Source organism: Chroicocephalus ridibundus, chromosome 1 (genome assembly GCF_963924245.1).
Source record: "Chroicocephalus ridibundus chromosome 1, bChrRid1.1, whole genome shotgun sequence".
NCBI classification, from domain to species: domain Eukaryota; kingdom Metazoa; phylum Chordata; class Aves; order Charadriiformes; family Laridae; genus Chroicocephalus; species Chroicocephalus ridibundus.
Genome location: NC_086284.1, coordinates 207,068,979 through 208,222,411, shown reverse-complemented (window position 1 = coordinate 208,222,411; position 1,153,433 = coordinate 207,068,979). Strand labels below are relative to the sequence as shown.

At 39.6% G+C, this 1,153,433-nt stretch overlaps 3 protein-coding genes and 2 long non-coding RNA genes across 20 annotated transcripts; 2 read left to right on the top strand and 3 right to left on the bottom strand.

Moving 5' to 3' along the window:
- The first annotated feature begins 234,362 nt into the window (after positions 1-234,362).
- Positions 234,363-989,854, top strand: MAGI2 (membrane associated guanylate kinase, WW and PDZ domain containing 2). 10 transcript variants are annotated; one of them, XM_063323528.1, is made up of 23 exons: positions 234,363-234,964; positions 469,190-469,306; positions 687,671-687,790; positions 736,526-736,741; positions 747,094-747,307; positions 760,425-760,504; positions 831,102-831,159; positions 838,133-838,254; positions 839,714-839,896; positions 868,900-869,535; positions 896,344-896,375; positions 901,277-901,466; positions 917,539-917,630; positions 923,387-923,579; positions 924,588-924,674; positions 926,666-926,914; positions 938,924-939,109; positions 941,857-942,031; positions 945,088-945,328; positions 947,004-947,147; positions 965,904-966,042; positions 971,878-971,988; positions 986,852-986,990. In XM_063323528.1, exons 1-22 carry the CDS (start codon positions 234,664-234,666, stop codon positions 971,937-971,939), a joined length of 3,837 nt encoding a protein of 1,278 aa, XP_063179598.1. In that variant the 5' UTR covers positions 234,363-234,663; the 3' UTR covers positions 971,940-971,988; positions 986,852-986,990. The 10 variants fall into 10 exon arrangements, with proteins under 10 accessions (XP_063179598.1, XP_063179600.1, XP_063179597.1 ...); XM_063323530.1 differs by lacking the exon at positions 971,878-971,988 and adding an exon at positions 912,037-912,078 and having other exon boundaries at positions 234,364-234,964; positions 986,852-989,854; XM_063323527.1 differs by having other exon boundaries at positions 234,364-234,964; positions 971,900-971,988; positions 986,852-987,051.
- On the bottom strand, positions 854,683-861,107 carry LOC134510345 (uncharacterized). Its single transcript, XR_010069573.1, has 3 exons — positions 861,037-861,107; positions 856,216-856,307; positions 854,683-854,911 (listed from the first exon to the last, which is right to left on the bottom strand). It is a non-coding gene; the product is annotated as an uncharacterized LOC134510345 (long non-coding RNA).
- Positions 911,492-924,595, bottom strand: LOC134510344 (uncharacterized). 3 transcript variants are annotated; one of them, XR_010069571.1, is made up of 5 exons: positions 924,495-924,595; positions 923,189-923,271; positions 921,765-921,936; positions 921,594-921,674; positions 911,492-911,880 (listed from the first exon to the last, which is right to left on the bottom strand). It is a non-coding gene; the product is annotated as an uncharacterized LOC134510344 (long non-coding RNA). The 3 variants fall into 3 exon arrangements; XR_010069570.1 differs by lacking the exon at positions 911,492-911,880 and adding an exon at positions 912,094-915,268; XR_010069572.1 differs by lacking the exon at positions 911,492-911,880 and adding an exon at positions 919,368-920,885.
- Positions 989,855-1,013,515: 23,661 nt separating the features above from the next.
- Positions 1,013,516-1,151,794, bottom strand: LOC134510340 (protein PHTF2). Of its 5 annotated transcripts, XM_063323519.1 has the most exons (23): positions 1,151,121-1,151,794; positions 1,139,269-1,139,382; positions 1,122,224-1,122,867; positions 1,110,015-1,110,152; positions 1,109,673-1,109,815; positions 1,106,196-1,106,363; positions 1,100,872-1,100,980; positions 1,056,063-1,056,119; positions 1,052,535-1,052,604; positions 1,049,671-1,049,829; positions 1,044,338-1,044,503; positions 1,043,483-1,043,647; positions 1,038,623-1,038,824; positions 1,037,640-1,037,798; positions 1,033,425-1,033,643; positions 1,030,967-1,031,095; positions 1,027,333-1,027,605; positions 1,026,159-1,026,290; positions 1,023,611-1,023,697; positions 1,022,431-1,022,586; positions 1,019,834-1,019,929; positions 1,015,978-1,016,103; positions 1,013,516-1,015,200 (listed from the first exon to the last, which is right to left on the bottom strand). In XM_063323519.1, the coding sequence occupies exons 1-23, from the start codon at positions 1,151,749-1,151,751 to the stop codon at positions 1,015,180-1,015,182; spliced, it is 4,164 nt and encodes a 1,387-aa protein (XP_063179589.1). In that variant the 5' UTR covers positions 1,151,752-1,151,794; the 3' UTR covers positions 1,013,516-1,015,179. The 5 variants fall into 5 exon arrangements, 4 of the variants coding, with proteins under 4 accessions (XP_063179589.1, XP_063179587.1, XP_063179588.1 ...); XM_063323517.1 differs by lacking the exons at positions 1,100,872-1,100,980; positions 1,106,196-1,106,363; positions 1,109,673-1,109,815; ... (2 more) ...; positions 1,139,269-1,139,382; positions 1,151,121-1,151,794 and adding exons at positions 1,069,212-1,069,288; positions 1,084,510-1,084,619; XM_063323518.1 differs by lacking the exons at positions 1,043,483-1,043,647; positions 1,100,872-1,100,980; positions 1,106,196-1,106,363; ... (3 more) ...; positions 1,139,269-1,139,382; positions 1,151,121-1,151,794 and adding exons at positions 1,069,212-1,069,288; positions 1,084,510-1,084,619.
- On the top strand, positions 1,085,146-1,090,961 carry TMEM60 (transmembrane protein 60). Its single transcript, XM_063323520.1, has 2 exons — positions 1,085,146-1,085,281; positions 1,090,219-1,090,961. Exon 2 carries the CDS (start codon positions 1,090,261-1,090,263, stop codon positions 1,090,663-1,090,665), a length of 405 nt encoding a protein of 134 aa, XP_063179590.1. The 5' UTR covers positions 1,085,146-1,085,281; positions 1,090,219-1,090,260; the 3' UTR covers positions 1,090,666-1,090,961.
- Positions 1,151,795-1,153,433: the final 1,639 nt, after the last annotated feature.

Genomic DNA, 1,153,433 nt, shown 5'->3' with positions numbered 1-1,153,433 from the left:
AGAGAGAATTTGGAGGTTGATAGGAAGGAGAGAAGAGAGAGAAGAGAAAACAGAAGCAGAAGCATTAATAGTCCATCTCTGCTTTCCATCCTCTTCAGCCTGTTTCCTAAGGGCAATCTTGTAGCCACCCACCCTGCTCTACCTTCCCACCTTGCACTAAAGCAAGACTGTTCAGTTTGGCTTGTGATTGCAATCAGAGTAATTTTTTGCACTGTTAACTATTTTATTATTGGCTTCAACCTCAAGCCCCACAGAGAGACATACCTCAGCCCAGTGCCCTCAATGGCCTTTCCTGTGGTCTTGCGATTTCCACCCCGCGGGACAAGTTGGGTCATTCTGCTGCAGGAGGATACAACGCAGCTGGATTTCAGCAGACAGATGAAGTGTTTTGTATTTCTCAGCTTCTTCGGTCCGCTTTTGTGTGCAACTTTATTATGTTTGTGAAGACACAAGGAAAAAAGCACATTTGGAAGGTTTTGCTTTCAAGTGATTTTCACTGCAGTGATGTACAACACAAAAAAGGATAAACAGATGAATTTCCATGGCTAAGCATAATGTGTATGTTCCTTGTAGACCAGCTTCAACCAATTCAACCAGCGTTCCACTAGAGAGCTTCTCTTTTATTGCAATATGACAGAAACACAAATCCTCGCTCTTCAGGCAAACATATTTAGGTATGAAAAATAAACATCACATCCATACCACTAGTAGAGTAGACACCTTTATCACTTCTCTGATTATACTGTCATCTGGAGGAAAAATATAACTGTATCATTGATCACATCATAAATTAAATTTCAAACAAAATGTTCATTAAACTTTGTTATCATTCTGCAGCTGGATAGCCTTTTTTTTCTGTAGCCCACACCCTCTTAAAGTTTCTAATAATTCCTTCAAAGTTCTTCATAAGAAATATGCTTAATAAGAAATATGAGATGTAAATCTATAGCTTTGCTTTGATCAACTGTGGATTGCCAGAAACTTCTTGAAAAAAAGATCCATCTTTATATTCCACATGAGGTGCAGACTAGTGGAAAATCAAATCACTAACAACAGTTTTATTAATTTTAATGTGATAAAGTCAAATTTATTATTCTAATTTGAAATCATTACAGTGATTCCCTCTGAATTCCCTCTGAATCTTCTTCTTCACAAGACTTACTAGCGAATGTGCCAAGCTCTTTCATTAGCACAAATTAGAGCAAATGCAAAGATTTGTACTTCAATAAATTTTCACAGATGCATGAAATTGCATGGCCAATAATTGTAGCTAGCTCAGTTATTTCAGCAATTATACTATGTGCAGAGGAAATTAAAGTAAACCATTGCAAATTCTGATCGTGACAGTTTTGCACAAGCAAAGCAGGATCCTGCTATGCTCAAATGAGGGCCCTCAAGAGAAAAAACCTTGGTAATTTTATTTTTGTGATCTGTGACTCTGGACACCATGCTGGTGTGACACGAGCTCAGTTCTGGCACAGATTTCGAAGAGGCACTGCCTCTTATCTTTCTAAAACCATGTCTCGTTGAGGGACCTTTAAAGGTCTTACAATATTTTTCAGAAAGTTGTGATTTCTACAACCTCAGGTAGTATATTTTTATTCTGTTCTCCCAAGTTTTTGAGCAGAGCCTTGTTCTTCACCCTGCATCATTGCTGGTTGCCTACTGCTGATACAAACCGTTAAACAGCTGCTGTGTTCCACTAGAGAGCTTCTCTTTTATTGCAATATGACGGAAACACAAATCCTTACAATTAACAAACAAATCTGAATAACAAGGAACCAACAGATGAAAACGCACAAATTATCCAGACAAATAAGTGCAAGAAGGGACCGCAAACCCGCTGCGCAGAAGCAGCTAAGCCTGCTCGCTCAGCACATGCCAGACTCAGGGTCAGAGCAGGGAAGTTCCATGTGCAAAATTGTGGTTTGCTGGGCAGAGCCCAGCTTTGTCAGACACATTTCTGCAGCGGCCACCAGCCTGCCCCGTGTGACAAACCAGCAGTTAACTCACCGTCTGCCTGCACGCTAAACCCTTACCCAGGCAGAGCAATTTGGGTGGGCACCGAGTGATACCCACACGCATCTCGGTGTCTCTGGACTGCTGGAAGTGTTCCCCATAGCTATAGACACGGACCCGAACGGCATCTGGAACAGTCTCAAGCACTCTTTAATTATTCCTCTTGCCTGCAGCTCAAGTCAGGGACGCGGTATGTAGGCACTGCTAATGAACCAGTTAGCCAAATCTCTGATGCAAACCAGCCCTGATGGTTACAGAGCAAAGCAGTATTGGAGAGAAGAAATAGCAACCTGAAAATAAAATAAGGATACCCAATAAACATAGGGTGTAAAGTGTCAGGGAAGCATCCCTTCATCCAAAAACACTGGCTAAAATGGAAAGAACCAAGAGCTACTTTGCCATGGGCTTCAGTCCACCTAATTGCCTTACCCTTAATTGCCTGACAGGACTGCAAACTTCAGAGGATACTACGTGTCCTCAGTGACCTCAATGATCTTCAGGTGCCCAGGGAGAGAATAAAATCGGAGGCTGTGGTGTAGGGAGCATATTTGTCTGACTCTGGCACAGGGGCTGGGAGTTCGCAGGATGGGTTGCTGGGGACAGGCTCCGGTGAGGCCAGCGATGAGGAGATGGGCCAGGAGGGCTTGGGACTGAAAACGGCAAAAATGGAGGTAAGTGGTGCGAGATGAGTAGGTATATGCTGGTCCACAGGTTTTATCAAGTGTGCTAGACAGCTCCATTTTCCAAAATATCCAGATTTTCCTTTTCTGGGACTGTATCCACACCATTACGGATAGGGAGTATTAAGTTCTGTTTGCTGTCAGTGCTGCCCACCCAGTGCCCCACGCATTCAAAACCTGACTAGTGCCTGGGGCAAGCATCGCACCCTGGATTACTCTCAATTTTGGAGGAGGGTTCTGTCTACAACATCATGCTTGCACCTATTGTACGCTGCCTTCTGTAGCTGGTATTACATTCCTGGCTGAAATAAATTATCTTTATTAAAAGCAGAACAATGTTTGCTTCAAAAATCATGAGCAGGAGTAAATAAAGGCATGCAAAAGTAGTATCTTGAAAAGGAAATATTTTGTGCAAACCTACTTTCACAAGTGCCCCAAAATCCACTTGCATTGCAAGAACTTAGTATTTTGCTCAGATGAGGCTCCTGCACAGCAACTCTACAAAGATAAATGAACCTTTCTACTATCTATAAGTGATTTATTGTCTCCAGACTGATGCTACATTTTATAATGGATGAAATTAGGGTTAAAACAAGGTTACATATAATTGCCAGCAGTGCTTAGTGTAAGTAGCAGTTTGTCCCACCTCTGTACATCAAACCCAGCATTTTAAAATGTAATGAATATCTGTCTCATTATTAACTGCTAACATTGACATCAAAGGAAACAAACTCAGGGTTAGGATGAGAAGATATACCGCAATGGTTTCACTAATGTTTGTTTTTGCTGTCTGCGGACCAAAACCTAAAGGACTTCCTCAAAGATGACTTTGCCAGAATATAGAATAAGCATCTCCGTATTTGACCTTACGACTGTGGTCTTCATAACTACAGGTAATTAATGATGTAATTGAGACTTGCATCTCAGAAAGCAATGTTAGTAATTATTGGGAGATCTGGTCTTAGCAACCTGTTTTCCAATTTATTGTGAGATTGTAAGTCACGCTGAGTGCTGATACCTAGTCTTTTAAACTTGTTACTGTAGAAATCAAGTGGTGTAATCAAGTCTTCCCCGAAAGTGCTGAAACCTGCAGAGGTCGTTCCGTTGACATCTTGTAGGTCCTATTCCTGTTCTGTGTTTCTTCATCTCCTGCACAATCCCACTGAAGTTTACTTCTGCATCCTAATGCTGCTCACTTGAGTGGAAGAAACTAATTCACCACGCTTAATAGCAGACTCTCTCTGTTGAGACTTTCTTTAATGATAAGCACACTGAGAGTCCTGACCCAGAACAGATCTGGGAACTATCAAACAAATACCTTTTCAAAAAACCCCAAACAATAAAAAGTGTGCTCCATCACCATGTGTTTCAGTTTTCTTTTCTTCTGATAGTGAATCTTCTCTCATCTTTATTCAAGGATCCTGCTGTTTTAACTTTTGGAAATTACATATTCAAACTTATCTTCTGGTACACACTGCATATTTGTTCCCTATGTGTCTGCAGGAGATTCGTTCATGCAGTGAATGATAAATGCAACAAAAACGAGATACACAGCATGCATTAGGGAAGATGATTTTCATTTTAGATGATTTCTAACAGAGCCTGCAGTAATTGTAAGCCCTGTACATAAGTTTATAAAAATATGAATGCAAGAGCAATGCGTATCACTCTGTTGATGATAATGACAGAGGAGAATGCAGCAGCCCTGGCCTCCCACAGGAGAAAATTCAGTGAGGCCCTTTCAGTGCCAGCTGAAAGGCTTCAATAATTTTAAAAATGGAAGATATACACCAGTAAGGGTTAACCCCACAAAAAGGACTTAGATTTTTTGAGCTATCAGCCCTGTAGATGTCACAGGCAGAACAAATATACAAGAGGTGGGACTGATTTGTCCTAACACAAGCAGTTAGGGACTGAATTCAGTTCATGCTCATATGAAGTCAGGTGTCTACGTAAAGGGGGACAATTCAGTTGCCTAAACGTTAGAATCTTTTGCTGTCTGGGGCGCCTGAGGTTATCCCACACCCTACACGGTTTCTCACTGCCCCTCCGGAAGGGCACAGGCCTTCTGCAAACCACGTAGTCCTCCTAACATTCAGATGAGAATATTTTGGACAACCTAGGACATCTCAGAAAACACCAGGTGCCCATTTTTTAGGCAGCTGCATTTCACTTCAGGTGTACACAGCTGAGCTAAGTGCCCAAGCTTCCATTGCAGCCAATGGATAATTGGTCAATACAATCAGTGAGGCTTGGAAAAGTGCTTAGGTGTCTGATCAAGAGATGTCTATTTTGGGGTGAACTGAACCTCCCTTGTGGCTTCACTGGATGTATTGACTTCACTTCTAAGGACTAGCATTGGGCCTGACATAGCTAGTTCACATACAGAGGCCTGCATTACAGACACCTTCATTTGTAAGTCTTTATCTGGACTGAAGTCTGATATATATTCAAAGTTTCACACAGAAAGGGGTCCATTCAGCTACATTTGTCAGATGAATTGCCCTCTAGAAGGGCTTATCCTGGAACCTAGAGAGGATGGTTCAGACTCAGACACTAAGTCTTAGACATCTAAGGTCAGATAGCACGCGTCTGTTTACCTTCACGATTTGGAAAGTTAGGCGTCTACGAGAAGATAATTGAAAGAACTCAGAAAAATACTCTTAATTGAAAGAACTCAGAAAAATACTCTAGGAGAATTGAACTGTTTTTCTTCCAGTTGTTGAGCTCTTGAGGATGGAAACATGGAGAGAGATTACCTCTGAGGGAGAGATCCCTGCCTGTAGTGGATCTAGCTCTGGTCGGCACCAAGGGCTTTGTTAGCTGAATCAGATTTATGGTCTATTTATCTCTGCAGTACCAGGTTCACTTATGATGAGGTAATAAACATATTGTACTCCTCTCCCAAGACTTACCACCACCTACTGGCTGTTTTCAGGCTGCTTTCCCAAGGTTACTCTTGTCTTAGTGATTTTAAAACTTTTCTGTTTGTGAGCGATTGTCAGACAAAGTGATTTACAGCAGCCTTTACCCAGATCATAGCACATTGCCATGGATCCTTTGCCAAGGCTTCTTGACCTTTTTTTGTTTACAGTGTCTAGGGTTGAAGGATTACTTACGTGTACATTTTGGTCAGCTGAGATAAGGGCCCTGACAATTTCGTTCACACACTGCTAACTTTATTGAATTGTCCTCTGTGCCATGTTGTACAGCGTATGCTGTGGGAAGGACACGGATTTTTGATGGAGAAGAGCAGTTATTCTGTCTTATCTGGACTAAAACCTGCATGCTTCGAGATTTCTGAAGAAAACTCACCGGAAAATTTCTCATCCAGTCCTAGCCCTTGGGCACTTTCCCAGCTAAAAGGGACAGAACTTCACTGGGCTTAAGCCAGTAGGCTTCTATTGCAGAAACCTCGGGCATGACACTTTATGTTCAGAGATGATCTGTTTTAGCCTTTGTAACCTTTGATGCTGTAATTCTGCCCTTCTCTCAGCCCTACCACCATGTGGTGCTCCCTAAAGAAAAAAGCAGGCCTTTTACTGCCGTAAAATACAATTAGACCAACTTTGAAGCAGGGTGGAGGAGATACCTACATTTCCCTTCATGGGAAATACATTCCGGGTTTCTTAACAAGCGCCAGGCATTGTCTCAGCCTCTGAGACAGAGCCTGGGTTAAACTTTGAGGACCACCCATGCTTCTACTTCCTCACTTCTCATTTTGACCAAGCATGTACTATTCACATCTCTATTGCTTTTAATTCTGCAACTAGGCTGGAGGACGAGCCTTATGTCCTGCTGCAGAGCGCAGGCGCAGAAACATACAGTGCAACGAAGCACAGTCTCACTCCAAACCAACACAAAACTGCTCTGTCCAGAAACAAATGGGGTCACAGCTCCTTCCCTTTGATGCAAAAGAAAGATTTTATGGCAGACCTTGAAACGATGCAACTTACTTCTCCCCTTCTCTGAAATGAGCCCTGCCCCTTGCAGTGGCTGGTGTTAAGCGGCGTAGAGACCCGTTACATTGCCTGCCATCCATCACATACTGCCTGCTCCTAAAAGACCCCCAAGGGGAGGCACAGCCAAATCAGAGGTACTCAAAATCTTGCCCGTATTGATTCAGTGATATTAGATATCAGTATTACATACCACTTCACCGATATTTATAGACGCCTAAATCAACAAATTCCCTCTGGGCAAATTTTATTCATGGTAATACTACACATTTTTTATTATTAAGCAATTTATACATTTATTTATTTAACTGAATCTCCACCCTTTTACCTGTAGCCAGTCCCTGTTATTTCCCATTTAAAAGTACAAGTAAATGGAACGAGAAAATAATATTCATCTGTAAAACAGTATAGATTTGTACCATTTTTTGGACAGGAGCCAAAGCCTACCCTTGCAGAATAATAATTTATCACAGTAATGTTGGCTGGAAGTAAGTGAGAGAAGAAAGACAGAACAAGGATGCTGACCTGTACTAATAAGACTTTAGCCGTTAGCCTGTGAGCACAGAAGCACATATAAGTATATAGTATAATCATCTTAACGGTATCTGTCATGCTATGCTTTGGAAGGGCAGGGTATAAAGGATCTGTTTTGCCGGTGTGCAAAAAAAAGAAAAAGTCAATTCTTTATAGTCAGCAGAATTCTTTACAAAACTTCCCAAGGAGAAAGCAGATGCTGAGTAGCACAAAATTAATCTTGTAACATACTAGCTATAAAATACAGTAACACAAATCAATATTGCAGCCCTACACTATCAGCTGCTGAGCATAGAAATAGTCAGCTGTATTGTGTAGGACATATGCTCTGCTCTCTGGTTTTTCACCACGGATTTCTTTTTTAGGTCCTGAGTCAATGCCTATTGGAACCAGTGACAGGAACGTGGCTTTGGATCAAGCCCTCAACTGTAGATTTATATTGACCAGTAACCAAGAAATACTGCAGTGGAGTCAGTGCTGCAGTAGAGTATTGCCGGTTATGTTATCCTCTGCTGGAGCCAAATTGCTCTGTGTTAGAAGAAAGCCAATCACTTTTGAACTGTGTAATTTTAACACAGCAAAATTTGACCCTGTAAGTGTAAAACTGCACATGGCAATTATTCGGTTCTGCAGGAAATGAACTCACTGTGTATTTAACGCTTCTGTCCAAAGCAATTAGGTTACTTTTATAGCTGCATGTGTAGCTCCTAATGCAGCAAACCCACTGCCCGTAACAGCCATAGCTTACAACTGCAGCTGCAGAAACACAGGCTCTGTCTGGTGACACAGTCATTAGCTCTTTTGCAGTTGACTGCAAAGGCAGCACATGTTCTGCAGTAGCTCAGCTCACCGGGCCAAAGCTCAGGGAACAGAAATTTGTAGCGGGAATATTCTGTCCCTATATCCTGCTTCCCATTTTGATTCACAGCCAGCCTGCCCCAGTCCCAATGGTTAGCGGGTGAAGGCATGACACAAATGTGCAGCACTGAAAATGAAACGGTCCAGGCAGCATCATCTCTTCCCTGAACTGTTCATCTTTGAAGGCTGATGTTTCCAATAAGAAAACACGGTGGATAAATGCAACTGCAAAATGTATCTCTGGGCTAGTAGGATTTAGCCAAGTAAGTCCGTTTGGCCCTCGCCACAAAGACTTACATCCTCACAAGCATCTCCCATTCTGCCTTCTAAATGTCTCCGTGATCTTCTAGACTGTGTGAGGGTCTGCTGTACCCTTCAGCTCCTTATACGTTGCAGAGTGACCCAGCAAAGCAGTTATATGAATTCAAAGTAGAATTAGTCAGAGTTTAATTTCTTGACACATGAAAGTGAGTGTAGCCAATGAGCCTGGCCACTGAGTCTCACTATATATAATAAGGGTGTTACTCATAGCACAGTAGGTCAAATCACACAAACTCTTGCCGTATTCCTCTTCAGTTCTTCTTTTCTAATTGCCGTGGTTTAACCCACAGCTGGCAATAAGGACCACGCAGCCACTCGCTCACCCCCCCCAGTGGCGATGGGGAGAGAATCAGAAGAGTAAAAATGAGTCAAAACTCGAGGGTTGAGATAAAGGCAGTTTAATACGTAGAGCAAAAGCCAGGCACGCAAGCAAACCAAAACATTCACTGCTTCCCATCAGCAGGCAGGTGTTCAGCCATCTCCAGGTAAGCAGGGCTCCGTCACCTGTAACAGTTACTTGGGAAGACAAATGTCGTAACTCCCAACGTCCCCACATTGCTGCTTCTTCCCCCAACTTTATATATTGAGCATGACATCATATGGTATGGAATATCCCTTTGGTTGGTTGGGGTCAGCTGTCCTGGCTGTGCCCCCTTCCAGCTTCTTGTGCACCCCCAGCCTACTCACTGGTGAGGAGCAGAAAAGGCCTTGACTGCCTAGAAACAACCAAAACCACCAGTGTGCTATCAACAGTATTCTCATCCCAACTCCAAAACCATAGCACTAGACCAGCCACTAGTAAAAAAGCCAACTCTATCCCAAGTGAAACCACGACACTAATCAATAATCATCTGATATAAAGGTCTTTCAAACAACATGTTTTCACTGATGTCCACAAATCCTGGGATGTTAGGTATCCCGTCCGCCATCTGCTTTCGTTAAACCTCACACTGGACAGGGGCAGTATGAGTTACTGTTACCACCCCTCGGGGGGGACCTGTAGCACTTTGCAGCTGCAGCCTTCGCAGCTGGTGAGGTAGGGCTGCCCCAATGAAGCAGACTGCTTGGCCTAATATCAGCCACTTCCAGAGCGCCACTCCCTGCCTTTCCATTCTGTGTTTGCTGGGTCATACCTTTCCCATATGAAACCTTTTCTAATAAACCAGCAAAGCTAAACTTTAAATGGAAAAATATATAAAGCTTATATAATAATTCTCCTTAATCAGCATCTGCTGATGAGTTTTATATTTTACGACACTTTCTCAGTTTGTATTTACTTACCATATCTATAAAAATGGCAATAAATCCCATAAATGTTCAGCGCATAGATGAGAGTTGCTGTGAATTCCAAGATGCAGCTCCTGATTATATAGCACACAGAACGATGAAGAACACATAAGTAACTCACTGGAAAATGGGAGCCATACTTGGGCACATATTTTTTGTTCTTTGTATCAGTGATATGCAAAGGCAATTATGTTTATTGGTGCTTTATCAAGCACTCTGGCAGGAAGATGTGGAGACGTTGGAAGAGACATGCTTCATTTCCTTGCTAGTACCTGACTTCCGAGGCATTTCAGACACAGGGAGAACTTCAAAAATATTCTCTTTTCTTTTCCGTGTGTCCCATTACAGTACTAGATGTCTGAAAATAATGGATTTTATAGTTCAGTGGCTCAAACTGGGGAGAAAGAAATAGTTCAAGTTGTTACCATTCTTTTTCCTAAGGTTTCATATAATTTTGAGGTCATAAACCTGTAATTTTTTTATCCTTAAAAATGTTACACGAAAAGAAAGCAAAGTTTGAAAGAAACCAGGGGAAAAAGAAAAAGAACAAAGAAACTAACCAAACTTTAAACTTTAATATACTCTCAACCTTGTTTTGAATTAGTCTTGGACTTCCTCAGTCCGTGCCAATTGAGCCAAGTGTATCTGTGCATGACAACGGTTCAGTATGTAGGACATCACCATTGCAGATAGAGGATGCCAAGACTTACTCCTCTTTTTGTGATCTTTCCAATTGCTGCTGTCCCTGCCATCTGTCCATCACTGTGACCGCTCCATTCTGCTTCCAGAGGAGCATTAGCAGCAGTGACCAAAATCATAAGCAGGGCTTGGGTAATGTGTCTCTTCTGTGTTTCTGCTTATAGCTCTGAGCTTGAGTGGAAGCTGGGAACATAACACGGAGTAGTGATTGTGGTCTAATGTATAATTCTTACCGTGTTTTGCAATAGCATCTCCTTGGAGACACACCATTGGAGTGTGTCTACAAGGCACACAGGTGCCTTGTAGTTTGGTTCGGCCTTCAGAATACAATATTTGATTAACTTTTTCTTGGTTTTTCATAATTATTCCCCCTGCTACTTTATGACTTGCATGGATTTAATGTAAATTTAAGATGTCCGAAGACCACTAAGGAAAAAAAATGCTAGAAAAGAACTACCACGGCTTGACTGGTATCTGTCAAATTGAGTTGGTTACAGACTTTTTTATTGGAAGATAGTTCTTGCTATTATTCATGACCACTCATGCGGAATTTGGTCTCTAAATTCTACAGCTAACTGAATAAAGTACAAAGAATTAGATTTTAAGATTTTAAATGATAAGCCGTTAATTAGACATACCATGGCCAGGCTCACATAATTAATTGATATATCAATTGGCCACCTAGTCATCGTTACTCAAATTACTATTGGGAGTTTTGTTTTTATTCTGAGGATATCATTTGGCTTATGAGTCTGCTTAAATGTGTACGTGTAAACACATTCCTCATTTTTTTGTTCAAAGATACAGACAACTAACATCACACTGTGGGGAACACTGGCCATATTGTTTTAAGAATTGACATAGCCTGTGCAAATACAGAACGATTTCTAACTGGCACATTCAGATAGTCTCATATTGAGGAAATATATAGGCCAATGATGGATAACAGCTGAGGATGTTAAAATATATAAGGTCCATTACCGAAAGACATCAATTAATTACTATGTAGAAATTCAGAGAATATATCACATTATCCTGAACTCAGTTTTTATTAATACAACCATTATTCTAGATTTGCATTGGGTGCTGGAAACGGCAGGTCAATAAAGCAGAAACCTGTGGGATGCTTTTGCAAATATTATAGAAACAAATATGTTGATTAACAATTCATCACAGCAGCCTGTCAGAAAGACTTCTAGTAGACATAAGCTGAATAGGCTCCCACAACCCAAAATGACCTATGCCTGTCCAAGCTAGTCCCCACTTCTTCATAATTTTTGTATTAGCAATGAACTGCTGCAGTCACTGAGCAGGACTCTGAGGCACCAGACACTGAAAATGCAGATAAACGGAGAGCTTATGATTTACTCCTCCATCTTCTGCGAATGCACATCCTGCTTCGTCAGGGGAAGAGGTGCAGCCTCCCTCCTCAGCCAAGTCTCTTCGGACAACAAGGACTTGACTTTTCCCATTTATCATGTCTGTAGTTTGGTTTTCCACTGCTGAGAGCAGCATACCCTAGATGACACACAGGCCTTGAGAAAGCAGATCTGTGAGAATCCCCTTTCCCGTAGCACGTTCTGCAAGTGTGAAATGGGGAGGATGGAGAGGTGGAGGCCAAGCAGCGCCCAAGGACCCTCCTAAGGAGTTTCAGGATCTCAGCAGCCGGGATGACACCCACCTCCTGCACAGGGCACTGTGGCTTACAGCTGCCCCTCTAGTCCTACTCCAAGCCGTCTTGCTTTCAACAGCTGGCTGCCTTAGCCTCAGAGTTTTGCTGTTGGTTTTTTTCTTAACTGTGGTCTCCGAACCCCAGAATGCCTACGAATGGTTACTACGGAGTTTACAAAAAGTAGCTATGAAAAGCAGAACAACCGTCCTTTAGGGTCCACAGCTCCACTGGAAAAATGGCAAGGCTCTGCAGGCCAGAGAAGTCCCCTGTCTGTGGGGCTTCTGGGATCTCCTCCTCCAATCACTGCACCCGCTCCCCTCCCTCGTGGCTCTCCTCAATCTCCTGTCCCCGGGGACTGACAAAACACCTTGAACCTGCTCTGTGCCTTATCCAGAAGGGTCTTTAGCAATGATGCCTGTACTTTTTAGATGACAAATAACTGATAAACCAGACCATTAGCTCTCAGTTAATTTACTTGCAGAACAGATTTAGATCCCTGAGTAACTGAAAATGACTTGAACGTTACAGCCTATCCAGAGATGTAGATGGTTATGGGGCATCCAGGATCAATACCAGTTCACAGAGGATGCTACCCAGGACCTGCCGTTAGGAGTTTCATTCCTGGCTTTAATGAAACTTGCATTCTACATTTGGTCAACAAGATTTCTTGCAGCAATAAACTGCAGTTTTTACAGTGTGCCTCTGCTGTGGGAGCAATAATGCTCTAAGCTCCATAGCTTACTCCTTCACAGGAGAAGTCCCAGGCTATTAAAGTAACTGTCTCTACCTACCAGCTGTACAAATAACTGTTCAGTAGTTATTTAATAACTTCTAAATAGCATTATGTAAATACATATATTTATATAAATATTCAATAAATGAAATGTTAATATTATTAAATATTAGGCAATTTTAAGAGTGTCCTGGGAACTTAATTGGTGTGGATAAAAAAATTGATTTTTTTCCTCTATAACATAGGGAATAAACAAATGTTCAGCTCTTTTGTATTAGAGAACTCAGCTGGTTTCAGTGAACTCTAAAAATCCAGCTAGCTGTAGCATGCTTTACACACATCTTATTGCTTGTGCTTAGGCATAAATGCAGGTAAAAAAATTGTTATTGTTGCATTTTATTAGGAAAGTCTGAAGTCCTACAGCAGGCTAGCAGAGAACATGGTATGTTATGTTGAATGATGTCTCCATGATCTTATCCTTCCTGTTGGTCTTCAACAGTGCAAATGCTCATGCGGTGGCTTAACATGCATGTAACAGAAATGCATACAGAAACAACAAACACATTCCCTGGTGTGTTCGTCAGGCTGCTCACTCAACGGCCACCAATGCAAAACGGATAGGAAAAGCCCCAAATCAGGCAGAGAGCTTGCACTGCTGCCAGGGCACACAAAAATTATCAATTCTAGACCAAGGCATCACACAGTAAAGGAACAAGCTCGTACACCTTCCCCAGGTAATTCTAGTATCTTCTTATCTGAAGTGCTGTGATTGCACCCATCGTTACTCAGAAACTGTGGCAAAATTAGAGAGTATACAGAGTAAAGCAACAAAATTGCTCTTAGCAGCTGAAAGGTTAAATTATAACATAAATGTTAAAAGAGAAAAAGATATGTAGTTTGAGTCAAAAAATGTGTTGGCAATAATGTGTAAAATTAATTGGCTTATAAAATCACAATGATGTTGAATATTTATTTAGTGAGATGCACAAAGCAGTAATTAGGAGTAATGGGATATAAAGAGGAAAGATGATGTGTTGGACAGTTATCAGGATGTGTGTCAAAGCATAATTCATTAGATTGTGAAAAATGCTAACACTGAACATGATGGAATACTAACATCCTGCAAATTAAAGATATACAAAACACAAAGCTCAGGAAAAATCAGGCTGCTCTGACACCATTTTTTTTTTGTTTTCTGCTGCAGGTGTATAAACTATCACTCAGGAAAGCAATGAAATTATGCAGATACAAATGAGAGTGATACCACCAGCTAGTTCTACAGCTGGGAAAGACCCAATGCAATTATGACCAAGGTACGGTTCTTGTACTCTTAGAGACAGATTCAATCAGAAATGCCTATATATGTGGGCTTAAAATACTGGTTCTCTGACCCAAGTTATCAACCACTCTTGAGTTCCCACATGAGTTGCCCGCGTTGGACTGCCATTTGGCAATCAGTACAGCCCTGCCGATGGCAGTTAATGGTGGTGCTCCATGGAAATGTCTTGTAACAGCGATACAGTCACACCTCTGAGTGTCAGGACAGGCTCAGGCACATGCGATCTGCCACCCAGTCATAATCCAGGTGAACTAAACCAGTTTAATCAATCACAGATTTATAAAAGCTAAGTAGAAGACAAAAAAAAGACCCACTCTGATCTTCTGAGCTTCTCTGCCAGTGCAAGCTTTTTCCCGGCAATGAATCAAAAAGAGTAAATAGAATATTTTTTCTCCGCCAAATAGTGCATTCAGCAGAAATGCTATTTTCAATACTTCACTAGAGAGGTTCTATTGAAGTGATGGAAAATGAAAAATGTAAAAAATGAAGTTTCATGTAAGAATATTTTTTTTTACATTTATGAAATGGTTAGTTTATTTTCTGAAACATAATTTTTCAATTTTAAATTGACAACAATTAAAGACAAAAAGGCTTATAAGAAAGGTGAAATAACCCATAAATTAAGCATTTCATCCGTTATCCTGAAGTTGAGCAAAACATTCTCCTATATCCCGCAATGAATCCTTTATTAGTTATGCAGCTTTAATTCTGAATCATTGCCTCCAACTAGAACGTGCAGAATTTTGCTAACAGAACTTCTGGCGTGCAGGCAGGAGCAGTTTTTCTGTCTAGTAGACCAACCCCTTAAGTAGCTTTACCCTTTATCACCTTGAAAAGGGATCAGTGCCAAGCATAGGCCAAGCATTTATTTACCATAAGTGATAAACTCGTGATTATGGTGATCGTACAAACCATGCTTTGTCTTATTACAGTTACAAAGGGGAAAGGCAACGCTGATTTATATTTTGTTAAACAATGCTGCTGACTGCTTTGTAAACAGAAATGTTCAGATGGTCTGAACACACCTGGGGATATAATTCATCACTGGACTTGTAGTACTTTACCATTTCCAGGTCTATTTAAAGTTATGAGCATATGCAGAATCTGGGATATGGTTTCAGAGGGAAAGTAAGCACAGCAGATTGATGAGAGGGCTGCAATTTTCTAGTCACTCCGTTAGCGTTCTGTCGAGTCTAAATTGGCATCCTTAGGCTCCTGACTGGAAGAGCTATTCAGAAATTAGTTGTAAGGAACCATTACAACAAATCTGTGGTACTTAATGTTTTGTCTCAAATGATTTTTTTGCTTAAATTCAGTAGTGTTGGCCTTAAGAAGCCTAACATACAAGACAATTCAGATACAGAATATCTAAGGGTTACCATGAATATGTTACTGATCTGTAGATGGTTGTCTAGTTATAGTATATAATACAATCATTGAAAAATCTAAGCTCAATGTAACATTAGAGGTGTTTTCATGGTGGAATTGTGTTTTGATTGAATTTCCATGTTGAATTATTTCAGCATTTGTGTAAAGCACAAAGCAAACCAGCCGCTCTTTGGCATCTGCTAATAAAAATCTATGACTTCAAGTAAATAATAAAAAGTAATCTGCCTACTCACTGCAACTTAAACATAGAGCAGGAGCTTTAGGATGATGTATATAGGAATAAAATTCATCAAATAACACTCCACGTAAAAGGGCTTGAATTAAATCAGCATTTTGAATGGACTAAGTGACACACAGTGACCAGTTCAGCACTTTTGTAGGAATTTCCTTTTGTTTCTGCAATGAAGCACTAAAACAACATTCTAAATCAGAGCAGCCATAAGGCTGAATGACCTGTGATTTTGACCTACTGTGTTCTCAGTCCTTGATAATAATGCAAGGAGTTAAAACAACAATGTACTTGGGAGAGGAGCGTGCCTCATGCCTCAGCCGGCACATATTGCCTTTCTGTCAACATTTCGGAGAAATGCCAGCATGTGCTTATTTTATCAGAGTGCGTGCATGCACGTGTGTGTTAGCAAATAATCTAGTAACAACAGATGTACCGTAATTATGACTGAGCTGATTAAATTTCCAGGAAGAAATTACTTCTTTTTTCTGTAATGGTTATTTCCATCACAATTCAAAACACAGTACTGGATTCAGTCGGAGTCCTGCAATTTAATAGAAAAAGGATTGTAACCTTAAGTAGACAAAATACTTCTCTAATTGCTGCGTAATGTTCTGGGGTTGAGAGATCGCAGGTGCTGCCACGGTCGGAAGGCAGCCTGTGGCACTGGCGGTGATGGGGCTGTAGAGTCAGGTACTCTCACTACGCTTCGGAAGAGGCTGTATCCTTTGATGGCTAATAGTAGTCCTCCTCTTGCCAGAGTGTTCCTGCTGCAGAATTCAAAAGTGTGGTTTGACAGCTCCAACTGGAGATCTCCGCTCTCTCTTTGCTCCCATGAAACTTCCCCATGAAAGCAAAATTTTCTCAGCATCGGTTTCCATCCGTCCAGGTTGACAAAGAGGATCAGCAAGACACCAGGCTGTACCTTCCTCAGGCCGTGCCACAAATCACATCACAACACATCACATTTCAAAGGACCAAAGCAGAAGGGAATAAAACCTTAGCACTGAAGTCAAGAGAGGACCAGCCTCCTCCTGAACCTCTTTGGCACATTCTCCAGTGGCACATCAAATGGGGCAGAAATCATTCTCAGGGGTTTAATTTAAAAATGAACACAGTAGAAGTGGCTTCATACTTGCAGAGGGTCTTTATCTACTGTGGACTTGAAAGCACAGGAGAAGCCTCACTGCTTAGTGAAGGAATATTTCTATGGACCAACCTTGCAATGAAGTTTTTTTTTAATTTGACAGCCTTTTCCCATAATATAACCAGTAGACAAAACTGACAGTCTTCTTTACAGTCCGTGCACTTTTACAGTATAACAATGGCTTGTATCTATACAGTTGCTGCTGTATTTTGCTAGGAATTTTCACCAAAACCAAAAGAAAAACTTCTTTTTTCTGGTTAGTCTTAAAATACATGACATAAATTGGACCTCTGAGCTGCAGGAATAGAAGGAAAAGGAACTGCAATATTTCTGCGCTGCTGAACTCATGGCAGAGTTCAGTCCTAGGCTGATGCTGGTACTTTGCACGGATTTTTGTATTCTTCCCTTGAATTTTGTTATGAATGCTAGAGGGAGTTAGGAGTGATGTGCACGGACAGAATGATCTTGTGCTTACAAATATTGCTTTTCAAAAAAACAGAGCTTATGAACTGTATTTCTGAAATATATTACATGCCTTGAAGTTTTATGGATCCCCAATGTGCTTTACTTTAAGATTAGCAGGATTCTTTCAGGCAAGGACAATAAGAATTGTGAAAAGAGTGCACTTTGTTTTGAGAGACTATAACTTTTTTTTTTTCCTTGCTTAAAGTGACCAACTAGCAGGAGAAACATTGTGGAAGAAGCTTAGGCTTCATATTAATCAGGATTTATGAAATTATTTTTTGTTGTGAAAGGCTTGCATGAGATAGAACAGGGAAGATGGGAGAAATAATAACCATTTTCCATTTAAATGCCCACTTTCTCCCCTGAAGGGATTCCAGAGCACTTTACAAGCCATCAGCCTTAGTATGCCACAGGGACCACTTGTCTGAAATGCCGCGTCCTCTGGGGTGGAGCTGAGCAGGCATTTTCCTGCACGTAGTAGCAAAATATAATGCATTATCACAGAAACTGAGAAATACCTTCTCCAGCTAAAACCAGTTAAGAGAAGCTGTAGTGCAGCGTTCCTGATGCCTCATCAGTCTATACAGCGGAGTTAATGACCTGCAGTTACACTGTCCTTGAGCCCAAGGACAGCCCTCCTGCCCAGATGTGTACCTGCCTGCCCAGATGTGTCCTTACCTGCTGCACTGCAGCGAGGGTCGTTCCCATGCCTCGGCACTTGGGGCCGTACGGCTGTCTGTTCCCCTCAGCTTCTCCCATGATGAGCTGTGACAGTTCCTATTACTGCCAGAAACCTCATATGCAGCCTCCACCTCCCTGCGTCTCAAACCCCCATCCCAAAAGTACTTCCCCGTGGCTACCGCTTTTTGTGTTCTGTCTACACAGTTTGTAAAACCTAGGGGACAATTTTGAGCATAATAAGGTACCTCACCACAGAGCTGAATATCCTCCAAAAAATCTCTAGCACTTAACTGCTTTGATTATGTTTCTCAAATGTTTCCTATTCCTATGGCTGAAGGCAAAGGTTCTTACTCGCAGCTTACAAACGAACCTCACCTCCCTTCTGTCTTCTCCATCTGGAGAATTGCCAAAGAAGATGCTGTATCCTTATGTTACACTACATTAAACCTCCTTCTGGTTACAGATAGGCAGTGAGTGACAAGAATGTGCACTGGGACACCGGTGTATTGGACAACCTTGATTTCAGCAAGGCAACTCAAATCTCCTCTGCCTAAGGCTGGGATGCAGTGCCCTCTGCAAGGGAATGGGCTCCCACCAGTGGGTGGACACATACCGAACTGCTTTCTCTGCCTATTAACATCATTGTTAACAATTTTTCTTCCAGTGAAAGACTCTGACATTTTCATATTTTGCCTGAAACCCAGCGGAGCACATCTATTTCTAAATTTATGAGGAAGAAGAGCTCGAAAACATTTTGTTTCAGGAAATTCTACAATTCATCAGGAAGCTTTGTTCTGGTGGTATCAAGGTGGTTCATGTGGTCACTGTAAACGTAACATGCAATGATACAGTGTAGAATAAATCTTTTAAAAATTAAAATAGGTGGAGCTTCAGTGAAATGAAAACATAATGTTGAAAAGAAAACAAACTGAAAGTAGAATTGAAACAAAAATAAAGAAAATGAAATACTATTTAAAACTTTGTTGAAAATTTCGTTGAAATTAAATGTTTTATCCAAAACATCCCAGTGTTTTTGAAACGGCAATTTCAGTAAAAAACCACCCTCGTTCATCAGAGCTTTTCCTTGCCGTAGCTCCTCTTAGTTAGAACTCCAGAGACCTGGTGCTTTCTGCCACATCCCCGTACGGGTGAGAGACTTTAAACAGGTTCCAAAAGGAGCTTATTTTGAGGAGTCTTCTTCCAGATCACCTCCAAAACATTTTAGGAATTATCAGAAACTGTGAGAAATTCAGAACTGATTAGGAAGCATAAATAAAATAAGAGCAAAAGAGAACGATTTTTGCTTTTGAGAAGCAGTACTTCCTTATCTCTGCCTAAAAGTCCTGTATGCTGTTGATTTACATCTGTAGTGGATTCTGACTGCCAGAATGAGCCTTTGATGGAAAAAGAGCAGCATCACTTGTTGAATTCTGCAGCCTTTTTATCTAGTCAAACAGTAAAAACAATACCACTGAGCAGCACAGTGTAAAGAACTGAAGACAGATCAGTCTGCCTGCACCTCAGGACACTGGGTATACCCTACCAAAAAGCTGTGTGCAGGATTTAATGCGCTTAGCTTGCATCTCTACTGCGAAATGCACCCAATCCAAGGAGTTAACCGTAGCCCTAGGCAATCTGGTGAAGAGTGGAAAATATTTTTGATGACCAGGGCTAGCCCCTTTTAAGTTGGCTGAGGGGTAGCTTTGTCTAGGCAGTAACCTTTTTGCCTTGAGACATAATGATTTTTTTTTTCCCGTGAGTTTGGTTTTTTTTTGAGTTACATTTGGTTTAAATATGGATTGTGTTGCAGGCCACTTAACTGAAACGTTTATAATCTGGAATTGAGGGTAGGCATTACAAGTCCTGGAATATGTCAGGACTTTCTATCACTAAAGACGGGTGAGGGTAGAGGTGCAGCCCTGTAACTGCGTGGGGTGGTCCCAGACAGGGGCTGCACATAAGCGTTGTCCCAGTGGCTCTGGTTGCTTCATTCTAAAGGAAATCCCAAAAGCAAACTCACATCCGTGCAATGCAGACAGTCAGGGCACGGGATCCAGTGCCTGCAGTGAGCTCAGGAACTGAATTACGTGGCATATGTTTTCTAAAAAGAAATAAATTACACAGTTAAGGGTACCTGCCTGTTACCTGATCATCAGAATGGAAAGGAACTGCAGTTATGGGCTTCTGACAAAGTTACCATGGAGTGCATTTTAGTTACCACTCATGTAGTTTTTCTAATTTCCATAATAAAGTTCTTGTTCTGTTCCTTCACACATAGACTCCGTGCTTATGAATGGGGAAATGATGCTTATTGAGAGTTCCACAGGGAAATGATTTCTGATTCCAGAAACTCAGGTGCAGTCCTTAGGTTCAAGGGGAATATTTGCCATTTGAACTAGTTCCCTGTGGCCGATGTCATTTTATGGCAGGCGACTTCCCGCTTTTCAACTAAACACGGGATTTTGCGCTAGCAACTGCAGATGATACTAGTTTATATTTAGATATGTGAAAGTTATGTGCCAGTGTGAGCAGTTCATCTAAAATACCCTCCATAAGAAGTGGGGCAACTTGCTCGAGTCAGCACCTATCCGTTGGCTACGAAGGAAGATCAGAGCACTGATTTAGGCTGCCTGCCTAAATTTTATAAAGTTAAGTGAAATGAATCATGACTTGATAGGATACTTCAGGCTCTTGGGAAAAGTAGCATAAACTTGTGTAAGTACTTCTTTAAGTAAAATGCTTAACTAAATATATAGCCATGAGGATTTAAAGATAAAATGTAACTGACTATGAAAAGCATGACGTTTTCTAATGTATAAACTAGTCTGATACCGTAGATTAACTAACTCCCTCTTATAAATGTAATACAGAAGCTTCAAAGTGTAACTTTATTAATAATTTCCCCTAATGTATTTTGGGATTGGAGATATGGCAAAATCATATATTTCCCCATGGTATCACCAAGGACACATCTACACAGCAAATAGCAAAACAGCTGTAACGATAAAGGAGAGTTTCTGAGGGAGTTCAGATATCTTCTTCCATGTTTTCAGAGAATGATTAAAAAAAAATCTCTTCTACTCCCTTCTTTGCTGCTTATCTTAAACTGTAAGAATTTGGGTTTTTTTTCATATTGGGAATGTATTTTGCTGCCTTTGTACAGCACCTAACACATTGTGGAACGCAGTGTAATGCAAGTAGTAAATAACAATATTTTTTTCTTGGTACAATGATAATTTTAAGACATTAATCCTTGTTTTCTTAAGCCATGGGGGAGTTACAGGCCATTTTTGTAAACGGAGTGAAAAATAGTGAGGACAACAGAAACATCACCATTACCTTCACTGGGGGCAAGTGATGTTTTTGTAACTGCGTTTTAAAATGCAATTCAATAGGAAATAATAAGCACTGCCCTAACACATTTTTAATTCAGCTAAGAAGGTTGATCTTTCTTCTTCTAGCTTTTCCTGCTGGAAATTTAATCCCAGTCAAATACAGTGTTATCACTGCATTTATTTTTTACTGTATTATTATGTCCTTAAGATAATGTGGTTCAGTTCTTTTGGGCCACTTTACCTGTTCTTAAAACATTGGGGTATATCTTAGCAGTCTGCTATGGCTTCCATCAACATTTTAAATGGCTTTGGCCCCAGTTACTGCAGCTTCATTTGGTATAGGACACTAGCTCGTGTTTGAAGCGTCCATAAACGCGCATGTATTTCAGCCCAGATCAGCTAGGCATGAAGAAAAATCCCTATCCCAGCTTGAGATGCCCCTGTCTCACCTACAGCGTTACAGAACGTATTAATGTGAAGGTTGCCTCCACCGTGTTGTTTCTGAACTTCACAGCATTACCCTGGACTCATGTTGGCCTCAAGCTCGACGAAGGCCATGACCAAATTCAAGTACCATGATTTATTTACATGAGAGGCGAGGAATGTGACTTTTCAATTAAGGCCATTCCCCGCAGAGCTGCAGGATCTCATTTACTTGGAATGCAAAGACTTTTTCTTGTGAACTAAACTCCTCCAGATTTAGGGAATGCATTTAGTGGTCTGTAATACCGCAGCTCTTGTTTTATCACATATCTATGCTTCCCCTTGAAAAGTTAGATAACATATGTGGACTTCCATTAAGCTATAAGTCTATATGGCCTGATGCAAAACTCCTCAGCAAAATGCTGGTCTCTGCTTCGTGAAAGGGACTGATTCTTATCTCACTTGAACTTTAGCCATCCTGAAGTTAGTTTTAATATGTACTCATATCTGTGATTACGCCCTCTCAGCTCTCTACTTCCAAGACTGCAGACTCATGCAAAGGTCCTGAATGTAACTTTGCATGAACCTTCAGTCACCCCTTACATTTCTTCAAGGTAAGATTTTGCACCAGAGAAAAATTCCCTTTCTCACGTATCTTCCAATTCACTGTAATCACAGCCATGCCAGCCTGGAGCGACTAAAAGCTGTTTTCCTTTCTGGAGTTAAATTTTCGCAATGGCACTAAAAAGAGACTCAAGGATGCTTTCATGCCGTATAAGGGGCAACTAAACCAGTGGGTTAAACCCCCACCCTTCAATTAACTTTTTTTCCCACTCAGTCATCCCTTCATTCCTTCATTCCATTTAAAGGCAGGTTAGGACACAGACGGGAGACAAAACCAATGGATTTTTTTTGTATTTTTGTGTTTGCTTGTTTTTTCCTTCGGTAGCTGAAATGAAAGCTAGCAGGTGGAAAGGGTATTACTGGCAAAGTGAGAGACGGAACTGGAGATAAGTCACAGAACTGTCTGTGGGTTCTGTGGGAAAAGCACACCGAAAGTATACTTTAAAATACCACAGACTTTGCAGAAGTGCCGTGTTGTTGAAGCATTTGGGATCAGCTGTGAAAAGATCATTTAAGCACGTCATAGTGTTATCAGGTGCTTACAGTATATTGGTTTGAATCACACCCCGCCCTGTGTTTCTGCAGTGGATGGAGGCAGCAGCGGTCCCGTGGGTTGCACGGATGTGGCTGGAAAATGATTGTACTGACAGTGAGTGTTCAGACATTTTGGCACAGAGCTGGGGAACCAAAGGCTTTAGGGAGCATTATAAAGAACAGAAGTAATATTGTTAAAGCCGAGGTTGTTTCTGTGCCAGGAGGTTAAACAATCTCAGCACACTGCCCACCCTGAGATTCCAGAATAGCAGGTCCAGACCTTATTTTTTGCACTCTTTTGCACTCTTTTTGGACAGTCTTATCATGATTGAAACCAGTGTCCTTAGGGAGGTAAGTCCTGCAGAAGTGAGTCAGCAGTGATAAGAACCGCAGATCACACGAGGGGGCCATTGCCTTAACTCTGCCTTCAAGTACGTTCGTCCCTGAATCTGTATCATTTACCTTGAGCCCAAATGTGAATGAAACTTTATAAAGGAGAAACCAGAGCAAGATTTTTCCTCTCCATCCCCCTTTCACGAGAAACAAACACGGAGTGCTGGGGAGTGGCTTGGTTATGTCGAAGCTCCTAACTGAAAAGGAAGAGCGGCCGCCACCTCAGCTGATACTACTGCCAGCAATAAGAGAAAGCTTTATGCTTTCCAACCATGTCATGATGTTCATGAGCCACCTGACAGGCAGAGAGGTTCAGGGAGCAACTACTTAAAAAAAAGAAAAAAAGAAAAAAAGAAAAAAAAATAGAGAGAAGAATGGCTTTTGTTGCCTATAACACAGAAGGACCATTCTGCTTCATGTAGCTCTATGAGTAGTCTTACAATCAGGTTAGAAAAACACTTTTAGTAGACTAAAGCACAGCTTTAACCTCCCCCAGTGTTAACTGGATGACAACAGATGGAGCAGATGGAATAGTGTCAGAGGCTGCAGGAGCAATCGGAATGTTGAAGAGTCCCTCAGGCAAGAAAATTCTAAGTGTAGTTTACGTCTTGGGATTTCATTCAGGCTTAGTTGAAATTTTAAGACATGTGGTCCGTTCTGAACTCTTAAAAAAATATCAACAAGTTTGCAACAACTCCTGTGCTGCTTCAGTGTGCAGCCAAATCATTCCTGCTACTTTAGTGACAGACGATCCAGGCAGATGATTTATTTGCTTATTGCGATTTTTCACTGCAGATTTTAGCAACTCATTAAAAAAAAGCACATTCCTCATAATGCAGAATGTATTGAAATTCGCCATCTGCTTCACTCTAAGTATCTATAGGGTTTGGTCAACAACCAGAGACTACCACTTTTGGCCTTGGCTAATCCACAACTGCACACTTTTGACTCCCCTTTTCCTGAATTTGGCATTGTTCTCAACAGGTCTGAAACAAAACCTCCTCACCTCCTCACAATTGCTTTTAACCTTTTGGGCATCACTAGTGACAAGAACGTGCTTCTGGAGTGTGAAATTAGAATATTAACAACAGGAGTGTGAATCTTTTCTTCACACCACAGGGAGGAGCAGGGACGCTGGCAGATGAATCCTCTCCTCCCGAAATGTTGGCAGTTGAGACAAAATACCACGAAGTGGGTAAGAAATATATATGCTGGGATGTAGCTGTCTGTTGCACCCAGCCCGGCTGGCACACGCTGCACTCTGTGCACCAGCTGGCGGGAGATCAGCATCTATCGTAGAAACATTTAAGATGCCTATTAAGCTTTTGGCACAGGTGACGGGGGCTGTTACCATCTCTCTCCTGCTCTATGGGATCCCTTTGCAGTTTCAGTCCATTTCCTTGGAGAGAAACATCCATATGACAAAACTGTGGGTGCAGCAGCACCCAGGGGAAGTATCTGGACAGAGTCCAAGGACAGAATGGCATCTCTAGCTATGTACTGCCACCAGCTCTGCGTTCTGCTGGATTTCCAGGCATCCCGCAGCCTGTCAGCCACGCTGCCTGTCCAGAGATCCCAGCCCCAGGGCCCCTGTGCACGACCCTGTATCTGCCGCAAGTGCCAGCATCCCGTGGGACGGGGAACTGATTTGTGTTTGCTCAGTGCACTCCCCGGAACATCAGTTTGTTTCTACAGTCCAGTGCTGGAAGACATGGAATAGCTACAGAAACCAGTCGCTTTTTCTCTTCTAATGCTGCCTTCCATGCTCATTTGATAGATGATGGTACTACAGTGCAGGGAGGCATACACTCCTTGAATTATTGCTGTCAATCAAAGGCAAATCATGCAATAAATTCAACAGTGACACAAATGACAAATAATTTTAAAGGAAAAGAGAACCAGGACTTTGCTGCCTACTCAGTACTTTTCCAGGAGACAGACAAAGGACTTCACATTCTTGTGCTGTCAGTCTTGCACCTTTTATAAGCACTGACTTAACGAAGAAATCTTAAAACACTGGAGAATGCTGATAAATATAGCAGCTATTTTATCTGCAGCAGAAGAGCATTGCATATTTCATGTAGCCTGTTAAATGATGTTTTATCTATATTAACACTATCTTCCAGGCAGCAACATATCTTTTGTGTTTCTCTCCCTGTCTATTCCTTTCTCTCACTCCAGAGGGCTAAAATGTTTATTTAGGGAAAATGTGGTGCAAAGAGAAGTACTGGATTGTCGCATGACATCACCTTATTTTAAGCAACTCTCAATCCTATGGCTAATTAAAATTTCCTGCTGCTCTAACATTTCTGAAAGGAAAAAAATATATCAGATACCTTCGCAACTGGATATTAAAAGTTGTGTCATACAAAAATGATTGATGCTAAAACATTTCCCACTTAGATCTTTCAAAAAACAATGCAAAACCTTTCTCATCTAAGCAACAGAAAGGTATTAGTCATGGTCTGAACTGGTTGCTATAATCAGACAACAATAGTTAGGTGTATAATTTATAATTTTTCGTAATAGTAAGTTTATTTTATTGATAGGTTGCTTTGCCCTTTCATTTTTCTCATATTTGTCAATCACATTGGATTACTCAATTGATCCAATTACATATCTAGTATCAGCTATGACAAAAATAATTTATTATCTCTGTCTCAGTCTGTGATTGGTAATGAACATCTTCTACATGAAATTGTTAAGTTGCTTTTCCATTCTAACAGGGAAATTTAACCAAATCTTTTAAGTATTCAGTTGTAAGACATGAACAACAACTGCTTTTCACAAAACAGTGCACAACTGGCTTTTAAAATTTCTTCCACGGTCCCATTCAATAAGAAAATACCTTTAAAGCAATACGAATGCATTTTATACAGCTACGAGCACCCTTTCGTTAAGAAATATCTTGTAAAATATTGAGGTCTTTATTCTGAACGTTATCTATATAAATAGTGTCTGAAAGTAATTATTACTAAAACCAGGATGTTCCTTACCTAATAACCTCAATCTGTTTTCCTAGTGAAAACTGCCCTGTTCATAAAAGACACGATCACAACAGTGTGGTATTCTACCCTTGGCAAGCTATGAAAGAAGGTCAAGGAGTCAAGGGCTACAGAGATGTGTATTTCATACCGGCATCTTCCTGCTGGGTTTGAGGTGCCCCGGTATCATTAGTGTGGGGAATTACATTGCTTCAGGCCATACCACGAGTTTCAGAACTTTTTTCAGATGAATTAATTTCAATTAAATGAATTACAAGAAGAGCAAATGGAAATTCATCTACAACTCTGTGACAATGCAAATGATTATGCAAAGAGATCTATGAGGGCTTCGTTGTCATGTAACACAGGACGTATTCATAAAAGATCATATTCAAATAAAATTTGTCTGTAGGAAATTTTGTTGCTTTAAGGGTTATGACACTATAAGGAGAAATTCTGTTACACCAGCATACACAGGTTTATACAGGTATATGTCTTCAAGTCTGTGACGTGAAATAAGATGAAGGAGTGTAAGATCCAACACATTTAGTAGCAGGCCTATAGCAGTCAAAATAACATAAGTGGACCCATACTTCATACATGAACTGGCATAGTTTTATGGCTTTCAGTCTGTAAGCCAGGCCTGAAACGCTGCTTGTATCTGATATCTTCATATCAGCAAATCAAAAGGGGGGGCTTCTTCATTAATTGTCAACAGATTCTATAAGTACTGTACATTAAATATATCTATATGCTGAAGAAAAAAAGAGCCAACAAACAGTAGGAATGTTCTTGCATAGCGTTTTAGGTAACTTTTTAGAACATCATGTTCCAGTCACTGCTTCCCACCATGTCACACCTGCTTATGCCATTTATGACATGTTACACTCCACAACCATAACGCAAAGTGACTTATCTAGTGTAACACAAAGCGAGGCATTAACAAATGTATAAATAGCTTTGGGAGGGAATCAGATTTAGCAAGGAAATTTTGATTACATCGGACAGTTCAGATTTTGATAGACTTTTAGTCAGTTTGCCACAGAAGTCTATATGTTTGCATTATTCAGTGCAATTTAGTATGAATTACAAGATGAAAAATGTAAGGAGACATTCTGGTGAAACTCTGTGCCAGAATGCGCTAAAGAAACATGGGAGCTGTATTTATGGACATTACAGATCAAATTCAAAGAACTAAAAAGATCAAGTATCTAGAGACTCATGTCATTGAACAGATCACAGCCCAATCCTGAAAAAACTTAAGCTTATGAATAATGTAACATATTAACAGTTAAGGTAATATACATCAGCTATTCTGTTGATGTTGAAGAGACTAAACAGGTATGTGCATTTAAGCCTGTGTGGGCAATGCTTAATTAGTCTCTTAGGCTTTTTATTTTTTAATATTTTTCTCCCTTAACTTTGCAAAAAAGTACTTCTTTTAATAATCAGGGAAATAAAATGAAGTTTTAAAGTATGGAGTATATGAAAAGATGCTAAATCATGTAAGAACTGTTGTACAGGAATATAGTTTGGCTCAATCAAATGAATATTCACAATTATATGGTTACTTCCATTTTTTATTTGTAACAAGTAATAACCAGAAAATTAAAGAAAACTTCTCCTCCACTTTCCTAGAATAAATGATTGTAAGAAATTTTACACTGAAAGTTTCACTCAGTATGTTCTCTACAAAAAATATGCGCTGTTGACAGAAAGTAAAACTGCCCATGAAAAATATGTTAGAAAAGTAGCTAAATTTAAGCAGAACCTCGATGAAGAATTTCCATTACATAAAGGTAAATATAGAAATACTATCTATTATTAGTTCTATGACATAATTGGAAACTATCTGGAAAACATATACATAAGGATACAATGTTAATATAAGCAATATTTACATTGCTGCCCTGTGATTTAAGACTTTTTTACTGTGCTACTCTAGTACTTCCTATACATAGATTTGGATGAAGGATACCTAATATTTTTAGAGCTCTTCCTTGATTACTCCAATATGCTTTACAGGAAAACATAAATTCTACCAGTAAATGTATGGGAAGCCAGCATGTCCTATTCAAATCTGAATTCTGAAATATTTTTAATTTATGTAACATGGCAGTGGTGTTTCCATCAACTGAAAATTACACATGTGTTTCTGCAACGAGCCACTCAAAAGTGACTCACAACAGTTAAGAAGTGGTAGAACATGTACACTTAGCACAATTCTGGCATTGTAATTTTTGAGATACATTATATTTCAAGCAGGGAAACATTTCTGCACTCATTAGCAGAGCTTACTTTTTGCAACAGGATTGCACGTATGTAAATTCCAACATAGACTGGAATATAGATTAACATTGGAGCATAGATTAGCAGTAACAGGATAAGAAAAAAGAATGAGTTTAAATATTCCTTGTACCTAGAAATATCGCAGGTTGAGCAGCATGCTTGTGGATTAGCAAATAGAAATGGACTACAGAAAGCCCAACATTCCTCTTAGAAACAGGGGACTGGCTTTACTACAGCTGAGTGGTTCATCTGATATCAACAATTAGTACATATGCAATACAATAGAGAATCAGACTGCATAAAAGTAAAGCACAGGGTTTTTTTAATAACAAAAATTTAATGATAAATTAATTTTAATGTATTCTAATATTTTTTCCTTTTTTTTTTTAGGTTCATGGGATTAGTTGACTGTCTCTGTCTTTCCATAAATTTATAAAAGTTGCAGTTTTGATAAATAAATACCACCAAATAAAACAAACTGACGAACAGAACTCTTGTAACGTTTCTGATCAATTCTGTTAATCCATTCTTTCCTGGTGGACAATTTTTTTCATACTCAGATTCCTCCCACATTCTTCTGCACTGCTGAATCTAAGTAAAGCCATTCTATGATGTAATGGGGAAAATAAATTTCCTTAGGAAGTTCTTTAACTATATTTTTCCAGCCGTTCAGGTTCCAAATCATTCTTGTAGGAAAAATGTTGTTATACTTTCAGGCTTTTGAGGACAGAACTGAAGAGTTTCTGCTTGCTACTGTGTAACTGTAAACATTACGAAGCTCATCCTGTAGCAGTTAGATCCCATTTTATCTCTAGGACATGAGGTATCTTCTATACAGTCATTTCATACTATCAATTTTTAATTACAGGTCCCATGCATTTCAAACAGGAACTTTTAATTCCTAGGAAGTGGCTCTACATGATCCTGCTACAGCAAGATAAACTTTGAAGATAAAACTGAAACTCTATCATTTCCCAAATGCATTCCTTACCCAGTTCTGAAGAGCTGCATCAGAAGAAAATAAAATATAAATGCATAGCACTATTTTGCCTAAAAAGAACAATTTCTATTTATTTCTTTGAAATTTAAAATTACTTAGGCAAAAAAAGTGATGGACCTACAGAATCCTTGATATGAGAGTTAAGCAATATAAGACTCTCAGTTGCAGATATCGTCTTGGATTCAACCGATGCCAACCTGGACTCAATTCCTTTTTATTTCAAGGAATGACCTGAGAGACCCACACTAGGAAAGAAGTTGTCTGATTTTCCATTTCTTGGGAGAGTAAAAGACGCTTAGAGAGCATCATTCAGATTTCAGGTGGACTTCAAAGAGCACAGATGACAACGGGACAAGTATGGACCCAATTAAAGTCGGGTAGAACAAAACTTGCTTCCTACGATAAGATTCAGTGTTGAGGTTCACTGGCAGGATGGTGACAACAATAAAGACTTTTCTTCTGGCTCTGAAGATGGGGCTGCAGTAGGCAGAAAGAGCAGAATGTTAGGGTCTGATTCACTTAAAACCACCAGAAACGAGAGGAAAAATATGTGGCAGAATTCACACAGGACTACTAACTTATTGCTTTGCTGAAACATTTTTTAGTTCAATCTGAAGGAGGGGGGTAATTAAATGTCCTCATGCTAATGGAGAGAGGGGACTGATTAGACTATGGCTGTGTGTTTCTGTTAGAGGCAGAGGCACAAAGCCAGCGGGAAAATTATAAAACCAAAACACAACAAATCTGAAAAGCTGTGATACTACTGTACAGGCATTTCTGGCACGGAGAGAGTGAAGGGAGCATCCTTGGCACTGCCTGGAATGAGCCAAAGAACCACATGGAGGGGAGAGGCTTCTTGGTTTGGTTCCTGCTGTGTTGGCAGAAATAGGGTTTTGTCTGGAATTTCTGTAAATAGACGGGGTTTCATTCAAAAGCAGCTCCTTCTGATCATCATTTTTTCATCCTCATGGAAATAATCCCTGAGACCCTGCATTCTGTTAGAATTGCGGAGTCAAAGGAGGTAAAGTGTCTTCCTATTCATGTGTGTATAATTACGCAGACTTTCATATACTCTATATTTTATTGAAACTGCTACATTTTATCCGTAATATATTCTAATCTGTAATTTAAGAAATACAACAAAAATGGGATTACTGAATCATTTCCTCTGTAAAATTTAAAACCCTTTTGCTATTACTTTTTAAAGCGCAGTGAGGCCCAGGGCACTGTTCTGTAACCTTTAGATTTCTTTAACTCATTCAAATGTGAATTGGAAACACTTTCATAGCTATGCATGCTATTAAATACTAGCCTAATATTACAGCTGAGTATACAAGTAGCAACAGTACAGAGAATAAATTTCAATGTGCCTCTTTTTGAAGAAGATGAGAGTAAGAAAAAGTTGTTGTTGTAAATTAGACCTCATATTTTTAAAGTAGCTTTGCCCACAGTTATTTATTTAAACCTCTTCGCAATAAAAATATAATGCTGTATTATTCCCATTTCCCTATTTCCACAATGACACTATTTTACTTAGTGTTCCTTTAAAACAGTCTGAAGTAAACAGATTCACAAGCAGACACAAATATATGCAGCAACATCTGGTTAGTTATTGCCCTTCTTTGATCTGGTACAGGTAATAGGGCAAGATGAATGATTTTTTAAGCAGTCTAGTACAATTACACTGCCAAAAGCATCAGATGCTATGTTAAAGTGAGTACTGAGGAAAAATTATGCTAAAGCTCAACAAATGTAGTTCAGCACTCATACTAATTTGACGTAGAGCTCTGCCTTCAAAGCTAAAAGCATGTTATGTTTCTGATTTTGAAACGTACTGGAATAGTACAAGACTGATTTTATTTCCTTTTCCAACATTCCCTTGAAATGGTAAAATCACTTGGAGCAGTGTCCAAAACTCTGGACGCCTGTACTCTTCTTTGCTAACAGGCTGAAAAGGTAGTGCGGGTCACAAAATGAGCTCTTTATTCCCCATTAAATCTTTGACTATTTCAGGAAAACACAACCCCATCCTCCCTCAAATCTCCCAGAAGCGCACTTCAAATTGGAAATGCTCCAAGATGCCTGATAACAGGCGCAGCTCAAACTTAAGTGTTGCACGGCTTAACTCTCCCCCGTCTGCTTTGCTGCCTCGTGGGAATTCCCAAGCAAACGCAGCCCGTCTGATGCCGCCTGACGCTGCCAAGTGAGAAGGCTGGCATGGACGACTGCCACGTGCCACTGCAGACAAATGCTACTCATCTGTGCCTTGGCTCCACACTTATGGTGGCATTCATAGAACATGATTAATATTACTGACTACAAACCTGGTGATTTAGTCTAGGTAAGGCTGAAAAGTACGAATCTCCGTCTCAATTCGCTGGTGTGGTTGACCGAAAACAATCCCTGGCAGAACATACTCTCCCTCACACTGGAAGCATTCTGGTGGTGCTGTTGCACTTTGCTGGAAAAGCTCTGATTTCCAGCTAAATGAGAATGCTTTACAAGGCATTTCTCATTCATGGTAACAGCAGGAGAGAAATCAATAGCACATTCACAGCCGATCCCCAGCAGCTCTCATTCTCCCTATTAAAAAAAAAAAAAAAAAAAGTGCTGAGGAGTTCCTCAGTCTGGATAACTTCATTATCTAACACTAGTCCCAATTACAGAAGGTTTAAAAGGTGAACAGAGCTCAGTCTCCCAAGCCACAGAAACTCTGTATTCCGGTTTATGTCAGGGGTGGTGAACACCTCACATCATTGAATTTTTAAGCTACACCTACCTTGAGGAAGGTTTATACCTTCCTTAGTAAAGATTACTTAGTCTTTAGTCTTTATTTAGACTTAGTAAATCTACTTGTTGGTTAATCTGCTAGTCAACTGATATGAGGGTAGCATAAACCTTAGACTCTGCCCCAATGTTAAGCTTGTGAGTGAGCATATGTAACCACCACAAATCTTTGTGTCTACACTAGGATGTGAACTTGTGTTAGCTAGCATGAATTGTCTTGGTAAGGACAAGACTTATTCTCCTTTTCTGTTTCCCAGTTATTGCTGTTTTCCCATTATGATCATTCTCTCTTAAAGCCCATCTTCAAGTATTCTGGGGCATGCTACCACATAACACACCAACACTTCACAAGTGTGAAGTCACAATTGGTCACAAGAAGTGTTCCCCAGGGTTCAGTATTGGGGCCTGTTATCAAAGATCTGGACAAGGGGATTGAGTGCACCCTCAGTAAGTTCACAGACAACACCAAGTTGGGTGGGAGTGTTGATCTGCTGCAGGGTAGAATGGCTCTGCAGAGGGATCTGGACAGGCTGGATGGATGGGCCGAGGCCAGTGGAATGAGGTTTAACAAGGCCAAGTCCCAGGTCCTGCACTTGGGTCACAACAACCCCATGCAGCGCTACAAGCTTGGGGTAGAGTGGCTGTAAAGCTGCCTGGTGGAAAAGAACCCGGGGGTGTTGGTCGACTGCCAGCTGAATATGAGCCAGCAGTGTGCCCAGGTGGCCAAGAAGGCCAATAACATCCTGTCTTGTATCAAAAACAGTGTGGCCAGCAGGACTAGGGAAGTGACTGTCCCCCTCTACTCAGCATTGGTGAGGCCCCACCTCGAGTACTGTGTTCAGTTTTGGGTCCCTTACTGCAAGAAAGACATTGAGGTGCTGGAGTGTGTTCAGAGACGGGCAACAAAGCCAGTGTGGGATCTAGAGCACAAGTCTTATGAGGAGAGCTGAGGGAGCTGGGGTTGTTCAGCCTGGAGAAAGGAGGCTGAGGGGAGACCTTATCGCTCTCTACAACTACCTGAAAGGAGGTTGCAGAGAGATGGGGGTTGGTCTCTTTTCCCAATAATAGGTGATAGGACAAGAGGAAACGGTCTCAAGTTGTGCCAGGGGAGTTTAGGATGGATATTAGGAAAAATTTCTTCACTGAAAGGGTTGTCAAACATTGGAACAGGCTGCCCAGGGAAGTGGCTGAGTCACCATCCCTGGAGGTATTTAAAAGACGGGTAGATGTAGCGCTGAGGGACATGGTTTAGTGGTAACTTGTCAGTGCTAGGTTAACAGTTGGTCTTGATGATCTTAAAGGTCCCTTCCAACAATAACAATTCGATGATACTATGATTCTTATTCTCCTGAGTGCCATTGCAAAAGAAATGTTACAACTTCTCTGTTTTGTACAGAAATTGAGTTCTGCTAATTATCAGTGTGTCCTTGTCTGTGTGGGGTTTATTTTTCTTTTTGAACAAAGCGAACATACGTGACTTTGCTCACCTCAGACAATGATTCATAGTTTTCTTGGCTTTCAGAGCATAGAGAGATGTGAACTGCCACAGCAGAGGGATTGTGCTATAATTCTTCTCTCATATATAATTTGATCCCAGAGTACAATGTACTGCTATTCTTCTTTATATCTATTGCAGCACCTAGAAATCCTAATTGGCTATGAACTTTCATTCATAGAGTGTTTTATAGTTCCCTAGTAAGAGATCCCAGTCCTCTGAAACTTAAAATTTTAATGGTCAAGGGAAAGATGTATCCCCAGTTTATAAAAGAAGAACTAAGTTACGGAGCACCTAAATCTCTTCCTAGTATCACCCTTAAGGACCATGATAGGCAGGAAGCTCTACATTTGGTTTCTTAATCAACACCTTTGACTTTTTAAGAAAATCCATCTTGTGTGGTCTGGCAACTTGAAGAGTCTGGATTTAGAGAATTTCCAGCTGACAGTTCTGAGTGAGAAATGAGATTTGTTCCCTTCCAGTGGCAAAATATGCATTTCAAGCAGACAGGGATGCGTGATGTAGCTTCTCTCATCTTTACCTGGTATAAAGCCACTTGTGCAGTAAACACAAAGCAAGAAGCTGAGGAGACTTGAAAAAATTCCAAGAACTGTGACATGGTAAGAAAAAGGGTGGCAACAAGGGAGTGAATGGGGAAACCCTCAGAACATGTTGCCAGATGCACAGGTGTAGCCACCAGGAGTGAACACACCTGGGTGACCCAGTACCATCTAGCGGCATACCCTGTGCTCCGATGGAAAAAGAGGAAGCTGTGTCCTTGCAGCTATGGGACAGGGGTGTTTTCCTCTCAGTGCAAGGGCAGCAGGGTGGACACTACACTTGGCAGTGAAAAGAATTGTCTTGTCCAAAACTCTTTTTTTTTTTTTTTTTTTTTTTTTCCAGAAAAGAACAAAGTTTGTGCTTAAGCCCATCATAAGATGCGGACTGAGGAGGGACCAGGCTGTGGAGAAGCCACCAGGGCAGGGGGGTGAGGAGGGCTCGGCGGTCCCATGGGCTGGGGCTGCCTGTACCCAGACGTGGTGCAGCAGGGCGGCAGCTCCTGCCAACCCTTTCTCTCCCCTGAGGTCCTGTCGCTATCTGGGTGCCGACCTGCCTCCTTCCCTGTGGCGGCCGCACATGACGGGAACATCACGACCCCAGGGGACACGTCGACCCCAGAGCAGCCACAGCACAGCTGCCACGCCCTGACTTCCAGCAGAAATCCCACCCCTGCCCGCGGTCCCCGGAAGTCCCGCCCCTCTTCTGGTGACGTGGCCTGTTCACCCCACCTCTTCCCAGCCTGGGCCACCATTTTGTAAAACTTCCTGCCCAGGGGCTCTCGGGTAGGCCTGTGAGTGGCTGGCCAGACCAGATGCCCTGCCCGCCATACTCAGAAGCACCGCGGGGCAGGAAGCCCCACCTACCATCAGCTCATGGGCACCATTTGTGACATCATAGCCCATGTGTGCTCACACTGCGCAGCGATTGGCTGGTTGCTCTTCTTTGGAACTGACACGCACACATGATGTAAGAGCACCCTCTGGTTGGCCGCCCCTTTCCTTTGTGTTGGGAATTTCTCCCATCTAAGAAGGTTGCGGTAGACATACATGTTTATTTTGTAGAATCACTGAATGGTTCGTGTTGGAAGAGAACTTGAAGACCATCCAGTTCCAACCCCCCTGCCCTGGGCAGGGACACCTCCCATTAGACCAGGTTCCTCAATATAAATATATTCTATTCTATAACACATTATATAAATATATTTATATAATCTATATAAATACGCATAGAAAAAAGTGTACAAATATGCATAAATATGTATTTTATTTATTTATACATAGATACACCTCATACATACATTCTTATATATTTGTATGATAGCGTATATGTATGGGGGGACACAAACTGGACCCTGTGGTGCTGCTGGGGCAGCCTCGGGCTCTGCTTGGGCAACATGGGCCCGTCAAAGTGCAAACCCAGGGCAAAATGCCAACAGCGTAAGAATGTGTGTGAGGTTGGTAAGGAAACAAGACACTTTGCATCGGTCTTGTCACGTTGGTGCCTCAGGTTGGTATTTTCCTTTGTCCGTGCACCTGATTGATTGGTAAAATCGTACTGAGGTGCCACAATCCTGCAAAATGGAATTTTCTTATTGGTCTGGCAGATATCGCTGCTTTCAAGCTTTCTTCAAATCTATCAGGAAGCAAGAGATGTAGCAGGGACATGCAGGGTCATATGAAACACATTAGAACTATTTATTTATTTTACCTTTTTGCGAAATCTAGTACCTGGAGCTGAGCGCCACGCCAGGGCTGTTACGGAGGACAACTACCCTAACCAATACGAAGACCTGCATAGGCTGCTCTTCAGTGAATGAATCTGTCTTTGAACACACTCTTATTAGCAGATTTTCATGATCATTCTAATGACTCTGAAGCAGCTTTCCCAGTTATGTAATTAGTCTGATGATAAAGTATTGGAACAGTTTCTTTTTTCATATTATGAAATATTATTACTCCAGCTGTTACTAACAGAATGTGAAACTGAAGGTACAAACCTCAGTTTTTTAAGTTGTGTTTCAATGTTTAACACTGTATGAGACATTTTGTCCTGGATTTCCGATTCGGTGAGATGTGTTGCCCCAGGGCTGCCCCAGGAGCACCGCAGGGTCCTGTGGCACAGGGGCTGGTGGGGACCTCTCAGGGCTGCGTTCTACATTGCCCTGGCCGGTAGTTGCCCAGGGCCCCTTGGTGGCCCCCTGCGACAGGTTTGTAGACCTGGGTCATTTTCCATCATGTTCGTGTCTGTGTCCCCCCCAGCATCTGACACCCTCCCCACCCTCATCACCTCCCCCCACCCCAGAGAGACGAGGGCTTCTCCAGCAGCCTTTGTCGGGGGCCCTGCACCTGCCTTTTGATTGTCTTTAATTACTTTCTATTCACATTAAAAATTTAATTACTCATTTAATTTGCCGTTATTAAAGAAGCTGGTTTTCATTACATACCTACACTCGTAAGGATATATATATTTAGTTTACACATGTTCAAATATAGGTATTATATTTATACATATCTATATATGTGTACATAAATAGGTATTTGCACGTTTTCTATATATCTTTATATATAATAAACAATAGTATATATAATATAAAAATATATAACTTTATATATAGAAATATATATAGTGTATATGCAAATTTGTATATTTTTATAGAGGAAGACTTGGTGGCAAAAAGGAAATAGGGAACCAATCAACCAATTTCAAAAAGTGACAACCAGCCAATCACCAGACAATGAGACAACATTTTGGGTACGAGGCAGTCGGGGATGGCGGCCGCTGTGTGCGCAGGGGACGGAGCGCCCGCGGTGCCGTATGTACCCAGCACCTCCGGTGTCCCGCCGGGCAGTGCCCCTGCCGGCTCCACCCCGAGCTGCGCCGTGTCCAGCTTTGCCTCTTCCCAGAGGCCAATCTGTGCGCTGGTAGGAACCCTGGGCAACTTTGGAGTGCAAAGTAAACACTCCCGTTATTCAGCAATCTCAGCATAGTTTCCTGAAGCTTTGAAAGCTTTAATTTTCTTCATTTTACTTTGCAAATATTACCTGTCTGTCTCTATTAATTATTCCAGTAACAGTCCAATTGCTGAAATTGCTGCTGCCGTTTGCGTTGCTTTCTTCTTTCGCCGCAGTGCCTGCCTGTGGGTTAACCCGGGATGCCCCGCAGCAGTTAATGGAAGCATTTATTAGTGCTCTGCGGTTGCTTTGTATCATTTGCTCTCCAACTCTTGGCCAAGACAGGAAAATTAGGGAACATATTCTAGTGCCTGGTTTACATCCCTCGCTGGACATACCTGAACTGCAGAGCCTGCTTTAGCTGAATGTTGATGTGTTTTGTACAGACTACAACACTGCCAAGAGGAAACTTTATTTCTGTGGTCTAGTAGTAAGGAAACTTTCCAGTTACATGAAGGAAGTGGATCCAGATCAAACAGAAGATTATATGAAGCTGTTCGTTTGAACTGTAGACGCGTATGGCCACAGCAGGGATGTGGACTATCGGGTGTAAACTGGGCTCTACCTACTTTTTTTTTTTTTCCTTTTTCTTCTTCATAGTAAAGAAAAACTCACCTTGAATTTACTGCTTAAGACCTAGAAAGTGGATACAGCTCCAAATCCCCAAGGAGATACCCATGTCCACCCAGATTTACCAACCAGTGTCATTCATGAGTACAGTAGCTCTTCTGCTGCTGTGTTACATTACTGCCTTTTTCTTTGTGTAATAAATGTGTTAATTTTCTTTCACCTAGGATGTTGTTCGCTACTAAACGTTTTCATGTGTTCAGAAAACCGTTAGGCAAAGGTAAAGAAACCCACTGAGAACTATTAAATACAAACGCACCTGGAAATCCCTGAGGTATGAATTCCTAGAGTTATTTGCCCTGTTCTTATGCGTTTTACGACTGCTGCTGTCTACTGTCAGAGAGAGGGCCCCAGGCCAGACAAATAGGTATTATAGTATTCATCACAGGAAAAAAATAGCATCACATTTATTTGCTTTGCAGTGCTGCCTTCACACGCAGTAGTACTGCACCATTTTAGCTTTCACTGGCATTGCGATCTGATGATGAGCTGTAACTCCTGATTTGGTTTGATTTCTTGTGCTGAGCCATACTTTGTTTCTGCATGGTCACGAGGAAAATCTTGTTGAAGTGAAGAGATGACACAAAGGATGTGTCAGGTACCAGGTAACCTGCATCTGGGGGTCTCACTGCCTACTTGGAATATAGCCGGTACTATCAGTCTCTGCAACAAACGCGCACCAGATTTATGTTGCCATAAAACCCGTGTGAACCTAATCAGATTCAAGTGAATTTCAGGTGCTGAGGTAGAGGGATAGTTAGAGCTTGAAATTCAAAGCAAAATGTAACAAGATGAATATATAAGCAGAAAATGAAGTAATTGCACGAACTTCTCTGTGCCCAAGCGCAAGATTTTTCAAATTGGGGGTTTGTGTCCATCTTTAACTAAAGCTATGCATTTGCCGAATGCTTTACATGTAAGGAAATCAAATATGTTCGCATCTAGTTTGTCTGCACAGCCACCATTTCTTTCAGCACCCAGGAAATTTTGAGGTTTACTCTGCTATATTGATTTGTGCTTGACTCACCCATGCAATATATTTCAGATTCAGTGTACGGCTTATGTTCTTTAATAAAACCAACATATTTCATATATGAACAAAACTCGAGCATTATGGCCTAACTAGAAGTTTAATTTTCTTAAGTAATTTATATTTCTTCATCTCCCTATCAGCTCTATGATCCTAGTTCATCCCCAAATTTTCCTAACAGAAATCCTTATCTATGACACCCACATGTTTTGATACCTTCATGTGTGCGCTTGTGTTACGCGTCTTCTTTTATAAGCATGAGCTTGAGATGATATTCAAATGAATGTAAGATTCAGTAAAGCTGTATGAAAAGCAGAAGCATCTCCTGAAAAACAGAGCTTTAAGCTCTGAGTGTACTTGAATATTTCCTGTTCTTCTAAATCTTTTATTGCTTCATTGCTGCCTAGGTGGGAAGTGAAGGCTCTTTATGACTCTGAAATGGAAAATCCTGAAAGCTTTCCAAATCAGAATTTTGTTTTAAGAGTTTTTGCATAGGGAAAGTCTGTGTGTAAGAGCTGTAATATGAATAGACATTTTCAATGTTCCACTTTCCAGGAAAATAGGGAAGTCTGTAAGCCATAAGCAAAAAGAGTAGAATCTTCTGGAAAATAGACTCTGGTTTCCATATTTATTAAGCAATATAAATACCCATTGTAAAAATATAAAATATTCAAGACATGGAATATTTCCAAGAAGATGGGGAGGGCCATTGTAGAAAGTATCAAGGCAAATTACTTGTGTGATACCTCTGTCAGGAAGGTCAAGATCATACACGTGCTCTTTCCTGCTCTGATGATTAGTAACAAAGTTATTTTGAAATAATGTGATGTCTTTTGTTGATTCCATGCCCTAACGTTGCAGAACAGTTTGCTTTGCCAGTATGGCTAAGCAATTACATTAGCCTTGTTTGTTCCACAGTATCTCAGGTGCTTTGAAATCCTAATTTGTGAAGCTATTTCCATTCAAATTATTCTAGTTCCTCCTTAAGATAGAAGTTTCCTGTTATGTCCATTAAAAACTTACGAAATTGTCCTTCGCTTTCCTTGCAAGCTGGTTCTTTCTGGATGAGAACAACTAATAACAGCTCTGAATTTGTCAAGTAACTTGTAGGACTTTATGGATAAGTATGATCTTAATTTTTTTTTTTTTTAATGTTTAGTACATTGCAGGTAATCAGTCTTAAAGAGTTCAGCTCTAGTATGAATACAGGGCAAGCGTAGATCTCGCCAGTAAACAACAGAGGATTTAAAGTATTGCTCCACCATTTTACATAACATTAGTATAAATTTATCTTTATTTTCTAGCAGCAATATTTTCCCATAGCCAAATTTACAAGTAAAGAAGAAAGATTTTAAATGTCATTCGGGTTTATCAGAGTCTGAAAACATGAACTCATGTATGAAGAAGCAAACACCCAGGTAACCTGCTATTCTTTCCCACAGCTATATTGAGCTAGCCAGGACAAAGACATAATACAGCCTGAATCAGCTGGGAAATCAGGTCATAGTAGCAACACAACATAGCACGTATGTACTTCTGTTTTGGTAAAATGAATAAACCTGTGCATGAATAAATTACTAAAAACCAAATCAAGTGCCTGAAAACCTGTGAGAAAATGGGGAACAAGATTTGCTGAAGAGCAGCACACAAATCATTCACCCAACTCAACAGACAATACACAAAATTACCTCCAAAATTCCTCTGCCAATTTATTTACAATTTGTTTAAGTTTGTTCTTATTAATGATATGTCAGACACACGTCTTCCTTTAGCAGGCAGTAGAGGCTGGTGCTCCTCTCTGGGCATCAGAAGTTCTACCAATTTGATTTCTGTTTCATTTGTATAATAAAGTGTACGAATGTCAATAGTCCCCAGGTGCACCTGCTAGCTGGCATTTATAAAGTTCATCAGGAGCACTAAAACTTTTTTGTCTCAGATGGGACGGTACAACATTCCCCCTGATTTACAAGAGACATTTATCAAAGGCAACACCTGCTGCAACACAAATATCAGCCAAGGTCATTTTTTGATCTAGTACGCTGCCACATCCATTGATTTTCTAACTTCTACCACCTTTCCACAGCATCCTCTGGAAAAAGCCGTTTTAATTTTCCTTCGTAATGTTCATAGCCGTACTTAATTCACATTTCCAGAAGCTATATCACAGGAGGATCATTCCCTTCCATCTACTTTGCAAATGAGCAAGAAATTCTCCCATCAACGCCTGGGGAAGACATACCTAATAACTTCCATTGGTATTAATAGAAGTTGCCAGCATGGATCTCTGTGCATTTTATTGAGAGAGCAGACTTCAAATTGGACTCTGAATGTTTTCATTTATTTTTAATTGTGTAAGTAAACCCATCCAAAAATCCAATGGAAGATTTACTTCCTTTCTAAACTGTTTCTGGATGAAATGTTAGCACCTTCCTAAGGGAATAAAAAATGAGTCAATATTGCTCATGAGAAGCCAGGTACTTTCCAATAATAAGAACTATAAAAGCACACTTCAATGCAAAAAGGAAAAAGAAGAAAAGAGAAAGGGAAAATGCTGTTAGAACTATAGCAAACTTCTGCTTTTAAATTAGGATATTAATTATTAAAGAAGAGTGGTCCATCTTTAATTTGCACCGTTTCACAGTTCAGTATAATCTGACCTGCAGTAAAGAATATGGTTTTCTGGCTAATATAAAATGATACTGTCAACGACTATGTTGCTACCCTGATGACTAAAATATACCACCTCAGTTGTGCCCTCCAAACTATATCTTCTTGACAGAGTGATGCCATTGTCACTCTTCCCAATTGTTTTGATTCATTCAATGTCCCTTGTTGTACATTGGAAGTGGGCTGTCAACACGGTGAAATGGCTGGTGTGATACTGACGGCTTGTCAGGGAGAGGCATTCTGCAGACACAATAAGCAAGGAAATTCACTGAATGGCGTTGTCATGGGTAGTGGAAAAACTGATTTGGGGGGTCTTTTTACTTACTGATTTATGCAAGGACTTCTGGAAATACCAAGGTAATTGGTAAAACCACAAATTACCTGAAAAATTTAGGACCTGTCTTTGAAGACTTAGACTATTCTTTGTTTGCATCTGAAAACTTTTTTTGAGAAGAAAAGCAGCAATACAAATAATGACATCTATGCACGTTAGCAAATCACCTACATCTAGTGTCCAAGATTTAGAAATTGAGATGATATAACAAATAATTTAAATCATTTACGCTCTGTTTTGGTTAGCACCATCAGCCCTTGCCCCTGAACTGAAGGATGTTAGGCTGTTTTCTGCCACGCTTTTGGAGAGGTAACCGAGAGTGATGTTTGTGCTGGCAGATCAGTTGTTAAAGTCTTTCAAGGGGCTCAGAATGAAGAAGCAAGCTGAAAATTTAATCCAAGTAAGAACAAGAAAACCCATTATGGTCAACCTAAAAATGCATGAAATGAAGATGGGTTTGGCCCAATGCTCTATAATTAAAGAGTTGTGGGCTTTCAATCAGAGAAAAATGTCATCTCATTCACTTATTAGGTGCCAGAATAACTTAGCTTCATTTCATGGTTCTTGCACATAAATTGCACTTAGATTGATCGGTGTGGAGAAGTTCCTCAGTGTTGTACATAGCAATTTATGTCACAGCAATTCCTTTGGGTTCTAAGGAGAAATAGAGCCATCCTATCTGAAATATAATCACTAAGGATACCATGGCTATGCTACACCAGTCACCTTCATTTTCAGGTGCATGCGATATGGTTGGGAAGTGCCAGGGAACAAAGGCAGGTGAATCGTTCACCAAAGTTTCTTCTCTTCTCGTTGATCAGTGAGAAGCAGAGTCCTGCATTCACAGTTCGTATTGAGATGCAGGAGGAGTGGGGATGTGCTGTTTATTGTTAGTGTCATTGTGGGAAGAAGAAAGCAAACAGATGGGTTTTGCTGTTTTGAACATAAAGCTCATTAAATCTGATATAATTTTTCTGTCTTAAGAAAGGCATCTCTATGGTTAAAGGTAGTCTGCCAAAATAAGATTAATCAGAGTTGTCAGGGTACACACCTAAACATCACACATAAGCATGGGCAGACTCCTTCTCAAAGGAGATTCCAAGGTAGTTGCGTGAATTCCTTTGACAGCAAAGCCTTTTCTATTGCAGTTCCTATGCAGAAATTGAAGAAGTTAAATTTGAACAATCAAGTCTGAAAATTATGTACAAAATCTCCAGTTATCACAAAGCCTTTTGATGCCTCCTGTACATCTCCAGTGCTACTTTCTGCAATTAACGTGGAAGTGCCTGGTTATTACAAGATAGTCTCCCAACAAAGATTTTTGTTGTAACACTGTATCATAACTTAGACAACAGATCCAGAATATAATGAAAATATGACATGCAAAACTCAGGCAGAATAGCTAAGAGAAAATATGGCTTAGCCATATATACAGGGAAAAAGGTGCCACAGACTTCTTATGTAGAGTTATACCACTTAGGAAAGGGAGTTGACATCAGTCGGTTCAGCCATCTACCTCGGGTGAAATCCAGAGCAGACAAAATTGGAAGCCAAATTTGCTGTAGAGTCAAAATTAAAAAATAATTACCCCCCCAAAAACAGCTGTGTCCACCCAAATCTGATTCTTAAATCCAAGATGTGTCAATAGCTCTGTATAATCTTTCAGCTATCAAAGAGGTTCATGAGAGGTATTTGGGGGCCTCAGTCTTGGATATATAGCTTTAGCTTCCCAAAATATCCCAGAACAAGAAAGGATAATTACATCCTCGGTCAGTATTGACTCCTGTGTAAGACTTTCTTAGTAACGCTGAAAACATGGTTATGACATCTGACGGATCACTGGCGTATTTTTTGTTATAATTTTTTGGGATAATATACAAAGTAAAGACATATTTCTTTAGTGAACATTCCAAACAGAGATTTTTAAGGTTCATTATAAATCATTAATTTCATCAGTATAGGTTTTAAATGACCGATATATTCCACTACTTGGTTAAACTCCGATTTTTTTCTTTCACATGTTGATCTTGGGATTGAAGAACTTTTCTTCAAAGAGCCAAAATACTGATTAAAGAATGATTCGTAAGAAAATTATCATTATTTATTGATCCATACACTCAATAAATTACACAAATTGATTTGAGTTCAAATACTGTCACTTCTTTTTACACTGAGATCTCTAAATTTATTTTCATTTGCTTTGAATTAGCTAATTCCCACATGAAGTATCACTACTGGAGTACAGGTGTCAGAATCTAGCTAATCGTCTCCTGGTTGCTTTGTGTAAAATGGATACTTGATGTTAGCTTTTGTAAACGGTACAATTATATCCCATAGTTTCCATTTAGTTTCTTATTAATCTCTCTTCAAATTATTTTGTGGACTCCTCTGCTTTGGCAAAGTCTGTCAAAGGATGTTAATAATTTTTGCCGCTGAGATGAAAAATACGAATATCATCCCTGGTGATATTTGCTTCAGAAAGTAAAATGGGAGAAATGTTATTAAAATACAGTCTAATCATTGAAGTCCAGATTAAACACTTTCACAGAGGAATCGAAATGTGTAAGCTGCTAAACTGTGGTCAGGTTCTCCTGCCTCATTCATCGTGTAGGAGTGATCCTCAAAGAGCTGCTGCCCTGCCAGCACGTCTAAGAAAGGAAGAGGTAAGGAAATCTTTACTCCACGCTCTGCTTGCTCACAGTTAGAGAACAAGCTGCCACTCTGCCTCAGAACAGATGCAGAACAATTATCTTGCCAGAGCAGATCCGGAGCGAAGTGATGGTTGAGTGAAGTCCTCACTGCTGGATGGGACTAGCAGGCACAACAGCCTCTCTCCCCTGGAAATGTTCTTTAAATAGGAGAACAAGACTTGGGCCATTTGTACAGTATTTGCAATTGATCTGCGTTTGCACTGTGAGTTCAGCAGGTCTAGAGCACATCTGGCTGATGCTCACGCAGAAGGCACCTGTGCAACACATGTGTGTGTCTTTCAGTCCAGGGACTCCCAGGCAGAAATGTGAGAAGCAGCTCCTGGCTTCTTCCATTGATTTACAAACACTACGGGGAAAGTCACAGACTAGTGTGTTCCAAAACGAGCAGGTTAGGAAGATGTAGTTCTATACGCTATTTCAAAATGAGAAGCGGGGAGGTCTGTGTCTTGCTCTGAAATATCTCACTGCCACACGTAGTCGTGGACCACTGCTCTGAGCCCAGTTTAGACTAGCTTGCATTTTGGCCCTATCTATTTCCATCATTCGCAAGTCTCAAAAACTGCTGTCATTAATAAATTTATTTTTCATGTGATCACAGATAACCCGCCCTTTTACCTCTGCATCTCCTCTGTCAGAATTTTCTTGAAATCCTTGGAAGATGAACCACTGAACTTGGTAGTTACAAATTCACGTGCTGTGATTCAGAGCAGAGTGTCTCAGTGCAGATCTTCTGCCCCCATATTCTCACTTCATAACCCACACTTCAAGTCTTCCTAGGCTGCAAGGCAAGAGCACTACATTTCATTTTTATTTGCCCTTTATTCTAACAAAAAGTCCCTATGAAAAACATATGAGAGAAGTATAGTGTGGATATTTTTCATAAACAAGTTGTGTATTTTTGTCAGTTAGATTGCTTTCCAGTGCCTTCAGAAAGAGAACTTCAGCATAGCCACCACTCGCTGCAGCTTCCTCTTACATTTTTTTTCTTGTAAATCTGCTCACAAAATGTCTCTTCAAAAAGAACTAAAAGAGATCACGTTCCCGAGCTTTATCAGATCGTATCTAAAATAGACGCATCAATATGGCTCTGGTGCAACATTTCAGTCTTTCAAACAAAAACTACCAGAATCACTTATCTGCTACAAGAAACAACACAAATACTTGTAGATGCCTCCAAGCAACAGTGGAGAAGGAATCAAGTTTGAACTGCAAAGCTTTGCATACAGATAACTTCAAGAGAATTTTTGGATGGGTACTTGAGTTGCAAAGAATTGTGTTTAATGCAAGTGATACCTGTGATGTTATATTCAAAGGCTGATACACACTACCTTGGTAAATAGCTGGTAAACAGATCTGTATCCTATCTACCCAGTTCTAGGCAAATGCTGACTTGTGGATACAAATGAATACGGGTGAACATTTACCAGCGGTCTTGAGAGTTTATGAGAGAAAATAGGACCTTACCCTGTGGTACACCTCATGACTACCAGTGATTATAGCTCCAGTTTGCATTCAGTACATTTATGGTAATACTTTGTGTCTAAAGGGAAGAGCAGTCCAAACTAGCAGACACAGTTTTAGGATCCAGACTGTGATTTGGCAGTGGTTTTTGCACAATCAGATGATATTTTTTTAAGCCTGTTTTCAACAGATTGGAACAGCACAATTGCACAGCCACTGCAAACATTTTCAAAAGTTTTAAGAACAAATCACAAGAAAGAAGATGAAGAGATTTCACTAGGTTTGAGGCAACACTGAAAGATGTGTGTGGACAGACCTCATAGAGACAACAAATATCTTTAATGGTAGATGTGAAATGTTTGGAGATACAGGATTCACTGAAAAATGATTTTTTTCTCCTTTGTCTTCTCTGGGCTGACTTCCTTCCTTCCAAACAAATCTTTTGATAATGGTGATTTGTTTGAGGTGTCATTTATTATGACTTGCAAGGGTCTCCAGGCAGGACAGGAATAAAGCTTACATATCATTAAAATGGCCAGAAATAGCTGGAAGAGATAGAAGATATCCTGTATAAAAATATTTTACAGATATCTGAGTTTGCAATCAGTTTGCTGTCTTGTTTCTTATCAGCAAATTTTAAAGAGAAAACAGCTTTCACAATGGCAGCCTTTAAAACACTGTTACTAATTAGAGCAAATTAAATTTAAAATAGCCATTTAGTGACTTCCCCAGTAAACTGGTAAAGAGCAGTACTATTCTTCAGAGTACACATGCTTTGGGCAAATACATCTATTACAGTACTTCACCTATTAAAACTGAGCAACCCAATCAGCCTGCTTGATTGAATTGATGGCAACATCTGGTATATGAGCCTGCTGATCTGTTTAAAACTGTGAATAACTTTGCTCTCAGTTCTACATGTCTCTGCCTTTCATCTGTCTTTGGATGGCTTTTGCCGTTGTAGTTATGTGGCTCTGGTAAGCGCTGAAGTCTCTGGTTGTGTATGTAAGTATATTAATCACCTCGGCACAAGCAAGTCCCTTTTTAAAAACAGTGTCAAGTAGTGAACGTTAAGCTTGTACCAAACTATTTCATTTTATTACATATTCCAGAAGCCGGGGGCTTTATAATAGCCTCAATACAATTTGCCCAGTCTGAGAAAGGATGTGCAACCTGGGTTACACCAGGCAGTGCATGGTCAACATCTGAGAACTAGATTGAGAGCCTGAAGAGTGTCTCCTACACTCTGCCCCAGGTCCCGGCAGAACAAGTGGGTCAAAGAGGACATTTCCAAGATTTTCAGGGAAAGGATGAAATTTAGCTGTGCAGAGATTTTCTTTTGTCTTCATTTTCCCCCCCTTCTGTGATATAAATACACAAGTTATACCTTGATCCAAAGGGTTGTCCTTTATCCTGACCATTACATGAATGCCAAGCAGCCAAGTCAGCTGGTGCCTGTGGTGAAATCTCAGATAACGGAGAAAAGTCCTGTGATTCGGGTGTTTGGTGAGTCTGACCCTTGGAAACAGTAGCTTGAGAATGGAAGTTGGAAAGCACAGCTAACCCTCAGATTTCATTCAGATTTAGGACACTTCCAACTAGAATTAAAAGTTCACCTAAAATCGCACCCTTTGTATTACCGCACTACTTACTTACTTTCTGCAGCAAATTATACGAGTCAGTCCTGATGATGATAAGCAGTTCAATTATCTGTAAACCGAGCACTTACTCTTTTTGCTCCATAAGGTACAACTTGTCTAGCGCTAATAAAATATGAGATCCAAGCTGTGTATCGAAGTCTCACACGTCTTTAATGGACTATGGTGCGCTGACGATTAATTATGAGCAAGGGGAAAAGTATAGCCGAGCCAAATGCAGATGCCCACCAGATTGCAGGCAGAAGATACCATAATAAGCGCGTTTCACATCAGGATTACTTATGATTACTGAGTATCACAGGTAGAAATCAACTTACACAGTTATTATTGAAGTATATCATAAAACAGAGGCTTGATTCTATTAAAAGAAAAATCAATGGGAAAAATCATATTTCACGTTTCATATTTCATGTTTTGTATTTCACAGATCATATTTCATTTCTCCTCCTCAATCTCATGGACAGAAAAGATCTGACAAATCCCTAGAGTAACTCCACTGGCTTCGAGAAGATGCACAAAGCATAATATAGCTCAGAACGCTGACATGGCAAAACTGAAAATGAACTCCTCTGGAAGGGAGAGTTCTATTTCCCGATCAATCAGGTTGCAAACCACCGGGGTGTAAACTACCTGTCACTCATTCAGTGACCGGGTGTTGGTAAACCCTGTGTGAACAGGTCTCGGCTTCCACCTCAGCGTCTGCTTAATAGTAAATGAAATTTAAAGTTCTGAAATCGCCTTTTTATTGAATCTCTGGTATAAAGCAACTGGATTTGTTATACGCTGGGATTAAAACCAAAGCCATCACTGGTTGAACTTCATTTAACTCCTGGAAATGTTTGTCATCAGTGTGTCTAAGACAATACAGTAACAACAAGTTATTCAGTTTTTCAAGGCATTTCCCTGGGACTCAGTGCTCAGGCACAGTGCTTTTGCAAGTGGCAAGTGCCTAAAGAGAGTGCATTCTCTGGCATTACAATAATAGCAGCTATTGAATGTGCTATTATATACATGTCCTTTCAGACTGCCAGCATTGCAGTGCCTGCGCTGTGCGGACTGGCAGTGATTTCTTCAGGTGGCAGGCACGGAACTGCGGCTCTACGCCACTTAACAAATGTGTCGGATGCTACTACCTTTTGTTTTACGCTGTGGCTATGCTTTGTTGTCTGAAGCTGGCAATATACTTCCATTTGCACGCAATTCATATTTTGCTTTAATGTCTAGTTTCACAGAACTAAAAATTTGACTTTGATTTATTTATTTACAAGGTATTAAATAGTCATAAACTCAATAGGCATTAAACAAAAACATTATTCCAACAAATCTCTCATAGATCCCGCTTCACTTTCATGGCCAGATTATGTATTTATTCAGTGTACTTGGAGCATGTGGTTAAGAATAAGAAGATTTTTACTAATGTATTGTACACAGAGAAGTTTCAGATCATTTGGCTTATTCTTTTTGCTTTTTTATGCATCTATGCATTCAAAATTCATTTCATTTCCCATAAAGTTTTAATGATTTTTCGGTCTTTCTAGGTAAGATTGTCAAACGTATTCAGTTAGAAGAAATATTTGGATTTCTAATTTATTTACAGCAACTAAAGACTTCCTTTTAAGTGTAGTGCACTACAAATGCAAGGTACAACTAATAACAAATATTTAGGCATACCTTGAAAAAAACAGCCTTTTTGGACATAGGAAAATTTTAAATTTGAAAATTATTTTCATTCAATGAGGATTGAAATGGAATTTTTATTCTTTCTGAATTTTCTGTAATAGATTTTTAAAAATATTTATCCATTTCTGGTAAAACACTCAAGGTAAATGGAAAATTTTAAGGATACCTTTTTTAGTTTTTTTAGGAAAAAAATTAGAAAAAAATTGGCTCAGATGGGAATTTTGATGAAATTGGCTGCTTTTCCATAAGCTATCATTTTAAAGTAAAGCATATGGTTTCTCTGCAATTTTCACTCATCTGTCAGAAACATTTAGCATAAGTAGCAGAAGGCAAACTATCCAATTGCTATTAATCCAATTTGGAGCTAAGCAAATATTTGGGTTTTCTATGTGAACAACCACAGAGACACTTTTTGTATCCCAAATATTTGCTCACTTTCACCACATTAATAAATTTGAATACTTAGATTGTGTAAAATAAAATACCTCCATCTCATAAAACGCAGTCAGTAAGTTAATTAAAAGCGAAAAAAAGAGAAAGGGATATTTTAATTGTTTGGCAGTGGAAGATCCCATAGCATGGTGGGTAAGTAGCAGAGCTCAAGGAGAACACATTAATATTAACTAGACAGTGCAGCAGAGGATAGGTTAATTAAAGAATAAAGAAGCAAGAATCAATCTTCCCAGCTCAGAGCTGCTGTCAGCTTTTGTAAGTCAAGCAGAGTCATGCCTGCTAAAGAAATGGATGTCAGACCTCTAGTGAAACCCCCTCTGCTTCTGGAAGCGATGTTAGCGTTTTAGACCTCAGTCCAGCCATGCCCGTAAGACTATATGGGAACCCAATAAATAATGTCAGGGTGGTTCTGTAGAGCAAAATAAGTTCATTCATAAGGCATGTCCACCTGCAAATTCACATTTCAATCACACCTGCAGGAGGAAGGTTTGAATTTTGGAAGGCAGTGAATCAGAAAAACATTCTGATTATCAATATGGCATATGTTCTCAGTGTGATGTAGTGGCTAATATAGCCAGCGGATGCGTAGACGTGTAGGGCTGCCTGTCCAGTAAGGCATGCCCAAGTTATCAGTCAGGGCTGGGAGCAGCGCATCTGTCTCAGGGCAGTGCTCCACGCAGACTATTCGGTCTTGCCGAGAAGTGACAGAGCCCTCAGCTGTGCTGTTTTAAACCCGCAGGAAAACGACAAGTCTTGGAAAAAAAAAAACAAAAAACAAAAAACAAAAAAACAACTCACCGCTCTCGCGCACAGTATTAGAGAAATCTGATGAAATATCATAGACGTGCTGTGGCCTCCGTTCAACTTAGCGAAGATTAAGATGAATGATTCAGTCATGGTGTACCAGCACAAACTCCCAGCCACCATCACTCACTATCGCTGGGCAGCTGTCACACCCAAGAAGGTTGCTGTGCTGTTGACTACAGCTGATGCACTCATGAGAGATACGTAGGAAACCAGAGTGGTAACCAGCTCCACCTAATATTTTTAAGTGTCTACAGCATAGGTGTTTACAGACCAGCCAGGTTTATCACCCCCCAGTACAGCTACTGAAGATCTAGATGATGCAGTCAATGAGACAGGACTCAGTTGCCTAAATATGGATATCTAACACCATTTGGGATGCCCTGTAGGATGTCGTACATCTACACAGGGCAGGGCTATGACCTCGTCCCTACTGAAGATCAGTGCCTTGCTGCACAGCAGCAGGACTCACAGTTGAGCCTACAGCGTCTAATGATGTTTTGGCACCGATGTTTTGGCAGCTGAATATTGCCACTAGAGAGTGATTTTTCTTCTCTGAGAATAGGCACCTACATTGGGAAGGTGAAAAGCTCTCTGGGTTCACTGTGTTTACCAGACTTCTATTCTCTATAATTGTCTAAACCTACCACATGTATAGGCACCAACTCTGTAACACCTAAATTTGGTACTTAAATCTGGAGCCTCATTTCTGGTGATCAAAAAGACATGGAAAAATGTACTGGATGTTCCAGGCTACACATTGCTGAGGCACAGGGCTACTACTGGTTTCCAAAGGGCTATCTCATTTCCAGAAACTAATTTTTGGAACGTAAATTCTGTTTTCCTCAGACTTTACATAATACTGATTTTCAAGGGGTGATGCCAGGGATGGAAAATTTCAGCACACGAGTAGATAAAGACTTTGCAGGTGTGTGAATGCAGGCTATTAATCCAGCCAGCGCAGCTTTGCTGCTGCCTCCCTTTGAAACTCCTGATTTTATGTACATTCGCGCTTTGACTCGCACCTGCAAAGTAAATCTGTCTAACCCCAGTTCCAGGGGCAAATGACCTGAGACACGTCGAACGAAGTTTATCAATCACAATCACTAAGGCCAAACCTATTTCATGCAGTGGAGCGGTGTACAGAGATTTAAGGTAGCGCAGGTCCAAGCTGGGAACCAGCAGAGTGTGCAATACCTTACAAATATGCCAGCTTGGATCTGGAATTAATAGAGTTCGTTTATATCTGGCCATTGGCAGGGTTTAGCTAAGGAAAAGCTGAGGAGCAGAACGGAGCAAGGCTTGCTGTAAAGATTTAAGCCTTCTCTGCACTACTCAACTCTTTGGAATCCAGGGTTGATGTCCCTGTCTCTCTTCGCAGCGAGCCAGCAGTGGAGCTTGTGAGGAAGCCCAAGCTGGAACCTCCTCATCCCTGTCCCACGGAGTGCTATAACCTCCCATTAAAATATGAGAGAGATAACAGGAAAATCTGATCACCTGTATACAGGAAGATGAAAATGTCTCTGTCATAAAAAATTCACTGTAAGAGGAAATGGATTATCAGGTATTTTGTGTTCCCTCTGGCAATGTGCTGATAAAAAAAGCATAAAATTCCAATTTTATCTCAAAAAAACTGGTTTTTTTTCCCATATATTTGAGTTTGCTTTAGCCGATAAGAAAGAAAAATATAATTTTAAAATTATAAAATACTGAGCTTGTGATTAAAAGTAATGGGTCCAAAATCATAAGGTTCCTGAGTGTGTCCCAAGATCTTCAGATTATTTTTTTAGCTCATTTGAATGCTTTTTTGCCCCTATTTCCCTTTTTGGAAGACGGGAAAAATAAAAACACTTATTTTATTCAATGAGAACAGTAAAATGAATTGCATTAAAATCCTTCTATTTGCAAATACTTCAAACAGACAAACTTGAAAAGAAATAAAATAACACTTTGAGGAATTAAATTTACATTTTCTATCAAAAATCGAGCGTTGGTGTCAGGTGAAACAACACACTAACCAGTCCAAGTTACCAAATAGTAATACAGTCAATGTAGAACACACTTGTTTTCATAGTCCTCTTGCACTAATACAAACTATTTTCACATGTTTTCTCTATTTAATTCCCCTTTGCTCTTGGTCTCATCACTTAGAACATCATTAACAACCTACAACATACGGTTAAAATGTTGTCTTTTCATTTTTCACAGACAAACCCCCCATCTGTAGCAGATGCCTTAGGCAAGTCTTGGTAGGTTACAAGGCTGCACCAGACATTAAATGTACCTGGCAAGCTTAGAGAAATCTGCCATTCACTGAGTCTGTTTCAGGCTAATAGCCAGGAGATCTCTTGGCCCAGGCGTAAGGCAGAGACAACAAAGAAGCTTCGAACAGCAAGCCCTCAGAAATGGCACGCCGGGGCTTACACGCCTTGGCAGGCTCTGCAGTGGGATGTGGAGGGAGGAGATAAATTTTACATTTCTGGGCCTTTTGGATACTCTGAGAAACAGTGATAAAAACTGTAATCAGATCATTATCACATTGCCAGAATGTCCACTTCAATTATAAGTCTTGGATGGATAATAAATATGTATATGTAGCCTTGGGCTTATATTCTGCAGCTTTTCCATGTACTCAAACTTCCTTTGGCTACTGTACAAGTTTCAGACAAGCAGCAAATTTCGGAGCCAGAAGAATATCATGGCTACAGGGTGAAGTTCTCTGCCTGAGTGAATTTTGGCTTGACAGAGCGGAGGAGGAGGAGCATCAGGGCACTACTTGCGTGTCTCCAACTTACTCCAGGAGGCTACAGCCTCCTGCCACACACAGCAAAAGGCTCTGGGCTTCCTTCTGCTTCATGAGTGTCCTTGGTACTGGGTGATACCAGAGCACTGAGGAACGCACTGAAGAACCCATTCTTGGCCTTACGCAAGCTTTACACAAACTCTTGTCTAAGCTAAGTGAACCTCCACCTCTGAAACTATGTTTAGATGCACCGACACAGTTGTGACAGCTCTGGCCTCAAGCTTCACATAACTGTTCTTACACCCGTCATCAGGCTTTACTCTAAAAGCAGTGAAGTTGTACTCCGGATAAGGAAAGCTGTGCTTTGTCTGCTGCTAAAGGTATTTTCACCAAGAAGTTTATCTTCGTCAACTACCACCGAGCTGCTCACATCTGCACTGGTCCGGGTTGCTCCCTCCTGGACACACGAGCTGTGTCACTCTGCATAGCCAGGGCTCCAACCGGGCACCGCTTAGTGACACTGAGGCCCTGCCTAACCCTTCTTTTGGGTTTCATTTCAAAGATCTCAATATAGTGTTGGTGCTGCCAAAGTTGCCAAGTGCCAAAGCAGGGCTTCTGTAGTATAAACTGGGGTGACCTGTTGCGTGCTAGAGGGACTAACGTGATAAGGGTGAGTGTTTCAGTGGGCAAGTCCTGTGAGAATAACACCAGATCACTGCATAAAGCAGGAGTCAGAGATCAGTTTCATCAATGGATGAAAAGAACAGGAGGTGCGACGCAAAACTTGTTGGGTTGATGCATTTTAGCAACCTTGCTAAGTTGTGTTTACACACTTTGTGGCAGCAAAATCAGAATCATCATGGGGAAACACAGGCCTGTATCATACAAGTCAAAGGCGATCTGTTATTAGCTGCTGAAAGAGAGCTTGCTTCCAAACCTCTTTCAATCAGTTGCTGAAGGTACATTTATTAACTCAACAGAAGTAGTGAGGGTCCTTTTCTCCAGCAGAGAGCAGGAGCTGTAATAAGCCTGTATTTCTGTACTGGAAGAGGCTTTTCTGACCAGTCTGATTAGAGTGACAGGGTAATTTATTTGCAAGCAGAGAATCCACAGTAATGTCATTTTTCATAGCCAACCACAGAGGTCAACCGTATTTCCTCCAGAGTCCTCAGCATGCTAGCACTTTGAAATATTCAGTACCTCATAGAGTCAACCCCTTAGTTTATCTACCATCGCACTCAGAGCTGAGCATCTTGTTTTGGAAGAAGTTTAAGCTGCTCTAGTTCATGTTTATGGACATCTTCCCCTTTTTGATGTCTTTTGGGTGTTGTGCTAACTCCCACATGGATCTAATCCAGGCAGCTCAGCCAACCTAATTCTACAGATACAGAAAAAATAATTTACTTTTTCCTTATATCTCATTAACAAGAGTATTTATCATTCCAAGGACTGATTTTTGTGGGGGAAAATCTTCTCCAGCAGTGCATGAATTCTGTAAGGATTATTAGCTGTATCACAGCATTTTTCTAATTTATGGATGCAAATGTAAAGGTGACCTATAAAGATGAAAAAAATGTTAGATTCTTCTTTGTGCATATATGATGAATAAAACAAGACCAGAAAGTTTCTGTTAAAAATTATTTTCCCATTGTGCATCTTAAGGGCACTTCTGTGTTTTGCAGGAATGCTCTGGGATTAATCCGATAACTACTGGATGTACAAGAAACCTCTAATTCAGATTGCTCTGTCTAAGGTGGGAAAGGGGCTTAGTCATACTGTTTGTTTCATTAAAAATTACAGATATGAACCTTTAGCAGTATGTTGTTGATAAGAATTAGCTTTCAAAAAAATGACAATTCTCATTCCTTTCCCATGATATACCAGGAAAAACCACAAGGGACTGATGTTCCCAAAAGCACCTGTCTTTTTAAGTCTTGCCAACACATCTGTCAATTCCTGGGAATTTTTGAACTAACTGTCCAATTTCAACCAAACCTGATTTTGGGACCTGCGGCGGCCTGGAAGTACTACATTCACATAAATTTCATTGGAAGTGGTAGCTCTACAGAGGAGAAAAATCCAGATGAGCACATCTACTGTGGGAAGTCTGGATTATTAGGCAGTGCTATAGACATCTATGTCAGCTCATCGGTCAGCACGTCTGTAGCTTCCTCTGACAGCCGGTAAACGGAGATCATGGGCAGAAGCCGAGGGTACTTTAGGGGACATGTTGGGAAAGCAGAGATATTGTAAGGGTTTTAGGGAACATGGAGCAAACTAAATGTTGCCCAAGAGATCCATTTTTTCTTATCAAATTATCGTCAAAAGAAAAGGATCTGGGCTAGATTCTTTCCTGGTATAAATCACCAGGCATTTAATTACGGTAGTTGATTATCTTGCCACAGCTGCAGTGCTTATGAAAAGGGAGGCTTAGCTCATGAGGGAAATTCTTGTGACAGAGAATTCCTTATGTTGTTTGTCCCTCTTATTTCTGTTAGAAGGCCAAATAAAAGTGTTTAATATTTAGATGAAATTGAATATTACCAGATTCCTGTTCAAATATTAATAATGGTTTGCCACAGTACCTCTGTGAATGACGCATGCATTCCAATAAACCATGGTAATGATAATGATGTGGGGGAGACTGAGCATTTCTTGCTCCACGGGGTAATGGCTTCAAACTGGAAGGTGGTAGATTTAGATTGGATATCAGGAAGAAATTCTTCACTGTGAGGGTGGTGAGGCACTGGAACAGGTTGCCCAGGGAAGTTGTCAATGCCCCATCCCTGGAGGTGTTCAAGGCCAGGCTGGATGGGGCTTTGAGCAGCCTGGTCTAGTGGGAGGTGTCCCTGCCCAGGGCAGGGGGGTTGGAACTAGATGATCTTTAAGGTCCCTTCCAACCCGAACCATTCTGTGATTCTGCGTGAATTCAGAGTATCTCTGCATAGTCCTTAGGGGGACACGGCACCAGCACTGCTGAAGGCGTAGGCACTGGGAGTCCCCCAAGCCCTATCCCACGGTGAGGAAATGAGGCAGAAAGTGATGTCAGTGATCGGTTACCTGAGCAATGTTGGCTATTTATTGCCCTTTTACCCTGCAATTCCTTTTCTGCAGACCAACATAAGAGAAGCTGTGCCTGTCGCACCCACTCTAGACCTACTAGGTTTCTGAGTATGTGATTTGTGGGAGATTGTTCAGCAATCTTTAACTAGAGCATCTCTAACAGCTTTTACTTCATTAATCAAAACAGCAGCATCTGCGTCCTTTCTTCCCTATCAATTTTGCCATATTTTTCTTTCTTCATTCTGAGCTCTTCATCAGCTGCATCTCCTGCCAGCCTCCCCCTCATCCCCCACCAGTTACCACTGCAGACAAAGCAGCTGATTTCCGTTGTGTGACAGCATCTTAAGAAACAAAACCTGAGTGGCTAGCTCTAAATTGTTGGAGTAACCGCCATGGCTGCCCCAGCAGTTATCTGAGTGTTGCTGCTCTGCTCTTATATTTTCTTCACACCGCAGAATCACCAATGCAAACCGCACACCGCAGTGACCACGTCAGCTAACAGAGCTGGCAGCCGGCCAGCGTGGGCCGTGCTGGGGGGAGGTATGGGAGGAAAAAATCCTGTATGGGTGGGACAGATACATGCCTGTGGACCCCCTAAATCAGACAGGTGTAGAAATAGATCAAAAGAGCTAAAGCAGCAAACTTGCAAGATAAGAAAGCCATTTCAAAGACACTGCTGGAATGAGAAGGGTTTTTTTGGCTGCTTCTACTGTGTGCTTAGCTCAGGCCAAGGGAGAGAAGATGAATTCTATGATCTGGCAATAAAGCTGCATAGCAATACTTTGCTTCTTAGTAATAACTTTCAGGGAGTTTCTCATTAAAATTGCACCACTGCATTGCACATATACACAGAGCTCAGCTTAACGGCGTAGCCAGCTGCATAGCACTTCACCGTAACTCTCTTATACCCAGTTTGAAAGTGATGTGTAAAATGTGCTTTATTTTTATTAACACCCTGATTCCAGAAGACAGAAGTTACATGTCTAAGCCCATCCCTGGGAGAAATGCTGATATGAACAACGACTTGCCAATATCAGACAACTGTATCTCGCTATAGGAACTATCTGGCTAGAATTTTAATGCCAAGACAGACTCCAAAGGAGCTGAATGCATAGCGATAGGGGTATATTAGCATAGGTGGGCCTGGCAGTTCCTGGAAGGCAACTCTGGGAAATGGGAAGAGAAGACTGAAAGGACGTCCCGGTGCGATCAGACAGAGTCCCAGAACCATTTTAAACATTTGGCCCGGCAAGTAAGAATAGAAAGAGGGTGAGTAGTTGCAACAGAGAAATGGGACAGAGAAGGAAACGGAAAGTCGAGCAAGAAGTGGAACTTAGTGTAACCTTCTATGCAAGCTGCAGATAAAGGACAGGTGATGCTGAGAGACCAGAATAATGCAGTCTTAGGCATTATATTTGGAAGTCAAGATTTTTCATTGTATTTTTAGCCTGGTTAAGGCATTAGATTAATGTAGCCGTGTCATTTGCTTGCCTGAGCTTCCTCACCTACAAAGTGAAAGTAATAATATTTAATTAAACACAAATTCAAAGGCAGGTATATGTCACCAGATAGCCCTTGGTTACACACACTTCACCCTGTGCTATTCCAAGGTCACTCAGACTGTCAGCACAGAGGTTGAAAGTGTCTGACCAGACTTTTCTCAGTATTTCACTATGTCTGAAATAAAAACTGCCTTGAAGTCATGTCTTACATTTCTTTCTGCTCTTTGAATGTGTCTCTTGTGTTGTGAGACATTACAGAAAGTGATGATCGAGAAAATGAGTTTCTACTTTAAATGATGCCTACCTGCTTAAATCGGCATGATGCTATTAGAACATCATGTGACAGACTCACATTGAATTGACCTTTTACTATCTCATATTCACTGCTTAATCAGATGAAAAAATGCCTAACTACCTCTTGAAAATGTTGTACCATGAACACTGGCTAATTATCATATATTTACATATATTCAGGCAGCTTCTGGCAGACTGCACAAGTATTTAACTGTTAGTATGGTGGCTGTCTTTTTCTTTCGTAATTAAAAGGTCTTATAAATTTTCAATTTACTAAAAAACATCTCCTAGCATTAATTTTCTGCTACAGTTTAAAATATCCCCTACGGTCTAGAATAAGCTCCGTGTTTCAAATGACAACAAATGTAACTTGATGAAACCAGGTGGTACACTCTGGGTGATATTTGTGTGATACTTATTCTGGATGACGGCAGTCTGTATTCGTAATGCATTCAGGGACAAGGCAATCAAGTTTTACTGCCTCTTTGTCTTTCTTTGAGGCTTGAGCTAGAACGAGCATAAGGCAATTACTGAATGATGCAAGTTGTTTGTCCCTTGAAAGTTTTCCACTGAGGTCGCTGGCATTATGGACCATGAAAGCAAGCTCCTGAGGACTGGTTCACTCATTCCTTTCCCGAAAGGTTTATCATATGGGTTCTCTTCTTCCCATGGCATCACATTAGTAACTCATCTTACTTAGGGCAGACACATAAATGACGTAGGTAGAGTGAAAATATTTCTTAGCCATAACAGCAATGACCAGCAGCGCAAGTTAGGAAGCAGTCTACCCGACAAGAAAACTTTCTGAAAGAACAGGAGATTTTTTTTTCAAATTTGTCAAAAATATGCTTCTGAATGGGTGGTGCTGCTGACAGTGCAATTCTTGTAATTCATTTATCCCAAACCTTACTATTGTCTCAGATGAAGCACAGCTCCAGTATCCCTTACTATAGAGTACTATCATAGATAACTAGCTAGCTGACAACAGGATCATATTCTGAACAGACAGACCCATTTAATACAGTATTAATATTATTAACAAGAAAGATCCCAGATGTGTGCAAAAGAAAGACATTACACTGAAACTTTTGCCAGCTGTTCCCCTTGTATGTAAAAAACCTTAAAAGAACTATGCTCTTGTTCACAGCCCTGACTAAAATATCAGCATGTATGTTTCCAGAGGGTCATTAGGAATATTTTGTGTCATGCCTGTACATTTATATATAAATTTCAGACCAAAGGCCATAATTGAACTCTGTGGTATTTCAATAGGAAGATATGTTTTCCTATTAAGAATAGAGAAAGAGAGATACTTTAGTCACAGTTATGTTTGCATTACATCAACAGAACATCAAAACAAGACAAAGTCAAAATAAATTTTTTTTTCCTACTGTTCATCTGTATAAACTGAATACGAAATCGTTCCCTTTTTGTACAGGAGAGTACAGAGGTCTCAAAGTATGGTATTAAAATGAAGGCCTAGAGCATAATGATAAACTGTTTTGCAGTTGTAAAGTTGTGTTATATATTTGTACATGACAAAGACAGGCAAGACCACTATAATCTGAGTGCCCCCGTAAAACCAAGAATTTAATTTTCCTGATTAACTTCTGCTTGCAGCAGAAACTAGGGGAGTAGCCAGTGATGTTTAAATTTCCAGTGATGGAGAAGCTGTCTACCACAGCTCTTGTTAAACTGTACTAATGAGTAATGGCCTTTGCTGCTAATAGTGTGTTCTACTTATTGACTAGGCTTCTTTAGGTTTAATTTCAAGCATTTGTATCTTCTTACAGACGTCTGCATGGGACAGAGGTGCCTCCTTTGTTATCAGATTTCTGTTCCACATGTGGATATTGAAAAAGGTGATTGAATCATTGCATGTAACTTTCTTTTTGATAAACTTGTATATACATAACCAAGATTTCTTTAGCCCTTTGCCCAAATAATTGTACTGGAGCCAACGTTCAGCTGATTATCCCTTATAGTCTCAGCATGCCTTCTTCAAAACCATTTTTAATGTGGATAGAGCTCCTCATGCTGTAATCGGGTTCTGTATTCTTCCTTCCTAAATTGGTAATTTTACAGTTGATTTTATTGAAGCCCAAATTAATTGCTTGCAGCCTGATTTATCAAGTAATGATTGTGATTGGTTTATTTCTGTAACAAATCCTTAGCATTACTTACAATTTCATAACTTGTATATTCTGTGAACTTTGCCAGTGGCAATTTTAGATTTTCTTCCAGATCAGCAATACGGTGTAGAATACATGAAGTCAAGGACCAATCTCTGAAAGACCCTGATAAAGACCTGACTTAAAGTGCCATGTTGAGACATAGCAGTTGCCTTGCTTTTAAACTATTCTAGGTAGATTCTGGGTTCTCAGTGAAAATGGTTATCAACCTCAGTTTAAATACTTCACAGAAATCATGGTTTTCAAACTGTTCCTTTTGTTAACCCTAACTGAAAAGGGAGAAATGAATTAATTCTAAAAAATTGTACATCACTCCCTGCTAAGTAGATTATTAATTGTATTTTAACAGTTATGACGTTATTGTGTTTAGGACTGACAGTTGAGTTTATGCCCCTAATTTCCTGTTTACAATGCTGCAGCATTTGCCGCCTGTCAGTGCTCCAGACCCTTGGTGTTCCCAAACTTGATGAAAATCAGCGTGAAGGAGCCAGAGAGCTTCTTGGTCATCTCTCTTAAATTTATTGGATGCAAGTTATCTAAAGTGGTAACTGAAAAATAAAATTCTGTATCTGATGCTTAGCTTCCTCCTGAGCATCTGCTGAATTGACTGTCAGGTACTCTGATTGTGTCCTTGTCTTTCAAAGCTGAACAATTTATCGAACATGCTTTCCATTACAAGTCACAATGATTGTGTCGGCACTGGTCATTACAGTAATGGGTGAAAAATTATATCTAGGAGAAAATCCCATGCTAATCTGTCCTTTGTTAATCTGTTCACAATTTTCCTCTTTCCCAATCCTCTTTACCTGTTGAAGAATTCAGGCAGGTAATGTGCCAAACCTGTGCCCAGCTCCATTCGCACTTTAACTGGGAGGACTTCAGAGCCTTGAAAAAAAATGTTTTGCAGCCTGTAAAGATAAACTTTCTTATTTTCTGTTGCTTTGGTTACAACAAGGGAATTATGGTCACTGTTGGGCAATCACATTTCTAAGGCTCTATTGAGCAAAACTAAAGTATCCACTACTGCTGTCTTTCAACTTTAGAATCAGAAGTATGCATGTCTGTCTAGCAGTATTTTTATTGCAGGAAAGGTTCAGATCATTGTTTTGACATCCTACAACAACTGTCACTTACACTTTAATTTAATTTGGGTGGTCATACATGTGCACTGCATGATGGATGACCTGGATTTCTGCCGTTGGTTTTGTAACTTGGAACTCTAACAGAATTCATTTGTAAAATAGTCCATCTGATCTAAATATGGCACAAACAACATCAGAAAAAAGAAGGCTATTGCTAAGGCTTCTCTACACAGAGTTACAACAAGCTGTTAAGGTGTTCATTATTTCATTTTCTTTATTATTTTCTTTAGTGTTTTCCCTTTTTTCTTTAATTTTTAAAACTTATTTCTCTTTTTAAAAACACTTAGCATTGGAGAAGAAAAAAATTCTTAACACTACCTCATTATTGCAAACATCAGTGCGGAAATTAAAATTCAAGAAAACAAGGTTGTCTAGAACAATACCATTTGAATTGATCTGCATGTGAATATTTAGACTTTTTTTTTATTTACTTGCTTATCAATGATGCACTGATTTTTCATAATTTAATCACAATAATAGAAAGCTTCTGGATGAGAGGAGTAACTAGGTCTTAACTAAGTCATTGAAAGACATCTGCCTGACCTAATGGCAGTAGCTGTTTTTAGGTGTCTGTGTAGATGAATAGATTTCTCCAGTGTGCAACGTATTAAAAAAATGCAAGTTGTTCCTGTCTGATGAACACTTCAGGGTGCACGAGACTTGTGGTGTGCTTCCCATCTCCTTCCACATGCTGAGTCAAATGACTGCAATGTTGGAAACCTATGTGACATGTCTCTAGTCTCTTTAGCCCGTCAATAACACCAATATCTTCAGTCTATGTCACAGCCCAAGACATACAGAAGTCCTGTAGTTTAGTTTTTAGATCAAGCCACAGCTCATGCAGCTTCTGTGTTTTCCTCAGTAAAGCCAGAGCACACCTGTCTGAAGAAGACTGCCTGTTACAGTTGTAAATAAATTTTTCAGTCCGCTTAAAGCAGAAGCAGAAGATGTCAGAGATCTTGTCACATATCGTCACTTGAGCAAGACAGGAAGGTGCTGCCTAGAGGGAACTAACACAAGGTCAGTGCAAACAGGTCAGATAACAGTACTGGATGAATAATACTGTGCTCACGAAATGGAAAACTTTTCAAATGACATTCCTCACGGTGCTGTTGTGGGTCCGATACTATTCAATATTTTCATTAATGACTTGAATGATAGAACAGAGAGTCACTTTATTAAATTCTTAAACATTATCAAGTTTAGAGGGATGGAAAGTATGGTGTAGGGCACTACAAATGACTGAAAAATTGAAGAAATAATTTGGAAAACCAAGATGCGATACAAAACAAATTTCTATACTATGAGAAGAACTAGCAACAGCAAGAATACAGGATGTGAAATTATTAATCAAGGTAGGAGTTCTGCAGCACCAGGTTGGGATGTAATAGCGAATCCCAAACTGTAGAGAAATTTAATAGCTTTGCTATTGCAAAAGAAGTTGAACGTTATACTTGAATCTGAAACAGCACTGTTTGATGAAGTGATCTTCTTGCTTTGTTTAGCTGGAGTCCTGGGCATATAGTTCAAGTGTAGACTGCTTGGGTAAAGACTAGAGGAGAACAAGGTGAATGTTTACAGCTCTTGGATATATAACCCCTGGACAAGTCATAGAACCATTTGGCTTGGGAAAAAACCTTTAAGATCATCGAGTCCAACCATTAACCTAGCACTGACAAGTCCACCACTAAACCATGTCCCTCAGCACCGTGTCTACCCGTCTTTTAAATACTTCCAGGGATGGTGCCTCAACCACTTCCCTGGCAGCCTGTTCCAATGCTTAATGACCCTTTCGGTGTAAACATTTTTCCTAATATCCAATCTAAACCTGCCCAGCACAAATTGAGGCCGTTTCCTCTTGCTTGTTACTTGGGAGAAGAGACCAACCCCCACCTCACTACAACCTCCTGTCATGGCTGGACCAGCCACTGAAATGAATGACAGATGCTCTCTGACCGCTGTCCCTTCAGAGAAGGGAGAGCATCTCCCTTATGAGTTTAAAAGAAACTAAACTACTTTAATGAAATATTAATAAAATAATAAAAAGAAAATGGTGAAATATATACAATATATATAAAAAACAATATTGAGCTCCCAGGATGACAATCCCATCACTGGCAGGCACTGGGAAAGTCCCAGACTGGAATCAGCGATGGACAGGAACTGGATCCCAGATCTGGATTCAGGAACGCATGGATGGGGATCAAAAGCAGACAAACAGACAGAGTCCTCATTGGACGCCGGCCATTGAAGAAGGAAGCTGACCCCTTTGATCCCTCAGCTTTTATACTGAGCATGATGCCGAAGGGATGGAATACCCTGTTGGTCAGTTTTGGGTCACCTGTCCTGTCTGCTCCTCCCCACAGGTCCAACCCCTTTACACTCTTCTGTTTCCAACCCTCCAATGGGGCAAATGACAAAGTTAGCTGACCTTGGGTGTTATAGCAATAAGTATAAGCAAGAACCTCTCTGCGTACCATTCCTTGGCATAAATTATGAACAATCAGGTCTTACTATTCCAGGAGCGAACAGTGTCTGAAAAATATGGTGTTAATTTCAGAGAGTTCAGTTAGTTAGAAGAGGCTTAACTGAAAAGTAAAACTACTGAAAAGAAAATTGGTTCTGTTTTACCTCAAACCAAGAGACCTCCCTTCAGGTAGTTGTAGACAGTGATAAGGTCTCCTTTCAGCCTCCTTTTCTCCAAACTAAACAACCCTAGTTCCCTCAGCTGCTCCTCATAAGCGTCCTCATAAATAGTGGCTGAACCAGTGTTATTTAATCTACAGAAGCAACGGCATATCATATTGTATATCTATACGTTAAGAGTCCTTAAACGCATAAAAGTGACCTTAAAGGGGAAGGAAACAAACCATCCTAAATACCTGTTGCCAGCGGGGCAAAAAGTAACAGGTTTAAATGAGGACAAGGAAGATTTAAATTAACAATCTAGAAAAAAACATTGAATAGGGAGAATAGTTTAGCACAGCAGGGTTCTTACGAGTATTGTTGGATCGTTGTTATTTGAGGTTTGAAGTTTTTGAAAAATATTCCAGCCAGCCATCTAAGGGAGGGAGGGAAAGGGTAGGTTGGTTGTCCCTGCCTTGTGCACGGAGAAGAGCCTGGCTGGGCTGCCGAGCTTCCTTCCAGCTTTGTTTTGCTGGTGATTCCAGCTCTGCCTTGTCTGCTGCATCTGCCACCACGTCATCCAGCAAAGGTTGCGTGGTGTCTGCGGGGCTCTGACTGCAGGCGTGGGGGTCATCACTGCGGCGAGAGAAGCGATCTCTTTACTGTGTTGCAACAGAGCTGCTCTGTACTCACCACCTCTGCGGTTCGTGTTGTGAAGCTCCTCATTGCAGCGTATGGGCCAAAACTTTTCTGATTTGTTTTCTCAAGCTCCTGCTGACATTCAGTCCTATGGGGGAGGCCATGAACACACCACGCTAACTAGAGGATGTTGTAGGTGCTGAAACTACCCTGAATATTTATTGACACAGCTCATGCATGTCTGCAGCATCTGTGAACCTCTGCCTGGGGCACAGGAAAGCCACTCCGATTAGCACGTTTTCTTTCTGTGCTGCAGATCCTGGTTCAAAACCACAAAATTTGCAGGCAGAAAGGTCATTTGGGTTGGATATATCAGGAGAAGTTGTCTCTGTCTGTGAGGGTTAAAAGCTGTTCAACAAGAACAGTTCATGGTTTATGTTTTCAACTTTCTAGCAATGCAGCGTCTTCTGTTCCTGGCATAGATATAAGTGGGCTCAAAGGATATAGTTCAGAAGTGTGCCTCGGTTTGCTTTGGTGGATGACCAGTTTAAATATACTTCAATCCCTTTTAACAATCAACCTGTTTTTTTCTTCAAAGCTAAAAACAATAATAAAAAAGGCATAATGCATGTGTATTTTATTTTTCATTAATTTCGTACTTTAGATTTGTTTTATTTGCTCATTTAAAATTAAGCATATTTTAATGATTTTTAATGTACTCTGAAACCAGCATTGTTCTGTCTTTTTGGTTCAAGTTACATGAGTTCACTATTACTTGAATTCTTGGCATTTTTCTTCTCAACGATAAGGGTGATACTTTTCAAATCAACACGTTTCTGACCAGATTAGAACTGAGGAAGTGCTGGCTCCAATGACAATTTAATGCATCATAGAATAAATATAGTGCTTGAAAAGAGATTTTTTTTCCTGGCATTGTAATTATGCTTGTGAATAAAGCAACATTATTTTAGTTTTACTCTCCATTATGAGATAATTTAAAATGTTACATTTATTTAACAAGAAGGGCAATACAAGTGCTTTGGCAGAATAATATTTTTGCTGTACCAATTTTTTTTTCTTTTTTAGTTTAAGCAGTAAGTCCCAGCACCAGAAATATTGTGTTCTTGTTCACAACATGGTAAATATTTAATCATTCATAGTCACTGCTAAGCACAACTTTTCCTCTAGTTCTCTCTTTACAGTGTGACATGACTAACTACTCTTGTCATTATGTTCTCATTTAATAATGTCATGATGAAGCAGTAGCTTGTCGTCTTCATAATGAGATCAGTGCCTGGAAAAAACAAAGCAGAGTAATCATGCATCATATTTACCATAACAGACACGCTTGGACAAGAAAAAACTATAATGGATCAGCAGCATTCAATATTGAACAAGAGAACTCCAGAAGCAAAGAAAAACAAGGTACCAGTCTCATAACCCAAGGAAGAGGTTCTGCACCAGGTCGGTAAACGCCAGCCGGGGCGCAGCTCTGTAGAGGATGCACAATAATGTAGCTGAGCTGCAATGAACGGAGACATTCAGTTTGTCTAGACTGACAATTTATCTGGTAACGCGAAGGTGACCAGTGAGGGGAAAGAAACGTAAAACAGAAAAAAGTTGTCATAACCATTGGAAAGTGACTCTGTGGAAACCCTCTCAATATGGTGGCAGAAATGTAGGGCTACTCGCTGTTCTCATTCCACAGAACTTCAGCACAGGGGTGAATCAGGCTGATTAAAGGAGCTTAGCAAGCAAAGCAAAGATTAACTACCAACTTTATATGAACTGGAGGCTGTACAAATATGAATTACTGTGATTTTTTGATCCTTGATATGAATTTTGCAGAAATTCCTACCCCATAGTACTTAGTGACATTGGGCCAAACATGCAAGTGATACATGGTCTGAAGTTGCGGCAGAGGAGGTTTAGATTAGAAATTAGGAAGAATTACTTTACTGCAAGAGTGGTCAGGCACTGGAACAGCCTGCCCAGGGAGGCGGTTGAGTCACCATCCCTAGAGGTGTTTAAGAAACGTGTAGATGTGGCACTTCAGGGCATGCTCTAGTGGCAGAGATTGTAGGTTGTTTGGTTGGACTCGATGATCTCAGAGGTCCTTTCCAACCATGAAGATTCTATGATTCTATGATTCTATGAATAGAGCTGTCTGGACAGACGGAAAGTGAATTCACAATTTTGTTTGTGATGTGACTGCAGCCACACAGGAGGATGTTGCTGGAATTTCCATGCAACGCATCCACTGGCCTGCATGTTTTTCATGGATAAGAACTGAGAAAGGAGAACATAATTGTCTTTCCGACTTAGCAGGAAACAATCAAAAATACCCAGTTCTACAATACCAGTTCTTCTTCTCATGGAGTTAGAGTCAATATTGCCAAACAACTGGGGATTAAGCTAAGAAGCTGGATGATGAGGTCCAGCTCTTGAGTTCCCCCTCTGTTTTTTTTTAATTTATAAGTAGGAATGTACTCAAAGAGAACAAGCTTAACCAATGTAAACTTCTTATCTCCTTGCAGTGCCCCTATTCAAACCTCTCCTGTGCTCCTCATGATATTGAGGACATGAGGGAAAAGAACTACATAGCGGTTGCATTAGCTATATAGACGCATGCATTTTACTCCCTACTTCCTCCAAGTAATACCTTCTCCTAATCCTGATGCCAGTTCTGGTTTATTGTCAGCTGGAGAAATCCCTTACTGACTGAAAATCCGTCTGATGAAAGTACAACAGTATGAACACATTATGTACACGCAGCTACTCAGTGGGATCCCTGGGTGGCTGAGATGAAACATAAGAAAACTCCTCACTCCTGGGTCTGGCAGTAGAGGGAAAATTGTTTTTCGCTTTTCTAGTAGGTAATGGCAATTGTCATCATAAGAGTGACATGGGGGAGGAATAGAGCTCACAATCCCACTGTAAAGTTGTATACAGCCTAAGAAAAGGATAAATAAGCCTCCACTGCACTGTATGGGGAAACAATGAGCTTTTCCTGAACAATTCTATGTGGCGCAAGCTGTCAGACAATCATTCTTTGCAGGTCTAGAAGGAGGGAAAAAATATTTTTATGAGTTTTTACAGTTTGGGTTTTTACCCTCATCTAAAGAATACCTCCAAAACTCTGAGGTTCCAGCCAGCTGGGCATTTTGCAAGCTTTTCTGACATATAAAAAGTTATTGTGCCCAAATATTTGCACATTGTCCTGCTCACCTGGATTATGTGTGAATTAATTACTGGTATCATTAAATAACAATCACAGCGTTGTTAGTAGCAGCAGCACTAACAGTATTAATAAGTGAGAATTTTGGTTTCCTGTCCAGGAAAGAAACAGCATCAGGAGGATGTCAGTTTGCACACAATGTAGTGAAAGAAATGAACATGAAAGCAAATATTAGCAAAGAATTAAACCATAAAGTAAGGCTGGGTGAGATGCCTGGCCAGCTGGACAACATTTACATTCCAAGCAGCGTTCCCATGATTTACTCTGAACACATGGTGAGGTCATGACTATCAAATAACTCTAGTCCAGATTCACATATCTTTGTGCCTGAAAAGAAAATTGAAGGACAAAAAGATTAAAACCTGGTCACTTAAAGAAGTGTTTTAATATATCACAGAAGTGCATAACATCTTCCATCCATGAGGATTTTCAAAATCTTTCTGTAGAGAAATCATTTTCTCCTTCATTGACTTTGCAAAGATATTTGATATGGTGGGATGAAACTGAAGATGAAGTTCCCATAACATCTAGTTGAATTTTCATGTTAGCTTTGTTGCAATAAAAATATTTCTCAAAGCTGAAGTCATAATACTGGAGTGCTTTGTCATTATAAAAGACATAAAAAAAGGGCATATATTATGGTGCTTGCTTTTTATCTATTTTTTATCTATTTTCTGGCATTTTTTTGAACAGATAGGAAAAAACCTACAGCAGGCTAAATAAGAAATTATAGGAAATTCCAACACTTATAAACTTGTATTTAGCAATTAACATGCAGATTGTACACTCTTGACTCAAGAATGGATTCACGTCCACAGCTACTCATTATCAGCCTTCTAAACTTAATCCTAAATCTCCAGTTCCATTCACTCTTGTGTACCCTTTCCCCATGTTCTACTAATAAGTTCCTCTTTTTTTCCCACATATGCTTAAATAACTGACTTCAGTTTCCTTCATATCTGACTACATGTACAAAACATACTGACTTCTTTTAATTGCTTCGGTATCGGTACATCAAATTTCTTTAGTCATTAGATTTTTTCTGTCCATGTAATTCCAATAACTTTCAATGAGAACTGAAGCATTTTTAACTTTTAATCATTTTAACATTTTTAGTTTTAGTGAATGAAGCTCTCACAGCAAAATATAGTTGGTATCTACACAATTTCCTTCAGGGTTCTGATTATAAGTTGATTTTTCTGCTTTTACAGGTCCTGTTGCTCTATGTGGTGTGTCTAATCTCCTTCAAACGACCTGATCATATGAAATACCTTGGTTCATTAAACATGATCTTACATGCAGGATATTCGTCTGTCTCATATTCAGACTCTTCCAATTACTCCAGGATTGTCAGGGTTTTCTGTCATTTCTTATGGCTGTTGCTTTTATCTGAGAGAGACTAACTGATGAGCTTTTCCTCTGTCGCAACCTTTTTTGTTATACATAGCCTATTAACCACATTCCTCAGGCAACAAGATAGCCAAAATCATATATTCTGCAAATCTCAGACTTCTGAAGAACCTGCTTCCTGTCTTAGGTTGCCCCTAAAATCTCCCAGTTTATCATGATTTTGCTTGTCATCTCTATTAAAATGCAAAGTTCTGATCACTGGTGGTATTGAAAGACAAGCAGGATTCAGAAAGTAGTCAGGAAATAGCTCAGGTGAAGGCAATTAATTTTTTTTTGAGAAAAAAAGGTACAAGAAACAAGAAAAGACCTCATATTACTTGTTGAAAAAACTGAAGACAAAAGAGAGAGAAGCCTAGCAGATGGACCTAGGCTGAGCCACGAATCCAGAAGCTGAGTTCTAACAGCGTTCTGCAACCCATCAGTTTTGTCTCTTCATTAATCATAAAGTCAAAATTTACAGTTTGTGATAAATCTAAAAGGTGATCCTTCTACTACCACCATACACTATGTAATGGTTTATTATCAGTGCCAACTGAAAGGGAAAAAAAAATCTATTCTCCTAAATACCAAAATGGTATATTGCAGCATCATGCCCTGTCTGGGGACAGCACAAACATGTAATAACTAAGACGTGCTGAAAGATCACAGCTAAATAAATTGTGCTGCAGTCTTAAAAAGTAACAAATGAAGCTGTGTTTTACATAGTTATATGAGGTGTTAGATCTTGAATTTTGAAGTAAGCTAGATGTAGAAAAAAATACTGAGTAAAATGTTTATGATTTTCGTAGTTCCATTTGCTATTCCTGGTATCTGCACGCTTGCTGCCTGAGAGGTAATACAATTAAAGTGGACAATTAAGTCTCATTCAATTGCTGTAGTCATTATAGGTTTGGAGTATCACTCAACCTATTAACATTCAGGTTTCATTAATCCAAATTTTTGTAATGGATGAAGTGAGGCTTTACTATTATCGTTGCAAATGAGCGTATACCTTATGCTTTCCAACTGCGTATAAAATATTATAGACAGATTGAAAGTTTTTACTTTGGGCACACCGGCAAAGGCTGACATCGACACCGAAGTTCAACTGACCCTCAGTCTCTTCTACTCATTACCACGCACCTTACTCCTAATCACGTACTCACCCTGAGGTCGGATTCCTGTGCCCAGTGCACGGGTGTTGAGAACATGTATCACGTTCAGGCAATACTAATGTGCATCGGTCCAGTTTTGGATTCTTGGGGGGAAAATCTAGTCTAGGTAGAATTGGAGCCTCTTGTGCTTTTCTAAGAGCTTGTTCCAGCAGGCTGTGTCCGCAGACACATGACTGAAAGCCTGGCCCTTGCCCACCAGCCTGTCCCTCTGCGTTGCCTTCCTGAGCACTTGCTCTGGATGATCACACTGCCTTGCTGGCACTTACTAGCACCCCAAGTCACGCAGTGTACCCCTCAAGGTTCGTTTCCAATGGCAAAGGCAGAAAAACTAGTCAGCCACCATCAGCCTGGCCCTGTCAGAATTCCTTCCAACCCCGTGGCCGTTGATGAGCACAAACTGGGCTCACGTACTCCATATTTATAGCGAAATAAGTCAAAGGGGAGCACTTCAGCCTTCCTGGCTGCTTACCTATGGCCAAGCTCCCAGGCTAATATAAACTAAATATAGACCCTTCCTGGCATCCACATCACAGTAGTTGCAATATAAAATCCTAACCTAAAGGTGCAAAGTATCCCAGTGACCCACCTGGGGGACATTTCCATTCTCATTTCTTCAGCTGAGTCTAACCGAAGTTCCAGCTGAAAACCCAGTGTCAGCATTCTCTCCATAACCACAGCTCACTAACACCTTTTTTTTTTATGCTCCCCTGATTTAAGTGCATCTTCCATTTGCTAATTATAATTAATGAAGTGCTTCTGAAACTCCTGTGATGGAGCATTAGGATTAGTTTGCTACAACAATTACACCATCTTCGATTTTTCTATGTTATTTTTTCAGCTTTAACAGATAATAAAATACCAAAAGTCCTTCCGCAAGTAAACACCAGAATATTGTTTTCTTAATATTCTGCAATACACTGCAATATATGTTGCATTGAAAAATAGCTGCATTAATTCTAAATGTTTATATTGAATTTTCTACATTGAATTATTAAAATTACATATTAATTATTTATGTGCAGCATTGATGTACTCCCTAATAAGAAAATATATGAAATAGAGTTGTCAAGTATGAAAGAAGGAAAATAAAAAGTTAATATTTTCAACAAAGGACTCCCTACTCGTTCCAGGCTGAAAAGTTTGTCATTATCTTATCCATCACAGGTTGCCATAAAGTGCTTTTCACTGAGATATATAGTTATAGGGACACTCAGATGATTGGTGCCTTTCCACATTCACGGTATTAGGGATCAAAGAAGCGCATTCATTCACTCTAGATCCAAAGGAACTAATTGATAGTTTCTGTTCTAATAATCAAGTGACAGAATATCTTAAAGGTTGAAACAGCATTCATTAGAACAAGCAGCGAAAACAAACTCCTTAACAGGACGGGTTTGTGCAGTGGATGTTTTATCATAGAATAGGTTGGGTTGGAAGGGACCTTTAAAGGTCATCTAGTCCAACTCCCCTGCAATGAGCAGGGACATCTTCAACTAGATCAGGTTGTTCAGAGCGTTATCCAACCTGATCTTGAATGTTTCCAGGAATGGGGCATCCACCACCTCTGTGGGCAACATGTGACAGTGTTTCATCACCCACATCATAAAAAATTTCTTCCATTTGGTCTAAATCTATGCTCTTTCAGTTTAAAACCATTACCCCTTGTCTTATTGCAACAGGCCCTGCTAAGAAGTTTGTCCTCATCTTTCTTATAAGCCCCCTTTAAGTACTAAAAGGCCACTGTGAGGTGTCCCTGGAGCCTTCTCTTCTACAGGCTGAGCAACCCCAACTCTCTCAGCCTGTCCTCATAGGAGAAGTGTTCCATTCCTCTGATCATTTTTGTGGCCCTCCACTGGACCTGTTCCAACAGGTCCATGTCTTTCCTGTGTTGATGGCTCCAGAGCTGGACACAGTACTCCAGGTGGGGAGTACTCCAGAGCAGAGTAGAAGGGAAGAATCACCTCCCTTGACCTGCTGGCCATGCTTCTTTTGATGCAGCCCAGGATATGGTTGGCCCTTTGGGCTGCAAGCGTACATTGTCAACTCATGTCCAGCTTTTCATTCACCAGTACCCCCAAGTCCTTCTTGGCAGGCCTGCTCTCAGTCCCTTCATTCCCCAGCCTGTTTTGATACCAGGGGTTGCCCCAACCAAGGTGCAGGACCCTGCACTTGGCCTTGTTGAACCTCAGGAGGTTCACATGGCCCACTTCTTAAGCCTGTCCAGGTCCCTCTGGATGGCATCCCATCCCTCAGGTGTGTCAACTGCAACACTCAGCTTGGTGTCCTCCACAAACTTGCTGAGGGTGCACTCAATCCCACTATGTCATTCATGAAGATATTAAACAGTACTGGTGCCAATATGGCCCTCTGAGGGACTCCACTTGTCACCAATCTCCATCTAGATATTGAACTGTTGACCACTACCCTCTGGATGCAGTCATCCAACCAATTCCTCATCCATCAAACCATCCACCCATCAAATCCCTGTTTCTCTAATTTAAGGGAAGGGTATTGTGGGGGACTGTGTCAAAGGCCTTACAGAAATCCAGATAGATGACATCTGTAGCTCTTCCCTTGTCCACTGATGCAGTCACTCCATCATAGAAGGCTACTAGGTTGGTCAGGCAGGACTTCACCAGTTGGTGAAGCCATGCTGGCTGTCTTGAATCACCTCCCTGTCCTCCGTGTGCCTTAGCATAGCTTCTAGGAAGATCTGTTCCATGATCTTCACAGGCACAGAGGTGAGGCTGATAGGTCATTTTGGAAGATATGATTAATTATAAACTGATTTTTCTCTTTATTAGTACTGTAGTTAATATAACAGACACCTCAAGGAAAAAAAATCTTCCAAAGCCAGATAATTTGACAAGGCACTTTGAATCTCGCTAACTACTATGGACCCTACTACAGTGCTGCCATTAACAGGAGACAGCTACAAAACCAGAGGCAGGTCTTCTTCTGAAGCACGCGGTGGTGATTCTCTGAAGACAGTAACAGATTAAATTATGCTAACCTTCTCCCGTACACGTGAATGACAAACTGTCTCTCGGTACCCCAGACAGGGCCTCCGATTTGAAATCATGCAAAATTAACCTGTTGTGATCACAGGACTGGGAAAAGGAAGAAAATAGGATACGAGGTCGTGATCTGCTGACACAAGTCCCACTTCTGCCCTATTCACAGGGCAGTCAGGCAGGGTGCTGCCCTTAGTTTAGGGTTTATGGAATAATGTAGATGTAAAAGCTCCTGAAGAAAAGGAGGGGAGGAATGTAAAATCACCATTTTGCAGAGAAAGGTCAATTTGGCTGTTTGTTACCCTGGTTTTCTACAGAACGGAGCCATAATATTCTGAATACATGGTTTGCCTGCTCTCTGGGCCACTTAATGTTTTTTTGGTAACTCTTGGCAGCTTCAGCTAATGACATAAAAAACCCCAAACCCTCAAAGACACTAAGTTCTTAAAAGCTTTATGAAAACAGAGGGGACAGTCTGTATGCAACGTATGTAAACTTAATGAAGTACAGTATTGAGCTCACCTGTACTTGAAATATCCCAGAAACTACATTTCATTAACACACCAACCAAAGAAGGAACTGTGATAGCAGCTTGAACTTGCATAAGTTTATATAATAAGATTTAAATGTGCTGGAAATGAGGCTTCATTAGTAATAGTTTCACAGAATAATGTGTTTGCTATGGTAGAAAATTCCAAAAATATAGTGGAAATATACTTGGGAAAATCCTCTTTACTTTTTTTTCTTTTTCTTTTCTCTTAAGTTTTCCATTGGCGCAGTTGAAAGACAACTTTGAGGGAAAGAGGTAAATTACTCTAGGGTAATTTAGAGTTAGAGCGTTCCTCAGCAATTACATATACAAATTACCAAATGGCTTACAGTAGCCAAGCAGGAACTTGATAATTTCTGAACTGTAGACGTTCTGTGATACAGTCACATACAAGTGACAAGAAATAAATGCATAATTTAAAGATGGAGGAGGATATGATGATCTCAATTTTCACAGAACCCCCGAAAATATTGAGAAAACTTACTAATAGTTAAAAAATAACGGCTGATCAGGAAATAGAATTTTAATTCCTCAGAAACATTTCTGTTTCAATGTTTGTTTGTTTCTAAATTAGAGCAAGCTGAAATAGTAAGAGAGAGCGGAATGATATATTCTGAAATCTTTTATTCAAAACTTTAATATATCCTAATGTATGAGACTGATGGAAATAATAATGATCCCTTTCTATAATTAATCAGAAACAAGTTTATTTATGAAACTAACATTTTTCTTTTCTGTATCATGCATGCCATAGGATTGTTTTCGGAATAACTCAACTGAATGTACATTTCAAACTTCATTTATGGATTATATTTGCTGTTTGTCCGTAAGTTTTGTACATAACAGCTCTACCTTTCATCTAAGCTTTTCATTAAAAAAACCCACCCACAACCCACCACGTTGATAAATTAATCTCCACAGCTATTGAATGCAATGGAATTGTGGATTCCACTTTATGTTCAGCATTGGCGATATTGCAATTTATCAACAGTGATAATTATATATCCAAGTAGGGCAAACTAAGTAAAGTTACAGGAGAAAAAAATGTGCCCCGTTATGCCTATAAAGCATTTGAAAGCTGATCAACTCCACTGAAGTCTCCAAAACTGCAATTATTTCAAGAAATTGGACGTATTAAGAGCAGCCAATGTAGTCAGCAGTTACATACCCTCTTAGCTCAGAGGTCAGCCCTAAAGAGAATTCTACATTTGTTACAGAGTGATGTGTAATATATGTATATGATAAAGAACTATTTGTTGCTCCCTGCAGATTATTAAGATATCAATTATTTAAGACATTCATTTTTTTCTTTGATCTGGAAGAGGATTTATGCTCTGTTGCAGTTTTTAATAAAAGGCTGTATCACTTTTCCAGTTTAGTTTCTGATTTAAACAGGTTTCCCATGCACAGTGTGACAGATTAGATGTTCCATCTGTTATTTGGGGTTGCTGTAGCTTTGATGTAATTCTTAGGTAGGTCCTTCACCTACTTAATCTATTGTGATCTAATCTATTAATATAAGAGTTGGACTAAATTATGCTCTCTATTACATAAGCAGAGTAAGGTGATGTGGGAAAACATGTTCTTCGGATTCAATATGCCTTTTAACAGAATTGCCAGGCCATGAATGTCAATTGTGGAACGTGCCTGTAGTACTGAGCTGGTCCTGATTGTCCAAAAAGCTTTGCAAAGCAACATTACAACTCCTACACAGCTTTTACAGGGAAGAGTTATTGGATTTCACCCTGGAACTCTTTATCAGCCACAGGAGAAAAAGAGCCTTACCCTACAACAGTTTTCGTGGTTCAAACCGTCATCTCCGCAGCAGAGAGGGGGAAGGCATGACTCTGAAACCCAAGGCATCCGAGGCAGCTATGACAACCTCTGAGCAGGAATCCTTCCTGCTGCTCTGGAGTGGGTGGGTGTCAGACACTCTTTCTGGGCTTTTAGGCTGTTTTGTTTTGTCTGTGAAGCATCTTCAAAGACATTGGATACAGCTAGGTCAGAGGAAATTAAGGGAAATATTTTTTCAACCTCTTCCCTCACCCTACATTCTACTCAAAACTAATAATTCTGGGGGGCAAAATTATAGCTTTGATAGGTATGATTAAATACCTCATAAGCAGTAGTGGGTCACATCTTCTAAGAAGAAATTTAACACGTGAACATAATTTTCAAAATGTCTTGTCCTATTATGGTTATTGAATGCTATAACACTACTGACTAGCTGGAAGTTTCACTCAGTATTAGTATTTCTTTGGACTACACAAACACGCTCAAAGGTGCATCCTCTGCCAAAACAACTGTTGTGTTTTATGCACATAAAATGACAAGAACAAAATATCCTCAGAAGTCAAACTCAGAGAACATTTGCGCCGTCTCAGATTTGTGCTGTAATGGACAAGGGATTTCTTAAACTGTGAGGAAATGTTTAAATTTGGTACATCATAACTGACCATTTTAGTGAGGCAGCTATACTGTTGTATATTTTAGAATGGGAAAGGTCAGTTCCCTGAGGAACTGAAACCTCACTGTCCATTCCCTCATTTCAGTTACAATAACTTTGCTTTCAAATTGAGAGGTATGCTCTAAAACTTCAGGCCACAAATGTATCATGGACTGGTAGAAAGAGCAGACAAAGCAAATAATATTAGGCAACTTCTGAGGCTCAGACGATTCCGGATTCTTTGGATTCCTTTTTTTACAGTCCTACTTCTTATCCTCCCACAGATTTATAATTTCATCCTGTCTCATCTTCCCTAATTTTCCTCTTATCTGTTGTGAAGTGGATTTCAAATGTAACCACATATAAATCACTTAAAATTCCATTTCTCCATAAAAGTTGTGGGGACTAAGACCCTGGAAACAGGCGTTACCAACAGGAAGGAGTGCTGCTAGACTGAACCAGCTGTCTGCGTGGCCCATGAAACGAGCGGGAGTTCATGTGGACAGAAAGTTGAAATATGCAATACAAGCCTTGCTCATTGCCTCTTGCCAGTAAACTGAGAATGGAAATTTTCCCTTTTTCTTTTCCATGTCCCTCTAGTCTATTTGTTGGCTATGCAAAAAGCAACAATATTAACGTAGTTAAACAAACCATGCAAGTTGATTGATTTTCATATTTTTGCATGGTAAAAATTATATTAAAAAATTAAAATGGGGAGAATATGGGGTAAAATTTCTAAAAACAGAGGTATAATTTATGAGTCAATCTCATTGAGAAGAAAATTAGGTAAGTCAATCAGTTTTAATGTTTAGTTCCAGAGGGCACAGGACTGAAAGTGCAAATAAAGAACTAGATGTTTTGAAGCATCAGTAAACAATATTTGTATCTGTGGTTTAAAATTCTCCCCCTTTCACAGCCTATCTCATTTCTTTTTTCAATTTTGTCACCTTTGGAAGATATATTCAGTACTCAAGGGAAAGGCACATGAAAATAGAAAAACCATCTTTCTCTCTGATGCACGAAAAGGAAGACTTTCACACAATGTTCTGATTCTCTCCCATTGCTCATCAACAAATGGTAATTGATAATCTAACTATTTATTCCTGAGAATTTTCATTTCTTGTTCTGTTTCACTGTGCTACGCTCAGTAAATGAATGCTTAAAACATGGAGGTTTTACTACGGAGAAACAGGCCATTAAGTTTCAAATCAATGTGGATGATTGCAATATGAAACTAACAATTTTCTTGAAATTAATACTGGAAGTGAAAAGCTGTGGCAAAGAAGTAAAATCAAGCTCCATTATTAGATACCCTCCCACCATTTCCACAGAACGTAGCTGATTGATTAACTTATATAAGAAACTTGCCACATTTCTGACTTTTCACTCAGTGCCCCTTTCCTAAAACTCACTAAACTCGATGAAAATGTTTTTGACAACTCTCATAAAATCTGAATTGAGCCTTTGCTTATCCAAGTCTATGTTCAAGTATATTTTCACAGCATCATTTCACCTGCGTTTATAATACCCAAAAGTTCCTCAGTGACTACTTGTAAAAAGGATGGTCTTTGATGAGGAATCAGCATGGCATGAGTCCTGACAAAGAATACCTGTGTCAATCCACACCAGCAGCAGAAGCATAATCAATACTCATGGAAGCTACTGAAATGGCTCTTTAAGGAGATTTAAGTAAATTTATGTAGCTACAGCCTATGTCAAAGTAGGGCAAGAAGAAATAAGGGTACAGTCATCACAGAGGGCATGTCCAGCAACTTAATAGGTAGCCAAAGCTGTCTTTATCATTAAGAATTCACATTCTAAGCAGAAAAGAAGTGATTGGGCAGATAAAACAGGTACATTGGCTTTGTCAAGGTCAGTGACAAAGCTAAAATTAGAAATGAAAGTATCCTAAATCCCAACCAAGGCATTTCAGATCTCCTGAAGGATGCGTGGCATGTGACTTAATGATTTTTTAAAAAATATCACAAAGGAGATACTTGTTCGTGAAAAATATGTCATGTCGTAGCCTGGCTGCAATCAAATGCAGCTTCTTCATGGAAAGATGATTTCTTTTCTGCCTCTTCCAAAAGAAATTAAGAAAGAGGCAGAAATCAAAAGGAACTTTGATGAACAACTGGAAATTCTTGTCTGCTGTTCCAGCATATTTTGCTGGTGTAGACAAAGAAAAATAAAAATAAAAAAAACCCTGCAGAAAATGAAATATATAGAGATTAGCTAATTTGGATTTATTAGACCTTACTCCTTTATAGCAACATAAAAAGACTGGCTTAACAGAGGAGAATGTGAGGGACAGAGATTCATAGAGAGTAATATAATACTTCGATACAACTTTTTTTTAATGATGTGTCTGGACATGTTGCTTTTTCTGACACAGCTCTGCTCAATTTTTTTCTTAAACTTTAGCGTCCCAAAGGCCAGATTAGATCAAACTACCTCACACATCTGCAATACATAAAACAAACTATTCAATTCTCGGAATTACACTTTCCAAACCTTATTATTTCTTATTGATTATTTCTTTAAAAATTATTTTTAGGGTTTTTTGTGTGCAATTTTTTTTTTCAGATGCAACATAGAGCTCAGGAAACTCAGCAATAACACGTTATAAGCACCCTGACCACCAAGAAATCACAGCTTCCTGCAGCAGGAGGCTATGACACAAAAAGATTTGAGCTGTTACAAAGTGTTGTAATTGAGAACAGCAATAAGGCAGGGAGGGAAAGAGAACCACGTCTCCGAGCTGCTGGTTCAGCCACTGCAGCTGATGCTGGTGCCAGCAGTTTCTCGCACATATGGCATGAGCGTGAGCATGTGTAGGTGAGCATGCATGAGAATATGTCCAGAGAGGCTGCCAAAATTCAAGGCAGGAAGACACACCTGAAAGATATAAGAATACCTTTTTCTACAATTACTAGTGCAGTGAACAAAGAATAGCAAATTATTTGGCTGAAGTGAGCTGTGATGGACTCTGATACAGTTCCAAAAACACGTGTCAATATTATCTCTTTTCAAGTCCTTTGGTTTTATTAACTCACAGGATGAGTTTTTTTAATATTCTTTGGACAATAAGCCAAATTTGTTAGCCTAAATTTAGCAATAAAAATAGGAAAGGAGAAGAAAACTGCACAATGCAAACCTAAGTAACTCCAGATGAGGCATTGCCTGCTACGGACAAAGCAAAAACAGCAACTGTTGAGGCAGAAACACACAGTTGTGAGGGCAAATGCCTTTTCAGTTTGCTTAGTGATAATGAGCTTCCCCTTGCTTGAACAATTAGCTTTTAATTTAAAGAGGGAACTTAACATTCATCTAGCTTATAGATTCAGTGAGGATGTCTTGAAAAGAGATAGGTGCAGAAAGGTGTAGGTTCATCTTACTTAACTTTAGACCTCTGCAGTACTTAAATCTGAACTAGTCAGCCCCAATCCGAGTCAATGGAGAGAAACAGGCACTTTGAATGTATATCTTGGACAACTATTTTAGGAAAAGATGAATCATGCCCTAGAAACATTTATTTTTCTCGAGCCTTCTCAACTGTAAATCTTGGGAGATAAGGGTCTTTTATATGAGATTTTGACTCTTAATGACGTATGGCATTGACGTATGACTCCTAGATTCAGTCCCGAGCTGGAATAGCCTGTGAACAAGTATAAAGAAGCGGTAAAAGACAATTGTTTAGCGTAATTCCAAGCACCACCAGAAGCCTGGAAATGGGTGAGCGATGCAAGTGGCACAAAGGTAGAAATACAGCTTTGTGGAGCATTGACTTTTCTGACCTTGGTCCAGAAATCTATGTGCTAAGGACTGATGGAATAAATCAGCACAGCTAAGTACAGTGTCTTTGTCACAGATGAAATATTGCCCCACAAATCTTCATAACCTTCTTCAAACTTTAAACTTTATATTGCTGAAGTAAATTATTAGCTACCACTGTCAGTGCTTCCCAGCTAATGTAACAGAGATGAGGAACAGCTTTACCAACATTGAGTAATGAGTCTATATAAGAAATGAGAAATAGCATGTGAGTCTCCTTACCAGGTTTGATTTCAGACCACTGTGTTTAATACAATTATTTTCCACTGAATTTATCTAATACACTGCAATCCTTAAATTCAAATTGTTAATGCTTTCACAAAAATACTTTCCTTTGATGCATTGACCCATTGTGTTAAAGTAATAGGTAACTTGTTTAAGAACATGCATTGAAAGGAATTTGAACCATTTTCTTTCTGATTCTTTCAGAGGGACCATATATACCACTTAATAGCCTGCTCTAGCCTCCAGTGAAGTTCGCAGAAAGACTCCCATTCATTTTAATGAGGGCTGACTGAGTCCTGTGGTTCTACTAACTTGAACCAACTATAAATGGGTCCCCCAGTTTTTAAAATAAATGGCACAATATTACCAGGAATAAGCATGCATTCAGTAATAATTTATTTTTCTTTTCTTGCTGACTTGGCATCTTTACTTATTCCCACCAAATAGCTGGAAGAGGTGAAGAATAAAATGTATTCCCCAAAGAAAATATAAAATCCTGTCTTCAGAGTCTTGATCATATTCCCAAACTTAGGTGATGGCTGCTTCCCAATCTCAACTCTCCTTCAGACCTGATGAGTTACGGTGGTTCACAGTGGGTTATGGCCAGCTGCTGCTCCTACGTTAGACAGTTGGAGCAAGGATAAAAGGTGTCACCAGTGATCAGCCATACCTCAGCCTCACCTAGAGGTGAGAGCAAAGTGATCAAATTGCTGCCATGTGTGTGATGAAAGAGTTCAGAGGCAGAGCAGAAACAAAACTACGGCTGCCATCAGTTGCTGAAGTAATGAGTGATGCAGAAAACCACCTCTTAGCTAAATCTTTAGTGAATATAAACTGGCCTTTAGCCCCACTGAAGCCAACTGATGTCGTCACATCAGGGGCTATCAGCTGCAGAACCAGCCCGTTGTCCCTGCACACTGCATGGCCTCAGGTTCACACTGTGCCCACTGATAGATTCATGCAGCCACAAGTGTCTTTACAGCTCCACTTTGCCCTCTGGGCTCCAACTGACATCACTGCAGGAACGCAACAAAATGCTGTCTGTCTTCACTGCAGACATGCTTCCACCCTACGTTTATTCCCTAAGTAACTGAAAGGTATTCTGTGTTACATATGTCCACTCGCATGTAAGCTTATGTAAGCATACTTTTAGGAAGCAACGATCCATGTTGATCAGCACTGAAGAAATGACAACAGGTATGTTGTGCAGAGTTTGAAACTTCTACTTCAGTTCCTCTTAGCCCTTTGGCAGGTTATTCGACAAAGAATGGGGAAGCAGTACCAAACAAGCACTCCAGAGCTGGTTAAGAGTACGATTGCTACCTTGCCTTGGGCATACAGTGGACACCGCGCAGCATTTTGGAAGGCTTTGTTCCCGCTCAACCCCAGGAAGGATAGAGACAGCAGAGGTCCTGGCAGTAGCATGTTGTCTCAACCTCAATTTTATTTAATAGATTGGAAAACCTGCAGAGCTTGGAAGAGTGAAACCAATACGTTGGACAATTTTCTATTTCGTCTCTGTTATTTCTTTATGGCTGTCTCGGATCAGTTGCAGAGCTCTGTTCACTTCTGAGAATTATCAGTCTTCCTCACTTTCTGGATTTCACCAAGTGATGTAAGGTATTACATTAAAAACCCAAACAAGCAGAGAGTCTCAGAAACTGTTGCTAGTAGTCGCTATTCAGGCTTTTTTTTTTCTTTTTGAGCAGTTTATGTTTCAAGACAGAATTTCAGAGTTGGTTAACTGTATTTGCTGCAGTTGGAACCATTATTTTGGTAGGCAGGTCTCCAGCATCAGTGCCTCTAGTTTGAAGCTGACTCAAAGGATGCAGATGCATTTATTTGTGCCCATCTCTTCTCGTATCCAGCAAAGTCAAGGAAGAGGCTTACTTTACTGTCAAAGGCTTTGAGTTTGAGCTTACTGAGCCAGTAAGAGAGCCATTGGGCATGTCTTACCTGACCGTCATTCTGCATACTTTTCAAGGAGAATAGTATGACTTTTCAGTCATGCTATTGTATGACAAGTATTTTGACTGCTTATTGATAAATGCCACTGTTTGAGTTACAAATATAATGGAAACTATGACTGCTAGTGAAAAACACCACATCTTATCGCTTAAGCAATTTATTTACCAAAAATTTATGGTGAACGCCTAGTAAATATATTGCAGATAATTAGCATTTCATGTTATTAACATCCCCATGTTTTCATAATAATGTTGTTTTATTTAAATAATCTGTTCCCATAAGGCTGCTCATGTGATTGTGATTCATTTTAGCCATAAAAGCATTTGTTTTTATCTGAACAGTCCAGAAATCAAAACACTGTATGCAATTACAAGATAAAAGTTGAGGAGCACAAGAGACACAGAAGAGAGAAGTATTGATCTTGCATTAGTAAGAACCAAGTGTCACAAGTGGGACAGTTACACATCACTAAGTGCCTCATCACCATACTGTAGTCTGTAGCACAAGTTCGCATATTTATAAACTTTGGTCATCCGTGTCCAGTCCCTTTTCTCAAGGTGAGCAGTAGATGCAAGCAGTGGGCGCAGGTGTCATGTTGCGGAGAATTATATTAAGCACTTATCCCAACTTGCGCAATCTGCCTCTGAATTAGTCCCGAAGAAAAACCTTGGGGTTTTTTTGGTATTCTATGCAAAACCTTGCAGAATCAAGGTCACAGCACTTACACATATATGCAAACATACTAGAAGCAGGCTGGAAATGTTTGCACTGCAACACAGACCTTTGGGTATGGCTGGCACTCACCGCACTTGTTCTTTGGTGCACTTCCCACTTCTACCCATGCCTGTAGGTTTGTATTTTGGACTATTAGTCTTTAGACCTAAAAGAAGCAATATATGACAAGAAATTATGTGCTTAAACTGAAGTAAGAGATATTAAGGCTAGATGTAATGACAGTATTTAATGCTAGAAGAGGTGAAACACTCATCGATTGAGGAGGTTGTGGAAGGTCCATTGCTGGTTATTCCTGAGAACAGGCTAGATTAATGTGACGTAGATGATCCTGCTTAGGTCCAAAGACCAAATTGACGAGTTGGTCTGTTTCTTTCCACCATCTGTGAAGGAAACCTAGGTGAGTAGGTGTCTGCGAATGTTGATGTTGCAGGTGCATATCGGAAAGATGTATTTCTTAAAGAGTGACCAATTTAATAGCTTTTATCTAAGTAGAAATACATTTGCACGTTTCTCCTGTATTATAAGAAAGTGGATTTCCAAGATACTGGAGTCATTCACTCAACTGCCAAATTCAAACAAATGACAAGTTTGGAATTAAATGCTGACTGTGGCTTAAAATATATATCTGCAGGAAGTTTACACAGTAGTTTTCATATCTATTTGCTGCAGCAAAGTAATTCTACTGTTCCTTCCGTAGCAAATGCTCTAAGTCACTGTGAAATATTATACTGTGTGACTCACTTTTTAGAATAGCAACTTCACAAATCTCAGTTCTGAACTGTCTGAATATTTGGTGCAGCAACAACCGAATCAGGTCTCACCTGAAAAATTCGCAATAGTTTTCCTTGATATATCTTGGGATGCTTCAAACATCTAACTTCTGCCTGTTCGAAAGCAAAATTTAAGAACTCTAAAAAACGTCCTAGCTTTTCTGGACTTTTCAGGCTATGCATTTTGAATGTTAATATGGAAATGAGACTGAAAAGTATATTCTTCCACGTGATTTTGTCGCTGTTATTCAAAATCTTGTCGGGAAAGCAGGCGCAGTCACTGCCTACTTTAATCATTAGAAAAATAGTACTTGTTGAGATAATAAAATTTTAGTTGAAATGTGTCATCACAACCATGACTTGGGAAAAGATCTTCAGGACTGCTTGCTGCTTCCGACAAGACTACATTGGAAATTCGTATCAAGTAACATGATAATGAGCCTGCTGTTACAAAAATAATCCTCTTGGTTATTAATAATAGATAGGGTTGGACACTGATTAATTCATGACACATATTATTAAAAGCCTTTTATGAATTGGAGTCAGAAAAAAAGGAATGTTTATGATTAATGAGGTCTTCTTTTGAACCATTTCCAAAATCAATAGATAAAGCTTTAAACTTCCTACATCTAATGCAAAGCACAACATGTTGGCCAACAGCATCTACGGCTCTCTTCACCCAGGGACTGCTACCCAGACTCCCCAGTTGGTCTGGCTGGAAAGTACCTGTCCTGCTACCAAAGGTATCACGGAACTCTGATCTTCCCTATTTTTCAACAAAGCTGAGGCAGCGCAACAAAAGGAACAGCAGAACATGTAGTAGGACCAGAAACGAAAAGATCAAGGGGAATGCATTTGATTTTAATCTGTCCACTTGACCTTCACATTCATTCCAGCTTTTCTTTTAGATAACGTTCACTGCTCGTGGTAGCAGTAAGTTCAAAACTTGCTAACTCAGCTTCTGGTCCAATTCCCTCTGAAGAAATAAAAATCCTATTACCTTTTATAGAAAGAGGGTCATGACCCATGTGATCACTTAGCAGTGTTTCCTCTTTCCTCTAAAAGAGGGAATAGCCAGAAGGCCAGCAGAAAAGTAAGATTTTTTTTTTTTCTAAAGGAAGAGTAAAAGAACTCACAGTACTCCCCTCAGGGCTTAATGAAGGAAGGCTGCTGGGAAGCTTTAATGAGTTTTGCATACAGAATCCCAGAGAGATCCTCAGGAGCAACTCTGTGCCCCCTCCAGCAGCAGTGAGTCCAGCCTGGTCCCAAACACATCAGGCCGAAAAGTCTGAAACTCTCCAAGCAATGTATTCCACTCTTTTACTATATTACCGTGAAAACCCTTCCCCTAACACCCAACCTACATTTTATTTGTATTCTTCAGGGATGTGAAGAACAGCTTTCCTCTTTGCAGCAGCTTTTCATATATTTAAAGAGTGTTACCAGAACCCCTCAATTTTTTACTACATCTCCATTGTATCTCCATTAGGCTAAATAGTTCTACTTTATCCTTGCAGTTTCTGTGTCCTGGATCTATGATTGCTTACTTTTCTAACTATTCTTCTTGTACTTTTGCTACTTTCTGTAGCAAAGGTGAAGAGCTAAGGATGTGCAGTGTAACCTAGACAGTTATGAGTTCTTCTTAGTCACATGTTGAAAGAAGCTAATAAACCATATGAATGCTACAAAAAGATAACACTAATATTTTTTTATGAGAAGCAAATTAATAACAAGTGACCGAAGTATTGGATAAAGAGGAGTCATGAAGATAATGTATTTAAATCATCCGAAAAACGTCTTTAGAATAAAAGGCAAAGAATTTTTCATGGATGGAAACTGGATAGGAAACAGAAAATAAATAACAAAAATTAAAAAAAAATCATAGCAAAGTCCATCATGACTCTGTATTGAGTCCAGTATTGTACTTATCAGTGATCTAGAAGAAGGACACAGAAACTATTTGAAAAATACCATTCTAAAGAGGGTTATCTGAGATAATTGTATCTCCCACCAGGCATTTCTTCTGTAGAACATAACAAGAAGAATAGTAGCATGAACAACACTAATTTCTTCAATTTTTCTTCTTAGGTCAGTTTTTCAAGATCTCCGGTCATGTTTGTTTTTATCTTCTGGACTCTCTACAACCTTTCTTACTATTCATTATGCCTAGTACTCACTGATAGGTAAACCCTCCATTAGTTTAACCGATCCCATTTGGTCTCCACAGTGTATTATGTCAATACGTTCCACAGTTCAGTGATGTAGTCTCTGAAAAAGGCTTTCCTTTTATTGTTTTAAACCTATTACACCTTATTTTCTTGGCCGCCCTGCTGTTGTTGGATCGTGAGAAACAGTGAATAATCAATTCCTATTCACTTTCTTCAGGAATTTATAGACTTTTATCCAAACTGTCTAAATCATCTCTTTTCCAATCTAATTGTTCTGCTCTATTAATCATCCTCTTTTATAGTTGTTTGAACTTTTGATCAGCTTTGTTCTACTAAATCCTCTCTGAGACGGAGTGACCACAAAGCACTCATGACTGGACATGTTTTTTCTCCCTAAAGTCATGCTTGGCTGCTACTTGCCTTGACACATTCTACAGAAAATATGTAGCTTTTTCATATGATCATATGAAAATATGGTCCTGTGCCGAAGTTAAACTAACTGTTTGATAATACTTAAATTTTTCTTTTGCTGCATTTGAAAGAGAAGAACTAAGACTTAGTGTGTGAAACCTTACTGATTGTTTGTGATGTCTCCCATTTATCTCACAGGTCAAATACTCAACAATTTCAAATGTCTACTAAATATAAGTACACTTTAATCCACTTTTTTCATCCATCTTGAGTTTACATTTTTTAATGTCCTAACTGTGTTAGCTGTCTGACCACAGCTGACTCTGTTTTGTGAAGACTGCTGCTAAAAAAAAACACTTATGCCACCTTGGTATATTGATGTGTTTATCTTCCCCACTCAGTAGCTGACCGGCTTTTCCCTGAGTTCTTCCTTTCTCTCTTAAGGCACTTACAGAATATTTTCTTGTCCATTTTAACGCTGCAAACAGTACCTCATTTTGTATTTTTTTGTGTGCTTTCTGCTATTGTCCACGGATGCTTGTCTCTACTTATCTGTCCCTAGAAACTTGGTTTAATTTGACCTTCTCTAGACTTCCTTCCTGTATTGCCAGCTCTTGATCCAGCCACAGCAGTCTCTTATTGCCTGTCATCCTCTGCGCTGGCACAGCTTGTGGTTGTGTTTACACTATCATTTTCTTAAGAGAGCTACCTATTAGATGATATTCCTTTTTATATAGAATTGCTTTGAATGGGAATGCTCTGAGTTTAACGATGCCCTTACGATGCGGGGACCGGACAGACAGTTGCACTCTCAAGACTTTCCTTCTGGTTTTTTGAACGACCCCAATGCCATTACAACTTGTGTTATTTCTGATTTTGCTGCTTTCTCACAAAAAGCTGCATCTACCTCATCTTTGCAGCAAATTTGTCTATAGAGGATCCCTGCTATGGCAATTGCCTTTATTACTGTTTAAAGAATTCCTCTAAGTACATCTGTCTATGTGTTCAGGATCTCAGAGCCTACTTATAAATCTTTGATAAACATGCCCACTCTTTTTTTTTTTTTTTTTCCTGTAAAAGATGCATATTTTGATACTAATATTCTGGTCACGTAAATAATCCTTTCACAAGACATAGGAGAGTAAATAGTGCGAACAACATAAAGACTTTGTACAAGAGCAGTGTGGACGTATATATGGAATATTTACAATACTAGCTGCCTCCCCTGAAACAGCATATTGTAAAAATAATAAGAATTCAAGAAAGAACAAGGGAAATGAAACTGTGCAGCTTTGCACTCAGGGACTCTAACTCACAGACTTTGATAACAAAAATATTGTTTGTGTGTGTGGAAGGTACTATAGAAGGGGCTTCTCACTGGTTTCACTAAGATATCAGTATTTCACAAAGCTACTGCAAGGCTGCTCACAGGCGTTACAGCATACAAAGTACACTGGCCCCTTCTAAACCAGCACCTAGAAGGAATTGCAGTCCAGTCAACTGGAGTTCCAGAGTCGTTACATTTCTACATGGACCATGTTCTTGAACCTTACAGCAGAACTCAGCTGTTCAAGTCAATCACGTCATTAATTTTATTTCACGTGATAAATATGGGTTTTTCTGAATTCAACTAATATCAGCAACACCATATATTCAACTTCAGGCCGTTCAGCTAAACTTATACCTGGTATTACCTTTAAAAGCCACTGTTCTATTCGATTACTGTCCTGAGTTTGTTGGGAATGTGTCATCATTGACATTATTCAAGTTCACTCTCTATTCTTTGTGAGACTTCTATAACCTTTGTTAAAAGTCCCCTCATTTTTATGAGTGCATATCAACTGTTCTGCTTCACTGCCTTTATAGTATGTCACATAAAAGAGCATTGGCACTTTTTGTCCCAGCATTTTGATGAACTGCCTGTAAAATTCTGAGGTTTTCTTCCCATTTTTTATGTACAGAAGCTTCTTGATTACATTTCAAAAATAACGTAAATACTAAAATCTACCCTGAAGCTAGTGCTTTGTATTGTTCTGTTCAATTTTTTGCATCAGAAATAAATCCTGAAATTATTTGACAGTTATCTCTTTAACACAATGCTCACATTTGATATAATGTCATCTTTTCTTATAATTTTTCAATAACCCTTTCTCTGCTAACATCTATATAACATTTTTTCTCCCTGAAAAACTTTTCAAAAACAAAGTAAATATTTGTCTTTAAGTAGTTCACGTTCCAGGTCACAATTACTAGAACAAAAGCAGGAAAAAACCACCCTAACAACTTTACAAAAATGTAACAAAATTAAAACCAGAAATAATAGCAGGTGGAAAAGGAAATCCAAAAGTGATCAGCAATTAAAACTCATCTTCTATACAAAAAGGGAGTGAATGCTATTTTATTGCTTGATTTTAGCTAAGTTGCATTTCAGGATGAGAAGTTTTGTGTCAGCATTTCAGGAAAACTTTATAATAGAGTGAGCCCAAAGTATATTACAATCACTTTTAGCTTCTAATGTGAAGGTCTTAATAATAAACTTTCTATTCCAAAGGAAAAGTCCAGTGTCTGCTACTGTATGAGTTCAATTTCTAATAAGCCCTTCAGCATTAATGGAGAAGAGAATTATATTCCATATTAATGGATCCCAGAAGTACTATTTGATGACAAATGTGGAAGTAGTTTTATCTTTTGGGCAGAGCAGCTGAATTTGTTTGACTTGGCATTTAAAGAACCAATATCTGCCGGTAGCCTGAGTGCATTAAATGACATCAGTACTAAAGACAATAATCTGGGAGCACCTAGAGAACAAAATCCAGGGCTACCAACAGAAGCAGAAGAGGATAAGTTTTTTTTTTTTCGCCACATCACATAGCTGGAGATGGCTTCCTTATGATTATAAATATTTTTTGTGGACTTGCACAGCCCTGTTGCAAGGCAGTAGATGGAGCAAACTTGGCAGTGCCTGTTTCTAAGGGTGCATTTCAAGAACCAAGTAAAGGTACCTCAGCTACATACTGGTGAGCAGCTCTGAACTGCACAAAGTGGTTTTGTGCCATGGGATTCAGGCAAACCTTTCCATCCTCAAGATAATCCAGGAAAAAAAACTACTCATGTAAACCAATAACCCCAAGCAGGAACCCCAATCTCCTTTTCTCACATCAAGCTTGATGTAGCTTCCTTAAACTTCTTAAAGGATAAATTTGGCTTATTCCATATTATCAAGCGTGTTTATTCATTGTTATACAATTTTAAAGGTTAGAGAACTATTTAACTGTAGCGTTATTTTAAATTATTATTTTTTTCAAAATGCTGCTTTGTATCAAAGGACCATTTTAAAGATTGTTGCATTTATGCATCATTTATTGGCATTGTGTTGAGTTGGTTTGGTTTTCATTCTTTTCCCCCAGAGTGTCATATTCTAGCTTATACAGGTAACGCCATTTTAGGCAGCTTTCTCATTCAGATACGATGTTTTGCCTTTAAGTGTCACTGTGAGTGCTGTGGCTGCTGAGGTTTTATGCTCAGCCAACTGCATTCAGTCACAGATTCTCATTTCTAGATGAAAGCATTTATACTGATTGCCAAAACTCTCCGTCCTGCAGCTCCTCATAAACCCATCTGTGTATTTAATGCATATAGTCCCCAGTTTACATCACTTAACTTTGGAAAGGCCCGCTTTATTTTTTTGCCATGTCAGGTAATATATTTTGCTCCTTTGTAACACTTCATTTAACAAACAGAATTAATCTCTGGAACTGGGCTGTGCGTGCCCCTAGCCTGGGAATGCTGGAGCGCTTGGGGGCTGTCTCTTTGCTGTAGCACTGCGGTTTCAAAGGTAGCAAGTGGGATCACAGATGACTCCCCCTTCTCTCTGGGAGGGGTGAAGGTAACCAAAAAGCAGCAAGGCAAGGCTGTGAACCAGGAAAATCTAATTTCAGATGGCAGAGTGTTTGGTGACCAAGGTTCAGAAGGGAGCAGGCTGTGGCCTTTCCACATCTGTATTGGTAAAAAAGAAGTGAGAGGAAGAAGAGGCTGAGGCAGGCACTGATGGTACCATGGTAGTGTTGCTGCACAAACCAGCTCTGGTCCAGAAACCATTTAGACACGCAGCTGGGAACCCATGTAGCCCATGGCCACCAGATCAGAGTGGTCCTGTGGTCACTTGGCTCTGAGCACAGGGAAAATGAACATCTGCCTACTTGCAATTGTCCATGCCACGCCAGGATGTGACAGCAACCAAATGCATGGGCTGTGCTTCTCTGCTGCTTTATTAGTTATAGTTTGATACTGACAGCATCGCACGAGGATATAGTCACCCTGTATAACCCCCCAACATGGTGACTATCTGCTGATCTGCTCTAGAGGCAAAACCCTCTAGAAAAGGGTTTCTGCTCACTTATTTTTCTTCCAAAGCCCATCAGAACTCAGCCATGAAAAATCCTATTTCCAAAGTCAAGTTGCAACTGTTCAAGTTAAGGACTAGTTTTGTGAGCAAGATTGTGCCTTTTTGCACTAGTAACAGAAGCCTAGCCCGTGTTCCTCATTTCCCTGGCACGGGTGGGAAGTGGCTGTTCGGACATTCCCTATAGGAGCTCCACCACTCAGCAAGTCCCTCTACCCTTTGGCTCACCCTGGTCCTGGTGACCTGCAGGGCTGCAAACCTCATTGTCTGTCCTGAGACTTTTTTGAATAGGGGAGGGAAGCATAGAAAATTAGAAGGGTGGGAAATGTTGGAATTGGGGGTATATTTGAGCTTTTGAATTGCTGAGCTTGCAGGTAAATGACTACATTAAGCTGAACCTTTGCTATATTTTGGTATTCATTTTTTCTGTGTTTTAAGAAACATCATGGGCTTTCTAGAGTGTCTGGTTTGTACATAAGCTTTTTTTTTATGTGTATGTGAATTAATGAGTACAATGAAATATTCAGGTGCATATTGTTTTCAACTATCCGGTTTATGTGAGTTTTGCCAGCTGATATACAGCATGAAGCACATTACTAAATGATAGCAACGTTTTTCTCCCCAACCATTTTATAACGTACAATTTTATATTTTTATTTCTTGAGATATATTTGCAGTCATGCTGCGATTAACGTACAGTCCTGGGGAGGCAGAATAGTATTCATATATAGTTAGCAGGCCCCATTTAACCTGATATAAAATCATTGTTCATTGAGACTATATTGGAAAGAAGTTTGACAGCAAATGTGGGGGAATGAAGGCACTATTGTGATGGGCAGAAAGCGGAATACATAGTTATTTCTAGGTAAGCAGATAGCTATCCTAATATATAAATTCATTAAAATATCAAAGCAAGTCCATTGAGGCTTTTGAGAAGTAACATTGTGATGCCATCAAAACGTGACATTACTGAAAAAGCACCACATCACTTTGCCAGCGTAGCTCGCTTCCACACACAAAAGCGTGGAGCTGCCAAATGGTGTTACTGATGGGTTTTTGGCCTTCCTGGACTTCAGCTGTACAGATACAGGTTTCTGCTACCAGATACCATATCTGTATGTATGATTAAATTACATCTCCCTTTTTTAATTGTACGCAATGCCATTTTTGACTATTTAAAAAATGCTTTGTGCTGTGTAGGCTTTTCAGCTTCACTGTGCCTGAATGTTTTATTGGAACATTAACTCAGCTTACTTGAGAATTACTGGGTAGTAAATGCACTGGTGAGGGAATTTAGATGTGGTGGGGTGTGAATTTATTTTTCAGATAATGACCTATGGTGCAACTTACTATTATTTTGTCTAATTATTCCTGTTTGAAGGCTATTAGTCATCCTTTGCTGCAGATTACACTAGCAGATTTGAAGCACTTATAAAAATAAACCTGTGATTTCAGGAGGGGAGAACACATCTTTAGTTATGCATGTGCTGCATGGTAGAAATTATTTTCATACATTCTCTGCCATGGTTTTATTTCTAATTATTGATTTGAATGGATTTTTTCTTAAGCTGATCTCTCAGTTGTAATGAGTCTTATTTGTCATTTGTTCTTGAGCCATGAAGGTCTTCTGCTAATATTCCAGCTATATCTAGGAATTAAGTATTTGCAGCCATTCATTGGCCACAACTTTTCTGCTTTCACAGTAGCTCTGATCATTTGAAATGTGTTTCCTTAAGGAGAATTGCAACCTTAAAAATATCTTAGCTAAAACTCATGACTCAGGGTTTTTACCAGCTTCAGATCTTCAGGGGTACTGAACAACATACCCCTTGCTGATTCAGTAGCATGTGAACTCTGTAGTATTCAAATTACTAACAGCTAATGTGATTCAAATTACTAGTGGCTAATGTAATTCAAATTACTAGTGGCTAAGGTGATGCCCATCTACAAGAAGGGTCGGAAGGAGGATCGGGGAACTACAGGCCTGTCAGCCTGACCTCGGTACCAGAAAAGATCATGGAGAGGATCATCTTGAGGGAGCTCTCACGGCAAGTGCAGGGCAGCCAAGAAGTCAGGGCCAGCCAGCATGGGTTTGGGAAAGAGGGGTCCTGCTGATCTCTTTCTATGACCGTGTGACCCGCCTTCTGGATGTGGGGAGAGCTGTGGATGTTGTCTATCTGGACTTTGGTAAGGCCTTTGACACCGTCCCCCACAGCATTCTCCTGGAGAAGCTGGCGAATCATAGCATAGACAAGTGTACTCTTCGCTGGGTTAAAAACTGGCTGGATGGCCGTGCCCAGAGAGTTGTGATTAATGGGGTGAAATCCTCTTGGTGGCCAGTCACCAGTGGTGTCCCTCAGGGCTCAGTTTTGGGGCCAGTTTTGTTTAATACCTTTATCAATGATCTGGATGAGGGGATTGAGTGCACCCTCAGTAAGTTTGCAGACGACATCAAACTGGGTGGGAGTGTCGATCTGCTTGAGGGTAGGAAGGCTCTACAGAGGGACCTGGACAGGCTGGATCGATGGGCCAAGGCCAACTGTATGAGGTTTAATAAGGCCAAGTGCTGGGTCCTGCATTTCAGTCACAACAACCCCAAGCAACGCTACAGGCTTGGGGATGAGTGGCTGGAGAGCTGCCTGGTGGAAAAGGACCTGGGGGTGCTGGTGGACGGCCAGCTTAACATGAGCCAGCAGTGTGCCCAGGTGGCCAAGAAGGCCAACAGCATTCTGGCTTGTATCAGGAATAGTGTGGCCAGCAGGAGCAGGGAAGTGATGGTGCCTCTGTACTCGGCACTGGTGAGGCCTCACCTCGGGTACTGTGTTCCATTCTGGGCCCCTCTGTACAAGAGGGACACTGAAGTGCTGAAGCATGTCCAGAGGAGGGCTACCAGGCGGGTGAGGGGTCTGGAGACCAGGTCATATGAGGAGAGGCTGAGGGAGCTGGGCATGTTTAGCTTGGAGAAGAGGAGGCTGAGGGGAGACCTCATTGCCCTCTACAGCTACCTGAAAGGAGGTTGGAGAGAGGTGGGTGTTGGCCTCTTCTCCCAAGTGAATAATGACAGGACCAGAGGAAATGGTCTGCAGTTGCGGCAGGGGAGGTTTAGATTAGATATTAGGAGGAATTACTTTACTGCAAGAGTGGTCAGGCACTGGAACAGCCTGCCCAGGGAGGTGGTTGAGTCACCGTCCCTAGAGGTGTTTAAGAAACATCTAGATGTGGCACTTCAGGGCATGCTCTAGTGGCAGAGATTGTAAGGGGTTTTTGTGTGTGTGCATGGTTGGACTTGATGATCTCAGAGGTCCTTTCCAACCATGAAGACTCTATGATTCTATGATTCTACTGTCTATAGATGTGTAAGCAACAAGTATTTGGTCTTCATTCATCTGCCTTAAATACTCAGGATCTTTATCCAGACACAGGGAGATACCTCTCAGAAGGAAATTCCCAAAAGCTTTAAGATGACACCTATCTCTCTAGCCTATATAAAGCACGTATTTCCTAATGGGGCAATTCAGCTTCCCATACACCCAGCAAGGAGCTGCCTAGAACCAGCCCAAAAGGGGGCCCAAGAATGGGATGGTCTGAACTGTACCCAGACACAGCTCTGGGGCAACCCATGTTCAGACTTATAATACCAGACCGTTAATTTAAACTGGTTTTCTCCAAACATGGGAGACAGAGGCAGAAATGCTTACCCATAAAAGGCTATATGGTTTTCAATGCCTTTTCAGTTGGTGAGGGCTGGGGAGCAACCACTCTGGTGCCTACAGATATTGGCAAGTAACAATTCTCCCCTAGTCCCATGAAATTAATTACCTACAGATTTTCTGATCTCACTTTAGATGATGCAAAAAAAAAATAGTCTGATGATGGATCTAAGTTATTTAAACACTTTGGAAGTCATTGCCATATGTCTACATGTATGTACAAGCACTGGTTTTGAACACATCATTTTCTTTCTTCCTTAATGTACCTAAATGCTTTTACTTTCCCATTCTCTGAGCAGACTGGGAGCTGTTTGCCACAAAATCCAATGCTTTATTACAGGAGACTGTAGCTAATTCAGGGACCATCTGTGTGTACTTATAACTTAAATCATTCCTTTCAACGTGCATTATATTGCACTTGTCAAAGTTCAATTTCATCTCCAGTGGTGTTGCCTGTTTACCTAGTTTTGCTCGTTCCCAATGGAGCTCGTCACATTCCTTCTGAGTTTGCATATAAATAATCTTGAGACAGCAGCATATTTTACAAGTTTTCTGCATTTTGGTGAACCATGCAGAAAGGAGAGTTTCTGCACACCTACAGTGCAAAGGATGCTGTGCTGGAACTGCCGCCCGTCTTCCCACAGTGCTCCTCCCACGGTGCTCCTCTCACAGGGTCTCACACCGCTGCCCCATGAAGCATACAACAGCAAAGTGGAATTTCCATCCTAAAGAGAGACGGGGGGTGGGGGAGAAGGGTCTCCCACCTCAGCATCCCTGATGCCCATGGATCCTAGCTCAGATCAGCGAGGAGGAGCAGGTGTCTGGTAGGATAGCAGGTGGCATTTTGAATAGTCCACTGGAGATTCATGTGACGTACCGAGCATCTCCTGATGGATGACTCCTTTCAGCCAGTGTGACTATAGCACAGAGAGAGATAATGAGCTCTAAGTTAGCTGCCTTAGGCACCCAGAGCAATGGTGCCTGAGGCTTCACTGCAGCTATATAACCGTTTGCCAAAGATTGGGTTCTGTGAGTATTCTGCTATTGATATCAAAGCCAGCTGGACTTAAGGTACTGCAGGTATATCAGCTGCAACCCGATGCACAGGCATGCGAGCGCTCTTTAACTTGTTTTCTGTACATTTGCTGTCTTTTCAGAGACGTCAATATCTCTCATTAGGCCCGACCACTCACGGGAGGTATAAAGGGCATGTGTTTCTCACAAGGGATTAATCTCCCTGAACTCCATCCCTCGAGCGCATGCGGCTGGGGCTGCAGTGTTGGCTGCTCGTTCCTCTGCACCCTGTGCTCTGTGTTCTCAACTCCTTGCGTCTTATCACGCAGTTTTGTAGCCTTTGGGGATTTTCCTGAAAGTCCCAGTTCTCCTGTGACTTTAAATTTTTCATAATGCGAATATTTCTTTGTCACATGAAGAGCTGGAAAATGTTAAAACTAAAGCCACAAGCACTGGAAGGGAAAGAAAAGACTAGCGCTTATGTTTACTGATGCCATGTGATTTTTAAAAGGTTGAATTACAATTACCAAAAATTGATCACTGCTAAATGTAGCCCCAAATCAGAACTGGAGACAACTTAGGCAGACAGCACATGCTGTGGTTGCTGCCAGCTACCAAACTGCAGGGATGCCCATGTCTTCTTACGCTGAATCCTGGTCTCCTCTGAGAAAAGGTGCCACAGGATTCACCAGCATCACAGGAGCCCGCAGCTACAGAAAGGAGCAAACAAAGAGTAATCAAAAGCGGAAACAAAATGGCTTCATGTCAGGTGTGAAAGCTGAAAAAAGGAGGAAAGGGGAAAGGAGAAAAGGAGGAAAGGAAATCAGCAGGTGCTCTGAGAAATGGAAAGAATGTAAACAATGAACAAAAGTGGTCACCAGGCTAGGAGACAGTGAGAGAGGAGCATAGAAGAGAAGGATGGGTACGTCCCTACATTAGCGTGCTGGTTCCCATCTGACTGTTCGTCCTCTCGCACAGCATGCTGCTGAACAGGAATCTGCCAGATGGTGATCTGATGTGAAGGAAAGCAAAATACCCTTAAATATCTGTCCAGGGTCATTTTGCATTTGGAGAGAAGGGACAGTCAGGAGAAATCCTTTGGGAGAGGGGAGGAAATATTGACAAGGGTTTACCTGGAGTGTTGCTTCTCTCTCTCATCCTTTTAGGCTGCACATACATGGCAACAGAATCTGTGCCTCTGTACCTGCACAATGCCTGGCACCTTTCAGGAGCTCCAGTCAAATAAAAGAAGCAAAAGACAGTGAGAAAATGAAAGCAGAAAGCATATGTTTTATGTACCCAAGAAACTCAAGACAATCTTACTGAATTATAATTTATATATATTTAAGAGTGTCATTCTTTGAATATGTTTGCTGGGTATCTTTAGCTATCTTAAAACCTGAAAGGTGATTTAGTGGAACACAGAGATTTAGGTTTGTTTTGGTTTGTTTTTTTTTTTTTTGTAGAAGTGTATTATAGGCATGTAAATGTGCAACGAACGCCACACCGGCACCCCGTTTCATTTAAAACTCATTGATTCTCGCTCTGTGGTGCAGCTTAACCTGTACGGTTACTGGGAAGAACCATACAGAGGCAAGCCATGGAGGGCAGAAGGAAGGTGCAGGGAACAAACACTCTCAGAAAGGACAGAAAAGAAAACTGGAAAATTAGACACAAAGATGAGATAAAAAGGTGGTAAAATGTAAAAAGAAATTAAATTAAGACCAAGCATAAGCATATCTGTAATCATTTTTTTCTGAGAAACAGTAATTTTTTTAAATAAATTGCACAATATTTTTGTGCATAAAAATATATGCTGCTGTTGCAGTATTCTGCCAGAGGGCCATGTAAGCCTGCTAACACTATTTTTCTTCTGTGCAAATATTTTCTTAAATATTTTACATCATCTCACTAACGCATGCAAAAAACAGTAAAATGTGAGGTGTATTACTTAATGCAATTTCTTCTAGCATGTAAAAACTGTATTTATACAATTTATTGGGTACTGCTAAGGCTGTGATACAGCATTTTGTCATTAAAAGAAAACTAGGAATGTCTGTAGCATTTGCTGATATGTGATAAAATACATTTGTTGACACAAATACTGTATCTAAGCGCCCGGAGTCAGCATGTAAATCTACTGTTTTCTGGTAATTCTCATTGTCAGACAGAGCCTTTCTCTCTGCAACCACAAAGATCTGCAGAACTATTAAGGCTTCCCAGGCTTCCTGAAAAAAATTAAGCATAAGATCTTCCCAAATAAGTGTACGCTTATTAAAGGCATGATAATCTACGTAAAACTGGAGGTTATTGCAGTGTCTTGACTAGAGTGATGCAGTCCTCACTAGAGGGACTTTTCTCTTAACTCTGATTTCATGCATTTTTCAGCAGTCGGAAACAATGAGGGAAATGTATTTACCAGCTGTAAGTTGTAAGAGTAGCTTACAATATTCTGAGTTAATGTCTAACACAGTTCTGATTATGAGGTAAATGCTAATAACTTACACTGCACTCAAAATGCCACTGCACGACTCTGCTTGTTCATGTGAGATAATTATAGCAAATGGGCGAGTTTTTCAGGTGAAAGGGTTGTTCAGCTCATCTCCTCTTAGTGCGCAGCTGTAATTTTAAAGTCCACATGTCATGGTTTTATCTCATTAGATAAAATAGTAATAAATAAATAAATCCATCACTGACTTAGGTTGTAACCTTAGGAAAGTTTCTGTTGCCTTTACTTCTCATTTTTTTATCTGCCTTATCAATCTCATTAGATTTCCAAGGCAAGGACTATCTCACAATGTATTTTGCTCTCAGCTATGGCTCGGTATAAAAGACCTTGATCTCATTTAGAGTCTGCTTGCTAGTGTAAGATAAAGTAATGTTAATAAAGAGTTCAAAATAGTAGAATCTCTATTGCTGACATTGGTCTATAGACCAATACTTCCCACTCAAAGGAAGTTTTCCTTTTTCATGTTTTATCACACCCCTTTCCTTCTCTGCACCACTCTATCTGCTCTCTGCTGAGTGCTATCCTGAACACTCCTTCTCTACCTCAAAAGTCAACTCATCAAAGATTTATAAATTGGTTTAATGTTTCATCACCTCTTAAGTTAAATACACAGATTTCCCTTTCTAAATCCTTCTTCAGATCCCCCTCAGCCCCTTGATTTCTTTTTGCAGTTTGCGTTTGGCCATCCAGTATTTCACACAAAGGTACACTTTTTCCAACAGACAGCCCAAACTAAATATCACCACAGTAATTGATGGCCCTAAAAAATTGCTTCACAAAGAACTGAAATAGCAAAACAATCTTATTTATCCTGAACGTACCGTACTACAGGAAAGTTCCCCAGTGACAGACCATAAACCACGCTTCTACTGGTTTTAATACTTTTCTCAGAAGAACAGCTTCCGTGTTTAAAGTTTGAAATGAATGCTTGGTATTTAAAGCCAAAAGGATTCCTTTTGCCCTTCAGATGCTTAGCCAGTCATAAGGCACAACGGGAACTCCTCTGCCAGCACCGACATCCTGCTCTCGTGCTGCTGGTGCCACAACTGATTACCCTTTACAGAAATACCAGAACTGCTCGCAGCAGGTCCAGGAAGGCTCAGCCTTCCCCCACCCTTTAAAGGCTTTGATTCAAAATGCAATTCACAGCTTCTCAGTGTTTTTTCCCATGTGGATATGCATCTGAATCGCTGTGCCAAGCAAAAAATGTTTGCTTTTCTTTTGGGGGGTATGAATACAGCACGTATTTTTCAAATAAAATGACCCAAAACACTGTATTAAGTGATGATGATGATTTTTTTTTTCCACACAGAGCTATTTTCTCAAGGTCAAGTCTTGTTCCCAATGAAATCCAGAAGAGATTCACGACTGATTGCAGTGGGATCAGGATATTGTATCATAGAATCATAGAATCTTCATGGCTGGAAAGGACCTTTGAGATCATCTAGTCCAACCATACACACAACAACAAAAAAAAACAAACCACAAAAACCAAAAAAAACAAAACCCCTACAATCTCTGCCACTAGAGCATGCCCTGAAGTGCCACATCTAGATGTTTCTTAAACACCTCTAGGGATGGTGACTCAACCACCTCCCTGGGCAGGCTGTTCCCGTGCCTGACCACTCTGTCAGTAAAGTAATTGCTCCTAATATCTAATCTAAACCTCCCCTGCCGCAACTTCAGACCATTTCCTCTGGTCCTGTCATTATTCACCTGGGAGAAGAGGCCAACACCCACCTCTCTCCAACCTCCTTTCAGGTAGCTGTAGAGGGCAATGAGGCCTCCCCTCAGCCTCCTCTTCTCCAAGCTAAACATGCCCAGCTCCCTCAGCCTCTCCTTATATGACTTGGAGGCTCATATGGCACATTAAGGCTAGATTCTCTTCTCAGTGCTTAGCTTTTGTGTATGCAAGAAAATAAGTGGTCCACAAAAAGCATTGTATACGTGACCATTTGCAAACTTTCTTATGGCTCTGAGTATTATTTATGTAACTCCAAGTTAAAGCTGGAAGAAGAGGAACAAACTCTAGCAGAATCCATCTACCTAAAATATTTAGTGAACAATCACAACCTATCTAAAAAGCAAAATGAGAGGAAAAACAGATGCATTTTCCTGTAGAGTCATTTGAGTAATTTTTAGTCACTTTTGCCTCCATTCTGATTTCCTTTTTTCTTTCCTTCTCACTCCACCTCCTCCATTCTCCCTTTCTCTCTCCCTCCTCCCATTTCTCCCATCTTAATCCTGACATAAGACTATAAATATCCTTCTGCCCTGAAGAAGAGAGAAGGGCATCTTTTGTTCTCCTAAGCACATTTCTGCTGAATAATATGGCATGTTCTGATGGCTTTTCATAGATATTATTTCTGAGATTTCTAGAGACTCCAGCTCTGAACAGTTTCACCTGGACAATTTCTACGCTCACGACAGCGCTAGTGACCAAGAAGGTTATAAAATACCACTGTCAGTGGTATTCAGCCGCCTGAACATAAGTGTCTAATGATGAGGTACCGCGGGGTCTCTGAGACATCCACACAGTGTTGGCAGACACAACAGAGGAACACAGCAACCTTCTGCCGGTATTGGGACAACAGAATCAAGCCTTAGGTACCACTGTCATTGTAAGGTGAACTGCTGTATGAGACCTGTTCCCAGAATTGAGCAGGTCTCTAAAGGTTATAACCATTATATAAGGGAACTTAGATGCTGAAGCTGTCATATAGACACCTACATATAGATGCTTAGATTTAAAAGTCTTGGCTTAGAGCTGAATTTCATTTATAGGTTTTGATTGGCACAAGCGGCACTGTGATCATTGTCATATAATACTATTGCCTAAGGATTTCTTATTGCTGGGTGACAATTTTGATGCCAAGGCAAGGTAGGCTTTTAAGAAGATTTAAAAAAAAACAACAAACAAACAAACAAACAACAACCAACCAAAAAAAACCCAACAGAAAACCCCAACAAACCCCAAACCCAACAGCCTGCTACTTAGCAACCAGTTCTTTAGGAAAGGAGTGTTTACAGTCGGTTTATAGATACACAACCAAAACCATACCATACTAGGCAAGGTATGGGAATCAGCTAATGTCTTCAGTCTGCCATGCAGACATCTGTGAAGAGAATGATCCTTATCCAGAACAGCAATGAAGCCTCCCTGTTGTTGCACAGCGTGAACTGTAATTCAGAAGACTTCTGAGTATTAACAGATATAATCTGGTGCTAGAATAAAGTCATTACTATTAATCTTGTGCTCAATATGTGGAGGCTGCAATGTGTATGGGATTATTGCCCTACTGAGTTTGAGGCAGGAGTGTAAATAGTCCTTTAAAAAATAAACTTTCATTATTGCAGTTCTGAAACAACTGACTGGCTTTAATGAACCCTAATTCAAAGATTTTGGTTCCATACACCAATTACAGCATAGCAGAGCTTGCTGTTTTATCTGTTTTATGAAACATTCTGGTTTATCAATACAACAGTGCTTGATGAAAATCAGTTCTGTAACTGATGTTATTTTTCAAGAGGAGAGGGATGTATTTTATCTGTTACATACTGGAGATCAGCTGGCTACAGGCCTTAATAACAGCTAGACCAGAAGTCCTTGACATGCAGCAAAACCAGCTCATGATTCAATCTCACACTGCTATAGAAGATTCAAATGACTGCAGATTCCAGGAGGTCTTGAGGCAGAAAAACCTTCCATGGTGCCTCACATTATGGCCATTTCTGACTCTTCATGTCACAGTCAGCTTTGATTCTTTATGTTCTTTATCCTGTAAAGTGCTGGGAAATATGAAATAATGTTTAATCGAAGAAGTACTTAGATCTTAATCTGCATTAATCTGCAATTTACCTGCACAAAGATATTATGGAAGAAAGTCCATAACATAAAATGTTGTCCATGTTGATGCATGAGCAGTGTCTTCTTCAGGGAAGTAGAAACACATGGCATTTATAGGCAACAGGAAAAGAACTCTTCTGTTGATATAAACCACTGCCTCCAATTTTTACAAAAGCACCTACTCTGCTTCAACCCACTAAATTCCTCAAGACTGAAATTATAAAAAAGTATTCAATCTGGGGCACAGCAAGACAACTTAAATGTTTAGAATTTAGGGTTTGTAGAATAGCAATGGATTTCTACCTTCCTTCATGTCAGCAGTTTTCAGTGTCATTTACAGCTTTACTTATACAGCTTAGGACCACATCAATAAATAAAACTAATATGCTCATTATTTGGGGCACAATGAGGGACTGTACATTTAGGAAGAAAATACTTCTGAGATTATGTGACCTTGATTGTATTTTTGATGTCTGAAGTGGAGCATTTCAAGGAGGCACCAAAAAGGAAATGTATAATGAATGATGTCCTGAAAATTTCATTAAATGTGTTTTCTGATGGAGAAAACTGGTTTATTTGTGACTCTGTCTGATCTGACACCACATGTCTAAAATGATTTTAATGCAATCAGTGAAGCTTTCAACTGTGTAAAGCTAACACAGTCTTAAGATTGGACCCATCTTGATTAAATCATATTTAAAATCAACTTCAATTTATTGTATCTATCTCTACAGTGCTTTTTGAGTCTTCATTTCATCAATAAATTAGCTCTGATCACAAGTATATTTTGATTAAAAACAAAAACACGTTGAGACACCAAGACTATGTAAGGTGATGTCATGTCATGTACAGATTCTATTAGTGGAACCCTTAGCTAAGACAACAATTGAAGCACAATGTGTTGTTCTTTTAGGCTTTCACGCAGTGGAGGTTGTTACCAGCACTCCTTCAGTTTTATGAGATAATTTGCAGGAAAAAAATGAAATTGAGAAACAGTTAATAATAAGGAAAATGAGATAATTAATACGAAGAACTAAAGCTTTTTGAAACCACAGTTTCTGTAAAAACTCTTAATCACAGCATCACTCTTGATCTCCACAGGTTTGCAAATAAACTGAAGTTCCAAACGACAGTCTCCAAACCAAGGAGAAGTAGAGGTAGGGTAACTCAGCTGCTCCTTTACCCCTCAAGGTTGTGGGGCCCATGGAGCAGGCCCAGGGGACAGCATCTGCTGTGAAGTTTACAGTCAATAAAATGGTATGTTCCATCCCATGTCATTGATGCGGGTCAGGCCTCAGCCAATGTCTGTGCAAGCAATGGGTAAGAATTAGAGAACTGGCTGAAACTCACCTCAGTATATTGAGAGAAGCAGAGACAATGGTGATGCAATCTCAGCCTCTTTGACTTAAAGCTCGTGGTCCTTCTTAAACATGGGAGGATGCATACCAAGGATGATTTTAGACACTGTCCCTTGGCACATGCTGATCATTGATCTGGGTACAGAACCCACTGTGCTATTTTGACAAAGGTAACGGGCGTGTACTCATTTCTTTTAGATGTGATCTTGCTATCTTTATCTCAGCCATGGACACCTTCAAATTAGAATACCAAACCCAAACATTACATGAGGCTCCACCACAATACCGTGATGCTGGGAAAACCTTTCAAAGAGAGTCCAGCATGCCTTTGCCTACAAAGCACGTGCTAGCTGCCTCATAGTCTTCCAGCTGTTTTCAAGGTGTGGAGCTGTGAGCCATACATTTCTTGATAGCACAGAAAACACCTGTTTGAAGAACACTTTATTTCCTTTGGAGGTACTTACAGGGGTGAGGTTAGCCGAATGACTCAAACTGATTGCCTTTTATTTTAAGGGAAAGGGCATCATCAGAAGGGCATTTCCCATGAAGCGTGGAACAGATCTCACAGAGCTGCTACAAGATCTTCTCATGCATGCAGAAGCTATTGATCTGGCAGCTCTCGGGGAAAGCTTGTAGTTTCGTTCAGAGGGAGAAGCAAAGTAGAGTTTCTTATGGCGCTTTTCCTTACTGGCTGGATGGCTGATGCCTTTATTTATACCTGGGGTTTTTTTTGTTTGTTTGTGTGTGTAAACAGCAACTGTAATTACAGGTCTATTAAATTAAAGTCCATAGAGGTTTTGTATTGATATTTTTATTGTAATTTAAATCAAAATAACTGCAGATGTATGTAATTTTTCTCAACTATAGAGTTAGCTGTGAAATCCAGATAAGTTCCAATAATAACTGCAGCACAAAGGAATACCAGCCACTCCAGCCAGTAAGTCAGCTTCATTGGGGCCCCAATTTAAATGCCTTTATGCAATGGGGAGCATGGGGAGCAAACAGGAAGAGTTAGACACATGTGCAGACCTGCAAGGCTATGATCGTACTGGCATCACGGAGACGTGGTGGGATGACTCCTACGACTGGACTGTTGGAATGGGAGGATACAGGCTCTTCAGGAAGGACAGTCAGGGGAGACAAGGAGAGGGTGTCGCCCTCTATGTCAATGAACAGCTGGAGTGCATGGAGCTGTGCCTGGGGACGGATGAGGAGCTGACAAACAGCTTATGGGTCAGAATTAAAAGGAGGGCAGGGACAGGTGATATTACAGTGGGGGTCTGCTACAGGCAGGTGATAAAAGGGAGACTAGGGAAAATGTGGGTCCTCTCCAGAAGGAAATGGGAGTCCCAGTCACCTGGGATATGGAGAAGGCTGAGGTATTCACAGACTTTTTTGCCTTGGTCTTCACTGGCAAGTGCTCTAGCCACACCACCCAAGTCACAGAAAGCAAAGGCAGGGACTGGGAGACTGAGGAATGTCCCACTGTAGAAGAAGACCAGGTTCAAGACCATCTGAAGAACCTGAAGGTTCCTGAAAGCAGGGGGTTGGAACTAGATGATCTTTAAGGTCCCTTCCATCTCTAACCATTCTATGATTTTATTCTGTGATTCTATGACTTTTTTTTTTAACTTTCTTAATGAAGTAAGATTACTGAGGTGAGAATCAGAGGAAGAACAATGCAGACAACAACACTGAAGGTGTGTTTTTTTCTTTTCGAAAAATTTAGAGAGTAGTTAAAAGCTTTAAAGATGGAATTCTTGATTAATCTTAGATTTCACTGCATACATAACAAACAGGAACATGAAAGCCTATTTCTTCAAGTTCAAAGATACACATCATAGGTGTTGCCCTTCTGTTGTGGTTTAACCCCAGCTGGCAACTAAACACCACACATCCGCTCGCTCACCCTCCCCTGGAGGGGTGGGGGAGAGAATTAGAAGAGTAAAAGTGAGAAAACTCGTGGGTTGACATAAAGACGGTTTAATAAGTAAAGCAAAAACCGCACATGCAAACAAGGAATTCATTCATTACTTCCCATCTGCAGGCAGGTGTTCAGCCATTTGCAGGAAAGCAGGGTTCCATCACGTGTAATGGTTACTTGGGAAGACAAACACCACCACTACAAATGTCCCTCCCTTCCTTCTTCCCTCAGCTTTATATACTGAGCATGACATCACATGGCATGGAATATTCCTTTGGTCAGTTGGGGTCAGCTGTCCCAGCTGTGTCTCCTCCCAGCTTTTGTGCCCTTCCAGTCAACTCACTGGCAGGGTGGTGTCAGGAGCAGAAAAGGCTTTGACTGCCTAGCAACAGCCAAAAACATCAGCGCTCTATCAACAGTATTCTCATCCCAAACCCAAAAATACAGCATTATACCAGCTCTAGCAAGAAAATCAACTCCATGCCAGCCAAAACCATAACACCTTCTTGATAGAAAAGCACATCAGCTTGTTTACTATATGTGGTCCCAACCTTCCTGCCTCCTCAACTATCTACCAAAGTATCACAGATTTCAGGAAAAAAATATTGATTTAGCTGTCCTGATTTATATTCAGAAATTTATCGTTAATTCTACAAGGGACTGCTGTGCTCTGATTTTTACCATCCAAAATATTTTTAGTGGAGGGGAAGGGGTGTTAAATGTAAATTGAATATGAGTATCTAGTCTTTCACCACAACATTGATCAGATGATGGTTGCTATAGCTCACATTTCCCTGTCTCTGTGTTTTGCAGTTTCCTCTGTTGTGACAGGTGAGCTTTGACTCTCAAATGGGAGGTGATAATGTGCTAGTCACATCATCCCATTTGGTTAGTTATTTCATAAAACTATTTTGATGACTAATCACTTTTACTGTGTCAAAATGAATCCTACTCAGTTTGAAAGGTACTGTACAGGCATAGTAGTAATGGATTAAAATTACGTGTGGATAATGAGTTTAAAATTTTTAAAATGCAGAAAGAAACATTAGTGCTCTACACAGTTTGTAAACCACACGTATGTCTATGCATAACAGTAAGGGAACACACAACTGGCTCCTGAAGTCTAGTTGTTAATAACACATATTGTATTATTCTTTTCATTAACCGATATGGCTCTATCTTAAAGTCAATTAGGTTTTATACCCGTACCCTTCTAATTGGAAGTCTGTTCCAGAAGTTTGTTTCTCTCATGGTTAAAAATCTCCTCATATCCAGCCTAATTGCATTCATAGCTAGTTTATGTGCATTTATTCTTGCGTCAGCACTATCCTTTACCATAAATAGTTTTTCCCTTCCTGATGCTTACCCATCAAGGATCCTTATAGAGCATATCCTCTCTGAGACTTCATCTGACAGACTAAACAAGCTTTTTTAGTAACTTTTTATAAAAAGGCTCTCAAATCTAATGAACATCCCAGTAGCTGTTATATTTCTGATCCGGTTTTTGATTCAACTTTTTAAAAAATAACCCCAAAAATTTGTAATATTTTAGGTGGATTTTCTCCAGCATCTTGAACAATCACTAACACTTCTATGATCCATCTGCTACGTCTCATCATTGTATTTTACTTCTTCTATTTTATTGCTAGTTATGATGTTTTATGTAGTGACTAGCATGTGCCAGTCTCTTGTCTTCCCAGGACTTTCTCCACCTATCAGTTTGTATGCATACATCTGTGCTTTTCCTAAAATCACAGCACTTTTGCTGTGATTAATCACTAAAATCAATGCCGAGTATCTGCTACTCTGCAGAGTATCTCTCTCTGCACCTGATTCATAGATAACTTAACTCCACGCTAATCTGAATGATAAGAGCCCAAAGCAATATTATTTCATGTTTTTGTTCCACAGATTCCAAGTTCAAAGTTCCTGAACTTCACCAAGAGGACTTCACAGTCTATTAGCAATAATTAAACCCATATCCAAGTTTTTAAAACATCTTATCAGTACTGCAGTTAAAGATATGACTACTGACCCTGTAGATGGACTCTAGCAAACTCAGGTAGGTCACATACTGTGGGAACATGGAGTCTGACCACCTCAGATACGTGTAAAAATTCCAGTATCAAAGCTTAGGCAGACGGACAGAAAAATAAAATAATTTACAATTTGTATATATATTTTTACTTTAATTTTAGAAGAATATTGCAACTGGAGAAAGAATTTTGCCAGAAAATGTTTTGGCTGAAAAATTGGGATAGACCTGAAATACCTTTACAGCCTAGACTGTAATGTGCCCTTGATTTAAAAAAAAAAAAATCTGACTCAGTGCAAAAGAAAATCATGAGCCACTGAAATTCTTACAATTAAAAGTGATTGCTTTTGCAGCGAGTCTCTTCACCGCTGTGTACACAGGCAGTTACTTCAAGAGCGTTGTCAATTTGAATGAGTTCGCAAGCAGCTGTCACACATCTTTAGCCAATTTTTCCTTGTCACATACAAAGAGCTCCATCACCAGAACTGGAATGACTGTCATTAGCAGTTATGCAAACCACATGGATTTCTTGTAATGTTTTTGAGGGAAATTTCTGTAACATTTCTTGAACTTATGCAGGATGGCAGGCTGGCGCTATGGGATAGTCTGCTACAGGTACAGCGCGGGTGCAGTTTCCCACAAAGAAGCACAGCTATGTTTTATCGTAGTATGAGAACCTCCGGGAGGAAGGATGGGCTAAGGCCATACTTCTGCTGTATACTCCCTGTGTTGCCGTGATCGAAACCAGTCTGTCAAGAAGAGATGAAGAGGTGATGAAACTTCAACACTGGGCTGTGGATACACTTTAATGAATCATTTCATCACTTAGTGAATGACGGCGGGTTGTTTGCACGGGGCTCATACAGGGAGAGCTTTGCTCATGGCTAGATGCAAATCAGCTCTGATCTAGAAGGCATTTAGCCATGGTAACAGGGGAACCTACCTTGGGATACTGCCACACTGATGTAGGTATTCAGCTTCAAGGATGGAGACTGTTCGTGTCCAGAAAAAGCAGAACACAAGTGGTGGAGTTTATAACTGTTCAAATCTGTCAGGCAGAAAGTCACACATCTAAGACGACATGTTTAGAGGAATTTTGGCCTTCCATTATAAGTCTGATTAATAATATTTGGGGGATTTGAACTCTTCTGACACATTTAAAATAGTGAAACTGGCTTCTAGGATAGATAGAGTTATACCAAAATAAAAGTATAGCCTGTTCTCATTTGATGAAATGCTACTGCTAAAGAACACCTCAGGGTGGTGTAAGAGTGTCTACACTAACTCTTTCACTGGAATACTGATGTTTTAAAAATCATAGCTTCTACTCTGTGGTCATAATGGTAAGGCTTTATACACAGATACAGCGCACTACTCCCTTTCACACTGATTTCCTACAGAAGTGTTCCAATGGGCAAAAGAAACGAACATCTAGAAAGTCAGTTGGAACTGTTCTCCTACAGCTTAATGAACTTCCATCAGACAGAAGTAACTTTCAATGGTAACTTTTCTCAAATACTGGTATTTTCAATGATATACTAAGGCATTCAACTCCCATTGGCTGTAGAGAGGAAGTGGGTCAGGAAAATAACAATTTAACCCTCTGCCACCTCACCACCTCTCTTGTTTCTCTGTATTGTAAAAGAGGATTCCCTGAAGGCAATACTCTCCAGTTTCATTAATTGCTAGTTAGGGGTAGAATGACTGAAGAGGTAAATAGATATCAGAATTTCAAGTGGTCTTCTACAATGGAATGACTGCATCAGTGGACAAGGGGAGAGCTATGGATGTTTTCTACCTGGACTTCTCTAAGACCTTTGATATAGTCCACCACAACATCCTTGCGGCTAAATTGGAGAGGTATGAGTTTCACAGATGGACTGTTAGATGAATAAAGAATTGGCTGGATGGCCAGATACAGAGTTACAGTCAATGGCTCAGTGTCCAAGCGGAAAACAATAACAAGTGGTGTCCCTCAAGGGTCTGTACCATAATAACTTCATCAATAACATAGTGGATTTGAGTGCACCCTCAGCAAGTTTTCAGATGGTACAAAGCTGAGTGGTGTAGCTGATTCGCTTCAGGGAAGGAATGCCATCCAGAGGGACTTTGGCAGGCTTGAGGAGTGGGCCCACGCAAACCTCATGAAGTTCAACAAACACAAGGTCCTGAACCTGGGTCAGGGCAATCCCCAGGATCAATACAGACCGGGCTGTGAATGGATAGATCAGCCCTGCAAAGAAGGACTTGGGAATACTGGTGGATGAAAAGTTGTATCCAAGCCAGCAAGGTGCACTCGCAGTCCAGAAAGCCAATTGTATCCTGGGCCGCATCAAAAGAAGCGCAGCCAGCAGGTCAAGGGATGTGATTCTGCCCCTCTACTCTGCTCTGGTGAGAACCCACCTGGAGCAATTGTGTCCAGTCCTGGAGTCCGCAGTACAAGAAAGACATGGACCTGTTGGAGCGGGTCCAGAAGAGGGCCACCAAAAATGATCAGAGGGCTGGAACGCCTCTCTGAGAGAGCTGGGGTTGTTCAGCCCGGAGAAGGGAGTGCTCTGGGGAGAGCTTATTGCAGCCTTTCAATATATAAAGGGGGCTCATAAGAAAGATGGAGAGACATTTTGCCAAGGCCTTTAGTGACAGGACAAGGGGCAGCAGTTTTAAACTGAAAGAAGCTGGATTTAGATTGGATGCAAGGAAGACATTTTTTACAATAAGGGTGGTGAGATACAGGAACAGGTTGCCGAGAGAAGTTGTGGATGCCCAGTCCCTGGAAGTGTTCAAGGTCAGGTTGGACAGGGCTTTGAGCAACCTGATCCAGTGAAAGATGTCCCTGCCCATGGCAAGGGGGTAGGACTAGATCATCTTTAAAGGTCCCTTCCAACCCAAACAATTCAATGATTCCATGATTTCAAAGCTTGTTCTGTTCTGCTTCTGGAAACGTAAATGATGTATTTTTTGAGCACCATAATATGTCTGCAAAGATGTTGTAATTACAACAGGACTGTACAATTCATAATCAGATTGATCTTTGGCAAATTGTTTTCTTTGTCACTGTCATAAAGTTCAGCCTTCAAGCAAGGTAAAGCTCTAGGAATCGGTTTATTTAGAGCGAACATCTCTTCTGTGCTATAATTAAAAACTAGTAATTAGGCTTATGATACATCTTTATTTGTGCTTTGAATCCTGATCACAGCCACACACTCTTCACTGGTGTTTTGATCTTTTCTTTCCCTATTGTAAGCAACACTAACTACAGTAGGCAGAGGATAAAATCTCCCCATCATACCAATTAAAAACTCAGTGGGAGATTCCCCACATGTATTATCAAAGGGAAGCAGTACAGTGATTGTAAAAAAGGGAGAAAACTGGGGTTCTACTGCTGGGATCTCTCCAAGCAGCCCCACTACAAAGAGCACAAGGGAAACACTGGAGCGCTTGGTCCCCATTCATTTGGCGTGGCACAGGTCTTTAGTCCAGAAGGACCTGTTTCTTGGCTGTGCGTGGCACCTGTGCTCTAGTCCTCAACATTTACACAAAGGAATGAGAAAGAAGCTACACTGATAAACTGGTGATGTTTGACATCTCATCTTTACAGCTATGGAGTAGCAGATAGAGAGCACTGATGGAGTTAAGCTGCCTGGTTAATTCCTACCTGTTGTTGTTATGAGTCCTTTATGGTAGGACAGTTACTTCACCATTCTGTCTCACTATGTCTTTAGATTATCAAGTCCTGTGCTGTAACAATTCGTACCTTATAATGTGCTATTACTCAAGTACAGGAGGCCCATATAAAATGTATATTTCACTAAACTTTTTTTTTAACAAATTGAAATTAACTTAACCTCACCCTACCTTTTTTTTTGATGCTTGGCTGAGGTGACTGAACAGGTTAAGCATGTGGATTCCTTTGATGTTCTGATAGGATCTACAACCTATGTGCTGGTGAGACCTGTGAAAATCTCAGACCTAATCATGGCTGTTAATCCGTCACACTTCTTGGGTTATATGTCAGATAGCCCACATGACTGTACTGTGGTCAAGGAGTTACAAGCCTACAGAAGTTTGAGCTGAAGGTCATGCCAAAACCCATCCTTTTTTCTGTGTGCTTTTCCCAGTGAACTCCAAATATGCAAGCTTCTACCAAGGGAAAGGGAGCTCAGTCACAGGTATGCAGGTTACAGTCCTTGAGCTCAGTCCACAATGTGCCTACATGCTCAATTAATCACAAATCTGAGCCCATCCCAAGCATTATCATGAGTATGCACTCCGAGGTTGACTGAGGCAAAGGACTCTGAGTCCTGAGCTCTTCACGATGCTCTATAGACAGATAAGGCAAAGGCAGCTCCAACCACAAGAAGGTGCCTGAAACTGGTTATTGATAAGCATATTATGGATCCTTTGTTCATAAGCTACAGAGATCATAAAATATTTTCTTTGAGAAAGCCAGCTAAAATGCAGAGAAGGGAAATCCTTTGCAAGAGCTACTTCCATAACACTCTGCTGTTGCCAGTCTCCTAAGCGGAACTGAAACATGTGCTAGCCATATCAAACCAAGAAATGACCAAAATAAAACCAGGTGCCCCTCTCATTAAAGTATTGCACAGAGTGCAATTCAAGTGGTGGTCTGTAGGTCTGTCTCCTTCCAGGGCCTAGAGAGGTGGATGGCTGAAGGGATCTGAAACTGAACACCCTTTTGCTCAGACCCACAAAATCTCTCTACCTCATTGCTGACCTAATCATAAATTCATGACTGCTGTAAAAAACTCAGGCTGTGAGCTTTATTGACCCAAGCATGACATCCAGCAATTCAGGAGGGAACAATCTGAACATGTCCTTTCATTTTCTTTCATGAAGCCAAGAGCCCATATCACTTTCAAGTTCATTTCAGCTTTCTTGTCCGCTTCAGCAGAAAACAACCCCCCCATGTACACTTTTGGTCCACTAAAATTATATGGAATTTATCTATGTTGAATTTCACAGAGTTTTTAAGGGCAACATTATACAGTTTTCCATACAGAGAAATGCATCATGCTGAGAAAAAGAGTGAAATTTATATATAAAACTGTGTAATGCCTGAATTACTGTATCCTTTAAATAGGAATAGTCCTTGAAAGGAGTAAATAACTGCACAGAGCTTCTCAGAGGCTAGCTCATTGTATATAGAAGGGATTCAGCAAGCACCCTTTCTTCCTCTCTGCTTCTGTGACACTATAGGGAATGGAATAAAATAAAAAGTTTAAGATATTCAAAATCAGGCTAAAACAGAAGGACACGGGCTGGAGCAGGAGTTTCTAAATATAAATATATGTGATTTGGAATTTCCTTTCTTTTATTTGGAAAATCCCATAGATAATATTCACTCAGGCTTTCACTTAGTAAATCAATCTTACTGCAAATATATTCAGTTTCCAAGAAGAGCTGTACATTTCTTTTATGTACTGAAGCACCAGAAGTTTGACTAAGAAGTTGTTTTTCAATTGTATATAGTAAAGTCATCTTGTATCTATGAAAAATATTACCTGTAAGACAGTTTGTTGACAAAAAAAACACTCTAAAAGTTAGTGTAAACTTGGGTTGAACATTCATTAGTTAAATGGCATTAAACCCATGTGAGTAGATTAATTCGCTTTCAGGCTGAAATAAGTGAAAGCAAAGTGCAGCCCCTTGAATTCTGAATAAGGATGCCCAATCAAGGATTCAATAACGTTCATCTTCATATTTTTAATTTGGATTAATGGCCTTGAGAGTCCTCACACAAAGAAATCCTGAATCTGTTTGGCTCCCTGAAAATTCAGATTTTTCCAAAGGGGGAAGCTGTGGTAAGTAGACAGAAGTGTTTTTAAAAGGTGATATTACAAACCTCTTGAGCATTTGTGGTATGCATAAATTGAACATGCAGCTAGAGTAACAGATAAAGCTCGTTTTAGTAGATAATAATAAAATAACAGTAGCTGAATTTATCAGGAACTTTGTCTGCTGAAGAATCGTAAGATCGAGTCAATGAATTTTAAAGCTTACGTTAGGAGAGTCACCTTCAGGTGAGCAATAGGGAAAACTCAGGCAGAGCTTGACCAGGTGATGGGGGACCAATAGATTTTGGGAGTATGATTTTTTTTCAATCAGCTATATAGGAGAAATAGCAATGCATTTATTCCCCACTGGTTTTGCTCCGACTCCAGCGGTGTTCTTACTCAGTGCAAGCTTCTTATTTCAGGTCACGTAAGAACTTGAGAAACTTCCTCTGTGTTGTCATGCGGCTCTAGGATTTCCACAGAAAACAGGCAGCAGATACTGCCCCAAAATGGCTGCCATGTTATCTGTCAGTGCCAGAGTGCACACATGGGCCGAAATCCACCCCCAGGCCTCCCCATAGCCCTACTCATGGCCCAGGACCCCATTCCAGCCTCTGAGGCCATCAGTCCCTGCCCCATTAAGGCCATAGGACACATCTCCAGCCCCAACACAGCCCCGTCCTGCCCAGCCATGGTCTGTGCTGAGTCAGGCCCACTCATGGGCCAACGTCCCATCCCCGTCCCCAAGGAGGTGACCAATGCCCTGGGTGGGGGCTGCCCCAGTGTCCCCCAGCCTGCCTTGCTTCTGTTTGGGAGCTTCTGCCCCTGCTCAAGGGTGTGCAGAGAGGACAGGTGGGGCCCAGGTAGCCATGAAAAATGAGCTAGCAACAAGAGAGGAGTAAATCACAGCCTTTCAGGAGATTCAATAACTTCCAGCAAAAGGGTAATTATCCTGGATTGCTAATGGATGTGCTGGAACATGTCCAGAGAAGGGCCACGAGGATGATCAGAGCGCTGGAGCACCTTTCCTATGAGGATAGGCTGAGAGAGTTGGGGTTGTTCAGTCTGGAGAAAAGAAGGCTCCGAGGAGACCTTATAGTGGCCTACCAGTATCTTAAGGGGGCCTACAAGAACCTGGTGAGGGACTTTTTAGGATGTCGGGTAATGGTAGGACTAGAGGGAATGGATTAAAACTAGAGATGGGTCGATTCAGACTGAACGTTAGGAAGAAGTTCTTCACCATGAGGGTGGTGAGACACTGGAACAGGTTGCCCAGAGAGGTGGTGGAAGCCCCATCCCTGGAAGTTTTTAAGGCCAGGCTGGATGGGGCTCTGAGCAACCTGATCTAGTGGGCGGTGTCCCTTCCCATGGCAGGGGGGTTGGAACTAGATGATCTTTAAGGTTCCTTCCAACCCTAACAATTCTATGATTCTATGATTCTAATAGGACAGAGCAGTTACAAGTTCTCTTTTATTTGGAGAACAGCAGCTGAAGCTGACTCATACAAAACGTTAAATCTTATACTGACCTACTATACCCTCTATTACAATTACTGTGTCTCTACCAGGAGAGTTATGTTCTCCATACAATATGTTCAGCTTATCAAAGTGATGCATGCACATAAGCCTACATACTCATGCTGACTCTCAGAAATATATATATATATAAATGGATTATTGAAAGTGCGTATGCATGTGTGTGTGTATATATATATATTTATGCATTTAGATAGGACAAAAGTCTCCATTAAATATTTCCATATGAAGTCAGGTTGTCTTTTAGGCATACAGTTGAAGCTCGGTAATTGCTCATGCAAGTGCTGCCTGGAATGTGGTAGGAGTTTTACCAAACATGTGGCTGTCCAGAAAGTTCAGATCTATGCATGTACAGTATATTTGTAATGTGCAGAGGGAAATATTTTTTGTGAAGCTTTAAAGTAAGCGGTTGGAAAGGTCATCAATCAATCTTTAGGCAAGGAAGCCAAAGGTGAAAAATCATATTTACCTAATGCCAACATCTCTCTCTCAAAAAGAATACTCAAAATGAGATTAAAAATAGTATCAAATTATCAATAACATTTTAGGTAAAATTCTTGATGTTTTCAGATCTATAAATGCTTCTAGGAAAAAATGTTGGGCACATGTATATTTATCTGCAATCAGTGAATGAAATACTTTTAACACTCTTCTAAGAAGTGCTTCTAAGTCTAAAATCAAACATCATGATCTTATTCATAACAGGGATTTTAATCACTGTTCCCCAGCCAGCTCTGGAGCAAAGCGCTACCGTTGTGTTTCACAGATCTCTCTGTGCTCCCTAGCAGAACGTACTGCAAATATCCCTTCGATGACCTTTCATATGCAAGGGATCTGTATATTTTTATTTCTATGGCCTCCCTAAATACCTTGCTCTACCAATAAAAACCTGAACTAAAAAGAACTCACTGTCAAGTTGACGGATCGTCACATTTCTGACTTGATTCTTCATGCTCACGTTATATTCATCTGTCTCAGCAAAAGGCTTGGGACCATTGTTTAATAGACAAACGTGTCTAGCTGATCAATAATCTAGTCTCATCAGGCCATGAAAAGTATTTACTTGCTCTCAATGAATGCCAAAATTCCTTGTCTAATTCAATTGGCTAGCAAATGAGGACACATTAAATTGCTTTCCTGCATGTATATGTCTATCGACAAGAGATTTCAAGCTAATCTCCTTTATACCACAGAACTATTTTAATGGGTGAGTGCTTCAGTCTTCGTCTCTGTTGGGTAGTAGAGGTAATCATGCTTTCCTTCCATAATCTCTCTCCCTGGCCTGCATTTGTACACAGAGCATTTTCTTTGTAAGTTTAATGGAACAACTTTATTTTTGAAGAAAACGCATTTATTAATAATAAACACAAAGCTCTATAAAGTCGATGCTCAGGTCTGGAATTCTGCATTTCATCCAGCACCATCACATACTTTGTGTGCTGTTGAGACATATTTGCAATACCTTGCCCATCTGCCAGGCCTAACCTAAGGTGTGTTTCCTTGGTACAAGGCCTTGCGAGAGATTCCTCAAGTTTTATCTACTGGGTTAGAGACACTATTCTGACAACTATATGATCTAGGCAGTCAAAATTTTCAAGAGTTGTACGTATACCACATCAGGTGTTCAGGATGCGATAGGAACCTGAAGTTAATCCTTCTCCCAGACATCATGGCCTCACAGATGTCAGGGTAGGGTCAGGTCATACAGTAGTTTCATTACCACCTCAGCCCAAACAGATTGTATATGAAGTAAATAATCCAAGACTCATATGATTTCACTAGCACGGAAGCATGTTCCAGTAGCTCTCATCCACCATGCCAGTTCAGAGACATCACCTTCATTACAAATTTGGCCAACATTTCACCAGGTTGATGTATAAGCTAAATTAGGCAGGACTATCTGTGAAGGATATACCTATAATATTATCAGCGATAATCATGGCATGGATTTTACAAACATACCACATAATTTGATTTTTTTAATTCAGGGATGCATAAGTAAATAATAAAAAAAAAACAACCCACCCCAAACCTCATTGAATAAGTGATAGGTCAGAGCTAGCCATAGGTCCATGTTCACCAAAATACCACCTCAGCATCTAATTCATGATCATATACTACCAGAAAATGGAACAATATTTTTTTGCCACACACAAATAATATTTGCTGCAGTAGCATGCGTGGGCCACATGAAGTCTTTTCAGTGCCTTTTACTGTTACAAGTTTGGTTTATGTTTACTTTCTTATGTTAAGAATAATAATGTACCTTTACGATCAGAAGTATTTCTAACTTTGTGTTAACAGGCTTGATAAGGTGGATATTCATTTTTTAAAAGAGGAATACTTAATGGCTTTTGAAAGACAGCCCTTCAATTTTTCAAGTAATATAATTCTGGCAGTATCTCCCTGTGCTACCATGGCTGTGTACAGGTTCCTATCCGCACCACGTGTGCTGATAAGATAGTCAAAATACACAGGTCTGTGATTTGTAAACATCTGAATCAAGGGCACTGTTACATTCTCTGATCGTTCATGCAGTATAGTGCAGCAAAACAGAACAAAAAATCTCTTTGGAGCTCTGAATGCAATGCCCAGAGTTTAATAAATTAGCTGAATCTGTGGGAAGGTTAAAAGAAGCAAGGTGGTTGGATTCAATTTATAATTATTTAGCTTGTTTAATTTCTGGCATTCTCAAAGCTTGTTTATGCCCTAGAAAGGCATGTATTTCTTCCAGCTTCATGAAAATTATTACTCTATGCATGACCTTGTCAGGCAGCCACATTGAGCATTTCGTTGTCTTTGGGAAAGCTCTGTTTTAGTTCACCCAAATAATTGTCACAAAAGCGGTGCAGTGAAAAAAATAAAATAAAATCCCTGGGTCTGATACTGCATTACCCCAAATTATTTAGTGATTTGCAAGACATAAAAAGTGGATGTAAGATAGACTTCAATCAAAATAGTCGTGATTTCCACTCAAGCAATTGATAAAACAAAACCTCAAGGCAACAGGGTTGTACGCATTTGTAGTTTAATCACGAGGCTGTGTGCTGCATCTCGAAAGGGACATCTGAACTGCCACCAAAGATGTGACTGCAGATCTCGTTACCATGTTATGCTGACATGGAATTTACCACTGTCTTCCCACTTCCGAACATTTGCCAGAAACCCACAGAATCCTGTGTATCAAGAGCTTTTTACCCTCTCTCTTCATTTAACAGTCGCCGCTTCCATGGGAATAGGAATTGATACCCAAGGATTCCCAACTTCTCTCGGATTTTTGGCACAAACATTACAATGGTGCTCTGTGTGGATTCCTTGCCCTCAGAGAAGTAAAATCGATTCACTTTAGAATATTAGGCAAACTTTAATAGCAAACCAGTTTTTCTTAACAAGCCAAAAGATTACTCTCTTCATTATAAAATGAAAATTTAAAAGGAAGCATTGCTCCTTGGTAAGCAATTCAGTTGCCTGAACATTGGTACCTAACAATGAGGGGTTTGGCATGTGGTTTTCTTTTTTTTTTTCTTTTAAGAAAAGAAACCATAAATGATACATTAATCTAACATATATGAGATATGGATCAAATCTTTTCTTTTTCTGTACACATAAACACCCTTCATTTTCAGAATCTTTGTATTGCCCACACCCAAGCTGTGTTTCGCTTAGTTAGTTCAGGTAAATAATGTATCTATGAACAGGGTTCAGGGCACCTGCCAGGTCCTGGACTCTGGTCATTACTGACCAGCTCAGCCCAGACTCAGCTCTGTGCTGCTGGAGATCCACTGCCATTAATACCAAAGCTGATTAAAGATAATTCCTATAGGTTTACATGACCTTCTGCGACACCTTTGAACTGCGGAGTGAATGTACTATTAGAACATGAAACCACCTTGAGAAGAGATTACAGTGGGACCCAATTCATTACACATTCCCTCCATCAGTGCATCCAGTACTTTAAGGTATGGAAAAACCTGGGGTCCTGTTTGCCCTGCACAGGTCTTAGCACTGAAGAACCCTCCACTTTGCCTTCCAGGACCATGGCTTTCGTACAACTTAAAAGTAGCACAGAAGAGGTAACTTTACGCCCCAAAATAACAATCTTGCCTTAAAACCCCTAAGTTTATAAGAGTAAATTAAGTGGGGTAGAAACAATACTGTAACCAATGTTGATTTTTAGGCTCATTTAATTTTAGTTTTTATTTCTGGGTTTCAAAATTGGATGAATAGTCTTCTTTATGTACTGTTGTATTGCACTGTAAATCTGATAGCCTATATCTTGACAGAATTGCTAAATGTGTAATATCTAATTTTATTCTGCTAGTTTAGGACTAAATTTATATTCTTACACACAGCTTAGTTTTTAATATATATTTCAGTCATTTACCCTTTTTTAGGGAAAAAGAAAAAAAAAGGCGTGTAATTTTCAATTGATCCTAAATCATTAGTGTTAAGCTGCAAAATTTTTTTTTTATAATAAAGTAAACCCTGAAGTTACATTATTTCTTCCCTTCAGGTTTTAAGCCCTGATAATAAAGATAAATCAGATGTGAGGAAGAACCTGTTAATTAAATATTCCTCATGAAAGCTACTCATTGTCTTTTTAAGGTCCTGGGACACTTACTGATTGAAAAGTCTCCCAAAGCCAGACATTTCAAAGAAGCAAAAAATAAAATGGTATCTTTTAAATTTTGCAGCCACATATCCCCAGGGTTTTCATGTGCTTAAATCTGTTCTTCTTGTAAACCAACAAGGTTGTCCTTTGTTTGCTTAAGTAAACATAAATAAAATTAACAACTGTGTAATACCTGCCTGTACTCACTTGAGAGATTTTGTGGCTTTTTAAACCATAAAATTAAGCCTCAAACAATGTTGTTACAGGCTAGAATTTCAAGACAGAAACGTTGTGCTTTACCATGTGTCTGAGCTTTTTCTCTCATTTAATACCCTCAGTTTGAATGAGCCTCTTTCAAGGGCTGCAAGCTGGCTTTGCTGGTGGCATTACGTGAGAAACTCCAGGAAGGCTCAATGTCCTCAGTCATGAAAAAACAAGTAAAACGTAAGCTTTATCCCTGCCCCCAAAGAGTATCCCATCTAAAAGAAAACATGAAAACATGAAATTGTAAGTCCCTGTCTAAACAACAATATGCCATAAAAGGACCAGAGGGTTTTTACTTGAAACACAATAAAATACAAGTCAGCAGTTAGATGTGCTAGCAAAAGCACATCTCATACTTGGCAATAATTTATCAGGAACAATTATCAAGGTGTATTTTGCACTGATGAACGTAGCTTGGAACCTGCATGTAGCTTGGAACCTGCATCTCGCTTGTCACCTAATTTTAAAGAAAAATATTAATAACTTGGAGAAAGACTAGAGGAAGGCAACAGAAGAAAAAATGTTTATAGAATATAAAAAATATTGTATACAGATAAAATGGTAGGGAAAATGGTCTGCATAAAGGGTTTGATGATTTAGGGTCCAAGATACGTTGCTTTACATTTTGTGGTCCTCAGATGTGCAAGGGTTTGTCGACATGTTCTCAGAGGTCAAAAGTTAACTAAGAAAAATAGACCCTGCCAAAAGCAGTGTTCAAGGTACCACGCAAGGGTTAGTGCATTCACTGGAAAATCTTTAAAAGCCACAAACTGAAAAAGACTGAAAATCACCTGGAAAAGAAAAGGAAAAGAAAGGAGACATGGTAACAGCTTTACAGTACACAGCAGGGTGTGATAAATTGGAAGGCGATCCATCATCTGTTCTCTTTGGCCACTGGGAAGATGGCCAAGAACAAATTAGCTTAATTGGCAACAAATGGTCTTTTTGACCAGTTGACCAACAAATGATCCCCCAGGTGGGATATTAAGGAAAAACTTTCAAGCCACAAGAGCAGTGAAGGAGATTCCTCAGTTCCTCCAGATAGGCACTGCAATCAGCTGCAATGCATGGAGGTGGTACCCTGGTAACGAATCCCTTAGATGTCAGAAGTCCTGAGGTACTTGTACATCACAGGATCTGGATTGTTATTCAGAGGCTCAATGTAGTTTGTTCCTTTCCCTAAGAACTGGGATGAAGACTGATCTCATGCTAAAATTATCATGTACTTCTTTGGAGGCTAAGTTTCAATTCTGAAGCTAAATCAGGAGTTTTCCAGTCATATTCTGCCTCCAAGCCAACTTCAAGGTAAAATGGTCTCAGACTGTCCTTCACAATGGACAGATGCTGATGTTGTAACCTGCTGAACTTCTTTTAGCTTCTTCCATTATTTTCTGCTTTCTTTATTCCCTTTCTTCACTAAGTTAAAATACAGCTTGTTATAGGAACAATGGGAACCACAAGAACAGATGCAGCAAGGCACCTCTATAGGAGGATAATGATATGTTCTCCAGCACCTACCAGAAAATAAAAAAAGTAATCATAGTGACATCCAGCAGAGCATTAAGACTTGTGTATGTCTCACTGCTTACTAAACAGCACAGAAGACACCTGGTACTGAAGCTCACTCTCAGGCTCAAAAGAAACCTCAGATTTTATTATTAGGGACACAGAAACAAATCATATCTGAAAAAGATACTCAAAACCTTTGTGGAAAGAGAACCGAGAATCAAATTTGTGAGCAAGATGTACTCTTGTAAACTAAGCCACAGACAGGGTGAGATGAAATTGGAAGTGCAGATCTCAGCAGTCCGGTGCTCTTTTAAATCTCCAGGAATGCCAAATCTCATCTAGCCCTTCTTGAACAGCCAAACTTCTTTCAGAAAACAGGTTTCTCCTCCCAGGTTTACAAAGCAGCTGTTTTCCGAGAAGCTCCTGCCTCTTAGTGAATCCCTGAGCTTCCATTTTCCACCTGAATTACATACCTTTCTCAACACACGTTATTTATAAAATCATAAAATTATAATCTTGTCAAGTTAACAACCAGGGAAAACCAGTCAGAAAAACACAATTCCAGACTGAAAGAATTAAAAAATTTCAGTATTTCCACATTAATTTATGCCTTTGAGAGCTTGGGTTAAAACTACTAAGTCATCTCTTGCCAATGCAAATTGTACTTTTAAAGTAAAAACAAGCTGAAAAGTTCATTTACTATGATTGTGAGACCAGGTATTGAATTTCAAAAATGTATTTCTGCAAAGGAAAGGTCAGAGTTTTGAAGCATTGGGAAAATGTAGAAATCACAGGGAATGAGCAACGTGGCTGGAAACATTATGAAATCAGAGGAAAGAGTGCAGGAGAATTGCTTCTTTCTGTAGTTAGACTTCTTCATCACAGTCTTGATGGTGAACACTGGGCTAGGTGTAACTCCCAGCTGCATGAGGTTGGGTCATGCTTTCATTACGCTGTCTATTTGCTGCTCTGCTGTGGATGTTTCCTATACTAGTGCAGTTACGGCCTTCCTGGCTTCTTGACGCTATGATAAAGAACAATTTGTTTTCAGGCCAAATTCCGTGGTCATCTAATTGTGCCAAGGTTTTGAAGAAATCTTGGTAGACACCAGAATTTTTCATAGCACCTATGCTGTAGGGGAAATCCTAGGGCTGTCGCCCTGTACGTTGTAACATAGAATATTCTGGATGACCTAGCATGAGGTCCTAACCTGTGTGGAGACCTGTGGTCCACCATTGTGCATCCCACAGCTACACGTTCTCATGCCATGCTCAGTGCTGCTGTAGCCCATCAGACCACAACAAGGACCCATGAGAGTGCAAGTGCAAGGTAACCGCAAAGATCCTTGAGAACATAGGCACAGGATGATACAAGGGACATCCAGGATATAAACACAAATGACAGGCAGTTGGCCTCTGATCCCTAAAGAAATATTTCCTGAGAAGTTGGATAGAACCAATTTTAGAGCATAGCAAAGAGATTAAAGAACATATTTCCAACAGGAAATGGATCCATTATTGGATGAAGAAGCAAAAGTGGTAATGAGGTGATATAAAACAGCCATGCCTCCTACCGCAATGAGAGCAAGGTAAGCACAGAAACAGAGGAAGTTCTCCAGCCATGTCTTGCCTGGGTAAAGGCGCTGCACTTGTTCGAAGCCATTGCAAATCTGCAGTGGTTCCTCTTATCGCCCCAGCAGAGAAAGGGCACTGGCGTTTGATTTGCCATTTGCCACATTCTGCCACTGCAACTCAGCAGTCACGTGTGAAAGGTTATCTTGGATGACATCACTGGGTTAAGGAAATCAGTATTTTAAAGAGCATTGACTGTGTGTGTGTTTTCTGGTCCAGCCTTCCCACATGACAAGGTAATTGACACCAAGTACCAGGGCAGGGTGAGGGTGAAACAGCGTGTTTTACAAATCTCCCCAAAACCAGTACAGGATTTAGCCGTCTCATTTACTAGAATCATAGAATCATAGAATGTGTTGGGTTGGAAGGGACCTTTAAAGGTCATCTAGTCCAACCCCCTGCAGTAGGCAGGGACATCTTCAACTAGATCAGGTTGCTCAGAGCCTCATCAAGCCTGACCTTGAATGTCTCCAGGGCTGGGGCCTCCACCACCTCTCTGGGCAACCTGTCCCAGTGTCTCACCACCCTCATTGTAAAGAACTTCTTCCTCATGTCTAATCTAAACCTACCCTACTCTAGTTTAAAACCATTGCCCCTCATCCTATTGCTACATGCCCTTGCAAACAGCCCCTCCCCAGCTTTCCTGTAGCCCCCTTTGGGGACTGGACGGCTGCTATAAGGTCTCCTTGGAGCCTTCTCTTCTCCAGGCTGAACAACCCCAACTCTCTCAGCATAGGAGAGGTGCTTCAGCACTAATACAAATATATAAATACTAATCTGCATATACTCTAGTTTGACATAAAAGTCACTGGTAGAAAGAACAGAAGACTAAGGAAAGACTAAAGACACAGGCTCTTACAAAGACAGAGTCCACCTAACCTTCTCTGTTATGAAGGCAGAGTTAGAGAGGTGGCCTGGCACACAGCAGCACCTAAGCATCCCTTCTCTCTTTGCTTTCCAGCAGCAAGACACCACACTCCGCCATCCCCAGACATGTGTACCTGCATGTCCTATTTGGCGTTGCTGGCCAGCCAACAAAGATCTAGCAGGCACCTGACCAGCGACTGCATTTGGAGGTCCTTGCTGGTCCGAAAACACTCAGTATCAGACGATCCCTGAGTGATTTTGGGGTGCTCTGGTTTTGGCTAGGATACAGTCAAATTTCTTCATGGTAGCTTGTATGGTGCTATGTTTTGGATCTGTAATGAAAACGGTGTTGACAACACACTAACGTTCTAGCTTTTGCTGAGCAGTGCTTACACAACACCAGAGCCTTTTCTGCTCCTCACACTGCCCCACTAGTGGGCAGGCTGGGGTGCGCAATAGGCTGGGAGGGGACACAGCTGGGACAGCTGACTCCAGCGGACTGGTATTCCATACCATGTGATGGTGTGCTCAGCAATAAAAGCTGAGGAAAGAGGGAGAAAGCAGGGGGACATTCAGTGTTATGGTGTTTGTCTTCCCAAGTAAACATTTCGTGTGATGGAGCCCAGCTTTCCTGGAGATGGCTGAACACCTGCCTGCTGATGGAAAGCAGGGAATGAATTCCTTGTTTTACCTTACTTGCACATGCAGCTTTGCCTTACCTATTAAACTGTCTATTTCAACCCACGAGTTTTCTAACTGTTGTCCTTCGATTCTTTCCCCCATCCCACTGTGGGGAGAGTGAGCAAGAGGCTGTGTGCGGCTGAGCTGCCTACTGGAGTTAAACCACAACAAAGAGATTAATCCTATAATAATCCTATATTTAATCCCATTGCTTGGCCTGAATGCATGAAGCATTGTAACACTGAAAGAGAACACGATGTTTCTTATGGGTCACATCCTTTAACACTTGCTGGATCTCTGGACACATTCGCACCTCCTAGCTTAGTAAGTGCTTCTGAAGTGGACTCAAGGTCAGAACCCTTCAAATTCTGTGATGTTTGTGGAGCTCTCCGGATCAAGAGAATATCAACCAGCTTTCAGTCAAAAATTGTTCATTTTATACGGATGAAAAGATGCACAGTTTTACTTAGTGGATGTTAGAACAGAATTCAGAACATTTGGTTATTCAGTTTGCCTAGGCGTGCTTCATCACAGCCCAACCATTTCTGAAACTCCACAGGGATTACAGAATATAAGTGATAAAGGGCCTGTTAGAACACCACGGTTCTTATAAATTTTTATCTTGCCAATTTGATGATTTTTCAGCTGCAAGGGATGATACAAGCACGAAAAAGCATCCTAACAGGGTGCAGAGACCATCAGTGCCCTTAAAAGAGACATGAGCCTTGTAGTCATTCAGTATTGTTGTCTTTGAAGGATGGATAAGAAAGAGCTAGAGGTTGCAATGTGCAATGAAGATTAAAAGCACTTTTCCTGTAGAGAGGAGCACATCTGACATCCATTTAAAGATAATGATAGCAGTCTATTAAAGACAGGTGAAACAAAAGGACAAGGGAAAATGTGTCTAAATAAAAAATAATGGTCATGAAGCTTAAAGGACTTAAAAGTAAACACACATCAGTTCACTAACCGGTAAACAATAAAATGTTAAGTGGCATTTGTCATGGAACTGAACCGATATACATAAATAGAACATTGTTCTTCACCTCAAATGGTAAATCAAAAGTATGCTTTTAACCAGAAACAGCCCAACAGAGGGAAACAGAGAAACTTTTTTGATTCACTCCACACATTGTGGAGATAATGGCATCAACTCTCAAGACAGTGAAGGCCAAGTCTGAGGTCCCTTCTTAGGGCCTTTTTGATTTAATTAAAAATAAAAGTAATTGAAAGGAAGACAGGGAGTTCGGGAAGTAACTTGTGCTTTATGCTGGGGGCTGAGTGATAACTCCATCCAGCTGAACTGATATGTCTTAAATGATCTATAAAACTATAAAAACCCATAAAACTCAAACAGCGTTCCCAACCAATCTGGTCACTACGAAGAGTAAGACTCATTTCATGAGTTTTTTAATTTTCCCTCATTCAGGCTGTGGTAAGAAGATAAGAAGATACAAATACAGATTTCTGCCAGACTGCAGTTCACAGAACAGATTCTCAGCTTTTATACATGGTTGCATCTTGTTAAACTCCACAGAGACGTACAGATTCAGAGAAGCTGCGTATCTTGTCCGTCAAGCAAGTAATGCTGTTGTATTTGCGGAAAGGAACAGTTTATTTTAGGACTAGAAAAGGAAATTATTTGATGCAAGATTGCGCTAGCCCTGCACAGTTTGGTTTGCAACAAAATCTGCACACAGAAACTGGATTTGGTTCACCTACTTGAAACTCATGAATAACATCTTGCTCAACAGATCTGACCAAATTTCCTCAACAAGCCATAGGACAACTTTTCTAGCTCAAATATCTTCCAGAGTCCTAAAACCTGCTGGCACAGAAACCACATATACACGTTGCTTCCTACCAAAAGAATTTAGAACTTCAGCTTCTTTCCTTTTATGCTACAGGAAGGTGGTTATTTGCTTGATCATTGACATGAATATGGCCAGTTTTGATGACACCCAGCAGACGGCAACGGTATGCACACACAGCATGTGTACAAGCATGTGTGCATACACACGCACCCATGCATGTCAGCCAATCCATTACAGTCCTTTTGAATAACATTTTGTGCGTGAACTTTCTAAAATCCCACATGCCTACTTTGGATGTAACCCACTTGGAAAATTCAAATGAAAAGCAGAAAGATGAATGTTTGAGTTGGTACTAAACAGGTTTGGATTACCGCAACACCCACTGCCAGTAAAACTGTTCAAGATCTCTCATGAGAATTTAATATACAATTTCATTATCTTTACTTGTCTGGTAATGTCTCTGGAAAGCTAGTCATAATCATAATCTTAATTAAAAGATGTCCAAAATTAGACTGACAGAACCATGAGCCTAAGTCTGTCTTCTGTCAGACTCACTGTAATATGTTCTGAAGCTATCCTATATCCCACGTACTATCTTGCTAGTTACTACGTGACTATTACAGAAATATGTTCTCTTTGCATTAGGAAGCACCAGAGAAGTATTCTCATACGTAGTAAATGCTACTTACAGTGGGATATTTTTCAACCCTCAGTGTTTAAAAAAACCCCCACAATTTCCATGCAGGTAATATACGTAAACCACTTCATGGAACTAGTCACAGTAATGCTTGCTCAGGTGTCAATTCCATTACTTTGATCAGTGCCCCTTCAAGGTGAAAAATAGCTTGTGGAGAACAGTTTAAAATGTTTTATCCAGAGAAACAAATACTTAGAAAATTTGTAACTTTTGCTCCACAAAAATCACAGATGTATTTGACTGAAAAGCTGAAATGAATTCAGAGTTCAGAATGGAGAAGAAATGGCTAATGCCCACTTTTTCAAATTTTCATTCTGTACATCAGAAAAAAAATCCACTGAAGCTGAAAATAATTCGCTGCTAAAAAAGTGATGCAAATAAGATTTGACTCAGGTCTCCCTGTGTGTTACCTGTTTGTCTGACTTCAGATTCGGGTGATTTAATGTTGTTCCTATCTCATTGCATTCAAGCATTTCACATTAATAAACACATGGGGCAGATTATTATGTTGGTTCTTAGATTCCTCTTGCTTCTTCTTCCATCTGTCCAGGACAGATCAGTGCAATTCTAGGTAAGGCTGCTGTTGTGAGCATAATTTCGGGGCGGGGGGGGGGGAAAGAAAAGAAAAGAAAAAAGACTTTACTGAAAGCTTCTAAACTTGTCTGGAACACATATTGATCTCTAGAAATTTATTACATAGGTGGCCCTCAGCAGAAAATATTCTATTTCCCATGCCACTTTAGATACACCAAAGTGGAATGCACATGTCTTGGACTGACTGATGGATGCGTGCTCCGAGACAAGTCTCCAGATCACTAGATTCTCAAAAGTGCAGGGTCCCCATCCTCCCTCCTTCCTTTTCCTTGGGGGACAGTGAAAAACAGCACGGGGGAAAGGTTTGGCCGGGAACAGAGCAGAGGATTTGGCAGAAGGAGCAAGCTTTTTTTGCATGCTCCCAGCAAATCTGCCACCACTATCCCTCTTTCTCTTCTCCTTCCCCCACTGAAGGAGGTGCAAACTTTGATGATGCCCGTGGAAAAGCATGGAAGAAGAAAGGGGAGCACAGGAAAAGACTTTGAAAATCAGTGTATCTTGGGCCACACTGCTCAGGGACTAAATCCAGTACCCTAGAACTCCTGGATCGTAAGTCTGATGTATTTCCTACTTGCAGACCACTGAATTGTGTCACAGCCTCTGTTTTGTTGCAGATTGCACAGTATTCCTTACAAGAATAAATTACTGTAGTCTAGCAGAAATCAGTTCTGTGTCTATCTAAAATATTGTTCACTGATGCAAGTGGGGGATAGAACAAATATTAATAGTCTGTAAAATAATAACCAATGTTTATTCCAAAGTTCCTAATGCACCCGTCCATGCTCTGTAAGGATGACTCATATGTCCTTTCAGCCAGTGCTTCCTCTGGGTATACAGGGGACCTAAGTCACTCAGGCTCCAAAACCACTTTGGTACTTTTGAAAAGGTTTCACATTATGAACAGCGCCAGACTTTTTCCTGAACTTTATAAGGTCCTCTGAAATAGATGAACATTGAAATGCCTTTGATATTATCATTTTCTCTCAGAGTAATAATTATAATTAGCTCTTTTCTAATATCCTCTTTTGGCTTTGGTACAGCTAAGGCTATAAAACAGACTTGAAATTTATCCCAGGCACTGTTGGGAAGTCTTTTGTATTTTAAGTCAATACCTAAATATAATCAGCTTTCTTAATTTGCATGAAAAGTCTGTACGAAGTCAAAGGACTTTTATGACGTTCTAAAAGACATTAGAGTCCTACTCCTGTGAAATAACCTTGACTAAATGCCAAGACACTCTGGTGAGGGGCACAGTAAAATGTTTCCTATTTCTCTTCCCTTCTTCCCCCATTTCATCCCTTTATCCCTCTCTTGCTCCTTTCCATCTACATATAATCTTCCTTTCCAAGTGACCTGAGTCTCTCTGGAATACTGTGTCCAGCTCTGGAGCCCTCAGCAAAAGAAGGACATGGACCTGTTGAAGTGGATCCAGAGAAGGGCCACAAAGATGATCAAAGGGCAGGAGCATCTCTCCTGTGAAGACAGGCTGAGAGAGTTGGGGCTGTTCAGCCTGGAGAAGAGAAGGCTCCGGGAAGAACTTATAGTGGCCTTCCAGTACCTAAAGGGGGCTACAGGAAAGCTGGGGAGGGAAGTGGAGCAATAGGATGAGGGGCAATGGTTTTAAACTAGAGTAGGGTAGGTTTAGATTAGACATGAGGAAGAAGTTCTTTACAATGAGGGTGGTGAGGCACTGGAAAAGGTTGCCCAGAGAGGTGGTGGAGGCCCCATCCCTGGAGACATTCAAGGCCAGGCTTGATGAGGCTCTGAGCAACCTGATCTAGTTGACGTCCCTGCTTACTGCAGGGGGGTTGGCCTAGATGACTTTTAAAGGTACCTTCCAACCCAATGTATTCTATGATTCTAGGATTCTTCCACATTCTTAGCTCTCCAGAAACTTACTCCCTTTTCTCCTTTTCATTTCTAAATACTTCATATGCATCATTTCAGCCACTGTGTTTCCCTCTGCAGTCAGAAACCTGACTATATTTGCAAAGACACCTGCCTATGGCTCCCTAATAAACAAGCTTTTATCAAATTGTCTGATAACTGTTTCCTAAAAAGCAAGTATTCCATCTCCACCACTCCTTGCTGAGGACTGTCTTGTCTTCTCATATCTTGGAACTGTTGGTCTCTTTCAACTTTCAGGATTTGGCCTTTTGTCAGTCATCAAAGTGTCTATATGTGCCCCAGAGGGTTCAGTCATTGTCCGCTGCTCTTTGCCTTCTGCATACTGTCACTGAGCAACACGATTCAGAGCACCTTTATTCTGAGGAGTCTCCATTTTACTTCTGTGTAGAGCTTTCACCTCTGATACAGATGTAAACCTCACCTTGTGTTTCTGTCATATTCTTATCACAGGACCATATGAAAATATAGGTGGGAGGATATCAGGATGTCTCTAATCCAATCTCCTGCTCAAAGCAGGGTCAGCTCTGAAGTCAGATCAGGCTGCTCAGGGCTTTATCCAGCTGCATCTTAAAAACTTTCATGGAAGGAGACTGTGCAGCCTCCCTGGGAAGCCTGATCTAGTGCTGGACTGTTCTTTGAATCTCAGTCTCGACATCCTGAATAGTACTCAGAGTGCTGCTTTTCATTACTACTCACTTATTATGAAAAATCTATATTCTTTCTTGTCATCAAGTTCCATCACCTGGGTGCTGGTGTTGCACAGACACTCAGAGACAGAATTCTTTGCGTAGAAATTAATTTATTTGGATTGAGGCACAGGGTCACGCACAGGGCAGAGGAGCTTGTGGCTGTCTGGTGGAAGGAGGAATCTCTGTTGCAACGGTCTTCACAGCAGCATCTTCAGCTGGATAGAGTGACACTCACTGGTTTGCTGTTCTGCTCATTTCATATAATCTAGCTGGCCTGTGGTTGTGCGTGATCACTTCAGCACATGTGTAATGAATTGTTATTGATTGTCTCAACTATGTACAAAACATCTCCAAACACCCTACCAAAGAGCTGTCCTACGTGACCATTTCCGCATCTGTAGGAACATTTTCTATTGACTATTTACACTTTTTATTCACGTACAATTTGATCGATCCTGCAGCAAGAATCTCTGTGACACTCCACCCATGACATTAATCGATAGATTTAAGCAAATAAATTGGACTTGACACAGCAGGAGCCTCCCAGTGGAATCTCTAGGGCTGTCTGAAATTTCCACCTGGAGAGCTCTTGCAACAATCAATAAAATACTTAATTTTCAAGGTGGCTGGGGATTCAAACAATCACCTAGTTTTTTTAATTCTCATTTGGAAAGTGATGATGACAGTGAGCTTAATTCCTAACTTTTGTGAGATGGGGGAGTAATAAAGTCCTAGGAGTCTTTTGCTGTCACTGGTATGTATCTCAATCATTTCAATAAACCATTTATTCCTCCAGGCACTAAGTGGAAGTCTCCAGCTGGGATTCAAATTAGCACATTAGTTTACTATAACACTGTCATATTGACACAAGCATAGAAATGGATTTCTGATTGGGGTTTTTTTGTTTACTGTATTTAACTGTGTATAAAGAAGGACATTGCATTAATTCATACAGGATGGACCAGTCTGCTTTGTTCTCAGCTTGTACACATTTTTACCGTATTTTTGTTTCTTGTTCCAGGTGTATTTTTTCTATTTTATTCAACTCCGCTAAGCCAGGGTTGGTGCCTGATATTGTTGTCATTTTCAGAAAAAAACCCAAACAAAACACAAACCAAACTAAACCAAAACCAAAACAAATAAAAAAGCCTTCTCCTTTTGTCTCTTACTTTGTATTGATACCTTTTTCTTGGAATGAAAGACTGAATGAAAATGCGGATTCAGGGCTGACACTTGCTTGTTTAAGTCCTACTTTCAGGAACCCTGGTATGACACGGTAAGGCTATTCATGGAATCACAGAATATTCATTTCATTGAGTTCAGAATACACTTAAAAGTCAGAATTTATGCATTTGAGATTGTGAAGAGAGGGATGGTATTTTCCTGTTAGAAAACTTGTACACAAAATAAAACTCTAAGTCCTCTGGATCTTGGATATCTGAGGTGAAATGACAATGAGTGAAAGAAATTACAATGAACATAATTTGCTTTTACATGTTACTTTAACCTTTTACATGAAAACCAGTGAAAAGTCTTGGTCATGGGACTTGCTTGAAAGCTGCGTAGGAAAAAGTTCATAAAATTAAATTTCAAAATCATTCAGTCGCTGCTTGGTCAAACAGTTCAGAAAAAATGTTCATAATACTATAAATTATACTTTTGTTATTGTGTGTGTGTGTGATTTTTAATAAAACAGTCCTTACACATTGGAAAACTGATATATTCATAAATACATTTGACCTGACTGACTGGAAGCTTTACTTTGACTTCAACCTGAAGACTGCAGTCAAGTTGGAGAATGAGTATACAAATGCATACAGAAGACCAGACACTACAACCCGTGAAGTATTTGCGTTAATTATATATTTACAACACAAAACAACTTCAAAATTAGTGGTTGTTAGCTTTGCTGTATGCTCTGGGTAAGGAAATTGTCCACCAGCAGAAAGCTTACAGAAGCACCTCAGTAAAAACATAATGGCAAGTGGATATGGCCCATATAAGAACAGATATATGTGCTATAAGATAAGAACAAAAGTCCACTCAGCCTGGTATCCTGTGGCTGGCAGTAGCAAAAACAAATGCCCTGGGCATGTGGGAGAGGAATAAGCACATAGTGATTTTCCCAGAATATTTTTCTGCCTTCCTGCTATTTGCAATTCAGAGATATCTTGGAAGAAACGTGATATTTCTATATTTAAGAGGCCTGAGGTAGATAGATCATGACCTGTACAAGCATTATTCCATTCTCTGCTAAAAAAAAGATGAGCAGGTAAAAACCAATCAGCTGAGGAGCAGTTCTGGGCAGGGGGGCAAAATCATCTTTGTTATTTTTCATTCTTGGTAATTTATGCTATACTACAAGCACAAATCTTGCCTATGCGGCCCTGTGGAGTCTAACAGTATGTAGGAAAAGAGAGGGTTTGCAGTTTGGGAATTAATATCTTTGTGCTTGGCAATATAGTATTTGGGCGCGTTTCATGCTTTTGTGTCAGCATTCACATGTGTTTGGCAGGGAATGCCAAGATGTTTGGGGCAGCAAAGGTTCATAGCCCTTTTCCAACAGAATACAGCTTGCCAGTGGCAAGCTACTCTGGTTTAAAAACCTGACTTACTCTAGAAGGGGCAGGCATATTACTTTCAAAAGATCTTTACATCTTCTGGAATGCAAAAAATCGCATCAATCATTTAAAGATTTCCTGAGGTGGAGACACTGCTGAACAGGACTTAAGATTTTCTTCCTCCTTCCCGTTACTTTTGTTTAACTAATACAGTCAAGAAAATCTGATCTGGTTAACCAGTTTAATTAAATCAGCGTGATCTTTTTGTTTGAACTTTATTGGTTTGTGTTAATTGAATCTAGTTTAAATACTCTGAATCAATTTATACAAAAAAAAAAAAAAAATGGTATTTCACTCGAATTCTTGCTCACATACAGATTCCAGTGTTCCCCTTTTAGCTCAGGGTAAGATAGCGTGATTTTAGATCTTGGGCAGTGTGTGATGCCATTCCACAGAACATCCAATTTTTGAGGCAATGTTTTCTGGGGTTGCAATTACTTCATCACCTATTTCCCCTTAAAAATTCAACACTGGGCAGAAGCATTTTTTAAAATAAAGAGCTAGAAAGCTATCTTCATGATTAGCAACAGCAAAAACCAGGCTGGGAGTCTACAAATGTTCAGATCCAGAAGCTAGTGAAATCAGGGGGAAAATGCTTATTGGCATTAAAATTTTGGATCACGTCCAGCAGACCAAATCTTCAGAACTGATAACAAATTTTGTGGTGACTAACACTTTCCAACGTTAAGGTTTTCTCTTATTTGAAATAGTAAAAAAAGCAGTTCCTTTAGGCTGTTTTACAGAGCTAAACATCAAAAGGGTCTCTAATAGCCAGATTTAAGGTATTAAAAGGGAAATTTTTAAAGGGAATTAATGGATTTTTTTGCAAGCCAGTGTCTTGTAATCTCCCATTTGGGACAGTTTTATGACACTCAATTAAGAAGCTTTTTTATACACAGACTGTCAAAGGAAGTTTCTCTTCTTACAAACACTGTGTGTTAAAGCTTAGAGAATTCTTGTTCGATGGAAATTATTGGCACGATCTTTCCCCCCTCCCCCCCCCCCAATTGGGAAATTACTTCTATTTAATTAAGATATGTGTCAAAATATTGTCCACCTGTACACTGCTTTATGAGGGACTCTTAGAAACTTTATCAAGCCAAAACAAAGAGCTGGTGAGTGCAAAAGATATTTGTACCTAAATATCAGGGGCACTCAGGTCCTTTGTATGTACAGAACTGTATAAAGTGTCTTTGAGAGCAAATGAGATGTGCGCCTTTTGTCATTGGCTTTAAAAGGAGCAGGTCTGGTTCTTGATGGAGTGTGAGAGAGATGGGAGCAGGCTCCTATTCCTCGTGCATTAACAGTGATGGAAACAGAGAAAAGAACTGTGTGAGCAGCAGTGTCCACACCAGGAAGGCCAGTGCCAGGGAAGCAATGCCCATCACTGCTTTCTACAGCTTCCTGAGGAGGGGAAGTGCAGAGGGAGGTGCTGATCTCTTCTACTTGGTATCCAGTGATAGGATGCATGGGAATGACGCAAAGCTGTGTCAAGGGAAGTTTAAACTTGACATTAGGAAGCATTTCTTTACAGAGTCAGTGGTCAAACACTGGAATAGGCTTCCTAGAGAGGCGGTCGATGCCCCAAGCCTGTCAGTGTTTAAGAGGCATTTCGACAATGCCCTTAATAACATGCTTTAATTGTTCGTCATCCCTGAAGTGGTCAGGCAGTTGGACTAGATGATCATTGTAGGTCCCTTCCATCTGAAATATCGGATCGGATTCTATTCTATTCTATTCTATTCTATTCTATTCTATTCTATTCTATTCTATTCTATTCTATTCTATATTCTAAAATATCAAATTTCACCTATTCCTCAATGTATAATAGGTTCCTATTTATACTGTGATTCCTTAGCATTTGATGAAAGACATTATATTGTTAAAAACAACCCAAATCCCTACCCTTAAAATTTGGGAAAGAGGGCAAAAAGCATCATCTTTGATTCAGTTGGGAAATTCACAGCAAATTCACTTTTTAAAATAAAATAAAAAACTTCGTTTTTATAATTTTTCGGAATATAACTTATTCTTTGTGCTCTCTCGAGAATAGGGATAACAGTAGTTCAGCAGATGAAAATAAATTATTCTCTGATTCTGATTAGTTTTTAGCCAGATAAGTCACTCGGCTTTCCTAGTAGTGATGTTCTGAAGCCTCTTTACACAGTTTTGCTAGCTCCCATCTTGTGTACATTAGACCCAGCTCCAAGTGGAACAGCAGAATGGAGAGAATATTGCATGCATTCAGATACCTTGTGTTCTTGTTCCAAAAATTACTTTCTTACTAGGCGAGCCCATGAGAGCTCATTAACGCAAAGCCCGATTCTCAACTCTCTCTGTCAACTTGATGCCACTGAGTCCATGGAGCTACTCCAGAGCAAAACTGATGTAACAGAGTGATGAGAAAACCCCTTCTCATCATCTGTATCTTGTCTCTTTTAATAAAAAAGTATACATTTCTTCTGTATTCCTGAAAGAAATGTATATTTGCTGGGAATGAGACGGGTTTTATAATAGGAGGGCATTATTATTCTTTCTCCGGCTTGTTTTTCTCCTAACCCAAGTTAAATTGCAATTGAATACTGCATTGTTATGTTTCAATTGCAGAAAGCAGCTGTACTTTTCATCTTTGGTGCTTGGCTGGGAAGGGGTCCCAGGATCACGACCCTCTCCCAGGATTAGTGGAGACAGTCCAGAGCCATTTTTTTGCAAACTGTGGCAGTGCTATCCTTTTTTTTGTCCATTCAGATGACTTTATGTCAGCACCTGTAATAGTTGTATTCCCACTGTGCAGTGGTCAAGCGGTGTAAACTGAGTTTAAGCAGAACCCAATTGTGTTCCTGGCACAGGAAAATTGTGGAATCAGGATACGTTTCTACTCAAGGGGATCTTGTTCCACGCTAGAGTCAGTTTGGTTGTATTTGTGTGTAGATACCAAAGCAGCCTCAGAGAACGAGGTAGGCTATGGTCTCAGTGCTTGCCTTTTCTCAGTTCTCTGGAGTATCCGCTGGCAAGAAGTGGTAAAACATGGAGATCCCTTGGTTTTATTTATTGTTAATGTTTATATTAACACAGTCATTTTAGCAGATTTTAACAGCTGTGAAACCCCACCACAGCGACGTTCCTGGAATAATTATCTCCTACTGCAGCCTAATCAGAGTAGAGAATGTGACTGGGTCAAGGCTTTGGAGTTTGTTAAGATGAGATCCATGCAATGATAAATAGTGTATGTGTCTAATGTGTTGCAATAAGATGTAAAAGAAAATTAATTCCAGAGGCAATTTTTATTATTCTCGAATCTGTAACCTGTTGTCTTCACTGTAAGTCAAATGCCAAATTACAGCTAAAATCCTGTTCTGCAAATGAAATCCTTTAGTCATGCTAATTTTAATTTTAAATTTAATTGTTTGCATTTTACAACTCTTCTTAGTAGCCTGGAAGCCTGTTCTACCTCCTAAATTTTAAGACATACAAAAAGCTATTTTCCTATTCTGGAACTGCAGATGTAAATGATAATGCCATAGCCTTATCTCAACTGCTTCTCAGGAAGGCTATGGATAATGACCTGAGGAGGAAATTGGGGCTATTGGGAAGGCTTGTAGAAAGCAGAGGACTTGGGGCAGGAAAGATGTAGAGACCTGTGGTAGATATAGTATGTAGGCTACAAAGCCATAGAAAACTAGATTTCATCACTGTCATGGTTTAACCCCAGACAGCAACTAGGACCACACAGCTGCTCACTCACTCCCACCATGGAGGGATGGGGAAGAGAATTAGAAGAGCAAAAAAGTGAAAACTCATGGGTTGAGATACAGACAGTTTCATAAGTAAAGCAAAAGCCACGCATGCGAGCGAAGGAAAACAAGGAATTCATTCACCACTTCCAATCAGCAGGCAGGTGTTCAATGATTTGCAGGAAAGCAGGGCTCCATCATGCATAATGGTTACTTGGGAAGACAAACACCACCACTCTGAACATCTTCCCCTTCCTTCTTCTTCCCCCAGCTTTATATACTGAGCATGACATCACATGGCATGGAGTACTCCTTTGGTCAGTTGCGGTCAGCTGTCCCAGCTTTGTATCCTCCCAGCTTTTTGTGCACTCCCAGCCTACTCGCTGGCAGGGTGGTGTCAGGAGCAGAAAAGGCTTTGACTGCCTAGCAACAGCCAAAAACATCAGTGCTCTATCAACAGTATTCTCATCCTAACCCCAAAACATACCATTGTACAAGCTGCTAGTAAGGAAGTCAACTCTATCCCAGCCGAAACCACAACTCACAGTTACTGTGTCTGAGACCTGGGGACAGTCACTTCTTACCAGCTTTAACGCTATCTAGCTCAAGTGCTCGTCTTATACCTCAGTTTTTGGATCTGGTCCTGAGCTCCTAATGCTTAGATTCAAAATGACTTCAAGTCACTTCACCAGCCAAAACCACTAAAAGATTCACTTTCCCCCTTAATGAAATGACTTCAGAGTGAAATATGAGTTTTTTCACAGCATGAATCAATTCTAAATAATATTTTATTAAGGGAAATGAAACACGCCATGTGGAGCTGCAATGGGAATTTGGAATTCACAAAATTAATCAAACTCCAAGTTTGACAGGTCAGTAGAGTTAATATAACCAGACTTTTGGAAAGTGCCAACTAGTGAACATTGTGCAAGGCTGTTACTTTCCAAATGGGAGAAAAGACCCAAACCACTTAGATAGCATCTGCTACGTGTTCTATCCCCTTGCACCCAAAGAGGTTACAGTAGTGCATTCCATAACAAGTGACTGGACTTGTACAAATGGCATAGGTTAATCTTTTGCTCTAAAAATTCGCTAGCTCCAGGCAGACCTCTGTCTGGAGCAACTGCAAAAGTGGGTTTAGATGACCTTGATATATATACCACTAAGTACAGAGACAATCAACCGCGAATACACGTCTAAATCTAAACTACTAAAGCTAAGTGCTAGAGCTCTATGTTCAGCTGAAATTTCTTTTAACATATTTGCAAACCAGCTTGGCTAATGTCTAATTTTAACAGCAGAATTACTGCTAATTATTTCAGTATTCAGCAACTCAGCTTTCAGACACCCTTTTCCCATTGACATAGATATGAAATGCATAAACCAGCTTATGAGAAGACAAGTTAGCTGGAGAGGGAAAAATAACTGGTATCATAGCACACAACACAACCCTTGAACTGGAAGCTGATAGTTTTGAATATAACAGGACATTTCTAATAAGCTAAATAAGCAACAGCTGAAAATACTTATCAGGGAAATGAAAACAGAGGAAAAGACGACAAGGACAATATTCACTGAATCATTCAGAACATGAAATGAATGAAAAGCAGGGATTGCATCTAAAGTTAAATAGGAAAGATGACAGGAACCTTTTATTGAGGTAAATGTAACAATTTCTTTTATATCTACTGTACAGTATTCTTTGAGATAATCCTCAACTTTCTAACCGCCATTAGGTTGTCCTGGGATTCAGCAGTTACTAAACTGATAAAGTGTGCAGTATAAAGTACTGTTTTAAAAAAAATCACTCCCTTGGTGAACGACATTCCTATCACAGACCCAGCAAAGGAGATGATAACATTTGCTCCTGCATGCCATTCTGAAAATACAGTATACCCATTCTCACTGAGGGCCAACTGCATATGTCAAAAAGCCTGCAAGATCTTGGGTTCTTAGACTCAAAGCTCAAAGCTAGTCAGGATAGAGGCATCTAAATAAAAAACTAGGATTGAAGGAAACCTTTCATGTTGACCACCCACTATAGGAGCACTTAAGTCAACATGTCCATGCCCATCTTACTCTGAAGGTTCCCAGGCACCCGAATTTCTGGTTCTATGCGTGTCCCGGGTCACATCAGTGACAGAATCTGGGTGCTGACATCCCATCCAGCTGGGAGCAGGACTGGAGGCTCAATGGAGCATTACCCATGTTCCCCAAGGGACTCTGCAAAGATTTTTTTTTCTCTAAAATTGTAGCTCCAGCTGCTTCCCTTTAAAATAGACCTGGAGGAGGCACTTGCCTCTAGCGTCCTGTTTCAGAAGTGGGGCACCAGGGTCTGCAGTCAGGGTGGGAGTGTTCCCCACTCTTCCTGATGATGCTGTTCAGCAAATAATTCAAGACATTTGGCTATAGTGGAGGCACAGGCAACATAACTCTGTAGCGCAGCAATTAGTACAGTCCCATGAGATAACAGAAATTACAGAACTGATATAGTTACCTAGCAGGCTTTCCTTAGGTCCAAGTGGATTTAGAGGATCTCATGTTTCCAGCCACCAGCCTCCCTTATTGTTAGTAAATGGCCTAATATTACTGAAGAAATGTCACCAGGGGATGGTGTGCTCAGGGGACAGATATTTCATCAAGGACTACCCTGTATCTGGAAATCCACACGTGTCCAGGGCTCATGTGTAGTGTTACTAGCAAAATGTGTTTTTTGGAAAACATCTGGCTCACTAATCCTCTCCTACAAGTCACGGTGTACAATGGATCTGACACTTACTGTGTAAGGTCTCTGCATTCACTGTATAGTAGCCCCAAGGGCTTGTTGTTCAGTAGGTTTGTGCATTTGCTTAGATGGGTGTCTTCATTTCAACAGTGTGAATACTCCTCTGTGTCTCCAACTTTGCATATGGAAAAGGTTCACAAAGCAAGAGCTATTTTTCATGCTTTGGGTAAAATAATATGGACATCTCAAGAGAATTGAGATGCTAGTGGCTATAATCCAAAGATAATAAATTAACATAGCCTAAGAATCAAAACTTATTTGAGGGTGATATGCAGTCATACCTTTCCTTTATAGATTGGAATTGTGTATATTTGTACTGCATGCATTTCCCGAATTGAGTCTAAAATCTTAAAAAGCTAATGTAGATTACAGCCAGAAGAAAAAAGAAACAGAAACCTGTGTGTTGCTGTTTTCCATATCGTGTAATTGGATAACAATGAATTCCCTAAAACATAAATTGCAACAAAACCTCCTGACATTCGCATTGTAGCTTGCATATGCAGTAAACTGTATACAAGTCATAAAATAGTTCTCGATTCAATGGTCTAATGTTTTGGTATTTAGAAGGGGACATTTTCTGGGAGTAATGTTGCAGTACATCGCTACACTAAAATATGAACCACTTTTATGAGGTTACACCACAGATCATTTGGATCTTTTTGTAAAACCTCTCCTGGCAAATGCTTCCTATCATATTGATTTTTGAAGAACACTTGAGGTTCTCATGCTCTCATCGTGGCTTATTAACATACAGTAATTCAAAAAATACATCTATTTTTTGACATTTTTTCTATCAATATTAATTAACTCCTGGCTCTGCTAGAATGATTGAGACAGAAGACAGTTTTATTTTGCCTTTTTCTGGGAATTTTGCTCACAAACTTTGAACTACCTGTGTGTGTTTTCACGAAGACAAAAAATAATCAAAATTCTCCTGGTTTTCTAGGCTCAAAAATTCAGAAGAAAAATGAAGGTGTGGAATTCGTATTTTTAAAAGCAGAAGTGGGAGAGGAAGGATGGTAGAAAAATCATTTATGTATGTAAATACTGGCAGTCATTCTTATGTGCATGAAAAAAAGAGGCAAGGTGAATGGAAGACTGGGAAATGGGAGTTTTTGCTGACCGCTTGTGAACAGGGAGCTCATTCCTTTCTGCGCCCTTAAATACTATTCTTTGCAAGACACTGAAATAGTCAGTCCTCATTAGAAATCTGCTGTCAGCAACAGCCTGAAGGCTTTTGCCCTTCAAGTTGTTGAAATGGAAAGTACAGAAGACATAATATAGCCAGCTGCCTCATGTTTGCCAGTTTGGAGGATACTGGGATGCACAGAACTTCTCACAGCCGACACAGAAAACTGATAAATTTCTTAAAGAATTCACTTGTGTACAGTGTATTCACCGATCATAACTGCTACATTCATGATGAAGGAAAGACTCTTCTAAGGAATAATCTTGAAATGAAGGTTTAGACAGAAAATATAAAAGGAGCCTCTAGAGATGATCTAATCCAGTACCTTGTGGTGCTCATGAATGAGCCCTTGTTTGATACATTTTTAAGAGCCTGTAAAGAGACTTTGCAGCCTCCTTCTATGGCCTTAAATAGATCACTTTCACAATGATCAAAAAATGTTTCCTAATATTTAATTTAAATTCTTCTGTGCCAAAAGTTAATTCATTTTCTTACTTACTTTAGGCACATAGAAAAATAGTTTATTCTCCTGTGCTATAACCTTTAACAAATCACAACACAATTATTATGATTTCCCCTTTATATCTCTCTCTTTCTTAGACCAAACAAAACTAATCCCTTTATGAGTTTGGTTTTGATCATTATAATAATAGTTTAATTACTGCTCTAGATAATAATGAGTCTCCTTATCAAACGCTATCATTAGTAATGGTGGGACTATTATTTTTGTCTCACTTTTACATTCCTTTTTATAACGCTTAGAAGATAAAAGTTTATTGAAAGAAGACGGGTCTTTCCAGATGGCCAGAACAAAACTGTTCAACTACCAAAAAAAAGTTTCTATTCTATTGTTATGGATTTGTAAGAAGTCCCTTGGCATCTCCATTGCTGGTCTTAGCATCTTTACAGATGACCTGCAGCACAAATGTTGGAGTGCCATGCTTAGGAAAAGACTTTGTTTCTCTCATGGCATGAAAAGGAAAACATCTGTCCATCAGTATTCTAAATATTTAATAAAGGTCCTTAAAATTAGACATATTCAACATTAGGAAATTATTTATTCTAGTCCCAAGGTCAAGCTCTTCCAGGGGACACACAGCTTGAACTACCTCATCATTAACATTCATTAACACATGACATCGCTCATAAAAATCCCTGGAAAAGCCTCTTTCACAGTACATCCTGCAAGGTAATAATAAATAAATAAATAAAAATTTAAAAACAAACAAACAAACAAAAAAAACCAACCCGAAATCAAACAAAACAAAAACTTTGCCTGCAATTGGTATTTTGTCTTAAGAAGCATGTCAACCTGTCCTCTATAGCAGGGGCCAGACTTGAAAACAGAGAGCCAGATCACCTTGTTATCCATTGCTTAAAAATATGGCCCTTACATCCTGCCAGTGTGAATTTGTGCTGGTGCACAATTGTCTATTACTATTCTTTTTTGTCTCAAAAATGTCTTAAAAGCAATATGAGGGATTTAAATTCAGAGTGGTTTAGCAAAATCTGCCTGTTGGTCACCGTTTTAAATTGCTCGTTGCTTTAAAAATAAAATCAGATGGAGGAAAGAAGCAAATTAAGTCACAAAGTCACTCAAGACAGTGTTACTCAGGAGTTGAGAGTTTTGGCAACAGTTAATTTGTAAATCACTGTTCCCTTGGATTTTTCACAGGGAATGAGAAGTTCTCTAATCACTCTGAGGATAGTGGTTCTTTGGATTTGAATGTGCAGTGCCTGATCCTAAAAGGAATATGAAGTCAACATGGATTCACCTAGGGGAAATCATGTCTGACTAATCTGATAGCCTTCTATGATGGCATGACTGGATGGATAGATGAGGGGAGGGCGGTAGATGTGGTCTACCTTGACTTAAGCAAGGCGTTCGACATGGTCTCCTACAGCATCCTCATAGGGAAGCTTAGGAAGAGTGGGCTTGATGAATGGACAGTAAGGTGGATAGATAACTGGTTGAAAGACAGAGCTCAGAGGGTAGTGATTAGGGGCACAGAGTCTAGTTGGAGGTCAGTGACGAGTAGTGTTCCCCAGGGGTCAGTACCAGGTCCAGTCCTCTTCAATATATTCATCAATGACCTGGACGAGGCGATAGAGTGCACCCTCAGCAACTTTGCTGATGACACAAAGCTGGGAGGGGTGGCTGACACAGCAGAAGGCGGTGCCACCATACAGAGAGACATGGACAGGCTGGAAATTTGGGCAGAGAGGAACCTTATGAAGTTCAACAAGGGCAAGTGTGGGGTGCTGCGCCTGGGCAGGAATAACCCCATGCACCAGTACAGGTTGGGGGCTGACCTGCTGGACACCAGCTCTGAGAGTCCTGGTGGACAACAGGATGACCATGAGCCAGCAATGTGCCCTTGTGGCCAAAAAGGCCAATGGCATCCTGGGGTGCATCAAGAAGAGTGTGGCCAGCAGGTCGAAGGAGGTCGTCCTCCCCCTCTACTCTGCCCTGGTGAGGCCGCACCTGGAGTACTGTGTCCAGTTCTGGGCTCACCGGTTCAAGAGGGACAGGGAACTGCTGGAGAGGGTGCAGCAGAGAGCTACCAAGATGATTAGGGGACTCAAACACCTCTCTTATGAAGAAAGGCTGAGGGTTTTGGGTCTCTTCAGTCTGGAAAAAAGACAGATGAGAGGGGACCTTATCAATGCTTATAAATACTTCAAGGGTGGGTGTCAGGAGGATGGGGCCAGGCTCTTTTCAGTGGGGCCCGGTGACAGGACAAGAGGTACTAGGCACAAATTTGACCATAGGAAGTTCCACCTAAACATGAGGAGGAACTTCTTTACTTTGAGGGTGGCAGAGCACTGGCACAGGCTGCCCAGAGAGGTGGTGGAGTCTCTGTCTCTGGAGACATTCAAAACCCTCCTGGATGCATTCCTGTGTAACCTGCTCTGGATGACCCTGCTGTGGCAGGGGGGTTGGACTAGATGATCTCCAGAGTTCCGTTCCAACCCTATAGTTCTTTGATTCTATGATTCTACTAATTGGTAAATTAAGGGTAAGAGGATGAGAATATTTGCATTCTTAGAGTGAATTAGTTCTGTCCAGAATAATCTCCAGTGAGAAATGATCTCCCGATAAGGGAAGGGACAGATTATAGATTCAGACTTATTGTCATCCCTCATGTTGAAGGAAGACTTTCCCTCACCAATGGTTCAAGAGGCCAAGGGAAAGATCACGTGCAATTATTTAATGCTACTATTCATGGGATTCTCCTCTTCTTAAAAAAAAATAATATGAGAGATTCAAGTTCAAAGTGGAGCAGAAACACTGTCATGCCACCAGGGGATTAAATTGCAATAGTCGGTTCAGCGTTAAAGAGATTCTGAGAGGTGAAATTAAATTGAACACAAAGCACTTTCCGGTCAGAGACACTTTCTCCCACAAAAGCAACATTTACAAGGCAACAAGCGTTAGGGAAAAAGACTAGCATTATTAATATGTTAATTGTATATTAATTAGTAATATTAATAGCATATTAATTGCATATTAATCAGTATACCGTTGCAAGTATATTAAGGTGGGATTTACGTTCAAGTGTGCAAATAGTGAAACCCACCAACCCACTCACCCCAGACAAATAAAGCCAATTCCGTGTCCCAGAGAGAAGTTAGTTAGCTTCATTCTGTCAATATAGAATAGTTAGCAATAAAATCGCATCTGCATGAAAAATAAAATGATTCTATTTAATAATTTTAGATTAATTTTCTATATTATTCTAAATTTAAAATGGGAGGAATTTTGTATTTTTTGTTTTGTATTATTCCATACATATCAACCAAGAGTAGAAGAAACCTTATGATTGTGTGAAAAAGATATTTATAAATGTTTCCATTTTGCCATTTTAAATAAGATTTGTGAACATCTGACAGATTTCTGTATTTAATAGATACCATAGATGTGGTTTCCATTATGTTATAAAGAAAAAAAGACTTTTCCTTCGGGGTTTATAACACCATTTGCTGTATATTCACTATTTTGAGCTAGCATTTTCTGTTACTTTAATCAGACAATGTAATTCGGCCTTTTCAGTCTGTATAATGGCATTCAAAATCCCAACAAACTTTAAGGAAAAAACAATATACAACCTCCAGGGAGAACATGTTTACTTTATATGCCTTTAATATATGCTTTTATATGCCAGCTTCTTTACTATGACTTAGCCTGAAGAAATTTTGCCTGTCATCTCATACACTGGGAGGGTGGAAGGATGATCTTTTCAATGGCTTAGAGGTGTATCAGGGTCAAATTGCCTTTAAACACTTTCTCCAGAGTCCCGAAGAAAATCTATTGTGCTGATCAAATCAGTTGGTTGACACATATACGTATAGTGCCTTTCAAGTACAAGTTACTGGGCTGCTGGTAAGAATTCCTAGCAGAGATTTTATGCCTCATGTGCTGCAGAAGAAATCAGACTACATGTTCATTATGGTGTAACCTGTACACAAAATTTATGAATCTGTGAGTGTATCCCAAAAGTACATTTCAGAGAAATTAAAATAAACATATGGACTAAAGCAGGGCAAAAATTAATAAAGTGAATATGTTTTAGGTTTGGGGTTTTTTGTTTGGTTTGGTTTGTTGGGTTTTTTTGTTTGTTTTTTATTTTTCTGGAAAATACTACTTCCTTCTTTCTCCATAATAATAATTTTAATATTAATTAATTTTAATAAATAATTTTATTTACTTAAAATAAATAACCTGTCCTTTGTTGGTTAAACGCCAGGATTTTCAGCATTTGCTGGGAAGAAAGTGGAAAAATTGAAAGTATATGATGGAACAAAAGCAAAAAAGGTCCCTTGAAATTAATTGGCAGTGTGGTGACTGTTAAAAATTAAAAAAAAAATAAATTAGTGTTATAAAAGGTAAGTGGGACAAGAATCACTGGTGTGGATTTTCACTTTAGCTTGAAAACTAACAACAAAATTATTCAAAAATTGACTTGAAAGAAATTTGAACAAAATAATCTGGAAATGTATTAAATAATAGAATATTTAATATAATTAATTTAATTTAATATTTAATTTATTTATTCAGCCTGTGAATATATCTGAGCTGGAAAAGACTGAATTAATGATGGAGCACAGAGGAGCCATTAAATCTAAAGGTCATAATTTTGGCTCATAAGAGAGGTGGTGTACAATCTATTCTAAATCTGAGTGCAAAAACATTTCCTAGTAGCTATCTTGTAAAAACACAATACGGAGTTATTACAAATTAATTCAGAGCTGGTCATATGGCCAACCTTGCCTGAACTGTGCAAATCCAGCTGGAGTGATGCAGAAGAAGAGTCAGTTAATACTGAAACTTCACATCATCTGAATTAACTGGAAATATGTTGCACTGAAAATAAAGGGACAAATTGGAAAAAGAAGTGCATTGGACTTAAGAATCAAAATAACCTTCTATGGAGTGCAGTTGTTTACTGAAGCATAGCCATAAAGCTTATTGCATTTGGTTGGATGGCTGCAAACAGAAATTTCCTGTACTACATGAAAGGATTTGATTCAGGATGCTGCTTTAGAAACAAATGCTCCTGAAAAGGCTGCATAAAACCCAGAATGCAGAAATGCAGACCCTCAAAAGGGGTGCAAAGGTCCAGGAACATAAGTACAATGCTTAAACTTGACTTTAGCACCAATATGTCAGTTGAGACCTTGACAGTTCTGCTACCATGTTGTGCTTTAAAGCCACACGAATTTTCCCTTTTTGCTACACGAATAAGCCTATCACTTCAATCACTTCAAAACCATCAGGCAACGTAAAAGGAATGAGACGAGAAATAAAAGCACAGACGACCAAAGTCTTTAAAAAAATTGATAGTAAAAGAAATTATACTTTCCATTCATCACTAAATTTTCTGGAAATCACCAATGATGCAAGAAATAATCTTCACAGGGTGCAGATGACAGCAAGTCATTTTTGCAAATATAGACTTGCATGCATAAGAATAATCAACTTATTTTAACAAGTGTGTAAGGCAATGAATGGCCTATGTGCTTTGCTTCTACTGCCATGTACTCTCATCTTTAAGCTGGTGTTTACCCCTTTCCTAACTATGACTCTTTATTTTATTTGAATTGATGGTTCCTGTGATGCTGTGAAAAAAAGACTCTTGGATAATTCTGCCATGGAACACAGGGTAGAAGTATAAGCAATTATAGTTCAATAAAAAAGGTTTTGATGTCAAAGTCAAATAAAAAAGAAAAAAGAAAAAACAAAACAAAACAAATGGTTAGAAAGAAGGAATTTGGGTCATCCAGCCTAGAATTGCTGTCAAAAGTATTAAGACTATCCAAGAGAATAGTTCTCTAGGAAAGGATTCCACATCTAACAGAACCTACAAAAATAGAAAAATGTTTTATTGAGACAAATGATTGACACAGTAGTTATCAAAGGTTCATTGTGAAAATGAAAGGGTTTGTTGCTTGAGGTTCTGAAAAAGTCTATTGTGGATTGAAACTAATTGATATTTTCAAGAATGACTGGAATGATGGAATTAAGCATATTTTTTACATTTGCTAACACCACCATCCTGGATGGAACTGCAAGTGCATTCACCTAGAATTCAAACAATCTTGATAATTCAGGAGATTGCCTGAAGAAGATAGTATAACAACAGCATACGGCTGTCCTACAAAATAGGGCAGAAGTAATCAGCTACAAAAATATAGGAAGGGGACAACTGATGAGGGAGCAGCTTAGAGGGAATTACAAACTGAACCTGAATCAATCAAGTGTTGTTGTTGCAAAAAGACAAATACTATCTAGGACCTGCAAGCAGGAATAGAGTTTCCAAAGTACTGGAAGCAATACCCCAGAAGCCTCAGCTGATGGATATTCTTGTCCTTAAGCATGGTAAGAATCAGTTGGAGAGAGACTGGAGAGAGTAATGAGACAAATCTGTAGTCGTGCACACAGGTTCACCCTGGGGAAAAAAAAATGGGACTGGCTGGCCAGAGGAAGAGACAGCTGAGGGGCGCTTCAATAGTTACTCAAAATTGCAAAAGGTTGCTGCAAAGAGGACAGAAACAATCTGTTATTCATGTTATTTGTGAAAAATGCAAGCAGTAATACATTTAAATTCAAAAGGGAAACATTAAAATTAAGCAGCAGAAAGTATTTTGATAGAAACGATAGTGAAATACTGGACTTGAGGAAGGAGGATAATCTCTGTGACTGGAGATCTTTAAGAACGGGCTCGACAACCATGTCACAGTGGTCTTGGTTTGGGACAAGAAGATGAACTAAATGACCTCTCGAGGTCCCTTTCAGCACTGTGATTCTATATTTAAGGTGTTAGAAATGAAGTGATACTGCCATAAAGTGAGACTTGTTTAAGGAAATGTTCAGGGAAATCTTGAAAAGGATTATGGGAAATAAAAACAAATGAAAAGAAACAGAATGAGTTTTACCCATATAAATATAAAAACACAGAGGAAAAAAGAAATAGGGTGTAATATAAGAAAAAGAAATAGATTTTTAAAATAATATTGAACTAGAACATATATGTCAAATAAATGTTGAAAAAAAGTAAAAATCTAAGTAAGAGCAGGATGGCAAATTTTTCATCTGGTGTGAAAGTAAAAAGGTTTAGCATTTCAGGAGGACTGAGCAACGACCACTGCACAATAAGTAAACAAATATCTGGTCAAGAATCATGATAAACTATAAAATATATTCAAGAAAAAATAAGTGCCAGAAGTGCATCTATAAAAATAATAAAAATAGAAACCATATGCCACAGGAAAAAGAGATATCAATAGCTACAAAATCACTTTTTCTGAACTTAATATTACTCGAGACAAATTTTTGGAAGAAAAAATAATTGAAAACATGCAGATAAATAAGAAATGGGGTAAAACATTATCTGCATTAACCAAACAACAGATTGTCCAAGGCTTGCCTGATATCTCAGTAAGAAACTATTTAATAGGAAAATTTAAATATAGTAGGGGGTTCATCTATCTGGTGTTCAAATATAGTGCTTCAAATATAGAAAACAGATTGTAAAGCCTGACTGTGTGGGAATTAGTAAATGAATTCTGATGGGAAAAGGAAATGACTTATGGAAAGTGACACCTGGTCATACTTGAGGGGGAAATACCAATCTGGGTAGAGGTTACCATTCTCTACCATTGATCTTTTTTCAACAACCTAAGCACCAGGAATAGTGCTATGCTGCTGAAATGGGACAGGGTCAGCACAGAGAAGGCTTGGGGTATCATAGGGAAAGATCAAGAAAGCCATGGCTCATGAATAGTAGAAATGGGATTAAATTCAAGAGTACAACATACAGCACAATGCATTTTGGGACAATAAATATGAATTTGTGATGTAAATTAGTAGAGAATAAGATAAAGAACATCAGTCTTGTAGATGATAAAAAGAGGTTCTCCCACCCCTCTTCCCTCTTTTTTTATCCCATTAAGCAAGGATTCTGTCCTATTAGTTCATAAATTATGCTCAGAACTTCTACTTGGTTTTCCTTTTTTTAGGAAGTCTATCAAAAAGCCTCACATTGGCTCCTCGCTGGCCGAGCAGCTGGAAGAACTCAACTCAGAGGCTGTGGAAAGCCCTTGGACACAGAGAACTGGCTCCTGTTGGTGAAACACTGGAACAGGTTGCCCAGAGAGGTGGTGGAGGTCCCATCCCTGGAGACATTCAAGGCCAGGCTTGATGAGGCTCTGAGCAACCTGATCTACTTAAAGATGGCCCTGCTTACTGCAGGGGGGTTGGACTAGATGACCTTTAAAGGTCCCTTCCAACCCAACACATTCTATGATTCTATGATTCTATGATTCCAAGATACCTTATATGGCACAGTATTACACACCAGTGACTTAACTACATAGGTCTCCCATGCCCTTGCCATGCCCTAACGTTTCTGACATATATCTGTTCTGATTACTACACACGTAGTTTGGAAAACCACAAGCCTAAGCATCCCAATTTACTTACTGGTAATTTATCTCAGTACTTACTCAGGTATGTTAAATTTATCACTCTCTGTACAGCTTCCTTTCATAGAGCAACATAATCATCTGCACAGCCTCACCTCTCCACCTTGAAGTCTTACCATTTGACATGGGTACTCCGTTGTGTCTAATTAGGCCCACCTCCACAGTGAAGAGAAGGACCTGGCCCGTCCAACCAATCTTGGGAACACTGTGCTTTGTGACCACAAGCGTGGTCCCAGTCCTGGGACATACACGCTGTCTCCCAGGGAAAAACAATAAATCCCTGATGCCATTGTAAGGTAAGAGAGACATCAAGTGAAATTCTATACGCTCTCATTGCCTGCCTTTAAGAAAGACCAGGTGCAGAGATAAGTTATTAAGCTTATTTGTTATTATGATGCTAGTGTGCCTGCATCAGCATTTAGTTTGGATCAAGAGTGCACTTCTGTAGCTGATCTCATTACCCTCATTTACTGTGTTTGGATTCGCTTCCCAGAGGCCCCCAGAGCACTATTTTCAGACAAAAGTGAGCAATACCCAACTAGTGGGTGTTCGGTCCACGGGAGCAGAGCAGAGGTTGCATGAAGAGAAGCCAGAGGAGCAGACAGGTCTGGCATGCACTGGTACTCTACAGGACTGTTTCGGAGTGGAAGCACCCCACTACATACATTACATTTTGGCTCTGAAGGTCGTGTTGGTGCTGGCAACGGTGAGAAGTCGCACTGCAGCCCAGTACACCCTGCACAGGTCAAACCTCCTGGATGCCCCAATGTGTGCAGCCCATGTCGGGGGTGTCACAGGAGCCTGCTCAGTTTTGGTGGCACAGAGATGGAGGGGGCACCTCCCTGGGACATGACCTGCGAGCAGGGGAGTGTTAGGGTCACAGGAGAATGACTGGGATGCTGACTAGGTGCTAGCCTGAGGTTAAGATAACTGAAGAGGATGTGGGAAACTGCTGGACAAGACATGAGAAAAATATTGGGTTTAACAAATAACAATGTGAGAAACTGACAAAAATAACAGCACCGTGAGGAATAGCTAGATTTTATAAAAGGTATAAGGAGGAGGTATGTGAGAAACGGGCAGACTTCACAGATAATTGGTGAGGGAATAAGGGGGACCTTTAGGAAACAAAGATTCAGGAGATCACAAGTGCCCAAGACACATAGTAATACTTTGTAAGGTTGCGACCTCGTTACCTGGGTAACTATCAGAAATACTAAATAGGGGTACAGATACAGCAAAAGTGTGGGCAATGGGGAAAAAGTAAGTAGAGGCAGAGTGTTTATGTTGGATAGGATAAGAGTGGTAAATGGGAAGAACAGTGAGGCAAAAAAGGGACAAGAATAGATAGAAGGTGTTGACAGAAAATAAAAAGAAAATTTCATTGTTCTTCTGAAGAAACAGAAGAAGGAGATTTGTTCACTGCTTTCTGACAAAAGAAGAGGCAAAATTTTGAATTTGCAAAACTTTGATGCTATCCTTTCAAGAGCCCAGGTGAAATCTATCCTTGCAGTTCTGGTGCAACGTCCTGACATTAACATTAGAAAAGGGAAAGGCTGACCCAGTGAGAATAAGTGGCAGAAGGAACTGTAGAACTGAGAGTAAATAAAAGAAAATTGGTTTCCCTTCCCAAAGGATTCCAACAGCCCTGAAGCTATGCAAATCAGTGTCTTCCTAACCTCAAGTAATCTAAAGCTATCCTCCACCTGTCCTTGCTTAAATTGTAAAACCAATACAATCTTGCAAGAAACCACCGCATGCTATAATAAGCAAGATCATTCAGCTGCAGCCCAGTAACTGAAGTAATTAAAGACTTACGTATTCGAAAAAGAGCTGCGCGCCAACTTAATCAAATTTGGGAAAAGAGTATGATCTGGATGAGCCCCACCTTTATACACATTATGGACAACTTGTCTCCCAGACTTAGGAACAGCTAATATATTTCTGCTGGGCATGACAAGAACTATCTCTCTCTACAATAGCGGTGATTTACAGTGGCTAATCAGAAAGAGGAAAAAGTGTTACTGATACATCTCTTTGCTTTGTCAAAGAATCCAGTAAGGAGAGAACTCATACCCTAATCCAAATGAATCCTAATCCAAATGGATCCATTCCTCACCAAACAGATTCATTCAACTCCAACTGTCCAAATGGACAGTAAAGTAAGAAATTAAATTGAATACTGGTATTCTTATATTCATAAAATTGATTAATGCATGTTTTCCAGCATTGAAGAACCTGAAATTCCCAAATGATCAGCAATAACATTTACATTTTAAATGCCTAAATTATGGACACTGAACAATTTCCAGTTATTCTGGCGCCATCTGTTCAAGACATGACCAAGCTCAACAGTCTAGCAGAGGAAACACTTAGGGGGGAAAAAAATTCTTTTGCTTCTTATTTTAGCATTTGATCATTTCCAGATTAAGACATTCATGAATGATGACGGTGGGGATAGAGTATAGTAGAGTAGGGCAGGGTAGAGAGAACAGAATAGAGAACAGAACAAAAAGAACACATGCCCTTGTCAAAATATTCAGGTTGCACAAATGAAGCTAATTAGGAACTCAACTGAAAAGATCTCCTTTCCCAGGCAGGGAAAATTCTTTCTACACATACAGCTTTATGTTTTCAACAGCTAGAGAGAATGAATATACATTTCTAAAGAAAGTAATAGCAATGATTGTAGCTAAGTATGAAAGGTCTCTTGTTTTGTGAATCATCCATATTTTTAAGTGCTCACAATTATATGTTGAAAAAACCCATTTTCTGAAATCGTGCCCTAATTTACCCTCAACCCAAAGAGAAGTGTTTTTGGACCCTTAAGCAAAATCCTCTGAGTTTACTATAAACATTTTGAATATGTAGGCACAGCTCGCTGATGTAATTTAGTAGAATGGTCTCCACACCAAGAAAAAAGGGTCTTGATTTTTCTGTAGCTTTTACTGAGATATATGAAAAAAGAATAGCAACGACTTGAAAAGTTATGAATTTTTAAACATGCAATTTCATACAGGCTTCTGAGATTGCTGAAAAGAACATATGGATGATGGACTTAATTTGTCCTTGTGTATCTAAAAGTAGATATATACACATTAAGGTTTGTCATGGGCTGTGAAAGCCACAACTTTAGTAGTAACTCCCTGTTACCATATATGAAACGTACAGATTTTTGGAGCAACATCTATATACTTCTTTTTTAAAACCAATTGTGGCACTTGAAGTGCCACTAATACAGCTGCAATGCATAAAAGGAGAAAGATGAGTCAGTTCTGTTAAAAGATGCAAAAAGAATCGACGAGTGAATTTCTGTATCTACTGAAATCAATGGCAAAACTTCATTTTAGTGGCACAGGCCCATGTGCTGTTTTATTTTTGCCCGCAATTCTCTCCCCAGTCTGCGTCACCTACAGTCATGCAGGTTTGGAAGAGAATTGTGATTCACTGATATCCTGCAAAAAGAAAGAAGTGTTACACCTTCTGCAGTAACGCCTCTAGGTGGATTTGTTTCTAAGTGGGTGAGCACAAGAGGAAGAAGAGTGACAGTAAATTGATCTTCCATTGCTCACCCGAAAGGTGGGAATTGCTGTCAGTGTGAGAACTCCAGCTGGATATCAAGAATAGTCATGCAACTGATGTTATGCAGCAACACTGAATAACGATGTTGCAGGTACCTTTATATAAAACCCTCTATGTTTAACAATGAGGAGAGTAAATGCAGCCTCTGTTACAGGCAGCACTCTGCTCTTTAGCAGCAGAGGGGGTGACAGACGACCCAACACGACATAGCATAGGAACGAGCTGTGCACGTGCACCAATGTGTGCCTGTGGCCTGTACGACATGCAAACGTCTTGTGACAGTCTTTATAAGTAGATCTTTTTTCTTGCATAGTAGGCCCCCTATTTAACATAATTTTCGGATGAATATTGTCACTGACACAAACGGGATCTCCAAAATATTCTAGAGTGTGCACAATGCAGTTACAAACTCAAATAGAATAACCGTACTGAATTAGAATATTTGCAGCAAACCCATGAAATTAAAGAGCAAGGAGGTCCCTCTCATGTGACAGAGATACCACAGATGGATCCTGCTCAGGAATTAGGAAATGGGATTGGCCAGAAAAGATGGCTAGTGACAGGAAAAAGGGTGAAGACAGTGGAGACACAGATCCAGAAAGTGAGTCTGCCTTTAAAATCAAGAGCTGTGATTTTTAGTAGCTGCTGGACACTTTCACTCCCCTTGTATTTGGTAGGAGTTTCAGATGGTTTGCTTTACTGATAGCTAGGAGAGAACAGCTAGAAGATCTTTGAATAATTTGCACCAGATTCCTGAATTGCGCTTGAAGTCACTGTCAGTGACTAATGAGGTGGATGATATAGCCTGTATTCCTAGAATAGCACGAGAGCAGCAAGAAGTGGTTTAAATATGCTTGGGTCAGCAAGGTGAATCTCAACTAGATGAGTGCTGTGATGGATGAGCTAGGATGAAGGTTTCAGCAGAGGAGGTATCAGGAAAGAGCAGTCATGGACAATGCCACGGTGTTCGTAATAGGATGATCAGCAGACTCAGGGAGGCAATAGGCTTCAACATATAGCTGACAACATCAGAATAAAATTTCCAGCAATCCTCCCCCATCAGAGAGATATGTCTGGCTCAGGTAAGGACGTCAGAGTGCAGCTGCCTTCTCAGTGATGGCTAATGCTGCTCAGTTGCTCCGTGACTCCAGACTAATACAAGGGCCTCCAGCCATGCATTTGTCACCAAAGTTGTTCCACGAGTCTAAATGCCAAAACAGTCTCAACCAGAGTCCCTAAACAACGGTAGCAACATTTATCAGACAGGACAGAGCCTCACCAGATGCTCATGCAGGAAATTGAGGGTCTCGCTTTAGTCTCCGCAGCATAACGAATATAGGTGATGAGTTTCTGGTAGCTGTACATGGAGAACTCCTCTCAAGCTTTTGTGTCTCAGTGTAAATCCTAATTTGGTAAATTAAATGGTCAAATTACAAGCTCTTTTAAACACAGGGACCTCATTTTATTACCACTAGGATTATTGTGTCTCATAGGTAGCTCAGTGTTTTGACTCTGTTTTCATTTAACTGCAAGAAGAATTGGACTTCAGTAGGTAGCAAGCAGGATAAAATCTCACTGCAGTGCTGCGTTCCCCTGCAGAATTACAGACTCGGAGTAAAAGATGTATCCCTGGCAGGGAAAAAGCAGTCTGCAATGAACATCGATTCATAAAATTGAAGGCCAAAAAAAGATTATTATGATCATTTATGCCTTCCTGCATAGTTCAGGTTACAGAATTTCCCACAAGTGTTTCCCGCAGTGTCAGTTCCAATAATTTAGAGCTGAACTAGAGTACATACCCTGAGAATGACGGGAGTTTTCCTGTAATGATGATGCAGTGTAGCCCAGTGCGCTCTGTAATGCTATACAGCAGCTCACTTGCTAGAAAAGCATTGAGAAAATACAAACAACCTCACCATCTTAAAAACTTTGTTTTAAAACATTTTTCAGCATTCTTCCATATCTTATTTTGAATACAGTTCGACTGAACTTGGTTTTCAGTATTCACTGAGCTCTGCCACATGAGATGTTCGTCGACAATTAGTGCGGGTATCACCTCTGACAAATAGGAGACCACACCACAGTTGCACTTCTGACAGGAGGGTATATTTGTTATGAACAATGTATGTGACCTGATCCCTTCTTTGGCTTCTGCTCCGTATTACCCTTTTTGCAGGGGTAGTAACTCTGTAGTTGCGATGGTGGTGCACCTCGATACAGGAATGTTTGAACATGTGAGATGGATCTCAGGCAGTTTTTGGTGGGTGTTCAGTTTATCTGCCTTTAGCTGTGTCAGGGTTAGCGTAGCATCCGAGAAACTCTTTGGTGCAAGGAGCTTGCAGTCATTCAGCTAGCACTCTTATTAACAGATCTGCCCGAATGGAGGCTGCAAAAGTTAATTTCATCTTAATGTTATTTCAAGCCAATGAGTCTCAGTTCTCAGCTGACGCAGAATTGGTTGAATTCACTGAGCTCTAGAAAGCTGCAAAAAAATCCGTTGTAACCAGATGGGGATAAAGTCTTCTTCAAAAACTCCTGAAATGGCAATGCTACCTGGAAAGGTCTTATGGCCCAGCTTCTGTGGCAAGACGTGGTGCTTAGCAACATGGTTTAGTGGTGGTTTTGGCAGTGTTATGTTGATGGTTGGACTCAATGGTCTTAAATGTCCCTTCCAACCTAGACAGTTCTCTGATTCCATGATTCTAAGAGCATTTCCCATCTGAGCTCCGGCAAGCTGCTTGCATACCATCAGTGCACCCATCAGCACCATGGAAAATGTGCAGAAGAAAAGAACAGATGGACTCCGTAGTGTCCCTTCTGCCCTAGAATAAGCATGCAGCTATTAGAAGTCCACTCCTAGTTCAGTGCATAATTACTGTTATATTTCTTTTGGAAATGACTGACTTTTATCAGCATTGATAGCTCCTCCCCTGGAAAAGGTCAGTGTCTCCCCAGGGACGTACTGCTCACAGCCTGTGAGAGATTGCCTGGGAGTCATACCCTTTTGTCAGCTGACCTTTAAATACAACAATGTCAGTTTGTTAACAAGAAAGTTTCATTTGTTAAAGTCCTTGGTGTTAGTCTGACATGACTTGCCATTTAAAACATTTATCTGATTTTTTCCTACCCTGTGATCTCATGATAATGCTATAGTGTTAATCTTTGAGGTCACGGACTAGGCAGATTCCCTCTCTAGCCCATATTTGCAAGCTTAATATAAATACTTTCCTCTGTCATTAAAATACTTCTAAGGAATTTCAGACATAAGTTCAAAGAAATATCATACAATTTCCAAAGGCTTTTACACCGGGGCCAAGGAATGCTCCTTCTGTTTTCCCTGTCCCTGGCTGGCAATCTTGGGGAACTTCAGGAAAGTTTCTGATTGATTTCATGGGCCTCATTAAATCAGTGTTCTGATCTGCAAAACAAATACCCTACTCATCCTCTCTGTAATAAAGGGGCAAATACTGACCATTTATTTAAAGACAACAAGAGTGCAGAACTGCTTTCCAGCTGAGAGTTAAGCTAGAATATAGCTGGGTGATTGTGAATCATCCAACATTGCAGCATAAATTCACACATGGTTTCATGGACTCCTAGATATCGTCCGGTGCTGCCTGTATGCAGAATTACAGGCATGATATTAGGCCTTTTGGTGAGCACATATATTAGTGGCAGAAAGTAAAGAATTTTCTGTCGGACTACTGGGGACATCATTTTACTTGTCACACTCTTACACAAACAGAAAGTCAGTCTCTTACAGATCCTCTCCTAGGCGTTACTTAAGTAGTTTACAGACTACAGGTAGCAGGCTAAATGTAAATCTTCCCTAGAAACTAGCTGAGTCCCTGCTGCACAGCCCTTCTCCCCAGGTTCCTTGTATAGACAATCTATCAAAATGCACAGGATGCCTTTCTGCCTACCCAACATATTTGCTTCCAAAGAAAATTGAGGACAATGTGTATGCTGGTAACCACCACATGGGGTCTAAGGCTATGGGGCATGTTGCAGAGCACACCTGCCTCCAGCAAGGACACATTCATGGAGAAGAGAAGAGAGCGTGATTCTCCCCCTCTACTCCGCTCTGGTGAGACCCCACCTGGAGTATTGTGTCCAGCTCTGGAGCCCTCAGCACAAGAACATGGACCTGTTGGAGCAGGTCCAGAAGAGGGCCACGAAGATGATCAGAGGGCTGGAGTACTGCTCCTATGAAGACAGGCTGAGAGAGTTGTGATTGTTCAGCCTGGGGAAGAGAATGCTCCGGGAAGAACTTATAGCAGTCTTCCAATACCTAAAGGGGGCCTACAGGAATCATAGAATCATAGAATCATTTAGGTTGGAAAAGACCCTTGGGATCATCGAGTCCAACCATCAACCCCCCTCTACAAAGTTCTCCCTTACACCATATCCCTTAACACCACATCTAAACAAGTCTTAAACACATCCAGGGATGGTGACTCCACCACCTCCCTGGGCAGCCTATTCCAGTGTCTGACCACTCTTTCTGTGAAGAATTTTCTCCTAATGTCCAGCCTAAACCTACCCTGCTGCAGCTTGAAGCCATTCCCTCTTGTTCTATCCCTAATTACCTGTGAGAAGAGACCAGCACCAACCTCTCTACAACGTCCTTTCAAGTAGTTGTAGAGAGTGATGAGGTCTCCCCTCAGCCTCTTCTTCCTCAAACTAAACAGTCCCAGTTCCTTCAATTGCTCCTCATAAGATTTATTCTCCAGGCCCTTCACCAGCTTCGTTGCCCTCCTCTGCACTCGCTCCAGAACCTCGATATCTCTCAAGGAAAGATGGGGAGGGACTCTTTATCAGGGAATGGAGCGATAGGATGAGGCGTGACCGTTTTAAACTGAAAGAGGGGAGATTTAGATGAGATATTAGGAAGAAATTCTTCAGGATGAGGTTGGTGAGACACCGGAACAGGTTGCCCAGGGAAGCTGTGGATGCCCCATCCCTGGAGGTGTTGGATGGACGGGGTTTTGAGCAACCTGGTCTAGTGGAAGATGTTCCTGCCCATGGGAGGGAGTTGGAACTAGATGATCTCTAAGGTCCTTTCCAACCCAAACCTTTCTTTGATTCTATGACTCTATGAAATTAGGAGGCCATTCTAGGCTGATTGCTAGGCAATTGGTTGCTTGTCATTTGAAACTCAGCTTTATCCAGACACCTAATATGGTTCGTAAAATCCCAGTCCCTCAGTCCTGCTAGTGAGAACAAGGGGAGAGGGAAAGAGTGATGTGCCATCAGAGTCTGAGAGCTGTTTAGTATCAGGACACTGAGTAGATGAAATATGACCGAATATCCCTTAATTCACTCCGCAAAAGCCAAATTAAAAAAAATAAAAATATATATATTAAGCCACAGTCCAAACTAATCTGTCCATTCCAAGAGAAAATGTTCTTCTAAACTCTGATAATCACCTTGATCACACATGAATGTGTGATTGGTTTACACTGCCAATACATGTAAAGACACAGATTCCCTGCAACTCACTCCAGCACTGACAGAGCCGTGCTGATGATCTGCCTCCAGCTGTGTCCCATAAGCAACGCTTCAGGTGAAGATGCACGCACGCACACACACACACAAACTTCAGATTATTTTCCTACCTCTGCTTGATAAATCTTCCCCTTAATGTAATTCTGAAGTTCACATTATCCCTTTCAGTCACAGCACTGCGGACAGACAGCTCATGTTATTGTAATTATCTGTGATGACCCTGAAGTCCTTCTTGGAGTCTAATGTACCTATCATGCTCATTACCATAATATCTGAGTCTCCACAGTTCCAAGGCATCTGAGTCAGTCACGTCAATCTGCAGAGCACAGCCTGGAGAACAGCAGAGAAGGGAAGTCGACAAAGATAAAGATTCAAAAGCAAAAGCATAAGATTTTTAAATTTTAGAAGCAGATATTTAAGAGATGAAAAGAGGAATGTAATTTTTGCTAATAAAACATAGAAGTATTAGTGACAATGTTTCACTGGAAATACTAATGCAGAAATCACTTGGCAAAACATAGCACAAAACATAGCACAAAACTGCATTGCAGGAACAGATAGGAAATCTTTTTTACTGAGAACAAATACATTGAACAGAAGCAAATTGCAATAGAAGAGTAATGCCACTGTCTCATACACTACCTAAACCAGGAGTCATTTCATTGAAACCCATGCAGTTACATGTGTGCAAGAGTGCTATAAAAGCAGAATAAAGCTCAAAGTAAGAGAAATTCAGGTGTATTAGTATTGCTGTGTTGCAGTGGACTGTCATGTAAAAATAATGCACATTACCCAGCATGGTTCCTGTCAAATTATATATTCACTATACTCTTACAGATCTTTCCTTGGTTATTTGTTTCTTGGTGGTTAGTCATTAACTGACCTCCTTTTACAAATGACACATGCTTCCTAACATCTATAGCTTTGCAGCACTAATAGAGGAAGTATCAACCACACATTTTCTCTATTGAATTACACATTGCCTATTTGTGACTGTATTGTGGGAACAGTCATGCTGGAACAACAGTGCCTCAGGGTGGGAATCATCTCACCTCGCTTTGCATGTCTACATCTCAGGCAGTCAGACTTAACTCTTCTTATAGCTAATTACAGGCATTTCTGTATTAGGGCATAAACGGCATCTACATTAAGTATAGATGAGTCATGATCTAAAAGTGCCTATTTCTCTTTATTGGCTGCAAAGGGAGCCAGGAGCGACTAGATCAAATATAGCCTTCTACAATAGACAGCTACAGAGAGTCAGCTGAGTATCACCCCCGCAGTTTATAATTTTGACAAATCACACACACATTTTAAACCCAATTTGTTCAGTGAAGCATTCTTTTAACAGAGCTTTTGGCAACTAACATGCACTCTAGAAAATAGGTCTCTCTGTATAAACCTTCCCTGCCAACACACATTCGGGGAAGTCTGTGCCACTGAGTCCAACAATTTCTCACTTAAACAAGCACTTTGCCACTTACCAAAGGATAGCAGTCTGAAATTGTACAGCTGCCTCCTAATTACATGTTAGTCCTCTGTGGCCTCGCCTACAGTAAAGCACTTTAATGAAGAGATGGAAAGTTATGATCAATGGCTTGATGTTCAAGTGTTGCCAGTGACAAGTGGCATTCCTCAGGGTTTGGTATTGGGATCGGCATTGTTTAACATCTTTGTCGGTGACATGGACTTGCTGAGTGCACCCTCAGCAAGTTTGCCGATGACACCAAGCTGTGTGGAGCAGTCAACATGCTGGAGGGAAAGGATGCCATCCAGAGGGACCTGGACAGCTTTGACAGGCTTGAGAGGTGGGCCTATGCTGAACTCATGAAGTTCAACAAGGCCAAGTGCAAAATCAGGGCAATCCCAAGCACAAATACAGGCTGGGCGGAGAATGGATGAGAAGCTCAACATGAGCTGGCAATGTGCGCTTGCAGCCCAGAAAGCCACCTGCATCCTGGGCTGCATCAAAAGAAGTGTGGCCAGCAGGTTGAGAGAGGTGATTCTGTCCCTCTACTCCACTTTCGTGAGACCCCACATGGAGTACTGCATCCAGCTCTGGGGCCCTCAGTACAGAAAAGGCATGGACCTGTTGGAACGGGTCCAGAGGAGGGCCAGGAAGATGATGAGATCAATGGAGCACCTCTCTGATGAAGACCGGCTGAGAGAGTTGGGGCTGTTCAGCCTGGAGAAGAGAAGGCTCCGGGTAGACTTTACAGCAGCCTTCCAGTACCTAAAGGGCGCCTACAGGAAAGCTGGGGAGGGACTCTTTATCAGGGAGTGTAGTGATAGGATGAGGAGTAACAGCTTTAAACCAAAAGAGGGTAGATTTAGATTAGATATTAGGAAGAAATTCTTTACTCTGAGGGTGGTGAGACACTAGAACAGGCTGCCCAGGGAAGCTGTGGATGCCCCATCCCTGGAAGTGTTCAAGGCCAGGCTGGATGGGGCTTTGAGTAACCTGGTCTAGTGGGAGGTGTCCCTGCACATGACGGGGGGTTGGAACTAGATGATCTCTAAGTTCCCTTCCAACCCAAATCATTCTATGATTCTATGAACTTATGAACCTACGTGCTCTGTGTGATATGTTGCCTAATACTCATGCAGTTAATTGGTGTCCTCATTCACCTTGTGCTCCTTTCATTCAATTGCCATTGCAGGTACCAAACCATCCATGATGAGCTGAGGCGCAGCAGTGCAGATGCCCAGAGTTGCATACCTGCTTCAAGCCAATCATCTAGTACATAGTAGTTCTGGTCTGCAAGCCACCTGATCAGTGTAGGGCACGAAGGGCACTGGCTAGGACCACTTCTCTCTTTTTCTTTCCCATCATAACAGTAACATGCTGACATCTCATTGCTTTGCTTACAAACTAAAAGAAAATAAAATTATATCCCAGATGATTAAGGAAGAACTCTATAGAAAACTCTGGGTAGAAACTCCAGGTGAAACAGGTCATCTGGAGAGGTTGTGGAGTCTCCCTCCTTGTAGATATTGAAAAGTTGTCTGGACAAGGTCCTGGGCAGCTGGATTTAGGTGGCCCTGCTTGAGCAGTGGTTTGGACAAGGTGACTCCCAGAGGCCCCTTCCAACCTCAGCCATTCTGTGAAAGCTCCCACAAACCAGCTGTTAGGAAAGCTGGTCAACAGGAAATGGAGTTGATGCATTTTGTACCTGTGCCTGCAAAAGCAACTGTGAGGAAGGGTATCACTGCTGCTGCTATTATAGATTCTTGTTCAGGTATACAGGTAAAGCCAGGGTTGTAGATTTAATCTCTGCCATATGAAGTAATTGGAATGTCATACGTCCCTCTCTATTCGTGGCTCCCTTCAGTAGTTACTTCACAGCAAGACGCCAATTTCTACTGTACAGTTTCAAATATAACAAATCTATCCATGACAGTGCATAATGGCAGCTTTCATTTTTATTGATTTTAAGATTATTCTTACATAGCAGATGTTGGAGTTGCTCTTACTTCAATCCGCTCATAAACAGTTGTAGGAAATCACATAGCTGTTTGCAAATTAACCAGTCTAGAGAAAAATCATGTGCAATAATAAAATTCTTAAGATGCCAATGCGCAGCAGGGCAGTATTTTCAAGGTGCTAAAACTGCAGAAAACCCAAAGGATCTTTTTTCCCCCCTCCCCAATACTATACATATAAACTAAATTGACACTCTTCACATGAAACATTTAAAAAATGCATGCCTCACCATGTTTTGGTTATTTGTCCATATTTCAGTTTGGCTTAGACTTCAAAATCAAGATCTGCCAAATGAAAACCGAAATCTGAATGCCAAGCAAGGCATCTTGATGAACAATTATGTTTTTGAAATTTCAATTATTTTGCAAATAGAAGCACTGAGTCTCACTCATGATTCAACAGCTCACATGAAATATTGAGTTTCCAAAGAGAAAACAACAGTTCTGGGGTTTAGTCCTCGTCTTACATCTTTAGCCTACTCTCCTAGAACCCCGCAGCTCGACCGGCTGTACTTTCAATATTGAACAACACCATTGTGTACTCTTGGTAGCATTTTTTTAATATGCTCATGCACTGTTTTAGGAAGGACAGTCTGCAGATGCAGGGTTTTCAAGACAGTCTTATCTTCCTTCGGTATTTTGTTAGTTGTTACAAGTTGAGAGAAACACTGGAGGAAATTGTGTTTAATGTCAATCGCAGAGAATGATGTACAAAACAGCCTCGTTCTGTTTTCTGCATACAGATTGCTAGAGTACTTTTTAAATTCTTCTTTTGGGGGGAATACATATGTAAAATTCTTATGTGACACTGAATTTTCTTGAAATTTTAAGAATTTATATGAGATGAGAAGTTGCCCCTTTAAAACATTTTGGTTTTACAGAAATTGACTTTAAGGACATCTTTTAAAATTCAGATGATGTAAGACTGTAAATTTTTTTTCCCATCCCCAAAAGACCTTAAATGTCATTCTGATCATTAAAGAAAAGCATATAAAGCCAAAGAAATTATTTCCCCAGTCATTACTTTCGAAACATAAACCTCAAACATTTACTACAGCAGTTAATGTTACAAAACTTGTTCGTGCTTTGTAGCTTTTGTATTAAGGAAATACGGTAGGAAGTGAGGTGAGTTAGATCATGTGGACATATAGAACGGCTTTAGAAGTCACCTTTGCATTCATGAGGAGAAGAAATGAAGGGGAAGCTCAGCCAAAAGGGAAATAGTTTTGCAGTTTACTCTATGACATGTGAAATGATGAGTATCTTCCCTGTGGGAAAGTGGCACACAGCAATAGTATTGGCAACATGAGAGCTTCAGAGAGAGAATTCAAGCCCATGAGACCTAGAAGGCTGAATTGCAGGAACTGAGGGAGACAGAAGATTAATCAACAGCGCTTTCAGGGACATGTTGGAGCCATCTAATCTTCAAACAGGCATAAGTCCTACCCAAAAAGCAAACTGAGAGGTGGAGCTGTTCATTAAGGAGAAGTTCAGAAATACCATAGAAGCTGGAAAAGGTAAAAAAGGATCCCAGTGACAGGTTTTCTCCATTAGATAATATCAAAGTAGCACCCTGCACGAAGGATACTCCTCTGAAATCAGGAACCCAAACTGGAAGGAGGGGAAAGGTTGGTAGGAGTAGAAGATGTAATCATTGGGGAAAAAGCTAAATGCGTTTGCTACCTTGAAGATTATTATATAATGACTTCCTTTTTGCTCATCACAAATGTGGTAGACATCATAAGGAATCTGAATCACCTACAACCCCAACAAGACAAGGCAAAAGGGAGGAGAATGCTTGGTGAGAAGATGCAGAGAAGAAATGACTACAGGTTAGTTGTGAATAGAGGTGTTCTGAACAGGAGAGATGAACCATAACGGAACAAACCAACTGGCATTTAAAATCAAGAAGGTTATGAGGAAGCTTTTAAAATATAATGGTGGGGGAGTTCCAGTGTTTGGGATGATACTTCAAAGAAGAAACACGCTAGAGTCCAGAGTATAAAGGAGACCTCAGGAAAGACAAGTCCATTGAAGAAGGCAGATGAATTCTTTGCATGGTCATTCACTTTAGAAGAAACTGGGGGTATGTCTACATGAAAGCCTTTTCTTGGGGGCAAGGAGGAAGGGACATGGATGTCTACAGAGGATCTGTTTGAAACCAAAATAACTGTGGAAAAGACTGTGATATAACTACACATAAAAGATGTATTAGTGGACCTGCAGATAAGTACTGTCTGATTAAACAGTCAACATTGCCTCTTTAAGGGGAAGTCCTGCTTTACAAGTGTCTTATAGGGTTCTGAAGGGGTCAACAATTATGTGAATAATAAATATTTGATTGATTTAATCTATTCTGATTTCTAAAGAGTTTTTAAAGGAAACTGAGAAGCAATCATAGAATTATAGGATCAAAGAATTGTTTAGGCTGGAAAAGACCTTTAAGATCATCAAGTCCAACCATTAACCTAGCGCTGCCAAGTCCACCACTAAACCATGTCCTTAAGTACCACATCTACACGTCTTTAAAATACCTGCAGGAATTTTTCATAACATCCCTCCTAAACCTCCCCTGGTACAACTTGAGGCCATTTCCTCTTGTCCTATCACTTGTTACTTGGGAGAAGAGACCGACCCCCACCTCACTACAGCCTCCTTTCAGGTAGTTGTAGAGAGTGAGAAGGTCTCCCCTCAGTCTCCTTTTCTCCAGGCTGAACAACCCCAGTTCCCTCAGATGCTCCTCATAAGACTTGTGCTCCAGACCCCTCACCAGCTTTGCTGCCCTTCTCTGGACACGCTTCGGAACCTCAATGTCTTTCTGGTAGCAAGGGGCCCAAACCTGAACACAGTACTCAAGATGCAGCCTCACCAGTGCAGACTACAGGGGGACAATCGCTTGCCTAGTCCTGCTGGCCACACTATTCCAGATACAAGCCAGGATGGATTAAGAAAGAAGGTCCCATCATGCACAAAATATTCAATAAAATATAGAAAACTGAGAAAAGGAGTAAGTAAATAGTTCTTACAGATCAGAGATGTCAGCAGTGGATTCTGTAAGGATCTGTTCTGGGACCCATGCTGATTAACATATTCATAAATGACCTAGAAAAGAGAGTAATCGATGATAAGGTTTGCTGGTGGTACAAAGTTATTAAAGGTAGTAAGATGAGAGCTAAATGTGAAGTGTTGTAGAAGAACTGACAAGACTTATTGGGCAACAAAATGTCAGATGAAATTTAGTGTAGACAAATGTAAAGTGATACCCATGTGGAAAACCAGTTGTACGTTCAGACAAAGTTGTTTATCCTGAGTTGGATTTTACTTCTTGGGAGTGAGAACTTGGGGTATGGTAGCTAGTTCTACAGAAATACCAGTTCTGGGCTCAGCGGGCGTTTAAAAAAAAATAAAAATGTCCTTACGTGCTTATGGTTTGCAAAAGAGAGAGCCTACTTTGTCATCAATGAGATCCCGACACTATTCATGGCAAAATAAAGCTGTGTGGTCCAATTGCAAGTATTTATCTAGACCATCCCATAAACTGTACAAGAAATATATACAGTTCCACAAAAAAACGCTTGCATGTTAACCAAATTTTCGCTCCTAGATTGCAAAACATTACACAAAGCTATCTGCAACGTCTAGAGACAAGGTTGTAACTTGTCAGTGAGCAAATGAATTATTGTTCCAACTTAAAGAAGTCAAGATAAGGTGTAAAGGTAAGGTGGTTCTGTGAAAAGAATGTGATCAGGTTCTAGAACCAGAAAGCAACAGAATTGGACCTGTGTTGTAGCAAGGGGGCAACCAGTGAGAGAATGTTTTCAAACTCGTGTACCTGAAATTAAGCACCTGAGAATTCAGCAGACATTGAAGAAACCCTTCGGTACAGTAGTACTTCACCTGTGCCACAGAAGTTTAAACAGTGATACAAGGGACTGGACACTTTGGCCAAATAGATTTTGGAATCAATCCCTGCCCAGCTGAAATTCTTGTCGTCAGGATATAAAATCCATTTTGTTCACCTTTAAATGTTTACAGTCTGTCTATACCTGAGTTAGTTGTCTGGACTTCCTTTGCAGTCAGCAGAAAAATATTTTCAACATGCTACACAGGTGATCATGTCAGACACATACAAGACGGGCCGTAACCAAAATGCCTGGGTGCTTCCAGTGACCATAAAGGAGTCTAGATAATTATCTCAGATACAGAAAGCTACACTGTAGTCATCTGAAATATAGGCGAGATGTCTCCTACCACATGCGTGCATGTGTTGCACAGGTTTTTCTTACCTTTCTATTTTTCTTACCTGAACCTCTCTATAATGTTGCAAGACTGTCACATACTCGATTGATTCCAGAGATGAAGCCCACTGCCTACCGCAGAATCTCCTTTCATTCTTCTAACCCCCAACATACCTGCTCCCTTTCTACCCCTTACCGTTGCTGTTCCTTTTGTCCCTTTTGCTATGCGTTTTGATTTCTTTTGCTAACTAGAGTCCTATCCCCTGTGACTGTTCACTTTTCCACAAATAAGTACCTGTCTTGCCCTCCCTTTGGTACAACTGATCTCCTCCCTTGCTCACAACGGCTAGGTTAGGTGCAGGCCCTGTACCTTCATGTTCCATCAGTCACCCTAGATCTTCTGTACAGTAAGGTCCCACATTCCCTTTCCAATGGCCTCTGTGGGATACGGTTGGGTGTATGACATAAAATGAACATCAGAGGTTTTCTTTGATCATCTGGCATTCTGGCAAAATTCCTAAAATATTATGCAAATCCAGCAAAGAGGCTGCTTTTCAAGGAATGTAGTAGCTATTGAATTGAATAACTTTTAAATTGTACTATAAAAGCCTAAATAGCCAGTCATTATTTACACAGGTACCTACGTGCACAGTATGTACTCATGTTTGTATATTAGATCACCACAGACAAAGAGCCATTTTATAAGATGCATATGCTCAAATGAAATGAAATATTTTTTCCTTGAAAAGAAAATATAATTTACATTCTGACTCTGTAATGGCCCCTTAACATCATTTATATTCGATGAAGCAATACAAGTTTTCCATCACAGTTTAAACAAAATCAGAGCATGTAGAGCTAGGATTTATTGGTAAAAAACTAAAACCATGGTCTATTGAAGTTGCTAAGCTGATTTTTGACAACAGTTGCGTTTCATGAAGATGCACAAGAGTATTTTTCATCTCAGTTTTTTTGACTAATTTAGTTTAATGCTGAGCTGAAGGAAAGCCGTGAGATTCAGAGCATGTTGAAAAAGGAGGAAAGCTCATTTTCCAGTTCCAGTTTGTAAGTAATGATGAGGTGTGAAATGATGAGACTTACCCATTGTAAAAGGTTGAGGAACACGGTAAGCAAAAATAATCAATTGAATAGTGATTGTTAATACTTTCTCTACTCGGTGCATTACTTAACTTTGCATTAAAGCTTGTCTTGAGGAATCCTTTTTTTGCAATTTCTATAATTTTATTTCCCCGATAAACAATATCAAAATACTGGTTTGGTTCATTTTTAAGTGTGTGTCAATTAAACTGAATTTCCATTCAAATGCAACTTCATACAAATAATAATTAAAAAGATAAATTATCCACTAAATAATGAATTCACTATTCATTGTTTTCCAGTATAATAAAACTGTAAGTACTAAGAAGCACAATAAAGTGTGTAGTTTTATAACAGCTTAGACAACTATGTAGCAGACATGCATCTTTCACTCAGTAAATAGCTTCATTAAATTTACCAAATTATATCAGCTAATTAGAACAGACTTTATTTTGCAGAATATCTTAGGAAAAAGGATAAACATTATTTAAATTAATGCGTGTTGATTTAAATGATACTTAAAAGCACTACAATTTAAATCACCCATCTTGGGGCATGTATTGCATATACACTGTGTTTTTATACGCAGGAAGTGACATCTTGTTTGGGAAAGGTTGAAATCTACTCCTGTTCCATTGTTAGTTGTTGAAGATTTACATTTGCAAGTCTGATACTATTCTATCATCTATGTTTTGGAGTTGTCTGTTCGAAATTAATGTAAATTATAAGCATTGCCTGCTTAATCTGCTGGTGAAAGATCTGTGTTAAGAAGTCTGAGTACAAATAGCATTTCCAGAGATGTCATAGATGCGGTTAAGGCATCTAGATAGGAGTGTCACACAGGAGTGAGTACATCTGCGGTTTTGAACATTTGCAAGTGACAGTATGATTCGCAAATGACGTGAAAATAGAAGTTTCATAGTACAGCTACAGGATGTAAAATGGTGGCAAATTATGAGCTACTGAACTACAACACAGAGGTGCAGATACTTAACACTTTACATGATTGTGCAGTGCCTCCAAACTCTTCTTGATTGTCACCTAGGATAAACCAAGATCTATGACGCTGAATTCTAACTCATGGGAGAAAGCCAAGGTTAATTTCTAAAAGGCATTATGCACAAAAACAGTGCACTGGAAAATTCACGAAATAAAGCAGGAAAGCTCACAATATAAACTCCAGAAAAGAAGGAGTTGGCATTGATGTATTAAAAGAATTGTATTGAGAAAATCTCTTTTGGTCGAATTTACATTAGCCTCGGTAATCAGTACTTGTGGAGCTGGCTTCAATGGTGAAATGCAAATTTGTACGGGGTAAGCAGCCAGTTCACGCTGCATCAGAGGATGCTACAGCGAGAGAGACTAATGTAGCGATCAGAAGTGCTGCACTACCTGCCAAACACATCCGAAGAAGATATGCCACTGACAAAGCAACAAACACAAGGCAAATAATTTCCCCCTGCATATTCATGTTCGTCACAGGGAAAATACTTTTCTTCTGAAATACTTCTTAAATTCAAATCTAACTATCCCCATAACATTTGGAAGGTAGCACAACTGTAGAACAAACAGACTAATTTGTGGATATAAAAACAATAGTTACGTGTAAGGTTAGATTGTCAGAGGACATGATTTGTTGTAACTATTGAAACATTTTGAGAGCCCAAGGAGAGCATAGCCATTGCTTTTAAAGCTAGACCACAGGGGATATGTATGGGAAACTATATACGAAATTAATTGCACGTTACATTGGAATTACACATTAAATTGGAAGAATGCAGATGATTCAAAGAAGAGTAAAACTTCTGTGCTTTCTCTGCTGTGGCCCTTATCAAAGAAAAAGATAATTTTTAACAGACATAACTAAAATATTTTTCCAAGGAAATCAGAATACAAGTCAGACTAAGAAAAACAGCTTGCAGAATATTCAGCTGACATTAGATGTATTCAAGTAGGCATGGCCAGATGTAATTCATCCTTGGATAATTAAGGAAATAGACAAAATAAACTCTGATTACTATCTTTAAGAAGTCTTGACAGACAGATAATATCTTAAGGACTGGAAAGGGACTACCAAATTCTCTATCTCCAAACTAATGGGGAGAAAAGAGGACTCCGTGAAACACAGATCTAATCAGCCTAGTTTCAAATCTTGAAATATACTGGAAAGCTTATTAAAGGTTCAATTTGTGAGTGTCCAAAAGATAATGAGATGATAAACAACAACCAACATGATTTTGTCGAGAAAATTAATATGAAACCACTCTAGTTTCATTAAATATCTTATTACATAAGAACAAAAGAAAAATATGCTATATAGCATGATTTTAATAAGATTTCTGACATTATCTAGCATGATGTTCCTTAATGTAATGAAATAAGAATAAGAAGTAATAACTCCAAGATGAATGAATAATTGGTTAAAAATTGGATTTCAAATTGGCTTTTACCTATGGTCACTTTTAAAATATTATGCACAGTCCTAAACAAGTCTGATCTGGGTTTCATTCTATTCAGAAATACATATTTAAATTTGAGGCTGGGCATGTAATGTGCTGCTTAGCTGGCCTAGAAACTTCAAACATTCTACTGAAATCCCAGCAAATGACATTCACTGTATTTTCTCTTTCTAGAAAATGAGGCGCCTCTTAGATGAAATATGGCAAATTAGTTTGGACTGATCTGATTTCATAAAACAATATTGCATTTAATCCCATTTTCCATTTATCTCCATGTCTTAATTATTATTCTCTTCCAAATCTGTTCAAAAGCTTTTCATTATACTTAGGCTAAACTGGCAGATCTCTAGTTTTCAAGATTACATTTTTCCTTCTCAGATATCATTATCGTGATGCTGTTCTCGCCGCTGTACCATCCCCAGTTTGACAGATTCAATGAAATTTCTTGCTGCCAACTTTGAAACTTTATGTATTAGTTCTTTCCGGGACTATGCAATGCGCATCATTTCTTCCCTCCAGACTGAGCACAGGAACCTTGCTTCCACCTAAAATGGACAGGCACATTCATCACTCGGGTTCTAAAAACTACAGGGGAGATGATGGATGCTGGTGCCAACCTTACTTTCGAGGCCGTGCTTCTCCTACCAGCCTGTTCTCTAACTTCTCCAGACATGAACTCAGCCCACACTGAGCAGTAACCAGGTTTCCTTTTATTCAAGCAGTTTGTCAAGAACCACGTCAATGGCTTCTTGCAGGCTGAACAGCCACTGACATGCAGCTCTGTAGAAAGTGGAAGTTCAGTTGGAGGCTCCACATACAACCAAGCGTCTATGAGTATTCTCAGACAGTCAACCCTTTGATTGCTTTGATTAATCAGGCCTCTCATTACTATCCATTTCAGTCCAGTTTCCCATATCTGGTCTCCTATCAGAAACAATCCTTCTTGGTATTATGGGTTGCCATAAGTTACTACACTGACAGTCATTTACAGTTAGTTAGAGCCAAACCTACACTTGGTATTTCTCTCTCTTCTACAGAAATTTTATCTTCATGGATCCTATCCTGGAGGCCTACTGCAGACTCTTAGTATTGCCATCCCCAAAGCAATCTGAACCAGAGAAATTCTGGTTTACCTGTGTTATCACTTATCCCTCATCCCTCCAGCTTGTTGCATGATTAATATACAAAGCTACCTATCATGCATATCTTTATTCCTACCTTTCCCAAATCATTCTTACCTTGTGTCTTAGTCAAACTTCTTTTCTGCCATATTTCTGACACCCCTGTAATATCCTGTTTCACTTCCTTCACCAGTAATGTTCTGGTTTGTTGCATTGCATTAATGTGTGTCAGTGCCTTTTCTCTGTGTATGTCTAGTCTGTTAACTAGACAAACAATCTTTCACTGTTTATATTCCTCACCACACTCAAGAACAGTGCTTTCATTTTTGTTTTCCTTTCTTGAAGGACCACTGCCTTTCTTCCCTTCTTCAGCTCTGTCTGATCCCAATCTCTCCCTCATTCGTGAAAATTCTTCACTTCTATTTTTTTCTTCTTCATCTGTCCTATGATTCTGTGTTTCATTTGTACCCATCCTCCTTCTCAGGTTAGGCTTCATCCTGATATGTACGCGGTCAGCGCCTGTTCTAGGTGGTGCTCAGCTGATCAGCACTCCTGGATAACACAGCCTGGGGTTTTCTCATCCTCTCACATTTGTTCTTTCTTCTCTCTGCATCATCTTCATTTATAATATAAATTACTGCACTCATCTCTTTTAACAGTTCCAAAATATTTTGACTTCCCTCACTTAAAATATAACTTATCGAAGACTTCCTGCCAAAACACGGTTCATATATAATATTGAGAGCATTCTCCCTTCTAAAACCTCTGTTAACATCTTGGAAGAAGTTTTCCTCAAGAAAAATCATGCTGATTATGCAACACTTACTGTCCTCTGCTGTTTGAGCCCTGCAACCCTAGAATTAACTTTTTCTATAGTTCTCAGCTTCTTGTTTAATCAAGCACAAATTTTATACTACAGAATAAAGCAAATTGAAATTTTCCCAGTTAGTGATGTGCCTGATTTACTATTACTTCCCTCTGCTTCCATCCTAGGTCATGGATTGTGTTAATCCTAATGCCTAATTGTAATACAGAATATCACTGGTAATTTTTGAATGTAATTCTACAGCACTGATAGCATATATTTCCCATTGTGGGCAGAGCTAGACAGATTTTTAAAAGGAATTTATTGAAATAATATTGCTTTATATGTACAGGTATAATAATTATTTTATTGTTTGTTTTCAAAGTGGGAGCCACAGAAAAGAATAGATCCTGTTTTCAAAGATGCTTTCAGAGCTGGGGACCAAAATCCCATTTGACTTATACCAAAGACTCAGTCATTTTCTGTGAGGCTTTAACAGGCAAGGTCTTGGCCCCACAATGGATGTCGGTACTGAACACAGATTTAGGCAGGATTTCAGAGCACAACTTCATATCCATGATTTTGAGAATTCTGCGCTTAAATGCTGCCTAACTCTGCAATTGCCAAAGCTCCAGAATGCCCCAGGTTTTAATTTGTAAATTCCCAAGGACACGAAGCTCTGCCACTGCTCATTTCGAGGACAATATCTTTCTTGACTAATTTGACCTCTTTGCTGCCTAATATATGCCCGTACACCAGAGGGAGCACAAGATTGGTAATACTGGTCTCTGCTTTTGATCTCCATACTGAAAGGGAGAAGATTACTTACTCCAGGAACATACACATAAAAAGGCCAGGTTTTCACAGCACACTGCATTTCAATTGATGGATGCGCACTCTTGGAATGTCTATTATAAATGGCTATTTCCTAATTCAGAGCTTGTTACACCCCTGTGTAGAAGAATCCTACGTTGGACTTTATTTTGGCAAAGAGAAATAATTGAACTTCAAGTTAAAAAACTGCTGGAACAGGGCGTGATTCTCATTTTGTGCAAATCACTGAAATCTGACCAAGTCATCTGGGCTAACATAAGCATTAAAAAATTACTCTAATAGGTGAAATAAAATTTTGCCAAATTTTAAGGTTCTATTTGCCTTACCAGGCTGCTTACACCAAGTCAGGATATACTCTGTTCTGTCAAAACTAGGATGTTGTACAGTCAGGAATAAATCTAGAGAAGGCAGGCTGATAGAGAGGGCTTTCACCTGGAAAGGTGGAAACCTATAAATCCACACCACAGACATTCTTTAATTTTTAATCTAGTGAATGTGTGATGTCAAGTATATCAACAGTCACGGAATACAGCCTAGATCAGGCCTGCAGTAACTCACACTGGGAAACCCAGACTGGTAGCACTAAATAATATGCGATACAACACCACTAGCCAAATGAAGGAGAAAGCCTGACTTCAAAATGGAAAATGCAAGCCTTCCACAGCCTCTTCAGTCATATATCTCTGACGCTTTTATTTCAAACCCAAGGCCAAGCTCATTAGCAGTGGGAGGCACCAGAATGAAACAGCTCGTACCTGATCCCGGTGGCTAGAGCAGGCTACTCCCAGGAGCTGGATAGTCATATGCCATGGCAGTAAAAACTGAGTTGTCCCTGAAGCAGAAGGAAGTACCAAAACAATCTGCCAGGAATTCAACACAGCAGTTTTAGGCCTAGAAAATGGAAATGCTAACGGATTTCAGAAAATTACAAAATATGTTACTCCTATTCAGCATTCGAGTGTTAAGGTCTATTTATTCCACATTGGACTGGAAGAGTAGACGGGAACATAAACAAGTAATAACTCCTGTTGCTACTCTATGTGGGACTTCTGAGAAAAGTTTGAGAAGATAAAGATTTATGTTCATCTCTGGGTTTTCAAATAGTCAAAAGAAGTGTAGAAATTAAGTCTAAAGATAGTCACGCTTACAGCTGCCCACACTATATTAGTCAACTTGCAGTCTGCAGTGTATAGAGGAAATCAATGGGAAGGTATAGGGAAGGTAAATAATCTGACTGTGGGGGTTCATGAAGTGACATGTATATAACTCTTGCTCAACTGCCTTGATTTCTCTCTTCCTTCTCTCCTCTTTTCTCTTGCCTCTCTCACCTTTTTTATATTCTTCAAGGTATCATACTTTGAAGCAAAGTTTTTGACATAATAGCACTTGTAAAGTGCATGACGGCTCTTCAGGAATTCTCCAGTTTGGACCTGGTTCGTGGGATGCTGTTGTGCTCTCAGAGAAGGCAGAGAGCAAGTTGCAAGGGCAGAAAATGTTGCATCTTCCTGGCCCTACAAGTGATGGCAAGTTAGACAGGAGCAATCATTGTTAACCAAATATCTGATTGCCTTCAAGGGTACATTGGGTGAAAGCACTAATGTGATTCTCTGATAAATAAGGAGAAAATACTGGATTTGTGTATATATCTTATATCAGTAGTTTAGCAGCAGTACCGCTGTTACTAAAATATTATGTCTATTGCTGCCATATGGGATTGAAGAAGAACTAAATAATGGAGAGCGTTCAGGATGATCGAAGGATTGGAAAACATTGCCTGCAATGAAATCTTCAAAGGTCTGAATCCATTTAGTTCCAAAAAAAAAAAAAAAAGGAGATTTGATTATGGGTTGTAAATTCTAATTTGGGTAACAATCTGATTTTAGCTGGCTCATCAACCTTGTAGATAAAGATAAAAGAAGATCCAGTGACTGCAAATTGAAGCAAGGAAAGCTCAGATTCAGAAATAAAAGAAGGTGAGAATTTTAAGAAGAGGGATAATTAACCACTGAGATAACCTAACAAGATTTTTGTTAGGTATATTGTTAGGTTGTTGGATTTTGTTTGCTTTTTTATCTTTATTTTATAAAAGGAATATTTAATTTCAGAAAATTTATTCAGGAAAGCCTTATGGCATGCATTATTCAAGAGTTTAGAATAGATGATGGTGATGATGATAATAATAATAATACAGAGCTAACATCCATTCTGAGTGGAAGCCCAAGCTTATTTAATCCACAAGTATTTTGCTACTGGCTTGATTTCATTGTTACTTTCGATTATATTAAAAATTCTTTTACCACACCAAATTTACTGGTAAAATAAGCATACACAAACCCTACCTGAAGCGAAAGATGTTATTTCTGAAACAATTAAAAGGAAAGGAGGAAGCATTAGCTGAAGATGATTGAAATCCTGCCATCGGTTACCCCGTTTTCAGAGCGGTGCAGCACAATTGTGCCAGGGCAACTGCCCGCGGCCCAAGCTCGTGCAAGGGATCCAGTCAAAGACAGCACTCCAGGAATAAAGGGTTTCTTGGGACTTTTTTAAGCCCAATTTCCATGCACCTGTCTACAGTACACCACCACAAATGGTTAAACTGGCACAACTGTAAACTCAGCTGATTATGCCAGAAGAGCACGATAATAGTGAAATCTGGCCTTGACAGAGGCCAACAGGAACTATCAAGGCCAACTTCACTACCAAACGCTGCATCTCATGTAACTATCCCCTAAAGCAGGTTGCTGGACAGAAGAGGACGATACTGCTACATTCGCCCTTTGTTGCCAGGGTTGTTAAGACAGTAGATTTTTTTTTTTTAAATGCAGTATATTTGAGATGTGCTCCTTGGGCTTCTTAATGAAAGAGTGAGAACTGAAGTGCTTTTACCACAGAATAGTTTTGATGCAAACCTCAACCCCACATTACATTTGCTAGTAGCTATACTTAACATTTCCAGTCTCTAAAGGAAATAATAGACAGTCTTAACGGCATTCTTCTGTTTGAATTTCAGCCTCTCCCATACGCTGTACATTACACCCAGTAGCCATCACGGAGAGAGGGCAGGACTGTGTTTTCTTAGTGTTTGGGTCTCCGTGAGCTGCTGAGTCAGAATCACCTTGCTTGGAGATGTGCCTTCCTCACACACTAGTCCTTTGCTTAGACCACTAGAATCACTTCAAAAATATTTGATTCTCAACAAGGCAGCACAAGTTTTGAGCAATATTCCTGTAGCACTTACACTGTGGGTCAAAACAGCATCCATATACAGTTACATCTTTAAAAGATAATTCATTTTTAACACACAGCCCAGAGCATTTTTTATTGCCCATATTTCATATTGCATTTGTCTTTGATTTGTGCTATGGAGAAGCCCTAGTTGATGCAAAGTTGATCCAACTTTTTTTTTTTAGTATTTTTGAACTGACATGCTATTTTTAGACAAGGTTATTTATTCCCTCATCTAGCTGCTATATTTTGATCTGCTGCTAACAGGCCTCAAGCCATCTTTAATATGTCATGTCCTGAAAAAAAGAGGAGAGAAACTGGAAAGGAGACATAGCTGTATATTCTTTATATCCGCACTATACATACAGGGGACAGAAACCCAGCTAAAAAGGCTGGTAAGCTTCCGGGTAGATAGCGTGGTAACCAAAAAGTCATCCTCAATAGCTTCTTGTTAAGCTTTAGGTGGAGTGTCACAGCAGTTTAAGAATCTGCCAGAACAAGCAGTCCCATCATTGCCCCCAATCCTGGTGAATTACTCTAACTACCTCGTCTGTGATCACCCAAGCTTTTGTATCCAAGCTGGAAACAAGGTCCAGCAAGATCCTCACCTTGGTGGGATCAGCTGGATTAGGTCCCTACTTTTGTTGGCTGGGTGACTGCTGATGCTGTCACGAGAGAGTGGGAACATGCATCTCAGAGGGAGAGAGAAGCTGTTCAAGCTGCCTGACAAATGAACTCGCACCATTTCCATGTGTGATAAATGCTTTTCTACTAAGAAATTAGGCCATATTCCATCTGTATGAGCTGATGCAGAATCACTAGCACCTACATTATTATAGAGCATCTACTAGGTTTTATAACAGATAGATATAAACCCAAACTATTTAAGAACAGATAGTCTTAGATTTAAAATCAAACTTCCATGGAAATTTTCTCCTGCACAGAGCTGGCTTCTTCATATGCTCCCTCCTCACCACCATGACCCTGTAGCCAAATACAGTTTTGCCATTGCTAAGTTAGAGGCCATAAGGACTGAGGCTTGCCAGGTCCGCTTTTGCTTATCTTTTTGTGGTACAGCCATGGTTTCGTACAAATAGCTGTAATGAGCAGTTATTCTGTGTAGAATGAGATATTTACAGCTCCAACACAATGATGTCGTGTAGAGAAATACAAACCTGCTACAATAGCAGAGATCTCGGGAAGCGGAGAGGCAGGACGCGGCATAGAAGAGCATGAGTCTGGGACGATAAGAGATGGGGCACAGGCTGGCACCGGGGTGCCCACTGCTGTAAACCACTCGCCCTCAGGCAAAGCGCTGCAGACCCAGAGCTGGACAAAGCCGGTCTTAATGGTAACAAAGAGAAGAAAACAGTAGCATCTAACATAAAGACCACCACGGATATTAAGTTTGGATGTAACATGGAGCAATGAACACAGGAAAGGTGCAAATGTCTGGTGGTAAATGTATAAAAATGGGTAGAGTAAGGAGAAAGAAGCTAGCAACATCAACACTGGATCCGTCCCAGCAAAGGAATCTGGAGATTGATGGCTTACGGTCTTATCCTCTCCATCATCAGAAAGCTGCTGACTGTAAGTTCAGAGGAGAAACGCAAGGGTGAGCATTCCCCAAGAAAAGCATAGAAAACTAAGAACTGTGTTTTAACATTTTAATTGCGTTATTACTATTACTGAGACTTTTTCTGTATAGAAGCATTCTAATTCTATTATTACCCTCTATTTAATGTAACAAATAGATCCAGGGTAATAATGATACTTGATTTAGACTGTTGAGATTTCCATTAAACTACCAATAAATTATTGGCTTTACACATATGTAGTGTGGTTCCTCTTTGCCCATAAACAAAATTTTGAGTGTAACACCCCCCTCCTCCTCAATTGCACTTGTTTACATTTGTGAACAGCAACTGCTCTGTGAACCCGGCAGTGGCCCTGGGGATGGAGTGGAGCCACAGTCAAAATAACTCTGAAAGAAAACCCAGCAATCACCCAATGAAAACCACTTTTTTGTTCCTGGTTATCAGCTCCTTACCTGGTCCACCACGTGCCCCACAAAAGTAATGAAGGGTGGTACAGGAATAAAGCACGCAGAGATGGGCATGTCTTAAACCAACGCTGTTACCAACAGAACGGCAGCCAGAGGTGCTGCTCTGGCTTCAGAAAAGAGCTGAGAAGGCTTAACAGTCCCAGGTGCTCCAGCAAAAAGGCTGAAGATAACATGTATGCAATTTAGCTATGTTATTTGTGAAATAATATCTTTGTATCTCTTTTGTTTTCAAATGAGAGTCTAATCAAAATGTAAACCGAAACCATTCAGTTAGATTTTGCATATCTAAAACAACCACAAGTGACAAAGATCAAACCTGGAGGCACCTATAAACCTACATAATGAGCTTTCAAATCAACATGCATATATTAAACAGCTAACAATGACTAATTTAAAATTTCTATCCAGATCTGTTTTGTACCAAAGACAGCTCTCAGTGTTACCTATGAAACACCAAAGGGCCGTGTTGTGGTCTCTCGGAATGAGCGGAGACGACTGTGCCATGAGAGAAATCATGTCGCATAGCTGAGACAGGGACAGGACACAGAGATATAAGGGTCATTAATGGTTTTACAAATCTGGGAGGGGGAAGATGCTTAAATTGCTTTGATATTGAATAACCTCTTGTCATAGGAGAAGCATTTTAAAAAATCACCAGAAAAAAATATGGATTTTAATAAACTTCAGATTTCCACCTTTTTACAAAATAAAGGCTACAAAATTTATAGATTTTTTTCCTTATTTTTTGTTGAACCAGAATTTTTCAATTATTTGGAGAAATTGCTTTTGAAATTTTTTAAGAGAAAAAATATTTTTGAAATTGTGTATCATATATTTTTATTACATTTCTACATGAAATACTCTTGACATTTTTCAATACCTTCTCTTTGGTAAGAATCAGAATCAGCTTTTTCAGGAGAGAAAGAACAGAGCTCTATGAACTGTGTGAGCTCTCTGAACAGCCTGTTAAGTCTATTGTGACTGAGATGAGTAAATCGTTATTTTACAAATTGATGTTTATTGGTTCTGAAATATCCATAAATTTGTCTCAATTAAAAATAAATAAATGTCTTTGTCAAGTGCATATAATTCCTTCCAGACTGTAATTTGTACCATCTTCTCTTAGGATTTCAGGACTTTACATTGGCTTCTGCATCTGTTGTTCAAGATCCTCCTTGACTTGTACAAAATATTTCTTATGCTTCTCTTAAACTCTTCATGATGCTATTGACTGCAAAGTATTCTTGACTCCAGCTCAACTAGGTAATTAAAAAAATCCCAGTTTACACATGTGAAATGTCTCATTGAACACAGTTCTTCAGTGTTTAGCTGTACTTAAAAGCTTGGGTGAATTTGGGCTTAGAGAATGTTTCTTCTCTCAGAACAGGTCTCCCTTAGTAAATTATGTCTTCATCGCACATTTATCTGGTTCTGTTCCCCTTCAAAGAAGTGAGTGTTACCTTCTGATTCAGAACTAGATCTCGGTACCTGGACTTCAAAACGTGCTCATTTGAAGAAGTAATGCCTATGTCACGAAATAGGACATTTATTGTCAGGTTTAAGATGTTTCATTAGGGGTACAGCTTGTTCCAAGGAAAAATAAAATAAAATAGTCACTGTAGCACTGAGCACTGTAATGTCATGAAGTTTATGTTCTTTGGCTCCTTATCCTCAGAGAAATTCAAAGTGGTGCCAATAATAAGAATTGTGTCAGCAAAGAGCCACCTAAACGTAATAGGACCCACAGGAGATAGAGCTATCTTATAAATCCCATCTGATCCCAGAGCACCTTACAAGCTCCTCACTTGGATAGTTAACTCAGCTCCAACCAGAGCTACTCTCCATCTGGCACTAACAGACACGCGCCAGCCGCCCCCCTTCAGCATGGAGTCAATGAAGTACCTGAGTCAAAAATTGCTAGACTTGAGAGAGCATATGCTTTCCTAGCTCTGATGTGTGTCCAAGAAATTAATTGTCCACTGCTGCAAATACTGCACTGGGCTATGTGGCACTTAGATCTGAGATGGTACAGCCATCCCTACCTTCTCTTAGAGCACAAAGGGTGGAAGCGGCTTCCCATGCTTTGCCCTTCTGAAAAGGGCAGCCCCGCTCGTCCTCCCACCGCAGCCACATGTTCCTTCTGCAACCTTGTCCCTGGAAAAACACTCATGTGTGTGCACTGAGCCCTGCAACTAGGTGATAACCCAGGAAAAAAAAAAGATTATTTTTCAGTTATGTCGCTTTATGACTCGTTAAGAGCCAGTTCCAATTCAACCCACACCATGAGAGGACTCACATCTGCAAGCTCCAGAATTCAAGAGTGCAAATAGTCTGAGGTGGGGAACAAATTCTGCTCCAGCTGTTGAAACTGTAGCAGATTATATCTTTTCATTTTTGAGATTTACCAGCTCTAACTTGACTTTCAGAATCAAGGAAAGTGAAGGTTTCTCCCAGGATCAAATCTATCACATCAATGGATCCCATTCAGCAGGAGCACATTAGTAAGGCTTGATGGGGGACCCACGTGCCAACTCAAGCATCTCCTCTGCAGTACCCTTCTCTGCAGCTCTCACATGCCTGTTTGTCTCCAGCCTCACCTTCACTTTTTAGGGTAATCCTTCTTTCAGTGTCCCAGGCTGGAATAAATCTTAAATCTCCACATGTATAATCTAGCTACGCATCTGCCCCAGACATGATTTCTATCTTTTCTTCTAGAAGGAATGGACATTAGTGGTTGGAATCAAAAACGTTTCCTTTCTTGCATGTATCTATTTATCTGTCTGTAACTGCAGTCTAGAGATGCCCTTATTCCTTTCCTTACGTCTTGACCCATCCTATCTTCAGAAGATGTGATATTTGGTGGCATCCTTGTCATGTAACATAGCACGTAACCATTTATTCACTTCAGATGATCATTTTAGCATGTGATTGTTTTAGTGATTCTGCATCATTAAAGCCAGCAAACACAATCAGAAACAGAAACTCTACAAATTCAAAATTCCTTTCAAGCATAATTTTATCATTTGGGGAAATAACGTTGTAGTATGTATGAGGTTTCACAACTGCTCAGCAGAGATATTGATTAAAATGTAACTGATTTAAGTATACAATTATTGATTTGGCATCCCTGGGTCATAGAAAAGTAGTACAGGTCCTACCCTGAGACATTGTATTTAAATTCTGCACAGAGTCAGATGGCACATAGGTCTGGAAGCTGCAGTTATTAAAATGATAAATGAGGTATTTACACATGACATGTAATGTCTCAGTATTACACGAATAAGAATACTGATTTCCTTTTTGCGCTGAAGTCTAATAAACTGTAATGATTCTAAGAAAGTTTCTAAACATTTTCAATGATCACACGTGAACACTGTTAACTGTAGTTTGTCTTTCAGTGAAAGGATAATTTTACTTTTACAAGTTTTAAGACAAGATGATGAACAAGTAGATATCTATGAATTATCATTTGAAGATCTACCTCCTTTAATCTGCTCAACATAATGAAAATATTTCCATTTCTGCGGAAAACAGTTTCAGCAACTTTTAAACCAGGCTCTAATAATGGTCATTTTATATCACTACTAAAATATGGATTTAATATCATACATTCTTCACAAGCCAAAACCTGCGTTCAAGTATTTTCATCACTCCTGGAATTGCTATGGATGGTCACTAATACTTAAAGCTATCATTAAACCCACTAATTTTAATTACACAGCTTATAGGCTATAAATTAGGCTCTTCCACAAGTGTTTAATCAAATCCTAAAAGAGTAGCTGGATCTGCATTTCCTGAATTCCTTTAATGTTATAATAAAGTAATTTGAAACGATTATTATATCAAATTCTACTTTGCACTTCTGTACCTCCTTGTATACAAACACTGCAGTGCACTGCAGAAAAAAATTGTTACACTTGGAAATGTCCCATTATTGCCCATCATTACTCATCATTATGGGAGAAACTTCAGTCATATAGGTAATAAGATCAAATGTGTCTAAGATCAGACGCATGCAGTATAATTTTCAAATATGATTTCTAACTTCATGTAAAGGTGAGGTTTAATTCTCAAGGCTGCTGAACAACCCTAGCTTAAGTTATACTTTTTTCAACTCCACTGAGAAATCAAGGTGACAAGTGTGAACATTTCACAAGTGACGTGCTGAAGATCACCAGGGAATGTAGTGGCATTGATAGTACGAACCAGATCTTCCCGATTCCACTTTTGCCATCAGCTATCATGAACTATAACAGGTCCTGCATTCATTTTTTCAATGTTTCTTTTTCAGAATGTATGTTCATGCTCTTTAAGGCTTCTCATTTAAGAATATTTCTGATCTGGAATCATAATAGTTGCTAACTTGTTTTTATGAATATGTTTTTATCCCTTATTTTAAAATAGATTTTCACATCTTGAAAATACATCTTTCCTCAACAAATTGCAAACCTCAGTGTATGCACAAAACCAATTTATTTCCTTTGTAACTGCCCTTTTAGCACAGAAAAGAGAATTCATATTAGCATTGAATCACTTACCTTGCAGCCCTACTTTTAAAAGCCCTGAGAACCATATAGGTAACTTCACGTTCTGATCATTAATATCAATTACTGTTCAACTGGCCACAGAAAATAAGGATCTTGACACACTCTCATGCAGGAGATGAATAAAAGCATCTCTCAATACATTATTCATAGGTATAGTGTCTATTTTTATTAGGATCCTTGGAATGTGATGCAATCACAGACAAAGAATGGGCTATTGACTGCAATAGTAACATTTGCTATATCATGATGGTCTTCACGAATTTGCCCCCAAAGGTAAATAATGTAGACTGGGATAGGTTCATTTACAACAGTAGCAATGCATTGTGCTTTGACTTTTGAGCTATTCAAAAGCAATGGCATAAGAGCCACGTTTTGCTGGTTTTGAGTAGCTTCTAGCTTGTGTGGATGAATTGTTGCTATTTTTTCCACCTGATGTTTCTTCTTTGCACAGTACAGAACAAAATCCGAAGCCCATGAGAGTTATTTCTTTTCTTTAACTTCCCATTATCAGTAGTGAACATTAACAACTCTCGTCTGGGTTATTAAAAGAAAGTCAGGAGCTACATAACCATGGAAACACAACTTCCAGCCCCCTCAAGCACATGACTGCTCCAAGCCATGACAGGCGAAGCCCTGGCAGCAGGAGGGCCCGATCCAGGGGATCTGCTGACAATCTGGGCATTAAATTTTGTTCAAACTTACATTCAGTGGAGTTATCATCATGGACTGTGGCTTTTTAAAGGAAAAAAAACAAACACCTAAAAGATAAAGCAGCTAAAATGTTAACTTGAATGAACTTTATGTGTTTTTAGCACTCTTGTTAATTTGTGTGTTATGACAGCACCCCGGGGCCTTACCATGGACCTGTTTTGTTTTGGGCGTTTGCAAAAACACACAGTGAGAGACGGTTCTGGTTCTGAGGAGCTTATACACCATCAGAAAACCAAGTTGCTTTACTGAGTTGATGCCTAACTGATCCTAAGATCAGTTATCAGATCTGATACACAAAAAATCTGCGCTGGAGTCAAAAGTTGAATCTCCGTTTCCCATGTACCACTGTTGCCTCAGCAACAAAACCCTACATTCTTCCTAAAAGAGACGTGCATCTCCTGTTCTGCTGATCTGGTGCTTTTCACAAGAACAGATTTCACTACAAATTTAAAAACTGCCACTATCACATTCTTTTCACTCCTCCATAAGGGAAGACTACAACCAAAGATCTTCACAAGTGTCTCAGAAACAGCTGTTATCTTTGCATGCCAGGTACTCAGGATGGTGATGGAAAAGGTGTTGAAACAATGTGTTATTTCAACACTTCCTCTGTTGTTAAACCTGCCCTTTCAACATTTTGCTCCTTGGGAAGTTCAGCTTTCACCAAGCATTATTATTCCCGAGAGACCACGCTGTGAAAGGCTGTTTCCAGAATTCGGGCATCTTCAATACAAGGGAGAACTTTGTTTGGGAATAGCTTCAAAGTTTTTTGCTCCTGTTGAAGCTATTCCTAATGTACTCAACACAGAAAAATTAGCCTTCAAAGTGCTCCCTAGTCCCAGCGCATCCCAAGCTTTGGGAGGGACTACACTGTGTGGCCCTGCTGCTGGGGACACCGACTGGAGCTGCCCAGTGCATGCCACTGCTTGGGAAGGCAAGACCTCCAGAGGCAAGCTCAGACCACAGCACAACCATTCAGTGGCACCATCAGAAACCCCACTCTTTTTTTTTTTCCTTCTAAACATACCTTCAGCATCGTTTCCAAGAACACTGAAAAGAGCCTGGCCCCATCCTCCTGACACCCATCCTTTAAGTATTTATAAGCATTGATAAGATCCCCCCTCAGTGCTTCTAAATACTTGAAGGGTGGGTGTCAGGAGGATGGGGCCAGGCTCTTTTCAGTGGGGCCCAGCGAGAGGACAAGAGGTAACGGGCACAAATTTGAACATAGAAAGTTCCACCTAAACAGGAGGAGGAACTTCTTTACTTTGAGGGTGGCAGAGCACTGGCACAGGCTGCCCAGAGAGGTGGTGGAGTCTCCGTCTCTGGAGACGTTCAAAACCCGCCTGGATGCGTTCCTGTGCAACCTGCTCTAGGTGAACATGCTCTGGCCGGGGGGTTGGACTAGAGGATCTCCAGAGGTCCCTTCCAACCCTACCATTCTGTGATTCTGTAACAGATCGCATTGTATACATATCATTTATTAAATAATCTTCAAAGACACATGCAAAGTTTCTCCTTGGGGAAAGAAAAGAAAAGAAAGAAAAGAACTGCACACGATGGTAGTTAATCACGTTGCTTACAACACTTTCCAAAGGCTTTGGTAGTACAGTGGTGAGAGCTATACACAAACCAGAGCAGAATATTGACACTATTGTTTTAAATGGAAACATCCCAGCAGTGCCCAACCACTTCTGCTTGAGTGCTCCCAGCAGGCTTCAGCAGAAGAGGTGATTTTGAGGATTGGGAGATTCCATTTCCCGAGTCCTATCTGCTTTCTGTGCTGTCAGGAGAGAAATGCTGAGATCCATCTTGGTGGCTGCATGACTGTCTCGTCATCAGGGTTCTGTAAGGGAATGCCCTCCTTAAAGTCTGGTTAAGGCTTTCCTTCCTGGGATGTACATGTATGTATGAGCTTGCTGGTCACATTCCTTCCAAGCAGAATCCCACTGGCCCACATAAGTTCCTAACATAAGTATTATCTCACTAAAATGGCAAACACTTGGCTCTGGGGGCAGGCCACGATGCCTAAAATATCTGCATCAGATTTCTGCTGCTGAAAACCTGCAGAGGGAAAGTCACTTGGCCTAAAGTGAAGTGCCCACGCGGAGTACAAGAAATTGGTAAGAAATGTCAAGGTTGTTCATCCACTTGTCATCCAGACTGCTCAGCCGGACGGGAACTTAATGGACCAGGACTGCTGCTCTGTGTCTTTTGCATTTTAGTCCAGTAATTAAAGCAGTGACCCAAGAAGTGAAAATCCTGAATCCACAGCACTGAATATTATTTGAGGAGCACAGGCAGTCTTTTACTTCAGCTTGCTTTGTCCCTGTCCTGTTAATGCCAAGCCACTGACAGTCAAGGAAGAACCTGAATGCCTGGAAGGAGACCAGGCAACTGGGCACCCGCTTTTCCTGTTTGGGTAGATTTGCTGAAAACAGGGATTCTGTTTATATAACAAAATCTAACTTCAGCCCCATAAGTATAATGAAATGAAAAGTATAAATGACAATCCTGTGTCAGATCTAGTGCAACATGAGTTGCTCAGCTCCCAAGCACCTGTGACCTTCCCCACTGCTGCAGACAGGCTTGCTCCAGTGTCAGCGCCAGCAGGACATGCCATTGCCACCTCAGCCAGCTGAAGAAATGTCCTGGACGCACCAGTTGGAGTGCAAGAACACTTTCCTCTCATAAAATTAAAATGTCAGGTTGAAACAAATAAAGTCGTAGCACTGTTAGGAATCGAAATGAGCGGATGGAATTACATCCATCTGCAGGAATACTGTGCCAGGCACCGAAAGGCTTCTGCTCACCACCATGACTGAGCGGGTGAGTGCGATGAGAGGGAGGAGAGCAGGAGCATTGCAATCCCAGGTGTTATGCACCAGGCACTGGAAACGGGCTTCAGATGTGCAACGGCAATTTCACCAAGTGCCACCACACCTGTTAACTATAACACATTCAGTGCCATTCTTTTTTTTTTTTTTTTTTTTTTAACCCCACCAGCTGACTGATGTCTTTTCAGCCATTGCTTATTGTTCTACCTTGTCTCAAAACACCTGCTGGGTCCTCACGTACTACATTTCCTGAACTATTTAGAGGTTGATGAAGGAAGTTTGTCCTCCCCATTCTTTAAAGCATCCACCTCGCTTTTTCTTTATCATACTGCATAAGCCTTTTACTCCTGTTGACTATTAATGATAAGCCAGGTAAATACCCATTCTCTAATTAAGTTCATCCCAGCAAACAGTCACAGAAAGCTGTCAGAGTTATTATAAGAATACTGTATTTTTGCACAACCGAAACGAAACAGGAAATAGCCTCTAATGTAAGTTCAAAGCTCCCTGAAGCACAGGCACAGAGTCCAACTTCTTGGTGGACAACTCTTAATTATTAAACTGTTTTGCGAAAAAACAAAAAGGCAGAGTAGAGGGGAGCACCACTACTGGTTGCAGTAACATCGGCAGCTCCTCTGGGAATTTTGCCAGAGGTGGGTGCTCGTCTGGCTACAGAGCACCCTCAGGCAGGCTACGGGAGCTCATCTCACTCCTACTGCTCCGTGCAACTGAACAACTACACTTAAGCACCAAGGGAACACTGAGGCTAAACAGAAGGGCATGTCTTGGTTATAAGCACCTACAGGGGCAATATTCTTCAAGAATAGACAGAGTAGGTTGCTGTTGATTCTTTGAGGGATTTTACAGGTCCTTAATCTAAATTTAGGCAAGATTTAAGTACAGTAAATTTCATTAAAACTAAGGCTTAAAGGAGAAAAACCCATTAAAAAGGTTATTTCCTTTATACTCAAAGCCCTATTGTCTGGAAAGGAACAACAGATATCAGAGAACTTATCTTTGAAAAAAAACCCAAACCAAACTGCAGGAAAACCTGTCTCAGTCATGCTCCGTTATCTCCACAGCCATGTTATGTACATTTTCAGTTGAGAACTCTGACTACCCGTGCATTTTGGCATGAGTCTTGAAATACCCTATGTATTTGTTAGACTTTACATTTGCATCACCGCGGCACTACCCACATCATCGGGGTCACAGTGCTGTCAGAGCTTGACTGGGCCAGTATTGTTGTATGCTGCCATCAACACAGTCTGAATTCAGGAACGTCTTATAATCTCAAAATTAAATTATTTGCATGCATGCATACTCTTACGTCCATCATACTAATTAATAAAGCTAGGCATCTCAGAAGACTAATTGATTTCTTTTTATAAAAGCAATGTTTATGTGGCTTAATATATATATATTAGCTGATCTATATATATCAAAATCTTTGTTTCTTCTTGAATCAGCCTGTTGCCACCTGTTTAACTGTTTGTATCTTTATCCTGAGTGCTGCTGTTTTTCTACTGTGTAGGAGTTACTAATATATGGTAATATATCAGGTATCTGACCATCACACAGGCAGTGATTCTAGCCCCAGAAAGGTTCTTCCTTCTCCATTTTTATCTCCTATCCATCATAGGACTACACAAGAAGTTAAAAGAAAGAGCATCAAACAGCAGGACACCACATATGAGTGCCCAAAAGAAAACAGATACAATCATTGCCATCCTTCTCTGTTTCTGTGCAGGGCGAATGATGTTCCTGTTACTCCCAGTGGGAGTGCTGGGTTCTGCTGTTCACTAAGGACGTGTCTGACCCAGCTGCACACAGCAGCCCTCCAGAAGAACCAAGCAGACCTTACTGGGGTCTTTCTGGTCGCAGCGGTGTACCCAAACCTCCACCAATGTCACGGTGGGCATGGCTATGTTTACAGCATGTTAAAAGCACCCTAACTGAAGGACATTTCCAAGAAGCAGAACTTTAAATTAATTTCTACAGATGAGCAGAAGTGGGAAAGTATATAATACATCCCTTTTATTCAAGTCATTAGTCACGAAGGTGTCTATGTCGTTCCCATGGAGAGCCTCAGTGTCAAAGAGGAAGAAGAAAATGCAATACTGGAACTGGAGGAGCAACGGAAATGCTGGGTATGAAAAATTATCTCTGCATTGCAGTCCACTGCTCCGCCACTTCTGAACGCAGCTGGGCGGGTGACGTGCTATAGGTGTCTCATATAAATTCAGCACAGCTGAAGTGCACTTCATCAGCCAGGAGGCTGTAGTTCCTGGTTAAGAGTATGGGAATAGTGAGAGCTGGCAGCTCAGATCCCCCTTCTTTCCCTGGGGCTAGGATCATGGCATCATGCTACACCAGAAGCAGAAGAGGATATTGTTATTAGCAGACGCCTCACTGTGTTATCTACAGATGTGGATCAAGGCCCTTTGTGTGCTTGGTACGTGATGAATACACAAAGATTAAAAACAAAACCAAAACACTTTCGGAACGTGCTTATGCTTAACAGATTTCCAGGCAAACAGACAAAAGAAGTACTTGTCCTCCCTTGAAATATTGGCTGTGTGCTCATTTAATTACCATGTAATCATTTTTAATTGGAAGTAGAAATTTGGTTTTGTTCCTAATTCACTGAAATAATTTCTGCTACTACTGATCTAAACAAACAGAAGAAAGAAAAGAACAACCAAACCCCAAGCGTGTACTGACGATTGGTGTCCATTTTTTAGCATTTTTTCTATTCAAACACAACTAGTGGCTCCGTATGCAAAACTTTTATGACCATGAGATAATTTTTGCCATGGCTGCGTGAGGCCTTTACTATGATATATATATTCTTCATAGTGTTTAGTAACAAATACTCAATTATCAGCCTCCAAAGGTTTTTACAGTATGTCCTGCCAATAACAATTAAGTTGATATTGACTTCTGAATAAGTGAATATCCAGATTTATTGACCCAAGAGTTAAATATTAACTGAGGAGATGCCAAGGTCAATATTCTCCTAGAGCAACAATAAATCTTGATGTTCTTCACAATAAAAAAGATGCGCCTAATCCCATGTGTACTGAAATCTGTTGCCTGGATCCCCAGTCTCTCTGCTAGACAAATAAAGAACGTTCACAACAGAGGGAAATCTTTGTTATATGTGAGAATAAAGAGGGAAAGGCACAGCCAGCCATCCTGGAGCCTATTTTCCATGATGTTCTCTAAAGTAAACTGCCTGTTCTCACATATGCCAGGGAAGGTTTCAATCTGTAATGAGACCAACATGGAGAGAACAGGTGGGTGCTTGCCTCAGCTGCAGAGGTTACTCTTCCAGATTCATATGCTCAGACTATGACTCTTCATCCAAATTTAGGTGAAGCCACAGAGAGAATTAGATTTATATTTTATACCAATGAGCTAGGTAGCCCATCTCAGACTCGTTTTGAAATGTCCTATTATGAATATTTACGAGAATATATGAACATATAAGAGAAATGTTGAAAATGGAATTAGATAAGAGAGAAATTTCTAATGCAAAGATCTCCTTCTTATTTTCGATTAAAAAAAAAATAAATAGAGGTTTCATGGAATCCACTAAACGGTAAAAATTCAATTTTCATGCCTGATCCATTATTGTCTTTGCTTTGAAGAGAGTCAGAAAATGTTGGATTTGACTGAAGTTAGATACCAGCATTTATATATCATTTATCTGAGTTGTCTGCGTATGTAGTCTCAGTAGGGGTTTATTTTTCCTCAGCTGTAGCTCTTTCAGACTCAGTAGGATTTACTTTGTGGTGAAACAACATTCAAATCGCACCAAGTAATGCAATTTAGGGCCTGAGCGACTCACCCAGGTCACTCAGCAGATCAGAAGGCAGGGCAGGAACCAAACCAGCACGATTTCCAGTCTCGGGGATGGAATACATACCCACCAAACTGTTTGAGGTAAGGGTTAAAAAATAATCTGTGAAATTATAAAGTGTCCAGTAAAAGACTTTACATGAAGTTTAACTCCTACCCAAGGTCAGAAATAGAAGGACACATTTAATTTTGTTAAGCCAAACCAGCACTAAAGCGGCTGCTTGCTTAGTTACTGTTATGAGATCAAAGTGATCAACGCAATTCCTCTGCGAGAAGCAAAGTCATGAACATAGCTTAATTTGATAGATTAAGCATGGTAAATAGATACTTCCACAGATAAACTGATTGTACCATATTAAGCATCAGGCTCTAAGAGAGTGGCAAAATGATTCTGCGCATAACTTGTGCTTGAGGAGCAAACACCCTGTGGAAAATCCTGACCCAATTAACTTCAGTGCATAGACCGAAAGCAACGTGTTTTGTACGGATGTAAGGATGAATAATGCAAAGATAGAAGAATAAATAGTGAAAGTTAAAATGTCAGGGTGGGAAATCACACTCCAAGAATTGGAAAGGTACATTCAAAAAGCTGTGTGTACATACCTTACCTAGGAACGTACATAGGCCCAATTAGACACAATGAAAATTCTTCTAATTTTTCACACACATATAGCTTGTACAATACATTATAGGATTCAGCTTTGCATTAACAAGTTGTGGCTTTTTGGTTTTTTTTTTGTATGTGTGTTCATTAATCCGTTATTTCTCCATACAGTTTCTTTGGAATAAGGTTTATGGAATAAAATCAGATAAACAAAGTTTTTGACCAGAGGGGAGTTTACAACCTATATGTCAAAGTGCATGATCCAGTATCAGTTAAAGGAATTTTCAAATACTTATTTGTACTGCTGCATTTTCTCACATGTACGTACGATGTTAAGAATCATATCTCATCACATATTTTTACACTGTTTGACACTAACCATGGGGAAACGCTTTAAAGCGAGTAATTTTTTTCTTATTTGCTCAGTCTAGCTTCTGATATTTAAATGCAAATCACCTACGGTTAGCAGGATTGTTATTCTTATCTCCTGAACCTTGTCTTTCTTGTCTCTCTCATTTGTTCTGCTTTAATACATGTGAACTGTCTTTTTTAATTCCTCCAGGGAAGTTCCCGAAGGTCTGTTCTAAAAGGCACAGTGGTAAATGTTCTCTTCCTTCAGCTGGGAGAGCCACTCATTTACATTTCAATTCTCATGCTGCTGGAAATTGTGAAAAATCATCAGAAGGTTTGTTTATGTATCACTGGTTCTCTAAAGTTCAAACCATTATAATAAGAAAATCTTATCCGGTATTCATAGAGAAAAATGTCAAACAGAAAATATGGACATATCGGGTATTCAGGTGACTGAATCTCAAACAGTATTGTACTAGGGGAAGGGGACAAAAGCAATTTTTTAGTTAAATATTTCAGATAATTTAGAAGATGAACAGCAGGCAAAGGTCTGTTATTCACATCTCTTTTTTTTTTTTTTTCTTTTTTGTGCTGAAATCCAAAATTGTAAGACTGTGACTGAGCAGGACGATAGCGCAGAGAAAATTGTTTGGCTCACTGTTTGACTTAGGAGTGTATTGCCATAACTGAGTTCCAATTTCCAGCTAAGAAGATTTTATTGAAAACTGACATTTCTGAACATTTGCAAGATGGAAAATAAACTAGCAATAACACGCACAAGGGAATGAGCCTGATGATAGATTCTTATGAATATGCCCAGATAGCTTTATAAAAAGTTTAAGAAAACTGTATAGAAACTAAAGGGATTATTCTTCTTATTACAGACAACAAAAATTTAGGGAATAAATCCTGGCTTTTAATTATTTGTTGCTGGTTTTATTCTTTTAATTGAATTTAGTGTTTGGGGAAAATCCTGAACCAGGAAAATTTCTCCACACCCATAAAAATTAAAAGAGCTATAAAGCAGCTTTTCATGCACTGCCGCATAAATGCTTTTCTGCTGTGAGCTGATGGAGCTACCCCGACAGACCTTCCTGCTCAGGGTTTGGATAGTGTGATGTGGCTTTCCATTAGGTGGCCCTGCTTGGGCAGGGTGGCTGGGCCAGGTGACCTCCAGAGGTCCCTTCCAACCTCAACCATTCTGTGGTTCTGGGATGGTGGCTAAATGTGTTGGCAGCTTTCTGAGAAGGGTACCTGTCCACTGCAAACTTCTCTGAGCCCGTCAGGCTTTGTTCTTATGGATCAAAAAACTGTCAAGAGGCAGTAACAAATTTCACTCCCTCACGACCTGTCAGGTTCAGACCTCAGGACAGGGAAGACATTTAAGCATGTGAGTAACTTCCATATGCGAGCAGTGCCATTGAATAAAGCCTGCAAGGGTTTCACTTATTTCTTTAATAGGGCTATCTATATGCTTAAAATGATGCGTGTGCACTTGTGTTTTGCCCCAGGCCTCAGCCTTGTCCGGAGTTTCCCCCAGCCCCAGCAGAAGCTGCTGCAGCTCTGCACAGGCACTGCCCATTCGGAGGGCCAGTACCCCCAGTACCAGGGTCCAGCGCCCCTGGTATAATTTCTTCCAATTATATTCTTAGGCTGTTTCCTTTCATTTGATATTTATTATTGCTTAAACTGCAATACCTTTCTAAAGAGGTATTCCCTTCACTGTAATGCTGCAAGTCCCCTCCGGAGAGCTTCATTCTCCACTGCTACTCCTTATTGCATGTAAAGCCACCAAAATCCTTGCAGCTAAGCAGAGGGATGACCTCTGGACGCTGAACTATTTTTTTTTTTGTATCATCAGCTTGCATGGGGTTAGTCTTTGTAAGCTCAACATTTCTGCCTATGGCCAAGATAAATCCTCAAATGCTATTTAAAATCCTTCCATCAGCTTCTTTCTCCTATAGGTTCAGGGATAAACACTTCAACCTGGTTCTTCTAACAAATACGACATTTGATTTAAAAGTGAAAAAGGAAATTTGAGAGCGTATTACCACTTCATCTGTGTGTAGGGATTAATAACTCAGTACTAGGATTGACCAGAGTGCCAAGAGTGGTGTCACGCTCTCCCCCACGGGGGCAGACCGTCCTCGCCGGGCATTTCCCCGTGACATGGGGATGCCCCATCCCCACACAGCTTGGCTCGCATCAGCCTGGGAAAAACAGTCCGGGAAGAGGCTGCGGTTCTTAGACCTTAATTCTGCCTCCTGTGGCAGTAGCAAGACCTGGAAGTTCCCTCGTAGTCTGGAAATGTTGATATAAACCTGGTCCCCTGGGGCCAGGTTTTTCTCCGGGTTTTTTTTTGCTGTTTTAAAACCAGAGTATCTTCGCTGACTCCTGTAACGTTGTATCTGAATTGCAAATGATATAACTCAGAAAAAAATTGTCCTTACTTTCAGTTACACAGGAAGAATTGGCGGTTAATCCCTTTTTCACAGAATAAAGTTATACTTTAGACATCAATTTTGCTCTCAGTTGAACAAGTATACTTTGAAAAAATAAATACTAAACAACCCAAAATCTAATATTTTCCAGTCCTTGCCCAATTGCTAATTTATTCTTTACATAATGAAGAGCTGGATAGCACAGAAATTATTATTTCACTATTTCTCTGAGGAAAAATGGGTTATGAAGCATGCTGGAGCATTCTTTAGCCAGGAAAGAAGTCCTCAACCGAGCTTGGATAAAACTAGAATCTGACAATCAAAAGACAATGCTTCATAAAATTTCTACATTTTTTCCCCCCCAAAAAATACTTAAAAGGGATTTATGACCTTCCCTTTCCTAAATTGCCCCAAATCCAACTGCATGAAAATTTTTTAATAATGTGAAGCAGGCAAAAAGCCAGAAACTTAACACCTCCACCGCAAATTTTTCTTTACTGCCAATCTATTTTCCCAGGAATTTGTTCAGATGTTGTAGTAATTGGCAACAGTACAAAACACGTAAATGGATGGGTCAGGGTGCTTATCGGCCATGTTCAGGTTCTAGATGACCTTTTCTCAGTGCCGATGATGTTGACTTTAATCCTATTAGATATTTCTGTTGTGCTGCATTGGTAATAGGTCATTGCTGAACCGTATGGACAGTTTGTGTGGGAGAAAGGTTTCCTGTCTGTTTTCATTATATTTATTATAGATAGATGGGCAGTGGTTGTGTTCAGATCAGATTTAAGTTTCAGATAAGGCTTCAAAGTTCAGACCTAAGTTATATGGCTTTGGTTTTGATGATGGCCAAATTCTGCAGGCTTACCTTGTAAGATCTCTGCCAGTCCAAATTGGGAAAATTTTGCTCTCATGACATTCTTCCTATGTCTAAATTAGAAGCAGAAGAATCAGGATTTTAGTTTGGACTTGTCCTAAGTTGGACTGCCTAGGAATAGATGGAAGTTTGAATATATGCATTTCTGTTTCCCGTTTCTTCTTGGGCCCCATGAATGTATTTTTCCGAGTCCATTATCATTCAAGGACTTCACATTTACTTGTTTTCTTCAGTGATCTAAAACATGGATTCCATTTCCATTCATATGTTAATATTGTGCCAGTTTCTTTGAAGATCAGTTCTAATCTTTCATCCACTTCTGTAGTTGTGTGAGCTTTCCATGAGAAAATAAATGTCTGGCTAGTCAAGTACATATTGAAATACAATGCTAATAAAAGTGAACTATTGAACTGAAATAGGCAACTTTCAGATGTCTTCTTCTTCTCATTTTTTTCTCTGCAGCACCCTTTCCTGGTCACACACTATCAATTTTGCTAGTAGTCTCAAGAATACTAGGGTTCACTGAGTATCTATTACAAACCAGCCATTTCTAAGAAGACAAATGTATGAGTCAATTTGTTCGAATAGCAAGGAAGATTAGTGCCTCACTTCTGAACATTGGCTTAAAAGCATAATTTTGTTTAGATAGAAAAAAAAATACAGTATATTGCTCTAAAGACAAATGTTTTTACAGCATTTTAATACATGCCAAGCATAAAGGTAATAACCTACCATGTCCTTTTTTATGGAAACAATGATTTTTGAGATCTCCAAAGAGGAGGATGGCTTAAATTAATATTTTGCAACCTCTATTCTTTCTATGAATGAAAAGATGAAGTGTAACAATAGTCTAAAGAAATTCAACCGGAGAGTTTACTTGGAACAAATCTCTTTATTGGGATCAAATCTCTTTATTGGGATGAATACTAGGTCAAGTTACCAGCAGTCTCACCGTTACGTCAGAATGATGCCGTATTCCCGTAGCAGCAGAGCACACATTTTATGGCCACTGTACTTCACAGGGACCTGTCAACAGTTTAAGAACAGAGGACATAACAGCAGCTCGTTTCTAAAACCAAATTCTGTTGGGGAAGCAAAGCCTACATAGGAAATACAGGATTTAATGAACATAAGAAAGAGTGATAAAATTCCTACTTTGTTATGCTTTCAACTTTAACTAGAAGCCCAGACACCCGGAGACATTTTTACTATATCTTAACTAATTCCTGTCATGAATATTCACAAACCAGCTATTTCAAAATGAAGGCTTCATTGTTTCAGTGCCTCTCTCATTCTACTTCGGGTTAACTGCTTCACAGAATCTTGGCTATTATTTCACGATGTTACGCTGTAACCTTGAAACAAAATGGTCAGGTGAAAGGAAAGCCAGAATTTTATATTACTAAAACTATAATTTTTAAAGTCACAAATAAAAGCAAAATAATGCATTGTGACAAATCTGGGTTTACTTGCCTTTGATATTTTTCATTTTTTTCTTCTAGTCTTCTTCCAAAAGGAAATAGAAATCAGAAAGAAATGAAGAATGCTAGTATGTTGAAGTAGTAATCTTATTAAGTTTTGCCAGTCAGAGCTCATTTTTTCTTAACTTTCCATAATGCCATTCATCTGAATTAATCAACTCGCATACAGAATGTGGTTTGTGTTTTAAAAAGGGCTGTTTTTCCCCCCATGAGATACAGCTAAGAAACTGGCAATTGAAAACAGATACAGAATGTCTTAGTGGGATGAAGTCGGCTGCCTCAACAAACAAGTCAGATTGACACAACAATTAGGCAAAACTCTCAAAGCAGTTGCTGTATCAGATACTTCCCTTATCAACCAAATTGCAACATTTTATTTACATAATTAAATGTAATTCTTCCTGGCACCTGCATAACATGACAAACAACGAACAATAATTTTTAAAAAGCTTTAAAAATATATTACCCCGAAGTGGTGGCTCTCCAGACTAACACGGGTCAAGGTCCACTGGGCTGACGTGAAATACTGAAGGATGTTCCAGGTAAGGAGACATTGGCGGGTGATTCTGGTTGGCTTTATATGCATTTCTTCCACTATTTCTTGATAAAAACATCACAGTGATCATCCACAGTCTATACAATGTTTTGTCAGTAGCTTTCTGGATTTTTTTTATAACTACAGAGAAATACATATTTTTTTGCCTGCTACAACACACATCTCTGCTGAGGAATTTAGCTGCAGAACCTAATTGCTATATTATGTTCTCCATCACTCTTATGATACTCCAGGGAAGTAAGAATGAGAAATTTATAACTGCGAAAGGAATCTTTTCACCCCTTTGGGCAGCTATGTCTTGAAATACTTTTAACTGGAACTTCAAGCATTATTACTTTAGCAGAGAGTCATCTTTATTCTAACCACATCTGGTACTCACCCGTCGCTTGCCAGTCCACCCAAGAACAGTAGCTCTTTTGCACTTAAACACAATCCAAAATGAAACGGTTAAGAGAGGTACCATTAGGTTTTTATTACATCTCAGAGTTAATGATTCAAAATGATACTGAGCTAATTGGAAACATTTTAATTCTGTCAGACCCATGAGACCTGGGTTTGATATCAAACCAAAATTCCTCAGAATTAATTTGGGTGAACTCAGCAAGTCCATTGACTCCAATTGTGTTAGCAGCTCAGGAATTCGGTGTTGTATTTCTGAAGACAGCTCCAAACTGAGTTTCATTTTCTCTGAACCTCCGTTGTGCCACAGCTCTCCCTGAACTGGCTCTGCTGTGTGCAAATGACAGAGTCACTCTGGTTCTCAAGCCTTACAGGTAGAGTAGTTAAAACAAAACAAAATATCTTTCCTGTTCAGCACCTGTGCGACGATTAACATAGTGACTCAAAAAGAGAACGGGATAAATGCTAATTAATCAGCAGAGAAGAATTCATGGTTTCATGCCATTGCAATTCTTTTATGCTTGTTTGGTTCAAATCTTTGCCACAGGAAAATCACTTCCTAAATACAGAATATGCATTCTGTCCTTGAACTCACGACATATTGCTCCTATTCATTGGACTCCACAGACTCCCTGAGCACATCCACTCTCCAAAACATTGTCCATCACTCTTCAACAAACCTTCCAAGAAGCCTATGGGTTGTCTCAGGCTGCAAAGAGACACCAACACTTACTTCTTCTAGGTCTGATTATTTTGCTACCTCATCCTTCCAGACTATTTGTCTGAGTTGCCCATTTGACTCTTCAGCTCAGATTCATCTCACCTACTTTTAGACTCCTAATATAAGTGAGAGTACTTGTCCTCAGTTCCTGTTAAATCAATGAAGAAAGACAAGCAATTCCCAAGACTCATTCATGGCTTGGGTGGGTTGAGTCTCCACAGAGGTGCTCATCCTTCTCCTCTGGCTGAAGAAAGATGCTACAACAACTTTACTTCTCATGGAGGCTTCTGAGCAAGGAGCATAAAGTCAGCTGCAGTTGCTCTGGGCTCAGTGCAGTCTCACATCCTCAGCTGACTTCAGTTTGCATGGGGACAATAAAACAGGGCCCTGGTCCTTGAAAGGGTTTTGGTATTGTTGTAACACTATCTGTGCTTCTTTTGGCACACTTTTCTGCATGCCATTTTTCCATTATCTCCAGCTTGTAGATTAAAAGACAAGTGAGCCCGATGTGTAATATTATATAATCAAAGCAGTGACTAGTCCCAGGAAAGCAGATGGGATTCTTTATTTTGTTTTCCTTCACAAGCCTTTTACTTCAATTTTCATATCAGTGTTGTCACAAAGTTTTAAGATCTGTTTTCTAATGGCTTCTTAGCAGAACGGGAATTATACTCTAGTAGACAGAGCTCTTTCCCAAAGCAACCAAAATGGCCACATTAAAATTTCTAACTTGAACTCTCTGTGAGGTGAGGAAAAGCTTCAAGTAAAGGAGCTATGCACTATGCAGTGCCAGCAAAAATCTTTTTCTCTCATCCACTCCAGATGCACTAGAATTGACAAGGACTGACTGCATGTTGGTGGTGGCCAACCAACCTACACATCGAGAATTGTACCTAACCAAGGCTGGGAAACAAGGATGAGAGAGGACAGGAGGAAACCTGTGCACCATAGGGCAGTACTGGTGCACTTTTGAAGCCCAAAGAAAATTAGTAACTTGCTCCATATCCCCCAGAACCACCCACTCCTCCATCCCCCAGCTGAGCTGAGTGGGGAATGTAAGGCATGAATCCATACCAGGAATGGATGTCACTGTAACCAGATCAGATGGAGACCAAACTCCTGGAACTGATGTCAAAGCCATGTATTCAGAACATACAAATCACAAGAATCACAATTGTGACCCCAGGTGAAACCTGATTCCCCTTTAATCCACACGTCTTTAATTTTCTGGATGTCTCTCTCTCCCCCTTCCCATTCCTGCAGTGTCTGAGTGTACTTAGCTAAATGTATCTGTTCTTTCCGTGGTTATCATTAGGAAAGACTCTTTTTTATTATCTTTCACTTGACATCATTGTATCCCCAATCAACAATCCCACCTACATACATTCTGTGAAGCCCCGCAATGCCTTCAGACACCAACCATGTTTACATACGCTGCATCTTTTCTCTCCTACCAATAAAGTGCTGTCACCCAACAGGTTTTTGCATCCCATCTGGCATGAATGTAACACACAAACTAATTAACCTGAGTCTATTGATAACAGCTATTCTTCAGAATTATTTAGAACATGATTTAACATTGTGCTTTACACTAAAATTGAGCGGTAACACACTCCGGGCAATACCTCATGGGGTAATATGTACCTCTGGGGTTAGGGCTGAGGGGCAAAAGAAGAGGCCAAAGGACTTTGAATAGTCTCAGAGTGCTCCTAGTGCCTTAGAAACACTGAGCTTAGCATGTCGTACTGCGAGCAGGAAATGAAAGGCAAATAGCAAGATAAAAAGGTTACGCATTAAAAATGCCAGGGGTATAACCTTTCCGACAACAAAGCAAACAGATTCTTGCTTAACACTACACTTCCGTAATAATAATTATTGTTAATATTAGCAAGTTAATTAGCTCTCCACTGTACATAGTAGGTTGTGGTCAGGATATGATTTAGAAATTGTAAGCTATCTGTGGAGGTTTCTCACAGTGGGAATTGCTTACCCAGTTTTGAATCAGTAACATTTTGATGCTGTAAGGTAGTCTTGTGCCCTTTATCATTTCCACATGCCATCTTTGGATAGTGCCCACCAACAATAAGCTACTTTTTTACGGCACCCTAAGGGCAAGAGCTGCCCAAAGGGGTGGATTTACAGAGGTATCCAAGAACCTTTTGATGCTGAGAAGTCCCTACTCACTGGGACTCACAGAAGCATCTAAGCACAGCAGAGTTTATCTAAAGAGTAGTCTTTGCCAGCCAAACCCAGCTCTGTTCCCAATATTTCTTTGCCATGTGACTGAAACTAGTTGTGTTCACTATGCAAAGATCTAAGATAAAGACATACAGAGCTTGCATGGTTTGTGTTCAAAAGAATGAGGAGCACAGACTTCAGAAGTAGTTTTGAAAATTAGAGACAGAGATTCCGTTGTTAACTTCTCTGTCATACATACGAACACACACCTGAACACTAATCTAAGCATTTCATGCTCCAATCCCCAATTTGTCACTGACTCAATCTGTGCCTATGGGAAAATAATTATCTCCCCTGTGCCTCAGCTTCCCTTTTCGATCAGTGGAAACTTTTAATTTAATAATTTCAAAATTCTCACAGAGAAAAATGTTTTCAGGCTTCGTATATTAAGATAAATAAATTGTACAAAGATGTTTGAAAAAGAACACCGCATAAATGCTGGAAGATTTATCATAAAGAGCAATTGCAGCAAACACACTTTGAGTATTAAGTCTAAAATGTTTATAAGTGTATAACTCTTCAGAGGAAATCCTTTGAACAAAGCTGTTCCTTTCACAAGAAAGTGCTATGCAAGAAAAAGAATAAGATTAAATATTGTTTATGTATACACCACACCACAATAATGTAGCTGCATTGGCTAAAAACACTAATAACATCACATTAATTACTCTAAAGTGCTAAATTATCTCCCACTAAAAGTATCAAGGGTATCTTAGCTCTAGCTGAGCTAAGATGATTCCTTCTCAGTTTAAAATCTGTTCTTTTATAATACACTTTTGGCACTGAACATATCTCACAAACACATGTGCGTTAAATGAAAACCAAGCAAGAAGACATGAGAACTATCTCTAAATAGTTGAGGTGCATAAATAGCAAGGATGGAGGCATGTCACAAGGTAATAACAAGAAGACACAAACAGAATAGTTCAGGCTGAATATGAGGAAGAAAAGGTCTTAATGATAAGGCCTATTGGTCTGTGGAATAGTCTTTAAAGGAAAATAGTAGATACCCCATCTCCAGGGACAGGTATAAGCACACTGGGAAAAAAAAAAAAAGAAATAAAATGTTGCAAGAAATAACCCTGATGTGACTTAAAATGAAGCAGCTTATTGTAATTGGTTTTGTTCCTCTTTAATACCTGTGATTCACAGTGGACAAAGACAAAAAGAAAACACACCGCACCATTTATTATTCAGAAAATATATTGATACTAACTGATTATTCATATTTGAGTTTTGAGGTCTCTGTTCCTTCCCTTCATTCCTTCTGGGCTACATTTAACAAAAACATACGGTCAACAAAACAATGGAGACTCTGATATTTATCTCTATAGATCCTGTCAAGGCATGATCACTATGGAAATTATGTCGTTAATGAAGCCCAATTTTCCTTGCATTTTCATCTTCATTGCCATGGATACTTTCATCCTCATAAGCTCAAACATCCAGAATTGATAGAAGAATGTGTTCTGTGATATTATGACTTCTGGAAAAAAACACTGAAATCATAGTTTTCCTCTAAATTGAGGCCCCTGAGATGAAGGAATGCAGTAGTATTTTCCATTGCTAGAAGAGGACATTCAGCTCTAGGACAATGAAAAAATTTCTGGTTAGCCAGACTGAGGCCAGCAGCCATAAATTTAGTCTCTAGAAATGTTAAGGCCACAGATGCTAGAATGATTTTAGTTCAAAGTCTCTTCTAGTTTCTTTCCCAAATCTGTATTCTAGTTGTAAGACAAACTCTTCAGAGAGGAACCTCTGAAGATTCCTCCACCTTCCAAGTCTGCAGCCACTTCAGCAGACAGGGACTTAAAAGAACAAATAACCAACCTTGAAAATCTTGAACTTTTGTTCTAGAAAGAAGATGGCAATGCTTAACAGAGCAGAGTGTGCAGGTATCTTCAGGCCATCATCCGTGTCACAGATCCTGTGACACCCTGAAGACCACAGTAACTCCTGCGAGTTCTCCATCAATGCCTATGGCTCAAGTGTAGAACCAGATGAAATATTTTATCTAATCTGCATTATAATTACGCATACCATTTTGTCTTACTGTTGAATAACTATGTGTATGCCCATTCTCTCCAGGAATACAAAATCCGGCCCATATCTGAAGCTGGGGCAAATCAGGTGTCATGGCTCTCAGTGATGAGGATATTTTGACACAAAAGGGACAAGCAGTCAAACATGAGGTTTGAGATCTGCTAACCTATAAAACTAAAATACATGGCAGACACAAGCCAGTCTTGTCTGCTCTCAGCAGATGAACTCTTGATCGTGCTTGTAGCATAACGCTATCTGCTTTTATTTATACTCTGCTGCCATAGCAATTTAGTTCTACATTCTGATTCCTTTCAAAATGGTAAGGATAAACAGAACAGAAACTACTTAGATAAAAATTCTCACCTGATTTCTCTACTTAATGTGACATGTTGCATTTTAGCATGCAATATATATTTTCTCCCCTAATTCCTGGTTCTCAGGTGTATGACATTATGTGCTCACTTACACTCTCCATCACAACTTCAAATACGTAAGAACCAACAATTCTGTTCCTTCTGGCTGCTCTGTTTCTCATCCCTCATTTTCACAAGCCAGAGAGAAACACTGTGAGCAGTAGAGGGCTAGTTCTTGTAGGTAAATACCTCACATGCCCCTTTTTCTCTGAACAAGTACATTGTATTCCAAGTTCCCACTCAGCACTCCTAGCAAATTTTCAGGGTAGGTGGTAGCCCATGTGTTGTCTGCTTCCGAGTTTGGGACACACTGATTGACAGCCATGCATGCTCATCAACCAACTTGCAGGTATATTTGCCTTTTCCATAGCAGAGGGCGGTAATTTACTCCTCCTCTACTTGGCTGCAAATTGTAATGACCAGCTGGTTCTTTATGGGGGTAGAGGGAGACAGACAGATGGGAGAAGAAAGAGGCGGAAAATCCACTGTCGCTGTTGCGGTTGTTACCAATTGTATGCGGAGAATTACCTTCAGCCTCTTCATCTATTGACAACGGCTCACAATGGTATCTACAGATTTCTGAAACTATAAAATGACAAATTATTTAACTTTCTGTGGTTAGTTACGTTTTGTAAATATCAAATGCTACAGATACCTGGGATAATGAAGAGAAAGGCTTTTTGTTTGCTGATACTCGTAATTGTAATGTAGGATTTAGGATCATTAGAACTTGCTCATACGTGGATAACAAAAGACGCAGACAAAACCTGGCAAAATCTTTTTTCGGGGAAATTTTGGGACGTACCTGAAAACCAGAATTACAAGCCATGTAAATCCACTGCTTTGGCTAAAGCTTTAAAGAATCCAAAGAATATTACAATTTGCAGACTCTGAGCTTTATGTCAGCATGTAGCTAAAACCCTAAACTAGAGCTACCTTTAGAGAAAAGTAAAAGCATCTAGGAAAAACGGATAATCCTGAAGTATCTTTTTCTCTAGAGTTTGAAGAGAAGTGACTCTTGAGACATTAGAAATATTGTTTTTAAGGCATAAGATCCCCAAATAGATGTGATACTTATGTTACATTTAGCCATCTAAAGTTAGGTATCCAGCCTAAGCTGGTGTCGTGGTTTAGCCTCAGATGGCAACAAAGAACCACGTGCCGCTCGCACGTGCCTTCCTAATACAGGAAGGATCGTAAGAAAAGGCAAGACTCTTGGGTTGGGACAAAGGCAGTTTAACAGAACAGCAAAGGGAACAGGCAAACAACAACAATAACAATACGGATAGGGGAATATACAAACGCGATTACGGAACCGCTGCTCCCCACCGCTCGCCGACCGGCCGGACCCGGGACGCCCCAGCCCCCTTTTAAGCAGCAACTTCCTGCCCCCTCCCCCGGCAGCTCAGGGTGGGCGTGGCTCACATGGCATGGAATACCAGGGAAAATTAACCCTATCCCCACCGGAACCAGGACAGCTGGTCATCTAGATTCACTTTGTAGGTGGAGGGAGGCCAGCATTCAAGTCATTCTACACTTTTTGTCTAAGAGTGGAAGGAAATAGCCCTTCAAGGTATCTATTGCTTCCTGCAGCTGTTTTAGAACAGAAATTTTTAAGTTTCTGAAGCTGATTAGATGACTCCTAACCAAGTTGAGTGTGTTGCTTGTGCATAACAAAAGATTTGCAGCCAACTACAAGGAGGCACATACATAAAAAAAATCAGGTGAACTACAGGCACTTTTGTTACTGAGGGGCCACCACGTGCTATTAGGAGGGAAGAGGAGCCAAGGTGCAGAGGCAGCGAAGGGCTTGGCCACCTCAGCATGGCAAAGGCAAAATGCGAATTTTCAATGCAAAACAATGCAAATTTGAAAGCAAAAGAAGAGCTGAACGGAGTCCAGGAGACACCTGCAATTCAGGCTTGCTTCATTATTATACCTTACATTTCTCCAGATGCTGGGCCTGTCTTGAACCACTGCCAGTCTGCTGAACACCTCAGCACCTGGCTTCCAGTGTGTCACATTGTGACTGAGAGATAGGAGCTTCTTTGTTTTATTCCGTAGGAAACTTGAACACAACCATCTTCTCAGACCACATCAACACGCAATAGCAGGTTGTCCTCTTAAAAAAAAAAAAAGAAAAGTGCACCAAAGTTGTCGATATCTTTTTGACTTTCCCCTCATCCATGTTTATGTAATATTCTAACAGACAAACCACTCACCTTTGAAAGAAGCAAATGAAAGTTCATTTTCTCCCCCTAGTTAAGAGAAGTCTTGAATGGCAAAACATATGTTTTGCCAATCATCTGTGCACGTACAGATTTTATAAACAGATTTTTAAACCACCTATTATTAAGTATCTATTATTTTAAAGTAGCTATTAAGCTAACTAACTGCATCTTTAATTGCATCCATACAGTCCTATATGAAGTATATTTTTTCACTGGGTGTGTAACTTGGGTGTTGTCCTTCGGTTCCATCACAGAAGTTTCAGGGCTCTGATTCCCACTTGCACTTGGATTTACCGTGAAGGTTTCTAAATGTAAATTCAGAACACTTGTGAAATGTTGCTGAATTTCAACATTAGTGTTACGCATCCACTGTATAAGACGACACTGATGCAAAATAAAGGACAATGCAGAATCTTAGGTCCTCAGACCTCAATGTTCAGTTCTTAATCTGTGCATTAATGTTTCCCCCATAGTTTTTAAGTTTTCAGAAGCCAGTAGTATTTTAGATCTGCAGGAGGCTATGAATAATAATGTGCATTAATAAGGCAACAGAAGACACAAGTTCCTGCTGATTGCATATCCAAGAATGTTGTTAATGACTACATTACTTGCTAAAAAAGTAAACACGTTCCTACTTGGAGACATCCAAGATATGCCAGTTGCCTAGTTGCTAAAGAATATTAACATTTCAGTAAAGAAATACTCAACTGTGCTGTCATTTTCAAGGGATGAATTTCACAAGTAATGTTTTTTTGGAAAGGATATCAAAACCACTTGAAAGTAAGATACATTTTGAAAAGAAGTGTAAGGATTTTATTCCCTTCCTTGTCCACACTATTATGGTCTCTAGCATCGAGTCAGACACTAAAATGGGCAAGTAATGAAGCAAACCTTCAGATATAAAATACAAATTGTATTCATTAAACTTATTTTCACCTTTTAGTGCTACAATGGAAAACACCCACATTTCTTTAACCAGCAGCTTAGTTTGATAACCTTATGTGCCTGGTTAGAATTAGAATTCATCTTGTATCCCTGAGATGGATCCTCATACCTCCAACTGATGCCAACAGGGAGAGTCTTTCCCATTGACTTCCGCTGAGCTTTTCCCATGAGGCTGGATTGTAAAAGGATTAGGCTGCTTCCATGAAGATTCTTCTTTAGGTATATGAGCCCTGAAAGAGTTTATTTTTGGAATGTGGGAAATGTAAGTAGACTGTTGCATTAATAGGTTTATAGGAAGTTCTGCAACATACAACAATACATTTCATGTTTAGCTTTCTAGATAAATAAAAAGCTATAGAATTCTGGGATCCACCTGAATCAGACCCTGACTTATAATTTTGTCTAGGAAATGACATTACTAGTTATACAATATACGGCTTCCTGAGCTGCACTGAAGAGAAAGTGCAGGCTCCAACTGCAGACACATAAATACAATACAGCATTGTTTGGAGACTTCCATAGAAAGCCCAACAAAGGCATCCAAATGCTCCTTTCCCCAAAAGCTTCCACAGAACACAAGAAGCAACCAGTCGTGAGCTATTCCAATGAACAGCTTCATAAGGGACCGGCAGAGTGAGGTACCCAGTTAAGCCCTGTCCGGCTGCTATACGACTCACTAAGAAAGTTCAGGTAACGGTTGCTCATAGGGCGAGTTTTTTCTGACCAGGGCTGCTAACTGCTGTAGCTGCTACTATGAAATAAGCTGCTCTGTGACAACTATTCCAGAGTAGCTTCTCTATGTAAACGTCCATTTCCAGACCTTACTCCTCCTGAATAACGTTCATAATGCCAAACTGCTCCAAAACAAATTAAACCATAGCTTATCTTCCAGAATAATTATACTTATCTGTTGGCTTTTTAGTGACAAGGCTGAAGAAGACAATGGAAAAGCCTCAAAGAACCACACCATGTCCTGGGCATGGGGACAGGACCTTTTTCTGAAGGTTATTTTCTTTCTGACTAATATATGTTGCTCTAGGACATCTAGGACAAGGACCTACCTAGATGCAAACAGCACACCAAAAGGAGATAGATCATCCACACACAAGCACCAGATTTGTGCTGATTAAAGTTCCAGCAGAGCTGGGACCAGGCACATGCTATTGGATTATGTGCCGTATTTCCTCATGTATCAAGCATTAGGAATGCCCATTTTAAGCGTTAGTATTGTAAAATATAGATGGCAAAGCCTAGGTTGGGTGTAAGACATCTTTGGCAGTGGTTCAATTTCTCCATCTGTTCACTGGTACCTGAGAAACACACAATACACAATCATTATTTGCTATTCATATTTTGTCATACCTGCTGGTTAATAAAAGTGCTAATGCAATTTCTACTTACACGCATAAGCAACATTACATAACATTTGCTTATACCATATAGTTAAATTTTACTTTGCACAATTGAGAACAATGAGGTACAAAGCACGTAGTGTGTAAAAACAGTGGGCACAATGCAAATTAGGAAATTTTCGAAATATCAGTGCAGCATGTGAGCATAGTAAAGGGGGCTGTTCCTCAAGATATATCACATTGCTTTGGTCAGAACTGCAGTGTTCGCAACGCTTGCAGAAAGTTATTCTTGCTCTTGATGTTGCTAACACTCACGTTTTTATCATAACTTCACAACACTTTTCCTAAATCCTCAGGAAACGTTGGGATTTTTTTCTTCTTTCTTTTTTTTTTTTAAAATGAAAATTTCTTACCCCTTACAATGTTACCGGAAAGTCTGGAAATGAATGGGCCCAGAAAAGAGGCTCGGAAATCCCCCAAACTATCATTTTTAATACCCAGAATTTTTATGTGTGTCCTATTTGTAGATTGGTGGTACTGGCTTTTCTTGCGAACTATAGCAATTTATTATTTAGCTAGTTATGTTTTCATATTTGACTACCTAAATTATTGCATAAATTTAATCCTACTTAAGGACCTAAAGAGCCTAAATTTTAAAAAAATACAGAGAAAATGTGGATACAAAACAAGTTTGCAGTCTGCAGACTTATTTTTTCAGAACTGTGATTTTGGTTGGAATGAAATGAAGCAGCAAATCAGTACAAACTTTATGCCAAACCAGCAGCTCCCTAGACACAGCAGCTGGGCAGTGAAACCAATCCCCTCATTAACTTTGCCGTGCAGAGAAAGAACGGCAATTTTGCTGCTGAGAAGTTGCTGGGCGCTCCCTGCTTCCCTGGCACAAGGGCAGACCTTCCACCGGGCTCCTCTGGGGCCAGCCTCCGTGGTTCCCTAGCCTTCTCCTGGGAATTTTTTTATAATTTCACAAAGCACTCAATATCACAAAACATACAGGTTTTGACAATGGCTGGACCAGGTTAGACACAAAGCTCCGGGAAGCTGTAAGAATAATGACTTTTAATTTTTTTTTACTAATGATGTTGTATTCATCTTCATGGGAATAATGGCAAAGGTCAACGTATTTCTAGCACGATGATAGCCTGTAACCGCAAAGTGACCCTCTGGACAGAAACAGACAAAGCAAAGTATGTTCTGGAATGTGATAATATAGCAAAGTTTTGGGGACATCAACTGTACATAGGTCTGAGAATAGTGGTATTTCTTTACAATATTCTCTCTCAGCAGAGCAAATAAATATTAGTGTTGGGTGAGCAGATTGAAAATCTGAGCCTTTCCAAAACCAGCACCAGTTTAAATAGGCAATATCAGACTCTCCGTAAAGAGAAGGCACAACAACAGGACAACATCTTTAATCGGAAAGATGAGCCGTGAGAGAGAGAGAAGTGCTCATTTATCCCAATGATCACCTTATGTATGTCTTTCCTCATCTGACATTTCACACTGCCTTTCCTCCAGGATAGTCTCCTTTTGAGGATCTCGTCAGATGTTGTTTTGGGTGCAGTTTCCCGGAGCTGACTAAGCACATCGCTGGGTGTCCCTGCTGCTCTGCTGGGATGCTGCACTTCTCTGGAAAGCTGCGGAGAGAAGGATGGAAATAGGACCAGCTGAGAGGTCTCCCTCAGTCTAGGAGAGCTGGACTTGCTTTATTGGGTGGATAAAACCTGTATGTGACCGGCAGCTAGTAACTGGCACTGGAAAGGATATAATTGGGCCAGCAGAGCTAGATGGAGCTGAATGCCTCCTGTTTGGAAAGGGAAATAAAGCACGTGGAAGCTGGAACATAGAAACAGTAATAAAAACTCGTCTGTGCTAAACGTTCAATGAATAGTGACATGATTAACAAAATAATGGTTTTAGACGCTTACAAAATGCAGCTTCAAGCACTACAGCTTCCAGAGCGAGGGATCCCACTTTGCTCCTACTGCTTGAGCAGCGATTGAGTCTGACTAGCAGGACAGGAGAGGCAATGGCAGGGAAAACCCTGCCCAACACACAAAGCAAGGAAACCGAGGAGCCTTTTCAATCCCTTTAGTCTTTATTCATGTTCTGGCTGTTCCTTATAGCATAGGCACGGAACAAGCAACCCTGAATTTAAGGTTAGTCTTCTTAACATGGGTAGTGTCTCATGGTGGGCACTGCAAAGAACTAGCACCCAGCTCATGGAAGACATATACATTAGAATGAATAAATATCTGTGATGCGCTTACATGAACGGGGAAAAGCAGTCGTCCAGGAAAGGCCATCTTTAAGAAACCAGGCAAACCCTGTGTTGAGGCATCAGGTTGGGAAATACTAGATGCGGTTTCCATTCCCATGTCTGCCTTACTCCTCCTGCCTGAATTTGAACAAGTCTCAGTCTTTCTTTTTCTACAGTCCGTAATGGAGTAATAATATTTTCCTGACTCTCTGTGGGATACTGTCATCCAGATATTGCACTGATGGGTGCAATTGAACAATCTACCATATATTAAAAAGAAAATATGTTCAGATGGATGGTGACTTTATCACTGGAAAATGTCAAGTGAACGAGGTGCATTCATTTTTTATGGGTTCCTTGTATGTTCTTTGTTATAGTAAGAAATAAACCGCCACTGTGGGGACCTGAGTCATCTTTGCCCTTATTCTAATTTTTTGTCAGTGTTTTTCCTTGAATGCAATACAGATAAATCAGTATAAAAATGGAGTAATACCATGGTGAATCAGAGCTTTTGTTTTTCTCCCTGGAAGTTGCACTAGCCCTGCAGTCCAAAACAATTATTACCATGTAATTTATTTTCACTTTATTATGTTTCTCTGAAATCAGAATTGGAGTTTGCTGGTTATGCAATAGCTCCCCATATTCATTTCCCTTCACAATGAAAGTTCAGCTGGGAATACATACAAATTAAGGATTCAAATCTTTCTAAGAAGTTTTGCAAAACTTCCTTTATAGCTCGCTTCTATCAAATCCCATTTGGTTTTATAAGCTGCTGAAAACCCTAATCAGAAATGTCTGTGCTTATGGGCTCAAAAGCGAGTATCATCTATATCTTACCTTACTTCCCTGCAAGAATCCCTGAATAACGTCAAAACGGCATGCCTTTCCTAATTCAAGCATTTGGCAAAACAGTGTTATAATAAATGATGTAACAAGGGAGATCCTAATAAGAAACATGTGTCCGGATTGCTGAAGGCAAGCTCAAAATATGTCAGAGTCTAAGAATTTACCACAAGGAAAAATTACTGACAAAAATATGTGAAAAATGTTTATGTTCAATGTTGCTTGAAATGCAACACGAACAAAATGCATAACAATACCACACAAGTAGACCACAACCCTCTTTTCATATTTACAAAGCTATTGAAGGGTTGGCACAGGGAAGAAAAAATGCAGTCCTTGACTAGCAGCCGCTCAGAAATGCATTTACTGTCCGTCGGCACAGGTCTCTCCACGGCGCCTCAAACTGAGTACAGCTGAGCCTCATTTCACACAAATGAGCACATTCAGCCTTAGACCACTTGCGCAGGAGAGAGAAAGATGATTATCTCTCTTTTCATTGGAAAGCGGAGGTACGGAGAGGTCAAGTCAAAATTGTTCCTCTAATCTGAATGCAATAAAACTTGGGCAATCAATTTCATTTACCTGTTACTTCACTGAAAAATGCGATGCCTCTGAATCTTCCATCGCTTTCAGCTAAAGAAAACAGTTTTTTGGCCTCCTTGGACACCATTTCCAAGATTTCTCAGGTTAGAGACCCCCAAAATGAGTAAGTGAACTTGAAGGTCATTCACAGCATAAGGAAATTGCCTGAGGACAAGCCGATTCCCTGTGCTTCATCGCAATACTTTTTTCCTTTCTTACAGGACTTTTTCTTCATCCATCTGTACCAGTCTGAAATGAGTAAGAAAACCAAAGAGAACCACGCTGCTGAAACACGTTATGTTCTGAAAAGCCATGCCAGGCCCTCACCAGCAGGTAGGGAAGGCGGCCACCGAGACGGTAAGCCGGGATATAGGAAAAAAGTGCTCTCTGAATGTCATGCCTTTAGGCTCCAGGAGGAACAAGCAACGCAAGAAAAATAACAAGGAGATTAGACATATTCTGGAGAACGAATAATAAAGTTGGACAAGCGAGCAGCACCCTGTCAGCTGTCTGCTAACGAAAGGCTGACTTTTCCAGGAACTGATGCCCTGTGCCTGGAGTCCAAGAGGCAAAGGTGCTGAGAGCCTCCAAGGTCTTCTACTTTCCTAGGGGCTTGGTCAGGTCTAGAAGGAAAATACTTGAAGTATTACATAGTATTGAGCGGGGCTGTCTCTGCTGTACCAGATACCTGATTATGAGAGCTCAGGGACTACTGACACTGTACGCCACTGATACTCAAACTAAAATTCTTGCTCCATGCTTGGCTAGTAACTGGATTTTTATTTTTTTTGTCGTTCCTCAGAGCTTTTCAAAGAGTGGTTGAAAAGCTGGAAAGAAGCTGTTTCAAGGTTTTAGTTGATGTTAATTGTTTCTCCACGCATGAGGCCACATAGTTTGGAGGAGAGCTGAGGATGGATTTTTAATAACAAACTCCGTTACTCATAAGTACATAAAATATTTTTGTGTTCTATAAAAATAATGCTGATTCTGTTCAAATAAACTCACTGCTCAGATGCTGCAGTGAGCTTCAATATTTTTAGACCATTTGGGCCCCAGGCAATGTGAAGTAAATATATTTATTTTAGCTTATCCCGGGTGTAAACAGAGAAAACCTGAACATCAGGGTAAAGGTCATACTCCCAGGGGCAACATCTGCTCTCCTGGATTTTGAGGAATAGTTCTGACTGCGTGTGCAATAAAGCTCGACAACCCCGCTCTAGATCTCAATCTTCTCACCCCCCTCCGAGTCCCCCAGTCCCAAAATGACCTTTGGATGTCACCTGGTGCATCAGACGGGAGCGGGTCAGCCACAAGCGCTGGACAGGCTTCAAACCGCGAGTCAGTCTCAGAGTGTCCCAGCTTAGGCGAAAATCTCCAACAAGCTTTCGCTACCTCTGATCATCGCTCTTTAAATCAGGAAGCAAGAAACTCTACATAGGAAGCCATCTATTTTCATCTTATTTGTGTGTCATCTGCGCTTATTGTTGTAAAGAAAAGGCGACACTCTTCATTTAGTTAAAACACTGCGGACAGAACAAACATGATCTTTATGCTACATTTTGCCACACGGATACTCGCATTTAAAAGCTTATACAGTTTGTATTAACTTGTTTTCCTTCTATTGTGCTAGGAAGTGAGGAATGGCATTTATTAATTGTTTTACTCATGATTTCCTGCTTTGGCAGGAATCAGAAACCATTTCAAAATGCCAGACATCTCAGTTATGCCTGATTATAATTTATGCAAAATTATTTCGTATGTTCTGGGCGAAGAAGAAAAAATCACGTATCAAAACCATTTATTACTGAAAAGTGACTAAAAAGTGAAAAGCAGTTATTGTTTCATATCACACAGTCCTTCAAGATTTTAGATCTAAGCAGATGACAGTCTCTCAGCTGTCTGGGATGTTCAGATGTAAGACATTGCTGCAGGACCGTCCCTGGTTTTCTGTGTTTGCGCTGCTTATCCACAACAGAGCGCCTATCTTCTGTGTGCCTGGCGTTGTAATTTATAAATAACAGCTCGTAACAAACTGTTCCTGTGCTCTTCTGCTCACAAGAACTGATATAAGCATAAAACATAAGTTCTTCAGGGATATTATGCTGGGATTGTATCTAGTGAGGTTATTGCAAATCTAAACTAATGAAACAGCTAGGTTAAAACCTCAGTATTTTTAATTTTATTTATAGCTAAGCAGCTGTACTAGTTCAAGGCATTTTATTTTTCCAAGTGAGCTTTTGCGTAACGGTCTGTCTTTCTTGTTCAAATTATGAAGAGGCAAAAAAAAAAAAAATTGGCAGTGTATGAAAGGAAGAAAGCAGACATAAGAAACACATTCCTAACATGGAGCCACAGTGACACAATGAAGACCCTAGTCTGGGAATTTACCAAAGAAGTCTGGACATATTTGGAAGAAAAGGAGGAAGTCCCTTGGAGAGACGTCTCTCAAAGTCAGAGATATTTTCAGATGAGGTCTAGATCTCCTTGAAATGTCAGATATCACACCAATTCCTTTACTGCAGATCCAGGCTCTGGTGCTGAGAGGGTGCAGCCTGCCCTGAGCTATGGTGTTCTATCACTGTAACTGAGCTGCATCACCTTTCGTTATCTAAACAAGCTGAGGTCGTGCCTTTACTCCTACAGACCAGTGAAATCAGGGAGGCACACCGAACATTGCTCTATGTCAGCATGCATAAGAAGTTCCATTTTGCATTACATTAGATATTAACTGATAGCAAGCAATTATTTATAATGCCACACAGAAAGGCTCTATAGGAAAAACACGTGCAACTGTATTTTCAAGCTTGACTCTGTCTCCCGACTGCTGATTGTTTGATTTCTGAAGCTCTGAGATGCATAAACACTGGGCAATTATTAGGTTATTTAAGATGTAGGCAGATTTAGGCCAACTATGGATATATCTTCCATATATTTACATATTATTCATGCAGATGACAAAGGGTCAGATCCTGAGGATGTTGGCAATTCATGAGATCTCAGGATGTGTCCTAAAGAATCACATGCAGCTTTTGCATTTATCTAAATTTCCCTGCCAAGAGGCCCTGGATTCCCAGACCATCCGAGGCAAAGGACCACATCAGCAGCCACAACTCTGCGTATCGCCGAGCATTTTCTTTGCCTTGCAGGTGCAAGCGGTTCACACATCACAGCATGGGAATCACAGTACTAAATTACCTTTCAGTTCCTGAAATTATGTGGCAGCTTAACTAACACTGGAAGAGACAACATGGATCACGGAGTCCAGTCTTGCACAAACTCAGGCAAGTGCGTCATTGTCACGAAGGCCAGAAGGGTGCACAAGGACATCCTTTCTATCCTACGTACCACTATGCATTAAACATCCCACTGATTTAAGATCTTCCACTTTAAGGAACGAAAAACCTAAAAAAAATGATCACGTGCAATGGCAGGAGAAATTGAGACTCTCACCGATGGGATGGACCCTTGCAATGGCCAGAAAAGTGCTGGCACTAAACCTCCTATGACCTATATTTATGCTACCCTAAAGAGAAAGAGTTCTTCCTAATTTCTGAAAAGTAAAAAAAAAGGACAGATATATAATTAATACAGGCAGTCTTATACAGTTTAAAACCAATAAATGGTCAGTACTGTGAGAGATTTTACCTCTCCCTCCACGTACTGTTAACATCTTAGCGCTAAAGCTGAACTACAATTAAGAGATTGAGATAAAATAGAAAAAAATAGGCTCAAGGCAGAAAGACTTACAGACCTTAGAAATGGATTTCCAAATCTCTAAACACTTACGATTTTTCTGAATTGCAGTGATAACCTTTTATTGGAAGCTGTCTTGTGCAGCTTTTATATTTTATCCTCGTAGCACCAACACAAGTGCACTTGGGATATATGGTCATGGATTCAAGCCGAACATGTGTGTTTGACCCAACCTTTGCAAGAGAAACACTCTTGGTGTCACACAAGTGCCGCGATTTTCTTTTTTTCCCACCAACCAGAAGAGGTTGCATCCCCTGTGCAGTAGCTGGGACTGAGACACCCTGGCCAGGGCCCTGCACTCAAAGAAGTCCTGCCGAATGTGATTTTCTACTTAGGGGTCCAGGAACAGCAACTCTCTTCCTCGTCCTGTGGCCTCAGAGGAGCCATATGCATTGCAATACGTAAACTGTGCCCCTGCTACCTGGCCCACGGCATGAATCTCCCATGTCGCTTTAATCAGAAAAGCAGATGGTGTGGAAGCTCCTCTGCATATTTTCCCAGGCAAATGCCTTTTTAGAGAGTGCCCCCCAGCTAGGAAGAGGAGCTCGTTCCGACCTGAAACTTCTGTGTGGATAACAACAGAAAGCATAACACCAGGCACATCTGTTTCATTGATAAGTGGTTTTATGCCGAGAGTTTCAAAGCTGCCCAATGCAAATACCAACCTTGTCAGATCTCTCCACAAATATATCCACAAGAAGGAAGTGAATATGACAGTACTATAGGGACAAAATAATAAGCAAATTTTAAAAAAAATTAAACAATAAATAAATAAATACACTAAACCCCAAAACAAGAATAAAACCAAATACAGCCCCTTCCCCAAGGGGGATAAGGCATAGCTTGCCTCCTACCACATGTTCTTCTTTGGTCATATTACCACAACCCCAACTTTTACCCTCTAGGAATGGATTTGTCAGTATCTCTATGGTATAAGTTAGCTGAAAATATGAAATTAAATATATTTCATACCCTTCAGTAGATGTTGAAATACTTTGTTCTTATCTTTCCCTTTGGTTTATTAAGCATATGAAGAGCTTCTTATTAGTGTTCTGTATATTTTAGCTCTTCAGACAAAATATTATAAGCTACAGGTCAAAAAACAGATTTTCTGTAATACTACTCTATTTTTAAGCTACTGTGACTGCTAAATTAGCAAATATATTTACTCTTATAAAATTAAAGTAGCTCAGAGAAGAGCCATCAACCCATGGGTTTATTCAATTCAGGATACCAAGAGTCACCAAGAACTGTCTACTTAACCCATCAGGGAACCGTGCAAATATGACTCAAAAATAATGTGCCCCATGGTGCCAGCCACAGTGAAATACAAAGCCTGCCTCACGCGTACACATTTTAGCTTTTTCCACAGCCACAGCAAGAGGAAGAGCAAGAGCTAAATGCGTGCGGCCTCGCTAGCTGCTGTTGCCAGCTCAGAAGTGAGCACACGTCCTCCGAACCAGGGAGAGCTGGAGATGATGACCATGAGCTGCAGGAAGCCTACAGAGGTAGTGGTCACTCCCACTCTCACTGTTATACAGCTCTGTGGGATATCTTTCTACCCACTCTCTGAATGACCAAATAATACAGAAAATCCATTTTAGGGAAGAACTCGCCTTTTGGCTAACTTTTCATGTGGTTTCACTCACTAGAAATATGAAAGGTGTCATGACCAGCCAGCTCTCCGTACATCATTCATGGTTTCTCCGGGGGCCACAGCTGCCTGATATGAGGATCAAACACGTTTGACACCAGCATCATTTCAGCAGCAAATGCAATAAAGATGGTAAGTCCCAAGAGAAACTACTGCATTTTTCTGAGGAAGGCACATAGTATTAAAGCAAAGAGCAAATTCTCCCCCAGTCAGGTGTAGATACCAATGACCTCTCCTGATTCTGTTCCAGGCCAGCACATAAGAGAATAAGCAATCATGGACATCTTTTAATTTTGAAACACATAAAATTATGCATCTTAATGCAAATGGAAAAAAAAAACCAAACTGAAATACAATTCTGATCCTGTATTCTGAAGCTTTTGGAGGAAAACCAAATCTAACTCCATATTCCTAATGAATACAAAAAAGCTGATTCTTCACAGTTGGCAGGTCAGTGTGAGCCAGATAATGGAAATTTGTGGTTGTTCTAGCTCTGGAGTTAGAACTAGGGCTATCAAAATAAAATGATGGATGGCAAGAGATGTTTTACAATGTCTGCTCCAAACCTGCTTACATTTTGCATGTAAGTCCCTTTCACTGCAATGTGCTCGGAGAGCAGCGGATCTGAATGCTCTCAATTGTAATTGTCAGCTTCGAGTAACTCAGGTGGGAACAACAGCGCGATACTGGCTTAAAAACAGCCCACGTGAGAAGGGAATCAGGCCCAGCCGTTACAAAACAGCTATATTAGAAGAGGGTTAGCCGTTTCCATAGAAATGGAAAGGAAATATAGATTCAATCCCTTCAAATCAGAGCTCTGAACGAAGCAGGAGAAACTGAACTGTTTGTAAACGTGTCGTGTCAACCAGAAATGTCTGGTAAAAGTATAGATTTGCAATGCTTATAATGCTAATGTAACTAACGTTTATAATATAAAGCTTGGCAAAACACAGGCCCCAGCATCTCCGGTAAGCCTTGCTCACTCTTGCTGCAGTGGGAAGGAGGAGGACTGGAAAGCAATTACGGATCATTGATCGTTGTGATGGTTCCCAAGTCCCTGCCCGTGGGTAGAGCACTTTGCAGTGCCCTGATAGATCCCACCCACGGTCACTTACCCCCTGAGCATCTCTTGTCACAGGGGGATTGCTCCTCACGGAGACAGCAAGGGGACACAGTGCCAGCAGATGGCACTCCAGAATACTCAGCAGCATCCCAGCTCTTGCTGCTGGGCAGCGCAGGTACCTCCCTCCCAGGGAACCAGAGGTCAGGGCTCATAAGGAAATTACTAGAAATACTCCCAAGCAGAAATGCGTGTGGGATGGGGGGCAATGGCATCCCCTCTGCAAGCATGAAGAGCTCCCAGTTATGCCTGCAGCGTAGAAAGTCCTCAGTCCGTGCTCCGCTTGGCATTCAGAGCGCAGCCATCCTTGCCTCCGCCGGGTTTTAAATACCAAAGTAACCGCGACTGGGCATGCAAAGCTACAGCAAAGCACCCGAGCAGAAACTGAAAAGGAAAACCAAGGGGTGAGGGAGGCGAATAAGCAGCAAATTGTGAGTGCAGGAGACACCAGCACAGTAATTAGGGCAAGGAAGACTGAGGACGGTTCCCTGTAGCTGGGAGATGCTAACAGTGCACGGACAGCCCGAGCACCAGCGGTGCCCGGACATTCAGGAGGGAGCCACCCCCAACCCTTCCTGCCCCATACACGCCAAAAATCAATCAGCGGACACTTTTCTTTCCCATTTAATCCCGATCTGGGGGTTTTCATTAGCTTGGGAGAGTGTTGGCGACTCCCACATCAGCAAGAATTTCCCATCTGCTTTCAGGAACGCTGCTCGCCGCATTCCTCCGAGAAATGCCTTCCCATTTATTTGCACGGCATAAACAAGCACACGCACGTGCCACATTTTCTGAAAACCCTTTGCAGCAGTGAAAAGCAGACACTCCTCCACATGCCTTTATTTCTAAGCATGAACTTTGACTTCTCTGCTTCTATCAGTACTTTTTAAAGAATTTTTTTTTTCTGCGATAAAAGGAAAAGAGGAAAGAGGGTAGAAGCAGGCTCAAAACACAGCTCAAATAAATGTTTGACGCTTCCCGGGGAAGACTGAAAAGAAAAAATTATTTTTATGAAGTATTTTGCACTAGGCTTTATTCTTAATTTCCAGTATATCCTCTTGTCCACCGTGGTTTCATATGGTCTTTTAATTAACTTTGTTCATAATGGCAGGTTCCGGACCCTTACTCCCTATTTTCAGCATTTTGTCCTCCGTATCAGCCTCCTGTACTTATGACCGAGTAGCAGATGCTTGTGCTTTTGGTCAGGAATTTACTATGTGCCTTTGTTCTTTATTAGGAATGGCTGATTTGGCTAGGCTGAAACTATTGTTGACAACAACAAAACCATGGGGAAAATACTGACATATTCCAGATATTAATTTCATTATTTTAAGAATGAAAACCTGCTCTTCCACAGTATTTCTAGTCCGATTAGGATGTTCTAGGTTGGTGTTCAGATGCTTCAAAATGGTCCTGTATTTTCCTTTCAGCTCAGTCACTCACTATAACAATGTCCTAAACCATCATTAGACTTGGAAACATCAGTTCATTAATTTTAATAATTTTCGCTTAAATATTTCCATATTGAGGTAAATAGAGATATAGAGCTAAAGCTCTTAAAACACTACATGGATGTGTTCCATGCAGAGAGCTCTAGGAAGTCACGAAACAGCTGAACGTTTTACACCCACATTTTCAACACTGTGTTTCACAGAGCAGTAAATTGGTCACTATGTCATAAATACCTTATGATTTCTACTGACTTTGACGGATAAAAAAAACTAGGGAAGCAAATCCTATTTCTGAACCATGAATGGAAAAATATGTGGCTACATCAACGCTTAAAAAAAAAAAAAAATACTTGAAAAGCCCAAAGCATTTTTGAAACTAAATAATTAATTCTTGCATATTCTAGCACATGTAGATACAGACATAAAACGCTGAAAAAGTATAGAAAACTCTAATCTGCCTGATTATGTGTCTTTTAAGCAACTGCTCATTAAAATGATTTCATGCATGTCCTCCTATCATGAGTGAAAATTAGACTGACTGTTTAAAAAAAAAAAAAAGACAAGGAGTTTTCTGTCTACTTGCAAAACAAGGTTGAAAAATGAACATAATTTCCTCTCCCCTCTCACACGCACCCACACATTTTTTTGTTCAGTGAGGATTTCTTTTTTCATTCCTACGCCTTTAGCCCTCCTCCAGGTCTTCCTTCGAACAGTGCCCTGATCTGTCCGTCTGCGTACGTGCCATACGAAACTTGCTGGAAAGGATTTGCGGCTGCTACTAAACTTGATTAGATCTCAACTGCTAGTCTAACGATGGACAAGTTTCGGCAGGGTGTACTCATTCCTTCTCGTGGTCCCCTTTCCGGCTCCATGTCTAGCCCTTGTTGAAAATCACGTGCTAGGTTTTCCATCGCCTCTTTCCTACAATCAGGTCTAATAGCGAAGCGCACCCACTGTTTGGTCCCCAGAATTAAGAAGCTGATAAAACCACCTGCCTCTTCCCTAGCAGCTAGCACAGTGTTTGTGTGAGGCACAAGGGAAAAGCCTTTTTTCTGTCTGCAGAGCTTTGAACTTGCCGCATGTTTTCCATGTTAATGCTTTGAAACGCAAAGCTATTGGAAGTTCTGTCCTCCAAACTGTTCCGCTGCGCATGGCACACAGAAACAGACACTTGTCGAAAACAAAAAGGGAGATTACGTGTGATATGATATATGCTATACAAACATAAAGGTGATCGATTCCTGCTGGGAAGTTACAGAAATTGCAGTCCTTGCTCCAAGTACTATTTAATACAGGCAGTACAATACTGAGTGTGTGCTCTCTACCCAAAGGCAGCGCAAAATGTCATGCCTTCTCTCCCTTGAATACAAGTAGTTATTTATTCCTTGTAAAATAAAAATGCTGCATCATGAGAAGCTGAGAAATGTACATAGAGTGTCATCAGGCTGCAAAGGGAGTTTTTTCACTTATTGAGTGAAGGCTAACCATTAGGTGTTGGAAAAATTAGATATAAAACATGACTTATGCAGATAAACGTCCTTTCTTATGATTTTAACAGGACATGGGGCAGAAGAATGTTGTAACAATTCACATGTTCATATTGAAGACATGAATGGGTCTCTTTCTTGGTCATCTAATTCTTCCTACTCACCACGCAGACGACTAATTATCAATATATAATTTATAGATATCCAGGCATATAGCTCCAATCTTCCCCTGACCGCTCAAAGTTGACTCTTGCAACATTGTAATGCTGCAGGACCCAAGTCCTGGAGTCCCACATCTGAAATAGGTGCAATACATTTTTGAAAGATTTTTGCCCAGGTCTAGAACTGATCAGTCAATTATTCTTTTCTGCAGGAGTTTTTAGAAATCAAGGTGATTATTTATAATCCCAACTGGGGACTTTGGACCCCACCTGTTCTGTCCTGTTTGAAAAGTTTCACCACAGCCATTTTATCGCCTATCTGCAGGATCTGGATTTGTTACAGTATTTTCCAAACTATATGGATTTAAATATATTTTTTTTCCAATTAAGTTTTCATATTTCCATGAAAACCTGGTTTCCAAATGATACTTTAAATGAACAATAGCTCATTTTGGTAGCTGCTCTACAGAAATACAGCACTTGGAGTTTTGCCCACAGTACAGCAGAGTTTTATGGGTATTAAGAAACGTAGAATTTATATTTATAAAGAATTACATATATGCTTGCAGCTACTAATGTTGATTTCTCTGAACACAACCTGCTATGCACATTAATTTTAAGATTCCGAGTTCCCACACAAACAAGGAGACAAACACATGTCCATATTTCACCCACATGTACCTAACTCGGCAGGAATATAGCACAATAATAAAGAATTAATATCTAGTAAGAATAATTTTCAAAGCGTTTTACAGCTTTCAATGAAACCTGCCTGGACTACCAGTGAGTAGGTTACCATGCTTGCTTTTTCAAAGGGAGAGGCTGTGTATGATTTTGGAACTCCATTTTCCCACCAGTTACCCCCAGGTGGGAATGGGGACTCAGAAACACTTGAAAAGAGGTGAAAGGAAATGCTTTGACCTGCAAAACCCCAACATATTTTTATGAGTCTGTGTGTGTGTGAGGAGAGACACTGTAGACTTAATATACCTGTGAGCCTTACGTACTTGCTCTGACTGCGCCCTGCCTCACCACTGCTCTTTCCATTGATCCTGGGATCTCTTCCATTGCTGTGACGGTTCCCCAGTTGGACACCCTTTTCCCACTGGAACTCTCCATCCAACTCCTGAAGACCAGAGGGTTTCTGCTTCCCCCCTGGTGCTCCTGGGACTGCTTTGGCTAAGCCATCCAATTGAGGGTACCGGTAGGACCTCCCTCTTTGAGATGTACTGAGCAGAGGAAGGTCTCACCTCTTTGACACCAGATGTTGAGAAGGGACTTAAAGCCCCATAGCCAGGTGATTCCACCCACTTCTTGTCTGCTGACAGCTCAGTTATTTCTCTGAGCCTTGCCAAAGGTGCTCGAGAGCAATCTGGATGGGGTGGACCTTGGTCGGTGGACCCAGTTTTTTAGCTGGTTATCAAGGAAAGCTTCAGACACCAAAACTAAATTTGACACCTAGTCATTTGAGCAGGAAGAATGAACACACGCACCTTACAGAAATGGTCCAGAATCTTATATCCAACACTTCAGAGAAGACAGGAGGCACACAGTAAGGAAAGCAAATCCACTTCCTAATAACATTATCAAGCATCAATCTGCATCTCTTTCAGTCATCTAATTATCATGTTCCATTAAAAACATTGCACCATATGTCATAGTATGGATTTGATCATGTTTGCATGTAAACATTTGTTAACAGATCTGGGAAATAATCATAAATAGTTTAAGTATTATGCTAACTTGTATTTTGACACAGTAGTTATCATTATTCCTAAATAATAATTACATGATTGTTTTCTCACTTTTGTGTATATAGGTAATTAAAGTGCCCCCCTTGAGAAACAGAATGATTTCTAATTCACTATCAAAAGCTTTTTACTATGACAGGTATATTAATATTTCTAAGTCAGAAAAAAGTCAAACATGACTGTCATTCAAAGCCAGTTTTAAGGTAATTCCCTGCTCAAATCAGGGCTTGGCTAGATTTACATTAATTTCTTCCAACAAGGGATATCTAAAGAGGCAGGAATCCTCAAGCTGATGGAGCTGATTAAATATGCCATGCAGAGAGAAGAAACAGAAAAGATTAGCACATGGGAAAAAATAGGGGAAATTACATTTTCCATGACTTTTTTGTCATTTCTATTCTGTCTGGCTATTTCTAACCAAATGTCGTCTAACATAGAAAGCAGTGTGTGTTTAACTTCCATCTCCTATTCCATGAAATTATTTTTCTGTCCTGTTATATAAGTGCATCTTGTTTGAGTGCAATAATGCACTAAAAGGATAATTAAAAAAACCCACCAACATAATAGAGAATTTTATTCTGCAAAGGGCAGTGCATGGGGACAGCATTCTGCCCAACGGATTCTTTCCCAAGTGTGTGGCCCACACATACAGAAACATTTCATTTGTTTAAGGTTAATGATTTGAGCATCAGACTTTCATTACTGTGCTAATAAAATAATGGATTTATGATTCATTGTACTAGTTGAAACTTGTAAAATTTGCAAGGTAAGGTGGACCTAGGAATAACACTAGGAAATGCAAATCCAGAATTATTTTAGAGCTCATCTGAAGAAAATATGGGAGCGCCTGAGAAAAGTTTGCGAACTCTGTAGATAAAGTATCTTTTAATTCATTTTGTACACCTCAAACGTAATTTCAAATTCTTCGCCCTTTTGATTCTTAAAGGCCACATCAACACCATTTTCTATGTCACCATAAGCATTTAGGTCACCGATCACCTGCAGGAATTTTGTACTCCTTTAATAAGTTATCCTCCTAAAGTAAAGAAACCGCTTATTTGTTTAAAGTTCAATCCCTATTAAAAAATGTGTGCATTCAGAATCCAAATCCATTCGTATTGTCTTACATTGCCATAAATCACAGGCTACAGTAATTGTAATTGGGAAAAAGCATCCAAAATCCAAAGTGAAACAATTAAAAAAAAATCAAAAAAAGCAGGTTATTTTAAAAAATATTAACTATATTTTGATTTTACCCAAATATTAGCTCATTGATTAATTTAGAAGAGAAGTTTAAGTTAACAGTTAATAGTTGCAATACTCTTAACTAAAAAGTGTTGATTAAATTCACTTCACCAACACCAAGACACTGTGTTGATAAACGGCTAAATTTCTTGACTAATTTAGTCCAGTGTATTAGATACATCAATCCCTTTTTAAAATTTTTTATTTGTTAAACCAAATAAGGACACCTCAGGAGGTCTATTCCTATTACAAGAAAAATGAGCTGCATCCTCAGGGATGGAGCCACAATGTGGTCCTAGTTAAGTTTTGATGGTCAGGGGGGAAGACTGCAGAGAACAACGTTTGCCCTTCAGTTTGCCACAATATTTGCCATTCAGGTAATTATTGTGCTCTCTATGTTAAGTCGTATAGAAGCAGGGAATACAGAAAAATCCAAGGCCCCAAAAGAGTTTACAAATCTGGATTACAGCCAGACACAACAGTGAGTGAAGTAAGCAGATGGAAGAATAAGGGCTAGGAAAAGGAGCAAGTTTTTCCTGGTAAGTAGTAGTCACAGCGTAACACCTGCCTACTACCGTCCCCTGATCACTGCAGAAAGCCAAGTGTTAGTAGTAACAAATACTGTCAAGTGCCATGGTTTTGCAAAAAGGAGTGCGCTCATAAGGAGTGAGCACTCATGACAGTTAAAATCACTGCTTGAATCATAATTTCTAGAAACTTAAAAAAAAGGAAAAAAAGTCTGTGATTCAGAATAAAAAAATCTAAGCAGCCACATTCATTGTCAGACGAAAGTAAACAATTTATGTTGCCTTCTACATCTCCAGCAATTATCCTAGAAAACCACCCGCTTTTCAAATGACAAACTAATCTTATAGCTACTCAAAGATAACAAATAAATGTCAAACTACAGGTAAACTGAGGGACGTACGCACATACAGTAGAAAACGGAAGTCCAAAATAAATCATTAAGAACAGAAAGTCAACTTTAATTTTAAACTCTTTTTTCTCCCTAGGATTAAAGTGAATCTGTTAATATTACCATAGACTTTGTTTTGATAGTTAATTATAACATGCATGCTACACAAATCAATTCAATGGAGTTAAAAATCATAATTACACCAAGGAGTGCAAATGACTTTACTTGCTTTTTTGGGCTGAAACAGGCTTGCTATTTCTGAATCACAAAATTTACTTATTTTCCTTAAATGTATAAAACCCAAGCCAACCTTGAAAAGGTTCTTTGACATACTTCTTACCGGTTTGGTTACTGCTGTTTAAGAAACAAGGTGACTCCTTACTCTTTTGCAGTGACTGAAAATGTGTTCTTCAGGAAGCCTGTCCTTCTGTAATAAAAGCGCGGTGAAAAATCTAATTTGATTCTTTGTTTGCTGTGGATTTAATTTTTTAAAAAATAAACTGACTAACTTCAGAAGATAGTAGATTAAAAATAAATGTATTAGATTTTGCAACAGTACAATCCAAAAGCAATAACTTTCAGGATTTTTTCAGATACAAAGGATTAAAAAAACCCTGACTACCTTTATTTCTTTTGAAGACAACGCGATGACTGATGGACTTCAGCAGGAGCCAAGGTACAACAGTGTTCAGATCTGCTTTAGAAAGATCAAGGCATACACAAAATCTGCAGGTGGAAACCCGTATATATTTTGAGCGAGGGGCATCCTGAGGTTACGCAATACAAAAACTGAAGGAGAGATATTAGGAAAACACTGAAGTACCTGAGAAAACAATATTGTTAATTGAGTAGGTCACACTTTTTCTCACACCAGTAGTGCAGGGAAACAGCTGCCAGTGAAGCACTCATTTTTTAAGTGCAAGCAGCGAGGAGAGATTTTTTTCCATTGACATGTAAAAATGCATACACAACATTTAAGTCAGACATTAAATGCAGCAGGATATGGGGCCCACTGAAAATTTGATTTCACCTGCTGATACCTCCTGTAAAGAAGTAAAAAAATAATTCACTGTTAGTTTATCTGCGTAGCATGATGCAACATTTTAGTCTATTTCCAGCACCCACAAAAGAGACACGATCCTGTCAAATGACTTAAGTTGCCATTTTCTCTCATCACTGGGAGAGATCGGTTCCAACCTAAGACCTGCTGAACTAATACCAGTTGCACCCATTTACTACTCCAGAAATGCCGATATATTAACCCAGTTAATACATTATTAATTCATTCAGGACTCCTAGGTCTGGAAATTAAGCGGTATATTAATCTGGGTTTGGAAGAAGTGCCAATTAATTTTTAAATTGAATTGCATATTAACAGCTTAACCGTCAGGTCAAGAGGTGCTCAGAAGTCAATTTAATATATAAGTCAATGGGACAATTGGTATGAAGAAGTACTACTCAATCTGATAACTGCACAGCTGGTCTCCATCCATAACAATATCGGTTTTGTACAACTTTATGGCAAAGATGATGTGGTTTGAGGAACAGTTTTCTCACAAGACTCCAGAGACTTAGGTCTGGTTGACTTTGCTCCTAACACAATCACACTGAGTCACTGAATTGTTGAGGCTGGACAGGATCTCTGGAGATCACCTAGTCCAACCCCATGCTCAGAGCAGGGTCAAGTAGAGCAGGTTGTTCAGGGCTGAGTCCCGTTGGGTTTTAAGTGCCTGAAAAGAGAGACTCACCAGCCTCTCTGCACAACCTGTTCTAGTGTACAAACACCCTCAACTTCTGTTATATGCTCAGAAAGTGATCTTGGAGCTGTGCGATCCTGCCTGCTTTTACCCATATTACCTACGACATCTGGCTTATAAACTGTTCAGAGCATGAACCATCTCTTACGATGTAACTGCATAGCAAAAAGCTCATGGTGATAGTAGGAGTCCTACAAGAAATGCCTGGGAGATCATTCAGTTTGAAGGCTAAAGTGAAAAAAAGACACATCCCAAATCAATATATATCACAATGTCTTAGGGAGGTCATTTGATTCTTTGTAAAGTTCTTTCTGATGACAGTAGTTCTTTCCCTCTTCCTCTCCACCCTATTAAAAAACTAATTTTAAAATCTCAATGTATGGCATTAGTCTCATTATTTACCTGATGGTATGTTCATGCTTATTCCACTACCTCATTATTAACTTTAGGGTGAAAAACAATGGAGTGAAGAACATCATGTTGCAGTAGCAGAGCTGTGGATTGGAGGTACAAATTCATACATCATTAGCTGAAAGGGACAAAAGAATAAGTGTTACTGTCTTCAGATATAGCAACCCAGACCCTGGACATGACAAGAAAGAACAAGACTTGCAAATGAAGAATCCTTATGAGAACAAAGTACCATCATGGCATGGTTATGAAGTTATGAGAGCTCTGACGCTATTTAGGTAGAAGAAAACCTACATGCTTGTCCTTGAATGAAGTATCTCAGATTAATTAAATAATCTGCAGGAAATTTCCAAAATAATCTAATTGCCCATCCTGCATTTCTTTTTCAGGTGCGCTTCTAACTACACAGTCAGTTACTAAGAACCTTTTTCCCTTTGAATAGTGATAAAAAATTCAACACCTATGCCAGTCTAGGAAGCACAGTATTTCTTTCATTCCCAGCTATCTTATAACAAGGCAATGATAAAGTACAGTATCTTTTCCTCCCAGCACAAGCAAATACATTTCCAAAGACAAAATCAGAATAATTTGACTTTTGAAACCTTTTTTCTATTTTTATATTCTGTGTGTTCAACACAAATCTCTCAACTGACTGCAGGAAGAACTAAATTGTGCCTGCCTTGCTTCATGAGAGTGGGGCACACTTCTTTAAATTCAGTGCAAGTCCCTCTCTAAGAGCTTTTTGTGGGATAAGTCAGGGTTCCGTGGTTGAGCCCCAAATATTCCTGGAGACTGTGGACTTGACCTACAACTTGCAGGAGCAAATATCTTGAATTGAAATCTTGATTGAGCCTTCTGTCTTCAAATCATTAGGTTTAGGTCATTATAACAGATGAAGCTTCTTTTTTTCTGAAAAAGTCATCCAAGAACAGACCTTCAGCATTAGTGACCTGGCAATACAGTACCAGTCCTACTCTGTGAGCTATTATTGATGGAAGCACCTGTGTAGAAATGTTCTTATTGAGTCTAATGTACAACCAGTAGCATGACTGAGCATGAAGCCATATTCTGAGAATAATGCCAAAACTGCAGAATATTGTAATTTAGCCTCCTTGAATGCATTTTTGTTTTCAATCATCTCAATTCCAAAGCAAAGCCCACCATGTGCTTTTAAGTGTGTGTGAACCAATTCCAGAACTATATAAACAAAATGGAATAAAAGCTCGGTGGCGAGTTTTTATGAGGACACTATGCATATGCAGGGTACGCAAATGCCTTTATGTCACATCATCTGAGAAACACACACGCTGGGTGCAGGGCAGAGAGAAGGGGTTATCAGCCTCTCAGTTTACCCTAGCATTCAAGTTTGGGGAGTATTTATACATCATTCTGGAATGAAGCCCTGGTAATTGAAAAACATTTTTGCCACTAAGCTTAGTGTGATGATACTTTCACCTAAACGCTCATCCATCACTAGATAATCCTTCAATACAACCAGCTTTTGGAAGCAATCTGAATGTTTTTTGCAGTTGTGAAAAGCATCCACAGCAGGGAGTGGAGACTAGCTGGGGCTGGTCCTCCAGCTGCCATGGGACAGCACAAGCCAGCCGTTGAATTTAAAAGCTTGGCAGAGCAATGGAAATAAGACATCATCCTCACCCAACTAAACGCTCTAAAGCTTCAGGCTTACTAAGGTAAAAAAGTTGAGAATTTGGCCAGTTCAGTGCTTTGGCACCACTTGCACTGAAGTGCTAAATTGACTGAGGTGTAAATCTTTCCTACATGGTTTGGCTCGTGCTCGGCCTCTGAGCAGTGACAGGCGTTTGGGTGAGTTTGGGCAGGTATTATTTTACAGCCATTTTCTCTAATCTCCTCGCTGTGCCATGCTTTAATATTTAATGGAAACGTATCTACAAAACATGTAACCTTTTATAAATTTCCATGGTGATGTCTGTGAGAAAATACGCTACTTCTAACTTCAGAAGTATTTGTTAATTTTCATGACAAAAAGTCTTCACAATCACATTAAGCACAAGAATTTTGACATGGAAAGGTGATTCCTCTCAAAGAGATGAGAGAGATGTGCAAATAAGGTTCTGAATGGACACGCTGTCACAATTTTACGTGGAACATGAACAATACATCCCTAGAATAATACGCTTTCATTTTATCTTTTATAAGTTCATAAAATATTCATCTTCTTTCCCAGCTACGCTGCGAGATCAATCTCAGCAGCACTGTTAGTTCATAGGAAACGTAAAATGAAACTGATTAGAGACATGAAAGAGGAAAACCTCATTTTGGTCTAATCCAAGGGAAATGAAAATGCAGCAAGGAAAAAAGAATTCAGGGAATAGGTCTTTTGTAGTTTGTTAATCGAAGATATCATCACATAAGAGCAATAACTCATTTTTAGAGATACTTTAATTGTGAAATAAACCATTGAATAATAAATATCATAATGGGAAATGAAGATACGAGAAATTCAAATTCAGTGAAAGTTACAGGCTAATCCACATCATTCAATGTGGTAATACTCTTGTGCTATCCAATGAGGCTTACCGGTGGGTACGGGGTAATTGAAGCTAGCGAGTGCACAAACCGGTGCCAGGGTAGTGGAGAAGCTGTCATTCCAAACCCAGGCAGCTACCTGGCCACTTCATTTGGTATTTTTCGGAAACCCAGCCACCACCGCCCCGTGTGCTGCGAGGATGTCGGCAGCAGTAATTCAATGTGCGAGCCTCACGCTTCTCTTTCCATTCGTGGGAACAGATATTTGTAGGCTTGCTGTCTTTCCAGAGTGAGGTCAAATTTAAAGGATTATTTTCTGACAGCGTATTCTGTGCAGTTCTGTTTCTGTCTTATTCTGTCTCCTAGTGTGGGTATTTACAGGGACGCAATTTAAACTCGCATTTCTGTGGAAAGAGGCCACCATTTGTTTATTTTAACATCTCTTACCAAATTTATTTTGACAGCCTGTCTCCCAGAACTTTGTCCCTGGGGAAATTTTTGACCTCCAACAAGTTTCCTGCATCTCACCTTAATCAAGTCACGAGCAGCTAGCAAGAGCAGCACAGGAAGTATGTAATACCGAGGTTTGATAAGAAGAGAGAGGAAGGAGACTGCAAAAGACCACATTTAAAACAAGCACCAATTCAGAGATGATCAGGAGAGAACAAAATGTCTCCTGCAATCTTATAAACTCATTGTAAACTATACTATTTAGATGAACTCCTCTCATTAAGTTGTCCTTCACTACAAAAGGCAGCATTTATTTTTTCAGTACAGGCATGGAGACTATTTTCTTTACATCCCGGAGCAATGAGATTTGCCCTCTGCAACAGCTACTGCCACAGCAGAAATCCTCTAATGGGCTGAGAAAGCTGAGTATTTCCCATTACCTTCCAATCTAACCAGATATGTTTTACAAAGTTTTGAAGACTACAATCAAATAACAGTTTATTTTGAAGAACTGATGGCCAAAACTACGGAAGGTTTTTGGCCTAAGACTTAAAAAAACCCCAACCAAATCCTTCTTTGGCTTTGTAGTAAAATAAAACATGTATTTTTTTATCAAAGCTTTCAGAATGTGGAGGACTTGGGAAAAGAGGTTTGAGATAAATAGCCTGTGGTTTTAGCCTTTCTGAAGCAAAAGGTCTCAAAATCCAGAAAATTGGAAAATATTATATTAGTAATAATATAAGGCTCATACTAGTAAAATTAGGCTCGTAAAAGATGTGAGTGGCAGTAGTAAACATCATAACAAACTTCTAGTGATTTTTTGGTGAAATTTGCATCTGCAAAGGGTAGGAATTTGGAATTTTTATCCAAAGAAAAAAAGGACTTAGAAGCTTCTCAGAATCCCAAGGACCAACATTTAAAATTCCCAGCAGAAGACAGTGAAAACAGCTAAGACACTGGAGCTCTCCTGGTGGGAATATTAACTAGTACAATCTTCTCAGGCAACTAAAGACATAGGCAAAAATTTTGTGAATTTGGATTTAAACATCACGATTCTGCCCAACTCCTAGATGGACATACGTCCTGTGGTGGACATATGTGGTTGTAGCATTGAGAAGCCTCACTTAAGAATAAGGCTGTCAGGTAGTGGACATCTAAATAGAAAACTGTGAGAGAAAAGAGGGATTATGCCCATACTAAAAGGGAAAAAATAAGAGTTGGCAATGTCACGTAGTCGGCACCCAGTCACACAGGAAGCATGAGCTGAAGATGGAAATTTAATGTCTTCTGAGTTCAAGTCCCATGTTACAAACACAATTACAAGGTAGAGAACTCCATTCCTGCATAAATAATAGTAGATAATGGATGTATTTTCCTTTTTTTGCCCTATGGCACGTGCAATACATCATTTTCCACTTGAGGAATTCACTTATCCAAAAATGTTGCATACTAAAAATACAGACAGAATTCAGTTACTTTTGTACTGAATCTGTAGTGTTACCATAGGAAGGATTACTTTCCAGCTACAAAATACATTTATTTACCGAAGTCTCACACTTCAGCTTACTCATGTGCTCAACTTTACTCCCAAAAGTACAGTGACTTACTGGTTCCTGTGTACCAGATTTAAAGGAATAATAAAAGGCATTTGTGTTGTGTTTGGTGAACGTGTTTCATTACGTGCTGTTGTTACTTCTCCCCATAGGAAATCCCTCGCGCTCGATGCCCATACATTCACGCTCAGGACCAGTGCATGCCCTCCTGGGATGAAACCCGATGGAAGGGACTAACAGAAAGATCTTGGCAAGTCACAAAGTCAGGGGCCAGGCGGAAAATCTGCAAATTCGCCCCCTCAGCCACGTGCCGGCACACTTGCTCTGTCAGTGACCAAGATAATCTTGTTTTACAGCTACCCCTCTATCGCCATAAAATTGAAACAAAGTTATCTGAAAGAGTATAACTAACTGCTACAAAAGGACTTTATATAAGGTTTGGTTTCCTCGCCATATATTTTCAAATAGAAGACGAAAGCAAACTATGCATTTCCATCAGTGTCCTTACTACCCTAGAGCCCGAGACCATAAACCAGTAGCTTAGTGTTGTACATATATTGTGGTGAACATGAAGTTATTTAGAAACTGACTTTTAATTATCAGACAAATCAACAATTTCAATACTATACTAGCAGAATGACTACAAACTATATTAAGAAACAGTGACCCCTTCAGCAGAGTAGGCTTTAGTAGAGCAGAGGCCTCAGCAAAGAAGTGACTGCAGAAACATTTGGGAAACTGAAGGATGACAAGATGTTATGTCTTGTAGTTCCTCTTTTTAGACATTCTTTTCCTACTGACTTTTGAACTAAAATATCTTTATCAATGATCTGGATGAGGGGATTGAGTGCACCCTCAGTAAATTTGCAGATGACAGTAAGTTAGGTGGGAATGTTGATCTGTCTGAGGGTCTGAAGGCTCTGCAGAGGGATCTGGACAGGCTGGATGGATGGGCCGAGGCCAATGGTACGAGGTGCAACAAGGCCAAGTGCCAGGTCCTGCACTTGGGTCACAACAACCCCATGCAGCGCTACAGGCTTGGGGTAGAGTGGCTGGAGAGCTGCCTGGTGGAAAAGGACCTGGGGGTGTTGGTCAACTGCTCGCTGAATATGAGCCAGCGGTGTGCCCAGGTGGCCAAGAAGGCCAACAGCATCCTGGCCTTTATCAGGAGCGGTGTGGTGAGTAGGACTAGGGAAGTGATCGTCCCCCTGAACTCGGCATTGGTGAGGCCCCACCTCGAGTACTGTGTCCAGTTTTGGGCCCCTCACCACAAAAAAGACATTGAGGTGCTGGAGCGTGTCCAGAGAAGGACAGCAAAGCTGGTGAGGCATCTGGAGAATAAATCTTATGAGGAGCGGCTGAGGGAGCTGGAGTTGTTCAGTCTGGAGAAAAGGAGACTGAGGGGAGACCTTATCGCTCTCTACAACTACCTGAAAGGAGGTTGTAGAGAGGTGGGGGTTGGTCTCTTCTCCCAAGTAACAGGCGGTAGGACAAGAGGAAATGGCCTCAAGTTGCACCAGGGGAGATTTAGATTGGATATTAGGAAAAATTTTTACACTGAAAGGGTTATCAAGCATTGGAACAGGCTGCCCAGGGAGGTGGTGGATTCACCATCCCTGGAGGTGTTTAAAAAACGTGTAGACATAGTGCTTAGAGATACGGTTTAGTGATGGTTTTTGTCAGAGTTAGGTTGATGGTTGGACTTGATGATCTGAAGGGTCCCTTCCAACCTAGGCACTTCTGTGATTCTATAAAAGGGCAAGGGCAGGGCTAGAGAGAGAAACGAACCCACTGACTCTCTTGCTCTCTTTCCAAGTGCCTTAGCCCATTTCTGTCCAGACCAGAGACCCTGCTCCTAGTGGCAGCAAGACACTCCTGATGGTCTTTGGAAAAAGAGACCTTTACTGTAATCCTTGCCCCACCAGTGAAAACCTCTTAGTACCTTCCAGTCAAAGTACCTTTGCGGTTCCCCTCCCATCTTCATTCCCTCCGTGCTTATGGATGTCTCATTTCCAGTTTTGTGGGGTCTTGGTGTTTTTTTTTTTTATTATTGTTTAATCCCACTTTTGTGAAGCCCCTCACATCCAGAGGGCCACACACTGGCCACACTGGCCAAAACCACGCAGCGAAGCAGGTGAAATGACTCGCAGGACACAGACTTTAGTAATTTCTCGTTGCTTTCTTCCTCCCCCCTGCATGTGCCCATTCCACCTCGAGTGCACAAGGACGTTAAATGAGTAATTCTGGGAGAACATGAACTGAAGAACCCTGGTTTCCCACAGACTTATACCAAGGCTGATAATGAGCTGTAATTGAAACTTTTCTCATTACCAAGACATTTATATGGTCTCTCAACCATGTGAATCACCGTTTAATAAGAGGCAAGTTCATGTTACAGCCTTTGGGACATTTACAGGATCTCTCAGCCCTACCCAGCTGCCTATTTTCATGAAATATCTTAATTATATTTGAGATAGATTTGGGCAAAACTGCCCAACAGCTTCAAAAGTTATTGGAGAAGGAGACACAGCCAAGCATGATCGCATAAAGGCCTGTTTCCATAGGAACCTAGAGGGAAAACAGCAATACAATTTGTGAAAAATTTCATTGCGGAGTGACTTTAATTGAAATTTTAAAAATATCTGACCAGCTTTAAATCACGTGTGGTAACACACGCTACATTTCTCCCGCCTTCCCCCATTCGGCACCCAGCCTGCAGACCCCTGCCTTCACGTATCCCACTCTCCTGCAGCCTCCAGGCACAAAAACTACGCTTCTTAAAGTCAGGAAGTTGCTCTGCCTGCATTTTGTCAATCTCCCCTTCAGATGGAAACTATTTTTTTAGGCAAGGCAAGCATCTCAGAAAGCCATGCCAACTGCTACACACCACCGCTCGCACACGTGTTAGGCATATGACAGAACTAATTAAAGGCGAGCCCACAGGAGGAGCGGGTTACAGTATCACCTGCTGAACAAAGGGCACCCCAGAGTGATGCTCTGGAGGTTGGAAATGCCGGTCTTGGGACGCGAAGGTCATGTGGGGTTTAAGCCCAAAGAGCGGGCGGCAACCTGAGTGAGGGCAGCGAACATCTTTTACAGAACAAACTGCCAGCCCCCTCTTCGTTACACTCTCTTCAGGTATAAAGGTACAACACCCATCTGAGTTTTTAGCTCCTGTCTCCTGTGGCCGCGAAAACCGGCGCTAAAAATTACCCCCACGTTCAACTCAATCAACTGAGGCGCGAGACCTCGGAAGGGAGGGAAGCCCCCCGGGGAAGGTTCGTCACGCCGAGACCCTGGATGCAAAGGGCGGCCTTTCGTCCTTCTGCCCACCAACTCGGCGGCCGGGTCCCTCCCCGCCGGCAGCGGCACCTGGACCGCAGCATCCCCGCCTGCCCCAGCTCCCGCACGCCGCTCGGGACGCTGCGGTGCAGCGCGGAGGGAGCTCGGCCCGCCCCGGCGGAGGGGGAGGCCGGCCGGGTGAGGCAGCCAGGGGCGGCTCACCCCCCCGCTCTGGACCGGGGCCGGGCGGCGGGGGCCGGTCTCCCCGCCGGGTGCCGTCCCCCCCCCCGCGCCGCCCCGCCCGGGCCGCTCTCCGCCTTCTGCCGGCCGTGCCAGGCAGCCTCCATCTCGGCCTTCACTACCGGGTCAGGCGAGGCGGGAGCGGCGAGGCAGCGCCCGCCTCGTTCCCCACCGACATCCCTCCTCCTCCTCCTCCCCGCGGCCGTCCCCTCCCTCCCTCTCTCCCTCCCTCCCCGCTGCCAGTTTCTCTACAACTAGTACATCCAGGCAGAGGCAGGGTCCCGGCCGCCGCGGCTGCGATGGATATCAGCTAGAGCCGGAGGGAGAGGGCAGAGAGGCGCTCCCCGAGCCAGCTCCCAGCCCCGCGGGGCCGCCGCGCCCCCCCTCCCGCTGACGGCTCCTCGCCCGCCCCGAGCCTGCCCCGGAGGAGCCCCGGCTGCCCCGGGGAGGCGGCGGGGGCGGGGGTGAAGAGGAGGGAGGGAGGGAAGGGAAGGGAAGAAGGACGGAATCCAGGGAGGGAGTCGGGCAGAGCATCCCCACGGCAATGTCCAAGGGCTTGAAGAAGAAAAGCCACTGGACGAGCCGAGTCCACGAGATCGTGATCGTGAGGAACCCGGAGGGGCAGCTGGGCTTCGAGCTGAAGGGGGGCGCCGAGAACGGGCAGTTCCCCTACCTGGGGGAGGTGAAGCCCGGCAAGGTGGCCTATGAGGGCGGCAGCAAGTTAGTGCCGGAGGAGCTGCTGCTGGAGGTGAACGAGACCCCCGTGGCCGGGCTCACCATCAGGGATGTGCTGGCCGTGATCAAGCACTGCAAGGACCCCATCCGGCTCAAGTGCGTCAAGCAAGGTAAGGCGGGGACCGCCCCCCCCCCCCCCCCCCGACTTCCCACCGCACCCCCAGGGAGCCGGGGCAGGTCTTGGGGGGAGCAACTTTGTTGCTGCAGTTTGACTTTCCCCCCGAATTCCCCGCCGGAGCCGCCCCCCTCCCCGCCGGAGCGGGGGCGGGGGGGGGGAGGAGGATGCGAGCGGCGCGGCGCCGTGCCCGCAGCCGGGCGAATTAAATGTGCGTCAGTGACAGCGCTTCGCCATGCCGCGGGAGGGGGCGGCGGGGCGGCAGCATCACCTCCCCCCCGCCCCGTCCCCATCCGCCGCCCGCCCCCCCCGGCACCGGGACCGGCCGCTGGACCGGCCGCTGGGGCCGGGGGAGCGGGCGGGGAGCGGGGCTTGCCCTTGCCTCTGCTTGGGGACAAGGCGTGGGGGAGCTGGGCGCCGGGTCCCTGGTGGCATTAAGGGCGGCTTGAGCATCTCTTAAGTGTCATTAGCGGAAAAGTCATTCATTTGATCCCTGGTGAAAACGATCGCCTAATCCTAGGGAACGGGGAGCTCGGGAAAAGTGGGAGGGAGAGGCAGGAAGAAACTTTCGGGAGAGAACGGTCTACTTTCGCCTCTCCTCTGTTTCTCTTACTTATTTCTGAAGTATGGTAATAGGTTAATGCATTTCTAGAAAAGTCAATAGAGACGCCACAGACGCTGTTCATGTGTTTGTTTCTGTCCTCTTTTAAACTATGCTGAGCTGGGCTATCTGCAGCTGAACGCTTGGGAGGAGGTTTCTGCTGCCCCAGCAGCATTTCTGAAGCCCAGGAGCTGTGAGCTGCTCTGGGAGCCGAGTCCGTAGGTGCTCCTTGGACATGGATGGCGCAGCATCTGGACGCGTTTCACTAAAGTACGCGTTTCAGCCGGGCTGTAAGCTCAAGCATCGAAAACTTGGGGATTTCTGCAGTGGGATGGTTTTTGGTGGCGTGCATCAGAGACGTTCGTGCTCTGCAACTGTAGCCGGCAGCCTTTGCTCAGAGGACATAGAGGAGAGTTCCTCTGACATTTGGTAAAATTTTATCATTGAACTTCCTCATTGTAATCAGCGGTTTATTGTTTAAAGTGGCATTTGCGATACTTCTGAATGCTTGAAAGAGATGCCCATTATAAGTTTATCCAAACACGACAGAATCAGTAGAAAGAATTTGACTTTCATTCAGGCCTTCAGCATGTGCTTTATGATGTATTCAGCTATCTACATAAGGTCAAACCTCTAAATAAAGATATGATCTGGGATTTTTCTTTTTGTCCTTTTGGGTAAGTTGTGCAATATGTTGTAGATCATATCTTGATAGTCATGCAATGCAGGGAGACACAATAGTTTATGTGATAAGTGAAGATTAGAAAGGAGTATAATGGATTCTGTCTTGCAGTGTAGTGTCATCTCTGGGCACCTGGACTCCAGGAAACCTGCTGTGTAGTTTCCTCTTTTTATCAATAATTATAGTGTCAGTGGTCTTACTGTGACGGGATTCAAATAGAAGCATCAGTGGAAGTGTTAAGAAGATAAGGGTCAATATCAAGAAGATACTGTCTGTCAAGTTATTTAAATTCTTACTTTTTTCTTTGCAGAAATCCTATAGCTGCTTTACAGTAATGCCAATTTAAGGTTACGTTAATTTACTATGTGAAACAGTCTCTGTCCCACCTCTTCACTGTTTTTCTAGTATTTTTCTTTAAGTCAAAGCAAGCACCAGTGATTCATTAATGTGTGCACCCTCAATAAAGATATCTGTCATACATGAATTAGGGACATTAGTCAGGCTTTTAGTCTGTGGATTACTGCAAGTTCCTTGAATGAGACATAGAGGATGAATTCTAAATTCCGCCTAGTTTTTATATATATCTATATATCTCTGAGGAGTTTCACTTCTGTATGTTAGCACACTACACTTTTGATGCGAGTCCTCAAAGCACTGGCCAGATGACTGCGTGCTTGGAAGTGACAGTTCTGCATAGATTCTTGGACTGAGAGAGACTTCCTGGCTGGAATGATCTTTCTTGTGCTCCAGCATCCTTTACTTCGCCAAAGGGAGAGGCCTTCTGGATCCAACTTCCCATTTTTTTTTTTTAAATAAAGGTCAATGGTTCGTGTTTTTACCTCCTCCAGTGTAAGTCAGACCAATGTGTATTTGTAACCCCCCCGGTTACAAAGCGCAGACAGCAGGCATCTACGTCACTCACAGTAACAAATTACTATTCCCCAACAGTAGTTTGCAGCAGTGTGTAGGAGAGAAAAAGTATGGCAATAAAATCTTTACATGTGTTTGTAACTTTTGTTCTCCTTTTAATTATAAAACACCTTTAGTGTGCTGGAACAAGGTTAATGACTACATTATCGTTGTTTCTGCATAATTTATCAATGATATCTCTGTAAATTAGAATAGCATGACCTTGAATGCACCATGTGACTGTAGCTGCTTCTTCAGTGCTGCCTAGGAATGAAGTCAGAGGGAGAAATGTGGAGGTAGGACACGACTATTTATAATGTGATGCTTAAGAGACTGTGAGTATTTCTCTTGTTTGAAAGTTTTCATAATTCAGCAATGACAATTCACTTGTAGACGAAATCAGGGAACGGCTAATTCAGTTTACAGGAATTGGTTTTAGCTGGTTTGAAGTACGGATAAATAAAGGTGCTTTCATGATTTTTCATTACATTGTGTTTGATTAAACACCCCCCTCCTCGAAATAATGAAATACTTCATCTTTTATCACATTACAAGGTGAAATACTTCTTTAAAAAAAGTCGAATGGAATATTGCTGTTTTATATGAGCTGAACATCTTGAGCTAAAAATATTAACTTAGAAAAAAACAGTCATATAACGTAGGAGTTGCTGTATATAATCAAGAGGAGTAAACATCATGAGAAACTATTTAGCAGTTCCACGATATGATCCGACATAGAACTCTCCTAAATACGACACCCAGTAAATAAGGTTTTAATGCAGGAAATTATTGCCTGGTTTTGCATGGGGAGACAAGATTGTAAGAATCATTATTATTTTTTAATCCTAATTGTTAAGAGTTCTCAGAGAAGTATTCCTTGGAGACTATTTCCTGTTTGGGTTTTTTTGTTAGTTTTTTTTTGCGAGCCACTTATTGTACTACTGTTGCCAGAATCACAGAGATTCTCTTAAAATACATGGGGCGAAATCTTGGCCCAGATGAAGTCAATGGCAAAGCTGTCCTTGACATCGAATGAAGAAGACAGGATTTCCTCTGTAAAGTCCTATGCTTTTTTGAATATATACACTTTCAATGGGAGAATTTTGTACAGCAGTCAAATTAGTCGGGCATATTTTGCAAACGTTACGCATTCTGACCTTCTACGCACTCTGGTGAAGAGAAGAGCCTTACTGTTTCTCAAAGAAATACTTCTGAATTTCAAATGTGATTGTTTTTACATGCAGAACATTTTAGATTAAGTACTATCTTCTTCCCACAGATGCACAGATGCATAGTTGTAAAAGTAGCGATGTGTTAAGGAAAGGCATCCTAATTTGGATAAGTAATCACACGGGGAAGAGTCATGTGAGGAGCAATGCTTTCTCCAGTTCCACTCTCTGTTCTTCACTGCTGTCTCAGATCCATAGCATCTTTCTCCAGTAATTCCCATCAGTAGGCGACACAGGTCCATGACGTGCACAGCCTCCGATACAGCTTTGGTTTTAGTTTGAAGGGTTGCAGGAACAGCCCACTCAGTTGTACTGTATAAACCAGGATCTTTATTCTTTGCATGGAGTTATAAACTTCCACGGATGTGCTCACCAGAATCCCAACGGTTGGTCTGAAAACATGGATTTCAGAACTCAGGAGCATTGCAGCAGATTTTGTCCTGGAGCTGCTGCCTGACACATCTCTTTCTCAAGGAAAATGGTTTGGACATACCGAGTAACCAGGTGATCTGGCTAACTGAGCAGTTTAATTTACTTTTAGAAGTATTTAGTTGTATGACTGTATGAAACTAGTAGTTGAACTGGATAACATTGGTACTTTATGTTGACACTTTCCGAAGTCTCTGATTTGACTAAATCACCAGACTTTAAGGTTCAGCCCATAATGCTTTAGCTCCTTATGCAAAAAGACATTTAGTACACATAATGTAAGCAGGGACTTAAAACCAGTTTCACTTTCTCAGTCTAATCGTTTACTTAACAGTGAGCACATGCTGAAATGTTTTGCTGACTGTAGATGGACTTGGGCATATTTGCAAGTGCTTTCCCAGTCAGAAGATCTGGACCCTCATTAGGTTGGGTACAACAGTGGCCATTTGGGCAGGTCCACATCCTCCACATCCTATTTCTGGTAGCGGTGACAGCGATTTCACAGTGAAGAGTAAAGGGACAGGATAGGACTGTCCCAGCACCCAGTGATTTGTGGCTTAGGGATTTAGTAGCCTTGTAGCGTTTTGGGGTTTTGTTTGTTTGTTTGTTTGTTTGTTTTCTTAATGAGTTAAACCATGAATTTTGCAATTAAAACCTGGATAGCACTTAACTTTTTTTTTTTTTTCCTTTAAAAGTCTGCCTTTTGACAGCGAAGTACAGGAATATTTTGGTTTTCCAAAGTTTTGCCCTGCACATGTAAATACCGTCTCAGTTGGTTAAAATGTTACTATTTTCCTACGGACTTTTCCACACACATTTTCCTATGTATAGTTATGTTTTTAAGAAATTTCTTTGGTTATTCAAATTAATCAATAATTCTCTTCTATGTTCATTAAAGTACTCTGTGCATACAGATTGTCTTTTTGTGTTTTTTCTTCCTGGTATCAATATATACTATCTTCCAAGATGTGAATGTTGGATAGAATTTTCTTCACTAATATAAAGAACAATATTTTACAATAGAAAGCTGCATGATTTTCCCCCAAAAATAAAATAATTCACAGATGCCTTGCAAAAACCAAACCCAAAGAACTTAGAAAACCTGCATGGTTGCACTTCTGGAATATAATACAAAGATAATCTTTGAAAATAAACTGAACTTCAGACTTACTTCTTTTTCCTAACTTGTGCTCCTTAGGATTTTACTAACTCTAGAAATTAAATTCAGAATTCTCTTTTTACCATTACTTTAGGTCATCCTTATGGTTGTCCATCTTAATTTAAAGACCACTGAAGCTGACTTCTGACTCATGTAGCCAGTGATTTATTCTTCTCCAGTGAGATTGTGGTGTTTCATGTCAGGAACTCTGTGTGTTCACTGGCAGTAGAATTATATTCATCAGTCTTTTTCCTTCTCCGAGAATTACAAATGTGTCATTAAAGGATGGGGCCATGACTTTGTTAGTGCATCATTTCCTTGAAGAAATGAAATAATTGAGAGTGCTCTGCTTAGTTCTGTTGAGTCACATATGGTAAAGTTCATCTCGCACTAATACTTGTCCATCTGTTGATACTGTTGACATTAAAGGAAAGTACTGGTATGAGGGGGTAAAATTGCATCTGACTTATTTTATGCATCCTATAACCTCACCTGCATTAATTCAGCATTTCATGAAAGATATGGATTCTGAGCTTTTGCTTTCAGCGTTCGTGATCTTCTCCTTGCTCCTTATAGATGAGGAGCTCCTTTCATGACATTAAAGAGTTGATAAATTATTCATCTACATTTTTTGTATACGAGGAGTGGTGTATACATGGAAAAAGTGCTCCTTCAGAAGGGATTTATGTGAGGAGGTGGTCATAACTGTGATTTAGAAAGGGTGATGGAGAGGAAAGCGCTGCAGAAGTTGTAGAAGCAGATGTTTCTTGTTCTTCTCTTCCTCGTAGTGTTATAAACAAATAAACAAAAAAAAAGGAAACATTTCTTGCTGGAGACCGTCAAGGCAAGGGTCGAAGAACATAGTGCTATTGCTTGACTGCGTTAGCATTCTGGAAGCAATTTTTTTTTCTTCCATGTGTATAATATGTGTTTATAAATATATGAGTATACAAATACATCGGTATCTATTATTTTTTTTTCAGAGAGCTATGTGTAGGACTTTTTATCTGTAGGTTGAGAGTGTGTAAGAATTTGTGTAGTATTGCTACACAGTAATATAATATATAATTATGTTAATGGGCTACAGTACTAATCTGGAATATTTTTCATACAAGTTCCGATGCATATATATGAGATATTTACAATGAACTCATTCACTCTCATGGCCAAGCAATGGCACCATATTCTGCAGTAGCAAATAAAATCATCATAAACTTTGGAATAAGATTGACTAGATGCCTACCCAAGCAGGTGCAGTCTATCGTGCAGAGTTTGAAGGTATTGATTTCAGTAGCAAAGTGACCATCTTTGGTTTTGGTTGCTGAATGTCATTGCAATGCTGGCCTTAACTGAATTTTCTAAAATCGCAGGGGCTGTGATCCCAACAGTATCTCTTCAGCACATCTAATTTATTACAAATCAGCTTGCTTTCAACCGCATGGAAATCTACCCCGTATGAAAGCGTAATAGTTTTGCTTGCCATTTGTATAGCTTTCTCACTGTAGGCTGAAGCTACCACAGTGGAACAGCAGACAGAAGCAAGAGCAAAGGAAGAGAGCGAAGGGCTTGAACAAAAAGGAACTTTATCCAGCGTTCCTAAACTGGACAAAAATTCTCATTGATAATTGGTAATCTCTAAACAGTACTTATGCTTTGAATGTTCTTTTAACATTAGCTTAAAAATTCCAATTTATTCAAACCTCCTATCCGTAATTTGGACTCTTCACTAGAAGCTTAGTTGACAGAAGGCTGCAGTTTGTTTATATCTGCCAGGTATTTACCCTGTTTCCAGAGTGTAAATGAACCAGAAATGCATTCTTCTTGAACTCTCAGTCAGGACATGCAGATTGCTAGGATCCAGACAGCTTAATCAAAAGGTACGTTGCTGTCAACACAGCACTTCCAGGTGTCTTCTCATTCGTATATAGGTTATGATTAGTACTATATGAATAATGCTGTTTCACTCTGCTTATCGGCTTCAGACATTTCTCCTGAATGTCTCTGATTATTTCCACAATGTGTGACCTCAAGACGAAGGAAAGTAAGACAGGGAACAGAATGAAGAAAGTAAAATGTGGGAGAGAAAGCCCCAGGAAAAAATATTCAGAGATTATTAAACTAAAATATCTTTTTGGTTTAGAAAACATACGTTCTGTCATATTCAAGAGAGACTGTACAGCCCTGAGGAGATTCTCCAGCACAGGGAACATGCATTTACTACGTCTTAGTTCCTCAGAATATGTTGATATCTCATGCTGGGCTAAAACCGACCCTCTAAAATACCCACAACTGACTCATTCCAATGAAAAAATGGTACTCCTTCTCCTTGAGCTGACATCACGAGTTGTTCTTAATGCATCTATATTTCTGTCCCAGGTTCTCACCAAAGTAGGGCGAAACAATGGTGCCCCCTGAGAAACGGGGGAGGAATGCATATTTGTGTTGGATGACACATATTTGTGTAGGATGGCTTTTGTATGTGTGTGACAGTCCTACAAAAATGGAGATTTTACCCGGTAGTGTTTAGTTGCCATCACACCAGAACTGCAAGCCGGGTCCCTTGCTGCTGAGGTGGCACCTTCACCTCCTTGGTTCACTGTCTGCATCCCCCCCATCTCTGGTACCAAAACAGTTGTGGTGACATTGACCTTCAGAAGTAGTGCTGTCCCACAAACACTTAAGTAACTTCTGCACCTTTCTTTTCAGACCTCCGACCTTGGGAAGCGAGGGTTACAGTTCAGGTGCTCAAGACCATGTGAAAATGGAAGAAAAACCCGAGCATGCATGTGTGTTATGGTTTGCGGACAAAACAGAGTGGCTATGTCCACTGCCAGAAAAAACGCTGTAGGTGAAATAATGCCTCCTTACATTTCTGTATCACATTTTTCTAAGTCTCTTGAATCATCCTTGGTTCAGATCGGTGAAGGAGCTCCCCGCGTATACCTTTTCTTTCTTACAAACCATGGAACCTTAACTGACACCAGTGTCCTCCTTTCTTGCCTGCTCCACAGCTTTTCTGCTACTGAAGCATCTTTGTTCAGGCCCTCCTGTGTCCCTGGAATTCACCTTGACCCTTTCCAGTAGTGTGTCTTTCAGGTCTGGCATTAGTGTCAACTAGTTTATTCTGCCAGTAAGATATTTCTACCCTCTATGTTGAATTTACTTCAGAAAGGATGCAGAAACTTTTTTTGACCCAGAATTTTAGCATTCCATGATTCCAGATCGTTCCTGTTCTGATGGGAGCAAGCCTGGTATAACAATCTCCCATTGTCCCTGGTCTGGGAGATACATGACACAGCCTTGACAACATATGGTAGTCTCTATAGCCATCGATGGCAGTCATTTCACTGAATTGTCCAGAATGATCAGATTGTTCACAGAGTCCCCAGATTATCACACTGGGAGCCAGGGTTTTCCTTCCGAAGTCTGTTAGGTCAGACACCGAGCACAAAACTGAGATCACTCACTGTCTGCAGAGTTATAGCGAGTTTGTTGGTTTGTTTTGAAAAACTCAGAACAGAAGAAATATTTTGTCCTCAGTATGCAGAAAAAAAAAGAAGAAAAAAACCTAGAAAGAGATTTTATAGTTATGAGTAGTGCTGATGGATTTGCTATGAATAGCACAACAACTGGAAAATAATAGTAGGAATATAACGAGCATAATTTTCTACACTGTATACTAGCTAGTAAATTGTGTGGCTGTGTTAATGTAACATTAGTATTCCAGAGTGGAAATCCTTCCTGGAAACTGGTACAAGTCACCTTTTATTACTTACCTATTTAATCTCGGTATCTTCATATCTCACATTGTCCTTGCATTTGTCAAAATGAAATGTGGAATATGATTTGTTAAATTGCACATTTTATGGTGGGTTGTTTTTTTTAAATAAAATAAAAATTCTTCCAGCTTTGTTTCCTTCTTGGCAATCATGAATTAATCTGCATATTTCTGATAAAATATATCCATTCCATAAAGCCACACCTAACTTGTGCTACAGAAGCTGAAAGGAAACAAAATTAGGGCATCAGTCTCATTCCAGGACATCCGTTTCACATGTAAGTTCTTACAACACACACATTTTTTTGTTTGCTTGATTTTAAACTCAGATTGACAACTGTGGAATGGTCCTATTTGTACCCTGTATGAGTTATACTGAATAGTTTCTAATGTGTTGCATTCACGTGGCTGGTTCTTTAACTGGTATGAAATGAAATGGCTGTCTTAGTTTCTGTTATTTCCTTACTAAGTCCTTCTTTGTGCTAAATCTGCATTAATAAATGTCACGTAAGCCCCTCTTAGGCTTCCAAAGTGGTACGTTAGTATAAACAAGGATTAATCCCATTATATTTTAATTCTCTGTCCTTGGATAGGAACAGCATTTGATATTTCAAAGTGTTTCAGAGTCCTGTCGCAGAGTTAATAAGCTGATAGAGGACCTTGGTGCTCCCATCACTGAAGAGCAGTCCTTGTGGAGCGAGGAAGGCAGCAGCGGCTGAGCTCCTGTGGTGGGTTGGGGCAGGAGGTGAACACCTTTTCAATTTAAGCTATCATGTGTTTTGCTTAGGTAAAGCGTAATTATCCCCCAAATTTCCCACGCAGCCACTACACTGTTCTTTTGCAGCACTCTCCTTGAAGCTGAGAGCTGTGGAGGTGCCTGCTCTGCACTTGACAATATGAGGTGGTGTGCTGTGACTCCTTTTCATTAGATTGACTTTTTTTTTTTTTCCTGGTATTTCTGATTTCTCTTTCCGTGTGGGTTTGCTATGTCTGCCTGTTGTCTCGCGCATAAAGTCTGAAACCTTTTGGTGAGAGGAACTGCCTTTTTGTTACAGCAACTAGCATGACAGTTTCAAGTTGGGAGTCTCTGGTTTCTATGGCAATGTAAGTAAGTAGTCACATTAAATGCAGAGTTAGCCATAATGACTTTCTTGGTAATAGTTACTGGAAATATTCTGTATCATTTCAGCACAGGATCTGTAACTCAAATTGACAATATTTCAGTCTTGGTGATAGAAGCTGTAAAGTGGATAAAAGTTGAACAACAGGATTTAAGAGAAAATGCCCAGTTATGTGGAGCTTCTGTTATTGGTAGCACTGGTCTGTTGTCTCATGGTCTTTCCATTACAGCTACTGCTAGTGAAGCCTGGTCAAAAAACCTTAGCTATTCTGAATACAGAGAATATATTTTCCGAACAATTCAGTTTTTTCTTTTTATCTGCTTCATTTACTTCTGGAAGAACATTTCCCCCCTGTAAACTTCTAGAAGAATTACTGGAATTTGTGATAAGCCAGTAAAAAGAGCTTTTCCAACACTCACTCTGTTTGGTCATTTTCCAGTAAAAATAGCATAAAAGATTTCAGGAAAATAATGCATCACAGCACTGGAGGTTTTGTTGGGAAAATAAAGTAAAACCAAGAGGTTGGGTTTTCTTAATGAAAAGTCAGTAATTGAAATATTAATTAAAAGGTCTTCTGGATTCATATTTATGTTGAGCTTTTATGTTATGCCTGTGGTACTTATGTACTGAAATACCCTTCAGAACAGATGAACCCATAAAATTTAAAAATGTCTCCTTTAAATATGTGTGAAATACTGTAGAGGCTTGTGTACAGTTAATGTAACTTGCAGAAGTATAACAGCTGCTTTGCCTTGATAGGGATCCTTGTTCATGTGTGTGTTTTAAGGGTAATAAAATTTATATTTTTGAATATAAAAGTTGGAGAAACTGAAGATAAGATATTTTTTGGTTTTTGCATAGCTGAGAAAGCACCTCCTGTATGTGAACACAGCAGCATCAGTTTCTCTCAGGAAACATAGCAGATCCAATTGGGATCCAATAGTGTTCTTTTGGGTCAATATTAAGTCAATTTCTAGTAAGCAGTAAGCAACTTTCTCACCAGTTTTCTGTAGGAACTAGTTGCGGTGAGCTGCAGAATTCCCCCCCCTCCCCGTATCTGCAGGTTGTTGGCCAGCTAGTGAGGAGGATGCTGCTGGGAAAGAGATGTGCAGCTGAGACATTAAAACAGGATTCTTCACATGTATCCCTCTAGACATTAAAATTACTCTTCTGAATAGCTTCCAGATTCTGAAAGTCCTTTACAAAAAGAACTTATTGAGACTACCCCAGCAGGGAGTAACCCTCCACGTCCTCACCAACCTCCGTGAATTTCAGTGCGGGGAGGGAAGCTGGGACAGCATAAAGCTGCCTCGCATCTTTGGTCTCCTGATCTAGGCTATGAGATGTTGTTCTTAAAAACTCCTGGGAAATTGCTGAATTTCACAATTGTAGTGATTGTATTTTCATCATGTGTGCTGTCTTTTTATGTTTGTTGTTTTTTTTTTTTAAATGTTATTTAAACTAGGCTTTTAGAAAGAAAGGATTTATCTAAATCCTTTCCCAATAGAACTGGCACTGTATTTCTTCAATGCAACTGCATAGTTTTTTTCTTTTTATTCTTTAAAAAAATTAATCTCTTAAAACATGAACGTTATTATTAGTCTATCAAGACAACTGAAATCAGATCCCATGGAGACAGGTGCTACAAGCTGGCAGTGAGAAACAGTCACTGCCCCAAAGGGTTTATAAAGGCTAATTAGACACAGCGGACAGGTAGGGAGAGACAGAACCGCGCGGTGGTGAAATGACTTGCCAAAAATCTCAGATCCATCAATAGCAGCGTGAGGAACCCTGCAATGTAATTTAAAAGTCTATACAAGCAGTACCGCATCCAAGTAAAGGCACACAAACTGCAAAAAAAAAAAAGCCCTCTCCTGTTCAATGGGGATTTCTATTGATTGCTTGAGTAAAATATTTTTGTAGGTATTTATTTTAAATTCCATGACAAATCCTGTGTAAAGCAGAAGCTTTGTCAATAACAAAGAATCACAAGCATGCAAAGGTCTGTACAGAGAGCTTGTGGTGGAGTGTTGTCTCTTAAAATAAAATGCCTTTCAGATATATATTAGAAGTTGTAAAGTGTAGGAAGTCAAAGTAATATACATTTATATATTTTAATGAGATATTTATGTTTTTTTCAGTGTTAATTGAACATGTAGGTACATCAACCACACTGTATGATAGATTTATTACAATTTTTCTGGCCTGTTAAAGCCGCTGCCTGACGAGTGGCAAATTATAAATAATTTGGGTTTTTTTGGGGTGTGAAGGGTTTTTTTCCCCTTTTTGTTTTAAAAAACTTCTAATTTGTTTTGGAAATATGAGGAGTCCTAAAAAATGGTAGCACAGGCAAAGTTTCATTTGTCAAACGACACATACAAAACAATAATTAAAAACACTTCGGGAACCTCTCACTTTTCACAATGTTGGAGGGCTTCAAATCGGCTTCAGTGGATGGTGGCACCTTTCAGAGCCCTGATATTGCCATCTTTTGACCCAGATTGGTTACTGGCAGAATCCTAGATTTAACCGAACTTGCAAATAGTTAGGGCTAGGGTTTAGAGTTGTCAGGTGGCATCCCTCCAAATTACTGAGGAATCATGGAAAACCGAGACTGTCCTGATGTTATGAGGACATCTGGTAATCCCAGGCAGGGCTCCATTCAGGCCATTTCAGTGGCACGAAAGGTAATACTTGGTGGCTCTGTGTGTTTGTCCCTCTGTAGAGAGCTGTTGGTCCCTCCTTGTGCTTTCACTTCTCTTTGGCATCAGTTTCTCGTTTCTCACTGGAAACTCTTCCCCCCCCACTCCCCTTGGAGAGGCTGGCACGAAGGAAAGGGCAAGGGGACCCCCTAGCGTTTACCTGCTGTGAGGAATGTCTACTGGAGCTGGTGGAGTACGTTTCACTGTGAGGATCCTCTAGAAGGTCTCCATGTCCTCTTATTTCTGTGCCTGCGGCCTTTGTAGAGTTAGAGGCAATCAGTGACAGAGCAGAGATGGATTTTACCTTGTACAAGCAACAAGACTTAGCTCTTGATGAATCTACCCTCATTTTTCAGGAAAAAGGAGTTGCGTAACATTAAGGATGACATCCAGCTGAGGTTCTGCAATCCTTTTTTTAATCCTCTTTTATGTACTACAATACTGCTAGGTCCTTTAAATAAAACTGGCACAAGGCAGTGCAGCATATTAGGGACACCTGAATTCATGAAAAATCTCATGTCATCTTTTGACAACCACGCAGTACTGTTCACTGCACAGCACGGTTCGTTATGTTGTTAGTTTGATAGGACTTTGGTCCTGAAGTTGATCTGAGCACACTGTTGCCCTGTGTTTGCGTTATTAATTAATTGAGGCTTTTTACAGGTGTACTCATTTGTAGGACTAAGGGCAAAGGAAACCTTGACAAGCTGATGTCTCCTGCCTGAAAAAGGGCAGCTGGTTCAAAGCAGCAATTTGGTACAGAAAATGTGTAATGTTCTGTGAGCCAATATCACCAGAGAATCATAGAATTCGTAGAATGGCTTAGGTTGGAAGGGACCTTAAAGATCATCTAGTTCCAACCCCCCTGCCACAGGCAGGGACACCTCCCACTAGACCAGGCTGCTCAAAGCCTGGCCTTGAACACTTCCAGGGATGGGGCATCCACAACTTCTCTGGGCAACCTGTTCCAGTGCCTCACCACCCTCTGAGTGAAAAATTTCTTCCTGATATCCAATCTAAATCTACTCTCTTCCAGTTTGAAGCCATTACCTCTTGTTCTATCACGACATGCCCTTGTGAAAAGTCCCTCTCCACTTTTCTTGTAGGCCCCCTTCAGATACTGAAAGACGACCATAAGGCCTTCCTGGAGCCTTCTCTTCTCCAGGCTGAACAACCCCAGTTCTCACAGCCTGTCTTCATAGGGGAAGTGCTCCAGCCTTCTGACCATCTTTGTGGCCCTCCTCTGGACCTGCTCCAACAGGTCCATGTCCTTCTTGTATTAGAGGACTCCAGTAGGTGAGATCAGTGGGACTTTGGCTCAGGCACCAGAGTTAATAGTCCATACTCCTGTAAAGGAAATGTCCAAACTGTACTTGGTGGAATAGCACTGGGATCATTCACTTCCCAGGACCATCACCAGCTCTTCACTGTCCTGAATTCAGCCAGAGATAGGGCTGTTCAGGCATGCTGGGTGATGAAAATACCTGTCTTTGGAGGATGCTAGGGTCATCCCGTGCTGGAGAATACTGAGTTTTTTATCGTGCATGTGTGTGTCTGCCACTGTCATCAGAAGGATGGAATAGCCAAAGCTCCACAAAGTGCTGGGCCCAACCACATCCCAAAACAGACGAGTGAGCAGTGGATAGCTAGCTAGGTGGTGGGGACCTGAGCTTTCCTTCAGGGAATGTCAGACGGGGCACCATAAAGCTGTCCCCAAGTTCACGCTTGCAAGCAGGTAACTGAATGGGCTCCTAAACCAACTCAGAGACGATCCTGTGGAGCAGGTCTGTGCAGTAATCTCCAGTGACCCTTGGTGTGGGACTACACTTGAGTGGGAATTCCTCAACTAATATTTGAAGGATTTCCTTCTTTCTCCTCAGTTTTATTTTTTTAAAAGCATAAAATGAAACCAGTTGCCAACCCTTCTTTTTTTTTTTTTTTTTAAGCAGAATTCTTGTTTTCTGACCAATCTTTCTCAGCTTAGTTATATCTGTCTAACTTGAGAGCAAGTGCTCCCTGCCACATTGCTGGACACGGGTCATGCCCAGTGAGAAGAGTGCCATCTACTTAATCACCAACTAGTTGCAGCTTTTAAGCTCCTGTCCGGAAGCCTTCCTAGCAAGAGCTGACCACATCTCAGCATTGTTTATCTTCGAAGATCTGATGGGTCACAGAACTAGTGTGGCATTGCTCTGAGTCAAAAGTTTATGCACATGTTTATTCATGTTTTGCCTGAAAACAGTGTTGTGTGCCACTGCTGAGAGGCGATTTCTGATCAAATCCGGGAACAGCCGAGCCTCTGTGTCTCTATAGCCTTTTGTAATCTATTTTTTCCCCCTTGGGCTGGCAGCTTCAAATACTGCTGTCTCCTGAAAACAGCCCGCAGCTAGGGAGGATGGACCTGCAATACATGATTTACACAGAAGTTTTTCAGAGGGGCAGCAGAAAACAGAGGAGAAAAAAGCCCCAACCAAGGTGGTTCACCCCGGTCTGCAAGTCAAGGACCTCTCTTTATATTTTAGATTTTTCTAAAATATATTTTTCTGTTATGAAGAGCATATCTGTTGAATTTGCAGTAATTGTTTTCTAAATCAAATGGTTAAATTTTACTACAAAGAATAGATGACTTTGCATATATCAGATTTTTTCCTGACCTTTTTTTCCCCCTTGCTGCTCTAACCTACACACTGCAAGGGCTGTTTGACTGCTCTGAATGCTTTGAATTTCATGCAAAACATATCTTCAAAAGTGAAAGGGACCTGTAGAAAGGGCTCCATCTTTAAGTCCTATAAGGTATTTTACACGTTTGTGGCTTTGTATAAGAAACAAGAAACTCTTACATTTGGAAAATTAAATAATCAATTTGATTAACAATATTACAGGTCGTATAACTTTAGAATTTGGCTTTGAGGGGCTAGAAACTGCAGTTTTTCTCAGCAGAAATTGCATGTGTTCTGTAGCTTTCAGGGCGAGACAGACATTTACAGTGTCCGAGCCCAATGGAGCTGCCGCTGCCGGGCAGCCCGGCGACTGGCCCGGCTGGAAGTGGCTGTCATCCCCAGGGACGCTTCAGGAGCCTGCTGGAGCCGGCTCCTCGTTCCCGTAGCAGCAGCCTGTTTCCAGTGCCACCCTAACATAACGCAATAGCTTCTGCCTGCTCCAGACCAGGGGTGGTCATAACTACTTCCACCTGTTTTTTGGGGTTTTTTTCTTTCTTATTCAGCTTGGAGATCTTCCTTCAGCTCATTTTCCTTTGAAAAAAGTTCATCTGTTAACAATCAGCTGGGCGTCATGTTTGCTTGCAAAGCACCTGCAACAACACATAATTTCTGCTTTGCTTATGTCAAACAAGACGGCCAAGAATTACAGGCCCATGCTGATTTATGCTATACTGGTTGGAATTACATTGGAAATGCATGAATTTCATGTGTCTTGCTGAGCTTTGCTTTATTTTCGTGTGCCAATATCAACTACTCAGGGCAATTTCATATTAGTATTATCAAGTTCACAGTTCAGTGTGGAATATTTTGCATTTCTGTTGTAGGAGAATTGCCATCCGACTGTAGATCTTGCACTTCGCGTGTTAGAGCTGTGTTTTAAAGGTTTGTAATAGAGTTTTGCTTAATAAAGGTGTCCGCAAGCAATGCCTGTAATTTGTTTCAATCTTAGAACTGTTTATGAAACAAGGAAATTTTGGATTGCCTTGTTTTTCAGAAAGGTTCGTGAAGTATTTCTGCAACTGCTTATTATAAATATAAAGAATAATCTGGCCAGCAAAGAAAAGTGAGGAAAGAGGAAAAAAAGAGGTAGGAGCGGAAGACGGTGCTGAATAATTCCATCCTGTTGCTCAACAGCCTACAAAGATTTGTCAGTCTGCAGTGCTGGTGCTACTGCATGAGAATTTCCATCTTTTCATAATACATAACCTACCATAGGACTCTTCAGTTGTTTTTTTTTTTTTAAGAAGGACAACATCTAATGTAAGAGCTGGGAAGTTTCCCTGGGAAATTTCCCTGGGAAATGGAGATGTCCTGCCTTCTGAGCCCTGGCTGTGATGCGGGGGAAGGGCTGTGCTACAGCCCAGCTTAGGAGATGGAAGAGGCCCGGAGCTGGTGCCCTAACCCTGACTACAGGAGGGGAGAAGTGAGGGAGGTTGCTCTCCCCGGGAAGATGATTCCAGCCCCTTGTGCTTGTGGAAACCATGGGAGACTGAGCAGAGTTGTGCTTTTACCCCTGGGACCGCCGCCTGCCCTCCGTTCTTGCTGCCCATCTCCAGAGAGGAACTTTGCTTCCCTCCCTTTTCTTTGCTCTGACATCCTTTCCAGTTGGATTGGCACCTAAAGCTTTGGCTCAGCATTGAGTCGGCCACCTTGCTGACCCAAAGGCTTACCCACTGATGAGCTCTATGCTGCGCTGCTTGTCCCCCCACGAGGCTGCACGTCCCATGGGCTTTGGGAGCAGGGCAGAGGCCGGTGCTCCGGGCAGGCTCCTCCGCGGTGCCTTGAGAGCCAGCGTCAAAGTGGGGAGATTGGTTGAAAAGTCTCCTTTTAACAGGTCGTTAAAGCTGTTTGTTGTTCTTCCTGGTACAATATAATTCAGCTCAGCAGAGGAAATAAATTCACTTGGTCTAAAAAAAAATTATATTCCTCACAATTTTTATGAATCTGTATAACAAAACCCTTTGGAGAAACTGTATGCTTGATGCATAAGTGGTTAGGTTAAGGTAACATTAAGAATTCAATTTAATCCAACAGAATCAAGGATTTTCAAATAAAACCCAAAATCTGTCTTTTCATCCAAGTTTTGTTAAGCATGTAAAATGTCTTTTGTTAAGTATGTAAAATGTCCTGGTTTTGTGACTGTTTCCAGATTTAGGGCGTGCTTTCTTCATTTCACTAGCAGAAGAGGTTCAGGTTTTCTGTACTATCCATAGATCCAGAGCAACTCCCCGATCCCATGTGTTTGGGGCCTCACTGGTACGTTGGAGGATGTTCAGCATCCATCAGATAAACACTCTCCTGTATCACAGTCTTCAGTCCTGGGATTTGAAGGGAGTTACATGCATAATCTCTCTGTGTTTCAAAGACGTTGGAGCTCTCAGCTCTTTTCACACTTCTACCCTGCATTTTAAATATGAGTTTTATTCTGTAGCTCAAATGGCAGAACACTCAATATATGAAGTATTATGTTGTTGCTATCCATGGCACTTAATGGACAAAGAACGAACAAGCCTTCCAGTCCTGAGGAGCTTAATATTGATAAATATGCTGTCTCAAGGAGTGAAGAGATAAACAGCCAAAAAAACCCCAACAAAAACCTAAGAGAAAAAAGAACAGAAGGGAATTAAAAATAAAATTTTAAAGCATTCAGAAGAGGATTGGGAGACTCCATAATTTAAACCCAGTATTAATCTGTTATAGTTGATATGGCGCTTTACAACGTGACAGTTTAGCTTGGAGCTGGTGGACGCTGGGGATGTCTCCGCTGCCCCTCATCAGCCCCATGGCCAGATGAAGGGAACTGGGGTGGCTGCTGCTGGGAGGGGAGAGCGGTGCCGGTGCCCTCTGGGGACTTGTGTGGTGACATCTGGGGGGACGGAGGAAGGGCTGGAGGTTGGCTGCGTAACCACTCCGTACCGCACTGAGACAGACCAGTACATCACTTCTTGAAAGCTCGCTTTTGTAGTTATTTATACACAACTGTATATGTAAAGGGTCTGTATATCATAGTCATGCCAAAAGGACAGCGTTTTATGATATATCTCATTTGATACAGCGCTGAGATATGATAGTGTCACTGTCGTGTTTGTTGCCTGTTTTAAAGTGACGAATCTACAGGTAGTTTCAGAATTTTCAATGAGGTGTTTGAAAAATGCGGTGGCGTAGATTTTAAAATATATAAGTAGATAAGGCAGTGGGCAAGCAGTCGGGAGATCGTGGTTCCGTCTGGTTCTCTAGAATCCTTAAATAAGTTTCTCGGTCTCTCTGCCTTAGTTCCCCAGTGATAATACAATCACATAGAGTATTAAACTAATAATAGGTCTGTTCCTGAGAAAGAGGTTCTGAGGGTAACTCAATTAATAATTGTGGTGCAATAGTAGCGAGGGTAGCATACTAATATGACCTAGAGACATATAATTGCTAATTATTCAATATTGACCTAAACTCTCAAAGCTGAATCAGATCTTGTGTAAATAAGAGATAAATTATACTGATTTTTTTAGTTAAAGGGTGTATTTGTATTTGTTCATTTTCTCTACATATAATGCACTGGCTCTAGATGTTTCCCATGTCAGTTTTGAGACAGTACTCTAATCAAGTCAGTGATCTTTTTTACTGTGTCTTTCTCCCTTCTTTTTTTTTTTTTAGCTGCATGGCAAATAAAGGCTTTTCCCTTAGCTGAGAAGTGTCTTTTCTGTTATTATTACTTTTCCAGAGAGATGGTTTCTCTTTGCTGGCTGGGAGAGGTACGAAGGATGCTCACCGAGTGCATTACTGAGTGCATTTCACCACGGTAGCACGTGTGCTGGAGCTTTTATTTCAGCATTCATTTAATACCTATGGCCAAATGTTTCGACTCTGGGGTAGTTCCAGACAATTTAATTCCTTACTTTCCAACAGAACGGTAGTAGTAGAAGTTAATGTTGTTTGTGATTATTATCTTTGCACTAGATTTTTCTCCTGAGGGTATGTGATCACTTCGGAAGATATCTGGCAAAAAAATACATCTCTCTGTTGCTTTGTTATTCCCCCTCTACTTTTTTATCATTCTGTGGTTTGTCTATTTTATTTCTTTATGTAAGGAATCTACTTTCTGCATTATATTTCTTTGTTTTTCTGAGGTTTTGCACTTCATTTTAATTCGAATTCATACTTGTGGGCGTTCTTCTGTTTGTTGTAGAGGCAGCATTGGAAGTGAAGAGAGTTGTAAAAACCCTGGTCTCAGAGTCAATACTAAAGGTAACTGTATTAACTCATGATCTGTCTTTGCAAGATTTTAATTGCCCAAATCCTACAGGCTGGCTGCAGTATTTCAGTAGAATTTGGGAGCACTTGATGCATACAGAATAAGGCACTTCACAACCAAGTTTCAAACTTGATTCCAAATGAAGGTGGTTTTGAAAAGAAAAAAAGTGTAAATTACTCCTTTGATCTTTCTGGTTTATATTAAAGATATTGAATTTCAGCATTTTTTCCTGAAGGTATTGATTCTTTCATGCACTGTCAAACTGTTTGGGATTTGTTAGGTAGCTTTTTGGGTATTCTAGCTTCCAGGCCTGGGCTTGTTTATTGTTCTCAGATGTGAGGTAAGATACAGCGTCGTCATCTTTTCTTTTGCCTCAAACTGATTTTGCAAAACTATGGTTAGTTCAACAAGGCCAAGTGCAAGTTCCTGCATGTTGGCCAGGGCAATCCCAAGCACAAATACAGGCTGGGCGGAGAATGGCTTGAGAGCAGCCCTGAGGAGAAGGACTCGGGGCTGCTGGTGGATGAGAAGCTCAACATGAGCAAGCAACATGCGCTCGCAGACCAGAAAACCAAAGGCTTCCTGGGCTGTATCAGAAGAAGCAGCAGGTCGAGGGAGGTGATTCTCCCCCTCTACTCTGCTCTGTTGAGACCCCACCTGGAGTGCTGCGTCCAGCTCTGGAGCCCTCAGCTCAGGAGAGACATGGACCTGTTGGAGCGGGTCCAGAGGAGGGCCACAAAGGTGATCAGAGGGCTGGAGCACCTCTCCTGTGAGGACAGGCTGAGAGAGTTGGGGCTGTTCATCCTGGAGAAGAGAAGGCTCCAGGGAGACCTTACTGTGGTCTCTCAGTACTTAAAGGGGGCCTACAGGAAAGATAGGCCTACAGAAAGGGGGCCTACAGACTTTTTAGTAGGGCCTGCCTGTTGTGATAGGACAAGAAGTAATGGTTTTAAACTGAAAGAGGGTAGATTTAGACTAGATGTAAGGAAGAAATTTCTTACGGTGAGGGTGGTGAGACACTGGAGCAGGTTGCCCAGAGAGGTGGTAGATGTGCCATGATGAGTTGTGGAGAAAGGATCTATTGTTCATTCTTCCAGGAGCATGAAAAGCTGAACTCTGGCTTGAAGTGATCTTTGATTCCATCTTTCTACACAACTGCAAATATCTTAACCTATCAAATATTCATGTAACTCACATGTAAACCAAGAACCAGTAATGTAAGTTTTCGTCACCTTTAGTTTTGTGTAATCTGCTGCCCACAAAGCAATTGAGATGCGTGATACTATGAAGTCCAGTTGGACTTCCTCACCTCAAGCTCTTAGCCAATACATAAATTATATATATATTATATATAATATAATATATATAATTATATATTTTTAAAAACACTATATGGTAAATTACTGTGGCAAATCTGTGTTCTGAAGGGATCAGTACTGCACCACAGCTGATTAAGAACTGGAAAAGAAACTCAGAGTTCGGTGGCTGCATCACAGCAGCTGAAAAAGCAGTTTGTAGGTGGAACACTTGCTTGAGGTTGATATGATCACATTATCTGGGAACAAAGCAATTTTTTTGCATTCTGAGCAAAATTCAAACTCTCTTGTCAGATTTGAGTTTTAAAAATCCTCCAGCTGCTGTAATGCAGGTAAATAGGTAGATTTTGCCAAGCAGCTCTATAAGCCTTGAGAATATTTTTATAGTTTAATTATAAATTTATCACATGAGAGCTTTCTAATATGTTTTAATATAAACCCTTCAGTTTAGCTGTAATAAGAAGCTCTACTACAGGTTAATTCGTAGAATAGTTAAAATTAGTATCAGGTTTACCTAGAATGAAATACAAATTATTTTCCTGTATATAATAAATGAAAGAGTAAAGTGTGTGATAATTAAGACTTTTACCTAATCAAATTTATCAAAGGCCATTTGAAATTGAAAATATATTTTGACAACCCTACCTGAGATTCACCTGAGAGATCAGGAGTATTTTGGATTTTTTTTTTTAAATTGTTTTTATCATTTATTTTTGTTAAATGTTGAGCAATTCTAGCTTTTATTGATGTTAGAATTATGGGTGCTTGATGTTTTTGGATAGTAAGCCCTAGTATCAAAGATCTAAATCGATTTGTTAAAGTGGAGTGCTGAAGTTGTGGTTAAATGGTTTTCATAGCTTCTTTGAATCATGATTAATCTCACTAGGAAATATGCACATCTAATGTTTTTTTTAAAAAATCGTATTTCAATTTTGGGTAGCCCAGACCATAGAACTTGAAAAAACATAAGTTTTGAGGTAGAATATTCAATATTGGGATACTACAGTGTCTAGAACTACAGAAAAGCATGTCAGGAGTGGGATTTCGAAAGGACGTAATGCATCAGGAAATCACTGAAATACAATAGTCCTTTTGAAACCTCCTCTAAGAGAATAACGTTTCAATACTTGGTTAGCACAGTTGGTTTCCTCAAATGATTTTGTGATCTGAGGGACCCCGAGAGAGCTGTGGGACTGTCAAGCACCGATGATCACTTGGGATTGAGGCCAAAGCTTGTCTCGTATTGACAATAAATGCAACTTGACCGCAGTCAACATCACAACTGTCTTTTGTTCTCTGGGGTTCCAGTAGATGAACTAAAACTGGTAGGCTTATTAGTAATTCTGTTTTCTACTGTCCTGTATTGCATGATTTAGTACACTAATTTATTTATTTACAAGAGCCATTTGGCAGTCTTACCAGTTCATTACATTTGGTGCTGCCTAATTCCACCCAGTAATACACAGTTCTTCATTTCCACAGAGTACCTCATTCAAGGGGAGGAAACATTGCATCTTATTTCTTTGTTGTATGCACACATAAAATAAGAATCAGTGTTTACGGAAAGGGAAAAGGAAGTAGCCATACCTCTCAAAGCTGCTAATGTATTATTTTTTATCTTTGTGGAAAGGACAAATAACTGGTTAACATGACGAGGAAGTGAGGATTTTTGTTGTGGTTTTTTTTTCTCTATATTAGGAGTGTCGTAGATCCCTCATAAATAATAGAGTGACCATGGTGTGTTCAACTCCTTTTGCTCTTGGTGAAACACATTGATTTTCCCAGGGTAAATACACTTGAGAAGTGGTAAGTTGGAAAGTACGTGTAATGCTGCACTTGAAGCAGCAGCGTGAATTCCTTCATACCACAAACAGAGCAGCACACCTCTGGCTGGGAAGGTCCACAGGTGCCTTTCATGGTGTGGATGCTGCTCTGTGGGCATTTGGAATGGAACAGAAGAATGTTTTTCACCTAGGTCACTACCTAGAGGTAGGCACGTCAGGTATGGACGGTGCCCAGGGTGGCAGGTCTGGGGACCCCTGGGCTGCACGTGCTGAGAATGCAGGGGAGAATGGTGCCACCGAGGTGCAGCTGGTGTACCTTACAGAAACTCCTTATGGGCTTTGTAACACATGTACCCTAGGGTGGTTCTGCCTGCGTCCTGCAGCCATTCGTGCAAAACGTCTCAGTTACTGTGAGAATTCAAAAACTTTGTGGATCACTTCTAAAGGTAAATACAATAGGGTTGGGAGGCATCAACGGCAGTGCGTATGTAAATTTACTACAGTTTCCAGTAACTTTTACTCACTACCATTCTAGGCTGCATTTGACCCCCTGATATACAAAGATCAGTATTTGTTTAAATAAACAAAAAGATATATACTGTATTTCTCGAATGACCAGGAATAGTCTGTGAAAATGAAATATGTAAAAGTTGTCATCACAACCCAAGGGGCAGGTTTGTGCTTCAATGTCTGCATCCTTTCCTGTGGGGAAAAAAAAATGAGACTGAATTTAAAGTACATAAATCCTGGGGGACTGGAACATCTCTCTTATGAAGAAAGGCTGAGGGATTTGGGTCTTTTCAGTCTGGAAAAAAAGACAACTGAAGGGAGATCATATCAATGCTTATAAATACAAAAAGGGTGGGTGTCAGGAGGATGAGGCCAGGCTCTTTTCAGTGGTGCCCGGGGACAGGACAAGAGGTACCAGGCACAAACTTGAGCATAGGAAGTTCCATCTCAACATGAGGAGGAACTTCTTTACTTTGAGGGTGGCAGAGCGCTGGCACAGGGTGCCCAGAGGTGGTGGAGTCTCCAACTCTGGAGACATTCCAAACCCGCCTGGACACATTCCTGTGCAACCTGCTGTAGGTGACCCTGCTGTGGCAGGGGGTTGGACTAGATGATCTCCAGAGGTCCCCTCCAACACCTATCATTCTGTGATTCTGTGAACTCTGTTCTTAATATGAGATATTTGGGGGGGGAAGACCAAAATTTACATCCTTCAGTAGCACAATAAGATTACCCAATGGATTTTTTTCTCCCTGTAGTTAAATACTTATTGTATTGTATTGTATTTGTCTGATCCAGGCTGTAAGAGTCTTTCCTTTGTTTGGTTATAGATAATACTCCTCATAAGCTCTATATGCATTAGTATTCACTCTAACAATGTAAAAGCAACACAGGAGAAAAGTAAAATTTCCTTGTTAACGGCAATAAATAAATAGTTAGCTTTTAATGCATAATAATAAAATAGGGAAGTATTGCCAAAGGCCTGTCCGAGTCTAAATTATTATCTGCATTTATAACTCCGTGGTGGAATTTTGCAAGAATTTCAAACTTCATCTGCAGAATTGTTGCCCCGAAGAATTCTCTTTAACTTTAGCAATCTTAAAATTACTTGGGTAAAAAAAATCTAAGTCAGTTTTAAAGGGCACTTTTTAGAAGGTGTACTTCAAGTGAGTTTTAATAATGAGAACACAGAACCACAGACTGACTTTATGTCTTGATTTTGATGTTTTTTCACTGGACAGTGAAAGAGTAAATTAATCTCCCTTTCTCTGTACTCCTGTCTGACCACTGAGGATAAAATTTACCTCATTTACATATTGTGTTGATTCACATGTTGTAAAAATGTTTTGTACAGAAGAAAAGCAGATTTAGTCTCTTATTTGTGATGTACTCAGAATCACGTGACTTAATCACTTTGGGTAGTAACTGGAACAGATAATCCCCTTGGAGCTTAGGAAGTGCTCCAAAATCAGGGTCTGATCTTGCAATCCTTGATTACTTGACCAAAGACCATCAGCTCTATTTTTAAAGATTGGTGCTGAAAGGTATAGAGGCAGCCAGTGAGATTTTCGGGTGGTTTAGGCGCTCAGGAAAACTTTACTTGCCAGCTGCATCTTTATACACTCACAGACTTTGCTGGATATTCCCCAGTGTGTGTTAATACAAGATTACAAATGGGAAGCCTGTATGTTGTTCTAACCTAAATATGTTCATGATTAAATTTAAGAATGTGGATCAACCAGTTTTAATTCCTAAATGGATTAAAGAAAAGTGGAGTGGAGCTCCTCTTTGAGAAGCAGAGGGGATCTCTTCTTCAGTGATTTGACCGCGTGTCGTCTCCTTTCTTCAGCTTGTTCACTGAGGATGTGTAGATGCAGGAGAGAGGAAAAAATTGTTACCCAGCTGGCTTCCAGCTTTTTGATGAGTTGGTTGGAACAGCACCAGCCCCTAATGATGACTAATGAGGGATTTTTTTTTGGTTTGTTTGTGTTTTGTTTCCCTATCTGGGAACCCCTTGCTGAAGGAAGAACGCCTGTTTTGTGTTTTCTGCAAAATTGTTGTAGCAGAGTTTGTAGCAGCTGTGGTGTTCAGGAGTTCACCAACCCCAGGCCCTCCACCAGTGCCTTCCTCCCTCCAGAGCCCTTTGAACAGCAGGATGGGTGCGGAGAGGGTGGGTTTGGACTAGCTGGTTTCTCTGCCGCCGTCAGACCGTGAATCCATCTCAGTTCTTTAGCTAGCTGTATGCTTTTCTGTCCTATTCTTCCCCGTGCTACGTCCCACCACCTTAGGAAGGGACATCTCTTTAATGTTGTATGTAAGACTTTTATTTACCTTGTAATGCTTCTGTTACATTTGCAGAAATGGGGAAATTGGTGGAAGTGCATTCTTAAACTTGGGAACAGGTTGTGGAAAATAGTTCTTATGCTGAGATTAAAGGCACAGGCTGCTGAAGAGAGTTGAGTTTTCTGGACATTGAGCCTCTGTGAGGAACAAAAGTTTATGATGGCAGATAGTTGGATTTTTTTCTAGCAACTGCAGGTAAACTGCATTTTAATTTTGTTTTCTTATCATTTGTGGTAGGAATATCTGGAACTGTTTGAAGATACCTCCTAATCTAATTGCTGCAGAATCCAAATACCTGAACACAAATAAATTAAAAAAAAGCTATAAAGGATTTTTCTTTGCTTAGACTGCTTAACAGCTTATGTTTGAAGAATGATTTCAGCATCTCAGGTCTAGAATGGAATACCAATACCCAGTTCAGATTGAAGAATGATGCTTTCACCGTCTTTTAGTGAATAGCAGCAGCCTGAAAAATCAAAGCATCTGTGCTGTCTTCCCCACAGGAGCACGTGCAACCACTGTGCAGTAGTTTACATGCTAAAATACATACTGCCCAAACTGGGTGAACAATTTTTTAAGTTGCCTTCATACATATTTATATGACTGAATGAATTATTAGAGTGTTTCACTTCTCTTTACACTTCATAGTTGAAATTTATGCCTATATGATCAGGTATCCATTACACTCTGACATTTCACTGCTCAGCCATTTTTCCAGAGGATAATTTATTTATTCTTTTTATCTGCTTGTTTATAAAACTAGTATAGAAAGGAGTTTTACATAAGGGAAAATGAGGTTTTGGCTGCAGAGAGGAAATATGGAGCATAAGAGAATAGCTAGAAACCCTGCAGGCTGCGAGGATGCTCTGTTTCATGGTGTTGTTACATCCTTCAGTGGTACATCAATACTGTATTATGTCGGAAGCAACCCCTGCAGTTTCCCAGCCAGAGTGTCTTGTGAAGTCTCTGAGTCAGCAGATAATGGAGACAAATTTGGGATTTGAGAGTCCTTAAAAGAGACTTTATTCTTTTTTTAAATTGACATAAAAAATCAACCGAGCTTCCTAAAACTACTTTCTTGGTCTTTCTATATTTAATTCCTTTTGTTCTTATTCAAGTATTATTTTCATAACACTTTGTTTCAGTCTGGTCTGTTTAGGTTTTTATACCATCGCTATTGTTTCTGAGTGCTTTTGAATACTATGTAAAATGACATGACAAACATCTGTCACATGTTACTCTTTCATCCTCTCCCCAGGGAAGAATCATGCCTGCAGTGCTGTATTTTTGTAAGACTTTTGTTGTTGGTTTTGGTTTTTTAAGCTATATACATGGTGTTGTAAGTTTATGTTTGAGCAGAATGGCCCAAAAGAGAATCCTTTGTACTTGCAGGAGAAGGAGGTGAAGATTTTGAGTTATCGTCTGAATGCCTCCCCCATAAATAAGGGAAAGGGAGGCAACACTCGGCCACTTGCACTCCACTTTCTAAACCCGCTGATATTTTTGGGGGTTTCCCAAGGCATGCTAAGAGGTTATTGTGGGAAAGTTAAAACCAAGGACTTGCTTTTACCTTTGGCTCAGAAAGTGGTAAAGTCAGCGGTGGTCCTGGTTTGTGTTTGGGATCCATTTCCAGCTTCTGCGAGAACTTCGTCTCTGGGACAAACCTTCTGCCCTTGCAAGTGATGGGCAGAGGAGGTCTGCAGGTACGGCCAGGCATCCTGAGGACAGTGAGCCCTCACTGTGGTGGTGGTATGTTTTACGGGAACATCTAGTCAAGGGAAGGGAGATAATCATGACCACCTGTGTAGTGTACAGAACGGAGTATGGCATTATGTTAGGCAGTAGGTTGAGACAAATATTCTCACAGAGTTGCCTGGACGTCTCTGTCTCTGTGACCAGTTTGGTTGGAGCCTAAGGCTGCAAGGTGACATTAACTGGAAGAGAGAGATCATTGCCAGTGACTTCCCATACTTTTGAGGAAGCTGGCTGCAAAATCTGCTTGTTCAGTTCCAGCCAACTGATCTTGATGAAGTCTTGGAAGAGATGAAAATGGTTGCTTGAGTCTGGGATGAAGAAGCTGCTGGAGTGGGCGATTCTTCCCCCTTCTCTTTTAAAAAGGTCCACCTTTAATAGAAACAGCTTCTATTTTTCTGACCAATTACATGATTTAAAGCTACATTTAAATTACTTTCTCATTTCCTTTGCATGTTTTTTCCAGGACTGTATAGGATGTACTGTAACAATACTCATTTTTGTGGGAAGGTTATTTTTACTCAGTAACACCCTAACTGATTGTGCAGTATCACGCCTGGAGTCGCAGAGGCACTGACTCTGGACACGTGGATTCATCAGTGAAAGTTCAGCTCAGTCTGGCCTTTCTTGGATTACATCTTATGGCATGCCTCATCTTAGGATTCATAGTTTTTTAGCCTACGCAGGACTATTACCATCACACAATTGACCCTACCTCATAGTCACCATGCAGTTTTAATAGATGGGTTTTTTTTCATGAAGGATGTTAAGTTTGGCATTTTGGATTTTTTTTTTTTTTCTGTGGCTTGAGCTTATCTTTTAGAAATACGCATCATCTTGATTTATGGTCCTTACGGGATGAGAAATTCATGATAGTGTTCCATTCAAACTCTTTAAAACTGCTTTATTTCTAATGTTTCTAGCTTCAGCTTCCAGTTCTTGAACTTCGTTAGGCATTTGAATGAAAACTAAAGAACTCTCTAGTATCAAAAATATCCCCATACTTATATCTGGAGAGGATGACTAAATTGCTTCTTAACCTTCTATGTGCATACTACACACATTAACTTTATTCGCTGGTACCTGTTTTCTACATCTCCAGCTGTTTCTGTAGCTCCTTTTGAACTCTTTCTAATTTATCAACATCTGCCTAAGATACAGACACCAAAGTCGAACCCAGTATTCCACTAATGATCTTAGGAAGGCAGAATGAGATGCTAATAATGCTTCTGAGCACTGTTTGAATATTCAGCTTGGTATCCATGCAGTGATCACCATTTCTTATCCATGACTTAGTATAACTTTATAGTTTCTTATGCTAAACCGCAGAGAATGATAGGATTTATGCCCAATTAGGCAATAAATCTGCATGAGTGGAGCTGTGAGTTAAGAAAGTAGACCCTGTCTCCTTACTTGCATGCCCTGGAATGTGTGTGTGCATCATACAGAGTTACTTTTAAGGTCGTAAGTACTATGTGTAAAAGTAACCATTCTGGCAATTGCAATGGGAAAAAAGGCAGAGGTCAAATATCTAGCATTTCTTTGCAGTGAAAAAAATAATCCCCTATTAACAGGCATCCAAAAACTTAGAAAATAGAATTACGACATTACTAATGGATGCCCCTTATTACTAACCCAGTCATTAGCAGTGATTTTTGCCACATTTAGGCAAAGAGCACTTTTTGAGGTGTGGTAGGAAAGGAAGACAAAACGATTTTAGGAGATTAAACAATCAATGAGTCAACAAGTTTAGGTAGGGCTCCTTGTCACAGTTTCCATGTGACAATTTTGAGAGGGCAGTGAAGCAGTTAGTTTTCCAAATTCCACTCAAACTCCACAAGTGGTAGAGAGGAAAAAAAAAAGTCTGTCTTCTTCCCCAAAGGACACGGTTGGTCTGACCATAACCACTTATCCAAGTGAAAGAAATACAGCTGTCGGACTGCTCAGGAAATCCATGCTGTAGTTCTTGCAGTAGACTGGTGGGGTCTGAGACTTCAGGCTCAGCAGGTCAAGTTTGGCCTTAGCTGGATAATGTAGGATGCTTTGAGCTGCCCTTTTGCCTAAGATAAGTCAATAGCTCCTGTATGATCACCTAGGGCAGCTTTGCACAACATACACGTGGCAGGTCTTTTAGCCACCAGGACCTGGGAGACAGTGTGTGATCTGGTCTGATCTGATAGCTGGCATAGATGCACCTTCTGGCTGGCCAGCAGGATGGTCATAGAATAGAATCATAGAATCATAGAAGTGCCTAGGTTGGAAGGGAGCTTTTAGATCATTGAGTCCAACCATCAGCCTAAGTCTGACAAAAACCATCACTAAACCACATCTCTAAGCACTATGTCTACCCGTCTTTTAAACACTTCCAGGGATGGTGCCTCAACCACTTCCCTGGGCAGCCTGTTCCAATGCTTAATAACCCTTTCAGTGTAAAAATTTTTCCTAATATCCAATCTAAATCTCCCCTGGCGCAACTTGAGGCCATTTCCTCTTGTCCTACCGCCTGTTACTTGGGAGATCAACCCCCACCTCTCTACAGGCTCTTTTCAGGTAGTTGTAGAGAGCGATAAGGTCTCTCTACAAGTGACCCTCAGAGAATGGGTCCAGATTACCTTCCTGTGGTCAAGCACATCAAGATCAGACAATATAGAAGAGGGCATGAGGGAGAATAGTAGTTCATGGAACTAGTAGGTGGATCTGCCACTCCCAGGGAGTAAGAATGGGCATCGAAGAGGCACTAAGGTAGGACTGAAGGGATGAAGAAGGAAAAAAGGGGTGAAATGATAGGGGTACTGGGAAGAATATGTAGGGGAGTCAGGTGGTATTAGGGAGAGAGATGTGAAGAATAGCGGGGATTTGCAGAGGGCAAAGAGGGTGTGTGGGCAGAGAGATACCCCAGGAGGAGAGGTGGGAAGGGGTGGGTCAGACACAAGGTGTAGTGGCAGCAGATGGGAGCGTTTTGCAAAACGGGAATCTCTAATGACCTGCTCCTTCGTCTGATTTGCACACCGCTCCCCTTTGGCTTCGTGTGCACAGCTTACCTACCGAAAGGACATGATTTGCTGGGAAAAAATATTTAATCTATAAAAAGCAATTTAAGCAGCAGGCTATCAAGAAGGTGCTTAGGGCATGAAGAATGATGTGGTGGATAGGAATACAGTGCTTAGAAACATAAATAAGAGAATTTTAGCAGCATTATTTCCATTTGTAAAGTTTTTACTAGAGTGCATGTCAGTATAACAAGTAACATTTTTATGTCTTATCACAGTACTACTCTGCACATTTATTCTACTGAACAAGGAGTAAACATAAACTATAAATAACTAGGGCTTCAGATAGTGGTGGTTTTTTTCCTCCTGAATTTTCAGATAAGATGCAAAATTGCCTCAGCAGAGCCCTGATAGAAAGTGGCTGATTGTTCTTACTTATTTCCCTGCTTTCTTCTTATGAAAGGAGTTTGGCAGTGCTCTATTTTATTGTCTTGGGTCTACCGGTCCTTGAGAATGAAGTTTACAGCCCTGAATTTACCATCTGCACACTAGCCTATGTTAGTTATATGTAATACCCTAATGACTAGACCCCTTGGCCAGGAAGTGAAAGGCACAAGCTGCAAATTCTCTTCTCCCTGATGAAATCTGAAACCTCATTTGTTACCTTCTATGTAGGTGCCCTCACCCAGATGCCAGGCTCACTTACATGGTGAGAAAACACCAGACACAGTACTTTTTTGAAATTATATGACTGTGAAAAACTGAATACAGGCTGGTCTGCCTTCACATTGTGTGCTTTTCTTTAATTTTGCCTTTAAAGAGTGAAGACTTTGGAGTTAAAATTGTCGTCTACAGCTGTTTATCACATACAATGGGGGTGTCATCCCAGTTGAGACCTTTTAATTCTGAATAATTTTTTTCAGACAGTTAAATAGTTTTTTCAGAGTATGAACTTATCAAAAACCTAAACTTAAATGTTTTAAGACCATCCAACCCACTGTTCTGTATATGAATCAACATATGAAGAGTGTTTTACTACATTGTGCATGGTAGGTGGTTGCTCTTTTGAGATTTGGGGATAGGTCAGAATTTGCTGAACCTAATCTGTCATGGATTATGCAGACAGAATTAACACAATATTTATGGGAAACCTAAACCCAGGGTTCTTGTCTCTTACTATTTTTTTTTTAGCATATCAACAGTGAAGTATCTGGCTGTAATATGTTTAAGATGAAGCCTTTTTCAGTGTTAGCATGGGTTGCAAAATTTAATTCTAATTAGTGAATATTTTTTGCCTTACACAATTGAAGTTAAAACATTCAACAATCCTTTTTCTTTTGAGAAATGTCAGAATTGCAGTCGGCTCCATTCCTCTCGTTCTGTGACTTCCATGTGAACTGGGGTCATGCCACCATTCACTGTGGTGACTTGCTCTCTGATTTTAAGGTCAGATCAAGAGTTACGCAGAACCTTGGCCATCGGTGGCCAAATGTATTAGTAATCTTTCACATTCCTCTGGTCCTGCATGGAGAGTCCTTACGGAATGAAGCTATGATGAATCATAATCTGTCGACATCTGATGTGGTCTGGGAGGAATGCTGGGAACTTGCCGGAGTGGTGAATTAATCTTGATCTATGGCTCTTATCTCCTGAGTTTGGTAAATAATCAGCCTGGGGCCAGCACATGACTCCTGTTAGCATTCCATACCTGGGTTAGGGCTTACAGTAAGGGTGTTGAGCATGCTGTATCTTTGCCATAGTTGTTTTGTTTATGTAAACAAAGCTCTAGAAGTGGCATGAAAGCCACTCTCCGCAGGGGAACAGCCACTGGCCCAGCTGCTTGGTGAGCTTTTGGGGTGAAGAAAGCACTGCCATATTTCAACACACAGATGCACAGTTTACCAGGCATGCCATGCTGAGGTAAATAATAAGGTTATAGCAAGTAATTAAGTTCTTACTCCAAACTTTTAATGACTGTTAAGCACCAAATTATTCCCATGTAGCACAAAGAATTATGGGTATGAGCAGTCCTGAATTTTCTTTATTTTCAGCAACTGTGAGTTCTTTTGTAAGTCTGCCCTGTAATGCTTAGTCCACAGGCTTATATTAGGGCAGATTTTGGAATACAGTGTCTTTCACTGAGGGAAATAAGCAGCATAGAAGGAACTTACAATTTCAGGAAAATTTAGGCTTACAGGACAAAGTAATGTTTTATACTGCAGACTGAAAGACAGCACTTGAATAATTGACTGGACGCTGAGATTCAGGTCCAGTTTCACACCCACATCTTTTTTTGTGGGTAACGTAGCTTTTTAAAAAAAGTGAAATAGCTTAAATGCCGTGCAGACTGAGTTCACACCATACTGATTATAGTCTGTCTACTTAGATGATAAGCTTCTTAAGATACAGGCTTTTCCTTCACACAGCAGCTACCATTATGGGGCTTTGATCTCCGGGGGTTTTTGTGCAAGCGGTGTGCTACAGTCCGTAATGATATCTGCATAGCAGGACTACTTAGTAAAACTCCTTCCTTCCATGACACCGTAAAATAGTTTTTTGCTGGAAGTCTTCTATATATAGAACCATGAAGTGTTTAAAAAGGAGCTCAGAAACTGCCGTGTGTGGGTGTGGAGTGTCCCCATTTATCATTTTTCAACGGGAATGCACCTGGTTGGTTTAGCCCCAGTTGATTTAGGCTTTTTTTTTTTCTGAATCAATATTTTGTAACATATATTCATTTTGCAAAGTTAATATAACTGTTTAATTACAGTTCGTAATTCAGTAGTTTATTCATGACTATATATCAGAAGTTACATAGATGATAACAGTGGTAGGATGCTAAAAGGGATGGCTCATTATCTATGCTATTTCTAAAATGCAGTTTTCTAAATGGCTAATTTATTAGCAGCACTTCAAAGCATTCTTTTTGAAAGAGAAATAATAAATCTGCTCATGAAGGCTGTTTCCAGCCAAAAATGCCTATCAAATTTAAATTTGGCATGTCAGTGAATCAAAAGAATATACTCACAATGTGAACGCCCAGACTTTTAGGACAGTCATGGGAACTAAGGGTACATATACTATTTGAGAACTGGTACTTGGAAGTTTTTATATCCAAAGTTTCTTTATATCCAAAGTTTCTTTCTTGGACAGACTGCATTTCTGGTGTGGTTTGGTTTTTAGCACATGGCAATTTATTCATATACGATCTTTATTTTACTCTAATATCTTTAAAAACAAATTAAAAGAAGAAGGACCGTATAGGTTTTTTAAAAACTATTGATTATTTTTAGATATAAAATGACGCAGATGAAATTAATTTATTTTTCTTAGGCATCCTCTGCGGTTTCTCCTTCGGCAACATGTGGGAAATTTAGTAGAGTTAAAACCTTGTTCTCACTTTTCTTCTCTGTAGGGACCTTTCCTGCTCCCATCAGAGTGAAGAGGAGTCCCTCACTTAACTTCAGGCAGAATGTGTTTAGTTGTTCCTAGCTCTTAGTTCCTCATTGCATTTTTTATTTTATTTTGGAGAGTAGCAAACAAACTTTGGAAACAATAATCACAGAAAACCTCACATTTTTTAATTCTTCTCAGAATTTGTTAGGTATTTCCATCTGCCAGGTTAAAAAATTGAAATACGCTGTTAGACCTAATGGATAAATGTCAAGAAAGAGTTCAAATTACTGAAAAATTAGTGGACAGCATCTGTGCCATTGTACTGGTGCCTCTGAAGGGAAAGAGGTTCTAATGGTGAAAGAATTGGCATATGCTTTTTCTGTGAAAGGAAAAAACGTGCCTTTTATAATAGTAGAATTGTTGTAGTTTGTGATTATCCAAAGTTATACAAGAGGCAGGATTTCTAGGGAGAGATTTTCAGGCAATTACTATACCTATTTGAAAAAAAGAACAAACACGTGTTGGCCATACTTTGGGCACACAGATTCTTCCTCAGGTGTGGTTTCTTTTATATACATATAAATATACATATACATATACATATACATATACATATACATATACATATACATATACATATACATATACATATACATATACATATACATATACATATACATAAGCATGGAAAGCAGAAGTCTTCCTGTATATATTGAACTTTTCAGTTTCTTCCTTTTTCTTCTTGTGAAATGAGAACAACCTCATACTCGGTAAAAGGAAAGCAATCCAGTGTGTGAAGACAAGTGCCCACCCCTTCCTCCCTAAGATTCACATCCTAGAGGGTCCTGAGAGTTCTCGGTTTCTCAGAGCTGTATAAGGTTTGGCAGCTTTTAGTCCCATATAGTGAAACTCATTGCAGTATGAAGTCATCCAAAGAGGCATTATGTTTGCAATTCACGAGACAGGGTTTTATATTCTGTAAAACACGAAGAAAATATTTAGCAATTCAAGGTAATGAAAGAGAAGCCAGTTAGTTGCTGTGTAAGCTGACTACGTGGATGGTGCCTGGAGAGAATTCCTGCTCTGTCTGCACCTGCATTGCAGTAGTACCTAGACATATATTTTTTAATTGCTTTCCTCTAAAAATCCCCTTTGGTCACTACCAAAAATAGGATTTCAGGTGATACAGGCAATTGATATAATTTGGTATGATAGGTGTTTTACTCTCAGGTGAATAGAAATAGTGGAAAAATATAAGAAAATTAGTGATACAAAGAAACAAACAAAATTCCTAAAAAATACACTAACTCAAAGTAGCATGTGACCAGTTGAACCTAGACAAGAAAGAGTCCAGCTGTACAAAACAGAAGCGTCCCTTGTGATGAGAGATGAGCAATGCGTATCGGGTGCGCTACTTATTTTGAGAACAATCCTTCTATTTTTGGACTGTTGTGACCAACTATTGCACAATACCCACTAGGGAAGGCTATTACAGTACTACCCATTATTTCAGCTATACTTAACATTCTATCAGCATTTGCATGATAAATCTATTTCTAAAGGCTACAACAAGGCAGTAAGCGTTCATTCAGCAACAAAGACAGCTGCGATTAGCCATTTAAAAAATTTAGAAATAGAAGCAGAAGTTCATGAAAACAGTCTTGGATTCTGGCACTTGTATACAGGAATTCAAAAGGGACATGCCTCTTGTGTGGGTTTGTACGGAACATAGAGCAGCGTCTCTCTCTACCCTGTTCTGCAAGACAGCTGTGGAGTTGCCTTCAAGACCCAAAAATGCTGATTATCCAAACTCTCTGAGCCATTAGAAGTCCCAGCCGGAGTGCCATGGGTGATCTCTGAGGACCAAGTAGGTTGTTTGAATGACCAATATTTCCTGAAAGAGCCTGATGTCTATGAGGCTGAAAAACTGGTCCATCACCCTCCCCCCATCCTTACATCTCTTGCTAGTCTTCTTCAAGACCTCACTTTGTACAGGCAACTCAGTGTCAACTGGTCCAAAAGGACACCTGTGTCTCTTCTTTATGTAGGAAGAGTACACCTGGTACCACAACTTTGCCAAAGCCTCATTTGTGTAATGAACTCATTGCCTGGGAATATCCCAGCAAGTTGGTCACTGGTGCGACACTAAGGAAGCAAAGCTGGAGGAGGTTGCAGTGCGGTTAAGTACAGCTGCCCTTGCTCATGGGCTTCTACACCAAGTATGAGGTTTTATAAAACTCACCAGTTTTGCCATTCATTTTGTGCTTTCATGTCAGGCCCTCTGTGGGTTGGAGAACAGCAACCCTTAGCTCTCTGGAGAGGACGCAAGTGAAACATCTGGTATATTCACATAGGTTCAGGCCTTCTCTCACCTCCGGTAAGCTTACAGTGCACTGAGGCATGCACTAGTCAAGATCGTACCACCAGTGTGAGGGACCAAGCTCTCTCCAGAAACGTCAGATCTTGGCATGAGCCTCATCCTGAAACAGGCACCACTTACACCTGAAACACTCCAGCCTGTAGTCTTTGCCTTGGGACAGCCAGTCCTCCTCTTCCTCCTTCTGCCAGCAGGCCCCAGCTCACAGACAGGACTCAACTGTTCATCTCCAGGCCATCGCCACTTGACAGTCGGCTATGAGCCCTCTGACTGAATTGTACACATCTGCCAGCTGATGTGGAGGAGGGCTTGTTCCAGGCACCCAGCCCAGATCCGGCAGAAGAAAATTCTTCCTTCCTCCTGCTGGACAGCAAGCAGGATTCAGACATTGGTGAGTCTGTTTTGGGGTCTCATGGGTTTGGGAGAGGGAGGATAAGTTGAGGTACCTCCAGGTAATTTTAAAGGGAACAGCTGAGGCTGTAGTCGCATAAAGCAAGGCAGGGACAAGGACAAGTGGAGCGTGAAGAAGAAGAACTGGGAAGAACTGCAAATGAACTGGGTCTTTTGCATGATCTAGACCTAGCACCTTTACAAGTTTCTTTCCTCAGAGGAAAGATTGTCTAGAAAAAAATGTATCTGCTCAGCTACTGCCTGTGTGAGAATCTGACCCATCTCTGATCAGAACAGTCAGTTAGGAGTGACAGCCTTGTCCCTTGCTTTCTTCACAGAGTCATCAGGCAAAGTGGCTTGGTGCGATGGATTTTCCTGTCACCCACTAGGTCTCCAGCAGAAGTCCAGGCTGCAGAGGGCACATCAACCATGTAACATCCCAGATCTCCTGTCTCCAGAAGGCCTGTACGATCGCTCACCAGGAGGGATGAGCAGGAAGCACAGCCGCAGCCGGACCATGTAGAGCAGGGGTTTGGTGCAGCTGGGAGCCCCTGAGGTAGAAGAACCTGGTGCCACATGGGGATTTCCTGGCAATTCTTACTCCAGACATTAGCGCTTGCCTGCCAGTTTCCGGGGGAACTCCATAACCACCTGTCATGTGGAGACAGCCAGGCATCCCACACCACTTCCAAGCAGAGGAGGTGTTTACGGTGCCTGGTCTACTGGCCGACTTTGTGAGCTTCTGTATCCTCCAGCCTAGGAAGTCCACTCAGATGGTTGTGTTGATGAGTGATGCAGCTTTGGAGGGGGCAACTACTTATCAATACCAGTAGTGGTATGTTCGTAGCCTTTGGTGGGAATGAAAGTCACAGTATTCTCTCTTTTTTTAGAAGTTTTTTGTTGTTGTTGTTGCCTTTGACTTTGAAATTTGGAGGAGATCCTCTGTCACAGACTGGTAATTCTAATTAAGGTTGGACATATTCTAATGTAATGAGCGGAGAGACTCACAAACCATTATTATAGATCAGAGAAGACTAGAAAGCTTCATATTTTATTTAGCGCATTTCAACAGACATATGCTGATGCTGTAGGTATACTTTGTTCATCAGGTTACCCTTGAGAACATGGAATATTTTTGTTCTTTTTCTCTCTGTTGTCAGCCAGAGGGATAAAGCCCAAAGAGAGCTCCTCAGTGCGTGTAATTTGTCTGAACTTAAGGCCTTGCTCACTAAGGATGGCCAGTTTCCCAGTCCTGTGTGGCAAGACTGTGCCTGACCTCATCTGGTGCTAGTGAACAAGGGTAGCCTGTACGGAAATTTATGTATGGGGCAATTCTACTTGTGGAGTGTGCTGGCTGCAGCAAGAACAGCTGTCCCATTTTGAAATGTCTTCTCTTTTTGCTCATCAGTGTCCTGTTGTGGTAGGTAATCCATGGAGTTAAATAGTGGTTGGCTTTCAGGTCTACTCCTTGCCAGCAGCTTTTCTATATAAGGTTAATACAGTTGTCTTGCACTTGTCAAACCGGAAAACAAATGTGATAACAAATAAAGTTTTTTTGCACAGCACAGTATGTGACTGTTCTCTGTACTCAGTGTCCTTTGGGAAGACTTTTAGCTTTATGATTGCCTCAGACATCCTATGGAGTTTAAATGCCACTTGTCCCAGGGTTGGGGGACAGTTTTGGGATGAACTCTTAGTTTCTTAAAGAGACAAACAGGGAATTTGGCATGGACTGGGAAGACCTGACTCTGCAGCAAAGCTGCTGTAATGAGGAAAGAGGCAAATGTTGGCAAATGCGTGACTGGTATTTTCTGGGCAAACCTGTGGACTTGGCAGGCGTCTGGGACATTGCTGCTGCTGCTCCTTATGTTGAGTGCTGAGCAGTTCTGTAGTTCCCGACAACACTTGGGATGGATCAGGCTTCCCTAAGTTGTAGCTACAGAGTTCAAACAAGAATAAGTTATCTTTCTACATTAAAAAAAATGCTTTGGATGAGCAGACATAGGAAAATTTGACATTGATTAACTCTTAACAAAGCTGCTGTCCATTTTCATGGCGGTTAGAGGAAGGACAGGCTGTTGTCTCCAAGTCTTCTCCAGACTGCGTTAGTCTGTATCTGGCTGTATCAAAAAGAAAAATGTGAAAAAACAGGGGAAAAACTGTTTAAAAGTCCGAAACAGGAGTTTGAAAGACTTGGAAAAACAGGTGAGCCTGAAGTTGCAAAATAAAGCTGATTCACTGTGCTGGCGCAGGGGGATATTGGTGGTGGACAGGAGGTTTTGCAGATCACCCTTGTCTGCAGGTGCTGCGTTTCTAGGGCTGTGTCCAGGATTGCTAGAGTGCCCCATCTTCAGACAGCCCCAACATGATTTGTCAGGGCTCCCCATTGCCTTTGAATATATTTGCATCAAGCCCATCTCACAGGCACTGTTCAGCAGAAGCTGATGGCTGTTTGAAAGTCCTGGATGCTGTGGTCACTGGAAAGGGTCACCCATGTCACGGATGGCATCAGAGAATAGATAGCTTTGCAAGGTATGAAGACAAGTACTTCCACTCTCACATAGTGGGAGTTTCTGTTCTGTGGCAGGAGCAAGGTACCAGCGTGTCCCAGGACATGCTGGAGCTCTGAACCTGTGTGAGAAGTACATGGTATTACTTGCGGAGTTGGTACATCACCATGGAGATTTCTGAAGCCTGAGCATGTGATGGGATTATATCCCTTACCATCATAATGACCGTGTATTTCCTCCAGCAGTGTTGAAGGGGAAAATATATCACATTTGGACCCTTGCTTGTTACTATGTCTCTTGGCTTTGCACATCTTCTGTGGGGAATTACAATCAGCGCAGCAATGGCCTTGCAAGCCTGACAGATCTGCTGACAACGTAAGAGTTTAGAAGCCCTTAAAATAAACCCAGTGCCTGTCACTGCAACGCTGATGATTGCACTTTTCCATTTGCCCGGCCCTCCTTGGAGTCCCTCTTGCTTTTACTGAACCTTGGAAGTATTCACCTGTCATAGCATGGTAATGCATCAAGATCAGTGTGAAGGCAGGAGGGCGCCGACAAACTGAGCCCTTCTTGGTGGATAAGGTGATGTAGATGCTAATAGACTGGGTGGAGCATGTTGACTTGTGGAGTATCTGGGCATCATGAAAGTCTCCACTCGTCAACGTAGTAGTGAGATGCAGAACACAAGGTCAGTAACGTAGACACAAGGGGGCAATTGTAACCTGCAGCTTTCTTCTAAGGTCCTTGGGAGCTTGTATGTAGAAATTTTAGAGAATTAGGTAGATGGCAGGTTTTGTTACCTTTTCTGTGTCAAATTTCTTAAGGCAAAGTGACTTTGGCAAGATCACCGGAGCAGGGCCTTGTCTGTGCTTTGAGTGCTGAGCAATTTACCCCTCCTGTTGCAGTTGCGCGTGGTTCATATGTCTGGAGGGAAGAAATGAAGCCCTGTGCTGCCCCGGGAGGGAGATGCGAGTTGTGGATTCTCTCTGGGGATTCAGTACGCAGTTTACAGTCATGAGGCCCTATGGTTTGAGAACAATCCTGAGGTGTGTAGGGCCAAAATGGAGCCAAAAGAGATTCAGCTGGGATGTGGGGGGGAGGTTGGCTGAATGTTCCCAAGATGTTCAGTTAGACCCAGCTCTTCCAGTTTCTGGTTGAATGCCTTAAATATTACTTTATAATCAATATTTAATACTTGCCTATATGTTAAAGGTGGGTAGTGGCCAAGTCTTTTCTTCCTTTGAAAGAAATTGGCTCTGTCTTTTCAACCGGACTGAACGTGGTACCTTTGGGGCATAGCAGGTAACCTTAGAGGAAGCTAACAAATTAGATGCCTGTAGGGATGTAAGCATACGAGTCTGAATTATTGCCAGCGTAGGCACTAGCTAATTCTGCTGAGGCAGCATGGTGGTGACTTTAGATGTGTGCAGTCCAGAGACCTCTAGATGCTGTTTTGGTTTCCTGGTGTAAAGTAAGACGCCTGTGAGATCTCAGGAGGCTGTGCACTTAAACAGGGTTTCCATGGCTTGTTCACTTGGATTTATTAAATTGCCTGTCTGTAGAGAGTGGGCAGGAGGACTCCTGTACTTGACAAAGGGAGTTTTGAGGACAGACTATTAATAAATCTTGAGTGTTTATGTAGACCCTTCCTTATTAATGTCTTCTTACATGTAAGTGTGTCTAAATACTTTCTTGGGTTTTATAGATGATTATAAAAATGCACTTAGAGAAAACATTGGTAGGGGGACAACTCTGAGGTCTTTGTGTAGAGTGGCTGTAGTATCAGGCCAATAGTTTTTTTCAGAAGAGAAAGAAAAAAAATTTGCCAAATGTGTACAAGATAATGACCATGAATATAGCAAAAAATCTTGTGTCTAAATATGAGGATAGTGATATTTTACAGAGCTAATGACTGTTCTTTCCAGCTAATTTTTTCTAATGAAAATCTAGACTCAGAAGGGGAAAAAAGGGACAAAAACCAGTGCTGGACACTGGTACGTGCAAACCAAAAACTAACTTGCAGGTTAAAATTCCCACAATCTCATTCTACTCAGTAATACAATAGTCTGGATCTACTGTTTTTCCCTGGGTTTGTAAGTGCGTGCCCTTTGGCAAGTACCTAAATACGATTCAGATAATTTACTGCAACAGTTCTGATAATTTGCTGGGTAAATATTCTGTGTCTGGAAATTTCCATACGAGGTAGTTTAGCTGCAACCATGAGGAATTAGGGAGCAAGGAATTTATACCTCTAGTTTGTAAGAAGCTTATGAACTATAATAGAATCTGAATCAGACTCTATAAATGAGATTGCTTAAAAGTGAGAAAGATTTTCCCTTCTTTTAGATGCCCCAACTAAACCCACCTGAGGCAGCCTCAAGGCACAGCGCAAAATGGGAGGTGCCTCAGGTATTGAGTTATATTTACTTTTAAAACACATCCATAAAGAGCACTGTAGAAGATCCTGCATTTGTGCTAAAAAGGAGAAGCTGTACAAAGTTAAGGCTCTGCGGGAGATCTTACCTAGGGTACACTCGGAGACAAGGCTTCCATCTCGCTACTCGGTGACCCTGATGCTATCGGGTGCTGAGAGCCTTCAAGTTCCTTTGCTGTCGGTGGGAGAAGATTTACGCTTCTCAGGATCAGGCCTTTGGTCTTTGGTGTTTGCAGACGCGTGCTGTCAATATGTGTGCAATGGGGTGGGTGCTTATCCTGGTGCCAAAAGACTGACACTGTGAACGTCCTGGAAATACTCGTGATAGGGGTGGAAGGAGCTTTTGCTTTGCATAGAGGATAGGAAAAGCTTTAAAGCTTCTCTGGTATTTCCTTTTGAAATATCATACTAATAATTATGGCTTTCTGTTTCTTTCTGTGCTTAACATTTTCTAGCTTGGAGCTGAGTCACTGGTGCTAGTTTTCTCTTGGAGACTGGAGACCCCTCCCCCCCATCTCTTCTTCTCTCAAAGAGGGGAATTCGTAGCCTCCAGTCACCCCAGGTGTCATGATGTCCTGTCTCCCTTCGGTGCCCCCAGTCCCTCGGAGCCTCGTGTGCTTCTGGGGAGACCCCGTGGATCTCATCCCTCGCCAGCAGAGCCCCGACGGCCTCTGCCCCGGGGTCCCGGCTCTGCCGCTTGCCCAGGGTGCCCATGCCCCAAACAGGGACTGGGGGGGAGGCGGGGGCGGGGTGATGTCACTGTATTGAGTCAATGTTCTCTGCACTAAATCTGCTCAGGATTTCTGTTCTAATGTATTCTCCTCGAAAGGCTGGTTAGTGAGTGTGGCAATTCCCATTACTAATTCAGTGACTTTAAACAAATACCAGGGAACTACTGAGACTTTTCTCGAGGGAGAGCATACCTGAAGACTGAAAAAGATAAATGGCATATTTTTTTTCCCCTTTGGTGTTTTCTTTGCTGAGTATACCAGTGCATTTATATAATCACCGAGCCCGCATTAAATGGATTTTTGTTAAAGTTTGAGGTGTTTTCTTTTAACCCATTACAAATTCTGTTACTGGAAACAAGAAGTACATCTGGACTGTAACTATCGTTGTCATAGTTTTATTGGTTAAGCGTGGATGTCTATATGCAATGTTTGCATGTGCCTTGAACTTGAACAAGAATGTTACTTGCATTAGTGTGTGTATTTCATGGCCTTTCAGAATTAACTGGAGAAGGCAGCCTTTCAGGAAGCCTTAACGCCTTTCCATATGGAGGCAGTGCCTTCTTGTGTACATGATGTTTGATTTCTTTTCAGTTATGAAATTTCTTACCTTCTGGTGTATGTGCCTTTTTTCTTTTTTTTTATGAAGGAGCAGAATTAAGCTTATTATATAAAAGGGCATAGTTCTTTAACTCATAGTTGTGTAAAACTCCCTGCGCAGAGATTTATTATTTTTTTTTTTATCTGAGCAGTGAAACTTGATGTATTTATAATGCTGGAACTTTTCTTGTTAGGTGGGAGAACTTGTAAATATAATTATTTTGTAACAGAAGAACAGATTGCTATATGAAATTGGAAAGATTTGCTGGAAGGCTGGTTTCTGTCCTTAGAATAATAATATAGAACTATAGATTGGTATAGGGTAAGAATTGCAGAATATGAAACCAGAAATACATTTTTTTGTGTGCTGGGTGTGATTAGCTAGACCTTCACTGGTCTAGAAATTAAATTAGAATTAATAAACATAAATGGCTCTGTCTGAACTGCAAGGTTAAATTGAAAAACTCATGTCAGGTTTACTGAATCTTAATTTGATTGAGGTTACCCCTTCCCTCTGTCAGGGGGTTTGATTTCCTCAACCTTAATAACTGGCTGGCGTTCAGATGCTGGGACTCAAAGTAAAATCCAGTGAACTAAAATCCTTAGAGATTAAAACCCCACCAACCCAGACAGCGATCCAGCAAATTTATTTTCCAGGACTGCACAACCTAGTAAGCGTCTCCTTTCCTAGCCTGAAAGCTTCCTGGATTCCTGTTACGAGGAGATAAGCATTTACCTCCTGCCTAGACTGTATTTGCAATTGGATTTAAGGAGGGAATCATTTATACCTCAGCTGGGTCCCTCGAGAAGCCCCATACAGTCAAGAATTTAAATGACTCTTTCAGGGTGAACGCCTGTCCATCCTTCCATGCTCTCTAAGCGGCACCCAAAACACTCAGCTCCTGTGACACGTAAGGGTAAGGGCGGTATCAAGGCTGCTGCCACGACAGATCAGCATTTCTTCCAGTTCGTCCCTAAATATAGCTCCTGATGGAGTGATATTAGCCATGAAGGGAATCCCTCACTCTCCATGCTGCTGTTCATGGAGGAGGTTTCACCAGACATGAAATGAGGACAGGCAGTGTTGCCAGCGTCAGGGTGAACATTCGGGCCCTGGTGTCGATCCTTTGGGGTTGAATTGTCCTGTGAAGCCATTTTTGCCTTTCTCCTGTTATTCAGCAGTATCCTTTAGAATCTGTGCAAAATCGGAGTGTTAACAAACCGGTGGACTCAGTGCTGTATTCCCTGCAGCTCTCAACCCGTGATGCACCACACCTTTGCCCATAGGAGTCAATCACGTGATAAAGCTTGAAAAAGAGCTACTCTATGTCAAGAGCATCTTTTCCTTTTTGATGTTGCTAGTCTTGGTATTCATGATTAATCTCTGTGTATAGCATACCACAGTCCACTCGTAATTCAGCTGAATTTTGTGTTTTCCTCGTACTTCGTCTCCTGCACTATGAATATTCGATTGTTGGCATAGCTGTAAGCATTTGAACCATTTTCGGAAGTGATGGAAATAGGCTACGGTGCCTCAGCAATTCAGTACCAGCAATTGTACTTCATCTTTAGTGCCGATATTAATTCAAACTGTCCCATCTGTAAACTAGCAACGTAAAGCTGTTTAAATTATGTTTAACATAAGAAGTGTTATCAGATACATCTCTCCTACGGGAGATGGAGAAGAAGAGCTTGCTTTCATCAGGCTGCTTCCAAATGTTCTTAATAAAACTCAGCTTCGAATCTGGTGGCACATCTATGTAACATTAACAAAACCAGCAGGAATACAGACCATTATTGTTACCTTAGAAGAAAATTAGAAAGGTTTGACCCAGCTGAGCAATGTTCTCAAGGTGCTGAGCACCCTTAGCTTCCAGGAACTTTAACAAACCTGAAAGCACTGAATTAACTAGATTGGCCCGCCATGAATTAATCAAGACATGCCATAAGCCATTTAGCAGAGTAAAACTGAGCAGTATGTGAGCGGCCAGATATCACCGTATAAGATAGCGCTCTAACTCTCAACAGGAAAGTTATGTATCTGGGGTAGGACATGATGATTTCTTGCTCATGGATGACTAACCTGCAGGACGATGAAATAAGTGGTGAAAAAGGCTTTAATTTGAGTTGCTTTTAGAAAACTTATATTTTTTTTATGAGCAACATGCATTATTTAGTTAATTGCTACTTTAGTCCTTTTTATGGGTACTAATTATGGTAGTTTGAAAAGTGTGTTGGAAAGAAATATATACCCTGTTCATCATTGCCATGTGCACTCTAGCATGGGAAGACTGGGACAAATACACCTTTTTAGGTCAGAAGCTACTGTGAGAATTCTGCAGCTGTTGAGAGAAGGTGGTTTGTTTCTGAGAAAATTATGATCTGTACTCACCGAGTCAATGAGAGCTGACTCATGATTATGTAGCAAATAGCTGCTGCACTCTAAGGTACGATCAGCCCTGTAGTAGAAAGGTCAGACGAATTACATCTGCCCACACCTTCAGTCACGCCAGTAAAAAACTGCCACTGTAGCTCAAACCCACTTTTATCAATGTGCTGCAGGCACTTGGAGAGAAGCTGTGTTATAGCGGGGATGAATCAGACCAGACAGGGTACGAGGAGGGCTAGAACATCTTCTGCAATAGATCTTGGGCTTTGGAACTCCATCCCAGAAGAAGTCACAAAGCCCATCTGAATTTAGGAACAAGATAAGTGTTTTTAACAGACTTATACTCCTATATGCATTTGCCAGTACCTACGGATGATAATGTACAGCCCACAGGAGTAGGAAATTATTTTTGTTCTCTTGTGGAAGTCATACTGCTTTATAATTTTGTTCATCGTTTATGTACCTGCTTCATCATGAAAATGTGTGTTAGCATTTGGATGACACAAGCTTTTCACTTAGGCGTAAGCACAGACGCACGCAGCAGCCTGTGCAGGCTCTGTGTGTCAGGGTATCTCAGACTCCCGCCTGCTCCCGCCGTGTCTCTGCAACTCGCCTGTGTTGTTGGGTTTAGGCAGCAGCTCTTGAAGCAGCATCTGTGGCTCTGGGTCTACCCAGCACTTCCTTCCAGCTGACCAGCCTGCCAGGTAGGTACAGAGCCTGTGGCCAGATGCGGCTGGAGCATAAAATCCCTAATGGTCCCAAGGCACCCGGGAGTTAACAGGCAAGAGCCACCCTACGTGACTGCTCATTCGCAGCTGTATAGGCAGCGTCGGGGACTTTAAGAGGAAATGCTTGGGTTTTGGATCGGTTCCCTGAATTTTCCATCAGTTCCTAAGGAGTTAGAACTGTACCTGGAACGGGCAAAGCAATTTGTCTCTTCAGAAGCTTTGCTGAGCCACATAGCGGAATAATCTCTGACGTATTTTTGTTAAGCTGTGGGGGTTTTATGGGCAAAGAGATTATAAATTCTTATTAAAAGAAGAATCATGTAAAAATGGAGATCGCATTTGAGATAGTATGTCCAAAATTCCGCATGCATGACAATGATAAATTACACCATTTAGGATATCAGAAGCTCAGTGAAGCAATATTTTAAGAGGATGCCTAGAACTAGTAAGTTCTATAAATTAATGAAAGCACGTAGAAACTGGAGTGTAAAACTCAATAAAAAAAGGAATGTATTTTTGAAGAAAAACAAGAGGATGTAGGGTAGTTTATATATTAGTACATGCTTTCCCCCATAAGACAAGTATTTCTGTGAGTGAACAGGAAAATTATCTGATTGTGGTCACTTCCATAATTCATTTCAATTTATTCTTCATAAAATATGCCAAGAGGAGATGCATTGCACCCATTGCTTTTAAAGTTGGCGGGACTAGAAAGGAGACTGCATTTCACACACTGAAGAATGCCACTTCTGAGACTAACATTGAGTCTAACGCCCTTTCACGTACTGGAAAAGAGCAGAAACTACTGGTAGTGTTTCCCCACATACTTTCAGGTTTTCTTATGAGAGCACCTCTGGCAGAAGTCATGCTAGCTATAAAAAATTGGTAACATGGGCTTAGCTCTTTGCATCACAAGCAGCAGAAGTTCTTGACGTTTCTTGTCATCTACACCAGACATGCCTTCACCAGGTATTAAAAATTAACCTAATCCGGCAGGTGAGTCTCCTGGGAGTTTGTGTGCCTTTGGGAGTTCTGCAGTGGCAAAGGAAAAAGAAAAAATCAGGGAAAAACAACAACAACATCATCAGAAAGCAACCAGCCTTGACTGAGCAATCAGTTTCCCTTCCTCTAAGACTTGGGGAAACTTTTCACTTTGCTTTATTACCAGGATTGGAAGCAAAGTCCTTGCAATAGCAGCTCGCCGTTCAGCCTGCTGCTCTGAACACTGTGTTTTATCTTCATCAAAATTATTTCAGGGAACATGAGGCTCCACAAGTCTGTCATGCCTTCAAGACTCTGCAAGTTGGGGCTCCTTGCCTTCGACACTTTTCCCCAGAACTCCTCAGACCGGCAGGGACCCTTTACTAGATTTTCTGGTGTCTGCTCTGTATGATGGTCAGGAACCTGGCTGCTTGCCTCTGGAGCTTTGTCTACGAGACAGAATTTCTCTGTCGCCACTATGCCACGGTCAGTTCACAATGAGTCTTACAGTACCAACCCATTATTACAAACCCCGTAGCTACAAAAATTCCAGAAATAGTTTCATGACTTTTCTTCTGAGCAGGGATAGCCATTCTGTCATCCACTGCTGCCACAGCAGTCGCTGCAGTAGTCACGGTGTCACTCGGCAGCCGTGCTGAACAAAGGTACCACACAGACGCAAGGATGCTGTGGATCTTCCCAGTGCCATCATCTGTCACTGATGGCGTATCTCCAAAGCAGCACGTGCGGTGCCTGAACAGTGTTTTGTCCCCTTCCCACCATCATTTGCAGAACTCAGCTGTGGTGTTACGTGTCGAGCCTCAGCTCCGATTCTTCATTCATCAGCCCTTCCTCTTAGGCTCGACACAGAGATAGAGGGGAAAATTGTACCAAAAAAGGCAGAGTTTTTCTTTCCTCTAGGGAAATTCATCTGGAGAATTTGCCAAGGAGACAGCAGAACCTGCAGCGAAGGCACATACACAAGGTACACTCCACGTCCTCGCTGTCTTCATGAAGTTCAGCTGTTGCTGGTGAACATCTCCCCGACTTGTGAGATCTGAAAACAGATCACAGATCTGAGATGAGATGAGAAAAGATAGACAGATGAGCTAAAATTCATTATTAGTTATTGGGTACAAATGAAGGAAGCTGTTTTAGAACTCTGCTCTCTTCCCAATTTTCACCTTTTTTTCAGCATAGCATATACCCAAGGGAATAACGGGTAGAGACAACCTGCCTGGATCAGGATAAGGCTGCACGTAGAGTGATAGTCTCCTTGGACCTCAGCCACAGCAGACCCTTTCTGCAAATACTAGCAGAAACTGAAGACATAAAGAAAATAATTAAGACAGAAAACACAGTTAAATTCCTCAAGAAAATGAGATTAGAAGAGTGAAAATTGTAGGAATTAGGACAAAAAGAAAGGAATCAAATTTCTCCCTTTTTTTTTCTACGTCTACAGTTCATCAAGCTCTGACAAAAGCCCTCCAGGTATCAGCTCACTCACTTCTTCGCAAGTAGCCTGCAGAAATTGTTCCCTGTGTTGTACCATCAAAGAGTGCAACAATAACAGCACTTGAGTTAGTGTGCCAGTGCGTACAGAGCTCCTTCTGCCTTGGGATTAGGAACTGACAGTCTGGAGTAGTCTTCACACACCAGGCTTTGTTTCAAGGATTTTTCTTGGCTTGTCTTTTTATTTTTAATTTTTATTTTTTAAGGCTGAGAGTCTTGGTGGTTTTTAGTTTTGGGTTTGTTTTGGGGTTTTGGGGGGTTTTTTGGTGTGTTTGTTTTTGTTGGTTTTTTCCCCCCACAGAAAGGTACCGGCAATATCTAACCATATTTCAGCCTTGAGTTTTCAGAGTTTGAAGTGTACATAGGCAAGTATTAATTGTCACACATCCCTACGGAAGTTTTCTGCTTGTACGTAAATAAAGCACCTCAGTTTTATACAATTAATGTAAGACCTATTAATTTCAAATTAATAGCATTATTTTAATGTAAGATTATGTATGTGTTTATTTCTTTCCCACCTGTAGCGTAGTTTGTGTCCTATCTTAATTTTGCTATTAGTTATTGATTGAATCTCATTCACAGTTTATAAGAACAGAATCGTTCAGCAGGTGGTTGTAAGCCAGATCTGGACTCAGGATGGTATCAGAAATACCATAATCTTTTCTTTTGTAGCCTCAGTACATTCCCAGATCCTAAAATCCTTGTTTTTCTTACCTAACTTTATCTAACAGTACTGACTGAAGGAGACTAATGACCCATTGCTCCTTCCATTAGTCAGTGGTCATAGATAGTAATTTACAGAGGTTGAACCCACTCAGTATTTGGAAATTTTTCTTTTCCTTTCATCATCTTCCTTGTTCTTCTAAATACTCATTTGATAGGAGAGTTCAGGTTTGTCTGACTGAGGGTAGAAAAAACCAAGAACATTCTTTAAAAGAGTGAAGGAACTTACGAAGCCTGGTGTACCATGCAGTTTTCTCCTGTTTTTCAATTATTCAATGTTTAATAAAATGGAAGTTTTAATTTAAACTTCTTTTTTTGGTAGTTCAGGTGTTCATAACAGCTTTTATCCATGTATTTTCATTGTTGTCAGAGAAAGTAGTTGAGCAGCCTTTCAAACTTGGTGTTAATATGGATTATGTTTTCTATCCTGTGTGAACAAGCCTTGCAGAAATACAGTATCTCGAAGACCTTCCCCCTCCTTTGAATTTGATCAAAATTAACTGGGAGGCTGAAAGGTATTTGAAAAGGCTTAATGGATAGTTGGATGAGCAACATGGTTGCTTAGGCTTCATTTCATCAGTCAGGTGTATGCCAGAGTAAAGAGTTCATTCCTGCAGTGCTCAGTGGAATCTACTCCAAATTTGGAAAACGTGCGTTTTCAATTTTTAATGAAAATTTTGAGCAGTATGAAGTTTCTTGGTCGTCCTTGCTCTTTGGACACAAGCACAGCAGGAAATGGAAGCTGATGGAGCTGATTTTACAATGGATGGGAATTCCACTAATTCACCCTAGTTCACTCTGTGGAACTTGATAATAGTGCAAGACTGAGGTCTATGGGCTTGTGGTTCTCTTGCTTTTGAGACTTCACGGAAAGGAACAAGACCTTCCATTTATCTTTACTGTTTTGTCAAAGACCCCAGACCAGGAAAGAGCAGGAAGACGTTGTGTTACTAACGCAGTCAGTATGTTGAAAGCCTGCGACTTTTTATCTCCCAAAGCCTCTCAATCTCCCAAATCCAGGGGCTTGCACAGGGTTCCCAAGGGAAGCATTGAATGAGTCCTCCAAGGTTCACGGGCACTCTAGTGCAAGAGGAGAGGGGAAGTTTTGTCAAGACCCACTTTAGTTCAGTACTGCACACTGGCATCAGCTGATGTCTAACAAGTGCAAAAATGATATTTCTATCATTACTGAACTCAATTTGGCTGCCATACCGTATTAATCTAGATAAAAGGAAGTACTCTAAGAACGTCCATCATTATAGGAACGAAGATTGCATTAATATAATACATTTCAGCTCAGAGTACTTCACGAGCCACAGAGCTTTACAAGCATAGAAATATAGGCCTCACTGGGATAAAGAAAAATTAATAGTCCTGTTAGAATGCAGTGCACAGCAGTGGGAAGAATACACAATGCACGAAAATGTCTTACAGTCCAAAAAAATCATATAGATAGGAGGTGTGCTTTATGGTCTTTTTTGCCATTTAATATCCTGCTTTCAATTTGTTCCCGTGGAAAAAAATTAAATTCCAAAAATGCTTTTTTTCCAGATTTGTGCTCATTTATAACAAAATTTATCCCTGCATTGACTTCTTGTTTAATTTAGCATTAAGAATGTTTTTCTTCAGCAATCTAAAATTTACTATTCTTGTTTTTAAGTTATATGAGATTCTCAGTTGCTAAACTGGTGGTATGAGTTTACATTAAGGGAAATCTGGTCCTGTGTACTTAAGGTATACAAAATCCTTGTAATAGTTGTTTTTGACTCTTTGCTCGATCAGATTCAAAGCTGCGTGAAAAGTCTGACGGCAGTTCAGACACTTTCCTACTGCAACACGGAAAAACTACGGGAGTGTTCTGACCTTGGGGAGTTTGCACTGTTCGTACTTTGCTAGTCTTGCTTAATGCACATAAGAAATTAAGTGGTAAACTCCTGCCTTGATTTTGGGGGATTTGTGCAGAGAAATACAAATTTACTCTTAAATTTTGCTGGGAAAGACTATTTGTAACACTTAAAAAACAGAGCACGTGGTACAGAATATAATTGCAAACAGCCATCAGTGACATCATTCTTTTTTTTCTTTTTTTATGCTTGCCTTACATTATTGGATTTAACCTGACCTGATGTAGTATCTTGTTACATGCGTGATATGACATACAAAATTAAAACCAGTTCCATTTTGCATTTTGAACAACTGATAATATTTTATTTGGAAAATGAAATTTGAAAGCGAAGTAGCATGGCCTGTTTGTGAAAAAGATAGAAATTATTTATGATCAAGAACTTTTAAATTCTGTTTGCTTTCATCTTTTATTTTATGAAACTCAAAAATGAAAACAATTTGCAGTACTAAAAAGGATTTCTAAAGGCTGCTTCAATATGTACCTTATTTTCTAATTTGACAATAGATATTTTGATTTGTAATCTAAAAGACCTTCATGGACTTGAGGGAATTTTGGATTGGACACCTTATGAAATTGTTGCCATTAGAAGTTTTACACATCATTTAAATCTATGTGAAGAAATACAGCATCATCAGAATGTAGGAATGGACTCTGGCCAACTAGATTGTGCCTGTCTCCTCTTGTACTCTGTGTCTCAACCTTTTCAGCTCCGTGATCTCTATTCACAGTAAAGAATTTTCATGCTCCTCTTGTTTTAGTCTTAAAGTAAGATCAAAAAAGACAGAAACACTAACAGTGATACACTTGTGTCTGCGTTTTGAAAAGCTAATGTGTAATGTTCAGCCTTGAAGGGCAGAAGCTTTTCTATTCTTTATATTGTGTTTGAATATCTAACACCTTGCAGTCTTTCTTAATTACCTTTGTGAATCGATAGGGCCTCCAGAAAACCTCCAAAGTTCATGAATTGCAACTGTCCAGTATTTGTAAAAATAATATACCGCATAGACGGAAAGAATGAAATGTTCTGATGGCTGAGTTACATCTTTGCAACAGAGTCTGCATAAAGGGATGCAGAGACTGCCAGAGACGTAGGCCGGTATCCAAAAAGAAGTCAATGAATTGTTCCCAAGAACAGCATCTTAATAAGGATAACTCTATGGAAAGCAGAACTTTCTGTTTTATGAGCACATTGTGAATAAATTGTCCTTTTTTATCGAAACTAAAAAAAACGTAACCCAAGCGTTTACCCAATGACTGGAAGAAATTGTGAAACACTAGATTTTACACAAAAACAGCCCAAGTCTTGTTGAGATCGACTGGATTCTGAAAGCAGAACATGGACTTCAGGTTTGGTTTGGTCCTGCCAGAGTGACCACCACCTTGTGTGACCGAGTAGCACAATGTACAGGCACTAAACTGACTAACGATGTATAATGATGTATAAGAATATGATGAATAAGAGAATGAAAATAATGATGTATAAGAATAATGATGTATAAAAGATGAATAATTAGTTGGGACAATGCAATGTCAGCTGATACCACCAGAAAACATACAGTTGAGAATTCAAGTAAAATAATGAGGTTGTAATACAATGTAGCCTCAGTTGGCTTTGTACGATGAAATATCCATAGAGAGACAAGAAAGATGAGAAAAAGCAGAAATGGTGATGAAGCAAGGGAGAGGAAGGAGAGGTTCTTGTCAGCAGGTTTTCTTCAAACTGTTCCTAAGAGCTAGGTTTGCTCTTGCCTCTGCAGATGGGAAGATGATTCAAGGTGTAGAGGTGTTTCCCCACGTATCATGCACCCAATGGTCAGCACTGGGCTTCAGTTTATTTCCATACTCCTGCCATTTAAAATATAGGAGCTGTGACTCCATGACTGCAAAAAGATTTGCACGTATAACTGTTTGCAAAGTTTTGTTGGGATTTTTGGGAAGTTTTAGACAAGAAAAAAAATTATCTTCAAGTCCTTGTTTCCATCTTCTTTCACTTTTCTGTGATCTTGGTGTGGGAAAGGAGCACAGAACCAGAGAGGCAACTGCTTTTCTCTGTGCAGTGACGCTGTACGTGGAGAATCCTTTAAATACAGATGGAAATTGTTCCTTCTCCCTTCTAAGCATGCTTACGTTAGCTGTATAGATTGTAAAACATGCAGATCGTTGATAAGCACACTAGTAAATTTCCAGCACCAGATTTGAACTTTTATTTAACAATGGATAATCAGAACAGATAAATATTTCCATTCCTCACCAGAGCACAAGACAAAGATAGCTAGCATTACACAAAATAAGGAGAAAGAGAAGGAACTTTACCATTTTATGTTGCTGCTCAATTTACTAAGAGGAAAAAACTCTTTAAAAGAAAGTTAGGGTCAATAAATACAACCAAAAGAGCCCCTTTTCAAGTGATAAATATCTAGAGCTCAGCATAAAACCTCAAAAAAGGCAATTTATACTGGTGGCTTCAACCATAATTTTCTTTCTTTATGTGCAAATCAAACTAGGAAGTTTAATACATAATTCATGTATGTGAGGAAATTTATTTATTTTGATGGCACGGAACGATATTGTCTAAATAGAGAAGGATGTGAAAGCACGGCTACTCTGTAGGATCGTAAGATAGGATTCATTATCTTCGGATGGATTCTGTATGTTGTCAATGGATGATTTAATATAATGCATCTCCATTGCCAGTGTTCTTTATGCCACACAAGCTTTAAAAGGCATTATCTGGCTAAAAGACAGAGATGGCCTTATTTAGATCTCCACTTATTATCTAACCCCGGACAGTGAAGGAGAAAAAGCCCACAGACTTTAAAGGGTTTTTTTTTTGTTAAATGAAGATATTTAAAACCATTAATTTAAAGCTGGGAAATCTTCCATTGGTCCTGAGATGTTGAGATGATATATAAAGGGAACGACTTTGTAATTTAAATTCCTACCAACTGTTATTATTTTGCCAGCAACATTTTCAGCCTACTTCATATAAATTCTTCTTCCTTAGTTCACAGTAGACTAATACGCGTGTCAGAAATACCAGCAAGTCAAAGACAGATATCTGGATAGAAAAAAAGTGATGTTCTGTATCCTAAACAAAACCACTTATTAAAGGAACCAACAGTCCAAGGAACTGTTCACGGTTAACAGCAAAGGATGAGTGAGCCAGTCCTTATCCATTTTTAGGGCTGCAACCCCAGTATTTATCCTGCAGACCTTGAGAGCTCAGACCTCCCAGCACCGACTGGGCCACGTGGCGGAGAGGGCCTGAATGGATGTTGTACAAAACACCTTGTGTTTGATAGAGAGGAAATCCTGTTTCTCAAAGCGTTCCCAGCTTCTCGTCACCAAAGCGATATGCTGATAGTCTTATCCACATTAGGTAGAACTCAACTGCTTAAGTTGTTTCATAAAAATCTCTACTGATGGTTGGAGTCGTTTGACATGGGGCAGGAAACTCTTTGGATACCAGGTGAGGAAAAGGAGGACTGCAGGGGTTTACCGAAGCCTAGAAGAGGTGCAATTTTTTAGAGTCCCATGGGAGAATTATACAAGCAAGCAAATGGTGAGGTCATCCTTTAAGATTTGGCATGATTGCATAAATTTTGATGCTCCCCTAAAATTTTTGCTAACCTCTCAGATTTGTTTGCTTGTCCTGTATGAAACACCTTGTACATTCATTGCTATGTCACAGATGATAAGAACAAGAGCTATTCCTTTATAGGGTTATGATTTTTGTTATGGTCTCATAGTTTTGAGGTATTTCATGCAGAATTTGCCGAAAGCAGTGTTATTTGAGGTCTCATTGAAGAAGCTGTTTGCCCACAAAAGACGCAGTATCCTGAAACAGGTCTATTTCGTGCTCCGTGCCAGTTCATTCAGAAGCTGATGTCTGAGCTGAAAATACAGAAGTCAACATTATTTAAGGCTGTTTTGATCTCCATGACATTGTTGGCTGTAACTTCTTATCCCAGTAGTATTGTCATTGAGGGTACGGGAGTGACCTGCTGGAGAATTTCCAAATAGTATTGTACTTGTGATTCATTATTCATTAAAGGAGACGATCTATACAGCGGTTTTAGGGTAGTCTTCTATGGCGTGCTGCTTTACTCCTCATCCCTTGTTCTTTTTTTCTGCTGATTAGAAACGGAGTTTTCTGGCATAGAAGGGCAGCTTGTCTAAAACAAAAGGCAAGAATTAGAAGTTTAAAGTTAGGGTTGTGTAGGCTTAAAAGTCTTAAAAGTTAAGGTTATGTAGAATGAGCTTTAGCGACAGAACAGAAGCCAAGAACCACGTCCCCAGCACGCAGGTGCTTGCTTACTGCTCCTCACTCCACCTGAGCACCAAGGCAGTAGCCAGAGGTGGTCCTGGGATGGCATTTCTCATCGCCCTTGGATGAAGGACAGAGCTCCAGAAGGTCATGCTGGCTTCCCCAGGGGAAGAAACCCAGGTGACTCTGAATTGGCGAAGACAGAGGACATGCCTTTTGGACAAATCTCCTGATAAAATAAGCTGAATTATTTATGATGCTGGTTGTTGGTGTGATGTGAAAAGAAAGAGCAGTGGAAAAATATTAATAAACAAATTATTAAAGGCAGCTGAAATGATAAAGCAGAAGAGATGAAAATACATTTTCTACAATTGTTGGTGTGATTCTGGTGTCTCTGTTTTGTACTTGGAATATCCCCATAATATGCATTTTAGAAAACAGCTGAAGAAAGACATTCCTTCTCTCATACTAAGCATCTCTCAGACAAACAAATATAAAGAGTGATGGGAGTCAGCACTTCATTCACAGTCCAAAATTTAAGAAAGCACGATACTCAGTTTATTTCTGATTAATCATACACCCCAGCTGAAAGTGACAAATGCATCATTTTCATAGAAATATTTAAGGCTTGTGCTCTATAAGGAGCGAATGATGCTGCTGAATGTTGAATATTGAATAATGCAGATCTCCTTTTCTGAAGAACAGGGCATCTGCGACTTTTCCAAAGGCCCCTATTTCTCCCTTGCAAAGGCTGTACTTCAGCAAGTTACTTATGCATGTGCATAGTTTTATGTGTGTGGATACTGTCATTGATTTTAGCTTAAACATTTAAGCTTTAAAGCTTTAATTTGTTTAATTACATTACTGAACTAAGGCCAGAGTTATTTAAAAAAAAAGTCTTGAATTGAGTTCTCAGGGATGCTATAATGTTCAATTAAAATTTGTAAATCACTTATTATGGCATCAGTCAGTACCCGTTGTTAATTTGTACTTTATTTACTGACAAGCACAGGATAAAAGCCTCTGTACCAGAAGTGGAACATGCTTTGCTTTGCAATGATTCCGCTATGCCCCAGACAGGGAGAAATGAAGATTTGGGGCATTTTTCTGTGGCAACATTCTCCACCATCACTAGGACATAGGGCTATCCTACAACCACAGTGTTAAGGGAGGGAGATATGCGCTATAAAATGAGGGAGAAAGCATTCACAGAGTGATAGGAGAAGAAAAGACAGTTGTAGAAGTGGGATGTTACATGATTTTCTTGGGGTTTTTTTGTAGGGAAAAAGCTCCCTTGACATTGTTTTACCTGTAATTGTAAATAAACCTGTATGGGAGGGATGTAACTCTCTAGGGTCAGGTCTATAACTAGTCAGAGCTTATTTAAGTCAGGGGAATTACAACAGAGCTTTGGCACATAGAGTTTTGGTTATTCAGAAATGTCTCCTCTGATGGAAAGAAAAAAAACCAAAAAAAACCTCGAAAGATATTGTGTCCTTTGAGGGTCGGTATAATCCTGTCAGTATTTAAAATGGATTTCAGTATTGGCAATGTGACTGCAGTTGGTTCCGCACCAGATTCCTGGTTCAGTGAACAAAACTTAAAGAGTCTGTGTCACTTTGAAGATAAAATAGTCTCTCTCAGGACATACTGTCAAAAGTCTGATGAGATGAAGTGCTGAAGCTTTGACTGGTTCTTTAGTTCTGCTTTGACTTCAGAGTCCTTTGGGTTATTCTTTATTAATCTAAAGAAATCACACCTTCTGGCGATTTCACACTGTTTGAATTGCTAAACTAGCCTGGCTGCTAGATTTCTATTTCCAAAGCAGTCCTCTAGATCATATGAATGACCTCAGGCCGTATTGCTAATACCTGAAAACGTTCTCCAGATTTAGTTACTAGACGTGTAGTCAGTATTACACGGGCTTATTATGGGAATTTCTTTGGATTCATAAAAGTCACAATAGCAGTGCTTGACTTTGGGGGGCTCAATTCTTAGTTCCAGACTCAATCTTCAGTTCTGGGCTTAATCTTCAGTTCTCTGTGCTCTTGATCCTACACTAGTGAGGTACTGAAATTAATGACTGTTTCAAATTAGCTATAGTCGCTAGGCTTCTTGGTATCATTGCATAGTCTCCACATGGAGACTATGAAGGCTTCACCTTCCCACATGGAAATTCTAAAACCCTACCTACAGCATCCACTGGGTTGAAAAATCCCTCTAACAGGGAACAAGAGAGTAGGTGACTTTTTTATTAGTTTCTTATTCTACGCTTAGCGAGGCCTCGATCTCAGCTGCTATACCAAAATACCAATCAAATAATAACAATAGTTGTTAATGATTTATGGAGTCTGGAGAACCATCATGGGATTATTAGGGGAGTTTTGTATTTACTTTATGTCACTAGTCAACTAAAAGCTGCCAGAGCCAAGCACGACCCCTTAGTCCTCTTCCTACAGAGTAATTAGTTGGGCTCTTTCATTTGTATTATTTCACTGATGTGCTTATTGAATGTTGAAGTTACTTAATGCTTTAGGAGGCACTGTGTTTTGTCCAGATCTATTCATCCCAGAAGGCAGAAGTTTCAGTTTCCTCCTTTCTACGCTACTCAGTGCAGAGTTAAAGCAGACTGGGGAAGAATTCAAGGGACTGACAGTACATACTCTCTTGAGATTAATTGTTTTCTCAGGTTGGAGACATTTGACTCAGATTCCTTTATTTTAAAGTCCTTTTCTGTTTTTTGTATTTGTTTGTTTTTTTTTTTTTTGTGGTTTTTTTTTTAACATTTAAATTATGCTGAGTAATTCTGCTCTGATAATAGCTTCTCTGAAAATAGATGTTATTTCTTCCCACTTTATTAGCAGTGATTCCTGATGTAAAACATTGTGGAGGATGAAAGATTTGTAACACAGTAGGTTATTCATTAGCTGTTCCAGTAGAGGAGCTTGGCAGAAAACCGTTCCAATCTACTGATTATTTTATGCTTGGAGTAAAATGAGTTTAATACTTTTGATAAATTCCAGTTGATCTGAGTATTTTTTATCCTTTTGTAAGGGATTTCTCAGGAACATCTTTAAAAGCAATATTTGCAAGATCTGGAGAGAGCCTTCCATTCCCCCCATCCCTGCTCTGTACCTTTGTTTCATAGAATTGTAGAATCACAGAATTGTTAGGGTTGGAAGGGACCTTAAAGATCATCTAGTTCCAACCCCCCCTGCCATGGGCAGGGACACCTCCCACTAGATCAGGTTGCTCAGAGCCCCGTCCAGCCTGGTCTTAAAAACTTCCAGGGATGGGGCTTCCACCACCTCTCTGGGCAACCTGTTCCGGTGCTCACCACCCTCATGGTGAAGAACTTCTTCCTAACGTCCAGTCTGAATTGACCCATCTCTAGTTTTAATCCATTCCCTCTAGTCCTACCATTACCCGACATCCTAAAAAGTCCCTCCCCAGCTTTCTTGTAGACCCTTTTAAGATACTGGTAGGCCACTACAAGGTCTCCTCGGAGCCTTCTTTTCTCCACGCTGGAGTTTCCCTAAAGCTACTATCCCAGCCTTAGATCCTCCTGGTCCTTGACTTCACTCCCGTGGACTCTTATCCACTGGCTTGTCCTTTTGCTTTCTTCATATCTGCAAAATCTCATAGCTCAAACTTTTCCTGTTTCACTAGCTCATCTTACTCAGTTGTCCTGCAGGTCCTAGCAACTGAAGTCCTGCTGACGAAGCCTGCTAAGAAGGAGTTTAGGTCAGTCAGCAGGATGCGAAGAAATAGTGTGGGTTTTCAATCCCTTACAAATCTGTAACAAATCACCCAAGTCAAACTACAACCCAAAATGTGGTCAGCGTAGAGCCTGACTTGTCCTACACAAGTAAATTCTAAATTAGTATGGATATTTGTGGCAACGCAGACCCTGATGGTGGATCCATCGTGACACATGATATTTCAGATGGGTTTGATAGTCCACACTGAATCACACATTCCCACAGTTGTTACTGGTACCTAAGCTGACTTGAAATTTATACGTGTGCATATTTGTCGGCAAGATAGTAGAATAGATCTGTCATGAGGCTGGCAATGGTTTTTAATAAGGACCATCTGAAAATTGTGGGGAAATGCTGTTTAAGGGAAAGCTCTGCTTTCTGTGACAAAAAGTCAGTATTTTTCAGTGAAAAATCTAATGAAAATGAAACCTTGTATTCTGGGAAAAGATTTGCAGGGCAAAAAATTTCTAATAAACTTTATTAAAATATTTATTTTCTTCTCTTGCTTCTGTTTCCACTCATTTTTTTCCCATCTCTCCTCAAGCCAACTGCGCCACTTATGACCCTCACCATTCCCTTATCATATTCTTTCTTTCAGTTCATTTGTTAGCTCCTCTGACTCTATCAAAAGCTTCTTATCTCACTCTGTTTTTACATGTTATCTCCTGCCACAAAATAAACTCCTCTGTTCACGAAAGATTTACACCATCTCCTATTTCCTCAGTTGTTTCTGAATGATCACTTTTTGCTTAAGATCTTCGGACTTACACCTTTGGCAATAAACACTGTTTATTCCTTCATTTATTGGATTCTTACTGTCCCACAGGTAATCCTGCTCTTTGCCTTTCCTTTGCACTGTAAATTCCTTTTGTATTGGTTCTCCCAGAATTTATAGTGCATCTGTTGCGCTGACTCTGTGCCTGGCTTTCTGTTAATGACATTTGAGCTGATTTATTTAAATCTGTGGCAGCGAACAACAGTATGATCTTCAGACACGCTTTGAAATTGTGGAGTAAACATTCTGGTTGATCAACAGTTTTCACTGGAATCATCAGAAATTTATATTATTTGTTGCGTAAGGGAGGAATATGCTTGTGGTATTGAACTGCAAGTTTTGGACATGAATCTTTATCCAAAAAAAGTTAATTCCACTTTAATGTCACATTAGTGACCATTCCTCTGCTAAATCAAAGGCTGCTGGTATTGTTCTGGAGAGGAAATATTGCTTACGCAGACTCATTTTTTTATGAGTATGAAAGGCCACAAATATTTCCAGAATGCTAATGACATTTAACACTGTTCAGTTATTGTGTTGCATCATACACTGTGCTCTTATTTTTTGTCTTCTTCCATTCTTTGCTTTTTCTTTCTTCAAAGCAATAGAAAATAAAATTAATAAATTTTAAAGCTTGGACGTCTGCCTTGTCAGAGTTGAACCGGAGCATAGACAGAAGGGAACAATCCGCTGACTGAATGATATTCTGTAACTGAAGTGTTGGGAGCAATTTTTTAAAATCATGCTAAAACAAACACACTTTTACAGTAACAATATTTCATGAAGCATCTGCATAAGCTGCAGAGGCAATAAAGGAGTCATCTCTGAGGAACACATGGCTGTCATGGCTTATTTCATTTGTTTGATGGCACTTTGGTACCTTACATGGTTTTGAGAGCTCCATTTCTTTTCCACTGTGGAAGATTTCCTGTAAGTCCACAAAGATGGCTTTTATATTAAAATCACATATTTTCATTTACTAATATCAGAATTTTCTACCTTCTATTACACACTCCTGATTTTTCAGAAGTTGGTATGAACTTAAAAGAATATTTCATGAGATCTCAGAAATCGTTACGATAAATCCTAAAATAATATTTTGGGCCAAATACTCTCTTGCCATTATTGTAATGGAATTGCACCATTCTGGATATCGCAGAAATGACCAGTAAGCAAAATAAAGACTTCCAGCTTAATCCAGTGGTAGCTTATTAATGTAGACTGGCTCTGCGCAATTTACCGGCACGATCAATGACTTTCAGAATTTTGGGGCTTGCAGACTGTTGCCAGCCCTCTTAATTTCTCCATCTGTACGCTGAGCATTACAGGGGGAATACAGTTGCACGGCTCAGCCGCAATCTGGTTATCACAGAACTGGGGGCTCCTGGTGGACGGGAGAACACGATTTAGAAATCAGAGGGCAGAATATTCAGTCTTAGGACCCTGCTGCTGTCATTGCTCTAATCAAAGCATTCTTTACCTCAGGCAACAGTTTAGAGACAGAAATCCTTCATTCAATTTATGGAAAACAACCCATGGAAAAAGGCCTTAAAAGTAACATAGAGCGTATTTAACATTAATGCTTTGTAAATCTAGACTTCTAGGCCTGCCTGTCCGAAAAGTCTTCTTTGAGTCATTCTTCACCCTTACTCACTGTCACTTAGCTTATATTTCTGTTTTCCAGTGCTGGAATAAATAGTGGTGATGATCTTCATCACAAAGGCATTGGGAATATTAATTAGTTAGCACAGCTCTTGAGCAGCTATTGCAGCTCTTAACGGTTCCTTTGTAAACAGTAAAGCAAGATTGTTCTCAGTGACTTATTTAAGGATATTCTGATACACTTTATCCCGATGATTTTCTTAACTATCAGAACTTAATAAATTGGAAGCCATTTAGACACCTTAGGCAAAATCCTGCCTTCAGCTGAGTCAGTTGGAGTTCATCCCCACACAATGCTGATGCCAGCATGTCATCAGGTCCCCTGCGAGCCAGGCACAAAGCTAATATCTGTCCATACCAATATATTCAAGAGAACTGCGGCAAGACTGCAGTGGTGTTGATAACTCTGTGTTGGGTAACGGAAAAGTATTGTGCAATAAGAAGGGATCTGAAAAATGCCTGGAAGACTCAAGGAGCCCAGGAAGGTGTAGGTGAGGAAACCCTCCTCTGTTGACGTCTAGTGGAGACGTACCCAGCGTGACTAAAGATTCACATTCATTTTGGCAGACGCAGTGTGCCGTGTGATGGTGCTCTTTTGACTCACAGGCAGCTGAAATAGAAATACATGGCAGTTTTAATTGCTCAACACTGCAAGCGATAATTTAAATATTGAGGTCTGTTGTAGCAGTTTTTAAGGATGTGCTACTCTATGAGCGCTTTGGATTTTAGCTGTGTGCAGCGTAGTAGACTAATTCTCTGTCAAGGAAAAAAAAAGATCACCAGACTTCTGATGCTTTTAAATATTGGCAGCCCCCTAATAACTGTAATCGTGATGTTCATTTATGCCACACCACAACCCTCATTTGCAGTTTTAATAATTTTAATTAAAGGTATTATTTCAACCTAAACTCACAAGTAAGGGTATAAATGGCAAGTACAGTGTTTTCTTTGACATCAATGTTACTATTGAGCTTGCCTTCCTACACACCATTTATCGTATGGAAAAAATTCTTACTGATGGAGTTTTGTTTGTCTATATTGTTTTTAAACCCGAGGAAGTTGTAGTTGGGCTGTGTAAGAACTTCCCTGTGAGTGGGCTGGGTGGCAACGTGAGCACTTTCCGTGTCTGCAAGGGCAAGCTGTGTTTAGTTGAGGGACGCTACTTGCAGAGCAGCTGCAGTTTCCACTAACGCTGTTTTCATTTGGTGAGATTCTGCGACATCGTGGTGCATTTTCAGAGCTTTTCTGATTTCTCAGCCTGAGTTTCCTCTGTCAGCTTTCACACAGGTTATTACTTCTTCCCTGTTAGCAATCATTTCCATTATTGTGCTATTTGTGAAAATAAGCTGATTCTGTCTGCCCGTAGTAACTAGCCTGCTCTAGGCATGAGGTCTCCATCTCCCATTTCAAGTTGGTGGCCTAACAGTCCTTTATGGTTTGTCCTACTTTTAGTGTGTGCTGCTTTTTGCTTCTGCCCCAACGCATCTTTTATTTGGTTGAGCGGACACACATTGATCCGTCTGTGCTGCTCTTACACATCCTCCTGACTCTCCTGGGGCAGACCTGCTGAGTGATTCGGCTTATCTGACTTATTCCTGATCCTTTGACCCTATCCGATTGCGCAGTCTGGTTGCCTGCTGGTCCTGTTTGGTTATTTTCCATTCCCGCTCCAGGACCATTCAACACCTAGAACACTTTTTGTGACTGTGTTCCATCAAAGTTCAGACTGTCGACTTTGCCGATGGTCTGAACTTCAATGGGACACAGTAGACCTCTTGCTGTAAACAGTTTCCTGCTTCACTTGTCATTCTCCAACTAACGATGTGTCGTCTCATCTGCGTGTGGGTCTACAGCAGTGCCCATCGTAAGAGGCAGTCATGGTTCTCTAGCTCATACACCTTGCTGGTTACTGGAGGAAAAGTGTGGACAGGATCAGATTTTTGCTTAAAAAGGCATAGACAATGTCACTAGGAGATTTAAGAGAAGACACATTGCCCAAATGGATGCTTTACGTCTTACGAAAAATGCTTGAGTTAGTAATGATATTTATTCTATCAGTGATAAGAGGTTTAGAGCTAACGTGGACCATTTGATCACGTTGTATGACCAGCTGTACATCACAAGCCAATTCTATTTTTTCTGGCTTTTCCTGTCTTAATCCTAGTTTAAGAGGTAGCTTTCCAAATATTGTATGATTTCGTGGCGTTTTTTTGCTGCAATCTCCAGCTAGGCAGATATCCAGTAATAGAAACTGGAAAGTATATTTTAAAAAATATTTTTCATAGTTCATCTTTGTACACTTCTATGTTTTGTGGAGAACTGAGATAAATCTTTTCAGTGTTGCTCACACATGCTTTCAAAAAAGATGCTTGGTGTTGAGCACTGAGCTGAAGAAGAATCTATCCAACTGTTTCATAGCCTGCTGTAGCTGTCTTTCTGTTAATAGATATTGATAATAACAGGAAGACTTTAAAAATAAACAAATTTAAACAACCCAACCCTAGGATACTCATAATTATTTTTAATTTTCTGCTGGGTGTCTGGCAACACTTGAAACCCAAGTTCAGACAAACCTGCTGTTGTTTATACCCACATCATTTGGTATCTTGAGATTTGGAGGGGCATTTTTACAGAAATTCTTACTGCGTGCTGCATCAATTCCCAAACGGTATAAAATTTTCTGTTATGTCATACCGAATTTCTTTTTATTTTCAAGCTTAAATTTTTAATACTTTTATTTTCCTGCCCTGTCAAAACACTTTTATCATGAAATCTCATGATATCCTCAGTACCTGGCGACTGCAGCATATTGCAAATATATTTGCTATGTGCCTATTGCTTATTTATGAAACATATGCCCAGTGTTTGTCCAATATTCTGGCACATGTCACAGAAGGTAACATGCGGCACCTGTTCTTAGTTAAGGAAAACGTTGCTGATTCAATCAGGGACCTATTAAGGATCCCTTTGCTGCACACCCAAAACTGCACTGCCTGAGGGAAGAGAAGAAATAAATTGAATAACTTGTACTGAAAGCACTGTTTCATTGACGAATGCCTGCCTAGCCGCTATGTTGTCCTCAGGATTTCCCAGCGTGCTACCGCGCGTTCACGGAGGTAGGCAGCTGCTAGCATCTATTAGCTGTTTAGGAAGCTAATCATAACTTTCTCCTGCTGTACTCTTTTCGCAAGTATTTGTGGTTTCCATTAATTATTTCCTACTGTACAGTTAATATGATTGCAAAATCATTGGTTTTAATCTTTTTTCCTATATGAGTCCACAGTACTTAATATGTATAGGTGCCTCCGTAATTGAGGTAAATAACTTTTAACACATTTCCAGCTTGCTGCGAGAGGATTTAATCCGTTCTATCAGAGAGCTGCTGATTTCATCCACAGGAAACACTTACCTCTCCACCCCCTGGGGCTATGCAGGAGATAGATACGCTTTAGACCAGAGAGCAGCCTTTGTGCAAGTAAACTCGGACTATTTCTCTGCCTTGAGATGACACCCAGATCACGGTCTGCCTGAAGAATTCCCATGGTCTTGTGGAGCTGGGACTTGCCGTCTCTCCAGTTTTATGTAGGAACTTCTGCTAGCTTTGGGGCCTCATTATCCCTTCCGTACCAGTCAGAAATAAAACAATCTGGCCTTTGATTTTCAGTTAGCAGACATTCAGAAGGATTTTTTAAAATGTGTATGATTTTCCTGAGATTCTTCAAAGAAATGTAAACTGTTCTTAATATTGGTGTTTTCACCACCAAATTCATGGAGAAATGGAGCTTTATTTAGAGAGAAGAATGTTTGCATAAAAAAAAAAATTTACCAGTTAAGTATCTGTGGGACCAGCATGGTCTTATATATGAGGAGCACAGAGCACAATGAAAGTTAATGTAAGAAATGTTTAGTCTAAACTGATTAAAACTTGTGTTCCGTTCTCTACTGGGTTAAGCATCATTGTTGAGAATACGGTTAGGGATTTTTAGAGGGTCTTTTGCTGTTACTGTACATTCTTTTTTACATTTTGAGTTAAATATTTGGAGCTTGCAATTTCTTTCTTATCTAAATCCTTTCCTAGCAATATTTTCCTTACCACGCGTTTAAATAGCCTGCTGTCAGTCTGATCCCACAATACCCGTTGACTCCGTCTGAATTTTCCATATTGAACAATTTTAAGATAAGACGTTAAATATTAAATCCACAATAACATTTTTCATTATTGCCTTGAAGTGTCGTGGAATTAGATGTAACGAGCAAAGCTGAGGAGGCAGCAGAGAAAAAACTGCTCAAAAAGTCAGCGAGTATAATGTGCAAATATGAAGGACAGAGAGTCTGCATTAACCAAGCCTGCCAGGAAGAGATCCTAAGACTAAATGAGTAGCCAATTAGAGCAGTTTGTTCTCACATAAAGATTAAATGCCATATTATACCATTGATCCACACCTTAAACACTCATTGATTTTTACAAGGTGTTTCATCTGTAAAAGGGTGGTAAAAGATAGAGCTTTTAATGAAAATTCATTTGAAGAGGATAAATGAAGGTGTAACCATACTATTTCAAACCACTTTAGAAGATCTGCTTTTTGGGAACAAGCACATTATATTGGCACATGCCGTGTCCAGAGCTGGGCTGCCCGGTACAAGAAGGACACGGACTGACTACAGCAAGTCCTGGGAAGGGCCACCAAAACACAGAAGGGCTTGGGGCGTCTCTTCTATGAGGAGAGGCTGAGGGAGCTGGGATTGTTCAGCCCAGAGAAAAGAAGGGTCAGGTGGATCTTGGCACTGCATGGAGGGAGGGTGTAGAGAAGACAGAGCCAAGACGCCTTCCTCTGGTGCCCAGTGACAGGGCAAGAGGCAATAGGCACAGACCAAAATACAGGAAATTACATTTAAATATCAGAAAAAAACTCCTTTTACTCTTAGGGTGCACAAACACCGGGACAGGTTGCCCAGAGAGGCTGTGGAGTACCCATCCCTGGAGATACGCAAAGCCCACGCGGACACAGCCCCGAGCAACCTGCTTGGCTGACTCTCTGAGCAGGGGGCTGGACGAGATGGTCTCCAGAGGCGTGTGCCAACCTCATCCTTGTTCTGATCGTGCAAGTCTCTCACACTGGACAGTTTTCTTATTGTCATAGTATGTTTTCTAGGAGCTCAGATTTTCTCCAACTTCTGCAAGGCAAGATTAATTTTATAGATTTTTTCAGATTTGCATATGCTGCTAGGAGAAAAAGCTTTTTCATGGTCAGATCCATAGATTTTGTGCAAAGAAAAATGTCCTTGTTTTTCCCTAGGCTAAATGGTCCTGAAGGACCATAAAATATTTGCAAAGAAGAAAATACTTTGCAAAGGGAGGAAAACGCCAAGAGCTCATTTTGAAAAAGAGAAATATTCTTGAAAGACTGTGTAACGTTAGTTCAGGTTAAGCATCTGCAGAATGATTGTCTGCATTATTCTGTCTGAGTGCTCAAGATTTTTGCAAATATATCCAAAAACTTTAAAGAAAGTGTTTTTTATAATTACGTTTTTTAATATTTCTTTTACAGTTGAGTAAATTGAACCACAGAGAATGTAAGAAAACAGTGCAGCAAAGCAGTGGCACACACAGAAATGGAAACTGAAACCTATCTAGCAGGTCTAATTTCTAGACTCTGACATAGATTCCATTGCATTAATTGCAAATTACATTATGCCACACGATAGGTTTTGTAATAAGGAAATTCTGATGATTATAGTAAATCCATCGGAAGTTAAAATTAATAACTTGCAGATTAAGTGACACTGCAGAGATGAAGAGGTTTGCTCTCGCAATAGCAGTTCAGTGGAAACCAAGATCCTGACTTCCGAGTGCTTTCGAAAAGTGCATCCTCTACGTCTAACGGCACACATTTCTGTAAACTAACAGAGGGAAGCTGGAAAATAGTGTGAAGAAAATGTTTGCATAAATACGAAGTCAGGCACAGCTGTTCTGAGAAAGCATGAAGCTAAAATAGTATAGGAAATGGAAGCAAGGAATCCTTTTATGTTTAAAAAATGAGCCTACAGGAGAAGAGATTAATGAGAATAGTTGTGAAAATGAATTCATTTAAATATGAGATATTTCCTTTTTTGGACCCGGTAAGTTATGGTTTCATGAATATTTGTCAAAGTTAATGTTGTGAGGCTGAGCTGTTGCTTTTTCTTGGAGAATAAAACTTGTTGTCTTCCTTTGTATTACATATTCTCTTTTAAAAATGAAGAGAATGCAATGATTAATACATACACTGCTAAATTCTCAAAAGCTTGATTCAGCTATGGAACAAGAACATTTTGCTTCTTGTGAAAAAGTAATGAACTGTATAAATATAGGAATCAAAGCTTAAAGTTGCCTGAAAATGATGAACGGCTCTTCTCTTTGGAAACTTAATCTTTGTTCAGTTTCTTGACTTTCCGATAAGAAGAGCCATCAGGCTTTTCCACACTTGCTTATGCACTACCGTCACATCCATGATGGTGCGTATGGTCTTATGGGAAGAACAATGCCCCGTCCAGGTACAAGGTGACATGCTTGGAAATAATATAGCTGCTACTGCAGATTTAAAATAAACAAACAAACAAAAAACCCTCATGGTTTTCCACTGTGAAACAATAAAGCAAAACCTTTGTGGAAGGCAGTTTGCATATGTGTAAAAAAATTATGAAGATAAGTTTCTAAATTCTAATTGCACAGAAAGCCTCAGATATATGCTTAATCTTGATTTTTAAGAAGCCAGTATAATCATGCATTAATTAAACTTGCAAATCTTTTTTTTTTTCTGAGATGTGTTTTCTTCTTGGCAGGATATTATTTTAAATTAACAGTCTGCTTTTGGGCAAACTAATAGCAGATTTCCAGGAAAAGATAATTTGTCTTTCCACAAAGAGCTTTTCGAATACAGAAAAAGTGTGTATTCATTTTTAGATTGTCCTCAAGTTTCTTTGTCATTTGTTACAGTAGAACACCAGGCACCGAAAACAAAGTTAATTAAAAAAATATAGAAAAATGAGGACTTGAGAGATGGCTAAATGTCTTTCCACAAGTTGCTTATAACTTGTAACCACTAATTGGCCATACTTGATTTGTACATTATTGAGAATTTTGTTCAGAAATCAGACTACAATGGTACTATTTATTATGCCGTATTGATTTATTTGATTAAAGGATTTATAAAAACATGGAGGAATTAACCAGACTGTTTTAATGAAGCCATGAGGTTCCATGTAAAGCAGTATGAACCTTAGTGAGTACACACTTGTATTCTAGTTGAAACTGGTAGGTCTTTGGGTACAGGGTAAAAATGTCTCTGAATACTTGTGATACACCCATGCTGTAGTTTGGTGAAGTCACACAACTTGTAGGAATCATAACATCTTAAAATTATATGTAGAAAGGCAAAAAATTATTAATATATGTTAGTCCAGTATTTTAAACAGTGCATAGCTCTGATTTTGTTGATGTACTAGCTGTTACAAACACAAGAAAGAAAATGTTTTAGATAACCACATATGCCATAAAGGTCAAAATTAGTGCTTCTGCAGTTTCTAATCTTATTAAAGAGTATTTCTTCTTCATGTATTGAAATTCTATCTTGAGTACTCAAAAATTTGCCTACACATATACCCCTAGCGCCATGTGTGATGTAGCGTAGTCTGTGGCACAGCACATCCAGCAGAGGAGGATGGTAGAACACAGAGAGACAGAGTTTGGGTAATGGTGCTCTTGGGAGCACAGGAACGATATCCAAAACCATCCCAAGTGCTGCTGGGAACCTTTTAGGCAATTAAACTCAGAGCCCAGGTTTTATGTAGATACCTAAATCTAGATTCTTACTCTGGATCTGAATCTCTGGCTCATGCCTTTATTCAGTTAGCATAAAGGAGCTGAGCAAAAGGACGCAGTACTGTCTTCTAAGCATACACTCTTCTTGAAATGTCTGTATATATATATATTTAACTGTAGACAAAGGAATAACCCCATGTGGTGCATTTGTCTTGGTATACACATGTTCTTTTGAGAGATCCTCTCGATATCTTTTGAGATAACTCTCATCCTTGGAGATACTCAAAAGCCATCTGGACATAGTCCTGGGAAATCTGCTCTACTTGAGCAGAGAGGTTAGACAAGATGACCTCCAGGGGTCCCTTCCAACCTCAGCTATTCTGTGGTTCCATAAGAGATGTTTGCTTATAAGCAAATTATGAGCTAATAGGGAATATGCCAGTAGATGGTGCTCATGAATGTATAGCTTTGTTCTCACATCATTAACAATTTTTTGGTATTGAATGTTACCAGGCTTCCAGCATATTGTTTATGTGGCTCTTTTAACAATTGCATAATTAAAGTTCAGCACATACATAACTATTTGCAAGTTAAGAACCTAAATGATGTCTTAAGGTTGCAGATGAAACTGATCCTGCACTAAGCCCCTCAGTTGCCCTTATGTTAGCATGAGTCCTCCAAAGCCAAATTATTTCCACACTGTTTGAATTCCCCTCTACAGAATGACATTTTTTCTTGGCTCTGGAACTATCCAAAATCAAAGAATTTTGAGCACGTCAGGGAATTCTGAATGTGAACTGCTGGCCTCAGCGCTTTATCACTGCTAAATTAGGATAATAACATTTTCTGTTTTCTCAGGCTGCAGGAACTGACCTCAGAACTGTATTGGACTTGACTCTATTGAACAGATGTTGTAATGAGATGATAAAAAAATCTAATTTGTTCCATAGAGGAAAGGAACAGGAATGTATTTTATTTACATGAAGGGCACAACCACATTAAAACAGTTTGATGAAAACATTATATATTTCAGAGGGTTGTTAGTGAATAGAGCTAGGGCTTATAAAAGGCACATCTACAAGCTGGTGTCTCAGTGGTTGCTGTCGACATAATGACTCACAAAAAACGCTGCAGTGAGAACTGGGTGCCTAAGCTCCAGGAAACTGAATGGGAAAAACTGGAAGCTCAAAGAGGGAACTGAATACCTGAGGCTGAGTGAGAAGTCACCACAGGTTAGCTGAGACTACAAGAGTATCTGAACTCCTACCCCATGGCAAGAGCTAATCTCTGTCATTTGATCCGGCAGCGGGACGCCTCCATCCATGGAGAGTTTGGAGTCCTCTGCCTGTACTAACCACTTCCAGATTTTTTTTCTCGAACAACTGAGCAGAACCTACTGCTGTCTCTAAGGAAATAGAAGTAGCATGACAGTACCTGCCTTTTATAGGCTACCCTAAGTGGGGGAACACTTCCCGGGAAGTGGGATAGCTGCCTTTTGCAGCCTCCACTCACTTATGTGTCACCCAGGTGAGAACTTCAGCCACTACGTGCCAGGCTGCTGCAGGTGGGCACCCAACGAAGCCCAACAAAGAGTAGCACAGGAATGGGACTGAACTGAGGGACCAAAATAGAGCCTGACTCTGTAGCCAGGTGCCTGGGCATCCACTGGTGAGCTGTGCAGACATAGGCATTTCACATGAAATAGTCACTGATTAAAATACGGAAACTATCCTGAGACCAGGCACCACGGATCAAGACTACTCCTCCTAGGTGATTTCCCTAATTACTCAAGTAGAGTCTGTTCCTCCATGCCTGAGCTCCCTGTGTCCCCACGACGCTTGGTCTCCTGCCCACACAATGCCTCTCTTGCTGCAGCACAAGGATATTTCTCCTGGCCTGCAGCCTGCCAGTGTGCACTCTCTTGGCAAACGTGGCTTTCGTTCGCCTCAGGCTAAGGAGGGAGTTCAGTCCAAAGTCATCTTTATCCCAGGAGAAGGTTCTCTTGCATAGATCAGAGGCTAACAGGGTTTTTTTCTCAGCTAGTGAAATAATTTCCATGCACATTTCCAGACTTGGGACCCCTAACAGAGATCACAGTGCTCCGTGATTTGGGAAATTTCTCATATTGCTTGAATCCAACACTGAAGAATGTTCTTGCACAGGTCTTCTAGAGAACTTCAGTGTGCCCGTTCAGCTCAGGACCTCGTGCAGTGCAGGGGGAAGAGCATCTGCCTGGTCCATCGGGCAGCTCTCGGCACGGGCAGGGCACGGCCAGAGGGGACTTGTAGAAGGAGCAGCTGCTGGAAACCGAGAAAACCGGCCTGGCTCGCAGCTCTTGGCTTCAGCCCTTTATGGATCCGACCCATACTTGAATAATATGCTATCATTATTTAGTAGCTTCTGTGAGCAAATTCGTACTACCAAATGATAGGAAAACGTTGTTTTATAAATTTGAGGCAGAAAAACATACACTACCCTTACTTTAGTGCAGCATATGGCAAAAGCTGAATGTTTTACGTTAATGGATTCACGATACTGTTTACATTTTATTCATATTATTTTGTTGGTCCTTAAATATAAAAATACCATTATAAATATTTTAGATGTTTTCTACTTGTAAGTTCTTTTCTCCCAGCTGGTGGTCTATTTTGCCGATTTGGGTTAAAGGAACGTCATCAGTTGGAAACCTAATCCATTTTAAACACAGAGTTAGAAGGAGAATAAATTACAACACCTGCTAATAACCCCTCTAACAGTTTTCCTATATTTTTTTTAGTATTTTTTCCCCTCTCCTCTCTCGCTGTGCCAGGGTTTGATCGTTCACTCGTTGCTGTGAAAGGCAGCATTGCCGTTGACCTTCCTAGGTGCAGGCTCTACAGCTCTGAAGGTGGCTGCAAGGCTCGCCGTGGTGCGCGGTGGGGAGCTGCAGAGCCATAAGCGGGTCGCAGGATGGAGATCCTGTGGGGCCACCCCCCATACGTCTGCGTTCACCTGTCAGCACTGCAGAGACTGCTCTCGGTAGGGATTTTGGCATTGTCTTTAAATCAGGTAGCTCAGTCTTGCCGTGTCAGAGCAAAACTCGGGGCTGGTTTGATGGACTTGTGCCCTCGGAGAGCCCAGTGAGCAGCTGAAGGAACTGACTACGGAGGGAAACCAAACAACCGTGCCCAAAGGACCAAAATATGCACAAAGCCTTAAATCAAGAGGAGAGGAGGAACAGAAATACTCATAGATAAACTTACAGCTTTTTTCTGTGTGCTTATAAAATTAATTTCATATCGCACAGACTCCTGAGTGCATCATCTTCCACGAGGTACCTAGAAAATTTGTGAATGTGAAAGCGCTCCTGGCAGATGGGAAGCTGCTACGCGCGGCTCACACAGAGCTCCCCGGCAGCCTGACTCATCCGCCCACCTGGTCCACGCCGCCAGCGAGGTCAGAATTAACGGGCGCTTTGCTTTCTCTGCCGTGTACCGATTCCCGTTCTCCCAGCGGCACACGGCATGCCCTCCCCTGCAGGACCGCTGCGCCGTCCTTCCCTGCTCAGATCCCTGCCCAGCTGGGTCTCTCCGAGGATGCCTGAGGTAAACGAGGCCATCGGTAATGGACGACCATCCAGGCAGACCTGGGTAGCTGATAAAATCAGCTGATTTACTTTATCATTAGCATAATGGTTTTCAATTGATTACCTGTCAGGATATCTCCTGTTCATGCTCCCCTCTCTCCTCACACACATGTACACATAATCTTTGGGTAGCCAAACCTCCCTCCTTTTTAGCATGTAGGAGGCGGGACAGTGGCTGAAATTGCCTGGCGCTCATTCACGACTCCAAAATCGACAACCACTGCCACAGCGCATCAGCTCAACCATTCATCTCGTTCAACATCTTGCAACAGCCATTTACAAATGTTTCATGAAAATGTGGTGCTCTCCCTCAGTATGCATGTTACACAACTACAGGCCTTAGAGGAGAAATTTCTTTCTAACCCCAGGCATCGTAGCATCCAACTCGTCCTTTAGACATTTTTCTTTTCCTAGTACAAAAGGATATTTTTGTTTGTCACACGCATGCCTTTTCCTGTTTCATTAACATAAAGGTCTTGATAAAATGACTTTCAGTTTTTTCCAGATTGTCTCAGGCAGGAAATGTTTTGTGTCTCCTCTGACAATTAATCAGTAAAACCTTGTTCCTGTGATGCGTTAAAAAAAGCCGCCTTCAGCACTAAAGGAATGATTAATTTATGCAATGTTTGAATGATTTTCATCAGTTAGCAGATACAATGATTTGATTTTCCTGTATAATGATTTCATCTTAGATATCTCACTTGCCAAAAGAACCTGACAGACCTGATGTGAATACTGTGTTTCATTACAGTAAATCACTTTGTAGTCAGATTTTCTACATTTTGATTCTTGCTTACCTTAAAAGATAATTCAAAATAGTTATACTTTATGCTCATTTTGAAGTTTTGTTCTTTTAAGTTAGTCATTGATGAACCTGTTAATGCCCTAATGCAGTTTAGAATCCCGTCTACTATTTAACCAGCTGCTTCACAAGGAGCATAAATGCCCAGTCCCACAGTGAGCAATTCAGCCTGCCTGCCATAATTTTGTTTTTACCCCTGTACATTCAACAGAGGCACTTCTGAAGATCTACAGGATGCAGCCTGTTGCATTTAAATACTCATTATGCTCCTTTGGCTGCATGGGGTTTTTCAGAACCTTGAGAGATGTACTCAATCAGACCAGGTGCCAGCCACCTTCACTGAAAAGAGAGAAATGCATTTGGCATCCAACCTGCCCAGCCCTTTTCGGTGGTGGGTAGTAATGTGCCGGCAACCACCTTATACATTATAATAAGGATGCTTATCAAACCATACCGGTCTACAGACTTTAAGGAACCCATGAAAAGGAACAAGGTAGAGACAACTAATTGTCAGTAATCACAGAATGGTTTAGGTTGGAAGGCACCTTAAAGATTATCTAGTTCCAACCCCCTGCCATAGGCAGGGACACCTCCCACTAGATGTTGTTGCTCAAAGCCCCATCCAGCCTGGCCTTGAACATCTCCAGGAATGAGGCCTTCACAGCTTCCCTGGGCAACCTGTTCCAGTGCCTCACCACCCTCATGGTGAAAAATTTCTTCCCAATATCTAAGCTAAACCTACCCTTTTCCAGTTTGAAGCCATTACCCCTCATCCAATCACTACATGCCCTTGCAAAAAATCCCTCTCCAGCTTTCTTGTAGGCCCCCTTCAGGTACTGGAAAGCTGCTATAAAGTCTCCCTGGAGCCTTCTCTTCTTTGGGCTGAACAACCCCAACTCTCTCAGCCTGTCCTCATAGGAGAGATGCAATCTTAAAATCACTGCGCAGAGCCCTGCGCTCCTGTGTGAATTAAGGTTATAGTCATTGCTCCCTGGAGCTTTTGTGTGTTTTACCTTACATTATTGATGTATAAAAACCTAAAGCTGCTCCGAGAAGCAAAGCCTAGATCCCCCCCTTTTCACTGATCCTGCATACCTCCTGTGTGCTTTCCGTAGGGCCGCATTGCTCACCTCTGGCTGCGTGGGCTACCTGCCCTGCTTCGGGGCATGCTCAGGGTGGCCCAGGAGCAGCTACTCAGGGAATATCTGGCAGCATAAAATGCTGTGCCAATTTGCAAATATAGGAATGCCAGTATCATCAAATCGTCACATGCAAACGATACTTGGGTCAAGGTATACTTGTGTGGTTAAATTTAAGCACACACGGGATTTTCAGGATAACTGGGGAAGTACCTAATGAGTTCAGATTTTTCTGGAAAGCAGACAGTGGATCACTATCTACGACTTCAAGGGAGTTTATAGGCTCACCTCCATGCTCAGATAGAAACCTCCCCTTGGTTTTCCACTTAATAGAAATAGATTTTTGCAAATGGTAGTGTTAGTTTGAAGCTGGCCTTCTGAACTTAGCATATAAGAAAGTCAGGAGATAGTAGAAAACAAGCCTGGGGTAATACAGTGATAAGAGTTTCCAGGCTACCTGCCTTCATTAACACCTTAATTGGGGTGTAAAGCAAACACCCTACCTGATGGTTGGCCTTTCTATTATCATACTTGCTGGGTGGGAGGCTGATCAGGATGCCAGCTGCAGTTCAGAGCTGGTTTCCTCTCTCAGTCAGGATGCACACAGGTGTAGGTAGTTAATTAAGTCCTCAACCCTGTGTTACTGAACTTGGCCAAACAGCTGATGACTTTGTTGGCTTTATCACCATCCAGTCCTCCTGACCCTCTATCTCTCCTCGGTGGTGTTGAGGCTGGGGGAGGTCAAGCACTCGAAACTTGCCTGGTAGGAGGTGAAGGGTCTCAACGCAGGTAAGGAGGGAGCATCCTGGGGTGGGTGGCGGAAGAGGTGTGGGTGCCTGCGAAGGAGCAGAGGCTGCACAGTGGGTTCCTGTAACACCACAGCGGTGCAGTTAAATTGTGAGCAGTGGGGCTCTAGGAAGAAGAGCTGGAGAGTGTGGAATGATTAGTTTGTATTTTGGGGAGTGGGGGAGAGAAGAGAGGCAAAACTTGTGCCAGGAGGCACAATGTTCTGGAAAGGTATGTAATTTCATGCAAATTGAAAAATCTTATTTTTTGTTGTACTCTACTGGCAGATGAGATTGCTGGCACTTACTACAGTGCGATTATGTTTGTTTTGCTCCTGGGGTAGAATCAAATGCTCAAGTAGTTACCCACATATATTTGATTAAATGCACGTAAAAGTTTACCCAGAGTATCTGAGCATTGCTCTGTTTAGGAAGTATTCATTGGAATGGGTAAAGTAATAAAAGTTGTCTCTGCTGCTGAGTTAAAAATATTGTAAATATTGAAACAAAAAAATCAGAAACTTCTTGAAGCTTAGCCAAAAAGAGAGTATCTTCTTCTATCTTATTGTCTTTTCATGAAGAGGAAGTTTTGTTCTTTTCTCTGTGGTAGTCAGGAGGTGTTGTTTTGGAGATGTATGCAATGTACATCAAGAAGAAATTAAGTCCTGAATAGTTCATAAATCAGTAATTCCTAGTTGGATTATGAATGCGTCTAAGTTTAATTATTTTAAAGACATGCTTGTAAGCAAAATCAGCTTCTGTTTTTAACAAAGTATACGAAATCAATATGGAGGCATAAGTGCTGTAATCATTACTTCTCTCTTTTTTTTTTTTTTTTTTAAATAAAGGCGGAAAATATTTTCCCTAATAGTAAAACTAACGGGAAGTTTTGGTCAGCAGATAAGTGTATTAATATTATAGGCTCAACTAAAGCTAAGCTGCTTGTAGAGAGGCAGTATATTAAATTCTCCACTCAGCACCGCATTCTGGAAACTATATTTATAGAGACTAGTCACCGAAGTAAGCGAAGGTCTGATTGTAGTTGAAGGATCATAATTTTGACTTATAGGTTACACGGATTTTAGTTAGATCTCGTTCAGAAATGGTATACTTTCAAAAAGTTCTGTTCTGAGAATTTACTACTTGTATTTCTCTTATCCCTACCTGCTACAACATGCTTTTTAATTATTTACCTGAGATCATAACGCACATTCTGTTGGCTTGTAACTGTTTGGACTCTTCTTCATCAGATAACTGCAGTAGCGGTCATGATCCCCCTCCTGGTTCCCTTGATGTTTCACAGTAAGGGAAACGCCTCTCTCCGTTGAGTTGCAGTAGCTTCCATGGGACTTGAAAGAGAAGCAGACGGGTCTCTATCACTCTTCCAATAAGTAAATTTGATTCGTAATCATGTAGAGTCTACACGTCTTGGTGTGAGAAGAAAATTCAAAGCAGACTTTGGTGTCTGATCTGGTCTGTGGCGGGGAAGCAGCAGAAGGTATCAGTACCTTTTAGTACCTCACTTGGAAGTGCTACCATCAACTTGAAGGCAAATGTGATTACGGATCTGTAATATTCAAACTCAGTTTCCAAGAAAAGGATGAGCTAGTTAGCATTGTTTAAGACTGTTTTTTTTTTTTTTTTCCTGTGTTCAGCCTATGCTTCAAGAACTGGAATATAATTAAAAGCATTTCAAAGAACTAAGCATGATACCTTCTTATGCTGCTTTCTTTTTTTTTTCTTTTGAGGTTGCTATTTATCTTTTTTTTAATAGACTTTTTAATGGTGAGAAGACTTTAAATCATTACTTTTGTGTGTTGAAGGATGGACTAGAAAACTCTACAGCTAGTTAAAATTCAAGTCACGTTTGAGCCACTTGAGGAGTTGAAATGTAGTCTGTGTTATATAACTCTGATCATGAAAAGCCCATGAATTCTTAAATATGTACTTTGATACTGCCTGTCAGATTGATTTACTCTACACCGACTCCTTCGCATGCACACACCCATCTCTCCGTACTAGAGCTCTGAATGGAAAGGGATTTGTCTCACTGAAGTCAGTGCCGGGGGATCAGGCTCCCAGCGTGATACTGGGTTGTAGTAATTCCCTTTTTACTGAGAACTGATTTTTTTTTTTTTTTTTTTTGCCTTTTCCCCCCTTCTTCTTTCTTCAAGGCATTGTATTTTTAATTATATGCAATTTTCGCTTACAGATAGGGAAGAGTTTTCTTATTGTGGTACATAACAGACTTGGAGGAAACCACCTCCTTTTCACGGTGTTTTTGTGTAATGTTTGCTAACATGTTTGTTGTGCTTAAGGGACGGAGAAATTCACTGTCCTTAAATGTTCTTATCCATCTTTGTTCAGTTGGACTAAAAATTCTTCAGAGCAGAAAACAGTTCTTACCTTGTATGAAAGTCTTGAACTGAAAGTCTCCTGATCTTCCTCGGGCCTAAGGACATTACTGTGCAACAAAGGAAAAAAAAATCTTAATTGCATTGGTCTTCCTGCAAAACCTGTTCAATAATGTACCTGTTCACTCTTAAATCTGTTGTTGTGTGACATCTCACAAAGAATGGAGTGTGTTCTTGAGTACATCTTATAAATTATTGCTGTCCTTGTTGAATGTATAATAGTTCTTGGCTGAGAAACTTATGGTATGAAATACTGTTCACTTTCTTCCCACAACACATCAGCATTTGAAAAGCGACATAAACTTCAACATCGCTAAATATCATGTGGCAGTTTAATCCACTGCATTTGTTTACTTCAGTACAGTTCACATAGAACACAGCATGATTAAAAAAAATCTAATGTTGGGGACTTTGGTTTGGCACAGTTGAAGATTTTAGTGTTTCTCAAGCCACAGTTGCATCTCTTGCTACTGCTTTGCCGCTTCTACATTCTCCCATCTTTTGACAGGCAATGCTTGATAAGATCTTTAAATTGCAGAGTGGATAATCAATGATATAAACTACTTAAACAGAAGTAGATTATTTTTAACTTTGACTCTTGATTTATTGATGACTAACTTTCAATATAAAGCAATGCATATGTTCGGGAACTTGAGAATATAAACAAGACAAAATTCAGCTGCGCTTGGAGAAGCCTGCTGAAAAATTGAAATTAAGTTTCATTAATTAAGCTGTTACTGAATAAGTGTGCATATGAATAGAGAGAACTTGTGAAATATTAATAAACCAATAGTATTTCTGACTTTCTGCATCATACTAAAGTACCCTTTAAATGTGTGCTAAATAGGGGATTTTTCAAACCCTAAAGGTGAACTGTTAACAGTAGTTGGGAGTGCTTATCTTGACTGCAACACTTCTTTCATAGCCCTTTTTCATCATTTTTCAGAAACAAACTGGTGTTCCTTGCATTCACTTAAGATGACTGTCCAATGCAGACTCTTCTGTTTGTTCTGAAGTCATTGATACAGCTCCAGGAACATCTCCAGTAGTATAATGTTGAAATTTTAGAGAAGAATGTTTTTGGTTTTTGTGTTTTTTTTTTTTTTTTTTTTTTTTTTTTTCTCAAGCACTAGTCAAAAGTGAAGAAAGTGGCTAGGGGCTGAAATTAAATTGAATGGCAGGATTCCTCAGTACTCTTCTTAGTTTTCTCACCAACACCAGGCTGCTGCTGGGGAGGCAGTGTATGGTAGGTCTGGCTCTGAGACCTTAAGTTATGGATTATATCTCTGTAAAGCACACATTTATACAGTTATCTGAAAATAGCTATTTTACCTTCCAGTTGCAATGGTGTAACTCTATATGTTCTACTTACCCAGTGTTTATCCACTAGAATTGGAGCAGAAATCAGCAGTCAGACTTCTGCATATGTGTCCTGGTGCTGCTACCGGTATCCTGGAATCAATGTGCCCGTTACCAGAAATGCCATTACTTTAGAAATGTTTTAGTTATTTGATCACCTTCTGATAAATAATCAGACTCCTTCTTGTACACAAAGCACTTAGAGGAAGTTACTGTTCTTGGTAGGTGGCAGGAGTGTTCTGGGACTGGGCTGTTCCATGCTGTGCATCCCGTAACGGGGGATCTGAGGAGGCTTCCTTTGAAAGCGTCATGTTTATACTCCATCAGCCAACAGAACAGCGAAACAAGGAGGCAAAGAATAACTAGTTTCCAATCTCCTTCTTTGAATGCATCTTCTTCCTGTGCTGCTTCTGCAGTACTTGAATCAAATAAACTTATAAATCCTCCTTCTAAACCAAAACTATCCACTCCCAGGGATTAAATCACTCCCAGGAGCTGCTGCTGTATAGAACATGAAGTAGCGTATACAGCCGACATACAGAAATTGAATGTTTGATCGCTGAGCATTCAGCTGCGTTATTTCTATTCTATTCTGCACGAATAGTTTATAAGCCAGAAAGTACCAATTTAAAATTGTCAAGGAAGTGCAAAACTTCCTTAAGTCTCAGTGTTTATGTATGAGTGTGCGACACAGTCTAATTGTTGACTCTGAAATATTGATTTAGAATGAACCTCTTCTATTCTAGAAACGTATTTCCCCTGGAGACACAAGTAATGTTCATTCTATGAACTGGAATAATCTCATGAACTTTGTTTTATTGTGTGTTTGAGGGATAACTGCAGACGTTTCCTGTGAACCTGAGAATTTCGGTAGCCAGATCAAACTGGCTATTTTTAATTTATTTTTACTTTCATATAGAACATGCTGGTAAAGGGTTACAATTTTTAATTTAATTACATCTCTCTTATCTCTCTGTAATTCATCGTGTTGGTTGGTTTGGCTTTTTTTTTGTATTTGGTGAGTATGTGTATCATATTTTATTATACTTATGAAAAGGTAAATAATGGTCTTCCTTAGCAGCAATATAACACCTCACTATTCTGTTTTAAGTTGTGCCAGATGACAAACAACGCTATTGTGTAGTGCTCATAACACTACAGCAAATAAAACTTTAAGGATAAATAAAAGGCTTCTGTGGAATATGTCAAACTGAATTTATTCCAGTCCTTTAGGAATAACAAACTTGTTCACGATCCTTTAAATGAAGAACTGGAAGAGAGAAATGCAAACAATATGTGAAATAGGAATGGAATTTATGCTATGGAAGTAATTAGGTTATTCTGCTCACAAATCAGTTTAAATTCTTTAAACTACTTTTTTTTCCCCACAACAGAAAGTTTATAAAAATGTTAAGAAAATAGACTGCATGTGTGCAAAAGAAAATGTCTGCTTTCTTTGTAGATTTTTGTACTGAAGCAATGATCTAATAACTAGGAAAGATTGACTGCATCTTCTGCACAAACATTACTACGTATCAAACAAATAATTCCGCTTTTAAAAAAAGCCTTCTAAATAAATGTATTTATCTCTTTCAGTACCATTAGACTGGAACACATCTTATGTTGTTTATAAAATACCAGATACATTTGCAGCACTAAGAGACTTTTATTAGTAATTAGGTCAATAAAAATCCCATTTAAAATCCCTTCATTATCTATGTAAGTGACAGATGAACCCTCTGAAGAAACCAGATAGGCTCATCAGACCAGTAGTGTGCACTCAAAGAAAATATCTAAAAGTGATCAGCAATAGACCCTAATAGCTAGCATAGAAAGCATGCACAGATAGTATTATCCAATAAATCTCAATAGTATATCGTTACTCAAAATAATCTAGATACTCAGATTTATACTTGCCATACCCTGTCTCTAGTCTTAAATTGTTATTTTTCTTGGTTGGACTCGCTTTCGCATGTGGAGCTGCCCTATCCCATGTAAAATGGTTCCGCTTAGATATACTTTAATAATATGAGTGATACTTAGCCTTCTATAATACTTTTTATCCATAACTGTCTGAAAAACTTGCACTTTTTGGTGGCTTATGGAAAAGCTTCTTTCTGTAGTGGATTCCTTAAAAGCCCGTTGTGAAGCCAGCTGGTTCTCTTGCATCTCCCAAACTTTTCTTTATATCTAAAGAAATAGTCTCTGCGTAGCGTGGCTAAGCATCACCTTCCTTGGTGCTGTCATTGCCCCTCTCAGGGTGTTAATTCAGTGCCGTACCCCATGTCAGTCTCTCTCCTTAATATTTCTCTTGCAAAGCTGTCCTTTCAAGTGGTCCTCCAACTTTAATTCAGCCTTTGCCATTATTTCAAGCATCGACCTTGCAGACAGGGTGAGAAAAAGCAAAGCAGCTTTTTTTTTTGGTCTCTCTAAGCTGGCCACAGTCTTCCTGGTGGGGTCATGAGAGTCACAAGCGTATTGCTTGGTCACAATGCTCAAATAGATGCTTTCTGGAATAAAAATTTGGGGCTGCGTTCCCTTGTTGGGGCTTTCATGATAACAGCTGCGATTCTGCTATTGGTATTGGTTTGCTGTCCATCGAGAGGCAATTTGATTGTTGCTGGGTGCTGCTTGTTCTCCATGCTTATTTTGTTTCGCTTGTTTTGTTGCGTTTTTTGTTGTTTTTCTCCAACCCCCCCCCCCCCCCCCAAAGATGCATGTGTAATCATGACTTTCATCCCAAGGCATTACTGTTCCTTTTAAGGGTCTTAACATTTGTGTCTGGCAAAGGATTCCCACCTAATTTTTGCTTTATTGTCTTCGGCAGTTGGTAGAGAGCATTACCTGCTGTTGCTTTTATTCTGTCGCTCTGCATAGTGGTCTCATGTCTTAATTTGCTTTCCATGTTGCCTTTGTGTATTTTGTAGAAGGTCTACTTTTATTTGAGAGGCCTCAAGAATGGGTTCACTAAACTTTAATTACTTGATTTACCTGGTGGGGAGGGAAGGGGGAATATCATAAAATGGCAATTGATTCTTCTGTGAAAATATTGTGGTCCAGCGACTTTAACATGGATGTAAATATTTCACAGGAAAAGATGATAAGGAATGCATAAATCTATGTGCATAAACTAGCTTAATACAATATACTATTGCCACGTGCCTTGTGTATGAATTTAAGGACTTGTGGGAATTTTCATTAATGTCGGTTTGTTTATGTGTTGGCACTTTCTATCCCTCTTTAAATTTGGCTTTAGGATAGTAACAAATTTGTCTTTCATTTCATCCTGGAAACAATCCTGACTTGGCTGTAGAAATACTTAAACACTACGATGAGGTGACTTAACACCAGCTTTTACTTAGTGTTTTTGGCATAAGTGGGATAAATACTGATTAAAAAGGTTAATTTGTATCTGAATATGTGAATATTCCAGACTCAAATGGGGTGGAGGGAAACCTCTTCAAGGGGAAGATAGTGAGCCCGGGCAGTTCTGCTGCAATTAAAGCAGTTGTCTGAGCAGGGTGAAGACCAGCACCTGGGGCTCGAGGAACAAACTGGGGGCAGATTTAGGAGCACAGACCATGGCTTTAGAGTCACTGTGGCAAGAGAGCTTATGGGTCTTGAAGGCATTGCAGTTTGCACGGCCATAAAGCATCATTTGGAAGTGTGGGTTGCCCCAGCTGTCTTCCCATTCCACGTACTTACCATGGATGTACTTCAGTGAATGAACGTGCTTTGAATCGATCACACTCACCTGATTTGAAGTGCAACAATGTGAGAGCCTGTACGCTCTGTCACGGCGGTTTTACATACGTGGGGTGATTTAGCGGACACAATGAATTCTTGACTTCCGTTCATTAACGCGGCGTTTAAATGAGGACCTAACATGTTAAGAGCATGTTATTAAGAGGATGTGTGCATGCTGCAACAGCTTAAGGCCAGCTGCTTTATTGTCATGTTTGGCGAAAATGTCAGGTGATTTTTTTCTAATTTTAAACATTGTGCACTTTTGGTAGTTAGAGGGAAAGCGAAAGCACTGCTCATGAAGTGGAATAGAGAGGGTGAAATGAAATTTTTTTTTTACCACTGAAACTTTCAAATAAATTACTGCTCTGCCAGACTGACATGTAGACAAACATCTCCTCATAGAGGAGCCCGCATTTCTGTGAGTATCTGGGGAAGCTTTCTTTATGTCTTTTAAAAGTAAAATGATTTTTAGAGGATTAAGACTTCAAAATATATTGAATATATCCCTGCCTTGCTGCCTGACTTGACTATACCTTTAGACTTGCCGAAGTCTGTTTTAAAGCCACTTACCCCCTTGCTCACAATGTTTGCGGAGAGGCTGTTGTGTCATGATTGTCATTCCTATTCCTCCGTCAAGTCACAACACGGTGCTGGCAATCAGCTTTGCAACCTGTCAGCTCTCCAAGGTTGTCTCTGCTCATGCTGGCTGAACAGATTTTTTTGAGCCACTGTTTTTGGATGGGTAGGTATGTTGGGGTTTTTTTTTCCTTTTTATTTTGGAGTAGTAGTCCCCTTGATTTCTGCTGTTGCCTTCACTTCTTGCTTTTTTAGCTACCCAATGGTAGTGTGCAAAACTGGAATCTGTGAGTCGGAACTCATATTGTTCTGAAGTTCTGGAAAGTCTGGGAGGATTTGTAGTCAGCCTGCATTTCATGGAGGACTGGGATGTATATATTTTTTGTCTTAAAAGTGTCATGGTACTTTTGTTCTGAAGAGCACTTTCGTGATCAAAAATGTGATTCTTTGGGACTCTGTGGGGAAGAAAATCTGCTTCACTGAGACAAACACTTCCCAAGGCACTTGGAAAGGATTCTCCTCAAAGTCACCTTTGGACCAAGTCCTAAACTGACATGGTAGCTTAGCTGGGGCTGTCACTGGGCCTTCAAAAGGCTTAAAATTTAATTGTTATGAAGGAAGTAAACAGGAAAAGATGGAAAAACATTAATTGAAATTATTCTTATCTTTTTAGATGGATGTTTGGTTTGCTTTGTGCTCTTAAAATTTATTTTCATAATATTCCAGAGACTCGATGTTTAGTTTCGTGTCCTTTGGCATTAGTGAGTCATGGTGCAGGCCTTCCCACAGGAAGACCTCTAACATTTGTTAATTCCAAAAAAAATTAGTGCTAGACAAACTCTGATTTTTGTATTTGTTGGCTAAACTAAAAGGTACTAAAAGCTACATGTGCATGGAAAGGCAAGTTAGGTCATGTTGTTTCTTTTTTTCTTCTTGAAAATGGCATGGTACTTGCATGGCAAGTCCTAGACATTGGTGTGAACCACTGTTACTCTGAAGAGGAGTACAGGGGTACAGCACCAAGCGGCAGGGGGAAGGGTAGGACCTCCTCGGCTGAGCGTTAATCTGCTTTGAGTTCTAAATCAAGTTGGAAGACTTCTGTCCAGTGTCCCTGGCAGGCTTTCTTCATGTGAAATATCCCTGTAGGTGGATCATGGTTAAAACTGTGAACTAAGGAAAAGAAAGAGGAACAGTTTCCTAGTCCTGGCTCTGACAAGATTTCTGGAGTTGACTGGCTCTGCACCCAAAACTGCCAATGTAACCTCGAAGCCCTGTGCTCTCAAGGTATTTGCTATCTGAGGTGCTGGGAAGTACCGAGATACCTCTGATCTTGGTGTCTTCGCAACTAGTGTTCTGAATTTTACTCTGACAAATTTTGCAAGACTGTTCCTTGTCTATTGAGATCTGATTCAGTCTACAGTTATCTTCAATGAGAACAGGCCTTTTTCTGAAGAAGGTAATAAAATTTCATCATAACTTTTTTGTTTCACAGAAATGCCGTGGAACAGTGCTAACTAGAGTTCAGTTTTAGTTTGTAAATATCTTTATGGTTATTACAAGGATTATTTAATACCTGGCTGGTCATTATATAACCTCAGTTTGCAATACCTGTTCATCTACAGCAATAGAGACTTGACTTCATCTAAGCAGGAGACACTTTCTTGCTTTGCTGTCTCTTTAACAGTAGAATATCATATTAAAAAGCCAGTCTGGGTGCACATGAATCTATACTCTAGATAGTAGCTGAAATGGTTTCTTTTTAAAACTGAAATGCAAGCTGTATGTACCAAACTGTCAGATTTCGTGTAAGGGTGCAACCAACAGTTGATGAAATGCTACAAATAAAGCTATTCCAGAGCAAGGGAACAAAACGTCCACATGAATAACATGTAAAGATGCTTGTACAGGAATGTGACAGTTACAGGAATGTAACTAGAAAGATCTCATTCTCCAGGCTTCTTCCATGACGGGAGAGGTGTCTCAGCTTTCCATTACAACTGGTCATGTGTCCTGAATAACTCACGGTCTCAGAGCCTTTGTTCAATATAGGCTCTTGGAGATCTACACCAGATTGGCTTCCGCTGAACAGTATGTGGAGGCTAGCTCTTTGTTTTAAAATAGAGCTGAAGGAGTAGGTAATCCTCTTACCTCTCCTTTTCACATAGTCATTCAGGGACTGGAACGCTTCTTCAGTACTCATGTTTCAGGTGGAGGAGATTCAAATACCTACTTGACTGTTTGTAAAGTAGAGAGTGGGTTAAGGGGGAAAAGTGGAGGGACACTCCTGCTGTATGTTTTCAATGGGATTCATTTGTCATAGACTTGGGGGAAAATCAAAGTGAATCAGAAAAAGAGCAATTAAGATAGTAGATATGTTGTTCACCTGTGACTGGGGAGTCTTAGAGTCCACTTATTTCCTACTTCTGATTTTTAGTTAGTGGTGCATCAAACAGCCCTTCAGGAGACTCAAAACACAACCTTCCTATTTTCACCCAAGTCTCCTACCCAGATAGCCACAGACTCAAGCCTGAGCTTGCTGCTTTCCTCCTGGTCCAGCAGATCACAAAGTCTGCCCGCTCTGGAGGAGCACTTGCGTCTGAGGGAGTTCCTGCACCAGACTTCCCTATGCTGCAACACTTGGGGAATGCCTGTAAAAGAGGAATTTGAGTCCCTCAAAACGAGGAAATTATTACATTTGAAGTTAGCTGTACTTGCCCACATAATGCTCTGAGACACTGTTGGATAAAACTGGGGCAACTAGCTTTAATTTAAAACAAAATGATGCCTCCTGGATTTTCAAAAAAGGAGGCTGTTGAGTGTCGGGTTTTAGAGCAGGTGCTGACGTGTGAAACTGGAGTATAGAAGAGCGTGTAAGACTTTCTGAAAAATGACATTAAAGGTGCACCTCTATCCTCTCCCTGTTTGTACTAACTGAATTAGGCGCCTCCCCGTTCAGCTTGTTTTGTCTGTCTTTTCTCTACCTCGGTCCCTGAACATGCTAATGTAAGAAGTTAGGGCAGATCTGATAGATAGCCCTTTAGAAGTGCTTGATTCTCTCCACCAATGAGTCGATAAAGTCAGCTTTGATTTAGATACCTGAATTTTGGCTTTCTAGAGTTGAAAAAGATTAATCTCTTGCTGATAAAAGGAAGCCAAGTTTCTTAAATGTCTCCCAGTAAGTGAATGGCCTTTTCCTTTTTACTTATGTAGTATTTTTACCCCTTTCAAGGTCTTGTGTGAACCTTACATTATGCTAGTTTAAAGAAAATTAATTGTACTATGAACTTCTGCTTTTCCGGGGCACAGTTGACCAGAATTATCAACTGCTGTCTAATGGGTACTGTTAAATATCATAATTCTGAATACACTTTAGGCCACATAATTTTTTTCTTGATTTTTTTTTTGGTTTTCTTATAGCTTGCTGTTTACTAGTACCTGATCTGAATAGCTATTGTACACCTTACTCTAAGCAGTTTAACTAGAAAATAGGGATAAGGAATTGGTCAAAGTCTCTTTCTGTTGGATGACCCTGTATGATGGAGCTAATAGTGACAAGTGGATTTCTTGGGAGGGCTTGATCAATAAAATTCCCCTGGATTTATAATCCCATTGTCTTTGTCTCCGTACAAAATAACAGTTGCTGTTCTTGTGGGCTTGACTGGCATTTGATTTATCAGATGAAACTTTCTGCTTTGCCCAGTTGAGACTGTCATTAAAATGCTCAGACTTCTAGGACACCAAACTGTAAGATAAGAATCTGCTTACTGTTGGTAATTGGTGTAATGAAGTTGGGTGTTTTGGTTTGTTGTGGGTTTTTTTTTCCCCGTTCTGATATACTTCATGGGTCAGTTTTCAAGGATTCATAGAAACTGAGTTGCAGATAGGAGCAGATTCTGCATTCTAGCATTGAGCTAGACTAATTGTAGTTAAAAGGAGCGGTTGTGTGAGGTAAAATCACAGAATTGTTTAAGTTGGAAAAGACTTTTAAGATCATCAAGTCCAACCATTAACCTAACACTGCCAGGTCTATCACTAAACCATGTCCCTCAGTGCCACATCTACATGTCTGGCTCAACCACTTCCCTGGGCAGCCTGTTCCAATGCTTGTTAACACTTTCAGTGAAGAAATTTTTCCTAATATCTAATCTAAACCTCCCCTGGTGCAACTCGAGGCCACTTCCTCTTGTCCTGTCCCCTGTTATTTGGGAGAAGAAACCGACCCCCATCTTGCTCACAGCCTCCTTTCAGGTAGTTGTGGAGAGCTACACTAATCTTGTAGCCCTTGACCAAAAAAAAAAGCCAAGAGTTCACTTCAAGTGAACCTAACTGGTTGCTCTAGCTGTAATTTTTCTAGGCTGATATCAGGACTTCATAGAATAAAGCCTAATTTCTCATAAATGCTAGTCGTAAACATATTAACGTATAAACAATTCATGCAGAGTTGTTTTGTGGGAGTTACAGGAGTAGAGGAGTTAATATTTATTGGTACAATGTACTAGGAGTGCAGCCAGATCGCCTCTGATGCAGGATGTGCTCAGTAGCGGTGAATGTAGGATCAGCAGCACGTGGAGTGGAAGGCTGGCAAAGGCAGGACTCTGCTTCTGAATTAGAGAAGTTGTATTTGTGCATTAAAATTGTTATTGTACAACATCGTACAAAAGACAGCACTAGAGAGAGCGTTTACCCTGGGTTTGCCTCTACTTAACTAATTGCTCCCTAGCTAGCTGCTGCTGTTATGGTTATAAACCTTGGAGTAAATGCCTCCAGTTTTCACTATAACTGATCATAATAGATCTTTTGCTGTCAAAGCTCAACTGAACCTTTTCAGTGGTTTACTAACAACGATTTTCACTGGTCTCTTGCCTAAATTTGGTATATCCTTAACTTTATGTTAGTCTGCAGAGACCACATTATTTCCATAAATCTTGCCTGTCCTTTTTCCAGAGATGTTCTTCAGATCTGTTGCTTTCATTTGAGCAGTACTGAAGATCAGATAAATATATTCCATGAACTTGAAATAAACTCTACTTTTTTTAAGAAAAAAGAGAATTCAACCCAGAAGGGCCTTTGGAAGTACAATAATGACCAACACAGAATTTCTGCTCTCAATAGCTAGAAAAAAAAATGCAGGAAATGGCCCACGGGCTTGGCTAGCAGTTGTAGGAACTGCATATATTAAAAACTGAGGGATTTGGATTTTGCTTGTTCCTCCTTATAGGAAGGAGCAGCTTCAGTGAAGGGTTTTGCTCAGGAAGGATGGCTGTTGCTTGCAAAGCTCTAGGCTTGCTTTGCATCTTGTGCAAGCAGTTTGTTCAGTAAAAGTATATTGAAATTAAGAGAACAGTAGATAATCCCATTGGCTTATAGTTAGAAAGCATAAAACCAAGAAGATAATCAGTTAGTCTTATTTACATAGTGGGCCTGTTTGAGCTTTAACATAGGGTGTCTGCAATATTGTTCAAATGGCCACTTGTTCTGTCAGCGTGCCTGGGCTTGTTGTTTCGATACAGGGATTGTGCTACACGGCACCGCTTATGCTGGAGAGATGCACTTCGTATAAGGAGGAGTCCTTTATGATAGCCATTTCTTTTATCAATGGGACCACTAAACTGCAAAGACTCTTTTGGTCTGCTGCTTGTACATCAACTAGTCTTGATGCTTTAAAGAATTCCACTCCTCTTCTAGTCTGTTTCTTCTCCAAATGATGACCTCCAGTAGGATTCATTAATAAGTAGCAATAGCTTTTACAACAAGGACAACTTACAGAAATATTTGCACGGTAGTTGTATATGGGATTATCTAGCCAAGGAGGACACGCAGCCTTTGTAACTACTGTTGTCCGAAGGAGAGCTCAGAGGACTTGTAGGAAACCCACTGGTGCTCTCGCTGTAGGACTTGTGGCTGCTTTTAGGTATGAAATGCTGAAGTTACTCCTCAGGGTGGCTGTATTGCCTGTCTCATCAAATCCCCATGACTCTTCTTGCCTTTCTTCTTCTTTAGTTTTGTGTTAGGTACTGTGCATTTTTGCAAAGTTATTTGATGCCATGGAATCCATGCCACAGCGTGGCTGCGCTATGTCTTGAATTTCCTTTGTTCCACTGAACTAACGTTGTTCACATGATCCAGGGCACAGATAACTTGGAACACTTTCTTCAGTGTCTAGCAAGGCATTCTAAAACATTTAACTATTGTAGTCTCTCCTGAAGGGCTTTTTATGATGTGATCGCTTTCCCTCTTGAACTTCATTTGCTCTACGATTTTCCTCCAGTCTCCAAATTTCAGCATTTGCTATACGGGGGTAAATAAGTGCCTTCAAGTAATATACTTTTTGGTCCAGCAGTATGTCCCTATAAAATAGTATGAAGCAAACCACCTTTATGTTTTGTTTCACTTGTTATGAAACCTCGTTGCTTAATTAAAGCCCCAGCCCTATGAAGCAAACACTTACAGGGAAAATTTCAGGTGTAATGTAAAAGCGGTAAGATGCTAGTCCCCCTGATGGTGGGGAAAAAACTTGATGATATGACAATAATATGCACCAACTGGTGAAAAAGCCAAGATAAAATCCCAAGTCTTTCTGAAAGCCAACTGTGTAATTTTCAGGTTACCAGATGGTGTGGTGGAGCTGGTGAGGTTTGTGTTTTGGCATTAAAATGTACTGTAATTTTGCTTCTTCAGGAGTGGAAAAAACTGCAAAGCCTTTTGCATTACCTTGAAAGAGAACACAATGTGGTATGAAACTAATTACCCTTGTTACACGTGAAACATACCATTGTCTTGGAAATATACCCTGGTAAGCGTCATATGCCCCAGTTTTTCATAGCACTTGCACAGTAACAAGCAGTGGATTTTGACTGGATTAGTGTTATACATCTCTTAGGGAAAATATTTTAACTGATAGAGAACCAGCATTTGCCAAGTATATAATATGATTAAAGAGCTCGATTAAAATTTCTGGCGATAGTTTTTAGGAGTAACTAAAACTGAGTTCTTTATCTGCATAAACAATGAAACTCTTCAAATAATAGCCTCAAAACACTTCGATCTGTTGTATTTATAAGATCTGGTACAAATTTCTTTTTAATAAAGAAAATCTATGATGTGTGGAACTGATATAATACTCACATTGATCTTGTTTGACTTGCAAATAGAATCTGTTGGTTTTTTGGTTTAATTCTAACAACTTTCTTCAAGCACATAACATTCCCCTGGAGCATTTAGATGTGGGTACTGTTCACGTGATTAACGCAGCTAAAGTTTAGAAAAGTGCTTTGTGGCAACGTTGAAAGATACCTTTTTCAAATACTTTTTGATTTTTAACATAAACACAGCTTTAAGGAAACACTCTAAGGCTTCGGGTCATGCTTAATACTGAGGTTATTTGCAGGTTTTTCTTTTTTTCAAGTTTATGGCTAAGGATTGGAAAAGTTTCTTGTTCTGTGGGGTTGGGACTTTTTTTTTTATTAATCCTTGTAACTCTCAGGTTGTTAGTTTACTGTTTGGATGGAACGGGCAAACTTCCAGTGAACATCTTTGCAGTATTAGGTTGATTTGCTGACATTAAAAGTCTGGGTACGTTTTCTTTCTGAACATTTAGGTTTTCTCTGTAGTGGAGGGATTTGAAGTTTATAGCATGGATATGCTTTTTTACTACGCCTGTAAAAATCCACCCATGTTTGGCAAAGTTATACACATTTCAAAAATTGCATTTCACACATTCTTGGTCAAGTCCTATTAGACTTCTTAGCAGCTACATTTCCAAAAGATTATGTATGTATTGGATGTTTGCTTCCCTCAAGCAAGACAGGACTTTCCTTGAAATTGCTGCTCTGAATTGGACAAGTCAAACCAGTACAACCAGAGGAACTGAGATCAAGGAATTTGCCTGCCGTGCTCTCTAGTGAGCATCCTGTTAAGATCGGTTAGCACATCAATACGAATTAAGCATTGACTATTACACTTCAGAAGAGACCGGAAATGTGCAGGTGGGTGAGAGTGGTTGTTAGTTAAGTGGCAAGAGTGGGAGCAGGACTCGGATCTAAGATGAGGATCACAGGCTGAACAAGGAACAGGGGCTGAACTGGTGGCCTTGAAGGAAGGGCATGACAAAGCAGTGAGATCCAGCGAGGATTTGGATTGCGTGAAGAGAGTATGCTGCACCTGGAGATAAAACATGAGAGGGTAGAGACTGGGTGAGATGGCCTTGATAAGGTAAAGGAGTGTGTGTTCTGGATGCAGTCTCCTATCTGACTTCAACCGGAGTCCTACCAGGAGATAAAGTACTTCAAGTATGCTAGAGGTGTGCTTGATTACAAACCGCGTGACACCAAGTATAGGTGCAAGGCAAACTTCTTGCTGTAAAATGAATGCCTTCAGTGCATTAAACTACTGATATAGATGCATCCAGTGTCCCCCAACAATACTTGCACATGCTGATGCAGAGCTTCTCAATCCTTCAGTTAAGTTGGCTGCCCTTAAAGCCAAGATTCTTGTGATAACTTTCTCCTCCATGTTTTTTAACTAGGTTACCTTCCCTTTTCTTTTGCATTATGGAAAATCCTTGCATTGATTAGACAAAGACCTATTAAAACACTTTCCTGAAATTGTTTGTCTATAACTTCTAACTAAACTTACCAGCTGCAATTAGAGAGGAGCCAGCAGGTTGTCCTTGGTGTCCATGGAGAAACTTGAACCTTTTTGCAGCAGAATTTAGGAGTTTCCAAGGTTTAAAAAAGAAGAGAGGAGAAGTTGTGTATTTACTGATTTAGGTCTCTTAGGAGGTCCTGCGTTATGTCTACTATAAGTAGATATTGCATGTCTGCCTTCATGTTTTGCCTGAAATCCAAGGTATGGGAACCTCCAGTATGTCCAGTTTTATTTAGAACACTTCTGCAGTTCCTCAGTGCTTCCTTGGCCTGCTGGTATCCTCTATAAGACGAGAATTACTTTCACATAAATTTAGCATTCCTTCCACAAGGACAAATGGCCCTCTCCTTTTTTTCCTTCCTTTTTTCTCTCTCTCTGTAAATACATGGGTTGTTCTTGTGAGTCCCCCCCCCTCCCCTTTCTCAAATGCTTTGTCTCTACTACCTTACATCTTCATAGAATCATAGGGTTGGAAGGGACCTCTGGAGATCATCTAGTCCAACCCCCCAAAAACGTATCCAGGTGAGTTTTGAATGTCTCCAGAGTTGGAGACTCCACCACCTCTCTGGGCAGCCTGTTCCAGTGCTCTGCCACCCTCAGGGTAAAGAAGTTCCTCCTCATGTTTAGGTGGAACTTCCTAGGTTCAAATTTGTGCCCATTACCTCTTGTCCTGTCACTGGGCCCCACTGAAAAGAGCCTGGCCCCATCCTCCTGACACCCACCCTTTAAGTATTTATAAGCATTGATAAGGTCCCCCCTCAGCTGTCTTTTTTCCAGACTGAAGAGACCCAAATCCCTCAGTCTTTCTTCTGTATGTAAACAGTTTGGTTTTCTGTAACGTAGAAGCACCTTTATAGACCTAGATAAGTTTCTGGCTTAAATGGCAAGAAAGAAAACATCATAAAGGAGTTAATTTGGCCTTTTATTTTCCCTTCTTGCAAATATTGTTTGCATAAAGAAAAAACAAGTGTCTGTCAAATGTGAAAATTAAATGGTGCATCAGCAGAACCTGAACCTGCTGAAATAACTTCTGTGCCCTGACCCACTGGGTTGAAGCTGATTTGACACAGCTCAGCATGATTGTTTGAAGTGAAAACATAAGGAAGCAAAGCACGCATTTAACAAATAGCTCCTTGGTGACTGGCCTGTTAGCTTAGGAAAGAAAGTGATTTTGTGACTTTCGGAAGTATGCTTTTCCCTTTATGCATCAACATCATTATACTTTTGGCCCATGCGTGGTTGAGTAGGTCACAAGCCATAGGCAGCTTCTCTAACTCAAGGCAGAAGTTACCTTCCTTTCCCTGCTGTTCTGTGGAGGTTCATCTACACCTTGCATAGGAGTTCAAGGTTTGAAGGAAGAATATCTGGGTTTTGGCTCATTATCTTCCTTCTGAATGTCAATTGAACAATACCCTTCTGGAAGGCACAATAGCCAAAGTATAACAGTGCCTGATTTCTGCACTAAGTGATGACTTCTTGGCTTTGACAGAAATTTTCTAAAGAAAAATAGGATGACATCGCAGCACTTCAGCAAAGATTTTGATATGGAATTGTATAATTTTTTTTCCCTTTTCTAATAGCATTCTTTTGTTTGCTTCAAACAAAGTGTAAAGAAAGAGCCATAAATTGCATACAGGTTTTGATTTACTTTATCTTGGCCATGCCAAGTAAATCAAGTAAAGATTCAAAACTATACAGCTTTCTACAGTTGATTACTTTTTTCTGATTATAATGTGGTCTTTATTTTTCTTAAGAAAAGTGGTTAATGCCCAACAGAAAGGAGACCCAGGGTAGAATTACTAGGTTTCTCCTAGGGCACGTGATGAAAGTTCGACCTCATGTTTAAAAGGAGTAGCTTAGGCCAAATCAAAATTATGTTGAATTGAGTGGAAAGAGTCACTGTACTTTTAATGGAAAAAGAGTCAGGGCTTTTATTAGTAGTTTTAATATAGTACTGTCTCAAGAGGTTGCATACTACTGCATTTTATGTTTGAGTGTGACTGCCTTGCTGCAAATGATCCGGTTATTGTGATTTCAGCAGCAAATTTCTTGAACAGATTACTATTAGGAGTAGCAGCATAGAGGGAGAAAAGTTTATTGCTGGCTTGAATATTTGTGTGGATGAAGAGCTAGAAACACCAAACTTCAAAGAGGAGCTGCATTCCTTAGCTTTAATGCACACTGCTGTGTTCCAGAAAAAGGGAGGGGGTAAGGGGGAAAATATGTGTGGGTATGGAAAATGTGTCCTGAAAGAGCCGTCTCACTTGCAGTTGGAGCTGAGGTGCTACAGAAGGTCCCAAGAAGGTAGTTGGGAAACACTGATATCAAGCGTTGTCTGGAGGAAGTGTAGCAAAACTTTTCTTGTCATCCTAGGAGGAGAAATGTGGAGCGGTCTCCTTGCTTTTCCCATGAATGAAGCACCTAACGCTGCAGAGCGGTGCCACGCACACAGGGGCTCCAGAACTGCAGACAAGGCAACAGTTTCAATGCTGGTGTGTGGCAGGACCAAGTTACACCGGTGGCCCCATCTAAGCTGTGGGGCTGGTTTGCTTTGCAGGACACCTAATGCCACAGCTAATATGCTGCCTACGAACTGTTGGTTGGGTTTTCTGGGGGGTTGTTGGGTTTTATTTGCCCACCAGCTTTCCTCCTGACATGTTAGAATAAATTGGGAATAGTTCCCAGCTCGAGGTGTGAATGCTCATGTTCCCCAGTATAGATGTATGCAGGGTTTAGCTCTCACCCAAGTGACTTCTATCTTTCAAATCTAGAGCTGGCTTGTTTGAAGCCAGATTAAATGTATCTGGATGATACTATATTGCACGGTATGGGTAAGGCCGTTTTGAAGCTTGCTTGTTTTTTGGCTACTTGATGGCTACTCGATTGCTATATTTCTGAATTACTTCTCTTTTCTTTTAAAGGCTGTATCCTGCACTTCTGTACTGAAATCAGGCCCTGACTTGCTATCTACAAAGCAATGGAAATACAGTGTTGATTAGAAAATCAGAAAACTTTATTTTTTTTAAACAAAGTAAATCTAAAGTCTTTTTTACTTTTTCTGTCACTTCACTCATATTTTTAAAATATACAGGCATAGGACTGTGAAGTGATAACATGATACAAATTAAAATTTTCTTTTTTTTTTTTTTAGTCAATGCTGACACGAGGTGGCCGTGAAGTGAGACAGGAGAACACAAGTTTCTTAAGCTTGTCTAAGTGTTGTCTTCTAAATGTTTTAGAAAACAGGTGGTTTCACAAGGACATTAATTTTAAATATGTTCCTATAAACATACTTAAAAATTGCTTTTCAAGTTCAAATATAGTAGAGCATCATTGTTTACAGAGCGTGCCATTAACTAGCTGTGAAGTGAAGCACTTATAAAAACATTTGTTCTTGATGTTGAGGTTTAAATCTCCTACGTGTTCAAAGGAGAACATTGGAATATGAACTCTAAAAAGCTCCAGAATAAGTAGTAGTATGTCAGGATTGGTTTTGATTGCCAGGGCATTGGTCACATGAGGAGATAACTGCTGCCTTTTCTGTGTTGAGCATTTACCGGTGCATCCATTGGCAGGGTGAAAGAGGGCATTTCTTGACCCTGTCACCAAACGTTTTGTGTCCCTAATTTTCTTAGCAGTTTGCAAAGGCTTAAATACTTATGTGTATATAAATTTATGAATTCGTCACTTGAGGGTCGTTTAACTCCAAATTTTACTTCAGAGATGTGTAATTTCTGATTCCGTTTGCTCAGTCTAACAATGTGCATTAGCTAAACCACCCTTATGCAGAACATGAGTTTTCTTTACAGGGCAATGCCAATGAACCTCCTCGTCACCAGCTATTCTGATGCTTCATTTCCGATCACTTCAGGCACAAATGTACATTACTGTAGCTCATTCTCATCATAGACCAGAGTCTAGAATAAATTTCTGCCTTTGTTTCCCTTGCAAGGGTTTGTATCTAATGTTTGCAGAGAGGAGAATAAATGTTTGCATGCAGTGACTTTGCTGCAGAATATAGTATAAAAGGGGCTAAAACAGTTTAGCATTGATGTTTCTATTAACTACCAAATATGAAAACTCTCTAGAAAGCAACACTAAATGAGTACAATCACATATCACCCTAATCACAGCAAAGGATATTAGTAGTAGTAGTATTTTTACTAACTACTATGGACATGAAATAATTTAAAAAAAAAAGCAGGGACATGCACATTGCACTTGTCTTTTTCCTGAAATAAGCTAGTGATTGGGGTGTCAGTAAGAGCAGAAGGTAAGAAAGAGACTTTTCTTAGGCCTCTTCTCCTTCAAATATCTGGAGACCTGTTTTATTCTGTGCCCTAGTGGTGTAGAAAGAACAGTGGGATTTTTGGTTTTGATTGTTGGTTTGTGTCGGTTGTTAGGTTTTTTTGTTGTTGTGTTTTGTTTTAAAAAAATATAACTGAACCAATATTCATCATAATACCCCTGCCACTTCTGTGACAACACAAGGAGACTGGGGGAGATAATCAGCCTTTTCTCTCATCGTGTTATTAGCTTCATCTCTCCAGGCTGGCACTTTTTGTGGCAATGTATGCCAAATACTCAGGATTATTTGTTTGGCCACGCAGCGTCACTGCACGGCTTCGTGAAGCTTTACTCAGTCACCTTTAATGCACCTCCTTTGATTCTTTCTGGATGCTGTTTTGCGACTTGCTCAGTGGCTGCTACTTTTGTTTCAATTAACAATATGCTTCTTCCACTACTGAAATATTCTATGCTTTGTTCCATGTAGCTAGTAAAAAAAAAAAAAAAGTTGCTGCTCCTAATATCTTTTTCCTTGGGGACTGGATTTCAAAGCAACACATGGGAAGTTTTTCTTTGTTTTGTATTGCTTCATGTACAGTAGCCTGCATTCAAAAAAGAGGCACAAACAAAATTAATTAGCCAGCATGTTTAAAGCTCAGAATATGTACTTAGTCAAGGTATAAATCTTTTGGGAGATGGTATCCAAAAGCCTGTGTAAACTGAGCTATTAGAATTTTTGCCTGGAAGGAGATTTACTTAAGTTTTCTTTTCATCAGAAATATGATCAGAGGGAGATCTGTTCTTAAGGAAAAATTGTGATTTAAATAGTTTTGTACTTACCAAAACTATTTTCATCCCAAGTTGTTCAAAAATAGTAATTATTCTTCTGCAGCTCACTTTAAATTTGGATGATGGCTTTCATTTATTAAAAAAAAAATAAATTGTTTAAGTGAAAAACATAAGTTGGTGAACAAGTGCTCTCTAGTGCTTTCTAGGTCTATTATGTGCCATAGAATCTAGTACAGCTCATGGCTTTAAAGGCACCTGCATTAAATTTTGTAGACATTCCTGGAACCCCTTCCCATTATTACATTAGTACTGAAGTCTATTTTTTTCTAGATTATGCACCCTTTTGCCTTTAGCCTCCTATTTGAGAGTGATCAATAGCATCTTCATAAACCTCATTGACCCTTGAGAATTCACTGTGTCCTTCAGTCTTTCCAGAATTGGGGCTAATAATAATTTTACAAATAGATTGGTAGTAGAGAAAGTTCATGAATGGCAGTTCTGTAGTTCATACTACCCACAGTCATCTAATCAGGTGCCGATAGTGGGGAGAAATAAACAGTGATTAGGCTAAAAGGAAACTACAGGGGAAAATCTGAGGGGTTTGGATATATCTAGGTGACATTAATGGTATTTTCTGCCTGTCCTTTCATCAAAAGAGAAATTGTGACTTTTGCTTAGTGATGGACTCAAACACCTTGCTGAACTGGCTTTTTTTTCCCTCTACTTATTTTTTTTTTTTGAAACAATGTGATAGACGCAGTATTTATGGGATATCCAACATAGATTATTTTGAAGAACCTAATAATATTGTTCTCTAGCAAGTTCAGACGTTTTAAAACTTTAGGTTTAATTTTGATCTTTCTCAGGTTTCAAAATACACATAGATTTGTTACGTACACTACTGGGTAGATGCTTTCTTACATTCTCTTTCAAATAGATTAAATTGGGGAAAGGGACTTTACCGATGCACAGGTCAATCACTTGACCATTTCTTGATTATTTTGAACTATGAATCCTAAATAGACACATAGGCAACTTCCCATCATTGGGCCAGATGGGAGTAGCTTTCTCACTTAACGGAACCCAATTTGACTTGAGCATATCTTTCTCTTATTTATTTTAATGTGTTTCATTTCATGTCTCTAAATGTTTTCATTTTTACCCAACTCTGTGGGTCAGTTCCAAAATCCCCATGCTATAACCCTTCCTCTCCCCACCTCTACCAGAATGAGCAATCATATTTTATTCCTTACTCTCCCAAGTGGGCTACTTCTGCCAGACTTGTGTTTGTTTTGTTTGCCTGCCAAACTCCAGCAAATGTCTTATGTTTTAAGGAGGATGGGCCAGTCTCTGCATGAATTCAGATGGTTCTGCAGATTTTTTTGACGTTTGTTTTGTTTTTTTTTTCTTTTGGGCCTTTTTTTAATTTTTACTTGCAGATTTTTTTTAGTCTGTAAGACATAGCAGCTAAAATGATCTTCAGTTAAAGAGTGAATTTTGTTCTGTTCTTCCAGAATGGTAAATGTCAAAATTCACTTTACAGCGATCAGGAATTGAGCACTGCATGGCAAGGTCTTTCACTCATTTATGAAAGAAATATCAGCTGTCCAGGAATTTGTGGTTTAAACACAGTATTTACAGCTAGTACACTTTAACAGCTCTTCACTGTGTTTACATGACCTGTTAAGGGCAAAACTTATGTTCACTCATATGCTTCTACAATCCGTGTAATCCTGAAGCCTGCCATGAAAGTTTGATTTCAGTAGTTCACTGCTGACATTTTAATGAAACTCCTCTGGGATGTGGATTTTTATTTTACCACTGTGGGTAATACCTATGTAAATCTGTCTGGGAAAACGAACTAAATTCCATCCAAGGCTGAAATTATTATTATTTTTTTCCCCTGAACTATTTATCAATTCTATTCCACTCCACAAAATAATATGATGTGGCTGTCCAGGCTGTCATCTGAATATTACAATGAGTGTGGGATATTTTTCATACTGTTGAGACCTCAGCCAAAATAAACAGTTATGAAAACTAGTTTGAAATATTTTTGGTTTGCTTTTTTAATTTTATTTTTATTTTTTTGTTCCTTACGTTCCATGGTTTTGGCTACTAATTGCCTGTGTAGGAGGAGTGGAGGGATTTTACTGATCATATTCTAATTGTCAAACAGATAGGTTGCGCTTTCTTCTAAAAATCTGCTGTTGCACTTTGTAAGATTCTGTTTTAAATGCAAATGGTTGGGATGGAAGCCAGGGGTGGGATGGAGGATAACCTCTTAAACAAGCATCGTGTGGATGGTCAGAAGTTATCATGGAGAACTCCCATGTTTAGACAGGATGCAAGTTTGAGGTGAGGTAGAGATACGGGGAAGAAGAGGATGAGAAGCAATTATAAAATAATAAAAGGATACCTATTTTCAACTTTGTGGAAGATGTTAGTTTCAAAAGGGATTTTACTGAGAGATGGCGGGAAGAGAGGAAGGCAGCAGAAAGTAGAGTACACGAGGAAAAGGACAATTCCAGGTACAGAAAGATGCAAAAAGCATAGGCAGAAATAGTAATTGAGGAAAAAATGATACAAAAGAAACAATTAATGTGCACTTTTCTCTTGAAATCCTTAGTAAAACAAAGGATATGACCAGAGGAAAGGTGCAAAACAGGATGAGGGCAGCCGACAAGTCTTTACAAATCAATCATCTGTTCCATGTTCCTGAACCTCTCTCGCTGTGAATCTTTACAGAGGTCAGAGTGCTCTTTCCAGTCCCAGTTCAAGTCAGCAATATTATCATTAAAAGAAACAGTTGAGTTTATAGATCTTTAACTTCATTGTGTCCTGTACGAGTGCCAGGATTAAGCTCAGAGAAGAGAACATTGTTCATCTGGTAGTGGAATGGATGGATGTGTCATAGTCCCGGGAAGGTCGTACTCTCACAAGACCCTGGGGGATCCATGTGTGCCTGGACCAGTTACAAATTTTGGGAGATGGTGAAGGTTGTGTGGCAGCCTCTCTCCTAAAATGCCACCATCACTTGTACTGTTTCAGGCAATGGCTTTATGTAGGTTCTGAAGAATAACAGGGAATCCTGAGAACATGCACGGATTTCATGAGTGGTTTTCCTTGTTAAAGCTCCTGCTCAGTGGCTGGTGAGGCCAGGCAATTAGGTGAGAAGGAACTCAGTGCACACAATATGTTATAATCTATGACTTTTGTTCCTCTGGTAGAGGTGTCTGGGAAGGACTATGAAAGGTGTCATGTCCAGTGTTGAGCCCAAATAAGTAATATACTCTATTTTTCCATAATTAAGACCTTCGAAGTAAGTCCCTTCTACCACTCCCTTTCATCGGAGACTTTACTTACTCTCTTGATCCTAAATTCAAGAAGACCATTGCTCTTAATCCCAAGCAATAAACAGACACAGACAAATAGAAAAATGAATAATTTCCACCCGTTTTCCTATTCCTGTCCTGTTAAGTCTTACGTCACAACTAGTTATCAAAAACAGCAAAGGAGGGAGAAAACAAGATGACATATAAAATAATTTCCTCGTTATCCAATTTTGCAGCCTCATAAGAGCGAAGTGAAAAGAGATTTGGGATTTATGAATTGCTCATGGATTTAGCTCTTTCAGATTGCCTTTATTTTGGAGGCATTTATCCTGATTGAGTCTGCTGTCATTCAAGTAAAATCATTTAGGAGAGAAAAACCTTGTGGATGACCTTATAACATCTGGGTTTGAATCTTTTGATCCCCAAGTGCTTTGATCCCAGAGCAACTCAAAGTTGCTACTTTGAACCTTGTGCAGTCATTTACAGCCATGAAATGAGACCAGATCATTGTGGTATCATTTTGCTCTGACTTCAAAAATGTATAAATCATCTATAAGACTGTAGGTAGTGGAACACTTGACCCACTCCTCTTCTCCAGGGAGTAATGATAATGTGCTAATTTAAGGTTAGCCGTATTAGAAATGGCTATTTAGTGTATATTAAGGACATGAAATCATTTAGGTTGGAAAAGACTTTTAAGATCATCGTGTCCAACTGCAGGTTTGAAGTTGATAATTTGAAGTTTACATGTGGCGCGCTTTGAAGAATGGATTGTTTTATTGTTGTTTTTGTTTGGTTGTGTGTCCGTTCCACCCCCACCCCCTTTGTGTTTTTGTTTCTTATAAAAGAAGGAACAGCATAATGATATAAAAGGGATGTACAGCAAACCTAAATGAAGGAGGGCTGTTACCCTTGAAAGGGTCAGTGAGATGTTTAGTTTCTTCTCAGTAAACCCTAGGTAGCTTGAATTAGAATATTTTGGCCAAGTATCCAACTTTAGTGTTTTGGTAAGTATTTCCTTTTTAAATAAGGCTCCCTGTTAGACCTTTTGGGTTCCCAAATTTTTTTTTTAAACAGTGTTTATTAATCAATGCCTCTGAGATGTTGTTTCCAAAGACTTAAATTTTGGACTATGGAAGTCAATTTTGTTTATATATAGGTAACAGTATGTAGAAACTGCTTTGTGGAAATGTTACTCTATGGTGAGTACTCCTTGGGTATTTGCACCAGGGACAAAGGCAAAAAGCTACAAATCTCCAGCTGCTCTGGCAGAAGAAGTTTAGAGGCCAGCATTTTAAGGCCGTTCTAAGTAAAACCACAATAGAGTGAGTGGTGATGCCTTCTTTTACCAATGTTCAAGTTGAAGAGAGGAAAATGTAAGAGATAAAGAAGGGGGAGGAAGAAATCCTACATCTGCATACAATAACTTGGCTAGGAGACGGTTCAGTGGGGAGAGGACAAGTCACCAAGCCTGAAGATGCAAAATACATCTTTGCTGCCACTTTCTTCGTGGTGTAGGTAATTGGAGACTTGGAGGCGTTTTATCGTCATCTCTCGCCAAAGAATGGATTAAAAATGCAGTGCGTCAGATAGAGCCCTAATCCTTCAGCGCTGCTCCAGGCTTTGCTGTGTGCCGCCTGCCCATGGCGATGTTTGACAGCTTCCAGTGAGTTGTTTGAAGAGATTTTAAACTAGGGGCAACGTTAGACCAAGAGATAGAGTAGCACGTTTCCCTTCCAAAGGTACGCTGGAGCATGATCAAACTCTGTGGAGCACTCATTATAATAGCAGATAATGAGCGAAATTAAAGATGACCCTTGAGCAGGACTAGGACTTCGAACTACTGCAGAAAGAGAAATAAGTCATCTGCAATTTCCTTTGGCTGCGTGATGCACAACAGAGATGCTACAATTGGTGTTATTTAGCAAGTTTGGTAGTTAGGTGCAAAGATAATAATCAAGACTATTTTTAAGTGTGTCTGCTGAGCCTGCTACAAAAAATTTATAACTGGATAGTACTCCTTAGTGACTGAAGTTTGTACATACCCTATAGGAGGCTGTATAATGCTGCAGATGTTCAATCTAGATGAAAAATTATTTTAGCGATGAGGAAAGAGAATGTGTGCCTCCCATGTCCTCTCACATTTTTATTCCCACTTGACAATACAAATGCAGGGAACATTAAGACATTAAATACATGGCGAGGGAGAAGAGATGGGGGAAAAAAAACCCAAACCCAAGTCTATAGTAATGAATGCTTTTTGGAGTGATCCTTAAGGTAATGGATTTGATTTTTAAACTCTGTAATTTTCAAAAGTGCAGCTTTGGTTAATATCTGTCTTGCTTTTACCTTTTTCCAAAAGGAAAAGTAAACTATTCATTTTTTTCCACTTACTGACTAATACATCGTGGTAGAGGACATTAGAATCACTGTACCTTCTATCCATTGATGGTGGGTGTAATCTGACTACCCCAATAACAATGGGAAAGTGTCAGATTTGTAAGAAATTGTCGTTTCGGTGCATCCTTATCTGTAAAGGCTGGATTTATTGCTAGGCCTATTTCTGTACCATTCTATAACTGGGTTGGAATAGTTGTCACTGAAGCTTTAATAGACTCGCATGTCAGACAAGCAGAAAGAAGAGGAGAGTGGCAAAAGCTTTTTAATACTTCATCAAAATTTTATTTCTTTGCTTTTAATAAAATCTAGTTAGGGAAATATATTTATAGGACTTCTGGTGTATTGTTGAATTCTGTAATATGAGGGAAAATCCCCCATGCTTGCAAAGCTCTAAATCAGCATGTTGCTCTTCAGATGCTTTTTTTTCTGTCTTTTCTTATATTTTAAAGAATAACTAACAGCACCAAACTCCTACAGTCTGTTACTCTGTACCACAGTCTCTTCTGTGCCATGCTGGATCAAGTGCTTTTGGCTTTTCCAAAACGCACTTTGCACTTGTGAGTGGAGCTCTTGCCGGCTCTCTGGTGTGCGCCTTGGCTGTGCAGGGCAGTCTGTCCTCATCCACGCCGTCTGAGCACGTCGGGGCGTGCGTATGGGGATACCGGCTGGTCTGTTTTGTCAGGTCTGTCTGAGTTGTGCTGCTCTGCCCTTGTCTCCTCCTCTGTCTCGGCTGGCGGGAGTGCAGGAGTACGATGTGTTGACAGAGGTCTCCATCTGACCTTTCCAGGTGCCCTGGTCAGGCAAAGAGAGCTGCTGTTTCTTTTGCTTCCTACGCTTGTCTGCTTGCTGATGGCTAGCGCTGGCCCTAATCTGGTGGATGTGTGCTCAGCTGTTCCCAGTGAAACACATGTACAAGATGTCACAGGCACACGTGAAGTCCTAAACACCTTTGATATTTTTGTTCCAGTCCTTTAATTCTCTGCAGCCCCTGGACTCCGCCGAGGCAGCGAGCTCGGCCCCAAGTAGCAAAACCTTCCGGAGAGGGGCCGCACGTTTCTCCATGGCCAAGGCATTAACATTCATCAGGCTTCTTCCTCCTCTCAGCCCTGTTTCTGATTCACCGAAAGCTGCCGGGCTCTTCTCTTCCGATGAGTGAAGGTCTACCAATATATAACCCAAAGCTGTTTTGAAGAACTCGGCATGTAAATGTAGAATAGATTTCTTTTAAAAATACTTCTTCACAGAAAACTTGAAAGTGCTCTATTCTGAATGGGGGGATTGCTTTATACTTGCCGTGTCTACCAAGAAAAGATGAAGAATGAAACGATTCTGTGGGGATGACTGCAAACAGTCTTGATGTTAGTTAACAGTTCGTGTTATGCTCACTGAGAAAAGCATAAATAAGCAAGTTTATCTTTTTTCCTACTTTATGCTAATGCTTTTTAAGTTAACAAAACAGTTAATTATTTGACTGCCCAATACTTCAGAACGTGGTTTTCATTCAGAGTGCTTGCTTTCTTTGAAACTTTGATTGTGAATAATGTATATTTGCGTCTAATAAGTTTTAAAGGGCTCAAACTGCTTTCCAAAAATAAAATCTGCACGTCAGCTTTGTAACGAAATGAAGGTGTCAGTCTGACAGTGTTACCGTGGTCTCTACAATTCCGATCTTGCCCTTTCTCAAGGAAGCTGGGCTGGGAGACGTTAAATATGAAACAAGGGAGGCTGGAGGAGCACAACTGCTTTCAGCGAAAATGTGTGCTTTTTGTGTTTTTTGGGTAAATTTTTTAGAAGTGCTTCATAATGAAATATTCATGCTTTATTTTATTAGAATTGTTAATTAGGTCATATGCTTCTGGAGGGGGAGAATGCCAGGCATGACTGAGCTGTTGGGTCTTCCTCAGTGTTGGTCCATTTTTGTTTTACAGATTTAATTGACTCCAGATTCCCTTTGCGCACTGAATACAAATGTATTGTTAGGTTAAAATCCTGGAGTCCGAATCAGACATGGCTCCCACTGACTCAATGGGAAATCATTCCTGGGTAGGAGTCACAGGACCGAACCAACTGAATCTGTTGTGCTTCAGGGAAGCAAAAGCAGAATTATCTGCTTTCATATCAGAACTACTAAGAAAAACATTATCATTATAAATGTCTCAGTTAAGCATCATCAGCTTTTCAAGTTTTGGCTCCAGTTTTACTTCCTTTCTAGTGCACAAAAATCCCCGCGGTGGGGCAGAGTAAAGTTCTTAGGAAAACTGAGTTTGAGCTTTTTTAGGCTTTCCTCTGTATTTCCCAAATCCTTCATGCAGACATCCCATATTTTCTTTTATCACTGTCTTTTGGCTTGCCTCATCTTTTGGGAAGCCGGGCTGGAGGCCGGGAAGTCTCTGGCGTGCCAGGCACTGTGCGTGGCTCCGGGGAAGACACAGCAGTAGAAGGTGGGGAGCGCTGGTCCTGGCTGCGCGGGTGCAGCGTCCTCTGAACCCGCTGCCCAGTGGGAGGCCAGTCTGGCCGATTCGGCAGACACACGTTAGCCAAAAGGTGTAATACTCTTGAATGCAAAGTCACATCTGAGATATCTCATGTCTGGATCTGGAAATTAAAAAAGTGACTTCTGTGCAAGCAGGAAGTTCATATCCTGGCTTATTCCTTTTGACAAGCCTAGAGAAATGCAATAAGTGAAGGAAAGGCTGTTAAATTCAGTGGGAATTGCTGAGAACAATCAAGCGAATGTCTTCACTGATGTCAGATACAGATACAGCTTCTCACTGGGTAGATTTCCCCGAAATTTGGCAAAAATACGCCAGTATACTTCGGATATTTCAAGATTGCATTAACTATTGTGATAACAAAACCACTAGAGCCTGGTTAATATCCCTATGGAAATCTCTTTAAATGTTCATAACTACTTGCTTAAATAAGAGCACAAGCTTGACGTTTAGATGATCACTCAAAGAAATTTATTGTAAATGTAGTACACAGCAAGGGCCTGAAATGGATTCCTGAATTGGAGTAACTTTGACTGAAGTACACTCTTATCGTCCTGTGAGCAAAGGTGGTGCGGTGCGGAAAGTAATTTGAGAATCTCAATTTTGGAGCTAAGGAAATCGAGAGGATGCCTAATGGATGTTGTTATTTTAATTTCTATGTGCTTTAAGATTCAGTAATTTCTCCGAAGAATTAATTCGGTGTCAGGACTAATGCTGCATTTAACGTGTGTTACAAGAGGATGAGAAGAACCTCTGCTGCTATTGTTGCCCTCCTAAGTTTTAGTTGGTTTCTCTAGCTTAATTGTGTAAGGCAGGAAGAGCTTCAGCCTGGCCGTATGAATTCAGTTGTGGCTGAGAGCAGGAAAGAGTTATTTGGGGTCAGGTAGTCACAGTAAAACCTTTGCTGAAAGAGCTATGTCTGGAAGGATGATCCTTAGAAGGTCACCAGGTCTTGGAGAGGAGGAAGCTGGAAGCAGAAGTGCCTTCTCTAGCTCTAGGGTAACTCACTGTTACAAATCTTAAAAACTGAAGCTGGTGTAAGAGAAGAACGCACTTCACAAACTTAGCAGCGTGTGTCATATTAAACTGAAACAAGTGACTAGGTCCCCTTACTTAAAAAGGGAATTAAAGAATTAACTGGTGATGAGACTTCACCTAAGTTGGACTGCATGTAAGTGATGGATGCATCCGGTGATTGGCTCCAGTCTACACCTGGCTTGGACAGATAAATTTAAGCAAACTTCTGTGAAATTCAATTTTAAGAAGTCTCCAAGTTCCCCTGGAATTTGGCACAGCTGTGGCTTGCTTTCCCCTTTTTGGAGAAGGGGAAGGGGAATAATGATTTTAATGTCAAGAATGTATGGTTTGGGAAATAAAGGGTGTGAATCTTTGCTTCAAAAAAAAAACCAAACACCAAAGCTACTTGAAGTCAGTGAAATAAGAGGAGGAAAAAGAAAAAAAGAGAAGGAATGTTGGGAAGAATCCAAATCCCACAGACATTCCACATCAGCAAATGTCTTTTGTTATTGGGTGACGTTTTTGACGATGCTCCAAATTATATATTGGGAGTAGAAATGGCGGATTTCCCACATAAATGCAGATGACAGCTCTGTGATTAAAAAGTAAATGTGTAAATAAAGTGTTGTTGTTCACTCCTGCAGAGAGAAGGTGATAAAGGTCTAGGATAGTGCCAGGTAACCAAATGTGTAAATGACTGAAGGGTTTCACTCCTTAGCCTTGTATCTTTGCTAGAGACAGATGTAAGAAGATACGTTCTCAAACGTGTTTCATAGAGGCTGTGATCTGATCTCAGGACTCTTATGCCCAACTTACATAAACACAAGTAGCGTTTACTTAAAGGAACTTTTCACGTGATGAAACTTTCTAACCGGCTGTAAGGTTGAAAGCAGACGCTCTGTTGACACTCGCTTTAGTGGTCAGGTGAAGAGCACCAGGGAGAAACCAGCGACGTTTCGTCTGTGCCCCCATGAAATTCAGTGCAAGGACTAACATTGAGCAAATAGCAGCGTCTCAGTTAGGAGACATGGTCTGAACCATGTAGTTGTATGAGTGCATGTGCACATGTATGTTGTTTGGCAAAGAAATAGAAAAAAACAGTACTTTATTTTGACAGCTATTAGATCACGCAAGCTACAAAGCTCTGGTCTATTAGGTAAAATTAACTGTAAAATGAGACCTCTTGCTAGCTTTTTGCCATTAAAGAGGATCGTTATGTTAATGTCAAAAACCTATAAAACAAAGTGTGATTGATTTATCTACTTAATTTTGGCTTGAAGCATCATAGTTATCTTCTAAAAAAAATTCGTTATTATTTTAACTGGTAATAACTATTGTAGAAAAATTAATTTTAAGGTTTTATTGGGGTTTTGATGTTGTATTTTTTTTTCTTGGTGGAGGTGGTGCAAAACAGACTTTGTGACTTTTGAATTCTTAAGTGAGAGCGTACCAGAAGTTTCTGCCAAAATAATTCGGTAATGAGAAATAGAGTTACATTTTCATTACAGTATTTAATAAAACTGTAAAAATAGCATCTCTGTTACTTAGGCATAAAATAAGGAGAGGGTTGCCTGGGAACTTGAGAGTTCATCTAGCTCCTCTCTTATCTGGAGGCGGGATCGACTATACCTACGTACTTCCTGACAGATGTTTATCTGCCTCTTTCGTAAAGATTTTCAGTAATGGAAATTCCATAGTCTTTGTAGCCAGGCAGCCCGTTCTGGTGCCACTCTTCTACCAGAAGCATTTTTTTTCCAGCTCTCTAGCCTGAATCTGCATTACTGCAGTTCAAGGTCATTTTATAGAAGAGGAGAAGAGATTCTTCTATTTGTGGCAACAACTTCCATGTATTTATTTGAAGAGTTACTATGATCCATCCGAGTTTTCTGTTGGTTAAACACTATTTATTCTTCACTTAACATTTAACCCAGGATTATACTGAAATATAGAAAATGTAGCGTAGGGGATCTGTCTACTGATTTGGAGTACTTTAATTATAGCTCTTAATTATAGCTGCTTATTCTAGCAGGTACTTGGGACGTCACCAATGATTGTCATGCCAGAATAGGAAAACCAAAAAGTGTGTAGAATATTAAGAGCTTTTAACCCTGTGAAGGTTGTGATTGTATTAATTACACAGCATTTCTGTACTACTCCCAAGTACGTATCGTATTTTTGTTGCAAATTTTGTGCATGATAATATTGAAACAAAGTAGAGATTGTAATATACAAATTTGTATGGATTTGGGCAATTTTGTTATAGAAACAGTGTGAGATATGGGAGATTATTTTTCTGTTTACCTGTAGAATTATATGGAACCTGTTTGTTAAAAGGTTGAAGGGCATTAGATTAAAAGATTGCAGCGAACATTACAACTCATTTGTAATTAATTGCAAGTATTAGGCAGTCCGTTCCAGCTTTTACTGATCTTCATTTCATTTCTTTTTATAATATTGCAATTCTAAAAGCCAGAAAACTTCATGTCCCTTTTTTTTTTTAAATTCAGAGGAAATTGCAGCTTGCAGTTAGATGTGCTGAATCATATTGAATGCATCAAATTTGCATTTGTGCTTGGCTTCTTGATTGGTTTTGTTTTCTTTTTGTTTTCATCTGGGAATAAAAGCAGAATGTTCCTAAAAAATTTGTATTATTGAAATGAGGGACTCCAAATAGAGCATATGATGGAAGCAGAAAGATCTCCAACAATACTGTTTTGCGGAGTATCCCATGAGGGATTGTAAGAATGGAGACTTGATTAGCTTGAAAGTCCAATTATATTAAAAACAAAACCAAAACAACAACAACAACAAAAACCCCAAACCCCTAGCCCGTTCCAGATGGGAAATGTAAAAATGCCAAGGCGCTTGTGATCTGCCAAATGCAGGGCTAAGAGTAGCCATGATCAGAACAGAAGAGAGGGGGTGAGGGGGAAGGGGGCTGCCCGTGCCCGCCTCCAGGGTGCCATGAAGGACATGCTCAGCCGGTCCCTATAGCCTGGCAGCTGCAGATTACTGGCAACCAAAGCCATCCCTCCATAGGTTAATACCTCCATTATTTTTTTATTTAGATTCACTGCAAGTCTCTCGGTGTTTAAAACAGTCGTCTTCTGTATATATGATGGATTTCTGTTAATTTAATTCTACGAGAAGTACAGCCACAAGCAACTTGAATGCGCTCTCCTGGCTTTAGGTCAGTGTGTCGGAGGGGGCTGAAATACCAGTTCAGAGATACTCATCAGTAAGATCCAATAACTTGTTACACGCTGTCCCTGTGCTCTCCTCGTTCTTAATGTTTTAACATAAAACATCAATTTCCTTTTTCTTCTGCTGCTTTTCCCCTGAAAGCATCAACCAATAGCAAAAAGTAAAACATCTACTGTAACTTCTGGTCTACACGAGCTTTGAAAAACCTTATGAGCTTCACAGCTGTGGGGTTTGGCTTCCTTTTATCTATTTCTCCGTCATACTTATTTTTGTGGTATCTCAGTGGCCATGACTGTTTGCAAACACTTTTTTCTCTTCTGCGGGGGGTGGCAGATTCTTCACATGGAGACCTGGACTTGGGTCGTTCTCACACCAACAGGAACTTGGGGATCATTAGGTTAGGGTGGGAATGGCCATGGACATCAACTCTGTACCCATTTCGGATGTTGTGGTTCGTGGAGAAAGGAAACTCATTGATCTGAGCGCTGTAAGTGCCTGCTGTACGTGTTTTCGAGACTCAGGAAGCAAATTGATCTCGGAACTCAATAGGTCAGCCATCCTTGCAGAGCGTAGGTCATGACCGATGGGCTTTCCTTTTAGATTAGTGATGCATTTATCCAATGCATGACTCTTTTGTGTTTTATCGTGGTGAATTTTGAAATCGTTATTCCAAAGAATCGTGTCCTTTCAACCCTTCCTGTTTGTGGTCATTCTCTTATTGCGATTTACATTGGAATATATATGCATATGTACATAGTAACCCAAATTACAATTTTGTTTCCAGTAAAAGGAAAGTATTTGTGAAATTAATCATACATTTGCTAAATGAATCATAAGTTTGTTTTTAGTAGTATGAAATTAAAGGTGGGATTCATCTGAACTAATCTAGTCAACTAAAATACATCCTAAAAGTGTTTGCATACCCTGCAGAATATGAAAGGAACTTGTAGTGATCAGCTAAATACATGTATTCACAACACAGATTTTAAGGTCGGTTTGTTATGGGCTATTTTTGTGGAGGGGGCAGTGGTGGGGGAAGCTGAGGCTGAGGAAAAAAAAGAATGTATCCTACATCTGGAAATCAGAGCTGGTGTAATTGTTTTCTTGTATAAAAGTGTGTGTGTATATCTATATATAATGTACGTGCATCTGATGCAACATTGTTTTTATAATTAAGCTTAGTCCCGAATAGCACCAAAAAAGTATGAACCTGTAGATGAGTATAAGTGTAAAAATATAGCATAGGCCTGAACATGAGCAGAGCTGCCGTCGTAGCCAAAGAGTTCCTGTGCCGTAGGTGTATATCCTGAGCTAAAATGGTTGAATTAAGTGTAAAAATCACTTCTTCTTTGAAAACAATAATATTGCTAGCAGTAATCCAAGTTGCAGTTATTAAATTAATGCAATTTCAGGAAAAATAATTAAAAATCCAAATTGCAGTTATTGAAATAATGCCATTTCATTGAAGTTGTTAAAGCAGAAAATCAGTCTTTTGGCATTGTATCAAGCTATAGTTTTAGGAAGTATTATCCCAAACACTTAAATAATTAGCAGATACTTAAAAGAAGCATATGCTGATAGATTAAATGACTTTCACAAGCAGAATTTTTTAATGGTGACTTATTAAAGATACCTATAGAATATAGTCAGGAGAATATAACCATGGATATTAAAAACAACAACAAACCCCCTTGGTATTTTAATGAATATAGAAATTACTGGTGCCATCTACTGTTGGGAAAATAGAGATGACAGAAAGATCCAAGCTGAGCAGTGGAAATGAGTACTGGAAAAGAGAAGTTGAATATTTCCCTTCCTTAATATCAAACAGAAGAAAAATGTGGGGGGAAGATCAGATTATTTTATCATGTTTCTGAGGTCTTACCAATGAAAAGTTGGAAATAATTGAGACAATATTTGGAACCTGTTTAGTGCGGTTTTTTGGTTTGTTTTGTTTTTTTTCATGCCTCAAACTCTGTGATTGCTCGGAGAGGAAAGTCAGGATGGGATATATGTAATTTGGCTATTTTGGGATTGAAGTTTGTCTCGATAATTTTATCCTCTTTAGCTTTTAAATCTAATGAGATCAGTTCTTCAGCTTGTACAAAGAGGTGGTGTTCAATTAATGTTAGTGTTGAAATCCCATATTAAAACATGGCTGAGAGGAATGCTCTTTTTTCCTTTTTTTTTTTTTTTTTACTTGGCAGGAGCAAATTTCCTTCTTTGGATTCTAAGAAAGCAGATAAATGTTGGAGCAGTCTGAACATCAGCAACAATAACACAGAGATCAAAAGGAGGACTGTAACAGAAATAATTCAAGTTTTTTTTAAGAAAAAAACCAAAAACAATAAAGAACAAAATCTCTCCCCATAAGAAAACACTTTAGGAATTTAAGAAATTCAACTGCTTGAGTTGTTCAACTGAGCTTGAAGCAGTGACGAGGCAAGCACAAAATGTTTCTGTCTGTGTGCGTGCAGAGAACTTTGAGGGCTCTCCTGCTGGAGATTTAATCTCACTCATTATGGTCTGGGCTGGGTGTTTTGTTTTTTTTTTTTCCTTTTAAAGTTACACCCTGGTTTCATTGAAATCAATGACTACAGTCTTGATTACTTCAGCCAAGGTAGGGTTTCGCCCACAGGTTACACTGAAATATGAAACTTGTTTCCAGGTCCATCTCCTGGGCAGAACCATGCTCTGGAGCATAAGCTTTTGTTTCCTTACAACATATTTCTGTAACCTTTTAGATGACTTTGTTAATGTGACTAGGATTTAATTTAAAGTTCAGGGTCAAGGAGGTGACCACTCTGTCAGCATCCAGACTGAAATATAAATTCAAAGGTCCAATTTCGTTTCTTCGTGCTGCTGGGAGCTTGTCTATAAAACTCAATGGGAATTTAAACGTCACTGGTGAAATAAATGTACTGCCCAGAAACACACAGGTAATGCATCAGGTTTATTTTAAGAGGACTATAAATTTTGGGCGGGGTGGAAACCAAACTCAAATAAAATGTGGGCACTGATCTGCCTGAGGGTCTGAAGGCTCTGCAGAGGGATCTGGACAGGCTGGATGGATGGGCCGAGGCCAATGGTACGAGGTTCAACAAGGCCAAGTGCCAGGTCCTGCACTTGGGTCACAACAACCCCATGCAGCGCTACAGGCTTGGGGCAGAGTGGCTGGAGAGCTGCCTGGTGGAAAAGGACCTGGGGGTGTTGGTTGACTGCCAGCTGAATATGAGCCAGCAGTGTGCCCAGGTGGCCAAGAAGGCCAACAGCATCCTGGCCTTTAACAGGAACAATGTGGCCAGCAGGACTAGGGAAGTGATCATCCCCCTGTACCCAATATTGGTGAGGCTGCCCCTCAAATACAGTGTTGAGTTTTGGGCTCCTCACTGCAAGAAAGACATTGAGGTGCTGGAGTGTGTCCAGAGAAGGACAGCAAAGCTGGTGAGGGGTCTGGAGAACAAGTCTTATGAGGAGCGGCTGGGGGAGCTGGGGTTGTTTAGCTTGGAGAAAAGGAGGCTGAGGGGAGACCTTCTTGCTCTCTACGAGTACCTGAAAGGAGGTTGTAGTGCAGTGGGGGTTGGTCTCTTCTCCCAAGTAACAGGCAATAGGACAAGAGGAAATGGCCTCAAGTTGCACCAGGGGAGGTTTAGATTGGATATTAGGAAAAATTTCTTCACTAAAAGGATTGTCAAGCCTTGGAACAGGCTGCCCAGGTAGGTGGTTGAGTCACCGTCCCTGGAGATGTTTAAAAGATGTGCAGATGTGGCATTGAGGGACACCGTTTCGTGGTGGACTTGGCAGTGTTAGGTTAATGGTTGGACTTGGTGATCTTAAAGGTCTTTTCCAACCTAAATTATTCTATAGTTCATACATGGCTTAAGTTCAGGACAACTCCCCAAAAAGCATAATCCCAAGTGTTCTGTTCCTTGGGCACTCTTGGTGGTCCTGGAGGAGAATGAAGTAGCTCTGGTTGCTGATCTGGAAAGCTGCGTCCGGAGCTAAGGAACCACTTGTTTTCTGTTCACTGGGTCCTAGGCCTGAGGGAGTGTTTGAAATCCTTACCCCTCTCCAAAACAGGCAGCAGGAAATCACTGTGGGCTGCAGAGCTCCAAATTGACTCATCAAGGTAGACATGATGAACGTGGTGCGAAATGGTACAAGTGAGTGTGAGGTGCCAGCGTACTTCAGTGTTTGTAGCAGTTGACTGATCAAAGCTTCGCACCTAAAAGGATTCAAAAAAGTGTTTCTGACCACAAAGCTGTGGGGTCACATCATCAGGGTGAGGAGCATCACTCTCCTATTCCTCTAGCTGGCTGCTACTCAGCTCAGGCTGTGAGGTCAGGGCATTCTGGTGAGGAAGGGGATACCTGTCCTGAAGTCCCCAGACTGTTTATGCTTTTCATATTATACAGCCAGTTGATTACCAACCCCACCACTCCTTCAGAGCAGGAAGTGCCGCTGGGCACCAAGACAAGGCCAGGTGCTCCTCTTGTGTTGTCTCGTGGGCGAGTGAATCTGGAGTTTCTGGCTGCCGAGCGGCCCAGTGTCAAGGTGGTGGTGACACAGCCTGCTGTGCTTGCCTGCCAGCAGAAGCCTGCGTATGTGTAGGTGTTGGTACACTTACAATAAGACCTTCGTGGTCATCTTCTTACTTCTAACGTACGCAGTACAGAATTAATTTTCTCTTTTTGCCCCAAATGCCAAGCAGAGGGGTTTGCCCACTTGTGTGGTTTTTTTTTTTTTTGCTATGATACTACTAGAGGCATCAGTGGACAGGGTGGAGGGGATCTTGCATATTGGGAGAGAAGGAAACTGAGGGACAGACAACAGTTACAGCCAGGGAAGGTCAACATTGCTAGAAAAAAAATTTCTCTGTAGAAAACCATGAAATTCAGGGTTCCTGTGATTACCATGGATGATTTTTACAACCCTGCTTCACTTAATGCAGAAACTGGAAGATATTGAGTGACTCAAGCAGGAAGGTGGGAAGAGAAGGGACTGTCTTGTGTTTGAAGCAGTTCAGTGCTGCTCTGAAGGCCTGGATTGTACGTGCCTGTGCCACAGAACTCCTATATTGTGTTCATCAACTTGCTTAGATCTGATTTTTCACAGAAAGGAGAAGCTGGGATCTCAGCTGCAGGCATGCAGAGCACTCAAAACTGACAGAGAAGTTGAGTGCTTGGATACATAAAACCCAAGTAATGTGAAGAGTTCTAGAAAGTGTCAGATATTTTCTTTATCTGGGCACCAGTTCACTAAATATGTGCTATTTTAAGCTCTTTCTGTCTTGCATCTCTTCATCTGAAAAGTTCAGATAGTATGGCTGCCTTCCTATGAGAAGTCTTGTGAAAATAAACTAGTATCTATGATGTTGTTAGATATTATCTCAAGGAACACTAAAAAAATTCCACAAGAAAATTAATCATTCTGTTCGCGGAGCACGTTTGAATGGAGCACGCTGAACTAGAGCGTATGGTCACGGACTGAACACTGAGGAGAAAGGCAGATTTTAAGTGTCTTGTTCATTGAACGAGTTTTGCCATCCATCTTCTGCATTAAAATGGACAAAGGTCTTGCATAAGAGTTTGTATATTGTCATACGGTTAAGAGTGACATCATAGTGCACACACATAGAAGGCCATCACTTAATGAGGGCACTCTGTAAGTTTTTGAATGTTTTTGAAGATATAGCTGCAGTTGCTGTAAGCTACTGTGTTGTTTGGGTTTTTTTTAAATGTTTTATGCCCTCTTGCTTTTACAGCCTTATACCCATTTAGTTTGTATATGTTCTACGTTGCAGCTCTGTTCCAAACACTGTTCTCTGCTAAACTGATGAGTCAAGAGTGATTCAGTACATATCAATGTATATAGACTGTGAAATTGTGCCTTTAAATGACTCAAGGCAAACCTGGCAAGAAAAATAAAATTCTTATTCTAAATATGTTTTCCTTACCCAGGTAATTGATGATCAGAGATACTTTGAGTCTGTGCCAGGAGTACAAATCACTGCATAGATGGCTCTCAGCTGTGAAATTGGTCAGCCCATCCAAGGTCTACACTGCTTAAAATATTGAGTATTAAATATATTTTCAACTTGTGTGTAAAATCTGAATAATAGCGTTGTGTTATCTTCCTGTGTCTCTTCAAGGTTTTTCACAGATTTATTAACTCCCGTTTAGGACTTTGGTAATGCAGATAAAACTACTGGGTTTATCTTTCTGTTGTGTATGCTTTATTTTTAGTATACATTGCAACAGCAGCTTTTCTGTGCTGTACGTGTATGGGTTTTGTTTGAATGTTTTAGCATTAGCTATTGTTGAGGTCTTTAGATTAGTGCAGCAGCACTGTTGTAAAGCCGTGGTGGTGTAAAGGCACAGCACTGATCTGCATCCGTAGGTAGGGATGGGCTTCTGGTTAGGCTGCTTTTTTTGGTGGGTGTTTTTTGGGTTTGGTTTTTTTTTTGGTTGTGGTCTTTTGGGGTGTGTTCTTTATTTTTTTTCTTTCTTTTTTTGGTGTGTGTTAATGCTTTAGAATTAGTCAATCCATTGTCTGCTGCAGAAGTGCTTGTTTGTCCCTGGAGAGATGAGAGGAATTTTAGCGAGGGTATTGTACAGACTCTGAATAACAGTGATTTGTGCCAGCATCTTCCCTTGAAAGGAGATGGTTCCCAGCCTTGATTGAAGTGAGAAGTGATTTCTAACGTATGACTCAATGACGTGATAGCATCTCTGAACCTGGATGGGTCAGGAGGAGGAGAAGCCTCTGTGAAGGTTGAAACTTTGGCACCAATCCAGGTTAAAGTCTTCAGTGAAGTATTGTTAAACGAGTGGTACAACTGAAGGTGCAACTCATTGGTTGCTAATCTAATAGCACTGCTCTGCCTCTCGGCGAAGTTCAGGTTTACTTTTCTTTAAAAAAAAAAAAAAAAAAAAAAAAAAAAAAAAAAAAAAAAAACAGAACGAAAAACCAAAACCCTTGTTTAGGGGTTTGTTTTAACCACTCCCGTGTTGGTAATGAAAAGCCTCATAGGTGCCATATTATCGCTTTCCTTTTGGCATGTTTCCATACAGACTTCTGTGCTTCGTTTTCATAATGACATATCAGCCAGACAGGTAGAATTGGAACTTAAGTCATTTTTACCCTAATTATGTTGAAGGTACTTTGCCAACAGGTACGCCAACCAAGTATATAACAGTAATGTATGAGTTTCCATCAGCTTGCACATCTAAATTATAGCTTTATTATAATACTGACAGAAATCTGTTATACGTTTGGCTCATCTCAATATCAATGTGATAAATTTACCTCCCTCCTCCCCCTGTCCTGAGAAGGTTTCGTAGCAGTCCTGGTGACTCCGTCTGGCTGCACGTTTAAATAGCAGGCATTTGTCTGAAGTGTGAGAAATTCCTGGAAGCTGTCAATTTTAAGTTATTATAGTAGATATGCATATTTAAAACTTTGGAATTGAGTTAGCAGCAGCTGAAGTCAATGCGTGTCCTTTTTCAGTGTAGCTTTCTCAGATGATTTCTATTCTGGTCTAACTTGAGTGAAATAATTTAAAATCAAGATGCCTAGGTTTGGTATTTCACTTCAGTATATTCAATATGGGGTTTTTTTTAAGGCTCTGCATTTGAGTTTCAAATCCCATCAGAGGATAAACTTGATAACATTTCTGGACTTTTGGTTTGGGGAGTCCTTTGTTGTAGAACGCTTCCTTGCTTTTTGTTAAGCAATTTTTCTTTCTCAATCAATAGAAATCATTTGTGCTGGTGGGGTGGGGGTGGAAAAGATCAATCTAAGCTTTAAAATATTTTGTTGTTGGTTTCAGTTCAGAGCAAAGTGATTTTAGACCACATTGTACCCCGGCCCCTGGTGAATAAGCTGTTCGTTGCAATGACCACTTTCCTGTGCCTTGGCTCGTAGTGTATTTTCTAACAGCAAGGTGACACTGCTGTGAGAAGATTTGTCAGGTTTGGCAATAATTAGCATCACTGGGAGAGGCTTAGCGGAAAGCTCAGGGTCAAAGTGATTTCTTTTTTTCCTTTGCTAGGGAGGTGATCCTTGCGCTAAGGGGTTGAGGCATTCCTGGTCTTGAATGGGGGAGGATAGATTTTTGTGCTTTTCTAGATAATTAGAGGTCTTTAGTCTCTGAAGTTCTCATCCTGCAGCTTTCATTGAGCATTGATTTTTTCACTGGAGAAAAAAAAAAAAAAATCTGGGAGGAGAGAGAAAACGGAAGAGACTTCATTTATGAGAACTTAAGCTAAAATCCCAAACAGATCAAACCACAAAACGTGTTCAGTGGACCTGGTATTTTTTTTAAGTGTTTGTTTTCCTCGGTAGCAGGCTGGGCTTCTGGGTGGTTTTAGCAATGTCCAGTCAGCAGAGTCCTGGCCGTGAACTACCAATGACCTTGCCACTGCAGGACAATTTCTTGAGCAGTATTTGAGGACTCCTGTTCAGATCCTTCCATCTCTGTGGTCTTGCTCAGGTTAGTGATTTTCTTTTTTTTTTTTTTTCCTTTGGGAGTTTGATGCTGCATTTTTAAAAGGGAAAACATAAATGAAGAAAGCAGATAAGAGATATCTGTTGGACACCTCATTTTAAAAATATTACTTTAAATGGAAAGGCTGAAATTAAGCACGTTAATCTTTTCTGAGACTCAAGATTTCCTCACTCTTCTCTGCCAGAATACTAGTAGAGCTGTTCCCACCATAACTGTCTGCGTGGTGGGTAAAAGAAGGAGGTGATATTGCAAGTAATTGTTTTGGTCTGGAAAACGTTTCATTCAAATGTAATTAAAATACCTTTAGGATTAAAGAACTGAGTAAGACTTGTTATTCTATGATATTAACTATCCACTTCACTTAAAAAAAACTTTCTTGTATGAGTAGCTGTTTCTGGAGTCATCTTGGCAAAGAGTGGGCAGCTTCTTCCTTGCTGGTGAGATCTCATGAACGCTCTTTTTAGTACATGTTGCAAGATTTATTGTTTTAAAAGCACTGACAAACAATAATCAGCTACTGAATATTTTCTTATTACAAAGCAGAATGCTGTACTAAAACAGTAGAATAATACACAACATGGGGGTTGCTTATTGGTGAGATGACCACCAGGAAATGTCAAATAATCAATCACAGCATCCTACGACATGTAACCCTTACATTTAGCAGTTGTTTTGGAGCATTCTTGCTTGTTGGCAAACAAAAGCATTTAAAGCAGATCAGGTCGCTTCCCCATGCTCTTTTTGGCTAGTGGGAAGCTGTTGCTGCTTCTTTCTCCCATGGGGGATCCAAAGAGAGAAATCAGATGGTCTCGGTTTTAGATATAGACTTGTAGTTCTGGGCTCTTACATTCAAACATGCTGTTCTTCACGTGTGAATTACTTCAATGTAGTATATAGGAAAAACTGCAGCATTTACTGTCAGGGGGTTCCGTGGGGTCAGGGGACCGGGAGCTGGGCGTGGGGGTCAGGATCAGGCCCAGTGAGGGGGGCCGGGGTCAGACCCAGCCCGGGGCGGGTGGGCAAAGCTGTGGGGATGGGGGTGGGCCAGGGCAGGGACAGGGATGTCTGGCTTGGCAGGGCTTGTATTTGGGCAAGGCTGGAGATGCGTCCTGCGGCCTCACTGGGGCAGGGGCTGATGGCCCCGGTGGCTGGAATGGGGTCCTGGGCCATGAGAGGGGCGTTAAGGCCCCTGGGCACCCTCAGGCGCTACATTTGCAAACCGATATCTTAATTTCTGCCAGTGCTACCAGAAATGTAACAGAACAGGCAGCGTTAATGCTGGGAAAACCAGAGCCATTAGCTGTCCCGACACTTGCAAACTGTGCACCACAAAAGCTTAGGGTGAGTTTTAAGAACTGAGGCCAACTCTGTACAACATCATTTTACCCGTTATGGAAATTATTGACAGTAAACGTGCCCGCTGCCTTACAAACAAGCGCAGTCTTATAACTGTCTCTTTTCTCCAAAGCAATTATAGACTCTCATAACATCGTACAGTAACATTTCAGAGAAGAGCAGGCTTTAGAAGACATCTAAATGAGCCGTGTAGATATATGGCTTTGTCCTTTCGGTAGCTCTGGCAACATCTGTGCTGTAGGTGGACTGGAGATTTTCTTTTTGCTGCTTGAGTAAGAGCGTGCACAGCTGGATTCCAGCTGTGCTGAGTTTGGATAGAAGTGGTTTATGAGCTCTTGCTCTCCCAGAAGAGCCGAGTGCTAAGCCTATTCACTGCAACTTACATTGCAAGTTGAAGAACCCGTGATGGTGCCTTTTCAGGTACGAATGCTTATTTGCAAAAGGTTTAATTGCAACCTCTAGATAATTTCTGCTATCTCCTTAAACTGTGTATTTGTCTTAATAGCATCATTCTAGTCCATATACATCACTAATTGCTAAACATAAAAACACTGACTAAAACAATAGGGGGGCGGAAAAACTTAATTTAGACACTTTAAATTAGTGTCTGTTCCTGCCCTGAGTTCCGTAGTGTCCTAAAACCTAAGATATGGAATTATTGGAGGTGTTCTGTCTCTTTTTATTGAACTCTTCATTATTGAACACTATTCATCTTGTAGACTCAAAAAAGCTTGTATTATCAAAAGCCTTGGTTAGTCTGTTCCTTAATATTGCTGTGCTTTAGAATGGTATTTTGTGTGGCGTTTATTGTACAGAACAGGACATCAGACACACTCTGTGCTTCTTCCTAAGCAACAGGAATACAAACCAGTAGTGTCTGAAATTCTGGTTTAGGAAAGTTGACTGGCCTCACGGGACTACAAGGCAGAAACTGGCTGGGGAGATTTGATCTGAGAGATGAAAATCTGTGGTCTGAAGAGCAGGGGCATCCCAGGGGGCACTTAATGGAAGTCTGCTTTATGTCTCTCAGGTTGTTTAACAAAAAAAACCAAAACACACAGTCCATAAATGACATTATTGTGCAAAATGTAAAAACAAGAGTAGTGAAAATAAATCGTCTAGATTAAAAAAATAAACTGGCCTAAACCACAACAATTATGTAGTCTAGTAGTTCGAATATTATAATGTCAATAGCTGGCTTTAAAAGATATCAAAACTGACTTTTCCAGTTCTAAATGTATTGCAGATATACTTCATCACTAGTTTGAGTTGCAAAGAGAATAACTTTTTTATTTTTCTTGAACAAGATTCTCTTATTGAAATCCTTCTCATCACTGGAGAGATCTCATTCAGTGTTCTGCAAATTATTATGGTGTGTTCTCTTTCATCTATTTATTCCTTTATCCCATTTCACTCCACTGTATCATGGCCCTAAACTCTGTGTGTGACAGTAAAATTTGGCTGTCGATTTATTCCCCATTGCCTCCTTGCTGGCACACTGAACTGATGGGCATGGTTTTGAATCCCACTGGGAACAGAGTGTAAGAACTGCATCGTTTGGCTAAAACATTCTAATTACAGAATGGTCATTGATCTGAGATTTGGCTGCGTGCAGAAATGTCCTTTCGCGTTGGTAGCTCTGGCAGGGGACTGTCCTGCTGGCTGTGAGTTCCTTTGGTGTCCTGTTCGTTCAGAGACTATTCAGCTGATATTCCTGTCCTCCAGGAGCTCAAGTCCAGTTTCGTCCTTGCATAGAAAAAGAGCAGTTGAGGATTTGTGTCTTGTGGAATGGCTCAAGTTCCCTGTTCTTGCCTCAAAACGAAGGCAGTGTCACACAGAGCACTGAATGCATGATGGCCCTGGGCAGGCTTACAGGGGGCCCCTAGCTGCACCCTTGGCTCAGGGACCCAGGGAGATGGTGGCCCCCATGGCTCCTGGCTCGCCTGCCCTCCCAGAGCAGCTGTGCTGTTGCTGCTCCCTGGCAGGCAGTCGGGTGCCCAAATCCCTTTCGTTTTGAGAAGGTGCCCCAAATGGCCTCTGCTTATTCCCAGAGTTATCAGCCCCTCACACCCTTCGTCCTAAGGAGATCTTATACCTCAGAGAAAACCATATCAGATTATAAAAGCCCATGAAGAGATCAGATGGTGAGCTGGGGGGAAGGTAACATTTCATCTGCCTAGTCTGCTTCTTGTTCAAGGGCTTTTCGCCCCTGCAGAATCCCTGTCAGCCCTCAGGACAGGGATGTTTTGCTGCACCGAGACCATGATCTGCTTTATTGCTTAGAGCAGACCTATGCAAAAGCTGCATAATATGGCTGAGAGCCCTGAGGGCAGTGTTTTTTCCAGAGGAGTCTGTGTCATGAGCGGGATGATCGGCTCTTACACTTCCAGTCCTTGGTGCTGGTATTAGAATGAGCATTTCCAGCATGGCAGCGGACGGAGCTTAATTTGCGCATGCAGCTCTCTTCTGGTTTTTCATCGCTGTAGTTTGGCAGCCTCCACTGTTGTAACATGTGGCAGCTCTTGGGAAAGAGAGGAGTTATTTGTTCCAAGCTTGGGTAATGTAATTTGATATTCTAATTTTCTTTTTATGAGTTGGTAGATAAAACTGCATCACTCCTCTTAACTAGTTTTGTTTTGGCTCTGGAAATGTGATATGTACAAGATTTCTTCAACAATTTAACAGGTTGAAATAATTGCGCTACGTAGTAACGTGCCGTTCCTGTCTTTCACCTTACAAAGGCAAGGACCATGGAGGAACACAATGACAAAGCATTTATGGGACTCCAGGAAGCCTGATAGAAGTGTTCTGTGCATTGACTTAGCATATTAGCTGGTGGCAGACTTGGTTTTTCGTTTTGTTTCTGGTTGTTGTTGGGTTTTTTTAAGTCGCTATTTGCATTGCGTTTGCGAAGAGATAGCACTCTTACCACAGGATGTTGTGGGTACTGATTTACAAGGGTTAAAAGGGGCATCAGCTGTGGGTCAGGAATTCCCTCAGCTGCAAACTGTTTTGAAATATAGAGTATGCTATACAAGTACAGTGTTACACTATTTTCCCACCATTATTTCTGTGTCCCGTCTTGGCGCCTGTTGGAGACGGGATCTTGGGCTAGGTGGATCTTTGTAAGAATGTTTGTACTGAGCCGGAGCCCTTTTTATGGTATGTTCTTGTGATATTCAGGGTAAAGGTATACGAGAGACAAAATTACATACCCAATTCTGAGTAAGTTAACAGTTTCCTATAAAATCATCTCACAGTGAAGCAGATGTTCTTTCCTATGATATTTGAATTCATTAAAGGTGAATAGTATAGCTCTTGTGGAAGCCTAGAGAGTGTCCGAGTAGTGTAAAAGCATGGGACTGTTTGGCCTCAGAGCCATTGGAGAAGTGATTACTGTAGTTGAACTGCACCGGTTCGTTTCAGCATAGCTTGATGCATATAGCGTATGTTTTGCTTAATATTTGTATAAAACCTGTAATCTTAAGTAACACATGCAGTTCTTCAGTGCACGAAGGTTTACAGTCTGTTTAAAAGGAACAATTTGGCATACTTTGTGGTTGGAGTGATGGAATGTGAGCAGTGACAGCAAAGAGAAAGATGGATCAGAACCATCAATTACTGCTATTAGGAAAGTGTTGATGAAGGCTCTCTCCGTGCTTTGTAAACACCCAACGGAACAGCTCCAAAAGCTTCTCATTTAACACTTCTGAATAATAATTTAGATTAGTCATCCAAGTCTAGCTTTTGCTTTTTGCCGAGTGTTTCTGCCTTGATGCTGGCAGCACCGGTTTCAAAGGGAGGAGAAAGCCAGAGGAAAAAGCAAAAATACCTACTTCAGACATTCTTCCTCGTGTTGCGGAGTAACTTTTCATATCACACAGAGTTGCTGCGGCCAGAAGAAACAGCACATAATATTATAGCTGTTGGCCCGGTGTGAGAAGTTCCCCATTCCCTGTTTCTTTCCCTAAGCAGGTTACAGTGACGAGACATCCGTGTCCTTACCACTGTCTTGGTGGTCATTCATCTGGTTGAAAAACTCAACTTTCTGTCCTGGAGCTTGAGCATGTAGCCGCAGAGGTCAGGGCTGCCTGCCTTCTTCACACCAGGCTTCTCAGGAGATCTGTCCTGATACATCAGCCCTTCAGGGGCAACACTGATGAGAGGTTTCAGGTCTTGATTTTGAACCATTTCCTGGGAGCAAAGGGAGTTCGGAGGAAAAGGAAATCCTGTTTTTTGGAAAGCTGACGTATCTATAGCCACCTGGAAATGTCTGAGTTCAGCTTTGCTCATCTTTTCCACAAGAGAATCATAGGGACAGATTCCCTAAAGTATATAAAAAGGGCATGTGGTCCAAAAGATAATCTGGCACTTTTTTCTTACTTTTGCAAGTTAGTAGGGAGGGATAATCTTTTGGCCTTCAGTTACCCTTCTGCCCTCCCAGTGAATGATGGAGACTAAAAAAGAAAGAACAAGGTACAGATCTAAGCTGATTTCCCAAGAGGTATGCACACAAATATATATATTTTTTTTTTTTTACTTTTTTCTTCTTCAGGGAGAAAAGCCACCTATCTGAACTGGGAGATTAAATGGCAACCTTTACATATGAGTAGTTATTCCTCCGGGTGGAATTTCAAGTACTGTGAATGTGTACTTAAGGGGACTATGAGTATAGCTGCCCCAGAAAAGCTGTGGCCGCTTCTGGTTTTCAAGTTGCTTGGGAAGCTGGAACTGAAAGAAAAAGGCTTTCTTGTCACTCATGGAAAAAACTAAAGTAGTATCTGGCTGTTTCCACAAAGTTTCAGTGCCCTTACGTCTGGATCAGTAGCACAGCTGCTGCTGCTGCGGACTACAATTCCTGCTCCTCTCTTCCCATGGCTAAAGGGAGGAGACCTGATACAGAACAAGTGGCCTCTTGCTTACAAAATATTTACTAGCCTGCCCTCCTGTCTCCTCCGTCTCCCAGACACACATAATTTTCCCAATATTTTGTTGGGCTACAGAATTTATCAGTCCTAATATCTGTACTCATGATTTACATGACTGTCTGAAAGGGTTTTTTCCTTGTTTTTAACTTGGAGGTGTTTGTTCTTTTTCATGGTTACCCTTCCCAGGCTGCAGTCAAAGCTGTAACTTCAGCTTCCGTGTCTGTACACTAAAAAAATCCCTCAAACCCAAACTTTTGGCATCACTCTAATACCAATGAAGGTAAAAGCCTGGAATGTCATATAACATTGTGCCCTTGCTTTCACAAGTGATCCAAAACTGGTGCTCAATTATGATTTCTACGATTTTTAATAAAAAAAAAACCAAACCACGTTAGTAGGAGGGAGATACAGCTGTGTCAGCATGTTGTGCACAGTCTTCCACATCCCCTCTTCCATTGCAGAGGTTTATCTTTGAAAGTGATATATAGGCACTGAAATTAGATGCTCTGGCAAATCCCAGCTCTTAGCGCCAGAGCAGAAAATTTTGCAGGAAGCTTGAGGCAAACCAAAATCCATCATAGTTGTTTGTGAGCCTTTTTTTTTTTTTCTTCTCCTTCCTTTCTGTCAGAATCCGCAGAGGGGAATACGTGTTGAGTGGCAAGTCTGAAGCGGTCCCCAGAGCAAACCAAGAGGGAGGATCGCTTTGCAAGCGGTTTCTGGAATAACTTCCAGACCTTCAAGCAAGCTGTATGGCTCCTAACCCGCCCTTCCTGGAGTTAGTCCTTGCAATTAGCCAGGAGCTTTCAGTCTGGGAACAAGACAGCTGACTGTAGCTTCAGAGAATAAGAGGGAAACGGGAATTGTCCAGAGGGGGAAACTTGCGGAGCTGTACCAGAATCTTGCTACAGAGATGCCAGGGGAGTAGAAGCCATGCAACGTGGATGTGGGATCACAACAACACGGGATCACAACAACATAGGATCTTTGAGAGTCTTTGAATAAAGCTGTGAAAAGCAAACCAGAATTCCATCTGTAAATACCTCCAAAGGAGGTGGTGGTGTTAAATCCCCACTCACTGTCCACATCTGCAGTACACACGTGGTTTTATTAATTTAGGGTGTTAGCTTTTCTTTGGCTGATGTAAATAATTTTCATTTGATCTGAAAAAATATTTCTAATGAGGCAAAAGTCTTTCCAGGTTATAAAAATATTAAAATCAGTGTTTTTAAAAAATAGAAGATGGAAACGTGTTCTGCTGATGATCATTCCCTATATGCTCTTTTATGCAATACTATGACTTGTGATAAAAACCAGACCTGGTGTAGTAAGTGTTATACTAGGAAGCCTGGATGGAATATGCAGTCTGTTTTAGTAGAAGCTGATCTTGGAAGGATGTTAACTGAAGATAGTCACTAAAGTCGTGTCAGTGTCAGAAACAAAAGTATAGCTCTTAGGGAAACCATCTGGGAATCGTAATTTCATTTACAAGTATGCTTCAATGAATTGGTGTTCACGTTAATCCTTTTCAGTAATTTCTCTATACTGCATCATATTGCCCTACTGGCAGAAGTCAAGATCCTAAATTTCATCCATTTTTAAGGGATTTACCTATTTAGCTGACAAATGATCCTTAGCCACATGTTATCAGGAATAGTGAAATGAAATAATCTGGGAACTGGGTATCTAATAGAGAAGGTGTAATATCCCCTGAATCTCAAAAGACCCTTGTCATTTCTCATGAATAACTGCTATGTTCCCGCTATGCTAGCCAGTGTGCCTGGCAGGCTTTGCATGAAGAAATTGGAAGATATATAATAGCCCATTGCAGCTGAGAAAAATCAGCATCTTTCTTGGACTAGATAGCCGTAACAAGGAGAAAACTTGCACCAAAGCTTACAGAGAAAAGCCTGTCTGCGGAATATGCATTGAAAGTCAACTTGATGTCCTTTTTTTGTACCTGGTACCGGTTATAAAACACCTTGTGGTCTCTTCAAGTGTCAGAACTCATCTGAACGGGTGATAAATGGTGTCTCGCAGATAGGAAAGGTTGCTGCTATATATCTTCACATAGCTCTCCAGAGCCAGATAAAATACAGGAACAAAGCAGCAGCAGGAATATTCATGGCTTTTTGCTGAGAAGGCTCTGGCTCGCAGTGCGGATTACCATGAGAACGGGGTTTTCAACATACTTCTTTCTTCATTAGGGAGATTTCGGTAATCAAATTCAGCTCTCGGTTCGTAGCAACGCAAAACAGATACCTGCACGAAACGGTGGTCCCTTTCACAAACTTTATAGCGAAGCTAACAAACCTGGCTTATTCTGCTGTTGGAGTCAAAGCAATAATGCAAATATATTGTATCTAGCATCTCTGTACTTGGACATCTTGGTCCTGTTGCTGCATTAAATGCATTTTTTTTTCTTATATTTATTAAAACAGTCCCTTAAAATAGGCCTACATTTAGCCTATTAAGGGAAGTGAATCTGCTTTAAAAATTAGTACATCCCCTTGGAAACCTTCTGGCAGCATTACCTACGTGGATTTATAGCTAATGCATACTTTCTGATTTGTCCTAAAGTAAAGCATTGATCATTTGTTGAGTTGGAAGCCTTCTTGGATGAGACCCAGTATGATACTTGTACTTTGGAAAAGTCCTCCTAATAGCCATAACCACAAATTTCCTCAGTAAATGTAGTAAATATTTATTTTTCCTTTCAAGGATAAACATTAACATCATCAGTGCTTTTACAAAATGAAAGTGGGGAAATCATATGTTCTGTAATGGGCTCTGCTTGTTAAAATGCCATGGTGTTCTGCAAACTTTAATGTGTGCATTTGCCAAATTATTTATAATGGTCACCTGGTGACAAATTTGACCAGGTGGCTTTTTCAATGGCCAGAGTTAAATAAGAACATGTAATTCTTAATTCCAAGCTGTTCATGTTTAGAGAGCAATTAGGTTTTGCATACTGGAGTTGATGATGCTATGAAAATCCTCTTTCGATAATTCTCCTTATATCATTACAGCAAAGAATAAGAAGACTCTGCTTCCATCTTCCCTAGCAAGATATGTTTGCTTGGTCAACCTAGACAATATTTACAGTTTTATAAATGTAAATTTCTATCAGAAATTGTCACTGTATTACACTGAAGACCTGTTGTGCCTGTGATCTGTGATAAAAGACACTAAGGGGAAAAAAAAAAAACAAACACCAAATAGGCATAACTCCTCTAATTTAGGAAAGCAGAGTGGAGTTCTGGTTATAAAAGTTATGTCAATAGATTAATTTCCAGGGGTGCTTGATATTAGCAGAAAGAATGTGATAATTATGGTTATGATGGAAAGCTGCCATCCATTTTAATGACTCCGCATATATTATTAAAGAGCATAGAAAGAAAAAAAAAACCTACAGTAAAAATACATGTAGTTTACAATTGTGCTAGGGTAGGAGTCTTAGTTTATTACTTTGTGAAGCTACAACTGCTGACAAAGACTTCCAAGCAGAAAGTATGTAGCACTGTGGATTTGCCAGTGCTATTTGCATGAGAAAAAACATATTTTTCCCTCAGGGCTTCAGAGGTTTTCTGAAAATTTGTCATTTTTTTTGTTGCTAAAATGTTAATGACCATTAGTAGCTCATTTCCATTCATCTCCCCTGGGGGAAATGAGACTTTTGCAGTCACACTATTTCTGAATGCAGGTAGTGGGATACAGGTGATAACTTCAAAATCAGTTGTCGGACTTAAGCCAGGCTTGGCAGAAAGATGAGTTTCCAGTGCTTGTGTCACTGCAGGCTTTGGGAAAAGGAGGAGTCAAATACAAAGCTTCAGTTTGAACACAGTGATATTAAGACACTGGAGAACTCGCATGGGAAAGAGCTGGTGTAAATGTCGCACTCTGGACTGCTGCGTTACCAATGCTTTTCTTCTTCTGACTTTTGTAAACAAAAGGGTAGCAAATGTAGAGGAAACCAAAACAACTCCATCACCAGCTTCTCTTTTGTTTCTGTGTCCGATGTGGTTCTAGGAAGGTTCACGCTTGCATGGGGAGCCAGTGATAGAGCTGCGAACAGCATAGTGAAAGGTCTTCTGCATTGTTTCTTTTGGAACATCTCTTTGTTTCTAACGCTGCTCCTGATGTTTGTAAACATTATTCCTAGGGTTTGTAGACTTTTCTAGGAAAAAGATAAAAGCTTGTTTTGTGGTTTTTTTAAATGTTTATTTGACTTATAGCTCAGGTAATAAATTCAAGCCAAAAGGCGCCTTTTCCCTTTACATGGTCTTTAAAAGTTCTTAAAGAGGTGTGTTGACAGCATCTTGGGGGTCTTGTTGCAGCCTGTGGATAGGTTTCTTCCACAGTACACACTGGCTCTTGCAGACCGCGCTGCCCCATCCTCTGTGCCACTCAGTTCCTTTCAACAGGGAAGAAATTCACAGGCAAATGCCACCTCAGCCTGCCTCACCACAGGCTTCACCAGGGGCTGCAGGGAAATCTCTGCTCTGCTGCCTGGAGCACCTCCTCCCCCTCCTTCACTGACCTTGGTGTCTGGATTGTTTCTCTCTCATATTCTCACTCCTCTCTTCTGGCTGCTGCCGTGCAGGTTTTTTTTCCCCTTCTTTTAACTACGTTATCCCAGAGATGCTACCACCATTGCTGACTGGCTTGACCTTGGCCAGTGGTGGGTCTATCTTGGAGCTGGGGCCAGTGGTGGGTCCATCTTGGAGCTGGCTGGCATTAGCTCTATTGGACATGGGAGAAGGTTCTAGAAGCTTCTCACAGAAGCCACCCCTGCAGCCCTGCTGCTACCAAAACCTTGTCACACAAACCCAATAAGTAGTCTATGAATGCTGTCCCTTGAGTTGATCTTCGTCATAAGAATAAAGGTGATCTCTCTACCAGTATTTGTCTTAATTCTGATGTCTTTTGTAGTGGCTTACAAATGCACAAAGCCATTTTTTCTTCTTCTTGCAGCTACTACCATATTCACATCTGAACCTCCCTTAATTGCATTGGATGCAGAAATATCTCTTAATAGAACGAGCACCAGATTTTTCAGTGTCACTGCAGTCCCATCCATCAGGGACTTTATCCATCATCTAATTGTATTAACCTTGAGTGCTTTCACTAGTTCAGCAGAACACAAAAGAAAAAAAGCCTTTACCAGTTCTGTCTCTATTCTTTAAGTGTCGTAACAGCTCAAATATATAGGCAAATAAGCACAGAGCCAGCCAGTCATATATTGCTACCTTGAGTAATTTTATTGGATTTTAATATTGATTTCTGTTTCATTGGACTGAGATTTACAGTGTGCAACAAAAAAAAAAATCATATTCTTTTGGGACTTCTCTTGACCTCAACCTGGAACGTACTTTCAGAATACATCGCAAAGCTCTCATATTAAAGTTATTAAACAAGGGAACTTTTGCAGCCTGCGTATTTCCTTGGTAACATACAAGGCTGGTAGATCCACGCAGAAGGCAGTACAGGCTCCACTGGCTTTTCTTCCACTTTGAGTGCATTTCTCAGGATAGAATCAATGACACTTCCAGCTCCAGCATCATCTGGCCACTTCAAATTTACAAGAAAGTCATAAAAAAAGGACACGAAACCTGCTGGACACAAGTTGAATCAGTGACTCTTCCTTGCATAAAAGACAGAAATGCATTTGGGGAACAGAGTTGGAGGGGAAAATCAAAATTCTGTAAAGATTAGAGGGGGAGGGGAGTGGTGGTGGTGGTGTCTGTCTTTACGATCCCAGAAGTGTGTTGCCTTGTGATGTGGGTCATCTTAGTCTGGTTTTGAAACCAAATAATCATTTGAGAGAATTCTATTCCTTTGTAAAAACATGTTCTATCCTCAGGTTTTGCTGAACGCTTCTTATGCGTTTTCTAAAGAGCTTGCTTAAAAAAAAAACAAACAACTAAGCAAACCATTAATAGGACTCTTAGAACCTTAGAAGCTCTATTTAATGGCTTTAGTTCTTAATTTTACCCAGCTTTGATGTAATTATGTGTGCAAAAATGTTACATACTAAGTCCCTAGCTTCACTGAACACGAGTGACATCTTTTTCTTTCACTGTTCCAACTAAAACAAACACACATCTAATTCAGCTGTGGCCTGCAAATCCGTCAAGAATGGCGCAAGATGCGATTATCTCACAACACTGTAGCATACCGAAAGTAGTGAAGGAAAAATTCCCTTCTCGTACACATAGGTGTACCAACACTTGTGCCACAGCTCAGGACCACTGAGCTCCTTGGTTATAGCAGGAAGGTGTTTTGCAGTCTCTGCCATGCTGTAATTGCTGCTGCTCCTTGGATAACAATGGGCAGGGACAGCAGTAAAAGTTCAGGTCTGTTGTAAGTTCTTGGATCTTGTACAAAGATGCTTTTAAGTAATCTGTTATAGTAGTTGTCTGTTTTTATTCCAGGCACGATAAACGCTTACGGTGTTTTACTTTGCAACATCTTCTACCTTTGGCTTTGCTGGAGAAGATGGCTTTTACACCAAATGTGTTTAATTTCTTAGTTGTAGCTAGTGTTAAGAAAGTAGAACCTGGTATTTGCCATTTAAATAATGGCACTGAACTGAATAAATAAGTGAATTAAAAATGGAGAGTTATCTAGGCATCAAATTTGTTTAGTAATTTGTCTTCACAGTGCTGCTGTGTGTGTATGTATTTTCTGCATGACAGTCGGTTAATCCGTTTCGACAGCTACTTAATTTTACGAGCTAAGATATAAGGCTGAGCATCTATTAGAAAGTGTTTCTTGTGAGGCGCTTGCCTGAGGCTAGTTTCTTATTTAAATGAAGGGCCCTCCAAAGCACAGCAGCTGAGTAAATGTACCTGGGCATGTTTGAAATATTATGCCTCGCTCTCTGTTACTAATCAGAGAATGGCATAGAAATGAGACTGAAAATCAGTGCGTGAAAATCAGTGTTAATACGGGATTCTTGTTCTCCTCTGTTTTCTTTTGAAGAGGAACAACTAGTCTTTGTTCTTTCCTCCTTTTACTTTCATTATATCTCTTCTCCTTTTAGGATGCTATTATTTTAGTTATACCCTTATGCGTTAAAAATGCCAAGTATTTGTAACGTGCCGTGATTTTAGAAGTTGCACAGTTTATGCTATTCTGGCTGATCAGAGATGGGCCGGTGAGTAATCCTGGTTGAGCGTTTGAAAGAAAGGAGAACCGGCAGCCTCTCCTCTCCTTATCCTGATGTAGGGAAAGGAAACAAAAAGGCTAAACTAGTGCTCAAGTGCAAACGTAACGCGAGCGAAGGGTGCAGCAGCTGAAGGAGAGCATCGTGGCCCAGAGCACAACTCTCGGCTGCCTCTTGCATCCAGCCAGGGCCACTCAAGCTTCCCTCAGTATCTCTCTGTGCAGATAACAGCTGAAGCCATTGAAACAGGAAGAGTTGCTCCATGTGCCAAGGAGAGATTACGTTATTTTGATGATATTCTAATCTCCCTCTATCGCAAGCATTTTTAATATCATTTTGGTGCTCAAGAAGAGCCAGAAATGTGTTGATCCCATTCTGGCAAAAAAAAAAAAAAGTAGACTATGTTTTTGCCTGTGACCTCTGAATTCTCTGTTTATAGAGGATTAATGACCAAAATGTTTAGAGAAAGAAACTCCTTTTTGAAGAAGCATGGGTTTTTCTATCAATACATCTCGAGTCTAGATAAAAATAAAAAATGTGTGTGGTGGAAAGAGGGAGTGGGTGAGGGTAAATGTCTTATGCTCGTAACTTATCTGCTAGAAGTAAAAAGATGACTATTTCTTAAAAAAAAAAATAATCCTTGGTAGCTGACCTCTAAGCCTATTTTTAGACTCTATTTTTATTCATTTTTATTTTCTGACAGGTGACAGTTAAAAAGACATCTCTTTTCCCACTGAAATATTTTATTCCCTTTCAGTTTGCGTTCTGAAGTCTTAAAATGACAAAGCTATTCCTAGTCCTGTCCTTGTGGCATTTAAACAAAATTGCACGAAATGTGTATACTGTCTGAACAGAAGCTACAAGAAAGGACAGCCATAAGGAGAAGTGTGTTTGTCTAAAATTGTTTGAGCTATGATATTGCTTTGCATTGCATAGCCAAATGCAAATATTGTATTTAAAGAAAAATGCTGAAGGGAGCCACGAAGATTGGAGAATAATTGAAAAAAGGAAAGGGCAGGTGGGTGAAAAACGAGCAGAGAGTCTAAAAGGTGGATTCTGGTGGGGCACGTGTGACAGCAATGATGAAAAAACACAAAATGGAGCAGTATGTGCAGGAGAGGACAAAAAAGAGAAAGAATAGTCAGAGATGCAGGGAATGACAGAAAAACTGGAATAAAACAACAGAAAGATGAAGGGGGGAAAAAAAAAAGATTTACGATAAGACTAAGAGGTTTTAAGAGACTCCATGGGGAATTAAAGCAATAAGAAAATAAAATCCAGACTTGGGGTAAACTGGTGTCTTTGGCAGTTGATGTTTAAGAAATGTTGAACATCGTGTGTAAATTTTCTCAAATAAATTGGTAATCTTGTGGCACTAATATTACTTATGCTTGCAAAAATTTTTGCTTTCAGGGGAGGCACCATAAAACCCAACTTTCTGAACAACGCCAACAATTTTGAATTTTAATAAATAAAAGGCTAAAAGCAATTAATGGAAGTGCCCTGTTAAGTACTTGCTGGTAAAGATTCCTCTTAAGATGCTGCTTCTAGGATTACATCCCCTGTAGTTTTTTAAATATCTCAGAACTGGTAGAGTACCCACAACTTCCCTCGAGCAATTATTTCACAGTTTAAGAAAGCTGTGAAGATAACTTCTGAGCTCAGCTTCAGTCTTTGTCTTTTACTCAGCCAATTGCACATCCATGGGCTAATGTAAAGCAACTCTTTCGCTATTAGCTTTTGGCCCTTACAAAATTGTTTCCAAGTCCCTTCATGAGCTGTTGTTTAGCTGAATTGCATATGTGTTTAAACTATCCTTTTAGCTTCTACTTCCCAGGTCATCTTGCGGCTCTCCTGTTGTTCTTTTCTGGCCTCTCTGCAGTTTTTCCTTCTTTCCTCCACACTGTGCAAAATTGAGATGGTTGAGTTTATGTGGACACTGGTGTGTTACCGCAATAGAAACAATTACTGTCTTATCTTTATCTGTGTTGGTTCCAACTCATGATATTTAATGCGAAGGTCAGAATTAACCAGAGGCAATCAAGGTGTGATCTGATCTGGGATTTTTTTTTTTATTTATGGGGTTTGGGGATTTTTTTTCTGTTTTTTTTCTTCTTTTTTATTCCCGTCTCTGGCACAATGTCAGCATTTTCCATAAAAAAAATACATGCTTGGAGAGTCCTTTATGGCAGCGCTGCCAGAGTGGAGGGCACAGCCCCTAGATTTGTTCGCGTAGGCCTCCAGTGCTTGCAGCCAGATGGAGAAGCTGGCGGGCTTTCGCAGCAAGTCCTGTGCTGCTCCAGTGCTTCTCCTACCTTGGACGTGGGCGATGGTTGTGTTGCAGCCTGCCGGGGGACGCTTTAAACATGTGCACGTGGACTATGCTCAGGCAGCGGTGCCGGCGAGCCCCGGGGCTGGCTGTGCACCGTGCCCTGGCAGACCATGGGGGGAAGAGGGGACTTGTGGGTCCGAGAGCCCTGATCCCTCAGATTTAGCAGCTCCTCAGCCCTCTGCTTCCAGGCCAGAGCGTATGGGCAGGGAGGGCCCAAAGAGGCGGGAAAGAGGCAGAAGGCACGGACAGATCAAGAGCTTAATTAGGTAAATTAGTATTTTTAATTTATTTTTTTTTTATAAACTGTAGCCCATACAGTTAAAGGTCTGAGATTTTGGGTTTGGTTAGTATGACCGTGCAAGTGTCCCCTAATTCCAGTTCATCAGTATTCCAGTTGCAGAAACGCTCCTTGTTCTTTTCAGTCCAAGTTCACCTCCAGTCTTGCTATTGTCTAAGAAGAGATTAAATTACCACATCTATTGAGGGAAGGAACGCAAGTAGGTCATTCCTACCTGAGTTACCTGATTTTGGCTGTACTAAGCCCAGACCTAAGATCTGCCCTACCCCTGGTGGTGGCTGCCATAGGTGTTTAAAGTGGTGGCTGAGAATAGGATAGTCGGGTAGTGATACTTCTCCAGAATACTTTGATTGCTTCCAGCACATCGCAACTCATAGATTTCATAAATTACAGGAGATGACTTGATATTCAATAGCTGTCAATGGAAAAATGTATGGAAGAACAATCCAGTCATTTTGTGAACTGAGGTAAGTGTTGCAAGTTCTGAGGGAAGGAATAACATAGCTTAACAGCAAGATGTGTGGAGAAGTATCTTCTGGTCAAATCTGACGTGATACTATCGTTTGATGCCCCTGAACCCTTGTATAGGAAGGCAGTGAGCAAGTGTTACCTATTCAGCTATCCATACCATTCCAGATTTCTTGAATTTCTTTCCTGTCCAACTCCGTCTTTATCTTATCCAGGTTCAGGAATCCCAGTGTATACAGTCTGTGTCCTCTTCTGTAATATTTCCTATTTTCCTTTATTTCAGTTACTGTACAAAGCCCATTGGCTTTGTATTCATTCCCCCAGTACTTCTTAACAGTTGATGTGTTTGTTGGATCTCTTTCTCTGAAATCCTAACCTTGAGATCTCATTCCTCAGTGGTGATAACTATTTTAGAGCCAACCACAGCATGCTTTTTTTTTTTATTTTTCCTCACACGTATCGCTTCGCTTTCATTTATATTTGATTTTGTCTTTCTTACCTCTCAGTGTCTTGAAGTTCTTCTACAACATATCGAATTGGCCTTTGTCTTCCCTCCATGGAATAATTCATATTCTCCACCACCATTGCTACTGCGCTGTTCGCTCCCTCATCCGGATAGAACTTGCCCCCTTCCTGCTTCTCTTCTTTTTTGCTGATCCAGCTGAGAGAGAATAAAACTGAGATCGATCTCAGTCTCGAACAGGCTTCCTTAAAGCCTCATGCAAATTTGTCTCAAGCCTGTGGCTAAACCTTGGCAACTCACTCTATCTATCTATCTATCTATCTATCTATCTATCTATCTATCTATCTATCGCTGACAGGCTGTTCCACCTTTAAATAACCATTTAAAGCAATATTCGGCTTAACTGTTAACTTACCGATTAAACATTGAACACTTAAATGTTCACTTTCAGGGTCAGATGAAGTCCTGTTGCTTGCAAAAATAGTCGTTAATATGTAATCTGCTTTAGTAACTGTTATTAATTGTGCAGCCTGTGCTGATGTATACAGTTTTGAATAATTTAGACTGTATTTGGCCAAATAAGAGTGATTTATAATTCAGTAAAGACCCCTATCACTCTGTCCCAAAGGAAGCCCAGCACTGTGCTAACTTGGAATATGCAAAGTGTAGTGGATTGACTTAGCTGACAATTTAAGAAGGGTCTGTCATCAAGTATAGCAGCTGTACTTTACATATAATTGAAAGTATTGTTATCATGGGAAAACAATATGCAACATATTACGTCCCCGCTCAAGGTCTGTTTTTTCTGTAAGCTTAACTGTTCTGTAGGTTGGTTTTTTGTTTGTTTGTTTCTTTGTTTTGTTTTTCCCTAAGATACTCAAGACCAATTTAATCTGAAAAAGAATGCGTAGTAAATTTAAGAAAATTACCAGGGTTTCATTTTGGTGAAGAAATTGCATACTCGTGTGTCACAAAGCCTTAGGGTCCAGCAGGTCAGGATCCCTTGTTGCTCAAACTATTCTGATAATCTTTTTCTGTCAAATCCAGGTGGTTCTGCTTAACATTTTTGTTTTCTTCTGTCAGAATCTGGGTATTCCAAATTCCCCAAACTCTGCTGGTTACTTTTTTGCCATTAAAAATAATCCTATGAATATGAAAAAAAAACAGAATATCATGACAAGATTGGTTATACAAGTTAATAACCGAAGAAAACTTCAGCAAAGCTTTTAAAATAAAACCTATTAATTGATCCTATGTGCCTGAATAGACGTAAGAGTATTCAAGCTCCTTAAACAGGGCAGTAGTTTAGCATTCACAGTGGAGTATTTAATTGCATTTCCTTGATGCTGTCGTAGATTTTTTTTTTTCCAGTATTTAGTCATTATTCAAAATGGATTTAATCTATTTTATTCAACAATGCCTTAAAAATTAGTAAGTTCAGCTGTACTAGTTATATCTTCAGCTTTTAAGGGGCAGAATCCTGACCTGGTTGCAGCTGTGTCTTCTAAAACCAGAAGAGAACAAATACCCAGTTTTCCAAACGAAGACTATTAACTCGTCTTTGCTAGGACTGCTGGCAGTGGCCACACGTGTTACTAGAGTATGTCGTTAAGGCTTTGTACCAGGCGACATACAGCAAAGGTACCAAATCCCTACAGGTAACGTTTAGCTCCCAACAGCCAGTTCCCAACTCTGCTGCTTTGTGTGTCAACCAGAAAACGTGTGTTGTCTCTCTGAAGCCTGACTAAGCAGCTCTGGATATTACAAAGGCTCCGATGCGTGTTTTAATTTGCATAGATTAGTCTTTCTTCTTTTTATTACATTGACTAATCAGGGGAATTTCTTAGCCCAGACATGTTTATAACCTTGTATGATCGTGTTTGGCTACATAGATAAAATATCCTCTTACTTGCCTGATTATTGCATGAGAACAGTACTCTTAGAAAGCTAAAACACTAATTTAACAACACTTTGCTGCCTCTCTACTTTATCTTCCCCTTTTTTCTCCCAGAACCCAATTGTCCAAATGCTCACCTCCTTTTTCCACTTCTTCACTTCGGTGAAATCGTTTGGTGGCACAGACAGAACTACTTGGCTCGATTCTCAGGCTCAAAACCAAGTGGAAATATTGAATGTGCATTTGGCAGGGATGGGGTTTGCTGTGGCTGGGGATGGCAGTGCTCGGCAATTGCCCCTTCCCCATGTCATGCCAGAGGAACGGAGCAATCCAGATGAGGAGAAGCAGATGAAGCCACTGAGGGAGCGGAGAAAGGGAAAGAGAGCAGTAGTTTACTGTAGAGAAAGTCTTGGGAAGACTGAGGACAATTTTGGGGTATTTGAAGGCCCGCCATAGAGTAGCTTTTGTGGCTGGCTGGTCTCTGCAGCTTCTTTCCAAGCCACGTGCTGGCAGGCAGGAGGAAACGCTCTGATGCTGAAGTGCTTCTCCATGCTCAAAACAATAAACTGCCCTAAGTAGAAAAATAAATAATTGATTTCACATAAAAGTCATTAAAATAATGAGTTAAATTAATTAAAATAAAAGGTTACCATCTTTTTATTTCTGGAAACACAGTTATGTCAAAGTGTTACCGCGTATGTAGAAATGCAGCTATAGGAGTTGACTCACTGAATTGCACCAATGCCTGATGAAGTCTTAAAGAAAGTCCTGGCCTCTCAGTTTTTTCGAACAGATGGGTAAAAGAATGTATAGCACAAACTCAAGCCTGAATACTCATTCCAAATTTTCACTGGCATCTGCATTAGCAGATTTAGGCTTTGATATTTCATATCAAGTGTTTGATACCTGTGTAATGAAAACACAAAATATTGCCTTAGGTTTTGATCATGAGGAGTGAAGCTTAGAAATCAGTTATCAGTCAAAAGAAAGGCAAATTTAAGGATGACACATGTAAACCAATCTGGCATCTTGGTTTTGTAAGATTTTCATAAAGCATAACAGATAAACTTTCAACAATGACTACTAACGCAGTTTTGAGAGAAGAGAAAATGCCGTTTGAAAATGTGTGATTTTTTTTCATCTTGTTTGGAAAATGTTTGGGTTTTTTTTTCCTAAATGGATTTTTGTAGAGATAAAAAAAAAAAAAAAACCATCTGTGAGCTCAACAAATAATTTAGACAAAATACTTTGGAAAAGTGCCAACTTTTAAAATCAGGAGATTCGCGTATATGTGAATAGATATGAGAAATTTTTAAAACTGTGATTAAATTTAAAAGGGTTTAACCTTAAATGCAGCTTCAATGCAGTACTTAATTTGCAGCTTTCATTTTTCTGTCATTTCACCAGAATATGCAAAAGACGCCTCAGTGAGGAATGTACTTACAGCAGCTGCCTGAGCAACTAAAAAGAGCAACAGTGACTCTTAAGAATGCTAGGGAGGTGCTCCTGTCACAGCCTCGGCTTATTAGGTCTAACCCCATTACAAACCAGCATTGGCTGTGTGCTCCCTGTGCCGTCGTAAACAATTCACTTAGTTTCCTTATACAGTCATCTAAACATTGTTCCAAGCAGAGAGAACAGAGTGAGCTGTCTTCATAGATGGATGAGTGTGCACTCTGATTTATTCTATTGATTCTGCAAAGCCAGCTGTTCGAATTAACCCAAGGACCATGAACTACAGGCCACGTGGCCATCCGGAGAGCAAGGGAGAATGGCTTACAATTTCATAAAGAGGCAGGTAGAGTTGCCCTTATGCTTATTCTATCACAGAACCAACAGACAGTCAACACGAAGTGTTTTCATACTCTGCAGTACATTTTCAACATTGCAGATTTCTCACTACCTTATTAAAGAAATAAATGAGGAGCAAGTTCTTGTGTTTCACGTGGCCTTGCTACATTTATTTCTTTATCATCTGTCCTTATTTATCTGTTACCAGTTCCTTGCTGACACATTTGTGCCTTTTAAATTAAACTATAGGATTGTGGTGCCCTGATTTGTTTCAAATCATCACGTACTTGGAATGACCAGAGTGCACTGTAGAGGGTTAACTGCAGAACTATAGCATCGTTTGTTGTTTTCCATGGCTTTTTCCTCTCTGTTGTCTTTTAATATGGGGTTAAAGAGCTGATTAGGAACAAAATGCATATTTTACTAGCCTAACGTCTTTCACTTTGTACACTTATTAGCTATCGCAGAGGGTTTTCAATTCTAAGTAGGGCATCTCTGCGCTGATGAAGTACAAATGCTTCCATACGCGTTCTAGATGAGTGGGAAAGTGTGTCGCTGTACCATACCAGAACACCCCGTAATAGCACTGTTAAGAGTGGTTTCCTGAAAATGTTTCCTAATAGCTATAAAGATCCATTCTTTACCCTTAGCTTCACCTACATTGAAAATCTTTTTTGCTAGAACTTGTATGGTATAGTGTCTGATATTATTATTAATGCTTATTCAAAAGATGGCATTATGAGAAGCCAAATGTATAATTTTGTATTCATGGCTTTTAACAAAACCAGTCTATTTTTTCTGATCTTACTTTCTCTGTCTGGTATTGTACAAATCATCTGAGCTTGTCTGGAAGACTGGTTTTGTGTTACGTCTTGGTCAGGATAGTAAGTTCTAATTTTGGCTTGGTATGCATGAACTGTAGTTTTCACTAATTCTTGTTGCCACCTTTTTTAGGGAGGTGAGGGCCATGGTTTGTGTCTGGATTTGCCCTGCGTTTTGTTTTTTAGTTTCCTTAGGGTGTTGTGAATTGTGGAGAACTCTCTAATAGTTGGGACATGATAGGATTTTTTTTTAATTATATTTAAATGAGCACAGCAGTTCAAGAGTGGGGAACTGTCAGTACAGGGTGGAGAATCAGTGCAGCGTTTAAATTCTTATTACTAAGATAGTCATAATCTTCTAATTGAGTTTATTGAAACTTTAGTCACCTGACTATCAGTTTCTGGGAAGAAATAAGTTCAATAAACACATCTACAGTTTTGCCATTGACCAATCTATGGATCATCATAAAGTTGAATAAAGTATTTACCAAGAGAGCTTACCCAGACTTGGAAATCTTTTCCGCATACTGATTCTTGCAAGTCATTCCATTCCAATCACATGAATAAGTTGCAGAATCAAGCTGTCAGTTTTCTGTTTTGCTTTTATTGCTTTAAATAACAAGCCGTATTTTTGTATTGTGACAATTAGATCAGAAAATCTAAGGCAACACCTCTTAGGGTTGTCTTAAACTGCTTTTATATTTCACGTTTTTTGCATAAACCTGTCTTGCTTACTTATTCAGCATGAGAGAATGCTTGTATTCCTAAAGAAAGTTTAGAGAGGACTGTGGGAGGTATTCAACAGTTGTTGAATAGTGAATGGCTTTTCACAAGTTACTGGTTTTAAATTGAAGTAGCTTGAAATGTCATTGAACTCCACTCCGTCAAGCACTAGCAAAAATGTGATAGCCAAGGCTGCCATGACACAGCTTATGCTCATCTTAGAAAACACGCCGTCGAGCATTCTGTATGGTAGATTTCTTTACATTCATGTTGGAAAATTAATTTGCAATTGTCAAAACAAATGATACAATCATCCAAATAAATGACACAACTAGTAAATTAGAGTTTGACTATGTTTTTCAGCGAGCGATTCAAAAAAGTCATTGACACGCTCACTCATGGAGTTACGTGATGGCCTGTCAAACCACCTGCCTTTAAAAATGACTCATTAAAATGTAGAGCTATGTCAAATGTGTCTCGGTGAACCGCATTCCCAAATGCTTTCATTTTAGTCTCTCAGCTTCAGCAATGCGTAAGAGAGATGTTTGCTACCTTCCGCGTGGCTGGAAGCAACATCCCGTGAGTCTTGTTTCTGTGGTAGTGCCGTGAATGCTTTCAGATCTAACGTTTTCCTTCCCGCTTTGGGCTGACTTTACGCCAAAGGTGCTGTGACTGAAGTCCTTGGGTTTTGTTCCTTTATCAAGTGTAACTTTGCAACAACGTATTGTGCCAGCATTCTTCTTTTTTTCCTGTTTTTATCATAAACTTCAGTCGTGACTGTGAATAATTAAGAGATGGATGTCGGAGTAGCTTTCCACTGAAAAGGTGTGCCCAGTAATCATGCTGATCTCAGATGATAAAAAAGATTAATTACTGTACTCATCCTGGCTACTGTTGGAGATTCTGTTAGAAGGAATGGCAAAAAAACCCTGCAGAGCAATTAATTAATTGCTCTGTATACATCCCACTGCTAGCGCTCTCACTCCTTTTAATACTTTGGAGTGTTATTATCATTTTTGAAGCCTTTCTGAACTCTTGTGAGTTTTTAAGCACTTTTGAAAAATTGCTTAACAAATATAATCTGTGGCACTCAAGTCCATTACAGTCTCTTTTCCCTCCAGATTGTGTGAGACTAATAAATCACGTAGGAAAGAAAATAAATATCTATCAGTCTTTTTCCGCCACAGCAGTGGTATCTTGTATGTAGCAGCAGCTGGGTATAACTTAGCCTGTAAATTTAAATCCATAAGCAAACATTAATATTGAAAACATCTACAGTGCTTTATCTACCATTTTATGGAGAGTAAAACAGGTGCAAAACATGCCCAGGATTTTGTACAAGACTAATTTTTATTTGACTAGGTTTTCTCCTTTTACATCAAAACCAACCGCACACGGATTCTACAGTGCCTATAGGCTACACCTACGAGTGACGGGTGCGTTTGAAAATAACGTTTCATACTACTTCATAACATTTCATACTCATTTCATAACGTTTGGCACGTCTCTCAGGACTGCGTGTATCAGGTTTTAGTAGAAATCACTTAGAAATGGTGCTGGAAATGAGGGGAAATAGTAAGCAATGGCACGGCATCGCGGTTCGCGGCGGGCCAGCAGCCCTGCAGGGGTCCCAAGCTGAACTGCTGCTGCCGCCCTGGAGGTGCCGGTGGGGCCGCAGGGTTTGATGGAGCCGCGGTGATGGCTAAGGGAGAGCGTGCCCCTGTGCTCGTGCTCCTCGGCGGTGCCTTCACTCCTTCACTGCATGGCAAAACCCTGCCTATCAGCAGGCGAGGGTAGTGGGAAGAGATACAGCCGTCTTAGTGACCTGACCGAAAATTTCAGCGTTTCTAGTAGGTGATTCTCGGCACTGCCTTCCCTTGTCCTTGGGCCGGTGCTCATGCTTTTCACATTTCTGGGTATTAACATGACACTCCTTTAACTCAGTTTCTTGAATAATGCAGTGGAGCCCTTTGGTCTTTGTCCAGATACTTTTATTCATGAAGGCATAGATTACTATTATTTATTAATTATTATAGTGTGGCAGATAAGCCTTAACCAAAATTATGGCCCCATTATGCTAGGCAGTGATTCAGCACAAAACCGGAATGTTGCCCTGCCAAATAGTTTTATAGTTCTTACTTTTGTGTTTTATAGAAGGGAGTTAAAGGCAGGGCATGAAGATATATCTTTTCCAATGTCACATAGGAAGACTGTGACAGAATCTGGAATTTAAGACCTTATTAATTTTAGTCCACTGCCTTAACCAGAACTGCATTTTCTTTCCTTACAGTAGTTAATATTATTTACTTAGTGTAGCCAAGCTTTCTCCCTTGGTTGGTAAGAAACACTATTAAACTATGGTGCAATAATGTCGTAAATCTCAAACGATTAACAGTATATTCACCAGGGCAAAGACTTTGTGGTTTTAATATGTAGAGGATGTAAAGTCTATTTATTTTTGCTTTAAAGCAAAAATATGCGTGAACGTTATGTGCAAATATTGTATTTGCTCGTGTTTTGCTTTCCCCCTAAAGGAATGAACCAATTACTCCTCTCAAACAGAGCATGACATACTGGAGTAAATGTTAAGGAAAAAAAAATAGCCAAAGTTAAAATGGGTAGTTATGGTAAAAACAAAACAAAATCCCTCTGTGAATTCAATAAATTTGAAGTTAGACTATAACATGCCAAGAAGAAAATTACAATGGAAATTTTCTGTGGTATAAATGATGCTGCTCTGCAAGCAAGGATTATGTAGACCTTTCTACTCCATTAGGCTCCATTCACCTTCGAGGTTATGGGATTCCCTAAAATCCAAGCGTGGATGTACCCTCCTGCAGGTGTCTGAAAAACAATGCTGTGGCAGTGCAGGGGGAGAGGAAGAAATCTGAGTAAAATAACATTGATTTTTATTACTTGTAATTTATGTGTGGAGGAGGAGGAGGAGATAATTGCTGTTTCTCAGGCCTTTTATTTACTATGCTCCGTGTGCGTTTGTCTTTGCAGACATCCACGCCATGTAAATACATACGCTTTTAGCAATTCAAATGCAGCACTCGGCTCCGTAAGGTGATAGGGGATTCTCGGGTCCAGTAACGCTGGACCAGCTCATGACCTCGGATCACGTTCCAGGGCTTCGCTATAACAAAGATCCTCTCTGCCAGGGGTGGAAGACAGATATAATCTTCAGCAGATCGTGGGTTCAGAAGTGCCAAGTGGCAAAAGGTTCAGGTACATAAATGGGTTTAGAATCTCTGTAGTTTTGTAGGTCTGGCCTGAAGGCTCTTGCCAGTGGCTACTGATGTGACAGCTGGAGTTTGGTTCCTCTTAAACCTCCATCATCCAACTCTCATCTCTCCACTGCCACGCATTTCCTCCAGTATTTGTGACACACTTGATATTCTAAGTATTATTTTGTGACATATTTGATGTCTTTTATTCTTTATGCTTCCATAGAGGTGTTTGCTACAAACACCTCTCAATCATTCTTAGTTTTTAAGTAAAAAAACCATCTGGTGCGCTGTGGACTGCATTATAAGGAGTGGCCTTGGTTTAATACATCTGGGATTTTAGCTGGTGTTAATGGCTGTTAGTAAGGAAGCTATGTCTTCCAAATTACTAAATTAACTAAGCTGTTACCTACTTAGTTGCCAATAGCAGCTAAATACTAGCAGCTACACAGAACAGCGGGGAGAAGGCCTGAATTTAGCAAACTTGTGACTCTGTGTTTTGTGAGCAGTGTTTACAGAATCATAGAATGGTTTGGGTGGGATGGGACCGTTAAAGGTCAGCTAGTCCAAACCCCATTGCAATGAGCAGGGTGTTCGTTGCATGAGATCAGGTTATTCAAAGTCCCACCCAACCTGATCTTGCATGTTTCCAGGAGTTTAGAGTCTCTGCAGTTCGTTATATCCAAACTTTGTTATTTTTACCAAGTTTTCACGTCAAAAATGTCTGGTATTTAAAGACTTGGACTCCTTGTTTAAGGGTGAGCCATGAAAGTATTTAAACGAAACTTTGTCAGAGTTGTGACTGTAGACAAAAATATCATGTCTCCAGGAAAATCTGTTTCAGAACATTTTTTATGTTCCTGCTAAACTTTGCTTGGCTTGTATTTCCAGATTGGTTTTCCTACTTGTTCTTTACTGGTCAGCGTGCAGTGCCACGCGAAGGGCAGTTGGTTGCAGGGGATCCCCAGTAAGAACACCCTTCTGAGGAAACAGAGTAAATGGAGGAAAATATGTCAAAGGCTCACGGCTTGCTGTTGAAAAGGGTTTGTGGACAAGTGGTATCAGGCTAGAAGAACTTGGAGGTGTGGACACCCATGGCTGGAAAGAGCCTAGAGTGTGGGAAGGGAGTACAAGTCACTGCTGCAACATCCCTGTGGCTCTGAACACACAGGGGAGACTTCCCAACGTAGGGGTTTTGTGTTCGTCTGTGAGCACTTTGTAAATCACGACCTAACTTACATAGTTAGAGGTAATATTTGGGCACACAACTCTTCCAAATGCGTCTAGAAACAGATATTACCTCTCCTTGAAAACTTGGCTCTTGTAGTCAAGTTGGTCTCAAGTTACTACATTTAATACAACAGCTTTATGTATTTCACTGTGTTCGCATGTTTATGCGTGCAAAGACCTTCTGGCTCTTTAGTCCTCTATAAACACTCTTCCTCAAAGCGAACTGATTTCATCTTTCTGCCTTTAGTGTTCTCCACCTCTTTTCTATTCCATGATTTTCTCCATCTCCTCTGCTTGTCGCTGTGCTGACAGCTGGATCCCTGTGCTGCAGGAAGGATGTCTGCACTTGCAGGGAGAAACCACAACAGTCTCAAAGAGCACTTTACTGTAGTAAACCCAAGGCATCAGGAATGCCTCTCTCTTAGAACAAAAGCTTGGGCAGGGAATCTGAAGCTTTAAAAAATAAATTGGTCAATCCATACTTCTCGACATAAATTTGACAACTTTTGAGTGGGTAGCAGCCAGGACCCTGTAATTTTAAAACGAAACATAAAAAAATTGTTTTCTTGTTGACTTGAATGGACATGCATCACAGATGCATTATGTACAAAGGATTTTAGAGCTTCCTGTTTCTGCCTTCCTTTTAACCTGGAAGCAAGAATTAGTGTGAAGTGGGAGCTCCTAAGTGTCAGTGTAAATGAAGACAGAGTGCAAGCTGTAGCTTTCACTTGTATTTGGAAGTGAAATTAAGCATTAAACAAAAATGTCTTCGGGAGATATGAAAGCAGTTTGCGTATTTGTAGGTAACGTGAATCAAACAGCATGTGCATTCCAGAATAGTTTTTCCAGAGCAAGTGGTAAAGAGTCCTCTCTATCAGGCTCTGATACTTCTTTGGGGAACTCTTCCGTAGTAGTCTGGAATCATCCAGCAATTCTGTGGTTTCAACTGAAGAGGAAAGGCAGTCAGTGGTGACAGAGGCTTTTCTTAAAGGAAGCTATAACAGCATCCTGAGCAAAAAAGGGTCTCGGGCAGAACACAAAGATCTTTGAGAGCCATGCTGCTATTGTATCTCCCGATTTGTGGAGGAGGTTTTTTGCCTTCAGTTTTACAAAGAGATGATTAAGGTAAGGTGCAGTAGAGGCTTACAACAGAATGAATGGATAGAAGGGAAAACGACTCCCCCATAAAAATTGGTACGGAGTCACAGTTTAAAATTATCAGGCATTTAGTAAAAGAAAACAAACTGAGTACTTCATACAGTACTTCATGTAGAACTTCAAAATTAAGTTCTGTAGAATTAAATTGTAGAACTTGCTGCCGTGGGACGTCGTACGTGTCAAGAGTAGAAATGAGCTGCAATGTGATTGAACAGGTTCATTCAAAGAAACAAAAAGAGACCTATTGCCATCTCTCAAATGCAATTTCCAAAGTCCCTAAGCAGCAGGTTGCCATATTCTGGAAGAGACAGAGGGCAGTGCTGCTCTGTACTCATCCTGTTCTTAATTGTCACTGTCAGATAAAAGATGCTGACCCAATAGAGATGGTTTTGTCTACATCTTCTGATTGCCTTTGTTGCATGTAAACATCATTTGAAATTAATCCTAAAAAAATAAATCTCTGAAGTAGATAAATCTAGACCTTTGTCAGGTGGGTTATGAGAAGTAATTTTAAAGGAAGTCTTTGGTGTTGTTTCAGACTCTTGGTTCTGTGGTCAGCTCAGATTCTGTGCTGGTTGCAGGTAAGGGCACAGAAATCCGTGGGCAGTACCAGCTAATTTCATACATCTTTGTCTGATTTTATAGGGTAAAAGAGTGTATATGGGGCAGTGAAAATAAGCAGATCAGAAGAGGTGAAAGTTTCCAATTAGTGGATATCTGTTCTCTTTTCATTTTGAGTTATTCGTGTGACAAAGTTGAATCTTTCTGCAGGAAAGGCATTCAAAGTGTTCCCTTGAAAGAGCTAATTTTCCTTTGCGAATTCCATGATGGGAAAACCAAGCTGTGGGTGCACACTGTTGTGCAGATATTGCTACCTTTCGAGCAGCAGTCTCTTCCACCAGGTCAGACCAGTTGTACCACTAGACAATGGTTGGACACAATCTTCCTTTACCAAGTCCAGCAAAGGAAGTGGCCAGCGGGAGCAGGGAAGTGATGGTGCCTCTGTACTCGGCACTGGTGAGGCCTCACCTTGAGTCCTGTGTTCAGTTCTGGGCCCCTCTGTACAAGAGGGACATGGAAGTGCTGGAGCGTGTCCAGAGGAGGGCTACCAGGCTGGTGAGGGGTCTGGAGACCAGGTCATATGAGGAGAGGCTGAGGGAGCTGGGTATGTTTAGCTTGGAGAAGAGGAGACTGACGGGAGACCTCATTGCCCTCTACACCTACCTGAAAGGAGGTTGTAGAGAGGTGGGTGTTGGCCTCTTCTCCCAAGTGAATAATGACAGGACCAGAGGAAATGGTCTGAAGTTGTGGCAGGGGAGGTTTAGATGAGATATTAGGAGGAATTACTTTACTGACAGAGTGGTCAGGCACTGGAACAGCCTGCCCAGGGAGGTGGTTGAGTCACCATCCCTAGAGGTGTTTAAGAAACGTCTAGATGTGGCACTTCAGGGCATGCTCTAGTGGCAGAGATTGTAAGGGGTTTTTGTGTGTGTGTATGGTTGGACTCAATGACCTCAAAGGTCCTTTCCAACCATGAAGATTCTATGATATTCCTTGAAGTGTATCTTCAGCAGCACTGAACAGAGCGTCCTCTCCTGTATTTTCTCACCACAGCATCTTGTTGTGCCTTGATAATGTGTTTGCTTCCAGTTCCAACTGGTTCTTCCTTAGACTGAGAGCAAGGGTACGCTCAGATTAGTGTGTGATGCAGACCTTTGCTCTCTGGGATCCTGCTGATGAGCTTTTGAATTAGCTGAGCCTGCCAGGGGAAAGGGTGGCAAAGTAGGGATGGATGTTTGAGGGAGAAATAAGGGATAACTGAAAGGAAGCGGCTGACCTACGTGCAAGAAATGAGAAGGTTTTGGAACTACAGTTTGCAGTTTGTGATCATAGAGCAAGGCAGAAACTGGGCTGAAAGTTATCTGAATGTGTTTGGATGTAAAAATTTAGCACAGGACAAGACAAAGTCTGAGCAAGTTTGTAATGAAGCTGTTCTTACTGGGTCTTCCTAAAGCTGTTTTCTCACTTGAAACTTTCTTTTTAATGCTTTCTGATTGTGCAGTATGTTCTTTCTCTTTCTTGGTATAACTCCAGTTCATAGATTTGGCAGAAATTTTAATGTAGTAAAGGTGCTTAAATTAGACCATTGAAAAATACATCAGAATAAGAGAGGTTCTAAATACTCTTTTCTTAATTTTGTTGGGAAATATGAGGTCCTGGCAATTTGGAAAACTAAGTTGCTTGTTTGGAAAGTTGGGGTAGCTGTTCATATTGAAAAGTCTAAATTTTTGTTTCTTTTGGAAAACACTGGCTTTCATTCAATGTGTTGAATTGGAAGGAGACCTATATAGGAGATGTCTTCCATCAAACTTTCGAAATAAGCATTTAAAGCACTTTTGAAATAGGTCTCAGCATGCTTAAAAACATATTTTTTGGCAAAACTAAATCAGAGTTTCTTTCCTTTGATTAGTCAGTGAATATGAGAATTTATTACGAAGACACCATGATGTGTGGAGATAGGTATATGTACATATACACTTCACATGATTATTTGACAGTGACTTCTAGTAAAAAAAATATATTTTAGTGAAGATCTGTGAGGTCAGGAGCATACGCTATAATGCATTAAGGATTTTATATTTAAAGCATTAAGGTTTGGGTTTGCATTTAAAAAATGATTTTGATGCAAGCTTTACGGACAGTTATGGAAAATTAATTGCAGACAAACCCCAAGCTGTCTGTGTCAACTTTCCAACAGTTTTTGTCAAGTTATAAAACTTGCCTCTACCTTATATTTAAGTTTTTAAATAAAATCCCAGTACCAAACTCACACTATTTTTTATTTTTTTTTTTCCTCCTCAATATTGAATCACTTTGACTGTATTACAGGGGAGAAAATGCAGACAATGAGAAGCAGAGTTTACATGATGTAATTGGTAACCAAATAATGACTAACGATATTCTGTTGCTGCTTTTTATTACAAAGTAAGATGTTTGCAGTGCATTACAATAGTTTTAAATAAAATTATTTCATTGATAAAAACAAGAACCGAGTTCCAGGTGTACTAATGTAATATAAAATTTGTACGTAATATAAAACTTGTTGGTAACTAACTGGCTATGTATGTTCTGGCTGGCTATGAGAATATTTTCAAAGGACTTTCCTTTATAAGGGTTATTTTTTAACAAAGCCAGTTGATGCCAGATCTGTGCCTGGATAAGTTGTTTGGATACAAATTCCACATGGAAAAATGTTGTACTGAAGCACTGTGCTATCACTGGAAGCTTGTGTCAGTAGATATACCTTCATGATGCGAAATCATCTGGGAATCTTAACGGAAATGCCTTAGTCAATATCCAATATATATTGCTGCATCTTTTGTATAAATATTGCTACAGATTGTTTGAATAATCTTCTACTCTGTTTTTCAGCAGTGTAACTATCTTAAACAGGTGCTGTTTTTCTCCCAAACAATAAAGCTACAAACAGTTTAGACATATAATAAAGTTTTTGAGAGGAGACTGTACCTCATAATTAAGAAGCCTCAATAATGTTTTCATATTTAATAAAACAATTAGATAAATTAAACACTCTGAAAAAAATAGATGAGCTGGCAAAATTTAGCGGCAGGCTGTGAAAGATTTTCTGGAAAAAACCCAAACCAAACAGACAACAAAACTCCAAAAACTTTACTCTGCTGGCTACCAGGGAGAGTTATAAGCTTTTTGTAAACTTCATTTTCCTCCCCAACAAACTGAGTTATTCTCCAAATTTGAAAGAAATTATTAGTAATATACTTTAAATGCTAGAGCATAGCTGTTTAGTTTGAATTCAATGTTATAACTGAATATGATTATTTTTAGCACCTATTTGAATTAATATAGCCTAGTTTAAATGGCTATGGAACTTGCCACTGAAAGCACAGAGAACCAGCAGTCCTGCTAATACGCAAAGGATGTTTGTTTATGAAAAAACTTGGATGTTTTTATGTACAGCCGAATTCTTTTGCCTCTATACGATTTTAAAATGAGAAGTTTTGTACTGTAACACCCAAACTTGCGATCTTTGCTTAGCTAAAACTACTCGTGAAATCAATCACAGAAGTTAGTGCGAGTTTTCATCTGGATAAGGGCTGCAGGTTTCAGTTTGTAATTATTAATATATTCCAAAATGACTGTCATTATAGCTCCATTATGGAAAGACTGTACTCTGCGGCTCTGACTCTAATCTGACGATAGGGTAAATTAGGCGTGAGGTCAGTGGAGTTACAGGTACATAAAATATGGGAGTAAAGCCTGTCCTACCACCTCTGAGCTGGGGAGAATCAACCTAGAAACGATCCTTCTCATGACTCACTTGTGGCGGTACGTTTTATGTAAAATGGAAGGAAAGCATTAATGATCGAGGCCCAATGTCACTTTGATCTTGATTCATAGTCCACTGTCAAGCCTGTAGTTTACCTTAGGCCACAAGCTGCAGAGCTGTTTTATTAGTGAATTAAATCCGTGGAGATGAGAGGAATGCACACACAGCATGACGATAACCTTTCCAACTGTGTCTTTGCACTCTGGAGGTTAAAGAGAGAAATGTTTGAATTTCAAAGCCCTGCTAGAGCACGTGGACTGAAAATTAATGGAAGAAATTCCACGAATTCCCTGGGCCGCTTTGGGAACAGCAGCCCCTGTTTCTGTGGCAGCTGGTGTTCATTCAGGAGATCAGTGGGTGCAATGCACGTAGGGGCATCCGCCGAAACCTGTAGGATTTCATTAAAGTTACATATAAGCTGATATACAGAGGAAAGACTAACAAAATTAATTGTTTTAAAAGAAAAAAAACAACAGTGTAAAAAAAAAAAGTGTTACAGTACCTCTTGGATCCTGCTTTTTAAATAAACATGCCCTGCTTCATTTCCAGAACGTTAATAGATACAAGGAACGTGTCTTCACTGAATTATGAAGCAGTAAGCTTTCCTTCCGCAGTTGCTGCGTTGTGTAGTCTTATCCCTCATCAAGTTAAAATATGCTCTAACTTGTACAGTCAAATATCTGACTACTTCATTACTAAGATGATCAAGACTTCTTCTGTGACAGCAGGTGGCAAATTACTTTTTAACAATCTTGCCTGCTGAAAAAAGTAATTAGTTCTGTGCCTTTTTTAAAGGTTTTGTTTTAAGCTCTTGCTATTCATGCTGCCTTTGTTACTTCCTAAATTTAATACGTCTTTAGTTAACTGTAATCCATGATTGCCGTACAGCATGCAGCCACTTGTTTGGACAACTAGAATGTAATAGTTCTCAAGTAAATATCCGTTAAAAGGGATTTCTCTATCCAGATTTTGTTTTTTATAGGACATAAGTAGACATTGCAGCTGAATTAAAGCAGAATGCTTGTTGTTCATAACAATCTCCTATTATTTCAAAATTGTATTTTTTCCTCAAAAATATTTAAAACTTATATCAAATCTCCGAACCTGTGTGAGAGTTCAGATGTGTATCCAAGACCTTATCCACAAGAAGGAATTTATGCCTGGTGGAAACCGAGATGAAGAATATAGATATTTTGAGTTTTAATTAAAAGAATCACCTAATTTATTCAGTTATGATTTTTTTTCTGACCGTAGGTAAGTGTAGTTGACGTGCCTGGCTTTAAGAAGATATTTCTGTTATGTACTGCTGACCTCTATTGGCTTATTTCCACTATATGCTGATGTTCTGGCACTGCTGTTTTCTTCCCCTGGGGATTATGAGCGTATGGGTTTTTTGGGTTTTTTTTCTTAATTTAGGGAGTTTTGTGGTAGGGTAACAAAAACTTGAGCATATATATTACTTGCCACAGACGAGTACACCCATTAAGGGACTTTCCAGTCTCAGGTAAGTCAATGGAAAAGCCATTATATTGAAGTAGTGATTTGGTTGGGGCTTCTCATGTCTATGAATTTACAAGTATGCTTAAATGGTTTTGCTGAGGTGGGGCCCTGGATATACTGCGCTATAAAAATGAAAATAAATGCCATAGTGGCAGTTTTCCTCTGCCTCTGTTAGTCAAAACCTACTTTTGTTTTAGAAAGGATAATTTGGCAAATCATCAGACTGTAACGCAGCCTAATTGGTTTTGAAGCCACGACATAAAATTTAAATTGGAGAAGATATTTAACTGTGCAAAATATTCTATTGATTCCCTCTTAGAAGTCAATGCCATGAAGTTATTTTCTGAGCATTTGCTCTAATCAATTTTTAAGTCCATTCCTAATACCTTACACCATCTTTCTCATATTTGTGCACAGGTGCATAATTTTATTTGCATTTGTAATAACACTAATGTCTTGGACCAATTCTTAGCCTAAAGTCACCTGCACGGCAAATGCAAATATTAAGGGGTTCTAGCTCACACTGACCTCCCCAAACCATGATTTTTGTAAGGGCACTCTGCTGATGCCTTTTGGTCTTTGAGAACTGGAGACTGTAATGGATGTTTTCCAAGTTTGCTGTATCAGAGAGAGTGCCTACGGTTAGCTCTGTACCAATTAACACAGCCCTGTGGAGTGCATGCAATGGGTAGAGTGATGCTCCGTGCACTTTTTAGATGAAGCCTTGGTTTGGAGTTATTTTTAAAAGGAATAGTTGCTTTAAAAATTAATTTTTAAAAGCATCCGTAGGATTTTGCTCGTTGGAGTACTGCACTGGCATTTCAGATCATGACGTCACTGGCTTGAGAAGACAGTTCAAGAAAATAAATGTCTAAGAAACAGGGTTTATGTCATGGCAGTGTGCGTACGGGCTACAGGGGCATCACACATCGTGATGATTCTCCATGTGAACCCATAATCACTCAAGGCGGTGGGAGCAGATGTAAGAAGCAGGCTCCAATGGCTACATTAGGCTCAAAATTTCAGAGAATCAGGTCCAAAATAACTTGAGATTTTCTTCTTTAATTCTCTCCAGGAAAACGGGAAATAACACTGAGAGGGTGAATAATAAGGCTTAGGAAATGCTTAGGGAATGCTGTATCCCTCTGGGAGAGTTATATGACACATGCACAAAATCAATTTTCTTATTTCTGTATTTCTTATTCTATCTTAAAGCTGCCAGAGAAAGACCAGGAAGTTTCTAAACCATTGGGATTCCCTCAGATCTAAAACTATCCTGTTGGCCATGTAGTCCTAAAACAAGCGGGGCCATCTTTTTGGAAAATGGAGAGGAGACTGCTGTTCCCTGTTGAAACTTCTGTTGGGAGGGAACATTTCAAAGGTCAGTTCCTTTAAAGCCAGCACTTCTTAGACAAAGTCTGTTTCCAGAGAAATGTTTCATAGCTCTTGGCTCTCCTGGCATTCATAACTTTGCCAGTGCTTACTAAGTCAAAAATATCCCATTGCATCAAGGTGGATTTAACTGTATCAAAATTATTTATAGACTGCAATTATTAGTATTCTTGCTATATACTGAAGATTTTTCGAGCCGAGTACTCTAATGATTGGGCCATTTACAGTCAAACCGAAGGTTTAGGCTTTGAGCACGTGGCCAGGATAATGAGGAAGCCGGGATCAAAAGGATTTGCTGAAGGTGAGGTGAGGCAGAACCAAGGGTCAGGCAAACCAAACATCATGCAGCATGCAGATTCAGGCAAGAAGAGTAGGGGCAGCTTTGAACAAGGCAGAGAACAACGCTGAAAGGGACCCAGAATGTAGATCCAGACTGACGTGAGGATCAGGAGTAAAAATTGAGCAGTGCTGGCTCTGTGCTGTGCTGGCTGCCTCTGCTTTGGAAAACCTGCTCGCCAGCAAAGGGTAGTACCTACATCTCCAGCAATCACTGGGGGCACTTGTAGCCTCTGCCTTTCTGGAGCTTTCAGGAAACAAATTAGGGATAGGAATGACCCCAGATGAGGGGAGATTGTAGTGCAGCAGCCTGTGGTGTAGCGCAGCCTGGTGTGACTGCGTTAGCGTGAATGGAGACATACCACTGGAGAGGTAAATCTTGGCCGCCTCTTTTAATGGGCTGCATCCTTGACTAACTGGTATCTGATGATTGAAATTTTCAGGTATTTCAAGTGGTCTATTAAACTTTGCATTAATGGCTAGTAATCTCTATTCACCAAATCACTACGGATGAAGCTAAACGTATTTTGTCATTGCGACAAGAAGTTTCAAAGTGTCCTGTTTAGTCTTACCTCATAATGTATTCCATGGCTGTGCTAGGCATATGCTAAGGATCTAAACACCATCTTTTCTGAGTGTTTGTTTTGTTTTGCTTTTCTCAGAGGGAACTTTACATTATTATTATTACTTTCTAAGAAAAAGTATTTAAAAAACTGCAGAAGAAATTGAGTGTTTTCTCTTGGAAACCTTATAAAATTAAAGCAAGGAAAACCACTCTTCCATTTCCTTTTCTTGTTTGAGTAATCAGCCTTGAAAAGCTTGAAATTAATAGAAAATGAAAGTCTGAAAGATTGTATTTTCAGCTCAGAGTGGTTTATCTGATTCCCACAAGAGTGTTACAAATTAGATTTCTCTGTGCGTCTCTGCGAGTATACAATTTCATAATGATGGTGTGAGTACTTCTGTGTTGGTTTCAAAATAAGATCATACCTGGTATCGAAAAGCACCCGATAGGCTTGTACAGCTCACTTTGCAGATGGGGAGAAATCTTTTTTTAAAAAGGCTCTACCCATTTCTTACGGTGTCTTTTTGTGGAAAGGCAATTGAGCACGAGGCATCATGGAGAAACAGTACGATGTTGGTAAGATACAGTTTTAGAAAGCTCTAATTGTAGTTTTCCCTCAAGCTTACGTTTTTGTTCAGTGGCATTCCAAAAAGTTTAGAAAAACTATCATGCGTTGAGGCTCTGCTAAGCCTTTAGTAGGAGCGTTTGATGTTTTAATCTTGTAGACAGCAATGAGTGAATTGTGTTAATTAGCACTATGGCTACTCTGCCTCAGTGGTAGCAAGAATGCTTCTTAAGAACAATGTCTTTATAAGGTATCTTATATGCATTTAATGAGTAAATTTATCCTCTGAAAATATTTATAATAGAGGGATTGCGTCACTCCTCTATTTGCGATAGGTTTGGGAAAAGAAGACTGAGCCCTGTGGTGTGTGCAGTGAGTAATTAGCCCACGGGTGAGAGGAGGCAGAAGCTTCTTTGTGTTTGCCTGTACAACTGCTGGGAGCAACGTGGTTCAAAGTAAAGGCAGTCTGAGAAAAAGCCCACTGAATTCTGCAAAATTCAGTCTCACGCATTGGATTGAGTTTTAAGAGCATGTATCATTGCAATAGACTCACGTAAGATTAAGAATTTAGAAATTTTGTCCCTTGGAAACCAAAGGAAAATCCGAGTGTCAAGTAATAAAAGTCACCCTTTCCTAAGATTGTGCCCATCCTTCAGCGAAGCACTAAACAATTTTAACACCTATGTGGCGAGACGTGTAACTCCACATTTTCTAATCAAAGAGGTTTCCTGCCAGCGTTGCCCGTGGCGCTGAGGGTACACGCGCCCTGTGAAAGGTTTCAGCGCTCTGTGTGTTTGCACTTTGTGGCCATAAGGGCTGTTTTCCCGGTGCCATGCAGAAGGCTACAGGAGCCTGATGTTTTCTTGAAAAAGCACTGTTGTTCCAGGAATAGATTTAATAGCCATTTGTTCTCACCACCTTCAGAGTGCATGTGCCCTACAGTTCCTCCTTCTTTCTTCTTCCTCTGGTCATGGGTTATTAAGAGATGACGGGGGAACAGTGGGTGACACATACAAAAAGCAGTTAATTATCATTAAAAGCATTGTCAGAAGAACATCCAGCTGACTGGGTAAAAGCATGTCCAAATTCAGTTTGTATTATTTGTCAGCGCCACCAAATTGAATTTGTGCGGGTGAAATAGCTGATTGTTAATATTTAGCCTGATGGCCTGTTCTACATTAGAAAACATTCAAGTTTCCTGTGACAGAAACTTTACTATTTTAGCAATATTAGGAACCTTAAATAAGAGACATTGGAGCCACAGGCAGTTTCAATGTCATGTGAATTAGACTCCCTGGGAGCTCTTACTTATATCCATTGACCGTAGGTTTTGTTTCCTTCATAATGTATGTGGAATTAACCAGTGCAGGTAGGAAAGTTTTTTAATGTCTGAGATACAAGAAAAGGATGAAACTTTTTTTACCAGTCATTGGCAAAATAATCCCTTGCTTGGGGATTTCATTTTGCTTGCCAGACCAGGAAATGTAGCCAACTGTGTAGCCAGGGATGAAGAAATGACTATCCTTGTGTCCCTGCAGAATGGCAGCAGAGATGGGAACAAGGCTGAGATGCTCACCCTCTCTCATTCTATATTAAAAATAGGAAGAGCTCAAATATTGAAAACAAACAGCTAACTGCCTGTTACCGTCTTGTTTACTTGTGTATTCCTACCGCTGTTAATACCTTTGTTAAAGAAGGAATTTACATTTTCCAAACTATGCTGTTGATTTCAGGTAGGTGAATCAATTTACTTTAACTACAATTTTTAAGATTGTGTGATTCATACTGTACAAACCATAATCCAAAAGAGTCGGAATTTTGACTGTTGGTAATAAGGCTTGGCAATGACTCTTAAAAGCTGGAAATCCAGAAGAATTTATTGTGTGAATTTAAGTGATAAATCTGGAACTAAACAAAAAGAAAAGGGCATATTTGTAAAATAGCATATTTGGGTACTATCTTCCCTGGCTAGAAGGGGGATACTGGATATGATATTGAATTTTCTACTTAATCATTTCTTCTAGTCATGTTTTTCTCTTCCACATTCCCTCCTGTTAAAAAAAAAATTTAAAAAAATCTTTCTGCTTGAAGTACATATTCTTCCACAGACCTGGTAGGAAAAACCAAACCCAGTTGTGACTGCAGGAGGCCCTGTTTTGACAAAAGCAGATGAAGATAAGCCATGCTGCTGGTTCATGTAAGAGTGGTGAACTTCTTGGATTAACTGTTCCTTGAAACTCTTTTCTTGTTTTAACACAAATAAAGGTTATTAGCTACTTACTGCTTAAGCAGCTCTGTTTGCAGCAGCTTTTACTGTTATAAGCAATTCTCAGTTGTTTTTATTGTGACACAGTTTCAGTCTTCATATTATTGTTATATCTGAGCAGAAGTTCTGTTGGAGATATTCTGTACTGTAAAATTCTGTTTTGAGAAAATGAAGTATGTTGTATGAGTATGTTTGCTATTTAAAGGGGAAACAAAGCATCCTTGCTTGTTGAGGTTCAAATATGTTGTCTTGGAAGAAAAAAATAAATCAAATGGGCTTTGAGTATGGTTGAAGAGTTTTATTATGACAAAAAGAATAATTTTATCAGGCTATTTTATAATAACAATTCATCCGTGTTAGAACATAAACAGTCTTTTGAGTCTTATTGAAAATTACAGCTTCAGAAAGATCTTTTTTTATATGTTTTCAAATGAATTTTTCACTCCTATGACAGTGTTGGAACATTGTGTTAATGGAAAATTACCTTCCTGTTTCCTCATATTCTCAAGGATTTTAGGTTCTCTACTGAGTCAGTGTGTGACCAAGTGTATGCCCTAATTTTTCCAAAATAGGGATGAAATTTTAGGAAATCTAACGATTTTATTGCAATAGTTGCTGCCTATTAACAATTAATATATCTTACATAAATCAGAATTTCACTCTGTTGCAACACAAAAGGGAGCTTTTTCTTTATAGGTGCTTTTTCTCCTTAATTCACTCCTTAAAGATAAGAGAGTTTTGTGTCTCTTGGTGCTGTACTTCGTTTTTGTTATAACTGTAGTAGGATCGCAAGAAAATAAAACTTGAAGTTCAATAGTACAGTGAGTTCTTGATCGCTTTTCCCATTGAAGTTCTTTGCTATAACACCAGGCTGCAGTGCTCAAGTTTCGGGTGCTACCCTGCTTAAACTTCAGGTGAACAGAAAGGTGCACTGCAGAAACTATTCATAGAAATGTTAAAACTCCCCTTTTTTGCCATACAAACAGCAAGGAAAATATTTGAGGACATTGTGTGCAGCTAGCAAGCGTTCAGTACTTCGGGGATTTCTCACTTGGGAAACTCTAGTAATGCCATGGGATATCTGTGTTTGCGTTGTGGAAGTGCTCCCATGCATTAGGTCAAACCTGACCATTGAGAAAAGTGTTATTCTCATCTACAGGGCAACCAGCTAAAGCGGTTTGCATATTATCCAAAACTGAGCAACCATTGTCCAGGGAAGTGGTGAAATTGCCATCCATGAAGATATTTAGAAGATGGGTAGACATGGTGCTGAGGGACATGGTTTAGTGGTGGTTTTGGCAGTGTTAGGTTGATGGCTGGACTCCATGATCTTAAAGGTCCCTTCCAACCGAGACAATTCTATAATTAAATAACAGAATCTACAAGTAACAACAATACTTCTAAGCACAACAAAGTAGTGCTTTTTTGCCTGTTGGCTGATATAAGGAGGTGTGCCTTGTTCTGCTGTGCACTGCAACCTCTCCAGAACTATTCCGCTCTCGTTGTCTCACAGTAGCAGTGGGAGGCAAGGTTACAGATCCCGAGGTAACACGGTCAAGGCTGCCAACGATGCTTGTGCCTGAGTTAGGAACAGAAATCAGATCCCATGCTGTCCCCCATGTAACACTGGTTCTCACCATGCAGAGAATTTGTTCTAGCAAAGGGTCCGACGGAAACTTGCCGTAGTCCTTCTGTGTCCACTTGGTTGGTATTTCTACATGTTAGTAAATTCTCTGATGCGGTTAAAAATTCACTAATACTTACTATGACGGTACTTGCTATAGCAAGCGTACTTAGAAGTACAGGAGATGTTTTTGGTTTTTGTCTTTTTTTTTTCTGTTCAGGGGCTGTGTGTGATTTAGGAAAAAGGAAGGAAAAAGTGCTTTAAGTCACCATTTGATCCCTTCAACAGTTATTTGCATCCAGTTTGAGTTGTAGAAAAGTGGCTGTTTCCTTGGCAGTTTTCACAAAGACTGGAGCAGTTGGAATGAAAGGCTGTCTATAAAGTGCTTATTCCTACAGGATTTCAGACTTTTATGTTAAGTTTTAAGATAAGAGTAGTTTTGCATATTTGCTTCAACAGGCCTTTCATCTGTAATAATAACACTACTTAGCACTTTCCAGCTTCAAAGTGCCTTACAAATGATAATTCCACAACACCCCGATGATACAGTAAGTATTTTATTTGCCCAAGGCAATGAAGGGAGTCGCTGTCAGCACTAGGATTAAAGTAAAAAAGAGAAGGGTGTGTATGGAGAGGAATATTTTCAGCAAACCTTTACAACTGTCCTTTATTTCATGCAAACTCCTCTCTCTCCTTTGCCTTTTCCAGAATACACATTTTAATACCGAAACGCTGAGAGCACTAGAACAAAACTAAGAAAGAAAATCTTAAGTTTTGATTTGTTAATGAAATTCTCACTTTCTTCAGCTCATTGCACACAGATTTGATGCTCTTCTGTCTGACCTCAGCATCCGTCTTAAACAACCAGACCTAGGTAAATGTGTCTTGTGGGGAGAGTGGAATCTAGTGCTTGAGGTTCTTTCATGTACTGAAAACGATGTAATATAGCTTTAGTGAGTAAGTCAGGGTGTAAAAGTTAGAAATGAAATGCAATTAAATTGTTAGTGTCCCGCATTTTCAGTTTGTGCTTGTGTCTACAGAGGGCAGCAAAGAGCTTCAGTTTAAAACCTCTGCAGCAGGTAACCTGCAATGTCTGGGTTGGTTTTGGTAATGGCTTTAAAATAACATAAAGGAAGTATTTTCAGAGTGTTCCTCAGTTTTCTGACTCCCAGTATAATGACAGGGGTTTTTTGGGGTAACTTTAAGTTATGAGACAGGATGGTCAGAATTAACGACTTGACCACAGGCAAAGGATGTTAGCAAATCAAGACAAAGTCTCATAATCACAACCTAAGCTCAGTTTATCAGTCTCAGTGCCTCCAGGTAATTTAGGATATTAGAAACAGGATTTTTATTAAACCTCTGGAAACCTATTCATCGTCAAATCCATTGCCCTGAGAGAGCAGGCTGGATGCGTACCCCAGACAGACTTAGCAGACATTAAACTGAAGTTCACAGCTTTCATTACTCTTCACAAGGAAACCCTGCTCCCTCATGCTCAGATACGGCAGGAAGCTGACATACTGCTGGCAGAGGTGAGGACTCTTCCAAAGTGAAGGAAGGGAAGTGGGCTATGCGTATTTGGAAGGCAAATCCGTAAACATCCTGACGTTAAAGGAAGAGGGAAAAGGCAACGGGTACTAGTCCACTTTCCAGTGGATTCAGTGGAGCTGACTCCTTTGGAGCAGAGATGTAAGAACAGTAGGACATCGCTGTGCAGTCCAGACTCTTACAACATCTGAACTCTCCCTCATGCTGTTTGTTATTCACAGCTGCCTGGCGCAGGTCCCGATTTTGGTCCCAGGTGATGATAGTGGGAATTTTGCCACTCATTTCACTGAGACTAGCGTTTGAGACTAGCACAAGCGTCTTCACTGAGTTTCCCGTGTTCCACTGTGCTTGTCTACAGCACTGTTGCAACGTGTCATGTTCACAGCCATCTCTGATTACCAGCTTGTACGTTTTGGGATGTGTAACTATGCCTGCCAGCCTGAAAGAACCACAGGTTTATACCAATTGTATTTTTCTCATATTCTGGGACCTAAAAAGGCCTTTATTTTTACTGTAGTGTGCCATTCATGTATATTGATTCTTTAGTATAGCTGGAACAGGCTAAGTGCTGGCCCTGACCTCATGCATTGACTAGAATTGATTTCCATAACATCCCTCTTGAAAACAGAAATTTATATCCTCTTCTCAGTGGAAATTCACTGAGAGCAGGGGATCAGCAGGATGTTATCTGTGTGTGTAAATATCTGATGCGGGGGTAAGGAGGACAGAGTCAGAGTCTGCTCAGTGGCAGAGCAAGAGGCAACAGGCACAAATTAAAATGTAGGAAAATCCATTCATACATAAAAATTTTGTTGTTGTTTAAACTGTTGGGGTGGATCAACACTTGACAATGGGTAGCTCAGAGAGCTTGTGGAATCCAATTGACAGTTATGAAAATCCAGTAGAAGCTGCATGAAACTTTTAATTAAAATATAAAAATTAACACTTGTTTTAAATTAATTTTATTCTTTTCCTTAATGGTCTCAACAAATTAATACAGTATTTAATAAAAATGTAGTACAGTATCTGTTTAAAAGATGATCTCCTTATCCTGCTGTCTGATTTGCATAAAGAAGATTTTTTTTTTCCGAATGTCTTCAACACTGTATAAATTCCCTTTAAATATTCCATTTGATAATCTTCCTTCCATCATAAAGTTTTTGGATGTCGAATGTCATTTGAAAGTCCTGAGCACAAATGAAACGTGAGTCATGGTAGAAATCTGTCAAAGTTGTAAAGAAAATGGGCATGCCTTTTCTTACTCTCTTTGTTTTATAAATGTTGTGGCATTTCCACTAAGAAATAAAATACAGCTTTTACTGAACTGTGGAAAAATAATACCTGAATTTTTGTTAGTCTTCACTGGACTTTCCTGAAAGTCAACGCTTGGAGTTCTTGCATTGCTGTTACAGCCTCAGTGCTGTTGTGTGAGAGCCTTCCTAGTCATGAAGCAATACAAAAAACAACAATTAAAAAAGAAAAGGAAAAAAAGAAAAAAAAAAAAAAGAACAAACCCTGAAGTTGCATTGAACAGTCAAATAATGTCTGGCAGAAAGGAACAAAACCAATTCAGAAACAGCTACACCATGCTGTTCGGCTTGCGTTGGAGAAAATCTTCAAGTGAGCTCTTTAGTAATCTCATATTAATCATTCTTAGATGTTGGGTCTATCATTCGCTAACAATCTCTAGCAAACGTTACTTTCTCACTCGTGGCAGCAGCCTTTTGAGTAATTGAAGACTGTTTTCATGTTCTAGCTCTTAATTAGTCATCTTATTTTTAGACTAAACTGATCGATTGTTGGTTTGGGGTTTTTCTACCACCCCTCACCCCCCCTCCTTTTGTTTATTCTTACTGCTGCCATGTGGACTCTGTCCAGTGGTTAACGTCTCTCTTGATGTATGGACAGACACTAGTCATACTTTCTGCCAGCTAGCACAGAGACCACTACAACAATTTAGAGTTGCAGTTTTGAAATCAATGGAAATTTTTCAAAACAGGCTTTTCTCCTTAGGAAGAGGAGGAAATCCTTTCCCTTCCTTGCCTCCTAGGAAGGCTCCCTGTCTGAGCTTTCCTAGCTTGGAAGGTTTTCAAGTCTTTGAGCTGGAAATCAGAGCCTGGCCCTTGAGGTGCACATATTTTTTTGGTAGGGAGGAAAAGCTACTCTTTTGAGTCCCTAAGGAGTTAATGTTCTGTATCGGGTACTGACTAATGCTGATCACAGCAGTCCAGTTGTGACAGTTTACCTGGGCTGAATTGTCTGAAAGGAAATATGTCTGATGCTCTCCTCCTACTAGAATGTCTTCCCTTTCCACAACAGCCTGAGATGTTTGAAGTATTTGACCAAAAGATGGTGGATTAATTGAAATCCATGGGTCCTTTTCTACTCTCAAGCCAGTTGTTTCTCATCCTTCGGAAAATATATAAGAAACTCTGTTCCTCATTACAGTTCATTTTTCTTCTTAGAGTCCCCTGTCCCATCCCCTGTGATCGTCTTGAGTAGCAGCATTTTTTTTTTTAAAAAGCATATTTCCAATTTGTCAAGATTTAATTATGTTCTTTAGAGTACTGGCTGTGGCCGTGTGCTCTTCCCTTTTTCCCCCCCTCTGGCTCCTGCTCAAGCCATGGCCATCAGCGGGAGTTGTTATGAGTTGCACTTGAACTGTGGGAGATGGCTGGCAACATAACCAAAACACTGTCTGGAGTGGGAACCTAGCTATCTTGTTCCCATGAGAATGTGACTATAGGTCAATTCTCTTACTCCATAAATAGTGGACAGCCCAAGAGCCCTTTGAGCTCTCCTGCACGGCAGCGGGCTGCACGCCAGCATCTCCCCTTGAGTGGGGACGCTCGCTTAAGGTTCTGCTCCTCGAGGCTGAGAGATTCCTTGCCACAACAGATTCTCGGTAAGCGGTTAATAGCATGCTGAACTTTGAAATCTTAGCTAAGTGATATAAGGATTGATTGCACATATATAATCATTTAGACACAAACCGTTGACCAAGTCCGGGACTAGGATTGGATCCAGCCGCACCTAGACTCTTCTCTGAGAAGGAGTTTAGAAAGCAAAGGGGTCCTTTCTGAACCTCGTGACTCAATGGGAGGGTCTCCCTGACAGCTTGTCTGGCCCCGGCCTCTATGCAGTAAATAATCAAGCGTACCCTGGCATCGAATCTCATAGAACACTGTCGCATTCGCTACTAACTTTGTTAAATCACTGTTTTATGTTAATAAACATTTCACTACTCTCTTACAAGTGAAGTTATTCACTCCGTCCGCGACACTGGGAGGTCGGTTCCTCCCAGCTTGGTGCCCTTCTGAAAATTTACTCTCTGTTCTATTACCTGGGTTCTTGCTGCTTCTGAAAATTGCTATTTTTAAGTAAGGAAGACAAGTAATGTCGAATGGGGAATATACACTCATCCATAATTTTCTATGTATGGAAAGCATATAGTGATGGAAACCACCTGCTATCTGTGTAGTTGTGCTTTTTTCTTCATCCATATTTCCATTTCAAGTACCTCAATGGTATCACTGTGAGCCCCTTATTTATGTTAGAATCTATTACTGCAAGTGGGAATTTGTAATTTGAAAGGTGGTGGGTACATCCACCCTTATATGATATGAAAGGTTTTCCACGTGTCATCTTGATCTGTAGAGCCACAGCGGTGCCTATATTGTTGTTGCTTGCTAGGAGAAGAGAAGGTAGGAGGGAATTGCCAGTGAGCGCCCTTCTGCAGTGCCTGCAATGGTGTGTCGGGTTTCTGCAGGGGAAGGGTGTAAGAGAGGGGGCAAATCTGCTGCCTCCCTGGGCGGCCAGGTCAGCCTGAGCTCATTAGCTCCAGTCTTGAGGTGGAAGAGTAAAGAAATTAGGTAGCAGAGAGAGAGAAGTAGGTGAAGCATAATAAACCTTAAAAGGAAACCTTCTTTAAACACCAGCCTGGGAGAAAATTCAAGCTCTGCATTGTTATGCTGTTAATGTGAAAACAGAAAATAAGTGAAGAAATGAGCGGGTTAGGTTTGCTAATATCAGTGGTTTTGTTTGCGTTGAAAGTGATGTTTAAATTTTTTAGCTGTTCACAGTTCCCCGTGTTTCCTTTAGTTTGTTTGAAAATAGCTCAATTTTATTGAATTAGAACACCTGAAATGCGCCTGAAGGAAATCATTATGGAGTGAAACACTGTGTTAAGAAAACCAACCCAGATCTTCCTGTGTGCTTATTCTGACCATGCAGAATAAAAATGAATTGAAGATAAAGGGTCCCAGAAGAAAGAAACTCAGAGGCCTTAGAGAAAGATAACTTTGTATGCTCTGTGTTTTGGATGAATGCTATTTTTCATGTGACCCCTAGATTCCCTCAAAAAATTGCTTTGACCCTTATGATGAGCAGGAGGAAAAAGAGTATGACCAAGAAACAGCTAAGGAACCACAGGGGAACAGACATTAATGGAATAAGCATTGCCTCAATCTCAGATCAAACCTCTTTTTTTATTATTATTTTTTTTTTAACTGCCTTGTTTAATGCTGCATAAAGTACCATTAAATATCCCTCTAGGCTTTAAGAGTCCTACTTTGTAGGTGATGGATCTCAGCCATTGGTAGGTAGTCAAGGAGCGGTGAAAATGAATGTCCTAGGAAAGTTCAGAGGAGAGAATATGCCCTGAGGACACAACAAGAAAAAGCTAGTCCCTGTCTAAGTTTATTACCTACAAATTGGAGCCAGCTATGTTTTCTTGGCCTTCAAATATCTCTCTAGTACCACTGGTTTGCCAGCACGGTATTCTGGATGCTTCTGCAGGTAGGTGTTTCCTGCAACGTCTTAATTACATTTTCTTGATGGGATTCCACTGAAGTTACAAGCATGCATGTTAAAATATAATGTTAAAATGAAAGAAGACGATCATGAAAGCTTATCCAGTGACTAATGTTGTGTAAATACTGTCATGGTATGGTTGGATTTATTTTTAATTATTAGGGCAGCCTGGGGAAGTGCTGTCAGAGAGCAGCGATAGCCTGTCCATTGCTCGTTTGAGCATAACAAAGGGCTTGACTCGGAGCGAGTTGCAATGCAGATAAAGTATTGTCTGAGTTTATTCTGCCTTCCTTGTTCTCAAGCAGCAGAAATGTAATCTGGAGCTGCAGTGGAATTTAATACTAGGGCAGATCCCTGCGGAGTAGTAACTCAACTACATTTCTCAAATTAACCACAGTCTTCCATTTTATTGTTTTGATACGGTTTTCACCAGTTAGGAAATCATAACACTGCTCCATCAGGTCTATTCCCTCCTTTACTTAATATTTTTCTTAAATCAGACTTTGTTTTCTTCCGATTATATTCTTTGATTTCTTCTCATTATATTCAAATCAGCATTGGACCAAATAAAATCTTAGGATTTTTTTCCTGTATGGATTTTTTCACATTTTGTTGTTTTAGGTTTTCAAGGGGATTTACATATATGGAAATACTGTTAAAACAAAATGGGAATAAGCTGAGTGGGAATAAATAACTTACACAAAGCAACCTACAACGTGTTGTCTTTTCTTATCCTCTACTAGAATAGTTCTGTGCTCTTTGAAAACCCCACCGGTCGGTCTAGTCAGACTAGTTGCTGCTTTTCAGAAGTAGATGTGCACTAAGATGCTGGTTACTTTGTCCATTGCAGGGTTGAGACAGGTTGATGAAATTCTAAAAGGAGTTTATTCTGTTTGTTTGAAGGAAATGATGACACCCAGGAGTAGCTTATGTTGAGATAGATTGATATTTGGAGAGAGGAGCTAAAGCAGCCTGAATAATTCTGCAAGCTAAGAGATCAGTAAACAGCCAGGACATGACATTTGGAGGAGGACTCTATTGCGTGAATATGGACACCTAATGCCATTTTAGATGTCCTGGGATATCTGAGACATCTGCAGAGGGTACGTTGCTCTGTGCTGTTCTGGATGGGCAGCTTGGTGAGCAGCTGTCCAAGAACCATCTAAATTAGCCCCAGATGTCTTCTTTTTGGTAGGCAATAAAAAACTGCCCCTGCACTCTAAGTTAGCACAACAGCCTTGCAGTGAGAGGTGGATCTCAGGTGCTTTCCTGTCTTTATTTCGTTCTCATTCTCCCTGCATCATAACTGACCCTTTTTGGGGTGGGCTTTGTTTGCGTGCTTCTTTGGTGGGGTTTTCTTTGCAGCTTTTTTCCTCACTGAAGTACTGACCCTCTGGAAGCCATTTGGAAGGCAATACTTTCAGAACATGTGAAGTTTAGGCTAATTTTATGTGTGTGTTTATATAGAGATTATAATAAATTTTAAGGGCCTAAATATGAGCTCTTAAACCCACAATTTGTATCTCATGCCCACAGCCTTCCTGCAGAGGCGTTGTGCCCTTTTACGCAGGCGGGTTCGGCACAGTGGCTGTAGCGGTGCACTGCAGCAGCTGGGGGTGCTGAGATATCGGGAGAGCCAAACTCATCTCGAGCTCATGGAATTCAGAGGATTGCTGTGGCACAAGCTGTATTTAGTGGCTAAAAGAGCTGTGCTGTATTTCATTCAAATCTCTGTCAGATGAAATCATCTTCTCAACCAGGCTTAAGTACACATACATTCCAAAGGTTTTGGATCAACAAAAACCAAAAAAAAAAAAAATGTCCAGAACTTGTTCTTAGGGTCAAGATGAGGAAGGAAGGTCATGAAACCACACTGCACAATGACAATTTTCTGCCTTTTGCATTAGAAAAGTTGTGGAAATGCTTGTGACTAGACTGGTGCCCACAACTGGTGATTAATATCTAGGTGGCAGAACTGTTGAGTGGACGGGGAAAGGTTGGAAATCCAGAGGAGACAGATATGCAGAATTATTTCAACTGTACCGTCTGAAAAAATTTGGAAGGTCCTGGGGATTCTGGATGGGAACATAGCAAATATTGGCAGTCACCCCTTGCAGAGCGCCAGGATATTCTCACAGCGCAAAGGAGATCCCTGTGCAGCTGTTAAAATATTGGAATTTAAAATGTTAATGTGTTTAATTGCAGGAAGTTTGAAGAAGGTTGAAAATGTCACGTACAACTTATTTTTCATTATTGCTCGGCAGAACTATCCAACTCATCATTGCAGCCGTTTTACTGAGTGTCAGCCCTAATCCCCTTGAGAGAAGGCCGTTCTCATTTTATAAAGGAACAGAACAGCAGAAAGGCTAAAATATTATTGTTCAGAGGATCAGGTGAGAAGAATCTGTTATTTGAGGCTCTGTATACATATAATAAGGGTATGGTCGTGACATGACAAACGATCAAGGTAGCTTCTTGCTCATCTGAGGACTCCCTCATCTGAGAAATGGCTACTGCGTGTGCTTTTCTTGTCAGCTGGAAATAAGGAGCAAGATGCATTAGCTAATCTGCTTTCATGGCTAAAGGGAAGGTACAGTGTGTTAGTTGAAACCTTAGCGAAACCTTCTGTTCTCAGCTGGCTATAAACACACGCGTGGTGGCTTGAGCTGATGGACAATAGTTTGGTTAATCTCAGTAACTAACTGGTGGGCTTTTAGCCTGGAGAGAAAAGTCCGGCTGTTGTCGTGCTCTTCTGTATGGGGAGCTGAGGAAAGCCTCTCGGAGAGCCTCCAGTGCAAGCCCTGTCTGTTGGTTCACAGCCGAAGTCTCTGTCTACTGAAGCTGTGAAGTGATTTTTTCAGACTGTGAAGACTACAGGAGATTTGGGGTAAAGATCTCAGTTTTCAACATTCGCCATGGAAATGCCAGGATGTGGTTTTGATGCAGTCTGGAACTCAAAGATCTTGCAGTAAGTTCAGAGGAATGTAATGAAAATCAAAATACATTCTCTAATAAAACTAGTAATGTCTAGTAATGTCTTAAAGCATATTTTTATTATCCCCTTAAATTTCCTTCCCTTTTAGTCTGATACGTAAGATGATTAAATCTACTGGCATGAACTACCTGATTCTGCTCAAGTAAATATATTCATATCTGTGAGTGAGATTAAATTAGGTCATACGTACTGGAGTTTGTTCCTCTGAAAATACAGTTGTATTTTCTGTGAAGACATTGTTACCTTCTTTCTTCACAGAAGTTGTAGAGGATTGTCACAGCTTTCAAAAACCTTATTATTTTTTTTTTCTCAGAGACGTTTTTGCTTAAGAGCTTAGAAATATAGACGGTTTCATGAGAAAAGCCCTAATGTGTGTGCCCTAATGCTAACAATTTTATCCTTTTTTTCCCCATTTAGACTTACTTTATCCAGTACTTTAGTCAAGCACTTCTTAAAAAGTCTACCATTTCATAATTTCTATTTGGATGAGAAAGTAGTACAAAGCGTTTGCAGTAGCTAGCTTTTATTATTATTATTATTATTATTATTATTATTATTATTACTGACTGCAGTTGTAATAGTAGAAAGCTGGCATCTATCCACAGGTTACCTGCGTCTATCTACAAGTTTCCTTCTATTCATAAAAGTGCTGGGAAAAATGCAAAGAAAACATTCACAGAAATTTGCTGAAGTGAAAGTAGAGCATGTAATTTGACCTCAGCCATGCCTCTATTGTGATAATACCATATAAATGTTCTGGTGCAAAAGTTAAACATGGAGATGTGCCTTCGCTCAAGTTCTGGTCTTTAAAATTATTAAGTCTCAGAGAAAATGACCTAGCCTGGCGTCCCGTTACTCATCCCATTACCTTATGTAATGCAGAAGATGTGAACCTCACTGGTTAACCTGCACTGAGTTACATGCCAGGAGCAGACCGTGATTCATCAAGTTAAAAGCGTGCGCCCAACTTGTAACTTAAACAGGGACCTCTAAACTCAATCTTGTCTGCGTTAAAATTTTAAGGGACATGAAAATCATAGACAAAATCCATATTTGGCATAGCTTCTATAGGTGTCACAGGATGGGTAATAAGAACGTTGTCTTCTCCAGCTCCTACTGAAGGTTTTGCTGGTTATTGAATGTTTAGCAACATCCATTAAGATTTTGCAAACACGTTAGCAGAGCTGATTGGTTGTTGACATGTTTAATCTGATATCTTTACAGATGAAGCAATTCAGCTGATTATATTATATTTTTTAAATTTAAAACAAATGTTTGCTATTCCTCATAAAATAGTCAGACATCAGTAATTCTGGCTGTGGACAAGGACTGCAGATAACAGAGGTAAATTCTTGCCTGCTTACCTTGACATTATTTCCAAAGTAATTAAATGAACAAATTAAGCCGTAAAGTCTCGGTTTCTGCCTTCCTTTCTCTTTCCTTGTCGTTATTTTTATCATTTATATTGCACCTCTCTTGGCTCTGTAATCCCCTGAAACATTTCACAATCCTGATTTTCACATTCCAGCTCTACATTTTTTCCTGTGCCCAGTCAGCTTTGTATTTTACATAATCTTTCCTGCTTTCATACACATGTTTTTATCTTTCCACATCCCCTTATCTATTTCCTCCCAAATCTCCTTATCCTAGATCCAGAACATACCCTAACCTTGCTTATGCTTCGGTCTCCCCCTTGCTTTGATGATGCACATGTCTTTCAGTTGCCCAGCCCTACGTGTGTGTCAGAGGTTTATCCCTTCCGATTGCTTTTTCTCTGCTACAACTCTCTCCACCCCGTTTTGGTGTAGTATGGTCAGGAAAGCTCAAATGTCTAGTGAATATTTATTAGTATCAACGTGAAAAATCCCTTTTTTACCACTTCCTACTCAGTGATCAAACTAATGTACTGTAAATCACTGCAGGAAGCTGAAGAAGGACTAGCTGTAATGTTTGCTGCAAGAAATCTGCAGTAGTTCTAATTCAAACCTGGGTTCATAAAACCTGTGTAAAACTCCCATTATCTTTATAGTAGGAGTTGGATCGGGTCTGTTTTTATTGTTGCCTTCATTGACTAGCTGTGGACTGTGAAAGCTCGTAAGGACACTAAAAGAACATAGAACTTCTGAGCATTAATCCCTTAAGTAGCCTGACAATCTCACTGTCAGTACTAGGAGTAATATTCTCTGTTACGTACAACACACTGTAGTTACAGGTTTATATGGAGTGGCCTCAGCAAAAGCTCCAACCAAGGATCTCCCAACCCGCTTCCGCAGCTTGAAAACGTGAGTTTACCTGGTACTGAAGTACCAAGTACTTTAAAAGTACTTTACCTGGTACTGAGTCAACTCTTACACTCCACTAGTTCATGCGCATAAGTGACTATTTAACAGACTGATGCGTGTCCTAGGCTTTTTGCTGATTTCCTGCTAAGTATGTCGAGTCTGGTCTTCTCCAGTTTTGAAGAATTTTGTGGGGAGAGTGTGCTAAAACTATATATCTTACTATTTATCTATCTATACACCTTAGCACATTGAACGGAGATGGTTGGTACAGAGAGTACTCTGCCTTAGGTAAGGAAGCATGCACTGAGTTTATCAAATTTGAACTTATTTTGAAATAAATTAACATAGGAAAGCCGCGGAGCTTTCAGGTGGGCCTGGTTCCTGTCCCATGTTCTGGCAGTCAGGAGCAGATCGAAGGGGAGCACGTAGCTGAAATGTGCCGAAGCGTTGCCTTTCCTGCCTCGCTCCTCCCCGATCAGCCTTCTCAGCAGAGAAGCGACACTGGCTGAGTGAGTCTAGCAACAAGGAAGGGAAACGTGATTTCTTCTGATGCTTGCAAAAATGTTTTTTCTAGCTTCTTCATAGGAATCTGTTCTCTTGGAGATCGACCATTTAATGCACGTGGGCACACTTTGCACTTCTGGTTAATGTAGTATTGTTTAGATGCTGGGTAGGATGTCCAGTGAATCTAGAGGCTTTACTGATGTAGACATACAAACATCTCACGTCCTGGGATGCCTTTGTAAATCAATTTTCCTTCTTTTTTTTGTCCTGTCCTCAGCTGCTGATTTGTGTTATTCAACATCTGTTGCCTTTTATCACAGTGAATTTCAGCAATAGGGGGAGTAATTCCCTTCAGTTTATATATCATTTTTAGTGCAGTTACAGAAGAAGCAGGACTGAAATGCTGTACAAATACTGTAAAAAAAAAAAAAAACCCAAAAAACTACACAAACGACAACACCAAAAAAAACCAACAAAAACCCCAACCAAGCAACAAAATCACATTACTGCTGGGTGTAACAATAAGTGAAATATGTTGAGTTTGTGTTTCTTCTTTTGACTGTTTTGATCTGAGGGGTGATTATTCTGAATAATAGTCTTATAAATCCTAATATTTATGGAATTCTAAATGATAAAAATAAGTAATTGGATTAATAAGACTATTCACCATTTTGCCCCAAAGAGCCAAGACTGCATTGCACTTCATCAGCTTTAGAAAGAAGAGGAGAATTTCGTAGAGAAAACATGACATCAAGGTGTCATGCTTCAAGTGGATGTTTTAGACCTCCTTCAGTCTTTTGTCGAAAGCTGAAATTGAAGAGGTTGTGTTTTTTTTTTTTTAATCACTAAGATTCAGTGGGTAATTCATTGAAAGTTTTACCTAACAGCTTCTGAAAAGTTATCAGCAGGAATATGATCAGATTTGTGTAAGCCAAAACTGAGTGAGAGTGCTATGGGACTTCTGAATTCTTTAGAGAGAAACTTTCCTTTTTTTTTTTTTTTTTTATATTCAAGAGAACTGAAATTTTACATTAAGACTCAGAGGTCCCAAAAGGATCAAATAGTTAATTATTTAGTACAATTCAGGTTATTTCATTAGCATAAAAAGGCTAATGACTCATAGTATACATGAGAGAGAAAAGTAGACAGGGAAGAGAAGCAAAGGCTATGCTGGTCTCATGCAGGGGCAAACAGTATTTGGAATGTGCCATAAGAATGAACTTCTGAGGTCCTCAGAGAAGATGTGAATGGGGAAGGGTACAGGATACAGCCTTTGTATTCTAGAGGTCTTATTCTGTAGGCGTTAAAGGAGTACTCAAGGTTGATTAGAATCCTCGGAGGGGAATTAAGAAATGGGGGGAATTAACTGATTTGGGTTTTTTTGTAGCCACCTTCACTTGTAAAGAGCCGTCGTGGCTTAACCCTAGACAGCACCTAGGACCACGCAGCCACTCACTCACTCCCCCTTGCCAGGGTAGGGAGAAGAGGGAGAAAAAGAGGTGAAAAAACCACTTGTGGATTGAGATAAAGACAGCTTAATAGAACAGTAATGGAAGAGGAAAATAATAATAATGGTAAAAGAAAATACAAAATAAACTGATACAACACAAATTTATCTCACCACCGAATGATCAGTTGCCCATCCCATTCTGAGCAGCGATTGTGGATTCCCACACCCTGACCAACCCCCATTTATATACTGAGAATGACACGTATATGGTATGGAATATTTCTTTGGGCATCTTGTCCTGTCTATGCTCCCTCTCAGCTTCTATGGGAAGCTGAAAGAGCCCTTGACTAACGTAAACATTACTTATCAACAACTAAACCAGTATGTGTTATCGACATTATTCTTATAACAGATCCAAAACACAACAGCTACTAGAAGGAAAATTCATTCTATCCCAGCTAAACCAGGACAGGAGCCTAGGGAAGTTGTCGTGCTGGAACTGTTCTTTGTGGAAGCGGAGGATCTGCCTCAAGTCAGGGTACTAGTACACAAGGTTATAGAAGAGGAAGAGAAGAGAAGAATAAGATAAGAAAGAACATGCTTGCATTGACTAAAACCAGTCAGGAAACAGGATAGGAATAACAATTTTCATATTAGAGGGTATTCATTGGTAGCGTTTTAAACGAATTTGTGTTATTCAACCTGGTCATGAATCATCTGCAAAATGATGGTAAAACTTGCTGATGATAGTAAATTATACTGTATAGCAGAGACAAAGGCCAACTTGAAGAGCTACACTGAATAACTGAGAAATCCAATGGCAGAGGACAGGATGTTCAGTATTGAAAAATGCAAAATGATGCAGATGAAAGAGAAACGTTCCCTACTTTTGGCTCAGCAGTGAGCACTGGGATAGCATCGTTCTGGTTTCTATGTCACATAAAACATCCAAGATGCTTTATTTTTATTATTTTTTTTTAATAATTTGGGAGCTGAAGTTACCAGCTGGTGGTTTTCCCTAAAAATAGTTTTACTGTGAGCATAGTATGTGCATTTCCTTTCACTGATTTTGTAAAGGTACATTACTATTGATACAAAATAGCCATCATTTACTCTTTGATACTAGAACTACACAAAAAGATGAATGGGGTGTATATGTACTACATAGACAGCTTTCCTTTTGTTGCTTTGGGCAACCATATAGTTAAGTGATAATGTTCCTGGAGATTGAGTCTATGAAGCAATAAATGGCTTTTATAGTTGATTAAATGCTGAAGTGCAGCTGGAGCTACGAAAGCCATCTCAAGCAGTAAGTGTGTTATTACCATTATGGAAAGATAAAAGGAGAACATCATGGAAATAGGAATCTTTTAAATTTTGAGGCAGGGGGAAGAACAGAACGGATAATATTTTCATTAAAAGTGTATGCAGGGTAGATGTGAACCAATACTGTTGGTCTATAACCTTTGATTTTTCAACAAATCCAGATCTGTAGTATGTAACTGAACATTATTAACATACTCTGTAAAACTTTAAAGCAACGGATGTGATGACACAAATTCTGAGCTGGTTTGGATCTGAATTGGGCTGCTCATTTTTCAAAATAAACATTGAGAAGGAAGACCGGTGGGCTTTGCAGCAAGAGTGATTTTACACAATTTTCCTAAATTGATGCTAGTTCCAAATTATATCAGGCTTGGAAAGTAGCCTGTTAAGTTGTCTTTAAAAGCTCTGGCCTCCTAAGACATCTCCCTCCCCATAGCAAATGTCTTTTATCTCCACAGGAGGTTTGGAAGGGAAGGAACAGGACCGAGGACTTTCTGACTCTGTCTCTATTCAAGCAGACAAAAGTCCTGCAGTGACTGAATGCATCCCTTCCTGGTTCAAACCCACAGTAGAAGTGAGGGTGCAGCTTATTTTCCTGGGGCATGGATACCAACGGGGACTCCTTCAGGCTGCGACTGAATGGGCCTTCTTGTGTTGGTGCTATAACTAGGACCTTGGTGACCAAGTGATCATTCCTGCTGTGTAGTCTTGGGCTTCCAGGAAAGAAATCATAATGGATTATGCCAAAAATTGAATGTCATGAAGCAGTGTGCTTTACCCTAAATGTCTGAAGTGATTCATTTTCTCACCCTCTCTGACCTAGTGAAAGATGTAAGAGAAGATGTATGAAATAAAACAATCCATAACTAGTATTGAAAACTTTCAAAAGTGCTCAAAGCATATGAAATAAATCTTCCCAATTAATTACCAGAAAATCACATCCTCGCTTTTGAGCCAGCTCTTCAGGGCTGAGTAGGCAAATAAATCAGCACATAAGTGTATGAATTGAATGGCTCGCACATTTTCTCTGTCCCAAACCATTTCAGTCAGGGGGGTTGGACTAGATGACCTTTAAAGGTCCCTTCCAACCCAACAGATACTAGGATTGTTTTATCCAGAAAAGGACTGGGGTGAACACGGGAATACCAGGAGTTTAAAACTGTGGGCATGGAGTGGTAGCACCTGGAGGACTGATTTTTATGTCACATTTAGCCGACTGTGTCCTGATCTCAGGCCTTGTAATGAGAGCCAAACCTCCAGCAACTACCATCCAGCGTATGTGTCCCTGAATTCAAGATCTAAGGATGAGGGAACAAACTAATAACGTGCTGAGCAGAGCTGCTTCTTCATGGCTTCTGCGTTGCCCGAGATGCCTGGAGATCTCCAGGGCTGCAGCTCCTGAATCATACATTTAGATTAACAGATGTGTCTCCACGTATTTTAAGATTTATGAAAAATGCTTCAGTCACGAGGGCCCGATCTGTTCCCATTAAGTCAACAAAACTTTTGTCAGTGACTAAAATGGAAGCAGACCTGAGTCCAGTACGAAAACATCCTGTCACTAGGAAAGCAAACTGAAAAAACTCAATTTAACCAGGTTTGCCTTGGGTATTGTATTGTTTAGATTGGGTTGTCTACAAGCAAACGTTTCTTGTTGGTACTATAGGTGTAGCTTTAACTATTCATTGAACTTGAAATACGTTTACTGTAAATAAATAGCATTGGAAAGCAGTTATTTTTACTGGATCTTCTATATAGATCTGTAATGTATTATGTGACAGTAGGAACGCTGTTGTTCACGACAGCTCTCTTTCTGTAATGTGATCCTGATGAACAAAATCTCCCAGGGAATGAACGCCAATCTTTATTCTGAGCTACAGTTTGCTGCGTATCTCTTTTTTTCAGCCATGTGTCTGAATCCTTGCCTTGTTTCTTTAAAGAATTTTGTACGTCTCCGGGGGGAAAAAAGTCTTTATACCACATTGCTTTTTTATATATAAAATGTAATACACGTTATTTTATCTTGCTGTTGTTAAAGGCATGAGAGAAAAAACATACCTGCACTTTTCTCCTGTAAGCATGTTCTTTTGGTCAGCCCTTGAACAGGTTACAGTTCTTAACTGGAAACTTTAACTTCATCAGGTAATTATAGCAGCATCTATTCACCCGGGGGGAAGGATCTCAGGAGACCATCTTCTCAAAGTAGAAGCAACGCTGAATTCAGAGCAGGTTGCTCAGGGCTTTGTCCAAATGGGTCTTGGAAACCTCCAAGGATGGAGATCCCGCAGCCTCTGGAAAACCTGTTCCAGTGCTTAATTGTCCTCACAGCAATTTTATTTTTTTCTTATACCCAGTAGGGTCCCTCTCTTTCAAGATATGCCTATCATCTGTCTTTCTTCTGTGCTTCAGTAGAGAGACTGATCTTCTCGGTGACCCTTTTGTTAGGTATTGGCAGCCTGCAGTAGTTCCTTCTGAAGCCTTCTCTTCTCAGGGATAAAAAAAGTCCAGTCCTTCAGACTGTCTTCATAGGCACGTGCTTATGGAATTATATATGTTTTGTTACACCTACAGTGTCTTGAGCTGCAAAGCACATAATTAATTGCGTATTCTGATGTGTTTTTCCTGAGGTCAGATAATTTCTAGGACTATTCATTACAAATTTGAATTTCTTTTCAAAGCGGTAACTAAGCAAATGGCTTATAGCTATTAAAGATTAGTCATAGGCAATGTCTATCTGAAATTATTTGAACCTATAATTGCTTTTTCAGTCAATAGAGTGCATTATGATTATGTGTTTATCTCAAGAAATGCTGATGCATACCTTTATACTTCATGTGCTTTAATCCCTAAACACCACATCATACCTCTGTCTAGGGACCTGTTGCGTTACTTCGGGCTGCTTTCACATAGACCTATTAATGTAGGGCACATACAAATGCATACTTCATGGAGCAAGACAAGAGCTGACCCTTCTGATACACGCACCAGGCATCTTTTCTTCCTTCGGTTGAATGTTGTGCCAACCCTATGGTCACCTTCAGAGGCGACAGATCTACCGATCACACGCAAAGGTAGCCCACACAAGACATCATGCGTTTATCACTAGATAATGACCTGCTTCACCCAAATGAGGCACAAAAAATCTTTCATTACTGCATTAGTAACGGAAATCTCAAGAGAAGGTCCCGGAGATTCTAGTGTTCAAATAAACCGAGTGTGTTGTCAAGTCAATACTTCAATGTGCGTGAGTGAGACAGCTCAGAGATTTCTAAGCAGGCCTTGTTCCTGCATCTCTCTGAGCTGTTGGGAGCTGGTGAAACAGTCAAGCTCCTGCTGTGGGACCCATATTTGAGACTAAATTTTATTCTTTTTTTCTCAGTTGCCAATGTGTGGATGGGCATTCATAGCTGGTGTATGACTTTGGTACCTATCCACAAGATATTCGTGTTCACTTAAAGAAAGTGTAAACAGAGCCATTTACTTGCTGCAATTACTAGTTGTAAAAGTAGGAAACAAGTCAATGTTTTCACTTTTCAGCAAATGACGTAGGATGCTCCTATTCTTACCCATATTACACTAGAGTTGCTACAGTTTGCAGGACTTCAAACACACAAAATTACAGTTTTTACTTTCTTTTCCATAGCTAAATTAGAAAAAAAAAAGGGGGAGGGGGGGAGAAAAAAACCAAGCAAAACAAATGATCATGCTTATTTTCCCCAAAGGTTGATATCTGACTCCTAGCAAAATAGGATTTTGTCTTGTCTAGTTTTGTTTTCAGCCGTTGAAGCAACAGTTAGGTAGGTGAGGCTGCTATAGATGAAAGAGAAGCTGTGTGAGATAAATGGGATTTCATAACCCATTGCATTTGAAGGAATAGAATCTTTTGGGTTTCTGATTCATGGGAACCGAGGGAGATCAATGGGCATATTCCTAGTTGAAAGAAATGATAAAATCATAGAGTGGTTTAGGTTGGAAGGGACCTTAAAATCACCCAGTTCCAACCCCCCTGCCATGGGCAGGGACACCTCCCACTAGACCAGGCTGCTCAAAGCCCCATCCAGCCTGGCCTTGAACACCTCCAGGGATGGGGCATCCACACTTCCCTGGGCAACCTGTGCCACGGCCTCAGCACCCTCAGTGTAAAGATTTTCTTCCTCATATCTAATCTAAATCTCCCCTCTTTTGGTTTAAAACTGTTACCCATCATCCTATCGCTCCACTCCCTCATAAGGAGTCCCTCCCCATCTCTCCTGTAAGCACCATATATATAGACATCCTACTACATGGGGGACGTGTGATTGAAATGATACAGGCCCCATATAGTTCTAACATGCAGGTTATATGTTTCTGGTGAAACATATAAATTGCATTTCTCTAAGGAAGGGAAATGCCTATGAAGTGTAGATTTGTAGCACTTGATGACCTTTGGCAATAATACAGTTTATGCAGCAAATAATTTTCTGACTTGAGGCAAGCATGGATCTTTTTTCGCCTTTATTTTAGCCAGTGGTCACATGGTAGGTCATTCTGTCATTCGATGGCATACTTCTGTCTTGTAAACACAGATGTCTTTAGTGGGGAGGTTAGTGGCGGGCGGTGAGAAATGAGCAATATCTCACCTGCTCTTGCTATTATTATTATTATTTATTATTTTTACAGCCCCCAGAAGTGTGCTAGGCACTTGGAGGAACTGTTAAAGCAATTTAATGCTGCTTGTAATGCTCCCATAGCCAGGGAATTTTTTACACATATGTTTACCTTTATGTAGATAATTTTACAAGTATGTTGCAAGCAATCACCTAACAGCTCCTTGTGTCGCCATCACGTGTGATGTGTAGGGCCCTGCTGATTTTTCCTGCTCTCCTGTTCTTTCCATTTCACGAGGGAGGCTGTGATTCTGTCTTGTGTTGTCACAGTGCTTTATTTCTAAGTGTGATAGTGGATTTGCATTAACTGCAATGTAACTTTGTATTCTGCTTATCCTTAGTCACGCTTGTATTTATGAAACATGTGGACCTCGAGAGACCAGCTTATGTCCCCAGATGTTGAGTCCATGATTGCTTGCTTGAGTTGTAGCCCGGGGGGGAGTTTGTTTTAAGGGAGAACGAAGGTGCCCGGTTCTTTTTGCTCGAAGTTAGCTCTGATTCTTTTATAGTGCAATCTCTACATGTCCATTTACATTTGCAGCTATTGCCAGTTTATTGCAAGGGCCTGGAACACGAAAAGGGCTGTTGCATCATGCCTTGGCACCTCTGGTTCATGTGTGTGGCTGCTGCATGCTTTAGATGTGCTCTGGGTTAGTACTTGTGTGCAGTGCATCTTTGTGTACATCCCTGATGGCGTAAGTGCAGAATACTTCTTGCCTACAACACAATTCAGAATTTAGTGGTCCTATATGATACAATTCTATTGCATTTGTCTTTACCACCCAGATAAATTTGTTTTAGTTTAATTTATATTTTTATATGTAATATTTATATGTCATATTTATCATATATTTCATTTTCTTTGTATGTTTTTATGCTTGGAACAATCTCATGATCGTTTTTTCTACTTAATATTTGATCAAGATTCATCATCATATTGTTAAATCAAACAAGGATGCTTTTACCTATACTATTGAAACATGCATGTTTAAGTCTGTAGCCATCAAGAATGTACAAAACAAACGGACTGTGGCCATCTCTTGTCATTCTTAAGCAAAGCTAAATCACTTCATCTTAATTAAAATTTCACTTTTTCTTTCATTTGCATTGACTATGAACGGACTGGAATGAAGAGCAAATGCTGCTAGGTTTAATAAGAATAGAAGTTACATTGAACATCCAAGCGGAGTGCTGGAAGCACAGTTTGTTAATCAGATTGGGAGTATTATATTTGACATTGTAAATGGGTGCAGTAGCAAAAGACCATTAACTTTAAGTGCTATTTGGAATAGCAGTGTACTATTTCTATTTGTATCTGAGTTTTTGGAAGCACGTAAATACTAGGAGCAAACAAATTTAAACTGCAAAGAATGTGCTTGTGTATTTAAAAGGTAGACAGAATTCATAAGCTATTGAAACCAGACTATTCATTTGAGACAGTTCCATTATCTAAAAAAAAAAAAAAGGAAAAGAAGAGAGAAAAAAGGAACTCGGTGAAGCGTAACTGATTCCATTTATGTGCTGAAATAAAATCACAGTGATAGAGATTTTTTCAAACAGCAGCTCGGGGCAGATTGAAAGTTGGTCCAAAAACAAGTCTGTGGTTTTTAGTGCAGGTTTTTAACGGTAGAGGTGCTATATTAATATTTTTCATTTCAATTAGAGGAAGACAGTGGGTGTTTATGAGTGCACGTATCCTCTTGGCATTCGACGGCATTTCCCTGGAGTGCGAATTACAACAGTTTGTTTAAAGGATGTGTAAGACAAAGACAGTATTTTGTGAATGTCCAGAGAGTAGAAAGAGTTTCAGTGTCTGTGTATGATGATAAAGATGTCTTATAGCACCCTTCATCGTAACACGCCCCAGAGCGCTCTACAGGTTGGAGCAGAGGTCTGCATACCTGCAGGTATTGGTTCCAGCCACCTACCAACTTGCAGGTGAAATAGAAAATGCGTATTAGTGCTTTGCAACAACATCCACCTGCCTCAGAAAGGGAAAGGGAAGTTTCTTGTAAGATTATCTGCCTGTCTTAAGGTTTGCTGAATTATTATTTTAATAGCTACGCCCTCCTCGGGTCTATCAGACTTGCATAAAAAATGTCGGGGGATTGTTTTAATACCTAGATGTCCTACATGGTATCACTGCTCTTCCATCTCCCTGTTCATGGGAGATTCTGTTTGGACCACACGTGCATACGTAAAAGCTCTTTCAGAGCCCTCAGCAGCATAGGCTCCTTCTTTGGAGCTTGGTCCAAACGGAGAGTTAAGTGGGGCGATTGGAGTTAGAAAATGACCCAGGCACGACTGAATGAATGTAGTAAGTTCAAAAACTACTTCTGCCAGTAGTTAATTAATTGATTTGTCCATAAAATCTTGCTGCGGAGATGGGGAAGGCTTTGACGCCGGTGTGAAGGAGCTGTGTAGCAGTGGCAAATGCCCAAGAGCTGCTGGATCCAGCGCTGCAGTGACCCAGCCGGACACTCAGCCCCTCGCCAGCAGCACCAAGCGTCGTCACTGCCTTCATGGTCAGGCACCGTGTCATTTCCCAGAATTAACGATGGCACAGGAATGTTCTTCTGCCTTTGGAGGGCAAAGATCTTTCTATAATGAAACATTATTAGACTTCAGATGAAATGCCTAATTTTTTTTGGCCATTTTGTTTCTGTCAGAAAGAGACAAAACACCCCTGTTGAAATCCATTAGATTAAATCCTTGAATTTAAAAGGTCTTGATATTAATTTGGTTATTGAAGCTTGCAGAATATCCATATTCAGGGGTTTTTATGCCCTATTCAAACTGCCGGGGCTTAGGAATTGTTTGCACTTTCAAGTGTAAAGATTGCCCTGCGTGATTTGAAGCTCTAGAATAAATTGCTACATATTTATTGCTATAAAGATAATCTCCCAAACATGAATTGATGCCGCTCTGACTTCCTGAGGGTTCAGCACTTCTACTTAGAAAACCTTCCCCGATAACAAAAGAGGGGAACTGCCAATACTTTGGTGAGATTTGTTATTGCTACCTGGAAGCCTGAAGGGCAAAGAGGATGTGATCTGCAAGCAGAAGTACGCAAATATTCAGGGAGTGGGGGGTGGGGGGAAAAATCACATGGGCAGTTGGTGGCAGAAATGCTTCTGAGCATTCTGAGTAAAACTAGTTTTTAATTGCAAAACTATGCCTGACATCTTGTTCAGTAAACCAGCTTCTGTACGCCTTTAGTAGATCTAATAGTTGGAATTACTCAACTGAGATTATAACTGCACTTTTACGTTTCTTGAAGTTAACTTCATGAAATATAAAAAGCTTGATTTTTTTCATTGAGGAATAGGTTTTTGCTGTGAATCTACCACTCTACTTACTTACAATTTTCTTTTGCCCCTGTTCCCTTGGAGATTCTTTGTAAATAAGGACAGCGCAAATGGTGAAGATAATCCTTTCTCATAAAAGTAATTCTTGCCTTCCCGTTGTTCCAAGTCTCTGGGAGAGCAGCTTGGATAAGGCAGCTATTATATGTAATACGTATTTTATATTTTTCTTTAAATATCAGTGGCAATAAAGAGTTAAAAATATTAGGAATTTTAGACACTGCGGGTGCTGAACGAACAAATTCAGAGATTGAATGCAAGTCAAAAATGTCTGCAAGATGAATGAGTAAAGGGACAGAATCGAGATGTATGGTCAAGATTGATAGTTCATTTCACCTTGCCTTTTCTAGGGCTGCAACACGGGGCATGTGAAGGCGGAAGTAGACATAATGAATCCATTTGGAGGAAAATTTTGGGAAAAGGGGATCAAAGCGTTAAGTAGCAAACTTTAAAATAAACCAGCTCCATTTTAAAAATTTGTTTTCATTTTTAAGTAGAAAAATATAGCAGCATTAGACTAGACTAAAACCCCTTACTGTTTTTTATTGGATGAATACATTATCTTTGAATAAGAAAATCGATGCATTGCTGATGTACTAGGCAAAGATTTATGTACATCAGGATTGTTCCTGATAGATTAATTTTCAGGATAAAGGTGCCACTGTTTGGAATAATATGTGACACATTTTTGTAATGCTTTCGAATGACTGAAATGACTGCCTTTGGAAAAAGAAAGAAACAACAACCATATTTCTTGTGAATACGAATGTACAACGTGTTCTTTCCCTTTTTAGGAGCTAGCCATTGCCTTCTGTTACAGGTCTTTTCTATGGGTGTGCTGAATTCAGTCACAGTATGACATGGCAGTCACATTTGTTACATGTGTGACAAAATCAAAGCTGTATTTAAAAAGGAGGGGTTTTTGGTTTTGGAAGGCACAATCTAAATGCTTTGAGAGAAATACAAGATACAGATCTTTCAAACCTGTAATTACATGTTATTGTCTATTCGCTGTCTCTGTTAATCCTGAAAAAAACCATTTTCATTCTGTTAGGGATGTGATCCACCGCTAGTGAAATGAATGGTGAGATTCCATTAGATTTTAATGGGCTTGGGGTGCCATTGGCAGTGAGAAGGGATATTCCAGAACTGATAGCCTTGTTGCCTCTTGGTCATTTCAATTTAAACTCCGGAATCAGAAAAGATGAATCCCGTAAAACCCATTCGTAATCAGAGATTGTATTTCACTGCAGTTATTCAGCACAAGAGGCGTACGCACCACAATTTCATCTCTCCCGTTAAGACTTACAAGCTGTTCCAGTACTGAATAGCTCACAGAAGTGAATAAGCCACGAGCTTCTTTTCTTTTGTGAGTTCTGTAATCCACTCTAATCCATTTTAAAGATGTAACTGATACTGGTGATACATGCACTCTGCAGAGTTCTTTGGGATCAATCATCTCTCCTATTGCTAGGAGGTATCTCATTATTTAATAAAATCAGGAATTTAACATTAACTATTCATATTTTTTGTTAGATCAGATAGTGTCAATGGGTGTAAATGCCATGTTTTGATGTTTCTTTACCGTGTCTTTGTATGTGCTGTGCACATATGTTGTACCATGCAAAATTCTGTTGAAAAATCAACTCAGCACGGTGTCAGAACAGCTTACTGCCAACTTGAGACCGAAGTAGAAGAATTAGAAATATCAGGTGATTAGATTGTACTCAGATTACATCTTTTCAATAGTTGCACAGCTTTATAAAAAAGAAAATCTGATACTACCCAGCTGTGAGGATCAAAGAAGGAAAAGCCAGCATTAAATGTAATACATGGGACATCTACATACTGCCTTACTTAAGAGTAAATTATTGAGTCTGTGGGGTATTTTTGACTGGTATGCACAATAATAAAATATAGGACTAAAGCTGTAGACACCTTCTCTGCTGTTAATCAAGTTCTTTGGTAAAGCTACTTTCCTAATAGCATTGAACCATGTTTTTCTCAGTAGAATAGAGACAATTCCAAATAATTAATTGATTGCAAGTTGAAGAAGTTCTACGTAATGTTCAGAGAGCTCAAATATTTTTTTTTTTATTCTAGATAATAACAGAGTCTGATCTCTGGCGCCTGGAGCAGGTGGCATGGTCTGGCTCGTGTCCCTGTCGCTATACTCTGCTCTGGTCAGAGACAGTGGGAGGAGCTGTACTGCTGCAAACTTGATTATCCTATCACTTACACTTTATCCACTGAAAAATCTCACCACTTTAGATACGTTTTTCATAAATTAAATCCTTATTTTGGGGCTTCAGAAGATTTTCAAGTCAGTCATCTACACCTTCTGAAGTATTATGTTTGCAGGCAGCTTTAAGAGCGGTTTATACAATTCCCTGTGAGCATTTTCAGTTAAATTTCCATTCTGGTTTACTTTGTAATCCACTTTGTTCCCCAGGTGTTAGCCTGCTATTTAAAGATCAGCGCTGTGCATGTTTTTCTAAATGTCACCATGAGCTGCATCTAATATGTTTTTTATGAATACCCTTGTCATCTCTGAGCACTTCCAACTGTACGAGGCCCCCAAATAGTTAAACCGAATAAGCTTGGTGCAGGAACTATTGTTGGGCGTGCTCTGGTTTTCTACTTGTAAATCAATGGCATAAGAAGGCAACACTAGGAGCAAGTGTGTAAGGAGCTGTAGTGGTCAGTGAGGTCGTCAAGGCGAGAATGACAAGCTGGAATTTCGTATTGTGCTGGAGAAGGTGATGGGGTTTAGGACTTTGGCTCCATTCCAGCAAAGTACCAGCATAGTCCCATTACGTAAATCTATTTATAGAGGTAGATATATTCCCTCTTTAATAAATGCATGCAACTCATTAGCATTAATAGAATTTATGAGTTAGCAGTAAGGAGAAAAGGTAGCTATTAGTTTAAACAACAATTCTTTTTTTTTTTTTTTTGGTAATAAAATCTGACCATTGTCCACTAGAAAAAAAAAACCTACAAGTCAGGTTTGTTCACAGGATATCTCTGAGAGTCAGATAGCTTTGGCACACAGAAAATAACATGACGTCTGTCACATTAATGATTCGAGATGCAGCTTTTGATGTATAGCTTATATTAAAAAAAAAAAAACAAACCCAGAATTGTGAATTAAATTATAATTGATTAAAATTAACAAGAAAATTTAAAGCAGCAGCTACAAGCATGCCTGTTTTGCAAGAATGGAAACCCAGTGGAATTCTCTCTTCCACAGTGTATTTTAATGAAGTATTTTCAAAAAATTGTAAGTCACTGATATGTTACAGGATCCTGCAATTATTGGTGAAGGTTCAGAAGATTAATGTCTAGAGGTTCAAATAATCTTGACAGATACTTATTCAACAGGCTCGGGGGGGGGGAGTAAAGGAATTATTTGACATAAAGGAAGAGAGGCTACAGGATACTAAAGTTTAGACAACATATATGTTTGAATTACATTAGAAATTAAGTAAAAAGCAGAGAATTGTCTGTGCTTTGAGTTCAGGTACACGTGGGTGAGGTTTGAACTAGCACTGCCTATTACAGAACTGCTTTTAGTTGCTCAACCTTAATAATGTTTTCAGACTTGAGCCATTTTGGGAGGCCTGAGTCTGTGGGGACACAGTGGTTGGGACGTGGCGGGCGGCCGTGAAGGCAGGAGAAGATGTGGCAGAAGACCCAACAGAAATTGGAAGAATTTCTGCAATACAGGATGAAAGGAAAGGTTCAGCAGAGGTGGAAGAGAAAAGCAGGAGCCAAAACAGAGTAAGTGCTGAAGAAGTGAAATTGGAGTAAGGCTGGAAGACTCACAAAAGGGAATGCAGGGGGGCAAGGAAAAGCCAGGGACGATACAGCAAAATTGTGTGCCGCTGATGGGGCAGGCTTGCTGCCAGCCCCGCAGCCTGGATCTGTTGTTTCTCAGCACTGCTTTGTAATGGAAAATGTTCATCAGCAGCACCAGCTCAATGCTGCTTGGCAACCTAGACAAAACTGAGTATTTTTGCCCTAAGTAAAAGAAAAAAAAAAAAGCACAGTCTGGCTTCTGCGGTGTGGGACAAGAGAGGGAGCACCTCCGTCTGTTTCCACTGTCCTCTCCCAGGAGGTCAGGCCACTGATGGTGGCAGTAATAGCAGCAAGGCCATCGCCTCAGGACCATGCCATTGAGGAGAGCTGGCAGCATGGACACCTCTTACTAGGACAGTCTGCCACTGTGGACATCTACTTATTTTTTCCTCTGCCTAAAATTGGCCCTATGTTCCTCTCCAGGCAGTAAATCCACACAGAAAGAATGTCCTCTTACTGCCAGCCACTACACTTTCTGCATAAGCAAACTATCTGAGTCTGGGTCGTGTCCCAGAGTAGCACCATAAGAATTTTTATCTTCAATTTTCACGTTTCTTAAATACAGAAAATTGCTTGCAGTTTACTGCCTCCTTCTTTCTTCCTCAGTGCCCCCCAAACCCTTGTTTTCTCCACAAAATCTGTGTCTCAGTCAGAGCATGGGATAAGTGCTGATCACCGAACCAGTAACTCCTCAATATTTCTTTTTAACACCAGCCATATGGTAAGTCTGTGATCATTGCCTAACTCGGTCAGGGGCTTAGAGATGTAAAGCTTCTTATGCCTTTGTTAGGCCAGCTGTTTCTATTGGGAGGCTGAAGATCAAGCATCCATACTGCTGAATTTATCTAAAAAATCTTACTGCGGAAATCTCAAAAAGGGGGAGGATTTTTAAAAATCTGACTGTAATATGTGCTGAGAATTCTTACCTGACAATTCTTACCTACTGTCCAAGGCTATTCAGAAAGTGATGTTCCTTCTTTCCCGTCCTTGCTGGTTTTTCCAGTTCTTAATCACAATATCAACCATCCGTTTCTTTTACTGTTTAGCCGATTTCAGTAGTGTTAGAAGGGAAAACAAGAATATTTAATTTCCAGTTTTGTTTTAGGCATGGTTCAAAAGTTCCTCTAACAGCTGGTAGCAATGTGAGGAACATTTTCTGTCTGTTTAAAATAAACTTTCCAGCACTATCACGAGAGCAGTCGCATTACGATTGAAACAATTAATTGTATATGACGCTGCAATTGCGTGACAGATTTCTAGTAGCTTCTCACTTTGCTGCAGATTATAATCAGATGTGCTTTAAATGCACCTTATCAAATAACACTGTCCTTAAAGCTCTTCAGGACGTGAATAAACTTCCTGGTGATGTAGTTTTTGGGAGAGGGGAGAAAAACAGTTATGACTCAGGAAAATAAGAAAAAAGCTTGTGTTTTTGCATTACACATAACGGCTTTATACTGAGACTAGAAGTGGCCACTGAGTGGGCTGTGTGTGTGTGCTGTGGTCCCAACCAGAGCCCACCCGGCTCTTGCCTTTGGCTTGCCCCAAAGCTGCCCCGTCATCCCGGGCACTGGTATTGCTGATCCCATTCCCACAGCTGTGTCTCCTGATGTTGTAAGTTGAAACAACTGGATAGACAGAAATTACGCTCATCTTTCTAAGCCTTACACTTGTAAGGGGAAGAGGACTTGGTTGAGAGGATCTAAAAATGTCTCCTGGAAATAAACTGTCATCAAACGGGTGAAGCACTTCCCCATCTGCAGAAGGGTGGTTGCTTCTCCCCAGTTTAGGAACTGTGATAGAAACAGAAGAATTTGTCAATCGGAAAGTCCTGTTCTTGAGTGCAAAACCACAATTAAGAGTTCTCCAACGCATCCTTTAAGATCAATGTTGCAGAACCATTGCTGCTGTAGAACCTACACAGAGGGAAGGAGGGTTTTGTGCCTCCTGGAACAGGAGAAGGAGGTTTTGCAATTCAATAAATACAGCCGCAGTATCCGAACGAATGCAGCTACTCCTTATTCTGTCTTTCCACATGGTTCAATAACTGCTAGCAAGTATTGACTTTGGGACCACTAATCTCGCTGCCGACTTGTTCAGGGTACCAGTGAGTTGCTATTATAGTGTGTCAACCATTGTAGTTACTGCCCTTTCCATTTCTGCCTCTAGGTTAAGAGGCATTTTCCCGTGCTCTGTAATTACCAGCCAAACACCAAAGAATTAACACTGTCCGTCTGACAGATTCTGTGATACTGTGTGATTGCTCCCGCTGAAGCAATAACCATTCGCTGACCTACCAGTTCTTGCAGGAGGCTTGTTTTATAGTTCCATTCAAACACATTCAAGAAAACAAGAACCTGAGGAGACTCTCTGGGCTGATATAAGTAAAGCTAAGACATTGTAGCTGACATTTTCAGAGCTTTAATTTCAGAGAACAAATGGCACACTCATTGAGGCAATCAGTTTAGAATGACAAAAACATTTAGATAAACATAAAATCATCTACTGCATAAATACAGGTATGGGGCAGGTGGGGAAGAGATAAGTTTGCTAATGGAAGGAAACTTAAATTAAAAGCTTGCCTACAGAAGAAAACTGAAATAAAAATGGAGTAACGGAAAGGATCTTACCAAATATCTGTTTATAATGCATAGTCATTTCAGTTTATTACCATGAAGACTGAAAAGTATAAGCCAAGCCTTTCCAGCATTGAGGGCTTCAGGCCAGATCTAGTCTGCTGATTGTCAGCAAATGGTGAAAACGCTGTCAATTAGCAAAAATGATCTCTGTCCTCTCGCACCAAAACAGTGATAATGTGCCCTTTGATTGCCTGGCAGCCTTAGCATGAGAGATGGCAGCCCTGCTGATTGGGAAAGGCCTACCCAAATAAGACAACCCTGTGTATGGCTTGGAGGGGCGGATGGGCAGAGCTGCAGCCATGGCTTGGCTGAGCGCCTATGGAGAAGTGGGGATGTCTGATAGGCTCTGAGGGGAACAGCGTGAGCCTGGGCTCTGGAACAGGAGGGGAAAACTTCATTTTCCTGCTCGTTTATATCACTGGGTGATGCAGCTAAGTCATCCCCTCAGTTGAAGGACTGAGGAAAAGGAGGCAGTGGATCCCAGGTCGAGATGAATGATTTTTCACTAAACGTTTAACGTTTCTGGCAGGTATATGCAATCTGTATCTTGGTTCTCAGATGCAAAGGAGAGTGAGACATTAAGAAAACCAGATCCAGTATCAAGATGTTGCCAAAAATTATTTAGGAACCATAGATGCAGAAGTACAATCTTTTTTGTTTAGGAAGACGGCTTCATAGGCATTGAAGTAAAATCTGATCTTGATTATATCCCTATAAAACCACTAACTTCAGTAGTAAGCATAGCTGAGAGCAGAAATTGATCTATAAAAATCAGTCGTAAAACTGAAAATAGAGGTATTACGAGTTTGTTAAAGTGGAAAAGGATATGGACAGAGTGTGCAAGAGCCAAACCCTTTATCTGGAGGTTCAGATGTGGTTCTGCTCATCATGAGGCTGAGATCCTGCCGTGACAGGATCCTTACAAGAAGTTAGACGGTACAAGTGCAAAGATAAACTGAAGACTCTGGTCACCCTTTGCTTTAAATTGTGGTAAATGGGAAACAATTTTTCATTATCTCGTTCTATGAAGTTTTCAGTTTGTTGAGTTCAACAATAAAAACTGACATCAGCAGCATGAAGTTTAAAGTAGCGAATTGATTTTTAAGCTTGGACAGCCAAAGGCAAAGTTCTCAGTAACATAAAAACTGTTAAGCCACGGGGGTTCTGAGTCTGAATGCTACCATAGATCACTTCCACTTGTAGTGCAGTGTGTACAGGACAAATACAGATCTTGGTAAATGCCTTGCTTTAATCCCTCTAGCACAAATACATTAAAATCATTCATAGGTACTTAGAGCAGCAGCATCTGAGTAAGAGGTCTGAATGAGAATGAATTTTCTGCATCCCTATAGGTCATTGTCAGTGAAAATCCTTTATGACTAAAAGTGAAAGCAGTTGCTAACGGACATTCAATAGTGAACAGTGTTATTGAATAATGTAAGAACAGAAGTCCCAGCTGATTAGTCAGCGCGCTGCTTGTGAATGTCAGAAGTACTACTGTCCCGTGAGCACATCTTTGGACAGATGATGCTTTTAATCCCAAGTTTCTGTGTTGCTCATTGCACCTTTTTGCCGTCCTTGCAGTTTTGTGAAGGTTTTAAGCTTTGCAGAGCTGAGCCTTTTTCTGATGCAGGCATCCTACACTGCATAGCGTAGTGCTGTGCTCTTCTCACTTGCCACAATTGCTGGTACTGCAGTAGTAGAGAATAATAATGCAGGTTTCGTCTGCCTGGTCAGTGCGTTTGGAACTTAATAGAAAAATCAAAATACTGTGTTATTTGGAAATTGGAAAGACAATACTCATTCTTAATTCAATTTGAGTTAAGAACAAAGCCTGATACCAGGAACAGTGTGGTATATGCTTGTATTTTGCCTCTGTTATTCCATTGGTAATTTCAGGCTGCTGAGCAATGTTTATTAAATTGTTCTTAATATTCCTGGGTGCCAACTTGCGTGTGTGTGATTAGAATAGCAATCCTTTTGCACATTTGTAGACTTTAGTATAATATAAAAGACTTCATGGAAATAGACGTGGCCCTCGAACAGGAGCTGGTTTGCAGAGTGCGTCTCATCGTGCATTAATCGCGGGACGTGTTCTTCCGGCCGTCGCCAATGAACTCAGGGAGAGTTGGGGGTTTCCAGAGAGTGTTGACGATGTTAGCACTTATTCCATGTTTGTGCTGGATGGAGAACATTTTTGACTTCCCCATTTCAAGACCCAGAAGTTGCTAACCATCGCTGCCATCAACCTTTCTTGTATATCAATGGCTGCAGGTTGTGGGGTGTAACAATTTACAAGGTTATTGTTAGTTTGGATTTAATGTTTCTTTGAGATTGAAGAGTAAAACAGCAAAGAAGGTGGTGCCACTTCTCTTGATGCTTTGGTGGCAAAAGTGGTAGAATGATTTCCCGCCTACATCTTGTATTTTGTGCAATTTCAATGGGAGGTTTGCGTCAGCGTTTCTTTCAGCAATTGTCATTCACGTAGTTACGAATTTTCATAAAACTGCCCGAGTTTCTCCTAGGGGTGGCAGAAGTGAATGTGCTCCTCACCTCTGTCCCTCACAGGCGATCCTGTCCCAGACTTGCTTTTAACCTTGCAGTTTCTATTACTGTGTAGGCAAACCTACAAGACCTCTCTGGAGATAATAAGGTAGGAGAAATCTAGTATAAAAATATTCTAATAAACAAGCTAACGAAAGGTTAAGCAGTTGGAGAAAAAACGGCGTTCCAATTAAGACTAGTTCTAGCAGAGGATCAGTGGAATTAAGGGCTTTTAAAATTCATGCATTATTTCCCCATTGAGCATGTGTAGGGTGCAGGTAAATAGTTACAAAGCGAAATGTTGCTGTATTAACCTTTTCTCTCAATTTTTAATGCACACAATCAGCCAACTGCAGAGGAACACAGATAGTTCCATAAGACGGTTATTCAGCTGGAAGAAACATTAATCTTTAAATATAAGATTGTTCAGTTTGTATTCTGTTACAGATTATTTAGTGCTTTTCATGTACTATAGCTCAAAGTGTTTTACTAAGCAATGAATTATAGTAGAGATGTGCCATGAATGCAGAACTCACCAGAGCTACGGATACAAATGCTTTAGAGTTATTTTTTGTGTCTGAATGCTGTCACTTGCACCTATACAAATGATGGATGAGTCCTGTGCAAAATATATGTTTGCTTTTATGGACTAACGAGAAAATATGACTCCAAGAATAATATTTGCAAAGAGGAAAGCTGTCTTTGAGATAAAGTTTTTTTTGCCACCCAATGAAAACACAACAAAATATGTTTGAAAAATGCAGGTAGGGAAAATATTAGTAAATACGAAGCAATATTCTACTTTTTTTTTTTCTTTAATTTATTTTTTATTTCACCAGCAGCTAGAATTCCACAAAGGAACCAGACGCATTTTCCATGTATTGCAGAAGTGCATGGGAGGAGGCAGTTCTTCCCAGAAGACCTTGCAGTCTGAATGCATAAGGCAGAAAAAGGTTGGTGGTGGCAACTAAAAGATGAGGATTGATGTTTGAAAGCAAATGAGTTACAGTTGTATAACAAATTAATGCTGAGCAGCTGCAGAACAATGCACGTATTTTTAGCCTGTTCAGTCATGAGGCTGTATTAATTTGCTTCATCATCCTTCACTGGAAAAGCAGGAGAGTCCTTGCAACTGGTGATACTTCCTTGGCTGCTCTGAGGTGACTTTATTCACCACTGTGACTTGACCTTGTTCGATCATTTGGCTACATCCTCAATCCGATAGAGACTGAAGTGGTTTGCGCGGTCTTTGATATTTGAATCTTGATGTTTCTAGTCCTCTTCCCAGTATCTTAAACCCTCTTATCTTCCATGGAAGTCCCCTGTCTTTTATGTATTTAGTGAGGCTTATAAGAAGATAAAAAGTCAGGATGGAATTAAAAAAGATCAGAGAATATTACATCTACTGTGCTGGTTGGCAAATGCGTTTGCTTTAAGTTTCGTCCTTCTGTAACACAACAGTGTGAAAGCAGCAGTCAATAACTCTGGGAATAAAAAAAGAAAGGTATCTTGAAAATGGAGGATTACAATATAGTGAGTATCTTCAGTCACTTGGTATATTGTTATAGCATTTCTTAATGGATCCCTTGGGCAAAGTGAGTATCTTCACCACTTACTGCTCTTACTGGTTATCACCGAAAGGAAAAGAATCCGAAAATTGCTTCAGATAAGAGGAACAACATTACTCTGAAGAAACTACATTAGGTTTTTTCTGTCTCTTTCTGTTGTTCCTGCTATCTTTATTCAGATGAGTCAGGAGGATCACCAAAATCAAGTTTTAATAATTTCCAGCACTAACAGTTTTTCTTATTGGAGAAGAGTAGAACCCCGATTTTTCTCTGTATCTCATGCTGATGTATACAGTATTGTACAAAAAGCACAATTTGATAAATATAGTAATTGGCCTGATGCGACATCAGCAGCAGAAAAGCATGAGAACCTTCCCTTTTGGAAGAGATGGATTATGGTTTAGGTAGCCACTTCCTGAGAATCAGTTTTTCATGGCGTGCTTTTCATGGTAATGGTCCAGTGCCTTATCCTTTGGACTGGAATGCTCAAATTTCTTTTTTTAAAGAGAGTTTTATTTGGTTTTGCTGTATTTTTACATCTATGCAGAAAGGTTGTGGGATGCATCTCCTTCAAGCACTAGGTGAAGTTTGATTTTTCTGTGATTATTAGACTGTTATTCACAATCTCTCTACCCATGACTCTTGAGTTTGAAGCCAGGTGTAAACAGAGGTTAAACTCTTTGTTTGAATTAATCTTTATATTCCTAGTAACGGATAATCTATTTAGGTGTGCTCTGGAACTTTGGACTAATTGCTCCAAGCAGATCAAACAGACCAGAGCCATTTCTTTCAAAACCTTTCCTGTGTTATCCTCTGCCACCAAGGGAGGTCAGCTCTGATGCCCTACGTAATCTTCATGGAAAGTCATTAGAAACAAACTCATTTTTCTCTGTGGTTATGTTCTTTTTGCTGTGTAGGTTTAATAGTCTCTCTGTTCTTTGTTATGAATTGGTTGCTTCTTGCTACAAGCGAAACAGTACATTATTATTTCTTAAAAAAATCCATGGCCTGTTAACATGAGGTCTTGGTTCAGTGTAGCAGGACTATTTTTTATAACAAGATGGGCTATGGGTTAAAATAACAAGATCTGTGTTCTGCCCCTCACTCTCTAACAGCTTCTTCACTGCCCCTGAGCAAGTCACTTAAACTTTAACTCTCTTCTCTGAAAATTGTGGATAATAATGAATACTTTGATATCTGACAGTGCGCTGGAAAACAAAACTTCTGCTGGATAATCCACAAAGAGAAGGCAGTATGGCAAAGGAAAGATACGTTATTAGTCGTATTTTAAAACAAATGGTATTAAAAATAGCATAAAATTACCTGTGTTTCAGGGAAATGCGCCTTCTTCCAAGTAGCTGATAATGAACAGCATCTATTATATACTGCCGGGCGGGGAGAAGAAAAATGTCAACTGTGCTGTGCTTTGTCACAGTTCTCGATGCACCCGTTGTGTGCTCCAGCTCTCAGATGGCCTTGGTGTCCCTCGCTGGACTTGCTCCAGTGAGTGAATGTCTGTCTCGTGCCGGGGAGCCCAAGCCAGGATGTACTCCAGGGCTACGGCTGTAGCCAGTGCCAAAGCGGGGTGGGAATCACTTCCCGTGGGAAAGTCACATGTAGTGCAGAAAGAGCTACTGCCCTCCCCCATTTGATCTTTTCCAGAGCTTTGCGCGTTATTTCTCTCTTTTAAAGAACTGACGAGGTCTCAAACACTTTAGGATAGGAGCTATATTAATTTAACTGTCTTTTGCCCTAAGGATCCTGCAGTGAAGGGAGGAATCCTTACTATTTTCTATGTAGAAAACCCAGGGTAGGATTCTTTGCTGTTAACTGCTCTGGACCAGTCTCTCTGTGGAGCAATTTTATTCAGGTTCTCGTAGCTGGTGTTCGGTGCGTCTGATGTATTAGTTGCCACAGAAATAAAAATGTCTGACTCTTCTCTTGCATAACTTTTATTGTTGTCAAGATTAAAAGCTTGCCAGCAGAGACAGGAGCGCAGCCCGGCGTGGCGGGAGGGACAGTGGTACCCAGCTCCACCTCGCACTTGCGCAGGAAAAACGCTTTGAGAGAAGCCACCTAGGAAACAAATGAAATTAGAACTTAGAAGTGATAATAAATCGGAAAATGTGAAAGTTCGTTTACTGAAACGCGCAAGTATTCTAACCAAAAGAGTGATTAAGACCCTGTTTGTCGCTGCTGTAACACATCTCAGTTCATGGCACAAAACAGCAGGGCAATATTCCAGTATTTGACGTGCCAAGTACAGCATAATGAAAGAAAGTCTGTTACTTTGCAACTTGTCAAACAGCTGTGTAAAATGTGAAACTCATCTAACAGGTTATGTTTCCTTTTTGATCATCCAGCACAACTGATTTAAAAACCTGCACATATATATATAAATAAGGCTTTAGTCACCTCAGAAGAATAACTATACAGCTAAAATGCTTATTTCTCCGGTTATGCTGTGGTTTAGTGAAAAACTGTTTTCATGGAAGGGGCAGCAATCAGTTCTTAAAGTACATAAGCAATCTCTTATACTTGACTAACATTTAAAGCTGTCTTATGGAATCTGTTTCTTGCCTCGCTCTTAGCCATTTGAACTTTCCTGTTGTCAGTAAAATCTATAAAAAATGACAAGGGGATTCTGGTTTATACACAAGTGAACTTTGAGCTCTTCTAAGACAATAGTCACAAGCAAAACCTGGACATCTCTGAATTATTATTATTATTATTACTATTTCAGAAAGCAGCGATGGCTGACTGTTAAGTGTGCTTGATGTTCAGCTCATCCAGTAAAATTACAAAAACAAATAAGCATTCCTGCAGTACTGCAAAAATTACTGCTATCTAGTATGGGAGACAGGAAGTTCTTTAAGTTTCATATTTATTTACCCATCAGTATATCTTGGACAGCAAGCTGTTTGAGTAGATCAGTTGTAGCTGCTGTTTGGCAGTGCCCCATATGCGAACATGTTCAGTGCTTCTGTGGTCTTCGGCTATAGAGATTGCTAAAATATTCCAGTAGGAAAAAACATGATAAGCAAGTCATGGCTTCACCTTTGAACCACAGCAGGATGCTTTTCCTTAGTCAATAGAATACTGAAGTCTGAATAAAATATTGCTCGGTTTGTGTTTATCTGCATTCATCTATAATGCATTAGCTGTATTTCTGTGTCATTCAAATTTTATGCCCTTTCTGGACTTGGAATGATTTTTTTTATATATTTTCATTTGCATTTATTTCCTTAGGTAAGTATCGGCCAAGGTATCGGTCTGGGAAACAGGTACTCTGTGAATGCCTAAATGAGCATTGCATTGAGGTTTTAGGTCAAATTCTAGACTTTATTACATATTTGTAAGAAATTACTTTCAAATTGCATATGACATATCCTTCAATTCTCAATAGTTTAGGAGGTGACATCCAGTAGGAAATATATTCAGAGACCTCAGGTACTAGATTTATAATAAAATTGCTTTCCTGCTGCCATAGCATGCTTTATAGAAGGTTTACGAAAAAGCAGGTATCAGGTTTCCTCTTTGAGGAGTGTCTTTTGCTATTTGGAATTTCTTTTATCTAAATGATCATCTGTAGCAGTATTGCAGCAATTAGTAGATGGCTTCCTGTTTAGAAACTATATACCAGTTTTATAAATGTGGAAGTAATTTTTATTAGGTAGGCTGTAGCTTTCACTGTAGATGACTGAAGGTACTGTTTCAATGGATAAAAAGAAAAGCTCTTTCTTAGGCATGCTGTCTTTTGCTTATAATTTTTCAATATGTATAATACTAAATGCTAAAAGCATATATTCATATATTACATTCATATATTATATAATAAATAATGAAGTAAAAAACTGAGATCCATTCAGCTGGTGTTAAAATCCCTGTTGAGTTCGGCGTGCCAGGATTTCACAATCAGCCTTGCTGAGCCTCAGAAATATGTTCCTTGCTGACGATGTCATCTGAGGATGCGGTTAGCCCGGTGTCACTTCGAGTGCTCCCGGAATGCCGCTAACAGGCCTTGGCAGCGTACTTGCAGGATGTGGTGCCTTCTGCCTTCACACCTAGACAAGTGCCGCCAGTGTTTTCTGTAATACGCCGAACATACACTGTGAAAGAAAACCCTTCAAATAATAGATCTTTCAAAATCGTTCCCCTGTGTAATATTGTTTGTCCTTCAAAACATACCTGCTACATGTTGTTAGCGCCTCTTGGAGTCTAACCTTACTCTTGTGTGCAAAGGGCTTCGAAGGTGTAAAAACTGATGGATGTTCAGTAAGTAGGTTGGGATCTTTAATATAGGAGGTATGCCAGCAGCAGGAAGGATGTAAGAATACCTTAACGAAATTTGGAAAATCCAACTATATTTTACTGGAGGGAAAAATAGCAAAGATTTTGCTCTATTATAATTTGGTTGTAAGTCACCAGTCACTTACCAAAAGGCCAACCAGGACAAAACCAAGACACTCCCCTTCAAACAGATAAAGGAATTTCTCCTTTAATTTGTTTTATATTATTAAATATAATTTTAAGATTTTGTGTTCGTGTTGAAGAAATAAAAATCCATGAGCCGAACGTTGCCGCTCACAGCTCCTTTTTTTCAAAATCGCATTGAATTTTCTTGTTGGTCAAGTTGCTCACTATGACGTTTGCAGCCCTTACAACTGTTATGCATCTTTTTTCATCCTCTGTCTTAAAGAGAGTTTGTTTCTTGTTCCACAGCAAAATTAGGCAGTTACTTGTGAAAAACATAAACAATGCAGTCAAAAAGACAAAACTTTAGCTTTTTCAAAGGCCTGTGTTGTTACCCATGGAAAGTTGTACAGCGCAGACGACTGTAAAAAGTGAGACTGGGAGAGAGATTATACACAAGGAAAGACTTGTTTAACCAGAGGCGCTGCAGGATAATGAAAAAGAAAGATTTAAGACTATTTCGAGAGAAAAATCCTTTAAATCTTAATCCCAGTGTAGAGATGTAAATAGGAAGGCAAACTGTTAGCTGAGGTATTGCTCTACCTCATGAATTATATATATAAAAAACCTTAAAAGACTTGATATTCTTTCTATTGAAAGGCTCTGCATCTAATTTAAAATACAATACTTTATCGGGACGGCCTCCCACCCAGAGTTCGGGGTGGTAGGCAGGGTTAGGCCCTGCCACCTCTGGTTCAGGTGTGGATACACAGTGGCGTACAGGGAATTGTTGGGTCTGAACAATAAACACAACAGTTTTGCTGTTTGAATCTTGACCTCTTTGAATTTGAAAATAGGCGTATAATTCTGCCGCTTTTCATTGTAATGCTGCTTGGATGGTGCAGCAAGTGCCTTTGGGCAAAAGCAGCAAGGGCTGGTTAGTGGCTGCACGACTGGAAAGCTTTTCAGCTTGAACAGGCGGCTGGCTTTAACGAAGGTCAGCAAGGATATCCGCGGGTTTATAGATCTCCTTCGTTTACAGATGTTACCTGATAACCCTTGTTATCAGCACCAGCTCAAGAGGGTGTACAGGTTGTTACTGACCAAATTGCCAAAGCACTGAGAAAAGGGCAAAATACACCCACAATTATCCTGACAAAGCAGATCCAGTCCAGCAAACCTCGGGCTAAAGCCAGTTACTCTCACGGACGAATATTTCATCATATTTTATCCAGGTAGCCTCTGGTAGAGCAACTTTTTTATAGATTTTGCAGTATTCTTTATTATCAGATATGTCAGCTTTTCTTTTTCACAGTCGTTTCTGAGTACATACATAAACCCCAGTTTATACATATGTGGGCAATGCAAAACATCAAAATAACAGAGCAGAACTGAGCTACAGGCACAGCCAAAGTCCTCTGTTAAAAAGCCACACTGTGAATTTGTCTTTATTTCTGTGGTCACAGCAGTTCAAATAATAAAGCCATTCAAACTGTATTATTAAAACTTTTTATAGCTGTGCTCAGGCATTTTACACTGAATATGACGGATGAAAAAAACTTTTGAGCAAGACAGAACACTGTAACTATGATAAGCCATATTTAATGTCCTTGCTAATTAAGAAATGCAGCAAGAAAAAATTTCACTTATTTTTCTGAAGTAATGAGGGTAAGATAATTAATTTTTAATAGAAAAAATATTTAAGTAAATGACAGCAAAACAATCCACTTTCTTTACCCCTCAGAAATACTTTGTTATAAAAAAACAAACTGTTTCTTTAAAAGTAAAAGAAGTTGTTAAACCAATTGATAGTTACGTTGCCACAATCACAGTATCATTTGGAATACGTAGTTTGGAATATGTAATTTGATAATTATTGTGCCTCGTTGCAAAGGCAGCAAGAGTTGGTAGTAATAAATAAAATAAAAAGGTATACTTAGAAAAGCAATAGAAAAATAGAAACTAAAAAGAATACCATTTTCTTTTTTTTCTTTCTTATTTTTTAAGTAAAGAATGCGTTACAATATCTTTTACTAGGTCCACTTCTGAAATACTTACGCTTTTAATACACTTTACGTAGTTTTAAATCAGATACCCCAGTCCACCCCAAAATGGCATTGTTCATAGGCAAGTGAAGACCTTTGTACCTCCTGCAATTGATAGCAAACCAAACAAAATTTGGTCAAATAAGGAAGAGAATGGTTAATACTCTGAAGAAAATTGACTCAGTACTGATCACCTCCTCTCAAAAAGAGCGTGACTAAAGAAGAGGGGTTTCACAGAAAAGCAATGTAGATGATCAAGGACTTTTAGGAAGAAATTATCATATAAAAGAAGTGTGAAAAAGGCTGAGACTGAATTTTTTAGAAAGGGAGTTAATAATAAATGTATGTTGGAATTGAAGACCTAATAATGTGAAAAATTCTATATTGATCTTCAGAATATTTCGTCATAATGAATTTCAACATTTTTAAATGGCTGTGAAGATGTACGCATCGAGGCTTATACTAATCACTACGGTTAGGAATAGATATTGATCAAATGTAGAGAGTAGATTACTGCACATATGTATGATATGGGATTCTTGCACCTTTTTCTGAAGCATCTGTTACTGTTAGGAACAAGATACAGAGCCAACTAGAAATTTGTGTAGAAACAACCTTGAATTTCCTTCTGGTTTTGATGAGCTCAGATCAATCAGTGGCTCACTGCTGTGTCCAAACCAAAACTATCAATCTGTGAGCACTTTTCAGTATCTATGGTTTTGCATCCCCTGTTCATGGAAATAAATCTGTTCAGTTGGATAATTTCAGTTTCAGTCTTCCTGGTTCAGTCTCCAAGGAATTCATCTTGCTGTCCTGGAGCCTGACAATTCCAAAGGATTCTATTAGAAATGAACTGATGTTTTTGTTGTTTAGTACCTCAATACAATCCACTTGAAATGTAGAAACGGCCATGAGCATTTTCAAGACTTTATTACTCTTGATGTTAAGTTCTTCAGCAGTGGGATTACTAGATATTTTATTTTTAACTTGCATTGTAAAATGCCTCATGTGTTTTGTATTATAGTAGGAAGTGATATTAGTGTATTGCTCTCTAGAAGAGAAAAAAAGAAAAAAGAAACTCTCAACTTTTTTTCATTTTGAAGTTGCCATTTTAACCTTGCTCACATGCTGGGGACTACATTGGCAAATGAGGTAACCAGTGAAGGTGCATCTATCGTCTACTTGACAGGCCTGGACAGAAAACTGAGTTTTGAGGCTTCCTGCCCTTGGAGGTTTATAACTCATTTGATCGCGCCTACCAACAGTTGTTTCTGAAGTGCATTAGCTCCCCACTGTGTCAGGGAAACAGAGGGGGGCAATTCCAGTCGGAAATTCAGATCTTGCTGATTTGCCTGCTGGAGTTGCCTATTTCTTTTCTTGACTGTAGAGGCAGTTTACAGTAATTTCAGTGTGATTAGGTTCACCTAATTTTAGATATCTGCAGGCATTTGTGGAGTGCGATTTGTGTGGCATATACTAAACAGCTGCTTTAGGATGACATGAATCATGTCTAAAAATGCTCATTTCTCCCCATTTACTGTAAGGGAAGTCTATATAACTACCTCATAAGTAAATGTCGCCGTTTTCTGTGTAGGAGAATAATTAGGCCATCAGCAATTCTGTGATGAGGGACTTATTCAAAATTCCTTTCATAAGGGCTGCTCCACTTGGCCTAAACAATTAAGATCCACTAGCTAAAAAGAATGAACATTAATGAATGTTAACATAAAATAGAAGAAGAATGTGGTTGTCGTAGTTAATTAGCCGTACCACTGAGGAACACATGAGTTCTGGTTTCAGGAAGGTACAGCAAGGACTGGAAGCCAGAACAACCATCACGGATAAATGCCTTAAAACTAAGCCTTGTGCTGAATCTGTCTCTTACCCAGCAAATATTGATGAAAAATGGAAAGCAGGAACGACTGAAAGTTGCCTGCAGCCCCTCCTAGAATACCCTACAGTCTTGTGCTTGGCATACCGTGTTAGTTCGGTTGAACCTGGATGTGTTTGAATCACCTTCTGCAGAAGAGGGATTTGAACGCAGGTCTCCTAACACATTTCTGAGCACATTTCTTAAAAGCTGAAGGGCAGAGCAGTACCACTGGAACAACAATCACCATTTCCTTCAGCTGTGTTTTGAAGGAGAGTATTAATTCCTGCATGGCTTCCGAAAGACAGGGATCATGCACGAAACTGCAAAGGTCGGAGCAAGTGCCTCCATGGCCAGATGAGGTTCCTGTATGTTGCAGAGTACAGGTTGGGGTTCAAGGTTGGAGTTTTCCTGTTCCTTACCTTGTGTAATTTCACATGCAGCATATGTGTTGCAAATCCCCTTTTCTTGGTGGCATCCAGCTCTTCCCAGCATTGTCCATACCATCAGCCTGACACAGTACTATTATTTCGAAGCGTGAAAAGGGAAAAATCTGTGTGTTCCTTCATTCCTTTGGTACTGAATTATTCCTATATGACCAGACCTACTGAATCACAGACCTTCTGTCAGCTTGGGGAATCATTTCAATCTCAGATGAAAGTCTGAAGGTTATTAAAATAAATGGAAATAGAATATACATATGTGCAAATTACTTTTTCAAGGCACAAAAGACGGCTTAGCATCTGTTCCTTCCTTATTTTCTTTTCATCACTTAGCATAGTGCCTCTGTGAGATCTGGTACATCTCTCAGGGATATAGTCTACCCTCAAAGTAAATGAAAGAGGACACGATATCCTATAGGATAGTGCTGATGCTATATCTTAAAAGAACCCAAAAATAAATCCAGGCACTTCCAACGCACCTTGACCAAACAATAGCATAGTTTTACTGGGTTCAGTTTAGACTATGCTCGATAGTAAGACCTCAAAACTATGTAGAATTTTTCATTTTGAATAATCCATCACATGAAACGTTGAGTTCATGTGCTACCTGAGAACAAGCAGCCCATGAGCAGTGATTGACGCTACACTGTGGTGCAGGGAATGAGTAGAAATCACCTAACCAAAAATAGAATTTGGCCAGACACTGGAAATACTTCCTTACTTATGACTTCTTGCTGTTTTTTGACCTTTATTTAATCTGAATGAATGGGCTAATGAAGTAGCACATCGGTTTTAAATGTTGTCACTGTTCTCCTTTTTTTTATTAGCCACTTTGCCATGTGAATGAGTGTACTTTTGTAAGCAGAAATTACTGTTGAATTTTTTAATGCTAATATTTATCATAATAAAAATGTGCCTGCTATTGTCACACGAGTGTTACATTAGATGATTTCATTTATGGGTGGAATGAACCAAACATCAGTAAAGGAACCCATGTAGGATCAAGGGTAAGACTGGAGATGAAGGTAGAACATTTAGACTCATCAATAATTTAATAATGTAAATTTTAAGCTATATATTTTTTAAATTAACAGTCTTTTTGATTAAAAATGCAGAATTATCCTACATTTCTTTTAATTTATTTTCAAAAGGAATTGCAATGTATCATACTTCAGAGTGTGAAGTATGCAATTACCAATTAGTATGCAACTATGCAATTTAGGCAGAAATAGAGTCAGGTAATCTCGTAATATCTATGCTGTCTTTATTGTGATTTTCTTTGAAGCATCTAGATTAGCTACAGCCAGGAGTTCATTGAACTAAATGGACCCCAAAAGCAACCCCATTTGTTGATGTCTGAAAGGAATTCTTTTTTATTTTGTATTGAATATGAGCTGCAATAATATATACACAACAACAAAAAATTTTTTTTGGAGTGCCTTGGTGGAGCTTCTATATAGTTTCTGTGTAGCCTCCATACAAAAAAATAAAAGAAGAAAAGAAGTAGATCGTGTCTAGAAGCAATTTTCTGTCTGAAAGCATTTGTAATTTGTTACCATTTTCTGTTTTTATCAGAAATAGTTGTAAGTATGTGCATTAAAAAATAAACTAAAGAATCATAGAATCTTCATGGTTGGAAAGGACCTTTGAGATCACCGAGTCCAACCATAGATCATCGAGTCCAACCATAAAGGATGTGGAGGTGTGAGGGAGATCATTGCATTTCTACTTGGGATGCTCATTATGGATTGTTTCTAACATCTGAATGTATAAACTTCTTTAAGTCTTGTTAAATCAGTCATGAGGTGTGCTTTGTCCCAAAAGAGCATCTTTGCTGGTGTCCTATTAAATGGCCAAGGGCCAAGCCAGACCCACAGGTAGCTCTCAGCAGAAGAGCTGAATGGTGTGTCTCAACACTTCAAGCTGCTCACGTGGGAAAGCTGCATGCCCACCGCCGTGGGCACTGGTGGGTCTGCAAGGGCTTTTCTGCTCTCGGCATGAGGCTTCCTGACCTTGACACGCAACCTCAGCACACAGCACGTGCAGGGCTTTATACTCCTGAAGCTCAAGCATCTTACTTTGCATGACAGCGCACAGAAAAACAGGTCTTCATTAGTTGGCGCTAATTTCAGGGTGCACCGATATTTGTAACCGTAGTTTACAATGAGCCATTACTGAAGCATCATAGTTTGCTAGCGAGTGTTATGAAGCCGTTCGGAAAAAAAAGGGAATTTTTCTTACTGCTTTGGGACCTATTAGGGCAAGCATTTTAGTATTCATAACGCAGACCGTATAACTTACTGAGCCATACTGAAAGACACCATTGGCTGTCCAGTGGGCTTTAACTATGTTAAGCTTTATTGCCTTCTGGAAAAGTACTTTGTAAGACTCTCTCTTCTGCGCTGAAGGAAAACGTCTCTTTTTCACACTGAACATATTTTATTCCAACGGAAATTTAGAAAATATGAGGCTGATGAAACTTAACTCTAAATAATGCAGGTATAGTTAAGACCTGAACATTTGCTGTGTACAACTATTTATTTTTTCTCTCTAAACAACAATGACAAAATGTTGGCCTGTGACTCAGATTAGAGGGCACATGAGTCAACGACATGCCATGAGAATATCCAGTTGTCAAATCAAATTTATCGTTTGTGTTAGCAGACTAGTCAAAGTACAAACAATTATTTCACATTGGACTTTAGAGAATTAGGTCAAAACTTTATTTACAAAACAGATTAAAAATAAGCTGCCATTCTATTTTATTATAACATTAGTTCTCACAGTAGTGCTTTGGTCTTACCTGAACTTCTGTCTTGGTGAAAGACACTACTGTTTTCTAAATAATTCTTTGAGTAAAGAAGAAATTACCAGATTCTTAGGCAAGCAAGTAGCTTAAGAACATGTATAATGTGAAAATTATAAATAGTTTTATCAGGAATCATGAGAGTTTATTCATACACAAACATCTGTCAGGTTGGACCCGACGCTAGCAGAAATATATCTGTACTGGTGTTCAAACATTTCAAAGTGAATATATTATTTTTTTTCCATGGGGAAGTATGCCTCTCTAAAATGTCTCTTGGAACTTCAAAATAGCTCAAATATGTTCATTCAAGATTTTGCTGTTCTTATGGTTCCTGAAACCAACCAAATAAAATAAAAGAACAACAACAATAACAAAAAACAACTGAGAACTATCAAAATAGACTGAACCCACCATTTTGCACTGCAACCGCAATTGGTGGCACGTGGAATAAACGCTGCTTCACCATTTACCTGTGGTTGTTCCCAGCATAGATCCAGATGCAAATCCAGTTTGTTTCTTGGAAGATGGCAAAGAGCTAATCCTCTTCTTGCACAATTTTTCCTTTTCTTTGTAGGCTTTCTGCCCATGCTGGGCCCATGGGGCAGCCTGTGCCCTACAGTGAGCGACGTGGGCTTTGGTGGCAGCTGGTGACGGGGGAAATGAGTTGGTCTTTGCAACATCTGAACTGATTCCAGTTTATTAGCTTTAATAAACAGCCTTTAGAATTGGCTCTTATGTGCACCTCAGAAGTCTTTTGACTCAGCTACACAGCTAAAACTGAAACCATCTCTTGAGGAAAGCTAAAGGACTGTCATCCAGAGCTGTGAATAACCTGCTTAGCCGATATCAGCTTTTTAGCTTTTCTGAGCAGCTGCTAAGATCTTCAGTAATTACAAATCTCTGCAAAAGACTGTGGCTTCACTGTGTTGTAGAGGGAGTCTAGATTCAGTTCATTTACCCTCAATGGCTATTCCACAGCTGAGATACTAAGCTATGCCTTGTCTTTGTGTCTCTCTTTAATGTATAATTATGGTTTCTTAATTGCATTTTAATGCCACCTGGTTTTTAGTCCTACATGCTCCCTCTAGGTACTCTTTTATCCGTACACAAGGTGAATGAATATTTTTATTCTATCCTTTTTGCAACTAGATCATTTTGTTTACTTTTTAGTTACAAAATGCATTTTAAATTATAAAAAATGCCTAGATCAATCTTTCGTATATGTTTCATCTTTGTTGTTAAAAATACCTGATTGAGAAGAAACAAAATCACAAATTCCTGCTTTCAGATGGCAGCTCACCTAGTGATTAAACATCTCAGCTTGAAAGTTACCTGCTTCTGCACAACTTACTGCTACCAAGAAAATTCATAGAAAGTTTCTTAAATATTACAAAATTGCTAGAGTCAATCCTGACTTGATTTATTGTGAAAATGTCTGGGAAAAAATCCTCCTCTTGAGGGCTTCATGCCGTATTGCCCAGTTACGTTACCCATTTGGGGGTAGCCTACAGTAGCTATTTGAGTTTTTCTTTTCGAAAAGTACAGACCCTTAGGCATTACCCATATTTGACAATTCTTATTGCCTACATATGCAGTGTCTGTGCAGTTCGGTTGACTTATGTCATGTCCCACTCTCAGTAAAGAGGGGGGTAAGTGACTTCAGATTCGTAAACTCTCAACGGTGCGGACTAAGGTGAGCTAAATCTCAAGGTCCATATAGAAACATTTATTAGCTTCCCAAAATGGTTAGTATAGGTCTTAACAAGTCCACGATAATTGGTTAGGTATATAACAAATTATGGCAAGTGGTGAGGTATGCATTGTGTTACTTAACAACAGGTATAGGACAACTTATGGCAAGCGGTACTTAAGGTCGTACTTAAGGTCGTTACTTAACAATTCTAACTGTTACTTAACAATTCTCAGAGAAAAGAGAAACTGAGGGATAGAGAAAGGAAAAGACAGAGAAAAAGACAGAGATAAAGAGATCACCAATCCTGGTTCCAGCGTCTTTTTCCAGGAATCTTCCCAGGCATAATCTTCTTCTATTGTTTCTTCTTTGTTCCCCCCTAGGGGCGCTTATTTTCCCCTTTTATGTTTGCCGAATTGGCGTGGTCCACCCCCCTTGTCGAGGACAGCCTCGTCTCAGGTTTCTCCCTTCTCCCAGGTGATGTGTAGCATGATTTGGGTGGAGAGACGAGTGCCATAGTCATACATGTTGAGCATGATCTCTATAATCTTCATTAGCATATGCAGGGTATCTGCTTTCATATGCATTTCGCGGATAATGAAGCAAAGGTCACTTATCGGACACAATGGCCTTGAGAACTCAGAACTAGCAAGCTCACCACACGAGTGGCAGAACTATCCTGTCTTCACAAGACAGTTCTCCCACACTTTCAGGCGCCAGAAATGTTAGCCTTATCAGTTCTTTGAAGGCCAGGCCTGCATTATTTATTTCCTTGTGAGTGTTTGAGGCATTCCATTGAAGGCTTGGAGGGCCTTCTGCCCCTCGTCAGGGAATTTACACTCCGCCCCTTACAACTTCAGTGGAATTATTTTTGATAAAGAGCGGACAAAGTGGCTGTCCTGGATGCAAACAGACCATTGTGTGAGTTAATGGCTTTTTACGCTAGAATTCAAATGAGACCTTTCCAGCTCTGCGCAAACTTCTGAAAACAAAAATATTATCAGCAGAATATCTTCTGGGAGGAATGAGGGATCCTGTCAAGTGGACCTTCCTTCCAGGAAAAATGATTGGTAGGAATCTGAGCAACCAACAGAACTAGAAACTTTGCTGCTTCTTCTCAGTGATAGGGTGATGGTTGGGAATGTCTGTTGCTTTGTTGGGAGGCAATTAGTTGTGGAAATGGAACACTGGCATAAAATTAGCCTGTTAGTAATGTGTCGGGGACAGAGGGAGGAAGGGGAGTCGCTCATAACCAGGTGGTTGAAGCAGAAGGATTTACAGATGCAACATGAGAAGTTACTGAAAAATCTCGGTAGGTCTGTCTTCCTTTTGCAAAAGCAAGCTTGATTAGACTTGTTTAGAATCAGATTCATTAAAGGATTTAAGTATTTGCAGGTTAAGAAGAGTTGCCTTCACCTTTTAGGCCCCTAATCCCAAGAGAGGAATCTGAAGACACGGTTGAGCAAGCAGATTGTCTCCTTGAAGTATAAGGAGGCAAAACTACTTCAAGCATTTTAATCTCCGAAATGTGAAAGCTGAACGAGTGTATTAGGTACACCTTAGGTACGTGTGGGCAAGGGAGTTGCGTTCTCTAGTTTCTAGATCCAGATGCAGTTTGGTCAGGATCTCAGGTTCCTTCTGCCCAGCCGTAGCCACACTGGCTGTGAGCCACATGTATGTGCCTGAGAAATTTTCAAACCGTGAAGCAAACGCTTTCCTTTGGGAATCTCAGTTTTATTTTTTTGAACCTAAAGTACACCATACTGAAGTATGTTAAATCTTTTTTCTTTTTTTTTTTTTCGGATTGGTCTCAAAGCACTTAATCTGCAATTGCAAAGCGAATAAGGATCTGTTTAACATAGTTCTTCAATAACTTGAGATACAGTGTGAGATATAGCTGTTCCCCAGCTGGTAGCATCAGTTAGAAAAAGAGACACTAGGAGAAAAGTTAAGTGACGTTAGCGTTGATCAGTCAGACGTGAAACTGGTATGTTTTAGCTTCCTTCACAGGAGCCCGTGTTTTATGCATTAAAGCATAGTCTCACGTTCTTCTTTTTGGCTTGGAAAGTCTTTGCAAGTAGTCACTCCTTTTTGGGCAATTTAAGGAAGGTCTTTAATTTACCAGTGTTTTATGATTGTGCTTCAGAAATGAAGATTATTTTTTTTTTAGAAGGCATTCAGTTTAAGATGTTTTACATGGTAAGTATGTGCCAAAAGAAGGGATTATAATATAGTTAAAGCACTGGACAGGTCACGGCACGTGGCCATAAACGGTTCAAATCCGAGGATATGGCTGTTGTGAGTGTTTGACTGTTTAGAAAGTAGAAAGCAGCAAATCAGCCAAGGATTGTAGTGAGCCTTCAACAAGTTATGTTCTCTGTGCTGATGTGTACAGTAATCTTAATAGGTCTTCCTGGTGCAACAGACCATGAACTGAAGTTTATAATACTAACTTGTACCATGTCATCTAAATCACCATACTCCTGCCAGAAGCACGCTGCAAAAATAGTTTCGCAGTAAAAGACCAAGAACGATGGTTGAGTCATACATGGGTCACTACAGAAACATTTTAAAAAAATGTTACCAGCTCATGGTTGCAGCGCGGAACACCTCAATTTGAAAGTCATTCTTTCTGCCAGAAACTTCTGTAGAAAAATAACAGGGTTTAAGGTTTGCAGAAGAGGTTAGAAGTTAAGGAACTGGAAAGATGATTTACTAGAACTCATACATATTTTATTTCTCTTAATACCTCCCTTTCCACCCCTCCGAAACAGCTTCTAATGGATTCTCAAGTGACCCTTGGGTCTTTACTCTAGAGACAAATTTTAACATTATTTTTTGATAGGATAAAATGCATCCGTATGTCTGCTTTATTGAATGTTCCTAATGCTCTCTGGAAAATAGTACTTCTGTTGACAGTAATACTTCTTTGCTTTCTGTTTCTTCAATTAAACCTTTTGAAAGACTAATCCATACAGATTTAGGGTCAAATTTTGATTTTCTTCACACTGCTATGTAATGCGGTGTAAGCAGGTTTAACATGTCAATAAATGCCTGAAAATAATTAATTAAAAGATCCCAGCTTCTATGTCACTTCATCACTGCTGTATCCTAAGTCAGGTAAGGAATCAAAGTGATATTCTCAATACATCACAAGAAAAACTTTAACACCTTATTCACTTCACAGATGGTATTCTAAAAAGAAATTTAAAATGAAGATTGACAGACACTTTGGCAGATTTTTAATTGATAGTTTGGCTAGGAAACTAACTGTCCCGTCATGAAATCCAATTAGGAATTATGCCAAAATATTGAGGGCGGGGGGAAGTGTGTTGGAAGGAGTGGTGATGTTGTTGGTAGAAAGTTTGGAAGTGGAGAAGAACAAAAATTTCACTGTGGGCAGTGTTATGCGACACTTTGGTTTCTAAACGCTGGGGTCGTGTTTTGCTGTTAGCCTAAGAAGAAACCTTTTTTTTCTCTTTCTCCTTACTGATCCCACTTCTCTTTTACCCTGTCTGAAGTCACGTCTACAGCCAGGCCTTGTCACTCATTCTGCACAGCTGCAGTTAGCCTGGCCCAGGCAGTGGAAGTCACACACCTCTGTCCCAGCACTGTGTTGGGCTCGAGCAAATCAGCCTTGCCGGGAAGCAGGACTTGCAAGGTGGGCACAGCTCTGTGCTGCTGGAGCTGCATCGAGCTTCCATCTCCTGGTGCTCCACTCCGCGCTGCAGAGGTGCTGGGCAGGAAGGACCTCTCCTCTCAGGTTAAGGGTGTGAAAGTTAGGCATAGAATTTTCAGCCCCTCTGTTGTCATTGGACAGAAGCAGGCTGTCCAACACGGTGAATGACACATTCTGTCATTCGTTTCAATCTGGAGAAGAGAAGGCTCCGGGGAGACCTTATAGCCCCTTCCAGTACCTAAAGGGGGCCTACAGGAAAGATGGGGAGGGACTCTTTATCAGGGAGTGGAGCGATAGGATGGGGGGTAATGATTTTAAACTGAAGGAGGGTAGATTTAGATTAGATATCAGGAAGAAATTTTTCCCTATGAAGGTGGTGAGACACTGGAAGAGGTTGCGCCCAGGGAAGCTGTAGATGCCCCATCCCTAGAAGTGTTCAAGGCCAGGCTGGATGGGGCTTTCTTTGAGCAACCTGATCGAGCAGGAGGTGTCCCTGCCCATGGCAGGAGGGCTGGAACTAGATGGTCTTTAAGGTCCCTTCTAACCCAAACCATTCTGTGATTCTCCCATCTCAGACTTCTGTTTCACTATTGGATGATGGTACCCATCTCCCTATACTAACTGCAGAGGGAGACCAAATGACTAGTTCAGACTGGATGTCTGACTCTCAGAGAGCTAAGTATGAATCATATTTGTTCTGTTACCATTTAATTTATCCCCAGTAAGTGAAGAATGGAAGATGAGTGAGGCTGAAAGAGTCATGAATCCCTCAGCTTCAGTGGTTTGGGTTGTTTTCAATTTTAGTTTTCCTTTTCCAATATCTGTAGCATTAATTCCCTGACAATTCAAAACAGCATCAGGGAGGCCTTTAAGAAATTAAAAGCTGAAAGAGAATGAAAGCAAGTGGTGTATGACAGTGAAAAAAAAAAAGGATGAGGAATAAGGACCTCTGTAAAAATTGTGAATAGCCGAGGTGGTGCCCCACAGCCCCGGAGAGCAGCCAGGCATCGGCCATCTCTCTGCCTGCATGGCCTGTTTGGAGTTTGTAACTTCAGAAGATTAGACATGGGTATCTTCTTTTGCATCAAAAAATATGTGCCTTCAGTTTTGTAGCTGTCCTAGAGGGATTTTGAGAGGAATCTGAACTTTACACCCTCACAGATAATAGAGCCACAGAGTTCTGGGTTTTTTACTATTGATGCAGAAATGAAAGATGAGAAGTATAGGAAGAGGGGACAAAACCAGATGGATAGAAAATGATTTAGTGACATAATGCCTTTTTTCTGTAACTGTCATTCCCCTGTTTTATGAAAGTGGTATTTTTATTCAGGATTATGCAGTGTAAGAGCTACAACACTGTCTTACGTTGGGAGAAAAGACTATGGGGAGAAGCAAACTGATTGATGAGAATAAGTGCTAACAATCTAATACCTCTACTTTTATACAGTTGAATCTATGAGATTGTAAAGTGATTGCCTTAAAGAAAATCAAAGATTGTATTTCTGCAGGTGCTGTAAAAATCCTGTTGGAAGGAATCCCCAAGACTTTTCTGAGACTCATCAAAATATTTTAAAAAGTCTTTCTGTAACAACGCAACAGTTTTCTTTTTGTGGAAGCATAGCACGCTGCAGCTGAAACCTACTGATGTGAAAACACCATTGAGATATTTTGCTGCAAAGATGTTCATGTGCAAATCACAGGTTATGAAGCAGAGTAGCAGATTATCTGTGAAATTTGATCTTACCCATTTGCTGTAGGTGTGCGTAGAATTAGAATTTCCAAACACAGTAAATTTAGCAGTTGCATGGTCCAGAATGCAACTTCATAAACATGCTGGTTTTACAAATTGCTTTTAAATGATGGTTTCAAATGCAGAGGCTGGTGAATGATCTTCTCAGATAGCACCTCAGCAGGAACTTATTAGACAGCCCGGGAGGTGGGTATTTAAACTGATTTCATTCTGTGGGTGGGAGGACAGCATTATTCTAATTGACCTTCAGCACATAAAATACAAGCAGTTTTTTTGACCACCTAATATGCAAGGGAAAGAGAGCAAGGTTTTATTTTGAAAGCGTATACACTTCCCTGGATACTTCAGCTTTCTGGTCCATCTAGCATTTTTAAGGTAGCCTTAATATCGAAGGAAGAGCTATACTGGTCTTTTTGTAGGCTTTTATCACTTGTTAGCTGTTCATTCTTGCGGAGAAAAGTCATTCATGCTACTGCGAGGTAAGGGAAATTCCATTGATTTTCAGCACATCTCTTCTTCCTCTAATGTACTCACCAGCCGCAATCACGGCGCCTGTAACAAATCTGGCTCTGTTCCGGGAATCCCTGTTTAAACAATTGTTTTCAAAGCCCAACACCCGCTACAGCACCACAATATGTGAAATCCTATTTTTAAGATGCCTGTTACACATTTCGCTGATGTTCTGTGTCTTTTAATGAAAACACGTTGTAAAGGACTGTTTTGTTTCAAGAAAAGCATCTTCCAAAGTAATTTTTGAAGGAATATATGACATTGTAAGAAATAGAAGACTGTTACAGAATAATAATACCGTTTACAATCCAAACTTAGATTACTTTTAAAATAAAGCCTGTAAAATTTTCAAATAATTAAAGCAAGAAAGCCATGTTTACTGCTTTCCTTCTTGAGATTTTGAAATAAAATGGCTGGAAATGAAATTTGGTACTTCCTTTCTTAATCATACCAGCACTGGAGACAAGCAACCAAAAAATCCTGGTTGAGAAACAGTCTCAAAAAGTTGAAAAGCCTCTCTCTCTACAAGCTTCTTCTAGGGGAATGATGATTCACATTTCTTGGAGAAGGGACCAGCCCAAATGCCTTTCTTTAAAATGCAGAAAATCCTGTACAGCAAAAAGCATTTTGTGTAGAATCTGGTTTGGAATGCAAAAATTAACATACCAGCCAGAAAGGATCGTACCTGATTATGCAGGCCAAGGCGAAATCAATTCCTTTTGAAAGCAGCGGGGCTTCTGGATGCTGAAGGAAGGTATCCTAAGACCTTGAGTGATGAAAACTTTTAACTGCAGTGCTTTCAAACAAGATAAAAAAAACACACCGTCGGAAAAATCTGCCCAGGCTAGAGTATCATTAATTTTACATGTCCTGTTATGCCACTGGAGCAATTCAGAAAAGTGACACTTTAGTTGACCAGGTCAGCAGTCTTTCAGATGCAGGAAGAAATCAGAGTTCCCATTATTCCTGGAAGAAATGTCTTGGTTATATAAAAGGTGTGAGTGATGTACCATACCCATCATTATAGGCATGTGCCATAATTTAGAGCATGGTCTATGAAAAGCAGAGAAAGCTTACTGTTACTGTAGGCTGAGCAAAAATGATTAAAAAATAAGAGTTTTCATGCTGGATAATCAAAGATCTGCTTCTCTGGGCATTGACTGCTATACCTTCCTTTTTTGAGGGACTTAGGTCTGCAGAAAAACAGATACGAACGTTAATTCTTTAGAAGAAGCACATGTTAAGTAGAATGCCTAATATAATAATACTATCCAGAGTGGTCTTCTGTCCTCTGTGGTGTGACAAAAAGAGTTTGGAAATTTCAAGAAATGTCTTGTGTTGGTTAGAATAATTTTCTCATTATTTTGTTCTGCTCTTCAGCAACACATTTTCCTGTATAAGCATAGCAGCTATTGAACTATCTGCAGAGTGCTTTTAGGGGGAGGGAAAAAACCACCTAGCTACGATAACATTTGCCTTAGCAAAAAGAGTGGTATAAAGTACATCCCTAGAGTGTAAGGAGAATGTTAATGTTAGACAATTAAGCGTTCAGAAGCAGTGAAATGCCAGTTAAGGTTGAATGAATAGTGTTAACTCTGTCCCTTGTGCACATATATATTCTGATATTCCTTAATGATATGATTGCTTACAGTTTATCACTTAATATTGTATAATGTCACATATTTGTCTTCTGTGGCTTTAGATCTGTCTCTGTTATTACGTACGACTAATAATAGCAGAACTGTTAAAAATGAAAAGGAGCTGATTTTCTGTTGGCCTTCCTATTATGTGTAAAATTTCAAGTGAGTAAGATTTTAAATGTTTTTTTTGGACAAGAATCATAGTTTTATACGCATTTTAAATTGGTGTAAAAGTCTACTAGAAAAGAAACTGAGGGGTAGGGAATGTCAATGATTAACAAGTCCCAAAACACCTATTTTCCCATGAAATTGCAATGTTTTATTTTCCTAGATTTAAAAGATTTAAGATACTTTTTCAGTAATAATGAGAAACTTGATTCTACCATAGTAACTGTGCTGTAAAATACAGAGTTTGTTTTGCACCATAAACAACTTCACCATTTAGGGATATCAGTACCTATAAACTTTAGTCAAGTAGGTGAAAATTATGGAAATACATGAGTAAATGGAAACTAGATTCTTTAGAGGTATTTGTGCAAAAAGGTGCAAGTCCAGTTTTCATAGAGGAAATAATGTTTAAGACTTCATTCTTACTTCCTGCAAACATTTTTCTGTTTGTTTTATCCTACCTCAGTTTTTCTCTTTCATTTTTATCTTGTGATGCTGGAGTTTTGTAGGCCTAGATCAGCAAAAATAGGTAGATATCCACCTCCTATTTTAGTGCCTGACTTCGAAATCACAGTAAATACCTTTGTCTTTTCAAATAGCTCCTTAGGGCATATTTTGTACTGGTCACCTGTGCCACTGAACAGGGTGATTTGTGGTGGTAATAAAATATTTCCTACCTTGTTTTGTAATTGTTTGGCATTTTCTCCTCCCTAAATAGTTGGTTTGTATCTTTGCTTTTTCTGAGTCCTGTGGCTCTCAGTTGGAAGAGCATTACCATTGATTGAAAGCTTTCTTGTTCTGATACTGAAATATGCATAAATATCCAGTGGTCTACAGGCAGTGGGAGAAAACAGCAGGCTTTTCAGAAGAGCTAAGAGCTGATTTCTGTTAGTTCCTCTAAAGAGGTATTAAACTCCCCCCGATTTCAGTTGTGGCACAGTCACGAGTGCTCTGTGGCTCTTGCTGAGTCTGTGGGGAGTCTGGGTGCAGCTCCGCTCTCTTTTCTTTAGACGTGATGGAGACACATTAGAAATCAGCTTCAGGGAAAAACATCCACGAGACGTAAAACCAGAGAAATTCACTCCCTTGGTTTGTTCAGCTCAACAATTACAGGGCAAAAAAAGAAAAAAAAAAAGAAATAAAGTGGTTTCATTTACAACGTACACATTTTTTTCATGGACCTATTCCATGGGATGGTGTCCCTGTGGGAGGTGTCCCTGCCCATGGCAGGGGGGTTGGAACTAGATGATCTTTAAGGTCCCTTCCAACCCAAACCATTCTATGATTCTACGATTCCAGGTGTTTCACTGTTGCAGGTAAAGAGAGATGCTGTAGCAAAGGACTGGAAACTAAAGTCACAGACATTCAAATTAAAATTAAGGCATAAATTTTTAAGAGTAAGGCCAACTAAACTACCAAAGAAAGAGGAGGGTCTCCATCTTTTCTCATCTTCAAGCCTGTAGACCTTTGGGGAAAGTGCTATTACAAAAATAAATTAATAGTCTTAATACAGGGGTCACTGACTGCCATAGTGTCTCCTGCACTGTGTGGGAGATCAGACTAAATGATCTGATGTTTTTTTCCGACCTTGAACATCAAGGATCAATATGTGTGTTCTTAAAATATAACTGAATGCCTTTGCTTTATCTTTAGAGTAGTTTTTGATCTTTCCAAATCTCCAACCATCAAATGATAGATCTGACTTCTTTGTGTGATGCTTTTAACTTCCCCAAATTTGTGATGCAGAAATTCAGAAAATGTAATTTGCTGTAAAATATAAAACTAAAAAAAAAAAAGTAATACTAAGTCTGTCTCATGCTCGGTTCCATGTTCACAGACAGACAAATTGCTCAGTGACATTTTTCTAACCCAGTCATTGTTTCAGTAGCCTTTGGCGGCCTGGCTACTTTGAATCTGAAACTTTGAATAAATTATTTATGATATCCAGTATTTTTCAATAACATTTTTCTTGTTTGTGGTGTAGTAGTTGGCTGCTATCCCAAAATATGTCTTTTTCCCCCCTGTATTCTGTTTTGGGCACAAATTAATACATGTAATAATAATAATAATAAACCTGAAAGTAGCAATGGTATCGGGTTTCTCTTCAGGTACTTGTTAGGGCAAAAAATAACTTTTATGTGTCGCCTGTAGAACAGAAGCAAAAGCCAGAGGCATGGCATATGTTAGTACAGCATGAAAGGAAAGCATTTATAACAACAGGAGAATCCTACCTGCAATGAGATATTCATTTTATATTATTGCCAGTACAATTCTAATTTATTAATGGATAGTGATTTATTCCCAGCACAAATTAATCAAATTTGTAAAATGATTGCAATCTAAATTCCTCTGAACTGTTAATGAAAAAATTATAAATCAAAACCTGCTTTAGTCACTGCTTTCATCAAAACACTTAGTGAGATATGTATACACACATTACACGTTACATCTTCACAGCTGTTGGATGAGGAGATGAAATCTACGGTCATTGCAAAGTTTTTTCTTCATAGTTCAGTGTACTGATGGCAATAAGCAAGGAAGCAAATGTGGGTGCATATGCGTTAGCATTTCAATTCAGATCAGGAATGTTCTTCTGAAATAAATATCCTGATGCTCCCGGCTTTGTTGCATGTTAGTTCATCCTGTAGATCACTCTCACAGGATGTGACTGGGTTCGTTTTGGATGAAGATAACCCAGGAGGTGACCAGCTGTGAATGGCCACTGAGTCCGTGGGATTAGACTAGAATAAGTACTAAGTAACAGCCATAAAGCATGTACAGTCTGGATGTTAGGTCCTCAACCAGTCACTCTACTGGTCTGCTGTCATTGCACCACACTGTTTGCTGATTTATAGATATATCCTCTCTTTAACCATTCACAAAAGCATGCAATATTAGTTGATAATTTTAGGAGATACTACAATGCTGGCAGTATCTTCAGATGTTAGCTTTCCTCTTGGTTTTCCTTGATGTACAGCGTTCCCTTCATCGTTGAAGTATCTCCAACCAAAAAAGCTGTTAACTCCATCCCTTGACTATTCCCTTTCTGAATTAGGGTGTCTGCCAGCTCTTCCTTGACAACTGCTGAACTAGTAAGTCTTTTATGTGTTAAGAACAAAAAACAGATTCTTTTTTCCAGGTGTCTTTGGTCTTTTGCTGATTAGAAAGATGCCTGTAGACGGCAATACAGGAGAGACTACTCAATTTTCTTTGAAATCTCTCTCCTCCATTTGTTTAATTAAAACACCAAAAATCAGAGGCCTTTGTGGAATACCTCTGAATTCACCTCATGAATAAGAACATAAATTCAACTGAAGTCTGTCTTGAAACAGCCAGCCAGTCTTTCTGATGATTTGCTCCAAGCTTCAACCAACATTACACATTTAGAAACTTCTTGAAATGTTTTGTTTGGTTTTTTTTTGCTGGGGCAAATGTGATTTGCACTTCCCTCACCTTCTCAGTTAAAACAAGAGAGTTCCTTGTCTCTAAATAGTCTCTCCCAGGAGTTCACTATTTTGATGTAGAAAGCTAGTACTGACTCTGGGTTTTGAGTTAAACTGGCATGCCAACAGTATTGCAACTTGCTTTAGATATTTCTGCAAAAAAAATTTGATCATTAATAGGGGCTCTAAAGGGTGTTTCATTTATGATGTTCTCTAATTGCAAGGAAAAGCATTTTTTCCCCTCCATATTACAGAGGTGCTGAAAGTCTTTAGGCTGGTTGGCTTGTACTGTACTGGTACAGACACATACAGATCTTTCCTTTTTAATAAGGTATTTCCTTAGCTCCAAAATCTATTGCATGACACAGACATAAGGACACAGATGCATTAGATTCATGCAGATACTGGCACATGTTTGTGTGTTTGGGACATCAAGAGCTTTGGCCCTTTAGAGATGGCTTCCTCTGGGGTGGACTCAGTGTGACTGGCACAAACGGTGCTCGCTCCAGCACTCACCACTTTATGGCAGACTCGAGCTATCCTGCTAGAACATAAACAGATACTGAGAGCTTCAAAAAAAGAGAGGAGAAGTGGGAAAGGCAAGATGAGAGTGTAACAGGGGAAAAAAAAAGGGTAGAAGGAAAGGCTAGAAGGAAACTGGAATTCAAGGTAAAAGGAAAGATACTGAGAAGTAGGGAAAGGTTAAAGAACAAAAGGAAGAAAAAGAAAGCCGTTCTAGACAGGGTGTCTTTATATATTTCATGCCCTTAAGCTGTGAATTGGATTTTTGTGAACCGAAGTCTCAAAGATTTAAATTACTGAGGCTAGCTCACCAACCTAATTAATACGAGTATCAATGCAAAGTTTTGTGCAGGATTCTTCACATATTAATATCTCCAACATGTTTCAGGCCAAAGCATAACTAACTCCATAAGAGAACTGCTAACAAATGAAAGGTCAACAGGTAGGACATGTTGTCTATTAGTATTGATCCCCAAGCCACATGATCTTTTCAGATATCCATGCAGTTTCCGAGCACTTCAAATAGAGCAAGTCCCATGCAGTCTTTCAGTTCTTCTGTCACGTAAGCTAACTTATGGTTTTGGGTGATCACTTGACAGCTCAAGGAGCCTTCAGAAAGCAACCTCAACATTCAAATGGAATGGTTAGCACATTTTAGTCTGAAGGGACTCCTGAAACAAAAAAGTTCCTTCCTAAAGCTCAGTGAATTATATAGTTTATTTATTACATGACATATGCATAGAAGACTCATTGTTTCTTCCTGTATTATCATCCTTCTTCATCTACCCTGCTGAAGCAACAGGGAGACTTGGCAGATACCCTAAATATAAGCCTCTGGGTGCATCTCTCTTTGCTCTGTCCTGGCACCTTATACTCCAAAATCTGAATGCAGACCAACTCATGAGCATTATTTGAGCTTATTAGTAGGGGCTGAGTAAACAATCTGACCTGAACACTAGCCCAAGTCCACCAGTATGTGTTCCAGGCCACACAGTAGTGTTCTAAAATGGGTATAGGTAAAATAATTAAAGCTGACTGCTGAGGTTCTTCAGTTTCCTTTCAGTCTTTATGTGTGTAGAAGAGAATCCATGAGATGAACAGGAGTTTTTCTTTACCGTAGCTGCATAAGGATCCAGGAATTTGGCCCTTTTTTTTTTTTTAATTTCCTTTTTATTGCAGTCTTCTAGAAACAGAAAAAAAAATTACTGCCTTCCTGATTTAAAAACATAAATCTCTCCATTATCTCTGCATGCTAGTTTAATACTGTCAAGCTGAAAAGAAAAAAGGAAAAAAGAGCAAAATGATTGCTGGCGTTTCTTATATGGTGTAAAGCTTACTTACAGAACGTTGGGTCTATAGCACTAGAAGAAGGAAATGGCATTGGGAAAGTACAGATCTAATATTTTATGAGATGTGCATCAAAATCTCAACAGAGAAAGGCAGGTGAAATCAGAGGCACATCCTCCTTGACAATATTCATATCTGAGGCACTGTTATGGCTTGGTACCATATGCACACTGATACTGACCTTAACATGCACAGATAAAGCTGGAAATGTGTAGCTATTAATCCACACCTCAGTGGCTTGCCAAATTATTTATTGTCCCATGATTTTAGCCCACTAGTTTTCTCTTTTAATTAAGTAACAACTGTGAAAATGTAATAAATTATGTATGAAACAGCTAAGTGTTCTTTTGAACTCCAGACTGTATTGGTTTCAGCCCAGTAGATCATAGCCGTGGGGACAACGTGCCTGAAGGGTAACGAAGTGAACCTAGAACTCTGTCATCTCATTTTTGTCCCCTGTTGTGACACCTTCCTGCTTCTGGGGATGCAGAGTGAGCAATCTCAGTCCAGCTGCAATCCTGTGTTTTGTTCCGTGGATCAGCAAACCGGGGTATTACCGAAGTGCAGCAGCAGTCTGTTCCCCAGAGGTTGAGGGCATCGCTTCTCTGCAGGCGAAGTGCGTGATCTTGCTGGAGTACCCACCATCTGCCTGCCGCGAGCTCCTGGGAACAGGAGCGTTTTATTTCTTTGTTGAAACACATTATGTAAGCACACATATTTCGCACAATGTAATTTTGCACAATGCACAGTGTCTCTTTCGGTCATTTACATTTTCCAGCAGTGCTAATTAAATCAGCACAAGGGGGCTCAGCTACCCAACTGAGACTGCCCCAGAATACAGCAGCTTCTTCGTGCACCGAGCAGCTGGTTCAGTCCTCCAAAACCAAGTGCTGTCTTTTATGCTAAAGTACCATACTGCAGAAAAAGGTACCTTTGATTGCCTGAAGACAGTGCTTTATTGATGGGGCTTAGCGACATCCAGTAATTTGAAAGTGCTTATTGAGTGACGTTACAGAGGCTTTTGTTTTTTGGTTTAAAAAAATCAAACTTATTTTTGTAGCTTTTTGAAAACAAGCTAGTTTGAAACTACCTTGGCTTTGCATGCTGGGTATCTGCTATTCTGACTGATAGACGCGAGCTCATGCAGTCTGTGTCCCTGCCTAGAAGCGAAGAGAGGTATTACGGAATCACAGAATCACGGAACTTTGCAGAGTTGGAAGGGACCTCTAGAGATCATCTAGTCCAACTCCCCTGCTAGAGCAGGATTGCCTAGAGCACATCCCTCAGGGCTGCATCCAGGCGGGTCTTGAAAATCGCCAGAGAAGGGGACTCCACAACCTCCCTGGGCAGCCTGTTCCAGTGCTCTGTCACCCTCACCATAAAGAAGTTTTTTCTCATATTTGATCAGAACTTCCTACATTCCAGCTTGTGCCTGTTACCCCTCATCCTGTTACTGGGAACCACTGAAAAGAGTCTGGCTCCATCCTCCTTAAACCCACCCTTTAGATACTTGTAAACATTACTAAGGTCTCCCCTCAGCCTTCTCTTCTCCAGGCTGAAGAGTCCCAGCTCTCTCAGCCTTTCACCATAGAGGAGATGCTCCAATCCCTCAATCATCTTAGTTGCCCTACGCTGGACTCTCTCCAGCAGTTCCCTGTCTCTCTTGAACTGGGAAGCCCAGAGCTGGACACAGTATTCCAGTTGTGGCCTCACCAGTGCAGAGCAGAGGGGGAGAATGACCTCCCTCGACCTACTGGCCACACTCTTCCCTGTGCAGCCCAGAATTCCGTATTTTCACTGCAGAGAAAGCACTGTCAGCAGTAAGTACATGGAAATAATTTGCTTGGTCATCTACAAATCTCGCTGTTGTATTTGCTGTTTAGCTATTTGTTTGCTTCAGTTTTACCTTGCCAGCTTCTCTCTGAAACAAGTAGGAAAGGTTTCCTTTTTATATGTTGAAAAAAGAAGGAGTGTAGGAATTATATCCTAAGTGCGAGTGATTGGGCAGGAGAATTAGAGAGGATGGCTGCCCTGCCACATTGCAGCAGCCGCAGCACCCGGGCTCTGGTGGGCACTTTGGTTTTTCCTTCGCCTTGGCAAAACGCTTGCCAGAGACAGACTACAAAAGCGTAACAGCCCAGAGCTTGACCCACAGCAATAGTTCCTCTGATCTTAAATTTCCTGGTACCTGTAGCTGAGTGATTTTGTGACAAATTTGGCTGTATTTAATTAAAGTATAAGTAAGGTAAAACATCGAAGTTGTTCTAGAGGCGCTCTGTAGCAAACACAATGCCTGGTGCTGAGCAGTGCTATTGAGGCCTCAACAACTTCATTTTAGTTTCTCATATTGAACTATGACTCAGTCTTTTACCAAAATTTACAGTTTTGATTGTCCTTTTACTGTACATCTTTGATGCTTCCCTCATGTAATGGATTGTGCCAGAAAATATTTTGAATGGGTTTTATACTAAGGCAGCTGATTTTATCTGTCATGCTGTTCTGTTACAATAGCTAAGAAATTTGTCACGATAAAAGATGCTTCACTGACAAATTAGTACTTTTTTCAGTCTTACGTCAAAACCAAGAAAATGCCCTGGATTATTTGTACCTTCACTTTCCTTTCCCAAATTAAAATCTATTCTTTATGCAAGTCTTTTTTATTAGTAGTATTAATTATTAATTATTCTTGTAAGATTATTAATTGCTTTATAAGCATGCACAAACAAAGAATGATGAGGTTTTAGATGTCTTCAAGAAAGAAATTGGGTTACTTATGCTTTGCTATGCAGTCATTTAACACTGCAAATGCTTATTTTGTTATAGATTTTTCTAGCTATATCTAGCTTTTTTAAAAATTAATTTTATAGTGAAATTGTGTACTATTTCCAACTTTTTGTATACTCTTTATCGGAAGTTTTGGGGTTTTTTTCTGACAGTAATTACCTATGTAATATCTAACCATTCTGGATGTCTTAGAGAGAATGGACCCCTCGGACAGGGAAAGAAAACCACTTTTTGGTGAAAGGCTCTAATTCCCAAGCCAGTGCAAAATGAAAAACTGAATAATATACAGCCTTAGAAATATGGCTGCTACACTCCATAGGGGATTAACAGTGCAGTCTTTCTGTAACGCTCTAAATATTATGCCCACTGCTAGTCTAGTTATTTCTTGATTCATTTGTTTTTAAGCCTAATAATGACGTGTTCAATTGCAGTACCAGCTTTCGTTCCAGAGAATCCCAAACATTCCACAGACTTCATCTGTGCTTCTGTCTTGACTGAAATGCAGGTTTCTTAGTGTGTGGCATGTATCACCAATTCAATGCTACCCTACGAGGACTTTATATTGGGTCCACTGGTCCTGTGGCCTCAACATGCCGAGGCACTCGCCCACCTTTGGCTTAGAAAGAAGAGCGTCACTTGCTCAGTTTCCAACACGACTTTCATTTTGGTTTCATGTGATGAGAAGTTTTCTGTTCAGTTACTGGCCGGGCACGACCCTGTTTAATTTGTGTGATAGCTGGAAGATGGTATCCCTGTGGACTTCAAGCTGAAAGGAGCATCACACAGAAATGAAACAGAGGGGACGGTGTCAGTTAAGTGTCCCGAGTGCTGTGTTGTGTGTAAAGCTGGAGGACACATTTTGGACCTCAGGCTTATTTGCATGTTTTGTGTAGTCTTAATCTCCCATTACTGAAAAATAGCTGTAAAGTACCTCCCATTTTAATTTTTCTTAGCGTTTTCCTCTGACTTAATACGAATGCCATGACGCTTGACTCAGGAGAATAGTTTTTTGGGTGAAGGACATGCATTTGATAACGTATTTGCTATTTAGTCTCTGAGATGAGCAACAATTTTGTGAACTCTGCTTTCAAAGTTCAGTTTATCTATTGCAAGATGAGTTTGCACTTGACAAGTTTCATGAGTATAAAGGCTGCAAAATAGTGTTCTGCTATTTATGCAACAAGTTATTAAAAAGCCAGGAAGTAATGTGTTATGGTAGTGATTTTTCACGGTACATTATAGGTTCAGACTGAGATGCTGTAAAGACTGTAAAAAAACTGGGTTCCCATGATTCAGATACCAACCTAAATCATATTTTGTAACTATTATTAGAACTCATACAATGGTAGCCTCTGTGAGCTTGCTTCCCTCATAAATTGTGTGTTGCTGGGAATTTTTTACCCAGATTAATCTTTCTCTTTTTACAAAATGTCAGCACACAATTCACGGCCTATTAATACGGCAATATTATTTCCAGAAGTAAGGAAAATAAGTCTCTATCTCAAGCAATTAAAATTGTGCAGCTATGATTTAAGTAGAATGCCTTTCAAATAATTCAAGTGTGGTAAAACCGTGCCACTGTTCCAATCCAGTCTTTCATATTTTATTCAAATACATGTCAAACCTCAAAGTTCCATCACAGTTGTCTTCCACAAAGAAGGTAAAACTAAAAGAGTATTAGAGACAAAGAACGTTTGTGTCCTTAGTAGATGAATGCTCATATTGCTCTATTCGTAGAAAAAGAGTATTAAATAGAACAAAAACTTTTCCATTAAAGGTGAGGAGCAACTGCTGTCTACTTCTAAGAGGAGATGGTTTTACCCATGGCAAAGCAACGACAGGAGAATATTTGTCCACAGTAAAACAATTTTGAACATATTCTTGTAAGTTCTACTTTTGCTTGAATAATAAAACTTGTAACAGGTTCTTCTTGAAGACCAACAACCTATGTAGCTCTCAGCACGGGCTTTTAGGAGCAGGCAACCCCGAGGGGAGCGGAGAGAGGACTGTAGAGGCCCTGAATGTGGAGAGCAGAGGTGGCACTGCATACAAGATGCACGTGGTTGGTTCCGGAGCAATACTGTCTGAAGATCATAGAATCATAGAATCATAGAATTGCTGAGGTTGGAAGGGACCTTTAAGATCATCGAGTCCAACCTTTAACCTACCCTGACAAAAGCCACTTCTAAACCATGTCCCTAAGTGCCCCATCTACCCTTTTTTTAAACACCTCCAGGGATGGTGAATCCACCACCTCCCTGGGCAGCCTATTCCAATGTTTAATAACCCTTTCAGTGAAAAAATGTTTCCTAATATCCAATCTAAACCTCCCCTGACGTAACTTGAACCCGTTTCCTCTCGTCCTGTCACTTGTCACCAGGGAGAAGAGGTCAGCCCCCATCTCTCTACAACCTCCTTTCAGGTAGTTGTAGAGGGTGATGAGGTCTCCCCTCAGCCTCCTCTTCTCCAAGCTAAACGTGCCCAGCTCCCTCAGTCGTTCTTCATAAGGTTTGTCCTCCAGACCCCTCACCAGCTTTGTAGCCCTTCATTGGACACGCTCCAACACCTCAATGTCCCTCTTGTAGTGAGGGGCCCAAAACTGAACGCAGTACTCGAGGTGGGGCCTCACCAGTGCCGAGTACAGGGGGATGATCACTTCCCTAGTCCGGCTCACCACACTATTCCTGATACAGGCCAGGATGCTGTTGGCCTTCTTGGCCACCTGGGCACACTGCTGGCTCATATTCAGCCGGCTGTCAACCAACACCCCCAGGTCCTTTTCTGCCGGGCTGCTTTCAAGCCACTCTGCCCCAAGCCTGTAGCTCTGCATGGGGTTGTTGTGACCCAAGTGCAGGACCCGGCACCTGGCCTTGTTGAACCTCATACCATTGGTCTCAGCCCATCGGTCCAGCCTGTCCAGATCCCTCTGCAGAGCCTTCATACCCTCAAGCAGATCAACACGCCCGCCCAGTTTAGTGTCATCTGCGAACTTACTGAGGGTGCATTCGATCCCTTCATCCAGATCATTGATAAAGATATTAAAGAGAACCGGCCCCAGCACCGAGCCCTGGGGGACACCACTTGTGACTGGACACCAACTGGATTTAACTTCATTTACCACCACTCTCTGGGCACGGCCATCCGGCCAGTTTTTTACCCAGCGAAGAGCACACCTGTCCAGGCCATGAGCAGCCAGATGCCCTTCTTGCAGGTGTTCTGGGCATTAGAGTGGCTGCTCCACCAGGTGACCCCACGAGAGGTTGCAGGGTTTCAGTGTTAGGTGACTCACCCTTACAGCACAGAGAATTAAACTGATGCAGTGAGGCATAATTTGTACCCAGCCAGAACGAATTCAGCCCCACATTATCCCCATTACTGTGTATCAGAGATTAATGCTGCATTTGAGTTTTTCCAGAGAAGTCAATTTGGAAGTGTGTTTTTTCCTAATGAGCATGTCGGTAAGCAGCACACAGAGAGAAGCATGGGGTTTTTTTTCCAAGTATATACAAGAAGAAATACTCTGCTACAGTTTGATTAAAAAATAAAATTCTTACATCTTTATGACTTTTTTTCCCCTTGGTTAGCTTGTCTGTTGGACATTGTGGCTAATGTGGATTTTCCTAGAATTCAAAACAGCTTCCTGGCAATACATCCAGCCCAAATAACACTATAAATGTTTTTCTGAAGCTAAAATCAGCCTTATTAGTTTTGTTCGAATGTTTTTATTATGCTACATTCAGTCTCCGGTTAAGTTTATTCTGTAAGCTTTCAGCTTTGTGTGCCATCAGTTTTCAAAGGGGTTTTGTTTTCAGAAGAATACCAATAAGTTGGATTATATCCCTTTTGCAACTGTTCTTGTTGAAGTCAGTTGGGACCTTTCTATCATTTTCTTTGGGAGCTGTACCTGGGAGTTCGGTCACATAACAAACATTGGCCTTTGCAAGTTTCAAGCTCTGTTGTGGTACCCTTTGTCCAAATAAAAGGAGATGTCTATGAGTGGGAGCATCTGAATGCCAGGTAGTATTTGAAGTGAGACTTCTGCAAATACGTTCAGATTTCAAGAGAAGTCTATCCTTGGAGATATTGCTGGGCTGAGTGGCATTTTTGACATTCTCACTTTGTTAGTAAATGTATAATCCCCTACAATTTAGTGTTTGTCAAAAACATCTGTAAAGGTAATTATTTCCCTTGTAGTAAGTCTTGTAGGAACAATTACAGTCTTTTAAGTACCTCAGTAGCAATCATTAATGTTTATGTGTAAGTTATCAGTCAAATCAATGATATACTGGAGGCACCTACAAACAGCTCTGTTTCATAATTAGCTTTAGTGAATTTCAAAATTAGAGTAAAAGGCAGCTCATTTCCAGACAGGCTTTGTAGAGAAGCAGCGTCAGCGTTCGAAGAGCCTTTTTACTTTATTTATGCAACTGCTAACTAGAATACCAAAAAAACCATAAGTGTTCTGAAAGCAAAGTGCCCCAGACTGTCCTCTCTGACACATGAAGTACAGCTTGACTTTTTTTTACCAACCAGTTACATCATGGTATTTCCCAGAAACTCCAGTCAAGAACTGAAGAGAACAGAGCAAAGTACCTCTAAATAGCAGAGGTACAAAATGGTTTTACTAGTTACGTGGCAGTTCTCTGAGGTTAACTTGGGAGTGCCTGTCTCAAAGTCGATGTCACACGCTGCCAGCAGACTCTGGACCACGCTGCACCTGCCAGCACAGCGGAAGGCTGTTTCTGTAGCCACGAGGACTGGAGAGCTACTGTTTTAATAAGAGCTGAAGTCCAGTAATCTGAGACAAGGTACAAAACACAGATGCGTTTGGCTCAGCTGACCCTCCTGCTGACACAGTCTCCCCGTATCATTACAAACCACATTTTTGCTTCCGGCGCGGTGCACGCTTGGGTCTCATATTTCAAACAGAGGCTTAAGGTGAGCCACAAAACTAAGGAAATAAATCCAGGGCATGACATGCTTTCGCGTTATTCCAAGGATCAGTCTGCCTCCGGTGTTGCTGTTCTCATCTTGTTGCTGCTGCAGGGTGTCCCGTTGGTCGAGTCCTTAGACAGCCCCAGCAGAAGCTCCCACAAGGGCAGGCGTTACACAGTGGTGAATTGAACCCAGGTTGTCCTTAGGCAGTGAGAATTCCTCCAGTGGAAGCTTTCTCTGGGGTGAAGACCAGAGCGTGCAAACCTCAGCCTGTCTCCTGGTCTGAGGAGAGCAGGTGAAATACATCGCCCACAAAAATTAGGCAATGACATATTTTTACAGAGACATACATCCAAATATTGATGTAATATTGATGTGATTTAGTTTTAGGTAGTCCTGCGAGGAGCAGGAGCAGGGAATTGGACTCAATGATCCTTATGGGTCCCTTCCAACTTGACATATTCTGTCATTCTATATGAATGCTCGGGGACCTGTCGTGGAGAAAATTATTCATTGTCTGGCTAGATTTTATTGGTCTTTTTTTAATACAGTCTATATTTTGTATATAGTATCGTCCCCGTGCAATTTATCCTGTAAGCCCTACACTCCTGTATTTTAAATCTTTGAATTTAAAATGCCAGGAGGGAGAAATAAAAGAGTAAATCTAAGGATGGAAATGCAAGTGTGTGTATGATAAATACAATGTTGATATATAATATAAAGGATCAATAAGCAAAAAGGTTAGTAGTATAATCAATACACAAAGAGAAAAGGGAAGACTACAAAATAGTAGGCTTTAAAAGAGAAGGCCATTTTGCCATCAGTAAACTAGATCTCAAAATATTTTTCGTCATATATCGCACGTATAAGAACTACAAGGGGTACGTTTTTCCAAAGCCCTTATTCGTGACATTTATTTAGATCTCCAGTAAAGGATCATGAAATTGAATTTATTGCAGTAGTCCCAAGTATGAAAAAAATTCATTTTCTTCCCGAGGAGTGTAATTTTCTTGCATAATTTCCTCTTGGTTCTCCGTCGCACTTTATCTTACCACATATTGCACAGTGATGATAGATCAACCTTGATAGTTTGAGACCTTCCAGGTAAGTCTGGTGGCAGACTTGGCTGAAGGTAGTGGTGGAAAGCAGGTAGAAGTTCCACAGGTGGAAGACCCACAGAGTTTAATGTAGAGATAGAAAGGCTTTAAAAATAAAATGTGTAATCTTCAGCTGATGACTGGAATGTAATACATGCTTCTTATGATTTGTAAAGTTTTGTTGTACAGTTTTCAGACTACTGTTACAGCGATTACATATTTTACATGGAAACCTGAAGGAAGTTCCAGGGTTTAATATGCCCAATATATGATGATTAGTGAAACGCCAACATTCATCTTTATACTCCTCTGAGCACTAGGTAGGTTTGTTGAGAATAATTTCCCCTAAATAATAGACTTAGCGGCAGGCTGTATTTTAATAACGAATCCTTATAAAATCCAGCCGAGAGTTTTGATATTACTTGGAATTTTCATATTCTCTCTTAAAAGTGATTTTTTTGGTTACTCTTGCCAGTTAAAGAAACTATTAAAGTAAATAATCTCATAGTGTTTCAGAAATGCTAAATGCATGAAATCTTTATTAATCAAGTACTAAGATAAGACATACTTCATTTGTTTAAAAATTATTGTTTGTATTACAAACACTAGCAATTTATGTGAGTAACGGTAATCATAGAATCATAGAGTCTTCATGGTTGGAAAGGACCTCTGAGATCATCGAGTCCAACCATACACACACACAAAAACCCCTACAATCTCTGCCACTAGAGCATGCCCTGAAGTGTCACATCTAGACGTTTCTTAAACACCTCTAGGGATGGTGACTCAACCACCTCCCTGGGCAGGCTGTTCCAGTGCCTGACCACTCTTGCAGTAAAGTAATTCCTCCTAATATCTAATCTAAACCTCCCCTGCCGCAACTTCAGACCATTTCCTCTGGTCCTGTCATTATTCACTTGGGAGAAGAGGCCAACACCCACCTCTCTACAACCTCCTTTCAGGTAGTTGTAGAGGGCAATGAGGTCTCCCCTCAGCCTCCTCTTCTCCAAGCTAAACATGCCCAGCTCCCTCAGCCTCTCCTCATATGACCTGGTCTCCAGACCCCTCACCAGCCTGGTAGCCCTCCTCTGGACACGCTCCAGCACTTCAGTGTCCCTCTTGTACAGAGGGGCCCAGAACTGAACCCATCATCAACTCCTCTTTAATGAATGCCTTCTTAAGGATATTTGTTTGAAGTTTATTACAATAAAATATCACTGGACTTGTGAAAAAAAAAAATTGTCGGTGGACATATTTTACCTCTTTTTTTACAAACTGTATTATGGTCCATGGGTTAGGTGGAGCCTTCAGGAGAGGGGAATGTTGCTCTCCTCCAGAGAGGACCATCTGGGGAAAGGAACCGAGAGAAGAGGAGATGTGGCAGTTAATATTTTCTTATGTTTAAAATCTTTTCAATTACTTTAGGGAGCTCCCAGTGAGAAGTGAGCATTGGCAGGAGTGTTTTGGAGCCCTGGCTGACACAGGCTCTCTCACAGCTGGGTGGTGCCAGTCCCTCGCTGCTACTCAAGCTTGCATTGATAATTTTTCTCCATACCCCAGCCTAGAGCTGTGTGTGTCTGGAGACCAGGACTGGAGGAGGAGAATTATAGGTTACCTCTGGTTAGGTCATATATGCCAGCATGAAAAAATCATAGAGATTTTTATAGGTAAGTGGGCATGGGCATCACGCATCGCTGAACTGATGAGGATGATGAGAGGGGTTGTATATGGTAGTTTCAGGTATTCTGAATTCTTACTGGACCATTAAAAAATATTCAGAAATAAGCAATTAAACCATATATGCAGCTTTTTATTTATGACGGCTGTGATTTTATTAGTAGATCCCTGAGAGAGTCACAAAAAAAATTCTTGCAGCTACTTTCATGGGCAAAAGACATTTTTGCCTCACCAGTAGAGGAAAGAACTAATAAATCAGATATTCCTGATACCTGGTTTAAAGAAGCCAGGCCATCATTTAGTCTACTGACTGAAAGGTCGATTAGATGATCTGTGAATGATGAAAGGTAAGTTAGCCTGGCATGCACTAAATTGCATGTCTTCTGCTGAAGAAGTGCAGGAGAAACTTGAGCTATTATCAGATGTCCGTGGAAGCATACCGTAGTATCAATATAAAGCTCCAGGTAGTACCTGAGTAAAGATTTGAGGTGAGACTCTCCAGTAGAGTAGTCCTACCAAAGCTGGTGAAACCTTTTTCAGCCAAGGCATTTGGCTTTGCCAAATACATGTCTTATATTTACAGTCAGAAATGGGAGCTCACTGAAAACAAGGGGAGACACAAACTGATGCAAGTAGGACAGTACAAGAAGGGAGGTATTTTATACTAAAAGTTTATGAGCTTGTCTGTTGTCACAGGTCCAGATCCTAAGATATTTCCTTTATTTTTCCCAGACACAGGTCATGTACAGATGCAAATCTAGATATAAGAGTCTTGCTTACTCATAGATTTTTCTAACCAGGAGTATTTATAGAGCCCAGGGAAACTGAAATGTAAATTCTAATCCCAGCAAATAAAATATCTAAGGCAAATTATTCTTGGCTGAGACGCAATTGATTATACTGTTAAAAAACAAATAATGTACTGCACCAGGTTTTGGGAAGTCGATTCACTGAAAGGTTATGATACAAGATGAGAAAATACTAATGGGTGAATACTCAAAAATGTTTACTGAGAAGTTATAACCATAAAAATTGTGTTAAGGGTAAGAAATAAATTATTTAGAGCTAACATTGTGGGAAAAACAAGAGGGATGTTTGTGTTTTGCAAGTGGTCCTTCACTGGAAAATGAAATACAAGAGTAGACTCCAGCTGCAGTATTGGTGGGTTACCAAATAGGAAGATACAAAAATCCACTTACAGTATTTAGGGCTAGAGAAAATTATAAACGTTTATCTCTGTCATTTTCTTGGAAATGGCAATTATCTTCTTCAGTTTTGAATCTCTTAATGAGCTACAAACTATTCAATACCCTTTTGTATGCGTGTTCTTTATTGTGTTTCTTTTCTGATTGGGCTTTGCTGCTAGATTTTGAGAAGGGAAGGAAACTTGAAAGCAATATATTAAAACACTATAAAAAGATATACTTTGCTCATTACATTCATAAGTAAAACATGCAAACAGAGCATTTTTTAGTTCATCCAAGTGTATCTAATTTTATAATCTCTGGAATCACGTTCAGTTATGGTTATGAGTTTGCCATCATGATTGGTAGCTGTACCTAAACCAGACATACATTATGCAAGAGATCATTACTGGAAGTGTTTAATTCATGTCCTGTATTTCCCAGCTAGCAAAGCAATGGGATTCATTGGAGTGAAATGAAACTGAAACAGAGTACAGGCCTCAAGCCAGGAGGAAAAAAAAAAAAAAAAAAAAAAAAAGCCCTGCATGGCTGCAAGCCAGTGCATGCTCCATCGCGCAGTTGTCAGCCGCCTCCTGTGGCAGTGGCCAAAGAACATTTTTAATTATGGTCTCTGGGTTGGGTTTCTAAAGCTTGTGCTGCATAATAACCCCGACACACAACAGCCCTTCCTTTCTCCTCTGCCGCGCACGGTGAGCTGGATGTGGCCCTGGTGAGCTCCTTCCCTCTGAGCTCCTCCTCGTGAGCGCGGCGCAGCTGCAGCAGGGCTGGTGGTACGGTGCGTCATCCTGAGGTCCTCCACTGCGGGCTGGCTGGGAATAATAGAAAACTACGGAGTTGGGTTCACGTCAGGAATTTTTCAACTTCTCGGTGGTTCTCAACATATCATGAAAAGAAAATAATGGAAAGTTGAATTTTATAGAAACCAAGCCAGTCCTGGGTACCGGACACTTGTCTAACTGTGTTGGATGGGACCACTAAATAGCAGAGTATTGCTACTGCCTGTAAAAACAATTTCTCTCTGATTGCTTCTCTTCCTATGAACATATTGACAATGTCACTGAGTTTCTTTTCTCCCTCCAAAGTAAACCAAATGATAATATATTCTGTCTTTTATTTCAGCCCTTTGGAGAGCATAGTCGTATTATTATTGCCCATGTTACCCTTGATTTATATAGCCTGCAACACAAGACCTAATTCACTGCTGCTAAATCAAGGCTGGTTTACATTCTTGCAAATCACTATAGCTTCTTGCAGAAAGTCTTATGGCCCCATGCTAGCACACTCAATATTTTGTTCTGCTTGTACTTGAAAAGAGTCAGGCTGCTCAAAAGCTCAGGTATTACAAACACCTGGAAAGCACATCTGGAGTCAGGTATGCTTTTGACAAACATCAGGTAAAAAACCAAAGCTTTTTAAGGGAGAAAAGCAGAAGAATGACAACTGGAGGGATGAATTAAAAATGTTACATCTGCTTTTCAGGACTTTGGAACTATTTTATTTTTTACACTTTCCAGGATGTAAAACTCATTGCTATAACAGATAAAAAGAACCTGTAGCCTATGCCCAAAAAATTGAAAAAACTTCAGTTAGGTCAGAGAACAGGATGACTTTCAAAGAAGAAATTGGTCAATTGTACCTGTGCTGTCTGTAGTTCCTCTGACAGCTCTTTGAAATAGGCTTTGCTAATGTTACATTATATACTCAGATATTAAGAAAAAAATCATACGTTTCCCTTGTGCTTGGAAGCTGCTAAGTTTTTTTTTTGTCTGCACCATTTACAGGTTTTATTTCTGTTACAAACTTGTGCTTTTGAATCTGTATGTAACAAATAGGAGGCTGTAGGTATCTCCTCTTGTAAATACAGATTTTTGTACTCCAGTTTGGAATATGCAATTTGCCAAAAATATCAGGTGACTCTTTTTATGAAGTGCTTAGGAGGCTGTAGTGCATTCATTAACACATGGGCAAGTAAATGGCTGTGTTTGAAGCAAAAGGCTGTAAATAAGAAATGCACTTTGAGGGTCAGAAATCTGTGTAGGTTCCTAAACTTACCTATGTCATTAAGTTGAATGATTCAGGGTTATGTCAGTGGGCAGGCTACAGCTGTTGTTCTCGAGCTGGCATTTTCTCAGGCTGCCAGAAAGCATCTGCATCACTGGGCATGTTCTGTATATTAGAGCAAGAGCTGCAGGACCTTTACTCTCTGCAGCCGATCAGAAAGGACAGCTGATTCCGATCAGGAGCAGAGCGTCTCTCTGCAGCCTCCTCTCGCCCTCGCCTCATCTGAAATCTCTTAAAAAATTAGCAGGATTAGGGATGGTCTGGTCTGCAAACAGAGCCCGTTGCTAGAAGTAGGGTTAGTGGTACCAAAGTAATAGGCTAAGTGGCTCAGCTGGATCCTGGAAGAACAGAGATCTGTATGGAAGTTCTCAGCCCCTGGGAACCGGGCATGCAGGTATTTCTTTGTGTCTGTTATGAGTTGGGGCTTGTTTTTAGTTCTTTATTATTAAAGTCTGCTGGTTTTTTGCCTTTAGCTAAAGATGAGAGAAATTATTTATAAGCTTTTTATAAAACTGGAACAAAATGTTTTGAAGTTACTGACAAAGAGGAGCAATAACAAGATTATGGACTTGTAATTGTCAGATAAATAGGAATAGATATAAGGAGAAATATATTTAAATTTAAAGCCATTTGTGCTCTGCAGTGACTTTCAGATAATTAGGTAGGAATGTTATTTGTTCCTTTTTACAGGAAAATCTTTATCTAGTCCAAGTCAATAAGATTTTCAGCAGAGAGTTCAATAGCAAATGCCATTTCAAAAAATGTTTTAAGGTTGAATGTACGAAGCAACAAGTTAGGGATCTACCAGCTTGCAATTTTTCATCTCGGGAATATATGTCAGAACTCAATGTAGTAATGATTTTCTGTATTTTTCTTATGTCAGAATTTCAGAGAAGGAAGAAATGCAGTTATTTATAGACATATTTTTCCGTAATTATAAACGTGATCCATACTCTGGATTAAAAGAAATGGAGAGGAACTATATTGGGAAATGTTTATTAACCCTGTTGGATTAGATTTATAGGTGTGCCTTTAATAGTGGAAGATGATACATCAGTTAGTGGCCAAACAATACTTTAAGTTGTTTTGTCCTAAAGTTACAGTAAAAGTGGCAAATACAGGGGATTTAACTCAATTTTTTCCCATGTTTGCAGTGGTATGCTGAGATGTTGTGTTACTAATGGCTCTTTTCAGTGGTGGAAATAAAATATGTACCCTCGTTTGCTATAGTATTGTTTCCAGATAGGAGTGCTATTAGAAATAAATAACATAAAATATTCTATCATATTTATATGATCATTAAGTACAGCTACCTTTTATTCTGGTTACACTTGGGCTGAAAACACCAAACATTACAGAGACATTTTAAACCAAGATTTTTTGGTTTAAAAAGCAGATGGGAAATTGATACAAGGTCATGGGGAACACAATACCTAATAGTCTATTATTTAGATATATATGTAGGTAGTTATATAATGATATGTTCCAGTTTGTGCAGAAAAAAAATGACACCTTGGTCTATAATCCTATATGTATTTTCTGAACTGTACAGCTTTAGCCGGTTAGTCGTCGTTAATTGTTTTAACCTTTACAGTTATTGATAGTAAGTGATATTATACCAACTGCATGCATTAACCAGAAAGCTCTTTGTGCTTCTGTCATCCATCGTGACAGAAACATGAAGGAAAATGAGCCACTGCGACTTTACAGGTGATTCATTGCTTCCGTCAAAGCAATATATTTTTAAATCATGCTTTCATTTGTCTTTTCCTTGACAGGAGGCATTGTTGATAAGGACCTTCGTCACTACCTCAATTTACGGTTCCAGAAAGGTTCGGTAGACCATGAGCTCCAGCAGATCATAAGAGACAATCTCTACCTCCGCACAGTGCCATGTGAGTAGGGTGATGAACAATTCTTTTTTCTTAGTGGCAGCAGAATATCTGAATTAAAGCGGCTGAGACCATTTGCAAGGTGTGAAGAGGTGGACTGTAGATGAAGCAGTCTTCCTGTAAATAGATTTGCGGCGTGGTTCATGTCTTCCACGCTATTGCTGAGAATCTGAACTGTCTAATGGTGAAGTAATTCCTGAAACTGCGTGGTGTTTTCGAAGTTGTAGTTATCATAAATTGTAGCTCTAGAATAATAATGTTTTTCTCCTGCAGTTTTAAAAAGCACAAATTCATAGGAAAAAAAAAAAGCGCAGTTTTCGGGGCTGGTTAAATTGATGTCCAACAGAGAGAGTTTGATCTGCCTCGTATTTCACAGTGTTATGCTTTACATAATAATACCATGGGGCTTAGAATGCAATAGGGCAACAGAGGAAAGATATAAACTAGCAAACGTTGTTGTTGAGGTGCAGCAGGCACGGCGATGAAAGTTCATGTTGTCTTGCATACGTATTCTTTTGTTGTCACATAAGTCAATGGTATCTATATCTGAAACATTCTGAAACCTCTGAAATCATTTTTGTAGCTATTGACCTTATTCACCTATTTCTGCAGTAGACGTGAAATTAAGTAGAGTAACATAAGCCGTGTCCGACTCTGAGGGCCGGGCCTTTCAGAACAGATCTACTCGGCTGACAGACAATGTATATCATTAAAAATGGACTGAAGTTCTATTATTCTTCACTCATAAAATAACTGCTGGATAGACCAAAAAAATGGAGCTTTTGGTTTGGGCAAAAAAAGGGAGCACCTTTGAACTTGCAGGCTTGACACTGGGATGATGGGCAGAGGGGGGTGCACTAGGTGACTGCTATTGATGTGGTAATGAGTGGATGCTCTGTGAAAGCTGTGTTGTTGTGAATGCTACTGTACATTTTTTCTTTCATTACATTAAAGAAGGGAGCTTTGAAAGGCTCCATCAAAATAAAGGACGCTCAAGCATTTCCCCTTTCTTTTGAAAGCTGAAGCTAAATAAATATAAAGCCTTAATATCAGGAGTTCCGGTCATCCCTGATTAGAAAGGAAGGTGACCAAAAACATTAAAAAATTATTACCTGTATGCAGAAAATGTAAAACATTACATTTATGTGAGATTTATGCTAAATTAGGGTTGCCTGAAGGTGCTGAGAAACATCACAGCTGAAGTACAAACGCAAGTACAAAGATGCTTTGAGGTTGAATCCCACTTCTTAGGATGTCTGGGGGGGTCATTAGCATAGGAGTATACTTATTAGAGCCCCAGCACATGCTTCTTAATGATGGAAATCCAGATTAAAAAGAAAGCAAGCCCAACAATATTGCAACTACTGCATAGGTGTAACAGATACTGTCTGCCGGCAGTATGGGCATGATAAGTAGTTTTTGGTTTTGTTTTGTTTTTAGTCAAGGCAATAATAAAATGCTCTCATTTGTCAAGTGAAATACAGTACTCACAGAAGGAAATGCGTCATTCAAAAAGTAGCACTACAACCACAAAGACCACAATTTGGAACCTATAAACACTTCATATTACCTTTTCTTTATGCTGTGACTTATCCAACTTCTGTGTCATTTTATGTGGTTAGATTCTTAGGTCATTAGTCTATTACATATTGAGAAGCTTTAACTAAGTAAGAACCAGATTTTAAAAAATATGATAGTTCTGCAGATGACAGCTGCTGAATTGCTAGGTAAGCGGGCATGTTCTCAGATAGAGTGGAAGACTCTCTTCAATAGTGGTGGTAGAAAAAATAGTAAAAAAAATAGTACCAGAGTGGCATACTTTCTTTGAAATTTTCTTGAGAATACTATGAAAGTAGCCCTCCTGAAATGTGGGTATTTTAAAATAAAGAAATTAACAAATGCGGACAGGGTGATGTATGGTTAGCTAAAGAAGTTTCCATAATCAGGTAAATGAAAAGGACACCATCGCATAGATTGAAACCCAGATTTCTCCTCAATCATAATTGAGGCGAATTTTTTTTTTTAATGCAGTTTTATTCCATCTCCAGCATTCATATTCAGGACAAAAAAAGTTCTCAACTGTTATCAACTCTTTCTTTTTTTTTCATATAAATTAATTTTTGAATCATGAACATACTTTTCAAGGGTGCTGGTATTCAAAGTTTTCTGCTTTGGGCACGTTTTTAATATTTCTTTAAGCTCCGTACATAGGGTAAGAGTAATGGTTAGCCGTCCAAAGAATGTACTTTACAACTAGTAGGGAGATTTCTTTAGTATGCAGCAGTAATATTTAACTGAGTGTACCATTGCCCACAAGCTCACTTAATAAGAACAGACTAACCCTGTACTTCTTACAAATCTTGCAACGGATGCCAACACAGCAAAAGCAGCGCTCAGTTTGGTCAAATTCTTGTGCAGAACAGAAGAGAGAGAACGCCAACTGCAGGCAACGTAGCCTTTATTTCCAATGACCAAGTTGTAACATAAAGAGGAAAAAAAAATCTGAAAAATAGGTGGCAACCTTTTCGCTTTAAATATGCGCCTATGGTCTTTCCTCGGTTATAGAGGTATAAGTGCCAGTGAAACCAGGAGAACCTTTATAAGAGAGTCCTTGACCTTGAGTTTTTACTGTTCTTTGCTTTTTGTTCAGATGGCCAGCACTGGCCCTAGCAGGGCAGCGGGGATGACCACGGGTTTCTCAGCCTTCCAGGTCAGACTAAGGTATCTTTCACTTATGTGAATTGAGTGAGCGTTCTCTGTGCAATTAGGAAGCAGAGAGCTAAATCCATACCTGTTCTAAATCGGGATAAGCCAAATGTACTTAGAACAGGTAAACCTGTATTTATTGGATAAGAATTTGAATTGTACACTATATTTTACCCTACGTGCACCAAAGGATGGATGGGCCAGAAATGCATGACAGGAGGATAATGGATCAATTCTGCCCTTGGGAACTGTGGCCTCTGTGGATGGGGTGAATTGGTTGGGTTTGTGATCCCTACATTTCTCTATTTTTAATAATGCAGTGCCACATTCTACCAGATTAGAAATGACCGTGTAACCCTAAGAGTCAAATGCTGCCTCCCATAAGTGGTTGCAGTTCTCAGTGCCGTACAAAATTGATTTTCCCTGCATTGTCAACAGGAATTACACGCATATATCCCAGGGCAGAACGTGCGATTGTATTTGCAGCAGTTGAGATGCAGCCGTTAACTATCTCTGTCCCCAGAGCCGTGTGGCAGCAGTAATGAAACTGATACGTAAACAAGAAAATGAAGAAAAAGTTCTGTTAATTTGAAGCTGAGTTAGAAAAGCAATAAAGCTTCCAACAGACAAGGTCAAGAAACTGAAACTTTTTTAAAGGTACAGTATTGCAAATAATATCAAAGGAAAATCTGCACTCTTGAGAAGGAAGACTGGGCAGTGGTCTTCTGTCAGGGCCCAGCTCTTGTTTTAATGCAAGCTGGAGAACACAACTTCAGCTGTTGGGAAACCGAGAGTCATACAGATGAGATATATGCTGAGCATCTCCGAGGAAAACAAAAAATGAAAAAAGGCTGTTCTGGGGGAAAGAAAGGTTCACAGGTCTCCAAGTTCAGAACACCTGACTGAAGTTTGTCTCATGAATTTTCTTCTCCTTTTTCTGTTGCATGGGTTTCTAGCAGAGTTTTCACACCCTAAACTTATTCCTGAAGTTATTTAGGAGCACTAACCATTGAAGTTGCCCTACAATACAGAAAAATAGTCATGGTAAGAAGTTGTAGTTAAACACAGGTAAGCAGTATCTGATGCTCTCCCTTTCTGTCCAAGTCCAGGGATCTGGAGAAAGGCCATGAAATACATCTAGGACTGTGAATGCGATTGGCAGACAAAAAATTAGTCATATTGCACTTTGTGCTTGGTATCGCTCTCGGCAAACTGCAGATGCCACGTGGGCAAGCACATTTCCAGTCTTCACTAATGCGAGAAGAAATAGCTCTAACTTTGTGTCATCACAAGAATAAAGCTTTGGGGAGAGTATGTGACAGAAAAGCAGTTTTGGTAGTGACAGTCGTGGTTAGACTTGTCTCCTTTGATATGTCCTTCCAAGCAATTACAAATCCCATTTCTTTAAGAGGTGGCAAAATAGGGGAGATGTGGTTGAAAATAGAGTCTGTATGCTTTCTTCCCAGGCGGGGAATATGAAATCATAGTGGAAGACATACTGACTAAACAACACTGAAAAAAGTCAAACGATGACAAGCTGATTCATAGAAGTAAAAAAACCATCTGTAAATTTGAAGAGATTCCCATTGATATCCTCTGGGATGTAACCTCAGATCTACGGTAGCTCAGGTGAATTAATCTGTCCCACTGCACTGATTTCTTCCACTGAAGGATGCAGTGCAGAAGTGCATCCTTCACTGGGCACATGTCAGAAGTGATAATGTGAAATAATTAAAAAAAAAAAAAAAGTCATGAGGGTGAGGAAGTTTCCTTCCTAGTTTTTGAATTTAGAAAAACACCAGCGATGAAAGAACGGAGAGGACTGAGTGTGTGGCTGAAGCTTATTGCACTGGGTCGTGCAGTACTACTATTACCACAGAAGACTTGGAGGACAGATGGTTTATTTTAAGACGTTTGTCAGCAACATAGGAAAAAAGGTTCAGTTTGTGACTCAGCCACATGCTATATGTGAGTGACCAGAGGCAAGAAATGCAGTTACTATGTGCTATAGTTCCCCATATATGAAATAGTGATACTAATTCCTTCTTTTGCTTAGTTTGCCCCTTGACATTATGATTGCTCTGTCTTAAATGAATATGTGTAACACACTGAACTGCAAATATGAAACCTGTGAACACTTAATAATATACTTCCTTTCTGCTGTGATTTCTTATTTTTATCCATTTTCTGTGAATAATTAGATTCTTAGGTCATTTTGAGTGACTTTAAAGAAGAGCCTCATTTTAAAACATGATTTTATTGTATTCTAGTATAATCTGGTATATATATATAAATATGTTTAACCTACGTGCTGCAGTATTGTCTGTGTACTGTTGAAGCCTTATATATTACAAAGTGCTTCTCTTGATTGTCTAGTCCTGTTCCCAGAAAAGAAAGTGTATGCAGTGATTTTTTTGGTTTGATTTGTTGGGGTTTTTTTTCTGGACTTACTTTAGTTTGTCTACATGGCAAAGGTAGTGCCATTAGCTTTTTGGGTTTTGTTGTTGTTTGTTTTTTTTGTTTTCTTTAAGATACTGAAGTCTATAAAATGTGTTTCTACTCGAAGCAGAAATTGCTGCAGGGTGGTGAGGGCACTCAGCCTCAGGGGAGTTGCTCCACGCTTTCAGCCCTGGAGAAATCTCCATCTGGAAAATGATCAGGGCCTTTCCCTCTGGCAGAGAGGTGTATGAGGTTAGGAGACCATAGCCATTTATAGTATTCGCCATGGGTACCAATCAGAAGAACTAAGGCACCTCTGGGGGTGTATATAATGAGTTATGATGAAGCTTTCCTCTCCTGCCCCTCCTCACTGGGGTTGGAGCTAATAGGTGTTATCATAGAACAGTAGTTTGTATTAATTCTAATACCTTTTACATTAACCACTATAACAAGCAAGTGACAACATTGAGTTAAAACCAAAGGAAATCCCAATTACGTACCCAGGCTTTCATCTGAAGTTTCTGAATTTAAAGGTGAAAGAAGAGTGGCAGAATTCAAGTGGGCAATAAATACATACTGGGTGAGGGCCCATCCCACACAGAAACTCTGTGTGTGTGGTTCTGCTGCTCTGAATAAAGTTGTGAGACATATTTGACTGATCTATATTTGGACAAATATGAAGCTTTCAAATTTCATTTGTAAAATACTTTGTTCCTCTTTTTAAAAGTATATAGCCAAGAGAATTCAAAGGGGAGTGTGTGAAACAGACTTGCCAGTGGTTTCATATATTTTTCTTATGAGTTTGTTCAGTGTCAAAAGTGTCTTTCAAGAGTGGGAATTCAGTGCACAGCTTTGTTCTTAAAAGAAACAAATTAGAAAGTCCAGATATTGTCAGTTAAAAGATCTGCCAGTTTGACGTCATATGGAACTATTCTTAGATAAAATAGCCTGTGCTTAGCACACCATACTGCCAAGAAACATCCACATCACTGGAAATAACAGTACCTAACTTTAATGACTATATTCTTTCAGGCAAGTGTTAGTTATTGCTTAGACTTGACTTTGATGGCTCAGAATAGAGCAATGGAGAGCTCTAGGGAAATGTTCTTGTTGTGTATCTAATGGAGCGTACCTCCAAGGTGTATTTAAAGCAGAATCATTGGCAAGCGTATTCAGCCTCTTTTGTATCTCAAGCAAAATTAAACCAAATCAGGTAATTACGTGAGATGAGGGCCCCACTGTGCTATATACAGCACAGCCACGCGTAGCAGAAGATGATGAGGAGGTCACTGCTTCAAAGAACTGACAGCCTAAATAGAAGAGGCAAAGAACAGTTGACAAATAAACTCACAGCACAGACAGTGCCCGAGTCGACTTGCCTGGGGTGGAGTGGTGGTTAAACTGGTGCCCATGGACTTTGCTTTCTTTTCCACTGCTACACGTAGTATTCCTAAGTACCTCCTGGAAACGCACACGCTACACGCCATTTCTCTGAAGATGCTGGGAATGTCTAGATAAAGACATTGTCTTATGCATCTTTGTATAGACTTTTCTGGGTTATTCTTATGGGGTGTTTTTGTCTGTTTCAGGGCAGGGTGGTAAAGGTTACAGTCGGCACTTGGGCTGCCTCTCCGTCAGTGGGCACGAAGCGTTGCTGGGGCTCGGGGTGTGCTCGGGCTGCGGGCACTGTGTTGCCATAACTGGGAAGCAGCAGATGAAAAGAAAACCAAACAAAAAACAATTTTGTCTTTTTTTTAATTTATCAGAGTGAATTAAGATTTTATCTCAATTAAGACCTAGGGTAAACAGATGTCCAAGCTTTGTCTACAAATAGCAAGTCTGATGATAGAAAGTATTGTACCGTTTGTTAGTTATGAGAGAGGAGACACACATAATTTCTGTCACCTCAGAAATTTGTCAACTCTACATACTGAGGACATCAATTCCCAGCTATTCAATGACTAATACATCTTTTTTAAATACTTACCTTCAAATAACAGGTATCCAAAGAAAATAAATAAGAAGAAGGGGAGATGGAATGTGTCTGATGTGTTGTAGTTATAGTATGAAGTGAGAAGAGATGTAACAAAATAAAGAGCAGTAGTTGTGTACCACATACGACGATATTACAGCTTGAAAGATTGTATAAAGATAATTAGGATGATTTCATTGGCTGTACAGTTACAACAGTTTGTGATTCTCTGAGGTCCTTGCACCCCGATCGCATCTGTAAGAAAGTGAGACTGCTAACTCTGCCCCCCACTCCCATTCTTTCCACTCCTTCATTCCTTCTTTCCTGCTCCCTTAAACGCCATGCTTTTCTCTCCCATTTTCAAAATCAAATCATCCGAAAGCAGTGAGTTCTTTTTACACTGCAGTGCCAAACCAAATTATTTGTATAACAGGTAATGTGATGCACTGCCAACTGGAGAGTTGATACAATACCACTAAAGTCACTAGAAGTTTTGGCAGAGGGGGGAAAAGAAAAAAAAAAAAAAAAAAAAAAAGCAGGAAAGAGCTCTGAAATTGCAAACCTGACCTTTTTAAAACAGTTTTACTAAAAAGAATATCATATATCTTCCTTAAGTGATGCTAACCAGCATGTGATTTAAAGACTAATGTCTCTGGCAAGCAGCTTGGGTTGCTTATCATATCTGTCTGAAATTCTTTATATGTGATATAATACATGCATAACCCCAGATGAGAAGTTTAGTTACAATATTTGTGCTGATTGCCCCCAAGAATTGATCCATTTTTCTTTTAACTTTCAGGAGGCTTTCTAGTGTTGCAAAATGAGTTCTCGAATTCACATGATACCAAAAGGATAAAGGATAGTGACAGTTTTAAATTAATTTTGATGATAGCACTAATCTTATTGATTACTTGAGAACTAGCAGGAAACTAGAGAGGCAATAGCATAAATCTGATAAAGTACCTTGTCTCTGAAGAACAAGAATGGCAAATAATAGTAAAAGGCCAGAATTACCTTATTTTACAAGTACGAGTCATAGCTCTTGACTCGCCTAAAGCAGCTTAAAGTTTGGGTAGAGACTATATCTCCCAATGACATTAGACTCTTCCAGCCTGAAGGTCTTAGATGTACTATTGACCTTTTTCCTGAAATAACAAAACTGTCCTTGAAATTATGAGAATTACAACTAAGATTAACAAAAATTGCAGCATTATTGAACATAAACATTCCTATGATTTCTAAAGCATTATTTTATTTACTCCATGATCTTTTTGAATTGCCTTCTTGATATTAAAAGATTTTAAAATATATCCTCTAGATAAATTTAGCCACCATCTGCAGTCAAATAGGTCAAAAAATTGTTTTTTTTTTTTTTCCTTGAGGGAAGCTGACGTAGTTTATATAAAGGCAGAAGCACATGCCAGATCATACAAGCTTTGTGATAAAACATGGGTAATGCTATTCACCTGAGAACATTAGAACTGCATAGACTGAAGTTGCTTCAAAAACCTTCTTTATTTTGGAATTTTCCATGTCTTTGGATGACCTTTGGATTTGTTGCCTTTCTTAGTATCATTTAAAGCTTTTTTTTTTTTTAATCCTCTCAGTCTGTAGAAGATAAACTGTCAGAGACAGTGGATAATCTTTACTTTACTTGGTGATTTTTATCTGAAGAACAACTGCGCAGTGAACATGGAGCAGCTGCTCTTAGAAATTCAGAACAATAGCAACGAGAGAAAAAGAATAAGAGTTGTGTAAAATAATCGATACTCAGAACTGGATGCCCAAATTAAGCTCCTAAGTCCATATTTGCATTCAATAAAAAGATCTAATATCAATTTTGGCAGGATGTGCTGCTTCTGTTTTTTCTCTTCGGGGGCTTTTTCCTACAATGACAACAAAAGAAAATCAGTGGTCGTGAGGATGGACTTCCTTGGGAATAGATCTTCTGGTTGCATATAGAGCAATTTACATAAATTGTTAAGCAGTTGGCCAAGTTTGGGGTCACCAAAGAACCAGCTTGTTCACATCTATGTCTCTGAAGCGCACCTGAAGTTCAGTGGCCTCCTCACACCGGCTGGAGCCTAGGTCCTTGCTCGTTTCTGCGGACACCACACTCTGGGCCACTGCTCCCTTCCTTTAAAAAGGTCATGTCTACATGGCTTTAATGAGATTATACAACTGAGACTGTTTTTAAAGCTTTTTTCAAGCTTTGAGATTTCTGTCATGCTCCCAGCTTTAGAGAACAAGGTACCCCTCATATTTTCTGTGTCTTATGAAAAAAGAAAGAATTTCAAACCTTTTATGCATGGTAAGCCAGTGTCAATGGACTAGTGCCTCTAGTGGCACCATGGTTTAGATTCAAAAGTAGCCTGGATAGAATAAATCCTTTTGAGGGAAAAAAAAAAAAATAGAGAATGAAGATTAAAGAGGTGCTTTTTAACATCTGAAGAGTGAATAAAGCTTTGGTTTCACCAATAGGAGTCAGATTAATTTATAATTTACTGGTGGAAAACTGTTAGGAGAAAAATTACTCTGCAAGTCCTTTTCTTTTTATTTCCCTTTATCCTGAGGGTACCACTGTCCTGTTTTTGTCCCATGACAGTTTGTCACAACTTTATATTTCTACTGTATCTCCAGGTTTTGATCCCACCCAATGCATTTTTCTTTTTCCGATGTATTACTGTTATTAACACATCAACCTCTTGACTAGCTATCAATCTAATATGGATTATTCAAATCATTCTGTCAAATTTATTTCAATGATTCTGAATATGGAAATGTTCTTACTGTGGAGATGGCAGAAATATATTTTGGTTTAAAAAAAATTATTACAATGCAGAGGTTCCAGATTGTATTTCAAATGAAAGCAGCAGTCTGGATTTAAATGCAGAACAGTGTTACAATTTCAGCTTTAAAATCTTCAAATTTTAAAAGGCTGGTATGGACATATATAAAAGGCTCTAGAAAACAATATTCTTTCCAGTTAGAGATTACATTTTTTTAGTATTAGATTTTATAATAATAAATTACATGTGTCATTATTTTATCAATGTATTTCCTTTGTATTTTTGTGGAAAATAATCAGTAATATACGTGATAAGTTGGTAAGATATTTTCCCATTCTTCACAAAATTAGTGGATCACTTTATATGTAGTAAAGAATGACATTCACTCTAGACTACTGATGGTCCAGTCTCTACCTGTGTTCCAGTGGCCCTTAGTTAATGACAAAATGCACACCACCACTCATTTCAAGTCATCTCTATTTTCTGATTCCCCCCCTTTTTTTTTGTTTGGATTGACTGATAAGCTTTCTTTTTCAACGCAGATTGGTACTGATTGGTTCATCTCATATTGGTACTGACTTGACTGGATGCTTGACCTGTTTTGGCATTTGTTAATCTCAAAGAAACACAGAAACATTATTTTTTTTCAATCTTTAAATTGAAAACATCCTACCCCTTCTTGCAAAAATAGAATCTTTTTTTTTTTTCTCTGCAGAAGTTGTAGAGCACTTCTCGGAAAGTTTGATTGCAGGTGTGTCAGGAATCATGCAGTTGAGCTGTCCTGCTATGATTCACAGGAGACTTCATTTAATTGGCAAATGCACAGTGCACTGTGCTCCTTTTTGAAGAGCTCTTAGAATTCGAGAATAGCCTGTCATTTAATGACCTTTAATTCATTGGAAAATATAAACTATGGTGGCATTCAAAATATCTATTTGGCAAGATTTCCTTTCAGAAGCTGTTTTAGCACAAGATTTCCTGGCATCTGTTAAAAAAAAAAAAAAAAAAATCTCTTGTTCCTTTAGAGATGGCCCTTTAGGCGTTGTGTTCCACTAAATACATCAAATGTTGAGTGATTCTGAGCCTCTGCAAGTTCTGTTTGCTTGTGGAAGGTTATCAGCACTACGTACATTTCCTGACTGGGCTTGCATTCCTGGTGTAGCGGGTCTCTTCCCTTCATCATTTTGGATACCCCATGCAGTGAAGAGCTGGACTAACACCTTTTCATTCTTCCCATGCAAATCCTCTGCAAACCTCTGTGTACCTGTTCCGTACTGTGCAGTCTCATATAATAAAAAGGCTTTCCCTCTTTTGCCCTGCCAGAGGGAGCAACTGGGAAAGAGAGGATAAGAGGAATGCATCCCTATACAGAGCTATTACACAGTTGTTGACGTTCTCAGTTAATAGTGGCAATACACAACAAGTTAGCACAAGTGGGTGCAAAGCCCCTCAGCCTGCCATCATCGTGCGGCTTCGCCTGGTTGCCCCATGCCTTGCTCAATGGCAGCTGAGGAGGCCCAGCTGGCTGCATACTCTGTTTCTATTTTTCATGTCTGAACACAACCAATTTGTTTGCAAAAGATGGCAAAAACATTCCATGTGTATGAGTGCAGGTAATCTAAAGAATTATGGGCAGACTGAGGTTCTTCCAGTTCTTTTACAGCTTTTGGCAAAGAATTAATCTTGCGCTAATTGGAACGTACTTGGTTATACCGGGTCTGTGGCGTGCACATTTTAGCCTTCCTCCTTAAACCCATGTGCCTATATGTTGTCAACATCAGTACCTAATCATTCTTATTTTCTTGTTATGAATGTCTTTGTATGATTTAAGGAGTGTAAAGCAGAAGATTATGGTTTTTATGTTAGTTTCATCTCATAGTGTTATCTGATCAGAATAACTTAGAATGATATGGCTTGCAATTACATTTTTCAGATGAAAATTAAAAAAAAAATAATGTTGAACTAGTAAAAAAAGGTAAAACTAGGTAAAAAAGCCAAAGATGCTAAAACACCACTGAAATTAAAAACAGGTTAAAAGCATTCAAATTCTTCAGTGGTATCTGAGTTGGCATGTCAAATTCGCTTGGTGGCCAACACTACCGGAATACTGCTGGGAAGAAGCTAGTATTCTGGCAGCTAAAACAACATCTTGGTAGTATACACAGCTTATAGTGCCAAATTTTCATGTGTCTGAACAGAACGAAATAGGAGTTGCTTAGATGTCAAAAACTGCCATAGGTGCCTAAAGCCATCATTCTTATTCATACTCCAGTTACTCTATATTTCCATAACACCATAAAGGACCTCAGGGTTAGAACCACAGAGGAACATGGGTAGGTTTAGGTGGACTTTTGGTCCTTGTCTAGATCTGTGGTCATTAAAACCCATGTTCTTTTGGCATCTGACTTTACAGAGAGATAAAATACTTAGTTGCCTAAGTTTTAATCATTACAAGTACTTAAGCACCTGTAACATTGGTCTGGGCAGTCATGTGGATGTCCTAGCGCATGTCAGGATTGATTCTATTAAGGCAAACATTCAGGTCCCACAAGGAGTATGTTTTCTAGATGTTCATGTAAAATAAACCAAGTGCCATACAAAGCAAGGTAGACGTCATTGCTTTTGTTTGAAAACATTGTTGATGGAGAGAAGAGAGAAATACCCTGTGTTGTTGACTCTGTATTACTAAACCCTGGCTGACTCCCCTGCTCAGCAGGCTGGAGGTTTGGTGGATGACTCCAAGCCTTCAGCAACAGGGCAGGGAAAGGCAGGTTATGACTTGAGGCTGTAGGTTTTACACAGGTTGGAGAAGGTGGCTTACACCAAAGCTAATTCTTAGGTGATGGAACTTTGTAAGACTAGTCCATAGAATAATCGAGGCTCTTTCCCAAATATACCTCAAGGTTTATGCCCTCTAGATAATCTACTGCAGCTGCCTTCTCAAGGATAGGATAAAAATCAGGCTGGTGTCATATTTCTCTCTTTCTCTTCTTTCCTTCTAAGTCCTGTGAGGAGATGGTAAAATGTTCAGCTGAGTGGTGATTCATTCTGCTATTCAGGGCTTCATTCAAGGAATATGTGAAATTATATATAGAGTTTCCCATTGATTACCAAAGGCTACAGGGCAGATTTTTTTTCGCCTGTGCATCATGTAGAACGAGGTTGGCTATAATATATATTACCTATTATTTAGTTTATCTTTGTGTGCTTCAAAAATAATGATCCTTTCCTGTAGTGCTTCAAAACTTGCCATGAGACCATCAGTCCTTTTGTCTCCAATGCAAATGTATCTGTATTTGTATCAAGATTTGGGCACCAACTCACCACTATTTAAATACACAGTTAAAATTGTACTGACTCAGAAATACGGCAATTAGAGCCAGAAACAATTTAGTAGTCTGGATTTTAAAGCTGTGAGAGAATAGTTACCATTCTGGTTTTGTACTTTATAATGCCATGTCCTGGAAGAGAGCAATGAATTTTGGAGGAAATTCTTCCTTTTGTCATCTTCACAGAAAGAGAGCATTTAATTACTCCTTTCCTGTCATTATCCTTAATTTGGTGGGGTTTTGTAGAGATCTTTATTTTTCAGACTCTTCTAAGTAAGATGCAAGATTATTTATGGTTTGGATCAGAGCTGTTCATTCTGAACTGGAGAAAAGAAGTGGAAGAAAGGGATCTGAGGGATTCAGGGGTGACCATGGTTCCACTAGCTTCCATTTTTTCCAAAAAAATATTTGAAGTCCAAGAGACACTGTGTTTCTAACAGCCTTTTGCCTACTAAGTTGAGGAAAATATCCAAGCTCTGTGCTTGAAAGAATTTATTTCTGTTAAGTAGTTCCTATTTTTTTTAAATTCTTTTAAAAGTTCTGAAAAGGCAATAGTCTCTAAAAGAAAAGAGAAGGCTTCTGCAAGATGCAATTATACTGTCTCTCTTTGTCCCTCTTTTATTAAAAGTGGAAGACTTGAGCAACAATAATAAACATAAGAAAATGTTAGTTCTTGTATAATCCTCCATTAGCATCATAAAAGAGAATTCTGAATAAAGATTAAAGGTTTGTTTTTAAAAAAAAAAAAATTACTGATTTAAGTTCTCTCTTCTACAAAAGAAGGAACCTTAAAAGAAGATGAGCATAAAGGAAAATGGAAAAGATAAAATGGAAGGCTTTGTTATAAAAACAAATGTCTTTGCTTCTTGTGCCGGGTATTTTTCGTCCATCAGACACTGGAGTGGCCTGAAATGTGGACACATTATGGGGGAAACTGAAGTGCAGCTTTGTCCTTTAGCTCGGTACAGACCTTGGACGTTGTCATTTTTCAGTACAAGTGTTGTGCAGTGCGCAGTGTTCATATACACCAACATTACCGTAACACTGTAGCAAGGACAGATCTTCTTTCGGTAACTTTAGGCCAAGTGAACCTAATAATGACTTCAAAATTTAAAGATTCTAACTGAAATTCCAGAAATAAGGTTGCAGCGTTTTGTACTGAAGGAACAATCCATATAGAGTTGCCTTTCAAGGTCATGGGTAAAGCTCAGTAAGAAGACATTAAACATTTAGGTACCAGGAATATCACTTTCATTTTTAAAAAGCAAAACTCCCCGTATAAATTCCACGTAGTTCATTAGTCACTGCAACCTTCTAATGGTAATTTTTACGTTGAGGCGTTGCTGAGAGTATGTCTTTAAGTGCATTATGGCCAAAGGCCAGGTCATGCTCTTGTAGAAAGGCAGAAGTCTTCCTGACTTGGACAAGAGCTTCCTGAGGTGGCAGCATTGCTGTTGGCGTTAAGGACATGCTATGGCATGGACTGCAGTTTAAAATACAGTAACTGGTCTTTTACTCTGCTTTGGAAATGTCTGTGGTCATAAACAGCTACCAAAGACTGGACAAAAGCTGAACTTTAAGAGGATAATTACAGTTTTGGAGAGACAGTAAGCTCTGAGCAAAAAATGCACCTCTTATCGTCCCATTGAGTGACTCAAGTGACCTCCCAGGTCCCAGGGTATGTGACAAAGGATTAGACCATGTGGCATTTGTCGGTGAAGCCGTTTGGGTGGCGGAGGGAACACATAGATAACTTCTGAAGATAAATTTATACATGAGCGTGTAAAACACTGAAAATGTTCTACAATGGCCTGATTTTTTTAATAATCTGAAAACAGACCATTGTTTTAGACTGAAGATCACCTTGGATCCAGGGTATGCCGTACATGCAGTTAAAAAAAAAAGGCACAACAATTTGTGTTTCATTTCATGAAGCCTTTTCTAAAGTTATTATTATTTGTTTCCCCAGTTCTGCTGTGATTGATCTTAAAAGGAGGAAGAACACTACCACCTTAGCCTGGCTTAAGTATTGGGAAAAAAAAAAAGTTGTTGGAGTGGTGATTTTAACTTACCAGCTAAGAACATAAGCAAAGTTACACAGGAAATGTAGAGGGGCAGTCATAACTTGGAGTGCATTTTTTACTGCTTGAGTGAAACATCGTCATGAACTTTCATTGAATTGAAGTGAGAATTAATTTAGTTCTCTGCGTCCCTGGTAGAATTTTGTTAAATTATTACAGGCCTTAACTTTCTGCATCTTGTAAAATAACGCACTGCTTCCCCAGACAATACAGTGGTGTTTATAGCAGCTTAATTTTCTTTCATTACATGATTCCATGTAGCACCTATAAAGATGTGATCTGCACAACACTGACAATCCTTCAAAGTTAGAGCTTAAACAGATCGATGTCATCAGGTCCATTAAACTCAAAACACAAAGCACTTCACGCTGCTGGCCAGAAGGATTAATAAAGGTGTAAGAGTTATATAGAAATAAGAAAACAATGAGTAATTACGGAAACTAGACCATCCCTAGAGGTATTTAAGAAACGTCTAGATTTGGCACTTCAGGGCATGCTCTAGTGGCAGAGATGGTAGGGGTTGTTTTTGGTGAGTTTTTTTGTTTTGTTTTTGCGTGTATGGTTGGACTCGATGATCTCAAAGGTCCTTTCCAACCATGAAGATTCTATGATTCAACCTGTGTATTCCAGAAGTCGGGCACAGGAGGCTCTGCGGTGCTCCAGCGCTCCGTGTTTTTCCAGTCCACTTCTGTTCTGGTGCAGGATTATGGCACAAGGTTGAAAATGTCTTTGCTCCCTGTTAGGTACTCCATTGTAGGTGATAAATATGTGCTTGTAGAAACTGCTGCTGATTTAGTGCCATAATAACACAGAAGGAGGAGAGAAGGGGGATTTGCTAGCAAGACAGAGGAACATTTAGAATCAGTTGATGTGTATTTTGGTTCATACCATGTATGTACATCATTGTGCAGAGCTGCTCTGCTCCCCGTGAGTTGCGTGCTGTCCCCGTTCAGACAGTATTGCGCAGCATGTGGCAGAGAAATGTGTGTCTCCATACAGTGCTCCATGTGGTGCTGTAGTCTCCCTTCATCCCCCAATTCTCCTTTCGTACCCCAAGGAGAGACCACAGAAAACGTGGGAACGCTTAAAGAGCAATTTTCTTGGCCAATATGGGGCGGCCAGTGGCAGCAACACACAGTCCTGCCCCTTTCAAGCTGGTGGCTGTGTCTGTGCTAGAAAAAAGATGAATAGAAAATAGTGACCCTGCAGGCTGATGGGGATTTATTTCCCTTCATCTCCACTTATAAAAACATACGACATAGTTAAATGTTCCATTAGCTTTGTCTTCACTGCTCCATGAATCTCTCACAGAAGTGTAGTTCCAAGCTTATTTTCCAATGACACGTGCTGCCAAGTTTGTGATGAGAAAACTGATTCTGAATGATATAGACCAATTTTCACTTCTGGGAGCTGAAGAATATCGCATCATCTTGGCAAATATTATTCTGCAGCTATTATATCAAAGCAATCGTAGAACTTTTAAAATATGTCCTTTAGCACACATGTATGAGGTTTTTTGTGGGTTTTGGTTTTGTTTTGTTTTGTTTTTTTTTTCTTGTTCTGTGTAGGATTATTTGAAAGATTGTGAGCCAGAGTTTGGATGATGTTCTCATTGTCCTTGGTTAGATTCATGATTCTGGCCAGTTTCTTTGCTAAATCTGGGCCATGTACTACTCCTCTTTCTGTGTCAGTAAAAAGCTTGAGAAGACGAAAGCAGCCCCAGCCCTATAGCATGGGAGACTAGCAGTAAAGAGAGTTCACCCTCACCTGCCCATCACTCGGCAGCTCCACAAATGAGTTCTGCAATAGCATAGGGAAGAAATGAGTGTAGACAATCAGAGCCTACTCTAAATACACGTGTTCACTCATCAAGGCCAGAAACACATGAGCATAACTTTCCTGTTCATTCTCTGCAGGCAGCATGAGCAATATCAGTCTGCTAAGGATTTGGGCTTGTTTGCCATCCACAGAGGCAAGGATTTGGTTCTCTGTATCCCACTCTGTCCATGAATACAGCCGTGCTGCAATAATGTTATAGACTGGATAGAATGCTGCTATTGTGTATTGTTCATACAGAACGTTTGAACGATGGGTTAGGATTCTGCAATATATTTCAGACGAGCAATGCCACAGAAGTAAAAATAATGGTTCTTAGAGTTGTTTGGTAATTTGAGGAAACAGCCTACTTTACATAAATGCAAAGAAAAGGAGCTGGCAACTAAATAAACCACTTCTTAACTTCTTAATTTTCTTTTCATTTTCATCTGGTTTATTTTTTTCTCCTTTACTGTATTATTCAAATGAAAATTCAGTGCATGACAACTAAAGCATAATGCCTCACAGTTCTATTTCTTTCTAAAAAGGCTGCATTTTCTATTTAGCCACTGGTGTTTGAATCTATGTAAATGTTATATTAATTATGATATATGTTGTTGCCTATTCATACTGCCTGCAATTACTTTATTCACACACGTAGAGAGAACGCAATGCCTACATGGATTGCAGATGTGGAGGGATCCATACGTCCTTGGTGAGCCACACACAGCATCCTGTGAGATCAAGGTCTGAAGTCTGTTACTCCCAAGGACTTTGGTGGAGCAGGGGACTCGGAGAGCGTCAAAAGCTGTACCTTACTGATTTAACAGCCGCATTAGCTCTGCAGCTAGAACACTTCTCGTCCTCTTTTGGAACTTATTCTCCACAATGAATTTTAAGTTAGTACTCTTAAGAGCTTCCATTATTTGGAATATATACTAGCAACCAATTCTCAGCTGATGTCAATCAGTGTAACTTCATTACTGTTGGGGAGTTTTGGAGATTAACATTGTGTAAGGCTTTAACCTTGTTATAATAGCTGGGAAACATCAAGTTCCATTTCCAAATGATTACGGAATGCTAACAGCTCTCTTGATTTTACTGATATAGATTGGCACAAATAGCTCTGATCATTGCTGAGCTAAATATGTTCCTGAAATATCAGAGTAATTAAATTGGTGGTTTTGCAGCATTTTTCTATAGAGACTTGTAAATTGCTTTGTTCTCCAGAATTACAAAAGAAATCAGGTAAAACTTTAATCATAGAACTGTAAAAGGCTGCAAATGTGAAAAGCAGTATCTTTATTGTTTCCTTTAAGTAATATGCTGTTATTGTCAATTTCATAGTTTTAAAAAACCCCACCCACCCCCAAATTCAAATTAAGAAAACGGAATTAATTTATTTTTATGTTTTTGAAATAATTCACTTCTGCAGACTAATTTTGCAGCACAGTGAAGTGCTGATTGTCGTAATTGTTTCCTGGGAAGGGATACCTTTTCCAAGGTCATCGCTGTCACTTCCCTTTTTTTTTTTTTCTCTAATCTTACCTCTGAAAGTAAATGTAGCTTAAACACTATTATAAGCAATAGCATGTCTGAATGCAGCTGTAGTTGAGGATCTACCTTTTACAAAATTGGTGCAGGTTTCACTGATAAACCCAGGTACACCATTATCAGTTAAAGGCAGGGTGAAAGACTGCCATTCCGTGTGGTCTCATGTTCATAAATGTGATTTTGATGGGGACTATTTTAGCCCACATGTGCGTTTGTGAACAGGAGACCAACATGACCGTGGTCTAGGGCTGTTCACGTGGCAAAAGGTATTCATTTCCTTGAAAGAAAGAACAGTAGACGTTGGAGGGAGACAGTAAATTTTAAGACAAGAGGAGGAAGATCATGTTTTATTTTATCATTCTGAAGAAATCAGTAATAAACCAAGATACAGGGAGCAAATGTAAGTCATAGCTTTTGATTACTTCAGTGACGGTTTTTGGACTAGGAAAGACTTTTGTAGAGAAGAATTCAGGCACAAGCAAGGTCAAAAGAAACAAGTGTGAGTGAGCCAGGACAACAGTTTGGTAAAGATGACCTAACTAGGGACAGAGGTAGGGAAGAAGAGAATTAAAAAAACAAAGAGCTGGCAGTGATGGATGATGAGGTGATGGAGAGGAGATTCAACCATTGGGATCTGACAGTCAGAAGCTGTGTAAACAGCCATTTGGTCAGCGGAAAGGTTGAAATTATATCTTTAAGGTGGAAAAGGACACAGAAGATAGAAAATATGTTGCAGCTTGGATGTTGCAGTCAGCAGGATGAATGTGACAGGTTGAGAAGCACAGAAAAGAGAAGCGGGAGGAGCAATCCAGGAGGATGGCCGATAGAGCTGGTCTACGGTTTGGCTTTAGATGACAGCGATGAGCAAATAAGGGGAGGAGGGAAGATGCCATTGACCAATAAGAAGGAGTAGGGCAGATACAGGACAGAGATCTCAAAACAGAAAGAGCAGAGAAGGTGACAGACATCCCCAGCTTGGACCAATTCAGGGCAGGGATTGTAGGAAAATTAGAAACCTTGATGAGAGATGGCAGCTGCCCAAACAGTGCCTGACGCATGCGGGTGTGTTGGTAAACATGAGCTTCCTCTGGGGAGACTGGCTGGATGTGATCTAATGGGGGGGCCTGTGGGGGTTAGGCCAGTAGCATAGGCCACAGCCAGAGGTAGAACAGCCCTCCTCAGCTGGTGTATGAGGTATGGTGCCGTACTAACATTGCTTGCCAGGTTCCTGCCCAAACTGCAGGCAGGTTAAGTTTGTGTACACTTGCAGTCATTTATGTTGATTTTCTGCATGAGAACCAAGAATCAAAGGAGGGTGAGATGAGGCTTTGGGGGCTTGTGGTCGCGGGTTCAGAAAGAGCAGGAGGGTGGATGGTGGAGCGGGGCATGAGGTTCTGTAAGGCAAATGAAAAAAAGAGGGTGTAATTTTCACAAGACTGATTGAAGTAGCAAACCTGTGGGGAAAACACTGTGTGACAGGATCATTAAAGATTGCATTATAATAGAAATCCAAAAGGAGATGAATTAAAACAACTGCTAAACTATGACATTTTCTAATTTTTGAGTGCTATGGTTTACAAGTGTAATAATGTTCTTCTGTCATAACTTACAGAGGAGCTAGTCATACAACTTTTTTTCTTCTTGGATGAAACAGCAACTTGGTTTTTTTGAGGGGGAAGAAATTCAGATTTTTATTTTCCTTTGTTCCTGTTTATAGTACTGGTAACACTAAACAGTAATCAGAAAAAAAAAAATTCAAGCTTGTTTTAATGTAAAGTAACTAGAGCTCTCAGTAAATGTGAGTATTGAAATGATTTCCTAATAGAAAACCCAGTATCACTTTAAATATTAAAAGAAAAAATTTAGTCAGCCTTAGCAGGGAGACTTTCTGCACATGGATTTACACTTTTTTCAAATCTCTTATGAGTTTCCCGCATTCGTTCTGTTCATTCTGCCATTGTTGGAGGAAAGAACAATAGTAAAACGCGTGCTGGCAGTTGCAGCTAACAGTCCGGAGTGATACAGAAAACAAAGATAAGGAAAGATTCTGGAAAAGTAAAAACTTGCTTAGAGCGTGTCTAGCCCAGTGTTCGTAAAACTGAGATTATGTTGTTTATTTACAGTAGCTGTGTAAAGCTTATGTGAGCCATGAAATAATTAACAAAATGTGAGAGAACTAGTTCATGATCTTTGTGCCAAGCAGGCATTTATGTACCAGCTGGGGAAGCCAGTAGCATTCTTTAGAAAAACACAGTGGAGCTATGATAAATCAAAAGAAGAATAATTAAGATTTTCTGCTGTCAGTTAATGTAGATTACGCTCTTTCAATCTCAAACATTTCTCCAGGGTTTCTGGTAAAATCAGAAGCCCTTGAAATGCATTGTGGGTGCTGTGGGAGCTCAGAAGTACATTGCAATGATATGCTGTTTTAAATGAGAAAAGTTCGTGTCTAAATGAGAGTGTGAACTGAGCTTTCGAGGAGTTTTCTCCACACAGTGGTACTACGCAGTGTTCCTTACCAAAAAATGTCCATGGACTGTCTTACTGTCAGAGATGCTCAGACATGTCCTGGTTCCATATGCCTCTTGTCAGGAATCAGGAATGATTCCAAAATTTGCAGGAGGGAATGGAGTGGGAAATAAGGACATATGAGAGATGAGATGGTTTTGACCAAACTTTTTCAGTAAAGGAGACGCTTACACACTGCTGCTACAGAGAAAATGTCTATATTTAGCTTATATCTTTAAAGGGTCCACGCTTTCTAGATTAGCTGAATATTTACAATAAAATAAGCGTTGAAACTTATTTATTACTCAGCATTCACCATTGGTTTTATTATGGTTTTTTATTATATTCATGCCTCAATGTATTAGCATTTGGGCAAAATATGAGAGTGTACATGTGAATTGTTTCCTGGTTGAGAATTATTGAGAATTTTTTTCAATACGTAATTTTTAAACTTACCTTCGCAAGTGGTGGCCGGGAGCCGGAACAGCTTCCTGTTAGTGACACGTCAGAGGGCCCGATACAAGGATGTTTTTGAAAAGGCATTTTTATGTGTATTTTAGTCACAGAATAACCCTGCCGTACCAAGGGTATGCAAATTAATGGACAGTGAAATGATTTAAACATGTTTAATTTAATTTAAGCATATTTGAATAAGTGATTGTGTATCTGAAGGTTTCTAGTATCGGCAAGATGCAAACATCAGTTTCCTTGTAAGAAAGATAGTAAAAACAGGAGCAGATTGAAATATGCCGATCTCAAATGCCCAACATGAACTTGGCCAGGCTTCACAGGATTTTATGCTGGATCTGGATGTATGTGCTGTAAGGAATTAAGGTCAACCTGTGGTTAGAGGTGAAAGTTATTTAAGGTGAAAAAGGTATTTGCTTCATTTTAGAATGTCCCTTGCTTCCTATGTGACCTTCATAAGGCCACTAAACTTTTGCTGCAAATTCATTTTATTCATATACAAAACCAGAGAAATAATAACCTTTGTAGGTTTCCTCTGAAAGCAGAGTAATGAAGATTCGTAACATGATTTCATATCACCAAGCGTAATGTGAAGTGGAACATGCTATCAAGTTAAATATATTTACTTACTAGTGTCAAAATCAAACTCTAAAAAATGACTCAGACCAGAAAAAAAAATCCCCAGGTAGATTTCAAATAATGACATGTTACTACGCGCAGTCCTTTTATGTTTTGCTTTCACCCTCTCTCTGTAATAATTCCCCGCTTTGTGTTTTAGAATAAGTCACAGTGCACGCGCACTGGAATGCTTGAGCAGGGTGGTTTTGTTAAACCCTAAATTTGTAAGACTTTGTAATATTGTGGGAGGACTGGGACTGTTATTTTATTTTGATCTAAGGACACTTTTTTTATTTTATGGTTATGGTTAATAAACAAATTATTTCATACCTTTCAAGAGAGAGAACATTTATTGAGAAAACTGCTAAAACATTCCTTATATGAGTAATCTCTTTAACATCGTGGTACCCTTATGTCATGAAGACTTAGTCATGGAGGAGAAGGTATTTTAGGCCTGTACGAGTTAATTGATTTTGATTATTTTTCATGTAAGGGTGGTGAAAAAAGTTAAAAAGAAAAATAAATCAAGATTTTTAGACTTGCTCTCCAAATATGCGATGTTAAGTACAGATCTAGGTGCATGAATAATCTATCACTCAATATTAGTTTCAGCTAATAGAAGTTCAGTTAAATGGAAATTCTGCAGTACCTGACTGAGTTAGAAGTCCAGTTTTATTCTTTTACTCAATTCTGAATTTAATATTTGCGATTAAATTTGCTGATTGTAAGTTATTATAGGCTTTAGTGCATTTCTACTGCAGCTGAGAGTATCTCTGACTATTATTAATGAGATTTCTTATTTATAATTTGAAATATGTAAACAGAGGTTGGTAATACTGTTAGAGGTGTTATGGCCTACTGTGGAACTACTGGGAACTGTTTTGTTAATTACCCAGTTATCGTCACTCTCACATTCAAGCACAGCTTCTGTGGACAAGAAACAGTCCTGTTTCTTTTTGGTAAAAAAGAAATTTTTGTTGAAAAATAATGTGTATTTTGTAGGTAGAAACATCTCCAGTTGGGCTATGGCACAAAATGCATTACAGCTAACACAGTTAGTGACTCAGCTATCAAGGCCCTCAATTACACATTTATACCATAGACATTTTTATAGGAGAAAGCAACAGCTAAGAAAAATGTGAAGTATCATTTCAATGGTGTACCGCATATATGTGGATTAAACTCCGAACATCCAGTGTCAGACAATGTCTCATAGCTTTCCGTTAAGTAAACACTGAGTAAACACTCAATGTTTTGATCAATGGGGAAAGAAAAATGTCATTCACTTCCACAAATCAAGTTTGCCTTTCATTTTTTCCAGTTTATTTTCACCTTTGATAATAAAAGATAAGTAGTGTATGACTCAGTTGAACAAGAAAAAAGCAAAACCACATTGAAGGATGCTTTGACAAATAAGCACAAAACCAAGTACATGTATGCTCACATATTAAAGTGTATACTTTTATTATTTACAGATTTTATTTAAAGATGTTCTTTCTGGAAAAGTAAGGAGCTATACTGTCAGTTAATTTGGGAAATTTCATAGCCAGGGGGTTGGAACTTCTGTAAGATGAAAATATAAAATGATCCAGAATTTTCTTCCAGGCAAAAACAAATCACAGAAAGATTTAATCTTTAAGTATCCAAAAAAAACATTAGCAGTGAAGTGACTACAAGGAATAGAGAAGATATTTATCAGCCAAGAAAGTCAGCTCTGTTCTAGAGGTTGCAAAGTAAGGTTGAGAAAAATAAAGATGAATTAGACCTTCCAGAGAACTAAACAAAATAGTAAATCCTTTGACCACAGAAACAGAAATGAAATAAAGAAAGAAGACGGGGTATCATTAGGAAGGGGAGGTAAGGATTAGTTGTGCTCCAGACTGAAAAAATGTTCACTAAGGATCATCCAGAACCTAGACGTGGAAGAAGAATGACCAGTGATAAAGTGCGTAAACTTACAGGGTTTGGATTTGGATTTTTTTTTTTTTTAATAATATTTATTGCATCTGAGATATAAACAAAACCAAGAACTTGACTTGGGATGTAGTGGAGCAGATTATCACCATATTAGAATATCTGAAGAACTTAAGTATGAAATTGCAAGTTTTACATACAGGATATTTAGTGTGTTTATAACATCACAAGTAATACTACGAATAGCAAATATAGCTCATTATAGGAGAAAAGCACCTTTCGGGAAACTATGCATTTATTTGTTCAACTGTATAGGATGCAAAACTTCAAAATAATTTTGAAGTGTTGACAAAGCAAAGCCATAGAGATGAATGGAAAATGAGATAAAATACAACGAGACTTTCATAAATGAGTGTTAAAAGTGTCAGACTAATCTGATGTTCATTGATAGAATTATTGATTTTATCCGCTGAGGAAGCATACTATAGAATTAATCTGTCTGTAATTCGTTGTCATGTTTGGTATGGAGAGATGGGAAGGAGTAAAGCTGCTATATAAGAGATTGGCAAACCCTCATCTGAAATTCTTTGTACTATTCTGTATGCTCATGTTCAAAAAAGATGTAAATTGGAAGAAGCGCTCAGAAGACATATGAAGCTGCTCAGCAGAGCAAAGTGCCTGTCTTACTGTAATAACTTAGCTTAATTACTTTAGCAAAGTAAAGATTGATACATAAGAGGGGTTTTATTCACTCTCTATAGAAAGATTCAGGAATGAATGCCAAAGTGGAAAATAAAAATTATTTAAGATAAAAGAGGTTTAAGAAATGGGTAAAACCTGAATATGAATCCATTAAGTCTGAAAATTAATGGTACTATTGAAAATCTGATGGGTTTTGGTTTTAAGGGAGCAAAAAGAAACTCATTTTAAATTTATGAAAGAGGTTACTTTGTGTTTTCCGTGTGATTGTGGCCTGAACTTGATGATAGAGGAATTTCCTTCTAGCTATTTGCTCCTACGCCATATGTGATACAGCCATTCATCTTCAGTCCCGTGTTTGTGTGCCATAGCCCCGTTGACAGTACTGGGATTCTGTGATGCTTCTTGATACGAGTTTAAGTTTTAGTTCAGATTACCAAAACATTCCAGTATGCGCTTAAGTCACAGTGAAGTCATGGGTTATTGAATTTAATTACTAAGATGTACATCTTCGCATAAAAAATACTTAAAGAAAGGAACTAGGTCATTATTTTGTTTGAACTTGGATATAGATCATTCCATTGATATTTTAACCCTATAAAGATAGAACTTCAACTATCCAAAGTCTGAGGGACTGTGGAAAATATCTCAGGCCTTTTTTAAAAAAGCTTTTCCTCAAATCTAATTCACAGTTTTGTGATCATCATCAGTTCATACCAGAGAGCAAAACAGTCCTGATGCTAATCCATGACATAAAGCCTTTATTATCATATCAGAAGTGTAACTTCCTCTCCGAGTTGGCTGTTTCTGTGCTGAGATGGTATGTATAGAGAATTGCAGTCAATTATTCTAAAATGTAGTCACTACTGTAATTTTCTTGTGTGTGTGTGTGGGCATAAGTAAGAAATACATAGACAGATGTATGTACTTTTAGGTTTGGGCAGCTTCTATTAAAACGGGTACCTTTTCAGGTTAGGATAATCAGTGGGATACTCGTTAGTGAGAGGGAAAAGAATAAATGTGACTTTGTTTTCACTGAAGCTAGAAGAAATCGAGAATAAAAATGATGATAACGAACATCTTGCAGGGGAGGCAACTTCTTAAAGTTAAAAAATATTATAGTGGCTGTTAATTTATTTCTTTCATTCCACTTTTTAATTCATTTCACAGTATGGTGACTTTTTTATTTTTCTATCTATTAGGCTTTTACTGGTTTGTTCATTTAATCATAGCATAAAGGATCTCCGTGTGCTGTGCAAGCAGTTATTTAAAGACAGTTGTTGATTTAAAAGTATCTTAAGTAAAATAAAAATATAACAAATCTGGTGAATGGAGTGGAGGGCATGTTGCAGAATGAGGGAGTATTCATAAGCCCAGGCACCTTTTCTTCCTCACATCAACTGTTTCTAGTGAAGAAGGGCCTTTAGAGATGTAGACAAAAATGTGTCAATCCAAAATTGAAGTGTAGTTTGTATAGCACAGTTTGGTACCAAGAAAAAAAACGTGTGGTAAGTTAAACCTTCCCTGATACCAGAGGAAAAACTTTGTTTATCCTATTCCCCTTGCGCTCCCTCTAGCGCGCGTGTGTGTAAATTAATTTAGAACGTAACTGCACAAGTTAATTGTTAATTAAATAACTGGTTTGGGGAGAAACAAGCTCTACAAAGTAGATAAAACACAACAATTCTACTATTTAATGTTATCAGTACAGAAGTGCAAATGGTCACCCACCCAATGCACCAAGTCTCCTAGAGGAAAGAGGCATTTTGCAAAATAGAAGTGGCTTCAAACACAGATTTTCTTAAGGCAAATCATGTGTGGTAAAAGGAATGTGGCTGTAGTCATCAAATAAATGGCATAAATGTGCTCAGGCGTCCGATAGCTTGTTTGCACAAAGATTGTTATTGACAAAAAAAAGAAAAATATATCAATGTGATGATACAGAAAGAGATAATAGCACAAAGCTTTTGTTGTTTTCAATAGAAACCCTTTTACCCAGAACTCAAGAAAAATCAAGAATATTTAATTGGTGATATTGAGTTAGATATGTACTTCTAGAGTTTCAGGTGCAAAAGTCTCAGCACGGAGTTTAAAGTAATGATTCTCCTTAGGAGTTACTGATGGGGTGACATCGTATTTTAAGGCCGTTTAGGTCATTGAGCAGCAATCATCCATGGAGTGTATATAATCCAACATAATTACTTTTCTGGACTACCGGAAATGGTCAGTAACAGAACTTGTTCATTTCCATCTCTATAGCTCTGCATCAGGTTATTGGAAATTAAAAGCCTTGCTTATTATATTTATAAAACAATCATTTCTGTATTGGTTACAATTTTGACCATATTTATATACACTTCCGCCATCAAAAGCACTAATTTGTCATTAGTACTTTTGGGAAGACTTCATGTTGGCACGGGGTGGTTGCTAACCTCCTCCCTAAGTGCAAAAAAAGCAGAGCCATCAAGAAAGGGGCTTCATTGCAGAATCTATTCACAGGGAATTTTATGTTCTCTCTTACGAGAGAGCGGCAGCTTTGCTTGTGAATTTCAGTTGTGGACATTAAACCATTCTGCTAAATTTCTGTATCTTTGTATAGTAAGTTTTTAAAGTGTTGCGTCATGGGTTTTTACTAAGAAAATCAGTCTAGAAAATAAGCAATGCCGTGTCTGTTTATGCGTTTATCCTCACTTTTACTTTCTTATTGACTGACTTTTTATGTGTTTGTCTGACTTGAAACTTGTGAATCGCTCAATGATTACAGAACATTCTCAATAATAAAAATAATGTCTTGATTTATGAAAGTCTTTCAAAGGAAAACATTCAAAAATACTTAAAAAGCTATCCAGGGAGCCTTTTAATGGGCTTTAAACTGTGTGTGTCTTCCATATAGATTCAGAAAGCTACTTGATGAGTTAGGCAGGAATTTCCAGACTAATTGGCTCTGTTACCACCCATCAATGGCAGTGACAGCTGCCATCATTGCAGATCTACATTTATGCACAGAAAGAGAAGTATAATTTCCCTTCTCACTTTCCAAGCTGGAACCTACATACTATTATCTTCTTATTTCCCTCATGCTCTTCTCCCTCTCCCTCACAGAGCTTCCCTCATTCCTGTGGGAGCCCTTCATCACTTTAAGGAGCATCCAGTCTAAGCCATAGTGTGATCATCCCGACACAGGCAGAGCTAAAGCTGTTGTATTTTCCAGCCGGTAGAAGCGTGCCACGCTGATCCGATTGCTACACCTCACCTGAGGAACTAGTCTTTTTTTAGGCAATAAAAATTTTGTTCCAGATCACACAACTAAGATGATGCAAACATCTAATGAGCGGATTTCCTTACATGAATCTCTCTTCTATGTAAATGTTAATATATGTGGAATTTATTTATTACCAGCTTTGAACTTGGCATGAATACCATTTTCACAGCCTGTCGTCTTAGTGTCATTAGCTTTAATATCAGAAAGTACTAGCACTTTTCTTCTTTATATTTTGCTTACTACTGCCATAATCCTTTCCCCAAAAACATCGTTTTGGGAGTCCCAATCTGTCAGCAAGCACCGCTTCCTTCAGTACCAAAAGATTCCTTTGGTCACATCCCATTAAGCAGTGACGGGAACACTAACGTTGCCTTGGTCTCACTTTTAGGCAACAAGGCGGCAAGGCTGCACCACTGTACAGCACTGGGTTTGTTTCACTTGATTTCTGAGTGTATTCCAAACAATGCATTTGATCTATTCTTACATCTACCTTGGAAAAAAGTGCTCATTTATTTTCACCAACTGTACACATAGGCTAAGTAAGCATCTTAGACACAGATGTATAGGTACATAAAGCTGGAAGGGATGAATTCCCCCTCAGTGTCACTATTCCGTTAATTCATGATGCTAATTTCACTTCAGTAAATTTTTCATCTTTTCCTTCAGCCAATTCTTTGGCTGTCAAAAAGCCCTTTGACACAGATAGTTTTTTCAGAAGTTAAAATCTTTTATCCACCAAATTATCAAGAAAGCTTAATTCACTTTTAAGTATACATGAAGGAAACCGCATTACAATTGATTCTTCTTCAGGAATTTTTTTCTCTAAGGTGAGCTTGGACAGGCAAAAGCAACCCTGCAGCAATGGGATCCCAGCGGTGCATCACTTGTAGTGATTTTTGCATCCAACCTTCTATAGAAAATCTTTTATATATGTGATATAAGTGATCTTCAACTGGTTCCAAGTTAATTCCGTAGGGGGCTAAAGGAACACCTTTGGAAAATGAATGGAACTAATTTTAAAAAATGACTAAGTGCATTCAGCAGTACCAAATGCAGCCAGAGAGTGGATGGAGCTATTTTGTGGCTGACCCCTCAGCAGCTGAACAACTCACCACCATGCCCCTCACCCCAAACGAGGTGTAAAAAACTGGAAAATGCTGTCATTGGTACTGCTGTTGTCCGTTGACTCTTATTCCATGGAAAGGGAAACTCTGCCTGCAGTAGGAATTAATGGCGTTTGTCTGCTCTGACACATATCCGTTCAAACTCTGTAGACCATACTTATCCCCTTACCTTATTTTACCTTTCTTCATAGCTCCCAAAAGGTGATAAAGTTACAAAGCTATAAAACCCAAGGTAAACTTTCCCTTTAAGTCTGGCTTCTCTGAGGTGTGCACCTTGCAGACATCCAGTTTGGATCTCAGAAGAGACCCTATAGCTAAACAGACATTGACAAAATCCATTTGTCATATGCGGGTAAAATGTGGTTATCATCCTTTTACCATGAGATAGAAATGAACAGGCGAAAAAGCCGAGGTAAGTGAAGTATTTTATTGTATGCTAATTAAAGCTTGAGGTTGCAGGTGTTTTGGTTACGGCTCCGAGACATTTATTCCTTTCCTAGTGAAGAGGTCGAGGATCTGTCAAGCTACTTCTGGCCAACTGAATCTTTTTTGTGTTCATACAGTGCTCACAACGAGACATTGACACTGATCAGTGCCTCTGAAATGCCATTGTATGCAGCTGATAATAAAGATAACACTGCCCAAGAGTTTAATGAATGTAATCCTAATTTAGTTCATGTGCATTCTCTGATTTACTGCTGTCATTTTCTTTAAGTCAAATGAAAGGAGAATGCTTGATATAATTTAAATAATCTAAAGTCACGTACAGCTGGTTTTTATTAAGTGTTCGCCAGCCTGAATAATGACATGCTTTCTTTGGCATGTCATAATAATGCTGTGGTAGAATATATACATTATGATTACATGAGTTAGTAACCAAGGAAACAAAATTGGTATTGTACCAGTGTCCTCCAGGACATGTATAATTAAGGGCCTGTCAGGTTTTCTGAAAAAGATCTCCTGTGTCTCAGGACTTAAAAACATCCTTGTAAAATTCTGATATACAGACTGAAATGTAAGAGGTGAGAGAGCAGGTACTGCATCAACTGTAACACACTTGTCTTTGTCTATGAAGGTGTTTGTCAGCAAACTATACATACGGTTTTTATATTCGTCGATGTCTTTTTTTGATGTCTTCTCAGTTGCTCACAGGAAGCAAATGCCTCAAAAATAAAGCCTTCATTTAAAATTCAAGCCATCTATTGCGCTGAAAGCAGTAGCTGTTAAAGACAATGGGCAACTTCCAGCTGGATAAAATTGTAGGATTAGAGTTATTTCAGATGTTATAGTTCTTTACATTGAAACCTTCATTCATCCCACCTAACCTTAGGTGAAAATCCAGTCCGGTTTCACATGTACCCAACTGGTGTCTCGGCCATATGGGCACCTAGTCAAGACATAAGGCAGAAGTATCTTATATAGGTAAAGTCAAGTTGTACGTGTCTTTGAAGACTCTTAGAGGAGGGTCATACTCACTTGAAAACCTGAACCTAAATTAGACATGAAGTCCTTTAAAGGTGCCTACCTCTTTCTATTTACTACATAGCTCATTAAGGTACTCGGGAAAACTGGTTCATGAAGTGCTTAAAATTTAGGCAAAGCTGGGATGGCTGAGATGGGCAGATGGGATCCCATACATGCAGGGTGGTAGTTTGCCACTGTGCCACACGGGGAGGCAGTTCGTGATGCCGTGGGGCAACTGCTGGCAGTGACAAACCTGGTTTTGGCTGCTGCTGTCCCCTCGCCCAGGTCTCTCCCCAGTGTTACGAATTTCCACGTTTCTTTTACACTTCTTTAAAGCTGGTGCCTTCTTTGTTTTGGAAGTCTCCTTGTAACTCCCCATTACTGTTTAATCCAGCTGATGATCATCTTCCTTTTTAACGTAATTTTTGGAAAACACCTGCTCAGGTATTCTTAACAGCCCTGGTTACCTGGGCCATTTTGCCAAGGGTTGGCTGTGCAAGCCCCCACAGATGCCCCGTTGTTCTCATGTATTAAGTGGGGACAGGTGCTGCGTAGGGAATGGGTCAGATTCTAGGTGGTCTGAACACATGTGGAAACTGAGCCCTGAAGGGCAAGAGAACCTTTGGCATTTCAATATCTGGGCTCTAATTTTGAAGAGGACCAGAGTTGGTGTCTATATGGTTTTCCAACCCTTTGGATTTGATATATGCAGTTCATCTCTTTGGTTTTGGATGCAACCCAGAAATGTGCGTATAATTTACACATTTTTCATAGGAAGTCTTAAAAATCGTGTATGTCACAGTGATGCTCGCTATTTCTAAACATGTAGTTCTAACGTTCTCATGTCTTAGTTTTATGGACTCTTGCAGTCTGATTTTTTTCTATTTTTTTCTTTTTCTTTCCTATACGACAAGAGCTCTATACTGACAGTACAGTTAAAAGAATGACTTAATACTTCTCTCAAATCAAGCAGCTGAAGCTTGACAGCTTTATAGTATTCCTGATAATTTTAAAAGAGCACATACTGTAACTCAGAATTAGTTTGCTGTGAGCCACAAATAAAATATTGATGAAATATGCTCATAATAAAAAAATCTTAGAACATCATTTTTCCTTGACTCAAACATGGTGATATCCCATTAATCTATATCACTGGGGAGAGTTGGTAGTAAAAAAAAAGGTGGGTAGTATTCAAAACTTCTCTTGGACTAAGGAGTAAATTACCCGACGTCTCATCCATTTATCAAATGTGCAGGTGCAGAGGAAGACTTCAGAGCACAGGAAAAGAAAACACAGCTTTATCTCAAGGTGCCCATTTGTTTAAACAACAGCAACAAACTCTGATTACTTTTCCTAATATTATCAGTGATTAAAAATGAACTGGATCATGTAATCAAACACACAAAATACCCAAAGACAGTCATTGAGTTATATATCACTTCCTGATGTGTGCAGAATACCCCTTCCTCTTACAGGATCCCCACAGAGTTTGCTGCAAGTAAGTTTGTGTGATTTCTTCAAGAACTTCCTAAAGACGTATTGTAGAAGCATAGGACAAAAATATGTAACATTTGTCCTTTCAAATACCAAAAACAAATACAATGGTCCAATTGCTTCTACGTTGCCACCTAAGAAAATTGTTCATACTTTTCATGGGTAATAAGTCCCATGATTTTGTGACTTTTTGTCAATTCGCATTTAAATATAGCATTGTTTTATAAAAAAGAACAATGTTTTTAAAGGCATTTAGGCATTTGGCTAACTGGCCATGATGTGAGTTACACATCTGAAATCAAAGCCTATCTAGAGAAGAATCAAGGTCACTTCTAGCATGCAGCAGAGCGCAACACAAAAACAGATGATAGTTACTGCCACATATTCTACCGTAAAGATGCAGGCACTTTGATATTTTTCTTGCAGCACCCTCCACAATTGCATGAAAATAATACGGCACAGCACAAAAATTGTATCATAAAATTGTTCTGAAACCTCCTCCAAGCTGTTGTCATGGCAAAGGAATCTATTGAGAGTGCTTTTAATTCAACAATGTTTCAGTGGGCCTTAAAAAATGAGAATTAGAGCCAGCTAAAAAATGTTCATGAGTCAATTACAACCTGGTGTCATGTCGTCTCTGTCTTGTCTCTGTGTGTTTTAGATTTTGTTTTTCATCATAACCTCAGTATAGGAGTGTGGAAGGGTGTGATCTTTCTGCTTTGTGCATCTGTCAGAGATAATTGCTTGACAAGTTGCAGTGTAATAATAGTGAGGAAGGAATCACTCCATTGTTACCCCCAGTCCTCATATAGCGTGTGGAAAATGTCACCACACTGGGAGGCCCATTCTTTAGGTCTCTGAACCTGAAAGATGTAAAATTACGCCTGTTTGGAATCTCTTAGAGCACAACTGAAACAATCTCAAATTACTTCTGCTTATGATTTCAATTTAGGAGTAGTTTCAAAATAATCTCTTTGGAAAGAACTTAACAACATTCACTTTTCTCAGTAATTTTCACCATTTCCAAGGAAGAAAATAAAAAGATGATTGGCCATTCATCTGTTCAGTGTGGTGGCTGGCATCTGTGTGCCAGTGAACACAGTTAGGGAACAGATTTATTATATGAGCATTTCAGAATCAGTAATAACACTAATTAGTTTTCTCTTTTCCTGGAGAGAAACCTGAGTAACCCATCTTTGTGTCTGTAGAAAAATAAAGATCCAACTGCTGGAAATAGAAATTTGAAATGTTCAGATTGGAAATAACATACTACCTCCTAACAATGAGGGCAGTTTGCCTCTGAAAATTTGCTCTTAGAACAACTGAGCAGAGAAAATGAGAAATTCGTCTTCGTTTGCAATCAATAATTGCAGAATCACAGAATGGCTGAGGGTGGAAGTGACCTGCGTAAGTCATCTGGTCCAAGCACCCTACTCAAGCACAGCCATCTAGAATCAGTTGCCCAGGCCCATGACCAAATGACTTCTGAATATCTCCAAGGATGGAGACTCCACAACCTCTCTGGGCAACATGTGCCAGTGCTGTCACCCTCACAGTAAAAAGGTGTTTCCTTAAGTTCAGAGGGAACCTCCTGTGTTTCAGTTTGTGCCCATTCCTTCTGGTCCTGTCCCTGGGCGCCACTGGAAAGAGCCTGGCTCTGTTGTCTCTGCACCCTCCCTTCAGGTATTTACATACATTGATAAAATCCCCCCCGAGCCTTCTCTTCTCCAGGCTGAAGAGTTCCAGCTCTCTCAGCCTGTCCTCACAGGAGAGGCTCCAGTCCCTTCACCATCTTCGCGGCCCTTCCATGGACTGTCTCCAGTATGTCCATGTCTCTCTTGTACTGGGGAGCCCAGAACTGGACATGGTACTCCAGGAGTGGCCTCACCAGTGCTGAGTAGAGGGGAAGGATCATCTCCCTCGACCTGCAGGCAAAACTTTGTCTAATGCAGCCCAGGATACTGTTCAGCTTCTTTGTCACAAGGGCACATTGCACGTGTTCCACTTGGTGTGCACCAGGACCTCCAGGTCCTTTTCTGCCAAGCTGCTTCCTGGCTGGGCGTCCCCCAGCATAGACTGGTGTGTGGGGTTGCTCCTCTGCACTTCTTGTTGAACTAGCCATCCATGGAAACTGGAAAGATTTTTAATTTCTTAAGTAACAAGATGGCTTTTAATTTCATAATTGGAAATAATAGTTCTTTTTTCTTTAAATTATTTGCTGGGGTTGAATTTTATAGGTTCGTCAATACAATAAGATTAATTGTTCTGGCCTGACAATAAGAAGTGCCAAAAATGTGAGGTGCCTAACGTGAATCAGCAAGAGTGATCTGAGTTTCAGAAATATAACTACATTTTAGTACTATTCTGTTTTATTTTTTATTCATGTTCAAGAAACAGGTGAAGTAGATATTACCAGCTAACCAAATCTGTAAATTTAGTTTAACGCTTAATGTCCTGAAGTTCAGAGCAGAACAATAATGACCAGATGGTTAGGTATTGCCACGGTTTAAGTGCTGGTTAAGTATTAATCGGTTTATTGTTATAAACAAAGAGTTTCTAGCAAAGAAAAGAATTCAAAAATTTAAAGTAGCTTGCAATTTTGTATTATTTTAATTATTTTTCACAAAATAAATAAATAGTCCTATTACAGTTGACTCATGTTTTTCTCTTTTTAATTTCAACTTTAATTAAAATTTATCCATCAGGCAGAAATGAAAGATGTGCTACCCTGTAATTTTCTTTTCAGGACACTGGAAGGGTGAAAGGCAGTAAGCAGCAGCTCTCCTTCTAAAAGCAAAAGTTGGTAATTTCCACATAGTTTAGAAGTAGTGGGTGTAAGTCTCCTGATTTTTAATATGTAAGAACATGTAACCCACCCTGGAGCAGAAGGATGTCAGATTTCCCCATTTTAGTAAAGACAGAAATGGTCAGAAATATTCTAGATGTTAATTACTGATGACCCCATTACTGACCTCGAAAGTCATTGCAAGAAAAATAATATTCTACTTTCTGCTCTGAGCCTTAGCTGAATTAGAACAGAGCTCCTGGCGGAGGAAATTGGCAAAGTTGTGGGGCTTTATTTCAATGAGGAGCTGGATGTTGACAGCAACTGTGACTCTTCCAGGTCAGAGAAAGATGTCTACTAGACGTCTAAGAAAGATAATCCTGTCACCAGGAAAGTGAAAAATAAATATGAACTGAATGGGCAGCAGGACAGTTTGAAATTGAACGCGTGTTCAGTAAAAGCAATGAGAGGATAGGTAAACGCTGAAGAAGAAAGGCAAAGATGCAAAATTAAGTTAGTCTACTTGAGAGAAGAAGCAACTTAGAGGTGTGATTAGGGCATTATCTGAGATATCTGCAGGTCCAACAATTCTCCCAGTCCTTGTGATACAGTGGTACGTCGTTTCTTGGCTTTCCATTAATGTGTCACCTAGACTTGAAAGAAAGGAGGTGAGCTAAGATGGGTGCACTGGAAGATCATGATGAAATGAGCATTCCTGCAATGGGTGTAGTGAGCAACCTATGTGTGTGACATCACCTTTGACTGCGAAGTGAACAGCCCTACAGATTAAAGTGTAAAAGAGCAGTACTAAGCTAAGAGACTCTTTGTTGTAAAGAAATAAAAATTCTTAGTGAGGATGCCTATGTAGCTATGCCTATGTGTATAAAAATCCCGAATCAGAAGGATGAGTGCTCCCTAGTACCCCAGTTGCACGCTGCTCAGAGGAGGGATGTCAAGGGTGCCTTGTTGCAGGACAGCAGAGAGGTGATTTGAGTTGAATCATGAACAGATTCAGTTCTCCACATCAGAGCAGTCCCAAGGTAAAAAAGCAATTCTGTCATGCCTTCGGTGACTTAGAACTGATTTCTAGAGTACACCAGAAGAAAAATTAGTATCGACTTAGTCCTAATAAAAATGCAGGCCTTGGCCCATTAAATAACAATAACTGAGCGTGAGGAATAGTATCCATAAAGTAATTAACTTCTCTTTATGATGAATCACAAGGAAAACTTCCTTTCTGTCACCTCATTTTTAAAAATAGGGATGTCAAGGAAATGGGGAAGAATTAAAAATGATGCTAGAAATGAGAACTCAACTTAGAGTTTAGTTAATCATAGTGATAGAAATGTCACAAGCGAGCAAGCTCCTAAATAAATGGTCAGGAAGGCAAGAACGGAAGCACATCCTTGTGGAAAGGTAGACACTGTTTGGGTGGGGGCACTATTTACTTTCTCTTAATTTAAGAGAATTTAAATAAGCTCTAAGAATAGCTATACTGAGTCATTTAGCATTTTGAGTTGCTCCCCTTATAAAGATGTTGAACAAAATGGTTTACAATTTTGAGGTGTTAAAATGTCTTGTTTTCTGACATGTTGACATCATTTTTTGTTCTTGCATTTCTGCAAAGTTACGGCCTACTTGAACAAAAACGTATGATGAAGTCTTTTATTTGCAATTTTCCGTGTTTCCAGTAGTGGGACGTGGCATTGATCATGTTTTCAAGGCCTCCTCATTCTTTTTGTCCTCCTCAACTCACGAGTATTACCAAGATGTATACTAATCAGTAAAGCGAATCTTCCCCTTCATCAAAAATAGCATGAAGCTTCACTTAAGGGAGATGGGGTCACAGAAGCAGTGATATTATCAGAGGAGAAGATAACCAGGAGCAGTGGATATGGGCACTCTGTGGTGTGCTGGGTAGGAATTCTGTCCAAAAATACATGGACCCACTCTTTGGTCTGCCCTCAGTGCTATCTTGAGAGGAGTTTGCAGTGGCTGTGTCCTCTCTAGATGTACTCATGCAATTTTAGATGCTCTTTACCCACAGAAAGACATGGTACCCCTCAGAGAATACTTCACCTTTTTTCTTTTTTTTTTCTTTTTTTTTGTGTGCCTATGACATTTCTAGAGAGCTTTTAACAGCATGAATTCTGCTTTCCGCTATCTCTGAGAAAGCCCTATTCAGAGGTGCAATTACACGTGTGGCAACTGGCTCTTCCTTTTCTCGGTCATTCTTAAATAGCCCGCATAACAAACCCTAAAAGCAGTGCATACAAACAGCATTTGTTCCAACATTATTTTTATGAAAATTGTGTTTAAAGCCACTGCTTTCTAGAAATTTCTGGAGTACAGAATTGTAAAATGTAACGCTTTTTATATTTTTTCCTTTTTTGATGTCTCTTAAGTTAAAGTGTTTCGATTGTGAAAGAGCTCCCTGGATTGCCCTGGTCAGCCTTAGCTAGAGAGATGTGAGATGAACGGTTCCTCCATAGTTAAAGTGAAGAGCAGTGCCTTGCCCTTTTCTAGATGAAACATGACAGAATACTGATGCCAGCAGTTTGCACGTCTCCGGCTTTTTGTATCCAAATAGTAAAATAAGTTATGCAGGCTGGTGCCTACCGTCTTTAAGAAAACACCAATACTACAGATTCAATACTATCATGAAGTTATACAGTGCATGAAGTAATGCAGAAAGAACACAAGTGGTAAAGAGAAAAATAAAACTTAGGAGCAATTGGAAAAAAAAAAAATCAGGTTTGTACCAGCAATACCTTCATTAAAGCCAATGGAATAACTACAGAGCTATTTTGAAAGAAAAATTAACGGAAAATCTTAATTCCTAAACTGAAGCCTTCAGTAATATCGCTTTTATTTGTTTTTAAACTGAATGTGTGTTTAATAGACTCTACTAGAAGATGAAATGAACTGTTCCATTAAAAACGTTCTTTTATTAAATGTTTATTTTGGCGTTAGACTGCAATCTGTTAAAAAGAGCAACCCTTCCAAAACTGTCAGAGTAGATCATGTAGGAATTTGAATGATGCAGAATATTTACTTAAGAGGAAATGGCCTAAGGATTTATTGCTAATTTTAATTAAGTTTTTTGCATACCCAATTGGTCTTCTATATCTGGACATCCTTAGAACTACTCGTTTCCTGCAAAATACATTGCTTCGTGACAACCGCAGTACCTTCGGTATTTCATTCACAAACGTTGCTTGTCATTTGATCTTTACTAGTGCAAAAGAGTAAAGAACTATGTTATTTTTAGCATGGTTAAAAAAAAACCCAATTTGGTAAAAAAATAATTATGTGTGATACTATGTCTTCAGAGTACTTATTACATTCATCATTTCTCTCCTTTTGCTTTTCATTGAATGAAATACCCTACAAAATCTTCAGTGATGTCTACGTGTTTTCCTTTTCCTAAATACGGTAATACGTTGGCCATTTAAGAGGCCAGCTGAGACTACTGAATCAGAAATTTTACTTCAAAGTGACCGGCATAGCCCAAGCTGCACTCAATGCCAATTTGCTGCCTGACCCATGAAGTTTAGGGAGGACATGAACTTGCTTAATGCGTCATCTAATAACCACTAATGGTCTATTCGGAGTAGCAAAGGCTTTCTGCACTTTTCCATTTCTTCTTTTGCATCCAGAACAACTTTGCATACTGGCCCTTTTAAGAAAATTGCGAAGACCTAAGGAAAAGTTCAGTATTCCTGTAAAAAAGTGGAAAAAGCCCCAATTCTAACAAAAAAAAAAAAAATCAAACCAAAAACCAGACCAAAACGTAACAAAACCCCTCTGCTAAAGCTATATTTCAGTCAAGGTAATAACACAATAGAACAACAGTCCAAGCTGGGCTGTTGTTTCCGTGTGGTTTGTTTTTTTTTTTTCCTGTACATGTGCGCAGTCTGTACAGTAAAAATCCCTAATCCAGAAAGCTACAAAACCACAGGTGCAAGGAGATTATGAGAAGTCTCTGCATAATTACCTGAGGCATTGTTTTTGTTTTTTCCTATTGTCCTTATTCAATGGCTATAATTAGACTGCTTATTTTACAAGAAGCTTTTTAATGAAGTTCCCATTCCATCTTACATGGCAAGCACCCATTTTATCTCAATAGATTTCTAATTTCCTCCAGTGAGTTGAAGGGAACTGACTTGCTGAAACTACCACTATTCTCTGGCCAATCAAGCACTTTAACTCAATAAAGATAAGGCATTTAGAGATAAAGTTCCTTAAAAGATCGTCAAAATTCGGCAGCTACAAGTGACTCCTCCTGCTGGAGAGGAGCCCTTCCTGGAAGCCAGGAATTTGCTAGGTATCTTGTAGTTCCTCACAACTTGACTGCAAGGAATTTCTTACCAGAGCAATCACCAGTTCTTTTTCCCAAGCGTTGTTTTGTTCTCGTCTGGTACCAGCAGGCAGGGTAGGTCACTTCACAGAACAAAGTGGGGCTTCTTGCACGGTTCTTTGGCTATAATGCCTTTGATATAATGTCTTTACTCAGATCTTTTCTCGTCCCTCTTCTTCAACACCTTAGGTGGGAAGACTTTGTTTCTTTCAAAGAAATGGTTTATCTGAGTGTCCAGAACTTGCCCTGGATTATTTTTGTTTGGAACGAATGTCTGATTGATAAGAGATAACAACACACCATGGGAGGCCTTTACATCAGAAGAAAATGAATAAGCACAAGATTTTGGGGGATAGAAAGCGTGATTCTGTAGATATGTTTGTTGTGCAGTAAGTTAGCTTTCACTGTGTCAGCGACAGTAAGGCTTTTTGGTTTTCCTTGTTTATAGGGATCTGCCTGAAAGACTTTGAAAAGTGACTGAATAATTGGACCTACAAATGCCAGTCTTCCACAGGAAGTTTTACTTTGGGTAAAACAGCTGTGGATTTTGGCAAACACAGACGTGAGTCCACTCCAAGTGAATCAGAATAACCACGGATGTCAGCTTCATCGAAGCTGATACACCAGCATTCCACCTCAGGAAAATTAAAATCCTGTAGTAATAACAACTCATTAAAAATGCCCTTCCACGGAAGGATTTTGGTATTGAATCTCACAGCCGTCCTGAACCCTGCGGCAAGGTTGTCGCGGGCACTTAGTTGTGATGAAACGACTCAGCACCATGAACAGGAGTTTGGCTGTTGGTGCTCAGAAGGTGCCTTTGTGGATAGAGCAGCCTTTTCAGCAGCCTCTCTGCTCCCAAGAAAACTAGACACAGCAGGATATCTCTACAGGGGGGTATGTGCGTTTGGAGAAACAGCGGTTCCGGTAATGAACATTTTTTATTGAAATACAAGCTTGCCCTCAGAAGTAAATGCAGAACCAATACAAAGAGAAGGTGGATCTGTCCATAGGAAATTTGTTTCCCTCTGTCCCATGGAAAACAGATTGCTTAAAAGATATGCTAATGTATATAGTGCCTGTACACTGCAACTGAAGGAAAGTAGGTATATGTCTTTAACGACTCCTTAACCACTTCAGATATATTTTACAGTTTCAAAGAGTTGACGTGTCTGGAAGCAAGTAGTTTGAAGAACCAGCTCTCTCCCCACTTCCTCTCATCTGACTCTTTCATCTGACACTGCTATCCTACTGCACACGCTGTGCATCCAAGCGTAATTTCAATTAACATCATATGCAAAAATCATTAAAAATGAATAGGGCAATGTTGTCCACGGATCTTGTTTTTACTTAGAGCACTTGTTAGATATTTCCCTTAAGGATGAATCCTGATCCATTTTTCTATGGTAATAAGAAATCATGGAACCAGTTACCAAGTTAATCCAAACAAGGTGTGCAAGAGCCAGGGAGGAACTCTCTGTCCCACCAGAGTGAATGTCTTTGAGAGGGGCACTTTAGATAATACCTGTTGACTACTCTTTCTCTCTGGTTACACACAAACACAGGCACATACACTCTCACGCTCATTCCAGCATCCTGGCAACCACTGCCAAGAAGATGAAGGAAGATTATTCTCGTTTAAAAACAAAAATGGAATTATGAGTGGCACTCAGATTTTGTCTGGACGAGTGGACCAGTGTCAATTCTGTCATTCCTAAGTTTAGGTAGGAACCTAGTCTTGTCAAAATGCCACAACAGGGTAAGGCCCAGGCGAGCATGCATCCCTCCCCCAACTTGAGGGATTTTTTGTGGGAAGGAGGCCTAAGAGCATGAACTAGAAGGGAACTGTTGATCTTCAGCCTGGACAGGAGAGACACGGGGCTGACCGCGGCATGCATCTCTCTCTCAGCCTGTGTGTAGGCAACCTGTGAGCTGCCCAGGCTGCCCTTTCCTCCGTGGGATGTGTTACAGGGCAAGTCTGCCTCCGGTGTACTCTTGCTTCTGTGAGGGCTTCTTTCATCTTCTCGTTCTTAGTAATGAGGGATTAAAAGTCTTTGAGAAAAAAATAAGGTCAGCAGAAAGTGCCTTTTTATGACTGTACTATTCAGCTGTACAAACCTTAAATCAAGCATCTGACTTGGCATGAGAGCTCAGTGCCACTAAAATTAACATCTGAGAAATGTATTCATGTTTCCTAAGCAGTTAAGGCTGCAGCTGTAATTTCTTTCCTTTTAGATCTGGGTCAAAAATGTTAGTACCTATCAAAGAGGTGCACCCTGTAAAGTAAAAAGGAAAGAAAAAAAAAAAAAAGAAAGAAAAAACCCCACACTACAGAGGGTGTGAATACTTCCAGGGAGACCATCACTGTCTTAAGCAGGAGAGAGGTTCTGCATCCACCATATACAGGGTATGAGCGTATGTCATGGAAAAGAAGGTGGTTGGTTTTTTTAAATCAGTAGAGAGAAAATGCAGAGGTAAATTTGACTATCCAACCAGAATTTGAATATAATTTAATATTTCATCCTTTTTTTCTGTCCTGAGAGGGATCAGTTCAAGTTCCTCATTCCAGACAATGGAATAAAAAGAGCTTTTAGCCTAAGGTAATTACTCATTACCATAATCTTCACAAGAACCTCCTCAGACGGACATGAGTGTACCTGGGGATCTTTAATCAGATGGAATGGATATTTTCTTCTTACTAATTAAAGCTAGGAAGTTTGGTGTGAAACAAATTAGCAAAACCTGGTTGTTCTATGAAATGATAATACAGGACTTTATTAGCACATCTCTATCTAATTGAAAGCCGGTATATCACGCATCATAGTGGTTCTCTAGAAATGCATATTGAAAAAGAATAGTTTTTTGAGAACCGGGAAGTATTGTATTTAATTTAGGAGGTGGAAAGTCATGCTGATACTGCAGAAAGCCACATATCTCCACCTGTTTTGAATGGATCTCAAAAACGTTCATGTTTCATGCAACGCTAAAAAATTCCATTTAATTATTTTTACCCTTTGTGGTTATATTCAACGTAGATTTGCCAGGAGAGGGAGGAATTTCAAAGTGGCTGTAATCCCTTCTCCCACAGCCATTGGCATCAAAGGCAATGAATGCATAGGATGCCAAATCTCTTGGGACTGTCTCCACCGCAGGTCAGGAGCAACTGCGATGAAGTTGGGTGTTTGGTGCAGCCATTTGATTTCAGTCGTTTTCAAATGTTCCACTACTTAAATGTTTAGACTAACATATCTAACATATCTGAACCCATATATATCAAAACTCAGCTTACACGTGCCTCTCTGCTTTTTCTATTGTGCTTTTTTTGCCATTATCATGTACAGCAAAGATTAACTTCAGGCAGTAGTTTCATTTGAGAAAACCAAGCATCGAGATAAATTAGGCATAGGGCACTTTTGTTTTAATGCTAAAACGAGTGTTTCCTTAGAGGACTGTGTAAATTTAAATCCACCTGGAAGGACAGGTATATCTGAACAAAATTAATTCAGCAGATAAGATTAACATTGGGTGGTTTAATTCCTATCATGCTATACTAATGTTAAGGTGAACCAAAACCAGACTTCTCGTATGTTGTCAGTACTACTGTAACATCTTTTCTGCCCTTCATTCTACCCGCTTTGGTATATGAACTTCCTCCCGTTACTCTTAACACTACAAAGCATATAGCACCTTTTTGTTTTTACCACTGTCATGTTATTGGAGGCCCAGGTCAGCAGTTTCACAGCAAAGGCAGTTGTTTGATGCTGTCATCTGGCTGCCTGTCTTTTCAGTTTTTCTGCTTGTTTAGCTGAAACCTTGCGGTTTTTACATTTACAATTGACAAGGAGCAGGAATCCAAGGGTGCAGAATTCGATTGTGCGAGAAGGTACGCTGACCTCCTAATTGACAAAAATGTTCTGTTATGTTTAAACCTGTTTCAGGGACTTTCTGAAATAAAAATGCATTTAAGAGGGGCAGGCAAGGTTCTTCCATAGTTTTGGGGTTTTTTTAATTTATGGAAAATCTCAATTACTTCAGTTTTTGAGATTAAAACAAAAAGTTTAACTAACATGTAGGCCGTTCCATTCTTCTGGGCTATTAATTTTCTTTACATATCAACTGGATCATCATCTCAATAGTAGATGGCTTGTGTGCAGAATGAGTGCTTTATAGATGGGTTTGCTAAACCGAGCCCTGGCCTGGCTCCTGTCCTTCCAAACTCATATTTTCTTTTTGCTTTATCCTTTCTTACCTCTCTTCCGTAGTATGTTTCAAACACTCCAGCTATCTTTATGTTCTGTCACCGTAGCTCATGAAGAACTGCACACTCATAACACAGGCCAGTCAGCCTTATTTTAATGCATGTAATGACACCGAATAGTCTGTCTTTGCACCTATTTAAAAACAGGTAATACATGAGACTGCCCGGTTACTTTTAAGTATAATTTAATCTTGTGAAAGTTTACTCAATTGACACCACCAAAATACATCAATCCTTAAAAAAACAATCAAGGCCCTGCTGCAGCAGAAGCAGTTGAATGGAGATTTAGCTTAAATCTCTGAGTTGTCCCATTGGCGTTAGGGAAACCATATACAGGTACGTGGAGAATATTCTTAAATGGTTTTCAAGGATGAAGTCTTATTAGGGTTATCTTGTAAAAAATACCGGTTCATGTGTAAGGTATACAGCCACCACACTATTGACAAGGACTGCATTTAAGATGTTAAAAATGCAAAGCCCTACATAATATCTTCATTACATATTCGTAAGATGCAGACTACAAGGGCTACAAAGCTGGTGAGGGGCCTGGAGGACAAACCTTATGAAGAACGACTGAGGGAGCTGGGGTTGTTTAGCCTGGAAAAGAGGAGGCTGAGGGGAGACCTTATCACCCTCTACAACTACCTGAAAGGAGGTTGTAGAGAGATGGGGGCTGACCTCTTCTCCCTGGTGACAAGTGATAGGACGAGGGGAAACGGTTTCAAGTTACGTCAGGGGAGGTTTAGATTAGATATTAGGAGACATTTTTTCACTGAAAGGGTTATTAAACATTGGAATAGGCTGCCCAGGGAGGTGGTGGATTCACCATCTCTGGAGGTGTTTAAAAAAAGGGTAGATGGGGCACTGAGGGACATGGTTTAGAAGTGGCTCTTGTCAGGGTAGGCTAAAGGTTGGACTCGATGATCTTAAAGGTCCCTTCCAACCTCAACAATTCTATGATTCTATGATTCTATGACTCTCAGCTGTGACATAACTGGTCAGGAGAGAATGACTGAGTGGCAGGTACCAGTGTATTGTATCACATTGGTATTGTTTGAACAAACAACTCAAATGGATTTGGGACTCTGTTGCAGCATGTAATTTAACTCTATAAAATCCAGTTTATCTTTGCTAAAACTTTAAAGATGACATGTTTCTTTTAAAAGGAAATTCAGTCCCAGGCAAAATTTGAATATGTGCAACTCTAGTGATCTATCCTTTCTTCGTTAAGACTGTAGGAAATACACAGCCTCATTGATGCTGTGCAACTGTTTTCTAGCTGATCTGTATTTTGTATGCAGTTCCTTCTCACCTCAGCTCCCCCACATAGATACTTGACATTCAAACTGTGTGAACGTCCTCCTATGGAGGATTTGGACATGAAATTATATAAAGGCCTAAAATTAAGTAATGATATTTAAGCTCCCAAAGACCAGGCAGTAGATCTCAACTAGAATATGAAATAGAAGTTGAGCCTAGTTTAGGCTTCATTGTGGATTTCAGTGCTGTATGATAAATTAGCATCAGAATGAAATTAGGAAGGACCTTATGACTGCTCGGCATCTTCCAATTTTCCAACAGTTCATATTTAAAGCAGGATATTTCCTTTGTTGGAGCTCAGTAAGTGGATTTTTCCTGCTGGTGTGGCAGTGGTCCCCATATGCCTTTGAAAATTATAAGCATTTTCCTGTATTGCTGTGCTGTGAACATTCAGGTGCCAGGTGAAATTCCAAGAATTTTAGTAACTCATCCACCATCTTCAGGCATAATCAACTGTCATTCAGGAAGTGCATCTGGTTCACTCTTGATTTTGAGTTCCAGAAAAACAATTGTCACAATATGTTCTGAAAGTGTATTGCTACTACAGAAGAGAGAGATGAGTGGTGGCAGAGGATCTGAAACTATAAACAGCAGCTGCAAAATAACACGGCCAAGAAATTACGCTTCTTATTAGAATGCAGTGAAGGTCTTGACTAGTTCTGATTAAACTTGCAGAGTTCTTTAAGGAAGTCAGATTTTGAGTCCTCCTTCACAGCAATGAATTCTTTTGTAACGACTAAAACCAATATAACTTTCTAAATTGTTGGCTAAGAAATTATCCGTGCATATGCAACCTATGTTATCATTGACATTAAAATACTATTTCCATTTCAAATCCTCGCATTGCCCTGAGACTTTTAGATTATGGAATCTTCCTAAGATTCTATTGTGAAATAAATATGTTCCCTGTTCAATACTTTGAACACTGCGTTCTTAGCAAACTGGACGGTATATTCCGTGTAAGACGATTGACCAGGGAAATCTATTGCTGTGTGTATGTGGGTTGGTCTTCTGGTTCAGTATGTCACCAGGAGAAGGCTTTCGTTTTTCAGTGTAAGAACTTCAAGTCAGTAAACAGACTGAGTAAAAGTAAAGTAAAAGTTTACTTTACTTCGCGAATTCTTAAGGAACAGCTTCAGTAACACAGCCAGTAGAGGGAACTCTAATACAATACATGGCAGGTGACCTGGGATTGCAGAATAGAGTAGCGTCACAAATACAAGACAAGACAAAGTGAAAAATGTATTTCTGTCACATGTCATGTGTAAAGCAATACCTCGTATGTCCCATTTATTATTTTGTGAGTTTATACCTGTTGTCTTATTTCCTTTCCTTTTCCTTATATCCTGTGGTAACACTTCACGTACAACATCTGCCAAATTCAAGGCATGGATTGACAATGGTAACGTCACAGTTCTAATAGTTCATAAGTATCATGTAGCGTTGGCCATAATAAAAAAAAAAATAGAATTTTTTAAGTTTTTTGTGAGTGTTGTAGGATGTCACAGTCACAATTATGTGCCGTAATGGCAAATAGTAGTCTCTCTTAGAATGACTGGCACATGTCCTTTGGAGGGGAAAGGAACAGTTTACAACCCTAAAACGTGGGAGTCATAAAAAAAACAGCCTTGCATGAAGCTGTCTTTCTATGGAAAGTCCCAAAAAGGAGCTCGCTCTTTTTTTTTCTTTCTCTTTTTCTTTTTTTTTTGACCTTTAGTCACCTGAATATACTTTTCGTTGGTGTATTACTGCTTCATTGTTTTTAAGGATTGATGCCTTCACTCAGTCATCATTCTGTCATTTACTGCTTTCCATTTTTTGTTGTCCTTAGGGATAAAATGTCACCATGTAGGTTGATCACTAAATAGGTTTTTTAGAGAAAGCGTTCCTTGTTTCTTCTGAACTGTTAAAAGTCAGCGAGTGCTTGAAATACTGTTGTGACTTGAACTTAAGATCCTTCCTGTGTCTGTCTTCATCAAATAGCCTTAGTTCTGCCCCTACACTGCACTGAGACATTTTGTTATTTCTCCACATTGAGGTATTCTGTGGCCTTCTAGAAAAGAGAAAGAAATGTCTAAAAAATGCAAAGGTGGCTGACAGCACTGTAGATTTTTTTAAAGCTTTTTCAAAATATGTGCGCATAGGTTGGGGTACTCAGTCTGATGATTTCACATGAAAATGGATTGAATAATGTGGTTTTAAGGAGTAATTTGTTCTCATAGAAAGGACAAACATCCCTGCACGTCTGATGCATTGGTATTTCCAGTGCCAGCGTTTCCGACTCCGTGCACAGCTGTGAAACAGAGCAAAAGTCTACGCCAGCACCCGCTGTGGACTTGGCAAGTGCCTCGGCCGTGGCTACTGAAGCACAGTGCAGTTGCCGCTGCTTTGCTTACATGCATTTCTAGAATTAAAGTTACAGAAAGATTGGCATATAAGCTAGCCAGTCCTTTTTCATGAAGTGCTGTACAGTACTGTCTTTTTCAGATGAAACTCAGCTTTCCATTATAATTAGGTAGTAGTTTGGAGTTTTTTTGAAAGGAAATCATTATGGGTCATGTAGAAATGATTGCTAATACAGGAGGTTTCAGGGAACTGTGTTTATTTTGGTTACATACTTACGTAAAGTCTGGTCTTTAATGCCATTAACGTCAATGCAAAGCTATTCTTTAGCATCTGCTTAACCAAGAGGCAAAAACGTGCAGGTAGTCATATCATTTTTACCAGTAATGTTTTGTAATTGTGGTGGAGTATAACTTTGAAGGGCGTTTGAACCAAATGAAATACAGATGTGAAATGTAGTCTTTCTCTTTACTCAGATCTTTTGCTGAGTTTGGATGAAGCAGATCCTGCTTCCCTAAGGAATTAGTCTAAAATGCTAATTCTAAGATGTAGCACAAAACCCAGGAGAAAATGAAGACATGTATTCCAGAGGTCAGTTCAAGATGTCCTGAGGATTCCGTAGCTAAACCTGCCAAAAAATAAGGAGGAATGGCCTTCATGGGCACTCGGAATATGTGTTGAATTCCAGATACAGAAGTAGGTGAGATTTACGGCTATGGTTAGTTATAACCATACTGCTAACCGTTTCCGTTAAGTACCCTGCATTTTGAATTCTAACCAGAAGAAGGTATCTCTGAGGCTGCAGGCTGTGTGCCTGTTCATAAATTCCCGGTGCTTAGGGTTTTGTATTAGCTACCTGTAGAGTATCCTCCTATTCAATGTATCCTGCATTAAATGTGTTAAATGCATTAAATCCTCCTTTAAATGTGTCAGTCAAGGGGGAGAAATAGGTGCCTCAGTGAGGTTGGAGTCCTTCGTCAGACTTTTGCGGTGGTGTCGGACTCAAGAACATCACTTAGGCTCCCTGAATGATTACACTAATGCCAGATATTTCACTTTATATATTACATGACTAAATTAGGCATAAAGTGGGCAGTCAGAATATGGCCCTTCTTCAGAAAACTTGTGCCATGACATGTTAGTCTCAGGTTGGGTTTTCTATTCTCTGTTCATTCAGTGTGGCAAAGCAGGGTAGCTTGCTTTGTTTAGAAAAGCGGTTTCAGAAATAGAAAACCGTAAATGCATGTTTATCCAGCTAAGTAATTTGAAAGCACCAGTCTTGACAGGTAGCTCTGGCTGCTGAAGTACAAACGCTAAATGATAATAGTTGTGTAGCCTTGACACAATATGTCTTGTGTGCATTTACTTTTGTTTGTTTCAGGATACTTTTTGCTGATTTTTTTCCCCCTCTTTGTTTTCTGATCTATGTCTGGAGACAATTAACAAGCACCAAACATTTCCATTGCACCTTTTTGATCAAATAAGCGGGTTTGTTCTGCAAGAAAAAAAACCTTCATCTAGGATTGAATTCAGTGCCTCCTCCAAGATGCTATGCACTATCAATTCTAATTGGTATTGACAGAGATAAGAAAGGAGTATATAGTGAGCAGGATGACAGGGAAAAAACAGACCAGAAAAGGTGTGAGGACTTATTTTCATGAGTTGTTCATAAACAGATTGTTGTTTTTGGGAGCAGTGCTGCAACAATGCAAGATTGCTTGTGTGGCCCGTGCATTTTCTAGAGAACCTCCCCCTTTTGTTGGCATTTCCACCAATTGCATAGGAAGCTTTTACGTTTTTTGTGGTAAACACTTTTTTGTATATACAATGCAAGGTGGGTCTGTGCAAATAGATTGCCCGTTTATGTTCTAGTTTTCCTGCTACTGCTGGCATCTAAAATATTTCTCACTTAACATGTTAGAAATTGATTTGGATTGTTACCGTGTTACTCTAAGTGATGTAATGGAGAATAATTTCCTAAAGTAAATGCAGGGCACATCATACAATATTAAAGGAAAAATGTAGAGGGCCACATGTACAAGACAGGAAGGTAATTTGATCTCTGTTAAATTATTTAGAGCACATTTCCATTTAAGTAGGAACTAATGATAAGCAACCAGGTGAAGCTTTGTACATTGATTTATGGATTTGTATTAAAGATTTCACATGGTTGCTTACAGCTCAGCAGCTTGTAGGGTCTGTCCTGTGCATGGAGCATTTTATATTCTGCGTGTTGAAATGAAAGCTGGTGTTTATGTTTCCAGCGCAAACATGTGACAGGACAGACGTAAAAGGACAGACACTGAAATAATAGGTTTCTTTTTCTGGTTATTGCTTCTGTGATATACAGTGTTAGGACTGGATCTCAAGAATGATAAATTTCCTTAATGAATTTTATCAGTATGCTATACTGACAAATATGCTATATTTGAAGAAAACGTTGAGGTGTTTTTAAAATTATTACTATCTTGATTTGTTTGGAATGTTACTAATTAATAGATTACACTATAGCTTATACGCCATTGGTTCCAACAGTGGCATGGCTGAATGATTTATTGGAAAATATGCAATAGGCTTTTTTAAAGCTGCTACTCTTAGCAGTTGATTTGATTTGTCGTTGAAGCAGAGACTAAATCCAATGTATTAATATTATAGTTTTATATTAAATATATGATTACTAACTTGAAGGGGTTTTGTTTTCTGCATTTATATGTGTAACATAATATTCATTGGATGTCCTGCATCAGAAGATAACCGACATGCTGAACAAAGAGAAGGTCCTGAGTTCTTCTCTTTCTGAAGTTCAAAATGAGACAGAAGTCAAGTGCTCATTTGGCATGGCATATAAACCTTAGTGATTGCGGTACATGAACGTGACTGAGCTCATTTCCTGATTAAGTAACAGTTTGGCCTGTGATCTGCTGACCTCACTTAGAGAGTTTAGCCTGGACGTTCCAACCAGTAGATCAGAAGCAGCTTTTGGCATTTGGCATCCATTCCCAGCCATGCTTAATCTTCACGTCCTTCTGTGAATACTCCCCTACATAATTTGAGCCAGAAAGATGCACTAAAACTGCAAGATAATTTTGTAGTGCTTATGATGCCTTGAGCAATATACCTGCTCAAGTAGAAAATCCAGAATGTATATCTGCTCCCTACAAACCCTCAAATAAATAAAATTGATAGGGCTGCCATAGCCCCATGATCTAGGATGCTTGCAAGTACCACTGATGGGGAATGCATTAGCATGGTGTTCCAGAAGCTGGAAGAAGAAGAAGTATATGTCTTTAACCATTAGTGTAATTTTTTTTTTTCCATGTGAAATGAGATTACTCTTTTGAATAACAGATGAGAAAGAATTCAGTAATCCTTAACCTCTGCTAACTGGTTCAACCAAGCAGCATAAAGAGGTGTACAAATTTCCTATGTATAAAATAGGAAGAAGAAAATCAGCATTTGATCAATGAATCATGAAGGTCAAAAGGGCATTTGTAAAAATAGCTATTATTCCATTCATTTTATCTGCTTGCCAAACTGCTTGTTCCCAAATGTTTGTTTGGTGAAAGAAGATGATAAATACACAGTGAATTTTCTTGACATGTATATGCAGACTATATAGGGGACGCTCATGCCTTGGCATAATCAAGAATATGAATATAAAAGATTTAAATTTTTAGTTTCTGACCTTAAATTTTTATTATGTTCAGCCTCAGCATAATGATATAGTACAGGGGATTTATTTCATTCCATTTTGAGGCTATTCAGCACCTTTACAAGATCATATACAGGTAGTGCTGTATACAACATCTCTCCTAGGTACTTGTATGTTCCCATTATCATGTTAACTGGGTATTTTTATTGTGTAAATTTGCAGCACGTTTGCAAGCAAGAAAATGTTGTTGGCCCCATTATTCAATTAGGAACTTAGGAACACCATTAGAAAATGGTTAAGGAAATAATGGTTAGTGGGTCTAGCACATTTCAAAGTATTTTTTTTTCTGTTTCCCGGTATGTTTTGAAGTGACTTTTAAGTTTTCCTTTCAAAGTCAGATAAAATAGAAACTCTTTTATATCCAGTGTGTCTAGTCTAGCCAGATCTGTAACACAGAACAAGATTCCTCTCACCTACCTTTGTACATTTATAATGCAATTTTACATTTGAACTAGTTGCTAGACTCCTGTTGTAGCCCTCAGAGAGAAATGGGTGTTGAGGGCATGAGTCATCTCGTCTATTAACCACACAGGGAGTCTGGATAACTAGCTGAGATATCTACAGAGAAGATGATTAATTAAGATGAATCTCACTCAAAGCAATTAGATAACTTGGCCAAGATCACAAAAGAGCAAAACGATAAATTGAAGTAATATCTCCCCATTCCTGCATCTATGTCTTAAAGACTAAAGCATCCTGTCCATTCATGGCCTTGATTACATTTGTATCTCCTGATCTTAATACCTATCACAGTAAAGCCATAAATTATAGAGTGAAGTTCATCCCCTTGAACTTCCAACACCTATGATGTGGCCACCAACACAAGCACTCGTCACTTTAGACTCCGCTTATTAAAAATGTGTTGTAAGAATACTTATTCCATTGACTATCAGTGGAGCTTAGAGGATTATCTCAAAAGTGAGCATTGGTACGGTCTCATTGACAAATAGTGTGAGCTTTTGTAACCTTGAGGAGTTCATTTAAGACAGATCAGATAAAGGCAACTGAGAAACCAGATATTTGAAAAAAAACCCCACTATTTGACATTTCCAAGATACAGAAAAAATTGAACAGGCAACTCTTGCCATGATTTTTTTCAGTATTTTATTGGTGATGCTGCTGTTTGTGATTTGATCACATTCTTTGTTCCTGAGAACAGTAGTTTCTATGAGGAAGCATTTGTGTATGGATGTTATACACATCATGGTATTCTTTCAAACTACATTCTCTTTACTATAAATTTCTTAGATGTCACAAGCTCAATTCTTTATGTGTAACTGAAGCACTGTGATCATAGAATCACAGAATGGCTTGGGTTGGAAGGTACCTTAAAGACCATCTAGTTCCACCCCCCTGCCATGTGCAGGGACACCTCCCACTAGACCAGGCTGCTCAAAGCCCCATCCAGCCTGGCCTTGAACACTTCCAGGGATGGGGCAGCCACAACTTCTCTGGGCAGCCTGTTCCAGTGCCTCACCACCCTCACAGTAAAGAATTTCTTCCTCATATCTGATCTAAATCTCCCCTCTTTCAGTTTAAAACCGTTACCCCTCGTCCTATGACTACACTCCCTGAGTGAGTAGTGATGTAATAATTGTCAACAGTAGCTATATTCCTGATGCAATTTTGAAAGAGGCAGAGCTTTGTATACTCTTGACAAGATTATCCTAATTTATCCAGTAATAGCAGAATCTCTAGCACACAGAGTGTTTTCGGGAGTAGAAGTTCTTGTTTTATTGTATGCTGTGTTGTTTGAAAGTAAAAGCTATGTAAGCCTGATAGGCAGGTAGATTGTATATTTGTCATTCTCCTGTCTAGTTAGGGAATCTTCTGAAGGTGATGCCAGCATTTTTTTGTGGTTCTGTAGATGATATGTGAAGTCTTGAGACAGGAGATTTTGTTGTATTTCATGAGGGCCCTTAAGTCAACCAAGGTGATGAATCGTGTGACCAGGAATATCTCTGAGAAGCCTCTGGGTTGCTGAGATTTACAACTTAGTCAAGGCTAGACTTGTACAGTGGCTCGAAGAATATGTGAATCAACTAAGAGATTTTGATTCGAGTATCCTTTTCATTCATTCGAGCCCTAAAAAGAGCAGAATTCTTTCTCTGCATTCCATTTCAATCCCTGAGTCTCAGTTCAAGCTCTGAGGCTTACAATTGTTGAGATGTGACCTGCTTTTTTATTTCAGACTATCCTCCCCCACCCCCCCCCCCCCCCCCCCGTAAAAAGCATAACAAAGACAGCTCGTAAAAGTTCAGGAAATTTTTTAAAAGTCTGAAAGGGGACAAGGCAGAAAATAGTGATAAGTGGAGTGATTTTCTGCACCTGGGGTTTGCGTTGAGTACTTATTAATCAGCAGCGCGCTCTCTGCTCTCTGAGGTCAATGAAACTACTCATCTGAGTGATAGTGTAAACTTTCAGAAAAACAGATCTCCACAGGACAGTCATTGTAATGAATTCAGAAAAGTTAAAGCACCAGTGGGTAGAAATGAATGAGTATTGACTGCAAGGAAAACCCATAAAAACTAAAAGGAGAATGATATTAGAAAACAACAGAAGAGTTAACATGGAAAGGTCTGTGATCAGGAATGATGCTCCGTTAGCACCTTTTGAGAATAAGGTTAATGCTCATTATCAAAAGAGCTATTTTGTGAAAATCAAATAAAAATATGGTATTTGCAAACTGTACTGTAATATTGCATATTCAAAGCCTTAAGGGCGTCCCTTATTTCTTTCCTTTGCACTTTTTCACATCACTTGCTGATGAGGACACAGAGTACCCATGTTTCTAATGAATACAACTGTCAGATTATTGTACAGTTGCACAGATATTTTTATGTCTGTGTTGTGAAACAAGATCCACACATGTTGTGTGCATATGGGAAAGGGCAGGCAGGGCAGAATCCAAAGGTTTGGACATAGGTAGAAGCTCTGAAACAAGGAGTCGATAGTGCAAATATATGGTAATTTAAAAAAAAAAAAAAAAAGATTTACTAGTTGCTAAATGTCATACCTATCAGGGTCTTGAATTAAGAACTTGAGTCAGTTCTGTAGTCTTAGGAAATCACTATGTGAAACAAGTGCTGAGTTAAATTATTCAGAAATAATAATAAAGGAGTTAAAGTATTCCATTTGCTGTACTGCAGTACTAGTGAAGCTGCAGCAAACAGAAATTAGTATTTCATATGTATAGTATAGGCAGAGAAAGAGAAAAGTAAACTATGATATAAAAATGACGGTTCCGTCTATTTAGGTCAGCTTCTACATAATATTGTATTGTTTTGACGTTTTTTTGTGTGCTGAATTTTGGCATTATTGAATAATTTTATTACTTGGCCAAAGAAATAATGTGAAAGGGTCCGGTTCTGAATAAAGCGGAATGACATTAAAACGTTAGTTGAAGCCAAAAGCTGTATTATGGTGATGGGGTAATAACAGTGTAATTATGAAATATAAAATGTGTGGCTTACATCCCGATAAACATAGGAGTTGCAAGATCAGTTTATGATTCAAATAAAATTGAAGAGAATTAGACTTGATCTGGGCAAATACTGCTCTTGCATCCGCTCCACGGAGGGATGTGGGATCCTTACGCTTTTCCTAAGGAAGCAAACCAGAGCCTCGCAGTAGTGGAAACAGGAACAGTCCCAGGTTTGTTGTTGTTTCTATGGAAACAAACTCCCACTTTGTTTACGAGGCAGAGGAAATGCCTTATAGTGCATGAATTAAGGGGACGAAGCATTGCGCGGAACAGGTGAGCCTCAAAGAACTCCTAGGACTCAAGACCCGCAAAGAGTTGCAAAACCAGGGCTTAACAAAAGCTCGTCTGAGCACTTTGCTAGTTAAATGGAGGAGAAAACGAAAACATCAGCTGCTGCTTTAGGGAGGATGGATCGCTGCTATTACGCCAACGAGTGTTTCAGAGGTTCCTAAATTGTCTTCTGTCTCGCACTCAAAACTGCCACATTTGAACACTGAAAAATATTGTTTCACTTCCAGCTAAATGCACTTTAATGGCTTCTAGACAGCCGTAAAGCTCTGTAGCAGACATAATTCTTCAAACAGGATATAACATCTAGTGTGTTTCTTGATTATCCAACTCAATCTGATTCTCTACAGATTTCCAGTGCCTCACACTTTGGTGTAAGATATATTTCTAATAGAATGCATTCATTTACCAGCTTGGATATCTTTATGCTATACTGTGAGGATTTATCAGTCCCCATCAGTCTGTATCTTATCAACATACCCTCTAAATTTCCATAACAAGAAATGATTTTATTTCATCATCTCTGTTAACTTGGAGGTCACATTTGGCTTTCTCCAACATTTTTTCAACCCAGCAACTTGAGGAAGTTTGGCTGCAGGTAGTAATTTGCTCTAGTGTTAGGCCCAAGTAAAAGGCTGGAGGGTGAAAATTATGGTGTGTATAAATCTTTTGTAGAAAGTATTTTCTTTCTTAGAATTATTAGAAAAAAACTTGGCAGTCAAACCTGTACACCCACCAGTCATACAATCTTCACTGGTATCCCGTGTATACCTAATTTCACTTCCAGTGGTCCTCAAAAATCTGTACTGATAAAGTATAATATCCTAGAATATCTCAAGTTGTGAGGGACCCGTAAGGATCATCGTAATTCTAGGTATTTGTTTTTTTTACTTTACTAGTTACATCTCTGTAGTAAATTAATATCTTGGAATGATATTGGGATAAATGCTATTAAATAGTATCTTCCTCAAAATCATTGAGCAGAAACGTTTGCACGTATGTGCTTCTACTCTAACATTAGAGTTAGTATTTCTGAGACTACTGTGCTGTCTGCTGCCCTGCAAGCTTCAGTCGCTGTGACATTCTGGTTGCTTGGCTGTCATTCGTATTGTTTATTCCTGCATCTTAAGTGAATTGATAAACTTCAGTGATTTTAGAGGCTTTCCTGAATGAGGTCATATGGGTTTATTTTCTGCAATAACTCGGAAGAACACATGGTTGTAATGTCTGGTGAAGCTCATGCGTGTGACAGCGAATATGAAAGGCAGGAGATGGACAAGTATCCAAAAGAACAAGGTTAGGATTAACACTGAGGTTTTAAATTTGATTCATTCAATCAAAGACATTTGTAAGAATCTCTCATGGCAGTTCTTTTTCAAAGTTACCCAGTAATCCCAAAGGCATTTTTGTTAGGTTCAAATACAGTTATATTGCTCTCCATTCTAGCTCTCTGACATTTTGATAGTTAAATAGAAGAAACCTATAATCTTAGCCATCATCCTAGGGTCATGCAATTTTGAGAAAACAAGATTGGATAAAAAATTAGGTAGTACTTCTACACATTTTTGTTTCTCTCAGCCTTCCACTTCAACTGACAGGTCTTCCTGATGCATGGTGAATACCCATTCAAAAACAAAATGAGGATTCATTTACTGTGGTGACAGAGAAATGTATTAATACTGACTGCGATACAAAAGGCAAAAGGTTTTGCAATAGAAGATGAAAAAGGAGAAGAAAAACCTGGACTACGTGTACTATTGTGTCATTGCCCTGAAATTTCATCATGTTTTTTGGTGCTGCATATTGTGCAGTGGCAATTAAATCTTATTAGTTTGCTTTTCTCATTATTTTTTTGAACAGCATTTAATGCCAGGAAAACTGTTGAACATTGCAAGCTAGAGAAATATATTGGCTACATTTTACTTTCATATATAGCTAGAAGACTATTAGTTCAAAGGGGGTCTTACAGGTGGAAGTAAAAACGGAGTTTATGCCTTCAGTTACTTTGTTAAATTACATGCACAACTACCCTTGGAGTTTTCCTTCCTGATGATGCTGTCTTCATTTTGAACTGCTGTTTTGACATTTGTAAAGTTTTAGCAAATGCTTCAGGAAAAGGTCAGTTTATAGTGACATTTTCCCTTTTCAAAAACCTGTGGAGAGGACACTGAGTACAGGTTTACGTGATAAGCCATTGTGGATTTAAAAACAAGGCTTTCCTTACTGTGTTTTCAAACACTTGTTTTTCACAGTCTTGTTTTGTTTTCAAACCCCTGCTTGAACCATTTACTAGAAAGTTCTTTCCGTAGAACTCAGTTCCAAGTGTCTTCTTTGGGAAGTGTTAACTACAGAAGAATTCCACACTTGGGGGTTTTGGGGATACAAGAATGGAACAGTTAGAAAACACAGGACGAGAGTATTAGTATTACTGACTTGGATCCAAATGCACTAAAATAGCTCCTGCGAAAGGCTCACTGCATACCTCGCTCCTTGTGCAGTATTCGCTCCTGATCAGCCGTGCTGGGGCTATTTAGTTTGAGGAAGAGGAGGCTGAGGGGAGGCCTCATCGCTCTCTACAACTACTTGAAGGGACATTGTAGAGAGGTTGGTGCTGGTCCCTTCTCACAGGTAATTAGGGATAGAACAAGAGGGAATGGCTTCAAGCTGCAGCAGGGTAGGTTTAGGCTGGACATTAGGAGAAAATTCTTCACAGAAAGAGTGGTCAGACACTGGAATAGGCTGCCCAGGGAGGTGGTGGAGTCACCATCCCTGGATGTGTTTAAGAGTCGTTTAGATGTGGTGTTAAGGGATATGGTGTAAGGGAGAACTTTGTAGAGTGGAGTTGATGGTTGAACTCGATGATCCCAAGGGTCTTTTCCAACCTAAATGATTCTATGATTCTGTGTTTTTTTCCCATCCTACCACTGGGTCATTTCCATCTGTCACTCTGTTCTGTAATGGTTTGAAATACACCAAAATAATTAGAAATTGTCCAGTAACACGCATCAATATTTTCTAACATGGTCAGAGCTTCTGTAAATGGCGCCATAGAGTAATTTACTGGTTGGGGGATAAAGGTCCATTGATGAATAAGATTATGTCACTGACCTTTTTTTTCATGTTTTCAAATTAAGAAAATTGCAGTGCTTTCTCTCTGACATATTTTATGACAAAAAAATTATGGTTCTTCTAAGAAATTCTCTAAATACTAAAGAAGAAATATTGCACTTTTTTCAAAAGTATAGATTTATAGAATGAGAAAATATATTGAGATATATATTTTTATCTGGATATCAGTATTTTTCTGTCCCTGAGAACTCTGTGCCTTCAATTCTCCAGGAATTATGCTGGTGAACACAAAATCTCTTTTTATCAAAGCAAGGCCTATTAACTTTAAATAATAAGGGCTTAGAGGAAAATTATAATAAATTATTTCTATTGACAAGGTGGTTCTTAGGAAACAAATACCATAGAAAAAGGCCCATAAACACATATTTTTAACTGTGGTCTTTACACCACCAGCAGTGCTGTGTGTTTAATGACTGCAGGAACCGGCCTTTAGTCATCGTGTACTATACACTTCTGATACAGCAGTGTGACAGAATATGTAAACTGACCTTTTCTTTGAATGAATTAATATAGAAATTCTACTGAATTTTCAGGACTGTGTGTATGTAACTCATTAGAGATGTCAAATTATCTGTGCTCACTGATCCTCTGGGACAATACCATAGCAATACTTTATGTGGCCAGATGATAGAAGTCCCATGAGCAAAATGGCTCAGTTGAACTTAGATGAAAAGACTAGTCAGGACATCTCAATGATATATATTCAGTCAAACATTATATAGCCACTCTACCATCAGAAAGCAGGGAGATCTGATTAGACATACTTGGTGAATTTGACGGATGAGGAGGATGAAAATGCCCACAGCAATTTTCTTCATTTCTTGAGAGCCATTCATGTAAACGTTCAGTTTTTCTCAGCTTTCTAATTTTTTACTTTCGTAGTTTTAGTGGGGATTTTTTTGCAGCATCTTCATAGCATGTCCTTATTGGTACACTCATAGAAAATATATTTGGTTACATTGAAAGCAAATATTTTACAAATTGTTTATCTCTCTTTTGACTGACCTACTTTGTATTGCAAGAGTGTCACCAAGTGAAATGTATGTTCATGTGTAGTTAATGAGAAGCACATGGTTATTAAACAGAAGTTGTTAACTAGGCCAATGAGAATATACATAGCATCTACTCTTCTGAACTGCTGCTGCACTATTACTTTTGATGACTTCACTTACAAAGTGATAACATTAATGGCAGAACACTCCATCAGATCCTAAGCAGAGACAGCATAGATATTTATTTCATTAATTGATGCTTTGGTCTAAAGGAAATATGTATTTACAAGTTGTATATAACTTTATGCCTTTTAGTTTTCAATTAGTCTTGGACTGAGAATTACAAGAAACCAGAAATGCAACTGGTATGCAGTATAGCATTTAAGTATGAATATTATTTCCAATCTTGAATTTTTCACTTCTTCTTCTAACAAAGAATTTAATCAACCAACCCAGAAGAACTTAAAAGACCTTTCCTTGAAATATTAGCCACATTTACAAAAAGCATGATTTATAAGATTTGTGCTATTTTGACCTAACTTGATTTAATATTGTTTCATCGGTTTCTCTTGGTAACCTCTTCAACTGTTATAATTTATTACCTTTCATGTTTTTGTGTTTGAGCCAAATGAACAGATTGCATGAATTATTTCTTTTCCATACTAACTAAATAATTCCATTAGATATTTCGGAGCTTTTTTTTCATTCTTCAGCTCAAAGCAGTGAAACTTTCTAAAATTTACAGTGTAAGCTCTATCAATCAATGAAAATCTCTTTTCTATCTTCCTTCCTGCCTGCCTTCCTGCCTTTCTTTCATCCTGCCTTGTTTCTTCATGAAAATTCAGTAGCAGGAAGAAATAGCCAGTGGAGCAATTGCCCCTCTGAGCTAGTTCACTCAATCTGTGCAATAGTCCATCCTGTTTGTTATTTGGGGAATTTAACGCTCCTGTCTTTTAGGGAAGGGACTAATTGAAATTTTGGTTTGTGTACCTGCTGAGGTTAGGGCATGAGTGGCCCTTTCGAAATCATTGAAATTTACTGTACACATAAAGTTGACCACATATATGTACTTTTACTGTCTCAGTCTATGCCTTTAATATGAAAAGGAAAACCGGTTTAATGAGGTTTATAAACTACTGAAAGAAAATAGAAAACTTAACTATGCTTCTTTATGCCATGGCATTTTTTTAAAGCCTATGATTGTTGTCAGCTGGAGTTACATGGAAAGCATCATTTTGAGTTTTCAGTAGTCCAAGAGAAAAGAAGTTTCATGACAGAAGTAAAAGATATATTCTGTTCAGTAAAACCTGCATATTTGGAAAGTATTCAGAAAATAGCAGTAAGACTGATTCAAATTCTAGAAAATCTGCTACGAAATTGAAATAATCTGAACATATTTAGTATAACACCAGAGAAATGAAGAGCTGACTTGATCATGCAAGTTAAGTACTTAACAAAGAAGCACTTATGGAAAGAGTAGTTTCTGGGAGCCGAAACTTTTTACTTTAAAAGACAAAGACATAACAAAAACTATAGTTGGGGACTGGATGTAGAAAAATCCAAAGGAAAGCTAAGGAGAGTAGGAAGCTCTCCAGCTCACTCGGAAGAAGGATTACTCGGTTGTTTAGACTCTTTCTAGGGTCTTTTACTGTGTTGAATGGATTTCTGTTGAATGTAATGGTAGTTAAAATAGCTAGCTTAAGTGTAGGCACCTGTGTTCAGGTTTCTTAATCTCAAAGCAAGTCATTCCCTTCATGTTTTTCTAAGGAATATTCTTGAGGTCAAGGAGACATACAATTGATACAGGATTTACTGTATGAAATCCTGTACGGGCCATGCTATTGAAAAGGTCAGATTAATCTATCAGAGAGTCCTGTGAAAGGGATGTATTTTCTTACAGCCTGGAGCTTTTATTAATCTGTAGCTGTCTCTACATCAGGAGTAAAAGTAATAAAGGATTTTCTAGATGCTTTGTCCAATCTCTCAGCTGAGCTTTCTGGTTGTTCTGTGTATGTCTGGGTGTTTTTGCTAACAACTATATATTACTGCACTTATGCTGAAGAGAGGAAAATCATGGTTTATCCTGTAGATAAGTGCTGAGCCTTGCACTTAATTCAGATGTCTCCGAGTGAGCATGGAGGCAGGTGCCCTTGTGTGTACACCCCAGGACTGAGAAGGCGCAGGGTAACTTTCAGGACTAGCTGGAGCTCCTGAGTGCTGATGCCTCAAGTAAGATAATGTAAAAGCCATATGCTGGGGTGATATCCCTTTTACATTGATGGATGATGGGGGCCAAGGCAAACACAGTAACGGAGTCTATAAGCCAATTAGAAGTGTTCGAGATTGCTTCCGTGTTGGAGGTTAGTATCTAGGATACTTCTGAATTAAGACAAGTGAAGAGTTTTGCATAAAATATATAAATCATAATTCATATCTACTGTTTTAACTAGAAAAAATCCCTTCTTTTAAAAGGTTAAGAAAGTAATAAAATAAAAAAATAACAAAGAAACCACTGCATTCATGTATTTTTGCACTATACAAATGTTAAAGTTCTATGTGAAAAATGCAATGCATTGGTTGATTTCAATATGCCAAGTAATCACAGAATTACATATCTAAACATTTCATAGTGCTTTAGAAATAATGCTGCATATTGTTTGATGTTAATGCCATGCTCTCTCTGGATTATGCACAATATTATTTTCTTCTAGATGGTTTCAAGTAAATTTCAACATTTTTGCTCTTTTATTCCTGTTTAGTAATCCCACTGTGCACTTAAATTCTTTGCTGTATTAAAAAAATAAAATTCATTCCCTTTCAGTCACTAAAATAAAACTTCCAGTGTTCTGCAAAAAGTATGGATTATTCTAAAAAGCCAGTTAAGGGAGAAAGATGTATTAAACGTTTTTTTTCTGCAAGGCTTTAAAATATGTCAGAGGGTAAATGAATGCTAAATTTTACAGTTGGTTAAGAGTTTCAGCTCTCTTTTTAAAGTTCTGAACCATCTCTATCTCTGAGATTTGTAATCACTTCCAACGGAGCACTTTTGGTACAGTCGGTACAGTCGGAGGAGTAGTGGGTTTTTTTCTACAAACTGCTTGCTTGATCAGCTTTTGATTTATTACTATGTAAAGTGCTTTGGAATATCTTGGGTATGAAAGGAACTTGGAAAAAAAAAAAAAAAAAGAATTATATTCTGTTCTGTTCAATTCTGTTGCACACATTTCCTAGGATGGAAAATTTGTTGAAAAGATTATAGAGGAGGTCAGACTGCCTGATCACAATGGTTCCCTTGGGCCATACAAAAATCTATGACTAAATAACTAGTAGCAGTTTCTGTGAAGAAGTGAAAAGATAAGGACTATTTTAGTACTGGGAAAGTATTGCATGTTTTTTTTATTTCTAATAAAGTTAGAGACATTTCAGCTCTCTTTGCACTTATGACATATCATATATATTAATCTCTTTGAATTTTGTTTATGCTGTTTTAGTAGAGTAAGTGAATCATTTCATCAGTTTTGTGTTACTTCAATATGTTCCTTCTCATTTGTAAAGAAAATAGAACCATTGTAATGCTCTCTAATCATTTACATAACATGTTTTTATAACAGGAAGAAAAACATCCTCAAGCAATCCTCTAGTTTTCTACTGTGAAATTACTAGTATTTATTTAGGGTACAAAATCTGAAAAATATAGTCAAAATTCCTATCACAAGACATTATGGAGATTATCAGATGGTGATGACAATTTAACTGGATTCAAAATTTAGAAGTGGCAGGCCTATTACTTACCTGAAGAAGTGTTCAACCCTTCTCTCTGATTAGATGTGCCCAATCTAGGACCTAGACCAGGAGTTTAACCTTACAAGAAGGAAGAAGGGTATACAATTGTAAATGCTACTTCACAGTGTTGATTTTGTTGGTCCATTTTGTTATCAGGAAACTTCTACGACTGTTGGTTTAAAATAGATAGCCTAATTAAAATCAAAGAATTCAACACTTCCCCCCCGCCCCCGCCATTACAGCAATACTAAGTCTAGGTACATTTTAAAAAGCTTAAGGTACATAAACTTTTTCAGCTGTCTAAAATACATGGAAAATCTGCCATTTCCTTGGCATTCTTTGTGTTTTATACAATAGATAACATGTGAAGCTGAACCAAAAGCTAAGAGATTATAATGATGTTGGCAGTACTACTGCTGCCCTTCCTGAAGAAAGGTAAAAGATATCTAGGACAACTGTAAATCAGTAAAAAAGAATAGTGGTGAGTCTAGGCATAATTCTAATTTGTTGATGTTTCTTTAGGTTTGTTCTTGCCCCCCCAAGTCCTTCAGTACAGGTTCTTGCAAGCCCAGGGCAGGTAAATTTTCCCTTTCGTGGGTCTCAGTCCAACCTGACTTTCAGACTGAGTTTCTTCCTGATGAACTCGCTGGAGCTGGAAGACCAAGGCAACAAGGGATCATCTTTGATGCTTGCAACAGCTCCCCCCAGTACAGTTTTCTGCATAGCAATGAAAACAGGGAACTTTTCCTCAAAGTTTGACAGAACTACCGGCCAGGAAGAATAACTAATCAGAATAAGTGCGGTAACTTTTACGACTCGTATGACAGAACCCCGCGGTGACACTCACGATGCAATATGATTACAATATTACATCTTTTAACCCACAGCACATCCAGGAATCATTTCATGCACTCTCTCAGCATGGCATAAGGTAGTTTAATAGGGCATAGCAACACTATAAAGCCTTTTGGAGCAGGAATATAAACTACCCTAACCATGCAAAATTCTAAACAGAGTTTTGCCATAGAGTAGAAACTGATGCGAAAAGACCACCCCTTCATGATAGCCAGAAACAAAAATAAAAATAGAAGAGGAAAATCCAGGTCATTACAATAAGTATTTAAGAATTGTATGTATCAGCCAAAGTCATGGTGCTTACTATCATTCTCATCTTTTTCAGGCTATTCAGTCTGTGTTTCCTGTTTGAGATAGTCTTTCTCATAACCTGACGGAAACTAAAGAGAAAAGGATAACAGAAATGTTCTGTTGGCTTTGCTTACAGTTTGTAAACCTGCCTTTTACTGACAGAATTTTATCTCACAAAAGTGAGATCTGTCCCTTTAACTCTGGCAAGGTATGAATTAAAGAATCCTCTTTTTGAGTTTTTGTGTATGGGAAAAATTATATCGCCAACAAAAGACATCTTTGCGCATGTAGCTGCTCAATTTCCAAAAGATACGTTTGTGGTCTCTGATTCCAGAACTGCCAATGTCTGCAGAGAGGATCAGGCCTAAGCATAATGTTTGAAAATACTTTTAACTAATTTTAAATAACCAAATGCCAGGTTTTGTTAGTATTAAGGAGTGGCTATAAGGCACATTCATATTTAATGGAGGTTTGAAAAATCTTGTTCCATATATAATCCTGTTTAGACACTGACAGGACCTAGCCAACAGTAGTAAAAGCTCATCTACGTGTATCGTTTTTCCCAAAGTCCTGGTTATTCCTCAGGGTGGTTTTGAAGACTCATAGACCCATCTTCCCTTAGCCAAACGTAAGAAGATAAGTTGATTTGAAAACAACTATCTTTCATGCTATTTACCTCTCTCATGCTGCACCCAGAGTATGTTGCAGGCTGGTTTTTACACTAATAAAAGCCAGTGGAAGGCATGATTGGGGACCATTAACCTTTAGAACATGAAAAGTTTAAGCTCAAGGAATATTTCTGAGCTGCCTAGTAGTGCTTTGAAGCCACTGCCTCCATCCTTCATCTAAATTGCCTGAATTCATTTTCAGGGCTGATAAACTGTCAGGTGAATTATGAGCCATAGGCCTTGGGTTAATTTATAGAAATGCTCCTTCACCGATGCTGAGTAAATCCACCTTTGTTGAGTATACTTGCTTCAGCTTCCAGAACTATCTTATTTTGCCCCATTGCAAGCTTTGCATTTCAAACTCTTCTTTCTTCATTCGTAAAAAGCTAATTTACTAAACAGATTATTATGAGGGATATTCTCCTGTCACATGTTTACGCTCCTTCAGATAGAGTAGTAGCAATGCAATATGTAAAAAGATGGTCAAGTTGGCTTATTAATTTTTTTTCAATAAGATGAGGAAGTCTGTATCACAATACTGCCAGCACTTCACCTGTCAAAGATGAGTTCAAAGGAATAATTCATCTTTTATCTTCCCATATTCAATGGCTAGAGAGACTGCAATTTATGCTTATCTGGCTAACTGAGTTCAGAGGGAATTACAAGAAAATTCTGTACTAGCCAGTTACCTTTCACTGTTCTGGCTCTTTATTTTCATATGTATTTGGTGTATGTAATATGGAACTGGAAATAGCTTGGCGGTCCCTTTTTAATTAATTATTTTGCATATTTTATAGATGAGGGAGACAAGTATTTCAAGCCGAGATATTTAGATTGTATTCCCATGAAAATTGCTAACAAAAACCCAATTAATCACTGCCATGTCATGTTTACCTTTAGGTAGCTCTCAGATTAACATTAACGTTCATCTTTAAATATTTTTATGATTGGACATGCTGTCCAATCATATCACCAGCAGAATGATAACTAGAGAACAAGTTGTCTTACTGAGAGAGAAGATGTGAACGTGTTTCTTTGGGAAGATAGAGTTAAGTAAAGTTTTTACACCAGTTTGGTTTTTTTATTATTATTTTGCATATATCATTGTAGTCTCTTAGCACTTCAGCTTGGGTAAAATCTACTTACACTTCAATCTTTATAGTATATGCATGATTAGTTCTCAAATCCTGTATCAACAAGATCCTTTTCATGGTAATGGTTGTAAAGACCTTGCATGTATAGCAATTATAGAATAATGTGCCCCTAGAGAATGCTTAGATTTCTTAGTACTATGTAAGCATCTGAAAATCTAAAAGTCCTTGGGGATGAACAGGGTTTACCAGGCAGTCATGGACTATAAAAGAGACGGATAGAAAGTATTTCTTCTTCAGAGAAGGGGTACTATATATATCACTACGAAACTAATAGTTACTGGCTCCATTTTGGCCACTTCTTTACCAAGAAATCTCCATTATCTATGTCCCCATTACAGTTGTTTTCAGGATGGAAATAAGGCTTAGTAGATATGCATCCTGTTTACTTCAGCATATCTTACTAAAAAAGCAGCACATAGATATGACATACTGCAAACATTTAATTTTTGAAAGCAAAATGCATAGAATGGTAACGTAAACCCAACAGATAGAGCTTCAGAGGTCTTTAAACTTTGTTACACATTTGGCACAAACAACTGTGAAGTTCTGCAGGGAGAAGGATTTTTTTTATTTTTTGTTTCAATTGGAATACTTTGAAGCAAGTTACTTTTTTGCTCTGAGTTTTTTCCTGACCTGAATAATTAGAATGGTAATGTGTTCGTACTTTGGAAGTGTATTCTGAAACATAATTCACTCAGCACCGTAGACAATTAGTAGTGAAATGGTAAGCATTATTTACCGAGGTCCTGATCTTACAAAGAGAACAATGTGAGAAAAACTTGGAAAGAGCAAACTCACTGGATGCAGAGAAAGGGTGTGGAACGAGATGGAGGAGGTGAAAGAGGCTGTGGTTGCTTGGCACCACTTATATCCCTACCATGGAAATGGCAGTTCCCACAACCTGCGTTCTGTACACAGGGGTTGTCGGCGGTCCTGCATTTCTTCACTTTCCTACCTAAATGTCATCAGAATTCCATTCTGTCCAAAGCCAGATGCCTTCAGACTTTATTGTAGGGCCTTTGTAGCCCCATGGTAGACACGTTCTCCCCAGTCATAACACAAAGTTCTTTCCCAGAAAATTATCCAAGACTCACAGCTGCACATCTGTGCAGGAAATCCATCCAGTGCGAACCACCGTTGCTTTGCACAGTCGTGGTCACAGCCTCAGTGAAAGGACTGTTTCTTCTTTAGGTTTTATGTTGCTCTCACTGTATTGTCCAAGCTTAATAAACAGAATATTATAAGAATGACCAAATATAAGAGAACTAGGGCTGATCAAACCTGCTTATTGTAACAATGCATTTCTTTTCTGTTAGTTACCTGTGGAAGGTATATTGGAGTTATGAAGACTAAATTGATTGTGTTTTCTAATTAAGAAGAAAATGAGGAAAGAGGCTGAATATTTATTCCGGAATTGCAGTGTACAGTATTTAAAATGCATGACAAGCTACAGTCTTGCTTCCTAATTACTTAGTCCCTGTCACTTCTCATTAACATGTAAATCATGTTATAAACGTAGTAAAGGTGGAGTAAAATATGTCCTGAGGGGAGGGGGCATACTGGAAAATTGCTTTGAGCAGTGTGGTGATGAGAGTGTTTCATTTGCAGCTCATCTGTATTCCACTCCCATGGGAAGCTGCATATATGCGATTTAAAGCAAAATTTTCTTTGTCCTAGGCAGGAATCGTTGTACTTAAACAAATCGATCTGCAGGTTTTGAATTATCTACAAGAAAATTAGTCTACAAAATCTAAGTCTATCAAAAAGATTGAGAATTCATTTATGGAGTAATTATGTTCTTCTTTAAAAAAAAGAAAAATTTGTTTCTGATCTTAGGTGTTTGTCCTGAAAATAAGAACACTGTTAATGAGATGGTTTGATTCATAGCAATCCACTAAAAAAAGCCTCTGGGCACCTTACTGTATAAAAATGGATTACACAAAAATAAGCCAACATTCAGAACATGCAGAATTAATTATGTCAATTAGTGAATTTATTTGAAAACTGGAGATATGATTTCCGTAAACTCACTTACATTTTAATATCTAATCTTTAATATTTGTAAGAATAATTGTTTCAAAACTAATTAATGCAATAACATTACCACTTTTTACTTACTCCAAGGACTCACATGCTGAAAAAGCATCAAGGCCTATAATTTTCTTGAGAAAATCAGGTTACAGATATGACTTTGCTCTTAATTTACTTACCTGCCACTGACTGAATGATGAATAGAGTAGAACTAGAAGGTTTTCTTATCAAACACTGCACTCAAAGCTGAGGAAAAATACATACTTCTAAAGTAAATAATTGTGGTGCCTTTTTCTCTGTTGACTTTGGAGTGCTTTATCTGAACCAGAAAACTGAATTTGAAAATTTCACCCTCTTCTTGTAGTCAAATTTCACAATGGTTCATGAATAAAAATATTTGGATTAAATATTATATAGGAATGACTGGCTTATATGTATTTAGCATTTAGCATAGTTAGTTATCTGATTTAGCTCAAATTTCACTGATCTGGTGAAATGTAGAAAAAATCATAATAGAAAGAAAGAAAAGAAAAAGAGGTGAGCACTTAATTGTTTCATTAAAATTAGCATACAGCACATAATTATATATATGATGTATATATTGTATTATACTGTACTTTTTAGCACTTCCCATATGAGTATGGCAGCGTATTTTAAAAAGAGATATTGGCAAGTGATTACTGGACAGCTGGGACGTTTGGCATGAAGGATGTGTATTTCACACATCTAGAGGTTACTGGATCATTTAATATTGAGGAAAGGATGAATTTTCTATCCCATTTTGAGAAAGGGAAAACGATTTTCTTTATTCTGGGGAGAAGGATTATCTCGTTCCCCAGCTTCTGAGGATTTTGACGGCAGCTAGTTTTCCTAGGTCATGCCCCATTATCTGCCATTACATCCACTTATGAGGGATCAGTTGTATCGTTCCACTAAAATGATGTAAGTGCTATAGTTAGCAATAGCAGAAGAAAAAGTATCAGTTCTGAGCTAAGTTTTCGCTGAAATGATTAGGACTGTTTGCTTGCCTCTGAGTCATCTCGTTTCAAGAAGCCGGTAATTTTAGGAAGACATTGTGTTCACATGTTTAGTGTTACCTTCACAGCCAAAAGATCTGGAGATTCTTTAGCGAATTAAAGTTGAAATTTTAGATTTTAGATGCTTTGCAGTGTATTTTTTAATTAGATGGTAATTACACTACAATAACCACTCCCTCAGCTCACTGGTTTACTGGACATAAGGGGCTCTCAAACAAAAAGCAGATAATGGTCACAGTGAACATTAAGCGAACTTTAAACTTCCTGAATAAAGAAAGATTGAAGAGATTTGAGCAAATGAGAATGACAAGAGAAGAGTTTTGACAAGTGGAGACAGAAGAGGGATGGTCCTCGGGACTGTTGTATGCAAGGGTATGTGCTGAAATAAAGTCAGTTGTCATCACATTTTTTGGTAGAAGTCAGTGTTGGAAAAATTCCATTGATTATTACAAGAATGAGTTAAGTCGAATGTAAGAAAGGTAATTTATCTTCAACTAAAAGTGCTTGCACACAGACTTGCCTCAGCATGCCAGGAGGCGAGTTAAAGTGGGGTTAGTCATCACACTAACGTTATTCCGTAAAGAGATGGAATTTAGTCCATACCTGAAGCAGGATTCTGGCTGAAGGGTCAGAGTCTGTTATTTAGCATCAAACTGACAACAATGGTTTTAAAGACTCTGATAAACGTGTGTGCTTGAGTCACCTAGGAAGAAATAGCTTTGCTTGCAGTGATGGGAGGAGGAAGGAGATGGGAAGTGACCAGTTCAGGTTTCTCAGTGGTTATGTAGGGCAGCATCAAGGCAGGAGGAGAAATAAGGCTTCTGGGGGTCAGCACCCTGCCTGACAGGGAGCTCAGCTGCACTCCTAGCCCAGGTAGATCAGCAAACCCACCATGGGGCTGACAGGGAAGGTGGTCGTTGCCCTTCCCATCTTCAAGGGCAGCTGAGTGGCAAAAGCCGCAAGTCAGCCCCTTTCTGAGCCTCCCGGGGGATCCGGGTGATGAGGGACAGTACCATGTATAGAAAAAGATGCTTTATAGCAAGGGCAGGCTAGCAAAGAAAGGGACTCAGAGAAACTTATGGCTTGTCCTCTGGCACTGCCATCTAGTCATTCAGTGGCACTCCAGCCAGCAGGCAGTTCCCAGATAGGTCAAGCTGAGAGGCCATGTTGATGACCCATTTCCTTATCCCAGTAGTTATTTACCTACCATCGTAACAGCATTTCTCCCTGCCTTCTTCCTTGGGTCATAAAAGAGCCTTACTCTAGGAACAGGCGCTTCCCACCTTTCCTTTGACCCATCCCCAACCCAGTTGCCCAAGAGCACTCTTGCTCCCCAGGCTATTATTCGCCAACCACCAGTCTCGCAGAGATAACCTGAAGCGTTTGCTTAGTTGCATATTCCTTGCAAGTGTGCAAACTCACTCACAGGTGTCGCATCATGCACAGGGCCAGCAGGAATCTGGGACCTGCTGGGAAAATATCAGGAAGGCATTGAAAAGGTGAAAGTCTCCTTTGAAATAGAAAGGGGGATCTGGAGGAGTTAGCGCAGAGGTACAAATTCCTAAAATGCATCGTGCACTGAGCAGGAAAAACTAGAGGCAAAAAAAAAATATCCGTTGGGGAACTGCAGTAAAGAAAGGGTGGGAAAAGACATGATCGCAGGGTGTGGGTGGGGGTTACAGTGAATAGATATTCAGTGGTGTTCTACAAACACTAATTATTTCTGCCTCTGTACTTGTCTTCTGGTGTCTGTGGAGTTTTTTTAGTGGGTTATTTTAAAAAATAATTAAAAAACCAAGCTGTACAAGAATTGTCAACAAAAACTGTTAGTTTCACTTAACGAGAACAAGAGGAAGAGTTAAGGAAACCAGAAAATGGGCAGTTAGGAATAATTTCCTGGCTACCAAAAATTACGTCAAACACGAAGCAGAAGATGAAAATGGAACTAGAGGGTGGGGAGGAGCTATGCACTTTGGTTAAATTTTTGCATTTGAATTCTGACCTGTTATTAAAATTTTCTGAGCCAGACAGAAAATTGAAGGCAGCCTGGGAACAGTGCTCAATGACAGTGACATTTCCTGACAGAGCAATTCTTTGCATATCAGTTGTACTAATTGTATTCGAACTGACAGCGACAGTTTAACCCATTCACCAGAGGAATTGTCTTGCTGCAAGACCAGTGATCTATGTTTTCATTTAGATGTCAATCTAGCCTTGTGCTGTGCATTTTAAAGGTACAATACCAATACAATAAACATCATCTTCCTTTGAAATGTTGCACAACAGAATCTTAAAAAAGCAGCTTATTTTCTCCTGCAGAAAAACTTAGAAAACTAAGGGGTTTTGCCCTTTTCAAAGCCACGTTGAATGAAATCACTTCTTGCCTAAGGCAGTTTTCTTTATATGACCATAAATGAAAATAATTTTGAGCACCAGAAAGTGTTTTGCCTCCACAAATACCCAGAGTGCATCATACAGTTGGAACAACTGAAATCTCAATGCCTGTGCCATTTTTTTCCAGTCCGAGTGGGTTTACATTTTTTACATGAGAGGCAGGAGACCCTATCAGGCTGGAAGACAGGAACATCAGATGAAAATCAGTTAAAGACATCCATTCGTTGTAGAAATTATTCTGCCCATAGAAAACTTAATCGTGGGTGGAAATGGAGAGAGATGAAAATCCTGTATGACTGGCCAAGCTCAGAGGGTTGGAAGCTGCGTTAGATGTGTATTCGGTTGTCCTTTGGAAATTGCCAAGCCTTATAAATGCTTCCCAGGCTCCTACAACACTGCTAGCTGCTGCAGAAAATATCACCAGAATAAATCTTCGGAAATTACACCCTGCCATTGGGTTGTACTGAAGATGATGGGTGCCTGAATAGACTATTGAAATACAGCTTAAGTAGTCACTAAATACAGTTATGGTGCGGAAAACTCCCAGATACAGGGTAGTTTATTTATATAAAATATGGGCTTAATTGCAAAAAGAGGATAGAAGAAGAGGAGCTCTGGAGAGGGCATTGTAGGCACCCTCCAGGACCTGAAAACCTGTGGCTTTTTAACATGTGGCTGGTTTCTGCGTGATGCTGTTGACTTGGGTGGTGAATAGGTTATATACTGTGTTAAGAATTATAGGAATCACAGAATCATAGAGTGGTTAGAGTTGGAAGGCACCGCAAAGATCACCTAGTTCCAACCCCCCTGCCCTGGGCAGGGACACCTCCCACTAGACCAGGTTGCTCAAAGCCCCATCCAGCCTGGCCTTGAACACCTCCAGGGATGGGACATCCACAGCTTCTCAGGACAACCTGTTCCAGTGTCTCACCACCCTCAGTGTAAAGAAATTCTTCCTAATATCTGATCTAAATCTACCCTCTTTCAGTTTAAACCCTCGTCCTATCACTACACTCCCTGATAAAGAGTCCCTCCCCAGCTTTCCTGTAGGCCCCGTTTACGTACCGGAAGGCTGCTATAATGTCTCCCCAGAGCCTTCTCTTCTCCAGGCTGAACAGCCCCAACTCTCTCAGCCTGTCCTCATAGGAGAGGTGCTCCAGCCCTCAGACTAGGCAAAGAGTACAAGCAGAAAGTCTGAAGACAATTCCAGGAAAAAGTATGATTAAATGCAGAGAAAGAAGAAAAAATTTATAGAGAAATTACAGAAAGAAAGAAAAGATAGATGGAAAAAAAATAAGGAAGAGACTCTGGGTTATGCAGAAAGTCAACATAGAAATGTTAGCTTAAAAAAAAATCAAATAAACTGTTTGACATAGCACAGAAAACTGTGGTACCTGGCATCTGTCAATGTATTTGGGTTTTATGACCAATTTTGCAGAGCCACGCTATGAAGACCATGTTCACCTGGTAGCCCAGACTCAATTAGTGTGCCGTAGATTTTTCTTTAGGTGGAGTTTGATGTCTCTTCCCAAGGGCCCTTGAGAAATAAAAGCTGTAGAGCACTCTTAAAGCTTTTAGCAGGGAGACTTCAAAATTTTCCTTGCCAAGAGCTGAGGAAAAACTTAGACTAGGTGAATACGCAACACAATGGCGAATGAATGTTTAACTGAAAGTGATGGACTTTCATCCAATGAAAAGGTTTTTTTGATAGACCTTGTGTGCAGGCTCAACATTAACTTGATCTATGTGTTTAGCGCAAGTAAGGATTCTGTGCATTACTGTATAGAGTGCAATGAGGTATCACATTCATGTTTAACTACTGCCTAAAAATCCTTACAGATATAAAAACAAATGCAGTATTAAATGCACGTATTCCCATACAATCCTAATATGAAAGACAGATCATTTGAACAGGTTTAATTTCATGTAACTTCAGTCCCCTTAAAGTGAGTTGTCTAATTTCATGCTAGTCACACAGGCTTCCTTTACAGTAAATGGAATAAATAGGCACAGCTGAAAGATAAATAGTCTGGCCTACTTTAGAAGCTATTTTAGGATGAAACATATTATCTTTTGGAGGTGCTTGTTTCCCTTTGACAACAATGAAGAAAACCTACAGTGACTGTCTCAGAGTAATAGGTTTCACTTTTAGACCCCTAAATTATGGCAAATCACTTGCATCCTTTGTTACATGAGGGAGGGTCAAAGTGTAAAACACTGTTCTGCCAACAAGTACTGCTTTCACTTTTTCAGAAAACATGAGTTGTTGCCTGTTAGTGATTCAGACATGGAGTAATTCAAGAATCATCTGCTTTGTTCTGCCATTGTTTTCTCACTCTTATCTACAGCTCTTGCTGGTCTATGTTTTAAAGGGTAATTAGCAGAAGTTTATGAAGAACCATAATATGATGCATTATTTTTAAAGTACAGGAATATTTCGTGGAGGCTTTATATTTCCATATTTTATATGCTCCACTGAATAGCATAGTAAAGTTAAAAATATCATCTGGTATGAATTTTTTAACAAACAAAAAGTCTTCAGATGTTTTTGAAAATTGTATAAAAATAGAACAAAAAAAAATCAAATGTGGAACAGCACATAGGAGTGCAGCTTATTTTGATAGGTGACTACAGAATGCTTATTCTTTGCTTTTACCCAGTGACTAGTTTTGAGTAGTAGCAGCAGTTCCCAAAACCTGTCCTGAGCTTTTGTCTCTGTATCTGAGTTGTGTACTTCGCACGGTACCACACCATAGATGATGTTGGGATCATCTTCTGGACATTTTCCCAGTGTTATGTGGGAGAGTTCTTGTACATGTATCAAAATACGGTATTTCCACAAAATATACACAGGGATCTGTTTTCCTTTGAACGTTTGGAGCTTGCTGTTGTGAAATGATTATGTCATCAGCCCAGTTAAGTAAATATTTGGGGTTCTATCTAAGCAGATCTCTTCCTGTGTGGCAGGTTACAGGCTGCCAATAAGAGGCAGTGTGGGGCACGTCCAGCTGTGCTTTGAATACACGCAACTGCATGTGATTCACTGCAGATATTGAAGACCTCCTTTTGTCATTTGTATGTTGCCAGTTTGTCTTATGACATTAATCTCATTTTGTGCTATTTTGAAATTACGTATTCCTGCTAAGTAGGCTGTTTGCTTTTTTATTTGTTTGTTCAGGATTTTATTTGACCATTTACTAGAAGTGCTTTAAAAATAGGAGCCACTCTTAGCAGAGCTACTGTAGTGTAACACCGTGATGTTAAAGCTGTCAAGGACACGAAATAGCATCATAACGTTCTGACTGAGCACAAGTGACTCTGCTGTAGTTTTGAGATTGTGGTTTGCAAGCCAATTGTCAGTAGAGGTAACTCATTAGCTACATGGCTTTCAGTAAAAGACTGTGTAGTGGATTGGCAGTCACGTAATGTTTAGCAATATCCTCACAAGTGTTGTTTTTTGCAGAACATAGCTTCTCAAAAGGTTTGCTTCTTGGTAAGCAACCATGTTTATTTTGGGTCCCCAGACTCCCATTTCTTCCTTATTAAAACACCACCACCAAAGTAATGTGCTTACCCTTTCCAAAGTAGGTTAAACTTTCTCAAAATAGGCTAGGCCATGAGATGAGCCATCTTCTTGGAGAAGTGTTCACAGTGCTCAAGTACCCTGGGACTTGCTGGTCTCTTGTTCTAGACCCAGTGTAAGCAGACCACTGGATTTTCATGAGATGTGTTGAGGACCAGACAGATGGGTAAAATGCTGTGCAATATACACTGCAATCTCCAAAGGTAACTGAGGAATCCTGAGTGGCTGGTGTGGAGGCGGGGTGTTCTAGCACAACCTAAATGACAAGTTGGTGCAGTGAAAGCACTAAATATCAAAGATCAAGAGGCTGTTTTCAGAGGCTGGTGTATGCCTGTGAATATGCCTGTGAATTTGTCCAAGCCAGATTCCACACTTCTGTTTTAGATGAGGATAAGAGATGAGGAATGGCTACTTCTCTGTCCTGAGAGTAAAAAAAAAACATAAAAAAAAAAAAGCAACAACCACACACCTACAAACCCTCCACTCTCCAAAAAAAAAACCATTAATAAGAATTCACAGTTACTGATCAGAGAACAGTACAACAGTATATTGACCATTTTACTCTGAAGGCAATCATAGTTTGTCTAGAACATCAGATATTACAGCTGTTTTGAACCTATGTTTTTAACTTTTTTATTTTAAACTTGATTTTCTTCTGAAGTTGAACCTGACTTGTATTTAAAATAGATATGTAAATGAATGGAGCGTCTCACATAAGAGATCTGTTAATAAAGAACACATGAACAACTTCAGTTTTCTGCAGTCATTAAGAGCACTGATTAAGAGTGTATCTTCTCAGCCTCTCATTGGACTTTATGCGTCAGTCATCTAGGGAAAAGTCAATAGTGTCAAAAAGGTGGCAGTCAGGAAGTTTCTTGAAAAGTTTTGATGACTAAAAAGTTAATCTTTTTCTGTAAACCACCATAAATTTTATATAACATATCTTCTAGCTTCTGTATTCAATGGCGAATGCAACCGTGATTTATTTCTTTCGAAGCAGGGAGCTTACATCAGGTATTTCAGTGGTATTTTAATGAAGAGAAATGAAAAGGTGATATTTTTGTTCATGAAGTGAAAGGATCTTGTTTGAATCACCACAAGCATCCTCCAGACTTGATGGGAGTTTGAATAATCTTAGAGACTTTTTTTAAGTGAGTGAGGAAAGGAGTGTCGAAAGAAAATCTCCAGTTCAGGGTAAAGTATTCTTATGTATATTGCATGGTATAAATGTGTAAATATTACCAGAGCTATTGGAAGATGGAGAATCTATCTCAATCATATCTCAGTCATACAGGAAAGAGAAGAGGGTTGAGGATTATTTTTCAGAAATACATTTTTCTGTTTGAAATGAAGATTCCGGTAAGGCCATGAAAGTTTTACCTATTTAGATGAGTTCAAATCAAATAACAATTTGAGACAGCATATTAACTTTAGTTCTTAAGAAATAATTCTTTGTTTAAAAAAAAATATACAAAAAGGATAATAATATTTTTCCATATATATTCAAACTATGATTTTTTTCTTAAGGACATACAGAAAAAAATATCCTGTGATTTTTAATTTATTTTGTGTAATGAAACTATAATTTTGTTCTTGACTATTGAAGATTTTAAGTCATGCCCGTGCCTTTTAAGCAAATCAAATGTGGCTCTGAAAGTCAGATATTACAATAAGAAAACTACGACTCTTGAACACCAGCAGCTACACCACAGATGCCTTACTAAATCTTGGCATGATATTACGTGTGATGGGTGTCATGTGTCTAAAATCTTAACACAAATCATGAAATGAGTCAAGGATTATATACACCAAACATGAGATGAGTCTCTGTAAGCCACCCTTTATATTGGTCCACTAAGGGTGTGAGACTATGGGAGGCAGAACTCTGTCTAGCGTTTTTTTTTTTTCCCATTGCCCCGAACAATTGCTTTGAACATGGATGTTAAAGAAATACTGCTTACTTGTGTGAGAAAATTTGTCACTCATAGTCAGGACCAATCTAGTCATCTTTAAAGCACAGATTGTCAGTTCAGTTTAGTTGGTGTTGAATTTGTGACTGACTGTAGTAAAGACATTGTCATTGAATGGCCATAAAAGAGTCATCCTTCCTACCAGTCTAAGATGATAAAATGCCTTTCCAGTGTTGATTAACATCCTTAGTGTTGCACCTAGGAAAATAAATATATTTCTTGTATCTGAATTTGTACTGAGAAATTATTTTTGGACAATTTGACATATTTGTAGGACTCAATATAGAAGTTAGGATGCCATTACCAAAAGTGCAAAGCTCTAGGGAGGTTAAGGTGTTGGCAATATACTGTTTTAATCGGTACATCTGAATATGAAATCAAAGATAATACAGATTACACTGTAGGGAGACTAAATGACCAAATGTAAGTTTTGGTGATGTCTGTTATTGCTGGAATGTCAATAACAGTATATTGTCAATAAATTACAACACTCCACACAAGGAGGTAGCAATGATATGGCAACAGTATATTAAAAGTAATCACAACTCCAGCAAACTGTGTTTTGACAAATTAGGTGAGTTTTGTTTTGTTTTGTTTTGTTGTCTTTGTTTTGTTTTGAATAGAAGCACTAGAAACATCTACTGCAAACTATTAGCTCTGCTGGAAAAAAAAATTCCAAGATGCTTTAAAATACAATATATCCAAGTCAAATGAAATATTAATGGCCTAGATATCTACTGATATAACACAGTCACCCAAACCTGCATCAAAGGGTTTCCTAAGTTATAAAGGAGCTATCCTTGTGATTGTGGAAACTGAGATTACATCTGGAAAAAAGGGCATTCTGAATTGATTCAAAAGAAGACGAAATTCTCTGAGAATGCGCTAATAGGAGAGCTCTAGACAAGTAACTGTGAAATCAGCAAGGATGTAAAATAGATCCTGTATTTAAAATAATTCACAAAATTACTGTGTGAGCTAATTAAAGAAGACTAGAGGGAGTTTTATTGCTTGGGGTGTTAAAAATTAGAGTGGATGAGACACTAGGGGGCCTGTTCAAAAACCTTTGAAACCTTTTGAAGTCATCAGAAGCCTGTCCCCTGAATTTCAGCAGGTTTTGAGTCAGCCATACATAGTTGTGCTAAAGGAATTACTCACCATTGTTAGGACATGCAAGTATATCTCCTGAACGTGTTTTCCATTTTCTGACTTACACATTTCTATGTGTAGGGGAGTATAAAAACTTGCATTTTTTATCTCCCAGAGTGAAATTAGTTGCAATATGAATAGAAATGAAAATAGATTTCCCACTTACATGATATAAGGTTATATATTTCCATATTTCTCGATATTAATAAAGGATATGAACTCTGTTCTTTGCTAGAATTCAAGACCTTTTGCTCGCCAAGGTACACAGAAAGCAGTAAATTTTCCAAGCAGAAAATTCCTGCTGAAGAAAATTTAGTAACTGAATTGGGAGTCAATAAGAAACGTAATTTCTCGTTATCGTTACTAATTAATTAGGTTGTGAAGCAGTGTGGACTCTAATATGGAATCTAACAGGAAAGAACCATCTATTTCCCGTAAGTTTTTCATTAGGTATTCCAACATTTTAGAATAAAATTTTTAAAACACTTTAAAATGGATGAGTACATTCCATTAGACTTGCATATTCATAACTCGGTTTTTCTCTCAATAAAGACCAGAAAAGTCCATGTGAAGTATGACTTCTACTCCTGTAAGTCTTGCATGACTGTGTTATACTTAAGAATAACTGTATTCAAAATTTACGATTTTCCTTGAAGGACTAGACTCCACCAGGCTATTTGCGCAGACATTTACGTATGTTTGCATGTGCAGATGCGTGCATGTGCTCCCAAAAAAGCCAGCTGGGTGAAATTGCTCTTCCACTCATTAATGTGGCATCAGAACTGGCTGAAAATGTAAATTCTGACCCTTAGATCTGGCATTCTGAGTAACAAAACAAACTGGAGGAGAGCAAAGCCACTGGCCACCAAAACCCCAGTGTCTGTGCCTGTGTTAGTGTCCAAGGGGATCCGCCTGGAGTTTGCTCTGTGGAGCCGTTCCCACGTGAAATGATAGCATAATGAAACTGGCTGATACCTGCTCACTCAAAATCTCTTCTGAAGTAGATCTGCTACGGACCACGTAACTATTCCACTCCTGTCTAAATTGTCATTAATTTATCTTTATATATAACCAAATTTCATACCTTCTAGCAATCTAAGACATGAGACTAGCATATCCATTTTTAAGATAATTATAAACATGGCAATTTGGCATGCTTTATATATAACTTAAAGATCAGAGGTAAATTTATAGCTTTTTTTTGCCTTTTTTTTTTTTTTTTTGGTCGTAATTATCCACTCTGTACGCTCACAGCCTCATCCAACTAGTTTTTGCTTAGGTTAGAAAATTCCATTGGTTGAGCACCATTCATCTGTTTCTTCTTTAACTAAATCAGCTGTTCATGGTTAATAGAAACACAATGACCAAATATATATGTCAGTCACTTAGAAAATCAGGTAAAATTCCCAGTATGCATGGGTTCTGGCACTCGGTATAGAAGGAGGTGCAACTTTTTAAAGTAGCTTTCAGATTAAAATGGCACTCTGAAAACGGACCTGTGAGAAGAAACAAATGGACCTTAAAATAGTCCAAGATCTGTTTTATACAATCAAAATCTTTTTCCCCTAGAGTTATAAGGCTTCTTAGTTACTGAAGCTTGAGTACACATTTAAAAATACCGAAAAAAATTACACTTTAAAAAAAGTCCGAGTTGATCCATTGAAATTTACAATTTCTATTCATCCCTGAAGTGGTGAATTTGTGTCTCTAATACTTGAATAATCCATTCAGCGTCTTCCACTGGAGAAAAACCAGGTAAACAAAGAAGTGGAGCTGAAAAACCAAGACAATGATGTTTTAAAAAAATCTTACATTAAATTATAGCAGCAGAGTTTTTACTGTTTGCATTTTATTATATCTGTATTTCTCAGTGAGGAGTAAACAATAGCTTTTTTTCAAAGATAATGACATTCTGCCCAGTAGTTTGATCTGTTTAAATAGTTTGTTCAACAGACAAGGTATGAAGACAGAAAATACCCCCCAAAACCTCCCTCTTCAGTCTCTCTTATAATTTAATTATTCTATAATGTATTCCTTGGCATAAGAGCGTGCTACAAATTAACAAGAAATGATGTAAATTGATGCAACATCACTTCAGTACTATAAGTTTGAAGTTAGTGAGGAAAAAAACACCAATTTTCTGGCTTTCTATCATGACTAAATACAGAATTAAAAATACTTGCAAGTGTATCACTTGAAATCAACTGATATATGGAACAACAGAAATTCGTTTTTAGTGTTCCCATATTAAAGTGTCTGTTTATGTTTGTAGTATAAAAAAATGAAAATAAAATGCCAGCGCTGCTCATACTTTTTGGAAAGAAAGCTCAACAGTAAATCTTTTGGAATAATAACAACATGAAAAAGTGGTAGTGAACCTAGCATAACCGTGTAAGGGAGGCCAGACACTCAGTCCTGACAAAACTGGTTGAAAGTCATTCTAATCTTTTGGCTATAAACAATCCCCAGTGAATAGAATTTGACATCAGATTTTGTCAGTGAGTTGGTTTATGTAACAAAACCATTACAGACTAGGCAGAAATGGCATGCTTTACTCAGGAAAAGCTTAGAAAAAAAGGTAGTGTAGGCATTGCATAATTTCTCTGCATATAACTTAGATGAAGGATGGGCTTCATATAGTATGTGAGTCTTGCAAAAACCTCAAGACTAACAGTCCATGGACTGGCAGCATCCAGGGAGAGTTTGGACAAGTGCATAATTGAGTACCGACATCAAAGAGGGTATGGGAAACATCATCCTCTCTTTGACCATAATAAAAAAGATGTCGTGATGACCAAATTGGGTTTGATAAAAGATTCTTATGTCAAAACAAACTTTTAGCCAACAATTTTTGCTAGAGTGCAGAGCATCACTGCAGCATTTTCCAATAAGGGGAAAGATACATCACATCACAGGATTCAAGTGGATGTTTTCCCTGAATACTGTTTGATTCATTTTTCTTTTGCTATCTATTCATAAGAAGGCTAGAATGAATCTTCAAACAATATGCTGTATATATTGATAATAATTTCTGAGGCCCTATTTTCTTCCAGTATGTTTCAGTTCCCCAAAAACTACTGTTCTATTGAAAAAAACAAAACAAAACAAAACAAACTACTAAATTGCTGTGGGAACAAAAATAGCAAAAATTGGTAGCCAGTCAGAAAGTTTTCACTTTTACACAAAAGTTTCTTCATCTCTACAGTTAAGGCCTAAATAATATATTTTTTAATATTTATAGAATATTTTCATCTGCAGAAATCAAAATACTGTGAAAAAATGTATATCAATATGTCTTTGTGGAGATGTGAACCTGATAATCTCATAAGTCACATAAATTTCCTGAGGTCACACAGGAAGCTAGTAGAATACGTAGGAATAGACCAGGCGTTTTGCTCATCCTTTAAAACCCTTTGCCCCCCGAAATTGATTCTAAATTCATTAAAGGTAGGATTTTCCTCAGTGCTTGTGACAGAAAAGATTTCCTCTGCATATGGGAAGACAATTTCAATGCAATTTATGACTTTCCAGAAGTTTCATGCTGTTTTTGTGAGAAATAAAAAATTTTGCCACGTCATTGGAAGGCTTAGCTCTTATAAGATCAAGGTTTAAATAATTTGCATATGCCTTTACCAGCAGTTTAAAAGAATCTAAATATTAGACGAGGCTTTCTATGGTTCATGGACTGACAAATTTTAGGTTTTATTTTTGATTGTGCAATTAGTGGCAGCAGAAGTATTAATAACTGGACATTTGTAGAGTGATAGTTATTTCAAAGTTCCAGTAAGATTTAAAGATGTGTTTTGCTGTTTGCTATCCAAGTATAGAAAATTCCTAACCTGAAAAGCTAATTTCTAATAGGACGTGATAAAATGAAAGTAGTGACTTAGGATATGACATTCAAACATATAAATGTAGAGCTGAATTTTATATCAAATTTCCTCCAGGGCTCATATCTATGAACACGGAAACTTGCTAATGCAACCTGAATGATTAGGTTGTGTAACTCCCTAAGTTATTTCAAAATTTATTTTGAAAATTGTGCTATTTATATATGAAACAAGTTGGATGGCAAAATCCTTATAAACAAAGGTGGAAGCTTATTGACAATATGAAACTTATATTTAATTATGTTACTCGTCATCCATTCTAAAATCTAAAAAACTGCAAACATAAACATTTATTTATTGCACCAAAAGTTTGAAATCAATTTTCTCAAAAAAGGTAAACTTAGATTCCAATTTAACTCTGCAGAAATGTCTATGTGATGTAGGGAAGTAAGGAAAAGGAAAATAGTGACATATGCAATACATCTCAGTCATCTAACATTGCTTGATGATGCTACTACTAGTTTTATCAATTGTTTTCAGATGAGATTTATGCGTAGGTTAAAAATAATTTCAGATTGTATTAAGCATTTATTTTTGTAATCTTAATTTATAGCAGTCTGTTGCCATTCACACTTCAATGTGTAATTGCTTCAATGACGGGATTTCTGTATTAACTGAGAGATAACTGAATGTTTTGAGAGGTTGCAAAAATCATTATTAGTTCCAGTTGACTATAATAATAAGCAGTCCTCATAAATAAGGTGAGTGAAATTTAGAAAATTAACTCCACCAAATAAGGCTGTCTTGGAGCCCATGTAATTGGTCAGATGCTTCTAACATTCTCCCTCAGCAATGTAATGTTATGTGCACAAAGATATTCCTCTAGCATTAAACATTATCTCTCTGAAAATTAGTAGCTGATAAATTAGGTGCTGATGGGGAGCCAACAGAGTGCAGTCAACTGTGAGTGTGAAGATAGCACTATTTGCATTCCTTATTATTCATAAAGAATTACAGGACGCCCACACATCTGACATGATTAGAACGCATGAGCAGTAGATTAAAAATCATACTGTATTAAACGTATAAAATGAAGTGGAAATGAAAATACATTTTGGCCATTATAAAAGAGTAGTGTTTGTTCAGTATTTCCCGACTGCTCTCTGAATTTCTGCACCAGCTGTCTTTTCAAGCAAAAGAAAGCTTTACCTTTCTCCTAGAAGTTTTCTGCCTTTAGATTTCAGTAGACCTCATCGCCTAGGAATTACATCAGAGACTGTTTTGCAAACCCTAAGTCAGACTGGAGCTGACAACTCAGAGGTGATATTTTTCTCTGTTTTGTTTCTCCTTTTTTGTGGTTGTAACTTTAAATAGTCTTAATGTGAATTTCTAATATTGAAAGGTTATTACTGAAGTTAATGCATCTGTCTTAGGGGGTGATAGAATGTATCTGAACCCTTATATTCTGCTGAACTGTAAACGTGCTTGTCTTTAAATAACTACAGATTGTAATGTATGATCAATGTTGCAAAAATATGACAGAAGAAGAGAAATAGAACATGCCTGGTAAGATACACGCCCGGAAGTTGGCGCAAAACTCACAGGAGTCAAAGGGAGACTGTTCACAACATCAGTGAATTTTGGTTCAGCCCCATGCTCCTGAAATCACAACATGTATCTGCAAATGTGTAACTGCTTTCATTTACCTTGTAATTTTCATGATCCTTGAGCTTCCCCTTTCTATGAGGCCTTTCAAGCCGAAAGAAGTTCACTGACATTTTGTGACGGAAATGTGATTGACACAAATATATATACTTATATTTTAATCCAAAATACGAGCTCTACAATCAGATGCTTAAATTCTATTAGACATTTGCCCCTGATGCTTACATTGGTATACTGTAAATCAGGAATAATCCCTCTAAAATCACACTGATTCGGGGATCTTTACAGGAATAAACACAGTCAATCATCTCTGCCCATGATCCTGACCACCGGTCAGCTGTGGTCCAGGTGGTGAGGAGCTTTGGTAGAGTGCTGAACCTGAGGTTATATACCTCAAAACCACACAGCTTCTGGATCAGGAGGCTGTAGAAACAGTGATTTTGTTTGATTTGACAATTCATTTGTTTGATTTGACAATGTCTGTCATACTCTTGAGCAGAATTTTTCATCAACTCTCCAGGAAATGTGAAGAGCAACAGAGTAGAGGAGTTTGCAAATTAAATCACAATAGTTAAGGGGTAGGCATACTTAGCTTCTGAGAGACTTAATGAACCTTCATTACATAGTTAGCATGATAGCAAAACAAATTTGAAGATGGCAGATGCAAAATAAAGAATATTAAAATATATACTTGAATTATCCATTTACCTCACTGGACCTAAAGATATTGGAATTGTTTCTACTGAGGACCAAGGTATATTTCAGAAAGGTTTTTTTAATAACTCTGTTTAGTGCACAGGAGCTTTCAAATAGGTAATGATGTTAAAGAGATCAAAGACCAAATAGAAAATAATATGAAGAGTATTCAGTATCATTTTATCAGTTTAAATTTCATATGCTAAATTTTAATCATCTCATTTAAGAAAAATGGAAATTATCTGGAGAACAAAATAAATGCATGAAGAGAGCTTGAGAAGTCTGAAACTAACTTGTATACAAGACAAGTAAGGTTTAATAGTAAGATGTAACACGTTAGAAGTACTGGTAATGTAGTCATGGCCTCTGTTGTGTCTTTTATCTTTATACCAAACAAAAGGAATAGTCACTAAAATTGAAAATGGTCACTAATATTGAATGACAACACAGTTAATTATTTTCTATTGTCCTTTCCTTTGCATTATGTTGGATTTGTCTGTGAGTAAATTGAGACGTAGTTTGAAACTATTAAAAAAAAACACCGAGAGATACATGTGACTGAAAAATACCCATAGTCATATCAGATAAAGCATGTCCTTTTTAGAAGGGATACAAACCCATAATTTCTGAGTTTAGGGCAAACCATTCACTAATGGCATTTTTTTGCCTATGGCTTGATTGTTTCAGAATTGTCAACTGAAGAGTTCCTTTCACCTTCGTTTGAAGCGTGGGGTGGTGGCCTCTGTCAAAGATGTGGTAGTGGGTTAGACGGATAATTGCTCTGATTCCTTATGACAGCTCAAATAATTCTGTATCAAATCAAAGGGGAAGAAAATCAAGCTCATGCATTTTGCTGAAGATGAAAGCAACTGTCTAGTGTGGTGGAGTTTTTTGGGGGAGGCTAATTCTTGCAAGCATTTCTGCTACACCTAAATAGTCCTGAAGTGAGGATTTCTGGAGATCGTGCCAAAATGCAATTCATTGTAGAAATAGCGGTGCTAATTTAAGTGCTGGAAAAGGTCTAAAGCTGAAAGCTGTATGAGCATGGCCTTTTGCCTGTACTAATACACTCTGCTGTGCTACAAGCCTCATTTACCCAGGCGAAATGCACCAGTAGGTATGAGGATGTTCATTCTGATATCTGCGCCGGTTTATCTGTGACCAGTTAAATACATGTGTGATACCATATTCTGCTGCATGTACTTATCCTTCTGGAACAAACATCCAGTAGTGAGTGCGTCGGGCACTTAGGCTGGTTAGAGACATTTTAAGCTTTTTTGGTCCATTAGATTGACAAAGAAAATAAAAATAGATGTAGCTACCTTTCAACGTCTACATGATTACCAGATTTGTATAACGAAGTCATCAGTTCATTAGAGAAATAGCAGGAGCTGTTCTTTTTATTCTGAAGGGTGCTTGAGAGTCCTTCCCTTCCTTCTTGGCTTGCTTTTGGCTTTCAAGGAGAGTATGCACAAACAGCCGTGGGTTATATTTAACGAATGCAACAATAAACTTTTCTTCTGTGCAATCTCTACTGCTCAACAAGTACATCAGGACACAGAGAACATTCTGTTTTTCATCCATGTTCTGTTGCTTTTTTGTGTTTGTTTTTGCACTGTTTTGGACAGCTGTGATCACTGGAAGGACAAAACGCTGATCACAAGATGAAGGGAAGCTTAGAGACAGAAAAAGAGACAATGTTTCTGGGAGGAAAAAGAATATATGGATAAAAAAGGAAAATGCCAGGATTCATTATTCTCAGAACAATGTATCTCTCATATTCTCTGTAATGACTAATATTGTGTGGATCCAGCAACACTGAGTTCTGCACTCCTCTAGTGTTCACTTTTGATGGAAGTTGATTACCTAATTTAGACCACTTATAAAAATCCCAGTATAATTCAGTTAGTAAAAGCCTGCAATGGAAAAAAACAGAAAAACAACATTTTCTTGATAGACTGCTTGTCAAGCGGCAAAAGGAGAGGAGTGAGAGTGTAGAAATATGAGGTCAAATGGTCTTGACCACCCCTGGATTTACAGCAGTAGCACTTAGAGAAGCACTTAGCTCCTAATCTCTAATGCCAGACACGTAGGGAGATCTTGAGCAAGTCATAAATTTCTTGCGTGCATTTCTATAGATAGCTGTACGATGGCCTGTACAACCCTATGCTTCTTGGGGCCATGGGGGCACCTGGGGCATCTTCAAACCTCATCTAAGCCAAACAAGCCTTCCAGGCTGTCAGACAGGGTCCACTGAATCAGCTCTTCATTGGTCAGGTGACCAGTAACCATCCTTACTGGGCGACCAGCGAAGTCAGAAACACATCAGATGAATTTTCCTGTACTGGATGAATATCCTAAGTCTGAGAATAGTACATGGTACGCAGCAGTGATGGAGTAAATTTCATGCATTGGGCTTTCCATCTTTTTATGTAACGTCTGCTATTTTTTGTTATCCTAGCACTTTGGTTAGTTGTTTGTTATGTTATATCTTTAGCTAGACAGAGAACCTACAAAGCATAAAATGGTAATGAGTCCTCTAAGCAAGAAGACAGTAGCGTTCTGCTTTGCCTGGCTCAAGCTGTAGCTTCTCTGGGATTTTTTTACCATACCCAAAATACAGCAAATTCCAGGGAGAAATGTATGTACTGGTATATACGGAATATACCATTAGCTCCCTACACATAAGTATTTTGGAGAGGAAAGGATATTGCTTTAGTCAGGAATCAAGATGATTTTTTTAGATTTATCATGGGATTGCTCAATGCACTCGCTTGTCAATGCCTTTATTTTTAGTATTATCTGACATGGAAACAAATCCTCCTGCTGACTTGCCCGTATTCTTACACGTAGTGCCTGGAATTTTCTGGGAAATGCTGACTGGGAATCGCAATGGTATGGGAGGCTGCTCAGCTCGTGCTGTTGAAAGTGGCATATTCAAATGTCAAGCGCTGAGTGAACAACTGATTTCCACAATTCCATAATTAAGTCCTTTCTCATGCATTTATAGTTCAGGGCTGTAGCCTTTTTCTCATTTTATGGTCCCAGGTGGGAGAAGCAGCTGGTTGGCTGATCTTGTGTGGGTGATCAGCTGGGCCTGGCGTGTATTCACGGAAGAGAAAATTGCAGTGCAAAGGTGCGCTCCTTAAGAGGACATACTGTGTCCCCAGGTTGCTATCACAGCCTGCCCCACACAGCAGCCAGATGATCCTCTACTTTTCACGCGAACGAGTATGTCAAATGTAGTGGTTCCACAGACTCCTCTACGTGTCCTAGTACAGAGGTGGTGCATACGTCAGGTAAGACTCATTGGGGAACTCAAGATTACATTTCATGCATAGGCTGAATTACATACCTATTTTACATATATGTATATACATACATTTTGTGTCCGAGTCATGCAAGTTGAGATCCATATATAAATGTTGAAAATCTGGTATTTGCAAATAGAAATTGCTTGACAAGTAACAGGATGCTGCTCCAGAATGCACTGAGATAATAAAGTCTTAATGTGACAAGATTTAGATTTATCCTAAACAAGTGGACTGTATTTAACCTTGCAAATGTTAATATGACTTGAAAAGAAAAGAAAAAAAAAAGGCATTTGTGTCAATGTGGTTAATAGCCCATTTTTTCAACTTAAGATAGCACATATTTCTTGCCTTTTTAGGAAAAGGTATAATTGTGGTAAATGCCAGATTCTGCATTTTTCATTATCCTTAGTTACAAATGCTGATATTAAGGTTGACTGATTCAAAATACGACGCTTTACACTATGGACCAAAACATGAAGTAACGAGTTCATGTGGCAGATAGCAATGAGTAAGCCTGGACAGCACAGGCTTACCAGTAAGACAACCTTCAGGCTATGCAGTTTTGTGTTCTCGCTTTATTACACATTCTCTAAAAGAAAAAATCCTTCTCAATGATTAAATCCCTCAGTCAGACAACAACGGCATAGACTGGATAAGGAGGCTGGAGAGTGTACCTGCTTCCAACATATCTCTCCATAATCTGACTTTTTAGACTTACCTACAGTATGTGTGTGTGTAGCATTCAAACATCATTCTTCAATCACCTGAAAAAAAAAAAACAACAGCCTAAAATATTATTTTTTGTTTTGTTTGTGGACTTGTTTCACAAGATTGCAAGAGTTTTAGCAGTGCTCTATTTTTAGAAAGATCGGGAGAGGTATATTGAATGTGGAAGAAAGGTCATTGTAGAGGATAATGGAGTAAAGGTTGTTTTGTGATAGGTCGACAAAGAAACCTGAGCTGCTAAAGGACAAAATAGGCAAAAATGAGGTTGAAAGTAGTAAAGAAGTGATGGCCACTGATAGATCATGGGCTTACAAGGTACCGAGCAGAAAGACATGGAGAAGATGAATGATTCTGAAGGAGACCAAATGCATCCAGTGAGACACAGAAAAAGAAACAAAGCAGACTGATGACAAGGTTGAGCAAGTGGTAAATGGATGAGTTGATCCATGACTGCAACTGGGTCTGGGAGGTGGTGCTAAGGAGTCGAAGGGGATGTCATTGCAGCTGCACCAGTTACCCAGTATGAAAAAAACAGATGAGCTCAGTCAGAGCATTATTTTTCTCTATTTTCCTCAGTCTGTGTAAGCTTTAAAATATTACATGTGTCCTATCTATATTAAATTTTTTGAAGGTCTGAACTTTGGCAATGTCCATAACGTAATAGATAGAGTTGAGGGATTGTTTGATTCATAACTCTTTTTATTTCTTTGAGTATTCACACATATGAATTTAGATTTATATTTCTAGATATATATTTAAGGAGATTGAAGCCAGTAGGAAAAGTTGGTAAACTGCCTGCAGTTTTCACTGCTTATATTAAACATGAACATACTGAATGCTAAAGCCGTCATTATCACACAATCAAGGTTGAGGCGCCATTGCGGAGCTGTAAACTCAGGAGCTAATCTTTTCAAGGGCTTAAAGAAATTAGATGAATAAATCTCATCCTGGAAGAAAGTACCTTTTTTATGTGGATGGGTGGGATTTATTCACTGTGGGCAGCCTTCTTCCCATATGATGAATATAGAGGCAAGTTTGATTTGGCTTCCGATTTTAAAGAAAACGTCCCTGTCTGAAACATGGGGGAAATCATGTTAACAATGTCCACGTGTGTCCTCTGGCTACAGGAAACAACAAATCGAATCGAAAGGCTCTCTCTCCTGGGACACTTCTTCAGAGACTGCCTTTGGAGATGGCTGTAAAGGTGAAATGGCATCTTTTGCAGAGTTTCTATAGCCCTTACTACTCTCCTCTAGTATTTTTCCATCTTTTCTCTTTTTCTATATTCCTCGATTATAGAGGGAGGATATCATTTGAACAATTTCATTTCCGGTGGGCAATTAGCATACCAGTATAATTGGCCCTATGGTTTTCTCCCAGACAGAGACAGAAAGGAGAGAAAGGACTTGACTTTTTCTGACCTCCATAGTTAGTATCCTAAAAATGGGCTTGAGGGAAACGTCTCAATCTTGCTAAAACCCACCATTCTGAGACTGCATCTGCCCCCCACTCTCCTGTGCCACAGCTGTGACTGACCTCCACAAAGTCTCGTCACACATTCATGTGAGCGCTATCTGCTTTTAATTTTATAAGTAGGAAAGAGATTCAATGAAGCAAGTTACTAACGGTAAAATTTTAAAATACACAGCAGTTTATCCTGCAATGAAAGCCAATGCCTGACAAATAAAATTACAGCAGCAATAAAGGAGAAGTGTCCCAGTCTACAAAGCTAATGATATCGTTGGTAATTAAGATACAAAACTAATGTAAGCGCTGCAGTTTCTAATGTATAGCAGAGCTGGTGGAGTGCTTTTGTCTGTTCTATTTTCTTTCTGAGTGAACAGATAATAGGTTCATGGTTTAAGTTGAGAATAAACTGTATTACAACATTAAGTCCTTAATTACTTGACCATTTGGAGTACAATTAAATATCTCTAAAAAGTGGTTGTTAGTTTGGTTAGCATTCCCGAGTTTTAAATGAAAAACTGAATGATATTTTAAATCTAATTTACTTAAACAGACAAAACAAATCTTGCTGTGAGCACTTACCAAAGTTAATCTCCACTTGTGCTTTTTATAAATTGGGAAAACCAGCTGGTTTCAACCTCCCTTTTCAGCCTGGGTTTCTTTCAGTGGTAGTGAACTGGCGTCTTGTTGAATAGGTATTATCTTGAACTACAGTAATTTTTATTCAAAAGTGTGCTGCTGTCATATGATTAAAAAAAAAAAGGTAAAAACCTACCTAAAGCTTTGAGATAACAGAAGATATGGCAGTAATCTTATATTTAGATTGTCTTTTCTGCAAATAATTGTGCAGACTTTTCAGCTGGAGATTTGAATGATCAGTAGTCACTTTCAATTAATTAACTCTCGTATTTAAAGAGAGAGGCCATCTTTTTTCATCCAGTTTCTATTTATTCTGCATTGTCCATCTGGAGTCATAAAAGGAAGAGAAACAAAATGTTCTGAAATGTTTTCATGGGCATGTATTTGTGATTTTGTATATTTTTGGCATAATAGCCCATTTCGATGTTACCTGATTATAGGAGAGGTATCCATCAGCATCCCTCTGTAATTTGATTTTGTGCTGATCCCGTTTCATACAGGGTTATATTTCAAACTGTGTATGCAGCAGAGCTGTCTGGCAGCAAAGTCTATGGAGCCAAGTAGGGATTTGCTACCAGATAATTTAATCCTTTACTTTCTGCACTTTTTTGAACTCTTCTTATCCTACTTCTCTGTCATTTGCACCCCACAGGCCAATGTGAAAATAATCAGTCATTGCATGAACGTTAGTAAAAAACAAAATTTGTCTGATGATGGAAGGATATACTGGAGCTAGGTACATACCGTATTTTATTTTTGAAGAGCATTGCACTGAATAACTCCTGAAACGTGAAGGGGGCATATTTTTCATATGTATAATACTGAGCAGTTTCCTAGCTGATGGTTGAATTTATTTGTATACAGAAGCAAGACAATATAATAATGATGTATTTCATTTAGACCGAATTGACCATATCTGTAATATAACTCCACCAAAGATCACAGAAATACGCCAACAAAGAGTTTGACCCTACTACGTACAGAATTCAACATTTAAATAGCTTCTGAGTTTGAGTACGGAGACCTTAGTCAATGTAGCCCCATGCCAAAGCTATATAGGTTGAAAGGAAAAAAAATAAAATTGAAATTGAAATCAGAGAGTATAAGCAAAATAAATTCACGCAAAAATTATTAAAGAATCTTTTTCAGGCTGAAGATATTGGTTAGAATTGGTTTTTTACCCACACACAAATATAAGTCAGAACAGAATAATCCTGTCACTGAGTTTTGAGTGGACAAGTGTGAATTATGGCTATTTTTCCAAATTTGTCAAAGCAAACCACAGTAGCAAGAGAAGAACATATTCTCAGTATAAATGGCTATGACAGCCACAAACAGGCACTCTAATGTGGTACCCACAGTTTTAGTCAACAACTACGGCAATCTGTCCTCCACAACCACCTCTCTTTATTTTTGATTATTTCACGGCTTGAGACACCACCGGGCAAGTTGCTTTCCTTCTCTGCAGGAGCTGCCGCAGCCTGTTTTGCCAGTGCTGTGAAGTGTAGTGAGGCTCAGGATGGCTGTGAGATCTCGGGGAGAGAGACATGGGTAAAGAGAGGAAAAATAAGAAGGTAGTCAGGCAGACAGAAGGGAAAATGGAGCAAAATCTCATGCGTGCCGGGTAGGATTTTTTCGGTGCCCTGGTACGTATCAGAAATCCTTGTGGCTTGTGTCTAGGTGTCCCAGCGGTCAGGGCTCACTAGCAAAGGGCGGAGTTTCTAGACCACAACAGAGATTCACTGGCTTTTGCCAAAGGATTACCCCAGGAATCTTTAAGTCTTTCTTTTGAAATTAAAAAAAAAAAAAAAGAAAAGAAAAGAGGGAAAGCAGAGAGAGACTGGACTTTATTTCATTCATCCTTAAGCCTCATTTCTGTTATCTTTCTCAGTACAGAGATTTCTGATGTTGTTTATTCTAGTTTGTTGGTGAAGATTCTAACAGTCCTCGGATTCCATCATCTGTCCTTTATGCCTTCGTTCACCTGGAGGTTTGTTGCCTTCTCGTGCCCTTGCTATCAGAATTCCATCTTGCCCATTAGCGTAACACTTTATGAACTTGCTAGAGCTGAGATTGCAGTTGAGATAGATCTATAGGCCCGGGTTGCAACAGTAAGATACAGAAACAGTGAAGCTTTCCCATACAGCTCGGTGACTGTCCGTCACTTTCACGTGAGTTACTCTCACGCAATTCTACTTTGGGGTTTTTTCTGGCCAGATATTACCCCTTACGTCTATTTGAAAAAGACACAGAATGATACCCCATGGATCACCAGTGACTGGTTTTCGTGCTCAACCTGAGAAATGCTGAGAAAAGCTTTGTTCATTTAAGACTGGCTGGTGGAAGGTTTGCCGTTGTCTTAAATGAGCAGAGGAGCAGGCTGCGTGGTTATGATGCTGTGTACCTCAGAGATAGCTTTAGTACCTGAAAATGTCCTATTCAGGGAAGCTGAGTGAGGACACGTCTCATGTACTCACTTACCTATCTGCTGCTATGAAGCCCTCTTCAGAGACACTCCCACAAGGGAGGTTCTGACAGAGGGTCAGACACCCCTCGTATCAGCCACTTCTAACTTCATTTGGACTCGACACCACCTTTCTTCAGTTTATGTGGGCAAGCACAGTAATTCTGCAGATGTAAGGGGACAAATAAGAAATTTGGCATTTAAACCGGCTTTATACTTGGAAGAGTCTTTTCTGACTTTGTGTGTGAAAGACTGAAAAATATTTTCCCACATAGGATAAAAATATATATATATATATTTTGACCCATGTCTTTACACGTCTTTGCCATCTGGTGAATTTCTTCTTTTGCTATTGATTAAGTTGACATAACTGCTACAGACAGGGGTAAATAATGCCATTATTTGTAGGACTCCCAGAGCAGACCACTTCTGGACCTGTGGTCTTATTTTTGCTTTTGCGTTTCCATTTGTATCCCCTGACATTTGCCTGGAGCTCGACTGGTTTATGTTATAACCTTTGCCTGTAGAGTGCAAAGGAAGGTGAAAAGACCTGTTTCTGCTGTATTTACTCCATTCTCATTGTTTTAATTGTGAGGATCAATTAGAGCTTTAGGTCGAACGGCTCAAAGTTTCTGCAAGCACAGCAGAGCTTTTTCTTTGTAGCATTATTTGCATGGGAGGCAAGGATCACCCACCCCCACTGCCTGTGCATGGCTGCCTTTGCCTTCCCTCTAAAAACTTTTGAACTTGGTGTATTTTAACTGGATGTGACAGAAGTAGAGGACTCTAATTAATTAAATAATTAGATTTCCACAGATTTATAAATATTTCAGTTGGACATCAAGGTCAATCAGTCACCAGACACTTCTATAAGAAATCATGTTTTATTAGTTCCAGTGATGTCAGAACTTACTGTTGACTTTCATGAATCATTCAATTACTTTGGTGCTAGAGGATGTATAAACACACACAATAGGTTTAGATGGCTCTGCAGTCCGTGGCTTTTGAACAGTCCAGATTTTCAAACATCTTTAAAAGCAATTGTGATGGTATTTGAGCCCCCAGTAAAATGTCAATACCTAACAGGGTTTCATGTCTGAAAACCTTGGGTGTTAAGCGGCTAAACATTTTCAAAAGGCTGTGTGTCGCTGTGTGTCTTTGCAAGCACATGGATAATTTGGAAGTAGCATGAGAGAACATTGTTATGCTTTTGTAATTTTTGTAAGTATGAGCATCAAAGGCGCCTTTTTGGTCTCAGTGCTGTGCTCATTTTGAGGACACACTGAAGCTCTGAGTACAAAACTGCTCTCTGATTCCCTGCAAATAAGCTTATGGACAAATAAATAAAAAATAAATAAACAAAGCTTCAGATTTCTCAGTCAACTATCTGGAGACATCTTTCTTTCCTGAGGTGTATTAAAAATACCTCACAAATAAGGTGCGGTAATCAACTAAGCGTATACATCTGAGATAGTTGCCTGGGCTTTCCTAACAGTTGGCAGAAAGAGATAGGTGCTGCCAGAGGCTAGTTCATCTGCCCTAAGATAAGTATTAAAGGTAAGTGGAATATATTGCCCTGTGGACATTCCTGTCTTTTTTTTTTATAAGGCAGTCTAGGTTGGATTTGACATCTAGCATTTCTGTCGCTAAAATTAGACAAAATGAATCCCTCACCTATTCTGCAAATTGACATATCAATTTCTGTTGAATTCCATGAGAAGTAAAGTGTTCCTCAAAGTAAAACAGGCAAGATCTGACCCTTAATATTCCTTTAAATTGTCTTTTCTTTTTCACATTAAATTCATCAATATAATTTTGTCCTCATATTTAAAATTCAAAAAAGAGTACTTAAGTATAGGTCCTGAATCCTTATCTTTTCAGAGCCTAAAGCAACTGCAAATCTTCCTTAATCTGATTTGGAGCCCGGAGATTGATCCTGATCTTGCAAGCATTTTCCCTACTGATTTCCCATTGTTTGCAGTGGAAGTTTTATTAATTGGGAACTGTTTGCCTTGACCAGTCTAATATCATAGTCATCACATCTCAGAGTCTCTGAAGTATTTATCTTTGTTGTTGATAGATAAAAAGTGCCAGTTCTGTGTGAAAGCTGAGCTGAAAAATCTTTGCAATGCACTAGTTAAGGAATGCTAAAGATTGAAATTTTCCTATGTCCTCTAAAAATTTATTTTTAAATTCTGCTAGGACGAATTCAGTCCTGTATCTAGTTAATCAGTTATATTGTTTGTGAGGAGCTTGTGTTGTTCCCCTAATCCACAGCATAGCAGTGTGCCTTCTACTGGGAAGTGTGCGATTCATTGTCCCTGTTCATATAGCGCTGACTGGCTTGAGAATGTGAAAAAAAAATATTAAAAAAAAAAAAAAGGTATTAACCTGCCTTTTAAAATCTCTCAGTACGAAAGATCCCAGTAGCAATCAGCCTGCAAGCAGCATACATGCTGCTTCTAAATAAAGCTTCTCTTCCAGGCTCTCTTTTTTCTCACCTTACACACAGAGGCACACAAGGGACTCACTCTTGGCAGTTTCTGCCACTTTTCTCTCTAAAAACAGACAATAGTCTGTCGTCTCCATTGTAGGCTCTTGATGTCCTATTACACCAATGACAATTCAGGCAAAGAGAGCTTCCAAGCTTGGCAAAGGCCACGGTCTCCTCTCCTTCTTCCTATTCATTCTCCAGCATTCCGTTAGAAGCACGAGAAATGAGGGCTGCAGCTCATCCAGAAATGTGAGCAGCGTTCATAGCCACCACAGCGCCGCGTGGCAGCAGATCAGGCACTGCCGCGCTGGCCACGCTTGAAGGGACAGAGATATAACTCTCTCAGATGTCCCCTTTTCTCCCCTGTGCCATTAGTCTTTTGCTCGTTATCAGGGAATTTCCAAGGTTTAACACAACCAGTTTCCTCCCAAGACTGATATTTCTGGCTGACAGGACAGGATGGGCCACCTTCAGATTCTGAAAGACGAGGCTTCTGCTAAACAGGCGGCGGTTTTGCTTTGGTCTTAGAGGGCACTGCAGTATCTTACAAACCATCGAAAATAGAAATGGGTCCCATATGTTACTGGAAATCTAATTTTCTGGAAAACAATAAAGGTAAAAAGTGATTCACCCAATATTTTATTTCTTTTTGACTATAATGCGTAAGCACAGAAATAAATGCATTCTCTTCTTGAAGTGTAAATCTATTATGAAAGTATTTTTATAGCTAATGCTAATTCACACTGGCTGAGTTTAGTAAGGAGAATGGTGTTCATTTTGGAGGGGTTTTTTGGCTCTTCTAAAAACTATTCCAAGACCTACAGAGGTGTTGCAGATGTGAGAAAGGCTGGATCCTATTCCCTTTTTGTGCAGCAGCTAGAGCGTGAGCCAGTGAAGCCTCGGTCAGTCCAGCAAAGGATGGAAACACAGATGGGAAAAAGCACGGGTGCAGTCACCGCCCACGGGGGTCAGTGGAAATCCTGAGCACATTTGCTCTGAAAACCATGGAGAATCAGAGTAGAGGCTGGTGCCCAAAGCGACGGCCGGACAGAGGGAGGTGTGCTGTGGTTCACGGCAGAGTTGCATCCCTCCTGCTGACACATACCATTACCGCCTATCAATCCCCAACTATTTACTTTTTCTTCATGGTGTACACCACATTTTAAAAGGAGCTTAAAGAGGACTATCAATGGCATCTAGAAATATAGCATGCAGGTCTTTTAAGACCAGTTAAACAAGTAGCAAACACCAGCGCGTGTTCGGTCTACCAGCTCTGCAATCAGACATGCCCTTTCATTTCATGACACAGTATTGTCGAGAAATCAGCTGCAAATAAACATTACTTTGGAAAAGATGGAGAAGGAGGACATTATCACATTCATTTAAATAAAAAGAACTGAGCACGACTGACAAGGTTATTTTTTTTTCTTCACTGCTTGATGTAGTATAATAAATCATCCTTGATGTTTCCCCCATTTTATTATCAGTATCTGTAAACAAGCTAGAATTAAGTTGATTCTTTATGGGCTATGACATTCATCTGAAAAACAAGACTAAAAATTCACTCTCCAGAGGAAAAAATTAAAATCATTAGGGAAATATGGAACAGAATGTCTAATCAAATGATTATATTGGATGAAGGAAAACCATGATTTGGCAATGAGGCATTTTGCTTTGTGGTTAGAATTAACTCAGTAATTATAACGAGTTATGAATTTTGCAATTATTATTTTTTAGAAATATGTAACTGTCCAAGAGAGTGGATTTCTAAACAATAATGTTTTCAACATCAGAAAAAATTGTACTTAACTCCAAATTACTAAATAGAATTAAAGTATACATGCAAAACATAACTGTAACTCTGCAAGTAAACTTAATATTCACTGAAAGCATAGTATTTACTGGTGAAACAGGGACATGTGACCTGGGAGACACAGAGATATAGAGACACTGTCCAAACATGCAGAAACAGGGTTAGAAATGTCAAAGCCCACCTGGGGTTGAATCTGGTGAGGGACACGAAGGGCAACAAGAAGGCTTCTACAGGTACGTCAATAGCAAAAACAAAACTGGGGAGAACGTGTTCCTTCTGCTGAATGGTGCAGCGTACCTGGTGATGAAGGATGTGGAAAGGGTGAGGTACTCGGTGCCTTCTTTGCTTTGGTCTTTACTGGTAAGACTGGCCTTCAGCAATTACAGGATCCTGAAACCAGTAGGAAAGTCTGGAGAAAGGAAGACTTACGTTCAGTGGAGGAGGATCAGGAACACTTAAACAGATAGGACAGGGACATACCAAAGTCCATGGGACCTGATGGGATGCACCCACAAGTGCTGAGGGAGCTGGTCAGTCACTGCGAGGCCACTCCTGTTTATATCTGAAAGGTCACGGCTGTCAGGAAAGGTTCCTGAGGACTGGAAGAAAGCAAACATTATTCCAATCTCTAAGAAGGGCAAGGAGGAGGACCCGGGGAACTGCAGGCTGGACAGCCTCACCTCAGTCCTTGGGGAGGTGATGAAGTGAATAATCTTGGAAGCCGTTACTAAGCATATTAAGGACAAGAAGGTGATTGGGAATAGACAGCATGGAGTTATGAAGCAGAAATCATGCCTAATCATGCCTTTGTACAATGAAGTAACTAACTCGGTGGACAAGAGGAGGGCAGGAGAGGATTTTTTTCTTGACTTTAACAAGGCTTTCAAGACTGTCTCCCATAATATCCTCACGGACTAACTGCTGAAGTGTGAGCTAGATAAATGGACTGTGAGATGGATTGAAAACTGGTTGAACTGCTGGCTCAAAGGGTGGTGATAAGCTGCTCAAAATCCAGCCTTCGAGTTAAATCTATAACATGCAGGGTAATAATGAAGCAACAAAAGCATCTTGCTTAGCAGGATGCTGTGAAATTTATACCACGTTTGCATAGACATGCTGGTGCAATACAGAATAGACTTATTTTTCAGGTAGGTTAAGCAACTCCATTTACGTTTACAGCAGTCGTGTCTTAAGGGCCTACACCTTTGTGCTGGCATGGGGATTGGGCGACTTGTGAGCAAGTTCAGGAAGCAGATCCGGCCCAAAATTATTCCTGTAAAAGTACCTGGGTCAGCTTTGTACCAAAGTCAGTACCAAAGATCAGCTTTGGGCCAGATCATCATCTTGAACTAGCATAATTAATGACAGAAAAGAGAGAGGATGAAACCACGGCAAATTTGCTCTGCATTGACATAAACTGCTGTATCTCTCTCACTGTCAGACTGTAGGTATAAATCAAAGAACAAGGTTTCAGGTATGCGGGCACAGCTATACAGCCACAAATTATAAGATTTTTTCCTGCTGCAAAAATATCCTCAGTTACCTTTCATTTATTTATAGAGTGATTACCTTTCACTGTATAAATCACTTGACACCATACAATAATGTTGAAAGGAATAGCAGTTTAGGCAAAGTCATACTTCTCACATGGAAACAGGACTGCTTTGAAATGTTCCCATTAGATTGACTTTATGCATCTCTCTTGTAAATTTTACTGAGATGAGAAACATTCTCTTTGAAGTAGAATAACTCGATCCATATTGTGTTACAAATGAGGTGAGAAATATTTCATTATTGATTGTGTGATTAATTAGAACGGTAGCTAGAAGGAAAACCTTTATTAATGTTCAAGCAAAGTTGGTTTGTTTTTCTTTTGTTGGGTAAAGTACTAAGTATATGAAGGAAAATTGCTTTGGAATGCGTCAGCTGACTTAACAGGGTTAACTGCGATTCTGGGAGAGCAAATCTATTTATTTCCTTATCTGTCTTGTACCAGAGAAAAGTAAGTCACATGGAAAATATTTTATAACAGTAGCTAAGCTGTTAATTAGAACACTTCTCAGAAACAATGGATTATGTGAACAAAATGAAACAAATCTTTGATGGAGGAGAGCAATATAGAGCAGTTAGGTATTACTTTTGCTTACAGTTATTCAAATATTATAATTTAGAAGTTTCAGGGGTTTAAATATTTATTTTTTAGGTTTGCAGATGTGTTTTAAAAATACATATTTTTAAATGTATGTGTTTTTTAGAAAAATACACAAATCTTTAAGTATAGGAATAAAATTGTAACAGCACAAAATTATTTTTTTTTCTTCTCCACTTAAATGTGTACTTACCTAGCACAAGGCAGTGTCAAGGCAGTGGTAGTAGCAATGGCTTAGCTATTGGTTATTGGTTATTTTTTTGCAAGGAATAGTATGTTTCCTGAAAAATGCAGTTTAGGTGTCAAACTCCATGAGAGCTTTGCTTTAACCTTTCAGTTGAATTATGGAGCAGGAAGGGAAATATCTCCTTTGAACTTTTTTGAAACTAAATATTGCGGCTTTTTTATTACAAAGTATGACATTTAGAAACTTTGGTATAGAAGTGAGATTTTTAAGTGGTTAAATACACTGGAGCAAAAAATATTTTGTTTTGGAGGGGACCTCAGGCGTGATGTGAATGTTACGTGGATGAAAGAGAACATAGAACTGTATTAATTATTCATGCTAATGCAGAAACCGACTTCCAGCATTTACCTGCCTTTGCCATTGTCGTGTAGTACATTCTGTATGAAAGCAAAGATTGGAATGCAGTCATTCCCACCTGAAATATTCCTGCCAATTTTAAGTAGCTGGGTAGTGTTGTTATGCATTTATTTGTATTCTAGAAATTGGTCTTTCGTTGAGTTATGTGGCTGGAATTATTTCAATAAAGGGTAAGTCCCTTAAAAAAATTGGAAGCCTAACATGAGTGCAGTCACCATATTTCAATGTACTATTATTACCGTAATGCTTTTTCTTTAAAGAATATTAATATCTGTAAACCTTGTCCATTTATTTTTCTAGTAAAAGTTGCTTAAAGGGGCAATTTCTACAGTTGTTAAAAAAGGTATTAGAACCAAAATTAAATCTTAATTCCTTAATCTCAGTTATTACTCAAAATAAAATCATGCAAGAGAATTTGTAAGCCTGGTCACCCATGTGGATTGGTAATCTGAGGCGAGTGTGAAGTTTACAGAATTGGCGTGGAAGCTGAGGTGCCCTCCTGCTTGCATCAAGCAGTCATCTCCTGCCAGATAGGAGCCAGTCTGGGGGAACTTTGTCAGGAATCATGCAAATCTGTTGGGCTTTTCTCATTTTGTGGTGGTATGAACATTTGTAAAACCAAAAAAAGTAAATCTGTATTTTCAAACCAAATGGAGCACCCGAAGTTCCAGCTAAGGTCAGTGGAAAGCATCACACCTCAGCACTTCAAAAACCAGCTAGAGAGACCTTGATCAGGTAGTAGAGAGCACCTTATTAGTAGACCTCATGATTAAAACAAAACAAAACAAAACCACAAAATAAAACAAAACAAGAAAAAACCCCTAAAACAAAAATACCTGCCTACTTCCCCCAGCGAACCACCAGTCCAAGGTGACATATACAGTCTGGGAATTAAATATAAGACAACAGGTATTAAAGCACTTTATGAAAAAATATTGGAAATTATATGTAAATTCCTGCCAAGAATTAGTGCAAAAAACCCTATACAAAAGAGAAACAATTTTATTGTGTAAAATATAATGAAGAACTTAAAAAATCAATAGCTTAGTTATTTCATTAATATTTACACATTTCTGTGTTTGAGTATACAATCAGTTTAAACTTCTTACATTACCTAGAAAAACAAGAAAATGAATTTTCATTTTTTCACATTACAGAACAGGGACTTACTGCAAATCTAAACATAAATAAGGCAGCTGGTCCTGATGGGTTTATCCAGTAACACCCACTACTTGTTGCTGGCTGGCTACTTGCAATGAAAACTAGGGGCTGCCAAAAGAAAAAAAAAATTCTTTTGTGAACAAGAAACGTTTTACAAATATTGAGACTAAATTCTTGCCACGTTGTCTGTGTACCACGTGCATGCATGTAACATCTCTAACCTCTCTTTTGATGCAGACACTGAAAATAACAAACCTTTTACACATAGGGTGAGGAAGAAAGCAAAGAGTGAATCTTCAGACTGAATAAAAGAGCTGAAGAAAATGATGCAGAAAGAGGCAAGCACTGGGCATGAATGTTAATTTTATTATATATGCGACTTTGGTAGAGTTTAGCTAGAGAAATAAACTGCCTCGGGAGATGCTTGAAGAGAGAAAACCCAAGCATTTCTCCTTGTTCAGAAATAACACTATATTACATATTACACTAGTCATGAAGGACCAAACCTTTCAGTGAATTGATTCTATTCTATTACTATTAAAGAAAAAGTGAACGTCCGTGGTATACATATCTCTTTTCACACCACTATTTCTGGCATTATCACATCATCATTAATTAAAATACATGCTGAGTTTTTCTTTTGTGTATCCACCAATGTGCTCAACAAATTATGACTATCAGCTGTGGCAATGTGAAGGGAACTTGCCTTAAACTGAGTGGATCTCAAAATCTGTAAAACCACTTCACACGAGGGAACTGCTTCTGGAACCAGCATTCTGCTGCTTTCCAACCGGTGTGTTTTAGTTATCAAGTGAGAATCAGGCTTTTGCCTCTGCTTCTACTGTTCTACCAGCACAGTGACAGGAGATGAACAACAGCTTCAAATTTACATGACCATCAAAAGTGCGATTTTGGTACTCTCAGCTGCTGACTGGAATGCAGTGATTTTTTAATTTTCCTTACTTTTAGCGTCTTCTCAAACGTAAGCTGCCACATTCAACTTTTCATCATCATTTCCTACTGACTGTAGGTGTCACCTGAAGGTGCCTGATTTAAAGTGGTATCTCACATATTTAAGCACTTAAATTGGTAATTGATCACGTCTTGTTGCAGTGGGTGGGTAGCAGAGCACCTCAAAGGTTGGCTTTCTATGGCATTTTCCTTCCCAGTTATGGACGTACTTTTGAAATTCCCAATGTTGGTGGCATTGGCTTTTCCCTCTTCACGGGCACTGCAAGTCCTCTAATGATGTATTTGGAAATGTGACACTTTGTGTTGCTTTCATAATCTTCCTTTCTATCAGATAAACTATTAAATGAAGGAATTTACTTTGTGGTAACTTTAGCAACTTCTCCAATCAATGAATTCTCGTCAGTCAGTAATATTATACTGATGTCAAACCTGAACTGCTAATTCACCTTGCCTCCCAAACTATGATCAGTTGGTCGTTCTTACCAGTCCCTGTATTTGTTAACACACTCTGCTTCACCTATCCAGCTCTGGGTTTTACAGAAAGAAACACACTGATTTCTGCTTCTGCTTTAGTCTCCTGCCTTCAAATGAAAATGAAATGCAGCACTCCTGTCCTTTCTGACCTTTCCTCGGGTTTGGCGTGTTCACTTTTGCTGAAGTAATTTTCCGTGAATGAGCAAACTTTTTTTTTCAAATAGCTAGTTTCTTCCTTCCATTCTAAATGTTTTGTTTTGCTCTTCAGGAAACTGATGTGTTTGCATCAAATTTTACAAGGTAATTTGTCAGCACTTGAAATAAGAAATACTGTACAACAAATTGTCCATACTGGAGTAATGCAGTTACAGTATAATTAATGCAGCTTTCAGGGCTCTCCTGCCTTCGTTAGTGCATAAGAATATTTTCCATTCATAATTCTCTCCATGACAACTCATAAAATGAACAGTTTGTGCTCATTTTGTGCTAGTACTCGTTTTGTTTCTCAGTCATCCAAGACCATCTGCACATTCCTTTTACTCTAAAGATACATATTTCCATTTCAAATCAACTCGCGGTTTGCTGAATATAGTAACCCAAATACTGTGCTTGAAGACCTCTTTAGATAAACTCAAATATTTTAATTTCTTCTTCTAAAATTCCTGTGGACTAGGTACTTCTTCTAACAGCACGCGTATCTCTTGAGTATGTATAGAGTTATCTAAATTTGTCTATAATTCAGGAAGCCCACAATGATTTGCAGTTCTCCGTCTTAAGTTGAATGTGGTTTAAAGCCCAGATAGTGTGTTTCAATTTGCAGGATGTTATTTATCTAAATAATCTTTCCCCAAAATCCAACAGAAGTTGGGAAAAATGAACTCGGAGCTGAATTTCTAAAAGACTAACACTTGGCAAGTTGTTATTACGACAAAACCAATTTTCAAAATTGTCTGCCTTTTTTCTTAGAAAAGCTATCTCCTCCTGAGTCTGCCACATGTCCTTTCATCTGACAGCAGAAAGTGACAATAGCGAGAACGCATCTTTTGGTCTGTTCCCCCCAACACATTTTTGTGTAGTTTTTATCTCTTTCAAGACTGCAGTACTTCTGTACTATCTGTCTTTAGGAGAAACTTACAGGATGAAGCATTTTCAGATAGCTTTCATAAAAATAGGAATTGTCTGCTATTTAAATGCTGTACATTTTGCTGATTTATTTTTAATTTTGGCCATAACCTTCTCACCTGACCTTTGTCTATATTATGTCGGATTTTTTTCTTGTTTTTTTTTTTTTTTGGCTACAATTAAAAAAGTAACTGCAGTGATTTAGGGGTGGCGGGGGGCAGGACATGTAAAACGGGATAAAAAGAAGCTAAGCATTTCAGTCATAAACAAAGGGGGAAAAAATCAAGTAGCATTTATGTATTACACTGCTCCATAGCATCCAGATTACAACTAAACTAATTAGTATTTCACTCTTCCACGTTCAGGCACATTCTTTCCCAGAGAACCAGTAGCTCGGCGCACTCCTTCACCAGCCAGCGCTCTGCTGATCATTAAGAAACCCCTGCAAGGAGCCTGCGGTCGGGAGACATTAGCCCTCTACATATTCTTCCAAAAGGAGAAATCTGTAAAACATCTGCCTTCTTTTTTTGTACTTAGTAATGTAACCCACAGAGACTGACACTAGATTTGAGAAAACCTAATAATCCATCTCCCTTAGTAACTCCAGCATCCAATGATGGGAATGATGGGAATGATTATTACTCTTCTACCATAGTAATGTGGTCAGGGGTGGAAAAAAATACTTCCCTTTGCCTAATTGCAGCAGCATCTCAACTTTCAGCTTTTGCAGTAGCTATAGCCACCTGAATCAACTTCAAGTCTTCTATGTAAATGCTTTTGCTCTTATATTTTAGCGCCCACAAAACCTCACAAAAATGAAATTACAGTTTATGGAAAGTAGTCCAACCAATGAATTGAAATATATACAAGTTACCTGCAGATCTATAAATTTCCCTCTGTAGCCTGTTTCACAAGCTAACCACCAGTGTCTCGACCTGGCAAATTCAAACTGTGGGAAATGAGGAAATATAAAATTAACCTTAGCTCTGCCCTTGCTTATCAGTGGCCTGCCATATATATTTTGGATTCTGTTTTTGCAGATATAAAAGAATCATGGAAAAAGCACATCACTTACTCCATAGAAACACTATTTATTTATTTATTTATTTATTTATTTATTTTCCCCTCTTTACTCACTATATCTTTCCACCACTCTGCCCTGTCATGAACTGCTTTTGAGATGGGCTGTCACAGATATTCCCAGTGGCTTTTGCAGAGGTAGAATTGGAGTGAGTTAGACTGAGCTGTCATGTACTGTAATTCTTTAGTTTATGCTTTTCGGAAGGTTTAATATTTCTCAAGTGGTGCTCTGTAAGAGATACTAGTGATAGTATTAAATGTGCATTAACAAACTTTTTTCGTCAGAGAATGTGATTTCTTAATGTAGGAGGATATAGACTTATTTCTAATTTCTGCCACGCTGGAATATTGTCTCTAAGGTTGAACACCTAACTGAAACACAGAATCTTCCCCGAACAACAACAGCAACAACACAAGGACAAAGAAAATCCCAACAAAAAAACCCCAAACCTACAAAATAACCCAAGCAAAAGCAAAACACTAAAACTGAGCTGTGACTGTTGGGTGAGTTGAAGGTACCCCGCATACAAATATCTCACGATGTGAAGAAGGCAAGAAGGACACTTTAGAAAGGTGTTGTGGAGACGCCTATGTCTCAGCGTGACTATCTCCAGAGAAGAATGTGTATAACTGTGTCTGAAATATATAAAATGTTTCATGTTAAATGGTAAAATAATTTGCTGAACTATTTTGTCCTGATGATAATGCAAATGTCATAATTAAAGCTGTCATTTGGCATAGAAACAAGGAGCCAATCGTGGCTTGTGTCTGTGCCACACAGTGATAAGCAGCGTAATTTGTAACAGTATGAACAATGGACTTTTAGATTTCAGTGCATAACCTTGACTATCTTCCAGACAAATATCAGAAAAATGTCCTAAGGCCACAGATTATTACATTTGGGATGATGAGTGCTGGATTCTCGGCACAATTACAAAGTTGTCCCATTTTATCTCAGTTTTGCTTTTTCTAATTATGTGTAACTTACTATACGATGATGGAAAAAAAAAAAAAAGCCGCCTTCTTTACACCTGCAATCCTGCAGATTTCATGTCTTTTCTTATTATTCAAAGAACTATTGATACAGATGTTATGCTCGTAAAAATTCACATGCATATAATGTTTCCTACAACGATCCCATGTATTTATGAGCATAATTAAGCCCTGCAGCACAGTTAAATAGCTTTTCGGTTTCATAAACAGGTAAACTGAGGCATTGCAGTCATGACTTGCTTAAAATTACACCAATTTAACAACAACATTAGTGGAGGAAGCTGGGGGCTGTGACTGCCGATTGTTTGATCCATATTGTAAGAACATACGGCCTCCATTAACCTAGACCAACTTCAACTACAGACACACTTCTTTATAACTTTGTACTACCAATGTTTCGCTTGCATTAAGCTATAATGGTTGTTGACATTTATATTTCATCAGCTACCTCGGTTCCAAGTGCCTCTTTCAGAGAGTTCAGCTTTCCGAAGCCACATCATAAATCCCTTTTTATACCCTCACATTTCCCCCTTATTTTGTTCCATTGAGTTTCAACCCTGCTGTACAAAACATCGTCACTATGACCCTGCAGTGCACTAACCACACTTTAAAATTCTCTTTCCTTTCCTGATGATTTGTTTCATTAGTGACATTCTTCAAATCAAATGTACCTAATCCATGGTTCAGTCTACTAACAGGAAATCGGTTCAGTGAACAGGGATTTATATAACAAAAGAAGTGCTCACTTAGGGAGTACTTTTAATACTTTGTTCATTGAAAAAAATGCTAACCTTCAGATTTTTCTGACTTTAATGCTCTGGTGTTTCAGTTTGGATTTAACTGTAAATGAAAGCCTTCGAAAGCCATATAATCCATCGATCTCATATTTGCTGAAGCACAAGTTTCATGGTACATGAACGTTTTTTATTTCTTTGATTTTTTTTTCTCCTGTAATTATGTCAGCTATGTTACTTCCAGGCATGCTTAATGCTGTTTTCTGTTCTGCTGTGCAATTCTTAGGCAAGGTCCAAGGTCTATTTTATTTTATTTTATTTTATTTTATTTTATTTTATTTTATTTTATTTTATTTTATTTTATTTTATTTTATTTTATTTTATATTTGTTTGGTTTGGGGATAGTGATTGCAACCTCAGCATCTTAATTTATATTTTATGGGGGAATATTCCGCTCTCTTATGCTATCAGTACTTCAGCTATTGGGGTGTCGAGGCTTAAGTGTTCTGCATTGAGATGGGGATGTCTAAAGATACAGTTATCTTACTTGATAGATTTATGGTTTTTTGCATGCATGGATTTTTAACTGTTTCCTGAGGCAGGCATTTCCTGTATTTCTGACAGGAATAAGTTTTTATGTCTCTTAGCTTTCCAGAGGGGATATTGATATGAGAAACTATACTAGACTGCAGATCATTAGATTATCTCATCACCTCTCAAATTAGTTCAACTAACTGCAAAATGCAGTGTTCCATGGAAAGACTAAAATCTTCTGTCACCACCACCAGTGTTGGCTTGGTTGGCTTTCAGAATTGTTAATCCATTGGTAATACTGTGGAAAGTGGGAAAGTTGGACTTTAGGGTCAGTGAATGAAAACAAGAAAGCGCAATTATGCCAAATGAACTGTGTCTGGAAATTGTGACAGAGTTTAAGAAATGTTTGTGCCCATTTAATATTTAACTTCTTTTTTCTTTTTTCTTTTTTCTTTTTTTTTTTTCCTCAGGGAAGAATTCCACAGTGCTATTGATTAGAATATATAGGTCCTAAAGTAGCGAGGCCTTTTTCAGAGTCATGTCATGTTTCTTTTATTCTTTCATTTTTAAATTTAGGAAAATAACCTCTGCCCCCCAAAACGCAAATAACCTTGTGCACCTCAGCTATGATTAAATTATTAATAGCAATACATTTTACAATAGAAGTCTGCATGGTGATCAGATTTGAATGAAAATATGGTCTGAAGAAAGGAAGGGAAAAGAACCCATCCAGAATGTGAACAAGAATTATATAACATGATTTTATACTCTGAGTAGATAGGCGAAGAGCTTTTTTCTTATGATTTGTCTCCTGGATTTTCCTATGCAATTCAGTGGGATATAGATAGTCTTTGAAAACTCGAGCCATAGAATCACGCGACAGGCGTGCATATCTTGTATACACAGATTCATAGTTTTCAAAGAGGAGTCATTGAGCTTCTTTCAGTCACTATTCCTCATAGTGATGGTCCAGATCATCACTCATCTCTGGCAATTCTCTTCCTTCCCTTTGGGATACTTATCTCATGAAATGAGACGCATAGATGACAGTTTTAACCATGTCTTAAATAGGAAAGAACTTCCTCCCAGTATATCCTACTTGACCTTCTGAAGGAGAGGACAGAAGCAATCCAGCCATTCATTATCTAGTTTTCAATTCAGAATACACTTTATCTGACTATAGCCCGCTTTGAAAGAAATGAGTTTTCCACATTTCGATCATCTGTTTTTCCTGTTGTGATGAAATGCCAATAATATTCAATAGGCTACTCTACTGTCAATAAGATCATTGTATTGATTAAGCAACTCTTTCTTATCTAAGACTATCTGTAAAATAGAATATTTTACTATGGCATGAAAATATTGACTAGCAGAAAAAGAATGCCAAAAGCTCAATGTAGCATCTGCAGTACATCCCATATGGATGAATAACTACTGTACTTTATTCACAGTTAAAAATACCCATAATATTCTATATAGGAAAACTGCTGCCTGTACGATCACTGTAATCAGATTAGATTTATTTGCAATACAAAAATCCAGAACTCCCCTTATGAATCCTTTAGGGATTCATGAGACCAGCAGCCAAGATCATAGAATCATAGAATGGTTTAGGTCGGAAGGGACCTTAAAGATCATCCAGTTCCCACCCCCCTGCCACGGGCTGGGACACCTCCCACTAGACCAGGCTGCTCAAAGCCCCATCCAGCCTGGCCTTGAACAATTCCAGGGATGGGGCATCCACAGCTTCCCTGGGCAACCTGTTCCAGTGCCTCACCACCCTCACAGTAAAGCAATTCTTCCTAATATCTAATCTAAATCTACTCTCTTCTAGTATGAAGCCATTACCCCTCGTCCTAGATCTGTAGTCTAGCCAACATTTCAGCTCTCATTTTGGGGTAGACATAGATAAGTTACTCTTGTCCTACTCTTTTCTTTTTTTACAATGAAAAGTCCTTCTGTATCATATTTTAATGTAGTAGCAAGCCAGAAAGATTTGCAATAAAATGTTCTGATTGTATTTTGTGCTTGCTAGGCTATAAAGAGCTTTTAGCAACAACACTCAAAAGTTAGGGCTCAAAAATGATTTTATCAAATTTCATATCAGAAAGTAAGTTAGCATTCAGTACTGGAAGGGTTGAATGAATATGCACTGAATTTTGGTATATGTAACCTTTGTTCACAAGAATTTTCCTTTTCAGTGGAGAACAGGTGCAGTGAGGTAAACTGCAATATTAGAAATCTTGACATGTATGTCAAAAATGGGTTTCTCTTCATGTGCTAAGGTGTTCCACAGAATAAAGAAAAATACAGTAGAAGGAAAAGCAAGATTAGGCTCTTGGTGTTGAGTCTGACAACTGGATAAAGGCCTGACACTCTGGAAAATCAGCAGCTGCAGCTACCTGCCTTCTGAGGAGACTGTAAGCTGTGTGCTTGGGATGCCAACACATGATTGTAAATCAGATAAAATTTCCACCTAAGGTATCATTAGAGATTGAGCTTTTAGAATTATTTCTGAGTTTTACATATAGTCACTGCAAGTGTTCATCTGTATTTTAACTGTTTCTAATGTTCCCATTGCATAGGATATAAGACCTAGGAAATGTTAACTCTCTAAATCTTCTTATTGATACCATTCACTGCGCATTACCACTCATATCTTTTAGCTCAGATTAGCAGAAAAACAGATAAATAACAATTATTATTATTTTTAATATGCAAAAAAAAGGTAGTGTGTGTTTTTTTACAGAAGATCTTTGTATCTTGTATTGCAGCTAAATGTAATCACGTTTGAAGTGTGGGGCTGCTTAATTGTAGAATCCTTATAGAAAATAACATTTCTGGTGGGTTATGGATAAGTTTTGATCTCCATCATAGTCAAGTCATCAGAAACACTTTAGAAAAAACATTTTTATTTGTGCTAGGAAAAAGGCAGAGCCATTAGAGATGAAATATTATTTATTAGTAGAATACTGTATCAGATTTGGTTTCCACATGACATCACTCTCAGTGCCTATAGAGTGACTGGCATTATTTGGTCTCCTTTTGAGTTTGAAGACATGGGATCTCAGTAATGATAATGTCACAATCAAGAACTACTGGCCTTGTAATGGGGATGGCTTGCCTTCCTCTTTCACTGCATATGAAAGTAAGACCTGTGATTTTGCGCCATTGTGAGATCTCCCCAAGAAAGAGCTGCTTCTTCAGCCCAATGTGCTTTGTAGAGGCTAACGTTCACCTCAGACCTATGAAGTTTGTCTTTAGGGACTGACTGGAGCCAGACGGACTGTTCCTCATCCACAGGTACCAAGTTATGTAGTGACCTATACGGTAGCCCAAACTGAGTTCTGAGTGATCCAGATTAAGGCTATGGTTTTGAATGTGATTGCATTTGTATGCAACTTTGCCTTCCTCCTTCTTGTCTAAAGGATACATGTCCCTTTTTTTTGGAAAATATCTGGGCTTTACCCTTCAGACCTTCCATTTTATAATGCCTGATTTTGCTACTTGGTATTGAGAAGTGCAGTGACTAGAAGTGGATTTCTGGTAGGAAGTGCCTTGGAGCCCATATAAGCCATTCACAGCATTTCAATACAAGCAGTTCTTCACATCATTTCAACAGTTTGACTGTTTTCATTTGAGGATATTTTTTTGTGTCAGAATCTTCTGAAGCACATTGCATGGGTGTTTTGTTTGTTGTGAAGAAACAGAAGCTACTTCTGATTCTTATTCTGGTGGGGAGGCCATCTCTGAGGATGCACTCTGAATTCCACATAGCAGAGTAAACCTACAAAAGCCACAGTATTAAGAGAGAGATGTAAAATATATTTTCGGAACTCTCCCAGCTTTTAAAAAGAAAGAATGCTTCCATAGCGCCACATCCCCAAAACTAGCTTCTTATGAATCTTGTGGTTGAGCTTCAGAATGAGTTCTTTATTCAGCCTTTCCTTATTTCCTCCATCCCCCTGTATCTTCACAGAACTTGTAAAAGCTTGATAGCTACAAGATGTCGATTGCAGTATAAAAATCATTTGAAATTGGCCATTGTGTTCAAGCTTAGTAGGGGAGACTGAAGGACACACAGGCAAATGCATGTAAGTGTGTATGTCATACCCACATCCTCCTCTCCTCCCTTCTTGCTTCCCTCTCATAATGCCATCACAGAAACCTAATTTTCCTTGAGAAACCAACATTAAAAAATTCACTGAGTTACACCAATGAATCTGTACTGACTTTTGGGAATCATTCTTGATTTAAATCTGTCTGAGAGTTAATTAAACTCTGAGCCTTAATGAGATCATTAGGTACAGACCCTGCAAGGACTTATCATGTGGCTTTGTACAGGTGAGCAGTTCCAGCGAACTGACTGGGATCATTCGCTCTTATAGGTTTTTAGGTTTTAGTTATAATTTCAAACTTTAACTGGTTTCTCAAGCTTTGAAGATAATCTTAATCTTTCAAATGTGTTTAATACAGGATAGAACATTAATAACTACAACTGTATTGTTATGACTCTAGTGAATAAATTTATATGACTGCAATCACAATAATTTCTGATTCAGGGTTATTATAAAGTAAGTTTTGTAACAGTACCCAGTGTAAAAGAATGCAGTATATCTGACCAGATATATATTAAACCAACAAAACTGTAATGCTTGGTACAATACTTCTCTTGCATGTCCCACGATGATATTGTCAGCAATAAATATAAGGCAGCCTTACCAAAAATAAAAAAAAAAATTAGTTTGAAGAATGAAAGGGAGAACATTTCATTTCAGACAAATGGGAAAGCTGCTGCAACAGTAAATGCCACTATAAAAGAAAAAGAGAATTTGAGGATGAGGAAAGGAAAAATGGAGCAGCCATAAGAGACATCCAGAAGAAGAGAGGACGATAATTTATGTAAAATGAAAGCGCAAAGCGGTGTTTATTCCCGCGGCCCAAGGGCCGCCGGCAGCGGGGCGGGGCGGGGCGGGGCGCCGGGCGCTGCTGCTCTCCAAGGTCCTGAACAGAGAAGACCCGCGAGCTTAAACAGAGGGGCAGCAAATAGGGGAGTCGTTTAAATAGGAAACCTGAAGTCAGTGAGACCAAAATTACCGGAAAAATTTAACTATTAACTTAAATTATTCATAGGAAATAAGAGCATACAATTTTATTATTTTTTTAATGTATTTATTGGAGTTGGGATTGTGTTTTGTACATCTGCTATTTCACTATGGTTCTTATAGGGAATATGTATGTGTGTGTGTTTTTGCATGCTCATGCACAATATTTAGAAAAGAGTTTGATGTGTTCTGCTGACACAAGCTTCCCATTGTTGCGTTTCTTGTGCATTAAATCTAATCAGTGATATGCTTCCATTCTGCTTTTCATACTGAGTTAATTCCCTCTTCCAGTGGGCAAGCACACCGCAGAGTGTTTCATTTACTTGTCATGGTGAGATCAGGAAATCTATTGTTAATTATTATGGTTTCAATTCCCAACTCAGCTGCCTATGTCAGATGTGCCATTGTGTGCGTGTTTGACTATTAATGACTAGATGGAATATTACTATGTACACTATGAATAGGAGGCTTTTTTTTTTTTTTTAGAAAGAAAAAATCAAAATGGTACAGAAAAGTCTGGCAGTCTCTTAACTATCCAATAATTGATTTAAATGCAAAATTAAAATTATCAAGTTTATGCATGCATATAGGAAATAAATTATCTAGTTCTTCATACTGTTTTTAAACATATGTAATATGCAAAAAAGATTGCTTTTAAAACAGCATATGAATACAAAGATAGATACTATTAATAATAATAATACCAGAGAATTTTTATTCACTGCAAAATGTTACCACACATAACTAAAATGCCAAAAATACAACAAGAAAGATGAAGTAAAATAATTTAAATAGTATCTGATCCATCAAGTGTCTATCATACCCCATATTTACAAATAGACACTTATTGAATATATATATTTCGAGTCATTTCATTATGGCTTTTTGTTAGTAGGAGCTACAGAGCCAAACAGACAAAAAATCCAGAATTTCAGTTTAAACTCCCAGCCTGTAGATGTCCCAATGACTTCCCCAAATTGGGAGTTTTAGGGTGGAAGAGGAATAGTATGGAAAATGCTTACCTCCTCTTCCCATATGACACAGGGGGGGCAAATAAAAAGAGAGCATGCATAATAATTTCCAATTGTTGGGTCTCTCCAGAACAATAACATTTGAAATTTGAAATCAACCACTTCTCAGTAAAATGTTTGTTGGCTTCAGTGGAAAATTATACTCTTTGGTAAGTAACCGTAAGGGTTACTATAGTGAATGTGCTACCATTCTGCAACTAGCAAACTGTGGAGTTGCATTATCTGTGCAAATAGTATAAGACTTCCATTTTCTTTTGCAAATGTACTATAGCATCCCTATATAAATATAATTAATTTTGAACCAGCACATTAATAAAGTATGTACAAATAGAATACCAAAATGGATTTTGCATTCTTTTGTAAGTTCCTTTATCTTATTATGACATTAAATGCATAAATAAATAACATTTTTTATAGTAATGATGCATGGAAATAAATTAACAGACTTCATGCTTAACAATTTGATTTTTTTATTTTATTATTAGCATGTTAACCCAAAATTTGTTATTAAAATTTTGTTTTAAGTGGGGTTTGCATCATATATAGGGACTAGTGAGTGCTGAGCAAACATGTGGATGAGCAAATATGTAATAACTTGGAAGCACAGCGCAGTAATACTAGTGTAAGAAGCCTCAGTCAAGAGCCTTGTTATTTTATAATATTACATCTATCCCTCCTGCAAATTTAAATTCTCTTATTCTTTCTGTTTCATTTCTACTAGTGGTAGGATCAGTATTGCACACTGGGCTAAGGAATGTTTGCTAACATGCTATTTAGCTCTTCTTAAATCAGGGTGAAATAATATTGGAGTAAAAACAAAGTCATGTCATTATTAATGTTGATATAACCACAGTGATTTTTCAATTTTACACTTTAGCTGTTCTTTACAGGTCAGGAAATTATTTTTCTCCATTAAAAGGTTTTACAAATCAAAACTTGTTATGTCTGACTATTTAACAGAGGAAAGAACAAACATACAAAAGTATTAATTTTTATTTAAAATTAGATTTCATCAAAATATCATTTGTGTAAAAGGAGAACTGGCAAATTCTTTGGCCAGTTTTCATGGATTTTATTCATTTGTTTTGGAACATGCTAGGTGCTTTTAACAAAAGCATTTGATATCTTTATGGTTTCAGATCTTAAATCAGATTAAAGGACTAGGAAGCAGTCAGAAAGATAGGGTAAAGGATTCTTCTTAATTGTTTCACATACCCTGAAGAGTTGCAATCTGCGGAAGTTCTTTCCAAACTGTTCTATGAACAAACAAAAATACATTTTTTTCCCCCCTTGGACAGAGAATGGTTTTGCACAATTCATAAAATGGTATCTTTTCCCAGTTCTAGGGAGGGAGACTATCAACACATGGGCAAAGTCACAGATACAGAAGGACATTCCAGAACTAGCTTTAAATAAAGTAGGTCACATGCTGTAAACTCAGACCAGGTGGAGCTTTAACTTTTGCAGGCAGTGCCACAAGAGTTGCGTGATTATGCTGCTGTTTAATAAAGACTATGGCATCTTTGCACGGTACTTATTCTCTGGGAAGAAGAGGAAGAGGTTCTGTAATAAGAGAAGTGTGCAGAGTGAGTCAATCAAGAGCCACTGGAAGAAGAGGTCCACACTGTGAATACACCAGTAATTGACATCTTGTGGCTACCCCCATTGTAATCCAATTAAACTTTATTGAATTCCAACAGGGGAAAGCGGTAGGGGTGTGGATCCTCACTGCCATGCTACCATAGGCCATCCTCCTTACAGGCACTGGAAACCAATTAAAAACTTACTTATCCAAAATAGCACACTTAATGAACACACTGTCTGGAGAGGACTATAATTATCTTCTCCTTCTCATCATGCGCCTGTACAAGCATTAGTACAGTCTCAGGGAGAAACAGTTGAACTATCCCAAGAAAGTTGAATTAATATACTCCAAAAAATAACCAGACATTTTAATATTTTTTTCCATCACTACCCACCTGTTTCTGCCAAAGTTATTAACACTACTGTGCTTAGCAGTTAGATGAAGACATTCGGTGTTCTCTGAAACACACACCTCAGGATTGGTTGGCAAATAAGCTGGCAAGAATTTTTGTAAAAGTTTGGCTGAAAGTTACACAAATTATACAAACCCTCTACAAATTGAATTATATTGAATTGAATTGAACCATCTACAAATTTTGTACAAGGGAATGACTGTGCCATTTCATGGATGGAAAGCGATGTGTATGTAGAGATTAACAGCAGCACTGAAGACAGTTTAGATACAAAAGTCAGTTATTTATGTATCTTTTTTTAACTGTATTGTGTTACTCTGAGGAATATGTCCTGTTTTCCTTCTTGAGACTGATAGGAATTACCCGGAGCAATGATCACACACATGCATATACACAGGTGTACCCATGTATCTATACGGCAAAGTAAAGGATAAAATTTTTCTCTCTTCAGTCTGGGTCAGCAAAACATTTATCCTCGCTCTAGATTCTAGCCAGGATATTGGTATTGAATTCCTGCTTCACAAAAAGAGCTATGAGATATTTCGGTAGCTACGCACAGTCCAAACTCTCTTTTTTTATATTGTTATGAGTTTTCCTGTAGCACAGTCTTCTGAAACAGCAAGTAAGGGTCTACTGTTGACATCAGTGTTGAATGGGATCTGTCCATTCGATTTCCATTTTGCTCAAGCGGTTTCTTTAGTAGTGTCCAAGGGCTGAAGTCACTCCTGTATCGCTCCCACAAGATAAAACCAGCATGGACATTCTATCAGGCTGGATGGTGAATTTTCTCCTACCTCTCAAAGGAATTATGTTTCTTCTATTTTTATCTTTAATCTGGTTTTTGAAGGAGGGAAAGTTTCCATAATCTCTTCCTGTGGCTTCCCATAATTAGACAAGAAAATTCCAGGAGCTCCAAAGGATATTTGTATTAACCTTGCTCACCATCTCTCAGTTCTTTATGTCTGTTTTAAAGTCAAAGATAATGACTAATTCATTCCACAGAGGGGCCTGCATTAAATGCTATCTCTAGCACGGGTCACAGCCCACACATGTCAAATGGCTTATTTATAGTGTCACTGGAATAGGACCACATCTTGACCTCAGCCTTTCTTCTTTCTCTTTCCTCCTGGCAATCTTTCCCCTATGAGCACAAAGGACTGTAGGTACATCCAGAAACGAAACCGAATCCAGCCAAAATAGTTAACCTTAGTGATTATAATGTACAGTATTTCTGAAGATAAAAGATACTTAAAATACTGGCAGTGCAAATTTTGTCGTGGTTTTCTCCATTGTATAAGTTACGTGTGTAACTTGTATGCACTTGGATATTTTCACTCATCAATGATATTGATGTAAAGGATCTGAAGTTAATATTGTTTTATCTCCTTCAGCATTACTTTTGCAACACAGACTTGCAAATTCTACATCTGAAGAGTAATGGGAAAGGAAAGCATTCATGCCTGTTTGCCACACAAATTCCAAAAGACTTTATAAATACCCTTACGTGACATATCCTTTTTCCTACTAATTGGACATAGTTTCATTTTTAAGCATATACCTTTTTGACTTGCGTATAAATGAACTGTAAAAAAAATGCAACCTAGTTCTATGGCTTCTTTGAGGTATAAATCCAGCCTTAAGGCTGTTATGTACTACAAATAACATAGGGGGGTTTATTGTTACTTTATGTTGATGTATGCATGTTTTTACTGTTTTAAAATTAACATTGCAAATATTGAGACTGTTTCTATACCGAAGTAGACCATTAATTTATTTTCGTCATGCCTCTATAATTTGATTATGTATGTTTTGTTGTTCAAATTAAAGCTCTAATTTTTAAAAGAGTATCATTTCAAAATAGTGATTCTGCCAGGAAGCTTTCAAATTCCTCTCAAAGGATTACAGGTGATAAACTTAATGATTAAAAAATACTGCATTTATTTCTTGAGTAAAGGATCGGTTTGTGCAGATTTTTATTTTTATAAGTATTACTGCACACAATTTCCAAAACATAATTGTAATCTGCGTGGTTGAGACAGGTTTTGATCCATACTTATTATATGGTTTTGGTTAAATAAGTACACATGTCTGTATATATATCTCTCTCTCTACATATGTATGTATACATAAACCCTTTAGATAGAAGATAATCGTCCAGTTTCTTCCAGTGGATTGGGCCTGTACCTATTACTGCATCAACTCGTAAATTCAGAATCGCTTGTTCCTGTCAATTTGTGCGGCAGCCCAGGCATTTTAAGAGACTTTATGGGAAGCCTAAAATCATTGCTTTATTTCTTAGAAATTAAATGACTGTCTTTTGGAAGTCATAAACCATACTTAGCACTAGGTGGGTGACCACAGCATTTTATTGTTGAAAACCTGTAGTGTACTCTGCTGCTAAACTGAACATTTTTGGTGGCTGTAATAAGTATGCGTAAGATGTGATCATCTTGATCATTAAGAAGCTCATCCCATTCAATGGGAGTCCTGTGCACAGGGTGACACAACTGCATGCTAGTAGTTGGCTTTAGGTTGGTTATTTTGTCAAGCAGCCCCATGATTTACGCTGCGTTATTACTGGCAGGATAATGGCGTCTATTTGCCTTTTCAGCAATGTTAGATTTCTTTACTAAAAAACAAGTTTTATGTTGACTTTATAGCAACGGAAGGCTGTTGCTGATATCCAAGTTAGAAAACACTGATATGTATGCAATTCTGCGTTATGAGTTCTGAAGTAATTAGACTACGAAAAATGGTCTGGCTGTCCCTGCTAGCCCCTTCAGATGATTTTCCTGGTTGATTCTCTTCTATTTGACCCATTCTAGTCAACATATGTCATTACCCTTCTTTCACTACTGTTCCTTCAGGAGGATGCAGGGAAACAACTATTAATAGAGTAACTACATGTGGATATACAGAGTCGCCCAAAACTGCGGAATTCCACTTACATCCAGAAACTTAGATGATCAGGTGGAATTGTCTGTTTTTTCTGGCTTCTGTTGGCTCCCATGGTTTTCATTGTTCAGATCATCATAAAGGTGTTCTGTTAAAAAATATTTATGTGTTTAAAAAAATATTAATGTTAGTTTCATCGTAAAAGCGTTAAGTGTGCAAGGCATTGAATATTTTTCTACAAGGATATGCTTATCTTGGCATGACAAGGGTCCCACTTGTGAAATTTTTTCAACATATACTTACATGAACTCTAGCACAAGCAAAACTCCAGTGACTTTTTTTTCTTTTTTTTTTTTTCTTCCCCCTAGGAACACTGGTTTGAAAGAGCTTCATGAATTATAGTTATGGGAATTTCACCAGCCCCTTGGAGTCAGTGTTGGCTTCTGCCAAAAGCTCACGGACTATGGCAGAAATTTTGTCTATGATGGGAATAATGTGAAGTACTCCTACTGCAGTGTCACTAACAAGGAGTTAAAAACCTTAAGTCTCTGAAAGTCAGAGCAAGATAAAGAGAGTTGGCAGTATGGATCTTGTAGAGATTGCCTAGTAATATGGTGCAGATAATCCATGGTGTCTCATATAGCTGTTTTTCCTTGGTATCCTAAACCAAATTCAGGTTGCTCCTTTGTGTGCTTAGGAAAAACCTTACATCATAAGAGTGGTAGCGTGGAAAGCAAAAAGTGGAAATTTGTGTTCCGTGCGTAGTGCCAGAGGGACTCAGGTGTGGTCTGTGAACAGATCTGCAGTTAATAGGAGATGGGTAAATGGTTATTTATGATATTCTGGAAACATTGGGAAGCATTAGAAGTGCCTGCGCTGGGTGACGGATAGAGGAGTAGGGTTTCTGGCTTTAACTTGAGTCTTTAAGAATATGGTCATAGGGGGGTGGGCTTAGATTTGTTCTGAAATAGGTGATATATTACAGCTACACATTTAAAGTTTCTCAGAGTCTGATTAAATATGAATACCTACTTTACCCTTTGTGTCTAGTTTCGCAAATGTTTCCTCTTTGCTAACATTTTATAATGAATGCAAAGGAGATATGTTGGGTGAAATTCTGGTCTTATTAAACCTGTTGGAGAATTTTTAATGGCAACTGGTGTCAAAAAATCAGCATTTTATCAAGATTTACAGTCTTTGTTTATAAAAATAATACGTTGCAAGCAAGTATAACTTTGGCAAAAATATTTGGGTCTTTCTGAAAACTTGGCAATAACTAGGACTCTCACAGAATCTGGGGATACGGTTTCATTCTTTCAGTCTTTTAGAGTCTAAGCTCCAAAACCCTGCACAGTATGGTAGCTTTTATCAGGGTAATCCCAGGGAACCGGGCCATTGGATAATCTACAATTCAGAGAGTCAGGTTTACATGTAATGGCCCTTATGTCAAAGATAATTTGAATTACAATGTAATAATGTGAATAAAGAACTAATAATTGTTTTCAGTTGTGTATGGTCCATTTGCTGTTGAGATATTAAATATGGCTTCAGCATAAATATTTAAAGATTGTATTCTAAAAAAAAAAACATACAGTTGGGAAGGAGCTGTAAAGGGATTTACAGAACCAGCATAGACTCTATGAAAATATGAAAAATTATTATGTTTATTTAGGAATAAGCCCCCACTTTTAAATATTTAGGAGTGTCATGGTATACAAACTATGCGTGATTATTAGCACTGAAAAGTTTAATTACATCTCTCTCCGCCGTGCCTGCTTTTGTGGCTTGCTGGAGGAGAACTGTAAAGCCGACGAATGCCTAATGATCTCCTCAGAGCTATATTTTTCGCCCTGCTTTGTAATGTAAATGGCTAGTTTGCAAACCGCCACGGATTCATGCGCTCCATCCCCGAGCATCCTTTCTGTTTTTTTTCACAGGAAGATCACCTGACCGCCACCTAAAGCTGCCCCTTTTACTGAAAAATCCGGGAAGGCGCCGGGCAGGGCTGGGGAAGGTGGTGGCTGCCGGGGGCTGGCGGGGGGCGGCGGATCCGAGCGCTCCGGCGGCCGCCGGGGGTGGGAGGGGAGCGGGAGCGCCGGGAGCGCCGCTGCTTCAGCCCCGGAGAGGAGGGAAAACAAAAGAGCTCAGCTGCAGTTTTGTCTCGCTGTGTCTGGTTTAAGCAGAAGATTCTAGACATTCGTGCCGAAAAAAAAAAAAATCAAAGCCCGGCTGAGGCTACATCTACCGGGGAAGATATTTTTCTGCCCCCAGAATGGGCTGGATCAGTACAGGTGGTTTGCAGATCATGCGAAGACAGACGGGCTGAGAGCCATGGAAAGGTGGGATAAGACTCTGCCTCTCTTTCTTGCCTTTTTTCTCTCTCTCTCTCCCTCTCTTGATTTGTAAAGCAGTATAGCTGGGACCTGTGGTGGGGTCAGTTAAAGAGATTAGATGGGTTTTAATCCCACAAAGCCAAAATCAAAATTAGAGGCACTACCGTGTTCAGCCAGATGTTGAATCCAAACTTGGGCTGAGTCGGACTTGCTTTGCGCGATTCTTGTGTTGGTTTTGGTGTTGTCTTTGTTTAGAATAGTTCCTGTACGAAACACCATGCTTTAAGACAAACTGCATGCTTCTTTCACAAATTGTCAGATCACTCACTGTTCTGATGCTGTTAGGATTTTGCCAGGGAAACTGCAAATGAAGGCTTTGATTATGATGCTTATGGAAATAAAAAGAGCTGTTGACTTTGAATTTCTTGGGATGCGGGCATGGTTAGAAGTTGAGCTGTGATTGTTGTTGTACATTGTCTGAATCGTAACAATGGGCAGTGCAAGTAGAGCAAGTTTGAATGGTGTTTCTTCAGCAATTCCAAATGCATTTCACTCCTACGATCTTTGGTTTTTCACTGATGGCAAGGAATACGCTTTTTTTTTTTTTTTTTTTTTTTTGTTAGGAAAAAGCCAACAGAATCTTTAAAAAGGTGAAAGGCAGAAGGAAATTAACATTTTTATTTGAATGGTCGCTGTTAACACCAGCATGCCTAAACATCTGAAACAAACCCCAGCAATTTCTCATTTCCCTTGCTGGGCAGATGCATTTCTTTTGTTCCTGAAAAATTTTCCCTGCCTTTTTAGAACAAAAGGCATTTGCTTTTTTTCTTTTTTTTTTTTTTAATGGCAGCAAGAGAGTTATATACAAATTAGCAATTTTGTACAGGTTAATGCTCTGCTTCATTCTGAAGTAAACTGCCTTAAGGTATTAGGAGGGAAGGGGGTGGGCAAACAGGGGGGAGGCTTGACCGATGTCCAAGCAATACTGAATTCAGATGGATTTAAATCATACAGAAAAGCATACGTTTATCTGTAGCTGGATTTCAGCTCCATGTCGTGCAAAATCTGCAGACCATAGCAGGGAGATTCTTAGCAACCAATAAATCAGATTTGTAATGGGCCTTTAAAATTTGTCTGTGAGGGGTGACTGCCTGGGTCCCCTTTGGCCAAATTAAGATGCAATCTGACAGTACAGTAGCATCTGTGTGCTGACATTTTCTCGTGAACCTAGTGAAAAATGGCTCCATATCTCTTCTCCAGTCCCCCAAAGACGGTTTCTGAATAGCCATGCGTTTTTCCACTGTATTGTTGTTTGTTCTAATCACCGTTCTCTCTGATAATGTCTGACTGGCTTGTTTGGCTTTGCTTGCTTTGGCTGCCTGACTGGCTGAGGGGCTGTAGTGGGCAGTGATTGTTTTACCTGAAATCAGAACCTCATGCCAATACTACTGCTTACAAAACAAAACAAAACAAAATTCGAGAAAATGTTTGTTGCGAGTTGTATAAATCCTGCTAATAAAGCAATAAAGCAGCTTCTGCCTGTACTGCTGGAATTAGGTAAGTGGGTTGAAAAACATGTGTCTTAGATAATGTGCCACCCACGATACAGGTGAAAAAGAAATGCCAGCCAGTAGTGAGCGCAACTGACAGGTAAAACTGAAAACCCTTAAAAAAAAAAAAAAAAAAAAAAAAAAAAAAGCACGCGAATAAATTCCTAAAAGGCCAGAAATATAGCTGTCAGTGCGAGTATTTGTTTATCCAAGGGAGAAGTTCACGTTGAGATACTACAAGACCGAGTGGGGGAGGAGGAGGAGGGAGGAAGGCACTCCTTTAATTGTACTACGAGTGTGCTTGTTGGAAGGAGCCTGGGGTGGAATGGCCATTCAGCCCGACACCGCAGCTCTGCTTTGCTTTAACGCTCCTCAGCAGAACTTGCAGCTCGGGGCTGGGAGAAGCCTCCAGCTGTGGATGTGTGGGGTGAGGTGGGGGGGCGAGGAAGGGGCCCCTGGTTCTCCGCAGTGACCGGTGCCAGGGCATTCGTGGGGCAGCAGGGAAGTTCGCTCCGGTGGCAACCGCTTCTTTAAATGTTCCCTGAGAGAAGGTGGCTCCATGGCACGAAAGTAGGGCAAGTAGGAGGCAGAAGGATGGCTGTGAGAAGTTGTGAATAGTATGGATCCTCTCCAGAAAATGTGGCCGGGGTTATTTTTGTGGCTGCTTAATAATGCCTATGGATTGAAAAATCACTGTATTTACTGAACTCCTGTACTTTCTCTCCAATTTAAGGTAATGGTTTCTCTGTTATTATGAATATGATTTTCAGCAAGAAAAGAATAACTTTAAAAGCTTCCCTCACAGAAAACAAATGGTATAAATATTATGCCATTTACCCATCACAAGAAGCATTACATTTTAGTCAGTGCTTAGAAAGCATGTTGTGCGGAGTACTTATAAAAACCCCAAATGTTACTTGACAGACTTGTTACAGACTTTCTAGATTAATTTTCATAGACCTAAATGTTTGGAGTTAGGGTATAAAATTCCACTACCGCTGGAGAGGAGCGAAAATGGAACTTCAACACCACATGCAGATCCCATTACTGCCATTGCGCAGGTAGACAATTTGACAGTAGTAAACAGTTTGCTTCATGGAAAGTGACACAATTGCACGGTGGGAATGTGAAAAAGAAAACAAACATCTTGCCAACCATCAGACAAGCAGAAATGTCAATGAGAGATATTCGAAATAAATAGAGTTAAAATGGTTTGAGTGACAGAAAGATTCCAGATGCCTAATGCACATTGACCGTAGTTACAAAACAAGGGAATGCAGCTGCGGTTTTAGAAACTAAACGAAATCAGGCTGATTTCCAGATGTGTACGTACATAACCAGAAAGCATAGGAGTCTAATACTGAACAGGAACAAATTAGATTTCAGAACTTAACTGGGCACATTTAGAGAAACTGGATTGAAGGTTCACAGGCAGAAAAGTTTCTAGAAGAAATGAAATGAGCAAACTTAACCCAAATGAAACACGCACATCCAACTAGTAGCATTTTCTGTCGATTATGTGAGTATTAAGTATGACATTGTTTAACGTGGGCTTTTAACAGAGAAAATCTGATTTAAGAAATGAAGCGAGGCTTTTGATATTTATTCTCAATACGAAATGAAAACTGCCCAGGGACTTTGCTTGCAAATATGCGTTTTCCCAGGGCACAGCACTGACACATTGGACCTTTGTAAAGGGGGAGGGGAAAACAAAGATAGAAATAAAATGGTGGCGCTTTGAAAATTTCTCACCATCACTTTCTATAAGCTGCGTAAATCCATCCTATGGTTAAACATAAAGGACAGGATTGTATTCTTGGTGTAATGTAAATAAAATATAAGAAGAATGAAGTAGATTAATGTATACTGACATTAAAGAAGAATCAGACCCAGAGTATTGAAGTCTGAGAAAATTATATTTACACTGAAGCAGTCCAAGTAGCGATTGTCAGTGTTCCAGCTGACAGACTCAGCAAACAGCCCACCTATTTCCCATTTCAGCAGCAAATGCCTGTGTAGGAACCATCACGCTCTCACTGCAAAACAAGCTTAAGAACATTAAAGGCCATATAGTATTCCCGGTTGCCCTAATGCAACCAGTTTAAATCAAGTTTGTTGTAAATGATATCACTATGACAGAGCTGATTGTAGCCCACAGAGTCAAGAAAAGAGTATGGTCAGCAGAATTTACTTTTTCTTTTCTTTCTTTTTTATTTTTAAATAAGAACATCCCAGCTGTTCCTCTGTCATTGCTTCCATGTTTATATAGCACATTCCAGATCCATGTGTCTTCATTTCCAGCACCAGATAAAAATTTTAGTGACGGATCTATCTCTTATCACTGTTGCAACAGTCTTCTCCTGACTGTACTACACTGTAGGGTAAAGAGGAAGCTGGTTCTTATGGTGGTGTTTGGTGTTTATATAGAGAGCATACCCAAGTGTTAGTGGCTGTCCATTATTTTGTAGAAAATGAAACATCAACAGCAGGGTTAGCTGAAAACTGTGCTGTCTGCGTTTGCTCTTTCTCTGAGCATGGAAGGTTAAGTTGACTTTTTCAGCTGAAGAAAGAAAACCACTCTCATCTGAAGAGATGCAAGATTTTTCTAACCTGACCTTACCGTCTTTTCCCTGTCACCCTTATAATTTGTTTTCTTTCCTCCTCTCATACTTTTTTCCTGACCTTTCACAAACTATTTTATTTTTGTAAATCTTCTTTGATTTGACCTTGCCAACCATTTATGACTTCTCCCTCCTGCCCCAGATCCTTTTTCTGGGACAGTGAGATACACTTTCTGCGTCCCGGCCTTTCTTTGGTCCAAGTGAAGTCAGAATTTGATGCTGGGGAAGCAGGTTGTACAGAAGTGCATATCCAGAAGCCTACAGAATGAGATACTCTCAAAGTCATTAGTCTGCCTACTACAAAAAGGAAATTATTTTTTATCCCAACATTAGTCAAATTTGCTGGAAAAAATTTAGCCAAAATTCCCTCCCTGCTGAATGAAGCAGTTAGAGCTGGCATCTTTGTCAGGACACTGTGATCATCTGAATAAGTATCCTGAATACCTATATCATCGTATGAACGGTCCTAAAGGAGAGTGTGATCGTTAGAGTTTAGAGCTCAGCCTCTGATGAAATCAGTGCCAAGATTCACTATAGAGTAGAGACAAAAGAACATTAGAAAAGAAAGCTGATCTTGCAGAGGGGCTCAGGTTAAATGCATTTTAGTGCCTTCCTGGCAAAGAAAACAAGCAAATAGGATTGGCAGTAGGTGATCACTGAACCTCTAAACCCCCTAACTGTTATGCCTTATAAAAACATGAACCAAAAAAAAAAAGTGCCTGGGAAAAATTCTTTAATCTGAAGGTATTAGGAGTTAAGTCTTTACAGCCATGACAATCCCCATTGACAGAAATGCTCATAACCCAGAGGTGATGGAATACAAATGGGCAAGGATGTGGGAAGCATTGCAATAGAGAGCAAATCACAATAAAAGCTCTCTTTCTCAGTTATCCTTTCCTTTCCAGTCAAATAAATAAATTGCAGTGATGTACAGTGTGAAAAATTATTGCAGCTAGAGTGCTTTTCTGATGACAGAGATGACATAAGTTATAAAAGCCTGTCCTAGATAATAGAAAGTAAAGCTTGCGGGAAGTTAGTAAAGATTTAGGAACTCTTGGGGTCTGGATTGATTCAAGCATACTAATTGGATATGGATTGCTTCACTCCCAACTTGGTCATCTGCTGAGAAACCTGCGCCGACGGGAGCACAGAGACACGGCACTCCTGTGCTCTCCGTCTGACTCTGCTCCTAAGGCCCTGGCTTAAATCTTCAGGAATGCTCATGAGGTTGGCCAAAGTTGTTGGAGTGATTGTACCCATCTCTGTGAACCATGACAGCAGAAGCCATGATGAGTCCGGAAGGTGGCAGAGATCGTAGTGAAATTAGTGAAATGTTGGTGAGCAGACCTTCTGCAGGGACAGGACCTTCAGGGCAGAGTTCCCTTTCATCCAAGGATTTTTCACATTCAGAGTCATCTTCTTGACAGAAACTGCGAAAAGTAACTTGGCGTCACCTTGTAATGCTATGCAGTCAGATACAATCCAGCGTTTTGTATTTTAACAATGCTGTAATCTAGCACGTAACCTAAAGAGGAATGAGGAAAGGTGCCTTTCTCACTAATTAAGGTTGCAGATCAAGTTGGGATCAAGTGTATCTAAAAGTAAAGCTTAAATATGACACCAGCTTTCTGGAGTACTCTGCAAATCTAAAACGCCTGAGGAGATTTGCGGAAGGCTGAACAAAGGAGCTTGGTCAGTTCGTCATTGTTCATTGTCTGTGACTGGGACAACTGGAAGTGTTTGTGCCTCTGTCTTCAGAGCTCTGCAACTCCTGAATGACAGAAGACTACACTCTTGTCTTGGTGTTTCTTGTTCAGAAGATGGAATAGAAATAGCTTCTGGGAAACGGACGTGAGGAGTTTCTGGAAGTGTGGGTATCTTTGCAGCATTTGTTTTTATAGTCCCGCACCCCAGAAAAGCAGAAATCTTTATGGGATGGGTGGTCGCTATCCCTTAGATAGCAGTAAGAGGACTGTGCTGCACAACAGGAAGGGGTAACTCAAAATTTTCCTAGCTTTTTCATTGCTGGATTTTAAAACCTGGAATAACTGAAGGGATAGTCTGTTCCTGTCACCTCCTATTCTGACATTGCAGCCACCAAATAGCAGTATCAAACCATCTGCAGTGACATAACCATCCTAAAACACCTGCCTGTACGCCTATTGGAAAGTCCTTCTGAAAAAGGAGTGTGCCGATAGGGAGCTCTTTATTGTGTTTTTTTTCCTTGTGCAGATTCAGCAGGTGCTATATATTATCCTTTACAACCTTCAGCCATTGGGAGCTAGGACATTGTAATTATGTTCCCCGTCTGTGGAAGTTACTGCCTATTACAGTGTGAAATATGCGCTCTGCCCGGGATTCAAAACTAAACTGAAGTGCGTTTGCGGCTGCTTTCATACCAACCAAATAACGGTAGTGTTAATTTCCAGTGGTAAATGCTCTCTTCCCCTTATGTGGTGGAACCTGTATAAAAATACCTAGTTGCTGAATATGTAAAGAATTCAGATTCTAAGGGCTGACAGTTCACTTCCCCAAATAATATTTTACATTTGTGTAGTTCCTTTTACTAAAAAGTCATAAGCCTTTACACTCATTCATAAGACTAAAAATAAACTAGGAGGATGAGACGGAGAAAGTACGTGATCATTTTTATACAGAGGTAACTTTAAGTCAGGATCTCACAGCCCTTCCTAACAAGTTGCTCTTGAATTTATGTGCAGTTGGATCTTTAATACCTGGACCCGGTTCCCGCAATGACTCAGTAGCACAGGAGAAAACAAAAGTTGGGTTTTGTAGCTCCTACAGTTCCTACTTTTGTGGCCTCATCCACGTGAGCGTTGCCTTCAGTGAGGTTTCACCACTTTCTGACTAGAAAAAAGGTAGCCGGGGTTTATCTCACTCTGTTCTCTCCTGAAGTTATTCAGAGGAAGTGAGATATGGTGGGTACCTCACGCACTATTCCGTTAGGATAAAGAATGTATGCTGCCGTATTGTGTTTAGAAGAATGTTCCAAAAAAAACTCTCTATGGCGTAGTTGTGATAACAAGCAGGAAAGAAATAAACAAAAAGAGAGACAGCACAAGAAAATTTAGCTGCATTGGTGTAATCTGCTAGTTCAGCATTACAGTACTCGATACTAGCATGCTTCCTTTGCCAAGGCTCTTGGCGGTAGCCACAGCAGTCCGCAGCATAAGATGCTGTGTTGCCTCTGGCTGCCCTAAAAGCAAAGCGAAAGTTTTTGTTGCTCTGTGCCTCCAGGAGATAATATGCAGACCATCCTTGGCAGGGGCACAGTGCACAGCGATGCACTCTTGAACATTTTTTTCTCTTGCTCATTTCTTCCGCCCACTTTCATTTAAATAGAAAAGTCCCACGTGCCCCCATGCTCTCTCATGGGACTGACCGTGGCTCTTAAGTACCGAGGATCTCAGTTTGTCTCTGCTCACACCAAGTGAGTGAGGCTGTGAGTGAGTATTGCTAGAAATGTTGGTGCACCAAGCACACCAGCTCAGGTGTGGTAGCTCATGAAGGTGGAAGGAAGACACCTTCTTACTCTCCTACCAAACATTATTTTTCATTATACTGTGTCTTTGATAAACACCTCTGTGTGTAAAGCTTAGTATATTTGAATTCTCCACTGTGATAAGAATATATGATCAGACAGCCCAGGCTCCACCTGAACAGGAAATACAAGGATTATTGTCAAAGTATCTTAAATGTTTGAGATGAAATTTGCTTCCCCAGCTGGAGTAACAGCAGGGTATTTGGCCCCACAACCTGCTTTTCAAACTGGCCAGTAGTGGATTCTCTGGGAAAAGTAGATGTACCTGGGCAGTGTAGGGTAAAAATTTCGTTTTATACCTTCCAGTTTGCAGTATAAGTTGCCAAGAAACTATGATGTTTTCCAAGTGATGCGACATTCTTCTTTTAAAGCATGAATTGATGTTTGTATGGCCACACCACCCAGAAGGAATATCCTTTCCAGCATTGTTCCTATGAATACGTGCTCACTGGTGTGTGTGTAACCAGACCTCTGCACCTCGGTATAGGGTGACCCAGTCACGGAGGAAAACTGGTTTGTTATGCCTTCACCTGAGCTTACTGCTCCCTTGGTGATGAGCCTCATATCTTCAAGCACATCGGACCTTTCTGTCATCATTAGAAATACTTTAAAACTTCAAAAGTCAAAAGCTTTATGTTTTGGCTACCTCAGCATATAAATCTGAAAATGTGTTTCATTTGCGATAAGCACATTTTTGTGCATATGAGTCATGCCCGGCAAAGGCAAAGTACTGTAATCCAAAAAAAAAAAAAAAAAAAATCAGAAGAAACCCTTTTTTTAGGAAGTTATTATCAAAAAAATCTATTAAAGTATTTGACATAGAATGTACCTCTTCTGTTGCGATCATAGTAGTGCTTCTACCAATCACCTTTTCTGTTACAAGAACATTTATCCCTCATTTCTGCAGGCACGCCTTTCAAACACCAGTTCATCTTCTCAGCGTGCATATGATTTTGGTTTGCCTATTTGCTCATCCTTGTTAGGGTTCTCCCACCCTTCCCAAAGGTGCGAGGGGAGATTGGATCAAAATTGATAGAAGCTGACGAACGAATGCTTTTTTTGCCTTTGGGTGCAGCGCAGTTATCTCTTTAGAGACAGCTTCTGTTTTTCCTTAGAATTGCTGACCCTCTCTGGAAATGGCTATCCTTGAGTCTTGGCTTGAACCTTTCAGACTGAAAGAGAGAATTGGCTGTTGTCTACAAAGGGTTGTGACCGGCTATCGCTGCACCAGAGAGGTCAATGGGAGAGAGCGCATTTAACAAGCTGTGAGTGAGTGGCACGGAGGAAGAAGGAGCACGGAGAGGAGCTGAGAGTAAAGCTCCAAGAATGAAAAGAAATGCAAGAATTTGTAGAGAAACACAGAGGGCAACAAAAAAACAAAATTTAAGAGAAATGAGAAAGAAAAATTAAAATGAGCGAAAGCAGAAACTGGAATCCTCATGTGCATCCTCAAGCTGTCATGGTAAAGAATATAAGCCCTACAGCTTTTCCTGCACTTCTCCATGGAAATAAAACAATTATCATGAAACTATTCTATTTTATTCTTCAGATAAATGATTTAAAAGCAGTTCTCTATTGTGGGAAGACTTGACATCAAGAACAGTTAGTGTCTCTCACAAGCCCGTCTTTATGGTTTCTGTTTAACTCAAATGCCAGAAAGCTGACACCCCGATGCCACAGCGCTACCTGAACAGAAATGGATAGATTTGCCTTATGGGAGCTGAGGGGTAGGGAGAAAAATGTCTGCAAAAGGAAAAGAAAAATAATTGTGTGCTGGATTGTGTCCCTTGGGTCTGCACGTGGAGAGTTAAACTAGTGTTAAAGTTTCCTTCCCCAGGTGTGAGATGCTTTCAGGGCAGGGGGACACTTCCCTTCTATGCCAGGCACTGCTCCTTGCTCATGGTGCTCGTGCCATTCCCCTCTCATGGTCAGATATCCATGTCCCACGTCCATCACTTCCCTTCTCCAGGAGAGATGCTGTTGTGCCGGGCTCCTCTCCATCAGGACTGTTTTTGGAGCCAGGTCATCTTCAGGTTTTTGCCATCATGGTGAACCATGGAGGAAACCATGGTGAACCAAGGGAGGAAAGAGTCGGGGGGGCGTGAAGATGGGAAGATCCAGTCTTTGAGGCCTCCACCTGGCATCTCTACTTGTGAGAAAAGGCAGAGAGGAAACTGTGAGAGAAATGGTTCATAATCCCTGCTGCTTCCTGGCATATTATTATATGAGAGTAAGAGATAACAGTGTGCTCTTTGATAGAAAGTCACCTTCTAGCACTTTGTCATTCAGGTTTTTTGAAACTCAGCCTGAACGAAACCTGCCTGAATAAAGCTCTAAAATGTGTGCTTTATCTTAAAGCCTGAAGAAGTGTCTTTGCTCCTGAAACACATCGAAGCTTTATTACGAGCCAGACTCTGATCTCAGGCACAGTGGTGTAAATCTGCTATTACTCACCCCAAATCAGGGGTATTATCCTAGCGGTGGAAGAGAGCAGGTTCACCCCTTCCTCCCAAGCAGAGGGATGAATTCGTTCCACATTGTTGGCACTGTAAACTTCTCCTGACATAGTGCTGGCACTTACTTGCATCCGGATGATTAGAATTAAGCATCGTCTTCCTTTTGCAATTATACTAAATTAAGTTAAATCATTATGTTTTCAACCTTCTGTTACACTGTAGAAAACTTACTTTAGATAAAACTCACCCTTTTATTTTACTTTAAAATTCTATGGTCAGGAATGGCTCCCAAGACATGACAATGCATATTAAAACCACTCAGAGCTAATTGTCTCTGTAACGGTGCTACCAGTTTTTCTCAGTTTTCACAGTTAGAGATGCAATAACTTTAAGGATGGTGCAAGGTTTTTTGTTGGTTCAGAATAATGATTAAATTGCTGGGTTTATCAGAGGAGAGAGGCGTAGATGGTGGTTAATGAAGAGTCAGTGTTGGAGTTTATGTTTAAGTGAATGTTTAGGGCAGCAGGAGGTGAGACTTTAGGGCGAGAAGGGTGAGAAGCAGCCTGTGTGTCAGAAGGCTGATAGTGCAGCTCTCAGAAACTCTTTCAGCCAACACCTTGCAGAGGTGCCGACCTGACCATGTCTCACAGGTGCAGGCGGCCTCGCAAGAGGCTAAGAGTGAATACGCATGAGAAAGGTGAATAATTTTATTTCCTTAGACACTATCCTTCTGCATGCCAGGTGGTGGTGTCAAACCGAGAGGATATTCCAGGAAATAATCACAAGAGTTCACTTCTAGGACCATTAGTCCTAATCCTCTCATCATCTTTATTTTTTTAAGGTAATATCGTGCGCTATTTATAATGAAAGTTGCTCCCTCTTTGCAAGTTCTTCCCAGATAATTCCTTTTTCCCCTCATTAAGATAACTATTAACTTATTATTTATTATCTGTAATGCAACAGGTCCTACAGATCTTGATTAGTATCATTTGTACACATTTATAAAGAGAAATTCAGTGTCTACCTTAAAAGGGTCGTGAACATGCAGTTCTGCGTTTGACGTATTCTGTAGCCGTACAAATGGTTTCTACTGTTCCAGTAGGAAACTTAACGTAAAAGCAGATTGTTCAAGGGTTATTTTTCAAGTATAAACCATGCGGTATTAAAGCATTTAAAATAACATATCCGTCCATAATGGAAAGAGAGACTCTAAGATGTTCATATACAAAATTACAGTTTTCTGCTTATTTTTGCATAATATGGATGAAACCTGAAGACTTGCTGCATACTAGGGACAAAAAATTAAATTATTTGATAATTTCCTGTTAATGAGAAGCCAAATAGCGACCACCCATCGAAATGACCCGAGTCCTAACACTGTATCACAGATTACATCCCTTCTTTGTAATTAAAATACCTGTACCGTTTTTCAGGAGCGTAGAACTGGAAGAGATCCCTGGGCCATTGAATTCAGTCTCCCTACAATCACAGGCAACTATATCATGTAATCTCTTGCATAAGCATATCAGTTTTGCTACACTAAATGTTTGGAACACCAACTACGTTCTCATTTGTTGTCAATGATGTTTTTCATTGATCTCAGTGCTGTGCTCTATTCACCAATTAACTGGCGTATCACCTTCACTGACCTCAATACAGACACTTTGCAGAATAATCTCTCCTCCAGCAGCCAGATTTGCTGCTTTATACTCTTCCACCTGTCTAGCTGCATTGTAATCATATTTTTCTCTCTACTGAATTATTTTCCTTTGTATTTGTTGTTTTAAAGTCATAGTCATGATATATTAACTAACGGGTAACTTTTAGATGGGTCAGTCAATAGAGGGGAGAATCATTTCTGATTTATGTTTAAAAAGTAAATTTAATTTAGCAATAACGTTCACAATAGAGGTTGGTTTAACTTGGTTTGCCCAGGTACACACCCAGTTTGTATCAAACAAATCTAATTTGGTAATGCAAACATGCAGCATCCTTGGCGCTGGAATCAAGGCATGTGCCCCAGAAGAGAGTAGATCATAAAGCTGTTCAAAAGGCTTGATGGTGAGACTTCCATTATGCCAAATATTCTTCTGAACTCTTGGTTGTATCTGTGGTGCTGATGGATCAGTAAAACAACCCTCATGTATAAACATGCCGTATTTACTGTGCTCTCAGTTCTGGATATGTGACATTTCTTTAGGTTTAGCACCTTTAACTGTGATGTTTTCTGTGTTCTTCATTAAGTCTCACATGAGTTTAACTTAAAAGGAGTTATGTCACAACCCTTTCATCGTACTACGTTTTTTTCATTTTTGTGCTTCCACATTTCAGCACTATCTTAAATTAATCTTTCTGTGACCTTGGTTGATTGAGACTTTCATTAAAGGATTTTCTTATCAAATTAACACAGGCCACTCCTTCTACACCATTTTGTTGTAGGGATCTCAAAAAGTCCATAGTCAACCACTAAAATGAATGTTTCATGAGACTATTAGAATAGTCTCTTGAGTATTGGAAAACAGCAATGAAGAAAGAATTTTTGTTTATAGAGCACCCAACTCTTCATATAAACAATCTTCCTTTGATCTCCTCCTGGAGCTGACAAGATAGGAAGCAAATTGGTAATTTTCAGGGTTTTTTTTTTTCTTTAAAAAAAAAAGGTAGAGAGATTAATTGCAAAAGCATGTTTTACCTCAATGTGGAACTTAAAGATCCAGACAGGCAGAAAACAAAAGCTACATTTCTAACAGCAGTTTAGGTACTGTGCGAACAAAATCCCCTGGCAAAAAAGAAGTAATATTTCCTGTTCTTAAAATTGCAGTTTGTGTCATAGATTGTGTAACATAAAAAAACTATGCCATGTAGGTGAGGGCAGCTTTTGTTTCTTTAATATTTGTTTTATCAGACTCTTTAAAGTAGTGTTACTTTGGCCAGTAAGAGCTGGTGTGACTCTGGGCTGTTACATCTCTAGACCCTTCTGTCAAGGAGAATTCAAACCACTTGTCAGTTTACAGGCAGCATCGCCTGCGGAGAAATTAGAGACTGAACTCAGTAGTGAAGTGGTAACTTTTAGCTGTATTCACAAGTGTCTCTCAATACTGAGATGCCACTTGAGAAAAAGCCACATTCCCAAATGCTCTGAGATGCTGCTTTTGAAGTGACAAGGGGAGAGTGACAGACGGGAGCGCGGGCTAAAATCAGGTACAAGAGAAGCAAGAAATGGCCACATATTGGACGACTGGGTGCCCTGGCCTTTGATGAAAGAGGTGAGTGATTTAGAATGTATATATAAAAGCTACTACCAAGCTTTTATGGCCACAGCACTGAAGACAATCAAAGTGAAAATCCATTTATTTCAAATTTGGTTGGAGAATATATTTAGCTTCCTGAAACACCCTTGTTTGTTTTTTTTTTTCTTCCTGCAAGAAATGTTGTATTACCTATGAAGAAATGGCTGAGCGATATAAGAAGTACAACAGTGACCAGAGAATTCTTAACGAGAAACACATTTTTCAGATAAGAATTTCGAAACAGAGTGTATCTGGATACGCTCTGCAAGAACTGCCATTTTGGTAAACACCCAGAAGAAATTCCTGGGAGATTTCTATATCTGGCATAAGAGATGTAAATTGAAAAAGAAGTTTAAATACTCTTCACACATGTAACATGGTGTAGGAGGAGCATGTACCATGTTTTTCATCTCAGGTAGCTTACTGTCCTGCAGACTCGCATTTTGACACCCCAAAGAGACTTAACGCCTCTGCCCCGATCGCGTAAAATAGATTGTGCCCAGCCCTGCACTGTTGTTGTTCTCCCAATAGCACATTGTACCCCCCAGGTTCAGCTGAACTATCTTATACCCACAAAGGTGGGTGTTAAGGGGGCTCTGTGTTCACAACATCGACATCCCAGGAATGATTTAGTTATTAATTTTGGTTCAGAGCAAGTCACAGTAAAGAAAATGTGATGAAATGACAAGAAACCAAAAGATAAGCATGCAAGTATTGTACACCCACATTTGTGAGTGCTGATTCAAAATTAACAGAAATAAAAGAGGTAGCAAATCGCTCCAAGAAAAGTGTTAGGACCTGTGACGCAGCTTGTGGTAAATGGAGAAATAATGAAGAAAAATGTTGTGCATTTGTTTAGAAAATAACAAAGGGATTGACATAGTAGGAAGCTGTGTAATTGCTAAAGGAAGGATATTATTATTTTTTCCCATTAACCTGATGATGGTGTTAGTACAGAAACCAAATCTGAAAAGAAAATGTTATTGTAAAAACAAAACCTGTAAAGGTCAATAAGCAACCGGGGGAACAAGTAGAAACTGCTCCTTGCTGTTGACAGGCATTTCTAAACAAGCTGAAATCACAAAAATCCCTAAAGATTAACTCAGTAATTTAGAAATTACAAGGGAGGGATACAGTGGCTAGAGCTTTACACTATGCTAACTTTGTGTAATCGCCAAGGCCTTAATGGAGCATTATATTTGGGTTGCTCAACTATAAGACCACGTCAACTGAAACAAGGCTCGATCCAAAGAGAGGATGGGAAGCGACGGGAACCACTGGGATGGCTCAGTTCATTTTTGTTGTTGCTTTACATAGTGATTCTGCTCTCATTAAGATTCATATAGATAATGAAAAAAGGCATACTTGGGAGTTTGAGAATGACACTTTTATTTTAACTGTAATCTACATTAATGTAAAGCTTTCTGTGTTTACACTGGGAAAGTGCTGACACAAGCTGAGCCACTCATAAAGCAAGTTTATATTTCAAATACATCAAGTACAGAATGCACAAAAGAGCTTACAAAAAGGGGAAGCATATCTCAGACAGACAGAAAAAGATTTCAAAATACATTTTATTGGCCTAAAAAAGATGCTGGTTTTCATATAAATCTTTTTTTTTTTTTCTTTTTTGCTTAAAGACTTACCCATAGCATGTGACAGAATTTGTATAAATCTAGAGATACATCTTTTTCAGATGCATTGGGAAACGTCCAATATTCCTGCTTGAGCCTTTCATATAACCTTAGCCAGAGGTTTTACTTAAGGCTAAAGCCTCTCATGAAGTATTAAGGCTGTCCCAGCTTTTCCCATTTCATTTCTTCAACCATGCAGCTGAAGAAATGAAAGTACTAATCCTTCTCAGCATGGCTTTTAGTTCCAGGCAGAACAGGAGTTGAGGGAGCAGTGGGGCTATCAGATTGCGTCATGCCTGGAAGCCGCATCCCGTGTTGCCATGGCAATGGCATACAACAGTTTCTCCAAGCCGTACCCCCTCGATGGAAGAGCAGCTCCCAATAGGTGACACGCACAGGTTGAGCAGCACATCCAATTTTGGAGTTTTCATAACCACATTTGCTAGAGATGGGTTGTGGAGCCTGTGTGTGTGTCCTGTGTAGTTATATCAGTAAAAATCTGAGTTAGCGTGTTTTTACATAGACTCCGTATAGCAATAAAACTCACCAGCTTTCCATACAAATAAGTTACGCTATGTTGAGTGCATCCACCTAAATCGGAATTATGCTGATCCCAAATATACCAATAGAGATACAGGGATTAATGTTTGTGGCAAAGGTGGGTTACTTTGAGAGAAGTCCTTTGTATTGTTCCCCTCAGAGGTGTGACTTGGCTGTGCTCTGTTGGGCTGAGCAAGCCGTGACTTGGCTTTTTAGGGGCGAAGACAGCACTGGAGATTGGGCTGGGATTGAGGCAAGTTCTGGCTTTGTTTGGGTTACTTTTTGAATAGTGCTCCAGTCTATAATTCTACCAAAGTCTCTACCGCCTTTGATCTTTTGACCATGAAATGCATACATTGATAACGATGCCAGTCCTTCTATATAATATGCTTAAAAATTAGGGATGAAATATATGAATACGCATTTTTCCAAAGTGGCCAGATTTTTGTTAGCAATAATAAGAGTTATGGCTTCTCATAGGTAAGATTTGTTTGCCATCTTACATAAATACCAGTTAGCTCATTTTGAAGGGATTGTTGCTGAATATTCTAGTCACAGCTTATTTTTGCCTACAGTTTTCATGAGAATGCTGCCACTTCCATCAGGTGCATAGCAAGTTCCATAAATATTCACTCTTGGGTGTGCAAGGGTAGGGAGAAGAGAGCTTACTTTTAAGAAGATTGCATTCAGATTTCACTTAACGTTAACTTGTTCTGCATTATTGGAAAAGATGTGTAAGATGGAAGAAAAGGATTCCACTTCTCAAATATGCTCATCTTACAAGACTTCCTCTCCATTCATTTTTACTCGGGGTCTCTTTGACTCATGCTAAATTGATGACAGAAATCATTGCTCTATAAGGGAAAAAAAACCCCAGCTACAGCAGCGTAACTCTAAAACTGATGAAAGGTTTGTTTAAACACTGGGAGAATAATCAACTCACCTTAAAATCATCTCTCTTGTTGAGATGAGCACTGTGTTATCTCAGTTTGGGAGAATGAATGGTGCTGATGCGTGTAGTACTTTATATAACTGCAGATACCGTGTATTTAAAAAGCAACACATCAAAGTGATTTAATGCATTAATTGGATAAAAGAAAAAACAAGTAAGTCTCTAAATGAAGGCAACTTAATAAAGCTGGCAGATCTTTTTCAAACAGAGAAGTATTCTCTTTGTATTTTACAGGATTTTTCTGAAAGGGATTTTTTTCTTTGATTTAGCCTTGATTAAGTGTTTCAGGGGTAAAAATCCAATTATGCCTAAACTAAATGTGTTGAAAATACCCAGAAGAGAACTTAAATCTAATTGATGTATCTGAATTCACATTCAAAGCGAGGAATTACCTAACATATGTTTGTAAAGCATTGTACCGAGGTGTTAATTTCCTTGCAGTATCTTTCTTCTTTCAAGACATTGCCCTCAAAAATTTAAATCAAAATGACCAAATCCAGTATCTCAAATGTACTGATTGCTTTTCAAACTGTCTAAAAAGTTCAAACCATGTGTTGCATTAGTGGATCAGAATTCTCTAGCACTCTTTCCTCGACTCCAGTTAACTTGTTTTGTGACCTTGGGGAAAGTCATTGCATATATATATTTATATCTATATTTTTATATATTGTCTATGTATCAGTAACACTGTAGATAATGATGATTATTTAGGGTTGGGTTTTTTTTTTTTCAAAAATGCGTATCTATAAGCATAAACAGATGGAAATGTGAAGTACTACTCATACTAACTTCCAAATCTCTTTAAACCCAGAGTCTTTAACTTCATGTTACTTTTTATGTGGCATATGAAGGCTCTGTTTTCTCTGTGGTTATGGGGGTGTTGTTAATGTAGATGCATCTTATTAAGGGCAAAGGTATCATTTCATGTTTCAGTGGCCTAAGAGCACAGAAACCAACAATAAGAATACAGCGAGATAGTAATGAGTTTGCGATTTTTCACTTTAAAGGAAGGACACACCATGGGGCTCTCAAATGAGAAAAGAGTTATTTTTCCCTTTCCTTATGAGCTGGAAGATGAACTGCTCTCCAAGCTGAGGAAGATTTAAGACTTCAACAGAAAAACTGGCATATTTTATTGGCAGCACTCATTTGCTTTCTCCATGCTGTGCAAGCTGACACAAATAGGTTGTAAAAGAGGCGATAATACAATGAGAGATAGTTACGAAGAAAATTGGGGGAAATGTAACCATTTTATTTTCCCCTAAAATGTAATTTAGTTTTTCCAAACAGCAATAAAGCACAGGTTTTTAGGATGGTAAGTGGAGGTATGTCTGTGACCCAGCTGGACATTTAACTGGACTGTATATTTACCAACTGGAGTGACATCGTAATGATACTGGTATCTGTTGAAAAATTCCAGCAAAGATCAATTATATGTTGTGTGCTAAAATAGCTGGAAAATGACACGTCCTGCCAGGTTTTTTAATTTGTACGTGTGATCAAATTTCAGGCAGGGCTGAATTATCTGCCTTGTGGATTAAATGTGCAACAGCAAAAGAGACACTGAGGTAGTTCTTTACAGAACCAAATCGTGCCTGGCAAGATTTACCTAGGTTACAGTGCAGCATGAATCCAGTGAACCTCTTTCCAGGGCCAGTCTGGAGCTGGACTTCTTCTGGAACAGCGCTGGCTAACAACTGAGCTAATAACTAGGTAGGTCCCCCCCCGCACCAGTGCAGTGCATCTGCATCACTTTGATGTGACCAAGAGTTTGGTGATTTCTGGGCAACCCCCTGTGACTGGGTGCATCATCAGAGTAGGGTCCTGTAGGGCTTATTATGGCTGTGCACTGAAACGAACGTATGGGGATGCCTGGTTCCCAGCTAGGTCAGGCTCAGTGCTGCACTGGGAGATGGCTGGTGCATTCGTGTCCCTGAACTGGTAAATGAAGCAGTTGCGCAAAGCTCTGCTCCCCATATAGCAATCAGTGCCACTAAGAAAAAGCGACGTGTGATAGTAGTAGGCGACTGTCATCTGAGAGGTATGGAGGCACTCATTTGCCGACCTGATGCACTCTCTAGGGAGGTGCGCTGCTTACCAGGAGCTCGTATCAGGGATGTCACCGAGAGACTACCAAGCCTTGTACAGTCCTCCGACTATTATCCGCTGCTGTTGTTTCACGTGGGCACCAGTGATACTGCCATGAGTAGCCTGAGGAATACCAAGAAAGATTATAAAGCCCTGGGAGCAGCGGTCAGGGATTCAGGTGCAGGTAGTTTTTTCATCAGTCCTCCCGGTGAAAGTGAAGGGAGTCGATAGGGCCAATCGAATCTGGCAAATCAACAAATCGCTACAGGACTGGTTCCACAGCCAGGGGTTCAACTACTTAGACCATGGGACTCGCTTTGAGAAACCTGGTGTACTGGGGCCTGATGGGGTCCTCTTGTCAGAGAAGGGGAAGAGCATCTTCAGTCAGAGGCTTGCCAAGCTCATGAAGAGGGCTTTAAACTTAAAACTTAAAAAAGAGTTTCCGAGGGAGGGGAACCTCAATCCATCCCACTCCTACCAGTGTGATGGATTGAGAGCAGCCCTGAGGAGAAGGAGTTGGGGGTGTTGGTGGATGAGAAGCTCAATATGAGCTGACAATGTGCACTCGAAGCCCAGGAAGCCAACCGCATCCTGGGCTGCATCAAAGGAAGCAACAAGTCAAGGGAGGTGGTTCTGCCCCTCTGCTCCGCTCTGGTGAGACCCCACCTGGAGTTCTGTGTCCAGCTCTGGAGCCCCCAGCATAAGAAGGACATGGACCAGTTGGATCAGGTCCGGAGGAAGGCCACAAAGATGATCAGAGGAATGGAACACCTCTCCTGTGAAGACAGGCTGAGAGAGTCAGGGCTGTTCGGCCTGGAGAAGAGAAGACTCTGGGGAGACATTATAATGGTCTTCCAGTACCTAAAGGGGGCCTACAGGAGAGATAAGGAGGGACTCTTTATCAGACAGTATAACAATAGGATGAGGGGTAACAATTTCAAACTGGAAGAGGGTAGATTTAGATTAGATATTAGAAGAAATTATTTACTGTGAGGGTGCTGAGGCCCTGGCACAGGTTGCCCAGGGAAGTTGTGGATGCCCCATCCCTGGAGGTGTTCAAGGCCAGGCTGGATGGGGCTTTGAGCAGCCTGGTCTAGTGGGAGGTGTCCCTGCCCAGGGCAGGGGGGTGGGAACTGGGTAATCTTTAAGGTCCCTTCCAACTCAAACCATTCTATAATTCTATGGTTCTATAAGCCAGTGTGGATAGCTTGCACCTCCCTCCCAGCTTCGGGTACAACATATATTCACCAGACACAGATGTCATGTTAGTCCCCAGCCTCAACTGATGCTACCAGTGCACTATATATTTACAGTGGTCTTGTAAATACAGGCAGTTCAAAGGCAGTGTACAAAGGATATAGCGAAGGCTCCCGGTGCCTTTCCTTTGACGTTCTGAGTTGTGGATGAAGCTTTCTCTGCTAAAAGAATTTTTTTTTATGTGAGGTCTGTTCAGCTCTCAGTTTAGCACTGAATACTGAAAATATGCTATTTTTTGACTTGGTGTTGGTATCAGTTTTTACACAAAGCTGTAAAGTGGATAAGCTTAAGAATAATTTGAACAGTTATTTCTAGTGCGCTTAATTAGAATTGGGTTAAGTGAGGACAAATCTAGACTGTTAGATTTCGGAGTGACTCCTCCATTTAACTACAGATCGCTAGTCCATGATCCTTATTTCTATTAATATAACTGCTTCTCTTGATCTTGGGGTCACATTGCTAGGATGTCAGATATGAAAGATGTACAGTAGTGCTTACTCTGCTTACCTTTGGGTTTATCAATTCATTTAAAAGTGCATAAAAGAGATACATGTGTATAGGCAATGCATAGCAGCTCCCTATTTATCTCATTGCTTTACGTCCTGATGAATACTTCCTCAATATCTCAGATAATGGTCAAATAAATAAGCACAAGCAGACCTAAATATGACATAATTAAATACATTCTTGGGGATTAGCTTTATTTGCACCACTATTAACTTCAACCATTTTGCTTTTGTTCTCGAATGATGTAAGTGAACTTTTGAGATGTTAGAGGCCCTTTCACCAGACTTACCAGTGACATGCATGTGCTTCTCAAAGGAAATGCATTTTAGTCTGTGACTTACTCAACACTTCAGAGAATAAGAGGGAAGTGTAGAAATTGTGCAATGAGTTGTACAGAGTGACTGTTAATTACCTAACTAATATAATTGGAAGTTAGTCGATGGAAATGCTACATGGCTGGTAAAAGTTTTTGGAGTGTGTCTGTGTTTAAAAGTAACTAAATACTGAAATGTTTAAAAAGTATCTATGAACTCTGATTCAGTAGCAGATTTAAATATTGTTCTCAGATGAGATACATATTTTCTTAGTACCCGATGACTTCGCTGACTTCAAGTCTTGTACCAATATCGAAATGACACCAGAGGATAAGTTACAGAGCAGGTTATGTCATCTTTATGTGTAGCAGTTTGTCTGTGTAAATTGTATGAAAATGCGTTTCAGGTACTTTAAAGGAACAGCACCACAAGAGTTAGAGCGTCCCCCCCTCTTCTGAAGGTCTTTGCCAACGCATTGTAACAGGGTGAACTGATGAACTGTTGACTTAATTTCACTTTCCCTGTAACCTCTGGTAGCCATTGCATCGTCTTAGACAGCAGGCAACTGAGATTGTTGTGTACTTTGGAAAACAACTGAGAAAATACAGTTCTGTCCCCCTGGAAATCAGAGGTAAAACTCCAGCTGATTTCTGTGGTCTTAGGGCTTACATACTCCAACACATGAAAAACGGGACCAGCAGAAGCTGAACCGTTGTTAATTTTAGCAATACCCGGATGCAGTCATGCTTTCCATGTACCTAACGTCTGTGGTCCAGAGAATCGCCCTGGCTTTTCCCATCAGGAACCAGGCGTGGCTTTACTTCTGTGAGGTACCTAGGTGTTAGTATTCAGCTGCGTGCATGGGGATAAGCTGAGGCATAGAAGTATCCAGAAACACCGAGCAGGCAGGTCAGGGACACGGCTGCACTACAGTCCCAGGTTTCTGTCCTCACCAGTAAACAAAACCTCTTTTTTTAGTTTCTGTACAGCTCAAGAACTGCAACAGAAACCAGGAAAAATGCTGTGTGTTCCCACTGATTTTCAAGCCCGCTGCTAATTGAGACATAACACTAACTGTGTAACGCTGGTGTATGTGACAGCTCACACCCAGTTACTGTCTATTAGTGTTATTCTTCTGGCTTTAGAAACTAAATCTGGCATCACGTTTTACAGCTTGGGAAAAGATCCTATGAGGAACAAAGCACAAGGATGCAGTCAGAAGTGTCTAGTCATTAATACCAGCCACTATCTCAGTTCTCAAAAGTGCCTGGATTAGTGTTTGACAGGAGCCTATTTGTCAAGAGAAGCAAAAGGTCTGTTTTGAAAGAGAATAACTTGGTAGGATGCCTATTAAAATAACAATTACAGCCTATGGAAACAGCAGGTCTGGAGGAACCCTGGAAATGTTTTGTTTGTCTTCTACCAATCTTGTACAAAAAACTTGTGTAGATAATGATGTCTTGAGTTTATTAAGGGGACTCTTTCAAGCCTGACAGACCAGAAATCTGAACCTTCCCAAAAACAAACAAGCCAACCCTACAATTTTTTCCCGTATAAAAATACTACAGTGATAGCCAACATTTCAAAGTCTAGGCATTTTAAAATTGCAGCAAGCAGGGGATCACTCGAAGCATTGTTCATGAGCCAGAGCATCCCTTCGTTTCTAGGGATGCTGCTTCAACTTGGGTAGTAGTTTAGAATACGTCTGTACTGCAGAGGTAGGTCAGTGTATCGCTCCAGTGTTGCTCCTAATCAAACATGCACAAAAATCCCTAGTTTGAGTGTGCTGGCACGTGAAGCCTGCCCTGGCTGCCTGATGGGCAGAGCGATGCTGCTGGGGTGAGATCAGCTCTTGCTGATCACTGTGCTGCACTACATAGGGCTGAGCGGGGACAAGCTCCTTGATGCTCCACAAACCTCCCTGGCCGACTTTGGGGTCTCTAGTTGCTTATTCTTGGGTTCTGGTATGGAAATTTCCTTCGACTTTCATAAAGTGTCAATAATTTTCGGCCCAGCTCTGTTCTTGTAGCATTTATATCCTACGTCTCGAGAACATTTCCATCCTGCAGCCAGCTGTCTGCAAGGCAGCTCCAATCCGCTGGTCTGGTCTTGGTGATTAGGGTACTTCTTTCTTCTCTGTAAAGTCTGCTAAGTCAGATAGTCCCACGCTCAGGGATCCACATGAAGCCCTGCCACAATTTGCTGCTATCTGAAATTAACATTTAAGCCTGACAACATATTTGAGGACCAGTGGTGTAGGATTAGGAAGATTCAGGCTCCAGAGCCAAAACCAAAACTTCCCAGGCATTTTCTCTCCAAAGCTAGCTGGAAAAAGAAAAAAAAAAAAAAAAAAAAAAACAAAACAAAAACACCACAAAAAAAAACAAACCCAAAATTTCTGTATTAAACATCAACTTTGGAAAAGAGAAAATCCACAATACCAAATGCAGCACTTCTCCTAGAATATGTGTTTTTCATAGGAAGCTGAACCTTTGCCTGAAGCTCCTGTGCCTGACTCCGAGAAGCTGGATCTGGAGTAGACAGTAGCACTCACTACCTCAACCCCCTTGTAAAAAGATGTTTAAGGAGAAAGAAACAACAAAGATTAGGAAAAAAAAGGTAGAGAAAGGGAAAAAGGCATGTTTCTTAAAGGCAGGACAGTATAAGAGCATAGAAAGGTCAGCACTGCCTGTTTAGGGCCAGTCTCTTTATTTATTGCACCGAGGGATGCTTCATGCTGGAGGGGAGGCTTTTCATGCAGTGTCAGTTTACATTCAGCCGAGGGAAGAAGGATTACCATCTCCTTTCCAGCAATGAGGAAAGCAGGCCACCATCCCACTCATCTGCAGGCATGTGGAAACAGCGGAGGAAATTAAACTCAGAAACAGCTCACACTGTTTCATGTGTGCAAGTCAGAGATGATGATAACCAAAGCAAACACCAGCTCCAACACGTTGGCTGCAGTGGCTCCAACAGACTGCCGTGAGTCTCCAATCAGCACTGGCTGGCGGCATTTTTACAGGTATTCAAACATCCCAAAGGGACGAATGGCTGAGGAAACAGGTCTTGCAAAATCTTCCAGCAATATTTGTGAAAATCTTTGGGAGTTTAGCTTCTGCAGACTGGCCTCATATGGCTGCAAAGGCACGCTGGGCCAAGAGCACGCTTCCCTTGTATGCTTCATATCCAACCTACCTACCTAGCGACTCCAAGCTAGTTTCTGGACTCAACAAGCTTTACACTGCCTGTCCTTGCTGCTTACTGGTACAGTCTGTCCATGGGATCTCTCCAATGGGCTTTGCACCATTTTCAGCCCATGACCCAGTCTTCACGCTCTGCTTCATGGCTTAGCACAGCTGATGTAGACATCTCGTGGTTGCACAAAAGACCACTCTCAAGACTGTCTGTTGACCATCATTTGTGAGTCCTGCAGTTCCCACTGCTGCTCTCCCATGAATCGTTCCAAGCTACTCTGAGAAATTTGCTGCTTTTTCTGCTCTCCCCATAAGTCACCAGCTCCTTCTCATGAGCTGGCAGATGATTGAAACCGATATGAGATTTTTCAAAGCATTGAAATAATATTTAGCACTCTAATTATGTTTTTGTAGGTGCTAGTAATAATAATGTAATATTGATTCATCAGATCTCAGGCTGGAAAACTCAGCAAGTCAGCAAGACTGGGAAATGCAAAACGATTTTTAAAGGCACCCTGTTCTCCTAACCTGTAATAAAATACTAACTTAAAAATTGTGATTGTGGAGCAATAGTGAATATTTCCACACACTCTTCCCTAAATGAAAACTTTAAATAGCAAGATATAGATTGGTATATGGCAGAATTATGCTAGAGCAATGTTCCAGGAAGGGGAAAAAAAAAAAAAAAGAGCAAACCCAATTAATATTAAGTTAGAATATGAGGAGAGCTGAAAGAAGTCTGTCCCTTCTGGCCTTAGGTGCATGTGGGATGGTGGGATAAACTCAGGGGTGAGTGTACAGTGCTGGAGAACAGAAGAATGAGGTCTGAATTGCTGCCTTGTTGGCTGTATTTCTTTCTTTGGAGTCCTTGCTAGTGTTTAAATTAGTTTATTTTCCTGTGGCTGCTCCTGTGGAATACATCAGCTATTCATAGCCATTGAGATCTGTCGGGCAGGAAGGGCAGTGGGCTAGAGGAAATTTGCATTAGCCAGTGTGGTTGAGGATTCCTGTAGGCTCTGCAGCTGAGAATATGACTCTACTTAGTGAGGCTGCAAAACCTCAGAAATTGGTTAATATTCTTTCCGTTGTGCACAATCTATTCCCTCTCTGCTGGAGATACTGAGGCAGTCCTTCCACTGAACATCAACTGACGACATAAGAGGTGCTTTGGAGATATCACAGACAGCTTGGCTTTGGGTTTCAGACATGATCAAGGGGAAGGGGAGCTGGGGGACAAGATGCCCAAAAAGTCCCAGAAGGAAAGGCCATCGCATCCCTGTTTAACAGCTGCCAGCTGCACGGGCATGGCGAAGAGATGCCAACTCTCTGGAGGTCTGTGCGAAGCAGCACACGGGGCACGGGGAGCCCCGCGGAATGAGCGCTCCTCACCTGAGGCAGGTCTCTAATGGCCATCGCCCGTCTCGTGAATGAACAGGTCCGGCTGCCTGCGGAGTTAGTATTCCTCGGGCTTGCATGGTTCTCTTCCTTAATGGTCTCTAATGGATAAATGCCAACACAATGCAGTAGATAAATATGTGCTGGCAGGACTATTGACGCTGAAGATCAGACATTCATACTTAAGGCTTATTTTCCTCATTTGCTTGCTTACTCAACTACAGAAAGAAAAGGAAAGGGAAAAGGTGCAGGGCAAAGTGCTCTTTTTTGGAGGAATAGAGGCAGTAATAACAAATCAGCCTAGTTATTGAACTGTTCAAAGCTGTCAGAAGCTAATCATTTCCTGTTGGTTTTGATGGCAAATTGGGAAGGCAATCTATTCCCCCTTCTGGTCTCTTGTTCTTGCGAGAGCTGATCCTTTCAGCAGAGAATCTGAGTGACAAAACTCATCCAGACTTCAAAAAGATCAGATGCAGATGCTGATCGCGTCATAGAGGTAACGCCCTGAAGCTGGGGTGGGCACTGTGTCTATTTAACAGGAAATCATGCAGCCATCTGACGAGCTATAAAGAATTGCCTCAATTGCCTTTTCCTAGGAGAGGGGCTGCAGTACATAAAATCCAAAAGCTGTTCAGTGGGTTCATCAGGGATCTAACAAGCAGTTTGCAGAAGGAGCATGAGCTTGCAGGGATGATTTTTAAACAGATTTATCGTTTATTTGTTTTTTCAAGTTCTAGTTACTGCGGGAAACCATTGCTCGACTTTCTTCATGCCAGCAAGTGCATGCACATAAGCAGTTTTCCTCCCTCACTGCCCTGTGCGTTTGTTACTGCAGGCAGGCAGCAAAGGGGGATATGCAAAAATCCTACCGTCTTGTTCTGTGAAGTACTCGCAAAGGCAGAATGCTTATACATTTCACCTCACCGCTATAATAAGAAAACAAAGCAGACAAATATGGCCGGGGAAAAGCATGATGTGTACATAAACCCCGGCCTAAAACAAAACTGCTGGGTCAGATCTTTTGAGAGCAACGACTTCAGCGCGGTGTCTCTGGTAACAGCATTCATCTCTGCACACAACTTCTAGCCTGTAGATGAGAACGGGTTTGGATGAATACATAAGAGTTTCTCTCTTTTACATCAGGTACACAAGAACAAGTTTGAATCTAGTAATTATAGAGCAAACTCTGCAGCCCAGTAGTCGAAAGTGAAATAGCATCGCTTCAGAAATCCTGCATCTCGTTGGTAAAAATTTCAGAATTTGGCTTCTCTCATTAGATAAAATTCTGCAAATGTCAGCCTGGACGTGCAGCAGCACCAACAAAAGTTTGTAGGCCTTCAACTTTGGAGTTTTATTTCGGGTGCATACTGAACTAGGAAACTTGCTGAAATTGTGGTCTGAGTTTAAAGAGGGGAGGGACACAGATGGCTCCTGTAAAGTTGGTTGTTCTCCAGAAGTTTTGTTTCTATGCTAACTTTACAAACGTAGCTAGGATTTTATAAATAGGTATCATATGAAATGCAACATGGCCTGTGAAATTTAAGCAGCTCTTGGCCTAACCTCCGAAAGACTGATTTGGTTTAGCTAAACCCTGCCAAGTCAAGAGTTGATTTGAAGGCAATTACCAAGCCATATGTTGTCCTCTTCTTAACACAAACAGAAACCTTTTTTTATAACACAACTCCTGCGCTATCACGTGCTCCTTCCCAGGAAGACAGCCCAGCCTCACACGGGTGGTTGTTTCCCCTTTGGCTGTGCCCACCTCTGCCCGTGGACCCCAGGGTGCTGGCTGGCTCCCCAGTTCTCCTTTCAGAGCTGTTTTGAGGCTTGGCAGGCACGGCAGCTTCCGCACGCGTCCAGCTCCCTGGGCAAGATGCCATGTGAGCCGTTGCCCGCAGCTCGGGAAAGGGGAAGCAGGAAGGTGTGATCATCAAAGGCAGTGACCATTGCACGTGTCCATACACCGTGAGGTCCAAGGATGCAGTTCGCATGCAGAGTATTAAAAAGTTATGGTGATGGTTAAGGGAGAAGGCAAACTGGATGATAGTCTGGAATAAGCCAACAGGTGGCTTTGCTTCTGCTGTGCGCTGAGCTTTAGTGACCATATATCGCTAGCATCAGCTAATAAGAGAAATGTCATGATAGTTTTGTTATTATTTTGTGTGCAGGGAGTTCGGTAAACTGTGGCTCAATTCTCAGGAAACAGGCAGAGAATGCATGTCTCGTGCAAAGAAAATTTTTTTATCGGGAAACTATTTTGACCAGTTACCTGTAACCCAGGAATCTCAGATGGAGAATTACTTTTCGTAAGTGCTTTTGACAACTGTTTTCTCCCCAGTGTAAAAAAACATGCTGAAAATGGTGGCATATGACATTTATGCCTTTGGGGATTCATTACAACTCAGCTAACGCTTCCTGCTGCAGATTCCTTCAGTGGTAAACCAGTTGCTGAGAAAGGCTGTGGTAGGAACTCATGGGGCTTACAGGCATTTGCAAACCTATAGAAATTAGAGAAAGAAAGAAAAAGCATGTAGTCCTTCCCTAGGGAGAAGTGCAGTATTGTTCCTCTCCGCTGCTTTGTACAGCTGAGCTTTTATTGTTCATTCATTTGCAAAGAGACACATGTACTTTCCCATGAGGCCAGAAAGAATCCACAAAGCCCCTCAATACATACACCTTTCAAAAAAGCCCATGCTGGTATGCTACCACAAGACCTCAGCAGAGGTCTTTCTGAAGTCTCATGCAAAATTCAAAATTATATTTAGCATACAAGATTGTTCTACTACAATGTACTTCTAGAAATCAGCCAGTTGATGGTAAGGACGCAGGTGCAGAACTTGGAGGGCTAGGCTGAGTCTTTAGCATTGCCCAGATTTTCTGCCTGACCAGGAAAAAGTTCCAATCTTTAGCTTTTTAATTTTTTTAATTTGGATGATGATACTGCTGAAGCTTCTGCAATTGCTCCGCAACCATGTTACAGCAATGGGCAGAAATTGGGAGCATCTCTTATTGGCTCCATTCCTGTCCCATCTTATCTTATTGTACCGTATCTTATCCAGTCCCACCCCATCCTAATTGAAAGGCCGTCCTTCCTTTTCAGATGACTAAGTATGTCAATGCACGGGTTCGCTATCAGTAAGTGTTACGTGATCTTTAGCTCTGCAGAAGGTACAATTGCTTTTAAACTTAGGATATAAATCCGTTGGGAAGCCTATGCCATGACTGCCAAAATGGGATTTGCAGTGAAGGAGTCACATGGCTGTCCCAGCACAGAGCCTGGGATGTGAGTTCAAGCTCACTGCACACTCTCCATGTAAATGCGCTTCTGGTTGCAAAAGGGGAGGAGGAGATGAAGGCAGCATGTGATGGTAGGCATATCACTCCCTTGAAGTACCTCTAACTCCCTGCAAAACTCATCTCCTGAGTCTTAATATTATAGAAAATATAAGAAGAATACACACTGATACATGTTAACATGTAAATAACTTATGCTGTCTAAATAATTTATTCTAAATATTGTTCTGTATAGCTATGGTGTATTTTTGAATTTCTTCTCTTCTTTGAGAACTTTAAACAGTCTTTAATATCCATTGTCCTGCTGGTTTTAAAACCAGATGCTTTCCAACATATTTATTATTTTTCAAAGACTAATTTCTGTTTGCAAAGTTTTATCACTGAATCTTAAGATAGGAAAATACATTATTTGGTCTATATACTCTAGACAGATGGTGAGAGATATCTGCATAGATATTTAAAGTTAGGAAGGACCATTCTGATCAAGTAGTCCAACTGTATGCAGATCTGTAAGTACAGAATTTCACCTGATAATCCCTAAAGCAGAGGGAATTATTTTTCCTTAGTATATTAGCAAACACTATTAGGCCTAAGAACCTCTGGTAGAATTTGTGCATATCTTTATGAGGGACTTTGCATCTCAATTTGAAGGCGGTTTAAGGCTGAGGCTTGCTTCCCTGGTGCCAGCCCATCACGCTGCTTCAGGCGAGCAGGCAGCAGCGCAGCGCACACGCTGGGATAATTAGCAGAAAACGCGATGGTGCTTTCTCTTAGGTGCCACATCTTTAACTGGAGGAGCCTCTTCTAGAAGCTCAAAACCAGACAGAAATATGCCCTCTTTCCTTTGTCTCTCTTGCCTCTTTCCTTTCTCTAAAACGCCATTGATATGAAAATGCAATTTTTCTTTCTTCGCTCCACTTGAAATGCCCGTTGTGTCATAGCCCTCTTTGCCACTCCATGCACTTCACTGAAAGCCCTCCGTCGTTCCTCCGGCGCCGCTTCCTGCAGTCCCTGCGAACCCACGGCAACAGGGGAAACGTGTGCAGGTAATGACAGGGTCCTCTGCCGCTCTCCGGCCTTGCTGCTGTGCGGGGGACTGGACACAGAAGCATTTTTCTGCACTGCTGATGCTGCGTTCGGCCACATCTGGAGTGCCAGCGGGAGCGTGCGGCCCCCGGGGCCAGGCTGGGGGCACCTCGCTTGCCAAGGCTGGCTTAGTGGCAGATGATGAGCTAACCAAGCTTCAGCGATGCTAAATTAGACTGTGGGGCATTTAAAGTAAGGACGCAAGGTGACACGGAGTCATGCTTGGGGGAGGGCAGGAAAAGCAAATCATTAAATGATTCCAGATTAGCAAAACAAATTGGCAAATTAAAAGTGTGGCTTTAAAATGCCACTTTATACGCTGCACGCAGGAAGCGGCGTCCTGCTCTCCCATCTGTTTTATAGTACAGTAATCCCATTGACTTTGCTGTGGTTTTTCCTGATTTACGCTCATCTGAGATAAACACAAAGCCCAGTGTCTGTCCAAGTCATCCATCTTTGTTTGTGGAGAACTACTTGCGAGAGAAACAGCTCAGCCATGCGTACGGGGAAGTCATAATCTGACTGTAAGATCTGCAGTGGCACGTTGTATTATTAGCTCCTGAGTAGCCTGTTTTATAGCACAAATGAACTGAAACATACCTCTTTTTTTTTTTTTTTTTTTTTTTCCCCAGCTTTAGAGGAACTAGTTCTTAAAGCAGACCAAACTACATCTATAATCTAGGATATTTCACTCGTATTTTCATTTTATATGAAAACTTGTGCTGTCCTGGTATATTTTCTGCAGTGAATCTGAGCTGTGCCTGTTAAAATTGGAAAATACATTCCAAAGAGGTGAAAGACTGTTTCCAGAGACCTTGATTTTATTCCCTTCCCAAGGCTATAGGTTACAGCCTTCGCTGCCTGCAAGATCTACTACACAAGTTGTGAGCTCTTTAAGGCAGGATCTGGGTTTAGTGAATCACATTTTCTCCCCTGGTGCGTTTCTTCTGCTTCCATTTGCAAACATGGAAGGAATGTAAAATTATATATCTTGTGTATGTGCTATTCTAAATTGATGCTGTCTTAGGATGCACTCAAGGATAATGCTTTTCCTGCTGTACACAGCGAGTGTACAAAGCTGCACCAAAAAAAAAAAAAAAAAGATATTACAATGACTTAGGTTTCTTCTTTATTATGCTAGTGTACTTCGGGTTGTGAGTAATGAGCTGAAAAAGATATTATGGTTATTTTATTTTAATTCAAATGAGTTTTCATACGTTCACCCTCAGAAAAGATAGAAAAATATAGGAATCCTCCAGCATCACGTAAGTGGCCTGTGAAAAGCTGTAGATTTTCTCTTTCTTCACTTGGAAATTTCTGGTTGAAGGGGATGATCTGCATATTGTACAGTGCAATTGCACAGCCATTTCTAATTCCTGGGATCAGGAATTTCTCAGGTTGCTCCATTCTTGCTGCACTGAGCAAACTGGAAACAGTATTGGCCACACATTTTTGGTTTCTTTCTCCTAGAGCTCTGAGCTGTGTAATGCGTCCTTTCCAGCTTCTACTCCGTGCCACTGACACGGCCCTGCATCCCCTCGCTGCAGACACCAGTGCCAGGAGTTTCCTCACTGCAGCTGGAATGCCCGTGGTTTCCTACAAGTAGTAGTAACCTCCCAATTTCTTCCTCTACAAGTTGTCCTTTTCCTCACTCTGTACTCACTCAGGGTTCATAACTGACTACTCCGAGGCGGTGTCTTCTTGGCTTGTCTTACCCATGCTTTGGTGCCTTTCTTCTAGGTTGTCATCATCATATACCTGATGAAATATATAGAGCTGTATAGACATTCCACGAGAGAACAACTTTAGACTTTATACAGTTAATTTATCCTTACACATTAATTTTGCATTTCGGTCTCTGAAGGCAATTTCATGCCATTGCATGTAGCATTTTCATTGGAAAGCTCTACTAATAGTAGTGGTATCCACCTCTTGACCAATCGTTCTGAGTTATGGATTTAAAGACTGCAACACTACAATGTCAACTCAGTTTTCACAAAGTTATTCCTTTCATCAGGAACCTTTGGGAATATCTGTAACTTTTGGATTTTGCCTTGTAATTCTTTTCTTTTAGAAGACATAAGCCAAGCTATATCCCAGAGAGACTGAGCAAAATTAGGCCTCTGACTGATGTACAAAGTAGGTAACACTGCGATGGGATAGAGCAGTGGGGCACACTCACCTTCCATGGTTCTGGATTATTGCAGACACTAGTTTATAATGTATCTAATTTTTCTTTTCAGAAATTTCCTTTCTTTAAAAAAAAATCTTCAGTAAAAAATAGTGAAACGTTCTGACTATTCAGTAATAGATGTTTCAAATTAAATATCAGTAGTTCTTCCTGAAGGAATTCCTGATTTTTTCTTTAGATTGTGGATTTAGAGAATGCTCAGAATTTTAGAAAATGTAGAGGCACACTAACCTTCCTTTAATAGCTTACTTTTGAAAAATGTGGCCATCAAACGTAAATATTAGTCACCGATATGGTACAGAAAACGTACCACTGTCACCATGTTTCCTCTACTGGCTTTGGATCAGGCCCTACATTCCTCTTCGTGTGCAGCCTGACAGGGAGTTGTAATGGTAAGACTAATTATAATAATAGATGCAAGAGTGGCTTTTCAGCACTGGATGGATTTTTCAGTAACTTATTGAGGTCACTAATTCCTTTCATGCAGGCTATGAATAGAAGTGATTTTCCAACACTAACCTAGAAGAAAAATAGTCTGTGATCTGTTATCAATTCACAAATCTATGTCTCCGAGCTCTTGCAAAGTGACTGATAGTCTATTTAAAAAAAAAATAATTTAAAAGTGATGTACTGCACACAGAATCAAAGGCATAGATTATATTTATACTTCATAATAGCACTCTCTGTACACTAAAAGTAGTACTAATGATTCGTCTGTTATAATTTCCAGCTACAGAAATTGCAAAGGTATGTGTTTTGTTTTGAACATATTATGCATACAAGAACACTCTAATCAGAGTGCATTAGCCTTTTAAAAATCAAGATTAGTGGTACTACAGAGTTCTGAAACACTTGATTCTCCTGTCAGTTTTTCCGATGTAGTTTATTAGTATTTTAGTGTAGCTGGAGCTGACGGTGCCTATTTGAGTTAGGTGCTACCATCCGGCATGCTAAGGGAGCAGAAGTCTGACACGAGGATTGCACATAAGAAGAAATGCCCTTATGGCCAGCGGGGCTATTCCTGGAAGCACAACCCGAAGACTTAGGAGAAGCAACTGGCAGGGTGTCAGCTCGACTCCTGCATCCTGCCATACATTGGCCACATTTTCTGTGCTCCACAATCTTCAAAAAAGAAATCTTGAAGATGTATTTTATCTGTTTTGATGGTGATGACTGACTGGGCAGGTCATTCCAAACTTTACGGATAAGAAGGGCCTTATGGTTGAGATAAAGGTCCTTCTTGTAAATCTAGGCAAGTGTCTCCATACGTATTTGATTTCAGAGATTTCACTGGAAGCTTCCTTAGAACAGAAAAAAGTGAGACGAGAAATAAAAGCATTAGGAAGCATATTTAATAACATTAGCATTTGTATCTGTAATCCGTCTCCACAGGATTCTCTAGAGTCTGTTAAAAGTACGATTTTATCGGGGGGAAAGGAGGTTCTCCCTCCTCTGCTCTCTGGTGACTGCCCTCTGCTCTCTTAGGTCACTACCGTCTATGGGTAAAGGTCACAGAGTATTTTATACGTATAAAGATACTATATAAAGACTATAAAGAGTATTATAGTAATAGTACTTCTTTTTTTATAGCAATAAGGACTATATAAAGATTATGGAGAGAAATGTAGGCTATTAGCATGTGAGTAACAGTCAGCGTACCTAACGGCTTTTTGAGGGACATGTGAAGACTGTGCTTCAGACTGGCTGTGCTGGCCATCCAGGTAGCCAGGCAGGCCCTTGAGGCAGGAACACACCGTCCTTAGAACAAAATCTGCTTAGGCATTGCCAGCGGGAAAATGTGGCATCAGGACACTGCTTAGGTGGCTTAGGGTGCTGCCAGAGCACAGTGCCATACGCAGGCAGGGCAGTAAATGACATTACAATCCTCTTGTCCTTCTCTTCATACAAGTTCCTGAAAGCCCAAGTATTAAAGTCGCAACATATATTCACTGAACGACGCTTTAAATGCTATCTTAAAAAGGCAACTTGCGTTTTTTTTTAATATAAAGAAACCTACTGCAATTTATTTTTAATAAGCAGTAAATCTAAAATTCAAGCTTAACCTTTGTGATGCACATATTATTGCACTGCCTGTGTTCTGAACACAGGCGTGCTTCCTTTTTAGTGAGACACTAAAAATAGCCGTGGCTGTAATGTATGTCATGAGTCATAAATCAATAAGAATGTTCTGCAGGACAGGCTATTGATTTAATGCAATTAAAGTAAAACATCTATTTTGAACTTCTTGCGTGTGTGAAAAGGGTAGCACTTTTGTCAATGGGTTGTATTTTGGATGTAGGGTTTGTTCAGTCATAGTCTGGTTATATTAAAGAAGTATATTCTTTATTTTGCATGTTTGCTTCCCTTGAAATATAAGGAGATCTGGTCAAGAGGGAGAAGCTAGGCACTACAGAGAAGTGTTTACTCAACTACATTTTTTTAAAGAGGATGACTAATAAATTCTTCATTTAAATTGCAAACATATCAGGTTTTTTAAGTGTAAGGCATCAGTGATTAAACTAATATCTGTACTTGTATTTACAGTCTCAATGTACAACTGAAATGTGACAACATAGATGAGTTTGCACATGTATTAATCTAACTTCTTGATTTGAAAAAAACTGAGAGGAGCCACTGACACCATGTGGAAAACTTGGAAAGTGCCTTGTTAAAAAAGAGTTTCCAACTTGATAGCTTGTTAGGTCACTTTCTTTCTGATTCACCCACGCTTAATAGGACAGGGTGAAAAGGGAATGGTGCTCCATAAAATTGCAGACTTTTAAAGGTGGAAATGCTGTTCCTTGGGCTTAAGGCCATGTCTGCCACAAAAGACTATGGAGCAGGGATGACTGGGTTGGACTGAAAGAACTCATGTCAACAGAGTCGTACCATCTGGTCCACGGACCTGAGAGTCACGGGAGGCCATTAACAGCAGAATAGATAGTGCTTTGGGGGAAAAAAAAGTGGACAGAGAGATATTGAGTGTATCTGCATGTATTATGTATCTGATCATAATAGCTAAAATGTCTCTTTGTGGGCCGGGTCCTCAGCTGTGTGGCCAAAGCTCTGTAAATACGTTCCTTATCTTTTGGGGAATGGGAAAAGACCACCGGTACTATCTTCCTTTCTCAATACCTCTTTTTCTATCTAATGATAATGTTTCTGAGAATAAATCTTCCTCCTCACCTAATTTCATGGCGATATTTAGACCATCACATTACGTAGAACGGGATTTAGTATTACCTTAAGAAAGCGAATATTATCAGATGGCAAATGAACCACAGGCAAGCTACAGGAGGGAAGGAGATTCCTCCAGAATTAAACCTATTTTCACTCAATATTCCTAGAGATAAAAATGTCCCAAATAATGTACTAGGTGAGGCAAGAAGCAAAGATGAACAGAGAAAATGACTCAGAGACTTTGTTGTCTCTAAACAGAATGGTTCTGAAAGCACAGAAACACTAACAGCTTCCTAATGGTACAATGTCTCAAGAAAAATGTTCACCATAGCTGTCATAAATAAAACTTTTGTTCCTTCTCTTTCCGAAGGATATGTTTAACAGATTCATGATTTATCATTCCTTTTCATGACAAAAACATTTGAGTGGATTTTTGAAAGATTTGTTGAGACATTCAATTCAGCTGCAAAAGGAAAAGCTGCATTAAAAATTCCTTGACTTCATTCAACTTTGTCTTCAGTGAATTGTTTCTGTTTTGCTCCAGTGTACGTGATATGTGCTTTAAAACTAAATTCTCTTTCATTTTCTATGTAATTATTTAAATCGTCTGCTTTCATTATTGAACTCATTCATAATTAAGTGCGACCCATTAGGGTCTTCTATGGTGCTGTCATTAGCAAGTCTGAATTGTTTGATACATTTAATGCAATTTTTGCTTATTATATTCCTATGGTGTCCTATGTTTTATTTAGAATAATTATTATTAAGTTCTGTGAAGAAAGCGTGTAATCAATAAAATATATTATGAAGCACCAAACATACCCACAGATGTGTTGACCCATTCTCATAATTTCCAGTTTATTTTTCAATAACTTGTTCTTAAAAGGAGATTTGTTACCAGACAGCATTACTTAAATGAAAATGCTCCTTAATGAAGGAACCTGGTAACTTTTATGAAGACAAACTGAGAAATAATTTGTCATTTAGGTCAACGTTTCACAAGTAGGCCAGCAGAAGCTAATGATGAAAAGTGGTTATACACTTATAATATGCAATCACACATTTAATAGCGCCACACAGATGTTCAGTATCTTATGTGAGACGAGTGAACAATCTCTGTGTAATCTTAAGGTCTAATCAATCCCAATTGATTTCAGTGCTTATTTCTATGCAATGTATCTACTGCTTTTTTAATGAGTTCTATCAGTCTGTTAGTGCTTGGGTGCCTATAGCATAAAATCATCTGTAGTCTCAATAAGCCTGTGATTGAAGGAGCTGTGTGATAAAATACCATCTTGAGTTTTAAAGTGTATTTTTGTGTAACAGCAATGCAAGTTCTGATAGACTCATGTTACAACATTGTGACATTTACACTATTTTCAGTGATCCTGTTTTGTTCCCATTTGGGCTCCAGTCCAGGTGGACATTTCTAAGGAAACCTACACCTAATCAGATCCCTATTTAAAGACTTAAGAAGTCCTTACAGGTGCAGAAGCCCATCCATTTGTGGGCAAGTGCAGAACCAGGCCCTTGTTGAACAAACCAAAGATTTACATGAACAAGGCCCTTCTTTTATAAAATACTGTATTCACATTAACAAACCGGGAATTGTAAAACTGCATACGTTTGTGGCACTCAGAGCTGAAGACACTAAGGAGGAGATTGCCTTTGTTTTGCTGCACAAAATTCTTATTTGTGATTGTTTTGGTATATTACCTACTCTACATTCCCTTTTTTAGCAAGCTGCTTTTTCTAGAATATTACCTATTGTTGACCTGACCTTCAAAAGATTATCAACTTTTCATTTTTCTAGCAGATTTTAACTTACATATTGTATTTATAGCTCTCTTAAAATACAAATTCAAGGTGAATTGGAAAACAATACTGCAGCAGTTGTCAAGTCCTTGTGGCATTAGAAGCTTTTCCTCCATAACCTGGAAGATATGGATATTCTAAGGACCCATATCAGTGCTTCAGTAATGCCAGCATTGAAGGACTGACAGCCTTGTTGGTTATTGTCTGCCCAAGTTTGCCTGACAAGATCTACTTGGAGACCTACTACTTATGTCTCCTTATCACTGCTACATAAGGAGCTACTCATCGGTCCTTGTGGGCTATTTGGGGAGTGTGGGCTTTTATTATAGAAAGAAACTAAAATGTGAGCAGGCAACCGAATGCTATGACTGCACAGAGAATCCCATGCAGTATTATGAAAAATTACAGGCTGGATTACTCCAGGGCCTTAACTCCTATACCGTAACTTAATATTTAAGATATTCTGACTTGTATATTGGAGAAAGTAATATAGACTCAACTATTTTAAAAAAACCCACAGCTTTTTCCTTTTCCTAATTCAGTCAAAACAGCATGTTATGACACATCGAGTGGCTTTAAACAGCCTCAGGCAAAGGGTATGAAAGAGGTTCCACTTACTACCAATATTATTTCCATCTAAAAATATTTGATTAAACAATAGGGTTTGGAGGACACTGACACTTTTTCTGTCAGTTGCATGGGTTAGAATTAAAAGAAGATTCATATAAGTTTGTGCAGAAGACAGGACACTTCAACCAATGACATAAAGTTTCTCTGTGCCCTTTTACCAACTGCCTGTCAACTTTCCATCAGAAAGCCTTTCCCACATCCCCATTGTGTGCTCCAAACTCCACTGTCCCCTTTTTCAGGTGTCTGTAAAGTAAGACTTGGTGTTTTCTTTCTTGTGCTAGCTGCCTCTGTTGGACTGAAAAGGAAGTTTAGCTCCTTTAGTGCCTTTTAGCCCACAGCTGCCTTCTCTTCAGCAGTTCTAATCATGACCTGTACGAGTGTCTCCCCCTCCATATCTCCTTGGATTGGGCACACCAATTTTCCAGCCTTCTTCCTCCCATGGTGTGCTCTAAGACATACATGAAAAAAGCAGGTACCAGCAGAGTGTATCAGTATACTGAGGAAGCCAAGGTAGCCCACCCTGCCTCTAAATCCATTACAAACCTTGAATCTTCAGCTAGAAATGACCGGATGGTTGTTTAGGCAAGACCAAGATTTGACACTTGGATTGACTTTGGTCACCGAGTAGTAGGCTGTTGTGTCTTGGTGGCACGTGCGGCTGTGGAGCTTGTGTTACACAGATTCCAGCCATCCAAATTACTCCAAAGCTTTCTGCATCTGTGTTGATGTGCACAGTTAAGAAGAATTATATCCTTACCCAGATTTTAGATATACCCTGGCGTTAGGTGGTTCTGGGTTTTAATACGTTGTTCTGTATGTCAGCACTGATAGACCAAAGATGAACAGATAGTTTCCGTAGCTTAGATAGTTCTTGGAAGATTGGCAGTGAAAAACAGTGAGGAAGGAGATAACTCTTTATCATGCTATTATTAGAGCTGGACATTGGTATCAAGTTGCTTTTCTTCATACTGAATCTAAAAAAGACACTTGCAAATAAAAGTAGGAAAATTGCAGTAGAAAAAAATGCCGAAAAGGTTTCTGCACATCTGCTTTCACTAATGACTGATTTCAATAATTAGCAGCAAACATACAGATCTATATTTGTGCCTACAGATATCGTGTTTAACCAAGTATTAATTAATTAAAAATGAATGTGATTATTCATATTGACTTTCGGCAATATTCTCCTTACTGTGTTGGTACCAAATGAGTAAAATCTGAAATGGGAATGGAAACTCTAAGACTTCTTTATTCTAACAAACTCCATTTTATTATTTTGAAACCAGCAATACCAAAATTTTGAGACATTGGAAAAACCGAGCTTGAGAGGTGATAAGCACACCTGAAATCAGGGCCAAATTTAATATTCCCGCGTACAGGTGGTCTGAAAATGTACATACCAATCATGTAGAATTGGTAACAGTTTTTGAAAATGATGGCTTGGAATTCTTGTAATTCTTGGAAAATACTTTTTCTCTATGGTTTTTTTTTTAAGGCTGGCCATTGTGTATGCAACGAGACCTGAGCCTGCTGGTACTTCGTGTCAGTAGCTCAGCAGAGATGAGTGGGATGGCTCAAGTGCACAGTTTAAGCTTCTCCAAGTGGGGTTTCAAGGAAGGGTTGTTTGCTCCCTCCTGCCAGATTTGTGCACTGTCAGATCATCCGGCAGCTGATGTTTGATCCAGAGCAGGTACACAACTGCATTTCTGCTCATCTAGCAAAAGCAAGCACTACTAAGTTTATGCTGGTTTTAAGACAGGTTAGACTTGCAGAAAGAGAAAGATACCTGGGCAGCCAATGCCTGATCTGTGAAAAAAAAGCCTTCCAATAGAACTTAACCCATCAAAAGCATTTTGACGCATTTGAAATGACAGTGTGTGTTAATAGAGGATCAGAGTTTTGTGCCTTATGGCTATGGCATTTTTGATCTGGTACTAGGAACCCTAAACCCAGATTTACTTTATCGCTGAACCTCATCTGGGAGTCAGCAGAACTATACACATGGGAGTTTTCTGTTTGAAAGCCCAGAGAAAGACACTGATACCTGGGGTTTTTATGCTTCTTATAATGCTACCAACTTTTATTTTCTGATAGCTGATGTAAACACATTTACACAGTAAGTTAAGGTATTTATAGAAGCTTCATTTGTCTTATATTAAATTGAACTCCTATTTATCCAATAGACTAGAATTGTTGCAAGTCATTCCAGTCCATTGGATAAGTACATAATTACATATTTAAGAGAGAGAGATAAACATATAGTAGAGGTATCAGTGAGGAAGATCTTTAGCTGCTGTAAATTGTTACACATTCCTTTGAAGTACATTTATAGTAGCTTAAGTTTTAATCAATATTATGCATGTATTTATGGTCTAGACTGTTCTAATATTTACATTAAATGAACAATAATGCTATTAAGGTAAATACTAAAGAGGAAATTAATTTTATTGTGTGAAGAGCAGCTCTTTACCTGTGCTTAATACTATTGATTTTAGTGAGAATATGTATTAATTCAATTATTCCTTTCCTTAAATGTTTGTCGGAACTGTGTTTTAGATGCAACCTAAAGGAAAACTTGTGTGGGCTGTGAGAAAAGCAATTTTTTTATCTGAAATTTTGTTGTAATTCTGAAAATTTTGAGTTTCTACACTTAGAAATTAGCCTTCTTTCCTCCCCGTGCATATTTATTATACAAAAATAATAGGATGCAGCTAATCATATTCATTCTCAATAGAGTTAAGATGACTTAGTGAGTCAAGTTACTCCTTCTTGAATATGATACTCACTAAACATGAAATCCAACGAAGTTAAAATAGGCATTGCTGACCATAGGTGAGATATACCCATGAGCCATCCTTGTTCTCCTGGATTATTTTTCTGGGATTTTGAGGCAGCCTGTGTTACCGACCATGACATGCAGTTGTTAGAATCTGAAATGAGATGAGTTAATGGCATTGCATTATCTCCTGATGACAAATCCATTAGCATATGTCACCACCCTCACTTATAATTCAAGTCCCTGCTTGTTTGGTGCTCATTGCAAGGGAAAATCTGCAAGGTTTTACATTTCCATTTCCTTACAAATGTTTTGTAGAGCTTTATACGGCTGAGCAATGCATTCAAATGAGGGACTAATTTGTGTGTTCTAATGGCTATACATAGATTTGCTGTCTTAAATTATTTAAAATCTTCTTTGTCAACTGGAATGACCTACAGTATATAATTCATATTTGTTATATTAATTATGAATTGCATGGGTTTTTTTACTCTACTAACATGAAAAATTCAGATAGCCGTTCTATACTTTTTTTGAATAATTTGCTTTACAGCAAGCGTATGCAATATATAGAGGCCAGTTTTTGTTGTGTTTTACTCTGGGTGAAAGATTTGGGATTGCAGAAAGAAGCCTGAGTGGTCCCCAATTTATTGACCCTCCCAGGATGTGCGGGTGAGGCCGGGTAGCACTGCAGAGCGTGTGACCATCATTGCATTCCTTAAGATGGGATGAGTTGGATGAAGTTGGCCCTTCAGGGTGGTGTCACTTACGGAAAGCACTGCTCAAACACAGGGCAGCACTGAGCTGGGAAATAGCACAATGGTTGGCAGACACCTTAACCTGTCTGGCTGCTGGGCTTTAATTCTGTTCTTTACCTCCTGAACTCAATGCAATAGACATGAAAGATTTGTACTGAGAATTAGGAAAGAGACATTTGACTGACTTTGGTGAGGCGAGGGGCCAGCAGCGAGGGAGGGCGGGAAACGTGTTCAGTGCATAATAGTTGGAAAAAAGCAAAGGGAAGATAAAGTGGGAGAAATGAAGACAGAAATGGATTGGTAATTGTCCTGGGTGGAGGCAATAATGAAACACTGATCTTTTGAAGTGAAGATCAGGAATTTCTAAGAAGCCATAGGTGGGGGAGAAGTTATTATGGTCAGAGAGTCAGTTAAAGAAGGGGACATAACTGTAACAACTTAAGAGCAGGGTATACAATGACTTGTCAGAATATCAGTCAGTGAAAATGACTATATAAAACTACATTTAATTTATAAAAATAAAATAAAAAAAAGTTTAAATAGTAGACTTAACGATACCTTAAAACTAATGGTGTCTTCATAACAAGATATTTATTTTTTAACTTAAACTGCTTTGGAGTCTACAAATTAAATAGCATGGCCTATATTCACCCTACCTAGCTTTAAGCATTTAACTGATGCATCAAAGTCAGATCAAATACCAAATTAGGTAATTAATTGGTATTTAGTAAAGCAGTCATCTTTCAGGAAGAGCCTAAACGCCTTGAAAGTATCCAAGAAATAAAACTTCTAGCAGGAAGAATTCACCCTCCCAGCGTATGTGCTTCATTTTATTGTCTTCGTAGGTATTTGTATTGTATAAACTCGTGCTTTCATTATATGAATTCTTACAGACTGTCTCCTGTTTTACAAGATTTATTGCTAAAGCTGTGGCCCCATCTATGTTAAATGTCTACCAGCATAGAAGACATTCAGCTAATTTAACCATCATCAGCTGCCAAATTCCAATTTACACAACTTCAAAATTTAGCACATGCAATTCAAGCTCTTTCCCTCCCTAGTAAAGGCCTTCAGGGAAGAGAGAATACAGCAATGGTGACATTTCATTAATTATTATTCACCCACTGTTCCTTGCATTATCCTTTTATGCTTTTCTTTTTCTCTCCAGTTCTCTTTCTCTCATTTTACAATAGGAACTGATGAGGACTCTCCATTATAGGGCACAGTTTTTTCAGGGCTGACCATGCAGTGTTTAAATTAATTGGCAATTGTTAATGATCTGCCTAGTCTCAGTTGGGTTAAAGCAATCTGCACTGCTCAGGGTTATTATATAGGGCAAACACAGCATCATAATTGCAAGAAAAAATACAAAAAGTGCAGGGTGGCTTCAGACATAAAGAAGGCCAACTTTCTGTGTCTCCACTCTGGTTTCTTCGAACATTTAAATCTCTCATTGTTTAATTTTGACCATGGGACAGCATTTTGTTGTGTTTTGTTTTTTTTTTTTTAACTTGTTCTTTGTAGGTTAAGTTTTCATTAAATTTACGGATTTCTTCTTACAAGTTCAAGATATTAGCAGCTTAGGAAATAACTTGTTATTTAATATTCTACAGATAGAAAATGAGTAATTAGGCTTCCCCAGAAATACTTAAGGAAGGAAGAAGACCCACACTGCTACCATTTTGTGTCCAGGGTGACCAAGGCAGAAAGGTGAATGATTTCCTGTTGCCTCCATATTTCCAGGCTGGGAACTCATACACGGGACCTAAGTAACATTTAACTGCCTTAAACTTTGAAAATTTTCTGTAGAAATCTGATATTTTTCTAACTCCATGTGAAACAGGTTTACGTACCCTCGGCCTTGCATGGTGCTGGGCAACCTCCTCATTCACTGACTTTGGTAGCTGAGAGCACTCAGCATTTATTAGATGAAATCCTTTCTAATTATAAATGGGGAATGAGTCAGGCTGTTCCAGTCATGATAAATGAACCTGATTAAACATTTTGTGTCAAATATAGCACAGTGGAAAGGAAAGTTAAGAGTAAGTGGATTGAAGGGCTGCATAATTACCGGGGATGGTGCGCATTCACTTCAGGGAGGTAGCGCTGTGCAGCAGCATCAACGCTACGAGGTTAGGAAGAGAATTACAGAAATGGTACCAGCTCTGTTCTCCACTGGAACTCAGCCTGGCAGCGTGCGTATTTAGCTTTCTGGCCTCCAGATACCCTCTGAGCTGTGTGTGGTTTTGCTCTACATGCCTCAAAGTTTAAAGGCGAAGTGAACGGCTCCTGGTGACCTGCTCAGACCTCGGCTGGAGGATTCATGAATCTTCTGCTGCAATGCCAAGCAGGCGCTAACACCGGCTTCTGAGCAAAAGCCATCCAAGTCGGATAAATAAAAAAAAGACATTATTAGTAATTGAAGAAATTTGAATCTGTTCTCTATAATGCTATATTTGCAATATATTTTAATTGATTCTGAAACTTAAATGGCTGATTTCAGTATTATGAATGGTTAGAAAAGCAAATTTTTTTTTAATCTGATTAATTTCCACTTGTATTTCTATCTGTTAATGGCTGTTTTAGAGCATTTCTCTTGATTAAGAAAGTCACATTGTTTGCTTTTAAGCTTTTCAGGGAGTTCTAATATATACTGGCAAATAAGGGGAAGAGGAAAAGAAAGACAGACGAGTATGTTTTACTGTTTTGTAGATTTAAGAAATATAAGATTTTTCTGTTGCATAGACTAAAATTTATAGACCTGTGGCAAATGTTTGCTGCACAGAACCGGAATTTTGATTCCTTGCTGGGATTGTTTGCTGTAAGATTTTTTGCCACAGCTACACTGCGAGTTTCAATATGCAACATATTTTTAGTATGGCCACCAGGGGAAAACTGCAAAGCTGGCAATTAGCATCTCCCATGTTTCAGATGAAATATCAATAGCGCAAAAATCTGCAATCCCGCAAGGGCCCATCCGTGAGCTTGACTCTGCATACACCATTAAAGTATTGAGGCTATGCAAGGGCTCCAGAATTAAGCATTTGTGTCAGGATCAGGCGTGGGAGAATGCAATGAATATGTGAGAGCCTGAATATGTGCCAGTCTCTAGCATTTTTTTGGCCTGACTGCTTGAGAAACCAGGATAAATTGAGTTGCGTGATGAAGGAGAAAATGCAGTACGTGCCATGCTCTGTGGCAGCGTGCTTTTCAGTGGGGCTTGTTTTGGAGAGCGGGTCATGCCGCAGCACAGCCTCCACCAGCAGTGCCGTCCTCTAGCCTTGTCTGCCTCCACGGCCGCGCAGCCCTGCACTGCTCACCAGCAGGCTGGGGGCATCTCATAACAGGAGAAGGGCCGTACAACTGCTCAGCAAGCCTGGGAGATGCCAAATGATGAGATGTGACGTAAATACCGCCTGTGTTTTGACGGGACTGCAATATGAGTAAAGGAATAATGGTTTTCTTCACTGATCACTTCTCACCTTCCAACATGAGCTTCATGGCACATCTGAATGCATTGATCCATAAATACTATCTGTGGCCATTAAAACATTCTGTCTTGTTTCTAAGGTAGCCACAGTGCTTGTCTTATCTGTCCTGGTCACTCCAGGCATCAGGGGAAAACTTGTGTTCCAAAGCACAGCTGCATTTCTCAGAACAAATACAAACTTCTCATCCAAATTTTATCACAAAAAACTAGGATGTGTCAAATCTCACTCTGGTTTTCAATTTTAAAAAATATCTTATTTTTAAAATTCTTTTGTTTTGCTTGTGGCGTTCTTGGTGTGTCCAGTAAAAACATTTCTCTTGTGGTTTATTAAAATCTCTCGAACTCAGTAAGTTGAGAGCAAATAGGACCGAAAACATCAAGCATGGTTTGTACCGCGGAACAAATTCAGTTTTAATTTTGATGAGAAGCAATGCGATACAAGGATATAGAACCTTTGCTTACTGTTTTAAATATTCCATTTCTACCTCATGATCACATTTTAAGGACACTTTTTTTAATGATGCCCGTTCCACTAAAGAGTTTCAAAGACTTTGTGTACTCTTCAAATTTATAATATAACATAGACGAATGTACTCTTGGAAGGATATAATATGTACCAGATCAATTAAAGATTGTTGAGTTTACTATAGAATGCAACAAAAAAAATCTTGTTTGTTTCTCCATCTCAAAGGACGCTGCTTTAAGAGAAATTAAATAATCCAGTTCCATATCTCTTTGGACATGCAAGAATATTTTGAGTTCAGAAAATATAAGCAATAATCAATAGAACAAATTTGATATTCTGTTTTCTTCAGAGCTTTATGATTTTAATAGTGATCTTTTTTTAAGTTCTATTCACAAAACATCTTGGATGAGCAGAATATGACTGTGCTGTGATGTAGACTTTTACACAAGAGGTGCTGCCATGACATCCTATTTGACTGCTGACTGTGTTATTAAAACCTAATTATTTCTTCTTCTTCATTAGTTTTTAAGGATTTTTTTATTATTATTATTTGATTTAGTTTGGATAAAGTCACCCAGAGGTCGAAAATGTAAAGATTACATTTCTTTGTAACAGTAACTCAGGATCTTTTCAGTTCCCTTTGCTATCTTATCATTGTTTGTCTAAAACAATGAGAATGATCTTCCATCCCTTGCAGTCCACTGACTCAAGACCCTTATCACCTTTGCTGTATGTTTCTCCCATGAGAGTGGCTAGGCGATTCTGAGCTTTTCTTCCCCCATATCTCTTTGGCTTTGTCTCAGGTTAATGCCTTCCTGGATTTGGCTCCTAAATTCTCCAAAAAGTGAAGTTCGTTAATAGTAGGTGTGGTGGGCATAATCTTCAGAATTGCCTGGACTGTGATGGTAAACTATGGTGCCATCTGAAAAAAAAAAAAAAAAAGTACATATTGTTATTAATGATGTCAAATAACCCGATTTCTTGCCCACAGAGGCGAAGACAACTGACGCTTGACTTTTCTGAGTCCTCAAGCCATTGCCTCATTTCAGATTGGTGCCTGTGCTTTGACTACATTGAGGCCGCTTTGCAAACATACACCCTGAAAGCAGTGGAGAAACTGCCGGTAACTACGTGCCTTCCTTGGTTAGTGAAAAAATGGTGGAAAGTAACTGTGACTCTGATCAGCTGTGATTGTCAACACCTCCCTCCGTGTTGGCAATCTATGAGCAATGCTAAAACAGTCTATAATCTGGCCCTGGCTCAAGAAAATATCACTCTAAACTGGTAGGCTTGCCAACAGCTATCCTAGTTCTAATCTTTTCTACTTAAGTAAGGTAATTGCCTTACTTTTACCCTAAAAACCCAAGAACCTTTTGAATGTTTCAGAGTGATGCATATTCTTATAACAACTAAGGAGAGGCTGAATTAGGTTGAATTTCAGCAGAATTCAACCTAATTCATTGAGAGATGTTACTATGTTTTAAGAATCTGGCAAACAAAGCTAAACTGAGCTGATTCTGTTCTCTCTTCTCAAATGGATTCTGCAGAAGTTGGGATGAGTGGTTGTTTCTTCTTACCAGACATTCTCATTTCGGTGTCCCTCCACTCAGTTTGAAGTTTTTGTGGTATTGTTATAATAGTTTTCCCCATTGAAACACAAAGTGAGCCATTACTACTAGAGAAAGGTCTTCCTTTTTAAGCAGCGTTCACCTAAGACCTTGGAACCTTGCTTGTTTGCCATTTTATATATAAGTATGTGTGTGTGTGTTATTTGTGTGTGTCTGAATAACAGTGTTCTCTCTGTTTCTCTGTATCAGATGATGGACATAACTTCTGATTGTTTTCCTTCTTCTCCCTAGTTGTCACCCCTCTCCATGCTTATATCCCAATTCCTAACTAATATTTGCTTCCTCCTAAAAACATAAAATCCCGTTCTGTCACCATAGTTAAAATATCCGACCACTAAATACTTTGGTTTTTTCTTCACTGATTAAAATATGAATTTTTCTGCCCAGTCTATTCAAAATCTGTAGCTTTCCTTCCCTACTGGAATCTCTCCATGGAAAAATGTGGGGAAGCGTAACTTCATTACCTCCTTTTCCCTGCCATGCACTGTCCTGCTGTTCTAATTTAAGTGTGAAGGCGCCATAAAGATCTTCGAACATTCTTGATCATAGGCAATTTAGGAACAATGAGATTTAAGCACATCCAAATGTGTTGGAATTTTCTGGGAAATGCCAACAAAGTCAGGAAACTTGCTATCTGCTGGAAAATGCTGAGGAAGTGAGGAAACCGAGCTCTGACAGTTTTTTTTTTAAATTTAGCAGACATAAATTAAGATGTAACCATCTTTGCTTTCTGCCCACAACTTTGTTAAAGGTTGTTATCCCAACAGCAACGAAGCAAGAGCAATACGCCTATGCTAATTCCTCAGCCACTGCTACTCACAGTCCTAAAGCACCTTAAGCAGAGGTTTACGTTAGGACCACCTTGTGAATGGCAGTGCCTGAGAAACTGGGATGTGTTTTACTTCTGGTGCGTCTGTTTTGCCTTGAAAGCACAAAGAGGACTGCAAATATCGCTACCGCCTTCACCCGTGTCTGCTGTCTCCAAGACAGACTGTCAGTCTCACACTGCACTCTTTGAAAGTGAAAAACAGAGTTAATGGGAAATTAGAAAGCCTTCAGCTTGGCTTGTATATTTTGAACTAGCTTTATTAGTCCCAGCAGGGACTAATGTGTTGTTCTCCATAAAGTGGCTCTCAGTATATGTGGCCATGCTGCCTCCATAGCATCAAAAAGATCATGTTACATCTCCACGATGCACATTATAAATGTCTTCAAGATTGTTCCTGCAGCTTGCTTTATTATTATGGCCACCAAGAGATTTTATTCATAGAGTAAGCTTTTTATGTGCTGGGATTTTTCTTTTGTTCATATTCGAATTGTACCAATTCATTTTACCAGCCTGGTGTGTCACTGGCGGTGTTCTCCTTCATTACCTTGCCTGGTAAATTTGAATCACGTGCTGAAGGTCTGGTGCCTTATTGTTGCATATGTGTGAACAGCTTTAAACGAATACAAGTACCAAAAGATTTCACGTAGCTCCTGTTTCCAGAGAAACCAGTTTCCTCTTGTCTGGGCATGTTCAAAGAGGGTAGGTCAATTGTAAACTAAGCGCAAACCTTGCTGTGGCTTCGCGCTGAGAAAACAAACAAGAAAAAAACAGGTTATGATGGAAAAGCTGATAGTGATAACAAAGTATTAGAGCAAATTCTTTTAACACTTGGATTGGTGAATGGGGTGAGAGGGTGTCTCCAGGGATAAAAGCAGAAGCTGATGGGAATGTTCTCACTTTTCTGAGTTTCTTTGATTAATTCTCTCCCTTCTTTTCTTCTTCTTTTCTCCTCTACACAGCTATTTGAATTGGACCAAGGAAAGGGTGGTGGGGTGGGCTGAGAGACGTCTTGGGAACTTTAATATTTGGATATTGCTCCTTTTTACATTCTTTCAATATGGGAGACATAGCATTTTAAAAACCTTTTCTGGCCTGTGTCTTTTTCTCTGGGATTTAGATTTACATTTATCAGCACTATCTTACTTTATCCACTTGTGAACATACCATGCCATAACCACCTAAAACCCTAGGGTTTAGATCCCTAATTCCTGCCAGTCTGCACCAAAATAAGCTGGACATTTCATCCTGTGTAATGATCCCGTGATACCTCACGCTAACAAGGACAATAGTGACCAAGGCCACATTTGAGTTGCACGTTAAAAGAGGAGAACTGGATTTGCTTGACCTTTTCCCGTCACCCCAAATGTCTCAACTCATTGTAATGCTTAAATGTACATGATCTGAAGCAAAGAGCTTATGGGCTAAATTGCAGGATGTAAGCAAGCGAAAGCAGGTGTTAAGGAAGTGAATGATCTCCAAAGCCTCCCTTTTTCTTCAGTTGTTTCAATACAGCAGTCTGTACTGCCGTATTGGCTAACTGGGACTGGCGTTAGGAGCTATCCTTCATTTTAAGGCACAGCATTTAGGAAATATTGGCTTCTTATGAGGAATAAGCATGGATCAGTATATACATGTACTGCCTGGGAGATAAGAAGTAAACAAGTCGTTCATCAGAGCAATAGAGTATAAAAAGTCTGATTTGCTCTGGATGTATGTCCTGCATTACCACTCTGTCTACTGCCTATGAAGACACCCCTCTCCCCCTTTTTCCAGATTTACCTTTCCAATGCCATTAGTTCTTACAGTTCCTTGACATGACTCCCAGTATGCTCAGATACATAGATGAAAAATGCCCGGGGCTGGGGCTGTTTGGGGACAGCTGTGCACCAGTCGGTAAATGGAGCTGATGGACCAGCAAGAAGGCCAAAGGGATGGAAAATGTTGAGCTCCACTTCAGCCCTATCTGTTTGGTCTGGCTATCCAACTGCCAGTGTTCAAACATTATTTTTGACACCTAACTATCTCCATTTGACATTGGTAAAATTAGAAACGGCTTTAAAAGCTCTTTGTCGGGTGAGGAGGGGATAGCAGGCAGATGGCACAGGCCTCACTTCCTTAGGAAACCAGGCTAAACACCTTGCATTCACAGGTGGCAGCCCCACAGCAGAAGGACACAGAAACAGAATATTTGCCTGTGGGGTTTTTTTGCCTTTGGAAGTGAAAAGCACTTATTTTGACTGGTGGTTCAACATCACCAGCTACAACAGTGACTCAAGAAAGACTTGACGGGGATTATAGGGGTAGAGGTCTCTCTGCTTTCCCAGAGAAGGGAAACCAATATGGGGGTTTCCCTTTGTAGCATTTCCATAGTTATTCAGGCTAAGTAGTGGAATCTCTTTAGGTCTGTCTGTAATGACGGGATAGCACTGACTGAGCAGGAAATCCATAAGCAGTCGTTACAGAATCGCAGAACCGTTGAGTTTGGAAGGGACCTCTGGAGTTCATCAGGTCCAACAACCCTGCTCAAGCAGGGCCACTCATGCTGCCCAGGACAATGTCCAGTTGGCTTTGAATATCTCCAAGGGTGGAGACTCCCCACCTCTGTGCACAACCTGTGCTGGTGCTCAAACATCATCTGCACAGAGAACTGCAGCAAATGGCTGGTCGTCCCAGCCCAAATCAGAAGTGTTTCAGGTCTTACTCTGATCTCAGTTAACTGAAAATCTGCTGAAGTCAAGAAAGTGACACATCGTTTGTACTGGTGTTAGTAAGATCAAAATCTGCCCTGAGGCTCTTATTCTTACATAGTAGTCTTTCAGGGAAAGATATTGTGTTCTTTAAGCAGACAAAATTTTGAATTAGGGGATTTTTGTTTAGTTGTGGTTTGGGTGTTTTGGGGGGAAAGAGGTGGGTGCGTGGGGGAGCAGAGGAGATTATTATTTAGAATACAATATACCAATAATGTACCTTGGTGATATTTCTGGGGTGGGGTTTTTTTGATTTTTGTTTGGTTTTAGTTTTTGTTTTGGGTTTTTTTAATAGCAAACATTTATTTTCCTGTTATAAAGCAGTTATGTTAGCAACAGGTCTCAAATGCAGGACTACTGTATTCTTGACCTATTTTTCTTCTTCTGAGAAGGATGAGTCACTAAAGAAAAGACTTAAATTAATGTACCTAAATAAGAGTTTATAAATTGTTTTTAAATCACCATTTATTATTCTTAATTTTGCTGGGAAAAAAACCCACAAACCAACAAAAAACAGGCTAACCAAAGTAGCTGTAATAATTGAGTGGAAACCTCTTTCAGTGAAAAATAAAATAGCTCTATTAGGGGAAGCATATTGTTTGCTGATCTGTTTTGATTTCCCAGATAAATGGCCTAGAAATTATGAAATTGTTGTACTGGTAATCAGTTACTTACTGGTACAGACTTTGCTCATGAGAACAATCAGGTGTCCTTGGTGACATTTGCAAAGTACAAGGGAGCACACTGAAGACAAGAGCAACATTTAGTACAACTATGAAGATTATTATATGCCGAGTAATCCCAATCATTTATTTCACTCGGTGTAAGTACTATCTAAGACCTTGATGCTTCAGGTTTTTGTTAAATTCTCAGAATTTTTTTACAAGGTATTTGTTCTGTATCTGACTACTTTATCCACACTAACTTGCACTTTAAATAATCTGATTATCTTAACTAAAATACAGCATTATGGTAGATACATGAAAGTTTATTTCACTCATACCGTCTTCCATGCTGTACTGTGCACACTTCTGCTATCCACTACTCTCGTACTTCTTTTACTGTTTTACGTATTGTTTTCCCCTTACTTTAGCACTCAGCTCTTTATCAAGAAGATTTGCTTTTTATCAATATTCAAAGTGATTGCTCCAAGACAAGCTGTATTCAGATGTAGGCATCTTCTGAAAAACGTTTGGGCAATCCCACGTTACGTATCCAGATGAAAAGAAACGTATTACTTATTTGTCAGGTATATTGCAATCCTTTAGTGGTTTTGATAATAGCAACGTACTTTTCAAAAATATTTTCGACTACTTTTGGATTTGTTTCTTAAATGTTCTCCAGTAAGGCTTTCTGAAGCCTGTTTAAAGTAGACATTATCCCTATTTTATAAACTTGGATCATTGCCAAGTCCACAGAGTTAATCGGTCCTGTGCCTGGTGACAAATAACATACTATTTGCAATTCACATTGCAAAGCTGAATGATGTGAACCCACAGACGCATTTTTATCCCCCTGCATTTGCACTGTCTGAAACAATGCAAGACATTATGAATATATTTGCTATATGACAATCCCCCTCCAAAAAACCTTAGCTGCCCCAAGAAATGCTCCTGAAAACTTGCCATTGCTCAGGCTTCCTTATCATCTTTAAAATTTAGATTCTGTACTTCACTTATTTAGATTTAATAATTAAACCACTGCATGGTGAACTGGAAAACTGTACCCAAGCCTGTTCTTTCATGTTTCCCTTCATTTGTCTACATTTTGGATCGGTAAAGCTGTAGGATTTGCTAAGCTAGAGTATTGTCCACGGATCTGGAGTGGTGGGCAGGAGGACAGGGCCTTGGAAGTTACAGCACCGAGGGCTCTAGGCCCCCAGGCCCCCTGTCAGATTGCCCCAGGAGAAAGCCTGAAACTGAACCTCTTCTTGGGTGGGCTTTTGTGAAGCATTTTTTGAAAAGACATCCTGGTTCCTGGCACCAAGGTGCTGCAGTTCACCACTGCCTTTCTTCAGGAAGTGTTCCTTGATCCTCCATAGACAGAGCTGGAGGACACAGCTGGCAGTGTACCTTCCTCGAGCTGCTGCTTGCACTGCAGCACGGGAGAAACATCGCACCCCAGTGCCCTCACAGTGGCCATCACCGTGGGGATAACGTTAAGGGCCCTTCAAGACAGCAGAGATTAAATATAACATTTCATGACTATTCTGGGAGAGACTAGTTGTTGCTGATAGACTAAGTAAACAGCCCAGCTGGGAGGGGAGTAGACACACAAGCACCTTTCCCTCCTTCATAAGCTCCTTTCTCAGCTCATTTACCTGTGAAAGATTCAATATAGTTCTAAGATTCTGCATAGTTGTAAAGTTCAGCAGCACCACAAGAACAATCTCATGTTTATTTTTCACTATATAATAAGTACTATCCAATTCAGAAAAGTTGTGGGTTTTTAAGAAACAACTTATTAAATACCTTTGAAAGACATCTGTGGAGAGCCGGGATAGCTTTTTGTTGAAAGCAAGGATGTCTTGGGGTCATGTCGGCTGGATGACTCCCTTTCAGGCATCGTGGGTCAGTGTGACTGCTGAAAGTTTCGGGCACAGGAGGCTTTCTGAGCATAACAAAAGCAGCTTATTTGCAATGACTATCTATTTCTTCAAAAATACGTTTGTTGAAAGTGAAGTGGTTGAGTAAAACTATGATTCAAACCAGTAATTTAGTATACCTACTTATATATACTTGTATATACTTATACTGTATTTTAATGTATTTTGTATGAGAAGAATCTAGTGAAATGACACTACACTATCAATAAAAATAAGATCAAAGTCTAAGTGTCACATGCTGTCGTGGTTTGGGCTGGGCTGGCCACTAAATGAACTCCTTCAGTTGAAAAGAAGTTATGGGCAAGGATACGTTATCCGTATGAAACAGCAGCATCCACTGACTTCAACGGGAGTTTAATAAGAAATCAGTTTTTTTGAGAAAATAACAAAGTCAGGTTTCATGTGAAGCCCATGGTACTTTTTAGTCAAAGTCTGTGCCATTAATTTTATATTTATTTCTTAATAACGTTATTTGAAAAATACAGTTATTTCATTTCCTCCTATGTCAGTATTGTTTAGAGATGCCCACGCATATCAGAATGTTGTTATATGGATAGTAATTGTCCTGAAATATGTACATACATTTGAAGAGAAAATTCCTACCTTGTTTTAAGAGACAAACTGAGCATAGTCAGACGAAAATCAAGAAAAAAGTTAGCTCCATCTTATGTAGAGAATAATAGACATATGATGTAAACACCACATGTTGTGCTGTGTTTTTATCTATATTATTGATGGAGAAGATCTGTTGTGGACATGAACTATAATTCCTGTTTACTAAGATTCTTCTTTGCACTAGGGAATAAGTTTTAAGTTAGGCATTTTTCAGTGCCTACTACTAAACATGCCTTATTTTAAAGAACACCTCACCTGTAGTTCTGCAAGATATGAATACTTTTGATGCAAAAGGGTACAGATTGATGATAAAACCATAACTGTCAGATAAGAAAGGGATTTTTGACTCTAGCAAATATGCACTTTAGTTTTACCATGCTATTTTCTTTGGTACCTCATTTACCTCTATATAAATGATGTAACAATGGAATTGCACTACAAGAAAATAACACTTTACCGTGTTGGAGTAAGAAAAACAGCAATGGAAACACCATTTTTTTTGCAGTCTGTTAAATCTCCCTAGTTCCTGGGGAAGAATGTTGAAAGCATTATAAGCACATGAAAATAAACGTAGGGCTCAGAATTTGTTGCTTCATATCAGGAAATAAGTTTAAAGAAAAAAAAATCATGTCAGTTTCAGGGCTTATTTTAATGTAATATACAAGACGTGGCATTAATAGATGAAGAAATACCAGAAGATGACGGAATGGGCATGGAAAGAAATTACTAACACTGAATGAGATCAATAGACATAAAAGGACAAGGGTTGTGCAATAGCATGACATGTCAGAGAAATGAGAGAAACCAGGATAGAGAATATGGTTCTGTTAAAACCTGTTGCTGGAAGTATGATAAGAGGTCCTGTTCGGATTATATTATGACTCTTCTGTAGGCTTTTCTGGTCACACTGGGACACAGAGCAGAAGCTCTGCCATATACCAGTGCTATTCAACATCTTTGTCAGGGACATGGACAGTGGGATTGAGTGCACCCTCAGCAAGTTTGCCAATGACACCAAGCTGTGTGGCACGGTTGACACACTGGAGAGAAGGGATGCCATCCAGAGGGACCTGGACAGGCTTGAGAGGTGGGCCTATGCAAACCTCATGAAGTTCAACAAGGCCAAGTGCAAGGTCCTGCACGTGGGTCTGGGCAATTCCAAGCACAAATACAGGCTGGGCAGCAAATGGCTTGAGAGCAGCCCTGAGAAGGACTTGGGGGTGTTGGTTGAGGAGAAGCTCAACAGGAGCCAGCAATGTGCGCTTGCAGCCCAGAAAGCCAACCGCATCCTGGGCTGCATCAAAAGAAGCGTGGCCAGCAGGGCGAGGGAGGTGATTCTCCCCCTCTACTCTACTCTGGTGAGACCCCACCTGGAGTACTGTGTCCAGCTCTGGAGTCCCCAACATAAGAAAGGCATGGACCTGTTGGAACGGGTCCAGCGGAAGGCCACGAAGATGATCAGAGGGCTGGAGCACCTCTGCTATGAGGACAGGCTGAGAGAGTTGTTCAGCCTGGAGAAGAAAACACTCTGGGGAGACCTTATAGCAGTCTTCCAGTACCTAAGGGGGGCCTACAGGAGAGATAAGGAGGGACTCTTTATCAGGCAGTATAATGATAGGATGAGGGGTAATGTTTTCAAACTGGAGGAGAGGACATTTAGTCTGGATATTAGGAAGAAATTTTTCACCATGACAGTGGTGAGGCACTGGAAGAGGTTGCCCAGAGAAGTTTTGGCTGCCCCATCCCTGGAAGTGTTCAAGGCCAGGCTGGATGGGGCTTTGAGCAGCCTGGTCTAGTGGGAAGTGTCCCTGCACATGGCGGAGAGGCTGGAACTCAATTTTAAGGTCCCGTCCAACCTAAACCATTGTATGATTTCATGATATAAGGAGGTGGTATAACAACTGTAGTAAGTTTGGTCACAGTGGAATATTGTAAACATCCAGCTATAGTCTATCCTTACTAATAGCTGTAAGTTCCAATTATAATCCTTTCGTCATCCGATAGTCAACAGACCAAGAACAGGCGATTTCCTTTTGAACTTATTTTCAGCAAAATATTATAGAAGTTATAGAAAACAGACTGAATGTTCATGAGTTTATTTGGTTTAAATTAAATGGAAGAATAAACAAAAATGGTTCTCTAGTTAAAAGACTTCAATTTTGAAAAGGGAAGACTGAGAGATTAAAAAAACTAATTAGTGAAGTCAACTGGAATGAAGAGCTAGAGGATTTTAATATAGACAAGACTTGGAATGTAGAGGAGGCTGACCTAGAGTGCATGCAAAACCTATGAACAAATTTTGAAAGGAAGAATAATTAGGGATATAGTGGTTAAATGAGAAATGCATCATGGGTTTACTAAGGTTGATCGTGCTAAGGTTGTCTCTTTACAAGATAACTGATTTACTGCAAAAAAAGAAAAGCAGCAAATAACTTTGTACAAACAAAGCTAGATTTAATCTGTCAGGATTTCAGAAAAGCATTTAATATGGTGTCACATAGGAAATTATTAGGTGAACCTTAGAAAATGAGGATTAATAAAAGAATTATGGGGTAGTGGACCATAAAGGAATCTAGCTAACAATAGCAGGCTTTGCTAGAAGGGCACTATTGGTCTGAAATGGATTTTATTAATAGAACTAACAAGGATCATTATTAGGAGAAATTGTATTTTATGATTTCTTTAATGGTGTTAGTGTAAAATACAGAAGATAGATGACTTTTCAGTGCAAAGGATGAATGGAATATCATAAAAGAGTACAAATAAGATGAAAACTAAGATTATCTGATAATAAAATCACATAGCTTTGCACTAAATATTTCTGCTGTAATTTGGAGACTCATCAACATGAAATGTTGAAGGAGATAAAATAGCATGGACTAATTAAACTGGTGTGGCCATGTCTGGAATTTTATGCACAGTGTTGTTAATGAATATTTAAGAAGACAAATTGGAATTGCGTTAGGAACAGAGAACGGTATTATTCTACTAGTTGTGTTAAGAGACTATTTTATGACAGGAAAGAGAAAGAGCTTGCTACGAAGAAAAATGTGTGTTGATAAATGATCACTTTGTTCCAAGGTGCAAACACAAAGGTGGTAAAACAGATACTTTACTGAAAGAGCAATCTTGGCTCAAGAGTAAATGGGAATAAATTGGCCATGAACAGATGTTGGCTGGAAATTGGAAGATGTGCCTTATTACTCAAAGGTGCTAGACTAGTTTTTCAGAAAAAAAGTTTAAGGGTAAAACCTTACTTTTAGATGAAGCTGGTAGCCTTATGAAAATGAAATTAGGACCTGTCTCTCCAGGAAAAGTGGACTGGATTTGGTAACTCTTTCAGTCATCTCTCTTGCATTCCACAGGCAAGCATAAACGCAGATAGACATTGTGTGTCTTGATTGTATGCCTTGCCAAGGGTTTTATCCCAAATTCCTATGAAGTTCACAAAGCAGAAGCATTAAATTATTCCTACCAATATTGATGAATAGTAGCTATATAATATTGCTTAAGTGGTCAAAATATTCTGTTAATACGTTTGACATTCTGACATCCGTACAGGTAGGCATATATTGTTCTTAGCTTCCCAATGACACAAACACATTAGCTTGCTCAAGGTTATATTACAAGCAGGTGGCAAAGATTAAATTGCAGATCCATCAGACATGGATCGCAATCTTTGGTTGTAAGCCCTAAACTACAAATTTTGTTTTCAGGAACAGGGTATGAATGGTTCAGGAAAAGGCTGACATGAACTCTGTTTTCCTAATTCGGGGTTCTTCAGAACAAGGCTATTTCACCTCTAGTCCTTTTGTTCATTCCGTGGTAGCATTACTCAAGCATTGTTCATTGTTATGCTGAGAAGGTAAGACTAAAGAGTTTATGGATAGGTAAGCAGGTAATGCTAATTCCAAATAGTAATAAAATTATAGGTATGTAAACCCAAGATGATCTCATTAAAGTAATAAACTCAGAAGGATATTGAAGACCAGATGGAAATCCAAATAGGAAAATCTATAATAGGACATAAGGATGCAAATTACCCAGAGCAGAGTTTTTCCACGTTCCAATGTAGTTCCTTATGTCATAAAAGGATATATACATAAAATACAATCTGTTAAAGTATTTGTATTGAAATCACAATTTCTAAATAGAGGTACTTTGGATGCTTCCAAATTAATGAATATGTATGGAATTGTTACCTTTCATGCAAAGATACAGTGAAAAATGTCAAACCTTGTATGATGTGTGGAGTCAAAATTTCACATTTAACATGTCTGCAGCTTTTCAGAGGCTTTATACCTGCGTACATATATGCGTGTGAAAGTATATTCACTGAACAGTCCATCTATAGAATATTAAAAGAACTTATGGGTAATTACACATTAATAGGAGACTTCTTGGTTAGTCAGTATCCATTGTTCTCCCTCTATCAGTTCCTATCCAGCTATGGTAGTAGGAACCATGCCAGTAGGATTTGAATTTGATCTGGGCGGAATCTGGGCAGTGAGGTGCAGAAAGAGCCATTGTACTGGCTTTAGAGATCCGCCTGTTATCCTTATACAGATAATATTGCAGTATTAGGAAAACTGGCTACTTTGAAATTACCTTTATCACTGTCACAGGTCTTGGTTAATTAAATCTTAGGATAACTATCAGCACGTTTCAGCGTTGGAAAAAGTCCTGCATGTTTCTCCCCAAAGACTGTCTTGTACGTAAGATTTCAGACTTGTGGCCTACAGCTTTGTTCACATTCCCTCTCCAACAGTACGTTCAGGCTTGGTGGGTTTTTATTTGTCTTTTTCATGGAAAACATGCTTGGAAAACAGTGGAGACTGATAGAAGCCTATTGGAAAACAGAATAAGTGGATTAGGATGTCCGCTGTAGGAACAGGTATTGCCTCTGAATCAGTTTCTATCAAATATAGACCATATGTAACAGTAAGGCACAACTAGGTGTTTGTGTCCAGTTTAACCCTTTCTATCAAAAGAAACAATAAAAGTGTATAAGCATGCATCTCCACTCTTAAAGGCAGAGAATCAGATGAAATAGGAAATATACACTATAAAGTGTTATTCGCACACTGGGTAGTGTGCATGGTGTCATTCTGTGGAGTGTTCCAGGGGTGAAAGCAAACATTGTTTCTACTGTGTTTTTTTTTTCAAGAAAAGATATTGACTTCTAACAGTGCAGAGACAGTGTTTAGCACTCATTTTCAGTTATTAGTATTACTGAAAAATTGAGCATTTAGCAATGGCCCAAGTTCTTGCATTGTGGTAACACTTGCTCTGACTCTGTTTCCTAGGCACACTGGCTAGCCCTGGCCTGGAGATCGCCCTCAATAGCACTTTTTCAGCAAAAAAAGAATCTATCATGTAGGATAGAAATGTCAGGTGTCTTTTTATGCTTCCTTCCCTTCTGCTACTTCTTTCCCTCGGTTACCAATTTTAAAGAAGACTCCTGTGGGGGTTTGGCACAAGGCAAAACAGAGCAGCTGGCAGTCCCTAACCAGCAGAACAATCCCGGTAGTCCTTTCAAATTAATTGATCTTAAGTCATTCTTTAAACTGCATTGTTTTACACTAAGGTCCATTTGGTTTTCAGTCAGTCTGTAAATCGTGACAGCAAATAGATGTTTTGGAATCAGCTTGCCCTATTGCTGTAATCTGATCTTGTTCCAGCAATAGGCAGGTGAAGGTGGTTCACGGTAAAAAATAATGATACATCACATATAGCGTAAAAAAAAAAAGGCTCGGCAACATATTTCATAATTGTTTAAGGACTGGAGAGCAAAATGAAGGTTGCAGTGCATATTTGGGATTACTATTCTGGTTGACAAATGTTGAAAAGCACGTTTAAGCCTCACTTCAAACTACAAAGTTACAAACAGCCTCCGTCAGGAAGCTTACAGTAGACAGACAGTGTATTTTGGACTAAACACGGCCAACCTTCTTACAGTAGCGTCACTTTTAGAAAGCAGTCAGCATGTGACATGGACAGCTTTCAATAACGAGCTGCCAGATTCTGACCTCACCCTGGTTTCACTCCAGCAGGAACTCCAGTGGAGTTAGCAGAAGTCAATGGGGCTACTTGAAATTTACACCAGAGATTAATTTGGAAGCTGGCCCATGCCTGCATAGCATCTCCTGAAGCAATGGTTTTATTCTAGCTGCTCTCTGAAGTTGGTGTTCTTCTGGTTATGGGGGTTAGAAGACTGCCCTAACTTTATTTCAAGAAAAGGTTGTTATCCAGTAAAAATGGAACATTAAATAGTAATAACACTTTGTCCGTTTTTGAGTTTCGTATCCTGGATTCTTCTGTTAAGCCCCAAGTGATTTTGGATCCTGTTCCAGGATCTAAACTTAGAAACAGCTAATTTCAAAATGGGGAATTATGTATAATCATCAACAACAACAACAAAAAAAAAAGCAGCACAGAGTCTGGTTCTTCTGAAAGAAAAGCCTGAACAAAACCACTAATCTATACAAGTTGATCATCCTAAAAAATGCTGCAGCATTCATTTCATGAACTGCGGTGAATAATGGATTTTCCTCTGTTATTTTACATGGAACTTTCTATACTAAACCCACAGTCAACTATTTATTTCCTCCAAGTTTAAAGTCAAAGAATATGCCAAATAACACTTCTTTTCCCCATATTCATAGGTCCTGTGAGTCAGGGAAAGATGAATGAATCCTCTTGGTCATTACTATTCATAATTATAGATTATGAGTAAAGATTTCTAATTCTACTCACGTAACAAAAATTAAGATTTTGGAATTTCAAAGTCCAAAAGGCAAGTAGGACGGTGGATTTATTTTTAAATCTCATTGTTTTAAATTATTTTCATAATTTATGAGCTCTAGCTGTTTTGTTAGTCGGGATTGGTGGAGGCTGAGGAGAGGCAGCGTAGTCTCTTAGGGCATGAGGTCCCCAGATAAGCAAAGTTCTTTGCTTCTCTGTGCAACTCCTCACCTTACAGACTGATTTGGGTATTGATTCTCCACAGCGAGAGAACCGTGCCTGAGAGTAAGTCGTGAGAGGTAGTCACTCTGCAGAACCCATAACGGCATTTCGAATGCTCATGGAGTGGGAAGTTTTGCCTTTGTACCTTTGTGAGTCTTTCGGTGTGGAATACATGGGAGTATGGATTCATATTTGCCATCAAGGATGTAAGTGAATATTTTAGACCATGTGTCATATATTTGCAGAGTTAAACTTCCCTCAGAGCCATTGGTGAGCCGTTCAGAACAGAAGATTAGCCTTACAATGGAGTTTTAAATTCAGTTCTTCATCAGTTTCTTTACTCTTTATTCCGTTCTCTGTTTACCTTCAGATTCCATTTACAGCACACGTAGACAAAACTATTATTTTTTCTCTTTAAAAAATAAAGCAAGCTGGGATAATTGAAATAATTGTTCAGATTGCTTGTAATAGCTCTTGAGAGAGAAGAGATTAATCTGAATATTGTATTAGGATTCATACTTTCTACATTACTTGCTTGCTTAGTCACATAGTGCTCTTTAATGATTGTTTATATGGAAAGATACTTCTAAACAAAGGCAAGATATTGAAATATATACCTAATTTTACTCTTCTGTATCCAGTTTCACAAATTTATGTGGCTAATCTGGTATCCAAAATGACAAAGTCAATTGAGGGCTATAGAGTAGATCTCTTTTTCTCTTTCCACACCTCTCAGCGTGATTATCTTCTGTCTCCCCTGACTGAAGTGAACAGTAACAACACACAAAGAGCTTTCTCTGACACATGCCAGAACTGGCATTCAAAATTAGCCTGTGACTGGATGTAGCAGAGGTTTAAGGTCCTGGTTTCCCAAAGGTCCCCTGAAATCAGGTTTTCAGGAAATACACATATACATTTTTGGGGGCGTGGGGAGAGGATTTCCTGCAGCAGTTCAGAAAAGCTATCTCTTCTTTTAATAAAACTTTTGATATTTCTTCCCTTTATAAGCTCTCTCTTTACTGTCTAAGGTCAGACCGAAGATAGGCGTAAGAACAGTGGTTCTTAGAGTGTATTCATTTGGTTTGACTTTCTTAAATGATACCACATCTGGATCAGTAATTCTGTCTGTTCCTCCCTTCTCCAAACCACAGTGACATCTAATAGTTGTGCAGATTCTAGACTACTTAGAATGGTTGACCTTTAAGCAGAAAATGATTCTCAGTCCTAGATAGAGAGGAGATTGTACTTTGCTGTGATAATTAAGAGAACAGGGATATTAAAGTTAGTTTAAAGCATATTCGTGGGAATGAAATGCTTTAATACTAGAATTTAATCATGATGCGGGAGTATGATTGAGAATTCTAGTCTCATCTGTGAAGAAGAAATAGATGTCGCTCATCAGTACTGAGAACAGCGGTGGCTTAAGCTAACCCATTTTCTTTGCATTGCAAGAGGATGGGAACATCCACACGTTCAGCTGCTGCATGTCATCCCAGCCCTGGCAGTTTTCAGCTGAAAGCTGTTAATTTCTTAAGATGAGCTAACTCCTTTGCTTGAAATCATGAAAGCGTAACCTGTCTGATAAATTGCACACAAGTGTTTGTAACCTTGTTACTCAAGGAGAAATGAGGGTATTTCAGAAATAAGTAACAGAAGCGAGCATGTAACATCAACTCAATTTTAAAACTGAGTAGCTCAATCGGTTGCTGAAACTTGTAAGGGATCTATCTCCTGCTTTTCTCTCACCATGGATAGAAATAACGGAAATGCTTAACATTGGTGTGGAATAGGAAGAAATCATTTGAAAGCACAGCAAAACGGTGATGGTGGTTTTGTTTGATTGGTTGGTTGGTTTTTAATAGCTGAAGCATCTGGCATATCTGATACTTAAAAGATTTCAGACAGGCAATGGCATGGCTTGTCATGTGTGCTTGTTGGATCCTCTGTTGGATCTTTTCATGTGATCAAGTCTATTTGCTACCAAAGTTCATTGACTCACACTTCATTGATTTGCAAGCTAGAAGTGGTCTAGTGGGAGGTGTCCCTGCCCATGGCAGGGGGGTTGGAACTAGATGATCTTTAAGGTCTCTTCCAACCCGAACCATTCTATGGTTCTATGATTTGAATCATCTGTTGTGAATGACCGCATTATACAAAACCCAGACTTTCACAAATAGTTCTTGCTTAAACCTCAAAGCTCCTGTAAGTATTACACCCTACTTTTATTTTAAAGGCTTCATATTGGGGAAAACCACAACGTAAAACTTGTTATCTCTGCCTTGCACTCTTGCCTATTCACCCTTGAAGTACATTTAAACCTATACTTCACGTGCACTGTTTTTTTCCCTTTTTCCATTATAACAAATATACTAAGTAAATCTGTCACCAAAATGCCATTAATGAAGCAATGTTGTTCCTTGCAGGAAAAAGTCTGTTAAGAGCCGCTTGACAAGATAGAAATTAGGTAGGTGAGGCCAGCTGTCTCCCGTAATACCAGACTATTTAAATTTTCATTCAAATCTACTGAAATAAATGTAAAGGTGATAAATCTTTGAAGTTCTGAATTATTAGATGAAGCCTTGCAGCAAGACCTCATAAGCTTGCGGATTTTGAGGGCCATGTACCCTGGTTCTGCACAGTTGTCTCTTATTAGCACTTGGTTGAGCCTTCACTCTCCCACAGTAGAACTGCATCCGTGCCTGGCTCCTGGTCTGGTCCCCGAGGCTACGTACTCACCACAGAAGGGACTGCTGGGATGACACTCTTTCAGATGGCAGCAACACCTGACCACATATGTACTCAGATCTCCTCCTCAACCTCACCCAGAGCAAAAAAGGACCAACTTCTCACAAAATAAGGTGAAACAAGAAACTGTAAGAAGGGAATAGGTCCAGCAGAGGCTCTCTCAATCTTCAGTAATTTTCCTTTTGAAACAGTTACACTGTTTTCAGTCTGTGATCCTTGTGGTTTTAAGATTTTAGTCTATGATTCCTGTGTTTTTCAGCCTGGCTGAGTCTAAGATAGTACTACAGCTAAGATAGAGACCTCAGCTAAACCAATTAGTCTCGGTAATACTGGATGATGATTTATGTATTGGCCTGTTGATTGTGAAATTATTCGTTCCTGCAGTGCACATAGAAGCTGTGTAACTTTCCATCAAATTGTATTCAAATCTTCTTTCAAATGGGACTTTATAAAACATAAAAATGTTTTTTCAAATAACTGGTTATAAACGAATATAGCAAAAAAGAAAAATGATTTTTTAAACATGCGAAGAAAATGATATAACTTTAAAAAGAAGAGGATACTGTCCTTGGAAATGCAGTTAGCATAATCATAGGAACGTGGAAAACCACACAATAATTGGCTTTTTAAAATCTGCAGCTCTTCACCAAATTTACTCATAGACTATTCTGCATATAAAAGAAAACAAACATGTTCTTTAGTGTCTCTTCTAAAGCTGCCTTGGACTTTGCAGGTCTTACATTGGCAGTTCTCACACATCCTAGCAAGCACAGAGAATAAAGGTGCAGTCATCATTGGAAAAGATGTTGGAATAGTTTTTTCTTTCTTTTTCTCTTTTTCTCTTTCTTCCTGTCTTCTTGCCTTCCTGACTTTCATTCTTTCTTCCCCTTTACCCTTTTTCTTCTTTTGCTTTCATCCCTTCTTTTTCTTTCCTTCTCTCTTTCTTTCCCTCTTTCTCTTTCTCTCTGTTTTTTGTCTGTTTGTTTGCTTTAAACTGTCCTATGGCTTAGTTAGGGATAGAAACATTAATTTTACTTTGAAAGGCTAACCATTTACGAATCGGTGCGTTGCTTTTCGCCTGAAAGGAATTAAAATGCAAAAATATCAACTGAAATATTGGGAGGACTCGGTTTCAAAATTATGCTCATATTTGGGAAAAAAAAATCAGATTTTAATCAGGGATTTTTAAAAAATCTGTTATAAGCCTGGAAAGCAAAATGACATATTTCACTTTGATTAACAATAAGTGCTTGATCCACACAATGTAAAAATGGATTTTTTACATGTAATTTTCCAATTCATCCATAAAAAGACAATTTTTTGCACAGCTCTAATCAGAATTCCGACTCTCTGTGCTTCCTTTCTGTGCTTCCCATTCTTCCTTTCCTTCCTCCCAGAGAAATGTGCCACAGGTTTGTTATACGTCAGTTTAAACATTTTTGTTGGTGGCTCTGTGTGCTTGGTTATATTTCCAATTACAAAATAAAAATAAATATCATTTTCAATGCAAAATCTAAAGGTCACTAATTAGCTTATTTGTGTTCCATAACAGAAGAAACAATTTTAACTTCCGTAGCATCTAAACTGAATATAAATGCCTCATTAATCTTCGACATATCAAAGCAAGTTTCTAGTGATGGATGACAATGTAGAAAAATAGCCCTGGAGAGGAAGGCACAGAAAGATTATACAGTGTACATTATCATAAAGCAATTGTTACGTGCTCTATAGACCAAATGATATAAGGGCATGATGCAACGTTGTGCATGAGGAACAATGTTTTGAAGAAGTAAGGAAGATGTTCTGCTGAGCGAAGTGATGTATGCAAATTGTGAGAATCGTTTCAGAAATCCGGCCTAAGATATGATGAAAGTTCTCCCAGAGCAATGCTCACCACCTTATTAATTTTTAAAGAAAGAAGTGGCAGTTAATATATTCCGACAACAGAAAGCTTCCTTCTAGGACATGGTGTTTCCACTTTGTCGCCATATATTTTATTGCTGGCTTCTCTGAGGTTCTTCAACAATGCACTGAAAATGCTTGAGGAAGCCTGAGCAGCCCTCAAAGTCCAGCTGGACTCAAAGCAGTGGCCTGAAACAAAATTTGTGCAAACATCAAACATACAGAAAGCAGCATCCCATCTGGTGGTAGCAATCTGCAGGTGATTCGGTGTTCAGTTAAATAAATAAAACAAATCAATGGATCACGATTTTACATAATCATGTATCAGTTGGAGATGAAAACTTATTCATTAAAAATGAAAGCTAATTATTTGTTAGTGCTATCTATTACTGAAAGTCACAGATATTTTCATATGTAAACCTAAGGATTTTGGTATTTTCCTTCATTCCAGTTGGACTGAAAAGTCAAAATTGATGTTTTTGTGGGTTTTATTTGGGAATATTTCAATAGCATATAATACTGTATGTTATATACATAAAATAATACTATACTGCATAAATCAAAGTGAATAATAAGGACGAAACAGTAAAATCCTAATGCCTCATTTGCACATATTTGTTACAACTTTTTAAATTGACATGTTCTGACAACGCACTTTGATTTTAATGAAGCTGTCTTTCCAGTTGAAGAATCTTCCATTGTAGTAATTAAGATTCTCTTAGTTTTCCAGTTAAAGTACTCTAGAGACTTGCTTCTTCTTTCAAAGTGTTCCTTTCAAAGAAAAAAAATAATTCAGTTCTTTCAAAAAGGTTTGTCTCCGTTAAATCTGGCTTGGGATAAGTAACTCTGGTGAAATCAGGACTACTTAATGTCTCTTAGTCAAAAAAATAACCCACAACACAACACAACAAACTATTCTTACCTTATCAACATCCTTCTGTAAATATTATGGAAGCATTTAAGACGGTGAGACTAGTGACAGTTTGTTTTGTGGTTGTTTTTTTTAAAGAAATCTTTAAACATCAGCTTAAATCCCTTTTATATTTTATTAATCATCTGGCTGTAAAGCAAGTTGCCATTCACACACTAATTGCCGTAGCTGGGAAAATTTGTGAACTGTAAAATCCTGACTTACAATTTATCCATGTTCTTTGTCTAATAATATTTCTTTAGATAGCAGAGAAATAGAGATATTGAAAATAGATGAAAGTCGGTACCAACTTTTAAACTGAAAAAATCACATCTTGTTACTTCGCTGTTTTAACACATTTTGTACTCTTCGTTCCCTGAATGAAACTTCAAGAGACAATACTAACATTTTCTTTTTACTTTCCGGCGTTCTTGAAAAAAAACTCACAAAGGAGATTAAAATATTATTTTCTGTGAATATTAACAGCCAGGCTGTGTCCCAGTGCTAGCTTTGTCCTTTGTGGGAAATTTGATGTACATCGTTGGAAGTTTCATTTGAAGGACCATCATTTGGCTTTTAAAAGACTAACCTGTATATAGGAGAGATGCATGAGCTCTCTTACCAATTAAAGAATTCTTTTATTCCTGTAATATTTTCGCTTCCACAAAAGAAATATACTGTGTGACAAGAGACTGCAGTGTGAAATACCCAGATTCTGGTTTATTAACAAAGCTATCAAAATGAAAGTTGCCTAAGTGAAATTGAGAAAATTAAAAAAAAAAAAAAAGAGAGAGAAAGACTCTGGCCTCCTATATATACAATAGCTTTTGCCTGTTACATCACCACATTGTAATTAGATTTATTACAGCCGTGTGCTCATGGTTTGAGTAAGTGGAATATGGGATGTGATTTTAATTGGCTTATGTGTCATGCTGAGTTCCCTAATGCATTAGAGCCTGCCTTGCCCTGGTGCTGTGGGAAGCGTTCCCGGTAAAAAAAATCAGCCAGTCCACCACAATCTTTCAGAAATATTCCACTGCAACAAATGGCAACGTTTTCTAAATTAGATTGGAGACTTAACCCATCAAAAAAGTAACTATTACCTCCTGCCTTTCCCTCCTTCTCATCATGTTTGAGAAATCTCTGCTGAAGTCTGTCCTTTCGGGTCTGGTGCAAAACCTGCTCATCAAGAAGCACAAATTCTCTTTTTATTTCTGCCACAGGCTTCAGACTATTTCTAGCTACTCAGATAATGAATAACACTGGGGCAGCTCATTTCATCTGTCTGTGTCTTTATATAGCAGTTCTGTGAATAGAAGGAATAGTTCTTAACCCATCCCAGAGATTTCTGAATGAGATATGCAGCACGAGCATAATTTGTAATGAATGTTACGGGTACTCAGAAGGAGTCATATATAGTAATCTAATAATATATTTGCCCATATTATAGGTGTTCCTGCATGTACGTTACATCAGCCATATCAAGGTGGATTATGGTTAGGGAATTCGAACCTACAATTGAATGGTCCGAATTTGTTTCTCTTTTCCATCTAACAATTGTGAGGCCTATTTTAACATTACTATGAATGATGATCAGGTCTAAATGGGATTTAAAAATAAACAGGTAAAAATAGGGAGAAATTAATTTAAATCTGAGCCTAAGAAAATGTTCAGACCAAGTGCAAGATCTTTTGGAGACTGAAACCAGCTGATAAATGGTATGATTGCCTTTGAGGAATCTGTTATTAGTAATACCAGGTGCTCTCTGCATGTCTGTAAAGACTTTTTACAAACTTCTCCTATTTATATTACATTATCTGGGCAAATTTCCCCACAAGTGGTTAGTGAAGAATAAATCATAGAAATGCAAGTGTATACTCATAAATTTAATCTCTTTACACTATTAGTGGCAAAAAAATTTTTGGCAAACAAACCCGTACTCTTTGGAGAGAGAATTGATGACAATTCTCCAGTTACAGCCTCAATTAATACAGTATATGGATTTTATTGTCTTGTTACCTTAAGAGTGGGGACTGACCCTGTATTTCAATCATGCAGCAATAATTAACAAGCAAACAAACAAATAAATAAATGACATCCAACTATTTGTCTGAATCTGTGAGTAATCTAGACAGACCCATGGTCCGACATCCCGTCTGGACAGATGAGATAATTTGAGTTGCCTTTGTGCATCCTGAGTTCAAATTTCCCTTTTGTTTGAAATCAGTAGACTTGCATGGATAGTAAAGACCTGTCTGCTCCCTTAGGACAACCATTATGTTGGGGACTTTAAAAATCAAACAAAAGTTAGGTCTGGTTTTTCCAGGTTACTTTATGATTGTGCAACATATTTCTTTATTTCTTCATACTTATTTTAGGAAGAGAGTTCAGTTTTGGTGTTGATGAGTTCTAGACATAGCTCTGGCTATGCAGGTTGTTGCAGGATTTATAAAGTATATACACATGTATGGAGCAGATAGCTGTGAAAATGCTATCCTAATAAATGATTTAAATAAGCCCATGAAATATCATGGAGAGGTACTTATTCTATAGGCTGCGTATAAAATGCTCATACATTGAGCACTGAAATAAGATGGGTATAACCTGTTTAAAGTAATAGAATATTTTGTGTAGAACTGTTTTCAGTACTATTTTTTCTGAATAATAGTATTTGGATTTTTTTTTTTAATTATACTTAAAATAAAAGTCCTTGGTGCCTGATGGTTTGCAGTTTTCCTTTGTCTGCTCTGCAGGTGGTGTAGTATGACATTGCTTGCTTCCAAAAATAAAAAATTTAGTAATAGAAATGTCCCACTGTTTGCTTTAGAAAGAGAGTTGTTTATGTACAAAAGTTGAATTGCTGTTACATATTTTTGGACAAAAGGTAAATTGTGTCTTAAATTAAAGAGAAATATGTGCACAAACTGTGCACATTTGTGTTGCTGAGCCCTCTGATGTCAAGGACGTGTTAGAGATTGTGTATTAAAAACAAGTTACCTATGATGCAACCAGCAATGGCAAATTTTATTTTAAATTGCTCTGCTGAGCATTGGGGACCATGTCTTGATCCTGAACTGATGAAGTCACAACACTTTATCATTGACTTCAGTGTGTATGGGATAAAAGAGAAAGAGAAGGGTGAAGAAGCAGAGAACAAATTAGAAAACAATTACATAAATGAAAATAAATTTGAAAAGTAGGAATTAACAAGGATAGTTATACTTCTAGCCATGTTCACTAGAAGAAAGCATGAAAATTATCTACCAACGTATAAAAAAGACCAGGAAGAGAAGAGTGACCAATTATTCTTCTTAATTAATAAACACACAACTAAGAGTAATGGGCTTAGTCTTCCTTATAGAAACTTAAGGTTAAACAGTAGAAATAAACTTTATAGAATACAATTGCTCAATAAAATATTCTGTCAATGGAAATCTCAGAATTACTGGTACAGAAGGTATATAGAGCTGTGACTTCTAATACACATGTAAAAGAATCTTCATTGTGACAAGATATAGCCAGCTTTGAAAATTGTAAGTATAGAAACACAAATCTAGCCAGACGTAGCAGCTGCAAAAGAGTCCCCTAAAGCCTAGTGGTGGCTAGGCCAACAGTCCCAGAGTCTGGAGTCCTTATTCACGGTGAAAACAGTGCCACTGAGCTGCTGGGTGATCTTCTGGGTGAGTGTGGCCAGCAGGTCAAGGGAGGTCATCCTCCCCCTCTACTCTGCCCTGGTGAGGCTGCATCTGGAGTGCTGTGTCCAGTTCTGGACTCCCCAGTTCAAGAAGGAGAGGGAACTGCTGGAAAGAGTCCAGTGGAGGGCTACAAAATGATCAAGGGACAGGAGCACCTTTCTTATGAGGAAAGGCTGAGAGACCTGGGTCTGTGTAGCCTGGAGAAGAGAAGGCTGAGAGGGGACCTTATGAATGCTTATGAATATCTAAAGGGCAGGTGGCAAGAGGATGGGGTCAGGCTCTTCTCAGTGGTGCCTGGTGACAGGACAAGGAGCAACGGACACAAGCTGGAACACAGGAAATTCCGTCTCAACATGAGGAAAAACTTCTTTACTTTGAGGGTGGCAGAGCACTGGAAGAGGCTGCCCAGAGAGCTTGTGGAGTCTCCTGCTCTGGAGACATTCAAAACCCACCTGGATGTGTTCCTGTCCAGCCTCCTCTGGATGAACCTGCTTTGGCAGGGGGTTTGGACTAGATGATCTCCAAAGTTCCTTTCCAACCCCTGCAATTCTGTGATTCTCCTTTTGCACAAGAGGGATGATGGTATTTCCTTCCTGCCTTCACTCCAGCTGTTACACCTAGACACTCTAAGGTGTCTTAAGAATGTCGAAGAAAGAGAAGAAGTATAGAAGAACACGGAAGAAAGGTGTGTCTGTATTTGGACAGTGTGTTTGCACCTACATCAATTTCCTTAACTGCTGTGGTCTTAACTTCTCCTGCATGGAAGCAAACATGTAATCAAGTCCCAGCGTTTGGAGAACAACTCTCTATGTTGACATCCAAGAGGGCCATTTGTTAAACACTGGAAGGGAGTCCCCCTCTTGCTTTCTGTTTTGTGTGCTCACTGCTCTGCACTTCAGGGGGCTGATGCACAGTGAACAATATCAAAAATACGTTTCTCATGAAGGCAGTGGAGAAAGTGAAAGTACCCAATTGAGAAAGTCACAGTGACACCAACCTTGACTGTCACCCCGCAGCTCAAACTGAAGTACTTACTCTTTCAGAAACCTTTTCAAAGGTAGTTTCACAAACCTACACACCAACAAGTTGCATAGAGAAGGGCTTGTACAAAGCATTTCTCAAAACTTTTTGAGACTATATAACCACAGAGTCCGGGTTGGGTCACCAAAGTGGCTAGGACAGGAGCTGTGCGTGGGAGAGGGAGAAGTCAGGCCTTCCCTGGAGGCTTTCTGCCTTTCATTAACACACACCTTGCACCATGTACATGGCCGGATCTGTGGTACTGGTTTCTCTCTGTTCTGCCATGGTTTATATACGCTTTTTACTGAACAGAAGAACCCTGAGATTCCTTGAAAATACAACCTAAAGATGCACATGCACCTGTTTGGGAAGAAGTGGTTTTGGAGGTTCATGTTGTTCTTGTCTCCCTGTGTGGTCTATAAATGCAGTCTATAATTAATGTAATCTAATCTTGTCAGGTGTTTGCAACCATACATTTTCATCTGTGAAAATCAAGCCTGCCCTGAGCCTCAATGAAAGGCAAACGCTTTTGAAAACGCTGAACAGAACCCACAGGAGAATTTTCTGCCGTTGTTCGAAATATGAAATGTAATTTATGTTTAAGAAAAGCAGTAGTCATGGACTAAATAGTTTTTATTGGTTGGAACCCATGGATTTATATTAGGAGTGGATTTGGCCCTTTATATGTTATCATTTAGAAGCTGTCACAGCTCTTGGATTGTTCTTACAAAGCAATAGGTTCCCATAAACCATGTAATCTCTTCCATGCCAGACCTCTGGATTTGATTTCCTGCCTCTCCAGGAAATAAAAACCTGATGTCTGGTATATAGGATAAGGCCAACATAAAAAAGCATGAGGCAGCATTCAGTATATCTAGAAAAATGTCTGACTGTTGGTTTCTGGTGGGGGACTGGCATTATCATTGTTTTCTTCTTTTTAGCAAATAGATTAAATAGATTTGTAAATTCCTCAGAGTCAATAGTAAATAAACGGAAATAGCATCAGAAGGCAGGAAAACAGATAAACATCTGAGCTTCTGCAAGTCTCTAAAATGACACTAAGACTGCCAACGTAACTGATGCTTACCAAGAAATCTGAAGCAGTGTGAGCAATATTTGTACCTCTTAGAGGCTCTGTAAAGGCAGAAGAGACAATGATGGAAATGATGCAGCCGAATATGTGCTGCTCACTTAATTTTGATGCTGTAAATGTTCTAAGTATTTATCTTAGCAGCATCATATTAGCCTTTACTGTGTGGTTATTGTACAGTAATTTGTCAATGTTTTGTAATTATTCATCCCCTGAAGACTGTGTATGAAGTGTTTGTGTACTGCTATAATTACAGAATGGGTGTTTCAAAATGAGTGCGCAATATTTGTAAAAAGAAATGCACTCATATACGTGTAAAGCAAAACAATGTTGTTGATAATCTTTCTTGCACACTATTTCCTGAGATGCTTCACATATTAAAGTAATAAAGAAGAGGGAGTAGGGGCAATTGAGTAGAAATGGGGTAAGTACAGGTGAAGAGTATTTTCAGTTGTGATTTTAAATGAGACAGAGTTGATGAAGCAGAGACATAACAGGAGTCTAATCCAGACAACATGATTGTAGAATCATAGAATCGTAGCATCATAGAATCATTGTGGTTGGAAGAAACCTTTAAGATCACCAAGTCCAATCGTTAACCTGTCACTGCCAAGTTACCACTAAACCATGTCCCTCAGCACCACATCTACATGTCTTTTAAATACCTCCAGGGACAGCAGCCTATTCCAATGCTTGATAACCCTTTCAGTGAAGAAATTTTCCCTAATATCCAATCTAAACCTCCCCTGGTGCAACTTGAGGCCGTTTCCTCTTGTCTATTGCCTGTTACTTGGGAGAAGAAACCGACCCCCACCTCACTACAGCCTCCTTTCAGGTAGTTGTAGAGAGCGATAAGGTCTCCCCTCAGCCTCCTTTTCTCCAGGCTGAACAACCCCAGATCCCTCAGACGCTCCTCATAAGACTTCTCCCCAACCCACCAGATTTGTTGTCCTTCTCTGAACATGTTCCAGCACCTCAATGTCCCTCCTGTAATGCGGGGCCCAAAGTGGTAGAAGTCCGTCAATGATCTGAGTGATAACAGAAAATGAGAACCCTGTAAATACACTCAGTCAGTCTTGCTGTTGTTATTTTTACTATCCTATGCTCATCTACCATCTGTACCTTGAAATGCTTCTGATTTTGGACTCAGCACATTTTGAGCAGAAGTAGAAAATGTCAGTGTTTTAAATTTCTCATTTCTATGGGCTAGAGAACGTACGAGCACATAGATACATGATGCCTTCAGAAGAAGGGGGTCACGGACAGGAGGTGGAACAGCGCTGCCTTAAAAATTACAGCAATGACAGTAAACGTCTGCAGAATTGCTCTGTGGGAGAGAGAACTTTTTCCTCCTTACACTGAGCTCGAGACCGCCATCCTTAAGACTGTGAGTTATTTGCGCCTGTAAATTGGACCACACCAAAAGGCGTATTTATAGTTCTAGCTGGCCACAGACATGGAATCTGAAATTAGTCCTCCTTCTCTTCCTGAGTAGGTGGAATTATTTTCAGAAATTATTTTCAGAGCAGTCAAAGTCTTTTAAAGTCTCAGGAGAGATATTTCTACATGGCCAATGCAGAGTCCTTAAATGGAATTGCCTTCAGGGGGATTCACGTATGTTCCAATTGATTCCATATTTAAAATCCAACCTGATGAAAGCAGACAATTATGTATGCAGTGGAAAAAGTTCAGAAAAAGACAGCAGGATGCATGTTTTCAACCAAATCAAGAATAAGGAAAGGTTATTATGTGTTATGGGCATATTTTTATAATATGCATACTTATTATATATTCATGTGTGCGTGTGCACACATGCACATTTATATTGCAGACAAATCTGTCACGTAAAACTCAGCAATAATACGTAACATGTAAAAATAGCTATTTCAAGAGACCTGTTCAGCCAGATGATAATAAATGAAAAAAAATCTGTATAGATCTTTGCAAAGTGTGATAAAAATGTCACTGTCCTTCCAGACTTTCACTTTCAGTTTTCCATAGTGAATTAATATGCAACTACGGGGTGAGCAGACAGTGCTGAGATAGTCTGGGGATGAGATGTATAGTCCAAGTGTTGAGGTTTACTACAAATGACCCGGAGCTTTCTTCTGGTTGTTCTGCAAAAGTTTACCCTTTCTACCTTTTTGGCACTTTATTTTTGGCACTTTATTTAGGAAATTGTTAGCCTCTCTTGCAGACATTGCATTTGTCTTCAATATACATCTTTTTCTCTGCTCTGAAACCTCATAGTTGACTAGATTCTGAGCTTATTTTCTCTCCCAACAGATACTCTTGGTGAAAATAATCTGAAAAATGTGTGTTGAGCACCGTCAGCCCCAACTTATTTGCGGAGTTAGACATTAGGTGGTACTTGCTTGATCTGTCACACGTGAAAGGAACAGAGTTGCTATAGGCACATTAAAAGATGCATTTCTTAAATGCTGGGAGGAGGCTGGACATCACAGTGTATATAATCATATGAAAAATGCTTCTAGGGTTGAACTGGTGTTTTGAGTGATCTTCCTTATAATGAAACACACGCTCCTATATTCACTACCTCTTACCCATTATGTCTCTAACACTGCAGGATAACATGAATATATCAAGAATGGACTGTGCTTTTCTATTATTAAATTTTAGCTTGAATATTTTTTCTATCCATCCTAGCATTTTCATTCTGTGGAAATAAGTACTGGATTAATAATTTTGCTACTGTTACCAACATAGTATAATGATGAACAAAACTAGAACAGAGCAGAGCAGAGAAGAGCAGAGGAGGATAGAATAGAATAGAATAGAATAGAATAGAATAGAATAGAATAGAATAGAATAGAATAGAATAGAATAGAATAGAATAGAATAGAAAAGAAAATAGACTTTCAGAGGATTTTTCAAATATGAGGGTGTTATATCCTAAAACTTAATTGAAAGCATAAGTCTGAGTTTGGTGCATTCAGAATGTGGGGCAAGATCCCAAGAAAATTTGCAGTTTTGCTATCTTTATGCAATATTTACATATTAGGTCCCTGAATCAGTGACTGTTACAGACTAGTGGCATAGAATAATTTATTTCCAAAATAAAACTTTAAAATACAAAAATCAGAATTTCTGATAATTTTGTTTCAGACTTTTTATCCTGTTTCTCAAACACAACTGAAATCAGCAGTGGTGGCTCTAGGTGGCACATTCATTGAAGCATCCCAAGCCTGAATGGAAATAGGGACTGAATTATACTTTAACCCACTAAAGGGGCTGCAAACCAGGTTTGGCAATGGAGCAAAAAGATTCCTCTGTTGTCATTTGCCATAATGTATAAGTGGTATGAATAAACAGGAAACATCATCAGGGTCAATTGTCATTTACTAATGCAAATGGCTTAACAGGATGTCACCTACAGGTCAACAGTTCAGGCTAATGAGTGAAAGAGACATAGTGACCATACGTTGCCTATACATGGGTGAGCTCATTGCCGTATCTGTTGGATGGACACAGAACATCCCATTTGAAGGAACAGACCAAGAAATTGAGGAGAACAGAGACTGAATGCTCTTAATATGTGAAGAGTTGGTCCTTTCAATAGCACGTGTGAGCAGAAAACACACGACAGATTTTTCTTCCGCAACCTTAGCTTTCTTGTTCTCTTACACGTAAGAGAGCATTGCGTTTGAAGCTTTCAGAGCAGACCTATCCGCAGGTATTAAACAAGAAGGGAGTTTTATAAGAGAACGGAGTGAAAATGGACAGTGATTTTATAACAGGTGTGGTATGTGCATCCCTCCCTGCCCTGCATTCACTTCAGGCCAAATTTTGTATGCCAGACTGCGCTGTAGGATGACTTCTTATCAACCTTTTTATAAATACTTAACTGAAGACTTTTGTGCTAACCCAGTATTTTTGTATTGGAGAATTGTAAATATAATTTTTTTTTTAATTGCTAAATTATCTGAAGCACAATTTCTGTTTTCATTTTCCCATTAAGTTTCTGAAAATAAGCTAGATTAACAAGCTGGTTTTCATTTTTACCTCTTTCGGTACATTACTAGCCAGTCTGAAGTCTGGAATATTCCTGATGACACAACATAAAATAGTGTTAACAGTACTACATTTTATTGCATGAAGATGAAATGATTTGCCATCATGCTGTGAGCCAAATATAGAAGATCATATTGCAACTGGTATAGAAAATGTATACAATGAACAGTGGTTGTGTTTCTGAAGGAATGGATGTTAGAAGAAAAAAATACTCTTGATAGGAAAAAGCTCAGTATATAAAGGAAGGCCACTGGGTAATCAGTTGTACTTCTAAACACAGTACAGGAAATGTTTGTACTTCAGGCATAAGGTGATGTTTTCTTGTTCACCTTTCAAGGCTAAAATAACTTCTTATACTTTAACTAACTTCCTCTGAGCGCTAGAGTTCAAATGTTTTCAGTAACATTTGAAATAATAACTTCATTCTTACATTAAATACAGCATCGCTGAGAACACAGTCACATTAGTGGTACTGTCCATATTTTATATGAACTATTGTGTTCACTGGGACTTCTGTTATAGACTTTATGTCATTTTCTACTTTCTGTCACTTTTGCAGTATATTTTGCTTGTAGTTTTATGCTGCATAGTTTGTGTTGTTTCTTTTCTCTAATTACTCTTTTTATTTAACTGCAAAAGTTGCAAATAGGGCCTATATGACATAATTAGGAATCCTAAACTTTGGTGAAACATCAACCTATCTTATTATTAATTACAGTTTTTTCTGCTGTTTATATTTAATGTGAGGAATCAACGTGAAGTAAAATCATTCTAGAGCCCCTTGGGGAATGCAGCTGAAAACTGTAGTAAGTGAAATGGAAAAAAGGATGAAATTACAAAAGGATTTTCCTTTTTCCAAGTAGACCCTAATTTTCGAACAGGAGAGAAATAGTACTTTTCCTAGTAGCCAATCTGTAGAAATCATTCTGTAAATGAATATGGCATGATAGTACGTTTTACAGGATCGGCCACATTGTATTTATTTTACCCCAGTACAAAATGTCAGGAAAAATATTATATCTTCCAAAAATAAAATGGCTATGTATAAGCATTTCATAAAAAGTATCTCTTCATATATTGGATACATTTTTGCACCAAAACTGCTGCTGTTTAGAAATTTGTTACAACTGACATAACAATGGGTAGCTCATTCAAAACCTTTTTGAAGGAAATGTAAAATTCTCAGTAATGATCTTTTACAAACCTTCTTAAGTTCATCATCAAAGTATCAAGCTTATGCTGGAGAATCGAGAAGTCCATGGAGAATGAAAAGTTAATTTCAAAGCTGTTAATTAAAGAAAAGTAAAAAAAGTGTGTTGCCAGTGGGAAAATGTCTGTCTTCTCCACATCTGTACCATCATGGCTTTACAACAGGCGGCGTAGAGAAAATGGAGAAATTACATATCGCCTCTAGGGCCTTTTCATGCCAGTGTGTTGTGGAGCCATATGAGGTAAATGTGAATCCAGTCATTAGTTTTCTTTGACAGCATAGAAGAATTTTATACAAAAAAAAAAGAAATTATAGTATTCCAACAAACCTGTTTATGTTAGTTCTGTATTCCCTGATCAACAAATCTGAATCATTATGTCCCAGCACAATGGCAATGGCTTTACAGGATGAGGTTTTAGGTTCATCTGTGTCCCGTTCCTAATTATGAGTATCGTGTAACATGTCCCTGCCTCCGAAAACATCTATCTATACATTTGTGTACAACCAGTTCTATTTGTAATATCCCTTCTGTTAATACCAATTAACAAGGATGAGTTCCTGCAGGGCTCCTGCGGGGCTTTAGAGAAGTGCTAAAGATCTTAGGTTTCTTTATTCAATAAACATTACTATGGTTACTTTTATGTAATGTATTTCATTTTTTATTACAGCACTATATCTGTCAGCAGAAGGCAAGTAGACATTGTTTTTCATAAAGTAACAGATCATTCTTTAAAACACAACAAATTTCATTTCCTATTTTTCATTCCCAGGGGTTGGCTTACCAAATTACAATATGCTCTTTGGCTCCATTTTTACATCAGATAACATTTTCGTTAATGCCTTCCTGTTTGCTAGCCAGTTGGGGAGAAGAAAGCATAGGTGTCAATGAGCGTTCAGGGTGGGCGTAAGTGCAAATGGTGTAGTCAGTGAAAAGTCTGCTGCATGTTTTGTGACTTGTGTCAGACACTCTTGAGTGTCTAACTGTAAGGGTATAGGAATGGTCCCTCCTAAATGCAAGTTTTGATTCGAGATTCAAAAGTGTAAAACAAATCTCGAGCAAAGCCTGGTGCTGCTGATGCATTTAAACTTCACTTGCCGAAAGGTAGCACCTGCCAGGCGTTTGTAATTGACTAGCAACAGCCACTTGTACTGGTAAACTTCATTATCACAGGTTCATCAAATAATTAATCTAGAAAGGACCTCTGGACCTCATTTGGTTCAACACTCCACTTGCAGCAGGACCAACTTCAAAGTTACAGCTGTCTTAGGTGGCAGGTTGTTTTGCTCGAGACTCTGTCAAGCTGACTTTGAGCATCTAAGGATGCAGTCTCTCTGGCCAACCTGTTCCAGTGTTTGATTACCTGTAATGTATTTTTTTCTCTCCTCTCAATATCTGTATTGATAGCATTTGCTACTGTTTCTTTCTGTGTATTTGGTATGATTAGGAGAGAATGTAGACTGAGGAAATTAGATCCCCTGGTATTCTTGGATGTCTCTGGCAAAGCCACTGTATTGGCAGATCCAGTTTCAGTTGGAAGCAGTAGACAATTTTTTTTGGTGAAGAAAGACTGACCAGAGAGTGACAGTCAGCAGCCTGCTTGCATAATATATTTGAGATTGGTCACAAATTCTTGGGTAGCACTGAAGTGGTTTTAATCTTGGGAACTTGAAATCCCTGAACTATAAGCATGCAAGATAAGTGTCGTACATCTTCCGTAAACTATAATTTATCCCTGGATGGACGGAGGTAAGCTAGTCATATGTCTGCAAGCTGCTGCTTCTGCGTCAGTCTTATCTATTTACCTGCCTTTGCTGAGAGGCAGCTTGAGGAAGAGTAGGGGTACACTACACAAAAATGAGCGTGCTAATACTTCTGTAGCTAAATACACCACTAAGTACGTGCCGAATTCATAGAGTTAGAAGTTCTACAGCCAGAGGTGATCATTATGTTTACCTTGTCTGACCTCCTGTGTTACATAAAGGTTAGATTTCTTCAACCGTTTTTAACAATTAAGACCAATTTCTATGAAAAAAACCTTAGAGATACAGAGAATCTGCTACTTGATAATAATTCAAATAGTTAATTAGCCTCTATATTAAAAACATGCACCTTTTTCTCGTGTCATTGCATGAATGCTCAGCTGCTACTAGATAGATCATGGTACCAGACATTTTATGAGGCACATAATTATTCATTAAACTGAATGTTTGCTTTAAAAATATTTTATAATGGGAGACATCAATCACTTTTCCATAATGTAAAATTTGAAATATTAATTAAATCCCTCCATTGTGAGATCCTAGAACGTACATACCCTGGAGCTGCATCTGATTTCACTTATACTCATCTTTACTCTTCTGTCTCCCATTTTTCTGTTATCTATTTATACACTAGTTGCTGCATCAGAGTCAGTGTATTTTGAGTTCATTTACTTTACGTGTGTTTAAATGTGTTCCTATAATAGCACAAAATCTTTAGGGACTCGGGGATCATTTGGATAAAGGATGCGTATAGAATCCTTGTAGTTTTCCTTCTCATTTCTACTGGCTAGTACGTTTCTTTCTAGTATATAACTCTATGCATCAGGTGTTCCTTTACCCGTGTTGTCATTACCATTACGAAGAGTTAATGAATATAAGTAAGATTGACGTATGTTTCAGCCTTTGTAACATTTTGACTTCCAATTTTTTCAAGAAAGAGCAACAATAAGAGAACATTTATGGCACTGTTCAGTTTTTCTCTGTTAGAAGGTCAGAGAAAAACTTAACTAATTTAAGTTACTATTAACATTTCTGGCACTAGAAACTCAGGTGATGCCGTCATCAAACATCTACATAGTCAGCAACATCCAGAGTCAGAGCAACCAAGGATGAAGATACATCCACGTTGCTATTAAACAAGGCTTTCTTGGGTAGCGCTGCTTAGGGTGATGGCAGATAATTTGGTGTTGTCTTGTACAGTTGTTCTCTATTCTTGTTTCTTCCTACTGAGGATACTTTTGAAAGAGTTTAGGGCCCATTATGTTTTATCTTAGGATATATTCTTTTAGCTTTTTCTCTTTTGGGAGGAATGTGTTTTGTTTCATTCAGCAAAATGTATTTCTTGTTGAGATGGCTATCATACAAAACCAATTACTTTTGCAGTACTAATTGCTTTATCTTCCTAACATTTTCTCTGTGAAGTCTGCTGCTTCTGCCAAACATTTGGACTCATCTACATTTTAGATATAGAGCACGTTTATGGATCTTGTACTGTTCGCAGAATTTTTTTAAAAAAGAAAGACCCCCCCCCCCCCCCCCCCCCCCAAAAAAAAAAAAACCAAAACCAAACCACACAAAAAACCAAACTCTACACAAGAATCCGTGAGGGTTTAACAGGTGATATAAAGGTGCTTTGTGATATTAGTGAACTAATTCACCTGCAGTGAATTCCTTGACTTTATTGGATTTTAAGATAGATAAAGTAGCAGTAAGATAGCATTATTTATTGTACAATTTTAGACTGAAATTAATATTAAACTATGAGGAAATTGTACTGTGTGATTTATGAGCTTGATTTCAATTACTTGAAAATTTTTTAAGCCACAGGTCGACTTCTTTGCTGGTATAAATCAATGAAATTGCTTTAATTTATGCTAGTTGCAGATATGATTACATATTTTTAGTTTCTTCCTAACTGTATTATTTCCTTCAGATATTTCTGAAGAAAGGCCTCACAGCCACACTTCAGAATGTCAGGAACTGTAGAACTGATTCCTGTGGGAGATTTGCATCAGCTGAGCCCAACTAACTTGGTCATTTCTTTTACTTGCAGCTGATCAAAAATCCAACAGGTTACATGGTGCCTTTACTTTCTTACATAGTGACAGTTTGGGACTCCTTTGAAGAGATAAGAGATGGCTGTATATTTATTTAAAAATTTGGATAAATCACAGAAAAAAATGTGAAAGCAATACAGAATTTAGATTGCTAATACATCATTTCAGATAGAAATATAACATTCTCTAGCGATGAACAGCTAATTCCCAAAATCTTCATGAGATTATAAAATGACTTATTCAAAATGTCATTGACTAGTAAAACTTGGAAGTAATCTGTTATGTTCTGGAGGTACATGGTATGCAGTATGCTTTATTGCATACATATTTTGAATAATATCTCAACAAGAAGCTGAAATGTTTCATTAGATGTACTTGAATGGGAGGTTTCTGTACATATATCACCATCCTTAGTTCTATTTTCCATGAAGGTTCTGTGAATCATAGAACGTATCGGTGGTGAATTAGTTTTCTCTACTCAGATAAAAATAAATTCACAAAAAGAACAACTGTGAGTTAAATAATAAATAGGCCAATTTGCACTCATAACTCTTACATCCTTAAATTATCCTAAAGTGTCATTAAAATTCAATGTTCCTTATACAGAATGATGCGCAAGCAATACATATTGCAAAAATTAGATTCAATGGATATGTAAGAGGTGGGTTTTTTCAGTAATTATAGCATTACTTCATTTATGATTATTATCTTTATGAGGTGTAATTCAGCCAACCAGTGTAATTTAGATACACATATGCATCTACTGCTTTAATAAAAATATATTTGCTGGCCTTGACAGCTTCATGCCTTAAGCAAACCCAGTGTATTGAAAGTTCTACTTCTTCTTCATGCTTTCTTCTTGTGGAGTTCAGCCAACACAAAGCTTTGTTGTTGCTGCCATTGTTTTATTCTACTTTCGGGAAACCATTCACTATAGCTCAAACAAAAAAGGCCTTGTTTCTAGTCATTTCTCTTCCTCAAGATCAATTGGTGCAGTAACTAGTGTTCTTGACTAGGTTTTCAAAACCTAAAGTAGTGTTATTAGATTTAATGTTTCTTTATTCGATAAGCTTTTTATACTGGAATTTAAATTAAATTCTTTGAGGCACATTCTTTTAAACAAACAAACAAAACGAAGCAAACTTCTTAAGAACAAGAAACTCTGTTATTAATCAATGAACTTAGTGTTAAACTATGCAGATTAGACATTAAAGTCTCAGCTTGATGTGAGGTCCAGTTACTTAGTCATTGAAGGTATGCCATTTTTGTTAAACAGTTGACATATGTGCTCTATCAGTGGTACACTTATGTTGTCCATGGGTTGATAGTTGGGCTTTTTTCTGAAGGATTTCTTGAGTTCCATGCCTGTCTGTGGTAAACTAGTACTACAAAGTGGGAGTTAAGGTTGAAATTCAATATGGTAACCTGGCAGAGAAGGTACATGATTTGAATGTTAATCCATGTGAGCTGATTCATCAGCTGTATAAAAGAAATCCTACTGCATGGCAAACTTGAGGCTTGTTGGTAATTGAGGAAAGAAGACACTTCCCAAGATGTAGACGACTCCTACCTTTGGCTGAGCAGGGTGGCCCAAGAGTTGATGCTTGTAGTGTTGATGTGTTGCTGTTCCAGTAAAGACTGCAGCAGTGCCTCATCCTTCCAGAACTCGTTGTTGTTCTCCCCTGGAGAAATAATTGTAACAGCAGTATTAGCTGAGGTTTGGCAAGTCTGCATTCAGCAGTATATCCTGGCTGGTTTTGAGCGAGCACAGCAGTATTCATGTTTAAACAGCTTAGTGACAAATCTCATGTGCTGCAAAAACACAAGGAAAGAGCCTGAGCCAAAATACACTGTCTGTCTTCCTGTTCTTCATCACAACAATACCGGTGGTAGCAAGTCATCCCTGCAGTGCAAGTGTAGGGACACTACCTTTTCCTAGAAAGGATCATGATGCTGAAAAGTTGTCCCAAAGGAGACAGCTCTCCTCTACACATCCTTCAAGATAGAAATGCTTAATTTCATTTTTGTTTTTTGTTCTGATGGATTTTCATCATTATTTTTTGTGAGTGCAAATATTTCTGCTACATTCATGCTATATGTCCAGACATTATTAATCTTTGGGCGTAGTCATCTGAGACATTTAATTTCCCTGACTTTTCTGAAAGAAATTTTTATTTTCACTGATATGAGAAAAAATGAAGCCAAAATTAAACCTTGTAAATTATTTCTAAGTAATGGGCCATCATGCCTTGGGTTTTTGATGGAGATGTTTCTTTAAGGTATACTGTCCTACTTTTATTAATAACACTGAAATGAGGTTTCCACTTCTGTTTCACTGACGAGAGGACATGCTCAGTTGTTACGTAAATGGCACGCACATACGTGACTTATTCTTCATGACACAGAGAGCCCATGATTTGGTAGATACAGCACTCTGATGCTTATGATGTAGTTCTCATTTATTAATGTTTGGGCCCAATCATGCTCCCATTTCAGTGAATTGCTGGAGTGACTGCAGGAGTAGAAAGGAGAGGCTTGTTCTTATTTCACTTGTTGACTTTAGGGAAGTGACTTCCAAATTGTCAGTTGTCAGATTACCAATTTCAAAATATTGTCTCTAATGCCTCCTATGTTATCTAGAAGAAAAAAGTTTGGTGGATGAAAACCAAGAAACAGAGGAGAGGCAGTAGGGAACAGCTTCTGAAATTGCCTCTCAATTTTGTATAACCACATTTTGAGTGCAGTCTGAAATGCAGTTAATCTGATTAATTTAGTCTTCAGGAGTGGTTTAAACTGAATTTTTACCGTTCTGCTAAAAGAGTGGGATCATTTACATTGTCAGATGCAACTGGTGTTCTCTTGGTCTTTAACAATTCTTAGATGCTTGTTGCTGATTTAGCAGCCGGATGGGTTACATCCAAGAGTGCTGAAAGAGTTGGCAGATGTGCTCGCCAAGCCACTTTCCATTATCTACCTGAAGTCATGGCTAACTGGGGAGGTCCCAGTGGACTGGAGGGTAGCAAATGTAGCGCTCATCTACAAGAAAGGCAGAAAGGAGGATCCAGGAAACTAGAGGCCTGTCAGTCTGGCCTCGGTACCAGGGAAGGTCATAGAGCAGATCACCTTGAGTGCCATTACAAGTCATATTATGGACAAGCAGGGGATCAGGCCTAGTCAGCGTGGGTTTATGAAAGGCAGGTCCTGCCTGACAAACCTGGTCTCCTTCTATGACAAGGTGACCCGATTGTTGGATGGGGGAAAGGCTGTGGACATTGTCTACCTAGAATTTCGAAAAGCATTTGACACTGTCCCCCATAGAATTCTCATGGAAAAACTGGCGGCTCGTGGCCCGGATGAGCGTACGATCTCCTGGATCAAGCACTGGCTGGCTGGACAGTCCCAAAGAGTGCTGGTCAATGGAGTTAAATCCAGCTGGCGGCCGGTCACAAGTGGTGTTCCTCAGGGCTTGGTGTTGGGACCATTTCTGTTTAACGTCTTTATTGATGACCTTCATAAGGACATAAGAGTGTATCATCAGCAAGTTTGCAGATGACACGAAGCTAAGCGGGAGTGTTGATCTGCATGAGGATAGGGAGGCTCTACAGAGAGACTTGGATAGATTGGACCAATGGGCCAATGCTAATGGAATGTGCTTCAACAACGGCAAGTGCCGGGTCCTGCACTTGGGCCACAACAACCCCATGCATCGCTACAGGCCTGGGGAAGTGTGGCTGGAGAGCTGCCTGGCAGAAAAGGACCTGGGGGTTCTAATTGACAAGCAGCTGAACATGAGCCAGCAGTGTGCCCAGGTGGCCAAGAGGGCCAATGGCATCCTCGCTTGTATTAGTGTGACCAGCAGAAGCAGGGAGGTGATTGTCCCCCTGTACTCAGCACTGGTGAGGCCACGCCTTGAGTATTGTGTCCAGTTCTGGGCACCTCAATATGAGAGAGATATCGAGGTGCTGGAGCGAGTGCAGAGGAGGGCAACGAAGCTGGTGAAGGGCCTGGAGACTAAGTCTTATGAGGAGCGATTGAAGGAGCTGGGACTGTTTAGTTTGAGGAAGAGGAGGCTGAGGGGAGACCTCATCACTCTCTACAACTACTTGAAAGGACATTGTAGAGAGGTTGGTGCTGGTCTCTTCTCACAGGTAATTAGCGATAGAACAAGAGGGAATGGCTTCAAGCTGCAGCAGGGTAGGTTTAGGCTGGACATTAGGAGAAAATTCTTCACAGAAAGAGTGGTCAGACACTGGAATAGGCTGCCCAGGGAGGTGATGGAGTCACCATCCCTGAATGTGTTTAAGACTCATTTAGATGTGGTGTTAAGGGATATGGTGTAAGGGAGAACCTTGTAGAGTGGGGTTGATGGTTGGACTTGATGATCCCAAGGGTCTTTTCCAACCTAAATGATTCTATGATTGTACATATTGGGATGAAGGGTCCACTGTATTAATGGCACGTGGTGCCAGACAAAAACACCGTCACATTAGGATTTGGACCAGAGAGGTGATTAGTGTGAAAAAGCAATAGCGATACCGTACATAGCTGTACAGAGCTCATGAACAGAACTTTGAAGAAGCAAAAATTAAGATTCTTAATAGGAAAGAGAGGGCATAATTATAAAATGAGGAATATTCACATTCTCTGGTAGCTGGGGAGCTAGAATCATTGACCCACCCTCTTCAGGGAATTCGGTTTTCTGCTACTAATTATTAGAGCTACAAATTCTTAAATAGTAATTAATAACATCCATAAAAATAAAAGGAGTATAATTAGATATGTTTCAATTTTGTATAGGTACTTTTAATTTGCTCTGTTATCATCAGTAGCAACAGATGACAGTTCTTGCTATCCATTTGGAGCTGGAATAAGTGGAATTAACTCTTCTCTAGTGACTACTGAATTGAATGTTGCAAGGTTGATTTTTACAACTCATCATATCAAAAAATGAGGCCTCACTGTACATGAAAAGCAACAATTTTAATTGGCCAACCAGAGTAACACTTGCCACTCACCAACAACTTCTCTTTCAGCACTACTGAATACAAGAAGAATATCAAGGTCACACCTGGGACTGAAATCTTTCAGGTTGTTCCAAGCCCTTCTTTAGTCAGACATGACCTTCCACAAAGCTTATGTTCCTCTTGAATAAGGAAATTGTCCATCAGTTGGAGCATGCAGCCTTCATGAAATGACCTTCATCAGTGCTGTAGTTACATCTCAGAACTAACTCCTGTAGGAGATAAGAATAGCAGTGAGCTTCCCCTCGTTCAAAATTACATTACATTTATTTCCTCACCTTCACTGTATTTGACTTCTTTGAAGTTAAATCTAAGCTTAGTTTTTTTCCTGTCTTCAAAAGAAACTGAACAAGGTTTTTAAAATTTCTTTTAAAAACTTAAAGATAGTCACAATATCTAAATCTGCAGCAGGCACTTTTAAGCTTGTGAGTATGATATAAAATAATGACTCCTGTATAAATAATTTATTCAACTTGTTACTGATGAGTGATTTCATTATTTTTTTTTTTATTAATGTGCACTAAGCTGCCAACAGTTTGGGGTTTTTTTTCCTAAAAACAATGGGAGGAAATCTGTTTCAAATACTTGTGGGGGTGTTTTGTTTTTTTTGTTTTTTTTTGTTTTTTTTTTTTTTATGGGGAATCATGTTTTTAGGGAAAATAATTCGATATAAAACCTAAGATGGTTTCAAAATAATACATTTCTTTTCTGAATAACATAGTAGAACCACGATGCATTGATTTCTTGGAAGAAAGGAGAATATATTTTCTGTCACACTGGTTTAAAGTGGACTTTTTAGAACAGAAAAATCAAACATTCTGTTAACTTGGAGTTCACTGCCAAAGTTCATAGTTCAATCAAAATTTTATTGCCTATGAGAAACAGTGGATGAAGAAGAGTTTTTACCGAGGAGTCCACATCATTATTGTGTATATCCTACTTTTACTGTTTGTAGTGAAAAGTAAGAGGAGGAAAGAGGGAACAAGGTGCTTTTACTCTAGGAGCAGACAAGAAAATGTGTGCTTGCTGTGCCAATGTGTCCGAGAGGTACAGCATTTGGTAGCCTGTAACCTTCACAAGAGAAATGTGCTTCTACACGGACAGAGCAGCACTGTCGTGGGAAGCAGTCGCTCAGCGTGACTTCTCCTTCTGCTCAAAGCCTTCCTGCAGCATGCGGTGGCATCCCACAGTAAGAATCCCTGTCTAGCACTGATGGGATCCCTACTGAGGGAATACAATTCCCTGTGTCTCAGTTCAGCATTTGCTCTGCTGTCTGGGTAGCAGTTGGCCACCAGGGATTTCAGCTGTGAATCTTCTGGAGGTGTTGGGCAGCCACTCACTCATTTCTTCAAACTCTGTTCATTAAAATTAAGTGCAACAATATCTGCTATTATATATGAGCATTTTTTGTCGACAAGCCAAGGTCTAGTCCAGCTGTCTGGTGAAGGGTGCAGAGATTTCATAGAATCATAGAATGGTTCGGGTTGGAAGGGACCTTAAAGATCACCTAGTTCCAACCCCCTGCCATGGGCAGGGACACCTCTCGCTAGACCACGTTGCTCAAAGCCTCATCCAGCCTGGTCTGTATATATATCTGTATATATTTGGCTGTATATATCAACTTCTGGGGTGAAAGCCAAGGCATAAAATCATCAAAACAAACTATGGACTGGAAGATAAAAAAAATCAAGTGCCTTGTAACTCTCTTCTACCATTCAGACACCATCCCATCCATTGTACTTTTCCAAAGTACTTTTTGATTCGTAAGAGGAGATGTACTCTGGATTGGCTTTTACTCCCATGCCTTGTTGGATAGATGTGGTTCAGAGGTACAGCAGAACTATGAAGACTACGGAGAGAGAATTTTAGACTTGTGTCTGAAAACTGCCCCATTTTAAGCACTGATTATTATTTTTCATTCACCTATATTAATTAGCTTCCCTATTTTATGCATAAACTGCCCTAATTTTTCTGTATGTCATCTGCCCTAATCAGTAAATAACCCTTAAAATCCTGTTATTATTTTATAATATTGATTCATTAATTAACTGTTCTGAATTATTGACATAAACTTCCAAAACAGCTGAAGTGAGTTTGCATAAGAAATATATCTGTGGATGGTTTCTATGGCAGCCTATTCCACAGTCCCTCTTTTAATTCCTCTCAAAGTAAGACTGTATATTTAGAAAATCCATTTATCAATATTTTCAGGGATTTAGTAGCAACAGCTAACAGCTTCACAAATCCTTTTAAAATATACTATTAAATAGACATTATACAGGGTGGCTGGCTCCCTAAGTTTGAGTAACATATGTAGAGCGAATAAGAATAGTAGTATTTTTTCAGTTTAAAAGTTGTTATTGCAGGCACTGTAGAATCTTTCAGGGTACGCTACGGTCTGCGTATGATTTAAGCAGGTTCTTCAGTTGTCTGTAGTTACATGTACAAGCTGCCTAACAAAAGTAATCCACAACAGTTTATTCATAATGTTAATAAAATCAAGCGGTATAAAAGCCGGGGGGTTGCACCACTGCGGTTGATAGCAGAAGTGTTGTTGTCCCTTATTCCAGATGTGACATGTTTCCAGGATTTCTGAAAGTGTACTAATGTGCAGTATAATAGATGTTTTGACATCACAGTTGAACAAACTATTGCAAATCTCACTTAATAATATTTCTATTGATGCTTTAATCAGTTGGGCTATCAGTAGGAGTAACAGAGTTGATAACGCTGGGCAAAAATACCTGACTTTAGCAGAACTACACATGCCAACAGACTACTATGCAAGTAGTTCTTTAACTACATCATCTATCCTCTGGAAGAGCTGCAAAAAATCAGTCATTCCTCAGAAAAGGCTTTGTTCTCCCAAAGACCTTAAGAAACTATGTTCTAATTAAGCTTTTCTAGTAGTAGAAAGCATTTTGCATTTAATTAGGTATGCCATTATTTTATTAGTAACATCAAAAGTGTCTGCCTAGATCTCATTAACAGAAGACTTTTATAAATCTGAAGGAATATATGGAAACATAAATGCTCGTGCACACATGATTCTCTCATCAAAATGCCCTAATGAATGTCTTGATTCTTCAGATAGTTCTCTTGTGCACATATATTCACTTGCATGTAAAACCCTGTTGTTTATAGTTGGAAAAAAGGTTTATGGAGTTGTAAACAACTTTGTGCAATGAGAATCAAAGCCTAAACTTCCAAAAGGGATAAAGATTTATCGTCATGTTTCAGTTTATATCTTTACATGAAAGAGTGGAGATCCATGACAGAGCAACGCTGAATGTCTAAAACATCTACAAAAAATAATCTTAGACTTTATTAATTCTTTATTAGCTCTACAAGTTCCTAAGTAACAAAAATAACCCCCCCGACTTCCTACAAGCACAACCTACCATCCATTTGTCATTAGGTTTTCCAATTTCCATTCTCAAATATTTCTTTAGAGCAGTTCACTTCTTTCTTTCCTATCTGTTTTGAAAGCTGATATCGTTTTTACTTTTATAATAAACGTGAAAGATACTAGAATATATTGCAGGGGTGTTTGCTAAGACATTAAAATGTTTTATGAAGAAAATACCAGTGTCTTCTAGACCTTCATTGCTGGCACTAATTCTTGCCTTAAAAAAAAAACAACTTTTGAGGCAGTAACATGGAATCCAGAATGATTCATAACTGGTTTTCCTTCTTTTCACTTTTTGAGCACTGAAAATCAGATTCCTTCGGGCCCTTGGCTAACCTCTGTGTGGTCTGCACTTCCAAATGCCAGAATACCCATAATTTCCCAATTTGGTATTCTCCAGGAATTACATAGAATGTATTTTATGTGTTTATGATATCTGCATTAGCAACAGCTTTCCTGACACTTTTTACAAGTCTCTTCTACAACATTCCATGCCTAACTTGACACAAAGTATTCACACTTCTCTGTTATTAGCTTTTATCTCTGACATCTATTGTTAACATCTCAATAGATACCCTCTTGGCAAAGAATAATGAAAAAAAGATGTTTTATTTGCTCAAATGCTGTGCTGGCGATGGAGCTTGTATAGCTGGGCTTAATGCTGGGTCAGAGTTCTTAAAAGAAAGTACTCTGCAGACTTAATGAGGAATTCACCACGGGCAGGAAAGTGACCCGGTTCATGCCGCGATTACCAGGCAATGAGTCACGTACCTTTGTAGAGGGAACACCCAGCATATCAGTGCCTGTCGCAGGACAACAGCGTGAATGTGCAATGATCGGATCCTCGCATGGTGGAATGGGGAGCTCTGGATATGTCGCAGGTTGTTTTAAAGAAAAGTCTTCAAGTGTCTGTCTCAGCCTACAGCTCTTGTGCTGCCTTTCTTCTCCGGGTGTCTCACTGGTCCCAATGGTCCTCTCGTAGCTAACCAAATAAATAAACAAATAAAGAACCTTCCTACCAGCAGTCCTCAGCTCAACTACTGTCATTCCCATCTCACGATGTTACTTTGCTGTTCAGCTCCAGCATGACTTAATTCTTAAACTGCATGAATTATCTGTTTATCTGTTTTTATGCACATTGTACAGTGTCTGTCATATTGCCCAAAACCAAAAGAACAAATAGAATACCCAGGCTGTGTTTAATCGGAAGCTACTGAAGGCATACTGAATCTAAAAAAAAAAAGTATTTGAAAGGATATATGCATCTATAGTGTAATAATTCTGCTAACCACCAGGCAGGAGCTTATCTAGCTTACATAATGCGTACGTCTGAAGTTTAGAAAAAGTGAAAATCTAAAGAACCACAGGCTGAATGCATATTCTTTCCATAAAGAACGTGTTTATCTGTTACTATGGGCATTGTAGATCTCAAATCCAGGAAGTCACTGCCCCTGTTTTACAGTATAAAATATATTGTCCCAATAATTATGTGGTATTACAGAACGTGGGCACTACCACCTAGTACACAGTCCCTTAAGGCTGCTTTTCATAATCTTACGGTTTACTTCTTCAGGAAAAACAAAGATGTAACAAGCAATGTAATTAATCCTAAAGTGTACTAGAAAGTGTTAAAACCATGGGTCAGGTGTTTGGGTTTTTTTAAGGGTTTCTTTTGATATGACCGAAATTCTCCACCTAATTTCAGTGGATACTGGATTGAGCCATGTAGTTAGTCTATTATTTCTGCTAATATCAGTGAATACTGATGATGCACAGGGGCTGGAAAACTTCCTTTTAATTCGTATGAATTAAACACCCAGAAATGAAACTATTAGTTCTGTGAAGTATGGCTAAGTACTTTTCCCTTTCTACTAAAACTTGTTCAGAAAATCCTGGAGATAGCAAAAACACAGTTTCTTCCAAGTAGTGTCTGAGTCTTCTCTCTGTGCACAGGTAATGTCGCAAATAATGCTGCAGTCTCACAACTCAGCACCTGCTAAATGCCTGGGTTTGCCTCTCTGTAGAGCATTTAGCACCTTTGCTAGTGGTGTTTGAACTGATTAACCCGGAGATCTTCTTCAGGACCACGTTTGCCAACAACCTGCTCATTGATACAGTTTGAAACTATCACCCCTGAAAAACATTTTCAGGAATCTGGAATTCATTCCTTTACTTCTGCAACTATTTTTATGGGGCTACATCAGACAAATTGCTGGTATTACACACTTAGAAAGAGGAAGAAACTTTTCCTCTTCATGACCCTTGGCAAGAAGGGGCTTATGCCATTGTGGTTTATGTTGTTGTTATCAGAAGTATCATAAGCACTTGAAGCTTCCTGCTTCATAGCACATCTAAAATCACTTTACTTGAAAATTATGTTTATTATTCTCTTCAGCTGGGAATTCAGTAGATCAAGATGAATGTGGTGTTTCTCTGCTTAATGCAGTTAGTAATTTGACAAGATAGGTATAATTTCCCATACATTTCAGTTCCTCGCAGTAATAGTGTCCCAGAGTAATTTGGCAAACAAACAAAAGAGCTAATTAAACACTGTTGAATTTTTCTAAGGCAAAATGTATACAAGGTCGTACCAAGGGCTCAGCTGAAGTTTATTAAAGATTAGCAGTCTGTTTCTGCGGGAGGGATCCCTCCAGCTACTGTAATGTATGACAGCCTGGTGTACCGCTTTCCACAGCAAGCTGTTGTACAGAGCAGAATTACAGAACAAATTTTCAGTAGAATGCCTAATAAAAGGGCTTCATATAGTCAAGATTTTTTTCCCCTTTCTGTTTTGTTATATTTGGAACAAATAAACACAATAAGGCCCTCTTCGCTTCCATACATTTGGAAAATGAATCCAGGAGCGGATGATTATGCAAGAAGGGCTCGGTTATTACTGTGCCCTTCATTCACACCATAAATCCTTATGGCAAAGACACACCTCTGCTTTTGTATTTACCTCGTGCAGTAGGAACCAACCTGTGGATCCAAATGCAAATCAGCTAAATAGCTGTAAAGGTGTTTGGATAGTGAAGAGGTGTGCCGTGTTTGCCCTTAACATGCAATTAAAAAATGTAATAATATAAATATTTATAATATGCCTATAAACCTTGGGCAAAAAGTCTGTCAGTAGGTATTGGACCGTGCAGGGACTAAGGCCTTTACTTCTACTCTCCTGACTCTCCTGATATAGACTGTACAGAACACTATATTATTATCTTGTAATTTTGCCAAAGACTGTAAAATACACATTGTTTACTGTGAATTACAGATGATTTACTATGAAGTGTTCTTGACAATGTGTCTATGGTACTGAGCACAGAACACCTTTCTGAGTCTTTCGTGTCATAGTTCTGGGATTTTTAACTAATATTCCTATGCTGACAAATAAGTAAATTTGCCTCTTTTTCTGTCATGCATAGCTCCATGGAGTTAGCAATACAAGAAATATTGAGAGAGCACCTTTCCTGCTTTTCAGAGTAGCAGGGCTGGACAGAGACTGTGACGATTCAGTGCTTCTAAGTAGTAGAACTATTTTCAAACTGAGCACCTTGTTCCCAAATAAGCACTTAATATATTGTAATTGTGTAGTTGGATGCTGAGATTTAAAGACAGGCATATAAATTCCTGTTTGTTCTCCTACCTGTACAAACTGGTGTAGAGCTTTCCAACCCTGGAGTTCTTCCAGTGTTAATAATTCTATAGTTTTTTACTAATAATGGAAATCTGGACTGAACACTACATGAACTGACCATTTTTCTGATCTGCGCTAGCAGTCAACATAAAACTTCCGTGTTACATTTTATTTATTGTTCCCCAAGCTCATATAAACAGTATTTCAAAAATAGTTTACTGCTATTGAATTAACACAGTCCTTTTCTTATTCATTTTAAAGATTTCTTAGGTGTCTAAATTTATACCCTCAGGTCCCTTATAGTCAGTTAAATGAAAAATGCTCTTTCAAAGGCTATTTATGTAAACAGCACCTAACTCCTCTCCAGAAACACAGCACCATCATATAACATAACACTGAGCATGGAAAGCCTGCACTGAAGTATGGTGAATCACCATGTTTCTCCTGTAGAACAGAACAAGAAACAAGCTGCAAAGGCAAAGGGTCTTTTTTTTTTAAAAAAAAAAAAAAAAAAAAGATCTGCCACATAGCTCAAATATCTCTAAATTGTGCCAACTACCCATCTTGAAGTTACAAAGCCAGATGAAGTAGTTGCTCAGTGAATGACCTTAATGTTGTTTTTGAGAGCAAATTGATGAATGATGCAAGCAGCGCTCATGAGATCAAAGAAAGTCAGTATCAGTCCAGACTTTGTAGACCACGCTCCTGTAATTTCTAGGGTACCTACATGTGTGATGGCACTTGCTTGTATGGACTGCTCATGGTTACTTGCAAGTTACTTCTTTTGTCTTCTGTTCAACAGCAGCAATAGATTGCATTTGTCATAAATATGCATAGTGCAGATATCTCTTGCTAGTTTTGATCCTGCAAGATCTAAAAGTATCATGTTCTTTCACTATGGAATTCAAAGATTATTTTTTCATACGTTACCATGGTAACAAAATGGTAACTAGGTTCCTATTTTCATTTTACATTAATAAAAGGCTAAATATTATAAGCAGTAGCAAGTGTGTCCTATTAAGCCTTGATGCGGTATAACGAGAGGTGTTATATTTCTGTAAAAATATAAGACTTGGAATTAATCCTTTGTTTTAAGTCTTGAATCACCATAGCTCTTAGGCTTGCTTATCTGGCTATATGAATGTAGTTAAAGACAAAATTTATTAAGAGTAGTAACTCTACATTAGATTAAAAGCAAGGAAAAAGAAAAATTGCCTATAGTCAATAAGATTCCTGTATATAAACCTCAACGTTCAGACCTTGATGGGTGTTTTAAGATTCTCCAGTAACTGCCTCCCAAGTCTGTAAACCTGCACATTGCAAACGCTATGGTGCTTACACAAAGGTATAAAGGACGGCAGAAGTATTAATAGCAGCAACTCAGTTCCTCCAGGTTGAAGGAGTAAAGAGGCAATAACTATTGATTATTCCATTAGCTAGGGAATTGCTTTAACCATTGCAAGATCTCAGGTCCTCTGGGCTGAGAGAATGAGAACAGATGCAGGAGGGAAATGGGACTCGGTAAGATTTTATCGAGAGCAATAAAGTTCTGGTGGGGATGGAAACTGCTGTACCTGGTGTAAGAGTCACCCTGAACACATGCAACTCGTGATCATGGTTTGCTCTTTTCTCCGTTTTTTGAAGGAAGTGAGTAGTTGACATCTTACAGGAGTAACACCCTCAGTATACCATACAATGCAGAACTCTTGGAGCAAACTCCCTAAGGATTGTAAGAAAAGAGGGTGGAACCTTCCGTGTTAGCGTCTGAGTGATCCTATTACCTGCTGGCATTGTAGGACAGACATAGCAGGTATAGGTAGAACTGGCAAGAAATTTTCTAGAAAATCTGCTTTTCCTTAAAAGGGTTCATTTGTGTAATTTACCCATTTCAATTCAACTTTCATGAGAAAGGATCCCTCATCTCCATGCTGGGATATCTAGTGAAACCATGGGGTGCAAGAGAAATGGAGAAAGGAAACCATGCTGTAGGACTACCAGTAGCTATTCAGTAGCCCAGAAAAATCAGCGGGGAACTGAGATTCAGGGAGACTTAATTAAGTAGCTGCAGTGCACTGCAGCGCACTGGCGATTCTAAAGTGGAGTTCTGGGTCTTTTGGTTTTGCCACAAAAATCCATTAGTTTCATCTTGAAGTGAAATCACAGTAACAGTGAAACAGTAACTATTTGAAATCTTGGAGTGTCATAAAACAAGATAGTGATTACATCTGCAGCTCTAAATACAGGGCATCTCCTGGCTGCCGTACACGTGGGGATAGGTGATGAGCAATTCGACTGGAGAGCAGACAGGCTAGAGTTAAGCGGTGTGTTAAGGATACAGAATTAGTCTATAATTGGACCACGTATTTCATTTGAAATAGGGGAAGCAGATTAGACAGAATATTCAGTTCATAATGAAGGGCATATGCAAACATTCTCACGTATGTACCATATCCGAAAGAACAAGACTAAGTCATATAAGGGCAGAAAGGTCTGGTCTTTAGCTTCCAATTTAAGAGAGGGATTCAGAATCTGAAATGTAGTCCATTACACTTTTCTAGGCAAGTAGACCAAAGACAGTGACCAAATGACCTGGTTTGAGGTAAAACAGAACCAATTTCCTTTTCAGTAATTTTACTTTTCAGTTAAGTCTCTTCTAGCTAACTGCACCTTCTGAAATTAACAGCATATTTTTCAGAGAGTGGCCGCTTCTAGCAGATATCTGGCATATAAAGAGAGCATCTGTCGTATGTTTAGCGGCCAGCCCAGCCCAAACCACGACACCAAAGTAGAGAAACACAGGGATAACTGAGTCTGGTTTTGGACCTCCTGTGAGACTGCAGTCATCCTTGCTGAATGTGACTGTTGAATATCCATGCATTTAAAACAATCTGCATTGTATTAACAATTAATATCATAGAATCACTGAAAATTCAGGCTGAGAGGGAGCTCAGTATTTCACCTGGTACAACTTTGTACTCAAAGCAGGGCTTACCTCCACGTTTTATGTAACTTGTATTTTTGTCTAATTGGTAAACTTCTGGTAATCCTAGTTTGGCTACATAAAAAAATATTGAAGAAACCATAAGTTAGAGGTACTCATCTAATGCGCCAGTTTCTTCGCTGTGCCGTGTCTCGGAGCAACATAGCCTTGATTTGACAAAGCTTATTTGTCTCTTGTGTTTTATGAGGAAGAGACAGTTCCTGTCAATAGACTTTGGGAGTGAAAAATTCTTCAGGAGAAAGCATGCAGATCAAACATCTGATGCCTGTGCTGCTAGCGGAGCTCCCAGGAGCTCGGGGGCTTGCCAGAATCCCTGTGCTTCTGCACAGTTCTCACAAAGGGCTGTAGATCTTTGAGGATGCTGCTGTATCCCCAGGGGTCAGATATTCCATGGGGAGTAAATTCAACATATTTATGGACACTACAAGTGTTAACCATACCATCCCTGAAACACAATAGTAATAATCTTAAGAAATCATTTCGACAAATATGAAATTTCCAGAAACAAACAGCCAAATAAGATGAGTTTTAGTTTTAAATGTTGAGATGAAAAGAGGATTGGAATCAAACAAATGAGGGAAGGTATCTTATAGATTTATCAAAACATATTCCTTGGTGTTGGCTACAGAAATATTAGCTTCTCAGTCTTTGCCGTAGACATTCAGGCTGCCTGTGAGGAAAGAAAGGTGTCTATGAGACACAGTCCGGGTAAGCTAACTGAGCACCATTGTGTCTCTATGTCTCCACTGAAAGCAAGGAGTTTGGACAAGTCTGAAGGCCATCCGGTGCTTTGGCCAGTAGGAATCGCTGAGAGCATGGAAGTCCTGTCTTTATCACTGGGAGAGAACCTGGCACTTCTAATGTGCTCTTCATTGCACAGAAGTCTCCGTTAGACTCCAGCTATAGAATGGGATTCAGTATGAGGTTAAGGCAGCTGCATTTTGGGCAGTGCACATGTTAATCTTGTGCATTTGGGGCAATGCAAGGGATATTTCGTCCTTTGCATATCCACTAGCTTTACATGGACATCTGAGGCTTCCCACAGAGACCTGCGTATGGCCAACTGAATTCAGCTCTTAGCAGGTAGGCAGCTGAATAGCCATTTCACGTGGCAGAAATGTAGACAATTACACTTAGTTTTCTTGATCTAACACGAGTCTCACACAAAATGATTCAAGAGGTTTAAATGCAGATGCCTGAATAATAGACAAAAAAGTAGATTAAATAGATTTTATGTTAGCTGACCTGAAGAGATGTCTGAATCACTACTGCATAATATGAGAGTCACAAAACAGTGTTTAAGGTGGTGGAGTAATAACTGAGGAAGAGACGGTGTCTTTTGCACAATATCATAATGTTTAACTTTTGTCCGGGAAGTGGAAGATCTGGTTTCTAGGCACTTCCCAGTGTCAACAGTCTTGAAACCAAACCCTGCAAGTGTTATGGAGTCACTACAGTATTGATAAAGAATTGATTTATTGAGATGTTTCAAACACTCTAAGACTCAGAGGACCTAAAACTCTCTCATTTCCAAGTGGAATTTTGAGACTTATTTAGTGCTTTCGGTCAAAGAAGGGGTAGCCTGACCACAATAAACTGGACCATTAGGAAATTAGGTCAAATTCAGATGCTTCCCTGTTAACACATCAACTTCTGCTAGCTAAGCCGAGTCACTTCTCAGCATGTATGAAATACTGTCTGTCAGCATTTATGGAGTTCTGTCATCTAGAGATGACAATAGAGGCAATAACTAAATAAAAGCACCTTTGCAGTTTGACAGCATGGTTAGCAGGTGATTTGAATCACTCATTCCCTTAAGCCTAACCACTTATCAAGTCCACTTAGGGCATTGAAACAAGCAATGTGAACGTAACCCTTACAGACTTACTTACAGATTGTGTACTAAATAAATGTTTAAAAAATCAGGAGGCAGATTAATTGCAGACAAGACTTTGTTTGAAGCATAGAAAATACACATCAAAGTTCTGTTGTTACCTCTGAATGCCTGGTGTCACTGAGGGTCTTTCTAGTAACATAAAAAGGGTCGAAGTGTGATACATTTTCATTAGTGAGAATAAATAATATGGATCCAGAGAGCATCTGGCATGATCTTAAACATGTATGTCATGTACCTCTGTCAGCTTCAACAGATGTCGCTATATGGTTTTGAAAGACATCCTCACAAGGCGGATGTGCTATAGAATGTGTTGTAAAATTTACTTTGTAAATGTGTGTGTAAAATGTACTTTGCAGATTTTCCAAAACTTGCAGAAATGTTCGTGTGCATTTAGTTCATGTGCTTGACAGTGTGTCTTTCGTCTCGTTACTAGGCACCACAAGGCCACATAAGGAGGGGGAGGTCCCTGGTGTGGACTATATTTTCATCACTGTTGAAGATTTTATGGAATTGGAGAAAAGTGGTGCTCTCCTAGAAAGTGGAACATATGAAGGTAAGCACGCTTTTACTGCTAAATCTCTCTCATGTTTACATTATGATTTTTTCTAATTTGATGGATTTGTACTGGGACATCCCATTACAAATGTGTCATTGCTGCTGTTATCAGAAATTTGTGAAGAGCCATATGGCAATTATGAAAATATTTTCATATGTAAAAGCTAAATGCGGATGGGTTCATTGTAATTTTGGTATATTACAGTGGTTAAGAGAAACAGGAAAATACATTGCACTTGCAGGAAGGAAATGCTAGCTTCTTATGCCAAATACTGGAGGAGGTTTCCACAAAATTTCAAGAAACAGCTGCTTTTCTAACACAGGACAAACAAAGTCTCCTACAGAAATCAGTTGTAAGGCTGACGCTTTTCCTTTGCCTGTGTCATCCTGCAAATACCAATCTGTATCAGAGGTTGAAACCTCACTATTTAAGTAAAACAGGAGGGATTTGCGATGTCATGTCTCGTGGGCTCTGTAAAGTTATTGAAAAGAACTCATTAATTTTGTAATATGACAGAGGGATAGGTACTGTCCTAATGACTGTATTAGAAAATGTCTGTATATGGGGCAAAGAGCCAGCAGCTTATTGCAGAACGGTGCTTCCCAGGAGAACTGATGATTCATCTGATTTTAAACCTTTTCCAAAACACAGCTGTCCCGAAAGTGAAACTACTACAAATGGAAGGGCAGTTACACAGCACGGCATTTTAATAAAACCAGAATAATGCTATGCTGTTTTAAACCAGATGCTTCTTAGAAATACACTAGTATTTCAGATAACTAATGCATAGGTGTTTTCCTGTAATCTCCAAAATGACAGGGAACACCCTTTATATGAAAAATATGACCCATACATAAGAGAATACCTGGCTGAGTAGAACCGTTTACAGGAAGCAGGCCCATATTTTTACCTTGTAGCAAAAGAAGCAATGAAGACCTTTTTGTCCTGACTTTGTCCCTGTCAAGGAAAGCATCTGAAGATAAATAAGAAGCTATTCACCCCAAAGAAAATCATTAGCTGTGTTATAAATAGCAGGAAAGAAGGTAATCCTTTCTCACCTAATCAGCACAAAGTACCCATTGGAAAGCAAATAAATTTTCATAAAGAGTTATATCAATACAGAACTTGTGAGAAAGATTTCCATTAAAGAAGGTCAAATAAAGGAAAATATATCGTCTTTTCCTTTTCTACTTTTTCCTCACTGTCCGACACCTAATGATAGAAGTTACGTAAACATTAATGCAACTACAACACCACGATTTTACGTTTATCAGAGATTCATTAAATAACAAGCCGTTCTTGAAGTGTCTTTTTGTTACCTGAGGTGTTTGAAACTAACATTAAGGGAGCTTCAGTGTAGCACAAGTCTGTCATTGCTTGACCATGTAATTTCATTAGTTTGTAGCAAGTTTGTAGAGATTGAACTGCTAGGTTAAATTAATTCACAGTGCTCTTCTGTCCCTCGAGGGATACTGAGAGGTGTCTTTTAATACCAGCTACCAGAGCTGAGTGGACAGCAAGGTGAAGTATTGGTTGGGGAAGTCTGCATAGCTCCTTCAACCAGCTGAGGACCTAGCTGAAGAGAGGTCCGAAATTGTGACTATAAAAAGTCTGTCACGTCATCCGCTGATCACAGATGACAAGTTCACCGAAGCCAAGAAGTCATAAACTAAATGCAAAACAAAAGAAACTCAACAGAACAATTTCTGCATAAATTCTGTCTTTGATTCCAGGTTTCCCAATCACCAGATGTGCACTCTGACAAATAACAGATAATATATTATCTGTCTATGTATTATGGCAAATAATGGGCAAAACATTAGAAAATATACGTAGTTTACAGACACTGTTTCTCCTGTTCCCAAACAAAGACTTTTGGACGTGACCTTGCAAAGTTACATCCCCCGTTTCCTGATTAATTCCTCATGACTGTAGTACCTTCCTCAGGGAAGGATTTTGCTAATCATTCCGTCACAAGTTTTCCTGAGCACATTAAGTCTACAGTGATTAAGTTTACTGTTGACAATTATACCAACCAGAGCAAAGAAAATTTCAATTACCCCACTAAAAGAAGATGATTTTTGAATCCTACCATAGATCAAGCAACTTACATGAGCATGCATGTTCTGGGAGGTAAATTTTCTTTCCTTACCAGCACTGGTTATCAGGCCTCTGAAACAATGTTAATAGATTGGTTTGCAAGTTTATTATTTATTTTTTTTGTCTTGAAAAAATCATTCCATATTTAGTTAAGTTCCTATAGTTTAGCTGAGTCAATCTATGCTGATTGTCTAACCACGGCCACCACGTGCCAGTTTGTCTCTTCCAGAAAAATGTTTTAAAGAAGGGATTTCCATTTAGTTGAGATTAAAAGACAAGCTGTGTGCATCTGTGTTTTTTTTCACCACTTCTTGACTGGAAGGGTTGGTTCAGTGAATTTACCTGCTACTGTATGAATTCCAAAGAGAATCAGAAACATCCAGGTAAACCAGAGGAGAAGGAGGCCAAGTGGAGACCTTCCTGACACTGAGTCTTTGTATTGTTCATTATAGTATTCAGTAGTGTTGGGAGGGGGGATATTTTCTCATAGTCATAAGAAAAGCAGTGAAAACAATCATAAAGTTTTTGTTCTGGTGCAAGTAAATAATAGTTGTGAATCCAACCTGGACAGGATATAATCTAAAAGTGAAATCAGTATATATTCTTAGAAAAGTATGATTCTATAGCTCTTTTTTTTTTCTTTTTTTGAAGCACACATTATTTTTTGAGTTTTAAAATAGAATTGTAAGTTGTAAAAGCTTCAGAATTAGAAATAGGATTGTCTCCGACCTCCTTACTACTTGGGCTTTGAGTACGCCTTTCTTTGTCTATCGCTTTTTTCACAACTGTGAATGACTGTAGTATTCCAAAGTGCTGTAGAAAAGCAACAATATGTTCATGATAAAAACTCTACAAATCTCTTTTTTTATCATTTTTGCAAATATGAAAATATTTGCTTTCAGTAGGACCAAATCCATTACTATTTTGACCTTTTCTATTTATGCCTTTTTGAGCAACTGCTGGAAAGACAAAGCTATCTTTATAGATATGAATTATTTTAAACACACGGAATAGAACACAGATTGTTGCTGCACGTTTTGCAGCTTACCTGTGCTAAAGTTCCATGGTAATCTAAGTGACACTATTCAATGCAGAATGGGAGAAAGAAAAATACAAGTCTCACTTCCGCTCTCATTCAGATTAACAGTCCAAGTCATGTTAACTTCAGTGAGATTGTCATTGAGTTCTTAATTTGTAATACAATTTCAGTGAATTCCACCAACACACTGCAATGGGGCAGGGAGTGTTTGCCTGAAGCACACCAAACTCATTTATTTGGAGGTCTTTGCATAATAGTGCAGCCAACTCCTAAAGGTTTCACTTTGTTTCTTTTTCGCAGAATTCCAATTCACTGCACTGATTAAAGGAATTCTGATTTGGCCCAGAGTGATAATTTAATTGGAGATAAAACTTGTTAACAACACAGATATCGGGGTAAGGGAAAATAACCATAGCTCTGTACCAGAGGAAGAAGTGTTCCTGTGCAGAGTGAAAGCCACCTGCCTCTGTTACGCAGGCTCGTGTAGCACAGGAGGATGTGTCCCAGCAAAATAATCCACATTCCTTTCCCAGTTTCTGGAAGGAAGTTCATAGATGGTGTCAGAATTGGCATAATATGTGCAAATCTCTAAAATGCAGAATAACAAAGCTGTGGTGAACAGACAAACTGTGTGTATATGTGTTTGCTGTCTTTTACGACTTCTCCAATAGGAGAGTTGGCTCAATATACTGTCCTCTCTCTGATACGCCAAAACTTGTATGGAGACTTCATGGATCTCTGACTTCAAAGGCTGTTCCCATCTCCTTATTAGATCAGCACCATTTCTTAGCCAGTGTAGCATGTCAGTAGACTGAAAATGTACTCGAAATACGTATTTGTTAAGAATGCCAATGCTCATAAACAGAAATGTAACAGCTTCAATATTATTTCCAAAGCTCAAGATATGTTAAGGCACATGATTGAAGGTTATGGTAAGACATCATTATGGAGTATTAATAATGTAAAAGTGTAAGAGTAATGTATGCTATGGGTAGAATTGCCTTTTAAAAGTGACATATGCAGCAGCAGTACCAGAAATAACAAGAATTGTTCACTGTATAAATACCGTAAGAAAAAGAAACGTGTTTGTTGATAATCCGTAAGGACATAAATGCATTTCAAATACACAAAAGCAAGAGGGATTTTAGCATCATGGAACTCTGTAGGAAATGCAAACATAGAAATGCTTGTTCATAATTGTTAAGGATGTGGCAAAATTATGAAAATAAGTGAATTCAACCAGTACACCTATGAATAATGTACTAAGTAGAACTCTCTTTTTTCTATCACATTTTTGTTTGCCTCAGAAGAGCTCCATAACAGTTGTTTTATAAACGACATCTTATTTACTATTAATGTAAGAATAGTCCTTAATTTTATCCCATGAAAAGCAATAATTTTAGTTATTGTGCCGTTAATTTTGTCAAAAGTCCACTTTTTATCATTTGTTTGACTGTTTGGAATTATCTCAAATTCATTCACTGTTTAAAATTCAAAGCTCACTGAAGCTATTTAATGACTTACGTGATCATGGACTTCCCTTGGCCCCACTGAAGTCCATGGTAAAATTCCAGCTGGCCTAAATGGAGACAGAATTTCACCCATTTATTTTTTTTTTCACTGATGAAGTATTCTTTGGCAGAAGGGTGAATGTTAGCTGGAATTTCCTTATTGTTCCAGAACTCTGTAATTACTAAGTCTTTTTCAAAAAGGTTGAATACATCCCATTGGTAAAACCTTAGTGTTCTATGTTACTTTATTTGAGGACACAAAACTTACAGTTGTTTTAGATCACATGTTTTCAGTTGTGTCACCATTATGATGAGCTCCCATGGGAAAGCGAATGCAGGTTGAAGCTGTGGTCTTGCTGGTGAGACTTCCCACACACTGGCACATAAGCAACACCGGGAGGTGCTCTGATTCCATTCACCTGCAGAGAGGCCTCATACCCAAGAAGACATTAAGTTTTGCATATGCTTTCATTCCATCTCTCAATACAAATTTAGCCTAAAACCTTCTGAACGATCTAAACCCTTCTGTTCAGCTAATGCATTTTCAATTAACATTTCATTTTACTATCTGTAAATTTAAAATACGAGTTAAGGACTGCTCCATGTAGGAAATGGAGTTTTTAATTACTGCATTGTGGTGACAATGGTTTTATAAAGAGGTGGTGTTTGATTCCAGCAGCTCTGATTCCATTCTTCCATGTAAAAAAACGTAAGAAATTCAAAATTCCACCTACTCACTGTATGCAGCATTCATAGAATCACAGAATCATAGAATCACAGAATGGTAGGGGTTGTAAGGGATCTTCAGAGACCATCTAGCCCAACTCCTCTGCCAAAGCAGATTCACCTACAGCCAGTTGGACAGGAATGCATCCAGGCAGGTTTTGAATATCTCCAGAGAAGGAGACTCCACAACGTCTTTGGGCAGCCTGTTTCAGGGCTCTGTCACCCTCAAAATAACAAAGTTTTTCCTCATGTTAAGATGGTATTTCCCTGTGTTCCAGTTTGTGCCTGTTGCCCCTTGTCCTGTCTCTGGGTACCACTGAGAAGAGTCCGGCCCCAGTGTCCCCTTATAAGTAGGACATCCTGAGCACTCTACAGCAAAGGGATAAAAAAGAAATCAATCAAAATTAACATAATAAAATGCTACCCTCCTAAGACCTAAACACAGTAGTTAGTGAGGTATTCTGATTTAAAATGGAAAACAGAGGAATCATGAGGGTAGATGTATATAGATAAAAATAGAAGTAGTCCTTCAAAAGCCATGTCTTTTAACAGCAGAAAGGGTTTTCAAGGGCATAGACAAATGAAATGAGATACTTTATAATAAAGATCACATACCTGTTGAAAGTGCCTTTTGAAGTGGTAGATCCCATATCAATATGACATGTCCACTTCTCGCCACCGTATTCAGAGAACATGTAAATGTGGATATATGAACATTTAGGGCAAAAAAATAAGAGAAGAAATGTTAAATACAGTCAATGACTTCATGGTCTGATTGAGTTCTTGTGCCTGTTCTGTAGTAGTAAGACAGAGCTGTGATGCAGTCAGCTGCCAGACCGAACTCCCCGCCTGGCCTGCCAGACAGCTCTGCTGCCTAAGTAGAGGGTGCTAGGTGGCCAGAGCAGTATTGCTATTGCTGACCATCCCAGGGTGCTGGCTGGTGCTCCCCCTGACTTGATGTGCAATACTTTTTTCAGACAGTTGTGTCGGGCACAAGGTTAGAGACTATCCACTGCCACACAGGGCTTGGTAGAACCCGTAAGTCGGCTGGCTAGTGCAGTGTAGCTCAGCAGAAGCGCGCATGGGCATTCAGTTCATCTGATTTGTGTTCTGTGGCTACCACATGCAGCAATTTATTGTCAGCTCAGGGTTGCTTAAAATTACATCATCTGGTAATTTTCCTAAGGAAATCAGGTGGATGTATGTTCCCCAGGCATCATGTGTGTTCTCAGGATGTAGAGCGGGACTAGGTGCCACAGAGCACATATTATATATTTGTCTGTGTGCTCCAGAAACCCTTTCTGCTCAAACAGGCTCACTGCAACAACTGTCAGTGTATTTTATTTTATATTAAAACTAGATCAGCACCAAAAAGATCTCACCTGCGGAGAAATCAAGAAGTGACCTTTGCCATTGTGTTTTTTGCTGAGCTGGGTTGGCCATGTGTCAGCTGAGTCCAAGACCTGCCCTATTCTTTACAATTCTGTGCAGTCACAACCAGAAAGGTATTAACAAACTGAATTGTCCAGACAAAACTAATGCAAATTACCAGGAGAGCTGTAGGGAATACATTTAGAGAACTCATCAGATAGAGCTTTGTTGAGTAATGATTGAGAAGCTCAGAGAATTTAAATGTGTGAACCCAATGGATGAATAAAGATAATTCAAAGTTGGGCAAATAAGTAACCAGGGCTAATGTGATGAATCTGGAAAAGGCGAACGTTTGGATTTAATATAGGGAACAAATTTTCTCATACTGGTGTGATTTAAATGTTAGAATAACCTCCATAAGTGGAGATCCAAGTTTCATCTCTTATGAAATTTAAAAATACTTATTAGTGGAAATATTCCTGCACTAGATGAGGTATTAATTAAAGGCTGTAGTATAGTGTTGTCTACTTCAGTATAATATTTATTAATGCTGCCTATGTGACACATTAGGTTTTGAATGTGTTTTTTTTAATAAAACAGATCACAAACAGTTAATGTGTGCATTTCAGATACGTTCTAACTGAACTTCGACTGCAGTATGTATTGTACTTTTTTAGTTTAAATACAGACTATTAGAAAAACACTGTCAAACTCTGTACAGCCTGAGCTATCAGGATATCACACTAATAAGGCAGATTTATCTGTAGTTACTACAAAAGATGTTAAAGAATTTAGCACTCCAATTACAAATCATAGTGATGTGTCATTGCTCTGGAGAAATGTTTAGCTACATTGCTCAGTTACAGAGACCTCCATTTTTTAATACATTACTGGAAAGGGACAATGTTTGTTATATCATATCCAGTTTACGTGCGATTGTCATGTTATGCCATTATGAAGTTCCTCGTGATTTTATATCCTTTTGGATACTACACAATTTATTTGTGATATTCCTCATTATTCAGCTTTGATGAGAAACAATCACCTTCCTGTAGCAAATTGTATTCTGCTAAATAGCATAAACTGCAGTCCAAAAAGAGTTTGGGAGGTTCTTCCTAAAGCACTTGGATAAAATCCCCAATGCTACAAGTCTTTACATTTTGTCAACCTCAGAATTTTCAAAAAATATTGAAGCAGTTTTATTTTCTAAAAACAAGATATACTGAAGCTTCCATAATACCTTCCTATCAACATTTTCCTATGAATCCCATGATTATTTTTTTTCTATGTTCCATAAATCCTTCTTGCCTTCTTTGAAGATAGTTTTAACAACTGCCTTCTTTAGTCTTTTCTCCCTTAATCACCACAGCTCTTCAAACATGACAGAACATGGTCCCAAAATAACACTAAGGCAGCTTCCCCGCACCTTCAGATACATCCTGTCCAGTCCTATGGATTTTCATATGTCCAGCTGACCTAATTAGTACCTCATTTGATCCTTCTGTACAATGGGTAGTATCTGTCTCTGCCAGTCTTTGCTACTAAGCAAAGACCTGAAAGACCTTGTGAGTGAGCAGCAGACTTTGCCAGTAAAGGCTGAAAGAGTGAAGACATTGAGTCCCTCACCAAGTTATGCTTTTCCATGTTCTCCATCACTTGGTCACCTACGACACTGGGGAGCAGGCCCACATTTCCCACAGTCTTCCTTTGTTGCCACTCTGGCTGCAGAAATCTTTCATGTTGATGTTGATGTTCTTCAGCAATTTTATCTCTAGCTGTTCTTTGACCTTCCTAATTCTGCCCTATGCATTCAGGAAACAATCCTCTATTTCTCCTTGGTTGCCTGTCCGTGCTTCTGCCTCCCTGAGATGCCTGTAGTGAGGAGTTCCCTGGGAGGAAAACCGACCCTTAGAGTCTCACCTTGTTTGCGCAACATTCCATAAAACCAGGATAAGGCCTCTCTGTACTAGCAAGGATTGGATTCTAGTTTCTGTATTTCTATTTTTTCAGCAGAAATTGCTTTGCAGCAACTCATAAAACATTCCTTTTTATGGCCTTGGGAGGAGTTGTGGTTTTTTGAAGTCTCACTTCGATTACTCTGTTTCAATAGTGAGGTATCCCAGGACTCGTCAGTACTGCATGCAACCCTGGTCATGGCTGCTACGGTGGACTCCAGACGGGTGAACAAAAGTGTGCATCTTGGCGCCTGCTGGCACAAAACAAGGGAAAGGGCTGTTTACTATCAAGATGACCTTAAAATAATGAAGGACATTGAGAGAAGCAGATTGTGCCAAGTGTGGAATAATGCAGTATAAGTGTGAGAAGAGGGCCTGGATTTGTATGGTTAATTGAAAAGAAGGATTCGGCTACTGATACAGCTTTTTCTGCAATAGTGTTACATTACTTCCCAAGTGAGCTAATTAAAACAAGATAAAAGACCAACAAAACCCAAGCACTAAAAGAAGTGTTTGTGTTTCAAAGCAAGGCAGTTTCTGATTAAAAACAAAACAAAGCAAAACAACCTAAAGATACTAAAACCAACCAAACAAAACCTTTCTGGTGTAATCCGTATATTGGGTTTATGCTGTTTTCAAATATAATTACTCTGTTTTACCTTGTGTAAATGAAAGAATAGAATAAATAGATCCATAGGGTATTTTAGCCAATGGAAGGCTTCCCTTGTATTTCTTGTAAAGGTAATGGAGATACAATCAGAAATCAAGGTCAAATATGCTGGTAGAGAATGAAATATAATAGCCCAGTTGATGACCTACATCTACAGTTATTTTATGCCACGCATACAGAAAAAAAAAAAACAGGAATATAGAATACACTTTAAAAGATCCTACTGAGGCAGCAGAAACCTATGCCAGCACAAGGAAAATGCAACGTATTCTGTGCACCAGCACTGAACATGGTGCAGAAGAGGTGCCACAGCATCTGCAAACTGAGTGGCTTTTCACAAGTTAGATTTGTCTTTCCAGACTCATTTAACTGTGTCTAAGCTCCCTCAGTCATCAGTAGGAAGAGATAGGATGTGACTTCACCATGACCACACCATGTTGATATCTGACCTAGTTTAGAGCTTCAAGGCTGCTGAAGATCAGAGGAATGCAAAGACAAAAACCTTGCTTTGATCTTAGTTCACCCCCAAATTATATTGCATATAGTCCATCACCGAATTTTGGACTCCAAGCAAAAAATCTACAATAAAAACAAAGGAAACAAACAAACAAACAAAAGATTTAAGTCCGAGTTGCATAGTGGTGTGCCTGATAAAAATAATGAACTTTCAAATTGGTGATAGGGAGTCAAATACCCTTCCTGTCCATGGACAGACACATTTGCAGGATCTTCCACAGACATTAAGGTTGACCATAGGGGAATGACACAGTTCTTCTCTTCCTTTGTGTTCTCTGCATATAAATGCTTCCGCATAATAAGCATAGAGTTTATAGAAGCTTTAAAAGAAAGAACCAAACCGACCTTATTTCTTGTTGCTGTTTGTATCTACATGGTGTCAGGGAGCCCCAGGCATAGACCAGGAACTATTTGCTAGGTGCTGCAGAAGCAGAAATAAAAACAGAGCCCTTTCCCTCAGGAATTTGCACTTGCAGCATGAGATGAAGGACAATAGATGAAAGCACTCAGTAAGGGAAGCACAAGGAAAAAAAAAGAGACAACTGTAGCAAAAGGTCAAGTTGTGGGTGTCCACGGACCAGCTATTTGATTGCTGTCCCAACTGTACACAGGAACACTTAGAGATGTATGAAAGAAGTCTGAAAGAGGTAAAGAGGCAATGGGCACAAACAGAAACACAGGTTCCATCTGAATATCAGAAAACACTTTTTTACTGTGAGGGTGACCACACTCTGGCATAGGTTGCCCAGAGAGGTTGTCGAGTCTCCATCCTTGGAGATATTCAAAAGCAGTCTGGACACAGTCCTGGGCAGCCTGCTCCAGATTACCCTGCTTGAGCAGGGGGTTTGGATGAGGTGATCTCTGGAGGTCCCTTCCAGCCTCAACAACAGGGAGGTACAGAGAGATGATTTTGTAAGAGCTGGTGCTAGGAAGAACAAGAAAGGTGAAAGCAAATGCTGAGCTGAGTCAGGAGTTACGCGGGTGGGAAGGTGAAGAAAGTATAGAAAATAAGTAAGGAAGGGAGAAGAGGTGAGTGCTGTGATGAGTAAAATGGTGCTGGTAAATTAGTAAAGAGTGGCAAACAGAGAAGAGTTTAAAAAATAGGCAAATACAGTGGTGATTAAATGGGTCTTATGACTGGGAGTGCAGTGTCTTCTTACTCTAAGGAAGTGGAAGGTCCCATCACTGGGAAGGCCTGGGAGCAGTGTAGCTCACAGCTGCCTTCTTGCCTGCTTGTATTAGTTTAACCATATACAAATGGAGAAGCTGAATGATTTCACAGCTTAAAGCTTCACTTGGAGAGTTAATTCCTACCTAAAAAAATGTTAAAGCACAGCTTCTGGTATGGAAAAATGTTATTGTCAGCATTTTTAACACATTCCGTTAAAAAGAATTATATTCAATCTGGTTCGTAATAACCCCAAAAGGTTTATTCTAGAGCAAGCTAGTTTACCTTTTTTATATTACAGTAGGCTGCACAGGCTGCTTACTGTCACAAAACACCCCATTTACAGTTTTCTATGATAAGGTTTTGAAAGACTTTTCTAGAGAGGCAAGGGGGAAGGTGCAAGTATTTGCTCCTCCCTTGCCCAGTATGTGCAAGGTCTGTCAGAGCCCCCAGGGCAGCGGATACAGGCTGTGGAGCAGATCCTGCACCACCGCTGTTTCGAGGAGCTCTTCACTTGCTCCAGGTGGACAACGAGTGTGCTACGGGAAGCAGTATCCTCCTCACTAAGCTGACACTTGGGATATGTCAGACAGAAGTTTGCTTTATGAGTTAGACCCAACCAAAAGCCGCTGGCTGTTATAACTTCATAATTGAGAGTCCTCTGAGAAAAATTCCCTCTAACCTCCCTGTGGAGATTTTGGTTGCAAGTAATTGTGTTGGTAAACCTTAGCACATGTTTCATTGTCATATTTTCCCAGCTGTATTTGGATACTAGTCTGCTGAGCATAAAAACTCTGCAGCTAAGAGAAATAGAGATAAAGTCTCCTGTAGGCTACTGAAATTGCTATTATCTTTGGAAAACCTCTGCTTCTCTGTCTGAGACAGGATAAAAATCTCTTGATCAATGAAAATTCAAATTAAAACTCTGACTGATTCGGCTATAAAAAATATGAAAGAGGACAGATAGTAAGAAGATATTAGTGATTATATGCTCAGTGGTGAAATTTAGCTGAAAGAGAAAGGAAGCAAATCACAGTGATGGAAATAAAGGAATTCCCCCTATAGCACTATTTAACAAATTCCTTCATAACCCTACCTGGCAGTGCCTTTGCAGTACCAGTCCCCAGGCTTTGCTATCTCGTTGGAACCCCCACACTTGAGGGGTCACTGGCAGTGTCAGGGTGGGTTCTTTTAGCTAATGGAAGAACCTAGAGATGAAGAAAGTACACTTGGTTGATTAGGGTAAAGCAAAGATCCTATTTTGCCATCCATCGGAGGGATGGGGCTGTTGCCTTTTCTTTACTGGGATTGTACTTCAGGGTAAGGCAGAAACCTCTGATAGGAATGCAGTCAGCAGGAGGTGCTTTGTGTCACGAGGAGGCTGAGCTGACTATGGCTTAGTAACCCTCTTGCCTCACTCCTTACTGCAAGCTTAGAGAAGCAAGGAGAAATTATTTTTTAGGGTCTGCGAGGTGAAGAGTTGGTGTTATCTTCTGTGTCGAGGCTTGGGCTGAATCAGCTGAAGCAGAGCCTGCATCTGTGACCTTCTGGGCTTTAAGCAGTCTCTACCTAAGTTCTGTATGTGTTTTTTTTTGTTTGTTTGTTTTTTTTAATCAGTTATGAGTAGTATACTGTATCCTAATTTTTTTTTTTACTCTTGGTACTAGCGATTTTGTGAGTGAAAGTCACCCAGGGAAAAAAAGAAAGTCACTCCAGGCATAAGATTAAAGGATGTCTTAGGAAAATCATTCTGGTTTTTGAATGTTTCATCAGCTCCTCATCTTATGTATATAGAGCATGTGTTTGGAGTGTTTACCTTAATGGCACATGGCTTGTACAGAGCCTAATTTTTCTATAGTATCTTCCAATGATGACAGCTAACATGAACTCAAGAGACCCTTCTACTGAAGTGTGGCAATCCAATTAGGTAAGCGAGATTCAGGAAGAAACCTGCATTACATAGACAGTAAATTTTTCAAGACGGGTTTTTCCCCTTAGAAATACATTGTCCTTACAGAATACTGTTAATGTAGATATGAACTCTGTGTGTGTGTGCGTGTCTTCCGTTGTTTTAATTGCAGGTTGCAGTTTCCACTGTTTTCAGCACTGCCATAACTTTTCAGCTTGTCAGTAAAATCTTTATTTGTAAAAAAAAAAAGTGTTGGGCAAAGTGTAGTGATATATTTTTATAGTGGTCTTCATGCAGCTGAACTGCAATTTACAAAATAATTACTTTCCTTTGCTGCTTTATCTCATTCTTTCCACTCCTTATTCTGAGAGTGCACAGTAATATATTGGTTTGTGAGACAGCATTTACTTTCAGAAGTACCATTCCACATAAGTCATCAAGACAGAAGAAGGTAAAACAAACCAGGTAATTTCAATGCTTTATTTCTGTTTTTTTGATTAGGGAATAAAAAAATTCTCCACAGCACTTCTACTTCATCAACTGCAAATGTTTGCATGATATGTGTTATGAAGACACACAGCATTCAGATAAAAATAAATATTGAATACCCATCTTTCTCACTGAACTTTTTCATTCTGTACATTTTCATTGTGTGAATGAGTCAGGAATTCACCAGGAAAAACAGCATGTGATTGAGAGGTTATTCACACTATGTAACGTTAAATAGTTAACTCAATGCTCTTAATCACCCCCTGGAGGCATTCGGTTCTCTCTGTTCTCTATATTGAGAATTTCAGTTCTTAACTTTGGGTGCACTAAATTACAGGGCACATGCTGAGGGAGTTAAATAGTTGAGGTGAACACTCTTATACAGCTAAAGACCTGCTTAAGATCCCAGAAGGGGTCCTTAGCAGAACAGGGACTGTACTCCAGGGCTGAGGGTCCTCTTTAAACAGGCGATGGTGAAATGCATCAATGTTTTAGTCCACTGGGTACAGATAAAGACACGAGCTAGCTCAGTAGCTCTGATGAGCATAAATTTAGATAAAGTCAGCTCTAAAATTCCCTAGGATTGCAAAAGTTTGATAGGTAGGGGTCAGGTTCCAGGTTTACTCATATCAGTTAACCTGATATCGCTCAGTGACAATCACTTTGGCATTACAGTATCTATCTGTTATCTGACAGACAGATTACCACAGTCTGTCTACTCTTCTTGTCTGGCACAGACTAGAAAACTGTCATCCTCAAGATCACAGATTCACAGAATCATTTAGGTTGGAAGCGCCCCTTCAGATCATCTAGTGACTAGCTTTATGAATAAGGAGGGGGCAGTGGATGTTTTCTACCTGGGCTTTAGTAAGATTTTTCACGCTGTTTCCGACACCACCCTCATAGGCAAGCTGACAAAATATGGATTAGATAAGTGAACAATGAGGTGGATCAAAAACTGGCTGAACAGCCAGGTCCAGAGGGTTGTGATCAGTAGTTTAAAATCGAGTTGGAGGTGAGCCACTAGTGCTGTATCCCAGGGGTTGATACTGGGGCCAATACCATTCCGCAAACACCTTCATTAATGATCTAGACAACGGGAAAGTGCACCCTCAGCAAGTTCACAGATGATACAAAACTGTGCGTGGCTGATACACCAGATGGTTTTTGTGGATGTCCCATCCCTGGAGGTGTTCAAGGCCAGGCTGGATGAGGCTTTGAACTACCTGGTCTAGTGGAAGGTAAGGGTTGGAACAAGATGATCTTTAAGGTCCCTTCCAACCCAAGCCATTCTCTGATTCTATGGTTGTGCTGCCACTCAGATGGACCTGGACAGGCTGGAGAATTAGGCTGAGAGGAAACTCATGAAGTTCAGCAAAAGGAAATGCAAAGTCTTGCACCTGGGGAAGAATAACCCAATGCACCAGTACATTGCCCCCAGGCAGAGCTCCAGGCATTCCAGCTGCAGTCTCAGAAAAAGGTCTAAATGGTCCCCTCGCCTTCACAGCCTGTCTTTCCACAGAGCCCGTATTCAGCCATTGCAGAAATTTAGTTGCATGAGTTATCCCATCATGTCTCCATTAGCTCAATGACTGTAACTGCATGTAGACTTCTAACTCCTCCTGTTGGTTCCCCATGCTGCTTCCATTGGCATCAAAGTATTTCAGAGAGGCACCAGAACAGTCTCAAGAGCTTTCCCCACAAGATTGTTCCATACACACTTCCTTCTTTAAACGCCTGTGCTTAAAGTGATTCCACTTCAGCATTGTTTTGTTGATTGCTATGTCTCTTCCATTCCCATCTCCCCTGGCTTTTAGCTTGCCAACCCCATTTACAACTTGCTCATATACTTGTTGAGGAATCTCTGCCTCTCCTGTAATTCCTATTTTAAAGCTCTGAGTTTGGGCATCCCGTTGGCACGCATAGTATGCTTCTGGGTGCACGCTTTGGCCACAAGAGCCTCCTCCCTCATTCTGCACCATTAGGTTCTTGCTAAGAAACGGATTCCAGCCTTCTACTGTTGCAAACTTATCAAGATCTATCTCACAATCGTATAATATTGTGTCCTTATTTCATATGGAAATACTGCTCTAGAACATCACTCCTCTTCTGCATAGAAAATGATCTCTCATTTCTGGCCTTTGTTCCTTATAAGCCCATACATTCACTTTTATGTCGGTATTGGATTTCCTTTACATGACTCTTTGTTTTGGTAGCAAACCAAGGGCCTAAACTTCATTGTCCTTTGCATTTTTGAGATGCCCTTGGGTACGAATACAGCATAATTTCCATGTGGGACTGGGAGATAGTACACATGACTTATACGATTTGCACTTTTCTGGAACAGTTTCTCGAGGCTACACAGGTAGCCTACAATGTCTGAAATAGCATTCAAATAGACGTTTAAGTACCAATTCATTCTTCATTTCACTCTTACATCATCCCTTACACATGTAGCATCTTTATCTTCTGCCTCATCCTTGTTCTGCTAAGCTGAATGTTATTTTAGTCTCTTACTATACGAGGGTCCAAGTAAAACTCTCAAACCGAAGAGAGATTAGGTTACCGTGTCTCTTCTTCAAAGTGTGTTTTAAAGCCCTGCATAGTTTTGAGGTCAGAATAATTGCCCAGTGTGTTCTTGGATATTTTTCCCTCTTTCCTAACAATTGATATTTTCTTTGCTATTCTTCAAACATATGATCTGATAAATGCATTAATTATCCTCACTCCTAATCCAAGAGGTCGGGTACTGGTTTTCTGCAATGGAGATTACCTGTTATCCTTGTTTTGAGAACACTGAGCTCTTCTTTGCCATTCTACTTTTTTGCTCCCACATTCTGTGACATATAATTACAGATATGTTAATTCCTTTTCAATCATGGAAAATAACTCCAAAGAATAATAAAGAGAAGAGTGAATTTCAATAGCAGAAGTGGATTAAGGATCAATTATCAACTTGTTCCCTGTGTTCTTCTCCTGTAAACTCCCCCAAAACTTCATGCTAAATCTTTTTTCTCTGTTGAGCCCATGATGGCTGGAATTCAAGAAAAAGCAAATGAGATATTCAGTGCTCTGAAATACCTGCTGAAAAATTCAGAGGAGAAAATTTAGGATGTCTTGCTGCTCAGACATGAATGGTTTCTACCGGCACTGTCTTCCTTTCTGCCACTACCATTTTTGCTTTGGCATTGCTCGAGGAGTGTCTGCAAAGTTAGATATTTCAAGCAGTAGGAGTCCAAAAATAAATGCTTGAACCATAATCATTCCAGGTATAACTAAATCTTGTTTATGTATTTGATTACCCCTGGCTGGCTCACCTTCTGGCAAGGAAAATTCATCACTTCAGTAGGAGGAGAGGAGGAATGCTTTAAAACAACTTCCTAAACAATAACACAAACCAGAGAATAGTTCAGTTAATCATTACTTTTACCTATCGGATGTCTGAATATTTATGGTAATTTACTTATTTTTCATTTGTAATCAGTCGCTTGAGGAAATGAATACGAGTGCTTCACAGAATGCTGTTTTTTCTCATTTTCCTTAATAGGAACAGACTAAAATTAAATGGAATGATGGAAAGGAGAGCTGGTTATGACTTGTCAGGTCATTGAGGTTGTCTGCCTGCCAATGAAGCTGTGTTGCCTGCGGTATATGCAGGTGCTTTGTTTCAGTCTAATTTTAAATGAGTCATACAGTGAAGCTCCTTGCACCGCCTCCCTTGGGAGACAGCTCTGTAATCTAACAACCTAACGGTGAGAAAATGCTTCCTGATCCTTGGCTGGAGATTTCCTTTTGCACAGCATCAATCCACTCTTCCTATTTGTATCCACTGAGGCCATATTAAATGGTTTTTCTTAATCGGGGTTTGGCCCTCCTAAAAGAGGTAATGAATATATTCCTCCCTGGTTTCTCCCACGCTGCATTCTGACTTGTTGTTTGTTCAGTCTAACTGTTACTAAACTATTCCTAAATACTTTCTAATAATTCCTAGAATCAGTGCATGTATTCTGATATTATTCTTTAATGATATGTTTTGGGGTTTTTTTCCTTTACCTGTTTCTTGGTACTCGGGATTCTGGACCCAAGGTGTAAATTATCAACATGTCACTTCACTGCAGCTCTTCCAGTCAGTGCTCACTGTCTTTTCTCCACCAGCTTCACTGCTTTAATAGTCTTCTCCTTTATGTGCGACCAGGTTTGCCATAAGTAACCTGGGACCTCATCACAAAGCATCACAGGAAGGGAGAAGAGGAACCAAGCTGAAAAAGTAAATGGAAGGGCTGAAAAAAATTAGTACTTTCAGATTAAATTAGACGGAGTAAGTTGGTATTAAAATTAAATATCCTTTGGGGGTGATGGGAAATTACAAGATGTTTAGTATGAAAGAAAACAAAACTTTGAGGTACCGCAAATTAATGTAGGATGACTGTAAATTTAGTCTAATACAAGGTGGAAAAAAGTTAATCTGGACTATTCTTATTACAGCAGCAAGTATATATGTATATATATATATTATTTTTTTTCCCAGAAAACAAACACACAGAAATCTATACCATCTGTGCTTTATTTCACATTAGAATTGACTTAGAGAAGTCTTGTGTTCTGTGGCACAGGGGCAGATAGAGTTAATGGTGCCCGGCTCCTCCCCGCTCTTCACCCAAGCCTGATGCTCAGAGGAATGGGGTCTTGCAGCAAAAGCCCCATCTTCCACCCAAAAACAGCTGGAGAAGGGACTTCCTGCCCACAGAGGCAGCTGGGAGCGCCACACTCCGCACTGGGCTCTCCTTGCACCTCCAGCAGGGCTTGGATACCAGCTATCATTACTTATTAATAACTTTGCTTTATGCCAGCAATTTTCCCCTGATATATTGTATTTGCAAGTCAAATCAAGTACAGCATATGTCCTTTCTCTCTCTTGGCTAGAATTACTTCATTTTGCCCTTTGCTGGCGCTGTCTTCTTCCTGCACACCTTCACTAACTTGCAGCTCCGTCTTTGACGCGTTCTCGTCCTTGTTTTCATTGTAGCAAATTTAAGTCATTTCTGGAGGAGCTTTCTTACCTGTTTATTTTATTAGGTCCTCAAGGGTGATCCTTGCTGGTACAAAATACCCCTTTGCGGCTTTTAAAGTTCCCCAGCCGCCTTCTAGCTAAAGGGTTTCAATGGTGCCTTATGAAGGACCGTGAGGACTAAACATCTTAAACTCCCAGACAACTTATTTCTCAAAAGTTAATACTTTTGCTTTCATGGAAACCATCTCTTAATAAATGCACTCGATAGCTCCTCATTGTCTTCACGAAATACTCCAGTTTTCACCAGTTCATTGATTATTTCATACTTTTTAATAAGACATTTCTATCTGTTCTGGTACTTGTGTGGTATACTTTACAATGATATCTTTTTTTCTTGGTAACTTATGAGCTTTTTTGAAGATCTGTGTTTAAGATATATTTTTACACAACAGATACCTTCCTGAATGGTCCCCCATGACCCATGAGTAACGAACTGAAAATGACTACCTTTCACCTATAATTGGAGAGCAAGGATTGCAATTGCAATGAACTAAGATAGCAATAAGTTCAGTAAAACAGACATCAGTGAGGCTGAGATAATATTGCTTCTGAAGCACAGCAATAAAATGAGATTTCAAACATATGTGTGAAAAGGGAACTATATCTGAGCACTGTGTCTCCTGCTATCCAAGACAGTTCATTTAGGTTCCAGGCCCTAGTAGGAAAACATGTTTTTTTCCTCCCAAACAAGATAATTTTTTAAATAGCTAAAATGACAACAGCAGCATGAAAGGCAAACAAGGGAGTAAAGAAAGGAAAGATATGGAAGGGAAGATGTATAGATATAACCTGGAAGGTTCCAAAAAGGCCTAGAGAGGACTTTCAGTATTAGAAAAGCCTTCTTAGAAAGGAGATGATCAAAAATAGTGTATCTGAACAAACACTGAATTCTGAGATACCTACAATGCGTCAGGAGTTTGATTAAAAATTTGGTTGAATATGAGGTAATAGTTTGCTATTATTAATCTTAATTACTATATAAGTTAATTTTAATTAATTTATACAGTAAAAGCATTAAGGCTTGAATTGTATTAATTGTTTATTGAATTAAAGAGTTCTTACACCAAAACATATTTGCTGATATATTCAAATCAGCAAAACATTCTTGAGAAGATGTAGCTTATGTTAGCAAGAGAGGTTTTATAAGGACAGAACTCCCACTGGTTCCTTGAAAAAGACAAACTATCCCAACAAAAGGCGTTCTTTGCTAGTATAAATGTGTCCAGTCTGGGGCTTTTGCTAATGCAATTGTGTTAATTGAGGGGGCTGTGAGGGCTATTTTTTCACACCCCCAATCAAGTTACTGTGACAGAAATTCTGATTAGTCCTCAGTCATTTCACAATTAAGGAAAAAACCAAGAAATCTAGGTGATGTTCCTCTGCCTCTTCTGAGGAGGGTATAGGAGCATCTGCTGTGTTTTGGATAATTAAGAAGAATAGTTCCTGAATATTTTATCATCTAAAGTACCACATCTAAAGCTGGAAAAATTTGTGTATTGCCTTTCATAATTTCATAGTCACTATTTCTTAATCCAAACAAATTAAACTGGTTCAAATTCTGACTAATTAATGAATTATATATACCATATTTAAAGAAACAAAAGCCTATTTTAAACCAATGCATTTGATAAGTCTGCAAAGAAAAATAATTTGTGTTAGTGAACGCAACTGGACAACTGAGTGGATAACTGGTATTTAGTTCTCAGGAGATTCACAGGAGTCTCGTTCGGAGATTCATATCCATAGTTTTACATTTGAGTCATAAGTTGCAATTGCATTGCCATTATAATAAGGCATTTATTGAAATGTCTCTAGTCATCTTATTACTGGGGCAAAGTTGTCATACATCATTTACCTGATACATTCTATAAAAAATACGTTAAAGGAATCATGAGATAACTCAAATTTATTCTGTATGTGTTTAAAATATTAATTCCAAAATTAATACTTACGTCTTCACAGTGCCCTAAACTTAAGATGCACATTCCAACAAGAAATGGATCAAGTGTTTAGAAATCATATCATGGAATATGTATTTGCTGAACATGTAATGCCGCTACAAATTTTAAATTTGTGGCTTATAAGATAACTTATAGTTTTGAGAAATAAACCTGAATGCAGTCTGCATCTAATAATGTGAAAAATACATGACTAGAAGCATCTTATTGCCAGTAGGAAATGGCTATCGTAAGCCTAAGAAAGTACTTAAACGTGAAAATTGCCGATGAGATGGATTTAGATGTTTGGGTTTGGGATATTATGGCTTTTATTTTCCCATCTTAAAGTCACTTACAGAATCACCATGCTATCCAAATGTAAAGTTATGATGTACTCATCCAGGTCAGTTCATGAACCTGGAAAAGCCTAAATCAGAAGGTGCTGATTTGTTTTTCGTTATCAGTTAAAATTATATTTTCACTGCTAATTATCAGAAATTATCTTAATGCATGCTATTTCATCAGTGGGTTTAAAAGGAATGATGCTAAGAAATGAAAATACAGTAAATAATATGTCATCTACTTCAGTGGTTATTCCTTTGGGAATTGAAGTATCCCTTCACTTTAGTATACTACTTGTTTGTACTCTAATTTTACTGATTTTTTATGGTTTATTCTGTGTTCTGGGTATTTGGATCTCAGCAGATACATTAACAACCAATGTGAATATTTGTTGCAGTATTTCCATAAACATGTTGTTTCATGATTGTCCTCCCTCCATTTAGGATTCTGCATATTATTATTCCTGTTACAACCCAGAACACATGACCTCTCTGTTCAAATCAAATCACTAATCACAGCTTAGAATTTTAATAACCCTTGAAATGAACTCATTCATAAACTAGTTACCCACACAAAGTGCTCAAGTAGTAAGAATCGGTAAATTTGAGAAATCGTAAAATTAAAAGAAAGACACATCTTTAAAATCATATAGTTGTTTGGGTTTTTCGCTTTGTATGAGTATGGACTGTTAGTATAGTGGGGAAAAAACTTTCCACAAGTGCTTAGGAGAAAGGCTTTACCGTCTACAGCAAACACTTAATGGGGTTCATAAATCCCAGTGGAAATTTTCTCAGATACTTTTATATCCTCTGAGTTTTTTATTATTACAGGAACCCATCAAAACTCAGGATCCTGTATTGGGAGTCACGTCTCTGGTGTTAAGCAGCTTTGTTATCAATTATCTCAGCATTAACTAAAGTAATGATATAATTTCTGAAGATTTGTCCTAACTTTTGAATCCAGTTACTTTAGGTTAAAAATGACCAGCTCTTAAGATGATTGAAAATACTTGTGGCAAAAATGTTAGTAGTGCCCAGGTGAGTTAGAAGGTTTTCTGTTGAATGCTCTTTAAAGTTTGTATTCAAATTAAGGTTTACAATATTATTTGGGAAACAAATCTACAGAAAGGAGTAAACTGTAAGCAGTGTGGATGAAGCAGATTGGGAATTTTACCTGATTACTCAGAGTATTTATGTATTTATTCAATTTAATTTTTAATCGAGTCCGGAGAGACCAGCATAATGAAAAGATTAAATGGTCTATATACCTATGATGAAAAAGTGATTGCAAAACATGCTCTCAAATATTTGAAATGTGTAAATGTCAGCAAGGAAGAGAGGTTATTTAGGATGTTGTGAGGAGTATTAGCAGGATAGCCAGCTTAAATTTAAAAAGGAAGGATTTCCTCTAGCTTTCAGGGTTAATTTCTGACAGCAAAACTCTGGAGTACAGAATGTTTTTGAAAAGAAGTATCAGAAAATTTCTCATTTAGGAAATTGAAAGTAAACTAAAGCACAGAGTGAGAAAATAATTTTGGGGAATTATTATCCTAATGTGTCTCTGGAAACCAACTCCAAGAACAAAATAAATCTTTTCCATCTGCAATTTTGATAAAAAATGCTAATTTTTATTTGTTTATTTTACAAGACTCATCTTAGTGTCACATGGTGAATAAGTATTGTTTACTTACATTTTATACAAGATTTGAGCAGTTTTCAATTAGTGTTATGAATTAGAATTCTTATTTTAAGCTAAAATGAAAAATCACAGCGGAAACTCACATCTGGCTACAAATAACAGAAATTTGTTTTTCATAGGCACTAACCTGCCTCTGTGTCTCTGGTTTGTATGTTAGCTGCAATTTGTTCTCTTTTAATTAAAAATTTCAGTAGTACTTGATGTTTTGTTTAGATTTTCTTTTGGTATTTAGTGTAGAGCTTCTGAAGGATATTGGATGTATAGACAAGAACATCAAAGGGCTCTTTTTACCTACAAGATATCCAAGATCACCTACACCATTTCAACCAATGACAACAGAGCATGTGTCTAGGAAGACTATATTTTCTAGTTCTTGGCTGGGGATGGTAACAAAACTATTTTCCTTAAAAGATTTTGTGATGCTGACACAAAGGGTGGGAGTCGATTCAGCACTAAGACACTTGTGTCTAGGAGTCTGATGTCCCACTGCTGCCAGTTAATGAGATCCAGTTAATTATCCAAGGAGAGCCTGGAGAGGGATTCAGCTGATCAGCCACTAGATGTCAACTTTAGGCTGAACCGAATCATTCTCTCATCTCCGCAGACAGTTTCAGGCCAGGGAATTTCAGTTGCTTAACCGAAGATGTTTAGTATCATTTGGAAAAACAGAGACGACTATTGCACTAGCAGGTAGCGTGGTAATACAGGAGCAGACCTGTAAAGAGAAACACACGTGTTCGCTGGTCACAGCACCGTGTACACCCAGCAGGTTAGACTCTGTTCTAGTCTAGACTGAATGCACCTTGGTGACCAAAGGACATCTTCTGTATTAGTTTCATCAGAAAGGAGTACAGTTTGTGTGCTCTGAGATGGCTTCACCTGCAGAACTATGTATGGTAAATAGGAGCAATGGGGGGACATCAAAGGTGCACTTCTGATCCAAACTCAAATGCTAACATATATGCAGCCCTTGTGTATCCCACTGGACTTTAAGCTGCGGTTCCAGAAGAGCACAAGTCTCCTGTAAGTCCTGTTTCAAATCTTCCAGCCCTGTGTGAATGTCCAGGCTGCAGAGGGCACTTGCACTTGGTCAACTGGCTTGTAATCCTGATCTCTACTGTATATCCTGGGAGTTTATACATTAAAGGGAGACACCTAAGTTAAGATGTTGTTATCGATTGCTCAATTGCTCAATCCCACTCAATGAAATGGATTGAAGTTAAAAAATTCAGTTCCTATGGTTAACAATGAACTTTCTATTGCAGGAACTTAATCTTTTTTTTTTTTTTTTCCATTTCTGACATTCCGAATTGTTTCTAGGTTCACTTTGTGCTCTAGTTTCACATACTTCATTTTTCATTTATATTCATGTTTCAGTAATGTAATATTTATACATCTGGTCTTGGCATCCAGTGAATGCTAATGATAGTTAGACATTCTCTCAGTCCCAGAAGAATCAGCAAAGACTTTTGTTAATTACACATTGCTTATCACATAAAATCTCAGACAAGTATTTGGCTGTGTGTCAAACGCCTCTAGCTTGCAATCGTAGAATTAAACTATGGAAGATTTGGGAGTGCTCTGTTTTCTGCTTTATTTTAGACCAATGTTTCCACTTTCTATAATTAGTAACCTTGTGGTCTTTGTTTTATCCAGGATCTAGCCAGACTCCAGAGTGAACTTTGTTAGTTAGTCATGGCTGGAGTTTGAGAGGGTTTCCTTTACGCAAATTATAATATTATTTTGTTCTTTAGATAGCTGCCTTCTGCAGCTTTGGACTCAGTAAGATACCCTGGACATTCACACAGAGTTGGAAGATTTGAAACAGGGCCTACAGGAGACATGTGCCCTTCTTCTCGGAAACAACAATGAAGAACAGGTTGATGTAAAAGTTACTGTGAAGTCCACATCCACACTTTAGCATGCCCAGTTTGGTACATGTTCCCACAGTAATATGAGGAAGAAAGAGTCCTCATCACCTATACTTACATCAAAGACACATATAGCTGTGCAGGATGAGCCGTCTTATCAAAGGCGACACTGATCTGTAACTATAAATGCTGAAAAAATGGTGTTAATGCTAAATGACAAAAACAGACTGATGACACTCCATCCAAAAAATTACAAATTTTTTTCCTCGTTTTGTTTCCCTTATATCTTCCACACCATTGAAAGCCATGGGAAAAATCCATCCGCAGACAGAATGACTATTGTAGGATGTCGTGTTAAAAGGACTGAAGTTTCGATATTTGCCTGTCAGACTCTCAAGACTTTCAGTGATTTACTATCAGAGTCCCACCAAAGGAATTTCACTGAATCAGATTCACAAATAATCAAAATTAATTATTTTATTGAGAGCGACAGTCGCAGATTCGAGATTGCTGTTGATAAATTCACTAACTACGATAGCGCTAATTACTTAAGGTTAATATTGCTAGAAAAAATAACAACCTGGGGTAACATTCAGCAGAGGGTGAAAGGCGCAGCGCTTACCCAGAAAGGCGTCCCTGCCTGGGGTGGAGGAAGAGAACGCAGCCCGTCGACTGCTCTGTCAGGTATCAAGTTTCTTCTCTCCCAATTTAACAGTCATTTTCTCCATCCTTTTATCCCCAAAATTACAAGGTTTCCCTCCCCTAGGTGACGTGTAGTATGATTGGGTGGAGAGATGAGCGCTATAGTCATATATGTTTAGCATGATCTCTAAAATCTTCATTAGCCTATGCAGGGGTGTCAACTTTAATATGCATCTCACAGGTAATGAGGCAAAGGTCCATCACCGGACATGGCAGCCTCTCCAGGAAACAAAGAGCTACACAGAGTCTCTGTTATCTTGATTTTACTGTCTCTGCTGACAAAAAGCAGGGTTGTCCTGGCTCCCCAAGACTCCCCCGTTATTTATGTATCCTGTGATAGCCAGACAAGCCTTCACTCCCCTGGGTTGCACAAGAGATAGCAAAGCCAGTCTTAATTGCTCTTTGAGCACAGAGACTTCACCTCATTATCCAAATTCCACATAGGATGAGCTGAAATGTTAAGAGAAACCTAAAATAGTGAAAACTGACGCCTGAATAACAAGTCTGGGGAGAATTCAACTGAGAGCCAACCAGCCACAAGCTGGTCTGAGCCTTCTTTGGAGAGTTGGCTCCAAATGGCCACTCCATTCTACAGTCCAATCATTAACTGCTGCTTTTTTCCCCAGGTCTTGATGGTATTGAAGGTATAACCCATGCTTCTCTTAATCTCCTATAAATTATGGCTATCAGATCAAACTGCTGGTAAAAATGAAGCGTAAGAATATTTTGCACACAGCCTGACACAATAAAGTATCTCCTTAAATGACTCACTGGAAATAATATGAATAATTCCAAATGCTGGCGAATCTGAGTCATCTGATCCACTAGTTTATAAATAGCACAGATACCTTTGCTTGCTTTCATGCTGTCTCTAGCCATTACAGTTCATTAAGATCAGATGCGTGTTGCTTTTCTCTGCTATTTGGATTATTCAAGCCATTAAGAAGACACAGGAGTGAGAGAGAAAATCATGAGAGCTTTTGTGTCGATGTTGTTGCTAGGGAAACCACTTTCTTTTTATTTCAGTGCATGGGACACTAGTGTCACTTTGAGTCTGACTTGCAGAAAGACAACTTCAGAGGAAGGTATCAGGGATGAAAAGCAGAATTAATGAAATCCTAAATTTCCATTGTAAATAGAAAAAGAGTTATACAAGATGCTTCAAAAACAGCCTGAATGATTTGTGAGTTTATTTTTTTTTTTAAACTGACTAGAATTTTGAAGGGGATGTTAAAGACGACAGATATGAGAGACTTCTGGGTCTCTCCAGGCATGTCTTAGATAATCTCGCATGCCTTTTTTCTGTATGCGCATCATTGTGCTGCATCACCATTTAAGCAGAATGGAGAATATCTGGCTGGAATGACAAGGAATTTTTCATTCTCTCCAGAACTGTCCTCTTCTGCTCACAGATATCTGTGCAACCTCACTTTTACCCTCACATGCCTGGAAGGGTTTCCTGACTTAATCTAACCAGTCTTCAACCATTCTGTCCTTTAAAGCTCTTTGTAAACCACATTTCCTTTAAGAAAACCTTTATATGTATTTTGTGGACAGCAGTAATAAAGAATTTAGAAATGAAAACCAGAACAAATGCAAACCCAGTCTAAAGCTATGAAACCTATATAACACATGAGAGATTTCACTTATGTCATTTAAAGGCCTTTTGCCATTCTCATTTTGATCAGGTCTTGAGAATTAAACTGTACATAAAAGGAAGCTGAAGCAGCATCAGTAAAATCATTCTAAAAGTAATAATGTTTCTTCATTCTTCAAGGGGAGGAAAGGTTGACAGGGAAGAACTATTGCAGCAGAGCAACCTGAATGGGTTTATCAATTTCAGTGCAATACTTCCAAGTTACAACATCCCTCTGCCTCTCACCGTGAGGCATCGGCGTATTTATCCAGTGGCCAGATAAAGAATGTGTAAAGTGCTCTTTTCAAATTACGATACTTGTTAGATTCTGATTTCTTCTTTCTCAACAGAATTTATCTTAACTATATGCTTTTCTTTCTTTAGGGGGATTGGATAAAAAAAAAAAAAGATGAATTAAGATTGATTTTATACCGTAATTACGTTTAAAATAGACACATAACGCTATAACTGCAGTGCAAGAAAAAAACTACTGGTAGGGGCTGAACTAGATAATACTATGAGTTTTTTTCTGTCTCTCATTTGCTATGTTCTAGATGAATAGTACTAAATAAATAATAAGTTTTGAGCGATCCTTTGGAACACTAAAAAGCATAAAACTTTTTAGAGTTAGTGGGGATTTCACTTATTCATAAATAAACCCAAATAGGTTCCTAACATCAAAGTTGCTGTCTTCACGTTGGTTTTATCTCCTTCTTACTTTTCTTCTTTCCGTTTCCCACTCAAAATAAACATGAGAAGTGGAAGCCAGTTTTTCACGAAGAAGTACCAGAATCAGGTTACAGTCAGAGACAAATTTACATGCTAAGGCTTTTTTAGTCATTTTGTGAAAACGGTAGTTTTTCAGCTACATTTATTAATGTGTCCTTGACACAGCATGTTCTCAGCATAGTCTATGAAGGTGTCTTCATTAACAAGTCACATTAAACAGGTGAAAACTGTACATCAGCGTAGCTTACAGCAAGTCAAGAGGATTAAAGGTCTGATTCCAATCTTTCTTCCACGGCAGCACATACTATAGCTATAATCAAGTATGTTCAAGTATGCTATGGCCTGGATGGGTGTACAACTAGATGAGTGAAAACTGGTTGGGTATTATTTATTACATAATATAGAACTATATAATGATTTTTATAAATATTTTTAATGCTTTATTAAAAATATTTATTTTAATAAATCCCAGATGACAAACAGCTAATTATTTTGGTAGCCTAACTAGGAGACAAAATATCCAGGGAGTTTCTGTAACATGGAATGTTGATAACAGCCTCCATAAGACTATATACCTCTTGCTTGAGCACTTGAAAAGCGATAATTAAAGTGAGAGTAAAGAATTATATGTACATCAGTAAAAAGTCAGATCAGTTGAAATTTGACTCTGCTTGCTTGGTCAAGGTTATAGTGTTTCAGCGGTCTCTGATGCATTCAATATATTGTATATCATTTATTCTTCAGTTAGAAAACTGTCGAGGTAGCTAACATCATCTCACGTATCATTTTTCCTCCAGTAGTTTGTCATGCAGTTGCTGTCAATAATAGGATGGAATCCATGCTTATATACATTTCATTGTTTTTTAAGGTTTCGACATAGGTCTTCCTGTTATGTAAACTTTTGTACATCCAGCCCTCTGAAGGTTTCTCAGTGATAATGACTCATTAGGAAGCAGAATATTTCAAAAAAGTATTTGTCTGTCTGTGTTAGCCTGTCACTGTTAAGCTTAATTCATTTTATTCTCACAGCTCCATCTGTGCAACGCAGTCCCACAAATATCTTTCTTATACATCAGTAGGTATGAAACAGTATATAAAAAGTGTGTTCTGATAGGCAAAAGCCATAGCTTTCAGTGCTTTCAGTGTGAGTTTAACTGGGTAATACACCACACAGTCACAGAAACCAAAAAGGCTTTTTGTAAACAGATGTAAACAGATGTTTTGTTGAGTGGAGGCCTGGGTGCTGAATGACAGAAGACTGATTCAGCCACCTGCATTAGGTGATCTAAGTACACGATAATAGGTTGTAAACATAAAGGGGTTTTATGAAGGAACGGTTAGTCTGGGGCACATATATACAGGTCATGATTTTTTTTCTCATAATCGGTGGCAGTTAAAAGTTATAAGAGCACAGCAAACCACATTAACTGAATGTGAGCTCCCGCTCTGGTGTTAGGGCAAAGAGATAACATGATCAATAACGGAGGATTAGACCAGTAGGACCTGGGAGGTTCCATCCCCTTTTTGTGTGAAGCTGCTTGAAGCTCTCCTGGCTGTCTCCATCCAGTTGTGGTACACGCAGTTCAAGTAGGAAGATGACAATTTAGAGAAGAGTTCATGAGAAATATTAAAGGACTGGAAAACATGATTTATGTGGGATACTCAGACCTGAATCTGTCTTCTGGCTTAGCGAAATAAAGCTGAAGGGGTAAGTGTCACACTTTGCAAGTAAATCTGTGGTGTCTGTAGAAACAGATATCAGGTAATGGATAGCTCTTCAATCTCGCAGCCAAAGTATAACAGGATCCCCTGACTGTAACTTGAACCTGTTCAGATTAGACATAAAGCACATGTTTTTAGCAATGGAGGCAATTAATGAGATACCCAGGGTTACTGTGTATTAATGTTTTAAAACTAAAGTTGATTTTTTTTCTTAAAAGGCAGTCAACAATTCAAATAGCAATTAATTCATGGAAGTTCACAGAAGGATGTGTCCACAAAGGTACCATGCTATTTTACAGTCTGAGAACCTGGATGTGATCCCCTTTTACCAATTAATAAGATACCTGTGGGGAAGAAGAGAGACAGCTTGTTTCGGGTTGCATTAGCTCTGGTGGAACCCTGCTACAAGGAGTATTTCACTGTGTTGGTACATCCCCAACAGTGACGAATGCCAGCAGCCTGGACGAGGTCAGAGCTGGAGTCACCCTGTGGCAGGAGCCCTTTTTCTCTCCGAGCGCAGGTCAGAAGTTGTGACTCGCCCGGCGCAGTGCTGTTGCACAGCATCACGAGTGAATCTATTTCTGGCATCCTCCTCGCTCGCGGCAGATGGGGCCATCTAATAGTTTTGGCATTCCCCCTGTACTGCCGCTGGTGTCACACTATGGCGCAGGCAGTTTTGTGCGTGAAGAGCTACCCTGAGGATGGTTAGGAGCTAGTAGGGTTAATGGGCATTGCCAGAAGGCACTGGGTGAGGTGCAGGCACGTCCCATGCCGCCACAGCCAACTTTGGCGGGCACTTGCTGTGTGCCAGGAGCCTGCGCAGGTGCGTTCACACCCGGGCCTGATGCACGGGTATCGCAGGGCACAGGGGCCACGAGGCACTGCAGAATAGGGCTGTCCCAGAAGGACACACTGTCTGTTTAGTCTATAAATGTAAAATGTCCGCTTAAAATCCACAAAGAACATTGGAGCACGCTCTGCTTTTATAATGCCAGAGGTATTTGGCACCATCAGTGGAGCACCTTCGTCCAGTGAAAAGCTCCCTCTAGTTTTCTTCCTGTCCTTCCTGCCATGTTCCACTCTGCATCCAGCATCGTCAGCCAGGAAATGGCTTCATTTTCAGTCAGCTTAAAATAAGTACCAATGTTTTTTAAAAAGAAAGATTCGCAGAGTGTATAGAAAACAACTAGAAGTTGCAAAGCACGTGTGGGCAAAGCAGTTCTTTAAATATGGTTCTTAATCTCAAATGTCTTCTTTTATAATACATTTACTAAGAAGCTGTAATCCAAGTTAGGAAGACAAAATATCAGGATGCAAGTATGTAAAATCTTAGGATAGATTTGCTAAAACAATTTGCACCTGACTGTTTTTCTGTTGCTTTAAAAAATGTTCTCAGTTCAACAATTTTTATTTAAATTAAAATGTAATCAGCTGAATGACAAATACCTGCTAGCTTTCCTCATAAAAAACAGTTCTGTGTGTTAACTTTTCAGTTTCAGCTAATGAAATGTTACGTCTGGAGAGGTAAAAAAAGTAAAATAACATGTGGCTGTTAGTGTGTTTAGCCAGTCACTTGGTGACTGACATCTACATAGATAAATCAGATTTAGCTCAAAAGCTTCCATGAAGAAAGTTCTTATGCAAAAATGTAAATGCAAGGAAATAGATAACTTCATTTTTTCCTGAAAAATACAGTCAAGTCATTAATCAGCATGGCAATTTATAAAACATGTCACTTGGGTGAGAAAAACAGCCGTATTCATGGCAAACCATACTTTCTTCAAATAAAATCTCCGAATTGATTTTGTCCAAGGGTCTCTAACCTCTGTTTAAGCGGTTAATTCTGTTTTAAAGCTTTCTCTCCCATAAATAGTCTTGAGGTTTAGTGAACAGACAGACTGACATACAAGTGGTCAAGTTACCTGTCCCAAACCTCATTCTAAGTTACAGGAATTACTGGCAAAATCAAGCAGCCCTGATTTTTAATTTCTCATTTACCCAATACAACTTTTACACTCATTTACTACCCTTCAGGTTTCTGGATTTCCAGTTATTCATTTTTGCAAGGCAACCATGTACAATGTTCTTTGTTTTACAGTCATCTGAAGGACATTTAGTTCTGCATTTAGAAAGCTTTTTTTGACTACTAACCTGAAATGTCTGTATTTAATCCAGGCTTGCAAGAAACTAAAGAAGGTTTAGAGATAGATCAGATCTGAAAGACTCAAATGTTAAGGTAATACTAGAGCCAAAAAAAGACCTAGTGGGTTAAAAGACACATCCTTTATTGTGCACTGTTTGAGTTGAATTAATTGCGTTAGTATGACAGCTGGATTTCACTCCTTTGTTGGGGCGTTGACAGACATTCTCCCCAGCACCAGCTGGCCTGGTGGAGAACTGGCCACCTTGGCTGCTCACTGTCGCTTTCTCCCACCCCTGTCTTTTCCATAGTTCCCATTCATCTGCCAGCAGAGCAGTTTGTACTTGACAACCCTCTGGTCTGCTTCAGAAAAATCAGCTAGGAGCACTCGTGCGAACCATCGGTAAGGATGATGGTCCAGTAACAGGGCAAGAAAGAGGGGTGAGGGTCAGGTACAACTTCCACTAGCCTTGGGTTTTGTTCCAAACTTGCAACGCTGCTGCAGTCCAAAAGCTATTTTGGGAACTTTACACAAAAATAAGTCTTGCTCAGCAAGGTTGGTGAATATAGTGACAATGACATCTGTAAAAGCCGTAAATTTAGTTCTTCTGGAAAAAAAGTGTGCATAGAAATTCCGCATTTCCAAAGAAAACACAAAAACTTTGTAGTAGGGAGGCACTGATGGAGTATGTGCTAACACAGCACTTCAACTAATGGCACACAGCAGCAACTTTTAGGATCATTCTGAATGACACTTTTAATGTGGGACATTCAGCTTAAAAATCAGAACCGGCAACAGCTCTGTAAGTTCTTCCTTGCCACCTGCTCACTAATCATTGATCTCGTCTTCTGTCTGAGGACGTCATTCCTGTGCATTCTCCATGCCTGTGTCACCTTTGATCTTCTGACACTGGGAACCATTAGTAGCAGGGCTTACACGATGGACTTATTTTTTAGTAGTAAATACGCATTCCTTTGATTTACTATAGATTTTGGTTAGAATATATGTCGTGCCCTAGCAGGGGCAGTGTCTGAATCACATCGTTATTACACTGATGCTGGTAGTAGCTTCAACCTGGCAAATCTGTAATTCTGTAAGCTTTGCTGTTTCAAACTTTTGCTGTTACTGGTTCAAGTTCAGCTGTAACAACTGGCCACAACGGCATCGAAGCTTTTTAGAGCTGAGCGGAATTTATAGGATTAAAGAAATTGATTTCAGTGTGCTTTCAAAACTCTCTCTCATGGTGGTGCATAAGAAATCTCGCTTAATCATGACATTACTCCCGTATGTGTGTGCATAACTTCTGTATATGCATGTGCACACATCTCGCTGCATGAGTTGCCATTCTTTCTGATGTGGAGAGGACATAGGGTGCTCCACAGATTATTCCTATTTCATCTGCTAGTTATTATTTTCTGTAGGGGACTATACATCATGCTTTTGCACACATCATTTGCCCACAAGCTCATAGACCAGCACTAGAATCCAGAAGGAATTTGTACCTACCAACCAGCTGAAGACTGACTCCCGTGTCTAGTCCCAGTCATGTCTAGTCCTTCTTATCCTTCTCTCTCAGGGACAGGAGTGTGTCCTGTGGGTCTCAGAACCTGCAGCAACATCATACTTCAGACCCTGTGAGAGTAACGGAGGTCAGCCTTTGCACTCTGCCGCTCTGGTACGTGAAGTAACTGTAGCTGCAGCCTCATCGCTGCCCTCTGTCATGAAATGTAGGCTCTTGCTCTTTGCCTTTTATCCCAGAATCATGGGTACAAATTGAAAGACATTGTAGACAACTCTTGTTTTGCCTTGGTGGGTACATCCTTTCTTGACCCATCATTGCTTGTCTGACACCTTTATCTTAGTGATGACTCCGGACCATCCTCTGTCACTAATCGCTGTAACTGCATATGCCCTGCGCATACAGATGCCCAGCAGTTAAAAGGGCAGAGTTAAGAAATATTGCTAGGAACTGAACTGGTAAGAATCCAACCTCCTCTGTAATAGTGCATCCCAACTTTTAAGAGGGAGAAGTGGCAGTGGCCTTTTGAAAATTCATAAGGCTTTTCCAGTCTAGGCTGAATGATGAGGAAAAATGTTTCCTGCCTTTCCCGCGCGGTCCTGTGTTCCCTGCTCTTTATCCCCACCCCAGACTTTCTTCACTGCTTCTATCTGTTCCTGTTCTGATTTCTCCAGGTTCGAATCACAACTCCTTTGCTTTGAAGCTCAGGTCAGCACTAGGCAAGGCACCGGGCAGTACCGTTGCTAAGAGCAGCCCGTCCTCTCCCAGTTGCATGCTTGTGCGTTGACGGGGTCAGAGCGTGATTGAAGGGTGAGAGATGCACAAAAGCAGAGAAGGCTTGAAATTAAATAGTCTTTGAAGCTTTTTCTTAACTAGTCTCACTCTGGCACAGACCCTTGCCTTAGGGGGATGATCCAGTGGAATAGCAATGACCTAAAGCTACTGCTCTGCCCACTCAAGCGTGCAAGGAGGAGAATTTATTTCAAAAATGACCATATGAGAATATCTGGGCTGCAAATAAATGTTTGTAAAAGCTGTACATTAACATTAAAAGAATTAGGACTTTATTTTTTTTTCTGAATAGAACTGTTTTGTTTTGTTTTGTTTTGTTTTGTTTCTGAAATACTGAATGCTACACAGAAAGAAAAAATGGAAAAATCCTGGTGGGTGAGACCTTTATCTCTTCTCTCATTTATTACTAGTGCCAATGGAGTAGCTGTCCTAATTAAAAAGAACTTGCCCTTTCAAACAGAGGAGCTGGATTCTGATCCAAATGGCCTTGTAGAAAAGAAATTGCTGAATGAAGTCATTACTCTAATTAACATTTATGCTCCTAATGTTAACAATGTACTTTTAAAAGGAACCAGTAGCATAGATATTCCTCCTTTAAATCATCTAATGGTCTGGTGTGCGTAGTGATTTTAATTGCCCTTTGGTTATCAATTTAGACAGATCTACTAGGGGTGATCGCATTGTCAATCAGGTATCTCAAGAAAGTCATTAATGAGCTAATGAACGATAGATGTTTGCAGTGATGAACAGCGCAGCTGATCATGCTTATTTAGCCAAGTGGTGTACTTAAGCGTTCTGTGTTGCATGTGGAAAGAAGTGACCATTCACCAGTAAGTAGGTAATAATGTATTAGCTATTACTCGGTCTGCCCCATGGTTTTATCTTCCGCTTCCCAGGGTCAGCCCGGTCCCCTGTGCTCTACATCCCTAAGCTGTTTCTGTGATTTGTAATTCACTGAACTGTAGTTTGGCGCCCTGCATCTCTGTTTGACTTTGTTTATATATTTCTTGTCTCCCTTTGCATAAATCATAACGACAGCTTAATTGGTTTATATTTCTGAAGCCGTTTGAAATGTGAAGTGTTGCATAAGTCTTCAAGGTTGTTATTACTTTGTGACTCTTCCCAACCATTTTCTTTCCCGAATGAAAATTAAAGAGAAATTATTTGCCATTTACAAGAGTAAATATGGTGAATCCTGTCATAAGTAATCACTCAAGGATCACCAGAAAAACCCTGTGTTTCACAGAATTGCACTTTTAAAATGCTTGAACTTTGCATTTCCTCCATAACACAGTAAATCCATTAACTTCACTGAAAGTATTTGACTTATGCTCACGCGAACAGAGAATCAGATCTTTGATATCTGTGGCTGTGAGAGGGTAGTTTCATGATGGAATAAAGGTCCTGGAAATGGATGGAATACAGGTCTTCTGTAAAGGTTTTGCTATAATTAAAATGTTGGACCATTTGAAATACTTAGAATTTTAGATTATGACTTCTGTATTTCACAGGAGGAACACGAATAATTGCACCAGTCTTTAAAGTAGAGTATTATTACAGACTGGAAAATTCCTTCATTCACAGATGCAATTTTGCCTAAAGAATGTACATATACCAAACTGGGGTTTTTGGGCTTTTTTTTTTCCATAGAGCAGTGTTGACTGGAGACTAACCCTCTAGCTTTTCCTTTGGACCTGGCCAGCCCTTAGCATTACCAGAGAATTTTTATCAGGTGCAGTGTTCAAAAAATAAAGTCACACAGAGACAGATGTTTGTGAATTTAATTCCCTTTGTTGCTTCAACTGGCTCACAGCGCAGAGTCAAGAGGTATCCATGACAAAGTAGAAAAGTCTTTTACCCCAGAACAGGATTTTAGGATCAGAAATGAAGCAGGCAGGCAAAACAAGGACAGCCAACAAAAAGTAGCCTGGGGCAATACAGTGTGTCAATGAGAAAGAGAGAGATAAGAAACACTTGGACAGTTGTGCATGTTGGCTTCAATCTGTAATGACTGTGCAGACTACACATCAAAAACATTTGGCCGACCTTGACAGAGAACAAAAAAAGCCAAGATTTTTCAGCTAGTACTTCTTTTTTTTTTTTTTCAGTTGAAATTATTTAAACAGTCAACTACTTGGTGAATAACAATTCATTTATTCTACCTCTGGTTTTAATTATTTGTCTAACTGCCTTCAGGCAACTATTAGATGTCTTCTTAAAGAGACAAAGTGAAAGCTCTCTTCATCTTTTAACAACCACTCTTTCTGCTGTTGATCAGCTGGATTTACAGCTCTCACTGGTGTAAATTCCATTTGTGTTGTATCTTTCCAGAGTAAATTAAGGGCAAAATTTGGACCATCAGCTCCAATAACACTTAATTCAGTCAACACTGACAGCTGCTGCATTTCTGCAGTTCCATGCATGCAGGGAGCTTTTGGGACCAAAGTGTCTATTTGTGCCTAAATTCTGTCATAGGCAATAAATGAGTGGAAGCACCAATATCCCACACACTTCCACAGCAGTCTTATCCATGGTCAGAGAATGCATAATACAAGCTGTCTGCATGGCAAAACACCCAGGCTCTCATGGTGGTGATGACGCTTTCTTGATAGCTTCATGGCCACTTTCTGGGTAGCCTCATGGCCAAAGAAAAGGGGCAGTGGAAGGTCAGGGTTTATTTATTGTCTCACCTTGCACTCCCAGAGAGTGGCCTAGCTACAGGATGAAGGTGACCCTCCATTCCTTCTTTTGGAGGACATGTAATTTGTGGGGCCTGAAGAAGGGCAAACAAGAAGTGGCCTCATTATATAGTTTAGGAGTGAGAAGACTCATCAAGTGTGGCTAAGTTCATTTGTTAAAGCCTCATGGACTATCTCTTTCCCTACTCTTTTCTTCTACTAACATGTGATAAACTCACCCCTGGAAATATCTATTATTCCATTGCCCAATATTTTTTAGTTTTTTCTTATCTTAATTTTTCTGAATGATTCAAAAATAATTACTTTAGTTTAAAACAAACTATTTTTTTTTTTTTTCCTCCTGGCTGAAAGTTGTGTCACAACACGGGTAGGCTGCATTTTTTTAGGACAGGTTTTTAGGACGGGGGATTGCTTCATCATGCGTCTTTATGTAGTAACTGAGCTCTGGAGGAGCTAAAGTTCCTTGTTATACCACAAGAACTCATTAGTAGTAAAGTTATGGATTAAACCTCCCATGAGAAAAGTAAAGCTCTATCTATCTGTCATATCTGGACCAAGGTGGTAGACAGCAAATTGAGTGAAAATATACCAGATTAAAGAGAGATATCTTACTGGCTTTAAGGCAAAATGGGAACACAGAGTCTCCATTAAATTTTAGTTATTGCTTAGTATTTAGGATCTATAATACCAAACTACCTTAAAAAAACCCTGATGATTTACCTTAATGTGGCAAAATAATAATCTTCTGTCCATGAAAACAGAGTTTATGTAGTGTTTTTTCCGGGTTGTTTTTTGGTGGGTTTTTTTGGTTCTTTTTTGAAGTTTCTTTGTTTATTTTCTTTACCTGGAATTACTGGGAGCCTCTGAGAAGTATTTTTATTTATTCTGACAACTCCTTAAGGGAAGAACCAATAGGGAACATCTGATTTATTCACGTTGTGCAAGATGACTATCCAGGACAATCTGCAGATGCCTTTTTAGGCACATAAGGCAAGGATTCCCTACGTACCTTTCCAATTGGCAAGATCTCTCTCTCTGGTAGCAGCTTGAATAAATGAATACAAAAACTGCTTCACTACAGAGATCTCTTTTTTTCTTAAAAAAAAAGTTTGAAGAAAATGTGAGATGAAATTAACATCCTACAGTGCCTTCTTGAGGTTGTCAGGGAAGTTGGAGACAACAGGTTTCTAACTATAACCCAGAGAAAAACCCACTGTGAAATTGTATACGGTATCTATAAATGCAGCTTTTAAAATAAGCCTAAATTCCTATAAAAAAAAAAGAAACAAACTGATCAAATCAGGAGTGGGGGCATTAATCCAGCATCTTGTCTCAGTCAAAGACAGATCTCAGGACTATAAGACCTCTACAATATACAGTTTTGAGTAAAATCTCCTGGTCCCTGTTCCCCTACACATAGCATTTTCAGATGGATCTGGAGCAGCTATGGATCGATTTAACATGCGGGTAGTATCTCAAACATTTCTGGTACAGTAACTGTATGTTCTGGAAACTCATTCCCATTTTTGACTCAAAACTTGATCTAAAAAAATTCAGAAGTTTTACAGTTTATTTCATTTTTGAATGCTGGTGCTTCCTCTCACTGACCTTCAATTTCTTGTCTTTAATTTTATGTAAATTTTGTAGTTATTCCTTCCTTTTTACCACCTTATTACATAAATACATTTGATTTTTATTATAGGAAGTTTATAATTTTCTTTGCTTTTTTTCAGAACATCTTTTATTTCTGTGGGGGTTTTTTTCCTTAAAAAAGCCTGTGCCAACACTGTATGCAACGAAGTTCTTAATGACATTATTGAGCATTGTATTACACATCTTCTAGTCCTTCCATAAGCTGCCTTCCAGTTTGCAGTTCTAGCTTTGCTTATTATTTGGCAGAAGGAAGCTGCCGCTGTACAGTCAGCTGCCATAATGCCAGTATCTCTCTAGAAAGGACAGTCATTTTACAACCTGATGGTTCCCTGATTTGTATTTATCAATAATAAATTTCAGTGAACATGATGCCTTCCCGTACACTCATATTTTTTTCCTTTTTTAGTCCTTCTGAAGCTTCAGAAATATCCATTTCTGTGGCCCAGACTAAACTAGATAAAAATTTGTCTAGAAATGCTCTTAGTCTCTTCTCATGTTTCCTTTCCGGATCATTTACAAGGGTGTCAAACCATCTAGGCGCTACTGTCAAAAGGGAGGGACTCTGCTGCAAGCTGTTCTCTAATATGGCAAGGGACTTTTACTTCTACAAGAACCTTTGTATAAATTATACAAAATCAGAGTTAAAGGGAAGTAGGCAATCTCATAGTTTGTTAAGCCCAAATGTGTAAATGATGTCAGAAAGCAATAGCATGATGCAGTGTGTTGGGACCTTGGTTATTAAAGGTCTCGATCATCTCATCTAGCATTAGCCATCTAAAAGGTGTCTGCACCTTCTTGTAAGGTCAGCAACCAAAACCATGCACGCTTCCAGAGGTCAATTCATCCCACCTAAATTCGCTACCCAGGGTAGGTGGGTGGAGAGAGATGGTTACTTTAAACCAGACACCTAACTTCTAAGCAGCAAAAGTGAAGTGACTTAAAAACCTCCTCTCTCTTACCATTTAGGGATCAGACACAATGAGAGGTGACTACTCAAGGGCAGAATCCAGACAACAGCCAGCTCACAACACAAAAGATCTATGTGCTGTGGAAAGAAGTATTTTGGTATCTCCGCTTAGCTGCAGCAAAGAAGATACTGTTTAGGAAATGAACCATGTCTCTTTTATGGGAAAGTAGAGGTTTCAGATTGCACTATTGCTTTTAAGAAGATGAGGTCAGATGACAGAATTGCTTTAAAATGTGCAAAATACTATAAAATAGTTACTAATGTATTTATCAAGCTGTATTGTTGCGCAGTCTTATTCTAATACCGTGCATTCGTACCTCTATGATTCTTGCTTGTGAAGCCCAAATGCCCTTTTGTATTAATTATTAATTCCTGTGCCTTTGTCCACAACTTTGCTTAAATCAGTAAGAGTAGCCTTTTAAAGATCTCTATCTAGATTTTTCACTTCTGGTATGCTGTGCTAAGATCAAAACATGGAAGTTAAAGGTCACTTCATATTTGCTGGTGGCTGGGAGACCTGTGATGATGTGCAGTGCGTGCAGCACACCGCTGCATCTGATAAGCAGTCATCTCTCTTCTAGGCCATTATCTGAAATTGATTTGTTCTGCTTCTCAGAGCGAAAGAGAAACTTGAAGAATATTTGGGAGAAATAAGGTCAGGACCTTAATCTTTGAGGAATCTCAAAGGAAGCCCGTTCCCTCTCCATAGCCACCTCCTCCTGGTCTTAACACAGGATGGTTTATAGTTACTTTATCTGAAATGTATTTACACCTTCAACCCATGGGATTCCCAGGTCTGATGGGAGAACTGTTATTTCCCAACTGTGAGAGATTTAGTGCTCAAGAGAGTTGTATCTGTTCACATGGTTTTGTCTTGGTAGGAATTAAAGGGATGATGAAAACAGTTCAGGCAGTGTCTGATTCTGTCAAGGTGAAATGGTTCTTGCTTCTTGTACTTGTACACAGAGTTTTTATGGGTTAGCCTCGCGTATATGCCTAAATTTGTAGACGGACTACTGCAAATAGCTAAAAGAGTAATTAGCAAAATCTAAGGAGTGCAGAATATTTATAGGATAAAACCACTCTAGTATTTAAAAAAAGAAAAAAATAAGAAAGCCTTAGCAAAAAGAAAAAGCAGCTACATATAATGGAACTATGGAAACAGAGACAAAGAAAACTTAGAAGCCTGAACTCTCTGAAATACACTAAAGCATGAAGTAACATCTCTGAGGAAATTTTATTTTTTAATGAGAATGAACTTTGTACACCTTAACTTGGGGGTCTTCAAAATGTATGAAAACCAGAATTGGTTTACGTCATCCCCTATGCAGATCCAATATACTCTTATCAGTACCCTAAGGTTACAAAAATTGCTTTGTTAGTGATATTTGTCTTGAAAAATAAAAATTAAGAAATCCAAACAAACACATATATCCTTACTTTTACAGTCTTTCCCAGTCTGTCTGTAAAAGAGAGATTCTTATTGGGGGCAGGTGGGGTCCAATAGTAAGAGAAGAGCAGGTCCGTCGTGCTGGAAGGTTCGACAGCCCGTCTGCCTCCATTCCTGCACTCGTGAATTTAGAAACTTCCTCTGCTATTGCATTCATTGGGGGCCAGAACACTCTTGGGCAAAAATCCACAGCTATAATTAGTGATTTAATTTTAATGTAGATGAATAGACAATCCTGAAGCCAGTTATTAAAATGTCATTAGTTGACACAGAAGTTAGCATATCTGCCTAACGTCTGTTAGCAGAAGCTGCAGAGACCAACCCAAATGAGAATTCTGCCTGGGGAAGAGTCGCGGCAGCACAAGGTATCAAAAAACTCCCTGCCTCTGGGAAACAGCTGGGCAGCCCCTGCCAGAAAATGCTCAAGTGTTTGCTGGGAGTGCACGGGCAATAACTCTGACCCCTCTGTTCTAGCAGAATCCTTTTGAGTAGCTTTAGCCATAGCTAAAGCCCAACACGGTTAGAAAATAGCAAGGCTGAAAAACAGGCTTTATACCAAGGAGCCCTGGGGATCCCTGTATCCAACAAGTATGGAATTAGTTGTGTATATCCTGTATAACTCATTCTGACAGCACTCCCAAAGTAAATACATTTTAATTTGTATTTTTAATTCAGACATTAATGTAAGAGCAAGGCTCAGAGAACTAAGCAATCTGGATGCAGAGGCTTAGTTAGAAAAAAGAAGGGCAAAGACTTCTCTGGATCTTCAGGCTCTGACTGGAAGTACAGAAACTGAAAGCAGCAGCAAAGATCTCAGTAAAAGTGTAGCTTTGCTTGTAAATATTTCAGAGAACACAATAGAAATTAAGAGCTATTCCTGAAAAACATTATTGCAAATCTATACGTCATAACTTTTTTTTCCTCTAAATCCTGAGAGATCTGAACTACGATCTTTCCTGGCCTCTTTGCCATCTTATTGTCACAAGATCATGAGTAAAGATAATACCAATGCAAAATCTAAAATCTAAAGACTTTAGAAGGCTTCATTTTTTAATTCCACCATACTAAGACTTCTGCAACTTTGATCCCTCAAGCAGCATTGCAAAACCATCATGAAAATGTATGAACCCAAGTACAAAATCTACTCACTCAACCTTACAGGAATGATTAAAAAATCCCTAATTATAGTATAGTCACTCGTCAAAATAAATTACTCACTCAGGGTGAGTGGGTGAAAAGAAGTTTGCAAGGCTTCCTTAAGGAGGTGGTAATTGAGTTTTGTTAAAATACATCACTAATTATGTTTTAACAACGTCTATGTACTGTTTTCCTCTTTGGGAATTTTATAAGGTGGTTGTAAGAACTTTGAGGGAGTGCTTTTGGAATTTTTAAAATATTCCATACTTTTGTATTTGTTTGTACTGCAAAGTATGTTTCATGGCATACAAAAGAATGCTATAAATGACATGTACAGGTGACCAGAAATGTTAGAATAAAATAACTTCATAAGAAGACACCAATTGATTGGACCTACTTCCATGACAACGTAATGTGTGGATCTGACAGCACAGTGAAATGACAGTATGGTGACACCACATGTTTGGCTCCTGGAGGTCTACACAGAGTTTAGGAGATCCATGGAGCCTGCATTTAGGAATCTTTCCTGTCTTCAACACCCATCGCACACAATACCAGATCCTTCAAAGAAGGTGTCTGCAGCCCATTCACCTGGGCTATGTTGGCCATAACAATTTAGTGCAATGTTTGAAAGACTAACAACCATGTATGTTCTTACCCTGCTGGTTATATTGCCAGCATGTTGTGCCTGCCCTGAGCAATACCAAAAACACAGCCTTTTTTTCCTGCTGTCTTCTGGAGGTTGCCAGAAACCTGCATTTAAATTTGCATCCAAAGAATGGTAGACTCCAGACTGCAGCAGACTTGAGCTTGATGTTCCAGGGCCTGCAGGCTGTGGGCCACTACCACTACGGATGGAGATATTGTTTTTGGATCTCCTTTCATTGTTAAGGTTGCACTTTTTAGTTGCTTCCAAACCTCTTTTTTTGTTAGTTTTTTACTATTGTTTAGATGATGTTCAGACACCTTCATTATATATTATAAACAGATGCTTCTTGATGTATGCAATAGGCCTCTAGTCATAAACAAATGCAGCTCTCATCTTTGAATCAAATAATAAAATATTCACATTTATTATTTTAATTAAAAAATAAGCTAATTTCTGCCTACCTAAAATTCTGTATACCATTGCAATCTCTTGTTTTTCCATATGTATTTCATAGAATCACAGAATCACAGAATGATAGGGGTTGGAAGGGGCCTCTGGAGATCATCTAGTCCAACCCCCTGCCAGAGCAGGGTCCCCCAGAGCAGGTTGCACAGGAATGTGTCCAGGCAGGTTTTGAATGTCTCCTGAGACGGAGACTCCACCACCTCTCTGGGCAGCCTGTTCCAGTGCTCTGCCACCCTCAAAGTAAAGAAGTTCCTCCTCATGTTTAGGTGGAACTTCCCATGTTCAAGTTTGTGCCCGTTACCTCTTGTCCTGTCACCGGGCCCCACTGAAAAGAGCCTGGCCCCATCCTCCTGACACCCACCCTTTAAGTATTTATAAGCATTGATATGGTCTCCCCTCAGTTGTCATTTTTCCAGACTAAAAAGACCCAAATCCCTCAGCCTTTCTTCGGAAGAGATTTGTTTGTGAGCTGTTAAAATATCAAATGTAGCTTAGATCCAGACAATGATTAAACTTCCCAGTACTTTCCCCTTAATTATCACTGGTCAGTGACCACAAAAGCAAGATGTAGAGATTTAACATTCATCATAACATTTGCACTTATTATTCTAATAACTGAAAAATAAGGTTTGTCTTTCATTTCCTCGAGTTGTGGCTGACTCACGTAATTTTGACTGATACTTCAGCAATTCAGTTGTATAAACAGTACAGACAGATCAGTCTAAATGAGGGTGCTGAATAAGCAGAAACAGGGGTGTATTTGTAGCTGGGTATTGTTTCATCCCACTCTAAAAATAAGTGTGAAAAGGAATGCGTATCTCATTCTGGGCTCAGAATCTGAGTCACACCATAGTTGGAAGTATTCATATTAAAAGCTTTTGGCTCTGGCACACCTCTCATTTTCTGTCTGATTGTTCATTCTTACTATAATTTCCTAATTCCTCAGCACCACTCTTAACTTTTCATAATACTTACGCTTTTGAACTACACTTTTTCATTTCTTAGAAGAGATCAGCGGAGCTTCTGTAGCCAAGGGCTCTCCCAGCAATAACCCCCTTCCTCCACAACCTGACGGTTCAGGGTGGCCGGTGCCAGGAGCTAAGGGAGTATGTCCTTCTCCACAGCCAGGGATGCAGACCTGGCAAAAGTCCTTCCTCTCCCTTGCCCGTGTGGAAGGATGGAAAGTGGAGATGTCTGCTCAATGCTGCATTTTGGGCTCTTTGCTCGCAGAAGAGGAGAGGGGCTGGGGGTGGTGGTGGTGAGGGTGCTCAGCAAGGCCAGGCAGAGGAAAGTGCATGTAGGTCAGTCCCTGCGATGTACTGCAAAGCGGAGCATGTCATGGGAGACATATTTATAACTGTGTCCAGTCACGGGGATCACTGGATGTCGAGCACATCGGTATAGTGACCACCAGTAGATCCAAGTCTTGTTATCATTTCAACCTGATGATTCTTCTGCTTCTTTACTACCACCCAAATGCTTTACCTTTTTTCCTTTCATAAGGGCTTACCTTTCCTCAGTAAGCAAGTCAGGATCTATTTCTTCATCATCAAACACTTTATCGATAAAATAAAAGTCATACTGCTTCCTGACATAGGTGAGCTCAGGTTAAGAAGAAAAATAGCTGGTTTGTCCTCCCTGTTTTCTCCTTTTTCTGCTTCTTCTGACTTTCCGACTCCCTGATTTGGCCTCTCTCATCAGGGCTAACCTCCCCAGTAATTTCCTCTGACTCCCTCGTTGCAGAATCAGGTAGACCTTTTCATACAGCTTAGGGGTGGCAAGGAATACTTGGTAATTGTAACTGTGCAGTGGCTTCCAAGCCGTTTTGGCAGCAAACGGGTTGGGTTAGGCCATCTCCAGTGTTCAGCTGCGCTCGGGAACAGGCTGGGAGCACTGGGGCAATCAGGCACAGCAGCAAGATGGATTAAGCAGTGGTGGGATTTCCGCAATTAAATACTCGTTCTGCACTGCCTGTCTGCGTGAAGGCTTTTAGTCAGGTCCAGCGCAAAGAGCTTAGCTTGAGCTCTGCTGGCTTAAACTGACCTCTTGACTTTGTGCTGATGTGGCAGAGGAGGAGGCACACGTTTTATCAGTACAACGAGGAGGCACATGAGTAAGAGAGCGGCTGTGCTCAGTTGAACCAAGGGAAACTGTAGCCCTGTGCTCTGTCTCTGCTACCGCCCCTTGGTAGATGTTAAGGCAAAAAATATAAGAACAGGGAAGGCATGCAGAGATGCATTCTGCACTCCACCAATCTGTATTGTATGGAACTCTGCATTCAGAATTTGTACCTTTAATATTTAAGAGGCTTTCATGGTTATTTTCTTCTATGACTTTGTGTAATTGCTTTTTGACTGTATTTATGATACTGGCAGCATCTGACAGTGAATGCCACTATTCTCATGCTGTGTGAAAAAAACCCACTTCTTTTGCTTGTTTTAAACCTGCTAATTTCATTGGGCATCCTCTTGTTCTCATGTAGTGAGAAGCCAAGCATCCATTCATTTATTTTCTAGGCACTTTCCCAGGGTTCTCCTGATTTTATACATATCTGCCATATCCCCCTTCAGTTGTCCCCTTTCCAAGCTGAAAACTCCAAATCAATTGAGGCAGTTCCAAGCTGTAATTGCCCTTCTTTAGTTCCCCCATGTAATTTTTGAGAGGCAAGTACCGGAACAGCAGGCAGTATACAAAAGGGAGTGGTTTTGTATAGCGCTATAAAGGTGTTTTCTGTTTTGTCCTCCATTCGTTTTTTTTAAAGCTCCTGACTGCTGGGGGTTTTGACTGCCAGTGAGCATGGGATTATGTTTTCTCTTAGTAAGCTTTCTTTTTTTTTTTTTATTAATTCATTTTTTTAAAGTTAAACACAACTGAAATGATTTATTTAGTGTGCTTTTTGTATCCATAGGAAGCTGAATTTCAGTACCTTATGATTAGTGTTTCGACAGTAACATCTTGAACCAGCCTTGTCCTTTGCTCAGGCAAGATGAAAAAGAGCTGATTTGATCAGAGATTTTCCTAACATCATTGCAACAAAAGTTACAGTGTGTAAACATTTAGTCTCTGCTTTACGCCTAGATATCACAATTGCTGAGGCTTTATTAGAGAGTCTCTCATTAGCTCTAATTCTAATTTCTAAGGCTTAGGCAAGGAATTTCAAGACACCAAGAAACTCTTTTTGATAGAAGATACAGATTACATTGATTCTAATTTTTATTTAATGGAGCATTGCTCCTCCATTGAAATGGCTGGGTCTGTCATCCTTTATGTTTTTTCCTTTGGAACTGTATGGACCCCTTTCTTCATTTTTATGATGCACTGATTATGTCAATAGATGTAGACTAGTTTCTTATTTTTATTTGCACTGCTTATGCATGTATTTGAATTAAGGATGGATGGATGGATGGATGGATGGATGGATGGATGGATGGATGGATGGATGGGTAGGTAGATAGATAAATACATAGACAGACAGACAGACAGATAGATAGCAAGTATTAATGCAAAGCTTACTTTTAAATCAATGGTTACTGGATTATAAAGCCTATAACACGCTATGTTAGAGGACAGAATTTGGGAATTCTACTGCATTATCAGTTTGAAACTGCAAGAGTGAAATCCTCTTTGGGTCCCAATCTTCAATGTGCTTTTCTTGTTTCTTATATTTTTATATATTTTTTTTATATATGTCATATTCATAGAAATTTTTTTTTGTTATGACTTTTGTCTCTGTCTCCCACTAATGCATACAGTCAGTCCAAGTGAAAAAGTGTTTAATATAAAAAAACAGAATGAGCATGTCCTTCATTTAAAACATCTTATATTCTATTCAGGATATTAGCATTACTGCTAATTAGAACTGCACTCAATTTTGTATGACAATGTCAAGACTAAGAACAAAGGAAAAAAATCCAAGGTACTGCACTTTTAATTTCACAGTTTGTATCGCACTGGTCCTATAATCGTGGGATTTCTGTGCTGATATTTATTAAATCAGTGAAAATCAGTGCATACTTCACAAATTTTGTGAAGCTTATGGCATCTGTGGCACTGATTAATTTTCAGACTGGTAAAATGGCTTAGGTCAGGGAGGAATTTTTTTAATTGAGGATTCCTTTTTTCACAATATGTAATATTTCAGACAGCCACTCTCACCAGTAAAGGTAACATGGTCTTAAGGAAATATAAAAGTAGACTTCCAATGGAGCACTGCCTTCAAGACTGTTGGTTTCCAGGTACTCTCAAAATACCCTGCACTGTCAGAGCTTTGAAGTTTGATTGTGACCAGATCTGATTTTGACACTGTTTGGAGTGACAGTTTTGCAAGTGGATCGATACAGATTTCCCTTCTCCCCTTAGACCCCAAATTCTGCTCCCCTGCTTTAACCCCGGGAGGCAGAGAGAACTCCTGCAGGCTGTGGGAGGGCAGGTCACAAACAGCCACACAAACGCACAGCTCATTGCGCTCCTGGCACCGGGGCTCTGTGTTAAACCTGCCGTCATCTCATAAAATCAAAAGAAAAGCTTCAGCGAGTCCATTTTTCATTCTGCCATCCCTGGGCCCAGAGTGAGTACGAGGGCCATTTAACACAGCAAATTTTTCTAGTGTGTTACAATTACAGAAACATCTGTTATGAATATTGTTTTGCTAAACCACTGCAAAAAATTCATAGACTATTCAGTAACTGCAAGACTGCTCGATTACTTACCTGTGTTGCGGGTGTCGTGTGCCTGAACAATGTAATTCATTGGAAACACACAGGAATACTAGTACCAGAAATAATTTTTACTCTGCCTGCAAATTGCATCCTATGATGGTTTACTGTGCGGATATAACACATTTCTTTACCTGTGTCACACTCCTATGTGGTTAAAATAGTTTTTTCTAGTTGCTAGTATTATTTGATCACAGAGAAGCCCTAAACTGTGGGATAAGAATTAAAAAGTGGCCATACAGTCCACAAACATCTTCAGCAACTTAATATTCTTACATAGGTGCTTTTTCCTTTGGAAAAAATTTCTCAGAGCTGGACACTATTTTTAGTTTCCCATATTAACTGCTGAAAATCTAGTTGTAAGGCATTGTGTTCACTGCCCTCCAACTCAACTTGCAGATGAAAAAAAATAACTCTGTATAAGTAGTATGTGTTTATGTCTTTATGTTCGCTTTGAGAGAGGACTTGCTAATTTTTTCAATGTTCTTTTATTTAATTACTGTAATACTTTATTTTTAACCATACTTTTAAAGCCAAATTTGAGGTATCAGAAGAATCCAGTTTTGAGAGCAGATGTGCTAGAAATGCAAACATACAGATTTTGATAGATAAGATCAGACCGTGGTCCACCTAATCTAATAATCCTTTTGGCAGAAAGTAGACAATTCAGAGGAAGTTGCCAGAAATTTCATGAGAGACAAATAGAGGGTAATCTGTCAGCCACCTTAAGTCTTCTTAGAATTCCTTAGTCCTTTGAGATAATTTTAAACCTTAAAGTATAAGGTTTCAACTTTCTTTGAAAATATATTAGCATTAACTATTACAAATCTGGAGCTCATGAATAGCAAAAAATTGACAAATATGAAAAATGAGACAGTGCAAGCATTCCTGAAAACTGCAGATCTCTGAATCATGGAACGATTATTTACTTTCTAAGCAGGTGAGAGGATAACATAATGAATAGCCAATACTTTTACGGTCCTTTTGATCCTGCAGAAACTCTTGTATTGTGGCATAGATGTTACAAAACCAATTTGTCCTAACTAACAGCTTGAAATAAGAAAACAGCTCTGGTATGCTGCCTATTTGTCACATATTTGGATGAGAGGATTGTTAACTTACCCTATTAAAGCTTCAGGAACTGTTAATATGGTACATACTTGTAAGCATGATTTGATCACTAGTGCTACCACCAAGAAAATTAATTACCATTTCATGAAAGGTGAATATTTAACTTCACAGAAAACATTTTGAACTAATCTTTATATTAGCTGATGAACCAGATCCTACCTCGCATAATACCATTAATCTAAGACAAAAGAACAAGAAGTCGCATATGTATTTCTGCATATTTATGTGTTATTCCTTTTCTTTTCTTTCCAGACAACTATTACGGCACTCCAAAGCCTCCAGCAGAACCAGCTCCACTGCTGTTAAATGTGACAGATCAGATCCTCCCAGGTGCCACCCCCGGGGCTGAAGGCAAACGTAAAAGGAACAAGTCTGTGAGCAATATGGAGAAGACAGGTATTGAACCACCGGAGGAAGAAGAGGAAGAAAGACCTGTGGTCAATGGAAATGACGTGACAGTAACACCAGGTCTGTTCTTCCTTCTTACTTTGCAATGCATTTCTGTTATTCAGAGTCCTCAGTTCCCTCCTCCTGCAGTGAGAATATGCATGTTCAGGTAAGGATGTTCTTGCAAGACTGAAAGCCAGGAATCCTGAATAATAGAATTTCTCTGAAGCCGGAAACAAATTACTTAACCTCCATTTTGGGGAGTCATCTCACTTAGCTACCATAAAGATATCTGTCTCTGAACTAGTCCCTTTGAACCCTCTTTGTACACCAAAGAGAAAAGTACCTACTTTCTGAATACAGTTCATGTGCCCTCGTTCAGATTTCTAAGTTAGGAAGTCAATCACAAGTGCCTATTTCTCTCCGTTGACTATAGAGGGAGTCTAGAGAATTGCAATTTGGTCAAATGAATCTAGTCTCTGTGTTTCAGGTCTCCTTGTTCTCAAATGGTGATACTCGCAACAGAGTTCACTACATTAGGAAATGAACTTTTGCAAATTGTTATGAAATCTTAGTAATTTTGTGGAACAGTAAAGTTGTCATCATACTGGTGAATTTGTGGCAGTGATGATGAAACTTAGCTAGCAATACTATCAGGAAGGACCCTTTTCAGCAATGTTCCAGGTCCTGCATAAAGCTGATAAAGGTTTCAGATGTCTAGTCCTAAAAGGCAGCTGTTGTTTTACCCCTCAGATCATAGTTATTCAGAAAAAAGGGGGCTCAAGATACTGACTGGTATCCTGAGTGGAGCACTCCAGCCTTTTCCCAAGCAGGTAATCAGCTTTCCCTTCAATGTTTCAGCAAGTCATCATTTTACAGTACTTAATAATTTCTATTCTGAAATACCATTTAAGAAATTATTTTTGTTGTTGTTCAAGTAGGAAATTAAAGAATTCAGACTTTTATATCTCTCCGAGAAATAACGCTGTGAATCCTTTTTGGGGAACTTAGAAATTCAGAAATAAGTTATTGAAGTAAAAGTCTGTAGTGACAATCATATGGATGAGAAGATAAAATGGAATATTGCAAGTTCTCTAAACGTATAGGTTAATGTGAAACAAAAATTCTATTACCTGATCTTCTAAGCACTGTAAAAAGGATTTTCATAGTGCAGATTCTGTATATACTTCTTTTTTGTCCTATTGCATTAGACAGTATATCAAATTGAATGTCTTCCCATCAAGGATGTATTTGCCACATACTTTTCTGTAGTTGTTGCCTAATGTTACATCTAAGGGCAAATCCCTGTGCCGAATCCATCCCCATGTACAAGGGGGGTGGCAGGGAACGGTGAGGTGAGAGTGGATCTCGTTCTCCCCTCTCGGCTCGCCAAAGGGCTGCAGCATTACTCCCTGGCTGTTGCCATCACACGTTGTGATGACCTTGCTCATCCCTTCCACACAACATTGCATCTGTTGACAATGCTCTGACCGTTCCTACACAGCTAAGCAGAAAAGGATGAAGCCCAGAAATCCTTACATAAAACATCAGCACTGGCTCTGTTGCCAGGATACTTCCACAGTGAAAGAGGCAAAGGCAGGATTTGGTCTCTGATGTGTATTGTAGAAATCATTAGAAAGATCATTCTTTGCAGTTATTCGAAATGTGCCACACAATGGACCATTGCTGAGGAGCAATTTCCAGGGCAATATGTTTCAGCTCAAACTGGATCAAGAGGCAATGTTTACCTTCTTTCTCCTTGCATTGTACACCCGTAATTTGTTTCTCCCAGGCAAATTCCATGTGAATGATGACTAGGCAGCACCCAAGAAACAGGCAGTGGCATGTGCTGTGCTACAAAATGAAATACATGAGCATCGGTGTAAGGCAGCCCCCCTCCTCCCCCTCCTCGCCCCCACAAAGTCATTCCTGTAGGTGTGGCCAGCAGAACAAGCGGTGCCTGTGTTGGCTATCATGGTTTCATAAGCAGGGTTTTGTTGTTCGGTTACACTGATTGAGGACTTTGGGGATTGTGGCAAAGCAGCTCTGTACATCCATGCTGTGTTGCCTTTGTTGGGCAGCGTAGCTCCCACGGACCCTGTGAACTGCAGTCATTTTCTCTGTGAGCTGTGAGCTGATAGTCTGAGCCACCTCTAAAATGTGTGTGTGCATTTGTAGTTTGTGTCTTTGAACAATCAGGAAACCCAGAATATGTTTGTGGGTTGTTTTTTTTTAACTCTCAGTGGAGGGAGCAATCTAGTTTTTATAAAGAAGTGACAAAGGTAGGATATTTGTTATTTCCAGTTCTTTTAGAAAGTGTATTCTCTTTTAAAGGCTTCACTTCTAATGGGAGTCTTTTATTAAATATAGGACTCTTGGGGCATTTGAAACATTGATATATTTTTATAGGTGCTCAGCAACTTAATGGCTTATTAACTGCCGAAGGTATCAGAGTCAGGCATCTCAAAGGACTGCTGTAACACCTGGGACTGCTAGGTTGAAACGTAACAGATTTAAGATGACTCTGAGAAAAATAAACCCATCTTTATCAGACCAATAAGTAACATTTATAGTTGCAGAGATCTTTGTGCTTTCGTTTTCGAAAACTTTTCAGTGTCTGTTGAGATAATCTGTGCATCTGTTGAGCTTTACTTGTAGGAATCAATTTTTCATTCATTCACTTCCACACACCTTTCTTCATAGGCCATCAGATTTCCCTCAGATATTGTATATGTACAGACTGGAGATCTTCAATCATGATCCGTAATTGTCTTGTTAATTTGTGCTGCCCAATGTGTTTATTCTTTCTGATTTTGTCACCTGTCCTCAGCCCAGAACCCGACAGGAATCCTTCTTATCCCTTCAGGATGGGGCTTTTGGCCATTTTAGAATGGATCACTCTCAGTCCTTCCTCCTGGATTGAGTTTTCTCAGGACAAAATAGTATTAACTGGGAGATGGGATTTATCTCATCCATCTTTAGTAAATTATATGACGAAATGCCTTACTTTTTGTTTGAGCTACTTGTCTCTGCTCTCTTTATATAAAGTAAGGAGAAAGAGGCAATTCCAAGGAGTAAAAGAGCATAGCTGTTTTAGATACCCATTGTATGGGATCACCTCTACGATCTAGAATGCTTTATTCAGCCTATAGATACACAGGAGCCTAAAATGAAGAATCCTACTATTTATCAAGCAGCATATGAGAGACACAATCCGTAGATTAGCTGTTAAAATGGCCAATTCTAGAGTTAGCGTTGGGTTTCTCACACCTAGAGCAATTGTCCACATTACTGGACTTCTGGCTGCTCTGGGTTGGGTATCTGCCATTCACTGGTTTGGGTAGACATCTTGCGCCTGAGAAGCCTTTCCTGATGGACACTGCATTGAAATCAACGATTTCTGCAAAACTGATGCTTTGACAAAAGAGTTAAAAAGAGTCTTGGTCAAATTGCAACCTGCTTGTCAGACATTCACTTTTCGCTGCTGTTGCTGTTCGCATCTGCAGAGAATTAAGTGTCTCCTTCACAACCAGGATCATGATTTGACACTGTTGGTCATGTCACATTTGCTTCACACTTCTCACTGATTGTTTATCATCCAAATTCCAGAAGAACCACTCTAACACTGAAAGAGTGCTTATGTATGTGCATTGTTCTGACGTTACTTGAGCAATGATAAGTTGCACCCAGAGAATGAAAGTTCTGGCAAGCTCAAATTAATTGAGGAATAAGATATGACATAAAGTTTAAAAATAATCATTCCATGCCTTAGGTTGCTAATGAAGCAAAAGGCTAGAGTCCCCATGCCATCAATCACCACGCAAGGTGCAGTAGTCCCACGCAACAGGTTGAGCTTTTTCTTTTATTATTAAACAGCAAAGAGAGCCAGAGGCATGACAATAACAGACACAACATCTAAGAGCCATGAGATTTTAAAAAATACAAAAGTTGGTATCCATGGATATTTCTGTTGTAGGTGTGTTCTTTAAACTCAGTTTATCACAGGTAGGTCACAATGAGTGGCCTACAGAATACCCTGTGCTCACCCAGTCTCCATGTCTCCTGTTTTCCCTCCCCCACACCAGCTCCTAGTTCTTACTGTGGTCGCACTCAGTGAGAATGGTGCCTCCATGCAAAGCTTCCACCAAAACCCAAATATGGCTACAGCTCTGTGGGAATGGGAGTAGCTCCAAGCCTGCGGAGTGATATTTTCACAGGAAAATAGATGCACATAGCTCGGCAAACATGAGTTACAGGTGATTCTCCCCCTCTACTCTGCTCTCGTGAGACCTCACCTGGAGTACTGTGTCCAGCTCTGGAGCCCTCAGCACAAGAAGCACATGGACCTGTTGGAGAGGGTCCAGAGGAGGGCCACGAAGATGATCCGAGGGCTGGAGCACCTCTGCTGTGAAGACAGGCTGAGAGAGTTGGGGTTGTTCAGCCTGGAGAAGAGAAGACTCTGGGGAGACCTTATAGCAGCCATCCAGTCCCCAAAGGGGGCTACAGGAAAGCTGGGGAGGGGCTGTTTGCAAGGGCATGTAGCAATAGGACGAGGAGCAATGGTTTTAAACTAGAGCAGGGTAGACTTAGATTAGATATGAGGAAGAAGTTCTTTACTGTGAGGGTGGTGAGACACTGGGACAGGTTGCCCAGAGAGGTGGTGGAGGCCCCAGCCCTGGAGACATTCAAGGCCAGGCTTGATGAGGCTCTGAGCAACCTGATCTAGTTGAAGATGTCCCTGCTTACTGCAGGGGGGTTGGCCTAGGTGACCTTTAAAAGTCCCTTCCAAACCAACACATTCTATGATTCTATGATTCTAAACTACCCTTGTATCCAACAGTTATTTAAAATGGATGGGCTTTTTCCTGTGCAGAATTTAACAAATTAGTCATTTAGACACAATAAGGGTATAAAGAGCTATAAGTATTTTCTTTAAGAGCTGCTAAAACCACTCCATAAATTACTATTTAATAATATTTCCTTTCATTTGCTCTCTGCTGATATTACTTAGGTCATATGGGTTGATTCTTTCAGAAGAAAAGAATAAGTTTTTAAACTTTACTGCATGAATAATCTGCAGCATTAAAATAAAGGAATAAAGTGACAAGGTCCTGTTACATATTTAGATGGTAAATTTCAAGAGTTAGACTGTAAATAATAGAAATAATTTGAAGTGCAAGCAACAGTGTTGCTGGAGGCTCAAATTCTGAGACTATCGCAACATAACTACCAGTTATTTAAAAAAAAAACAAAAAAACAAAAAAGGTCACCGTATTGTGTAAGAGCTGTGTAGAGAATAGGAAATATCAACCGGTAATATTTTAACTGCTGGTATTTGCAGTTGGAGTACTACAGAGATGAACTTACAGTATTTAATGGTACGTAGGTATTTTTGACATACACATTATCTTGTTCTCAAAGTTCTTTGTATTCCACGTATGCAATAACTTGCTGGTGCTTTACTGGTGCCTATTCTGTCACTTCCCAGGACACTCATTCTTGAGATACTGTGCTAAACTGCTTTTGAAAACTGGACCGTGTAATCTGTTTTGTAGCAAGACAGCGGCTCTAGCAGGCTATTTCACTTGATGTAAAGTCAATTGATTGTTTTTTTAGTGACAAAAATAATTCTGGACTCATATGATGGTACAATTTTAGGATCTTTTTTTATATCATATATTGCCTGAAGATAAATATTTGTGTTCACGGTGTGTTACTGTAGTATTTCAATCTTTTTTTGTGCATTTAAGACACTGCTCGTTTTTAACCAGAACTCCTGGGTTTTATCAAATCAAACATTATATATGAATATGTATTAGCAGAAAGTAAACCAGTAAGGTATCTACCTTACCTGGAGTATGCAAATGATAGATATATATAACAAAAGATAAGATGACACCGGAGGGCTATATTCCAAATAAGTGTGACTAGAATGTCCATTGCGTAAAACTTAATGTTATAAAATGGCATTAGGCAATTCTACCTTAATTGCTTGGGTTTTAGTCATCATGATGCCTTTTCCATTATCAAAGTAAGCTATTAAAAGATAATGATCCAGTAATTAATAATTCATGAGATTGGCTTTAAAATAATTATATTTTTAAGTTGTTAAATAAGCATCAGGTTCCTTTTTTCCCTGCTATATTTTGATAGCAATCTCTGTTTTAGACAAGCTTAGAATATTTCTTCTAATCCTCAAGGCTTAATTTTCACATTTTTTCTGCCATCATGATGGCTGGGCTTTGTTAATATCGTTGTTGAAAATCAAGAATCTGACCTCTTCAGACCTGCTAAAAATAAGATCTTAAGGAAGAACACATATTACAGATATCATGCTAAAATCCTAAAACACAGCCATGTCACCACATCTGTGCTCATGTCTGTGAGGAATACAACTCACAGATCTGTCAGTGATGCTTGAGACAGATGAGAACTTAGTTTTGCTTTACAGAGATAAGAACAAAAAACCCAAAGAATTTATCAGCAATTCCACTCTCCTGTTCTCAAGGGAAGTGGAGACCATATATCCTCTGTGCTTTGCAGGATATTTTTACGTATTTGAAAATGCTTCCCCAATCCATCAGTCTTTTCTCCTCAAGACTAAAACCAGCTGGTTTTCAATCTTTCCATGCATCCAACATTTTTTTTTCTTTTTTTTTTTTTTTTTTCCCTTTTCTATCCTCTGGACTGTTTCGTATCTTCTTTGACATGAAATTCTCAAAACTGGGCACAGCACTCCTAATTAAACCTATTATGTACTATTCAGTGTTCCTAATTAAACTTATTATGGTGCTTTTTATTTCTTTTGCAACAGTATCATTATTGACTGAAGATAATGGTTAGACATCCCTCACACATCCCTATTCCTCCATTGTATTTTCACTAGGAGTTCTGCCTAGTAATTTGCTCCCCACCTTGTATTTTTACAGCTGATTGTGGCATTTCGCATCAGACAGATGCCACATATTTTGGAAAGCCAAGATGGGGGAGAGAGGGGAATTTGGGAATGGTAGATAAGGAGGAGGGAACTTCAGCTCCCCTGGGATCCTACTGCTCTACTGTGGGATGAAACTAAGAAAAACCTGCGCTTTTGTCTCTTGCCAATTCGTTTATTCCCACAGACAGATTCACATTTGCAAACAGCACCAAATGATTGTAATACCATGTAGTTCAAGCATGAGTTAAGATTTAGCAGCATGAGCTGCATGTGGCTGTAGAGCTATAGACCATCACCCTGTTCAAAACCGGATCTACTTTTTTTCACGCTATTCTAAAAGGCTGTATGTGTCAGAGTCAAAAGTCTTTTTTTAAGATCATGAAAGCTATATCTACCATTTTTCCCCAAGGAGCAGCACCTGTTACTCTGTCATGAAAAGAAATAAGATTAGTTTGGCACAATTTCTTCCTGAGAAATCTTGACAATTATTTACCACCTTTGAAGAGCTTACATGTAGGTGGTTTGATTGCTGGTCCCAACGTCCTTCTCGGAATTAAAAATAGAAAGATGTGTAGTTACAGATTCGTGGGTCTTCCTCCTCCTCTATTACAAAACAATGTAATGGCCTAATTGAGCAAATTTTTTCAAATGGAACGTAGGTGCTCAGAAATTAAGACTATAAAGCTATCTAAAAACCTAAATCATAGATATTTTGCTGAAACCAGGACCAAGTTTGTCCTTTCTAAGTTTCTGTTCTCCGTGAAGTTTCAAAGATGTAGCCATTACTAGCCATGAGTCTGCTTCATTGGTTCCCTCAGCAGCCTAGGTTTCATTCCATCAGGCTCTGCCAATTGAGAATGGCTGTTCCGTCTAAGTTTAACCTGACCTGTTCTCTGCCCACTCTACTTTAGCCCTATTGCTCATGTTAATTACGTTAGTCATTTAATCACAGGTAATCTTTTTGCAGTAGTGACTGAGGCAAAAAGAGCACTAACTAACTGCCTTGGTTTTTTATGCGTCATATGTTATTAGCTTTCCTTCCTTCCCACAGAGTGGAATGCGTCTGCTTTTGGCCTTCTTATTGTTAATGCACTTACAGAAAGTTTTCTTGTCAGCTGTACTGTCCCTGACTGCGTCCCATTTTCTAGACTGACTGTTTTGCTTTGCTGTTACATGCCCATATTGGTTTTCTGTGTTCATCCTTAACATCTTAATCTAGTTTTCACCTTTTGTACAATTCTATAGCAAACAGCAGACCATTGAAAAGTCATGGCTTAATCAAAATGATCTCTGATTATAGTCACTATGTTTCTTTTTCATTAGAACAATTTGTGCTTGCACTCTTAGTACTGTTTATTTAATCTTTACTCGTTCTCCTGAACTCCTTTTGCCTTACCATTGCTTGCCGTAACATCAAATTTCTGTGAGTTTATTAAAACCTGTTTTTTTAAAGACCATTGTTGTTAATTTTTTGTTGCTCTTCTTTCTTACTGTTCTAATCATCACAAATTAGATCATTTCACGCAAGTTCACCCACCTCCTACATGTTTCACACAAGTATCTGCATAGTTCTGTGCTCTGGATGCACCCTTAGTTCATTTAAAAAATTGTCATCTTCCTGAACTTCATTGTAGACTACATTGTTGGCTTCTTTTAAAAAAATATTTTCTCCTTTTTTTTTTTTTTTTATACTCATCCACAGATTTCAATATCGTCCATATAGTATTACTCAGAGCAAGTGTATGTATATTTTTGATGGTACAAAACCATATACACTTCCTTCATTCCTTACATATCTTTATGAACAAGCTATAGTAGTCTCAATCTACTCTCCATTACACCGATTATGTACCATTTTGATTAAATACTGGTATACAAGTTCACAGTTTGTTTTCAGTTTTCCTCTGATATCCATTGTCTGTGTCCCTATGACGTTCATCTGCTGGTGAGCTTATGTCATTAGCCTTCATGTAACCTAATGTAAAGCCATGCTCGCTAGGTCTGAAATTCATTTCCCCTCATTTTAACTATCTAGAAACTGAGCAACTAGCCTAAGCAGGACTGAATTTCGTTTACCTAACTTAAAATGTAGGGTCATTTCAGCCGTCTCACTTGGATCCCATCATAGTCAGTCGAGACTAGGTCAATATATTAAAATTGTGAATGTATTTTAGTTGCAGTTCATTTGGCCAAAACCAGGGGTCTGAATAGTTTTTCAGTGAAATCAGTCTTCATTTAAGTGCAACAGAAAAAAGGATCCAAGCATGAGTTGTCCACTGAGGCAGCAGGTTACTGCCATATTTTTTAAAGAAATAGTTCACAGAGAGACCATATGATAAAACACAGCTTATAAACACATACCTAGTAGATCAGTCAACCAAATTTATTTACCTCCAAGGATGAAGGAGGCTCTTTCTTTAGTAGAACAACTTCTTTCAAGCATCCTCTATTTGAGCTAGTAGTAGTCAAGAAAAGATTGTATTTTCTTCACTGTCAATAGTTGTGTGCGTGAAAGCCCTGCTATGTGGTTCTCATTCATGCAGATGAACATGTAAACTCTTAAGTGTGGAGGTAAGTGCTCAACAATGTGGATAAGGCACATTTAGACTCCTAGTGTTGCACACCTGGCCCCTGTTTACCTGATTTTTTGAGGTTTCTTTGTGGTTTTATGTTCAGCTTATGTTTTAATAAATATCGCTAAGTTCTACTACACTTGCTTATCTAAAAGTACATGGATTGGGCTGTGGGAACTGGTAGTGGTAGAGATACTGTTGGACGCCACATTTTTAATTTCTGGCTTTATGGAAACTAAAATCATAAGAAGTGAAAGATCAAGTACTGAAAAAACATAGGAAAGGAAGACTCCTTCTTGAATATGTTCTTGGTCACAGCGAGATACAACCGCATCGGGTAGAGGAAGCATTTGGCCTTGACTGTGGGAAACTAAGCCTCCCACAGATTATATTGTAGTAAAATCACAACCACTTTCTATACGGTTAATGTATTGCTCTGAGTTGATGGGTATCGTATTGATTTCTTTGATGTATGGAAAATAAGTAAAGCAATTAGTGTATATACTTTTTTAATTGAAAAGGACCTGTTGTCTGTAGTAAAACAGCAAGGTATTGGCTTTATGGGTGTAGAGTTTGAAAAGTTAAGACACAAGACAATTGTGCTGCTGGATATGAGGCTGTCTTCTGCTCAGTGCTAAGTGCTGGTCTGGAAGGACTCCTGGGACAGAACGAGCCAAGAACTCTTTGGCTTGTTTCTTAGCTCTTTATTAGTTTCTTGTTTCAGTTTGGTTTTATTGCTTTATTTTCTTTTATTGTATTCCAGATAAAATGCATCATCAGAGGGACCCTTGTGTAACCCAACAGAATTTTTCTCTTTATTTCAAGACTTGCTGTTCATAGAGTATTGCTTGGAGACTTGCACCCGGTAAATTCTCCACCAGTAACTTGGATATCCAAAACCTGTAATTTTTCTTCTCTTGTAGAATCAAGTGAACATGAAGAGAAGAGTACAGGTGTCTCCGGTGAGGTACCTTCCACCCAACTTTGTCCTGCACCAGGATATACTCAGCCTGAAGAAGCAAAGGAGGATATGGATGTAACAAAGCAGACTAAACCTGAAGAGAATGACGACTTGGGCCCGCTGCCTGATAACTGGGAAATGGCTTATACAGAAAAGGGGGAAGTCTACTTTATTGAGTGAGTCTCTACTTCTTCTCTGTCTAATAGCTATATCGTTTTTAGCTGGGTGAGGAAATGGTTTATATGGTGGAGTGGAGCATTGCACTCCTCATTAAAACAGCAGGAATGTTCTGGCTGTCAAGGCTCCTGAGAGCTGGTGGCAGTCCCTGCCTTACCGACTTACATTGCGGCATGCTGGGTTTTAAGACGGGCAACGGGACTGCTTAGCACTTCAATGGCAGCAATTAAAGCTGTTGTTTCTTCTGGGGAAAGCAAGGGTTTTGTGCTGTTCTGGTGCTTATGGGAGAGTAGCTCAATCGCTAGGTTCTTGGTTATGTGGACAGAGGTGGAGAGGGTTGAGCTTTTTGCTGCTTTAAAGGAAGAAAGATAGACAGGCTAAAAACTAGCTAGTGAACAGTAGAGGGAGGCCACGCTATATTTAGAAATAATAAAATAAATGAGGGGACAATAAGGAGAATTAATTATGTGTAGAAACTTTTTCCTGTTGGTACGCTATACATACCTGTTGCTACTGTTGCTAATTAGCCAACAAATGGATATGAAACTTCTTTCATCTCCTAATGCAGTCATTAATACACTTTACCAGAATAAGAACACAGCAAGTGAGAGAGCTGATATAAGCTCATGTTCCAGAAAAAAAGATAGAAAAGAAAATAACAACATCTTCATCAGCAGAACACTGCTACAGAGGCAGCAGTAGCATTTATGTTTGGTTTAAGGAACTGCCCTAAAAATTTGGAGTATTACCCATTATTCAGATTATTAGTAGGTAAAAATAACATTTGGTGGTGTCCCTTCTGCTTTAAGCCCCTCATTTCATGTAAAATTTTATGACCATTACATGAAGTGTAAACAAAGGATAAGAATAAAGTTTGTGCATGTGATTTTTCATAAACACAGGCATGACTGTAGCTTCTGGCATATACAGGGCAGAAAAGAGCAGTAACTATTAAAACATAAGTGTTTTTGCTCAAAAGGGCAAAAATACGCTTATTCTAGAAAAAGAGTAATTATAGTAGCTTTGCCCAGGCGAGCAGAGAAGAACTACAATGACCTCAGGGCTCCCTCAAACCCTTGTTTCCTTCTTACTTCACTCCCAAATTTAATTTTTCTGCACATATTGAATGTTCTGACAGAGAGCAGACTGAATTATCTGGCACTTTTATTTTACTTGTTGTAACAAAACCCTGTGATACGTTTTGGGGGTGGGGGACAGGATGATGGGTAGGTCACCAACACACCAAACCGTGACAGTAGTAAATAGCGCAGCAATTTAACCAGAAATAAATGCATATTTTGTAACAAATACAGTGAATGCAAGTAGCCCTGCTGCTCTGCAGAGCAGCCACTCCACTCCACAAATTCCTTTGATGTTACAGTTTGCTTCCCTTCCTGGAAATGCTCTGGTTTACACTGCAGTTCTGACAATGCTCATCATTCACTTCCACTAAATGAATGTTATGTAAAGCAGAGAAATCAATCAGAGGTGCAGACTGGACAGAAGGGCTTATAAGGGCTCCATGCCTCTGGGATTATATTCTCGAATAATGTGATTGCAAAAAAAGTGCAATTACACATCTGTAAAAATGCTAGATTATTTACTAGAATCCTAAAAGGAGCAACTCTTTCATCGTTCGAGTTTTCACATTGCACAGTCTTCACAGGGTTAAGTAGGAATGTAATGCTGTGGGGAAGCTGTTAAATTGCCTCTTTGTTTACAAGTCACTTTGGTTAATGGCATGAAGAGACTCCATTTGCTTTCGCAAAAAACGGAAAGATAAAAAGACAACAAAAACCTATTTGTCTAACAACATCTCCCTGAACAGTAGTAAAGATTGTACTAGATTATTAAATAATAGATGAAAAACAAACATTTTTAAAGTGTACATCACAATGGGTGGAAAAAAGTCATACTAGGCAGCAGCTTTTATAGCTTTATTTGAGGCTCATGTGAATTGTGCCTTTAAACCCTAAGGACTTCAAGCAGTAACGGATCTCAGGTTCCAGGTTGTCACAGGTATACCCAAAGGTCTTAGATTTCGTGACAGCATTTTCATTCATTCACCTCAAACTAACCTCTAAAATTTGTACATGAGCTCATTTATCAAAACTACCATCAGAAGTAAGGGCAGATTTGCAGCGAGAGAGGGAGTGACTTGATAAGAAGATAACTGTCTGTAGACAGTATTATTTATTTGATAATCATTAATGGCCCAGTTCGTGTTTTGTGAAGCACATTGGAAGGAACTTCCTCTGCCTCAAGGTCTAAAAAGAAAAAGATTCACTGGATGATTCAGAGGACAGTTGTATTTTAGAGCAAGACTTGGTCTGTTTCTTCCTTTCTTTTCCTTTTTTAACATAGGTGCATGACCTTAGGTTTACCTATATTAGCATTCACAGACAGAACAGGAAGAGATCCTTTCTTACTGCATAATACTTACCACTGTTTTTCAGGAAGAGCTACTTAAGTACATTTCTTGGGCTGTTTCCAGCCTCCCTTACATATGAATCCGAATTTTCAAATACAGGCACACACCACACAAACAGGAGTCCATCTCCTACGTTTGCTTTCATTGGGAACATATGCTAATGAGAACATGCAATAATTAAATCACTGTATATAAATTGGAATACCACCAAAAAACCTCCAGTCCTGCTCCTTCTCTCCTACTTTAAATAGGGCTGATGAGTGTGACCTATTTTGGCATGCTTAAATAAATTTCATCACTGATTTTAAATTTTTCCCTTTTCCCAGGGCTTAGGAAAGGCTGCAATTCCCCACAACCTTCAGACCTCACCTTGCCAACCACTCTCAAGCCACATACTAGAGACACGAGCGTCGTGTTGTCCTCACAAAGTCAGCAGATGTTGGCTTTGTTGGATCCTGGGCAATCGATGTTTGCTGTGTTGGTCCGGTGCAGTGCTGAAGGGAACACAAAAGGACCAAGGCTCTCGGTGCATCATTATCGTGTGCAGTCAGCCTTAAATGCGGCCCTCACCCAACTCTCCAGCTCCATCACGTACACCATGACACTATAGATTCTCCTGTAGAGATGGTTACACATTATGGTTCTTGTTTACAAAAGGCAGAATTGATTTTGCCTCTCTCTCCAGGCCTCTCTCCACCTATAGGCAGCAGAGCTCCCTGGAAGGGGTGTGGGGAGAGTAAGACAGTAAATCAGGAAAAGCTGCAGTTTGTGAAGCTGAGCTACGACTAAGCCTTGATGAATAGTCTCAAGGACATTACATACCCCATAATAAAAGCTATTTAACTCTGTACAGTTCAAAAGCACGTATGATTTCCTTTGCTTATACTATGTTAATAATTGTTTTGTTAGTGGAGAAAAGTCTGGAATATAATCAAACCTCTGTAATACATCTTTAAATTATCAACTTCTTTGACGTGTGGTGATGATTTTTAGGAGAATTTGGCCACATGAGGTTTAACAGACCACTTCCCAGTACATCTCATAGACATTCAGTCTCTTCCTACTTCAACACCTACTTCTCGGAGCAGTGTAGTCAGCATTGCTTTTTGGACTTGTTGCAGTATCTTTTTCTAGTTGTTAAAGCTGCTTTTTTATGAGAGCACCGTAAAAGACTACAAAACAGCTATAAAATAGGCCTCTTCCAAGGACTCTCCTCTTCGCAGTAAAAAACAGCCATTAAGTTTTTGAATACAGCTGGTGCTATTTCAGGTGTTACCTGAAAAGATGTACAGCTACACATTGGAAAAGTAAAATCCTGACCTAGTTTGTTTCTAAGAATATTGCTCCTGACTTCAATGGGATCGGTATTTCTTCTTAGTAATTTTTAAGGGAGGAAAGTCTTTTGATTGCAGGAATAACACGTTTATCCTAACATCTTGCTTACCTGAAGAATCATGATATATTTAGCTGTTCCTGGTTGCTCCATCAGTTCACTATCAGAAAGCAGGATATATTAGTTAAGCCTGGCTACACCGTTACATTTGATAACTTTATCTTTTGCACTAAAAGATACTACAAGTACTGAGGTGGAATACACCCTTCTACCTGCTCAAGATTACTTCCATATCCTGCAGTAATTACCCAATCTCTTATAAACTAGCTTGGCACTTTTGCGAGTATGTTATATCACCAGTGTATCAGTGCATAACATTGAATTTCACTGTGTTTTGATTGTGTGGTTATTTCTGCTACTTTAATTAAGCAGCAATTAAGATGAAGGATTTTTTTCACATGCTGTTTTAATATTCACTTCTGACGGGATTCTTCTTCTTTGGGAATCGAGCCATTTTATATCAGTATGACATTATTGTGTGGACAATTCTGAATCATCAGGGCTCTTGTGAATATGACCGTAGATATCCGTAATTCGTTTTCCTTGTTTTCCTGGTTCCGGTGGGGATAGGGTTAACTTTTCCTGGTATTCCATGCCATGTAAGCCACGCCCACCCTGAGCTGCCGGGGGAGGGGGCAGGAAGTTGCTGCTTAAAAGCGGGCTGGGGCGTCCCGGGTCCGGCCGGTCGGCGAGCGGCGGGGAGCGGCGGTTCCGTAATCGCGTTTGTATATTCCCCTATCCGTGTTGTTGTTGTTGTTGTTGTTTGCCTGTTCCCTTTGCTGTTCTGTTAAACTGCCTTTGTCCCAACCCAAGAGTCTTGCCTTTTCTTACGATCCTTCCTGTATTAGGAAGGCACGTGCGAGCGGCACGTGGTTCTTTGTTGCCATCTGAGGCTAAACCACGACACTTGTTTATATGTTGTATTGGATAATCTGTTTTGCCCAGCATAACAATGATCAAATCTGTAATGGTCTTTGGACTTCAACATGACATACAGTGGGACAGGCAACAGAAAAGATCTCCCTTGGTTTCTTTCTCCTGAGACCACTTCCTTGGCTCATGACAAATTAATTAGGAACGGGGAGATGGTAGAACTGGAAAAAATTTGGGGAATGCTGAATTTTTTCTTCTCTTGTCTTTTGATGTCATAAAGATGTTTTCAGTCTGCACTAGTGCTGTATTGTCCCTTGCTCTCACTTGCTGTTTTTATCTATGTTGACGTCCAGGTCAAACTGCCAGCTCAACTCTGTTGTCTTTCCTCATTTTCTTATTTCTTGTCTTTCCCACAAAGGTCTCTGTTGCTCTGCTCTGCAGAATTCCTCTTCCAACATCTTTCCTCTGATGTTTGTACTGGAATTATAATTTTTCTCTTTGGTATTTATTGAACTAGAAGATTCAGCTCACCTGGCTTGCCATATACCATTAGGCATCTAGCATAAACCAGTTGTCAAGACTCCTTCTGTGGTCAATGGAGAGAGATAATTATCTCCAGAGGCTGATTCATCCTGTCCAAAGATAAGGGCAGAATTTGCCTAAATGTCGGTGCTTCTACCAGTAAAGATGCCCTCAGATATCCAAGGGTACATCTGCAGTAGTATATAAACTTGTGTCAGGAGTACACTTTTGAAGCAAATCTTCCAATTTTCTCAATGCACTGTGATTTGGGTCATGTTTCAGAGTACATGAACTGGGTTCCTTTCAGATGAAACTTAATTTAAGTCGATCTCCAGAAGTGCACGTAATTGTCTTCAGTTCCTGAACCCCTGAACTCAGTTTTAACTTTGAGTTAAAACCGGTCTGAATTCCTTCTGATCTAAACCATTCCATATCTAAACTAGTAACATCAGTAGACTGATATCAGTGAAACACTTGGTGCTGATGACCCAGCATCCACAGCTACTAGGTCTTTTCAGGTGCCATAGTCTGCATGCCTGTGAATGCCTTGTAATGCAGTAGGGGAGCTCTTGCTGTGCAGCATCTGGTTTAAATGCAAGGGAAAGAAGCTTACAAGCTGCAGGAATGCTCGGCGTGTAAGTGAAGATAACTGAGAGATTCACTTGAAAAGTGACCTCCTGATCTGAGCCAAAGCACTACTGTGGAGGCTTACTAATAGCCCAAGACATCTCCATGAACCTGGCAGATATGACACAGAACCTGTCAAAACCAGCGCCCTTCTGGAGTGGCAGCCAGAGGCCATTTGGGAGATGCCATAGCACCTAGCATGTCTCTAAGAGCATATAGTTAGGTCCCCAATCCCACCAGAAGCTAGGTAAGATAAATTATTCTGTGTAGGTGCTTCTCCCTTGAATAGAGAGGAATCTCACACAATTAACAGTTTAATTTTTAGATGGCTGAAGTCACATGAGATGAAGCCCATTCTTCGTCAAAAATTAACAGCCTGAGTCAAAGAGAGTGACTTAAACCGCAGAAATTACCACAGGAGACTTTAGGCATTTAAATATTCCCCCCAAAAATCTTCCATAAGCATCTTCTGCTCCTGGAGCCATTGTGTTTGGGCTGAGTACGTAAGTGCTTACCTACTGCCCAAGGCCATCTGGGATTCACAGGATAGGCGCCCCCAAACCTGTGTCTCTCAAGGACCACATACTACGAGCACATCTAACAGAGTGGCAGCACGGAATGCAGTGCAAACGAGCAAACTGCTGCCACTCAAACCATAGCCAGAGGATGACTCCCTTTTGTATCTGTCCCTACATGCGTGCAAGAAGTTCAGGTACCATCCAACAAAGGACAAATTGCGAAATTACCGTTTTAATGTTCCGTTTTCCTGTCACTGCCCCGCTAGACGTAAATTACTTGAAAATCATTATTGTGCTATCTGAAAAGCTCTGCAGATCTACAAATCTCAGGCATAGAAAAAGGAGGGAGGAGTAAGCAGTTTAGAAGTCAGGTGGCCTACAGGGCATTTTGTTTTTCTCTGTCTCATATACTCCCCTTTGCTCAAGCTGTTGCGTTGAGGACCATCTTGAATGTAATGTATTCACAATAAAAACCCAAACAAACGCATATGTGCTGTCCCCAAATACACTGAAGCAGCACATTGGTAAATACCCATTTTGAAATGCCTTTCACAATAATGTGCAAATTACACACCTTGCAGGAGTCACAATTTAGAATAGGTTTGCAGAGTTTTCAAAAGACATTAAGGCTATTGCTGTCAGTTAACTACTTTCTATGTTCCCTTCAAAAATGTTTCCAGAGATTGTCTCAGGGCTTTGTTAGTATAAGAAACTTTATCTGTCAAAGTGCTTTAAACTGACAGATTGCTAACACAAATCCATTATATTCAAATCTTAAGTAAAATAATATACTGTCTAACAAATAATTACAATAAAAAGATAATACAATGTTAAATAAGAAAAGCCACACTCCTAATGTTTTTTATTTCCAAAAGGTCTGGATGAGTATCCAGTGAGATTTCCGGAGAGGGTCTGGTCCTGGTACCTGGATACAGTGGTGAAAACTGGGAGCTGGGGCATAAACAGTCTTTGCAAAGTCTTAAAAGCAGAGTTACAAAGAGATGGAGAAGAACAGGGGGTTGAGTTAGGGTTTCTGGGAAGTATTCTGAGTTATCTTTCACTCTGTGTAAACCAGCTGAATAATATTTTTTTCACATATGTTTAAAATTGTCTGTAATTAGATACTGGGGAACTGATTATAATAAACTATTTCTGCTGGATGTAAATAGTTGGTAAATAGGGAGGATTTAAGATAATTCAGCAATAACTATTTTATTGACTTTTGGCTACAATATTAAGCTCCACTGCTTTACTGAGTGCCTTTTTTTTTAAAAATTCTTTTTCAAATTTGCAATACACTTCAGGCCTATAAGAGGTTTCTATTTTGTATAGCAGGTAACAAATTAGGATTAATTTTAAAAAGTCATGCTTTTCCCATTCTCCCCTGCTTGGAGCAAAACCAAAGGGATCCTTCGTTGACTCTTTCAAAGGTTCCAAAATTAGGTATTTGCTCTTGATTTTAAGACAGATTCTAAGATGTGCATAGTTGATTTGCCAGGACTTAAATCTTAGCTCCGTCTTCCTAGCTAGTAATTGAGATCACTGAAATTGTGTAAGGATGGACTTTCTAAACCTACCTCTTCATGATGAGGTATGGTTATTGCTGAGTAATGAAACAGTGGCCAGTGGAAAATGCTGGTGGAGCTACAGCTGTATTTCTCACAGGATGCTTTTATTGCATCACTTCACTCTCATTCAGTCGGTGACAACTGCTCTAACTGCTTGTTTGTGCATTTATTCCACAACTGCCTGGGCTATTCATCTGCAATTCATTCATAACTAATCTGTAAATCCCCAGCCCCTTTTCTTTCTCGTCTGTCTGTAAGACTTCCCAAATGGACACAAATGGTTAGACCTAGTGGTAAGGCAGGCAAGTTATACACCGTACATTTTACGAGGGTTTTTTTTTTTTAGTGCTTAAGAAACTTTAATGTTCACAGCTCATGCAGCAGAGATATGCTAATGTTACTTTTGCCATTGGTGTTAATTTGGCCACTTTACTGTTCCTTCTGTCTTCTTTTCCATTGTTAAAAGTTTCCTATCAAGGCTTCTTTAAATTAGATTAAAAACTCTTTAGGTGCTAAATATTATTTCCCTAAATATTGTTATTAATTAAATATTGTTCTGTAAATAAAAGCTTTAGCTTTTACAGATTCCAGTCCATTGCAGAGCTGAAGAGGGAACAGGGGACATGGTGGCTTTCCTGAGATGTCCCTGCAGCCTACCCTGGGACATTCAGCAAGCTGGCACCACCATGCTTTTGTTCTTCCTCTCATTCCCAACACGTCCTAGCTGTGTGGGGAAGAAGCCACCTCTCTTTTTGTCTGGGGTTGGCTAATCCCAATTCTAGTCCTTGGTGGAAGACAGGTAATAGGAGGTTACTCTGAACAACACTGGATAGTGCTAGGGCGGCAGTGGCCATAGCAGGAGCAGCATCTCTCCAAAACCCACAACTTGAAAGTTGGCACAAGAGAGGTTGCAACAGTATCCTGCCAAATAAACCTCCTGTATAGGACAGAAGTAGACACATATACCAAAACACTATGCTGTAATGCAGGACTACTTATTTCCCCCATTTACTGAAAGCAGCACAACAGTAGATATCTCTGTCTTCATTGTGGGAGTGTTTGTGTGTTGTGTACCTGGTTGCTAAGATGATCCAAGCAATCAGTATTATGTTGGGCTAAAGAGGACATTGAGGGTACTGAAGAGGTGTTAGAAGACAGGTAGGGTTGATTCTGCCTTCTTTCAAGTAGGGTCTGTCTTCAGAACAGGAACATTTTTTTTACCCACTGGAGCACCTGTCTAGAAGCAAGTCTGTCTTCTTCTAGAAGCACCTGTCTTTCCGTTGCAAGACGTACCATGCGTGTTTAGTGGAGATGATAAAGTGGAGAGGCAGAGAAAGGGAGCAGGCATGGACATGGGTAAGGAGAGAGGGATGATTTTCAAAAGGCACTTTGCTCCTTTAGTTCATAGAATCATAGAATCCTGGAATCATAGACTACCAGGCTGGAAGGGACCTCAAGGATCATCTGCAAAAACATGGTTTAGACGAGATGGCCCAACTGTATCTTAAAAGTGTCCAATGATGGGGAATCCACCACTTCCCTGGGGAGATTATTCCAATGGCTGATAGTTTTTTGAAAATTTTTCCTCTTGTGCCCAATTGAAATCTCCCCAGGAGTAACTTGTACCCATTATCCCATGTATTTTCCATGTGACTCCTTCTAAAAAGGGAGTCTCCGTCTTCTTAGTAGCCACCCTTTAAATACTGGAACATGGTGATGAGGTCTTCCTTAAGCCTTTTTTTCTGAAGGCTGCACAAACCCAATTCTGTCAGCCTTTCCTCATATGGCAGGATTCCCAGTCCTTTGATCATATTGGTGGCCCTTCTCTGGACCCTCTCCAGCCTGTCCACATCTTTTCTGTGTGGTGGGGATCAAAACTGAACACAGTATTCCAGGTGTGGCCTGACAAGTGCTGAGTTGAGTGGGATGATGACTTCTTTATCTCAGCTGGTGATGCTCCTGTTGATGCAACCCAGCATCCTGTTGGCTTTCTTTGTGCTGCAGGACACTGTTCACTTATGAGCTTGTTGTCCACCAGGACCCCCAGGTCCCTTTCCACAGAGCTGCTCCCCAGATGGAGAGATCCCAGCCTGTGCTGCACTCCTGGATTATGTTTTCCCAGGTGCAAGATCTTACACTTCATAAGGTTCTTCTTAGGCCCCTCTTCCAGCCTATCCAGGTCTTCCTGTAGGGTGGCTCTTCCTTCCAAAGTGTCCACTTACCCACTTAGTTTGGTGTCATCAGCAAACTTCATTAGGGTACATTTGGTCCCATCATCCAGACCACTTATGAAGATACTAAACAGCGTTGGGCCCAGTAGCAATCCTTGGGGGACCTCACTTGTGACTGGTTGCCACTTTGCAAAGGAGCTATTTACCACCACCCTCTGGGTGCAGCTGGTCAGCCAGTTCCCCACCCCCGGCACAGACCACTTGTCTAGACCATAAGGCAATTTATTATACATAAAAGTCCTTGCGGATGACTTTTGCTTTTACTAAGTAGCTGAATGGGTTTGAGAGACGGTAAGTAGAAGAGGAGATTGAGTGCTGTAAGAGCTGATCTAGACGAGATACCGTCTTCATTCTCTGAAATTTCTCTGCAGACTGAAGGATCACTCTTCTGTTGGAAACGATGTTGACTTTAGTTTGTTTATGGTTTTTAGAATGGCCACAGTGCACAAACACAAAACTGGAAGACATCAGTTTATGGGTTTATGGAAGCCACGTTTATGCTGAAGGGAAGCATAACTGCTTGCTTGCTGTTGTTCTCAGTTTCAACAAAAGCCTTGGAGGCTGTAATTCAACTAATTCACGTTTTAAAATATTAATACTGAATTGGGCTGAAAGACAGCTTGGCACCTGCCTTTACAGATGCCTGAAAGCTCGTTTCTCAGGTCTATTCTAGAAATGTCACAGGGGTGTTTTCAGGGCTGGTGAATTGGCCTGTTCTGATGCTGTGTTGACTTGTGCGGAAAACACTGGCCAGCTGACAGGCAACAGCAGAGTTGCTTCTAGAACTGGCTTTGCCACTGGCTTGTTTGGTGGCTGTGGACAGTCACTTGATGACTCTGTGACTCCATTTTCCCACCTTTGAAACAGGGGTGATGGGTTTTATTTCCTTTGTAAAATGCTTTGCAATCCACTTTATGCCACAGCAAACATTACTAATAGTAGTCGTAAATATATAAGCCACGGGAAACTATCTGTGAATCCGACAGTCCCTGCAACCGGTGGAGGTCCCTAAAATCATTCAGAATGAGCAGCTGGGAGAGAGTGGCTGTTGTGCAGACATGCCCATGCTCCAGACGTGCGTCTGCAGCTTCCACAGGTATGTCCAAGCTGTCCCTGAGCTCTGGCACCGCTGACGGGGTACCCATGGAAGCGGGGGGCTCGGCGAGCGCTGCTGGCTGCACCCAAGTAGCTCAGTAGACGCTGGGCTGAGGAGCCCACGCCGAGCTCCGTGCTGCTGCAGTGACCTCGTTGCCAGTCCCTCCCCTAGTTAATTTAAAGCTAGCTCAAGTATGGCTGCACAAGCTGCAGTTAGGCTGTGACTGCAGTATAAAAATACACCCTACAGGAGACCACAGGCAGCCGGAGCTTCAGAGGAAGCGTCTTAGTTACATTTGCAATCAAGCATGGGCTGCAGGCATCGTTTCAAATTTACTTTACCTTTGGCTTATCATTCTTCATACTCTGCAAACATAGCCCTGCTCTCAAGGTGGGGGAAGGTTTTGTTTATCCTCTTCACCTGTCGTGAATGGTGTTCTAGATTAGGGCATGCTGAAAATAGGAATTTAAATGCCTCAATTTTCATTTCAGTTGCCACTTTATCCGTACATAACTCTCATCTACCTTTTTCCCCCATCCAAAATGTGAAGGAGGCTTTAACATTGTGACGGTAATGCTGAGAAGTGGGTAGTATCACTCTGTTTTGAGAGAGAAGAGAGAGAGAGAAATCGAGGCAGAGGGTAAGTTATCTGCCATGGACTTGACAGGGAGTCAAGGTGGGAGGAGGAACTGGCTCTACGCATTTCTTTTTTTCCCTCGGGGAACCAGTGGTTTCTGGACCACATGGACTGTATCGGTTAATCAGTAACTCACCAACTACTAATTGCATACTAATCCATTTCTTGCCAGGTCCTCTGTTTCTGTATACCTTATACTGATATTTATAAGAGAAGTCTTAAGTACACTTTAAAACGATACAGGAAATTAATAATACACTAAATAATTCAGTACTATATAAATTGTATAGAACAAGCATCCTCCTAGGATGTATCAGATAAATAAAACATGGGTTAGAAGTGACTCTGAATGATGGTATTGTAGGAAAGGCATCTCAAAAAATAAAGGAGTGATGATCACATCCTTTTCTGTTTTATAGTCTTCCTTTCTTAACATGTTTAAAATATTTGGCTGCAAATTCTAATGCTTGCGGGAAAGGTATACATTGAAAAGACGTGGTTTTAAGTCTCATTAGCTGTGCTCAGTATCAATTCATTTGGCAAAATATTCTCCCCGAAAACAGTTTGTGCCAGTTCAATGCTATTTGATGGCTGATTCCTCAAAGATCTATTCTGAGTATAGAAAAGAGCCACATGATTCATTCAGCTTGTGCATATCTATTTTATCTCGATGGAAGGATTATATATGGAGAGATAAAGGTTTGTTAAACAAAGTATCATTAATCACTCTGTCCGGAAATGTAGACTTTGCAGGAGCATGCTGTAATTTGCATCACTTTTGCTATGCCTTGCCAGTGCTGCTGGTGAGAAATAACAAACCTGTATTTATGAAAAGGACAGGTTTAAGATAAAAATAATTCTATCCGAAAACTGTGAGAATGCTACAGAATCCTCTCGCCTGCACTCGTTCAACGGGAGAACACTGTATTTGTAATAAATTCCTTTTGCTCTGGATGAGTTCTGCATTTTCAATGAGGTTAACTTGGCAACATTCTAGTTGATTTTAATAAAAATAGCTGCTTTGAGGACAGGGAGCTGAGGTTGCCAAATTTACAGCTGCCTTGCACAATTACTCTTACACCTCCTTCAGGGCTACTTAGAACCAGTAAGCAAATTAAGTGTATCGATTGCAATTTTGTTGGACTAACCCTTTATTCTTAAGGAATAAACTTGATTCCTTTCAGTATGTGTCTGCTCAGAGTGATCTCTTTTCTTTTCAGCCATAACACAAAGACAACATCATGGCTGGATCCACGACTTGCGAAAAAGGCTAAACCTCCAGAAGAGTGCAAAGAAAATGGTAGGTTATTAAGTTTTCGTTGCTGCTTAGAGGGGATTTGCCTTTGTGTGTGTGTCTCTCTCTCAGCTCTTACAAAAATCAGGCATTTGGGGGAATGAAGAAAGGTGTTTAATTGCTGCTTTGGTTAGAAGCCATAAGTGATACCAGTTCTCAGCGTGCCATGTGTTTCTGCTTTTTATTCCCCTTTCTGATGCTATCCAAAGCTGAGGATCACAAGTGTGTTTTCTGCCTGTTGTGTGTGTGACTCCGGGACTGACCCTCTCCCTCATCTCCTACAGAGAACTTTGGTCTGCAGAACAGAATCCCTTTTCAGATTCTGAGCTTTTAATCTACAGGCGACTCAATGCATAAGGGAAACTAGCAGCACCGTGGGAATATGAATATTGTTTGATTTGTATTTAAAGGTACAGTGCTATGCTATTTAGTAGCCAATTTAAACAAAATAGTGGCTGATAAAACAGGCTGTGGGAGGGAGAAAAGAGATCAGCGTCGGTCAGAGTTCAGGACTGGATTTGGGGGGTATCGCATTGTTAAGGGTTTAAAATTTAAAAGCGTAAATACTGTCGAGGGTGCTTAGAGGAGCTGTAGCTGTTGTGCAGGAGAGATGGCTATATTGAGAGATTCAGAGATATGAAATAATACAGATCTTATCGAACTACCTTACATGCATTCAGTATAATTTCTGCTTTTTCTCTAGTAAAGTTTCAGTCATCAAAATCGTTTAATGAAGCCTAAGTAAAAATGTATTGTAATAGATCTTTTTCTGCGGAGGGTTTTTTTTCATTGTTTTATAGTTCAGTGTCAGTTCAGTTAGACAGCTAAGAAGTGATGATTTGTAAAGGCTGCTACTTATTTTATTATTGCGAGATACAGAGGATTAAATGCATGCATGCTATGTGCATTAATTCAAAGCATTTTTAAGTATTTTAAATGTGTTAAGAGGCTTTCATGTACTGCATTTGATTTATTTTAATTTTTCCAAAATACCTTAATTTGGTTAATGTAAATACTATTAACAGAAAGAAAGCTCAGTGCCGTTTCGGGCTGATAAAGAGGTCACTGAGGAGTTGCTGGCTTTATGAAATGCAGGGTCAGTGGTTTGGTAAAGAATGTTCCCTGGTTTTTTTTTTGCATATGGCTTCATTTTGAAATGTTGCGATATTCCAAAAATCCCTTCCTTATTTCAGCAGTAATTCTGACGTTCTCTTCTGACATCAGAAATTACATGTCTGAATGATTTTGTGATGCTTATTCTAGCACTGACAACACTAGCTCCCGGAGTAAATTCTACAGTGAATACAACAGAAGCGTCTTACTGAAACATAACAAGGGCACAGGAGTTTTGCATTATAAATCTCTCACATTACTTATATGAAGCTATATCTTTGCCTGCTCCTCAGGGAATACTAGGGGGAAAAGTAGAAGAAAAATCCACCAATATCTACGGAGTAACATATCACAGAGTTACTTGGAGTAAATGCGTGTTCCTTTTTTTTTTTCTTTTTTCTTTTTCTGTTAACGGTTGTATACTGAGATCACAACAAACATTGAAATATTAAAAAAAAAAAGTCAAAGTGTCTGAAACAATTTAAAATGAAGATCGGTGCAGTAAAGAAGCAGCATTATTTTGTAGTTATTTGACTACTGGATTATTGAATTACTATAGTATGCTGGGTCATGTTGTTCTTTTAAGAGTTGCTCAGCTCATTAATGCAAAGTACTCAAAGTGAAGCATAAAAGACTTTAGGGAGAGATCTTCTAGTCTTACAGAGATTGTTCTTGCAACATCCTCTCTCTTCCTAAGGTTCTTCGGTAGTTCACATATGTGGTTTTGGGGTTTTTTAATCCAATACTTGCAGAAGAAAAGGTTCTTAAAAATCACTAATACGCCTTAAAATGAGTGTACCTTGCCATTGAGGTCCAACAGCAGGGACTTTGTTACAGCACACAGGGATGTGGAATTTTTGTTTAGATTTAATGTCAGATCAAGGATTAATTTCACGCACATTTCATCTATGGCTTGGTAGGTGGTTTTTTATGCCAAACATCTTTTCTGTTACACTTGATGGTTTATTCTGGCACATTTTACTCAGAGATACAAAATTTTAGAAAAACATCAGTGTTTTAGATAGGAAATGATACTTACCTTGCTTCTTTATCGCTATCTGCATAACTTGTGTTTTTCATTAGCATTCATTTTGTCACATCTGAAACTTGTATTGATTCTCTGAGATACATTATGATGTCCTTGTCACCTATCAGATTCTGCTATCAGGTTTTCATTCTGAACAACCCGACTTTTGTGTTCTCCTTTCAGGGCAAATCCTGCCAAATCCTCCTCCTTCATTCTGCCACCAGCATGCAGTTTCCACACCAGGCAACATCCAAGCAGCGTGCAATATTTGAGTCCTGATGTTCTGGGATAGCAATATTGAGGGCCCCCTCCGCTCCAGGCTTTTCCTCTCTTCCACTTTCATCTCTTCAATACTCCTTTGCCAAATACAATTTCTTCATTTTCTCTGGCTTCTGTATCTGCAAATCCCCGTGCTTGCTCATTTCTCTTTGCAAAATCTGAACCAACCTTCCAGCACATCCCTCCTCTTGGAAAAATTTTCACATGCTTTTGCCAAGAGATTGACAAGCTCTACCAAGTCAAGCTTTCTTTGCCTCCGTGCTGTGGACTCTTTCTGTTTCCTTCAATGACACCCACTGGTCTAAACCCCTTTGTAGGTCAGGAGGTTTTAAAGGCTGATCTTTATTTCTGCCTCTGTCATGGAACTTCTGTGTAAGTTTCAGCAAATTACTTCGACTTCTGCTCTGTCAGATCTACTTAGATGGTAGGTCTTTGAAGCAAGAATTGCCTCTTACTGTCTGTTTGTATGGTGCCTACCTGAGTTTCATAATAGCAATAAGCAGAGATAACGTAATTCTTCAATAAGAACTAGAATTTTGTACACGTTTCTGATTTCCTCCAGAAAATCTTGACTTTATTAAAAATAATTGTGTCTCCTCTCCTGAAAATATGAATTAAATATAAGAGTTTTCTGAATTGGAATACTTTTTTAAAATTATTCCTTTTTTATTTTTCACATCGAAATTGGTTAACCAATTTTTATCTGTAGAGTACTACAGAAGTTCTCGTTCTGCCCCCTTTGTTTCTGTGAGCTAGATTCCCTGGTTGATACGTTTTCTGTAAAGTCATATTACATAGCATACTCACAGGATTTACGTGATTACAGGTATATTATGTGAGTGGTCTACTAACAGAGTCTGTTCTTTGGGAGAGAATATGGAAAAGAATGACAAGTCCCATAAGGCAATAAAAAATGTAGTTTAATATTAAAAGGCAGTTCAGCCTTAATGGCGTGAAATATCATAGGTTTTATAAAGTTCATTTTTGTTCAAGAAATGTAGTAATTAAATTTTTCAAATTCTTTAATTCATTTTAGGAAACTTTCCATTCTGGACAAAAGTGAACATTTACTACTTTATCCAATTTGGGGATTAAACGGTTGTTGAAATTTCCTGGGATCAGAGACATAAAATTTCACTTATTTCATGACTACAAATTTTACTTACTCTGTAGTCTCCATCACTCTTAACTCTCCTTTTGTTTTTATGTCAACCTCCTTTCTCCTATCTCTTAGTTTTCAAATACAAGTAGGCTTAAGACTATAAATAAAGCTTTAATTTCACCTAGCATTCATCTGTCATCTGTCTTTCCATCTCCTCTACACCCACCAACTTGACTGCAAAATATAGATGTTTATTTAGGGTGAGCCGAGTTGCCTTTAAACTTCATTGACTGTGATTATCAGATCTGTTTTGACAATTAGAGGGCACAGATATCTGGTTCACATATAAACACCTGTACATAGACAAACCATCTTGAACTGAATCCCACCCTCCTGTCACGTTTTGTCGGGTTATCCTTTTCCCCATTCCGGTAATCAATGGTGAGCTCACTGCCATGCACAGCTTCAGAGCTCTTTCTCATGCCAACGACACACACATCTACCCTTGTCCTCTTCATCTTTCTCTCCTAATTGAGCCCCTTGTTTCATGCTACATATGACATCTTCCATTGGACATCTCCCATCTTGAGTCCTCCAAGCAAATTTCCTTTTGCTAATATCAGTACTTTCCACCTCCATATATCCTTGCCCTGCCACTTCATGGCATATAGGACTTCTCCCTTTTCCTGTTCATCCGAACAGCAGAGTTCCTTCTCAGGGCTTTGCGTGGGACATGGTGTGCACATGCAGTCACAAACTCAGGAATTCATCTCCCTTTCCTTCTTTAGGAACACTGTCATCATCTTGATCAATCATCTCCCAACATTTCAGAACTTCTCAAAAATTAAATAAATTAAAGCTGTAGATCACAAGGAAACCGATAATCTTTTATAGAATCATAGAATCATAGAATTGCTGATGTTGGAAGGGACCTTTAAGATCATCGAGTCCAACCTTTAACCTACCCTGACAAAAGCCACTTCTAAACCATGTCCCTAAGTGCCCCATCTACCCTTTTTTTAAACACCTCCAGGGATCCTCCACCACCTCCCTGGGCAGCCAATTCCAATGTTTAATAACCCTTTCAGTGAAAAAATGTTTCCTAATATCCAATTTAAGCCTCCCCTGACGTAACTTGAACCCGTTTCCTCTCGTCCTGTCACTTGTCACCAGGGAGAAGAGGTCAGCCCCCATCTCTCTACAACCTCCTTTCAGGTAGTTGTAGAGGGTGATGAGGTCTCCCCTCAGCCTCCTCTTCTCCAAGCTAAACGTGCCCAGCTCCCTCAGTCGTTCTTCCTAAGGTTTGTCCTCCAGACCCCTCACCAGCTTTGTAGCCCTTCTCTGGACACGCTCCAACACCTCAATGTCCCTCTTGTAGCGAGGGGCCCAAAACTGAACGCAGTACTCGAGGTGGGGCCTCACCAGTGCCGAGTTCAGGGGGACGATCACTTCCCTAGTCCTGCTCACCACACTGCTCCTGATACAAGCCAGAATGCTGTTGGCCTTCTTGGCCACCTGGGCACACTGCTGGCTCATATTCAGCCAGCTGTCAACCAACACCCCCAGGTCCTTTTCTGTCGAGCTGCTTTCAAGCCACTCTGCCCCAAGCCTGTAGCTCTGCATGGGGTTGTTGTGACCCAAGTGCGGGACCCGGCACTTGGCCTTGTTGAACCTCATACGATTGGTATGAATGTTCATACCAGGTTCACTTGAGTAAAGAAGCCCACTTTTCCCTACTTTTTTCTGAAACCTTATGTAGTGCATTTTTAGCTGGACACGTCTCTTGTGAGACACAGGAGCACCTTTGTTAACTGCATGTTCAGTTTGGAAACCTTTAAACAGCACTGAGATATAAGAAAAAATGTTTTCAAATGATTTTGTGATATATTTTATGTGTTTTAATGCTGAAAAATGCTTCTTTCTCAAAACCTCACCATTTTACGTACAGTCCCTCTTCGTGTTCCTCTTCTATGCTGCTGCCTCACTATTTTTACATGTCGCTCTGTAATCCTAGAAATGACTGAAGCCCAGCAATTAGTCTGCAACCTTGACTATTTTACTTGTTTCCGGCAAGTGTTCCTCCTCCCTAAACCATCTAACTGTTAGAAATTAAACTCAGACTTCCAGTGACAGAGGAAAGTTTATATGGGCACCTCTATTGTTATATTTCCACGAACGTCACCAGACTCTGTTAAAATTAATAACTTTTCATAATATTATTAGATTGTTTGACTGTTGGCATGAAAGGAATAAAACCTAGGACTGTCTTTCTCATCTTGCTTACATTTAATAAATTTTTAATTTCTTGTTAAGAGTTCAAACTGCATAATGAACCATTGCATATATCCATTTTAACTTCAGCTGCCAGCAAATAAATCCCGTGCAAAGACATCCTGTAAATGTATGAGGTAATATTATTATTATTATGAGGTGAAAAATCCAGCATACTCTACTGCTTTAAAAAACAAGATTTAAAATTCATTTTTTCTATTTTGTATTTGCTATCCGATATTTTTCTTCCTCCTTTGAGGAGATTATTTATATGGAATAAAAAAAAATAATGAAAAGAAAGAATGAATAATTGGCATTATCATTAATCTCCATAATTCCTGTTTCATGATGAGCATCCTAAAAATGTGTTTGTGTTTGAAACTGTTTTGTTTTATTTATAAATTTTCTTTTCACTTGTAAAGATGTTGCAACTGAACATGTAAAATAAGTAAGAAATGGTCTCAAAACTGGAGCACTTGCTTTCTTGTTTTAATTCATACTGAATACCTATCAATATTTCTTTTCATCAAAAAAATAGATGTGACTCAGGCTGCTTTATGATACAAGCAGCTCTTTTTCCTTATGTACACAGGATTTTTGATCATTTCTGTCAGGATCAATCTGTAGCTGGCCTGTCTGTATACGCCTCCTTACTTTTAGTAGGTGTGAGCTGCTCTATAGTTGAGCATATGCGTAACTCTATCCAACAATGCAACTAAAAGTAAATCACAAAGATAATAAGAAATGATTTGTCATTGTTTACCTCATTCTTCACTATGCTGTAGTAAGACATATCGACCCTTTATATTTGTCCTTCATAGATGCATTTGGGCTTAGGCATGCTGGTTTGATGGGTAATGCATTACTTCTTGATTCCGTCATACGTATTTTCACTGGAAACCTAGTACTGAACTTTTATCTTATACGGATACTGGTTATGTGTGCCGATGCCACTAGTGGCAACTTGTAGCACAGAAATACTTATCTACAAATAGGTTTTCACTTGATTGAAGTAGTAGTAGCCTTGAGTTTGAAACCAAATCTTTCTGCAGTCTAGGGTACAAAGGGGTGTGGGACTTTTGGGCTGATTGGGATGAGTCCATATCAGAGATTTACATGTGAAACTTGGATGGAGCAGTGTTGTATGCGGATGTGGAATGAGGAGGAAGTGTCCTACACTGTTGAGTGGACAAAGCCTTAGATGGACATTTTGCAACTCCAGATCAAGCCCCTATTTCTTCTGAATGAGTGGATCCCAATACAAACTGGGAGAGGAGGCTACTGTTTGGGCTGTGTTCAGTGAGCGCTGTGTCCCTTGACATGGTATTCTGCTCATTGCTTCCTACTAATTTTTCTCTTTGTGGCTTGTAAAAGGCTTTTTTTTGTTTGTTTTGGTTGTTTGTTGGGTTTTTTTAAGTTGTCTCTGCCATCCAAATTGGCTTGTGCAGGCCAGACAAGTACCCGCTGAGCTCAGGGTGTAACATTGTCTGATGCAGGGGCAATGTATTTATCTTTGGGACATCTGCCTCAGCTAAATTTAATTGAAAACTAACAATAGATGCAGACTTAAAGAGAGGGAAATGGTGAACAGACAGACAGGATGAGCCCATAAAGTTCATTTCCCCAGGAAACCAAAGTGGAAAGGGATATCATCTTCAGAAAAGTAGGGTTTTTTCCTAATCAAAACAAGAACTCCTAAAATTACACAAATCATGATTGATATCTGATGCTAAGTGCTAGTTACATTGTGTGTTAAATGGTACCATTTGTTTCACTGTAGTCAAGGGTCTACCAGCATTACTATTTTAAACCTTGTTTCCAGGGAATTATATTTGCTGTTGGAAATATGTTGAGGAGAGTTTCTTTTTTAGACTTTGCACCAGCATAGCGTAATTCCTTTCTTCAAATGTTGGAATGTTGTTGGTTATTAAATAGGTCACCATATAAAATAATACTTTTATATAGAATGAGACATGACTATATTTAAAGAGACCTTTGCTTATTTTGTTAGCAGTTCATATGTGTATTTTTTCAGGAGAGATGTCCTGGAGAATTTTAGCTTAATGTTAATTATAACATATGACTAAGCCACAGATAAATAAAGGCCACAGAAGTGTCTAATACGGTTTTCAGTCCATGGTCCATGGCAGCCATGCAATTCATAAAAATTTATTTAGTCTATGTTATCTTTTATTATTCCTGTTGGCCTCAGTTAATAGAAAACAGCTACCAACCACATTGAAAAAACTTTCTGTCTGTCCACCTGTCCACCTTACATGAGATTTCAGAAATATTTGAAGTAGGTTTAACTCTTCTTCGCTGAAGCCATTTGGAGGCGGGATTCTAAATGCTAGTTAATATTTTCCATGAAAAATACAGAATCATTATGCCTGAATACGGTCATGTTAAGTGATTTCAAATGGAAGACGGATAGGAGATGGCTGAGGAGGCGGTCACACTGTGAAGGGAAAAGCCAAGAATACCCCATCGTAGCTGATGTACCGGGTACTTGCTGCAACATCTGGTATGTGATAACCCAGGGCCTGAAAGGGAATCCAGATCCCCGCATTGGGAATTTATTTGTGGGTAGGGAACTGAGCACAGGATGACAAGCCAGAAAGGCTGCACAGTGAAGAGGGAGATAGCTGAAGACAGAAAAGAGGAAAGGTTAATCGCAAGCTTGTGCCTCGAATCTTGATCCTCTCCAGAGCTTAGCAAAATATTCGAGGCTCTGAAGTATCACATCCATCTAACGGCCAGAGTTTGGCCTCCTCTGCATCCGCTGTTGAGGATGGGGCTTCTATCTGTTTCTCCAAAAAATGCATGGGGACCTACTTTTTTTTATTTTAAAACACAACAACTTTCTCTGTTACAGCCTGGAAAAGATACTGTCCTGCAAGTGAGGAAAATCATGTTGTGTAAGCTCCTCTGCCAGGTGGGGTGCAGAATATAATGTCAGATTAATCAATCCAGAGAGAAGATAAGAGAGCAAGGTAGAGCATGACATTGTCCCTAGACATTTTAAACCATCTCCTCTGGGATGGTTTGAATTGCTGTGCCAAGGACTTGGTTTTTTTCCCAAGGGCAAGTTAAGCAATGCTTACAGAGCTCAGCGGAGAGTGCCAGGCACACATAAGTAATTTTGCTGCAAACTTTTGATACTGCTCTGCAAAGGCTTTTCAATTCAGACATCAAAACCCTTCCTGTTCCAGGCCTGAGTCACTTCTGAGTAGGGACTGCCCATCACGCACTCCGGCCTGGTGGCTTTGTGATAGGAACAAATGACTCGGAATTAAGAAATGGATTGACAGACTACCAAATTCATTTCCAGTTTTGACTTAAATCCAGGTGTTTCCAGATGATAAGAATATTGCACCTTTAAACTACAGAGTTTTTACTTAGAACTCTATTTTGCAGTTTATTAACCCCATTTTTAAGTAATATTTAATGCCATCAGTTCTGTAATGGAGCTGGCATTACTTGTAATAGTGTTGATCACAATGAATTTTTTCTGTCATTGAAGTGCATATCGATCATGCTTTTTTCAGCTAGTATGTTCAATTTTGGGTCAATTAAACAATAACAGGAAATTTCTTGAACTATCATGACCTTTTGAAGGGCTTTTTGTGCTGGCAACACCAGCTGGACATCAATGACCAAAAAAACCTTCAATGCCGTAGTCACAATAACGATAATCAAAATAAGAAAGGGGGCAGCTCAGCCATGTTTCTTCCTGGGAGTTCGGAAGATACTTCTCCGGACAACCTGGTTGCTGTGACACAGCTTGTAAGAGTAATTCTTCTCCATCCTCGAATAACATTGAGGACAAAACAGCTGTCTACATGTACATACCTTGGCTGTCTATGCCTTGGGGCCAGCCCTGGGCAACCTGCTGGTATCCCCCTGGGGAAAGTCTTGGGTGCACGGAGCACTTCCTTGGAGCACACTTATCAGTGTGACAAATAAGTCCTTTAAGCTGTAATGGACTATTAACTATTACTTTGCTTTCAGAACCATTAGAGTTTCTCACAATCTAAGACATACAAATCCCTGTGGAGTACTAACCTTAATCTTAAATAGAGCTGGTAATTGCAAGGACAAGAATGAATAAAAGTATAGAAAAAAAATATGTCTATTTCCCTTGATTGCGTAGCTAGCGCTGTCTTGTACTCACTGCTCTCACTGCTCACCCACATTGGGTGTTTAAATGAGGAGGTGCCCAAGACCCACAAGCATCCTATGGGCTGTACAGATACTTTCAGCCTGTCTAACTCTTCCAGTGACCTGAGGATTTTAAAGGTTTCTAAATGCAGGCTGAAGAAGCTACTAACTGGTCTCATGGTCCTTGATAAGGAAAATCACAGGCTTTCATCCTAATTAGTTCATGATGTGATGAAAACAAATCACTTCAAGTTTCAGTGTTTTATGAAACGGGGTCATGTAAACACACCTTTCATGTGGCTGTGAAACTTGTTTGCTTGTAAAATGCTTTGAGATTCTCAGCTGAAAAATTCCATAGAGATAAGAGGTATTATTTTTGATACATGGCCCTTTACAGTTTAAGTCTTTATTATAACATGTATAGTAAATACACACTGTAAAGAATGCAGCATGTTTATCAGTGATGCAAGATATAATGAAAAATACATTTTAAAATGGCAATAAAGGTTGCCTGTTATTTTGTAAAACTTTTTCAAATTACAACTTAATATCAGAATAAAATAAACACATTCCCCAAATGTGATGGACCCCAAAACAGAGCCAGAAAATGGGAGCTAACATGATAGTACAGTTTAAACTAGACTGCAACTGAAGGATGGTCCAAGGCTACGGGACCACCACAAAATAGCTGTGGTAGCTTGAGTTTCTGCTGGTGCTGCGGGAGCTCCTCATGTCCAGTTTCTGATAGCATCCCTTTTTCATTTTGCTGCCAAGTTAAGTGGCTAAGCTTAAGCAGTTTTCAGCTGGAATGTGTAATGAAATTTAGAAAGGGAGGGAGGGAAATTTTTTAAACTCATCAGGAGAAACAGGGCCAGAGTTTTAACAATTCACATCCTTAACAACCTATAAATTGGATTCCACTCACCACTGAAGCAAGAAGCAAAATTCTCACTGACTTCACGAGGTTGATATTTGCCACTAAAACGCAAGCATTGTGTGGTATGAGAATAGACGTGGCCTGAAATATTCCTACAAGGACCATTGAAAGGAATGCTCCAATGTGGGAAATTCTGAAAGAAAATCTTTTCACATAGAAAAGAATTCACAACACCAGATTTAGCAACAATCGTACTCAAGGCCTTGATGCCCATAAAGAACAAAAGGTTGAAATTCCTTTTGAAATATTGTTTAATCATAAAGAGAAATCAGAGTACATGATTCTATTCCTATTCTCTCTATAGACTTAATCCTTCAATCCTTGACTTCTAAATGTCAATGAAGCATGATACGTTTAACAAAAAGGGGCTTGTGGGATTATATTCATTACAGTATGTCCAGCTGCCTTCATTTTTATTATTTCTCCTCCCTCTGGCTTTTTTATGAAAGCTATTGTTTTTAACAGAGATCGTTAATAAAAAAGGAAAGGCAATCTTCTCCTTTTTAAAAATTAATCTTTATAATGGCCTCGTTTTAAATTTCATCCAGAAGGTCAGCAATTTCGTTGAATTTAGAAGTTAAAAACAATTTGGCGTTCTTCGATGGAAAGTTCACCTTGTTGTGCAGACCTGTTGGGTATTTCTTGGTAATCCTTTCAAAGCACATTGCTACCAATTAAGAAATATAATGACTACCTAATATCTCTAGTAACACTCACTCTTTTTCAGATACTTATAGAGGCAGATGATTTGGCATTTTTTTTCATCATTCTTTGGTTGTTCTTTGCTTATAATGCAATGCATTTATAGACAAGTGAAGACAAATCCAAACTCTTACGTACCTTTAGCAGTTGAGCTTCACAAATACAGTTACCTCAGGGTTTCTACTTAGTATTAACTGAACTCCTTATACTTATGACTTCCTGGCTTCCATTTTCTTTTTGGTTTTTTTGTAATATGCTTTAAAAAAGGTCTCAGTAATTTTCCTTTTGTGAGACCTGGGCTTTGATTCTAGCCTAACCCCCTCAAAGCGAGTGCTGGAGTCCCTGTTAAATAGAGCTGGAAAATCCTGCCTAAGCACAGATGTCCTGTATTTAAGATTTGACAGGTAACTCAGCGCTTTAAAAAGCCCCTGTCTTTCATGACTAATACCCTTGCGGACCCAGTGGCAGATAAGAACTGTTTGTGGGAGAGAAAAAAAAGATATTGTGGTAACATTTCAAGCTTTTTGAGAAGTGTATCTGCCTGAGTGGGAGGAACGCATAGGTATTTAGTATGTGGATGGTGGCTGCTGCAGAACAGTTGGGAAGGAAAGAACCTCATTTTCTGAATTAGTAGTGGAAGGCTTTAGAGTAGAATAAGTGCCTATAAAAGGTGGAAAGTATAAAAAGCAGAAATGTGGAGAATGTGTTGAAGGGTATATAAAAAGAGATTTGGATTCGTGATGCATTAAAACATTGGAATTATTTCAGCATAAGCATAGGCAGATAAAGAGGGAAAAATCTCTATGGATATGAGAAACCCTGCCCCTAGTAAAGATAGGAGCAAAGGACTGGTGAGGCAAAAGGGCAGTATTCTGCAATACAGATGGGAAATGTTGGAATTTGTTTCTTTTAAGCATCAAATCTTTATATGTAATTAAATTACACAGAATACAGTCTCATATTTTGTCAAAATAATAATTTCAGATTACACATTCTGGTGAAGTGTTGGATCTTTGTTGTCTATGCAACTGTAAAAATGAAAAGCCCATAGAAATGCAGAGAGATTCCAGATAAATGTAGTCACTTGCTGTAAACAAACACAAATGAGCCGTACTTATGTATCTACATATGTGCATATTTCTGTAATCACGCGGTCCAGATTCCGGTGACTCCTGAGACTGGGAGGCTGCCCAGGGAGCTTCCCTCTACAAAGGGCTAACACCCAGTTCTTCCATTGGATCCTCTTCCTTCTGCTGCATGAATGAGGGAAAAAAGGCCATATCTTACTGCCAAACTATTAACACCGGTGCAAGCTATACTACCAGTTTTGTCTGAGAAGTTATTTAGTCTAGATAACATCTCCCTGTTAATAACCTGCACCTTTCCTGTACTGGCACTGCGGCAATAACATGGTTTGCTCTGCTTGACTCTGGAGAGAGCTCAGAAGCCACAGCTTCTTTTGTCTACATAGTTAAATGTACTGGACATTGGAGTTTGTTTCAGTGTATTTTTGCTCAAAGACAACTTTGAAAAACGTGAGAACCGTTTTAGTTTTAGAATTAATGATTTCATCTTTCATCACTGACACCACCATAACAGATATGAATCCTCTGTCAAAATATTCTGCTTTTCTGGGGGGAGGGAGCAAGGGGTAAGGGAGGGTTGGATTTGTTTTTTTAAGCCAGCAGACACCTTTTTCCTCTTTCAATCCCAGATGAATCTCTCTTGCCTATTTTCTCTGAAGTAGTCCATGATTTTCCCTTTTTACAAGAAAAATTTTTGCTTATGGAATTTAGAACTATAGTTTACCTTCTCTATAATAGAACACTTAGTTTTGGGAGCAAGGTTTTCCCTTACAGAAGAATACAATTCTGCATTTTTTACTCCTTTAAGAAAATTTCAGTGATCCCAGTTTTCCTACTACAGGAATAGAAACATTCTATCCGTATGTGAAAGTCCTGTTCCTTCTGTCCAAAAAACATCCAGAATAATTTCATATCACTTTCATAATTAAACACTTTTAGAGATACTACGGCAACCCCTGATAGATCCGTCATGGTCAGCTACTGGATCTGAAAGTGTCTGACACTGCTCTCTCACAAGGCAGAGCTCATGCTTGTCATCCTATGCCTTTTGCTTGACCACCAATTTATCTTCAATTTATGTCAGGTTTTTTTAGAAATTTTCACCCTTACAAATAGGGTGAACAAAGTCAACTTTAGCTATTTTGGGACTGATATATTTTGTATACTCAGACATTCATCTTTTAAGGGTTTCTGCCTGGAATTCATCCCCTAGTTTCCTCCATTGAACTAGAAGAATCATTTAGTTTCTTTCTGGTTCAACTGTAGAAGTGGGAAAGCTCAGCCATCAGTGCTGGTTTGTGGGGCAGGCGATTTTGTAGACTTTTCAGTCTCATCATTGTTTTTTCAGAAGGTTTAATGGGGGTCATTAGGCTACTGCAGGTTATAGCCTCCACTAGCATTCATTAAAAAGGCGATTTTTTTGGCGGTCCACTTTTAGTTCAAAGAAATAGATGTTTCCATGTACTTTTCTACCCCTCCGTTCTCTGTGGTCACTTTCAGTGCCGTGATATTTCTGCTCGGGCATTCTGTCCCCATTGCCATTTGACTTATCTTGCTTCTTCACAACTCAAAGAATATGCCTGTATTTGCAAGCTGTACATTAATATGCAAGACCGTACACTGTTGCTCTGATGAGCACTGAAAAATGGTACGGAAAGACCTTAAATTGTATGGCTTCCCAACTATTAAAAGTCATGGTAAGTAGAACCATATTGCCTTCTTCCGGCTTGCTGGACTGCTTGCTAGAATTCGCACATCACTTTTTTCTTTAAAATATTCCTGATTGTAGCTGGAATGTATCTATTAACATGTAAATTTCTATAAAAAAACCAAACATGTAATGCTAAGTAGAAAAATATAGTCCTAGTTATCCATTTCGGTGAATTGCATTAAAATTTCGTTACACCCAGCTTGAATTTTCTCTTGTTTTGCTGACTGAAATGGAATCTAACGCATGGTTAAAAAGAGTAGAATTTGGTCTAGCAAAAAGTAAAAGCAAACAGTCTTTCCCCCCTAATCTTAATGCTGCAAGCAATAATGTTTTTAGTTTAAGGAATATTTCCTTTAGTAAAGAATTGAAGTATTTATTCTATCTGCACTGTCACTAGGTAGGCAAAAGCAGAATTAAAAATAATTGTTAAGGATAAAGGAAGGTAATAAACATGTTTTCATCTCTTAGTTAAGCATCAGGAAGATTATGAGTGACACTAGTACAAGAGAAGAAGAAAGCTGACAGATCCTGCTGTTGCTCATTTTTTTTCAGGTTAATGTTGAAAGAGCCCTACAGATTTATTATTTTTTTAAAGAAGCCCAAATAAACTCTCAATTAGTGAAAGGTGACAGGGGACTTCTTCAAAACCCACTGAATGGCTTCTGTTGAAATCCACCGAAGAGCATTGGATTAGGTGTAAAAATATGTCATCTGAAAGAAGGAGGTTTTGCCTTTTTCAGTGTAGGCTCCCGTTGTTGATTGACATGAAGGGTTCCTTATTCAGATGAGGAGTGTGCTTTCTGAGATTTTGTTTACACAGCACCAAATATTGTAATTATGTCTTCATGAATATTCTTTGCAGAGAGAACAATGTGTATTCTGGTGGCAGTGCAATCCACATGCAAAATTTGTGTGCAAACTGTTTAGTCTGGATTGTGGATGCCTTTGTGATAAGTTTTCCTTCTCTCACTTCTAATAGGTTTTGAATCACTGTGGCAGAGGTCACTGACAATTAATGATGGATGGGCAAATTGCATGTGTGCTGGCTTTCTTCCAGCGAGTACTGGGACACTTAAAAAACCAAAATCAAGCCCCACCCCCCCCCATTTCTCTGCCAACCGTCATCTCTGAGTTACTGTTCTTCTCATGCTTCCTTCATTTGTTCCTGAGATTTACAAAAATGTAATAACTTTTTCTCCCCTTAGAATATTTTTTAGTAATGACGAGATTGGTATGAAGTCCAGCTAGAATATTTAGTGTGTTCAGGATATTTTTTGTTTCTTAGCTCTTAAGCTGAATAAGAGACATAATTGCAGATTCTTATTCCTTTCCTGGGATAGCAAATGTGCCCTTTTATTGCCATAGTAATTAAGTTTGGCATTGTTATTACAAATACAGAAATACAGTTGGCTTTGAAAAATCAATAAGAAAACTTTTTAAATGTTTGCCTGGGGGAAAGGTGGAGCTAATATTTATATAATGTCCTGCTTTGCAAAATAAATACCTGTGTTCCCAAAAAGACGACTTGCATTAAAAAGTTAATTGTGCTTTATGTTCCTGTTGCACGTGCAAGGTTATATAGAGATAATGAATTTGCACGTATTTCAGGGTGCATTCACAGTTACTAGGGTGGTCAATTTAATGCTTGTATTTCAGGCAATAGTGAGGGCATGCTCATCTCATGTCCTTTTCACCTAATATAGCTATTTCTACCATTCTAATCACCATAACTTCTGAGCCGCTGGTTCACTGTTTTGCCGTTTTGCTCTCCTTATGTATGCAGATCTCCCACTGACGTTGCTGTAGGGATCTATATAAGGAAAGCAGAGTATTGAAATTCGTTACTATAATGTGCAACTGAGAGGAGATGTTTGAACTGGGAATACTGCCCTTCAGCTTTTGCTGTTGTACATTGCCTTTCATACGACTCAGTGCCCATCAGGTGAGATTTTGTACACTCTGGTGCTGAATTTGAGGCTGGAATAGTGCCACCATGGTTTTGATCCTTCTGAGAACTGAGTCCCAGCTCTTATTTTTTAAACATTATGTGTGGCCAAATGCTAGTTCAGCTTTGCATATATTCATGTGCACAGAATTTTGCAACACCAAGCAAAGCAAGATAAGCTTTTACATTAGTTGAAAGAACTGTGGATTTCTTCTTGGAGTTTCTCCCTCTATGTAATGTATTCCCATCACTGTAAATCTTTGAGTTTGAGGCCAGAGATATATTTTCTCCACAAACTTAAAACATTGCCTTTGGGAATTGCTCATCAAAGGAGTTGAACTAAAAGGATAAACGTGATCAGGTGTTCCTAGGCTGCACAGCTCATACAATGTGGATTTTTGTCACGCTGTGATGAGAGTCCCTGATGAGAGACGCAGACGCCAAATTCCTTGCTACTGTTAAAATTAAAATCATGTATGGCTACCACTCAATTTAAATGAATTTGGAATGCCTACCTCAGCTTGGATTTTACAGAATGTTCCTAGCGTGGTGGGCTTTATCGTAGTTTTAAGTTGCATTTTTCTTTGTAAAGTGCTTTGGCATAAATAATTTTTTCTTGGAAGATAAAGAAAGACAACTTGCTCGAACCTTCAGCACCAGAATAGTGCACTGGGGTTGTATAAAAGCAAGTCTATACGTTGCAGTTCTTTCAGGCATATTCAATGTTGGTGTTTACATGGACTTCAGTCAGAACTGGGAAAGTATAGTCCTACAAAACCTTTTATTACATATCTAGATGACTAGCTGTAGAAGTCTTTTTGTTCTAAACTTATTTGTGATACTGACCAAAAAATTGAGAGATATCCATAGTTTTAAAGCCACGTTTATTCCCGGACAAATGAAACCTGGTTTTCATTCTATTTTAGCAACTATCCAAATCGTTTTAAAAATAATACATTATTAAGTGAATTAGAGTTATTTGTTTATATTAAGTTGTTAGAATTAGAATTAGAATTCTGGAGGTTTTTATTGTGATTCCATAGCTGAAAGAAAGTTGGATCTTGTGCTGAATAAAGATAAATTTCCTACTTTACACATAGTCAGGAAAACATAGTAAGAACATAAGGTCTGCTTTACTGGCTCAGAATAGCTCCCTGCCTAACCTGTATCCTGTCTCTAAGTACCGCTCGGAGCAGATGGTTGGGAAAAGACTATAAGGAACAAAGCAGACATAATCTTCTCTCTCTCACACCTTCCTACTTCCTATCTCTCAGTGTCTTAAAGAATCTCTGAGCTGGAGGCTGCGTAAGGATCATTGTGCTTAACTATCCTTTATAAATTCATCTAATTCCTTTTTAGGGCCACTTAAACTTTCCTCTTTCCCAGCCTCCCCTCCCGGGGCAATGAGATCCACAGTTGAGTTATGTGTTCCTGGGCGGGGGCAGGGGCGGGAACACAAAACAAAATCAAACCAAAAAATTTCTGTGTTGGGTACCTGCTTGCTGATATTTTCACTAGGTAATCATGGCTTTTTTATTATGAAAAGTGTTAAATAATAATTCTCTTTGCACTTTATCCGTATCATTACGAATTTCCTATGCCATTATCGTATCCCTTGATGTGACATCTGTTCAGCAGGAGAGTCCTAGTCCACCAAATCTCCCATTTGCAAATGAGCTCTTCCAAGCCTCTGATGACAGTGACTGTCCCCCTCTGCACCTCTGCTAGTTCTGCTTCGTGGTTTGTGGGTTGAACGACCCGAACTACACGTAGTACTTGGGATGTGAGTGCACTATCGGTGGCATCACGGTGTTTTCTGTTTTAGCCTCAATTCCTTTCCTGAGATTGCTAACATCCTGTTTGCTTTTTGAATACCATTGGGCTTAAGCTGGTGTCTGGAAAATCTTGAGTGGTAATAAGTACTTTAGAGCCCATCATTATGTATGTATGTGTATGCACAGTTAGAGTTATTTTTTCCCTTTGTGCATTTCTTTGCATTTATGGAGATTAAAATTCATCTGCCATTTGATCAGTCAGTATTATGAGATTGTTCTCCAGGTTCTCACAGGCAGCTTTAATTTGATTATCCGGAATAAGCTTTTAGAGTCTTTAATCAATATCTCAGAATCAGGAAGGTGACTTCAGAATCACAAGATCTTAAAAAAGAATGTGTGGCAATTTTTATTTACCTTCGTTTTGCTTGATCCTTTAAGATGACTATTTGCATACTTTTATCCACCAGTGAAATGGACTAAAACCACGCTAAAAAAGCCAGAAAGAGAGTTAATACATCATCTTGTTTCTGAAACAGAGGCTTTAGGAATGCATGGTAACAGCAGCTCAGTTTAATTAGCTGAATTTAATTACTCCACAGAAATGAAACCAGCTGGCCCAACTTAGCAATGAAAAAGTGGGATGTTTGAAATCCAGAGCTGGACACCACGGGCTCTTTGTAGCTGTAGGCACCTCCAAAGGGTGTTTCATCTCACCCTGAGCTTTTATGCTAAATCAGGTGGATTTGTCTTCTGACACCCCTGTCCTCCCAGTAAGGGGAGTCAGTGGGGATTGACCCCGAGTGAGAATGACGCGGGGGTCTTTGAAGTAGGTGAGAGGTGTCCTGAGGTGTCTAACCAGGGAGAGGAGTTTCCAGAGAAATTGGTTTCCTGTGGGGTCTCCTTCAAAACTGGCCTGAGGCAGCAGCAACAACAGCCGTTACCTTCCTTGTCTTTCACAAGACACGAAAAGCCTTTTACACTTGTCCTTTAGCTCCACTCCCCTGCAACCTCCTGTTGATGCCGTGCTGCTAAAGAGCCCTGCAGGAGGTGGATAACAGGCAAATTTGTTAGGGAATGGGCTGCTGGCTTCACTTCATTGCCTTGAGAATATTTTCTAGAATCTGTTGGGTGTCTTGTTCCTAAAGGCAATAGGGTTATGCTGGGATAGAGCTCTAGATTCAGTACTGTGTTTTAAGCACTGCAGGTGAAGGGCAAATTTTGTTATAATAATAATTTTGTTATATATATATATATAATTTTTTAATTCTTAAAATAATATTTCCAGATATTATCTATTAATTGAAGAGCTTTGAAGAACTTTTAATGAAAATATAAAAATTTGGGACTAAATTTAAGCTAACTTTATCCTCTGATATTTTTTGAAATGCGAACACTGTAGTAATATTGAAAATGTTAAACTGTTCTTCAAGATTAAAAATGTTAAGAATTACAGGACATAGAACTTGTAGCTTTAGAAATTTTTGCTGCTGTGTTATATCTCTAGAGTAAATTTAGACAGCACTGAGAAAAAGAAATAGAGAAAACTTTGTATTAAATGAACTTTTCAAGAAATAATGCTAATTTTTAATTGCAGCTTGGTGATCCAGTACATGGGTTCTTTTGGCTTATCAGGAATATGTAATATTCACAAATTCAGATTTGTTTGTGATATAAAAGCATCACACTTTAGCAAAACTCTCCTATAGCTTAGTAAACTGCAGGACACTGCATCTGGGAGTTTCTGAATAATTTATCTGAAGTAATGAGTATCATCATGTGATGCTGTATCAAAGCAACTGCTCGAGTGAAAGCCAGCTGGGTACAGGCGTTGTATATCAAATAGTTGCTTGAGTTGTCTCTCTGGAAAAATTAGAGAGCATAATGAGCAAAATTAGAAAACCTGGGGAGCAGCCTCCACGGATACCTATTAGCAAGAAGTAATTTGATTAGTGTGAAATCTGTGGAAGTTCATTATTTACAAAGTTTGCTATCGTTATGAGAAAAATGCATGTCTATATACATACATCTACTTATACAACATGGACATACAAATATATAACATACGAGGTGAGCACTGGGTGTACTTATTTTTCTATATCAGCTTTATGAAACACTAATAGAATATATATTTGCTCAGAATCTAAAAGGAGCTCGTTTAATGCCCAACCGAAGCTTTTGGTTTGAGTTTCCCAAAAGGCTTTATGTAGTCTCAAAAAAAGTAGATGCTTCAAAAACAAGATCCAGGAGAGGCTGACAAAACACGTTTGCTAAGGGAAAATGCACAGCTCTATTCAGTATTAGACTGATGCTTTTATGAGGCATGTATTTTTAAAGTGCCGTTTGTGCACACTCTGCACGATGCTGACTGGGAATACAGAGCCGTGACGTGCAGAACTGAGAGAGAAGGACAGACCTGCAGAATTTTCAGCGGAGTCAATGGATGCTGCAGCTGGTCGCATCTCTCGGGATCAAGTCCTGCTCTAAACATTATAACTGCTTTTACTAGCCAGTCTCATAGTAAATCTAATATCTGAATGGTTTAACAATGAAGTCATTTATGACACCTTCTGGATCCACCATTTAAGACCGCAAAACCAATTTGGTGATATATTTGTGTCAATGGCTTTTGTAGTAGCTATGGCTCATTGTTTTTTTCTTACAGACAGGAGAGAAATACTGCTTCATAAGGTTGTCATTAGCCTGGGAAAAGAGAGGCCATTGATTAGAGGCATGAATAGAATGGCTTGTAAACTAAATTACCAGTTGGGGATTCCCGAACGGCCAAGGGCGCAGCCTGTCTGATCTAAGCAAAACTCTGCATTGCAGTGGAGAACTCCCTAAAGGATGCGTTGTCTTGTGGTGTTGACCTCAAATCAAGACTTGTTGTTTGAAGGAAATAAAGCAGACGGCTTTTATTTTCAATAACACATTTAAGTATGTTAATTCAAATGTGATCCAAAAGCAAAAAAAGTCTATAGCAGTTTAGAGCGACAGACATATTTCTTTGACATATTTAGGTACATTTCTGTAGTGTATGAAAGCAAGAAATGTATTCTACTGAAGTACATGAAATGTGGATATTGCAGCATTATTCTATTACATGGTAATTGGAAAGTGGAGGAATACATAATAATTCTCTAATATTATAGTCTAACATAAAACAATGACATTCTTAAATTTTAAAAATAACCAGAAAAGTATAATGTACATTATTTTATAAACATATGCTTTTCAAACTGATAGTGCCCTTTGGCAGACATTAAGAATGACAAAGTGGAACCTTTAGTTATTCAAATCCAAAGACCTACTGTTGTCCTATTGAAATTCACTCTGCTAAGAATGTAATATAAACATGGAATATGTATTGGAATGTTCTTATCATCTGTTGAATTTAACTAGGTAATATCTTTCTAAAGAAATAAATATTAGTAAATTCCCTGACCTCAAATGTAAAATGGTCCATTGAACATATAGGTACAGAGGTGTGCATCATCAGTACGTCAGCTTCTTTACAAGTTTATGCAGAAAGGTAAAATAAAAAACTTCAATTCACAAAAGCAATTTAAATATTTACAGCCTGAATTAAGCTTTTTATTATTTTCTGTCTTTTTACATTGTATGTCATGAAGGTTAACTGAGCCAAAATGCAAAGTACAAACCCAATCTCTTTCACAAAATTTAATCTGGCCTACAGATTCTGGACCATTACAGGAACACAGATAGTTGTAGCGAGGCCCACAGTATTATGATTTCACAGAATGTCAGATTTTTAATTATTATAGTTAAATTGCTAAATCTGTGGTGAGAATACAGAGATTTCATTTAGTATTGTGAATCCCATCCATAGCTCACATCTGCTAGCCACGAGGAGCACATTCTAGCCCCAAAACCTTCACTGAAATCCCCAAGTTTATTTCTCAAGTTCAGCATACCTGGGTAAGGCTCAATAAGGCCTTTTAAGAAGATACTTTTAACAGGAGCTTCTAACACGTTGTCCTGAGAAACACAAAGCACTCTTCTAACTTCCCTTTTGTGGAAGGTGAGATTGGTAAATTGTTCTGCAACACCTCTGTTAGCAAATGCTATTTATTCTACAGAGAGCTACGACAGTGGCTGATGTTTAAGGACCCTTTGGCTGTTGTTTTTTTTTCCTCACATATCCCACAAGTACTGTCTGGTACCACTCCTTTTGCCTTTAAACTGGATTCTGAGGTTGAGAAGTACCCTCTGATTCCCACTCCCTCACCTGTCAAGGCAAGGCAAAAACAAAGATCGAATTTAGTCTCTGCTAAGTGCTGGAATTAGTAGTGTTAAATACTTTATCACCACTGGGCTGAAAATTGAGTTATTTATTATCAATTGGAATGTCATTCTGGAGTTCCACTACAGTTAGCACTGTGCTACTTTCATTATAAAATCAATTTCCTGGAGATGCCTATCTCCGTTGGTTTAATATGTACCAGATTGAAAGTTGGCATAGAGGTGCTGGTGCTCTTCCAAGGTAGAAGTACTGGCTGCTGAAGAGGAGGTGCAGTTAAAATAGGAAAAAGCAATAGATTTTTCCATGTTTCAGACTGGCTGGTGTTCTCCCAGCCTAGAGGACACGGCTCAGCTATTTTGTACTTAAAAGTACGTCCCCATTCCCACTCCGTTGTATGGGAGACAGCTCCCATTCCACCCCGGCTGTCTTTCGAGAAGTACCTCCTGATTAGTCCTAGCCATACTTTTTCTCGCACCTCTCAATTGTCCTTCAGTGGGCCTTTTCACAAGGATCTCCTCCAGACTTCAGCTTCAGTAGCCTTCACTACACCAGTATGGAGGAGGTGGAGGAGCCGAGCTCCTACTGGGATCGTAGATGTGGGCTGCCAGGCTCAAGAGGGACCCGTGTTTCCCTGGGGTGCAGAAGGGAGATGGTGTGCCCAGCTTGAAACAGCTGGCTTTACGTGGTGCCAGCACGGCCACGCAGAGCTCGGCAGGCTCAGCCACCCTGCGGTAAAAATGGGATCACCTGCATCCTTCAGATTTCAGACCAGGAAATCCCCATAGTAACTGAGGGCATAAAACTTATTCAACATAGAGAAGTTTATGGCTGCCCTTGCTTACGCTCTGGCAATGTCACTGCAATCACAAGGTTACAGGAACGACGAGGGCACTACATCATGCTATTAATACATCTGGGTTTGGGCCGTTCTAAGAGGATTTTGCAGCTTTAACAGTTTTACGTGCCTACAGATACTCTTAGTCATGGATTTATTAGGATATTTTTTCTCTTTAAGTCTTATTAGATATATCTTCAGAAATGGGGTTTAAACCTGTCTTTTTGAGGTAATTTCACATGTATAAAAAGCCTAACCTCCCTTCCTCTTGACTAGAGGGCTACTTCAATAGATGTTAAACTGTTTATCATCCTCATAACCTTCCTTTGCATCATTTCCATTCATCCTATTTCCTTTTCCATCCCTCTTCTCCTCCCCACCATTTAAATGATCTTAGCACACGCTAAAGACATCAGCCTAATAGCTCTGCAGATACAGGCTCTCTCTTGATCAGACCTTAAAGACATTGTTAATTCAGGAGTAAGCAGTGTCCGTCCTGGATCACAGATTATCTGTCAGGGACGTTACCCCGGCCCCTATTTAGAGAAGGAAAATCTATACAACATGTTCTTTATCTTCCTCAAAGGTGGATGCTGAAATATTTGCAGATCGACCACTGATGATGAATTAGCAGGTAACAGGTATATGCTAATCTGCCTAATGTCATTGTGTCAGAGGCTCCAAGTTTGCTGGCATTTGGGCTACTAGCCACTTACAATCATGCTTACTTAGTACCTGTACCACATAATACCCCAAATAAGTCCACTATAAATGCATCACTGAAAATGCAAAACTGAAGGCCTCAAACACTGAGATAGTTAGGAGGAAACAGTGCAAACTTTTTTTGCATAATTTATTAAATTCTGCCCTAATTCCCTCTTTTTATAGCAGTTTAACCTTTACGTATTTTTCTTTTGCTGTGTACCGTAAACCCTGCCTATTTTCTCCTTCATTTTTCCCTTTCAGTAACTTCTGCCTGTTTGCTTTCTTGATGTTTCTTTTATTCATTAAACTCCCCTTTTCTGCCCGCATGTCTCTTAATTAGGCATTTGCCCATTGTCACTCCTTCTTTGGCGATTATTTGAACGCTAAGCCCCTAATTCCATCGCCGGCCCTTGAGTCTCTGCCAGCAGGTGCCTCCTGCCCAGGCACAAACCCAGTGAGGTACAAGGTATTGGGAATGTTATTAGTCTGCCTTTTGTAGTTTTGTCTGTATGTAAATTGTTCTGTTCTCTCAGCGGTTACTATTTTCCCTAGATCTTGTCGGTTTTCTAATCAAGTTCCTCTGACACTGGGTGTCTTCAGCTGGCAGACAGCTATGGAGCCTTTCTGTATGGCAGGAGGCTGCACCCTCTCGGTGTCGGGTGTATAGAGCTGACTTCCACTCAGAGCACCGAAGAAAAACCTGGCACGTGATTTTAGCTCTGCTGGCTCCCAGTTCCATCGTTTCGAGAAAATTGTTTGGGTTTAGGTTGTTTAAAACTAACAAAACCATTACCATTGTTTATCAAGCTAACTGCTTTAACTTCAGCATGATCATCCTCCAATAAAAGCAAACCTACAGTCTATTTTTGCTCTTGTTCTATCAAGAGATAAATTCATACACTAGTACATGAAGATAATCCTCGCCAGCTCCTTTTATTTGTTTAAAATGCCTGTTTAAAATCATCACTATAAAAAAGGCACATAGCAGTTTAGAAGTTTTAAATATCAGTTCAGGAATCCACCGCCATTTTAGAATCTACTGTTCAGGCAATGAAGGCCAAAATAAAAGCCATCAACTGCAGAGCAGGTATTATTATGTAAAAATAGTAATATACATTTAAATTTAGAGCTTGGCGGTTGGTGAAAGATAGTCACCTGTTTGGCTGTTATGTAAGGGCATGTCCAAAGCTATTAAGCTGTTTGTTTAGACATTTTCTGTTTGGATGTCAATAATGAATGCAGTAATTTTGGGGAAAGTTTGCTGTGTTATCCAAGGGGAAAAAAAGTTATGCCTGTTATTACGTTTTTGTTTTTAAATTCACATTTTGCATCAATTTAATTCTGCGAGCACTATCATCTTTTACTGGGCAGGTTTACTTTGCTGGCTAGTCCTAACCTCTAGCTAGTCCTAACCATCTAGTCCTACCTCGAGCTCATCTGTAACAGCAGTTTAAAGTCTCTTACAGGAACATCTTTGCAGCTGAAGGAACTGCCCGAGCCCACACATTCTTCTGTGGTTGCAGTTGTGGCTATTGTCACACATGGGCTTTGGGGTGACTTAGCAGTAGAAAGCAGCTCCAAAGTCTTCATGGTACTACAAATACCGCTATTCAGCAATTTCAGTTTTGTAATTGTCACTTAGGCTTGCGTTACCCGTTAAATGATCAGCTTTTAGTACCCTCCTCTCATCTGAGAGGAGAACACTAACTGCAAATTTAGTTGAAGACAAAACCAGGTTAGTTTTATATTTTGGCATTGAAATTTGACTCTAAAAAAGTGCTTGCACAGCCATTTTTCACGTTTCTGCCACATTATTTTACTAAAGTGGATGAAAGGCAGAGATAAGAATCTTCCTAAGTTGTTACTCACCTATTCCTGACGGTGAAATCAGTCCTATTCCCTGCTAAAGATGATGACGGTTAACTTGGTAAACTTTGCACCTACATGGGGGAAACTATCACCCAGCAGAACCACGTCTGAAGCTGGTGGATAAGCAAACATCTGGCGGTACCTTGAGTTTCTGCGTAGCTCACCAGTGCTTTATTCTTTACAGAGTAGCTAAAAATACAGCTCAGACTCACTATGACTTGGACAGGGTTTCACCTTCCCAAGAGAAAGGACTTCATCAAATAATGGGAAAAGGCATCCTGGCATAAGCAAAGGATTTTATTAAGTGGACAGACAGCGGATGTTTTGTCTGCTCTTAGACTTGCAGTATAGACCTGTCCTTAAAAGTTGTGACAGGGAAGTACAGAGACTTTTGAAGACCAGGTCTTTTGTACCAGCTTCTGTATCACAATGAATGCTAATTCAGTAACTTAGTGTTCATCTGAATGCATATTACAATGCGTAGTCAATCATTTTTCATTTAATAATTTAACATGTCATTTTTCCAGTTTGCCATTTGCAGCTGGCACTTCTGCAATACATTTTATTTTTCAGACATCTTTTAGTGAATCACCAGATAGAGCAGCTGTGACAGCTATCCGTTAATTATATCTCTGTATTAAAGTCTAATGAAAATATGACTTCCAAGGGAAAGTCTCCAATAGTGCCTAAGTAGTGGTAGTTAAACTACCACTATCTGGTAGTTGAATTGGTAGTTGATTAAATATTTGTGTAGATATTCTCACAGTTGTATTAACCTCAAATATTATTTATGAAAAGTTTGCCTTTGGGATTAGAATGAAGAAAAGCAACAGAGTTTTTTTTGTCTCAATAGTAATTAGTATCTCCTTGATGCACATTTACACTGTGCCAATCACAGGCAATCCAAGATCATCAACATGTGCCGTGGCCTTTCGCTTGATTTAATGCACGTCAGGCAGGACTACTGCGTTTCAAATACAGGAAAGTAGAAGCGAAAATAACAAAGGGGAGTCTAGAGGTCTTTTAAGATAGTAAAAGTGAGTGACACGCAAGATGAAACCAGCTATTTTGCTTAATCTAGAACCAGAAATTGAAATCAGAATGCAATACATAAATGCATTTATAATTTTGTATCGCAGCTCTCCGTAGTCTCGTGACTCTCCTTTCCCAAATCCCTGATGAAAGCAGACTTGCTTTCAGATATGCTCAGATATGAGCAATTTGGGGGCACGTTATTGACCTAAAGGCCAGACTCTCCCTGTCGGCTGAGGCTGGGGAGACCCCGCAAGCTGAAGCCACTAGAGGGAGGCATAAATGAGAGGAGTTTAATTACAGACACCTACCCAAGATATGGCTGGGTCTGGGGGGGAATTCCCAGGAAGAGACGTAAAAGCCAAATTCAGTAGGTTTCTATTCCAAGCTCATTCAAGAGTAGCTAGACTGAAGCTTATGCTGGGGTGGAAGACCTGTTTCATTGATTACCCGAACTTTCTCATCATCAGTTTATATGGTTTTGACCTCTTTTTTAAGTGAAATGGAAACTTTTCAATTTCCTCATTGAAAATAGAGGCAAGTGCTGTCTGCAGGAACCATAGACACACCATTTCTGTCAGCTTTGTGATTTTTCTGTCATTTTTTTCTTTTTGTTACTGATATGCCATAATGCTGACAGCTTTTATTCTTTGAACAAAGCCTAGCGAGGAAGTTTCTGTTGAAATGTGATTATTCCTTTCACTGACACAGATGGGGACGGTTCCCACTTACTTCTGATTCTGTAACTGTGCTCACGAAACGGTCGCCCTTCACCTTGTTGGGTTTTTTCAGAAACCAAATATTTTCTGGGGCCTGGCGGCATGCCAGAGAAAGACCTGCTCTGCTCCTGCTGAAATGCTCAGCAGAAGTTCCGTGTAATTCAGCTGCAGTGCATTCAGGCGTAGATTTTTGCTTACCTCAAATACTGAATATTCCTTTACCTTCTACCCATTTTTTTTCCCTATGAGGCACAAAAATGAGCTTCACTACAGGTACATTTAGAACACATTTCTCTTTAAATGCTATCTTTTCTCAGTGCTGAGAAATCCACATCTATGCATTTCCTACACTTTTTTTATTCCTACCAGAGGGAAAAGGTGGAATTAGTATTGCAGATTTATTACTACCAAATTTAATACTTCCCCAGAAAGAATATATCTACTAGTTTTTTTCTTGGAAATATAGATGTTCAATGATGGTTTTCAGTATGCCTCAAAAGGTTGAAGAGACTCAACATTCATCTCACCCATTATACGGCGCCCACAGCATCTCTGGTAAAGCAATTTTAAGTTGTCAACAGAGAAAGTAGCTATGAACCTCAGTCTTCACCCTACCCCAACTGGATGTGCATGAGCCCATCTCTCCGCTCTGGTCTGTGAGCTTCAATTTTTCGTGAACTGACATGTTGCTTTTGCATAGGAAATGGCATCCATAGAGGTTTTGGCAATCTAAATGTGTACTTTCTATATGTGAACTGCAAAGAAATTCCTAAGACGAAAAATATGGTGAGCTTCTCTCGCTGTCCCTTATCTTTAGAAAGATCAAGGAATCCTGATGGTAATGCAGCTGACAAAAAATCCATAATTAAGATCTGAATTAAGATATAGTTCCTGGTAAACATGACACATAATATCACCCCACTGTTAAGGAAAATGGGACGGAGGAAAATGGGATGGAGGGACAGATAAACAAAGATAAAGGGGCCTGTCCAAAGGAAGGAAGGGAATCCAAATAAGCAGAGCACAACAATGGGAACTGAGGCCTTGATTTGGGAAATAGCCGTATCTATAGAGAAGGAGGCATGGAACTTTCCCATAAAGAGCTGGTTGCAGGAAACTTTTTTGTCACCATTGTGGCTATGATGACTTCTAATATGCTGGATGTTTAGTGACAAATGAGGAATAACCTGGAAGGCAAAGTGCGTTGAAAGTGCATTGTTGCAAAATTGACTAGGCTGGACCTGGAAAATAGGTAAGACCTATCAGTCCTCCTCTGAACACTTCCAGTTAGTGAAATCACTAGGTTAAGAAAGTAGGGGTTTGGATATAGGTCAAATAAATAATCCCTTACTCCAAATCACCTCACCTAATCCCTTTACCACTTACTGCAGCTGTCACAGTGAATGCAATGAGGCTGTTGCCACATAGTGCTATTGGTGGTTGCTGTTGCTGGATTACAAACTCTTGACTACGGACTCTGAGCACTGCAAACCATGAGCAAAGAACAAGGGATAAAAGATTTACACTAATAGATTATCTTTGATGTCATCCCATCAGTGTCACAAAAACAAATCTAAACAATATCTGTTGCTTAAAGAATTGGCACCTCCTGCCATTAGCATTTCTCCTTCTCTTCCAAAATGCTAGTAAATTCAATGACAAAAAATAAGCTTATAACTCAGCCAAAGTACCCCACATCCCAAATCTCAAAAAAACTGTGGAAAGGAATCATGGTCATATATTTTAACTCCCTTTTCTAAAGAGCAATGCCCCAATACACCCAAATGCTCATTTTATGCATCAAATATGTCATGAGGCTGTCCTATACGCATATGCGGTCTACTCACAAAGTAACCATAACTGTTAAATTTACTGCACCTGTTTACCTCCATCTTCTGCTACTGAACATTATGAACAATTCAAAGTTGACTTTTCAAAAGAGATGTGTACATTTTTCCTTTGAACCTCAAAAGTTATTCAAAGACACTTGATCTTGCAAGATCGTATCAACATACGCCAACTTGTTTTAAGTGACCTTTTGAAGAGTTAATACTCTATACTGCACAATCACTCAACACTTAGAATGGCTGTAAATTGCTTCCATTAACTATTGCCAGTGTATGAAACACAAACTTCACTGAAACGTCCTCCTTTCTGGTAGGAGCATGGGCCTCAGAAGCATATGATTTGTGTCTCTTTCACCCCTGATATATAGCCAGTAATTCATATCAAAATTATAACTAATAATAATGAAGGCAATCACCATAATGATTACATATGGTAAATACAGTTTCTTGCTGCTAGATTTAGGACAAAATTATGTTCATGCATAATATATTTGTGTTCTTTCCAGTTGATTTCCTACAACTTTCAAGTAATCCCTAGACTTCTTTCAAGATTTCTAATATTTAGAATTGTAACTTCTTATATTCCTCCTTTAGATTGCATCTTCATCAAGGAAGCTTTGATGAATATAAGGGACCCCTTCGTAGTTTCCTCTCTATTCTACTCTATTATGTAGTCCATAATACTAGGCAATAGTGAGGAATTACAAAAAGTGTTTCTAAATGCTAGTAATGTCAATGCTTTTAAAATAAGGAAAGCAGCGTTACTCTTGAAATTAATTTTCTTAGGTTTACCGCTTTCTGCTTCTTCTATCTATAGTATAAATCCACTCCTCTGTGCCGCTGCTATTAAACATCAACTATGGATACCAATTACACATTTAGCTCTGTTAACATTAGAATCCATGTAACATAAGCTGTCTGGAGGTGATATATGTCCTTCTCCTCCGCAGTCTCAGAACCCCAAATCTAATCAAGTTGCTAGAGTCCTAGGGGAAAGGCTAGGATCCAGCACTGCTGTGGAAAATGACAGACAGGAGTTGTATAAAGGACAGTTTATTAGTTAAAAAACCCTCTTGTCTTCTTTGTATTAACTGTTAATACTTTCTAGAAGAAAATTTTGAGCAAAAACATTGAAAGACTTACTCCAGTTCAAAAAAAAAATTAAAGTACATTTTCCACTATGATTCTTGTAGTGCTCGTTTTAGATAGCGAAATTTGAAACCTGCACAGAGTCCGCAAAGTAGAAGAAATCACTTGACCTTTATAAGTTTTCTGTAGATCAACTCAAGAGTGTAGTGGTTCTGACTATTAAAGGACTACGAGCATTGATGACTGAACAATGAATGCTCAGGATTTCTTAGCGGCTTGACATATTCATCTTAAATTTTCTTCTATGGAATTGGTTTGATCTAGAAAAAAAAAGATATCTATCTAATGACAAGAAACTACTAATAATTCAAAACCTAATTTGATAGGGGTTTTTTAATTCATTGTGGTTTTTTTTGTTGGGTTGTTTTTTTTGATTCAGCAATGCAAAGAACTTTAACACAGTAAAAGGAAAAAATGCTTATGTATACCAAACAAAAGATAAACCTGATTGTCAGTTTGTGCAAGAAAGGTTTTGGGTTTGATAAAAGGGCAGACAAAAGATTTTCTTTTTTTTTCAGGATATTATAAAGGTTAAAAAAAGTTATTTTGTCTTTGCAAAACCAAGGCAATACACTGATCAGCTTATTTTTTTATTCCTGATTTTATGCAAAATGAATTATCATTAACCTTCTGCTCGGGGATTGAAAAATGGTGTTTCTAAAATTTTTATGTTTAATTGGAAGTGGTGGAATAAATTCTTTTTTTGGTGAGCTGATTTAATTCTGTATGGAAATCCCATTTGTCGGACACTATTATAGTTCTACTGTCCTGAAGTGTACAGAGAAAGCAGATAGTCCGTAGTTCTTGCTGGTTTGGATTTTCTCTTTGGAGCCAAACACCTTGGAAACTTCAGAGAACGTTGAGTAAGCAGATATTGATGATCCCAGGTGTTTATATCACATTGTGCGTTCTGCTCTAAGCACTGTACACTGAATATTAGACACTGTAGCCCCGAACTACATGTTTTCTTAAATTCTGCTTTGTGGACCTAGCTTTCCATGCTTAGGCGTGTGGGACATTTAATAACCAATGCTTCAAGGTTAGTTATCACCACAAACCAGAATTCATTTGGCATTTGTGTCCAACATTAATAACAGCTCTGCTGTATATGAACATCAAGACTAGGAAGCTTTCCATCTGAACTTTTCCTTTGGATAAGCCCGAATTAATAGATTTTAAAGCACACACACTGGGCTTAGAGAAGAATTCAGCGTGTTTAAGAAAACTGTGTATTTGTTAAAAACACTGGAGGTATAATCTTCATTGAGAAATAAATAACCGGAAATGGAAAACAAATCCTATGTAGTTCTTCATTGTGATTGTTAACGATAGTGGTATGCCATGCTGTTAATAACAGAGAAAAAAAAAATTAAATGAATTACAAACAACTTGCTTTTCTGCTTTGGTGGACTTGCTGTATTGTGTCCCGCAGTCTTTATTAATACACTCCACAAAGGATAATGGTAATGTGTTGTCCTAATTTGTCATTTAGGAGACTAAAACCACAGATGGGAGAGCAAATAAAAATTACAATTTACACTGAGTCATATATGCCTAAGTTTCTGCATTATTAGTTAATCCAGTGACTAAATAGAGCAATAGAAACAATCTTTTCTCACAAAAATCTTAGATCTAGGCGGACATCTATGCCCATAAAAGCCTCATCTACCTCTCACTTTTGAGGAAATATTACTACTTTACTATTCCAAACAGTGAAAATTAAGCCAAGAAAAATGATCTGTGGCATGCTTGTTTAAATTTGAGTTAAAAATGGGGTAAAGAAAAATAAACATATTATGAAATACATGCAGCTTGAGTCAAGGCGGTGTAAAGCGGTTTGGCTGTGTAACCTTAGGGGGCTGGAACATGCCAGGCTGAGGTCTTCACTCTTGCCATATAAGTAAGGTCAGTGGGGGATTTCTGATCTCAGTGCAGAGAGTGGTCCTGATGATTTGTTAGAGGGCACGTGTTTTTCGGGCACTCCTGACCCAACTGCCTAGCTTAATAATGGGGATACTTTCTGCTGAAATTGGCAGAGATGTGAGACTGGCCTTTAGCATTTATTGCAAGGGTAAAGGCACACCAGTGTACGCAAATCCCATCCATTCCAGCGTACAGGCTGAAGTAATACATGTGTAAGAGCTCCACCTCTTGTAACACCTTCAGTACACCAGTTGCCCGATGCAGACCAGGGTTTCTTCAGGACTGGCTCCAAAGAGAGTGTGATAACTGACCGAGGGATGTCACTAGCTCCTAGTCTGTGTTTGGTCCTCATTCCTCCAAACTCTGAGGACTGAATTTGAAATACCCGAGGAAAGCAGTGCTTTGCCGCAAGGATCTACATTTGCCTTCCTGGACCTCTTCCCATCCTCTCCTATACGCCTTTCTCACCCCAGACTGAAATATTGTTGGCTCAACTATATGCCTATGAGAAAGCTGCTTGTGTGTCAGGGGACAACTGAATTCCCTCAGCAAACTGGATAAGGTTTTTGGTAATGTTGTTTAGTGTTTTAACAGTCTCTGCAACTTGGCCACAGCAGGAGGCTCTGTCGATGTAGGGTAAACAAGAGCTGATTGATTTTGTAATCTCATGAGAGAGGCCTGCCTTCACATTTGACTAAAGCTCTCATTTCTTTTGCTCTAGTAAATCTACAAGCTAAAGAACAAACTGCACTCTAGTACTTCATATGTTTAAAAAAAGAAAATCCATTTCCATCTTCCAAAAGACAGAATTGCAGGTGCAGAAGGTCAGCACAAGTTTCCAGGCACTCTGTAACACCGTGCTCTTGAAAGCAGCTGAGACAATTTTAGCATCAGCTCACCTGTGGTATGAACTGCGTCTTCCTTACTGTACAAACTTTCCTTTTGTACAATTGTATTTGTATGAACAATGAGAAATAATTTTTGCAAAACCGAAAAACAGGAGGAAAACAGTTTATAGGTGTTAGAGAGTAATGTAAAATTTGTGCTTTTACAAGGAAGCCAAGATTCCCATAAATTATTCTTAGTGTGTTTAGAACCTTAGCATCATAGAATCATAGAGTCATAGGGTTGGAAGGGACCTCTGGAGATCACCTAGTCCAACCCCGTGCCAGAGCAGGGTCACCCAGAGCAGGATGCACAGGAACGCATCCAGGCGGGTTTTGAACGTCTCCAGAGATGGAGACTCCACCACCTCTCTGGGCAGCCAGTTCCAGTGCTCTGTCACCCTCAAAGTAAAGAAGTTCCTCCTCACGTTTAGGTGGAACTTCCTATGCTCAAGTTTGTGCCCGTTACCTCTTGTATTACCTTCTCGTATACCTGTTGAGGACAGTAAAACTGTCTTCTATGGCATGTGCCCAGATTTTGGAAAAGGAGATCGGTTAAGGGCTGAGGCTTTTGGACATTCATTATTTTATCTTCCACTCTTGTTTCAGCACTCTGCACCTTTTTAATGCTTTGTAATTATCACATATTTGGGGGCTTTTTGCAGTGCTGTATTTTCCTATAATCTACAAATGTATTTTTTTTCCATTATTTGTGGTGAGTTTAAAGAAAATCAGAAGTCTTCAAAAACACTACTAAGAACAGCTTTTCAGAAATTGTAATTCTAGAAAAATGTTTCAGTTTCATTTTCACATTGACAGAGCACCTTCTTTATTCCTAAGGAGCTGAGAGCAGCCCCAGGAGTCACGGTGTCGGAGCTGAGGAGCCGGGAGCTCCCAGCCCCCTCCTGTGAGCAGAGGGCAGCTGGGTGCATGCTGCGACCCCACACGCTCCCTGGGAAGCTCTGCTGGGGTGGCAAGCCGGTTTTCATAAGTCTGTTTTCTTTGAATTCAATGGATTCTACCCCCTTGGCAAAATTTAGAAGTGTCCCTGAGCCTGGTTTTGTTCTCCAGGCTGCACCCTGGGCCCCGTGCTGTCTTTTTGCAGTGAAGTCCCAGTGCAGGTTCTGCGCATCACCAATCCCAGTATTAGTTTCAGTTTCTTGTAGAATTCAGGCAGCAGATGTGTCTCTGAAAGCTCTTACTAAACTTATACAGCTCTTAAATTTACAGTTGTGTCCAAGATGAATGCGTTAAAATAATAAAGTGGGGTGGTTTTTTTTCAACATTAAACACCCAAGGGTGAGGAAACACCAAAACTTAGGCTGCATTGCCAGCTCTAGTCCAGTCCTTTTTGTGTGAATTGAGGTATATGTTAATTGCATGTTTTTATTAAAAAGAATTCCTGATCTCATTTAGTATGGCAGACACCCAGCACATACAATTTCAGGTTAAATGGTTAAAGATTGACAAAATCTTTAAGTAACTGAAGATTTAAAATGGGATGCATCAACCATCTTAAGTCATCAATAGCTGTGCTTATCTTTGTGCTATCTGTTCGTCCCACTTCTTTACCCATAGTATTCCTTCAAATTTAAGTCTTGCTAGATTAACCTAATTACTGAAATTGAGATTTACCATGTTAAATGACACTAAAATACAAAGATTATTTTACATCCTTATATATATATATTTTAACATGTCCAAGTTTTTTGAAAGAAAATGAAGTTTCAAACAGTTTCAGCATTTTACCTTAAATGCTAGCAAGTTTCACTCATTTTAATGACAAGGAAAAATGCTCATCGTGAAGAGCAGCGGCTAAATATTGCAGGGTATTTTGAAAGGAAGATCATAGACTTTGAGTTAATTGACAGCTGAGTTATGGTCAAAGGAAAGTATTTTTTTCTTTAGCATTTAACAAAACTTTCACAGCTGCAATTGTGTTGAAAGATAATTTTAAATTCTTTAAACTTCTAGTCAGCCTGTCAGAGAATCAAAGCACTAACTAAAATGGTGTTCTAGCAATTGAGGTGCAGTCTCTCAGGTACTGTGTATGTGTATCCCATCTCTTTCTGATGCCATTGGGAGGACTGATATTTTTTAAACCACTTTATTGCCATTTGTCATAGAACTGAGGTACCTCTATTAGTATTTTCTCTTCGTGTGCCAATTGCTTCGATTTTAAGTCTTGCATGCGAAGAAATGGTAATATTAAGGAAGCAAGTGCAATATCCTAGGTGAGAATGTATTTTGCAAGTGAGTAAAACAGAAAATTAGTATGTAAATTTGCAATTACAAAATAAAATCAATTCTGGTTGGGTTTGTTTGAGTTGTTTGTTTATTTTTTTTTTCCTTTTGGAGTCAGTTTCAAAACTGTAAGAAAAAACATCAGGCAGTGTTAGGTCCTTAATCTTCAGGTTTTCCTCCTCCAGGCTGTCATTACTCATTGATAGTCTGTCTGATGGGAGCTGGACAACTTGCATGATATTCTGAAGTCCTTATTTTGATAAGGCAAAATTAGTAACATTTGCAAAGCGCTTAACAAATCTCTGCTTTATGTGAAAGGCGACATTTCTTCCTTCAGCCCAGAAGCCCTAAAATTGAGGATGCAGGATCCCAAGGGAGGATAATTCCCTTCAGAGAGAAGTTCATGTCAGCTTTCCCTTCGGAGAGGTGGATGAATTTTAATTGGGTGCACCTGGGATTTCCCCCAGTCCCTCACCGAGTCTCTGCTGACTTCCAGCTCCAGCAGGGTCAGCTCTCCCCAGCTGTAGGGTTGTATTTGATCCTTTGAGAAAGTGTCAGTTGAGATTTCATAAATATATCTTGACAAAGAGTGCCTCCATCTCCAGATTTACGGCTTTAACAAAGCCACATCAGAAGCACTAACGTAAAACACATCAGATACTGAAATGGAGAAAGGGAACAACTTATGCAACCCTTTTTCTATTGAGGTTAGATAGCCCAAAAAAAAGTATGCAACTTCCAAAATGACAGAGAAACTTCCTTAATACTTTTTTTTTTTTTCTCATTCTATACATATCCAGAAAGAGTTAAAAAATCTTCCTCAGTATCAGATTCTCCTGGGCATCCCATCCCCCACTATCCCAATACCTTGGGTAACCTCTGTCCCACGCTCATCAATCAGATTCGTCCTGGTTAGAGGTATTTGCACCTATGTCAGTGAATCCAATGCAACCAGAAGCTGTTCCTCTGCCACATATTTTGTATTCCATATTTGAAAACATGTATTGATTAGCTATGGTCCATAGACCTTCCCATGGAGCTTTTAGATTTTAAGGGAAAGTTACGTTATTGTAACTATAAACTTGTAGGCTTGCCTTAGTTTATAACAAAAGCAAAGGACTGGTTTTCTTTGAAAGTAGTGCTAGTGAATGCATGGTTCTGGTTACCCCTCAAAAGGAAAAATTCTTCCAAAGTCTTTGATCCTTTATGGCAATAAAGTTTGATCTCATCTCTGTCCTTCAGACAGCCTTGCATCACTCCTCTGGTACATTAGTAACCTTCGCCACCCAGATCTTACTGAAACATCAATAATTATCTGCCATCTAGAAACCCAGTACCCCGCAGGAGGCTCGTGTCACTTCTGAGAGAGTGTCTGGGTGAGGAACGAAAGCACAATCATGTCTGACTGTTTGCCAAGAAGGCAGGGGAAAGCGGTTTTGCCAGCGAGGGCAGGGCACTCGGTGCAGTGAGGCCGGAGGGTGGGAGCGGCAGGAGAGGGTGGGTACCTTGCCCTGAACTCAAGGTCAAGCTGAAGGCAAGATCACAATTAGTCCTTTTGCCATGTTTTTTTTTATTCTTTCCATTCGTAGTATTTTTTAAGAGAAAGATGACATCAGATGGGAAATGCTGAGCCACAGAGCAATGTCAGCTGCTACCTTAAAATATATACCTTAAAATATATTGCCCATATTCGCTGTCTCGGATCTGATGTCTTCCTCACTGACTAGCTGGACAAGATGTTTGGGAAAAATTACCATGTTTGAAAGTTAGGGATGTCATCAAAAGAGTACAAGGGAAAAGAAGATGATGCGAGAAATGCAAATTTGACATGTACAGTATTGAAGCTCAACCTATACAAGGCTGCAGAAATGCTGAAACTTCATTATGGATGTCTAATTAATATTTGTTCTTCTTGATGTTAATAATATCTATCTTGGCGCTGGATGCTCATGATATCTCTCTGTCTAGCTTCATCAGATCTGTCTCTCATCAGATCTCTATTGAGACAGCCTTTGATAGAAACCCACTAAAGTTGTTCCATAACATGAAAGTCTGTGTCTCGGCAATATACGTTTTTAATTGGTCAGAGCTGTTGTTTATGCTGTACCAGACAGTTCCTTTACAATCTTCTGTTTACCATTTAATAGACTATCAGGAAGTAATTATCAGTTTTGTTTCACTTTTGTCAGATTGGCTGCAATATACTTTCATTAAGGATTCAAATAAGTTTTAAGTGTTGAATTGTGTATACTGTCTGGTGTTCAAGTGGTGAAAGCAGATCCTAATATAACCTGCAGAAGAGGAGTATCTGCTTGCTAAGGGTACCAGATAGCTTCATTGTTACGTGATAATTTATTTCTTTTCTTTTTATAAATGAACATAAAATAACTCATATACTTAAGCATAGTGGTGCGTCATTAATTCTGTGTAGAGGCTGTAACTGCTGTTCCATTCAAATCTATAATTTAAGTGAGGCTTTGCACTGGTTCTGTGTGAACACAGGAGACATATACCATAATAGCTTGCAATAACTGACCTGGTGGAGCCAGTTTGGAATCATCTGAGGGTAACATACTTGATGCTGCAACCTTTCCTCCTACAGGCAGTCTGATTTCAATCTTACAGTTGCAACAGAGGCTATTAGCATGGCATCGCTGATTCATGGGGATATGAAGAATGAAAGCATTATATGCGGGAAGTCACATTTTGATCTCTCGGCCATAGTAGGGTGTTGGAATGGAGAGCGATCAAAACACATTGTAGCTGAGATGATGAGGCGTGATCAACACGAGCACATGGCGGGGGATGGATGCCAACAGGTTTCCCTGTTGCAAGGTGGGAAATTTAAATGTCTTGCCTTTGGGTTGGGCCGTCTGAACAGGAACATTTTTGGGAAGGGGGAAATTCCACCCTAACTGGTGAGTATAGTCCTTTTCTCCCCTTTGTTCACTTGGGAGGCACAGTTTAAGGTATGGCCCCTGTTCTCAGAGGAAGCCAAGGTGGTGATCTTGTTGCAGTTTCTGAATTTTAGGAGTAGCAGGAGAAGCAAAACGGAGGTCAGAGATGGGAACAATCATTGGATGGACTCAGTGGGGGACCTAAAGAATATAGTGTATTTGGTGACAGAATAAACCGCTTGGGCAGGAAAAAGGGAAGATGTTGCACCACTACCAGCCCGGTCAGAACAGGGCTCTCCTGACTCCTCCCGCAGTTCTCAGCTGTGATGAAGGGACGCGGGGCATCTCTGTTTGTCACAAAGGAAGGAGTCATTCAGGATTGACCACCCTGTGCCCTGGGGATTCCTCACACCAAGGTGAAGGCTGGAGGCTGTATGGACCTCAAGATATATAGGCTGAGAATTACTGAGGTAGTCCAGAAGTAAGGATGGGAAAATCAAGCAGAGCATGAGGAGTGATGCTGCCATTGAAGTTCCAGAGGCTGGGGGTTGTCAGCAGCCATGCCAGGCCAGCCCCCCTGTGGATCACAGACCCAGACAGCTGGTGTGGCTTTCCTGAGGTTTGGTAGGTGAAAGAGAACTGTGGATGCTGAAGGCTGTCTTGGGCTGGACTTAGTGACACCACAATTCTGCTCTTTATCAACAAAATAACCTAAACTGACTCTAGAAAAGTAACTGGAATGGTGGGGGGAGTGAGCATAGATGCTTTAGATCTCTGATTGAGCGACACTTCCTTAACAACATTGGGGGGGGGGGGGAATTAGACCCCTTAAGTAGGATCTGAAGCTTCGAACTGTCTTTCTTTATCCTGTCAGAGAAAAAAAAATAATCCCTGCTTCTGCAGAAGAGATATTAGTGTCTCAGGCCTGTGGGGGCATGGCAGGCCAGGTACTTCTGTAAGGATTCTTGTGCTTTTAAGTGGCTCCAATTATTTTTGAACAACTAAGTAGAGTGCTCATTAAGCATTTCCCTTAAATGAAAATTTTGACCTACAAGGTCATGTTAATTAAGAAGCGCAGTAAGTCAGTGTGAAGAGGTTCTGTTAGCACAAACAGTGGGCCCAATCCTGCCTAACACTGTGCTCACAAATATTCCGGGCTTGTGTTCGTTCTTGCAATATTAAGAATTTGTGTGACAGGGTGATTGCACAAATAAAAATTGCTGCAGGTTAGTTCAATCCAACAGCAGCCCCATTCTCATTATGTGATCGTGAGCTGTATCTGCTTTTAGATAATCCTGACCAGAGTGCTCAGGCTTGCCGTGATCAGAAGCAGTGCCGGTTTGCTCCGTTGAGAAGAAAAGTTGACATACTGCAAGACTTTTACTTGCTTTCCAGAGTTTGTCATTTGGACTGGTATGGTGCAAGATCATTCGCAGTGATGAAATTTTACAGTTGAATCATCACATTTCAGCCACAGGTCCCATTAGCTGCAGGAGGCTCAAGCTGTCAGACACCCTCCGACTCCAATTAGTACAGCACAGCCCGGGCTGGGGCATGGATGTCTCCTCTGTGAAGCAGTTTAGACATGCCGAGTCTCACGTGTTCTTGCAATACGTTTACGAGTTCTCACCTCCCATTGCTCCTTCTCTCTCAAACTTTCTCAGCACAGCCCCACCATGTCCATGTGGGAAACCCATCCGATGCTGGATGTGGGATACACAGGAATCCAGCGGAGGGAAAGGCTGATGAGATGCGCTGCAGCCAGAGGTTCATAGTCACACACAGCCCTGTGCTGCGATGGGTCCTCTTGTGTAACACCTTGTTGACCATCTACAGTTGCATCCCATTCCCTTTACGGAACACACCTCTCGTATGTCCAATACTTGTGTACCCATATGCCCCATTTTCTAACGTCAGGACCCTCAGCAATTCACAGGATTTGACACTTGGCATCCCAAACATTTGGACTTTGGGAAGATGAAGCGTGCATGCTGTTACCAGGATGACAAAAGCTTAAAATCGATAGCTGTCTCAGAGGGTATGTAAGATTGTTCCAGCTGACAGAGCTCTATGAGATGGAGGAATATCCTCTGAAATAAGGATTTGGCCCTAAAACTGCAGAAAACAAACTTTTAAATTTAGGTCTTACTTTTGTAAAGGAGTTAGAAGGTTCATTTTTAAAATGCCTGTTCACAACTGTGCACCCCACTGAAAACTACCACATCCTGAAGCATTCTTGCTCGTGCTTGTTTAGAAAACAGTTTTCTTTTACTGTTAATAAAACTTTATTAGTAGTGGAGGATTTATGGAGTTTTTAACAAGTTTATAACCTAAATTCTTTACTTTTTCCATTCAAACAAGAAGAGAGAGTTATTAATTAAAAACTACACATCAAAAAAGAAAAATGCAGAAATTAAAAAGAAATCCGGAATTTGAGTTAGCATGAACTTTTCCTCATGAAGTATTAAGATTTTAAGGTGGAATTTTGTGCCTCGTATTACAACATTCTACCTCTTACCATTGTTTCTAGGGGACATAGATGGCTACCTGCTTTTTTGTATTCAGTATTCAAGGGCTTATCTCAGCTGAGGTAAACTGTGACAGATCTGTTGAAGCCAGCAGAGCTTGGACAATATATACCAGCTAAGATCTGCCCCTTAGTATTCACCCCCATCTGCTGTGTGACTCAGTCGTACCAAAACTGCCAGGCACCTGCTTGCCTGATGTTTTTTTAATGAGTTGAACTCTTCGTGTCGGGTTTGTGTCTCTGCCAGGTTCCAGTTTAATCACATATAATTTTTAGTGTGAAGTTTCACCTTGGGCTTTGAACTTGTAGGCACAGAACAAAAAGTCCTGTTTCTAGAGGAACTTGCATAGTAATAAAAATAATAATAGCTCGAATACAAGGCAAGTATTTTAATTCACGGGTTATGACATTTAGCTTTTATGAACAGAAAGGAGGAATTATCCTCGCTAGACAGGAAATAATGAGCTTGACCCATATTCCGTAATAGCGTATGAAAATTAACTAAAGATTTGTGTAGCTAAGATAATGAGCACTTACATTTAAATTTATAGCCTGGCCTAATTGTGTAAAAGTTTGTGGGAAAAGATGTGTGTGTACACTAATAGATCAGTGGCTGTCTCTGGGGTTTCCACTCAAATCCTATAAAGCAGTTCAGTATGTAGTAAATCAAACTCAGAGGAGTTTGGAAAACGTTTGCCTCAAAGTAACCCAAGATGCACGAGACCTGCTTTTTCCCAAGAATCTGATGTTCTTTTTTAACTTTCAGATTAGAGTCACTATGTGATACGTGTTTTGCAGTACACCAAAATACGCTTCTTTAAGTAATAAAATGTATTTATTTATCAGGAAGTAAAACTGTCAGTAAGAAAACAGGAAAAAAAAAAAAAAGCTTTGGCATCCTGGAACCGCTAATGTAAGCTTCTGAGCTGTTTCTGACACATGAATATGCACTCACAGTGGGATTTCTTAAATTCTTAGTTTGTCTTTAGGAGAAATTATTTTAATTTTTAAAATTCTGGTTTTGGAAAAGCATTGTAAAGGCAAAAATAAATGGACACAAACAACCTTGTTTTCTTAGTGTAAATGGAATTTTTTAGTTGTCGTAACTATAAAGTAGCTTTGGAAGAATTTGTGTGATACTATTAATATTATTTTTGTATTTTTGTTCTACCATTTGTCGGGGAATTTTATGTATTCTCCCAGTGATTAAGAAAATGTAATAGATTTCCAGTCTTTCAAGGGAAAGTTCCCATAGTGGTACATTAAAACATTTTAGTGAAATGTAATGTTAATAAAGAAACATTTTAGGACAGGAAGCAAAAAGAATATTGCTAATCTACTGAAATGGCGGGAGAAACTTGGGGTAACAGTTCGTTGTCCCTTTGCCAAGTTAGGAATTTCACTGGATAACCCGCATTCATTTTGTCATAAGAATGCAAGTAGCTGATCTCCACTGGTTGAAATTTTACGTATAAATTTTGTTTGAAGAAAAAGGTTCTGGAATAGCATTTCTGTAACTCACAGAGGACAGCCATCAGGGAAGAACTTCAACATGGTTATTTAAAAATTGAATACGCAACAAATACTTGGATATAGAACCCTTTAAACTGCATGTCCTGGTTTGTATGTAATTAATTCTAAAAACAAAGGGATGTTTTCCATTGCCATGTTGCTCTTAAAGACAAGCATTTGGGACAGCCTGACAAAAGCATATCAAATAAAGTCAGGCCCACAATTCTGTCTTTCCTTTTTTTTTTTTTTCCTCTGCATCTTCCATCCCTGCGTCCTGCCTTTTCTGTTTCCTTTCACATTTTGCTGTGACTGGTGGAGTGTTCCTGGTGAATATTCTTTTTGCAGCCTGGGCAAGGAAGAGTCCATCAGTGAAAGGCTGACATAGATAACCCACAACATGCGGCCAAATCACAGAGTTAAAACACACACACACACACACGCACACACACAAATATTTTCTCAGTGGTTATTTCTTGCAATAGAAATTACAGTGCTTTCATAGAAATCTTTTTTAAGTTAGTGGTCTTGCTTTGCAGAATGTTACGCTGTGAGCATAGGCACTCCTGTTGCTGATCAACACTAGCAATGTCAACAGCTTCTGAGAAAAGCACAGGAAACCCAGGAGTGGCAATTAAAGATTAATTTGAATTAGAGGAAGTTTCCTCTTAACCTTCATTAGCTTGTGATATAACCTCAATCTGAAGGACGTTTTTCCTTCAGTTATTATCACAGATATTCATTATACTTATAAATTGCTAAACCTGTTTTAAATCCTGTTAAGTCTCAGTGATACTCTGTGGTGGTGAGTTCCCCAGGTCTTATAAAAAGAATTTATTTCTGTCACTTTTAAATTTACTGCCTTTAAATTTCCTATTTAAATGGGCAGAAGGAAGATAACCATGTTCAATTTATTTTCTGTATATCCATTTGTAAAACAACCCCCATTTAAAGCAATTCCAATCTTTTCAACCTCCCTTTTTATAGAATTAATTTGCCTCTACCTTTTTATTTAACACTAATTAAATTCCCCAGTGTGACGCTGAGGATCAATGGCCTTGTCTACATCTGGCCTGCATTACAGATAGCCCTGGGCCACAGGCAGTCTTCCAAGCTATTCCTACACCCATTGCATTGTGTAGGCAGAAGTATTTGGCCCATTTAATCTCCTTCAGCCCACAAAAGTTGGAAGAGACAGCTATGAAAGCTTTTTCTGTCATCTACCTGCCAGCTGGGTTTTGCAGTGGATCTATCCCTCATTGATGGGCTTGGTGTTTCAGGGGCAGGAGTCCAAGAGTGGCTCCCAGTCCAGCTTCTCCAGATACTTCTAGAAATATTTCCAAAGCTCATAGGAGGAGTCAGTGATGGTGCTGATTGGAGAAAGGCTGGAAGAAGGCATCCGCGGCAGTGGTGCTTCCTCCAGGGTAACTGCACTTGGTGATAACTGATGAGCAGTAGCTTGATGTGCCACACAACAGCCAGCTGGCAGTGAGTGGTTCCCAGCAGAGCTTATTCCCAGATGAAATGTGATGGTGGATGACATGGGGCCACAGCATTTGGTATAGGATTTTCTTTGTCGTGATTTTTCCCAAACTTTACAAAGACATAAACAAGAACTGTTGCTATAAATTTCTAAGAACAAATTAACCACTAATATTATTGGAGCAGCTCAAGGGAAACTGTCTCATTAGTACTAGTGAAACTGCTGTAACAACTGTGTACCTTTACACCCATTCAACTGAAAAGTAAATATCCAATATCAAGAAGACAATTTTGTCTAGCTAACTGTACTGTGAAATCACCGTTTCAGCCTATACATATTTCTTCAGTACAGAAAAGAAGCTGGAATGGTAGTAAGCAATAAAATAATTAATGCCTGGGGATACCTATATAATAAATAGGCTAACTATATTTATATTGTTGGTTCCTTGGTACTACTTACCTGATAACCATGGTGCTGAATGAGATTAATTAACAGTATTTCTATTCAGAGGTCAGATCACCTTATGTGGATCTCAGGTAATAGAATCGGTAAAACCTTATTATTTAGCTGTTGGATTTAATTATCAGATGGAATCTCTAAAAAGTTATAATCCACCATCTGCTTTTGACTTCTGTTTACCTGACTCAACTACTCTGTAGTAGTGCAGTGTTTTAAATGGGTTTAAACCTGTTTAAAACCCAATTGCTAATTTTGATATACATATACAATTGATCTAGTTGTCCAGTTTCCTTTTCCGTCACTGCATATAAATGTACAGCTATTTCTTTCCTCTTCCAGCTTTCATGACTCTGTATTCTGATCCCTTCAGAGATGTGTGCTCCGTCTTCTGGGTACCTTAAAAACTGGTGTCCTTGCTCAGACTAACATTATTTCCATGTTGCTGTATATATTAATTAATTTACTATAGCATCTTTACACCAAGTAATCAACAACAGAAACCACAATGTTAATCTCACTCTGGCATTCCATTTGAGCTTTTACAAGAAACAGGATTTTTATAAGAAGAATGGCTTTTCTGTGAGCATATACAGTGTGAAATGTATATTGGAAGAAATCTCGGGTATGAAGAAATTGCCATGTGATAATTGTCTTCCTGAAGCTTATTATACACCTGGAGACAGAGCAAAACTTTGACCTAGATAATATAATTCAACACATGAAATTCAACATGAACAAAGAAACCGTTAAAATAATGCTGTTAGGATGGCAGAAACATACTCCTGAAAATCCAAACACATTAAAACTCGGGTTTCTAGTGCAATTTTGGTTTTAGTCTTTGTTCCTAAACGAGAAGGGTTATTAAGAAGGAAGGTTATTACGGGAGTTTTCTGGCAGCCTGGTGACAGGCAGTAATTGTGACCAACGCTGCCTACGATATAAGGCTCCCAAACCACTACAAAGCAGCTTTGTGACAACTTGTCTTGCAGGTTGATGTCCTACCCAGGAAAGTTCTCCTGTTTGCCTGCAGTACTGCCAGGAGAAACACCTAGGTCTGGGCCTACATTTTAATCATCACAATTGCCACAGAATCATGGTCTAGTTGCTTTAAAATACAGTTGCCATTAGTTTGAGGGTGAATATGGCCCTGGTAGGGTGGACATATCTCTTTGTATGGCAGGTTTCCCCAACAGAGGTTCTCTTTTTCCATTGCTTGATCAGAGAGGGATGCCACAGGAATTGGCTAGATCTGTTCAGATCTACCTGACCCAGCTGTAAGCAGGAGGAACCATCCCTGCTTTCGCTTATGTCATAGTTACCTTACCTCCACTACAGACTATCATGGTCTGAAACTCCCATTTTATTACTGATGATCTTCCGCATTGCAGTTTCTTTCTCCTATTTTTCCCTATGCCAATTTTTTTTTTTTTTTTTTTTTTTTTTTTTTTTTTTGCAAAACCAATTATTTCTTCTTTCTCCCTGGATCCTAAATTGAAGTGAGTGGCACTTCGGACCCTAAGTACATTTGAGGAAATCCTTCTGATTTTAGTTTAAAGAGACAAACCAGGTAGATTTTTGTCTTCTAAAAAAATGTATTGTGAAGATGTTAGCATCAGATACCACAGCAGGATTTTCTTTCTTTTGTTCGCTTATTCTATGTTCTTTCACCAAAGAAGTTTAAAACTACTGAGTTTTAAGAGTTTAAAACTCTTTAAATAAGGTTGTTTTCCAGCATGGCTTTGCATAAAAAAATGACTGCTAAAACTGAAGTGCTGTTTCTGGCTGAAGTTATTTAAGATTTTAAAGATGGTAATGCTATGTTGCAACTTTAACACATTCTACAGTAAGGTAGTACAGACACAGTCGCCGCCGTACTAAGATTTCCTTTTTTCACTTGGGTTTGGTTTTCCATTTGTTTTAGAGCAGTTCTCTGCTAGCGTGGTATTTCTGCAAGGAAGAGGAAAAAATTATGTCAGTGTTAAAAAGGTAATACTATGAAAATACTGAATTATGAAATCAGGCCTCATACGTACAAAGGTTCAAGAGTGAGACCTGCAAAGCACTGCATGCTTTTAGATCCACCAAATGAGGCGCATGCGTGTTTGGGTGCCTGCTCTGTTCAGGCTGCCGTCCGGCTGCTCCTCAGTCAGCTCTGCTTCTGGAGCTGGGAGACCAGCTTAATACACCACAACTGTGGTTTGAAAATGTTTATAATTTTCTCTGTATTTTACACGCTACGCTAACAATTCAAGTGCCTGTACAGTTGCAGACACCCTTCAAGAGGTATTATAATAAATTCATGACAGTACTGTTTGCAGTATTTATTATGATACTGTTGTCATAGTTTCATTGGTCACCTGCCATTCTCCAAAATCTTCAGTCTTTTGGCTGCTGCTTCATTATGTCAGTCTGATTCTGAAAAGAAGCGAAATACCATATTTATACTATACTTTCAAAGCATCCACCAGGGATTGCTAGTTTTAAGCATTCTGGGCCTGTGCACCACGAATAAAATATTTTAATAGTTCAGGATTCCAGAAGGACTAAAATTTTTGCCGCAAAGGCATCGCTGTCTGTTGCATCATTCAGTGTTTTCAGATGTTGATGTGCAAGAGTTTATTAAACATGCTGGATACCTTTGTTCAAGTTTACAATTTTTATATCCAGCACATACACAACGTTTTTTATTTCTACCAAGCATTCTAGTATAGCTGCAGTAAATATGTAATAGTATCAATAAAAGATTTATATACAGGTCAGTGTTTCACTGTAAATGATAAAAACTGAATCATATTATATTTTACAGGGATTTTAGAATGTAGCGCAATTGCCGTAATAGGCTGGGGAAAGGATGAGGAGAGGAAGTCAAAGAAATATGAACAAGTGTAAAGTTTGGTTGAAACATTTCCACAGTAATGATTTTATCTACCATTTTCTGCTTCAAATTAGGAGAATGAAAAATACAGATCAGAATTTGTCTTTTTGAACTATCTGTTTATAGACATTGAAAGTTTTCAGTTATTTTAATGACAGAATCAGCACAATATATGTCTTGCTGTTTGGAAGGTCTGTTATAAAGGGCATTATTGTGGTCATTTCTGATTTTATCATTTGCTTTTAGTTTTCATTCGGACAAACAGATTCCAGTGTAATACTATTAGGCAATATGCAGTAGCTAGGTCTGAGAAAATAGTACCATATAGTCAGCAGATTTCTAATGATACTACACAAAATAATTGAACATCTAATTTAGAAGTTCCATTTTGCTGCTTGCACAATAGCTATAAGCAATAAATATTTTCTCATGAAATTAAATATGTCAAAAATACTTTTTAAAATATTGTGGTTCAGCACTTAGAAGCTCACACTTTCTGTGAGAATGTTTGTTTCTGACATTGTATTTCAGAGGTCAATTTTGAAATTTTGACATAGCATAAAAATGTACCTATTTTCCAAAATTTTACATGTAAAATTTCTATGCTGTGATTGGAAAAAATAGCTTTCAGGAACAGTGCAACAAATCACTAAATTGCCTTTCTCCATATATTTTAACTCAACCTTATCATTCATATAGATGTTCCTGACAGCTAACTCCTACACGGGGAACAGCAAAGAAAAAGCTGATGTGAACGTAGAAATGACACATATTATGTATCCACCAGCTCCAATAAATCCTGAGTGTTTTATTGTAAGACACTAAACGTAAAATAAACATATTGTTAATCATGTCTATCGTAATCATCAGTCTTGATATGGGCAGAGGTCGACCCAGTTACAGGTTTAAGCACCAGACCCTTGTACATGATTTTTTTCTTAATCCCTTTTATAGTTAATCCCTGCCATTTTGTACACAGTCAACCACTAAAAACACAGAGTACGTGTAATTTTTTAGCCTAGTGAGAAGGATGCTCCCCTTATAGGAAAATATGTAAACTCCAGTTTCTACCCTGTTAGATAAATACTCGTAATAAGAGAAAAAACAAAAGCAAATGAAAATCTTTGCGTTTTGACTGAGCATACTGGTAACACTATCCTTCTGGAAAGTGGGAAATTTGCTTCAAATCTCCACTGAACATGAAGGCCACATCTTGATGGGGAGCCCTTGCATTCTGCATTTGAATGAAACAAATATTATCCCTTATGAATCTCATCCAGAAAAAATATCAGCAGCTAAATCTATCCCGGATCTCAATCTCAATTTCTGAATAGTTATGGAGTGACCAATTTATGATCTTTAGGCAAATTTACTTTTGAGCCAGCTCCATTCAGAACAAATATCGTCAGGCTTAAATCCTGTCTTTTTCATATTTTGGCCCCTGGTTATGGATCTTGTGTTCTTATAGCATCATGCCAACTTTCAGTGACAGAATTAATTCCCTGATAAATTCTCAATTTACAATACTATTGTCCACATTATTAATTGTAATTAGCATTATCTGATCCATGTTTGGCTGAAACTCAAGGTTCTCAAGAGCTAATCCCAAAGCATATTGCTAAATCAAAAACCTGGGAAATAGGATGAATGGAAAAAAATGGAATTACAACTACTGCCTCTGAAACCCTGCCGAGAATCTTTTGCAAAATTATATTTTACAAAGCTGGGTTCTGACGTTGAGGGTGACTCTTTAAATGATGCTGACAGATAGTGTAGTCTTGTGGCTCACGGAGAGTCAGGAGTCCTGGACTCTGTCCCATGCATTGCCAATGACTTAGTGAGTGACTTTGAGAAATTTAATCTTTTTGCACTTCTATATCCCCATCTGCAAAAATAAGCATAATAGTATTTGCTTACTTTACTTGAGATTTTAAAACATTGGTGTATTCTGAAGAAAAGACATTATAAAGATCCTGCTTTTCCCATTAAATAAAATGAGAAAATTTTCCATTTTTCGCTTGAGCATGGCTACCCCCCATATGAGCAAAACATGTTATTAAAGGGAATGTTTTACGTGAATTTGAATAGGAGCAAAGGACGTGACTGCCATTTGTGCCTTTGAAAGTATCCATATCTTTTCATTATCAGTTCTTATGATAATTGTTGCTTCTGTAGGTAAAGCATCTATGCTTTTAGAAAACTAAGGAGCCAATGCATACAATTTTGCCAGCTCTAAATGTCATGAGTTCATTTCTGATGAATTTCAGTGCATGCAAATTTCCTTTCCATTGACTTTAATGTGAGTTGGCCCCGATCCAAGGGCTTCAGTACAAGCTGTAGCTACCAATCTCAAAGCAACTTTAATGATGCCACCAGTAATAACAGCTCCACATTCAAAACCAGGTGCAGTTATTTTTTCAGATTTAATCAGTTAATCTGTTGGGTTTAATATCGTGAATCAAAAGCACAGTTTAGGCTAGCGTATCTAAATACTTCTTAACATAATGTTATTGTATTTTGTACGTATTTTGGAGTAATCTGTAAACAAATATCAGTAGCCATGTGGAAAAGATAAGCTAAGCACCGTACCCAGATTTAGCACTTCATATGGAAAATATTCTGCAAAGCTGTTGGAGAAATTAGTTATTCAACTACACATTTGAAAAACAAGTTTTGCTTTGAGCAAGTCATTTAAAGAACAAACATAAAATACCTCAGTAGTGAGGATGATGCTGTAGAGAACTATGATTTACCTGAAGTCAGCACATAAACTCTTGAATATAAGGATCCTTGCGATTCAATAAATGCTGAGTTGTAACTAGAGGCAAATTCAGCCTTAATTGAATAGAAACATATCTGCATGTCCTGGAAATCTCAAAAAAGAAAAAATGTTCAACAGTATGGCTCAGAAGCTAAAATGCCATCCGTCCCATTTTTTATCATTTTCTCCATCTGCTTCCATTCCAACCTGCTGATAAGAATATAGAATTGTTTTCTGGTTTGCTGTTTGTAGTAGCTAAAGCTCTTTTCATTATATATCTCAGATAAAAACTTTTACGACATCCTTCCTGTGTTTCTTTATTGTGTTTGCCTAGGAGTTTTCCAGAATAAATGATTTTTGATTACTGTGGGGTTTTAGCAAACAGTATGTTTTGTCCCTACTTGACCTGTTGCTACTATAGCTTTATGATTATTAATTTGTACTGTCACAGAACATAAAACACAGACTTTTTTTGTGGTTACCAAACAAATGAGTATTGGCTCATCACTGCCTAGAAGAATTTACAAAAAAAGAAATCTCTTGACAACTCCAATGCAGTGAACAGAATAAAATCATCTTTCAAAACACGTTGAGGGGATGCCTTACTGGCTCTTAAAGGTCTTATTCTGCAGCGGAAGTAGCAGGGTAAATTTCGTTTGTGTGCAGCTTTGTGCTGCCAAGGCTATGGCTAGACTGTTTCTGGGATCTCAGTTCTCTCGTTCACACCGGTGGTGTAAATGTGGCTGCTATTCTTGGGGCTTACTCACTACAGACTGGGGGCAGTATTTAGTCCCTTTTGTTCAACGGCAGTTCTGCACATACGCCTCAGCTCAGAGTGAGAAAAACCAGAGGACCTGAGTGGACCTGAGAAAGGAATTTAGATGAGAGAATTCAAATCAGCGATTTTGCTTGTCTTCATTTTACATTTTTACACTTAATTTTACATTTTACACTTAATTTGTTTTTTTACATTCGGCTCTTTTCTTATACGTCAGAACAGCTGTATTTCATGAGCTGGAACTGAAATAGGTCAATAAAATGTTACCTGCATGATTAGAGAGAACCTACTGGCTATGTGAGTGTGATTAGGAGTCTTATAGCTTAGATTTGAATGAGATGGCGTGTACAATTAAGGACTAAGGGAATATTTTTATGAAACAGAAAACCAAATTTCTCTTAAATATGGAACAAATGTGAAGGAAAATTATTTAAATTAAAAAGATCTAGACGCTAAAAGCAGGCAGTCAACAACACGTAAGTGTTTTCAGAAGGTGTGTGCCTCCTGAGTAAGTTCTGCATTGAAACACATCTTGGAACCAGAAGCAAAGGCTGAAGCTGAAATGGACAAAAGGAGGAATAAATATGAAGGCTAAATTTGTTACACCCATTACATTATATTATTTTTTCTTCATTTTATTTTTTTGTACATGTTGTATTTTCACCTGGGCTGGCCACTATAAATGAACAGCAGATGCTCTCTTTAACCTCTCTCTCTCCCTTCCCAGAAGAGGAGGGAGAGAAAATAAGAGAGAGACTTATGGGTTGAAAAGAAAACTAAAACTACTTTAATGAAATATTAATAATAAAAAGAAAATATAATAATATTAATAAGAAAATAATGAAATATATACAATATATACAAAACGAGTATTGAGCTCCCAGGGTGACAATCACGTCACTGGCAGGCACTGGGAAAGTCCCTCAGTGGCGGGTGGGAACTGGATTCTGAATCTGGATTCAGGAACGCACAGGTCAGGATTAAAGGCAGACGAACAGACAGAGCCCTCCTCAGACGCTGGCCTTTGAAGAAAGACCCCGACCCCGTTGGTCCCTCAGCTTTTACACAGAGCATGATGCAGATGGGATGGAATACCTTGTTGGTCAGTTTTGGTTGATGTGTCCTGCCTGCTCTCCCCGGCAGGTGCAACCCCTTTACGCTCTTCCGCTTCCAACCCTCCAACGTGGCACACAACAAAGCTAGCTGACCTTGGTTGTTATAGCAATAAGTATAAGCAAAAGCCTCTCGGCATACCATTCCTTGGTATTCACTATAGACATCAGGCATTATCTGCTAGAAGCAGACACTGTCTGAAAAACATGTCATTAATTTGTCAGGGCAGTTAGTTAGAAGAGACTTAACTGAAAAGTTAAATTACTGAAAAAATTGGTTCTGTTTTACCTCAAACCAGTACAGTACACTTGCATTGTCTTTCTTGTGTCTGTTTCTCTGCAGTTCTTTAAGCATATATTTTTTCATACTTTTGGTAAATCATAATCCAAATATCTAGACTACTTAAGACCTTGTAGATGCTGTCAGTGTCTTCTGCCCCCAGAGAATCACAGAATGGTTGAGGCTGTAAGGGACCTCTGAACTCCACCATCTCACAGTCACTGCAGCCAAGTCTGCCTTTGACCTTCATATCCCCAACAAGTCCCTCCTTGTTGGTGAGTATGAAGTCCAGCAGACCACCTCTCCTCTTTGGCTCCACTGTCACTTGGGTGAGAAAGTTGTTGATGCACTCCAGGAGCCTCTGCTGTGTTGTCCCTCCAGCAGATATCGCAGTGGCTGAAGTACCCCATGAGGACCAGGGCCTGCAAATGTGAGGCTGCTCCTGTCTTTCTGTAGAGGGTCTTATCTACTTGTTCTTACTGGTCAGGCAAGCCATAGCAGAAACCGACTGTAGTGCCACTCTTACCAGTCTTCTCTTTAATCCTCACCCATAAGTTCTCAGTTGGCTCCTCATCCATCCCCAGGCAGACCTCCGTGTGTTCCAACTCACACAAAGGGCAGCTCCACTCCTTGTCTTCCCAGCCTGTCCTTCCTGAGGAGCCTGTGAAGAGCTCTCCTCCCTTGACTAGAAAATTGGTTGTTGTCAATCCAGTCAGGTTTTGCACACTGCACACGAGATCAGTTCACAGACCTTCGGAATGATCTAACATCAATACTTTGATGGAAGAACGCCATATAAATGACTAGTAGATTATTTGTCTGCTTCAAAAAAGTAGTGACAATCACTCCTTTCTGAGCTGAGAAGCCCACCTACATCATCATCGAGCACCAGCGGTCCTGAGAAAAGCCTCTTTTTGAAAAATTTTGTGGAAATCACAACACTTCTTACGGTTTCTGATTCATTTCCAATGCTAATTCAGGGTGAATCAACCCAAATTATTAGAGATAGCATGTAAAGAATTTTTATTAAAAAAAGGTTTAAAAATCTTTCCATTTGTGGGAAGACGTATGAGAATGGAACTGAGTATCTGGAAAAAGGATCTCTTAACAGTGACTGAGAGAAAAGAGAGGGAGGGAGGGGAGCAGTAAAAGAAGAAAAGTAACTCAGCTGTAGAGAAACTGGAATTCCTAGGGACAAGTTGTCCGCATTCCCACATCCCATAATCATTTATGTTACCAATTATCCTTATAATCACAGAATCATAGTATGGTTTGGGTTGGAAGGGACCTATAAAGTTCATCTAGTCCAATGCCCTTGTTGTGGACAGGGACGTTTTTTCACTAGATCAGGTTGCTCAAAGCCCTCCTTCCTTTCTGCTGAAGACTGCAATGCCATTGGAGTTTTTAGCATACAGGTAATTATCCTTTCTTCTTCTGAAGATAAAAGGGAAACTGAAGAATACAGTAGATCTATATATTTCGGAAGCAGAACCTTGAATACAGGGACTTTTCATCCTTTTCATATTTCTTGCTCATTTTTAACATTCCATCCTTGTGTATATGTGAAGTGTTCAGTATTCAGCTGAAGGTTAAACTGGTAAAAGACACTCTTATTCCAGAATAATACCCGTGCATAGCTAGAACTATAGAAAAGCAAAGCACAGTCTACCTTAATCCCAGATTCCTTTCAAGTGGAAATAAATTCTGATGGGAAAAAGAAATGGGGTTGAAATGAGAAAATCTAGACTTTCATTAAAACACTAAATTAGGCAAGTCGCATATTTCATATTGACAAAAAATGGGCATTTTGACAGACCAGCATATATAACACTACAATTTGAGGCTCTGAGGACCACTAATATGTGGGCCGGGATTTTTTGATATATCAGACATAAAAAGCTTACATTTTCTTGAGCTATTCAAAGTATAACTCCTGGAAGATTTAATTGTAAGAAAAATGTACTTGGAGCTACTGGTCAAAGATAACATCAAGATCTCTGATAGTAAAAAGAACTAGTGAGAGAATCTGTAAAAATAGTAATAATGGGAAGAAAGAATGAAAAAAGAAGAGGAACCTTGAAGGAAAAAAAGGTGAGGGGGGATTTAAAACTGTTACCTTGCATATCTTTTAATTCTTTAGTAGATATTTTTTTAGGGAACATTTATCTTTGCAGCCTTTTTATATGATAGTGATGGGGTGTTAATGTACTATAATTTGCTTCAGTACTGGAACATATGGCAACACTGTCTGGTTTTGTTATTTTGATCATTTTCATCTCGCATCAACTGCATGCAAATGGAGTTTCAAGGTATTTTCTTTGGCAAATGTGAAAAATAGTCTGTACGTGTTGTCAGTCCACTGTATGATTGGGAATGGACAACAGAAAGGAGACTGTCCTAATTGAAAATTACACTTTGTTGTTTTCAAAGTCTGCTTATGCATTTTTGTTTCATTTCTGTTTTTCATTTTATTAGGTTATATCTCTTTGAAAGGGAACACAGAATCATAGAATGAAAAGCTGAAAGTAGAATCTTCAGCAGAGATTCCTATTTTCAGCTTCTAGATAACACAAAGATTATCATAAATATCCTTTTAGATTTATTTTTTTTTAAGTGATACAGAGGTAAAAACTGATCTAGGGAAAATATTAAGGGCCTGTGTGTGCTATCCGTAATAGATGAAGGTCTTATTTTGGTGGAGAGGGAAGAAAGCTATCCATTTTATTCTGTTCTTTTTTCTGTCTTCCAAATGTTTTCTAATGTTTTCTTCTACTTAATCTGATTTGCATTAGATGTGAGTCTAAATCAAAAACATACATTTTAGATAGATTAAAAATTGAATTTCATATTGATATTTGGCATCGCGTGACCATTCGTATTGCAGTAGTTGCATGAATTTTCCCTTTCTTTAATCCAATATTTTATTCTTACAAGATTGAGTGCTGATGTCCTTGATTTTTGTTTTTTATTGTATTTTTTCTTTTATATTGTCACAGTCTTTAATTATCCTTAGCAACATAAATGTTTATCAATTTATCAAAAATTAAACAGATAAGTGCGCAAGCCTATTTATGAGGCAAGAGCAATAGGTTTTCTTAAGGATTTATCTCTTCCCGGCCATTAGATTAGCTAAAATAAGACAGACAAAATCCTCTGTTAAGAGTTCTTGTTTTCTAAGATAAGACAGTGGATAGTGAACAATTGCCATGAGCAAACCCTACTCCTTCCCGTGAGGTAGTGAAACTGGTGCACGTTCTTTGGGAGAGAAGGAAGCTGTGCTGTGGGCTGCCTGTGCAGAGCTGAATCCCAGCAGGGCATGTACAAAGACCACCCAGGGCCAGAAAGTCATTGCAAGTGGCAGCTGTAAATTCCTGTGTCCGTGCGCAGAAGTGTTTCTGCTGTGGCTACTTCCTCATGATATGCATCTGTGTTTCCTTCGTCCTTCTGCCCCGCTTCATGTTCCTTCTCTTTCATTACTGGAGAATTATCCATGTTATCTCAGGTTTGCCTAGTGGTATGAATGAAAGGCTTCGGCTTATTAGCGTAACCTTGACTTGCAGAAAACCTAACAATACCTGTACCAAAGTCGTATGCTCTGCATCACAATTTGAGCCCTTTGTTGAGAGCTTCTCCTCAAGAGAGACAAGTGTGATTACAGAGAAAAGCACAGTCTTCTATATAACTACAGCAAAATTCCAGTCTTTTAATGATTTTTTAAAATATTTTCTGTTGGAACAAGAATAAATAAACCTTTCTATTAATGGTTAAAAGAAAGATCCCCAAAAGAGACGGCAAAACTTTCATAAGAATAACAGCTAAAGAGAACAGAGCAGGAACATGAGCAGGGCTGAATATAAGTCCCATCATGCAAGGATAGCTGGAGCTGGGAAATGGTGTTAATTCTTGTCTGGTTGCAGTGAATCACTTTTGCTACAGCAAAGAAGGTGTTGCTGCCGGTCATTTTTAGGTCAGAACACCCTCCAGACTCCAGATTTTTCTTGTGTGAACAGACAGGATTGAGAATTGATTAAGAATTTTTCAAGATCACCGGGACTTTGATACTGATACAATATTCAATATTCTTCATTACTTGCATTGGCTATTTCAATACGTTTTTCCGCTCGCTCTGTCGTAACTAACTGTGGATGAGGAGGCTGGTGATGGATTGCTGTGAATAGCTGGTGTCTCGGTTCACTTTTTTAAATTATTTCAGAACCTTGGTAACATCTGAATGGCAGAAGTCTGACCTGCAAATCAAGCCGGGGGCAGAGTTTAGCTCAGAGGTACTATCTGACCCCAATTGCTTTTAACAGCCCTGTTCTGAAAGGACACGAGAATGACCTTGATGCTTGTAGGATTGTAGTTGCTCTTGAGCTCCCCATTTTTTTGAGGTAAGCGGATAGTGTCATACTTATCATAAGAACACAGGGTACTGGAAATCTGAGCATATAATGATTACATGTTGTGAACTTCAGGCTCTTTAGGACACTCCTGGTACAGCTCTTACTTATCCTGTTTAGAGTTGTGGTCCTGTAAGAACTGAGTGGCATTAATTACCTGTATTGAAGGGAGACAACAAAATGCAAATATTCTTAGGAGAATCTCAGACTGACATCTAAATGACTTTCAATTTTATAAAAACCTTGTCACGCTAAGCACTCACTAGTGAGTTACACGTTCGTATCACAGAGTTTTTTGTGTTTTAAAGCAGGAGCCAGCTCACGATCTTAAAACCAGTCCCCCTTCTCTTTTAGAATTGATACAGATATCCGGGCTCAGCTTCTGAAAACTCAGCCGTTGTAAACACATTCTCCCTTCTTTAGGCTGCATGGTACACATTGCATAAGCACTTGTTCCTCTTTTACCTGGCGAGAAATACCATTGCCTTCCATCACTTCTAGGAGACTGAGAGGTATCCTGTTTGTTACTGACTCAAACGATTTCCAAAAAAAAAAAGGAGAAAGGAAGCTAAAAATGAAAAAAGAGAAAAAAGGAGGAAGTGTAACTGGCAAAAGAGAAGAGATTGACAAATAAAGGACGAGAGAAGTAAGATATGGAGGGAAATGAGCAATTTCAGGGCCAGTCCCAGCAAGACTCACCCAGCCATTGTGCCATTCGTAGCAACGTATCGTCCTCCCCTCGCTGTCACACTGACGCTTTCTCTCACTCAGATCCACCCATCTTTTGTACCCTCCTTGTCCCTTTGCCCTTTCTCATCATCTACTCATTTTACAATGGCAGAAGGAAAAAAAGAGGTTAAAGGGGAAAAGAGACAGTTGCAAAACGACACCACTTTCGCTCCTTCGACTTAAATTCCTTTACTGTTAAACAGCACAGATTTTCCTGCAGCACCAGCTGCATTGTGTAATTAGGACTGCAACTGCAAAGTGGAAAACTAATACATTTTTATCATTTCACTGTGTAGTAAAAGGCTGGCAGAGGCTGCCTCTGCCACAGGTGTTGCAAGTGCTCAGAGCCAACCATTTTACAAACACGGCAGTTGCACAACTGGCTTTGTCAGTGGAGCAGGGAAAAATATGCACCTAAAATGCATGTAGCATTCAATTCTCCGCATTTGTAAGACTTTTTTATAAAAGATGGGAGGCTTTTTTTTTCCCATGATACAGAAATAATCTTTTTCTGTGAGAACAGACCAGTGAACCAGATGTGAACCAAGCCTGTGAAATGCAAGCACCTAATTACATACCAAAGAAGAAAATAGACACTAGTTTAAATCCATAAATCCTGACTGCAGCTCAGAGGCAAACTTAGGAACTGAGCACACTGTAGGCATATAACATTTTCCTCAAAATAATTAAAGTCCACCAAGGAAAAACTTAACTACTTGTAGATCAGTGCACACAGTGAGTATGTCATAAATTGCAAACAAACTTAATTTATCCCGTTCTTCTGCACCTGAAAGTTATGGATGATAATCCCAACATTACATTTTACAGCAGTACAAAGCAAGCATTACAGTTACAATGTGAGGAGCGCCTATCGAGAAAGACGTAAAATCAAGTCCCTTCCAGCTCTGCCTGACTTTAAGATAATAATTACAGTCTCTGAGCCTGTCCAGCAAAAAAGTCCCAATAAAATTCTCATCCTCTGAGTTCGGCCTGCAGATGGCCAGTAGAGATTATTAAGTTTTATGAAGACTACAAATGAATAAAAAGAACTATAACTAGCCACTAAAAGTTGTTCTGTTCTGTGCTTATTTGCTCTTCCCTGGTTATATTACAACTATGCTTAGTTACAGACAATGACAACAAAATCAATCTTAAAAAACATGCTGCCACAGCCTAATTTCTCCATTTCTCCTGCCTGCAATTTCTCCAGTTTATTTGTCTGAAATCCTCAGACTCCTCTCTACTGATTTAGGGACAGTTTTGGTTGAAGAGTAGTTTTTATGTTTTATTTTAGGCCCTCATACATGTATTTTTTGAAGTGACTGAGGCTCTAGTCAGTAAAGTCATGCAGCTGCCCTTCTTCCTAAGCCTTATGAACAGGGTGTGCTGATGCTGAGGTGACCCAGCTCTCGGTCTGAATTGTTCTCATGGGCCAGAAGGAGAAATCCTCAAAAAATTTCAACCAAGTATCCCTAGGTCAGTCCGTAAAAGGTGTGCCTTTGTATGCCTATATCTGATTACTTCTAAGCTGGCTTACAGGGGAATTAGAAAGGTGTAAAACAGAGTCAGGGAGAGCTGGGCTGAAATGAGATACTGCCGTGAGATGTCTGTTCAATCTTCGCGTTTGGTGTTTCTGCAGGGTCCCTGTAGGGTCTATTCTGTCTTTCTAACTTTGTCTAGTCTAACTTTGTGGTAGACTATACATCTTTTGGGATAAGTTGTAGGTGAAGCAGTTTGGAGGGTCTTTTTTCTTTTTTAACAATTTTTAGGGACCTTGCCATTTAAGGAGCTAAAGAAACTGGAGAACAGTAAAGAGCAGAAATTAAAAGACTAACAGAATAAGAGGGGTTGAAAGTTAAGATTTGTTTATTATGCCACAGAGTTGGTACCGCTTCAGTTTGGAGACCTACCTTCAACCATTAAGTACAAACACAATTAAAAGTAATTAATTTAATTTAAATAATTAATTAATATAATACCTGTGCAGGAATCAAAACTGTACCAGATGGTACAAAGCAAGGGCATACACTGAGGAAAAAGTTACTTTCTGTTGGAATAACTCAAGTAGATGAGTTGCTGGATCCAAAATTATGCATTAGCAGTATTGTGAAAGTCAGACACCTCATTTCTCTGGGTTGATGCTTACGATAAAGGTATCCGTATGACTGAGGGTCCAGAAAGTCCCCTGACTTGTGCAAATAGGCTCTTGCTGCATAGGAATGAAAAAAGTGAGCAGACACTCTCTTCTTCCATTCACTCTTGTAGATATGCTTTTTGTGAGGTAGCCACAGCAGTCTTTTGGTTGTCTTTATAATCTTATTCCCCTCTGAATTTCTGGGAATGGGAAAGACTCAGCTTTATATGCAGCAGCAGAGGTACTCCTGCCCAGCAGAATTCAGGGGGGGCTGCGTCACCGGTGGGGGCTGGAAGGATGGAATGTCAAGAAGGAGGCAGGGGGAGGAACAAATTCTTTTGGTAAGAAACTACTGGGTTTAGGGAGAATTAGGAATAAACTACAGCTTGTCTTTGAAGGAGATTTGAGTTTTCTTGGGAGAAGTAAGAGGCTTTTTTCTTGGGGAAAAGAACCTGAAGAGGTTTGAAGATGCTTAAGGATAAACAAGACACATAAAGAACCACAGCCTGCCCTTTGTTTTTCTCCATCCCTCTCTCCCATCTCCATCCTATCGCTCTAACACAGTACTCTCTTAGCCCCCTCTCTAGTGTTTGGGTTACTACTCTATTCACCCTTAGGAAGGTTTTACACTGAGAAGAAAGAGAGGAGGAAAAAAAGGAGTGGAAAATATGTGTCTTGCCACTCTTCATGACATTGCAGAGCCTAAAAATAAAAGATAATGACTACAAAGGTGAGAGTACTGTTTTGCCTTCTTTTTTTCTCCTTCTTCCTGTAACATGTTAGTTACATGACAACGTTACTGAACATGAAAACATGAAGAAAACGTGGGTAGATCTTTACTGTCTTATTAGTATCCCATACAGTTAAAACTCATGAAGGAAGAGCGACTTAGAAACCTGGTTATTTTGTCATTGTCACAAATCAGTGTATTAATTGGACACTACTTTTGCAAAACGCCCTTACGACTGCAAACAAAATGTGTCTGGTAGATTAACAAAGGACCGTACACCTGTTTCTCATGCACAGTTTCTTTCTGATGCTGTCACACAGCCATACTGAGAGAGAGTTTTGGCAGATGGCATTACAATTCAAATAAAGAAAAATAAGCTTCTGAATTCATACATATTTCCTTGTCATTCAAATGCCAAGGGATTTTTTAACATAATGTTTAAAGCACAGAGTGACTCAATTTGAGTGTCCTCATAAATATAACTAATGCACAATGATGAATAAGTTATGACAAGAAGTTTCAGAAAGCAGTTACATGCAACTAAAGCAGATTTTTATCTATTGTGCAACAAAGCAAAAGTAATAAAAGATGGGACTTTTAAAGTTCTCACCCTAGACAAGTCAATGAAGCCACTGAGGAGACAAAACCAGATTCTAAGCTAATTTCACTAGTATAAATCAAGAGTTGTTGCCTCAGCAGCTGCTGTATTAACCTGAATTTTCCATGGTGCAATGTAATCTCCCTCATCAATCGTATTGATTTATCAAATACTATTTAAACGACTAATGTATCTGCATTACATATACCCAGCTACTGTTCAGAACTGTGAAAACATATTATTGAAAAGCATTGTAGTCATGGAAACAGATCACATAGGAAGTATGTTGAGGATGATTCTTCTAACCAGCTGCATACAACTTCATTGACAACTTAGAAATAAAATATAGAAATGTAAGATGTCTTGTACTTGATCAGAACATTAGTTTATTTAATCTGCCCTGAGACTTCCATCGAAGGCCAGTGCGTGATGCTTCTGAGGTAGTTGCAGCTCATGACAAATAAGTGATGTACCTATGCAATTTTACAGTCTGGGCAGGATAGCTTTTTATTCGTGGACCACCCACAGATAATCAGTTCATTGTAAGCATACAAATTAGTTCTTGGCTTTTTTTGTTTTGTTTTGCTTTGTTTTTTTCATTATCACTATAGATGCTACATTTTCCAAGCTCTTTTTACAGTATGTCTACCCATTTGCCTCACTGGCCTGTCACATAAAATCAAGTAATTGCTATTTGGTGTAATAACATGGCAGAAAAACAAAAAAACCAGAAAGCATTATGCTGTGTGCTTTATTTTGAAACATTGACTTGAGACTCTCAAGGCCCAGTGAGACAAATGAAGTCATAAAACAAATGTTTCTGATGTTGATTGAAATTTTAATTAAACTTTAGTGTTGTTATTTTGAAAATAAGTCAGAAACAAGGTAAAATAACCTTTTTGACCAAGAAAGATGCTTAGGGGAGATGAAGAAAAGGGGTTGTCCTCTGTGCGGAGGAACAATGTGGTTGTATGAAGCTCTCCCATGGGATGGATGGCTGATGGAGAGTTTGTAGGTCAAGGTCAGGGGAGAGGCTGGTGGGGGAGACTTGGTGGTGGGTTGTTATTACAGACCCCCTGGTCAGCGTGAGGAAATGGATGGAGCCTTCTTTAAACAACTCAAGGAGGTCTCTGATCGCGGATTCTGGTGTTCATGGGGAACTTTATCCGCCCTGACATCTTCTAGATGGGTGGCAAGGCAGGAGACAAGCAGGCAACAAGATTTCTGGTGGTTTTGGGGGATAACTTCTCAATATAAGTACCAGATGTGCCCACCATGAAGGGTGATGCACAGCTGGACCTCATATGAACTAACAGCAAGAACTAATGGGAGATGTGATAATCAATGGCAGCTGTGAAACAGTGAAGTTCAAGATTCTGTGGCAGAGGAGCTCAGGACACTGGCAGGTGACAGGCCCTGGCAATGTCCCTGACAAAATAATGAAATGAATCCTCTGAGAACACATTTCTGGGCACCCAAAGGAGAGGGTGATGACTGGGAACAGCCAGTGTGGATTTACCCAGTGCAAATCATGCCTCACCAACTTGATTGCTATGCTAATATGGCTGGATTTGTGGATGAAGCAAAAGTGGTGGATGTCATTTACCTTGACTTTTGCAAGACTTTTTGCACTGTCTCCCACAATATTTGTGTATGGCACTTAGGGCATTAAAAATCTGGAGGGACGGAGAATGCACAGGTAAGTCAGTGGTTGGGTGGTGAGGCTCAGAGGGTAGTGGTTAATGGGCCATACTATACCTAAATGCCTGTGCAAGAGGAGTATTGCAAGGGTTTATAGCAGAGCCTGTCCTGTTTTGCCATCTTTACGTAAAGTCTGAAGGGGGCAATGAAGTCAACTTTGCAGGCGTTCCCAGGGGGACCAGTCAACATGATGAAGGGCAGGGCTGCCATTGAGGGACCTAGCCAGGCTGGAGGAACGGGTCAGCTGAAACCTAGCGAAATTCAACAAAGACAAATCCAAGTCCTGTACCTGGGCAGGAAGAAAATCTTGCAACAGTACAGATTGGGAACTGACTTGTTAGACCACATTGGTAATACTGCATCTAGTTTTGGGACCCCCAATACAAGATAAACTGGATTGATACACAGGACCAAGTTCAGAGGGTCACCAACGATGGTCAGGGGCAGGAGCACTTACCCTCTGAGGAGGAGAGGCTGAGAGTAATCCTGTTTCCTCTTTAGTAAGGTTTGGCACTGAAAGTAGCATTAAAATGTGTTATTTGGGTTTCTTAGAGAATAATAGGCTTTTTTTCCTTTGTTGTACCACAGGTTAAGAGGTGAGCAGCTAGCTAAAGTATGTTGAAGCTTATATACGAATTTGAGATACTAGTAACAGAATACCTAGCTGCCTCCCATGAGGTCTAGCCTGCACTATTAGTAGCTACATACTTTTGTGGGGTTTTTTAGGTCAGTAGCCAAACTGCAGGGTTTAGGTTATATAATAACAGTAAATTCAGTAAGTCCATAAATTCACAGGGTATGTTGTTAAACATTTAACAGCAAAGGAAATAATATAAATAAATGAAGAGACTGAAAAGCCAATGGAAGAAAAGCCTAACTTCACGAGTTCAGGCAGTTATTAGGTAGAAAACACTGGTTTGTAAGAAGGTTGAATTGATACAGTCAGTAATGAGGTACAAGCACTGAAAGATTTGAACATCCAAAAGATCAAAAAGAATGTTTCTTTTCAGTCTGTTTTCTTCAAAGTCTAAAGAATATAGCATAAAAAAAGCTGTGTTAATAAAATCAGTTTCAAAGGCAGAATCTTCCACATTGGAGCTGTACGTGGCGTGCAGCAAATCTGCTGAACTTCAGGAATACAAATTGATAATGCAGCGTGCACTTGATGTACTTGGGGCTCCTTTTCCGCTGGTAAAACGAGCGTGCGGGTGACAGTCCCTTTAATGTGCATGTCTGAACTTTGAACCAGCTGGCAGTGCCATCGCGGCTCCTCGCCGTGCCTGTGAGTAACCGCTGGGGCATCTGCTGAGCTTCTCCGGCAGGTTCACATTCTGCACCAAGATTCACCCTGAAGTGACTTCACTCCTTGCAGTGCCCCCACTAGCTAGGTTAAAGCTAGGAGCTGTGAGGATAAGAGTTTCAGGGACTCTGTTCAGATGTATCCTTTGTTATATTAAAACATATAATATAACGTGTAATTATATATATATATATATATATAATATATATATATTATATATAATAACATATAATTATAACGTGTAATTAACACAGAATTCACAAATTATCCCAAACTATTCTTGGAAGATAAGGCACATCATTGCTGTTTAATTATTCCATGGAAGCCTGGTTCCGTATCCAGTCTCCTGGGCAAGAACTTGTAGCTAAAAAATGAGATTTTTTTCAGCAGTTCCTAGTGGTCTCTCTCCCCAGCAAAACTCTAGTCACTTTAGTGGGAATTGTGAGATCAACAAAGAGCTGATTTAAGCTTCTGTCTCCCCCAAAATTCTGTAATACAAACCAAGTACCGAGCACAAATAACACAAGACTAAGGACAGAGAAGAAGACAAAAGGATAGCAAGATTTGATGAAAACAATTTAAAGTTTTAATAATAAATATGTTTCAGTGAGTCTTTCTGTTTTCCTTAAGTCTATTACTTCAAAACACATGGAAAACAGGATTTTGTAGTTTGGAATCTTTTAACAGAAACTCTAAGCTTTCTCTTGAAAAGGTCCATGGAGAGTACTCCAAACAGCTTCAGCTATTGCCCACGGAACAGTTGAGAACTGAGTTCTTTATTAAGGCTTTATTGAGGAAACCATCTCAGGCGCTGCCTATGATAACCTAACTAAATTCTCAACATGTACGGTATTTTTTAGCGTAATTTCCTTTTAGTTGCTTTTTTTTTTTCATTTTTATTTGAATTAATAGCTAAAAAAGCCCTTTTTGAACTCCTTTTTGGTAGTTAAAACTCAGTAATTCAGTTGGTACTTTTTCACTGTAGTAATGCAAATCTTGATTAGATATTACACAGTTCCGCATGTCAGAGGGATCAAGAACACCTAATGTTAAAAATATCCCTACTGTTGGCAATATTTCACTTGGTAACAATGCTGGGGGAAAATATTGAATCGATAGTAATATTTAGTAATCTACTAAATGATCTATTAAGGATGTAGCATGTCACAATAAGCTGCACTGAACGAAGAAGATGCATTTATCACATGTGAGTGTTACCTCGACATTTGTTTCCATTGTGCGAGAAGAAATTATGCATACTGTCATTTTCTTCATGATAATAAATTGCACGTGAATGGTTTGTGATTACAGACAGAACATAAACAGTCATGACTGTGAAATTTGCTGGTATGACAACGGCAGCTGGAGAACACGAGTTTAATTGAAATTGAGCTTACATGGCTTGGCTTGGAGTTGGTACATTCCCTAAGTTTTCCAGGTCTTCCATGATAGGAAGAATAATTTGGTTTTGCTATGGAGGTGGGGTTGTCCATCCTGCCTTTGTTGTTATTTTCACTGAGACAGTAAGCAATTCAACTTACTTTTTTTTTTTTTATTTTATTTAATTTCTCCTGCAGCTTTTGATTTGTACACTAGCATAGAGGACTCCATGTTAGCAACTGCATTTTCCAGCTTAGGCAGTGACATATGAAACACGGCTAAGTGGAGGAACCTGTTGAGGTAGTATAAATGATTTTACCATCGCATATACCTGTTGAATTTTTTGTTGTTTTCTGGGGCTCCCACATGGTACGCAGATGGGTGACCTAGCAGAATTCACACAGGTATGTGGATAGTAGGTTAAATACTGATTTTCAGTGAGCAATATTATCCTCTCTTTCCTTATGGCAACCTCTAACAGAAGGTTTCAGGAGCAGCAGCACAACTACTATACCTGTTTCGTGTATCAGCTGGGCAATGTGGACATGCACTAACAAAAGCATTAAAACGAGACATAGAATCATTTAGATGGGAAGAGATCTTTAAGATCATCGAGTTCAACCGTTCACCTAGCATTGCCAAGCCCACCACTAAACCATGTCCCTCAGCACCACATCTAGACGTCTTTTAAATACCTCCAGGGATGGCGATTCCACCGCTTCCCTGGGCAGCCTGTTCCAATGCTTGATAACCCTTTTGGTGAAGAAATTTTTCTAATATCCACCCTAAACTCCCCTGGCGCAACTTCAGGCTATTTCATCCTGTCCCACCGCTTTTTACCTGGGAGAAGAGACCGACCCCCACCCCACTACGACCTCCTTTCAGAGGGAGCAGCACAGCAGACCACGAGCAGCATCTGCTCCCTGCTAATCTCTGCGCTGTGCCTTAGGGTATTGCAGGCAAAGTTTTTTGTGTAAGCTATGTGGGGAGGAACACTGATTTAGACTTACAGATAAATATTTGCAAAGACTGTATCTCTTAAAGAAACTGGAAGAGTATGCAATTGTGTTGGACTGGGGAGCTGCACGGTATTTTGTAACTTTTAACCCAGTTCTTTTGATACCCTCTGTAGTAGGTACTGACTTGAAAAGGCAAAACTGAATTTGAAACAGGAAGAAAGAAATGAGAAGAGAAAAAGCAAGGGATAAACCAAACACAGGCTGCTGAGTGGAAAGATACAATATTTTTCTGAAAAGTCTCATATATAGGTTAGAAAAGGATTCCTGACCTGTGCCTGGGTGTTAACAAGGCAGGTGATCCAAACTCATGCTGACTTCCACAGCTTCCACATCCTTACTGACAGCATTTTCAATAACAGCAGGCATTATATTTTCTTTTTCTCTCTCATACTATATTCTTTTGTACTATACAAATATTTTGATTGCAGCCGATTCAAGAAATATGCTCTCATCTTTCTTTCCAGCCTGTCAGTAGGGTAGTGACACAATGCTGGCTGTTGTTCTGAAACCTTGAGAGGCTTTTATAACTCTCTTTAACACAGTTAGTACTCTACAAACTTCAGAAAAATTAATCTTTTGGTTTGGTAATATGTCTTTACATCTTGGTACATTGAGATCCAAAATGTACTCCTTCCTCCATCCCCAGAGAAGGTTAAGTGGCACCATCAAAAATCATGTTGAAACACAACAGCTTTCAGAAGGCAGAATAAGAGCATCTGGACCATTAGCATAAGCAGGCTGTGATGAGAAGGCGCTACCACTGATTGTTAGAGTGACCTGCTGGAATTCATATTAGTCTTTCTTTTTTCCGTCTTTGTTTCCTTCTTTCTTTCTTTCTTTGAAAATACAAGGGCTTTTCTTACCATTGGGCATTTAACTTTTAGAAATGCAGCTCCTTCTGTATTTAAAAACTTACCCAGATGCATGCTGAGAAAAGTGTCTTGGTATCAGCTGTACCTTTTTGATCTTTTTTTTTTTTTATGACTGCTGCAGTGTTAAATAGATGCTGCTTCTTTGGTAAGGAATAAAGCATGAAATGTGAAAACTGGAGCATATATACATAATATACAGCACCCTTCCATCCACTCATGGTATCAGCACTGCCAAATGCTGCACAATTACTGGTTTTTAAATGATGATTATACAAATGTTCCTGAACAGTCCTCCACTGGGGATGATAGGAGGAGATCTGTGGGAATGCAATATTAAATATTGAAGACTGAAAATAAAGGAATTTTTTCCTTCTGTACAGAGAAATCCTCCTGGACAATGGAATTGAAAGACATGGATGATAGAAGTGTTGAACTCATGAAAATGGAGGCTTCATATATAGCATAGTAACCATGACATGTTGGTTGCAGAAATTATACATGAACCAGCATGCTAATGCTCCTAAATGAATATCAGAAATTGTTTTAATTTATAGCTCCCTTCTCAGTTCAAATTATGGAGGCCAACAGTAATCTGCTTCACAACTGTTTTGTAAGAATTCTCTTTTATAAATGTCTACTGTTCACTCTCATCCCTAATGATCATCACTGGGCACAGCAAAAGGAAAAAGAGAATATGTAATGCCCTCACCACTAATTTGGCAAATGCTTAGCTTCCTATTTTATGAAGCACTAAAGTATTTCTGTCCTGTAATCTTTCATTTCAATAGTGAAAAATGTAATAGATGCCGCTTTTTAATGTAATGAAAAATAATCACAGGGCTCCTGAAAGCAAATGTAGCAGAAGATTCTTCTAACAGAAGCTCTGTAGTAAACTACACTCCACCAACCTTATCTGCCATACTTTGGCGGGTGCAGGGACCTTAGGGTTTGTGCTCTAGCAATTCCATTTTACTGGTCAACAAGGAATTTTAATTAAACATAGCTTACAGGCTGCATCTCAAACGGAAAAATTAAATTAGAGAATAGCCTTACGTGGAGTTTATATCTATTATGGTACACAAAGGTAATTTTTTATTTCCTTTCTTCTGAACCCATGACTATTTTATGATGTTAGATAATCAGTGGCTGAATCCATGCATTTAAAAATGCGTTCTCCATAATATGTCCAATTCATTAAATTTTTACAGACTTTTACAGTAGAAAATGGGATTTGCCATTTGCCTTCTCAATAGTTGTGCCAGTTCATAAATACAGTTATGTATCATTACTTTAGGAAAAAATAGGCCAATAGGTTAATAGTAAATCCTCAAATTATTTCAGATTTTCACAAATATGTAAAATGAAATATGTCCTCTGCATCACTACACTTTAAAGTGTATATATTTAGAGAAAGATACCTACTTTTCAGTTTGGGCAAAACATCCACTTTTTATTTTTAATTGCATAGTTGGAAAAAACTCCATCTACTAATACACTTTGGCAAAGGGACCTATGCACACATCTGTCTCTGTGTGTGTATGTGTGCGCGTGTGTGTTTGTGTGTATTTTTAAGTATGTGCAGATTTTGCCTGCACCTGCCTCACTTTTCTCTAAAGGACTGTAATTTTACATGGCCAGATATGAAAGCAACGTTAAGTTAATTAGGGGAAGAAAACCTTGCAAGGTTACATGAAAATAAAATGTACCTATAGCTTTTAAATGAATACTTTCTTCTGTGTCATAGGGTTATAGGAAATCTTTGCCTTATTTATCACGCATGTGTTGGGAACGAAGCTTACTGTAGGAACGGTACAGGATTTGTGCGTCGGCTGGTTTCTTTTTGAATATTTAGGGATTACATTCCACAGTCTTGTCCCACAGGACTTTGTGGGACCCATTTTAGGATCAATCTCCTACAGATTTTACTGAAGTTCTGTGCAGGTCTGGAAAGAGCAACAGCAGGGCTTTCTAATGCTTGGTGACTTACCGGTGAGCCAGTGATGTGCCCTTGCAACAAAGCAGGCCAACAGCCTCCTGGGCTGTATCTGGCAGAGCATTGCTACATGGGAGATCAAGGGAGATGATCCTTCCCCTCTACTCAGCACCAGTGAGACACAGCTGGAGTTCTGGGTCCAGTTCTGGGCTCCCCAGTACAAGAGAGACATGGACATACTGGAGAGAGTCCAGTATGACATGTTGAAGGGACTGGGGCATCTCTCCTATAAGGAAAGGCTCAGAGAGCTGGGACTGTTTGTCCTGGAGAAGAGAAGGCTCAGAGGGATTTTATCCATCTAGATAAATACCTGAAGGAAGGTGCAAGGAAGACAGAACCAGGCTCTTTTCAGCGGTGTCCAGTGACAATACAGGAGGTAAAGGGTACAAACTGAAATTCTGCTTAAACAAAATGGTACTTCTTTACTCTGTGTGTGATCAAACACTTAAAGAAGTTGCCCAGAGAGATTGTGGGGTCTCCATCCTTGGAGATATTCAAAAGCCAATTGGAGATGGTCCTGAGCAACCTGGTCTAGGTGACCCTGCTTTGGGCAGAGGGGCTGGGCTAGGCAATCTCCAGACGTCCCTTCCAACCTCAACCGTTCTGTGATTCTGTGGCCTGCTTAAATACTTTATGCTGAATTTATTCATATGAAGTCACAATATAGCCCTGACAAAAGCAGGTCAGGGTGCAGACCTGTGAAGATTTCAAAGCTAACAATGTTCTAAGAATAATAGGAAAAAATAAGTACCTACATTAAAGAAGTCCTTGAGCTTTTATTTACAAATTTGTGGGGTTCCTCATCTGCCAGTCTTGGGCAGAGCATTCCTGAATGTTTTGGGTATTAACAATTAAATGTCTTCTCTATTTCTGCAAAACGTAAGTTCAGAAGATGCTATAATATCTTATTTTGGTTTGTGCTTCTGTGTACTGCTATATACTTTGATGTCCCTGATATATAACTAAGCTTTGGCACAGGATGCCTTTGGAGGCTGTGGAATTACCACCACAGTAAGACAAATGGTACAAACTTCCGAGGGATATTTAGGTGTACTTACATGGGAGAAGGCAAACTCTTTTTGTTCCATCAAGGCCAACTTTTCCAGGATTCCTAGCAAAGAAAAAAGCTCAGAAAGCAAAGAAGTTTTTTTGTGTGTTGGGAAAACCAGATGCCCTCACTTTGTCCGGCGGTGATGCTATACAAGATGTGCTACAGTTGATGGCTGGCACAGCTTTTGGAACAATGAAGTAGTTCAACTAAAATGTGTTATTCTAGAGACTGAGATCTGGTTTTGCATGCCAATTTTCAAGTTACTACTACTTGTGTCTGCCATGGTATGTGTTAAAGATTCAACATTTGCTTTGGTCACTATCTAATTTCACTATCAAGTTATTTCCCTCAGTGCCCAGAGAAGATCCACAGTTTTGTTACTAGAAATCTTAATGTTCTGTACTGCATTTACTGAGAGAGATAACTCTTTGTTTTTCAGAGCTTCCATATGGCTGGGAGAAAATTGATGATCCCATTTATGGCACTTATTATGTTGAGTAAGTTCCCAAGTTCAATATTAAGTTGCTGTTAATATGTCATAACCTAATGCTAGTATCCTCTGCAGTGCTTAGCCTGGCAAGGCATGGGTACGATTACTTGACATGTTAAACTGAAGGTATACCAGGAATTCTCCGTCATTAATACAGCTAATGTGTCCAAATATATTCAGTGTGTCTCAAATCAGTGACTCGGGCATTCAGTCACTCTCTTTCTCCAGGGTCTGATTTCATGGTATCATTCCAGATGATATTCATACAAAGGTCATATTCATTAAAGAAATATTATATTTTCTATGTACGGTTTGGATATCCAGTGAGGTAAAGATCTTGTTAATCAATGAAAAGAGCAAAGCATAATCATTTTAGCTCAGTTAAGATCCTTTTCTGGGTAATCCTTCCTTGCTGCAAATCAGATGTTTATACTGTTTGTACCAGAAGACAGGTTATTTACACGCTGCATATGAAATTTTAGGGATGTTGTGTTTTATTCTGTACTTAAAAGTGCAGCTGAAAATAAGAGAATATAGTTTTCTATTTTCACAGCACAATCCTTCCTTTCATTATTTTCAGATTTTAGTTGTCATAAAACAAGAAAAAAAGATTCTTACTCCTCTGTGCAAAGGGCAACAGAAAGCTTTTGTTTGAAGTACTAGGTAGAACCTGTTCTGGCCCGTTCCTGCATAAAATAAGTAAATCAGAAAGATGGTTTTCTCTGCTTTGTAGCTTAACCCAGTGAATAAGACTTACGCAAAGGGAACCTAGATCGATACCTGTTCGGAGTGGTCCGTTCTCCCTCTGCTCTCTGCACACGGTATACGGCAGAAGAGGGAGAAAGCCACTCCCCGTCACTGTGCAGACAGCGCTTTGAAGGACTGAGAAAGATCTATCTATTAGCTCCTTTTACTGAAGAAGAGAGATCTGTAGAGAAGATGGCCCCTGACCTACAATCTCAACTTCAAATCCTGGCACTCAAGCAGTAAATTTATTCTAGTTGTTCCATACAAAGTAGAAAATTTTAGTTTGTGCACGACATCGTTGCCTTCGCCTCTTGAATCCACACCAACACTTGGACTGCAGGATCCCTCTGGACAGATACTGGGGCTGCAGCTTTTCCAGACCTCAGGATACGCTACTATTAGCATGCACAGGGCAGAGCTGGACAGAGAGTTCAAAAAAACTCTGATTTATGGAGGGTTAAAAGATTAAGATTCCCTTTTCTTTACTGCTGTAACAGCAGCATTTTGTGGATGCCCTTGCACCTTCCCTAGCCCTCCTACAAAGGAAACAAACAAACGAAAACGGTGTTTGGCCGCTGCCCTGCTGACTCCTTCTGTCCCATTGTCCAAATGCAGGAGCACCTGCTCTGCTTCTTTGTCCCCGGCTTGTTCCCTGCCCGCAGGTGAGGAGCCGCAGCCCCCCCTGCTCTGCTGCTCAGCCCAAATCCGCTTAGTCAGTCCAGATTCAAGCAAAATGATAAGTAAGTTTTTGAAGGCCCCACGTAAACGCCATTAAATTACCCTCTCTCTTTACGCCTGAGTTCTTTTATGATGTCCCCAAGTAGCTAGGAGCTGGAGTTCTCCTGTCTCTTTGTACTTAACCCCCCCTTGAAGATTTCTGCAGGTGCAATTATGCAGCTGCTGGGTGTAAGTCTTCTGCCCCAGTGGTTTTTAGTGTATTTCGACGAGTAACAGGTGGTGTGCAATATCTGTGCCTCAATCTCTTACTGAGACCCCGCTTTGTTGTCAGCGCAGCCCAAGGCGTTCTGGCACCGGTGAGGCTCACACTTCACCGCAGAGTCAGACAAGGAGAAGTATTAATCTCCATTTCATGTCCGTCCACAGGTAAACAGACGCAAGGCACCAGGCCCAGATGTTATTGTGCAATTACCTACTTTAGGGCTGTTAGTGCCAAATTTATTAATCCTACCACAGATAAGATTTGTGGAAAGATATATCAAATCTACTGCAGGCGCAGAGGTTTTTAGAAGTGGAATGGCTGTTCACAGGATGGCGTTAAAACTGCAGCAGTGCTAAATTCATAAGGAATTTTATAGTCAGTAAAATGTAGCTGTACTTTAATTTGCTGCCTGAGCTCAATAAGTTTGAAACAAAGATTGCTTTCCATTTTTCATGCTAAGAAGTGGCAGTCACACCTTTTTTATTACCAGCATTCAACAGATGAGTTCATTTTTAACTAGATAAAATCAGCTTACATTAAACTCTCTTAATTATGTCATAAAAGTGGTTAAATCATGAAAAGTTAGGTTAGGAACTTTCACACCTTCAAGCCCAGTCCAACTTTACATGCAGGTCTTTAAAACCATCAGTGACAGAAGGGCTTGTACTCTGCTTGCTGAAATATTTGTATCCCATGGGAAGTTTGTAAGGATGAGCAATGAGGCAGACGGACTCAGGTTCACCTTACAAGGGCCAGCCGTGCTCAGCTCCAGTGTTCTGAAACCAGTGGAAAAGCTAAAAAAGAAACAAAGAAAAACCTCAAAGGTCTTGCTCGCAAAGTTAATAAAGACTAATCACAAGGTATTTGGAAATTCTGTTAAAAAATAAGGTCCCCAGTATAACGTCCTCTTTTAATTATGCATGAGTGTAGGTGTGAGGCATTATTAAAGTTTTCGTTTGCCTTGTTATGCAGGTCCAGGCTTCATTTGTAAGGTGCAGACATTTGAGATAAATGCTAAGTGTTTGCTGTAGGTGGGTTAACTTTCATGCAATTTCTCTTAATTTATAAACTAAGAACTAGCAGGACTTAGCTGTGCAGGGCTATGGAGAGAGTGTGGTTATTTGAGTGTGCAGTGTCTTTCAGAATTCTAATTGCCGAAAGATTATTTCTCCCTTTAAGGATGATTAACGACAACACAGAGCTCAATTGCCAGACATGGTCTCCGTAATAGAACAGCTAAATTGGCCATACAGGTATTTATTAGGGAAAAGTATACCTCCTTAACTTACAATTTATGACAACACTCTGTTCATACTCAGATAGAAAAACTTATTTCAGGTCTTTTTGTCATTACGAAAGATCAGTAACTGAAAAATGTGAATGTAAAGAGGACTTAGGCACTAACAAGTTATACATCAGAATGTCCATCTTTTAAGGCATTCTAATCCTTGGAATTACCTTGGTGGGTTATAGGCAACAATTTAAAAAGCTAAAGCCACAAACCACCATAAAACCACATACATTAAAGTAGCTAAGAAAAGGAGATAGGTTTAACTCCCACTGATGCACATGCTTAGGTATGCTCCCATTTTGGCAGGGCTCCGTATCTTGGCCACCAACTAAAATCTGCGTGCTAGGCGTTTCAGTTGTCTTAAGCACATCTAACATGAAACACCACCACAAAAACAACTTCGCCTGGCCACATTCACTGACGAGATGGCAGAACGGTGCCTATGTCATAAAGGATGGCTGGTGGTGATAGCACCTACTCATAACACTGGAGACACTATTTCAACGGCACAGCTAAATGCAGCCTGAAACCAAAACCAAATCCTACCTCTGAGGGGTTGTCCCACTGCAACCTAGCACCAACCACACCTTCTTCTCTGCAGAGGAAAATTCAGGGCTCCTGGGACCAGCGAGCAAACAAAAGGCAGCATCATTCTTCTGTACAGTCCCAATGGCAGTAGGAGAAATTAGTTGAATTCTCATCTTTGTATTAGGCTTTTATGTTTAATATGCATGGTATAAAAGAAAGAAAGAAAAGTGAAGATAGAAATGCTCACTGAATTAGATACTGTGAGCAATGAGAAGTACATTTTTGAATCACATCCAAAATCTATTTTAACCACAAAAGCACTTATTTGTAACCATCTCTAAAACTCACATTTGGCTTGTCTTGTTAAGGCCTAGGTTAGTAATACCTATTTTGTATGCAGTAGAGGTAGACAGATGAAAGGCTAGAATGTCCTTTCAAGGGAACTACTTAGCTTAATAACTTCTTTCTCAGGTAAACTCATCAGTAGCAATTTTTCTGATTTAGCCATGAAGCTGTATAGCACTTAAAATTGCCTGAAAGGGAGGTGTTTCATGTCTCATCAGTCTAGGGGCATAAATCCAGTGTTACTGACTGATAAAAACGACTGATTATCAGTATAATTTTCTTTTCTTTGACTCCTCTTGGACACAATATTTAATGCAGTTGTTTGAATTTGGTGGAATTCTCACGTTGTGCTTTGGAGACTGCACACTACCATAAAACAATCAAAATATGGGAATAAATTTGAGCTAAAAATTATTAAGATTGCACAAACACCTTGGTGCAAGTACCTCTGCTAGTCTTCCTGTCTGATCTGCTAGGACAAAAAAGTCATTTTCAAGATAGCCATTACTGAAGACATTTCTGTGTAAATGGACTACACCACAATGTAAACTTTACCTAGAAACTGCAGAGAGACAGTCGATAACAGATTCTAGCTGTGATATCAGTACCACAGGAACTGATGTTCCTTGAGCCATGGACGCATCCTGCATTAGCTAAAATTCCATCTTTTTTTTCTATCACAGAACCAGCTGTAAGTTCTAACTTAGATCTGCAGGAGGCCTCCTGCAGCACTGAGATGCGCCCTGTAACTACGGCATAACACTAAGCATGGTGCAGGGTCCTAAATGCAGATCTGTAGGGTGGTCTTGGATATCCATTACATCTGTGTAATACGGCACAAAAGCTATAGGGAGGAAGACCAGGGCAGGGTACTTTAGAGCCTCTAAAATAAGACATGATCCCTGTGTTGAAGCAATTAACTCAACCCAATGTGTAGCAACCCTGTTTTTAACCTTATCAAATGCTAACATAAAACAAGCTAGATATTTTACCCCATATACGCTATTGGAAGCCGTTTCATAATTTCACACTTCTGCTTGTGAGAAGCCTACAGATTTCAAGTCTGAAATCCTGACATCTTTAATACATTCTAATATTTACTTCCAAATGTATTCCTAGAATGCAATTATATATCAGAATTAATTCTGCTTGAATAAAAAGCTAAATCTCCTTTGGTTTTCTATCATAGAAGACTCTCTCATTCACTGGTCTTCCTGTAAAACCTTTTCTATGGCTTCATTTTATTTGGTCATGGGTGATCAGAACTTTATGCAGTATTTCACGTGGTGTTTCATCGCTGCCTTGTGTAATGCCAAAAGTAGTATTTCCTTCACGGTATTGAAACACCTCACATGATAGTTGGTAGCACGAAAATTACCTTTTTCATGCTTATGTTAGTAGTTCATATTTACCCTAGAAACATGTGATGCACGTAAGTCTTATCTTCATTTTTAAATGGTGAAGTTTCTCTCCCTTCCATCATACATTTCTAGGTTTGCAATAGATGAAGGTGCTGAAGACCCTGACAATTACAGCATAGTCTAACTAGGAAGTGAAAGCCTAGGAAAGGAAAGCCTGCAATCTTAAACGGCCTGTCTGAAGAAGGAAAGAAATGACAGGCACTTTCTCTGTCTGCAGCACAGATTAAAATTTACAAGAAAACTATTAATCAAAATTTCAGAGTACAAGAGTGAGTTAGCAGGCACTTGAATGAGTTATAGCCGTGTTAACAAAGTAGCAGCTCCAGGATTTATCACATTTTCTTCTTCTCATTAAATCAAATGTTCTTTTACGTGACTGGAAGTCTTCTCATTGCATTAGCTCTGGCCACTAAATCCTGATTTTCCAAGTGTTTTGCACTCCCGTAGGACTTGCGGCCTTCCCTCTATCTCGCTTCTTAATAGCAATTCCACTTACTTTCTTTGAAATAGTGGTAGGATCTGAATCCCAGGGGACCTGAAAAGTACTTAATGTGGCATAAAAGCTAATTTCAATATAAATTGAAGGTATTCAACCCTTTTTAAGCTCTCAGAGTTTCAAAAGTTCCCAGGTCACCTCTCCAAGTGCTTAAAGCCCATGATCAGGATTGGAGTTTCAGAAGAACTCAATATATACAAAGCTCAGTGAGGACAAATAAGGAGTGACATGATTGAAACCCTGCCCTTCTGGACATATGTAGATATTTCCCCTGAACAATGTTTGCAGCGCAAACTCAGTTGTGATCCGATCGTGATCCTGTCTTGCGGAGTTGTTCAGTGCAGCCTACTAATTTCTTTTGCCTTCTTCAGAAAACATGTGAAACATATCACAGGACAGGATTGTAGGATTACTCATCGATTGATAAAATGTATACTTTCAATAAACCTTGATGAGAGTATGTAGTTAAGACGGTAGGTAGTTCTAAACACAATGCAGAACATTAGTGGTGCAATGACGTGTACTTACTGACCTGTTGTAGGAAATGCAAAACATCAAGAAAAAAATGTGCCCATTAACTTTTCTTGTATTTCAAATATTCATCTAGGTAGTTGTAATCTACCATCTGACGCAGTTTCTGCAACATCCTGTTTTTCTGAGCAGCTGAGCAGATGTATACCACAGAACTAAAAAGAAATCATCTTTGCTTTATTTCCTATGTTAGGTTTATTTCTAAGCTGCAATCGCAAAAGCACTCTGTGTTCCAGGCTTTACCTTTTCTGTAAGTGATTAAGTAATTTCACTTACACCTAATCGATAATCATGCACAAAACTGGTTCAGATCCTTTGAACCATGCACAGGATGATGCTTGTACGAAAGACATGAGAAACAGTTGTTGTAGCATGCTTCCGCGGTACTGCTATTTAATATGTAGTCCCAGAGATCAAAACCATTTCTCTGTAGCAGAGTTCAGCATATTGAAACGATAGGACACTTCTCAGTGCTGTTCATTATGCAACGCGCTGGATTGTGCATTTCTCATCCCCAGCAAAATTGTACGGAGTATAAGGGACATGCTCAGGCCCATTGGGGTTTCATTACAGTTTCGCAATCTAACCACACACACCTAAGTCACATACAGCATCCTACTGTGAAAATGATCATTTTCCCCAACTGAACCCAATTTTTAATCGAAAACAAATTTTTTCCAGCCACATAAATAGAAGAACACAATTTGAAAACCCTGTCCTAGAAGCAAAAAGGAAGCTACAGCAGCATAACATGCCCAACGCAGAACTTGGAACAAAGCCTATGCAGGCCCAAGGTTTCCGAGGTACAGTACCATGTCAGCTATCCTAGTTAAGATGAAAGATCCTGCTCTCCTGTTTATGCGACAATGGTTTTGTCATAGTCTGATTAAAACAATAGTGTTGCCAAATCTCACAATGTTACCACCTATCTCCTAGCATTTTTCTTCCCTAAATGTGCGAGCTCCCAGAGTTGCAGGACTTACAAGCTGCCTAAAATACTCCGACAATCAGAGGTTTAGCAAAAAGACAGGAAAGTTGACACTAGTGTTTCCTAAAGACTGAGAAACAGAAAGCACAATAAGAGCCCCAAAGTAATTTTCTAAATAAAATCATAAATTCTATTCTTGGGAATGTACGACTCTCTCTTGAGCACGCGAGGTTGGCAACACTGAAATAATTAATTGTACTTTCTCTAAATTACCATTAATTGATGTTTGGTATGTTTCTAAGCTAGCTCATCTAGCAAGCATCAATTAAGTTAAAAGCCTCAAGCACTGTGTTATAGGAGTTTACAAGAACACAGCCTCTTGGTAACGTAAAAATTAATGTGCTTAAAATGAGCTGTATAAGCAGCAAACTGTATTGGTAGAGACGAATAAACTTTAACTTATAGCCAGAGAATGAGGCTTCTTCTCCTTTGTAACAGTAGAAAGCTCCTCATCAACCTTACCTAGACCCAAACTCGCCCACCCGCGCCCCGCTCCCAAGAGGTCCCGCAGCGTGAATGACCTGTCCCAGTGCCAGCGCGACCCCGCCGGGACGCGCAGGCTGCACGGTACGTGCCCCGCTGCCGCCCAGCCCAGCCCCACCGCTGCGGCCGTAGACACAGCAGCTGAAGTCACCACCTTTGCACCTTCCTCGCACCCTTCCTCACCAGGCGCCGCACGGGAGAGAGGCACCGGGAGCCCCCCACCGCCCCCACCGCACACCCGGGCGCGCGGAGGGGGGACGCGGAGGTTGCACAGCCGTTAGGTGTGTCACTTGTTGGATGCCAAAACCCCACGTGTTTGTGGAGAGAAAAGCTCACCTAATATTTAGCACTGCTTGTTAACAAATGGAGTAAGATATTCAGGGCATATTTTCCTTATTGCGGGTGGGAGGGGAATTATGGAGAATGTATTGCTTTGTAGACAAAGCTGAATTTATAGGTTAGGAAAGAGGTTTTAAAATTACCTCACAGATCATTTTTATTGTTGCAATTATTTTAGCTACACAATACCCACTTCTAAATGTATTTCTAATATGAAAGAATATTTATAACTCCCCACTTATGGCTGATCTGCCATAGATAAGAAATAGGTTATAAGCTTTGCATTAATACAAGAACTCACAAATATTTTTTTCCTGGAATGCCTGCACTCTTTATTTCCTTGGTTTTCATACACTGTCACCCGCTGTCAGCCAATATTGTTATCTGCTGTCCCCGCTGTGTTGTGACTAGATCAGAACTTTTGTCTTTCTTGTTTGTGTTGACGGATGTAGAAAAACCACTCTTCACCCGCGATGCGTCACAGCTGAAGGGGACTTTCCTCAGCACAACTCTTAAGAAAAGCAACATGGGTTTTGGATTTACCATCATTGGTGGGGATGAGCCGGATGAGTTTCTCCAGGTGAAGAGTGTAATTCCTGATGGGCCTGCAGCACAAGATGGGAAAATGGAAACAGGTAATTCAGATGGTTCCTCTGTTCTTTTATATGAGGAGTAGAATGAGACATAGATTTTGAGACTCACTCTCTCTGTGAACGCATATATTTTTCCATATTACTTTCTGTGTTAATGTGTAATCCGTCTGCTCTGTAAGGTAAACTTCTCGGATAAAACTTTCTTGTAATTTTTTCTTTCTAGTAATGCCAACTAGCTTATTTTTTTCCCATTTCATAATATTTTAAGGGAGAAAAGATCTCTGCTTTCTCCTACTTAAAAATGGGATGGGATATTCTTTGGTTTATGGGCTGTTTACTCAAGGGGAGTCTGTGCATGGAAAAAAAAAGAGACACACAGAGAAAGCACAGTGCAAATTTATTTCTTTAGAAAGGATGGTTTTGCAAAATAATCAAAGTCGAGTTTGATCCAACATTGTTCTCATTAGACCCATCAAAACAAGAGTTTTCAGTGTGGCATATGGACACGTAGGCATCTGTGGCCTACTAATAAAGAATCTGTGAAAACTAACTAAATAAAAGAAACATCCTCTGAAGAGATTTAAACCTGCTTTTAAGATCTGGACCACCACTGGAAATATTTTCATGTCCACAGATTGATAAAGATTGCAAACCACTCTCTTAGTTTGGAGGGTCACATCAGGTCTATATATGGATGAAACATTTTTGAAGGAAGATGAACTCAGTTACCAAACCAGCTATCATCTCCTGTAGGAGAAGACAATGAAACAATAACAGAATAATTTCGGTTGGCAGGGACTTCCGGTCACCAACCTCCTGCTCAAACCAGGGCTAACTTCGTGGTTGGATCAGATTACTCAGGGCTTCATCCATGGGACTTTAGAAAATTTTATAGGATGGAGCTCCCACAGCCTCTGTGGGCTCCTGTCCCGATACTTAAACACTCTCACGGTGAAGATTTTTGTTCTTTAGATCCAATTGAGATTTCCACTGGTGCAATTGATTACCAGTGTCTGTAGTCCTGTGTTCGTGCAGCTCTGTCGCTGTGCGCCATCTCTCCCCAGCAGTCCTTGTTCCTCAGATAATAGTCAGGCTGCACATTGGTACTGGGATATGTGCATAATCTTTCCTTCTGTTTCTCACCAAGGCTTTACAGAAGAAATTCTAGTTTGGGATTTATATTGTCTCTGCAGAAAACCAAGTTCATGGTGGCCAGAGTCACTGTGAAGATAAGAGAATTTCCTAGCCTGTGACAGGTCATTGTGGATGGACCACAGCAGCGGAGCAGGATCCGTTTAGTGTGTTACAGTATAGGAGGCAGACACGTAAACACACACAGGCACCAAGAATGTGGGTGGAATAGTCCCAAGTGATTCTTCTGGAAATTTCCTTTCATCCTTCTTTTGTTGTAGGAAAGAAATTATCTGGACTACCGTGTGTCAGAATAAATCACCCTGAACTCTAGTTTATTCTGTAGGACTCTCCAGGACTTTGCAAGTAGGAAGTGTGAAGGTTGTGAAAAACATTATTTTTAAAACACCGCAATTTGCTTCAAGTCTTATATTACAGCTGGCATGATGTTTCTGATGCCAAATAGATAAACAGATAATTTATATAACAAAGTAAAACCTAAGAAAGAACTAGGATATAGATTGTTTGCATTGGTTTTATAAAAGAAATTTAGTCTAACAGCTTTTTAATTCTCAATTCTTTTTGCCATTTTAACTTAATGCAATTTGGCTCCCAAAGGCAAAATTAAATTAGCTGATTAAGTGAACAAAGGATACAACAGACTTCCTGAAGTTCAGGAGATTTTAGTGACATGAACTTCATTTTTCCTAATATTTTCTTATCACCTTATACACTGCATGAGAGATTTTCCTTGCTCGTCATGGTTTAGCATCGTCAGGTCCAGCGCTCAAATACAGCTACATGCTGATCCATCTGAAGGGTGGGCTGGTTATTGGTGAACTTCACATGGGGTTCTCTTCTCTGGAAAAGAGAGGATCCTTGCAACACACTTAAATTTTGATGTTGAAATTGAATATGGGTGTCATAATACTATTGATGGTGATTATTCTAGTCACAGATTGTGATGGAAATATATAGGAAAAATTTGCTTTAAAATACATAGGAATAACATTGATTTTTTTTCATGTAATTAATTCAACTATATTAAGAATGCAAGACAGAAATGTACATTCAAATATATAATCACTCTATAATTATGTGAGCCCAATATGTGCAAAATTACTTCTCTGAATAAATTCTGGCCTCAGATGTCTTCATTTTTGAGAAGAGTGACAGAGTTCTGATGTAAATTGGAGAATCTCAGGCTAATGATTGTGGCATCTAACATGGTTTCTATGAACATTTGAAGCGATTTCTAAATATTATAATGGTAAAATGAAAAAAGATATTTAAGGTCAGAATATTTATAGAAGTACTGTTCAGCAATATGCTTCTATTTCCTGATATCCAATCCTTTTCACACTTCCTGAAGCAGGATTTCTCTCCCTATTCAGCCATTTTACAGTCCAAACTGGAGATATGAAAGTCTCCTGGGTGCCATCAGTAGCACTTTGTTCATAAAGCTGTTAAAATCTTATGTTTTAAAACTATTTGAAAATACATATGTACCTTTTGTTTGTTAGGTAGGCATCATTGGATGATGAATAGAGCTTTTAAAATAGATTTTATTTATTCTTTTGACATGAACTGTGTGGTGGTGTGCAATTTATGTGCACTGCAGCTATGATCACAGTCAAAGCAGGCTTTGATAAATGATCAAAATATCATATTGTGGCCGTAGGGCATCATAGTAGGAAGCTTGAGGACAGTGGCACTATGATCTGTGAAGCAACATGGGTGTAAGGGATAACCACAGGTGCCGGTAATACACCTCTGGAGCCTTTCCCTTGCAAGGCTGATGCTTTTTTTTTTTGGCCAAGTGGTAAACAAAATCCTAGTGGTTTAGACCTGCATCAGATATGGGGAAAAAAGGAAGAAGAGGCACCATCTCCATCTTAGCTGATCTTGGCCACAGGCTGAAGCCACCAGTGCTGTCCTTTATCCTAATTGTTAAAGAAACAAGCTCATAGAAAACTAATATTGTAACTTCGATTTACTTCACCTAAAATCTAATTTAGGGGCCAGATGCAAATGCTATTCAAAAAGAGAGGTAAATCTGTGTAAGATGTTATTGCCACACTTTTAACGTGATCACAACACAGTGATTTCACCTGCAGGTTTCAAAATGAAACAGTTTTGGATTTTACCTCTTGGAACATGGAAGCAGCTGCCTGACAGTGACTTGGTGTTGGTCTGATGCTATGAAACAATTAAAGCAGTGAGGCAAACTGAGTGCACTGAGATGAAACAAGAGATATCTGAGGTCCTGGTGATCTAAGACCACCACTCAGTGCCCAGTGCTGGGCAGTAAGAAGCAGCTATAGTTGTCCCAGACCCACAACAAACCTCACAGGCAGACTCAGAGGAACCACATCTCAGTGGATGAGTCAAAACCAGCCAAAATTACATTCCTGGTCCCATTTGCCAGATGTTTCAGAATTCCTAAGGGTTATTATGCCCTCGTGTAAATCTAGCATCTGTGAGCTAATGGCTGTTAATAATACTGCAAATGCCTTTCTAGGACATGTTTTAGCATTTGGAGCTCAATCAAGCTGCTGGATATGAACATTACACTCCACAGCATCTCTGTCTACCTCAAGACAGCCTAGGAGCTGATACCACATTCTTTCCTGAGAGGTTACATTGCTTTGTGTTGTCTGAAGCCTCACGCTGCCGATAGAAAACTGTCTGCATTTAAGAGGCCCCTGCATCCCATTAAAATGCTGAGTGAATGTCATTGGTAAAAGACTGCATCTACATGAAAAGATTTTTATACACTGAGTGATTTTGAATGACTGCTGTTCTAAGGCAAACATTTAGGCCCGCGGCTGAGTCAGATAAAAGCTCAAGCTGCAAAGGCAAAACCTTTCCTACAATTCTCAAGGTTATTCAATGGACTAGATAAACTGAAACACTCCCACATGATCGAGCTCGGGAAAGATTCTTACTCTGAGTGTTTCAGCAAGTTCCAGTTCCTCTGGTGAAGGTTTCCAGGAAGCAGCTCAAAGACACGGTGCACAAGTGATTAATTGAGTCATTAATTGAGTCTGTTGATGACCCTTCTGACTGATGAATAGCTGCGGTCGTTGCAGATTGAACTTTCAAGAAATGTATATACGTCTGTGATGAATTGTCGTAGTTCAACAGTGTGAATCAAGAAATGGGAAACATGTTCTTTCATTTCATCAGCCAAGCATACACTTGTCCAGCTCCAAGATGCTAAATCATCTGCAAACAATGCAGACGCGGGCTTTTTTAGATGCTATTCTCTCAGGAGTGGTAGCTTCACTATAGAGATAAAAATTCATAAACGTAAGATGAGGTTCAGCTAACAGATATAGATGTCTACAAGACAGGTGTCTACACCTGCCACATCCGTAGACATCTACCACTTCTAGATAACTGTTGCATTTTTACAAGTTCAAACAGATCCTTAATTCTGTTCCCTGTTTGTCCATTGTCAGTTCAGATGAACAAACCATTACCTCACCTAATGTCCAATCAGATGAGATGCCAGCTGTCCAGTTTCAGCAACACCAGAAAAAGCGAGCTATGTATGCACAAGGAATGCCCGCAATCCAAAGAAGAAAAAATGTTAAAATTACAACAACAACAACAAAAGAAAAGTTTTGTCAGTCATCCGGGAATGTGAATACTGTCAGAATATCACCACAGGACTCAGTGTCTCACGAGCACACACCACTGTACCTATCTTCTTTTTCAACCAGCTCAAGCCTCTCTTGTGCAATCAGTCAAGATCCACCTGACAATATTCCCTTTTACAACATTCCTCCTCCATGGTAGCTGACTGTTTACCACAGTTGTCATCTCAAGAAGTTCACTCACCAGGAGCTTGGCGAGGAACTTGTCACACACACATGTAGGATTTAATTTCCACAATACCAGAAGCTGGCTTAAGTTTAGAGTTTAGTTATCTCACCTCCCTGACACCCTAGTACCGCCTCATCTGGTGTGGCATCAGGAAGACTGGCCTCCCCAAAGGAAAGCATTGCATTAGGAACATGGGAGATCATTCTACACATTGGACTGCTGAGGAAGTGGTATCTTTTCATTTTCCTTATGCATCTCCAGCCCGAACCACTCTTTTAATATACACCAAGGCCTCACCAAGTGTCAGCCTTGCAGCTGCAAGTTTGTGCCACGTGGCGGGTCTGTGAGACTGGGGCAGCAGGCATAAAACCAGCTTGCGTTATCCACCTCCCTCAGTACCCTTGCTTTGTTTGGGAGCTAGGATGTTTCATCTGAACCGGCAGCGGTCTTTTGTCTCCCCATTTCAGTCTAGCTAAGACCAAAGATCTCTCTCCCTTCAGATGTTGCTATTAATCCCATGGAGTTAAGAGAAGGAAAATTAACGGTTTGGGAAGTAACTAGCAGCAATAACAAAAATGTTTCAGGCATCGTGGAGAGTGAGAATTTCTCCCAGCCGTGTTAGGCCAGTCGGTGTGGATCTGTGCTATGTTTACTGCTTGTGTTCCTACTCCTTTTAGCACCGACAGATGAGGAAACAGTGCAAAATACAGCAGAAACAGTATATTTGCATGATGTGCAATAAAAATCACTGCATTCTCTGTTCAGCCACAACACCTACAGTTCCTTTCACCAGTGATACTGGTTACATTTTCCTGTTTGTGAGCCAAACCAGGAGGAACCATTTGTTGAAACCTCAGCGTGGATTTCTAAAACCAGTCTTCTTTCATTTCGCAATTTACTTTGCCTTTTCAAGGAGAGGAGATTGAGAGGGTATTGGCACTGGGACTGCAATGTGAATGCTGTGAAATGAAACCAGAATTTTTTAAAGAGCAACTCCTTTTTTTTTTTTTTTTTTTTTAAAAAAAAGGACTAAATGTGATTCTTAACTTCAATTTTGAAAGATAGAAGTTTCTCTTCCCCTAGTTGCTATCTGTTCTGCCTGATGCAGAGTTAGAGCTCTGAAATATGACAACATTATACTTAAGAGTTTTCAAACAGAAAGCAAAGAAAAAAATGCCAATTTTACTATTTATTTGATATTATGTATTGAGACTGTCACTGTAGCTGGGGGAAGGGATATGACTTGTGGTTTTGAACGCTTGATGGTGACAGTAAAAATAATACTTGCATTTTAGGAATATTAATAGCAATTAAGAGCTTGGTAGCAGAAAGATATTCTTTTTTTTCAATCCCCCTTTCTTTCCTATTTTAAGTAGACAATCCATTGAACTCTGCATGTAGATAGCACTTAGGCTGCTAGAAATTGTTAATACTTGTGCTATTTTTCTAATATTAATTTTCTATTATATTTTTGTTGTTTTTATTGCTTTCATATAAAACGAAGTTGCTACAGTGATCACAGTAATATCTGTAAATTGCTTTTCACATTAACCAAAGACCGGGGAAAAGAGTTTATTTTACTGAATTCTAATCTTCATGAGGTTCCTATTTTAGTGTTTTCTTCACATTTTTATTCTTTTGGTACTCACTAGGTTGTTAGGTACTCATTGAATGATAACCAGAACAGAGATGAGCCTGGACTAAAAAATTTGTATCCACGTTTTATATACCACATGCTGTTACTGTCTACATCGAAGGTCTTTGTGTGCATCTTGTCAGATTTCTTTGGTTGGCTGGTGTGATATTCAATAGCCTCGTGTTCTCCCCGAGGTGCAGAAAATCCATATGTCGCTATCGGTTCTGCCCGATACAGCGTTAGAGCTTGAGTCCGTGTTGCCTATCTATCAAGCTACTGAGCATTCATTAAGCACCACATACAAATCTTTCACTTTAAAACCATTGCACTTCGCATAAATATTCCTTGAGATATGAAGAGAGCTATTGATTTTTCTTAGCCCTGTCATTTGGCTATTCCCTTGAAGTCTTCAATTAAAATTATTTATACAAACTGGAAGAGCAATTAACAGCAGTGCATCTAACCTGGATTTCAAAATGCTTCTGAAAATGGACAGTAATTCTTTAAGAAAAAAATTCTTAGGAACTTCTTGTCTTCACCTAACATGCAGTCTCGCTTCATGGGATGATTCTTTTTCTGTGTTACTGGTACAAATGGGACTTGGCGATCTCTGACTCATATCTTGGTTTTTAGCCCTGAAGTTTGCCATAATTTAGAAATTTTGGGAGTCTTCTATCACAAGCTTTAGGCTTGAGGTGTTTCAAAGCATCACATTAAGGAATGTAGATCCTCAAGTATGGTGTCAATAGGGAGGGAAGGGTTGCCACCAGCAGAGAACTGAGTCTACCAACATTTGGGATCCAATTCAGCTGTGTAAACAGAGGTGTCCGGTACCATTAAAAGTGCCAGAGATCCCACCTAGGCTCCTCCTGCCCTTCCAGGCAGCAGTCTCTTCTAAGTCCTGTGTCATACCTGCAAGTCCCATATGAACATCTCAAATGCCCAAGGCTGTCGTAAATGATGTTAGACGCCTACTTAAACTACCACATTCCTCCTTCAGTGCCTTAAGAGGAGTATGTTAATAGACTCCTTTGTTTTTCCTTATCTCTATTATAGCAAGCAGTGATTGATTCATTACTGTAATAATAACCCTTTTCTGACAATTTTAAGGATAGTTGTTTCCCCTAGCCTAATTCAAAGTTCACATTTGTGGCTTTATGAACACTAAAAAGAAGTGGCAAAAACCCTTTTAAATTTAATAGGCTTAATTTTCACTCATTTCACCGTTCAAACAACATTGATGGTTGAGTTCAGCCGTATATTGGTGATTATAAATTAATTTTCATCTCCAGCACTTATAATATTTCGGTTCAGATATTATTGGTGCCCGTAAAATATATACCAATACTAGGATCGAATAATATATGTAACTTGTTTTCTTTCCTATAGTGACTATTCTTCAGAAAATTCATTTTTTCAAGACCAGATAATACATAGAAATGCAGCAGAAATCTGAAAAGAACAGCGATCTTTCATTTTTCTTTGATAAAATCCATATTTACACACAGGAGAAAAATCATAGCATGCAAGGTTTATGGCACATTTCATTTTGAAAGAAATTCACATTTGTTGACGCTATATTTTGATCTATGTTTATCAGTCCTAAGAATGATAATATGTGCTTGCTACTTGAAACAGTAAAATATTGGACATCTAAATAGGTGAAGTTCTGGCATATGGAAGTGTGCCGCATTGTCTTCTGCAGGAGAGAATGTATAAGCAGATCTGCTCAGATGTAGTATGTTAACTCTCATGGCTAAGGCATTAAAGCAACTCTTCCCGCACCAACTATAGGAAGTTGAACATGTTTATTAGAAACGGCTGAGGTCTGAACGTGTCCAGCCATGCCAGATTCCACATGTGCAGCACTTAGTGTCTTTTTATCTGGCTGCTTTGCCTTTGATCAGATTTTCTCTGCGGTTATGTTTTTATTTAACACAGAAACCAAAGGTGAAGCAATTCGATGGGAAGAGAGGGCATAATGCAGATACAATCTATAATGATATAAACAAGCCTGTCTCTTATGGACAAATGGAACACGATCCATATACACAGGACGCACGCACTGTGTTTCATCTAAGCCGCCAGTCTCGGTCTCTGTAACAAGAGTAAATGTAGAACTTCTGGTGCTCAAGGGTGACATATCTTTAGCAGAGAATGAGATAATACAGAAATCAAGAAACACAGTGAAGTAAAATACAAAAGAGTAAAGGTGAAAAAGCAGAGAGAGTATTTCGAAGGCAAACTGTTCAAGTATGTGCAGCCTCACTGTTCTGTTAATTCAAGATATAACTCCATGGAAAACATGCCTATAAAGGCCAAAAGCATAGGCAAGGATACTAAAACTATGTCGTACATATTGCAGTGTGCAAAAAAAAAAAAAAAAAAAGGCAGAAGAGATGTTAGATAATTTTTTCCTGTCTACTACCACATACTAAGATACTTTTATCCCCTTTTACTCTTCATGTTGTCATACACCAAACCAGTGTGCTTGACAAGTCTCAGAAGCCCATAAATTCATTCTTCGATCACACAAAATCGATGTACGATCTCCATCATACAAAATATGCAGATGCCGCTATTAGGATATTTAACATAGGCCGGGAGATGATAAATATCTTGTCACGATCCTCACATTTATTAGGACAATTTTTGTAAATTTTGCAAGTTCCCAGTTGAGTAAGCAGTGTGCAATGAACTCAGTGGCTGCCAAAAACGCTGCTGTTGCAGAAATAACTTTTCTCCTATCAAATGTAATTAACATCTATCTCGCATGATTTGGCTATTTGTATGAAAGACAAAAATATACATTGAAAATAATAGTCATCATCTTCTCATGTACCATTTCATTCAATAAATAATGACATCTTATTGCTTAACAAGAAGAATGATCTGGGAATGGGGAAAGAGCTTCTTTCTATATAAAGAGATGACAGGGAAAGCGAGAACTTCATATTATAGTAATGAAATTATTAATCTAGAACTATACTTTTCAATATCATCAGCCATGCCACCTTCGATTTTCTTTTAATTTTGTTGTTTTGTCATATAGGACTTTATTATACCATTCAATTATCAAAACACAAAGTAAACATTTGGCTGAGTTTCAGATTTTTGTTCATTTTGTATTAAAAATTAAATAGAGTAAAAATGCGTAGTCACCTCTGCCTCCACATTTATATTAGATATATTAAAATCTGAGAGTTCAGAAATCCAGCTTTTCATTTGCCTTTAACTATTCTTTGAGCATAAATTTTAAAACTAAAATTTAAAGTGAATTTTAAACCCTTTCAAAATTTAAGAATTAATTAAGTAATAACTTTGAAGTCAATACAATTTCTGCTGTAATATTTAGAATGGGGAATATCTTTCTTAACAGTTAGCAAATATTTTACTTGAACAAATTAGTTAAAATCCCTGAACTTCCACATCCAAGAGGAGAAATGGTCATTTTAGAACTTTGTAAAGTCCAATAATTATTGCAGTTAGCAACTCCCATCATAACTACTACAAATGTCAGTGAAGAGAAGCCTAGTAGAGTTGAACTTAAGATATTTAGGCTGACTACTGTATGTGTCCAATTGTGAAATATACATTAAAACAGGAATCTGCGCTCAATAGCAAGTAGATCCATTTTTTGTTAGTGTTCTGAGTTTTTCATTTGATGCATGGCATAAAGAAAAAATTTCCAGAATTGCATTAGAGATGAAGAAACGTTTCCAGGCATATAAATCATATTCCAGGAGCTTTGTGAACCTTTAACTAATGAAGGTTACAGAGACATTTCAGGAAATTTTGTTATGCCTTCACTTCTAAAGCATCTTTCACTGTCTGTTGCTGGAAACGGGGTATTAGCATGGATGCACCTCTCATCTGACCCCATTTAGCTGTTCACGTAGCCTTTGTAAGAAGAGCAAAGTTTATTCCAGCGCTTATGCAACTGACTCTTTCTAATTGATGATTCTGACATTTTAAAAAATGGCTTGTTTGTTTGAAAACCTGTAATGATAATTTCTCACTAACAGAAGGAGCACTTTTCAAACCAGTAGGCGGGCATGAAGTTAATCCTGATGAAAAGTGAGAAGGCCCTGGGAAATTTCATCCAGCCTTTCCTCTCTCCACCCCACAAAAGTCCTCTCTCCTCAGCAGTCACATAAGTGCGATTTTTATTCTTAGTCGGTGAAGGGAGGTGGAGCTTGAGATGTGATGCTGCTGCCGTATGTTCCGAGCATGCAGCGGCAGGGGGTTGCCCGGGCACCGCTCGCTTCTGCTCATCTCCTCTTCCAGCAGACGCGACAGGGGAGCGGTACCATGGTGGTGGAGCCAGGCTCCCCTAAACACTGCTCCTCCGTCATGCCCAGATAAGAGCTAGACAAATTCTTGGTGACTGGAGGTCAGGAGTTTTGCCGGGTCTCAGGGAGTGACTTAGGGGGGGTGGGGGGAGAGGGTCCCGTCTCCAGAGGCTGGGTGCAGGACTGGGAGAAAACTGACTGGACTAGGATTTGCTGGAGCTGAAGATGTGACAATTTGTTTTTCTTCTGCAGGGAGGCAGGGAGAAAAGGCAGTAATTTTATGCTCAGAGATGGCTGGAGAGTGGGTGTTTATATGCCTGTGTGGGCACCTGTAGAAGGAGGTGGGAGAGGGGAGGGCAAGGTACTGAAGAAAAGAAAAGGAGCCCTCCGAGAAAGGTCTGAGAGCAGTGGTGCGAGTCTAGAACTTTTAAACACTGACACTTTCAATTCTTTTGATGTATTGCTTTCTTCTTCAGCTCCTAATGAAAGTAAATTAAAATTCTTTGTATTCAACTAATTTATTCTGCATTAAAATCAGCATCATTGTATGCAGTATTTACTGAGACTTTCTTTGCCATACAGAGCATCGCCTGTGGTACTGCTGAGGAAAAGTCAGATAATATTGAACACCTCTTCTTTTCTTGATAGGTCTGTTCCTTGAGAATTTATTCATAGGCTAATAGTGAGTCATGAAGCATGCTGGGTTATGCTGCTGCTCCGTTATTCATAATCTTTCCTATTCCACCTGTACGTACACAAAAAACAAGTCTCAATAAGCAAAGGCTATCATCAGTTGATGATTATTGGCCTGAAATTACACCTCTGAATCCTGCAAACCCATCAGCTCTGCAGAAGCTGGCAGGGTTGAGCTGTAACTGTAACAGTGAAGGACTGAAAAGCAGAGGAGAAATTGGTGAGTTTACTCTAGGGCAATTCAGAGAAAGCAGGCAGCAGAAAGAGGTGGGATACTGGAAAAAGAGGAAATTGAGATAGTAATGAGAACCTGACAGTGCTTTCATGACTTGTAAGGGAGAGGTGCAGGTTGTAGTTTAATAGGAGCATCACTGTGATTGTATGGGAATGAAAGACACGCAAGATGTGCCGGGCGGCATTAATCATACCACCATCACTAGCATGTTCCTAGGGTTATTCCCCTGGTATTGTCCAGAGCCTCAGCCAGGGCACTCAGTACCCATCTTGTTCGATTGAGCCTGGTTGACTTTCTTCCACTGAAACCTCTAGAAAAGTCCATGTACCACAAGGTGCCTGGTGGGCTCCAGCAGGTTGTCCTGAGGCAACTGGAGAGGAAGGCATCAAGACACAGCACAGACACTGCCTCCCGTCAGACCTCATCACTGGCACCAGAAATCACCCGTGTATTTAACCTTGTTTAATTAATAGGTGGGTTTGGGCGTAGATTCCTCAGTAAAATTCCATATGAAATTCATGCAATGCTGCAGTGCTACACATACAATACAAAATATTTTCCACATTTTTGTGTTCGTACTTTTTATATAATTTTTGAGGGTTCTTTTATTTTGGGGGGAGGTTGTTGTAACATAGACAAAAGAAGTTAAAAATACTATTGTTTCACCTCTGGTCATTTTTCCAGACAGGTTAGAATGGCAGCATCATTACTTAGATTTCAAAAAAGCTTTGTGGGGTTTTTTGTAGATCGTTTTTGGCAATCTGTTTAGTCTGTCTTATTCCAATTATTTTCTGTATATCAGAGTATATTTTTTTAGGCCAAACTTGATTGCATCAAAAGGAAATGCAGTTGACTATTATATAAGAGATTCAAGTGTTGCTAGTGCAGTTCCTACTTATTTTAAAAGTAGTTCTGAATTGTTTTGGGAAATCGGGATGATAATAAGAATTGCTCTTGAAGAATCGAACAAGCAGCTCAGAGAAGTCTCACATTCGCTAGCCCTTGTTCTCCTGGTGGATGTCCACTCACCAGATGTCTGCTGGAAATACAATACAGCAGAAAACAGTCTACGAGGTTCCTGGAGTGTGTGGAAGATAAATTCCTGACACAGCTGGTGAGGAAGCCAACTAGGGAAGGAGCCCCATTGGACATGTTGTTTGTGAACAGAGAAGGGCTTGTGGGTGATGCGATGGTTGGAGGCCATCTTGGGCATAGCGGTAACAAAATGTCAGTTCTCAATTCTTAGAGAAGTAAGGAGGGGGATTAGTAGAACCACCACCCGGGACTTCTGGAGGGCAGACTTTGGCCTGTTTAGGAGGCTGGTTGACAGACTCCCTTGGGAGGCTGCCCTGAAGGGCAAAGGATTCCAGGAAGGCTGGACATTCTTCAAGAAGGAAATCCTAAGGGCACAGGAGCAGGCCATCCATATGTGCTGAAAGACAAGCTGGTGGGGAAGAAGACCAGCCTGGCTGAACAGAGACCTTTGGCTGGAACTCAGGGAAAAAAAAGAGAGTTTATGACCTTTGGAAGAAGAGGTAGGCAACTCGGGAGGACTACATGGATGTTGTGAGGTTATGCAGGGAGAAAACTTCTCCTAGCTAACCCCAACCCAGAAAGAAATTCTCAGAAAACACACAGTTCTTTGTCTAACCTCTTTTTAGAAGCTATATCTTAACTTTCTGTTTATCAAAGCTCCTAATAATAAGAATTCTCTTAAAGTTTGTAAGCAATGTGTATGTTTGTAGCGTAGGTATAGGTATAGATATAGTGGTCAGCATTACTGAAGCTCCAGCGGTGACACTGGTGTCGGTGCTCCCTGAGGCCGCACAGCACCCCACGTCTTTTTACAGCAACATCCTACACAACCATTTTCAAAGGCATAATCTCAGCCAGAATTCATCCAATTCTGAGTCATCCAATTCTATGACACACTTCCAAATATATGCTTTTTCTAATCACAATCTGTTAGAGATAATCCATTATAAGACAATAGGATGCGTATTAGATGTAGTACAGGTATCTGGATAAATCTAAAAGTGTTAAACAGATAGTAATATAAAATTGATTATAATGCTAGCAAATGTTGAACGCGTATGACTAATTGCTTTTATATACGTATGCCTGTGGGTAGATGTGCTGAAGGTGGATCTCTGTAAAATGTGTGAATGTATATACGTTTATATATATATAAAATAAACATAAAATTGAGTACATTTCAGAAAAAAATGCAGCTGTTTCTAGGAACTAGGGGAGGTAGAGGAACTATAATATTACTTCATCATATCGAATATTATTACAGACATATCACTGAGGGGCTCCATGCTGTGGAGCGGTCACTTTTACAGTGATCAGCCTGGTCTCTGGGGTATGGATTTTGACTTTCCCATGTAGAAATACGTTCACATATAGATGCTAACTCATTTTGCATGTGTGCGTCAGAATTAAGAGCTAATTATCTTTCACTATGACTTCTGCATAATCCTTTATCTTGGGCTGACAGAGAAAGCTGAGCTTTCCCTCATTTGGGTCTTCTACCAGTTTCTTCCACCAGGAGTGGCACTGGCCACAGAAATCAACATCAAGACTCTCTCTCTCTCACACACATAACTGGAATGCAGCTGAGGGGGAGGCCCAGACCAAGTACAGAAAAAAAGGAGGCACCAGAATAAAGACACTAAAGCAAAGGATGAAATATAAAATATTATCTCAATAAAGACTGCATCAAAATCTGTTTGCACAATGCAAACACATCGCACGCATGGCAACAACCTTTGATCCGTCATTTTCCAAATCTGAAAGTTTTCTTTTTGGGTATATAATAGATATCATAAAAGAGACTTGAAACAATCCCTCTCTGAGTCAAGACTGGAAGGGCAGAGTCGGTGTGTAGTCAGTGCCTGATAGCCTGCCTATAGGTACCACGGCAGCAGCCCTCTCCAGCTGACAAGCAGAGCGGTGCATATTACCTTGTACAGTATAACTGCATCTGCTTCAACAGACTTCAGCAGGATTTTGACTCCTTGCAGTGGCAGCAAGTTCTTCTCACAGGTCTTAGGAATGACATGGGCTACCATGACTTCTTTGTGACCTCTGTTTGCATCTTGCAATAGCAGTTTTCAGGGACGGCCTGTATATCGAACCTACTCCTTCAGAGTAATTTAAATTTCTCGTGCACTTTAGCCTCACTGTTATATTGCTATCAGTGATGGAATTAGATTTTCCTTTAATTCCTGATTTAGCTGGAAAAGAGAGAAATCACATTAAGCTTGTATGATTTTTATTCCTTTTTCTTTCACCTCTTTGCATTTCAGTCAACTTGATGCAACAGTATTAATTTGCCATTAAATGAAGGCACACCTCCTGTTTTTGTGTTTGAGTTAGGCAGCATGTCTGTTTTTTAATTTGGGAGAGTGAGGGATTTGAGGAAATTGCAGAATGCTCACGTAACTAATTTCTCTTTTAATGGCAATGGCTTTTAATCTCTTTCACGTCTTGTTGGTATCTGAGCACATCTGGGTCTTACTTAGGTATTCAAAATCTTTGTTATGCCTCGAGAGCATCCTTCCCAAATGGATTCTATTTGTGCAAGTGAAAAAGAATATATTATCAGTCATCTTAAACAGTCTTGCTTGTGCACATTCTCTATAACTACACAAAAATAACCATACAGACAAGTACACTTGTTCTACTTCCTTTCGTAGTTGAGGGGGGAGGGGTAGAAGCCTTCAGTAGAAGAAATGTAGAAAGTGGGTAAGAAGCAACTTGGGAAAACATTTAATTTGAGTTCAAAGTAGAACCTGACAAGACTCCAATAGAGAAGAAGCACATCTATTATGTGCAAGGAGTTCTTCCCCGTCCATGCAGAAGACTTGCAATTGGACCTAAACCTCAGCTTTGACATTACTCTTTTTAAACATGGTATCAGTTTTTGAATTCTAGGACACAACCATTAATAAGTTTGGGGAACATGCTCTTTGTAACGTTACACAAATCCTAAGGCAAGGACTGTGCAAATACAGAACTGCCTTTCAGCTTCTTTGGCCAGCATGTGGGACAGTAGCCACTGATATCAGAGGAGTTTATCCTACACTTTGTCTACACCACAGTGTTTCTTCCCCCATTGCTTCTAATATTTGTTTTCTTTATTTCCATGTCATTTAAGTGATATTATCAGTTCCAGTATTCCCAGCTCTCTTGTACTAGGCTGGTTTTGAGGAATGTCTGGTGCTATGGAGCTCTTTCTGATAGCAACAGCCTAAAGCTGGGCATAGAGGCAGATGGTCTCAGCTCTCTCAGAGTAAAGGCTGTCCTGTGCCTTCAAGCCCAAGTGAACACAGCTGGAGGAAAATGTGCCACCTGTAGATATCAGCAACACTGCACCAAAGAAACTTTTATGCTTGCAGTTATATAGGTTTGGGATTGCCTCAGAACCCAAACACACTCTCCAGGTCTTAGACTAGATGGGCCACTGATTCTCCTTCTAAATCACTGCTCTTTTTGAAGCCAGCCGAAGCTATATGAATAAGTGTGAAAACATGCATACCTCTGTTCTCCAAAAGAACCTTTTAGATGAGTTCTACTATGAGTGATTTATGCTCTTCAGAATTTGCAGTAAGTCCTGGAGGACAGTGAAGTCTGAGAAAGGAAATGGTTTTGGTCACCACAGATACCAAAGTTAGTGTCCTCTCTTGTTATGGTCTTTATCATATAACAACATATAAACACATTGAGAAGCATTTCACATTAGTTATCCCTAGAACATTAAATAATTCATAGAAGTAGTGTTGGTAATTGTATTATAGTGACATTAACAGCATGCTATCAGACTTCTTCATTGCATAAACCTCCTCCACTGTCCCTGGTTAATCAGTATGCTCCTTGCCATGATAATGCTAGCAGTGCTTTTACCATCGTTCTCTCATGTGGGATAATAATATACTTATTTTTGGAATGATAGTGAAAAGACTGGGTAGTTTCATTCCCAATGGAAGTAAAATGATAGAACTTCTCAGAATTTGTTTCTTCACAGTGTTTAACTAGAATTCCAGTTATTTATTAACCCTGAAGATCCAGTCATGTTTCAGTAGTAGTTTACAATATTACAGGTTCAGTAGACATACTGAACCTGACATATTCAGTAGACAATACATTGATTGATTGGTTCACCTATGTATATAAAATTTGTCAAGACTGAAAAATTTTGGTATTCCTTGCTGGGAAAAGCTAAAGGACTGCCAGTTTGGAAATGCTGTGATTTGTTTTCTAAATATTAAATGGGAACATAATATATAAACTTTCACTAGTACAAAATAAGAAAAAAAATATGATAAGAAAAACCATGATAATTATATTTTGTAATTACAACATTTAGTACATTGTTTTCAATTATTGTAAAAGCTAGTTCTATTTTACAAAGTGGTTTATTATCCTAAGAACAGGTACACATTCTCCCTGCTATATCCATTGTAAAATCCACGAAATCCAAACACACAAAGCCAAAAGCAGGGAATTCATTCGCCCAGCCATGCTTAACTTTGCTGATAGGACAATATTATTTATAGTGATGTCTCCCTTGTTAGTGTCAGCAGCCCCAGATTTGGTTTGAGTGATTCATCGAGACAATTTTGTGTTTCTTTAATGAACCTGTATCTTCTTGATTATGCTAAATGCAGAAAAAATTAAAATAGGAACCCTGCTTTTGGTTTTGTACCTAGGGTTGTTTGAATTTTTTAGTTTAACCTTAGATGGGTTTCTTCTGATTGTAATCCCCATTGAAATTAATGAACGTGTCATTTCACTGTATTTCTAAAAATCACACAGATGATATACAGTTGATCTCTTACTGCGTTTTTTTTTTTTGTCTGGAAATTGCTTTCTGGTGGGGCATGTATGTGAGCAGTGTGTGCACGCAAGCCTGAAAAATTAATAATTTCACACTGGAACGGTCATAAGAAGCAAAAAGAACAAAAGCAGTTTTAATACAAATAGCCAGCCATTTTTTAAACATTATTTTTTGGAGAAGGATTCACGAATAGACTCTAGGCTTTTTACACCTGCCTGAAGCAAGGCAGGGCTCTTGGACACGCAACCAGGTAGGATATTTTTGAAGACAGGGAAGAACAAAGCACCCAGCACACATCAGTTTCTTTTCGCTTTCTCTAGCACTTTGCTGCTGGCATTAACATCCCGAATTCCTCCTGCTCCTTCTGTTCCCGTTTCCCACTGCACACACGCTCATCCGTTGCTCGTCCTTAGTTATCTCCTGTCTCTAACGTGCCACATCCCTGCACATATCATACTTTTACCCTTCTTTGTGCACTTCTCAGGCAGCAGATAGTTCTTAGAAGGAAGTTTGTGAAATGGCTGCCCCATTTCCCACCATTTTCACAGGCTAACCAAATATGGGTAACTCGTGCATAAATTATGCCTGAGAGAAATTTTCCATTTTCTGTCACTATGGCTACTATCTCCAATCGGATGGGAGGCCACAATTTGCTCTCAATTTTTGACGGACACAGAAGCAATACACTCTCAGGAGAGAAGGTACCACCTACTTTGTCAGGAACAGCTTGGAAATACTGTATGGAAGCAAATGACAATAAGTGGTAGCCTTTTGAGGAAAAATTAGATATAATGAGCATTTTGGGAAGAGCTTTTTAACTACAGGCCACTCATGGGATGATTCGCAGCGAGAACAGTAGGAGATGGCAGTCAGACTATGAGACTGCTTTTTCAGTCTGAGCAAATAGTCTCATACGGGATCACAGTCTTTCATAATAACCCATTGTAATTTACTTTTATTCATTAGCTAATTAACAAATTAATAAATTCAAACATCCAGAAAATTAATTCTTTTCTAATGAGGAAGATATGGTGTGTTCTCATACACAACAGAGGTTTAATGCCCCTTTATATATAAAATCTGCGATTTGACGATTGAGCAGTAATTGATGTATCCGTAATGCAGTTTAGATTGTTGCAAGTCTTAGGATCCGTGCATTGGGCTGAATCCCACATTGCACTGGAAAATCACAGAGTATTTACCCTGCAGTGCTGTTATTGTTGTTCAAATATTTACTGCAGTGGAAATGAAGTCATGAGGAAACCGTGACTCCTCAGCGCCATAAACCGTACAAGAGTACCGCAAATTCTCATCTCTCTCTCAGAAAGCTTATAAACCAAAACAGAAAATAGAGAAGGTGCATGAGACGTACAAGGAGGCAGAATAGCTAGTGGGAGATTGGATACTCCTCATAAAAGGAGAATGTGATTCTTAGCCATGCAGCTATGAGGGTGAAAAGTGACCTTTGCCTAACCATCGTAAGGCTGGCGTTCCCTGTGGGTTATAAAGCAGCCTTAAAGAAGGGGCTTGGGGGGACTTTTGTTAATGATTTTGCCTCCATCTCACCCAAAGAATTATTATGCAAGCTGAATTTTGTAGTTTAGACTCAGTGTAGTATTCAGGAATGGGCTGGAAAAGAAAGCATGAATTATTCAGTGGTGAAGGTGTTAAATTGTTTTGCAAAGAATAAAAATATATTGTCCTTGACAATGAGTGCTTGGCAATGAAAGAGGCTCTAGAGATATTAAGACAACATTTGCTTGGAAGGAAGGTCAGTTTGATAATACATTACCCTCTATTAACCTGGAAAAATACAGTGAAACATGAGAGAACCAAAAGGAACTCCACTATTTCTCTTTGCTGTACAATTTTAAAGGAACTGATGTAGTTATACATGCCTGAAAAACTATTTAGGAGATTTTTGGTATAGAAATTAAGCGAGAAGCTCTCTGAAGTAGAGGTAATTTTTATGTTGATGATTTTACTATCAAAAAAGATAAAATAGGGGTAATACGTAAGATAAGCATGTATCAGCCTGAAGGTAGAACGGATTTTATAAAACTTTTAAGTAGAAAATGACTCATATACTAGCCACACATTTGTATGAGATATTTGTTAATGAATTGTTAGTCAAAAATGACCCCATTTTAAATGCACTGAGGTATTTATACCAGTGGACTACTGGTAAAAATCCACTTATTTAACTGGGAATTATTTCACTGTTTTGATACATTTAAATTATGCTTGTTACAAATGAAATGCTTCCTGTCTTTACTTAGGCATAAAAGCGTTAATATGTAGTAACCCAGGCTTCTTTGGAAGTATCTGTCTCTATCTCTGGAAGGTCCTGACCTTGTAAATCCAGTCGACTGCTTTCAAGATACAGCAATATTTGAGGATTTATATGTAGGTACAAATATGAACACATATACAGATATTCTGAATTTCTGGTTTGGCACGACAGTAGATGCTCTAATAACTAGGATGAAGCAGTGAATGAGAACACAGTTCGTTACAAGTGGCAGGATTAAGGACACAAGATATTTAGCCAGAATCGAATTCTTCAGCATGAAGTTTGGGAGTGAATTAATAGTGTTAATAGCGGTGGTCTGGGACAACAGTAAATGTAAACATTTCTCATGGGAAGCATTTGGATGCATACTATTGTAATGGATTGGCCTTGCTAAACAATCTGTCATAGCAACACCTTCAGATTTAGTGTCTGGCGTTTGGCTCCACATCCACGGTTCGGCTCAGGAATAAGCACACTGATTTTCAGAGGTGCCGAGTGCTGGCAGCTCCCACTGAGCTCAGTCAGCAGAATGTGGACCTGAGCAATGAATAGACACAAAATCCACAAATCAAAGCTTTTAATCTCTAGCTTTAAATTAAGTTAATGGCCTAACTGATAGTGAAATCAGATTTGTACCGGTCTCAGAGAGTCAGCTGCTGAAGTTAGGCAGCTGGAAGAGCTGTATGTGTGAGCATGGCAAGAAAAGCAGAGTATTGATCAAACAATGTTGAAAATCATGGTCTTAGTAAATAGATAACCGAATTATAAAACTGCCCTAGTTCTGGTAACTCACTTCAGTTACAGGGAATGTCCTCAGAAACCATAAAATCTCTAAAATCAAAATGAACTTTCAAGTTGTACCGCTATAGATTTAAAATGGAGACTAACCCTACTTATCTGTCTTTACACATGTTTTTTAAGTCCAACTAACGGCTGTTACTTTCACTAAGTACGAATTTAGCTCTTTCATTGCCAAGCACTCATTGTCAAGGACAATATATTTTTATTCTTTGCAAAACAATTTAACACCTTCACCACTGAATTGTTATTGTTTGTCCTCATGGTGCTAGCATTACTCAAAGAAAGGAAAAAACCTCTGTTATTCCAGGTCACAAGCAAAACGTAACTGCTCATTACTAAAAATCCCCTATTACATATATATTTCAACACATAACGACATTTGTCGTTGTGCTGCAGCCTCTTCGTAAGCGCTCCCTCTAGCTCCTCACCTCGTTCATCTCCCTCTTGCCTTCCCCGCGCTTTCTGTCACGAACTAGCGGGTTGCAATGGTGTGCAGTCGACAATGCTGCTGAAAATGTCTTCCACCGGGGACAGGTGGCACCTTGCCAGGGTCCCCATGCAGGGACAGGGGCTGCTTGGTATTTCCATCATGCTCTGCCATACCCGTATGCCTTTAGGCTGCCGGGAGGCTGGCTGGGCTACTTTCCTCCTCCTGGGAGCCATTACCTAGATAAATGTGATGCGCTGCGTACAGAAATAAAATGTTACGCGTACAAAAGCAAATGTGTTGTAAATTTTGACCTCCTTTTTTCTAAAGGGAAAAAAAAAAAAAAAGGGCTTCGTTTCTACATGAGCCTCTGCCCGCAGTGACACCTTTCAAAGCGATCCCAAACAGCGATGCAAACACGGCATACATTTTTTATCTCGCTCTTCAGATCCACTGATGTTTTGTCACGCAGTTCATTCACACCAGGCATTTCAGGATGCAAAAGTAGTTCCTGCAAGCAAATCCTGGACAGAGCAGGCTTACATAATTTGTAAACAAAAGGCTGCCTTGAAAATCGGATCTTTTTCTTTTTATGTGGTCTTGCCCCCAAATTACTTGTCATCTTTTAAATAATTACTTTTTTGTAAAGTGGCAGTTTTAACATCCATGCTATGCTTTCAAATGCTTGAAGAAGTGAAATACTGTCTAGCTAGGATGAGAATTCGCCTGCTCTTTAGCACTTTGTGAAGAGCATTCATTTAAGTATTCTTTTGCTATTGCTTTACTTACATTTTTATTCTGCAATGTTTCATGCTTACTGGATCAGCAAATAATCAAGGTCTTTAGATTTTTTTGGAATGTATTTTATCCCTCTCCCCAAAAAAGTTAAATGCCTCTATTTAAATAGCTTTTACCACTATATGCAAAATACAAATAAAATGTAAATAGTTTCTTCTACTAATCCACATCTGCCTGGGTGTAATTACATGATACATGCTGGTTAAGCACAAAAATTTTGAATAGACAGCTTTTTAATTAGGCATGTGCATTGGGTCACAGTAGAATTAAAATGGGTTCTAAAAAATTGATTGTATAAAAATGGCACCTGCTTACTCAACAGATCTGATTCTTGGGTAAAGTTGCGGACACGTGTCTGTGTCAGATCCTTCTCTTGGCTCTTGTAGAGGAAGCCAAGTTCGGAGCCAGGGTGCTCAGTCCTTCCAATGATGGGGACAGATTTTAGCCCCAGCTAACCACTTGTATAACGACGCCTTGTAGAATCACTGACTTTCAAATGTGACAAACAGCTGGTTTACAGCTGTTGCTCAGGTTTCATTAAGAGGACAAGTTAGGCCTGTCTAATGCAAGTTTGAGCGCCTGAATGCATAGAAATACATTTTGATTTCACTTTTTGTCAGATTTAGTAAATAATCATTTTGGTTACCTTGATTTTTTTCCCCTGAATCCCAGTTCCCATAGTCCAGTGAGTGAAAGGAGGGTCTATGGACAGTGGTTACCTGTCAGCTTTGCAAAGTTTGTCCGCACACGGGTAAAACTTTCTGTAGGAGGTGAAGATTGGGCAATGGTTCTTCTGTGACAGTCTGAACAGAGATATTTTAATGGGCTGTTCAGTGTTCTCACCAGCGAGGGGTCCTGAAATTCTTTCTGAGTGCAGAGGCAGCTGAGCATTATGTCTCCCAGCAGCTCTTTTCATTTCACTGTGGCTGCCACAGTGCTATCTCTCAGATAAAGTTGTTATAAAGCTAATAATAAAGCGGTCAATTTTAAATTTAGCTCTTCCAATCAGTAGCTATGGTTATTATATGCGTGTACTTCTCCCCAGGTTACATTCTTGATACGTTCTAGTAGTTAATTTAATGTTCCTTTTTAAAAGAAATAAGTTACCATTTTCTTGGCAGGTGTTTTAAGTATTTCAGTATTAATATGCAATAGTCATTTTACACTGCAATCTCCTTTAAGAAGTCATTATAATTCAGTAATTTTTATTTTGAAAATAAGAGTATTTATGTAATGAGTATTAACAAAAAGTAGGGCCAAGTTTTTCAGAAAAAGATAAATCAGGTTACCGTGAACTGCAGGATCATAGGTGTTATCTTTTGTCTATAAAAGTTATGCCATGCAGATGTTAGCAGCTGGAGACAAATTGGTTTTACAAGGTTCTGTGGCAGGTCAGAGTACAAGAAAACAGAGAATTTTTGTTTATGCAGAACCTGTTGAAATCTTTTACATACAAAGAAATGACTGTACCTATTCATAACAAAAATTTATTCACACATTGGATTAACACCTACAGCAGGTGGAAGGAAGTTGAGATTCAAAGTTTCAGAACGTAATTTGGCTCCTACTGTTAAACTAAATGATCCCTCACGCAGTAGTCCTCTGTGCTGCTACTAGTAACTGCACGTGCACATATAAAAATATCTAATTTCTAAAGAATCGTCACCTCTTCCATGACCATCAGTCACATGCCGTTGTTATTAAAATTACCCTCATGTTTCATATCTCAGTACTGGAAACATGCTAACACCTCTGAATTTATTATTAATAGGCTACAGTGCCAGAAATGTTGGAGCACCTTGCAGACAGAGAAGACAAGGTCACTGCTGAGAAGTGACAGAAATAGCCAGTAATGACAGTAGATAGTGTAGGTGGGCAGGCGGAGGGAAAGCTTCAAGAATAAAGTAATCGTCTATTGCTAGTTCTGAAGCTCATGCAAAATATGCATGCGCGGAATTTAGAGTATGTGGTTGAGAAATGCAAGTGGGAATAAGTAATGCTGGAGAAGTTGGTAGAGTTTACCTCGTTTATAAATGCAGCCAAAAATAAATGCAGCCTGAGCCCTGCAGAGCTGGTGCTTCCTGCACAGACTCGCCAAACCATGGGCTGATTTTAGCTCCATTGCTATTGCCTTGTGCTGGCAGCAGGCGGGTAGCAGAGCTGTCTCTGTCCCCCACCAAATCACAGCGTTCTGTCATATTTTAAGCCCAGGAACATGGGTACTAAGAGCTTGATCCAAACCCCATCAGAATCAATGGGAACATTTCTACTAAACTTTGAATGTGATCGTAAATTAACAGCAAAGTTCTAATCTGCATTTTTTTCCCCTCTATTCAGACTTTGAAGTTTAAAGGACTTTAAATAACAATAATAAGGGCAGTCCAGTAGGCAATTCAGTTCACTGGGGTACCATAAAAAATTCCAGCGAGGAAACTGAGTGTACAACAATAATAAGAAGAAATAAGCAAAGTATTTGTATACAAATGGTGGGAACACAGCTAAGAAAATGGAGGAACTTTATCTACTAGTGCAAGGTGTGTATGCAGACGTTCTAGGGGTGATAAAAACATAGCAGAAACAATACGTGGAGTCACTGAATAATATAGGTTCTTCAGAAAGGAGGGAAATAGAGGTGGTAGTATTACATGAAACGTTAGGATAATTTGTAACGAAATGAGTTATGTCAATAAAACAGATTCTGTTTGGATCAAGCACTTCAACCATGAGAAAAGTACTTTTGCAGAGTTAATGCTTGCCAAAAATCTCTGGGATGTCAGATTTGACTCTTCAGCATTACTGTAAAGAGGAATGTAAGTAAGAATACGTCACTAGAGGATGTCGAAGCTCACAAATATCTTCAACAGTCACTAAACCAACTGATGAAATATGTAGATAATAAAACATAACCTTTAACCAAGCATTCAAGCATTAAACAAGCTTGTTATTCAAGCATAACAAGCATTAAACAGGTTTATTAAAGATGTTAAATATTTTGGGGCTTCATGGGTATTTCTGTGAAGACATCAAATTTCATCAAGTGTAACATACGGTGTTGTATCTGACAACAAGGGACTAGGTTCAGCCATCCAGGAAGTCCTCTCCAGACCTATGTTCCTAAATTTGTTGGTTAAATGCAAAACCCTTAAGTAAAGCAAAGGTAATTGTAAGGCAGTTTGACAAATTTGGTTGCTATCAGTATTTTCTAACATTCTTTGACTCAATGCAGAATTTGGACATTGGCTTCTGGACAGCAGAATCTGTTCTTGTGATAGTGTAGATGTTTGAGATGTAGGACAGGATATTTATTGTCTACTCTACTGGGTATCTATCAAACCTGCCACTTCATCTAGAGAATCTTATTCAAATGCCTTCTCCATAGACCAGCCCTCCTGGTCTCCTTCATTCCTGAGCAGTCTCAAGTAAGCTAGGGTTGGTAAAGCGTGTCTAGGGTTTGTACAGGCTAGGGAAGAAGATGGGATTGGGGAGAGCACCTGATAGTGAGGATGTTGAAGTACACAGGTGTTCATCCTGAAGAAGAGAAGACTTAGGAGGCTCTTACCAATGTATGTAAATACCTGAAGATGGAGCCAGGCTCTTTCCAGTGGTGCCCAGTGATAGGACCAGAGTCAATGAGCACAAAGTGAAACACAGGAGGTGCCATCTGAACATCGGGAAACTCTTACTGTGAGGGTGACCAAGCAATAAAACAGATTGCCCAGAGACATTGTGGAGTCTCCCTCCTTGGAGATATTCAAAGCCATCTGGACATGATCCTGGGCAACGGGTTCTAGGTGACCCTGCTAGAGGGGAGATTGGACATCATTCAGTCGTTCTGTGATTCTGTTAGCAAGCTCCAGCCATTTTAGTAGGTTTAATTCTAAAAGCAAAGCAAAGTTTGGTGCTTAATATAAATGTTCTGCATAACTTCAAAGATACCCACTCACAGTGAAACTGTGATTTCTGGAGGCAGACTATGGCTTGCTTAGAAAATCAGGCAGGAATTATAAAAAGGATCGCTATTGTGTTTGTCCATACGCACCCATTATTATTGGAAGCAGCAGGAGAGAACAGGCAGAAAAGATGCTACAGGAATCTTTCAGGGAGTTTTCCTGAAGTAGAGAGGTTTTGAACTTTGCATTAGCATGGCACTGGCTCTGTAACGCTCTTAACTTATCTCTCTTTTCCTACCAAGTGCTGGGTAGGAAAGTGCTGGGTAGTTCTCTCTGTGTCAGCAACGAGGAACTCTCAGCCTGGAAAATGAGTTAGATTTGGAGAAACTCCTACAGTACAGAGGTTTACTTGAAGGATTTCTGAAATTAACTCCTTTTATTCCTCCATCGTGCCTCATGATCTGAAACTGTTTCTTCCTACTTTAACACAACTCCACTGTAGCCATTTCTTTGAGTTGAACTTGGAAACTCATGCCTTTTTCCCCATTCCTCTTAACCTTCAGCCATATGTTCTCTATATGACAGTGCAGCATTAAGGGGCCCAAACGGTTCAACTGTGAGTGAGTTACAACTTCAGAGTGTGCCTAGGCATGCTATTCATGTTATACTTCAGAAACCACAAAGACTTTTAAAAATATTGATTCAGGAAATGCTGAAGAATTTTCTGCTGTCTTGTGAGGGATAAGGCAGGGTCATTATTAAAGAAGGAGTTCTTACCCAAGACCTTCTAATGCTCATTTTTGCCTGTTTAGTGACTGGGGGAGGGGGTTAGTTGGCCTATCTATTTCCTGGCTGCAGTCCTTGTGCAAAAGGTAATTTCTTTCCACGGAAGACCTCCATAATGTCAACTAGTTTATCTTATTTTCCAATTTATGAAAAACATATTGGTTTAAGTTTTAGACCATAACTAGTCCTGTACAAAAGCATAAAGCGAAGGGGTGATTTACTTGCCCAACACAATAAATGCATTATTCCTTTTGCTCCCTGCTGAAGTATTGCAAGAGAGGATGAACAAACAGATTGGTCTCCTCCCACCACATATCTGCATTGCCAGCACTCAGGGAAATAAAGACCGCATGGATTAAAAAGTTGCAAGGGTACTATTAAGGCATAAGCTACTGAAACAGGAGCATGCATTGAAGAGGGCTCAGTTCAACAGTATCAGTCCTATTATGAGCAATGTCAGCCTCACTGCTAATGCGGGAGCCAGGGATGAGAATGCAGGTAAGATCTTTCTATACCAGGGCATGAGCAAATAACAATGAATTGCAGCCATTGCCACGATAAATTAATACAGTGCCTACTTTCTCTCTTTTAAATCTTGACTTTTGAAAACTGTATTACTCTCAGCTGCTTGAGAGAGAAGCATTGGGGTTCTTTCAGCACTGCCTATGAAGCGATCTTACTGCATTTGCTTATAGTTTGTGATCTATTTGTGATGCACATTGAAGACAGTATTCGCAGCTGCTAAGGTTTCTGTGAATAATATTCACAAACATTTAAACAAAGTCTTTTAGCACTTTTTCCCTAGACACCCTCTGAAGAAACCCTCTGAATCACAATTTGTGCATATGCAATTAATTACTGTCAGGCTGTGAGACAGGCTGATCATGTGGGAATTGACCATTTCGTTTTCACATAGGAACAGCCTTTGCCTTTCGTTGTCACATGGAAACAGCCCTTGCGCTGGCATCTTGATGATGCTCTTTTTTTCCTCAGTTTGCTTGATTAGATCTTTCGATTGAAGTACTTGAAAGACATAATTTCATAAATACACTTCAAGCAATTCCACACAAACCACCTCATCCTCCCTAAATCATTTTCATTTTATTGCTGAATTTTCAAATACCATTAAAAAGCATTATGTCATGATAAGTCAATTATTGAACTGTGTATCTTGTAGACACCTCATAGTGTTGTCTGCATAAATGATTTCTTGTTCCTAGTTAATGGTAGGATAATAAGGCAATCTTCACTCAGAAAAGTACTTTAACTTGTGGAGTTCTCTAACCAAATATCCTTCTCCTTTGTTATAAAGTTGCAAACTGTTTTATTAAAGTGGAAACTGACAGTGGGTCATCAAACTATTCTGAATATCGTTTGTACTGATTATTCATTTTTATTTTAATATGCACCTTAACGGTACCATAAAAAATATATATATATTTTTGACCATAAATATATAGATCCATTCTAACAACAAGAAGGAACTTGTACTTGTTTCTGAACTTTCCAGTAACAGAAGCTGAAGCAGTTGGTGCATGAGCAATATGGAGACCCATAAATAGCCTGTTGACTTAAAGTATTCTGCTTTTTTATATGATCTGACTGGTAGCAATGTACTATACATGAGAAAAGATTTGGAGGTAAAGGTGTTATTTTTATTTGACCAGGTGGTTCAGCTGGAAATCCTAAAATGATTTTCCAACATTTGACTAGATTATTCTAATAAAAAGCTATTATACCTAGCTACAAAATTTGCCCTGTCATTGTCCTTGAGCCATCATGGCTACAACAAAATCACGCTTAACATCCCTACGATACGCAAGGTACAGTTTAGTTCATGCCTAGAATAGGAAATGACTGTAGTAGTCCTGGATGTCTGATGGCAAGTAATAACATTTAATAGGAAACTGTCAATATCATGATCAATGCAAAAAGTATTTCCTTATGCACATGCATGCACAGTCTTGCATCCCTATTCATGGATTCTTAAGTCCACGAGTACTTGCCATTTCCTTTTTATTTTTCCTTTTACTCTTCACCAAATAATGGTATTTATTGATAACCAGCCCTATGAATAAACTTCCATGGTATCTTATAAAAAAGTAATCTGTGGACTACACTGAAAAGTAATTAAGAAAAGGTGTATGTCTGGATCCAGCTTAATTCTCCAGCTGTGAGTTTCCACAGAAAAGGAATAACACCGTCATTGTCTATTTTTGTTACATTTACTGGCAGACAAATTTCGGTTTTTTTGTCTTTAGTATTTGAGTCAGCATGTTGATCTAATTTATTTTATTTTTTAGTAGAGTTCTATCTTATAAAAAAAATTCACTGCATATATAGTAACTGAAGTTGTCTCACGTTGTCACTATTTTTTCTTCTCTTTCTAGGTGATGTCATTGTCTATATTAATGAAGTTTGTGTCCTTGGACATACTCACGCAGATGTAGTCAAACTCTTCCAGTCTGTTCCTATTGGTCAGAGTGTCAACTTGGTGCTATGTCGTGGATACCCTTTGCCCTTTGATCCTGAAGATCCTGCCAACAGCATGGTGCCACCCCTTGCAGTAATGGAGAGGCCTCCGGTAGTGGTAAATGGAAGACATAACTATGAAACTTATTTGGAATACATTTCTAGGACTTCTCAGTCTGTTCCAGACGTAACAGATCGACCACCACACTCCTTGCACTCCATTCCAGCAGATAGTCAGCTTGATAGCACATTCCCACCACCTGCCCATGATGATAATGTATCAATGGCTTCTTCTGGGGCCACCCAAGCTGAACTCATGACCTTAACCATTGTGAAAGGGGCCCAGGGCTTTGGCTTCACTATAGCAGACAGTCCTACAGGACAGAGGGTGAAGCAAATTCTAGACATTCAGGGATGTCCTGGTTTGTGTGAAGGTGACCTCATTGTTGAGATCAACCAGCAGAATGTACAGAACCTGAGCCATGCAGAAGTAGTGGATATACTTAAAGAATGTCCTGTTGGAAGTGAAACTTCTTTGATTATCCATAGAGGAGGTAAGTTTGGAAAGTCTGTACAATTACAAAAATGTGTGTAAAAGGTTCTAAACCGTAAGACATACATATACTCACTACATCCTTGTGTACTAGATTGGAAATTAATTTCCATGTTGCGGAAGGTAACACCATTGGTTCTGGAAAAGTGTGTCTGCAATTAAGTATCCTAGGCAAAATCTAACAGTTTGTTGTGGATTCCTTTTTGTGTTTTGAGTGTCAATGGTCCCACCTCTGTATAAGGGTAAAACTAGAGCAGTTCCAGACCTTTCACCCCATAATAGTTTTTATGGTGTCTGCAGCAAAAATCTTATAGTCCCAAAGCAGTGCTGCAAGCTTTAGGTATAATTGTATCAATTAACTCATTAAGGTAGATCAAAATCAGAGCAATCTATTAGCCCTTTACAAGGTTACTGGTTTTGAAAAACCACTTTGCCTCCTTTTCCTTCATTGTAAAAGTATTGTGCAATAGTTGTTTTGTATGTTTCTTGACCACAAAGTTCCATAGTATATTTTTCTCTGTTTTAAAAAAATAACTTCTAGCAATTTAGTTTTTCTGACCAGCCTGACACAGTAAGCTTAAATATGCACCACTGGAAGGGGAGAGTCAAGAGTTATCTGTAAGGAAGCAATAACAACAGAAGAAGTCTTAATACCTTGACAGTGATAAGTAATTTCATAGCTTTCAATATTTTAGCCAAACAAATTTTCTTCGATGATTTGAGATGAGCATCCATCACAATTTATTATTACCTGAAGTGAGTAAAGATTTAATTTCTTTAATTAAAGGCCTTCGTTCACCTAAAGGCATTCTTATGTCACTGAATGTATGTTACTGTGTGCTTCAAAAGAAAAAAGGATTCTATACAGAAATGCTAATTACTTTTCCTTCTAAAGAGTGGAGGTTGGAAAGTGAAACTTTAGTGTTTGCATATGCCGGATCCTTAGAACGAGGACAATAGTAGCATTTTATCAAATTGCAGAAATAATAAATATCAAGTGATTTAAGTATCTGTAGATTCACATAGTCAATAAAGGTTTTTTCATATCTATATTTAAAAGAATGATTAATAACAGACAGAATCTGACATTTCTTTGGAATGAAGCCTAATTAAGAGTGAAAAATAAAGGCCAACTGATATCATTAGAGTATATGAACTTGGAGAAAGTTAATTGTTGCAGAGGTGCTATATTAGTTGGTATTAAATCTGGTTTTATTTAACATCCATTAAGAATCTGGAACAGTGGACTAAGCAACATTTTTTTCTGAAGATGCTGACAAATGAGGGAGAATTGAATAGCAAAAGAAGAGTACAAAGGGGATTAAAAGGGTTAATGTAACCCCAAAAGATGGGATTTTATTTTGAAAAATGCAAGCTAATGCCCCTCTAGAGGAAAACAATTCAGAACACCAATCTTCAGAGAGAAGTGGAGTGTGAAATCCGGTATGCTGAACAAGCCTGAGTAATAATAGACAGGAAAATAGATATTTCAGCAATCAGTGCAGGACAGTAGCAAAAAAACCCTGAAGCAGCAACATACTCAAGCCCATGAGGATAATTCCTCTCTCTCAAGAGAATTTCTTCCTAGAGCATCGATTCATGATCAAAACAAGTTGATCAACATGATAGTTTAACAAGTTCTGGTACATTAACTGAGCTGTGGCTATTTTCTACACATTGCTGTGGCAAATAGGAGATACTGCAGTGAGCTCGACCCTCAATAAAAGCAGTATAAATTTACACCATCTTGTCTTCTGTCAGGCCAAGCATGGAGGTACAGGTACAGGTACAGGTACAGGTACAGGTACCCTAGCTCAGCTGACACAAAATACTAGGTCCAAATGCAATAGCATGTTCCTGAGTCTTATCCTTCTGTTGCTGGGGCAGGGGTGGTTGCTTGCTTTAGAGAATGCAGAGAAGGGAACAAGAGCACGTTTTGTTCACGGTAAAACAATGACTAAGACTAAAACAACTGTTTGGAAGCACTACAGAGTAATTAAACTTAATGGGATGATACGGAACAAGTGAAAGTTTACTATCAGAAATTTCTTTGCATCAGAAATAAGGAATATACCTTAATGCAAGGTTGTTAGACTCTGAAATTAAAGAGAAGGCTCATTTGTTTGAGTGATTCAAAAGAAGTGAAAAAATACAGTGTATGAGACAAACCTACTCTACCTGAGAGATGGCTAAATCATAGCTTAATGGAAATACAAGAACTGTTCTAAGGGGACAACCTGGGTTTTTTTCATAAATCCATAGGAAAAGGGAATCCATGTGACCAAATATACATCTATAATGCAGGTAATGATATCTATGCTAGTCATCAGGTCTCCTTTTATAATCCCTGGGCAGAAATAGGCCTTTCTAGGGTGTGATTCATGTCATTCCAACGTCGAAGTTTCAAATAAGTCGGGTGTATCCTAAAAGTATATATTCTGCTTGACTGACTATAAAGGGAGCTGAGGATGACTGGTTCAGATGTATGTATCTATCCCACATGTTATGAATAAGAAACAGATGATAAGATTTGGTCATGTGAGATAATCTGAATACAAAACAAAACTTAGAGAAACATGCTATGATTATAAAATATTTAGTCTGTGACACCAAGAAGCAAGGCATACTTTCTCCTTACTCATGGATCCAATTTTTATTTTATTATCTCTAATGTGTAATGACACTTGAATAATATCATCCTTTTCCATCGTTACTCTATGCATCCTGTCTTTAGCATCTCATTTTTAAGATTAAGACCGAAGTACTATTCCTGCCTGTGGAAGAGGAAGGCTGTGTTTTGCGTAAGGTTGTGTGTTGCCTTGAATGTATTCTGTCTCTGATAGGAATATGGCCTGACTGCATAGTTCACTGTGGCAAATCCATTTTTGTGACTTAATTCCCCTCTCTCATCCAGCAATCTTATCTACATTGCAGACTAGAGACAGATCGACATTGGCTGAGATATATTCTCACTGTAGGAAAAAATCATCTTCTACAGGAAAATATATGCTCTCCTGTGTGTATAGTATGCGTGCAACAGCATTTAAAAAGACATTGTCCCTCAAGCTTAGGAGGTCAGCAGCCAGAGTATGCAGGGGAAGGAAAGGTCTGCATGTTGCAAAACGTTGGAGAGAATAGCAGCACTCAAATTCAAAGAGGCTGCTAAAGAAAACCACCTGAACCAACACCAAACAGAGACTTGTCATGGGGTACAATCCAGTTTATAGCGTGCGCACTTTAAAATTTCTAAAGCAGAAGTAGTAATTTACCTGCATGTTTGAAAAAAAAAATAAACCATGGAAATAACATCATTGTATATCTAAGAAAATACTAAGCAGCACTTGTTTAGATGACAACTCTATGGCTAGCGATCTTACAATCTTCTTCCTGTTTATTAGTCAGGTTCTTTGCTAAACACAGATGCCCTGCTTAGTTCAATTTCTTTGCATCTGTTTTTGCTGACCAGCCATATATTTTCCATTGTTTACTATAAGTTGACAGAAGCGTTCATACTGAAAAAAAGTAAAATGCAAGGAAAAGATGTTGCGAAAGTGTTGCCTAAAAAAAAAATGGAAAAATGAACAGAAAAAAAGAAGGTAAGAGAAAGATATGAAATTGTTTGTTACCCAAGCAGATTTACCCCTTTCCACCTTTGCTTCAGCCTTCACACTTCATCCTCAGCTTCTGCAGCAGTCTGTATTGAGTATAGGCTGCTGAAATAGAGAGCTCTCAGAAATCAGTTTTTCTGAATGTGGATAGAGCAGAAATTCTCCATCAGTCCAGAACTACTGAAAAACAACATTAAGTGGTTGAAGTGTCATGTACCAAATTGTATGTAGAGCAAAATATTCACTAATTAGGACATTAAAAATTGGTTTTGGCATGTTCCACTAAATGAGCTATCCAAATACCTGACATATGCCATCTCTTTTGGAAAGTGCCTTTGAAATATATAAACCTATAGACAGCAGCCCAGCCCCAGAAATGTTCCTGTCTAAAAAAGAACTGACACATTCAAATGTAGATCCATCAAGACTATGTCTGAAATACTGGTGTTAAGGAAATCTGAAGACAACCCGGGACTGATTCATGGCAACTCCTAAACAGGCTCTGTGAGCGAAACATTAAAACTAAATGCAAACAGTGGAAGCCTGACAAAGTTCCTATATCAGACAGCTATTTTATAATAGTGATGGAATCCAAACAGACTCTGAGAATCTGAGACTGTTATTGCAAAACGGAGCCAGAGAACTGATGTACTGTCCATACTGATTAATTGTTAGCCCACTCCAGGCATGGGACTGGAGTAAGCTAGCAGCCAGTTTCACCCTGACACGATGTGGTAGGTAGCGTGGACCACACGCAATGTACAAACAGTCAAAATAAGGAGGGAGAATTTAACAATGTAGACGTAAACTGTGAGAATAAAAGGATCGCCAAGTATCTTTCTCAGATTTTGTATAAACCCCAGCAGAAGGTTTTAAATCCTTAAGACTGCTAACAGATACCAGTACGTCACATGCAGCATCAGAAATTTCCAAAACAGACAGAAATTTCACAAAAAAACATCTCTGCATATTCTAGTGAATAAACCTAGCCCCTCAAAATGAGGAGACTTCAATAGAAGGAATACTAACTACATTCTTGGTGCCCTTTCCATGGACTGATCTCAGATTTACCTCTCTGCCACAGAGGTGAATTTATTTATTTTTTTTTCCAGGCTTGCTATAAGATGTCTTTCAATTCCTCTGGTCAGGAAAGCTCATACTTCTTTTTCTCCAAGTTGTCCTCTCTCTTGGGAAAGCTGCACAAGATAAAGCTGCAGGCAGCACCATCACCCTGCTAACACTAGTCTGGCCCAGGCGGTTGTGATCTCCTGGTTCCACAACCACAGCCCACCACTGAGGTCTCTGGAGCTTTAACTCCGCTTCTGCAGTTCTTCATTCAAAGTATTAAGAGAGTACCTGGTGCAAACTGGAGACTCTGTGTCTCATGGCTTGCTCATCCCCAATTCAGGACTTTCTAGTCAACAGTACTGTGGGTTTGAAGAAATGAAATTGTTAGGAGGATGGTGTAGGTTTTTGATTTGGGACTTAACGGAGGTTTTCTATCATCCTACTGTCTCTACTCATTTACATTCCTGAGTTGTTGGTGATTTTTTTTCCTTCTAGTTGCTTCCTAAAGGAGCCCAGTCTTGGTTTAATTGCTTCTTATGGGTACTCTAAATTAATAGCTTCTTTCTGTTGTCTCTGACTAGAGATATTGGGAGATACAAGGTCTGATAGCTCTCCTGCTTTCTGCCATATTTTCTCCTTTCCAGTCAGTTACTCCAACTGTACATTTACTCCTGATCCCTCTTCTCCCATTTCTTGAGAGTATTCTAATGTTGAGAGCAATTTAGATCCATTTGCAACGTCTGCATTTTTAGCTCTGCTGTATTCTTAAACGACGCGTGTATCTCTTGTTTGTGAGTTTAAGGGGCATTTGATCCCACAAAGGGAATGTGCACGTGAACCTAGTAGTGAACAACTGACGCATTTGAAGTGAACCATTGATACCTAGAAGTCAATGACATACATTTCTTCTGTCCAACATGCTGCTAAAACATCCTCTTTCAATTTGCTCTTTCCAATTTACCACACCGTTTTGGCTTGCCATCCTTCTCTGAAGTGCTCTGTTGTTCCTGGGCCTGTCTGCTTTAAAACTGATGGAAAACAAAGGTTTGTAGCTGACCTTTTTCCTTTCCATCTCAAAATTATGAGCTTTTATATGACATCATAAATTCAACAGTTTCCTCAGCATGAGTTTTCTGTAAACGTATCCTTCTCGTGCTGGCTTTTGAGTTGTTTCATTTTTTTTCTCGTTTTTGTTGCTGTTCTGGGCTAGTCGTGCCAGAACTGTTTAATGATCAAAAATATTGTGAGTCATGCTACATTGTCCACTTCATTGACTTTGCTGTTGTCACGTTGCCCTTTTCCCCACCCCCAGCCTTGGCCACTTGTCCCTTCCTACCTTTCCTAGATAGAAATGGATATTTTCTGCAAGATAGTTTCGTAACAGCTTTGTGGGAGAAGCAGTTGTCTTTCCTATGTTAATTCCAGAAATAAGCTCTTGGAAAGGTTTTTAGAAAATACTGTTACCATACAAGAAATACTGCTGTTCTATTACCATAACTCCTGGGAAGCACTGATTTCCAGATTCATTTTTACAACGCATGTCTTGCCTTACAGAGTATCATATTTTTAGCTGCGAGATATGTACTCTCCTAGTAACCTTCAAATTATTTACATCCTTTTTGTCCTACACATTGAGACTGTTTTATACTTTGGATTAAATTGAAATATTTTTAAGCATCTTGTTGTAATCATATGGTATGAAATCTATTTTAATAAATATTTTATGTGTTATATGTTTAGTTTACATGTAAACTAAAAAATAAGTTACTTATATAGCCTAGTTGATGAAGGGATTCAATCTAAATCTTGTCAGTAAGAGAAATGGTAAACCTCTCAGAAGCACAGGGAATGACAAATTTGAACAGAGGAAGTCATGGCAGGAGACCAGTTATCCTAAAATTCACACTAATGAGACTTTCATATCTTTTCTTGTATAGCTCTGATTAGCAGTGAAACAGTGTGCAATTGCTTCCATATTTCTGAATAAAAGAAAAAGAAACCATAGACCTCCTTAATGAATATGGATTCCTGAAAAAAATAGACATCAATAATAGTTAGTAGCTATTACACTGTATTAATGGAAGTAGTATTAATTGCATCGCGTTTCAAAATGGTAGTGTTATGGGCTTGCTGCTTCTTTCTTATTAATGTTTGTGCACTGTGTGGTACATTTGTGGATAATTTTGCAAAGCATTAGATAAATCTTTTTCACGTATATTGCATAGAAGGTTTTTAATGACTATTAGCAAGCATTTTTTTTCAAAAGTACTTTTATTGTCGGTGAAACTGTCTTCTAATGTAGGCTTATATAGTCTGTATTAAATTTGAACAGTGCTTCTGTTAAAACTTATGGGGGCACTTCTAGGGATGCGTGTGCCTGACTTGTTGACATTAAGAGGAGTTAGTTTGCAAACTGGAGAAACAGGTCCCTTTAGAAAACCTTTTGGCAAAAAGAAATACAAGTGTGTAGACATAGATTCTCATCATTGCAAGTCATAAAGAGGTAACTGCTGTTGCTCCAATGGCTATTTTGACATTAAATTTTGATGCCAAAGATGAGGCTACATACAGTAAGCAGTCAGGCGTTGTCACTATCAGGTCTACACAGAGACTTGCCATGCACCTAGGCTCTGTGCAGAGCTGCAGGAGCTCTGCCTTCAAGACAGGCAACTACTTGTCTCTGTTGAGGAGTGCAGGGCAAGTTTGTGTCCAGTGGCTGCAGCCCACGTCACTACTCAAACCCAAGAGCTCTACTGTCAGCGCTGCAGACTGATTTCAGTCTTACTGATATTAGTGAATGAATACTAATTGAAGAACAGTTTTCTTGAGAAAACAGACTTTTTGGCTTGCCTACACTGGAATCTAGCCAGGCCAGAGAAGTTTTTCTTCTGTTCTTGCAAGCAGTATTATCAGAAAACTAACCAGGTTATCTTGGACTGCATATCTCAGTGAAAAATGGCATCTTTTGAAGCCAAATACCTCCCAAGCATGGTATGTGGGAGAACATACTGCAATACTGGGGCATGAAGAAAGTTTTTTTTTTTCCTAATTGCCCATAGTCTAGGCTCTGAGTGAATCTAGCCTTCCTCAGAGGAGATCTGGGAGATCTCAGCCTAAGGAGGGAGAACTACAGAGCTGGACTCTAAAAAAGTACCATACAACCTGTGCTTGTGTACGGAGGCATGTCTAAAGTTTAGTCTAAATGTGTTGAACGATGTTTCTGTTGGTTCAGTATAATGTAATGTCCTATTAAACAACATTTGTTGGGTTTCCAAATCTGTTGTCAAAGTACATTGTGGAGACGTTGTGACGTGGTGAATTGTAATATAGTGCAATATTTTATAGTAATAAAGTAAGCTAATACACTATGAAACAAGTGAGTACATTATCTATTGTGCTACAGACACGAGACACGGCACTGGGGAGATGGGAAGGTGTGATTTTCAGGCACTTCCTAAACCACTTACAAAAGCCACAAAACTCTCTTGGCTCCCATGGTTTGCCTATCCAGAAAAAAAATGCAGAAACTAAACTAGTCTTCTAGATGAGGTATTTATCCCTGTACAATTCCGTAAGCAATTTTCTTTTACCTTCTTAAAACGGGAAGGAAGGCTTTAGCAATGGCTACACTTGCCCTCTATGAGTAATGCTCAACTTTTTTTATTTTTTTATAAACCAAGAGCATACATTTATTAAATACAACACTGCCCTTCTCAGGAAGCCTTTCGGTGAGTCATAATTCAAACACAATCAAAACCAAAACCAGGATACATACACCTTTGCTGTGTCACCTTCAGATTACAGTCTAAAAGAGGACGTGGAAGCCAAAGCTGTCAGGCGCAAACTCTGAAAGCTGACTCCCAAGTGTGTCAAAACAGATTTCTAAAAGAAATAAATTGCTTTTCAAAGCCATATTTGTCATAACTTGGAACAGTATTTCAGTGTGTAAGAAACATACTGTGCAGTTTTCCTGTTTGATAAACGAGAAAAATCTGGACTTTTTTTTGGTTTGTACCTTCTATTACCATGAGCTAAAAGAAAGCAAGCTTTCTGTGCACACGTTCCTAGGGTCACCTTCTTTTTAGTGTATATTTCAGTCAGGTGCAAATTGTATTTAATGGACTTCTTTTTTGAATATTTTTTTTTCTTTTAAGTAAGCATTTTTATTGCATTTCATGTGTTCTAGATAGAGAACTTCTAAAGATCCTGTGATAATTAGAAAAAGACTCCATATGCATGAATGAAAGCACAGACTCAAAACCTTTGAATGAAAAATATTTTAATCATCTTTAAATTCATTTTATCAATGAATTTCCATTTCCACAATAAGTTGGGTTTTTTCTGTAGCAGAAAGTTTGCTAATATTTTAAAAGGATAAGTGATGACTATGATGATAGCAATAATAATAATACATTTTTTCTTAAAGAATAAAAAAAATCATTAAGTAATACCTCAGGGATTAATTTAGCATCATAGAAAAGGTTTACTGATTATGGGAAATACTGCAGTATTATCTGTATATATTTTGATAGTTTAACTAAATACATTTGCCAATGCAAAGACAAGGTCTATCCATGTGAAATAATTTCTGTATTTTGAACTGCTTGATCTCAATAAATGTGATTATTTTAGGCATCTGGGGCCAAAGCAGTGCCTCTCCACTGCAGTATGACATTATCACGTCTCTGAAGTAGCACAGAAGACACTCTTACCTGTTCCTTAAGGACAAAAAGGAATGACCAGTGGATAAACTTGTTCCTTTTTATTTTGTAAATATGATTCTAGTGGGATAGTGTATCAGAAGATCCAACTGCTCGTTTGCATAGCTCTTCAGCCTCATGCTGTTTAACATGTCGCGTTCTCAGGAACAAGTATCAGAAATTACTAAAAGAAGATGGAAACATTCTGGCAGAGTAATTCAACTGTTACCAACATAAATGATGATTACATCACTGGGAGGTCCTAAATCAGTCCAGAGAGAAGTCAGGGGAATAGAAAAGTCCACAGGGCTTTGCTCTGTGGCCAGTGAGAGCCAACAGATGTGGCAGAGCCAAAGACAGTCATCTCCATCCAATTTCTGCCCTTCTTCTCTAGCTTTTTCTGGTTTTACCCAGATCCTTCCTCAGTCTGTATGTTTATTGTGTGTTATTCTGGCTCCATTTTCCTTCACTTGAGCAATCCAGAGAAGCTGTCATTCTTCAATGTCAGCCCAGTCTTTGAACTTAGCCTTGCTTTGAGCAGGAGGTTGAACTAGATGATCTCCAACTGTCCCTTCCAATCTAAACACTTACATTATTCTGTGGTTCTCCATATGAGAATGTGGCGGCCCAAGTCGCTAAAAGAGAGGGTCTCTGACTGAATGTCTGGATAATTTTAAACTTCTTCCTCAGTACTTCTCAGAGATAAAAAGAAGTTATTTAATCTTTTCTCCTTATTACACCATATTAAATATATATATTTACATGAAACAAATACATATATCTTTGTATATAAAAGTTCTTTAGAAATCAATGCAAACAGAAAGAATGAAGACACACTTTTTGATTTTGGCTTGCCAGATGTGTTCATTGAGATTACATACACAGCAAATTATTCTCACACCATAATTGAAAAATAACACGGTGCTTGTTTATTTATTATATGGCATACCTGAGAAATCTCAATGGCTTGTGGGCTTGGCTCTAAAATAGGAACAGCTAGACAGTCTGATCCAGCTAAAATTCACTACGTGGATATCAACTAGAACAATTTTTTCTATTAATATTCTACTAACCCTACTACTAATTAAGCAAGAGGCTTATCTTGTGACTTGTTCATTGTGTACCAGGCTTTCAACTTTATCCAGCTCTTTATCCTAATAGAAGCACATTAGGATACATTGCACTAAAAGAAGAATAAACTATATATAGTTTCAGTCAAAATGGCCCTTTTTAAACAGCCATCTCATGATAATTAATTGTGAATGTCCTTAAAGGCAAAGAAGCTGAAGATGTTTTACATGCTGCATAGTCCAGCCTGTCTTCCCAGGCTTGCCTTGCAATGCATACGGCCACGGTCACCTCAGCTGTGGTTACCAGGGATCCTGTGTAGACGGCTGTAGGGCATCCTTCCTCAGCGGAGCTGGGCAGCAAGCAGGGGTGCCTGTACGGTGGGGAAAACAGGCACCTCTGTGGTGCCATTCAGCTGCTGTAAACGTCTGTAGTAACTGAAATTAATAGTATTCAAAAAGAGCCTATTCTTCTCTGTTGATTATTAAAGTTTTTAAAAATTCACTTACCAAATTTTCATATTTAAATTTCTACTCACGTTTGGTCAGATGAATCCCAACTTAACTGTAAAAAAAGTTAATTTCTAGCCTACACTAGTCAAAATAATGACCCCTGCAGTCAGTGGTGGAGAGTAGGCACCTGAAGAGGACAATTTATGTCATTTTATTCAGTCATTGCTTAAGCAGCTTGTTCTTTGAGTTTGCCCATCATGCTCCACTGATAAGGACTTTAGCTTAGCTGGCCAGACAGACAGACAGGGATGTGTGAGATGAGTCCTGCCCAAACACCAAAGGCAAGCATGGAACAATTGAATGCATGAAAAAAAACCATCTGTATTATTACAAAAATTGGAATCTTTCTCACACATTATAGCTAAATCTGGAGTCCCATTTATGCTACCATAGAAAGTAATCTGGGATTTTTTTATAAAAGGGAAGTGATAAATGTGGTTTTGCAGGAAAAAAATATTCTTGCAGATTAAATACATATTAATATCTTTATTAATATTACAAGTTTGATTATAAAATTTAATTGTTCTTATATAATGGAATTTTGTAAGGCTTTACGTGTAACAGCCTCACTATTTAATAATGGAAAAAAGTAAAATTAGTATAGCTTACATTGAATTGAAAAATTGGTTAATTGATTGATCTTTTAACATAATTATAAGTAGGAAATAAGTGAGGGAATCTATTTTTAATGAGCTTCCTCTAGGATAATTTCTTGGCTTTTGACTATATTGCACTTTTTATGAGATCCTGTAGAAAACATAAAATCAATACTGATAAAGGTTGGTGGTGGCAGAGAGATTGGTCCACATCCACATTGGACAGATGACACATTACTGATAAAGAGCAATATGGAATACTTAATAAATTAAGCATCAGCAAATAGGAAGCATTTTTATGCAGTCAGTGAAAATTCCTGAAACACAGAGCAAAGAACGCAGCCCAAACTTGACAAAGTGCTTTTGAATCATTATGGATAATCAGATGAGCATAACATCACAATGAAAAAGGCAAATTCAGCAAAAGTTCTTAAAATAAAACTTACTGTTTATATATTTTTCTCAGGAAGATGCCATTGGTAAACTACTTTATTGCATTTATTATGAATGTTGACAAAATCAATGAGATCCTGTTCCAGATAGTCTTCCCCTACTTCTTTAGTTCATATCTGTTTCTCCATCTTTTTTTCCATTTTCCACATTTACTTCAAAGTTATTGCATGACACTTCCATATACCATGCAAAGATCAAGCCTCTTGCAGGAATCTTTAACTAAAGTTTCTATTCTTTTTAACAATGACCTGAAAAGCAGGATTTCTCTAGGATTTTCCATACAGTTCTTCATTAGGAAAAGTAATGTCTGATTAAATCGTCTGCACGCAAGGTAGATAGAAAGATACTTCCTTAATACCCAGCTTCTATAATATGTCTCATTTCCTGTACAGACAATTAAGCATATAATTTCAGAATTTATTTCCTGTGAGGAATCTTGCAAGCAGTTGTTCATTAAAAGCTTGTAGAAATGGAAGAAAAGGACCTGGCTTGGGAAAGAGATGAAAGGATAGAAACCAGATAGTGAAGAATTAGGGAAAGATATTTTGGGTCATGTAAAGAGTTCTCTAAGGAGTCATGTTGTAGGATGATCCTTTTTTTCAGGAGAGAGGAAGCACAGTCCCTGACCTACAACACTCTGGGTACCAGAGTCTACTAGCTATAAAACTGCTTGAAAGGCATTTGTGATGAACATGACAATCTCTTTACTTAAAACAGCTACAACTATCCTCTGTGTCAAGTAGATAATAGCAGTCTGATGGCAAGCGTCTATTTGGTTTCTTCCAAGTGTGTGTCCTACCTTCCTTCCCTGAGAAGTACCTGGGTCAGGCAGGTCCTCCTACAATGAAGACAGATCACTCCTCCCTGAGGTCCTCCTCATGGAGAGACATTTCCAATGGCTGTGGCATCTGAGCAAGTGGAAGAGGAGACAAGGCAGAGCTGGAGATCTCCAGCCAAAGCCAGGAACCTGCTGAGAGCAGCAGGGAATAGACACATAGGCCTCAGAGGGAATGGGATTAAAATCTTCAGGGGACTGATAGGGACTATTCAGTCAATAAATTAATTTGACTGGAAACAAGAACCTGTGATGTGGGGAAATAGTGAGCAAGGCAAGCTGTTCAGAAACCCCTTTTGCTTCTATAGTCCAGCTAATCATTTTACATTTTCTCTATTTGAAAAAGTTACGTATTTTACTTTTATTATAATAAAGCCTGGTGATTTGGGGTTTGGGTTGGTTTGGTCAGCCTTTAGAGCTGTCTGTAAGAAGAAGTCTAGGCCAATCTAGTTTAAATCTTTGGCTAACATGGAAGTCCGTCTCAGGCAGGAAGGAAACACCAAATCAAAATCTGCTACATTGCCACAAAACAAAAAGCAATTTCTTCAGCAACATCCCAGGTTGGCATGTTCTGTACGTTGTACATCGAAGTCTTGAATGCTGGAACTAAGGAGTGATGATGCTTCTCCTGAGCAGTAACTCTGACATTATTTCTGTGGCTATTTAAATAAGAGCTAGTAATGAAGAAACAAAACTACACAGAAATTCTAGGGATTTCAGAGATTTTTTTTAAAAAGGGGAAAGTACTGTTACACCAGTTTTACAATTTGGGGTAATAAAACTTAAAGATAATATGCATCATTGTAATTGTGAAGTCAGAAAAAGAGCCAGAAATGGAAATTTACTGTTACTACTTTTCCAAAATTTTCCCTTTTGTTGTTTAAAACTACAAAGGTTATATTTGGAAATATACACACATCTCAAAGAATAGTGGAAATAAAAACAAATAAGAGTTATTTTGAAAGCAACATAAGAAATTAGAAAATGTTTTTTTTTTTTAATTCTGTATTGAAAATAATGTTGCAAACTGAACCCAACAAATTTAGGAAAGAAAAATAAATGCTTCTGAAATTTTGCATGTGGAGGATTAAACCTAGTCTCTAGAGAGTGAGTATTAATTCTGAAGTATTCACAAGCTTTGTTTTTCTGCTTCCCTATGTTGTCTGAGAGATAAAGAACTGCAGTGTAACAAGATACGTATTTTTGTCTTTAAATCAAAATGCATTTATTGCAGAGTGCTGGTGTAGGAGTTGCAAGTCAATTGCATTTTTAACTCATTCATACTGGGAAAGGAATGAATAAAAAAAATTCGTGACTTGTGTTTGTGCACAGAGGTACCTGGTTTTATTCATTAATATGCGATAGCTACTTGCACACTGTTTTTTCCAGTTCTCATTAATAGTAAATAATTTTTACCAGATTAAAGATGTTCAGCATGTCTCCTATTTGGGGTCTGTCTTTGTATAGCAGAACACTTACACAACTTTCAGAACATTCTTCATGGAAAAGCTGTTCAATGGAGGATTTGAAGATATTTTTGTTTGCTTTCTGTTGTATATTTGCTAATCTTTTCAAATTGCAGCAGTAATTTCTGAATTATTAAATTCTGCATATAATGTTGTTGAAACTAGAATAGGATTGTAATTGGTTTCCTCTAGCCTATGAAATTTTATTGTTTCAAACACCTCCTACCAAGACTGGGTCCCAGACCTTTTAAGAAATTTCAACAAAGAGAACACCCACTGAGAAACAGAGCAACTTAGTCTACAACTGCCAATTGCCTGATAGATCAAAAATTTACCTATGTTATGAGAAACAAAGGCCTGTTTATAATAGGATAAATTAATTCAGACTCCCTGTGATCAGGAGCATCTAACATTTAGTGCTTGATAAATATTAGATGGTCAGTAGGTATTTTATCTGGAACTTAACTAGAAATTTCATCTGAGAGATGGTTTGTTGGGTTTTTTTTTACCAATTGAATGTCCAATATATTCTGGAAATGCAGCTGCTTTTCACAAAAATGGCTTTAGCAAATCACCATTCGCCTATGAAAACTCCCTTTGTCAGAGGAGTTCTAACAAGCTCTAATTTAAATCAACCTTTTCCTTCCTCTTCCCCTGAAGTAGACCTTTTATTGTTGATCTCTGTGGTATGAATTATACTTTTTGAATTAGCTCATAAGACTGAAAAAATAAAATCCCAAAAAAGTCAGGGTCCCCTATAAACTATTTCCTATTTTAGCTGATTGAGGTTATACACCAGCAAAACTGCATGGTGACTGGGTAATGATCTGCCGTTAGTGTCTTTTTATTTGCCTATTCTTTGGGGAACTCCAAGGAAAAAGTATTTATCACATCTGATTTGATGACCATCACGAATTAATTGTACTGTTCATCTGGATTCCTTCAGCCAGCTGTGGCCTTCAAGCATAAATTCATAGTTTCTGTTCTGTGATCATATGGACATACTGAGGTATATGGGCATACTGAGGAAGAAAAAGATCTTTCACAGATCCAGAGGCACATCCAGTTTTGCTTTCTCATGCAGTAAGTTCTGATTTTAAAAAATCAGGGATATACACGCTAGGTATCCTAGAAAGTCTTTCTAAAAATGCTAATTTTTAAGTTTAGGCCAGCTGCGAGGTCCGCAAGGTGCTTCACGGTTGTCAGCACCATCTCTGTTTAACTTGTCATGTTTATGTACTGTTCCCATTTTCTCGGTATTGAGGGGTTATTTCCATTATGTTAGACATGTCGTCTAAATCTCAACAGTCTGAAATCAATTTATGTTCCTCTGAGAGACAGAGCACTGTCACAGGGAAAAAAATTACCTATTCACAGTTTTTCTTGCTTTTCCTTGTAACGCATTAATTTAATACTTATCACTTCCCGGCTATCTTGTCAGGATCCTTTATCAGCATCATTTTTTAGTGTTCTGTTCATTAACTTTTTAAAGTACTGTTCAGGATTACATGTGACCAGCACACAATCTAAACATCATAAAATTCACATCAATACTGTTCCTTTCTGATTGGAATTAAGGACACGGCCTTTCTTTATGTTAATTGCTCATCTCCAGACCTTCAGGAATTCAGAAAAATGTGACGTTTCTCAACCTCTTTTTGCAAGCCAGGTCATCTTGATCAATTTATCATGCTTCACACTCTTTAGTGTTCTGTACTGCAACAGTATCACGCCCATCAATCATTATTTCTCTCTCATTTTTTGCTTTCGGGCTCCTATGCTCTTATGCTAAATCTTCTGAACTTCCTGTCATTTTAACCATTATAATTTAGATCGCTACAAAGCTTTTACTAATTCAGCTTTGTTCTTCTTGATAAGTAAGTTGAATACTGAGAATTACCTCCTGACTGGGTGAACACGAAAGCAAAGAGGTTTATCTGTACTAGGTGCATGTTAGCGTGGACGGTATCAAATCTTCAGCAGCTCAAAGCAAAGTGAAGCAAAGTGACCAGGGAGCTGAGAGTTTAGAAATTCACTGTTATCTTCACAGTTTTGTTACTCCTTGGACACCCCTTGCCAAATATTCTGCTTTCCTACACTAAATGATCTACATTCACAGCTGAGACTCAACCATGTAAAACTTGAATCTTGTGATAAGTTCTTGTACTACTGTTAGTCTTTTCTTTCACACTCTGCCACTGTTTGTCAACCTTTCTGTTCTACCTGAATCCCAATAAGCAGGAATAAACTGGTCTGTCAAGCTGGTGTGAAGGAGCAGGAAATTGGAAATAAATTGTTACCTTGAATAACATCTGGATCCAAAGAATCAAATAAACATGCTATTGCTCATTCCAGCTTCCACCACTGTGGCCAAGTGGCACGATTACCTTTTCATTATGTTGCCATCGAGTGTTTATCATTCCGCCATGTGGTATGAAAATGAGACAATTATAGTTAACACACCTGAGCTCCTGACGCTTCCCATTGTCACAGAAGAGATTTCAAAGGCAAATCGATAAAATTCAGAAGTGTGATGACAGCTTAATGCATATTAAATACAAAATTCTGAATTTACTACAATGTGATTTAATAATGACAGAAAGGCAGTCAGGTGAAACCAGCAGGCTCTCTCAGTCTTGTATTCTTATTTGTTTCTTTATGATGAACTTTTGTCCAGTGTTCCCAAACCTCAGAGAAATCAGGAGGAGTGAGACTCTGAGCTCACTAACAGACATCCAGGACCATCTGAGATGCCCTGGGGTATCAAGAAATCTTCACTGGAATGGCAGAGTCAGTGGGAGACTCAAGATTGTCCAGGATGACAACTGAAGCACTGAAGTCTCCCGTACATTCTGTGTTATATCTGCCAATCCAGCACAGATTTCTGCGTAACCTAAGGTACGGCACCCTTGGTACTGGACCTATGGTTGTGCATCTGCATTAGGTTCCTAATTCACAGACTATGACATCAAAATTTAATTGTCTGCATATCAGTGTCTAAATTTGGTGCAGATGTCTATGTGTCCATTATAATTGGTGGCAGCTTCAGTAAACTGAACAAATGTAGGCATCCTGTTCTTGTTGAGATGCCCTTGGGTATTCCACCTCACCTCCCACCTATAGGTCCTTTGTCGCAGCTGGCAACGCCATAAGGATACATATTCCAACCCACAGGACACTAGATGGTGACGCAACTGAGCTGATATCTGGGAAACTATTCAGCACAAAAAGAGTCCAGACAGTTTTTCAGGTCAGTGCAAGGCTGCCATCTCTGCTTGGTTAGCTGAAATATTTCTAGACTGGCTGTTCTACCTCATTTGTATGGTTCAACACTGGGTCTGATGGTTCTGATGTGCTGTTTTTCTGGCTTCCATTAGAGAGGAGCATTCAGTCACAGACACCAAGGGCATTTCCCTACATTTATCTATTTTTATTCTTTTATTAGGGATTTTTCTAATCACTGTTTCAGGGATAGGATTAGCTGGTTTTCAAATCAGGATCAGGACACAGAGAGGGAAGTCCTGGGAACAAGTAGGGGAAGTCTGTGAGAGTTTGGGAACAGGCATCTGGAGAAGGGGGTAGCTGAGAGAAAACATGGATGCAATGAAGGAATTTAGAAGAGGAGGAACTGGCAGCATAGATGTCAACACGAAATATCTGGTGGCTCCTTTTCGTTTATGCTTTAATACGAACCTTACATATAAGCAAAGGAATGGATTTGTTATTGAATACTTTTCCCACACACTTGCTGAATATGTTTTGTGAATGTATTTTCATGAAAAGGACTTTAGGATACTGTATACAAACAACTTATGCTCCATCTACAGTTTAACACAAAATATTGGGAACATGCCTTCATCAAAGGGCATTCATCAAAGTGACATGACATAATGCAAGCTGAGATTTCTCTAATGTGCTTAGAAAGTGTAAAAGCTTAAATGGGAGCAGATTCTAAACACATGAAAGAGCAGAGACTCTGGCATTGTTAGGCAGAGTTTATGACTGTCAGAGAGCTCTGAAAATACAATGCGGTATTCCTGAAAAGTTAGTTTTGAAGCTTAAATTAGCTTTTAGTAAAGCCAGGCCAAATTGTCAGACATGTTGTTAGCAAGCATACAGAGCATGGGTGTGGCAACACTTGCAAGCCCTTCTAGAAGCAAAGTCACGAGCCGTCAGGACTCTGAAGACTCAATTTATATTCTAAATTATGTTGCTGATTCAGTCTGTGTGACGTATACCAGTCTTTTCACCTGGCTGTGTCTGCTCTGCTCAGGGAGAGTTGCTTGCCACAATATGTATGCCCGAGGTGGAGCATTATTTGCGTTACTAGCTCTTAATCTTAGCAGTATTCGAGCAGTACAGTAGAGAGCGTAATCCTTAGCCTCGACACATGAACTAGTGACGTTGATTTTAGCAGCATTCATTGGGCAACACACATGAGCAAAACTGGAGATTCTTGAGAGAAAATTTCCTCCTGCTAAACAAAGGGTTCCTTTTCTTGACTTTTTCAAGGTGTTGGCTGAGTTTACAACCTGTGAGCAAACTTCTGAGATCTTTCTCCACTCCTCCTGTGTTAGTACCTGGGCATGCAGGCGTTTGCTAATTGGATTAGTATTTGCATAAAATATGTATATTATAGACCTCACTGAGGAAAATAACAATTCATCCAGTACTACCTGCAGTTGCAAATCATAAGCCAGGATATGGACCTAAGGATTTGAATTTTTAGTAGGAACTTCTGTAATAAAAGGCAAGAGACAAGGGTCTTCCTCTGTTCCATAAGATGTCTTTTTCTACTCCAGGTCAAGTTGTCCCAATAAAATCTGTTCTGAATTGTTCTGTAGCAACATTTTCTCTATTCTGAGACATGGCTGTCCTTCAGGTAATATGGTTTCCTATCAACAAGGAAATAAATCTGTAACAGTGTAACACTGTTCTGGTAATAGGTGCCAGAAAAAGAGAAGAAAGTTCATATAAAAGTGTCACCCAATGAAACATTCTGTAAATGTTAAGTATCAGCCTTTGTCTGTGGAAAATAACCTGCTTTTGTTGACCACACAAAAAGCTGCTTGTTCCAAAAATCTATCTCTCACTTCCATAAATTGCAGATTTTTATTATTTTTCCCAACTCTAGTACATTTAAGCATCAAAAACTGTTACTGGCAATGTTGCTTTTGTCTCTGCACTATTTTAGCCAGAAAATCTCTGCTTCACATCCAGATTAATCAAACGGAGACAGTGTTTAGTTTGTTGGGGTTTTTTATAGTTTCATAAATTATTTTAAATCTCTGACTGATAAGCAATTCACAGAGCTGCAGCAGCCAAGCAAAATAAATAGCTGTATGTCCATTAGAATGTAAATTAACTCATTACTATGCCAGCTTCTGACCTTTTCTGATGGCTGTATTCTTGCTAACAAAGACTCTTTGCTATTCATGAAAGTGAAGAAGTGAAAACTTCATGGTAGCTTGAGATTCTCTGGTGTATTTGAGAGGATATTCTCATAGATGCAGGTGACCAGTGAGGGTCCCAGCTCACCGGCAAGTACCTCTATCATTCATGACTTTGAATAGCTATGCTTTCTCTAATTATTTGAGAAGATCTGAATATTATTGAAAAATTGTTGCTTAAGAAGGCTAGGTCATTGAAACTTCATGAACTTCACAAAAAGTGCTCCTATGTATAAAAACATGAATATTGATTTAGCACCTGATCTCACAGACAATTAAATTTTTGTATCAGTTCCATAGACTTTAGTGAGATGAGACCAGGTTTAATTTCCCAAGGCACTCCTCTACCTCCATTCCGTTCTGATAAACCTCTCCATGTCACACTTTACGCTAGTCATCAAGAAATTTGAAAGTTTTAAGGGAAGAAATATAGATTTACACTCATGATGCCCCCAAGTTGTCTGGAGAAGAGATGAGCCACAGAAGGTGCTACCCCAATGGCGTGTAAAGATCCTGCTGACTTTCCTGTGAACTGCACCCGCTCTTTGCCTTGTACCTTTACAAAATGATTATCTGTGGACAGGAATGTATTCGTTCTTTGGAGTCACCTTTCACAGGTGTAGCACGCCAAAGAGAGTGAAAAATAGTGTTGATTTGGACTGGAGCACCACTTCCGTAGCAGTCTCTCCTGGGTTGAGATCAGGAGCAATGGAACAGTGGAGCATAAAGCAAAATGCCACCACAAGTAACAGCTGAAGATCAGTTTGTACCATTGCTCGTCTCTTTCAGGGAAAACTGGTTAATAACATCTGGGCATATGTATATAGCCCTAAAGAAGACAGACCTTTTTTACAGTTTTATTAATCTGAACCTGCATGTGATAGAATAACTGATGACTGTAACCAGCCTTCATCTCAGTGCAGCACAGTGCTCCATCAGTTACTTGCCCTGCTTCCAGCGTGTAGCCTAACGCAAGGGAAAAGCCACTGGGTCTAACCATACATGTCATGGGCCCGATCAAACATGATGGGCCATTCATCTCATTCTGATGTGGGCTGTGTTGATTTTTGACCCATTGTATCGGGTGCCATACCAAGCAAAGGCCAAGTGGATCCTCCATGGCATGGCATTGGTCACTCTGCAAGGACAGCTGACAACAGGACTAGCTAACTGTGCTTGAAGAGCTAGAGCTCCCAGTCTTATTACACCTACTCTTTATTTCAAGGTAAATCAACTTTTTGTTATTGCTAGAGCAAGAGCTCAGTACTTAAGGCTGTTTGAAAGAGACGGACCTTTTAAAAAATATTATGTGGTAATGATTGATTTTATTAGAAATTGAACTTTTAATTTCCATTCCCTATATGTCATTTGATATTTTAAATATGACATGACCAATTCACCTTGGTCACCTGCTTGTTTTCGTAAGTATTATTTCCATCTTTTTTAATTCATTGTTTCTTTTCAGATTTTGTTTAGTACAGTATATAAATTATTTCAATTTACTTTTTCTCCTTGATCAGGTTTGTTTTCCTGAAAAAGGGAAAATATTTGAAGAATAATTTAATTAATGCTGTATCTTTAATTTAGGTATGCCAGGAAATCCCCAACATTATCTGTCCTGTCAGTAATTTTGCAATTTTAGCTGGAGGCTATTTTGCATCTTAATGAAAGTGCCCAATTGTAGCTTGACTTCCGTGCACCTCATCCAACCACACCTAGCCCTAGTGTAGCTCAACAAAAGGTAAACATGCAGAAGGAGAAGCCAGATGTAACGTGAATGGTAAGAAACAGTTCCCTGCATCCTGCTAACGGTGTACACCATGAGTCTGAACTCTCAGAGTTCTCCATGGTCACATCCATTTGAAGTTAATGGGTATTTGACACCTCTGGAACTGAGGCCCAAGTGTAGGCAACTGATAGACATCTCAGGGATCCCAGTAAGAGAAAGAAAATGTACAAAAAAACCCAAAACGTCTACTGCTACAGTAAATGTGTATAGTAACTTTTCTAGAAAGGCAAACTTTTGCTGAAGTGAAGTGTTGTCACATGGACATTGATAAGATGCCCATGGAGTCAGTTAATGCTCTGGGAGTGCTCATCAGCCATCTGTTCATTGACTTACAAGCAACTACGTGAGAAAGGTCTGTGCAGTGCTTAGGACAGCTTTGCTCAGGAAGCCATATGCAGCAAGGATTTTATAGCACACACACACACACACACAAAACAAGAAAAAAAAGAAAAAAAGAAAAAAAATCCAAGCGAAAGCTAATGGGCAAAACACTTGCTGTATCATCGGTGCGACAAGCGATGTGGAGGGAAGTTGACGTGCCTGAACATTGCTTTGGATGAAAAGGCTTTATCTTTGACGCTGTTGAGTTCCTCCCTGCAGCACTACCACATGCCGTCACTGCAGAAATCAAACTGTTCCCGGGCTTCAGTTTAATTATACATACACGTCTGCCACAGAGGTAAACACCATTAAAGGTCCTGTGCTTTGGCAACATCGACATTAGTTACTTGAGATTATACAAGGTTTTAAGAACTTCCAGGAATAAATACAAAACGGTGGGGTAAATGGTTTGTCTAATGGAACAAAATAATGGAGATGGAAATGTAGCAAAAAGCGTGCACATGGCAGCAGTCTAATAATCAAAGGCTGGTTTTGTATTACTGACATTAAGGAATATGCCAAATACAGGGTTTTTGCTGAAAAAAGAATAATAAACAAATCAGGACTGTCTTGCAAGTGATACGTCCTATCTGATAAGCTGCTTCTAGAAAACTAAACTTTCCAACAATAAATACTGGCTGAAGTGTAAAGCATGTGAAATCTGTAAGCGTGTTTCATGAAAAAAGCATACTTAAATTTGTATATAAGAAGAAATAGGTACAACGAGTGTGATGTGATTTGTCTTTTGTTATAGGATATCTTCATCGCAAAGGAGAAGTACAGTAAGCTGAAGCTGGAATTTCCCTTGATCTGAAAAAAGAAAAAAAAAAATATCTTTTTTGTTCCCCCAAATACATTTGAATCCAAAATTTGTTTTCTGTTACTGGTGTTTTTTAGTGAAGTTACAACATAGAAACCATCACAACTCTGATTTCCAGGGAAGTTCATTTTGGAAGGTGGTAAATATAATTTAAAAAGCAATGTCAAAAATAATTTTTCTAACACTACTTTATGAGAAAATGTAATTCTGATTTTTAAAAACCATATGGGTGTTACTGTACCTCAGCTTATTTATTTAAAATGAAAGAATTAAAATTTCAATAAAAGTGTTGGCCACCAGCTGCTGTACCTTATTACAGTGTAAGTGGTCAACACTGAGAAAATAAATCATTGTATTCACAAAACTAGCACTGGAGAAGTATATGAGGTTACATATTTTATCCTCACATGCTTACACGTTATGTTACATTACATTACACTAGGTGGTGACCGTAGTATTTTCCTGCTAGCATCTAGCCGAGTGGTGGTGGTTGCTTTTTTTTTACAGAAGCCAGTAATTTTCTTTCCAAAATTAATTCAGACCTGTACTGCTGCCTTCACAAGGAGCATTAATAAAGACTTATTTAAAATGAATAGTAAGAAAAGGCAGTCTTCAAAAGGGGAGCCACAACTTATGTGGTGAAGCTGTTAGGAGAAGGGAAGGCTGTCAGGTGCATGGGTGAGGAGAAAGCCACTCATGGGAAGAACAGGCTGCATGAAGTATTTTTAGGTGGATCTAAGCTGGCTTTTATTATTTCAAATTTTAAAACTGTATGTGAATAGGGGGGTGGTATATATATATGTAGTAATAGCAATATATGTATATATACAAAATATTCTCAACCACTCAGGTTTTCATAGAAGACATCACCAGTTGGACAGTAGGGGGTTGGGAGTTTAGGGTGGGAGAAGTGGAAATCTGGGCGTGGGATAAGGAGGTTATAAGAGCTTACCCAGTATGTGTGCCCAGTTAGACATGAGTTGATCAAGAGGTAAATCAGCATTAGTACTGTATTAATACTCAGCAAAAGTGGAAAGTTGCACTCTTTGGAGAACAAATTCCAGTCTTGCCTCTAAATCAACACTGAATGGATGCCAGCCTGCTGGGGGCTGTCGTGCAGTGGGGCCCCACAGTCTCTGGTGGAAAAACTCACAGCAGGTAACGAGCAAGTGCCAGAAAATCAAGGGAAAAATGTGGTGTTGTGAAGTGAGGTCAAACTAAGTGAAAGCCCACTGCTTCTCATTGCCAACTGTAGAAGTGGCTGCAGAAGGCCAACGCTCAACTTTAAATATTGTTCTGCAGAAGTATGGGACCAAGTCGTCTACAGGTAGAAAAGCTCAGAAGCTGACCTGAAGAATATATCTTAATAATGTGTGTTCAGTGCATACTCGACACAGGTAGAAGGGGGCATTCAGACTACACAGGGAAGTGCATTTTGCCTTTATGCTTTTTCACGTGAAGTTTCTGTTACACTTACCACGTGCTACATGTGCACTGTTCTCTTGAATTCTTGAATTTGCAGCAATGGTTGCGTGCATCTAAATACCAGCGACGATTCTGTACCTGTTTGCTTCACAACAATTATCCATAATCAGGCTTATGTTCAAAAACTGATAAAGCCATGCATTGTCTAAAGGGCAGTTGTGTTTAGATTGAGAAAAAGTGTATTTAATTTGGCTGAGAATACAGATGTTACGTGAGGCAAATTTAATATTGCCGTGAAATACGTGAAAGATAGAAGATAGGGTTTGCTTTATGGAACTAGACCTTCATGTATTTAATGTAGCATCTAGTCTTTGACATAGGTGAGAGGACACCTCGGTTTACATGAGGTCTTGATATAATACCTGTATTTAAATGTGAAGTTTGGATTTTATTATCAGTTCCAATGTTTGTTACCTTTAGACATTTTACCTTCTAACATGCTTTTGTACACATATGGATATCCAATACTTTTTTAAAATCTTGCTTTGAGTCTTTTACTTCCATGGCATCCTTTATCCATTAGTTTTCTTAACATAATTTCATGCTGTGTGAATAAATATTGCCTTTTATTTGTTTTGAGTGTAGAGATGTTGTCATTTGTATGTTGCAGTCTGTGCCCTTAGCCTCCAAGCTAAATATAAGTCTGTGTTCTCCTTGTTTGGGTGAACAATAGAACTTTTTTAGTTGAGGCTTTTTTTATTTATTAATAATTGAAAGTAAAAAATTCTGATAACTCCAGCAAAATATATTTTTAGGTGGACACAGTAAATAAACAGGTTAAAAATGGCATTTCAGTTTTACCTGGAGCAATTTTTGCTGCCAATGACTGCTGGGAGATGCACCAGTACCAGTGGGGAGGGAGTGTTGCCCTCTACCAATTTTTCCCAAACACCAAATCTGTGTAGGGAATTGATTTGAGCTACCTTTCAGCAAACCTCCTTGCCAGTTTCAAGCTTTATCCTTAGCTTGAAGGGAGAAAATGCTTTTTTAACTTTCAGACTTATTAGCTGTACAGAAAAATAGCAGGTAATAGAAAGGTAGCCATCTGCCATCCAAGAAGTTATTGACTAAGTTTCTACTACAGAATCTTTGATACTGAAGGTGATGTATAAGCCAGATCTATACAGGATGCCTGTTATCTCAGCTTGAATTTGCAGATAGAAAGAAATCTCTTACTTGTTAATAAAGCAATTTTTACCCGAACACTGTAGAGTCAGTAAATATAAAACTTCCAAGGATTAATTTTCCCAATATACTTTTTGTTTAAAAGTGCTATCGGCGTCTACATCAGCATTACAGAACAGCCAGGGTTTCTCTGCAAAAGGCTCAAGTGGTTTTTTTGCTCCAAGATTTTTTCAGTCAAAATGAATTAGGTATCACAGCAGAAGAAATTACCTCATTATCACAGAATTCTGGGAACCTTCAATACTATGTACAAATATAATTCCTGTTGTGATTTGTCTGTAGAAAGATACTTTCCCTAGTGTTCTTGTGATTTAAATTATTTTTCAGACTCACTTCAGAAAAAAGAAATAATTAAAGTCAGCACTACTCTTCCAGCTTAATTCATTTTTGAATGAAAGAGCAGCCTTCCTATTAGATGTCTCAATTTAAGCCCCATTTGTGTTTCTGACAAAACAAATGATCCCTTTGTTATTAGCTTTTAATCTTACTTAGGCAGGTCCACAGACTTTTCTCTTTTTTTACCTGTTATTAACTGAGAATGAGTTATTTAATGAAAGCTATGCAAAAAGCTGGTATTTTTTAAAAATGTGACCCAGTATCCTTTGAGATTCTTATTTTTATTTAATATTTTGTAAGTTTTGTAACATTGTGCTGTGTAAGATAAAACAGCGTTTACAATGACTTTTTCAAATGATCTTCTTTTATGAAAAGGACGTATGTGGAGATTTAAACATTTGTAAGCTACAATAGTTGAAATCTATGAAAGTCACTAAAGCAAGTTATCAGTCAGCCAGTAACCAAGGAAAAGGAGATAACTAGTTGTGTAGAAGAGGCAGTCGTGTCGGACCACTAGCTAACTATGACAAAAAAACAGGACAGTATCAAACAAACAATGTTCCCAAAACTTTGCTACCTTCTCTATACTGATTAAACAGCTGTTTTTCTCCAGGCTTTTCTTCTAAAAATCTCTTGTGTTATTAGGTTTTGTTGATGGGATGCTCTGAATTGCTTCTTCTTAAAGGTGCGACTGCATTTGACACATCAATACCAGGTCATTTGGTGTCTTATCCAATGTCCACCAAGACAATTGGAAGACCTTTTGTTTAGTTCTTTTAATTTCAACATAATCCCATGCTGTTTGTAAAATATGGCAATGATCTTAATAGCTCCACGTGCATATATATATATGTGTGTGTATATATATATATTTGCATATATTTTTTCTTAGAAATTATCCCCTGTGGTTTGTGTTTTCACCCCTTGTGTGTAGAGAATTCTCATATATATCAATATTATCTGCAGACCTGAATGAGAATGGGAGCATAGGCACCACTTAGCCTCCACTCTTTATGCATCAGAAAAATCTGCTAACGTTATTTTTTGTTTATTTCAGGTTTCTTTTCTCCATGGAAAACTCCAAAGCCTGTAAGTTCCCTTTCCAAATTATACACAGTGAGTTCATAAGATGACTATCATTCAAAGCAAATATCTGTAGACCTTCATCTAACCCTCCTGTTCCCAGCTCATGAGACACCTCTCAGCAGTGCCCCAGCTGTAGGTGAGACAGCATCAGGGGTGGCCTCACTGATAAGCTCTGCAGATCTGTTGACTTGGAGTCTGACAGCAGTGGTCTGGAGAAAGAAACATCTCGATGTAAAGATGGGTGTCAAGAACGAGAAATGCAGTGGCTCAAAAATGAGGGATCTGGAGAAGAAGGCAGCAGAAGGCCCCAGCAGTGAGGCCAGTCTAGTTGGCCTTCTGTTGGCGATCTCTTTGAAATGGACAACATGCACTTTTTCTGGTTTACAAGTGGTTTGAACTTAACATCCTCAAAGCGATTCTTATTCTTTCTTGCATTAGTAGATCTAGAGCTGGAAATAGTCACACTTTACGTGAGAGCTTGGACTCAATAACTTACTGAGGTGCCTTCTAACCAACATCTCTCTGTTTCTATGATTTTGACATTAAATCCCAAGGTCTGAAGAGATTTCCTACTGTAAGGTTGTAAGCAACTACTGCATTTATTCTGTTGACACCACATTGTATCATTTTTTGAAATTGTGACACATTCACAGTGTAAAAAGAAATCATAGGCTGCTATTTTAGGTTTTCTGGTTTGTTTTGTGGTTTGTTGTTTTGTTGTGGTTTGGTTTTTTTTTTCAATTTGGCTTTTTTCACACAGATTGTAATGACCTTAAAATAGTGCTTATCTCTCATCAGAGGTGTGTAGAGGATAAAAGAAGCCTGCCTCTGCCTGGAGGCTTCTAAGAGCAATAGAAATAACAATACCAATATCATATGAAGTATTTATAACTGTCTTATTTTTGTTGCGGGGAGGGGGGGGCTTATGTTGAATCTGGACGACTTCACATCTCATAATGGATCATGGTTAATGCATACCAAGATAATTTTTGTAGCCTGTCACATACAAATAGCAATTAATTAATCAATTGATGCAACTCCATCAGACTGCTTCATCTTGTAGTGGTTTTTTTGTAAAAGGTGAGAGGAAGAATGCAATACATTGGAATAAGTATTGCATACGTTTGTTTATTCACTTTAGTAGCAGGACGTTTGTGAAAATAAATCTGACTATTAAGGGCTAGCTTGATCTCACCAGTTTAAGGTTCCTGTCTGAGTGGGACATTCAACTTTTAATCCTAGGTGATGAAATAGAGAACTTGGAACTTGTTAAAGATCCAAATTCAAAGACCTCCCACCGTCAGTGCTCACCCTCTTTACATACGTACCAAATATACAAATATCAGCATATTGTTAATGATTGTCTGCACTTTGTTATATAAACAGTGTAGTAGTTCATACTCAAGTAGCATTTGCCAACAGTCATAATCTAGAGAAGCAACTTGAGTGATGCAGTTTTTCACGCAATAGTCTGAGGAAACCAGGGCTCACAGAAAAATACCGCACTGTTGTGTGCAGATAACATGCCGGCATGCAGGCTAACCATACACAGCTAGCCTATTTGGGGCTAGCCTCAGAAAGAGAGTTTACAAATGATTAACCAGGTTGAGATGGTGTGCATTCCTCTGTCTGTCACCATTTTAACTAGAGAAGTAATCAGACATAAATTTCTAGTGCCCATGACATGAAGATAAGATTGCAACCAAGTGCCTCTGAAGCACTGAGAGTCTGAGGCAGTCTGGAGCAGTAGGGCCAGCACCCAGAGGTCTGGAAAACCTTCCCAACACCACAGCCCAGCCTGTAGGTGTGTAACAGGAAGGAAAAACTGTAGGTGGCCCAAAACCACGTTTCTTTTCTGCTTGGGTGACTACTGCTGCCCCTTTGCCTCTCTGGCTGCACTGGAGAGAAACACCCACCATTCTTTAAAGCAAAAAGGGGACCACGGGCCATTGGCTGAAAGAGGGGAAAGAGACAAGCTCTTCTCCCTGGGGCAGAGGCTAAGGATGGCGTGCACTGCATCCTAGTGCGCCCAACGTCCCTGAGTAACCTACGCTGACAGAAATTTCCTGTGATTTCTATCCATATAGTGCATATATTCTGTATAACATATGTGATACAATTTGATTGGTGCAAAATGAACTTGAGCGATGCCACCAAACCACTACCCAGCTTAGATGTGGCACAGCACACCCAATACCATGCTTACTCTTTTCTAAGAGCACCTTTATCTGTGAGCTAGCATTGTGATAACTCACATCATTGCAAAACACTATGTAACTATTTAGCTAATTGATACGGGATTGGGAGGTATAGTTCCCCTTGTGTTTATCTGTTTTGCTAGGTTTTTAACTTCACGCTTAAAGATTTAGCGCTAACCAGCAAGCAAGAATTAGACATATGGGACTCAGTGGGGCTTCATCAACTGATCTTCAATTTCTTGTCCTTTCTCCGAGGAAAAGTTTGCTCATCAAAGATAATTATATTTTCCTTTCTCTTTTTAAAGCTTTCTTTAAATACTTTAATTCTATTCAGTTTCACATTTTGAAAGAGGTAAGTGTTCTATTTCTCTGGTACTGTCCAGGAAATAAGAAATCATTCACTTCTAGATAGACAGGGCCCCACATGTCTTTCTGCTTCATAGCTATACGATGGATAGTTCAGTTTCACTGTCTTAGACTCTTTTTCAGATTCCTCACTGAAGGCAAAACCGAAAGATAATTTTCCATTATTTTCCCTGAACATAAGAAACTTAGATTAAGCCCAGTTCTCCTTTTCTATTTAGACATGAGTTTCATAATGGGTTTATTTCTGGAGACCTTTGATTTTACACTTCCATGATACAACGCTATGCTCTATATATGTTTATATATACGGGAGTAATTCCTCTAGACCCAGAAGGGCTATCAGAAGGATTATTGTGATGCTCATGTGACTTGCCAATTGGCTAATTTACTCAAAACAGGAGATAAATTTATCTTGGTATGAAGGGTACCTGAAGGTACCCTAGGTACTTTCCTGTTCCTAAGCTATTTCGATAACTTGGGTATCTCCGTGTGTCACTGTATTACACAGGATCTACATACCTATAGTGTCCTCTTATATCACATCCTAGTTGCCGTCTTCTGTATCTATCTGACGAAAAATAAATGTGTCTTTCTTGAACAACATCGGCAAAATTGAATACAGTATCACATATCTTCATCACTAGCACTTCATAGCACTAATACTTCACTTTCTCTAATTAAGTATCATACCCCACACACACTAATGCATGAGATTCATCCTATGATTGACTGAGATACCTAGATATTCCTTTTCTTCATTGTTTCCAATGAACCAGCCCTACTTACTGCTGAAACCCTGACAGAAGCATAGCTTGAATTATAACACTACTCTGAATAAATAATGAGGTCCTCAACAACTTAAAATGGCCAATATCCCTATTCTGTTTATTTTTGAAGTATGAAGCCTCAGATCACTTGGGATGCACAGAGTGATAGTTACTCAGCATGTTCTCCAGGAGGACTCTAAAACATCTGTAGTCCACACATACTTGATGTGGGAAAAGTCTGATACTGTTAATCATCATAATAGAGAGCAAAGCCTACCTGCTGGGCCAAACACCTTCTGAACCTGAGAAACTAAAGGCAAACAATAATCAGAGAATTTGCAGAGCAAACTTGCTCTAAACTTGCAATCATCTTTGATAAGGCACTGCTGATTCAACACCAGAAGTCGGTGGCACTTAATTACAGTTCAGCTGGTTTCCAAAAGTCATTTTTTGCATAATTAACTGATTGTTGGCTTATGTGCGAGAATACACTGTTCTGGGGGCTTTATCACCCTTTGCTTCAGGAGGGGTCACAGGAAAAGCCAAATATTCATTTTCTGGGATAAACATTTGTGTTTTGTTTAACTTAGTCTTTTCAAATGTATGTGCTAATGCAATGCTAATGCAATTTAATTAGTATTCAACTCCTTCAAAAAGAAAAATGCAGATCCCCAAGTCTTCTATCGCACAGTCTATCATGTTATCTCCCTTCTGGCTTGTATGTACTTGTGTGACCACTGAGGGCAGTCTTGGAGAAAACATGGATTGAGGTGGCTTCCATGCTTAGACGATACTTTGATATGTACTTCTCTCCTGTAAATGGAAGAGTTGAAAAACTTATCCTGTGCTTGGGAGTTTGGTTGGATGATACCAGTGTCATTTTTGATATAAGAAAGAAACACTAAGAAATGAAAAAGACTGCGTCAGACTAATGCCCATTTTTCTTTTACCATGTTCTATATCTTATCATTGAACATTCGACTATCACTAGATACTCAAATACCTGCTGTAATAATTTTCCCTTTGGTTTTGTTTTTTTTTTTCTTCAATTGAAGCTTTAAATTCTGCTCACAGTTGCAGTAATCTGCTTCTCCCTGGGCAGCTAGCTATTTCCATGCATTCTCAAAAGATATAGCATTAAGATCATTCACTTGCTACCCAGTCTGGACACTTCTTTGTTAAGCACTACTTTCAGTTATGTATTTTGATGAATCTGATAATTGTATCTTCACAGACCCACAGATTCCACCTTTAGCAGAATAACTTCCAATAATTCAGTGGATTCTCTGAGAGGCACTCAACATGCCTGAGGGGTAATGCTGGGCCCTAATCCACATGGGATCACACTACCTGAGAAAGATCACATCTTCCCATGAGCAACAAATTAACAACTAAATTCAACCAAGTAATTTTATAAAAAGCACAACACACACCTTTCATCTCAAAAGACAGCAAAGGGATTTGCTAATTTTACAAAATGCATCTTTAACTGAAATCACTGTGTTTAATCTCATTGTGGAAATCACGGTTTTTGCAAAACTTCATCTTTATTCTCTGTGTGCTTTTATTCCAGATGATGGAACGATGGGAGAATCAAGGCAGCCCTCAAACAAGCCTGTCTGCCCCAGCTATGCCACAGAATATTCCCTATCCACCCACTCTTCACAGGAGTTCATTTCCCGATTCAACAGAGGCCTTTGATCCACGAAAACCTGACCCGTATGAGCTGTATGAGAAATCAAGAGCTATTTATGAAAGTAGGCGTAAGTGAAAGCCCTGTTCACCCTGCTGACCGTTTAATATTTTAAGCTTTTGCCTATCAATGCATCACTGCTGACAATTTTCTATCATTATCTTTTGCAATTTAAAGAAAACAACTATAATCCCAGTTAACAGAGAACATTATAAATTATTCAAAAATTCTACACATAGATATTTTCCTAGATCTTGTCTAGATTCTGAAGTATGACTTTCATAAGTTTTTTTCCTTATATTTTTGCTCTCCTCGTTTTGATTGTTAAATCCTTAGTGAACAACACATAAGCCACCACGTTTTGCTGTGCTATTTTTCTTCATAGTTAACCAATAGGAGGATGTGAATTTATCAACACAAAATCATTTCAGTTACTTTCATTTTCAAATGAAGTTTATTTTTATTTGAAATGTCTTCAATTTCAGATTTATTTGTTTTTTATAAAAATGAATTTTTCAAGTTTTCACGTTGTCCTTGGTAGTTAGAGAGAAACCTGTAACACTAATAAGTACTATTTGAAGATCTGTACAAAACAGAACTGAGCCATCAAGATTCCCATGTTGTTTTTATTTGTCATGCTTTTGAGGGACATACCACTTATTTTTCACAACAAGGGTAAAAGGGGTTAAATTTATTTACTCCTTATCTTAAAAACATTTTAGCTAAAAATGTTAAACTAAATTGTCCTGAGCTTTTGCGCTAATTAAAATCAAAGCTTCAAAATAGTTTATTTTTTTTCTGAAAGCTTTTTCATAGCAGTTATTACTTGCACATGCCACCTTTCAATTCATTTTATAAATTACTTTAGCCTATAGATCAAATTACGTTATAAATTACACATAAAATATTGCACTGCAGCTGCTCCAGATTAGCCCATTAATATTAGTTGGGCCCTGAGACATAGGGATAAACCTAAACTATCATGATCCATAATCTGGACTGTACAAATTCCTCCAGCATGCAAAGGGATAGTCTGAGGTAAATAGGTTATTGCCCCAAACACTGGGTTGGTGACACTTTTGTTTGCCTTGGCACTTATACTTTAGTTACAGCATCAGCATCTCCTGTTAGGTTTTGGTATTTCCAGTCCCCAGCAGGATAAATACGCTGGAAGAACAGCAGGGTCTGTTTTACATCAACTCTAACCTAATCTCTAAATTGCATCTCATATTCCTCGATTCTTTGTCGTTATGGCCAGTGCCACCATCTTGTGCCACCCTGGTCCATTTAGTGGAACATCTTTCAGTAAAGATTGTCACCATGAATCTCACTTTCCATAGTCCAGATCTTTTTTTTGGGGGGTGGGGTGTTTTTTGTTTGGTTCGTTGGTTTTTATTTATTTATTTAAGAGGTGCTTGAAATTAAGATCCTGAGTTTAAATTTAAGTACTTAAATAAATTGCTGACCTTTTTCAGCAACACCAGATATCTTATCCCCCCTAAAGATCAATTTGAGAACTTACGCTAGACCCTCTATAAAAAGTATTTTATCTACAATTATAAACATAGGCATAGGAACTGAGCTTGCCAGTGAATTTACAAACACCGTATACCCATGCTATATTAATATAATAAGCATTATTTATTAATGTAGCAAGTTCCTGGCCTGCGGATGTAATTCTTGATCAGACAGGGTACTCAAGACAATGTAAAAACAGTGGCTATAATTTTGAAACTTTAAAACTCTTTGAAGTATGGATCAGGATACAGTGTGGAGCAGGCCAAAGAGGTTTGAAAGAAATAGGACTAGATTTGAGCAAAGTTTGGAAATAGTTCTCTCCTCTTTCTCTTTCTCTTTCTCTTCCTCTTCCTCTTCCTCTTTCTCTCTCTTTTTCTCTTCCTCTTTCTTTCTCCTTCTCCTCTTTCTCTTCCCTGCGTGCAGTAAGGACTAGAGTGACAAATAAAAAGATTTACTAGAGCTGAACTGCTATTCCCCAAAGTGCTGGGATTTGTGACTATAAAGAGAAATTAAAAGAAAAAGAAACAATTCCGTAGTTAACAAGGATTTTGTGTAGTTCAGCACCTCTACTGAAAACACTCTTGCCTTCATATACTGCTTTAAGGAAAGGAAAACCCATAGCAAATAATTATTTCCCATATGGGTAATTTCTAGAGGTGAAGTATTTTAGCAAAAATCTGCACTTTCCATTCATCAGAGTCAGAACCATCTTTTGTAGTTAAAGCCATCGAGCCAAGAGTGGAAAAGTGCAGATTACAGACTTCCTGCATTGAAACAAATTGTCTTTGTAAGACAATTAAGAAAAAGTTATACATGCCATATGTATATATGGGATACATATTTATACGGCACCTTGTTTCATCTTGATCCCCCACTATGAAGAGTTCTGTATTTACAGAATTGCCCTAAATATTAATGAAAGCAAATAGGCTCAATCTATGTTTGCCCTTCATAAAATTGTGAGAATATATATCTGATGTCAACTACAAAGACTGGATTGCACCCCAAAAGATGATATATTACACCAAAAGATGATATATTACACCACTCAATAGAAGAATGCAGTGATTCAGGGTGCCTTCTACAGGTTTTCTGCGTACTTCTTTGTCCAACATGAACTCCGATCTTCTACTGATATAACCTTCTGCGTTCAGGAGCATATGCTACTGTGTTTAAATTGTTAAATTGCACTTGAGTTGTGTCCCAGAAGGAACGAGAAATTGTACAGAAGCCTTTTTCAGCCAGCTACCTAGCAAAATAGGAACTAAAAATTACAAAGCTCTTAGGCCCAAAACAAGGAAGTGTGGAATGAAAAGCAAGAGCTCAGTAACCACTCCTCCCAGATTTCCAGCAGTGTCCTGATCTTCCAGCTAATCCTGGAAGCTTTAATCTGTTCTCTTCTGACACTGGTATCCTTTGAATATTTTCTCCAAGCCTTGGTTCCACAGTTGCCAGCCAGACCTCTTCTGCATTCATTCATATCCCTTGGTCAAAAATAACTGCCTCCAAACATCTCTGTTCTCCCTGACGCTTTTTTTTCTTGAATGCCATAAGCACAAATTTTAGCAAATTCAATTTGTCAAGCCTTTGATTGCTTTTATTCTCTACATAGTGCTAGTGTTTCCTGAAATGAGAGAAACAACAGGCAGGAAATCCATTACTGAGGCAAGAAATTGTCATCTAAATTGAGTATATGGGAGGGAGAGTTTCAAGATAATACACACTTAGTTTCCTGCCATATGGCTGTGTCAGGTTGGTTATCTTCGGTGAAGACATAAACTTAAAGTGCACAGGAAAAGTTCAGCTACTTTGGGTTTTTTAAGCACTTCTTATCTGAAAGCAAGTTTGCCTTATCTCCTGGCAAGACCGGAAAAGAAGGAGGTTCATCTTCTAATAATAGTGCAAAGAAGCGAACAATCATGACCTGGAAAACGCAAAAAGAAGGAGATAGTGTTAGGTTTTTGTTTCTCTCACAGTGAGACTCTGCTACTAAACAGTTCATTTTCGTACTGCCATAGCTCTGAATTTCTACAGAGCCTCTTATCAGAGGATCTCACCACAGTCAGTGCTCACCAGGACCTCATCAAAGCCTTCTGCTTCCCTATCAGAGAGCTCAGCAAGTTGTGCATCACAGCGTAGTTCTCTGAGGAGCACAAGCGGCGTCACTCGAAGCAGAACAAGAGCTAGACCCAAGGAGCCTGATTCACAAGCATTTGCTCTAGCTGCTAGGTGTGCTTGTCCCTACCTAATGATAGCGAGAAGGGCTTCAAGCAGGAAGTCTCCATGAAAAAGGATGATTTTCATTCTACAGGAATGTTTTTTCCACCTTAGGCGTGTGAAGGACCTGCATGACCTTGTGCGATAGGGAGATTTCAGTTTTTAATGATCACATATGAATTACAAAGTACTACAGCTTCCCCACTGGAAGCGGTTTTGTAGAGGCAGTTCTAACAATAGAGCTTTGAGACAAATCAGATGACCCATAAGTACAAAAGTGGAGTGCAACTTTATTTTGTAAGTCATAGCTCCTTGGAAAATTGTCACACGTTAGCTGTTACATGTCAGCTCTTACCTGTTACCTGTCACCTGCCTCTGCTGCCACCCGTCAACCGCACTCAAAAGCTCCAAGGAACCAAAAAGCAGCATAAAGTGTTTCCAAAAACATCATCCCAAACAGCTGCATAAAAGTAGAAGGGAAATTGTTTTCTTCTTTCTTTCTCTTTCTGCACTACATTTCCACTTCTCTCTGCTGTTCTTTTGGGGTGGTGTTGGGGTTTTTCTCCCACTGATTTCTTCTCCCTGGTAAAAAGAATCTACCCAGCTTTCTGCTGTAAACATTATTTTGCAAAACTCAGAAACAGAGGAGAAAACCTGCTCAAATAACTAAGTTCTTTTTCCTTTTTTCCATCCCGCTATAAATCTCACACATCTTAAAGGCAAATCCTTTACCTCCTTTCTCCTTATGAAAATTCTTAGAGTGTAAGGAACAGTGTGATTCTGCTGATAATCATGGAAGTTAGATACAGGAACTAGAATATGGAACATCAGACCAGGAATGTCCTATTAATGAAAAAAATTATAAGACATTATATGCACCAGATGTTATGGCTGTAACTGGAGTTCTGCAGCTGTCATTGGCAGAACTCCTTCTCCTGAATTTAATATTTTTGCCTTCATAAATTTTTTTTAATGTCTCATATTTTATATTGAACACTGTTTGCTGTAAATATGCAGTTTATAACAAACTTTGTTCAGAGGCCTGTGTAGGCAGAAATTAGTCAAACAGGGGACACAAAGCTGTTGGGAATCGTAATGCTATATTTCTTCAGTTATAAAATGTATAATAGAAGTTTGGTTTTATCTTTCTCTAAAGAAAGCAGTAAAATAAAACATTTTTTTTACAGCAATTAGGTTACATTTATCCTTTAGTGAGTGTGGTAGTCCAGGACTGGTGATATGAGACAGAAATGCCAGTAGGAAGAAAGAGATAAGCTAGTGATAAGCTCTCATTAAAAGTGAAATCTGAACAATTACAGTTCCACCTTTTAGCGGAAGGACAAAGGTTCCTTGCTTCGAAATCTCCCATCTTATTTTCTCCTCTGACCATGTATCATGAATTCATCAAGTTATTTTCAAATCCATGATCTGTCTTACGCACTGTATTTTATTTTGTGCCAGAGAGTTAGACAAATTGGAAAAGAACCAAAAAGCAAAGTCCACCAACAGCTGTGAAACATGTAAATAGCAAATGTATTAGCATAATGCATTATTAGCCTTCATAAAATAAGGGGTTTTTTCTTATGCAGATTTATGAATAGCTTTCTCTAAGGGTCACAGACAAGCATTTCCATAAATATTCACAGGCTACCTCTAGAATATCACTGCAGGTATTCAGCACAGATATGCATTAAAATACCAGCAATAGGAAAGATTTGACAGACAGCACTATACTGACTCATAATGCATAACTTTGAAAATACCATTTTTGCAGAAAGGTACTAAGGCCATCAGGGTTTCCTAAATTTGATACTCATAGAACAAAAAACACGGGGTGCATAGAACTGAATTGTTTATCACCTGAGGAGGTCTATGGCGTAGTCTACAGCTAAGCAGAATCTTCTTGTCAGTGCTTGTTGGCTGAAGACCTACGCAGTTACAGTCATAACAAATGAAAGAAATTTTCCCCATAATTCTTACGGCAAATTTTTCTGACAGTATTTTCCTGACAAAAATTTTGCTTCTTAACAATTTTTCCCGTTTTTGATCATCTCTAGTGTAAAAAAAAATCACGTTTTGGTTATGGGGCTTTAAAAAATATATATACATATATGTGCATATGTATATATATGTAGCACTATGATAGCATTAAATACATAGTATTCCGAAGGATTCTAAAAATATCAAGGGTTTTTTTGTATGGGTAAAGGATTTGGCTCTATAAATTCAGAAAATTAGGTTCTAGTTGCAAGTCTTCCGTGAGAGCTCAGTTTGCCATATCTTTCAATATTTCTGTTCACCAGTTACTGCCATTTGTATCAGTAAGACATGCCTGGTTTAACTTAGTAAATAAGAGTATTGGGAAATTATTAATTATTACGTATTATCATCAAACTACTCCTTGTCTTACAGTATGAGCAACTGAGTTATAGGAAGGTAATTTCTCAAAGTAATTTCCAAACAGTACAGGTTGTTGTTTCCTTTCACCTATTGCTACCCCAAGCATAAAGAAGGTCTAAGAACTTATATTACTAAATGAATGTAACCTTTTTTTTAATAAGAGATGATACATAACAAAAGGAGAGGAACTTTAGCAGACCAGTGTCAAATTTTGTACTGTTCATCACTGCAGAAAGAGTTACCTGCCGTGACAAAATGGATTTGTTGGTTATAAGAACTGACAGTGAAACCAAAAGCATTTTCAAACGGAATTATGAGAATATCATCACCACCGTACTGTGGATGTAAAGTGATTTTGATTGCAGGATTGCAAAGTAGGTCCCAAATGACCTATGCTAATATGAAGTGTCAGTTTTACAACTGATGGTGGTATTAAAGATGCAGCATTTCTTTCTCTTGAACAATTTACACTTTACTAAAAGGTATACAAATAGATTTTCATCTGCAAAGTGTTAGAGTGTACTTAAGAAGCCAAAGTAATAATTTAAGAAAACTGACTTGTAAGCATTGGAGAATTGGTCACAGCTTCATGAGACCAATGGGAACTGCATTGCCTACGTGCTGTTTCAAACTATTGCTTGCCCAGCTTTGGAAAGGACGTTGCAGCATGATCATATTCATTCTGCTCATTCATAAAACTCCTGTTTACCTAAAGCATGCCTGGGACTGAGATGCTGAAATATAAATGTTTCCTAGTGCTAGTTGTGTTCAACGTACTGAGCATTCAACAAAGTATGATCCAGAAAATAACGTAGTATGGACAATAAATATTATCATCTCTATCTTTCATCAGCATCCTTCTTCCTCCAGAGAATACCAGTGACTCCACTGCTGCCAATAAGAATACTCTTGTGTCATGTTGTAGGTGAACTGTAGGGCTGTACCTTGACAGCAAAGAAGTCTGGTATTTTCACCACTTGTTTCAATAAAGTCAGGATTGTGCCCCAGGTCTTGTTTATTATTTATCTGTTTTCACAAGTATTTTGCAGTTTTCAGTTTCAAAACCATGAGTGTAATTTATTTTAGATTAAACATGAAGCCAGATGTGCAAGCTTTTTACTATTCTATCTTCTAATAGCAAAATTAACCTTGGCCTTGCATTCATCTGATATGGAAGGAATCTTGATGTTTAGCAAGACTCATTCTCCAGAGCACATAGAGTAGACCCCATGGTAGAGGCTGATTTCAGTAACAGTTATATACAAATAGCAGTTCAAGAAGGCTTCTTAGTTTTACTTCACTGATTTTTATTTCTAGGACAGGTTAGCTGAACTATAAAAAATAACACAGAAATTTTACAAAGTATTTTATTATTCATTCAAGCTCTACTTTGTAATTATTTCATTCTTATTTCACATAAAAGACTACAACTACTCATGGCAATGCAGCCACAGAAGTTCAACCAAAAAGGCTTCGTATGGAGAATACAGAAATCTTATGTCAACATTTTAAAACTTTCTGCACTTTGAATGCCTGTTCGTGGGAGAAGTGTTGGGTAGTCTGGTCTCTTTGTCCTGGCGTCTCCAAACATGCCTTCTGCCGTCTAATTTCCTAAGAGGTGGAGGCAGGAGTTTTAACATAGTAAAAGTTTAGAAAATGACCAAACTAATTTAATAATAAGTAAATGGAAAGTTACAAATTGCCTCGTGTAAAGGTAGTTTCCTATAAAAACTAATTGACAGGTTTTTATAAAACAAAGCTTGCTGGAGTCTCTCTGTATTTCGGTAAAATTACCAGTTCAATCAGTTTGTTCTTGGCAGATACAAAGCACCAGGATATGCACGAAGGACGTGCATTCTGCTTGGCTGAGGACCAGCCCTGGTGGTCCTTCCTCTTCACTTGGCAGTCTCTGTTCTGTACGGTCTTTGAGCCCAGAACTGTGTGAGTTTTAAAAGAACTGCCTATATCTCTGCGTTTTAGATCGGGAGACATCTCTAAGTTCCTTCTCTAAGTGCCCTACGAAGTCCCTTCTTATATGTTAAATGTTCTTCGCAGATCTTTCTTTCCTCTTTTGAAGTTTTCTACTAGTTGCTAACAGTTTGCCTATCACATGAGCACGGCTCTTTAGAGGTTATGTTTTATTTTACAAAGTGCCAGTGACATAATAACAAGTATCCTGTACTGCACACAGCCCCAGACTGCTGACAGCAGATTCTTCCTAAAACGAACACTGCTCTGCTGTAGTGACCAAAAATACAAGTCTGCACTTAGGTTTATCTTTCTGATGATCATAAGTTTAAGGGCTTTGAGGCTTGATTCAACACCTTCAGCATAGCACAGTTCCAAGTTTCCTGTGTGTGAATTCCTAAACTACAAGCAAAACAAATGCTAGATGCTGAATGGTTGATTACAAGGTGATAATGAACACCACGAGACTATATACTGAAGTCCTGCAAGGCAAAGACACCTATTCAGGAGCAAAAACCAGAAGAGACTTAACGAGATTAGCTTTAAAGGAAACTATCCCATTGACAGGCACTTTTGCTTGACCATAGTTACAAAAGAGATACTGCTAACTTACTTAAAATATACAGCTATCTTAACATAGCAAGTTGTTCTCTAGTTTGTCACAGTTTGGGCACGGTTGTGCTTCTTTCACTGTGCTGCTTGAGGCCAATTCTGGGGGATATTAGGGTGACTGCAAGCAGAAATGGGAACACAGAATGAACCAGTCTTACAGCAGATACAAGGAGTAATTCTAGCTGGATGACCAAGAGAAAAGGCTTACGTCCTTTCAAATCTAAAAGCTTATTGAGACTATCAAGATGAAATTGCTCTCTGTACATTAAAATCGTTCTGTCTCTTTTAAGAATTCCATTAAAATCTTGAAAGGATGTGAATATTAAAATCATTTCTCCAAGTTTGCAGTGGAGCAGCATCAGTTTCAAAGGTTTTGGTTTTCAAGAGTTGTGCTGGTGGAATAATTTACATTTAGATAGCACCTCTCATCTCGAAGGATCCCAAATCACTTTACAAAATCTGAAGTGCATGAAGGAATCACCTCCTTTAGCCACCAAAGTAAAGACATGGAGCACCTATAAACTAAAACACCACAGTCCACATGACGCAACTCCTAAGACAGCAGGTGAACACAAATACAACAGGAACACCAGATCCAAAGGGATCTTCCCATCCAGTGGAATCTCTAGACTGTATTTTAGGTAAGCAGGGTAGCAGGTAAGATAGATAAACAATTCATCTGAATTTGAGCAGGTCATGGCTGTTATGTAAATACTCTTACCAAAAGAGTCGTAAGACATTGAGTGGTCTCCGTCTTCATTTTTGGGAAAATGGCTTTGCCCTAGAGCAGCATCGACTCAAGCAAACTATGAATTGCTCAGCTGCTACCATTACAGTCCATGCTGCCTTTAGGGAGCAGTCCACCAGAAGGCAGGTAGCTTTAGTCCAAACTCTTCCAAACTGGTAAGGAGCTGGCCACAGAAGAAATACTGTCTTCTCATTTCTATCACCACATCCACATACTTCCAGAAGGCTTATCCAAAATTGCTGTCCTCCTGTCTTCCTTCTATCTCAGGAATATAATATATATTCATATGTTGCATCATTGTCCTACAGATGCTGATGTGACAGACCTTATCCCATTTGTACTAGGAAAGACGCGTGGTATGATAGTCTGGTTGAGAGTCACAGGAATGCGTTACTGCTTTATTTACCTTTTTGTTGTTGGTAGACCAGTGGAAATTACCTCTCTTTTGGGATGTCACTCTGGATGCTGCAGAGATAATAAAACAGAAATTCTTAGTGAGAACATTTCAAAATCAGGAAAGGCAGTGTGACAGTGTATTCAGCTATGGACTTGTTCCAGATTCCTCTAATGCCAGCAAAGTAGCTGCATATGAAAACAAATCAGTTATTTCCTGCATTTCATCTAGCGATATGAAAATACTTCGAAACTACCTGCATGAAAAGTAGGTTAAATGGGTTTACCTGCCTTTGCCTTCACATACAACCATTTGTTGTTATTGGCAACATGCACCCTTCTAGCAAAATCTTGCTGTTCTTGATGATAAAAGACATTTTGCAGTTGAGCTGAATAAAAGTGGTGGTCAAGTCATCTAAACACAACCATTAACCTTTCCCTTTTATGGCTGTACTTGAATAAGCACAAATATTGTTGCTAACTTTCAAAATTTTAAACACATTAGCAATTCTATCTTCATCATAACCTATGTTATGTTAAAGGAACATTACCATCTTACCATCTGTTTCACTTGGCATAGAAATGGGCGGAGAGGTCTACATCTAGCAGGGATACATACAAGTACCACCTAGGAAGTCAGGAAGGAGGGGATGAGAAAAAAAAAATGCAATAAAAAGTAGAAATTGCACTTCAGTAATTCAGAACACAACAGAGAAATTGATGCTGCATCTTTAAATAACTTGAGAAATGTATTTCATCTTTAATTCCCCATTTTCCTATTCAGAACAAGTGCTGCCCAGGACTGGTTTTCGAGTGGATTCCTCTGGCAAGTATTCTTCAGCCTTCATTGTTCTGTAAACTAATCGTCCTTCATTTTATGTTTTAGTTACTCTTCTTTCTTTAATCATTTCGCTAGATAATGGCCAGTCATGACTGCCCAGTCACCATTTTGGTTTTGTATGAGCTTTGTGGGGTTATAGAATGCTAACTCGAACCCTTTTTATAATAGATTTGTATTTTGAGGAAGGAAAAGCATTTCTTTTTCCTCAGACAGTCTTTGTATACATTTTACAATGTTTTACGTGTGCTTTCATACATCAGTGTTTACTCTTTAACATAAAAATGTATCTCTATAGCTCATGCCCAAACCTAAGCTTAAGATATATTTTGTGTAAAACTGAAATCAATTCTATCTTCATTTGCAAAAGAACAGAACTGATGTATTATGCAGACCCATCCATTCCTTGCTCCCATACATATATCTTGTTCTGTAAAAACCTAAAAGCAAAAACTTTCAAAAAGAGAAAATTCTTCAGGTGTTTGAATCAACATTGGCCTTGTAACCTGGCAATGAAATTGTTTAAAAACCATCAATACTTGATTTCCCTATGTGATCATGCTACGTGAGCAGTTCGAACAGGCATCCCATACAAAAAAGGCTGTTTTGACTATCCCATTAAAGTCTTTTCTAGTCCTACACAGGTTGGACAGGGATCTTAATTAAATATGATATTGGTCTGGTTTTGCATTTCTCTGTAAGCTTTATACATTGCATAACTCTGCTAAAACACTAATACTTTTTTTTTTTTTCCACTTTGCTGATTTTTATACTGGAGTCTTTATTTACCAGCTTTTCCTCTCTATTAATATCAGGAGGAAATATGTATGTTTTTTAAAAAGGTACTTGTGTTGGAGATTGGCAGATCCATGACCGTTTTCAAGCTTTTCATGTCTTTCAAGGGCATCTGAAACTTAGATAAAAAGTTATTGTAGATTTGTGTTAACCACAATTCACAGTAATGGTTTAGATGGAACAAAAATCCTCACCATCTTCAGCAAAGGAGTCCAAATTAATATTTATTTTTAGCAGGAAACTTGAGTACACGCAGAAAGATGGTAAAATTATTACAACAAAGCTCTTAATTCTCATTTTAATTGCAATACAGAAGAGATTTAATAAAAAAAAAATCCATCTCAACATTTACAGCATCATCCCAAATACCAGGTTTATCACGATAAAAATCACATAGCACTTGTGCAACTTGACTAATGCAGAAAATGAATTAATTATCTTCAGGGATATATTTTCTCTACATACTTTTAAGAAACAAATGCATGTACAGTTATCAATGTGCAATTCACATACAAGTTCAAACGAATACAATTAAGAAATGTAGCTGAAAGTCGGTAATCACATCTTCACCTATGAGATCTCACTATTGTTCAGTAACAACCTATTCTGGTAGCTTTAACTTTGAAGCAAATTCCCTGTCATCCAGGAACCAGAAAGCAGAATTTCCCAATGCTCTTTACCGTCCTCACTGGGCAGCAATGATCAGACCACAGCATGTCCAATACCATTCTCAAATTCATGGGGAAGCCAGCTGGTTTTATAACCTAGCAAAGTGAATTGGGTTTTGGTTTTTTTCTCTTCTAGGCCAAATGATCACGTATGATAGCTTTCCTTTACACAAAAAGAAGAAACAAAAGGCTATAACTATAAAAAAGACAGTGAAGTTACTAGCAGGCAAATCTAAAGTTCTTTTTCTAATACAAATGTGCAGAGAGGCAAGAGAGAACATGAAACATTGTCATTCTTGCACAGGATACCCATATTATACGATCAGAAATAGTGACTTTAAGCTGAAACTCTCAACTGGTAGCAGATGGAACATTCAGGTATATTAAGTTGACTGTAAGGAAAAGCAAACTGTGCAAAAGACTATACTAATTCAGTCTTGGCTTGACTCCTGTCTCTGCAAACCTATTCATTTTTTTCTTATTTGGCATGAACCACAAGGTGCTAATCTAGCTTACAAAGAGGAAAAAAAGGCATTTTTTCCATAATGAAGTTATATTAGCCAACAGTTTGCAGTATATTGCAAGGCATAGGAGTGTCATTTTTCTGTAAGTATAGGTAATTTTCATTGTATGATCAACTGAAAATCTGCTCCAGCAAGAAAAGGTAAAATTTTAGTTTTGTGAGGAAAAAAAAAGTACCAGAATCATAGAGAAGCAAGAACTGAAGAAATATCAGATGAAATGTAATCACTTATATGGTTAAGAGTATTTGATCAATGTACATTCAGGAATATTGAAACTGCTTGTTCTAAAATAATTGTAAGGGCTTTTAGTAAATCTACCAAACATGAGCTCCTGCAGTAAAAACACATAGTAGTGAACCACTTACTTGTCTTTAAGAAACAGGAAAAAAAGGATTTCATCATCAGCAAGACTTTAGAACATATTTTTGATTAAAGACTAACTGCCAATAAGGAGATAAACCGAGACCTAATACAAAAAGAGGTTGTGAAATGTTGGTTGTGTCAGTAACCTGGTAACTGATTTTTTGCACCAAAGCACGATGCGTGTTCAATCAATCTAGGCTTCAACTAGGCATTTTACAAAATGCCAGTTATAATTGAAGCACTTCCATGTTAGCCTGAAGAAGACAGTGCTTAGCACAAAATGTAAAGCGGAATGGTTAGAAAGTGGATAGAAGATTACAGTAAAAGAACAGTTTCTGGACTGGAGGGATAATATTAGTGGAGAGCCTTGCAATAAGTCCTCTGTGATATTTTCATTAATGACCTAAGAACAAAAACTAAAGGTGTAAATTAGGTCCACATTCAGACATGCAACTTCAGGTGTCTATGGTGTGGTTGTCTCCAGACCAATGGAGAGCCGGTCAGTGCAACCAATGGAGTTGTATCATTCCAAGCATGAAAGCTGAGACAACCAGCAACAGCAGTGGAGGAAACACTCTACAGTATAATAGTCAGTCACTGGAGATAATATGGTATTACTGTGAAAAAGTAAGGAAACTCATGGGATGCAATCCATCAGTGAAATGCTGAATGAGGAGGTGACCTAGTGACAAAGGCCACAAACAGTCTTTGGCACCCAGTGTCTTCTTTTCTGGTAAGGTCTGTGTGCTGTTTGCTTGCCGAGGCTTGCAATATGAGGGAGCTGGACTAGATGACCCAGGAACTCTTTCCATTTCCATGTTTTGTTTGCTTGGTGGGACAGAAAAGAATTATATTTTTTAAAAGCAGTTTTTGGTGACCTGGTAAGAGTTGGCAGAGAATGGGCTCTATAGACTTCCAGCTCTTTGGGAAGGAAGACTCTCCTGAGCAATCGTGATGGCATAGTCAGTTGATCTAAAGGCTTCCAAACTGTGTTCGACCTCATAGAACCTCATGGTCAACCTGGCTCACCCATTCCATTCTGAATGGGTAGAAAACAAGCCTCTTTTAAAAAAAAAAAAGTGCCTCTTATTTTGGAGTATGGTGCCAACACTGGTGTGGATCGTCTTTGTCAACGTATGTGAGGGACATTTTCATCTCAGTGTGCCAGAGCATCTATTCTTCACAACCTGACATTCTTATACTTTCTTAATGTGTTCCCAGCTGTGCATATTCATTCATGTGTGCGCAAATAAAGGCAGTGCTTGTGACAGACTGCCGGAAACAGTGCCTTTGGGTGTTAGACCTGGGCTGTCATCAGTGATCCTACTGTGTCTATCTACAAAGCCCTCTCCCTAGTACTGAGCCCCATCCTTGTTAAACTAGGGCACAACAAACCAGGTAAAGACAAGGCATCACTTTCACTTTCATCTTAAAATTCTTTTGCCTCTCTCAACTCTGGAAAAACCTTTGCATTAAGTTAACATACTGTACGTGCACGATCTTCATTTGTTCTTTTATTCACTATTGAGACACTTATGAAATAAATTGAAAAAATCAGGATAATAAGCTGTTAAGATCTGTTTGGGTTTGTCTTCTAAATACGTGAGAAGGAAGCTGATAGGAAAAGGTAATACTTTTATTTTACCAACTGAAATATTTGTGGTTCAGTCTCACTCATACCAATACGCATTGCTGAAACAATGCACTATGCCGCTGCCTAGAGAGGATTTTTATTGCACAGTCACAGCGTAGGGCCACAGCACGTAGTTCTGTGTCTCTGTCTTTGTGAGACCTGACTAAAACTGAATCGGCTTTAATCCCAGGCTAAAGCTGGGATTTGCACAACTCTGCAGTTCGTGAGGAGTCCTCTGATGGCTCTGGGCAGGGGGGGATCTGTAAATGAGAGTCTCTGAAGTACCACATTTCAGCCATCTATAGTCCCTCCCCTCCCCCCCTGAGAAAACAAGGCACAACTGGGGACACTATGAACAGTTTGCTGAAATAAACCTAATCATCCCTTTTTGTCTTTTGGGGTTGGCAACAGGCTGACACTGGCCAAAAGCTGTCACAACTTACAGAGCAGAGTGTAATTTGTACGAAAGACCATGCTTGTTAATCACTGTCCTGCTTTAGATGATGAGCCTAAAGCATCTCTGAACATGCAGACAAAGCGATAGTCAAAATAGACAACTTCTTAGTCCTCTAACTGCTTAGGGTTTCACTTTATTTGTAATCTTATTCAAATTTTCTCTTTGTATTTTGAGGGCATCAAGACCCAAAACAATGGGCTCTTTCAAATGAAGCTGAAGAGACTTTCATAAGAAACCGACTTTTAAAAAACACTACTTTTCCTGAACTGATATATTCCAGGGCAGAATATATGTTTACAGGCAAGTTACACAGGCATATGGAAGCACAATTTTAATGATTCATAAAGCTGTTGAGACTTTAATTGAGTAGCATTAGGGAGTTCAAGTTAATGATGTTAGCTTTCAATTTAAACCCTAAGACTCAGAGGCTTATAATGATAGCTTTCGTCAAAACTCTTTATTGAGGATATTACCTGAAAGTGGAGTACTTAAAAGCTACATTACTTAAAAAGACATACCGCTTTATATCTGTATGTGGAACTAAAACAGCCTGTAACAATTATTCATCTTTTGTAAGTTCGACTGATAATTTTTCTATGTATCTTTATCTCCCATTTCAGTTTATTCTCTTCAGGTTTTAATGAACTGCAAGGAAAACACAAATTAAATGCCAGAGGTGGATGAGCAGCAGTATATTATGCAGTCACTTGTAGGAAGAAGGCACCTTTATAACCTCTATTTTGGACAGACTTTTCCAGTACTGTTCTCCTGTGAATGTGTTCTAGCTTGGTTTAGTGTATTCTACGGAACATAATCATCCTCCAAGATACCTACATTTTCAAGTCTCCTCCTTGTCTGTGTACAACACATTGTGTCCCATTTGTTCCACCAGCTCTAACCAGGATGCCATTAGTCATGTGCAATGAACACAAGGTGGGAGGGAAGATGGTGCAAATTCTCAAGACAAAGCCAAAATGCTTTGCTCAGTGGGATTTCCCTTTAAACCAGGTCCCGATTACAAGGAGCTGGATGTTCACCTTCGGAGAATGGAGTCTGGGTTTGGCTTCAGGATCCTGGGAGGAGATGAGCCTGGACAGCCTGTGAGTTATTTCTTCCTGACTTTCCTTTTTATAACTCTAAAGTCTGTGTAAAGGTCAAAAAAATATTACTGCATAGCTGAACCCGAATGAACACCACATTAAGGGCTGTAAGTAAAATGGCTTTTTTATTCAACCATAGAAAAGGACAGGACTCTGGTTGTCCACATCTAAAAAATGTCACAGTAAATTAAGTTAGAATCAGAAGGAATTAAGTTAGAAATGGTGCATCACTCGGCCTTCTACTGCAGAGTGTGACCTGGCATCTTTTAATCCCGACTTTCCAAAACTGAGTTTAAGCAGAAGATTTTAAAAATCAGATTATGTAAGACTATGCAGAACTGTGTTCGATGTAGACAGACTATATCTATGCATAGGGTTAAAAGATGCTGTTGACAAAGCAGTTTATTTCCAGAACCACAGAAAGCCCCAACAGGGAGCAGTAGTCCATGTTCCAGGTTAGACGACGACATCATGTGATGCATCAGGCATAAAAATGGGAGCTTTATACCATTAGAAGGGAGACGTCCCCATAACCAAATAACAGGTAACAAAACCAACATTGATCCATTGCAGGTGAAATGAAATATAAAATAAAACACAGACACAATTCTTTAAAAAACTGTGTACACATTTTGGTAAATTAGTGAAATATATAAATACTATAATTTTGACAGAGCAGAATAACTTTGATGAAGTTTGTCAGTGAGGACTAATCCCAAGTTGACAATGATAACATTTTATTATCACAACCTTAGGCATAGTCTGAGTCTTGTGTTACCACATTTCTGAGAAAATGTATAATTAGTTGATAGATTTATGTATTCCATATTCAAATTCATACAGAATAATATAGTTGTCATTCAAGCATTAACATTAACCAACTCATCGCTCTGAGAAACAAAGCTCCTCTATTTTAAAATTGTCAACACATGTCGAAGTCTTGATAAATATTAATAGTTTACTGATGCCTCCTGTAAAAAGAAACAAATGCAGTGTATTCTAAAAAAGGCGCTTCGAGTGCTGATTGAAATGCAGAGACCCTACTTTAAAATAAGTCTTTTGGAATGGATTTTCAAAGCTGAATTAGGTGTAGCTGTACAGAAGGACTCCAAAACAACACTGTTTCATCATCTACATTTGCAGCATGCCTGAAGCCCCTCTGGCATCTAACTTTCTTCCGTGGAGCGTGTCTCAGCACACATTAAATGAAGCCACTGACCGATCACCTGCACATTCTCCAACTAAGCATTTTTCCTGTCTTTTTCTGGATGGCCCAGCCAGTATGGGTTCTCAAAGCTCGCCTACTGGGTGAAGCCAAAAAGGAAATCTGTTAGGAGCTAGAGGAAATGTCCCATTTTATCATTGTATCCTGCAAAGAATTGGCACTAGTGGAAGATTTAGAAACCTCCCTCTACCTTCTTTGGACAGTAGTGTCTAGTGGCATTTCCCACCTCCCAGGAAAGCGTCCCTGGCTACAAGGCTGCTCAGCATTCTGGGAAAGTCTGTCTTGGTGTCTCCTTTAGTGCCTTTTTCATTACAAATGGATAATTAAGTAGTCACAGACTGACTAAGTGTCTGACTGGCTCTGCAGTCTGGAGGTTTACGCCATTCTCATGGAGAAAAGTGCAGCTCAAATACCTCATCTAAAATATGATTATTTGTATAAAATGCAATTATTTACAACCTAAAGGACTGTAAGAAAACTGTTTTATAATATCTAATATTCTGATGGTTAAGAATACATGCCATTGTTGAGGTACACCTGAATTTATGTCTCTGCTCAACAGTCCCGTAGAGTGGGAATTTGGAGATGAGTCCTTTGCCTCCCAGCTTCATGCATTGTCCACTGAACTGTTACAGAGGGAGCAGCTCTTTCTAGTTTCTTTTCAGCAATGAACTGACCTGGCTTTACTGTCCAAAGTCACAGAGTCGTAGCTGGATACGGAGCACGCAGATAAGCACCTTGCTATTTTTGGAGTGCGGGACCAAAAAATGCTGCCTTCTGTGAACCACCTTCTAAGACACTTTACTGTCCTGCTGACCAATTGCTCTCAGCCTGCACTTAGCCTTAAGGTTGCTATCTCTATTTCAGGGCTTGCAAATGCAAAAGCATTTTTTCCCCAAATGTATCAATCTAACAGGCTTCATGTCCCCCCACAAACCACATCTCAAAGTCCTCAGGAATGAATGAGATCCTGGCTTGAGGTTGAGGACCCTACAAGGCAAAAAGGCACCTCCTTAGAGCTAGGTGTTGCAGTGCTGAATTTGTCAATTCTCACTCCCTCTTTGTTGCCCACCTACTTGTTTTCGCTGCTCAAATTCCTTGCTAATAAAGACGACAGATGTACTCCACTTTTTTTAGCTTCCATCTATTTTGAATTCAGAATACAAGACTTCTTAACTCTGTTTTCCCTCCTCCACTGCTTCCCTGCTCCCCCACGGACAGCCCACCTGCAGCCTCCCATTGCTTTCACCTCCAGAAAAGGGGAGGCAGTTTCTGCCTGTCCTCCAAACCCCTGCATTTCCTATGAAACAAGAACTGAGAGGCTTTGAAATGTTTGTTTCAGCTCTCCCGCTGTGCAGTCAGGTAACACAGAACAAAAGGAAGCTTTCATTGCCTTTTGTCTTTGTGGTTTGGTTTCTAAAAAGGAATATGGATTCCTCAGCATAAGGCAATAAGTTTTTCAAAGAAGCAGAATCCACACAAAGTTTTTTTAGAAGGATAAGACTGGCATTACAGAGGGACTGTAGCTTAGTTTCCTTCTAGTTGTATCAGCTACCTGGCACCTTAGAAGGAGAAAGTGCTGCTGAACTACTCCACTTTCCATATTTGTAAGCATAAAGATGCTTTCCAAAGGAAAGACTTAAATGTATTGAGAAATTTCACATATCAAGACTGTGGATTGTGCCAGTTCCGATCACCTCTCAAATCTCATGAAATCATGCCACCACAAGTATCTGTCTAACTTGAGGAGTTAGAGATAATCTGACTCTACTACGGTGAATAATAATATCATTGAAAGGTTGCAAATAGACGTAAATTGGAACTTAAATGAAGTTGCAAACAGCTGTCCCAAAGCGGAGAAGTATTTTGAATACGTTTGTGCAGCTCAGACTCAAAATCACAGGAACATATACATAATTGCACTAAGAGTTTCACCTTTTCATCACAGATTGGCTGGTATTCTTCTTAAAAATGCTTGCAAGATGTATGTCTATATTCCTTTTATGATCAGTGCCAAGAAGCAGACATTTCTAAGACATAACAGATGTCCATAGAGCAAAACGTTAGGATAAAACAGACCATGACTTAGGAGCTCCTATTTTTAGCAGTGATTAGACAGAGTTAAAATGATTATCTTGGATTTAGACACCACAGACACTTAAAATTAGGTGAGATGAATCACACCTTTTATGTGTATTACTTACATTTTATTATATGCCTGTGAAGCCACTGTGTTAGATTCAGAGAAACCGAAACACAAAGCCAAATAATTACCAAGAAAGAAATTACCACAAAGAAATTCAGTATCAAAACAGATTAACATGTGTGAGTTAGTAGACCCAGGCTTCAGTTTCAGATTACGGTGTCACAATCTTCCTAATCCCAGCATTCTCATGTTTAATCTCAAACAATGGTGAAACTTTCCCTTTTCTCTACAACACGCTTTTTATTCCCTACATGTCATCATCCTTTTCCTCACATATTCAAAGCAATCTCATGCCAGTATGAAACTGCATTACAGGGATAATATAACCCTGATAAGTATTTTTCCAATTTGTGTTTTGCTTGTAGAATTTATAACTATTATGGAAACTACTCAGCCATGAAATGAGAGCAGATAGTGGATAAGAAACAAGTTCAGACACAGAAAAAGAAAAAGAAGGAAAATTAAGTAATTCTTGCTATTAAATATACCCAATAACAGATATGGTGGCCATCATCTTGAAAAAGTCACCTACCTGAGGTGTTTAAAGTAGGACTCTGCTGCTTTTGTTAGGAGTCAGTTCCACCACCGAGATGAGTAACACAATCAGATTCCACTGTAGACATGTGAAATATCAGCAATAATTACTTAATTAGTCAAAACTAGAAAGAGTTTTTGCACTTTGCTGTAGATACTGATGACCTACCACGCTGTGAGCTGCATTTGTGTTTCTCCAAAGGTTAAAGATGCACAAATTCTTCAATACTTTGGCAGCCAATTATAAAGAAACTGAAATGCTCAATCAAACCAAAGGAGCAAGACGGTTCCTACAGTCTTCCAAGCCGCAGAGGGTTATGACCCATCTCTTCCCAAGATAACTAGGAAAAAAATTTTTACTCATATGAGATGCCCAAATGTAACAGTTTTGAGAATACTTTGTGGAGATCTAGCTAAATGTAGCTTTGGACAACTTTTTTCCTGTCCAGTAAAAGAGCATAAATACATATTTCATAGTTAGATTTTGCACAAAGTATTTTCCAAGGCTTTGAGGTGTATTCTTTCACTGTCTGAGGAACAGAATGGAGAACCTGAAAGACTCTCTGGCAACATAGCTTGGCACTGCTTAACAGGATCCCAGGAACACCAGGAAGCAGGAAAATGCCACATCGTGTTCTCTCTGTGCTAAGTTTTGAAAGGAAAAGCGAGCCAAAGGGAGGGTAGAAACTAGGGAAAAATCCCAAGCTCCACATGGGGTTTCATTTAAACACTCTGCTGGGATACTTGCAACTCTGCAGCTGAGACCACAAAAGAAACCCCACAAGATCACCTGCGTGACTACCACATCTAGCCTTTGCAGTTCATCATGAAAAGCAATGCTTGATAGCTTTTATCTTTCATTATTTAAAGCGGATTGTCACACGGCATGTCACATCCATCATTCTGTGCTCACTTTCACACTGAACAAGAGAAAGGAAAATTTGGAACACGCTCTGTGAATGCTTTAATGTGCTTTCAAAGAAAGCGGGTTTTGTTTGAATCAATCTCAACTGTTCTACCAGTTATTCCACAGGGAAAATATATATGTCTTCTTCTAATAAATTATGTGAATTTATGTGCATAGAAAGTGGAGAAAGTCATTAAAAGGTTTTGAACAGATTTTTTACTAGTTTATATGTCCCATACAAATTACATTTAAATGTCGATTTGGGAAAACAACATCTGCCCAGAGTAAGCTGACGTTCTTCCTCTTTTTTCATTTTGTTAATCAACCGCTACCTGAGCAATTATTCATTATGAGTAACAGCATCTGATATAGCACTTCTTTTCCCCTAAAGGGTACCCAAGCAAACTGTGTAGTGGGGTCACTTCCACCACTGACCTCAAGTGTATTACCGCAGGTGCTTAAATCACACAGCAGTGAGGAACCTCCGATAAGAAATATGCAGACTAATTTTAACTCAAAGGGGGCCTTATGTGGAATCACTCTGTTTAGACCTTCTGCATAATGTAGCCTATATAAACCCAACACTCCTTACAGACAAATTGTCTTGATTTGAAGATATCAGGTAGATCATCCTTAGATCAAGATTCTCAGGTGTATCACTCCTACGCAGGTAGGAAAGATCTTACCTTCTTACCAAAGGCAAGGAGGTCTCTTCAGTCCTACCCACAGAGGAGGAACACAGCTTCCAGATACACACGGATATCGCCACCTGCATGGAATCACTAGCTTAATTTCGAAAGAAAAGGAAAATCTCTGCAACATTCATGGTGCTAAATTGGAGGCTCAGTGTATATATGATGGGATTGTGTTTCTTTGCTGCCTAGATTCTCATCGGAGCAGTAATTGCCATGGGCTCAGCAGACCGAGATGGTCGCCTCCATCCTGGTGATGAGCTGGTGTATGTAGATGGGATTCCAGTGGCCGGCAAAACCCACCGATATGTGATTGATCTTATGCATAACGCTGCCCGAAACGGGCAAGTGAATCTTACTGTGAGGAGAAAGGTGCTACCCACGGGTGAGTGAAGGCTGAGGGAGGTGAGAGGAAAAACAGATCTCAATGCTGGCAGCATAAAAAGGTGCTGTTTTTAAAAAAAAAAAAAAAATAGATAAAATTAAAATCAAATTGATGTTTGTGTCATTTTGAGGAAAGAATAATTGTAAATATGTGTCCCTTGTTTCTGTGAAAAAAACCCACTACAGCTGAGTGTTGTTTCCTTCCGAAGTGGAAACAATATTGGCAACCCCGGTGTGGTGATCATGAGTGCTCTGGATTTGTTCCATGCTGTCTTGGTCTGTGGTGTCTCCTCTTGTACACTTTCGGGGCAAAATGTTCACCTAAGTTAAAGCTGCTAAATCTGGCTGTGTCAATAAGCAATGAGAGAAAGGCTCAAAGACTGTTAACTGTTTAGGGCAGGAACTCATTTCACTCTTGTATGTGTTAAAAGCCCATTTCTGGTCTCACTGATGTCACCTGGAATGTTCCCCCCCAACTGCAAGCAAGCTGGCTGCAAACCTTCTGTATGGGGCAAGCGGCTCCCAGGAACAGGGCCCGATCCTCCCTTCAAGCAGACACATTCAGCAAACAAACCTAAAACTATATGAAGAATTTGAAGCAAATTAAACCTTTAGACTAGCTCAGCCTCAATTATTGGAAAACACTGGAACCTGGAAAAATGTGTGGCAGCACCTATTAGGGCTTTAACGGGAGAATTTGCTGCTGTTCCATTGCAACCCTTGAGGAAAGAAGTTTATTTGAGAACTTCTAAACCATTTGTGGTGAACTACACCTCACTGAGGCACCAGAAATGAGCAAAAAAAATCCCCGTTCCCCAGCCTGTCCTGTCGCCTGCCTCCCCATGCCCTAGATCCGCTGTCTTTGCCTGCGCCATTCCCCTTGGCTCCCCTGCCAAAAAGCCGCCCTCCCACTCACCTTCGTCTTCGCAGTCCCCCTCCCACTGCGGCACCGCAGCTCCCCGCCAGCCGCGCTCTCGCGGGACTGACTTTCTTCTGTTACTGACTCCAGAGTCCTCCAGCCAGAAAGGTCCCCCTCCACCCGGCGCGACGCCCCCTCGCAGCTCCCCCAGCGCTAGGAAAATGGCCAATAACCAAGGTAATCCGCCGAGCGCTTGCGATTAGCACCTTTCCCGGGTCAGACGGCTGTACAGGCTGCAGGCAAAATTAGCAAGAGGGTTAGCACGGAGCGGATGCCAGCCTTCGCTGCTGCTTGTTAAATATTAAATAAAAGGGTCTGTTAGACACTGGTCTCCTGGCACGGAAAATGAAGCAAGCCGGTAAAACACCTGGAGTTATTCTTGGGCCTTGAGAGTGCCACACCGGGGAGTATAATGTGTAACTCATTAATGTTTAAGCATTTCAGGAGCTGAACAGGATTTTAATTTGGTGTGTTACAACATAAGCTTTGTGGAAAAAATGTAAAATGACTGATGTTGGGCATGACTGAATAACGCTGTACTAACACATCAGGCCAAATGATTTCATGTGAATTTCTCACTAGTGTGAATGTATACAACAGAGGGATCCGGGGCTTTCCTCACCTGCCTGATAGCCCTCACGTGGAGTCACTGCTTTGTGCATATACGTACCCGTATCTGGAACAGAAAATCACCATTCGAAGCTCTGGAAGACCATTTGATTAGGAAAATGTGGTATTCAGAACAATGCAGGTTAAAATGCCATTTTTTCACAGGCAGAAGTAAAATGTAATTTTTCTGATGAGTATCTATTGCACAGCTGACAACAGAATGGCCATTTAAACTTTTCCTCCTTTATCTTTCTTTTCCTATACTTAATGGCATTCATTTATGGCCAAGCCAGCTCTTGGTCATTCTGCAGAGTAAGATAATTTCCTTTCTGTTGCAGCCATACGGACATAAACAGTATTCAGTTTTCTGAAACATGACAGCCAGAAAATGAGATCTCTCTTGTCACTGACTATGGCATTTAGTTGCAGATTTGGTTCAATAACTCTCAGAGATTTTCAATTCTAATGCAGGAATATAATAATTATTGTTTTTCTTCCTCTTTATTTTCTCTAATCACTTTATTTCGTAGTCGCAGAAGGACTGCTAAAGGACACACCTGACTGAGAAAACAACATCTTGTCCTTGGATGATGTTTGTTTTATTAATATATACACACTGAAGGTCTAATTTGCAAGCTCTCTTCCTAGGATGTATGTGTGTATGTGTAAGCTTTTCCCATGTTCAGTAGAATGACTCTGCCACTCTCATCGCTCTGAACGGAAAACATATTACTTACATTCATCTGGAAGTTCTGTATTAAAACTGTCAATAAATACTGATTTGTGTAAACAACTTAGATCTACAAGGAATATAAATCTTTTTTCCCATCTGGAAGTATAACTTTACTGTTTTCAATTGCCAAAATGCTTGTACTAAAAAAGTGTGTAATCCCACAAGATTTAACATGTTCCCTGTTCTTGTTACTGTAAAGCAATACTGAAGTGCGGATGGACTCCGTCTTCACTTCTGCCCTTTCCACCGCGCCATACAAGAGCATCTTCAAACCCTTTAAATGAGCACTGCTTCTGTCACAACACCCACAGAAAAACTATTTGTGATTATTTTTCATTGTATAACTGCTCTGTTCCATGAGCATCTTTTGAGCATACTAATCAACGTGTTAGAAGAACATTATACAGCTAATCCTAATTAGTCTGTTAGACGTCTGCTTAAATTCTTTTAATCCAAGCACAAATAATTTTATATTGGATTAGACGGTCACATTTTCCTCTCGATGGCAGATCAACCAACAGATAAGGCAATAGCGCTTGCTAACGTTTTTGCAATCCAGATAACCACTGTTTCTTACTTTCCTTTCCTCTCTTTTAGATAGCTTAGCAGTGAGCATTCATGCTTGCTTTATCTGATTGCCCTTGAATGTTTTGCATAATTGTGTAGATTCCTGTCTCTCTGCATCTATTACAGCTCCTAGTTTAACACTTGCCATAGTCGGGGCTGTAGACAGTCAACTGTATTCATGTTGCATTAGCAAATGTAGTGTAAGTCGCAGAGCCACTGAGCAAGTCAGACTGTAATACTGGTGTGATTTATGTTGCAGGAGAACCGTGCCCAGAGAATGGCAGAAGCCCAGGCTCGGTGTCTACGCACCACAGTTCTCCAAGAAGTGACTACACTACTTATGCTAACAGTAATCACGCTGTCTCTAGTAGCAATGCTACACCCCCCGAGGGCTTCACTTCTCACAGCCTGCAAACCAGCGACGTCGTCATCCACCGCAAGGAGAATGAAGGCTTTGGCTTTGTTATCATCAGTTCCCTCAACAGGCCCGAATCTGGGTCCACGATAAGTAAGTAAATCGCATTTTTCAGCTCAGATTTCTTTTCCAAGTTCACCCCTAATAAAAATAAAAATAATTAATTAAAACCTGACACCCGCTAATTAATCGCTGCACAGATTAAAGCTGAAGGGACTGTCAAGGTTGCTTCCAGGGGCATGATTTGTGTGTTGTGTCTTGGACAAAACTAAAGGTTATTCTGGCCTCCGAGGTTCTGCGCTTTACAGACTCATTTTGCTTTCAGGATAAGACAGGGTTCACCCACAAAGTAGGTTTTCTTTGTTCCTACATCCCAAAGAGACACTCTGCAAGTAACCACTGGCGTTATGTGAATAACTTATTCGTCCACACACAATTGAATTATACCTTTCTTCTTTTTTTTTTTTTTAATCGCGATGAAGTTCAGGAAGTTGAAATAAAAGCTGAGATCACAGGAAACCCCATGACAGCAGCTGTCCAGCTCAGGCACTGCAGAAGCAGCTACAAAATGGGAAAACTAGTTACACAGAGGTCCAGGGAAGCTGATTTTTTTAATTAGCTGGACTATACATTGTATAAAAGCTATGATTGAGTGCGGGGAGATGGTGAATATAGTGGCAGGACCTACCTTTAATGGTTGTAGTTCACTTTCTGTCCAGAAACCTAACGTTTGCTGGGGCTCAACTTTATTACTTTAATATAGGCATCTGGTGCCATTTGAGATGTCCTAGGTACCTCTAGGGACAGGTTGGGCACATGTGACATAGGACCTACAGGAGACTCGGACCCTTTGATAGTGGCAACTGCAGGCACAGGGGTGCCCTTGGGTGTTTCAAACGGCATTTAACCGGCTGTGAGCTGAGCCCCTTGGAAGGAGGAAGCATAAAAGGCTTTATGTTGAGAGATATCCACATCTCCCACCAAGTCCATCTCAAATTGTGAATGCCAACCACTGCTGAAAGAAACAACACAAGTGAGAACATTTGTATGCAGCCCTTTCCCTGTGTTCAAAATATATTTTGGAGGAACTGTTCTTCTGCCCAAAACTGCTTCCTGAGGAAATAAAATAACAATTTCAGCTTTTAGGGCCATACTTCACTCTTCTAAATCATAACAGAAAAGCAAGTAAGAGAGTACTGGGATAGCCATACCTCACAATAGCACATGATCTCAGAGAACTTCTTTGCGGTATTTCATGATCATGCCGTTATTAGAGGAGTTCTTTTTCATATTACCTCAGCTGAATTTTAAAATTCCGTGATTGCCAGAATTAATATTGTAACAAAACCATGGATAATTAGCCTCTTGGGACTCTGAGTTTTCACTTTATTGAATATAATAGTCAATTGGAAGTTCTTTGCAGAAGATCAGACAGGAAAAAAAAATAATCCATAGAGGACATTGAGATACATACATATTAATCAGCTAAGTCAGACATGAATTTTTCAAGAAAATTATTTCACAGATAGGGTTTGTGGTTGGGGGAGATGGAGAGGGAAAGAAGAGTGGAAGAGAAAGAGAAAATGCCCAAGCAACCAAAAGTTCTGTGGCTGGAGTACCCTGCTGAAGACAACTGAGCCAGGTTCAAGATCTTTCTTTGCCTCCTACCCTCCAACACGTTCTTGAGGTTATTTTCTTTCTCCCTGAGCAACTACGGAGGTAGCCACTGTTGAACCTCAGTTGAACACCTCCAATAGTAAATGAAAATGACAGTCTGCTGAGGAAGTGACAAGCGAGTTTATTCAAATAACAACTGCGTTGAATTTCAGTGATCCCAAAGAGCACCCAAATCCTAAGTTTAGAAGAACAGCAATGAACCAAAAAATTACATTTGCTGTAGACAGTGACAGAACAGAGAAGAAACTACCCTTTCTTTGTGAATTCTGTTCCAAAAATCTTCTAGAATAAATAAGCTGAAAATGACATTCTCTGTCATCAGTAATAAACACAAGCTAAAAATCGTTGGTTATTTGCAGTTTAAGGGAGATTAATTTTCTTTACTTAATATTTATCTGGGCAAAGTAATTTGGGCTAAAACAACAGGAGCATAGCCAGTAGATTGAGGGGAAATTATTACCCCCTTTTACTCAGCACTTACTAGGACCTGTCTAGAATACAGCATCCAAGTTTTGAGCCCTTTGGTAGAATCAGAACAGAAAAACTTCAGCAGCAGCCACTAAGACCTCCTGAGGTCCCTTCCAGCTTGAAATAACCTCGAATCCTTTGATTAAAATGCACAATCACGGGTAGAAAGCGTATTAACAGTAGGAAAGCATCAACTGGATGTGGGAGGTCCAAAATACAGCTTACATAAATATCGGAATATGGATCTACATGGCACCATGTCAAGCACCCTGGTACTCGCTCACTTCTCATAGCAGTAGTAGGTTAATTTGGTGAAATGTTGTACTATATTTCCAGCGTTTTTGGTTTCGGAGCCAGTGCGCTTGTTGCCAGCTCGTGCATCCCTACGTGGCACAGAATGATGCTGTGCAGACATACCCTAAACATACGCAGTTAAATGTTAATGTTGTAATTGCGAGGCAACTCTAAAAGTATCAAAACGGGCAAAATAGGTCAGAAAAGGGAATGTCTTGTAGTGCCAGACGCTGCTAGGAACAGCATAGCCTAAGAAGTGGTCTCACTGGGAGCATCCTCAGGGCAAAGTGAGGAAGAGTTGCTTTGATTTAAGAATGTTTATTTTGACAACTCTATTCCCCTCTCTACTTTCTTGTAAGAGCAAAAGACTTGAGGACTTGGAAGCATAAGTATCATCATTTTACTCAAGAAGGCAATTAATCGTGCACTGAAAATATTTTCCTTGTTCTTGAAATCACTCTTATAAACTATGTTTTACAATCCAACAAGTTACAACAGCTCTTGCTCAGTACAGGAGCGTGAACCTTGTGTCACTGAGCGCTTGTGCTTCAAGCACTGTTAAAATTGAGGTAGTCATTCAAACAGAGTTGCTGCCAGCCTCAGGGCTGCAGGTTCATGGGTTTCCTGCGTTCCAGTTGGCCCAAAGCTCAAGGGGTAACATGAAAGCTCACCCTCTGGGTGTTTGCCAGGGGAGGTAAACCCAGCCCTGGCTGTGAAGCTGTAGGACCACCCCCTGAGTCAGAGGAGCAGTGCTCCAGCTGAGCCTCATAGCCCTGTCCCACCCTCTGATGGGGTGTGCGCTGCCTGCCAGGCTGCCTCTGACCTGGGAAAGAGCCACAAAAGGCTCGGGAGCTCCCAGAATTGAGGATGTCGTTCTTGTTCCAAGGCTTAAGGTCTTGGTCAACTTTTCTCTCGACCTGATTTGCAAGGGGTTCATCGTCACCGTTGATTTACAGACCTGCCTTTGCCGTGCAGAAATTTTCAAAACAATAAGAGCATTTTTTTTTTACCCTTGGTACAGGCAGTGTGAGGGCAAACTACGGCCATAATCAGGGATTAGACTTTTTTTTTTAATGTTTTGTGATAAGCAGCACTGTAGTAGCTGTCATTTAAATAAATTACTATTAAGTATTTAGGAGTCAGCCATTAGATCTGGATATATTTTTGACTTACTGGTACCTGCTTAAACATCCAGTTCTTGTGGTACATTTCTTTTCCTGTGTTCTGCAATGGTAGGAATTTTGTCTGCCCTTTGTCAACGCATTGCGTGGGATGTTCTCTAATCCCGCACAGGGGATTATCTTGCAGCAAACTACAGTTCTGATGTGGGACAGATCACGAGTGGCAAACAAGTGACAAGTGAATGAATGAAGAGATTTCACAGGACAAAGCAGGGGCATGGACACGCTTCAAAATTATATCAGTAAAAGACGATAAAGTGGATAAATAAAGAAATGTGTTTGAGTGGTAGATCCAGGAGCAGGTCTTTTGGGCTAGTGCAGAACCCAGAGGATCTTAGAGTGCTAAGAGAATACAAAAAGATAATTTACCTGGCCAGGCTCCTGACTTGTTCCTAATGAAAGGATCAACTTCGCTGCCCCAGACCTCATCCCAATATTAAAAGGTGCTTTGTCTCTCATCCCTTCTCCAGACAGGCCACCTAAATTTGACCTTACTCTGCGCTTTCTTTTCGCTATGAAAGCTGCACATAGGTTATCAAAATTTGATCATCTCCAGTGGTATTTCTTTAGAGGACTCAGTGTCACATTCCCAGCAGAACTCTTGGAAGCTACAAACTCTAGTTTTTCACCTTTAGTTTGGGGTGGATCTGGACTGCTTTAACCTTGTGGCTCTGTGGAGACCTTCCCGGGTCTTCATGCTTCCCCCAATAAAAATACCTGGGGCGCGTGTGGTTCTGCGAGGAAGGGCTCCTCCTGGGGCTGTCCCCTCCGAGTCCCCAGCGTCCTGCAGCAACGTGTGAGGCTATGGAGGCCCAGCTGTGCCTGGGGTGACATTGCCTCACAGGGCAGTGCTGAGTGTCACAAAACACTGAAACTGAATCAATTAACCTACCCCTTTCATTACATGTAGGATAATACTCAATAGCGTGTGTCCTCTGTGGTAAAACTACATTCCTGTGGAGCTTTTTAGGGTATCAAGATACGTTCACTATCTGCATCTCATGGCAAAGCACTTGCAGCCAGCTGGAAATGCTCAAAAGGAGATTTCTGGGTGAATTTGTCTCAGAAGTTTATGGAGTACATTTGTCCCTGCCTACTTCATATCTTCCTGCTGCTTTTACTTCATGTGTTCAGGATGCGGCTTCCTCTAGGAGGAGAACTTGTGATTTCCTGTAAATCTCTTAATACCCTCATTTCTGTCAAAAGAAACCATGTGTTGTAAACAGATCGTGTTAACTGGCAACTTCCAATGAAACTGGAAAACTGGCCACATTTCCATGAATTTTACTGTAGCAGGTACTGTCAATTAGCACAGTTATAAAGCATAAACACACTGAAAATAGAGCCATAATCAATCAGCAATTTTTAAAAAATTAAAGGCAGAAGACTGTGCATACTTGTTGTGCTCTTCCTCCTGTTTAGCAAAAGCGGATTTGTAGATTTAATTTGCCCCTATGCTGCATATGCCAATGACTGCTGGATTTTAAACACATGATAAAACAGAGTCTAATGGAAGAAGTTTCTCTCATTTCTCAAAACATGCAGTCTTAACTAAAAACCATAAATCCAAGATAAGCCTCTGCTGACTGCAGAAAACAGCTTTCTGAAATAAGTCCCATTCAGCCCCAGAGTTTCTTTGAACTCCTTGCAGTTTAGAGATAAAAACCAGCTTATTGATCAATGATAACTGTGTGATCCAAGACAGTTATTTGTGCTGCAATTTTACCCGTGCTTCTTCCTGGGGAAGATGGTGCCTGAGGACACATTTTGCTGTGACCAATCTGCAAATTCTAAAGAAAGCAGAGCTTTGGAAATTAGGATGTCTGTGTACCCCACCTTGGAGATCTTTGGAACGGAGCAGTGAAAACCCACCTGCAACGTGAGATCCCTGTGGAAGATACTTGTAACTTGTGGGCAAAGAATCTGGTTTCTCATTTCTGCTTGGCTTTGATATTCAGGTTTGAATCATTCTTCTGCCTCTTCAGCTGCAAAACCACACTTTCTAAGCCTGTCCAACTGGTAGCATAATTTGGAGCTAAAAGAAATTGTTAGATTATTTAGTTTTTCAAATCAATATGTGCAATTTATAATAGAGAAATAACCTTAATAAGTGAAAGAGAATTTTAATCGCAGAAAATACGTTGCTGCAGTTTGCAGGCATGAAATACTCAATAGGCTATTTGATATTTTCTGGAGAATAAAGCATGGAGAGTCTTAAACACATCACTCCCCTCTCTAGACAACTACTGTCCTCCAGCGTGTTCCTTAATAGGTCATTTGGACCCGGTGATACCGCTCTTGTGTTTTCAAGGAACAAATCCTGTGAGTTTTCCTAGCACAAACCTGGGAAGGGAATCAAGGTTTTTTTAATGGTTCCACAGGGCCCGTTTTGCTTTCATGAGAAGCCTGAATTAAAGTACCTAAGTTCCATTAATTTTTTCTTAGTTCTCCAGCTTTCTTCCCACCTAGCTTCTTATGCCTGCGCTATGCAAGTAAATACGCCCCGTATCAGCACACATGGAATGTTTCAATTCATTGGTTCATTAACCTTATAAACAAAAGGGATTATTGTCATCTGCAACTCTACAGTATGGCACAGATTTCTATTTTCCAAATGAGTGTCATATAAAATAGCCCATCAGTTTCAGGAGAATATTTTATCTTAATTCTAATATTAGCCCTGATAGAAAGTCCACCATACTCAAGCTTCCCAAATTTTAGATTATTCAGTAGCAATGAAATTACAGATGTTTACATTTAATATATTCTCCCAATTAAAATCTGATATGCTGGAGCCTGCTGGTTGAATGAAAACTCTTGCACCTTTTGAGAATTGAAGATATAATAAATATTCATGTGATCAGATGTATAACATTGAAAAAGACAGCTGGCTCAGGAATGTTCATTTGTGTGGTTTACTATCTATATTTGTTAACATTAGAAAAGATTGCTAGAATATATCTGCCAGAGGGTTTAATAGAAAAAGTAGAGGTTTAATTTTTTTCCCCTTAACTGATCATTTTTGACATTTAGCTACTATATAGGGGAAAAAACAGGAAAGCTGCTTTCTGCAAAAGACAGTCTCAACAGTTATCACTAAAAGTACTGAATAGATGTTAAAAAATTTCTTGATGTAAACCAGAAAAGCATTATTTGTTGGTTACATCTTCTTAGAATCATCTGTTTCTAGCATATGGGTCTCCCAAGTGAGGAGAAATCATTTGTATTTCCAAAGAGCAAGGGGCTGATAGATACATAGTGTTGGAAGCAGTATCTGTACTCAGCAACTGCTCTGGCTTTGTGTACAGCTGACCCAAGCATATGGACCCGCAGATGTAACACCACAGAATTTACTCTTTCTTTTCTATGATATGAAGGTGTGGGAAGGACATTGATTTAGATCATGGAGAGCAAAAGTGGGTGGTTTTATCAAATAAAAATATTAATATTGAGAAAAATGTGAATGAAAGCAGACCTTACCCACTTTCTACATGCAAAGATTTCTTTTAAATCATTTTGTCTCTTAAGTTTTTAATTTAAGTTCTCTTTTGATAATGAGCTTAGAGCTGATCATTGCACAATTAACTACCTTCTAGGAAAGCTGCTAGGTGCCAGTGCTGGGGCAGTTTGTGTTCCTGACACAAATGCTGTAAATATCCGAGGGAGGTTTAGGGAGAGAGGTTGATGGCTTCAAGTATCTTAGAAGCTTCGGTGCTCTCAGGATTCAAATATTCCTGAAGTCATGAGGTTTTTTTAAAAACAAACACACTGCAGAAAAGTTAGATCCCATCATAAGATCTGTTGTTAGGAAATGCTTCGGTGGCATTGCTGTACTCAGCTAGATTTTTTTGGATCTAGGATTATGACTTCTGCCTTGAAGGATTTTTTTTCTTAAGCTAGATATCCACATGTATCACTCAAGTATAACATTTTGCATGACTTGCTAGTATTAGAGAAAAAAAATATATATCTTTTTTGAAGGAATGTATGTTTCATATACATATACACTTCATCTCACTAATTTCCCATATTTTCAACAGTTAAAAAAATCTATATAGATCTCTGTTTGCCATAATATTTTTCCCTTGCAGTCTCATCCATTGTGTAGTCTGAGAGAACTAATAAATTAATCGTCCTGCAAAGGGGCATCTTGTTTTCTGTGCTCACTCTTAGCGTGAATAATGGGATTCCTGAAAAAAAAACACAAATCCAAGTGTTTCTGTATAGCCTGCTAATATTAAATGCTGCTCGGGTAACTCCGTGTTTTGAAATAAGTGGATCAAATTCTCTGCAGAGTCTAATCCAGGCACGTGCTGCCACTGTTCAAAATGTACATATGTTTGGAGAACAGCTTGCGGTGAATTCTTAAAAGAGGTGTGAATAGATTAGTAAAAATTTTTAAGGGCAAGTGGAATCATTTATCACCAGCCAAGTGATCTGGGGCTTCCTTTAAAAGGTTCCATTATTAAATGCTCTGCTTAGATAAAAATAAAACACTGAAGATGCAATTTAAGAAAAAATACGATGTCTTAGCAAAGCCATAATTCAAAGCCAAACATGGGATGTTTCTTCCTGAGCAGAGAAGTGTGATGCTGGGAGAGATGGAAAAGCTGTGGAGCTCCGCATTGTCCCTGGCCATGACAGCACCTACAGCAGACAGGGACCTTCCCCAAGCATCTCCTCAGCCTTCACAACCATGACTATATTATTTAATCAGCAGTGGATCCAGCCGTGTGAATTTGTCTAATCCCTTTTCGAATGCATTCATTCCTCTGGCCCTCCAGAAGGCTGCCCCACCTTCTCTTCTCTAAGCTGCAGACAGTGAGCTCAGGGACTACTCCTTTGAGCAGAGGCTGTTTTCTGCTTCTGCCTGCCATGCTGGCTCTCTCTGAATCTTTGCAAGCTCGGTGCTATGATTTCTGAGGTGAGAATACTGAAACTGTCAGCAGTACTCAGAACAGGCTGCCCAGAGAAGTTGTGGCTGCCCCATCCCTGGAGGTGTTCAAGGCCAGGCTGGATGGGGCTTTGAGCAGCCTGGTCTAGTGGGAGGTGTCCCTGCCCATGGCAAGGGGGTGGAACTTGATGATCTTTAATGTCCCTTCCACCTCTAACCGTTCTATGATTTTATGATTCTATGATTTAGGTGCACAGTATTAACCAGCAATAGTTTCTTTCATTTGCTATTCTTTTTCTAACTCTTAAAACTCTATTAACAGTTTTACTGAGTTTATGTTTTTAGAGTAGTAGGCACACTTGTTTCTAGATGTCCTGAGTGGTAATAATTAATTTAGGGCGCATCTCTGCTTAAGTTTAGTCAGGGTTATTTTTTCCCCGTGTGCATCATCTTGCATTTCTTTTCATGAGATCTTGTCTGCCACTTCACTCAACCCACTCGGTACTGGCAGTTTTACAGTTCTTCCACGCCTGTTTTAGATGTGACCATTCTGAATGATAAAAATTCTCCATTATGGAAATTCACAGTTCATTTCTTCCTTTGTTCCTTAGTTTTTACCTAATTAATCCCCTATGAAAGTAGCTCCTTCTTATTCCTTCATAGTAAGTATTTCACCACAAAAGGCTCTTAAAAATTAAAAATTTTCTAACATGTTTATATTTTCATGAACAACCTGTATATCGGATAACCTGCATCCCTTAGAAGCACTCGTGCTTGTAAATAAATCTTTAAATAAATCCTCCCCTCCCAAGGCAGCAGCAGGGACCACGGTGGCCAGGATAATGTGGCTTAGGAGGAGACTTCGGTAGAGCTCCACTGGGGAGAGTAAGCAGAGACTAGAAACTCCTCGGGATGTTACTGGGAGAGAAGGAGCCAGGAGATAAACTTCTCGTATTATCTAGAAATGCACGGAAACCAGCTTCTGCTGAATTGCTGTGAGTTTCATTAGTAATTCACTGGATTTGCCCATAAAACCCTGGTATAGCTACCACTGATCTCCTGTGCAGACTCTGATAGAGACGCAGGGTCCTTCTGCAAAAGTTTTCCGCACCCCACTCTGCAGCAAGATCGTACAGCAATACATTGGACCAATATGACCTCAGAAAAGGAGCATTAAATCCTCAGAAAACGTATTGCAGTAGAAAGGGTACCTTGGCAGACACGAGCGTTGTTCTGAAGGTCACCAATGTTGATCCTTCCATAGCACGGCAGGACAAAGGGAGTGCAGTGCTACCAAAACATCCAGAGTAGATACCTTCCTCAGGAAGGTAAAGGCCATTAGGCTTAAGAGGAAGAAAAAAAGAATACAAAGTTCCTCCTCTTTCTCCTTCCCTTCCTTTTTCTCAGGATTTGGAGCAGCATCGGACTCTCGTGCCTCTCCCACCTCCAGCTTTGAGTTTAGCAGACATCTCAAACATGCAGACATCTGCTCGATTCACTTGTCAGGTGCGAGAAGTCCAAAAAAAATTGGTCTGGCAAATTAATAGGATTTCCCACCCACACCCCTCACTACTGAAATGATGTCTCTACTTAATTATTTAGGCTGGAAAAAACATGGGGTTTAGGGTCAGCGATGGCAAGCATGGGAATTTTATCTATGGCATCTCGGCCATAATACTTCCCCTTCTTTCTTACTACTAAATTTCTTGCTCTTTCATATAAGGCAGTCTCATTTTCCCATCTCCACTGACGTGTAGTACAGACATGGCAATTTCAGACAGATCTTTTATTACATATACCAGAAACAGGCACATTTTAGCTTAACTGGTTCTTTGTGATGCTTTAAGAATTTATTTGATGCAAAAGGCTCTCTGTGAATGTAAACCGTTTCAGTGTCAAATTACTCTTTTATTTGTTTACTTACCGATATGCAGGTGTGGGAGTTATACATCTCCACAGAGGGCAAAATAAAGTCTTAAACAAAGTGGGGCTATTCATATGTAAGATATATTAAGCCATAGAAAGGTTCAGACATTGTGACATAAATTAGGTGCTCATTTCCTAAGCAGCAAGACGTTTCTGAAGTACACTAGTTGCATCCATATTACTAAAGCCATAATTTGATTTATATTCTTACCTGAACTACAGTGGTAAAGAAGCACACAGTTTGATTATGGCTTGCAATTCAGAGTACTCACTTATATTTTTAGTTCTCAGACAATTACTTTTTAACACTGTAAACAACACTTGCATCCGTACTAGAAACAAAAGTCACTTTGAGGTATGCGTATTGTGACTTTGCATGAGATGTGCAATCTGTGTTTGTCACCATCACCTGCAGGGAATGTTTATCAGAGGGCCCAGAAATGTGCTCTGCGGGGATGAAGGATTCTGAACACATTGATAGCATTGATAGCCTGGATATTTCCAAAAAAATCATTTTTTTCACGTTTTCCAAGTTGTCATTAGATATTAAAATTTTGAAAATACATATTATTTTTTTAAAAAGAAACACAACTGTTTTTAAACACCCCTTGCAGGCGGATAGCAGGGCTGAGCAGCTTTGTGCTAAGTTTGCCAAGACTGAAGTGTGGGATTGGTAAGGGTTAGTCAGGCACCATAAGGATATTAATAGAATATATAGTCAAATTTAATTGTGGTAAGCATATTTATGAGTAGTAGAGAGACAGAAAAATAGCATGCTCTTTGGGGAGCCTAGATAGAGAGAAGAGTCAGCTATAGTATATGCATTTAGTTAAAAACCAGAGGAGAACAGGGGAGAAACACTGGGAGAAAGATCAAGAGTAGTATTTAGAAAATTCAATGGGAAATGAGGGAAAAGACAGAGCAAGAGAATGGAAGGAGTACACAGAAAGGCGGAGAAACACAGAGACGAGCAAAAGGAGAAGCAAAGTTGATCTGTAATGTTTTGAGAATGGGAGGGGGGGCGTCTATTTGATGTGGTAAATGTGTCTATGCACTCACAATTAACTGTAAATTCATGCTGGCATGTATCTAATTAGAAAGCTGCACATCTCAATAAATCTTCAGTATGATTTCTATTTATCAATTAACATATTTGAATGGAGGAGGAGAACAATTTAGTGAAGCCTGGGCATTTTCAGTAATAACATCTATTTGTAAATAAAATAAATCATGCTTGTAGTGCCTCTATTGCAACGTACAAATAAAGAAATTCTGTAAACAAGGGGGTGGGAGGCAATTTATGACTACTACTTATTGTGCAAATTTATCCCCTTCACTGTTTTAATGCCTTATTGTTCTCCTGATCTGTTTATTATCTTGTTACATGCCAGGTTTGCAAACTAGCTGAACCATAAACTGATTTTAGACTTCATATGTATATGCCATGTATATATGAACATCTGGATTCTACATTCCTAGTGAAATCTGTGCTATGTTCATGCAAATGACATTGTGTAAGAATTTAGATTCTTGTAAGTTTATATGCAAGCTGTTTTTTTAATTAGTATAGAACTTCCTTCCAAATGAACTCATTTTCTTTTGCTTGTCGACATCACCATTTGTTTCAGCATACGTTAACTGTGACTATTGTTCCTTGTGTAGCTGTACCCCATAAAATAGGGCGGATAATTGATGGAAGTCCTGCCGATCGCTGTGCGAAACTTAAAGTTGGAGACCGGATCTTAGCTGTGAATGGCCAGTCTATTATTAACATGCCTCATGCAGATATTGTGAAGCTAATTAAAGATGCAGGTCTCAGCGTAACTCTTCGCATCATTCCTCAGGAGGGTAAGTCAATGGCCCTTAAAAACAGGAAGAAAATTTTAAGTAGCCTCCAATTAGCGTGAATTATGTCACCGCTTGAAAGAACATCTTTTGTTTCACTTTCTCAGCTGTAACGTACGGCACACCAAAATTACAGCCTTAGAACGAGCTGGAATAATATCTGAATTCTTGAAAAGGTTGCTGGTTATGAAAAGGGTATTTAAAGCAAACCTGGAGAAACCTGAGAGGGAGCTGAGTAATGGCGAGTCAGTTTTAATGTCATTTGGAAGAATTGTCTCCAACATGGAAAAGCGCCCTACAAGACAGCCAGGTTTTGAGTTCATTTCCTTATATCCTGCTATAAACCAAACCAAAGTTTGGCAAAGGAAGTCACGACGACTGCAATGGCTGCCACCAGGCGTGTTCAGCTGCCTGTGACAAAGTGACTTGAGTTCAGATTTGGTAGTTTCCTCTATGTATATCACTATAAATGCACAAGGCAGGAAAGAACTGAACCCTAAATTATCTCATTTGTAATGTGAGGGTAAGGGGACAGACTCATTATTCTGGTCATTACTCCACAGCTAATCAGTGAAATTCTTTTGATGTTGGTTTCGTGGGTTTTGGGGTTGATTCCAGTGCTTTTTTTAGTTGAGCAATGTGCTGTGCTGGTGTATGAATTGTACTGTATTAATGAGACTGTGGCTTTATATCTCAGTAACAAATACCATTAGAGCTAGGAATGTCACACAGCAAGTAATGTAATTACTTAATGATCCATGCTCCAGTTAGACGACCTTCACCTTCTGCTGCCGCATCCAGCAACGGGACAAGGAAACAGTCTGACATTGGCCATGGCCCGCAACTGGGGGAACTTAACTGCTTTGTTAAATGAATTCCGTGAAGGGAAAACCACAAACATACACAAGTTCAGAATTCACACCAAAGAGCTGCTGTATAATCACTGGAGGTCAGTTACGCAAGCATCTACAAACACGTGTCGTGCTGCATAGTCTGTGCAGCTTATTTAGGCCTCCCTGCTACCCAGATTAATTCACATTAGCAAATTGCTAATAGTTCGGTGTTAGAGATGGATACCTCAAATTAAAAAGAAAGCAGAGGTGCACTCGACATGCAGTGCTACAAGGTGTTCTTGGGTGCTAGTGGTGAGAGATGATTTGTGCCCAAGGCATGGCTTCCCGGTGTGACTGTGTGACACTGGACACCTCATTTGCCTGCTGATATTAGCTTCCCACCTTATAAAATTAGGAAAAAATCTAATACCTCTGTAATGTACTTTCAGGTGAAAAATACCATATAAATGCAAAGCAGTTTTAGAAGCAGCTTATGATTTGACTAGTTCATCCATAGTTATGAGAGCAATGTAGAAATGAGGGGCAAGATTCCCAATCTTCTTCTCTGAAACTTTGCAACACAAAAGAGACTCACAGATGCAAAATGGGCAATTAAAGCCTTAAGCATAGTAATTACACAGAGGAGTATTGCTTATGCCTGCATGAGGAGTGCTTTAAGTGCAAATACACAAGCTTTTTTTGACAATTAAGCTTAAATTGAAAAGATTTTTAATAAAGTAGCCACAATTTTTAAGAGAATTCTAAGCATAAATTAAATAAGTAGAGATCCAGTAGAAATGTGCAGTCATAGGAGACAAACTCTCGTGTTAAAAAATAAAAAATAAAATCACTCACAATTCAAACTACATTCATAAATATAGATTCATATAAAACTAGGCAAGATCTGGATGGTGCGTAGCTGTTGCTGTCAGAGACGGTCAGCCACAGGCATGTCCATTCTGGATGCTTTTCACCACACCACGCTGGCCTCACTCATTCTGTTGCAAGCAGGAATAAAAAAATATAATCTCAACAGCCTTTGCTGTTGAGAATGCACGAGCAATTACTTCCGCAGTGCACTCTTCTCTGGTCGGTGGAGTCTCATTTGCTCTTCTTGATAGGGAAATGACAAGCAGCATAACTGCCAGTGTGTCGGGAGAAACACATTCGATAGGAGCTCAGTGCCAAATGTGTCTTCCCCCAAGCGCAGTGGGAAGCCTGACGGAAGACTGCCGTCCTTTATTTACCACAAGGCTACGAGGCCACATTTCCTACCACAACTTCTCTGTCTTTTTGAATTTTATGATGTTTGGAAAGAAGGATTCTGGTTTTCTGCAGTGTTCCTCTGTGAAACCCTGGTCATTTGTCACCATGCAGTGAAATAAAACATCGGTTTAGCTGGTTAGTCAGAATTTATTGCGATTGGTTTTACTGTTCACAGTCCCCAAAGATTTTAAAAAGATAGGAAACTCTTGTTGAGCTCAAAGACAGCAGGAGCTAACACAAGCACACCAGTGTTTTAGCTTTTGTGATGACAGTCCGTCATCCCCTAACAGTGGTGAAAGCAACAAAATCGTTCATTCTCTCAAAATGAAAAGTTTTCAAATATCAGTATTTCTGGGCTTTAAAAGAAAACGTGAAACACAGAAGCCATTTGCCTTGTTCAATTGGGTTTTAAATAACGGAGGTGTCAACCGGAGCTATAGAAGTGACCAAGATTTCAGATCCCACAGACTATCAAAAGGAGCCCATTACGTCCAGATGTCTAAAAATCTAATTATAACCCAAGAGAGTAAAAGCGACAAAGCATAAATTTTCAGAGGTAGCGTGTGACCCGAAATGGTTATTGTCTACCTTTGCCCTTTACTAAATGCCGCGCTGTGGCAGGTCTTTAATCTCCGTCTTCCCCTTCTGCAGAGCTGAACAGCCCGGCCTCGGCGCCCAGCTCGGAGAAGCAGAGCCCCATGGCCCAGCAGCACAGCCCCATGGCCCAGCAGAGTCCCCTGGCCCAGCAGAGCCCCGTCGCCCAGCACAGCCCCGTCGCCCAGCCACCGCCCCCGCAGCCCCTCCAGCTGCAGGGACACGAAAACAGGTAAGAGCGTCTCCTCCAGCCCCTGCCTCCTGCGAGGACCTGGGGACACCCTTATGTTGGGTCTTCGTGCTGTTTGTAGCGGCTGTGAGCCATGGCTTGTGGGGCTCTGACAAGCCACGGTCCCGTGGTTGTGCTTGCGGAGCATGAATTGTGCATGCCAGGGTGGTCTGTAAGCCTTGGTCAGGTGTGAAACGCGCTATTACGAACAAAGGTTTAGCCAAACGTCCTCAAGCGTCCATCAGGATCGTATGTTTGCCGAGGAATTAAACACTGAAGTATTCCTTGCTAATAATTTCATTGCTAACATGCTTTCTTATGTCGCTACAATTTACAAAATATGGGTATATCAGTATCTGATCATGAGGTGGCGTTTCTTTTTCATTATCTTACATGTCTTTTTTTTGTTGTTTTTTTTTGTCTGTAACTGTTCCGAAGTCAGGAAGATATTTTTATCACAGGTTTTATCTATGGTGTATCATTTTCCAGCCAATTTATCGTGTGTAATTTATGCATATGCATTGACAAATTTGTCTGCGATGGAAATTAAATGGTAGAAATGGGGTTAGAAATTTTGTGACCAGCTGTATTAAAAGCTGTATATATAAAAAGCATGCTCAGTCTGTGGGATGAGACAACTTTCTGTGATCTTCAATCAACACTATTTAGTCTTTGAATTAATTTTTGGCATGTTAAATGAGGCTGATTACACTGACTGTCTTTATGCTAATGTTCAGTAACCAAGATACGTTGTCGAGACCCTTTTCCCCAAACAGTAGATGCTGGCTGAAGAACTGTAACTTTTTGCTTCTGGAGATACTCGAGTTCAGTTGTGATTTAGACACTATGCCCCCTAAGTCTCCTTGCTTGACAGATGCAGCACTTTCACTTGCCCGAAATTATTTTCCCTCAATTAGTCACTCTTGGCAAATTTCTTTGCCTTATATTTCGCTAAGTACTTTTTCCAAAACTGATTACCTCCTAGAAGACACATGTTTCTGACAAAATCCAATGCAAAGCTTTCACAAAAGTCTCTCTGCACAGTTGTAAATCAGAACTAAATGTCTGTTGAACTGAGAGTTTTCAGAGGGGACCAGTAAACTATATTGACTAATGTTCCAAAAAGAAAATTCTGTAATAGTTTTACTGAAAAGCATAAGCTTTTGGCCATGTCACCATTTACATATTCAGCAAAAATTACAGTGCCTCCGACTGTAAATAAAAGCATCGTCTCTGGGATACAGCTGTGTTTGTATGTTGGGAACCTGCCTAAGGATGGCTCTTATTCCAGAAATAGGTCCATTATTGCTAGTTCATATGGTACCATTTTTCAGTAGATTTTGTAAGTCATATTAACACTTGTTTATATAGCCACATACATTGTTTCTGTATCAAAATCAAAATACCGTGAGATATTTAAAAGTCTTAGGAATATTAACTCATACTTTTCCTTCCAATATTAATAAGGCTCAGTATGACAGTAAGCTTGTTTGTTCTCCGTCTTCCTTTTACAGGATCATGATACTAAGAAAGTAAGAGGGCTGCATGCATACATGCAGGTCTTATTATAGATGCCATGTACAGGTTTTAAAAGACCATGTGGCAGTAGGATATTTTCACCTTCTCATAAAAGTCAAAGGGAAATAGTTATGATATTTTGGTGTCTGGTTGGACATTTAGCTAATTAAAGCTAGTGTGTAGGAAGATTTGCCATAATGTTACTGTAACTGTTCTAATAAAGTAATGAAGTTTTGAAACATATCATATTTTGAAATGTTTACTTTATTTGTTTAGATTATATTTTCCTAGATGAGTTAACAAAATCAAGAACAATGCTTTCACTTATTCAGAATGTAATTTTTTTTTAATCCATAAGTACATTTCAAAATCCCCTTCATAGTTTATATGTGTCCATGTTTCTGCATGTGTACATGTACATACATGGCCACTTTAACCTTTGTTAAAGCAGAGTTTGAAATGTATATTCCCTGTATAGGAAAAAAAAGTTTCCTTCAGCACCTCGGGGAGAGTAAAAACATCCACTATTTGAAAATGTTTGTTAAATCTACCTCAAAACACTATTTAACTTGCTAAATTACCTTGCTAAAAAGGTTCGGGACTTCCTTTGCGCCCATTCCGCAGCTCACCTGGCCGAGGTACGGAGGTTTGCAGGAAGAAATATTCCTTACTTCACCCTGAAGTGTGGAATGCCATATGCACTGATTTCCGTGTGGGGAGGGAGCCACTCATTCCCAGCTGGGTAAATTAACTAACTAGTCGTTGTACTACAGAAAGCCACATTTTCTTTGAAATGTTAGGACTCATCTTCCTGTAACCAGTTACCAATTAAAGCAATATTTTACTTGTTATTAATTCCTCTTTAAACAAATTTGGTTTCCTTTCACCCTGTGTAATGTCTGTGCCTAGCTACTGATAGGACCTGCTACGGGCTTGTAGCCAGATAGTATTATAGGGAGTGTGTAATAATAATAATACACACTATATTAACAGATGTTATTGCAAAGAAAACCTTTCATTTAAAGATATCAGCTAGTACAAAGAATGCATCCTTTTTTAACCTTAAGAAGCTCACAGTAATAATAGTTTACGTCAATAAAACAGAAGGGCTATAAATGCCTGCACTAATGTTTCATTTACTCTATACAAATCTGACTTCTGGAAAAAAGCACTTTGCTGTGTAGTGAGCACTGGGGGTGTTTTCACGTGCAGTTTCGTCTTCCAAGTAGGCAAGATAAGTGGGAATCGAGATGTTTTTTTCCTGTTCCCGTCCCTCTGAGCCTAATCCTGATCTCACTGATACGAGCTGGAAAATCGCACAGTATGACCTGAGGGAAAATTGCTTGTGTCCGTGTTTCAAAAGCTCTTACTCTTTTCGGATGCCTCGACTATTTACCCTTGAAAGTTTTGCTTCCCTGTGAAAATTTGTTCTATGCAATTTTGCAGTGAGGCATTTTGCTTTCGCTCCTCAATATTGCTTGTAATGCGCGTTCGTACTGTTTTGCCACCTTCTGAAGCGAAGCCATTTTCCCTTTTTTCAGTTATAGGTCAGAAGTAAAAGCCAGACAAGATGTGAAACCTGATATCCGGCAACCTCCATTTACAGACTACAGGCAGTCCTCAACGGACTACCGACAGCCTCCGCTGGACTACAGGCATCCCCCGGTGATGGATTACCAGCAGCCACCACCTCTCGACTACAGGCAGCCGCCCCTGATGGATTACAGGCAGCACTCGCCGGACACCAGGCAGTACCCTCTGTCAGAGTACAGGCAGCCCCAGGTACGCACCGAAATCCTCACAGCGCTCCTAAACAGAAAACGTTAGGTCAGTAGGGAGAGATCATGTCTCTTGGTAAAAAAGGATGACATTATAGAAGAGAAAGGCGCCTTTATTGGTTTTACTCTGAGTTACTGTTTCTCTGTAGAGGAAATGACTTCAAAACCATTAATATTAATGAAAAACTATGTGATCTGTCAAATAATGCTACATTTATAATTGTGCCATTATAATGTTAAATAGATTATATTTTTAAGGTGCTGGAGAGTTAAAACCAAAGTTTTAAAGCCTGTACATCAGCAGATGAATTTTTTGTTCCTAGGAAGACAACAGAGTCATCAAACAGTGGATATACTTAAGTGGGACTGCATTTCTACAGCATTGTTGAAAATGAAGATTTTATCTAATCTAAATAAATAAATAAATAAATGTGAATCCTGACTGATATCATTACATTTCTGTTGGTAATAGCCTGGATGAGGAGAAACTACCTTGTGCAATTAGTTTCTTTGGCCTTAGGTGTGATCTTACAAGTTCAAAGAAATAAACGTTAGATGAAGAGTTATGCTTCCTTGGACAAGGCTCTGCTGAAGAAAAATATTTATTGGCAGCTGTGAAGGTTTGAGGATTTAGCCCAAAGCTCAGAATTTCAAAAAAATCCTCCTTTCTCCTTACAGAAAGGCAGAAAAAAAAAGAGATCAGAAAAATGTTAAATAAAAGAATGTAAACTTCTGGACACAGTATGCTGGAACCATATATAGATGGTTTCTATGTCCATCTTTTCACATAAACCATATCAATGAAAATATCCAAATTCTTAAATGGCATCCAGAGAACCCTCTAAAAATTTTAGGATTTCAGTATCCAAATAGCAGATCGCTATCCCCATGTGCATACTCTATAAGATGCTTCTTAGCATCTAGACAGATGCTTAGGCTGCCTGTTTCTCACCACCTCCAGTTTGATTGTCTACCCACTGGTCTACACAACCCAAGCTTGCTCTCATTTTCCTCCTGCTGCCATGGATCTTGCAGTCCTGGGTGCCAATGGATCAGAAGCAACAGAGCAAGTTCCCACCCCAGACCCTCTACAGGGCTGATAGTTAGGGTCCACCAAGGAAAAACTGGAAAGATGAATCTCAGTCTCTGCAGGACACAGAAAGAGTGAAACTCAAATCTCCCTCTTCCCACCTTCTCCACAAGGCATGTTTTAACCGAAGTGATGAGAGTTGCTGTACTTTGTGAGTCCATGCAGTCCAGCCTGCTGATCATGTTAAGCTCTGCTGGGAATCTAGGAGTTGCTACTCCTACTCATTTTTAGTTGTGATGATGTTTGTCACTTGCCAAAGCAGCACTTCTGCATAGACATAAATGCTTACATTCGGGTGCCATGAAAGTGTTGAGAGTGAATATGGAAACCATCTAGAGAGCTTTTGGTACTTGGCAACTGCTGGAAGATGCCCTTTCAGGGTGGTTTAGGCTTAGGCATTTACATTTTGCTGCAGTCTCTTTTCAGAAATGGCCAAAGGCTGTCAGCACAGAAGTATACTTTGAAGGTCCCTTTGTTCATGTCAATTGGATAGATGCACTTTTGAAGAGATATATTTTAAAGTTTTCTTGAATGTAAACCATGACGTTCATATGGTTAATTGTCTTTCATGTTGTATTTGTCTATACAGGACTTTGATTATTTCACCGTTGATTTGGAGAAAGGAGCCAAAGGGTTTGGGTTTAGTATTCGAGGAGGAAGGGAGTACAAAATGGATTTGTATGTGTTGAGGTTAGCGGAGGATGGACCAGCAATAAGGAATGGAAGGATGAGGGTAAGTAAAACTCATTGTAACATTTTTTTTCAACATTTACAGATCTGTTTGGTAATAGGGTCAAAGAGAAAGCATTTTTTTCATCTCTGATCAGGGTTTAAAGAACCGATGCCAAATAGCTTTTATAACATAAACTTGTTCTGTAGGACTTCAAGAAATCAGTTGAAACATAGTAGGTCTGTGTAGTTTTGTTGCGGAATAAATGTATTACTTGTTGTTGATAACAGCTTTACTGTGTTATACATTTTTCTCCTTATTATTTCACTCATATCTAAACAACTGAAAAATCTCTGACAAAAAGTTTTATGTTTCTTTGATAATAACATCAGCATAATTAACAGTTATGTCTCTAATCACAAAAGCAAAGTGATAGCTATATGACACTTAGTGGATAACTATGAAACCTAAGACCTGGACCGTGTTATTTTACTAATTTAATGAAGTTGCCTTCATAGTGTATACGAAGTTTGTTTATTAATACTATACAGTCTTGTTTGTAGGGATCAGTTTTCACTGTTTTTCTGCATAGGTCTTAGTGCATTTGAGTCCTGTATTGGTAGAAATCATAATAACATGCAAATACTTAATCTAAAAGCATTCACTTAAGAAATTCCATGATAAAAAAAATACATGTTCTGTATAGGAAAAATAACCCAATCAAAAATAGATGCTTTAAATCTGTCTAGTTGTTCTAGAGAGGAGGTATAAACTCATCAAGGGTTGCTGATTCCTTGCAGAATAGTGAGTACACAAAAAGGAGGAGAGAACATTGGTGAAAGAGACTACCAAGAGTCAACATAAAAAATTGTTTATGTATCTAATTAGTGCAGCCTTGTTGAATATTTAATTATAAAGATGGACAATGGAAATTGTGTTCTGTACGGTAGTAGCAGCAGATTTTGCAAATGTCATCATTGCAACACAGATTCTGTTTCACAACCCTATCATCAAATTTGGCTTCATAACTGAATGAGAATTGTCATCGGTCTAAATACACAGTCAGAGACTTTCTGTATATAACTCAGGAGTTTTACTGTGCTTCAAATCACTCTTAACTTGCCCACTTCGTAGACTTGTAGAAGCCAGTTAGTCCTCAGTTGTACCATGGGGTGCAAACCCCCGGCACTGGAGCTTGCATGAGGGAGCAATGGCAGAAGCAGTTGCCGTGACGAGGAAGCCGGGCAGGCAACTGATAACTGAGAAATACTCCCACAATATTTGTTGAGTGAAATATAGGTGAATATATAAAGTTCTAGCTGCAACTAGAACTTTAACTTACGGGTATCTTCTCTGGTGAGCGTTTTCATTCTTTCCTTTACTGTAGCACAGTCAGTTGCTCTTAACAAAAAGCCATAAACAAGATTTTCATTACCAGCCATAATGTGATTAAAGATGGGGGAAAAGCTGTGCTTTTAATAAAGTCTGGCATCACACACTACGGAAGAACAATGCCTTGGGAGAGGGTTCGTTTCAAATAATAACCTGTATTAGGCAAAATAACCTATTAAAATCTGTGCAGCATTTGAACAAACTAGTACCACAAAATAAAGTTGGAGAATCCACTCTGTGAAAAGCCTAAGTATAAAATGTGTGTAACACAAATACATAGATTTTTTTCAACTTCCTTAACGAAAAGTCCTGTATCTTATAATGAAAAACGTTAATATATTTTCTAAAATAACTTACTTTAAAGCTTTTTTTGTTGATGTGGCCACAATACGCAGCCAAGTGTTATTCTGGCCCGATAGTTGTAATTGTTTTTTTGTCTCCCCTTTAAAAGCATCATTCTTTGGAATGAGTTTTACCCTCCAGCCTTGTCACTGATTCTTGTGTTGTACGCTCCTGTTTAACAGACATTTTAATCTGACAGTGACAAATGCGTCTGGAACTTGCAAGACTTTTCTCTCCAGTGACCTGTAACTGATGGACAGCAGAAGCTCAAGAAACAGCTTCTTCAAAACAAAAGTAGAAAAACAAAACAAAAAGTAATATATGCCGAAAGGAACAGAGTATACAGGAAGATGAGGAAAGGAAGCAGAGTTCTGTACCCATACCTCCTTTCCTAAATTTACATGCACTGTTAATAATGCAGGCTCATTCCCATTTCCTGGCTGGGACCACCAGCCTGCTTACTGCAGTTCTGTGTCTCTGTTTCACAGATGCATCTCTATAGCAAAACATGCAAAAATCTCCTCAGTGCCTCTCGCTTCACATGCCATTGTCTTTAAAGATCCGATTCTCTGATCCGAGGCTTTTGGCACTGGGGACAGTAAACCGTGCTATGTGGTAGGATCTTAGCAGGAGCATTTTCCAACTAATAGTTCTTCTCATGACCTACTTATCTTCAGTATTGTTCTGCTTCCTCTTTCCTCCTGCTTGAACAGCCTTCTTTGATTTAACTGAAGCCTTACAGAAAAAGATGAAGCAGATAACACAAGGTGCAGATCATGCTTATAGAAAGAAATAATACACATAACTTCACCATTATTCCCACTCACCAAGCCAAGAAAAGAAAAATTAAACCACCTAAGCTGTTGAAAAAAATAGGTGATATAATGAAACATGAAAAGCACTGGTAAAGGCACATTCATATTGATATAAATCTCCCTACTTTGCTGAAATAATTAAAAGAATATAAAATACTTTAAAGTAACAGACCTACATCTATACTAGTGGGTTTATAAATTTGTATAATCGAAGCAATGCAAGCTCTAACTGAAGACAACTCCAGAAAGGCAAGTCAAAGTCTGCATGTTGTACTCTTAGTGGGCACTGCAAAGCCGTAGTGATGGGGTGAGCCCAACAGCTATATTTCACTTGGGCACTTGTTAAAAAATCTGCAAGTCTATCAGCACACATTCAAAAGATTCTGAGGTCTAAATACATGTAAAAGTGTTATGCATTATCGATGCAGAGTATAAATTTAAAGAAGTAAAAGCTAAGATTATAAGAAATCAGATGTAAATAAAGAACCAGTATGGAACTATCTCTTGTAAAAGAACATAGAGTAGATCCGTTACTGAGGAAGATAAGTATGAATGGAATACAATATACCGATAACAGAAACAAAGAGAAATCTAACAAAAAGGCAATGATGAAACAACATGAAGAAAGTGGCACCAAAATCGGGGTGTCTTTGTGACACTTTCAGTTTGATCTTCAGGCTTTTATGAACTCCAGTGAAGCTTGGGAACAGATGAGAGAAGAGACTCCATAGATTGAGCAGGGAAAGCACTGGCCCTGCCAAAACTGGCTGTATTTGAAAAGGCTGGTGGAAGAGGGAAAAACGTTTAATGAAGTTTGTTATCACATCACTATTTAGAATCAGAAGCCCTGGTCTTCCTTCCCACTGGGAACGGCATGCTAGGCACTTTGTGTTTTTATTGGAAACAAATCCACTGAGGAACACTCCATTTTAGTATTGCAAGATCTAAAATAGTCTTTAATTGCCCTTCATGACTGATGGAGTTGTCTACTTTGATTTTCAGTGGAATTGTTCTGGGAACCAGAAAGGTGGAAGACCTGTGAGTTCATGTCATACAGAGTTCATGAGTCTTACCAGCATATCGCTTTTTTATTCAACAATCTTTTTTTGCCAGCCTATATAGACACGACATTCTGTCTTAAGGTTCTACAAATTATTTCCTTAAAAACAGTTTTAAAACTTTCACAGGATTATTACACTGTTCTTAGTCAAAGTACTTGTACATGCACTGAGACTTTTATTTGAGCTCATGGACTCTCCTTCTGGAGAAGCCCAAGCATACATCCCAGTTTAACTTGGATTCATCTGTCAATAGGTATGGGAAGGGAATGTCCCTTAAAGGACCCAGAAGTCTACAGGAAAAAATGTTTTTTCACATGCTTTCTTGGCCTGCATGGTTGGTAAACTATTCTCAACGAGCGTTGGAAAGCCACAGCCATAATTGTGTTAATTTCATATAAAACCATATGTCAGGTCATATACCACAATTAACTTTGGCAAGATTTTACTGAAATTCATGGATAAGGCATATGGAGATTCCTCACAGAAGACCTCTGTAGGGGGAGACCTCATCGCTACACTGGAAGTAAATACAGGCCCCTCTTAACTCTGACAGCTGAGCAGAGAGAAAGCTACAGTCCTGAATTCTGAAAAGCCTCCACAGCAAAGATTTACAGAACTTGAAACATGGGACTCAAAATACTTCCAGTAAATTTTGTGAATTTTCACAAAGAGCAAGATATCTTACAAATTAGGAGTAATAAAGAAAAGTTTAATTAGACCTAAGGAAAAGACTACAAAAGAAAACATGACTATCCAAAACCTTAAATGGCAGATGGACTCAGTGAAAGTTCTGAGTTTTAAAAATTTATCTCCATTCTCCTTTCTTCTTCAGGATGAGGGAAAACCATAAATATAATACTGTGTCCACACCATGGCAAAAAAGGACTGAATAGGACCATGTCTGTGCACCGTAAGACAAAGATGCATTAAAAGAACCACGAGAAAAGTTTAGAGAATTGTTAGTGCATTTGATACGTTATCCTGAACTGACAGAGGTCTTAGCACATCAGGACTCCATTTCTCAAGTAACCTAACATCAGGGAAAAAAATGGAAACTAGTTGGTGATGGCAATGTTGAAAAATAAAGATGCAAGGCCTAGTCTCAGAGTAGGGCAAGACTACGGTGTGCACGCCATCAGTGACAGCACTATTGAGTTGAATCAGTCCCCAGAGATGGGGGACGTAACACAGCCAATGTGGAGCACAGTCCTCCCAGCCTTTGAAGATTCAAATGCTACTGGCAACAATTTTACAGGTCTATTTAGATAAGGGTCACGATAACGCATATTTTTCTTCTTATCTTATGTGGAGGACAATGATCGTCAGATCTCTGCTTGCAGATCTCTATCCCTTCCTGCTTTAGAGATGAGGAGCTACTGACTGCTCTCAGGAGAATTGTTAAGGATGGCCGCAGTGTTTGCTATTCATGTGAGATATGGCCAACAGATCTCTTATTGCTTTGAATGATATCTGCTGCAGCCAGCATGCTTATTGAAACCAGCATCGAATAAAGAGCCTGTGGCTGAGGGCTGCAAAGATACAGAGTATCTTGCACAAATGGGTTTATTGAATGTGAAATTCATGAAGAATGAGGGCAAAATGTGCTTTTTTGTACACAATGTGCATCTGTGTCATTTTGTCACTTTGCGAGTTACATCCTTTTTTTCACATCTTCCACGAAAGTCATACTTCTCATCTCTGACATTTCTAGTTTTATTGCCTTGTCAACTCATTTTTCTCAGTCCGCATACACAGTTAGCCCTGTCTCTAGCTTCCACATATCTCCCAATACTAAATTATTTTTCTTATTGTTTTGTAGATTTTTCTTATGCATTTGCACAACAGACATCTGAAATACAGGCACTGCAGAATTTTATATCTTTCGTGCTTTGCAGTCCTTCTTTCACTCGTCAGTCTCTGTTGTTTGTTTGCTTGTTTGTTTGTTTGCAGCTTTTCCTGCTGTCTGCGCCCCTCTTTTGTTTCAGCTGTACGCAGCTGGAGATAAAAATAGGCACAAGGGACAGGAATCTCCTACAGAGTCAGTTGTGAGCTTCTGTGTTGACCTTGCATGGAATCTGCGTGGCCGTGCTTGGTCTGCTCTAGCTGGTCGAGTGAGCGCAGTGAGACTCACAACAGTAACCAACCTATACTGTGGGCTCACAGCATTCTGCAAACCAGCACAATTTGTGTATTGCGTCCTTTCCCTGTGATAAGAGTTCACACCAACCTTATTTGTGGTTACTCAGGAAACTTCAGCCACCTACACCAAAAATTATTCCTAGCAAAAAGGGAGAATTCAGTATTCAAGAGCCAAGGGTCAATAAAGGTAGGCAGACAAGAGGGACCCTGTCTCTCATTTGGAAGGAAACAGAACTGAAGTTTCAGATCATGGAAGGCATTTGAAACTGCTGTCAAAACCCATGTATGAGCATTCGACATCATTCAAAACTGACATTTCCCTCTTTGTAAGCATCCCAAATACAACATCAGGCAACTACTTCTCTTTTTTTCCTTCTGACAACATTACTTGTACATCCTTGTTTGCAATAAGAGGGACAGAGTGCCTACGAAACTCATAACCTGACATAAAAGCCCTCTCTTGAGCCATAGGAGACATAATTTTAAGTCTCTTTGAAAAGCCTAGAGGCCAAGCTTCTAAACAGTAGAGTGTCATGTAAGAGTTGGCTATTGCTAACTATGTCTCCCAGAAGAAATCAATTAGGATCAAGACTAACTCTGCAGGGTTCTCAAAGGAATAGGCAGTATGTAGGCAGTTATCTATCTGGGCTCTGTAAAATATAACAGTGGAGTTTAACAAGGGAATATAAATCTATCTCTCTGGACCAGGACACTCCTGAGCGTCTCAAGTCAGGCACCCAGAAACCACTTGAGCTATTCTGGGTTCAGTGGATAGAGCTGAAAAGCGGGCAAAGTTGAGAGTAGCTTTAGTTAATTATGTCCCTACAGTGTATTGAAAGGCTTTTATACCACGCAAAGCAGAAGTCTTTTTCTTCTGTGTTGATTGTGGGTTTTTTCCATTTCAGCTTTTTGGAGTGCTTGTTGTTACACACATTTTGTTTGGTTTTCATCTAGTCACTTTATCACTGTATCCATTTTTAGCAGACCTTGATTTCTAAGTTTTTAAAAGATCAAAGTCATCCATTTCCACCAATTAAGGAATCATTCCCTGTCTGAGGCTTGAACATAACACAGCTTCCACAGGCACTTCTTTTAAGCCCATATCATCATGTGTAAAGTATCATCATTCTTTTTAAAATGTATTTTTAGTAGCTGTTGCCTTGCAGCTCAGAGAAGACAAAATCCAAGCAGAAATAGGTGGGTTACCATGTATACTGTTTTATGAGATTGCCATTCTAGGGTCAAATTTTGTACCAGAAATCACATACAGTTCCCGTAGCTTCACACACAGGTACCTTCCCCTAATCTTTGTGATTCTGCTGTCCACGCACTACTGCTGCATTGCTGCAGTCCTCCAGAACAGAGTCTCTGCAGGTTTATCTCAGCTTTTTGTAGTCCTGTTGCCAAAGGAAAGGGGTAAATATGAAAAAGTGCTGATCGTCAACAGAACTGATTGGTTCCTATGAGAGACCATCCAATGAATGATTTCTTGCTCTACAGGAAATGGAAATCTTCAAGGGCATGTTGTCGTGCACACCCCACAATTTGCACGGGCTCCTCACTGGTATAGAGCCTCCCCTAGATTTCTTGTTAACAAAGAACAGAGCATCTGTTTGGGATGCTCCATCATCGATTAACCCCACATCAAAGGGTTATTTCTTACATTCTGTAGTGGAATTCACCGGAGGTTGCAGTCAGTAAGTACAGCAAGCAAGAAGTAGCTCGGCTCAGCTTGACGGTGATTAGAGCAAAAAGTATTAAAAATAGGAGGCAAGTTGTCACACTGTAGAGGTAGTAGATGACAGATGCAACATTTCTTTACACAATCAAGAAAGCTGCAGCAAGGAAATGGGATCAGTCATGACCTTTTTATGAACATTTAGGGCAATCACTGTATCCAAAAATAAACCAGGGGTTGGCCAGCGTAATCTTCAATTTTTGCCATAGCAAAAACTTTGGATCCTATTTTGGATCATAAAGAAAGTCGAAGAATTTGAGATATCGACTCATGCAAATATCCAGGTCTTAAGAGGCAGTGAAGTCATATGTTCAGAATATTGGAGAAAAGTAGATATTGCTGTTGGAAAACCTCTTGCAACTTTACTGTAGTCACAGCCAGCATAAAAGCGGAAGGAGCAGCGGTAGGTCCTAAGAGCCAAAAAGATCTTCCACAGGCAGTGTGCTGAGAGCAGTAGGGAGTCAGCTGCTGCACTCTTACCATGAGTGAGGGCTTGAGAAGGCCATCAGAAACCCCACTGAAAAGTCACTAATATTTAGATATAAAATATTGACCTTATGCCCATACAAAAGGGATAGAAAAACACTCCAGGAGCATATAGTGCTCCACTAGCCCCTGTTTGACGAAGGTCTTGTGCACACATCTGGAAGACGAATGCCTACAGAGTGATAAATGTCAGTTAAGTAGCCGTTCTTTTCTACATAAGTAGCACTTACTCTTAAAACCTCCAGAATACCTGGCTTACTTTATGCTGTAATATAAATCTTACCTTCATAGTAAGCGTTCAGTGAGTGTCAACACAGTCATTACAATGGAGCACAAAGACAAAGATATTCTTAGTCCCATCCGGTTATTCTGTGATTTGTGATCCATCTGAACAGTACAGGAAGATGTTAGCTATGCTTTCCCACCAAATTGCATGTCCCTTTGGGGTAATCTCATTCACACGCCAATTCCCCACTACATACATCACTGTCCAATCTCACTTGTAGTGAGACTGGGTGTGATTGATCTGAACTCTGGGAATTCAGCTGGGATGCTCGAGCGTGCGAGCTGTATGCCAGCCTGTGGCAAGATGCCGGGTTAGTGTAATTGGCAGAACTCAGGGAAGAATATATTGACATGCAGACACAAAGCTGATCAACATTCTTGTATCTGCACAACAAAGAAATGCAAACTGAGCTCCTCGGGGATCCTGAATATATTTTGACAGTATAAAAGCTTAATAAATCGAGAGGGAATTAACTGTAGGTGAACTATTATTCAGCATTTCTCCAAAATGCTGTGTGTGTTTTTTAGAATTTGTTTGCAGAAAGGTAAAGAGAAAGAATATTCCTCTCACATATGTAATTAACATCATTCTTTTTAAAATGTACTCACTTTGATACATTCAAAGCATCCTTGTAACTCTGTGCCTAATAGCAAAATCCTTCGAGACAGCTATGGAAAAGAAAGAGTTAACAATCTTGTTAAAAATGGGTTAGTATGAAATTTTAAGAATAAAATACTTAGTTGTCAGGCAGGTACCATATTTGAATCTGTATTTCATGGAAGATCTCTAAAGATTTTCGGGCCTAAAAAATTAAGTAGCCCTTAAAAAATTAAGAATCGAGTGTTAGAAAAAAATAAACACACCAAATAATGCTGCTCTGGTAACTGAAACACTTTGTCCAGTGAAAGGAATGAGAGAGGCAGACTCTCTTCTGTGTTTTCCCAAACCGCCACAAGTAGAAACTGGGAGAGATCACCTATGAAGGTAAAAGGATACAAATATTAGACCCATTCCTATGGCGCACCCAGCCCAATATCCTCACTCCAACAAGGACAAATAGAGGATGCTTAGGAAAGGAACACAGGACAAGTTTGCAATGATTCTTCACTGGGTATAACAACATCCAAGCCCCTGGCAATCAGCAGTTTACATATTTCTTTTAAGCTAGAATTTTCACATTTAGTATCTTGGACCATTTTTTTAACCGTTTGTTTGAATTTGTTCATGCTTTTGAGATTCCTGATTTACTATATCAATGGATTCCAAAGCTAAAGACTTGCATCGTTTGAAAAAAAGCTCCTTTTTTCGTTTGCAGCTACAACATAATAATCTCGTGATTGCTTCCTTATTCTCCATAGCATTCCTTATTCTATTGACCTATATCATATCCACCTGAAGCTTACCAGTCTATTTCATCTTGCCTCGTAAGGGAGCTGATCTTTACCCCTGACCAGCCCCACTGGCCTCCTCCGAACCATTTCTCCGTCCATCACATTCATTTGGAGGTGGAAGCACCACAACGATCTGCAGTTTTCAAGATACTGGTGCTCCTAAATTACATAAAGATAGTTTCTCTTTTGTACTCTATTCTTTCCCTAATAATTAATATTCTGTTTGCTTTTTTGACTGGGCTGACATTTTCAGCGAGCTAACCGCAAGGACTATGAGATCTGTCTCTTCAGGACTAATGGTTTATTTAGAGTGATGGTGTATGTAATTTTCCCCATGTACTGTACTTAGCATTTAGCACTTACCGCCACTGAATTTCACCTGCTGCTTTAACACACAGTATTGTGCTATCTTTTTACAGCTTTTAATGTTAAATTTAGGTTTGATGATCATGCATGGTATTGTGTTGCCTGCAAATCTTATCACCCCAGTCTTCCACCTCTTCACCATGCCATTTACAAACATGCAGAACAGAATAATCACTATGGTAAGGTCTTTTGATTGTAAAAATTGACCACGTATATAAAGCAATTTTTTCCTTAAATTTAATCTCTTACCTAGAAGACCCTATTCTTTCTCATCCCACAGCCGAGCCTATACTGAAGGCTTTCCTGTTAAAAGCTTTCTGAAAATGTCAGTATACTAACCAGATCACATTTGTCTATATAGCCATTGGCAGCTCCAGTGACCTGCAATAGATCTGTGAGGAATGGCTTCCCTCCACAATAGCCACACTGACCCTTCCCCACTATATCATCATTATCCGTCTGCCAACTAACCCTCGCCATCCTTATTGCTTCCTTCCGTTGCTCAACTGAACATGAGACTCGCTTGGTTACTTTCCGGGATTGTCCTTAAAGACTGGTGTCACTCCTGCCACTTCCCATTCTTCTGCTGCTCAGCAATTTACTGATTCAGGCAGTAGGTTCCACCGCGTAGCTACTAGTTCAGCAGCTTTAGAGTGGAGAATGAAAGCCATCTACTTCTGGTGCTTTCTTACTATCTGTTTCATCAGTTTGTTATAAAATCTTCGCCACTGACCCTGCCGTTGGAGTCAGTTCCTCAGACTCACCCCTGTGGCGAGCAGACTCTCTGCAGGAGTTTTGCTGCCCTCCTCTTCAGTAAACATCGATGCAAAGAATCCGTTTATTTCCTGCGGCCTTTTCTACCTGGCAGCCAAACTATCTTTTTAGATCTTGGTTCTCTGACAGGCTCTGCACCTCTGGTATGTTCGAAAGTATATTCTTAGCTCCTATATTTCAGCATTTTTCCTCCTCAAAATCTTTTAGCAGTTTTATGTTTAACTTGTCAGAGTTTATGTTCTTTTTTGTTTTCCTGTGTGGATGCAACTTTGGACAAAGCAGTATCCGTGAAGATCTATGCCTAGGCTTCTGTGTAGGATCTATAAAATTGACTTGTCAAGTCTTGAATTTGCTTTCCTTTTGCATAATGGGAACTGGCTGAGACCATCAAGAAGATACCAGAAAATTTTCTTCTTCCTTTTTAACAGTCTTTACTGGTTCCTATCAATGATTGCAGTGGTTAAATAGATAGTATGTGCTATTAGTATTACATTAGGCCACAATGAGTCATCCTAGCTCTCTTTTAAAAAAGTAATGGTATATCAATTAACTCCAGTAAGATAATGAATTTTCCTTTTCTCTTTCACACCTTTAATTCATGTATACATGGATTATTTTGCAGCAATGCTGCGGAAGGCATCAAGTCTGCTGTAGTACCAGAAGTCCACTTTGCTCTCTTGTCAGCCACCCACCACTGCAAACTCCATTTCTTTCTCCTGCGCTTGGTCATGCATGTTTTCCACTTTCCAACTCTCTTTTTGTAATAGCGCTTCTAAAGTTTCTCCATCTCTCAGGAAAAGGTGAAAAGAAAAAAAGCTAGAACACCTGCTGAGGGGTGGTGTGAAAGCCATTCCGTGCTCTGCTCCAGCTCAGTCCTTGTCCTGTGGCCCTTCTCCTCCCCGTGTTCTGCAGGAACAAGGAGCGGGGCATTCCCAAGGGTAAGAAGCCACAGCTGCTTGAACAGCTGGTTGGCCACAGAAAAAAAAGTTTGTGACTCTAAACTTTCATGGGTGGTTGCTTCAAAAGTGTCATGGGCTACGTTAGTGTAATTCCTCCAAAGAGAAATGCCGTGTCTCTCACTGAGACATGCAAGCTCACATACCCAAAATCCACTGGAAGGAGTCTGAGACTAGAAATATCCCATAGCTTTGCTCACGCCTCATGTTAGACCTAGGATTTCCAGGCAGTACAGATGCTCTGCCGTAAGGAAATATGCACAGAAGATATTCAGTCCATGCCTAATTCCAGGCAACAATATTAGGGCTTGACGGGACTTGGAAATTCACCAAAATAGATATTCTGGAGTTGCTGTTCAGTCTCCAAGTACAGACAATCTCTCAGCCTTTTGGACTCATTAACAATAACAACAGCAACAAATAATATGCAAAAAATGTTTCAGTTATAAAAATAGAATGCCCATATAAAAGGAATTAAGTGTAATTAGTCTCTTTCCTGAGGTTTAATTATAGAACGCATTAATAAAATGACAGATAGCAATGCCCTCTGCACAAATCATTTGAGGCGGCTTTTATCATTAGATTTCCTCATTTAACATAGAATGAAAATGTGCATACACAATTAATTCCATTTCATGCAAGCGGGAACTATACACCTGCTTAGAGACCGTTCCTTACGCGCTGGCAGAGGCAAACGTACACAAGGCTACCATCAGTAGTTTAACAGTACATCTGAGCAAGGAAAAACCTCCTTGATACATTAAAGCTATATGTATTTCCTTCTGATTTAGCCTGCTTCTGAAATTCTGTTTATATGTATGGTTGGGTTTTTTTAACAAGACATGTAATAATTACTATAAAATATGGCCAGAAAAAAGACTCCACAGCTCAACTCACATGTACTAGAGGCACTCTAATGATTTGGAGAAGCTTTACAATTTTCTTTCTAATTAACCCATCAATAGTGATGTCACTTAAACACTCCTTAGGAATATTATCTTCTCATTATTGCCAGAAAACACGCTGCACAATTTTATAGCTCAGTTGTTCTTACGCATGGATGGAGCGTCTGAATTAACTTGAACTGAAACAGATTTTTATAGGAGACATTTCCCATACACACAAACTACTTTCATAATTACATTTAAATCATTAATATTCAACTTTAAAAACATTAAGGAGGGGGGAAGCATTCCATGTTTACTTTGTGCTGGCACATTGTAAGAATATAATAGAGGAGCATCCTCTTTATCAAATGCCCTTGGGTCAGGAGGACAACCTGTGGGTTTGGGTAGGCATTTATCCCAAACAGCATGGAAATTCAACCTGTAGAAAGAAAGAAACACAATTTGAAATCAATGTGTGTAAAAATGCCAGATTCATAGGTGCAAAGAGCATGTTTCTTCAGATTATTCTGAAGGCATGTTCTGAAGGTACAGCTCGGGCAGCAGCCATGCAACCTTCCCACGCCGGCTGGCCAACACACTTCAACCTCGCGCTGGTGGGAACCTCTGAAGGGTGTGGAGGCTGATCACTCCGGCTTTGTAGTCTTTGACGAAGACAGGAAGGTTACAAATCAGAGCCAATGCCAGTTCGGGGGGGTGTCCCGCGATGCAGGGCCTGCCTGTTGGGAGTGGGAAGGGGTCCGTGAGCTCGGTTCGCATGACTGGCTACCAAACAGCTTCCAGCCTTGCCAAGGGATGCATTCATTGCAGCTCCGCGCACGGACCCCGTGTAATGGCACCTTCCAATTAAAGTGTATTCCAAAGAGCCAAAGGCAGTCTGTGGCTTTGTGAGATTAAAATATTGGATTTCAAGGGCGGTGCTCGCAAACGTTTTCCCTGCTATTTGTGGATTTAAAACTTGGTCATTAGGATGCGTGCATCCTCTCAGGCTGTCAGGCAAAAATTGTACCTGAATGGCGTGGGAGTTGGAGGTATTATTTTAGGGATGGTTAGCTCTCCAGATGTGGGGAATTGTTTTTCCTGTTAATTTCTTGACAAAAATGAAATCCATGAAGTGTAAAATGACAGAGGACCTAAATGCCATGCAAAATGATAATGTTGCTACATTGAAGTTTATCTTTTAAAATATTCTGGTGTTTCAGCTGAAAAGCTTTATATCTCCACAGAAGACAGCTTGATGGAATGCCTCTTAAAAATAATGATCTGATATTCAAACGTGTCACTTTCCATGAGCGGAGAAAATGCCACAGGGTCATACCCAATAAAACATTTAGACACTCAAAGCTTGATGCTGCAACACCTGTTAGGTGGCTGGTGTCCCGCTAGATGCAGAAGGAAGATTTAAGGTGTCAGAATGATATCTAAGCAGTCTGCAAGGAAAGTATAAAAGTTAACAGGAAAAGGTAACATAAATATATTAGAAGAAATATGAAGAATAAGAAAAAAGAGTTCCATTGCTTGCTGAGAATGTGAAGAGGGCCGAAATATTCAGTGCTGCTTTGTTTCAGTCTTCACTGAGGTGTTCAGAAGGACCATAAACTTCAACGAAGAGAAATTAGTATAAATCAGAATAAGGAGAAAACTGCTTAAAGCATACTTAGATTCAAGTTAACTCAACCTGATGATGTTCATGTGTGCTCAATTACTAAGAGAAAGTAATTTCTAGACAATTAGAAATTATGTCCAAGAATTCACAGGGGACAAGAAGGTTAGTAGCAGACTAGAGAAAGGAAAACATATTCCCTGTTCTTAAAGTCAAATAATAGAGAAAAGTTCCTTTAACTTTCAGTCTCAGAAATAATCTGTGACAAGTTATCAAAAAATTGAAAAAATCCACCAACATGTAAATTGTGGAAAGCAAATCTTGTTCATATCAGTCTAATTTTCATGTCTTATTTCTGATTTTTGTTTTGATGTCTTTGTGGGAAAAGGGGAAGGAGAATGTACAAGGTATTTCTTTTCACCTTTCAACACCATTTTGTATGAATTTCACAGAAACAGGATGGGGAAATAGACTTTAGGTGGAATCACTGTAATGTGGTTTGTGAAAGTAACTCCTCTCAGAGGCTGAATGGTTTGACCCTGAACAGTAATTACAAGCGTGAAAATACAAATGCTGTTCTGAGGGAACTGGGATGAAACCAGCTCAATTCAATAATTTTATTAATAATTGGAGACCTATTGATAAATAAGAAAATTAGATTTGCTAATGTCAAGATGCCACTATTCATAGAGTGTTTAAAAGGACTTTGAGGCGCTGGATTAGATTTTAAAATTAAAATTTCATACTAAAGCAGTCAATCTGATAAAATTCACCAAGGTGTACAGGTGTAGGGCAGAGAAATCAGATGCACAATGTAAAATGGGGAATAACTGTCTAGACAGTACTGCTGGGGATAATCTTGGAATCCAAGCTAACCGTGAGTCGCAAATCTGGTGCATTACAAAAAGGCAAAGGTCTAATTCTGAGAACTTTATTAATAGGTGTTTCTCCCACATGGGAAGAATGTTTTCGTTTTGGTCTGCTCTGCCTACCCCTTACCTTAGTAATATCTCCAGTTTGGAGACTGCAGATAAACTTGGAAGGGCCCAGGAGAGACGTATAGAGAAACGCTATGCATGGTATAAAATGCAGTTTTATACCTGATCCTGAAAAGAGAGCAACGAGGATCCCATATGATAAGCACTGGGCTCTTTCGGGACCTGTTTCTGTGCTTACCCTTACCTCTGGCCTCCCCTTGGTGCCTCTTCAATATGTGGGTATACCTGAGCTCCCTTTAAACAACGACTGGATTTTAAAAAGGCATGCATAGCCCGCAATATCTAAAAATCTACTCCACGATAGAAAAGAGGAGAGAACGAGCACATTCGAATGTTTGGACAGAGAGAAAGCATACAGCGTGGTTTCCTCCCATATCAGACATCAGAGAATCTACTTGGGCAAGGGGAAGGAAGGGGAGGTTGTAAATGTTTAACTGCAGGAAAAATAAGAATAGGAATTTGTACCTTATGAGACACACGGGCAACCACTCCTCAGTCAAGGTTTTCTCTTTTGTATGAATTCCCCAGATATGAGCGTAAAGCCTAATTGAAGCTTTTCTTAGGGTAAGACTGTTGGCATCAGAGCTGGGCTTATACTGCGAAGGCAATGTAATTCAGTTATACATCAGTCAGCCACAAGACACAAATGCATGGAACACAATTAAGCCGCTGCTCCTGCGACTATTCATTTCACCTCTGGTCTCACACTTTCTGGTGTAAATTTCAGAGCACCTAATTTTTGCGAACTTGTTTCTCTCCCCTCCTTCATAACCAAGACGCCGGCCTTTTTTAAGCTTTCCCAGGTTATTTGCACATAAGATTTTATATTAAAAGAGGGAACTATCAAATCACCTACATACTGCCTACAGAGAAAAAAATATTTTCATTCACTGAAATACAGAAAAGGTTACATTAATACAAGATAGTTCCTACATATTGACCAGTGAGAAGAGAAGAAAGGCAAACAGCAAGGAAAAAATGTGACATTAACTTAACCTTTTTACATATTAAACTGTATTAAAATCTCTTTTTCTTTCTTTCTGCTCCAGAGTGCAGAGGATTTTATTTGAAGGACTGTGTGCTCTGAACAGCTTTCATCAGTACTCATTTTAAAGGCTATTTATCAAGGAGTGTTAAAAACACCTCCTTCATTTGATCTAATCTGGCACTTCTTCTCTCAAAACACACTAACAAGATCATTTTAAATACCTTCTGCAAAACATGGTCTATCCAGGCAACATGACACAAAAAAGAGCTGTCTTCAGGCCTTTGGAAAATCTGAGTTTACTTTTATAGGGTTTCTACCAGGGTGCAATTGTTTCGTGACATTTAGAAACAGGTTTTCCCGAACTGCTTGAATTTTGTCTGTATTTGGCCTGACTAGTATCCTCGGGGGGATGCTACAAATCCGTCTTCTGTCTGTGCTGCAGAAGTGGTAAGAGAGATTTTCCATTTTTGCTCTGAGTGCGTGCAGCAGCTGCATCCTACCAACCGCTCCGAAAGTCAGGGGGATGCAAACAGCCCTGCACGGCCAAACCCAGGGGAGATCTCTCCATGATCCAGAGAGCAACCACGCTGTGTGTCACTGTGGCCTGGAGGTCATCAGAAGTGTCCAAAAATACATACTGCATGGTACAACCAAATGCATTCCTCCTAACAGAGAAAATCCACTAAAGCAGACATTTGCACTGCAAAAATAAGGCCTTTTTGCACAAAATAATCCTGATTTTTCCCCCCACTGCTCAATCTGCAGCATTAAGAAAGTGTAATAGCAAGGCTGAGAGGCTTTATTCAGATCAATGGCTTTTTAGTTAAGTAAAGTACTAACATAGATTGTGTGCAGGATCCTGGGAGAGTTCTTAAAATAGGCTGCAGCTCCTATTGACAAAGTGTGAATTCCTATAGAGAAACACTGCCATAGTGCTTTTAGTAGCATTCTTTCTGTCTCTGAACAAAAGTAGGGACTAGATAACTTCTTGACATCCCTTCCAGTTTTCTTTTATGCGAGGAGTCTTGTTGACATTTCATATTATGCACATTTATTTGGTAAATACTACATTTCAAACTCAGGAAAGGAGGAGAGCCTCTGAAGGATTACACTTTTAGTTGACAGAAATACAATAGTAGCAAAGAAAACATACAAAACGGAAAACATTTCAATGTCCAAGGCCAGCAAAGAGCTGGTTTTGTCGAGACAGGCTTGTAGGAGGAAAGGGAAGTGCCCATCATCTTGAAATCTGTGTAGTCTCCTTAAAACTCTCTCTAGGATGCATGCAGCATCATTATTTTAGTATAGTGAATATGCATGGTAAGGAAGCTCTAGGTGTAGACCGAGGCGGGTGTGATCCTGCCGAGCAGATGTGCTCCTCTGGCGCTGATAAATGACTTTGCTGAACCCGTTCGACTGAGCCCCTCATGCACCCCTCTTGGCTGCCCATCACCTGGACCCGCACCGCTGCCAGCGCCTGGAGACCAGCCCTGCTTCACCCGGGTCAGCCCTGCCGTGGGGCTGGGAGCCTTCTGCATCGCAGCTGCAAACCACGGCCACCAAAGGCTGGGGTGCTGCTAAGCCAGTGCTCGCACATGGCCTCACCGTGCTGCTCGGTTAACTGACTCCCAAAAGAAGGGGGTGGCTGTGGTGCTGCGGCAGCAGACGAGCTGTACAGCTGCTGCTTCCTGCCCGCGCTGTCTGCCCCGCCGACCAGGCACAGCGGAAAGCCATCGCTCCCCTATTCACTGAGAAGGTTCCCAGCGTCGAAAGCCGGCTCTTCTCGTGGAGAGAAGAGCAGAACCAAAACAGGCAAAGCTGGGAGGGTGGATGGGAGACGCAGACATCGGTGCCCCATTTTACAGCTGTGGAAATAGAGGTGGAAAAATAATAATGAAGCTAACTCTGACTGGAAAGCCAGCCGGGAGATGAGTGGCAGAAATCTGTAAACACAGCCCTGGCGTCGCCTGCACTAACTAGAGGGCTCAGCCGGGGGCTGTGCTTACTCTGAGCAAAAACCTTCTGTGGATAGAGTTCAAAGCGCGCTCTCGTAAGAACTCCAGCAAATCTGTGTGGTCTGTGCCATAGCCACTAACTTTTCTTTGTTTAATAACCTGCTTCATAATTTGGTGTGAAACTTTGCTACCAAGATTTGGACATTCAAATGATGGATCTTTGTATTTGTGCTTTGAATCTCTCTTTTCTCTATGAAAAGAGCAGCAAAGGCACACACAACATTACAAATTAAAGTGTAGCACAGATATTGTTTCCAGTGATTCCAACATATCGAGCAATTAAAAAAAAAAGAAAAACCTCTTACGTGTAGAAGACATGAGGCAAGTTACAAATACATTACACTGATTTCGGCAGAAGACGAGCGGCATTTGATATACCACATTCAGAATCCACTTTGGAGATTATTTAATCTGCCAGTAATATCCCTCAGACAGACAGGAACAAATTTACCTTGATGTGTCTGTCTGTCATTCAAGTAACCTGTGATCCATTGAATACGTCTCTTTCTGAAACGCTCATTTTACTGCAATTCTGTCTGACTCAATATTCTTCTTACCTGACAGGTAGGAGATCAAATAATTGAAATCAATGGAGAAAGCACAAGGGACATGACACACGCCAGAGCAATAGAGCTAATCAAGTCTGGTGGCAGGAGAGTGCGACTGTTGTTGAAACGTGGAACAGGCCAGGTCCCAGAATATGGTGGGTTTTCATCTTTACGGTTTTCTTTGTGCATGAACCCATATAAATGAATTATATTGCTTTTGAGTTAAGCAGCAATTGCAGATACTTATATAATGTAATGTCCTGGGGCCCATTAAGTGTGGGCTTAAGTGCTTACCTGAGTAGCAGTGAACTTATTCACATGTTTAAGTGTTTCCTTGGCTCAAGACCATTTATGTGTGTACATCACTGTCGTCTGCTGCCCTCCTGACACAGGCAATGGCTTATAAGATGTGCATTGGAGGAAGCACTTCGAACTCTTTAGGGGACATCTCTGAGTGTGCTGGGAGTTGCTGATTTGTCCATAAACCGTCCTTTTCTTCTTCTATTGGTACTTCTCTGAACATTTTGAATCACAGCAGATGCTCCTGTTGCCAAGCAATTCAGTGGCTCAGGTTTAAACTCAAAGCATTAACAAGCATGTACTTCTTTCTTTGACAACCTCACCCATTATATTATCTCTGACAATATACACAGATGATCAAGTAGAAGCCAACTCGGAATAAAAAAGGAGGCTTTGCTCATTGTGGCAAGAAAGCAGGATCCATTCCTCTCATGTTTTGTTTCAGAGGGACTTCCGGGACTTTTGAGTATTTCAAAAAGTGTGAGTCATTTAGACAATATAGAAACCTTATTTCACTACTGAAATTACAAGAAGTAAAAATAAACTATCCAAAGGTAATTCAAAGACAAAAACCCTCTTTTTTAAAATTGAAATCAAAGCGTACTCTAAAGTATGGTGTGACAATGTCATATATTAACATAACTTTTATGATGTTCAGAGATGGGCCTGAAATCTCAGGGGGAAAGGGTTTTTTTAATGAAAATTCTTTGACTTATTTATGCTAGGAGGTCTAAAACTCTATTAAATCTTTTTAATGTTACTCTTGCAGTTCTAGCATCATTTCCCATTAGAATCAGAAATTGCAGGAGCGTATGAAAATTCAAAGTAATACTTAGACTTAACTGTAGGCTCAGGTCAGTCTTTGTTACCAACATAAATCCATTGCCTCTGTGGAAGACAGCTCCACTGAAAGTCAGCGCTTTGCCGGCTGTCAGTGCAAGTGGTAATTGCACCATTTTCTTCTCTAAACTAGAGCCAATTCTGTGGCTGAGGCAATACTCGGGATAGTGTATGTCGCATTTTTTTTCCAGCTTTCAAGAGCTTCTGAACAGTGACAGCAAGGATGGGCCGTAGCCCACTCATCTGGTGATAAAGTTAGTAAGTTATACTTTTGATGAGTAGCAACGAAGCCAAAATTGCTTTCAGAGATTATGTTAAACAGGTACTAAGACATTTAATATCAATTATAAACAGCGTGTAATCCTTTCAGAGGGTCCTCCAACAGAGATTCAGATCACCTCCAAAACTCTTTTGTAGGGAGAAGTACATCAATTTTAATGAAAGAACAAACAAATGTCCAGGACTGATATAGTGGCAGTAATCCTTCTCAAATAACAGAACCATATACCAGAAGTTCTCTGGTTCCTCAGAAAACAATTTAATCTGAGGGCAGATCACAGGAGACTGCTATGAGCAAAGAACTGGTTGCAGTTCAGACCCGTTCCATCTCTGACTTTCTTCAGATCCCAGTTCTGGATAGCACTTAAACCTAGGTTTACAGGAGATCCAAAATAAATTTCCATATTTATACATGTCTTATAAATCTGTACCTTATTCCAGAATCATAAGAAAACGGATGGAAAAAAAAGTTCAGTGCAAATAGCATTGTTTTGGAAAAACAAGTCTCCTGAAAGGTGTACATGTGCACGAGCCTTCCCCGGGAGAACATGAGTAGAAAATACAGGTAAACCACGACAAATCTGGGCACAGCTTATAGTGGTAACAGAAAGAAACAGGGCAACTTTCTTCACAGGACTGTTTAAAGCCATGCTTGCCATTTGGAAAGGCATTTGGAATGCTTAGCATTAGTTGTGTAAAAATGCAGATTACTGCAACAGAAGAGTTGCTACAAAGAAGTGCTGTTTAATCCCATCACTTTCCTAGCCACATCCCCAATTTACAGCTCTGCGCAGAAGAACTAAGGAGCTGTGCTTGAAAGCCGTGTTGTCCTACTGCACTGAAAAAGCAGAAAGCATCACGGCAAAGGATAACATCCACATGTCTCCAGTTCTTAATGTGTTCATTACGCAGGCAGGAAAATGTTAGTGCTGTATCCAGTCTGCAGGCAGAATGGAAGCAAAATAAGACGATGCCTTTTGAAATTAACTGAGATGTTAAAGTCCTCCCTAGGTCATTTCCCAAAGCAATGAGAAATACTCTAAGAACAAACAGAAGGTGCACATAAAAACCAACAGCAGCCTGCTTAGGAAGTTAAGAACAGGAATTAACAAACAAACAATTAAAACTGGAGGGCATGTCTCGAGAAGGCCAGATCTCAAGGGTAAGTCATCGTGCTGCAAAAAATGTCTGTTTTTTAATGACAGAGACCCCCAGAAAGAACGTCCTTTCCAAATAATGGAAAACTGAACACAGAGAAGATTGTGACAGTAAGCTCAAGGACAAATTCGTCCTGAGGATAGCAAATAAACTAGTCAATATTTAGTAGTTCCCTCTTCTTCCCACCAGAATTGCATGGTTGAGATGTAACAAGACTAATTGCAGCTTTTTTTACTGAAATAATCAGCCTTTTTTTATTATTATTTTTTTTATTTTGCAAGTACATGTCAGAAGTATTTCTTATTCTCATTAGGGTCCAGCTCTGGAGACCATCAGTGGGAAATGAGACTTAGTTGAGTACAAAAATGCAAAACTGACTGAGCTGGAATCTGGATTGCAACAGTGGTGTACAGCAGAAGCCTAGGGAGAAATAAGAAAAGACAGCAAGTGTACCAGGGTCCTCTCCTGGATATTCTCCCTCAGTCTCTGACAAGCGAAATGGTCAGGGACTTCCCAAGTCAGTTGTAGTAACGCTTTGTTTAAAGACCTTTCCAACAGCAGTGGCATTGAGACTCACAACATTAAAAAGAAGGAAGCTTACCTAGAACAGCCTAAACCAACCAGCCAAAACCATCACATTATTGCCTCTCAGTCTTCAATTTTTTGATTTGCCGTGTGCAATATTTTTAAATTCCAGAGCCATGTTTCTGTTAGCACAAGATATGGTGGTACGTATTTAAGTGCAAGAAATATCAGTGTTTGAATGCTGATGTGATTGACATCAGGAAGGAAAATTCATCAATGGTAAGAAAGTGATCTGTGCAAGGAAAGAATGTGCATTGAAAAGAAGAAAGCACTCCGTGAAGAAACAAAGAACGAGCTCCTGGGAGGATGTAAATCTCCTGACTGAGTTATGTCAGTTTATGCCGCCTGGAAATCTGTCCCTACAAGTACATCTCAGAAAATTCTGGCTGAGCTAAAGCACTATTCAAACCTAGGGGAAGAAATAAAGTGTGTTGCAAATGCATCATTTTTCTCAATTCCAGCTACTGATTTTGCTGGAAAACAAATGCCGAAGATCCCAGAGCACTTCAGAAGGAGAAATACCCTTGTAGCGTGCACAGTAGCCTCAGAATATATGGGAAGGAGCACGGATATGATTAATGCTCCAAAACGATAGCTGATCTCACAGCAGGGTGCAAGAAAAGAAGCTTAAAAACCAGATGTTTTATCACCCAGCATCTCAGAACATGTTTGCTGAGGATAAGGATAGCCAGAGGAACTGTGCTTCCGCTGAAGGTGAATTATCACAGCTCATCCAAACCTGAAGGAACATCAGCATCATGTTTCATAGCAAATAGTCTGCCAGCCATGTTCTCCAAAGAACCGAGTCATAGTAAGAAATCATATTACTGTGCAAGAAAGACTAGAATTACTGCTGGGAATCCTGATCCCGACACGTTTTGAATGCCGGGGGAGGCCGGCTGGAGTGAGCGCGAGGCTTCATATGTGTCATGGGACACAAAACTCACAGTCATCACAGGGCACTTCTCATCCTGGCACAAAATGCAATTTGAATAAAATGACAGACCAAGGTTTTTCTTGCAATGACTGCCTAATTCCCTGTGTATGCATCTGCCTAAGAGGTTATTGACTTCAGCAGGAGCTACTGGGTGTGCAGCACTTCTAAAAATCTGTCTGCTCACACTGTGGGAGCCTAATTACACATGCTCATATTTTTCAGGCCTTAGCCATAGCTGTATAAACACCATCAGAAGGACATGTACATTGTGTAGCCAAACATGGGGATGAGACAGCATCCCTAAAGGCAAAACATGGGAAAACTGTTCAGACAAATCCAAAAATAGTAACATTAAAGATTAAATAAAACTAACAAATCACAGCCTCTCCAGCCAGCAACGAGCTCTGCAAGAGGCAAGTTAATCCTAATGACGAATCAGCCCCAGGAAGCTACAGTTTTCTCTAAGAACGACCACTGTTTTCTCTAAATATCTATGGAAGAAGGTCCCTAGGAAAGCCTGGGATGTCTCATTCTCAGTCCCAGCAGTCCTGGCAGCTTGCTTCTTCTGGCTTACTGCTCCTAGCCTTTCCTGACTGGCGCTTTCATTACTCAAAGCTACATTAAAATATATCAGTTCCTAGAAGTGTCTGAAAGCAATGAGTCTTATAACCAAATAATTGCAAACAAAGTGTAAAGTGGAAGAGGCTGAGGCACGGTTAACACTTGTAGGTGGACTCCATCCCTCCAGCAAGGCACAATCGCCTGCCCCGGATGCTTTCTGTCTGGCACTGCAGAAGGAGCAGAAACACTGAATTTCACCTGTGAAGAACATCTAGAAGAAAGCTAATTCGTTTCCCTTCCTGCTTTCACAGCAGGACTTCAAAATCGTACTTTCTATCAAGTTTGGTAGTTTTTCACTTAGTTTTAAGATGCTTAAAACCTCCTGCAGAAAGTTGTAAGTTTTAAAGACTCCAACCCATTCACACTGAGCTTTTGGAAAACTTTTCCATTGCCGTGTCTTGGAAATCTGGATCTGGCCCTGACCGTGCTAGGTCATGGTGTGACGCTAGCACACACAGAGCCGCAACAAGTGGAATCATTGAGGTCTGGTGAACAAGGAATCCGTGACATGGGGCTGGTTGGGGCTTTACGGATTTACACAACGATGATTCTTTCGCTCTCTCCCCCACATTGTTTGACTTTGTTAAGAGACATATCCTAGGGTTGCATTGTGCACTTTTGGAATCTCTGTTGGTTCACACGATGCTAAATTACGTACAAAACTCACCCCATGAGTTCATGACATCCAGGTGATTTTAGAGAGCTAGAGTTTAGATTCAGTTTTGGCTATTTAAGGGAGGAAGAGTTCTATATGCAAAGAAGTAAAGTTTCAGTATACACAAAATCATTGCTGGTTAACAGATAAAAGCTACAAGTTATTTAGCAGTCAGTCATTTTTGAAGGGCCTTGAAGAAGCTCTTAGCTCACATTTCAGCGCTACCCCACCAACAAAACCAACAAAGCCAAAAAATGTCAGAGTTGATACCAATACAAGGACTTTTCATACAAATAAATTGGCACAGTTCTGAAATGCATTAAACCCTTTGCTTTTGATTTGCTATGACTCCTTCAGAAAGCACCTCAAGATGTACTCCACATCCATAGGCCAGGTGAATCTACGTCCTGAATATATATGCACAGTAGTTTCAGTCATCCACTAATATTTAGACTTACAGCATGCTTATTTGTCTTAGCTTTACAGAAATACGTCTTTCCTGTTACATACAAGCTTTTTACTCAATTGTTCTAAACTTACTAAGAATTCTCTGCTCTAACAAAAGTAAAATATCTGTATGTCACTGGTTCTGTTAATTCTAATGATTGGTCCTAGGCTGTTCCTCCCCTTCCTTTAGGAATGGTACCTTCCAGTCTCTCCATGTGCATGAAAAGTGACAAGCATGGGTCCCCATATTTCTACTTATTGGGCCACCCTAAAGACACGGTTTGTAAACTCTGCATGTATATTATCTTTCTCTAATACGCTTTTGTTTCTCACAACTGTTAATAGAGTCTTTTCCAACTTTTCCTTACATGCTAGCTCGCTTAATAGTTTCTATAGTATTCGACTTTTCTTTCATAACTGATTGTCTGATATCAAAGCAGCTATGCGCTTTTCAGATGTCTTTTAACATCCTAGATAACTGGTTCTTCGTGTTACACTGCTGCTAGTGCAAGAAACACAGCCATAGGTCTGCTGTATATCCGATTTTTCTCCTGTCAAAAATTTATCCTCTGAATATGATTTTTCGGGTAGAAAACCTTAAACCTTCAAGAACCAAGGCCATAATTTTCCCCTTCCTTATGGTACTCGGCTTGCAAACATTGGGAATGTGAAGGTGGAAGTTAGATGCTGATCTCAAACGATATTTATTTGCAGCCTCTTGAAGAAATAACTAATGTAAAATTGAAGACTTTTTTGGAACATGCTGTAAGGCAATACTCATTTTTTAAACCCAGTGGCTGTGCTGAATTTACACATGGCACTTTGCACTTGATTTCAAGCTATTTTCTTCATAAATCAGATCAAACTGCGCAGAGTGTTCAGATACATCAAATTTGTAATACACCGTCATGGCCCAGAAATGATACCTGGAAAGAAAAGGAAAAGAAAAACTTATTTTTCCTATTTTTTTTTTATTGATTGCTGTCATCACAGAAAACACAGAAGTGTTCGGATGCATTCAGTCTGTCTGCTGTTGATTTTGCACAATGTAGTATATTTGCTAAAATTATAAGGCCAGTCTCACACTATTGAAGTAGACAGATTGGAAATAAAAAGGGAGTTACACGCAAAGGTATAAGCCTCCTAGCCTTTGAGCTTCGAGCAGCTCCTCCAGTGTGATGCCCACAGAATTCCTGCCCCCAGCACCCAGGCACTGAACTGTGCTTAAGGTGTCAGTTTGGGGCGTGCAAATCCGGGTAATCGATTGCTTGCGTGTGTTTCCAGTTACAGTTTATTTCCAATTTGTGTCTATAAATAAGAATTTTCTGAACACAGACATGTCCCTATACTTTGCTAGGGCAGAGCTGGACACATCTAGAGACCATTTGAAAATTGTAGCCATGTTGTTCCAAGTGTGCGTGTCACCATCGGAGACGTCCTAGCAACACAGAAGTTCCTGCATCATGTAGAAATCTGAATTGCATGATTCCTTGCAGTCATTCTCACCTTACTTCTGCTTTGTTCTTCACTAAAAGGAATTCAGAGAGATCATGAGGTTAAAAATCCAGGCTGACATTAGGGCCATTTTGCAGGTCCCAGCTGTCAAGCATAGGAAGGTCAGTGAACTGCAGTTCCACCACAAGTGCTAGGTATTTATAACCACAACTTTCTATGCATTATCTTTATTTTTCCTCCTGTAGCATAACAAACGCAGGAAATAAGTCTTTTTTTCCTGAAATAAGTAGAAACGTACACCCTCTATAAATACAGCGAAAGTTAGTTTTGCACAGTCACTCAGCTGTGAATGCTTCTGATTATTTATTTGGCAGGAAGTGTTAGGGCAGAATTTTTTTCCCAGTAAAATATATCCGGAAAATCAAAAGCAATTTAGTTTGAGTCAAGGCCAAAACTGAAATACTTGATCAAAAGAAAAATAATAACAGGTCAAATGAAAATATCTGTGTTATAAAATGTTTCCATTTCAGGTGTTTTTAATGAAAGGGTTTTGAGGGGAAGGATTTTCCTAAAGAGCCAGTTTTGCCATGGGTCTTTCCCCAGCCAAAATTGTGGCTGTGCTACCATTCATTAGAGCACTGGCCAAGGATGTAAGTCAAATTAACTGATGTAGAACAGATATATTGACCATTCTAGCATGCCTCAGGAGAGGCCCCTACCGTAACACCATCGTGCAGTCTGTTATGAGTCCATGTTTCTCCCACGGGAATTGTTCCATTTTGTATAAACAATCGCTTACGGAAGAGGAGCAGCAGGCTTACTTCACGTTAGGTACAGCACAGGGGAGATGCAGGTTCTAGAAGGTGGTTTAGAAAGTACATCCAGATCAAGTGATATGTGCCTGTGCTTCCTTGCACCATGGGTGTGGTAGCCCTTACTAGTACCACTGCATTTATATTTGCAAAAATATATGAAAAATTGGGAGCTTATACTGTGTATTTATTGTTTGAATACAGCTAAACCCATCAGAAATCTCCAGTCAGCTGCAAATTGCCTGTTTCTAGTTCTTTAACTCTGTTAGTATGTCTGAAGCTTTTGTGTTTGTCTAATAAATGGCTAAAGCATCTTGGCCCGTGCATCCAAACCAGATACTCCTACCTGTTCAGAGTACTGATCAGATAATCCAATTCATCGTGTTTTTAATGCTCATTTTATAAATCTCCAGAGCTGAGGTTGGGTGTTATTTGAAACTTGAACTGCCCCATATATCATTCATCTGATGTCAGTGCAAAAATCAATAGTAATTTTGGAAAAGTGCCCTTTCCTTCTGTGACCACCTTGGTGGAACTGCAAACATTCATTCATATTCCTGCTGCATTTCCAATACCACCTTCTTATTTCTAGCAATACCAACTTAATTTCAGGAACCTGTGGTGTGTAAAAAAAAAAAAAAAAAAGGACTAACTGAATGAAACAACATACTGGTTAATAAAATTGGTCTAAAACCATCAGGCAATTTGAATATGGGCTCCCAAAGGTTCTAGCTCTTTTATTGCTATGGGTAAAAACTATTCAAGGACAAAATTGAATATTAAAATTTGCTTTACAAACATGTCTTTAGTATTTAATAAATATGTAGCAGCTGGCAGGAAAGTAGAACATCCTTCTGTTAAATAACTGTGTATGTGTAGGTGGGTGCGTGTAGTTATTTCTGTCTTACAGCAAATTTCTATTTTAAAAGATATGCAGACCTTTTACATAGGTATCCCTTGATATAGAAATAGAAAATACAGTTTTGAAAGAAAGAGGGACATATTGGAAGACATTTTGAGTTTTGTGGCAATGTTTCTGAGCTTCCAGGGAGACGAGACCTTTTCCCTTTTCCTTACTTTTTAAATGCAAAAATACTGAGTCCTTTCCATAGTCCTAAATATTGCTTTGGCAATTACACTCCCAGTGGCTTTGGCTAGTCCAGCTGAATTCTCCAACCCACACTTCCCCCATCTGTGTAACAGGGATAGTAATATTTACTTACCTATCTCATGGGAGTGTTATGGGGATTAATTATTTAATGCTTGAAAAGCACTTTAAAGATTAAAATTCCTAGTCGACTACTCAGTATTATTATTAAAGCAGAACCTCACTAATCCACACATATAATCCACACCAAAATTGGCAGTGTCCCCCCACATCTGAGCAAAGATTTAATAATAAGGCTGTTGAGCAAGTTCTCTTATTACCAAGGCTTAATTATTATAATATAATATTATGGAGTAGATTTACTAATATGGTGTAAAGTGTAGATAATTACAGCTAAACTACAGTGAATAAAACCGATGAACAAACATTATCCCTGGTTTTGTTCACATAAACTGGCAAGCAGATTTACCAGACAAAGAAGGGAAAAGTCCCACCCACAAATCTTTTTCTAACATTTTTTTGTGTCTTCCTGTATTCCCATCCAGTTGACGATATTAGAAGATAGGCACCCAAAATACAGGGCTTGAAAGAAGGCAGCCATTTCTCTGTCTTCACAGCATCAGTTTTCCTTTCTTCCTGTAATCCGAAGAAATAGGAAAAATGGGAATTCAGTAGCACTTACTGAGTCTTTGCAGTTTGCCATAGGAATAAGTCCAGTCTTCTGCTGTTGCAGCGTAACGTCCCATAAAATCCTTCTCCTGATGACCATTTTGCAGTCCCTCTCATTGGCAAATTTGCAATGGGCCCTCAATTAATAGCAAGACTGCATCACCCCAACTTGTTCTTAATCAGAGTTGGCTTACCTACGCATTTCTGATGGTATCCTTGCAATATAGAGTTATGTATTGAAGGGAACAGTATGACAGCACAAACCATTATACCTGTGGCCTGGCCCAATAATTCTCATCATGAAGGTTGTGCAGTAACCACTTCAATGCCTAGACTCCAAGGGATCTAAAACTGTTTCCACATAGAATCACTTAGGTTGGAAGATCATTGAGTCCAACCGTTAACCTAGCACTGTCAAGTCCACCACTGAACCATGTCCCTCAGCACCACATCTAGATGTCTTTTAAATACCGCCAGGGATGGTGACTCAACCTCTTCCCTGGGCAGCCTGTTCCAATGCTTGACAATCTCTTCAGCACACTCAGTTTTCTCCAATGGCATGCATTTCCCCATAGGAGAGCAGAGCCACACATCTACATTTTTAAGTAAATAGTGATTTGGAGAGGTCAAACTTGACATGAACAAGAACATTTTATCTTCACACCTCCTGACAGACTCCATCTTTAAGAACATCAGCTGAATTCAGGATACAATGGGCTCATTTACATGATCTTTTAATTGATCTGTGGTTATCCAGGTGTAAAAGGTCTGGCTTTTTAGCTTGCTCAAAAGAATCCACAAACAGCTATCAACTCATGGCACAGCCATGAACGTACAAAAAGCGATACAAGATACAAGCGATACAAGTGATAAAAGTACAAGAGGCAATCAAGCTGTATCAGAAAAGCCTGATGCTGTGATACCCAAGGCTAAATTAAACTAATAGGGCCTCTTAGGACTCTCAATGTTGGCATGGGAAATTTTATGAGTCTAAAAGGTCACATAGCAACATAAAAAAGCTGTTATTCCAACTATTAGCGAGGAGAATGCAAGCTCCTGGAACAGGTTACCCAGAAAGGCGGTGGAGGCCCCATCCCTGGAGACATTCAAGGCCAGGCTTGATGAGGCTCTGAGCAACCTGATCTAGTTACAGACGTCCCTGCTTACTGCAGGGGGGTTGGCCTAGATGACCTGTAAAGGTCCCTTCCAACCCAACACATTCTATGATTCTTTGCCCATAAAGGGACTTGCAGTTGGTCCTGCCCCTGCCGTTCTCACTCCGCCATCCCGTGGTGCAATTCCCGGCTGATGCTTTGTGGCCCGACCTCAGGGAGAGGTTAGCAGAGCTCGTGGCCTCTTGTCAGATTTCTCGTAGCTTGTTACTCCTAGCTTGGGAAAAAACCCTGAGAAAATGAAATGCATTTTTTTCACTTTGACAATATGAGGTAACTTTCACTCTCCAATCAACACTTAACGAACATGACCGTAGAGTATTTTGTTGAGCTATGGCAACACATATGCAACCCAGAACTTTAAACATATGGGGTTTCTAACACCACGTTAGTTTGTGTTTACTCATTAGGAGCTGAATATTACAATGTGACTTTCATTTATTCGTCCGCTTCCATCTCATTACACAGTTTTCAGAGAAAATTGTCTCAGCGTCCAAAGGATATCAGATAGCACAACAGCCCTGACAGCAAGCGTGGTCCCAGGGTCAGCTCTGCACCTTCGGCACCCAGCAGCCTCCAGTCTGAAAAGAGTTTGCTAAAGAGAGGCTAAACTAATTCCGCAGCTTCCACCCTAAGCAGCACGGGAATACTTATTCATGAGCTTTGTAAATAAGGATGCGTTTGAACCAAGTTATGTGTTTTGCTTAAAGTCCTGCTGTGATCTTAAGTGATAACCGCCAACACTCAGCACCTGCCAGAACCAACTTTCTAAGGGCATTTCTTATACAGTCAAAATGCTCCAAATTCCTCACTTATTAAATAATTTTTATGTATTATCTACATACCTTTAATCGTGACAGCTATTTGTTGACCAGACAGGATGTGATATCTACTGTTAATGCCCATTTTAGCTGTGATAATTAATAATTTTAATATTTAAGTTTAATTAAGTGTGTAATATCGAACTCTTAAATTATTCAGTCTCTGCAGAATGTTTTTCATTAATACCACACATTCTATTAACATATTTATGAACACCTTTTATGACTTAATGTGGCTTAATTCTATTAATAAAAACTAATTTTAAAGTCATTATCTTTTTTAATTATACAGTAACTTGCAATGTAGATTTTCCAGCTCCAACATGGCTCTGGAAGAGAACTGCTGAGGTTTCTGCAGCTTCTACTCTACTGCCTGACCACACAGCAAAAATAAAACATTCTTTACTGGAGGGACGAGGTTCTGCTGCCTGAGTAGCTCTGATCTGATAGATACGCGAGACGCTCAGCACTTCAAGAAGGGTACCAAACCGCCTGAAGGACCTAGTGAATGACAACGCGTGGTTAGAGCAACATCACTCAAGACTAGCACTTAGGCTGTCCGTACACTTAGCAGTGACGCGGGGGTGAGGAGCTTGCTGTGGAGGGTAAAAGCGCTGTGCAGGCTGCAACTTTTCATTTCAGCTCTTCACAGCATTAGCGAGTAATCCTGTAACATTTATGCAGATACATTAACTTGATTCAAGGAAAAATCAAATTTACCGAGTTCACTCAGATTAGTGATTATGGTCATTGGCTTAAATATTTAATGGATAGGGCTGTTTACTAGATCCATATCTATTGAACAAGCTAAAATGGGTCTTGGAATGAGTGATAAACTGTGTATTCATAATCATCTGGCCTTAAGATTCACAGACAGAAGACTATTATAGTAAATCAGTAAATTGATTTACTAAATTAATTTACCTGTTTCAGGTCTGAAATATGACCAGTTTGTAAGTGCGGCTCTTGATTATTTTTCCCTCTCCCATTCTGCACTTTAGGTGGTATTTTCCTGCATAGAAAAATTACCTTTTTTCATTTTTGCTGTTGTAAAAGCAGTGTTAAAATTATCTTGGCCCTGCTGTAAGGTGTGACTGACGTTGAAGGGAGGCAAATGGCGCAGTGTTTGGGCATTATTACAAAATCACACTGAATTCTTTATGGAAGTGATTTATATTTAAGGAGTGAACAATGGCAGGGTAACCAGGAGAGGGCTAAAGTTAGATGCAGCACCCCAGGATCATCCAAGCCCTGGAGACAATCCAGTCCATCTGCTCTACAGAGTAAAAGCCCTGAGTGTTTCTGAATTCATTAATTATCTCCTGTATTAACCTGAAAGGTCTCAGGCCACTTACCTGTGGTGACCCCTGCTTGCTAAAAAGGGCCTGATGTGGGGCGATGGGTGTGGATCTCTGTGTCCAGCCACTCAGCCTTGACCCACAGCCTCCAAAAGGGCTTCCCAGAAGGAGCTCCCCAACATTGGTTGTGTACCTGTTCAACAGAAGAGCAGACATCTGTTTCCATAGGTCTTCTGAGACACCTCTCTCTCTGGCTGTGTAAGGCAATCAAATTATTATCTCAAGTGATTAGGACAGTAAAATACTGGTGAAGCAGGTCCATGATTAAACAACTAACTCAGGGGAAGGGATTTACTGAGGATGCACTGGGAATAGTGTAGGATCAGAAACAGTGCAGAATAAGAATAGGAACTCTCCAAGTCAGAGCAGTCACTTCCCGTGTTTCTTTGTTAACCATCTTTAAAGAATACATACATAAAAAACTGAAAAGTATTTTCATTCATAGCACTTTCTACAGATTAAAGCCAACTCAAATCAATGTGTCTGACTTTCTTGTTTCAAGAAAACATTCCGAATTTTTCTAAAAGGTTTTAAAAATTTTTTTCCTTGCAATATGCAGTTTTGTCCTCTCTGCCTCAAGTTCAAATTTTCCTTTTCTCTCTGTTCCCTTAGCTCTAAAAACAAGCAATATCATTTCCTGAGCTTCTGAAGATTTGGTCTTCCACATGTAACTAACAATCTGCTCTTTCTGAAGTGTATTTCAATAATTCTCAAATTAGAGCTCTGAACATGAGAGCACTTTTTCTAACAAAACTCCATGCAGAGTACAGAAATGGTGATGAAAGTGAATTTTACCTGAGATTTCTCCCTGGTGACAAGTGATAGGACAAGGGGAAATGGGTTCAAGTTACGTCAGGGGAGGTTTAGATTAGATATTAGGAGACATTTTTTCACTGAAAGGGTTATTAAACATTGGAATAGGCTGCCCAGGGAGGTGGTGGATTCACCATCCCTGGAGGTGTTTAAAAAAAGGGTAGATGGGGCACTGAGGGACATGGTTTAGAAGTGGCTCTTGTCAGGGTAGGCTAAAGGTTGGACTCGATGATCTTAAAGGTCCCTTCCAACGTCAGCAATTCTATGATTCTATGATTCTATGTGATCATTCCAAGAGATCAGATGGCCCTTGCAAGGACTCTATGAACACCATCTTTGCTGTAAAAATATTTGGAGCATCTTCCATTTAAAATCTAGGTAAAGTATACAATGGAAGATGGGTATAATAAACGCAAAGGAACTAAATTGATGCTCATCAGTAATCATTAGTAACATGAAAAGAAGTAGAGCATCCGAGTATCAATGGGGAACTGAATAAAGCAGGAAGCAGAGTTGTGCTTCCTGGTGTTGGAACAGGTCAATGACTGAATTTTCTGAGTTTTCTGGGTGTAAAATTAAATCATTGAAGTTTACTGATTTACAGTCACATCTCTTCAGTTCTTGGGGGCGTCTGCAGAAGCCATGTCACCGATAGCTCCCAGTACTCATTGTGGCCCCCCTCTTCCAATATTAGACCAGTGACAAAAATAAAAATGCGTTTTGGCTTTGCTGACAGAGATACTAGGCCTGGCACTGTTTCATATTCCAAACATCTGTCTTTCTTAACAAATCATTCTACTTTTCCGAAAGTGCCAATTACCCTGCGTTACCTCACTCTGGGTACCCTGACCAACCATCCTCAACCTTGGCAAAAACAAACGTGCAAAGCCAAAGAACCAAATTACTAGAAAGCAGAAAAATTCCACTCTTAAACAAAGTTACCTTTACCAGCTGCTATAAACATTCAGAGTCACCATGACATTGCTGAGTACAAACAGGCAAGCAGTATAATAAGTGTGGTTACGTTCTGATAGCCAGAAATTAGATTAGGTTTTCATTGCATCAGAAACAAGACTTCACAGTACCAAACAGATGACTTAACTGCATGTGTAGGAAAGGAAAAGTAGTTCGTACGCCAAAATAACTGGGTATAGCCTGGATTTATTTTGTAGATGTATATGGTAGGTATGTAATTTCTGTACATTTTGCACCCATAGCACACTGCTATCATAGCTTAAAAAAAAAAAAAAGCATAAGGGCAGTGCTAATGATGGCTATACCACCTGGATGTGCCCGTGGTGACTGACCAAAAGAAGGACCATACCACAGCAGAAGGCACCTAAATCCATTGACGTTCATTTCCAGAGCTATTGGTGTTGAGGGATCTGGACGTGGAAGGGGAGCCAGGCAAAGTATAATTTGAAGGAAAACATTTGCATAGCACTAATGAATAATTAACAAGAAGGGCAAATTTATAGCCAGAGGCATAGGGAACCTGAACGGTGGGAGCAGAGCCCGTTGCTACTCACTTTCCGGGAGAGGTTGGGGGAAAGGGTGGCATATTGTGTCACGTTTGCATGAGGCGGGCAGCTGGGCAGAAGGTACCAAGGGCTTTTCTAACTATCAAAACCTCAGAGAATCATTTATTTCAGGAGACAAATGGTGCTGTATGTCTGGGTTGTGGAAGCTCCAGGATGAAAGATTAAAGATTCTTTGAATATTCTGAAATATCCCCCCTTAGAGAGCGTTAAAGACAAAGCTGCAGGAGACCAATGCAATCAGGAACATCACAGACATGTCAAGCTATAATGAGAAAGAGCCAAATGCGTTCCTGGTGCAACGCTGCCAACATTAGTGGATACTCACCAGGGGACAATTTGTCCCATTTTCATTATTAGCAGCATCTGTAAGAACTGTTTGCCACCTTCTGGCAATACATAATTTCAGACAAAAAGTGGGGGGAAAAAAAAGCACCATATTTTTTATTTAATCAAAACCTCTTTGATTCCCTAGAAAAATAATTCTGTGAAGATACAAAAACAGCTGCTTAGACATTTCAGGAAATGTTTCATTCAGACTACTGAAAGCGTTCAAAGCTTTAATAAATTGTTCGTTATTCACATACTTTGGAAATTTAAAAGGCCTTGAGATTTTATTGTACTTAGATAATAAAATGTGATGTAATTTTTACATTACTATTAAATATTAAATAAATCAATACTAGTATTTTATGGTTAATTTTATCTGATGAAAAATCCCACATTCTTGATAAACCAACAATTATTTTAAATATATGGATGCAAAAGGAGAACCTAGTAACAAATCCGAGGTCTAATCTCTGTTGACCTGAGATCTTGGCAGAGCAGATAACCACGGCAAGACGAGACCTGACAGAATCTTAAAAGGGCGACCTGTGAAAAAACCATAAGTATTGCAGGAAATTAAATAAACTTATCAATAGGCTGAGCTCTTTCCTCTGACTTAGCACCTTGGCAACGCTCGGAAATTCAGACAGACAGACAGACCTGTCTTCTCCATTAGCAGTAACGCCAGGTCTCTTTTGCTAGTGATTCAGATGTAAGTCATCAGCAAGCACTGCATCCAGGTAGAAGACTAGGCTGGAGTTGAGAGAGGAGCAAGTAGACACAGGAGAGTAGTCCCCTCATTTCCACTCCACTGAACGTATGTAAGCTGATGTGGCAAAGCAAACAATTCCTGTATATGGCAGTTCTACCTCAAACAAGTAAGCTTTTAGACAGAAAACTTCTGCTCCTGATGTGTTGCCCTTGTCACTCTTCCTCCCAAATGGCTGTGTTCATCTCCTACTTGTCCTCCTACACGCTCAAGATCTTGTGTCTGTGGTGTCTCTTACTCAGTTAGCAATTTACTCCTTGCCTGGGAGTTATGTGAAACAGGTCGTAGGTGAGTCATTCTCACACAGCCCGTGGAGAAGCGCTGCCAACCTGCATGACAGGAGCTTGTGGAAACTAAAAGCCACCCAGAAAACACCTACTAAATTACACCAAATCAAATGCCATCACAGTGACAGATTATAGTGCTTCTCCCAGCTCATTTATCTTGTCTAAATTAGTAGGTCAAGGGAGACTTTTCTCCCTTCAAAGAAGGGAGGAAGACATCTATTAGCCTTCAGTGAGATGTGTACCTTTGAAAAACAATTTCTCCCACAGTAAGGATCATATCCATGGTGACAAAGTCAGAAACAAATATGAAACTACATCGTCCCTAAATCTCTCCAGCAGTTTCAACTGAATGTGATATCCGTCACTTCTGCTTGTGAGTTGTTTGGGCATTAGTAGCTCATGCTCTATTAAACAAATCCTGTCTTCAGCCTCCCAGAGGTGAAGGGAGAAAAAAGTAAAATCGTTGCTCTGTCTCCGATTTACTATGTTTGCAAAATATTTTGAGATACTTTGGAATAACAGTAAAAGTAGGTTACGTTCACAATTAACATATAGGTTTTATATAAAGCTTCAAAAATACAGGAAAAAAAAAAAATCCAGAATTATTAATAACTCGCTCCAAAAAGCAGCCATAACTTCAGAATAAGCATAAAGAGAAATCATTAGTTTGGTTGCTCTACAGAATAAAATTTTGCATTTTTCTCATGTTTATATTTGTTATGGAAAAGCAATCATTTCAATGCTGTTTGAACAAGTGCAAATGAACCCTTATGGCTTGAGCACAGCTCTTTAAAAGGTTTGTCTTTTGAGCAACAAATTACTTACATTACTGCACTTTGCTCTACTCTAGTAATTTTGATGTTTTCCCATGATGTTGAAACATTAGAGGAAAGTCGGTTACAATACCCTCACATCAGTATTCTCCTCGCTAGCCAGTGACATATTGCAACAATGCCTTGTTGACATTAGCGTCTACCAAGGCTGAGGATGACTTTCTACATAATTTCATTTCATTTGAAAGAAAAAACAGGTTAGGTTGGGTTTTGGCTGTCTCAGATGATGGTACTTAAACCTTACAGAAAGTCGTTTTGTCAAGTACTATATTGCCACAGAATATGAATGATAGTTTTATTTCATGGCGGATTTTTCACCCAGCCACAGCCTGTACAGGTGCCTCCCCAGCAAGAAGGCACGGTATTTTAGACAAACTGCAGCCACTGGCCCATCTGGGGTTTTCCCCCAGCCAAACTTCCCTTTAACCTGTGGCTACAAGTCTTCTTGCTTAGTTGGCCAAGTTGTCTTTTTCTTAGGGTTTTCTGGGGGAGGGGCAGAAATCCAGTAATGTGTATAATATTGCATGTCCTAATTTATAGATATCTATATTTATATATCATTACATGTAACAAATACGTTGATTCATTTCTGTTGAAGTAGGTTCTAACCCACTAGGGTTTCTCACTGCAACATTTGGTGGTTTTTCCCTCCCCTCCAAAAACAGAAAATAGGAAAAAAAAAAAAGAAAATTGTGTAGGGGGACAGTCTATTAATAAATCAGTTCTCTCGTGTCTAGGGAATAAAATACCAGGTCACTTAGCCCCACATCTCCTCCCCTGAGTGTCCCACAGATAACCGGTACAATATTGCCTTTGTGCCTCAGGGGAGCCGTGAGAGGTGTTTGCCACACTGGTTTTGAATGGTGGCCACCAGGCTTTTCGTTCTGGACAAGAAACAGGTGATCTGAGCATAGTGACACCTTTTGCACAGAGGCGCTCTTGTTACCCGAAAGCATCTTGCTTCTCCAGGCCATTTTACTGGTGTGCAGCTGGTACTTCCCAAAGTAACAAGCCCTTTCTGTAACTTCAGATGCACTCAGAGCCTTGCATGAGACCTGGTAATGACCCACTGCTCTTCGCTGCCACTCAGTAAAGGACACCAGCTTGTAGACAACTGGGAATGAAGGCTGTAGTTGAGTCAAATATGTTGATAAGGCCAATGCTCGGTGCCACCTCAACCCTGGGGAGGTGTGACAATGCCATAAAAAGTACAAATAATTTTCTATGCCCAAGGTGGCTTGTTTAGTGCTAGCTCAGGTACCTCGCTGGTGCACACAGGCAGCTTCATGCCGCTCGGCAGAGTCCAGGCGTAGTTTTAGACAACCAGACAATGTGACATGGACCCCATGCATGGTCCCGGGTTCAAGTGTTAACCAAAATAGGATCCCCTGGATTCCAGATGTGGAAGAAGCCGGGGTGGGGTCTGTGCCTCCCTCATGAGGCACAGCCTGTGGTCCTGCACCGGCGGGGCAGCGCTGAAGAGCAGAGGTAAAGAAGTAGCCCATCAAAGCAGATGCTTTTTGTAGGCAAGCTCCTAAGAGCTGATCACTCTGCATGCATGAGCCTTCCCTTTATTTTTTCTTGCTCAAGTGCCAAGCAGGGAGCAGATGGTACATTACTCAGTCTTAACTGGAGGGTAAGAAAGTGTGATTCTTTAAAAAAAAAAATCAGTTGAGACCCTCAGCCCATTTAGATTCCCAGCTCAAAGTTTATTTGTCTTACACAGAACTTGTACTTTCTCCCCTCTCAAATGCTAATCCTCTCCACACATATGCTCATTATGCAAAAGCATATGACAAACACCATCTGGGAAAATAAATAGCTCCTCAGCTAACCGCACTGCTCCTTCCCTTTACGTCACCCACCTCACTATTGTCTCTCCTATTTTTATCTGCAAGACAGCAATCACTCAATCAAGCTATTAACTTAAAAGTGCCGTCTCAGTCAAGCAAGCTGCAGATCCCAGGCCGGGCAGTAAAACCCATTCCATTTTTCGAGATGATGTGCATCTTCATGATAATTTGAAGGCAGCCATAGCACTGAGAAAAATAAATGTATCTTTTAAAGGACAGTTGAGATCACTGAGAGATACTAGTCCTGACCTGCAGAAGTCCATGCTTGTTTTTAGCTAGAAGGTTACATTTTCTCCCCCCATGAAATATGCGGCTCTTGCAATGAGTTCCACCTCGTTTCCATGGATCCCCAAGATAGTCCTTCATCTCTGACAGATTATTGCTCATACCGTTCAGAGCTAGGCAATGGTGCTAAATAGGGAATGACATTATCCAAGTTCAGTGATTTCTCTAACCTCCGTGTAGACGGGTAAGAATAGGAGTCGTGCTGTCATTAGTCATGACGGACTCGTTGTCTGCCAGAACGTTAATCAAAAGAAATGAGAGTTGCGTATGCAAGAGAAAGGCATCTCAGAATATTCTCCTTTGTACCAACGGATTAGGAAAATCATCATGATTCAGCAAAGGAGATGTCTATTTAGTGAAATTAAACAGGATCTGCACAATCCAACCATATTGTGTTGAGGCTAAGTAACCAGGAGAAATTCAAAATGCGCAGCCGAGAGACTCAGCGGCTGACGCTGTGATATAAAGGCAGAGCTTTGTAAGTACCCTGTAAGAATTGTGGGGCCATAAACACCGCTATATTATATCTGTTTAGAAAAAATATGAGACAGAATTCAATGATGACCTTATCTGAGCTACAAATTCTTGTCAATTATTATATGCTTGTAGGGACATGTTTAATAGATGGCAGAAAGTCCTTCTCATTTGTCCTCAGAGACAGCGCTGATATTGCCCAGCTAAGAAATCCATTATACGGCTACAAAAGAGGCAATTTGATTTCATGAGCACGTGCCTTTATTATTTTAAGAATAATTTAACGTAGGCAGAGGAAAGCAGAAAAAAGACTGAGGTTTTCATCCTTTGCCGTTACCAGCCCTGCGGTTCTCGCTTCTCCTGGACTTTTGTTTTGGGAGGGAGGGAGGTGATTTTTGTTTTACTCCCCATTGACTCCCCTGGGAGTTTCACCTCATGCAAGACAGAAGAGTCTAAGTCTGGTCTGAGGTTTGGGTGTTGGGGTTGCTCAGAATACCTGTGCCTATGTAATGCACGCTCTGCGCGGCCGAATACGCCCTTAACTCCCTTCTCTTTGTTGTTGCAACAGACGAACCAAACTCCTGGAGTGCTCCCTCTGCCACCTCCCCAGGTCTGCCGGAAGTAGCTCTTTCCCTTGACGACATAATCTCACCATTATCTTCATCACACATAGCCCCACCCTCTGACCCTTCTCACCAGATAAGCCCAGAGGCAACATGGGATATCAAGAGGGAACACGACGTAAGGAAACCAAAGGAGCTTTCGGTGAACGGTCACAAAAAGAAAAGGTTAGGAGAACAAAGAGAAAGGTCAGCAAGTCCTAAAAAGGTAGACAGGTCAAAGCATGAAGAGGCTTCTTGGAAAGGATATTCAGAAGGCAAAAATAAGACCACTGACGGTGGCAGGCCCACCTCAGAAAGCAAAGTGGTGGGACACAGCATTATGATCGAGGCTGGCGCAAGAGAGCACGTGTGTGCTGGAACCAGTGATGAACAGTTTGGGAGGCTGAGGAAGCCGGAAAGCAAGAGAGGAGGATCTCTTAGCAAAAAAGAAGATCACAAACCCACAAATACCAGTGAGAAGAAGTCAGCTGCAGCACCCGACCATGTCAGGCTTGATACAGGTGCTACCAAGACATACAGTAGCAACCGCTGCAGCTCGCCTGGAAGCGATATGGACCACAGCCAGAGGGACCCTGACGGGAAACCCAGCGAGTTCCCCAGGAAGGGACATCTCCACTCCATTAGCACTCGCAGCACCAACCCCACAGTTCGGAAGGCAACGGTCTCCCCAGGGCCGTGGAAGATCCCTGGCTCAGATAAGCTACCTAGCGTCCTGAAGTCTGGTACTTCTGCCATGAGCAGATAAAGCAAGGGACTGTTGCCCTCTAACTGTCTCAAACTGACGCAGAACATTCTTCTTAGTTTTTGTCTCACATTGGTTTGTTTTAATTTATTTTAACTATCACACATATACACAAAGCATTGAGGAATGAAAACATTAGTGTGTAATTCCATGACAATGTGCACAGTACCTAATAAGTTCAAAAGCATATAGTCAACACGGAGAATTAAAATCGACCCTAAAGTCCCAGTTCCATTTTAGGGACTTTGGCAGCTATGGAAGAAACCAAAACAATATGAAGGACAGTACATCAGAGAAGGATAGTGCAGTGTAGCTTTAGCATTTTTTTCCCACTGCATGAAGGACTTGGATTTCATTCAAACTTTATATCAAGAAACTGGAACAAGTAAGAGCAATCACAAACTGGAACATCGCCTTAAATAAAACTGCACGGAGCAAGCTGAAACCGAGAGAGGATCTTTTCATGGAGCTAAAATGTTGTAAATAAATTGTTCTCGACATATCTAGACAGGGGTTAAAGGGTTTCTTTGAAGCATCATTTGGAACTGTACACCCATGACACGTCTCCACTGTTATCGCTTTGGGATAGTCCACGTGATAGTCCTGTAGCATAATTCACTGGGCGCTACGGGAGGAGTGGGGAATCCAGTGGATTCGTTTCTGTGATACCATTTCTACTGCCATTTTTGTGAACAAACCATGTTTCTGTACATTGGAAAGGAGTTAGGGTGGAGTTGTATTTGCAAATTACTCTCAAAAGCGATTTACTACAGGTTCCCCAAGTCCTGCGAGGTAGCACGCAAACCAATTGGCCAGGCTCAAAACCCAGACGTCCGCAAGGCCCTTGCAATGGAAGGAAGAGTGCCACAGAGAAAAAGCTGCAGTTTCCTTAAGGAAAGGCCTTTCCCTCCTGCAGAAAACGAGAGCTTCACTTGTCAACAGTGCTATGTTTCGTACCCATCTACTTTTAGTTAGGACACTCTCACCTTTCATCCCCTCAGTTTGGCAGAGCAGGTGCCTTTCAGGCACACGTTAACGATAATTAGGCTGGTTTCTGAAATACAGTTGTCGGTGTCCTCATTCAGTAAATTCGGTATATTTCGATTTTCAAAAGGGTTTTCATTTTGTCATTTCTTCCCTACCTCCATTTTATTTATTTTTTGATTTTCTTTTTTTTGGTCTTTTTTGGTTTTATCTTTCTTGCTTGTCTGTTTTGAATTTCAAGCCTTAAGTGCCAGGTAAACATTCCAGTCTGCCTTCACAGGAAATAACTCCGAGTTCAGTCAATCAGTCATTATCTTGTTTCAAAAAGATGCGTGTGTGTCTGTGTAAGTGTGCATCTGCTTATTTGTCTGTCAAAATTAAAACAAAATCCTGGGCAATAATACATTGGTAATTAAAAACAAAAACATAAAGCTAGGTACTGTCAAAAAGTCGTATTTAAAAATTATTGTTCTCTAGCAATCTTAGTTCCTCACATGCTCTGCTGAAAAATTAGATTGAAATTGGCTTCGTTCCAAGAAATTAGCACATTACTGTATGTTTCAAACATTGCACTGGACTGAGAAATTTATAGGCATGTTTCTTCCTGTCCAATTATTTGAAAAGCCTCAAGTCAAGGATTTTGCAGCTTTCAAACAATTTTTTTTTAGAAAGAAAAATCCATTTATAATTTCTAAAAAAGCACAAGTCCATGTAGCTGTTTATAAAACTCTTATTTAATGGGAAAAAAAAAAAATCTTTATCCCCTGAACTAGACTCCAATATAATTTGCCATTAATTTATTGAATCTGATTTTGGACAATGCTTCTGTAGTGTAGATGCACGTCCCAGTATCTTATTTTTTATGTATAAAGAAAGCAAACAATGAAATCTGAAAAACAGTTGAGATTATGCTTGCATAAACTCTAATTTGCACAGTTCACAGCTACTCCTTGTGCAGTAATTGCTTTATGCGGCTGTAATCGATAACCTGTGAAGACAGCACATCATCTAAACCCCATTCCAAATAATATTTCTGTGTAGTGTTAGCTGTGAATTTACCCTGTACAGCTCTATCTCTATAAATATAATTCCATGTATTAATAGTCACAGAAAGGCTGTAAGTGAGCAACTATTTTTATGAAACGCACCACTATGGATAAATTAACTTTTACAGAAATCTTGTTTACTGTATGATATTCTAAACCACTGTCAAATAAAATATATATCCAAAAATCTTTTTTTTTTTTCAATTTCTGTGTTAATTTTGAGTAACAGGCTTCAGTGTTACACTGAGAAACATTTACATGCATATGAGTAGAATAATTAACTACTGCATTATAGAAAAGGGAATGCTCCGTTTTGATTTCTTACTCCAAAGAGGGGTATAATTTATGAATATACACGTAGGTGACCAAACAAATTCTGTGTAGGCAACTTAAGGTGTACGAGGCTACACAGATGCAGAGAAACCTCTCCCTTAGTGGAGAAACTTGAACTTTTATTCTCCCTCCAGTCCCAGGAGACGCAGGACAGACACCCAGCACTGAGAGACAACTTCTGAGCAAACACCATATACACCAAAGGAATCTGGCAGCTCCCACTAGCCCTAGAAAGCCGTGTGAAGGGGACACAGTTTGGTTTCCAGTTTTCTTTACGTCGTCTCAGAAAGCATCATAAAAATAATGGTAACCAGGCAGCCTCTTCTGGGGTCTAATCCATCCCTTCTTGAACTGAACAGAAAAATACTCCTCACCTTCAGTTAGGCAAAATAAATCACCAGTTTACAGACTGTAGGCGCCATAAGATGTGCTGGCTGGAAAACTACCAATATTTTTCACCCAAATACGACTTGTTTTAAAATAAAAATTTCCTCTTTCTTTAAAATAAATTTGTCTTTAAAAATAATCATTTGCCTTCACACACCCTGAGTCAGTTTTGTCAGAGCCTCGTTTTTCAGAAGGTTGATGCTTAAAAAATTAGAATCAGCTGAACTAATGACATCGTTTTTCATTACAACAAACACATAACTAATTTGAAGCGTTATATGTACTCCGCAAATAGTACCAAATAGTTACTGCTCTTGAAATAACCACCATTGTCATGGTCAGAAATCTGAGTGTGGGCCCAAGTCAGACCCAGAGGTACCACGGGGAGGTGTGCTGAAGCCGTGTAGCCTCACCAGTACGTTACTCTGCCCAGTCCAGCTTTTCCTGATAATAACATGTCCTTTCTCTTTTAAACGTAGTAGTACCGGGTTTGCATTGCATTGCCCGTCTTACAACCCGTTTTTATCTACCTTTTCGTACCTATGCAACAACACACAAAATTGGACATTTATTTTGATGCAGGTTCTGATGGGGTTAGGTAAAAACCTCACAGCAGACATTGGCGCAGCCCTTTTCTTAATCGGTGCCAAATGTTGGCTCTGGGGTTCTCTCCAGGTATTTCTCTGCTCAGTATCTTTAGGAAATGCACACAAACAAACTGCAGGGCCTGGAAGAGCGGATCTTCAAACAAGTTTAATAAAAAAGAGAAAATTCAACAACTCCCGCAAGGTCTTGCCAAAGATGCCATATTGTCTTCCAGAAAGCTGCTGGACTGACAACACTCTTCATCTAGGTACAACAGAGCACAGGCTGCACTGGTTTCTCTGCAATACCCTCCCCTAACCAGGAGGGACCTTTGTAGCCCATACATCTACCTACTCCGTGGCCCTGCTGATAAGACTGCCAACAATTTAGCACCACTGTGGATAGCTGTCTGCTAGGAATAGATGCAGAAGTTCAAGCACGGCCCCATTTCTTACCTTTCCATCTCCCGTCTGAATGTGCAGCCAACCACCATTGCCAAGAATTTCTCAACTCCATCAAAGATCAGCTTCAGCCTGATTTGCGCTGCCTCTGCTGAATATGAACATCTCATACTTATCCTCCTCTACACCCCAGGTGCCCTCAGCACCACCACATCTACCCTAAATCTCTCCTCTTCTTTCACAGCTCCCCACTGCTTTTGTTCTTAATCCTAACGCTGAGATCAAAGTCCTGCTGTCTTTCAGAGGATTAATTCTTCCATTCTCCATTTCCTGCTTCTGTCCCTCAGAACTTTGTCTTTCTCTTTTTTTCCTCTTTCCTTCTGGCCCTCTCTCACCAGCTGACATCATTTGCCGCTTAACTTCTACCTCACACTCTCAACCTCTACCTTACCTCAGCCTCTCAGCAGCTGCACATTAGACAGCTCTGCTGAGACGTGTCATGACCAGTTACTGACACTGGCCAAGTCATTAACGTACACCTGGGTGTCATAAAAACATGTAGACATACCCAATACCTCGTATTGAAGCCCAACACAGATCATCGGTCTTGGGCTCCAGAGACCAGCAGCAGTTACTGATTAGATGTACTAACTTTAGATGCAACCAGTAGCTCCATTTGCAAGTACAAATACTGGTTTTTCATCAATGCTAGTATAGCTACACATCTGTACTGATAGTGATCCAAGCATTCAGGCCAGGTTTTGTGGCTGCAACATGCCATGATCTCTACTGGCAGTCTGCAAATTCATTTTACAAAGGCAAGGACAAGGCAAAGCCGCAGGCACATTTCTGTCTTAGCTGCTATGGTCTTTCTGTACACCCCTGCTGCAGCAGAAACACCGGGCCAGAACTGCAGACACGTAAGTAGAAGAGCACATCTCCGCTAATGAGGATGTCGCCTTCCACATTTCTCCTTGCTTGGAGGGAAGCTTTGGTGTGAAGGGGAAAAGTTTCTTGGTACACTGCCGTGGAGCTCAAAGTTAGGGAAGGCTTTGGACTTGCCCAGGGATGACTGATCTCATTAGGGATTTACTTCACAGTTCACTTCTGTGAGTCTCCAAAAGAGTCCTTTCCCTCTTTTGTCGCCTTGACACCTAGGATATTTTCCGTAATTGTTGCTAAAAAGGCTGCACAGGCAAGGCAGGCTGCCTACTCTCATGACTAATAGAGGACTTGGAGAGAATTTCCATAGCTGTGTCATGCAGGGCTCCAACCCCCACGTCTATTAGACTCAAGGACTCCCAAGGTTGTTTCTCCATCTATCATGTCAGAGCCGAACATCACCTTTACCTTCACAGCTGTCATAGAAACAGCAAGCCATTTTAATTAGCCATTACTCCCAAAGAAAAATCCAGTGCACCATCTGAACAGAAACATCTGTGCTTTGGGAGGGGCCAGGACTCAGATGTCACCTGTGCCCCAAGCCCCTCGATGGCCGACCTGCAGGTCCCCTGCTCAGCACCCAGGACTGGCCTCTCCCTTGGAGCAACAGCAGCCTCTTCCCGCTGCCCAAGGAAGTACCCACAGGCTCTGCGTAGACCATCACCCTCCCACAGCCACTGCAGGCATGCACAGTCTGCTCTTCCCAGTCCCCAAATATTTTTCTTGGTATTTCTAACAGTAATGACGTGATCGCACATTTATCTCCATAGCTGGTACCTAAGTTTAGAGCAATTTTTTAAAAATATATCGTCAAGACACAGTAACATAAGCAATATCTCTGAATTATAGCCAATCTAAAAATGATGTTCTGTCCTTTCCTGCCTTTAGTGCCTCTATGGCAATAAGTCACTCTGCCACTTCAATTAATCGATAAGGAGAGGTTTGCTTACAAGGTACAAATATATCTCTTTTAAACAGCTGGGGGAATGCCAGTGCGCAAATAGCCACACAGAGGCCTGGAGCACCACCGTCCACTCCCACTCAGGAACTTCCCAAATATCTATGTCTGAGATAGGGGCCTGACCCTCTCAGAAAACAAACAAAACAAACAAACAAACAAAACCAAAACAAATAAAAAAAATCCACACACACATAAGGATGCAGAAAGCTATTGTTCTTCCATGAATGAACTGCTGTTAAGTGTTTTAAAGGTAGGAGATATTTAAAATGAAAAAAATAAGCAAGAAAGTGTGTGGTGAGAAAGAGAAGGACTGACAGGGCTTTCTGTGATGTGCCCGTTTGCTGACCTGCTCTGTTTTCAACTTCTTCAAGCTTAAAAATGGAAAAAGATGACCTATCAAACATGACAAATACTGCAACAAAGCACTGCAAGTTTGGGGGACAGCAAGAAAGGATATTCAGTGACTACATATCTGGAAAAAAAAGATTTATTTAAGTAAAAGGCCTGGTTAAACACAAGGAGAGGGCTGGAGCCAGAGGAAAGGAGAGCTGGTTGTCCTCTGCCCTCCGGGGCAGCTCCGGGGTGCCGACGGGCTCTTCCTCACAGACTAATCCCTCAGCTTCTCCAGAGGTTGCAGCCGTGTCGAGTGGCCTCAGCAGCGTGCTGGCACGGCAGTGACAGCCCAGCAGCAGCAATCACTTCCCTGCAATGTAGGAAGGTCAAGAATCCAGCCCCGTGATGCTTCTCTTTACCTCTGTGCCCAGGACTGCTGCGTACCACCAAGGGACAGCCTTGTTGCCCACCTAAAGAAGCTGTAGATGTAAATCAGCGGGAGAGGTAAGGGAAACATGAAAGCCAAATCCAGACCTGCGGTGAGAGTCCCGGTGCAGCTGCAAGTTGGAAGAAAGGATCTGAGCAACCACAGAACCCCAGCTACAGCAGGACACCCAACAGGACTGAGACCAGGGCACTTCTTATCCCTCCCCTCCCAGTAAATTGGGGGCACTGCTGTGACTGAAGCCACATGAATCTTTATGCTGCTTTTCTAACACTCTACAAAAAAAATGTAAGTTTTGCTTCCTGGATTGCCCTTTGCTCAAAAGTAGTGAAAAAGAACAGGCAACCCAACCAGGCTGAAACACCCTCCCCTGCCATCACCAGGCATCAGGGCTGCCCATGGCTCCAAAGTTTCTGTTTGTACATATGTATGAAATTAATGAATTTTGGTGTTTGTACTTTTCCAAAGTGATTAAAAACCATGACAAGAGATTTGACTGAAGTATTTAAAGAATTGAAGTCCATAAACCAGAAAATTGTTCACCCTGTGTCTAAGCCAGCAAGTACAAAGGGCTACATTTAGGTACCTCTTTAATTCAGGAAGAAAATCAGACCTTTTCCTGCATAGTCCACAAAGCTCACAATGTAAGAAACACCTATTCCAATTAGCACTTCACTCACTCCAGAAGTTTTTAAAAAATAAGCCCAGCAGGCAATACAGAGCACTGTAGTGTGTTAGTACAGAATATTTCAGAGTCCTTCTCAAACCTCCAAAATCACAAACAATACCAACTGATTACTCTTACAATACCAACTCTTTATACTCACCCCAGGAAAGATGAATGACTCCTGTCCCCCGTATCCCTGGTCCTGCACAGCTTTTCAGGGTGGTTGCTGGTAGAGACATGCCCCGAGTGCCACCGTGCCATGGCGGCTGCAGTGGGTCACAAAGCTTTTTGGAGGCACCTTCCCGTTCGAGTTGCACACCAGCACCGCAGCTTCCCGCCTGCACCCAGGAGCACGGAGAGCCATCCTGCACGGCATCCAGCTGACAGGGGGTCACAAGCCTGGACTGTGGGGCTACAGGAACAGCTCTGCGTCCCCAGGCATCGGCACTAAGTCCTGTGTTGTCCTAAGTCCTATGTTGGCACCTCCCAACAACCTGCACCCTGCAGCACAAGCCCCCAAACTAGCCTTGTGCCGTGGATGTCGTGGTTTAGCCTCAGACGGCAACAAAGAACCACGTGCCGCTCGCTCGCGCCTTCCTAATACAGGAAGGATCGTAAGAAAAGGCAAGACTCTTGGGTTGAGACAAAGGCAGTTTAACAGGACAGTAAAGGGAACAGGCAAACAACAACACGGATAGGGGAATATACAAACGCGATTACGGAACCGCCGCTCCCCGCCGCTCCACTCGCCGGCCGGGCCGCACCCGGGACGCCCCAGCCCGCTTTTAAGCAGCAACTTCCTGCCCCCTCCCCCGGCAGCTCAGGGTGGGCGTGGCTCACATGGCATGGAATACCAGGAAAAATTAACCCTATCCCCACCGGAACCAGGACAGTGGAGAAAAAGCTTTTTCCCTAACTGCAACAGATTATCCCTGTTTTGGAGCATACAGCGCCCTTAACCTGGCTGCTAATTCACCTGCTCTTCCTGAGAGAAGGCGGCTTCAGCAATGCTTCTGCCCCGGCTTCATGCCCCAAAATCCAAGATAGGCTTCACATTTAATGACGCTGAAAGAGCCCAGCGCCAGGCCCTGCTTTTAAAGCATCTCTGGAGGATCAGCAACCTCACTCCCTGTGGACAGACTCCTTGAGCCGCCTCTGCCCAGTTCCCCTCTCTCTTCTCTCATCCTGTTCTCTTTATATTGAATGTTTTTCATGCTGGCATACAAGTGCAAATGCAGCCTGAATTGATCCCCTCCATACCTTTGGTCCCCTGAGGTTAACAGGTAGGTCTCTACTTCATAGTTTTATACATCCATTATGTTCTTTGATTAGCAGCTCCTTCCCAGACTAAATGGCTTTGAAATAAATTCAGAAGGTTTGATAGCTAGTGTTTTTAAGACTGATTGTTAAAGTGTTTTGCAAATTGCATAGAAATTATTCATATTTCAGCCTCACTCACAAGCGCTAGCATCCCTGATCTTCATTAGCTACAGCAGAATGCCAGCAAGCACCCCAGCAGTGGGGCTGGAGGTGGCAAGGCACCAAGTGCGTTGGGCCTGGATGCCACCAGAGCCCTCCGCTCTCAGTCAGACTTCCCCACATAGGCGTCCATGCTCCGCTCCGCAGGACCCGTCAATCCCCACGGCTTGTGCGGCTGCCAAAGTCCAAAGCACGTAAATGATGGACCAATCTAGTGACAAATCCTCCTCATTTCCCCATTTATTTCAGGCACTTTCCTCACACCAGCAGAACCCAGCAAATAACGCGCACAGCAGCATCGAGCTCTGCCGCCATCAGCCCAAGAGCAGGCTTGCCTGGGGCAAACAGCTCTGGAGAATCAGACACTAATTTTCACCATCCATGTCCGTATTGCCTCCTGGTGACCCAGCCAACATAGAAAAGTGGTTGGGGACCTCTGATCCAGGACTGGCCATGTAAACATTGTAGGCTCAGATGGAATAAATGGGCCCCAGGAGTCAAAGTGGGGTGGCACGGGCTGTCGCTGCACAAGAGTAGCAATTACTCTCACATCAAGCTACCAAGCGCAGGAACCTCGGCCAGCATGGCCTGAGGGACAGTAAGGAACTATTACATCTTTTTTATAAAACATTGTGTTGAGGTAATAGATAAAAAAAAAGCAAAAAGGCAGTTGTAGCATGTAAAATATGAAGTTGACCGCGGATTTTAACAGCGTCTCTTGCTCCATTTCCTTGGAGTTAGAGACAGCCTTTGTATGCCAAAAAGCCATCCATGGCCAGCTTTTATAGGACACAGGAATGGTGGGAGCTGCTTGATGAGGAAGGGGGGGAAAAGTTAAATGCAGTGAGCTGCCGCTGACCTTGCTCTGTGCCCATGAACGCAGGGCAGGCGCCCATACGCACGTCCAGGGCAGAGAGAAGCAGGCACCTCTGTTGCTGGTGCTGCCTCTTCCTTGCCGCCTCACCGCTGGGAAAGGACAACTGGGACGTGTGATCTTCATCATCCCTCCAGCCCGCGGCAGGCTTGCTGCTGGGCTGCTTGGGACCGTGGCACTGGGTGTGCCATCCATGCTGGCACGGCCCTGCTAGAGCTCTTCTGCTCCATATACGGAAGTATTTATAGGCAAGAGAAAATAGGCTCTGTAACCCAGTGCTGATCTTCTGAGCGTTAGCAGTAAGCATTAGTAGCAAACATCGCTTTTTCTACTGAGGTCTTTCAGTAGAAAAGTGATTCACCAGCATAATAAAAAACATAATAGTTTAAGAGGAAACAATTTTGTCCATTCAATCATAAATAATATATATAGTCATAGACTTCTTATAATTAGCTAATATTGCACCATTTTAAGAAATTATTGCAAATTACCTTGTAAGTATGTAACCTTAGGGAACTACCAGATATTTTACGACATCTAATGGAATCAAGGCATGAAAACACTGAATAAAACTGACACAGAAGAAACTACCAAGTCATAAGAACTCAAATCACAGCAACACAGTTACTTAGACTGACCTACAGCCTAAGTAACCCAATGGATACAATCCATAAACAGTGAAAGAAACCTACAACTACATAAATCTATAAAAATAGGATTAGAAAATCCAGTTATAAAAAACACTGAAACTTTGAGTCTTTGTGAGAGAAGAAATATCCTCCCCCAGGCTGGTATCTGCCTGGTATCTGGTCAACCTAACACCAACTGGGGTCAGCTTCATGAAAATAAGACTTTTCATCTAAGAAGTTCTGTGATTTCTTCTCTGTGTATTCATTATGCAGTGACTTTTTAATTAGTTTTCCAGTTTGAAACAGACTTTTTTGAGTTTTCCTATTTCTTCCAGCATGACAGTTAACTATTTTGTAGTGGGTCACAGTCAAGAACTCAAAGGACACATAGCCTTAATCAATATCAGGAATTGGTAATCAATGGCTGTCTGTGCTGTATAGCAAGGAGCTCTGAAAGCACGAACGTAGGATGGCAGCAGAGGAACTCCCCAAAGGATGCATTACAGAAACAGGATGACGCTGGGGTCACAAACACAAAGCACAAATTACCAATTAGTGGGCCCAAAAGGAATGCGACCTCAAAAGCTGGGAGGAACCTGGTTTTAGTGCACAGCAAAAAAATGTAACATGAAATATCCTGCATAGGGTGACAGCACAAACAAGCAAGAGGGTACAAAAGACAGTTACAGACCCTACAAGAACAAGATCAAAGGAAGAAGAGGGAAAAGAATCGCTCCAGCACCATCTCCCTTGGTTAAAGACTCTACACATGATCAACATTGCTGCATATCTGCATGGGGTCAAAGAACTCTGCCGTTGGATTTCCCATTTGCCACGTTCTGCCACTGCAGCTCAGCAGTTGTCTCTATAAGGTTATCTTTTACTATATCACTGGGTGACGGAAATCAGGATTTTAAGAGCAGTGTGTGTGTGTGCGTTCATGTGCTTTCTGCTCCAGCTTTCCTCCATGACAAGGTGGTGCTGGGGTGCTCAGATGCACAACTAGTCATTATGGAGTCAAGGCAAGTCCTCACTCCCTGTAAACATTTATATAATATAGACCACATGAGACTAAGAATATTCAGTAGCCCAAGGGTTAGGAAGATGAATGTTAGTGTCCCAAGTTCAGTCCCTGCTCCAGAGACTAATGGGATATGAATGCAGAGCAGGATTCATCTTACCCAAGTTTAGACATCTACTTTACTGTTACTCATTTTAGGCTTTTTACAAAGGAGGCAGTGCCTTTTTACATAGGCACTTTTAGAAAGAGATTTGCCTGACACCTTTAAGACGAAATTAATTGTCCTGCTGATGCGTCTAAATCTTTCCATTGACTGGAAGGAGCGTGCAGGGTCACTACCTCCGAGTCATGGTTGATGTCTCCATTTCTGAAGTCAGGATAGATAAATCCCTGCTAAAATGTTCCCAGATGCGTTCAATTTCAGACATGTCCTGAGCGTATCTGTAGGATCAGGCTGCATGAAGGAGATAAGCAGGGAAACCCTGAGCGTTCCGCCGGAGCTCTTAGCTATATTATCTGCGTGCAACATCTCCGCTCAGGCGCCCACAGCCGATGCAGGGACTCAGCCACACGGGCAGGTAGGAGGTAGCTGAGCTGCAGCTCTGCCGATCTGGGGCAACCGAGAGGATTGCCACCGGCTCTAACAAGGCAGGAAGGTGACCAGGCTCTTCAGAGAATCAGGACCTTCCTACCCAGGGGCTCCTGCTGAAACCAAAACTCTCCCAGCGTCTGTTATTGCCCTCCCTGCGCGGCCACTGCCCCAGAACGCACGTGCGATGCTCAGAAAGTAACACAAAAGTGAATAACTGTGGATGTCACAGGTTTATAAGAATGAATATTTCGCAGTGCATCTAACTAGCAGGTCATTACTAATGTGTTTGCAATGGTGTCATGTTGGTAACTTGAAGTCTCTCTTTCTGAAGTTCACATTTGCATCGCAGACCCTGTGTCCTCTCCCCAGCGAGATGATGCTGCTTTTCACCGTGATGTGCATTCGAGTGTCTACAGAAAGCAGCTCGGGGTTGGTGTACAGCTGTTAAAGAAAAACACGTGTTTCTAAACAGACCGCACGCACAGTTTCCCTCAGAGTGCGATTCCTGCACGGGTCATCACGGGTCCTTTCTTCTGGGTGCTTCTGCCTAGAACCCATCAACATGTCTGTCCCTGACACATAGTCCACCATCCCAGCTCTAGCTACCCCAGACTTGTTTATCTCTCCTTTTTGCAGACCGGATTTGATTTGTTTGGTCTGCTTTTTTTCTCCATAAATTGTCCTTGTGATTTTTTTCTGTTTTAAAAGAATACCAGATATGTTAAATATCTAAGCCCAGGTCTCTCAAAGAAATAGGTCCTTACAGAATATGGAGGAAATCAATACCTGGGCACTCCCTTCTTCCTTTGGGGACACACAAGCAGAAATGTTTTCTGCCTCCTTGCACATGCGGCATGTATGACGAGGAACAGAAAATGAAGCAGAACTCTCCTGCCCAAATGGGGCACAGCAAGGGGGACCTGTACGTGCCCGCACACACACACACTCGCACAAACACATCCCGAGCATCGTGCAAGCAGCCCTGCTCAGCCAGAGCTTTGCCAGTAAAGCCTGTGTAGGAATATCAAGGCCTGAAGCTCTCTCGGTTCTGGGATCATTTTGGCTTTCTATCATACAACCTGAATTTTGCATTTGGCATTATTCTTCTTAGGTTAACCATGTACTTGTATTTATGTATACCAAATTATTATTCTGATCTCAAGGAAATAAAAGATGTCCCATTTGAAGACAACGAAGTGAGAGTGCTTAGCGAGCACCATCTGCTCCATGCCTGAATCCCAAGGTACCCTTTAACTTCCTTGGTTTGCTGAAGGACAGTTAGGGGATGGTTACCAGAACAAGTGATTAAAACCGTTATCCCCCCTGCGCCATTCAGTGGCACTGGTAGAAGAGTAGGATATTACAGTCGTGACATGCTGAGCACTGTAGTTGGACTATGTTTGTCTATTCTAGAATTAACCCATCCAGGATTTTTCATATCGTAAGAAAAAGGAGATTGCAGCACTACCAAGTATAGTTACCATATATTTGCACCATTCACAGCCCAGTTTGACGCTCCGTTGCTACTGAGTAGGTGACATAAAGGGTACTGTACTAGTTGGGACACACCAGAGGTAGTTTTTTATTTCTTAGCTAGGTGATACCTTAATCAGTTATGTTTGTAGCCTAGGCATTTTGAGAATAGGAGTTCAAAAGGACTTTTTTTCCTAATCCCTTTTACCAACTACAGAATTTTTATTTCCTTCTAATATTTCCTCCAAGGAAGAAGAAACCCTTGGAATTAAAGTAACGTTAGTTGTCTATTACTGGATAGCACAAAGAGAGACAGAAATTTAGGACTAACAATATCCTGAAACGAGCATGACCTTAAATTACAGCAGGTTAATAAATCACTTCAAATGTAAATCTCTGTCTGCTCTCACCTTGAGTTCTGAATGCTTTTAATCAAGTAGCATAATAGAAATTTTGACGATCAAAGGCTGTAACTGCCGGTGGAGTGAGACTACAAGTTGGAGAGACAGCTGGGACTTAAAATTTGGGCTGTTCAACAAAAAATGCTTTGGAAATTCAGTCTCTCCAGAGCCTGTAAAACCTAACGAAGTGATGGAAAAGGTTTCAATATTTAACAAAAGACAATGTAAAGCTTGTAAAGCCCAGCATGGGTGGTGCAGGTGGGAACTCAGAGGCACCAAGGAGATAGGAATGGAAGAGACTCTGGGGCGAGTCACAAGATCAAGCTTCACGAGCACAACTGTGTGGGAGGAGTTATGGCAGCCCGTGTCCCAGCAGGGCTCTTCCGTAATGCCATTCCCCTGGGATGAGAACGGGTTGGGTTCTTGGCTTGACACCACCAGAGTTCAGAGACCTGCATCCTGCAACGCAAGAACATACGGTGTATAATGAAGCCGAGACCCACAAACCTCAGAGAACCAACGATAAACGTGGGGCTTCTGTCCTGATAAGGAACCTGAGGGCAGCTGCAGCACCAGCATCCTAATGCCACCGTCCCACAGCAGCTCTTTGTGGAAGCTGAGGCAAAGGTCCAACGTCGCTCACTCTGCAGCCTTTTTTAACGTGAACACAAAAAAAAGACTTGTATGCATCCCATTTTTTTTAAAAAGCTATTGCTATGCCAAAGATCTGCAAATGTAAACAAGCAGAGTTTATAAGCCTTCAACCTGCAAATCCGGGAGGAGACAGACAGAAGGGCCAATTCAAGACAGAGAAGAAAATTCAGAGTGGCATTACCTGCCTCACACGCCTCCCTCCCTGCCTGGAATTTGTACGGGGCTGCTAAATTTGAGGTGTTCGTGTTTTTCTGAGCACGTTCTCCTTTATGTGTTTACACCCTAGTGGGGTGCAAGGCAGCATGAGGTTTTCTCCCTGTTTATCACTATTACTGCTTACGGTCACAAAAACACCCTCATCCTAGAGATATAATTGGTGGCTATGCCTGTCCCTCCACACTTAGGAAGCTTCTAAATGGGCAAAAAAAAAAAAAGTATCCTTACAAGAATAATAAGTTTTATAAAACTCTCAATCATATAAATCAGAGCAAACTCCCCATGAAATAAAAATGAAAGCTTGGCTCCACTGAAATCAAACATAAACCTCTGATTTCAGGGTGGACAGAATTTCAAATAACACCTGGAAGAGAAACCAGCTGTTATGCCCGGTTTATTACAGTGTGGGGAGAAGCCCCCCCAGCGGAGGGAGGGGCTTGAGCACTTCAAGCCTTTTACGAGGAACGTAAAACCAGAGCCTTGGTGCTGAGCCCCCTGCTTGGGCACTCCCCAAAATGAGGAGTAACTCTCACTTATCATGGAAGATTTCAGCACGTTCTGGGACGCAGGTATCTAGATTTGCTCCATGCAAAGCGAAACACTGGCTGCAGGGGCACGGAGCCGGACACCTCCAGGCAGAGCCACCCTTGGTCACGCCTTTCCATGTCATCTCCAAAGCTGAGCTGGCCTGGGAATATGCATAACCACAGTCCCACGGCACTACGCCTCAGCTGAGAAGCGTGATGCACAGCAGCCTTCTCCGATTATCAGTGTAACGAATGCAGGCTGGATCATCTGCTCTCCAAATATCCCATTCACAGAGAATCAATAGCGGGCTCGCCAAGCTGCCTTTCCCTGCTGCTACACCTCCCGGCATAGCTAACAGGAAAGATACTTCAGCCATGTTGGTTTTTTTTATCTAGCATTTTCTATTTGATATATAAAACAGAGCATACTAAACGCATATACGTGTACGTGCGTGTATTTGTATGCAGTTACACCTGTTTGAGCCTATTTCTTACAGCGGTCTGCACTGATAAATTATATCTATTGCTGGTCCTTCGGGTTCCTTCTGTTTTTCAGCAGAGGACCCGGGAATTCAGCTCAAGGGGAAGGACTGCTGCTCTTTAAACACTGCGCTCCCCTCCTCAAGAAATGCGGGTCTCAGGAGGAGGTAGAGCCTGGCTCGCAGGGGATGAGTAATTGCCTTGTGGAAGCGAGCTGCAGCGTGGCTCGGTGAAGCTGTGCCTTCAAAATGCAGTTTTCAGTCCCCATCTGCAGGCAGGATGGGGCAGAGCAGCTCAGCACCCCAGCTGGGCTGGGGTAAAGCCATGGCACCCCAGTGCAGGATGAGGCGCAGCCCCACTGTGCAAACCACGGCAGGGATCTGCAGGTAAAATCTCATCTCCCGTTCATCGCTTCATCACCTACCTGCCAACGCTCTGAGGGTCTGCTCTCCTTACCTGGCTCTAAACACATTCCGCTGTTCTGCCAGAGAGGCTGGGGGATAAGTGCAGGTTTGCAATATGCATACGCACCTCATTGCCCTCTACAGCTCCCTGAAAGGAGGTTGTGGAGAGGTGGGTGTTGGCCTCTTCTCCCAAGTGAATAATGACAGGACCAGAGGAGATGGTCTGAAGCTGCGGCAGGGGAGGTTTAGATTAGATATTAGGAGGAATTACTTTACTGACAGAGTGGTCAGGCACTGGAACAGCCTGCCCAGGGAGGTGGTTGAGTCACCATCCCTAGAGGTGTTTAAGAAACGTCTAGATGTGGCACTTCAGGGCATGCTCTGAAGGGCAGAGATTGTAGGTTGTGTTTTTGGGGGCTTTTTGTTGTTTTTTTTGTGTATATGGTTGGACTCGATGACCTCAAAGGTCCTTTCCAACCATGAAGATTCTATGATTCTATGATTCTATTTTGGTAAAATGGCAGAAAGTGATAATTGTAAAATTAAGGAGGGAAAAGCTATTCATAGACCCATATCACACGGGGCACATGGGGCAGAGCAGGCACCCAGGGAGCAGCATGGAACACATTGGGGCAGCCCCAAGGGTGCAGAGAAGAGCAGCGCAAAGCCCTGCAGAGATGGGGGACTCCATCGAAGGCTCAGGCCGGCGCGTTGCTCCAGTGACCCAAAGCACCCCCCAGACCACTGCAGCTTCCCAAGTCTCACGCCAGACTGGAATTCCATGACAGCTGAAAGAAGAAAGCGAACTACCTGCTCAGACAGCAACGTACGTACCGATTGCTTCAGCAAAACCGGATGGATTCCCAGATTTCCAGCCCAAGGAAAGAGCTACACACACGGAGAATCTGGGGAGCTGGGTGCACACAGTTGAGCTTTGAGCTCCATAGCAGCTGTACGGTGACTCACTACTCCCTCAAACACAAATAACCACTAAGCTCCTGCCTATACCAAACATTTTGTCTGCTTGGTATATTGGTGCCCAAACCCTACGGCAGAAAAATCTTAAAGGCAAATTTTCCTTGCTCCCTGCTTTGGAAAGCAGTGATTGAGAGCAAGGTTTTTAGCTTCAGCCCAAGGCAAAAGGAAAGTACAACTCAATCAGTACTTTCAGGTGAGAGAATATTCCCTTCAGCGGAGGAAGCACGAGGAGAATCCGGAGGTTTTGATTAAAGTCCACCTTCCAGCCCTTCCTCGTGTTAGGAGGTTTCACCGTTATCTAAGCACTCTCCTTCGCCTGCTGACGGACAGCTTGCTAATACATGCGATATTATTCAAACTTGTCAAAAGTCATTTAAAATCCCATCAACTGAAAAGGAGAATATTAACCCCTAATTCCAGCTAGTCAAGAACTGCACTTTCACTAGTTTCTAATGGAAATGACTCTGTAATAAGTTTTTCTTCATTTTTTGTTGTGACACAGTGCTTTAATTAATACATTTTTACAGCCAAAGTAATGAGTTTTCTCTATCATATCTGTCTGATAATACATCTTCTAAGAAAAATGAGATTAATCATTATTTTAAAACATTGGCTTCATGATTTTTTCCATTTCATTTATGATATCTGCATAGATAAATCAAAAAAACCCACCCCGTTTCCATCACCGTTGCAGAATGGGATTAATTTACTATAACGAATATGGATGGGAGCATCAGAAGTGCTCGCTCCAAATATGCTCACAGTGACTAATACCATGAATATGAAAAGCTATCTTAACCGATTCTAAGTTGCAGATGGATCTTGGCAGAAAGGAAGCCAGAGGAAATGAATGTAATAGCTGCAAAATATGTAAAAATGACAGAGAGAAGGAAAGTCTAGACAATGTGAGATGATTGCCATGTTCTCCAGCTTGGAATGCAAAGCTTGTCTTCTGATTGTTCTGGGGTTTAATCTGCCGACCACACATCGCTCTTCGAACCCATATGGGCAAGTAATTTGCCATATGTTTTAGTACATGGCACGAGTACCCGGAGATGTACTACTGCTAACGCTGCAAACAGAAAAAAAGCAAGAAATGCCGCCCATGTCTCTCTGATACTCTAACAGGGGGGTGGAGCGTTCCGGGGTCTTTTTTAAAACAAATACCAGCCTTCTACGTGGTATCTTCTCGCAGCCATGTGAGCTCTCCCTGACTACTGGAGCCCCAGGATGACGGAAGGAGATCTGGGGGTTTGGGTGGATGGCAAATTGAATATCAGTCAACAGTGTGCCCTGGCAGACAAAAGGGCCAACCGTGTCCTGGGGCGCATCCAGCACAGCATCGCGAGCCAGTCAAGGGAGGGGGTTATCCCACTCTACACTGCACTGGTGTGGCCCCATCTCGAGTTCTGTGCGCAGGTTTGGACGCCTGAATGGAAGGACATCAAACTATTAGTGTGTGTCCAGAGGAGGGTGACCAATGTGGTGAAAGGCCTTGAGGGCAAGACTTATGACGAGCAGCTGAGGACACTTGGTGTGTTCAGCTTGGAGAAGCGACAGCTGAGGGGTGCCCTCCCGGCAGTCTACAGCTTCCTCACGAGGGGCAGCAGAGGGGAAGGTGCTGATCTCCTCTCTCTGGTGACCAGTGATAGGACACCGGGAAGTGGAATGAAGCTGCATCAGGGGAAATTCAGATTGGACATTAGGAAAGGGTTCTTCACTGACAAGGTGGTCGGTCACTGGAACAACTGTATCCCAAAGGTTCTGGAAATGTCTTCTCAAATAATAATCGCGTGTGATAAGGAGCATTGCAGGGAATTAACAGTCCCGCAGTCTTGCTTGTTGATCTTTGTTGGTTTTTATCTCTTGGCTTATTTTGTATTCTGATACAATGAAAGTCTGCGTTTTCAGAATATAGGTCCGTGTACAAAAGGAAATCTTCTATGGTTGAAACCGGCAATTTGTACCGTTGCCCCTTGTCTTCTCTGTGTGGCTGCTTGTGAAGAAAGAGCCTCCATCCTTTCTGTAGCTGCCCTTTAAGTACTGGAATACTGTGATGAGGTCCTCCTGAGCCTTCACTTCTCCAGGGAGAAGAAACCTAAGTCCTTCAGTCTTTCCTCATAGCGCAGGTTCGGATAGTAGTTTGGTCATCTTCATGGCCCTCCTTTGGATCCTCTCCACTCTGTCCGCATCTAAGCTCAGTAGAAATGTTTTAATGTTCAATACCACAACCGCTATCCAAGCTATCTGATCATCTACATCATTTGCTTGTACTGCAATGACAGCTATTAGTTTTGTAGAGCTGGGCTGCTATCTCGAAGAGTAGAAGTCACAGCTGTTGTTAGAAGGAGCTGGTTCAAAAGGTCAGATCTGGAAAAAAGAGCATTGTGGTTCTCAGTGCATTCCCCACCTGCGAGCTCCAGGTGTTAAATCTGCATTATCAGTAGTAACTTCAACAAGGCATCAACCTTATCTTCAGTGAAACTAGATTTTTAAATTTATTTTTTTTATACAACCAGATCTTGGTGTTTTTTTAATGTTATTTTCAAGCATGAATATTCTCTTTTCCTTTTATTTCAAGAATAGTTACTGTCCCAGTTAAGAGAATTCAAAAGAAACAAAATATGAAAATAGTGGCAAGGCCTGCTATGCTAGTCCCAGTAGTGCTTCCTTTGGCTGTGGATTATTAAGCTAACACAAAGAACATTTTGAGGAATACCATTATGCTGCTGCATAGAGAAAAATGTTTCTGATTAGCAAGTACTCGATATGCTTGGAGAATTAGTTCTCCTTCAGAGAGTTCCAGCAACAAGTGAAACATCTGTTGCTTCCTCCAAGTTATAACAATTATTTCACAATTATTCCTTTGTGTACTTTGAATTTCTAATTTTTTTATTTTTATCTAGAAAGCCAGGATTTGTGGTGCAATTGAAATGCATAATGTGCCCATGTGTGAGGGAAAGCAGAATAGGAAATAATGGCGGTCCCTGACTGCGGCGTTATGTCACCTCAAGGCCAAAATTGTTGGCCGTCTACATTATTTGCATTCACTGTATTAATTCCACTCTAAACACAACAGGAATTAATCCTGTTTCAAGAGCTTCAATGGCTCCTATTTATTCCAGGGTTGATGCCAGTGATCACTGTTGTGTGTCGCTACACAATACGCTTTCTGCAGCCAACAAGCCAGCTTCAAGTTTCTACCCCCTCACCGCAGTGAATTGCTTCTGCGGCTGTATCAGTACCAACGCTCATGGTATAAACACCACTGAAATAAATCATGGTAAAAGAAAACCCCATCTGGGCTGGAGTAGCAAACCGCATGGCAGCAAAACTGTGCAGCTGCTCTCAGGAGAGGCAGGAATTGCTTCAGCCGGCTTCATGAGCAGTGAAAACAAATTGTAGCCCAAACTAGCGAGAGCTGCAAACAGGCATACCCCCTCGTCAGCACAGAAGTCAAAAGATTTCTCTTCTGGGCAGAGAATGGATTGAGAACATCCCTGAGGAGAAGGGCTTGGGGCTGTTGGTTGAGGAGCAGCTCGACATGAGCCAGCAATGTGCGCTTGCAGCCCAGAAACCCAACCGTACCCTGGGCTGTATCAAGAGTGGCCAGCAGGGCGAGGGAGGTGATTCTGCCCCTCTGGTGAGACCCCACCTGGAGTACTGCGTCCAGCTGTGGGGCCTCAGCACAAAAAGGACAGGGACCTGTTGTAACGGGTCCAGAGGAGGGCCATGAAGATGATCAGAAAGCTGGAGCACCTCTCCTGTGCAGACAGGTTGAGAGAGTTGGGGTTGTTCAGCCTGGAGAAGAGAAGGCTTCGGGGAGACCTTACAGCGTCCTTCCAGTATCTGAAGGGGCCTACAAGAAAGTTGCAGAGGGACTTTTTACATGGGCATGTAGTGACAGGATGAGGGGTAATGGCTTCAGACTGGAAGAGGGTAGATTTAGATTAGATATCAGGAAGAATTTTTTCACTGTGAGGGTGGTGAGACACTGGCACAGGTTGCCCAGAGAAGTTGTGGATGTCCCTTCCCTCAAGTGTTCAAGGCCAGGCTGGATGGGGCTTTGAGCAGCCTGGTCTAGTGGGAGGTGTCCCTGCCCAGGGCAGGGGGGTTGGAACTAGATGATCTTTAAGGTCCCTTCTAACCCGAACCATTCTGTGATTCTGTAAGAGCAAAAGTGGCGTTACCCCTACAACTCCCTGCAAATAACAGGAGTGGCATTTCCCCATGAGCAGGTCAAGTTTAGAGCTGATCTTATCCAGCCTTCAAGTTACTCATTTTCGTAATAAAGAAGCAGGTCTCTTCAGGTACCTGGGTGTTATTCCGGTGCCGTCTGTGACTGCGCCGGTGCCGTGGCTCTGCCTGCCCCGTGCTGTCTGCAGGCTGCAGAGGTGGGCAGTTCAACAGCTGGACTGCCCCAGCTCCTGAGGTGGGGGGAGGCTTTCTGAGCACTGGTGCAGGATTATGGAAATTTGCACTTGGAAATCCTTTTTTCTAGGAGCAAACCCATTAAAAAAAAAATAAAAAAAGTCTTCTTTTCCAATGGCAGCTGAACTAATTACACAGCTGTGAACACTACTGAAGGCTTCACTGCAGAACAAAACAGCAAAGTAGGATTAATCTGCCCTAATTTAGGTGGCTAAAAGTTTCAAATCTGATTCTAAATTATCCACACAATTTTCCTTTTACGCTCAAAAGAGAAATACCCCAGAGGATCACTAAAATTAGTGTCAAAGATCAACTGAACGAACCCCCCTCTGAAGGTCAACGCGTGTTCCCAGCAACTGCAAAGGCAGCCTTGGGTCAGTTCCTCAGGTGACTCTGAGACGCATGAAGCTCAGGCCAATGAACCCTATGCAAAGTGTACGACCACGGCCATAGGTATGGCATGGGGCAGGCAGAGCTGATGGAGAGTGACCTTTCATCAGGGTCAGACCCTTATTTCTAGACTGGTTTAGTTGAGTTTGATCCCAATCAGCACTACTATAGAGATGGTTTACTGAAATATTAGAGCGCTTCTTGATACGCCAATGTAAAACAATTATTTCACCTAAACTCACTGTTTTGGTGGCCATCTACCACTCAGGTTCCATTTGTTTAACTGTTTTTTTTCAATTAGCCAAGTAATTCACCGCCCATCCATTCACACAGGTGAGACAGAGCAAAAGCAGGTGGTTTCATTTAATTTACAACCACCCATCTAGAGACTCGGGCTTGGATCCACAATATCGTCAGGAGGCAGCCACCTAATCCCTGACAAATTCCATTACCACTGAGATTGTGCGCAAGGGACGGGAGCTGTTTGCAGGTAAGGGCTGGAATTGAAAAGAGGGTTGGGTGGCTGTTCAAGGATTCAAGCGTGCCTAAACACAAAGTACTGTCACTGTTAAACATGAAGACTAAATTAATTAATGAAACGAGTAACAAATAGAAATAGAAATAATTTTGGAAGCTTGTCCCTAAACTGCACGTCCTTTCTTTTGCTTGAATTTATTAATCGAACCTAGGAAAAAAGAAAACAAAAAGGACAAATCTTTCTGCAGCATGACCTTATTTCTTTCTCCAGGTAATAAAAGCTTAGACAAACTTAGACTGGAAAAATTGAATCTGGCCAGCAATCAGTGCTGTTTACTTTATCACAGGTGCTCGTGTCCATGCTGAAGGTTGTAGCTTCATCTCTCAAGGGCTAGAAAGGAAAAGAAAATCTCTCTTGATTTCTCTCTCCAGAGAATCCTGTTCCTGATAGCAGAAGACACGGCATTGCGTACAGCCCAGAGAACTGACTTTTTATCAGGAAACCCAATTTGCAGCACTTTCAGATTTCTGAAATTTGGTTTCACCAGGGAAAGTTTGCAGTGTGACAGTAGCAAAAAAACAGGGAAGAGCAAAGAAAACCCCTTGGAAGATGCCGGCTGGATTAAGTGTCAGGTTGCCAGTATAAGCTCGTCATTTGAGAACTTCCCGCTGTTACCTTCAGCACACTTCCTTATGGAATGTCTTAATTATGCAAGTGCAAAATATCCCTATAGAGTTAGTTTAGATTAAATGTTGGAGAGTCAATATCTGACCTCAACATGTTAAAAATAACCCCCAAAGTGTTATTATGAAATAATGTGAAATTAATTTTAAAAATTTATATTTTTACCTTTTCTTTCCCACTCTTTAATCATTTTACACTTGAGCTGACACTTGCCATCTTTAAGTGGCCTGAGCTTTTACATTAATATATGACAATTTAAATCCATGCTCTTATATACCTGCTTAGAAAATATTCCATTGCATCTTTGGCATGACAGCACTAAAGCAAGACCTTCTGACGTCTCGTTGCCAGAAAGCCTGATCTGCCTTAAAGCTGGTATAATACCAGCTGAAGTGCAGAACAGCCGGTGGTGTCCAGGCTGGTGTGGTGACAGTGGTGTGCTCCACCCCTGGCCCCAAGAAGACATCTCTGCAAGGGGCTGGCCTGGGGCTGGAGGAGGAGATCCAAGTAGTAAACTAGCGATACAGTCACAAGAAGGTTGACACGTTTTCCTTCTTGTAGAACATCCCCTATACAAAACATCCAATGTTACACAATAGTCTGCAACATCCTCAAGATGACTGCAGTTGCCTGTACCTATAAAGTCCATGAGGATTCCACAGTATTCATGAGGATTAAAATGACCAAAGAGGAAAAACATGTGGTGGCAATAGTTGACCAGCTTTGAGACTGGCTGCAGACAATCTTCTACGTTTAGAACCAATTTCTGCACATGATTTAGTCTGATGACATGGTACCTACAACTGGGTCAACAACAGTCTTGAGCCTGCAAGATGACCATCTTACATCCACAGCAAAAACAAGTGACAAGGGATCACTCACAGCCATAGCCTCCTCGGTAACTTCTATAGTTTTATGTTATTACCACTGAACTTTCCATCACCATCCACTGCAAGTTCTGTCTCAATCCTAATCAAGGGGGTTAGAAGCACTCTCTGAGGAAGATCTTGGAGTCCTTAGTGGAGGGACTCTGGAAATACAACTCTCTCTTTAGGTGGTACCAGGATGAGATTGGTGAGACACTGCAACAGGTTGCCCAGGGAAGCTGTGGCTGCCCCATCCCTGGAGGTGTTCAAGGCCAGGCTGGATGGGGTTTTGAGCAGCCTGGTCAAGTGGGAGGTGTCCCTGCCCACGGCAAGGGTTGGAACTCGATGATCTTTAAGGTCCCTTCCAACGTAAATCATTCTATGTTCTATGGTTTCCCAATCCTAACAACCAGTGTAAGACAGAGGATGTATTTCAGCATATGCTGAATTTGTGCCCGAGCACTGACAGCTGCTTAGATTCCTTGTAGGATTTTCTACTGGATCAGGCAGTTTTAAGAAGGTCAAGATTGATAAAAATGGGATGCTATTTGAAGCAAGAAAGTAAGCAACAATGCATCAGTCTGATCCCATCATCTTCATCCCCATAACTATTTTGGAAGGCACTCAGGCAGAGATGGGGTCCCTACGAAGGAAACTTGGACTATGCATAACGTTTTCTGGCAGTATCTTCACACCTGGGTGAGAATTCTGGCACACTAAGGTGCCACCTGGAGATGGATGTTAAAAAGAATGGCGCTCAGAAAATATGAATTTCTCAAAGTATGTAGTGTCTTTCACGACCATCAAAAGAAATTTTAAATTGTAAATAGCCTACATTTGGAGTAAGTTTAGAAAGTGAGCGAATGGACACAAGTGTGGAAGTGTCATCTACTGCCCAGTAACAAGCGGTCCCAGGGATACCACGAGCAGAACGCATTTAAAGTTCAAAGACTTAAGCTTTGGAAAAGCCAAAATTAAGCTAATAAAAGTGGGTGTTCGGGAGCTATCAACAGAACAGTTTTCTGTTAGAAAATATTTCATGGATCAGTAAACAAATAGATAAAATACAGAACTTATCACACATTAATTCTGTCCAAATATTCCATAACATGTTATTGAAACACCTCACTTTGATTTTGCTTGTATTTTTATTTTTACATGGAAGCGTATCTTGTGACACAATGAAATGGTGTCAAAATGGTGATTGAAATTAGTCCCTTAAATCCTGGTGAAATAGGACTAAATTCTGTTTCTATGTTTTTCAAAAAGAAACAGTTATTTGGAAGCTGCATGTCCAGTAGACTTAATAAAATTAAACTACTTTGAGTAACTAAAAGTGTCTGAAAGTTTTCGTTCTTGCAATAAAGTGCACTTTTAACAGCCATCATCATTTGCATTTCATGTGCAGGATTTCATTCCCAAATGTGCTTTCATTTAAATAGAATATATGGATTTAAATCAAAACAGGCAGATTCAGAAATATGCTGGATATTACTAAAAGATAGAGCTCACCACCGTTGTTTTTTTCTTTTTTACCATCAACCATAGAAAGCTTTATTCCAAGCCTGATCACACTTTCAGTTACAAAACATGTGGCAAAGAATAACAGTTAACACGCAAGATCTGCCATATTTCTACTTGCCTCTATTCGCACACTGGATTTTCCATATTGAGGGATGGAGAACAAACCTCTCCCATTTTCAACATAACGAATATACCTAATGGTAGCAAATAAAGGTTTTTATTATTTTTCATTTCACAAATCTTTTGCTCTCCCCAAGCCGCCATTTGTTAGTGCAACAATCCAGCACAGTGCTAGTTGCTGAGGTATATACATGGTTAAACTAATTTCACTTTCAACCAAAACCGCAATGTTTTCCTGTTTTCCCTCCTTCCCTTTTTTTTTTCCCAGGATACTGAAGGCCGTATATTCACCATTTTAGATTTTTAAATATAATTCCATTCCAGAGTAAAGGGTGGTTTTGTAATAGTGACAGGCTGCAAAAAGCAATGGCCTCATCTTTTATCACTCATAGAACTCCTGCTGTACTTTTTTTTTTTCTTAAAATATATTTTGTGCAAAATTAAGTTCTGTGTAGGTCTGTACCATAATCTGGAAAAAATTGTGTATAAAATGTACTTAATTTTTTAAAAACAATCCCAACATCAAACAACAGAGAAAGAAACAGATCAGATGCAGCTGAAGTTTTCACATGAGAAACTAAATATAGTATGTTCTTAAAGCTCCAGTAATACATTCTTTCAAAAACCAGAATGCACTTTGGTCATTATTAAACATTAGTACAGAGGCAAATAAAATACAAAATGCTTGTTTGTGTTGCTTTATATATAAAAATATTTTTATACCACATAAGTTTAAGATCCATTACTTCAAATCTTTCAAGATTCTGAAGATTAGCAAACATAGTGCAATGTCCAGACTCTTGTCACCTAATTACTTGTCATTTCTCAGTATGAGCCCACTATTTTAGAAACATAAAATCCGCGAATACTTCAGCCTGGCGATATTAATCCTCCCAATATAATTTGTAGATGGAAATGTTGTTCCCATTAACTTAAGTCTCCAGGTGTTCCAATGTTGTTCCAATTAACTGAAGTCACACTGAAGGACCACAAGTCAGTAGGACTGGTCCCTGCGGGAGGCAGGGAGAGGTGGGAAACCCAAGGCCGGGAAATCCCAGCCGGGAAAGCACCAGGGAATGAGCCATGCTGGGGAGGACTGAGGTTATTTGAACACACAAATCTGCAGAACACCAGGCTTCATGAGCTCACCAGAGGAACTTGTTTTCTGTGTTTACCTGTTCTTAAACTTCAATGTGGTATGAATGGCATATACTATAGTGTACAAGAGAGCATCTATCTATCTTACGCTCAGTCATTCATAGCATTCCGTTCATCAGTAAATCTTTCGCTTGTTTAAATATTCAACTTCAACATATAATATATACTGCTCCATAGTTCACCATAATATATTCCAATTAATATACATTTATATGTATATATATATAAAGTTTCTCATTAAAAGTAACAATAAAAAGTGCACATATTGAGCATGCACAGTCAGAGCTGCGCAGAACAGCTCAGTATTTCAAATAAATACAATATTTAATTTTATCAAAATATCATACAGCATGGTAATCATTTACAATTATTGCTCTAATAAAAGTGTTAGCAAAGAGCACTTGTTGACTTGTTATATAATACCTTATTAATATCCAGGATATTTAAACTGCAGCCGACATGAGTTTAGATCCTGGAATTACTCAAAATATTAAAAATTCCCACTTGTTTCTAATAGTAATATAAAATACTTCTGCTACCTGTCATACTGCATTGTCAGTACTTTATTTTTTTATGTCTCATTTTTCTATTGCAACCAAACATCTATTGATGTTATGTTGTCCTCATAAATGATTGGTGCAAATGAAATATTCTAATCAATTTTACCACACTATCAAAAATCCAATGACTTCCATATAGCGTTACTGCAACTAAAAGTGTTCAGCATCAGCTTCAGCTTTAACAACAGATACAGTAATTTAGTGTAATAAATTTCAAGTTCTCAGACACACAGTTTTTGACCTTTTGCAAATCTGACCCTTTTCAAAACTAAACAAATAAGTTTGAAAATAAAATATAAATGTCAACTAAAATTAACATAAAACAGTGAGAAGATGAAATAAATACAAAGATTGCACAAGACAGTCAGATGTAAACACTTCAATTTTCCAAACATCCTTGAAGAGGTTGTAGCATCTGAAATACAGATTCAGTGGCTGCTTTGAGGCAGTTTTGTCAATCGATGAGCTTTTCTATAACACTGTGTTATCTCATCTTCTTTATACGTTGTCAAGATTTGATCTTCCAGAGCTGGAAAAGTTAGAGCAGTAAATCAATGTTATTTCCCATCTCAGCTTTCTGTTTACCAAAACTGCGATACCACCACATTTTTTTCTTTTTGCATTTGCTGCATATTCTATGATACACAATATAAATTTTACATTCTTTTACTTCTTATAGGAAAAAAATGGGTAGACGTAAGCAAACTCAATGGCCAATTAAGGGCTTTGTGCTACAAGCTTGTGGAAACTAGGATGCCTCATAACCTGAATCTTGAAATAGTTTCCAGAGTTTGTAGTTCAGAGGGGGCAGGGAGTAGGACCTAACAAGACAGTCCTTCAGCCATGACAAAATGACACTGTGTAAGGTTGGTCACAGTAATACTGTATCTACTGTAATACTTTACTGCAGTGCAAGACAAGGGTAGGTGGCAACTTTCTGCATCCCTCAAAGAACTACAAAGTCAAAAATAAGGAATTCAAGAGAGAAATCAGATCTGGGATACAAAGAAAAGTTAAATAAGGTCTTGTACTTATGTCAAGTATGGACACCTCTATATTTATGTCTAAAAATTCTTGGTAATTATGTGTCCTAAATGAAGTTAGAGAGCCACAAATGCAAAGAAAAAAAAATTTAAAAGGGCCGCTTTGACAAACACTATTCTTCTGATACAGCTTAAGTTTCATAACCATTTTCAAACAATAAATCTAATACAGTTAAGAATTCATTAGGCTACAATGTGTGACCTATCTATCATAAAGTTCTGAACACCACGGTGAAAAATAAGGATGCTTATTAACTAGTTACCTTTAGATTAAATCCAAGCAAGTCACTGATGACGCCAGAAACAGCTGACAGGATCACAACTTGGGTGATATTATAGAGCAGTGGATTCATTGTAAGCCCATATAACCTAAAGGGACTGTCCAGTTCCTAGTAATGCAAAACAACATCATCATTAAAAAGCAAAAATTACACAAAAGGGGTTTTGTCACATAGGTATTGAGCAATATTAGATAGTTTAGGAAGTCTTAAAGTCACAGTAGAGTAAAACATTCTCCTATTCTTCTACATATATAAAACAATGTGCAAGAAAATACGCATCACATTAACTGACTGTTGACTAATGCTTCAAAAAATTGGAGGCTACCCATCTAGAGCATCTACCAATTTGCTCATGGAGCCATGAAAACAGAGATTTAGTTTTCCTGGCACCAAGATGCCATTATTTTAGAATTCCTTATAATTTTCCAGAAATCGCCTTCAGTGTTAGAAGAGTTGACAGACAACAGAACCACAAAAAAAAAAAAAAAAAAAGAAAAGATTTTCCATAGGAAAAGTGACAGAAAGCTACCTCACTACTACTTTGAAAATTTAACAAAAATGTCTTTCCTAATGCAATTCCCTTACTTTTCCATTAATTTTGAGAATAATTACTGATTAACATAGCCATAAAAAGAATATAAGGGAAAAAATACTAATAACCTTTAACTGCCAATATTTTACTTTTTTTTATTGGAAGGATCAAAAAATTAGCCAATATTAATCTGCAACAAAACTTGAACAAAGAGGCTATTTCACCAATTTTCAATTATCGGTGTGTGAATAAAGGCACCCAAAGTTTTCTGGTCTAGAAATATGTCAAATAAAGGAAGAAAAAAAAAAGAGAGTTTTAAACTGTAAGAGTGGATTATATAAAGCATAACAACTATCACTGCTTTGGTCATTTATACTTTCTACCTTTAAATTCATCTTCACCCCTGTCCTGCATTGCATCCTGGGCATTGAAAAGGCCTTATAGACCCCTTTTTTAGTAAAGAAGAATTTCAGAGCTCTGCCTCTTCTTTCAAAAGAGGTGAAATAAGATGAACAACCTTTTCAATTAGATGTAATGTGGTATAAAACTCTGCTACAAATACAAAAGGTATAAAAGACATGATTCTGAGAAGAATAGCAGAGAAATTCTCTACGGAAAAACTTTTTAGATTTTGGTTTCACCTTACCAATTTGGGGAGTAAGAAAATAGTAAGAATATTCAACATAATATAGTCTTCAGTAAAAGCTTAAGAATCAAATACATGCAAAACTAAATTAAAAACAAAACAACACAATTCCATTTAGCTACTGGTCATGAAATAAGAAATTGGGTCGATTACTAACCACCAAGAATTCATTTAAAGCTCATACTAGGTGTCTTAAAAATCCCTTCTCACTTTAGGGCACGTTCTCACAGTAACTAAGTGATGGCCCGTGTCTGGGATTTGTACCACAAAAGCCAAGTCCCCTGTTGGAAAGGCCATGTCAATTACTACATTTCTGGGAAGAGTAAAACACGAACATTTTTTTTTTTAAAACCCTGAGAAAAGTGTGAAAAAGACTGAAGTGAATCAGATCAAGGGTTGATCAGCATCCTGACACCAACAGCAGCTATTTCTCACCCTACCTACATTCTCACAGCACAGAAACATTTCAACCCATGAGATACATCCACTGTCCCTTGGCCAACAGTTGCACAAGTTTGCTACCCAATGCACAGAGAATATTTCCCTTCATTTGTTCCAAAATCAAGTCCTAAAACTCTGCAGGCCCTTGTTCTTATACCCAGAGATACAGTCAGTAACTGACTTAACCAGGATCTCCATATTGCTGTACCATAACTCTCAAGTTGTTGCTTTGCCAGCTTTGAGTGCTTGCTGACTCCATCAGTCCTCTCATGGAAAGTGCTGTGTACTTTTTTTGAGATGGGAAGAATTGCTCAGCTGACTAGAAGAAACACTCCATCATCTCAGCTACTTGCTGGCTAGATTAAACAGAGTTTAAGCTACGTTTTAAGAATGGCTCCTTGGCGCACAGGAATCAATGGGGTAAGTGACCACAATTCAATGTGTGTTCGAATGAGGCAGCAAGGTCTTAAAGCACTATTATATGCAAAAACCCCACAATTATTTCTCTTAATAGGCTTGAATTTTCCTGACTGCAGAGGAAAGGTACAGAGGTTTACTGTATGATAACCCAGCCATTCCCTCTACTGATGGGGATCTCCGCACATGGAATCAGTGTCAGTTGTGCTATACTCAAACTGGTGGGAAGGGTGTGTGGACTGGAGGAAATTTATCTGAGGAAGAGGAAAATACTTTTACATTTGCCAGTCATTCCACTGCCAGAACAGGGGAACTGTTCTACGTGCCCACTCTGTCTTGGACTAAATGAAGAAGTTGAGTCTCTGAAGGAGAAATCAAAATACTGTTGTTACCTTACTTCTGAATCCAAGAATAACAACGTGGCAGCATCTTTTTAAGATCTTTACCACAACAGCAGAATGTATAACAAAAACTGAATATTAAAAGCTGAAGCTAGACAAATTTAATTTAAAAATAGTTTACACACCAGCAGAAGTGATTAAGCACTGTAACGCCATGCCAAGAGAGGTGGGGAGGCAAGTCATGAATTTGTTTTTTGTAGTGTCAGAACTGGCTTCCTCTTTGAAAGCCCACTTCAGTCAATTATAAGTTATATACTGTTAATTTTAGTGTAAAAACACACACGGAATACTAGATTTAACTGATTTTATTTGTTCATAAAAGCCAAACCAAAAATAATTTTTTTTTTCCAAGTGTTAAATTTATCACTCTTATTTGGCATTCAGGTAACCCTTAATTAAGTTTTGGATTCGGGCAATGTTTAGTCTGAAGGAGAATGAGACATTCCTCCCAGACAACTGAAAGAACAAAACAGCTTGCTTCCCAAATTTTGACACATCTGTGAGTTTGAAGGAACAGAAGAACCCAGCAGAGGCAACTTAGGATCAAATGTGTCTTCCCAAGAACCTAACCACTGCTTTGTTAATAACAACACCACCACCAAGTTTAAAAGCCCTAAGCGTATTTGTGCTCTAGCTCCAGATGAGTGAAAGTAAAATGAATTTTCTTCAGTAGAATTCTAGAAATATGAAGTAATAAAAAATTCACATTCTCTCACTGTGAAGAAATATCTTCTACCCACCAAATATAGTTAGCTGGCAAACAGGATAATATTGCATATGCAAAAAACTTTTCTGCTAATCAGCAAAATTCCATGCAAAAAAAAAATAAATTGCCAAATAGTTCAAGGGCATAGCTGACAAATATCTGAATTACATTAAATTAAATCCATCTCTTTAATTCACTTATAAAGGGACCTATGTAACAATTTCTCTCTGTCTTTCAAAAGGATTCTTCTATGACAGTATGTAAAGAAGACAACAAGCATAATCTAGTTTTAATTTGAAATGCTAACCACTGACTGTTGTTAAGAGGAATTATTTTTGTGGAAGAATACAAATCCTCAAGCAGGTTATCACTAGAAGCAGATATCGACACTCAAAATAGAAAACAAAATTGCATCATTTATTTCCCAAGAATTCATCAGCCTGTCCATCCCAAAGTACCATCTCTCATGCTGCTCATAGACTATTAAAGAATAAAACTTATTCTTTAAGTAATCCACAACGATAGCAACAAAACAGACAGTAGAGTATGAACAAGCAGCATTGCTGTGAAAGTTACAGAGCAGATTTAAACCAAAGCATACTGCACTGCCTGCACAAGTAAGGCAAGTGACGCAGTAAGCAATCTATTCTGTTTCTTACTTATATATAATACGGTAATACTATTTTAACGCTTACCTTCAATAACTTAGTAGCAAGTTTTAAAACATTGTTCACTAGTGTCAGTTCCTCCTTCTTATTAGGCTTTTTCTCCATTTTCAAGTACAAGTTTATCTGATCAAAATAAAATACAAGTATCACCACTTATTCAGAATTTAAAGGAATTAATTTGGAAATATTTAATAATAAAATGAAGTGATGCCTCAGCAGCCATATGATAGAACAGCAATGACTTTCTGCAAGAAAGCAAATTTTTAGCTTCCTTTTTAAATTTTAAGAACAAATACTGGTTCAGTAGCATAAGAAAATATATTTGACACTATATACGCAACAACTTTAAAGTTTAGTGTAATCTACAAATTAGGCAAGAAAAACCACCACATATGTAAGGCTGCATAATTTCTTTTTCCTTCTTCAATAATTGCCTCAGGTTTGTCAATTCACTTCCAGTAGCTTTTTATACTAGTATGCAGACCTTGCAAGGCTTAACATCCCCAAAAATTACTGAATAGACTGAAATGCTAAAACGTAATTCTGTTAATGTGTAATTTCTTTTAAAAGATTTTAGTATAATTGAGTACTTCATGAGCACCTTGAGTGCAGAAAATCAATCTTTCCAGTGCCTTGAAATATTTGAAAAACTATTAAACTCTTCATTGCTGTAGAAGAACAGTACATTGATCATTTCAACACTTCTGTGATCCAGACTTTTTTAGGTCTTTGTTTCTGAGAAAGTTTAGTTAAGAGTACAAATTAGGTCTCTCTCAGCCTTCTAGCAATTTTGAAACATCAGCTTCTGTTCTCAAATGACCTATATTTGATATCCTAGACCAGGCAAAGGTTAATTTTTCTTTTTTATTGCATAACAAAAGCAAATCAAAGAAAAAATATCTTGAAAAGCCATGAACCTTTTATTTTAGAATGATGACCTTCAACAAAATAAAAAATGAAGAATTTAGCAATAAGCTGAAGAAGTCCTTCACAGGACAGAGACTCTTACCAAGTTACAGAAAGGAAGTGATGATATATGATGCTATGAGATATTTCACTACCTTGTTGTAAGCTGGTTATTGAAATAAGGGCCACAGACAAAGTAACTGAATATTATCAGATATCCCTAAAAAGGTCACTGTAAGTTTCCTATACAAATTGAAAAAATCAAAAACTATGCCAAATATATTCCAAGACATATTAAGCTCCTGAACTATCCATTTAATTTTTAAGTAAATTATGCTTTTAGAGGCAGAGATTCCATTCTTTAAATATAAAATTACTGTTTTCAACAATTCAAGTGTTTAGTCTAATAAACTAAGAATAAAGGCTCTATTTAGCAACTCTGAAAAAATGGTAAGTAATAAACCCTAGGAAGGTTCAAATCTCTTTTAACAGTTACTATGATTTCATTCATTTATGAAAAAAAAAAATTCAACATTTGACAACAAACTTTGAATCAGGAGGGGAGTCTGAATGTGTATATGCACAGCCATCTACCATACCTATTCTGAGACTTGAAATTGGCAAGACAACACCTTTGATCAGACCACACAATGTATTTTATGCACAAAGGAACCACTGAGGCACTTAATTTACAAGACCAATTAAAAACACTTTCAGAAGGACTTGAAAAATTACAGGCAAACAGCATCCAGTCAAAAAATCCCTGGATGTAAAATGATTGTTCTTTTAGTTTCCCATCACGATTCCTAATCATGAAATTCGTAGGTTGAATATAAAGCACACAGAAGTAGCTGGAACTTTGCTGACAGAAAGTAGAATTTGCAATTTCATTTTATCAGTGAAGGATTTAAATTGAATCTGGGGGTTGAGGCTTGTTTGGCCTCTTGTGGTTTTTTGTTGTATTTTGGGGGGTTTGGTTTTAAACCTTCATTCTGTTCTCAGTAAGCTAATAACACTGGTGTGCGATTTTCAAGGACACCAGTTCAGATGTGCTTTTTTAGATCAAGCGAGTATCAGTCAATTATTTGGGCTTGGCCTCTCATGAAAGGCCAAAATGTCAGACTTTCATGAGTTTGTCTGAGGAACACTGTAAATATGCTTTGGCATATGAATGTGAAACCAGTCCAAAATGAGTTCTATCCAGGGTGACGTGTCTCCTTTTTATTTTCTGAGAAACAATTGTGAATTCTATTTTGGTTTTCATTTCATAAAGCTCTCAGGCGTTTCTGAGGGAAATGACTTCTAACAGGATAAGCTGGATTCAATACAAAGCTAAGCGTCGGATGACATAGTACTTTCTGAATTTTATTTTTTATTTTTAAGTCCTGGGGACATAGAGTACTTCTTTCAACGTGTATACTGGCTTAAAATGTTCAAACACTGACTGTCATGAAAAGCATAATTTAGAAACCTATGAAAGCAAAACAAAGGCTTGACACACTCTGTCTCTCTCACCTTGCTCTCTGCATTTTCTTCCAATCCTTATCCCAAACATTTCCCTCAATTTTCAATCCAGAAACAGAGGACTGTGTTGTCTCACTACACCATAATTAACTCTCTGATCCAGACTATTTTAACACATCTAAAATGCATGCCTGAGACCTACCAGATGAATTACTTGTTTAGATATAAAAATATAGGTCTATACAAATTCTCACCTGCTCAGTAAGTAATATTGAGGTATTGCTGTACTTTTTACTGGTTTCAGATCCAAGAGTAACAAATCTTAAGAGAAAAAGAGTTAGTGAAATGCACCAAATTACAAGTTCCCAATTGTAGTGACAATCAAGGAAGATCTCATGCATGTGAAGCAGCTGAAAACAAAAGAGAAAAAAGCTAAATTAAAATTTAATTCAAACTAATAGTTACATTACAACGTAAGAAAATAATTACATATCTCCCCAATTCCAAGAAAAAAGTTCCCAGTAATAAATATATGGGTTGTTTCTAGGCACAAAAGATTTTTCAATCATAATTTAAAATCAACACTGTGTCAAAGATACGAGGTTTGAGAAAAGATATGATCTGAAAGGCTCAATCGGAATTTAGATACATCTTTTTTTCATTATCCCTAAAGCAACAGAAAAAAAATATACACTCTAAGACAATTTTAAACTCATGTTCAAACTTGCAAAGACACTATACGAGATAAAAACCAAAATATACTCTCAAAATGTACTGAATTATACAGAAAATTGAATCCAAGCACAGCTACTGCTAAAATACATCCTCATTAAAATATTTATAATTAGCTACCAGGAAAAGACATGAGCGTTAACTAGGGAAGAAAGCGGGAAAAAAATACAACCAGAAGCCATTGAGAAGCTTCCCTGTATTCTGAAACAGAAGCTCAAGGAAAAATCTTAAGCAGTAAAAATCGTCTTTAAACACAGACTTGCTTACTAAAAGATATTCCACTAGAGGGCAGGCCAATATAGCCAACAATCTTGTTTCTCACAAAAATCATCAACCAAGGTCAATCTCAACTGTCTTTGCAAAAAGTGTGTTTTGATGTAAAATGTTGGAAAAAAACCCGTGTGTTCCAAAATCCAGGATGGAAAATGGAAGAGGACACAGATTTAAAAAGCAACAATAGTATCATGTTAGGAATTATGCTATCAATAAGTTTCTTTAGTTCTTCTAGAATAGTATTTTAAAGTAGGTAAAACGAACAACACAAAATGGAGCTTAATCTTCTGAAAAGCTGTAACAGCTGTTACTGATTTTTCACTGTGGTCTTTTAACTTAATAGGTATCACCATACAAAAGGCACTCAAAATTATTGTAAAAAATAAAATTTAAGTCGTGGGTGTTTCTATACACGTAAGATTTCCTCACCTGTGCACAACAGATAAACACAACCGAGATAGTCAGTAGGAAGGCAGATGAAACTATCACGTCAACTGAGCGTTGAGGACCTCGACGCTGAAAATAAAGGATATGCACATATGTGAGTGAAACCCTACCCAGCCAGCACTGATATTTAGCATATCCAGTTAGATTCACACCTTGAACCTACGTTTCATCGTGACTTGCAATTCGTTAATCTGAGTTCCAAACACCATATTAGACCCTAATAATATCACTACATTTGAATACCTCTAAAGGCACGTGAGATTAATTTGGATGCAAACACTTAAAGGTAACTATGATAAAAGAAAATATTCACCACTTGTTCAGTCAGCTCCTTCATGATGTGAAGTAACTTTAATTTAGGCAGCATTCCCTGACATAAAAAATTCGATATGGCCTAGGCTTTAACCTCAAGTACCAAACCAGTGCTAACGGAAGATTTTTGAACACCACATCACAACAGGATATCAAGATACGATTTCACATGGCTGGTATTTTCCATTATTTGCTTCTTTTTGACGCACGAACATTTTAGCTGTAAATCACTGTCCCATTATGGTAGGTTCAATAGTATAATTCTCTCCTCCAGAACAAGAAGGAAAAGCGGGGAACAAACACAGTTGTCTTGAAAGGCGCAACCTCACTGTTTTCAACCATTTTTTTCTTGCTTACTGGTACAATGAAACGTTTCTACCTACTGAGCTTTTTCCTCATTTTTTTAATTAAAGAATTAAACATCCTGTGCTACACTGAAACATGTACAAGTTATAACATTTATTTCTCTACTTTGTTCTCCAGATATGCTACTAATTGTATAAACATGAGAAGAATGGGAGGTGTGCATATATATATAAGATATATTTGTATATGTGTGTGTGTGTATATATATACATAAAGCCTTCAAGATACAACCTTGAACTCGGAGAGATAGGAAGCTTAACTACTGAAAAAAATGAAGTGTAAATTACGACTGCAGGTATGCACACACTACTTCTGTACTGAAGTATAGAAGTACACAGTTTGCCTGTGCGAGACTAGAGATGTGCATATACCCCAGTTCACATCTTCCCAGGGGGACACACAGATAGACGGGTAATACGCAAGTGTATTTTGGACAATCGCTATGCCAGTATATGCCAGCAGCGCCAGTGCAAGAAGGTAGCCCTGCTCCTTAGCTGCTTGTCTCCGTTCCTTTCCTTGTGCTGGCACAGGCATTACAGAGCTGCCCAGTGAACCAAGCAAAGCAACAGATGGAGGTGAAAATCACTGTTCTTAACCGGTTATTTTTCAATTGGGTCAGTTCCCTATGACCTGCCTCTGACCACCGATTGCTTTTTTCTTAGCCACATAATTATAAAAATGTTTCTGGTGACACAAGAAATGGTGGAATATATAGGTGTGGTTGTGAGGAAAGAAGGGAAGACGCTCTCTCCACAACAATGTTACCATATACAGTCTTTAAAGCATCAACACTACATTCTGTTGTCCAAATGATGTTACCCCTCCTTTCCTCCTACCCAGCAGCACATTACAGACTACAAGGAAAAAGTCTCTCAAACGTAAATCTTTCACACCCTCCCCAACAGATACCTCCATAACACAAGGCATGTTGTAAATGAATCACCTCAATTCCTCTTAAAATGATGCATCTTTCATATTTAAGATTATGTTTTACATAAAAATTTTGCCTGCTTACAGTTCCTGCTTTCCACACTCCCCAGTCTCCACATCATAATTTCTTTATGTTTTCATAAACTTTTACCTACTTCTAAAAACTACTGATAGCAGATTTCATCTAATCTTTCTTAATTGCTGTTGGAAAGAAGCATAGATGCAAATAAGGGGATTACCACCACTAACAAGAGATTGCCAGTTGCTATTCACCAAAAAACTGGTTCTATGGAAACCAAACAGGGAAAAACCTAGCTTTATCTGAGTTGAACTACCTAATGCAGAGAGAAAAACGGAAAAAAACTTGAGGAAAAAAACCAAAACCAACAAAACCCAACTCTGAGTTAAGACAGATCCTTTCACAAACAATCAAAATGCTCTGGCTTGAAAAGATCACTAAGGAGATTAGGGATCAGAATTTCTTACAGATAATACTTGGGCATAATTTCTAGTTTCACCTGGCATGTATACACCCCCAGAACAAATATGCACATAAATTCCTTCTGTGTTAATGACACTAACTGGTGGGGTTCTTACAATAAGGTACTGTCTGTATTATACTACAAATGGTCTTTTTTACCCAACATATTCACCTGAGAGACTTTTCTGCTAGCATTAGTAAGACAAGACTCCAACTCTGAACACGTTCACACTTTACTCCAAGGTAAAAACTAGACATCTACTTTCACAATGTGGCTGCCCGCAGACACTGCTGGCCCAGCGTCACTAAAACAAAATGTACAGGGCACGTGCACCAAACGGGGTAAGTGCACAGGAGGAAAAATTCAGCCTAGAATACCAGCCTTTCACTGACAGCATATATTTTATATTAAAGTGGTAGCAAAAACATACATTATTTTACCTTTAGATAGGACCTGAGAGAAAGCCACATTTTTATATTCTGTACTTTTTTCAAGCGGAAGTGAGGAACCTCCGATTTTCTTGCCCTTCTGGCAGATGTTAGATGACCAAAAAGTTTGGCAAAAAGTAGCCTCTGCAGAGGAGAAAAAAAAAATTACTTTAACTGTGAATTGATTTTCAAGGGCATTAAAAAGAAAATGGTGAAAAGGCTTCACTTAATATGTCATGGTAATGTACCATGTATCAGCATAAATTAAAATACATTAGTATAGTGCAGAAATAAGAATAGCATGTTACTTGAGGAGATACACTAAAAAGTTTTAAAAGTCTTCATATTCTAATGATAAACAAAGTTTAGCTACACTTTGAGTTCCTTTCTTCAAATTTCAGACAACAGATCTGGTAAAATTTGGGAGAAAAATCAAACCTGCCAATCATTTCAATTAGAGAGTGCCCGTATCCCCGAAGTTCCCTGCAACAGGAATGATTGTTACAAGCAGGTTAATTCTATTCTACTGTTTTAAATCATATATTTTGGCTATAATTTCATAAAAGGAATTATAAACATTTTTCTTTTGCAGACCAGTAAGAATCTATACTCTGCAGCCTAGTAAGGGATATTGATACTCTCTTAAAAGTTTAAACTGCAATAACAAGCAATAAATTAACAGGTGTATTACTTCAGATAGCAGCTCTTACGGTCTCCAGCTGTGGGACTGATCTACCAGCAAAGCAGGCAGGGCTCTTGGCTAGGGTCTGCACTGAACTGTTTTGAATTAAACTGAAGGTTTTGAATGAAACACACTGGTACAACAAACTGGAAATTTATAGACTTCTTTTATTGAAACTCCTTCTCCTTGGGAAAACTAAGACAAACTGGGACATGACTAAGAGCTGGGTTAATAAACTGAGCCAGAAATCTGAAATAAAAGATTAAGAAGTTTTCCCTCACAAACCTTCTCCAGGAAAAAAAGGTTTAGTTACAGAGGCTGTACAGAGACTTCAGTCCATTGCGACTGAGTCATCTCCTAAACTGTAAGCCCACTGAAGTATTTGTCATCATTCATCTATGAATCACTGAAGAAAACAAGTTTAAAATATCCACAAAGTCAAAAAAATGCAAACTTTAAACCTTGTTTTGCTTTGGGTGAAGCCTCTTGGTTTGCTGTCCGTACCTGTTTATATGTCCTCTCTGCTACACACAGCAGAAAAAAGAAAATCCACACTAGAGACACACGGACCACAAAACTTATAATAACCATTGAGAGAACCAGAACGTCTCCATTTGACCCAAATGCCGTCATACAAAGTTCAGTGGCAGAATGTGTAGCTAGTTGTTCCAAATCTTTAGCTTGGCAAAGTCGAAAGACAAATGGCATTAAACCCAAGATCAAAGATATGACATTTCCAAAAATCTGATAACCAATTCCTGGTATATAGCTGTTCACCTAAAACCAAAAGAAAACAAGGTGTATTTTTAATTTTGTAATTAATTTGGAATTAAGTCAATAAATAAGTTATTAACGTTACTGTCTTACTATCACAAAGAACACTTGTATAACCTCATAAGCTGTATGAAACCCTCAACCAAGCATCTTCACAATTTACTATTAAGAAAAAATAATCATGAAATGACAGAGTTCAGGATCATGGGTACCACGCACAAAACATCAAGAAGTAAAATTACAACCTTGGATTTCAGGAGGGCTAATTTCGACCTCTTCAAGAAACTGCTTGGAGAGATCCCACGGGCTAGGGCTCTGGAAGGCAAAGGGGCTCAACAAAGCTGGTTGATATTCAAAGACCACTTCCTCCAAGCTCAGGATTGGTGCATCCCTAAGAGAAAGAAATCGGCCAAGGGACGCAGGAGACCTGCATGGTTGAGCAAGGAGCTTCTGAAAAAGCTCAAGTGGAAGAAGGAAGTCTACAATAAGTGGAAGAAGGGACTGACCCCTTGGGAGGATTACAAGAATGCTGCCAGAGCGTGCAGGGATGAAACAAGGAAAGCCAAGGCCGCCCTGGAATTAAACCTGGCCAGGGATGTCAAGCTCAACAGGAAGGGCTTCTACAAGTATATTGGACGCAGAAGGAAGACCAGAGAAGTTGTGGGCCCACTGCTGAATGAAACAGGAGCCATGGTGACGGAGGATGCGGAGAAGGCGGAGTTACTGAATGCCTTCTTTGCTTTGGTCTTTACTGCTTGGCCCAGCCCTTGGGAGTCCCAGGCCTTGGGGAAAGTAACGGGGAAAAAAGAAGACTTCTCTTGGGTCGAGGAGGATCGAGTGAGGGATCATTTAGATCAATTAGATATTCACAAGTCCATGGGCCCCGATGGGATGCACCCGAGAGTGCTGAGGGAGCTGGCGGAAGTCCTTGCTGGGCCACTCTCCATCATCTTTGAAAGGTCCTGGAGAACAGACAAGGTGCCTGAGGACTGGAGGAAAGCCAATGTCACTCCAGTCTTCAAAAAAGGAAAGAAGGAGGAGCCAGGGAACTACAGGCCGGTCAGCCTCATGTCCATCCCTGGAAAGATGATGGAACAGCTTGTTCCGGGCGTCATCTCAAGGCATGTGGAGGAAAAGAAAGCTATCAGAAGTACTCAACATGGATTCACCAAGGGGAAGTCATGTCTGACTAATCTGATAGCCTTCTATGACAGCATGACTGGATGGATAGATGAGGGGAGGGCGGTAGATGTGGTGTACCTTGACTTAAGCAAGGCGTTCGACACGGTCTCCCACAGCATCCTCACAGGGAAGCTTAGGAAGAGAGGGTTAGATGAATGGACGGTAAGGTGGATAGATAACTGGTTGAAAGACAGAGCTCAGAGGGTAGTGATTAGGGGCACAGAGTCTAGTTGGAGGTCAGTGATGAGTGGTGTTCCCCAGGGGTCAGTACCGGGTCCAGTCCTCTTCAATATATTCATCAATGACCTGGACGAGGGGATAGAGTGCACCCTCAGCAAGTTTGCTGATGACACAAAGCTGGGGGGGGTGGCTGACACAGCAGAAGGCGGTGCCACCATACAGAGAGACCTGGACAGGTTGGAAATTTGGACAGAGAGGAACCTTATGAAATTCAACAAGGGCAAGTGTAGGGCTGCACCTGGGGAGGAATAACCCCATGCACCAGTACAGGTTGGGGGCTGACCTGCTGGAGAGCAGCTCAGCTGAAAGAGACCTGGGAGTCCTGGTGGACAACAGGATGACCATGAACCAACAATGTGCCCTTGTGGCCAAGAAGGCCAATGGCATCCTGGGGTGCATCAAGAAGAGTGTGGCCAGCAGGTCGAGGGAGGTCATCCTCCCCCTCTACTCTGCCTTGGTGAGGCCGCACCTGGAGTACTGCGTCCAGTTCTGGGCTCCCCGGTTCAAGAAGGACAGGGAACTGCTGGAGAGGGTGCAGCAGAGAGCTACCAAGACGATTAGGGGACTGGAACACCTCTCTTATGAAGAAAGGCTGAGGGATTTGGGTCTTTTTAGTCTGGAAAAATGACAACTGAGGGGAGACCATATCAATGCTTATAAATACTTAAAGGATGGGTGTCAGGAGGATGGGGCCAGGCTCTTCTCAGTGGGGCCCGGGGACAGGACAAGAGGTAACAGGCACAAACTTGAGCAGAGGAAGTTCCACCTAAACATGAGGAGGAACTTCTTTACTTTGAGGGTGGCAGAGCACTGGAACAGGCTGCCCAGAGATGTGGTGGAGTCTCCGTCTCTGGAGATATTCAAAACTGGATGCATTCCTGTGCAACCTGCTCTAGGTGACCCTGCTCTGGCAGGGGGGTTGGACTAGATGATCTCCAGAGGTCCCTTCCAACCCTATGATTCTATGATTCTATGAAAAGGAAGTCCTCACAGAGCACTTAATGCACAGGAACCAAATAGGACAAATCATTTAAAAACCCAACAATGTAAAATTGCAGTTAAAAGACTCCAGTGCACATTCCTGTATTAAAAATTAATTCAATGCTGAATTAGCAAAATGAGCCAATCAGACTGTGTTGCTTACATCCTGTATGTAGCTCCTATTTGTGTTTTGCTTTTAGGTTGTATGTTTTTTTTATAGGAATCAAAGTGCAGAAGAACTGGAGTTCTGTTGTGCTGGCTATGGCTTTGTTAAGTTTCCTTCTACCATGGATTGCACCCAAAACTGTATTGTCGCTGAGTCAGGTACAGAGATATGAACTAAGTGTGTGAATACATTGCTTTTTAACAAGTTGTAGATGGTAAGTATCAACTTGTCAGAATCAGTGATAGTTTTATTGAGCTAGGATTTTATGTTCAACTCTAAAAAATGCCTACGTTTGATATCAATTAAATGCTTTTACAACTGTTTCCTCAAGAGGAGTACTAGGAAAAAGAAGGGAGGACTAGTGAGACATCCCACACATCCTCTTAGATGTTTGTTTACTAAAGAGAAAAGCTTTCTTTTCCAATCTGAACTTTACCATCCAAATACTCAGCTCTGTATATTCCTAACCCAACATATTAGTTGTTCATTGCAATCAAGGAGTTTCATAAGAATATTCACAGCACATATCCCTTTGGAACAATAAAACAGAGGTTGGCTATGTTTGTAAGCACCTAACAATGCAAACACATTTTATTGCCCCAACCCTTAAGATTTGGTAGCTCTTCTATCTGATAGTAACAAGTAGATCAGAGTGATGTAAGACATGGAACAATAATGTCAATAACAGATACTTTAAACAAACAAACAAACCGCCACCAAAATAGAACAAGCTTATATTTGGTAGTGCTTAGACTCCTAAATACATTATTTGCATAAAGTAAAAAGAGTACTCACTCTGTTCATTATCATACCACTGATTTCAAGCACAGACATATCTGCCTTCTTGCAGTCATTACCCTCCCATACAATTGCACTTATTTTTTCTAGTCCTGGATTCAAACTGTGGATCCAAGGCAAATGACTCTGGGGAAGACAAGGGATATATTTCATCAGACAAAAAAAATCTATTGTCCTGTCAATATGCCTTTGTCAGAAATATCCTGACAAAAAATGCTTTAGACTGACACGAATATGGTTATATAGCATTTACCTCTAATATATGTTACTATATGTTAACCATATTCCTCAAAATGATCTACTTTTCCAAGAAATAGCTGTGAGTACAGAGATCTCTCCCTCCACATACTTAATTTTCTAATAGCGTTGAGTTATTATGGTTGAGGATTAATTGGCTTCTTTTTATCTCAAACATACCAAAGAAGAGAGAGGTATGAAAACAAAGGCCTACTTATAAACCATATTTAATTTTGCTATGTTTAATGGTGTATTATATTTTTCTGATTATTATTTTTTTCCCCTAGCATTCTGAAAAGTACTCTTCACAGGTTAAGCCTAAGGCAAACAATTTTATTATTTGCTTTTAATGATACATGTGTACTTCACAATCCTTGTTATAGATATATCCCCCCCATGCTAACTGTATCTGGCAAGACTCGGAGAAAGTGGTAGGAGTCTAATTAATACACGCTCCTCCAAGAGCCAAGCAATCCCAGACTAATTTACTGAACGCACTTATGGCTGAGGCACCTTTACCCTAAACAGCCAGCCAAGTGAGAACTGAAGGATTTGGAAAAACGCTGAGACAACAAGTTCTGCTGCAGCCATTTCCTGACTTCTCTCAGACCTGTCTCACTCCCATTCAGGTGATTAAAATTGCTCTCAACTCTGCCTCATCAGCCAGCACTACGTGCACCAAACTATTGGAAGTGGTGGGGGCAGGGGACAGGGCATGAGGTTATTTTTAAGATTTAATTTATCACTGATTAAAAGTAAAGTTTTTTATTTTTTTACTTGTTTTATCAGTATTTATCTGAAACCTTTGTATTCTGCTACGTACTCAATTATCTCCTTTTTTTCCCATTGGATGAAAAAAGTTATTTATATTATTAAAACAATGCAAATATTAGTTGCAGGACTTTCCTAATCACAGATTTCCAAGGTCTCCCTCTAGAGGGAGTATCAACACCAGGAGCTGAATCTCAAAAATTCACAATCTACAATCAAACAGAAAAACACTCAACTGCAGGAAAACAAAGTCAATGCATATGCTGCAATTCAGCTTCCTGTTGTGAGGCTTTGGTTTTAGTGTTTGTATGGAATGCATGCAAGAAGAACTAAAAATAAATTAAAAAGTGAAGACTGCATGAAATCCAAATCACTATCTCTGAGGTTTGTGGGGTTTTTTTTGGGGAGGTGGGAGTGGTGTTTAAAAATCAACAAACACTCTAGTTATGAGTGAGTGAAATGCCTGTCTTTTGAAATTCTCTTCCTTAGCTAATATTAACATCATCTCTTGCATGGCATTCCGTAGTAGTGATGATGCACTGCCAACACATATGACATGTTTACCCAGAAGAATGTTTCACGTTCTCTCTATCTCTTTACTTAAGTAGTTCAAAGTAGCAATGCAATTAACACACAATTTAAAGATAAAACTTGTACCACAAATATAACTGTCACTGTGACATCTGTATTAATTTTATCAAAGACTAATACTTGGATTGTTAATGATCCAGTATTAACAATGGATTCTGTCCAACATTAACCTAAGGCAGGCTCAACTAAAGTGTTGCCCAACAAACACTAAAATTTGCAGAACTGACTGAAATGACTGAATACATTGCTACAGATTAGCATTAAAGAAGTGAAATAAAATTATTTGCTTTAAGGTAAAAATAAAAATGTTATATATAAATAGAATTTAGACATATATAATACACATGTAACATCATATATACACATTATATATACATATATAACATTAGATACTATGTATGTTACCTTTCTGTTTGTTTTTTATGTATACATTTATGTATAAGCAAACAGAAAGGTGTCTGATATGTGCTCGCAAAAAAGTAATTCCACTAGAGAAAAAAAAACACCACACAGAGAACCATCTACCACAGAGGAAACTTAAATCAATCAGTACTTGTCCTAACCTAGAACTAAGATTTAAACACTCAAATATTCTATCGGCTATTTCAGTATATTGTCATATCCTCTTCATTTGACAAATTAATAACTGAGTTGCAGAAATCAAATTTTCCTTGTTTTAATTCTATCAAATCACTTTGGCTTTGTTACTTTTGTTTAACAAAGAGTTCTTTCTTCCAGGCCTCCTGACATATGATAAAGCTGATAAAACTGAATTTGTGTGTAGTGTAAAAAAAAAAAAAAAAAAAAAAAAAAACAAACCAGAAAATCAAAATTGGTGGAATTGGTGGATACCAACCTGATGAAATGGGTCATCTCTGTATTCTTTCTTCACACATGGATTCACTTGAGGGCTCTCTACATCTGACTCACTGCTACAGGAAGAGTGGCACTCTGCACAGTGCAAGAGGTCCTCCCACAGCACATCTTCGGTTTCTGATTCCGGCCTCGCACTCTCAGAATCTTGTCTGGAGCTTGAACACCGAGAACTGCAGCTAGTACCTGATTTAGGTGTATCCTGAAATTAAAATATGCATTGGAGTTAATGCAGCTTTTTCATTCTACATTGTTCCCTGACAGAACAGTTCTAAAGTTCAAATTAGTGAATCCATGTTTATCTGGTTTTTATGTTCCAGTCCATTACCTATTTCACCAGAAAGAATTACATGTTTATTGAAGGAATGTCTAAAAAGTTGCACATTTTTAGACACTGTACAAACAAGTAACAGTCCATGGTCCCTGCTTTGTGGAGAGGGGGTCACATAGTGAAGAATCTAATCATATTGACTATTAAAAGGAAATAACTATTTTACAGATTTTTAGAACTCAATAATTTAGACTTTAACAGCAATTATGTCTCAAACTTCTGATTTTATAAGCTATAAATTAAGCCTCTTCTAAAACACTTTATAGTTTCATTATTTTAGTGAAAACGTGAAAGACACGAGTGTGTGAGGCTTAAAGCCATATACACCAGACTAAAATTGTAATACAGAAATGTGACAGTGGGAAAAGCATCATTCACGAAGTATTTTATTTTAATTTGGCATTTTGATTTTCTGCCTCTAGCTGTTTGAGCTGAAGTACTTTAGCTACTTATTAACGTCTCTAGAAAGGGCAGGGCCCTGGAGAAAGAAGGGACAGATATTTCTAGTCATCCAAGACCCGAGGCACTCAAATAGCCTTTCAAGCAAGTAGTGTGGACACACTTTAACCAGTTTTAAAAGAAAGCTTGGTATGTTCCAGAAGCACATTTCTAAATGTAAAAGCCTGTGATAAAGGAGGAATTGACACTCAAAGTCCCCTACAAATCACACTGTCCCATTGTTACTACCAACATACCTTCTCAAAGACAAAAGAGAGAGTAAGCTTGTTTGAAGATGGTTGCACAGGTGTAGAGATAATAAGCAAGAGCATACATAGCTACTGCTAGGTGTATGTGGAATCTACAGTCATACACAAAATTTTCAGTATTTTATACAAACCGTACTTGAGAAACAAGCATGCCCTATTATGTTCAAATTTTACCTATATCTCCTAGATAATGAAAGAAAAGTATTAAGGTTGGGACATTCAAATCTTCCCATGCATACATATGAAACAATCTAACATTGTCTTCCGAACAAAACTAATTTCTACAGTAAGCAGAATCCATTTCCTGCAAGACAGATAGGTAGTCTTAAAAGCAGTACCATCCTACTCAGTGCCATCCTCTGCAATTTCCGTTCGCTCTTAACACAACATTTATTTCTACTAGTTTCTGTCAAGAATATACACAATTTTTTACACTGAAAAAAATAACCATGCAATATTTCAGCAGACCTACTAATTTAATATGATTTGTAATGCATTGCTATCTGAAGAAATGTTCTTTGTTCTTCCTGAAAATCATGCTTAATGTATTTTACGTAAGGAACTTTGTAAAGAAATGTTTAGAAAAATTTGGTCTGAACTCTTTCCCATTCTTTTACAAAGTGAAGGATAACATCAACACAGAAAGAGTCTGAACTATGTTTTTCTTAAAATAAAAAAAAAAATATTTATAGAAGGCAGTCAGTACTGGGTATCGTTGAGTCCTGAAGTTAATAAAGTAAGAATATTAAAAAAGCTTGCTCAAACAACAATTAAGTAGACAAGTAAACATGAAGATAAAAGAAAATGTAGGACAGAAGTTGAGAGTATATCCACTGACTTCACTATTTTATTTTTTTTTAAAACACAAAGAAAGCTTTCACAGATTTGAAAACTATTGTTTCCTTTCCTTTGTAATCATGTATGGGGGGTAAGTTGGTAGCAACAAAGGCCTCCTCTTTCATGGCATCAGCCAGATAAGTAAACGGGGAACAAATGAAAATATTACTGCCAAAGCTACACACAGAGCAAATTTAGTCTCTTCAGTTTCTGAATATATCTACACAGTCTTCCCTAGCTCTGCAGCACTCTATGCAAGAGAAAATATATTTAAGCTGAAAAAAACCTGACTGTAATAATTTCTTTTTGCTTCCTCTTGTCAAGCACTACCAGCTGCACAAGTATACAGTCAAGAGACATCTTCTGTCTTATGAAATAAACAGTTCCATGTATCGACCTGTTCAGTCGACAGGTTCAGACCTAAACCAAACATGTATAAGGCATTAAATGCTCAAATCAATTAGCCTTCTGGATCTTTTTAACCAAAGTATGTGATAAATAAAAGAATAGACGAAAAGATTATCTAATGATGTTTTTATGTAAAGCATCAAGTTCAAGGCTTTGCAACTGTTATCAGAGAAAGCAATTTCTGAACCCTTCCAAGGAGACATTTTTTATATCGAGTAGAAAGCTTACTCAGGAGGCTCTGCCTACTAAACCCATCTGTAAGTGGACTTTTGTCAGAGCTGAAATAACTCTTTACACTATTTTCTCATAGTCCTTGAGAAAAAATGGCAATACAGCCTTTAAAAAACAATGTTCCGTGCATCTGCTCGGGTGCATACCATTAGCCAAAAAAAAAAACCAAACCATACACACACACACACACACACACACACACACACAAAAACCCCCAAAAACCCTACAATCTCTGCCACTAGAGCATGCCCTGAAGTGCCACATCTAGACCTTTCTTAAACACCTCTAGGGATGGTGACTCAACCACCTCCCTGGGCAGGCTGTTCCAGTGCCTGACCACTCTGTCAGTAAAGTAATTCCTCCTAATATCTAATCTAAACCTCCCCCGCCACAACTTCAGACCATTTCCTCTGGTCCTGCCATTATTCACTTGGGAGAAGAGGCCAACACCCACCTCTCCACAACCTCCTTTCAGGTAGCTGTAGAGGGCAATGAGGTCTCCCCTCAGCCTCCTCTTCTCCAAGCTAAACATGCCCAGCTCCCTCAGCCTCTCCTCATATGACCTGGTCTCCAGACCCCTCACCAGCCTGGTAGCTCTCCTCTGGACACGCTCCAGCACTTCCATGTCTCTCTTGTACAGAGGGGCCCAGAACTGAACACAGTACTCGAGGTGAGGCCGCACCAGTGCCGAGTACAGAGGCACCATCACTTCCCTGCTCCTGCTGGCCACACTATTCCTGATACAAGCCAGAATGCTGTTGGCCTTCTTGGCCACCTGGGCACACTGCTGGCGCCTGTTAAGCTGGCTGTCAACCAGCACCCCCAGGTCCTTTTCCACCAGGCAGCTTTCCAGCCACTCTTCCCCAAGCCTGTGGCATTGCTTGGGGTTGTTGTGACCAAAATGCAGGAGCCGGCACTTGGCCTTATTAGACCCCATACAGTTGGCCTTGGCCCATCGATCCAGCCTGTCCAGGTCCCTCTGTAGAACCTTCCTACCCTCAAGCAGACCAACACTCCCACCTAGTTTGGTGTCATCTGCAAACTTACTGAGGGTACACTCAATCCCCTCATCCAGATCATTGATAAAGATATTAAACTAAACTGGCCCCAAAACTGAGCCCTGAGGGACACCACTGGTGACTGGCCGCCAAGAGGATTTCACCCCATTAATCACAACTCTCCGGGCACGGCCATCCAGCCAGTTTTTAACCCAGCAAAGAGTACACTTGTCTATGCCATGATTCACCAGCTTCTCCAGGAGAATGCTGTGGGGGACAGTGTCAGAGAGAAACAGCAGCACTAGAATGATGAAAATTTGCATATTGACAATTACTACTGGTTTTGTAACAAATCAAGTTTCCAGAGGAGATAACTGGTGTAAAAAGACAGCAACAGAGTTGCCCATAACCTAATGCAAGATCTACAGAATATATTTTAGGCGCCTTACAACAAACTGAAAAATAGAATGAAACTCAAATTAAATAAAAACATCTTAATTCAAAATGCTGTAATTAAAATTAAAAAAAATAAATTAAAATCCCTGTCCACCACTAGCATGACTTCCAATTAACAGATTCCTAAAATCCAATATAGGAGAAAAACATTTGAGAAAAATTTATCTATTCAATAAGAAATCAAGATGTTTTAAAAATTTACAGAGAAGAAGCAATGGAAAAGAACATACCTCCAGAGGATAGTGTTTCTTATAATGGTGAGATTTCCTGTTTCGAAGTGTACAATCACTAGAAGTGCGTTCTACATTGCGACGTAAAGAATATCCAGTTTCAGGCCCTTCCTCACTAGAAACTTCATCTGACAGATTTGTCACAGTTCTGTGAGTATCCTAGTGGAAGAAATATAGTATTAGTAAGACATACACTCATACTTACTAGGTCTTGTTATAAACTACTGGAATCAAATTTCTTTCTGCAACATTATTATCTATGCTCAGTTAAATCAGATATTAATGCATTTCCAGTTGTCAAAATTAAGTGGTACAGCAGGAATTATAAAACAGAAATTGTAACATCAAAATAAACACTTCTCAGATGAGGAAGGGCCAGTTCATATTATACTAAAGAACAGTCCTGACATGGCAGTCAATATATGTTCAAATGCCAATGATAAGAGAGTCAGGAAAAACATTCTGGAAAAGCTATTCCATAGAACGGCAAGACGAAAATAGAATATCCAGGAGATAATCAGACCCAGCCAAATTAGAAGTTCTGCTTTCTTTCATGACCACTTCTTATGCTTCCTGCCTACTTCACTGAGAGGGAAATCATGCTTTCCTCATCTCCTACAGAGATCAATAAAATAAAATAAAAAAAATAAAGGAAAAGGAAGATAATTCACAGGCAAATGCTCAGAATGACCTCAAAATTACAAATTGTCAGTAATCCAAAATTTGTTCCATTTTAGCAGAGACAGACCTGTACCCAGAGTATCAAAGAGGCAGGAAAAGGTACTGTGTGTTTAGCTGGTGTGGAAAAACACAGATAAAAGACAGCACACAAATTTGTGCACTGAGATACAGAATGACAAAGAATGTCTAGATGTCAGTAAGGATCCTCTTCCAAGAAAAAAGAAAGACTAGGAATATAACGTAAAAATACACCTGACATATCATTTGACAATCCTGCTTGGAAAGCAACAAAGCACACTTACTTTGTGATGACTGTGATTGCTGAAGGCATCTCTCACTGTTGCAGTGCTCCACCCTGACTCTTCTGGCTTAATCACTTCACAGCGACGTTCATGGGCCTGCATACATTCTTCACTGCTTTTACCTGTCTTTTTTCCGTCAAGGGACACGTAGCCATTATCAGTCTCAGTGGATTTATCTATTGAATTTTTTGCTTTCTTAGATCTATATTTGAAACAAATATAAGTATTAAATTAATGATTTTCTCAATTTTTTCCCCAGTCTAAATCCTGCTTATTCCTCTCAACCCATGTTAGTTTTACTAAGATGACCCCAAACTAATAATATTAACATTCGATGCAGTATTTATAACTATTTCATCTTCTAAACATTACCCATTATCCTTTCCTAAAATTGTTACAAAAGAAACTGTCAGTGTCTGAAAGAAAATTATATCATTAGCTACTGAAAGAAAAGGAAGAAAAGGAAACCTATGTTTTAAAACCAAAACTTCACAGCAACTTTGTCAATAGAAGAATCACAAGCCTCAAATGTAAATGAGAAACTTCTCTAGTCTATCTTAACAAAAAAAGAGGTATGCTACAAGTTTCTTTAAGTATTATAATTCAAAGCAAGTACACCATTTCCTGAAGCTGCAAACAAACATGCTGTTTAGTACTCTGTAGACAGATATTTTTTGTTGTTGTTATCTTACGAACACACTAATTAAGCCTGTTTTTAAATTAAAAAATAAATTTATGAATTATGCTTCAGTATTATTCTTAAGACTACTAATATTGATGAATAGTCTTCCATAACATTCTCTAGAGGTCCAGGCCCTCATCTAGTCAATAGATGTAGCAGCAAGAATAGCTAATGACAGAAAGAGGCTTTCTCAAGCAGGCATTTGGATGATTACACTTCCAAATTAGAAAGTGCAATCGATGAAGGAATGAAAAGGAATAGCAGCTTGCTATCTTATTGATAGAGACTACTTTACGTCTGCACTTAAGCTTCTGTATTCTCAAAGTAAATGACACAGGAAAAAAAATCAGAAAAGCAATGAATATCTTGCATTTATTAGATTTTGTTTGTTAGATTCCCAGAACACTTGTGAGAAAATAAAAAAAGTGTTAGAAATCAAGTTTCCCAATTTTTGAAATTTTTATTAAAAGCTGAACATAGGTCATAAAACTATCAAGAATCTGTTCAGTTGATCTTGTCCTCCTATGAAGGAACATGCATTGCCTTTGTCTTTAAGGACTGAGGCACTCTGCGAGAGCTTGGATTACATAGATTAAATTCCTCTTCAACATGTACATCAAATAAATTGGGAGAATTGGGATAGTCACCTCACATTCCTCCCAAGATAAGGTATTCCACCTATACAGGGGAGACCTGAACACAAAAAAATGGCTAGGGAGAGCTGGATAAAACGGAAAAATCCAAAAGGGAACAATTCATCTGTTGGAATGCAGACAAAATAATGAAGAGACAATGTTACAAAGGTATTTCATCCTCCTTTCCCATCTTTAATCTCATTCTACTTTCTCTCACTCCTTCCTGGAAAAAAGTTAATAGCAATTTATATTTTTTTTTTTAAACTAAAGTAACTGCTGCTGCACTTCTCTTGTAGGAAACTCTAAAACTCACCTACTATTCCCTGACCTATTCCCAAAATTCTTGGTCAACTTTACTTCTAAATAAGTACAAAACCAGCAGAAATATTTTCTGTAGTTATTATATACTTTTGTGGATTAATTTTTATTATAAGTGTACAAAGGTCAAGAGAAAACAAGATGCTTTAGCATGTGTTTTGTGGTGAAGAAGCAGTTAGTAAGTCTCCTGTTTGCAGATCACCAATGTGCTAGTTGACATACAGAGTTTTAATTTTCTACGTCCATTAAGATGATCGTTATTGAGGCCAATTTTTAATGCATTAAATATACTTTTGCCACTTTGTAAAAATTTCTTTTTAACAGTGCAAAAGTGAATGCAGTTCTCATCACACCCATCCATCCATCCAAGTCAGAGAGACTTACTCCAGAAGTTACTAAGCTGTATGAGTGGAGTAACAGGACAACTCTTCCAAGTTGGATTTGAGAAGTTTTTATACATTTCACATGAAACTTGAAAGCTACTAGGAAGAAGTAGCCTCAGACAGTTGGGTAGGAATAGATAAGAGAAAGAAAGAAGTATGTATGATTTGTTCAGATAGGACTTCAATACTCAAGCAATGTTTTTAAGTGCTAAAACTGTAGGACAAACACTAGTCTGATATAAACTAACGCTCATTTTGCGAAACAGGTAACTTGACTGAAGTCCTTCATTCGTTTCTAATGTAGAAACCAAAGTTATTTTTTGTAAGAATGCCTAAATTTAAGTGTAAGCCTCAAGCCAGAAAAGCATAAATTTAGGCTTAAAGTTAGACTTTCATGCACTATACTGTGTTAAAAGAAAAAACAACAAACATGAACAATACTTCCCTAGTTGACATAAATGTATATTTTCCTACAATTACTGCATATACACGTCATTAATCAGCTTTTAAAATTTTATGCTAGATTTAAAAGTATTTAGGAGCAAGACAGGACAACACCATTAATAAATCCAAGGTCTTAAAAAGCTTGAATATATGAAAAAGCTAAGTCAAGAATGTGACTTTCAGACTTATTCATGCATTAGCTAGCGAAAATATTAAGGAAGATTTAAATCAAGTTTCTAGAAGACTGTAGATTTTCACTGTTGAGTATACTAGTCCCATGCGATTTCATTGGGGTTGATAAAAAAAAACCCCTCTCCTCCCTGTCCATGCTGCAAAACTTTTGAAGAAGCTACAACTGTAAGATTTCCATAATTGGAGTAAGGACACACACACAGAGCAAAGTCCCAAATCAGTACTCCATTCTGAATAAATTGCCTAATTGGATATTGCCCTCCTTTCCAGTGAAATTAGTAATTAGTATTTTTTAAATTGCCCCTGTGCTGGATTAAAGTTTAGAATTATATTTTATTAGTCAGACCGAGTTCTGCCATTCCAAAGGATATTTACTGAATACAGTTCCAGATTACCAATGACCTGAGTGTAGGCAAATGGTCTAGGTACTCATGGTCCTGCCCTAAAGCAAAGAACGTAATTTCTGAGGTTAATTTTGAAACCATGTGTTTAAGACCTATATTTAAAACTCCAGAAAATGCAGAAATCTCAAAGCTTAATATATAAGAAAAACTGTTGTACGTAAACACTAATGAGACATTCTAATGCGTTTTCTAAAGAGCTTCAAAACATGTCCTAAGAAACAGGACAGATGTCACTGTACAGCTTCCTTGCACTGAGGTTTCATAAGATTTTCTTCAGCAACAAGACCGAGTAACGTAGTCAATGAATTCCACGCAGTGCTCATTTCCAGCCCCACTCTGCCATCCCACTGTGATGACAAAACTGTTTGTATTACCATGAAAAAAACTACTGATCTGCATGATCTCCTGGGAAAGAAGGTCATTTTTCACCTGGACAAGTTCCTGATATCGTTTGTATGGCTCCAGACATACAAACAACTGTGCCTCTGCAATTGAAGGGGTAACAAATGACTAAGGGCTACTTACAGCATGCTCAGTCACTCTGTGCTCTTTATCCTTTGAAGATACTATATATACTAGTAGTCATCATGGAGGCTTAACATCTCTATATATATACACACACACTACCTACAAGTCCTTAGAGCAAGTCCCACACAGCCCTCCTCGACTGAAAACACTCTGAGCCCAATACGAGGGAAGGGGGAAAAAAAAAAAAAAAAAAAGAAAGAAAAGACTCTTGCAATGCCCCTCTTCTTATTGCAGATCAGTATCTTCAACGAATGGAAAATATTCAAAGGTTTACAAGATTACACTCCAAACATACCAGAAAGTAATGCATACAGATGCAAAGAACAGCAGTCGTGTCTATTAATATGACTCACAGTTTGTCAAAGCTAGCTTAATATACAAAGGAAAAAGTCACATGAATTCTCCTCTTGCAATATTTTTAAACGTTTTTAAAACTTCTCCAGAGTTTCAACTAGATATTCCCAGAACATACATAAGCTTTACCAGTGGTTAAGAGCACATATCACAAGTATGACAGACATGTTAGCATTGCCATAATTTAAGATGCAGCATGCACAACAAAACATCAATGTAATAATTTGCAGTATCCCTTTTCTCACTTCCATACTTTTTTATGAGCAATTTTCTCTTGTTAATAAATGCTGATACATAGTGCTCACAATGCTGCGTGTATAGAATATCTTGAATGCAGACTGCTACAGAATGTTTTTTTAAAAAACTTCTTAATTGCTCAGAGCACTGCATTAGCAGATCCATCATTTGCAAAACAGCTCTTGAATGTAACAGGGTTAGATGTTTCTTCCAATCTTTCAAAAATGTATCTTCAATGTTCATTTATAAGCTAAAAGCTGTGCCTATTTGCATCCTGAAGGCTTTTCCTTCAGAAAAAGGGTGTGATTTGATGACAGTGGTGAAGTTCAATAAGCATTCTCTCAGAGTAATAAGCAGCTAATGTAATAAAGTAAAATTAAAGAATCAAATTTTCTCATTGGATTAAAAGTGAGAAACTGAGTTCATTCCCGACAGCCCACACAGAGCGCTCCTACATCAAAATATAATTTAATTAAATGTTAATTCCATATCTTTTCAAAATTATTGCATCAGCACTTGCAAAAGCCAAGAAACAACACATGAGTACATGTTCAAATAGTGAGATGAGTTCACCATTAAGAACAAAACCTGGATCAACAAAAGCTTAATCATTAGGTCAATGTTTACTTTAGAAAAGGGATAGTGCATCTCTAACACATATGTAGCCTTGAATAAATACAAACCCTGATAAAAAGAAAGCAGCATGCCAGATATCTCTGAAGACAGCGCCAATACTGCAAGAGGTGCTTGTACCGTAGCTCTGCACTGTTCCCTCCTGTGTGTTATCTGTGGTACTAGAGCCATCTCCTTCCCTATGTACTTCCAAATGTGCTGCTTTCCTTAATTTCCTTCATCAGAAGAGATTAAAATTGGAAGGTAGCTTTATAAGTGCAATCTACTGGTTCTATTAATGTGTTCAGCAGTTTAAGCATGCAAAACCAAGCACGATTTCAAAATGTTTTGCTAAAGTTTTATCATGTCAATTTAATAAACTCCATTTAATAAAACAAAGCATAACATTTACTCATTATCATAATACTTAAACCCAAAATACATTTAATTTCATCATCAGAGGCTTAGACCTGCAAAATTCACTACTGCAGGTTTTCCCATTTTAATGGGACAATTCACTGTAGCAAACCATATTCAGTGAAGTGCTGGAAGACTTAAGTTCTACACTTCCAATAGCATCTTCTTTAATGTATGTTTCCCACAGAGATCATCAGTCAGTATCGCAGGGAGTTCTAAAACTAAGTTTTCATAAATACTAACATAAATACTGACACTCCACCACTATTCAGATACAAACTGTTTTGAGGTAAAATGTCAGATTCAATTTAAACAACGCATAAATTACTCAATGCATAAAATTTAAAGAGCACAAATTAAGCACCCATTTTAAAGATTCAGATAAAAACAGAGCACCAGTTTCTCATTTCTTGCAAAGCAGAGACTCTAAACCCCCACATTTTTTTCACGCACATTCTTTAGAATAGTTTAACAATCCTAAATGACAAACACTTTAACACAGACTATACCTTCTTCTTTTACCCCCTGTGCTGGGAGGTGGCTTAGGAGTTCGTGTAGAAACAATCTGACAATGCACAGTTCCAAGTAGCAACATTAGCCATATTGGCCCAATTACTTCAGTCAGAGGTATATTATGTGGGCTTTGGGCTGTATAGAATAACACTACAGCAGCAACTGGAAAAGAAGGGAAAGTAAGTTGAGTTCAATATTTGAAATGTCTGAAATGGCCAGCTGACTAAATGGTTTTTGTTAAAAAGAGAAGCAGTCAGACTTTAAACCAACCCATGTAATTCCGAGGAGGAATTATAATTGCAATGAAATAGGCAGTAATAAAGATTTAAACAGTTACCTACTATCTTAATATCCATCTCTTCTTTTACACTTGTGATATTATAGCTATTGCTCAAAAAAAGGCAGCAGAATGAAGTAAGGGTGGGAGGGGGGAACCATTTGTAAGTTAGATCTGTCATGAAACAACATTAAATTACAGTGAAACTTCAGTAGGAGATAAAAACAAAGAGTAAATGCCATCCTTAAAGCAGCCCAAATCAATTTAATTCTGTATCAACTATAAAGCTGCAGCACAATTCAACAAATTAGGTGAGTGTAGGAGTCATCAAACCTGGAGCAGATTGTCCAGAGAGGTTGAAGTCTCTCCATCCTTGGAGATATTCAAACCCTGACTGAACATATGGCCTTGAGCAACCTGTTCCAGCTGACCCTGCTTTGAGCAGTCGTTCTGACCAGATGATCTCCAGAGGTCCCTGCCAACCTCAACTAGCCTGTGACTCTGTGGAACCACATATCTATTTCAACGCTGTAAGGACCAATAGACTTGAGACTATAAACTCTTTAAAATGCTTTCTACTAGGGAATATAAACTCCATATTCCAGTCAAAGGACAAAACTGATCATATGGATAGACAGACAGGCTTAAGTGCAACCCTGTATGCATTTCATATATACTTGTGTGTGTATTTTCTAGTAATGAGGAAAGATCAAAGACAAACCGTGTAAACCATGAGGGAGTCCAGCTGAAGTGACCAGGACTCCAACTAGCACTTGCGGTCGGAAAAGGGGCAACTTCCAATTCCACAGTTAACTGTTAATTTTGTAACCCTATAACCAGCTTTCCATATGTAGCCAATACCCACAGAGCTCTTCTTGCTCCTGTACCCAGAGCCCAACCACTGCTATAACTCGGAAATGTCTTTACAGGCTTCAGGTCAACCTAAAGACATTCAACAGGCACAGGGCAGACAGAAGAGGCAATCGCTCTCTTTTCCCTGCTTATTGTACATTCTTGTTGCTCTGCTTCTATGGCTTGAACTGCTGTGTTCTGTAACTATGTTCTGTAACTCAGCTGAGAGGAGCTCCCAAGAAAAAAAAAAACAAAACAAAACAAAAACCAGAAACTCCAAGAAACAATTTGGGAAAGAACAGGAATAATTCTCTGTACCTAACATCTGCACATAACAACCATGAGAACTTGGTTTTGTTCTTGTACCAGTAAGAAGTGAAAGTCTCGTAACTTAGACCTACTCCTAGCACAAGAAATACATGGTACAAGTTCAACAGCTTTCACCAGTTCTCTCCTAAAATTGATTAAAAAAAATACAGCCACATGCAAATTTATGTGCCCCATTCAAACACCTAAGATATATCACATGAATCCACACCTAACACAGCACACACCTGGAGAGATTAGATATGTTTTTCATGAAACAATCTTTAGCAAGGTTACCAGTATTAGAAAGCCGATGAATGTACAAAACAATGGAATTATTTTTGATTGTGGTAATCTAATTCTAATTTCCCATCAGTCTTTTTCCTAAATCAAAGCACAGAAGTCTTACGTAGAACACATAGGGTATCTTTTATTACTATATGTGTCCTAAGTTCTTGCCGTATGAGGTTTCCCAGAAAGACAGCATGCATCGATCAGAAATCCAACTTATTAAAAAACAGACAAAAAGAGGTACAGATAGTAAAAGGTACAGATAATCTTACCTCTTCCTAAATGAGCTTATCTGAGTTTCTCACACATACAATTAGCTTTATAAAGTGTAAATAAGTAGCCAATTTTGACTCCTACCATACAATTTGGATAAGCATATACTTTCGAGAACACAGAGCGCCACAGATCCATGCAAAATGATTTGCAGCAGTGTGTCTCCACAAAATAATTTCAAACTTCACTACAAGATTTCTTCTGCTACTTAAAAAACATTTATCAAAACAGAGTGATCTAGAAGAATCATCTTCTTCCAGAAGATACAAGTCTGTAGATTGCAGTTTCCCACCATGAAGTTTCACGCAGATTTAAGAATATATTACCAATTTCCTGATCTTTTCAGTAGGATGGGAGGGAAATCCAAGAACATCTTTCTGCATAGTGTGTCAATATGCTGTAGTTCAGATTATCCTAGAGTTGCTCCTACCAACAGCTAGGTCTCTGAACAGAATTTCTCACACCACTTTTAATTATTTCTTTACTTATTTATAGTATTTGGACTTGTACTTTTCTAAAGTACAATGGCTGACTTTGCAAAACAGACACAAATGAAATTATATCAGAGAGCAACAAGCTGTATCAAAGAAAGCAACTGTACATCTCAAAGACCAACAGGCATTTATTTTGATAGCATTTAAACCTTTGAAATATTTGTATTACCAAGTTTAAAAATGCATACATTCATATATATGTATCTCACCACAAGAAACAATCATCATACCACTATTGAAGTTTCTTCTTTAATACTTAAGAAATACACAATAGAGATAGATACTATAATTTCACACTTCCTTGTCCTATTAAAATATAGAAACATTTTTAAAGTAACAATGAGGTAATGCTATAAACTAAATGGATGAGTCAGAAGAAAAAGGTTTTACTTCTACCCTAATTCATCTGCCTGCTCCGTGACCTTGGACAAAAAAAACATTTCTCTGTAGTTCTCTTATCACGCGTTTTGCTAATCATACTTTATACTAAAGGAAACCAAAGCAAATAAAATCTGGAGTTTAAATCCACAGCCAAGGAAAGAATTCTTTTCTGTAGACTCATATAAATGTTACCAAGTATCCTGCTAAAGCTAATCCATTTCAAAGCAATAATTCCAAGTACTGCAGTTCATAAATCTACAGAAAATACTTTATACTTAAATAAAATTATTCAACTAAATATATATAAACAAAACAAAGCCAGACCATTTTACAACAGTGTCAGTGAGAACCTGTCATGATGACAAAAAGGCCAAGCTACAATACAAAATCCAGATTCAGGGCAGAAATACAGCCACTGGAGTTTGAAGTATTTTGGTTTTAAGTTTTCATAACAGATTCTTGGTGTTTGGGTGCTGCCTTTATGAATTTATACGAAAAGAATAACCGAGCACACTTTCTGAGTAAAATACAAGCAAATCATATATAGAAGTGCTAGAAGGATAGGCTTGAGGGCGTTGTTTTAAATAGTTTCCAATAAAAATTTTGTCAATTTAATTTCATTTGCGTGTACATTGTAAGTCTTTCAATTTATTTCAAACATCAAAAACTCTGCAGTTAATTCAGCATAATTTAAATGTCAAGTGTTTCAAACAGTTGGATTATAGTGTAATATGGAATACTATTGATTCTTTTCCAGCATTTGTTAATTCACAACCTCAGAAACATCAGAAATATTTCGTCACATTACAGAATATATGGATTAGGGAAATGATGCATTCCAACCATAACTTTAGTAAATCATAGATCCCAAGAAATCTGAGGGGGGGAAAAAGAGTTAATTACAAGATAGCTCTGTAAACAATGTCCTCAAAAACTTGCTTGTGCTTGCACTCAGAATCTGCATTGTCTTATTATTTTGCTGCTTTTAGAGTCTTATGAAGGCTCCACAAAATAAGTGTGGGTATATTTTTAAAATAAATTTAAGAAAGTAAACGTAAAAATTTACTATAACAGTGTTTCTCAGAATAAACTACTGTGAACAGGGTAACAAACAAACTATAACTTACATATTTTACTGCCTATATTACTACAAATGAGATTAAAATTATTAACGCTATGGGATCTCTTACCATATATACACAAATGCTAACATACGCAACAACACTTTTTAAGCACCTATCTCAGAAATGGAGATAAGGAGAAGTTTTGACAGGAGACCACATGAACATTTCAAGTTTTGGGGCACTGGCACTGTGAAATTCATTTTATAGCTGCTAACATCATCGCACAAGAGGCACTGTTGTCTTTTTTTTTTTAAACTCCGTTTCTTTTTTTAAACTCCGTTTCTTTTTTTAAATACAATTTCCAAATCATATAGTGATTCACAACTGCTAGGACAGATGGCAAAATTGAAAAAGTAATATTGTATTTTAATTGGATTTCAGTGGAAAACTTATCAGTCATTTAGCTTCTCAGGGTACTTAAATTTCTCCCAACTTTCATTAACCTTCTGTTCCAGTTCTGTTATACACACTTCTGATACACTTATTCTTTTCGTCACTTTCACACTGTTAGATACTGACTCACTACATTACATTCTTCCCTTTACTAATTTTCCTCTTGTATATTACATATAATTAACAGAAGCACAATGCCAGATTACTAGAACTCGAGATCGAGCACCCCGAAAGCTGTGAATTGTCTTCTCTTTCTTAACAGTTGCCCAAAAGTCCTTCTATAATCTAGGAAATATAAAATTAAGATGCATAGTCTCACCATTGCCATGGAATAAATAGCAGAAGCACACAGGACAATAAGCCCCCCATTTGCCAGTCATTCAGAAGCACGGCTGAGGTCTGACTAAAGTATAAGCTAAAAGTTCATTGCCTCTGATGTGACAAAATAATGCATGGAAGGACAACTGGAAACCGGTGAAACAGACATCCTACCAGACTGCACAAGCTGCTCGCACCTTGGCAGGTTTGGCCTTTCTTGCTTCTTGAGCAGAGTTTTTGATGTACACAAGTATCAGAAAGACCAAAAGCCCAAGACAAAATACACTGCCTAAGCCAAAGGTTTCTTTGATATTGCTCAGTTGTGAATTAAATTACATAGTCCTGGAAACCTAAATTATATACAGAGATGACAAACTAACATGTATGTTAAATGCCGAAAAAAGCCTGTGAGGAAATCCTTAAATTTTCAGTATGCCGCCTTCATATATGTAAAAGAAATGGTAACGAAAAGACCCATGCTAGTGACTGTGTCATTCCAACATTTCAGAAAATATTGGAATGAACTTTAACAGCATAAAGTGAACCACGTAACATACAGCAGCTTCCATATGGTTAAAATAAGGCATTTAGTCAAAGCTGATCCTGCAATCCAACTCTACCTTGAAGAAGGTAAAGAACAAGCAGCCAGAAAAAGATGACCCTTGATGTCACTTGTAGCCACCACCTGTAGAAGAACGGAAAGAAAACAACTCTCACGATTCCTTTGCGGGTCAGAGATGTCCAAGGACTTTCAGGTTTTGCTTTAGCAAAAGCAGATCCTTTGAAAAAAGAAAAGAAATTTCGATATATTTCACTGTTATGGCTAATAATAACTTTAGTTGTTCAATAGCACAGCAGTTAAGATAGGTATTTAAAGGAGCAATTATTAAACATAATTATTTTGATAAATGTCATTTCACTATCTATTCAGTCTAAAATTTGAGTAATTTGTTGGTGCCCTCTTGACTGCCATTATCGGGAACTCCTACAACATTGCCATTTCTTACTATGTGAAAATTATTTTAAAATAAATTATTAAAATTTATTCTGTTTCACTGAGGTATGAGAAACTTGATATGAAGCAATAGGAAGTCATGAAAATTCCACATGCCTGTGCAGGCAGAGCAGAGCCTTCTCCCAACAGAGCAAAGGGATCTAAAACATCAACATATGTAAATTGCTCCAGCCACGTCATTCAGGAAAACGGAATGAGGTTGAGAAGTATAGAGGAGTATCTGTCCAACTGAGGACTGGCCTCAGGAGCAGGGAAGCCACCCAAAGAATAACTTTGTCTCTTCTTCTACGCCATTTTCCATCTCACTCATTCAAACCTCCTTTCTCTCTCATATTTCTTTTTCTTCCTTAAAATTCCCACTTTTCTGGGAATTTGAATAGAAAACTGTGTAACATTTACTTAATGGAGGTGTGACTTCAATTATGACAAGGTTACTCCTTGGAAAGGGCAAGTACTGCGTGCTGCTACGCCATTTCCACCTTGTTTACGAGCAGAACTGGCATTAGCGACCTCTGTGCTGGCACAGGTAAAACGCTGCTAGTACTGGAATCAATTTAATGCCAGCCTAGACCTATATGCAGAGGAGTCATTTAAATGTTATTCATGTATATCACTATCTTGAAGTGGGCTACTGCTGTTCCTTAATTTCTATAAACATTTAGTTTTCAGTTCTGTTTCTTTAAAGTTCAAACATTATTTGATTTTGTTTTTCTCCCACATTCCCATTTTTAAAGACTTATATTGCTAGGTGATGTGATAAAAGCTTATCTGCACAACCAGAGAAGTTCAAAGAGACAATGACAGGAGCCCAAATAATGCCCTGATGGCCGCCTTCTAGACCCATCACTGGAGCCATCAGCCCATGGAAGGCCCATCTCCACAAGCCCAGAGCAGGTCAGAGGCACAAGGGCAGGCGAGAATCCAAATTAAGGAAGGAACACCTTGACCAGCCCCTCCCAGGGCTGTCCCAGCAGAGCCATCAGCCCCTTTGTCCAGGTGTGAAAAAGGAGGTGTTTAGGTGATTTGGGGAGAACCAAGCGTGGGGAAATTGACGCTGAAGGGGAAAAAAAGGACTGGTCAGGCGTAAATAGCTGCGGCTCAGCAAGCTGCTTGTCACAGAATCATAGAATTGTCTAGGTTGGAAGGGACCTTTCAGACCATAGAGTCCAACCATCAACCTAACAATGACAAAACCACCACTAAACCATGTCGCTAAGCACCACGTCTACCCCCCTTTTAAATACCTCCAGGGATGGTGATTCCACCACTTCCCTGGGCAGCCTGTTCCAATGCCCCTTCTGTGAAGAAACTTTTTCTAATATCCATCCTAAACCTCCCCTATCGCAACTTGAGGCCATTTCCTCTTGTCCTATCGCCTGTTACGTGGGAGAAGACAGACCCCCACCTCTCTACAGCCTCCTTTCAGGTAGTTGTAGAGAGCGATAAGGTCTCCCCTCAGCCTCCTCTTCTGCAGGCTAAACAACCCCAGCTCCCTCAGCTACTCCTCATAAGACTTGTGGTCTAGACTGTCTGGCTGTGCTGCACGCCTGATCAGCGCAGTCTGTACTATCTTCTTATTAAATTCCTATTGCCATCTATTCAATGCATACGGGGGACTGAGTGCCAGCACTGGGAGTCAGAGCATGAGCCAGAGGGCCGTGTGTCCATGATGCCAGCAGCCCAAGGGAGTGCGGGTGTGCGAGTGAGTGCTAGGGAATATCAAGCCAGATGAGCTGGTGAAAGGGTGAAGCGTCCTGGGAGCAAGGGAGTGAGGGGGTCTCCAAAGGCCATCTCTGGGCGTGAGTGTGCCTGTGCGTTTCTAAGGGCGAAAGCACAGGGAGCCTCTTTGGTTAATTCCAAACTGAATGCAGAGAGCACCACCTGGAATGGATTCAGGAGACTGTGCTGGCTGCTGGGCTCATGGAAAAAAAAACCGCTAAGTAGTATTTTCCCTAGTCTGCATGAGAGAAATTAAATAAAGATAAAAATAAATTAAGACTAAATACTTTTTGAAAAGTTTCATATCATCTGACCTTCTGTAGCTGTTTTGTTATTTAAAACAGGCAAGAAATATTCAAGGACTATACAATTTTTGCTCTCCAGAAATTTCAACATAACCTTTCTTCTAGATGTCAGAAGATTTGGAAGAAGTCTGAATGCATGGCAATAGGAGATTTCTGAACTATTAACTACAAAACTTTGATCCATGACAATCCACTTATTTCTTTTTTTCAAAATCTAAATCTATACAATAAAATTTAAATCAAGCTTTTAAATCAAGCTTCAGTTTAACCTTGAGGTCCCCTGTTAATATTTCCTATCCATCTTCTTCAGAGAAGAGTTACATAGGGTTGGTTGGTTGTTTTGGGTTTTTTTTTTTAATACTTACTAATACACTCTTGTTACAAGACACAGGATGGCAGTTATTTTTATACCGAGAAATTCAGCTTTTCCTAGTTCAGGACCTACCTCTCACAAGATCAACGTCTATGAGGTCTGGTTTCACATGTCCTGTTTTCTTTGGTTTGTTTCTCAAACCCTGCAATATGCAAATACAATCAAAATACATTCATGCAGATGACAGACATTGTGAAAGAAAAAAATATCAAAGTGGTCAGTAATTGTATTTAACCTATACCACTATTGAAAATTCAGACAAATGTCGACTTCATAGATTTAAAGCACTATAAAATAAACATTCCACGATCAAGGTACAATAAATGCCTTTTACACACTTTACAATCTAAACAAAACCCAACCAATTACTGACCCATTAGGTAATTTTTCAAACATAGTTAAGCACTGAGCACTCATGTCCCATGGCTTGGGGTTACGCAGACAACGTGCACACACTTGCAAGTATTAGTAATACATTTATATTAGGTTTTCAGAACTTTTGCAACAAATTACTTTTCTGAAACTCTTTTGTCCTCGGATGTCTAATTAAACTTCACAAAATGCTTACATTGCAACTCCTTAATTACAAACCTAGATTAGCAAATAATGCTAATCAGCAAGTTCCACTGTCAGAAATCCAAATTCTACAAAAGTATTGACTTTTTCTTAATAGTGAATATAGATTGGACTACTAAAAAGAGGAAAAATAACACCACACAGCAGGAAAGCACCAGGAAAAAAATAAGTTTATTTTGTCTTTTAGAAACAGCATCTTCCTTCACTGAAGAGCCAAACTATCTTGCAAAACTTTCAAGTTTGCTTTTAATGCTAAAATGTGATGCTGTACTCTCAAGCCTCAGAGACATCTGTGAGTTTATTCTGATCCCTTTAGATTAGGCTCTTGTTCATATTAGGCAATAGTGATTCCACAGAGTACAGTTCATACAGAGCAAAATACAATATTTCAAAAATATTTTGGGTACAAATGGAATTATGATGGAAGTGGTTTAACTGTTTTAATTCAAAAAGCAGTTAAATTCACTGGTGAACCATAGATTTCCTCCATTGTCATATTTCACCCACATGTAAAAACATGTATTACTTAAATGTAAACATTAAATTCAGGTGAAAATGAAATTGCTATCAATGAAAGATCAGTGAAAACTGGTAAAGTTCCATAAGAATATTCATAAGAATATTCTTCATAAGAATAATATCAAGCAAATTGTTGAAATAGGTAGAGTGTAGCTCAAAGTATTTTTCACATATAAACTCAACTGGATTTATTTCTCATGCTGAAATAAAAAAAAAATTAAACTCTTCACAATGAATTAGATATAGAGTCATCACCAGATGTGTCTATTGGAAAAATGAGAGTTTGATTTAAACAAAGCAAAATTAATACACAGAATTGAATTGGTAGGACAAAATGTGCTCTTAGGGTGACAAAGACAACCAGTTGTATTGTAGACTAAAGCACTGCAAAGAGCTTAATGTGCAAGATTTTTACAGAACAGCAGTCTTGAAACTGCAGTAATTTTATTTGGAATGAGAAAAGCCCATAATTAGAATTGGAAATTCTTGTAATTCTAGAACCAGCTACAGACTCTTGTGAAAACTTGCATGAGTGAGTCACTCTATTTCATGACAAGATCTAAAGCTTAAAAATAAAATGCTGAATGATATAATAATTTTCAAATAAATTACTGCCTATGGGCCCCAAGATTTTTCTTGAAAGTGTAAATAAAGATGTATGTGCCTCTTAGAAGAAATAACCCCCTGGAAACACATGCACAGTCCTAGAAAAAAATTTACCACTGTGGCTAAAATTCTGTTTTCATTTTAAAGAAAGAATTCTGCAAAAAATAAGTCAACAGTATTACTTGATGCATCTTTATAGGAAAAGAAGTGGTGACGCATTCTTTAAAATTTCTGTCGGTCAAATCTCAAATGCTTTTAGTGCCCATGAACTACACTGAATTCGTTCTTCTACTTTTTGCCACATGCAGTGGAAAACAGCAGTGTTTCAAACTAAAGTTAATTTAAAAAAAAAAAAAAAATATTTACACTGTTCGCGCCCATCCAGTTAGTTCATATAATTTCTACTCAGCACCAAACACATTTCAGCTAACTAACAGCAAAAAGACAGTTTAAATAAAAATGCTTATTGTAAAAATTCTTTTGCACAAATTTTAAAATTAATCTGAATAGATTCTATTGTAGTTCTAACTAAACTATAAATTTATAGTATCAGAAACAGATTTTCTACTAAAAAATTAATAGTTTTTTAGATTTTTAGTGAAGTTCATTTATAAACAGTACTATAGTAGCTTTGAGATTAAAGCACTAATATGCAATACTTGAATTTAGCAGTCTGTTTCAGTGTTACCATTATTACACTGAACTCAGTCAAACACAAACTCATGTAGACCCCATCATTAATTTGTTAGTTATTGCACTCCTGAGCCAAACGAGATGCATTTCCAATAAGCATAAGGCGTTATTTGCAATGTGAGTAACGTCCTATTATATAGTAATTACAAGATCTTCTGCCATAATGGCGCTTGGTTTTCATGGTCCTGGAAAGGACCCTGAAAACAAGTTACACACTCAGGTCTCAGTCTGAAATCAGTTGTAGTGATTGCCAAGAACATTTCTGACACTTCAAACACACGGCACCACACGACAATTTTCCTGCAATAGACTCCTGCTTGGATTAACAGCGTTTATCCTGGCTGTAGCTGGTGCTGCTGACAGAATCCCGCCCCCTTTATCATCCACCAGGCACCTCCCAATAACCCGAGGTGCCTGGCACATCCCCAGCTGCCCGGCTCTCCACCGAGCAGCTGAAGCAATGTACATTTTGCTAATGTTAAGAATTAGCAATGCCTTAAAACTCATGCAGCAATAGCATACTTCTTGTGTGCAGTATTTGAAGAAAAAAAATGTTAATGGCAAGAAAATGTTAATTAAATTAACTTCAACATCATGGAGTATGATATAATATACAATCCAAAAAACTCTTACATGTAGGATTGATTTCTTTTTCTCCAAAACAATTTAGCAATGTGGCAGACACTGATGGCACTGTTAGTTAAACCAAAATGCAAAGAACACTGTTAAACTGCTTGTTCAGGGAAACAAAGCCTGAAGTACTTACCAGTCTAATAAACTGTACAAAACAATGACAGCATCATAAAGGAGGAAAAGTAAACTGCAGGTATAAGGTAACTAACTGAAAGTAAAGAGAGCTCAGATAACTGACATTAGAATTCATCACAAAGAAAACTGAAAGAAGAGGCACTAAAGCAACTAAGCCCTGGCTTAAGATAACTGAAAGACAAAAAATGTACTGAGACCCAGAAAGATGCAGCACTTTAAATGCTGCAGAGTTATTATGTGAAATAAATAGAGTATAATATGCTGGTTACATTCGGTTACACTCCAGAAGCCTAGTTTTACTTCACCAGTATTAAATACCACCACATACATTGTAAATTACATCAGTGTACACAACCACAGACAGCACAGCTGATAACTGGCAAAAAAAACCCAAACCAAAACAAAAAAAACCCCAACGTTGAAATGTTATCATATTACCTTTATTTCTCTTTGCTCTACTGATTTTTCCCATATTTGTTGATCATATGCTCCAATCTAAAAAGAACACAAAAAAATATCTGATTATGTTCTAAAAGACATTCATCAAACAAAAATCAATCAATCTTCAACTAGACAAGCATGAAGACAGCAGGTTATTTCCTTGGGGAGACTTATTTACAAGGAAATCTTTATCTTCTTCATCCCATCTTGGCTGGACTGGCTCTAGCTAACCTGTGAGTGAGTTGTGATGGAAGGGCAAGGCGAGCAGACGGCTGCAGCCCATTGCAAGGCTTGTGCAAGCCAGAAGACCAGGAACACCAGGCTGCCTCCCATCCCTGGTTGGGATTCCCAGCTCCACACTGACAGAAAACAGACCTACAGCAGCTACAGTCCTTCAGTCAACTTCAGAGAAAAAACCACATACATCTACTTGAACCCATACCCTCAATTAATTTACTTATTATTTTTAAAATCATCTCCCTCTATAGTTCCTGTTCCATGAAACCCATTTTTACAGCTGCATTGCCTTTATCACTTTAGATTGCACAGAAACAAAATATATGGTCAGGGTGGTAATCAGCTAGATTACAGGCCAGTGAAAACTCAGAGAATATCAGGAAAAGGCACTTTTCCCACTGAAGCGCTGATGAAATAATGTTCCTAGTAGACCTACTCCCAGGTTTGTTCACTCTCATTAAGATGCTAGTTTGTTTATTCATGAAACTCTTCTAAAGATCTTTGTTTTGTCTAAATGTGAACAAGTTTTTAGTTAAAAAAAAAATGGAATAAAAAGGAATTATTTTCTCCCAGGCTCTAACCTCACCACAGCATTGTAGAAAACTTTGTGCATTTATAAGAGCTGAACCACAGAAAGACTAAAGGTTGATACTGCAAGCACTTACTAAAATCGTAGCACTAAGAACAGTTTTGATTAGTTATGTAATTTTAAATAACCATCAATACAGGTGACTATAGTTCATTTAAGAAATTACTGTGCACTTGTTTATACAAGAAAGCCATTCTATATGACTGTCAGATATTTTGAAGAAGGACAACCTTATATTCTCAAAATTCACATGTAAGACAGTGACAAGAACAAGTCAATCAATATATGAGACAATATCTCCAAGTTTTGTAAGAAGTTATCAAAGATCATCAGATTGCTTTGAACTCTGCACAAATAGTATGTCTAGATAATACTCGGTAATGACGTCTTTTACTATGTCAATTTTAAAGCCTTTCCATCGCAGCAGTTCTGCCTAGACATACACACGCACGTGCGCACACGCTGCTAGATAGCTGGAGTTTGAGTCACATCACAAACTCTGAGCAGTTAAGTGCAAGATCACCGTTAGGTCACGAGGGACAGACAGACGCACTTCCCCAGACTCGAAGTCCCTTTAGCGGCTGTGCGGAGAGCTGATACAAGCAGCTTAGTCCAGACACCTGGCAGAGAGGAATCCCCGTCATCTGAGCAACCATGCTTAAATTCAACCTTACTGTGAGAGTGTGACTTCTCATTCCACTTCACAAACTGCAACAGACATAAAAGGCCTGAGCACAAGTGCCTACACTTTAACCCAGAAAACATCCTTCTGATTTGTCTTTTGCTATTTCAGCCTTTAGTGTTGAATTAGAAGACATTACAAAAAAAAAAAAAAAATTTAAAAAAAGTCATTCTTGGTTAAAAATGATCTTTTAACTAAGGAACGAACATAAATGCAAAAAGATATACAGGGAAGCCAACAGGCAAACACACCCATAAACAAAAAAAAAATCTAGAGGCATCTTCTGTGCCTCTAAACCTGACCCATCAGGGAAAAAAAAAAGAAAAAAAAAATTCTAATTTCTAGCAGTGAAGTCCAAGGCATATCTAAAATTGAAAGTGAGAACAGTTAATTGAATTACTGAATTACCCAGTCTCAAATTTAAATAATAATTCCCATTCACAAGAGCTAAGCACCCAAACAATTTCCATAATTTGTTACCTTAAAACTCTGGGGGGGGGGGGGGGGGGAAGGAACCACCCCTACCCCCACCCAAAAAAAACCACAAACCACACACACACAAAACCAAAACAATAAAAACCAACCAAACAAAAAACAACAACCCTGGCTATTATTATTATTATTACTATTATTATTACTACTAATAATATCAATAATATTACTAATAATATTAATATTAATAATAATAATAAAATACTTCACACCTCTCATTAAAAAAAAAATGTAGACTGTGGAAAATAATTAGGGAGTCAGGCACTGTACTGGACAGAACTAAGCACCTGCTACAATTAAAGTAATTAAACCAAAGGAAGTTTAAGAGCTAACTCCACACGGGCAACAGCCAGCAATTAAAAAGTCAGTATCTTGAATAACCACTCCACCCAGACACTTATATCTAATTGTTCTGACTTTTTCTCTAAATACTTTTAAAATGAAATTTCAGGCCTTCCTGTTTTTCTTGAAATTTACTCAGAAGAGCCCCAAGTGAGGTTTTTTGTGCTGCACAGTATTGTGTCCTCCCCCCCTCACTTCCAAAAAAGACTTCATTCAACAAAGAGAGAAAAGGGGATGCAAGTCTGTCCCCCTCTCAATTATGCAAGAAACAAATGCAGAAGGAAGCCTTTGTGCCAATAAAGCTGTCAAGCAAACTCTGGATTCCAAATTCCATTCACAGCTGAAACCACTGTAGAGTTGAAAGAGTCTTCAAAAGAGCATTCTTCTTTTAGACAAAAACCAGACCATTTATTAAAGGAATTCTGGGGAAACACAGATCCCAGAAGATATCTGAGGCAAAGAAGTTGACTGATTTAAAATTTAACAGATATATTTTCCTACAAACTTTTCTTCTCCCTCAAGGCAAGGTAGCAGCTTCTTTTTCCACAAAAAGACAAGAAGTAGGGATTTCGCCATTCACGTTTTTCTTTTAACGTTGCCCCATAAAGCAGTTCTTAATGGGAGAGCCAGAACAACTTTAAGGAAGGTACTCTTTTACAACTGTTTTATTAGCCTAGTGGATCTGCTGAACCACCTTTGACAACTTTAATTATTAAAATCTGAGCACAGGGCTATTCAGTAAAGGCATACTGTTGCAAACTGAAAAGAGTTATAGGGATAATTACAGACAGCAAGTATCATTACAATCTCTCACTTTTTTTTCTTTTTAGTTTTTTAAGCTACCTAATTTCACCTCTTTGTGCTTTAAGAAAGTTTTAGAAGCACTTTAGGCAGCAGGCGTACGTGCTCAGCACATGAAATTTAGAGCTGATACTCAATTTCCCTTCTCTCCATCTGCGTAAGCATCCCTCCATGCTTCTCTTGCAAGCGTATCAGAGGAAACACACAAAAACAAAGGCATCGTTATAAAGTAGCATACTGGCACACTTCATTTCCCACATTAAACAAAAATAGGTAGAAATAGTGTTACTGAAACAAAGCGAGTAAAAAAAAAAAGGCAGTATTTTTTTTTCTTCTCTACCTTATGTCAGGAAAACACATTTACAGTTTGTGAAACATATCTTGCAGAATTAATTGAAAGGTGTTTTTCATTTACAACAAGCTAAATTATAACATATAATGATTACCAGAGATGCTAGACGCCTGTATGAATTAAATTCAAGAACGTAACTCCTGAATTAATTCAAGAATGTAAGTTAATACTAGCAAACCTTCCCAGTTTTAAATTATTGACAGCACCAGTCAATTCCATCTTCAAAGAGTTTTGATTTACAAGTATTTGCATCTAAATTATGTTTCATGTTAAATCTAAATATTAAGTTGTTAAAGGTTTGCATGTAGGCTCTTAGCTATTCATGCAATTCTTTAAAATTGCACATACCTGCAGGACACTGAAAAGAAGTCTAGCATTTAGCATTGCCAAAGAAATTAAGCTCTACAGGCAAATAAAATGAAGGAATAACCTTCTAGAGATAAGATCATTCATGCTTCCAACCTGAAGAATTTAAATATACACAAAACTTGATCAAAGCAAGCTTTCCCTCAATATGCAACAGTCCCCAGGGCTCCTCTGCAGGTGTTCAAGCTTCCTGTGTCTGGAACTGCTGGGCCAAGGTGAAGGCTCACATCAACTCAAGTACCCACCAACTCCACCTGGAGTCCCATCCATGATAGCTGCAAATTCTGCAGTACCCTTCAAAGAAAATTTAAAGTACAAAATACAAGGGTCCAAAAATTGTCCAGTTTTTCAGTATACAACAATAAGTAATGCTTTTAAGAACTGCCCAAGAATTAGTGCAAGACTCTCTGTATAACAGCTTGTCACTGATATTTTCAATCCATCAGTCTAGTCTACAACTGGCAATAGACTTTTTTTTTAGCAAACTACACAATATCCCAATTTTAATCTGAATTTACCACAGATATTTATTCTAATTTAGTGTATAAAATATTTAATCAAAGAGGATCTGAAATTTGTATTCATAGCATTTATTTACAATTTGGCAGAAAAAAATTAACAAAAAATCTCCCATGATAATTTTAAAATTATTTGTTAATTCAAGTTAGATAAGAAGCCTATCTTATCATTTTTAAATGTAATTCCATCACCACACATCAACATTGACACAACCCTGTTGTAGGAAACTTGTAATATGTTACGAATATAAAAAAATATAGTATAACCTACCTGCAGCAGAACTAGATAAAGTGGCAGATGTCATTTTATACACATTTAGTTTAAATCACGCATCCCAGTCTTCCTCAATGCCAAGATTCTATGCAGTCTACCAAAACCAGTAACCTCTAAAATGTTCAGATCTCAAGACACCATGCCTCAAAAAACACCGAGTAAAGAAGATGAAAGGAAATACGTTCCTTTATGTATTTCCAGAATTAACAACTATTCTTCAAGCAGCTATTAAAATTTTCAGCGTATAAGGGACTACATGCAAAGACTGAAAACTCTGCCAGTCTTCTTTCACAATGGAAAAGTGGGGGTTTAGCATCCTAAATTCACTAAGCATAATAAACTTTCAAATAGGTTTTCCAGAAAAACAAAGTTTCCTCAGAAGTAATTAATTGCAAAAAAAATTATTACCTTGTACTTGACTTGGCATGGGATATTAAGCTATACAATTACTCAGCTGACAAAACTAAACTAAACTCACCTGCTAACACTAGCTGTTTACTGAAAGATTAAATAAATTTGAGATCCTTTTTAAGTGCAGTCTCCTCATAATGTTTTCTGTTTTTAAGAAATATGTGCTCGTCTTGAAATTACCTAAAATAATTGCACTTATTCCTTCCCAGTCAAATACCTCAGTGAGCATTTGATCACACTTCCTTATAAAACTAAAATTTGTCTGGCACCTGTACAGTTTGGTTTTATAACATTAAAGCAGTAAGCCTAAGTAAAATTTTACTCTACTGAAAACACAGCTAAGTTTTACTTCAAAAAAAGCCCAGTGCGAAGGGTTTCTGCACCGCATAATATTTCTTCCCAGCATCTTTCTCATAATAAGCCATATGTGCATCAAGATTGAATTTGAGCTTTGTGAATGACACTGATATTCACTTTAAGCTAATGTAGCGATGGTATCAACCTGTAGCCCAATACTCACAAGGCCTTCTGATTCTAATGGAATCGATCAATATTTCAGGAGACATTTATAATTTATGACCAAGCAGACTAGCAAAGATTATAATCCTAAGAATACATAGTATTTCCTGCTGGATCTTAAAACTTTAATGTTTATCAATAATGAAACCTGCATGCTAAGCTTTGCTTTTTAAAACCTCTAAACACTTTTACAAATAACATCACAATAGTATTACAAATCCAAAAGATACAAGATGCAGAGCTTGGTAAATAAAAAACAAAGTTGCTTCCTTGGACTGTCTACCAAGGAAATTAAGAGTTTAACACCTTATTAAAATATTTACTGTTAAAATATTAGCTAATATGCTTTATTAACTTCTACAGTTCAACATTCTTTAAAAAAAAGTACAATTTTATGTATCAATATATAAATAATTTCTATACTTGTAATATTATTCATTTTTAAATACCTTCAAAAATGCTTCATATTTAGTTTATGTTTAAATATACAGTTTCAGACATTAGACAAATCATTTCTCGTTTTCTCCAAATTCACAACAGGATTATTAAGTTATTTTAAACCCCATTTTAGTTCTTACATGAACTGATCCCCATTGCAGCAAAGGCAATAATGTAGGAGCTTAGCAGTATAATTATCTCTGTTGGAGTAGATTTCTACTGTTAGCATGATTATGTTTTTTTCAGGATGTTTTTCATTTTCAAGGGTGGTGGGGTTTTTTCAGTTTTGTTTACAGTGGATATGTGGATCAGACAAGCTAAGCTAATAAACCACAGATAGAAATCACTATATAATGGCTGTATGCTGACTGCTAATAGTGAAGAGTTTAGTAATTTCTCGCCAAATGGAGATGAAAAAACTATAAAAGGATGAAAGCTGTACATCCTAAGGTGCAGAGCTTTGGATTTATGACTGCTGAATTGTTACCTCTGATTACTAAAAGATTATGGGATTCCCCTCCCTTCTCCCTGTTCGCCCCCAGAGGAAAAGCTGATACCAGCTAATTAGAGTAAAATGAAGCAATTCAAAACTTTAGGAGTTATTTATTCTTAACTGTTTGAATTGCCAACTAATGACCTGCTTAAATTCTGGCAAAAAACTGCGACAGCACTGAACTTACAGCCATTTCACTGATCTATAATTTTAACAAAGCTTACTTCAAAGATACCATTCCTTTCAGACTACAATAATACATAATTAAACATTTATCAACTATGTATTAATAGTTTTTCTGTATCATTCATTAGACATTAATTCTTGGTAACAGCAGTCAGCCCTACTTATTGCCCTGAGTAATGGTTTACAGATTTTAGCATATCTATTAAAAACACAAAACATCTTTTTTCATTGCACAGTTAAACATGAAGGAAAATTATATACATAAGAATAGTTAGAAAGAGTTTGCAGGTTAAATTAAATGAAAGTACAGGAATAACCAATACCTACTCTAAGTCATTTCCTAGTGACATGAACTGGATGCTAGAGGTAAACTTAGTTGCCATTTTTTTGGCTTAAGCGGACTATAGAACAAAACCTGAAAAGAAGCACAAACTGAATGACATTCCATCTCTGTCATTAATCGCAATTGAGCACAATCCCTTATGATAACGTTTACTCATCTTCAAATTTCAAACTAAAGTCATCACAGAAGCGCACAACTTGGAACCTCTGGGGGTCATCTAACCCAACCTCCTGTGCAAAGCAGGTCCAGTTACAGCAGGTTGCTCAAGGGCTTACCCAGTAGAGATACAAACACCTCCAAAAATCAGGCATTTCACAGCATCTCTGGGGTCCTGTCTCAATGCTTGGCAAACCTCATGTTAAACATTTTTATCCTTATATCTAATCCAAATTTCCCACAATTCAACTTGTATTTATTTCCTCTCATGCACCTCTGAGAAGACCCTGGCTCCATCCTCTCCACGGCCTCCCTTTTGCCCTCTCTTCTTAAGAATGAGCAAGCCAAGACGTCTCAGTCTCTTTGTACATCACGTGCTGCACCCCCATAACAATCTTGGTGGCCTTCCACTGGGCTTGCCAAGGAATGACAATGCCATTCTTGTACCGGACAGCCCAAAGCTGGACGCAGCACCCTCAATGCTGTCTGACATGAGCTGAACAGAGGGGAATAATCCCTTCCCTTGACCCACTGGCTACACTACTGCTCACACAGCCCAGTTACTCTCCAAGTGTCAAGGATTTAAGACTTCTCAAATGCTTCTTTTTTGTTGTTGTTTTTCACAATTATGTACTTGCACAAAACAAAGCAGCCTTAAGATGTGACTGGGAAAAGAAAACCACTCTGACAGCCTCAGTATTCAGTATAATTCCCTGAAGACCACTGAAAATACAGTAATTTTACCAGCATGGCAACTAGGATTTTAAAACAGCACTGCCCTTACACCCCTGACCATTTCCACTTCCCCACAGCACACTTTCCTTGTGCCAGCGCATTCAGCTGGGTGGCTGAAAGATCAATCAGATCACTCAGGAAGAGAAAAGAAAATAGTAGGTTATAGTCTCACAAGACATAATGAAACACTTAAAGAATGAGTATTACAGAGAGAGCAATTTCATCTCTTTGCTGCTCCCACAAACCCCCCCCCTTTAGATAGATTCATCTCATAGCTTTGCAGTTTTAAGTCCCCTGACCAAATTCACCAGATAAATGCATGAAAGTCTGTGGGGAGGCAAAGCAGGCACAAGAGGCAACAGCCAGGCCAAATGCAAGCCTACTTCATTCTGCCACAGCACCAATTTTTGAGTCATCTTTTGCGTTAGTTCAGAAACCTGAGTTTTGCCTCACCAAAACAAGGTGCTGAAGCCAATCCCCACTATTTGGTCAGATGACAACTTGAGTACTGAATCCCAGCACCACATGGAAGGAAATTCTTCTAAACATACTTTTTTTTCCCCCCTCAGTGCTTTCACAAATAGGCCGCTCCAACACTTGTAAAGTTTTGGCACTTGAAGGTGGACCTTTTTGAACTGATGCAGTTTCAGCATCCAAAGTTTCAGGTAATACAGCCATACAGCCCAACCATTTGGCAAAAACTGGCTTTGGTGCCAGGGTCACCAATGCATCATGTGAATTCAGCGCCAAGAAGGGAATCCTGTACTTTCAGGAAATGACATAGTTTTTGTGGGTTTTTTCTTCCTTTATTAACTTGGCAAGTATAATCTTGGACTAATGAGCTGTAAAACACTGAATATTACAGATCTTAAAGCAATGCAAATAGAAGTCTGATTTTGCCCTTTAAAGCCATGAAAGAGAAAACATCTCATTTGTTTTATTGTGCCCTTTAACAGCTGTACCCAAGGGACACGAAACAGCGGAAAGATGCATTGGCAAAGTTAACTGATATGCAATCAGGTGCAGGATTTGGGTTCAATTCATTAAGTTCCATTCTGTCTTCCCCTACAACCAGCCCCAAGAGAAGGAACAACATAATTATCTCCTGCAATATTATAAAAAAATTTGTATAAAGTTCCCCATTTTAGCAGCAAGGCTTCTGTGAGGATTGAAAATCAGAAAGTTGTTAAGGTAATGTATAGTCTCCAAACTGGAAACCAAACCAAAAATAGCACATCTACTATTATGTGTAAAACTTGAAAATATTATAAGAAATTAATGTGAAAAGCTTAAGTTATGAGCAATACAAGCAATATTTTAGATTATTAGCAATTTAATTATTTTTAACATCAATTACTGTTACTGAGACAATACTTCAAATATGCATAAAGTATCAGTATCAGAAAGGTATGCCATCAGATACTGAAATTGTTTAAAATAATTGTGGGGGTGTCAGATTTTTTCAGAGGAAACATTATGATGGTTTTCTCCATAAAAATCATCAGTTACAAATCTGAAGCAAGGTCCGTATCCTGGTAAACACACATAATCCTACAGATATTAAGTACCAAAGTGCATATAGGTGAATATTAGCTGGGTAGCTGTCTGGGACCAAAGCAGTGAACCATCCCGAAAGCAATGCAGACACCCTGGACACACCCTTTATTGCAAGAACCAGGGCAGTAAAAAGTGTTGAAAACAAGCAAGACAAACAAGCCTGTCTGACACACAAATATCCCAGCATTGCACTCCCCAGTGCACCCAGGAACATAGCAGAGGTTTTGCCTTGCAAAAGTTTTCATACCAGCTGGGAAACACAAGCTATCACTGGAAGCAGTAAAGCTGTGTCCATGCAATCTTGTGTCTTAAATAACAAGCTGGTATAATACACTATCTGAAATCTTACAGTGCAACTTAAAATTACTAAGAATTGATTGTTGTATTTTTACAAAACAGTAAATCAAGAGCTCGGATGCACTAAAAGCAGAGTAAATCTATTGCAACAACAAAAAACAAGTTTACGTAATTAAAGGGCTGACCTTTTAAACGATTAAGTGCATTACCAAATCAACCTCGTGTGAGGAGCTCAATTTCAGACAATAGTATGAGTCATATGAGTAAATTTGGTGTTTGGAAAACTTGCCTAAAGTAAGGTTGGAAGAGGTCAATTTCTTAACTCTTTCCATTACAGAAATATAAAAATGCCTTACTTTTGAGAAACCAACAGACCTTTGAAACTCACTAGAGAGAGACACAATAAATACATCCAAAAAATACATTATATTTAAAATAAAGAAACACAAGGAGGAAGTTATCCATTCAATATTTCTTATGCAGCCTCCACCTACTCAAATATATTTTTCTTCTTTATGTACGACTATAAATATCAGAAGTTCTTCATGTTCTTCTTAGGGCATTCATACACCAATTCACTCATCTGAAAATACCTCACCAAAATAACACTATTTTCCTCGTTTTATCATATAGGCAAGTCATATTAATTTGATCAATACTAACTGCAACCCTGGTTCTCTCTTGCCTCATAAACAATGTTTTACTGACAGAATGTGCTAAGTGTTGATCCCTCCCCCCTTTCAATTTCAACTACTGTTGTGAGGAATCAGCAGATCTAAAAAGCAAGTTAAGTGGGACAACTTTGACCACACTGAAATAAAAATTTAAAACTGAAAGAAAACACCAGTTCAGAGAGTTCAGTATTTTGCCATCACAAGCAATCACATAACAGAAATACATCAGGACAAAAAAATGTCTGGTATCCACTAAGCGCTAGCATAGCTCTTCTTGTTCCCCAATTTGATATGTTTGGTGCAAACAACAAATCCATGGGGAAAAAAAAATACCTTAAGGATTTAAATAAATAAATAAATAAATAAATAAAATCAAGGACATGGGTGAAAGAGACTAGATGTTCCCAGGAAAGGATCACACACCACACTGCAAAGTTAAAAAAAAACCTTGAGGTTATCAGCCTGATCCAGGAGAACCTTCCATAAATAGGACCTAAGAAATAATCTAATTAGCATGAATATTTGCATGAGCTGCAACATTTCTACAGTGCAGCCATTTGTCCCAAAATAAGACTCCACTTCCTCATACCAAAAGAAGCAGAGCCTGCTCATTTGGCAGACCCCATGTGGATTGCAATTAAATTTTGTTCACACCATGGAAAACATTGACATCTGGTTTATGCAAGATCTTATCCCTCCTGAAGACAGCCCAGTCTTTCATGAAGTAACAGGAGTCACCTCATCACAGCTCCTTGCCACAACAGCAGCATGCCATTTCTGGCTGAACAGACCTCTGTAAAAGCCTACAGAGACTTGTAGCAGAAATATTGGTTTTGCTATGAATGAAATAAATGGAAACGCATGTGAAATCGCTGGAAAAAATGACACAACAAGGGTTAAATGAATGACCTGTACTGATAATGAGCAATCCTGTCCTGGGAAAGTAAAACCGAGGAATGGGTTGTTTATATGAACAGCAGAAGGCCTGTCCTCTGTAAGAGCACAGTGACTCATCAGCAGAAGATCCTGCCTTCCTAACATCAGGAGGATGGAAAGTTGGAGCATATCAAGCATATCACACATGGCATTCCTTTTTCTCTATGACCGACAGGAAGAGAGACATGTATTTTAAAAATAAAAAAAAAGAAAACCAGATAACAAGCATGAACTTCACTTAAGATTTATGGACACTTCAGACTCTTTCATGCATCAAAGGACCATTTATATTTAAAGCTGAATACCATAAAAGATCTGTCCAAAGACTAGATCATCATCACTGATGAAAAAAACCTCAGAGACGTGATGAGGATCTGATAGCCAGTGTCTCTCGCATTGCACAAAAGAGGTCCTGACCAGGCCAAATACACACACAACTTGGTACTTTTAAGTATTACCAGTGTGGCAGTGTGACTGAATGAAATTAATGACAGAATGAGTGAAAGTGGGTAAAATCAGCATCACTTTCCTCTTCCATAAGATCCTGCGCTGAATTTTGTTACACTAAGTCTTCTACAAGTCATCCTCCAAATCTTTAAAAAATGGGATTGGACCTGCAATCAAGGAACGATTCGAAACCACTGTGTAATTCCACTGATACTTTTACAAAAATACTTTTTGTAAAGCTTGAATAAAAGAACAGAGAGAGTACACAGTACAAAACCAAACAAAAAATCCTCATTAAATTCTGAATTATTTTCAACTTTTTAATACATAATTGAATGTTCAGTATAAATGAAGTCAGCAAAATTCATTTTTCTGCTTTTCCAACTGTACCTTTAATTCATAGTTGTAAAGATCTCAGCAAAGCATACCAGTATTGTCTTATTTCTAAAAATTAACTGTTGCTTAGCTAGAAGTTAACCAGAATTTCTGTTTTGAAGATGGTTGTCATCATTCTCCTAAGAACAAGATGCATCCTCTCAAAAAGACAGCCACAGGCCCAAGGAAAACAATAATTCATAGAAACTTACTAAATCATCGAGAGCCAAGAAATAAAAATTAATCATCACACCTGATTTATATCCTAGTAAAGAAGCCTATCTCAAAATTTAGCAAATTTTTCAGCTATTTAAAAGCAATGTAACTGAATAAGCCAACTGGCATAGTAGTGTCAAGGGGATACGATGATCTGAAATGGTCAAAATAATAAATTAGAGACATCAACACTTCTAGGTGCAAACATGAATCAAAAGATACAGTATCAGGTGATACTGTAACTACGTATCTCCAAATGAAATCTTTTTCTTCTCCCCTCCCCCCATTTTTTTTTCTAATTAACCTCTAAAAAGCCCTAGCCTACCTCTTTTGAGTAGGGATTACACAGTTCCTTGTTGCTGACAGAAAATAAGTTTCAATACTTATTTTTTCCTTAAATACAAGGATTCATTTATGTGCTATAGAAATAACATTCTCCTGTTCGTTAATTAACATTCTACTGAGAACGAAAATTTTCTTTCCTTTTTTTCCATAGCACAAGTAGCCAAGGGAGTGAGGACTTTTCAACATAGACCAAAAGCTATTCCATTTCATTAGATACAGTCACTAAATATTTATTTTGGAAGAAAAGTTTCAAGATACTCACTCTCATGCAATGCTAATTATATTTACTATACGTTACATATAAAATACAATAAGCCAACTTTTTTTTTTTTTAAAGCCACCATAAAAACAAATAGAAAGCTTACCTTCTTCTGGTACCAAACTATAGCATCGGTTACTTTGGACGCCATTTATTCCACTGAATTCACACAGTCATTTTAGGCTGTTAACAGAAAAAGACAGAACTTTACTTCCACCTTTCCTACGAAGGCCAACATAGGAAATGTAAAAACATTCCCATTACCTGCCAAGCACTGAACAGCTATATTTACTTTACACCTTGCCTCCTTACTATTTTAGTAGGAGTTTGGTTTTTCTCCTCTAAGCAAACAAAAAAATAGAAATCTGCTGCTACAGGACATCAGAAACCTCAGTTTTCTCCGTCCTTCCCAATAAAAAACAGGTGGCACAGAGACAACCTGTTATTGTCTCACAAGAGCCTCACAAGAATTATATTACATGCAGCTTTTTTTTTTTTTTCCTGTTAAATTAAGCAACCTATAGTTATTACCACAGCACAGTATTCTGAAGTCCAGGAATAATTGTCTTATAAAATGTAAGAAAGTTTCATACAGGCTATTAGATATTTTTGAAGGGGGGAAAAAATCAGTGCTAGAGTTCTACTAATGATAAAATTAATACACTGATGAAAACAGTAGACTAAAATTAAGTCAAAAGGAGAAAAACAAGGAAGAGTGGTATGTTTGTTTTAACAGCAGCAAATAGCAGTAGTATTAGTTGATCTTTGATGTCACTGTTATTAGTTTCAATGTGGAAAAAAAACAACCTTTCAGCCTACATAAAACATTCCTACCTTGAAAACAAATTTTAAAAGTTTTTTCATGTGATTGCTCAGACAGTGTTAGTTCAGAAAAAAAGTAAGAATAAAGAAAATAAACACAAAAAGCCTTCAGATTTAGAATTACTGTCTTTCCACAAAATTGCAAACATTCCCTCATATTGGACATTCTGTAAAATCAAAGGAAAGTTTAGGTAAGAATTACAGAATCCTTTCCAGATATTTTATTATAATATGCAAATTCTTTCAGATATGAACGTATTATCATTAAAACCAAACTCAAATATTTCACAAATAGATTACTTCAGATATTAACAGATTAATAACAGCTAAACTATTTTAGTACCTATATTTCAAACTGTTAATTAAGACAGGAAGCAGACAGTGGAAGAAGAGAAGGAAGACGGAATTAAAAAAAAAACCTGTTAAAATATTTGCCAAAAAATCTGAATACTTTTTCTGAATACTTTTGTGTTTAATAATCTTCCATCTCATCGATTCCCTTTAAAAAAATATACGTATGTAACAAATATGCCATACTCAAGCCCAGTTTAAAAAAAAAAAAGTAAATGGGGCACACTACAAGTGACCTTTTAACATTAGTTGGTAAAAGCTTAAGTTTTCAGCTCCACCTAATATTCAGCATCCTTTCTATGTTTAGAAAAAGTTTAAGAATGTTATTTTCAAATAATTGCATCAAGTATTTGACATGCAAGGAAATTCCTATTTTATTCTGTAAATCCCTAACAAATTACGCGACAGGCTTTGAAAAAGTTAGTATAAGTAACTTCAAAATACTAAACAAGTTTTCCAAATGTAGTATCTGAATGATTCCAGGATAAACCACAATTGGTAAAAATCAACACAAGATGACCTTTTAAAAAAAAACTTCGCAAACACAGTTTCACAGAATCACAGGTGGCTGAGGTTGGAAGGGACCTCTGGAGGTTGCCCAGTCCAACCCCTCTGCTCAAGCAGGGCCTCCTAGACTGAGTTGCCCAGGCCCATGTCCAGATGGCTTTTGAACACATCCAAGGATGGAAACTCCACAGCCTCCCCGGGCAAACTGTGACAGTGCTCAGTCACCCTCACAGTAAGGGGGAAGTTCCCGCAGAGGGAACTTCCTATGCTTCAGTTCAGGCCCATTGCCTCTGGTCCTGTCACTGGGCACCACTGGAAAGAGCCTGGCTCTGTCCACGTTGCACCCTCCTTTCAGGGTGCAACGAGATTCCCCCGAAGCCTTCTCTTCTCTGGGCTGAAGAGTCACACTTCCCTCAGCCTTCCCTCAGAGGAGAGATACTCCAGCCCCTTCACCATCTTTGTGGCCTTTCGTTGGCCTCTCTCCAGTATGTCCATGTCTCTGGGGAGCCCAGAACGGGACCCAGCACTTCAGGTGTGGCCTCACCAGTGGAGAGGAGGAGGAGTGGTAGTTTAGCCCCCAAACACCAAACTATGCTTCAAGCATTCCTCAAAGATCAATCTCATGAAAAAAACAACGTGATTAAGGGGTATAATTCTGATAAAAATATCACACTTATCACAACGTTGTCAACATCAACAACAATATTGCACCTTATGGCTCTTCATTAAAAGGAAACAAGAATTATTAATCTGTAGGTCGTTTTTGTAGTAAAAGATTAAAGGTGATCTTCATTTTTAAAGCAAAGAGAAAGATATTTGTTCACATCATTTGCACAGATATGAAAGGCAAAGAAAAATACAATGTTCAACAGATAGTATGGAAACCAAAACTGTGCAATAGATTAAAATAAAAGTATCTTTATGAAATGTCTAAGCATTAGAATAACACTTGATGCTTTATTATACATTGTTCATCACCAAAAATTTTCATTTTTAAAAAAATAAAAGCAGAGATTAGATTATCTGATCGTAACAGCTGTTTGTATGAAAATCACAAATACTCCTCTACAAAGGCCCTATCAACACTCCCATCTTCCAAGGCATTGCTTGGAAAGAAAAGATTACCCTCTAAAAGACCCAGTTCTGCACTGACACCTGTTTATTCAATCTTCTCTGACTTGTGTATGGATGTACACAGTGCGTTACTTTAATGACACTGTATTTGTAAAAGTTTGGATATGTATCATACACAATATAGTATAAACCTTCAACAAATAGATTGATTTTATACCAGGTCCTGAGGATTGCTAAGAAACTAATGCCATACGTTTTCATGTTTCACAAAGCTTTTTCAAAAAAGAGAAATCAAATACCCAAAAGGAACTATATTTAAGATTTCTAACAGTGTAACTCCAATACACTTTATACAACTTCAGATAAAATTGCAACACAATAGAAAGAAATGTATCTAAGAGAGCTTAAACAGTTGTTGTCAAATTTCAGAAATATCAGGACACTGACTTTTGGTAAAACTGAGCAAACAAACACTACAATTTTTCCACTGTTGATAATACCATCATGTAAGTCACATCAAGTCAGTTAATGCTGGCAGCCATGGCTGTGTCAACATCTGTAATTGTTTCTGGCCTAGTTGTTTCTGATAATAGTAGCAGTTTTTCTAAGAGCAACTATCAGTTATTAGGTATTCATTGGCACAATAAATATAAGAATATTTGTCACATAAAGCATGGAGCCCAACAGAGACTTTGATATAACTTGGCATATTACACAGACTGGTTACCCTCCCTTCTCACCCATACAAAGCTTAAAATAGGATTTGCTTTTTTGTTTGAAAACCTGTTTAAGTAAACTTAAATTTAAAATAATTTGCTACACTGGACTATAGACCCAAAGCAACATAAAATCCTTAGCCACACATATTGTGACCTACATCACACGGTCACAGTGAAAGTAGTTCCACTGCTCAGGAGGTGCCAATGTAGGAAGGATGCCATACAGATTTTGATCACACTTGCACCCCTCGCCTTCCCCTCTTCTGTGAACTCATCCTGGAGAATCTTTAACTCCTCACTTCTCTTAAACCAATATCCCCTCTCACATAAAATACACCCTGCTTCCTACCACCATAACTACAGGATGAGAAAAAGGTTGGAGAAACTCATTTCTGGTAGTAAAGGACTAAATGTTGAACCTGCACAGAAGCCTTTCTCTCAACAGCTACATTAAATTCATATCTCTCTCTCTCTGAGGTCAACTATTTTTCAGGAAATCACCACTAACTTTTGAATCTAAGACTTCCAACTGTGTCAAATACGGCTAAAATTGGACAAGCCATTTTAAAGGCAGCAACCTTTTTTTTTTTGCAGTAGTTCTCCAATTCACTCAAAAATCCTTCACCTTGAGAAACAATTACATCACAAAACTATAAACCAAGTATAATGAAGTAGTTTTATTATTAATTTATTTGATTTCTATCAACAAACCTGTCATTTAGATTACCCATGGTTTTCCTATTTTCAAGAAACTCTCTACATTAAATCCTCTATAGACTCTATTTTGGTGGTGTTTAAAGCATATTTGCATGCACATTTCCATACACAAATGCAAAGATGATGCTTACAAAAGTAAATATGACAAAGTCATGGGATGGATGTCTCAAAAGACTTTAACAGAGTTTGGTGTGCCAAGTAAAAATACCTCTATGAGAAAATATCACGTGCTTCTTTCTTTAAGAGGTATACAATTTCTGAGACAGCACTGAAATGAAAGGTGAAAAGGTGCATATAATTATTTCTGGATAGTGTTTCTGCCTGCAGGGCCTGGGATTCGTCTGTGGTTTAGTTTTGTTTGGGGTTTTTTTTTTGAGACAGTATAATGAGTTTGATACACTTGGCCTGAAACTAACTTATCTGGATGAGAAATGGATGGTAACAATTCAAGGCATTTAAGCTGCAGTCCTGGCCCTGCCTCTGCATCTGCCCCCAGCTCACTGAACACCTACACGGGAGACTACATACAGCAACAATTTCAGAACTCTGCATATTCACTACAAGTTAATATGTTATTCAGCTGACAATTTGCATTGATATTGGTCCTGAAGTCAGACTGTACAAGCTGGGCTCTGAGGGACACCAAATGGGTAAAGTGAACAAATCAAACTAGCTGATACACATCCACAAGCACAACAGAGCACTGCCTACGCTTCTGCCTTCCTCTTCTCCCGTCCTCTCTGGATCTAGACATTTGTTTCATGTTCTGCATCGAATTCCTGCATCTGGGACAGGGACCAGCTTTTGCACTCAGTGGTATGATGTCCTGTGCAGAGCAACTACAGCAAGATTAACTTAACTAGTTGGAGACTTAAGAGCAACACAAAAAAACAGTCCCAGCTTCAGAGATTAGACAGAACACCCAAATATAAAAGCTTGACCGTAACACCTCTGTGACATTCAACATTCAAACTCAGTTAATACTATGAATAACATGCCACATTTTTTGATCAAAACTTCATTACTTCCTTAAAACTAAAAATAGATGACTACGTGGTTTTGGTGATCCCCATTCATCAGTGAGGTTTCTTAGTTATTTCTTTTCCATTTCAGAGCAGAATCATATTCTATTTTAAATAAGTACACACTACACCTTGCAATTAAATGAGCAGTTTTTCGAAAGCCACAGAAATCTATATTTAGATGTCTTCAGGTAGTTAAATGCTCATTCAAGCATTGCAGTACTTATTGTGTAAGACAGGATTACCCACTACACTACAGAGATTTAAATAAATTCAAAGTAAGTATATTTAAAAATTTTACTCATATCCACAGGGTTTTGGCAACCCAAGTCAGACAAAAATACATATATTTCTAAATTACAATCTACAGAAAATAAAATCTAAAAAAGGCAAAAAAATGACAATTTTTGGAAGAACATACAAGTCTAAGCAGTGTCAACTAGCAAAAGGACATAATTAAAAATATAACACAAGCAAGGAAGCCTAGGCAAATAGTTGCTTTCCTTGCCTGTAAACACTGTGAATCACTAAGGATTTCAAGGAACCTGTTTCCTTTGTAACAATCCTAGCCTGAATGGTCAGGATACCGTCCAGCTGTTGAGTCAAGCCTTGAATATCTTTCTCAACTCATTATGATCACAATGAAGTTGGCGTGTTCACTAGACATCATTAGGAGTAAAACTGCAGAGCTGTGGTATTTGTCTCAAATGTGTTTTTTTTAAATGTCATCGATTTGTATTACCTTCAGAAGAACTTCTCTTAGCAGCAAATTAAAGGCAGTTTTAAAAAAGTTACTGCATAAAGCCATGAGAATACTAGAACTTGGTTTCAACTGCTTTCCACAATACAACTATTTTACCATTATGTTAGATCCTCCATATTACAGTTTCACAATCACAGACATAATTTCACTAAGATTTCATGGTATGAAGAGTAAGAAGAGAAAATGAATCAGAATAGTAAAGCCTATGGCCTGAACTACTCATTTTGTAGCAACATTTGTATCACACAAACTCACTTAAAAGTAAACATTATACCTGGTGATGCAATGCACAGCTAGGAAACAACTTTAATGAGGAAAAAAACCCTCCCTTTCCAGGTTCAACATCAAAATATAAGTTAACATTATCATCAAATTGTTGTCATTATTTGAAATTTTAAGTTAATTTTAAATGAGCCCAATAAACAGCTTAGTCATATTAGGCATCCGCTGTTGACTAAGAAGCTGCTTCTGCCATGATGAAACCACCCCACACAGGTATCAATGTAATGCAGAAACTTAACAGGAGTCATCCTTCCTACACTCAAATCCATGGGATTTCTGACACTGACACCAAGAACCCTTGAAGCAGTGCTTCAAAAGACACATTCCCTTCATGCGCATTACAAATAAACCATTAAGCCTACATTTCCTCTTTTAAAAGGAACATCAAATACTATATAATGCACTCAGTGTTCTGTTTAAGTACTTTATCTATGCATCGCTGTTCTCAAAACGGCATTTCAGAATTGCAAATTGTATACAAGCAAACAAGAAACTTGTCACTCCCAGGCTCACACCTTTCAGTGGAAGTTTTATCACGTTCCTTTCAGCTAGCCTTAACAAAATCTGAAGCAGCTAAAGGGAAGGAAGAAAAAAAAATAAATTTAAAAATCAGACACTGCTAACTTAAGGACCCTATCCAGCAGCCAGCTTGAAAAGTACTCCTGCTGCCATGCCAGCCAAGGGCCCCCAAGTTGATGCCTTGCAATCCGAGATCATGACAGTTTGTAAATACAAAGGAATTAACATACTTGCTTTCCCAAAGGAACGGCATGATAGTTTGTAAATAAAAGGAATTATCATACTTGCTTTCCCCAAAGAACACCAACTCTGATAAATTTGGATACCAGCATTCCTAAGACTGCTCATGAAAGAGAATGAATTTTCAAACTTTGTTCTTCACTCTATCCCAAAAAAAAAAAACCCCAAAATACCCAAAAAAACAATCAACCCAAAAAAACTAGTGAAAAAAACATTGACTATCCCTAGATACTCGTTTGGGGAGTTTTGCTGTTTGTTTGAGGAGTTTATGAGGCCAACAACAGCAACAATAAAATATGAATCAGACCCTATGCTGGCTGCTGTGTATCAAGCCCTGTTCATTATGAACACAGATGTACCAAACATGACGTATCATGACACATACAGGCATTTGGCGGCATGTCCATACCTGTCTGTGCCCCCAGTAAGATGTCAGTTAGTGAAAAACAAATTCTGTCTTGAGCCTCTTATTTTGCCCACAGACCACGATATCTGATCCCATTTCTGCCACTGCATATTTATTCTTCCTTATAAGCTCACGCCCTTTATCACTTGCCATCCCAAGCAGGAAGCTCTCACAGCTGCAGCTGCGGCACAGAGCGTGCAGCGAGAATCAGTTTTCAAAGTCTGATGTGAATTAGGCTCAACTTAACCATCTTGACTTCCACAGTAAAAATGCCAGTATCTGAAGGACAGACCAGCAAGGAAGTACCACAGAAATAACTGTCTCCCAAGGAATACTTGTTTTGCCAGTGAATTACACAACTGTCTGAAATCGCAGCAAAATGTTGAGTATCAGGATTTCTGAGATTTATTTCAGGTTCTGGGAAAAGAACATTGTGTGCAGTTGTTGCAACTTCTGTAGCCATTTCTGGAATCTATGCCCTCAGCCTTAAGGTCTGTGCAAATTTCCTAATTTTGTAACATAATTGGTTTCTGTTCACTACTCCATTTGAAGGGAGCTGTGAAAAATCTGATAGTTACCTTACTTGTAAAAATAGGGGGGAAGGACTCTGTACTGAGAAGTCCAGGATTCTACACCTTTCATAATTTACACCTGACTCTGCTGCAGTGTTTATTAATTATCAAAAAGCTCCTAATATTTAAACATATTCTACTGTTTAATGAAGTGGAAAAAATTCAAGTCCTTCGTATCTTCTATAAGAGATGATAGTTACAAAATTCCTGTCAACCCAAACGCAGAATTGCTGCTAGCATGCTAGACCTAGCCAAGACATTTCTGAAAATGCTGCAACTTTAAAAAAATTAGGTAAAACCTGGTCAATCTCAAGTTCTGCTCTTTTTAATTCCTCGGTTTTGTACTGAATACTACACACATACATACATATCCCATTAAACATATTTACAATTTTATAATGAGAAATCCCCGAAATGTTGTTTGTATACATCTGCTCTTAGAATTGTAACAACTTTATTATGGAACAGAATTTCTATAAATACTATGTTTTTCATTTATATATACATTCTTCTTAACAAACAATCAAAAAAATCCCCAAACCCAAAGATAGTGGTCAATGCTCCTTTTCTCCTCCTTGTGATGCTAAACACAACGGTAATTTCCTGCAATAATATATCTTGCTCACTGAAAATACTGACTTGGTGTTTAGGAAGACGTGTTTATCTGTCACCAGGCAATGCACAGCAGAGTTGCGGCTGCTCGATGAGTACAGTCAGGAAGTTGAAAACCACTCCTAAATGACCAAGTTTGCATCATGTTCTACAAATAGTTATCCAGCAAGTTTTTGAAGCAGCTGAGGCATGAGAAGTGGCTAAGCTATCAGAGAGAGCTGCAGTCTCTTATAACAGCCACTGCTCTGTAGGAACATGGTAGCAAATGCTGAGCCTATATTTTTTAAAATGTCTCTGGAGGGATCCAAACAAGGAACTGCAGGGTAACAAGCCTTACACGTGTATCTGGCAAGCTCCTCAAAACAATCATTAAAAATAGAACACCATTATACCTGAAAGACTATCTGATAGGGTCTAATCAGCAGTTTCTGCAAAGGAAGATCATGTCTTAGTCTATCAGCATTTCTGAACATGTCAAACTAACTGATAAACAAGAGCAAGTGATAAAACATATGTGGACTTTCCAAGAGCCTTTGGAAGGATGTCAAAGACTTCTAAATAGACTGCTGTTTGTGAAAAGCAAACATTGCCACAGATCAAAAACCAGCCAGAAAATTGAACAAAATTTTGAGGTCAACATCCTCCATTGCAATAGGCTAACTGGATAATAAAGATTAATAGCAGCATCCAGTGTAAATAAAATGGCCTACTGCCTGCTCAGGTGCCTAGCAGCTCCTTGGATCGCACACAGCTGGGCTGCCAGCTCTCCCATTCAGTGTCAGTCCAAGGCAAAGGGCACACAAATCCTAGGGAGGCTCATCTGGGACCCCCCATTCTCCTCCACATAGAAGCATCCTAATCCCAAAACTAAAATCAGACTAAATCTTCCTAGTCTGCTTTCTTTATGTTACTCTAGATTTCACACACTCAAACTCCCTGTAGTGATAAAGGCAGACATTCGGGATCTCAGTCAGTACACACATGCCTTTGGCGGCTAGCTCTTTTCAGAGGTTTGACATTCAAGCCACTCAGGATGAATGCACCAGAAATCATGACTTCCAACTTTCTAAGTACTCTAACCATTAGACCTTTATGAGAAAGACCAACACTCATCATGCCACTGCTTCATCAGGCGCTGACAGCAAATGTTAGCTTACAAATAAATAGAGATGCCCTACATTCCTGCTTGTTCCCAGAGCTCTTAAGAGAGAACTTTCAGCAGAAGAAATCACTCACTAAAGACACATGAGGTCCACGCAGAGCCAATGGAGAAGGTGAGGGTGGCCTAGCAAGCTTCACAACTGTTTTAACCACTCTAAACCAGAATCACCACAGCCCACACTCTTCCTCAGTCACCAGCTTCCATCACCCTTTTTACTAGCATTGGAGCCCTTCATCCAGGAGACGGCTTCAAGGATCCAACTACCATTAACAAGTAAATGAGCAGTTTTTACCTGAATTAGCTCCACAGATCTATGGACCGCAGAGTAAGACAAGCGCTAATGCCATTGCCAGTAGTGAGGCAGCTCTGACCAAAGCCAACCTGAACACTCCACAAGCCTCCACCCACAAGCCTCCAGAAGTACCATTAACAGAGTTAATCTGGACTAATTAACACTGTTTACCTCTCCTCCTCCCCTATTTAGACTAGAGTTTTTATGAAGTACTGCCTAAATTAAGTCCTTAACTGGTGTGAACTGAGCCCTGCCATATGATTCCAAACCTCGAGCTTCTGCAAATAGGTCCAGCAGTGCTCACTATATTTTTTTTTATATATCAGAGAAGAAAACCTGAAGTAGTAACAATACCATATTAGAATTAATCTAACATTAGCAAAGCTTAAGAAGATGGATCAACTTTAACAGTGAATAAGTAACATAAACAGAATTTAGTATCAATAATGCAAATGATATCTATAAGGGGGGGAGGACTGAACTACGTACACCACACAAAGCTTTAAAATCAGGTATCTCAAATTCAGAAAGGAAATTTGGCAGCTCAGTGAGCTCTTCCATTCGATATCCTATAGTCCTGAGAGTACGCAGACACCTGAATAAAAGAGGAATGAGAAGGAAAACACTGCAGTACAGCTCTGTTGATCAGCTGTGCAATCCTACCTGAAATGCATGTATTTTATTTGAAGAACATTAAAATAGCGGGGAAGGGTGGAGGTGTTCTAAGAAACGCTATAAATTATTAACAACTTGAAAGACTGTCCTGTTGAGACAGGCAAGTATGAACAGAAAAGTAAGGAATTATAAATTAATTGAGACTTTAAAAAATATACAGAAAATACAGTCAAGAAATGAACAGCTTCCAATAATACTGGGAACATCATTCATTAACTAAGCTTAGAGGATAGCACAGCCAAACTTTTAACAGAGAAATATTATATTACAACACATAATTAGACTGTTAAACTCAGTACCACAGGAAGTCACTGAAGCCAAGATTGTACTCAGATTCAAAAAAGAAAGCAGCTATTTAAACACACAATAATAAGAAAAAAAATAAACACACAGCTGAGGGAATCCATGACCCGGGATGCAAGAAAATGTGCAGAGAGATCACTGGGCTGTATTTGGCCACACAAACTCTCCACCTAACCCAGCCCCACAACAGTGAGTAACAAATACGAAGGAAAGTGTATGAGCAACATGGTAAGTATAGAACAAACTGTCCCTTAAGACAGCTGAACACGAAGAGTGTTTAGCTGCCAGGCTGGCATCTGCACCTAACCCCCAAAAGCATCTGGCGCTGGCCAACTTCCAAAATGCAAGGCTTGCATGTCTTCATATTTGACGCTATATTGCTTTAATTTCTTCTCCCTCTTTGCAATTGTATTTTATTTTTTAAGAACAAGAACCATGAATGTATTTGCAATTTGCAATCCAATGCTTGGATTCATTCCAGGAAACCATCTAGTCTCTCTGGAGTACATCTACCAAGACCACCTCAAATGAACAAAGAATTAAATGCTGAACACTATATGTCTCACTTAAAGAGTATTCCCAGCAGAAGCGAATTTGGAAAAAATCCTTTTTGCACATTTAAATTAAGAAACAAGAAAACAGCTCTAAGAGCTCTTCAATATCCTCCCCTCAACTGAAAAAAAAACCCAAACCACAAACATAAGCTATATTTCCAGACTTCTTGACAATGTAATGGGTATCGCTACATATGTATACATGTTTGCTCTAACTTTGAAGCTGGCCCTGCTTTGAGGTGGGGTTGGACCAGATAAATGACTTCCAGTGTCCCCTTTCAACCTAAATTATTCTTTGATTACATGTAGAGTGTACGCAAATGCTACACAGCAATACATTATAACCCTAATTACTAGTAACTCTTTTCTCCCCTGTAGGCAATTTATTAATCTCTTGTATTCTCCTTACAAATTTGAATATAATTTCTCCAAGCAGTTAACCATTTCCTCTGTACCCAGCAAGACGGACCTTTATGAATAACACCACAGTAAAACTCAAGAGAGGAAACACGGTATTTAAAGCTTTCAAAGTCTTTTATTTTTCACACCACTATGTATCTTAGAGCAAGTAGCGGTCAACTGTCCTTGAACAGTCAGAAGGAGCCGTACCTCCGACAGAGGTATCCCACAAGAGTTTTATTTTACTTCATTAACCACAAAAACATTACAGAAAAAAAAAAGGCCTACCTTGTTCTGTGGGCAGAAACAATTAAGTCTGTCTGTTTTTACCAGTGTACCATGGCTCCCTATTGTCCTTCCCACCTCACCCAACGCTTTTTTTTCCTGCCCTCCACCCATATTACCAACTGCCCCAGCTATTTGGCTGGGCTGGTAGCAGTATGCACCACGATGGCTCAGAGCTGGCCAGCAGTCAGTTGCTCTCTTTCTGAGGAAAGAAGGGACTCAATTATCACTGCCTTTCTTTGGGTGGGAATGTTAATTTGGGTCCAAAATAAATATAAAGTTATAAAAGTTATAAAACTTTCGACAGGTACTTTTTGACAAATTTTTATAAATTGGTCACTGCGTGAGTACTCAATGTCTTTCAGTTGCCATTGAATTTGGTTTTGTCATCTGACTGACTGAAGAAGTTACTCAAACAGCAGAAGACAAACGAAGAAAGTAGCTGTAAAAGCTCTGTGTCCTTAGTAAGCCTAGCTAAAAATTCACATAAACTGTTGGGTGATGAATCTGTAGAGCACACTGTTTATTAGGAAAAGAACTTCCTCACAGACAAAAAAAAAAAACAACCCTCTGACTGTCATCACTCTCACTCACAGGGGTCCTGAGAAAAGGAAAAGAAATGATGTTTTGATTTTGTTAACAAAACTTCTACTATAAACAAGTAGAACATACAATATTTAGAAAAGCCTGGGAAGACAGTATATGTAACTTTGGAGAACTGGGAAAGAAATAATGTCCACTGCTTTCCAGTGACCCCTGCCAGCTGTGACAGGAACGGCATTGTTCAACTCCAAGCGCCACTCCTTGAGCCCTTGGCTACCCGGTTAACTGCCTCAAATAACGCTCACTGGAAGACTTTTTATGCACCTATGCCTCCCTTCTCATACTGCATCAATACTGTTTCCTGTTTCAAAGCCCACAGAATTTTGAGTTCTCCCAGAATTCTCACCAATATTAGGCAGCTATGGATACAGCCAGGACCAACTTTTTGAGACAAGCTGAGCTAACTCTGCTTTGGGAGAAATCCAATACTACCGGAACACTTGACATGCTCCTTGGTGTTCCCAACAATTACTGACAATTTATTTGTATGTCACATTCCACACAACACAAGAGGAAAAAATTCTACTACAAGCATTGAATCAAACTCACTAGGTTTCCAAATTCTTTTTCAGATGACTCAGGCTCCTGTTTTATCCTTTATAATATTTATATCCAGAATAAAAACATACATTGGCAGCAAAACATAGCAACAGAAAATTCAACTGCACAAACATTCCACTTCAAACGAGGATCAGGATCTTAAACACACCGGTTCCAAGTACTGCTCTCAACCTTCGCCTTCAGAAGTGAAAATTGTTTGCAAAATTTTGTAGAGCTCTGAGGAAATAAAAAAAGTCAAAACTGACAGAAGTACAATATGTGTACATACATGCGTTCATAAACACCTTACTGGAACAAAAATAAGACTTCTGAGAAAAGGATTATCCTTTCCAGGGAGTTACAAATAAAGAAGCAAATCAAAGAAGATCAGCAAAACCTTCAGAGCTACAGAAATAGCCAAATACATACACCTATTTATAACCCAGAGATTTATTCACAGAACACTTTTAGCCTCTAAATCCAGGAAAACAAAAACATCTCATGCCAAGCGCTAATGTATATAGCAGAAATATATCCTTCTGCCACTTAGTGACCATTTTAAGCGCAGCTAAAGATACTAGGATTCATTTACTAGGATTAACAGGTTATTTCAAGTGATGGACTTCTCCCTGATAAAACAGATACCACCACGTGTTTAACAGCATCAACAGGAAGATAGAAGCAGACAAATTACTGATGACACACTGTATTTAGTCTCATTGCTATTAGAGAACTCGTGTGTCAAAATCATAAAACCAGATGTATTTTCTGTAGGAATGTTTCATCACAAAGAATTTCAGAGCATTAATTAAAGTTCTTTCAACAAGTCACATTTTCCAATTAATTACTTTTTCCTGGTAATTATATGACAGATGGATAAGGCACTGGCAAATTTGGAACAAAATGCAAGACTCAGCAGCATTACTTTTCAAGTGACCAGTAACATGTAAAAGCAGTAAAAGACAAAACACCAAGTATAGAGCTTGAGAATATGGACTTTTTGTCGCTGAATCTGATACACCTGATCCACATGCACTCAGGGAGTGCGTATGAAAAACAAAAGACACAAATACCTGGATAGTTCTACTACTGAGTGATCGTTTTCCTCCACTGCTCTCTCCTTTGTTTCTCACAGAAAAGACAGCAAATAAAACACTTAGCAGGGAAACGAACGTGACAGAAGAAATTTTAACAGAGAGGAAGTAGCCTAACAAATTGAAAAGTAAGGACAATACGTGAGGTGTAGACAGGTTGTCATTGGGTTAGAGTGGAAATGAGAAAAAAATGGGATAAGGAATGAGCACCAAAAGAAGAGGAAGGTGTGTAAAACACAAGGAGGAGACGAGGTCAGAGATGAAGGTGAAGATGCTGAAATGCAGGACCTTGAAAGGAAAAGGAGGGGAAAAAAAAAAAAAGAAAGAAGTCCTATCACCTGACAGAGGCGTTAAAGCAGCTCGAGATGCATTAAGGCAACTTACCAAGGAAAAGATGCATTACAGAAGTCAGATTTAGCCAGTCGGAATAACGCGTACGGCAACGGCTCGAGCCTCGGACCGTAAACTCAGCGACGGGAGGCCAACAAGCCCGGTCGCCGGAGGCTCATCAGGGACGGCCGGAGCCGTAACACGGCCTGGCGGGAAGGGCCCCCCGCAGCGTGGGGGAGGGCAGCGGCGGTAGCTCCCGCCTGAGGGGGACCTCGGAGGCCACGAGCCTGTGGGCCTCCCCCGGCCAGGCTTCACACCGGGGAAACGCGGCGGCGGGCGGCAAGAGCGGGTCCGCCGCCGGTCCGCCGCTGCGGCCCGCCGGCGATGCGCCTACTGCCGGGCAACCCCCAGCCCTGTCACCCCTCATGGAGCCGGTCGCCCCTCACCGAGCCGGTCGGCCCCTTACCCCGAGCCGCGCCTAGAACTTGCCGCCCCCTCCCCCTTCCCTTCTCCTCCTCATCCTCCTTGTCCCCCGTTGACCGAGGCGAGTCCCGACCTTACCGGTCACCCGGTGCCGCGGCGGGGCCAGCGCAGACAACGAAGCGGCGAGGGGAGCGCGAGACGGCGAGGAGGCGGGCGCGCGCGAGTCAACAGCTGAGGTGGGGGGGGGGCGGGGGGAAGTAAGGGGCGGGGGGGCAGCGCGCGCCCGAGCGGCGGCGGCAGCAACAGCGCGCCACCCGAGACGGCGCGCGCGCCGCCGCCGAGGCGGGGGGCGGGGCCCGCCGCTGGGCGGGGCGGTAACCAATAGCACCCCCCCCCCCCGCCTGCGAGGCGTGACTGGCGGCGACACTGTCCAATGAGAGCGGGAGGGAGGCGGTGCTGCCGTTTTGACGGACAGCTCCCGGGGAGAGGCGGGGGCGGTGTGACAGACAGCTCCCTGCACGAATTGGCGGCGAAGAGAATGTAGGGGAGGCGGGCTCAAGGCTGACCCGCTGCCGGCCTTGAGGGGGCGGGCTGACCTCGATGGGCGTCGCCATGGCGGGGAGGCGGGGATTAAGTTGAACGACGTCGCCGCTACCCAATAACAGCGGGGTACGGTGAGACGTGCGTCCCTGCTGCCCAATGGGCAGGCGCGGGGCGGGGAGTGAGGCGGGCGGTGGGTTTCCTGTGGCGGAGGGGGCGGGGCGGGGAGGGCTCGGCCACCCCCTCAGCTGCGCGTCCGGCCCCGTGTAGCCGGGCGGGAGGGAGGGGGATGCGCCCAGACCCGGCGCGGGGAGGCGGCGGCGGGTCTGTGCGAGGGTGGCAGCGGCGCAGGGCAGCGCAGGCCCCCGCGGTAGGTGGTGGGTGACGGCGGGGGGGGGGGGTTTCACCTCAGGTGGACGGGGGGGAGTCCCGGGGGGAGCTTCGGCCGAGGGAGGCGGCGGGACGTCAAGGAGGGCCGGCGCGGGGGTGCGGAGAAGGCCGGGCGGGCCGTGGTCAGTCGCGGGGGAAGGGGGTGGGGGCGACGGGCGGCCTTGTGGGGCTGCAGGCTCGGCTCGGCCCGGCCCGGCCCATCTCCTCCGGCCGCCGGCGACCGTGCCCCCGCCGAGGCCGGGTCGGGCCTGTGCTGGAAACGGCCGCTCTGCCTCAGAGGACGGCGAGAGGCGGCGAAATCGCCGCCGCGGGCTTTGCTTGGCCCCGCACCCTCCGTTGGCTTGTCGGTGTCCTCCTGCGGTCCCTCTGAATAGTTCCTGAATGTATTTATTATTTTTTTTTCAGCCAAATTCAGTAATCGGGAGTCTCAAAGACTCTTAAATTACCGTTTCGCTGAAAAACAGTAAAACAAGCACTCCAGTTGAGGGGATGTTGTAGTTTGACTTTATTCTCACTTATAAATCTACATAAACTACATGAACTGAGAATGCACCAATTGCAAGGACAGTTTGTGGATACCTAACCTATATATGAATATACATATTCATATCGGACAAGTTTAAATGTGGCTTTAGAATGGGGCTACTGGAATATTTCTTTCTAAGCATCAAATTATGCATATCTACTCAGTCGGCTTTAAAATGGTATTTAACCAAGCTAGAGTTCTATTTAATTTGGTTTGAGTATAATATCACTTTTTCAACTCTGTTAGGCAATGTTCAAGGCTTAAATTTAAATCTATAGATCTATGTTATCATTAATATTGGGCTGAATGTCATGTGTAAGTTTCTCTCCTCTTTATTTTTTTTCTTCTAAACAGGATATAATTAGTTATCATAATATTCTAATTATGTAGATCATCCCACCAAGGTCAGTAATGCTACTTAGATTGTGTTTCTTGTTACTGAAAATTTTCACTTCCTACTAATTGCATGAGTCCTATAAGGCATTGAGAGGTTTTTTTTTTATTTTTACACTCTGCCTTTAATGTTCTTTTAGTCTTTTCACAGAAGAGCTAGCTCAGACTTGTACCAGATCTGCATCCTTTTTCCAGCGTTAACCTTCTTGTTGTGATAGCTGGCCTCTAGCTGAGAATCTCCTTTCTTTCCTAATGAGAGACGGTTGAGTGCTCCATGTAATCAAACCCTTCATTATTATGTCAGCTGTATCCCCAACTGTCAGTCGTTAAAATTTGGTAGCTTCCTTTACTTGGATTATAGGACTATAAGATCTCAAAAGTACACTTGGATTTTCTTGAGTTTTCATCAAAAAAAGTCTCTGAAATTGAATGGAGCCTTGCAGTCCTGCCTAATCTTGCAGTTACATGTTTTAATTAGGTCAAAGAAAGGCAGTATAACATCCCATGGTGAGTTTTCTACCTGTGGTTTTTAAAATTGTTATAAAGTGGTTCTGAGCACTTAGGAAAACTGAAAATCTTTTCATCAATTGAGCAACCTTCAAATTGAGTAGCCCCATCTAAAACATCTTCAGTAGCTTTCTATTTCTTCCAGAGACAGTTGATAGCACCTTCTCTGAGTATCTGACAACCTGATACTTCTAACAGTGTTAAATTCCCTGTTTCCCTTTCAGGCCCAAGTTTCCAGTCTGTTTCTTTGGTTTCTGCTTTCTCCATTTTGCTAGTAAGAGATTCTCCTTCTTGTAGCATCTGTAGCATTGATTTCTAGAACTAGTTTTCAAAAATGTTCTCATGAAAGCGATGTTGAAACTTCATTTCAGATGACTACTCTTTTCATGTTAGCTGCAGACTTGCACTTGAGAATATTGGCAATGTTTTCAAAATACTTCAGGCAGGTGATAGTAATTGTTCTGTAATCCTCAGCACCTGCCAGCTGGTTTAGGTATGTTTCTATAACAAGGAAAAAGCAATGCTGTCAAAACCTGCTGCATTTTTTTCTGTCTACTTAGCAATTAACTCTTAGCTTAGCAGTGACACTCAACCTTCACCCCTTTCCTAAGGAGGGGGCCTCAGGTCCACCCTGCCAGCAAATGGCTTTCACCAGACCCTTTAGTGATCTGAGCAGAACTGAGACAGCAAAGCGCAAAGTATAAAAATCCTATTTTAAACTTTTTTTTTTTTTTGCTAGTTCAGCTCAAGGAGATGGCCTGCTGTGGGTCACACAAGTGTCAGCCTTAATGCAAGGGGAAGGGATGCACTGACTCCAGTTTAGATTATTTTAGGCCAAACTGGCTCTTTTCCTTAAGAGAGAACCCACTACTATCCACTAAACCAAATCCACTGAAACTTCAAACCCAGCCTTAACAAAAAAGTAGGTCTGTTGAACTCTGTATCAGAAGATACAGATCTAAATTGTAGGATAATTTTAGTGGTGTACAAAATCGTTATCCCGTAGCTCTAATGTAGCAGATCCTCTCCTAACTAGTTAAGCCAGCGGCTTTTACTTCCCTCCTCCTGGTTCCAGTGCTTATCTGAGCACAAAGTTGGTTCAACTTGCTAAGCTGGCAAAAAACCCTAACCCACTTAAAAAGAAAAAGGTGCTAATTGATAGATTTCTGCTTGTTCAGTGAGTTTAATGGGGTGGTCTTGTGAGCATCAGTAATAACACAGAGGAAGCAGCTGCAGCTCCTGGCCAGGGTCACTGAGGAGGCAGGGGAAGCAGGTCTTGTCCTTCCATCGCAGCGTCTGCTGGTGAGGATTAGGTGCTTCAGAACACATCATCTCGCTTTCAGTAAATGAAATGGTTTTGTTATCTGGAGCAAATCAAAGCTCAGTTTCTTATCTCAAGTGAAAAAATATCAGTGTTCTAAGTGAAAATACCAAATTTCAAAAAATCTCATATTTTTAAAATAATTAAGAAACTTACTTCAGCACCGTTTCACTGGTGTATATTAATTTGTAGCATGAAATCTTCAGGAAGATCATAGTTCTCACCCCAGCTTTTTATACTTGCAGTGAGAAGTTTCTGGCAGATGCAGTGATAAAAGCCTTTCAGTTAGGAATATAAAAACTAACTTTTATGACTGTAGTAGTAGATGCAGTTGTCCTTGTTTTTCTTTTGTCATGACTACATAGACATTTAAATATACTACCAAGCCAATAAACCTAAATAGTGTTTCTGTCAGCCAGTGTCTGCATACTTTAGATACCTGCCAGAAAACAAACACTATCCCTAGCTTTTAGTAGTGTTAAGATTGCTGCTAAAAGTGGTAGTAGTGCTTACTGGCTCTATTTCAGCCTGGCTTATTTCAGCTGCAGCTCTGCAGACTACAGGATCTTTCAGATGGTTTGTTATTCATGCTTGTTAGTTGGCTTACATTTTATCATGATTACTTTGTTATAGACAGAGAATTGTTAGGTTTATTTTCAAGTGTTACCTATGAGTGCCTTAGTACTGGAGGAAAATGGATCTAAACATGTTCTTAGTGTACAAAAATCCCTAGATGGGTTTGACAGCTAGTTTAGGATTAAAGCATAATTTGTTTCACCAAACAAATTTAGATGAAGGCACTTGCTACAGCTGACTTAAGGCACTTAAACTGGACGTTGTCTATCTGGACTTTGGTAAGGCCTTTGACACCGTCCCCCACAGCATTCTCCTGGAGAAGCTGGCGAATCATGGCATCGACAAGTGTACTCTTTGCTGGGTTAAAAACTGGCTGGATGGCCATGCCCAGAGAGTTCTGATTAATGGGGCGAAATCCTCTTGGTGGCCGGTCACCAGTGGTGTCCCTCAGGGCTCAGTTTTGGGGCCAGTTTAGTTTAATATCTTTATCAATGATCTGTATGAGGGGATTGAGTGCACCCTCAGTAAGTTTGCAGACGACATCAAACTGGGTGGGAGTGTTGATCTGCTTGAGGGTAGGAAGGTTCTACAGAGGGACCTGGACAGGCTGGATCAATGGGCCAAGGCCAACTGTATGGGGTCTAATAAGGCCAAGTGCCGGCTCTTGCATTTCAGTCACAACAACCCCAAGCAGCGCTACAGGCTTGGGGAAGAGTGGCTGGAGAGCTGCCCGGCAGAAAAGGACCTGGGGGTGCTGGTTGACAGCCAGCTTAACAGGAGCCAGCAGTGTGCCCAGGTGGCCAAGAAGGCCAACAGCATTCTGGCTTGTATCAGGAATAGTGTGGCCAGCAGGAGCAGGGAAGTGATGGTGCCTCTGTACTCGGCACTGGTGAGGCCTCACCTCGAGTGCTGTGTTCAGGTCTGGGCCCCGCTGTACAAGAGGGACATTGAAGTGCTGGAGCGTGTCCAGAGGAGAGCTACCAGGCTGGTGAGGGGTCTGGAGACCAGGTCATATGAGGAGAGGCTGAGGGAGCTGGGCATGTTTAGCTTGGAGAAGAGGAGGCTGAGGGGAGACCTCATTGCCCTCTACAGCTACCTGAAAGGAGGTTGGAGAGAGGTGGGTGTTGGCCTCTTCTCCCAAGTGAATAATGACAGGACCAGAGGAAATGGTCTGAAGTTGTGGCAGGGGAGGTTTAGGTTAGATATTAGGAGGAATTACTTTACTGACAGAGTGGTCAGGCACTGGAACAGCCTGCCCAGGGAGGTGGTTGAGTCACCATCCCTAGAGGTGTTTAAGAAACATCTAGATGTGGCACTTCAGGGCATGCTCTAGTGGCAGAGATTGTAGGTTGTTTGGTTGGACTCGATGATCTTAAGGGTCCTTTCCAACCATGAAGATTTTATGATTCTATGAAATGGAAAGGTGGACAAGACCAAAACAGTGCTTTGCTGAGAATGGTAGTTATAAAAGAAACGCGAGGAAGCAGCATGTAGGTGGGAAAGCAAGAACAAGAAATTAAGCCTCCTTTAAAGAATACGCTTAACGGTTGTGCAGTGACATCTCTTGATGCTTCCCCCCTCTTTGTTTTGCTAGGTTGTTGCTGGCAGTGAAAGACTTCCTCTCAAAGCTGTTTAAATGAGAATGTCCCTGGCGCAAAGAGTACTACTGACATGGCTCTTTACGTTGCTCTTCCTGATCATGCTGGTGCTGAAGTTGGATGAGAAAGCACCATGGAACTGGTTCCTCATTTTTATTCCAGTCTGGATATTTGATACTATTCTTCTAGTTATGTTAATTGTAAAAATGGCTGGACGTTGCAAGTCTGGCTTTGACCCTCGCAATGGCTCCCAAAACATCAAGAAAAAAGCCTGGTATCTCATTGCAATGCTACTTAAATTAGCCTTCTGCCTTGCCCTCTGTGCTAAACTGCAGCGATTTACTACAATGAAACTTGCCTACGTATTTATCCCTTTATGGGCCTTGCTTATTGGGGGTATGGTTGAACTTGGATACAACATCTTCTATGTACGAAGAGACTAAGCTATCCTATGTGGTCTTCAACACTGGGATTGGTACCAAATTACTGGATTATTATTGCTTTGCCACAAACTTGATCTCCAAATTAGAACACCAAGTAAGAAAGCTGGAGACTTTATGTAAACCAGGCTGAAGACTGAAAGTAGACTTGTTCCATTTTTTTTATTTTAAAATTGTCACATATGCTCTTGTAAATAAAAGTATTTGTTCAACATAAGGTGTTCTAATACGATGATGATTGTTCTCTGTTACATGGAGTAAGATACAGGCTCTTCACATGCAGGTAGAAGATCTTTTCAAAGGAACTGCAAACCCCAGAGTATTCAGCACAGGGGGTGATCCTTGGAAAGAGGACTTAAAAGCTTTCTACTACTTATGTTTTCACTCAGAAAATAACCAGTTACTAGTAACTTCTGTAACATAATAAATTTGCTTTAAGAATCTGTAACAATTGATAGCTGCCAAATAAGAGCAAAAAAGGAATAAAGTGACTCAGCACTTTGACAGGGAGACTCTACCTCCAGTCTGAAAGACTAGAAATAAGTATTTTAAGCTGCTGAAACAGGCAATAACCAGTATATTTACCTAGGGGGAAAAAAGTTAGTAGGTGAACTGTGCCAGCAGTCCAAGATCCAGAGAAGAGGGAGACAAAGGTGATTACTTTCCAAGTGAGAAATCCCCAGTGCGGTAAAAGACTGAAGCTACAGGGTGAGTCCATAATGCATTTGTACCTGCAGAAGTGGTACATTAAGGAGGAAGATGTTTTTTAATTCCCTAGTATATTAAATCTCTGGGGGTGAAGCCTTGGCTTCATGGAGTGCTGGCAAACTCAGGTGTGAGTAAATGAACCTTTTCAAGTAACAAATGCAATGAAGGGGACTTCTGGGAAGAGCTGGAACCACGAGCGGATTTTGTGGACTGAAAGTGCTCTTCCAGGGGCTACAACACCACCAAATTCAAATGTAGAAGTTGTCTAGCACATTATTAATGTGCATGCTGAAGATACCGATCCATTTACAGTTCCTAGGCACAAAAGAATGTCTAGTGAATGAAAAGAGCCCAGGAAAAAGAGTCTAAGGTAACAGGAGGTGACTAGATTAAGGTGTCTCGCGAATGAAATTTTAATTAAGTACATTCAACTGTACTTGTCCATAAGAAGAAAGTCTTCCTGAAGTGTTTGGATTTACTTGTGCTGTTCAGTCACACAGACATGGGCATAAATACAGGAGAGGGCTTCATCTAAGGAAAGAACCTGTTCCACTCTAAGGCAATGGCTCTCCATTCAGAACATCAGGTAACAAGTGATCTTTAGAATTTAAGTCACCTTTGCTTCAGAGTGGTTGAATGTCCTACCTTGCTAAAGGAGAAACCAAGGAATGACACAGAAAAAGAGACCAAGAAAAAATCTTTCTAATAATTGGCTGTTGTTAAAAAGATGCAAAATATTCATAACCTCTTTATTATAACACATCAACTTTTATTAGAAAATTCATGTACTCAGCCCCATTTTCTAAGCATCGCATAATTTAACGGGGAGCTGAAACTACCATTTGGAACTCTTTCCCCTCAGTGCCTATCGGGAACAGTTCTTTTTGGGAGATGCATCTGTGCCCTACCTAGTTGTGCAAAATACTTCATGGCAGCACCTTGCTCTGCTCTGCGTTGGAGAGACTTTTTGTCCACTCATACAAGGTCCCTGAGAAGAACTGGCTTCCTTCACTGTATTTGTGATTTTTCACATTAAAACAGCGGTTGTGATTAGGATGGGCTGTGGGGAGGGAGGAAGAACGTCCGCCTCAGTACGTGGTCCTGGGCCCGCTGAACACAGGAGATGCAAGAGTGAGCACATACACATGCTACATGTAGGTATACATGCGTGTGTACATACAGTATGGGGAATATGCTTCATTTGTACATCCAATGTAGGTCTCATAAGCAGTTTTTCAGGGAAATTGGAGTCACTGAGCTTTCTGGGATGCAATATTCCAGGTATGGCCCATGGCAGACCTCATGTCCAATTTCTAGTGGATGCTTTAAAAATTTATGGAGAAGAAAGAGTGTCTAAACACCTACCTCCAATTAAAGTAAACTTTTATGAATCATTTAACAAACATTGATGCAAATACATAACAAGCATTTAAGCACTTTAGACAAGACTTTTATATATACACACACAGACTCTCATGGTTGTTGGTACATTATGGCACCAAGCATACAACCAAGTACCTATAGTCGTTCCCCATCTGATGATTATCACAGAAGAAAAAGCAAAAAAGCCTTGTTCACACCATGCCAAAAAAATGCCATCGCAGTCAGAAGAGCAGAGCAGCTCCCTTCAGTCAAGCTGATGATGTCAACAGATCATTGTAACTTAACAAATGATGGGAGAATAAGAACTAGCCTCATTAGGACTTGGTATATTATTAGCAAGATGGGCCACAAATGGTGACTGCCCCCTTAATAAGCCCTTCTATTCCACAGATGTAACAATTATCTGAAAGTTTGGCATCTCTAATTAACTAGAATTGAACACAGTTGTTCCAAATCTCATTTTAATTGCTGCCTCTAATTCAATAGAAAAAGATCAACATTTCAGAGTTTCTGTTGTGGGTTTGGCTTTTTTTTTTTTTTTTTTTTTTTTTTTTTTTTTAAGGGTTTACAAATCTTGAAGTGCTGAAGCAGACATTTCTTTCTGGTGTCCTACAGAAGTCACGCACACAAACTGATTTCCTTCCTTTAGCAGATATTTTTAGGACACAAGCCCTTGGAAGGCCGAACTTCATTTGCAAGTTCTAGTCCTTACAGAGGTACTGTGGTAAGAGGAATATCCCTTTTGACTCAGCGTTTTGTATCAGATTTAACTGACCTGAACTGTGCTGATGCCTTTGTACGTGCAGTCTTGCTTTTTTGTGACGTCAGAACTTCATTCAGAACGGTTTATGATAGAGTACAGCAGAGCCCGCTCTGACCTTTCCAGAAACTGCTGCAGGAATTACCACTATTTGTAATTATCCTGTTCACAGTCTGGAAAGGGAATGAGTCCTCCTCACACTTGTTCTTAAATTTACAGCCTGATCTTCATTAAGTAGAGCAGAATGAGTTGGGAGGGCAGAGGGGGAGCTGATGCTGCTCTGCCAGAACGGGGCAGGAGGCAGTGAGGACCCGCGTACCCGGCCTCTCATCCCAGGTACCCGCAGCAGCTGATGCGCAGAGGGGAGAAATTTGCCTTCAGCGGCTTTGTTTTAAAATGCCATTCAAAAGCTTGCTGTTCTGAAATGAAACTGGAAGTGTTTTCCTATATACATAATGTATTGGGGATATATATTCTACATCATTTACCCATCTCCAACTCACTGTAGGTGAGTATCTACTTTTCTCTGATTAAGGAAGATACTCGATACACAAGTGTGAAAGGTCACAAAACTAAAATTTTCAGTTAGCTATTCAAGCTGCTTTTCTTGATTTGTCACCATTTGACACTAGTATCCAGTTTTCTGTTCTTTTTACACTTGGAAAAATACAATTAACTTGACATCTACATGCCCACTTCCAACAAACTTTAATCTGAATGTGTGTAATTTATGAGTCTGCCAGAAACTCAGAATTCTAACAACATCAGGCGTTACCTATTTTAACACCACAGTATTTTGGGAACAAATAACACTGCTTTTCAGTAGTAAAGCTCCTGAATAATTGCATCCTCAGAAAGTTCTTTGAATTTAATCAAAGCACCACACTATCATGTAACACATCACACTTTTTTAATTAAGATTGAGGTAAAGTTAACTACGCTGAGTTGGAAAGAGAGCGTTTGTACCTTTTCACTGTACCTGTGTTGTTTTAAGGTTGGGATGGGATTAGTCTCCCACATGAGCCTTTCGCACCCGAACAGCGCTAGGTCTGGGTCTCAGCTGGCAGCTGGAGAGCATCAGGCTTTGGGGACTAAAGCAATTTGAGGAACCGCTGCAGCTGGACCACTAGAATACTATTCGATATTAATTCAGCATTTTCTTCTTGTACTTGGAAGTTGCATAAAGGGTAGAAAAATCTGCAACTCAGTAAGTAACGCTATTTCCTTTGATCTGCCTTTTCTAGCAAAACCAACATAAGCAGGCAAACGCAAGGAAAGTCTTCACACAGCACAGAATGGCAGCGTAAGAGCGAGAAACAGGGAAGAAACGAGAACCCACGCCTAGTTTATACGCGTTAGTTTTTATCTCAGTATTCCTTTTGAGGTTTATAAAGAAATCACTGCTAAAAGATCTTTTTAGGTCTAGAAATTTAATTTCTGAGATTAACAAAAGCTCTCAGCTGCATTGATTAGACAGACAGGTACCTGAGTGTTACTGCACGCGTAGGATATAGCTTTAGTGGTCTTGACTTATGTGACGTTCGTCTTCCACACACAGGTCTCATTCTCCAGACACTTAGGGAATAGTTTTCTCAGCTAACTGCCCTATTTTGTCTTAATGCAACTGGGTTAAAAAAAAAAAAAAACAAACACTGCCATGAAAAGCATAGTCCTTAAAACACATTCTACCAAACATTGCACTTTCATTAAATGTGGGCTGGAAATTAATTGGTAGAAGAAAACATTATATCAAAATAGTTATTGAAAAATCAAGCTTGATAAAAATAGAAGTTTAAACTGCTGTTTTAATTAATGTTTGTATCAGATTACCATAACTGTACACCAAATATTAAAGGATTATTTTGGACTAATGCCCTTATCAGTAGGCTCATCTATCAGCATGACCAGAACACGAGAAGATCAATGTTTAGCTGGCACTCGAGTACAGCACGCTCCAAAGCAGAGGAAATATTAGCATCATAGCACAGAGAAAAACAGTGGTTAGAATATAATACACTAAATTTGCAAAGTCAGTATCATCCCTGATGATTCTAATAAGAATAGCAACCTAGATACTGTGAAGTTAATCACGACTTCCAAACAGAACACAAAATAATTTGCATTTCTAAGAAAAATTAAACAAGTGATTGATGGGAATCAGTTCCCAAGTTTTCCTATGTATGCTGCAAATTCAGTGGGATCTGCACAAAATATCAGTATCGCCTATTATACAGTTTTTAAAGTGCATTTCATCCATTTGAGAAAGTAATAAAGTATCAGTGGAACAGAGAGACTCACAATCAAAGAAAACAAACATTCCCGACAGTGTCATTCACAGCGAAAATCTGTCCTTCCCATTTCCAAGTTGTACACGTTCCCAGTAAGGCAACCGGCGCTGCCCTGCCTGAAGACAAGGTTCTCTACGCATCTGACCACTACAAAAAGTGAATTAAAAAATCACCCTTGAGAAGCCTGCAAAGTTCTTGATCAGAATTAGTACAGCCTTCATCCTAGTAGGGCCAGGTGGCAGTCCACTCTCTCACAACAGTTTATTTATGAGCATGGAAAAAACATGGATTTATTTCAGTCAATTCAGCATCCTTATTCACATGCCAGTACTTGAAAATAGTCATTTAGGTCAATGAATACCAGTCCTGTGTTTCTTGGAAGACTTATTCAATTTTCCAAATCTGTAACGTTCGGATCTGTTTCACAGCATTCTACTATTTTCTGTTTTCATTCCCTACATCATTTGCAATGCCAACTTATTTACTGTGCACATGTATATCTGCTTCAAAATCAATTTTATTTATCACCAAGGAATTCTTTCACAGATGAATGCTTAAAATGATCACCCTCTGAAATAATACTTTATTTCTAATACTAGATAGAATTAATATTTCAGTTAAAGAAGTATTGAAATATTCACTCTAGTAACAAGGAAGGGAAAATCTGCATGCCAACAGTACCTGTAGTGAAAATGCTGTTTGAGAGTCAATTTGCAGGCATTTGGAGGGCTGGGGGATGACACAACACTGAGTAACACTTGTATGTAACACACGAAGTCAGTTGCCAGTGAAACGCAAAAGATCCAGTAATTTAAAAAAAAAAAAAAAAGTAGCTACCATCTTGAAAGCTATTGGTAGCGACAGTAACAACGCAATTCTTTGCTACCCACAAATATGGTACCAATATCTAGGAAAACGTGTCTAAATTTCTGCACATCATGTCATTAACCGGAACACCACTGCAAACGCACAGATGGCAACACCACTGCAGTACAGGCCTGGAGCAGATCCTTCCAATCTGCAGAAGAACAAGGGCCAAGAGAGACAACTAAAACACTGGAGATTTCAGTCGGAAGAACGGAAAGATTTATGCATAACTGAAGTCCAGGGAGGGAGGAAAAAAGCAATAAGCAAAGACTAGTTTCAGTACATCGGAAGCCATGAGAGATTTATTGCTGAAGCAAAAGTCTGAATATGAAGTTGTACTCGGCAGGAACAAAGGTTATCGCACAGGACCACTGGAAACCAAAGCAAGACCTTTGTCAGACTAATGAACAATTTGGGAGCTGAAACCCTCAGAAAAGGTGCTCCCCTCTTAAAGAGCAACCGCATCAAACCTACACCACAGGCAGAGGACAAAAGCAGCTTTTTTTTTTTTTTTTTTTTTTTTTTTTCAAAAAAAGGCAAAGTAAGAAGTATACACTAATACAGCCAGTCAACCCAGACTGCTACACCTCTGAGTACAAAGGCAGTTCTGATAGCCATTGGTAACCCCAGTATTGTTCATGCTCTGTCTGCAAGGAATTCTGCCTAAAACTGAATCTGTCTCAAAAAATCAAAATTAAAAGGGTGCATAAAATTTGCAAAAACTGCCAGTTTTTGTTAATCTCTTAAAATTCTGAAAGTGATTGGGGAAAAAAAAAAAAAAAAAAACCAAACACCAGGTTGAAGACATAGGCAGTTTAGAAGCAAAATTTCAGAACCAGGACATACCTGAGCAGAAGTGTGAGGCCGTATCAGCCAAGACACTGAGCAGGTCTTCAAAAGGAATCAAAGTTCTACTCTTAAATGTAAAGTCATGTTTGCTAAACCATTCTTAAAGAATTTATTTTTTCAGTCCGGACAAGGCCTGTGATGCAGAAAGCTGTCGGCTGTCAAGGGGGATGTACACACTTTACTAAAGTCTGACAGATTTTTAAAAAAATGAATGCTCAGCGTATGGGTCACCAGCATACAAATAAGATTTTTTATTTTTTTTTAAGTAAACTAAGTAGTTGTGGTGTGCTTTTTTTTTTTTTTAAAATAGTATCTGGGATGGCTGGTTTTGATAAAGCTGGAGCCTTCTGCTAACCCACTTGGGAAAGGCGTACGTTTGGTACAAACTACAACCTGCAGCTCTGCTCTTTTACTGCTCTCCACCGGCTGGCGCAGAGAACGGGACTGGAAGGCTACATAACTGTGTGTGGATGTTCATAATGCCAAAGAGATTACGGGTGGAAGTTTCCAGATAATCCAGAAAACACAAAGGGAGCTGAAACCACATTTCTACTATCAGGAAGGCTCAAATTCTTACATGAACCAATTAATTTTTCAAATCAGAATCTGCCAGAGTAGTAACTTACCATGTCACACATGAATCACTTGCTCATGGCGTGAGGGGAAAGCAAGATCCCTGAGGCTGCAAAACCGGTAGTAATCTCTTAGCCAGCATTAAAGAAAAAAGCAGTAAGACTTAAGGACACATTAGCCACATGTGAATGAAGAGATTCATGTTCCTATTGCTTCTCTAATACGTAATTATGGCTATACAGGAGTAATGTTTAGCGATTCAAATATTTAATTAATAATGCCTTGACAGACCTATTTTAGATTTCAACAAATCACGGCACGCATCCGTTAAATGGCTGATTTCAGTGCCAGGCATAAGTACACAGTAACGTTTTGAATTTTAACAACGTATAAGCAAAAATTGTTTGCAACAAAAGGGCCTCAGGTAGTTGAATTAGGCATCACCTATAAAATCACATTGTTCTGTTGCTACAAATGAAGCCAGAGTGATCACTAAGTGCATCAAAGCTTATAAACTGGGTACGTGAGGAGGTACAACTTTCAGAAAGTTATAGGGAAAAACAGATACACACACACAACAGAAAAAAATCAGAGATAGAGAGGGCTTTGGAAATAACAGGCCTAAGATCTTAAGTTTTAAATACTTAGTTGAAGGACAGGCTGTAGGGCAGTTTACTGCTATTTGTAGCTACCTGAAAAAGAAACATCATTCAGATGTGTTTGAACTATACAGTAATATGTTACACAAAGAATTAAATAAGTTAAATGACAAGAGTTTTTGCCATTGCCACATCAGATGCTAGCTAGCCTTGAAATCCTCTTCCCTTAGAACGCAGCTTAAGAGAATTTGAGCGTTCCAGAGGCAGGGAGAGGGGAGAACAGTTAAACTTAGACACCACTGTATTCTCTTAACGAAACAATTCTTGCTTCCAAACTGGGACTCCTGAGGACACACTGACAAGTATCTTTATTGCCTGGCACTACCAGCATAGGGAGCAATTCAAATCCAAATGAGTCTCTATGAATTATAGGTCACTGCTAAAGATGAGGCCTTTATAACTTGATAAGTAACCATTTCAATCTTTTTTTATTTAATTTTAGTCAGATAACTTATTTAACTTGAGAGGGGTGGTTGTTGGTTGTTTTGTGGGTTTTTTAAAATGTGAAATGGAACTGTCTTAACTGTGGGGTGAGCAGGGGGAAGAGGCCACCACAGAAGGGAGCTTGCTCCTAGAGATGCTCACAGTTACTGGTGGCCTCCTGGAGCCCAGTGGGTGTCCAGCTGCCCTCCACAACAGGGGACGGTTTGCCTCTCTGTTCCACGTTAACATCTGAGAGCAGAGTTTGGGGAGTGCCTTTAATGAGCGACTGCAAGGAATCCTGCGAAGGGAGGACCGATTTTGCATTCTGACTGACCTCCATTTACAAAGAACGCCTCAGGTCTACCTCAGTTTGCTACAGCTCCTCACCCCACAGTGGCGTAAGGGCACCCTATGCTTTAGTGCCGGTAGAAACGTAACCATTTAGAGAGGCAGTTTAACTGAATTATTTTTTGCAGACCCAAAAATAAAACCAATCTGTTATTATGAACCTTTATTAAGCGGCTCACATTTCAGTATAAATCACACTAAAAAGATTTTTAAAAAAGATATTTACACTACAGTGCTGACACATTTAAAATGAAAAAATTGGTATAAATAAGCTCTATGGAAAAGCCTGGAATTGTCAAAAAGAATTCTGGCTCATCTTACAAAAAATATATATGTTAAATGTCAGCTCTACTCTAAAACCTACAACTCAAAATTATTTAAAGACTTCTTTATGTTAAACCTGCAGTGTTTACAGTGCATCTGGCCCTAAGTGCTTTGATACTTCACAGTTATGGACAGGCACTGAGGAATGTTACAAAGCTACATAACTATTTTCTGTAACAGATGCGAAGGCAAGTCACAAACTTGCCTCACAGAATTTATGAATCTTTACATTATTACATCATTAAGTTTAAAAAGGAATTTAAAACCATATATACAAATTTAGCACAAAAAATCATCCTCTCTTTGTCCATGCAGTTTTGGATATGATGAACTATGTTGTCTTGTATCATCTGGATGTATGTGACCTCCGGGGCACAACTTGCCTTGTAAATCCTTGTCGCCGGGTTCGAATTTAGAATCCATTTCCAACTTAAATGCCGCCAATTCAACGTGATCCAATCTAGTCTGAACATTCTGGCCCCCGACGTTATTAGGTGCCACTGTCTTTTCAGCAACATCAACATTCATGGGTTCTTCTTTTATTCGGTGAGATGCAACAGGTTCATGTTTAATCGGCATAAATTCCTGCTGCAGATACTTTGTCTGCAGAGCATCTGAAAATTTGGTGTCTTCGGAGGTATTTTTGCTTATCGTACAAATTCTGCTGTCAGTCTGAAGTCCAATAACCGAAGACTTGGCATCTGCAGAGGTCCCTGCTTCAGCAGGACTTGTATTTTGGGAAGGTTCTTCCTCTGAATGATACAGCTTGAGCCGGATGTGCCAAGCCAAACTGCACACAGCTGAAACTGTTTTGAACTGATGCACAACATTCCTTGGGATAAAATAAATGTCATTATCGAATAACTGAATTCTGGCATATCGAATGCCTTCCCTTCGCAGTTGGTTAAGTTTTGCATCATCGACCCACTGGACACACTGGAGGAAAAGAGGGGAAAAAAAAAAAAAAGGTGAAAACTCTGATTTATGACTCAGAGGACACCTGATCAGCAGTTCACAGCATGCTCACCTGTGAGAGCGGAGGCTCATGCAAATCTAATTGCATTCGCTGAACTACCTCTAAGAAGTCTTCAGCATGAAAACAAATTACGTCTTTGGTTATACGAGGCTGCTCAGACCTACAGAAGAGTAAGAATTGCAGTCAGAGGCTGGAACTAACACGCTGCAGAGAATAATAAAGAAAATCTGCAGGCAAGGATAAAGCAAATGATAAAAAAAACAAACACTAAAACCAAACAATTCTAATGTAACCTACATTTTGAAGAACAATAATTGACTACAACACAACCTCATTAAGCTGGTTAAATGAATTAAGCACAATTTCTTTACAAGTGGCAGTAAAAGCAGCAATGCAAGGTCGACATAACTAACTATTTTTCATGTTTATTTTTAATTGACCTCTGTCTGCCTTGACACTGAAAGACAGATGCCCCAGATACACTGGGCTTACTCTGTCAACACTCTAACATGATACGCCCATCAGGTACCTCAAAGTATGCAGCGATGCGAGCAGTACTATGGCAAACATTAGTATCCGAGCCTCAAACACCTTGTTCAGAGTTAGTATTAAAGCTGAACCTACACTGAGCTGCCACAATGCTAGTAAGCAGCAAGTACTGGCATCCTCCACAAAACATCCCTTAAAAATACATTCCTATTTGTGCTCACTAGAGAGCTACAAAGAGCAAAATCTGAATTAGGGTTTGTCTCCGTATTCAGGCTGTTAGAATTCATCTCTTGTCCCACTGCGTGTTTCCCCAAAAGAATGCACACTATTTATAGAACTCCTTGTGAGACATTATCTAGAATTAACTAACAAAAGACAAAAAGCCAAACTCGGTTCTTCAACAGAAACAGATAAAACTAAGCTTCATGTGTTTTGTTTTTGAGGGATGTTTGGTTTTTAAAAGGTTTATTAAAAATATGGCAATATGAAGATTTTATAAATGTATATAGGATAAATGTATATAGGATAAATGTATATAGGATAAATGTATATAGGATAAATGTATATAGGATAAATGTATATAGGATAAATGTATATAGGATAAATGTATATAGGATAAATGTATATAGGATAAATGTATATAGGATAAAGCTCACACTGGAGTGGTTTTGCAAGGAAAATTTATCAGACACAAAAAGCCTAGTTGATGACTTTCTTCCTTTGTCCTCCCGGGCCTGGCAGGAGTGCAACACCACCTTCCACGCAGCTGGCTGCTGTGCTGTCACCGCACCAAGCCCCGTGTCCCCCTACCCCATGCCCTGCGTCCCGCTCTTGCCGGGGGGACACATGTCCAGATTCACGGGGGCCCGGGGCAGGAGCTGATGCAGCAAAACTGTCTGACAGCATTTCAGAATTTGTTTAATAGATGTTCAAGCACTCCTTTTTAAAAGCAAGACGATAATCAATTTTTCATATATATATATATATGTATGGTGTTATTAACGTTGTAAAAAGCAGGCAATGATGTACAGTTTATTGGGCTTTTTAAACCAACTAGACATGTTTGTTTTATTTAGGTCATGACCTCAATAAAGCAAAAAATAACCAGTCTGAGGCTATTTTCAGGGGGGAAAAAAAAAATATCCCAGATCTACTACTGAAAGTATGCCAGGGAAAGTTTTCAGACCATATATTTTACTTTCAGTTTTACAAAGATTAAAATGTCTCTTTGTATTTTGGTCTACATACCGCTGAAGAGGATTTAAGCAATGAAAGCAAAAAGCTTGCAGAAACACCCCTAGTCAGTGGCATAAAAATATTAGCTAAATTAATCTACTTTTTATAATGCAATTATGTTTATTTTTTTTAATAATATGTATCTGCATCTGGAGTTAACAATATTTGTAAATGAAGTTAAGAATTAAAATAATTACAAATAATAATTCCATACTAAAATAACTTTAATCCAAAGCAATGTTTTCACAGAGGTGTCTACTCTATGCTTTACACATTATACGGGACAAAGTATAGTTAATGATTTAAAACCATTAGTTTTCTCAGTCCCTGTATCTATGTGTGCAACCATATGCATTACCAAATCTGTGCTGCAATTCTATGACAAAATATGACATTCCTTTTGCAAACACAACAGAGAAAAATTATTGCCAGATCATTTTTAATTCTGCATTTGCAGATTTGTTAGCACAACTTTGAGATTATATTTTGCAAAACCTAAAGTTTAGGCGAGGTCTCCCCTTTCAAGCAACACAGTAGCAGGATAGTTCAGTTAGATGTCAAAAAAACCCAACCAACCCAACATTAAATCCAAACAGAACTACAGGACTTCAGAAAAGTCCATTTAAGTCCCTATTAGAGCACTGCTAGGACTATTTTTGGCACTTTTTTTCCCTAAACCTCATTCTTCAAATGGGCTGAAGTCTTTTTGGTATAATTTTTCAAAACATATTCAAGATTACAGGTTTTACCATCACTATTTCTGACCTAATGCATGAAGTCTGGCAATATGTAACAAATTCCTATAGTCGTATAGAAAAGCACAAACAACTTCTTGCTCTGGAACACAAACTTTAAAGCTGCTTGCTGCAGCACGCGACAGAGGGGTTTCATTTTGCCAATAACAACGCCATGAAGTGTCTTCTGCTGTCCCTGTAAAAACCCACCCAAACTTCCCACATAAAAATCTTCAAAGTTTCCATAATTTAAAATTTCACTGGCATTTCTTAAGTTCTAAAGCACGCTTAGCATCACCTACAAAAATGGCATTAAGTAACCAGCTTGATCACACCACCAGCACTTCTCAGACTTCAATGCAGTGCAGTCTTTAAAGTGTTTGCAAGCAATAAGCAGAGCTCTTCTACAATTCGTAAACATTCACAGAAATTAAAATAAATAAATAAATAAATGAGATCATTATCCACTAATTTTTACCAAACATCTCAAATCAAGAGCCTGTCATATTTGGGAAAGCAAAAATTACTTTTTTAGTCTTCCAAATACTATGTGTTGTTTCCAGTTCTGTCCTCTGTCCCCAAAAGCTGCTTTTTGCCTTTCAGCAGTTCTGTTCCCATCTGTCCCGAAAGGCACCGGTTATCCTACCTAACATTAACATTCATGCCTATCAACTACTAAATAAATCCCACTTTCTTTAAATCTGCAGCAACTTCTTGATGACAAAAAAAACTTTTTTTGCACACCCAATTCATTTTTACACTAACTGAACATAAACTAACAACTCAGTTCAGGAAGTCTAGGAATTGCTTGATTTTCTCCTCAAAGAAAACGTGAATTTTATATATGGTATCTCCTCATTAAAACATGTGCATTTTTATTGCCATAGTGCCCTAATCAACCCTGGAATATCTCCAACTTTCAGTTTTGTTCAACTATTCGAAGAGATTTTTTTTAAAAAAACACACCCAGATTTTTCAGAATTTCCACGGATGTTGTTTCCTTTAAAATAAATCTAACCACAGGTTACAAACTATGGTAAAGCTAATATCCAAAATTATTTTAATGTGTAACATTAATTAACAATGCTTCATTATCATAAACCCTGACTACTTCTCTTCATGTAAGTACAGTGAAGTGGCTTTTCAAAATTATGAAAAAAAGTGGAAAGGGAAAGGAGAAATTATCACTGAGGTCAAATCAAGACTGAAATACATCATTTTTATTATGTTGATTGTGTTAGGTATTTTTCTCCTCTAAATATATCAATCCCAAATTTTTAATTCTGCATTAAAAGATATATTTTGGGTCCTTACACTGAAGTAAAATGCTGATACTTTTTTTTTTCCCCAAACTGAAGTACTTTCAAGTTTGTTGAGCAGTTTTGCCTATTTTCAGATCACTTCTTCGTTTACAGTTTTTATTTTGACTAATTACATTTATTTTTCCAAGTTCAAAAAGGAGTTTTAATGGAGGTTGAACAGACACCCCTTTCCACAAGTTCCAATGTATGAGAGACGATAGTTTAGATCTGAAAAGCATGAAAAGCAAGAAAACTTATTTTTAGAATGTAAACAAACAAGTAATCATTTCCAAGGGAGGAGCATCTTGTTATGAAGGTATAAGGTGAGAAAGGGAAGTTCTCACAGACATTTACATTACTATCAATTTAAATTCTTATTAATTTCAAGAGGCATGCAAGTTTAGGGGGTGGGGTTTTGTTTTTGTTTAGTGTTTTGGTTTTTGTGTGGGTGTTTTTTTGGTTTGGGTTTTGTTTTTTTGGGGTTTTTTTTGTTGTTTTTTTTTTTTTTTTTTTACTTTGTTTGATAAAGATTTGAGTGTGTCTCACTCTGTAGATCTGATTATTTTAAATCAGTGAGAATGTCAGCTCTTGCCCTGCTGCCACTGCTCAGGCTTAATTCGCTCCAGCTTCTCAGAGAGCAAGCAGGAAGTTTAAGGCTCCAGCTATCATCAACCTGAAGAGGAAGTAAACTGCAAAACCTCAGAGCCCAAAATAAAAACACATTAACATCTGAACAACCCAGTTCTTCCCCGACGGGAATTTTTCAATTCTCTATCTTAATGAATTCATGCACCATAACACAAATTTGCATCATTTCATCCAAAGGGAATTCACTCTTCTGAATTCTGGACAGCTATAAAAAGCAAAAGGTGTTTTTAGTGTTTACGTATGCCAAGGTAACCTCCAAAACTAAGGTCATTCTCCCCAACCAAGGTCAGAAGATCCTGAAAAATGCTTCTTACATCTCAGCCAGGACGCCCATGTGATTATGGGCTTTTTATTTGGCTAAAACTGAAACAGCTTCAAATAAGATACATTTATTTCCTGAATCTCTTACAGGAATTCCAAAGACAGACACCACAAAAAAATAAAAAAAAAAACACGCCAACCACACAGCCCTCTACAGGATTCTTCCAAGGTGATCTACCATAAATAAATCAGGGTTATAACAGCTGTGATTTTGAAGCAAAAGCATACAAATTCTGCTCATCTCCAGACAATGCAAAGAATTACCAGAACGTTTTCATATGCACCTCAGACAGAAACACAGGTCAGTCTGTATGCACTATTTAAAGCAAAACAAAGTGTAAGGGGGTTTTACATCTAACATTAATAGCTATCATTAAGTTGCTGTAACTGAGTTAAACTGTCACAGCAAGGCACCTTTCTAGTTCCAACCACACAGCAAAACTGTACCCAGTCTAGCAGACAGCAAAACTCTTCTAGTGCATAGAGACAGAAGGAAAAAAAAAAAAAAAAAAAAGAGTCCAGTATCTACTAAGTCTTCATTAAATCTCTAATACTAGATTAACCTGTGCTCCTTCTACCAGTTATAAATGGAAATTCAGGCAAAAGTTTTCCAAACACATAGGTAAATAAGTCAATCAGCACATACCACTCTCCACAGTGCACAGCCTTCAACACTCCCACAGCAGCTGTAGTCTGGCGTTCAAAACCTTGTCCTATGTGATCTGCATGGGCTCGTGTCCGGTCTTCAAATAGCATTTCACGGGGTTCACTGGTTCGAGGTAGGTACTGCAAGTTTTTTATTTCATTGGTAGTTCTGTATAAGAAAAACAGTATTAGTGATATAGAAGTTTCTCTTAATTACTTAATTTCCACCATAGCAAAAAGCATTGTTTTTCTCCCTGCAGTGAGAACATACAGTCAAATGAGAAAAACATTAACACTTAGGACAAATTAAAAATGAACAAGCTATGCAAAAAATCAGAACACCTATGCAATTCAAAAAACCCAAGCAAACCTGAAAACACCACCACAGTGTCAGCGCCCTAAGTGCTCTAAAAGGCCCTAATGATTGAGCAGCCCCACCTACAATCTCCACCCACAAACCCTGGCAAAGAGCCCAGGAGCTCTCTTTAAGCTCAGGCCTGGGCCTTCAGTCCTGGACTGAGCCATGCTGCTGGAGCACTGGTCTTCTCCTCAAGCCAGAGGTGTGCTGGGACACAGACTTGCTTCCCAGCTTGACCTCGGGACAGCTTTGTCATGATGGACCGGCCTAGCAATCACTAGACCTGACCCTCACTGGCAGACTTGACATCCTGGCTTGACCTCAGACCTGTCCCATCACCACACTCTTGCCTGATGGACTGGAGTCTGGGCTCAGTCTGGTCCTCAAACCCCAGGTCTGCCCTTCCTGCCTCCCACAGGCACTGTGAGACTGGGCCCTGATCAGCCCCTGGCAGGGAACTGCTGGCCTTTGCTGCTTTCTGACTGTTTCGAGACACCTTTCAATTGTCCCTGAAGTCATTCTTCATCGTTCATGTTTCTACCAAACCGCTGGGAAATGTGTATGTGTTTTAGTTCCATGTTGTAGAACTGGGAATGAGAAGCAGCAAAAAATGGTTTCTTTGGGGTTTAATGAAAGTGAAAGAAACACTGCAGAGCAGGAACAGAGCCACAAGACCATTCTCGTGGCCACCTGCAGCCTACACTGTATGCCACATTTTTCCAGGAGCTGTTTATAGTCATAGGATAGCCAAGATTGGAAGGGACATCTGGAGACTGCGTAGTCCAACTTCCCCCACTCAACTAGAGCAGGTTGCTCAAGATTGTATCCAGTGAAGTTCTGCGCAACTCCAAAGACTGAGACTCCACAAGCACTCTGGGCAACCTGTCCTAGTGTTCAACCATCCATACAGTAAACTTTTTTTTTTATTCCTCCTTATTTTATATGGAATTTCTTGTAATTCAGTTGTAATTACCTCTGCTTGCGTCACCTGGCAGTGCTAAGAAGAGCCCTTCTTACAACCTCCTGTCAGATGCTTATATGCATTGATATGATCCCACTGAGCCTTCTTTTCTCAAGGGTAAATACCAGTTCTCCCATGCCGGCATTTCATGTCACCAGACCTGCTCCAGTATGCCCACGTCTGTCTTGGTCTGGCAAACTCAGAACTGAACATGATACTGCAGATATGTCTTACTAGTGATGACCAGAGGGGAAGAGTCACATCTCTCAACCTGCTGGCACTGCTCTTCCTAATCCTGTCCAGGAGGCTGCTGGCCTGCTTTGCCACAAAGGCACAATGATGGCTTATGGCCAACCTGTCATCCACCAGGACCCCCAAGTCCTTCTTTGTCGGGCTGCTGTTTGGCCAGTTGGGCCTCAGCCTGTGCTGGTGCACAGACTTATTCCTCCCAGGTGCAGGGCTTTGCACATCCCTGTGCTAACTTCATGAGGCCACTGAGAGCTGGCTCATTTCTACAGCCTCTCAAGGTCCCTCTCACTGGCAGTGCAACTCTGTGGTGTGTCAACCACTCCTTCCAGTTTTGTATCGCTTGCAAACTTGCTGAGGGTGTGCTCTGCCCCATGATGTGGCCATTAATGAAGATGTTGAACAGTATTGGAACAAGGTATGAATGTCTGGGTTACTCCAGTAGCAACTGTCCTCCAGATGGACTTTGCGCTGATCACAACCCTTTGAGCACAGCAGTTAAGCCACTTCTTGAACCACTTTCACGGACCATCAGTCTAGTTTGTCCTTCATTAATTTGTCTATTAGGATGTTATGGGAGACAGGTGTCCAGCATGGAAAGCCCTGCTAAATATAAGATAAATAACACCCCTGGCACTCCTCTCATGCTGTGAGCCAGTCATTTTGTTGCAGAATGTTATCAGGTGGATAAGGCATGATTTCCCCTTTGTAAATCAATACTAGCTACTCCCAACGATCATCTTGTCCCTCGTGTTTGAAATGGCATCCTTTGCAGGATGAAGGTGATGCTGACTGGCCTGCAGGTCCCCAGGGCCTGCTTCTTACCCCTTCTAAATGATTGGATTGACATTTGATTTCCTCCAGTCCTCAGGAACCTTTGCTAACTGCCATGACCTTTCAAAGACCATCATGGCATGGCAATGATACTGGCCAGCTCCCACAGCACTTGTGGGTACATCCCATCAGGTCCCATGGGCTTGTGCCTGTCTAATCTGAACATCTGATATGTTCCTTAACCCATTAACCCAGTTCTCCTCCACTGAAGGCAAGTAGTCCTTGCTCCAGACATTCCTACTGTCTCTGGGATCTGGAATTCCTGAAGGTAAATCTCAACAGTAAAAACAAGGACAAAGAAAGCATTGAGTATCTTGGCCCTTTCTGTGCCCTTTGTCTCCAGGCCCTTTGCCCCATTCAGTAGACATCTTACATTTTCCCTAATCTTTCTTTTGCTGTTCATATGCCTGCAGAAGTCCTTGTTGCCCTTCACATTCCTTGCCAAATCCAACTCCAGACGGTCTTTGGCTTTAACTGAATCCCCTTCGTGGCTGGACAGTGTCTCTATACTCCTTCTGAGCTACCTGACCCTGCTTCTACTTCTTGTATGCTCCCTTTTTATGTCTGAATTTTGAACAAGAGAACTCCAAAGACATAATTTCTCATAACGCATAATATTCAAGTTCTGCAGAGGACACCTCTACTCTTAAGCTGGTACTTATACCCAGTACCACAGCAAAGCTTAAAGATGCCATTCAACGTTAGAGGTGTTACCTTTCAGATGAGAGAAGCCTTTGCCCCTTGAGGTCTTTAAACACCCACTCACATTAATTCCAGTCTCATTGCATACTTCAGTAGTTTTATGCCTAGTCACATTACCTTCCACTTTTCACCCTAAATTCCTACTAAAGCTCCAAAAAGAACCAGAGGACCAGCACCTTACTCGGCCAGATAATAAACAATTTTTTAAAAAATCCACATCCTTACAAAACAAAGCAACTAAAAGTATATTTTGAGATGAAGATTTACTGAAATTTATACTAAGATATAGTATCAACCAGTAAAACGTTTGGGATAAAATGAATTTGTAGAGAAGGAACACTAATTAAACATTTATAAAGCACAATAATTCAACATACCTCTTCCTTTTGAAAGGTGACTTTGGCATGTCAGCCACAGGGATCATCTGTTCTCCCGGACGTACCCACATAATGGGACCATCATCACTGTCTTTACGACTCTCTAATTTTAAACTAGAAAGTGTTCCCCATGGCAGTGTACACTAATGGGAAATACAAGCCACAATTTTGAAGTGAGTTACTTTAAAAGCTTTTTAAAAGCAGCCTTTATCTGTCACGATGAAAACATTTATTAGACCACTCAATTATCTAAGCAAGTATCACATACTCTCACTTTATAATATAACAGTACTAGACAGTATATCGTTCCCCTTCTCCCAGCCCATTCCCTTCTGTCCTTACTTTTAAGAAGGGTGATTCTTCCAACATATCAAGGAATTCAGGGAAGTAATCCCCCACTTCCTCATCAACTGCTCCAACCAGGCTGATCTGTCTCATTGGGCCAGCTCTATACGTACCATGTGAGTATGTTCTTTTTACCTACAAGTAGAATATGACAGCAAAAGTTATACCGAGTCCGCTACCGCTCAAATTCTACATTCAATAAACAATTTTAATCTCTATGCTTATGTTTTCTGATTGATATAAGTATACTGAAGATTGTAGGATTAAAGATTATTATGAAATCAATCACTATGAACTCATCACCAAAGACAGAAGCTCTTATTAAAGATACATGACAACTTGTATTTTATTTAAAGTCTGAAGGTAAGACTGAGTAACTACTTATTGCCTTTCAACAAAATAACATTCCAAAGTAGTAACTGTGGGAAGCTATTAACATATATTCTGCTCAATAACTAGTAAATAAGGATTCTTACCTGGATTACTCAAGTCTAATTGAATTTTTACCTTTTTCCTGTAACAGTCAGGCAGAATCCCGAGTTACAACTAATTAAACTCTAAGCATTTCCTCTGATAACCATCCTCTCCCGTATGGCCTCTGTCTGTGTGACCACATTAACTGGAGCTAATTATCACAGTGAAGACAAGGCTTGTAAAGAGTGAGTAAAGCAAGAGAGAATGACAGTTATTCTTTCATTTTTGTTGTGCTGAGACATCTTGTGCTCCCTTAAAACTTAAAGGGCTGTATCATTCTCCTCTCATGAAAAACCTTCTATTTTTATCTTGAACAGAAACACATATTGTTATAAGTTGTTTTTTTTAAATAATCTGATCTGTCGTGTTACATCAACAAAATACTTAGGCATGAGATTGATGAGGATCACTTCCCCTTAAGCTTCAGATCTCCTGTTTAACAGACTGAAAGACACAGTGGTATTATTAGATGACATACGACCAGATCAGAAGAGAGGGAAGAGCAGATGGATTACTGCACAAACCATACTCTTGCACTGCATCTCTAGACCTTCTGCATCCGAAGCAAGAAAAGAAGAAAAGGTGCAAGAAAAACAGCTAATGAAGTACTGCTTAGCTATGGGACTCACCCAAACAGACAATTAAAATTCTTAGTAATTATGGCATTGCAGAGGAAAATTAGCAGCAGTTCCTGAAAACAGGACTAAACCATGCAACGTGGAACAATACTGTGTCCTTCTTTGAAGCTAGACTGATGTAACCAGATGCATTCCAGAAATGCAGAACCCAATACTCTTCTTCAGATCATCTCAGTCATCACACACACCCAGGAAATGGGAGGACTGACTAAAAGTAGCAGTTTACAAAATGTCTGAGGTAACGTAATGGCAAGCCAACACAGCCATACTGAAAAGAGCAGTATTGCTAGGAAATAGTATTCCCATATTCCCCAAATCCTTAGTCACACATTCCTGTAACTCTTTTTGCATTGACAATTGGTGATTTTGTGATAATACATCAGAAAACATTACTTTCTGCTGAATCTGCATCAGTTCAGTCCACATCTGTATCTGCACTGGCACAAAGCATCAGGAGCTCACACAACTAAAGCACTGGGACAAGGAAGGGACACTTGCTTGTCATTATTGGCTTACTGGATAGACCAATTCCAAAGTACCCTAAAACCACTTTCTGAAGCTACAGATAGTCATAAATCTGTTACTCACAGCTTACTGGTAAACCTAACGCACAAAAGGATGTTTCTTCCACTGGCATAAGTAGCTTAGTATTCCACTCTTCCAGGCCAGGATAATTAAGCTGCTGTTTTCATCCACACCCCTGATTAATGGGAACCTTTTTTGGTTTTTTGTTTGTTTGTTTTCCTTTTTCCTTGCTTCCTTTTGCTACCACTACCATTCTCCCATATAACAAGTGATAGGACAAGAGGAAATGGCCTCAAATTGTTGCACAGGAGGTTTAGATTGGACATTAGGAAATATTTCTTCACCGAAAGGGTTCGTAAGCATTGGAACAGGCTGCTGGGGGAAGCGGTTGAGTCACCACCCCTGGCGGTATTTAAAAGATGTGTAGATGTGGCACTTAAGGAAATGGTTTAGTGGCAACTTGGCAGCGCTAGGTTAATGCTTGGGCTCATTGATCTGAAACGTCTTTCCAACCTAAATGACTCTATGATTCACATAGCATATGATAAACCAGTGGAACTACTCCAACTGAAAACTCTACAATTTTCTCAAAAATTACAAACTGAAGTGAAGTTAGGAGAGGCTGTGAAGTTTTCAGTCAATCAACTCACCTCTCTGGCTTATATACCCATTGGGTGCTGGCAGTGAAACACAAAGTCAAAGTGTTCATAATCCTTGCTTAAGGTGGATCAATTGAGAAAATTCTTACAGATTTCCAAAAAGACAGTATCACTGAAAATTAGAACTGAAAGATCAACTCAACTTTAAGCATTATTTGTCCATCCCAATTCACTCCTAGCTCTCCTGATCCGTTATGTTCCCCTCATTCACCATGTACAACAGACTTCTTTTCAAGATCCAGCTTGGGAGAGGTGAAATACCAAAAATAATGCTAAGATAATGTCAAAGTTGAAAATGATGAGCGGTTTCTTCTGGGACCATATTCAGAATCATATCATTGCAAATAAACACTCAAACATTTCATTCTGTGTAAGAACTCTGCGGTGTGCTAAGCCCAGGCAGCAGCTAAGTACCTTAACAGCCCCTTGCTCACTCACCCCCCCGCAACGGTGAGAGACATGGGAGAGAACAGAAAATGCAAGGAAACGCATGGGTCCAGAGAATGACCGTTTAATAAGCAAGGAAAAGAGAAGAGTGAAGAAGAAAGGAAAAAACACCAAGTGGTGTTTTCCACCACTCGCTACCTCCCACAAGCAGGTCGGTGCCCAGCCACTGGCGGAGCAATAGCTTACTTTCCAGACTAACACCTGCCCCAGCCCCCTCAGTTTTTTATTGCTGAGCATGATGTTACATGGTGTGGAATATCTCTGCAGTCAACTTGGTTCAGCTGCCCCAGCCATGTCCCCTCTCAACTTTTTGCCCACCCCAGCCTACTCACCAGGGGGTCCAGAACAGGTATAAAAAGAGAAAGCCTTGATACTGTGCTCATCAATAGCCAAAACAACAGTGTGTTGTCAACAGTTTTAGTCACAAATTCAAAATGCAGCCCCATAATTGGCTGCTATGAAGAAAATTAGCTCTAACCTATCCAGACCAAGTATAAACAGAAAATAAATCCATGCTGGTGATGAAAGGGGAAGATCTGATCTTTTTCCCTTCTTTGGTCTTCTGAAGGTGGACAGGGAGCTAGTTTAGGGAACTGATCTGATTCTAATCCACAAATTACTTGAAGGATTTTATATTTTTTTTAAGAAAGTTACATAATTAAGAATTAAATAAAGACATAGGCCTTTAAAGACTAACGCCTGCCCAGAAAGAACAATCTGGAAGAGGCAGCAGCTGTTGGCAGTGAAGAGTGACCCCTATCTCATCTCTTCCCTGGACTAGGTTATAGAATCCTAAACTCTAGGCACAGGTCAGGGGCTGCTATTTAAATGACACTACCTTAGATTAGGCTAAAGAAACAGAAAAACATATATAAAAAGGTAAGATCACTCCTCACAAACAAAATTAATTTTCACTCACTCCAAAATCAGATTGCTACTAAGTAACAGTTGAAAACACTAAAAACCTTCCATTGATGTTTGACCAATGGCAAAAGTAAAATTAATCCCCTTAAAGGCAACAATAAAATCAATAGTATCTGTGGTATATTAGATAACAGCAACGTTCTCCTTTCCTGTTACTGTCAGTATCCTTTTGGTGGTTTGTTCGTAGGAAGAGAAAAAGATTCCTCCATATATTTCTAAACTCACAAAAAACAATGCTGATGTACTAAAACCAGCACTTCTCCATTGAATTCTATACGTTAAATCATGTACTGACCACAAGTCAATTATTAACCTTTTATAAGGTAATCTTCCTGAATGCAGTTTTACAGGTTACACTGTGACTGTGTTTTTAGAATGTTACAAATTTGCTCAAATAAATAGCTGGAACAATCTAAATCCAGAGTAAAAGAAGGAATCAATGATATGCAGTTCTTCTAGCATGTGGCCAACAGGATAAGACTCAACACACACACAGAAAAAAAAAAAAAAAACAAACAACTAAATGCAGTTTGATACAATGGACTGGTAAAATAGATAGAAATATGTAACTGAATAAATGTGACATAGCCTAACTTCTTTCTTCTCTTGTAGCTTAAATTTGAAGTATGTACCCTAAAAACACACAAAAGGAGGCAGTGTCATTCTCTTCAATCAAGGTAATGGAAAATTATGACAGTAAAAACACCACTGAATTCAGAACTAGTAAAACTTGAGAATTATCTGCTCATGTGACTTGTATGGCATCAACTGATTTTTTTTAGTGTAACTTGCTCGATTTTAAGTAAGGAGTTCTAAAAAGCAAATAATTTGGCATAAGTGTCTTGGTGTCTAAAAGAAACTGAAGACTAAATCTGAATATATATATACACACACAATACCAACAACAATATATTTGAGCATTTTCATCCTACAAATAGGAAACACTTTAGACACTGTATGTTAAAGAAGTTTCCATTTTCTGCCTGAAAAAGCCACAAACTGGAAGGAACAGTCCAGAGAAACCAAGCATTTAAAAAATTAATTTAAAAAAAAAAAATGTAAACTGGGGCAAGTCACAACTGAATTCCTATTCTTAATATAGTACAGTTTGTTGTTGTTTCTTTTTTCAGCTGAAGTTCTAACATTCTCCTATGAGAATTTTAAAGGTTTAAATTTGTTTCAGTTGTTCAGCTTTAAAGCCAGGAAGTCTGGAATAGCCATCCTCATAGAACAAAACCAAAAAAATCCAAACCCACCGAACCCAAAATAATTTCAAGAAACCCACAAAGAAAGCTCCACCAAAGACCAACAAAAAACCCCAAAAACATTAAATCACCATAAAAATATGCTGGGAGATCAGAGGGAATAGTGGGTTTCCATTTCACTACCCAAGTGCACAAGCAATGGACTTACACATTTGTATTTTAGAACCGAAAGCATCCAGCTTCACATTTGCTGTTTACTCCTCTAAATCTGTTCTCTCAAACACTATAGTCATCAAGAGGCAATGTAGCATTCTTTTTTATTTGGTACATTTTCAAAAAGAGCCCAAAAGGCTTTCTGCTCCTTGCCAACTCTTTTCAAATCCTTAAAAGCTTATGTATATTTTCAGTTCCAAATAGGAACTGATACCGAATCATCAAAATTTCACTCAACAAATATTCATCAGAATTGCTGAGTTTAAAAATACTTGCAAGTCTACTTGGTTACTTTTTTTTTTTTTTTTTTTTTTTTTTTTTTACTGTTAAACCGTATGTACTTCATACTACTTTATTTTTGGTTTGTTGGGGTTTTTGTGTTTTTTTTGGTTTTGGCGGTTTTTTTGGTGGGGTGGGTGTTTTGGGGTATCACTTCACATGGTCCACCCTGCAGCTGAATTCCTCAAATAATGCGACAGATGGACAGACATTTTTAAAAGCAAGATGACATATTATTCTTAATTCCCGTGCCACAGTAACAGTGAAGCAGTTAATTAAGAATTAAAAAAAAAAATAATGTTTTAAGACTAGCATCAATTAGATACCTTCATGGAAAACGATCTTGTGAAAGCAAAGCAGCTATTACGCTCTTGTAGCTCAGGAAGATCTATGACAAGGCTCAGTCTCAGATCCTGTACCAGCTGCCAGTACAAACCTCTAGCCTTTTGTTTAGGTTTGTTTTTTCTTAATACAGAATATTTGACCCAAAAGAGCAACATACGACTGTCATTTCTCATTTATTGGCTGAAACTGTCAAGAAGCAATCTGGAAAGGTAACTATTTTCTAAGTGGAAAACAGAAAATCTGCAACACATACTTATTTAATGTCATTCCACGTGAACTGATTCTTTGTTCAATGTTCTTCAATAAGTGAAAAAACTTTTTGCTTAGAAGACAATAGGCTGCCATCATCTACCAAAAAAGTCTCTTACACAGTCTTACAGATTATTTGATAGAAGAAGAACTGGGTAATACATACAGTTTAACAGAGCTAAAATTCAATTTTTCATCATCCAGAAGGATGAAAAAGAAAAAAAAAAAAAGAAAGAGACCAGCAAGCAGTTGCTAAAAACCATTACTACTTTTTAATAACTAACGAAACATTCAGACTGCTTAAAAGCAAGGAGAGAATTCTATTGAAAGCAAAATTCTACTGAAAGCTACTGAAACACGAATGAAGAGAAACATAGTTCCAATATAAAGAATTCTCTCCAGAATACAAGAAAACACCACAATATATGGAAAGAGACACTGTACAAATTTTTAATGATAAGAAAATGAAACACTAACCAATTATTTCAGATTTTCTTTAAAGAAAAATATTTCAGCAATTCTCCTCAAATACTAGAAGAATGAGTATTTTCAAGCAGGATTTCACAAATTAGAAAAGAAGTAACCAGCAAAAACCTCTCTGCAAAAGATAAACTTTTAAGAGCTAAACAAGGAGGAGGGCAAAGAGAAGATAATATTAAAAGGTGCTAAAAGAGAACTGGAATGAAAAGCTCTGTGCACAGAACTTCAACAAGTCAGGACAACCGCTCATTAGAAAAGTCACAACACAAACATGAACTATTGTTACCATTGCCTTTCTTCCTCTAAAATACTTACGTTACTTTTTATACTATCTGAATATCCAGTGTCCCTCACAGTTAACATACACAACATGGAATAAGTTTCTTCAGACTGGTAAAAAAAAAACAACAAAAAATATTTCTATGAAGAAGCAAACTGCCTGCTGCTATGGCATGGGGCTGATTGTGTAGTCCCACACCCATCCTTGAGCTATTGCTGTGATAGCAAACTAATATAATTTGCTAACTCAGAAATAAAACCAATGACTCGGGAATCGGTTTTCTGCTGGATTAATAAAATGAACTGGCTCACCAGTTCAAGAAGCATCACAGCTTGGCACGAGAACACACACCTGGGAGGAAAGCAGCAAGGAGGACATTGTCTTTTAGCAGCAACATGTGCTGGATGGCTCTGACAATTTGTCTCATTGCACACTGAGCAGCGTAAAATACAAGCGACTTTTCCTAAACTGAGTAGGCCCAATGATGAGTATCCTCACATACTCTGCAGTAGGAAGGCAGTAAGCTAAAAAGAAACAAAGCTTTAATAAATCATCAAGAACTCAAGGCACAAAACAGAATCTTCAAAGCTGGAAGAAGATAAACATACCATCTTAAAGAAACAGGTGTCAAGAGAAGCAAGACAGAGAAGAGTTAGAGACAATTTAGCTTAATTTCAATTTCCAGAAAAAGCAGTTAGCGGATACACCTGTCTGACCCACCCAGAAAATAAGATGGTAAAAGCTAACAGATATGGGCATGTCAAAAAAACAAACAAACAAACAACAAAAAAACCCCAATCAAGCCAAACTAACCTTTCTTTCTTTGACAGGATAGGCTTTTTTTCAGAGGACCAGTACACACCTTGACATTTGACATTTGCATTATGTTCCCAAAACTACTACAGAAACATGGTCTAGTAACAGCAAACGGTGGGCAGTTTTAAATTTGTCTGTGTTCACATAACTGTCAATATGAAAGGACCAATTTTGTGGCACGCAGCAAGGATCTTTCCTTTGAACACAAGGTGTGCTTATTAAACCTGCAGGTAACAAAGCTGCAAGCCTACTACAGAAAAACCAACAAGGTCTTTGATAAAACTGGAAAAGGGATCTGAGTACACAGGATATAGTTCAATTTGAATAAAAGCGAAGAACTACATTCAGATATATAATTAATTTAACTGCATAAACATGAAAAGAGAAGTAACTCGCTTAACAGGAACTGCTGCTACAGCAGATCACAAACTGCTCTGGAAAAGGCAGGAATAGATACGAAGAGCAATAACGTGCAAGATGCTTGATGCAATCTTCTCATATTATTTGACAATACACCAGGCAGACGCTATCCATTTTCAGTACTGTATTTTAATAAAAATAAGGATGACTGAAGAGAGCATGAGGGGGAGCAGTAAGACCAATAAGGGTATAACGTGTAATGGCAGACTGAAATAACTCAAATTACTTCATGTAGGGAAGGGGGCAGGGAAGAGCCCTTGAGCAATGTTCAAACACAGAGAAAAACATAAACTGTTTGCCTTGTCCACTGAAGACCAGAATAAAAGGACTGGCAGGAGTCCAATAAGATTAAGACAAACAAGAAAAAAAGCCTGTTCAACGGATTGCTTTGGGAAGTGTGGAATCACTTAGAGATCTCCAGCAAACACATCAGACAAGCATTTGTCAGATGGAGCTTAAAAATTAGTCACTCATGCCTTGAAGCACAGGAATTGTTTGGCATTGCTCAGCATTTAACTTCACCTGCGCTAAGAAGGTGCCTCTGGGGGAAGACTGAAGCACAGTAAAGTCAATCCACTACGCACTGTTACAGTTAAACACAAAGCATGCACTTTGGGGTTTCAGCAAGGCAGTAAGAATTTAGGCTTGGCCAGCATGAGGACACAGTAACGTCTTCAAAGTATTAGAGGCATTTGCCTCACCAGCACTAAATAGCTTAACTGAAGTGATGCAAGCTGCAAGTAGGTGGCAAAAGCTGATTATTTACATTCTTTGAAATCTTCAGAGGAGCCTGACAAGTGAGATTCACAGCTGTCAGGTAACTGATGCAGCTGTTGCTACCTACACAAACAATGGAGCCCAGGGATATACACACAGCAGACAGTTTTCCACCACCTGAAAAAGAGTGACTTACTGGCTACAAGGACGCCCAGACTAATTCCATTTTGCCCAATTATAGAAACAGTCTGAATAAGCCTTACAGACAGTTCACAGAAACAGAGCTGTTCCACTAACCTAAAAAATTAAGAATTAAGGACTACTTAAACCCAGGCCCAAGGTAGGTGATGACAAACTCCCCAATTCCCCGCCCCCCAAAATTTAAAAGCTAATTCTGATGAGACAGAACCAGTTACAAAACAAAGTCTCCTGTGCCTGCTCTAACTACTCTCAAAAGCTTCTGCCCACTTTTAATCATAAGTGAAAACTATATTACTTCTGTCTGACACATGTATGATGGGACGTGGAGAGGAGTTCATTTTCAACTCTACAATTGTGAAAATTAAGTAAATTACTCAGATGCAGACTTTCCATTAGACTTAGGAAGACTCCAACAGTTTTGATCTCGCCAACAGAATTTACTGTGGAATCTGCCTCTTTCCATAGAGCTCAGTGACTTTAAAATACGCATTAGTTAAAACCAAGAAAATTCATCTGCCGCAAAACAGGAGGTGGAAACTTATTGAGTAGTACTGAAAGAATCAACTTGAGAAATAAAAACTCTGATAAAATACTCTATAATACTTTCCATTTCAGGCTTAGCTCATCTGTCATTTTGATTATTTTTTTAATACTTTTTTAGATCTTTTAAAATATTTACATTTGTCATAGACTGATTACATGTGCTACAATGAGTTCTCAAAATCAAGCAAAAAAACCTCATGTACTAAAGTGAGCCTCATTTCAGTGTTTTAGATAAGATTAGCAAAGCAATACCGAAGTGTCTTAAGACTAAGGAAGGTAGAGGTACTCAAAGCAGACTTGATAAAACTAAGCTCCTACTTAAACATCAGCAAGCGATCGCCTCTCAACTGAGACTACGCAACATCTGCTGGACATCACTCAGGCAGCTCAGGACAACAGGGAATAGAGCAGCACAGAGCTTTTCCAACGTAGGAACTGAAAACTACATTTAAAGTGTCATTGAAATATACTGCAACCGCACATTAGAATCCCTTTAGAACTCAACGAGGCAGGAGAATATAATCAATCTGCACAAAACATAGCAAATTATGCAATCATTTAGTACCTTTTATAAAGATAGACAGAGGTAGAAAATGGAAAAAGAGAGGTAACTAACAAATCAGAAATTTACACACAAAAAAACCCCACAGCCGAAGGCTAAAACCACAAAATGTACAACTCTCGGATTCAAAAAGCTCCTGCCATATCCCTGGGAGACGAGCACTCTGACACAGGATCACTATGGCTACTAGACTCTCATACTCCTTCCTAGACATCTTTGATACTGGCCCCAGTCAGAAAGGAGAACACTAAGCTAACAACCTTTCAAATCTAGCAGATCACCTGAGTAAGACAAAATAAGCAGCCAGAATAAGACAAAAAACCAAGACACTGACTGAAATACTCCAGGAAATAGCGACGCTGCACAGAAGATGATACGTGTAAGTCTGGTGTTCGCCTGTATACAGTATTTATACACACTAAATTCTTCATATTAGCAAAAATACAAGGAGCCAAGCATTTTCTGTCAAGCAAACTCTTACAAGTGATTAAATGCTATAAACACCAACTGAAAAACAGAGAAAATAAATGAAGATACCAGAACCAAACCTCCAGCCAAGTAAAATACGGATTAGAAAACCGCCTATAAAGTTGACCGTTTGAATGCTGTAGTGATACAGTTTGGCTTCTTTCATCTACTACATTCTCTCTCTGTTCCTCCTTCACTTACAGAAAAATGGGAAATTATAATCTTAAAACCAACGACCACAGGACTAATTTAAGTACAGATATTGATGGTACCATCGTAATACCAAATTAATCCATCCTGTCAGTAAAATAACTCCATAATAATTGACAAAAATAAAATTTTGGCTTAACTATTTCTTTAGGGCATATACTAGTACACAGCTATGCTTACATTAATGCTGCCCAAGACAATAGGTTGGACTTAAAGAACATGCTTACAAGGACAGATACAGCTTTTTTATACAAAATGACCTAAGACAGGGCAGTTCTGGGTAGCTGCCCATAATATATTCTGCGATTTTTACTGTTAAAGTTATGATTCAGCTTACATACTGAAAAAAATTAGTTAATATATTTCATAGAACATTCATATTCCATGGCAGTGGAAGTTTTCTTAACCAGCACTGCAAATATTCTCTTGCAGCAACACTTCAGTTCTGCATATCCTTGAGGATAACAAACACCTGAAATTTGTCAACAATGCAATAGTATTCCATCCAAATGCTTATATAACCAAGACGACAAAAGCATGGTTTTCATCAAAAAGATGACAGTATAACTTACAACTGAACTCTTCATAATTGTCTAAAAAGTGAAGACTAAATAGTTTAAAGGTGTTCCACAAAACATCTAAATAGGGAGTTAAACAGGCAATTGTGAGCTAAAGCTGATGTAACAAAAAACAGAATTGAGTTTCTTCATAAATTGTTTCAGAGTATCTGTATGGGCTTTACATGCATCACCAAGGTGGCAATCTAAGAAAGATAAAAATGTTTTTTCCCTGGACTTAAGAGACCTGAAATATAAGTAATTTATGTGCAACAGTACTGTATCTTCTACAGCAAGTTAATAAATAGCAAAGGTGATGTTTAATCAATAGCTGTTGTTAAGACAGTATACAGACAGTCTTTCTGGAAAATAAAAATTTAAAAAAAATAAAGAGAAGGAGATTCAAAAACTGCCTGCCATTCTGCCATGCAACTTAACAGCTTTCAGGAGAATACAACTACCTGTGAGGAAATGCGAAGGGGTAAGGATCAAATTAGTATCTACATTAACCATCGTAAGTTCTCTTTAGGGACGAATTTAGAAGCCTCAAACTACAAATGCAACTAATTAACTCTGCCCTACACAGGTTTTATGTATAACATTGTTCTAACACATTAAACCATAGCAGGTTTTTACAAAGAAGTTCATACAGTCAAACTACAATTCAGACACCCAGATAGCCGCAGCTAAACCATTTTAACCCTCCAAAACTCACGGTTAAGCTTCAGCTACAGAAGCAAATCCAAAGAGACCTACAGACACACATGCATGCAAACACTTCCTCTCCCACACAAAATCCAACTTTGTCTCAGTTAATAGGCTCCTTATCTTTAATATTGCAGAACTAACTTATTACTTAAAGAATTCCCTTGTTTCTAGTCTCCTGCATCATTCACACAGCACAAGCTAATAGTAACCATATTCTATAAAAACCCATTCACAGTCATTTGAAACCATTATATGACTTTAGAAAGTAAAATGTATAACCTCTTACCTGAGCATGAAAATTTGACATAGTCGTTGTCTCTATATCTTTCTTTCCCAAAATCTCCATTTTCACTGGTGAATTGGGAAAATTAAACGAAAAGTAGTCTAAAAAGTCAGGTAAATAAGTAGCTGCCCCATGAACAATACCCATTACATAGTAAGCTGCACAGTTTTCATTTTCACTAAAAACCAGACCCACAAACTCTTCTGCAAATCTCTCCATCTCCACAGGAGATAAGTGGGAGAGTTCATTACTGTAGGCATGGATAACTGATGCACCTCCGTTAGGCTGGTGCTCAATATGAATCAGCTGTTTGAACTCCAATGTGTCCAACCTTTTGAGTTTATTTTGAACCCGTGGCTCCTTTAACGAGACAAATGGAAACTCACTGTTCTCTGGTATCTTGGACTCACAGTCCTTCTTGGGATCCATATTTTTCCCACTGAAATCCTTAAGATGATCATCTATGATGCCTTTGGCTTCCTGATCCTCAATATCAGAAACCAATCCTGAGCAGATGGTCTGAATGGATTTGCTGTACATTTTTGGACGCTTCTTCTTCTCATTCTCTTTATGTTTCTTTTTCTTTTTCTTCTTAACTTTTTTAATCTGTAGCTCTTCTGCATTGGTTTTTGGTTTCTCCTTCCCACCTGTTGAGAGGAAAAAAAGATCTCTTAAGTATCTTCATATAAAGATACGTATTTAAAGATCAGGATTCAAAGTTCACAAAACCATCACTGTGGCACACAAAGACCAGAGACCAATATAGAGGGTCACAATGTGTATCTTGCTGAAAACAAGTAGTAAGAGACATATGCCATGTTCACGTTATGACTGACAAATAAACTGGGGGGGGGGCAAGGGGGTGGAGTAGGAAATCACAAAAAAAAAAAAACAAGTTTCCCAAGGCTGCTTTCATGATGAGTCACAATCCTTAATCATACCCTTTAACTGGTCATCAGCAATTACTATACCAGACAGTTCAGAGACATTATATGACAGCTGTCAACAGACGGTGCCAAACAAAGGGTTTATAAACGGCCAATGACTATCAACCACCATCAGCAAGCTGTTCACAAGATGCCACTGCCAGAACCTACCTTGCCAGATGGCTTTACACCGTCATTCTTCCAGAACTAAGTAAACTTTGTAGAAATACATGTGGAAACATCTAAAAACTGACCCCATACTTCTTAGAAACAAAAATAAATCATTTATACCAAACAAACAAAAATCCCAAACAAAAACAAACAACAACAAAAAACTCCAAACAACCAATGACCAAACCCTCACAAAACAGAAACTATTTTCAAGTTTACATAATACGCAAGCTGAACTGAAAACAAACTGCTACGGCCTAAAGCCAAAAGTACTCACTGGGGGATAAGGCATTCAAGTGATTCCCAAGGTAAACATTCTCTTTCATTTTAAAAAGTGTTTTTCTTCAAACGCTTTAGGGGTTTTTTTGCAAGTAATAAACACGGTACCCAAAAAAGCTTCTGTCACTACGCTGCCCTAAAGCCTAGCAGTTGAAATCGTTTCACGATTTGATAAATCAAATTACTGGGCACGTTATAGCAGAAAATTATATTCACAAGCGAGTCAAGATCAGCAGGTTCAGATACAGAAGTTTAGAAGTTTAGTCTTGCAATGAAATCAACAATTTCTAAGTAATCTCAAATTCGCAAGAGTTAAGTTAGGCAGTCTCTACACTACTATGCTGGAGTTGACTATTTTCAGCTCGCAATCCTCAGTCCAAGTAACTCATAGGAGTCCTTAAAAAAAAAAAATCACAACTAGATTACAACTGCTGGTGTGTGGAATCATACATTCTTGCAATTAAGAGGTTTGGATATGGAAGGTGCAGATACTGGAAAGGAGAACGAGTAATAAAGACACTTGCCTCTGAACCTCTTGAGGTTTGTGACAGCAGCTACATACCTTTGGGATTTCTGAAGTGGAGGCAGGCAAGCTAGTTATCTCTCTAGCTTCTATTTTCTCATCTTGTAGGGGGACAGAAGTGCCCTGAGGGTCACTCATTTTTTATTTAGCCCAAACAAGGAAGTGGGCTCTAGGATTTCTTAACCTAATCCACATAGTTCATAGAATCATAGAGTAGTCTGGGTTGGAAGGGACCTTTAAAGTCCAACCTCCCCTGCAACAAGCTGGGTCATCTTCAACTACATCAGGTTGCTCAGAGCCCCGACCAACCTGACCTTGAATGTTTCCAGGGATGGGACAACTACCACCTCTCTCGGCAACCTGTTCCAGCGTTTCACCACCTTCATTATAAAAAAATTTCTTCCTTCTATCTAGTCTGAATCTACCCTCTTTTAATTTAAAATCATTACCACTCATCTTATTGCAACAGGGCCTGCTAAAATGTTTGTCCCCATCTTTCCTGTAGCCCCCCTTTAATTACTGAAAGGCTGCAAGAAAGTCTCCCTGGAGCCTTCCCCAGGCTGAACAACCCCAACTCTCTCAGCCTGTCCTCACAAGAAAGGTGCTCCAACCCTCTGATCATCTTCATGGGCCTCCTCTGGACCCGTTCCAACAGGCCCATGTCTTTCCTCTGCTGAGAGCTGGACACAATACTCCAGGTGGGATCTCACCAGAGCCAAGTAGAGGGGCAGAATCACCTCCCCCGACCTGCTGGCCTCGCTTCTTTCGATATAGCCCAGGATGCAGCTGGCCTTCTGGGCTGCAAGCACACGTTGCTGCCTCACGTCCAGCTTTTCATCCATCAGTACCCCTAAGTCCTTCTCAACAGGGCTGCTCTCAATCCCTTCATCTCCCAGCCTGTATTAATACCAGGGGTTGCCCCAATTCAGGTGCAGGACCCTGCACTTAGCCTTGTTGAACCTCATACGGTTCACATGGGCTCACTTCCCGAGTTTGTCCAGGTCCCTCTGGACAGCACCCTGTCCCACAGGAGTGTCAACTGCACCACTCAGCTTGGTGTCATCTGCAGTTAAGAGCTACAAAGACTCCCTTCACCCCAAATCAGATTTAACATAGCATGCTCTATGAGCACAATTTCACTTTTAGCTAACCAAGTTCAACTGCCCAAAGACATAGTATCCTCATGAAAATCTGTCCTTTTATTAGGCTAAGTTTAATGTAAAACCAGCATGAGCCTCTGCAACAGGACTGCTTCATCTGGTAGATGCAATATTCACCGCTTCTTTGTTAACATTTTCTTTCTGCCAAGAGTCTTTAAATCTAGTGGGCATAGAAAGACCAGAAAGAACAGCAACACGTGTGCAACCAACTACCTCAACCTTACAGGAGTCTTAAAAATAGTTCATTGGGGGTGCCAGGGAACGTCAGTGAAACGTCATCACCTGGCAAAAATCTTGGGTGTCATTCTGGCACCCGTTCCATTCAGGGGGGATATAAAACCAAATAAATGGTTTATGACAGTGCGAAGTTCCATATTATAGGCTTAGAACTCTCAATCCAAACCTCAAAATAAGGACTACAGAACAGACAATTTTTCCCCTCCTCCTGACTGCAGGAATACACAACTAGAAAGCATCCAAGAGTCTACAGGTGTTTCAAACTCTTAAAAATGCTTTAACTTACCATTTTACAATTGTTTCACTCTAAACATGAAAATTCATTGTTATACTGACAGATATCATAAAGAAGTCAAACATTTCCAGATATTACATTAGTTTGAATAGAGAAAATTGGGAATTATAGCACCGAATGCTGCATCAAGGTGAGGCACAGGGAAGCAGGGGTTACCTACCAAACCCCCTTCACTTGTTCTCAAATGGAGCTCAGATTTTTGTAGGCACTAGTTACTCAGATCTGGAACTTCATGCACAGCAGGGAAAGGATGTAAATTTATCTTCACTGGGGTTCAATCAGCAGTAACATAACAGGCAACAAATACAACATCATCTGAGTTTAAAGCAAGAAGCTATTTGCTATGGCAAGACCCAAATTGCTTCTTCATACTTTTAACATGTCTATTACCACCAAAGAAAACTGTAGGACAACTGAAGAACAGCATCTATGCATCCCTGCTGGACATACAGCTATTACATTACATTCTATTATTACTAACTGAAATGTAAAGTACTTACATAAAAGATGGGTATCAACCTGTATCTGTGCAAAACTACCTCAAAATTTGTTGACTTCCATTGCTACAGTACGAGAAGGAAGATCATCCGATTTCCCCTTTCAATCTGTTCTATTCCCTGCCTTCGATTATATCTTCCAAGAAGTTTTACTAACAATCAATTTAATTTGACTCCTCCTGTAATATGTGGTGGCTGGTTTTTTTAATCCATCACGATGTATTTCACAGATGCACCTATGCAAAAAAAAAAAAAAAAAAACCACCAAAAAAACCCCACCCAACACGAAAAAACACACACATAACCAAAACCCAACACTTTTAATGCTACAAAACTACTGAACTACAAAACAGGCTTCCCTAGAAAGGCAGTCGATGCCCCAAGCCTGCCAGCATTTAAGAGGCATTTGGACAACGCCCTTAACAACATGTTTTAACTTTTGGTCAGCCCTGAATTGGTCAGACAGTTGGACTAGATGATCGTTGTAGCTCCCTTGCAACTGAAATAGCCCATTCTGTTCTAATCATCAGTAAACAGCACTTAAAAGAGCAAAGCCACGGTCTCAAAAGCAGTGGTACTTTTAAGACAGAAACAACAAAAAATCACAACATAACACGCAATTAACATCAGATAGAGGAAATATAAATGAGTGTAAAATTACATGAAGTTCACATAAACATATCCAAAAAGGTTTGCACGCAAAAACGGTTGTAAGAACATGTTTGAGTTAACTCGGTATGCACCTACATAAGCACTCAAAACCTTATTAAGAGGGATTACACCAAGACATTTTTAAAGTGAAGAACATTTATCACTCTGTGTTTGTTTTCACACCATCTCCATGAAACCTTCGGAAGGGGAAAAAAAGCTCTTAACGACAGGATAAAAATAATTCTTTTTCTGGTATCCAACACAGTCCTCCTTCCAGCTTGAAAATAAATTTTCTGTTCAGCTTTAAAAACATATACTTTAATAATACAGGCTGTTTTTACTTTTGATCACAGACCACAAGGGTTATGGATTTACACATATATCAATTATTTAAGTTCATCAGTATATGCTTTCCCAAATCATGAGAAGTGCAAAAATGGCACGCACTATTTGGAACCAAATAAATATTTGCTAGCAGCCTCTCATCTCTGAATGCAACTGTCTCCTCTTCCACAGAACTTCTTGGATCTCTATATACCAAAAAGGATAGAACTGAGGCCATTTTTAATTCTGAAACACCTGGAAACCAAGAAAGCAACGATCACTGAAGGAACAAAAGGCTATATAACAGTAAAACAGCAGAAGATCTACTTGCAAGTGGGAAGAGAGAAAGAAAAATCAAAACAGGGAGCTGTCTATCCTTGGGAGACAAAATATTAATCCCTTCTTCAAGGGTGTGAGCTACTGATGCCACTGGAGAGGAAAAAAGCCTTAAAACACGGAATTCAGAAGAGAAAGGGGATTCCAAAGAGGATTTTTACAAAACATTACTAGAATCAAGGACTTTTTTAAAAGTTACATACCAACAAGAGTAAAACTTAATTCTCTAAAAGCACTTTTAAGCAGAAACTGAAAGATAACAACTTCAAAAACTGATTAGTTGGTTTGAGCCTGTTTCAAATTCACACAGATTTATGCTACTGCATACACAAGACAAATTCTGTCAAGAATTCTACTTCATTTTCAGACTGGCAGCAAATGACAGTTAGAAAAAATTATTTTTGTATACTTCAGGCACTGTATTTCATAGAGAAAATTATATTTATATTATATAATGTTAAACTGAATACTGAAAGACTGGAGAAGTGTCAAATTCATAATTATTTGTTTGGCCTTCAAATGTTGGATACGTGACACAGCTGAGCAATCTAAGATCTCATTGCCAGACATGGGTAGAGTCCAACTCCCCACTCTCCTCTGCCACTGCTCCTGGCACACAGTCCTACACCACTCCTGGTACTGACTGATGCTCATCTGATTGCACAGTAAATTGACTTAACTTAATGTCTCAGCAGAAACTACTCACTTTGCTGCTAAATTAAATGAACAGAATTGGGTCACAGCACTGTCAAACAGAAACTAGAGTATGGAGACCATCGATAGCCCGCAGAGAGGAGCAGCAGAACCCACCCCTCCTCAGTGGCAGCAAACCACTTGATCTGCTTAGCTACGCTGCCCACCACACCTTCATCTGTTCACGCTGAACAGCAAGCACAAGGCTGAATTTTTAAAGGGGAAAAAAAAACCCAAACAAAAACCACACAACAAAACCCACAGACACTTGCTTACCACATATATGAAATAGGACCCTGTTCCTAGCAAACCTAAATAGGAAGTTTCCTAACCAAAAAGCCTGAACTTTAAATTTAATATTAAAGCTATACAATTTCTCAGCTTACTTTTTAAAAGATAACGCTCTAGTAATTTAACTGTAATATGGATCAGACTACAATTTCTTTCATCTGCACCACCCGCACACTCACTGTACAGTCCCTGTTCCCAATCCTGCCTGGACATCAACACACACTCAACTTTAGAATATTTGTGTTCAATTATTTTAGCGTATAGCCAAAGTTTTCCTGAGGAATACAGACACAAAATGGAAAACGGATTTCTAGAAGTAGTATTTCTCAGCAAAGCTTGAATTCTATTTCAGAGAACAAGGAGAGGGCACATTTCTAGCTTAAGGCTTCTGCTTTGCTGAATTTCAAAGATCCACTCTGAAGCAGGTGTTGAAAGCTGCTCAGAAGTTGACAAAACTTCAATAGTAAAAGGAATTAGTTTGCTGAAATACTGGAATTGCTATCAGCAATGCCCAAAGTACGTTCATCTTATTCTTCTTTTGTGTTAGCTGTAGAGACGAGCAGAAACACACTCATCCAGTAACTCTGCTGCTGCCTGTATCAAAATACTTTAAAGCAAAATGCGTTGCTTCCTCCAAACCCAATAGTGCTGCTTTGACACTTGGCTAACAGACACCAGAACTGTCTCCCTAGGGCAGTAATCACATTGCCTCACAAAAGAGATACAGAATTTGGTGAAAATATAAGCAAGCAATCCAGAAGGCTAAATACAGATACAAATACTGTAAGACTGAGAGATCCAAACTAGTTTTGTTTTAAGCAAGATTTGGCAGCAGCGGCGCAGTGCTTGACGCAAAGCTAACTCTCTTGCACCTCTCAAGTAGTCACTATTGAGGCACACACTCACCACCCAAAACCTTCAAGACAAGTGTTTAGGAGAGTCTTCACCAGCAGTCACAATAAAGATGTGTACATACATACACAGGCAACTGCTGGAATCTAATTTCAGCCAAGACGGTAGCCATTTTGAAGGGCTCTGAGATGCATTTAGACAAGCACAGCTACTGACACACCTACAAACAAAAAACTTTTTCCACTACATGATTCAGAAACATGAGACAGAAGTAATAATTTTCACTTGTATAAAAAAGAAAGTCTTTCAGTTGAGGTGAGTCAGAGAACCACTTTGCGACTCCAAGAATGAGGAATGTCAGGGTCAGGGAGAAAAACCCTCAGCGCCCATAGTCATTTACAGGACCTTTCCCCTTGATCTGATGTTAAAAAGCAGACTGGGCTCACGCTTTACTGGAGCATAAAAGACGAAAGAACAGCAAAGTTTTCATTTTGCTTCTGCTCTTATTTGGCTAGCAATATACGCACGAGGATGGAGTTATAAAACTTGCATTGTATTTTTAAAGAAATTAGAAGAATGGAAATCTGCGTTAATTCTGTTCATGCCTGCACATACTCAGCAATAACGGAACTACCTCTAAACAATTTTTAAACATCTTCTGGGCAAGTCAAGCCTTATGTACCACTAATACTTTTGCCACTGCGTACATCTACATGATAGGTAGATCTCTCAGGGTAACTCAGTAAACATATTTCTTCTGGTGCCACAATATTCCTGTCATAGCACAGGGCCTACTACTCAGGACTGAGATTTGAAACTGTTCAGATTTTATGCAAATAAGCCAACGCTTTGTTATCACTAGATGATACGTACTCGTAATTTAAACTGATGCTAGACAGCCTGAACTCTGGTAACTACAGATTCCTTCCAAGTGTGAGTTTTGATAAGAAATCTCAGAAGTTACGTGAAGTTTATTTTATGTTGTGTTTTATCCATGAGATCATTTGACCTCAAGTTTCACATAAGCAGAGGCCACAAAGTTTTTACTTCATTCGGTTGTTTCAACTAGAGCAGTGTTTCTCAACTTTGAGGTCACAGCCCCCAAAACTACTAGGGAGGAAGCTTTAGAAGTTTAAAAACAAAACAAACCAACACTAACAACAACATTAAACTGTTCTTTTCCTACAGTTTTCTAGCTGACAGCTAGTAGCAGGAAGGGACAAGGATTTTTAACAGCAGCCAGTAATTAAAGTCAGTTTTCACTTCCTCACTTCAGGAGAGCTCAGTTACCGAAATTTAACAGAGCCGAGGAGCACTTGGTAGGGGGCAGGAGCACAGAGGAAAGAACGTCAACACAGAAAGCCCAAACAGGGACCACATTTCTTAGATTTTTCAACCGAACAATAGTACTGGAACACAGAATCTTACTCCTCATTCTATAGCACACACAAAAAAAAAAAAAAAAATCACAGTAATATCAACCAGCTGCAGGTATACTACTTGTTCTGCAGTGAGAGACCAGCCTGGCTATTCCTGTCATCAGCTACAAAACATTATTTAAGTCTTTGGCTTGGTCCTGTACCAGCCATCTCCTACTGCAGTACTGCAAGAAGTTCTGCCTAGTCCTCTCCAGTAAGGGGATTGGTAAGAAATAATCTCCAATTAATGATCTTCACTTTCTTCCCATAGTCCAACATGGACAGACACCACTCAAGCATTTCCTAGCATTCTTTCTTACGTTTGTGACAACTCAGCTCTGCTACAGCTCTTCAGGCTAAATCTTTAAATAGTCAACACAGAAATACCAGTTCAAGCCACAGAAATGTCATTCTGGATCTTCCAATGAGTTTAAAGTTCATAACAACTAAAAAATAGCTTAGAACAGGAACAGCCAAGACACCGCACACCAGCCAATAAATAAATAAAATATGCAGTTGTAGAGAGTACAAGTGTTCTTGGAGGCACCGCCACTTACAGTAGCAAAAAAAAAAAACCAACCCCAAATAAACAAATAACAACAACAGCCACCCTGCATAAGAAAAACCACGAGAAGCCTTTCAGATCCCAAAAAATCCTCAAGTTTGTACCAGCCACATCTTTAACTGACAGAATTTTATATTTTGATTTTAACATATCATCATGTATTATAATTTTATTTTAATATATTTTGAATAAATATAATTTTATATAATAACTTGATGAGTTAATGAAAAACATATAATAAAATAGTTCAAAGGGATTAGAAAAACGGACTTCCTAATAGAGTTCAAACATGCACATGGAATTCTGATCAGGCACAAAATGCAGTCACTCCGCAATTAAGGAGAATGAGCAAGATCAACTGCCAACAGGTTGAAAAGCTAATACACCATGTGCTGAAAACAAACATAACTTCAAGGTGCCTCAGTACATGGCCCAGGAAACAAACCAAACAGCAGGCGTACAACTGAGAACTGACAGCTCTCTTGCTCTATTTATAGGCTTGAAAGCTTGAATATTAAACATCAGAAGAGTCAAGCCTGCAATACGTCAAATAATCCTATTTTACGTTGTCTCAACCCTCTTGGAAGTTGAACAGTCACAACCACCCTGAGAAAAGCTATTCAAGATTTTTAGAAAGGGACACTTAACAGGCATACAAACACAAGGCGTGATAAAAGTTGCTACAAGGACATACATTGACTTCTACTGTGTTTAGCTCATTAAGGTAACTATCTCTTACCCACCAGAGCCACACAGGAAGATCCTAATATGCTTCCTCCTATACCCTTTCCAAAAACTGCACTTATAAAAGCTGCAATGGGATGTTGTAAGATAAGCAAAGATTTATAAAGTGATGAATAAAAAAATACAAAGCTCCGAAATATTTTCAGTTAATTCTTCTACAGCAGTCAGAAAACACAAAGTCTGCAAACAGTCTCTGGAGTCTGGTCACCTAAGTTACCACATAAACTATATATACATAAAGTTATAGATCAGCTATTTTATGTATTTCATAAAAGTATTTTTAAAAGCAGCAATCTATTCTTCCTTACCTACTTCTAAATCATGACTTTGCAAATAAATCAATATCCAAAATAAAAAAATGCAACAGAAATCCCACCTAGACTGAAAGCAAGGATAGAAACCTGGCAGGGGTGGTATGATTCTGAACAGAAGTCTTCTGTTACAGGTCTGCACATGAGAACAAGGATCTGTAAAAGGAACCATGCAGGACAAAATTTTTTGTGCAGTTCCACATGTCTGGATCTTAAGATACATGACAGGGTGAAAAAATGCCGATTTAATCATCTTAATTCAATGACGCTATCCACTTCAAGCAGCAAAGGCAGCAAAAACACTCCTCTACCAGCGTTTTTCACGCTGCTATGGAAGAACTTGAAAGACAGCAGAGTAACCCACATAAAACCAGACCTCTTTTCTGAACTGATTATCACAGTATTTTAATTAATCTGTGCCATGGAAATTAGAACTGAAACCCACTTCACATATACAATACAATTACAGGTGAATGAAAAATATTTTGTGTGCACCCAGCCTAGCAACTTCCCCAATGACCTTTACCAGTGATAAGCTGGAGGTAGAAACACTGTTCTCAAAGGAAGAGCTCCTATAAATGTGACAGCATTGCAATTCTCTCTGAAGTCTTATCTTTGAATTCCTTGTCTTTGAAATAAAGTAAAAAAACTACAATTATTTCCACAGTCTTCACCATAAAAATAAAAGTGCCAAATAATACATGCACATGTGCTACACACAGTCTATCATAATTTGTACGCATAGCCTTCAGACATCTTCCAACTGAAAAAACAATAACCATACGGTAATCTTTTAACCTGCATAGATTTTGCAAACAGTGGTAGAAAAAGATTCGATTTTCACTTTTCACTGATGTTCCACAAGTCCAGACTTCAAGCTCCAGACCCGTACTTCAAAGCCATTAGAGCACAGCTCTCCCTCCAGCTGCCACCTGCTCCATCCCAAAGCAGCGCGCACTGAGTGTCTCACCCTGCCTGGACAACAGGGGAGACTGCTCGAGTCCAGCACTCTTGGTTCCTTTTAGGTTCTCAAGGATTTGTGTAGCCAACTGAACGCACTATCTGAACGTGAGTAACTTCGGGGGCAGAAATGAATCACTCACATAAAGGGATGGGAGGGAACCAAGAGCAAGCAGCAGCAAAGACATCTCCAGAAAACTTGGGAAAGCAATCCACCAGCTACACAAAAGGTACGCAAATGATTTAACGCATTCTTTCTGAAAAACGTTTGAGGCCCACTGGAACTTAGAAGAGCTCTCCTCTCAGTGATCTCATCGCACATACCCTACCTGTATTTTACATACATGTTTCACCCTATACTCTTATATGAAAGTTAGTAACTTGGTACATAAGGACTGTGAAGCAAAATCAGTATTACAGGCTAATCGGTGTGGTGGGTTGTGTGCCCTGCACTCTTACCTCAGTCTTTCCCATCCCCTCAATGTCCCATCAACTAAGGCGCATTGCACACAAATCCTTCAACATTTTCCCTAAAGACAAAGACAAAATATAGTGGATGGGAAAAAGTATGCAGTATGACTCAGAGGTAGGTCTCATCTTAAATATGCCAGTTTTATAATTACACCTGTGCAAAACCCATCTATAAAAAAATTTAAAATGTTCATAAGAATATACAATTAAAATAAGTGTCATTTCTCCCAGAAGAATGAACAAAATGCTTTAGAAAGTGATTTGTACTTACAGATGTTCATTCTCCCTTCTTCCCTGCATTTTGACATTCTATAAATCAAGGCATTTAATCTTGCAGAAATTAATAACTTCTCCTACTGCATTTTTAGAAATTGCTGTGCTCTGATATAAATAATGAGAAAAACAGGACTGACTTTTCTTTCTTTAAAGGGAAAACACAAGTAAGACTGTTTACAAATAAGCCTATTAATCATTTTTCTTTTTGCAGAACCTCCAGTAACCCTCAGCCATGTTACACTGGTGTGAAACTTTTTGGTATAAAACTTTCAATTTTTAAAAGGCATTTTTTTCATTATGTAGATTATTTGAAAAGCAAGTTTAAGTAACTTATATTTCCTGAATTTTTAACAATATGCACATGCCAAGAACCTTTTTTCCAAGAACTGAGCTCTTCTTTCCACGTAACAGATTGAGAGAAAAAGGGGCAATTATGTAGCTTTATTCTACAGAGAATACATCTGCAAGTGCAAAATGATGACAAAAAAGCTTTTCATTCTCGATGCATAAGAAAAGCCACCAGGCTTTCTGAAAGAGAGAAACATATTTCCTTTCGCAGCCTCAGAAACTGTAAAAATATCCTTTTTAAGAGTTGCCCTTCTCCAGCATCGGCAAGTTTTATCATTGCTTTCAACAGAATGGCAACCTAAGTTTAGGCAGATGAACAGCTTACACCCCTAAGCTTCTAATGTAAGTGAACTCTTCCACATTCAGCTCAAAACACAAAAATCAGGCACATGCACCAACTCTCCCTCAAAAGTGCAGTCAGCAGGACTAGGGAAGTGACTGTCCCCCTGTACTCAGCACTGGTGAGGCCACACCTTAAATACTGTGTTCAGTTTTGGGCCCCTCTCGCTACAAGAAAGACACTGAGGTGCTGGAGCGTGTCCAAAGAGGGCAACAAATCTGGTGAGGGGTCTCGAGCACAAGTCTTATGAGGAGCAGCTGAGGGAACTGGGGTTGTTCAGCCTGGAGAAAAGGAGGCTGAGGGAGACCTTATCGCTCTCTACAACTACCTGAAAGGAGGCTGTAGCGAGGTAGGGGTCGGTCTCCTCCCAACATGCAACAGGACGAGAGCAAATGGCCTCAGGTTGCACCAGGGGAGGTTTAGGATGGATATTAAGAAAAATTTCTTCATCATAAGGGTTGTTAAGCATGGGAACAGGCTGCCCAGAGAAGTGGTTGAGTCACCATCCCTGGAGGTATTTAAAAGACAGGCAGATGTAGTGCTGAGGGACATGGTTTAGTGGTAACTTGGCAGTGCTAGGTTAACCGTTGGACTTGATGCTCTTAAAGGTCCCTTCCAACCAAAAATGATTCTATGATTCTAAAAGCCAACATTCCCTCAGGTCTGACCTCTTCCTCTATAACCAGCCACCTTTTATCTTGGACAGCTAGTTTAACTATCAGGTAGGCTATTACCTCTGCCCCCTCACTGGAAGTCACAAACAGAAGAAAACTCAAAAAAGACAAAATCCAAATCATTAACGATATTCTCAATCTAAGATGAAAGGAAGGCATTCAACAGATGGTCAGAGTAACGTTTTACAATGAGATATAGATCTAATGCCTAGAAGCAGAAAATTAGCTGTCTTTAGAGACCAACACTGTAGCTTCTTAACACACACACACAAACCAACCACAAAACCAAAACCCCAAAGAAAAGGAGACTAATTCCAGATCTTTGTTCCTAAGCCCACAAAGTGAATTCTGAGATCATAATAAAAGGGCGTGGACCTTAACTTTTGTTCTACAAGAAGATACCTTTAGATGAAGAGTTAATAATCTTTGAGGTCACAGAGGCACTGACCACTGACACATACAAGAAGTTGCATCTTAAAGCACTTTTGTCTTTGCTGTCTTGCCCTTAGCTCCCAGGATGTAAAGGCAGATCTGCAGAAGGAATCAGGAGATGTTTTACAAACGTCACAGCACATCCAGTCAGACTTCGGAAGCCCACAGAAGACATCCAGAGCTGCTGTTCTGAACAGGATACAAACGCAGCGGAGAGGACCTGTCTGTTCACAAACTGCTCTCCTGATACACTTGCTTCTTTCCCTGAAATAGGAATCCATTTTGCAGGACACTGGCAAGCCAAACACAGCCTCTACAAAACACTTCCCACCAACACCTTAAAGAAAACCTAAACATGATACTTGACTGCTAACATATCAGATCTATGAAATAGGGATAAGGCACCTAACGCACTTGTAGCACTGTTCTCTGTGAGAATACCCTATCCTGCTACTAAGCCAGCTCAGAACAGCAGAGGTGTTCTAATACAGCCACAGTGCATGTGCTTTTTTGTATTAACTTTAAAATAAAGCACTAATACCTTCATTAGGTATCACTTATTAGATCTGCATAACAAGACTTGCTGTCTTTGCAGCTTCCACCTCATTGTGCTGAATGGCAACAGAAATAGGAGAGAGGATAAAAAAAAAAAAGGCTGGTACACAAACAAAACCTGAGGAACCTCACTGTTGAGGCAGTTAAGTGTCGCCTGGTATCTCAACCACCAACTTCCTTTCATGCTCAGCAAAGACAAGCCACAGCTGTTCTTTTCACAGGAAGCCAGTCACCAGCTTACGCATTCCTCATGGTCTAAGCAGATACCTTGAGATCTGATCAACACATTGTTTAAGCTTTTATAGTTGCTAATACAGTTACTTGGAGCTGTGCTTAACATACAATATGTGATGTAGTAATTACAGGGTTACATGCCTCTGATCTCATATGAATGTGTTGAAGATAATGTTTTGTTTTGGCGGTTCAATTTGTTCTTTGTAAATGAAATCCTACAGCAGACAAGAGAACAGAAAAATACATCAGGAATTTGTTCCCAACTTCAAAAGCAGAGACTGAAAATAACAGATTAAAAAAAGATATTTGCTCTACTTAAATACGCAACATCCTCACAGAAAAACTGATGCAGCATGACCTAGATAAGTGAAGAGTGAGGTGGACCAAGAACTAGCTTAACTGCTGTGCTCAAAGGGCTGTGATCTGCAGCACAAAGTCCAGCTGGAAAACAGTCACTACTGGAGTAACTCAGACATTCATACCTTGTGCCAATACTGTTCAACATCTTCATTAATGGCTGGCATCATGGGGCAGAACACACCCTCAGCAAGTTTGCAAGTGATACAAAACTGGAAGGAGCCGTTGACACACCACAGAGTTGCACTGCCAGTGAGAGGGACCTTGAGAGGCTGCAGAAGTGGGGCAGCAGAAGTCTCACAAAGTTAATACTGGGACGTGCAAAGCCCTGCACCTGGGAGGATTAACCTCGTGCACCAGCACAGGCTGAGGACCAACTGGCCAGACAGCAGCCCGACAAAGGATATTCACCTAGAGCAGGTTGCCCAGGACCACGTCCAGTCAGGTTTTACAACCTCTGTAGGCAACCTGTGCCAGTACTCAACCACCCTCACAGTAAGAAAGTCTTTTTTCTTACATTCAGACAGAATTTCATGTGTTTTAATTTGTGTCCACTGCCTCCTGTCTTGTCACTGATCACTGCCATGAAGAGTTTGGTTACATCTTCTTCATTCCCGTCCATCAGGTGTTCATACATGTTGATGAGATCCCCTTGAGCCTCTTCTTCTCCAGGCTGATCAGTCCCAGCTCTCTCAGCCTTTCCTCATAGGAAAGATCACAGAATAGAATCATAGAACTGTTTGGGTTGGAAGGGACCTTTAAAGGTCACCTAGTCCAACCTCCCCCGCAATGAGCAGGGACATCTTCAACTACATCAGGTTGCTCAGAGCCCCGGCCAACCTGACCTTGAACGTTTCCAGGGATGGGGCATCTACGACCTCTGTGGGCAACATGTGCCAGTGCTTCACCACCCTCATCATAATAAATTTCTTCCTTCTATCTAGTCTGAATCTACCCTCTTTCAGTTTAAAACCATTACCCCTTGTCCTATTGCAACAGGCCCTACTAGGTACTCCAGTCCTTTCACTGTCTTTGTCCGTGTGATGGACTCACTCCAGTAAGTCCATATCTTTCCTGTACTGGGAAGCCCAGAACTGGACACAATACCCGAGATGCAGCCTCAGCAGCGCTGAGTAGAGGAGAAGGATGACCTTCCTCAATGCACTGGCAACGCTCTTCCTAGTGCAAGCCAGGATATTGTTGGCCTTTTTTTGCCATGAAGGTGCTCTGCTGGCTCACAGTCAGCTTGCTGTCTGCCAGAGCTCCAAGGTCCTTCTCATCAAAGTTGCTTTCCACCTGGACAGCCCCCAGTATGCACCAGTGCTTGGTGTTATTCTTCCCCAGATGCAGTACTATTCTCAGAGGCATCCAGTGACAGAACAAGAGTTAAAGGGTACAAATTGAAATTAAAGAAATTCCTTTTAAACAACACTTTTTTTACTGCAAGAGTGGTCAAATACTGATACTGGCTGTCCAGAGAAATTGTGGAGATACACAGAGTCTGATAGTCCTGGGCAACTGCTCTAGTCAACCCTATTTTGAGCAGCGGCATTGGACTAGCTCCCTTCCAGCCTCAACCACTGTACAATTCTAAGATTCAGTCGATGTACAAGCAACTGTGAAAACATGATTTTCATTACATTCCATTACAGTAAGTGAAGTTGAAAAAGTCAGCCAACATTAAGACTGCCTGTTACACATAATTTTTTAGTATTTGGCAAAGTTCCTGAAATTATAACTCCTTAGTTATTCAGTTTTGTGCATTTAATGTTAGGTATAAAATGTGACATGGATTCATTTTTCTTCTCCACACTATATAAAATGATAACCTTCTTCAGTAACTGCACAGAAGATATAGGTATCACCAATATTATTCCTTGAAATACTAGTCTTTACTACTACTCTATAAGCAATATTGTGGTGATAGTTATAATCTCTCTCTTTATAACAGTTACCAAATACCCAAAACATTTATAGTTAAGTTTTGATTTCCAACCCTCATACCAAACAGTCAGGGAAAATGACATTTTAGTTAAGTGAAAAACATAGTATTAAAACTCAGTTTCCAATCCAATTACAGAGATTTTAAAACATTAGAATGAAATACCACTACATAGTTTGAACCTACCTTTTTGCAATAATTTGACTTCTCCATTTTCTTTCTTTATTTCATTCATTATTTTGTGCTTCTTCTTCTCTTTTTGCTTCTTTTCCCTTTCTTTAATTTTGTCTTTGATTTGAGCTGAAATGCAAATATTTTACAATTAAGTAGGAACAGAAAACTAATTGTCGCGTGCACGTTTCATATTACTCTTATGTAAGCTCCATTAAGAGGATAAAAGGAGGAGTTACAAGGAAATCCCAGTACTTATTAAGCTAATATTTATCTGTTGCATAATCCAACATAAACTTATTTAACTCAGACAAGTTTTGTTTCTATTATGTTGGAATTGTATGCAACAACTCAGCATGTTAACTGTATACAGTTAACAATTTTTGCTTACTCCTACTACCTTCTGCTCTTATTTTCCATCTGCCATGGGCTCTTACTTCTTGAAATTCAAATTACATGCATTAGATAAGAAATAGGGAAAAACAGTATGGTTTGTATATACCTGGGTGCGCATATACACTAGAAACGTCACATAACTATCTTCACGTAGTCTAAACTTAAAGGCTTTTGCAAGTAGCTTGGAATGAAGTCTTTATTTGTCAGCTGCAAAATCTTTTACATTAAGTTCACAGGCTACACTAATTCATTAACAGCAGTAAGATGTAGTTAACAGAAACACATGAAGTGTGCTATATTTGCACAGCACATATAACACACTGGTGCTTCCCTTGCTTACCTACAATCAGCAACGGCTTACCTCAGCAGTCTCATTATTCCTTTACTTTCTTGTCAAGTCATTACAGGTTTTTAAATAGTTGTCATACAAAAACAGAGCCTTTAAGCATGCTTTCTATGTGGAAAAATACTAGACCCAGAGGAATTCATAATTTCAAGGAGTAATCTTTTCAAGCCGAGTTTAAATTTACTTTTGAGGCCAGGTATTTAGGGAAGTCAGATTTTACCATGCCTAGATGCATGGCAGCCAGCACTTCGTGCCTGGTTTCTTGACCTGAAGCCAAGTACCTGCTCCAAGCTTTTACTGGGCTTTTTAACCTCCACAGGGAAAGAAGAAATCCGATTTCAAGCTTCTACATAATGTTATGCTTCAGAATGCATTCTCAATAATACAGTTGAGAGACAATCCTGGTGTTTTATTTACGCTACTTGCATTATAAACCCATAGTGGAAGCAAAGAGAAATCCAATTACTTTTCCTCAAGCATTCACATAAAATAGAAGAAGCCGGTATCTTCGCTACTAACAAACCAAAAATATTCCTCAGAACCAAACCAAAGAAAGTCTTTAATTCTAGAAGGCAATATAGTGTCCCTTAACCAGAGTATTTATGAAGCATGTTAATACTTAATCCAAAAGCGCAAAGGATTGACAGTAATCCACACGAATGCTGTAACCATGACCTCTACGGCATTCGTGTCTTTCCTTTTAGAAGTCTTCTACTAAGGCTACAGAACTTGAACCGTAGTTAGGATGAAGAATGTATTTGGGGAAGAGCCTAAGAAAAAAAATCTAAAACGAAAAGAGATGGCAATTGATGTATGTCTGTTGTCTGTCCACAGATCAAGATAAACAGTGGGAAGAGAACAGAAACTATGCTGGCACAAAAATAATAAGGAATAAGGTAGCTGTGTTTAAAACTGTCTGGAAGTCTTAGTTCCAAGCGATTGAAACAATCATGTCCAAAAACAGCCTTCTAACGGTGCAACGACAAGGGATGACAAAGCAGATTCATCTGTATAGCAGACTATGGAATCCAAACAAGTTTCCTAAGCAACATAAACCTGTACTTTCTAGGAACAGGTTAAACAGACATGGATCTTCCACTCCAGCCTGCTTCTCCCCCAAAAGAAACCCCCAAATCATTAATCCCCTGCAACTTAAAAGCATGAAGTAGGAAATAAATTATACAACAGAAGTTTAAGTAACACTGCAAGCAGACAGACACTCAGCGAGCAGGCAGTAACACCAGGCTTGATTTGTAGCCTGCATCGAATGTTCAATTTAGCCAGGATTATAATTATCATGGGAAAACCTAGATTTTATCTCAACATTTGCATAGTGTTAAGAGGCACACGACTTCTGCTATCACTTACAAATCAAAGAAAGATTGAAGAGCGTATACAAACGCTGAGCCTTGCTGAAAGAGAACGAGAGAAAGACTGAAAGAATCCTTTATTGCAGGCTTATGAATAGCATCACAGGCCAATGAGTCTTCCAGTTTTGTCAGAAGCAACACAAGTAAGGACAGAGAACAAGCTGAAACCTTTTAAAGAGCCTCTAGTTTATTTTCACATCTAGAAAGCAATTAGCGGAGTCAATGGTGAGACCTTCCAGACGGAAGAAACAGTGGAAGTGTCCTGTGACCTTCTCCAGCAACAGCCACGAGCAAATCATACCTGAAGCCATTGCAAATACAATGTAAATGCAGATAAGGAAGGTTTGAAATAAATTAAACTTAACTATTTCTTAACTTTTAGAAATCACAGTACTATAAGGAAACCAGCGTACAGCCTGAGGCAAGTAAAGAACAGTTGAGAATCCCAATTTAAATGTACAAATTCTCAAGTTTCCTCCCTCAAGGCCCACAGAATAGATAAAAAATAGACGGTAGAGTTCTCCTTAAAAAAGCATAAATTAATATTGAAATAAAGACAAAATATAAATTAATAAAAACCCTATGTCAAAATGAAACTCATCCCATGGATTAAACTTGGCCTTAATTCTCAGTTCAAATATCTTCAGTTTATGCGTAAAAATAAGTATTTTCTAGTCTAGCTGGCAGAATTCAAAATTCTGCAGATTATTCTCCCCAGTGATAGATACTCCATTTCACAGCTTTTCAATGTGAGATAAAAATCAACTAAATTATATTTTTAAGATTGAATTTACCACAAAATCTACTGCAATTTAGCTATGCTGGCTCAGCAAACTCAGTACGTTTAGAAGCATCCAACAGTCATTATAATCAATAAACGTGATCAAAACATGCCTATGGCACGTATCTAACAAGGAAGGACAAGTGCAATTCTCCAAATACAGTCTCCATCTTAGCTGCTGTCCCACAAAGTCAATAGAGTTCAATATACACTGGAGCTCTTTAGGACTTTCCAAAATGCCACATACTAGTATCTCTCCGAGTGTCTTCTCTAATGTAAGGTATCAATCCCCTCCAGTCATACAAAATTTCAGTCCAAATCTCACTTTCTCGAAGAAGAAACATGAAAATTCTTCACAAAAATCCTGCTTTAAGATGAATGCCTCCAACATCAAGCAATTTACAATCTGCACATCACAAAATAAACAGCCGGTAACTCTGAGGCTGGCAAGGGAAAACAAGACAGAACTTGTTCTGCTGAACAAGTTAAGAAAACTTGGAACGCTCTTGTATAGCTTTTTTTGAAAGTTTACCAGTGGCAGCTACTACTGATCCAAAACATTAGGGCTCCACTTCATCTGTAGGGCAACAGCATCTCAAAGTAACCAAGAAAAGTAGTAAAAAGTAGAGAGATGTTTATACTAATCTTTTCACTTACACAGAATATTTTGCAATTAGCTTTCACCGATACTAGTAACAAATAAAAAAAAAATTTTAAAAAGCTTGAGCTGCAATAGGGAACAAAATGAAGTAAGTCCCCAGGGAAATAATGTCACCCAAATGGTCAGGACAAGAGAACATCAAGTACCAACAGCTATTAGCTCTGTATGTCGCAGCACTGCAACTGCTATTGGAATAGTTTCAGTTTTCACAACGACGAAAAACTGAAGATTCAGAAAAGCAATCAACAAATTTAAATTTCCTACACTAACGAGAAGACAATTTGAGTTCAAAGTAAGGTGAAGGGGTAATTTTACTCAAACAAGGAAGAGCAGTTTTAATAAAAAGGTCTTCACTCTAAAAAATCCCCAACATAAATAGAGATAGCAGTGACTAGAAGCTAAAGCCTGACATCCCTAGTTCACAACTGATCATACTACAGTTCCTTTATTTTTTTGTAAACAAAGGCACAAGTTAGTCACAGGAACAACTCACCAAATAGTTGTGGTCCATTATTGGAACTTTTTCCACAAGGATGTGGGTATTCTGTTTTTGTGTGTGTTTGTTTGGTGGTGGGTTGTGGGGAGGGGTTGTTAAAAAAAGGAAAAAAAAAAAAAAAAGAGTCCTACTTTAAACAAAAGGTTAATTAAAAACTAACAAAAAAAAAGGAATAGGCACAGCCTATGTTCTGCAGGAAATCACAAAAACATTTATAATAACCCTTTCAAAATTCATCAACATCATATGATATTTTTAAGTGAAGCTACCCAAGCATATTTACATTTCAATAACTATTTTTCCATTTTAGCAGATATTAAAAAATACCATTCCAGCAATATAAACTTCAGATTTATTTAAGCCTAATTATTTGCTCTCTCCCTTTTAACAAAGTTGTTCTGGTAAGTGATAATCAAAAGACAGTCAGGTACTAAGTATTAGGATTTGTCTAACATTTCATCTATTGGGGGTTTTTTTGCGTGTGATTTTTTTTTAATTATTGGATCAAAACAGACACTAAATATTCCTATTATGTCTGTTTCACTTTGAAATGGGAGAAAACACCAGATTTTAAAAGTTGGTATCCCAGTATTTACAGGGGAAGAAAAAGTCAATCATGATGCCATGAATCACATCTGAAGTGACAGAAAAGATATTTGATAGCCATATAAGGTACCAACAAAAAAATGCAATAAAACAAGACTCTCCAGGAAAATATCAGTTCCTCTACTACAGATTTAAATTAACACTTTTTGTGTTTTATCAGCACATCACTCACACCAAAATCCTTTATCTTAAAGTCATCCAAAACCCTAAGCAATGCACCAGGGTAAAAAAAAAAAAAAAAAAAAAAAAAACCACACAACCAAAACACACAAAAATACCCCAAAACAACAAAAAACAACCCCACACAACTCCAAGCACAGCAGGAATCTGCTACGGAAGATCCCAGTAAGTTAGGCTCACTCGTTAGCTTTCAAGCTCTACTGCCTGAAGAAAAAAGTCTCTACTATTATAGTTATTTTTTACTCTACTAAATAAGGCAATGCCACAGGTAAACCTTTTAAAATAGAGTTCTATAGGAGTAAGTATCCCTGTTTGGAATAAATGCAACACTGAAGGAATTAAGAGATTTCTAGATGTCTCAATTCAAGTTCACAATGTTAAGCGTCACCACAAAAATCCATATTCTTTGGTTTTAATGTCATAGAAAAACAGGACACTCATGAATGAAACGCAGCAACAGCGGTGTATTAAAAAAGTAGTGCTATACCCAGACAGGAAGAATTACATTACGAAGAAGCATTCCACCTCACCTTCCTAAATGGCATCTGAAGAATGTTTTCACTTTAGAGTGAATCCACGTGATTAACTGAACTAATTCAGAATGATATGCATACTTCCTCCTCAAACTCAAAAGCTTCTGCTTTTTCTGGATGTCAGGTTAAATACATAAATAAAAGCAACGGAGTATTTGCATTTACAACTAAAGGCTACAGAAAAAGTTTTCTGTTTCCCAATTAGGTAGATACCTTCTCACAATGACTGAAGTGATTTCATAAATGGTAAATAAAAGAACCCAAATTCATAGACCACACCATTCAGATTTCAGAAATTTAACCAGATCTTGGCCTCTATTGCAAGCTTTCTAGAGACAAAAAGGTAAATCAAGCGCACAGAGAATGAGCCAAGTGGGAAGTGCACTGTAGTGGATTATGTGCAATGTGGTCGCTGTCACACTGTGAAATTCGCACCTTGAAGCTGACGCGCGAGCATGAACAAGTTCATTTCAGCACTGAAAGAGCTTTAAAACCTTGCCAGATGCCAAAAGCTGCAGCTGCTTTGCATCAGGTTTCCAGATGGTAAGCCACATTAGCAGGCAGTCATAGATTATGTTCAAAGTATTCTTGCCTCTCTCCTCCCTTTGATTTAAGGGCTGTCACTGCACATCAGGCAAAATATTTACAAACTACCACTAACGGACGCCATCAATATGGTTAACACCAACAGTATTGTAACTGAAGGGAAGGGGGAAGAGGAGGGGAGTACAAGAACATCAGTCACCGTTCCTTCCATCAGCACTCTCCTCCCTTTAAACAAATACCCATAAAAATAAAACCTCAAGAAGCCATGCTTATCTTGTTATGCAGATACATGAAGTACATTTAACACCACTATGTTAACGGTTTTGACACCTGCACTTTTATTAAGTCATACAAGGTACACTGGAGAGCAGGCTTCCTGACCTAATGAACATGAAAAAACCCATACAGTATTTCTGACGCCCCAAAACAAAAAAATTCATGACAGCTTTCTCATTCCAATGACCAGGAATATTTGGCTGACATCCCTGTTGGTAATTAAAGTTTAAAATCTCAGATATGACTAGAGAATTCCCCTAGAGAACATTTCCCCAAGCCCTCCAGTGAATGGGAAGGAAGACAGATCCCTTTCAGAATCAAAACACTTCGAAGAAATTTAAATCTAATCCTTGCAACTCCTCTAATCTTTGCACTTCTAAAGGAGGCCTTCTACATGCAGAACTGAATGAGCCAAGTTTAAACTGCAGCACTGGGGAGTTGCATCAGAAATCAGTAGTGGAGAACGTGACAGCTGCAAACAAGGCCTCTACAAGAGGTTTCAGATCTGATGTTTCAGACTACTGATCTTGTTTCAACTAAGAAAAATGATTTATTATTCTACAACCAGAATAAGCTTCTGCTGTGTAAACTACACTCAGAGATAGACTCTGGGGTACAGGCGGGGCTGTGTTTGTTCTCCAGCTTAGAAAACGAAAGATTTTGTTCTGTTTAGCAAAGCGTCATGGTTATTTCATAGAAACTAAAAGGGAACAGGGTCCCTCAGGAGAAAGATAAACTCTTCAAATTCATCTCAACATTGGATGCTTACATTAATGTCACTATCAGCTCGCAAAACTAAACTGCATATAAGTCTCCAACATCCAAAGAAATTTGAGAAGTCCCTCTTCTCCTGTATACCCCAGTTAAATCCCTGAACACTTTCTAGACATTGATGATTACAGTGGGGTATCTAAATAGAAATATATTAAAGAATTCAGAAGAGAGTGATCAAGAGGCCTCACAAGTATGAAAATGACTGCTGAACTTATGAGTTTGGAAGGGGTGAGGGGGAAGCGAGTCAAGCCACACAATAAAAAAAAAAAAGCAAAGGAAATAGGAGGAGGAAATGTTTAGCAGAAGAAAAAAGACTAACTAGCAAGATGTATGGTCCCAGCTCTAAAGAAGAAGAAAAGAAGCTCCAAAACTTTCTCCAATCTACTTCAGTAAGTCAGACTATGAAATCACCATCCCACCAGATGCAAACCAAACCTAACAAGCCTGAAAGGTGCAATTTCTTGAAAGCTTAAAACCCGTGTCTTGCAACCCAAAGCAACAGAGTTATCAGAGGAATCACTGGTAAATGCCCGCCTGAAACCAAATCTAAGCAGGAGGGGAAAAAAACCAAACACACACACACACAAAGACCAGAAGTAAAAAACAAGAGCTCCAATACCACATTCAGCTTTCTTGCTCATATGGGGAACCCTCATCTGCAAGTTAAAATACCTGTCTCATTTTGTAACTGCTTGCGTGCTAAAGTAATCTTATCAGCAAGTGGATCATTGAAGAAAAAAAAATGCAGGGAAAGGGAAACTGTACACAGAAATGGCAAGAAAAACAGAAAAGATGGTTCATACATCTGGATCACACCTTACAGCAGGTAAGGTCCATCTATAGACCAAAATAAAAAACTTTGGGCAGGTCTCATCTGATGAAGTGGGGAGTGGCTGAGCTGAGCTTTGCACTGTTAAGAAAACAATTTCAACTATGAACTGCTAGAGCAGAGTATCCGTTAAATGACTAACTAAATCAGTATAGTCATAAACTGGAACAGCAATCACTTCCATCAGATTCACACCATGTTTTATAACAAAAATAGTTACACAACTTTTAATTCCACTATCAGAATGTACTTGACAAGTGAAATTTAAGCTTATTTAAACAGCCTAAAACTCGTATCTGCAGGATGAATCATGCATATCGCAAAATGGTCTTCCAGGTTCTCTGCATGCTAGATCATCATCTCAAAAGGGTTCACTCAACTCCATTCATTTAATGGATACACAAGCTGTAAGGCCTAGTTATGACTCTGCAAGTTAAAGGTCTTTTCAGTGAATTAAGAGACCAGAGAAATCGGTAAATGAAGACTTGTTCAAGGAAGAAAATACAAAAATTTTAGAGAGCTTTAAACACATCATCCATCTTGGCTATAACCTTAACATCTTCCTATCACTTCGGAAAGAAACGTGGCTCAAAACCAGGCTCTCTCACCTAGTAAAAACACCATTGCAAGCAAAGGACAAACATCAGCTCCTAAAATCAGCTTTTTTGAATGGTAGGTGAAAAAACTTATCCCAGTTTCCTCCTCAGTGTCAGTATCCCTTATCATCATCACCACATTAATTAAAGTAGAATCAGGAAAATGCTACTGGTACTACTCAAAGTCCTACGATGACAGTTTTCCAAGTCTTCACATTCATTCACTCCGCATCACTGTGTGCCCTGATTCCCTGTATTATCTCGTCTACACCACAATCCCAGCAGTCCCATGAGACAAGTCTTGCCATTCTTCCCCTGATTCCCCTAGCTTTATTCCTCGTTTTCTCCAGTACTAAGGTCCATGCAGGTCCGCCCTCCTTCTCCCTCACCAGGGTAAAGCTTTTTCTCCGAGCGCCATAACTGTTATATGTAGCAGAGTACACACACAGCTCCCCGATTAGAAACATGACTCCTCCCAATCCAAAGACACTGGCACGCTTATCAGTACAAAGTTCAATTGGGAATTCCACTCCATCCCATGTACCCACATGCAATGCATCTCTACTTAGGCTGCAAAGAGGAGGATGGAGTTTTTCCATCCTTCAGAGCCTCAAAATGATCAAGGAAGTCTCACCCATTCCATCTGCTTATCTTTCGATAATTTTGCCTCTTTTAGAGACTTATACACCTCTAGTCCCCTCATCTGCACAATCTGCTTTCTGGCAGATGCAACACTGGTATGTGTATCAGTTCTGAATGCTATGAGAGAAAAAACAATCAATACTGTCAATTCCACGTTACTGCTCATTTTTCATAGTACCAAAAGCAAAAAGGTTGCCCAACTGCAGACTTGGGGAAAAGGAAACTGCACTTGCCTGCATTAGCTTGTTTTTTAGAAAGTATTACCAGCTGCACATGTGACAGCTTCTATAAAGTCACCTCATTACACCTAAAGCAGCACATTTTATTCCTGCTTTCTCCCCCCTATATATTCTGTGTGTGCAAGCCTCTCGGTTTTTATTATACAAAATCCTCTAAATTTCCCCTGATTTCATATCTGTAGGCTGCCTAAATTTTTCACTCCTCCTATCCTACCCGCCCTCTAACCTTCCTTGCCTTTCCTACAGCACCCACATAATACGTCTTTTTCCCTAAAACAAGATCAGAATCACCCCCTTCTTACACAGCTTTTGCATGCCATTTCCTCCCTCTTTCATGTCAATACCTCAAATTCCATCATCCGCTGCTGCAATCAGAGTCCCTATGCTATCTTCTTCTAGTCTATGCCATAGTCCCAGCAATCCCAATGCAGAAATTATGCCTATTCCACCCTCCCACACTACTACATCATTCTTAGCTTTCCTCTGTACTTAGGATTCTGCATACCCCCTCCCATCATTCTTTTCTCCCTGCATCATACCGGCATTTCTCCTTCCTCTCTGAAAAGTAAATTATTCACAGGATTAACAGCACAAACCTGTTCTTTAATCTGCACTCAAATACAGAACCATTTTAAAAGGCTGGCTTCTCTCATTAGAAGACTTAGTGCATCCCTCGCTTTCTTACAGCCTTCTATGCAAAAATATACAGTCTAATGAATATAAAGTTTTTCATTTATATAGGAAAATACACCACAAAATTTTAGCTATACAAACCACTTCCTCTAAACAGAAATCTGGAGACCCAGATACCATACAGGCACCATTTGCCTTGGAAAATGTTATTTCTTGCCTGTACTTAGGCTTTCAAGAAATAAATGACAGGTAAAAAGACCTGTTCTGAGCAAACAACAACTAAAGAGTCAAATACTTGAGCCTGTCAGTACATTAGTTCTGAGAAAATATCCTTCCCAAATATAAGGTGCAGAACCTCCTCTTTAAAGATGTACCACTGCTTCCATGAGGGTCAATTAACAGTTATTCAGTTGACACCATCAGTGTCATCATTTCTTTTACCAATGTGAAAAAAAAAACCAACCCACATTTCATCCTATTATTGAAATATTGTTCTCAGAGATTTATTAACATGATTATGTAACAGTGGTAAAACACTAGGATAATCTGAGTGAGCGTGGTTATTATTTCCATTTGTACACCAGCAACCAAGATCCCAGGAACAAAATGGTATGTGCAACACGCTCAAGGAATTAAAAAAAAATTAAATCTTCAAGGTAAGTGAATCAGAGACTAAGATACTAGTAGAAATTAGCGGAAAATGTATTAAGGCAGGCAGACAACGTAATCAATAGGGAAAAAGGCATACTGATATTAATAATTGTTCTCTACAAGCTTGGCTCATCCTATAAGTACAGATATAGGCCACCAACAAAGTAACCCAAGCCTACATAACAGCTAAAATTTCTCTTTCCTTTGAATGAAAGGAAGCTTGCTCAAACTAGGTAATACAGTGAATGTTTCAAGTTCTTCATATTTCAATGTAAATACAAATGCATTAACATCGGGTTTCAGGTCACTGAAGACTGGAAAAGCATACACTGGAAATAAAAGCATATATTCTTGTATTGTTTTCATATAGTCATGTATTGACTTTTACTTCCCAAGCACCTGCTGTTCACAGTCAGCAAGAATCTAACCGAGAATCTACCCTAATATCTTGTCTTACCTGGTACGGCCGTTTTTACCCAGCCCCACTAATAAACTAATGCAGCGCTCCTCCCTTTTTCCCCCCAAAGGCCTCGAGCATTTCTTGGAAGATTTTAGCCCAGTGATCTTCAGGAAATAAAGCAAACCTGAAGCAGCAACTAAATGAGATTTCAGAAATCTAAGTATCTAAATTTTCAACTGCATGCTCTCTAGTACTCGATGATTAACCCTGTAAAAATTAATAGCCTAATAAACGAGATCATTCAGGATTTAATTTTAAAATTGCGGGGGGGGGGGGGTGTTGTAACATGTGGTTTCTCCATTTTTGCACCGACAGCAATGACAGAAATTCAGTTTTGTTCACAGATCTCTAGTAAATTACTAGGCACCCTTATTTCCCTAATAGGTAAGAAAACCTAAGGCCTCTGGCAGCTTCTGGCTGACGCCATCGCTAATTCCACACCCCCTTTTTTTGACAGGATTGACGGCAGGCTGAGCCGCTGCTGCCTTCTCCGCAAACTCAGGCAAGGCCAGCGGTGCCCGGGCAGGGTCCGGCGGGCGGCCCCCAGGCCTGGCCACCCCCGGCTCGGCCGCGGGCAGGGCGGTGGGGACAGCCTGGTCGGGCCCCCGTGAAGGGGCACTGCCCAGGGGCGGGCGGCCATTCTAACGGCCCGACCCCAGCATCACGACCATTTCCTGCTCCCTCACGGCAGCTCCTGGCACCTCCACCTACAGCACCATGCCCACTCTGCCCAGCCCCGACCTGCTGCCCCTTCCAGAGCCCCGCCAACCCCGGCCTTCACCATCCCTCCTCCCGGCCCCTCGGCGCGCCATGCCCCGCGGGCCGCGCACAGCCACCGCGCCCGTCCCTCACCTTTCGGCAACAGCAGCTTCACCTCCCCGTTCTCCTCCCGGCCCGCCGCGCTCAGGCCCCCGCCGCCATCTCCCACCGCCGCGACCACCGGCAAGGTCCCGTGCTTCCTCCTCTCCTTGTCCCGCTTCTCCTTCGGCTTCTTCGGCTTGGTGCTCCCGCCGGCCGCCCCGCCGCTCCCGCAGCCTCCCGCCTCGGCGGCCAGAGCCAGGCGGTGCCGGTGGTGGCGGTGCTGGTGCTGCTGGTAGGAGGAGGAGGGGGAGGCGGACGACGGCAGCAAAACGGCGGGCGACAGCAGCTTCCGGGGCAGTTGAGAGGGGAAAGCGAAGCCCCCCGCGCCCCCGGAGGGGCCAGAAGGCAGCGCGGCGAAGCCCCACGCCGCGGGGCTGCCGAAACTCGGCACGACCGCGGGCAGCGGCAGCGCCTGCTTGCCGCTCCCGCCGTTGCCGCCACCACCGCCCCCTTCACCGTTGACGCGCTTAGTGCCCTTCAGGCTCCTCTCATCGGCTGCCTTCATCTTCTTGGCGGCTGGCTGGGACCCACGGGAAACCTTCGCGTCCGGGGCTGGCCTGGCGCCGAACGGCTCCGTCTCGGGCGACGCCGCGCCACGAAGAGGACTCGGCGGCTCCGCCATTTTGGGCTCCTGCTTCTATTTACTCTCGGCTCGCCTCAACCGACAGAACCGGGAGGGGCGGGGCGGAGGGGCGCCCCCGCCTCGCCCAATGGGCAGGGGAGGCGCCGGAGAGACAGCGCGATCGGCCAATCACGAGGCGAAGAGGGGGCGGGTTCTGAGGGGATTGGGGCGGCGGGCTCGGCTGAGTGCGCAGTCGGAGAGCGGGGGCGAAGGGAGGGGGAGCTGCTGACGGGGACGGGGACGGGGACGGGGACGGGGACGGGGACGGGGACGGGGACGGGGACGGGGACGGTCCCCAGCCCCAGCCGGTGGGGTGGGGAGCGCCCCTCACACTCCGCCGGGCGGGCAGCCGCCCCGAGCGATGGCGGGCGGGGCCGGGTCGGGTGGCGGCAGCTGGAGGGGGAGGCCCAGGCCTGAGGGGCCGCGTCCCGGGGAGCCGCTTTGTCGGGTTGCGGGTGGTCGGGCTGTGGCGGGTCCTGGAGGCGCTAGCGAGCCGGGAGCTGGTTTTCTTTAATTCTGCAGGTTTTGGGCTTCCCCTCTGCCGCCTGGCGCTGCTCACTGCAGGGACGGCTGGGGGGAGCGCTGCAGCCGGTTCACTGAGAAAGGCTTTTGTTTAAAAATGAGGAAGGTTTGGAATAAGCGCCTTTCCCAGGAGGTTACGCTGGTGTGAGGGGATGCAGGTACTCTCCCGAGCAGAGGCTGCCGCCGGACTCGGGGTAAGACATCTGTCCTGGGGCTTGGGGGCTTTGCTCTGGTGGGCGTCTGTGCACAAGGCCCAGCGGCGTTTCGGGGTGAACCCGAGTTTTCCACAGTCTTCCAGATCATCAGCAGAAGTCAGCTTAAGGCCTGGAAGCTCCCGTGGGCCTGATGGAAGGAAGGCAAGTGCTGCAAAGGTTTGCTGCTGTGGGAGATGCAGTCCCACTGGAATAGTCGGATGTCGGTCTTGTCAGCAAGATCACTGACACCCACTGCTTCAGTAATGAGATTGCACTGCTGCTCCCTCCAAAGCAAAAGGCAACATGGCGTGTAAGGTGGAGTTGATCGTCACAAATAGAAGCGCCCCCCAGACATGCCTTTGGCATCTACCGTTGCCATAGCCACTGTTTAGGTGCAGACTGAAATTCTCCCAAGACCTAAAGTAAGCAGGAAGCGGTCATGGAAATAAACAGAAGGTGAGCCCTTGTTTCCTGGAGTGTTTGCATTGCCAGCCTCCTGCTTTGGTCAGTCATACCTGCAGGTCTCCTTGTGGCAGCGGAAAGAGCAAGGTTGCTATCGCAATAAACTTTACCTGGCAGACTGCTGCCAAATCAGATTGCTCTGTGAAGTTTTGTATATGATGCGTATACAAAACAAGGTTTTGAGATTAGATTTTTTCACTTCACAGACTATTTTCATTTGGGCCACAACCAATCATCCTCACAATCAGCTTGCTCCTAGCATTCTGGCCGTCTCCTCCTTTGTTTCATTTTTTTAAAATGGTAAAACCAGGCTGACTTCAGTTCAGTGTTCATCTCAACAGCAGTGAAGAATAAATTTTTCTACATCCATCCAACTCTGCTTAAAGGATTTTTCTTCAGATGATTCAAGTTTCACTGCTGTGAAAGTGTATCCTCAAATTGTATTTCATGAGGGGGAAAATGGTATCTGCATCGAAGCACAAGAAGAACGTTTTACAGCACATA

Excerpts from the sequence above, each read along its gene's own strand:
- MAGI2 (XM_063323530.1), top strand. The coding sequence starts at position 234,664 with ATGTCCAAGGGCTTGAAGAAGAAAAGCCACTGGACGAGCCGAGTCCAC. Across the intron at positions 912,079-917,538 it reads TTTTCGAGTGGATTCCTCTG|GTCCCGATTACAAGGAGCTG; the intron begins GCAAGTATTCTT and ends CCTTTAAACCAG. Across the intron at positions 926,915-938,923 it reads CGAATCTGGGTCCACGATAA|CTGTACCCCATAAAATAGGG; the intron begins GTAAGTAAATCG and ends TTCCTTGTGTAG.
- TMEM60 (XM_063323520.1), top strand. The coding sequence starts at position 1,090,261 with ATGAGAATGTCCCTGGCGCAAAGAGTACTACTGACATGGCTCTTTACG.
- LOC134510340 (XM_063323519.1), bottom strand. The coding sequence starts at position 1,151,751 with ATGGCGGAGCCGCCGAGTCCTCTTCGTGGCGCGGCGTCGCCCGAGACG. Across the intron at positions 1,122,868-1,139,268 it reads AGTCAAATTATTGCAAAAAG|GTGGGAAGGAGAAACCAAAA; the intron begins GTAGGTTCAAAC and ends TCCTCTCAACAG. Across the intron at positions 1,037,799-1,038,622 it reads GCAATCACAGTCATCACAAA|GATACTCACAGAACTGTGAC; the intron begins GTAAGTGTGCTT and ends TTCTTCCACTAG.